This window comes from Mixophyes fleayi, chromosome 4, assembly GCF_038048845.1.
Source record: "Mixophyes fleayi isolate aMixFle1 chromosome 4, aMixFle1.hap1, whole genome shotgun sequence".
In the NCBI taxonomy this organism is placed as follows: domain Eukaryota; kingdom Metazoa; phylum Chordata; class Amphibia; order Anura; family Limnodynastidae; genus Mixophyes; species Mixophyes fleayi.
In genome coordinates, this window is record NC_134405.1 from 162,924,389 (window position 1) to 163,866,288 (window position 941,900).

At 41.3% G+C, this 941,900-nt stretch overlaps 12 protein-coding genes and 1 long non-coding RNA gene across 20 annotated transcripts in view; 7 read left to right on the forward strand and 6 right to left on the reverse strand.

The window, feature by feature from the left end:
* Positions 1–218: 218 nt before the first annotated feature.
* Positions 219–49,850, reverse strand: RSBN1L (round spermatid basic protein 1 like). Its single transcript, XM_075208727.1, has 8 exons — positions 49,247–49,850; positions 31,321–31,437; positions 25,715–26,349; positions 17,719–17,856; positions 15,308–15,450; positions 13,738–13,905; positions 2,895–3,003; positions 219–1,276 (listed from the first exon to the last, which is right to left on the reverse strand). The coding sequence occupies exons 1-8, from the start codon at positions 49,758–49,760 to the stop codon at positions 671–673; spliced, it is 2,430 nt and encodes an 809-aa protein (XP_075064828.1). The 5' UTR covers positions 49,761–49,850; the 3' UTR covers positions 219–670.
* Positions 49,797–65,400, forward strand: LOC142152269 (uncharacterized). The gene is made up of 3 exons (XR_012691312.1): positions 49,797–50,179; positions 60,210–60,360; positions 64,654–65,400. It is a non-coding gene; the product is annotated as an uncharacterized LOC142152269 (long non-coding RNA).
* Positions 57,655–126,250, reverse strand: PTPN12 (protein tyrosine phosphatase non-receptor type 12). The gene is made up of 15 exons (XM_075208728.1): positions 125,823–126,250; positions 93,963–94,071; positions 93,235–93,311; positions 86,245–86,340; positions 81,833–81,871; positions 80,444–80,515; positions 76,132–76,191; positions 72,610–72,752; positions 72,428–72,494; positions 72,266–72,343; positions 71,832–71,927; positions 71,566–71,648; positions 65,341–66,284; positions 59,607–59,708; positions 57,655–58,485 (listed from the first exon to the last, which is right to left on the reverse strand). The coding sequence occupies exons 1-15, from the start codon at positions 125,919–125,921 to the stop codon at positions 58,427–58,429; spliced, it is 2,124 nt and encodes a 707-aa protein (XP_075064829.1). The 5' UTR covers positions 125,922–126,250; the 3' UTR covers positions 57,655–58,426.
* Positions 126,251–250,555: 124,305 nt separating this feature from the next.
* On the forward strand, positions 250,556–320,988 carry GSAP (gamma-secretase activating protein). Its single transcript, XM_075208742.1, has 31 exons — positions 250,556–250,854; positions 257,702–257,778; positions 263,423–263,479; positions 264,824–264,893; positions 266,831–266,884; positions 274,303–274,391; positions 276,430–276,499; positions 276,892–276,941; positions 277,448–277,552; positions 279,939–279,998; positions 282,735–282,777; positions 283,756–283,845; positions 284,182–284,259; positions 286,128–286,205; positions 287,868–287,960; positions 289,081–289,301; positions 291,837–291,906; positions 292,818–292,900; positions 296,637–296,690; positions 297,432–297,560; positions 297,651–297,709; positions 301,683–301,714; positions 302,828–302,889; positions 306,018–306,113; positions 307,194–307,264; positions 308,629–308,723; positions 309,478–309,597; positions 309,780–309,841; positions 312,464–312,568; positions 312,673–312,769; positions 319,408–320,988. The coding sequence occupies exons 1-31, from the start codon at positions 250,779–250,781 to the stop codon at positions 319,500–319,502; spliced, it is 2,541 nt and encodes an 846-aa protein (XP_075064843.1). The 5' UTR covers positions 250,556–250,778; the 3' UTR covers positions 319,503–320,988.
* Positions 320,989–321,651: 663 nt separating this feature from the next.
* CCDC146 (coiled-coil domain containing 146) lies at positions 321,652–487,573 on the reverse strand. Of its 3 annotated transcripts, none has more exons than XM_075208738.1 (19): positions 487,390–487,573; positions 485,401–485,568; positions 444,270–444,352; positions 423,349–423,558; positions 387,459–387,516; positions 385,695–385,871; positions 384,129–384,202; positions 380,035–380,262; positions 379,524–379,710; positions 372,076–372,171; positions 370,600–370,770; positions 352,697–352,785; positions 350,873–351,037; positions 340,801–341,025; positions 337,937–338,165; positions 326,352–326,480; positions 324,986–325,123; positions 322,952–323,200; positions 321,652–322,166 (listed from the first exon to the last, which is right to left on the reverse strand). In XM_075208738.1, exons 2-19 carry the CDS (start codon positions 485,557–485,559, stop codon positions 321,963–321,965), a joined length of 2,871 nt encoding a protein of 956 aa, XP_075064839.1. In that variant the 5' UTR covers positions 485,560–485,568; positions 487,390–487,573; the 3' UTR covers positions 321,652–321,962. The 3 variants fall into 3 exon arrangements, with proteins under 3 accessions (XP_075064839.1, XP_075064840.1, XP_075064841.1); XM_075208739.1 differs by having other exon boundaries at positions 487,302–487,573; XM_075208740.1 differs by lacking the exon at positions 350,873–351,037.
* On the reverse strand, positions 437,087–823,178 carry LOC142152281 (N-acyl-phosphatidylethanolamine-hydrolyzing phospholipase D-like). 2 transcript variants are annotated; one of them, XM_075208748.1, is made up of 6 exons: positions 823,020–823,178; positions 814,720–815,029; positions 813,188–813,834; positions 802,009–802,123; positions 787,440–789,682; positions 787,128–787,355 (listed from the first exon to the last, which is right to left on the reverse strand). In XM_075208748.1, exons 1-5 carry the CDS (start codon positions 823,079–823,081, stop codon positions 789,548–789,550), a joined length of 1,269 nt encoding a protein of 422 aa, XP_075064849.1. In that variant the 5' UTR covers positions 823,082–823,178; the 3' UTR covers positions 787,128–787,355; positions 787,440–789,547. The 2 variants fall into 2 exon arrangements, with proteins under 2 accessions (XP_075064851.1, XP_075064849.1); XM_075208750.1 differs by lacking the exons at positions 787,128–787,355; positions 787,440–789,682 and adding an exon at positions 437,087–437,331.
* Positions 461,677–466,515, forward strand: FGL2 (fibrinogen like 2). The gene is made up of 2 exons (XM_075208729.1): positions 461,677–462,307; positions 464,634–466,515. Exons 1-2 carry the CDS (start codon positions 461,743–461,745, stop codon positions 465,338–465,340), a joined length of 1,272 nt encoding a protein of 423 aa, XP_075064830.1. The 5' UTR covers positions 461,677–461,742; the 3' UTR covers positions 465,341–466,515.
* On the forward strand, positions 490,833–535,359 carry FAM185A (family with sequence similarity 185 member A). 2 transcript variants are annotated; one of them, XM_075208730.1, is made up of 8 exons: positions 490,835–491,290; positions 496,153–496,262; positions 504,806–504,898; positions 509,973–510,111; positions 526,962–527,003; positions 529,699–529,794; positions 531,853–531,987; positions 533,393–535,359. In XM_075208730.1, exons 1-8 carry the CDS (start codon positions 490,909–490,911, stop codon positions 533,506–533,508), a joined length of 1,113 nt encoding a protein of 370 aa, XP_075064831.1. In that variant the 5' UTR covers positions 490,835–490,908; the 3' UTR covers positions 533,509–535,359. The 2 variants fall into 2 exon arrangements, with proteins under 2 accessions (XP_075064834.1, XP_075064831.1); XM_075208733.1 differs by lacking the exon at positions 504,806–504,898 and having other exon boundaries at positions 490,833–491,290.
* On the reverse strand, positions 541,900–731,069 carry FBXL13 (F-box and leucine rich repeat protein 13). The gene is made up of 21 exons (XM_075208743.1): positions 730,704–731,069; positions 714,547–714,650; positions 710,041–710,134; positions 706,841–706,908; positions 702,822–702,976; positions 697,492–697,601; positions 679,505–679,609; positions 662,151–662,246; positions 642,969–643,104; positions 613,185–613,237; positions 612,324–612,424; positions 609,315–609,444; positions 574,117–574,215; positions 564,966–565,086; positions 564,727–564,889; positions 562,463–562,582; positions 553,993–554,119; positions 549,212–549,295; positions 544,807–544,941; positions 542,643–542,806; positions 541,900–542,366 (listed from the first exon to the last, which is right to left on the reverse strand). The coding sequence occupies exons 1-21, from the start codon at positions 730,776–730,778 to the stop codon at positions 542,216–542,218; spliced, it is 2,391 nt and encodes a 796-aa protein (XP_075064844.1). The 5' UTR covers positions 730,779–731,069; the 3' UTR covers positions 541,900–542,215.
* LRRC17 (leucine rich repeat containing 17) lies at positions 609,208–633,553 on the forward strand. Its single transcript, XM_075208746.1, has 4 exons — positions 609,208–609,374; positions 620,873–621,716; positions 628,637–628,792; positions 629,981–633,553. The coding sequence occupies exons 2-4, from the start codon at positions 620,963–620,965 to the stop codon at positions 630,382–630,384; spliced, it is 1,314 nt and encodes a 437-aa protein (XP_075064847.1). The 5' UTR covers positions 609,208–609,374; positions 620,873–620,962; the 3' UTR covers positions 630,385–633,553.
* Positions 730,912–785,081, forward strand: LOC142152282 (armadillo repeat-containing protein 10-like). 3 transcript variants are annotated; one of them, XM_075208751.1, is made up of 6 exons: positions 730,912–731,420; positions 733,300–733,442; positions 775,605–775,739; positions 780,898–781,074; positions 783,139–783,210; positions 784,649–785,081. In XM_075208751.1, exons 1-6 carry the CDS (start codon positions 731,237–731,239, stop codon positions 784,931–784,933), a joined length of 996 nt encoding a protein of 331 aa, XP_075064852.1. In that variant the 5' UTR covers positions 730,912–731,236; the 3' UTR covers positions 784,934–785,081. The 3 variants fall into 3 exon arrangements, with proteins under 3 accessions (XP_075064852.1, XP_075064854.1, XP_075064853.1); XM_075208753.1 differs by lacking the exon at positions 780,898–781,074; XM_075208752.1 differs by lacking the exon at positions 775,605–775,739.
* A 16,695-nt stretch (positions 823,179–839,873) lies between the features above and the next one.
* LOC142152283 (F-box and leucine-rich repeat protein 13-like) lies at positions 839,874–923,553 on the reverse strand. Of its 2 annotated transcripts, XM_075208755.1 has the most exons (8): positions 923,311–923,552; positions 911,594–911,697; positions 906,647–906,740; positions 903,202–903,269; positions 899,757–899,911; positions 880,181–880,290; positions 869,390–869,494; positions 839,874–841,210 (listed from the first exon to the last, which is right to left on the reverse strand). In XM_075208755.1, exons 1-8 carry the CDS (start codon positions 923,383–923,385, stop codon positions 841,199–841,201), a joined length of 723 nt encoding a protein of 240 aa, XP_075064856.1. In that variant the 5' UTR covers positions 923,386–923,552; the 3' UTR covers positions 839,874–841,198. The 2 variants fall into 2 exon arrangements, with proteins under 2 accessions (XP_075064856.1, XP_075064855.1); XM_075208754.1 differs by lacking the exon at positions 839,874–841,210 and having other exon boundaries at positions 868,741–869,494; positions 923,311–923,553.
* A 7-nt stretch (positions 923,554–923,560) lies between these two features.
* The window catches only part of LOC142152284 (armadillo repeat-containing protein 10-like), a 37,118-nt gene continuing 18,778 nt past the window's right edge, over positions 923,561–941,900 (forward strand). The window contains exons 1-3 of the mRNA XM_075208756.1: positions 923,561–924,026; positions 925,602–925,738; positions 940,190–940,195. Coding sequence (XP_075064857.1) covers positions 923,843–924,026; positions 925,602–925,738; positions 940,190–940,195 — 327 coding nt within the window. The 5' untranslated portion in view covers positions 923,561–923,842. The remainder of the gene's footprint in view (positions 924,027–925,601; positions 925,739–940,189; positions 940,196–941,900) is intronic.

Here is a 941,900-nt window from a genome sequence, read left to right on the forward strand (position 1 = left end):
AGGCTCGGCAAATGGCCTTGCATAATGGGAGATGTGCAGATACAGCTGAATTGCTAAATGTCACCTTCCCTCCTCTAACACTAGGCTATGAGGCATCTTTACTATGGCACCTGAAATCATTAATAAGGAAGAGGTGGAACTTTACAAAAGTTAAATCTCACAATCATTTGTCGTGTTGAAGCCATACCAGACCTTGTCCGCAAATAAAACCAAATGCATCGTTATGAACCTTTATTAGGTGGTTCACATTTCAGTATAAATCACACTAAAAAGATTAAAAAAAGCTATTTACACTACAGTGCTGACACCTTTAAAATGAAAAATTGATATAAATAAGCTCTATGGAAAAGCCTGGAATTGTCAAAAAGAATTCTGGCTCATTTTACAAAAAATATATATGTTAATGTCAGCTCTAGCCTAGAACCTACAACTGAAAACTTTAGAGAGACTTTATGTTAAACCTGCAGTGTTTACAGTGCATCTGGCCCTAAGTGCTTTGATATTTCACAGTTATGGACAGGCACTGAGGAATGTTACATCGCTACATAACTATATTCAGTAACAGACTACATACAGAGCAAGGGGAAGCTTGCCCTATGATTTACCAATCCTTACATTATTATTACGTCATGTAGAATAAGAAACAAAAATAAAACTATATATACATATTTTAGCACGGGTTTTCCTCTTCTGTCCGCACAATTGGGTTTGTTGGTATAGGTTGCCGTGTGTCCTCTCTGCTTTCTCTCAAGTCTTTGTTAATAATTGCCAACCGAGACTCACTCCCAGTCGTGCCTTGTGAGTCCTTGGCATGATCAGTCTTTACTTTATAGGTCTGACATTCTGTGGGTGCAATGGAAATAGTTGGAAGATTAATATTGTCAAACACATCACTAATTTGGTGCGGCGACCTTGGTTCACGTTTGACTTGCTGGGTTTTTTGCGGAAGGTCCTTTAACTGCCAAATGTCAGAAAATTGTACACGAGACATATGCGTGCTTGCTGCACTGAATGTATTGTCTTCTTTCCCAATGTCTTGCTTGATCTTTCCTAAAACAGTTTCTTCTAAATTACTGTTGTTCTGTTTCACTTCTGGGTGGTACATCTTAAGTCTGATATGCCAGGCCAGACTACAGACTGCTGAAACGGTCTTAAACTGATGGACAACATTTCTTGGGATAAAGTAAATGTCATCATCATATAACTGAATCCTTGCGTAGCGAATGCCTTCTCTTCGCAGCTGGTTGAGCTTTGCATCGTCAACCCACTGGACACACTGAAACAACACCAATATTATTACTAATTTACAAAATACCCCCTCCTCGTGTGCCATATAGTAAAAACAAGTAAAATACAATGTGAAAATACAGTATAAAAGTGATGAAGTGCCATTTAATCCAACAGTATAACTTTTAAACCATGAATCAATAGTGTGACTGGATCACTGATGAATAACTTTGTGGCTGGATCATGTAGAAATTATTTATTTTAGAAATGTATTTCAATAAGAGGTGCTGGCACCAATGTATAATTTGAAATGCACTTATCGAGTTACATTGGGATTTGTTTTGTATGCAAGTGTAATTGTTTGGGTTTGTATCTTTGCTAGAGGAAGTCTGTTTGCTTATAGCAGGAAATGTTAAGCAAGTCTGTATGTGAAGGGACAAAAACCTGTTTAGCCTATATACCCAGCAGGGGGTCACTGCCTGGTTGTCTGGCGTTACTGGATCTCAAATAATGCAAGCATCAAGTTTAAAACACATAACAGAAGTAAATCCATGTTTGGGTAAATCAATTACATCCTGATTCTAAAAACAGCCTGTGAGGCTGTGTTCAAATCAGTATAAAAAGCCCTGTCCTGTATTAAAAATTGTTCTTTCTTGCTTCATCTGACCTGCTGCTCCTGGTACCTTCAACCAGTGTGGGCAAATAAACATCACTTGCTTTAAAGACCTACCTGAAAACTTCTCAATCCCTGTGACCTACAGATTAGACCCAAGATCCAAACCATTTCCGGCTGTTACTGAGGTCTGGACTCCGCTTTTCCGGTACCACCGCTCTGCCTGCTACCCAGAAGCTCTGGCCAGTGTGATAGGCCAGGTGGGATCCATCCACAGCAACCCTGATCAATCGGAAGAGATCAGGAGTACCAGCCCAGGTACCCCAGCAAGGGGTACATTAGCAGCATCAGTTACCCAGAAGAAACCTGGTACTGGACGCCGGTAAGGAGTCCAGTGGTGGCATCATTTGAAAGCCCCTCCTACTGCGGAAAGAGGGCGCATTTAGGATAACAAAAGGGAACAGTGGCAAAGTAAGCCCAGCCGGTTCCCAGCAACAGCACAGGGTGGCATAGGTGGTCCATCCTGTCACAGTATGGTATAATTTTTCCTTAAATTGTGTTGATTTGATGTGGAATGACCCTAGAATGGAATTGCGAGTAATTTTAGAGTAACAAAAGAAATTTCAGTATCCCATTACTTGTTCCAAACAATACACAATTTACATGTGTATGCCAAATCGCAAAGAATTTGAAACACTTTAGCACTGTTTAAAACGCAACAGCAGTCTTATGGATTGCAAATGTTATGGCCTTAATGTAGTACATCAAACCTCAAGCACATCTAATAGTTTAGAGTTTAAGAATATCCATGCTTGAATAAAAATAACAGACAATAAATTGCCTGTCCTTGACTGGAGTTAAGAAACATTGCTTTAATGACAGTATAATAATCATGATCTGATGGCGCATTACTACATAATATGTTTTTGCTCTATGAAAAGAGAATAGTAAAAAAAAAAAAAAAAAAAAAAAGCACTTGTGAAATAAACACCACAATATAGTAAAGAAGACTTCCACCCACACCTGATAAGACAATGATTTGCATGCCATGTACCTGGGATAGTGGAGGTTCATGCAAGTCTAGCTGTAATCTTTGCACCACCTCTAAGAAATCTTCAGCATGAAAACATATTACATCTTTGGTTATCCGAGGCTGTTCATTCCTAGGTTTAAGATGAAGAAAAAAAAAAAATTTGATCAAAGGAACAGCAAGTTTTGTACAAGCACACTCAATACCATTTAATTAAAAACAGTATGCTTTTGTGAAAATAAAATAAACTGACATAGCAAATGAGCAAGGTTTTTTGTTTACATAAGTACACATGTAAGTATACATTTTCTAGATAAAAATAAAGAAAATAGTATATTTTATGGCTTAAAATAACATGTCTAATGGGATCTGCCAACATAAGATTTGGCATATAAATTAAGGATGTTGTTACAGGATTCAACCTATTACCTACTTTATAAACTGAAACCTATCTGTATTGCTTTGTAAGAAAAAAACATTTTTTTTTGCTTTGTAATGGTAGGAGGTTGAAAAAAGATGAATAAATTTATGAGCAAAGAACGTGACGCTGAATGCCTGGACTACTCTGAGATTTGTTATACTCATCAACATTTATTTATATAGCGCCCGCAAATTCTGTAGCCCTTTACAATTGGGAACAAACATTAATAAAACAATACTGGGTAATACATACAGACAGAGAGGTAAGAGAACCCTGCTCGCAAGCTTACAATCTATAGGACAATGGGAGCTTGAAAAACAAGGGCATGTGCTATATCATATTGCACACTGGACCAGCTAGAATGCAAAGGTAAAAGTATTGAGTGGGCTGTGTGATCAATCATACAGCAATGTTGGTCAGAGGGGTTGTTGTCTTGTGTTAGCTGTGTAGAGGGTGGCAATAGGGTAACCTAGGAAGATTAAGAGGGTGGTTGAGGAATATCATAAGTTTGTCTGAAGAGGTGGGTTTTTAGAGAACGCTTGAAGGTTTGAAGACTAGAGGAAAGTCTTACTGTGCGAGGAAGGAAATTCCATAAAGTGGGTCCAGCCCGAAAAAAGTCCTGTAACCAGAAAAGGGAGGATGTGATGAGAGTGGAAGAGAGACGCAGATCTTGTGCAGAACGGAGGTATCGAGTTGGGAGATATTTTGAGACAAGTGAGGAAATGAATGTCGGTGCAATTTTGTTGACGGCCTTGTACGTTAGAAGAATTTTATATTTGATTCGTTGAAATACAGGCAGCCAATGTAGAGACTGAGAGTGGCTCAGCAGAGGAAGAATGGTTTGCAAGAAAATCAATCTAGCCGCTGCATGCAAAATAGATTGTAAGGGTTCAAGTCTGACTTTGGGAAGACCAGTAAGGAGGGAACTGCAATAGTCGATGCGGGAGATGAGTGCATGAATTAATGTTTTTGCTGTGTCTTGTGTGAGATATGTGCGTATTCTGGAAATGTTCTTTAGATGTATGTAACATGATTTAGATATAGAGTTGATTTAAGGAATAAATGATAGTTGTGAGTCAAGGATTACACCTAAGGCAGCAAGCTTGCGGGGTAGGATTATAGATATATTAAAAGAGATGCCTTGTAAAATCCATATTATATATGGAATAATGTACCCCTTACTTTAAAAGGATAATAATATAGTTAAAGAGAGCACCATGACCATAGAAAAGAACAAGGCATTATTTGTTTATATTAATGTACTAAACCTAAATATAAAACAATATGGCTGGGAAAGTACAAGGCTCTAGGTTGTTATGGGTGAGTGTGTGTTCATAGTCTAGTTTGCATGAGTGAAATTGTATTAAATGTACAACCGCAAATTTAGGTAGTCACCCAAAAAAATTGGATCTGTTAATCAAAACTGCTAAATAATGGAACACACTGAACACTAAAAACAGTTTAGAAATGTTGAGTCACATTTAAATTTAGGGATTCATATAAACACCATCCCCCCAAAAAGACACACAGAACAATCACTTTCCTTCCGTAGAGAATTACTGATGATTTTTCTGAGTGTTGTTACAAAGCAGTAAGCTTAGGAGAATATATTTCACCTTCGTATTTGTCTTCTGGTTGCCAATACTTCTATAATATCATAAAGTCATTGACTATCGTCCATGTTGTTTATAGAAATATAGATAAAAAAAACAACCTATTAAATTATACCTAACTGCAGCTAGACTCCACAAAATATGGCCCTCCCAGTCCACGTTTTTGGTGCAACTGCAATGAAGCAGAGGGTTTTATAAATATCTTGTTAGACAGTCCAAGAGCTTTAGAAAGATTTTTTTTATTTTTAATTCCAGCTTTCAATGTATCCTTTGATTATTGACCTCCCCGTAACTTTACTTCAGATGTAATCCATTCATTATCTTTTTGCTTTAAGTAACCCTTAATTTTCCATAAAAGCTCAACAAACATAATTGAGATAGATATCTAGTGTGTGTGTATATATACACACATACATATATATACATACATATACAAGTTAACCCGTGCATGATACTCATGCATTCTAGTCAAATCAAGCTACTTAAGGTGTTAAAAAGGTTCTTGTCATGCATTTGGGCCATAGCCCAGGCCTCAACCACCAACCACTCCCCACTGTCACCCCCGGCAACCACCAACCACTCCCAACTGTCACTTCTCCTTCAAGAAATATATATATATATTTTTTAAATCTTTATAAACACTTTTAACAATTAACTTAAATTAAAAACATCTTAGTATACCAAATTTAAGCCCTTTCTGAATTTTTTTTCCCCACACACTCTAAGAATTTAGTAGGTCAGTGTATAACTCCGCCCAGCAGGTGGCGCTGCAGCTTGGTTTTATTTTTTCCCACACACATACAGACAGACTAACACACGCCACTAGACATATACATATATATATATACATATATATACATATATATATATATATATATATATATATATATATATATATATATATATATATATATATATATATATATATATATATATATATACACACACACACACACACACAAGTTAACCCGTGCATGATACTCATGCATTCTAGTCAAATCAAGCTACTTAAGGTCTTAAAAAGGTTCTTGTCATGCATTTGGGCCTAGCCCAGGCCTCCTCAGGGGAAGAGCGTTACTTCCCGACGCAAGCGGCCTCTTTAATGTGTGTTCATGAGGTAAAATTACCTCACAAAATGAGTTTGACCCCTCAACTCGTAAATTTAGCCTTTACTACCCCTCCCACGGGGGGAAGGGGGGATGATGGAAGTTAACTGACTTGACTATTCTAATTTTTTTGTCAAATAATGTCAGTATACCAAATTTCAGGTCAATTGGATGAGCCCTTTCTGAGAAAATAGTTTTTTACACACACACACACACACACACACACACACACGCACGCACACACACACGCACGCCTCTACACATGTGTGTTCATGAGGTAAAATTCTCTCATGAAAATGAGTTTGAGCCCTACCAAATTTCAGCCCTTCTTGAATTTTTTTCCCCCACACACACTAAGAATTTAGTAGGTCAGTGTATAACTCTGCCCAGCAGGTGGCGCTGCAACTTGGTTTTTTTTCCCACACACAGACAGACAGACGCCACTAAGCATTTATATATTAGATTTCTATATACACATACATACACACACACACACACATATTATAGACATATATAAACACACACACTTGTACTTTACTCCCGTTGCAGTTGCTTGGTGAACATTTTATTTTTAGATGACAGATTGGCATTTGTGAACCTCAGCCACCAGCTTTGCAACAGAATGGTGGTGTATTTTTACATTTTTGGGGAGTGGGATGAAGAAACAAAAAGGGTTGTAATATATTAAGAGAATGAATCCAGAAGCACTGCATACAAAAAAGGAAAAGCTAAACCTAAGGGAAGACCACCAAGTGCAATTTCAATGGCCAAATTGCCAATTTTATATCAACCTGCCATGAGACCTGCTGCCCAGTGACTGTATCCTCAGATTAACTCTCAAATACAAGGTGTCTTTTTTAAGAGTTCTATTAACAGCAATTTCATTTCAGACTGAGAGGCCTACTATCTGTCTTACCAGTTAAACAGATTTTCCACCTTTGGACAACCATCTCTTTATGCAAGCCTGCTTACCTAGAGTCAATGGCTGAAGAGAGTTAAGTACATGGAGTTCCTACATCACATGCTACAATAGAACTCAATCAGTTGTCTAGAGCAGTGGTTCCCAAACCGTGCGCCGCGGCTCCCTGGGGTGCCGCAGCCAGGCCTGGTGGTAAGCAAGTGGGGGAGGAGGGGGGGGGGGAAGAGAGTCTACTTGTTAATTATTTTGGCTTAGGGGTGCCTTGAAAATTATGGAGACCCTAAGGGTGCCTTAAACTGAGAAAGTTTGGGATACACTGGTCTAGAGCCTGGATGAATTGAATCTTCTTGCACTATGAGCTGCAGGGGCTTACTGCACCTAAACAGCAGCAGGTAACCAACGCCTAAGTGTCATTTGAATATAGTTAGTCTGTTAAGCATAGTACCATCAATATATTTAGTTCTGCACCATATAAACAGCTCTAATAAGCTACTCAAATATTACTATGGCACCTATCAAGAGGTGGGATATAGTAGGCAACAAGTGAAGAGTCAGTTCTTGAAGATGATAATTTTGGGTGCAGCACAAGGATCTGAGCGACTTCGACAAAGATCAAATTGAGATGGCTAGACAACTGGGTCAGAGCATCTCCAAAATGGCAAGTCTTTTGGCGTGTTCGCGGTATGCAGTGGTTAGCACCTTCCAAAAGTGGTCCAAAGAAATACAACCGGTGAACCAGCAAGGGTCATGGGCGCCCAAAGCTCATTAATGCATGTGGGGAGCGAAGGCTAGCCTGTCTGGTCCAATGCCACAGAAGAGCTACTGTAGCCCATATTGCTGAAAAAAGTTAATGCTGACTATGATAGGTGTCAGAACACAGTGCATCGTAGCTTGCTGTGTAGAAGCAGACCAGTCTGAGTGCCTATGTTGACCCCAGTTCACCGCCGAAAGCACCTACAATGGGCACGTGTGCGCCACAGCGCAATGGAAATGGCAGCCTGGTCTGATGAATTACATTTTCTTTTACATCATGTGGATGGCCAGTTGTGTTTGCATCGTTTATTTGGGGAAGAGAAGGCACCAAGATGCACTACACAAGAATTGTTCCTCAAACCATTACTCTGAACATTACAAATAGTTCAAGGTGTTGACTTGGCTTCCAAATTCCCCAGATCTCAATCAAATCAAGCATGTGTGTGATGTGCAGGGAAAAACAAGTCCATGTCACGGAGGCCTGCATTAAATATTCAGGTCAATACTTTGGTCTAAATAATTTTAAGGGGGGTATTCAATTGTCAGTCGGAAACGCCAAAACTCCCGCGGTCCGCGCACTATTACCGTTATTATGGTAAGTGCGCGGAAAAAACGTTATTATGGTAATTTTCTCGCTGGATTTCAGATCACAGCTCCCTGAGCCGCGAGCTGAAATCCAGCTATTACTGTAATAACGGTAATAGTTTTAATGCGCCGCGAAAATAGGACAATTGAATATGCCCCCAAGTGTACTCACAGCAGGAGCAAACAATGAAATGCATCTCAAAAAGATTTGCCTCAAAGTATGATAAAAGGTTGACTAAATAAGTTGCAAAAGTGTAAGAAACCCATGGGTTTAAAAGGAGTCTTAGTACATCTAGGTTAGAGACACAAATGTCCTAAAAAAAAAAGTAAGTTTTCTCTTTATTATTTGATTTTGTATTATATTTATTTTTATATAGAGCATATAGTGACTAGAAGCTCTTGAGGGATCGCTTTAAAAAGGATTTAACAGCAATCCCGTCCAAAATGAGCGTTTCCTCTGCTCAAAGGTTAAAGACACACACACACACACACACACACACACACACACACACACACACACAATTCAGCAAACTGAAAATCAGGCAGTAAAATACGTATTGATTGTTCTATTATATAACATCACCATAATATACTTGCATCTATTCCATCACCTTTTCCATAGCCCCCTTAGTCCCATCTGTACTGCATATATGCGCGAACAGTCCTCCAGCAATAATATATAACTTGTTCTGGTCTAATACAATATTTTGAGCACAAAAAGAGTTCACAAAAATTGATCCGTTTCTAAAAAAAATGTAACGAAAAAAAAAGGTTTCCAAAGCAGCATTTTTCATGTTTGTTTTTTTACGGTAAAACATTTTAACAATATTTTGATCAAATGTTATGTTTAAAAGTAACATTTCATTATATTGCTGTGGTTGGTCCCCAGCAGGAGAAACAAAATCAATCCCTTACTTCTAACACATGTTCTTGATTCCTAGCAGATGTCCATGCTGTGTCGTTTGGTGAAAGGAGTGTAAACTGTAGACCTCAGATGTACAAAGTTATGTGACAGGACTTCATCATCATACCAACACAGGAAGGAATAAGTGTATGGAATTACGGAAGACATTGCATCCATTTGAATATATATACTGAGTGACTTGCACAGCTTAGCCAGCGACTGAAGACCTTCCTAGATAACTCAGTCCCCTCTTAGAATATGGCATCATTATATTTGCTGATAAACAGAAAGCCTTGACACAAGTGTCTTTGGAACGTTGAAATTTCCTTTCATTGTTTGAAACCCTTTGGAGGAATTTTAGAAAACACCAGGGGGTAAATGTATTAACATGCAGGTTCTTCAACACCCGCGAGTTCAGCGATTAAATTTAAAGCGGCGCTGCATTGTAAAGGGAAACTCCCCTTTACAATGCAGCGCCGCTTTAAATTTAATCGCCGAAGACGCTGAACTCGCGGGTGTTGAACAACCCGCATGTTAATACATTTACCCCCAGAACTGCCATAGACTTCTCATCAATGACAGTAGAAATTTAAGAGCTATAAAAAAAAATTGCTGTTAAAACCATCTTAAAGAATTTCTTGTAGATTGCACCACTTCTAGATGGCATCTGTAACTTGATTTGCTAACTAACAGCTCTCCTCATAACATCCGCAGGGTCTGACTTTTCCAAAATGGGAATATTAAGAAAGCAGTTTTCCCATACAGATATCTTTAAAAAATATTATATTTCTTTTTAAAAAACATATTTGTACAACTTGTTATTTTATTCCAAACACCTTTATTTATTATAAATTGACTTCCTGTTGGCTTCCTTTTTATACCTGTTATCACAAGACACTAACAGATAAAAACAATACTGAAAATGTATCATTTTCTATTATTAAAACTTTCTATTGAATGTTTTCCAAAATTTAGGGGTACAACAAGCCAAAAAAGGGTAAATGTCTAGCACAAAAAGGAAATGGGGGGGGGGGGGGGGTGTCACAGGCACAATGTTGTATATCGATACAACGACTTTAAAATGCTTAAACCTATGATTTATTAAGTCACTCATAGCCATGTTATATACATGTTGTATGCGGATGTACTATTAAATTAAAAGGTGTGGGGTGAATTGACTTTCAATGAAAAGTCACTACCTCCTAACGTGCACATATTTTGTCACCATTTTTTAAAATGGCTGCAGAACGGGGAATTGAATATTAACTGCGTGCTGCCTTTCTTAGTTCATATTTGCACCCAAACTCAAATGATTGTACATATAATTTGCTAACCAGCATGAAATATCACAGTAGTAATACAAGCCTGAAAAAAAACATATTGCTTTAGTTTAAGAAATAATAAACCCCTGCAAAAAGATCAGAGCCAATGTGGAGTCCCATAACCTGTATAGAAGTGCAAGATCCACTTGGAAGGGGTAATCTTAAGATTTGTGGTACAATAAGCATTCAGGTGGAAGTAGAAGTCTTACATTTTCTTCACTTGCCACAAACCCTACTCTCACTACTCCAAACGGTCAAAGGATGAGTTGATATCGGATTTATAAACAAACAATTCAACAATCTTCTCGTTTCCTACTGCACGGGAGTCCACATCCACACAGACATTTCAACTGTATAATAAAAATTTATACAGGTCATATGACTCCCCATTGGCTTCTCATGGTTTATTATAATACATGTCACATAAGTATAATATGATAGGGAATAGATTTTATAATAAACTGTAGGTACAAATGTGACTAAGACCAGTTAGTAAAGGTATCTATGAATCATATAAGCCACCATGTGTTCGTTTCCATGAGATTTAGTTGTACAATTTTCAGCCGATCAAAAAGTGGCAAAACAAAATAATTTCTCTTCTCCTATAACAAATCATCCAAAAATCACACACAAACCACTTCCTCATACTAATGTGCCTATTTACCAAGCTCCGAAGAGCTGAAAATCCCCCTAAAGACAGCAGTTTGGGGGGAATAACTGCACCATTAAGTAACATTGTTATTTATAAAAGTAGGATTGCAGCAGATATTGAAGTTATATTGTCCTACAGTCAAACGCAAATGCGATGATGCATCATTGATCAAGTTACGACAATCGAAGTACTAGCCATTTAATCCTATGGGCAGAGTAAGCAGTAGAGGGATCTTCAGATCCCTCACCGCAGCTTACATGCTCTCCCTTCGGGTCACTATCGCAAATATCTAAGTCACACATGTGCAAAGCAACTTTCCCATAGTGATCAGAGAAGAGAGATGAACAGGACTTTTATGGTAAGCAAAATCTTTAAGTCTTTAAACAGCATAAATGTGTGTTTTCTCCAAGTTCTTTGTACACTACATTACAGCGAAGCTTTGTGACACATTAAGGAGCATGCACTGCGGGATCTGTCATAGCTAGTACAAACTACCACACTAACTGAGGCTAAATAACAACTTTAGAATTTACATAGCATATCCTACAACTTTTAAAATATCTTAATGAGCATGTTTCCTGGTTTCTTTCTTTTAAACCACCTACTTAATGCCAAAGCCACCACCCTCCCAAGATCTCATAGCAGAATTTTAGGCTGGGCACATACTTATTATCGGATGAAAAACTTCCAAACAGCCGACATACAACTGTTCGGTCTTATGCCACGTTAGTGTATATACCGACGACAGTCAAAACTCGTCCCAAAGTGCAGACTGTCGTCTTATTAGGTTGGTCGTGCGGTTTAATAATGTCGTTCCAATCATGTAGTGTGTACGCACTTACGATCACGATCTCCATAGAGTTTACAGAGTCGCATTCTTTTCAGTCGATGCTGGCAACGAACAGGTCACGCTGTAGAAATGTAGAGTGCGCTGTAGATGGAATAATTTGTTCGTTCTGAGACTGACTATTCCGTTTCAGAGTCACAGAAGCGAACGAAATTCGTTCCGAAATGTGGATAGCTATAACGCGGTTTTAATCAGTGTGACAGGAATGAATGAGTGAAAGAATATTGTGCTGTCATTTTATAAACGACTAGAGAACCAGATGAAGAGCACAGATCTGAAGGCAAAATTCTAGTGTGTACGCAAGAATCGCCTGACCAATCGGACCTTCAGTCGCTGGTACAATCGTTGTAGAGAACAGGTCAGTCTTCAGTGTGTACCTAGCCTTAGTTAGAGCTGGACTTGTCTCAGAATGGTCCCAGATCCAGCGAGTCAACACATTATAAATGCAGGACGAGGAATCTTTCAGTCTAATTTTCTGAATGGATGCCAGAATCTCTACCATCTGTCCTGTCTCCACCATGGAGTTCAGAGCGTAGCTGACTTGCGCAAATGGTGGTCACAAAAGGAAATGTTTGAAGGAGATTTACACAAACACCAATTGCCCAAAGTAGAAAACACTTACATTTATTCACCTGGCAAGTATACTTTCCTTGCTTAAATCCATTAATTATACCCTTTTCTTTAAAACTGACAAAAAAGTGGCTTTGACCTTAAATCTACCATCAACACAAGAAAAACCACTAAACCAAAACATAATGAAATCTTGAATGAGATTCCGCCAAAAGAGAATGAGCAATCAAAAAAACATGATCCTATGAAGCTTTTTATTTACAACTAAAAGCATTAATTACTGTGTTATACTATAATAAATCTGGCAAGGTTTTCATATTGTTGCTCACCCCTGCAGACAGACCTCCATAAACCCAAGGATTACATAGAATAGTCATTTATGTACAGACTAAACAAGAAATATCACCAACTAATGTAAAGCATAACAGTTTGTTACAGGCAGAAGAGAGCTATACATTAAAAAGGGATTTGAAGCCTATCACTGCTCTGATCCTGTTAGTCCGCCCACACTGCTGGACACAGGTTCAGCTTAGTTCACTCCCACCTTTTCCTCCTCCCTCTTCTTAAGTGTTGTGAAATTCACTTTTACCTCTTTGCCCTATGCACCTGTTCACAGTCGAGTTGGGTTTAATTGCACTTTGTTTTTGTACTGCCCTGTATGCCATCTCTACTTTGTCCATGCTCTATGTACAGCACTGCAGACCCTTTGTGGTGCCATATAAATAAAATATATCAATGGATGTATATATAAATTATTTCTAGTAGGCTTTGCTTAGTCTCTATTATGGTTTAGTGTTTGCAGATCTCACCACTACGTACAGTTCCATTGTTTGTCTTAACCTTCCAGAACGTTCCTAACATTTTTTTTATTAGGATGTAATAAGCATTTTACAATAAACTAGTAGCCTAATGGCAAGGGATGTGAGTGGCATCACTGTGGGCATGAGCAGGCCGGTCAGAAAATAACAAAAATTAGGCAAAGAGGTAACAGCCAACACTCTGAATTTGCTCATAGTCTCCACAAGTATTGCATAAACTATGTCAAAACAGAGTACCCCACACTGAAAAATAGATATAACTTGAAGACCAACAAGAAAATAAAATCTCTTAACAAATAAATAAATAAGCCACAGTATTCCAGTGTTAACAGGGGGTGGGGGCAACAAGTTACTTACCACTCGCCACAATGAACAGCCTTCAGCACACCTACTGCTGCTGTTGTCTGACGCTCAAAGCCTTGTCCTATGTGATCAGCGTGTGCCCTTGTCCTATCTTCAAAAAGCATTTCCCTAGGCTCACTAGCTCGAGGTAGGTACTGCAGGTTTTTGATTTCATTGGTAGTTCTGGTAGAAGAAAATATGAAGAGACTAGATATTTAAATGCATATATGCAAGGTATGTTTTATAGACTCTACAATAAGTTTGAAATCTGAGCAATAAATTCTAAGATAAATTGGAACTAGGACATCCTTGGGATTCCAATTAAGATAATTCCCCTCTCAGCACCATTTATTCAGGATCAAATGTCAAACAACTAAACACAATAAACAGACCAGCTAATGTGCTCATCACTCAGCTGGGCAGCTCAATGTCTCTCCATTGATGCCCATCCTGTTCTACAGGAGAGCTACGGCAGACTTGGATAGAGTAGGTAATATGGTACTGGTGAAAATGCGCTGCACAGTGAACGATTAGCATGCAATGTGCGCCATATACTGGCCCCTCTCCCAAGCAAAATGGAGGCAAAAGTTTCCACTAAGCTACAAAGGTCTATTGATGTCAGGTGTTCTTTAAATTAGGTGGAAATACCAATTTGCAGCTACAATAAACATTTTTATTGGATGGATGGGAAGGGTGTAGAAACAAAAATTTACTGCCAAGAGACTTTCAGAAATAGACAAAATGACAAGGAGCTTTAAAAACATACACCGCGATAAGCTTAATGCCTCCTTCCTCCAAATTGTAAGCCCTTATGTCCTCTGCTGAATTTTTCTATATATTATGCGATTTGTTAATTGCATATATGGATTTATTACTTTGCTCAACTGTACCCACTTTCTTGTTTTTATGTATACTGTTTTCATGTTCATCATATCTGCATGATTATATCAAGCGCTATAGAATCTGTGGCACTATATAAACAATGATGATGATGACAAAAATAGTGGACCTTATGCAGAGTCGACCTAACAAAATGGCAAAATTAAAAATCACTCAGCTAAATATATTTACTTGCCTTGTGGTTTGGTGCAGGTCTTCATAAAAAAATCTTCATGGGGAAAATAGGTTTCTCAAAACACTTCTATAGGCATGTTTGAATATATTCCATTTGACTAACCTCTACTATCTATTCCCACACTTGTCAAACCATTGAATATGCTAATTACTACACTCCTCCCTACCTCCTGATCACTATGTGTACATTGCACTTTGTAATAAAGGTATTACGAAAAGGCGAGTATAAAGAATTACAGTAGGCAATACATTGCTGCCCTCCAGTGCCCATTCCTCAGTGACCCGACATTGCTCTTACAGCCACTTGTCAGCAACATTCCAGGATGTGTTCTGTTACATAGACGCATCCCTTCTTAGTGAGAGTTGGGTGATATTGGCTTAACTCCAAAGCTCACTAACAAAGGGATATATCTATGTAACAGAAACCTGGTTGTTTCACTGTGGTTTTGTGACATGTGCTTACAATTTCCATGAAGTGGAGGTGGTGCTCATTACAGAGATCACAATATACCTTTTTCTTTTAAAAGGAGACTTTGGCATATCAGCCACAGGAATCATCTGTTCTCCAGGACGCACCCACATGATAGGACCATCATCGCTGTCTTTGCGGCTCTTTAGCTGAAGGCTTGACTGAGTCCCCCAAGGCAAAGTGCACTGTCGTTCAAGAGAAATAGTGACAATCTGTTTCTACACATTCACTGTTAAACAAGAAAACACTAGTATAATGTATTTGTTTAATTTATACAAGTAACATTTATACTGTAGGATCGTCTGTAAAATATACAGATACAAATTAATAGCATTAAGAACAAAAAGTTTGAGTTGCAACATATGAGTGCTGGATAAGTGCTAGCATTCAGCGTTCAATCTCTCTCATACCGACGCACTGGTGTGAAGGAAGAATGCTCCTCTACTATTAAACGTTAGCAATTAATCTCTGAAGGCAATTTTCTACAAGCAAACATTCATGCATGACGGGAGGAACATTACCCATTTATTTCAACATGTTACAGTAGGGATATGAAAGAGCTTTTCTAGCTGAAAGGCACCCATATAACATCTACCTTTGGCTGACGTAAAATATATTTTTAATTTTTATTTTATTTTTTTATGGTGAAAACTTTTATATGAGTCATGGCCAAATTACCATCACTAGAAGACAACACTGTGCAATATGTGGCAGCATTAAGTTTTCACATATGGGATGTGAAGGCTCCTGAATCTCAGAAGACCCAGATCATCTCTCTCAGTTAATAATTCATATGTATTTCAAAATAAAACCAATCAAGGGCAAAAAGACTGCAGTTTTGTAATAATAATAATAATAATAATAATAATAATAATAATAATAATAGCATTATTCTCCATTTAAAGGACATGACTGACACATAGAAATTGTCCTCCTGTGGGTGCGTATAGATAGTATAATGCAAGTCTTTTGCACAGACTGTTCATTCTTACTGCAAATTAATTAATTTGTGGAGGTTTTTTAATTGGAAATAAAGCTTTATTTTCTTTTACAATATAATTTTCATATGGATGTAATACTACAATTTTACTGATGACATTTTAAATTGAAAAACTAACCAAAGCAAAATGTCATTCCTCAAATAAGCTGTCTATTCTTGCCAAAATATTCTCATTAAAGGGATTGTCCACCTTCAGATTTCTTTACATTTAATGACTAATGTCCTCCTATAACTTGGCACATAAACTTCATCTTTATAGTTTTATTGTGTGTTTTATCGTAAGTTGCCACCTCTGCTGTGCTATGTACATTGGATTTGAGTCCAGAAAGGAGTGTCTTATTCCTCAGGATAAAAGAACCATCTCCGCCTAATGATATAAATATATGGCTCAGAAGCACCAACGCATTCCAGAAAGATAAAGTAATCCATTTTTATTTTTTTAAAAACTTGCAGAAAAGTTTATGCAAGCCAATAACTTAGAAAACCTGTCGCTTTATGGATAATTAGCTGTTGACAGTGTCAACTGCACCAAGTGTAAAACAATGCTCATTCTGCTTGGCAATGAAAAACAAAACAGTGTATGCAAATCCAGCAACCCTACTAGAGTTTCTCCTGGGCACAGCACCCCATGTGACAGCACCCTTGCCTGCAGGGCAAGTAGAACACTGAAAGTTGAAAACATAGTTGAGCAGTCCAACTTCTGCATTCAGTGCACAGCTTTCTATGTGCTCTCCAGTGGGATCATAGGAAAATTGTCAGTTAATTATACCAAACATGCCAGGATTAACATAAGCCCCATCCAGTGGCTGTCTCTCCATATGTAAAATGGAATAGTAATTTTATTTTCAAATGTGTTTGAACCTCTCATATTATACCAAATAATTAGACCATAGGAGCTCATTACAAAGGACTTCAGATACATGCATTCAAAACTCCCTGCAGCTCAAATTACTCACAATACTTAGAGGTCCTGGACTGTTAGGCTCTCTCTGCATACTCAGATGCACTGACATAGCATCTCAAGCTACTAAGTAAATGTTGACATTCTCCTATCAACATCCTCCCTTAAAGGTTATCCACAATGCCAAATGTCTTCTCCATACCAAACACATTTTCTTTATTGCATTAAGCAGACAGACTTCACTGGGACTCATTCACAATGCGCTAGGTCAATGGTAAAAGCATAAGCATTAGCGTTCGTTTAAAAATGTGTTTTAATGCATTTCCCACATGCCATTAGCAATACAATTTATTGTACCGACAGTAAAAATGCTAAATAGTATGTGCTATGCTCTAAGGAAAAAAAGTTACAAAACGCAACATTCAAGCTTTAGAATGCAGCGATGGGAACAGCCCCGTTGACCATTATGTTAATTTTAATGCAGGTGAGAAGTGCACTGAAATGACATAGGTGTGAACAGAAATATGTGTAAGAAACATGACACCCTCTTACCTTCAGGAAGGGTGACTCTTCTAACATGTCCAGGAATTCTGGGAAGTAATCCCCTACTTCTTCATCAACTGCTCCCACCAGGCTGATTTGCCTCATTGCACCTGCTCTATATGTACCATGAGAATACGTCCTCTTTACCTACAGAAAACACAGTGCACATGCTAAAGCTGACAATCAAATATCCCTTCTAAAATGTATAAATAAAATAATTTTAATGAGTCTTTGGAAGTTATGTATTATTTTCCTCAGACCTTTGTCAACCCTGAGCAGAGAGCAATTATAGGTGGGAAAAAACAAACCCAAAAGCCACCTATTGCAGCTACTAAAATCCCTTTAAAAAGCTTCCAAGCATTGTACTATATCTAGTTTTGCTTTATCTAGATTATCTTCTATATAAAGCTATTCAATATAAAAGTACACCACTGAATAATGGAGATTACATACACACTGAATACTTGATATTGACAAACAAAATACATTTTATTGCAGCTGATGGCAGCGACTATATGTTTGGCCGCAGAATTCTATTATATGTACTCTAAAAAAAATTATACACAGTGTAAATACGATTTAAATAAGAAATGTACCTAGTTAATATAATGTTGCTACTAAGGCAGTTTGCAGAGCTTATATTTGAAACAACTAGCCTGGGAAAATGGCTGCATGGAGGGGAAAGAACAGGTTATTAACATTTGACAAGTAGGTGGTAATGCAGCTTTAAAGCATGTTAGAACACATTGATAATTGGCAACAATGTATTTTTGCACATGGTGTAGATGGATGCGTTATCTGAGGAACACTTCTATACCTGTTAAAAAATAAAAGGCATTTAGTGAAATTACTAATCCTTTGGCCAAAATGTACCAAGATCCTATCCACTATTTTACCAGTGATAAAACATACAGAAAATGAAGCATGCCCTTCCATTCTGGCAGATAGCCACCTGCATATTTATACAGTACACACACTTACATTGTAACGCACAGTGGGAAATGAATGGAACTACATTGCCGGCATATGAGAAAGATGCACACATATACACATTCTATCCCTACAACCAAGCTTAAAAGCTTATTCCACTGGAAATCTCTTAAAATGATAAACTGTGCCTCTAAAAATACAATTTTAGGTCAACCATGTCTAGGACCATTATAATTCAGAAACGAAAGATCAGGAAACACAAGTGATATTCAAAAAGTGAGGAAGCTGCACGATAGCCAAAAACACTTGAGTTACACATTTGAGACAAGCCTCACAATAGCACACAAGCTGAATACAGCACCCTTCAGGGCACAAGGTATACCGGTCTTAGGAGCCAGCAATTTAAAACATGATGCAACCACCTGTTCTGGCAGCACTAGGGAAAAGGTGAATAGTCACCAACACCACTACATCTCAGGTTTTTCATTTTCTTCAATTCAGAATTTCTTATTTACATTTTTCATCTCAACTTTTTTGTATCCATTGCTTTCTAATTAACAAAATGGTGATTAAAACCACATAAGATTTACATAACCACTTGATCACCCTAGTGATGGAGACTCCATTTGCAACACAAAATCACCAGCTTAAGGCAATCAGAAACTACCATAAAAACATCTATATAAGTGAATTCAAGTTTGGCGATTTATTAACACTATGAACAATTTTTGAGATGTTTTTAAAAAAAATGGCTTTTTGAAGAAAAAAAAAACATTTTGAAAATTTTCTATTTTTAATTTTTACTGAAACAGGATGCTGTATTATTCCTCTCTCACAAAGGAGGTTTAAAATGAAACCTTCCCCAACTCTCTAGCTCAATCAGGTGAGCTACAAATGCTATTATTTAAAAAAAAATACAAAACAAAAAAAAAACACTAAAAGCAAGTTTTTTGTTAAAAAAAAGTGCAACTTTAAAGGTGTATAACTTCAAAACCAGTGCACATACCAGGCTAAGATTTGGGGGTATTATTTACATAATAAATGCTGCCAAATTTAATTGAAATTAGAGAATTTAAGATAGAATGTTTTCTAAACTTGCGTTTATTTGATGTAGAAAGACCCCTGTACACACTTGCGCAACCCGGGTATTGTAGGCCTTTCATTTATGTCTACCCCACCACACACACACACACACACCTTTTGATAAAATCCATCTATTTGTTTACCACTTGATTTTTGTTTGTTGCAAGGTGACATTTAAAAGCTGGAAAACTGTCTGAACAAGCAAGAAGTAAACATTTGTAAAGACACAGTAGACATGCACACAAGATACTTTCTTTCAGCTCCCATACGTACAATTGTAAATGCACCCTCTGCTCCTACAAAAACCATTTGAGAGGTGCCTTAAACTCAGAAAATATGCCTGGATATAAATCATTAACTAATACGCTTGTAGTGTCTTCCAAGCTGGTACTGTGGGCTAAACCTAGCTGTACAGAACTACAGACATGCTTTACCACCCAAAAACACACTAAACATGCCACTCCAGCTTTTTTTTTCTTCAATATGTGGCTTTTATACCCCCAAAGACTACTTCAGACAGATTCAAGGGAAACTTCCAGTCAGTTACACTGAACTCAATTTAACAGATTAAAGCTGCACTGCCAGCTATTAAAACTACTACAGCAAGCTCCTTGTATCTGGCTTCATCTCATCCATCTATCCCTGCTTCAACCTGCCTTAATTGCCATGGCACGACTGACCTTCCTCTTCCTTCGCTCAAAAATGCCATGCCACTCTACAAATCGCTCTCATTATCCCCCAAAATCAAATTACACTTGCCTACAAAGCTTTCAACATCACCACTTCATAAAATCTCAAAACTCATCTCAAAACACTAGTTGATCATAAGCTTTATAAGCTCTCTGAGAACCAACTTTCTTCATTTCAGCCAACCCTACTCCTACCTATACTACTTCTACTAGTACACCCTTGCTACTGTCCCAATAACCATTCCAAACCACACTTGCAGCTCAGTTCTGCCCTGTTCTCAAAAGATTCGGCCCTTCCTACCCTTTTGCTTTCACGTCTGCTTTTTCCTTCCTTGTATATGCCTATTGTAAGTACGCTCTGCTTTTCTTATTGCCTGGCATTTCAGAGCATTGTAGCCACTTACAAATCGATAATAGAAAAGTATTGCATTCAGGATGTGATAAAGGTTTTTCAAGGCACCTGTACAATTGTTAACTTGATCTCTACATCTAGGGTTGCTTGACTGAAGTTTATAAATAGTAATTGGTATAACTTTTACACACAGGGGTAATTATCTACCATCAATGTGGTGTACGATAAAAAGTTGAGAAACCCTGCACTCAGTAGGAACACAGATTTGCCACAATTCAAATTAGATGAAGGAATACCAAATGAACATTACAACCAATGTGAACCTTTCTCACACATAACTTAACAGATATCTGTGCTCACAACACAATGTTACACATTTGCCTGAACCTTCTGGACAGATAAAAGTTTTCATTAGTATTAATAAGAAAGTAAACCTCCCTTGTACTGGTAGGTGCATGCTCATTGCTCCCGAGAAATGTTGTGCCACATACAAACTAAGTACTCCAGCTTCTTGCTACGATGCCCTTATGGGATTTGCTACAAGATATGCTGCTTACACAGAGGGTGGTTTAAATAATGCCTAAGGCATTAAGTACCAGGCAAAGAGGTAGGGGACAGTTTAGTACAATAAGAATGTATATATGCTAACAATTGTACAGTGCAATTAGGCTTTTACTCCAGCTGTATTTGTGATGTCTCAAAACTGCACGACAGGTACATTTACAAGATGGCAAGGTGAAGACCATGAATGCAGAAATATCTAGATGGATTAGGATTTACCTACTGTACTCACTGCAACAGATAGCTAATAGGGCCATTGTGGAAGATGGGGGATTAAGCCTCAAATATCCTCGAGTGGCCTGTTGGCTGACCTGCCTGACAAACCTGAAAGTGGGGACACCCTATATACATTATATCAAGCCTCCACCATTATATAACAAAGTAGGCTATGGTTAGTCAAGACAACGCCTCTCAAATATCAAGGCAGATAAAACTCTCATGATTTCTCAAAATCTTGAAATAGACCAGAGCAGAGAAATGAAAGGGATACATAAAAGGTAGTATTTCACCTACCATTATCACAAATCAGCATTTGGGTCTCCAATAAATATTACAATTATTATTGGTCTGAACAGATATAGTCTTCTGCATGATAATATAAATATATATTTATATTATATACATTTCACAGGACATAGACATCTCTTCTCTAAAGATAACCAATTTGCAGCATAGCAAATTCTTCCTATTGCTCTTCACAAAAAAGAAAAAATGTTCAGCACTTCCCTTTCCCATTTATTTTGGAGAAGAGTGTGAAACCTGGAGGCTCTGAATACCTTGCCTCAACATGCATTCCGGCCATACACTGGTCAAGGATTACAGTTTGCCATTTTGAAAATTATCCAGACTGGTATATCAGTGGCCTAAATATAGAAACACGCTGAAAAACATAGCTGACTACATAAGGATAGGAGGAATTTGTTACACAATGCAAAACGTTTGTGACGTACAACTATATACACACACAAAAGGTCAGTAGTAATGGAAAAATATTTGTTTACTGCATTATTACAAGAAATTCCATTACAGAATCAGATTTGTTTTTCTAAAAACACGCACACATTTGATGCTTTACCAGGGCTTCTCAATGCTAATTATCAACTATTGTCTCAGAGTTGGGAGTGAATTCTCAGAGATGCACTTGGCAAAACAATGTTTCAGGGGGAGCACATTTAAAATGGATGGACAGATGTAGGTGCAACTTATCTCAATTCTAAATACAAGTAAAAATAAAGCTGCCCTGTATGTGTGTGCCACATGCAAAAGCATACATTTGTGTGTGTGCATGTGAGATGCAAGCTCCATTGGGACAATGGCCAATGTGAATGATAACATTCTCTGTACAGCACGGCATAAAATCACTTGGAGCTATATAAATACATAATCATCTTCAAACTGGAGTCTATCCATGATGGCAACAAAGTTCTGGTGAGAAAAAAAAACTAATAATGCAGATATAAAAATAAGTGACAAACAATAAACATGCTTATCATTAATTGCATCCCTACCAGCATTCATAGCGCAGCTTTGTGTCATCAACAGCTGTGCTTAGTCTCAGCCGAAGTTAATCACTACCAACTAGTGCATGGCCCTATACTTGGAACCCAGTTGTCACCACCAGATCGCTAAACAAAGTACTCAAACTGAGCGGTATGTACAGTTTAAGCTGCAGGGTAGACTACACAAACTATCAATGCTACAAATAGAGGAGACTTGAAAGACACTTTGGCTAAATACTTAAAATAACATAGCATCTAAAATAGTGCTTTTAGAATAAAAAGAAATTTACTTCACTGTCCTACCTAAAGAAAGCCCTACCTGTCCAGAAAAGTGTCATTCACGCAGAACACTTTCAGAAACTTTATCATTGTATACAACACATAGCAAAACTGAAATATGTTTGGATCACAACTCTACAAAGCTCAACTCCATCCCTCCATGTTACAAACAATGTTTATGTTTTTTGTTTTTTAAGTGGGTTGAACAGTTGTATGCAAATGGTTGACCACCCCTGGTCACATTGCAAGATTCATGGACTCTAAACTGGGTACAGTCAACAGGTTTTTCATTCAAATTTTTTGGGCCGGTCACCCGCTATAACGACAATTTGGTAAGATATCGCATTAATGTATACGCTCCCATGATCTTGTTATATCGTACCAAAGCTCATTATATCGTTGGATTTCATTTCATGACCTTACTAAAAATTACGATCCACGATGGAACAATGTCAGGAAAATGTGAAAGTGTTGTATGCACTCACGACCAGCAGTGTAGACAGATCTCTATGTGTGCAGAGTCACCATCTTTTCAGCAGTGGCCACTTTATTAGGTATAACGTTCTACTAATGGTTAGGACCCCACGTTACCCACAGAACAGCCTGGATTTGTAGTAGCATGGATTCAACAAGGTGATGGAAATATTAGAGATTCTAGTCCATGTTGACATGATACTATCATGCAGCAGCTACAGATATGTCAGCTGTACATTCATGCTGCTGATCTCCCATTCCACCACATCCCAAATGTGCTCTATTGGATTAATATCTGGTGACTGTGGAGGTCATTGAAGTACATTGAACTCATTGTCATTTTTGTGGAACCAGCTTGAGATAACGTGTGCCTTTGGACATGGGGCATTACCCTGCTGTAAGTCACCATTAGAAAAGAGGGTAGGCTGTGGCCATAAAAGGATGCACATGCTCAGTAACAATACTCTGGTAGGTTGTGGCATTTAAACGATGCTCAGTTGGTATTAAGTGGCCTAATATGTGCCAAGAAAACATTCAACACACCAATAAACAGTCAACACTAGTCTGCACTGTTGACACATAGCAAGGTGAATCCATGGATTCATGTTGTTTACGCCAAACTCTGCATGTTGCATCAGAAATTGAGATTCATCAAACTAGGCAATGTTTTTCCCAATCTTCAACGGTCCAGTTTTGGGGAGCCTGTGCCCACTGTAGCATCTATTAAGTGTTCTTATCAGACAGGAGTGGAACCTGGTCTGCCTCTGTAATCCATCCACCTCAAGGTTTAACATGCTTTGTGTTCAGAGATGCTCTTCTGCATACCACTGTTGTAACACATGGTTATTTGAGCTACTGTTGCCTTCCTGTCAGTTTGAACCAGCCTAGACATTTTCCTCTGACCTCTTTCGGTAACAAAAATTTTTTGTTCACAGAATTGTCGCTCACTGGATGCTTTTTGTTTTGCACACCATCCTCTAAACTCTAAAGACGGTCATGCAAGAATATCCCAGGAAACCAGTAGTTTCTGAGATACTCAAACCATCCTGGCACCAACAATCAAAGAAACTTAGATCACATTTCTTGTGTGTCTATGTATATATAATATAAATATATATATTTATTTTTGGTCTAAAAATAAGCTGGATACGCAACAAGGCTAATTTAAAAGCATTCTAAAATATAGGTCTTAAGTACAGCTTTTATCGGTACATTTTTGCCAACATCTCTGTACACTGGTATAAGGCATGTCTGGGTATTTCTAGTGAAGTATAGTAAAGTGTATGTAACCGTTTCTGGTTTGTTGTCCCACACTTGCTATTAGTGCAAGGATTCCTCCAACTACTACGGACATGTTTTTTTTAAAAAGATATACAAGCCTCATTCTTAAAATCGAACCTTCGCAACATGTTTAATGAAAAAAGAGGGGTTTCCTGCTGGCACCCACCTCCACCTTGTACGAAGCCACAAGCCACAAAGTGCTGGCTGGCACAAATTAAGTGCAGGCCATCTATAACTCTAAATAGAGTTTTGAGAAAGAGGTTCCATGGGATTCTATTGTGAGATACAGACTCGGTCCACTAGCAGCAACATGACTGGGTTTCTCACCTTCATGTAGTAAATATAACTACCTATTACATGTCGAGACGTGATTTAATTAAGAAGAGGCTGTCTAAAAGTGGACAACCCTTTTAATTATGTTTAGTACAGTAATACATATAGTAGACAATAGTGTATGCCTACTATGTACAGACAACCTCCCTTCTGCCGATCATTTTATTATGGACCTCTGGCCATATCTTCCACCCCTCCCAGTGACATCACATCGAGTGCTTGCTCAAGTCCATGGAAGGTAAGAGGATTAAACACTTAAATAAGATTGAGAGGAGAGCTTGGGGGCGAGAAGGACAAGTAGGAGACTAGTAGGACAAACAAATCATTTTCTAATGAATGGCCAAGTAGCAATTTTACAGAAAGTAGCTAATACCCGACAAGATGAATATTTAATGCGATCCGATATTTACATTATGCTAATATAAGTAGTTACAGAGTGTGCTTTAACATATTATCAACAAATGTTTACTTTGGACAATCCTTGACTTGGCCTTTATACAAATTAAACTAACTCCCCTCCTTACCTGAGCATGGAAGTTCGAAATGGTTGTTGTCTCAATGTCTTTCTTCCCCAAGATCTCCATTTTGACTGGGGAATTGGGAAAGTTAAAGGAAAAGTAATCCAAGAAATCAGGTAAATAAGTAGCTGCCCCATGTACAATCCCCATGACATAATAAGCTGCACAGTTTTCATTTTCACTAAAGACCAAACCCACAAATTCCTCAGCAAACCTTTCCATCTCCATAGGAGACAGGTGAGAAAGCTCACTGTTGTACGCATGTATTAAAGACGCTCCACCATTAGGCTGGTGTTCTACATGAATGAGGTGCTTGAATTCCAGAGTCTCCAAACGCTTGAGCTTGTGCTGAACACGAGGTTCCTTCAGAGAGATAAATGGAAATTCATTCTCCTGCAACCCCTTCTTCTCATCTACCTTCACAACAAAGTCCTTAAATTGCTCATCTATTTCTACTTTGGCTTCCTGGTTTTCATATGTCCCCATATCAGAGACCAGTCCTGAGCAGATCGTCTGAATTGATTTGCTGTACATTTTCGGCTGCTTATGTTTCTCACCCTCTTTGTGTTTCTTTTTCTTTTTCTTCTTAACTTTTTTAATTTGCAATTCTTCTGTGTTTGGTTTTGGCTTTTCATTTGAACCTAACAAAACAAATATTTAAATTAAACACATGTTTTGTAAGTCTCACATTTAGCATATGCATTTAATATTTCTGTTTAAACATAACAAAGAGAACTATAATTATCTTGGTTATTGCACCCCAATAAACAAGTCTTATTTTTAGTGTACCAAAACATATATTCGTAGTTCAGAGGAAGGAAAGCACGCGACAGAGGGAAGAGCAAGCTAATTAGTTCTGAGTATCGAAGGCCAACATTTGAAATGCTCATGTGACATTACCGTAAAAAGGATATTTTCAAAGGGAATACATATTTAATGTAAACTTCGGTCCAACAACTAGTAGTCAGATATATACAACGCATACCCAACCAAGCTTACTTCTCCCCACAAGACCTGTGTAACAGAAAGGTTTTAATTTTGGTGCTCCAACATATCAGAGTGCTGAATTCAGTAACATGTCAATGACCTGGACAACAAAACTCTGGTGTTCTCATAGTTGGAGTGGCACGAACATTTGCATTATAGGTTTAGTATGGATGGGGTGTGTGCGTGCGTGTGTCACAAGCGTCATGCTTATACAGATGTTTTAAAGATTGTATGGCCTAAAATATATTTGAGCTTTCACTCAGGAAGATTTTATGTAATGACAATTTAGTGGTTGTGTCCAATACTAAGAAAGCTCACTAAGCACATTATGCAGGGCTGGTTGGATTATAAGTTATTTAGGGAAGATCTTCCAGTCTGTTGTAATGAGTGTGAACATAAACAAGCTCAGAGGTAATTCAGTACATTAGATTACTGTTAAAAGAAGGGGGGAAAAAAGTGCCAACACATGTCACCAAAAGTGAATTGGCTGCCATTACTTACCTTAAAAACTAAAACAAAACACAACAATGAGCTTTCCAAGTCTGGTGCTGGGAGCCAAACCTGGTCCTGCAGGGAAAATGCCTAGCCTGCCATCCTGGGTTTTACATGAATTTAAGTTCACATCTTTCCCAAATTCAAATATACAAGTTCTACTACAGTGCACATTTACCATAACACCCTAACTTATTGTGCTCTAAATAATTGAAGTTACAGCAAGTTGATAAAGAAGAATCTCTCTTCAAATCAACAGAACATAATTGGGTGCTCAAAAAATCTAAACATACAGGAAACATTTGCTTATTTTCAAGCACATAATATCCTGCACTCTTTGTCTCTTGTATGTACCCTATGTCTCATGTGTGCCCACTCTCCGTCCATATCTGTCCCTGTTTAGGGTTATGCCAAATTATTTTTCAATGCCATACGATTTGTTCTGTTAACTACATTCATTATTCTGCTTATCTACACTCACTGTTATTATCTGTATGTACTTATGTCTACTTCTTGTATGTACTAAATCTATGTGAGGCGCTGCTGAAGCATTGATGATGATCATAATAATATTTAATAACAACAACAAAATTCTACACAAAATAACTTCTAACAAACCCTAAGGGTTGGGTATGTTACAGATTAGGGAGATAAAGTAAAGGTAAGTAATGCTTATTGAACAGATTTTTGTCTAAAAAAAATAAATTGATTTTTGAACTAAATTATTTTTTAATGACTTGTTGACAAAATAACAGAAGTACAACCTTTTAATTAACGTGAAATGTAGATACTACTTTTGACAAAAACAGTGTACTGGCTCTAACTACCACCTTAACTACGTATATATTCACAAAGGGTTTCTTGTACCACAGTGCATGACTTTCACCAATCCTGTGGGCAGCAGTAGCCGCCAGTAGTGTCATCCATCTCAGAGAAAACTTGTGTAGTGGTTCAAAAATGTAAGACATCAGAGTGTTGAGAACTAAATTTGAGGTCCCAAAGAGCTAAAAAGGACCCAATAGAGAGACAGATAACCATTCCCAGCTTGGAATAATCAAATAATAATTTCCTCAGAACCTAATTTGGTATCTAAGAAAGCTCTCTGCCAATACTTTTACCTTGATTGTAGATACTTTGACTCATGCTAAAACTGTTCTGCAGAAAGTCACGTATATGTGGAATAGTCACTGTAGATGGATTGCATTTAGAGATTCACACTATGAGATAAACTTCTTCCAGACAAACCAGGTGAACAATAGATGGAACTGTCAAAGCATCTCTTCATTCTGTTACTGGAACGTTGCGCTAAGAGAAGAACCTGGATACCTTGGTGTGACTGGATCACTGATAAATGACTCCTGGTATGAATTTATTTAAAGGAAATAGTGCAGGGTGCTTATTTATATAATTGCATATGCAGTTATTTTTTATATTGTATATATTCTGAGATAGGAAATCGTTATTTCTGAGACAGGAAAGAAACTTGTTTTTCCTGTTTTCACCTTACTAAAGGATATGCCTCATTTCTGATGTATATATCTATCTGATACAATAGGCCTTTGTGGATGGAGGTCTTGTGTGTATTGGGATGTGTTTAGTATGGAAGTGTCATTGTTTGGGATTTGTAAAGTTGCTAGTGGAAACCTCCAATTAGGCATATGTGGAAGGGAGTCTGATAGCAGTAATTACTAACAAAGTTTTGTGATGAAGTGTCATGCCTGCGCTGGCCAAAGGACCAGCAGGGGGTCATTACTGTGTGGCCTTTTGTCCAGAGTGAATTTGATAGATAAAACGCAAATTTTGTTAGTTTTGTAATGCATGTAAATCCATGTTTGTGTAAATAGGGTACATCCTGATGCTAAAAATAGCCTGTGTCTGAAATGTATAAAAGGCACTAGCTTGTATTTGATCAAGTCTGATGAAAATCAGAAGAACAAGTTTCACACTGGTACCTTCCACCAGTGTGAGAGCAAATAAACATCTTGCTTCAAGACCTGCTTAAAAAGATCTTCAATATTGCTGTATTCCTGTGATCTACAGATTAGACCCAAACTCTAATCCGTTCTCCAGCTGTTTCTGAGGTTTGGACCCAAGCTCTCCAGTACCTCTGCTCTGCCTGCTACCCATGCAGCCCTGGTCAGTGTGATAGGCCAGGGGAAATCCATCCACAGCTTCCCTGATCTATAGTAGGAGGTCAGGAGTACCAGCCCAGGTACGCCAGCAATGAGATACGCTAGCAGCGTCAGTTACCCAGAAGAAACCCGGTTCTGGATGCCGGTAAGGAGTCCAGTGGTGGCAGCTTGTGTAAGCCCCTCCTACTGCGGCAAGAGGGCGCATTTGGGATAACGAAAGGGAATGGTGGCAAAGTAAGCCCAGCCGGTTCCCAGCAACAACAGACAGAATGGCATAGGCGGCCAATACTGTCACACTTGGTTGTTCTTGTTTGTTAAATGTTTAATCACAGGCTCCACAAACTTTATGTTGATGTACCTTGTGGTCCTTCCTTTCCATGGGCTCTGCAAGAGTACTGCTAAAGTGCCAAGTGACTTTCAACATGGCACGGTGATAAAATGCCACCTTTCCAACAAGTCCGTGTCGAATTTCTGCCATTCTAGTGCTGCCCTAGTCAATTGTAAATGTCTAAGAGCAACAACAGCTCAGCTATAGGCCACACAAGCTCACAGAACCGGAATGCCAAACGTGAAAATTGTCTGGCCTTAGTTGCTGAGCTAACCAAACTGCCTCTGGCAGTATTGTCAGCACAAGTCCTGTTCATCAGAGCAGTCACACATACAAGTCTCATGCACAATGTCAAAAGTTGATTGGAGTGGTGTAAAGCATGCCTCCATTGGTCACGGGAGCAGTAGAAACGCTTTCTCTGGAGGGATGAATCATCTTTCACCCCCATGGCAGTCTGATGGACGGAAATGTGTTTGTTGGGTGCCTGGAGAACGCATGCAATCCAAATGAGTACTGCAAACTGATAAGTTTGGCAGAGGAGGAATAATGATCTGTGGGCTCTTTTTCATGGTTTGGACTGGGTCCTTTTGTTCTAGTGAAGAAAAATCTTAATGCTACAGCATTCTAGAGAATTGTGTTCTTCCACATTTGTGGAAACCATTTGGAGAAAACCATTTCCTGTTTCAGCTTGACAATGCCCCCATGCTCAAAGTGAGGTCAATCCAAAAATGGTTCCCCACAGCCATATTCCATAATCTAGTGGAACACCTTCCCAGATGATTGTTAAAAATTTCCTCTGTGCTGGATGGATGTACTCAAAAAGAGTTAGCAATTTATATAGTTAGAAATAAGAGTCCTCTGCAGTTGTACAATAGAGTGTGAATGCTCTAATAAAACTTGATAATATATCTAATTAACCTCAGTGCAGTAGTTTCTCCTGTTCCATTATTCATAAAGACAACAATAAAATATAATTTTATTTAAAACATACCCAAAATATAATAGTTACATTCAACATGTTGAAAGTAACTAATTATTAATGTTTTTTGGGTATGTTTTAAATAAAATTACATTTTACTGTTTGGATACACAATTGTATTTATGAATAATGGAGTTGGAATGGGAGTAACCTCAGCACAGTAGTTTATTAGATATAACTCACCAGATGAGGCTGTTATAGCAGCAAAGATGGGACCAACTCCATGTTAAAGCCCATTGTTATAGAATAAGTTGTTCAACAAGAACAAATAAATGCAATGTTCAGGTATCACACACTTTAGGCCCTGTACTAATTATATTATATATAAATACACACATATACATAGTATGATGGGCCCACGCAGGTCTTCTATTAACCTTACACAGCAACAAATGATCTGTTACAGAGATCACACATCATTTGCTGCGGGGTACCAAGTATTACCCCCCCCCCCCCCCACCCTCCCCCCCAACACCGAGAGTTTACGCCCAATTCACAACTTTAGGACAATGTCCATTGGGATCTGATACAGGTGAGAAAGCAGATACAGCAGTCAGTTTAGCTACTGTGACTATGATCAATGGCCCAGCCAATGTTTAAAAATGCACCAATTCACACAGTGCATTACTGCAGAAACAATGAATACAGCTCTCAATCACATCGTCTGCTTTAGACGATCTTTAAATAAACTTACCTTTCTGCAGTAATTTGACTTCTCCATTCTCTTTCTTGGATTCATTTATAAGTTTATGTTTCTTTTTTTCTTTCTGCTTCTCTTTATCTTTAGTCTTGATTTTTTCTTTCATTTCACCTTAAAAGTAAAACATATATTTACATTTTAAAGTCATATATGCAATAAAAAAAAGTGAAAAATGAAAAATAAATTTTAAGAAACTATACTTTTGTACAGGTGTTTGATTTTAAGTATTTTTAATAAACTTCAATATTATTACTGATCATTTAACATTACATTTGCTAAACCCACACACTAGCACAGGTTAATAGATTGGACAGCGCTTTGTACTGTGTTTATGGACAGCAATCAGATAAAGGGGGTCTACTAAAGCTGGTACAATGACTGCACACAGTGCGAGTTCAAAGTTATTGGCCGACAGGGTTTTCCACTAGTCCCTTTCTGCAGCGGCTGTTTTGGTTCCACACATCCCAAAGAACTGTCAGATATTTTGAGAGAGCAAATCACAAATTGTTTGCGGTCACAGAAAACCCATTAATTAAGTCAAAACGAATGTGGAAGCAGTTATAGAATGACACCTAGATGTAAACAGGACAAATATCAACGTCCTGAGGAACGGGTTAATATAAATCTTACATTTTTATCATGTTGACCATGATAAAGATATGTAGCAGTACAGAGACATAGTGTGTTTTGTACCATCCAAGATAAGTACACCTTCATATGAAAGACGTGGTACCGTGGAAAAATGTTCTTTATTATCTGTATGTTCATTCCTATACATAGCAAAATATAATGCTCAATACTACAGCTTGTAAATAAAGCACACAAATTTTCTGTACACTTGCCTTTAATTTACTTGTATGTTTGGGTGGCAACACAGCGCTCCATCTTTATAATACCAGCTTTTAATTATAGGCACATTTTAACTTCAAACACATTCTGTGACAGGATGGACCGCCTATGCCACCCTGTCTTTTGTTGCTGGGAATCGGCTGGTCTCACTTTGCCACAGTTCCCTTTCGTTATCCCAAATGTGCCCCCTCTAACCGCAGTAGGAGGGGCTTACAAATGCTGCCACCACTGGACTCCTTACCGGCATCCAGTACCGGGTTTCTTATGGTTAACTGACGCTGCTAGTGTACCCCATTACTGGGGTACTTGAGCTGGTACTCCTGACCTCTTCCTATCACACTGGTCAGAGCTGCTGGATAGCAGGCAGAGCAGTGGTACCGGGAAGCTGGGTCCAAATCTCAGAACAGCAGGAAACGGATTAGAGTTGGGTCTAATCTGTAGGTCACAGGAATAGAGAAGTTTCCAAGCAGGTCTTTGAAGCAAGTGATGTTTATTTGCTCTTACACTGGTTAAAAGGTAACAGTGAGCAGGTCAGATGAAACAATTAGATCAATTTTCAATACAAAACAGTGCTCTTTTTTTTTTTATACAGGTTTGGACACTGCCTCACAGGGTAAGCCAGCCCCCTGAAGTCTGAGCTATTTTTTGTCACGGTCGTCCGAATTTCTTGATCCGATTCGGGACCCTTGGGACTAGCTGGAGCAGGAGTGAAACAGAACTTAGCAGCCTGGATGAACTTCTTGCTCATGTTCGTGCTGATTGTAGAATATAGCAGGGGAATTAGCAGTCTGGAAATGTAGACAGGAACACTGCACTTGTAATGCAGTCAGGAACACTGCACTTGTAATGCAGTCAGGAACACTGGAGCCAAGAACTATCCTCTGGAGAGAAGTGTGTTGTTCTGGCAATGAACAGATCACAGCAGCAGGTTTAAATAGGATGTCCCAAACAACTATTGGCTGATCAGTTCATGTGATCACAGCTTCTGAATCTGGTTGGTTAGGACTGATCACCTGACTGCATCCAAGATGGCCGCGCCCATGCAGCAGGACAGACAGTATGTGTTTGTTTACAAATGAAGGTGTGGAGAACGGGAATGCTGCAGATGACCAGAAGGGACCCAGGTAGCCGTGATATGACAGCGGCGGATGAGGTAAGTGCGACTAAGATCCCGATTTGTGACAGTACCCCCTCCCTTACGAGTGGCCACTGGACACTTAGATTGGGGCTTAGTTGGAAACTTGCGGTGAAATTTTTTGATGAGAGATGGAGCGTGAACATCAGAAGCTTTGATCCAGGCCCTCTCTTCTGGACCATAGCCTTTCCAGTCGACTAGATATTGTAAGGTTTTATGTCGAAACCGAGAGTCCAAGATCTCTTTAATTTCATATTCGTCACCATGTTCAGTCTGCACTTCAGGAGAAACCAGTTTGGGTGTATAAAACCGATTTAGCACCAGTGGTTTCAAGAGAGAGATATGGAAGGTGTTGGGTACCCTGAGGTAAGATGGTAGATGTAATTTGTAGGACACTGGATTGATGACTCGGGAGATGTTAAACGGTCCAATAAAGCGAGGAGCGAATTTCATAGATGGAACTCTGAGGCGTAGATTGCGAGTAGACAGCCAAACTCTGTCTCCGGGTTTCAAGCTTGGAATGGCTCGTCGCTTTTTGTCGGCCTGAATCTTGTAGCGTTGGGACGCCTTAAGTAGAGATTCCCGTACCTGGCGCCAGTGGCCTGAAAAATTCTTTAGGAAAACTTCAGAGGCAGGTACTGAGGCTGTAGGAAGTGGAGTAAACAAGGGTACCCTGGGGTGTAGGCCATAGACCGTATGAAATAGAGTGGAAGCAGAGGATTCGTGATAATGATTATTATGAGCAAATTCTGCCCAAGGAAGCAGATCTACCCAGTCGTCTTGAGAAGAGGATATGTACAAACGGAGAAATGTTTCTAGGTCTTGATTAACTCTTTCCGTTTGCCCGTTGGATTGGGGATGATAGGCCGAAGAGAAGTTTAGTTTGATCTGTAGTGCTTGGCACAAGGATCTCCAGAATTTCGCCACAAACTGAACTCCTCTATCTGAGACGATTTCTTCAGGACACCCATGCAAACGGAAGATCTCCTTTATAAATTGCTGAGCCAGGATAGGTGCTGATGGGAGTCCACGGAGAGGAACAAAATGCGCCATTTTAGAGAATCGGTCAACGATGACCCAGATGGTATTGAAATTATTAGAATTGGGCAAATCGGAAACAAAGTCCATAGAAATATGGGTCCAGGGTTTGGTGGGAATAGGCAGAGGCAAAAGTTGACCAGCTGAAGATTGTCTTGAACTTTTATGTTGGGCACAGCTGCCACATGCGGAAACAAATTGCTGAACATCCTGATGAAGCGTAGGCCACCAGTAGCTTCTCAATATGAAAGACTGAGTTTTGCGGATGCCAGCATGACCGGCAAATCTGGAACAATGTGCCCATTGGAGCAATTTTTTACGCAGATTCTCAGGAACAAAAGTTTTCCCCTGGGGAGGTGTATTGTCGGGTCTACTGACTGCGATGCTGAGTGGGCTGATAATAGGCCGTGGATCCACAATGATGGAATCTTCTTCTTTTACCATAGAACGTGACAGAGCATCAGCCTTGCGATTTTTGGAACCGGGACGGAAGGTGACATGGATATCAAATCGAGAAAAGAATAGTGCCCATCGGGCCTGACGTGGATTCATGCACTGTGCAGTTTTAAGGTAGAGCAGATTCTTGTGATCCGTGTATATTGTGACAGGATAACGAGCTCCCTCAAGTAAATGTCTCCACTCTTCAAGCGCCAATTTGATGGCAAGCAGCTCTTTGTCCCCTATGGCATAATTTCGTTCAGCTGGTAAAAATTTTCGGGAGAAGAACCCGCAGGGATGCCATTGCTCATTAGCTGGTTTTTGGGAGAGAACTGCCCCTACTCCGACAGATGAGGCATCAACTTCCAAGTAGAATGGACAGGTTAAATCTGGTTGCCTCAGTATGGGAGCAGAAATAAATGCTTGTTTCAGAAGTTGAAAAGCAGATTGGGCTTCTTCAGACCACTTGGCAGGATTAGCTCCTTTTTTGGTGAGGGCGGTGAGTGGTGCTACTACAGTAGAGTAGCCACGAATAAATTTTCAATAGTAGTTAGCAAATCCCAGAAATCGCTGTACTGCCTTTAGTGTAGATGGTTGAGGCCAGTTAAGAATAGCTTGCACCTTCTCTGGGTCCATACGGAGACCGGTGCCCGAGATGATATACCCCAAGAATGGAATGGATTCAACTTCGAAGGTGCATTTTTCAAGCTTGCAATACAGTTTATTCCTTCTGAGACGGCTGAGGACCTCTTTAACATGTCTGCGATGGGACTGGATATCAGAGGAGAAAACGAGGATATCGTCCAAATATACCACAATAGTATGGTACAGTAAGTCCCGAAAGATTTCGTTTATGAAATTCTGAAAAACCGCTGGGGCATTGCTCAGACCGAATGGCATGACAAGATATTCGTAGTGCCCATCCCTGGTGTTAAAGGCGGTTTTCCATTCATCGCCACGCCTGATACGGATCAAATTGTAGGCCCCGCGGAGATCCAACTTCGTAAATATTTGCGCACCTTTGACTCTGTCAAATAACTCTGTGATGAGGGGCAAAGGATACCGGTTCTTGATGGTAATGTCGTTGAGACCTCGGTAATCGATGCAGGGACGTAATCCACCATCTTTTTTTTTTACAAAAAAGAACCCGGCTCCTGCCGGTGAAGAGGATGGGCGAATAAAGCCCCTTTCCAAGTTCTCTTTTACATATTCAGACATAGATTTTGTCTCAGGGATAGAAAGAGGGTAGACTCTGCCACGCGGTGGGGTTTTACCCGGAACAAGATCAATGGGACAGTCCCATTCCCGATGAGGTGGTAGAGTTTCAGCGGCCTGCTTACTGAAAACGTCTGTGAACTCTTGGTAGGCAGAAGGAACTGGCAAAACTTCCTTATCAGAGGTGGAGCAATGTGGAAGAACACGTTGTAAACAGGACCCGAAACAAGTTGGAGCCCACGCCAGGATTTGTGGAGTCGACCAGTCAATATGGGGGTTATGCGTTTGAAGCCATGGAAACCCGAGAACCACAGGGCTAGTGGCTTCTGGGATGACCAAAAAGGTAAGAGACTCGGAATGCAGAACTCCTATTTGGAGCGTCACTGGAGAAGTCTGATGCATAATGGTACCCCCTGGAATACGGCTACCGTCAACCGCAGAGAGAAAGATGGTCACTGGAATTTTCTCTAGTGGAATGGCTAGTTCAGCAGCTAATCTGGCAGACATGAAATTCCCAGCTGCTCCAGAATCCAGCAGGGCTGAAATGTATTGGGAGCCTTGAGCGTGTTTCAGAGTGACTGGGATAATACAGTCCTTGCCTTGTGGGGAGCGAAGAGCCACTCCTAGGCTCACTTCCTCATCGTCAGCTAGGAGGTTGTGTTTACCCGGCTTACGAGGACAATGATGTAACAGATGTCCGGAACTGGCACAGTATAAGCAAAGTTTCTCTCTAACTCGCCGTTCTCGCTCGGTGGGTAAAAGACGTGCTTTGCCTAATTGCATGGGTCCTTCAGGGAAAGGAGACGGTACACGGACCCGTTGAATAGGGTGGAACTTGGGGTGTTTCAGCTTCCTCTTTTCTAGAGCTCTTTCTCTGAACCGAAGATCAACCCGATTGCAGGTGGTAATCAATTGGTCTAGCGTTGTAGGTAAGTCCCGAGACGCTAATACATCCTTAATGTGGTCAGACAGGCCCTGCCAGAAAACAGCAACAAGAGCATCGTTATTCCAAGATAGTTCAGAGGAAAGTGTTTGAAATTGAACGGCATATTGGCCCACAGACTGCTGCCCTTGCCGAAGGCGCAGAATATCTAAAGCGGCTGACGTTGTTCTTTCAGGCTCGTCGAATATTCTGTGGAAGGTAGACAGGAAGCTATCAATGTCAAATAAAATTGGGTCAGATTTTTCCCAGAGCGGTGATGCCCATGCCAGAGCTTGCCCTGATAGTAGCGAAACAATATAAGCAGTTTTGGTACGTGCAGTGGGGAAATTTCCGGGTTGTAATTCAAAGTGTATACTACACTGGTTGAGAAACCCGCGGCAATTCTTCGGATCGCCATTGTATTTAGCTGGCGTGGGAAGATGGAGTCTGGATGAAGTAAGTAGTGAAGCAGGTATTACTGGCTCAGGCGGAGTCTGGGATGGTTGACTGCGGAATAACTGCAAGGTATCCATACGTGTAGAAACATCATGCAGCAATCTCAAAATTTGCCCCTGGTTAGTTTCTTGTCTCTCAATGCGTTCAGCTAATATTTGGACAGAGTCCTCCCTCGGGGTATGTTCCCCTAGCGGATCAATTAGGCCAGAACAAACTGTCACGGTCGTCCGAATTTCTTGATCCGATTCGGGACCCTTGGGACTAGCTGGAGCAGGAGTGAAACAGAACTTAGCAGCCTGGATGAACTTCTTGCTCATGTTCGTGCTGATTGTAGAATATAGCAGGGGAATTAGCAGTCTGGAAATGTAGTCAGGAACACTGCACTTGTAATGCAGTCAGGAACACTGCACTTGTAATGCAGTCAGGAACACTGCACTTGTAATGCAGTCAGGAACACTGCACTTGTAATGCAGTCAGGAACACTGCACTTGTAATGCAGTCAGGAACACTGGAGCCAAGAACTATCCTCTGGAGAGAAGTGTGTTGTTCTGGCAATGAACAGATCACAGCAGCAGGTTTAAATAGGATGTCCCAAACAACTATTGGCTGATCAGTTCATGTGATCACAGCTTCTGAATCTGGTTGGTTAGGACTGATCACCTGACTGCATCCAAGATGGCCGCGCCCATGCAGCAGGACAGACAGTATGTGTTTGTTTACAAATGAAGGTGTGGAGAACGGGAATGCTGCGGATGACCAGAAGGGACCCAGGTAGCCGTGATATGACAGCGGCGGATGAGGTAAGTGCGACTAAGATCCCGATTTGTGACATTTTTAGAATCAGGATGCAATTTGCTTACCCAAACATGGATTTACATGCAATGCAAAGCTAACAATATTTACACTTATGTAATATCCTTAAACTTGCTGTGATTTCCTGCATCTTCTTTTAGACACAGGAAATCTAACAGCAAGTCCAATTAAACCTTTCTGTGCCTGCAGGTGCTGGACTCGCACATCAAAAGGAATAATTAACATGAGATTAACATGGGTCCTTTCTTCAGACAGTTGCAGAATACACATTCCCAAAGGAAAGTTACAAAACCCCAAACAAGTCATTTCCTTACCAAAATACATAAGACTTCCTCAACAAAGGCTGATTGCATCAGGTATATACCTCAGAAATAATGCATTTCCTCTATCTAGCAAAGTTAAAAGAAAAAAATAATTTCTTCCCCTGGTCTCAGAAATAAAGATATTTCCTTTACCAAAATACACACAATATCAAAAATAAGCACAAGTGCAATTATATAAATAAGCGCCCTGCGCTATTTCCTTTAAATAAATTTATACCATAAGCTCTTTATAAGTGATCCAGTCACACATGCCAAAACTGGTGTTAAAAAAAAACAACAAAAAAAAAAAAACTCCTAGGGTCTGCAACTCAATTATACTCGAATATCTGCGCCTGTAAATGAATTTCAGATATATTATGAGAGAACAGTATACTGCGGCTTGTTACGTTACAGATCTTCAAAATATGTCCTTCTATTTACTTTATATTAGACATAATACACAGCTGTAAACTCATAGGAGAAGTATTTTAATGCACATCAGACTTCATGTCTATCTGGCACATGGAGCCTGAAATGGCTTAAAAAAAGGACATAACTAACACTAATAGAAGACAAGCATACATAAAATAGAAAACCTCTTATATGAACTTTATATTTTCATCAATTTGTAGTTTAGATTCAATGACTGAACAATCGTCGTAAAAGATGAAAATAAAATGAAAAGCAGCTAGAATGCTTGTCAAAACCATCTATATGGGAATGCACTCAATTTATGCACCCTCCATTAAGAGAAGTAAACATAAGAAAATAAATTGTCTCAACCTCAAGATCAGAAACAACTTCTTTTATAAATAAACAATCAGGTTAAAAGCAAATACATTTCAGAGGTGAAAAACGGGCACCTTTATGAAAGGTCATTACTTCATGACTAAGAGGTCCACTCCAATGACTTGGCACCAGACAGAAATTTCACAATCTTAATCTTGCTTTGTTCTAACCGTCTTCAATTATAATGAACTTATTGAATCAAATTGCACAGTATGCTTTCTCCATCCTGTACATCACTTTTTTTTTTCTTTTTTTTTTTTTTTTAAATCAGCTGGGATAAATTGTCTGTCTATTCATACACTTATCTCCAGATACAATGTAAAACCACATTCCAGTGCTATAACTCAAAAGGGTCACACAACACTAGAAGGAAGGAAAACCTTAACACACATAAAACCTTCACTTCTAAAACGCAATACTGAAAAACATATACAAGCATGTCACTGCATTCAAAGGTCTAGCAGATAATTATGCTACTTAAACAGCTTTCCAGAAGTCTTCTGCTTGTCTTGTGTAGAACCAGGGCCGGTGCTAGGGTCCATGGCACCCTAGGCATTTTTAAAAAAATCGCCCCCCCCCCCCCCCCCCAAAAAAAATCGTCTCCCTCCTCCCCCCGTCTTTCCTTACCTTGTCTCACCACCGCCGCCTCTCTGCTCCGTCTCCACCCCTCCACTCACTGACACTAGTGAGTGGAGGGGAGGAGACGGAGCAGAGAGGCAGCGGTGGTGAGCAATAGCCTCTTCCCCCCCTCCCCGTGCATCTGAATGCTGTGCGGCGGCCGTGACAGGTATGGTCAGCGGTCGCCGCACAGTTTTAAAGTCATTTACCATTCTGTGGTGCCCTCCAGAGCCCGGCGCCCTAGGCAAGTGCCTAACCTTGCCTAATGGGAGCGCCGGGCCTGTGTAGAACATATTAAGTGATCCAACTTAATTCCATATAGGTTACCCAAAATGATACAACACATATATACAGTGCTTTTGTTGTAAGAAAAAAGGTGCCGGAACTCACATCACGTAGTCAATCACTGTACACACCCCCACACAGACATCAGTTGTGTTACGAAACATAACAATCGCCGCCCGCGATCACACGACCAATCACATGCTGAGCAGCGCCACAAGCCTAGCAGTGCCATCATAACCAGCGTAGACGAAGTACGCATGCATCGGACTCTACACACAAGCATCCCGCATGCACCGTTTTAATGATTTTGTCGCCGACCTGCTACGCTCGACAGGACGATTCAAGTCCACGTGGACCAAACATCAAATGTTCAAAAGTTACTTTTAAAACTTGGAAAAACCATTGAAAAAAGGTGCTGGAACTCAGTTCCGGTGAGTTCTATGACAAAAAAAGCACTGCACATATATGTTTGGCAATAATAGAACTGTACTAATCTATCTAGTGAGATCAGTGACAGATATTAGTAGTACTTAATACTAATAAGTTAATACTAAGTTGCTGCTCTGAATCAAAAGAATACAACAGTAAGAAGTTTTATAAAAGAGCTGTTTGACAAATACACAATTGTGCATTTAGGACAGTGTAAATTTAAATTAGTTAATTCTGCTTTTTTGGAAAACCAAGTCACAGAGAAAACGTATAACAAAAAACACAGAACATCTGAAAAAAAATCTCTAAGGGCTTGTCCAAATGAGTGCATTTTCAGGAAATATTTGCTGTGTGTTCGAAATAGAAATATAAAAACTGCCAGCTAAGCATCTATTGATCCCTATACAGTGTAATGTATGCTGTCAACATGGACTGCGAGAAAAGGGCTGTATTATTTTATTGCTGTCTGTGTGGACAATGACACAACATAGGAATCAATAGATGCTTAGATGCCAGTGCTTTAGTCAAGTTTACTTATGTTAAAATCCATTTAAAACAATCCAAGTTCTACCTGAAAGTGCACTCATCTGGACAAACTTTAAAATAGGCTGAAGGTATGTGGTGTAATTAACAGACTAAACTACATTTGAACTAGACACCCCAACTACATCTGAGTGGAGTTTGTATGTTTCCCCTGTGTTTAGGTGGGTTTTCTTCAAGCACTCAGATTCCCTAGGATGTGAGGTAAATTAAACTTCAATGAGCCAAGGATTGAGGTGAATGATTCAACACTAGTGATTTAAATTCAGCTATACTGACTAACGGCTGCAGTGAAGAGAGATCAGGGCCGAGTTATGGGAATGCCATTTCTCTAATATTAACCCAAAGTGCATTTCAGATATGTTGTGGTGAGACAAAAGCAGCAGTGAGCCAAGTAGAGGCCAGGGAGTATTTGTTTGGACTGATGAGCATTGACGTTTACTGGACAAAAGGGAGCAATTACTTGTCCACTAGATCTTGCTTTACATACTGGTTAAAATAAGTAGGTTGGCATGAGGAAAGGGACATGATGAAATATAGAGGAGAAATTTAAAAAAAAATGCGAACTGGAGTTTGGTGTTTTTTTTTATTCTTCATAAGATACATACAGCCAGGCTGGACAAGTACCAGAAGTCAGGTAGTCCAACACACCTCAAAAGTTACTGCCAGGACCTATAATCAATGGATGCACACCTACCCTCACTTCTCAAAAATATCCTGCTGGCTGGCTGATTGACAACTGTATTCTACAATATACTAAAGAAAAAAGTTTTGTTTTATACTACTAATGTTAAATTTAGGCTAATGTCTCAGGTGATTATGAACACACAAAAAGCAGTGGGTTGTGGTTTCCTTGTCAGAAAAGAATGCTTAAGCTGTCAAAATGGTGATCGAAAAACATTGGCAAGAGAACCTGTTGACCGGAAAGCCTAATACAACTACAACATGTAGCCACTTTGGGGACAAAGAACGGCATTACCTGCATCAGTAGTTCAGGTGGCCGTAGGCAACACTTCCTACTCATGGTCAATGCAACAAAAACAGTGGTCTGTTCTTATGTGAATCATGGGAGCACGCACACACACACACACACACACACACACACACACACACACACACACACACACACACACACACACACACACACCCCAATTGTGCAGCAAACGTGATCCCTTATGCAAACATTTTACAGTGCTTTTCAACCAACTGTGAACATACATAAACACAGTGAGAGTAAAGTTCACCTAAAACATGCTTCTACCCAAAGTGTTATTAAGCCTGAATGATTCAAATCTTTAAAAGTAACATAATAGACCGGAAAAACATTTCCAGTTTTACCGAGTTTCCAAGGAAGTCCTGGATTTTTAAAAAGTTGTACTTCCCATAACTCTACAGAATTATATTTTTAAACTTTAGTATTTATAAAACACATTTGCACATGTATTCTGAATAAAAAAATAAATACCAGTTGGGAGTGGCCATGTGGTTGGTAAGATTAAAATAAAACAAATTTGCTTAGGCATCACATAAGCGCCACCTGGTGTCTGCATTATAATGAATTTTCTTAAATAAAGTAATTCAGATATGGAACACGTATTATAATAGAAAATGAAAAGTATTGTATGAACGTGATTCTTAACAAGCAAAGTGTGCCATAACATTTATTAATCCTACTATGTATGTCAAGGAAAAAAGATATTAAAAACAGTAAATGTAATATTAATTTATTAATACTTAATGTAAAATTTAGTTCGCCAGTCATCCAGAAACATGCAACATTCAGCTTTTTCTGCTATTCACTAATTTATTATTAAAAGTCACAAACCAGAAACCTTCATGTTTCAAGCAGTGAAAGTCTATGGAAATAATGAAAAAAAAAAAATATATAATATAATATAATATAATATATATATATATATATATACACACACAGTCATTCTCTGGAATCCCAAAAGCAGGAGGTTATACAGCCATGCAACACTGTGCGTGAGAAACCAATTTAATCTGCACTTGCAGTAAGTGCTAGACTAGCCTGCTCAGTTACCATAACAACAAATGAATTGATGACAACTTTATTGTGTTTCTGGCTTGAGCCTTTTAATTATTGTGTTATATAGTGCATTTGTTTATTATTTGTACAGCTCCAACTGTTCATGTTTCAAAATGGGCCCTGCGATTACAGCAATGTGGCGGAGGCTGGAAGTGATCTCATCATGGGACATATTTAGTTTTAATACACAGATTGTTTCAACATACTGTAATTTAAAAAACAAAAAAAAATTACAATTATTTTTACTCACAAAGCAGACAAAATGTTTGTGTATGTTATGTAATGAAAAATGTCCAAAGCAAAAAATGTACAAGACAAGTTAGACCCCCTACATCCAGAACGATGCACAATGTTCTACAAAATATATTCTCTTATAAAAAAAAATTTTAAAATCATAATGAAGGGGCGGGAGGATTTGACAATGGCCTACTATAGAGCAGTGGTAGTCAGTTTCACGGTACTGACTACTCCGACAGATGACAGCACGACATGAGTAGTCCAACTGAATAGGCCGACCTGTAAAAAGAAGTACTTAACGAAATGACGTCATCCTCAAGCGTGACTTGCCTTTAAGGCGGCGATGGACGGAGCCGCCTGTCATTTATGACATGTAAGTACTATTTTCGGGGGCCAGCAACACAGCAAGTCGTCATCTGAAGACCTCTGTATTCCAGTAAGTACTTCTACTCATGTCGTGCTGTCATCTGTCAGGGTAGTCAGTGTTATAAATAGGTACTTCACCCCTATAGAGGGGACTAAAGCTTGGAGCACTTTGCACAAAAGAAAAAAGAAAAAAAAAAAAGCATAGAATTAACCAAAAGTCAAATCTAGCATCCAGCAGGAACTTCCAGTTGTGATGGAATATGTGCATCCACAAACATCAACAGAAACTATTCCATAAATTAAGGTGACAGCATTCAATTTTTAGAAACACTGGTTACTAGACTCCTGGATTTTGTCCAGTCCAGATTTCATCCCTTACCAAGGCCATATTGAAGGAAGTCCAAAACTGTCTGATGTTCAAAGAACTGGGACCTAAGCAGTGTTCTTTGTGCCACAGGAGGAAGCGTTTCCAGACAGATACCAGAAGTATTGGGTATAAGTCTGATAGACCTTTAGTCTCTACAATCCACCTTTCAAATTTGCTAGTCTCTTCAAAAGGCCTGGAAGCGGAATATTGTTTCTTTAACCCAACTGAGGACAGTCCCTGTCCTGAAGTGGATTTTTAATTTAAAAAGGTACTTCGGATTTCAACCTTCATCCACAACACTAAATTCTTCACGACTGCTGGACCTTTAACCACTTCACCTACGCAAGTATGGCGAAATGGTTTATGGTTCCTTTTGCATATGAATCAGATTATTTCTACCCACATTTCACATCTTCTGCTATGACACCTAGGAATAGACATGGATTCATTTTCAGTAAAAAGGAAAGTACCCAGGGAATTGATGGAGAATTAAAATGATAAAATAATATGCTTCACAACTGTACCATATACAGTGGTTGGCTCAGGTATTCACTAAGCAGGGTGACTGCGAACCTCCATAGATTCTGGGAGCATGGAAGCCCATAATCCAATTATCTCCATAAAATCAGCTCCTGTAACATCCTTAGCCACAATTTAAAAAAACATGTCCCCTGCAATATTAAGATTGTGCAAGAATAGCAGGGAGGATTGCCAAATTAGTTCAAACTGAATTCACCAAAAGTGACAACAGAGCACTATATAACAGTTAAGGGAGAAGGAAAAAAACTTGGGCAGATGCAGCCTTAATGGGTACATTTACCATTTTAAACACTCCCATAATGGTACTTCTAATTGTAATTATACTTACCTACCCAGGGATTCAAGCTGTGACCACACAGTCTGCAAACTCTGCATATCTCTTATCACAGCAACCTAGATACAATATAAAGGGTTTGCAGAGGTGTATCTCATTTTGAGGTTCCCTGCTTCATTATAATGTATCTCATTTACAAAAACATTAGCTCAAACTTGAAAACAAACAATACCAATCCAAGTGCTCATAAGATGTCTGCTGTCCTCTGCTTAAACGCATACTTTGCATTCATCACTTTGCACTGGCTCCTTCAAGTGTTACTCTGTTCTGATAGGTAGTGAAAAGAGCAGGGTTCCCTGCAGGATATACAAGATTGTGGAGTCAAAGGCACCACTGTATGATCCTGTATTCATACATCCAATCTATTCTTAAAATGGAATCCAGTCTTCAGAGAATGCCATCTTCCAGGCAGATATGTTTATTTTCATTGCTCTTTGAAAAGACAATAGATAACACTCAGGTCTGTGACTCAGTTAGGCTAGGTACACACTGGAGCGTTTTTGGCCAATAATTGGGCAAATCAACCAACATACGACCGTTCGGTCGAAAGTTGGGTTAGTGTTTATAGTGTCACAATGGTAGAAAGTCGTTCCAAAGTGTCGATTGTTGGCTCATTTAGTCATACTGTTTAATATTTTCCAACCAATCACGTAGCGTGTGCACTCATGCTCACGATCTCCATAGAGTTTACAGGGTTGTGCTCTTTGCAGCCAATGATAGCGATGAATGTCCCGGTGAATAAGTGTAGAGTGCTGTAGAAGGAATAATTCATTTGTTCGTTCTGAGACAGAATGTTTCGCTTCAGAGAAGCTAACGAAATTCATTAGGACATGTGGATAGCAATAACAAGGCGCTTTTAATTAGTGTGACAATAATGACTGAATATAGTGTTGTCATTCTCTGAAGACTAGAGGACCAGATGAAGAGCACAGATCTGAAGGTATATTGTGTCAGTGTGTATGCATGAATCATCAAGACTGATCGGACTTTCAGTTGTAGGTACAATCTTTTAGATAACACGTTGGTCGGAAAATTCTTCACTGTGTACCTAGCCTTACAATTGTATAAAAACTGCAGTATGTGGTTTTAACAAAAGGCTGCAAGAACAAACACAGCATGGAAGATAAGTTGTCTGAAGAGTAACTTCACCTTTAAGCACAAACAACATTTAGAACTGGTGATCAAAAAGTGCTTATTGGTTTGACAAAAAAACAAAAAAACAAAACACACACATTTATGTTGGCAATTGCCAATTCACACTGAGCAGTTTCCCTTCATCTCCTTACAGGTGCCAGCAGCAAAATATAACTTCCTATCACCCAATACAAATACAACTTTATTTTCCATAATCAATAATAAATAATTTACTGAAGATCATACTGTAATATCATGTAAAGTCACTAAACTAGGAATAAGTATAATCCGCTTTACAATGCGTAGCAACCTACAAAACATTCCTTCTGCATGCTAAATTGCAAAAAGTCTGGTTTTGAAACACAAAGAAAGAAGTATTATTCAAGGAAACTTACAATAAACAAAATGTATTAACAAATATTTGAATGAAAACAATGTATTTAGCAGAAAAGAAAACTGCATGCTCTTTCACAACATTGGTTTTTTTTTTGTTTTTTTTTTAAATCAAATAAAAGCTTTGCAATGTGTATTCTACTAAGATATGTGTACCTGTTTTTCTGTACATAATGGGCTCTCTTAGATTGAATCCTGTCTAGAACAATCTACCAGTAATCTTACTTGTGTGTGCCAAATCAGGTCATCTCTATTTTGCAACATATAAGAAAACTGATCAATTTTAATATATTATATAGCAGGGCTGGCCAATGTGGTCACCATGGTGACTTAAAAATACTTCAACACACCGGCACTATCACGTGGATGTACAGCAGTTGCAAATGTGAGAGGGTAGTATATTTGGCAGGAGAGGCTGACACCACCTGGTATAAGGTGGACGGAGGGAGTGATACTTGCTATTATACCATGGGGGGGGGGGGGGGGGGGAGATACTGGCTGGTAACTAGTTAGCTGGGATACTACGTCATTTGGGCTGTATAAAATATTTTGCATAATAGCCTTCTGATCTTAGTGGAATCAGAGCACCAAATTTTTTTTAGAACTTTTGGAAGAAAATGTCTATGTATTTATATAATAGATATATTTCCTAAAAAAAATATATATATAATTATTTAAAATAAATATATTTTATAGTATAGCATATTCTAGGCATGATACTCCCAAATGTGTAAAAATGCCAAGGCTAAATCATCCCAGAAAATGGAGCCCACATGCACATTATTAACCTCACTTATACCCATAAATACCAGTATGTTTTGGCATGTGGAAGAACCACATACAATCACTACACAGATAGTGCTCTGGTTAGAGTAGAACACATTGCTCCAGTTCTAAGAGGCAGAAATGCCAAACCAAGCCACCATATTTTCTATATGTTCACCATTATACCATTCCATGTGCCACTCTTTATAACATCATCCCTGCTTGCCAGTTTTTACCTATATTTTAAGCTGATTGTGTAAATTACAAACACTGTATTTAATGCATTTATGTTCAGCTTTCCCCCACCTCCAAGCCTTCTCCCATGCTGCTCCTCACCAATAAACTGCCTCTCATGACCAGACTATCTACAGCCTCTAATGCTTCAAAACGCTCCATAAAACTCATCTTTTCATCAAAGCCTACCAGTCCATCTCCTAACTCATGACCCACTGTCCTCACTGCATACTTACAAACTCTTGATTGCAAGCACAGAGTCAGGGATCTCTATCCTCTTATTTCCCTGCCTACCACTATCCTGTGTATCACCTTCTACTGCATCTTATGCTCAGCAAAATGCACTTAGCTTGTCCCGCTATGGTCTGCTTCCATCTTGTCTCTTTCTCCCGTTCTGCATTACATAATTCATTGTTGTTTTGTTCTACTCCACATAGTATGGTGCTGCAGACCTTTGTGGTGTCTTAGAAATAAACAATAAAAAACAACAACATTTTAGGTAAGGCATTGTTGGTATTTTTTTTAATACTGAATAGAGAACTTAGCAACAGGCCTGTGTTTACTCACAATTGCAGTGATACCAGCAGGCATCTATCCATCCCTATACATAACCCGTGCCAAGGGGAAAGGTACACTTAATGATTATTAGAACTGCACTATGGAGATTTAATGGGGTTTTTTTGCTTTGTTTTTTCCAGATATGCAGAAAACAGTATTAGGCATTAAAACCTTGATAACATGTCCCTAATTACTTTAAGGGGATTCCTTAATCTCCAGTTGTAACAATAACATTTAAAAAATAAAAAATATTTGCTTAAGCCTACAAAAGCTACTAAGGTGAAATGTGCTGCTATATCTATTTTCAAAAGCAGTTACTGACCACTAGGTTCTACAAAAATAATAATTCAGGTTAATCACACTAATGGGCAACTTTACAAATTGACTGACATAATTGGAAAGATGAAAGTTTAACTTACCACGAGCTTATGTATTCACTACAATGAATAACTTGAATTAGCGGAACACCATATAGAAAAGTGCACTGAAACATACAATGTTGTTGTTCTGGAGCTATGAAATAATTATGCAGTGAACAAATAGAGGTGGTATGACAGCAATACACTGATATTTACATTGCGGGCCGACTAAAAAACAAAACAAAACAAAAAACATAAGACAACAAGAGGAATTAAAAAAAAAAAAAAAAAAAAAAGTGCTCAATATGCTTTTTCCAGAAACCAACTACAGAATACAAACACCACACATGGGAGATTTAAGTAAACAATCGGTGATGATATGGCTGTAAAGATGTAAAGTCGCTCAACCCCAATTCACTACGTTAGCACTAGTTGTAAACAAACATGAAGTGGATTATTAGTGACCTGACCTGTAAAACACATAGACAAATGGTTCAGCGTCAGATTCCTGAATAACCATAGTGTGCAATTATAAGACTTTAGTGTGTGAAGAGAATGAAAGAGATGGGTAATGCAGGGGGGGTAACTGTCCTAGAGCCAATGTGATATAAGCAAATATCTTTGTTTACATGTCATCGGCTAGCTACACCGTCCTTCACGTGAAGGGGTTTATAACATACAGATGACCAGCTGGCACACAGGAGCCATAGTGGGGTGGCAGGGAGCGGGTGAGGAGGCAGCATGTCACACTCACTTCTGACAGCAGGAGTTGGCGCTGCACTTGGCAGGCTAAGGATCCCCTCAGCCCCAGCCCTCACTTGGCCGTTCTTCTCGGAGAACTCATCGCGCCGCTTCTTCCGCTCCTTGTCACGCTTGTCGCTGGGCTTCCTCGGCTTGTCAATGGCCAAGAGCCGGGCGGGCGGCGGAGGTGCTGACTGCGGGGAGCTGGACGAGCCGGGCGGGGCGAGGCACAGGCTGCCGCTGGCCACCGCCGGGAAACTCCATGTTGCTGAAGTGCCGTATCCCGATGCTGCTGCTCGGCTACTCCCGCCCCCTCCACCTTCGCCATTCACACGCTTCGGCTTATAGCCCTTTTCCTCTGCCCGGATCTTCTTGGCGGGATGCAGCTCGCGGCCGCTAGTGCTGGAGGAGGACGGGTGAGACTTGCCCTCTGCGCTGCTCTTGACGCCAATCATCTCTCTGGGTTTCGGCAGCGTTTCGTGTTTATCAGCTGGCGCAGCACGGACACTATTCCACAGCTCCGCCATTTTGGGCTCCTGCGATGCCCAGACTCCGCCGCCGAGCTGCCAGGGAGGAGAGGGCGGGGCCACCCTAAGCTTGGCCAATGGCGTGACGACAGGTGGGCGGGCTCTAGACAATTACTGCCAATCGCGTGACTGAAAAGGGGCGTGAGAAACATGTGACGCCAATGTTGAAGTCAGGAAGGCGCATGGGAGTCGAGGCCATTTTGTTAGTGTCACCGCGGAAAGAAGAAGTGGAGGAGAAGGAGGTGGTTCCTGCTGAAGCCGGAGAGAGCTGGCCTGTTAGAGGGTGTGAGAGGAGGCGTGTCTGCTGCTGCTGTGCTCCGAGAATGATGAGAGGACAGGCACTGGAGGGAAACTGAAAGCAGCCGTGTCTCGGCCGTAAGCGCTGACAATGGACGCGGGCAGCGATGTGTGCGCCTCATGTAATGTCACGTTCAGGGGCTTGTGATATTGCATGTGTTTTCATCCTGTTTAAGGTTCAGACTGCCGTCTTGCTTTGCATGAAGGATGTATACGGGGATATAGTGGTCATGGAAGCCATTTCTAGCTTTGCACGATATATATACACATCGCAGTGCAGCTGCTGAGAAACGTGCGTCTGAAATAACTGCAGTATACCAGCATTCATCTTACACTGTTGCCCCAGCGTTACATTACTCAATCCTTGTCCAGTATTTATTACATTGTTTAATCGCAAGGTTTTGCACTTGTCTTTTTAAATATATAAAAGAGAGTTTAATCCTCCTGTATAATATTATGATAAATGTTTTATGGTAAAACGTTAATGCATGGCCATTGTTTTATGGTTTAAGTAATTGACCTGGTAAAATTTGATTTCTATCTGAAATGAAGAGTTACTAATGCAGAGCTTGTGCTGGCTAATGTTGGTATTACTAAGGTTTATCTTGTGCTGTCTTTTTAGTGTATTTGTACCTACACCATGCTTCTGCAAACACAGTAACTATGGGGCCTATTTAACAAAGTACTTTTAGCCTAAAATCCAATGAAAACGACAGTTTTTGAGTGATGACTGCAAAATAAAGTTTAGACGTTCTTTATAACTAAAAGATTGCGGCACATATCTGCTATGGTCCCATTGATTTCGTACACAAAACCAGTACCTGTATGCTTCTATTGGGGGGGGGGGGGGAGGGTTGGGGGGTATGCGGTTTTGTGTGACTTAAAAGCTGATGAACACTTTTTGTAACTTGTCCCAAAGGGGCACATTTATCAATATTCACATAAAGTGAAAAGTAGTTTTCAATCCTTATCGCAATGATAAGGATTGAACTACTTCTCTCATTTATGTACAGCCCTGCACAGAAACAGCAGTTCCGAAAAACTGCTGTTTCAGTGATTAAAAAAAAAAAATCATACTTGCCCCCCTCTTCGGAAGCGCTGTCTTCGGGTCTTCTCTTCACTCTTCAATTGCGCATGTCCAGTTCCAAGAACTGGACATGCGCACACAGATCCCCTGCAGAGAGAGAGTGCCGAGTGACAGGGAGGGATCACATGATCCCTCCACACATGCGCTGTCCAGCTCTGCTCTTCGGAGCAGAGCTGACCGCATTAGATTTCTTCAATTCGGATGATGTACGCCAAAAAAGTTCCCGAAAAAATGTTTTTTCAGGACTTGTTAGATTGCGGCCAGGAGCAGTCACCATTCTGTTGAATGGTGGCTGCTCCCGAAAACGAAGAGGAATGCAAAGCAGCAGATATCCATGATATCTGCTGCGATGCCCCCTTAATAAATTAGCGGAGGACACTGTGGGACCTTAATGACCCGTTAAAAGCACTATCGTGCTTTATTAAATATGCCCCTTAATGGCTGATGGGCTTTAACCATTTATGCCTATGGGGAGAGCATTGTGGTGCAGGTAGCCTTCGGTCCTGCTCGACAACCTGCGATAGGAGACTGTCCCGGCAATGCTTTCACTTACCCAGGATGATTTAAAAAAAAAAAAAAAAATTCTTATGTTATTGCGATAATAATAAATATGCCCCTGAGTAGAGCAACCTCTTCCAGCATTTCTCAATAACAAAATTACATGGTGGGGCTCACATTCATCTTTGATACAAAATAAAATGTATTTAAATGATTGCCTGTTTCCTTTAGTAAATGTAAGAAATGTGTGCTCTGCTCTATGAATATGTTAATTAGTAAAGCTACTTCTGTTAGCTTTGCTACTGCATTTTTTAGACAAGTTAAACACTACTGTGTGTCATGTTAAGTCCTAATTTGTACTCTTAAATATTAGCAATACAGCAGAACTACTAAAATGTATTTTTTGTTTAGCTTAATGTGGTGGTGGGTGTGTAGCACAATTCACCTGTTTGGTCAGTAGAAGTTTTTTGCTAAATAAAAAATAGAATAGCAATGCACATTACGTCAGTGTTCCATATTATCAGTGTGCTTTGCTGCAGAATTGATATATAATTTTTATTGTTGCCAGTATCCAACTGTATTTACATATCTAAAGTACTTGAGAGCTCAGTTAAAGCAGATATTGCTTTAGATACTAAAGAAAGGTGCTATACACAAATAGGGACTTGTTAAAATCAGAATTAAAGTATGTTTTTATTTCTTTAAACACTGCTGGACAATTTTTATATATTTTTAAAGTTGAGGAGTACCTACTGCTTTTGCTTACAAGCATGGCTCTGTTCTCTGAACATTAGTCCTGAATTATACAAATATCAAGTAATTAGATTGTGAATTGTAGAGACAAATTAAAAAGTTACAAAAACACAAAATAGATGTTTACAAGATATGTGTTCAATCAAAGGGTGCACTGCTGTCTGATATCACTTACCATATCCAATACATGCTTTGCTTCTGTGTAATCTTCCACTCTCAGCCATGATCAACAGTTTTACTTCCTTTAGCCATACTGTAGCAGAGTTCATGGTTGTCGTAATCAAAAAGCAGTAGCGAAGGCGACTTATTTGTTAGTGTCAGATGTTGTCCATGCTAAAGACACTAAAAAAAAAATCTCATCCCAACCAGTTTGAAAAAATGAGGGCATCAAGTGATTTTAATATCCATTTTACTGATACAATGAAATTCACTTTGGTCCAGCCCTGAACCTTAACTAAAATGCACCTAGATTTCTGGAGGTGTAGAAGAGTATAGTCACAGACAGCTGAGGAGCATGTTTCTAGGTGGGAGTCAGAGCAATCTAAACGTGTTCTACAGAAGGGCCTTGATCCTGCCTTTGCATCCTAAAGCTAAACAAGGTAACTGTTTGCGAAAAACTGAAGTTTTATTTGTTGAATAGTGTGACTGGATCACTGATAAATAACTTCTTGTATACATTTGTTTAAAGGAAATAGCGCAGGGCTCTTATTTATATAATTGCACATGCACTTATTTTTGATATTGTGTATATTTTGAGATAGGAAATCATTATTTCTGAGACCAGGGTAGAAATGAGTCTTTTTCTATGTTAACCTTTCTAAAGCAAATGCCTTCTTTCTGATGTGTATATCTGATACAATGAGCCTTTGTTCACAAAGTCTTTTGTGTAGTGTGATGTGTTTTGTATGGAAGTGTCATTGTTTTGGGTTTGTAAAGTTGCTAGTGGAAACCTCCAATTAGGCCTATGGGGAGGGAGTCTGATAGCTGGAAAAACCTGCTCTGGCCAAAGGACCAGCAGGGGGTCGTTACTGTGTGGCCTTTTGTTAGTGTTCAAACCTTTCTGAACATAGTGAGCAGCATCTGATGCATGACATCACAGCATCTCTAGAATTTCATAGATAAGTGTAAATATTGTTGGCTTTGCAATGCATGTAAACATTACCTAATGACTCTAAAAATAGCTTGTGTCCAAACTCTATAAAAGGCACTGGCTTGTATTGAAAACTTGTTCTGCTGATTTCATCTGACCTTAGCACTAGTACAGTTAACCAGTGTGAGAGCAAATAAACATCTTGCTTCCACAACCTGCTTGGAAACATCTTCAATATTGCTGTATTCCTGTGACCTACAGATTAGACCCTAAATCTAATCAGTTCCCGGCTGTATTGAGGTTTGGACCTAGCTTTTCCAGTACCACCGCTCTGCCTGCTACCCTGCAGCCATGGTCATAGTGATAGGCCAGGGGGGATCCATCTACAGCATCTTTGAGCCAAGAGGTCAGGAGTACACCAGCAACGATACACGCTAGCAGCGTCGGTTACCCAGAAGAAATCCGGTTCTGGATGCCGGTATAGAAGTCCAGTGGTGGCAGCATTTGTAAGCCCCTCCTACTGCAGCAAAAGGGCGCATTTGAGATAACAAAAAAGAACGGTGGCAAAGCACAGCCGGTTCCCAGCAACAGCAGACAGGGTGACATAGGCGGTCCATCCTGTCACAAATGGGGTGTTAAGAGTTGAAGGATATCTAGGTATTTTCACTCAGTGCGGTGTACCTTCTACTTTTTCTTTTGTATAGCATTTATGTTTATGTACTCTGATCCCAGTGCGCTACCAAGAGTTTACAATAAAATTCAGACATGTGATTCTAGCTACAGACTATTGCATAAGTCTGTAAAAAAGTTTGGTACTTTGCCAAGGTCAGAATTGTGTCATTTGTATTAACTACCCTGCATCATTTTCTATTCCCCCTTTTGCTCCCTGCAATAAGTTGAGGAATGCAGAATAATATTTGACATTTACACTAGACAAACAATCCTAAGGTGGAGGGGGGGGGGACCTTTTGCTCAAGACCATATGGGGTTGTGATAAATTAAGTGCTTGAAGCCCATGAACACTTATCACCCAACACAGATTTGTAGCAATTGTGTTTATCTTAAGATGTTGCTTCTGGATTTTGTCTGTTTAAAAAAATATATAAATATGGCAAGATCTGTAGTCCACACAATTTACAATCTAAATAGGAATAATGTAAAAGAATATGCAATTGCCGTATTTCCCCATGTATATGACGCTCCACTGTATAAGACACCTGTATAAATCGTGAAAAAATGGAGGATAATATTTAGTCTTTTGCAGAGTAATTGGTGACTGCAAAATACATTATCCTCAATTTTTTCACAGAATAATTGTGTAGTGGGTACAGAGAGGAGAGACTGAGTTCTAACCCTATTGCTAATTCTGCCTTACCCTGTCAGATGCTTCCTCTGTCCGGTAAAGTCTTCTGATCCTGGAAAGTCGCTTACCGTCCTCTTTGCGATGACCAGATGTCCAATCAGGACTTTGACAAAGTCCCGATTGGACAAAATGCCAAATGCAGGAACCGGAAGTGTGCGTTCCATCTGCGGTCCACGCATCACATCCGGTCATTGCAAAGAGGACGGTAAGCAACTTTCCGCATCAGGATCAGAACGGACAGAAGAAAGACTTTACCGGACATAGGAAGCATCTGACAGGGTAAGCGCTACCACCACTGTATAAGACTCAGCCAGTTTTAGAGCCAAAATTTTAGGGAAAAATGTGCGTCTGATTTTATATTGTCACTCACATATACCGTATTTCCCCTATGTATAAGTCAGCTGAACACTTCAGAGATCATTTTCCTAAGCTAAAATCCAGATCTTGGGGTATTGGAACTCCACCACAGAAGACAAAAATCACAAGTAGGTTTGCACTAGCACCTCCAAGTCCATGATTTCACAGGTTCAAGAATGTGTTCAAATAGAAAAGGCGGTGCATAAGTGTAGTGTATCTGTATACAATGTGCTACTTCAATATAGACATACCCAATAAAAAAAGGCTCATCTGTAATGCAGTGTGGTTGTGTGTTGGGTGCAATTGACATGCTATTCGGCCTGACCAACTTCCAGTGATGAATTCCATTGGGTCTGGGCAACACAAGGCTGAAAGAAAGGCTTGCATCCAACCAAAAAAGGCCTCGTTGTTCAGACATCACTCTTGCGCACACCGCAAAAAAAAAAACCCGGTGTACTTTTAGCAAGATACATTATGTACGTCTTCTCCATTTAATATATTTTAAGTGTATGTGGCGACCTTGATCTACTGCCACCAGAAATTGACAAAAAAAGCTTCTCTACCACCCTGTCTTATCTCTACAGTATGAGTTTCCGTCAGTCACTAACCTGTGTTACAACCAGACACTTGCAGACTGCACACTAATAGGAAAATAGATGCTGGCAGTACCAGGCTTTTTCAGCTGGACCTGCTTCCTTCTAGTTGGTACAGGAGCTGCAGTGCTTCTTTGCTGGTTCCTCCTGATCACTTACTTTGTCAATGCTCTGCCTGCTATCCAGCTGTCAACATCTAAAGGGCTCTGGCTTCAACTCAGGACAACTGGGGAATGGATAGAGTTTAGCTGTTATCTGTTGTATTCATGTGACCAACAGATAACAGGCAGGTTCTTGCAAGCAGAATGGTGCTTATTTGCTTTGCTGTAGCCCTTACAAGAGCGGTTAGTCAAAAAGTCTCAAAAAAATACCCTCCCTGCATTTACAATATTAGGTGCATGGTGTTAATAGAATTAACACTTTCTAAATGTGTTTCAGATAAGTGATCTGGGCAAAATGTGCATATGTAGTGCTTCTGTCAAGCTGCTCATCTACTTATGGAAAAGAGTTCACCAACACACCACTTTGCACCTTTGAAGAGGAACTTTGCGGCATGAATGAAGGTCATCCCCCAGAACTTCTCCCAATGATACTAGTCCTAAAAATCTGACCCTATTCCCACATCCACCCCTAAGGTATACTACACCCACATGCAGTAAAAACATAGCTTGAGAGAGAGGCAATAAGTAAAACTAAACATATCTGTAGACCTTAGACAAAGTGTATATATTTGGTATCTCTCTACACTTGATATTAGGTATTACAATATTTGCATGAAAAGTAACTAGGGAATGAACCATGGAAAATGGATTTAATAAAAATAAATTACTAAATTTAACTTTGTGTATATATCTATATCCATCTAACACTAATTTTAAAATTAAAAATAAATAAATGAGCATGCCTTTAAATATAACCAACAGGCCAAATTCTATTGATGCTTCTTCATATGAGAGACTAGCTGATCAGAATTGCCTAGCTCATTACACTGGTTTTTAGTGGATATGTTTTTATGTAATCCACAAAAGCCTCACTGTCATACAAAAGCACAATTTCTGCCATCTTAGAAATTATTGCCTCTTTCCCAGTCTTTGCTCTAAATGTTCTTGTTTACCCTAAACTGCCATTGGCGATTTACAATCTGAGTGTACTCAATCATACATTATAGAAATCAAATGTGTTTGGCATTGCTTTGTTGCTGTTTGTTAGCCATCTGTTAGATTCTAATTAGGATGCCATCAGCTTGACGTTTGTGTGTTCTAACTAAAATTGGCCCTGGTGAGGGTGTATGTTTCTGTTGTAAGGTAATTAAATTGTAAACACCATTGGGGAAGTCTACAAATATATTGAAATATACAAATTTGGGGCACCTGTGTGGCCAAGTCTGTTAAAACAAAAATGGGATGACACTATTTTCTAGGTTGGCTTGAAATTACATATCTCCATCTGAAATTGCATATCCACCACCATCTCCCATGTCCTTCAAGTAGCAGCCAGAACTACATGTAATCCATGCCCAAGAACCTCTGCTAATTGGGGATGATAGCTATTATGTAAAAATTGAGACAACAGCAATCCTGATCATTAAAGATAGAATTAAGCTGCAGAGTATCATTTGAAGGCATATACTGTTGGTATTAGCATACCCTACCCACAGTTTAAAGTATATATATATATATATATATATATATATATATGTGTTTGTGGTAACAGCTGGCTGGGAAAGTGAATTTTTAAAAGGATGCAGCTACTATATTATAGACAAAGGCTGCAATAGTTTTACTCGTCATGTATTTAATGTCAAATTTTGATCTAAAGCGCTTTATCCACAAGAACAAAACAAAGACGAGAGACAATTAGTTTTGACAATGGAACAGTGTATATTATAAAAATAACCTTTAGCTTACAATTTACAAACTGTATTACAATCGTATCTGTTAACCTGAAATGCTGGCTTCTATTATCCAGCTAGGGTGATTAAAATAAAATAAAAAAACATCAGGGCCAATAATTTACATTCTGTATAAACAAGTTAATACCATGCTGAGATTTCTTACATCTTCTGTTAATATATTTTGACTGCAATAATGTCAAATATATACCTGCTTGCCCTGTACAAATAGAAAAAATGCATACAATATATAATCAAAAGTTAGCAAAAAAGTAGTCTGTAAACTATCATAAAATTCTCACTATATTAACAGATCTACAAGCAGCGTGTAACAGGGTTAAAAGACATTAAGGCAATAATACTTTAAGTTACAAAATCATATGTAATACTTTTTTGTTTTAAACCAAAGTGTTACATAAGGCAGGTATATGGTCCCAGCAAATAAACATTTTAGCATTGATACTGGAATCAAACATTTTAAATGTGTACAGTAGAATGTACCATTGTGCAGGCTAACCTACACTGAATAAACGTGATGGCCATGGAATAGCTTTCTATTAGTAGCATTTTTTTATATATATATATTATATATATAGTACAAATTTGAAATTAATGCTTTGCATTTTAGGCTTTTCCACAAACAGAGGTTAGTTTGTCTGCAGGCTGAATCACTGTCCAATGAAAAGGCAACATTTCTCACTTGTTTTCATAGACGATTAATAAAATTTGATGAGTCGTCATGTGCATTGTGATGGTGAATCCCCAGAGCCTCCCAATTGATCAATGTTACTCAAACCTGTAAAGAGAGAATTATTATTGTAACTCTGTAACGCCTTGGAAATTGACTGTTTTCTGTACCACATTTTTAAAGTAATCCAAAGTACAAACACCATCTACGTACAATCAGCCATATCATCCATTAGACAACCTAGGCCCTGCCTAAAGGACCAGTAGCCATTGAGGGGGTCCTGATTACTCTAATCGTTTATATGTGGAGGTTTTGATAAAAGGAGCCGTCAGTGGAGCCTAAACAAGTATCTTGCCTAGAGCACCATGAGGGGTTGAATGTAAAGCCCCTGATTTAGTGGACCAAACTGCTGTGAAAGCTGTCAAGTCACATTCTAAATCACTAGATTAGTGCTTTTATTATACGTTTTCCAGTGTCAAACCTCATAGGATTACACAAAGGGTTTGTGTAATAATTATTCAATGGATGATTTAGGTGTCTATAAAGACCTTGTCAGAATTAAAAATCTAGAATATTCAGTTATAGGAAACATGCATTTTTGCTTAAGCAGCATTATGTTTAATCTTGTGGGCCAAGAGTGGCCAACAGGAAGTTCAGTTGCAACCTACTGGATTTCAAGTGATTAAAACTGCTCATGTATATTGACACCAGGGCCAATAACTTGGAAATTCACAGAAGTAATTGATCAATGGATTGCCATTTTAATTTAGCCAGTGACCAAGTTCTCAAATGGAATCAAACCCTACAATTTTAAATATTACAGAACAAATGCACAAAACATTCTTGTTCTGATTTTACAGAGTTTCTAAGTGCTAGTAAATTCCATTAGTCAACTTCTCATATGGCTCTGCTATCAACTTTATTGTGGCACAGTAATTCTATCAGAATACAATAGTGGAGGGACTCATCAGGTGCTATATGTAATATAATTGGAGTTAGGGTATAATGTCACTGGGTACATGTTAAGGTCATTAACCTGCACAGTGGGATCACAAAATTATGCCTAGTACATACAGTTCCCTGTGCTAGTAACTTGAGCATAGAATATTTTTGGAGACAGTCCCTTTAATGAAGCATTCCTTTATGAAACAAGGAGCCAGATGTGAAAATTGAAATATATTGTCCACCAATTTTAGACCAATTAGCTGGATTAATAAAAAATCACATACCAAAAATTGCACTGTCTTGTGGTGTCATCAGTTGGTCTTTGAAATCCTTAGAATTGCACAGTACAGTATGCGGAATGGTATCAGATAGTTGATCTGCATGATCTGGAACATACAAAATTCAAAATATTTAAACCACATGTGATATACAATACATCTATCACATTAGACTTGTATTGCATCCATGTGTTTTAGAAGAGATTGTGTGTGACATTACCAGCTGGTGATTTTTAACCTGTTTTCTCAGTTTTGCATATGACTGGTAACTGCTCTTGTTAAACTCATTGGGTATTTGATTTGTTGAAAAATCAAGTGTGATCAGCAAGTTGTGACAAACTGATGTTTAGTAGTGTTGCATAACATACACACTATATAAACATGTTGCCACTGGCAAATAGCTTATGTATCTTGGCCCTACATTCTGCATTGAACTGTATGTGGGATTTGACATTGATCGTGTCAGACTGTAATCTTAAATGACTTGCTCAATTGTGCCTAACATAGGGTACAATATATTTAGTTGTACATTATATAATATATATAAATTATTATTTTGTCTTATCACTTGCATCCTTATCTACCCAAAGATGTCATCTTCCTTCCTAGAAGGCCTAAACCCCATGGTATTGTATGAAGATATTGACAGCTCCAGGCATTTTTTTTTTTTAAAGTTATATGGTGAAGAGAAGAGACACTGGCAATTATACTGAACAGTGAAGTTTGCAAGCAGATCAACGAGCACCATCACAGAAACTAGGTAAATACTGTGACATAATATTTTTATATAGTCATTGTGACTGGATCACATATAAATGACTTATGATATAAATTTATTTAGAGGAAATGGTGTGGGGCGCTTATTTATATAAATACTTTTTAATATTGTATATATTTTGAAATAGGAAATCGTTATTTCTGAGACCAGGGTAGAAAATTTATTTTTTCTGTTTAGCCTCTCTAGAGGAAATGCATTATGTCTGATGTATATATCAGATACAATGAGTCGTTGTTTACAAAGCCTTTGGTGTATTGTGATGTGGGGAAGTGGCTTGTTTTGGGTTTTGTTTTTCTGTGGGAATGTGTATTCGGCGACTGTCTGAAGAAGGCATTTATTTCACATAGACCCTTTGACTTGCTAGTATGCCTCCTACCTCTGAAATAAGATCCAGGATATCACAGCAAGGTTAAGAATTTCATAGCCAAGTGTAAATATTAGTGGCTTTGCAATGCACGTAAATCCATGTTTGTGTAAACAGCTTATATCCTGATGCTAAAAATAGCCTGTGTCTGAACCCTCTCCTGATGAAACAAGATCAAAATATATTACCATTATTATCACAGATTCCACAAGTGGGTAGCAGCATGTAGGTGGAAGTAATAGGTGTTTTCCTCTAACCTGCATTGCACATTTTAGAAGTAGATGAAAGAGGGAGAGTATTTTGACATGAGATTTGAGGTATATAAAGGTGTGATGTTGATGGTTTTCTAGGTAAGGGTGAGCAATTTGATTTGGATTCTCAAGGACATGAGGAGGATGTGTAGGAATTTGCAGAGTGGTGCTGCAGATGTGGAATAGCGAGAGAGGAAGATCAGTTTGCTGCAGCATTTAAGATAGATTGAAGTGGAGATAGATGAGTGAGGGGAATTCCAGATAGCACAAGGTTGCAGTAGTCAAGGTGGGAGATGAGTTTTGGGGTAAGACCCTTTTCTAGCAATATTTCTAAGGTGGCGGCAACAGGACTGGTAGAGAGACTGGATGCGATGAATAAGCAGAAGGCATGGTAGGGTGTGACTAAGGAAATTATGGTGTTATCGATAGTGACAAATAGACTTGAGGGTAGGTGGTAACTCTGGGAGGAAGATAAGTGGTGGACATATCTGGGGAGGAAATGTAGATATGTGTGTCATCAGCATAGAGGTGGTAATGGAGGGAGGATAAGCAAATTAGTTCACCAATAAAGAGGTGTACAGTGAGAAAAGCAGCCTTGTGAAATCCCAAGAGAGATAGTGGGAGTGGGGGGGGGGATGATCTGCTGGAGCTACACACACAAAAGGAACACTTTGAAAGGTAGGCCAGGAAATGACGGTCACAAAGGAGTGAAAAAAAAAAAAAGGGTGATCATAGAGACAAAAGCTGCAGAGAGCTCTAGTATGAATATGGCAGAGTGACCCTTAGTCTTTGGGGAGTTTTTACTTTATTAATATTTTTATTATTAACATATATAGAGCCATAATATTCAGTAAACACTAATAAAACAAGACTGGATATTACAGACAGATGTAAAGAGGGCCATGCTCACAAGCTCACAATCTATAGACACTTTATGATAAAATAAAAAAAACAAAAAAAACCCCCATGCTCCCTTACTGATGATTTCACTTGAAGTGACGTCAGAATACAAAAAGGATACATAGGTGACATAGCTGCAGTGGACAATTTATCTGAGGATGTTAGGGGAATAAATTGAGACTAGCAGGCCAAATATGTGTCACTTTAAGAAATGGGAGGATATAGAACACCTTTACACTGCAGTGCAGGCAGAGATATACACTAAGTTTTTCTACATGCTTTATTGATCAAACAGATTACGCTAAACAGAACACAGCTGTAATTCACACCATTTATGGAAGCCACTCATAAAGGAATTTCAGTTAAAATAATTCAATGTGCAGGGAAAAAAAGAGATAGGTAATCAGTTTACTCAAATATAGTTAATCTTTAATGATTATGCATACAGCGTTACTGCTTACATATATGCATCTATTACTACAGGTGGAGGAAGCCATAATGCTTGACTTAATATATATATATTCATATGTCAAAATAACAAATGACTTATTTTTTACTCTTGAAAAAAAATACAAAAAGTTTGGTTTCACTCTTAATCCGTCCAATATTCCAAACATTGAAAGCTGTTAAAATGATGAAATAGATGAACATTATTGTTATGAAACCAACCACAAATAAAACTAGTCATTTATTTAATGCCAAACTTGTTTCTTTCAACTTTTATCTCTCTGTGGTCTGGTCCACTGGACTGAAACGCCATCAGGTGTGTGTCCGCTCCTGCATAATATTTTTGCTGACATAGTAAGAGGGAACCCAAACCAGAATGCTTAAGCTGAGTGCACACTTGCATTTTACTTCAGATATTTCTGTAAACGATTGAAAGCCCTGATGATCATGCCAATGCACAATTTACCATCAGATCTGACCTTCAACTCTCATAACCAGCTGATGAAAAGATCATGGCTCTGTACACACTCTACAGAGATCTGCCTACGCTGCTGGTCAAGAAGGCATACACACTTCCACATTTGCCCAACATCATTCATTGTGGATTATGATTTTTAGGAGGTTTATAAAACCAAATCAACAGACGCGATGTGTTTAGGTATGATAAAACATGATAGTGGGAGCACGTACACACTTTTGCAGTATCTGACCAAATGGCAGTTTTCCGTGCGATCTGCATGATAAAATTGTATCAATGTGTACTCCACTTAAAACTCCTGTCAGAGGAGTGGACTTAATTGGTTTTTGCACCAAATGTATGTATGTGACTTCTGCCATTGTTTAACTTTAAGCAGAATTAACCAATTCGTCAGAATAGTGTATTGAATTACAACTATTTCTATGTAAATCTAAGCAGAAACCACAGCATAATATTGAGGGTGACAATGGAATGTTTCAATTGTATATCAAAATATGCTTGGTAAATTTAAATAAGAGACATTGCAATTTATAAAAGAAAACAATGTTACTGCATTGTTCATTTTCCTGCTATGCCTCATTTAACCTCCAGCTGTCACTATTTTGTAGGAATCGTTCTGCTACAAATCGTTCTGCTACTATCTCTATATACAGCAGTGTAATGCAGTGCTCCTCAACCGGTGTGCCGTGACACACCGATGTTGGCAAGTGTGCCCTGGCGCAATGCCTCCAACAGGAGAAAAAGCACAAGATTTATTGTGGTACATGCGTCATACTATGGTTAACTGGATAACCTTGCCTCAAGAAAATAATTTCACCATTTGTTTAATATGTTTTCTTTGTAATAATAATGAACTCTTTTTTTTCACTAAAACATTTTACAGAGGTGACACTTATGAATGTATTGCGTACATGTGACGTTCCCGCAAGCATGTTCCTTATCTCTACACTGCTGTCGCTGCCATAGTTGCCAATTCTGTTTATAAGAAGCAGAACTGGGCCTTTTTTTTTATTTTGCAGGTCGCGGGCTGCAGGTTATTGGGTGGGTTATATGGGTTGCGGGTTACACATGTGTCGAGCTCAGGTTTCTCTCACCCTTGCTGTAGGACCTGCCTGAGAATCTGACACTTCTAAATTTCTGCCCCTCCTCTCTCCCATGTATGTTCCTTTCCTAACTTTCCCTCCCACTGAACCCAGAAGACCTGCCCTCCTCTCTACTTATCCTTTCCCTGGGTATGGAGCTAGCACTGCCCCTTTCCTGTTAGTTGATGTGGTTCTCACTGTCCCTGGGCTTAAAGTGCTAGTGCTTCAGAACAGTGACATCTGCAGTCACTTCCTATAGAATGTTTTATATTGTGCAATGAAACTGGTGTACTCAGAGTTTATTTAAATAGGGCTCAGCCTAAAATAACCCACTAAGTTCATCATCATCATCAAGGCACTGTTAAAATAATCAACATAAAATATTACTGTTTTTGGGGACGATGTCTTTTACTTTATACTGCACAAATAATCTGGTGTCCAGCTAATCAGAATGTACTGTATTTATGCTAGCTGTAGAATATGTAGAAGAGCCTTGACCAAGAACTTTGAGATGCTCTGTCAAATATTGAGCCGAATAAAACGATTGTGTTCATTAAAACAAGCATAGGTATCACATTAGTTGTAGTTAAAAGTTAATATTATAGTTATAAGCTAACATAGTTAATATTAGTTACAAGAAAAACACACTTTATTAGCTGCAATGTTACATTTAATTGTTTTTTTTAATATGATAAATGTAATTTCTGTGTATGCAATTGTAATTCCTGCTTTTTTTGCATATTTTTGCTTTAGGTGTGCCGCGGAATTCTGGGAAGGGCTTAAGTGTGCCGAGGGTGAGAAAAGGTTGCAGAGCACTGGTTTAATGGATACACCTAGACTCTATACCAGTGGTTCCCAAACTGTGCGCCGTGGCCGGGGCCTGTGGTAATCAAGGTGGGGAACTACTTGGTAATTATTTTGACTTAGGGGTGCCTTGAAAAAATTATGGAGGCCCTAAGGGTGCCACGAACTGAGAGTTTGGAATCCACTGCTCTATACATTAAAAATAAAGACAAGTATGATACGCCTTTTGAATGATGCTAGTACATAGTTGCCCACTCTCCGGGAATGGCAGAAGACTCCTGAATTCCAGGTAGGTCTCCCAGGAGAGCAAGCCATTCTCCCACATCCTGCCCACTTAGAATTGAAGTGGGAAGGATGGGAGCCTCCATAATGTGATTCACGGAAAATTGCATTATTTAGGCCCTGCTGCAAAAATATGGTTAATGTTGTACTTCCTGACCCCCCCATGATGGCAGCCCTGCTTGTCTGTAGTGACAGAGTTTAACGGAAATAAGAAATGAAAATATTGAGGAAACGTTAGTGAGCCTTAAAGTCTTCATCAGTAGATAATTGTAAACTTCACAGTCTGCTTTACTAATAAAATAAGGTTTTAGTAAAAAATAACCTTAGAAAAAACATAAAATGGAATTTACTCACCTTTTTCAGTGCTTGAATGTTTTGTGACAGAGGAGTCATGTCTGGCAATAGACATGGGCAATACTTTTCTAGTTGATGGGTTTTCAGAAGCAGTGGCTGCAGAAACCATGGCACTTGCGGTTGATATATTGGACAAGCTTTTTGTCATGGATCGATAGGAATCCCCCTCTTCTGTGTCAGAGTCATCAGAGTGAAGCGGATTAGTAAAAGATAATGGTGTCTGAAGAGAAGGAGTGTTGTTTTGGTCTACCTGACTCACTATTTGGGATGTAAGGAAATTGCTATTTAATACAGTCTTATTATCAGAGGAGCATGCATCTAAATGTTTATCTGTAGAGTCAGACACATTTTTACATTTTGCATGTTCAGTGCTCAAAGTAGTAGAAACAGAAAGTCCTTTCCCTAGAGGAAGATGGTCTGGTCTTGTTGGAGTATCTGAGCTTCTGTGAAGTGGTGCATCTTCTAATGTTTTAGCAGATTTCCAACTCCTACAATCATTAAAAGAGTTTGAAGACGTAACTGATAGAGACTCCAAAGAACTGGACACTTGTGTTTTAGGTGACTGGTCAATTGAATAAGATGAAGCAGATTTCATTTTAATGCCAAGTCCTCTATGCAAACCTGCACTGGTCTCAAAACTTTTAGGGCTCTCTTGAAGAGGTACTTTCTTTATTTCAATACTCAGTTTACGTTCCAGCTTCTTTTCAACAATAGGCTCATTCTTTCCTGAACCATCTCCAGCTTTGTTATAGTTCTCATTCATATCCGTTGCATTTTCTGAGGATACCATGTGCAAAACGGGTTTTGGATGATAGCGATCACATTCTTGCCACACAGTAGTCACAGTGGGAAAAGCAGAAGGAGGTGAGGGTGTCAAAATTGGTGGCACGGGAAGAGGCTCTGGAGGTTGCAAGATTTCTTCCTTGACATCTTCTACAAGGCCACTGCAAAATAAAAATAAACAGATTTTTTTCTGTGATATGATTGATTGATAGATCTACTCATATGTATACAAAATATGGAAATATATTAGCTGGAAATAGTAACTGTTTTTGACTGTTAATATTCTTTAAATACTGGATCTTACTATTTTGCAAATTGTTCTTTTTAGGTTGAACAAACCAGTGTTAAAATTTACATGTAGAGCTAAGTATATAGCTACATAATTACTACATAAAGTATATAGCTGCATATTTATAATGAAAAATAAAATTGTTAGCATAAAAGTTACACAAAGCTAAAACCTACATTTCCAAAATTATGTGGACAGCACTTCTAATTAGTGTTTGGTCAATTCAGCCACATTGAATACATAAAATCAACCATACAGCCATGCAACCTCCATAGTGAAACATTAGCGCAGTAGGATGGGTCATACTGAAGAGTGCAGTGATTTTTTTAATGTGCACTGTCATAGGATGCCGCCTTTCCAAGTACTTTTTCAAATTTCTGCCCTTCTAGAGCTGCCCTAGCCAACTGCTGGAGCTGTTATTTTGAAGTGAAAACATCTAGTACCAGCAACAGCTCAGCCGAAAGCCACACAAGCTCATAGAACGGGACCGCCAAGTGCTGAAGCGCATAGCGGGTAAAAACTGTCTGTTCTCTATTGCAACACTTAAATTCCAAACTGCTTCTCATAGCAATATCAGCACAATAGCTGTTCATTGGGAACGTCATGGATTGAGGTACCATGGCCAAGCAGCAACACACAGAAGTCTCAGATCACCATGTGCAATACCAAACGTCATCTGGAGTAGTGCAAAGCACACCACCATTGGGCTCTGGAACCATGAAAATGCGCTCTCTGCCAGATGGAGAATAGTGATTCAGGATTCCAATCAGACACAATCTGGATATGGTGGATGCCAGGAGAATACTTACTACATGAATGTGTAATGTCAACCTTAATGTTTGGTGGAGGAAGAAATTTAATACAATCTTTTTGTATGATGTAGAAACAGTTTGTTGAAGGCCCTTCTCTTCTTTAGCTTGACAATGACCCCATGCACAAAGTACGCCCAAAAAACGGTTTCCTTAGTTTGGTGTGAAAGAACAGAACTGATCTGCACAGAGACCTGACCTCAACCGCATTAAACACCTTCGGGATGAATTTGAACACAGACCTCAAACCTTATCGCCCATCAGCAGAGTGTGCCGATTTAAATCAACTTGATTTTAAAAACGCGATTTAAAACCGCATGATTTAAAAAAAAAATAAAAAAAAACTTCTGTAGCTGGTAATGAAAATATCATTGTAGCAGTAGAGCAATTGCTTACAGCTGCAGCATCATCAGTTTCAACAGAAAGAATATTTTCCACATTTGGTTTGGTGCAGTCAAAACTGAGAAACCGCTTGGCTACTGACAAAGCTGCAAAACTTGTGTTTCTTTTTAAGGCGTTCAGGATATCCCAATGTGTAGGCTCATTCAGATTTACAAATCAGGCAGGGCCAATTGCCAACTATTGTAACTTTTAACATCATTGCTGTTTCTTTCCTTTTGAAGTTTGTGTTGTGATTTGTGTGTAGTTTGCTGTGTCATGCCATGATTGGTGACACTGTCAAGTCATTTAAATTGAATATATTAAAGATACAGTATTTTGCGAGAACTTTGTATTATTGTATTTCCTTGGTTTATTTGCTTACTCGATCATTTAACTTAAAAAAAAAAAACAGTTTTTTTTTGGGGGGGGGGGGGGGGGGGGTTTGTTTTTTTAAAGAAACATTAAGATTATTTTTTCACATTCTGATCATCAATGCCCAACCTCACTAATGCTCTTGTGCCTGAACAGATGAGAGTCCCAGCACCCATGTTCCAAATTCTAGTGAAAAGCCTTCCCAGAAGAGGCTGTTATAGCAGCAATGGGGGGGAGACAACCCCATATTAATGCCCATGGTTTGTAATGTTTGAGTGGCCACGTCATGCTTGTGTAATATATACAGATACTTCTAAAGGGGGAATGAAGGACTGATCAGATGCAATTCATTCAATGGGTCATCAATGCAGACGAGTTGTGTTGCTTTACCAGAATACAAGGGCTAAGAGACAAGCAATTTGTAAGGCAGGGTTTTCTACAAAACTTGCATCACCTGCGCCACCAAAAAACAGCATCAGAGCATGCATGGTATGTTCAAGAAGTCCATGAACTTATGTTAATCATGTAAAGATTAAAAACAAGTAGGGACCACATTAACGTGCGAATTCTCTCATGCAGAGTGTCGATTAATTCCTCTTAGTCTTCGCATCCCTCTCTTACGAGCCGTATATCTGCATATATATTAAGATGAGGACATAGAAAAAATATTGTGCATACAATCAGTCATGTAGTTTTTCCTATACATCAAAACCACTTTGAAACATCCAAATAAATCCAGTTGAGTCTCATTTAATATTTCCAAGTATGTATATTATCAGTGTAATCATGTGTGTGCCATTTATTTCTACTAATCTATTATGTGATAATCACACAGATTTAACCACATAAAACCTATGTATAAATGGATAACATAGGTCATGGGAGAAATGTCACCTTCAGGGACTTCGGTCACTGACAGGAGCTGTTCAAAAGAGACATTCTAAACAGACTTGGAGTCATTACTTAGTAAGCCATTCCATCATTTAATGTGTTAACCTCTTCACAGCTAAATTAGCATTTGAATTTGTTTAGCTGCAACAAGCTTTATTATTAGTCAAATATGGCAAACTACAGCATTACATTAAATTCACACCACTTTTGGAACAACAACAGCACAACTGCAACTACACATGTAACTGGGCACAAAGAACGGAATTCAATAAGGCTTTGGAAGGTTGCTGGCAAAGTCCCAAAGAAAAACCCTCAAGTAACTCTGAAATCTCAGCCATACAACATGGAATTTTAACATCAAATAAAAGCTTTGGTGCCAAGCCCACATAATGCAGTACATGTGCCAAAAATAGACAACACTTAACTCTCTTCCAGGAAGCCAAAATAGAAACATTGCAGCATTCATAACAGAACGTGTGACAATACACTGACACTGGAATAGGGCTAAAAAACACAGCTCATACTACAAAAATAGAATACAGGACTAAATAATACATCCAACTCAAGGGAATGCAAGGAAAAAATTTAACCCTGAACTCACAGTAGAACCAAGGCTGCCTTGGGCATAATTACATCAAGTCATTTGAAAAAAATCACTGTCCTGTGTCATCATTTGACTTAACAGAGCCACAAGTTCTTCTAGTCAGCTTCCATTTGACAACTTTATTAAGCTGGTTATGTCTGTAGAATCATTGGTAAAGCTGGGTCAATAATTGCATTTTACTTCAGATGCATTTTCTGTAACGATTTCACCAATGACTGAAAGCCCTGATGAGCATGCAGATTCATGTGTACACACCTACATGATTTACTTTCATAACCATCTGATGAAAAGATGATGACTCTGCACACTACAGAGATCTGCCTACACTGCTGGTTGTGAGTGCATACACACGTCTACATTTGCCCGACATCATTCCATCACCAAATCAACAGATGCGATGCATTTTGGTATGATAAAACATGATAGTGGGAACATACACACTCTTGCAATATCTTACCAAACAGCTGTTTCTCATGTGATCTGCGCTATAATTGCATCAGTGTGTACCCAGCTTTACAGAAGCCTACAGGGGAGTATATAGTCCTGAATGTGGTACATATGAGTCTATCAGACGGGAGGGAGAGTTAAAGTTTGATATTGCCTGGATTTCTGCAGACAGAGTAATGATGCAATTTATTTATTTTTTTGACCAAACAAAAGGAGCTCTTGCACAGCAGGTGTTCATTTATATGCACCTATGTATATATACACCTACACAGTATACATCAACATATATTTATATAGCGCCAGCAGATTCTGTAGTGCTTTACAATTGGGAACAAACATTAATAAAACAATACTGGGTAATACGTACAGACAGGCAAGAGAAGCCAGCTCACAAGATTACAATCTATAGGACAATGGGAGTTTGAAACACAAGGACATGTGCTATATCATATTGCACAATGGACCAGCTAGGATGCAAAGATAAAAGTATTGAGTGGCCTGTGCGTGTGCCAATGTTGGTCAGAGGGTTGTTGTCTTGCGTTAGCAGTGTAGAGGAGTGTAATAGGGTAATCTAGGGAATTAAGATGGTGGTTGAGGAATATCATAACCTTGTCTGAAGAGGTGGGTTTTCAGTGAACGCTTGAAGGTTTGAAGACTAAAGAAAAGTCTTACTGTGCGAGGGAGGGAATTCCACAAAGTGGGTGCAGCCCGGAAAAAATCCTGTAACCGAGAATGGGAGGATGTGATGAGAGTGGAGGAGAGACGTAGATCTTGTGCAGAACGGAGGTCTCGAGTAGGGAGATATTTTGAGACAAGTGAGGAAATGTATGTCGGTGCAATTTTGTTATATGTTAGTAGAAGAATTTTATATTGGATTCGTTGAAATACAGGCAGCCAATGTAGAGACTGAGAGTGGCTCAGCAGAGGAATAACGGTTTGCAAGGAAAATCAGTCTAGCTGCAGCGTGCAAAATAGATTGTAGGGGTTCAAGTCTGACTTTGGGAAGACCAGTAAGGAGGGAATTGCAATAGTCGATGCGGGAGATGATGAGTGCACGAATTAATGTTTTTGCGGTGTCTTGTGTCAGATATGTGCGTATTCTGGAAATGCTCTTTAGGTGTATGTAACATGATTTAGATATAGAGTTGATGTGGGGAATAAACGACAGTTATGAATCAAGGATTACACCTAGGCAACGAGCTTGCGGGGTGGGATTTATGGTCATGTTATCAACAGAAATAGAAATGTCAGGCAGGAAGCTTCTGTTTTGGGTGGGATTATTATTAATTCAGTTTTTGAAAGATTGAGTTTGAGTTGAGAAGACATCCAAGATGAAATGGCAGAGAGACAGTCAGTAACGCGAGACAAAGCAGATGGTGAAAGATCAGGAGAGGATAGATAGATTTGTGTATCATCCGCATAGAGATGATACTGAAATCTAAAGGAGCTTATTAGTTTTCCAAGAGAATTGGTGTAGATAGAGAATAGCAGAGGAACTAGGACTGAGCCTTGTGGTACTCCAACTGATAAAGGAAGCGGAGCAGAGGTGGATCCAGAGAAATTAACAGTGAAGGAGCGATTAGAAAGGTAGGCTGAGGACCAGGATAGGACAGTGCCGTCAAGACCTATAAATCTGGCCCTTTACTAACCTCCGTATTCGTGGTGGCTTTGGTGGTGGAGAATCCATTTTCTCATTCTCAGAGGGACTAATAGGGTTATCAGTAATTTCATCCTACCAATAAAAATATCAGTGTCATTATAATAGTCAATACATTTGTTTAATTTTCATATACAACATGAATGTATTATCATAATAATTGAGTGTCAAACAATGGGCGTGCATTAAAACGCCAAATTGATTAGGGGTCCTATAAGCTGCTTCTGCTTTAAAATAATGAGAGAAAACTTTACATACCAAACTGTCCACAATCTTCCCAGATTCATTCTCATACACTTCGAGCTGCTTCTCAAATAGCTGAGCTATAGCACGATGCACAAGTTCATACTGCTCCTAGATAAAGCAAATGTTGCCAATAAGCATGAGAAACATATTCAACCATTATTCAGATCATTTTAAATGGGTAAGAAGCACTTAGTTTATTTTTCTAAGCTTAACAAATGAATAGGGGGGGTGGGGGGGGGGGGTAAATCTGTTTAAGCAGCAAATATTCAACATTTGTGGATTTACAAGGTTTCTAACTTACAGGTATTAGAAACAAAGGAGCACATTTAACATTCTTAGTACCCATCAGTTATGCTTTTATAGTAAAGCAAAGGGGGAAAAAAATGGTATGTGGGGAGAAACATATTTAAGAGGTTATTCATATTGGTATTGAATTAATTTTATACCTTAGTCTGGACTGCCGAATGTCGCTGTGTCCGCATGTCTTGAATTAGACTGTAAACATTAAACTCTTCAGGTATTCTCTAAGGAAAAAAGACAAGCCAGGGTCAATGTCTTTCTGCAAAGGTGATGGCTTCTACATACTGCACTCAAGAAATTTTACTTACCCGAGCTTTCAGCAAATTCCACGTATAATCTATTGCACAAATTGCTCCGGTCCTGCCACATCCCGCGCTGTGAAAAAAGGGAGACCTTAGTCACACACACACACGTGATGGCGATTCAAGACCTAAATACACCATGACCAGAAACTTGGTTTTAAGAGTACCTGTCACATACACTCACATACCTGCAATGTATACATATGGGTACCTCTTCATGAGCCTGATAATCCCTCATCAAACTGATCATGTCCAGGATGGAATCAAAAGAAGATGGGACATCGTGATCCGGCCAGTTCACATAATGAAACTGATGAATTCTACGAGATTCCTAAAAAGTAACAGAACATTAATATACAAATGCTAAAAGCGGTCTATGTATCGTCAGAGCTACTTACAAAATACATTAATAAAAGTTCAGAAATGCTATTCGGTATTAATGTAGTTACAGAGGCCTAAGTTACATTCTTGAGCTTGTTAAAAAAAAAATGAATAAATTTCAGACCCAAAAAATACGTATAAATAAGCACATCCCCACTACCAAAAGGAAAATCACCAAAGATGCAATTATTAAGAATTTATGAGGGACCTATGGTCACTTATTTCTGCCAGTACAGTTACTCGTGGATCATGCAGAACATTACTTGCTTAACTAGTCCTGATCCAATACAGCTTTATACAAATAAGTGGATGTTTGCTGTAGTCTGCTTCATAGATTAGAATTTATTAGAGGATAATTACACCCAACAGTAAACATTTATATCTCAGTGGTGTATAGAAGGAGATAAAATTAAATGAATGTTTACTTTCCTCACTCCATTTGCCAGACCCACTAGGGTCACCATAGGTCCAATGGCCCTGTACTCAACACTTTCCTTCCTGCTTGACAAATTCAACAGGTCTCAATGCCCCTCCCCTGTGAGCTTTTCAATCAAACAGGCCAAGCAGGCAGAAGAGACAGGAGTGCAGGATGAGATCGAGAGACCGAGAGATCGAGAGAGATCAAGGAGACCCGGGTAATGCGGCAAATCTAGCATGGAAGTTAAGTCAAATTTTTACTTAACTCATCAACCTCCACCTAAAAAGAAATTTTATTTTGTTTTGGGTGCAGTTCACCTTGTAATGTTACTAATCTTTTGGACTAGAATGGATTTTAAGGATGATATTTATTACAAGTACAAATACATGCACAGACCAAAATACTTGTTAAAAAAAAAATGTTAGCTGAAAACACATCAGGTATGCACCTAGTAATGCAACAGAGCAAGTAGGGTCATGGCAAGCTATATAGGACAACTATTAACCCAGTCACCAAATACACACATATGCAAGCAAATTACATTCTTAAATATTACATTTTAACTTTTGCAGGTTTCTGGAGTTTCCGAATTTACAAATACTATATCTTTGAGTACTATAAGTTACATTAAACCTATCTTTTTACGTAAAGTAGTATTTCTGAACTTTTTACATACATTTCATCATTTATTTATAAAGGCACCACTATACTACCGCGTGAGTAGTCTGTTTTGTTTTTTAACTTTGTTCTTAATACAAAGTAAAAACCTGTACAAAACTAACATAACGTGCATAGAAACAGAACAAGGACATACAAGGTTGTCAGAGAAGCTACAGACATGAGACAGAGGGCTGAGAAAACCCTGCGCGTGAACGCTTATAATCTAGAAGGGAGAGGGTAATTTCTCAGACAACAGAAGCTAGAGGGATGCGGTGGTGGTTGGTAGTGCACAGAGGGAGTGGTATAAGCTATAGTGAAATGGGTTTAGAGAAAGTGGTGTAAACATTAAAGACTGGGGAATCTCTGGTCCTATGGGGTAAGCAATTCCTTAAGAGGGGAATAGCATGGAAGTAGAGTGAACAGTGGTAATCAGAGAGTTATGGAGAGCCAGTGTAGGGATTATACCGCTATGAATATAAATACTTAACTACCAATTAAACATGTCTAAAATGAAAAAAAAAAAAAAAAAGGTATCAGGGCCTTACTTGTGCATTCAACTTAAAGTCCGTAATATCCATTTCAATTGTGCATGCTCAAAGACATGTTTTTTTCAAGTACAGGGCATTTTATGGGCTTTTTATGCTCTGAGCTGAATTTTAAATTAATGATTCCAACATATAGAAAAAAAACACCACATTATCTTTTAAACATGCTACATCTCTCTTCATCTAGCCTATGGACTTCATTGTATACAGAAGCACAAATATAATCCTCTTTATGAAACAAAGTTCATATGTTAAACTTTTCCTACCCATTTTTATTACCATATTAAACTGTTATTTTGTGTTAAATTCAAAACATAACATCTCCCCCCCTTGGTTTCAACCAAGACAATTAGTGAGATAACATATATTAATTAAAAGAAAGAAATATCAAGAGTGGTTCCAAAAGTGAAGGTTATTTAAACATGAAAATTACATTGCAGTAGAGGGAAAGCAATTAAGAGTTTACAATCCCCTTGGTGTAGTATCAGTTTTAATCAAAAATATATTACGAGGAAACCATTTAAAAGTTTCTAATACAATGTAATCCAATTTGTAGGTCTCCTTATATGACTCTTGAGATCTTGGTCAATTTTAGGAGTATCACTAATGTGTCCCACAGTTGCCTCGAGAACAATGAATGGTGGCACAAGGGTTAGCATTGCTGCCTCACAGCACTCCGGTTTCTATGCATGATTTATGTTTTTGTGATACTTACTATACAGACTATATTACACTGCAGAATTATGTGGTGAACTATAAAACAGAGGATGATAAAGATAACTATGTTTTTGTATTATGTTCTAGATATTATGCATTATCTGTTTAATATGTATAGCTTGTATGTCATGTCATTTCAATGTATGCTCTTGTTTGGAGGTTAAATAATAATGGATACGGGTTGCAATATGAAAATGTTCATAAACATTTAGAATACAACACGCTCTGGATTGTGAAAGTAAAGTTGTAGGGTGTGTTTTTATGGCATACTGAGAACAGTACCATTCTGTTAGGAGTGTGTGAGAAAAAACAGACAAAAAAGATAAAATTAGAACTTTCTGCAAAAATGTAAAAAAAAAAATAATGATTGAAAACATCATTACGTGTCATTAACAGCATAATATTATAATTTGTGATATATGTGCAACCAATCTGAGACTCTGCAAAATGCTAATCTGTATATTGCACATTTATAGCAGATATTTCAGCACTATTCAAATTCAACAGAAGAAAAAAATATAAAAAAAATAAATAAAAAAAGAACTTTATAATTTTTAGTGTAAAGAGCAATCAATGTGTAAACTTTCCTTGAATGTATTTTTTTAGGATACAGTTTTTCCCCAAATGGTAACCTTTTATTACATATAATGGCAGCAACTATAGTTATTCCATCATTAATATTTCAATGAATAGTAGCGAGATTATTAACAGCACAGTTAACCACCACATAACATTGTGGCCATATGTTTGAACCTCAACTTTGTTGGCAGGATAAATATATACAGGAACATGGATAACGCATTTGATTATGATTCCAGTGACTAGCTAGCGTTCTAATTGTCCTTATAACACATGTCATAGACAGAACTTCTGGGAATATAGTAAAGAGCATGCAACATATGTTGAATTATAAAACAGACATATTTAATATAATACACACACATACATACATACATACATACATACACATATTTTATAACAGCACTTACATTCTGGAACTCCACTGTGAGTGTTCTAACAAAGTAATCTTTTCTGGGCTGTTCTTCCTCCTAAACAAGTACAAGATATACATGTTAGTCATTCATTATAGTGCATATCTGTTATTAACAAATAAGCAAGTGGTGAGTCTTAATTAATAAAACTATGTACATATTGACATGGATATAGTAAACATATTTTATTTAGAAGGTACAGTAATACAACATTAGTAATATTGCTCATCATTTGCTATACAGATAAGGCAGATTATCAAAACCAACATCACAAAGAACTTCTGTGGCATAAGGTAGCAACAAAAATGTGGTGCTTGGAACCAAACAGCACCAGGTGTTACACCAAGTCAAAACAGATTAAAGTCAATAGAATTGTTTTTCAGTTGTCAATTACATTCAAGTCTTGGATGACAGAGGAGCATAACAAGCCTGGGCACTGGGTACACAATGCCATAAGAAAAGCAGTCACTGTGGGGGGGGGGGGGGGGACGACTTTACTAAAGTCAGTCACATATTACATTTAACAAAGTATTTACATTATGAGTGCCAAGTGCACCTTACAACTGTGTCAAAAACAACCATTTAAAAAGTATATCATACAACAGAGTCTTTGCAGGGTATCAGATGCAGTCCTCCAATGCTCTTTCTGCAGCCCGTTTTCTATTAGACAGAAAGCCAGTTGGGAAGCCGTTATAATGTCAGAACTATTTAAAAAAAAACTATATAAAAATCTTAGAAAGGATTTAGAATCATGCATGGACTTGTATAAGAGTATGTTTAGGAAATCAAATAATTGGCCAGTAACAATCCCCTTGGAATGCCATATTAGAATCTAGAATTGGCTTAGCCAATCCCAGTAATGACAACTGTGAAGAAAGCTACGTCGTCTCCTCCATAAACGTGGCTGATCTATCCCATGTCCCCACAACCTCAGTGTGCCTAATATAGCTGCCATATTATTTGTAGTAATTGGTCCCTGGGGAGCCTGGGGACATTAGAGAGAAGTTGAGTTTAGGGATTTTTACAGATCTACCTTTGGTTTATGTTCAGTAGGCAGGCACCAGTCCTTTCATTTGCCCAAGAGGCATGCTAATTATGATTTCTCAAGGTTAGGAAGAGCAAAGCCTCCTCACTTTGTGAGGAACATGCAGTTTGTTTAATCAAGTCATGGGGCTTTGTTTTTACCAAAGGTTGTCATAATTGCATAAAATTTGGCAAAAGTATTTATAAGGAAGTATTATAGGTATATATAGTTCTAAAGTAGTACATAACTTTGTTAATTGAAGCTGGGTCTCGTGGTGGCACAGCAAACCAATATATCATCATCTATTTATATAGCGCCACTAATTCCGCAGCACTGTACAGAGAACTCACTCACATCAGTCATGCCCCATTTGAGCTCACAATCTAAATCCCTAACATACACAGACCGACAGAAACCAAGGGCAATTTAATTTCAGCATATATTTGGAGTGTTGGAAGAATCTCGAGCACCCGGAGGAAACCCGCGCAAACACATGGAGAACATACAGACTCCACAGATAAGGCCATGGTCGGGAATCAAACTCATGACTACAGTGCTGTGAGGCAGAAATGCTAACCACTAAGCCACCGTGCTGCCCACATATATAATGTAGAATGCTGGAAAATGCTTGAAACCGTAATAAAGAATAGATATCTATCAATATAATAAATACTCAACTTGGTGGTAGTGTTGATCCAGTGGGTCCCTGCAGTGTTGGCTGCCTTACTGCTGGGAACATAAGCTGCTCTAGGAGACCCCACGGTAGCTTTGTGTTCACTTGAACCGTGCAGAATATATAACAAAAGGGGGCCATGTTATTGACACTCCTGCAACCCAGTTTCCAATGGGGGGGAACAAAATACAGTAGTGTCAGGCCCCTCTCCTGTAGCACTGTCAAGATTTTAATGAATCCTGCCAGTGTCCTCACCTCTGGGAACGCAAGGAGCAAATCAGCACAGCCAAGCTCAAGGAGCAAGAGGACTGTTGGGTTAAAGGGCTTTGATTCACCTTCCAAACCAAAGTCCTGAAAGTAGTCCGGGCAGGAGATTTATAGATACATTTCCCAGCCCAGATTTATGGTGCAAGGGAGGGGGGCTGCGCCAATTTCCCAGCCTTACCCTGGCAGTACATGGACAGGGGGAATAACAAACAACAAAACACACACAGATAATGAGTGCAACATTTAAGGTGTGAAAAATATCCAGGATGATTTACGTGCAACATAAGTGCATCAACATAGTTAAAGGGACAGAGTGAAAACTGTACATAAAGGCAGCAAATAAGGCGGATTCCTGATCATGGTCCTATACGCGTGGAGTCTATGTTCTCCCAGTGTATGCATGGTTTTCTTCCAGGTGCACTGGTTTACTCCCACACTCTAAAAACATGGTGATAGGCTAACTGGCTGCTGACTAGATTTGATAAATCAAAAAATAATGTATCAATCCAGTGCTGAGCTATTTATTTCTAGCTGAAGAAGTCTAATTGTCGCAGCTGTAATATGGGACCTTCTTATGTCCCCACTTACACTAGAAAAAAAAGCTTTTATTTTTCAGATTTTATGCTGACTAAACTGGATCATGGCAAGTGTGTCGGGGAAATTCAGACTGTCAGCTCTAGTGGAGCAGGGATTAATGTGACTTACAAATATTCTCTATACAGCACCGGGGGTGGCCCTATTAAAAAAAAAAAAAAAAATTATAACAAATAGAGCGGTCCTTATAAAATGTGGATGTTGTGTATTACAGCTCTGTTAAGATCTATTGACCAATAAACAACTCAGTATTCCTGCTGAGCTACAGGTAAAAGCCAAAATTCTAAACCATTCCCAGAACTGTCCTGTATATAATAACCCAGTGTCCCATCAATAGGAGTGGTCAGTAACAGAGTCACTGATGGTAAGAGGAACCCCAAAAGAAATCTGTGAAATCTAACCCCTGACAAGGTGGCAGAATAAGAACATCCCCTCACAATGACATCAGATTGCCGCAATGTGCCCAAAACATGAAACACTCTCCTGCAAATGACTTCCAAATGCCTCATCCCCTGGTGCAGACAAAACTCACATCAAAGGTCTCCTTCTGGTAAATTCATATCTCCTAATATGCCGAATAAGTCATCTGCGCAACTACAGAAGGAATCAGACTTAAACAATGCGTTCACAAAAGAGGTGTGTATTTATTTTGTATCTTTAAATGCCTTAACCACCCTGAAGAGTTATACAAGCATATACATAGACTATATCTTAAACTGAGCATAAACCACAAAATTTGACCAAGTCAATATCAAGATTGCTGGGGCAACGCTAACACCACATACACATTTTTTTTGGAGCTGCTCTGCAATCAATGTGGAGGGAAATTTTTAATCTAAATCAAGAAACTTAATTGGTGTAACCTCATACCCACCCTGGAGCTAGCACTTTTACCACTGCCCCCCCACAAACACCTATGCATAATAAATACAGGATAGGCCATATATGAACTGCAGCAAGAGCAGGTGATGCGCAGCACGGAGAGATCCTTTCCATTACCTTCATTTCTAAATTTAAGGGTAGATATAGAAACAGTTTTAAATACTCCACATCTACATATTTTCCCCCTTATGAAAAGGTGTAAATGGCAAGTCATGTCTCCTCTGTGGTCCCTGGTTCCGCACACTAGTGTTGCATCACTATGTGCTCCCTGACTGGTAATCAGGTGCTCAAGTGTACCCCTGAGCTAGAAAAATTAAAACGTGTGTTGGGCTGGCTATAGGGGCAGAATCACATCTTAGTTGTTATTCTGAAATAGAGCGGTACGAAGTTTACATCTGCAGTAGGCGATCATCAGTTATTTATATAGCGCCACTAATTCCACAGCTCTGTACAGAGATCTCATTCACATTAGTCCATATATTGTAAGCTTGCGAGCAGGGCCTTTTCACCTCTGTCTGTTTTACCCAGTTAGTTTATTAGTTTCTATGTTTGTCCCCAATTGTAAAGCGCTACGGAATATGTTGGCGCTATATAAATAAATGATCATGATGATGATGATTAGTCCCTGCCCTATTGGAGCTTACAGTCTAAGTTTCCTAACAGACACACACACAGAGACTAAGGTCAATTTTATTGCAGCCAATTAACTTACTAGTAGGTTTTGTTATGGAATGTGGAAGGAAACCAGAGCACCCGGAGGAAACACCCGCAAAACACGGGGAGAGCATACAAACTCCAAACACAGGCGATGGAGTAGTAACTATGTTAGCATACCAGAAAGTCTGTCCTGACAGTGAAGGCATACTTACACAAGACACATGGAATGGTCCAAACGTTAAAGGCTGGTCTCCAAAGTTTGGGTAATACCGCTCACATTTTTTCTGTTGCAAAGTAAATAAAAACAAATTAGAAAAAAGTATTTCCTTAATAGTAAATACATGAAAAAGATACATGTGTATATTTTTGTGCTTGGCATTATAATATATAGTATAATTATGTAAACAATGCATCAAACACATACATAAATGTAGCACTGGCATCACATGGCATTTTAGTTTGTGTAGCAACATTCAGATTTCAATGGGAAACACTGTTTTGTGACAGAGAAACCGCTAAGGGATCTGCACATCATAACATTTCTGTGTGGTATAACACAGCTTTCTAAAACAGTCATTTGGTACCAGCCTTAAAAGGCAAATTCAAATACCGTATGTGTAGTTGAATTGCTAGTGTAAAAATAGCAAACAAGAAAAAAAGGAGAACTTAAAAAAATGGAAGAGGCTCAGACTTCCTCCAGATGCAACTGCACATATGCCTGTATACAGCATTAAGTAGATTTAAATGCTTCATGTACCTTGTGCTGGAATTTTACATAACATTTGGGAATTTGGAGAGTGGAACACAAAATGTAATCTGTAGAGATTTTGAAATTAGACCATCTTAAAATGACATTTTTTTTCACTGGCCAAAGACAATTTTCTGTAAATCTGGACTCTGGTTTAATCATACTGAAATTCCCACAGAACAACCTATATCAGGTGGATACCAGATCTACAATGCTTCCTCTACAGTTATAGAAAGCTATAAAAAAAAATAATATTTAGAAGTGTTAAAAATACTCCGCTCTTTACTGAATTGTCATTCTTAAGGCTTAGCATATTGCTTACAATGTATCATTTCATGCCCTGCACATATCAAGATAAGTATCTGTCTAGTCTACCTGTGGTTCATGAACAAATGAGTAATACAGATTCAAAGTGTACTTAAGTTTGTGTGAACTAGAACATTCAATTTATTAAGGGGAGAGCTTAAGGGGTGTTTTAGGGAAAGTGGGAGGTCAGAGGCGATTTTAGGTAAAAGGGGTACCAAACGGCATGCATATGAGGGTGTTTGGTTGAGTGGGCATTGTAATGGGTCTGAGGGTGATTTGGGATGAGAAGTTTTACTGGCATGTGGGGTCTGTTCTAAAAGACACATGGCGTTTCTTTTATTTCTTGTATTTTAACATATTACATTAATGCACATGGCGTGGAGACGACATTAGCTATATTAGTGATGTTAAATGTTACTACATTCATTGCAGTCAGACTGAAGTACTGCCTGTGTACTAGATTGTTGGAACTAGTTAAACTGCATTACTAAAACCCCAAAAGAAGCACAAGTAAACACAGCTCATGTTAATTTTCCACAATACATACCCGCCCCATTTCAAATTCACGACAAGCCATTACAATTATCTGCAGGGAAACATAAGAAAACACATTAATAAAAAAAACTGGGTCAAGATTGCACATGAAAAATATGATTTGCTTATCTCTAAATTCATTTATAGGTGCAAAATTTTACAAATTACAAAACATGAGGTTGGGTTCTATTTCTCCAAACCACTTTTCAAAATACAGCCAAGATGAGGGAGATGGACCAAAAATTGATTACTAGAGGGGATTGCATTGGGTTTTATTTGGTTTTTTTAAAAAAAACACGAAAAAGACAAAAAGGCATCACAATGGAAAAATGGACAAACAGTATAGTTTTCTAGAGGTGATTAGGAGTAAACTGGCACATAGTGTGATCCAGATGTTTAGTCTAAGCACAGGGATGTACAATTTGGACAACATAACCAGGAGATTATCTAATTTTAGTGCCACACACTATCACACCTTGTGTGAAGAGAACAATGGGGGAAAAAAAGCCCAAATATCACAAGGTTCAATAGTACTCATATAGCACTGTAAAAGCTCCAGCCACTGAGGGACAATCTGTGTATTGCCAGCTTAGGATGTGCTGCAGAGAAACGTATTTCAGTGTGAATGTAACCATGCAGAGAAAAGGGTATTAATCATTGGTTAGGCAAGCTTGTTTTAAAGAAATTACATTATATATAAATCTCTAAACATACACGCACACACATAACATCCTGGCATGTGAAAAAGAAAGTACACCCTCTAATATCGATTTTTATAGATCAGGATATAATTAACATTTGTTTAGACCTCGACAAGTTTGAAAATCAAATCTGATTTCATGTGACAAATAGCCCATAACAAGTAGTATTATTATGATGTGCACTGATCATCATCATGACGTGTTACCATCTCTATATAAACCATTTAGCAGTTCAGTCTGTAGCATTCAGCATTATGTTAGCACAATGTCAAAGTAGAAAAAACACCTGCAATCAACTCAGAGAATCAATTGTTGATGCTTATCAGTTTGGAAAGAGTTATAAGGGCCATTTGCAAATATTTCCAAGTTCCCTTTTTTCCCACTATGAAAAAGATTATTTGCTAATGGAGAACATTATGATGATCAGAGAAATTGCAAAGATTCCAAAAACTACATCCAGGGCATCTACAGGCTTCCATCAACACTAACTGTTAAATACTATCTTCAGAAAGGGTGAAGTGTGACTTTCATGATGGTATAGCCAGAGGAAACCCATGTAGAAAATAATTGCATACCAACCATTAAGCACAGTGGCAAATGGGAGACTATTTTGGATATTTAGCAACTACAGAACCTGGATACCTCCATTCGTTAAATCCACAATGAACTCTTCTTTAACCACAGTATTCTAGAGGAAAACAACTGAAACGTGTGCAAAATGGACAATGATCCTAAGCACACCAGCCTATCCCCAGCTGAATGGCTACAAAGAAAAGATGCAAGGCCTTGAAAAAATAAAGTTTAGACTTTCACCCAATAGAGGAGCTGTGGCTGGACCTTACGGGAGCTGTGCAAAAAATTATGTTCTCAAGCAACAAACAACTGAAGAGGAGATGTAAATGATAATGTAAAGGCTACTCTAGGTTGTCACAAGAGATTAGAGCAATCAAATGATCGTTAACTCTGATTATGATCTAGGCCTCATCAAGTCCTATGTCCTGGATATGTAAAACTTTTTTCAAAAAAGGTGTACCCTCCTTTTCACATGAATATCTATCTATCTATCTCATAACAATGACCAGATGAATTTCAGTCACTCAGATGGACATTGTTCCAGTGTTGGATACACACACAGGGCTATCTAGCCAATATGAGAGCCGACTGTGAGCATGGGGCCGTATTTTTCCTATTTACATAAGGCTAACTGCAAAATGGACGATAAAAGAAAAAAATAGTTTGAAATCCAATATATTCTAAGCTGTAGCAGAGTATGGAAACTTGTCTTGCATATATTTTTAAAAATGATTTTTGTCACTTAACGTGACCTCAGAGGGGTACTGGTAGTTAACAATCAGTTATGCAACATTGGCTGCTAACAGTGTGATCTTATCAGAAAAAATCTAAAAAATTGAAAAGGGAAAGTGGAGTGTAATAGTGCAACCCTCTGTTAAGCAATACTGACAAAGAATGTAAAGTATCCAGCCTCCAGATCAAATTTCACTGAAAACACCTTTATAGTTGTCATAAATAGGGGATATATCTAATTCAGAGACAAGAGATGAGGAGAGGAGGTACAAGAGGAAAAGGCCATTGGGAAACAAGCATGATCAATCACTACACTAGTGGCCACTGTGTCAATGTATGGAAAGTGACCTGTTGACTATTAATGTAACAATGCAAGGCATTCACGCCGCTCCTCCTCTGCCTCCCCTCTCTGTCTTGCCTTACACTGGCTCCCCTTCCCCTACAGAATCCTTTTTTTAAACTCCTCACCACCACTTACAAGGCTCTCTCCCAGTCTACTGCCCCTTATATCTCTAACCTCCTCTCCATTCACACTCCCGCCCGCTCCCTGCGCTCGGCCAATGATCGCCGCCTCTCCTCCACTCTTATCACCTCTTCCCACTCTAGAATACATGACTTCTCCCGAGCTGCCCCCCTTCACTGGAACGACCTCCCTCGCTCCATCCGTCTCTCACCCAATCTGTGCTCCTTCAAGCGGGCACTTAAAACTCACCTGTTCCTTAAGGCCTACCAACCATCCACTTGCCCTCCCACCGCTTCTGTTTCTCCCCTGGCTCCTTTTCTCTCCCCTTTGCTTCACTGGCTCCCTCTTGTGCCCGATTTTGTTTACCCTCCCTTAGGATGTAAGCTCGTATGAGCAGGGCCCCTCTCCCCTCCTGTCTCCACACCTGTTCTTCCGCTCCGTCTTTACAGTATTTGCCTGCCTGGAGTTTCTGAAGTTCTGGTACTTTGTGTTTATTGTTCTGTATTGTTTTACCCTATATAGTGTACTGTTTGTGCCGTGTACGACGCTGCAGAAACCTTGTGGTGCCTAACATAATAATAATAATAATAATAATAATAATAATAATAATAATAATAATAGCAATGAGCTCTTTCTCCCAAACACTTGCATTGTGAACTATGGTTGGAAATACAGTACTCAATCCATACATGTGAAAAAAAAATGCACTTAAATGATAAAATCCCTAAAGAAACAAAATGCTCTTGCATTGTTCTGCATGCTCAAAACCATGGCGTTCCTTTATATTGCAACTTGAAAAAGATTCAAGATTAGCACTGAAGTAATAGTGGTGTAGTTAGTGCTGTACATTTGTTATCAATATAATAGTTGGCGACAAAGTTCCAGAATATCATGCATTTTTCACCATTTTGACAAACACCATGAAAGCTAGCAATGTATCATGCAGCCTCTGAATTTGATATTGTTCTTTGTAATGTTGCCCAAAAAGTGCATATTCATAAACATAAATAGGCAAGTGAAGCCCATAGTCACATAAGTGCTCCTGTCTTACATTAACCTAAACAAAACAAACGGAAAAAAAAATCTTAAACAATACAGTGTAATACATATCCTAAATATAGCTGTGTGTGGTCTCCCTATACAGAATAAGCAAAATTATTTGTCATGTATAATCCTCATCTTCACCTGCTGTCATTTTCAGACCCGGCAACTCCCCTTGGCTCATTAGATCACACCCCAGTGATATCAATCCCATTCAACTGTCTCTAGGCCTTGCACACTCACAAGTTGGGAGTCTTGTGAAAGGATGATCACTCATGAAAAAGACAGCTAGGAACACTGAGAAACAAAGGCTCTATAATAAATGAAAAACTCTAGAAGCAGACATAGATACCTTTATGGAAACTAGGTAAAGTCCCGCAGCAGAAATATATTTTACACTCAATCACGTAATGTTTACATTAAACAAACACAAAGAAAATAATGTGGGTTAGCCAAGAGTGCTCATGTGTGCAGCAAAGCACATTGCTGTAAAACTGCAGCATGTGGCGGTAATGGGAACGCTTGTGAAATGCATGTCCATTAGAAAAGTGAAGCCTTAATGGCAGCACTCCCAGACAGGGTGAAAAATTCAACACCACCCATGGGAGAGGGGGTAAGTAAGGGGCAAATTTGCCATTTTAGTTGTAGTGTACACATTTGACTTCTCTTTACAGTGAACTAGAACTGGAGATCTTCATATTCAATGAAATGCAATATACATTTAACCCATACAGGTCTAATTGGACCACTTATTTTATTTGTACAATATAGCAGATTAAGCTATGGTAAAGAAACATTCAGCATTACAGCTTTCACAAAACTCCCAAGAAAGTGGTCCTCACAGCACTATGGTATGTGACAGATATTACAAATAAATCACATATACATACTAAGAAATCAAGAACATGAACTTACTACAACACTGTATTCCCAGATCATCCTCCAGAAATCTATTACAGTATTTGCTAATGGCCCCTGGGTTGCTATGTATGCTTCAGGACCATATACACCCTGAAAAAAAAACCAAAAAAAAAAAACATGACATTGTTATTTCAAGTAGAAACACTGGACACAAACTGTTCTCTAAAGAATTAAAGTACAGTGCAGTCACAAATGTGTTTATTTTTTTTCTAATTAACATAGTATATTTTAAAAGGAACTGTAGAAGGCAATTACAAAAAAAATAGGCCAATTAGAATAAGCATGCAAGATTGTTAAGTGCTAAAAATTGATACTTCCATTCTGTTTAAGACATTAAAAAAGGTAATTTAATGCATTCTCTGCTCTGTAACAATAACAAAGTGCAGAAGAATTTTACACTGGAAGGCTACTTCAATCCAAGAGCACAGGAAATACATTTTTGCTACTATAAGGAACAATTTGCTTACTAGAGTCAGGTCATTTAGCTTAGTCACAGCCAGTAAAAGGAACGTGGCATAAAATGGTGGGGAGATATCCTACATAGACAAGCTCTTAGGACTTAACATAAGCCAAGACCAACCCATGAAATTTTCACTTTACCCTAGTCAGTTTAAAGAGTAAGGCTGGGTAAACACTACAGGTTTTTCAGCTGATTAATCGATCCAAACACACATAAACCAACTGTTTGGCCCAATATCGCAGTAGTGTGTACACTTACACCATGACCAAAGCACCGACTGTCAGATCATTTGGTTGGTCGGTAAAACTAATAGTGGTTAATCAGTGTGACAGGAATGAATTAATAAATACTGTGCTGTCATTCTCTAAAGGACTACAGGACCAGATAAAAAGCACAGATCTGAAGGCAAATCAGGCATAGTGTGTACACATGTATCTTCAGTTTGTAAAATTGTTAGGGATAACAAATTGGTCGAACGTTTTTGTAGTGTGTACCCAGCCTTAGCTGTAACAGTGACGAGACTCTGGAACAGGCAAGGCAACAATTAATGTTATTTTGCAAACATCCCCCATTCTATACTCAATTGATTCATGATTACTGATTACTTCCCTTGAGAATTGACTAACCCATACTCGTAGCTGAATGTGACCCATAATCTCGTTTTAAAATTAAAAAACAAAAATACGACAACACTTAATAATCATAGCTTTAAGAGTCATGATGTGAAAGCAAATATTAATATTAACAAACAACAACAACAAGGTTGTAAGGCATCACAGTTCTCCATAATGATGAACTGTGGGGGAAAACAGAACAAGCATAAAACTGGGATATACAAATTAAATGCAGACATGAAAACAAAGGGTATGGAGTGTCCTGCTCGTGCCATAGCTTACATTCTAATTGGAAGAGGATGCAACAGAAACAAGAGGGATGAGTTTGGCTCAGAGTGAAGATTGGGACAGTTGTGAGGATAAAGAGATTGTGATCGGAGGAGCAGGAAAGCCAAGTTGGAGAAACTAGAGAGTTAGAGATGCAGAAGCAAAGCAGGAGAAGACCAGGTCAAGTTAATGTCCATCACAGTGGGTGGCAGATGAAGCTCACCGAGAGAGACCAAAAGGTGTAAGTAAGTGAAAGAAGTTGTGGCAGCAGAGAAAGTGGAAGTCAATGGAAATATTGAAATCACCTAGTAGGAGAAAAGGAAGGTCCAAGAATAGTTAAACGAGCTAGGCAGTAAAGTTGTCCAGGTATTGGAAAACTCTGGATCTGGGGGGGTGATAAATGACAGCAACTTGTTTTCCAGTGCTCTGCCTCGTAGGGGTGAGTCATAACACATTACTTTTGTTCCTCATACTGCTAAAATGGGGAAAAAATGTGGAGAGAAGAAACAAACAGATAGTGTGGACTTCAAAAGAAGAGAGAGAGGGGGAGAGTTCCGGGGGTATCACTCAGATGGTGCAAACTGGAGAAAATAGAATGCTTAACCCACCACCTTGTCTGTTTTCAGGTCTGGGGTATGGCTGAGGGAGAATGGATTGAAAGAAAAGAGTTTGTAACAAACAGATTTTGCGTTCCAAAGTGCATAGGAAAAGGGGAGGGAGGGTAGTAGAGATATGTGGATAATGGTTAGAGGGACAGTCAGTGCTTGGTGGATGGAAGGTTTTGGGGAGCATGTAGTGTGAGCAGACAGTGGGGACTGCAAGGGGTTCAGGGTTGAGTTAGATGTTGCCAGTAGCGATGAGGAGCAGGGCGTTAAAGACCATGAGGATGATTTTTGGGTGTGAGTTGTGTGTTTTCTTATGTAGGTCAGCGAGTTTGTTGGGTAACAAGGAAAACAAAACAGTTCACAGGTGCAGGCTAGTAAATTGGGAAGTAGTGAAGGCAAAATAATAAGGGAGGGAAAAACAGGATGACTGGAAGAGAAGAGGACTTTGGAGAGAAGTGTGGCAACAGTGAGTAGAAGAAAGAGAAAGTAAATTGAGTGTAGTGAGAGATGTGGATTAGCTAGGGTAGGTAATAAGAGTGGAGAGGAAGTATTGATCCAAGTTGTGCAGGGCAGTACTACTTTACCACCCCTGGCTAGGGTTAATTGATTAGGCAAGTTCTGCAGCTTTTATATGTGGGCCAGGATGTTTACAGTTGGCCGCAGAGGATCCAGCAGCTAAATAGACATGGCAACAGCAAACCAGCTGCTCACTGAGCTCAACTGTAAGATATGGAGACCTGTAAATATGGTTGCGTTGCCTTCTGGTACTTTTAATGAGAGATTTTGGTATACAAATTGTAACTATGTTCACTACCATGGAGATAAAGGAAAGTTAACCTATGCCTGTTCCAAGACTGGATGAAGTTTGTTTAAATGCCTTGCTGCCTTTTCCACCTCCATAACTCTGATTAAGCTGTTCCATATGGGGAAATGCATCAGGTTTATACTATTAAGTGTGGAGTTACACCTAGTTACATCTTTAATCGAGTTTTCTACTCTTCAAACAAATAAGGAGAAATCTCTATCTACTAATGAAAGATATCTAAATTCGGAAGCACGCATTAATACTTTGGGAGTTTAAATAAACATTTCTGAATCCACCCACATACGATATCTCTACAAAAAGGACCATGTATATTCTATCAGAACCCTTTTACAGGTCTGCTTGGACGCCAGCGATGAGACATTTCCGACACATGGCGAGATCATCTATATGAGCCTCAAAGCTCTCTGGTGGTAAGACCGTTTCCTACTTTGCTTCACTTTTCCATTTGCGAACCTATGGTTCTGCTAGATTTTAACTCAATAATTATATAGGGAATATTTTTGTGGATTTCCAGATTATCGTTACATATGAGATTCCTTATAGACATATGTTACCTGCACATATGAATATCCAATAAATGATACAACTTTTATGAATAGTCTTGAATTGCAGCTGCAATAAGTAGTAATTGTTAGATACATGGTTACATGTGCACACCACCATATATTATTTTTGTAGGTTTTAATTAACTAGTAATTTTGATGGGTTTGACATGCTTTTACATTGATACACGTCTCCTACAATATATACACATAGTTAACTTCTAAATCACACTCAACATACTTATATCACATCACATATTTCTCCAAATGCTCAAGAATGGCTCAAACACTTTCATGGTTTTGTAACATTCTCTGAATAAGGTGGCTGTTCACATGCATAAACGGGGAAAACAAATGCTGTACATTAACAGCCTAAACTTGTATACAGTGCATATTTAAAAGATAGTTAAAAATCGTTATACCCAAAAAGAAAAAAAGAAAAGAAATGGACTAATGTAATTATAAGGCATAAATCTTGAAACACTGTCAGACACATATATTTAACAAGAATGCCCTAAAGAAAAGCCATAGTCCTATAAGAAAAAGAGAATATACTATAAAACACTTGCGCAATTGAGGACCAATATATTTTGCAGCTTTATTTATTTTGCAAACAATTATTCTGGCTAGAAAAGTTTTTTTTTCTTCTTTTAAACAAAGTTCGTCCTTGTACAAGCTCCTGTATATGCACATCATCAGCAGCATTACAGTAGTTTACACTACTGCATTGCTTAGCAGTGGCTGCAGTCTCTCAATGAAAGCAGTGTTTCTATGACTGTGAGCCCATACTAACAGATGTGTTCCAGTAGTTTATATTGAAGAAGCCTGGTGCTTTAGCACAAATAGCACAATTGTGATTTATTATGCCCTATGCAACAGGGGTTCCCCAGTAAAAATAACCAGGTTTTTTTTTTTATTTCTTAAATTGGTCTATCCAGCAATATATCCCCACACCCAAACTGCACAAAATCAGATGCAGCTCCAATACCCATGCAGCTCATTTACACATACTCTGCCCCTCCATCACCACAAATGAGTATGTGATAGTAGACTTCTATAATTTCTTATGTCCAACTTTTTACTTGAGAAGTCCAATTAGCCACCAATAATTCTATGGGTGCTGTACGCACCCATGTATTGTAACCTCTGGTATCCCTTACGTTAAATGAAAAAGTCCAGGACTTGATGAATTCCAGAAGCCAGGTAGAGAAAACAGCTAAAGAAAAAATATACTGCTGTCACAAAACATTGGGGAATTCTTTCTATTCTGAGAAATGCACATCTGTCCTGCCCCTTTGAAAACTCCTGCTTGTTTCTAGATTTCACAGACAGGCTGTAGAACTCATTGTCCACCCCTAGCACGGCCCAAATGATAAGTTTTATACAAAGGAACAACTACAATAGTAAATAAACCTCTATCTTCTTTGATTTATTTATATAAAGAATGTTCCATAACAGAAACGTGTTGTATAAAACGGCTGCAATTATTCAAAAAAGACATCCTTCACTGAGGTGACAACAGAGCTTGACTTTGAGATAGAATGTCCAATGGAATGTAGAGTAATTTGAAACTATTACACAACAGTGTAACAGCTAATTCATGTGCACACTTGATCCATGTAATACAAACAGCAGAAACACCACCCATAACCTATTAACAGAGACATAATGGCAAGTATACAGATTGCCCTTCATGCAGTATGGGCCCAGCAATGTAGGGCATATGCAGGGCCGGATTAAGGGAATGGAGGCCCCTAGGCTAAGGTGGCCTCCATTCCCCCACCCTGTGAGCCACCCGCCGGCCCCCACCCCAAGCACTTACCTCTTTCTGTTCTCCTGTCACCATAGTCCTTCCGCAGCACGCTGTAAGCTCCTTACTAAGGAGATCTTGTGGGAGTGAGACTCACGAGATCTCCTGAGTAAGGAGATTACCGAGCGACGCGCAAGGACTACAGTGACAAGCCCCAATCAATAATGCCACTGAGCAATGTCAAGGGCCACCTGGATGCCCGAGACCCCTGAGCTGTAGCCCAGTTAGATCTCAGGTTGATCCAGCCCTGGGTATAGGCCAGTGTTGGCTAACCTGTGACACTCCAGATGTTGTGAAGCTACAAGTCCCAGCATACCCTTCTATGACTGGATCACTGATAACTTCTGGTATAAATTTATTTAAAGGAAATAGTGCAGGGCGCTTATTTATATAATTGCACATGCACTTATTTTTTTATATTGTGTATATTTTGGTAAGGGAAATCTTTAATTTCTGAGACCAGACCAGAAATTTGTTTCTTGTTTAACCTTTCTAGAGGAGATGCATTATTTCTTAAGGTATATATCGGATACAATAAGCCTTTGTGGATGGAAAGCTTTTGTGTGTTGTGATGTGGGGAAGTGGCTTGTTTGGGGTTTGTACCTTTCTTTGGGAATGTGTATTCTGGACTGTCTGAAGAGGGGCCCCATGCTAACTAGATCTTTTGATGTGTGAAGGCAACATTGAAGGCAGGAACTTTTAATTAAGACTGGCTCCTAGATTCTCTGCATCTGAAAACCAGATGCAGGACATCACAGCATCTATAGAATTTCACAGATAAGTAAATATTGTTGGCTTTGCAATGCATGTAACTCCATGTTTGTGTAAACACATTGCATCCTGATTCTAAAAATAGCCTGTGTCCAAATCAGTATAAAAAGCACTGTCTTGTACACTGAAATGTTGTTCTTGTATAATCTGACATGATCACTGGTACCTTCAACCAGTGTGAGAGCAAATAAACATCACTTGCTTCAAAGACCTGCTTGAAAACATCTTCAATATGGCTGTATTCCTGTGACCTGCAGATTAGACCCTAAATCTAATCAGTTCTCCGGCTGTTTGAGGTTGGACCCAGCTTTTCTGGTACCGCCGCTCTGCTTGCTACCCTGCAGCTCTGGTCAGTATGATAGGCCAGGGGGGATCCATCCACAGCACCCTTGATCCATAGGAAGAGGTCAGGAGTACCAGCCCAGGTAAGCCAGTAACAGGGTACACTCGAAGCGTCAGTTACCCAGAAGAAACATGGTACTGGATGACGCTAAGGAGTCCATTGGTGGCAGCATTTGTAAGCCCCTCCTACTGCGGCAATAGGGCGCATTTGGGATAACGAAAGGGAACGGTGGCAAAGTAAGCCCAGCCAATTGCCAGCAGCGACAGACCGGGTGGCATAGCCGGTCTATCCTATCACACCTTCCAGCAATAAGGAGCTATATAGTGGCAAAGCATATTGGGACTTGTAGTCTCAACACCTGGAGTGTCACAGGTTAGCCAACTTTACTTAAGTTAAAAAGGTTATTTTTTTATGGCATTAAGATAAATTTAAAAAAAAAAACACAACAACTACATACCAATCATTACTACACTCCATCCATCCGCTTGGGTTGGCCTTGTTTGGGGAAGGGGTCTTAAACCAGGTGGTAGTGCCAAGATGCCTGGTTGACACATTTGTTGACTCACTGAATTAACAACATTAGGTATTTTCTCAATTCCACTTAAGACTAAAATTTAGCATTAGTTTAAATTAGCCTTCAAGTTATACCGAACTAAAAATAGTCTTTTCACAAAGCAACAAATAAAAAAAAAGAAAAAAGAAGGAGGTATAACCTGAGCAGTGAGGCCATACAGACATACCATTACCTTGATAAAATTTGCATTGATGTAATCAGATTCATGGGGAGGAATTTTCAGTGCAAGTTTCACTCTGCTGTGGTCAACTGTATAGGATATAAATATAAGTTAAATTCTTGATTAAAAGAAATAAAAGCAATATGCCATTACACACTCCTTATTGAATAGAGGAATTATAAACTAATTATGTTACATAAAGGAAGGTATTTAAATATTGAAACAAAAGTATGCTGATCATTACTTTAACAATGGGGTGAAAGAGGAATGCCACCGTAGAAATTGAAAGGGTTATAAAATTTTCAGCAAGAATATAAAAGGAAAGAATTGTATATAGTCTCCAGCGTTTGCCAAAATAAGAATTTGAATACACTGTATCCTTAACTGTGACTTGGAGTCAAATAAATAATTCCCCCTACCGTACCACAAAACTTTTCACTTATTCACATCTGCTGGGGTAGAAATGCAAAAATGTCAGGTCTCCAGGCACTCAATAGTAAAATCCACTGTGGTTTCACATTACTCACTATGGCTCCAAATATGTGGTATGTATCCATTCCTCAGCTCTCCACAGTCCTCGGGCTGAGTATGATATTCATGTAATGAGAACTATAGGTCCCAATAGCAACCTCATTTCAGCACACATCTTACAGGTCTGTTCATGTCATTTATATTCATTATTTCATGTTCTAAATCACCAAAAACACAGATGGGGCAAGGGTATGTTCATGAACACTTACATGGCAGAATATCTTTATATCTGTTCTTTTTAACATTTTCTTCTTTTTCTCCAGTGATTGTAGGGTAGATCTTTTCAGTTCTGTACTTTGTGGACAGTCTTCTTAACCTCTGAAAAAGGGGAAGAGAAAAGACATCACTCATTTGCCCAGTTCAGATGTAACTTAACCCATAGTGTCACTATGATACTAGCGGCTTGAATAATTACACAGGAACCTGCAATACCACACTGGGATATGAAAGCAACAAGATCAAAATACACTTCACTATCCAGCAGAAACAAAACTAGGAACATTTTATGCATAAATAGAACAAAACTGTATTTATAGGGGGGTATTCAATTGTTAGCGTTAACGCAAAAAAACGAGCGCTCAAAAAATATTACCGCTTATACGGTAATATTGCGTGCGAAAAGCGTTAATACGGTAGTTTACTCGCGGAATTCCAGCGGCAAGCTGAAATTCCGCGAGTAATTACCGTATTAACGCTAAGATTTTTTGAGCGCTCATTTGAGAGCGTTAACAATTGAATACCCCCTATAGTGTCTTTTTTAGTTATGTGAAATCTATAAGCCAAATAAAATGTTTAAAGCAGCTAAGTCTCAGTGTTTGTCTTTACCAGTTCCTAATAAATTGATAAGTTTTATGCTCAAGAACATATTTGTAAGGAGCCAAAAAACTCTGCAGCGCCAGACATGTTATACAAAACACAATCACACATAAAACAAAGACAGAGTAGAGAGGGAACCAATTGGGAGAACTTGCCATCTATATTGATAATTGCTGCCGAAAGTGTGTGTATGTAAAAGGTGCAATTTAAGGAGTCAAGGCAGTTTCACCTACAGAAATCATTTGTTAACCATCAACCCAATACAAGCCTAGAATCCAGAAATTAATTTTTAAGTGGAGTCACTACTTGCTACTGGCCTAACTTCACTTATTCAGTAAGTTGAGAACCAAGTCAAAAAAAAAACAAACATGACTGTTGCAGACATTTCAGAAATTAACAGTGCAATTTTTTGAAAAAAAAACATGGCACAAATATAATTGCAATACAAAAAAAAAAGTGCATATATCTTTCAACATGCCTTTATTGCAAATTCTGCTCCAGTGTATTTTTAGCCATATAATATTTAAGTGCAATGAAATCTGTAACAGGGGCATGGCTTGCCATGAAGACAGGTATAATGTTGACATGCTGAGCGTGCAGCGGGCCGCTCTATACACTTGGGAGCCTGACTTCAAACTTTTGACATTGGTAGACGTAAAAAGCATAGAGATAACCCTTTCCTTATACGCCTAATCTCAGATGATGAGAAAGCATTTACAAATCTGAGCAAGTTTACTTTGTAATTTGTCAAAGAATCACTGCAAAAAAAGCAGGTATCATAGATGAATGTGCTGCCACACTTTCTCTTCCTGTTCCAAATATGCCCCATGAAAGTGAACTCCACCTTACTGGAAGCAGGACTCTGTTCCTGGATGAATGGTTGAAAGCAGTAGACTACTTAAGATTCTATGAGGAGCTCACCTATTCCAATAGAGAAGCTTACAACAAATTTGATCAGATGTGGACCATGTGGCTGGACTATCATTACACACAGATTTTTGTCTATATTAAGTTTTGAACTATGCAGAGCTAGAACTAACTGCAGCCAATCAGATCAGAATACTCACAATGGCACATATTTCATGAATTGCGTGCTCTGATCTTGTGGGAGGTTATAAAATGTCCACTTTTCTGAGAAGTGAGGACAAAACTGCATGTGATGGGGCTGTATGATACTTTCAGCAGTGGAATGTAGGCAAACAGAAAGCTATTGAGTTTGATAGTTGAAGGAGCTGAGTCTCAAATGTGCAGATAGAGAACTAATATGGTGCCAAAGTCATTTCTATAGGGGCAGATTGAATAGCCGTCAATGTGGTTCGCGGACATCGCTGCAAAGCCCAGCTGTACAAATTGACGCCAAATACGGTAGGAATCTCCACCGATTTTTCCCCTCGCACCTCAAGTACAAGTGGGCTAGAGTGCATGAATATATACTGTACTATACACAAACATTGCCCCCCACCCCCTCTCTCCCACTAGTATTTCCTTTAACATAGCGAGTACTTATTTACAAAACAAACATCTGGGCAGTAAAAAACAATAAAAAAAATAATAGTGCAATTATGCTACGAAAAGCACAAAAATGCAGAATCAGAGCCCACAGTGATAAAGCCATGTTCCACTAAGTAAAGGCGCAAAGCAGCAGTTTGGTATTATTTAGGTCAGTAACAATATGGAAAATTATTATCCAATGGGAGAATTACAATATTGCAACATTTCTGTTTATTAACCATTGCGAAGATTGTAGTACTGGAGTTTTAGATTAATAAATAAAATGAAAAGATGTGCATTTAAGCATTTAAAAACAACCACAAATAGTAAAGGAAAGTACACAAGGGCACATACAATGATACCACATACACTTAAAATGCATGAAATAAAATCTAATCACACGGACTCTATGGGCTTATGCAATAAGCATGCACACAGAACTTTGGAATCCATTTCAGTGCAGTTTTCATCCATTTGGATGCACACTTTCGAAAGCATAAACTAAATGCAATGGAATGCACCTTGACAAACTGATTCACAGTTTTTGTTTGGACATCTTTTTTCAGATCCATTCAAATGTATAACATTTAAATATGCATGCAGAGGTAATTTTCAAGGTGATCTTGCAGGGTCGACAACCTGACATCAATTTACAAATATGCTCAAAAGACCATGAAAAAAAAAAAAAAAATAACCTCAATAATAACCAGACAGTCTGCCATTTCATAAACCGTACTGGATGTTTCACAACTATAGAATACAGTACTCTTTTGCATATTTTGTGTCTGCAATGCAAAATGATGGTGCATTAGTGTTCTAAAGTTGCTTTACTCACTAAAGCCAATTCAATAAAGTAAATATTCTGTCCCCCCCTCCCTAATTAAATGTTATCACTACTGGCATTGTGCCATTACAGTCTGGTTATTTCACTTTCTCCAACAGAACAAGAAACATTCAACTTTGTTTGGAAGTAACCTATAAAAATTCAAAAAAATATTAAAAATAAATTCACATATTGCACCATGTTTTACAAACACTCAGTAGTGAGCTTTACAATTTGCATATGAAAGTAAATATATTAACAGTTTAAGCATAAAGAGCAAAGCTGCTCATTTCCACTGCTATCCTATTAAAGGTCTGTCTACTGAGTAACACTGAGGTCACATTATTATTGTAGCAGTGAAGGGCGTCAGCTGAAACATCCAGTGCAGTACTTCTGGAAAACAGAATGTCCGGCAAGGCAAAAGCCAATACTGCTTACTCACAGATGAGACTAGTGACAAGCTTTTACCATATATGGCAGAAAGGATGTGACTGTCAGTGGAACAATTGAGAGCAGCAAAAGAAAAGAAAAAAAAAAGAAAAATAGAAAAAAAAACAAAAGATACTTCCTGCTTTCATATTGGTTAAAAATCAACACCATCCTCTAATCTTACAAGCCTTTTCTGTGGTAATCTTAAAAATAATTGTACAATTTTCAATGGTGTGCCAAAAAAGCCACCATATTAATGCTAAGCAATCAAACTCATAACTCACTGAAAAACAAAAACAAAGCATACATAAATAAGCATAGCAAATTAAAGCAGTACACCAGGGTAAGGGTGAATAATTCATCCTATTCAGGTCAACATTATTGGAGATCAAGGAACAGCAATTTTTTCTTGGGACTTGGTTTGTCTCACAGCCCAAACAAAAACGGAGACTGTGTGACACTGTGGGGGACAATTACTATTGGGTTCCCTTTAATATATTTATATATTATGCTCAAACTTACATATTTACCAATACAAACATGGCACTAGCAAGGACACAGCAAAGGCTATGATGTTAAATATTGTTAATATTTAGTTTGCTCTGTAATACACCATGCTATGCAGCTTTGGCACAATCTGGTCCATTCTGTGTTAGAATGTCCAATTCTTGGCTCTGGCAGGCTATGTAAGATTCCAATGCTAATCAGCTTTTGATTTCATCGAATGTGAGAGCAGATACCATTTAGGGCCGGTATTGGATGCATTGTTGCAATGGATTATGCAAGTTATAGTTTATTGACACAATCATTGCACACATTGCTGTGAAAGGACTGTAGGGCACCGTTCCCATATTAGAATTGCATTTTCAAAATAATATTGGTAATGGAACCCTCAGAAGAAACAAAAAAAATAAAAATAAAGTTACAAAATACTTGTAATTAATAAAAGATAAGCTTGAAAAATAGATTTAATTGACATTTCAGTTATATTTAAGAGTTGTGAAATCAGCAGAACAATTCACACCATTTCCAACAAAAAAAAATTCTACAATAGTCACCCACGCACTAACCAGAGGAAAACCTCAAGACAAACAAACACCAAGAGCACAGTTTAGAATAATATATATATATATACATATACATATATATATATATACACATATATATATATATATATATATATATATATATATATATACACACATATATATACACACACACACACGTAATCTATCTATCGTGAAACTAGTAAGTGAGTTGCTTCATTATTATGGTCAGTTTGAGCGCACATGTGATAATTTAAAGCCAATGTACTGAGAGATGAAAGTTTGATGTTACTGTAGGATTCTCAGGCGCACACTGAGTTAGTGCATGGGCCACTTCCTATAAATAAAGCTCATGCGTATTCATAGTTGCCCAGAATATAGACAACTTAATTTTCAAATTTTTTACATTTTCACTTATTAGAGAATCTTTACAGTGCTTTTTTTACATAACACAAATCATATTTTAGATATAGCGCTTTATAATGAGGGCCAATATAACCCTTTTGAAAAAGCTTTCATTTTTACTGTTGAAATACACAAGCATGTTTTAACATGTGACATGAACTTGAAGGGGAACTCCACCTTCATAAAATGGAATTGCCCAAGCAGTTCAGCATTTTTTGCTGCCCATCATATTAAAAAAAAATATATATATATAAGCATATTTCTGTGCAATTGGTACAACTGTATCTTTGCATAGATCTGCCGTCATATCTAAGGGCAACAAAAACCAGACACCTTTCTAGCGAATACATTTTTCTGAAGGGGGAGCTCCCCTTTAAAAGTCAGTGACCATGGTACAGGACAATATATAAATAAATCTTCATGATGAAGAGGATTTATGATACTATCAAGAAGCAATCATGATTTTAAAAGACACAAGCAGTAGTAGAACTCCAGCTGTACTAGAATACAGTGTATTCTGTAAACTGGGTAACAATTATTGATGTTACCTGTTAGTTCAGACCCTTTTCTATTGCTGGAGCATGTGCAGAATGAACATTTTAACAAAATAAATAACAATTCTCATCAATTTAGTCTGAGTTCAGAGGAATAAAAAAAATAAGTGGGAACTGTAAGAGCATACACTTGAGATGCTTGTCTCTGACAACCTGGTACAGTATGGCAGGAGAAAAGTGCACAGAACACCAGTGCAGAAGACATTTACAAGTCACAGATGCTTGTACAGGCATGTGCATCATGATGCGTATAGATGTATAAAAAGTGTAGGACAGGAAAGGTTCATTTTGCATTTAATTTTTGCCACAATGATTATTGAACACCAACTTAAAAAAAGAACCATCATATATAGCTCTATAGCTTTTGGTTTTTACATTACAATAGCTTATAAAAGGACTTGACAGTTGACCTCAAATTAAGTAGTTCACCAATTGCCAAGTTAGAGACTGTACCTTATAGTCAAGAGATGCCAAACATCATAAATAGTTTATAGAGGAATATTGCAGCCACAAAAACAACTATATTAAAATTCATATAACCAATGAGCAGCCACCAAGGAACCTTGAACCACTGACTCATCAATTAGAGATTACACCAACTTGACCCATGTTCAAAAAAAAAAAAAAAAAAAAAAAAAAAGGGGGGAAAAAATCCTTACACTTCTAACCACAAGCTCTATGGTGCACGCACAACCATCCCCAGCACTTATATAAATTACAGGTACAAAAAAATAAATTACAAATAATTACAAATGTATTGTGACATTCTAGGTCTGTACCAAAATACAACCCAAACATATAATACATATTGTAAATTAAAAAATAAAAAAGTATAAAAATAAAAAAAGGGAAGAGAAAGGCTAGGACGGGGCTGTCCGATATGTCAAAGTGCCTCAATTGTGTATTAGTCAAATAAATAGGCTCATCAATATTGCAACAGGATGGACCACCTATGCCACCCTGTCTGTTGTTGCTGGGAACCAGCTGGGCTTACTTTGCCACCGTTCCCTTTTGTTATCCCAAATGCACCTTCTTGCCGCAGCAGGAGGGGCTTACAAAGGCTGCCGCCACTGGACTCCTACCCAGCATCCAGAACCGGGTTTGTTCTGGGTAACTGACGCTGCTGACTACTCCTGACCTCTTACTATGGATCAGGGAAGCTGTGCATGGATCCCCCCTGGCCTACCACACTGATCAAGGCTGTATGGGTAGCAGGCAGAGCGGTGGTAGCGGAAAGCTTGGGTCCAAACCTCAGAAACAGCCGGAGAACAGATTAGATTTAGGGTCTAATCTGCAGGTCACAGGAGTACAGCAATACTAAAGAGGTTTTCAAGCAGGTCTTTAAAGCAAGTGACGTTCATTTGCTCTCACACTGATTGGAGGTACCAGTGATCAGGTCAGATTAAAAAAATCAGAAGAAAAAGTTTCCACTACAAGCTAGTGCCTTTTATAGAGTTCAGACAAAGGCTGCTTTTAGCAGCAGGATATTACCTGTTTACACAAACATGGATTTACATGCATTGCAAAGCCAATAATATTTACACTTGGCTATGAAATTCTTAAAAACCTTGCTGTGATATCCTGCATCTTATTTCAGAGGCAAGATACATACTAGCAAGTCAAAAGGTCTAACTGACATGAATACTTTATTCAGACAGTCGCCGAATACACTTTCCCACAGAACAACACAAACCCAAACAAGCCAATCCCCCACATCACAATACACCAAAGGCTTTGTAAACAAAGGCTCATTGTATCAGATATATACAGACATAATGCGTTTCCTCTAGAAAGGCTAAACAAAACACACATTTTCTACCCTGGTCTCAGAAATAACGATTTTCTATCTCAAAATATAGACAATATCAAAAATAAGTGCATGTGCGATTATATAAATAAGCGCACTGCGCTATTGCCTTTAAATAAATTCATACCATAAGTTATTTATGAGTGATCCAGTCACAAATATCATGATTTTAATTTTTTTTAAAGGGCATAAGTTACTACCATATAAATATAAGATACCTTGTAGAATCATCCAGGGATCCAGATGGAATGAAAACCAGTAGACAAAGTATCCTGCACCACTGCCAGCAGCCTTTCCTTATTAGTCATCTTGCAGAGGTAAACCTCTACCACTGGAAATGTCGATCTAGCTATACAGCATCTTATTAATAACCAAACAATTAAAGTGATTTCTTTGGGTACATTAAGTGAAGAAGGGAGACAGACTAAGCAAGTCATCAGTCTACACACTGGGAGATAAGACTTCTAAGTAATGCACTTAGAAGGTAGAACAATTCTTTCCATAGAGGCATGAGGAAGGAACAAGTTCATATATGTAGATCACCTGCAGAGTATACATATGTTTAAAGAGGATGGGAATAGAGTACCATCACATTGCTACTTTATAGCCATTGTCTTTCATGGTAGTAATAATAATGGATGTTTTGGCTTAAGTCTCAACTACAGTGTCCATTGATTAGTTTCTAGCTTCTGATCCAGTTCATTATCTTATCAAACCTTTTGTAATGAGGTGTACCATATAGCATGCGTATAGGATAAGATAAATAACAGAGGGCTTCTTTTGGAGTAGGGTGCACAGTTTTTCAAAGTGAGTTAATCATCATGCAAAATGTACTGCTTGAACACATGCCGTATTTGGCAAAATATAAATAATATCTTGTAATTCTAGCCAATGTGGAATTCAAATCATTTTAGTCAATAACATGGTCTTTCTTATTGAAACCAAGTTAGCTTTGCTAAAGCCTTGTGCTATCCATTGTACTTTTCTATGACACACCAGGTGGGACAGAAGGCTTGTGTATAAGTGGTGTCATGGGCGAGAGGTTTTAAGTGAGGCAGTTTATGATTTTGATAGGAGTATTAAGTGGGACAGACATTAAGGAGTCTGTAGACACTAACAGGCAATGGAAGCCACAGAATCTGTGTTGAGTCTAGTCAGGAACAGGACAGAAGCAGTGAAGGACTGAGAAGTTACACTGCATGCCAGCACGTTTAGACTTTGTACTAGGTTTCCTTGGCACCCCCTGACTCAGATGCTGGACATTCATTAGCATTGTGAGGGCTGGACTAATTGGCTGTTTGGGACTGGTTCTGGTGGATTTATTACACTCTGTCATTCAATAGCGTTTAGTACCATGAAGTTTGTGCTCTATATGATTCAAGTCTTCTTGCGTTTCAACCTTGTTAGCAATTTTTTTTTCTTCTTCAAAATAGTTTATTTTTTCATTTATGAATTCAGCCTTTTGAGGGGACTAGGAATTGACAATTGGGGGAAGTGATGGATGACAAATGGTCATCTGCAAATAAACCTATATTCACCATCTCTTACTCATGTGATAAATATATGGCACTTGCTACATCTAGAATGAGCAAAAAAAAAAAAATCACAGGAGTCTGGGCGCATCCCTGGCAGGTGCCGTTAGGTACTGTAAAAGAGGAGAAAATATATCAATCTCACGGTTCCACCCAAATACACGATAAAACGTCCGATTTCGCATTAGTGTGTGTGCTCCCACGATCATGTTTTATCGACCCAAAGCATACAGTGTTTGATTTTATAAACGGACTAAAGATTTCTATAAACGTTGTTGGGCAAATTCCGCAGTGTCTATGGACTCACAACCAGCAGTATAGGCAGATCTTTATAGAGTGTATACAGAGTCACTATCTTTTCAGCAAACTTATAAGATGAAGAGCACAGATCAGAAAGTAAATTTGCAAGTGTGTACGCATGAATCGACATGCTGATCAGGACTTTCAGTAGTAGGTAAAATCGTTAAAGACATTGCATCAGAAGAAATTTGTTGATTTTATATATTAGAATAGAAAGTATTAAAATATACTGCACTGTTTTGGTGATTTGAAGGGACTCCCACTACCAGTCAAGAACTGGACCTTAAAATTCTCAAGTGTTGGCATATAAAAATATTTTATCTACCTCTTGGTACTTCATCATTATCAAGTCACCGGACTGTTAGATTTCAGACTCTGATGTATGATCAAACCAAGTATGGCTATGGTGGTTCAATATTGGCTGGTGCTTGTTGATCGATTTCAGAAAATGGTACATAAGTCTTACACCTAATAATGCCAAATCTGGTGTGGCTCCAAACCTTATACTTACCAATCTGTTTTATGCATTTATAGCAAATATAAAATATACTTTTTCTAATGAATATAAATTTGAGCTCATTGCTGGTTAATGACCTCATTTGTGTTACCTATCGATACAGCATATGTTTTGGCACAATATATCAATCACTAAAATTATGAAATGTTAGTCTGCTTGTAACTTGATAAGCAGATGGATGGTTGTTTTATAAGCTATACATCGTACATATGTAACCTTGTTGCAAAAAAAAAAAAACACATTTTTCAAAATAACTTAATAAATTAGTTATTTACATGTTTGGGATATTAATTTATGTAAACAGGACACATGACATTGCAAAACACACATGTTCAAGCAGTTCCTTAAAGTTTTGTAATTGAGGAAATGCAGTGGACACTATCAAGGCTTTAACAGCAGTTATTTCTTACATAAGCCCTTTCACTTCCCTTCTTAAAAGATAACTGTTCTAACACTTTTCAAAAGCGCTTTATTACTTTTAATAGAACTTTTAAACATTGCTAGCACATGGAGGAGACAGAGTGAATGCAGCATCTCAAAAGTTTTATATATAGACTCCCATGTTAAATGGAAAAACTACATAAGACGAGAAGTTTTTTGCATGCAGTTTCGTAGTACATCTGAATATAACAAAATCACATACCCTATAAATATTCAGTCTGTGGTTTAAGGAGCATTACGATTGTAACCACTCTCTAATTGTTAGAGCGAGGCAGTAATCAAGCCAGATTTTTTGAGCAGCCACTCTCCTGTATACCATTGGTCATACTGGCAGAATCAAATTAGTTTAATGTCTGCAGTGTAAAAGAATAATGTGGCACAGCGGTTAGCATTGCTGCCTCAGCTCTGGGGCCATGACTTCAATTCTGAACAGGACACCCATCTGTGTGGCATTTACATGTTTTCTCCATGTTTATGTGGGTTTGTTCAGGGTGCTCCAGATTCCTTCCATAGTCCAAAGACATACTGGCAGGTTAAATGGCTTCTGACGTAAGCATGTGTGATCGTGAATTTAGGTTGTAAACTCAAACTGGCTGCAGACTCAATATTCTCTTGAAAACAGTGTGTTATATACTAACAAAGATAAATGACTAATAATTGCTTAGCTAAAATTGTTTTGTTCAAGCCTGTACAAAAATGGTCATGGTTTCAATAAAATAATGTAAGCTAGCACTTCATTATTCCTTTGCTGTATTGTTAAAGGCAAAAGAAGATTTTTGTTATTGAAACCTTAATACAAAAAAAAGGAGAAATACCCAGACCATTTTCATTCAGCAACATTTCAATTTAATTAGATACTATCATCATCATCATTTATTTATATAGCGCCACTAATTCCGCAGCGCTGTACAGAGAACTCATTCACATCAGTTCCTGCCCCAATGGAGCTTACAGTCTAAATTCCCTAATATATGCACACACTCGCACACAGACAGACAAAGAGGGAGACAGACAGACAGACAGAGACAGACTAGGGTCAATTTTTGATAGCAGCAAATTAACCTACGAGTATGTTTTTGGAGTATGGGAAGAAACCGGAGCACCCGGAGGAAACCCACGCAAACACAGGGAGAACACACAAACTCCACACAGATAAGGCCTTGGTCGGGAATTGAACTCATGACCCCAGTGCTGTGAGGCAGAAGTGCTAACCACTAGGCCACTGTGCTGCCCTTGTACTAGCCATACAAAGAGAGTACAACATATTTTTTGGTCACACTCCTCCCTCCCTTCTCAATATTCAAGATATACATTGTCGTTCCCCACCACCAACATGTTTCACCTCATGGTGCAGACAAGCTAAAAATTCTTTACATGGTTCTAACAAACACGCAGGAAATTCTGAACAGCCATTGAGCCGATACAAATATGAGAAGGCTTGTTGAAACATGCAGATACCTATAGTTAAAGGAGCATGGTGTCTGGCCCATGCACATAAAAAGGTCATACCCACTGGACACCCAGACATTAGGCTTGTAAGGGTGGCAATTATGCATAAGTGTGTATAACTTACCCAATATGTTACCCTTCCTATTCGGATACATGGATTGTACTTTGACATTGTTCTCATTTATTGTCCTGCAGAGGGGCTGTAGTACCATGTCCCACCAGGAGACAGCAAGTTCTGATCAGCAGTCAGATTATGGAGAAAAAGTAATGGAAGGGGTTAATCTGGGAGTTGCCAAGGTTTTAGCCAGACCCAGCCTCTTAGTTATCATAAGTGGGACTCCACTTTTCCAGGCTGTGGCCAGCTAGTAACCCTCAGTAGGTTAAACTGCACAGACATGCCAAGTGGCAAAACGAATGTTCAACTTTGTGACATACACAGGTGACCAAACTGAATATCTTACTTTTCAGCACCATGCTTCATTAACACAGGTCTGAATATAGCAGGACTCATTTTCCGACCACATTTACCTGCAAATCGAACACCAAATTTCGGAGCATTAATAGTTATTTTCAGACCACACACAGCACTATATTGGGTCATTTGCCCAATGGTAGAAGAAACATCGCAGTACGAGTGACCAGAATTACTGCAAGGAAGACTCATGTATGGATAATGTTACACCCTCACATCATGATTTTATCTCAAATACCTTTCAGTTCTCTTAACCTCTAATATTTGTTAAAGTTATTACTATGTTTTATAGAACACCACTAACATTTTAGGTTTAGTGGAACTAAAAACAAGTTAGACCTGTGCCACAATATTAAAACAGGTAATGGCTACTGATCGCCACAGGTACATTGCACATGACCAACAAACCACAGACATGCAAGACGACAATTTTGTTTATCATCATCATCACTTATTTATATAGCGCCACTGATTCTGCAGTGCTGTACAGAGAAGTCATTCACATCAGTCCCTGCCCCAATGGAGCTTACAGTCTAAATTCCCTAATATAGACACACACAGATGGACAGACAGAGAGGGACTAGGGTCAATTTTGATAGCAGCCAATTAACCTACTAGTATGTTTTTGGAATGTGGGAGGAACCGGAGCACCCGGAGAAACCCCACGCAAACACAGGGAGAACATACAAACTCCACACAGATAAGGCCATGGTCGGGAATTGAACTCATGACCCCAGCTCTGTGAGCCAGAAGTGCTAACCATTTAGCCACCGTGCTGCCCTGCTTGTACAAGGTACAAGCAATCTGTAGTAAACAAGGAGCATGGGACCTTCAAGGAACACTAACTCAAAACATACAGAATACCTTACATAAAACAGCTGTCACTAATATATTGTATATGTAAAAAGTTATATATATATATATATATATATTTTTTAAAATAATATGTTTGGCATTCTATATCATAGTGATAACATTATTGGGCATTGGTAGATGACTTGCAATTCTACTCAGCAGATTTTTTGGCACAGAAAAGTATTCCAATGAGATGACTTTCAGGCTGTGTGTAAAACTAGGTCAAGATCAATTTGGCCACAAACATGAAAGCTAAGGTTGCAAAGTAATAATTGTTTAGTGGATATGCCAAACAACTAATATTACAAGAGGCAAATCAATCAAGTTATCAGAGGACATCACACACATGCCATTTGATTGGGAGGAACTAAACGTTAGGTCATCAATAACAATGGACAATCAGATTGCACTGTGCAGCTAGATTTAGATGGAATGTCCAGCCCTGACTCTTAAAATATGTCCACAATGACCATCACAATGGTAACCACGCGGTTACCAAGATAAATCATGCAGAAGGTTATATTCTCCAAGCATCAATGAGCAAGGGGGGTTGTGTCAGCAGGAGAGCAGCACTGGATTGTATGGACATATGAATTTAAGGTACTGTTTACTTGCCCTCTCTTTCACTAAACTAGACCTATCTACACATACTGCTCTGAAACGGACCTACTGAAAAAGGAATCTAACTGCTGCCAATGAAAAATATTAGAGAAAAAAAATGCATACACTAAAGGAGAAGAGTTTAAAAAAAATGAAAACAATCATTAAGGCCAAGTTATGCTTAAAACTTGTATTTCAAGCATAACCTGAATACTATGAAAGCTTGATTATGGTTTCCCTTCAGCTGAAATAGAAACCCTGAAATAGCTTGCTGCTGGGAAATTGGTAAGAACAGTGGGGAAATAATATTTATATATGGAGACTGTCCCATGTAAAATGAAAAACTATATAAGACAAAGAGCTTTTTTGCATGCAGTTTCGTAATATAACAAGACATATCCATAGCTAAAAAAAGGACCAGTCAGAACATTTTGCACCTGTAAATTGAACGTGTCTGAAGTGTGTGTGTTGATCATTTATAAATAACTTCCTGAATAAATGTATTTATTTAGTGGCTCAGTGCGCCAATGTATATCATTGCAAATGTACTGATTCTGCTATAAGAAATGTATTGATTTCTGATGCAGTAGACATATTTTGGAAGAAATTAAATCCCATGGTAATTAGGCCTGTTCATTTGTGAGTAACCAAGACATTCTTTAGTCTTCGAGACAACAAACCGAACCGCAAGTAGGAAATCAGATTGATGTATATATTGGCAAGTTTAAATTGCATTTAAATCCAAATTTAGAGAATATATTACATGTTGATTCTAGTCATTAAATGTAATATCAAACTTTGTGGTGCCAGATAGAAAAGGGGGCTGTTTACCCCCTGCCAACATGTATGTCAGAAACTGTATATAAAGATCTTTTGGACCATCTAATGTATTATATCATCTGTACTTCTGGATGATCACTAGTACCTCTTGACCAAATTAACATCACTGTTTAAAGATTCTACCTGATGCCTATTGCCTGCTGTATTCTGTAACCAACAATATAAGAGCTTACACTCTAATCTGTTCTCTGGCTGTCCCGTGTTGAACCTAGCACGTCACCACTCTGGCTGCTACCCTACAGTCCTGATCCATAGTAAGTTTTCAGGAGGTACCAGCTAACCCAAAGCAAATAGGTGCTGTAGCAGCTATACCAGATACCACAGAAGCGGTTTAGGCGCCGCAAAGGAGCCTAGTGGTAGCAACACAATCCTCCTACAACTATTGCGAAGTAGGCATTTGCAAGTTGGCTAGTGTCTGGTGGCAAGGCGACACCAGTAGGAGTGGTAGATAACAGTCAGTTACTGATGGTGAGAAAGAAACCCAGACAAACTGTGCAGTAACAAACACCCCTTCACCCTTCTTGCCCCAACAGACCCATCTAGTCAGTGTATACGAACAAATAGGAGTATTGACCAAAGATATGAGACAAATTAGCATGGAGAGCGTCTATATTAACGAGATTGCTACAGGGAAAAAAGCTGCCATCACCCGATATATTGCTGTTCTAATTTACAAGTCCTTCCAGTAACAGCGTTATGAGCTCTCGACTGACTGTGACCAAGTGCATGCATTGCAGATTTATTCAAGGATAATACCGGAATGGACTTTTAAGAAGCAATACTTGGGCAATCTAACAGATGGAGTATGTAAATCACTGCAGTAAGATGTAAAGCACATAAACCTGAACCCTGGCTGATGTAGCTACTCCAACAAAACAAAAGGATTATAGATATCTATAATTAAAAAATCATGATCAGTGTCCATTAATGCAAACATGTTAATTAAGCCTCAGGTGCAGTTATGGGAAAAGCGCTGTCCTCACGTAGGAGGACCAAATTCAACTGTACACAGGCCCAACAAAAAAGTAGGCGATTTAACAGATTTCTAGTCACATCAGTGGTAGGTAAGGACAATGTAACATGCGATGGAAGGCAGTCACAGCACAGCAGCTGGAAGCAAGTAACAGTAGGCAGAGCTAACCCAAGTAGGTTAAGCAAGCACAATCAAGCAGAGTCAGCACACCAGTGGGTGGAGTACACATATTGGTGATGCGAGTTGTGCTGCTTAAGCAGCACGGAGATCCCAGTGTTCGCACCGAAGTGCGAATAGTAATGTCTGGGAAGTCCTTGCCCAACTCCCGTAAGATAGATCATTCTTACTGGTGTTTCATCCATTGTCAGTGTCCCACTGGTTTTAAACTCTCCCTAGCAGTATAAAAGAAAAATAAAGGTAAAAATCACATTTCCTCTGCTTACCAAGAACTTTAGTAGTCCAGGTCATGGTGGTGGGCATGCCCCTTCCCGCAAGAAAAGGTTCCACCCTCCTTCTTGGGGGAAGGAATGGCTTTCAAAGATAACAAAGCACATACAATTAAATATATCTAGTTAACTAAATGTTGCATCAACAGTACAACAATGCTTTTGCTGTAATTAACAGAAATACTCATGAATGTGCCATGTAAAATGTATTGCATGCAAGACAAAGCAGGGTATTATTGGCTTGACATAGAGTTGGCCTACATAACCCTGCCCAATCTCACTTCTTTACGGGACTTATCACCTATTCACCACCCCCCATCCGCTAAATTGCTCCCCTCCATCAAATTTGATACCAGACTTTGGGACTCCCACTCAAAATTAAAACTCTCCTCTGCGATATCCCCCTTAATCCCCATCTGGCACAACCTGGTGTTCCCTCCTGGATCTTCCACTATGAAACACGTAACTGGACCCGTGCAGGCTTCAAATTTCCAGTGAATTTCTCCAAGCCGGGTTGCTAGTTCCCGTTAGCAGATCTCCAACTCCAATCCCCATCCCAGATCCTCAGTCCCAGAGTTCTTCCAAAATTATCCATTTCCTACGACCAACTTATGTCCTAAGGGACCTCACCCCCTTTGAGAAATCATGCCCTTGTCTAAGGGGTGTCATCTACAAAGATTTTCAAATATACACTATCCTCCTCACTTCTGCCCTTTCCTCTCCAAATCCTCATGAGGACGAGTGGGAAAAGAACCTGGGTCCTCCCCTGGATGATGAGGCTTGGGAGGACATGAGACTGGGGATAGCCAAAAGCTCTATATGAACTAAACTCAAAGAAACCTGCTGCAAAATTTATTACCGCTGGTTTTACACCTCCACCACACTCCATAGAATGTTTTACCTCTTCCTCGCCCTACTGTTGGCAGGTGTCACACACCAGACCTGCTGATCGATGGGCTACTCACCCTATTCACAGTGGCTGGGCTTCCCCGGGACGTCATCTCGTGTGGTGAACTGCGCATGTGCAATCTGGCACTTCTCCCCCATTTAGTTCCTTCAACCAATCGGATGCCTGACTGCACTATTTAAACACACCTCTTACCTATGTAAGTTGCCAGATCTTCAGGTCTATCCTCCTGTTCAAACATCCATTTTCTGGCTCTTGTTTGCTACCTGTTCTGAGTCTCCAGCACTTGCATACTCTCCGGCTGATCCTTGCTCTCTGTATATTGGCTCTACCGTTTCCCTGGAAAACGGTCTCCTAGCTTCTCAGTGATTCTGATACTTCTCATCCGTGGCATTTTCAGTTATCTTGGTTCTAAATACAGTCTTGCTCATCACCCCCTAAGAGGGCCGCGACCTGCCAAAACCTCCCTCACTGTTAGACTCCGCTCCTCTGGGGAGGTAATACCAATGTGAGCCGACTGTACGGGCATCCCTCAGACCAAAGCTATGCGACAGCGGGGCTGTGGCCACAGGGGTGCGGGGTGCTTTGCTTCATATTTTGTGGACTTGCCCAACAAGCACCTTCTTCTGGAACTCAGTCCATAGTTTGTTAAAACAACCTATTTGAAGCTCCCATCCCGAAAAATCCCTGGGTATTCCTGTTGTACTACCCTTCCCAAGACTTGGTCAAATTGTCCAAAAAATTAACTGCCCACATCCTGACAGCTGCCAAATCACTTCTATCCCTCAATTGGAAAAACCACCTCGACCCCGTGTCTTGCGGCCCTCGAAAAGCAGATTTTGCACATGGCCACGGCAAAGGAAATTACATACTACCTCCACGACATACTACCTCCACGATAGAGGCCATGCCTCCAACCAAGTTTAGGCCCGCAGAACATGCTCCCCCCCTCAACCTACCACTTCCCCAGCCTGACCCATGTGCGATGACCATAGCCACTCCCCTCCCATTTCTCTTGGCTCTATCTATCCTAATTGACCTCTGAATATTCATACTGTAACTTCGTGCCCCCCCCCCCCCCACACACACACACACACACACAATCCCTCATGTTTCTACTGCCTATTTAGTATCGCTCTCTAAACTGTAAAAACTGGTTACTTTTTGTCTAATGTTTTCCTTGAATACGACATATCATAATTGCAATTTTTATTTCACCACATATGTAACAATATTATCGTTATGCTTTTGGCATATTCTTTACTGACCATTGAAAATAAAAATAAAAAAAATGTAAAAAAAAAAAAGCAGGTGCTCTTCTGTTTTGCATAATTTGGCCAGTACAGTGAGCATCCCCGAGACATGCAGCATCCTATCACCATACAATGCAGAGAGGGTCATAGTGACCCCCCATACTATACACTTTATATATTCACTAGATATGGGGTCAATGACTAAGAGGTCTGTATATTTGTGTATATACAAAGCAGGGTCTTTGACATAGAGATCTATAGGTTTCAGTGACTCCTCTCAGTAAACACACTGATCAGGGTGTCACAGGAACACATCACTCTCCCCTTAAACACTAATATGATGCCCAGGCCTTGTAGATACAGACATATTTTTCAGTGTCTCAGCTTCAATGTTGCTGAGGACCAGTCTGTTGCTTCAACCTGGATGAATCCCCATTTTGGGCTGCTGGAATACAGGAGGAAGAGGAGAATCTGCTACCTGGCACCTGCCTGCCCAAGCAACCCCCATGTTTTTTCTGCCCAAGACTTGGAGCTACTTCCACTGAGGGATACTAATCTGATGTTGGAGGAGGAAGCACAGGCCACAATTTCCTTGCCATGACCAGTCCTGGTTTGTGACCGGTGTAAGGAGGGAGGGGGCTAGAGAGATATCTTTGCATGGTTCTCCTCCATCTTCAGCAGAGCCAAGCAGGCGTTAGCAAGGCATGGCCAGTCAAACCCACAGAAATAGACCGAGCAGCCAGCCTTCCAGGCTCAGCAACTGCTTACATTACCTGCAGGTATGCCAAGCACGACCTAATCCCACTCACTGCATGTACACAGCTAGTCACCACCTCCAGGTGGCCTCATGTAGCCATCAGCCTACAGGGAAAAGTCCTGATAAGGTCTATGGCCAATCCGTTCCTGCAGTGACTCATGTATCTTGCCGCAGAAGCAGTGTTCTCTCTGCACGTGGGTGCTGCTGTAAATATTTTATCACAGTAACTGGCAAATTTGATTAATATGGGGATATATTAATATATAATAGGTCTTAATAAACACACATACATTATATATATATATATATATATATATACACACACACACACACACACACACACATACATACATATATTGTATTTTTAAATTATACACACCCAGATAGTTGTGGGTTGTTTTTTGGTTTTATTTTCTTTTGGGAGGGGGGGGGGGTGTTTTCTTTCCCCCCACAATGCAAATGTGTAAGGACTGTCATAAAACATAACTAAATCCACATCTGTGTAAACATTAACCCAAATAAGTAGAGTTGGGAACATAGAAACAGAGAACCTAAGCAGTGCTTAACACAATTTATAAGAGGACATTTTTTAACATGCCAATACAAGAGGTTTCCCTGAGGCCTAGAATCTAGAGCGATTGAAGTAGTTAGTATACTGTAATGAAATGCCACAATGCGCACTCACACCTTTACACAAGCTACAAAAGAACTCAGGGATGTGCCTGAACATTTTAGATCATCCCAGAGATAAGACATTTCTTAGCACTTCTGCAGCCACAAAATTACATAGCTTCGGGAGAGAAGGCTCAGTGTGAAGGTTCAGAGGTTCTTCATAAGTAGTTCGCCCCATTCACACTCATTGCTAAAGTAAGTGAGAGTAGAAATAGAGATTAAGGCAATTCATATTTGCACAGCACAGTGACATAAGTGCCAACAGCAATAGGAAAATAAATAATCATTTAACAATAGTGGGCTTTCATTGCATTTTAGAGGCATTGGTAAAAGTGTTACAGGTTTGCAGGTTAAGGTCTCAAATATTGGTGTTCATTTTAAGCCTTTAAATGCATTATTAAACATTGTTAGAGACTCTTTGATGGTGACTGTACAACAAAATAAATCAATTTAAGCAATCTGTGTGGAGTTTGTATGTTATCCCTGTGTTTGCATGGGTTTCCTCCCACACTCCAAAAACATACTGGTAGGTTAATTGGCCGCTATCAAAATTGACCCTAGTCTCTCCCTCTCTGTCTGTGTCTATGTGTGAGTGTGTGTCTATATTAGGGAATTTAGACTGTAAGCTCAAATGGGGCAGGGACTGATGGGAGCGAGTTCTCTGTACAGCGCTGCGGAATTAGTGGTGCTATTTAAATAAATGATGATTAAATATACCAGTGAACACATTTTTTTCAGGTGATGCTTCACTTTGTACCAGTTTCAAGTAGTATGAAACTACACTATACAGCAGGGAGCGTTAAGACAGTATTTAAAGCACTTCACTCTCAAAATAGAGACAAAAAGTACAAGGCCTTGTCCATACTTTAATTAGCATGGTTTGCAACATCTGCATGTGCAAGCCCTAAGAATGAATGATTGTTGGTCGGCTTGAACACCACATGGAGCCACACATTAGCAAACTAGATTAGGGCTTGACACATTCAGATCAGCTATGGGAACACACGGGAAATCATTTATGAAGATACTACTGCCACCCTTAATTTAGTTTGTGAATTATTATCTGCTTTTTTACAAGGTTTTCAAGGTTACAAGGTTTTCAAAGTACACAACTGAGAAGTAGCACTAAACTTCCCTTTAACCCCCTTCTGTTCTATACCCTTCTCTGATTATCATTGACATATTGCTGTTGCTCTCATTTAGGCTGGGTATACACTACAGAATTTTGCGACCAATGTGTTACCTACAACGATTTTACTAATGACTGGAAAAAAAATAAAAATAAAGTCCCGATCAGCATGTCAATTAATGTGTACACACTATACATGTTTTCAAAGATTTACCCTCAGATCTGTGCTCTTCAACTGTCATAACCGGTAGATGAAAAGATCATGACTCTGTAAACTGTAGGAAGATCCTGATTGTTAGTGCTTACACACTGCAGGATTGGAAGGACGTCATTCCATAGCTCGAGAATATATAGTTCTGCTGAACAATGAAATGAAACGATGGTCTGTGCTTTGGAATGACTATCGGTTATCGTCTAAGTGTACACATTAACGCGATATCGGGCTGAATGGTTGATTATGGGGTGACATTAGTGAAAACACTAATGTGTCCCCATCCTTGGGAACCCTGTTCACTACAGATAGACACCGAAAAAAAAGTTAACAAACAGCTCATGTACACACTACACAAAAATGACACTATGCAGAAACATTGTCAGGAGCACTTTTTCTACCTCCATTGGCATTTTGCATATCTTGCCACTACAGTGGCGAAGGCCTCATTCATTATATACCTACCAACATTGTCGAGTTCAGGATAGTGTATGAAGGGGGATATGAAGCGCTAGACTGTTCCCCTTCCCTGAAAACACCCCTTCATTGCTTAACACCTACCAGTGCTCAGGGGGACAGACAGATACAGGCTTTAAAATATAGTTTACGCTATTTAAAGGAAGAAGAAAAAAAAAAAAAGCTTTATGTGGGATTGCTGCAATAACAGTCATGATTAGTTAACCAGTTGTTATATGATTAGCATGGCAGAAGTTAAAGTCCCAGTTTTACGTATATCAAATGTTGTGCATAACCAAATAGAATGATACACATTACCTAAAATAAATGAAGTGTTAATACTTAACTAAAGAGGTTCATGCAGCAGGTTGCCATGTTAATGGGGAGGTGGCATAAAGTAACAGACTTTATAGATTGGCAGATACATACACAAAGGTAGGGCTTGTGATTTCAAAGCAGCTCAAAGCAGTTTAAGCATTATAACCTGCATCTGCTCTCATTAGTACATGTCCTGAATATGTGGAACGTGGCTTTTGCCATCTGTAATAACTCACAGCAAGCTACTGTCCTTGGTTATCAGCTACAAAGGGCTCAGAAAGCCAAGTCAATGAGCTACTGTAAGTGATAAGGAAACTATTGTGCATAAGCAAAATGCCGTCTCCATGATCAAACCCTCTGAGGCGATTGCATACACAAGGATTCATAGCATACACACTTTAAACTTTATTGGAAGTGCATTTTCACACATCAGTTCATTTTGCGCCTCATGTTTTTTGGTTCAGGAAAGAAAATGGCTGCCTTCATTATATTCAGGAAATGGAAACCCCTTACAACAAAGTAAGTAACTTACCATTCAAATAAAAGGGAAATGTAATGCAAAAAAACAAAACAGAAATACACATCAACCTTAACTGTAGTTGTCAATTAAATGTTTCAGGGTACTTGTCCATTTCAACAGAAAGTAAACATGTGTATTTTTTTTTTATTTTATATTGGCTCTGTACAACATCTCTAACCTATTCCTTTGCTCATAGCTGATATGTTTATAGTCATATGAATTTGTGTAAGGAATCAGCAATGCCAAGTAAACTCAGGGCCATTACCGACTGGCATTTAAACACTGCGTCGCCTATGCGCATTTGACTCAACTACAAAGCAGCAGTTCAAGTCGTTCAATGTGGTTCTTTTATTTTTGTTTCCTGTGGATTACACATCTTTAGAGAAGACATTTTTATTAATAGAGTGGTGAATAAGGGTTTGAGGGATTTATTTCACTAGCTAATTTAACAAGTGTATATGTGCCCCTACTACTATATTGAGACCACATAGCTGGCAAATGTTACCCATCACTTCTTCCCCCTAGCCCAGGAAGAGACTGCGCACTTTTGATGATGAGCTGGTGCTCTCTGGGGGAAGGGTCAAGAAAAATGATTTATTAATGATTCCACTTATGTCTTATGTATACACATGTTAATGTCATGCTTGAAGAGGAAGCAAGGATGTTACTGGTAGAAGCCATTTGGACAAGGGGGAAGAAAAATGGTTCTGTGACTTTTCCACCGTACTCATGGAACATTTAACTTTTTAATGTTATTTTTAATAATACATTTAGAAAATTGGATGAAAAAGAAATTCTATTGATTTTCTCTCAACTACATTTCAAGAAATAATGGATTAGATGAGAAATGGATTGAATGTTTACATGGTGTGGTGTCTCTATTAATATGCCAACTGATCACGTGTTTTATTCATACTTCGTACTATCTGGGAGACTCATGTATTTCAGTTCGGTCTCCTGGACTCCCGTTACAGCAGGTCATTCTCTCACATCCTGCAGGATGGGGGCTTCTATGACGCGTCTCCGTCTCCCTTTGAAACCACTTGTATTTGTTGGTTTTGGGGTGGTTTAAACCACCAAAGCTTTAGTTTTCATTTAAAAAAGTATTTGTAGAAATAGTTTATCTACAGGTTCCTCTTATGACAAATTAGTGATTAAAAGTGGAAAATTACTTGCACACACACACACACACACATATTGCACTAAATATTTTTGTATTGTTTCAGGGGTGTAGTTAATTATTCCACATCTCAACAACAATTTACCCCAAGAAACAGTCACATTTTGCTATCTTTTATGGACAATAGCACAACATACAGTTTAAAACAAATGAGGTTGTATGGTGATCACATTTACAGTTGTGAATAAATCATATTACATGTATCTTGGAGTTTATTTTTATCTTATGTCTACAATAGTTTAAAAAGTTCGAAGTCAGAACTAAACATTTCTGTAGTAAATTATCTTAAACTGATCAGCGACTTTTCTTTTATTTAGCCATTAACTTGATATTGGGGCTGATTTTGGGAAATAGTTTTATTTATTAAAAGGGCCTGCTATTAATTTAGTTTTGATCTGGTTGAGGCAAAAGGATGTTTATTAATTCATCAATTTAATGTTGGGATGGTGAATGAGGCCTAATTATTAAATGTTTGTGCTATTGATTCAATGTTCAGACTAATATTGAATAGACATATTTATTAAATGTGAACGCTATCAATTTGGGGCTGAAATGTCTGTGTTATTGATCTAATGTTCAGGCTGCTCGGGAAAGAGAGGGAGTGGAGGGTAATAGACATTTATGGGGCTTGGGGGGAGCCCAATAATTAAATGTGGCTGATGATTGAATGTTTTAACTGGTTGGGGGAAAGGAGGCATGGAATGTATACTCACTGATCAGTTTCCAGGTTAATAGTACCTATCGCTTTTCCAAACAGGACCCCAACATTCTAGGATCCAGCGAAACAGCATATGAGCTTAAGCACCAGGTAAGAACAGGTAGGAGGAAGCAGCACTGTCTGGCAGCTCTTCAGATTCTGGTGGAAAAGTGCAGAGTTTGCTTGCTAGACTGTCCTTGCAATGCAAAGTGCAATGTTAACGGCCCCACAGAGGGTTGACCATGCCTCCTCCAGCAACGCTTTGAGACGGCATCTAGCATAACTCCCAAGGATAGGGGAGCTGGGCTGGCTCTTGCCAAATGAACTATAATGTCTATTTAGATCTCTGCCTGCTTAAAAAGAAGTTGATTCTTGATGTCATTTAACTAGTGTGTAGGGACTGGCTTTGAGAATACATAGATAGATTTATCATAAAAGTAGAACTGTTGACCTCCATTAATAGTCTCTGTAAAAGTAAGTATAGTAGCAGGTTCGTATTATAATAAAATGCTTTAATCCAGGTCCCAGAAATACTCAAACTCAGTGGCCTCGAATTTTCACAACTCAAGTAGGGCAATTATGACCTTTACAGAAGAAAGTGAGCTTACAGTATATTTCAGTGAATATGAAAAGATGAGATTCTTGCAAATTCCTGGCATATGAAGCTTGCTCTATATATAGTATCATGGCTTGATCATTGCCAAGAATCCAAAGAGATTTAACCATCCACTGAATGGTAGTCAATATGGTTTGTTACACAAGCAGATTGTTCTTTCCTCACTGAGCTTATAACCTTGTATAAACAGCACAGAGTGCATCACTGCCAGCAGATTCTCTACACTTCACAAACATCAATATTAAATTACAAACATACTTTTGTTAAATATTTTATTTTCAGTGAAACAATGTTCCCTTTTCTAAAAGATTTTCCATTGCATGTGACCCATAAGCACATTTGATGAATAGAATAATTGAACAAGAGCATAGTTCACAAACTTGAAGACATCAACAATGCTCAAGGCTCTGTCTGCTTTTTACTAGTATTACATTAGTAATATATAAGGCTGGTGTCACACCTACATTTTGGAAGCAGCACTTGTCTCCTCAAAAAGAGGCAAATATCTGCATACCTGTCAACTTAAATTGGGATACAGATACAATGTCTGCATTAGAGGAGCATGTCTGTCAAGCACTTCAGACATGCTGTCTACACCCCCCCCCCCCAAAAAACACTTTGAATGCTGCATGCAGCAGTGGTAGGTGCACCGGTTCACTGCATGCTCCTGCTTGCAGGAGCAAACGGACATGTCTCCTATCCCGATCAATGTGACAGAGCCCTCAAATTGGGAGTGTCCTGACTAAATTGGGACAGTTGGGAGGTATTTATCTTGTTAGTTCACATCACTAGTCTAGCTTTTTCCAAAGCTTTTAACGTTCATGAAATTAATATAAAATACTATAGTCGCATACGAAAGCACAAAAATCTACAGAAGAATCAGATGCGTGCTCTATCGGAGAAAATCCTCAATACATATGAGCAATTTAATGTTTCTTTTTGCATACAGGTAACGCAAACTTAGGAGTTGTCCATCTCCTCGTGCCCGCTTTGTCATTTTCCAGTTCTTCAGAGCTAGCTATGTTGCCATGGCATCATACCATATCCACAATCAGAACACCAAACATCTTTTCTGCTAGGCCACAAATCCAACCTTATACTGTACTTTACCTGGAGGTCATGGGATTATGACACAAACTAAAACAATAACTCTAGTGAACAGTAAACTCTGCACACAGAATTACTAATGCCTTTACAGAAGCTAGCTAAAGCCCAACGGCAACATTATTACACATTCTACTGTTAATAAAAATTGGGGGGAAAAAAAAAATAAGGCTTGGTTATCAAGACTGGTGAAGTGAAGGTTTCCGCTTGTGATGTATTGTGTTTACTATACTGCCAACTGATCTTGAAACTTAATCTGAAAGTCTGTATGTGTGGTTTTAGAGGAAAATGTACGATAGAGCACAAATTAAGAGGAATAGAGCATAAAGCATCCATGGTCCATCATGCATTTCCTATAAAGCACAATGCTTTTTTTATTTACAATACAAATCAATAGAAGAAGTTTATTCACTATACACCGAAAAGTGTACACAAATCGCAAAATGTATCACAAACACATGCTCAGTTGCAGTTCATCACAAAACAGATTATAGAAAAGTTTGGGCCACTCAGTCAAGCTATTTGTATACAGATTTCCATTAGGTATCAGGCCTTTTTTAATAAAATGTATGGCTTATCAGAGCATTCAAATAAATGGTTTTGCATTAAAATTCATTGAAAACATTTAATTTTTTTTTTTTTCTTTACAATGGTTCATTTTACACTGGTTAAAATATCCTCGTCTTAAGAGAAAGCATGAAATACAAATAAATAAAAACAAAAAGGAATAGAAAGCATTGCAACAGTTCCCCAATCAATAAAAATATTAAGACTAAACAGACATTAACATCTTTGCTATAAGTTTAACAAGAAAATATTACACAAATATTGATTTGTGGCACAAAACAAGCATATAAGCATTATTATCTTTTCATAAAAAGGGCAATTGCCTTAAAAATCATTCTGTTTCTGTAGAAAAAAAAAAAGGTATGAGTTCAAAATCAGATGTTCTGCCCCTGGTAAACTACACAACAATGTTGCTGAGGATTGTCTCTTCACGCTAATTGACACCTAGCTGCAGTCTGGGTAAAACCAGCCCAGCAATCCCACTTTATATTTCTTAGTTCTAAGATAAAAACATGCAATGCAAAGTTTATATTTGGGTAATGTTTATGTTTCAACAGGAACACCAATATTATATATATATATTATCATTTTATTTTTTTATGTTTCAGGCTGATGTTCAAGCATTTATATCAAACCTCATCAATCAATCTCCCCAAATCATAAATATAAGAAAAGGTAATGAACCCATTCAATATTTAACAGAATAAGAATAGCAGGTGTTTTCAACAACTGAACAACAATATCAATGTCCTTTTTCAAAATCACACATTGTATAAACATAATTGTACCGAACTGTTGTTTATTTATCCTTTAAAAGCAGTCTAGAAAATATGTGTAAGTGTTAAGTTTTCTTTGATATAGTCCTATGTGGTTTTGTTGAGGAAAATGAAAAACAAAAACAACCTTCTAGTAAAACACAGTTTAAGAAAAGTGACCAAGCCTTTGGAAATACTCAACTATATAGCAAATACTGCTTACATCAGTTACCCAACCTATGCATTTGGTGCTGAGAGCGAAGACAATCCAGGTGGTCTTCACACCCTTGTGATATTAATGTGTGTTTCAGCTACTAATAAATAGCTATTGAATGAAATAGGATGAATTGATATCATTACAGATTTTCAAAGCAAGCATGAACGTGCTTGGGAAAAAGCTCTTGGCCTCCTCTCCCAAAGATCACTTTTGGGAAGAAATAAGAGACATGACAGCTCAAGTCTCTTTCTCAACCTCAATTAAAGAGACAGCCTACAAGCTACATTACAGATGGTACACCTGATGAACTCAAAAAGTTCGTTCCTAAATCTGACCCGACTTGGAGGAATTGTGGGCGGATAGGTATGTTATGCCATACAAATTTTCTGAACTCGCTAATAGAAGCACCAATCCCTAAAGACCCCTAGAACTTCCTCCGAGATTATCCTCCCCAACACTTATCCTGTCTCTCTGTAAAACCTGCCGTCCACATTCTGGCTGCAGCAAAGTCTTTAACAGCAGCTTGATGGAAATAGTCCCCACCACTGTTTGCAGAACTTTTTATTCTAGTTTGGACCCCTTGGATTTTTCATCAAAGAGAGCACCCCGCCAACTACCCTCGTCTTCTATTTCCCCATTCCACAGTAAAGTGATTACTCCATCACATTCCACCTCCATAAAGTTGCACTTTTGAACACACACCAACTATAAATTACTTTCCTGTAGTCCCCCATAATACATTTAGCTACTCAATATAGACAATACTATAAATATTTACATCTCACTCTAAATAAGGAAATATGTTTGGAATATATGATCATGTTTTTATTCTGTATTACAAATGTCTGTTGAAAATTAAAAGTTACAATTACATATCTTTATCTATCTCCTAAAAGGTTTCTTTTGGGCTTGCTCCAGACCACTGCGTCCTAAAAAAAAAATTGAAAAATTTAACAACCCATTTCTTATGTGTCTAATAAGCATGCTACCAGTAATTTGTATTGGTAAAAATGTACCAGAGAATGTATGTGAACCAGCCATCAATTAAAACGCGTTTTCCTGATTGGCAATGCATGAGAGCCATGCTACTGAATAACAGTAGTAGCATGGCAGATTCCATACTCACACATGAGGAAAATTTCCATTGCATCCTCCACCCTTACAAACCGTTTAAAGTTCAAGGCTCATCTGGATATGGTGAATTTGTACAAACTACAAAAGTCACATTGACCTAAACTATCACAATCATGAATTCAAAAATACATTATGCATATAAAAGTAAAATGCAACACCCTTTTTACATTTCTGTATGGTTTGCCATGAATAATGGGTACATACATTTTGCTACACCAAGAAATCAATAATCAGCAGTTTGCTCCACGCTGGTATAGTGAATTGGAGTCAGGAACGCTTACCAACAACCGTCTGCAGTTTTCTGAGCACAAGTGTTCCTGTGCAATACAGAAAAGTGTCCCTGTCCCCCATTCACTCCAGTGTGGCTACATGGTGCTATCTGCATTCCATCTGCTATGCATGCTAGCACTTTTAGGCTGGAAAAGCACCTGTGCAATACCATACTAAGTCTAACATGATCTGTTCCAGGTGTAGGCTACAATGTGCCAGTAAGCAATTAAAACAGGTTCTGGTGCTATGTGACATTTGGAGCGATTGTCACATGGCACTGCTGAAAATGCAGTGTGCCACAGTGCTACACCTTAGATCTATTTGCAACACTAACATTCTACAGGTTTTCCTTTTTTAATGATCACCTGAGGTGTTGATCTATCGGACAGGATTCTCACCTTTAGCATTGGGTTAAAAGGCCAAAACACAAAGTTTAATAAAACACTGTTTTGCTCACTACTTGATTGGCAGGAATACCAGTAATTTTCTAATCTATATACTTCCCTTACAAAACAGCAAAAAAGCTTTTACAGCAGTTTAAATAATTTACAGATGACAAAGCAGAAGTCAGGTCTGGAAACACAATAGATGGCCATTCATACTAAAGCTGGGTACACACTATACTGTTTTCGTCCACTAATCGGCTCAAACAGCCGACATACGACCGCTCGTTCAAAAGTCGGGTCAGCGTGTGCAGTGACACGATGGTCGAAAGTCTGCCCAAATGGACGATTATCGCCTCATTTGGTTGGTCGTACCGTTTAATATTTTCATTCCAATCTCGTTTCCGCTGTGTAGTGTGTATAAACTGCCGACCAATCAACAACAGGGAGTACGAAATTAGTCACGACAACATGGTTGTAAAAAGTCGCTAAAGGGCCGTCTGCTCTTCCCTTTATCGTCCTAAACAAGGCTAGTGTGTATGCAGTCCATGGACCGAGCGATCGGAACATCGATCGCATGTAAAATCGCTCGGCATAAAGAGTTGGTCGAAATTTCTGTAGTGTGTACCCAGCTTCAGGAGGTAGCCTAAAACATGGTGCCATGTGTCAAAATCTCATGTGTTAAGCATTTAGTCGCATATTTATCAGTCAATTTCAGCCTGTTAATGAACATCTCTTATTGCCTCTTTTCACAGCGATAAGAAATATCTTGGATCGATTTAACATTAGGGCCATGCGGGAACAGCACCCTTGGATAAGAGGCTGTCACGGCGAATACGCTACAACAGTTAAATAGTTTTCGCCGCTTGTTAATCCTATGATCCGAAAGACAACTTCTGGCTTTTCACCCAGTGCATGTACTCTCCTAAGTCTGCGGTACTATAGACATGGATAACCGCTTCAAAAAAGTAAGCTTTTCGGCATGTATTAATTCCCAGAGTACGTTGTCCCCATAGAAAAGGGCAGTATTGAGCATTACTTTGTTTAATGCAACATATATCTATGATATCTCCTGTGTTAGCCTATTGGTAAATGCTTACAACATCAAAACTTGCCTCATCATGCAGAAACAGCCATTTGCACAAAATTTAAGGATTAAAAATGCCAAGACTGATGTTTTGGTAGCTTTAATTCACTTTTTAAACGGAAACGTAAATTACTGTAATTATTTGATTATATATATATATATAAAAAATGCTTGTATTTTACCAATATATTGTCTTACGGTTAAACATTTTAATTCTTTGGAAGAATCTCAACTTAGACCCTACTTCTTACAAGAACTGCTTAAGTCTTCAATATTTCCTTAGACCATGATTTCCTTTATCCCATCCCAAAAATGTACTAGAATTGTGACTGGGAGAACAACAAGACTTTCTAGAGGGCATGAGTCAGAGAAGATTCCCAGGACCGAGACATTCTTTATGGAGATCCTTTTCCGCCTGTTAACAGTCAGAATAAATTTATCATTCTAGATTTAGAAATGACAAAGGCATATCAATCTTACCACAGAACACCCTTGTTTTAGGACAGTCAATTTAGGTTTCTGCAGCTTAGGCACAGTGATTATATAATGCTTCAGTCAGCTGAGTAAATTTATAATATTATATTTGGAGAATATTAGATTCAATTAAAGATACAATACCATTAGATTAATTTAAATCTTAAGGAAGACTGCAGTGGTAAAACAATGAAAACAAGACGTGTTTGTAACGTGGTATTTGGGGATGCATCAGTGTTCTGCAGAAGCACACATTTCTTGACCCCCCCATAAGAAATCAATTATAGCTATTTGATTTCCTATTTTACTCAGAGACTTCAAGAGTCTTTAATGCCCATGAGGACTGATCATAATCAGAATACCTGCTTCTGTACACAGAAGCATATATGGGCTAAACAAAAAAAAAAATGAAATAAAGCAAATACCGGAGTGATCTTTAAAAGAAAAAAAAAAGAAAACTCAGGATTATTGCAATAATTAGAAGGTGATCCAATTGATAAAGAAAGACCCAACCTGTGTCCATAAGTAAACTCCTTGTTAACCAACGCCAAGACAACAACCAGGACAATTTGACACAATGAAAGAACTGGCTCTGTTAACTGGGGGTGGGGCAGGCTATTTGACACAGAGCTGAGACAGTATTAAGACATAAGAATGTGTCCCCATGTGCAGGTCACAAATATACCAAATGTTGACCGAATGGGAATAGAAAATGTGAACATATGACTACCAAACTTAGCTCATACTCTGAATGTTATGTCACAAGCAAGATACCATTATATTTAAAAATGGTATGATAAAGGCAAGTACAAAGCAGCTGGTTTGAACCAATGAAGACAACAAATTTAAAGTGTGTATAATTACAGCCATTTCTGCAGGGTAGATGACATATCCTCTACCAAGTAAATTAACCGGGTCACAGTTTTACAGTGGTGATAATTCCTACCAGGCTATAAAAGCTTAGGGTGGGTCACTTAACTCCAACCATGCCAGAGCTATTTAAAATCTTCATAGAAAAGCACTGCAGACACAAACAGCATAGAAATGGGTTAATCGATACAACACTTCCTGCTATTCTACCAATAGGAGCAATAGTAATGAGGTAAGGCTCAGGTTGGAGGAAAACTGTTTGCAGGAAGCTCTGATGAAATCCACCCTCCCCATAAAGCTTCAGGCAGTAATCCATGAAGTGATCAGGAAGGAAGGAGGGGGAGAGAAGGGAGGCAAAGGAAGAAGGAGAGGAGGGGTCCTGTTCTGAAATAGCTCAACACTGGAGGCAGATGGGTCCCCCAAATCATACAGTCACAGGAATGTGGGAAAATATAGTTTCCCACTGCGGATATATAGATACACACACATTTACATACACAAAGGCAGGCTAATGTGCGCAAGCCATACCCACATAGTGAATTCTTACTAAACAGATTAACATTACGAAGGTGATGTATATTTAAACATACACATTATGCTTCCCTAAAGTCAGATTGTAGCAAGATGCACACAGGGAATCATGTGACATGCTAATGACTGTATCCCACTGCCTGCCCCACAGACCCCAACTCTCACCATAAAGTCACAGGCGAAGTTGTCCTCCCCGCTTTGGTCCCTGTTGTTCATGGTCTGCACTTTCTGAATGAAAGTCCTTAATATTTCCACTTGGTCCATGCTGACCCTCAATCGTTCTTTACCAGTCACAAGCCTTTCTGCTGACACCTAACTGATCCAGTGCAGAGTAGGGGATAGAACCTGCCACCCGAGAATCGGTCAGGGAGGGGGCAAGCCGCTTTCCTCCTAGCCCCTCGCCATGCAGAACAGCCCCTTCCTTCTCATTTGCCTCACTCGGAGGAGGGGGTGCAAATTTGCTCTTGTCCCTTCCCAAAGATACGCGCACCTCCCAGCCTAGCACCGACACACACTCTAAGGATGCACCGGAACACGCAACACCGGGACCCCTCCTCAGGTACCTGCCTATTGGCCGACTCGGCTCTCCCTCTAAAATCCCATTGGGTGTTCGAACATGCAGAAAAAGTGGGCGTGAGAACCCAACCCTTTTGCCCATCAGAAACTCAATGGGCGGCAGATCGATCGGCCATCTTAGGGCGGAGGAGAGGTTGGGATGGCGGGGTGTGGCCACAACTGTCAGCGGCCAATAGCTTTTGTAATGGAAGACATGGTGGCACGGAGGTGTGGAACGCATCGTCACGGCTTCGTGTGAACTGTAACGCGTTCCCTGACAGACATAACGCGCTGCAGAGCTAAGATGTTTAACGTTTGGCCGAATGCAGATTGTTGGACCCTATAGGCATAAAACCTCGCTGTAATCCGCCCCTGCCACACCTATTCTACGCAGAGTATTCCATTTTCCATATCCACCCCTCTTTACCATTATTTAGCTTCCCAGTAATTACACGAGCTCTTGCTGAGACTACCATTAAGATGCTCACTTAGTAAAAAATTCATGCCACGCATTAAAATCATATTTATCATAGTTGTCAACAGAGTCAGATTATGACTACATGGGGCCCAAGACAAGATACTAGTTTGGTGCCTTCATTACCTTTTCCCCTGCTAGAATGCATTTTCTAGGAAAAATATCTTTCTATATATACACTGGTTGAAGCTGGGGTGTATATGGTGGTACGCCATACCGCCACTCCTATTGCTTTGATTGTAAAACTATCAAATTTCATTCACTTTCATTCCACATTTCAATATCGCCACTTCTATATTCTCTCCCTTCCCTCCTATACTTGCCCTCTCCGATATCTACCAGAGGGGAAAATAAAGAAGTGATCAAGCATGACACACATGCAGTAACACACACAAACGGATCTTGATTGTACTGCAATTGGGCTGGTCAGGGGGGTAACGGCCCCCCTGGCCGCTGGGTCAGACGGCTATTAGGGCCGGGGGGTAGGCCGGCCGCCCTCCCGTGATGCAAAATACATAGTTTAGTGACCAAAGGAATGTTAAAATGTTCATGTAGCAAATATTACATTGTCTGCTAGTAGGTTTTCAATAAGAGGGGGGTAATTAAATTATCCATGAAGTGTCTCGTGAACATTTTGGAGACACTTTGCAGCAGAGATTTTGACAGAAATCTCTCTTCATTTTTGCTCAAACCCCATACAGGCGCGAGGAAAAATGAGAGGATATTTCTACTGTAGTAACAGAAAAGGTGCCCAGTCGTGATGTTCTGAGGAATATCGCGGCTAATTGAATCTGCATATTAATTTATACACATTTAAAATTTGCTTATGAATAAACAAACTATACACTTTTACTGGGTCGAGAAAAGCCACCATTGTTAAACAATTATATATAGATAAAACTTTATATATTACATATTAATAACAATTTAAGACAGTTCACAAATGCCTGGAGCTGGCCAATGACACTGAAACACGTCGCACCTAGAACAAAAATACAATGCAAGATGCATCATCAGCACTTATAATATATTGAGAAAGGCAACATTTTTAGTCTTAATTTTATTAATTAAGATTATTTGGGGGGTGGCCTGGCAGCCATTGCAATCGGTCGTGTGCTCACACATATCCGGGATCCCAGTAAAAATCGTGGCTCTTTTTTCAAGTCTTCGCTGTCAGAATCTGGTCTGCCCATTTAGCCCTGAGATCACCGGACTCCCATAAGGAATTTTGACATATTGTGAGCCGCAGCGACCTCTCCTGTGACCAATTTCCACCCTGGCCTGGGGGCAGAAGCTAGCCGCACAAGCTGCCATCCTGAACAGTCTGGAGGTACTGTGACCGGAACCCTCTCAGCCTCTTAGAACCCTTACCTCTGCAGTCTGAGATGCACTCCAACCGTCCAGTGAAGAGTATACTCTTTTAACATCTGTTATCTGGACCTCAGCTCTTCCCGACAAAAATCAGTTTACAGTGCTGGTGGGCGAGCGCCATCTTACCATTTCCCTACTGACGAACGCATCCTCTCCTGTTCAAACCATCTCATTGTTCTGATTTATGTCAGTATTTGAACATATCAAGCTCGCCGGCAATGTCTGAGCAACTTCAACCAAACTCTCCAGCCCTGTTGGCAACTTCTGATTCACCATCCATATATAATGGCCAACATTCAAACTTTTTGACAGGTACTCATGATATAACTGAAGTCTAACAGTTTCTTAAATCTTCAACTAAGCAAAACCTGACTAAAGAGGACTTTAAGAAAGTCAGGTGTCTGGAGCTACCTGCTGATTTTGACACTACCCTATCTGGAGGCGCGGAGTCTAACACTCCTTTGGTCTTCACTAGGGACTACTGCATGGGAGTTTGGATTTACTGCAAGAGATGCACAGGTCGCAGTTCTCCAGTAGGATAATCAGAGAGATAGATAAAGATGATCGCATGGTCAAGAATGCTGAGGTCTAGCCTTGCAGTGATGGCAATACACAAGGAGGTTCCAAAAGAATAGGCACGCAAGAGTTAAGTACTGGAGCGACACTGAAAATCCAAAGGGAGGATTCAAGAGAAGGGTCAGGAGAAGCTGAGTATAAAACCAGGAAGTCAGACCAAAGGTAATGGGAGCACATAAATGCCTGAAGATAGCAGACCTAATACTCTGGCACCCTAATGGTGCCAAAGTCTTCCTTAAATAGTATCAGGGGAAATGGAAATGCAGGCGGTGACATCAGCAACCACCGCCGAGTAGCAGAATAGTACCCTGTTGCCTAGCAACAGGATACGCATGCGTTATTGGGGTGGCCGGGCGGCTGAACTTAATGCGTCTGGTTGCAACCAGACACGGTTTCCCGCAAGGGAGAATGCGCCCGTCCCTGTGCGGATGTAAGGGCATAGGGAAGGTGCCTGACAGTACACCCCCCTCCTCCAGGGCTGGGGAAAACCTTTGAGAAATTTCTTCAATAATAAAGGTGCATTGAGATCTTTTAGTTCTACATCTCCACTCTGCTGCCTATAGTGAACTACCTCTGTTCCAGTGGCTCTATTGCTTCTATCCTGACTTACCTCCTTATGTCCAGCTCTTGCCTGTTTCCTCTGCTTCCGGCTCCTCCTACCACTCTATAGGGGCTACTAAGATCATATCTCCTTGTGGGGGTTCCTGGTGAATACCACCTACCCGTTAGACTCCACACCCTTGAGTGAGCCGTGTCAAACCTGGCAGATTAAGGAGATCCTTAGATCATTCTCTAAACTTGTGACACGGAGTCATCAAAAGATTGCGATAAAGTATCAGCACAGAAATTTTTGTAACAAAGTCGATAAGTGAGAATAGGGTTGAAGCAGCCAAAGAAGGATGCCCAACAAGCTTGACGTGGATTCGAACACTTAGCCTCTTGAAGAAAGATAAAGTTTTTGTGGTCAGTGTAGACAGTCACAGGGTGGATGGCTCCCTCAAGGAGATGATGTCACTCTTATAAGAAAGCTAAAAGTATGTTTCATGCTGATTGGGTTGGGAAACCACCAAGGAAAAAGTCTTTTTTAAGTTATTGAAGGCAGTCACCGATTCAGGAGGCCATACCTTGGGATTTGTGGACTTCTGAGTGAGGGCAGTGATAGACACGATAATAAAAGAAAAGAGCTTAATGAACTCTATAATAATTTGCAAATCCCACAAACCTTTGGATGGCTTTTAGGCCTATAGGTAAAGGTTATTTGCTAATTGCGGCAAACTTCTCAGGATCCATGTATAACCCAGGTCCGGATACCAAATATCCCATAAAAGGATCTTCAAAAATAAATTTTTCTAACTTGCAAAAAAGGCAATGCTTGCGGACACAAGTAAGTACTTCCTTGACGTGCTCCCGATGAGAAGGGAAATACAGGGAAAAGATTAAAATATTGTCAAGATATACTACCACAGATACATAAAGAAGATCTCTGAAACACTCGTTCATGAAGGATTGAAATACACCTGGCGCATTACACAACCCAAAAGGAATGACTATGTATTCGAATTGTCCTTCCCGCGCGTTGAATGCATTTTTCCATTTGTCTCCCTTCTGAATCCAGATTACATTGTAAGCACCACAGAGATCGAACTTGAAAATTTATTTACATCCGTGAGAATATCAAAGAGTTCAGAAATGAATGGAAGAGAATAGTGATTCTTGAGAGTGATGTTATTTAATGTCCGATAATCAATGCATGGGCACAAAGAGACGTCCTTTTTTTCAAAAAAAGAATTCTGCCCCCGCAGGTGAAGAGGATTTCCAAATGAACCCACGTAAGTTTTTCGAAATGGACCGAGACATTTCCTAGATCTCGGAAAGAGGGAGAGGGTAAATCCGACTACTAGGAATACATTTCCCCAGAAGTAAGTCAATAGCAGAATCCCAGGGACGATGAGGAGGAAGGGTGTGACGATTGTGTAGTATATCTAATGACTGAATTATTATTATTATTATCTTTTATTTGTTAGGCGCCACAAGGTATCCGTAGCGCCGTACACAGTACAAACAGTGGACTATACAGGGTGAAACAGTACAGAACAATAAACAAAAATACCAATACCTCAAAAGCTCCACACAGGGTAATACAATAAGCACGGAGTAGAAGAACAGGTGAGGAGACAGGAGGGAAGACGGCCCTGCTCATGTGAGCTTACATCCTAAGGGAGGTTTGACAGAACAGGCACAAGGGGAGCCAAAAGAGAGACGGGAGAGCGAGTGGAGGAGGAGAGGTGGTTAAGTGGATGGTTGGTAGGCTTTACGGAAGAGGTGAGTTTTCAGTGCACATTTGAAGGAGCACAGAGTAGGAGAGAGACGGATGGAACGAGGGAGGTCATTCCAGTGAAGGGGGGCTGCCCGGGAAAAGTCCTGGAGGCGGCGATCATTGGCTGAGCGCAGGGAGCTGGCAGGAGTGTGAATGGAGAGGAGGTTAGAGATGTAGGGGGCGGTAGAGTGGGAGAGAGCCTTGTAAGTGGTGGTGAGGAGCTTGAAGAGGATTCTATAGGGGAAGGGAAGCCAGTGTAAGGAGAGGCAGAGTGGGGAGGCCGAGGAGGAGCGGCGTGAGAGGAAGATGAGTCTAGCGGCCGCATTGAGTATAGAGCGGAGGGGGGACAGACGGGAGTGGGGGAGGCCAGTGAGGAGGAGATTACAATAATCGAGGCGGGAGATGATGAGTGCGTGGATGATAGTTTTGGCGGCGTCCTGTGAGAGAAAGGGACGGATGCGGGCGATGTTGCGTAGTTGGAAGCGACAGGTTTGGGCAAGGGAATGGATGCGGGGAGCAAAAGAGAGAGGAGTCGAGGGTGACACCCAGGCAGCGGAGTTGGGTGACAGAGGAGATGGTGGTATTATTGACGACAATAGAGAGGTCATGGTGGGATGGGAGTCTGGGTGGAGGAAAGACAATAAGTTCCGTTTTAGAGATATTAATTTTGAGAAAGCGAGCAGACATCCAGGAGGAGTTGGCGGAGAGACAGTCAGATACACGAGAGAGGAGGGTGGAAGAAAGATCAGGAGAAGAGATGTAGAGCTGAATGTCATCAGCATAAAGGTGATACTGAAGACCGAAGGAGGAGATGAGAGCACCAAGGGAATCCTACAGGGAGAGGGTAGGGGGAGGAGGAAGAACCAGACGTGTATACAGAGAAGGAGTGGTTGGCGAGGTATGAGGTGACAGAATTCAATTTTACTCCGCACCAAGTTGATAAACCCCTTTTTTATATTGATTTATTTTTTATATATAGTTTGATCTCTAAGGGGAGGTGCTCCTGTACTCATGTGTCAATATTATAACTATCAAAGAGGAGAGAAAGAGAAAATGGTACTGGCGGAGCACTCTTTTAGCCAGATAATTGAATATTGGTATAAATCTGTGATATAAAATCAACAATTTTTATTGGTATATATTAAAATAGTCGAAGCGAAATATTAAAAAGTGATATGATTTATTGTAAACCAAGTATTTAACTGTTAAGAGGTAGATACACTACCACGCTGTCTTGCTGTTTTAGGGTGATTAATTATGGCTGATAGAGAACATTATTATAACCTAACTTCTTTCTAGATGGCTATGAGATGTTAAATAGGGACCTAATGATGTGTCCCATTTCCTAAGTAGGAATGGTCATACTTTATATATAGTAAACCATAAAATACTCCAATAGTCTATCCTCATATATCAGCTATATCGATCGGGTGAATATATCCCTCAGTAAGTTATTACTGTTATGCAATCTATATAGTGATCGTTGCTGATTATTGATTTTATAGCATATAGCCAATAATAGCCTTGGATAATATCAAGATCTCATATATGATATGTAAGGCTCCAATGTACTGATAGACCCTATAGCCTCAATAATATGGAATTGGGTTTCATGATGTTCACCTGTAAAGCGTAGCCATAGCCTCAAGTTAATGCTACATATGCAGATAGATCATTGCTAATGGATCTAGTGGACTCCTATAATAATCTGTTAGTGCATTAGTAATGTTATATTGGATAACACTTCCCCTCTGTAGGTTAATGTTATCTTGTTTATATAGTTATTCTTCTTGGTTGATAGGTAACTTAATATCAAGCAGCAATTCAGTAACCCTCAATATTATCAGAGGATTGCTTGATAAAAAACAAGATCTTGTAGAGTCTGGGCAACAGGTTTGGTTTTATAGTGTTAACCTGTGCAACCTTAATTATAACCTTGCTTGTTGCTGATGGATAAGTCCTAAAGTAGATCCAAAATGAATAGCTGTGTGATCGCTATTGGGTGAATTTCTATAATGACAACCCTAGAGCTATTACTTTTAAGGACAGAACATGGAATAGCGCATCTTCTAATGTGTTTAGAAGTTTCTCATCAGCCTATTATTACATATTGCCTTGTACAAGCTCATAAGCGAAACGCGCGTCGGCGTAACGCTGAGCTGCATGTTAGGGGTTTATAATATGTAATAATAGGCTGATGAGAAACTTCTAAACACATTAGAAGATGCGCTATTCCATGTTCTGTCCTTGAAAGTAATAGCTCTAGGGTTGTCATTATAGAAATTCACCCAATAGCGATCACACAGCTATTCATTTTGGATCTACTTTAGGACTTATCCATCAGCAACAAGCAAGGTTATAATTAAGGTTGCACAGGTTAACACTATAAAACCAATCCTGTTGCCCAGACTCTACAAGATCTTGTTTTTTATCAAGCAATCCTCTGATAATATTGAGGGTTACTGAATTGCTGCTTGATATTAAGTTACCTATCAACCAAGAAGAATAACTATATAAACAAGATAACATTAACCTACAGAGGGGAAGTGTTATCCAATATAACATTACTAATGCACTAACAGATTATTATAGGAGTCCACTAGATCCATTAGCAATGATCTATCTGCATATGTAGCATTAACTTGAGGCTATGGCTACGCTTTACAGGTGAACATCATGAAACCCAATTCCATATTATTGAGGCTATAGGGTCTATCAGTACATTGGAGCCTTACATATCATATATGAGATCTTGATATTATCCAAGGCTATTATTGGCTATATGCTATAAAATCAATAATCAGCAACGATCACTATATAGATTGCATAACAGTAATAACTTACTGAGGGATATATTCACCCGATCGATATAGCTGATATATGAGGATAGACTATTGGAGTATTTTATGGTTTACTATATATAAAGTATGACCATTCCTACTTAGGAAATGGGACACGTCATTAGGTCCCTATTTAACATCTCATAGCCATCTAGAAAGAAGTTAGGTTATAATAATGTTCTCTATCAGCCCTAATTAATCACCCTAAAACAGCAAGCCAGCGTGGTAGTGTATCTACCTCTTAACAGTTAAATACTTGGTTTACAATAAATCATATCACTTTTTAATATTTCGCTTCGACTATTTTAATATATACCAATAAAAATTGTTGATTTTATATCACAGATTTATACCAATATTCAATTATCTGGCTAAAAGAGTGCTCCGCCAGTACCATTTTCTCTTTCTCTCCTCTTTGAGAGGTATGAGGTGAACCAGGCATGGACAGAACCAGAGAGACCAAGAGAGAGAAGAGTTTGCAGCAGGAGGGGGTGGTCCACGGTGTCGAAGGCTGTGGAGAGGTCGAGGAGGATGAGTAGGGAGAAGTGACCCTTGGACTTAGCCAATAGGAGGTCATTAGTAACCTTGGCCAGGGCAGTTTCGGTGGAGTGTTGGGGACGGTAGCCGGATTGGAGAGGGTCGAGGAGGGAATGGTCAGAGAGGTGTTTGGCGAGGCGGCTGCAGACAATCCGCTCAAGTAATTTGGAGGCATAGGGTAGTAGTGAGATAGGGCGATAATTAGCAAGAGAGGAGGGATCCAGATTGGGTTTTTTGAGGATAGGAGAGATAAGAGCGTGTTTAAAAGAGGAGGGGACAACACCAGAGGAGAGTGATAAGTTGAATAGGTGTGCGAGATAAGAACAGGCAGTGGGGGAGAGAATGTTATTTTCTGTTGAATTCATGTATGACCATGTGAATATTTTATGTAACCTTGTAATGTAATCTCAATGTGTGCTTTGCTAGATGACATGAGTTTGAACTCAGGCAAGTGTCATTAATCTTTTTAAAGTAGCCAGGCGCAGGAGAGATAAGGGTCTTGGAGGAGTGTGACAGGATGGACCACCTATGCCACCCTGTCTGCTGTTGCTGGGAACCGGCCAGGTTTACTTTGGCACCATTCCCTTTCGTTATCCCAAACCTGCCATCTCACCGCAGTAGGATGGGCTTACAAGTGCTGCCACCACTGGACTCCTTACCAGCATCCAGTACTGGGTTTCCTCTGGGTAACTGATGCTGCAAGTGCACCCCATTACTGGTGTACCTGGGCTGGTACTCCTAACCTCTTCCTATGGATCAGAGTTGCTGTGGATGGATCCCCCCTGGCCTATCACACTGGCTAGAGCTGCTGGGTAATGGCAGAGTGGTGATACTAGATGCTGGGTCCAACCTCAGAAACAGCCGGGAACGGATTAGATTTTGGGTCTAATCTGTAGGTCACAGGATTTTCAGCATGGAAGATGTTCTCAAGAGGTCTTTGAAGCAGGTGATATTTATTTGCAGTCACACTGATTGAAGGTTTCAGAGCTCAGGACAGGTGGAATCAGAAGAACAACTTTTAATACAAACCAGAGCCTTTTTTATAAACATTTGGAGACTAGTCTTAGGAGATAATCTGTCCCTTTAACCAATCTGCGTTGATTCATGCAGCCTGCACGTCAATCAACCCAGAGATGTTTAACACCTTCAACATTGCTGCTAGTGGCAGGGGGGAGTATACTTCCCCCCTGTCCACGAACTGCCAGGGAGAGGGAGGCTCAGCCCACTCTCCTCCACTGGTGCCTGTCTGTCTGGGAAGAGAGATTTATCTTTTAAATCTCCCGCCCAAAGTTACTTCCAGGTACCCTGCTTCGGGGTCTGGCTCTGCTCCTTGGCCGAAAATAATACCAGGAAAAAGCAGCCAGATCCCGGGGCAGCAGTCCCTGCTCTGTCGCTAGTTAAAGCTATTTGAGCCCCAACTAGGGACTTAGCTTCCTGTGACCCCCAGGAGGCGCTGCACCTCCCGGACCTATTTGATTCCATGAGACTGGTTGTTAAGTCCTTCCGGCAGCCACTGAAGCTGGCTGCCGGAGGGTGAAGGGGATCCAGGGCTGCCTCTGCAACCCCAGCACAGGGTAAGTACTATTTCTTTATTTTACACATATACATACAGTTTATACACATATATATTTAAAATATATATAGTTACTATACTAGCGCCGGGAGCTAACCCCTTCAGCGCTGAGCGCCGGTTCTTTACTGGCGCTGCAGCGCCTACACATATACATTTCTATTTAAAAATACACATATGCACACTACTCAGTCCCCGGCGTGGGTTTAACCCCTTTCATGCTGCAGCACTGGGTGCTACTCAGTCAGCACTGCAGCACACACATTAAAATACATTTTTATTTTAATTAACCCTTCGGGCGCTAGAGTCCATTTCAAGATGGCCGCTGCATGGGTGTGGCGGCCGGCACTCAGCACCCAGTCACAAGGAGTTTGAAGCCCAAAGTTGTAAACCATCTAGCGACTCAAGAGGAGCAGAGGTGAGAGATTCTCTAAGGTGCCCAAACATATATCTTAGTGATAGATAATTCACTTTGGAAAGCTCTGTGTCATTTTGGGAATCAATCTGATTTAATTGAAAATATAATTTCTAAGGTGGGGAGTGAAGAGCCTGTAAGAAGGGTTTAACATTTTCGGACTTAGACAATAACATGTCCATTTTCATGAGGGAGTCTTTCAAGACTGAAATGTCTCATATTCCTCAATTGTGTTCCCTCACACATCAGGTCTTAACTAGTAAGTAGTAATTCGGATTTTATTTCCTATTTCATTTTCTAAAACTTATTTGTGCAAATTTATTGTATTGTATGTTATTAACTTTTTTTGTAATTAAGCCTTGGAAACATTTTTCAGATTAAATAAATTGAATCTAGTGCATTCTCCGTGATTCTTTGTGAACTTACGAAGCCCAGGGAGGCTCATGCTACATGTGTATATGATTTAAGCGTGAAACATTAATAAGTGGTTCTGGTGAACGTGAGGACACCATAATAAGTCCTTTGTGGTGGCAGAAAAGGTGTATTCATTGCTAGGTGACTAAGGTGACGCCAGTCACGGCCAGCTGTTCAGCTTGCTGTATCTGGGACAGGCTGGACATTCATGACAAAGGGTCTCAGACTTCACCTTACCGAATATATCTTGGAAGGAAGAATAAGCGGGTGGAACCCTAGGTTCAGGCGAGAGGATGTTTCCTAAGGTATGAGAAGACTCGGGAAGCACTGAGATGAGACACTGTTTGTGACAGAGAGAGCCCCAAAGGTGTCTTTAGCCAGATTCCAGTCGAGTTGGGGAGCATGGGTACGCAGCCAGGGTAGCCCTAAAATGAGAGAATTGATGGACCTAGGCAACACCAGAAATTGGATCCACTCTTGGTGCAAAACTTCAACTGAGTGCCGAATGGGGGAGGTAACGCTGGTAATAGAACCACTGGTGGCGTGATTATTATCCACTGCCGTGAAGGAAAGTGGCTGTGAAAAGAGAAACATAGGAATGTGGCGTTGCATGGCGTGAGCAGAAGAGATACAATTCCCGGCAGAGCCGGAGTCCATGAAAGCAAAATCTCAAAAGGGCCACTAGGAGCTTCCAACTTAACGGCCATCAAGAAGTCAGAATTAGGGGCAGAACAGGGAATAGGTGATGTCGCTCCTAATTCAGTCTCCCTTTTACTGACTAAGAGACATCATTTCTCAGTCTCTTAGGACAAGTGTTGCAGAGATGACTAGATTCCCTGCAGTAAAGGCAATTATTTTGTTTGAAGCACCTCTCACTCTCGTCGGGAGTGAGGCAGGAGCAGACAATCTGCATGGGCTCTTCAGATGGTGGAAACAGATTCTGGAAACTTGGAGCTAGACAAAGTGCAAATCTCCTAGAGGTCTACTCTAATACAAGGAAAAATCAAAGAATCCAAGTCTGATGGAAGATCCCTGGAGACAAGTTTGTCTTTAATCCGGGCAGCGAGACTCTGCCAGAAGATGGGAAATGGCCACGTTATTCCACTTGAGTTCAGACGCAAGTGTATGGAATTGTACAGCGTACTGTCCGACTGGTAGAGATTGAAGTCAGGATCTGCCTCCGGCTGCTATGCAGAATCTTCCTTGTGGATGCTGCTTGCCTCCTGCAGCTCCTGTCTGCCAAGAACATTGTTGGACTTTATTTGTATCCAGCCTGCAGTACCACTGTTCCACCAAAGGGTCCACTGTGGCACTTGGACTGCTCTCCTACCTGCCAGAGATTAGCTTGTTACTCCGGAATGCTTAATACCTGTCCCTGGCCTTTAAAAGACTATCTTCGACAGCAGCCCTGGCCAGTTCATCTATTGCCATTACCTCTGTTGGTTTTCCTGTGTGTTATCCTTAATTGATCTCCTGGTATTGACTTCTGCTTGTCCCTCCATTTTAGCATATCTTCCTGTGACCTCTGACTCGGCATTGTTGTGACTCCGCACCTGCTTCTTCCTGGTATCGTGGTGGACTGTCTGGCTTTGATCCCTGGCTTTTTTTACTCTTTTGTGTTACCGTGTCTGCAGTATATTGCTCCCCTAGCAATCCAGCTTCTACAGTCTGTAGCAGCTATCTGGCTCCCGCATCTGCAGTAGTTACACCACTGAGTCTTATCCAGTCTCCTGACTGTCTGCCTACCTGTGCCTCATGTCTCCTAGGTAACCTGAGTCCTGACATCCGTGACTCCTTCTGTGCCTTGTGTCTCCTGAGTCCTGACATCCGTGACTCCTCTGGTGCCTCGTGCTTCTTGAGTTATTCAGGTATCCTGACCACCATGGGCTATCCTGTTTCTCCAGCCTCTGCACCAGACCTTGTCTCCCAGCTTTTAGGCACTGACTCTTTGAACCATATTATTGACCATTCTCTGCATTTGCAGCTTTCCGAATTATCTATGCTATAACTACCATACCCTGCTGTACTTGTTGCCACACCATTTATTGCAAACTAACCTGTGTACCTGTGTTAAAAATAAACCACTTTGTTCCAACAATGCTCTTTCAGTAGTCTTCATATTGGGAATCCTGACATGGGGCAGTGGAGGAGATGTGAACAGATTCATCGAAAATTTTTCGGAATGTTTCAATAAATGCTGCAGAGTTTGGAAGGAGTGGATCTTCACGTTCCCAAAGTGGCAGGGAAATAATAAAGGTGTCACCCGCCGGGGTATCGGGCAGCTCACCCGACCTGGCTCCGGCGGTCCGCTCTGTCCCGGGCGCCACCATCTTGGATTCGGGTCTGCGCGCAGACCCGCGAAATATGAAATCTCTGACTGCCTTCCTTTTGGCCAGGCAATTCTGGCGCCAAATACAAAAGGCACTTCCTTCAAACCTTCAGTGCCTGTTCCTCAGTTGCCTTTGGGTACCTAAGAAGTGGCTACTAAGTTTACTCTACTCGTCTGCAAGCTGACACTCTATTCAAGTACCAGCTACTCTACTCGTCTGCAAAGCTGACACTCTACTAAAGTATCGGCTACTCTACTCGTCTGCAAAGCTGACACTCTATTCAAGTACCGGCTACTCTACTCATCTGCAAAGCTGATACTCTATTCAAGTACCGGCTACTCTACTCGTCTGCAAAGCTGACACTCTATTCAAGTACCGGCTACTCTACTCGTCTGCAAAGCTGACACTCTATTCATGTACCAGCTACTCTACTCGTCTGCAAAGCTGACACTCTATTCAAGTACCTGCTACTCTACTCATCTGCAAAGCTGACACTCCACTTTGGTACCGAGTATTCTATTGTACTCGTCTGCAAAGTTGACACTCCACTCAGGGACCAACTATTCTTCATTTGTCTGCAAGGCTGACACCCCTATCAAGTTCCTTCTACTCTCCTGCCTTTCCAAGAGGGTCTCGCTAAGTACTCTGGCAGGGGCCGCGACCTGCGAGCAGACGCAGCTAAGACCATACTGATTTGCGGCAGTTCCTGGTGAACGCTAAACTGTGCAGATCCTAGGATTCGCATCGTAAAGACCCGGGATCAATTAAGACCATGACAAAAGGGCCATTTTAGTGCGCTTGGAGGCAAAGGCACCAGAATTACATTAGAAGTGAATGGCGCAAAAACCTTTGGATTTCTTCAGGTCACCATCATATTTCTCAGGTGTGGTAATATGAAAGATTGAGGCAACAACAGGACTGGTGGCGGGAGCAGATAGAGGTGGAGAGGCAAAGGGTACCATGATTGTATTGGAGGTGGCTAGAGAGTTCTGTAAGGAGTCCAATCGGGACATTACTCTTTACAGGCATTGCAGTAATTGAGTGTCACGGGCACTAGGAGTCTTTACCCAGGGATCACCAGGTGATAGGCTTACCAGAGCAATATAGATGGTAATATGGTACTCTGGTAGCAGGGTGATCACGGAACAGGAATTAGCAGATGATGAGATGCTCAGGAAAGTCTATGACTAGCAGCACCGGCAATATGGAGGGTAATAATACACGAGGAACTGTATGGACAAAGGACACGTGAAGGTAGTCAGTGGTCTGCGGTAGCAAGTTGTACCACTGCTATAGTGAGGAGGAATGTCCAACAGAAACGAGGAGGTGATGAGAGTCAGCGGTCTGCGGATAGCAAGTTGTACCGCTGTCTGAGTGGAGGAATGGAATCCAAGTGGAGGTATCCAGGGAGTCAGTGGTCTGCGTTAGCAAGTTGTACCACTGCTATGTGAGAGGATACTGGAACAGGTGAAACTGGAAACGGGTCAGTGGTCTGCCACTAGCAAGTTGTACCACTGAATATATATGTGAGGAGGTGCACGGGGAGAGACTGCAACACAAGATATACACGGGCACCTTAACTTTGATCCACAGTAATATGCACAATATATATGTATATATGACTGAACAGCACTGCCAATATAGAAAGTCTCTTGAAGTAATCCAGCACGAGATAACACAGTCAATGATGGCAATAGACTCAGCGGATAGCAAACTCCAGAGGAGAACCAACACAGTCCAGCAAGGTATGCAATACACAGCACAGTCAATGAGAAGTATGCATACCGTGGTTCAGAAGTAGGCAGTCAGACAGGAGTGCAGAGATACCTGAACGGCAGGAGGCCGGCAGGATGCAAAGTCCCTGGATGGGTGAAGCGGTGGTCTAGTAGGTGCAGCGCACAGGTAGGTAGACCAGCAGGGAACACAGGAAAGCGTGGAGAGCGGATCAGCAGTAGATGGATGAGTAGCGCTGAGGAGTAGCAACAGCGGATCTCTGCGGAAACACGGAGGTAGCCAATAGCAACCAGCAGGTGCAGTAACGATGGGACACGGGAGAGCAGAGTTGAACTGGAACTGTTGATCACGGAGAGTAGCGGGTAGCAATAGTGGCAGCAGCCTCAAGGAAACACGGGAGAGTTGAGAAGAACTGTAGACTGAAGCGCACAGAGGCAGCGGATAGGAATCAGCCAAACAGTCACGATGGAACACAGACGGGTTGCAGGTTGAAGACTGTAGTGCACGGAGGCAGCGGATAGGAATCAGCTAACAGTCGCGATGATGAAACACAGACGAGTTGCAGGTTGAAGACTGTAGTGCACGGAGGCAGCGGATAGGAATCAGCTAACAGTCACGATGATGAAACACAGACGAGTTGCAGGTTGAAGACTGTAGTGCACGGAGGCAGTGGATAGGAATCAGCTAACAGTCACGATGATGAAACACAGACGAGTTGCAGGTTGAAGACTGTAGTGCACGGAGGCAGCGGATAGGAATCAGCTAACAGTCACGATGATGAAACACAGACAAGTTGCAGGTTGAAGACTGTAGTGCACGGAGGCAGCGGATAGGAATCAGCTAACAGTCACGATGATGAACAGGTGAGTGGATGTGGATGGAAGGCTGTAGTGCACGGAGGCAGCGGATAGGCATCAGCTAACAGTCCCAATAATACACGGTAGAGTCAAAGTGGTTAGAAGACTGTAGTGCACGGAGGCAGCGGATAGGAATCAGCTCACAGTCACGATGATACACAGAGGGGTAGCTGTGGTATGGGAACCACAGTAGTAGAAGTGGTTTGGAAACCACAGAGGTAGAAGTGGTTTGGAAACCACAGGAATCAGCTGGGCTGAATAAACGAGGAAACACGGGAACACCTTCAGAGACTCATGGGGAATGAGACTCCAAGATCAGGCAACGTGGTGTTGACCACAGGTGCTTAATATAGGGAGTGTTGCCTGATCTGCCAATTAAGTTAAAGGAACATACACTGAAGGTTTAGAAAGGGCTGCGCATTCGCAGTCCCTCAGGATGGAGGACGGCCACGGTTCCTAAATGTCCGGGAAGAAGCACTCACAGTCCGGTGAGTGACATTGAGTCTGTTTGGCCTCTTGCTGATCCACCTGGAGAGCAAGATGAAGTAGCAGATCGCGGGCAAAAGGTTCCCCAGTACCATCCAAAAACATGGCCAGAGTATACTGACAGGTGTCTGGAGCTTCGTGGTGATTTTGGCACTACCCTATCTGGAGGAGAAAAGTCTAACGCGCCTCTGGTCTTCAGCAGGGAACCTCGCAAGGGAGTATGGATTTAGCTGCAAGAGACACGCAGGTTGCGGTTCTCCGGGAGGGTAATCAGAGAGGTAGATAAAGATAATGAGATGGTCAGGAATGCCGTGATCTAGCCGTGTGGTCAGTGCAGTACACAAGGAGGTTCCAAAAGAATAGGCAAGCAGGAGTCAAGTACCAGAGTGAGATTGCAGAGCCAGAGGGAGAATCCAAGCGGAGCGTCAAGAGAAGCAGAGTCCAAAACCAGGAAGTCAGACCAAAGGTAATGGGAGCACATAAACGTCTGGAGATAGGAGACCTAATAATTTGGCACCCTAGTGGTGCTAGAGTCTTCCTTAATTAGTGTCAGGGGAAATGTAAATGCCAGCAGCGGTAACATCAGCAGCCGGCGCCGGTTATAATAGCGTCCCGTTGCCTAGCAATGGGTAGTGTATGCGTGATTGGGGCTGCAGCTTCCTGCATGGGAGAAGGAGCCCGTCCTTGTGCAGACGGATGTGCACAGGGACAGCGCCGACAAAGAAGTTGGAAATTAAATTGCAAGATACAATTCACAAGGAAGTAGCTAATATCCAGACTGCCATTTCACGCCTCACTACCAGAATGTCAGTATTGGAAGAAAGTAAAGATTCTGCTGAGCACAATTCCAACAGTCTTAAGAAAGTGGCCACACACCATGCTACAGAACTGAAGTTACAAACTAGAATCGATGACCTAGACAACAGAGGCTGTAGAAACAAGCTACGGGTATGAGGAATTCCAGAGGATATCCCTTTCCAAGGCTTGGTCGATGTCTTAAGAAAATATTTAATGAAATCTTGAAGCAGGATCCAATTGACCTTATTGCGTTCGTCGGAGCGCATAGAGCTCTCCATCCAACAGATGTAGCATCCAAGAGACCTCAAGATGTAATCTGTAGACTCCTTTACTTTACGCAGAAAGATTAGACGTATGGAAGAAATTTTTCAAGATTTATCTTGATATAGTTTACAAATCCATAAAATGTTGAGGCTTGTGACAGGGGAGCTTCGTAAAGATAACATCAGATACAGAAGGGGTTTTACACATAAAGGGACCTCAGTGATTCTTCATGAACCATTGGATCTGGAGACCTTCTGCAGTGCCCTTGACCTGCAGATGGTCTCATTGACTAAATGGCATGCACCATCATAAACTTCTTTCTCCACCTGTGTCATCAGCAGGAACCGAAAAAATGTAATTGGTGGAAAAGCCTAAGAAAAATGCCAAGAGACAAAAAAGTGCTTTCGCTGCTCACAATACTTGAACATTATTGTCAGTATATACTTGTCTTTACTTGAGTTCTATAGACCTTGACCCTAGGTTGTCTTAACCGAATCATTGTACCTTTCTGTTTGTGTGTTTCATTTGTGTTTCTTTTTCAGTTTACAGGTGGATATGAAGGGACTAGTTCGTAATGTGCTTGTTGACATGGACGCCAAGGGAGCCGTGACCAGTTAGATCTCCTCTCCATTTTCGGTCAAAATGTGGTCAGAATTTTTCATGTCATGGTTTATAAGTTATAATATATACACTATATATTTGGCGACACCTGTTAATTATTGAATTGAGATGTTTCAATCAGACCCATTGCCGAAGATTTATTTAATCAAGCACCTAGCCATGTAATCTCCATTTGCAAACGATTTGTGATACAAAATGGGTTGTTCTGAAGAGCTCAGTGACTTCAAGTGTGCTACTGTGATAGGATGCCTCCTTTGCAATAAGACGGTTTGTGAAATTTCATTCCTGTGGGATATTCCATGGTTAACTGTAAGTGATATTTTTAGAAAGTGGAAACGTTTAGGAACAACAGTAACTCAGCCACAAAGCGGAAGACCACCTAAAATCACAGAGCTGGGTTAATGACTGCTAAGGCCCATGGTGTGTAAAAGTCGCTGACGCTCTGCTGATTCCATAGCTAAGGAGTTCCGAAGTTCCACTGGCATTAATGTAAGCACAAAAACTGTGCAGCAGGAGCTTAATGGAATGGGTTTCCATTGCCACACAGCTGCATGCAAGCCTCACATCACCAAGACCAATGCCAAGTGTTGGATGGAGTGGTGTAAAGCTCACCAACACTGGACTGTTGAGTAGTAGAAACGTGTTCTGTGGAGTGACAAATCATACTTCTCTGTTTGGCAGTCAGATGGGAGACTCTGGGTTTGGCGGATCACGGGAGAACGTTACCTGCATTATGCAACTGTGAAATTTGATGGAGGAGGGATAATGGTATGGGGCTGTTTTTCAGGGTTTGGGCTAGTGAAGGGCGATCTTAATGCTTCAGCATACCAAGTCATTTTGGACAATGCTATACTTTCAAATTTGTGGCAACAGTTTGGGGAATGCCCTTGCAAGGACTACAAAGACATGTTTTGATGATTTTGGTGTGGGAGAACTTGACTAGCCAGTACAGAGCTCTGACAACCCCATTGAACACCTTTGGGATGAACTGGAACGGAGATTGCGAGCTAGGCTCAAGTCTTTGATTAACTTTCCTTAATGAATCAGGCCCTATAACATATTGTATTGCATTGTAAGACATAGGCTACATGTTCATCAGCTGGCCGACATGTGGTGGCTTTGTCATCCCACTGATCAGGATTACACTTTATTCATCCACCTACAAGGAGTCTATTGTCACATTGTCGGGGTTTTAGTCCTGTTTACACCACTCGGCGGTACCATATCACTGTACATCTCCCTCCTGGTCGAATGCAGCATTCTATCCTGGGACAAGCCTGACTACTGTCTGCAGTACTGGATGCTGCCATTTTGGGTGGGACATTTGCTAAACATCCTGCTGAGTCTGAACACCTGATCTCATCCACCAATTGGCTTCCTCTGCAGACTATAAGAGTCTACTAATACACTCAGCAAATTGCCAGTGCAACATTTTCTTATTTCCTGGTTCCAGACTCCCACAGTTGCTGTTGGTTACTGCTTCAAACATGTCTTCTGTATACAGATCTCAACCATCATCCTTCGTGTGAATTCAGCTTCACCCTGTTTGCTGTTCTATGGATTTCTACCATTAACTCCCTGAGTGAGTTCAGCTTCATTGTGTATGCTGTTATTTGAACTGCAAACCATTAACTCTCTGTGAGAATTCAGCTTCATCCTGTGACTGTTATGAACTGCAAAGATTAACCCTTTGTGTGAATTCAGTTTCATCTTGTTGCTGTTATATGAACTGACTGCAAACCATTAACCCTTCGTGTGAATTCAGCTTCATTCTGCCTGCTGAAATAAATACTTTGGTTATTTATTTCTCTTGTGGATTTACCTTCATTCTATCTGCTGTACAGATTTCAGCTGTTATCTTCTGTGTGGATCTTCCTCTCATCAATCTATTCCTGTCTCTCCTACTGCCTATCTGGGGTAGTAGGTTGTTGTTCTAAGTCATCCACTTTCTGGAGCCATTTCTTTGTCTCGGTGTGCCGACTTTCAGTTCCAGGCCTAACCCAGGCTTAGTCTGTTCAGGAGGTTGCCAACACTGTATATCCTCTGCCTGAGTTCTGAGTCTTCCCAATCCCAGTCTCTGAGTTACTGGAGGGGTTGAGTCTCTGGTTGTGGGTTTAGGTCCCCCCTGTTCCCTCATCCAGGTTCCAGCCCATCAGGTCCAGATTCCAGGCATTTATTTCAGTAATGAGTCCAGTCCAGCATTCCTCCTCCTAACATCCAGTATACCAGATTAGAGCAAGCTCTGAAAAAAGCATTCATTCGGCCTCCCTGTTTCTACTACACTCTTGCCACAGCTAGTCCCATGGGTCCCGAGACGGATCCCAGAAACCCTATTGCAATGACATCTATTCTAGAATAGATTATTTATTTCTCATAGACCTTTGCACATGATTCAATGTGCCGCATTTGGTCAATCAACTTGGTCTGATCATGCCCCAGTCTCTTACTTTCCAAATATCTAAGCCCCATAAAACATGCATCTGGGAACTAAGTAAATCAATATTGAATGACTTATATTGTAAGTCACAGGTTGATGACACTTTTGATCACAATGATCTTCCCGAAACCTCTAAACTTTAAATTTTGGAGGCACATAAGTGTGTCTTATGAGGCAAATTTATTCAATTGGATTCTTTAATAAAGTCCCAGAGAGAGGCACAAAAGATCTCTCTCTGTGATAAACTGAAAATCTTAGAGACAAGTCAGAATTTAAATTTATCTGTAAACATTATGATGATATTTGTAGAGTCGAGAGCGGCTCTCAATAAGCTTATTTCAGACAAGATTAAGCTAGATTTACGGAAGTGCTGAAGCTGTTTCCTTAAATGGGGTAATACGATGAGGAAGATGCTAGCCAAGGCCTTATGTGCAAGCAATAGCATAGGATATTGAGGATAAGAGAAATGATTACAGCACTACTAGTGATCTAGCTGGAGCCTTTCATGCCAATTATTCAGTATTATATAACCTGTGTCGAGCAAAACATACTACAGAAACAAGAGACTATTGCCTCCTATCTAAGGGATGTGGACTTTCCTACTCTCTCAGAACCAGAAAAACAAATGTTAGACTCCCTTTTTACTACCTTGGAGGCTGCTATTAAATCCACACTATCTGGGAAAAGCTCAGGCCCTGATGAGTTTACTATCTAGTACAATAAAACCTTCAAAGAAAAATGAATCCCCCTGATGCTCCAAGCTTTTAATTCAGTCTCTGAAAAAGATTACAACACAATGGAAGCTCACATTTCAGTTGTACCCAAAGAAGGGAAAGACCCGTCTTAATGTCCAAGTTACAGACCCATCCCTCACCTTAATGTGGATGTCAAACTTTATGCAAAGCTTATCGCCAACAGGTTGAAATCCATATTACATAGAATTATACATGGGATCAAATGAGTTGTATCCCTGGCTGTGAAGCAAGGGACAACACTACCAAAGTGTTTGATCTCATGTACTTGGCATCCTGTTCTCCTGCTCAATCTATGTTACTATCAACTGATGCCAAAAAAGCATTTGATAGAATAGATTGGACCCTCTATAAGAGGTGTGCTGAATTATTTTGTTATTGGTCAAACCAGTCTACATATAATGCTCACATTATATAAGCTGCCTACAGCTAGGATAAAAATAAATGGTGATCTATCAGAGCCAGTGATAATCTCCAACAGCACAAGACAAGGATGTCCTTTATCACCACTTATTTTTGTGTTGTGCATGGAGGCGTTGGTGAAGTCAATTAGGAGGAGTCCTGACATTACTGGGATTCAAGTAGGTAAATCAAATTACAAACTAGCACTTTTTACAGACAACTTGTTGGCGATAATCACTAATCCAGTCATTTAAATTCCCAAACTTAGTATCCGTATTTCATAAATTCGGAGTTCTAACTCTAATATAAATTACTCAAAATTCATAGCACTACATAGTAAAATAGTTGATGAGGTTAAAAAAAGACACCAGTCCATCAAGTTCAACCTATATTGGATCTCCTGCGATCCCTCACTTATATTTGAAATTGATCCAGAGTAAGCAACCGCCAATCTGTTTTAATTGTGAAAATCCCACCAGACCCAATATTGCAGTCATATTTTTACCCTATATCCACTACTATCCTTCATTTTAATTAACGGTTGTATTCCTGGATACACTTTTCCGCAAAAAAATTATCTAACCCTTTCTGTAGCATATCTATTGAATCAGCCATCACAACCTTCCCTGGCAGTGAATTCCATATCTTGACTGCCCTTACTGTAAAGAACCCCTTCCTTTGTTGGTTGTGAAATTTCCTCTCCTCTAACCTTAGGGGGTGACCGCATGTCCTATGTATAGTCCTTGGGGTAAAAAGTTCCCATGAAAGTTCTCTGTATTGACCCTTAATGCATTTGTACATAGTAATCATATCTACTCTTAGACGCCTCTTTTCTAAAGCTCACCATTCCTCCAAGTGTAGTAGAGGGACTGTAGTATGACTTCATATGACATCCAAAACACATCAAGTACTTGGGGAATTTTATTACCAAAGACATTTCCCAGCTCTTTGAAGTAAATTGTCACCCTATTTTCTAACACGTTACGCAAAGAACCGAGAGAGCGGCGAAACAAAATATTTCCTTGGATACATAAGGCAAACATTATCAAAATGAATGTTCTCCCACGTATTTTGTATCTCTTGCAAACCTTGCCGATTTATATTCCTAGTAAGTGGTTCTTAGATTTAAACCATCTGATAAGAGACTTTGTGTGGGGTGGGAGTAAACCTCACTTTAACATGACATTTTTTTCAGATGTAAACACCTGGGTGGTCTTCAACTACCACCTTTCCTGACTTATTATGATGCCATCATGCTTGGCAGGTTACTGGACTGGACAAGAGCAAGGGTGGATAAGCAGTGGGTTGCAATAGAGGAATGGTCTCTTAAAAATCATTCCATTATTTCTCTTTGGCTTGTGAGTGTGCCAAATACTCAACATCCCACAATTAGACCTACCTTGGTTCGCTGGACTAAACTGCGAGAATAAGAACAATCTATTCGACATTCTCTCCTTTGTTTGATCTCTTTGTTTGCCAACCTATCCTTCTCTCCTGGAATTCAAGAAGTGGAGTTTAAGAAATGGTCTCAAGCCGGGGTTGTCTATGCTGGCCAGCCGGTGGGTTCATCGGGTGTGCATGCCTTTGAATATATCCAGGCCAAGTAAAATCCACCCAGTTAGGAAGTTTGGCACTATTTACAGCTTAAACATTTTTTAAGTTCGGATGCGGCAGTACCGGTTATCTGTGATGACAGTGGGGTTAAGAGGTATCTGATGCCTGATATTGTTGAGGTATTTCATAAATATTACACTAATACATATAAGTCACAGGTCAGATATGACATGGATATGTTACAGCGGTATTTGAATGGTATCTCCCTTCCTGTCCTCTCCGATGATAGTAGGGAGTTTTTGGACTCAGCCTTTACTCTTGAAGAGATTGATATAGCTATTATGTCATTCCCTAATGGTAAAGCCCCTGGAGTAGATTGAATCCCAATTGAATTATATAAAAAACACCGGCCCTTTTTTGTGTCTAGGTTGTTGGATACATTCAGTGAGCTGGGTGAGACTGGCGCTCTTTCCCCTTCAATGGCTGAGGCAATAGTGGTGGTGCTGCCTAAGTCAGGGAAAGATTTGTTGTACCCTGAGTCCTACCACCCCGATTTCACTTTTGTCAAATGATGTTAAGATTCTGGCAAAATTACTGGCTTTGAGGTTAAGTAGAGTGGTGCTGAAATAAATAGATCCGGATTAGACGGGATTTATGCTGGGCAAGTCCACGTCTATCAATCTTAGAAGGCTGTATACTCTCCTGTAGGTGCGGTCACCCTCTTCTGAGAGCGAAGTTGTGGTGTCCTTGGACGCAGCCAAGGCGTTTGACTCGGTGGAGTGGCCATACTTGTGGGAGGTACTGTCCTGATTTGGAGTGGGCCCGGAATTTATAAAATGGGTTAAACTTTTGTATTCACATCCAGTGGCGCGGGTCTGTGTCAATGGGCATCTTTCTCAACAATTTCAATTAGAGCGGAGTACTAGACAGGGATGCCCGTTGTCTCCGGCCCTGTTTGCATTAGCAATAGAGCCGCTGGCCTGTAAGATCCGGCATGATAGAGAAATTGTGGGACTTAGATCAGAGCACAGAGAGGATAAGGTGGCATTCTATGCAGATGATATGCTGCTGTTCCTTTCAGATCACAACACTTCCCTAAAACATTTGCTGCAGGTGGTTCATGGATTTTGTTTTTTTTCCGGCCTAAAAATTAATTGGGATAAATCTAGCGTGTTCCCTCTGGGATGGGAGTGTCCCGTGACAATGCCAGAAGGCTTGCAGTTAAAATGGGCATCAAAATTCAAATACTTGGGAATATGGATCTCTAATACCCCCGCTGAATATGTAGAACTTAATTTGCGGCCCCAGATCAAATACATTAAAGAAAAAACTCATGTATGGAAGAAGCTCCCACTTTCTGTCACCGGTAGGATAAATTTAATTAAGATGATGGTGCGGCCAAAGTTTTTGTATATACTCCAGCAGTCACCTGTATATATTCCACCCTCCATTTTCCGATGCATTGATAGCTATTTGATTTCATTGGTTTGGGGAGGGGGAAGGGCTAAGGTCAAGCTCAGCTCGCTGTATAGATCCAAATCTTCTGGTGGATTTGCACTTCCTAACTTGAAACTATATTATTTTGCCTCTCAGTTTGTCCACCTTAGGGCATGGGTTTCGGACCCCGATTACCATGAGCTACATTGGGTGTTGGTACACCAATTTAATTCTAATCACACTCCCTTACAGTCACTGCTGGCGGGGCAGCTTGGTATGCGGGCTACTCCGCTCCTGATTCAGGTAGTTAAGATTTGGACAATCTTTAATAAAATAATGAAACAAACTGACATTGATCTATGTACTCCTATCTGGGGGGCAAACAAATTTGAGAAGTTGAATACAGTGAAGAGGGCCACGGAGTGGTCTCGGTTGGGTGTGGTGTCGGTAGGTCAACTTTATGACTCAAATGTACTTAAATCCTTCGAACAGTTGGTTGGGGAATTCTCTGTACCCAGAACAATGTTTTATTCTTACCTTCAATTACGACACGCCCTAAACACACAATTTAAAGGGGAGACATTGGTGTTTGGGGTGGATCCATTGAGGAAACAATTACAGGCCTTGGGTTATAGAGGTCTGATCTCTCGAATGTATTCATGTCTTCTGTATGAATCCACTGCAGATGATTTGGATGGTTTGAGGAATCAGTGGGAAATAGATATTGGCCCGTTATCAGACAAGGTGTGGGGAATGGTTACAGACAGTACTAAAGGTTATACTTCATCATTAAAATTTCAACAAATACAGGTGTTTATCTTACACAGGGCCTACTTTACCCCTATTAGATTAGCAAAATTTCACCCGGATGTTACCCCTAACTGTCCGAAATGCAATTCGATCAATGCTAACTTTTGGCACCTTCTATGGGAGTGTTCATGTATAAGAATCTTCTGGCGAAGGATCAGGAGATGTATTCAGGTTACTGGAATTGAAGTGTCTCTTAGTTCACCGGCCACTTGTCTCTTTGGGCTCCGATTGAAGGGGAAAGTTAATAAACTGACAAAAATGTACATTTCACAGTTATTGATGTTGGCTAAGGTCTGTATAGCGAGGCTGTGGTTGGCCCCGACGAGTCCTACGGTTAAAAATTGGAAGGCACTGGTTAATACCACCATGAGGCACGAGAGATTTGTTTATACTAGCAGACAGGCTCTGAAGAAATTTGAGAATATATGGTACAGATGGTTAGAGTCTCCATTATATCCTGTGTCATCTAGTACAGATGCTCTATTTACTTAAATGTATGGCTCCCGCAGTTCTTATAATAAGTATCTGAATCCATGTAATAAACTCTGCATGTGTAACATACTTATGTATAAGCATTTACGATGTATGATCCTGAATGAATATAGCACATTTATTATTATTATGTTTTATTGTAATCTTGTAAATTCCGTCATTTAATTCTGATATGTATGCGATTGTTTTTCTTTTCTTTTTGTTGTTTGGTATGTTTATATCTTAAAAAATTTCAATAAAAATACTGGATTTAAAAAAAACAAAACATTTTTTAAGTACAGAGGAGATACACAAGGAAACTGGCAGGGAATTGACACCATTCAAGATTGTGTGTTACTCACATATGCCCTTTGCTTATCCTTTCAGGGTTTTACTAACTCTTGATTGAAAACTATTTGACACTACCAGAGTTTACGAAAGACTAGGAAAGGGATCTTGGTAATTTGGTTCAGGAGCTCACTTAGTGCATCAGTACTCAAGACTACCTAATACCTCTTGGAGATGCAATTCAGCTTTTGAGATGCCATTACATATTTGGTGGGACTGCCCAAAATTAAGGCAATTTTGGGATGGAGTTATTGCTACAAAAAAAGAGATTATGCAAACTGATATCCCAGAGGATCCCAGTATCTGGTTGTTGAATCTGACAAAGATCCCAATCTCACAATACAAAAAAATCCCTGTTAAAACATCTAAATTGCTGCAAAAGAGGTGATTCCTGTGCATGGAGATCCTCCTCTCCTCTAGCCTTAAAATAATGGTTTGTGCACTGACCGCTATCACAGTATCCCTTCAGTTCCTCTCCTATTGTATTTTCCCCACAGGTCTCGCCAAGTACTCCCCAAGAGGGCCGCAACCTGTGTGGTAGAGTCAGCTAAGTCCAAACCTCCTGACAGGGATCACTGACGAAGACCATCTACTACGTTAGACTCCATGCCACAGCAAGGAGTAGTATCAAACTTTGCAGACCAGGATCCAATTTCTCAGATACTGAGACAATAGCCCTCTGACGAGGAGTTTAAATTAATGAACACATCTGATTATTTGGCCTCAATGCTTATATTTGCCATCATCGAAGATAGACCTTTATTCCTGAGACACCCCCATCCCCCTGTTATCTCCTTTTATATTTCCTAGTCTTTTCTCTCTGCCCCATATTTTTTAGGTTTACATTTTTCCCTGTCTTAAAATGTTCAATGTTCAATTAAGAAAGGGACTCCATTCACAGGTATGATGTTTGTAAAGCCAAATGATTTATTGCTGAAACTGTAATGTTTTCTTAAACATGGCTGTTATAAGGATTATATATACCTGGTACTGTCTCGATCTTGTAACTGTATGACTTTGCTTGGATGCCCTTTATTTTGAATATTACATTTTCATAAAAAGTAATTGAAACAAAAAATACAAACAATTTAAAATTAATAGATGCTTGTTATTACTCCCCTTAATGGAAATTAGGACTCATATTGCTATGACAATAACGCTTCTCAATATCACAGTGTTCAAATAGTAAGCCTAAACAGACATGTACCCCACTTCCTGTCACTCTGCAAAAAAATGTGCCTCTTTCAAGTATCTCAAGCTTTTGGGGTGATTGAGTACTACCACATATATCTACTATAGCCCCTTTAACTTTGACTCTGAAATTCAACACAGAAGTAGTACAACTGTAACTATTCCAACACTATGAACCAATGTCCATACAAATTACCAGCTCGATCTCTCTGTGTTTTACTAGAAGTGTTACCACCTTTTCCTGGAAAAGATAACAATATCTGTTATATTTGTTCCCTAATAATATTAACATGAAGAGGTATGTTTACTTAAGTGTCTAAAAAGTAAAGCGCTGGTGTTGCCCATAGCAACCAAACTGATTCTAGCTATCGGTAATCCAGTGATGGGCAATACATGGCCCTCCGAATGTCCACCTGAACCTCCAGCGCCTTCCTGCTTTTTTGTCAGATTTGTTTTAGCTTATAATACTTGTTTAAAATGTTTGCTGATATGTTATTACAAATAGGTATCTCTTTATTTGATAAAATGTGGTGTTTTACCGTATTACTCAGATTAAGGGTAATACGCCGCCTTTTTGAAGGTTTGAGGGTCGAATCATGGAGCCCCCCAAAGTGTACCAGGTTGCCAATTACTAATTTATCTAGTACATTCTAGAAAATGATAAGTAGAACCTGACTGGTTGCTATAGGCAACATCTTCACTTTTTATTTTTATAGGCTTTAGTATATCAACCACCTAGTCTCATTTTATTGGCTAGACAGGTAAAACAGTGGCAAGGTGGGAACCCTACTTATCAGATATCGACTAACTGTCTCACAATGAAAAATACATTATTTTTGCATTTCCTATGCCTTCTTAATATCATCTGTGACCAGCAATGAATTTCTGGTATGAAAGGAACCAGTTTTCAAAATTAATTATTTATAAAACCTGAATTTTTAATGACATTTTCATAAACTGGACCTCGAAATAAAAAAAAAAAAAACACTCACCTATGCTCTTCCAATATTGTGTATCCCACAGTGCCTTTAAAGGTACAAGCAGGGGTTCCTCTGAACTGCTCAGGGTGATTTTTCTCAGACTTCTACAACCATTTGCATGAATGGGAGCATAATGGAGGAGGAAACTTGACCACATGCAATTTGAAAAAAGCCTTTCATGATTAGAAGGAAGTATATTCTGTTCGCACTGTTACAAGCATCACTGGACTCATCAGATCAGAGCAGCACGGGTAAGTGAGATTTTACCAAATGTGTCTCAAGCGAGCATTTCAAGACAAAAAAATAATATATATTCTTTTTACATTTCTACTGGTATTGATTACACTGTTTGACGGTTTCTTAAATTTGTTTAAATTTGAAGATGTAAAATGAAGTTTTGTTAAAACCCTGAATAGTTATAGAGCTTGAGTAAGGTTTAAAACATAGATTGGTGTTTACTATTGTTCATTTATGATAATCTGCGTTTAAGACTTGGATTAATGGTAGGGCTGTGTACACTTTAAAATTAAGCTGTTCTGATGCAGCGGTCATTACCGTGCATTGTACTGGGGACTAGTGAGGTGCACAGGACTAAGATCGATGATCCTTAGGTTACCATGCACTTTACAAGTGTCAGCCACACTGGCCCTCATTCAGAGTGAGAAGCAATGCAAGCTAAAGGGTGCAGATTTTCAACTGGACACACCATGTTGTGCTGCAAGGGGTGAAAATGTAATTATTTTTTATGGCGCAAGGAAACTGCTCAGGGTCATAGATCCCAATGTCTGCACATGTCTGCTGTTCACACAAGCAGCAATGTATTTTTGTGGGTCAGACTGAAACCCTTAAAAATTGGTCATATCCAGTTTCCTGGTGTTTAAACTGAACACGGATTACTCTGCTGCTCTTGTGAGTAGCAGCACGTACAAGCACCCAGGATCAATGATACCTATGACTAGTTGTGGCATATCATCGGGAAAGAAAGAGGTTTACATGTAAAATGTATACCTTTGTCCCTGGACCCTATAACTGTACCAGGCCTTTGATAAAAGTAAACATATTACATATAACCAGTAGTATCAGGCGAAGGAGAAGTCTGGGTATTTTTCCCTATGTTTACATGTTTTTTTTTCTTTTTAACAGGCAGTAAAATTAAAAAATATATTTATATAAACAGAGAGGTTTGACTAATTACTAGTTACTGATTTAATATTTCCAGCTACATACATATACAATATGTATGCATATAAAAAGAAGTATAAGTGCAATTGATGTCATGAATCACAAGCCACTTCTTTCACATGGGTGCAAAATGAGTCCCATTAAAAGTATAGGACGAGACCAGGGGGTAAATGTATCATACTCTGTTTTTTTCAAGTCGCCGGAAAGCGGCGAGTTGACAGCTAAAATTTAGAGCGGCACTGCCTTGTAAAGGCAAGTTTCCCTTTACAAGGCAGCGCCGCAGATATATGTGTGCCACCATTTTTTAAGAGCACATAAAACTTGGTTTAAGTAATGGCAAATATTGGTTGTGTAATCCTTAAAATTTTTGAGCTCACAGACTGGAAAGAGCCAGAGGTCATAAAGTAAAGGACACACAATAAATTTTGAAGCCCAGACAGTGCATAGGTCCTTGATGTTACAGACTCTAAACCATGTCTCACCTTCTCATAAAGCTGCAGGAGGTTTGTATGATTCAGGCAAAACATCCGCACCACCTGCTACTATGTCTGTGAGCGAATCCAGGGCCAAGTGAGCTATAAACACACAGGCAGTGCGAGAACTGTGTGGACCCTGGTTGTTGCAGAGTCTCCTCCACCTTCCTGCACCTCTCCTCCTCAGTAAAGGATATTTTAAAAAATATTGCCATTTGCTGTCAGTAAGAGACTACACCAACACCACCCACCAATAAAACAGGGGATTATACAAATATTGTGACTTTAAGTATTAAATCTATCAACAAAGCTAGTTTGATATTAACAGGTCTCATAATTCCACTGTCAATTCTTGAAATCTTGATACTGTCAGTGGAATCAGTTGGCAACTATGTTTTCAGCAACAGCAAAAATTTTAAGTTGTTTTTGGCTTATCTTTGAAATGAAAACTCCTAAAAGTATCCACAATTTTTCTCCAGCAACAATTGCAAGCGGTTTTGAGTATTTCCCTGAATACTAATAGCCCACAGCTGATGTGATTTGAACCACCTCGACAGACAGAGGCAACTCATTTGTTTGGCAGATTTTTCAGCTGGTTTCCCAGCGAGTTGCAAAACCACAGATGATTATATCTGGCGCTATGTATTCAGAAAGTGTAAAACATCAGGATGGTGATTTGCAGCTAGTTGCATTTGTCTAACATGGCTTTCCACAGATTTTCTGTCAGTTTAGCCTTTATTAAATCCAACGTTTGTAACTTGACCAAAAACTCGCAGAAAACCGGTGAGTTGCTGAAATTGTTCCTTGATAAATTCCCCCCATATTCTCCAACACATTTTGAAGGGGCAACATACAACCTTACCAGCACTAATCTTTCCAGTTGATCTGACTTTATATTTATATACTGTGGCAAAAGCACACTTCTGGTGAAACATACGCGAACAACTTCTTGCATTTTTACTTTGTTTTAATGTCAGGATGGTAAAAGTACTTGACAATATAAATATTCCACACAGTTTCTTGTGACCCTAAACACTAATTGAGTCCAGCTCACTAGAGACAAGCCAGCTCCTCTAGCATTGGTCACACTGAAAAGTGAAACAAACAGGTTTCTATACCTGACACTGCTTCCACAGCCATAGCTTGATGGGCAGGTGACATTTCCTTTAAAAGGGAGTTCTCATCACCTGCTTCTGTTGATTGCTCTTACTGCAGGGACACCCACCCTGTTAGTTTACAGAGGATTACATTTAATTATTGGAGATATATATATAATAAAACAGAAATCAATATACTTTGACAGCCGCTATCTTGGATTCGTCTTTTTATAAATTTCTGTATTCAGCCATTGGCTGATTGAATTACATTTTCTCTCATTCTATTAACTATTTTAGGCACCTGAGCAGGTTAGATGGTGCCAGTTCTAGTCAAGGCCTGTAGCCTGTAAATCTGGTGTTATATTTGTCTCCCTAGTATTCTGCTGTCCTGGTATATTGCATCAGTGTCCATCCTTCAGGTTCTGGTGTCCAGCATCATATGCTTCTCGGCTAATTCTGGTATACTGGTATCAAGTAACCTCTTATATTAGGCAGACCCTTGTATCCTGGACTCTTTTATATCCTGAACTCTTCTTGTTGGCAATATATCCTTTCCTGTTGGTCTCGCCTGTTACCTTTCCGGAGAACCGCAACCTGCGGGAAGAAACAGTGAAACCCAAACTTCCTTGTGTGGGTCCCTGGCCAATGTGAAAAAGGTGGGTGAAAAATTGCCAATGTGGCCACATTGTCCCCAACATTGGTTGGTGGTACTTGAGTATATACAATGAAGTCAATAATGGACAATATACCATTGTCTGTATATCTCATAAGAATTTGATAGCTACACCAACAGAGAATTTTGCTATTCTAGTTTGAAATGTCTCTCTTTAGCTTGCATAGAGTATGAAATAACATATTTGGTTTTTTTGTTGTTTTTTTAGGGGGTTAATGTCACTCACCGGACCGTGAGTGCCTCTGCGCTGGTGCGTGGTTCTCTATCCTTCCTGACGGCGCCTGTCCTGAGCCGCGGCCATCCGCCCTCTTGATGGACTGCGCATGCGCAGCATCCATGAACTCTTATGACCTTGCTTTTAACCTAATTGGTGGATCAATCACCTCTCCCTATTTAAGGCACCTGTGGCCATGGTATCGTTGCCTGATCTTGAGTCTCATTCCCTGTGAGTCTCATTCCCTGTGAGTCTCATTCCCTGTGAGTCTCATTCCCTGTGAGTCTCTGAAGGTGTCTACTGTCTCCTGCTCGTATCTTCAGTTTCCTGCTGGATTACCTGCTCTGCTCATCGGCGGTTCCCATACCCACTACTGACTCCTGTGTCCTGCTCGTGTCTTCAGCTGTCTGCTGGATTACCTGCTCTGCTCACCTGCGGTTCCCATACCCGCTACAGTCTCTCAGCTCTCCTGCTGTGCCTGCCTATCCTCGTTGGACAAGCTTCTCTACTCAGCAGCGGTATGCATACTTGTTATTGACTATCAGCTGTTATCCTGCATATCCGCTTTGAACAAGCTTCTCTACTCAGCAGCGGTATCCAAACCCACTATAGACTATTAGCCGTTACGCTGCATATCTGTTTGAACAAGCTTCTCTGCTCTCCAATTGTATTTATACAGTTATAGACTCTTATCACTCCTCCACTTATCTGCACCTGGACAAGTCCTCACCTCATCACAGCAGTGGTACAACTTGCTATACGCAGACCACTGACTCTCCCGCTACCTACCTGCACCTGGACAAGTCTTCCCTTCACAGCAGTGGTACAACTTGCTATACGCAGACCACTGACTCTCCCGCTACCTACCTGCACCTGGACAAGTCTTCTCATTACAGCAGTGGTACAACTTGCTATACGCAGACCACTGACTCTCCCGCTACCTACCTGCACCTGGACAAGTCTTCCCTTCACAGCATTGGTACAACTTGCTATCCGCAGACCACTGACTCTCCCGTTACCTTCCTTCACCTGGACAAGTCTTCCCTTCACAGCAGTGGTACAACTTGCTATACGCAGACCACTGACTCTCCCGCTACCTACCTGCACCTGGACAAGTCTTCTCATTACAGCAGTGGTACAACTTGCTATACGCAGACCACTGACTCTCCCGCTACCTACCTGCACCTGGACAAGTCTTCCCTTCACAGCATTGGTACAACTTGCTATCCGCAGACCACTGACTCTCCCGTTACCTTCCTTCACCTGTTCACGTCCACTCTACTCTCCTACCAGTACAGCTGCAAGTCGCTGACTCTCCTACCAGTATAGCTGCAAGTCACTGACTCTCATCTATTCCATTGGCATTCTCTCTCCATCTGCTGTTATATACGTTCCTACTATTCACCCTACTGCCAGAGGACCGCTGTGTAAACCCCGCCCCTCTGGTAAGCATTATCAACTGGTGAATCCTGGGCAGAACTCCTAGTGCCCGTGACAGTTAAGCTCTATGACATTGCAATCTTGATCTGCATGTTAAACGCCTAAGTGGCAGGGAGACTAATCAAAGTAATGTAGTCTGGATAATGGGTCTAGATAAGAACAGCTAGCAAAATGTCCCCAGGCTCAGAAGTAGTGAGAGGGTCAGAAAAAAGGTTGGATGATGTAGACACATATAAAGAGCGAACTGTGGGAAAAGTACTAGTTCTCAACTAATGGGTTGGGAGATAATACTAACTGTTTAGAACCCTATAATAGAGTTGAATCACTCATTGGAGCTAGCAACAGTGGGTAAGGGTTTAGAATAGGCAATTTAGAAGGACGGAGTCTTGTAGTACAAATTGATTTAGTCCCTTATTCAAGTCATGTGTGAGGTTAGAGGTTACCTTCCCAGGCAAATCAGGCCGATGTAACTATGAGTAACGTAAAATGAATTAATATGTATGCTTGGATGTGTGCTGACATTAATTTAGCCTTGTGCCAGCTAGGAATCTGGCAATAGAGCAGGGGCGCACAGAGGATTTTTCAGGGGGGGTTTCCTCCACCCCCGAAAAATGGCAAACCAGGAGAGGCAGGGGAGGGCTGGCAGACTTTAGCCCGGGGGGCAAGCACAGAGCACTGACCCATAAGTAGCGGCCCATCCTTAAAGGGTGTTTTTTGAGACAATCTATATTTATCCATATAAAAAGAGGCTATTTTAGTGTTGCTTAATCCATATATATATTTTTATGCCCAGGCCCAGAGCTGGATTACGGCTCTGGGGGGCCTGGGCGATTTAGACAGGGTAACCCCCTATGATGTAGCATGGTTATCATTTTAGACAAATACACAGGGAATACTGTGTGCACTACTGTCACGGTTTTTACGAGGAGACTCGGTAGATGCAGCTAATCCTAGAGGTTCGTACAGTTTGGCACTACTCCAGCAGGGCGTGGAGTCTAACGAGGAGACGGTGTTCACCAGGAACCGCTGCAAAGCGGTATGGGCTTAGCCGCGTCTACCTCGCAGGTCGCGGTCCCTACTAAGAGCACTGTACGGAAGCCCTTGGGAAGGCTACAGGGAATAGTACCGTAGGAAGAGAGGTCAATGCTGTAAGTAATGGCAGTGTAGATGCCGGAGATGAGCGTTAGCTCTGCAGGCCACTGTGTGGCAGATGAAGTAGATTCAGGAAGGTGAGCGTCAGCTCTGCAGGCCACTATGTGGTGTAGATTTCCGGAGAGTGAGTAACAACTCTGCAGTCGAGTATAGATGGCAAATGCAGCAAGACACCAGGGAAGCCACTTCTATCACCAGGAGGTGACTCAAAGAACAGGCACTGAAGACAGAGAGGAGGTGCCTTTTAAACTTGCTGCCAAGGAGAAGGACCAATGAGCAGGAGGCAGAAAAATTAATGCAGCCGCCGGGTGCGCAGACCCGGATCCAAGATGGCGGCGCCCAGCGGGAAGCGGAGCGCCGATAAGAGGTAAGTCTGCCGGGTGTCGGGTGCGCTGCCCGAACACCCGGCACATGATAACTACTGTTAAGTGCATTTAGTTCTGTCTTCACGAGCAGTACACAGTGAAGCGGGACATACCTCCCAACTGTCCTAAGCAAAACAGTCACCCAAATTTGGGACTGTCCCACCAGATTCAGGACAGTTGGCAGACTGTCCTGCTCTCTCCTACCTGTCTTGTCACTGTCACCACTTGTGGCTGCTGGTTACTTTAGCTCATTTGCTGGTTGTCTGGATCTTGGAATATTGGAGGCCATATTTGGAAAAAAAAATGGGTACATAAAATGTACAATACTCCAACCAGTCCCACTGTTAAATCAATAGCACCCACGTTTTATAATTAGGCCTCCCTCCAGCCACAACATTAAAATAATAATATTCACATTTGCTAAATAGATCTCTTTCCCTTCAACCAACCCCTACATTAGATAGCAAACACATTAAATATATAAACCTATTTCCCTCTCTCCAAACAGCCCAAATAATTTAAGTAGCATTTACATTTAGCAAATATTACCATTTCCCACAACAATCGCAGGCATTAAATAATAATCACATTTAATAAATAGACCTCATTTTCCACAAACAGCCCACAATCAATAAATTGCTGCCAAACCACCCTAGCATTAAATTAAAGGTCCAATAACCCCATTATAAATTCATAGGCCCCACTTTTAAATTAAGTCGCCCCACCATTACCCTACAATAGCACTCATTAAATAATTAGCCCCCACCTGCACTCCACCATTAAATAGCCTACCTCCTACTCTATATTAAGACCCCCCCTTCCCTCACATATATTAAAATACTGCCTGTGACTGGATCACTGATAAATAACTTATGTTATCAATTTATTTAAGGGAAAGAGCGCAGGGCGCTGATTTATATAAATTGCATAGGCACTTATTTTTTGTATTGTATATATTCTGAGATAGGAAATCGTTATTTCTGAGACCAGGGTAGAAACTGTTTTTTCTTGTTTTCACCTTAAGTATATGCCTTATTATCATATATCTGATACAATAGGCCTATGTGGATGGAGGTCTTGTGTGTATTGGGATGTATTTAGTATGGAAGTGTCATTGTTTAAAATTTGTAAGGTTGCTAGTGGAAACCTCCAATTAGGCATATGTGCAAGGGAGTCTGATAGCAGGAAGTGCTAACGAAGTTTTGTGATGAAGTGTCATGCCTGCTCTGGCCAAAGGCCCAGCAGGGGTTGTTACTGTGTGGTCTCTTGTCCAAAGTGAATTTCATAGATAAGTGTAAATTTTGTTAGCCTTGAAATGCATGTAAATCTATGTTTTGGGAAGCAGATTACAGCCTGATTCTAAAAATAGACTGTTTCTGAACTGTATAAAAAGGCATCAGCTTGTAAATCAATGTTTGTGTAAATAGAGTATATCCTGATGCTAAAAATAGCATGTTGAGAAATATATACTGCCCACACACACACACACAATATATACTGCCCACACACACACACAAACACTATATATACTGCTCACACACACACCCACCCACGCGCTATATATACTGCCCGCACATACACACACACATTATATATACTGCCCACACACACATTATATATACTGCCCACACACACATTATATATACTGCCCACACACTATATATACTACACACACACTATATATACTGCCCACACACACACTATATATATTATTATTATTATTATTATTATTATCATTTATTTGTTGGGCGCCACAGGGTTTTCGCAGCGCCTTACATAATACGAACAGTAGACCATACAGGGTAAACATCACAGAACAATAAACACTAAGTACCAATGCTTTGGAAACTCCGGGCAGACATATGGAGTGAGGGCGGAGCAGAAGAGTCGGTATGAAGACAGGAGGGGAGAGGGGCCCTGCTCATACGAGCTTACATCCTAAGGGAGGGTGGACAAAACAGGCACGAAGGAAGGCAGTGATGCAATGGAGAAAAAGGGACCAGGGGAGAGGAGGGAGAACAAGCAGAGTGGATGAGGGGTTAGGTGGATGGTTGGTAGGCTTTCAGGAACAGGTGAGTTTTGAGTGCCCGTTTGAAGGAGCACAGATTGGGAGTGAGACGGATGGAGCGAGGGAGGTCATTCCAGTGCAGGGGGGCAGCTCGGGAAAAGTCTTGGACTCGGGAGTGGGAAGAGGTAATGAGAGTGGAGGAGAGGCGACGGTCGTTTGCCGAGCGCAGGGAGCGAGCGGGAGTATGAATGGTAAGGAGGTTAGAGATGTAGGGGGCAGTAGACTGGGAGAGAGCTTTGTAAGTGGTAGTAAGGAGTTTACAGAGGATTCTGTAAGGGAAAGGGAGCCAGTGTAAGGCCTGGTAGAGAGGGGAGGCAGAGGAGGAGTGACGTGAGAGAAAGATAAGTCTGGCAGCTGCATTGAGTACAGATCGGAGTGGGTTGAGATGGAAGAGAGGGAGGCCAGTGAGGAGGAGGTTGCAGTAGTCCAGGCAGGAGATGATGAGTGCATGGATGATGGTTTTGGTGGCGTCTTGTGAGAGGTAGGGTCGGATGCGGGCGATGATGCGCAGTTGGAAGCGACAGGCTTGAGCAAGGGATTGGGTGTGGGGGGCAAAAGAGAGAGAGGAGTCATACTATATACTACACACACACTGTATATACTACAAACACACACACTATACTACACACACTATATATATATATAATATATATATATATATATATATATATATATAGTATATATATTGTATATATATAGTGCCCGCACATGCACACTATATATACTACACACACACTGTATATATATATATATATATATATAAAATATATATTACACACACAGACTATATATACTGCCCACACACACTATATATACTGCCCACACACACACACACAATCAATCAACTTACTTTACTCCACCCACGCATCTGCGGCAGTTCACACAAGTGACAAGCCACAAAGGGAGGGGAGGAGGGGCTGGTCCCAAGTAATAGAAAATTGGGCCAGATCATGCACCGTAAAATAGTAATGTTCGGTCCGGCCTGGGGGGCACGTGCTGCCCAGCCCGCCCCTGAGGAGAGGACTGTTTGGCGAAAACCTAGGGAGTGAAGGGTGGTGAGGAGAAGAGAATGATTGACGGTCTCAAAAGTAGCAGAGAGGTTCAGGAGTACGAGAAGGGAGAAGTGACCTTTGCACTTAGCTGAGAGTAAGTTGTTTGTTACTTTAGCAAGTGCTGTTTCAGTGGAGTGAAGGGGACAGAAGCCAGACTGGAGAGGGTCAAGAAGAGAGTAAGAAAAGAAAAAGTGGGTCAGATGATTGAAGTTGTTCTAGAAATTTAGAATCAAAGGGAAGCAGAGATATGGGGCGATATTTGGCTATAGAGGATGGGTCAAGGGAGGGTTTCTTAAAGAATAGTGGAGAGGAGAGCATGCTTGAATGTCAAGGGGAAGATACCAATGGAGAGAGAGGTTAGAGGTGAGCCAGGTGATCACAGTCATTAAGAGAGTGAGTTGAGGATATTGAAGAGGACAGGGTCAAGAGGACAGGTTGGAGAAGAGTGAGGGTCTCAGACACCACTACAAAGGGCAGGAGGTGAGTTTGGCAAGAACAGATATCATGGAATCTCCTATAAATGCTTGATTGGGTTCATATCTCTTGACCGAGAAGGCCATGACACATGATTAACATGCATGTCATGCTTATTACACCTGTCACGATATCAGAGTCAGTATGGGCCTCGAAGTCTGCTCAGGTGGATACTACTCCCAGAGAAGTGCGTAGTCTAACGGAAAGAGAGGTTTTTACCAGGGATCCCGGCAAGGAAATATGGGCTTAGCAGCTCTCTAACCACAGGTCGCAGTCTTCTATGGGGCGATTAGCGAGACTAGCTGGAGGATCAGGAGATATTTGTTGCAGTAAGGATATGTCAGAGTGCTGGAGACGGGTCCAACAGGTAAGTGGAAGTTCAGGATTATAAATGAGAGCGATAGCCTGCAGGATGCTGATGCACTGGTATCCTGATGAGCTAGAAGTCCTGGAGCAGGATTAGCGGAGATGTACAGAGATCTGCAGCGTAGCGGCAATGTCTTGACTGTGGAGGTGATACAGGTATACACAGGAGAGCAATAGACTGCAGGATAATGAAGCGCTGATGTCATGATGAGCTGAAAACCCTGGAGCAGGATCAGAGGAGATGCGCAACGATCTGCAGAGTAGCGGCAGCATCTTGCTGAGGAGTTGATGCAGGTATACACAGGAGAGCAAGACTTCAGGGTAATTAATTCAGGGCAATAGACTGCAGGATAATGAAGCGCTGAGGTCCTGATGAGCTGGAAGCCCTGGATCAGGATCAGAGGAGATGTGTAACGATTGGCAGAGTAGCAGCAGCAACTTGACTGCAGAGATGATACAGGTATACAGAGGAGAGCAATAAACAGAAGCCAGAGGAGGAGCTGAAGATCTGGCAACCATAGTAAGGAGGCAGGTGCTTTAAATAGACAGGCTGACAGGTACCTAGCCAACAAAGTGAATGTAGGGAGTTTTGAAAAGACCAGGTGTGCACATGCTCAGTTCAGAGCAGCCAGAATTACAGGTTAGCTGGTGCTATGTGTGACAAAACCATTGGTTAACCACACTCTGTGTATTGTCATCCTTGAAGACAACTGTCAGAAGAGAAATTCTTCAGTTGCGATTAGTATTGACATTTCCTTCTAAGGGAATAACTGCACCTAATGATGCCAGAAAATGCACCCACAGAATCACCAGGTCCCTTTACTGTTGGAAGGAAGCACTCAAGGCTGTAATTCTTTAGGTTAGCACAGCACGAGCCCTCCTCTGTTTGTTAAGAATATGGCGATGGATAATTCATTTGAATATATTACCTTCCTCCACTGCTTGGTAAACAATTGCCAGTGCTCTTTGCTCCACTAAACTCCCAAATGTGATGAGAAGATTGTGTACTGAAATTCAATATGTAACAATCCTGACCAGGTTTTGTTACTTTCTCTGTCTGCTCTGCTTTTCTGTGCATCACATGACTCACCCTTAGGGCATGTCACTCTAACCTGCTCTATTTAAAACCAGCACTGACATCTGCTCACTGTCGGTGCAACTTGTTGCTAACCTGATTCCTTGGACTCCTGTGTATCCTGAACCTGTGTCTTTGCTGTGGATGAGTTTCATTTCTCTGCCTAGTGCTGGTGCACTTCTACTGGGACTCCCCTGCTGCAAGTATCATCTTGTGCTTATTACAAAGACTTTGTTTCTCTCTATTGTGCCTCTACTGATTCACAGCCTGCTGCAAGTCTGTTCATGTGCATATAACAAGACTGTTATTGTGTTATCCTTGTCACGCTCCGCCGTTGCTAAATGACATCTGCATATCATCATCTGCATATATATGTGTTTTATCAATAATTGAAGTATTGAAGAACTACATTGTGTCTTGCCTCCTTATTCTGAACCTAGTAGACTCAGCATCAGGTCGTGTACAGGCCTGTTCTGACTATCAGACCTGTAACTACCAGTACCGTAACAGTTTGCACTGACCCAAAAAAGGAAATGAACACCATGGACGATTCCTCTCCCAAGGACCTATTTCAACACCTAATAGGGAGAGTGGAAAAACCAAGAGACCAATCAAGATCGCCTCATGCAGTTCTTACAGGATGTATCCTCTCGTCTGCATTCTTTTCAGGACACTCTGGCATCCTCCCATAAATTTTAAAAGATCTGCTGAGTCTTCTGCTAACACAACTACCATGTACACACAAATTCCTAATCCTCCTATGTACAATGGGAACCCCAAGTCATGTAGAGGATTCATGAATCAGTGCGCAATTCACTTCAAATTATTGCCCAGAAACTTTCCTACGGATAGGGCAATAATTGCCTACATTCGTCCCTTTTTTCTGGTCAAGCCCTGGCCTGGGCCTCACCCCAATGGGAGAAGAATGACCCCTTGCTGCAAAATTATACAGAATTTCTGACAACCTTCAAAAAAGTTTTCTAGTCAGCTTTCCAGTGCAGCTACAGTAATTCTTCGTTTACGCCAAGGCTCTCATTCTGTAGGACAATATGCTATCTTATTTAGGACAAAGGCCTCCGAGCTGCGCTGGAATGACGAAGCGCTGGTGGCCATGTTCTGGCAAGGCCTATCTGATCAAATAAAAGACGTGTTGGCTTCCCGTGACCTCCCATCTTCCTTGGATGATCTGATCTCGTTGTGTGTCAAAATAGATCTTCGATTCAAGGAGAGGGTTCAAGAAAAGGAACAGATTCGGTGTCCTAATCATCGCCCTGTTTTCCAGAACTTAGGGGCCTCTAAGCCCCCAAAAGAACCCATGCAAGTGGGTAGGTCCCGCCTCTCTCCAAGTGAGAGAGAGAGAAGATTTAAAAATAATCTGTGCCTCTATTGTGGAGGGAAGGCCCATCGCATCAGTAGTTGTCTTACACGTCCGGGAAAACGCTCAGACCAAACAGAGCAAGTGGAAACCCCAATGGGTCTGTTTGATTTTTCCCTCAACAGTTCTCATCACAAAGGGAACCTCTTGTTGTCTGTTTTTCTCTTTTTTGGGAATCTCTCTATTCCGCTGGATGCCTTTCTGGATTCTGGTGCAGCTGGTAATTTTATTGCTGCCACTGTGGTTGAGAAATACCATATTCTTACTACACCACTGGATCGTCCTGTACGCCTCACAGCCATCAATGGCAGTAATATTCCAAGAGGCTTCATTCAGTTCCGGACTGTTCCCCTCACCCTTCAGATTGGGATCCTGCACCAGGAAAAAATATACTTCCTAGTTCTTCCTAAGACCATCAATTTCCTTGTGTTAGGTCTGCCATGGTTACGTCTCCACTCCCCAACTCTGGACTGGCATACTGCTCAAATTTTGTCCTGGGAATCACGGTGTAAGTCTCACTGTCTGAAGAAAGTAGTACCTCTTCATCTAACCACTGCATTGTCATTACCATCTTTACCTCCTCAATACTAACAGTATGCAGACGTCTTCTGTGAAAAAGAGGCAACCAAGCTTCCCCCTCATCGCATTTGGGATTGTGGAATCGAGCTTCTCCCTGACAAACCTATTCCTCGTGGTCGTGTATATCCCCTTTCTCTTCCTGAGACCCAGGCAATGTCTACATATATTCAAGAAAACCTGCAAAAAATTTTTATCCGGAAGTCCACCTCTCCAGCTGGAACTGGATTCTTTTTCGTTAAAAAGAAGGATGGCGGCCTCCGGCCATGCATTGATTTTCGAGGACTTAATGCTATTACCGTTAAGAATAGGTATCCATTTCCACTCATCTCTGAGCTGTTCAACCGCATTAAAGGCGCTACTGTGTTCACCAAATTAGATTTACAAGGGGCCTACAATCTCGTTCGCATTAAAGCAGGTGACGAATAGAAAACAGCTTTTAACACACACGATGGGCACTTTGAATATCTTGTAATGCCCTTTGGGCTTTGTAATGCTCCAGCTGTATTCCAAACCCTCATGAATGATATTTTCCAAGACCTTCTCTATCAATTTGTCATAATCTACCTGGACGGTATTCTGATATTTTCTCGAGACCTCCCATCACATAGGGAGCATGTAGGTCAAGTCCTGACTCGTCTGAGAGAACACAACCTTTTCTGTAAACTTGAAAAGTGCCTTTTCGAGCAACCTCAGATTCCTTTCTTAGGCTACATCCTCTCGGGCACAGCCCTTCAATTGGACCCAGCTAAACTAAGAGCAATTGTGGATTGGCCCTTGCCCACCGGTTTGAAAGCTATCCAACGCTTCCTTGGCTTCGCCAATTACTACAGACAATTCATCAAGGGGTATTCTACCATCATTGCCCCCATTACTGCTCTTACCAAGAAATCAGCTTACCCCAAGCTTTGGTCCCCCAAGGCCATCTGTGCCTTTGAGCATCTAAAGTCAGCCTTCTCTTCTGCTCCTATTCTTCAGCAACCTGATTGCCAACGTCCCTTCTTCTTGGAAGTAGATGCATCTTCTGTGGGCACTGGTGCAGTTTTGTCTCAACGTGACACTTCTAGGAAACTACATCCATGTGGGTTTTTCTCTCGCAAATTCCTCCCAGCAGAAAATAATTATGGTATAGGAGTTCAAGAATTATTGGCTATTAAATTAGCCCTGTCTGAATGGTGACATCTGTTGGAAGGGGCCTTGTTTCCTATTATGATATATACCGACCATAAGAACCTAATTTATCTCTGTTCGGCTCGATGTCTGAATCCGCGTCAAGCCAGATGGTCCTTGTTCTTTTCAAGATTTGATATTAGACTTACCTTCTGTCCGGGATCAAAAAATAAAAAAGCAGATGCACTTTCTAGGTCCTTTCATTCCGAAGACCAGGATTCTCCTGAGGACATTCATCCCATCTTTGACCCTAGTTGTGTCTTGGCTCTTACTCCTGTGCATAAATCTACTTGCCCTTGAGGCAGGACCTTCATATGACCACATCTACGTCTCAAGTTGTTACGCTGGGCCCATTTATCTCGCTTCGCGGGTCATGCAGGAGTCAAGAAGACTGGAGAACTCCTGACCCGGTACTATTGGTGGCCATCCCTGCTGAAAGATGTAAAATCATTTGTTTCCGCCTGCTCTAAATGTGCACAACATAAGATTCCTCGGCATAGACCCTTCGGTCCTCTTATTCCTCTACCTGTTCCTGAAGTATCCTGGTCTCAAGTATCTATGGACTTTATTACCGATCTGCCTCCCTCCAAAGCTCATACAGTTATCTGGGTGGTGACAGACCATTTTTCAAGAGCAGCTCATTTCATTCCTCTCAAAGGACTCCCTTCTTCCGCATTGTTGGCAGAACTTTTCATCAAAGAAATATTTTGCCTCCATGGCTGTCCACTCCATATCGTGTCAGACCGTGTTTCACAGTTTGTTTCAAGGTTCTGGAGATCCTTTTGTTCACAGTTAGGCATTAAATTGGACTTTTCCTCGGCATACCATCCTCAGTCTAATGGCCTGACCGAACAGACTAACCAAGAGCTCGAAAAATTCCTACGAATGTATGCGTCTGCTCATCAAGCGGATTGGCTGGAACTCCTCCCATGGGCTGAGTTCGCCCATAACAATCATTAACATGAAGCTGTTGGTAATTCACCCTATTTTGTCATGTATGGATGTCATCCCAGACCACCTACCTTTTCTCAAACTCCTATCTCCTCAGTTCCTGCAGTAGATTCCATGCTACGCAAATTTTCTCTCATTTGGACTCAAACCAAAAGTAATCTGGAGAATTCTGCTGCACTGGCCAAAAAATTTTTCGATAAGAAAAGGTGTCCTGCACCTCCACTTCTTCCAGGGGATAAGGTCTGGTTATCCACAAAAAATATCTGTTTAAAAGTTCCTAGTATGAAACTAGCTCCCAAGTTTATCGGTCCCTACCGAATCTCCGAGATAATTAATCCAGCAGCTTTTAGATTGGAACTTCCATCCTCACTACGGATTCTCAATGTGTTTCATGTCTCTCTCTGTTAAAACCGGATGTACAAAATCAATTTTCAAATGTCACAGCTTCTCCGCCTCCGGCTACTTCTCAAGATCAAACTGAGTATGAGATTAAACAACTATTGGACTCTCGTAGATCCAGAAGATCACTGCAATTCCTGGTCGATTGGAAAGGCTATGGGCCTGAGGAACGTTCCTGGGTTAAAGCTTCAGACATTCATGCTCCTCGTTTACTCAAACAGTTTCGAAAAAGATTCCCTAAAAAAGTATCGTAGGTGTCCGGAGTCCACCCCTAGGGAGGGGGGTACTGTAACAATCCTGACCAGGTTTTGTTACTTTCCCTGTCTGCTCTGCTTTTCTGTGCATCACATGACTCACCCTCAGGGCGTGTCACTCTAACCTGCTCTATTTAAACCCAGCACTGACATCTGCTCACTGTCAGTGCAACTTGTTGCTAACCTGATTCTTTGGACTCCTGTGTATCCTGAACCTGTGTCTTTGCTGTGGATGAGTTTCATTTCTCTGCCTAGTGCTGGTGCACTTCTACTGGGACTCCCCTGCTGCAAGTATCATCTTGTGCTTATTACAAAGACTTTGTTTCTCTCTATTGTGCCTCTACTGATTCACAGCCTGCTGCAAGTCTGTTCATGTGCATATAACAAGACTGTTGTTGTGTTATCCTTGTCACGCTCCGCCGTGGCTATTTGACACCTGCATATTATAATCTGTGCTGGGAATAGACTGCTATTGTGATTATCACCTTGTCACGCTTCGCCGTGGCTAATTGACATCTGCATATCATCATCTGCATATTTATATATATATATATATATATATATATATATATATATATATTATGTTTTATCAATCATTGAAGTATTGAAGAATTACATTGTGTCTTGCCTCCTTATTCTGAACCTAGTAGACTCAGCATCAGGTCGTGTACAGGCCTGTTCTGACTATCAGACCTGTAACTACCAGCACCGTAACACAATAATACCTTATATATTATATCCTGCTTGATAGAGTTCTCACCACAATATTTTTAATGAAACTGGCTGCTTGCACCACATATTAAAATTTGCAGCCCATTGATTGCCAGTTTTGACTTGCAATTCAAATGAATGCACAGATATCATGACCCTGCAGTATTTTTTTCACGCACTGATACTACTTGTTGATAATGTTTTTTTCCTTGGAGTTCCATGCTGATATTACCTTTGTTCCAAAAATACAAGTAAGTTGAGCTGTCTTGGTCACTGAAGTCCCTGCCAAATGCCCTGACAATCACCCCTCTTTCAAAGTTAATGAGGTCTCTTCTTGCAGTGATGCTGCCATGATAGATGACCCTGACCATGCTGGGATGTTATTAGTTTACATTACACTAAGTTACTTTTCATATGTTGTTTGTTCAAACCTGAGAACAAAAAATGCAAGATTTCTTTCCTTTATTAAATCAGTTCTTGTTTGACAAATATTACTGCCTCCCAAATGACATTATCCATTTATATTTTATCATAATATTGTCAGCAGAATATCTGCTTTTGATCTTGAAAAATGTTAGGAATATCTGTCTCTAAACTAATGAATACTTATACCATCAATTATTTTCTATATTCATGGGGTGCCAGAACACAAAATATATACACAAAACCACTCAAATAGGAGACAGACATTGGTACATAAAAAGCACCCAGTTTATTTTTTTTTTAATGTAAGAATTTATTAAATGAGGTAATAAACCACTAGCTGCATCCCTCAATTTACTGTGCTACAGTGCCACATTGAGATGAATGTGGTAATGCAGCAGTGGATTTCCTACCACTTTTACTGTCCTGGCAAAAAAGAAAATATTTTTGGTCTAAATAAACACAGAATTAACATCGTCCAAAGTTTTTATATCTAGCAATACATACACATTAAAAATGTACATCAATGCATTCAAAAGCTGAAATCTCATAAAGCCTTTTTTTATCTTTTAAACAGCAAATTTTGTCTGGCAGATATCTTACCAATTATGTTGAAAAGGGTATATACATATACACACAATATTGGACATACATTGTTTACATAATGCAAAAAGGAAAGGGATATGTGGAGTAATACATTTTCAAAATCCCTTTGGGAACTAAGTTTCCCCTTCTTGCATTTGGTTAAATAATATGGCCAGTTGTGCTATTGTCGTCAGCAGGGTCTTCAGAAATTATTGGTAAGCATAAAATGTGATCATTCCTACGAGACAGCAGGATTAATAGCATTGATACAAGCAAAAAAATCCAGATCAAATTAAGTGTTTAATTTTAATAATAAATGCTGTACCTAAAGAAACTGTAATATAGAAATATTTTATTTGTTTTATGAAGTACACTGTATTCAGAAAACTTTAAAAACATGCTTTACCATCAAACGTGAAAAACTATAATCTGCATGAACATGATTCAAGTTGAAAAAACATAAAACTATATAATACACATACAGTGACATGATTAAACATAAGATGTGAAAATATACTCCACATAACTGATCTGAAAATTCAAGGAATGTGATTGTTATATTAAATAATATTAAAAATGTATTTTAAAAGTCAATATAGTGTTCCATAATATAAAGTGATGTGACAAGTGAAGTGAAAATAATACAAAGTGAATGTAGTGCTTGAGCATCTGTAAATTAACAATCAGAGCAGATTGGAATACAAAATTGCATGTATTGCAATGTAACATGTAATAAATTATGATTTGATAAATGATGATGTTATATAAAGTTACAATGTAACATGATAAATTATTATAATTTATCACTAGTTACATCTTAACATTTGCATTTTTTTTATTTCAAACTGCATTTTTTATCGGGGTTGTTACATCAAAGATAAGTAATGAAGGTAAATAAATATCTTTGCTCTGAACAAACAAGCAAAATTATTTAACAACTTAAATATGCCTCTAGATCTCACACCAGACTTTAACACTCATTTGAATTAATGTATACTCTACAACTCCACACCTCATGACTCCTACTGTACTATGATACTGATGGGGAAGCATGGACCTTGTCTCCTTAGTGTACAGACTCCTTGTGCGACAGAAGCGGTTCATGGCTTTAATGGAACTCTGGAATACTTCACTGTATCTATTATGATTTACAGATAGGGGAGTGCCTTATCGAGAGATAAAGAGTTTCAGAGAAAATTTTACATAAATATTGTTAGGACTTCCCAAGCCAGTACAGTGAAACTCGGGAACTACTCAGAAGGCCAGGTGTTCGCTGGAGCCCCTAGTGGTGGGGACAGACTGGGCTGCGGGCCGACCGAGGGTCGAGTGACGTATACTGACTTAAAGGAGTTCCCAGAAGTGGAGTGATTGGCGGGCTGTAGTTAAGTAGAATCCTAGGTCAAAGGGTCACAGGCACAGATGCAATATCCAAAGACAAGCGAAGGGTCAAACACACAGGCAGAGAAGCAAAATCTGAAGTCCAGGCAAAAGGTCGAGGTCATAAGAGAAGGGTCACAGGTCCAATAACAAGCAGGGGTCAAAACACGGGTAGTCAAATCCAAGGTAGCAGGAACCAAAACAGATAGCACAAGCAGGCAGCAGGACTGAGGACAGAACACTATAACCGGCAGTGAGGTTGCAGACCTCACTGCCTTAAATACCAGTAGTGGCCAATCAGAGCCTAGCTCTGAAATCACATGGACAGGCTCAATCCTGCCACATTAATCAGCCCACAGGCTTGTGGGCGCTTCTGCGCATGCACCCGGCTGTTCCTAGCTGCCGGGACGCAGCGCCCCTGTAATTAGCGTCCGACCGTTGCCCTGGCAACGGTCGGGTAAAGGCAGGAAGTGACGTCCCGGTTGCCATAGCGACGACCGGGACGCCTACAGGAACTAGGTGAGAGTCGCGGCGGTGCCCGTGGCCGCCGCGACTGCTAACAAACATCATATTAAATCTCTGCATACCAGGACAGGACACAATAAGTTTTAACTGGGAGATTTATGTCTTGTGATATTATGTTTCATTTGGGAGAAAAACATCAAGACCTTGAAAATTTGGTATCTGAGATTCTGTTTTTATAACTTCTACTATGTGGTACTCTTGCCATTTACCGTTGTGTGCAATGGTCATGTAATATGCTTAAGTAACGCAATACTGTAATCTACTGTAATTCCTTTAGTGTTCCTATCATCAGTATAAATGGAAGTTATTTGAAATCTCTCCAGTAAACAGCACTGGTTCTGGACGCTTGTATCTGTTTACTTAACTTCCATTACACGTTATCAAACAATATATCTTCTTAAAATACAACCGCGCATATACTTCTGTTTTTATGTATGATTTTTGTTTGTTTATGTTACTGGATCACTTATAAATAACTATAAATTTATTGGTATAAATTTATTTAAAGGAAATAGTGCAGGGCACTTATATAATTGCAAATGTGCTTATTTTTGATATAGTGTGTATTTTGGTAAAGGAAATATCTTTATTTCTGAGACCAGGAGAAGAAATATGTTTTTTTAGTTTTAACTTTGCTAGAAAAAATGAATTATTTCTGAGGTATATACCTGATGCAATAAGCCTTTGTTGAGGAAGTCTTTTGTGTATTTTGGTAGGGAAATGACTTGTTTGGGGATTTGTAACTTTCCTTTGGGAATGTGTATTCTGCAATTGTCTGAAGAAAGGACCCATGTTAATCTCATGTTAATTAGTCCTTTTGATGTGTGAGGGTCCAGCACCTGAAAGCACAGGAAGGTTTAATTAGTCTTGCTGTTAGATTTTCTGTGTCTAAAACAAGATGCAGTAAATCACAGCAAGGTTTAGGATATCACAGATAAGTGTAAATATTGTTAGCTTTGCATTGCACGTAAATTCATGTGTAACGATACTGGTGGTATTACCTGAAGCCCAATAGCCGAGTAGATATCCATAGAGTAGTCAGACGTTTTGCCGGGTTGGTACACAAGCGGGTAGTCAGACGTTTGCCGGGTCGGTACACAAGCAGGTAATCACAGATGCAAGGTAGAGGAGCAGGTAGCAGGAGCTGAGCAAGCAGAATACTCAAGCATATGTCTGGGCCTATAAATGGCACTTCCTGGTTCAGACAGGAAACAGGATCCAAGATGGTTTCTCTTTGATTCCAAACTGGCCATCTTGGATAAGGGCAAATCTAAGGGCAAGTTTGCAAATACAGAGACCTCTAGTGGTCAGAGGTGCAAATGTCAAAGTAATTCCTTACAGTATTCCCCCCTTTCAATAACGTCCTCTGGACGGTGCTTTGCAGGGCTTCTCCGGGTATCTTTGATGAAATTCACGCAGTAATCGAGGTGCATGGACATTCTCTTCTGGTTCCCATGAATTGTCTTCTGGTCCATATCCCTGCCATTGTATCAAATACTGTAGTTTATTTCTAAATATTCGAGAATCTAGTATTTTCTCTACCAGAAACTCTTCATGTTCATCAATTTGAACAGGATCTGGAGGAGGCAAGGTACGGCCAGGAAATGGATTTGAAACTACTGACTTCAGTAAGGATACATGAAAGACAGGATGAACCTTCATAGATCCTGGGAGTTCAAGTCGAAAGGCAGATGAACTGACTTGGGCTAAAATTGTAAAAGGACCTATATATTTCGGTCCTAATTTAGGAGTAGGCACGCTTACTTTTAAGTTTCGTGTAGAAAGCCAAACATTGTCACCAACATTTAAAACTGGTGCAGCTTTACGATGTCTGTCTGCAGTTCTCTTATAACTGTCCTGTGCATGTTGCAATGTCTCTCTTAATACTTTGAGATTACTCTGTAGCGACTCTAGTCTGGATGTGACAGCAGGTATGGAAGAATCATGTGGAAAATTGGGGAGTAGGTTTGGATGATACCCCAAATTGGCATAAAAAGGACTTTGTCTTGTGGATGAGTGTTGTGAGTTGTTGTACGAAAATTCTGCCATTGGCAGAACGTTAGTCCAGTCATCTTGCAGATGGCAAATGTAGCACCGTAGGTATTGTTCTAAAGTCTGATTGGTGTGTTCTGTCTGTCCATTGGATTGAGGATGGAAAGCAGTTGATAATTTGATATTAATATTAAGAGCACTACAAAACTGCTTCCAAAAACGTGAAGTAAATTGTACTCCTCGGTCAGAGACTACATCATCAGGGACTCCATGTAGACGAAACATTTCCTTGATTAGTAATTCTGCTGTTTCTTTTGCAGAAGGAAGTCCACAACAGGGCACAAAATGAGCCATTTTTGTGAGTCGATCTACAACCACCAGAATTGTAGTCATACCCTTGGATGATGGTAAATTCACAATAAAATCCATGGAGATTGAACCCCATGGACGAGAAGGAACTGGCAAAGGCTGTAAGAGTCCAAGTGGAGCAGTGCGGGGAGTCTTAAACCGGGCACAAGTACTGCAGGATGATACAAATCTTTTGACATCCTCCTTGTATTTCGGCCACCAGAAGTAACGGGATAATAAATCATGCATCTTCCAAACACCTTTATGGCCTGCCAGTCTAGAGTCATGGACAAATTGCAGTACTCTTAATCGTGCTGCTTCTGGTACATACAAGCGATGTCCATACTTCCAAATGTTATCTCGATAGGTCAAGTGTAAATCTGTAGGGGGTTCTGAAAGGATCGAATCAGTTCTATAACCCTCCTTGATGTCAGATAACAGCTCACCAGTGCCAATAGCTCCCAGGAAATTTGACTTAGAGAGGATTGTCTTTTCAGGATCAAGCTGTGGTGAGTCTTCCATGTATGCTCTGGATAGAGCATCAGCTTTCCCATTTCAGGATCCAGGTCTATAAGAGATAACAAAATCAAAATGATTTAGGAATAAACTCCATCTGGCTTGTCGCGGAGAAAGTCTTTTGGCAGACCGAACAAACTCTAGATTCCGGTGGTCAGTAAGCACGGTAATTTGATGTGCAGCACCTTCAAGCAAATGTCTCCATTCAGTAAATGCAGCCACAATGGCTAATAGTTCCTTATTTCCCACATCATAATTTCTTTCTGAAGCAGTCATTTGATGAGAGAAAAAAGCGCATGGATGTAATAACGTCTTCTCTCCTATTCTCTGTGATAATATTGCCCCTACTGCTGAATCTGAAGCATCTGCCTCAAGGATGAAAGGAAGTTCTGGGTTGGGATATATTAATATGGGATCTGTAGTAAACTTTGTCTTAAGCAGAGAAAAAGACCCATCAGCTTCTGGAGACCAATGGAAAGACGATCCATTCTTGGTTAGTTGAGTGATTGGCGTCACAATCTTCGAAAAGTCTTTAATGAAACATCTATAGAAGTTGGCAAACCCTACAAACCTTTGTACCTCTTTTACATTTCTTGGAGCTGGCCAATCCACTATAGCACGGACCTTGCTAGAGTCCATTCTCAAACCTTGAGGTGAGATGATATAGCCCAAGAACTGAATCTGTGTTTGGTGGAATTTACACTTCTCCAACTTAATGTACAAACAGTGTCTGCGAAGACATTCCAGTACGATTTGAACCTGTTGCTGATGCTCCTCTTGGGAATTTGAGAAAATTAATATGTCCTCAAGATAAATGACAACATATTGGTCAATTAGATCTTTAAAAACATCATTCATGAAATGTTGGAATATAGCAGGAGCATTGCACAGTCCAAAGGGCATCACCAGATGCTCAAAATGTCCATATTTACATCGAAAGGCAGTCTTCCATTCATCGCCAGATCGTATGTGAACTAAATTGTATGCCCCTCGTAGATCTAATTTTGTGAAAATTCTTGCTGAGCGAAGCCTCTCCAGTAATTCTGAAATAAGTGGGAGTGAATAGCGGTTCTTGATTGTCACTTCATTCAACGATCTATAGTCAATACATGGTCATAATGAACCATCCTTCTTTTTCCCAAAGAAAATAGGTGCACGAATAAAACCTTTTTCCAAACTTTCATCCACATAATTCTTGAGGACCTTTAACTTTGGCTCGGCTAATGGATAAATACGTCCAAAGGGTATAGCAGCCCCAGGTAACAAATCAGGGGCGGATTGGGAACTTAAAGTGGCCCTGGAAAAATTTCTGGAAGTGGCCTCATGTGGGCGGAACCATATCAACTGTAGGCGGGGCAAGCACAAAAGGAGGCGGGATTACTACAAAGTCGACTATGCCACCAGAGGCCTGTAAAGTGCTACACTGCCTTTTACATAGAACCCTTCCCCCAACATTCCCACCGATGGGACAAACATGTCCCTGGGCGGGACAGAACCCTAAATCAGGACTGTCCCGCTGAAATCGGTACAGTTGGGTGGTATTATTGGTTCACCCACATAATGGCTGTCTTCTCTGTGTACGAGTGATGGGTACACTTTGACTAATACATAGTAAGCAGGACAATATGAGCAACTAAATTTAGCAGTAGTAAACCAGTAACAGAAAATGTCATCACAATATATAGTCATGGCCAAAATTTGAGAATGGCACAAATATTATTTTCACAAAGTCTGCTGTCTCGGTTTTTATGATGGCAATTTGCATATACCCCAGAAAGTGGGATCGAGGCACCACCAGTGCATAGCTTTCTCAGTATTTGCAACAGGCAGGTGTGAGTGCATCTGCACACACAGTGAGGCGAAGACTTTTGGAGGACGTCCTGAAGTCAAGAAGGCCAGCAAAGAAGCCACTTCTCTCCAGTAAAAACACCAGGGACAGACTGATATTATGCAAAAGGTACAAGGAATGGACTGCTGAGGACTAGGGTAAAGTAATTTTCTCTGATGAATCCCCTTTCAGATTGTTTGGGGCACCTGGAAAAATGCTTGTCCAGAGAAGAAAAGGTGAGCACTACCATCAGTCCTGTGTCATGCCAACAGTAAAGCATCCTGAGACCATTCATGTGTGGGGTAGCTTCTCAGCCAAGGGAGTGGGCTCACTCACAATTTTGCCTACGAACACAGCCATGAATAAAGAATGGTACCAAAACATCCTCCAAGAGCAACTTCTCCCAACCATCCAAGAACATTTTGATAATGCACAATGCCTTTTCCAGCATGATGGACACCTTACCCTAATGCAAAAGTGATAACTAAGTGGCTCTGGGATCAAAACATCAAAATGTTGGGTCCATGGCCAGGAAACTCCCCAGACCTTAATCCCATTGAGAGCTTGTGGTCAATCCTCAAGAGGCGGATGGACAAACAAAAACCCACAAATTCTGCCAAACTCCAAGGGCTAGATTTACTAAACGGCGGGTTTGAAAAAGTGGAGATGTTGTCTATAGCAACCAATCAGATTGTAGCTGTCATTTTGTAGAATGTACTAAATAAATGAAAGCTAGAATCTGATTGGTTGCTATAGGCAACATCTCCACTTTTTCAAACCCGCCGTTTAGTAAATCTAGCCCCAAGCATTGATTAGGCAAGAATGGGCGGCCATCAATCAGTATGTGGCCCAGAAGTTTTTTGACAGCATGCCAGGGCAAATTGTAGATGTCTTCAAAAAGAAGGGTCAACACTGCATATATTGACTCTTTGCATAAAGTTAATGTAATGGTCAATAAAAGCTTTTGACACTTATGAAATGCTTGTAATTTTACTTCAGTATACCATAGCAATATCTGACAAAAAGGTCTAAAACTTTGTGAAAACCAATACTTGGGTTATTTTCAAAACATTTGGCCCTGACTGTACATATTTGTGTTTATTTAATAACAGGGTACAAAGGAACTACCAATATAGAAAAATACAGTTGGCAGACTGTCCTGCTCTCTCTTACCTGTTCTTGCTGCTTTCCCTACCTGTGGTTTCTGGTGTCTCTTGCTCAGTTTGCCGCTTGTCTGGATCCTGAAATGCTGGGTGCACTATCTGGAAAAGAAAATGGGTACATGAAATTTAGAAAACTCTAAGGAGCTCTGGTGTTAAATCAAAATAACCCACATATAATGATAAGGCCTCCTTCCAACCCCAACATTAAAATACTAGCATTCACATTTAATAAATATAACCATTTCTCACAACTATCCTGGCATTAAATAATTCATATTCAAATTTAATAAATAGACCTCATTGTCCCCAAACTCACCCTCACATTCAATTAATAGCCCCCAAACCACCCCATCTTAAATTAATAGGCCCCACTATTAAATTACATTACCCCACCATCACCCCACAAACAAAATAGCACCTATTAGCCACCACCCACCCCACATTAGATTGCCACACGCCCCTTGTCATCACACACACACGCAGCCACACACACAACACTGACATCAGCCCCCCTTCACACACACAACACTGACATCAGCCCCCCCTTCACACATACACAAAACACTGACATCAGCCCCACCCTCACACAAACACACACACAAAACACTGACATCAGCCCCCCTTCACACACACACACACACACACACACACAACACTGACATCAGCCCCCCCTTCACACACACACAACACTGACATCAGCCCCCCCTTCACACACACACACAACACTGACATCAGCCCCCCCTTCACACACAACACTGACATCAGCCCCCCCTTCACACACACACAACAATGCCATCAGCCCCCCCCTTCACACACACACACACAGATACACACACACACACACAACATTGCCATCAGGCCCCTTCCCCCCCACTGTTGTCCTCACAAACTCAAATTTGCCATCAGTCCCCCCCACGCTGCTGCCCACACACACAACTTTGTCATCCCATGCCCCCCCCACACACACAGCCAACAGGCCCCCCCCAGCTGCTCACCCACACACACATAGCCAACAGGCCCCCCCCAGCTGCTCACCCACACACACATAGCTAGCAGCCCCCCCAGCTGCTCACCCACACACACACAGCCAACAGGACCCCCCCAGCTGCTCACCCACACACACAGTCAACAGCCCCCAGCTGCTCACCCACACACACATAGCCAACAGACCCCCCCAGCTGCTCACCCACACACACATAGCTAACAGGCCCCCCCAGCTGCTCTCACACACACACATAGCCAACAGGCCCCCCCAGCTGCTCTCACACACACACATAGCCAACAGGCCCCCCCAGCTGCTCTCACACACACACACACATAGCCAACAGGCCCCCCCAGCTGCTCTCACACACACACATAGCCAACAGGCCCCCCAGCTGCTCACCCACACACACATAGCCAACAGGCCCCCCCAGCTGCTCACCCACACACACATAGCCAACAGCCCCCCCCAGCTGCTCACCCACACACACATAGCTAACAGCCCCCCCAGCTGCTCACCCACACACACATAGCTAACAGCCCCCCCCAGCTGCTCACCCACACACACATAGCCAACAGGGCCCCCCCAGCTGCTCATCCCCACACATATAGCCAACAGCCCCCCCAGCTGCTCACCCACACACACATAGCCAACAGGCCCCCCCAGCTGCTCTCACACACACACATAGCTAACAGGCCCCCCAGCTGCTCTCACACACACACACACACACATAGCCAACAAGCCCCCCCAGCTGCTCACCCACACACACATAGCCAACAGGCCCCCCCAGCTGCTCACCCACACACACATAGCCAACAGCCCCCCCCCCAGCTGCTCACCCACACACACATAGCCAATAGGCCCCCCCAGCTGCTCTCACACACACACATAGCTAACAGCCCCCCCAGCTGCTCTCACACACACACATAGCCAACAGGCCCCCCAGCTGCTCTCACACACACACACATAGCCAACAGGCCCCCCCAGCTGCTCTCACACACACACACACACACACATAGCCAACAGCCCCCCCAGCTGCTCTCACACACACACATAGCCAACAGGCCCCCCCAGCTGCTCTCACACACACACACACACACACACATAGCCAACAGGCCCCCCCAGCTGCTCTCTCTCACACACACACACACACACACACACACACACACACACACACATAGCCAACAGGCCCCCCCAGCTGCTCTCACACACACACATAGCCAACAGGCCCCCCCAGCTGCTCACACACACACATAGCCAACAGGCCCCCCCCAGCTGCTCTCACATACACACATAGCCAACAGGCCCCCCCAGCTGCTCTCACACACACACACATAGCCAACAGGCCCCCCCCCAGCTGCTCTCACACACACACACACACATAGCCAACAGGCCCCCCCAGCTGCTCTCACACACACACATAGCCAACAGGCCCCCCCAGCTGCTCTCACACACACACACACACATAGCCAACAGGCCTCCCCAGCTGCTCTCACACACACACATAGCCAACAGGCCCCCCCAGCTGCTCACACACACAGCCAACAGGCCCCCCCAGCTGCTCACACACACACAGCCAACAGACCCCCCCAACTGCTCACACACACACACATAGCCAACAGGCCCCCCCAGCTGCTCACACACACACACACACACACACACACACACATAGCCAACAGGCCCCCCCAGCTGCTCACACACACACACAGCCAACAGGCCCCCCCAGCTGCTCACACACACACACAGCCAACAGGCCCCCCCAGCTGCTCACAGACACAGCCAACAGGCTCCCCCAGCTGCTCACAGACACAGCCAACAGGCCCCCCCAGCTGCGCTCTCTCTCACACACACACACACACATAGACAACAGACCCCCACTGCTGCGCTCTCTCTCTCTCACACACACACATAGACAACAGGCCCCCACCGCTGCGCTCTCTCTCTCTCTCTCACACACACACACACATAGACAACAGGCCCCCACTGCTGCGCTCTCTCTCTCACACACACCCATAGACAACAGGCCCTCACCGCTGCGCTCTCTCTCTCACACACACCCATAGACAACAGGCCCCCACCGCTGCGAACACACACACAAACATACACACAAAAACACATAGCCTACACATACCTTTCAGTAGCTTCCAGCGGCGCTTCTCTGCTCACATGGGACGGCACCTGTCACATGGTGCACGTCCCATGTGATATTTAATCCTCCTGTGATAGGCCACACATATGGAGGAAGGACCGCATATCCGCGGCCACTTGCAGGAAGTTGACTGGTGCCGGGGAAGGGGACCAGCCACCTTCCTTGTTGCGGAAAAAAAATTCAATGGAAAAAAAAAAAAAGAACGATCAGGCGGCCTCAGTAGGTCACCGGACCTACCGGTAAATTTCCCGGTAAGGCCTATGACCAATCCGCCCCTGTAACAAATCCACAGGACAATCATAGGGTCTGTGAGGTGGTAATTTGTCAGCATTCCTCTTACTACAGACATCAGAAAAGTCCTTATATTAAGGAGGTAGCTGGTCCAAAACATGAGGAGGGGAATTATATAACTTGCTCACCTCTTCAACAGAGGATTCAGTTTTAGTCTCCGGAGCATATGTTTCTTGTGAAAAAGAAATAGTCTTTGATTCCCAGTTAATGGATGGATTATTTGCAGCCAACCAAGGAATTCCCAGAATAATAGGGAACTTGGGAGAAAAGATCAGTAAGAATGTCAGAGTCTCATGATGGTTTGGCTCAATTACGAGGTCCAGGGGTTCGGTTTCATGAGTAACTGGACCAGAGTTCAAAGGAGAACCATCCACAGTTTCCATTAATACTGGTATCTGTTTCTCTCTAAATTCAATCTTATTTCTCTTAGCAAACATAATGTCCATAAAATTGCCGTTCGCACCAGAGTCCACCATTGCTGTACTGGAAATGCAGTGTGCACCGATCTGGAATCGAATTGCAATTGAGAAATGTGAGTTATTATTTCCCTTATTCTTTTCAGTTGATGCTAAAGAGGAGAGACAAGGAATAATTGCATTCACATGCTGAGGAATGTCGGAAATCACAGACTCCTGGTCTGAAAAGTCTGCATCTGCTAAGCTAGCCACTGTCCTCTGAGGTCTTCAAGGACAATTTGAGACATAATGTCCTGGTTTGCCACAATAAAGGCACAAGTTCTCTTGATGTCGTTGCTCCCTTCTCTCATTGGAACTACGTTTGTGAAGTGTGTCTACTTGCATGGATTCAGACTCAAATTCTGTAGTGAATTTTACCTCAGAATTCCCATAATAGTTTGAAGTTGTGGGTTCTCGATAACTGGGGTATGTCCAGGTTAAGGCCTTCCTTTCTTGTCGTCTCTCAGACGAGCATCAATTCGAATGCAATGGATAATAGAAAGGCTCAAGTTCAGTTGGTGCCTCTGCTCGGGCTAATTTATCTTTAATGGTCTTAGAAAGTCCCCTACGGTAGACAAACAGCTGTGCCTCAGAATTCCAAGTAGTATCAAGGACCCATCTTCGAAAGTCTGCAGTATATTCCACAACTGAGCGTCTCCCCTGACGTAATTTCAATAATGTTTTTTCAGCAGTATCTTTCCGGTTCAGATCATCAAAGGTTTGTTTCATTACTTTGAGGAAGTCATCAAATTGCTCTAATATTGGACTAGAAGTTTCAATATAAGGAGAAGCCCATGCAAGGGCAGTGTACTTAAGTAGTAAAAGCATACACCGCACCTTTGACTTTTCAGACTGGAAATGGGACTCATACAGTTGGAAATGCAGCTGGCATTGATTGATAAATCGCGGAACTTTTGAGGGTCCCCTCCAAACCGGGCTGGTGGGAGAGGGAGAGCAGCAGGGGATGGTGAAGTTACAGGCACTTGTGGTGACCCCTTCTCCAACTCTGAGATACATTCCTCATGTTGAGATAGTCTAATTAGAAATTCCTGGAAACCACTATGTGCGTCACGGGTCTTTTGTGAGATAACATGAAAAACTTGCTTAACCTGTGATTCAAGAGCCAAAAAACTGTCCTTCGGGAATTTCAGCTCTGCCTGGCATTCAATTAGCACGGTGGTAAAACTTGCCATGCGCCGCTTAACAGGTATATCTTCGGCGGGATCCATTTCAAGGCTTCAGTATCCTGTAACGATACTGGTGGTATTACCTGAAGCCCAAGAGCCGAGTAGATATCCAGAGGGTAGTCAGACGTTTTGCCGGGTCGGTACACAAGAGGCTAGTCAGACGTTTGCCGGGTCGGTACACAAGCAGGTAATTACAGATGCAAGGTAGAGGAGCAGGTAGCAGGAGCTGAGCAAGCAGAATACTCAAGCATATGTCTGAACCAGGAAGTGCCATTTATAGGCCCAAACAAAACAGGATCCAAGATGGTTTCTCTTTGATTCCAAACTGGCCATCTTGGATAAGGGCAAATCTAAGGGCAAGTTTGCAAATACAGAGACCTTTAGTGGTCGGAGGTGCAAATGTTAAAGTAATACCTTACATCATGTTTCATTTTCCTGATACTAAAAATAGTTCAGACCTTAGGGGGCTAGCTTACCCTGTGAGGCTGTGTCCAAAAACTGTATAAAAAGCACTATTTTGTATTGAAAATTGTTCTTCTTGTTTCTTCTGACCTGCTCCCTGGTACCAGGGTGAGCAAATAAACATCACTTGCTTCAAAGACATGATTGGAAACTTCTCTATCCCTGTGACCTACAGATTAGACCCAACTCTAATCCATTCCCGGATGTTCTGAGATTTGCACCCAGCTTTCCGGTACCACCGCTCTGCCCGCTACCCAGCAGCTTCGGCCAGTGTGATAGGCCGGGGGGATCCATCCACAGCAACCCTGATCCATAGGAAGAGGTCAGGGGTACCAGCCCAGGAACAGCAGTAACAAGGTATGCCAGTAAGGAGTCCAGTGGTGGCAGCATTTGTAAGCCCCTCCTACAGCGGTTAGAGGGTGTATTTGGGATAACGAAAGAGAACTGTAGCAAAGTGAGACCAGCCGGTTTCCAGCAACAACAGACAGGGTTGCATAGGCCGGTCCATCTTGTCACAGTATGTTTTGTTGTATTGACTGTCCAGCAATGCAATGTTTTTGTGGCACCTTACTAATAAACAATGATGATGTGTGTGACAAGTATTGACTAAACAAGGCCTTACATTTCCTGAAGAATACTGACTCGATTATTTCACCATATGGCATTCCCATTAGGCCTACAAAATCGCCCATTTGATGCCCATTAATAGACTCCTTTCTAAACAGGATTGTCAGGAACTATTTTGAACAAGATCTCTAGTATCCATAAACATATAAGGTAATGATAAATGCAGTGTAAATAAACATTAATATAGTTATTCAAAAATAACGTTAGTCAATACATACTAACAAGTTGCTCTGGCCAGAATCAAACATAAGTAAACATACAAAACAAAAAACTATACAAACAGATAGATATATAACAGATATATAAAATACATTGCACACAAAGTAGATAACCGTAATAAAAGTCAATAAGATCCAACAATCTAAGTGATTGCTGATTTAGCAAGTTGTTCCAGGCAGGCTGTATGTGGCAATGTGAGGAGCTTTTTAAAAATCCAGCAAATACCTTTGTACACTTCAGTAGGTATAGAGCCAATATATTCAAGTCTGTACGTAATTCGTAAGTAGATGATGGTTAATGTGGTATGATAGAGTAGAAATGATTCAAAAATAGTAAGTGTAAAAAATGCAAAGTTCTCTTTATTCTTCTAAAATGAAATGCATTGAGTCTTATCTTAGTTCAACAATAGAATAAGACTGGGGTTTCCCCATACAAGATACAGATTATATTCAGTAAAACCCACCCCTCTTAACAGACATCACTAATTACATCATATACTTTGAAATAATGCACCATACAAGTAAAGAAAGCACTTATAAATGCTTTCAACAGATACTTCATCAAACAAAAAACCTCTACCCAAGAGGTCAAGGGGCATATGTGACCTCTTACATTCCTAAACCTATGTCCACATTGCACATCTGGCATAATTTGGAACATCCTGTTGATCAATGAGGCCCTTATTCATTGTGAAACACACAGAAAGAATTTAACCCTTGCACAGAATACATAGAGGCAGACAATTGACCCTCTATATTTTACACACATATAGCATATATAATACATTAATAATATTTTATCCAATTTATATTTGTACCATAATTTATTCCATTACATTCCCCTCTTTGTGAATACTTTTCACACACTATAACCTTTAACTAAAAAAACATTTCAACTACAAAAAATCTAAACAAAACAGAGGGATATTAATATCCTCTATTATAAAAACTAACTATCAAGAGAGAAATGTTCATTTAAGTTGTGGTACAAATATTCTATTTTCCTTGCCATTTTTCAATGCAATTGAGACATTCCCTTGTGATTCCGAGACTACATTTATTTGTAAAGCATTTGTCCCAACCTTGCACAACTTTCCTAACATACCTGGAACACATTTTAAAAGGAGATAAATTAATGCACATATTATTAAAAAAATAATAATATATTTTCCTAATGTCCAGATATTCCAGAGAATATACCTGTAAACCAGGTAGATGGATTCCACCAGGAACTTTCCCACCAATCTTCATTTTCAGCATCTATGTTATTATGACTCTTTCTGAATTCATTTTTTATTTGTGAAATATGTAACATATATTTATCTATTTCTTCCTCTGGGTTGGTTGTATCATTCGAAATATATGTACAACAATGGACACCATAAACAGTTTCTAATGTGTGGCAATATCCACTACTTTGTGCAGTTAAGTAATGTAATATTAATCTATGTAGGATTATTTCAGTTTTATATGCTTGAAGCTCATTGGAAACATATCTAAAAGTGTCATCATAAATGTCTGTGATGTTATCCAACAAATCAGCCAATTGTTCAATTGCTTCAATATTGTTTAAATATCCCATATGTCCATGAGTGAAATCATTTTCAAAAACTACCCTTACTTTGACTGAATGTTCTATTTTAAAAAGATGTTTATATTTAGTACTTACAATTTTTACTGATTTCCTCATCCAGCGTTTTATGTTCAGTGTGATCATGTCAATCAGATCCTGATGTTCCATGATAATTATACTAGGAATTAATTCTAAAATATAACATATACCTTCAGAATTTGGAGGTAGCCATTTATATGCTCGCCTTCCACATATGAAATACAAATTCTCAGGAAGTTTATATGGTATATCAGACATTCAACTATGAGATGCCTCATAGCCCAATTCACAAGTGGTCCAATTAACAGAATGTATCGTCCACCTAGTTACATTTCCACTCAATGTTACATTGATCAGTTCTTCAATTAAATTTAAGTTGTTAAACTGTACAATCTTCAAACATTCTTTTATTGCTCCTAAATATATTTTCAATACATTATAATTTACTGCTTTCTGTTGAGCTGTAGGATTAGCAGTTTTATTATAACATGTTATATTTTCATGTATCACATTATAATAGTTTATATGTGGTGGCATTGTAGTACTATACTCTCCTTTGTTACCACATTTCTTCTCACCTAATTTACTTTCATTTATTGGAAACGGTATAAGACCAACATTATGATGTCTACGAGGTACTTGAGTACAAACCCAACACTCACTGGTATTAAGTTTTTTCCCTATCAATTGATAAAACACAGCTATTGGATGTTGATCACTAAAAAAATTTGGATCATCTAAGCACCATTGTACGCATTGCTTTTCTAAATGACGCTCACAATATTTACAAATACATGCTTGTGTTGGAGATAAATCTTTGCAATGGTCATGTGATGTATCTCATTTACCTCTCCTTTACGAAACCGTTACATTATTGTTCTGTTGTCCATTTACAGGGCTGTAAACATACAGTTCAAGAAAAATACCAATTGCAAACATGATTAATGTTAAAACAAATAGCAACGACCATAATTTCAAATTTGGTTGAGGACCAGTCAACTCTGAATACCAGTTTCTTTCCGTCTCTTGTCTTCTCCTCTTCACAAGATTTTCATCCCCTGACTTCATCAAGGGGAGAGCATCTTGCCTTTGTAAGTGCTGAGACATTATTATGGTCTCAGAAATATCCCTTACTTGTAGAATAAAGGCGATAATTATCTTCTCACTTGATCAGGATTGACTGCTTTTTTACAATGGGAAGCGTGTATCCAAGTGCTTTTCTCTTTGACCTTTATCGCTGTTGGCGTTGTCAATAGCACGAGATATGGACCGTCCCACCGATCAGTCAACGAACCGGATCTTAAGAAACTTCTTATCACCCAGTCTCCTGGATTCATATTATGACAGGCTCCATGGTTGTGTGCCTATCACAGCAGTTTGAATCTGTCTTAACTGTTTAGTAAACGATACAATGTAGTTAACAGGCACATCATTAACTTGACTTTGACTGGTATTGCAGTTCAGAGTTAAATTAGGAATTTTTCCAAACCAAATTTCATATGGTAATAAATTGAGAGGACCTCGAGGGGTTAATCTGATAGCATGTAAAACTATTGGCAATGCATCAGGCCATTGCATTGCCATTTCCTTGAATATCTTAGCCAGGTTATTTTTAATAATTCCATTGAATCTCTCAACCTTCCTACTACTAGGTGGGTGGTATGGCACATGAAGATGTTGTTTTATACCTAGCAATTCACACATTTGCTTAAAAACAAATTCAATAAAATGAGGACCTCGATTAGAAGAAATTACCTGTGGTATGCCATATCTAGATACAAATTCTTGTACAATCTTTTTAGCTGTAACATTAGCGGTGGCTTTTGCAACTGAGTAACCTTCAACCCAACCAGAAAATTGATCAACACATACTAATACATATTCTAAAAGCCTACATTTAGGAAGTTGGATAAAATCTACTTGAATTATTTGAAACGGCCGTCAGTTGGTGGGAGGTGATTAGGCATTGTTTTTACTTCTTCCCTGCATTGCTCTGGAGACAGATGAAGCACTCATGAAGCACTGTATCTGGCAACTGTGGCTGAAAATCCAGGTGCATAGCAATACATTTGGACTATATTCTTCATAGCAGTCTTGCCTGCATGGGTTAATCCATGACTCATTTGTGCCAATGCTGGCAAGAGTGCTTTGGGAGCTACAGGCTTACCTCCCTTCCCACACCACAGTCCATCTTTATCAATTTCACATCCTGCCATTTCCCATCGGGCCTTTTCCTGTGAAACACAACCTTTTTGCATCTCGATTAGTTCAGTTTGAACAGGTATTACAACATTTCGAATTTCAGTATTTTCAACAATCTGTGCAATGTCTGTGCTGCTTTCTTAGCAGCTAAGTCAGCTCTATGATTTCCTTTTGTTACCTCATCATGTCCTATCATATGCGCTTGGCATTTAATAACTGCTACCTGTTTTGGTAACTGAATAGCATGCAATAATTCATTCACAATTTCATGATGAGCAACTAGTGTACCATTAGCTGTAATGACATTTCTTTGTCGCCATATTTTAGCATAATCATGAACGACACCGAACCCATATTTACTATCAGTGTAAATATTTACTGTTTTATCCCCTGCCAATTGACAAGCTTTAGAGCTTTTAATTCGGCAATCTGAGCAGAATGTGGAGGTGATAAACTTTCAGAATATACAGTCATATTATCATCCACTATTGCAAATCCTGACTGTAATGATCCTGTATCATTTTTCCTATGACAACTCCCATCTACATAGAAAATCAAATCAGGATTCTGCAATGGTATTTCTTTTAAATCTGGTCGTGATGCAGTAGTTTGCTGCATGTATATAACACAATCATGTGGTTCATGAGCAAAATGTGTAAAATTCTGATGTTCACTTTTAGTAACATAGTAACATAGTTGATGAGATTGAAAAAAGACTCCAGTCCATCAAGTTCAACCTATTTTGGATCTCCTGCGATCCTGCACTTATATTTGAAATTAATCCAGAGTAGGCAACCGCCCAATTGTTTCAATTTTGAAAATCCCCCCAGACTCAATATTGCAATCCAATTTTTACCCTATATCCACTACTATCCTTTATTTTAAATTAACGGTCGTATCTCTGGATACACCTTTCCGCTAAAAATTTGTCTAACCCTTTCTTAAACATATCTATTGAATCTGCCATCACAACCTTCCCTGGCAATGAATTCCATATCTTGACTTCCCTTACTGTAAAGAACCCCTTCCTTTGCTCGTTGTGAAATTTCCTCTCCTCTAACCTTAGGGGATGACCACGTGTCCTGTGTATGGTCCTTGGGGTAAAAAGTTCCCATGAAAGCTCTCTGTATTGACCCCTAATGTATTTGTACATAGTAATCATATCTCCCCTTAGACGCCTCTTTTCTAAAGTAAACATGCCTAAACTGGCTAACCTTTCCTCATAACTTAATGACTCCATACCCTTTATCAATTTTGTCGCCCTTCTCTGAACCCTTTCTAGTTCCAAATTATCTTTTTTATAGAGTGGTGCCCAGAACTGTACTGCATATTCAAGATGAGGTCTTACCAACGATTTATACAGTGGCAAAATGACACTGTCTTCCCTTGCATCTATGCCCCTTTTTATGCATGCCAATACTTTGTTTGCCCTTGCAGCTGCTGCTTGACATTGAGCACTATTGCTAAGTCTACTGTCTACGAGCACTCCCAAATCCTTTTCCATTATAGATTCTCCCAAATTAATTCCATTTAATTTATAGATTGCGTTCTTGTTTTTGATCCCTGAATGCATAACCTTACATTTATCTGTGTTAAACCTCATATTCCATTTAGCCGCCCAATCCTCCAGTTTATTTAAGTCCCTCTGTAGAGAAGCTACATCTTGCTCTGATTTTATTACCTTACAGAGTTTAGTGTCATCTGCAAAAATAGAAACTTTACTCTCTAAACCATCACCAAGGTCATTAATAAATATATTAAAAAGGAGTGATCCCAGCACGGAACCTTGAGGTACTCCACTTAAGACCTTTGACCAATTAGAAAATGTTCCATTTATCACAACTCTCTGTTCCCTATTCTCTAACCAGTTTTCGATCCAAGTACAAATTTTGATTTCTAGACCCAGTTCCCTTATTTTGTAAACCAACCTCTTGTGTGGCACTGTATCAAAGGCCTTTGCAAAATCTAAGTAGACCACATCTACTGTCCTGCCCTGGTCTAAGTTCCCACTAACTTCCTCGTAGAAACTAATTAGATTAGTTTTTATGTGTATTCTCCTCATCTGATTCACTTAATGCCAAATCATTACCATCTGTATTCAAATATACCTTCCGCTCCCTTTGATCTAATAAGATTCAATATCAGAAGCAATAGGTAACAGAGTAGCAGGGTTTAAAACATTGCATCTGACAAGTGTAATATTTGGAGCCATAAGAAGAATCAATTCCCATTTTGTTAGTCTGGCATTTGTAACATGCCTAGTCATATGACAATATAAAAGTGCAGCTACTGCATGTGGGACTTGTACTGTTAGTGGATTTCTCAAAACTATATCGGCACATTTGTCTACTAACAAAGCAGTGGTTGCAACAGATTTTAAACAATTTGAAAGCCCTCTAGCCATGGAATCAAGTTGCTTACTGTAGTATGCAACAGGTCTGGGGATATTCCCATGGGGCTGTGTTAAAACACCAGCAGCATGACCTGAATGTTCATGACAAAACAAAGTGAATGATAAGTCATAATTCGGTATACTCAATGCAGGGGCCATCAAGAGTTTTTGTTCAAGCTGCTCAAAACAACTTTTGGTAATATCGGTATGAATGAGAGGTTCTTTAACACCATCAGTTGTAAGTTCATACAAAGGGGCAGTTAAACTTGAATAGTTTGATATGAAATGGCGGCAAAATGCACAACACCCTAGAAATCCGCGTAACTTCCTTTTATTTAATTGCAAAGTTAAATCATGAATAGCTTGTATGCGATCTGGGGATAAATGTCTTTTCCCTTTAGTTAAACAGTGTCCTATGTACAGGACCTGTGGACTGCACATCTGCATTTTACCCTTTGACACCTTGTGTCCAGAATATGGCAAATGAGTTAACTATTCACCAGTGTCTGTAAACGATGCTTCAAAAGAATCAGAACATAACAATAAATCATCCACATACTGAATAAGCATACTTTTTTGTGAAAATCTCAAAGTCTTTAAATCAGCTGCTAAGGCTTGGCTGAATATAGTACCACTGTTTACAAAACCCTGGGGAATTCTAGTTCAAGTATACTGTGCACCCTGATAAGTAAATACAAACAAATATTGACTATCCTCATGGATAGGAATAGAAAAGTAAGCGGAACATAAATCAATGACTGAAAAAAACTGGGCTTCTGCTGGTATTTGCATAAGAATTGTTACAGGATTTGGAACAACTGGATGTAGGGGTTCAACTATCGCATTAATAGCCTGTAGGTCTTGAACTAGCCTATAAGCCTGCCCCCCGCGCTTCTTTATCAGTTAGATCAGACTGTTACAAGAACTCCTTGCTATAATAACGAAAATATCCTACTCAGCTTCTGGCCTTAATGGGTATTGATGTATTGAGGGAAGTCTTACATTTAGTTTCAATTTAACAGAGATTGGACTAAGCTTCATTTTCCCAGTCTCATTTGCATCCGTAGTCTATAACTGACTAGGTACACTTTCTAGCATGTCATCTACCGTTTTATTTAGCCTTGGTTGGTAGCACCATACGGGCTGAATGTCATATGTGTCGAGATAAGGTATATTAGCATCCATGTCAAGAGGTATCTGCACTTCATGTCAATTTCTCTCACGTATGTCTAAAAACACTCCATCCGGAGTACAAAATATTGAACACCCTAATTTACACAACAAATCTCTACCCAATAAATTAGAAGGAGCATTTGCTGCCAATAAAAAAAAGAATGTTTATCTGTGAGAGGACCTAAAGTGACTTTAACTGGCTCTGTTTCTTTTAAAGAAATTACTTGACCAGCGACTCCTATAGCATTTACAATTCTGTCAGTAATTGATAATGAAATTTCATTTTTTAATACTGATCTTGCAGCTCCCATATCAATCAGAAATTCATGCTTATTACCATTATCTGTCATGTTTACATCTGTTCTTAATACTGGACAGATGTGCACAGGAGCTGCTGGAGAACGTCAATCAACATTATCTTCAGAAGTGGTTATTTGATCTGGCCTCCCCCGATTATCTCTTTGCTTTCTAGGCTTCCTGCAATACTTAGCAAAATGCCCCCTCTCCTGGCAATTATAGCAAATCACTTGTGATCTGTTACTCCTGTCAGGAGTAACTTGCTTTGGGTATAACTCCCTGAATTGTAGCTTTAGCTGCCTCCATTTGCAAATTAATCAATTTTGTTTCTGCTTAAACTTTTTTAATTACCATATTATCATCATGATGTGCAGCAATTGTAGCTAAAGCATCAATATCTTTTCTAGCCCAGAGGGGGTCATGAATTTGAACTCTAACTTTTAAATTATTTTTTAATCCATCCACAAAAGCACTAGTCAAAATACTTTTAAAATCAGCCTTTGCAAACACATCAGAAACACCTGAATAATTTATGACTTCACTTCTGAATCTAGCATTATATTCTCTTGCCCCTTCAGTTGCACCCTGTTTAATGAAAAAAACTTTGGACCAATCTACTTTCAGGAGAAACATTTCTTTAAATTTTGCCATTGCAAGTTCCCTCTGTGTATCAATATCAGCCCTTGCATCATTTCTAGGGATTTGAAAATTAGCCTTATTCCACTTACACTGAATATTTAAAGTAGTAAGTTCATCTGAGGTTAACAGAGCATGAAACAATTGCAGTATATCTGAAAATGTGGGACTATGTGTTTTGTATAATCTCTGCAATTTAATCATTACCTCTGCAGGTTTAGTCCTGTAATCTTTACATTCCGTAACAATTGAATTCAATTCAGTTCGTGTCCAAGGGACATGAGCTACTCACTGTGCACCTTGGTCTGTAGTTATAGTTCTTAAAGGAAGCATGCGGACCTCTGAGGATTTTCCAGGCCGTCTTTGAATACTGGAAATGTTATCTGCAGATATATTTGCATAATCTTTACCCATAGGGGGCTTTTTATCCTCTGTAACCAGACTTCCTACTGCTACCCTTATTCTTCCTCACTGTCCTCATCAGATATTTGACGCTCATCAGACCTTACCACAATTTTATCATCCCTTTTTGTTTTATCCACAATTTTATCTCCCTGTGGTATATCTATTTGATGATCCACATGGAGAGGTACTTGTGGATACAACCTTCTTTGTGCCCCCATTACAATAGGTAACAAATCAGATATTGTGTCATCTTGCTCTCCTGGTGCACTAGGAGTTTTAACTGGTATATATTGATCAATATATGGAGGCAAAATTGTAGACTCATTTAACCATAATTGCAAGGCTTGCACTTCTTTACTTTTAGAAACACCCTTTCCTATTTCTCCTAAGACATTTAAATCAAAATTTCCTTTTGCTGTAAATTCAGGACACCTTGTTAACCATTTATGCACATACTGACCAGACTTTTTTCCATATTTATGGAACATAATGGCTACTGGAAAACCAGGGGAAATATTCAACCTATTATTATTAAGCTTTTCCTGTGTGGCTACATATTGTCCCATCACGCAGCTTATTCTTTTTATACTCCAGTCAATCTGCGTTATGGTAATAGGGCTACAACCACTTAATATGTATCACCCCGTTTACTGGCTACAACGGTTCTTAGGGAAACCACACTTTATCTCTGGTCTTATCACACATACATGTTACACGCACTGCTATCTAAGGCCTTATAGTGTACTTTTTTGTGTTTTACAGTACATGATACTTAAATTCAGTAACTGACCAGAACTTAAGTTCCGTAAAAGAAACTCTTTCACACTCACATACATGCAACCATTCATACTATGGTTAACAAGGTAAAAACACTCTGAGCAATAAACAGCAAATGGAAATTCTAATTGGTTCCAAATCTATACTTATATATCTATACAAACATGTAAACAATTAAAAAAAAATACATTTGCAATTTCACACTTACAGAGATAACTATAAATACCTTTTCAGCAAACCCAGAGAGTGGGAGACAGAAGTTTATAGTCAGAAAGATAAGAAAATATATTCCCTTTGTGGCCACAGTTAAATATATAATTTGTCTCCCCTCTTCCAGATGTGTTGGCTGATTGCTATTTACAGATTTATCTCGGAGGGACCTCCAAAAATGATAGAGTAGAAATGATTCAAAAATAGTAAGTGTAAAAAATGCAAAGTTCTCTTTATTCTTCCAAAATGCAATGCCTTCCCCATACAAGATACAGATTATATTCAGTAAAACTCACCCCTCTTAACAGACATCACTAATTACATCATATACTTTGAAATAATACACCGTACAAGTGAAGAAAGCAATTATAAATGCTTTTGACAAATACTTCATCAAACAGAAAACCTATACCCAAGGGGTCAAGGGGCATATGTGACCTCTTACATTCCTAAACCTATGTTCACATTGCACATCTGGCATCAATTGGAACATCCTGTTGATCAATGAGGCCCTTATTCATTGTGAAATACACAACAAGAACTTAACCCTAGCACAGAATACATAGAGGCAGACAATTGACCTACTATATTTTACACATATATAATTGTGACAGGATGGACCGCCTATGCCACCCTGTCTGTTGTTGCTGGGAACCGGCTGGGCTTACTTTGCCACCGTTCCCTTTTGTTATTCCAAATGTGCTCTCTTGCCACAGTAAGAGGGGCTTACAATGCTGCCACCACTGAGCTCCTTCTATGACACTCAGAACCACATTCCTTCTGAGTAACTGACGCTGCTAGTGTACCTCGTTGCTGGTGTACCCGGGCTGGTAACTCTGGACCTCTTACTATGGATCCGGGTTGCTGTGAATGGATCCCCCCTGGCTATCACACTGACCAGGGCTGCTGGGTAGCAGGCAGAGCGGTGGTACTGGAAACGCTTGGGTCCAAAGCTCAGAGACAGCCGGAGAACGGATTAGATTTTTGGTCTAATCTGCAGATCACAGGAATAAAGCAATATTGAAGATGTTTTCAAGCAGGTCTTGAAGCAAGTTGTTTATTTGCTCATACTGATTTGAGGTACCAGTGATCAGGCCAGATGAAAATCAGAAGAACACATTTCAGTGTACAAGTCAGTGCATTTATACATTTCAGACACATGCTATTTTTAGCATCAGGATATACTATATTTACACAAACATGGATTTACATGCATTGCAAAGCTAACAAAATTTGCGTTGTCTATGAAATTCACTCTGGACAAAAGGCCACACAGCAACGACCCCCTGCTGGGCCTTTGGTCAGAGCAGACATGACACTTCATCACAAAACTTCATTAGCACTTTCTGCTATCAGACTCACTTGCATATATGCCTAATTGGAGGTTTCCACTAGCAACCTTACAAATCCTAAACAATGACACTTCCATACTAAATACATCCCAATACACACAAGACCTCCATCCACAAAGGCCTATTGTATCAGATATATGCATCAGAAATAAGGCATATCCTTTAGTAAGGTAAAAACAGGAAAAAACTGTTTCTACCCTGGTCTCAGAAATAACGATTTCCTATCTCAGAATATATACAATACAAAAAATAAGTGCATATGCAATTATATAAATATGCACCCTGCGCTATTTCCTTAAAAAAAAAATCATACCAGAAGTTATTTATCAGTGATCCAGTCACAATAATACATTAATAATATTGTATCCAACTTATATTTGTACCATAATTTATTCCATTACATGGTACAGTCAATAACATTGATGAAGATGGTTCCTAAAAAGTGCTCATATTTCTCCAGTTAATGAGGTAGTAAGCACTTACAGTAAGTCATCCAGGAGCGTCTCTCTCCAGTATTTTAACTCCCCTAATTGTAGATGGGACGGGACAAGATATTGGTTGGGGGGCCCCCCTCCCTGAAACAATCCATAGCACTATGTTTTTTTATCATACCCAGGGCCGGATTAACCATAGGGCTAACTGGGCTACAGCCCAGGGGCCTATGGCATCCAGGGGGCCCTTGAAAGTGCTCAGCAGCAGTATTGATCGGTCGTGGCAGGGGCGCCCCCAGCCCGATCAGTGCTGCTGAGTACTTTCACTGCAGTACTTCCCCGGCACGCTGTATTCTCCTTACTGAGATCTCGTGAGTCTCACTCTCACAAGATCTCCTCAGTAAAGAGTGTACAGCGCGCCGGGGAAGGAGGAGAAGGAGGTAAGTGCTGGGGGGGCGGCTCGGATCATGGGGGGGCCTCACGGGGGAATGGAGGCCCCCTTAGCCCAGGGGCCTCCATTCCCTTAATCCGGCCCTGATCATACCATATACCAGTGGTTCCCAAACTTTTGCAGTTCGCGGCACCCTTAAGAGTCTCCATAATTTTTTCAAGGCACCCCTCCAAATAATTACCGAGCAGTCCTGTTTTAGAAGTAGTTTGGTCAAAAAAACGTAATAAGTATTTAGGTCAGGACAGAAATACTTATTTAGTTGTATGCAAAAATAATATACAAGGGAAAATAATATTTTATTTATTTTTTTCAATTATATTTCTGTCAAAGAATAATTGACAGCTAATTCACACTGTGACCTCCTTCATCCACACACTCTGCCCCCTCTGCATCCAGTCACGCTGCCCCCTCTCACGCTGCCCCCTCTGCATCCAGTCACTCTGCCCCCTCTGCATCCAGTCACTCTGCCCCCTCTGCATCCAGTCACACTGCCCCCTCTGCATCCAGTCACACTGCCCCCTCTGCATCCAGTCACACTTCCCCCTCTCACGCTGCCCCCTCTGCATCCAGTCACACTGCCCCCTCTGCATCCAGTCACTCTGCCCCATCTACCCTCTCTCACACTGCCTCCTCTCACTCTGCTTTTTCTCACGCTGCTTTTTCTCACACTGCCTCCTCTCACGCTGCCTCCTCTCACGCTGCCTCCTCTGCCCCCTCTCACACTGCCCCCTCTCACTCTGCCCTCTCTCACTCTGCCCCCTCTGCCGCGGCCAGCCAGAAAAACAAAAACATACCCAAAACTTACCAATCCGTGCGGCGCCCGGGACCCAGCATCCTCCTCTCTCCCACAGCTTGTCACTGAATGTCGGGCGCGATGCGGGAGAGAGGAGGATGTTGTATTTTTCTCTGGCTGGTCGCGGCACCCCTGTGACAGCGCCGTGGCACCCCTGGGAGCCATGGCGCACACTTTGGGAACCGCTGCCATATACTCCTATAGCTGATTAGAAGGAAAGCTATGTCAAAGGAGGTGTGGACATATCATTTGGGGTGTGGCATCGTTGGGGGCGTACCTAGCAGCACCAACCAACGTACCTAGTAACAACCTAGCAGTTGTCACTTTTGTCCCTCCATCACACTGTGCCCCTTCATTGTTCCTTTTGCCCCTTCACAATATCACATGTGCCCCTTCCAGCGCTAACAGACAGTGAAATAATTGAGTACAATATGTATATGACAAACCTATTAGACTTTACTTATTATAAAATCCCATTACAGGAAAACTAATGTGGATGCCAAGATAGAAATAAAAGCAAAATCAATTGTAGATGCCAAAATAAAAATGAATAATCGCTATCAGAATAAACAATAAACACAAAGGTGCACAATATGGGTTGGCACAAAAAATATGGAAATTGGAAAGAAAAAAGAAACAATAGAAAAAATAGAACTGTCCTGAACCACTGAAAAATTGGTTGCTTCTAAATGTTTATATCCAGGATAGGAAGATGAGAGGGCATGAAACGCCCAGAGTACTTGCGGTGTTGCTGAGCCCAAATGTCAGATCCTCATGTTGGATATCCCAGAAGAAGGGTGGCTGATCCGTGTGCTGCAAAGCGAAAATTCTGCTCTCCAACAGGAAACAGGAAGTAGCGTGCGTTCCACTGTAGAACGCACAATACTTCCGGTTTCCGACTAATGTCCTGGCCGGGCTCATCTCGTCACTTCTGTGACTTTTTCAATTTTTTTTTTCAATGCTGGCTCCCCCACCACCCGCTGGGCCTCCTGGTACCGCTGGGCCCTAGGCAAGTGCCTAGGTTGCCAAGCGGTAAATCCGGCCCTGTATGGGACACTAAGTGATGTGTTGCTTAGGTTGAAAATCCCTTTTGTACTTATTCTTAATTTTGGTTCTTTCACCTGATTATTTTTCCACCATTTTCCTCAAGTTCATCCAGTCTTAATTTTCTCTTTAGGGTCGGTAGTGTGTTTTTGGATTTCTAGGAAGAGATCTCTGCAGTCCCAATTCTAAAAAGAAAATAATTTAACGTTACTTTTGAATAAATACTTGACTGTTTATTTACACTACATTTACCATTACTTTATATGTTTATGCTCCCTGGAGACCTTGTTCTCTATTTTGACTTGTATTATTAGGATTAGAGGTTTTTACTATTCCACCTCCAATTGACTGCTTTGAAACTACAACACATACAAGGGAGCGCAGAAAAGGTCCCTTTCATATCTATCTTTTGAACTGAGCAAGATTAGACCCCAGTTGTGGAAAATCTCCACATCTAGCACCAAGTAGCACAATACTAAGATGACACAGGATTAAAATGATAACAGTTCTGTCACAACGGAGAATCTGATGAGCTTTAATGCAGTATAGTGACGACACTATAGTAGAAGTAAAGACAGGCCAAGCACTTGCGTTTCCTTATTTCCATTGAACCCCAAAGCCCAGCAGGTGTAAATAGCAGCAGGTAGACCCAGACATAGCCAGTGCAGAAACTGAGCACAGTAACAATTCAGTGCTAGATAGCAGCAGGTAGAACTAGACATAGGCAATGCAGGAACGGAGCACAGTAATAATTCAGTGCTAGATAGCAGGTAGAATTAGACATAGGCAATGCAGGAAGGGAACACAGTAATAATTCAGTGCTAGATAGCAGCATGTAGAATCAGACATAGCCGATGCAGGAACAAAGCACAGTAATAATTCAGTGCTAGATAGCAGCAGGTGAAACAAGACAAAGCTAATGCAGGAATGGGTCACAGTAATAGTTTAGTAAGTATAGGCTTCAGCCTTAGTACTACACAAAGGTACAAGTACATCGGAATGTAGTAGTAAGATGTTCAGGTGTACACAAACTACAGGCAAATAAATAAATTAAATTGTAATTAAACAAATGAAACCAAGGATCAGTTCCTGAGCCCATATATTGACCCTCCGACCATCATAGACAACCGATTTAGGGAAGTGTGGGGATATGACATTTATACACCTCATACTCATATTATTATGTATAAAATAATGAACAAATAAAAACTAATCACTAAAACATAATTAAAAATAAGTGTAGAATATGCTTACGATATGTAAAGGTAAGACTTTGCAACCATTGGTATGTTGTGTTTTAAGACTGACTTCACTTTAATAAGTAAAACTTGTTCCTGGTTTAAAAGAAGCTTGTGCAAGGTATGAAAAATAATTTCTAAAATGTACAAAGTAGTACAGAGCTTTATAAACAGATGGGTCTCTAGCACCATCTAGTGACATCTTATTATTACTATCTGATGTTACTGTTAGCAAATTATCTGCTTCAACCTTAGTTATGAGTGGAAAATAGAATAGGTAAAAGGGCACACCATATTCAATGGACTTAAAAAGTATTTGCAATTTTGAAGGGATTGCTTCTCCTACATTCCATTAAAATCTATGATTTGTTATTGCATTGACTATAGTTAGGGCTCAGTTATTGCCAATCTTCAAAATGGACAGATGGAAAAGGAGAATGATCAACTTCTGTAAAGTGGGCCAGTCTGAGAACAACTTACAACCATTCAGAGCATTAGGCACCCACTGGTGTTTGTTTTGAGTTAAATAAACGCAAGTACAAACGCCAGTGAAAATTCATATCAAATGCACTGTTTTATTAGTAACATAACAGACATAATAAAGGTACATGACTAACAGAAGGAGGAGAGCAGTGGCCTCAATATAACTAGAGGGTAGTCACTAAGTGCTGGTTATGTGGCAAAGAAAGGACCACACAGTTATAGGGGAATATTAGAGGTTGATTACTCACTGTGCAATGGTCAATAAGGGGGGTTCAAGAGGCAGAGGAGAAGGAGGGTTAAGAACTGCTCTCAGCAGGCAACCATGGAGCCCATACCTGAATAAACACATGACCTCTATCGTGCAGGTGGTAAGTCATTTCCTCCACGGCTGTTGCGTGCCAAATTTGTTTCTTAAGTGCCGAAAAGGACAAAGAGAGTGAGCTTTCCAATTTCAGTCTATTCAACATTTAGCTGCTTTTAAAATGTGTGCAGCTAATTTTATAGAAAATATGTTGAGATCTTGGGGAGGGTAATTTAGCAAGGGTCCCTTGCCACCGGGGCCTCAAAGAGGTTGTTCAGAAGTCTGTACTTTATCGCAAAAGGGAGTTAATATAGGACATGACCACCAAATATGAAGCATGGTACCCCTTTGGCTAAATTCTCCAGCAGTCAGATATAGTGGATAGAAACATCTTGTTAAGCCTCGTTGGGGTATAATACCATGGGTATTAGACTGTATAAGAAGTTTCTTTGATTTTAGGGGAGATAGAGCTTTTAGCAATTGCCAGTTTCATGTCCTCCCTGGCATTTGCTTTGTAATACAACCTATTTTTCTTTCTCTGTTAAAAGGGTCTGCTTTGTGTCTAGAAAGCAGAGTTTCAATTTGAAGCTTGATGATAAATTTTATCACAGCGCTAGCGTTTCTTTTTGTTTAAACCTTTTTATACTATTTCTGAAGTTCCTTCGTATAGAAATGTAATTATTGCTTTATCAGCTGATTTCGGTCACCTCATTAGTTCCTGTCTCAAGTGTTCAGGAAACACCAAGTCCTACCATGTTTCGGGGAGGTCAGTCTAGGGTCCTCCAAATCTCTCCCAACTCTTATAAATCCAATATCTGTGCTATGCCGTTGATCCTCCACTGTCCCTCTGGTCAGTTAAATACCTCAGTTTTCCTAGACTCCAGTGCTTATGGAAATTCCAATTCATCCTCACTAGTGACTCAATGGTCCCTTTCTACTTCACTACTGGAGGTCCCAGTTGCCATAACCACAATAGACGACAGACACATCTCTAACTGTGCCATTTGGCTTCAAACCACTCCTCTATCGCTACAGATAGGAGCTCTACATTGGGAACAGATCTCCTTCCTCCTTCTGCCTCAAACCGCCAGCCCCATTTTGGGCCTTCTTTGGCTTCAACAACATTCTCCTAAAGTCAATTGGTCACCCTTCCAAATTTTGGCATGGGGACCTGCCTGCCAGTCTCATTGTCTCTAGAAGGTCAAATCTTTTTTTGCGCATTACCTAACCTGTATTGGGCACTTGGTCCTTCCGTTTCTCTAAAATACTCCTCCTATGAAGATGCTCATGAGACTGTCAGATCGAGCTCCTACCTTGTAAAACTCTTCCCCGTGGTCGAGTTTATACTTAATCACTTCCCAAGACCAAAGAAATGACCTAGTTGTTAGGAACCCCTCCAGCCGGCACAACACAACCCGGAGTCTACTCTGCCAATCAGGTGTTGACTGGAGTCCCTGATGGTGGGGACAGGCTGGGCTGCAGACTGACAGAGGGTCGTGAAGTGTGTACCGGCTGGGGAGAACCCAGGCAAGCGGAGTGTGGTCCACGCAGAGGTCAAGGGCTGGCAGCAGGTAGCAAGTCCAGATAACAGGCTGGGGTCAAGGGTCACAGGCAAACAGGAGAAACGGTAAACAGGCCAAAGGTCAGGGTCACGGGATACACAAGCGAAGTCCAAATCCAAGCCAAGGGTCATACACGGGAGGTCAGTAGAAGTTCAATAGACAGGAACAAAGCAGGTCAGCAGACTGGGTAGCAGAAGCTATAACCGGCAATGAGGCAGCAGACCTCATTGCCCTAAATACTGTAGCAGACCAATGAGAGCCCAGCTCTCTAATTACATCCAGCTGTTTAATTAGCCCGCAGACTTGCCCCGATGTTGCGCACGCGCCCGGCTGCCCTGCAATGCCGGGACGCGGCGCTGGAGAGAGGAGTGTCTATCCGTTGCCCCGGCAACAGCAGGCAAGCCCCCGGAAGTGACGTCCCGGTCGTCATGGCGACGACCGGGACAGAGGTAAGGGAGTCGCGGCAGCTGGGCACCGCCGCGGCTCGTAATACTAGTAAGGAAAATCTGCAACAGGGATCCATTAGGCCTTCTTAATCTTCAGTTGGAGCTGGCTTCTTCTTCATGAAAAAAAAAAGATGGATCCTTGCGCCCTTTAAATGCCATTACCATTAAACATAGATTTCCAATTCCTCTTGTGACCGAACACTTCGATCGAATAAAGAGTGCTCCAGTCTTTTGCAAATTAGATCTAACTTGATTCAAATTCGCAGTGGGGACGAGTGGGAGATTACATCACCATCTCCAAGTCTCTGAGGTCCATTCTAGGCTCCCACGAAATCATCTTGTCTGCAAACTAGAAAAGTGTTCCTTCGAGTCAACTCAAATGCCCTTCCTTGGTTATCAGGTATCTGGCTCCAGCCTTCATATGGATCCGGAGAAGGTCCATGCCATTTTGGATTGGCCTCAAACAAATCCAACAATTCACCAAATATTACTGACAGTTTACTCAATACTACTCCATACTCACATCGTAGCACTCACTTGCAAAGGAGCCAACGTGAAGAATTGGTCCTCGGCAGCCTTTGAGTTCCTCAAAAAGGCTTTTTCATCCGCCACTATTCTCAAACAACCGGACACCACCTTGCCCTTCTGTTTGGAGGCTGATGTCTCTGTCGTTGGAGTGGGAGTAGTACACTTTCAAAAATCATCCTTGGGGAAACTACACCCATGTCGGCTCTTTTCGCATACGTTTCTTAATGCTGAAAAGAACTATACCATCAGTGACAAGAAACTCCTGGCCTAGGAACTAGCCCTAACTGAGTGGAGATACCTTCTAGAGGGTTCCCGTTTTCCCATAACTATCTTCAACGATCAGAAAAATTTGCTGTACCTGCAAACTGCCCAGTGTCTGAATTCACACCAGGCCTGTTGGTCCCTATTCTTTTCCCACTTTGACCTTCACATTTCCTTCAAACCCTGTCACAAAAAATAAGAAGGCGGATGATCTCTCTCGGACATTTAAGAATGAGCGGGAGTTGGACGAGTCTGAAAATCGACCCATTCAAGACCCTAAGTTCTAACTCTCCATCTCTCTAGTACCTCCATCAACTCCACCTCCTGGGAAAACCTATGTTCCTCCAAAATCCTAGAAAACGCTTCTTCGCTGATTCCATTCTTCTCTTTTCTGAGATCATGCTGGAATACTCAATACCACAGAGCTCATCTCCAGAACTTATTGGTGGCCTACCTTCTGCTCTGATATAAAAGAATTTGTTGCAGCTTATAGTACTTGTGCCCAGCACAAGACTCCACGCCCTGTAGCCCTCTCCTACCTCTACCTCTTCCTGCAAAACCCCTGGACCCATCTTGCCATGGACTTTATTACCTTTATCTTCCTCCAAGCAAGAAATTCAATAATATCTGGGTGGATGTTGACCGTTTCTCAAAAATGGCTCATTTGATCCCACTCATTGGCCTCCCTTCAGCTTCTGTCCTCATCCATGTCTTTATCAAAGAAATCTTTCCGCTTCATGGGTGTCTAATGGAAATTGTCTAGGCAGAGGAGTCCCATTTGTCTCTAAATTCTTGCGGTCCCTCTACAAATTCCTTAACATTCGACGTAACTTCTTTTCTGCATACCACCCTCAATCTAATGGTCAAACTGAGAGGGTCAATCAGGATCTTGAGACCTTTATTAGAATTTATACTTCCTCTATGCAAAATAATTAGTCCCACCTTCTGAATTGGGCTTTACTCACAATAATCTCTTCCATGAGTCCACTTCCACAACACCTTTTTCCATTGTCCATGGTCTCTATCCCACCCTCCCCAAGTGTTCCGCATTATGCCCTACTGAAGTTCCTGCTGTTGATGCCTTATGTCACAACTTTGCCTCAATTTGGACCCAAGTACTCAACTGCCTCAAAAAATTCTCCAACTAGTACAATTGTTTTGCAAACAAGAAACATCGCTTAGCACCAACACTGAAGGTAGGAGATGGAGCAGTGCCGTAACTAGACATTTTAGTGCCCTGGGCGAGACAGGGCACCGGCGCCCCCCATCTAAGTGGGAGTGTCAATAGTCGAGTGGGCGTGGTCAATCTACTGTGGGGGCGTGGCTAGCGCTTTACAAGTTCTAAACCGCACTGAAACCCCTCCCTCCCCATTCTTCACGGCCTGGCTTTGTAAGGATCTTTATGTAATAAGCCTCCATAGAATCAAAGTACTTTAAATGCAGCTGTCACATGCTAGCTGTATAAAAAATGAATTGTTTTTTTAAATAAAACTCACTGAAACAAATTTAAACATAATTGTAACGGTACCATCTGTATCACACTGCTACTTCATCCCACTGTGCCATCCATCACAGTTTCTCCTTTATCACACCGTGCCATAGAGCCATCTTTATCACATTGTGCCACCTTATCACCATCACACGAAATTATTCTATATATATATATACAGCGTCGGACTGGCCCACCGGGATACTGGAAAAATCACCGGTAGGCCCCGCTGCCCTACAGCCACACCCCCTTCTAGAAGTGGGCGGAGCCCATCCAGCTCACTGGGGGGTCGATGTCCTCTTTGGTGTCCCAGCTGTCCTCCTCGGCGTCCCCGCTGTCCTCCTCTGCGTTCCTGCTGCTGCAGATGACAGCCAGTCATCTTTCACATAAGATCGCAGTTGCGATCATGTGACCTGCCCCCTCCTCCTGTCAGCTGACTGTCTGCTTCCTGAAGAACTAAGGACCAGAGAGGCTGCAGCAATGGGTAAGTAGATTATTTTTACAGGACTTGCAGCATGAGACAGAATTCTCATATATTTATATATATATATATATATATATATATATATATATACATATATATATATATATACACATACATATATATACACATACATATATATACACACACATTATATATATTATATATATATATATATATATATATATATATAAATAAATCTAATATATAAATGCTTAGTGGCGTCTGTGTGTGTGTGGGAAAAAAAACAACAAGTTGCAGCGCCACCTGCTGGGCAGAGTTATACACTGACCTACTAAATTCTTAGTGTGTGTGGGAAAAAAAATTCAAAAAGGGCTGAAATTTGGTAGGGCTCAAACTCATTTTCGTGTGGTAATTTTACCTCATGAACACACATGTGTAGAGGCGTGCGTTAGTGTGTGTGTGTGTGTGGAAAAACAATTTTCTCAGAAAGGGCTCATCCAATTGACCTGAAATTTGGTATACTGACATTATTTGACAAAAAAATTAGAATAGTCAAGTCAGTTAACTTCCATCATCTCCCCTTCGCCCCGTGGGAGGGGTAGTAAAGGCTAAATTTACGAGTTGAGGGGTCAAACTCATTTTCGTGAGGTAATTTTACCTCATGAACACACATTAAAAAGGGCGCTTGCGTCGGGAAGTAACGATTTTTCCCTGAGGAGGCCTGGGCTAGGCCCAAATGCATGACAAGAACCTTTTTAAGACCTTAAGTATCTTGATTTGACTAGAATGCATGAGTATCATGCACGGGTTAACTGTATATTCTTTATACACATACTGCATTCTTTATATACTACAGTAAGGTGCTAGCTGTCCTTAGTGGACTGACCACTCCCCCTCTAGTGTCTGGTCCCGCCTCTATGATGGCTGACCACATCCCCTCTGGTGGGCCCCTAGTGTTGCAGTCCCTGTGACCTCCATACTATACAGAGAGCATTCCTGTGACCATCATACTATATGGAGAGCATTCCTATGACCGCCATACTATACGGAGAGCATTCCTGTGACCTCCATACCATACAGAGAGCATTCCTGTGACCTCCATACTATACAGAGAGCATTCCTGTGACCGCCATACTATACAGAGAGCATTCCTGTGACCGTCATACTATACAGAGAGCATTCCTGTGACCGCCATACTATACAGAGAGCATTCCTGTGACCGCCATACTATACAGAGAGCATTCCTGTGACTGCCATACTATACAGAGAGCATTCCTGTGACCGCCATACTATACAGAGAGCATTCCTGTGACCGCCATACCATACAGAGAGCATTCCTGTGACCGCCATACTATACAGAGAGCATTCCTATGACCACCATACTATACAGAGAGCATTCCTATGACCACCATACTATACAGAGAGCATTCCTGTGACCTCCATACCATACAGAGAGCATTCCTGTGACCTCCATACCATACAGAGAGCATTCCTGTGACCGCCATACTATACAGAGAGCATTCCTGTGATGGAGAGGGTGCAGAGGTTGCAGCTGTATTTCGGGGGTCCAGGAGTCAGAATTGACAGGTGTCAGGGATCAGAGGGAAGGGAAACATGTCTGGATAGAAACAGAGGGAACTGATATGTAGGGCAAGGAAAGGTCAATGATGGGAGCTCTGTACTGTACCGAGAGTTGGGAGGGGCACTGGAGTCATAGTTATCAGGAGCAGAGGTGAGAGTGTTGGTGGAACGCAGGGCTGTCAGGAGGAGCTGGGGATGCTGGGAGGGGCAGTCCTGGAAGCAGAGACCTGCTAACACACAGCATGTGATATAACAGACCAGTGCTTAGGGAGAGAACAACTAATGGAGCTGACAGATCCCCCTCCCCCTCACTTATTTAAGGTCTGTTCTCAGCTCCCCGCAGTGTTGGCACTTCTGCACTGACAGCATGGTGACATCAGAGGCGCACGGAATATTGTCGGGGGGGGGGGGTTTTCCCCCCGCCGACCCAAAAAAAACCCCAAAAAAAACAAGAGAGAGCTGCTGCGCATGTTTCGCCAGCGCTGTCCTATACAGCAGCCGCGGCGCTGGCTAAGAAGCGTCTGCGGCGGTGCTGTATACAATACAGCACCGCCGCGGACGCTTCTTTGACAGCGCCGTGGCTGCTGTATAGGACGGTGCCCACTGAGTTAGCGCAGGGGGGGGGGTTTCTAGAGACTCAGAACCCCCCTGCGTCTGCCACTGGACATCATCAGTGATGCTGCAGTGACAGGGAGCCAGCGTTTTTTTTCATAGTCCTTTCATGGACCAGCCACCACACTAGCCCCTCCCCCCTCTCGCGGCATGATTTAGCACTATTGTAATCAAGTGTCCATTTGAAGACTGCAACTACTAAAGCTGGGTACACACTACACTGTTTTCGTCCAATAATCGGCTCAAACAGCCGACATACGACATACGACCGGTCGTTTAAAAGTCGGGTCAGTGTGTGCAGTGACACGATGGTCGAAAGTCTGCCCAAATGGACGATTGTCGCCTCATTTGGTTGGTCCCTCCTTTGTGTATAATAATGATGTGTTGGATTTGGGTCATGCACAGACCTGTCTTTTATCTCTTCTGTCATTCAACCATAGGCTGATTAATTATTCCTCCCACTTACCTCTCCTATCTATTTAAAACACCTGTGCATTTAATTAGGTGCTAGATCAGAGTGTGTATATTACAAAGGAGGGCAGTCGGTTGGAGGCAGGCCGCTATTTGCGGAACAAACCACGAAGAGTATGTCCAAGATGGTTTTCCTATTACGAGCAGCATAGCTGCAAAAAATCTCACCACCACAAGCTCCTTGGGTTTCAGGATCTCAATAGTAGGACAATTAAAAAGGAGTAGGGATGGGGAGATCCCCAAAATTAGGATTTTGATCAAACTTGCAGCAGGATCTGAAAAGACATGTCCTGCCAGAATGGCTGCCTAGCCATGCCCCCCCCAGTACAGAATTTTAGCATTGGGAGTAGTTTGGAAGTGGGTGATCTAATCTTTTTTGTGTTATCCCTATAGAGGGGTTGTTTAGGCTGGATCAATTTAAGGATTTAGATTCAATTACATTAGGGCATTAGATAGAATGCTTAGCTAGGAGGTACCTGGAGGGGAGTATGATACTGCTAGTTGGTAAAATTGTGCTGATAATTAAGAGTTTTATGTCAGAGAGTCCCCTTTCACCCCCAGATATAGGTTTCTTCAGAATGTTAGAGGACAGTCTTGGGTGTCTGCTATTCCAAATAAACAGAATCAGAGATTTCTGGACTTTATTTAGAAGGGAGAGAGGAACAGCCACAGGGAGGGTCTGGAAGCGGTTGAGCTATTTGGGGATGATATTTATTTTACAGTTATGATCCTGCTGTTACAATTTAGGATTTACCTTAGTCAGTATTAGTGCCGGCCTTCCCAGGAAGTCTAACGGCCCTCCCGGTCTTCTCTAAGAACCGCCGCAAGGCAGGAGGGTTTTAGCTGCTGGAGAACCGCAGGTCGCGGCCCCCAAGTTAGCCTACTGACGTAAGGAGAAAGCTCTATGAGATGGACAGACAAGGCAAAAATGGAACAACAAGGTGCTAGCGACCAAGGCACACTAACCGTGATGTCCTGAAGAATATAGCCTGAGACAGTAGCCGGGTCGGTACACAGGAGTCAATCCAATTCACAGTGTCAGGGATGAGACTAGAGAATAGCCAGGGACAACAGCCGGGTCGGTACACAGGAGTCAATAAAAGCACAAGGAATACACAGGAGAAGGGACCACAGGAGAGGAAGCCAAATGTTGAAAACACGTTGTTCTGACACAGATAGTGTGTCAGAGCAGCGCTGAAATAGAAATTTGAATTCCCCACCCATTGGTCACATGACCGCCGCCGGGACTTACCCAGAAATGCGGCAGAACGGAGATGGCGGGTAAGAACCCTAACACCTGCCCAGCCAGAAGAATATCAAGCGGCTTCAGGTGGCAATGTCAGCTTGTAATTTGGAGATAAGTTGTGGAAAATTTTCTTGGAAAAGTAGCTTGTGGCGTGACGTTAAAATGACAACATGAATCTAGATTTATTTGTTCCAGTTCTTGTAGTAACCCCAGATTTTGATCTTGCTTCAGGCCTCAGATTGTGTTGGGACACCCCTGGTGATTGTCACGAGCCACGGCGGTACTCACAGCTGTCGCGGCTCGCTTCTGGTGCCCTCTGGCGTCCCGGCCGTCACCTTGATAACCGGGACGTCATTTTCTGGCAATGCTGGAAGCCGGGCGCATGCGCGCAATCAGGTACAGCCTGCGGGCTGATGAATATAATTAGCTGCAGGGGGCTGTGAGTAATTTCAGAGCTAGGCTCTGATTGGTCCATCTGGGTATTTAAGCGAGTGAGGTCTGCAGCCTCACTGCTGGTTACAGCTTTTCTGTCACAGATCTTCTGCTGACCTGCTTGCTCCTTGTTCCTGTCCTGTGGATACTCTGTCAGATTTCTCGTGTATGACCCCTTGCTTGGATTTGGACCCTGCCTGTTTTGCTCGTGACCCTGACCTTTCTAGCCTGTATTTTGGACCTTGCTACCGTGCCTGTGACCTCTGACCTTGGCTTGTTTATTGGATACGCTGTCTGCTGCCGGCCCTCGACCCTTGCCTGGACTTCACTTCGCTTTCCTGGGTTTTCCCCAGCCGGTACACATTTCACTACCCTCTGTTAGTCTGCGGCCAAGTCTGTCCCCACCACTAGGGGCAACAGTGAACACCAGACTTTCAGAGCAGACTCCGAGTTTTGCTGTACCGGCTAGAGGGGTTCCTAACATTATAACCAGCCCTTCAAACATTCTGGAGACGAAAATGGGAGGGATGAAAGCGGAACCAAATTGTCTCCATTTCAAGCCCTGACATGTCATGTTTAGGCCCTGTATCAGATGTCTGGGGATTGTCCCAGCGTTTGTCCGCTCAAGAGGAGGACTCCCGGACTACACTAACCATTTCCAGTCCCGCCGATGAACCCAAGTTAAATCTGCCGGACTGGTTCTCCGTAAATAGAGCCCTATTCCGGAACTTTAAGGAAAGCTGCAAGCTCTACTTTCGGCTGAAACCTTGATCTTCTGGTTCAGAACAGCAGAGAGTCGGGATTGTCATCTCCCTCCTGCAGGGTGACCCCCAGTCTTGGGCCTTCACCTTGCCGCAGTCTAGCCCTTTCTTGCAATCTTTGGAAGCTTTCTTTAACGCATTGGGTCTCCTCTACGATGACCCAGATAGAGTTGCCTCCGCTGAGGCTCATCTACGGGCCTTAAAGCAAGGTCGGTGTTCAGCAGAAGAATACTGCGCTGAATTCCGCAGATGGTCGCCTGACAGTGAATGGAATGATCCAGCGTTACGCAGCCAGTTTCGCCTAGGACTGTCAGAACAGATTAAATATTCACTTGTGCAGTATCCTCCCCCCACCTCGTTGGAGAGCCTTGTGCAACTCGCCATTAAAATTGACAGGAGAATCAAGGAGAGGAGGACAGAGAAAGAGGAATCTTCCTTTTCCTCTGCATTCATTCCAGTTCCCACGGATGTTGAGGAGCCTATGCAGTCAGGGGCATATCGCCTCTCTCCTGAGGAAAGAGACAAAAGATGGTTACAAGGCCTATATCTTTATTGTGGTAATAAAGGCCACTTCTCCTGCTCTTGTCCTTACATACCTGAAAAAGGAGCATGTCTGGGAAAGGTCCAACTAGGTCTGCAAATTGTTTTCCAAAAGAATACTGTCCTGATTCCCGCACAAATCACTTTCGGTGCCAGCTCCGTGGCCCTGTCGGCCTTCATTGATAGTGGAGCTGCAGGCAACTTCTTCGACTTTGGGTTTGCCCGCTCTGCGGGAATTCCGAATGTGAAGCTCAAATCTGCCATTACTGTTTGTGGCTTAGATGGGAGTCCATTGCCTGGTGGCAAGATTACCTGGGAAACCCCGTCATTGCAATTGAACATTGGAGCTCTCCATTCAGAGTCAATGACCTTCTTTCTTATCGACTGCCCGTCGGTTCCATTGATCCTGGGCCATCCTTGGCTTTCCCGTCATAACCCTGTCGTGGATTGGGTGAAAGGAGAAATTATCCAGTGGAGCTCTTATTGTACACAGTCTTGTTTAACTATGCCTTTGGAAGTCATTCAGTCAATTCTGGAGCAACTTCCCTCATAATATCATGAGTTCTGGAATGTGTTTTCTAAGAAAGCTGCCTACACTTTACCACCTCACCGTGACTTTGACTGTGCTATCGAGCTTATTCCTGGTTCCAAATTACCCAAGGGACGCTTGTACTCTCTCTCTGGTCCAGAGACCAAATCCATGCAGGAATACATTGATGAAAACTTGGAGAAAGGCTTCATCAGACCATCTAAATCTCCAGTAGGAGCTGGATGCTTTTTTGTATCCAAAAAATATGGAGGACTAAGACCCTGTATTGACTACCGAGGACTGAATCTCATTACAGTCAAGAACACCTATCCCCTTCCTCTGATCTCTGTTTTATTTGATCAATTAAGAGGTGCTACAGTCTTCACCAAAATCGATCTTCGTGGAGCATATAACCTCATCTGTATCAAAGAAGGAGATGAATGGAAGACGGCATTCAATACACATTCTGGCCACTATGAGTATCTGGTCATGTCGTTTGGTCTTAGCAACGCACCTGCAGTATTCCAAGATCTGATTAATGAAGTTCTTCGGGAGTTCCTTGACTGTTTCGTGGTTGTCTATTTAAACAACATTCTCATCTATTCCAAGTCATTTACTATACATCGGGGTCACGTCAAACAGGTTCTACAGAAATTGCGAGAACACTACCTTACGCCAAATTAGAAAAGTGCGAGTTTGAGGTGCAGAAGGTATCCTACCTGGGTTACGTAATTTCTTCTGAGGGATTCTCCATGGTTCCAACCAAGGTCCAAGCTATCCTGGATTGGGTGCAACCAAATAATCTCAAAGCGGTGCAGAAGTCCTGGGCTTCGCCAATTATTATAGAAGATTCATTTGTGGCTTTGCTGACATAGTGGCTCCTATTGTCGCCCTGACCCGCAAAGGAATGGATCCAACTAATTGGTCGCCTCAAGCAATAGCTGCATTTGAAGGTTTGAAGAAAGCCTTTGTATCCGCTCAGGTCCTTAGACATGCAGATCCTACTAAACCATTTGTTCTTGAGGTTGACGCCTCTGATGTCGGTGCTGGTGCCATATTGTCTCAGAAGGACTTTCATACTCACCGTCTGCACCCATGTGCCTACTTCTCCCGTAAGTTCTCTTCAGCTGAACTACGATGTGGGCTTTCGGGAACTACTGGCTATTAAATGGGCCTTTGAGGAGTGGCGACATTGGCTGGAGGGTGCTACACATCAAATCTCTGTTATTACAGACCACAAGAACTTACAATATATATAATCGGCCAAACGTCTGAATCCCAGACATGCCCGCTGGTCGTTGTTCTTCACTCGCTTTAATTTTGTGATCACCTACCGACCAGGTTCTAAAAATGTATTTGTTCCTGTTCATTTAAGAAAGGCAGTTCTTGCAGAAGCACATAATAGTAAGACTGCTGGACATCCTGGAATTCAGAAGACGTCGGAAATCCTCTCCCGTACTGTCTGGTGGCCGTCATTGTCCGCTGATGTCAAGAGTTATGTCCTCTCTTGTGAGAGTGGTGCCAGGAATAAAGTCCCCAGGAGTCATCCTGCAGGCCAGTTAGTTCCATTGCTTATCCCTGCAAAACCCTGGACACACTTGTCAATAGACTTTATAGTCGATCTGCCACTCTCTGCAGGACATAACACCATATGGGTGGTGGTTGACCGCTTCAGTAAAATGTCACACTTCATACCGTTACCCAGGCTCCCTAGTGCTCGGGATTTGGCTATCCTGTTCATCCAGCACATATTCCGTCTCCACGGACTTCCTACTGATATTGTGTCGGACCGTGGTTCTCAGTTTATAGCACAGTTCTGGAGATCCTTTTGTAACCTTCTTGGAATCAAAGTCAGTCTTTCGTCCGCATACCACCCTCAATCTAATGGGCAAACGGAGAGGGTTAACCAGTCTGTCACGCGCTGTCCCTGTGTCTCATCCTCCGCACAGGGACAGGCGCTCTCCTCCGATGTCAGACGGCCGGTTGCTAGGCAACCAGTCGTCACTTCCGGGTCCCGGCAGCCGCGCGTCCCATTGCTAACGTGATCCACAGTATCCGGCGGTGGTGTTCAGCGTCACCACCGCCGTAGGCAGCCCTGCCCCCTGTCTCCCCCTATAAAAGACTGACTCTGACACATGATGGGTGCCAGAGTATTAGGTCCCATCCTTGCTCCAGCGTTCCTGTTGTCTGCTATCTGTTTCTCCAGTGTTTTACCAGGCTTGTCCTGACCATTCCTTCTCTGTGCTCCCTGTGAATTGACCTCGAACTTGTTATTGACCATTCTCCTGCGCTTCTGATACCTGACCAGGCTAACTCCTGACTACGAATATTGGACTCTCCCGGTGGCAACTATTGATATCTTGGTTCCGACACTGCCTGCCTGACACCGCTTCCATCCTTGCTTCACTGGTTGCTCCCTCTGAGGACCGCGACCTGCGTGTTTCCGCAGCGAAGACCATACTTCCTTGCGGGGGTTCTTGTTGAAGACCTGGAACACGTTAGACTCCGCGCCTCTTTGGTGAGTAGTGCCAAAACCAGTAAGAAATACTCTTGAATCGTTACAGTATACTCTGGCCATGACGTCAGATGGAGCAGATGAGCCCTCAGCTCGAGATCTCATTATCCATCTGGGCCGCCGAGTGGAACAGCAGGAGGCGGACCAAGCTCGTTTACTCCAGTGTGTCCAAGGAATTATGTCACGGCTGGACACCTTACAGGCGGTCCAACCCCCCCCCCCCCGCTGAACCCCCCCTGCTCTTTCTGCTGCAGCCGCAGTAGCTCCATCTCCTTCCCTGACTTCGTCTACTGGGCTTAGAATCCCTGCTCCAAAGAAGTACGATGGAGATCCAAAGAGGGGCAGAGGGTTCCTCAACCAGTGCGCCATCCACTTTGAGTGCAACTCTTCAGCCTTCTCCTCTGAGCGTACCAAGGTGGCTTTCATAATATCTCTTCTCAGTGGGCAAGCCTTAGCCTGGGCCTCAGCATTATGGGAGCGCAATGAACCTTCGTTGGAGAGTTCGACTACTTTTATTGACATGTTCCGAAGAGTTTTCGATGAACCAGGTCGAGTTTCCTCTGCGGCTTCCAGTCTCCTGAATCTCCGGCAAGGTTCCATGTCTGTTGGCCAGTATGCGGTACAATTCCGCACTCTCTCTTCTGAGCTTCGGTGGAATAATAAGGCCCTCATTGCCACCTTCTGGCAGGGTCTTACCGCACGAATCAAAGATGAACTAGTCACTAGAGAACTTCCCTCAGAGCTGGACTCTCTTATATCTCTATGTATCAGGGTCGATCTTCGCTTCAGGGAGAGAACTTTAGAGAGATCCTCTGCGAGACGTACCCCTCGACTGGCCCCCAATTTCAAAATCCCCTATCTTCCACGGAAGAGCCTATGCAGCTTGGATGTTCAAGATTGACGCCTGAAGAACGCGAGAGACGGTTCAAGCAAAAATTATGTTTATACTGCGGAGAGGCTGGTCATATATTAAGTCTTTGCCCTAAGAGACCGGGAAACGACTCCTCCTAGAAGGTAAAAGGAAGGCCGCCCTAGGAGTTGCCGTTTCCACTCCCTATTCTACCCCTAATCCCGAGTTCCTGATGCCCGTCCAACTTATGACTACTAAAGGAACCCAGCGAACCTTTGCCTTCGTGGATTCCGGTGCCGCAGGGAATTTCATCTCGGCCTCTCTTGCCTCACAGCTCCAACTGTCCATTCAAGATCTGCCTCAACCGCTTACACTCACAGCCGTGGATGGTAACCGCGTCAGCAAGGGGATCATCTCCAGCATCACGAGTGCGGTTCAGCTATTGGTAGGAGCCTTACATCAAGAGTGGATCCAATTCCTTGTGTTACCACAATCTAGAATCCTTTAATTCTGGGCCTTCCTTGGCTTCGAGCCTATTCTCCTCAATTTAACTGGGTCTGTGCCGAAGTTATCTCCTGGGGTCCGCATTGTCATAACAATTGCTTCTCCCCCCCTCGTCCACGAGTCTGTTTAACTCGCACCGTTCCGGAAGAGATTACCCTTCCGTCGGCCTATCAGGCCTTCAAAGATGTTTTTTCCAAGAAGAGATCTGAGATCCTGCCGCCCCATCGCCCTTGGGATTGCCCGATTGAACTGATTCCAGGCAAACAGATTACCCGTGGCAGGACTTATCTCTTATCGTTACCTGAAAGTCAAGCTATGTCCCAATACATTTCTGAGAATTTATCCCGGGAACTCATCCGAAAATCCTCGTCTCCAGCTGGCGCAGGATTCTTCTTCGTTAAAATGAAGGATGGGGGCCTTCGCCCCTGTATCGATTACCGACAACTGAACAAAATTACCATCAAGAATCGCTATCCATTACCCCTCATTACCGATCTGTTTGATAAAATCAGCGGAGCACAAGTCTTTTCCAAACTGGACTTACGAGGCGCCTACAATCTAGTACGTATTCGTCAAGGAGACGAATGGAAGACTGCGTTCAATACGCGAGACGGACACTTCGAATATCTTGTGATGCCCTTTGGGCTTTGCAACGCCCCCGCAGTCTTCCAGTCCTTTGTCAACGAGGTCTTCCAAGATGTCTTATATCGTTTTGTTGTTGTCTACTTGGACGATATCCTAATATTCTCACAAGATTTAAATTCCCATGTGAAGGAGGTCTTATCACGGTTACGCACCCACCAACTATACTGCAAACCGGAAAAATGTATCTTCGAGGTCAAACAGATTCCTTTTCTTGGATACATCGTTTCAGGCTCTGGATTGCGCATGGATCCACGGAAGGTATCAGCCGTTACTAGTTGGCCTCGTCCCCAGGGAACCAAAGCCATCCAGAGGTTTATTGGCTTTACAACTACTACAGGCAGTTCATCAATAACTTTTCTTCTGTAATCGCTCCAATAACTGCCCTGACTCGAAAATCGGCCGATCCAAAAAATTGGCCTCCTGCCGCCTTAGAAGCCTTTGACCGGCTAAAACAAGCCTTTACGTCTGCCCCCGTTCTCTCACAACTGGACCAACTAAACAACTAAAACCCTTTTTTCTTGAAGTTGATCCATCCGCCGTTGGTATAGGGGCAGTCCTGTTCCAGAAATCCGGACTTAGCCCACATCTCCCCTGTGGGTTCTTCTCTAAAAAGTTTCTGAGTCATGAAAAGAATTACGGCATCGGCGACAAGGAACTCCTCGCGATAAAATCTGCCCTGGAGGAGTGGCGTCATCTCCTGGAAGGCTCCCGCCATCCTGTGACAGTCTTAACGGACCACAAGAATCTGCTCTACATTAGTGAAGCACAGTGTCTTAAACCACGCCAGGCTCGATGGGCATCCTTCTTTTCCCGTTTTAATCTAGTCTTGACATACTATCCTGGGTCCAAAAACGTGCGGGCAGATGCTCTCTCTCGTTCATTTGACAATTCTGACTTATGTTCTCCCGCGGAGCCTCTTCCCATCATCTCTCCAACCAGCATCATTGCCTTTACCGGAGCCTCTGGTAGAACACCCCCCAGAGGTTGTTCCTACTTGGAAACGAATTTAAGAACCAAAGCTCTACAATGGGCACACTCTTCTAAATTATCTGGACATGCTGGTGTCAAGAAGACATATGAATTCCTACGGCAATGATTCTGGTGGCCAACCTTACATTCCGATGTTCGAGAATTTGTGGCTTCCTGTACAACTTGTGCCCGTTGTAAGAATCTGAGGTCAGCACCTTCTGGTCTTTTGCAACCACTTCCTATTCCTGATATTCCATGGCAAAACATATTGATGGATTTCATCACCGATCTCCCTATTAGTGACGGGTTTACTACTATTTGGGTTGTGGTGGACAGATTCTCGAAGATGGCCCACTTTGTGCCCTTGGTTGCTCTTCCATCTGCATCTCAATTGGCTACTATCTTCATCAAAGAGATATTTAGACTAAATGGCTGTCCTCGTGAAATCATCTCGGATCGTGGAGTCCATTTTGTATCACAGTTCTGGAAGGCATTTTGCAAGACACTTGGTTCTGAACTCAAATATTCTTCTGGCTATCATCCTCAAACCAATGGCCAGACAGAACGTGTTAACCAAGACCTGGAGGTCTTCCTACGATGTTTTTCATCAGAGAACCGATCCAAATGGTCCAGTCTTCTACCCTGGGCAGAATTCGCGCATAACTTTCACCATCACGAGTCCTCAGGTTCCTCTCCCTTCTATGTCGTTTATGGAACCCAGCCCACCCTCCCTAACTTCTCCAGTTGTATTCCATCTCCAGTTCCTGCTGCTGATACTCTGACTCGGGACTTCTCTCGCATTTGGGCAAATACCAAAAACATGCTCCAGGAAACTTCCCAACGTTATAAGCAAGCTGCTGATCGTCATAGAAGGAATATTCCCTTGCTTCAGATCCATGACAAGGTTTGGTTGTCTACTCGCAACCTCAAACTCCGAGTACCCTCTCAGAAGTTGGCTCCACGTTATATTGGCCCTTTCCCTATTACACATGTCATCAACCCGGTAACTTATAGACTCCGGCTGCCTCCTCTAAGGATTTACAATGTGTTTCATGTTTCCCTCCTCAAACCATTAATTCTTAATAAGTTTTATCGCTTGCCCCGTCATCCTGCTCCTATTTGGACTGCTGTGGGTGAAAATTTTGAAGTCAGCCGCATCGTGGATTTCCGTATCCTCCACGGACGGCATCAATTCTTGGTTCACTGGAGAGGTTTCGGGCCAGAGGAGAGATCCTGGGTGAATAAAGAAGATCTCCACGCCCCACCTCTATTGAAACAATTTCTCAAAGGGAGATCTATCCGACAAATAGAGAGAGGAGGTGTTATGTGCGTATTGTCGCTAACCAATAACGATTGTCGAACCTCGATTTGTGTTTCCAACGCACAAAGATTTATTCGCTATAAGTAGAATAATATGCTCAAGCGAAGTAATAGTAAATACAGCCGTTACTTATCGCAGGCGCTCTGGATCCAGTGCAGTCATTCAATCCTGAAGTCTGGGGACAAGATGTCTGCATACTGGATCACAAGCTGCTGCTTATATACACAATCAAATACAGTAATACAATGGAGATGGTATAGCTTGCATCTATTGGTCCAGGTCTCAGGAATGTCCAAGGGGTTGTCAATCATTGGCTGGTTCATCCTAAGGAATCCAAAAAAGGGGGTCATCTCTGCAGGGGGTATGCTCTGCTCTTCTCGCCAAGATTCCTTAGTCTTAAGTAGTTCATAATTCCCTATCATTCATAACTTGCGTATGCACTCTGTGATTCCCTCGCAGAGTGAACCAAAAAGTAGGATATGTAACGAGGTTCATTATGATACCACTCATGATGTGATTCCTTCAACCCGTTCCGTGTATTTCACTAATATGCATGTAACTCTGATATAACATATAAATACTAATATATTTTGACATAACTGACTATGTGTTGCAACTACCATTAATGTGTACTATTTTATAAGTATGCGTGTTTGTGCGAATGTATGGTAAAAGACCAATTACTGTTGCTGCCACGTGAAGTGGATGCGTACGCCCTTTCACGCCGTAGCGTGCCCTTGTATGTAGATGCGTACCGTACGCATCTTTTCAGACAAAGACAACCAAGTTTGCTAGACTTTAATGGAAATGACTTTATCCGATAAGCTGACTTCGACAGCTCCACCCTTTGATAGTGTACTAAACTATCACCCAATCACCGTTTCAAGTTCAGGTTTATATAATACTTCTTCACAGACCAGGATCTCGGTATCTGGTACCACCCTTTCAGTCTCTTTCTCAGTGTTACTCCTATGAGACCGCTTTCCACACTTCAACACAGTAGGAACACATTTGACAACTAAACCAATTGCTAAGATGACACCCAGTATAAGGAGAAGGAGCTTACCTACACTAGCAACCATTTCCTGTACCCACTCCCCCAGACCGGAGAACCATTTCACAGGGTTCAACCACAAGAACCAACCCGCCACCTTTTCCCCGACCTCATATAACGAAGAATTATTGCTCTTTCGAAATTCCCATTTCAGCTGCAAAATTTCATCCATCTTCCGGTCTATAACCTCTTTAGGGTCATCCGTATTATTAGTAATGTACGTGCAACATTTGACACCGAACTGGGTGGCCAGTGTCACACAGTACCCACCAGTAATAGAGGTGAGATAATTTAGTACCAGTCTATGTTGCACCAACTTCTTCTTGTACGCTTGTAGCTCCCTTCCAGTATACCTGAAAGTGTCATCATACATCTCGGTGATATTATCTATTAATTTAGCTAGGTCTTGGATATATTTAAAGTTTAATGTTCCCCAAGCGGTCCTGGTGAGATCTAGAGCAACCATAACTTGGAAACCAGCAGTTTCACTAATCAATTTTGTAGCTATGGGTTCCTCACCATGAATCATATTTCTCTTGCCACGGTGTTCATACTGTGAGTGTATGTATGGTGGTGATGTAGTCTTGTGAATACCAACCATTTCTTCATGAGTAATAGTCATGATTTCAGGAACCAGTTTAGCTAAGAAACACAAGCCCTTGGAACTCTGAGTCACCCAGGAATAAGCTTTCCTTCCGCAAACAAAATACACATCATCAGGGAGAACATAAGGAACAGTATGCTCATGAATTATATCACACAGAGTTTTGATAAAATTACCCATGCCTAGTGTCTCCATTTGCTCTAGACACGTGTCGGCATTAATGACATTTTTACATTTATCTGTAGAGACTTTTCCAATGGATACCTTCTTATGTTTGGTTATACGCCCTAATTTGTGACTTCCATCAACATTCCTGCCTAGTAGTGACCTTGTGAGTCTCCCTCTAAAATTAGTGTGGGAAACCATTGTCTGATCTGATAGGTCAGCCTCCCAATTCTCCAGGCGCTTTGCATGAGATATGTTTAGGCACAGCAAAGATCTGCCTATGGAGTATTGTCGAAGCGTCAGACTAGGGGACCTAGTGTTATTGTACCTCCCTTCTATGGGCCTACCACTCCTCAATTCGAGTACTTCAGATATGTTTAGAGGGAATGGCACTAGTCCTATATTATGCTGCCCTTGAGGCACGTGAGAGCACACCCAACACTCGGTTTTGGTTTAGCACCTTACCCACCAGGGAGTGATAATCCTCCAAAGGATGCCCGCCTATATTCAGAGTACTGGGGGACTGGCATCGTTGGATGCATCTCTCTTCAACTAGGGAGTCGCAGAACTTGCAGATACAATACTCATCAGATAATAGCCCCTCACACTGCCTCCGAGTTCCTGAGCTAGCAGACCTTTTCATAACCCCTGGACAAAGCTTGATAATGGGCTGCTCTGAGTATCCTATTAACTTTTCTTCTGCCTCCATTTCATCCGTATCACTTCCAGAACTCTCCTCCGTCCTCCATCCTCCTTCACAAAAATAGAATGTCCTAGAAAGAGTAAAAACAAGGAAAATCCTGGAACAAAAGAAAAACAAAAACCGCCACTCCATCGCTGGAAAGATAGTTCTGAGGCTACGTCTCTGTTTCAGGTGTCTCGACTGCAGGCTTTAAGTCTCCCGGAACAGGTACACAAGTGACAGCTCTATGTCGTCGGTCTGAGTCTTGTCTTGCACTTTCTCCGGATTATGGACTCTCCTGCAGTGGGTGGAATGGACCCAAGTGTCTCTCTCTGCAACCTTCAGTGATGTAGTACTGGTCAGCAGCACTTGGTACGGGCCTTCCCAACGGTCTGTTAAACAACCTGAATGTAAGAAATTGCAGATCATAACATAGTCTCCAGGTTCAACATCATGAGAGTTCGTTTCTGGCATACCAGGTGACAGCATTTTTAGTTTTTGTTGTTGTTGTTTTAGCTGTCTACTCATTCTTATAAGATATTGTACAGTCACTTCATTATTACACTTCAAGTCGTCTTGTGGACTCACGATCAAATGAGGTTGTCGTCCGAACAGTATCTCAAAGGGGGGCAGATTAAGAGGAGGTCTAGGAGTATTTCGAATGCTATGGAGGACCAACGGCAAAGCCTCAGGCCATGCCAACCCAGTTTCAGCCATTATCTTACCCAGCTTGTTTTTTATAGTACCGTTTACTCTCTCCACCTTACCACTGGCTTGTGGTCGGTAAGGGGTGTGAAGTCTGCTACCGATTCCCATGAGTTTACACATATTTTGGAAGATATCACCAGTAAAATGGGTACCCCTATCACTTTCAATAATTCTAGGGATACCGAACCTACACACAAAGTCTTGTACAATTTTCTTTGCAGTGAACACAGCAGTATTAGTGGCTGCCGGATATGCTTCTACCCAACCGGAAAACACATCAATACACACTAACACATACTTTAAATTCCTGCACGGTGGTAATTGGATATAGTCAATTTGTATTACCTGAAAAGGTCCGTCTGTAGGAGGGATGTGGGATGGCTCAGTTGGAATAGTTTTCCCAACATTTTTCCTCAAACAAGTAAGACATGACTTTGCTTTCTTACCAGCCTGAGATGAAAATCCGGGAGCACACCAGTATGCTCTCACCAGTTTGCACATACCTTCTTTACCCAGGTGAGTCAGGCCGTGTGCTGCTTCAGCCAGGCTTGGATAGTATGTTCGGGGAGCTACTTCCGTCTGTATAAAACGTAAAATCTACATTTTCTAAGGGGGTGTCACGTATGTCGGGCCTTGCAGTAAAGGTCTGATTCCGGTGTTCCATACAGTCATGCGTGTCAGTATTCTTGCCTAACTCATCATCAACCAGGGTCTCCTCACCTCCCACCCTTTGTGTCTCTAGAGACACATACGGAAGGTATGTAGCTGGATTTAAGGTGCTACATCGTTTGATGGTGATGTTTGAGGGTGCCATCAGGGCTAGTTCCCACTTTGTGAATCTAGCTGAAGAAACATGTCTGGTTTGGGCTGAATTTAACAGAGCTGATACAGCATGGGGTGTATAGATAGTTGAATTATGTCCTAATACTACGTCCTCGCTCTTACTCACCAGAAGAGCCGTTGCTGCTACACTTCTGAGACATGTTGGGAGTGATCTTGCCACATTGTCTAATTGTGCACTGTAATACGCTACCGGTCTGCTAGCGTCACCATGTTTCTGTGCGAGAACACCTGCTGCACAACCATCAGCTTCTGTACAAAATAGCTCAAAAGGCTTTTCATAATCAGGTATTCCCAATGCAGGTGCTCTCGTCAGACTATCTTTAAGATTAAAGAACGCTTGCTCTGACTCTTCTGTGTGTACAACACGTTCTGGTTTTGAGGAAGAGACTAGCTCCTGCAATGGTAATGCCAGAATAGAAAAACCTGGGATCCAGGATCTACAGTATCCACACATCCCCAAGAAAGTACGAATCTGCTTCTGGCTCTGCGGCAGAGTCATGTGTTGTATGGCCTCAATTCTGTCGGTTGTCAGGTGTCTTAGCCCCTTAGTGAGGCAGTGTCCTAAGTATTTTACCTTAGTCTGACATGGCTGTAATTTATCCTTTGCCACCTTGTGCCCTGTTTGTGAAAGATGAAGCAACAACAATTTAGTATCATGTAAACATGACATAAAGGAATCAGAGCACAACAACAAATCGTCCACATATTGAATTAGAACAGACCCATTGTGGGGTTGAAAGGATTGCAAACAGTCATGTAAGGCTTGGGAGAAAATATTGGGGCTGTCAATGAACCCCTGGGGTAGTCTGGTCCATGTGTATTGCACTCCCCTGTAGGAGAATGCAAAAAGGTATTGGCAGTCAGGGTGAAGAGGGACTGAGAAGAAAGCAGAACATAGATCAATGACAGTAAAATGACTGGCAGACGGTGGAATCTGCATGAGGATGACAGCTGGATTCGGCACTACGGGGAATTGGCTCTCAACAACTTTATTAATTCCCCTTAAATCCTGGACTAATCTATAGCCCCTCCCCCCATTCTTCTTCACAGGGAAAATGGGACTATTTGCTGTACTGGCTGTACGAATTAAAATCCCTTGTTGTAACAGCCTTTCAATAACAGGATATACCCCTAGTTCCACCTCCGGTTTTAATGGATACTGTGGGATTTTTGGAGCTATCCTACCACTTTTTAGATTGACCATGACAGGGGCTACGTTTGCCATCAGTCCAGTGTCCTGTCCATCTCTGGTCCATAGGGAACCTGGTATTTCCAGCAACATCCCCTTTACTTGAGATGGACTTTGTTCTATAACAGGAGAGTGTAACATTAACCTTTGAGGGGTGACCAATATATCATGTACCTCATGTGCGACCTTCTCCGGTATATCTAAGAACACACCATCAGAAGTACAGTATATGACACATCCCATTTTATATAACAAGTCTCTCCCTAGCAAGTTAGTAGGAGCCGCTGCAGCCAAGAGAAACGAATGCTTATTATGCAGAGGCCCGATAGTAACTTCAGCGGGTTTAGTTAGAGGATAATGTAACACTTTTCCCATTACCCCTATAGCTGGAATGGTTTTACTGGTCACCTGTAGATTGAAAGGAGAGGTTATCACAGATCGGGCCGCCCCTGTATCTACAAGAAAAGTTTGTTTCCTACCAGCTATGTCAACTATCATTTTTGGTTCTTCACTCTGACTCTCAGTTAACCTCACTGGCTGTAGACTACAGGTATGACCTGACCCCTAGCGCTGACTATCATTTTCCCGCGCAATATTTGTGGTTATAATATGTGCGGGTAGATGTGAGTCTTCGATTCTATGTGAATTCTTCCTTGGAGGATATCTATGTGTCCCACCTCTAGGGCTGAATCTGTCTTTTTTACATTCCCTCCTCATGTGTCCTTCTTCATTACAATTGAAACATCTGATCACTCTAGGTTTCTTGTTATATGGGTTGTATGCTGGTGGTCGTGTATGCACCCCTTCTAGAGCCTGTATACTTACCGTCATTAACCTATCACTTTTCTCTTCCCTTTTTCTAAAAAGGTTTTTGTCATGCTCCACAGCAGACTCCCTAAGAGAGTCTACCGTCACACCTCTCCAATTAGGTAATGTGGTTTGTACTCTCGTCTTTAAATTTTCTCTAAGGCCATCCATCAGTACTCCTACAGCTACCTCTCTGTGATGTGGGTCCCCACTTATGTTGGATATCCCAGTAAACCGTGTTATCGCTGCTATAGCTCTAGTGAAGTAATCTGCTGCTGTTTCACTATCCTTTTGTTTAATGGTGAAAATCTTACTCCAATTTACTACTACTGGAAAATAGATGGCTAAGTGCTTGACAATTTGTTCTATATTCTTTTGGTTAATCTCATCAGTCAAGGTGTCATCTTCCTCCAACAAACAATCTTCAATAAATTTTTGTATGTTAGTATTGGGAGGAAGACACGCCCGCAACACTACACGTCAATCCTTATTGGTTGGTTCGTGGGCATTTCCTAAGTCTTTAACAAATTTCTGCCATTTAGCTAACTCCTTTCTAGGATCTGGGAATTCAGTCATAATGGAACGTAATTCTGATCTAGTCCAGGGACAATGCATTGTAACATTTCTTAAAGGAACTACACCATCCTTATCCGGTTTCCCATTGGGAACTGATATTGTGCGGACTGGGAACGCACCCTCTGGTACACTGACTTCAGGGGACACTACAGGATTTGCTGGTTCTAGATTTAGAACGCTTTCACTCCTAGTGATCACGCTACTCTCACCTATCTCAGCCATTTTCTCATACTTGCGCTGAGCCTCTAGTAAACTAACAGCATGGGAAATGGCCGAAATCACAGTGGGTTCATCTTCATCTTCAGATACCCTTGATTTAAACTGGCTTAAAACAGGATACAACTTAGCAATTTTTCTATTTTCAGTTTTAACAACGGCTGTACTTACCCCTCCCGCCACACAAGGTGGCGGGGGCGCGCTTGCGCTGAGTTCGCCACGCTTCTCAACGGTTACATCCGCCTTGCGCGCGCTTTTCACCACGCCTACTTCCGGTTTGCATTCGCTGCTCTGCCACGTGTTACCTTCCATTTGCCACAATTTTAAACAATCATTATGTCTATTTCTCTTTTTCGTTGACTTGATCAACCATACTTTATCTTTTACAGTATTTAGTACCTCTGCATTAAAACTTCCTATTGTTGGGAAAGGCCTAACACACTCCTTGGTCATCTTGACCCACGTGTACCGTTGCTTATTCACCATATTTCTTACACATAAGAAACCTCGCTGAACCTATAGGCCCTTCCTTCGGCAGTACCTCGGCCATCTCTAGCGTCTGCTTAGCACCCATGTTAAACAATACCTTCTACTCGGAATACAGACGCACCGCAATGCTCTGTTCTTTCCGGCAAACAATACTCTTTTATGTGGAACACAGATACACCGCAATGCTCTGTTCCTTCCACCAAATAATACCTTTGTTGTTTGGGAAACACAGATATACTGATTTCAACAATTGCTACAATCACCGCTAGAGATCTCTTACTGGCCGTGGACGTATTTGCTTAAGCCGCGTCCACTCGCTTCCTCTTGTACTAAACAAGGACCCCTAACACAGACAATATCACTGTGGGACCCAAGGGCTATCAGCTTCTCGATGCCCTGGCTAAACCACAAAAATCTGTTGAGTTTATTATAACTGGGAGAACAAAGTCGATACAATCAACCAGCCTTTCCAATATAATTCCTCCTAGCTGCTTCACCAATTTGCACTAAAGATGCGGTTAGATCGCACTGCCTACCAATACTAATTATGAGCAAACCTTGCGATCTATTGGTAGCGCTTTGCGAAAACTCGGTTTTCGCATTCGGTATACCTGCCCTGTATACCGTCCTTCAGTTTGGCAATCCGCCTCGTCAGACAGCAACTGAGCACAATGAATAATAAACAGTGTATCTACGTTACAACATCACACACTATACACCTTTTCTGCGCAGAAAATCAAAAGTTCCCAACAACAGTAATAATATCTCAGAGGCTTTCACAAGTAATTATACTATGCATGTATAATAACTATCAAAACGATTGTTTAACCACGTGGCAAATCTACCGGAAGTTCGCGTACGCACAGCAGGAAATACACATATGCTAAACAATGCAATACAGTTAAAACGCACAATGACAGTAAAAAGAAACAGTTTTCTCTTTTGTCCCTAGGTTCTAGTTAGCGTGCCCTAGATAATGTAAAACGGACATTCGGTTTCACAACACAGAGTAAAATTCAGGTTTTTAACACATTGCGTTCTTACCCGTATATGACGCGTCTCCACCCTTTGTTGCGGAACCGAAATCCGTTGGTCTTGCGTATCATCGGCAACGAACCCTCCAAAGCTCAGGAGCCCCCAAATTGTTATGTGCGTATTGTCGCTAACCAATAACGATTGTCGAACCTCGATTTGTGTTTCCAACGCACAAAGATTTATTTGCAATAAGTAGAATAATATGCTCAAGCGAAGTAATAGTAAATACAGCCGTTACTTATCGCAGGCGCTCTGGATCCAGTGCAGTCATTCAATCCTGAAGTCTGGGGACAAGATGTCTGCATACTGGATCACAAGCTGCTGCTTATATACACAATCAAATACAGTAATACAATGGAGATGGTATAGCTTGCATCTATTGGTCCAGGTCTCAGGAATGTCCAAGGGGTTGTCAATCATTGGCTGGTTCATCCTAAGGAATCCAAAGGAGGGGGTCATCTCTGCAGGGGGTATGCTCTGCTCTTCCCGCCAAGATTCCTTAGTCTTAAGTAGTTCATAATTCCCTATCATTCATAACTTGCGTATGCACTCTGTGATTCCCTCGCAGAGTGAACCAAACAGTAGGATATGTAACGAGGTTCATTATGATACCACTCATGATGTGATTCCTTCAACCCGTTCCGTGTATTTCACTAATATGCATGTAACTCTGATATAACATATAAATACTACTATATTTCGACATAACTATGTGTTGCAACTACCATTAATGTGTACTATTTTATAAGTATGCGTGTTTGTGCGAATGTATGGTAAAAGACCAATTACTGTTGCTGCCACGTGTAGTGGATGCGTACGCCCTTTCATGCCGTAGCGTGCCCTTGTACGTAGATGCGTACCGTACGCATCTTTTCAGACAAAGACAACCAAGTTTGCTAGACTTTAATTGAAATGACTATCCAATAAGCTGACTTCGACAGGAGGTACTGTCACGCGCCGTCCCTGTGTCTCATCCTCCGCACAGGGACGGGCGCTCTTCTCCGATGTCAGACGGCCGGGTGCTAGGCAACCGGTAGTCACTTCCGGGTCCCGGCAGCCGCGCGTCCCGTTGCTAACGCGATCCACAGTATCCGGCGGTGGTGTTCAGCGTCACCACCGCCGTAGGCAGCCCTGCCCCCTGTCTCCCCCTATAAAAGGCTGACTCTGACACATGACATCCTTGCTCCAGCATTCCTGTTGTCTGCTATCTGTTTCTCCAGTGTATTACCAGGCTTGTCCTGACCATTCCTTCTCTGTGCTCCCTGTGAATTGACCTCGGCTTGTTATTGACCATTCTCCTGCGCTTCTGATACCTGACCCGGCTAACTCCTGACTACGAATATTGGACTCTCCCCGTGGCAACTATTGATATCTTGGTTCCGACCCGGCCTGCCTGACACCACTTCCATCCTTGTTTCCGCAGCGAAGACCATACTTCCTTGCGGGGGTTCCTGGTAAAGACCTGGAACACGTTAGACTCCGCGCCTCTTTGGTGAGTAGTGCCAAAACCAGTAAGAAATACTCTTGAATCGTGACACAGTCTTTAGAGCAGTTCCTGCGATGTTACATTTCTGAATTCCACGACAACTGGTCCTCCTTGTTACCCTGGGCAGAGTTTGCCTATAATAGTTCATGTCATTCATCCACTCAAATTTCTCCATTCTACTGTAATTTTGGTTTTCATCCCAGGTCCAATTCCCTGTATTCCCTCAAATCCGCTGGTATTCCGGAGATTCGTTCTACAGCTGCTGATCTCAAGGTCATCTGGAAAAAGTGCAATCCTCTTAAGACGGGCCTCATTCTCTGCAAAAAAAAATTCGGATCGCCACCGTACCACCTGCTCCTTGAAAGTGGGCCAGTGTCACGGGCACTAGGAGTCTTTACCCAGGGATCACCAGGTGGTAGGCTTACCAGAGCAATGTAGATGGTAATAGGGTACTCTGGTAGCTGGGTGATCACGGAACAGAAGATGGTGGATGATGAGATGCTCAGGAAAGTCTATGACTAGCAACACTGGTAATATGGAGGTAGTAGTACACGAGGAACTGTATGGACAAGGACACGTGAAGGTAGTCAGTGGTCTGCGATAGCAAGTTGTACCACTGCTATAGTGAGGAGGAATGTCCAACAGAAACGAGGAGGTGAGAGAGTCAGCGGTCTGCGGATAGCAAGTTGTACCGCTGTCTGAGTGAAGGAATGGAATCCAAGTGGAGGTATCCGGGGAGTCAGTGGTCTGCGATAGCAAGTTGTACCACTGCTGTGTGAGAGGATACTGGAACAGGTGATACTGGAAACAGGGATCAGTGGTCTGTTACTAGCAAGTTGTACCACTGAATATATATGTGAGGAGGTGCACGGGGAGAGGCTGCAACACAGGATATACACAGGCACCTTATACACAATCCACAGTAACATGCACAATATATATAAATGACTGAACAGCTCTGCAAATATAGAAAGTCTCTTGAAGTAGTCCAGCACAAGTTAACACAGTCAATGATGGCAATAGACTCAGCGGCTAGCAGACTCCAGAGGAGAACCAACACAGTCCAGCAAGATATGCAGTACACCAGCACAGTCAATGAGAAGTATGCATACCGTGGTTCAGAAGCAGGCAGTCAGATAGGAGTGCAGCGATACCTGAGCGGCCAGAGGCCGGCTGGATGAGAAGTCCCAGGATAGATGAGGCAGCGGTCTAGTAGGTGCAGCGCACAGGTAAGTAGACCAACAGGGACACGAATCCACAGGAATCAGTAACACGTGGAACTGGACTCATGGAGGACCCAGGAGAATGGAGATGATCCAGCAGAGGAGTAGTTGATGAGATATAAATCCAATGCTGACAGGAGGGTAGAGACCAGCGGGACACGTGAAGGCGTGGAGAGCGGATCAGCAGTAGATGGGTGATAGCGCGGTCAGCAGCAGCAGGACTCTGCGGTACACGGAGGTAACCAGTAGCAACCAATAGGTGTCAGTAGCGATGGAACACGGGAGAGCAGAGTAGACCAGGAGCTGTTGATCACGGAGAATAGCGGATGGCAATGAGAGCAGCAGTCTCGAGGAAACACAGGAGAGCTGAGAAGAGACTGCAGTGCACAGGGGCAGCGGATAGGAATCAGCTAACTTGTCACGATGATGAACACAGGCGAGTTGCAAGCTGGAGGCTGTAGTGCACAGAGACAGCGGATAGGAATCAGCTAACAGTCACGATGATAAACACAGGCGAGTTGCAAGCTGGAGGCTGTAGTGCACGGAGGCAGCGGATAGAAATCAGCTAACAGTCACGATGATGAACACAGGCGAGTTGCAGGCTGGAGGCTGTAGTGCACGGAGGCAGCGGATAGGAATCAGCTCACAGACTTGATGAGGAACAGATGAGTGGATGTGAAGTAAAGGCTGGAGTGCACGGAGGCAGCGGGTAGGAACCAGCAAACAGTCACAATGAAATATAATAGCGTGATGTGGTTTAGAGGACTGTAGTGCACGGAGGCAGCGGATAGGAATCAGCAAACAGTCACAATGATATATAATAGCGTTGAAGTGGTTTGGAAGACTGTAGTGCACGGAGGCAGCGGATAGGAATCAGCAAACAGTCACGATGATACAGTTGATGGTAGAAGTGGTATGGGAACCACAGTAGTAGAAGTGGTTTGGAAACCACAGAGGTAGAAGTGGTTTGGAAACCACAGGAATCAGCAGCGCTGAAAACACGAGGAATACAGGAACACCTTCAGAGACTCATAGGGAATGAGACTCCAAGATCAGGCAACGTGGTGTTGACCACAGGTGCTTAATATAGGGAGTGTTGCCTGATCTGCCAATTGAGTTAAAGGGACATACACTGAAGTATAGGAAAGGGCTGCGCATGCGCAGACCCTCAGGATGGAGGACGGCCACGGTTCCTAAATGTCCGGGAAGAGGCACTCACAGTACGGTGAGTGACAGCCAGAAAGTGTGGCTTTCTACACAAAATATTAGGCTCAGACAGCCCTGCAGGATATTGGGCCCTAAATTTATCGGTCCGTTTCTCATTGTCAAGCAGATTAATTCCGTAGCATTTAGGTTGAAGATTCCTGGGACATTGAGGATCACTAACACATTCCATTGCTCCCTGCTTAAACCTGTGCTTTACCCAAGTCAATCCCAGCCTCCAAGTTCACATGGACGGAATCGGATTAGACCTAAAAAATGTATTATTCAGAGGATTCTTGATTCTAAGAAGGTGCAGGGTCAGGTGCACTTCCTGGTGCAATGGAAAAATCGAGGTTTGGAAGAGCGGTCTTGGGTTCCGCGAAGACAACTCCATGCCACTAAACATCTGAAGTAGTTCTTCAAGAAATTTCCTAAGAAACCTGGGTGTCGGAGTTCCTTAACCCCTCCTCAAGGGGGGGGGTACTGTCACGAGCCGCGGCGGTACTCACAGCCGCCACGGCTCGCTTCCTCTGCCCTCTGGCGTCCTGGTCGCCAAGGCTACGGCCGGACGCCTCTCGCGTACCGCTGCGTCCCGGCAATGCTGGAAGCCGGGCGCATGCGCGCAATCAGGTACAGCCTGCGGGCTGATGAATATAATTAGCTGCAGGGGGCTGTGAGTAATTTCAGAGCTAGGCTCTGATTGGTCCATCTGGGTATTTAAGGCAGTGAGGTCTGCAGCCTCACTGCCGGTTACAGCTTTTCTGTCACAGTCCTGCTGACCTGCTTGCTCCTTGTTCCTGTCCTGTGGATACTCTGTCGGATTTCTCATGTATGACCCCTTGCTTGGATTTGCACCCTGCCTGTTTTTCTCGTGACCCTGACCTTTCTTACCTGTATCTTGGACCTTGCTACTGTGTCTGTGACCTCTGACCTCGGCTTGTTTATTGGATACGCTGTCTGCTGCCGGCCCTCGACCCTTCCCTGGACTTCACTCTGCTTTCCTGGGTTCTCCCCAGCTGGTACACGTTTCACTACACTCTGTTAGTCTGCTGAACACCAGACTTTCAGAGCAGACTCCGGGTTTTGCTGTACCGGCTAGAGGGGTTCCTAACAGCGATACACACTTTAAAAGGATTAAATTACAGCATATGTCTGATGATTTAAAGTTTACTTTGAATTCTGATATGAAATTACTTCTGTAGAAATGAAGTGATATATATGAGAAATCCATGGATGTAAATAACATTTTGCAGTTATTTTTTTCTTCTTCCTCCAATTTTATAGAACTATCCCCAAAGAGGTATATGGTATGAGTATCACTTGACACATAAGGTAGAGTGGTAATACAAAAAGTAGGTATGGGATTATGGAGGAGAGGGAAAAACGTCTGTTAAGTCATATTTCCAAAGGTTTCATTTATAACATTTGAAGCTGTGAATACTATGGTCACATACGAATAGTTGCCAATATAATAGTTGACTACAATATACTGTAGCTACAACACACAACATATTTGGCTAGTTAATAGTGTTAACAAGTTGAATATGCTTCCACCGGGGGATGTGATCCTAGTTCTCATCCCCCACACCTCACTGAGCTGAATTTTTTTATTTTTTATTTTATTCAATATCCAACAGTTGGAAAAACAATTTCAATACAAAAAAATATAATCAAACATAAAATGATGCAAATAGCAGAAGTGAATACAACAGTAAAAACACAAAACGTTAAAGGAAAATAAGATCAATTACGTAAATTTCAACCAGGATTTTTATAGTTTTTGAGGAGAAAAGTCAGGGAAAGAAGGGTGGTGTGAAGTCCAGGGGGAGAGTCCAGCAAGTGGTAAAAAAAGATGAATTTAGAAAAGTGAGTTTAAGGGGCGAAAGGGAAGTTGATATTATTGTGAATTGCCCAGGGGGTAAACTTACTAAGCTGCGAGTTTGAAAAAGTGGAGGTGCTGCCAATAGCAGCCAGTTAGATTCTAGCTGTCATTTTGTAGAATGTACTAAATATATGATAACTAGAATCTGGTTGCTATAGTCAAAATCTCCACTTTTTCAAACTCGCAGCTTGATAAATTTACCCCCAGGTTTTCCAGAATGTTTTCCAGAATAGTTTTCAATAGCCGTCATGTATTCCATACGGTAGACATACCACATCCTAACTACCACTGTGGCAAAAGAAAGAAGAGCAAGACGCGAGCTGACAGATAGCAGCAGAAATTAAGTGACATTTGAGCCTAAGTTGGTATTTTGTAGTGTCTGAGCTCTACCAAGGGGAGCAGGTAAGATTTAGGCAGGAGCGGAAGGTGAATTTGGAAGACAGAATGTATCAGATTTTTTAGCACAGACCAGTTGCTAGATAATTTGGAGCAAGATTACCAAATATGTAGACAGGTACAGTGGGATGGACATCCCCTCCAGCGTCTATTGTAAGCATCAGGAATAATTTTACATAATCGGGTGGGAACATAAAACCAACTATATAATAATTTGTATGCATCTTCCTTAATCTTTGCAGATATAGACCTGGATGCAGTGTGTTCTCAGATGTCAGTCCATTCCCCTTTGTCTAAGGATTCAGACCCCATGCAAGTGCTTTGGGGTCTGTAAACAGGAGTGCGGGTAGTGAAAGCTTGGCATACAGGGTGGAGATGGGGGCTACTAATAAAACTGCCGATAATAATTGGAGAACTAAAGAAATTGTTGAGTAGCCTTAAGGCCCGATGGTTTTGGCCAGTCCAAGATGGCTTTAAGCTTGGATGGATCCATTTGAAGGCCAGTTTCTGATATAATATTTCCTAGAAAGGGTAGTCTCTTCTGTTCAAAAACACATTTTTTGAGTTTACAAAATTGTTGATATCTCCGAAGCCTACTCAGCACTTCTCTTACATGTCTGCGATGAGATAATAAGTCTGGGGAATATATAAGGATGTCATCTAGGTAGATAACTACGAATTGATAGAGTAGGTCTTGGAAGATTTCCTTCATAAAATTCTGGAGAACGGCAGGAACATTACATAACCCTAAGGGCATTGCAAGGTACTCGAAGTGTCCATGGCGAGTATTAAAAACTGTCTTCCATTCATCCTCTTCTCTTATTCTAATTAAGTTATAGGCACCTCTTAAGTCCAACTTGGAACAAATAGTAGCCTCTTTAATTTGGTCAAAGAGCTCAGAGATCAAAGGTAGGGGATATTTTTCACGGTGATAGAATTAATGGCACGGCAATCAATACAAGGGCGAAGGCCCCCATCCTTCTGTTTTACAGAGAAGAGACCTGCCCCTGCCAGAGATGATGATTTACGTATAAATCCTCTCTTGAGATTCTCTTGGATATATTCAGATACTGCGTTGGTCTCAGGAACAGATAAGAGAAAAATGTGTCCACGGGGAATGGGTTTGCCAGGCTGGAGATTAATAGCACAGTCCTAATCTCTATGAGGTGGAAGTTTAGTGGCTTCCTGTTCACAGAAGACATCTGCAAAATTCCGATATTGAATAGGCAATAATTGGGGGTTGCCCAATTGTTCATTGATCTTGGGAAAAATAGGAGTCACTTTAGTTAAACAATTGATGCGGCAAGAAGAACTCCAATAAAAGAATCTCTCCAGAATGCCAGTCCATCACAGGGGAGTGAAGGTGAAGCCACAGAAGGCCCAGAATCAAAGAATTAATGGCTTTGGGAATAACTAAAAGATGGTCTCAACATGTAAAGCTCCAATCCTGAGAGTTAAGGGTATGGTTCTGAGTTGAATGAGTCCTCCAGAAATAGTGCCTCCGTCAATGACGGTGAGGGAGATGGGCTTCTCCAAGGACTGGGTAGGAATACCTAATTGAGAGATGATGGCTGAAGAAATTAAATTGCCTGCTGCCCCGAAATCCAACAAGGCAGGAACAGGGTGGACAATGGACCCTACCACTACTTCACAGGGAAAGACAAAACAATATTTACTGTGGAAGAAGAGATGATGTGAAAAGAGGGACCTAACGTAGTAGCCTCCCTACTCACCGTTAGGCTCTGTCGTTTCCCGGGCGCTTGGGGCAGGCACCTAAAAGATGACCCCCTTCACCACAGTACAAGCACAATCTGTTCCTGAACCTTCTTTCTCTCTCCTCAGCAGAAAGGCGGGTCCTTCCAAGTTGCATGGGTTCCTCCGGAGGTCTGAACACTAGGATGGAAGGGACCACGTCGGGACTGTTCTTTCTCCAAAGATCTTCCTTTGAAGCAGAGATCGATCTTAATGCATAAGGAAATTAAGTCATCCAAAGAAGTGGGGAGTTCTTGGGAGATCAATTCATCCTTAATTTGGTCTGCTAGGCCTTGCCAAAAATCAGCTATTAAGGCTTATTCCACTGGAGCTCGAAGGGCATGGTTCTAAACTGTACGGCATATTGACTCACAGAGAGACTTCCTTGCCGGAGACGAAGTATACTAGTAGCTGCGTTGGCGACCCGACTGGGCTCGTCAAAAACCTTTTTGAAGGTAGAGAGGAAATTGGGGTAGTTATGTAGTAAGGGATCATCTCTCTCCCAGAGCGGTGATGCCCAGGCTAGGGCCTGTCCAGACAAAAGGGATATTATATATGCAACTTTGGCTTTCTCAGACTGAAAATTCCCGGGAAGGAGCTCAAATTGTATAGCAAACTGGTTTAAAAATCCCCTTTATAACTTAGGGTCCCCATCAAATTTAGGTGGATTAGGAATGCGCAGTGAAAATGTTGCACCTGCAGGCGAGGAGGAAATTGTGGGGGCCTGTAGATGGGCTGATGCCACCCCTGACGCAGCTAAGGTCATCTGTAAGGTGTCCATTCGGGCTGACAGTCCCTGTAGAAATTTAAGCAACTGCTCCTAGTTAGATTCCTGCTTTTCTACTCTTCCTAACAGGTGTTGGAGCAAATCCCTAGGAGAAGGGTCTCCCGCAGTATCCATCTCTTATGGTCAGAAACTCAAACTGTAACAGTAATGTAACGTGAAAGTAATATAATATGGAGCACTTGCCTTACTCTAAATCAGCGCTGGCTGGCCGGTGGTGCGGAGTCTAACGAACCCCCTGGTGTTCACCAAGAACCGCCGCAAGGCGGGATGGGCTTCGCTGCCGAAGATCGCAGGTCGCAGTCCACTGGTCTGCCTCTAGAGGTAAGGATGCGGGAGGAACCTGAAGGTAACACTTGAGCCAGGTACTGGGTATAGACAACACCGTGGTCAGGATAGCCAGGTCAGTACACAGGAATGCCAGAATATGCATGGTCAGGATAGCTGGGTCGGTACACAGGAATGCCAGGATATGTGTGGTCAGGATAGCCGGGTCAGTACACAGGAATGCCAGAATATGCGTGGTCAGGATAGCCGGGTCGGTACAGAATAATGCCAGAATATACGTGGTCAGTATAGCCAGGTCGGTACACAGGAATGCCAGAATATGCGTGGTCAGGAACGGGGAAACAGTGAGTGTAACACACATAGACCTGGAATTAGCAGGTACAATTGTTTCAAAGAAAACAATAAAGAATGCACCCTGGCCTGTATGCACCCTCCCCATGCAAGACTTCTTTGCTGAAGAAAAAAAATGTTGAAGCTCGTTTAAAGTTTGCTGTACAACATTTGGACAATCCTGTGAAATACTGGGAAAATATAGTATGGTCTGATTAGAGCAAAATTTAACTCTTTCGATGCCATAATACACACCATGTTTGGAGGAGAAATGGCACTGCACATCACCCCAAAAACACCATACCAGCAGTGAAATTTGGAGGTGGGAACATCGTGGTGTGGGGCTGTTTTTCTGCACACGGTACTGGCATACTGCATATAATTGAAGGAAGGATGAATGGAAAAATGTACCAAGACATTCTTGATAAAAATTTGCTGGCATCTATCAGGATGCTGAAGACGAAATGAGGGTGGACATTTGAGCAAGACAATGATCCCAAAGACACAGCCAAGGACACTCTCAGTTGGTTTCAGAGAAAGAAAATAAAGCTGCTAGAGTGGCCCAGTCAATCACCTGACTTGAATCCAATTGAAAATCTATAGAAAGAACTAAAGATTATTATTATTATCCTTTATTTGTTAGGCGCCACAAGAGTTCCGCAGCGCCGTACAATGCACAAACAATAGACAGTACAGGGTAAAATATTACTGAGCAGTAAACAAAAATAGCAAAACTAAAGATCAGAGTTCATAGAAGAATCCCACGTAACCTTCAAGATTTGCATGGAATAATGTGGCAAAATCACACCTGAGCAATGCATGCGACTAGTTTCTTCATACAGAAGGCATCTTGAAGCTGTCATTACCAACAAAGTCTTTTGTACAAAGTATTAAATAAATTTCAAGAAGCGTGTTCAATACTTTTTCCCTGTGACATTTCACATTATTACACAAAACTTAAATTATGGACATCTATGGTTTGATTTCTTTGCATGTGTGGATTGCAAGGGTTGTTGCTGACATTTGGTGTAAATTTAATTACAATAGCCACATTAAATATATATTTACTGAATGAAATGTTGATGAGTTCAATACTTATTTCACCCACTGTATACAAAGTAATTAATCCATGTTTTGGAACGGGAAACATTTTAATTCCATCAATATCCAGGCTATATGTGATATGTCTCTTCTTATCCGTAGCCTGACTGCCTGATATTAGTGGAGTAGCCACCACTACATGATATAGATTATCACAGAGGCAAGCTAAAACATGTGGCTATTAGGCTATTGTCAATTTTTTCTAACAGAAATTTATACCTAAAAATTTGGTCACGTAACTATTATTTTACATATAATACACTGCTCCATATATTTGCCCCAAGTTTGATTATGCAGCTTAAATATTTTTAATAATGTTTATTTGAACAAAAATGTTTCTTTTTTATAACCCCCCCCCACCCCCTTTAATCCATACATTTCAGACAGTTTGAATACAAAATGTGTTTGCTCAAGTTACAGGAGACAACACCAACCCTCTCTAAACGAGGTTTATCACTCCACATCTACATACAAGCACAGAGCAACAATGTGCTTAAATTTCCACATATAGATCCACCCGACCAGTCGTTGAACTAACATATTTGGCCTTTTAACAGACGGTTGCCTTGATTGGTCTGGAAGACTCATGTTTGTGCCAGATGTTGAGTGTGACATTGTTGCAGTATGTGCCATTTTTCATAATATCCTCCTCAAAAATAGGGTGCCGATTAAGCAGGAGGTGCACATTGTACCATAGGTGTCTGAGGATCACGTTCATAAGCCTTCACTCATGCACTCATGGCAGAAAATCAGAGGTTTAGGGAAAAGTTTATAAAAAAAATACTTCAGTTGTAAGTGCTAACTAAAAACACATCAAAAAATACATTAAGTATATTAAAAATCATAAAGAAAGGAAAATACTGCATAGTACTTCTTATTCGAGTTGTGGAAAACAATCAGATTATTTCCTAAACCAAGTAAAAATTATTATTGTTTTGCTTTTATGTGATCACTTCAATATACATGGCTATTAAATATATGCTGACTACCCCCCCCCCTCAAAAAAAAAATAAAAGTCTAAGAATAAAAGAAAATTTTAACTTTTTTAATAAATATAAAACCAGGCAAATAAGTTTGAAAGACATAACAAACAAAAAACAAACAAGGCAAAGATGTAAGAATGAACAATAATGCAGGAGTATACGCAGGCCTAGGATTGTTACCTGCATCCGTGAGTGCAGGTTGAACTGGTGGATGTCACAAATTTACCCGTCCTCGCTCAGCGCTGCCGGCTGTCTGCATCGAAAGCTTACTTACGGGTATCGGCGATCACGTGATCCCTAATTCGGGGCGGGGAGTTTGAAACTGCTGCATTACTGAAACCTCACTCTGACACTTGGTGTCAGAGCAACTTGTATGCTTCCTGGCTCCTGATTCCTTGAGCACCTCTGTGACTCCTCTGTTCTTGATCTGATTCCTGTGTACCAGTTTTATTTGTGTGACCATTCCTATTCTCCTGCGCTTAGTGTACCGACCGGGCTTGCTGACTCTCCTCTATTGTTATCTGGTGCCCCTGACCCGGATAGTTTAACGTGGCTTCTGTCTCCTGTTTCGTACCTCTGTGTCATGAATCAATGCAGGAATACAGCTAAGGAGCCTGAATAAGGTGAAAAACATTCAATGTTTATTTGCTGAAGAGTATGAACAGAAGATGTAATAATGAGCTTTGCATTAATTACCAGGTATACAGCAGTTGCAGGTAAACAGGAGGTATGGAAAGATTCCAGACAGCAAGTGCATGGAAATGCAGAGGTAAATACCAGGTTCATATATGATACAGGTAAGCAGAATGTATGTAGAGATCCCAAGCAGCATAAACTCAGGAGCACAGCGGGAGGAAGTAACAACCATAAATTACAGGCTGTGACCACAGAGTGTAACATCAATAACCAGCAATGAATGCTGGGAGAGACAGGTATACAGAGGGAACACCCAGGTGCCAGTGATAATTAGTGCAGCAGGGTTAACTCCTTAGGGACTAGAAGCAGGCACAATAGCAGCACCTCTGGTGAATAGAGGTACTGCTGCAACACATAAAAACCCCCCACAAATAATAAAGTCTAATAGTCCTGGAGGCAGAAGCTGCCAATACAAAGCAGCAAGCAGATCATGACACTCTGCTGCCTGTCTGTGTATCGAACCTGGAAATTTCTCACGCTGAGACTGCCTGCTGATTCTGTACTGCGAGTGGCCATTTGTATACCAGTCCCAGCTCACCAACTATGTTCCTACCTGCTCACCCTCTCCACAAGTACTACATTATGAGGCAGACCAGAGGACTGCGACTTGCGGCTCTAGGCAGCTAAGCCCATACCGTCTTGCGGTGGTTCTTGGTGAATACCGGGAAGTTCGTCAGACTCCGCACCTCTGATAAGCTAGCGTTAATCGTGATTAGTACTAGACCCAGTTTTTCCGTTACAGTGGATGCTTGGATCTCCTGGGGAAATTGATGCAGGTCAACATGGTTTGCTGAAGAACAGACAGGTCCAAAGAGGCACTGCAACCTCCCCAGTTCCCCAAACATGTTGGTATTGGTTATCTAAACAAAAGGCAGAGCTAAAATAATGGTACTAATCTCTCTCTGAATGAATGAATATATATATATATATATATATATATATATATATATTTTCTTTTTTTTTCTTTTTTTTTCTTTTTAAGAACAAATCCTCTATATTTTCACCCAAACATGGCAATTTAGAGCACAGGCTCATATCATATATAGTTTATAAACATTTAATAGTTCAATCACAATAGACAATACAATAAAAACCTCAGTGTTAAAACCATTAAAAACATACAAAGCTGTGATCAATATAACAATATTTACTGGAGTGGATTAGGATATTAATAAAGTGTGAAAGTCAATGCATATAACAAAGCTTTTCAGGAACTCTTTAAGGCATCGAAAGGATTGGACTCCAAAACTGCTCCAGGAATTACAGTCCCACTATATACCAACAATAAGGCACAATTATGAAGCGGTGCAATTTAACATTGGAAAGCAAGAGCTAGTCAAACTGAAATATACATTAGATTACATTACATTTTTATGCTGGTGATGGTCCTTGATTGCCTTTTGAAAGCCTTCCACCTGTTAACAAATGAAAAAAGGTTTTACTAAAATGAATATAACCCTTCAGTGCTAAGGACGAGTGAGAATTGACCTCTGCACTCAACCCTAAAATGCCAGGGACGAATCCCAATGGTGGTAATAGTGAAGGTCAAAAGATTTTATTGCCTAGAAATTGGGCAGTTAAAGAATCACCAATACATAGACAATCAACTCATATATAATATGGTACTAATAATTATGTTCGAAATAAACCCAATGAGGGTGTGGAAGACACCAGAAATATGCATTGTTAATGTAAGATTGCTGTAACATGTAGAATATGATGTAAGTGGTCCTTTCCATAGTTATGAGTAGCCTTAATTCAGAAATGTGCCATATGCTCCACTCTATATTCACAAAAGAGTGTACTTTATGTTATACGCAGCTATACATTCCAAGTTGATTTTAGGTATATCTTATGTATGTCTGATGTAAACCTGGTGCTTTTGATACTGTTGCAGACATGCACACATCGGGAGATTTGTTCGACTGAGCATATGCAAGTAAATACACTATTTTTACGTGCCATTTATTTATTTACTTACTTACACATATGTGTTCAACTCTGCATCAGCCCCAATGAAGAGTCCAAGAAGTGTTGTAGTTTTTAATGCCTGAGAATCATAGTTCTAAAACATGTCTACTTTGCTTCAGTCTGATGATTATTGACTTTAATGTGTTGCCACTTCCCAAATAAGTTATGCAATAATTATAAATGATTTACTTACAAATTATATGTCGTTGTATGTTAGAATAATGTCTGATTATCACAAAACATGTAAACTAAAATATGCAGGACCGTAACTTAAATTTGTAACACTAGGGGTGAGAAAGAAAAATGTCGTGCCTCCTAGCACTTAATTTTAACCACATGAACCTAAAATATTCATAAACTGTGCCCCCTTCAGCACTGCACACAGGAAGGTCGCCCCTATCGCACAGCCCTAGTTACATCCCTGACAATATGGCTCTGTTGTTGAATCACTTATAAATAACTTACCGTATAAATTTATTTCAACTAGTGGTGCAGACGCCGATTTATATTATTGCAAATGTACTCATTTTTGATACTGTGTTATATTATTAATATACTGATTCATGATGCAATAGGCATGTATGTGAAGGAATTGTGCTTTTTCATCTCAGTACCCAACAGGTCTTTTTCAGCATGAAAGCACAGGAAGGGGGCAATTACCTATATCCTGCCTTGCTAAAAAGATAGACAAACTACATGATTAATGCTAACAGCAAGTTTTAGGAAATCACAGATTTATGTGAATTTTGTAAGTTAAATTGCGTAAATATCACATCCTGATGTTAAATTATCTGATGTGACATCAGACGTTTCGATGCCTGGTCGGATCAGGGGACTGGGCTACCATCTGACAACATGTGTGTCAGGATCTGTATCAAAGGAGAGCTGTTTTACCATGTAATGTATCCTTTCCATCTGTAACTTCTGAATTATCACCACTACCTTAAACTGGTATGGAAAAGTCCTTGTCAGGACTCTTAAGCAATAAACCATCATTACTTTAAGATTAGATTCTGCCTACTATTATTACCTGGTGTATCCTGTGACTAACAGATAAGAGCTTACACTCTAATTTGTTCCCAGGCTGTCCAGGGCCGCCATCAGCGGGGTACGGCCAGTACTGCTGTGAGGGGCCCGGACAGACTAGGGGGTCCGGACAAACCTCTCCGTCTGTTCAGACTCCCTGGACTGTCCGGGCCCCGAAGTTACTGAACGTGCCTCCCATTTGTTTTTATTTACCTTCTCCGCAATGCTGCAGCTCTGCCTCCCAGACTCTGATAGGCTGGGAGCGCGGGGCGCAGTGACGTCATCACCGCGCGCCACACTCCCAGTGTATCAGTGACCGGGAGGCAGAGCTGCAGCATCGCGGAGGAGAAGGTAAGTAAATAAGCTCTTCGTTTTTTGAGGGGGGGGTGGGAGAGGGAGAGTCCGGGGGACCATAACTGTGGAGGGAGGGGGGAGAGGGAGAGCCTGGGGGACCATAATTGTGGATGGAGGGAGGGTGGGGGACAGGGAGAGCCTGGGGGACCTGATCTGTGGAGAGAGATGGGGGACCTGATCTGTGGAAAGAGAGGGGGGACCTGATCTGTGGAGAGAGAGGGGGAAGAGGGGGACCTTAACTGTGTAAGGGAGGGGTGAGGGGGACCTTAATTGTGGAAGGGGGGTTGAGGGGGACCTTAATTGTGGAGGGGGAAGGGAGAGGGGGACCTTAATTGTGGAGGGGTGGAAAGGGAGAAGGGGACCTTAACTGTGATTGGGGGGGAGAGGGGACCTTAACTGTGATTGGGGGGGGAGAGGGGGACCTTAACTGTGATTAGGGGGCAGAGGGGGACCTTAACTGTGATTGGGGGGCAGAGGGGGACCTTAACTGTGATTGGGGGGCAGAGGGGGACATTAACTGTGGGGGGGGGGGGGTGGAGAGGGACATTAACTGTGTGGGAGAGAGGGGGACATTAACTGTGGGGGGGAGGGGGACATTTACTGTGTTTGCAGGCAGGCAAGAGGGGGACATTTACTTTGGGGGGGAGGGGAACATTTACTGTGATGAGGGAGTGGGGGAATGTACTGTGATGAGGGATAGGGGTCGCATGTATGGCGAAGATGGAGGGGTGCATATGTATGGGGAGCAGGGCAAGTTTCTGATGGCAGCCCTGAGGCTGTCCTTTGTTGAACCTAGTGTCTCTGTGTCAAAGTTTTGCCCGCTACCCAGCAGTCCTGACCCATAGTAAGCAGTTAGGAGGCACCGACCCATAGACAAACCAAGGGGAGGGGGGGTTTAGTGCCTGGAAACCCTCCTCCCATCTTGGGGTACTGTATGCTTGAGGTGGCTGGACCCTGCCCCGGGACCAGCCATTTTGCAGCTTGTGTGTAGATCGTTTATGTCTGCACTGTTCACAGCCATCTCTCACTAATAAGTATTGAAAGTAGCAAGAACAGGTAGTAGAGAGTATGACAGGCTGCCCGCTGTTCTGACACAATCACTTTGTCCTAACTGTAGGGACAGTTTGGAGGTATGTCCCACTTCACTCCTCTCTGCAAAAGCCAGGGGCCACTTCTCCCTTCTCATCCTCCTTGACCTCTCTGCAGCCTTTGACACCGTTGACCACCCCCTCCTCCTTCACACCCTCCAGTCTTTCGGCCTCTCCGGCCCAGTCCTGTCCTGGTTCACCTCTTACCTTACTCACCGTTCCTTCTCTGTCACCACTTCTGGGTCTCTCTCCCCCCCATCCACCCTTCCAGTTGGGGTCCCTCAGGGCTCTGTTCTGGGACCCTTACTCTTCTCTCTATACACCTCCTCCCTGGGTGAACTCATCAGCTCCTTCGGCTTCAGCTACCACCTTTACGCTGACGACACTCAACTATACCTCTCCTCTCCTGATCTCTCTCCCTCCCTCCTCTCTAGGGTGTCCGCCTGCCTCTCTGCCATCTCCTCCTGGATGTCCTCTCGATTCCTCAAACTTAACCTTGCCAAAACTGAGCTCATAGTTTTTCCTCCCTCTCATACCCCATCCCCTTCTGACCTCTCCATCACTGTCGACAATACCTCTATCTCGCCTGTCCCCCAACTTCGCTGCCTTGGTGTCATCCTCGACTCCTCTCTCTCCTTTGGCCCCCACATCCTCTCTCTTGCTAAATCCTGCCGCTTCCAGCTGCGCAACATCGCTCGCATCCGGCCCTTCCTCTCCCAAGATGCCACCAAATGCCTTATCCACTCTCTGATCATCTCCCGCCTGGACTACTGCAACCTCCTCCTCACTGGCCTCACCCACTCTCATCTCGATCCCCTTCGATCCGTCCTTAACGCTGCAGCTAGGCTTATTTTCCTCTCTCGCCGCTCCTCTTTTGTCTCCCCCCTCTACCTAGCCCTTCACTGGCTCCCATTCCCCTTCAGAATCCTCTTTAAGCTCCTCACACTCACCTACAAGGCCCTCGCCAACTCCACTGCGCCCTACATTTCCACCCTCCTCTCTATTCATGCTCCATCCCGCCCTCTCCGTTCTGCCTCTGACCGTCGCCTCTCTTCCCCCCTTATAACCTCCTCCCACGCGCGTATCCAAGACTTCGCCCGCGCTGCCCCCCTCCACTGGAACAAGCTCCCTCCCTCCATCAGAACTTCCCCTAATCTGTCCAGCTTCAAACGGGCCCTAAAAACCCACCTTTTTCTTAAAGCCTTTCTGTCTCCCATTTAACTTCCTACCTTATCTTCTGCCTCTGTCCCCCTACTCTCCCTCTCTCCCCTGCGTCTCTCTGTCTGTCCACCCCTCCCTTTAGATTGTACGCTCCTCTGAGCAGGGCCATCTCTCCTCCTGTTTCCACCACTTCTAACTCTGCTCTCCAGCTACTTAGCCCTCCTCCTGAAAGGTCCTCCACCCCACGTCCACTTTCGCTCCCTCCTCCCCCCTGGGGGTCTCCCTGTCTTCCGCGCCCCCCTTCTTGGGCCCCGTCGTTTTCGGATCCTCCCTCCCCTTTCCCCGCCCTCTCTAGCTGTGCATTGAGCGTACTGAGTTGCTGTGTTTACTGTACTGTGCTGTCTCCCATTGTATTGTGATTTTGTTTGTCTCTGTACGGCGCTGCGGATGCCTTGTAGCGCCTTATAAATAAATATTAATAATAATAATAATAACTTCACACGGCACTGCTCGAAAAGGGAGAGCTGTGTGCCCCTAGCAGTGGTGCACGCAGCATTGCCTATGTATATGATGGGGATAGGAGGAGTTGGACAGCAACCAAGCACTGTCTAAAATTATAACAACGCTAATTATAACAATGATAAGGTGGCATTATATGCAGATGATATGCTGTTGTTACCTTCAGATCACGACACTTCCCTAAAACATTTGCTGCGGGTGGTTGATGGATTTGGGTTTTTTTCCGGCCTAAAAATTAATTGGGATAAATCTAGCGTGTTCCCTCTGGGATGGGAGTGTCCCGTCACAATGCCAGAAGGCTTACAGTTAAAATGGGCATCGAAATTCAAATACTTGGGAATATGGATCTCTAATACCCCCGCTGAATATGTAGAACTTAATTTGCGGCCCCAGATCAAATACATTAAAGAAAAAACTCATGTATGGAAGAAGCTCCCACTTTCTGTCTCCGGTAGGATAAATTTAATTAAGATGATGGTGCAGCCAAAGTTTTTATATATACTCCAGCAGTCACCTGTATATATTCCACCCTCCATTTTCCGATGCATTGATAGCTATTTGATTTCATTGGTTTGGGGAGGGGGAAGGGCTAAGGTCAAGCTCAGCTCGCTGTATAGATCCAGATCTTCTGGTAGATTTGCACTTCCTAACTTGAAATTATATTATTTTGCCTCTCAATTGGTCCACCTTAAGGCATGGGTTTCGGACCCCGATTACCATGAGCTACATTGGGTGTTGGTACACCAATTTAATTCTAATCACACTCCCTTACAGTCACTGCTGGCGGGGCGGCTTGGTATGCGGGCTCCTCCGCTCCTGATTCAGGTAGTTAAGATTTGGACAATCTGTAATAAAATAATGAAACAAACTGACATTGATCCATATACTCCTATCTGGGGAGCAAAGAAATTTGAGAAGTTGAATACAGTGAAGAGGGCCAGGGAGTGGTCTCGGTTGGGTGTGGTGTCGGTAGGTCAGCTTTATGATACAAATGTACTTAAATCCTTCGAACAGTTGGTTGGGGAATTCTCTGTACCCAGAACAATGTTTTATTCTTACCTTCAGTTACGACACGCCCTAAACACACAATTTAAAGGGGAGACTTTGGTGTTTGGGGTGGATCCACTGAGGAAACAATTACAGGCCTTGGGTTATAGAGGTCTGATCTCTCGAATGTATTCATGTCTTCTGTATGAATCCACTGCAGATGATTTGGATGGTTTGAGGAATCAGTGGGAAATAGATATTGGCCCTTTATCAGACAAGGAGTGGGAAATGGTTACAGACAGTACTAAAGGTTATACTTCATCATTAAAATTTCAACAAATACAGGTGTTTATCTTACACAGGGCCTACTTTACCCCTATTAGATTGGCAAAATTTCGCCCGGATGCTACCCCTAACTGTCCGAAATGCAATTCGATCAATGCTAACTTTTGGCACCTTCTATGGGAGTGTTCATGTATACAAATCTTCTGGCGAAGGATCAGGAGATGTATTCAGGTTACTGGAATTGAAGTGTCTCTTAGTTCACCGGCCACTTGTCTCTTTGGGCTCCGATTGAAGGGGAAAGTTAATAAACTGACAAAAATGTACATTTCACAGTTATTGATGTTGGCTAAGGTCTGTATAGCGAGGCTGTGGTTGGCCCCGACGAGTCCCACGGTTAAAAATTGGAAGGCACTGGTCAATATCACCATAAGGCACGAGAGATTTGTTTATACTAGCAGACAGGCTCTGAAGGAATTTGAGAATATATGGTACAGATGGTTATAGTCTCCATTCTATCCTATGTCATCTAGTACAGATGCTCTATCTACTTAAATGTATGGCTACCGCAGTTCTTATAATAAGTATCTGAGTCCATGTAATAAACCCTGCATGTGTAACATACTTATGTATAAGCATTTACAATGTATGATCCTGAATGAATATAGCACATTTATTATTATTATGCTTTAATGTAATCTTGTAAATTCCGTCATTTAATTCTGATATGTATGCGATTGTTTTTCTTTTCTTTTTGTTGTTTAGTATGTTTATATCTTAAAAAATTTCAATAAAAATACTGGAAGTGGAAAAAAAAAAGAAAAAAAAGAAGTCAGCTGACCGCTCGTCTGGGACCCGGCAGTCTCCTCTCCTCTCTTACTGAAAATGACGTCGGGCGTGATGACGTCACTCCCGACGTGATTTTCAGTAAGAAGTGGCGAGGAGCACTGACTGAGCAGAGAGGAGGAGCAGCGGCAGCGCGCCATCGAACGGAGAAGTAAACAAGCAGAATAGAAGGTAAGTTAACTAGAGGAGGGGCCATGTCAGAGGTATTAAGGGAGTATATGAGGGGCATGATGGCAATAATATGTATATGGGGGGCATGATGGCAATAATATGTATATGGGGGGCATGATGGCAATAATATGTATATGAGGGGCATGATGGCAATAATATGTATATGGGGGGCATGATGGCAATAATATGTATATGGGGGCATGATGGCAATAATATGTATATGGGGGGCATGATGGCAATAATATGTATATGGGGGGCATGATGTCAATAATAAGTATCAGAGGGGCATGAGGGGGTATGATGGCAATAATAAGTATCAGAGGGGCATGATGGCAATAATAAGTATCAGAGAGGCATGAGGGGGCATAATGGTAAAAATATGTAGCAGAGGGGCATAATGACACGAATGTGGAAATAAACAAGGGGAGCAAAAATATGGAGGGCACAGTGTGATGGTGAAGGGTGCACAGTGTGATGATTAAAGGGCAAAAGCATGATGGAGGGCACAGTGTGATGATAAAGGGAGTACAGTGTACTAAAGGGGAAACAGTGTGAAGGAGGAGCAAAAGTGATCAAAGTGATGAAGTAGGGGCCATTTTTTCTCTTCTGTACTTCAACTTATTTGGCCAAATACATTTTTTGTAGGAGGGAGCTGTGAGAGCTTACACAGGCCCAGTGTGCTTGGACTGGGTGTGCAGGGACTGAAGTGACATCATACAGAGGATCAAGGTACAGTGCGCAGAGTTGGACCAATAATATCAACTGTCTGGGACTGAAATAACCTTTCTTTTCATCAGCAAACGTGAGTAATGAAAAGTAATCGTTTTAACAGATTATTGAAAAAACTCCTATTATTTAAATGTAATTAATTAAAGCTATGTATAACATTATTTGTGCTCTGTTTTATGTAAGGATTCAATTAAAAGTTAATATTTATTGGTATATCATTGTCTGCACTATCTTCTCTAGTAGGTATTAACAGTTAATATAATCTAAAAAATGCATTCCTATGGATTGTTTCACTGGGGGGGCGGCGGCGCCAGACCAGTATCTTGCCTAGGGCCTTATGAGGTCTAAATCCGCTCTGGTCCTGGGTGCTGCAAAGGAGCCCAGTGGTGGCAGCCGAATCCACCTACAACTATTGTGCAGTTGGCATTCCCAGTCGGCGAGTGTATGGTGGCAAGTTGACACCAGTAGGGCTGGTCAGTAATGGTCGGTTACTAACGGTGAGAAGGAAACCAAGATAAACTGTGCCGGAAGGACCTTCCTCTGTTTCCCCTACAGACCGGGTGGCAAAGTAAGCCCATTTGGTCACACACTCACTAAATAAACCATGGTTTGCAAATGAGATTTCAGAACAGGGGGCTAATATACAAAAATATCTCCGACATTATATTGGGCTTATTAAAAATCAATCTTTAATCAACATTAAAAATAGCTCCCCTTACTAATAATAATGCATTGGAGAGCGTGTCTTTCGGCTCTCTCCGTGGCAAGGGAAACCCCACACGGGGTAAGTCTTACACTTATTGCTGCTGCTGAGCCTATTTCTCAGTTCCTTCTGAGCGTGACAAGATCACGTGACGTCACGGGAAACCCCTTATGGTCACGTTTCTTCAGCACTCCTAGAAGCGTCTGCTACAGTCTGCAACACCGTCATGTCAAGCAGCCGCTGACTGACGTCTGTCACAACAAATAGCATCGAGCGCTGGCGTTATAGTGAGCTCCGATTTGCCTGCGGAAATGTAGAGGGCGGAGCCTGAAGTAGCAGCCTTAAGTGTACAGAGAAGCGCTGTGTGCTGCCACTGGTGGTCTAAGTGGTTTTGTTGTCTCAGAAGGATTTAGGGTTTTCCATTTCTGTGCAGGCTAATATTTATATATATATGGAACAGGCTCTCTTCAGCTGGCTCGGCTATGTAATTGTGTCCATTCACATGGATTTCATTTAAAATCTGGAAAGAGAAGGTTACTGAAGGTGTCAAGATGCTGCTCGATTTTCATGCCACTTTTAACCTGCATAGAGATGTTATGCCATGGATTTTGACTCAAGGAAGTTCGGGTAAATATATTCGTCTTTTGCTTATGTGTACTGTATTTTCTGCTAGGACACGAGTTAATTGATGATCGTATGTATAATAACAATGTTACAAGTCTTTACAACGAAGAAGTAGTTAAAATGACGATGTAAATACTACTTGTGTGTCATTGTCTATAAACCACCTCCGACAATTCAATAGCATTGCTCAAACTGAATAAGTACTACTAATGGTTAGTTTGAGTATGCTCCTTTAACGCATTAGTTAATGATCGTGTTTTATATTTCAGTAGCCTTACTAATTGTCACAACTTAATGATAGGTTTGGTAGTCGGTAATATTTCTCCTTTATTTCTTAGTCCATCTACTGGGCGATTTATATAATATTGAATCTAAACTTTATAGTTATAAATAAATGTCAGTAACTTATTCGGGAGGGCTATTTTAAAAACCTGAACAAGACCTGTCTGAGCAAGAGAGAAACTGAACTAACTGCAGAGGAGCCATGCTGCACATGCATTTTACTGTGGCTGACCTAGGAACCCTTTAAAAATGGTGATGTAACCACAGAGATCATTTATAGATTAGACCAGGGGTGTCCAACCTTTTAGCTTCCCTAGGCCACATTGGAAGGTGACAAGTTGTTTTGGGCCGCACATAAAATACACTAGCACTAATGATAGCTGATCATCCAAAAAAAACATAGAAAACATTGCTAATGCTCCTTGTTGCTCAGTGCTTCAATGACATGCTAATGGCTGCTGTCAAACATCAAGTGATATTGTTACAACATTTTATGAAGGGCTTCAATACAGCAGTCATTAAGACAGGAAGATAAGGTCTGTGATGCTCCAGGACCAGGTGAGTTTATGCACTGGTCAGCGTCCCTTGAAATAATAAAAAAAAACAAATAAAACCCCCTTAACTTACCTTTTAATCGGCTTGTTCTCTGATCCTCTTCTCTTGTTTTTTCCGTTTCACTGCTGCTGATAGTTCGCGCGGGTGACTCCTATGTGATGTGCTCCGCAACGGATGTCGGACATGATGATGTCACGCCCGACATTCACTGCGAGCGCCGCACTGAGGAGGAGACCAGGGAGGGACCGCGTGACCACAAGGTAAAGTATTTTATTATCTTTTTCTTTTTTTGCAGGATTTTTTTTTTCATTAACAGCCCTGCCCCTTGCCACAACCAAAACTCCTGCTGGGCCACATTTACAGGCATGCTGGGCAACCCTGGATTAGACCATATCTATAAAGAAAATAATTGTTGTCTTAATCTAACCTATTAAAGAAAAATATTGCCAGCAGGTGTGTTTAGGCATCTTGGTATGAAAAATTAAGAATAAAGCATGATGCATGTATTTTCATGGAGCATCTATTGAACTAAGATGCCTTTTAAATAATTTTCTCCTGCTGGAGGAGAAAGCATTTAGCAGTTAAGTGTCATAGTATCAGGACTGTGTAAACTCATTAATTGTTACAGCTTTATAGATTCCTTTATTTCCATTAACATCTCTCAACTGAATTAATTGTAAAGCATTTTCTACTGTTTTAAATTAAGTAGCAGAAGATGGCCTAGACTTAGCCTAAATGCTGACAGGATATTAGAATGCTACATACTACAATCAGGTGGGTGTGAGGATACTGGGTAATGGTACCTCGATTTGGGTTAAATGAATTGCCTAGACAAATATTGGGTTAAAGACACCAATTTTTTATATATACAAAACACACAGTACACAATGGTAGCCCTGATTTTGTAAACTTGTTGCTATCATACTACACACTTGTATAGCTCACTAGTGGCTTTGTCTCAGTCTCTTTGTTGTGCAATCCCGGGTACAGAGCTATATTGTACGCGTTTCTAACCGAGTGACTGAGTTCGATGTTGTCCTGCTTTTGGCAGGTACACAAAGAAAGTGCAGTCCACAGAGATGTTGATGTCCACATAAGCACAATTATGGGTCAGTTGAACAATGACTCAAGGCAAAGATTCCTAGTCAGCTCTGTCCTGCGGCAGCTCTTCTTGCCTTCGGTGTCTCACTGTAATAGCTTATCATAATCTCTTACCACAGCTGCCTGTTGGCCTACCCCAATTCTCAGCTCACTTGGAATGTTAACACATTCCCTGCTGCCCAAAACAAAGGCTAATTAACATGGGATTCTCTGTGTGTAGATGATCTTTTGCAAAATACCAATATCTCAATACAATTACTGCATTACAAGACAGGAAAAATAAGTATAATGTTATAGTTGTCATCATCATCCGCTATTTATATATACGCCACTAATTCCGCAGCGCTGTACAGAGAACTCACTCGCATCAGTCCCTGCCCCATTGGAGCTTACAGTCTAAATTCTCTAACATACACACATACACAGAGAGACGAGGGTCAATTTGATAGCAGCCAATTAAACTACTTGTATGTTTTTTGGAGTGTGGGAGGAAACCGGAGCACCCGGAGGAGACCCACGCAAACACAGTGAGAACATACAAACTCCACACAGATAAGGCCTTGGTCGGGAATTGAACTCCTATCCCCAGTGCTGTGAGGCAGAAGTGCTAACCTCCAATTATGAATCTACCTGGCATAATTTTAAGAAAAACAAAAGGCTAAGCCCCTGCTTTCAAGTTTCTGACACCCCTTTCTCATCATCTTTGTGATTTGATTGAAGTGGAGCTTGAGCTATGATTTAGCATTCTATAGAGCCCCATTACTACATAATGCAACTCCAACTGTTTCTTTTGCTGTATAATTAGGGTATGTCAATTATATGTGTGGTTTAACATTACAGCCATACTAAATATTACATATATAATATGTTCCACTGTCATTCACACATTATATTTGGCAATTCCATGCTAACAACACATATCACAAGTAAATAAATAGATTTAAGTCTTCGTTAGGGTTGTATACACAAGGACTTTTCATAAGACCATAATTTGGTGCAGTGTATATCTAACCATGCAGCTAAAAATAGGTCATTGTTTTGTCTAAAGAATGGGCCCTCTGTGCACATGAGTGTTAATTGTAAATGCTAGATTGAACATGAAGGCAAGAAGATATGTCCTATGTGGAAAACAAGATTGTAGTATAGGTCTGTGGTTATAAGCCTTTCTTTTTTTATTTGAATGTTTGCATGGTTTATTTAAAACATGCAAATACTGAAAATAAGTGTATATTTTAAGAACTAGGGTAAACGATGGCAAAAATATTTCAGAATTTCAGTGTATAAAATACCATTCCTTCACTTTAAGACATTTTCTGAATAAACCATACTTGCCTACTTTCAGGCAGTGCAGTCCGGGAGAGGGGCGTGAATAGAGGGCGGGGGGGAGGGGGGAGGGGGGAAGGCGGTCATTCGTGTCATTTTGTGCCCCCCCTGGCGGCAATTATGTTTTGTCGCCGGGGGGCCAAAATGACGCAAAATAATCACGTTATTTTGGCCAGGGAATTGCAGGATGCGAGAGACTTGCCTGCTCTCCCTGGAGTCCGGGGGACCAACCCGGATTTCGGGAGTCTCCCGGACATATCGGGAGAGTTGGCAAGTATGGGATAAACAGTACATTTTTATTACTCCTCATGCCTGTTCTGACACAATGTAAAGTATAGCGGTGTTGCAACAAATAAAACTCACTAATCAATGTGACTTCTGGGCAGGGCTGGATTAACAATGGGCCTAATAGGGCTGAAGCTCCAGGCCTCTCCACAGAAATAGGCCCAGGATAGCCAGGAGTAAAAAAAAAAAAAAAAAAAGACATTTTCTTTTTTTTGTGAGGGCGTCTGTTGTGGGGAGGGTGGCAGTCCAGTTATTGAAAAGCAACAGGCAGCCAATCACGAGGCTGCCTGTTGCTGAGTGGGGTGGTAGCTGCATCTACAGAGGCTGTGTGTGACTTTATTTTTAACAGGGGTGTGAATGGATCGGCTTATTTGTGGCTGGATCATGTAGAAATAATTTATTGTAGAAATGTATAATTTGAAATGTACTTATCGTGTTACATTGTATAGAAGTGATACATTGTATGTGTTTTTGTATGGAAGTGTCATTATTTGGGTTTGTAACTTTGCTAGAGGATGTCTATTTGTTGATGGCAGGAAATACTAAGAAAGTCTGTATGTGAAGTGACAAAAACCTGTTTAGCCTGTATACCCAGCAGGGGGCTGCTACCTGGCTGTCTGGTGTGGCTGCATCTCAGATAATGCAAGCATCAAGTTTTGGCACATAACAGAGTAGTGTAAATATTGCTAGCTTTGCATTGCATGTAAATCCATGTTTGGGAAACGTACATCGTATCCTGATACTAAAAATAACTCTGACATCAGAGGGCTGGCTTACCCTGTGAGGCTGTGTCCAAACTGTATAAAAAGAGACCTTGTACACTGAAATGTGTCATCATTCTTGTTCCATCTGACCTGATCACTGGTACCTTTTAATTAGTGTCACTGCAAATAAACATCATTTGCTTCAAAGACATGCTTGAAAACGTCTTCCATGCTAAAAATCTTGTGATTTACAGATTAGACTCAAAATCTAGTCCGTTTCTGGCTGTCTGAGGTTTGGACCCAGCTTCCCAGCATCACCGCTCTGCCTGCTACCCAGCAGCTCTGACCAGTGTGATTGGCCAGAGGGGATCCATCATAACAGCCTATTGGCTGCCAATTTTTACTGCTGAATCTGAGATTTCTGGCAATCTTTCTTGTCTTATAAATTGGCCATCCTCCTGTATTTCAAAGCATACGTAGATTGTTCATTTGTTTTCAGTGGAGATAATTATCAATTGCATGTGTACATTTTTACTTTAGGTCTTTGGAACACTATATCATAATAAAACATTAGCACAAAGAAATCACTTCTGCAAAAGGGAAATTCCAGCAATGAAATGAAAAAGGACTGTTCTGTTTACAGAGTGGAGTCACTCGTGCTTATTTCCTCTTATGGATATTCCCATTCACTTTCCCATGTGTTTGATTGAATTGGAGCCCTGCTCTTCACATAAAATGTATGATTTTTCTGAGGCATTTTTGGTGTTTTGTTTGAAAATAATGTGACTGAAATGGCTAGTAGCTGGATAGCTTTTGCTGCTATGTTGTAGAACTACAATTACCAGAAATGCCCTGTCATTGATGGACTGTTGGGACCTGTAGTGCACCAGGAAAAAATGCTGTTAAATAAAAACACTGATCACACTGATCAAGTCTTTTATGAAGATTAACACTCGTCCACATACACTCTCTTACAAATTTATTACAATCCAAAATCCATAGTTATTCAACCTAGCCACCAGAATTGGCTACTTTCCTTCGCTATTCATAGTGATATTAAATATCCAAATAATTTTCTGTTTTCCATGCATGTGATGCCATGCAGAAGAAGAAGAAGAAGAAGAAATAGAATTCCGTCTTGAGGAATAGTGAAGGAATGTAGCTAATTCTGGTGGGTAGACTGAATAACTTCTTGTGTGCACTAATCAATATCTGTGCCCTCAACCAGGACCAAAACAAATTCTAAGCCAAGCTGGTACTCTATCCTAAGAGGATTACTAATTTGCAGGGGATTTAAACACAGTTATATATAAATGTAGAAAGGTCTACCATGCAGACCACCAATAATTTGCAGCATTTTAAAGCCATAAAAAACTTCCTTAAACTGTTTCCTTTTTTTGCATGAAGAATATGTGAACCTCTTACCAAGATTTTAGATGCCAATAAAATGGGACTCAATTTCCAAACAAGCACTTGAGGCAGTACTATTAATATTCAATTATTAGCCAATTATTCAAGCTTCATTTCCTTCTTAAGAATATTGTGAAACTATATGAAAACATTTTAATCAAGTGTGATTCATCCCCTGGCGACTACCAAGGGACAACATAAGATGCACCAATGACCTGGTACATATTATTTACGCTAGTAGAGAATCCCCCACCTTAATTCTTTCTCTAGATGCTGAGCCTTCCACCACATTTTGTGGCTATTTGTATTTTTTGCAGATTTGGGGTCTGAGGAGAACTCCTAAATGTCATACAGGCCCTTTGTTTAAATCCATCTCTCAGATCTGTGAGCAACGGTTCTTCCTCAGAGCTCAAAGGAAAATAAATGAGTTTAAAATATACCAATGCTATTCAATACAAAATACGGATTAAGTTTCTACGTAGCTTACATTTCACGTTCTGCCAAATTGTCTGGCTTATTGCAAGCGTGGATAACATCCCCTAATAGTTACATGGTGTGGGAGGCAAATTTCTCTGTCTGTGCCTATTCATGAAGAGCCAAGGAGACCAGTTTATAGTTGTATGTAGTGCTCTTTGTAAGATAATTTCTCTACACCTCATCACTTGATATGCAAGAGCTTCTGTTACCCCTCCCAACCCCGCACCTGTGCGCATACACAACACTGAGTGCATTGGACTGATTTAGGAAGTGACATGTACATAACTACATCAATATTTTATTTTCTATATCTAGTAGGTGCTTGGTTAAGATTGGCTTATTTTTTAATGACTGGAATATACTTTTATTTGCTTGCCTGAGAATGATTCCGTTAAAAGTAATCTTATCGGGCATTAAAAAAACGTGCCGAATGAAGTAATCGATCTGCGATCTGGACGCTCGGGCCTAGTTCCAAGGGCAGCATGTCTTGTTTGATCACACATGGCCACATTGTAGCATGAACCTGGCAGTCAGGATACTTAAAATTAATGCAACTAGATAATTAGAATTGTTTAACAGAGTATAGAATCCAAAACAGAATAGGGTTAGCTCTTATTTTTGGCTCATGCATCAGCTTTTTCACATTGGTGAACAGTGTTTATAATTTCCTTGTTGTTGTCGTTATTTACAATGTTTAAAATTTCAAATTTCAGATACCCTAGAGAGGAGCACAAGAACGCTCCTAATTATTAATGTGGAGAAAAATGGAAGTGTCCTCTACACTTGGAAGGTACTTATTTTTCTGTATCATTGTAGCTATAATAGGAATGTTACAAAATAATGCAGGATACTTGTTGCCAGATGCAAAAGTATAATTTGACTGGATGTATCAACTTTTTTTTTTTTTTTACTATAGAGGCATGTTGCATACGTGTACAGGGCTACCATTAGAAATTGTGGGACCCAGTACTAATTAATCTGGCACCCTTCCCCCCCAACTCATTAGAGTACATGCCTCCTACCCCCCCCCCCCCCCCCCATCACAGTGCATGCTTTGCTCCCATCCTCCTATATAACAGTAAATTCCCCAATTAACTTGAACTTGTTGTTGACATGATGTGGCAGCTCCCAGTCACTGATTGACTGGCATCACTGCGCAGGGCGCTCCCAGCCAACCAGTGTGTGGCACTGCATCGCAGAGGGATGGGAGTCAAGCGGTCCCCCTGATGGTGGCCCTGTACATGTACAATGCTCCCCTGTATGCAGTTCATGAATGGTGGGAGCATAATGGATTAATTGTGATTGCAACACTGATCGGAAGATAGTTGAAGGCAGGCACTTGCAAAACTCTGTTCAGTAAGTTTATGGAACTCTGCTAATGTCAGTGTCCATTTACATTTAGTGCCCCTATTTATTCGGAGTAGTATTGCTTTTATTGAACTGAATAGAGCCTTAATCATTGGATGATAAAGCACTTCTCTGCATATGTACTGCTAATAGAGGGGGCTGTATGGACATCATTAACCTACAAATGCACTTCAAATACATGGGCAATGATGTGTGCGCTACTGTTTTGTGCATGCAGTTCACCCTTGCAGAGCAGTGTGGAGCAGGACATTCCTCCCTTCTGACTGAGTGGGACAGTCACCCATATTTCCTCCCATAACAGTAATTGGTGAAGAAATAAGCCTGCACTAGGTTAATCCCATATTATATATGACACCATTCACATTTAATAAATAGCCTTTCTCCTTCCCAAACTCAGCCCCACACCACTCCAGCATTAAAGTAATAGCCCTGTTATCCCACCTTCCGTTAATAGGCACCACCATGTTACCACTATTAAATTAAATGGCCCCTCACCTTTAAATATATTTCCCACACCCAACAAATTAATATCTCCCACCCACTATTAAATGATTTCCCCCATGCTAGTGTGAGAAAATCACTGGGAGTGCACTAACCCTCTTGACTGTTGCAGGATTTGGGGAGGCAGGAGGTGGTGAATACTGTCGTTTCCCATTGGTAGTACAGTTCATTTTTAGTTTTAGCTTAACATCCCCTTTAACAGTTTACCAGCCATAGTATTGATTTTAAAGTAAGATTAAACTCTTTAAAAAAATAAGAAAAAGACAATTACAATCAATTTTTGAATTTATGTAATGTGGGAGTATCCACCTCCAATAAAACAGAATACTTTTCCTCCCACAACTCTTAGCCCTTTGGCTTAAACGGATATTGGCATAGGCCAGTGTCAGTTGTGCTTGATGTGACACCCACTCACCGACAGTGAACTAAGCTCCCCCCGCACTCTTCTCACTTTTTTCTATTGGACAGTTTCAAAAATAGACTCTTCCAGCTGACTCTCTGTAGACTAATCAGGACCATATACCACCTTGTAAGACTCTAATAGGCATTTTCCTTAATGGCAACTCTAACAGAACATTTTGAAATTCTAGTGTGAATTTTGTCCCATGTCTCCTCCCCAAGGGAGGAACTCAGATCAGCCTCCCACTCTGACACGTGTGTAAGGCAGCAATTGGGGTGGTGCTAAGACAGAGTGTTAAAGAAGGGAGATGGCGCCTCTATAGTCAAAATTGTACGTACATATGCGTTCATCTGGGGAAAGCCAACGTTTAGGTGCGGCTTTAAGCGAAGTCTGGGCAAAATGGTTTATTTGGAGGAAATTATAAAATTTTATATTGTTTTCTTTTTTTTCTTGGATGTCTGTGAATAACTTGGGCCAAATTTGCCTACAATATGGTGAAATACCTGCAGCCCACCAGTTGACCGGAGGGAAAGAGGGTGATCCCAGATTGGAGTGAGTGTTAGATAGGCAAAGACTTCTATTTACATAGTCATTGGTGAAAAGAATAAGTTTTATGGTGGGAACAGAGCAATTGGAGAGTGGCCTAAGCGGTTTTGTTACCCAGGGTATAAACTCCAGTGAATTTGTGTTGAGAAGTTTGTTCTCCAAATAAACACAACGTTTAATATGTGGCTTGGCATGCCAGGCCGATAATTTGACTCAACTGGATGGCATATAACATCTGCAGAACAACGGCAACCCAACACCCCAAGAGACCAAAGCCCTGGCCAGAAGATCTACTTAGTCTAGATTTCTTTTATAGTGCCAAATAAATTTGTGACAAGTAGCTTGGAGGGTAGCAACTGTCCAATGCGGCACAGGCTGGATCTGGAACAGATAGATTTTTAGGCAAGATGTTCATCTTGATTGCATGAACCATATCTAGCCACAAAATAAATTGTTTCTTCCAGTGGAGGATGTCCTTGTTCAATTTTGTGACTAACCTTAGGAAAATTGGTCTGATACAGTTGGCTATAGGATTTTTTCATTTTGACTCAAAGGTACTTAAGTCAGTCAGTCCTCCACTGGAAGTCAAGATTCAACTTGAGGAACTTTTTTCAAGTGGTTAGGTAGGTGTAAGGGCAATACCTCAGATTTGCTATTATTGACCTTTTAGCTCAAAACTACACTAAAATCAGACAACTTATTTAAAAAGGTTGGGGAGTGAAATCAGGTGTCCTGGGGGTGGTCTGGGGTGCGCAGAGGAAGACTTGATTTCCGAAAATTTGTGAAAAGGTTTTTGCCCTCCCTGGAATCTTTAATGAAGACTGTCTGAAGATCAGCGGATTCCTTTGTCACATAGAGCCTTCCTTAGATCTCTTGGCTTTGGTCACTGGGGCAAGGTCTAAATAGAATTGCAATTTTATATTGTCAAAAAAGTATAGTTTACCCCGAACTGTGTTCATTATGCGGTCCTTGTAACTAACAAGACCTATGACATGTGAAGGCTCGGTGTTCCTGGGCTTTGCACGGAGCGCACAGTGAACCCTCCCAATGGAGATTATGCTGAAAATAGGCCCCGGAGAAACATTTCAAGGTTGTCCTGGTTAATAGATTTCTTGATGTTCTGAATGCGGAAATGATTGCACTACTCACAATTCTCCTGGTACTCATTTTTGTTGAGCTCCTCCAATTCATTGTTGAAATGATCTAGATCATTATTTGTTTCTGGTTGGAATCTGTGGTATTGTTCCTGGCAAAATTCCAGTTTAGTAGTGCGAGTAGCCAGTGCTAAGATATCCACCTTGATAGAAGAGACTACTTTTTCAAGCTGAGATTGCTTAAAGGCAGTGATGAGGCTAGTCAGTGCAAGAATGTCATCCTTGGTGAAACAAGTTGGGGGAGGAGTATCGTCTGGCTCCATTGACTTCTGTTGTGGCGACGGTGGATCAGGGTGTGAGGATGCGTTATCCTGTTTGGTAAAATGACGCGTGATCTCTGAGTTATCACCCTTTTTAGATATAGCCATTGAGCATTAAATTGGAAAGTCCTTAGTGATGGACAAAGTGGTTATATGAGAGTAAAGGGTCACAGAGTAGCTAGGAGAATGCCCAGGAGCTGGGGAGCAGAATTCCACAGGGAGCCATTGCAGATGGATGAAAGCGGTATCAAGACTATGGGGTAGTGGTGTTCCTTGTCAAGTTTCTAAACTGTGGCTTTGAAGGTGAGAACACAGTACTAGGTATGTGGTAAACAGTTGGCACTGGGCAGCCTGTCAGCAATTGAATGGAGGCATGTAACAGTATTTTAGGTGCTGCTGGATGGGTCCAGAGAGGCTCCTTGATGGGCAGAAGAGTAGATACTGCAATAGGTGAAGGTAGGGCCAAACAGTGGCTCACAAGAGCGATGTACAGCACAGGAAATCCCTGGAAGCAGTCAGAAGAAAGAAAGCCATAGCGATGTCTGTAGCATATGGCATGGGAAGCATGGAGTTCTGATATGAATGACTGTGATGCCAACAGGAGGCTTTGGAATCCCCTAATCGACGTCGGCAGCCTTAGTTGCAATGGCAGCCATCTTGTTCTGCTGCTGGTGAGGGATACAGGGACAGATTGTCGGATGGTGCCCTGTCGGTGAGGAATGGGCAGCTCTTAGGATTGACCACCGCGTGTTGTATGCCCTGTCTGTTGCTTGGCACCGCTACAACACTGGATGAGTCCTGTCCCAGGCAGTGAGAGCGCTCAGTTAACTTAACCTCCAGTTGGCAGTGTTAACTGCAATTACTCTGCTGAAGGCCCTACTAGGCGAGTCCCTCGCAGAGGCTGATAGGGGGTTCCAATGCAGTCTACAGGCTTGTGACGAAATGAGTGGGATAACCCTGTGAGCATTCGGTGTCTCATTTCTCACACAATGTGGATTATAGTACTTTTTATAGCACATGCTTTGTACCCTAGCTCACAAGACTACAACTGCATTGTCCAATAACATGTGGCTAAGGGGACATTGTAGTTCAGTGTACATATGTATATTGTGTATTGTATATTGATGACTTGCAGTAAGGTTGCTATTCATTGTCTTTAAAGTGAAGGCAGGGGGATTGTGGGCAGGGATCAGGTTGCCATGTGCTGGAGTAGGAAAACTAATTAGTGTCTAGTCCAGACAGGCCATCTAACAGGGGAGGTTCTCTGGAAGGACAGCTCATCTTCACTCCCCTGTCCAACCCCCCTAGTCCAGCACTGACCAATGGTTAAGGAGAATAGACCCAGGGGTTTGCCCAGGGAGGGGAAAGACTGTGGAAATTAGACCTGGGATATAAGGAACAACTCCAAGGGGGAGGGGGGGTTCATGCTGGGATTTCATTCATGAAGGTGCATCTAGTTTTGAATTATCGTTTTCTAACTAGTCTCTATATATGCAGCTGAGAGGGATCCATGGGTCGTGAAGTCTGGACAGCCAGGTGACTATATCTCCTTAAGTTATTGGGGTAATGGACAGATAATGTGGTAAATCTGCCTGGCATTTATTTACTGTGTGTACATAAGATTCTAGTGTTGTTTGTATGACAATAAATATACTGTTGTATGTTTATAACTGCATTTTGCCTGAGTGACCATACGAATCCTAGAAGGTGCTGGGTAGACTTCCCTGGCATAGGAAGGCACCCGTGGGTGGCCAGCCAGCGTGAAGTGGGTAGCATTGGGCCAGATACACCCGGTATCTTCACAAGGCTCCATCAGTGTATCGCCCAATCTGCCTAGGAAACTGCAGACACAGGTGAGACAAGGTCAGAAGCTGAGGAGTGCTCCTCGCCAGAGCTGAGCCTGGAGGCATCATCTGATGCAGTAAAGTCCTGGTTTGCAGAGGTCTGTAGATCACAGGCACAATTCGATTTCTTCAGCTCCACAGAGTGTTGGGAGAGTATATGGGATGCAGAATATGAAGTTCAGAGTGAGGGTGCCCCCGATATTTGTAGATTTTGTAGCAGAAACCTGCAGAGCTCTGGAAAAACACTGCCACTCACTGTGGCTTCCAGGCCACGTCCCCAGGTGTATGCATATGTTTTTAAATATTCTTTTGTAGTAACACTTCAGTGTAGTTGTGACATTTGTTTACTTGTCTTCCCCAGGGAAAGGAGGGGTTCACAAGCATTGGCTGTTATGATCCTGTTGCTAAACAGAATGAGGTAAGACCTGAGTGGCCAAAGCAGCCGTTTTATTTGTAAGTAATATGCATAAATTGAGCTGAAGTATGATCATAATGTGTTTAGCAATTAATGCAATAGTTGGTCAGTGGAAATGTTTGTGCCTTTGATGCCATAAAAAATTAAATTATTTGTCATTAAAGTGTGACATGAAAACAACTGCAGTAGTTTCATATTTTTATGAATTCTCTTGTCATATAATTGAAGAACTGCAACACAAATAATGCTCAAAGTAATGTTCCTTGTTAACTGAAAAAGATTGGGAATCCTTGTTTGGAAAATCAAGAATCCCTAACTGAAAATGGTTTTTGTTGTCCAAAAAAAAAAAAAAAAAGTTGGTGTCAATTTTTTTTTTACATGTTTTTGTTCAAAACAAAAAGAAATCGGCCATTTCAATAGCCGGTACGAACATAGAATAAGACAACTCATTATTGTGACTCTCAGGCAAAGTCTAGCATATATGGTATCATTATGAAAAGTAAAGAATTATAAAGTAAAGGAAGCTCGCCACAAAAACAATGAAAAATGTGAAGTGGTTAAAAGAAATTGACTAATTTTATTTCCAAAGTCTCACCTGGTGTATCATTGGAGCTGATGTTAAAATTGTCATTATGCTCTTTGGTATTTTTCATTTTTTATTTCTAAGCAGCAATTCTACATAGAAGTTTTTCTTTTCTTTCTCTTCTTTCCCCCTTTCCTTTAAATAGCAAATTAATCATGTATTTGTTAACAATTGTTAAGTTTTCCTCCTATGAATTGTTATCTCCTTTCAAAAATCTCTGGAGGGCTCAAATTGTGGCTGCCAGTCACACACAGGCTCCCAGCTCTCAGCCTATTATGTAATGCAGTGGAGGGAGAAGGAGGAGTATGATTTTAATTTACTCAGTGCAGACAGAGCTCAAGGGGCATTGCAAAGCCTCTCTGCTCACTACATATTGTGTCTGTGGTTGCCATAGTAGTCCCTGACTCTGTAGAATTATAAATCATTAATAGCAGCCTGAATAAACAAACCAAGGAAAATGGTACATACCAAGGGTGGTCTTATAGCCCAACGGTTTGTTTGTTTTTTAATATTAATCACTAACATGTAACACTATTTAAATATATTTGTCGTTATGTATTTGTACCTGTCTAACCATCTGCTGGTCCAAAACTTTACTTAATAACCCATATTAAATTTTTGCATTTGATGTCTGTTGTTGTATTGTAGAAGTACATAGAGAAGTTGATCCCATTTTGTTTTTTTTGTTTTTAAAAAAGAAAGCAAAATATTCTAAACGCAGAATGATTTTGAACATAATTGTGTTTTCCCTCTTTGTTTTACAGATGCTGTATTCTTTCGATAGGGACGTTAATATCATAAGCTGTTCCGTGAACAATGAAAAAACTTTACTTGGTAAGTTGTGTTTGTAGCTTTATGCTGATGTTCCTGAGAAATCCTAGCAGGCTTATGTGATGCTTGTTATAGGCAAGTACTGTAGCACAAGCAGCCCTCCCTATCCCCCAGGTGACACCTGACGGCAAACATTTTTGTGTATTATTATTTATTTGCTTTATATTAATTTTTTAAATATGGTTTACATGGGAAGTTGAGAAGTCAATACTGTATATTTTATGTGGCAAGTACATCCTCTCTAGCTACCCAACTGTCTGTCTTTTATATACATTTAAATGGATGCAAACACACATACAAACTTCAATTACTGGTCCTCTACTGTCAGTGGCAGCCTAGGGTTCCACTGAAGTGGCCAAGAACCTTTTTGGCCAGCCACTCTTCTTTCTGTTACTATGAGATGCAGCTTGCATTGGTGAAGAAAATCTAGGAAACTTATTGAATTCTCTGACTTCATGTTTGCCTTGGTTAAAACATGCAGTTACCCTTAATATCCGGGTGACATAGGCTACTGCATCCTTTTTCACAGTTCCTTGTGTACCGGTTTTCATACCCATTCCCCATTGTGTTATTTGCTGGTTGAAACCGGGATAGTCTTACGTTTGATGCTGTTCTACTAGTTAATATTTTAGCTGATAGAACAGGGCAATATTGAAGACTAATAGCCAGCACTTGTGTTACTGAAAGAAATATATAGTAATGTGAAGTTCTCTGTTCAGAGAATTGTATTTAGCGGACTATTGTAACGTAATAATAAGCAATTATAAATAATTCATAATGTACCTGAAAGATTTCCAGTGAAAATAATGTGATTGCCTTTGGTAACCTATGTAGTTGAAAACTCCTTTTATTTTGGCTGGGATGCATGTAGAATATTTTCAGCTATTCTTCATAATGTTAGGTGACGATTTCATACACTCACTTTGTTATTATATTTTGTTTAATGTATAGGTGTTTAACACAGTATGCCTGCATCATTGTGACAGAAGGCAAAAATGCCATTGGAGCACCTTACACCTGCTGTTGCGCACTGCCTATGGTTTCCAACTTGCATCCATTCCCCATGCCCTCATGACATTGCCTCCTCACATCCCTGTCTTCACTTACACCCTTTAACAAAATCAGCACACTACTAAATCACTGAATGATGTTAACTTTCCAGTGCTCTTGCTACAGTTTGTACTCTACTCATCCACTTCAAAGCAGAGCACACATGGAAGTGTGAAAGATGAAAGTTAAGAACAAATTTGATGCATGATGTTTATTTCATTTGTAGATGCATTTTTTTCTCACCACCATCTTCACTTTGCAAGAATCTCGCAACCCTACTCTGCTCTTTGAGGGCTCTGCTCCATCTAATGTTTAATGCTCAGTGTGTGGCTTTCTGTTTGCCTCAGTATTTCTCCTGACGTCATGATGATACAGCTCCTTTAACTTGCAATCCTGTCCTCCCTAATATTCACACAACTAGTCAGGTCACTGCCTCACACAAGATCAGCCATCTCTGTGACCAGGAGAGGAAAACAAATGCTCTGGTGCTAGTGAAATGCACGCACAGCTTACAACGTCACACCTAGATACATTTTCTAACGCGTTTCTCACCTAGCTGGAGCCCCGGTAGCTGCTACATGCCTTTTTTCTTGGAGCTGTCTGTTTTGTAATGCATGTCAATTAAGATGGGCAAGGAGAGGGTTGTAAGCAGGATTTTTCAAGTGGGAAGGGCACATTAGTACATTTCTAGGTGGAGGAAGACCTTTAAAAACTATAACCTTCCAAATAATTTTTTGTAGGACATTTTTCTGTGATACAATACAATCCAGTGCAAATATCCATCTTTGGAAGAAGGAGAATAATTGTAAATGTAATGAACATATCACCTTTCACATGACATGCCGTTTATTTATTTATTTTATTTTTTTTTTTATCTTTTTTTTATTAAGCATTAAGTTACTGCCATCCAACATGTGAAACGCAAAGTCAAGGTCCTTCACCAGGTAATGGCCTGTTTTAATATTTTGTAATGAATGTAAAATGCTGTAAAACTTAATTTTTAATTTTGATTGGGTTTAGGGTTCCATTACAAAGACGATTATCACTATGATGGAAACTATTTAAAATGTGTAATGTTATTGTTAAATCTATCTCTAAATCACTTATCATCATCATTTATTTATATAGCGCCATTAATTCCGCAGCGTTGTACAGAGAACGCACTCATATCAGTCCCTGCCCCATTAGAGTTTACAGTCTAGATTACCTAACACACACACACAGACAGACTAGGGTCAATTTGATAGCAACCAATTTACCTACCAGTATATTTTTGGAGTGTATGAGGAAACCGAAGCACCTGGAGGAAACCCACGCAAACACTGGGAACATACAAACTCCACACAGATAAGGCCTTGGTTGGGAATTAAACTCATGACCCCAGTGCTGTGAGGCAGAGGCGCTAACCACTAAGCCACCATGCTACCCACTTTTGTTATATTTATTCTTTCTTGTTTTATATTGTATGTTATATTGTCTACAAAAAGGTGTATTGTTTCCATATAAATATTTGTATTTTATGGTTGTGTATATATTTTGATATTGTCTGTTATTTATGACTTTTTTATTTTTCTTATTTTGCCCATGGTGCATACTGTTCATATAGTATGTATATTGTAATTGCATCTTATGACTCGCAGTGACCTTTGTTATGTCAGTACCTCTTTGTTAACAAATTCTGGAGCCTGATGCTCCATACTTTGGAACTCAATACAAGTATCTATAAATGCAAGAGAAATAAGATTTACTTACACATTCTTGTTACTACCTTTTAAGTGTTTATATAATTCTAGTTGTCAAAGAAACTTTTTTTTTTTTTTTTTTTTTTTCTCCATGTTTCAAAATCTTTCTTCATAAGTGGTTACAAGGGAAAAGGGGGGGCTTCTTAACAGCATTGCAAAAATCATAAAATGAATGTTCATTTCCAATTACCTTTATTTGGTTTCCAGTAGGGATGTTCACTGAACCCCATGTTTTGTTTTTGGCAAAACTGCCCTCGGAAGTTTTGATTTTAAATCTTTATTTAAAAAAAAAAAAAAAAAAAAATCTAAAATCATATAATTTTTTGTTCCTACATTATTATTAACTTCAATAATATTAATTTCCAGTCAATTTTGACCACCTCAAAGGTCACAATATTTTCATCCAGTTTAGGCCAAAGACTGCAGTGAGCTGGCTGGATACTAAGTGACAGCAATGGCACAAACACATGACAGTTTATAGCACATCTATGAAATATTGCCACACAGCAGTGGCACAAAAGAAACCCACCCTTATGTTGGATATTAAAAAGGACATGTACAGTTTAACAAACCAAGCACTTCAGCGACAAGGACTGCCACTTTTGTTGCTGATGTGCTCTGTTTGTTTGGGCCCACATAAAATAAGCTACCAGTGGGCTTAAGGCAGCTAAGCTAACAGTGCTGTCAATGAACTCTCAAGCACCATAGGAAGCAGTTCTTGTCAGTGATAAAAAGGCCATTGTCATGCCTGGGCAAAAAATCCACCTCTTATGTGTGGAATTATTTTTAATCAAATCCTGACAGCCGTTGTGTAGCCATTTTTAGCGTTTGTAAAGCACAGTCAGTAGATGTAGGGACCTTAACCATCTAGGAACCTAATCCATGTTATGCCATTTGAAGCGAGTTCATGGCATGCTTTTGAGAACACTGAAACATATGCTAAAAAAATAACAACAAGCAGTCCCGCATAAACTAGCTCCCATCTCTCGGCTAGATCCCAACACATGCAATCTACACCGCCAACACCATCATCAATATTCTCACTAGTGATTGGAGTTAGTCCTGCATCCAAGTTGCTAAGGCTAGATGTCTCCTCCCCTATCCAGGATTCCTCAGAAGAATCATTGCGCGTTAGGCCCGCTGCTGCTGCTGCGCCTGCTACTGGGGGTGGATCTTCATCACAGAAGCAGACCTAGAAGAAGACTACTAGTAGTTTACAACAATTGACTGTTAAACAATCTGTCACGGTTTTCACTAGGAATATCACTGACTGGTATTGGCGCTACTAAACTGGGAGGCGCGGAGTCTAACACACCACCGGTGTTCACCAGGGAGCCCTGCAAGGAAGTTTGGGCTTTGCTGCGTGTGATGCACAGGTCACGGTTCTTACAGATAGTTACCAGAGCAGCAAATGGCGAGTAGTCAGACAGGCTGAGTCGAAACCAGAGAAACGCAGTACCACGGGGAGAAGGCAGATAGTAATCGGGGACGGTCCAAGGTCAATACCAGTGCGGGCAATGAAGTACACAGGGAGATCCGGAAGAGAAGTCAAACTAGCCGAGGAGTCAATACACTGGAGAGCAATCAGGATAAATGGTAAAAGTGCTGGAGCTGTTGGGAACCAATACTCTGGCACCCTAATGGTGCCAGAGTGAGTTTAAATAGAGGCAAAACAGGAAGCCCTGGAGAGAGGAAGTTCCGGCGATCAGTCTCAGCTGATCGCCGGGAAGCGTCTGGGTTGCCTAGCAACCGAAGCAGCGCATTGCGCATGCGCGAGTGCCACGATCATGTGATCGCATCCTGTTGACTTGCGGCCAGAGGGCGTCCGTCTCCGGTACCCAGCGGAGGTGCGGAGACAGCGCCTGACACAATCTTTTGCAAGAGGAAGCAAGTATGACAGCTGTCACCCAGTCGCACAGCGAATCACAGGCGCCATGACCACTCTGCTAGTTTTAGATCTGCGTCCAATATCCACCATTTATGCAGCAGGCTTTAGACAGTTAATTGAGGTCCTGTGTCCACATTACCAAATTAGATCTCGACACCAATTTACTAAACAAGCAATTTCTTACCTGTACCCAGAGGTTTTTAAAAATCTAATTATTGGGCTGCAAAATGCCATTCTACCCACTGTACACTTAAACACAGATATGTGGCAAGCAGAACTGGGCAAACTAAAGATTATATGACTGTGACAGCCCACTGGGTTAGTGAATCGCCTTCAGCAGCAGGAACAACAGCAGTATCTAACAAACAATGCCAGATCTTTGAGACAGGCTACTCTGTGTATCACCGGCTTCGCTAAGAAGCATACCGCTGACAAACTGTTAGAAAAATTAAGGGATGTCATTGCAACATGGCTTATCCTGCTTGAACTCTCGTCAGGTAGGTATGTGATTTCTGATAATTCCACCTATATTGTGAGAGCATTACAGCAGGGTGCATTCCATTACATTCCCTGTTTTGCTCACACAATCAACTTGGTTTTTAAAAAATGACGGGTGTGCAGAAGATGCTGTCTGTGGCCTGAAAAATTTCGGGACATTTTCGCTGTTTAGCAACATCATGTAGGAGATTTCAGCAGCTGCAAGAAGAATTGAATTTGCCCTGCCACCAATTGAATCAAGATTTGGTAACAAGATGGAATTCCACCCTTTATGCTTCAGAGGATGGAGGAACAGCGAAAACTCCATCCACGCTTACTCAACAAGCCATGACATTTGGAAAGGAGGGGGGGGATGTATTTTAGTCCAGCACAGTGGTGAATACTTTCCGTGTTGTGCAAGGTGCTGAAACCATTTGAAGTATTCACCTGGGAAGTGAGTTGAGACTACTAGCTTGAGTCAAGTGATTCACCTAATTAGACTTTTGGAAAAGCAGCTTGAGAAATTGAAAGAGGAGGGGAAACAAAGCAATTCCACTAAGTATGTTGGACTTGTAGATCAAGTACTTTATTTGCTTTGCCAGAATCCAAGAGTTATCAACATCTTGAAATCAGATCACTACATTTTGGTGACTGTGCTTGATTCTAGGTTTAAGAGCTATGTCTTCTCTTTCTTTACAACTGACCCAGATTTTAAGAGATGCAATAAGCCCTTGGTGAGCAAGCTGACAGCTGAAGCCTCCTTCAGTTTCTCGGGCAACTGCTTCTAGGAAAAAGCCTAGCTTTCCCAAGAGACCCAGTGGTGATGCAACTGAGTCATCCCAACATTTTGACATCTGGTGTAAAAGAAACTCCCTAAAATCCTTGACACATCTGTCATAACTCCACATGATCCTACCATCAAAATCCAAAGAATGGTGAAGGATTATTTTAATGACCGCATACAAATAGACACATCAGACAGTCCCTTTACATACTGGGAGGAAAAGACAATTTGGAGACCCATGTACAAACTTGCTTTGCAATACCTATGCTGCCCACCCTCCAGTGCATACAGTTTCAGCACAGTCAGGAACCTTGTCAGCGATTGGCGTAGGAGGATACTTCCAAAAAGATGAAGATCAAGTTCATCAAAATGAACTACAAATTCCATGAGGAAGGCCTTTACTGGCAATTACATCAAAGTACAGTGACTTCTGTAATGGCGGATTCCAGCGGGGATGAATTAATTTTGTGTGAGGAGGATGTACATACTGATGAGGGTGAATTGATGACAGTGTAGATTCAGGCCCGGCGCTCCCATTAGGCAAGGTTAGGCACTTGCCTAGGGCGCCGGGCTCTGGAGGACGCCTGGAGGGCGCCACAGAATGGTAAATGACTTTAAAACTATGCAGCGACCGCTGACCATACCTGTCACGGCCGCCGCACAGCATTCAGATGCACGGGGAGGGGGGAAGAGGCTATTGCTCACCACCGCCGCCTCTCTGCTCTGTCTCCTCCCCTCCACTCACTAGTCAGTGAGTGGAGGGGAGGAGATGGAGCAGAGAGGCGGCAGTGGCGAGACAAGGTAAAGAAAGACGGGGTGAGGGGGGAGGAGTGTGCCGATTTTTGCAGGAGGGGGGGGGCGCCTCTCGAGGCGCCGATTTTGTAAAAATGCCTAGGGCGCCATGGACCCTAGCACCGGCCCTGTGTAGATTGCAGGTGCTTGGATCTAGCTGAGAAGGAGCTAGATGATGCTGGACTGCTTGTAGTTATTTTGTGTAGAATGGCATGTTGGCATTTTTGTTTTTCTACAGTAATCTTTCCCTTTTATTAGAGGTGTTTTTTTTTCTGTTTAACAATGTACAAGCTTGGTTTTTTTAATTTCAGTTTTCCTGACTTAAACCCACTATGTCTTTGATCATAGGCTTTAGTAGTTGATGTAGGATTAGTATCATGACTGGTGCCTGCAGCTGGTTGGTGCTCCTGCTCTTCTGTCGACTTATCATGATCCATATCGATGAACACACACAATTTGTCCAAAAATGTGAATTTATTTTTATTATTTTTTTTTTTTTTTTTACTTTTTCCGCAAATGACAAATGGGTACACAACTGAGTAGAGTACACACCGCAAGTCAGTGATTTTTGTGAACAATGCTGTCAAATATACACACACTAGAGCAGCATGCAATTTTAATTAAATATGTTTTTTTGGCAAATGTCAAATGAGTAGAGTACACACTATCAAGCAGTGATTTAGGTGTTCCATTGCAGGATAAATTGAGATTTGTGGTTGGAAAGTGACAAAACGATGTTGGCCCTCCTCTGTCTGTGTGAGCAATGCCGCCGAATCTCCTGGGGAGGGATGGACTTATGGAATCCAAAACCTGCGAGATCAGACAAGGAGATGATGACGTTTTGCCTCCTCATCAGATCCGAGGAAGTGGGAGAGTACCGAGCCAGCTCGGCTTGGATACTCGGACCTACAAAGTTCGGGTGTGGCTTTCCAGCTCTTATAACCACTTCCCTATGTTATACCCCATTCATACTGCACCAAAATCCCGTTTTTTTGCCGGGGCGAGCTCAAACGACCCGGGTCTTGGTGCAGTATGAATGGTACAAGTCAAAAATCCTGCCTGCACTATGAATGGTGCAACCCGGGTTTTTCAACCCAGGTTGCACAGAAAACAAGCTGATTGGCTGTCTGACCTGTAATGCTCACAATATTTACTTTAACTGCATACATAAAACCAGGAAAAAAAAACTCGAGAGGAAAACAGTATGGACTGAAACAACTACTTCTCTCATCCACACTATAAGAAACAAACGAGAAAGAGAAAGGTCGCACATACTTTACATAGGTGACTAAAGTAAAGTACGGAGCGGTGAGCAGTATAGAACGGAATTGGTGGAAACACTGAAGAAATGTCTGATTGTTTACAAATGATACAATGGAACAATAAAAATTAAAATATCTTATAAGATACACTCCCACATCTTTATGGACAAAACAGCAGAAAAGCAGACTATTACAAAAAAAAATAAAAAAAAAATGTTTTCAGCCAATGAAAACTGCTCTGGTGATGACTCCCACAAATTGCCAGGGCACAGACTTGTGCAGTATGAATGGGGTCAACCCGGGAAATTCCCGGGTCCGAGGTGCAGTATGAATGGTGTTTCTGAGCTGGGACGCTCCGAGCCCCGGCAAAAACCCTGCTTGAAAAACCCGGGATATTGCCGGGGCGGCAGTATGAAAGCGGTATTATTCACATTAACTCATCTGCAGCAAACAATTAGGTTTTGTGGCAGCTAAAGACAACTCTTGCAAGTGGTTAATACGTACATTATGATATTGTTAGTGCATTAACAAATATAATTGCATTTTTAGTATTTTTGTGTTAATGTATATGTAGGCATTGATTTATTTATAATGTGTTTATTCTTTTTGTACTTCATGATGATGCACTATTGAGATGAGTGCACGTATATGGATAATTGTCTTTGTGGTAGGGTAGCCCATGACTCGGGGGTGATGTATTTTCATTTCTTGACTAGCTAGATGTAATTTCTACTTAGTGTTTGGGTTACATAAACTCATCAGGCTGCTGCTCTACTCTCATAATCCAATTCAATGCTTTTTGACAAATTTTAAACTGAAACGGTTATTTGTGAGGGCCGTGAAAAATATAATTCTGCTCACCACTGGTAATTTTAACGATTAGAAAGCAATATCTTGCTTTTAGTTTTTTTTTAGTTTTTTTTTTTTAACATACATACTTCAAAGAATGAATCGAATATTAGCTGGATCTTCAAATATTTAGTGGTTTTCAGGTGTAATTGTTTCAATTGCTGGGTAACGTGCTCTATGTATTGATCTTCACTCTCCATCCGCTAAATCTTGCCCCTGTATCAAATCCGTTTTAACATCCGTGCCTGAAATTCTGTTTGCATTTTCAGTATATACTTAATTGATAATGGGTGTATGACCAGGTTGGAGAGGGTGTGTGGTTTTTAGGCATCATTCCTCAGAATTTAATATGATTGCCCATAGAGAATCAAGGACTAGCTAGATACACTTTTTATGAGAATGTATCTTGGAAACAGACATGTAGGGCATTTTCTTACTTAAATTATCCCTTGAGATAAAACATTTTAAATAAATTTGAAAGATTGTGTGAAACAAAGATCTACAGACTAATAACTGTAAACAGTAAAATCTATTACCTTTTTATTAAATACTTGTTTATAATTTAAAGTTTCCAGGTATTTGGCTCTTATTATTGAAATAAAACCCATCAACAATGTGAGAGTTCTCAAAGCTGTAGACAGCAACATCAGAGTACAGGTAAGGCTTCCAAACTTGGCTTTTTATGACTTTATCTGCTCTTCTTCTTCCTGTTTTTTTAAAGAGTTTAGAATAATTGTGTGCACTTAATCAATTGAAGAGAGAAGTAGACCCTATATAAAACTTGTCTGCTTTGATATGTAAGTTTAGTTCTAGATTAAATACCCTTATATTACTAGGTGTTTTGTCAAGAAGAATTTTTTTTATATACAATCTAAGCACCTGTTAGCAGATATTTACATTTTCTACAGAAGTCATGTTGTTCAGGTGTCTCTATATATGCCACAGTTTAGTTTCAGACCTGTTTCATATTATTGTTTTATTTAATTGTGATTAGGTTAGACATTGCATTGTGGTGGGCTATGCGAGCCCAAAGGTGCTGGACTCACAAGTCTATTCTGTGCATACTCCTCCTACGCTGTCTGTCAATATCCTCCATCATGCAGTGAGCAGCACGTGACGGAGGGACAGAGGGAGAATCATGTAGTGGCCATATGAGCACCTATTTTTCTGCTGCCCCAAGGATAGTACCACATGAGGAGGTTCACCATCATACTGATTTAGGGTAGAAGCTACTTTTATACTGGTTAAGATACATCCAAGATCAATTTAGTATTTTAGTGAGATTAAATAGGAATTCAAGCAATAACATTAAAAGCCCCAACATGACATCAATAGCCCTGTTATATAACCTTAATAAACCCACTGTATTACACTAATAGCACACACACACATTCTATTGGCAGCACTACCTCAGACACACATTTTATTAATACCACATCCCTCACCACCCCATTTACCTGACCTCCAGATGACTGCTGTTCCCAGTCACGTGCTGAAGAGTGGATGGGATCTAGCCCAAGTGGAGGTAACTGGGTAGAGGAGCAGAAGGGAGGCAAAGTATAGTGTGGGATAAGCATGGGCTGACTGGACTGGGCATCTTCCCCCCCCCCCCCCCCCCCCCCCTAGGATGGTCCCATAGTGGGCTACCTTGGGCTTGGTCACTGGGCTACCTGCATTGTTTTTCCTTTAGATGTTCATAATAAGCATCTAAATCGAGTCTCTTTCCCCCCCCCAGGCTAATATTTGCCAGCCAGCCCTGGGAATAAGAGGCAGGTGGTAGACTCTGAGCAGAGGGAAAGACCAGGGGGTGAACCAACTTCCCTGACTGGCTGTGAACAGTGCCCTAGGGCAGTGTTGGCTAACCTGTGACACTCCAGGTGTTGTGAAACTACAAGTCCCAGCATACCTTTCCAGCAATAAGCTGCTATATGTTGGCAAAGCATGCTGGGACTTGTAGTTTCAAAACACCGGGGGGAAAATGTATCGTACTGCGCTTTTTACAAGTTGCCGGAAAACGGCGAGATGACAGCTTAAATTTAAAGCGGCGCTGCCTTGTAAAGGGAAACTTCCCTTTACAAGGCAGCGCCGCTTTAAATTTAAGCTGTCATCTCGCCGTTTTCCGGCAACTTGTAAAAAGCGCAGTATGATACATTTTCCCCCTGGAGTGTCACAGGTTAGCCAACACTGCCCTAGGCTGAGTCTAGCTGAGCCATTTAGAGCAGGATTGTGATACCTGCTGATAGCAGGAGCCCAGCAACTCTGTAGGTGCAGGGACTGCTTTGATGCATTGGCCCATATGCACTGCACACTCTGCACCTATGGTGGATACACCACTGCATCCCTCGCAGACTATTCATAGATATGAAGGTCTTATGAGGGAAACAGGCCATTTCTTAAGGCGTGGACAGATTTAGCCTAGAAAAAAAAATGGTATACGTGAATGGTTACTACATCAAAAATGTTTGAATAAATATTCAGATTCATATTGGAGTAACAATAAGAGGAGTATGTTGGCTAATTTATGGTGTAAGAGTCTAAGATGACTCTTTTCTCAGTACAAATATTAGATATTTTTACAGAAATGAATGGGAACTCCCAAAATATATTTGGCACCCATCTAAAGTAAAATAAAACATAAATATTGGTGTTTAATGAAAAGGTTTTTTCAGTTTTGTTTTTCATTTTTTTAATCTAGTTTTTGTATCCGGGGGAAGATATACATCCATCCTATGAGAGTCACCTGTTGGTATTTTCAGAGGAAAAATGTGAGTATTTGTAATGCATAACCATGAAGGGGAGAGTTGTACTTACTGCAAACATTATTATAAATCTATTTGTAATCTAGTCTGTTTATTATTGCCTACCAGTGTACTGATGGAAAAGACATGTCCTGTTACACGTCATAAACTGCAGCAGTTTAATGAAGCGCAATATTGTACTCCATGTAGATTGGCAGCCAGTGCATTTGTAGGTTCCGAGTGCTTGCACTTTTTTTAAAACTATTTTTGAGTGTCCCGGAATGACTTGTGTACGTCATTTGCTATAAATCAAAGATGAACGTGCTATCCATCAACCTCTGTCTTGTAGAGGTTGATGGTCAAGAGGAAATATTTGCTGAAGTTACTGCAATTATTAATCTGTGTCATTCTCTGTGCAGATATTGAGCTGTGTCATGTAAGTGTTGGCAATGAAGATGGGAACAGAGTGGTAAGCTTCCAATATATTCAGGTTTTGTTGGTATAATATATATATATATATATATATATATTTGGCACATGTCACTACATACATATGTTCTTCCTGTATTTCATGATTGTCATAAATGTTTTGTAATTTATTTTACTACCAAAATGAAAACATATTAAATGTGAAACTTATTTCTGCTGAGATTTCAGAAAATCTATAAATATTGTACACCATATAGCAAACTAATGTTTAAAGATTGAATATTATGTAGGTGTTGTCCCAGTAATAATTACAAAGTAGAATTTTATTTTATGATTTCTGTAGAGATAGGGGATTTCTGACCTGTGTGGCTTTAGTGGTTAGTATCCATGATCACGTTTCCCATTTTAAAACTTGGTTGGGTGATGGGGCAAATAAGTAGTACCATAAATTAATGATTTTGTAGCACTTGGGAGAAGTTATTTTCAAAGCAATTGCAAGGTCCTGGTAAATTAACATTTTAAAATGCTGTTTTTGTTCTGCTACAGGTCATGGTAAACTCTGGTCAGATTCCTAAGGACAGAATAGCTGAAGACTTTGTGTGGGCACAATGGGATATGGCATACCAGAAGCTGTTTTATATTATTCCCAAGGTAACTTTAATGTTGTATTGCAAATTATTCAGAAAAATATTTTAGTTGGGTTACTGATTAAATACTTTTCAAGTTTTTTGTTTTTGTTTTCTTCCTTTTTTATATTAATAGCTGATATTCATTTGGTTTATTTTCTCTGTCAAGATCCTGCTTGGGATATATATGGACTAACTGGTCCCAGTTGGTTTTGTTACGATGTTTAAAGATTAACACCTTTATAATCTAGACAGCAACTCTGCCAGTACAAGTAACTGCCTGCCTTTCCGTTTCCCAGTATGGTTTTTGTATTGGGGGGAAATTTGATTTGTATCTGTTTATATTGTAGCTTGTTTTGAATTTGGCCATTCATTATGCTGTTTAAGCTACATAGACCAGCTTGGTGCCACCTAAAAAAATGTGACATGCTTTTCCATACAAATTAAAGGTAAGCTATAGAAAATTTATATTGTAAATATAGTTTTGTAAAGGAAAAGGATAAGGGTGGCATCCATTGGCGAAGTGCTTCAAAGTAAAGTGCACTGTAAAAATAAATGAATTTATTTGGTACAAATAAATAAGAGTAATTTCTAATGCCATCTTTGTTGGTACTACAAGGCACATCCAGATAAACTAAGTATAGGGTGCACCTTTTATATTATCCAATTAACATGTCGCATGATCCCCCCCCTAAAAACTTCCCAGTACATCCATTATTTTAATTTTTTTTTATTTTTATATATAAATATTTTTTTTTAGAAATAAGTATATATTTAATGAATACATATTTACCTTTTTGGCTAAGAGTCGTTTATATGTTCTGATTTTTTTCATGGATGTATTGGGATATTTTTTTAAATCATGTGACATGTTTATTGGGATCCAATTATAGCTTAAGCAAATTCCTCTACAACTCCTATTTCCTTGAAGTGATTGGTATTTCCACTGTACAATATATATCGTTGTCTATGGATTACCATGGTATCTGTGACTGAAGGAATATGTTTTTCAGCATATTTTTTGTATGGTATTACAACACTGTATGGCATCTTTGTAGTTGATTTTTTTTTTTTCCCTTTCTTGGTGGTGGCTATCCATTACTGTTTCCTACATAGTGACAATTGTGCACTGTGTCAGTGTTCTTCACACTCAAGAAATATTTCAAATATTTCTCAGAAAACCTCAATATGGTTATTTAACAAGAAGAAGACGCTGTGACTGACTGATGTGCATGAAAAATATAGCATCGGTCAATTATGATTAAATGGGGGGAAAAAGCAAAACAGACTTTCAAAAACAATGTATGTTTGTTTTTTATGATTTCTGTTCAATTTTACCTTTTTATAAAATTAAAAAATAAAGCAGTCTATTTAAAAAGAAAATGTTACTAAAATAAAGCCCTGGCAAGAAAAAAAATAACACTTTGCAGCCCTAACAAATAGTTCATTGCTAAAATGACTGGACAGGGATCTACAAAAGTACCCTGGTTTATTATTTTTTTTTTTAAACATTTAATAATTTTTGGTACATGTCCTCAGTTGCTAATCTTTACATTACAATCCATTGCAGTGTAATAATACTTCCTACTGTGAAATTAAAAAAAAAAAGTTGGAATGAATTCCTTCACCTCCTATCTATAGTTAGCTGCTAAATTTATAAATATATATGAGTTGTTTCCTTGCCTGGTATATCATGTTTGTGTGCTTACCACAAGCCAGTGGTTCCCAAACTTTCTCAGTTCGAGGCATCCTTAGGGTCTCCATAATGTTTTCAAGGCACCTCTTATCCAAAATAATTACCGAGCAGTCCCGTAGTTGAGTCAAAATAATTAAATAAATATTTAGGTCAGGACAGAAATACTTATTAAATTGTCTGCAAAAATACACATAAATCCAAGGAAAAAAGAATATTTTGATATATTTTTTTTGCAATTATATTTCTATCAAAGACAAATGTATAGCACTTATTAACAGGAATAAAATCAAACAAAATAAAAATTTTTTTACAGAAATCATCACACTGTGTTCTTTCACCATTTCACTGTGCCTCTTTATAATCACTGTGCCTCTTTATAATCACTGGTGCCTCTTTATAATCACATGTGCCTCTTTATAATCACATGTGCCTCTTTATAATCACTGTGCCTCTTTATAATCACATGTGCCTCTTTATAGTCCTACCCCTGCCTTGCTTACTGCACTCACCACTCACCCTGGACGAGGTACCCCTGTGAGATCGCCATAGCGTGCACAGTTTGGGAACCGCTGCCAGAAGACAATGTAACATATAGTAACTGAGGAATAAGGGGACGTTTCATATTGAGGTATTTGTTCCTAAATCACAGTGACCAGATTATAACGGCATATTTCCTACAGTATTGCTAATAGCAGTCTTTTTTCTACCCCTCCAGCGTTCAAGCTGTGTTTTGCATTGTATCCAGTTTTATCCAGGGGAACACTTTAAATCTGTAGTAAGTATAATTTAATGTTTTTCTGCCTGTGATAACTTTTTTTGTTTTATTTGTTTAAAAATTAAGTATTAAACTAATGCGTTTTTTATGTCAAATGATACACATCTGAAAAAGATATGTATGCTTGTACGTTATACACGAGCCACACTTGTATAATCCTAACCTACCGGTGTACAATTGTCATTTTGCTCACATCTCTGCTTAAATAAGAGTATATTTAAAACCTGAATTGAAGAGAATTTGGACTAACACAAACAAATACAAATATACATTACCATTGCAATGAGCTATACAAGAACGTAAGAGAGACAGCATACTAGATAAACAAAGAATTTGCACAGCATTAACACTTAAATTATAGCAAACAAGGAGTATTCAATTAAAGGTTCTTCTAGTGTTCTCCGAGACCTGATGACCAGGGCAAAACCAACTTGGCATGGATGATAAGTGTAGGTAACATGGAGGGTAAATGATTTGAAAGAATGTTGCTGCAGATCTTTAAGTTGGTTATGAATAAGGACTATATTCGCTTTGGTGGTGGCAGGTTAAAGGAGCCACCTTCCAAAATCAAATTGAAAAGAACAGTTCATTTTGCTATCAAATTACAAGTATGAATATACCTATTCATACTTGTAATTTGAGAGCAAAATTATATAGGCACTATAGGCACTAGTCAAAGCTTTGATTTCTATGTCAGCTGACAGTTGCTTTCTAGTGACAAAATATTCAACATTGCAGCATGTTACTGTCTGTGTTAGATCTCTTCAGTGTGCTCAATACTGAGATCCAGTGAATTGTCCTATCAAGATTATTGCGTACAATTTTGTAAGGTTTTTGCATAAAAATATGTTTTTAACAATACTGTGGGTTACTTGCCGTATGCATATAGACAGAGCACACTGCAGGATACACACATGCATATGTGCAATATCAAGTCCTATCAGAAAGCATGCAAAAACAAACTATTAAATGAATTAATTACTCCTGAGGCTATAATCATTAATAAAAATACATTCTACATGAAATAAATGAGGATGTTCTTAATGTATACTGTACATAAAATGCATTTTTATACTTTCTCTCACTTGCAAAGACATGTTCTGGCATGCATACATGTCCGTCATCCCTATCAGTCAGCACTTACACCTGTTCTGTAGTGGAGGCAAGTGATATGGCTTAAAAGCATGTACCTCATAGATGCCCAGAGCTTGAATCGGATCAATGTGCATGATCTCGACATCGGCACGCCGTAACTGTACATTGCCTATGAAGATGTACGCAGTGGGAAGTGTCATTTGCGGTCACTGCCGTAAGGTCCATTTCAGAGCATGCACAAAGCAATTCTATGCAAGACGTGACACACAACAGGACTTGCTTCCGAAGTTTAATCTGGCCCTAAATGTGTATGTAATTATCTGATTATTACAAGCTCTTAAAGAAAACAGGTGTGCGCTATGAAATTTTTTCAGGTTTATTGGAAAATATAATAATTATATTAACAATGACAAATGGAAAACCGAAATTAAATGCACAAAATAAACTTGCAATTTATTACATAGCATACATAAAAGAAATATATCAAATTGAAATAAAACTTTACGTATTGATTCTTATGTATGCTTGTAATAGTCTGTATGTTTTGTACTTCTTATTTGACATGAATCATTGCTTTTATGCAAATTGTAACATGTATGCATATAAGCTTCCTCCTTAGTCAGGGTGTCCTTTTGCCTGTAGAAGTATGTAGCAGGGACCTCTACCTTGCCTGCTTAATCTGGTACATCTTTAGAGTGGTGGAGGTAAGTGCAATATTTTATACATCTTCCAATAAACATGGACAATGCTTTATCAATTGGAGATTTTTACCTTCCTAGCGCACACCTGGATGACATATGCTTGAAGTTTACCTATGTGGCGGTGACTGAAGGAGGGATCTGACTTGTTCTTTATATATTCCTAATGTCTGTGATGCTGCTGATGCAAACAGATTGTGGTGTAGTTTCTTCTCTGCATATACAGACTTCTCAATTTGAATATTTTGGAACTTTTTCTTTTTGGTCTTATGTTGGACTAAATGCTAACAATGTGGTATTTGTATTTTATATCAGAAGCTCTGCATTGGCATTGAGTGTTGGCTGGATAAATAGGTTTCACTTACTATTTACATCTTTCAGCATTTATATATTTAATTTTTAGGTGAATATATATCAATTGACCTTCAGTACACTTGGAAATGAATGGGGCACAGATTAATAGTGACAATGTCCACAAAACCAAATCCTAGTCCTTAAAGTCATCTGCCAGTCTCCTATTTCCCGGCCCAACGCTTAATGTATTTAACCTTGGTCACAAATGGCTAATCCCTTTAGAAGTCTGTTCATATCACCAGACCATAAACCCTATTCCAGTAATCTGGAATCTAAATGTACAGTGTTGGACAAACTCGTGCCAAATAAGCTGCTCCCGCTTTCGCTATGGAATGAGACTTTTTAATGAAAAGGTCAAGTGACATATTTGTGTCGTCTATTTTGTTAGCCCATCCATGCAACTGCACTTATGTGCACTTCTAGTATGCAGCTCTTCAGTCACAAGCGTTTCATGCAGCCTGTGGGATGCAGACCACCAATCCTGTTGTAAAGAGCAATACAGCTTATGTAAATAGATGGTTTCAAAATCCAGCTTTATGCTCTTAATTATGGAAACACAACTGACCTTTTATTTTTCCTTTTCTTAAAGTTTGAGGTCCCGCTTGAAATCTCCTTTGCTGCCCAAGGGGTAAGGCAAGTATCACAAATTTGACGTTTGAAGTCTGGAGTCATTTTATATATTTGCACTTGGCAGTTACTTTGATTCTCTATAGTACTTGAATGCCGTGTTATAACTTCAGATATGGGAACAACTGTTTATCTATTGTTTTTAATATTAGTTTCTACTTTTATTTGCTCTTTGACATCTGCTGACATTTTAATAAGTTAATTTAATACAGTGATGGGCAACCTGATAGACTTCAAGGGTAGCATGTACGGCTCTATAATCTTTAAAGGGGCTGCACATTTCCCCTTAATCTCAGCAATAAGTACAGTAAGGTCTATACGCATACACCTCCTCTATCTCTTGTGGTCCCTTCTTTCTCTTCCTCCTCTTTGCACATCTCTCCACCCAAAAAACAAGTGTGTGGGTTTTTTTGGGTTTTTTTTTAAGATGCCAAAAAATGCTTACAGACCTCAGTTGCCACAAACTGTCCCCACATGCCCTCAGGTTCCACATGTACTCCAAAACTCCTCACATGTCACCCTGACACCTACGCCACCAGAATCACAAGTGATGATGACCCACCAGTAAACCACTAAAGTACACTAATTAACAATTGCCACAATTTCACTCAAAAAGTGCATTTACCTTGTCAGGATTCAGGTCTCTCCCATGGTGGTTGGAGGAAGAACACATGGTGCTGATCTGCACTTTCTGTTCCTTCTCCTGGCATCATGTGCTTCAAGCGCTATGGCCTCAGCTCTGACAGATTTAATAGCAGTTTATACTTAATTTAAACCTGGATGGATCTAGGGACCACACGTAGAAGCTTACTGGGCCTCTGGCAACTAGCTGACCGGTTGTTTCCCATCGATACTTTGCTGTGACTACTGGAGCATTTTCCACTGCAACGTAAATTTAATAATTTTGTGGGACTATTGTGTGTGTTGGCTGGGATTAATGAATGATATCTATGGGTTTATGGTGTACTACATCTTCTGTCTTGGTCTGATCAATTTGGGGTATGATCCTCCTGAAGAAAGAGGAAGGGGAAGACCTACATCTCCAAATCTACAGGTGTTTACAAATAAAACAGGTATGACTAAAAGTATACTAATTAAACAAGACAAAATACATGCATGAAGTATTATAGAAAGGACCAGTAAATTTGTATTTATGTTTTTGCTTGTTCCATCTTTGGTTCATGGGGTGATGCTCGCACTCCACTGGCGCCCCCTCCTCCAGTCTATAGATCAGATGGGGGGGGGGGCAGTGGATGGAGCCCTCTTATCACATAGGAGAGCCTGCACACTATTTAATGATTCTTTTAAGTCATTAATTAGGCACATTTAATTATTCAATTACATACTTCAAAATAAATTATTTTAAATATTTCACTAATGTATGGCATGTGTATTTATTTTCCTTTTAGGTGGCTTGTGTCTGTTTTATTATCAACCTCCAAATGAGTTGCAAGAACTCACTTATGTAGTAGCATTTTTACATAAAGGTAAATATGTTTCTATCTATTCAGGTAATAGAAAACATGATTTGCAACATCACTGTTTCAATCCTATATTTTGCATAATAATAGTATTTTGTGCTTTAAAATGTACAACAAGAAAAACTATAGCAGCCATCACTAACTTTGATATTTGTCGTTTTTCTCTCCTTCTCTCTACAATGCTCCTAGTCGTCATGGTTACAAATATTGAGAAAAGTATTTGTAATGTCACTCCCCTTCTGTGACATATGCATGCAGTGACTGGGAATGGCCGGGGCTGCTCATTTGAAGCCCTAAGAATGGTGCCCAGAGATGGGGTTCTAAAGTGTCCCCATAAACCTCCAATATTTGTCATCTTCTCCTTCCTCTTAACCACAGCAACAGGGGATCCATATTCGGCTGTAATCTGTGCCCCTTCTCCAGTGTATCAGGAAGATCAGGATTTTATGGACAGCCACAAGCTGAACATTCTGCAGCTCTTTGTAAACACTGCAGGAATGGAGGGGTGCTGCGATGTAGCAGTCAAACTGCCCACACCCCACCTTCTGCTGTAAAGATCAGCAGAGGGAATGGCAATCCAATCTGTTCAGCCTAGACCAGTGGTTCCCAAACTTTTGCAGTTCGCGGCACCCTTAGAGTCTCCAAATTTTTTCAAGGCACCCCTCCAAAATAATTATTGAGCAGTCCTGTTTTAGCAGTAGTTGGGTCAAAAAATTGTAATAAGTATTTAGGTCAGGACAGAAATACTTATTTAGTTGTATGCAAAAATGCCCCTCTGCATCCAGACACTCTGCCCTCAGGCACTCTGCACCCTCTGCATCCAGACACACTGCCCTCTCTCACACTGCCCCCTCTGCCCTCTGTCACTCTGTCCCCATCCTCTGCTCTCTGTCACTCTGTCCCCATCCTCTGCTCTCTGTCCCCATCCTCTGCTCTCTGTCCCCATCCTCTGCTCTCTGTCCCCCTCCTCTGCTCTGCTGTCACCATCCTCTGCTCTGCTGTCACCATCCTCTGCTCCGCTGTCACCATCCTCTGCTCCGCTGTCACCATCCTCTGCTCCGCTGTCCCCCTCTTCTGCTCTCTGTCCCTCTCACTCTGCTCTCTGTCCCCCGCCAGGCACCAGCCATAAAAAAAAAAGAACACAAACTTACCATACCGTCGGGCGCCGGGACCCAGCAGCCTCCTCTCTCCCGCAGCTTGTTACTGACGTCGATATTCAGTGAGAGCTGCGGGAGAGAGGAGGCTGCTGGGTCTCGGCGCCCGACGGATTGGTAAGTTTCTGTGTTCTTTTTTTTTTTTTTTTTTTATGGCTGGCCGGCGGCACACCAGTGACAGCGCCGCGGCACCCCTGGGAGCCGCGACGCACAGTTTGGGAACCGCCGGCCTAGACTGCATTTGGCCAGCCAAAGATGGACACCTGCTGTTGTGGATTTTGCCTCTAGCAAAGCATCTCATTGAAGCCCTGTACAATGAAGAGAGGGGCAAGGGATGTTTAAACATTTTTTAACTCCTTCTCTCACAATAAATATAAAAATGTTTTCTTGTTCCGGTTTTTCGGATCCTTTAAGTTGGGCAAACGGCTCAATCAAGCAACTGTTGCACAGTGCGTCAGTGACGATGATTTTATAATTGTGCATCACTCTCATTGGTGTGGCCAACTTTAGTGTTCCACATTCCAGCACACTCTCCTCCCTTTGGGCAAGCATTTATATTTGTTTAAGAAGTAAGAGCAGATGTAGAATACGTTTTTAACATAATATAAGAAAAGAGAAAATGTTGATGTTTTTAATGATCAAATTGTATTCATTCATTAATTAGTACTCCCCTTAAATTTACATCTGGTTTATGTCCGTAAACTGAATATCTATTTTTAGGATGCAGTAAAACATTTCAAGTCGCAACTGCAACGGAAGGTTCTAAGCAGCTCAAGAAAGTATCTTTCATAAATATTGGTAAGATTATACATTTTTGTAAAAGTAACCATTCCATGGTATAGTAAATAAAGAGTGCTTTGTTATGGGTTTACAACAAATAGAAATGTATTTGGACTGATTTTTCCCTTTTTACAGTTGGTTACTCTTAGCTGTACACTGGATCCCATCCCCAGATATGGCAAATAGGACTTATTGCTATTATTGACAGTGTGCTATCCAGGGGCGGATTGGGAACTTAATGTGGCCCTGGGAAAAAAAGCTTGAAGTGGCCTCATGTGGGCGGGACCAAATCAACTGTAGGTGGGGCCAACACAAAAGGTAGGGATGGCAGACAATGGCATAAGTGAAGGGCAGAGCTATTCCAAGGCCTTGCTGGTGATATAGTAAGTGCAAAGGAGGAAGGATTAATGATATCCGTGCAATGGTAGAAGGCAGGTAATGGAATCAATGCAAGAACCACTAAAGTATCACCAGAGCTGGAATAAGGCTCTGAGACAGGGGGTTATTTTAGATACAGTTTAGACAAATACACAGGCAAAACTGTGTGCACTACTGTTAGGTACATGCAGCTCTGCCATCATGAGCAGTACAATGTGAAGCAGGTCATACCTCCCAACTGTCCTTGTTGCCGGACCAAATCCTGACTAAGCGAGACAGGTGCCAAATTCAGGACTGCCCCACAAGTTTCTGGACAGTTGGCAGACTGTCCTGCTCTCTCCTACCTGTTCTTGTCACTTTCACCACCTGTGGCTGCTGTTTTCTGTAGACTAGTTGCTGCTTGTCTGGATCTTAGAATGTTGGAGGCTTATTTGGAAAAGAAAATGGGTACATGAAATTTAGAAAACTCCAACTAGCCCTGGCATTAAATCAAAATCTGGCTCTCTCACCCTTCTTCCTGCACCCCCTTCCCCCCTGGCTCTCTCGCAGATGATAATGCTGGAAGTGTCTGGCCGGCCCATCTAGCCATTGGCCCTTCTGGCATTTGGCCCTTCTGGCATTTGCTAGAATTGCCAGATTGCCCTGTCCATAGGTCAATGTTGCATGCAATCCACTAATATGAAAATATGTCCGAATACACATGCTCCTTTATCCAGTCTCTGTTAAAAGAGATTGCTGTGTGCTGCAATTAGTTGTGACATTGTTGGGGAGAGAGAAGAATGTGACAAATTCCTTCCTATGGAACAGGTTACACGTGTCTAAGTATTCGTGCACGTTTTTGGCCTGAGATTGCATGCAAGCAGTCAAAATTGCCCTTGTATCTCAGGGGATAGAAGTTAGTTGTACAACATTATGAATATTATTAGTTTTTGTTTATATGTATCTATATTAATATGGTAATACTTTCCCTAGGTAGAAAGAGATGTTAAAATATTGACCACTTAAAGCCAACATTGTAACTTATTGACTTGTCCATTGCAGATAATTTGAAAGCAGGCACCAGAACAAAGTGCAGTGAATCTTTGCTGCAAGAGTATACTTTGTTTTGACCTAGCAAACAATAACTAAATGTATTGTATATTCTGTAGTTGAGCTGAAGATGAGTAAATATACATAATTAAATTAATCACAACCTGTAAGCAATTCAGAAACATTACTTCCCTGTCGGGTACAACTTCTTGTTTGATAGGCCCTTATTTATTTTAAGCCAATTTAATTTGAAATGTCTTTGTCTTTTTCTAGACTCCTATGTTGCTGTTTACTTGCCTGACCGTTTTTTGCACTTGATAAACACAAGATATCCTGACTTGATGTGTTATCATTTGTTTTTAACAGGTGAGTAGTTTTGGTTCACAGCCTTTTAATATGTTCCTTACATCTTGACACTGGTTCAGTTTCATTCAGTTACATCATATGCTAATTTTCTACATTAGAAAGTTCACATTAAGTATAGATTTTTAATAGCTGTCTCTTTATACCATCAAAACAATCTCAAAGATGGATTTGTGCTTCAAGGGCCTGTTCATACTGGCATTTAATTAGTAATTTTGTTGTTATTAAATTCATCTATAGTAAGTCTTCACATTTAATGGGGAATGTGACAGCTGTGATAGCACTGCATGCAAAATATTCATAAGATGTTCCAAGGTTGTTTCTTCTCCTCCTAGACACAGGATGTCTATCTTCCTGATCAGCTGTGCCTTGACAGACAGACATTGCCTTACTGTCGGTTTTCCTACTATAATAATAGAGTAGAAACTATTTGTTTTATTTACAGAAAAACAGCAGTACTTGATGTTGACAAACTCGGACTACAGCTGAAGCAAAGCTTTTCTACACAAACGGCACAAACAGGAGTTTATTACCAAGTAATCACTACGCCTGTCTTTAACCATGCCAAAACAACATAGAAGAATTTTGGCAGTGCATTTATTGCAGATAAGCTCTATGGGGCATATTCAATTGTCGGCGGAAACGCAGAAAATCTCGCGCTCCGCACACTATTACCGTTATTACAGTAATAGTGCGCGGAAAAAATGTTGTTACAGTAGTTTTCTCACTGGATTTCAGTTCGCAGCTCCCTGAGCCATGAGCTGAAATCCAGCTAACTATTACCGTAATAACGGTAGTAGTTTTAACGCGGCGGGGAATCCGGACAATTGATTATGCCCCTAAATGTATTAAGCATGAAATTGCCTATATCTTCGGTGATTGCGGCGGCCACATTTAAAACATCAATTTTATTGAAGGTAAAACCCGGCGAGTTTTGCCTTTTTAATACAATTGTTGTTTTAAATATGGGCGTAATAATTGCCAAGTATCGGCAATTTGATGGATCTGCGTTTAATACATTTTCCCCCAGGAGTGCTCTGTGTTACTCGCTAGGGTTTCTCATTACATATATGTCACTCATTAAGGATTGTATGAAGTAATGAAATGTACTTCTCTCCTTCAGGTGATAATGCCAGAATTAGTGGTATGTGCTCTGATTGTCCCATGCAGTCAGTTACGAAGACTTGTGTGATAGAATATTGTACAGGAATTCTGTTCTCGGTGGGTATTAATCAGGCACAGCTACTAAATTTCCTGACACAGAGCAGACGGGACTGTGAGCGCCTGGCAGCATTGCACTGCTTCTTGTTACACCTGGATCTCCAGCCACAATGGGAAACACAGGTAATATTCTAGGAATCTATAATATAAAAGCCTAGCGGCGTGTGTTAGTCTGTGTGTGTGAAAAAAAAGCTGCAGCGCCACCTGCTGGGTGGAGTTATACACTGACCTACTAAATTCTTAGCATTATCTAATATATAAAAGTAAAAGCCTAGTGGCGTGTGTTAGTGTGTGTGGAAAAAACTATTTTCTCAGAAAGGACTCATCCAATTGACCTGAAATTTGGTATACTGACATTATTTGACAAAAAAAATTAGAATAGTGAAGTCAGTTAACTTTGATCATCCCCCCCTTCCCCTCGTGGGAGGGGTAGTAAAGGCTAAATTTACGAGTTGAGGGGTCAAACTCATTTTCGTGAGGTAATTTTACCTCATGAACACACATTAAAAAGGGTGCTTGCGTTGGGAAGTAACGCTCTTCCCCTGAGGAGGCCTGGGCTAGGCCCAAATGCATGACAAGAACCTTTTTAAGACCTTAAGTAGCTTGATTTGACTAGAATGCATGAGTATCATGCACGGGTTAACTTGTGTAATATATTTATGCTATGCTTAAGATTTTATTTTTTTCTTGTTGGTGAATCCTGTAGATTTTTATCTCATGAAGTCATATTAATCTTGATATAATTGATAAAGGGCTCTATTTGCAGGAAACGTACAGTATGATATCAAAGTGTCCTTTGTACTGCACCTTATATAACACAGCGTGTTGTTCAACATGAATGTGTAAAGTGATGATTTTATACAACAGCAGAACAATTGACGCCTGCATACTAATGTCAAGTCATGCTTGGTGGTTTACACTAGACTGCACCATCTGTATTAATTTGGATTTTAAAAATTACTGATCACTTATGACATTGTGATCCAGCGTACGTCCAGGGGAGGGCTGGCAAATTTTGGCCCAGGGGGCAATACTTGACTCAGCAGCCTATTTTAAAGGGAATAAATGCTTGTGGCCCAGTGAACCAACCTGCCCCAGCCTACTACGTTACAAGTTTGTTTTGAAATGTTGCACACTATTGTGAAACTGGGCAAGAGCTTTACTACTAAGTGATTCATGATATACTAATACTCTGTGCATCTCCTGGTATGGAATATCTTTTGTATATGTGTCTTGCGTGTGTATATTAAAAAGCGCCTACTAGTACAGTAACTTTTGAATTGGTGGAGACAAATTTATATTTCTAGTGCACAAATTGCTCCATACCAAAGTGATAATCCATAAAAGTTTACAGTGTATGAATCAGTGTTGCAATCCCCTCCACACCACCTCCTTAGCCTGAAATGTCACCTTCAGGGATTATATATTTAAAATCATTTTAATGGTAACTTCAATTAAAAATAAAACCGCTTATCTGATGCAAGGTCCATCCAAGGGTCCAAACTCTCCTTAGTTGGCCAAATCTTGGGTCTGGTGACTGTGGAGGCCATTGGAGTACACTGAACTCATTGTCATGTTTGTGGAACCAACTTGAAATTACATGGTACGTTATCCTACTGGACATAGGCGTTGATAGACTGTGACCATAAAGGGATGAACAATACTGTGGAAGGAAAACATTTCTCACACCATTACACCACCACCACCAACCTGCACCATTGACACAAGGCAGGATACTTCTATGGCTTTATGTTTATGCCAAATTCTTACCCTACCATGTGCATGTGTTGACATCTGAGCAGATATTTGAATGTACTTGGGAATAATCATTTAGATATTGTGTATCTGTGTATACTGTGTAAACCCTTTTCATGACACATTGCCCTCAAGTGGTTAAAGGGGAAATTACAAACTTAATAGTATACATGTGTGAATAAATCCATGCTAATTCAGAAATATTTAAACATACTTACCAGTGTGTTATTTACCCTCTAAAGTTATGTAGTATCACCGCACTAGAAAAGTATATAGAAGAGATTTCTACCTATCATTATAATGAAAAATTGATGATTAAAATTTAATTTGAATAATCAGGGAACTCTGTATAAATCAACCTCATTATAATTCCATCTGGAACCACATAGTTGGTGTCTTATCTATTTCATTACTCCGTTATTAAACTTCTAAATATTCTAATAAAGTGGAGTTTTTAAACGTTTTATTTAGTTATCCAAGAAGTTTTCACACATTCACGTTTTTAAATATTTTGACTGCAAATGTTTTTAATGAATTAAATAAGCTTAAAATGTTAAACTAATTCCGTCTATAAAAAGTCTGTAATCAAGAGTTCCCTGATCAGAATCTGTTTTCTTTTTTTCTTTTGTGTTCTACAACATTATTGTAATAAAGCATATGTTTCTATTGTATAATTTTATATTATGCAATATTTAATTTACCATCACTACATCACTTTCTGTATACTGGTTTATTCATATAAATAAAGAATAAACTCTCCTTGTGTCATGCAGTATTTTTCTATTATTCTTTTTACTGTAATTTGTGCCAATTCCAGGAAACAGAAACGAGTACATATAATGAGCTTTTCACTACTAATTATGTTACTTTCTGGACACCTGTGATTATTTTTTTGTCTTCTAGATCATTGACTGGATCTGTGACAACCTGTCAACATGCATAACATTTGACCCCATACAGGAGTTCATCATTGGTATGCAGTTTACACATCTGTTACTTTATTCCTGAATACAAGTGTGGTGAAACCAAGTAATCACTCTTCTTGAATTTTCCATATTTTTGAATATATAATTCAGTTTAGTGTACTACATTTTGTAAAATGTATAACAATCTAAGTTTTATAGGGCTGACTAAAAGTAGTTCTGTTTACAACACTGATTTTCAATGAACAGAAACTGAAACGGAAACCTGTGTGCAGTTTAAAAAACTGGGGTCAAAGCTGCATTAAAAAAAAAAAGTTCAAACGGGACATTGCCGGTAATTGAATCTTCCCCTAACAATGACCTCCGACAATGACCTGTATTCTTTTACAAAGTCTGCCTTGACAACCCTTATCGAGAAGATAAAAGGTTAAGTTTGGAATGCTTAAAATAGTTCTTAGGCCAGCTTAAACATAAATAATATATATATAAGGGGCTGTCTTCACAGAGCCCCTCTTTATGTATTGGAGAAAGGGTTGTCTACTCAAATAAATTGTACTGTAACCGCTATTAGTTGCCTTCATTCTGGGGGCAGTGTATGTATATATATATATATATATAAGCAAATTATTTAATTGGAATTCACAAAATACCTTGATCTTGTTCTTTTTTCTGCTCATTGTAATGTCCAGCTCTATAGCTGGGCATAGGAGAGTAATGCTGGTGGTTAGGGGGGAGGAAACATATATTTTCCTTTTCTAGAGAAATACAATTCGAAAAGTCTTCTTTCCTGGTTCATCATTTATATATATATATATATATATATATATATATATATATATATATATATATATATATATATATATATATATATATATATATATATATATATATATATATATATATATTTTATTTATACAATAATTATGCAGCCCTTATTTTACGCACATTTATTGTTTTATAGCTTCCTTGCACAGGATCTTGAGTTTGGAAACCATTTATCTGGATAAATTTTTGCCATATACATCGGTGCCTTTTTGGAATAAGGTAAATTTGTTTGAAAATAGACATATTAGCAAACTGTAGATGCAAATTAGTTTACCTGATCTTTTCTTTTTCTTGGTGAACTTAGTGGCAGCCCTTACATATGGGTATAGTATCTAGGGCTTCTTGCTATCGTTCCTCATCTATGTAGTGTCTTCCCAAGCTGTGTCCCATGCTATCTTCAAAAAACATGGGTTTGAAATTGGGGCTCCCATGGATTTCTTCATGAAAAAGACATTATCAGATAACATAGTTTGGATCTATACTTATCGGACTCAAAGGCAGCCTTTACTTATTGGGATCTACCCAAGCAATTAATATGGGGCATGAGGGTAGCAATGCAAAAGGAGTCAACAGTGATCAAATTGTACACACAGAAAAGTGATTTTATTGATTTAATTGTTTGCAGAATCTTTCTTACAAACTGAGTATCCTCAGAAGTTATAACATCCAGAAGATTATATCTGAAATATGCATACATTGATAACCAAACTGCTGCCTTGCAAAGGTCCCCTGCTGATACCCATGCCTTATGAGCCAGGGATGTCGCCTCAATCCCTTTTACTCTTATAAGCTTATACAATCACTTCTGTGGCCCATATTGCCAACTTGCTTTTGAATTAGACCTGACCTTGTTTTGGACTTTAGGAAGTACATAGTGGTAACCTGTACATCTGACATGCTTTGTTCTGGTGAGCTACACTGATATTGCTCTTACTAAAACCAGAGCATGCAAATTTCTTTTTCTCTCCTTAGTTGGCTTTCGATATAAAGCAGGAAGTACAATTTCCTGGTTTGCATGAAATTTGGAAAAGTTTGACAGAAAATCGGGATTTGTTCATAGAAGCACCTTGTTTGCATATATATTTCAGAATGGTTACTGATACCACAATGCTTGAAGCTCTCCTACCTTTCTGGTGGATTTGTTGGCTGTCAAGAATATTAATACCAGTGCGATGTTCAACAACCATATGTAGATGTAATGTTTGGGTGTCCACATACTTTTGGACACGTAGTGTATTTACATGTTTGGTGAAATTATCCACTCTTCTATGGAAAGTATTGTTAGATGTGATACCTGGTATCCTCTAACCCCACCCCCTTTCCTTAACCTATCTAAGGTATCTAACGGGTTAATCTTCTTCTTAATTTAGGTTTAGCTCTGTAACAAGGCTGCTATAGAAAGACTAATGGCAGCAGTATAGGATACTTTGTCTATGTTCCATGCAGTCCTGGACCACTGGATGCTATGAGCACTTTCAATTTATAGGGTAATCACTTGTATCGATGACTTCTTCAATTATTAAATATGCATCAGACAGACTTGTATAATTCCCATCTATCTTGATGTACTCCGTTCTCCTACACACAATTTGTGCAGCTCGGACACATAATTCCACCGTACCCATTTCTTTTCCCCTAGTTTTACTCTTATAAATTTGTATTATTTTACATTCTATAGCATTACATGTTTAACAGTGTTTTGAAAACTGAAATAAAGCTTTTAATTAATAATAAAATAAGTAAAATTTAATTAAGAAAATAAGAATTTCCAACTACACCATTCCTACTGTCACATTGTAGTCGTCATCTTTTGATAGCAAAATATAAAAAGTATATTAAGCTCTACTGCATATGTGACTGTGTCAATATTCGTATCCGTAACCCAGAGATTATTGGGTCTGATAGATGCAGTGAGGGCAAGAGTTCCCGGGACTGGGAGAAAGTAATAAGCGAAACAGTTCTTTGGGCAAAGAGTACAAAAAACATCTGAAAAAAATACTTTGCAACTTTATTTCAGAGATGGGGAGAGATGGGAGAACTGACAAATAACACAGGAAATGTATCTATTGATTTTCAGGTGTCAGTACATCATGGTGTCTGCGCCTATTGTAATAATTTTCAAGTCAGTGAGTTCACGCTTCTGAACTGTGCATTTGCATCAATGTGTTATTGAAGCATTCAAGGGTTTTATTTAAATGAAAGGAATGCTGGAAAGAAACCATCCAATGGGGCTCCAAAAACCTTCAAAATTGTAAAAGCATTTTTTAAGTGTTTTTTTTTCTGATTAAAAATGAAGCACTACTAAGAGATGCAAAGTAGATGTGTGTGAGGTGCCGCTGTGAATCTTGTTTCATACATGGAAGTTGTCTTTGCTAAGTAGAATTAATACTCTGTTACTGTAAACTATTAAGGGGATAAGTTATGAACATGCTGCTCCCTATCCTCTCTGCACCCTGAAGCTTATGCTTTCTAGTGGTGAATCGGCGTTGTAAGTGTTGAAGTCAACGTGAAAGCTAATAATCACATCAGCACTTCAATTTCGAGCCCATAGCTTAAAAATGCCACATTATGGATATTTTTAAATAATTAAGATAGACTTTGAACAAAATCCTGTATGTCCTATGTGGTAAAAGGAAGGTCCTAACTACATGAATGCTATGAATGTAGTAAGAAGGCATTTAAGTAGCAATGATAAAGAGTTGGGCTGACTGGGTCATCGCCATGCAGATTTTTCTTGTTATGGGAAATTAGTTGAACTTGAAATGCGTATGAGTTTATTTTGAATTCTGATTATGAAAGAGATTGTCACTTGTCAACTCTCCCGGACTGACCAAACTCATCATCATCCTTTATATAGCGCCACTAATTCCACACAATGCTGTACAGAAAATATATTTGTCATTCACATCAGTCCCTGCCCCATTGGAACTTAGGTTAATTGGCTGCTGACAAAATTAACGTGTATGTGTTTTTATTAGAATTTAGACTAGTATGTTTTGGAGTGTGTAAGGAAAAAATGCACCCAAACACAGGGAGAACATACAAACTCCACACAGATAAGGCCATGGTCAGGAATCAGACTCTTGACCCCAGTGCTGTGAGACAGAAGTGCTAACCACTAAGCTACCATGCCGCCTCAATTAAAAAAAAAAAAAGTGACGTGCTTTTTCGACACCCCCCACACTCACCTTCACTATTTTTTTCACCTCCCTACCGGGATCTCCCAAAAGGGAGAAGAAATAAATTGGCAAGTATGCTAAAATATACCTTTGTGAGGTATTCACCCAAACAGACTTTTAAACACAATGTTAGTAGTTTAATTTTTCACTATTTGAAAAGATTTACAATCTTATATAAAAGAAGAATTTGACTAAATAAATGACACTTATTCTTCTGTGCCAAGTTTGAGCATCTATGTTAACTGCCCTGGTAGCACCCTGTTTGTAACATAGTTGGCTCAAAATATTTGTGAGTAGAATATTCATGTGCAGTTGTGTTTATAGAGTGGTTACTAGGCCTATACGTGTATCACCACAACAAACGTGTTTAAACTCCAAGCATAATGGAACAAGGGACAATCTAGCAGAGACCTGAAAGTACAAATCATATGCCATATTGTAATTTACAATCACTTCACATTACAGAAAGTACCAGTAGGAATACATATATAAAATGTACTTTTTAATTAATCCTGGCATAAGCCAAACAAAGAAACTCTCCCGTTAGCTCCTGCACACTGCAGGTATGTTTATAGGGATGATGTCATGTATGGCTATTCTAAGAATGAGAGAGGCCAGGAAATATCAAATGTTTTCAATACTAAAAATATTCCATGTCACATATGGTTGAATGTACATGTCTAAATGTTTTGTTTTAAATGTTATATTGTATTTACCCTTGTTTTGAAATACTTTGATTTAAAAAATCTGCTGGTTTTTTTTGTATGTATTTTAAGGACATAGACGGTGTGATTTGTACAACAGACATTACAGATATGCCTATTCTGAAGGTAAGCCCCTTACCCTTGGTATTCCTGTATGACCACAGTTTCTGAAGCCTTAAGCCGATTACCCATCTCTATAGTGGCCACACAGTTTGTATAGATTATTTTTTTATTCATTTGCGTTTGTCATTATCAATCATGTGTTCAATAATTCCACAGTGTAAACATCCTTTATTACCCACTGGTGGTTTTAAAGTGTGTGTTTTGTTAGTTTTTAAATGTATGACAGTAGAAACCATTGTTTCTAGTGTTAATCTATCCATTGACATTTTGCTATTCACTGATGTTTTGTGCAGTTGTGTAATTTGGAAAGATGCTTATTTAAATTTTTTTAATGTTTAGTGCATGAAAACGCATTGGGAAGCTGTGATTTCTGAAACTCTAATATAAACACATATCAAATGTGTTTTTACCAATGTTTAAAATGAGTAAAACACTAGTGGGTATGAGGCCCTCAAATAACCAGTATTTCTTCTATTAAGGGGGCACTTTTTTAATTGTGCATAGAGTACATTCTGTCAATAAGTTTATCAAATAACCATACAGGGAACCTCCCTCACCCTAAAATGGTTGACACATATGAACAGTAAGTTAAAGTGAGATAAGCTACCATCTTTATATACAGAGTCAATGATGATGTTATGGCATGATGTCTCTTCATGTAGTTTTAAATGTATGTTAGTACTGCTAAATGGTAGCATCATCCTGTTTATCATATCATTTATCACTTTTCTATATTCTGAACAGATTGGAACATTTAAAGGATTTTGGGAAAAGTTTCACTGTGAGCTGGAATACATGAAACACACTCAGCAAAGATTTATTTACAATAGCCACATGCAGAGAAGGGATTGGTGTAAACTTATTTCTCAGGTGGTAAGAGATACTTCATTATAGAGTTAGTTAGAAAAGCTAGGGCTGCTTTAAACCTTTAGTGTATTATTTCCATATCTAATCTTATTACAGGACACCAATGAGAAGAGAAGTTATGTTTATCAGCGTAATATACTCGAGAATGCTAAAAAGTAAGTAAATGTCTGCACCTCTTGATTATATGTGAATATACAATCCTTCCTTTGTGCATTTGTAATTGTTATTCCAATTTCCTTTGTGCCTTAATGGAATGAGAGCGACTACTGGCAGCTTACTCTTATATGAAGATCTCCTTCTTTTAGGGTGTAAATGGAAGTATTTTATTAAATTTGACTCATAATATTTTATTTCTTTTTTCTTTTCTTTTTTTAACAGTTTACATGGCAAAGCAATATTATAACACTCTGGTATAACACTCTGGTATTTACTTATTTTAGGAGAATTAACTGTCTTTGTTTTTTTTACAACATAAAAACACAAAATAAACCTAATAATACAAGTGCATGGATCTAAATATAAAAGTGTATAAATGTAATTTGAATGTTAACAGTAAATGTAGTGCATATGATAGCAAGCCGCTAGTATTAGTATAATATGTAGCAATCCATATCCAATTTTTGTGAGGGTATTGAAACATTTTGTTTATCACATATACCTAGAGTTGTGCCTTCAAGTTGTTTTCCTTTCCATGCAATACGTACATCCTCTATTTTGTCATAGAATGTGTCAGAGTGATAAAAGTGATTGTTTTGTGTTATCAAACAATCTCTGACATGGGAGGCTTTGAATGCATGGAAATCATTAATGGTTGCACAAAGCTGAATATTGTGAAGGATAACCACCGAAACCTTAAAATTTGTTAAATTTGGTGGGTTCCTCATGTGTCTGCTCTCCTCATATGTAGCATGTCATTGATGGAAAGAAATAAGGCTTGTCACATGGTGATGAAAACTTGAGTTTACTAGGCACTATGATATAACTTGTATATATGTCAAATGACATGAGATTTTAAAGATAAGAAAAACAATCATTAAGAGCTGGGATCAAAGTGGAAACAAGAAAAAATCTTGTATCCAATTTGATGAACTGTAAGAAATTATTAGCTTTTCATCTTGTGCATATTCACAAGTGAACATTTATTTATATCCATCACAAGCGCAGGACCTTTTCCCAATTGTATAGTCAAAGTGCGATCTCCCCCTTACTCGCCCCTCCTGCTGCTGTTCTGGGATGCTGTTCTGTCTCTTGCTGAGTCAGGCTTTTATATGCTTTTTGGCAGGAGCGAAGAAAGCATCGCCGCATTTCTGGAGAGCCGTCTAATCGGGATAATCTGCATTAATGTCCAAGTTTTGGAATTCCACCTAAAGTTAAATTTGCAGTTTGGGGTTGAATTAGCCTCTACATTTTGTGGCATTGAATTCCGCTACAGGACTGGTGAAATCCAATAATTGGAAAGCAGCATGATTCATTCTAAATGCAGCTTTGCTCTATTTTTATACTAGTCATTATGTTTTTAAAGAGGTTTTCCTCCTTCCCCCATGTGTCTTATTCTTCCTGTCGCTCCAGCTGAACAAGGCAGATGTTGGTGTAGAGAGGTTTGTTATTTTATTCTTAACTTGCTTTGTTTTTTCTGGGATGGATAACAAAATGTCTTGGTGTCACGCCAATGTTGAAATGCTAGCTGAGACGGGGGTGGCCCCCGGCCTAAGTATTCTCGTTCAGAGTCAGCAGATGCATGGGCATGCCGAGTCTCCCTAAGGGGAGATCCAGTGTACCGTCTGTAGTAGCTGGTCAGCCACACGCTTCCGGGTTACCTGGCATACACACCACAGCATGGAGTTGCACAGCCGGTTATTTACTATGAGTATTACAACCACTTCCTGCACAAGTGTTGTACATAATAGACCCAGAGCCTGCCTAAAGAAGCAGACAAGCTCAAGTTAAGCCCCAGAAAAGGGTTCATTTGTTTCTATTAATGCAGGTAGTAATTCTTTCCCTCCCCAGTACCCTTTTCAGAGCCTGTAGGAGAAAATAAAGACTAGGAAACCCCCCCCAGTAGATTGTGTGATAAGAAACTAGTTGGGAATTGAGAGGCAGTCTGTGCAGTAATTGTATACCAGAGCCCAGTGAAAATATTGACCAGCCTCCTGAGCAATTTAAAGGTCTTATAAAGTGGTTGATGAAAGCCTTTGCAGCTAAGGAAGATCTCTATGCTCATCAAGGAACAAAAAGGGGCAAATATATCTAGAAACTGATCTGCTAGGACCCTCTAGTTAAGACATAGGGGTATATTTACTAAACTGTGGCTTTGAAAAAGTGGAGATGTTGCCTATAGCAACCAATCAGATTCTAGCTATAATTTTGTAGAATGTACTAAATGATAACTAGAATCTGATTGGTTGCTATAGGCAACATCTCCACTTTTTCAAACCCACAGGTTAGTAGATAAACCCCATAGAGGAGTCCTTACATGAATATAATTAATCATCTGAAAGTGATGAAGGGGAAATAATAGAAAAGTCACGGCCCTTTAATTTGCAAACTGTAGATGTCCTATTTTAAACATTTATTTGAAACTGTGCGAGTGTTACATCTTGTATAGCCAAAGTTTTTTTTTCTTGAGTACAGTCAAAGATTATACAGGATCTTCTTAGTGCATAAAAGGATTAACGACCCTATTTATAAAGAATGGGAACAATTGGACAGGCGGCAGTCTAATCCTAAAACATTAGATTGTATATGTCCTTTTCAAGATGAGGGAGCCTCTAAATGGGTTGTAATTCCTAAAGTAGATGTCTCTGTGGCCAGTTTATTACCATATCATTAGAGGATTAACAACAATTAAAGCAGGATTAGCAATGGCCTCGGTTCCCAGAGCACTAAGCATATTGATGGATACTTCATATAAAGATACTGTCTGATTTTTTTCCTGGGTATCTACTCAGAAAAATGGATATCATGAGAAAAGGGTTTGATTGACTATGTAATGCATCTTTGCAGCTAGAACTGTGGAAAATACAGTAGTAGCCGGAAGACTTTGGACACCAGATCCATAGTGTAAGAACACAGACTAACTAAACTTCCTTATGAAAGTTTATTACTCTTTGGAGACAAATATGTCTATCTATGGATACTGCATGTCCTCTCCACATTACCAAGGACATTCACTAAAGTTCTGGTAGTGTTGATGGCAGCATTAAGAAAACGAGGGATTGCAGTTTGCCCATACCTAGACAACATCTATTTGACGGTGAAGTAGATTCACAGTCAAGTAGATTTAGATCAGAAGATCAAAGTCACCAGGGAGGTGATACAATTATTTGAATGGTGGCAGAATCCAACACAGAGATGAGGGAGTGACTGTCACTGACCCAGAATGAGAAGTATTGACTACAGATTTCAGCTTTACAGGTCCACACATTCGCACACAAATGGTTCTAGGTTTTTGATGACCAGACCAACAGAATGTCCATATAAACATCCTAGAAGTGAGAGCTGTCTGGAACTCCATGTAGCCGACATGCTTACAAAGAAGTTTGGCTACCTACAGATATACCCAATGGCAACATATCATAATACCTAGCTAAAGCTGTTCTTTTTTTGTCACAAGGACCTGTAAGTAGAAGGTATATATGCCTAACAAGACCTTCAATTTGGGGTATGTGTTCCCTCTTTTTCCCCTTTTTCACCAAGTGCTGGGGAATATCAGGAGTGAGGAAGTAGACGTAATAGCGGCTCTCTCCTTTTTGGCCTTGCGGGCCATGGCCCTCGATAGCCTCGGCGCTAGCATAGCCCTGGTCATTATCTTTTCGACCAAACCTTCTGTCATAAATAACATAGACTATATTAAAAGTGACGACTTTTATATGTTTTAAGATTTCTTTCCAAATGATATGATATGTGGGCATTACTACCAAATGACTTGAAGAGCTTTACATGTTCTCATTGTAGTTTTTCAATTACTAGTTATGTTTATCTTATGAAGTTGCTTTTGAGTTAGTCTATAAAAAATTGGGCAATTTTTAGTTCTTTTGAGAGAATCACAGAACATTAACTGTAATTATGGTTTTTTTTTTAATATGCCACATTTTACCTAAAACTGCTTTATTTTTCTTTTAATTTCAGGGTTCTTTTAAACATGGGCACAAGGAGAAATGGTAAATGGTGAAACCAAGATTGTTCATAAGTTTAAGATAAGAAATAAACCTTTTGGGAAAAATGGCACAAATTTGCCATGAGGGGAAATAAAAAAAGACAAAAATTGGTTGTCCAAATGAGAAACTGCATATATCCCAATACAGTTTAAGAGAATGACAATCTGTTTGGTCTAACCTCTAGCCTGAAAGCTATTTATAAGTTGCTCTCTGCAAGGTCCATATTTTTGTGAAAGTATGTCCCACATCCCATGTCACTGATTTGAATAAATAAACTGCCCAGTTAGCAGCAGTGTACACTGCTACTGCAGAGTTGCTTAGATCTCCTTTACTTGTTTACATGTCATATCTTTAAATAAATACAGCAATATATTTTGTGATTATAGAATAATACAGCAATGAAATTGAAGAACTGTTACTGTACTGTAATTTATTTATACTGGTGAAACTGCTAAATTCCTCTTTCTACAAGTTCTTGCATAGAGGGCCAATCTCACTGTTAAATTATGGACCAAGAAGTAACAGGGCATATATTAGAATATAAATCACAATTGTACAACCCTCGGGGTATATTTACTAAACTGCGTTTTTAGAAAAGTGGAGATGTTGCCTATAGCAACCAATCAGATTCTAGCTGTCATTTATTTAGCACATTCTACAAAATGACAGCTAGAATCTGATTGGTTGCTATTGGCAACATCTCCACTTTTTTTAAACCTGCACTTTAGTATATCTACCCGCTTGTCTCTGATGACATATTGAAATGCAAGATTAGCACTATTTTGTTCAATCTCTTAATTAGTTAGTACAAGATTTGTGTGAGCTGGCTACTTTTCGTGACCAGCACATTCCATTATACAGCAGCAACACCTCAACATTTTTGCACTAACTGCAATCAATGGCAGTCATAATCAAGGTTATGACTTATTGGAAAATAGTCTGTACCACTACTGGTGTGTGCAAGCGAGACCAAGTACACAGCCTCATAGGTGCTATACAGATTGTCTACTCTGCAGGGTGCAGTTATTGCTGCACTGAGAAAGTGGTGTTATGATAACCTGGACGTTTATTATGGCGCAAGATGTCCACTTTATAGATCATTGTTGCCTTCTCCAGATGAAAGAACAGTGCCGTTAAACCAGGAAGAGGACTATGAACAGAAAGATCTTATGGGTCTGGTATGTTGCAAAAAAATAACCATATGGATATTTGTTAATGGAAGTTAAGGTATCTTTGTAAAAAATATTGGAGCATATATTTTTTCAGAGTAATAACACAAATACTTCCAGCAGAACATACAATTGCAAACCACACGTGATCATGCATATAAATGTGCATATGCCCATGTGGTTCACTTGCAGATATTCACAGCTGTGGGGACCAGGGTAATGAGAAATATTGGGACTTCGAAAAACTCTCATTCACTCTCATTGCTTAGTCAATATGCAAAGGGATAATAATGTTTAATCTGAAGGAAATTGTTATCCAAGCAACATCTTTCATTTAATTGAATCTCTCTTGATTTGGTAAAAAATAATTAACAATAATGTGAAGCTCCATTCATGTTAATGGACCATTTATTTCATTGTTATTTTCTACATGTAGTGTACCTGGAGTGTATGGAAAAATACAGCACTACACTGGTGTCACTGCTCATGAACCCCCTACTGGGTGTTTACACAATGTGCTCCCATAGTGATACATGTACTCTTTCAAGATTTGCACTTGCATTAAAAAGACACAGCATTTGAATGCCAGTTAGGAAGGTCCCTAAGGTAGCTGTATAAAAATGGAAAACCAAATTAAATAATTACACAGTATATATTATCTAATCTAATATATAAATGCATTTCCTGGAAAGCACACTAGATGTCACTAATCCCCTTGAAAAAAAATAATATTTTACAGAAGTCCTAAATAAAAGATCCCACATAAATTTGTGTATGTGTGTGTGTGTGTGTATGTATATGTATATGTATATGTGTTTGTGTGTATGTATGTATAGATCTATATCTATATCTCTATCTATCTCTATTACACACTCTATCTTAGCCAGTCACATGACTGTTCAATCCATTTCTGAAATTATTTTCAGTTATATCTACACTTTTGTGTATGTATTACAATTTTGATCATATAACACATTTGACATGTTCCCCTCCACCCACTCTGTGTGGTAACACATTACCCTTCACCGTTAGGACAGATACAGAGGGACCTGGAATGTTTGGACAGTATATGTGCCTGGGTTCTACAGCATGTTGTGAGTCACTGGTGTAGAAAGTCCCCTCACAGCTTCATTCTTTTGGTTAATAGAAACTTGGTTTCTTTTGGAGCAGATGACCATTCCCACTCTCTTCTTTGATAAGTTGAAGAGAGGTTTGTTTTTCTATTTAAACTTACAGCCAAAAGCTATACACCCGATGAAGGCCCCTGTGATGATATGTGGGACGTGGCTTGGCGCAAGTATTTAGTTTATGAACTAAGCTGCATATACGATATAAACATTCCCTTCCACACGCAGGGATGGCAGTGGAAGGCAGGGCTATCTGATCACAGAACTCTGATCTGACATAGAATAATGTACCAGATACAGAATTCCTTACACGTTGTTTTTTGTTTTTTTGTTTTTTTTTTGTTGAAGTTTTAAAAATCTGATTTTACAGTATGAAACACACACACACATGTGTATATATTTATATATAATTATATGGACAAAAGTATTTGACCATACCTGTTAATTATTGAATTGGGGTGTTTGATTTTATACACCTCTGGCAATGGGTGTGATTCAAGCGCATAGCCATGCAATCTCCATTTGCAAACATTTGTAATGCAAAATGGGTTGTCCTAAAGAGCTCAGGGACTTCAAGCGTGGTACTGTGATAGGATGCTGCGTTTACAATAAGACAGTTTGTGGAATATCCAGCAGGGATGAAATTTAACAGTCAACTGGCATGCTGTCAATCAACTTCCACATATTGATTGCCGCCCATTCTTACCTAATCAATGCTTGGAGTTTGTCAGAATTTGTGGGTTTTTATTTGTCCACCCATCTCTTGACGATTGAACACAAGTTCTCAATGGGATTAAGGTCTGGGGAGGTTCTTGGCCATGGACCCAAAATTTGAGTTTTTTGATCCCCGAGTATTGTTAGTCACCAAACTGTGCTTGGATGGTTGGGAGAAGTTGCTGTTGAAGGATATTTTGGTACCATTCTGTATTCATGGCTGTGTTCTTTGGCAAAATTGTGAGTGAGTCCACTCCCAGCAGTGCAGAGCTTGCTCAGGAATGGCAACAGGGAAGTGTGAGTGCACCTGCACTCACAGTGAGGCGAAGACTTTTGGAGGATGGCCTGGTGTCAAGAAGGCCAGCAAAGAAGCCACTTCTCTCCAGGAAAAACATCGGGGACAGACTGATATTCTGCAAAAGGTACATGGATTGGACTGCTGAGGACTGGGGTAAAGTCATTTTCTATGATTAATCCCCTTTCAGATTGTTTGAGGCATCTGGAAAAACGCTTGTCCGGAGAAGGAAAGGTGAGCGCTACCATCAATCCTGTGTCATGTCAACAGTAAATCATCCTAAGACCGTTCATGTGTGGGGTCGCTTCTCAGCCAAGGGAGTGGGCTCACTCAGAATTCTGCCTAAGAACACAGCCATGAATAAACTTTTGAACTTGTGGTCAATCCTCAAGATGCAGGTCGACAAACAAAAACCAACAAATTCTGACAAACGCCAAACATTGATTAGGCAAGAATGGGTGGCCATCAGTCAGTATGTGGCCCAGAACGGCATACCAGGGCAAATTGTAGAGGCCTTCAAAAAGAAGGGTCAACACTGCAAATATTGACTCTGCATAAACTTAATGTAATTGTCAATAAAAGCCTTTGACACTTATGAAATGCTTGTAATATTACTTCAGTATACCATAGCAACATCTGACAAAAAGAAGCAGCAAACTTTGTGAAAACCAATAATTATGTAATTCTCAAAACTTTCGGCCATGACTGTACATAATGTGATATGCCATACTGCCACTTCTCCTTCTGTTGTGATTGTAATACATTTACATTACATTTTCCATACAGCCATTTCTAAATTTCTACTTTGACCACAGATGTACAATAAAGAAAACAATTTACAATATAGGAGATAAACTTTTTTTAATATGGTTTCAGTTGCTTTGTGACGTGTAACGTTCTTGTAGTGCTAGTTGATGTGCACATTATGTATGGCAGTGTGTGCAGAATGTCAATAAATTTTCTAAAGAAATATAGTTAAAGCAGTTAATTTTCCATTACAGATGATGGTAAAATTAAAAGATCATTTATCACAGCATCTGCATCATGTCAGTAAAAACAAGATTGACAAGATTGTTCTGGATTTTGTCTCTAAACAGGTAAATGGCTAAAGAACCAGTAAGCATATAACTCACATTCTTCATAGACCTCTTGAGGCATCCATAATCTATGTGTATTTATATGTATATAACAGTTGTCGTTTTTTTTGTTTTTTTTTTGCAATGCTTTCTTGAGAAATGTTATACTGGTTTCCATTCTCTTCAGACAGAATTATCTCCTACTTTTTAAATACCCAGTGTTGATTCAGGCTAAGAAAGTATTTTCAATGACAGTGATGTTATGTGTAGTAACTAAACCACTGCAACTTTTTGCTCCTTTAATATAAGGAGCACATCTATCATGATGTTACCAACATAGGATACAAAAATTAGCGGTCTTCAACAAGTTAAAGTAAACCTTCCATTCCTCCTCAGCAATAAACTACCACATTGGACATGCTTTAAAATATCTACTGTATATAACACCCAGAACTTAAGAGATATTTACCTCCACTTTCTGCTCCCCTCACCCCTTATGATGCTATCATTGCTTGAGCTGTGAAAGGCAGGGCAAATGTACCTAATAACTGGACACTCATTCTTTATATACATTTAGCTGTAGAGACATCAACTCCTTTATTTGTACAAGTGAATTGGGCCAGCTTATAAAGCGGCACCACCGATCCCTATGTAAAGGTCATTTTGTTTCTAAAACTGAAATTACTGAATGTTTTCAGGTAAATGCATAGGTTTGAGCAAGTACACGTGACAAAGTATTAGTAGTGTCCATATAATGAGTGATCTTCAGGTTTGTTCATGTCGCATATTAATTTTGTGTGCTACTGCTAGTTCTATATACATGTACAAAGTGTAACTATATGCACTGATCTGGAGCCTAGCAGTACAGTTTAATGCATGTAATAAGTACCAGGTTTTTTTTTATATTCGGTATGACATTTGTAATTTTTATTTTGTATTAAATGGAAGTTTCCCTTGCATAATTCTTTTAGGATAATACATGAACAGATATAATCAGCCACCAAGTGTCACGCTAGGCAAGAAAGTTGACAAAAATGTCATATGTACTATATAGGAGTACTAAAATCTCATAATATTGATTGGCATATTTTTCCACCATAGTTGGACCTGGTGTGTCAGATATTGGAGGTTGTTTGGAGAAAACATGCGTTGGATCCGGGTGTTTTATGTTTGTAAGTATGATGATTGTGCCTGTTTTCTTTCTCTAGTACCCATGTTTTTGTGACACCTAATAGTCTGAGTGGGCCCTGGTGCTTTCAAAGAGCAAGACTTTATTATATGGTTGGCCATTAAAGATATTTTACTAATCAAGCTCCCACTAGCACCACCTATGCTGGCTTGTCCAATCCAATATAATAAAGAGCATCACTTATTGCCATTCAGGTCCCAAGGTCTACAGAACTGATGAAGGGGAGATTCTGGAAGAAGAATGAGGAAGAGTGGGGGCTATTTCCCAAACAGTGGGGAAATGGGTGTCTGGCAATAATGCTATTTTTGGGAAGTACAAATCTAAAATATGATTGAATGTAGATCTCCTTCAAGATTACCCACTGCAACTGTGAAGAGGAACTTCACTTTAGAGCAGTATATTCCAAATTCTAGTCTCTCTGCACCCACTAATATGACAAGTATTCCATATTCTGGAACCACTTGTCAGCAGCTATAAACTGGTGATTTTAAAGATCCATTACTTCTCCCTGGTGAACAGCTGGGGAAGGTGCTAAAGTAAACTGAAGGTATCGCACAGTTAGTAGGGATGGCTGGTCTGCTGTTAGTCATCCCAGCAGCTATATTAACCATTTACGTTCAACCTTCTCTCAGTTGTCAGTCAAGGAAAAGTGACTATTACAGGAGGCAGTGGAGGTAGGACCATGTGGTTCTTTTACGGAGAAGGGTGTAGGGAGTGATTATTTGGAATATAATGCTGCTACAAGAAGTTATCATTTAAACGTTACTGTGATATGGCCCAGCAACATACCCAATTTTGTATTGTTTAAATTGGCAATCGCATATAAAATGGTATTCTGTTTGTGTTTGTTTTTAAAACATAAACCACTGTGGCTGGCTATAAGCAGAATCTTGGTTTGTTTCTCCAGGCTGCTATTACTGATTTACAATTTTGCACCATGTCATGGCACATGATTTAATGAGCAGAGAGGCTTTGGACTCTTCCCTCTTCTTCATATGCATACCGAGGGTCTGAGTCTATTTGGGTGAGTGGCAGCCCCAATTGTCTGCTCTCCAGAGAGATTTTGAAAATGAGATAATGATTTGTAGGAGGGCAGCTACGAATAATGTAGCATGTTTTAAAGATATTTAACTTGCTATTTAAAAAAAAATAACAATGTGGGATTGTGGTTTTAGACCAGAAGTCTGGTGTAAAAACAAATAGTCCATTAGCAAAATAAATTATTTTACATTTATTGGTATACCTTCACTTTAAGTGCTGTCAATGCAAAGTAGTTTTCATTCTCTACAATGCAGTAAAGATATATATTTGAATATGTAACCAATTCCTGTTTAAAATTTCATGCAGGGATGGAAGTGGAAAGTCTTCAGAGTATTTTGCATTTCATGTCATGTGCCGAATTTCAGAAGCTGCAAGCAGAATGTGCATGCCTTTACCTCCTGGTAGGTTACACCATAGATGAAACACTACCTACTTATTAGATACTGCATCTAAGTCATCCATGCTGATTCCCCCCTCACAGGATGAGGTTTACTCTTTGCTTGTTGTAACCCCCTCAAAATTCACCTTTCCTTGTTGGTTAATAGCTTCTGTAACTCTATACAAAGATCATTTTACAACATTATGAGATAGATAGATATATCTATCTATCTATATATATATATCTATATCATTTATCTGAATAATATTTGCATGAAACACCCTCTGGGGCTAAATTTACTAAGCTGCGGGTTTGAAAAAGTGGGGATGTTGCCTATAGCAACCAATCAGATTCTAGCTTTCATTTATTTAGTACTTTCTACAAAATGATAGCTAGAATCTGATTGGTTGCTATAGGCAACATCCCCACTTTTTCAAACCCGCAGCTTAGTAAATCTAGCCCCTGGAGTGTTCTCCTTAACGAAATAAGTCCAAACTAGCGCTAACACCTCTTCAGCAAATGGCTACATTAAGGGTTTACTCATCTAACATGGCAGACAGAATGACAGCTTGGCAGACTTGCTTTGCAGAAAGGCACTTTGTGTGTGCGCTTTTAATTTGATATACATGTTAATTTCAGAATATACACAAAATTTGTCCTACTTTGTTGCCAGCATTAAACTATAGGAAAATGTTTATATAATTGTTTGAAAGGAAATACTAAAACTTGGAATAGTGTGGATATTTTTAAAGGACTCCTGATGTGTGTTACTGTAGGTTTTCAGACGCTACATCTGGTTCTAGCTGTGCGATGCCTCCCCCTAGGAAATTTACTCCATTACATAGACAATGGAGCGCTGCCATTGACGGAAACGTTTGTTGTTAAACTCCTCAAAGGTAAAATTTCTTTCCATGTTGTGAATGCAAATTTTCAAAATACTGAAATGCCCTCTGACAGGGAGTCATGGTTTATTCTGGTCATGTGACCATGCTCTAATGTAATTGGTAGTTATATGGTACACAGTAAAGATTGTTTAGGTACATGCAATACAACCTTACAGTAACATCTTATTTTACAGAGCTGGATGACAGCGAGAAAAATGAAAAACTGAAGTGTAGCATAATTATACGTCTTCCAGAGGTAGGATAAGTCTGCAATATTTTACTAAGCTGAATCTAAGTTTACTTATATTTGAACCAAATGTACTGATATAAAGTGCTTATTACAACAAGCTGTACAATATACTAGAACAATTCATTTAAGGATGTGTGCCAGTTAAATGTTGGTTGTCCTTGTGTATTCTTAATAATAATATAATATTATTATTATTTAAATCCATCATTAAATAAAGTAGTGGTTCTTAATTCAGTTCTCAGCGTGGGTTATTCCATATCCAGTGATGCAATACAATTTATCTCACCACTTTCTTCACGTTTATTCTCTGCATACAGTTAGTACTATAAGAGAAGGTCTCAAATGTTAAAGATGATATTTATTTATATTTCAATGGCTAGATTTTCTTTATTTATAAGTGTTTAAACATTTAAAAAATGTGCACATTATCTCTGAGCAAACAAAAACAAAATTTTCTGGAAAAATAAATAAATATGTACAGAATGTAACTGTCTTTAATTTGATATAACACAGGACTAGGTTTCAAGAAGTTAACAACATTTCAAGGTTTCCCAAAAAAACATGAAAGAGAATTCCTATATAGATTGAAGTGTCTTACAAAAATACACAAGTTTCATAGCAAATGGTCTGGTGTAAGCACCTCCGTATTTGCTGTCTTAAAGGTGTCAGTAATGTATTACTATAGCTTTCTCAAGTTTCAAATAAATTGTGGGTGTGCTTCCCATTATGCAGAGATGCCTCCAGCCTGTCTGTTTTCATAACAGGGATCCACATGCCGAGAATGCTTTTTCTGGCTGCTGCTGACTTTGCCATGGTCAGTTTTGTAACTCGCGGTGTACGGTAAAATGCCTAAGATTACCCAATGAGGTGTAATGGCAGATAATTTACCAAATTCTTTGTAGCAAATTGCTGCACACAGATCCATAAGCTCCTTATAATAGGATAGTTGGAGATCCGAAAGAACTCGAATATGTTTGGAGTTGGGTGTGAGGTATCCTCTGTGTAAGATATTTAACAACATTTCTACGTGTGTTACTGCTGAAAGCAATTTAATAGCAGTGTTTAGGTGTATAAAGTAATATGGCTACTTCCAATTAAGGAAAGAGTCTTAACCACAGTGTTACGCTTGTTTTGATTGTGGTGCGGTCTATGGATTCCCATAGGAAATTATAATGTGAATAAACTGATAGAGATAGAGAGGGATAGATATATATATTATAATAAACACACAATTCATTTCCACATTAAACTTAATTTTATTCAAGGTGGAACAATCATTCGGTGAAAATATCATAAAATTAATTAGCTACACATTGGCAGACATAGTGGGATAGTCAAGGGCAGGGCCGTAACTAGGGCTGTGCGATAGTGGCGACCGCCCAGGGCGCAACGATGAAGGGGGGGCGCAATTTAGGAATATTTTAGGTTAATTTGGTTAAAATTGATGGCTAGGGGGGCGGCATTTGTCTTTCTCGCCCAGGGCACTAGAATTCTAAGTTACGGCTCTGGTCAACGGGGGTTTGTTTTTTACAGGTAAGGGGCCGGGCGAGGGTAGGAGGAGGGAGAACCGGGTAGCAGAGGAGGTGGGGATGATAACCACTGAGGAGGGGGAAAGGTTTTGAGCCCAGGAAGGGGGAGGATAAGCGGTGGAATGACTGTATGATGGTAAGATTTATTGTGAGAAGGTGATTTAATAAAATATTCTCTGTACAGCGCTGAATAATATGATGGTGCGATAATATATTAACTAAAGATTTTTTATTTATTTAAAAGTGACTAGAGAAAAAAAACTTAACTTTTCTAATATAATGCACCCTTAAATGTTCTGTTAAACCAATGTATGGCTCTTTACTTTTGACCATGCAAAATAAAGAATTTGAGAAAAAAATATCTTGTAATAAATTAAGGGTTTTTTTGTTTTGTTTTTTTCTTAAATTTTAAAATTTATGAATCTGTAGTTTTGAAGAAGCTATAATTTCAAAATCAGTCAGTGTGTTTAGTTTTATTGAAATATCTCAATGCTGGCCTGAGAAAATTAGGTTTTTGTATGCTTAAAAGTGCAAAAATTTGCATAATTTTGACATTTTCAAACCATTCTAAATCAAACTATATAAGATTAAAACTCAAAATCATTTGATGGCCTATTAGGGTTATACTGAGTGAAATCTGGAAACCTAAGTTTTCCTATTAGAAGCAGAGTAGACCGATTCTAATATTCTCATGCATATTTATTACTGTACATGTGAACAGAAACTATATACTCTTATTTCTTTGTCTCCAACGAGAGGTCTAATTGGTTGAAAAAAAAATTAAGTGCAGTAACCCTTTTATTAAACCTCTATAACTATAATACATGTATCTCATATGTTGTGTGAAGCTTGTGTTTTATTTTGTTACACAAATAGTGTAGATTGTTTATATGCAGTGTAGGCCACTTATGTATTTTTATTTTCCATGAGTTGGTGCCAGAGTGTAGAGTCTGTGACATAAGGCTCCAGGATATCCTGATTTATCATATAAACCTACTTAATGTCAGGAAATCCTTCAATGAAAGTGTTGAGTGGACCCTCTCATACACAGGATGCAAAAGAACATTGACACATTTTTCATTATTTTTCTGTTATCCAGAACATTTGTGAAAAGGTCCATCACTTGTGGGATCATGCCATCAGCAATAATTTTATTGCTATGAAGTACGTGAAAAAACTGCTCTTTAGGCTTAACAAAAGGGAGGTGCGTATATGGACATTCATTTTTATGTGCGCATCCAGTGTAATGCCATAAATCGGATATGGACAATCCCTACAGCAATCCTTAACACTTTATTTCTTATGCAGGTTATTCGTCAATCAGTAACTGACCGCTCTCCGCTGTATATTAACTTTCTACCACTGAATTACTTGATACTGATGCTATCGGAAGTGGAAGACCGAGGTAACAGATTTGTTTTTTTGTAATAAACCTCCTCTCCTTTTGAAAAAAAAAAACCACCCAGTTCAGATTTATACTTCCTGCACTATTTTTAGTCAAATTGTCCAATAAAAAAGTTGACATAGAACACCATCAAAAACCAAAAGAATCTCTCTAAGCAAGTATATTTCTCTTTCATTTGATGCGTGAATCCTTAATTTCCCTCCCCTCCCTACATGTCCCCCTCCCACCCATCACAACCCCCCCTCTATACACCACAATTCTAAGATATTAAAAACAACATCTTTACAATACTAGATGAATATACAGTTGTCTTCCGAATACAAAAAGTTATGAGTGTTCCTGCGTTCTGCTGTTTGTAAACACGTGTTATCTATTTTTGATTAACCTCTCGATATTCTGTAATGCCCTCTTTTTACTGAATAAAAGATGTTTCTGATAAAAAGTTTAAAAAAAACCCAAAAGAATCACTTTTTAAGTTGCCAATTTGATATTTTGAACCTAAAATTTCCCCCACTCCCGAGACAAAAACTTGTCCAGAATAATAGAAATGTGAAGGTTTTAACTGTTATGCCCAATCATCCACATGCCATATATCCTGGAAATGATGTGTGTGGAATGACTGACAGCTTTACGTTGCAGTGTCCATATTTACCAACAGAACAGTGCTAGTACTACTTCAGTAGTGCATGACATTTAACCAACATTTTTTCCCCTTAATTCTTAAAACAAGTTCCTATACTACACAACTTGGACTGGTTCATGTGATTTCAGATAAACTCCCAATTGTCACATTAAATAGTCCTTGTACTAGCCAATCCTGGGATAACTAATTTAATATAAAGATCTAGCAGCAAGGCCGGTATTATTCTATTATACTATCTAGTTTATTGTAGTAAACTCTGTAGGCCTCACTGTCCCCATTATGGTGGATGACTTGTTCCATAGGTTTAACCACAAGATTGAAAAGCAGCTTAATTCCAGCTTTAGGTGGAATATATTAACTATATAGTCTTGTACCCAAAGGTTGCTTATCAGGGCTCTGGTGTTCAGAATATCAAGTCGCTGAACTCTTCTATTTGCCTGATGGCGCTCCTGTTGCACTGTGATAATGGACCACACATTGCTGGTCTAAGGAGACTGGATCGGCATGAACATGGGGATTGTGGCTGACCTTTCTCATTCATCAAATTGGGGGACACTGAGACCATGGGGTATAAAGGCTCCAATCAGGACAATGGCACTTTAAAAAACTTCTCATAGCTTTTACTCTTCTCTCATCTATATCCCCATCTTGTAGGCACTCTGGACAGTGTGTTTTTCTTTTGGGCTGCTTCACTTTTAGTTTAATCCTCACTGCTCTGGTTCTTGAATTTGCTTCTGCAACTTCTGAATTTATCACCTCTGCTGTGGTTTTTGTGAGTTTATCTCTATGGAGCTTTCTGCATATCGGAATGGGTTTGAGGAGACACCGAACTTAGTACCTCCTTCCATCGTGCTCTGGTAGTGGGACTTCGTCTGGAGGGATTCCCACCACTACTGCTGCAGGAAGTGTCAGGTACCCTGCTTTGAAACCATACTATGGGGTGAAACCGCACCAGACTATTCACCAGAGGAAAAGCAATGAGTGACTTCCCCTTCCCGACTCCGGGATGAGGGAGACGTATCAGCCAGAGTCTGCTTCAGAAGCCTAGGACCTGCTGGCTGTGCAGTGGACAGCTGTTCCTTGAAGAGGCAACAGTCAGGTAGGGACACCCTTACTCGGGTAGCCCCAACCTAGGCACAGTTAGCCATAAATAAACCACCTTCTTCATGGCTGTTAGCAGAAGTTCTTCGGAGAGTAGGTACTACCTAGGGTAGAATGGCACCTCCTCTTTGGCAAGCTTCAGTTTACAGGCTGAAGTCTGCCAAAACATACACACGTAATTCAGAGCTCCTGAATTGCGGGGATGGGTTTGGTTGAGTGGGTCTGTGTGCTTTATTCTTGGTTAGTTTTTAATTTGTCTGCTGCCTACAGAGTTCACTTTCTACATTTTGTACTCTCGATCTTCTTCTCTCGCCTCATTATCTGTGCAGGTCTGAGAAGGGCCTGCACAGATAGTCTTAACATTTCAATGTTAAGACTATTTTAGCAGTATTCTTGTATGCTTGCATGAAATGTCAGTCTGTTTCCCAGTGAACAGTAGGGAACGGATGACTTGTACACATAATGCAAGACTGACTACCCTCTGATGCGTACCTCTGCAGTTTTCACCACTGTTCAGGCTAATTCCCTGCCTCGTCTGTTCTGAGTGCATGCAGTTAACTGTGTTATGCCCCCAGAGCATAGCTGGAGGGAACTATCCACCGGTCTCTTGCTGAAGCTTCAGTGCATGACACCAGTCATCAGGAGCTAGTAGATGATCCTGTTGCGCAAAGACCTGGCTAAGTCAGTATAGGTATTGGTTAATGTTTCTTACCATGGAGAATTCTTCAGGCGTGAGGTCCCGGAAGAGGTCTGCCTTGGTCCCACCCTGAGGTGGCTGAGTGCTCCTACAAGGAAGAGGAGTGGAGGATTAGTCCACTACAAGGTAGAGGAGAATTCAGACATTGAGAACTCCTCATGCCTTAACGATTTCTCTACAAGATGATAGGTGGTGCACTGCACATCCAGGCCAGCGACGGACAATAGGCTATTTAGGAGGAGGAGAAAACCATTAGGTTCATTACTTCGTTCTCACTGTTGGCTTCTTTCCACTTGCCACTTTCCCCTGCCCTAGGGGGATAAGGATAAATGGAATAATCAACCTAAAATAGCACTTTTATATAGGATCGCCACTATTCTGATCCCTAATGCCATAGCCCTTTAGGGGATGGTACAGAAAAATATTAGAAACCATCCTTAAATCATTGCGGCTGCTGCTTCCCTTTACTTATATCTGGTCTGGTGTCTCTTGGCTCTCAGTTGTCTGCCCTGTTCTGTATGACTATCCAGAGGATGAGGCTCTCAATCTTCAAGGCCATGCAGTTTCTTGAATGAAATTGTGCAGTGTTTTACCTGTTGCTCTCTTCATCATCATCATCATCGCCATTTATTTATATAGTGCCACTGATTCCGCAGCGCTGTACAGAGAACTCATTCACATCAGTCCCTGCCCCATTGGAGCTTACAGTCTAAATTCCCTAATGCACACAGACAGAGAGAGAGTCTAGGGTCAATTTTTGTTAGCAGCCAATTAACCTACCAGTATGTTTTTTTTGGAGTGTGGGAGGAAACCGGAGCACCCGGAGGAAACCCACGCAAACACGGGGAGAACATACAAACTCCACACAGATAAGGCCATGGTCAGGAATTGAACTCATGACCCCAGCGCTGTGAGGCAGAAGTGCTAACCACTAAGCCCCCGTGGTTGAAGGTCGGCATCATTAACAGGGGCAGTAACTTTGCCACAGGGAATTGAACAATTGTGACAACAGTTGCAAGTCTTCAGGGCTGGGCTGGGGTGTGGTAGTTCTTCTCTGGATCAGGGTCAGTGGTTGCAGATAGAGGCCAAATTTCTAATAAATGTCCTAGAACTGAGGGTAGGGTTTAATACGGTCATTGAGGTATAATTTCACTTGTGGGATAAACCCATAAGAGTTCAGATGGGCATCACCACCGTGCTGTATATCCACCATCAGGGAGGCACAAGGAGCCTCCTTGCAATGCAGAAGTTCACCATGTACAGGACCGAACATAATGTTCCGGCAATATGGTCAGTGTTTATTCCAGGGTGACAAATTGGGAAGCCTATTATGGTTAAGACACTTCCTGCATTCAGGAGAGTGTCCCCTCAAACAGTCTTTCAGTAGACTCTGGAAGGATGAGGTCAGCTAGTCTTTCACATCATGATGTATTGACTGCACAACAAAGTGGAACGTTGTTGCATAATGTGACGAAATGACTGTTATAACCCTGTGAGCATTCGGTTTCTCATTTCTCACATAATGTGGATTGTAGCAAGTACTTTTTATAGCCCATGCTTTTGTTCCCCAGCTCACCAGACTACAACTGCATTGTCCAATAATATGTGGCTAAGGGGACATTGTAGTTCAGTGTACATATGTATATTGTGTATTGATGACTTGCAGTAAGGATGCTATTCACTGTCTTTAAAGTGAAGCCAGGGGGATTATGGGTAGGGATAAGGTTGTAATATGCTGGAGTGGGAAAACTAATTATTGTCCATTGTTCTCACCAGGCTAGTCCAGACAGGCCTTCTAACAGGGGAGGTTTTGTGGAAGGACAGCTCATCTTCACTCCCCTCTCCAACCCCCCCTAGTCCAGCACTGACCAATGCTTAAGGAGAATAGACCCAGGGGTGTGCAGAGGGAGGGGAAAGACTGTGGACATTAGACCCGAGATATAAGGAGTCACTCCAAGGGGGAAGGGGGTTCATTCTGGGATTTCATTCATGAAGACTGCAAGATCTAGCTTTTGAGTTGTTGTTCTCTAACTAGAGTCTATATATGCAGCTGAGAGAGATCCATGGGTCGTGAAGTCTGGACAGCCAGGTGACTATTGCTCCTTAAGCTATTGGGGTGAGGGACAGATGATGTGGTAATCCTGCCTGGCATTTATTTACTGTGTGTACATAATATTCTAGTGGTGTTTGTATGACAATAAATATACTGTTGTATTTTTATAACTGCATTTGCCTGAGTGACCATACGAATCCTAGAAGGTACTGGGAAGACTTCCCTGGCATAGGAAGGCACCCGTGGGTGGCCAGCCAGCGTGAAGTGGGTAGCATTGGGCCAGATAAATCTGGTATATTCACACTTAAGAACAAGGGATTAGCAGGCATTTCTTGTATGACTAGTTTGTGGGATTTGCAGTTAGTTTGTCTGTTGCCACTGATGGCAATGCTACCACAAGTTCTCTAACTATAAAAGGTCTGCGTGCTGTTTCAAGTTGTTGGTGGGCCCGCTATGGCGTCTTCCTCTAGAAAGGATTTATGAATCTGGAGACTTTTTTTTTTCTTCCTTCATTTTTGGACTTGCAGGATCATGATTTACTGGAGGCACAGATCTTCTTGCAGAGGTAGACACATTTGAGACCACTATTCAGTCCTTCTTTAGCCAGCCGTTGGACTTAAATTTAGTGTTGAAGGTTTTGTAGCAGGCTTCCCTTGAAGCTCTGGGTTCTGTGGATTTCCTGTTCTCACTGCATCCTTTTGGCCACTTTCACAGCCTGGAGGATGTCTGGTAGTTCGCCATATTTTTATTTTTTTATTTTTTTCCCCCCTGTGGATGGTGCTATACGAACCCATCTCTCCATCATCATCTTTAGATTCCATTCAGGACATTTTGATTCCAGGCAGTGGGACAGAATCAGATGTCGGCGTAAGAAGGATTTCTTCACTTGCTGGATGTGGTCAGGGTATTAAGGATATATGTCAGAAGCTCACTTGAGTATAGGAAGACTGATGATCACCTGACCAGTATCAAAACAGACTATAGCTAGGCGGATCATTTTTTATGATTCATCACACTTCTATTGGAGTTTATAGGTGCGCTATACCAGATCAGGGAGCAGCATGGTGCTTCGGCTGAGCAGCTAGGTGGGATGGCCACATGGTCCTCGGTTCATACTTTCACACAGTTTTCAAGTTCAGTGGTTTTGCATCTTGGGATGCCAGTTCTGATCAGAAAGTACTGTCCCAGAGACTCTGTGAGTGTACTCGCACAGAGGGGCAGCTTTGGGACATACACAGTGTCTCCTTGTCCTCAAGTTGGATGAAGGAGAAAACAAGATTTTTATACATTTGTTAAATGCTTTTCTCAATCTATTTGGGGGATACTGAGTGCCCACATGTTTACGCTTTAGCTCCCCTGGTAAATGTTTTCAGGAAGGTTTTTGTTTCTCTCTCTCCAGTTCTGTCCTATGGGGCTTAGTAGAACTGTGTTGCCTGCAGGATGGGGAATATAGAAGAGGGAGGCGTAGAAGCTATGTAAAATTTTAAGTGCTAGTGTGCACATTTGGAACACCTGTACCCTATGGTCTGTTACCCCAATAGATTAAGAGAAAAGGATCTAACATATAGTAAAAAACCCAGTTTGTATTTAGGATATTCCATTAAAAATGTAACACCTTTTTATATTTTTGTGAACACATTTTTCTATTTTATTCTTTTTAATTTTTGTGTCAGTCTGGTTCACCATGTTAACATAATGTAGAAAATACTGCATTGAATTGAACTACACTTTTTGGGACTAGTTTGAGCCTTTCTTTTGTTTTGAACATCAAGATATAAATAAATAATATGTTGTTACTTTGTAACATATTACATATATTATCTATTTATGTATTTGTTTGGGAACATGGGATTTGGTTGGTCATGAAAGCATGTCAGATTCTATGATCATCAAACCATTATGCATTACTAGGACCTTTGGGGCTTTTACCTTTTTTTCTTTTTTTAAAAAAAAACAAACAAACAAAAACCTGGAAGGTAACTTACCATTTCAGTTATATGGTTTGTGCTTTTTTGCGACAGGAGAATAACAGCAACATATATTTACAGTCCTCAAGTATTAAAAAATAAAATGTTTAAGGAATAACATGTAAAACTACATTTATTTGCTGCATAATTTTAACTTTCTCTTCTCTGGTATTCCAGCATTGAACCCTTTTGAGGAAGATAACATAGATGCTGCATTTCTGGAAGAAATTGCCTTAAAGCGAACCTCTGTTGTTCTTCATCTACAAAAGTGATGGAAATGGACCATATTCTTTTTTAAATGTAACTGTGTACTAATACCTGTTCATACACTTTGATTGTATGCACAGGGGGGATGACCATATATCCTGGACCAATTTTGGTTGAAATAATGTTGTATATGTAATACCTGAATTCAGTAGTTTAAATGTGAGCTACTTTTATGTCGGCTACAACTGCTATTGTGACGTCTTTTCATCTGAAAAGTATGTTCCTTTGTAGGTGATTGTAATGTATCATTTATATTGGCAATGCACTGGTTTTAATCGGTAAGGTGAAACCAGTATTGTGCTAATAGTGTTTAAAATTAAATCTGTTCCTCATAGGAACTGTGTATTTAGGTGTAAAATAGCAAATACTGTTGCTCTGACAATGTTTCTAGCTGTCATCAGTGGTGGATCCAGGGGGGGGGCGATCGTCCCCCCTAGCAGGGGCTTGCTGTGCAGGTCCGTTTGCAGTGACAGGCAGGGACAGTGTGCTGCCCGGCTGCTCTGATTGTGTTTTAAACACAATTGGAGCATCCGGGGAGCACACTGTCACTGCTGAACGGACCTGCACATAGTGTGCAGCCGCCGGCAGCCTCAGATGTCAAAAAGTGGGCGGGGCCAAATCTCCCCCCCTACATCGCCCCGGGTACAAATATTCTCTAGATCCGCCCCTGGCTGTCATACTTGCTTCCAATAGTTTTGGCCCAATACGTATCTGCTAGATGTGTAAAAATGTGGCGGTATATGAGAATTTGATTAGTAATCACTCTTGTATTAAACGTCTGTGAAGGGTCTGCTGAGACTGTGCCTAAAGGTTTTAGAACATATGAACTAATAATGGCAGGTTGCATAATAATGTGCAGAGTTCAGTAGAGTCCAGAACCTTTCCACGTCCAAGAAATGTTGATGTCTGTGACGTTTCCATCAGGCAGCTGGTTGGACCTATTTTCTTAGTGTTGTGGTCTGTTACTCAATGCTACCCTTGTGTAGTTCATATTACACTTTTAAGAGTGGGTTTTCAAGTGTAACTTTTTTTTTTCTTATGTGCGTGTTATCTCTGCTTTGTCACACTTCTCTGTATTATATGTTGTGTAATGATAATGTGGGTTGATTGCTGGGAAGTTAACACATATTTCCTATGGGTTTTTTTAGTGGGGAAGTAACACTTCTCTTTTAATTTACAATTATGAAACTAAGCACGTTTGTTTAATTAAAACCATTCTGTTACATTATCTCCTGTGATTCCTAATAAATGGGATGTATGCTTGCATGTATACTGTTAGCTTGCTTATGTGCCATTTAAGTCTATAAGGTAGTTTTGGGACTCCATCTGTCTAATGGTTAAATCTCTCTACCACAGTTTACTAAGAACCATAGAGTAATCTTTATTTGTAGGACTTGTATGTGCAACTAGCTATGTTTTCTGCAGGCTTTTCTTTTATTATGCCAAGATTATGCAAAGTGTTACTATATATTGATCAGGCATAAAATACCATGTATACCAACTCTCTTCTCTCACTTGTATTTGACAAAAAACCTACACCTGAATCATCTTTTATGTAAAGTTTGAACTCTTGTATTTTAAATTTACAAAAAACATGTTCATTGAGTATTATGCAGGACAATAATAACTCCTCTTTCACTTGTGGAAATATTTCATTACGTTTAGAAAAATATTAATGTACAGAATGCTATGATTAGACAAGGTATCTCGCTTACTTTGTCACTGTATACATTTGTGCATTGGAATCAAGTTCTGTACTCACTCATACTCATTTAAACTGAAGGCCAAGCAAGTACATGGATGTTGTATGTGCAGGTGATGCTTTTTCCCCCCAATATGTTCAAACTTCCCCCTTGTTGAATCTTGGCAAGGTGAAATTTCAGGCTTGTGACTTTAATACGTGTGTAGCTATTTGTAAAGAAATATTTTGATGTGATATAACAGCATTATGCTGTTATATTTAGCAGGGAAACTGACATATGAGGTTTTATTTTGTAAATGGGACACACCCTGTAAGGTAGTATGCCAGGCCTTTGAAACTGAATGCATTTTATACTGCATGAAATGCAGATATTTCTGTGATTAGATCATGCATTGCAAAATAGGTTAGTGAATATGAAATTTCAGTCCTGATAAACATATAAATGATCCATGTTTGTTAAACAAATGTTTATTGGAATAACATTGCACTGAGATAGAAAACCGTGCTATCCATGTTTAGATTTTGGCTGAAAACATGAAATTTTTCCCATCAAAGTCATAGCTACGGTATTGCTTAAACACTCAATCCCTGTTTAAAGGACAAAGTTGACCTCATCCAATTATTGGTTACCATTGATGAGCTGTAAGAAACTAATCTGATTTGCTCTATAGGTAGCTACAAAGCAGCATATGTGGCTTTAGTCAATAGTTCCATGAGACTATTTTAAATTTTGCTAATTGGTTTTCAACAGTATAAGTTATTCTTATATTTCTATTGGCTTTATCAGTGGCTTTCTTATGTGCCTCATGTTTGAGCCAGGTTCACTGGGCTTGAAAGGTGCCAAACCCCCATAAGGCCGTGGCAGAGGAAGAGCAGTGTCATCTTCTGGTATGTACGCGTTGGGCCGTTGCTCAGCCGTGGTGTAAATACCATTTGGCAATATGTGTTGATCCTCATCTTCTTCAGTCTGCAATTTAATGAAGGTTAACAGCAATGAGCAGCTACATTTTTTTATCACCTTATTAGAAATGTAACTAGTGTGTGTCTGTGAATGCGGACTATAATACTCATGTCAACAGCCTTATGAGAGCTATTCTAAGGCATAGTGTATAATGTGCGTATTCTGAAGATTGTTGGCGTTATGTTCCTCATGTAATGTTTTCATTACAAATAAATGCTACTGACATTAATTCATATTTAATTTATATTGCATCATCTTTAAGACAATTATGTATTTTTATTGTAAAGCATGTCTTATACATTCAAATATCGAACAACTAAAAGCCATGCCAGTGTTTATAAATAAAACCCATCAAGTTAAGTGGTTTTGTTTTATGTAATACTTGCCTAGAAATTAATGATTGTTGCAATTTGCATCTTTCACATTTTATATAAGAGACTGGTAGTCTCCTTGTACTTATTGTATAAACTTGTTGGATTTCTCAACCTCTGGTGTGGCAAAGGCATGTTGGACTGGCTGCAGATGTAACTCAAAGTAACAGCTCCCTGTGGGCCTTGTGTAGAGTTAGGAGCAAATCCAGATAAAAGGTGCAAATCTGCACATAAGCAGACCATGTTGTGATACAAAGGGTGCAAATTAAATGTTATTTTTATATACAGGGAAAGAACTATCTGCATTTGTATGTAGCACAGAAATGCTAGATATTTCCCCTCAAATAAATCTGTTTGCACCCTCCCCCCAAATTGTTAGATGCTGTATTTACCCAAACTACAGTATTATGAAAACCTTACCCTAGCTTTTTCTTCTTTCTCACGTCTGTGCCTACATTCCTGCAGCAGCAAGTGTTTCCACTCTTGTTCACTTTCCTCACTAGGTGGAAGGCCCTGCTCCATTCTGGTATAACAAGTCTCCACAAACTTCTCTTTATCTCTCACTTCCTGCTGCATCTTTATGCAACTGGCTTGCTGCATGGACAACTCTGCAATGCGGGACATCATTTTACGAGTGGTGTCTTTAATCATCTTTTGCAGTTCATTCATCTACCAAAATATTGACAACACGTGATAAATGTGATAAAACATATGACGCTAAACATGCATAGTTTTAACATTGCACATCTTACTACATTCTTACATTGCATTTAACATCAGTATTTTAAGACTTGTGTGGAGCATTTCCAGGCCCCTTTACCTCTGCCAGCTTCAGTGTGTTGTATGGAGTGTTATTTTCAAAGAAGGTAAGCAGGAAGTATTTAGTTTTAAAATATGTAGTCAATCGTAGAGGAAGTATGGGACTTTCCAAGTAAACTGTATTATCCACTTCATAGTTCCTAGGCCAAAAGTCTCTTATGTTCTATTAAAACACTTTATTCAAGTAATACAACAGTCCATACAAAGCTAAGGAGTACAAAGTTGCACTGTGCAGAGTATTTTATAAAAGAGCATGAATGGAAACTTGGCCTTGTGTTTTAGAATTGTTCTTCTTTCTACTACATATTTTGAGACGTTATACTGTCATTTGTTCTACTACGTCCGCTTTTCTTTATGCGTACATGGTTTAGTTAACCCACGATAAATAACATGTATCCTTTTTATAGATTAAAAGTATTTGGCTTTTTACAAATTTTTCAAACTGAATCAGCACTCTACAGTTGAAAAATTAGGACATTAAGCTCTCCTACGAGAACAGCCACAATAAACGCATCTTCTTTCTTAACCTATTTACATCAATGGCCCAGGACTCTCTAGAGCTGAATCATCATGGTTGCTGATCACTAGATTATTTCTGCACAGCATTCTGTCGCTACTGTACCCCACCCTGCACGAGAGAGGCCTAGATAGTGCTCAAGGCAGAAAATATTTAAAAGGTCAACTGTTCACCTCTTACTAGAGGTGGTTCATCAAACCGTTGCCATATATAAACCTACTAGTATGTTTTTGGATTGTGGGAGGAAACCCACGCAAACACAGGGAGAAAATACAAACTCCACCCTGATAAGGCCATTGTCGGGAATTGAACTCATGAACTCAGTGCTGTGAGGCAGAAGTGCTAACCACTAAGCTGCTGTTCTAGGGTTCTACTTCTTCCATCAAAGACTTTAAAAAACAAAACAAAAAAAACAGCCTGGTTTAGGATCCCACTCCACATACTTATAGGGGGAGTATTCTATAAAACTGTGACATTATCAATCGTGCACTATTTCGTAATACCGGTTTGTTAAATACAACTCCATCCAAAACGAAAAATATTGTTTTGGGCAGAAATGTGACCTAAAGTAAAATACAAAGTTTGAATTGAAGTTTAATATCTGAACCTGTAAACTGTTCTTTTGATGGAGTGAAAAGAAAATGAGGTTATAGCCAGTCTGTTCCAGGGCATCTATAACTGCTCATGGAGCTTTTCCTTATAGACCACATTGTCATTATAAATGAAACACTGCCATACCAACTGGTTGGGATGGATATCTTATGGAGTATATTTAAATTATATTTGCTTCTATGGCTCATTCAGTGCTAGTTACAGTGTACTATTTACATGGGACAGGAGGACATAACACATGATCTATGTAGTGGCACAGGTATAATGATGTTTGTATATGCTGTTACAAGTACATAAAAGTAACTTGGAAAGAATGAAAGACAAATGTATGTTTTTGTATCTTGCCTCAATCTCTATTTTTAATGAGCAGAAAAAAAATAAATACATTTCAATATGTTTCAAAAAGAGAACACTAGATGTCCCAAAAACATAGTTTAGCTTAGGAAGAATAGGAAATTAAGTTACTAGTGAAACTCTTGTCACAGAAAAATGAAAATGATACAAACCTTTTTAGCAAGGGTTAGGGTGTCCTCCTTTCCATTCTCAACTTTAATGCAGATTCTCTCTGAGAGTTTGGAAACATGTTCATAGAGAAAATCCTTTTCCAGCAAATGTTCCTCCTTCTCAGCCAAGCGCATTTCTAGCTGTATAGGATAAAGTAGACTTGTTAATGGACCACATCAAATACAACACCAATAAAAAGAGCATATTTCTTTACCTTACAATATTTAATTCTTTAAAAGCTTTTCTGATATACAAATATATCACTGCAGTAAAGAAATTGTTTCCTTTCATAATCTTATGTGTATATTCAGTAAGAATAAGGGCACTGGTCCTCATGCACAATTTGGACAGACATCTATTTTAATAGCATAAAATATTGTGCAGATGCACCAAAAATGAATACACATAGATCCGTATGCAGATTTGGTTGCACATTGCACCTGCAACTCCTTATGAATGAAGAGGCCAAAAGGGACAGGACAACGTTCGCCGAGTACAGTAGGGCGTATTCCTGTAATTGTGACTCAATTAGAGGTAAACACATACACTATAACTGTCATAAGTGTGCACACCCTTTCATAATGGAGCTGGAGCTGTGTTCAGTTAACCAATCATATTCAAAATCATGTTCAAAAGTAATTAGCATATACCTGAAAGTGATTGTGATTAACCTTAAAGATCAGCTGGTCCTGTATTTCCTTCCAGTTTTTTTTTGTTGCATGCTTCTGGGATACTGCATCTCATGCTACACAATGTAGAGTAAGATTTTCCAAATCTGCAGAGCTCTCCCAAGTTTCAAAGATCTTCTATGCTTGCCAAGAGTCTAACTACTGTCGAGTCGAGAGTGCAACTATCAGGGGGTGAGTCTGCTATGGGGCCCATCTTCCCTGTCAAACACCGTATATATGCAAGTTTTTAATCATTGGGTAACACATGAGGGCCAAACCCAAATTTTTGGCACTTAGATTATGTACCACAGGCTGAGAACCTAGGCACTAGATGCTACTATTTTTCAATTTAGAATTCCATAAATGTAGGCACATAATTATGTTGGTAAACAATCGTTTCAAGGCTTGGCTACCCTGAAGGTTGGTCTCTTCCACATCTTTGACCCCTTCCTCATAGTGTCCTTTCTCGCCCTGGTTTTATTCATCCATCAACCGATTACCTTTTACGTTGTTCTCTCTATGATGCACCCCAATCCTTCACACACACCCAAACACACTCTCCCCACCCAAAAACATTTGCTTATTGCTGTGTTTTTAGATTTATAGAGCTAAACCTCTTCCAGCTGCAAGGATGGCATAACATGACATAAGCCTGTTGTCTCTCTAGCGTTTATTATACCACAGGCATTACTGTACTCACCACCTCTGTTTTCTTCATAAGACTTTGCAGAGATGGATCTTTTCCTTCTAATAAACGAATCCGGCTTTCTCTTTCAGGATCCTCTGCCTGTTTCTCTAATTCAGTCACTCTATCATTACATTGGGAAAGCTATTCAATAAAAAAAAATACAGCAAATTCAATTACCTTATAATGTAATTGCATAATATATATGCAGTAACGTGTACAGAAAGGAAATATGTTTGTACAGTATTTATAAGACGTAACTTGAGTATATAAAGTAAGTGCAGCACACGATCCTGTACTTATTCTCCATGATGAGCTCTCCAATGTATTTTTACCCATATAAAGGGTGCAGTAGATGTCACAAATGTGTGTGAGACATTTTTGTTTTATTGTAGGAAATATCTGGCAGCCTTCTGTTTTAATCCTTTGTGTTTTGCCTTATGGAAGGAAACTTTTTTTTTTTCATTTGTGGAGTGTTTTTGTTAGAATTGTAGTGCCATTGTATTATACATACAGTGATAATAACTGACTGCATTCCAGTAGGGAACAAATCATACTCTATAAAGGAAACAAAACTTATTTTTGGCTTCATAATCCGCTATTAGATTTGGAAAAGTCCAGAATTTAAATCCTAATGTGTTAGCTGGTATTTGTGACCCTATTACAGTGCCTAAGAATTGTCCTCTTTGCTTGATCCACCATCCAAACAGCATCAGCGTTTGGAACACTTATCTGGTAGCTCTAACTGCTCATAGTATTTTTGGCCAGTAGTTCTCCACTTTAAATCTACCCCTTCTGTTCATTAGTGTAGAATTACTTTGTAAACTGTCACCACATAGTTTTAGAGTATGCTTGTTATAATGAATTAGTTTTCATACTGCAGCATGTAATTCGTTATCCATACTAAATATAAAATGAATAGATGCACACATTGATTATGGTCCGCACGTACTATGTGCCATTTGACATCCATCTATAGTATTTCTAAATGCCCAATCCGGGCTGAATAATACATCTCTCTGGCAAGCTGATACTTTATCAAAGCCAGTAGATGTTGCAATATATTTCCATTGACATTATTTGCAATTTGTTGGCTTCTCATCAGTTTGTAAGGAAAAAATATACCACTATACAGTGGTCGAAGTGGAAATTTAAAAGTGGCGGTATGGAACATTTAAGCGGATGGAATTTGCTAGTTTCACAATGAAGGCAGTAGAAGTGTTGGTACAGCATACCTCTGTATACCAGCACACTTCGACTATTGCTACTATAATTAAGGAACATTGTAGATCACTTTGGTGAGGACACCAAGGTTGGAACCATAGTTCTCTAGATACCCAGCCCTCTAGGTTCACAGATCACACAGGTAAGGAGGAAAGAAAAAGAGAGAAACCTCTTTATTTATCAAATATGTACACACAAATTAAATGCAACAGTGCTCCCCAGGGAGAAACTTATTCTCCCAGCAAATATAACAAAGTGTTGGAGTTTTTGCTGACAATGGTGAAGTTACTGACAAAGTCCCCAGCAGGTTATCTCACAGTTCAGAGTCCTAACAATCACAAACTCCTAGCAACAAGTCCCTAGTTGAACAATCAAGGGGGTCCATGGGTTCCGATCCGGTCGGTGGGTCTGTATACCTGCTGATCCTGGCCATTTGGCCAACTCTCTTGGTGGGACTCCTGGGTATCAGTCTCCCTATGGATGTAGGCCCACTAATTCCCCAGAATCTACAAGTATCTCCCAGTGGAGTTATGACAAACCTGTCCCAAAAGTACAGTACCCAATATGACTGAGGTTCCTAGTTCAAAGGACCTCCTTTGGCACTGATAGAATGTGACTACTCAATATAAGTCCAAGTCCTTCTCCAAGGAAATCTCATAGCAACCAACCCTATGTTCCTCCAGGGTTCCCTTATTAACTACTTTCAACAATCCCCAGGGCCAACCCCTCGGTCCATATGTCACATACACTTGTGCCCGAGCTTTTAAGCATTTATTTAAAGTAACTAGCTTCTATTCTCCTCCCCTGTCCCCACCTTTGTGTGCTCAACTGTCTCCACCGTGTATGTATGTATGTATGTGTGTGTGTGTGTGCCTCTGTGCACGCGCTAATGAGGTTTTGAGACACTGCTGGTCAGGGATTCCTTACTGGAGATTTTGCATACACTAAGGGATTCAATTATTAAGGGGCACAACACTGTTTAATAAATCAATAGGACTTTTTCTTGTTGCAACGGGTTACTGCCGGCGATAATGCTGCTATTGCCAGCGGTAAATCCTGCCAACGGAAATATTACCTTTGCATGTGGAAGCCTGTTTAACAAGTATCTCGGCGGTACTTGTATCACTGTAATACCTATTCTATTAGCACCGTCACAGGCGTCCCAGCTTACCACCGTTGTGGCTATGGCTAAAGGTGTAGCCTACTTTGCGTTAGTGCTGCCTACTGTTGGTTTGGTCCCATCAACATACATGAGGCCACTTTCAAAATTTGGCAGGACCACTTTAAGTTTCCAATCCAAGCAATGTATATGTATATACACTATATGGACAAAAGTATTCGATTGCTTGACCACTACACCAACAGGGACTGTAATGACATTGTATTCAAATACATATACTTTAATATGGCGTTGGTCCCCCCTTTTGCAGTAATAACAACTTCCACTCTTCTTGGAAGGCTTTCCACAAGATGTAGGAGTGTTTCTGTGGGAATTTATACCCATTCATATTGTAGAGTTATGAGGGCAGGCACTGATGTTGGATGAGAAGGCCTGGCTCGCAATCTCTGTTCCACTTCATCCTAAAGGTGTTCGATGGGGTTGAGGTCAAGGCTCTGTGTGGGAGAGTCAAGTTCTTAATCAAATTACAATCATGTTGGATAGAAAATAGCCTTCCCCAAACTGTTACCACAAAGTTGGAAGCATAGCATTGTCCAAAATGGCTTGGTATGCTGAAGCATTAAGATTGTCCTTCAATGGAGATAAGAGACCTAGCCCAAACCCTAAAAAAACAGCACCATACCATTATCCCTCCCCCACCAAACTTAACAGTTGGCATACTGCGGTCAGGCAGGTAACGTTCTCGCCCATCTGACTGCTAAACAGAGAAGCCTGATTAGTCACTCCACAGACCACACTTCCACCGCTCTACAGTCCAGTGTCTGTGTGCTTTACGCCCATCCATCCAACGCTTGGCATTGGTCTTGGCGATGTGAGGCTTGCATGCAGCTGCTAGGCCATGGAAACCCATTTCATTAAGCTCCTGCCACACAGTTTTTGTGCTTACATTAATGCCAGAGGAACTTTGGAACTCTTCAGCTATGGAATCAGCAGAGTGTTGGCGACTTACGCACCATGTGTCTTAGACATGTAAAATCACAGAGCAAGTTCAACGACTGCTGAATTGCTGTTGTTCCTAAACACTTCCACTTTCTAATATTATCACATACAGATGACTGTGAAATATCCAGCAGGGATGAAATTTCACGAACCGTCTTATTGCAAAGGTGCCATCCTATCACAGTACCACACTTGAAGTCACGGAGCTCTTCAGAACGACCAATTTTGTATAACAAAACTTTGTAAATGGAGATTGCATGGCTAGGTGCTTGATAATATACACCTCTGGCAATGGGTCTGATTGAATGACCTCAATTCAAAAATGAACAGGTGTGACCAAATACTTTTGTCCAAGTGTATAACTAATATTAGGTTAGATCAGAGTTATGCCAAGAAACACTCCACAGACTCCTGATACTTTGAGGAACATGCAGATATTAGGAGTAGGATATTCTGTCTGAAGTTCAGTCCCATGAAAGACACAAGGAGTGAGAATACTAGAGGGATTTTTTTGAGAAAAAATGGCCCCCACTCCGATGATGAAGGCATCAACTTGCAAAAAGAACTGCAAAGTTGGTCAGGCTGCTTGAGAACTGGAGCAAGCGAAAAGGTTTCCTTTATGGCCTTGAAAGCAAGAACAGCGTCCTGGGGCCAGGTCAATTCAATAATTAACGGGTGTGGCCAAATACTTTTGTCCATATGGTCTAGTACTGAACACACTGGTCCACTTGATTGGCCTATTTCCCTGGGCTAAAATTTACCAGAAAGCCCCTGATTCTGAGGCCCTTAATAAGCCTATTCCTTTCTTTAGTGAACCCAGGGCCTGATCAACCACTAGGCTGACCAGGCTGCAGCCTGGGGTGCTGGGTACCGGGGGGCGCGGCGCTGCGGGTATTTATTTATTTTTTTCATTCTTTTTTTTTTTTTTTTTCCCTTCATTAATTTTTTTTTTCAGGATGGGGGAGGTCGCCGCGGGGGGGGGGGGTGGAGGGCTCGACGATCAAAAGCATTGGTGGTCAGTGGTTAACAACACACAGCCAATCACCAGGCTGCCTGTTGCTGTGCAGCAGACAGGAAGCAGGACGTCTTCACTTCCTATCTGCTGATCTGAGGAGAGGAGCGACGCTGGCACAACTATATATCTATAGGGAGGGGGGACTGCCCTGCATATCTATAGGGAGTGGGGGGGGGAACTGCCCTGCATATCTATAGGGAGGGGGGGGGGACTGCCCTGCATATCTATAGGGAGGGGGGGGGGACTGCCCTGCATATCTATAAGGAGGGGGGGGGGGAACTGCCCTGCATATCTATAGGGAGGGGGGGGGAACTGCCCTGCATATCTATAGGGATGGGGGGGAACTGCCCTGCATATCTATAGTGAGGGGGGGGGAACTGCCCTGCATATCTATAGGGAGGGGGGGGGGACTACCCTGCATATCTATAGGGAGGGAGGGGGACTACCCTGCATATCTATAGGGAGGGGGGGGGACTACCCTGCATATCTTTAGGGAGGGAGAGGGGGGACTGTCATACAAATCTATAGGGTGGGAGGGGGGGGCTGCAATGAAAATCTATAGGGAGGGAGAGAGGTTGATATGTATGAAGGAGGGCAGAGGAGGGGGCTGATATATGTGACTGGGGGAGTTTTGATGTGACGGGGGGATAGCTACAGAGTGGAGGTAAGGAAAATAGCTGCAAGGGGGATGGATGCAGGGTGGGAGGTAAAGAAAATGGCTGCAGCAGGGGTTAAGGAAAATGGCTGCAGGGGGTATTTAAAAAATAGAGCAGCTTTGGGGGGCAGAATCTCATGATTGTGTGGTGGTCACATGGATGGTCTCAGCAATCACTAAAATACTAAATATTAGTGAGATGGGGCTGGTAGAGGTTTGTATTTGATTGACAAAAAATATTCAGATATTGCTTATATATGCCTGTCCAATGGGGTACTTTTAGCTGGCCATAATGGAGTGTTTTGTTTTAACTAAAGGGCCTAATCATTCAGGGTTTGTTAACATTTTGCATTTTAATACATTTTTGCATTTTCAAAACAGGACGCCAACTTTCCAGAAGCCAGCGAGAGGATAACAAAGTTGCAAGAGAGAAGAGCAAGAACAGGTAAGAGACAATGGCACAATCTGTCTAAATTTGAATGCTGGAGAATACACCTGAACATTCATATTCAGGAGTGTTCCTATACACCTATATATTCGCTGCGGCCGTATTAGCCTAGGGCGGCCAGAACCCTTAATCAGGCCCTTAGTGAACCTATGACAATTGCACCCAAAAGCAGTTTTTTTAGTGTCTCCTACATTTCCGTGCACTGTTCCCTATCTGAGTTTAACATGCTGTGATTGTTGCTTTATAGTGATTTAGAAAGTAGTGCAGTACAGAGATGAAAGTGCTGTCCAATAGCATGTGAGTTTGCTATTGGACAGCAGATAAGAGGTATATAAAAAGTCCTTCTGGTTTGTATTTTTTTTTTCTGCGGATGGTAATTTACCATTTTGTGCCTCATGCCATTCAAACAGCGTTGGAACAGAGAGCTAAACTTCCTGGAGTTGCAATCCTTTTACTTTGCTAGCTCAGGGTGGGGTTACATCCTCTATGTCTAATTTTGCCAAAGCTCACAGCACTTTATCTCCAGCAATTATGAGCACTTTTTCTCTGGTGGTATGTGATAGCTGCTAGAGACCAAATAGAATATTGACTAGCTTAAAGCACCTTATGGTACTTTTCTTCCCAATTCAGAACCCATTCCTTCATCAATGGACACCAGTGGAAGAATGGTTTCTGGCAAAAGAAAAAAAAAGATGATTCTTTAGTTTTTTCCAGGTCTGGGCAGCGGATCCATTCACCCAGAAACTGCCACTGCCGATTGACCTTTAGCCTGTATGTCTCTGGTGTGATCGCATAACATTTTGAAAGGGACCCTTTTACTACATCATAGTCTGCACAGTTCTCCGAGGGCACTATACAACAGGCATTCACTGCACATTCCTGCCATGTGGAGACCAATTATTTCACCCAGTCCCTCTTTGCAGGTGTTTGGGATGACCTGCAAAGTCAACCTGTTTCCTTAGTCTAGCTACAGGAAGTGGTATATGTTCACTGGGCGCTACAAATTGTAGCGTCCCCTCTTTGCCCTAGGCCTGGAAAACAAACATCCACTCCGCTTTGGTTCCACCAGCTCTTAATGATGACAGTTTTTTAGTGATGTAGCACTGTTCCAGATAGTAGCTAAAGGAGTTGATGGTTCCTCTTCCAGCAAAGTGGTGGACCAACTACTGTGAGAGGAATTTGAGCTCCAAGAACTTATTTCAGATGCAGCTCTGCGCTCTGCTTTCCAAGGGTTTCCTCCACCACTGTAATGTGATCTTCCGCCAGGTTCACTTGGGAGGAGCTCTTTGCCTTTTTCCAGAACTCTGATCTCCTGAAGCTGTTGTCTTCAGACAGACAGCTGGCTTTATCCTGTGAAGTGACGGCTTAGTATGTTTTCAACAACTAGCTGTCAATTACTTTTTCATTTGGTAACACTTGGCCAAGCGGAAACTCACAGGCTGAGTATAGACTACTCTCCAGCACCTGAGGACATCAGGTTTGTGTGCAATCACTGCTACCACTGGGCTCCTTCACTTAGTTGTAAACACATTCACTTCTTGGGCAATATGTCGCTGCTGCAGAATATTTTTGTCAGTTGATATAGCTGTATACTTCATGACTGCTTAATTAGGATCGGGAGTCCTGGATTGCTGGTAGAATGCGGATTCTGGATCACTGGGCAAAAAGGAGGAGTCAGGGGTTGCTTAAATTGTTAACTATTAATCGGGTGGCCACATGAACACAGCAGTGCAGGGACAAGCGACGTCAAAGATATAAGCAGGATCTTAATGTTAATTGTGGTTATCAGCTCACATATCTCTTAACTGTTGTTCCAAGTGCATAAACCTAGGCCACAATAATGTATTGTCCCAGGGGCTGCTTGCCCTCCTTTTATACAGTTTTATACACGGGTATGTAGGTGAGTAGATCAGTCCCCTTTAACCAATCCAGGCTGCCCCTTACCCTGTCCACAAGGGTTATCTTGGACACTTTACAATTAAGTATTGTTTACCAGTAGTACTGGGTCTCTGCTGGGAGATCTAATCTTTAAATCTCCCATCCAAACTTAGTCACCCGGATCTACCACCATCTCCAGTAAGAAACCAAATTCCATGGAGCTCACATTAGAGCCTTTCCGGCTGTTCTGGGAGGACGTATGGCACCATTATACTGCACCGGATACATAATTAAAACATTTTCACACTGGGTATTTCCATGCATATTTTAGTGATGTCTCCACAGACTGGATATGTAACTAAGTTTGCAGGCAGGTGGAAAAATCTGAAGATGTGCATTGTACAAAAGAGTAAATGTCTCCTAAAATACTGCCCAATTTGGTCTCATTTATGAGTGAAATTATAAGAGTGAGGGAACATTGGGTCTTTTTTGTCGTTTACATTTCTTGAAATGTACGTAAAAATATGCTTCTCCGCTGATGTACAACTAGAAGGGGCAAAGTACATCCCATTAAAAGTATAGGACAATAATTAATTTCTACCAGTGCAGAGCTGGTGCAAAAATCCAAGTGTTCTGCGACATGAAAATAGCTGTGTGTCCTTCCCAGAAGCAAAGAAAGCCCCATTTAACCTAATTTTAATAATCTTCTACCACAAAATGAAACCTCTCTCTTGCACTGCTCCACAAAACTAGGTATATGGTGCCCTTATTCTGTACGTAACAAAAAAAGGTCTTCACTCCATCCAACTCCTCAAATTCTCTGATGTAAACGTCTACATTTCTTCATATGCTGCCTTCTTGGCCTACAAACATCTGCATTTTGGCAGAAATGGAGGTGCTCTACGTGTGATACCACCAAAGGGGTTTTTGGGTTGTGCCTCTGCCTCTGTACATTTTGCAATAGAGATAAAATGAGTATGGAGTTTTTGTTTACTATAGAGATCTACAGTCTCTAGTAAAATGTGCTCTAGCTGTGTGCAGTGGATGTGGCCAATACAACTGGAGGTAATCTTGTTTTGCTCAGCATGTATGTAGCCTCTCAAACATGTTAAAGATACGCATTGATTCTCTCTTAAATAATTAAATATCTACACATTCATTAGTGTTTATAAACCATTTTATAACTGTAAGCTTCTGTGACAATCTATGTGAAAGTGAAGCTGTTACACTTTTAACTGCAATGCTCTGCTATCTATTGATCCATCATCATCATCTATTTATATAGCGCCCAAAAATTCCGTAACACTTTACAATGGGGAACAAACACATTAATAAAACAATACTGTGTAATACAGACAGAGAGGTAAGAATGTCCTGCTCACAAGTTTACGATATATGGAACAATGGGAGTTTAATGCACGACACCAAGTTCCACTCATTGCATATTGGTCCAGCCAGATTGCAAAGGTAAAAAGTGCTTAGTGTGATATATGATTCAGTCACAGCGATGTTTGGGTCAGAGAGATGCTGTTTTGTGTGAACTATGTAAAGAGTGGTAATAGGGTAACCTAGGAAGGTTAAAATGGTGGTCAGGGGAAGGCTGGCAAATTTTAGCCCAGGAGGTCAAGACTTGACTCAGCAGCCTATTAGGAACATTTTAAAGGGGGGAAAAAATGCAGGGGGGCCTAGTGACCCAGCCCAAGATATCCCACTATGGGATCGGACCAGGGGGCAGATGTCCCCCTGCCCATGATGGTGGTTGAGGAACATTATAGGCTTGCCTGAAGTTGGGTTTTCAGAGAATGCTTGAAGGTTAGAAGACTAGAAGAAAGTCTTATTGTGCAAGGGAGGAAATTCCACAAAGTGGGTGCAACCCTAAAAAAGTCCTGTAACCGGGAATGGGAATAGCTATGAGTACAGATGAGAGAAGCAGATCTTGTGCAAAAAAAAACCCAAAACTACAGTTTGCAATAGGAAATCACTCCAGGTTAATTCAGCTTAGTTACTATGGTTTGAGAGAGGATTATGCTCTTATGAGGTAGTCGGTCATCTCTTTAAATTCCAGCCAACTGAACCAAGTGGCTGTAAACTCAGAGTTCCGATTAATGGCCGATCAAAATATATTTTTATTGGTTTGTTCTCCTATGTATATGACTGTCAAACGCGGATTAAGGCAATAAATCACCTATACTCAATCACAGATATCATCATCATCTATTTATAGAACGCCACTTACTCCGTAGTACTGTACTGTACAGAGAACTCGTTCACATCAGTCCCTGCCCTATTGGAGCTTTCAGTCTAAATTCCTTAACACACACAGACTAGGATCAATTTGATAGCAACCAATTAACCTATTAGTATGTTTTTGGATTGTACAAGGAAACTGGACCAAACCCATAAAAAGATGGGGAGAACATACAAACTTCATCAAACTCATGACCCCAGTGCTGTGAGGCAGAAGCGCTTACCACTAAGCCACCGTGCTGCCTATATCCTTAAAATTTGGACTGTTAGGCAAAGGTTTTGGAAACTTGGGAAATACTGGATTAATGAGTCTAACTAACTCCAATGTTCATGTTCCTGTGTTTTCGAAACTCCGATCCATCTGGCTTTTAAAACAGATCACAGCAATCTTTAATCATTTCATTTTCATTAAAGTCAGAACTATATAGCAGAACGGAGGCATGATCGCACACTACTGAGGATGAAGGTGGAGGGGATGTCACACCTGTATTTGTCGCCATAGCTGTCTCTCCTACTAACTTATCCTCAAGCACCCGCCCAAAAGATGACTCCTTGTCTTCAGCCCATGGGAATATGTCCAGATTAAAACCTTACTACATTTTTCTTTCTACTTTGGAGAATAACTATCTTATATTTTAAAAGGAATTTCAGTTTATTCCTCTCACTTTCAAAATTTTACACCCCATTCCCCCACAAAAGCCTCGTGCCCTAGGCTGCAGCCTAGATAATCAGGCCCTACGGAGAAGCGAAAACAATGTCTTGCTATATGTTGTGAAAGTAATATCTAAGTTTGGATGTTTCTTGATGGCCAGATATCACATGAAATGGCATCAGGCCTAATATGATTGGAATTATTCAAGAAAAAGGGACATGGAGTACAGAACAGTTGTTGTTCAGTGACACTTTCCTTAGAGAGAATATGCTCTAGACAAATATTCTTTATTGAAATTGCTATTTATAAAAGCCTTTAAGAGCTAATGTGGGAGTTCATCTCCGGGACCAACAGTAGTTTATTACTAGATATTACTTGGATAATGTCAGTATATAAGTCACCGTTTTCTATCATTCTTGAAATGACTATTTGCTCACAATGGAACCATTTTAGAGCCGACTGTAAAAGTTGCCTGTTTGTATTTCAGCAATATATATCTGAACACTTATGTTTCCACTTCTGTATTTTGAGTTATTCACATTTTTTTTTAAAAGAAGTGCGTATCTAGCATGTAGATGCTTTCAGAGAACACATATGGTAATCATCAACATCATCAATTCAAACTACCCCCGTCATGTGCATACACACAATGTTTGGTTAGTAAGGTACATTGTTCAAAAATATGGATAACCCAAAATAAGACTCGTCTCAAAGAGGTGTGTTTAATAGGCATCTGCATGCCCTTACTGTGAACGCCCCTGATTCTACTCTCCAAGTACATAGGGCCACATGAGTCAGCTACATTGAAATAAGTTGTAGAAATCTAAATTAGACCAAATTAGCTCAACTCCCAAAGCACATATATACAATTAATCCAGATACTTCTTGAGTTTATTTGGATAACAAATATATTTCCTAACAGTTTCTACCCTCCTGCTTTAGTTTGCAATTTGTCAGAGAAAAAACACTGACAATCCATGACAACCCAGATCAATGTGGGTTGCAGCTTGCAAAAAGCATTATATCAAATATTCAGCATGGTATATATATTGTGCATTTTTGTACTGTAGCAATGTCAATAACTAACTGGTAAGTAATCTTCCTGTTTTGAATCTTGGACTAGATTCTATAGAATATTACACGTTTCGTGTTTCCTAATCATTTTATTTTACACTCTCTGTTTACATTGCTTAGCAACACTTTTGGACCTCTCAAACTTTTCCATTACATCATTGCCAGTGAAATGTTTGGATGGTGGGTTTCTAAAACACAAAGGGATTCAAATATCCTACAGCAAGTGCTTACAACTGTTTCATAGCTGTACAAAGACATGTGATATGTTTGAATACCGATAAAGCTGACCTGGATCTGTAGCATCACTAGGTCTGATTCTATGGCTTTCTTATTTGGCAGCTCTTTCTTGATTTGTTCAATTTGTCTCTTCTCTTCCGTACCCTGCATCTTCAGGTAACGGATCTTCTCTTCCAGAGCCATCATCTCCAAATCACCATTTCTGAGCAGCATTTCCTGAATATTTATCTTCTCATAGAAGATGCAGACTTCTTCCTCCCGCTCTATTAGCTGAACTCCCCTGTGGTGGAAATCAATAGAAATGTTCCAGATTTATCAACTTTTTCGTAGCTAATGTTAATTGGTTAAAGGAACACTATCTCCAAAACAAAACATCATTACATTGTATATAATGCAAAACAATACCAGTATATATACACAAAACCATAGTTAATGATCATCACTACCAATTAGGAACAATTACAGGTTTTAAAGATTTATTAGTAAAAATTTTACCCCCTGAAAATGTCAATAAATTTGCCTAGGCTGAAAGTGTTCATTAAATACCCCACCTAACAAAATAGCTGAGCCACCTACAGATATACAGCCCTGCACTTACTGGATGGCACCATTGAGGGTAAATGATGTACTTTTGGTTACACTCTGTCTGATCACATTAAGACTGCACTTCATAATCTACAAATGGGAGGCAGGCCAAAAACAACCTACTGAGACCCTGAGAGACTTGCACTGGCTCTTAATATAGACTTGGTCTCATGACCTGTGGGAGTGTTTACAAGGACACCCTCATTCCATTGCTCTATTGCTTTACTACATTAATCAGTATTTCCAACACAGCTTATAAAGTACGTACAAAGGAGGCTCAGGAGGAGGCTAGATGGAGCCACAGTGTAGCGTCAAACAATGAAACGTAGTTGAACAACTTGGATTCTATTCAAGAAAATTATTACATTTACATAAAAAGAGAACAGGGATGCAACCTATTTAGACAACATTAAGTATATGCTGTGACGTATCCGGCAACAGATTAAATCTGTCATAGAAGTGCAAAGTGTATGCTCTAGAAACATTTATAACTGTTCTATAATGTTTTTATAAATGTTAAGCTTTTTTGTCAAGTTTTCTGTGGTATATTTTTTAGTGAAAAATAATGGGAAATAAATAATATTAGGGTTCTCAGAGGTAAATATAATACATTCAGGGAATCCAAAAAGAAATAATTTTGATCAAATCTATTATTTTATTTTTTTATATACATAGGGATTTATAGGGGCTCCACTTGTTCAAACCTCCCAAACAATTACCACACACTCCCAATGTGTGAAATGTTTATGGAGAGCCCAGAAATGAGAGATCAAGTGCAGGGATTACACACAAAAATAAGGGGTAAATGCTTGTAAACAGATGTGGAATAATTGCTGTGCTCCATGTAGGTGACTACTTGATTTGCAGTCCGGAGATAGAATTTATGCATAGTATATCAGCACGTAGAATAATATGGTCACAAATAAGGGAATCGACCTGGCTGTAGTGTCCCTGTTAGGTGTTTTGGAGAGGTCTACCACATCTTTTCTCAGGTATAAGACACTATTTGTGAACATCTGATTGTATTTGATTGGTTGAGATTTTAATTTCAATGGGCAATGCATTTAAACGACTTTCTGCACCCATTGTAAATGTATTGCCTATTCAATGAATGACAAACACATAAATGTTATCCCGCTGAGCAAAAATACACCAAATAATCTGCTTTTTAAAGAAAATAATAAACAATTTATAGCATTGTTGGGGAATGTTAACAACTGAACATAATCGTCCTTTAGTAGACTTTACCCATAAACTTGCAAACAGAAATGTTACTATACAAGTCTTAGTAAAAATAAATAAATCTGGTAGTTCAAAATAGTGAAAGGAAAATGCTTCCAACTAACCAACTGAGCATTCATAATTATTTACAATCCACCCTTTGGCAGATGACCTTAAAAAAAAAATTAGTAATAGAGCTTGAAAATATATATGCCTTTACATACATTTCTCCTGATGAAGTCTAATATATAATATAGACGAAATGCGTTGAGAGACAAGAGACATACTTATTGCAATGTTTAAATGTGGTAGCGATACTGGAAATACTGGCAGAACTTAACTGGGTTTCTAACAGATCCAGGATCCAACACATCGCGAGATCAGCATTTCAGATAAGCTGTATTATATTTGAATAATGTAAGTGTATTACCACTTGTTGTGTGTTAATTAAAGATTGTGTGTTAATTAAAGATCTTTCAGTGCGAATATAAGGAACAGTGGACCCCACGTAGACTACTGGATTCTATACAGATAAGCCTTGTTTGCTCTTTATCTGGTACGCATTTACCCACTGGAGTGGGAATTGTGTGCACCTCCTGCTTGTTAAAAAAATAACACACTATCTCTGGTTCTGTTTGTTTATTCTGGGTTTTGCATCATAATACCTATTTCTGATGACCTTGAATATCTGGGAATGAGACTCTGATGTGCTTGAAGTTTCTGACGTTCCGGTACGCATACATAGTGGACCTGAGGACTTTCAAATATATCTCTAAAATACTACACTATTGTGTGCCCTATCCCTCTGTTTGTATTTTATATTTTTTCCAGCAACGCCATCTGGTTTTTCGGGGATTGGCAGCAGCCTGTACATTGGAAAGTGGTCAATTGGACTATGAAGGACTCTAATTATTCCAAATACTAAGTCACGTGTCCCTTTTGTATCATTGCGCTCTGTGATATACATATTTGTATATTTGCATTACATACATGTTTGTATATGATGACTTCCCCAGAAGATGTATTATTAGAGTGCACGTGTTTACACCTATATGAAAATCCCAAACAGTGACCAGAATGATAAGAGTTTGGGACTCTTCCTCCCTCACCTCTCATTTCTGTACTGGACAGCCGATTCATACTTTCTACGGAGCTGCACCATCTCCTCCTCTGTCTGATTTATCATATTGGTGAGTCTGCCTATTTCCATTTTCTGCTGTTCCTTCCTTTCTTTCATTTCTTGGAGGAAAAGGCTGACCCTGCTCACATCCTTCCGAAGGCTATCCCGGATCATATGGTTATTGGTCTGCTTTAGCATGGCCTTCTGAAGCTGCCTATGGTGGAAAAATAAATACATTGCAGTCATTTAGCATAGATTGTTCTTACATGCTTCAACAATGGCAGTCATTTGTTTTCTTATTTATTTTTTATAAATCTAATGTAAACATTTCTAGCAAAGTAAACAAATAATAACTTCCCTTTAATACAGCACCAGATTCGGTCTGTTAGTTTTTGCTGTCTGAAAGTGAGACTGCACAGACGTGTAGGTGGCTTTTAGCAAGAAGAAAATTCTGGAAGATTTGGCACCTTGAGGTACATACTTCTGCCCATGATATTTCTTGCCTTGTGCATTCATTTGTTACGCAAAGTGTAAATGGTGAATGTGTTAGGATGACTGACCACGGTTTAGTACAAATTGATAAGCAAGCACTCTTTGTCTTTCTCTAGGAGCTACTGACAGGAAGACATATTTGGTCAAAATGCATTGTGAGGACAGTTGTGGACAAATGAAGGCCAATACCAGGGACAGTAGGTAGAAAAAAAAAGAAAGAAAAAAGATCTACTAAGCCTTCATTTTTTTATCTTTTTTTTTTTTTTTTTAACTTAAAAGGTTTTTTATTAAGCTTTTAGTAAAAGAATATGTAAGTCAGAACTGCCCATAAACAAACAATCAAAAAAGTAACAAAAAACAATAACACAAGAAACATTGAAATACACATAAGACAAAGACTTCAAGGGGGAGGAGGAGGGAGACAGACATGGGGGGCAAGAGTCGGAGACAGGCCGTATTGAACCCAATCAATCATAAAAGTACATTTTGAAAACAGGACATCTACCGTCCAGAGGGGTATACAGCAAGGGAGAGTTAGGTGGCAGACACAGGTCTATACTCTGAAAAAAATTCGTACCATGTGAACCATTTAACCAGGGGTGAGGAAGCCCTTGAGGTGTAGTTAAAGCCTATGGTTTCCATCGCATATCTGTGTTGAACTTTGCTGATGATTTTGGCAAGAGATGGAACCAAAGGGGATTTCCAGCTTTGAGCTATTGCGGCTCTGGCTGTACATGTTTTACTTTTCACACTCATACATTGATATGGTTATAGCATATAGTCACACCATTCAGACTCTCACCCAAAGCAACATTCTCCTTAACATATGGTCCCACCACTGTATACTTTCTGAACCATTTGACTTCTCTGGAGCCCCAAGAAGTTTCCCATCATGGAGACTTAATGAAGACTTCCTTAAATTCCCTCACTTCCAACAAATCATTTCTAATTAGATAAAAAAAATACTTTCTAGATAATGACAAACCAGACATCCAAACCACTACTGTTATGAAAGCTCATAAGGCAGTGATTAGGGGAACACAAATCAGTTTTGCAACTCGTCACAAAAAACTTACCAATAGGAGAAAACAAAATAACAAAATAAATTCCTGACATCCCATATTCAATCTTTAGAGTTACTACAGAAGAAATCTCACTATTTGAAAATTTACATACCTATTAAAAAATTCAAGGAGAGTTGCTAACCATGCTTGCTGAGAAAACTGAGCACAGACTGTGCTGGCTAAACCAGCAATACTATTAGTAAATGAATGAGGCAACCATTTTAAATATTTAATTGAGAGCATCAATTAAGATAGATAAAATAGGAAAACATGATACTTCACTAGATTCAGACATGACGATATGTAGACTAAATTTGGAAATCACGAAAGAAGAAATTGTCAATGCAATTACATCACAACGCCATCCAAAGCTCCTGAGCCAAATGGATTCCCCATGTTATACTATAAGACCTTCATAGGCCTAGTTCCCCAACTAACAAAAATGTTTAATAAAATCCTACAGGGAGAAATATTACATTTATAATAATATTTATTTTAAACACTGTTACAGCCAGTAAGCAGGCCTAACTCTTTATAGCCTGATCAAATTGAGTTATCTTATTTTTCTTATCGCCTAATCTTCTGTCAACCAATTTACCATTAAAAAGTCACCAGGGCAGCTGGGTGAGTGGTTGGCAGCAAAGTGGTTGGTGCATGCGCACTGGAACTAGAAGAACTGGAAGCCTGGACTTGCAAAAAATAAAATAAGTGAGGGGAAAAAAAGAGCAAAAAAAAAAAACATAGAAAAAAATTAATGCTTTGTTTACATAATAAAACATGTTATCATTTGGGAAGCCTCTTATCGCCATCCTGAGGAGACGATAGCTATAGGAGTACCACTGTTGTACATGGTAAATAGGCTTTGCTAGAGGTCTCTGCCCGGGGTGAACAGAGAGAGGCCCTAAATCCAAACTTGTGTTTTTGCTGATTCTTGCTCTTCTCCTATTGATAAACTGACATATTAATTTTATTCAACAAATTAATAAATCTGAACTCCTGTATGTTTTCCTGGCTTTGGACACAAAAAACCCTACAATATGCTTTTCTGTCCATTCCAAGATGTTTCAAGCAGTAGGAGCATTTTGCTTTAAAGGAAACTTTTCTCCAGGACATAAGAACCCTTTACCTATCATTCTCAATTATGACAAAGGGTCTTATATCCCCCCCCCATTTAAATAAGCCAATGGAACGGAAGAAAGATACCCCCTCTCCACCCTAATATTTGCATTGAGTATCTTATCTATAGCAGCCAAAATAAAACAAACCCCAGATATAGAAGGAGTGAGGATAGGCAATAAACAGTATAACATGTCTTTATTTGCTGATAATATTCTATTCACTCTAACACAACCTCTCAACAGAAGCCCTGGCGTTACACCTACCTACTCCTACCAAAAAATGATTAGAGTTAAAGTTTGAATACTTATGGCGTGCCAACACCATACAGTACTTAGTTATTATAATCACTAAATATTTCAAAACTCTATATCAAGCAAATTATTTCCCCCCCAGTAATTCACTTCATCTATTAAGACTTAAAGACATGAAAGTAATTTTATATTTCATGTATTGACAGGATAAATGTAATAAAAATTAACATCCTATCACGTCTACTAAAAAATGATTCAAACAATTCCAGTTAAGATTTAAACCAAACCCGTATCTCCCCACACAACATTGTAAAAAGTTTATTTGAGATTACAAAAAGTTTAGAATCAAAAGCTAACTTCAGTCGGAATCTACTAGTTCTGGGAGCCTGGTCATGCTTGTCTTCTGTAGATACGATTACACCACTAAATTGAACTCAACTCAAAGTCATACTATATTCTGGCATGCCCCAACCAGGGTGAAAGAATTGGTAGACAGAAGGGGATTTTCTGGGCAAAGACTATTTGAAATCACTTCTTTGGCTTCCTAGGAAACAAATGACCAACCTCAGCCTACGCATTCCCGACAGTTACATTTACATTCACCATATGGGTGAGAATCAATAATAGCTCTAGCATCTTGAAATAGCCTTCCCTATTTAACACCAATCTTTAGACACATTCTGTCCCCTCTGAGAAACTCAAACAAGTTTACCCAACGCTGCAACAATATGGGATTCAAGCATTTCCTTCACATCTTAAAAGAATTTGCCCTTAATTTCTTTTTTGAAATTCAGGATAAACAGAAAACCCCCAACTCAATGGAATATCAATACTTCCAAATCAAAAGTATTATTTATAAACAATTGAATAAATCTAGGTTATGATAAATAACACAATTAGAACGACTATGTACATATTTACAGAAAAAGCACTATTTTTTATGACCTAGTTGATGCTTCAGATACACACAATCTTAAGAAAAAATAGGAAAAAGACTTGGGAATAAGTCTTGATAATTAAAATTGGATGGATATCAGGTAGAGAATGTCAAAACTGTCAATCAATGTAGCTATTAGAGAAAACTCCCATAAAGTTTAAACAAGATGGGATTTGGTCCCATCCTGTATCCACGTACCTAAAATTTCTGTTGGAGGGAATGTAGATCAATTAGAACTTTTTAGCATATTTGGTGGGGTTGTCTAAAATTAACCAAATTCTGACACATGATCACAAATCTAATCGAACAAATAAATTCTTATTCCTCTAAATAAACCCACAAAGGTAATTTGCCTCCACCAAAATAAAGTAATAATACATATTTGCAACGCTGTTTAGCTTCCGACGACAAAAACTGTCAAAAGCAATGCCACCCTCCAGAAACAAAACCATAAACAAAAAAAGAAGTTGGATGATGACTTCAATGGACTATATCGCTTACGACCCAATTCCATTCCTACTTCTCACAAAAGTTGGGCCCTTTGGTATAAATTTCACAACTGCCCCTTACCAGGCTCTACTTGAATTCCGGCAAAGGATAAAAAGTAACAAGAAGATTTATCGGTCAGTACTCTCTAGGGCTGGGGGGAAGGGTGGTGGATGCTGCCACTACCATTGGCAACAGATTTTATCCTTAAGCCTATGTTTGCAATCAGTAGACCATTTTTTTTGGATCGATTTCAATAGGAAGGACATTTACAGAGAAGACCTTGTAATTCTAGGCTGCAAATATTGTATGGAAATTGTATTACCTAAATCTGCTTCAGGCTTCATACAGTCCTATCATGTGACTTGAGTTAAAGTCATCATTACATTTGTTCATTCCTACCATAATCCTTAATAAATACCCCAACTTTTCTTTCTGCGCCTAATCCTATACACTTTTTGGTATCTACTTGAATTTGGTTTAGGCTCAACAGACCCCTCTGCTGAATTATCCACCCTTCTCTTCCAGCCCTACATTTTGTTGAAGTTGAATAACTGGATGAAGTTGTTCTAAATTAATAAAGTATTAATTGTAATAGCTTCACGTGTGATTGCGATTAGTACGCTACGTCATGCCAGGGTTAATTAAGCAATCGCATGGGCAAACAGAGCAAGTACACTTACACTCACTTCTACATTTGTAAATAGTTCACTTTTAATAAAGTTCCAACTCACATTATTTTATTATTAAGAATTAGAGATTATTTATACAAAGATAAACCTACATTAAAGTTATTTATGGTTCAGGTCTTAAGAAATGTATGGTGTTTGGTCTTATATTAATCCACATTTTATTAGCAGGAATCCGGTATCATCTGATAAGCGATAGCACATAGCGGTCACTAGTTATGATTGGTATAAGATTAATTATCAAAAGTACTCTGCTAATGGGTTGGTTTAAATCAATTTTCCGACAAGAAGACACATATGTAGCTGTTGGAGTGAGTTGCCCCCACCTTTGGAAAAGCATTGTTTGAACTGACCCATGACCTGCATTGTACTAGACAGACTTGACTCCTGAATCAATGAAGAAAGATCTTAGGGTTATTTTTGTACACATGGTGACATCATTACTTTTTTTTCCGATCCAAACTGCATATAAAACAGTCACTGACCCAGAAACAGTCTCTTTATACCAACACAGACTGTAGGATTGATGACTGTTCCTGGATTCAGGGTGCCTGCGTAATGTATCGGTTATACTTTATTGTATTTTGTTATACTTTGCTATTAAATCTCTAGTGCATTGGAACCACATAAATCGCATCGGACAATTTTTATTGGTGACTATAGAAATGGACAACAGTTTCTTTTCTTCCATCTCATTTCTATTACTCAAACCCATCATCCTGCCCTACCTGGATTCCCCCCCACATTTAAACAAATGTATAAAATCTAGGACAGCTTTTTGCCTCCTAGGTTAAATTATAATTCAAAATAGCTTTTTCTTTTTCTTGATTAACCACAAAAGCAGGGATGGACTGGGCCTGGGGGCAGGGGGGCATATGCTCCCTGGGCTGGCCAGAAGAAGTCTATTTTGGGCTGGTTCAATGACCGGCCCAAGTCTCTATTGCTTGGTGGCTGGCCGCGAATACTTCCGATCCATTCCCACTCCCTCACCTCTCTCTCCCTCCTCTCTCTCTCAGAGCCCCGGTGTCACATGGGACGCACACTACATGACAGGTGCCTTCCCATGTGTGAGGAGCAGCGTGCGGATGAATAAGGTAAGTGATGAGCAGCATGTCAGTAAAATGTGTGTGTGTGTGTGTGATGGATAGCATGTCAGTAAAGTGTGTGTGAGTGATGGGCATCATGTCAGTAAAGTGTGTGTGAGTAATGGGCAGCATGTCAGCAAAATGTGTGTGTATGATAGACAGCATGTCAGTATAATGTGTGTGTGAGTGATGGACAGCATGTCAGTATAATGTGTGTGTGCGATGGGCAGCATGTCAGTATAATGTGTGTGTGCGATGGGCAGCATGTCAGTATAATGTGTGTGTGGTGGGCTGCATGTCAGTATAATGTTTGTGTGTGTGATGAGCAGCATGTCAGTATAATGTGTGTGTGTGATGGGCAGCATGTCAGTATAATGTGTGTGTGAGATGTCAGTAAAGTGTGTTTGTGTGTGTGGAGCATGTCAATATAATGTGTGAGGGAAGAGGGGTCTTAATTTAGTCTGGGAGGTAGGATATTTAATGGTGAAGTGCAGGAGGGGTCTAGTTATTTAATGGGTGCTATTTTATTTTTGGGGTGGTGGGGGGCAATTTAATTTATTGGTGGGGCTTTTTGTAGGGAGGGAAATAGGTTTATATATTAAATGTGTTTGCTAGCTAATGTCAGGGTTGGTTGGAGGAAAAGAGATGGGCCTTGCTAACCTGTGGGTAGCCAGAAGCCTTGTGTGCAAGTGTGGGACAGTATATTGGGGTCCTATTGCCCTTATTCAATAGGTGGTGGAAAACCTGAAGTGTGTGTGTGTGGGGGGGGGGGGGTGAGAGCGCTGTTGTGGGTGGGTTACAGCAGGTCTATAACATGTGTAAGAAAAAAAAAACTGAGTGCTGGAATCTGGTCTAAGCCAATACAGTAAACACCCAAAGTCACGGAGCGTGTTCCTGACACTACTAGTAGGTTTTTGGAGTGTGGGGGGAAACGGAGCATCCGGACAAAACTCACACAAACACAGGGAGAACTATGCACAGTGCCTTACAAAATAAAGAGATTTAAAAAAAAACAAAAAACCTTAAAATATGCCTTTGTAGAAATTTTGAGTCTTTGCACTTTGATATTTTGAAGGACCGCCTTTTAAAACTGGAGTATAGATACACCCATCAACCATATACAGGCCAGCATCAGGAGGGTTCTGTTGTAAAGAGCCTGTTGGCTGAAAATGTATTCTCGGACACATAGAGCAGGTAGTTGATGTTGCCCTGTATCTTATGTGACACACGTCAGGAGCAGATAGAGGAGATGCAGCGCTGGAAAGACGCAGCAGTGCGCTAGGTGTCGGGCACAAGCAAGAAAGCGGAGCATCGGAGGCTGCAAGACCATGTAAACTTCAGTGTTGGCAGAAACTGACTTGAGGACGGTAGTCCAGCGTGTGGATGAGGCAGTTATCTAATCGAAAGTATGGGGAAAACAGTAGAAGCAAGGTTTAATCATCAAATCTGTGCCGATCAGTGCTCACCTATACAGTGTGCCCAGAGGTTCCAGTCTGCTCTCAACTACCTGTGTACAGGCAGACAGGGGTAAACACATACAGAGACTGTTCTGCATGCAATCCCTATGAAACAGCAACAGCAGCACCATTCACACTTCCTCCAACTGAATTAGTATTCAGAAGCCATATAACAACCTGGAGCAAAGCTGTCTAGAAGAATGTGCAAAAATGACTCCCGAAAACTGTCAAAACTGTTACATACCTACCATAAACGCTGTTAATGCTACGAAAGGTGGCTCTACAATGTGTTTTTTTAAGATGTTTTCATAATTTATGTCACATTGAAATAAAAATATCACAGAAAACAAATTTCACTATAGAATTCTATTTTGTCATTCAGTAAAATGAGGAAAGAGGTCAAAGTCTGAGTATATTTGCAAGATATTGTGTATATACACACACACTTATTTTCACTTATTTTTCAGCTTGGGTTCACCTATGATGGATCTCCACGGCACACTACTAAATCTAGTCTTCTCTACATATAAAAGCCACTTGCATGTAAGTAGTTATTAGTAGTAGTTATTATAACAAGCTTACACTGGATTCCATAGTGGTCATTTCTTTGGACTTCAATCTGGATTTCTCCTGCGCTGCCATAGGGATAGTGAAGTTATAAGTTAGGCCCAGTTACATTATTATGATGTCCTCACAATGTTTTCCAGGGTCCCCTTACTAGACAATTACAAACACTGATATATGAAAACACTATCTTGATTAATACATTGGATTGCTATTATACCATACAAACTAAGCAAAATTACTTACCATATATACACTACCAAATACACAACATGTGTACAGTCATGGCCAAAAGTTTTGAGAATAACACAAACATTATTTTTCACAAAGTCTGCTGCCTCAGTTTTTATGATGGCAATTTGCATATACTCCAGAATGTCATGAAGAGTGATCAGATGAATTGCAATTAATTTCAAAATCCCTCTTTGCCATGACAATGAACTTTATCCCAAAAATAACATTTCCACTGCATTTCAGCCCTGCCACAAAAAGACCAGATGACATCAGGTCAGTGATTCTCTCGTTGTTCTTCCTCTGTTAAACATGGTTATTTGCAAGGAAACATGTGCAGTCATCATTACTTTGCACAAAAAGGGCTTCACAGGCAATGATATTGCTGCTAGTAAGATTGTACCTAAATCAATCATTTATCGGATCATCAAGAACGTCAAGGAGAGAGGTTCAATAGTTGTGAAGAAGGCTACAGAGCGCCCAGGAACGTCCAACAAGCGCCAGGACGTCTCCTAAAGTTGATTCAGCTGAGGGATCGGGGCACCACCAGTACAGAGCTTGCTCAGAAATGGCAGCAGGCAGGTGTGAGTGCATCTGCACACCCAGTGAGGCGAAGACTTTTGACTTTTGAGGATGGCCTGGTGTCAAGAAGGCCAGCAAAGAAGCCACTTCTCTCCAAGGAAAATACCAGGAACAGACTTATATTTTTGCAAAAGGTACAGGGATTGGACTGCTGAGGACTGGAGTAAAGTCATTTTTTCTGATGAATCCCCTTGCAGAAAGTTTAGGGCATCTGGAAAAACTCTTGTCCGGAGAAGGAAAGGTGAGCTCTACCATCAGTCCTGTGTCATGCCAACAGTAAAGCATCCTGAGACCATTCATGTGTGGGGTTGCTTCTCAGCCAAGGGAGTGGGCTCACTCAGAATTTTGCCTAATAACACAGCCATGAATAAAGAATGGTACTACAACATCCTCCAAAAGCAACTTCTCCCAACCATCCAAGAAAAGTTTGGTGATGAACATTGCCTTTTCAAGCATGATGGAGCACCGCAAAAGTGATAACTAAGTGGCTCGGGGATCAAAACATCGAAAATAACTAACCAGGAAACTAACCAGACCTTAACCCATGGAGAACTTGTGGACAATCCTCAAGATGCGGGTGGACAAACAAACACCCACAAATTCTGACAAACTCCAAGCATTGATTAGGCATGAATGGCCAGCCATCAGTCAGTATGTGGTCCAGAAGTTGATTGACAGCATGCCAGGGCGAATTGCAGTGGTCTTCAAAAAGAAGGGTCAACACTGCAAATATTGACTCTTTGCATAAACTTAATGTAATTGTCAATAAAAGCCTTTGACACTTATGAAATACTTGTATTTTTACTTCAGTATACCATAGCAACACCTGACAAAAAGGTCTAAAAACACTGAAGCAGCAAACTTTGTGGAAAACAATTTTTGTGTCATTCTCAAAACTTTTGGCCATGATTGTATATAAAACATACATGTTACCTGATTCTAGGGATGTGCTCTTTGCTCAACCCAAGTTGTTCCTGTTTAAAAGGGTCTCTTTATTTCCCACTTAATAAACCTGGTCTAAGAATGCTCTAAAATAGACATTTCAGAAGGAATTTGATCCAAGTCAGTACACCATTTCTATATGTGTTGTTATCTTACACAGACCTCTCTTTGCTTGAGACATTGGTTCTCAGTATATCCATCTCATTTCCATAGATTTTTATTTTCTCGCGTAGTTCTGCCGCTCGTTGGGTAGCCATCTGAATGAGGCTGACACACTTGTTTCTTTCATTGCGGATAATGTCATACATCTTTGCAAATTCTTTTAGTCTGTAGCAGAAATGAAAACACATTTTGTGTATCTGGAAAAACAAGTTGCGGCAATTGGGGAAATTAATAGAAATTATGGGAGCAGATCTGGATCTTGGTGGAGACAAATTCAAGTTCAATTGCCAAGAGGGAGGGGTGACTTCACTTGTCCCATTCTGTCTATAACTGTCCTACAGCTGGATATTGTATAAATGCTGAAATATTTTATGTTATATGTATAGACATGTAAGCAGGGTCGGACTGGCCCGCCGGGGGGCTGGGCTTTCCCCCGTTAGGCCCCGACCTTGATCGCTCCCCTCTTCGTTGGTTGAGGGAGTGGGTAATTTTAAAAAAAAAATTGAAGAAGAAAAAAAATACTCCCCACTGAACGTCGGGCGTGATGACGTCACGCCTGATGTTCAGTGAGGAGCGGCGCAGAGAGGAGTCGACAAGAAGACAAAAGACAGAAGAGAAGAAGAGATGAATGAAGCCGATAAAAAAGGTAAGTGAAGGAACGGAAGCAAGTGGGAGTAAAGGCAGCATGGCAGAGAGTGAAGGGGGAGCACAGACAGTATGGCAGAGAGTGAAGGGGGAGCAGAGACAGCATGGCAGAGAGTGAAGGGGGAGCACAGACAGCATGGCAGAGTGCGAAGGGGGGCCAAAGCAACATGGCAGAATGTGAAGGGTGGCCAAAGCAGCATGGAAGAATGTGAAGGAGAGCCAAAGCAGCATGGCAGAATGTGAAGGGGGGCCAAAGCAGCATGTCACAGGATGATGAAGGGGGGCCAGGAGAAGAGGGGGGGCAAAAGCAGTATGGAGGGGGCAGTGTGATCATAAGGAGGCACAGCATGGTGATGCAGGGGCACAGTAATGTTGTGTGTGTGGTAGATGGTGGCTAACTAATGGGTGCTATTTTATTTGTGGGGTGATGGTGGGGCAATTTAATTTTATAGTGGGGACTATTAATTTAAGATGGAGTAGTTTAGGGGCTATTAATTGTATGTCGGGCTGAGTTTGAGGTGCATGAGGTCTATTTATTAAATGTGAATATGAATTATTTAATGGCTGTGATGGTTGCAGGAAATAGGTATATTTATTATATGTAAATGCTATTATTTTATTGCTGGGGCTGTCTGGAGGGAGGGAAATAGGTTTATGTATTAAATGTGAATACTATTACTTTAATGTTGGGGCTGGAGGAAGGCCTAAGTATTAATTGTGGGTCCTACTGATTTAACGCCAGGGCTGATTGGAATTTTCTAAAATGTACCCATTTTTTTTCCAAATCGGACCCCCCAACAATCCAGGATCCAGACAAGCCGCAACTAAAGAAACAGCAGCCACAGGTGGTGAAAGTGACAAGAACAGGTAGGACAGTCTGTCAAATGTTCTGAGTCTAGTGGGACAATCCCAATTTTTGGTGACTGTTCTGCCCAATTTAAGGGGCAGGCCAAGACTGTGTACTCTTTATATACACACTGCATTCTTTATATACTACACTATGGTGTTAGCTGTCCTTCGTCGGCTGACCATTCCCCCTCTAGTGTCTAGTCTCGCCTCTATGATGGCTGACCACACCCCTTCTGGTGGGCCCCTAGCGTTGCAGTCCCCAGTGGGCCCTTCATGCCCCAGTCCGACACTGCATGTAGGTATGTATAGCATTTGTAGATCATATATTACCTTTTCTGAATGTCCTGAATTTTCTTCTTATGCTCTCCAATAACCAGATCCCGTCCTTTAATTTCCTGTAGAACTTGCTGGTTCCGTTGCTGTGTAACACAGATGAAAAATACGTACATTCATGAGTATTGGTACTTTGCATTAAATACATATATTAAACGTGATGTAAATATACAAATACATTACTGTCAATTATATCTGCATAAACAGTGAGTCCTGGTGTCATCACTTCAGTGTTCATTAAGAAAACTTGAGTATTGTAAATTGTAAAATATTATGGTTATTAGAAGCCGTCTCTGATTTTGGTGACCTACTTTTATTAGATATGTTCTCTGACCCCCGTGTTCTGGTTTTGGATCTGGATTAACTTTGTGTTTTGGCTTTGGCAAACCCGCCCTCGTGTGTTTTGGTTTTGGATCTGTATTTTTTTGAAAAATTGCTAAAATATGCTAAAATCACATAATTTTGCTCTCTTTTGTTCCTACATTATTATTAACCTCAATAACACTAATTCCCAGTCATTTGCAGTCAATTTTGACCACCTCACAGGTCACAATATTATTTTCATACATTTTCGGACAAATACTGCAGCGACCTGGCTGGATGCTAAGCGACAGAGCAATGACACAAACACACGGCAATTCCTAGCACATCTAGAAAACATTGCCACACAGCAGTGTCAGTAAAGAAAAGTAGTGCAAGATGGAATTATCCTTGGATCATGAAATCAGATTGCGCAACCCGTTCCTTGGATAACTGTGGTAATTCTACAGCTAATACATGGACAGAGTGAAGCGGGCGGTCATGTGCAAGGAGACTCTCAAAGGTGGGAAAGGGATTCAGGATATCCCCACCATGCTGTAAGCCTTCTTTGTATGCAACTGCATCCACAGAACTTTTATTGAAAAGAACATTTGCTCTGCTGGGAAGTCCATGTCTCGCTTTTTCCTCCTGCCTCTTTGGAAGACCCTTGTTGGGACAAGTGGGACAGCTCCTTCCCTTGCAAATGGACTACACCTTGGTTTTACCTGGATGTTGGACAGTTTGTGAGGGAGCACCATCTGGAGGGACTTAAACCAGACTTGCGGAAGCCAAAAACTGTCCACAAGCTCATCAGAGCTAAAGACATTATGGAGTCTGTTCCAGGGCTCCCTGCTGCAACAACAAAAAAATGGTGGGAGAATGTGGCCTCTAAGAGGCTGACTATAGACACAAAGATATAGCATGGTCTGCCTCTCAGGACATTCATGCACTCCCAGAACCTGTTCCGATATGTCCACTGCCCCTTCTGCATCACCAGAAGGGAAAAAGCACAGTGTATTTTTTTGGGACTGCACAGGCATTGCTGGATGCCTTAGAACATGAACTTAAGGACAGTGTGCCCAGAACTTGCCCTTCATACCATTCGGTATTTTATTATTTCCTGGGACCCACATCACTGGGGCAATCCAGGAGGCCTGGTGCCTTCTGAACTGCTTTCATCTTGAAAAGGGGGAAGATGACCATCCAGGACTGTCGCAGGTTGATCCACAGCCTACTAAGAGGCTATAACACCATTGACAGTCCTGAGGAAGAGGATGATGATTAATTTTCTGTCTTCCTCTTCTCCTTCTCCCCCTATGTGTCCGTTTATTCAATAAAACCTTGGGCTTGTGTCTCCCCCTCCCTTACCCCCTCCAACCCATTCCCCCATCACTGTTTGAAGTTTTGTTGAAAGTCTTGCCTTAATTTATACACCCTACTATATTTGTGACTGTCTCAATAAAGCTTCGGTCTTCTTTGTACTGCTGTGAATCCATTTTGATAACACAGTACAATGTGAATACAGATTTAGACCAAGACTTCCAGCCCTAGTATTTGTATTTCAGCAATGACAATTAGCAATGGAGCTCTTCTGAATGTCACTGTAGACTTTGAAGAACACTGCTACCCCCTCCTCTTTCTATTCTACCTATGATGCTGCCCAACTGCTCTACAGACTACCAAAAACTGTGCTACCCCTTCTGTGTTCTTCTGTGAAATGGCGCAGGATTGCCATGGAGGGCGGTACTTATAGAATCCAAAAATTGCGAGATCCAATGATGTAACTATGACATTTTGCCTTGTTTTCAATTCCGAGGGCGCGCGAAAGTACCGAGCTGACTCGGCTCGGTACTCGGGTCTGCTAAGTTCGGGTGTGCTCGGTTCTCGGGGAACATCTCTGACTTTTATATTTAAAAGAAATCCTTGTTGACTTATAATATAATATATAATTTACAGTAAGGTAGTGCATTATCCCATATATACAAAGCCATCTTAACGCATGGGCACGCTGGGCAGTTGCCTGGGGGCCCCATCAGCTTGCCACCTTGTCAATATATTATTCCTGGAGATTCATTCAGAACTTTCAAACCCTCTTTATTAAAAACATTTAGTTGGACTAACCACCTCAGTATCAGCTGTTAATCTGTACATGCGATCTTGCTGTTGCGAATACATATTCTGACCTTGACGAAAAACAACGTACACATACTAATTGTACATAAAGCAAAACAAAATCAACACATTTTTTGAAGCCGTAAAACTTTAATAAAGTTCTACTAATATTTTTAACAGTCCATGTCAGTTGCCTCCCCCTGCTACCTACTAAATGTAAATAATGAAAGAAGTGGAACGGAGTGCAATGAAGTTTGCACGCTCTGACACCACAGTGGCTTTGTTTTGGTTTTCTCGATAATTTACGTTTTTATTCCTGTGAGTGGTTGTGTAGGTAAGGCCCCAGTGCACTGCTTTGCTCAGGGGCCCATAATGCTGTTAAGACGGCGCTGCAAATATAGGAAGATTTTTGTACTTGCCGTAAACCCCGTTTCTCAACCCATTTGCGGGACACAGCTGACCATGGGGTATAGATGGAGCTGTGCTGGGAGTAAGGCTCTAAATTCTAACAACCTGACTGGCCTCCCCTCTATGCCCCCTGGACGGAGGAAAGTCAGATTATTTAACTAACTAAACCCTAAGGATAAGACCATACTTGCCTACGTTCCTGGAATTTACAGGAGGCTCTCGAAGTTTGGGCAGTCGTCCAGGACTCCCAGGAGAGTAGTAGGATAATCTCCCGCATTGTTGTAGAGGGGGACATGGTATCGTCACCATGGCCCTTCCCCTACTATAAAATGCCGAATTTCAAGGCATTGAATAGTGGGGGGCAGGGCTTAATGACACAATTGTCAATAAGCCACACACCCCCGCTAGTCAATGCCATGAATTTCGGCATTTTATATAGGGGCAGGGCAATGGTGACCTGACACTGTCACCACGCCCCCCGTACACCTGTCACATGACCTTTCCTCTTGGATCTCCTGGAGGACAGGTCAAAAAAGTAGACTAAACCGTCTAAAACAGATACACACAACCGAAAACTGTCAGAACAAAAGGGTGGTGTGCAGTGTCCCCCATCCTCTCTTGTGAGCATCGTGTAACACCAGGAGACTATCAGTTTTACGCATGGATGCAGTGAGATCCATATAGCAAAGCCCTAACCACATTTAACAAAAGAAGTAAATCCTAAAAACCGGACTGCAAGTCTTGGGGCAACACTGGCATAACAATGCTCCGGTTGATATAAAATTTGGACACCACTTTGGGTTGGAAAGAGGCCTTGCTGCATAAAACCATAAAACCACCCTGTCCTCGGTAAAGATAAGAAAGGGTGACGCAATGACTGAGCCGCCAACTCTGAGAAGCCCACCTCGCAGGTGGTAGAGCGTATAAAGAGCGAATAAAAATAATTTTTAAAGAAACAGAGTCTAAAGGTTCAAATGGCGATTTCTGCAAAGCTGAAAGAATCAGATTCAGATCCCATGGAGCCGCCAGTGGTACAAAAGGTAGTTGACAGTGAAGGACCCACTGAAGCAAGTGATGGACCTCCGGCAACACCGCCAGTGGTCTTTGGAAAAAGACAAAGCCGAGACCTGAACTTTAAGAGAAGCCAAACGTAGCGCTGGTCCAGGCCATCCTGGAGTAAAGACAAGAACCAGGCCAGAAGGAATGCAGAGGTGGGTGCTGTTCAAAATCAGCCTATGTAGGGTCTTCCAGACACGGTGATAATTCTTAGAAGATGCTGGTTTCCTGGCCCTAATCATCGTCTGGATGACCCTGTGAGAGAAACCTTTTTCTGCAGAGAATCAGGGTCTCGGACAACAGGCCGTCAAAGCCACCAGTCCTGATGAAGGAACAGACCTTGACTCAGAAGATCCTCCCGTAGAGGAAGTCTCTAGGGTGGTTCTATCAATAGCCTGAGAAGATCGGCGTATTCTTGGCCAGTCTGGTCTCAGCTGAATTGCCTGCCTTGCCTCCTCTGGGACCAAAGCTCCTAAAGATGGAAGTTCAGTGTCATCACACCCCAGTCATGTAGGCTGGCGTCTTTGGTTACTATTGTCCAGTCCCATACCAAAAAAGGGGCATCCCTAACTGAGATTTCTCATATTCAGCTATCACAAAAGAGACAGACGGGTCAGCGGCGACAGACGGAAGAACTGTATCGGCAAGTGAGAATTGGACCTTGACCACCTTGCTAGTATGTCGGTTTGGAAGAGCCATGAATGGAAGCGAACAAACTGAACCGCTTCGTAAGGAGACACCATCTGCCCCATAACTTTCATGCACTGAAGAATGCAAACACGCTTGAGGGATAACAAGTTTGTCACCTGATTTTGAACCGCCAGAATCTTGTTCTGGGACAAAAACATCTTCTGACACCTGGTGTCGAATAGGAGACTCAGGAAAACCATGTGCTGGGTCTGAACCAGGCTGGACCCAAATCGTGCGACTGCAGTGTTTCCGTTGTCAAGAGCAAGTGGAACAGAAAAAGAGGAACCAAAATAGCTTTAATAAGATCATCGAGATATGACAGAACTGTCACATCAACCCTTTCTTTAAGCTTTCAGGACTGGGACAATCACTCCTGATAACAGGTATTGAATGGCCCCCAGAAGGGCCTTTTTCCTGGTGGCGTTTTGTGGAAAGAAAACACTGCAGAGCCTTCCCCAGAGACCCAGAATATAACCTCTGATCACGATGCCCCTTACCCAGATATCCGGGAAAGAACGGATCCACTGATGACAAAAGAGCAAGAGACGAGCCCCCACCACTAAACTTCTGGGTAGGGGAAGAGGAAAGTCATGCAGGCTGCTTGTCTGACGGATTTGGCCCAGAATGTCTTCCTGTCCAAGCCTGTCTGCCCCTCTGAGATGTTCCCCTTAGGGCAAGGAACTTTCCTCTCACGACAATTCCCCTGGATCTACCAACGAAGCGAAAGTCCCAGAATCTTCGACCACCTGTCCTATGGACAATAACTAGATGATAAAACTTAATTCCAGTGGCCTGTGAAAAAATCTTGTCTAATTCTAAGGCAAAGAGTACCTTACAATCATAGGGCAATGCCACTAAAACTTTCTTACGTCTGGCTGCCACTGCCAAGTAGGAGGTCCTGGTGAGACGCAGACTAGCATCCAGGACAGCATCGCCAAAGTATTTAGACGCTTCCTTAATGTGCTCAGCTAAAGGTGTTAAATCAGAGAAGGGGTATGAGAAATGGAACGGTCTCAGAACCTGAAATCGGCTATCAGGTTTCAATTTCATCTCTCCCCACATTTCAGATAACTGTGGGGAAGAAGTAAAAGAAACGGGCAGTTTCTACTTACATTTAAACAGGGAAGCCTCTGCAATCACTGGTTCCACCTCAGAAATATTCAGTGTCTGTCAGACCCCTAAAATATGGTCCTCCTCTCCCTGTTTACTGCAGGAATCATCCTTCCAGGTTGTCAGGTCATCGTAGTCAGAATATTCAGAAATCTCCCCCTCCTCCTGCAGAGTGTTCTGAATTGGATTCTGATAACTCCTGGACATGGAAATGAGGAAGACACAAGACCTTTCTAGGTTTTGCACCCAGGGGGGTTCTTGTGATACCGGCAAGGTGTCAGGGCCCCTACTGTTCCTGGACGGATATTTTCTCGTATGAGCTCAGCAATGGATCTATCCAGTTCTTTAGCACAGATCGGCTCCACCATGTTGGGTGCGTTCCCAGCAGACGAACGCAGACTTAGATCCTTGGACTCACAAGCCGGGCATCTGGGTATGACCGTCCATTAGGTAGCTTCGCTTGACACCTAGAACAGGTGGAGTACACTACTGAGCTTTGGACCTGGAACTATTCCCTTTTTCTGACATCTTGTATCAACAATGTAAGAAAAATAGGGAAAAAGAAAAGAACAAACCGTAGAAAACACTCTATGATAGAGAGTAATCTTACAGTTTTACTCAAAGAATAGATAAAACATAATATCTATACGGGTGGGGTACAAAATTCCGATGACGAAAACACGGACAGCATTAAGATAGACAAAAAAAGGACGAAACCTAAAATCGCCGACATGTAGGAATTACAAAAGGGGGTGTTTGGACCAGAAGATAAGAAGAATATTTTAATGGACTGTGGGATATAATTTATTTGGGACATTTACCTGGACCCTTTGGAATAAAATTTATTTGGACATGGTTTAAAAGCATAATTGGATTGCAAGCTTCTAAGAACAGAAGACTAAATCTGTTGGTAAGTATTTGTTTTTTTTTATTTAAATATAAATAGATGTGGTTATAAAGAGGGTGCTGTATTTTATTTAAGGGGTTTTATTATTTTTATTTAAATAATGTAGTATCAAAGATGCTTTTTTTAGTCTATTTAACATTTTTCTTTGTGGTATTACAGGTCGCAGCAAGCCGTGGGTGTCAGGGCATGTTGGCACTTGTGGTTCTCCAAGTGCCAACATGCCCAGACTGATAATGGCAGCCCGGGAAAGCTGTGACTTGTAGTTCCACAAACAAAACTGGTGTTTTCTTTACTTTTATACATTCTTGCGGCCACCGCCCCAGGGATGTAGGAAGAACCCAGTGCTGGACAACATGGGGTTGGCTGCCATTATGGCAGGGAGACCCCGTGCCGCGTGTCCCCCTGCTATAGTGCCACTCACCCTGGCTGGTTGGCCTAGTGCTGGTTGCGTTGAAATCAAGGGACCCCATGCACTTTTTTCCCGATTTCTGTGCAACCAGCAGTAGGCTGGCAGTGAAAGGGTTAATAGTGTTTAGAGGGGCATAAACATTATCTTATATGTGAGATTGTGTTCATAGAGGTTATTTAAATATAACTGACTAGGTTGTAATTTATTTGTGGCTTCCAATACACATCTGATATAGGAGCAAGACACGCACCATGTCACATTCAATTTAGTGTCACATGCTTTTGTATTATAGTAGAATACATGTACACTCACACAAAATTACAAGCAGCAGGGAACACTATCAGAAGAAGAGCAGATATTCTTAATCTTACAATATTTAATGGAAAACCCAGCACGAGGGAAGGTGTCACCCACTTAGTGAGGACACGCCTCCTCCTCAACTGCCATCCCCAACATGGCAGTTATTCCTGTCCATCTCAGATCCTGGTGGGAGCTGATACTATTACAGCCGCCTACCAGGCTTTAACACCCCTTGCTACCTCAAGTTCCAATGCTGTCTGAGTCCTCTGCAGCAGGCGAGAACTGTTGGCAGCCCCATCTCAGCTACACCAGGGGAGACTGGAGCTGCATGCCATGGCCCGTTGCTGCCCTGGTGCAGATTCTGGGTCCCCAGTAGCTTAGTTTCTGTGACCAGGTGACCTTTTTGTCGGGTAGCTAGAGTTGGAACGGGGGCGGTATGGGAGCGCAGTTGATGCCCTCCCCGCTCTTGTCCGTGGTGTTCAGTGAACACCGCTAGTTGTAAAACATAAAATAGAATAAAAACAAAAAATAAGAGATAGAACTAAATTAAAAAGTGCCCTACTTCATAGTACTTTGAAAAAACTGACTTTCCTCCATCCAAGGCCAGAGAGGGGAGGGAACCGGCCAGTCAGGTTGTTAGGATTTAGTGCCTTACTCCGAGCACAGCGCCCTCTATACCGCATGGTCAGCAGTGTCCCCCAAATGACTATGTAAGAGAAATTAACATTACATAATAATTAATGACATCAATTAACAGGTCTAAAATGGATGTATTACAGTTGGGACAAGCACAGAAAAGTATCTTAATGAACCGCTGTCAATAGAGCACAGCATACTCAAAAAACAATAGTATGTCTTTTCATTTGTAAAACAAGGGTACTCTCATCTCAGTAATGCTTAATTCAAAAGTTCTTGTTTGTCAATGCAAAAAGTAATAATATATAGGCACAATTGACATGAATATATGTAAAACATGTCCATTTTTCATGTGTATCAAATTACTCATTTTGAAAGTGTTCTATGATGGAATGTGTGTATAATTGTCAGTGATTGCACCTTAAACTAGCAATGTGTTCTTTTTGAATTTGAAACTTGTGTATTATAAAGAATAATATACCCACTGTAATATAAAAAGGATATTAGAAGTAGAGATGGGCGGGCTCGGTTTCCTGAAAACCGAACCCACCCAAACTTTGGTGTTCTGAGTTCCGAGCCGAGTCAGCTCGGTACTGTTGCGCCTATTCGGATTCCAAAATGAGGCAAAACATCATCGTGACATCGTCGGATCTCGGAAGTTTTTGATTCAATAAATACCCGCCTCCACGGCAATCTAGCGCCATTTGAGAGAGGGACAGAGAAGGGTTAGGTCAGAATATTGAGCAGGCAAAGGGATCGAATAGAAGTAGGAGTGCTGAAATCCTAATATAGCAGTCATTGCACTGTATTTTCCTGAATTTGCACTACAAAGTGTAGGGTCTGGTATACACCCTTATAAAAGAGCGGAATTTCTGAGTGCTGAAATCCTAATATACCAGTCATTGCACTGTATTTTTCTGAATTTGCATTAATAAGTGTATTGTCTAATATACACCCAAAGATGAGTGCTCAATTGCTAAGAGTCATTGATGAAGAGGAACACAAGCAGGCTTGGCTGTAGAATTTGCAGGCAAATTCTACTGCGTTATATAGATAACACCCAAAGAGAAGAGCTCCATTGCTCCATTGGTAATTGTAATTGCTGAAATAGAAATTATAGGCCTGTCTGGCTTGGTCTAAATCTGCAGTTACATTTTATTGTACCATAGCTTATACAGAAACAGGAGGGGTGGCATTGTTCTTGTCACTCTCCAGTCTCAGTCATGATGATACTAATCCTTCTACCACATGTACTAAAGTCTATGTTCAAGTGCATACTGTTTTTAAGTGAGGGAAACAAAAATGTATTTTAAAGAAAAAAAAACTTTCTAAAAAAGGTAAAAGTTTACTGTAGAAAAACATAAAATTGCCAACATGCCATTCTACCCAAAATATTACCAGGCATACCAGCATCAGCTCCCTTCTCTTAGCTAGATTTCAGCCCCTGCTGCAATCTACACTGTCATGATAATCACCCTCCTCATTCTGTACATCTTCCTCAAACAATAGTAATTCATCCCCGCTGGAATCCGCCATCATAGAAGTCTGTGTACTTTGATGTAATTGCCGATCATGGGCTTCCTCATGAAATTTGTAGTTCATTTTATGGCAGAGCTGTCATGATTTTTGGGCAATTCTTTTAGAGCAGAGCAAATATCAAAATGTTGTGCTGACTCATCTGCATCACCACTGGTGTCTTGGGAAAGTTTTTTCCGAGAAGCAGTTGCCAGAGAAACTGAAGGAGTAGATGTCATTACAAGATGTTGATAGCTCTTGTATCCTGGCGAAGCGAATTAAGTACTTAATCTACAATTACAATATAGTTAGCAGATTTACTTAGTTTTATTTCATCCGTAAGATTTCTCTAGCTGCTTCTCCAAAAGTATAATTAAGGCAATCACTTGAATCAAGCTAACAGTGTCTGCACTCTCTTCACAGGTGACTACTTCACTGGAGTAAAGTATATTCCCCTCAAATGCTAGTCTTCTTGCAGCTGCGGCATTCTCCTACATGCTGTTGCAGAATCTCGAAAATTACCCTAACTTTTTCGGGACACAAACAGCATCTCCTGCATGTCATTGTCATTTTTTAAAAGTTCTGTAACACCAAGTTGATTGTGTGAGCAAAACAAGAAATGTGATGGAATTCCTCCCCGCTGCAATGCTCTAACAATATTGGTGTCGTTATCAGAAATCACATATCCTCTGGAGAGTCCAAGCAGGATTAGCTATGTTGCAATGACATCTCTTACTTTTTGTAACAGATTGTCAGCTGTATGCCCCTTAGTGAAGCCGCTGATACACAGAGTCGCCCACTTCGGAAAAATGTGACGGTAAAGTCCAGAAATTTTTCCAGCCACAGACAGCATCTCCTGCATGTCCCTGTCATCATCCACATCAGCAGCAGCTAATTATGTAGCGCCAGTAATTGTGCTGTGCAGTACAGAGCAGATGAGAACTAAGCAGAAACCATTATAAGTTATGTTAGTTACGTAGATAGTTATAAGATATAGTTATAAGTTATGCTAGCTCACATCAGTCCCTACCCCATTTAACTTTGCCTTGATTACAGGTGTTTTTTAATTTACCAAGGAAAATTGAGGGTTTTTTTACATTTTGGTTTCCCTCACTTTAAAAACACTATGCACGAGGGTGAGGGGGCACCGAAACGAGATCCACAACAAAGTACAAGAGCTCAGGCCTTAAATATATAGAGTATGACGGATCTGGAGAGCTCAAGAATTAAAGTTGTGTATAGTATATGCCTTTCGTTACTCGGATGACATTAGGTTGGGCCACCCTGTACATTCATGTGCCCAATATAACGCATTGAAAGGGTTTTTGATGTATCTTCTTTGGTTAAAAGGTGCCGATATATTGTTGTGTTCCTTACCCACTATGTATCCCCCCCCCTTTTACCCATTTGCTTATTGTCCTTCCCTCCTCCCCCCCCCCTTTTTTTATTTCTGTACCCCTTAAAAACTTTTGCAAAATTTAATAAAAACTTTTAAAGGAAAAAAAACAACCACTATGCACCTCAGTCTTTAACATAGGCTTTAGCAGATGACGTACAGGCATTCCTACCATCAGGACTGGTGCCAGCAGCTGCTTGGTGCTCCTGGTCTGTTCTCGACTGATGTGAATCCATGTCGATGGCACAGTACAATGTCAGTACACTTTAAAGAACACTGCCAGGCCTATTAATAATGCTATGGCATAATACAATGTGAGTGGAGACTTTAAAAAATATATTCAAGGCCGATTACTTCTGTTGAAGCACTGAACACTGGCAACTATTTGGGGGTGAGCTATGGCAGTCTTTTGGACAAAAGTAAAATCATATTGTGACCTGTGAGGTGCTAAAAATTGACTGGAAATAACTGGAAATTAGTGTTATTGAGGTTAATAATAATGTAGGTACAAAATAATTGCTAAATTATGTGATTTTCGCCCAACAAGTGACATTTTGTCAAAAAAAGCAAAACAAAACCAAAACACGCAAGGGCAGTTTTGGCAAAACCAAAACCAAAAGCCAGAGGTAATCCAGATCCACAACCAAAACACGGGGGTCAGTGAGCATCTCTAATTAGAAGTCACCTTGGTATTTTGTGATCTGTATAAAAGTACTGGGCCTGTGCCTTGTGTTTGTCACAGAACTCCACTGTGACTTTTACGATCATTCAATGTTACAGAAGGGGGCACATGATTCCCATAATAGTTATAGTCACACTTATAGTATCAGTTACAAATAAGCACACAAATTAGGTTCTGTCTACAGAATCATATATTCCCTTATGCTTATTGAAGATATACAGAATGTGAAAAGCCCATATTTAAAGTAAGATATATATGTAATATATAGCTATGTTTTAGTTTTTCATTGTGAGATTACAAAATGTTTAAATAAACGATATTTAAGCATAGAAAGTTCCCCGTCAGCAAATATGAAAGAAAGTAAGTGTGATGTGATGCAACTTCCCATAGACAGCAATTTCCCAAGAATTTGACATGATGCCAACATTGCAAATCTGGATATAATGTAATAAAATCTGTAGCAGCATGGTAACACCCACACACACTGAAATAAACAGAGTATAAATATGTTGTTCCGCTAAAACGTGTAATAGCTCATCAATAGTAGAGAAACACCCACATGGAGAATACAAAAGTAATTATATATAGAAAAAAATATGATTATGATTCAGATTCTAATTGAATAGTAAACCTAAACATTCACTCCTTAAGGAAGAAAAAATAAAACTATAAATGAAAAACAATTACTATTTTTTTCTGTTAGAGAATATGCACACTATACTTTATTTTTAAATACTCCTGCAAATAAGATCTCAGATTTAATCATCAGTTCCTTACTATATAAATAGACTAATCATACAAAGGGTGAAGGGAGATTCCATAGTACAGTACATATTTCCTTAATGCCATAGTAACCAAAATCAAATATGTTCTATAACTCAATAAAAAACATATACAATATACAGAAAAACACAGGAACCCATATATCATTATTCATCTATGTTCTATCATTGTGAGCCAAGTATATTAAGTTAGTCTTGTTTATTATTCAATGTCCAAACCAGCAGCAGTAAAAATATTAGGCTTATAAATCCTTGAGTTGTTACAATTTAGAGACTGTTGCAACTAATTTCAGATAATACTCATAGGCACATAGGAATCTAACATTAAAATCAATTAGTAATTAAATCCAATATGCTCCAGATTCTGCAAGCATCAAAGATTTTGTCTGATAACTGAATGCAGACATAGACTTAAATCCAGTCATAGAATTAGATGCTCAAGATCTTATTTTCAGTTATATGTCTGTCCAAAAAGAAATATTTATAATTTATATTATGGGAAACCAACCAGTTCGTATTATTAGTAGGCACATGTACAATATTAATATTACTAAAGAAAAGGAGGGAAACTGTCAGGAACACAAATAGGATGGTGCCACCAACTGGTATTGACGATACTGAACAAGGAGGCGCGAAGTCTAACGCACTCCTGGTGTTCACGAGGGACTCCCGCAAGGAGGTTTCTACATGGCTGCATGAGGTGTGCAGGTCGCAGCTCTCCAAGAAAGTTACCAGTGTAGCAGAGGTGAGAATAGTCAGACATTCCGGATCAGGCCAAACTGGAAGCGTGGTACCGAGGGAGATCCAAATAGAGAGGTCAGAGTAGCCGAAGTCAGAACCAGGTGTATCAAACATAAATCACAAACCAGAACAAAAATCAAAGGCGGGTCAATACAAAAAGCAATGCAGGATTCAATGGAATGGATTCGCTGGAGACAGGAGACCTGATACTCTGGCACCCTGATGAAGGGCAGGAGGAAGAGGACGGTCAGAGGAGAACTAGCCGCCGATAGGAGCAGGGGAAAGAAACGGGACACACACTGCGCATGCGCCTGATGGTGCTCAGACGGCTGGGGAAAGCCATGTCCCCGTTGTCAAGCCACAGGAATGCCCCTTGCCATCTCCGCTGCATAGCAGGCATATGGGGACGGCGTCTGACACCAACATAAAGGGGCATAATTAATTAGCTTTGCAGCCCGAGTCCTGCATGAGTCCTGTTTCCGCAGCATCGCGGATTTCCGTGCGCACCCATAGGTTTGCAAAGGGAAAATCACAATGTTACGGTACCGTATTGTCACTTTACATGTGCAGCTGCTCGCAATTGGGGCAAATTCAATTAGCTTTGGGGTTCGCAAAGAGTACTATGGCTTAAGAGGCAGTTGGACTTCAATTCATTCCACATGTCACAATGCCAGTTAAATCAACAAATTAAGGTTCTCCATATTGTGATATTACATATCCACAAAAACTGCTACATCACTATTGACAAATATTTAACTCACTCTTAACAGCTATCTAATCTAATTCCACAGGGATTTTCACTTAATGGAGAAAAGGATGTGAATTTTACAAAACTGGTCAAACTTTCAAATGTCAATGCAAATAAGAGTCATAGTGGGAAAAAAAATAATTAATGAGTGTAAAATACAGTACAAATTAATTAAATCCTCTAAACTCAATTGTCTCATTGTAACTTATCTAACAATTTTTGCACTTTTTTTTATTTTAGTCTATTGTGTTTCTGTGGTTCTTTTATATAGAAACATTATATGTGGCATTCATCATTCACATGTACACTATATGGACAAAAGTATTCATATGTTTGACCATTACACTAATAGGGACTGTAATGACATTGTATTCAAATACTATCATGTAAATATAAAGCTTTCCCTACTCATGGTTGATCAGAGGCAGCATACACTTGCCCTCCCCATGGTTTACAATTGCTCTGTTACAGCTAGCTTCATCTTGGTACTCGTACTACCATATGCTTGTTTTCTATTTTGTTAGACTTTGTTAACTTATATTTTTGTACTGTACATGTATATATACATAAATATATATATATATATATATATATATATATATATATATATTATGATAGAGACAGAGATAGAGATAGATGTCGATATATCGATAGATATATACACTATATGGACGAAAGTATTCAGACTCTTGACCATTACACCAACATGGACTGTAATGACATTGTAATCAAATACATATACTTTAATATGGAGTTGGTCCCCCCTTTGCAGAGATAACAGCTTCCACTTTTCTTGGAAGGATTTCCACAAGATGTTGGAGTGTTTCTGTGGGAATTTGTTTCCATTCATATTGTAGAGCATTTATGAGGTCAGGCACTGATGTTGGATGAGAAGGCCTGGCTCGCAATCTCCGTTCCAGTTCATCCCAAAGGTGTTTGGGGTTGAGGTCAGGGCTCTCTCTGTTTGTAGTCCTTGCTTTGTGCCCTGGGGCACAGTCAAGTTGGAATAGAAAGGGGCCTTCCCCAAACTGTTGTCTCAAAGTTGGAAGCATAGCATTGTCCAAACTGACTTGGTATGCTGAAGCATTAAGATTGCCCTTCACTGGAGATAAAGTACATTGCAGAGACTGAAAGGCATCACTAGATACTCAGTGTCCATCTCTGTATTAAAGGCGGTCTTCCATTTGTTTCCTTAGCGGATTCGTATCAAGTTGCAAGCGCCTCTGAGGTCTAGATTTGGTACAGATCTGGGCTCCTCGAATACGATTAAATAATGCTGATATGAGTGGAAGTGGATAGCAGTTCTTAATCGTGATTGCATTCATCTTGCAGTAATCTCTGCAAGGTCTTAGGGTTCCATCTTTCTTTTTGACTTAGGTTTTCCGAGATGTATTCTGATCTAACTCAGGTTTCAGAAAAACATATTATTAGGTTAATTGGCTGCTATCAAAGTTGACCCTAGTCTATAACTCTGTTTGTATGTGTGTGTGTGTGTGTGTGTGTGTGTGTGTGTGTGTGTGTGTGTGTATGTATGTATGTATGTTAGGGAATTTAGACTGTACGCTCCAATGCCAGTCAAACTGCAGCAAATGTGTCCTGAGCCATTGTAGGCCCAAGATGATTGGGTTGATGGACTGTGGAAGAATTAGGAACTTAATTCACTCAGAGTGGAGAGCTCCTACCAGCAACCAAACTGGACTGGTTACGCAACTGATGAAACCGTTAGCGTCTCGATTACCATCAACTGCGGTCAGTGCCAGAGGTTGTGGCTGTGGATGAGTGGAGAGATGGAGCTTGGATGCTAAAGTGGCGGATATGAAGTTCCCGGCAGATTCAGAGTCCACAAAAGCTGTCAACTGTAGAGGGCCATCCGGAGAAAGGAGAGTTACTGGGGAAGTCTGATTCTTTCAGGGAGTATGAGACTCGGATCCTAGGACAATCCCCCTGTCATTTTCTAGGATAAGGCTTTTCCCGGCATCTTTGGGCAAGAAGAAAGAAAATGACCAGGCTCCCCATAACAGAGGCAAAGAGGTTTCTTTATAGGCCTATCCGGTTCTTCTTGGGTAAAACGAGAGCAGCCTATCTGCATCGGTTCCTCAGTAATGGGAGTAGTAGTCTGAAAACATGGTGTCAAGCAGGAAAAGAACAATGGGCTTGGTCCTGTTCTTGAGTATGCTATGGCGGATATCCACCTTTATGCAGAGGGAAATCAAATCAGGCTTGACGGTAAATCATGCGAAGCCAGAACGTCCTTGAGATGGTCGTTTAAGCCTTGTCAGAAGGTATCTACTAAGGCTTCATTGTTCCACTTAAGTTCTGAGGCTAAGGTCCGGAACTGTACTACATACTGGCCCGCAGTGAAGGGTCCCTGACAAAGGGTCAGCAGACTGGAAGCAGCTGAAGAAACACGTCCAGGTTCATCAAAAACTTGATGGAAATTTTCGATTAAGACGTGGTGTTCTGGAACATAGCATCATCACATTCCCACAGGGGAGAAGCCCAGGCGAGAGTTTGTCCGGTGAGAAAAGAGATGATAAAGGCCACTTTAGTCCTTTTGGATGCAAAGTTCTCAGGAGCAAGCTCAAATTGGATGGTGCACTGGTTTAGGAATCTGAGACATTTCTTAGTGTTGCCATCATATTTCTCTGGGGACAGAATGCAAAGACCTCTAAAACAGTCAGAACTGGGGATAGTAGTGGGAACAGAGGATGGAGCTGTCACGGCTGGCGGTGCTTGGCGTGTAGGAAGAAAGCTTTGAAGGGAATCTACCTACGAGACTACCCCCTGGATACATTGTAATAGCTGCGTTTGGTTGCATTCCTGCTAGTCAACTCTTTGTGCCAAATGAAGCAGAAGATCTCGGGCAGCAGGTTCACCCTGTCCATCCATGTTGCCAGAATATACGGTCATGATTAGTGAATCAGATGGTGCCACTTGCTGGTATCAGCACAACTGATCAGGGAGGCGCGGAGCCTAATGCACCCCTGGAATAGACCAGGGACCCCCATAAAGAATTATGGGCTTAACTGCATGGGTGCATAGGTCATGGTTCTGTGAGACAGTCACTAGCTAAGTAATGGGTGAAGACTGAAGTCTGAACCAGCTGGAAAGCAAGTTACACAAGGGTGATCCAGAGAATGGTCAGAGCAATCCCCAACCACTTGTAATTCAGCACATCTCTCCTTGGGATTCTTCCACCTGCATTTTTTTCTGTTCTATCCGGGGACAAGGAACAGTGTACGTGATTGTTCCATCAAAGAGAGGAGTGGAATTAAAGAACTTTTTGGTATTGGTTGAACCATTCACGCTAACTGCATTTAAAGTTTACTCTCCAATTCTATGAGTGGGATCCACATTTCAATGTCAGGAGAAATATATTCCCAAAATTATTAATACTAAGATGCCGGTGGAGGAATCCTAAGGAGAGGTGTGCTGAATTACAATCGGTTGGTAGTTGAAATATAGACACTAATTAACCCTTGGAGTGTTGGGACTAATACAGGAGCTATTATAAAATAGGGAACCTCTTTTTTTTCCCTTTAGTGAACTTCATTGTTTTTAATTTTGAAGAGGTGTATATGTATTTGTTTGACATGGGTGGATTCACATATTTTTCTGTACATTTTAAATTATTAAATATCTGATTTTAATATAATAACCAATCCTTTATGATTGTGTCTGTTACATGCCAATCATAAGTCATAGCCATTTCCACAGCGCTGCTCTTTGGGATATTTGTTCTTATTTCTATGTGTTCCCATAAGAGGAAGGTGACTTTTTGGTGCAGCAGGTGAAAGAAATAGAAAATAAAATAACATCTGCAGTAGCAATTATTTGTGCTCATAGGGCAGTTAAGTTAGTGACCAGCAAAGGCACTCCTAATAAAAATGATGCCTTTCCTACTTTCCTGTAAGGGGTAAAATAAAGTTGTCTTTGCAAATATTCTATGGGATGTGTCGGTTTATTCTATCCATCTACATGTGTTAGGGATGTGTCTCATCAGAACGCCATTTTTAATTTTGCTTACGTTACCTTTTTCTGGTGTCAACAATGGTATGTGTTTCTGCTAGTAAGAGAATATTGCTTTAGTGATACAAACTTTGGTTACCTGAGCTTTTAAAAAATCCTTTGACTTCTGCTCCCTCTCATCGGCTTTGATTTGCACCAGACGAGTTAAGTTGAGCAGATCCTCCCGACATTCACCTTGCTCCTTGACAAGACGTTCTTCTTCTGCAATACACTGCGCTAGCAGATGCGCCTCCATCTCCGTCTGTGTTTGCTGCATTGGGAGTTAAGTGAAAGAAAGGACTATTGTGAATTAATATAATGAATTCAGGGTAGACTTTTAGAGAGGTATTTGAAATAACAGTTAGATCATTTGCACTTATTCATATACTATTTTATATGTGTAGAGTTTCTGTGTTCTACAAACTATTTGACTATAATCAAGGCTACTTGTTTGTGGTTAATAACATAATGTCGTATTTACTAATAAATTGTGAACAAAGTAATAATTTTATTTTATACACAATGTCAATGTTTGGTTGTTTTGCTAATTCCTATTAGGCACATATCAATATGTCCCTTCCAACACTGGAACAGGTAATTATTATGATATAAATGGGGTTCCCCAAAAAAGTAGAAATCCACAATTATAGGGGAACTATATTGGTTTGTACAATTCTATTGTTTGATACCATTTTTTACATACTTGCCAACTGTCCATGAGGAATAGGAATTATTATTTGTCAATGGTAGGTGGTATAAAAGTTAAATAAAATAAAAAAAGGTTGCGGCTACAGCTGAGTGATACTAGCTGGCAGTAGTAAGAGGATTCTTACGGCTTCACCAGACAGTCTTTGGTACATCTGCACATGCACACTGGAGATGGAAACATAGACATGGGGTTTCCGCTCCAGATTTGGTAATAAAAAAATAAAAATAGTAGAAAATGTTTCTTTTTTTTTTTTTTTATGTAATTGAATTGGAGCATTCCAATTCAATGCTCCAATGCTTTATTTAAATAAATAAATAAAGCCTTACCTTACGCTTTGCTCCTGCTATTACCTTTCTGAGATGGTGATAGTGATAGGAAGATAGGTTTCCCTGACCCCCGGCAAGAGCTATCACCTGCAATAGCTATAACCAGTCCTTGGTAAATAAGGAAAAGTCATCAATATGGTGAGAACTCACATTTTTGCCAGAGAAAGGACTTATCTGCTTATGATAAAATTGTGGCTTTGCAAATTTTTGTTCCTATCTGCGTACTGGAGATCGTTTGTTTTAGTTCCTGGATACAATTTTCGGCATCTCTCATTCTATATGGCCTAAATGACTTAAGAATTGTGTGTACACTATTTGTATGGATTCACCTGTTGAAGAGCAAAGCCCCCTGGGAATTTATTTTAAATGTTGCAAAGTATGCATTTTCTGTAAGGAAAGAACCTCTTAAATATACATTGGCCTTTCAAAACTCTGTCTAACTGAACATGTGCACTGGACAATTAGTAAAAGTATAAATAATTATTATACATAATATGAGAGATATAATTAACATTACAAATATAATGTGAAGGATACCAACCTGTTGTGCAAAATGCCTCTTAAGTGCTTCAACTTCTTTGCGCAGTTCCTTCCTCTTTTCTACAAGCAAGCCATCATCTTTCGGGTAAATGTCTATCTATACATAATCAAGATAATGAAAACATGGTACCTTAATATTGAAATTCATAGTAGTTTAAGAGGAATTTTTATTTTAGATTGTAAAATAGTGATATAGTACCTTCCTCCACTTTTTGATCCTTTCATTGTTTTTGTTATGCCTTCAGCAGTTATGTATTTACATATGTATGTATTCTGTGTAAACTCCATCTAGTGGTCAGCCTGGTATTAACTTAAATTGAACTCTCAGAGCCTCTGTAGTTTAGTTACCAATGCACTATGGGTAGCTACAGGTCTCCATTTTAGATATTACATGCTAGAAGTAAGAGGTGCAGTATATCTCTCCCCTTAGCACAGCATCAATGGTAAGATTGCTCCCTAGTTATGCACCTTTGCCATGTGTTTTTCATGTTTGCATTACAATACATTTGTTCATGTTGTAAATGTATTTCCTTATTTCTGCATTACAGTTTTACCACTTGAATTATAACATTCTATTACTATTTGAATAAACCACATTGAAGTAGGAGTGGTTATGCTGTCTGTCTGATTATATTCAGGCTAAAGAGAAGATTATAGTGAAGACAGAACAGTAAAACATTGGCTGTCAGCAAGTGGAACACATATATTCTGATTAACAGAACTGCTACACTGCCAACTCAGTTATCTGCACATGTCAACTTAGCAGTTTCTACACAGTCTGTAACACAGTGGCCACTCAGCAAGAGGAGTGCAGCCACTTGACTTCACAGAAACCTACAAATTGTCAGTGCAGTCATCCTGATTCAGCAATAAAGCAGTTCCTGCATAGTGAAACACCTCCTTAAAGGAGCCAACACTCTGACTTCTCAGAAACTGGCACTCAGTATATGCAGTTACCTGTATACTGCAATATAGTGATCTCTATACAGTCAAACACCTACCTCTCAACATCATGTCACAGAAAACGGTCATACAAAACAAGGTCTCAAACCTGTGGTTCCTCAAAATCTTCATCTGTCACCAATGCAGCCATCATTGCCCGCGCAAAAGCTGTAGCCGCAAAAGTACGCTCCAACTTTGCAGAGCAAGAAATGCAATTGAAAATAGAGAAATCACGTTTGGAGGCAGAGAAATCACATCAGGAGGCAGAAATGACAGTAGAGAAATTACGCTTAGTGGCAATTATAGAAAAGCTTGCTGCAGAAAAGGAAGCCGCAGCTGCCATTGCTGAAGCAGACTTCTTGGAGACTGCAGATCGCCCTGATATAAAAGGCACCATCAATGTACTTGACTCAGAGCTTGGATCCCAAGATCCACTGCAACGCACATCCGAATATGTCCATCAAGTCTACAAAATGAGTAGCAACCCTCCAGAAGCACAAGGTATGCAAACAGACTTTATCAGTGAAAAAAGTCTAACACGCTGTACAGTGCAACCACATGTGAACAACAAACCGCAAGTTTACAAGCAAGAGAATTCTACACAAGGTGAACCCATGAGGGACATCCCTCCCCCTTGCCCAGAGTTTGAGTCTGTAAACTACAACAAAGGCAGCGCCTCCTGCAGACAAAAGTGGTATGACACAACCCGGCTGGAAACAGGCAATCCTAGCAGGTATGACCACACACCACTTGCTCACTATGTTCATACACCGACAGCACATCCTAGAGCCAACCAGGACACACTAGACTTTGCAAAGTTTCTTGCACGACGAGAGCTAGTAACACAAGGACTTTCAAAGTTTAATGATCGACCTGAGAGCTTCAGAGCTTGGCGATCCTCCTCCCTAAATGCAATCAGAGGCTTAGACCTTTCATATAGTGAGGAGATAGACCTCTTAATTAAATGACTTGGAAATGAGTCTGTTGAACATGCTAAAAGGATCAGAGCAATTAATATAAAGTACCCAGAGTCTGGCCTTAAGATGATCTGGGATAGACTTGATGAATGTTATGGCTCACCAGAAGCAATAGAAGCTGCACTATTCAAAAGAATTGATGATTTCCCTAGATTACTGAACAAGGGCTACCAGAGACTTAGAGAACTGAGTGACTTATTAATGGAGCTTCAAGAAGCCAAGTCTGAAGGAGACTTACCGGGACTTGCCTGCCTTGACACAGCTAGAGGCATTAACCCCATAGTTCAAAAGCTACCTTACAACCTGCAGGCACAGTGGGTCACCCATGGCTCCAAATACAAACAGCGGAACAATGTGCCAATTCCCCCATTCTCTGTTTTCGTGGACTTTGTACACCAGCTAGCTAAGGTCCGGAAACAATCCTAGTTTTGCCTTTACCCTATCAAGTGCTACCCCAATGCTACCTAGCCCACGCAAAACACCAGTTGCAGTTCACAAGACTAATGTGTATCCTCCAGATTCCTTCCACAGGTCTTCCAGATATACCAGTCAAGAGACTAAAGACAAGGATCCTAGCAAACAGTGTCCTCTACATCAGAGACCACATCCTCTTCTGAAATGCAGAACCTTCACAGAGAAGTCCCTGGAGAACCGCAAAGCCTTCCTTCGAGAAAACAACATCTGCTACAAGTGCTGCTCTTCAACATCCCACTTCGCCAAGGACTGTAAGTTCAGTGTCAACTGCACAGAGTGCAACAGCACAGAGCACAACACAGCTCTACACCCTGGGCCTCCGCCATGGACTTTATTACACAGTCACAGTGACACCGAGCATGGCGGGGAGCACAGTGGAGAGGGAAGGAACACTACTACAGTCACACCAGAGATCACTTCACAATGTACTGAAGTCTGCAAAGAAGCCATAAGTGGCAGATCTTGTTCCAAAATCTGTTTAGTAAGAGTCTACCCAAAGGGCCAGCCAGACAAAGCTGTCAAACTCTATGCAATCCTAGACGATCAAAGTAACAAGTCTCTAGCCAGATCAACTTTCTTTGAAATCTTTAGTATCAAAGGCCCCAACACTCCTTACTCCTTAAAGACTTGTGCAGGGAGTTTTGAGACAACAGGGAGGAGAGCTACTGGCTATCAAGTCAAGTCCATGGACGGAAAGACTTGTCTTCCCTTACCAATTATCACAGTGCATAAACAACAAATCAAAGATGACTAAGTCCACGGCGCAAAACAATGTATCAAATCAAAAAAGGCTGCCTGTAGCAAACTATATAGGAAACACCAATCCCTATCAAATATCAAATATCCCTATCAGCTGTGTGTATATATCACTGAGTGCAACCAGATCCCAGATAACAGGTCTGAAATTCCTACACCAGATGCAGCTATTCATCATGCACACTTGAAACATATAGCACACCTCCTACCGTAACTGGACCCTCAATCCCAGATAATTCTACTCATAGGGAGAGATATCTTAGGGGTCCACAAAGTCAGAAGCCAGATCAACGGTCCATATAATGCACCTTATGCTCAACGACTAGATCTGGGATGGGTCATAATAGGAGATGTATGTCTGGGAAACCTACACAGACCATCTTCTGTTATCAGCATGCTTACCCATACCTTGGGAAATGGACGTCCTTCTATTTTCCAGCCATGTCACAATCGCTTTCTCATAAAAGAATTGCCACACTGTCCTGTCATAGACTCCTCTAGTGACAATCACATCTGTGACAACTACCAAGATCATCTAGGCTGCACAGTCTTCCAAAGAACACAGAAGGATGATCAGGTGGCAATGTCGATTGAGGATAAACAATTCTTAGAAATAATGCAGAATGGACTAGTCAAAGATGAGGCAAACAGCTGGGTTGCACCTCTACCCTTTAGAACCCACAGACCTCGCCTACCTAACAGAGAACAAGTACTTAAATGCTTCTCTTCACTTAAACGTAACTTTCACAGGAAACCAGAGATGAGAGATCACTTCTTCCCTTTCATGGACAAAATATTTGAGAATGGCCATGCTGAGATAGCTCCCATCCTCAAAGATACAGAGGTACAGAACCAGAGACTCTGTGTATTCTCTGATGCTTCAGTTAAAGCAGTACCAGCTGTTGAATATCTTAAAACTGTGGACATAAAAGGACAATGTCATATCGGGTTTGTTATGGGCAAAGCAAAGTTAGCACCACAACCAGAGCACACCGTACCCAGACTGGAACTTTGTGCTGCAGTACTAGCTGTAGAGTTAGCTGAACTCATTGCATCTGAGTTGCCTATTGAGCTTGCAGACGCAGAATTCTACACAGACAGTAAAGTAGTGTTAGGCTACATTAACAATGAGACCAGACGATTTCATGTTTATGTCAGCAATCGAGTGCTACGGATTAGGAGATCTACCAATCCAAAACAGTGACACTATGTATCTACTGTTCACAATGCTGCAGACCACGCTACAAGAGCTGTCACAGCCAATCTCCTTAAAGACACTTCATGGCTCACAGGACCTGAATTCTTGTACAAAGCAGATTGGAACAATCCAGAAAGCCACACAATTGAGTTAGTAGACGCAGACTCAGATGTTGAAATCCGTACACAAGTGACTACAATCTATACCACAATTTCAGATTGTCAATTGGAGCCTCACAGATTTCAAAGGTTCTCAACTTGGAAATCACTTGTCAGAGCTTTTACTTGCCTAACCCACATAGCTCGGTCATTTAAAAATGTCACACTTGTAAATGCAAAGGGATGTAAGGGTTGGCATCACTGTCAAAATACTTACATAGTAACAGAGACACAACAATCCAAGAACCTCATTATCCGTGTTGTGCAACGTCAAACCTATACTAGAGAGATTCACTGTATTACCAGTGGAAAATCTATACATAGAGACAGCGTCCTGAAGAAGCTAGACCCATTCCTAGACAAGCATAATTTGCTGAGAGTAGGAGGTCGCCTTGAAGAAGCAAACTTAGAATCCAATGAGAAGCATTCATTAATCATTCGGGGAAGTCACCACGTTACTTCTTTAATTGTGCAACACTATCACAATGAAGTCAAACATCAGGAACGATTATTTACCGAAGGGGCTCTACGATCAACTGGATTCTGGATTATTGGAGCAAAACGACGTGTAAGTAACATAATCTTCAAATGTATCACTTGTCGCAGACTTCGTGGTACTTCTCAAACTCAGAAAATGGCCAATCTTCCAGCAGACAGGCTCCTCCTGGAGAGTTCAACACCAAAGACTTATAAAAACGTCAATGGAGGCAAGTACAAAGTCTTGCAAACACCTTCTGGGACAGGTGGAAGAGACAGTACATCTCTACGCTGCAATCAAGGGACAAGTGGCAAGTTGCCAAACCTAACTTAAAACCTGGTGACGTTGTGCTCGCCAGAGATTGTCAATGACAGCGCAATGAGTGGCCTTTAAGTCTTGTCACTAAAACATTCCCAAGCAAAGATGGTAAGGTCCGTAAGGTCGAGGTCAAGATTTACAAGCACGGAGAGACTAAGTTATTTCTTAGACCAGTATCTGAGCTAATCTTGTCGTTACCTTCGGAGGACTTAAATGGTGGCATCAATTGATACCAGGCGGGGAGTGTTATGCCTTCAGCAGTTATGTATTTACATATCTATGTATTCTGTGTAAACTCCATCTAGTGGTCAGCCTGGTATTAACTTAAATTGAACTCTCAGAGCCTCTGTAGTTTAGTTACTAATGCACTATGGGTAGTTACAGGTCTCCATTTTAGATATTACATGCTAGAAGCAAGAGGTGCAGTATATCTCTCCCCTTAGCACAGCATCAATGGTAAGATTGCTCCCTAGTTATGCACCTTTGCCATGTGTTTTCATGTTTGCATTACAATACATTTGTTCATGTTGTAAATGTATTTCCTTATTTCTGCATTACAGTTTTACCACTTGAATTATAACATTCTTAACTATTTGAATAAACAACATTGAAATAGGAGTGGTTATGCTGTCTGTCTGATTATATTCAGGCTAAAGAGAAGATTATAGTGAAGACAGAACAGTTTTTCTTAAGTCACCATGAACCATCACTTTTCAATGAATCATTACCACATTCAAAATGTCTCCTTCCTCTGTATATCATCTCTTTCTCAGTTACTATTTTTCTCTATATCTTCATTATTGTACCACACACCACAAGGAACTCAGAATATATTCTACTGTTGTGATATTTCTATTCACGTGGCACGTGATCTACACACAACCTCAGGATGAACTTGATATTTGCCTTTCTTGAGTTCTGCTTTTTAGTTCATCATTCAAAAGGTTTCTACTGCAAGTTGACATATTTTAGTAAAAGTTTATCATAAGTTTGTATTTTCCAGGACAATGTCTGCCATAATGTAGTCTGGAACTGTATACAGCCAGAGCCTGTCTGTAACTGGAGATTGGCCTATTCAAACTTTAAAGTCCAGATGCCATTCAAACACAGATTGAAAATTAGCACCTATAATCAGTTATAGAATCATCTCTGGTTTGTGCCAGAGATATGGGGTGCACATATGGGGTGCACTGTCTAATCTCCACTGATGTACCTGCAATCTCTTACTTTTTTTCAAACTACAATTTTTATACTCAATTGGTGACATTTAGTTGCACAATAAAAGGCAAAGCTATTGTCACAGTGTGTTTGATAAAGTACATACATTACTTCCCTAGTGATATGCACATTGTTTGGCACAGACCTGCATCTCTTCCCAGACACTATAGTGAGCTCCTCTGAGCCTATGGGAATGCAATAGAAGATTTCTTGTTGTCATAGTCAAGGAAAAAAGAGAAAAACATGGGACAGTCACCAATGTCAGCCATTACAAAAAACATACGCACTACTGTACAACACATATTGGAAAAACTTTGGTTCCCTACAGTATGTAGTTTGTTTTTGTGTCACCATTCTCTTAATGTAGTATATGTATGGAATTGTACAGGTGTCCATATGCTGTAAAAAAATTATATTTGATAAGAAATTTGTTCTTCAATACAGTCATATGCAGTGTCAATTGTTGTGAATCCACCCACTGGCAAGCCAAAACAACTGTAAATCCATTTTGGACATTTGTACAACACAGTTATATACAAAATTGAGACAAAAAAAAAAAGAATATACCTTTGATCCAACCAGGTCACCCCCCCCCCCTCCCCCCACACACACACACCCCAGACCATACACAACCATATTTTCCTTGACCATTCCCTATAACCATAAGACCATGCCTCACTTTCCAGGTGCACTTTGAGACTGAACACATGGGCATTTCTAGATAGGGTCAGGTGTCTACCATTTGTGAGAAACAACGCAGATGTGGTCATATAAGAATGTGCAAGAGAGACGCACCATAGACTCCATATGGGAAGAAAATATGTACATTCTGGCCTGCTTCTCATGTGCTGTTTTAAAATAATTTCATGAGGTTTAGTTTGACTTCCAGAAAAGCAACTCATGTCACTGAAATGTATGATGAAAACATACCTCTGCTTTGATCTTATCATATAAAGATTGAGTGTGAGCCAGACCATCATTTGTTGATTTCAATTGCAACTCCAGTTTTTTTATGTTTCTCAAATCCCTATCTTTCTCTCTCTGTTTACGAGTGAGAGTATCATGTTGTGTCTGCTTATCGATCATAGAATGACGCAAATTGAGATCTAAGGCTGCCCTGAAATGTAAATACATAAAGAAATATTAGCAGACCGTTTACCTGAACACCCCTACCACATTTTTGAACCATACAATGCAACCTGGCTTGGCTAGAGAGATTAAACATGCCATTTTCTTATGCAATGATAATCATACAAAGAATATAATATACCAAGGAGCTTATTTTTCATTAGAACACTGATTGAAGTGATTAAAAAAAACAATTTAACATCAAAATATCAACGGGGCAGCTGACCTGCACTGCTTGCATTGTAAACTCAGTAATAAGAAAATATAATATATAAGAAGACCAGAAAAAAAGAGAGAGAAAAAACTGTTTAACCTTTCTCCCAAAGCGACAGCTTCATTTTCCTTGGAAAACTCCAATAGCTTTGTGAGATGGTTAAATTCCTGTTCTTTATTTTCCAGAAAGGTTCTTTTCCCCTCTAATTCCTTCATGACGTCTTCCTTCTCCCCCATCAGCATTTTGGTTTTATTATCGATCTGTTTTAGGCTGTGGTTTAACTCTTGGCACTGTTCCTCCAGTTTCAGCTTTTTCTTTTCTGTCTCCCTAAAGGAACAATACAATATTCAGTAATGTGCTTAAAATCATTTCAAGACAAAACACTGTGCTGTACATAGCAACCTAGACATGTATCCTTACCTCCTGACCTCAACTCTGCTCAGCCAGATGTTGTATACTGAGCAACTGTAACGTCCCATCCATAAAAATGAACTGAATATGAAACTGACAAAGCCGGCTTCTTATTTAACTGTACAGATAAATGTTCTTGCAGGTGCCGTTTTCGTAAAAGTTTAAGTTGGCCAATTTCTTGTTGATATCACTATAAATATGTAACCAGTGCATTTTCATATGTAACCAGTGTATTTACTAATCTTTGATGGATAAACATTTGGGGGAGTTATGAATAAAGATTGCACAAAATAAAAGGTGCTTATTTTTTTATTGTTTTAAAAATATTTTAAAATGTCTCAATGCATTTCTCCTACAGCAAGTCATATGTCTGACCTGACCAAGGAGAAGTGCATTATTAGCTGTGAATTATTCTACTGAGTGTCATATTAACTAAATAATTTTTTCACAAAGTACTTTCAGACAGGCGCTTAATTAATGCCTAATATTTGTATTGCTCTTAATAATCTTTTGTGCAATTGTGAGTGACATAAGTCGTTGTATTATTGCACCAGGTAATAACTCCATCACAGCCAACATGTGAAGCCACCTAAATATCAAGTTCTCTAAACCAATATGAATTCATATTTTCTGTGAAAAGACAAAATATATTTGCCTTTGCCACAATAGTGTGAAATAAGCTTGAGAGATAATTCACTTTTGCATAACTATTTAAATACTCTTCATAATAAAACTCATTTAAGTAAGTACAAGTTCACAGGACAAATGCTTTTTTGTGATGTAACCCTTTAATAAGTGGGATGGATTTTACAGAAATCCACATGGATATCGGGGGGTGCAAACTAGGGATGTGCACCGCCCACTTTTGGTGTCTCGTGTTTTGTGTTTTGGATTCGGATTTGCTTGAGGTTTTGGGTTCGGATTTGTTTTGCAAAACACCTGACGAAAGGTTTTTGTTTGGATTTAAGGTTTTGGATTCGGGTTTATTTTGAAAAAAACATAAAAAGTGTTAAAATCAAGTTTTTTTGTTTATTTTCACTCCTACGCTATTATTAACCTCAACAACATTCAATAACAATCATTCTTTTTTTTATAATTATTTTTATTTATTTTTTTTTACAACTTTTTTTAAAATTTTATATAACTTGGGAATAATGGGGAAATAACAATGCCCTTAGAAGGACAGAGCACAGGACACAGCACAGCACAGCACGAGATATAGCAGGACAGAGGACCACCTAACACAACCTCCCTCTACCCTGATCAATGCCCGAGTGAAGATGGCGGCGGCTAGCGGGGAATTTATAGAATACGAGTATCGCGAGATCCGACAGCGGGATTATGACTCAGAGCCTCGGTTTCAGTTTTGCAATTGGCGGGAATACCCGGATCCGGCTCGGATCGGCACCGTTCGGGTGGGCTCGGATTTCAGATATCCGAGCCCGCTCATCTCTAGTGCAAACGTTGGCACTAGGTTGGTGCATGGGTGAAGATGTTACATTAACAGTTTCACAAGTGGGTGCACAGCATTTTCTCTGCACAAATGGAATTCTGCTCTTTCCGTATGCTCAGTGGTGGTATATAATAGGCCTAGACATGTAATGTATCTTCCAGTAGCACTTTGGTGGGGAAATTAATTTCTAGACACAGTTCAAGCAATATAATAAACAGTTTCAAACACACAAATGATGTCCCCACACTGTCATGCTTAATTTAGAATTAGCATTGTTTCTGGTTTGCAAATGAAATCCAAAGTCAAGGGGCCTGATTCATTAAGGATCTTAACTTGAGAAACTTCTTATTTCAGTCTCCTGGACAAAACCATGTTACAATGCAAGGGGTGCAAATTAGTATTTTGCACATAAGTTAAATACTGTCAGTTTTTTCATGTAGCACACAAATACTTGATAACTTATTTGTACACTGAAATTTAAAGTTGATATTTGTGTACTACATGAAAAAACAGTCAGTATTTAACTTATGTGCAAAACAGAATACTAATTTGCACCCCTTGCATTGTAACATGATTTTGTTCAGGAGACTGAAATAAGAAGTTTCTCAAGTTAAGATCCTTAATGAATCAGGCCCAAGATTATGATATTGAATTTAGGTAGCAGAAAGAAATGTTGTAGTGCTAAGGAAGGAGTTTATCCATACAAAGGAATTTATAAAAAAAAAGAAAAAAAAAGGTCTGCCCCTGCAGAATAGGGGAAGTAGGGAGGTATGGTATGTCATCCTAAAGAACATATGATATAAAAAAATTAAAGTGTTCATCAATTAACCGTGGAAAAAGATTTATAGGATAGTTGACTAGTCCATCTAAATATATTAATTAATAACAGCAAATGAAATAGCTACTTCATATACTACTGACTATTAAGAATTTATGTAGGGCGTTGTCTACATAGAAAAATATATAGTTTGTCATTTAGCTCTGGAATAAGTAATTAAAAATGTACCGTTCACAGTAATATCCACAATACAGTTACAACCCTTATTGGAATGAAGAAAAACGTTTTTAAAGCCAGTGAAATGCTGCAATTCCCCAGGTCATGTACACGTGGTCATATTTCAGAACATGCTTTGCACATTCTAGCCAAAGATAAAGGAAAATCTGGGCACGTTTGTAAAACATTCCTTGCATAAATTGCTTGCATATAGATTTGGATGTACAACTATCTGGCCATCCTTATTCTGTCTTTTAACCCTTTACATGATACATGTCTGAATATATATATATTTCAAGGTTGTCAATATTAGAAAATTGTTTCTATGGAAACTTTGCTGCAGAACAGGTGCATTTATCCCACAATGGCCTCTCCTGGCGTCCATTATAAAGTATTTTCCCCTCTGCTATTCCATATATAGAAATGGAAAAGCATCATTTACAACGTGTAGGTATGTAGATATGTATGTATGTATATACACACACACATTATATATATATATATATATATATATATATATATATATATATATATATATATATATATACACACACAAGTTAACCCGTGCATGATACTCATGCGTTCTAGTCAAATCAAGCTACTTAAGGTGTTAAAAAGGTTCTTGTCATGCATTTGGGGCTAGGCCAGGCCTCCTCAGGGGAAGAGCGTTACTTCCCGACGTAAGCGCTCTTTTTTAACGTGGTTTTGTCCACATGTCACCACCTCATAATTTTTCTCCATCACCTCATCCTTCATCCTTATCGCCACATCTATCCAGACACAGGGATCTCTCTCAGCAGTCCTGAGTATCACACTCCTCTGGCTCTGTCACCCCCGGCAACCACCAACCACTCCCAACTGTCACTTCTCCTTCAAGAAATATATATATATATATATATTTTTAAAATCTTTATAAACACTTTTAACAATTACCAAATTTCAGCCCTTTCTGAGTTTTTTTTCCCACACACACTAAGAATTTAGTAGGTCAGTGTATAACTCCGCCCAGCAGGTGGCACTGCAGCAAATTTCAGCCCTTTCTGAGTTTTTTTTTCCACACACACACACACTAAGAATTTAGTAGGTCAGTGTATAACTTCGCCCAGCAGGTGGCGCTGCAGCTTGGGTTTTTTTTTTCCACACACAGACACACGCCACTAGGCTTTTATATAGTAGATATATACACATACACACACACACATATATATATATATATACACATACACACACTTGTATACACACACACACACATACCTATATACATACACACACATACCTATATACACATACATACACACACACACTATCAATTTGCCTTAAACAGGGAGAGCATACATTATTTTGCGATTTATCTTCTCCATGTCCTTGCCTAGCTGTTCTGGGATATACTGGACTTGAACAAGTTCATCCTATAAAGAGACAACATATATACATAGCACTTGATTAGAGGAGGTATTCGTCTTTATGATCAAATGATTAGTTGCATAAAGAAATCACCCTTTAAACAAACAGTGACCATACTGGCCATACTTCTCTGCCTGAATACATAACTGAGCTCTAGGCCTCTGTACACTGCAAAGTTATGGAAAATTAGCAAATCTCACTACCTACGCAACTTTATAAACAGGTCATCTTTTGGTAAAGGAATTGCCAGGTCGTGGCATAGCAATAATGTTTGCAGCTGTCTTATTTGTTATCAGGCACTTGTGTCATTGGAGCAGGCCATGGGCCAATGTGCAACCACCATATGTGCTAGCCAGGTCTTCAATGCTTGTTATATAATCTTGTGAGTACTCCTCCCAGTGTTGTCATCTCTCACTAGTGGCCTATACACACTAAACTGGTGCTTAATGTGAACAGCAGCAACAAACAGTAGGTAAACACACGGGGCAGGAGAAGGAGAAGTAGAGACTGGACACACACTGCAAGGTATAATAGTGATTTCCATCAGGGACAATGACCAGTGCAGTAGAGATAGGATCAGACAATGGACCTTATGTAGTACTGTAAGCAATTTACACTGACAATCTAGGTGTAAAGTATAAATGGCATCCTTTAGTTTACTTTGTATTCAGAGCAGCAAGAGTCCGAATAGTACGCAAAATGTGTACGTTTTAGTATGATGCACTTAAACCGTATCACATAAGCCATATGGCCGAAAAATACATCTTTCAAAAAAGCACACACCCCCTGTCTACCCACAAAAACAAAAAGAACAAACCAGCCCTAGTGTTGTCAGCCTAGGCTGGTACTGGCTGACAAAATCAGGGATGACAAAAAGTGTGAGGTCCCCCAGACATTGACAATAGCAAGCCAGGGCTAGTGACACTATAGCAGGGAAACGTGCAATGTGGGGTCCCCCTGTTGCAGTGACACCTAACCCTAGGCTGGTCAGCCCTCCCTGTTGCAGTGACACCTAACCCTAGGCTGGTCAGCCCTCCCTGTTGCAGTGACACCTAACCCTAGGCTGGTCAGCCCTCCCTGTTGCAGTGACACCTAACCCTAGGCTGGTCAGCCCTCCCTGTTGCAGTGACACCTAACCCAAGGCTGGTCAGCACAGGGCTGAAGTCCCTAAAACAAATTCAGACCCATCCTCGGATTAACCAACCCCATACAGAATACCACTAGGGCTATTCCTACACCCCTGGAGCAGTGAGTGTGGGTTTATAATGTCAAATTTAGAATAAAATAAGAATTTTGTCTGTGGTTCACTACAGGTCCCAGCATGCCCAGGATGCCACTAAGTAGTTGTGCATGCTGAAGCTTGTAGTACTACATGTGACTGATTACCAACCCACTTGAATGAATGAATGAATAAATAAATATTTCTAACATATTAATTTGTACCAAAAAGCACAGATACAAGAAATATATCACTGAACGGTTGGCTAGGCTTCATACCTTTTTGATTTCCTGTTGTTGTAGTTTCTTTTCAACTTCTTTTTGCTCTCTTTGAATTTCTCTTTCCTTTGAAGATAAATCTTCTTTCAGTGCTTTAATTTCCAATATTCTCTGGGTATTTTCTTTTTGTAGCTCATCACTGGTTTCTTTCAGCAATTTGGCTCTTTTTTCCAACTCCTACAATAAGAATTATGTTTTCACATTGTGTAAAATGCAGTAATCATTAAAAACATAAATTAATAATGATAAGAAGCATTCTTAAAATTGCCATTTAAAAACAACTTACCTTAGTAGAACAAAATGTGCTTTACAACTATTAACATAACCTGAGCTTCAGAAATTAAGGGCATAAGCAGAATATTGTCAGGGGATGCAAACAAACCCAAGGTGCCCAATCTACACATGGTATAATAATCAAACTTATATTACTCTCACACCTAGTACCACTATATCCTGTATGCTGCTCTGTATTGCCCTATATTACTCTCACACCTAGTACCACTATATCCTATGCCGCAATACTGTATGCTGCTCTGTATTGCCCTATATTACTCTCACACCTAGTACCACTATATCATATACCGCAATACTGTATGCAGCTCTGTATTGCCCTATATTACACTCACACCTAGTTCCACTATATCCTGTGCAGTAATACTCTATATGCTGCTCTGTACTGCCCTATATTACTCTCACTCCTAGTGACACTATATCTTGCAGTATAACTGTATGTTGATTTGTGCTACTATATACTGCCCTATATTTCTCACACCTGGTACCACTATATCCTGCAGTATAACTGTATGTTGAACTGTGCTGCCATATACTGCCCTATATTACTCTCACACCTGGTACCACCATATCCTGTACAGTGATACACTATGCAGATCTGTAATGCCCTATATTACTCTCACATCTAGTACTACTATATCCTACAGTATCACTGTATGCTGATCTGTGCTGCGATGTACTGTCATATATTATTCTCACAGTCCTATATGTTACAAACCAGAAGTTTAGCTTGGATAATTTTAATAATTTTGGACTGTAGCATGAGATATAGGAACGTAAATACAGACATGCGCCATATATTGTGTAAAATCCCTCTGCGCATGCCTAGAAAAGGATGTTACGCCAGTGAGTGCACCAACATCCATTTAATCTTGGAGCACATCTTACTACAGCCTAGGATGTGAAGGGCAGAATGGATTAGGCGTATGCCCACAGTCAATGGGCGTATGCCCATAGTCAATGTACAATGCATGAGGCAACGTCACATTCAAGCTTTGGGGATCTCAAAAGGTACGTGTTTTTCTGCCGTATCTCTTGCACCAGCTACAGGTCTAATCTTTGTGCCAATTACTAGTGATGACTGCTATGTATTCATGCTGGAACATGTATGTGCAATCAGGAGCAACTGTAAAAATGCATTTTATGCACAGTAGACATTAATAATATCCTAATAAATGTAGGGGAGGGGAAGGAAAGAAAAAATAACAGGCTTTTTTATGTTTTGTCATTAATGACTATATTATTAACAGGTGACAGTAATTGAATTTTCTGTGCCTTCTTTCCAACTTTATATTTCACATATACATTGGACGTATTCTGCAGTTGTCTGTTAGAGGAGAGGGGACCTAGACCTGTATTGAACAATAGACATATCTTTAGATCCACTCCTTGTTTAATACGACTGTACATATGTCCGATTTACATGCACTTTTAAAAAACAATTTACGAATGTGTATTACTTTTCCTACTCACCCCAATTTTGGGGATTCTTTCATATTCACGCTCCAGAAGTCTTTTTTCTTCTCGTAAACTGTTGAAAGATATAAGAGAAATACAGCCTATCAGAAAAAAATTGTTTAAGCAAGCAACAAACCTCCAATATTCCCCATGTAACCTGAGAGACATACGGTCTTGTCCCCCCCACTTCCTTATTTCCCAGTTACATCAATCTGGGCTGAATTATGTAACGGATGTTAAATAAAACAAACAAACAGCTTTCACATAAATTATGTTTTTTAGCCTAGGTAATACAACTTCTTACTTTGTTCCTTTGGACTATGCCGGCTGAGGGTCGAGGCAATCTTTTTATCAGGGGAGTCAGAGCTTGGATCAAAATGAAGAAACAAGTGTTCTGTGGTTTTCATTTAAAAAAAACAGACATTTTACAGGGTGCCTCTGGGTGGCATTACACATGAACCCTCACGTGACATTATTGCGATCTCTGGGAGTCTCTTTTCACTAGATAAATTCATGGATTACTAAAGCCAGATCATTTTCAGGCTGGCTCTTAAAAAGAAATTTGTCACTATAATCTCTATTTATTTGTGGAGATACAGCTTTCCATATTCACTCACATCCACCCAGATGTTTTGTTATCCCTTCTCTATTGCTTACTTAACACTTTCTATTTATACTGTATATACACACCCACTGTTGATTTCCAGCTGTAGAGGGTTCCCAAGATCTCACTGACAAAAGGAGGAGGAACTTGGTACAATGTCACACACCACTTTCATATGTCCCAACTGTCCTTTTGAGTGGACTGTTTCACCATTGCACGGATCAGGCCTTTTCTTCCTATTCTAGAACATTGCGAAGAGTTGGGCATGCCCAGCACTTGTGTAATGTGACCACTACCGGTTACCTGTAAGCATGGTACTTGTAGGTAGGCTCCTGATGCAGGAGTTAAGTATCTAAGTAAGCAACCTTTAGAGTGAAGATCCCATGAAACTATGTAGGTTGGAGTTATATGTATGTATATATAAAAATATTATCCAAGCAACAAAGATCTAATACACACTATTACCATATATCTTAACTAAAAAAACTTTAAGATCGAATACATGCCAGCCCGCTTGTGACTTACAAAGATACAAATGCTTCCCCTTTCTCTTCCATATCAGTCTCCTGAATAAGTATGCACTTGCACAGATGTCTGTACGTACTCCCTCTTTTTGCATGTATTAGTTATGTGTAATTGCATAAATAGTGGAAGCAAAACAAACAACAACAAATGGTTGTACAATACCTCCACTATGCTGGATAAGCCCTATTTTTCAAAGTCATTTTTTAGAGCAAAACAAGTATGACCTCCAAGAGATAATTAAATGTAAATTATATGTAAAATCTATCTCAAACCCTTAATATCACCGTTCCAACTAGTAGAAGTGGAGGGTAGGATGCATGTCATGTTTGAGAAATATTCCATCCCATGCATGCATCCAACAATTATTCAGGTTTTTTTTTACATAAACACTGTTGTGTGTGTACCAGACCGAAACTAATTGGACAAGACTCATATTCACAGTGGTATTTTAGTTATAATTTCACGAGTATTCTTTTATTCAGAATTTCTCACAAATTCTATGTTCCTGGACCACATAGTGTACTGGTTCTCAGATTTACACATATCGGGCCCGATTCATTAAGCAAAGCAAAAAAAAAAAAAAAAAAGCAAATTTGCATCTGTGCAAAACCATGCTGCATTGGAGGGGAGATAACTCTAAAATGTGGGGACAGATTTATAGTTGGAGTTGGCATGTCCTAGATCAACACTAAATTTCAGTGGAAAAATAAAGCTATCAAGTATATATGTGTGCTACATGAAAAAGCAGACAGTAATTTTGTCACGAACGCCCAGCCTGTCTCAGATACAGCAATCTGAACAGCTGGCCGTGACTGGAGTCACCTTAGTCACTTACCAATGAATACACCTTTTCTGCCACCACGAGGGATTTACTATGGCGTCTTTGCGTTCACCAATACCACTTATTAATGTTTCACACTTAAATCACATACACATATAGCATGAGCCTTACTTGGCAAAGAATCAGATAATATGCTAGATTAAATGTATTTAATCTGGAAAATATTTTCAAGGCTTAGTAAGAAAACAGTTAATAACAAGACATACAAAATAAGTTGTACAAATAAGTTTCAGAAATAAAATAGGAATTAAAACAGACTCACTACTTACTAGTTTAAGACTGAGTACACTTTGAGAAGGATGGCACAGGTATATTTGGCATCCTCTTTAGAAATGCACACTTTACTGTCTAAGGCAGAAGATTTTAAACCTCTCACATGGCTCTACACCCCTAGGAAATTACATTTTCAATCAGTGCAGATTGATTCCCAGAATGACACAGGGCTTTCGAAGTGAGTTATATATCCTTAAAATATATGTTTAGCATCTCAGAGGGCAGGATTACTCACTTCTGCTCTGCTTGAGTGGCTAGACTGTTTAGATAATTCTAGAGCGCCTCAAAACGTTCTCTCTCTAGCCTGGTTACTTTCAAAAGAATTTTGTCACTTGCATAAGTTGGCATTACATTAAAAGGTTACTAATTTGCACCCCTTGTATTGTAACATGGTTTGTCCAGGATCAAATGTAATCCTTCTCCTTAGTGAATCAGGCCCATCCTCTTTACCTTTTGCCTCACACCCACACCATCTTCATCAACGTTGTATGTACTTGTTCCGCTTTTATATATGATTTGTTTTTGTTTTTTTACTCATTAGCTTTTTATTAAGGCTTTCATGTATCCAGGGAAAACAGAAAAAAAAGATGAAAGAGTATTATTGGGACTGGTGGTGGAGACAGCAGATGTATGGAATTCCATTCAATAAGCAGATCCAGCAGTACATGCGATTTGTACACGTGATACAATTTCATAGTCCTAGTTAGTAGCAAACCATACTAGAGCTAAGTAAGTAAAGCTAGCTTACTACTAGAGAACATATATGGGAAGCTCATGAAATGTTCCAAATATCAGAGTAGACAACATTAATCAAACTATTGACTAACAATCGCTGTTGTGGCTACATCAACTTATTCTGTGCTGTATAAATGCCATTTGTGCATAAATCCAGAAAGATTTTGTCCTGACTGGATGTGTATCTGCCAGCTCCCTCCACTTAGCTTACTAATCCCCATACATATGAGCTTTTCTGTACACCTTATAGCCCTCTTATCCTCAGCTGCACCCCGATTCTGAGCAGGCACATTCCCAATATATCCCTGCCTACTGCACCTGGACTACAATTTTTACTAGTGGCCTGACCGACCATGATATACGGCCTGCATTTACTTCCCTTCCCAAATTTTCAAATTCACTACTCATGATTTCAATAACCTCCAACCGGGACAGCTCTATCTGCATATGCGCACTGCACCTGGACCTGAACACTACTTGTGGTCTACTCACCTCTGATACTGGACCATGGATTACTACTTGCGACCTCCACTGTGCACCAGCCCTGAACTACTACTTGTGTCCTTCAACTACTTGCGGCCTCCACTGTGCACCAGCCCTGAACTACTACTTGTGGCCTTCAACACCGGGCCCTGAACTGCTTGGTGGTTCTGTACTACAGCTTGCAGCCTACACAGCACAATGATCATCCCTGACGGCTACTCTCTACTCTACTCGGCTCACTGGAAAGTCTAAAGACATGTTCACCTCAGACTGTCAAATGCCAACCTGCAACAAGGAACAGGAATAACTGCAATTCATCTACACCTGCCCAGCAGATTCTTAGGATACTCATCTATCCAGGTGGCGTGCACATTTATATTTTTTACCCAGCACTGGGTCCTTGGACTGGAGCCTGGAAACACACCTTCTACTTACCATGCTATATGGTGCTTACTATGCTCACTGCAAGAGGTTCCCTCCAATCGGAATCATGCCATTTGGTCTACTTGTCTACGGTCATATCTCATTTTGCAGTATGTCTACTCTTTTATTCATCTGTGTCAACTGTACTCCTACCCACATTACACTAACTGCTTTCCACACTGCCGCATCATCCTCTCCCTCCAATCCTACCTTACCTCCCCTGCCCAATATACTTACCCTCTTCAACCTACACTCATTCCACTACAACCTACCTTCCTGCTGCAACTTTGACTGTTAGCCGCCACCTCCCCTGCTACCTGCCTTGACCACTATGCTTAATGCCACCTTTGCCCCTATTGCCTTTCTAATCCCTTCCTCTAGAATGGAAGCTCCCACAGACAGGGCCCTTGTTCTTGTTTGTTTTTGTAATTTCTTAAGCTGAATTTTTTTGTGTAGGATATGTTATTAGTCATTTTATTTGCATCCATGTTACTTCACTGAAAATTGCATCATCATGTCCCTGCCACAGATGGGGCAGGCTGTGATAACGCAAATCACACGCCCCCCCCCCCCCCCCCCAGATTTGCAACTTGGACCGGTCACTTGTTTAATCAGAGCAAAGACTTATATTTCACACCTTCTGGAGTGCTCAGTGTGAATAGGTCTCCCTCAATGTCTCCGTTTTGCTAACAATATTTGGAAATATACAGCCAAATCTTATGGAGTTTATTAAGGGTCAAGTATAATCTACCATATAATCTATGTAGCATTTTAACCATCACTTCTGTATGGTTTAATACAGCTAGACATGTGGTAACAATTACTGAATTAGTCCCATTCTGTCTGTGTGAACGTGTTTTGTAAAGCTATCAACTGGTGTTGTACTACAATTTAACCATCTACCTTGAATGTCAATATGAATCTATGCCAAAATGTTATGTCACCAATGTTAGTCTGAGATATAAGTTTAGAAAGTAAAAGTGGTGGGGATGGTTTTATTTTAGAGTCCAGTTTGGTATGTTTCTGTGGCCAGTGTCTCACCCTAAGGTTTTTGTTTTTTTTATAAAAGTTGTGTGTGGGTATCTGGAACTAAATTTGGAGTAGGTTAATGATCCAGTTGTTATGCCAGTTATTCAGGTTTATGTCAGGGATTAATTCAGCAAGCCTTATCGTTGAGGAGAAGGGAGAGATACTTCTTCTGTGTGGGCTATTATTTTGTCCATTCATGTAGTGTGTCTATAATGGTCGCTCGGTATATCATTACTGAATCGCCTCTCCTCTCTTGGGATCCTTGAGATTAGTCAAGGGGAATACTATGTTCATAGCTTTAGCGAGCTGACCCAAGATTTTAATGGGTATGATGAGTACCAGTCTTTTAGTTGATCCAAGAGGCATGTCCGTTTATATTTTTCTAGCTCTGTTAAGGCTAGACCGCCTTCCAACTTATGTATGATTTGTTTTTACATAGGATTTGTTATACCCTCTGTAGCTGCAGTGTTATGTCGCGCCTTACAAAAAAAAGATGTTGATAATAATCTAATATAAAAAAAAAATCAGAAATCTTAAGTAGAACATCAATTTTAACCATTACTTATTATTAGTTATAGTTTTCTTGTACATAATTATTATCTTATCCTATCCTACAACTTGTAAGGCATCCACATATTACGCAGTTTTGCACAATAAAAAGTTACAGATAGCGAACAAACTTTCACATATTGAAACAGAAGACAGAGATTCCTCAAGGCCCTAACAAAGGTCTACTGGAATGGATAATGTGATGTGTACTGTTTACTTACACACAGCAAAGCTTCACTCTACTTTCTTCACCAAACAGTTTCCAAAAGTATATTAGATAAAATATGCAGAACTACCACAATGGTTAACCATACTGTAATTATCTCCATTCCTTAACCACTGATGCTCCCAGACTACTCACTATTTGAATATTTGTAAGGTCACTCCAAACCCCGAATTCCTTTAGCTCAAGCCAAGTCATTGGGTTGGGTATGGGCTTACGTTCATTTTCCCTTTTATGTGTTTTACTAAAGACATTTAGTTACATTTGTAATCCATTGAAACCTAAGGGCAAACAGAACTCACTTTCTACATGCAGTTAAAGGGTTACAGATAAATCATGAAATTATGAGGTGGTGCACACACATTGTGACTTTACAAATGAAATGTTCAACATTAATGTAGTAAATAATTAAAAACATGAAATAGTTATTGTGATACATTCTATAAACTACTGTGCATTCCAGACCTGGGTTAGAAAGGTAGGTAGCCATAGGTTGTCTAATTTCTTACACTGTATGCACACCATACTTTGCTTCTGTTTTTGTATATCTGTGCTCTTTACAAAGGAACTCATCTCACATGTTATTTTTTAAAAAAATGTTCTTTATTTAAATTACAGAAAAAAATCGTACTTGCATATTTTTACTGCTGACAGCTGCTATGCTAATTTAACTTTTTCAAATGGGGTACCATTCTTGTCAGGATACCTGCAGCTATACAGAAATGTATGACAAATCTTCCTTTTCAAATGTTGGCCAAACTATTTTTTCAGCAAATAAATGAAAAAAATGCATTATTTTCCGCTTTTGCGCCACATTCCACAAACTACTCTGCATTCTGGTCTTGGGTTAAAAAAAAATCCCATGATATTTCCTGAAAATGCAAAGTCTTCTAAAAAAAAATGGTATGATTTGTAATGACAAATTACTGTTATTGAAGTCTGAATATGAAGAGCAAGATTTTTAAGTAACAAGAGATCTCCAAGTTACCCATGTCAATGTATACTTAGTGTCAGGCATGAGCCCCTCTAGCCACTCCCTGATTTAATATCTTATCATATATTCCACCATTTATACAATAGATCACCTCTATTTTGTCAGGAAACCGATCCTGAATCCCTTTATCTGTCACAAACCGCCCTCTGTGAACTTGTGACTAGGAAGCTTACTGTAAGGGAACACACAGGATTCCAGCCTAAACCTAACACTTGCCTCTCTTTCAGGCTACAGATTTCGCTGGTCCCTTTCCCAAGACACATACGCTCCACACCGCTCAGCAACTGCCACCATCTACGTATAAGGTCCGTAGCAAACCTATGACTTAATCACCCAATTGCGCATACTCTCTGCTCTGGTAGCTAAACAGTTAACTCCTCACACACTGGTTTCTAAAGAGTTAATCCAGCCAAGCAATCTGTCTCTTCTAAACAGGCAATGAATTCATTTAGAGCAATAAGGACCGAACTATTAAATGGTTAGTTTTAATATTCAAAAGGTACAATGCTTACAGAGAATAAAAAACAAGTATATGAAGATTGGACATAAAAATAAAAAATTGCAAACCGTTATTAAAACAAATTGGATGAAAGTACAGAGCATCACTTACGTATTATAATCTGGGGGTAAGCAGAAAACATAGACAGTCCTTCGATTAGATTGATCCCCAAGAAACTGACAATTTCTTGTAACTGGTCTCAGCTTTTTAAAGACACCTTTACACCTTTCCCCACTACCAGGGGAATTGTGGACTGTGACACTTTTTATAATCACTATTTGCATGTTGCCTGATTTACTACTCAATTCTACTATGTAACCTAACTTTTCTGTGGCGTGTCAAACAGACCCAATTGTATTATTAATAGATCCCCTATGAATTTACCCATCTATTGATACCAAACAGGCCTCGCGGTGTGGGAGAATTCTTAATTTGACATATGAGCTTCCCTTCATCATGCTATTGATATGTGGCTGATCACTACTGTTATTGATTTTAAGTGGCATATTTGAAACTGAATTATTCTTGTTTTTGGTGGCAAGCGGTGGGATCACTCAGTGACAAGCACTGAAATGGAAAGGCACAGCAGAATGGAGACAGCAGCACAAACATACAGACACACCAAGAAAGGAATCCTGTAGGAACTTTGTCAGGCAAGACAAAATGAAATCAATTCAACAGATACCAGGGGGTCCCTAATCGAAACATTGGCTCAGTGGGACGTAGAAAACCCTGGTGAGGAGGAGGAAGAGGAGGACGTGGTTCGGGACCCGTCAGAGGAACTCTGTAATGGAACCGGGGGGATGACAACTCGGGCAGCTGCAATAACCGACAACAACACAGAACAGCTGCAGATTTGGTTGGATGTACTTGGACCAGGAGCTGCCGCACGAGGGCAGCAGTATTGGGAGCAGTGCTGAGTAGAGCGGTTGTGGTACCTGCAGCGGCATCAGTGTCAGTATTGGAAGGAAGATAGATGCCGCGTTTGGGATAGCACGATGTACCGCACTTTGTGGAATCAGCCACGGACATTGACACTCACCTTCAGTTATTTGAGTCTATGATGGCAATGCATGATATACCTGTGGCGGAGTGGTCAAAATATTTGATACCTAGTTTGAGGGGCCGAGCGCAGGAAGCATACCATACCCTGAGCCCGGAGCAAGGAAGAGACTTACAGGAGATTTGGAAAGTATTGTTGGCGCGATATGCGGTCACCCCTAAATCCCACCGCTGCCACCAAATGTGAGGATTTGGTTCCCAAATCACTCGGACATGGTATTAGGGGAAAAATAGAAGGATGGTTTATTCTGCAGAACAGGATTAAATACAGCACAGCCCCATAATGATAGCAGGTCCAACAAATGAGGAAATCAGTTCAAATAAATCCAGTGAGATATGTTCCACAGCGCATATCTGGCAGAGCATCACCTCTTTGCCAAAAGTTAGTTACACACGTCCAGCTCCCAGGGTAGCCTCTTTTATTACCTCCTAATCCCACCTTGGAATCTGCTTGTCCAGGGGAGTTGCAAAAGGTCTCGATTGGTGAGCAGCTTACATTATCCAGCCCCCTCCCCTATCTCCCCATGTGTCTTCCCTCAGGTAACCTCTGCTGGGTCAGGCTCCTGGCTGGCTGTAGAGCTCACTAGTGGACAACAGGGAGCAAACAGAAATAACAATGATAGTTTAATTCGCTCAACTCCTGAGTGTTCCCTGTGGAGGTGGAATTTAATACCTGGAGTACTTTTCCAAGGAGATGTTATAATTATATCACTGATACTTCCTGATAACAACATGGCTAAAAAGTGCAGTTCAGGTATGGATTAGATTAAGGGGTTGTAACACCATACACCATGCCCGTTGCTTTACACTTGTCTATATAAAATATAGTCAAGTCCGCACATCCTTGAGCCAGACACCATGCTGAGCGGTTCCTAAAAGTCTATACAGGTCTCAAAACTCCATCCTAGACACAGGTGAAAATGCTAACTTCTAATACCGGGATGTGCAGAGTCACCGAATACACACACAACATACTCCCTGACTTCACATTTTACACTTTAGTAGCTCAATTTATCAATGGATTCATTTGATATACCATATTTACACTGCAGTTATTCCTGGCCTTATTCCCCAAAATTATGTGATGGGTTAAACCTTATAAATAACTACGTTCTCTATGTTCACGATACTTAGTAACAGTCCCTAATTCCCAGGGACAGTCCCAGATTTTAAAGATTTGCCTCTCAAAGCTCTAGCCACTGGAAATATCCCTATTTTTTCATAACCAATTGTCTAATAACATTTCTCTTACTCTGCATATAATATGCCATTCTCACTATCTTTTCTTATTCTCTGAGCTTAGTAAGTTAGCATTTAGCAAGGAAGAGCATTTGAAAATCAAAAGTATGGAATTATAACGATGTTCAATGAACATGTAAAGATGGAGATTGTTGTGAACCAAAGTCCACTTGGACTGCACATATATAACATGCTTACATATACCTTCCTACTTGCAAAGTGTACCTGGAAATATTTTGCAATGTCTGTATTGATTTTGAAAAAAAAATAAAAAATTGACAAACATTTTGTGAGCTGAACTAGTGATATTGATCCCTATGATCTTCTGTACACTTCAGGGTTTTTTTTTATTTTTTACAGGTGCTGACTGATAATAGCCAGGTAAGTCTGACATTCCAAGTTGCACTAGCATCTTCATTTTCAGTCAGGCTTCTTTATTTGGCAAGATAAATTTAGAACACATGGGGGTTGATGCAGAGTGGTATGTAGTTTCAGTAGCGTATCTTGCTTGAAATCTCTCTGTGCATGGCCAGAAAGTGGATGCACGTATATGCGGATGCAAGTATATGTGGTTATGCAGATTTGTATGATCTTGCCACTTAAGCTAGATTGCCCCTTCCCTCCACTATCCCGCTTGGAGAGGCGGGACAGTGGAGGGAAGGGGCATTCTAACATTGGCTGGGTACAGCAAAGGCGTGTTTACATAAATGCGGCTCATAAAGACCTGAAGAAACAACAATATAAACGCCTGTTGGGAGGCATATATTTTGCATTGGCTATATAGCAGGGACAAATGCTCACTGATGATTATGACTTGTCATAAACCAGGTGTACATGCTGCTGATACGGAGGAGGACACATCTCAAGATGGCTCTGCATATGGGAAATACGAGTAATTTAATGCCATTTTATGACCAACTCTGCATGAGTCCCATTTGCATTAGATATAATATATGGGGCAGTATATTCATTTTAAGTATACTAATCCTATTTTACCAGGTAAAATGCTGGAGGTTCCCTCTCTTTAGGTCTGTTTGAATATTTTTGGTCAGAGAGCAGAGAAGATTAGCAGATAAAGGTTATTAGGAGCAGTTTATGTTAAGGTGTTTATGATCGACTTTGATCACTACAAGGGAATGGACAGTGAAAATAATTTGCAAAAATGCCATTTTAAATTATTTTTCAGCAATTCTGAGTCCCATAATGTCCTGGCACTTCCTAATAGAAATTGCAAAGTGCTCGATTGTAAGGCTATATAGCTGGGGAGACAGTAGACATTCTTATCTCATGCCCAGTGGTGGAACTGCAGGGGGGTGCAGCCACTAAGGGGCCTCTGAGGTAAGGGGTGCTTGGCGATGCCCCCAAGGGCCCCACCTGACTCTTTTCAGAGGACTCAACTCTGCTCTTTTTAGAGAACAGCATCGCAGAGTCCCTACCCAAATCTTACTATGGGGACCGGTGATGTACTGTTCTGGCCCCACAAATGCCATTAGAGATTAGGCATGGATCCGATTTTAATTTTAGATTTCGGTATTAGTAGAGGGATAGGAATTTTGTTATGATTTTGATTTTGTTTTGTTACTCTCCAAAGTCTATGCCCTATCACCTACAAATGCTTTGTTCAAGTTACACCTCTCCCCAACCACATGGTAGCCATTTTGTCTTTGTTGTACACAAATGTTGAAAAACAGTTGTTTAGGATGGAAGACACACACTCTCGCAATTTACACATCAATAGAACAATGACTATGCGCTGCAAAATGCTCTGCCCCCCCCCCCCCCCACACACACACACAAGGAAAAACAAACTACTTTTACAATCTTTCTACATGGACTTCTGAAAGGACAGGATTAAATATATTTATCTCTTTCTTCATCCATCCCCCACACTCACATATGGCCCAACACAATCAGTAATGCACACAAGGCAGCCTGAACATGGGCTATTGGAGCATTATAAAAATAATGCAATTAATGATAAGAGCCTGGGAAACGCATGCACACCCATACACAAGAAAGGTACCTACTATATACATCTAAATAGTTCCCAAAATCAAGACCCAAAAAGCCCCACCTAATCCGTCAAAACCCTACTCCAATCAACTAAAAAAGTCCACTTTTAGTAGAAGTTATGCCCCTACTGAGGTCCGCAATTCCAGACTGTCCCACTGAAATTGGAACAGTTGGGAGGTATGCATCTTTAAACCAGGCAAAGAATCAAGCATAATGGAAACTTGAAAATGTATTGAATCAACTGTTAATTTTTTTATAATATATGTGTAAATATTATGTTATTGAATATTATATCTAACAAGCATATTGTCACTCGCCGGGGTATCGGGCAGCTCACCCGACCCCCGGCAAACTTACCTCTCTCCAGCGCTCCGCTTCACCCCAGTCGCCGCCATCTCAGATTCGCATGCGCAGACCCCGCGATTCTTAAAACCTCTGGCTGCTTTTTCATTGGCCACGCAATTTTGGCTCCAACTACAAAAGGCACCTCCTCTTTTCACTTAGTGCCTGTTCCTCAGTTGCCTTTTGGTGCCTAGACGTGGCTGCTCTCTATTCTGTCTATCTTGTCTGCAGAGCTGACGCTCCAACCAAGTACCTGCTATTTTACTTGTCTACAGAGCTTACGCGCCAACCAAGTACCTGCTATTCTACTTGTCTACAGAGCTTACGCTCCAACCAAGTACCCGCTATTCTACTTGTCTACAGAGCTTACACTCCAACCAAGTACCCGCTATTCTACTTGTCTACAGAGCTTACGATCCAACCAAGTACCTGCTATTCTACTTGTCTACAGAGCTTACGCTCCAACCAAGTACCCGCTATTCTACTTGTCTACAGAGCTTACACTCCAACCAAGTACACGCTATTCTACTTGTCTACAGAGCTTACGCTCCAACCAAGTACCCGCTATTCTACTTGTCTACAGAGCTTACGATCCAACCAAGTACCTGCTATTCTACTTGTCTACAGAGCTTACGCTCCAACCAAGTACCCGCTATTCTACTTGTCTACAGAGCTTACACTCCAACCAAGTACCCGCTATTCTACTTGTCTACAGAGCTTACGATCCAACCAAGTACCCGCTATTCTACTTGTCTACAGAGCTTACGATCCAACCAAGTACCTGCTATTCTACTTGTCTACAGAGCTTACGCTCCAACCAAGTACCCGCTATTCTACTTGTCTACAGAGCTTACACTCCAACCAAGTACCCGCTATTCTACTTGTCTACAGAGCTTACGATCCAACCAAGTACCTGCTATTCTACTTGTCTACAGAGCTTACGCTCCAACCAAGTACCCGCTATTCTACTTGTCTACAGAGCTTACACTCCAACCAAGTACCCGCTATTCTACTTGTCTACAGAGCTTACGATCCAACCAAGTACCCGCTATTCTACTTGTCTACAGAGCTTACGATCCAACCAAGTACCTGCTATTCTACTTGTCTACAGAGCTTACGCTCCAACCAAGTACCCGCTATTCTACTTGTCTACAGAGCTTACACTCCAACCAAGTACACACTATTCTACTTGTCTACAGAGCTTACGCTCCAACCAAGTACCTGCTATTCTACTTGTCTACAGAGCTGATGTTCCTTCAGCTGTTCCGGTATTTCATCAACCCTTCATCGCTATTGGCTGTCCCTTGTCTCCTAAATTCCCAAGAGGGTCTCGCTCAGTACTCTAGCAGGGGCTGCGACCTGCGAGCAGCGCAGCCAAGACCATACTGCTTTGCGGCGGTTCCTAGTGAACACCGCCTACTCGTTAGACTCCGCATCCTGTTGAAGTAGCACTAAACTGTATGAACCCTAGGATTCGCATCGTAAAGACCTGCTATCGCTTAAGACCGTGACACATATAACATGTTAAATGAAGCTTGAGTACAATGTTTATTGATATAAGTATTATGCTCCCTGTGATGTGTAACAAAGCTTTTACTGTACTACATATATATAGCACAATCTGTGTTGCTGGAAGGAGATTATATGTACAGAGTATGATTTCCATATATAGGATATCTGCTATGGTGTGTCTGTAAATAGTAAGTAGTAATACTGTTAGAACAGATGCCAGACACTTAATGAGTTTCTAGAACCAGCTTGGTGAGGTCTTCACCTATAACTGCCACTAATCTCATAAAAGCGCTGTATATTCATCAGTACTTGGATGACCCCAGGACTTAACTTGCAGTAGTAGGAACTTAAATATGTGCCAGGTCTGTGTGGGTATACAGGAGACTTGCATGGCTAATAGCAGGAGTCCCAAGAATAGATGGGAACAGTGATATAGTAGTAAACTTCGCTGAAGGTCGGGAGAGGCACCAGTGAAGAGTATTCCAGACACAATACAAGGTTCAGGAGCCAAGTGATACAGCAAAGACATACAGTAGGATCAGCAGCTTGGATAAATGATTCAAGAAGCTTCCTGGCCAGTCCCAATGATTTGCGGTCATATGAGTGCCTGGCAAAGAAGGAAGCTACATCCTACCTGTATAACAAACCGAGTGCACACCAGAGGTAGAAGATAGTGGCAACTACATGCAGTACAAACCACCGCTGAGCTGAGATTTATGGCAGCACCTAACATATATATATGTCTAACTGAAAAAAGTTAATTCAGAGCAGAAATGAAAACTGTAAATTGGATAAACTGGAAATTGCCTTTGTGAGTGGTTAATAGATTATCTTGCCTGTTGAACAGTACTGTATGTTTTGTATGAATTTATGTGTACTGTTTATATGATCGCAAAGTTATCTGATTTTCATGGCAACTGAAAGTATAATTGAATAGTTTATACTTGTGTGATAGATTGTGTTGTTGGAAAAATACACTTATAAGATCATTCCTATGCAGGGCCGGACTGGCCATCTGGCACTTCTGGCAAATGCCAGAAGGGCCGATGGCTGGATGGGCCGGCCCGACTCCCCCCGTCTTTTTGGTAGCTGGTTCCCCAGGAACCAGCCACCTCTGCTGCGCGCTCCTCAGGTCCCTCCCACGTTATGCTGTGCAGTGGCGAGTTTCATGTTTTGTTTTGTTTTTACTGAAGAGGGGGGGCGGGGGGTCTGGGGGTGGCCGCGATTTTTGGGGGAGTGCCGCAATTTTCGGGGGGTCGCGGGGGTGTCACGATTTTCGAGGGGGGTCGCGGGGTTGCCTCGATTTTCGGGGGGGGTGTCACGGGGGTGCCGCGATTTTCAGGGGGGGGGGTGTCACGGGGGTGCCGCGATTTTCGGGGGGGCGGGGGTCAAGAGTGTGGAAGAGCCATGGGGTGCTGGGAAAGGAGGTGAGATAGCCAGGGGGTGCTGGGAGAGGGGGTGAGAGAGCCAAAGGGGGTGCTTGGAAAGGGGGTGAGAGCCATGGGGTGTTGGGAAAGGGGGTGAGATAGCCAGGGGGTGCTGGGAGAGGGGGTGAGAGCCAGGGGGTGCTGGGAGAGGGGGTGAGAGAGCCAAAGGGGGTGAGAGCCAAAGGGGGTGCTGGGAAAGGGGGTGAGAAAGCCAAAGGGGAAGAGGGGTGAGAGAGCCAGGGGGTGCTAGGAGAAGGGGTGAGAGAGCCAGGGGGTGCTGGGAGAGGGGGTGAGAGCCAGGGGGTGCTGGGAGAGGGGGTGAGAGAGCCAAAGGGGGTGCTGGGAAAGGGGGTGAGAGCCAAAGGGGAAGAGGTGCTGTGAGAGGGGTGAGAGCCAGGGGGTGCTAGGAGAAGTGGTAAGAGAGCCAGGGGGTGCTGGGAGAGGGGGTGAGAGCCAGGGGGTGCTGGGAGAGGGGGTGAGAGAGCCAAAGGGGGTGCTGGGAAAGGGGGTGAGAGAGCCAAAGGGGAAGGGGGTGCTGGGAGAGGGGGTGAGAGAGCCAGGGGGTGCTAGGAGAAGGGGTAAGAGCCAGGGGGTGCTGGGAGAGGGGGTGAGAGCTGAAGGGGGTGCTGGGAAAGGGGGTGAGAGAGCCAAAGGGGAAGGGGGTGCTGGGAAAGGGGGTGAGAGCCAAAGGGGAAGGGGGTGCTGGGAGAGGGGGTGAGAGAGCCAAAGGGGAAGGGGGTTCTGGGAGAGGGGGTGAGAGAGCCAAAGGGGAAGGGGGTGCTGGGAGAGGGGGTGAGAGAGCCAAAGGGGAAGGGGGTGCTGGGAGAGGGGGTGAGAGAGCCAGGGGGAAGGGGGCGGGGGGAGAGGGAGTGAGAGAGCCATGGTGGTAGGGGGTGCAGGAAGAGGAGTGAGAGAGCCGGGGGGTAGAGGGTGCAGGAAGACGTGTGAGAGAGCCAGGGGAGTAGGTGGTACAGGAAGATGTGTGAGAGCCAGTGGAGAAAGGAGAGAGGGACAAAGGAGAACATGGTGCAGGGGCATAGGTAAAAGAAAGTGTAAAGGGAGAGACATCTTAAGAATTCGAATGTCATTGATGCAGCTATCATAAAACACAAGTAATAATGAAGAATGGAAATGCACAGAGGGGACAAGTGTTAAAAAAAAAAAAAAAAAAAAAAAAATCAAGCCTTCATACTCCATTCACTTATATTTTCTATACCCCCACTCCTAAATTTCTGCTTTGACCACTGCCCTCTATTCCTGCTCCCGACTGCCTGTGTGAGCTGACAGCTGCTGATCCCTCCTCGCCCAGTAGAAGAACAGAACACAGGATGCCATAATCAGGTAAGTTCATATATTTTCTCGTGTGCAATATGTTTTTAACCATCCTTTCTTGAACTGGGGACACTACAGCGTATCCAATAATGTTTAACACTATGTATTGCTCATTATTGCGCTGTAATGTTTTTTGCATATTTATCTGTACAGAGATTTTTAATTAAGAGGAAAAAACATTGCTTGTCATAAATTTTATCTGTAATTGTGTCAATATATCTATTTTTGTTTGCATTGTAAATGATGTATTAAGCTGCTCTTGGGACTCACACTCTGAGTATCTGATATGCTGTACCAATTTTTATTTGTGAATGAGTTTTTGTCTGAGCTTTACTAATGATTTGGGGGCACTACTATGGCATAATGTTATTTGGGGTCACTATTGTGGCATAATATGATTTGGAGGCACTGTTGTGACATAATATGATTTGTGGGCACTACTGTATGGTATATGTTTTGGGGGCACTACTATGCCATAATATGATTTGTGGGTACTTCTGCATGACCAAATATGAATTGAGGGTAATACGATGTGGCCTAATATGACCTTGGGGCACTACGATGTGGCATAATATGAACTGGGCACACTACGGTGTGGCATCATATGAACTTCTGCCAAAGGCAAGTCTTTCATTGTTGAATATGATGGGAGCCCAAAGAAGTTGCTGTATCGGGGCCCAAAATTCTTCTTGTCAGCCCTGCCTGTGAGTCAAGGGGGTAGACGTCTCCAGGTAAATAATCTAAATGTTTCCTATCTAATCAAACTGATGGATCACATCCAATTATTTCTCACCCACCTCCTCTATCCCCCTTAATTTATATACTGTGTTATTTAAAATGAATAGAAAAGACGCATATCCAATTACTGTAGTAAAACAAAAATATTTTTCTCTGACATTTTGCTGTAGATGGAAATACTTTTAATGCGGCTGTGTGGGTTCAACTGATCATTCAATAGTTATGGTTTTTTTAGATATATGTTCGTTTTATTTCATGTGGAATGATTCATGAAAATTCTGCCATTACTATTTAATTGAGGGAAAAGGGTACCTGTTACCTATATGTGTGTGTAAGTACTCTGTTTGTTGTTGCTATTTTGTGGGAGATTTTAAAAAAGCAAAACATTGTTTCCTACAGTGGCGTCTGTATAATTGGTGGTATTGCTGTCAGGGCCATCTTTTCCATTGGGCACGATGGGCAGCTGCCCAGGGGCCCCACGGGCAAGGGGGCCCCATAGGCATGGCTCTTAATGAGAATAAATAATCCTGCAAAAGAAAAAAACCTGCAAAAGAAACCTTCAAGGGTCACTGAGCAAGTACATCTATCTATCTCTATATATCTATATCTGTATCTGTATATATCTATATCTAGGGGCCCCGGTGCACTGCTTTGCCCGGGGGCCCATAATGTTGTTAAAATGGCCCTGATTGCTGTAGTATGGGGTGGCGTGCTGGTGGCAATGTTGTAAGGTGTTTGGTGCTTAGTATTGCTAATAAGTAGAAGAGGGTATTGCTATAATGTGGGGGGTGACGCTGGATGCTGTAATGTGGGGGGTGATGCTGGACGCTGTAATGTAATGTATTGTCATGGTATTTATTGATGTAATTGGGGAGCTAATAATGTAATGTTGAGGGTCATTAGGAGAAATAAACACCCCCTCCACACACACACACTCATACTACATCATGTTGTACTGCGCCAGCATCAGTGCGCCACACTATAGTGCATGGAGCCCACAACACGTGGGCCTGTGTGCTTTAAATGCCAGGGCTGATTTTTAGTCCCAGTCCGGCCCTGTTCCTATGGAAAACAAATGTAAAATAATTAAGTCTAAACCAATGTGACTACATAAAAAGGTAAGGGAAGAAATGGAAAGGAAGAAGCATGCATTTAAATTGTTTAAGTCTGAAGGGACTGAGGCATCTTCCTGTATCTACAAGAAATTTAATAAATCATGCAAAAAGGAAAATAGATTGGCTAAATTAGAAAATGAAAAACAAGTTGCAAAAGTGAAAATAAACTTTTTAGGGTTTGTCCAAGTATATAAATGTCAAAAGGATTAAAAAAGACAATATAGAACCCCTTAGAAGTGAGATGGGTAGATTAATTAATGATAATGAAAATACATCATTTTCTTCAGTATTTACTAGAGAGAAACAAATAATATATCAAAATGGAAATGCAATCGTACCATTAATTAATACTTGGCTGACAGAGGAAGAAGTCAAAGACGACTAAATAAAATGAAGATAAATAAAGCTCTATATGGCATACACTCAAGGGTTCTTATGGAGCTAAACTCAGAAATAGCTAGACCTCTAATCTTCGTTTTCATAGATTCAATTTTGTCTGGCTCAGTACCAAGGGGATAGTAGGTGTGGAGATGCTGTTTAAAATGGGAATGAGATCACAACCAGGGATATATAGACCTGTAAGCTTGACATCAATAGTGGGGAAACTAATGGAGGGTATATTAAGGGACAGTATTCAGGATAACTTGGTGCGAAATAAGATTATTAGTGGGAATCAGCATGGATTTGTGAGGGATAGGTCACGCCAAACTAATCTAATTAGTTTCTAAGAGGAAGTCAGCGGGAACTTAGCCCATGGTAGTACAGTAGATGTGGTCTACTTAGATTTTGCAAAGGCTTTTGATACAGTGCCACACAAAAGGTTGGTTTACAAAATAAGGGAACTGGGTCTAAAAATAACATTTGCACTTGGGTCAAAAACTGGTTGGAGAATAGAGAACAGAGAGTTGTGATAAATGGAACATTTTCTAATTGGTCAAAAGTTTTATGTGGTGTACCTCAAGGTTCCGTTTTGGGGCCACTGCTTTTTAATATATTTATTAATAACTTTGGTGATGGTTTAGAGAGCAAAGTTTCCTTTTTTGCAGATGACACCAAACTGCAAAACAATAAAATCAGAGCAAGATTTAGTTTCTCTGCACAGGAATTGAATAAACTGGAGGATTGGGTGGCCAAATGGAAGATGAAGTTTAACATAGATAAATGTAAGGTTATGCACCTAGTGATCAAAAACAAGCACGGAATCTATAAATTAAATGGGATAAATTTAGGGGAATCTATAATTGAAAAGGATTTGGGAGTGCTCGTAGACAGTTGACTTCATAATAATGCTCAATGTCAAGCAGCAGCTGAAGGGCACAATAAAGTATTGGCATGCATAAAAAGGGACATTGATGCAAGGGAAGACAGTGTAATTTCCCCACTATATAAAATTGTACAGGTCTGGGCACCACTCTATAAAAAAGACAATTTTGTAACTAGAAAGAGTTCAGAGAAAGGCAACACAATTGATAAAGGGTATAGAGTCATTAAGTTATGAGAAAAGGTTAGCCAGTTTAGGCATGTTTACTTTAGAAAAGAGGCGTCTAAGAGGAGATATGATTACTATGTACAAATACATTAAGGGTCAATACAGAGAACTTCCATGTGAACTTTTTACCCCAAGTACTGTACACAGGACACGCGGTCACCCACTAAGGTTAGAGGAGAAGAAGTTTTACAACCAGCAAAAGAAAGGGGTTCTTTACAGCAAGGGCAGTCAAGATATGGAATTCACTGCCAGGAAAGATTGTAATGGCAGATGCAATCAATATGTTTAAAAAAGGGTTAGACAATTTTTTAGCAGAAAAGGTTATCCAGGGATACGACCGTTAATTAAAATTAAGGATAGTAGTGGATCTAGGGAGAAATAAGACTGCAATATTGGGTCAGGAGATTACCAGATTGAAACAGATTGGCGGTTGCTTCATCTGGATCAATTTAAAAAATAATAGAGGTATCGCAGGAGATCCAAAAGAGACTGAACTTGATGGACTGGTGCCTTTTTTCAACCTAATCAACTATGTTACTATGTCACAGAGATCCCAGAAGACAGATGGAAATCTACATCTGATAACTTAAAAACCCACCTAACCCGAAATTTGAGAGGTTAATTGATTGGTGTTTGCGTTAAATTCATCATTCGGGATAACAGAGACCTTGTTGGATAGCTGATCAGAGTTGTGTTCCAAATGAGACCAGCTGACCTGAGTAAGGGACACTCTCTACACAAGGTTCCAAGGGAGTTTAGTGAGATGAAAGGAGCTGCAGACACATTGAGTGCATTTGAGGGCATGCTGGGACAGATACTGTGCCAAACCCAAACCTGCTAAATCAGTTTAAGCTGTGTAACAATAGTGTAACAGCAGAAACCCCAACTTATCGAGTAAGAATAGGGATATCTGTGACATGTGTGAAAACTATGTCCACATAGCTCTGTACAGAGAACTCACTCACATCAGTCCTTGCCCCATTGGAGCTTACAGTCAGTAATTTCCCTAACATACACAGACCGAGAGAGACAAAGGTCAATATTAATAGCAGTCAATTAACCTACTAGTATGTTTTTCCCTGCTACAGTGGACATTACACAGGATGACGGTGTGTTATTTTCTCTCAAGGCATGAAGTGTTCGCTTACTGTGGAACCGTGGAATTTTATTGCAACTAATAAGTTTGGTGCAGGAGGTGTTATTAAAAAGTGGGATCCACTGAGAGATGATTTGGCACCCATAATTATACTGACAACTGTACTATATTTTCTAATAAAATCGTACAAGTTAGAAGCGGTCCAGTTTATTAGAAAAAAAAAAATCAGGACCCTGCATGGATTTCATCCGAGTGTTTTGGATTCCTCCCACAATCCAACAATATACTGGTAGCTTAATTGGCTGCTTCCAAAAATGGACCCTAATGTGTGTGTGTTAATGAATTTAGACTGTAATGGTGGATAGTATAATATTCTCTGTACATCACTGCACAATATGGTGGCAGACAATAAAGAAATGCTAATAATAATGAATGTGTAGTAGCAGTATACTTTACACATACTCAGTTATTTAAGGTTTTGGTTTATCTGCTTCTATCTGAAAATACCCTGTGTGAGTTTGCCCCCTCTTGCTCTTTTCATTATTTTACTGTATTATTATAATGGGGCACAGCAGTTTCAGGGGCCAAGGATCAAGAGAAAAACATGAACACTTGAGAGTCTCATCATTTTGACTTTATATTATTTGTATTGGGAGCTAACAATTTCACAGCTGACCATAATGGAGTAATTTATGGTGCAAATAAAATGTTGCCCCACATCCACCCAGTGTCTCCCAATTAAAGAATGTAAAATTTAGCACCTCTGCGCAAGCTGCCACCTTGTTAATCTATTTGCTTCCCAACAACAGGCCTATTTGTGCAAAAAATAGCTGCACGACATCACAAAAAAGCATTTATATTGCAGTGTTTGCACTTATGTAAATTACCTCTAGTCACTTCTGGACTTATTTTGAAAATTTCCCGATTTAGCAGAAGTATACAGTGCTTGTGTGGCTGCTCACAATGGCCAGATGTTTCCACAACCCGTAATATGCCGCTTGTCTCAAACTTGAGGGAGGCAACCTGTGGCTCTCTGGCTGCTGTTAAACTACAACTCCCTGCATATCTGGTCAGCCTCTGCCCATGCATGGGCATTACCAGCCTTCAATTTCTGCACAAAAGACAGATCAAACAATGTTTATATATGTAGATAATGAACAACCAATGTAAATGGTAAAGTTACTAAAATGAGTGAGACCAACTGTTTTCAAGGTGCCAATCCAGGGCTAGTTTAATAAATTACTAAAAAAAGATGATTGCCCTGGGCCCACCATTATATTTCTTAGCCACAGAACATGGATAGAGGAGACCATGAAATAGGTTTTATCTCAACCATCTACTCTCCTATGAAGATAAATGACCCTTTGTTTTATAGAGGTTACATTCCTCTTTAAAGTTATTTGACCAAGATCTCCGGATTCAAGTAAAAATAGTAAGACTAAACCTAAAATAAGTCTAACCCTCAGATAGCCCTAATAAAAACCAAATCATAAATGTGAGACATCCCAAGTAATTAACTTTACATTCAACTTAAAGAGAGGACCTATGACACAGCAGGAGTTGTCTGGAAGCAAGCACAAGTCTGCCTCTGCAGTCATTGGTATTTATATATATATATATAGTGTAGGGAGGAGGGCTGGCACTACAACTATGTAACCTAAGGCAGAGGCTAGAGCACCAGGGTTATTAATTTCCGCGCAGCACCCCCCAAACTAGGTGCCGACTGCCTGGGTATTTGAACTGAACACACCCCTTCCTCTTTGGCTGACAATGGGGAAGAGCAGGATGGTTTTAATTGTGTGAAAAAAAATCTGCACAGGTCTCCCCTTACCTGCTTTTTCTTAATTTGTAGGGGAGGCAGCTGTCAGGCTCTGTGGTGATAATATTATACACATCACGCTGTTGCTCTAGAATGTCATCAAAAGGCTGGGAGAATGGTGCTACGAGGTGATGTCGCTGGGTGCTACATGGATGGGGAGAGAATTGGATGGTGGACCACCAATTCCATGTCATGGCCACACCCATCCAATAGTGTAGTGAGAAGTAGTAAACTGAAGCTTCATCAAAAGGTACCCAGTGCTATAGCACCGGTCTTGGCAGGGAGACATCTCCTGAGTTGTGGAAGCGGTGTAGGTTTAGTTCTCTTTAGAATATTCATAATTCACAAGGCACTATGTAAAAAGGAATTTATTTAAATAATGACAGAAGTATAAAACAAACTCAAAACTATAAAAATATCCCAGGTTCTCTACCCAAATTCCAAAAATGGAAGAAACTCTTGGGGGAAAATGTAAATGCTGGCGATGTGGCGTGTGGACATCACGCCGAGTACAATGCTGGGAATTCCAGTAGAAATCTCTGCTCATTTTCCCTTGCACCTCTATGGGGTGCGAGAAAAAATGAGCAGAAATTTCTGTCAAATCTCTGCCGCAAAGTGGCTTGCGGACGTTCCGGAGAATCTCACCCTTATAGCATAATTTGTAATTGTGGTTGTATCTTGATACCTGTTACCTGTCATGTTCTGCAAATGGGTGTGGTGCCCACTCCTGTATTAAAGCAGTCCTATGTCAACTCCAAGGTGACATCAAATACTTTTAAAATACATGGTAGTATGTTGTTCTTTATGCTGCAAAGATGATCTCACAATACACTATTTACTTAGATAATCTCAGGAAACTATTACATATATTAATGTCACTTGGGTAATGTAATGAATTAATGTTGCTCCTAAACATGACGATCTCACACTGCAGGTTTATCATTTATAGAACGGTTGATGGCTTACAGCCAAAATATTAAATATAAAGAAAGTACACACTTACAATTAAACTTCACTCAGCACTGTTTGCTGGTTCCATTTAATTTGAATGGGTCACTGTTTCATTCTTCAGAATACCAAATATATAGAAGGCTAAATGAAATCTCAGTTTTTCCATAAGTGCGGACAGTAGGCAACCCACAACAATTGGTGCTTGTCTATTACTCGTGTGATGAAGAATGCTTGACATTTTCATTTTTAGATCACATTCCAATTAAGTCATATGGTAAGTCATATGATATTTAAAGATTCTGGACTCTGCTGCATATACAAACATGTTTTGCCTTATAGGTACATTGTGCAATGAGTCAGACTATTATTTCCCATTCACTTTTCCTATTAAACAAATATCAAGATTCAAATAAAATAGCAATGACAATATTTCTGCCACAATACTAGTGGCAATAGTATGATGAGAGTATGATATATAGATACAACCATAAATATCATGAATATTGGTTGTTCACAGTCTTTGATAATTAAACATACTAAACCACCCAGCAATAATATAATGAAATGTAAAACAATATAAATCAAATTGAACTCTTGTTTAAATTCCCCAAAAGGTAAATAAGTTTTTTTTAAATTGACCACCAATCCTGAAAAGACATGGGGGGGGGGGCAGTTATATTATGTGCATACAGTACTGTGCAGGACAAAGACCACTTTCTGCATTTGTGACATCATTGTTTTCATGCTTTGGTGTTTTGTTGTATGCGAGAAGATGGCATCTTTGCAGATGCATACACATAGGTGCCTGAAATGGCATAGAATCGCACGTGTTTATTTAAATGAGTAAGAGTGATTGGACTGGGCATTCACTGAGGCTATATAGCCTAGCATTTTAACAGACGGAATTTCTTTGCCTGTTCTGGAGCCGTGTAAGATCATGTTTTCAATCTCTCTGCAAGAGGCTGGCAAGACATGCAGGGAGTTGTAGTTTCAACCTGAAAGCCATAGGTTGCCTCCCTCAAGTTTATGTGAGACAAGCAAGTAACACCAAGCATAATGATGTAGAGAACGTTGCTCTATTCTGGCACCACCCACATACAGTGTGAGCTTGACGCGCCACATCCTTTGCCCTATTTTTCTCAAATAAATTTATTCCAGCTGTGAAACATTAAATGAGCATTGAAGTTGACTCTCAGATATATCTCTTTCTTTTCTATTATTACAAACCATCCCCCAATATTTTTTGTAGTGATAAATACTGGTAAATATCATGCTGTCCAAGAGAGTTTAACATACTGCAACAGAATATGATACATACTTTGCTTGAATTGCTGTACATTACTATTTTAAATGATAAACATCTGAAAAATAAGAGACAATGGCCAGTGACTGAAAGGAGAGTGTAAAACTATTAAAATGCACTCAAATCACATTTTTTTCTCCTATTAATTGTATTTTGCACATTTACGACTGTAAAACCATGTCTGTACTTTAGTTCTATGTCTGCCTAATAAACATAGTGTGGCCATAGTATAGCCTGAAGTCTTGTGTTCTTTTCGCCTCAGTAAAGCATCCTGGCAGCATGACAATACAATAAACTGTGTAAAAGGGGAGAATGTTGAATATAAGCAGAAGAAAAACCCTATAATCTAATGAAACAATAATAATAAGTTGGCCTTATACTCACATCAAACTGAAGCTGAAATTATCAATGGTTCCGGAGTAAGATTCATTGTCTGTAGTCTAATACAGTAATAGGTTTAGTGTGTGCATCTATCTTCGAAACTATTGGGACACTAGAACGAATGGGCCAAGTTCATTTGCCGTTTAGAGCGTGACAAATGTGGAAAAAAGACACAGGAGATAAATTTGGTTGAGAAGTGTAAATGCATTAGTTCAAGCAGGCTGAGAGCACAATTGCATCAGAAAGGTCTACATAAGTTGTAGCTGAATCAGAGTTTGAACAAGAGTACTGTATCTCCACTAGTCTGGAAATACCTGCTGTTTCTGTGGTACTTTTTAATGTTTGTTTTCTATCCAATCTATCATAATCTGCTGGGACCTAAACTCTCTCTGACTGCATTTGCAATCTTCTGCTTAACGTGTGGATCCTGCATGTGTATTGGTATGAAACCTGTTGCCTTGTATTTATCAAGCTTGTCAAGTCCATAGTAAGGGCTCCTCGTTATATAAAACCGGCGCTCATTCAGAGCTTGCCATTGTCCCTGTTCCATCCATCCTTCGGCTTTAGCTTTCTGCCCTTTGGAGGCCTTCTGTCTGATTATTTGTCTTGTGGCTTCAGCCTTTCATATCCTATGGCTGTGAAGATCCTGCTTAACATGGTTGCCTGTCCTGTTGGCTTAGCCCTCTGCACAGAAAACCAGGGCCCTGATTTGGAGAGCAAGGTGGAAAATTCTTAAATTTGACAGAAGCCACAGACAGTAATCTTCCTGTTAGGAGCCGCAGCAGCTCTGTTCCATTTGGTGATCGGCGTCTCGGCTGTCATGACAACAGCCGGAACGTCACATCTGGTATCTTCGTCACAGCCATCACCTAGACAATGGTTGGGACATTCTTCCATTCATTCTGTGCCGAGTACCGGCAGATGTGCACAGCCAGACGCATGCGCATCAGGCTCCCATTATTTAAGCAACCTCCTGTGGCTAATTATGGCACATTGAATTCCTGTCTCCTGAACGGATAGTTTGGGTATATAAGGCAAGTAGGGCTTAGCCTCCCTGCCGGTTATTGCGTCATGTGTGTGCTGCACATTTTGCTAGGGCCGCCATCGGGCGGGCATAGCTGATAAAGCTGTAAGGGGCCTGGACAGACTAAGGGGCCGCTCCATCTGTCCGGGCTCCCAGGACTGTCCATGCCCCTTAGTCTGACCAACTGGCCCCCTTTGCCTCCGTGATGCAGCGGCTCCCAGGCACTGATAAGCTAGGAGCACGTAGTGCTGGGACTTCATCACTGTGCATTGTACATGATTTTTTGCCAGTTTTTTCATCACTTTTTTTTCTACAAGACTTGTAAATGTCAGTGTATATATCAAATGGCGGCTGTTTTAGAGTGTGAAAAATATGCCCCAATTTTGTGATGCTAGGAGAAGCATTTCATTCATGCAAAAGACTTTCTAGATGTAAACTATAAACAATGTCCATGTGAGTGGTATTACTACTTTGGCATTGTGCATTAAAATAGCAAACTGTGCTTGGTGAAAGGGATTTTTAGATGTGCAACCATGTTATGATAGAAGAGGGGGGACATTTACTGTGATGGGATGAGCGGAGGGGAATAGTTACTGTGATAGGATGGGGGCCACAGTTTTTAATGGCAGCCCTGTATTTTGCTGACCAGCTTTTGTTCCTGTGGATTCTCTGCATTATTGACCTGATTCTTGTGACCTTTGGCTTGTTTTTGGACCCTGCTTGAAAGTGGATTGCCCTTGACCTCTGCCTGTCTTTTGGATTACCCTGTTTGCTACTGACCCACGACCTTTGGACTGTCCCTTGTATCTGCCTCCTGTATTCCGGTTGCCCTCCACTCTTACCTTACCTTTAATAAACTTTTACTACTCTAGAATGAAGTCCTGGGGGCATCCGAGTACCTCGGAACATAACCAGTTCTACGAGAAACGTGTCTGCTAAAGGTGAAGACCTCTATCTTGACTTGTTCTAAAAGTTTATCTAAGTAGCCTTTAGCCTTAACACTTCCCTCAATGAAGACAGTTCCAACTTTAGACAAACGAAGGGCGAGACGCAAAATGAATTGTGTGACATTATACTAGCAATACAAATGATAAAAATGTGTATATTATTTTGGATATGTAAAAAACATGAACTTTTAATGTAACATAAAATATTAGTGAAATAGAATAGGCGCTAATGATCTAATACATATTAAACATTGCATCAATGTATAAATCAAATGGGTATATTCATACATGTATTTATAGATTTAAAGTCATGCTGTCCAGAAAAGATGAAATTTCCGTGCTCCTGAATACTTAAAATCAATAGATCAATCAATCCATACATTGATCTTATGAATCCAGATATTGTGTTCCACCGATGTACATAAAGAATGGATAAAGAAACACTTATCAGAATCTGTTGCATATATGATTAAAACTAATCCAGCACCTTTAAACACCTCAGTGGCATTGATTACTTATCACCACCACGTGTATTCAATCCACTCCCTTCTTAATTTCAGACTTACATAAAGGAGATCTCTGTTCAAAAATGATGTGTGTACGGGGATATCTTCAATGATGTCAAGTTTGTTCTCTCTCTCTCTCTCTATATATATATATATATATATATATATATATATATATATATATATATATATATTTCTTGATGGTATATCCCAAAAAGAAGAAAATGCTACAGGTGGTGCATTATCCCAATAACAAATATTTAATAGGTATAAAACACTTCAATCACTGTTAAAACATGAGCGAAATTCCATAGGAGAAAAACACCAGACATAACTGATAAGGTTGGACCCTTACCCTGTGTAAGATGTTAATGGGCATGTAGGGAAACCTTTTGTCCCTCTCCACAGATCGGATAGCCGGCTGTTTCAACACCACATGCTCCAAACACTCGGGAACGAGTCCACAACAATTAAGCATATGTTCAGCGTGTGTTCCTGCTCTCAGTCACCGCCTCCTACCGACGCGTTTCAATTCCAATGAATCTTTATCAAGGCAATATGGTGACAAAGCTCCGGGCGATACTTAAAGAACTTCACAACCAATCATATGCTTCCGGATTTACATATGATCACCATGGCAACCCATTTTCACTCGGGTTAATCCGGAAATGTCTAAGACTGATTTTCTTTCAAGCATGTATCAATCTCCCATCCGATTAAATTAAAAACATATAATACATCTGCATATTCCATTATGGACAAAAAATACAAATAAAATAAACATACATTCGACTGCAGCAATCCTGAAATCTTTCATGCATGCCTAAAGTAATAAAATCATAAATCTTAAAAATACCTCTACTAAATGAAATGCCTTAAATCCAAATACATAACTAAATGTCTTAAAACATACAGCATAAAACATTTCTCTTTGGTAGATACTAGAAATCCCTGAACATTCTCCTCCTCAATCTCACCAAAATATGGAGAATCCTTAGGAATTTTAAACAACACATTTTTCTTTTCCCTATTATAAAAACCACTTGATTTCAAAATCAGAGTTTAGATCTTTTGGGGCCAGTGTGTCCATGGAATGAATAAATTTAATTTCCATTTTAGAGAATTCTTCTTTTGATTCTTTTTTTCTCCAATCCCCCCAGATTTTTTTAAAACCACAAAAATACTTTATAGAGGAAACACTGCATTTATGTTAATTTTTGCAATGTAGTGACAGGGAGTGTAATTCATACCCTTTTTTAATATTCCTCACGTGTTCTGCCCAGCGTTCTCTCAGTTTACGGCCCGTTCTTCCTATATACTGCTTATTACATTCACACTCTACCAAATAGATACAATTATTTGTATTGCATGTAATGAAGTCATTGATCTTATATATTTCACCCGTGATGTTAGATTTTATTTCTACCCATTTGGTGGTTTTTGATTTCACATTCTTACAAGCAATACATGTGCCGCATCTGAAGAAGCCTTTGGATTTATTCAATGTATTCTGTGGTTTAGAAACTACACTTTTCACTAGAATATCTCTTAATGTTGGAGCTTTTCTATATATAAAGCGTGGACGTTCTAATATCACTTCTTCTTAGTCCCCATCTTTTCTCAAAATGGGCCAGTGTCTTCTCACTATTTTTTCCACCTCTTTGTAGTCAGGATTGAATTTAGTGATGAATGGTATACCCAAATCTTTTTTGATATCTTTTCTATTATTCTCTTTAGATTTTGGTATAAGGAGTTTATCTCTATCCATATTTTGGACCTTCTCAATAACCAGATCTTACTTTTTTTCTTTATATCCTTTAGCAACCAAATGGGTCTTAAGAATTTGGGTTTGTTGTTTATATACTCCCACTTGTGTGCAATTACGTCTCATCCTCTGGAATTGCCCTATGGGGATACTCTCTAACCCCTTCTCATAGTGGTTGCTGTTTATAGGGATAAAAGAATTAGAATCAGATGGTTTATTGTAATTCTTAGTATGTATTCTCCCTTCTTCTATATATATATATATATATATATATATATATATATATATATATATATATATACACAAATCCAAAAAAGTGTATTTCTTGCTTACTGGTATCAAAGGTCAAATTAATGTTATAGGGATTTTTATTCAATGAATCACAGAAATCTTTCAAAGAAGATGAATCCCCTTTCCAAATAAAAAATATATCATCTATTAAACAATGCCATGAGACCAGATTCGCCCCCGCAGTGGGGTCCTTAGCAACTTGATGTTCCTCCCACCACCCCTAAACATATTGGCATAGCAGGGGGCGAATCTGGTCCCCATGGCCGTTCCTTTTAACTGTAAATAATAATCTCCTGAATACCAGAAAAAATTGTTACTTAGTATAAACAATATTCCCTCCAAAATAAATTCTTTTAGTCCTTTTTCCATCTCTGACTGATTCAAATAGTACTCAACTGCTGTCAGTCTTTGATTATGTTCAATAATAGTGTACAGAGATCTCACGTCCGCAGTCACTAACGTGTAGTTCTCCTGCCATACAATATGTTCTAATTTATTTAACAAATCCATCGTGTCCCTCAGGTTTGATGGAATAAACCTCATGAATATTTGGAGGTGATGGTCTATATATTGGGATAAATTGAATGTGATCGACTCCGTCCCTGCCACAATAGGTCTTCGGGGAGGGCATATAGGATCCTTATGGATCTTTGGTAAGGTATAAAAGACCGGGATGGAGGGATTAGGGACAATTATAAATTCCTTAATATCTTTCGATATAATTCCTTTACTGATATTCAAATCCAACCAGGTCTGAAGTTTTTTTGATATCGGTACTGATGGATCTATCCTCAAGATCTTATAAGTGCTTTTATCTCCTAATTGTCTCATAACTTCTTGGTGATATTGATCAACACTTTGAATCACCACACTACCCCCCTTATCCGCAGGTTTTATAATAATCTTTTTATTCTCTTTAAGGTCCTTCAGGGCATCTCGTTCTTTCCTATTTAAATTTAATCCTTTTTTCTTTTCCTTATCTTGATTTTGTTGAGATCTTCCTTGACTAGATTCTCAAAAGTTTCTACCCAATGGCCCTTACAATAAGAGGGGAAAAAATAGATTTTGGTCTAAATGGATTTATTTCCTTTTCTTCTGTTTTTTCTTTAGCATTCCTTTTAAAGAATTTTTTCAATGTTATTTTTCTTATAAATTTCGTGAGGTCCACAAATGTCTCAAACTCATCAAATTTGTTAGAAGGGGCAAATCCCCACTTTTTCAAACCCGCAGCTTAGTAAATCTAGCTCTAAATGCTATGAGGAATGACTGTCTGTATAACAACATATGATTGCAAATTTTTTTGGATGACTGTTCAACTGCATTTAAATAGTACCAAAAACATCCACTAAACACAAGTGCTCTAGTGTGATTCATTGTATTCATTTTAAAGAATAATTCTACCCAGGACTCAATTTTCACAGGAACTCCCTTCAACTCTAACAGCTGGCCTGCAGTGGGTATCAGAAAAGAAAATATCCCTGATACATCACTGTGCGTTTGTAATGGCCAAGTGGCTGAATTTATTCAACTTTTTTGACAGCAAGCTGATTGGATGATGGCACCAACTTACTAGAGGGTTGAATGTTAACTATTTTGAACATTACACAATGAGGCACAACTCAAAACGAAGGCATGAGGTAAAGCTGCCGCAGCTATACCAAGCTGAGCAACTCCCAAGTGGTAGATATCACCATACACCAGTGATGCACGCCTCCCAACAGTCCAGATTTTATAAAGACATCCAAATTCAAAAGGGGCGTGCTTAACCAAAGTGGTTTGCACCATACATAACTGTGCACAATTATGGGCGGGGTTTGGGCAGACATATTTTGTCCCGATTTTGTGATTCTAAATGTTGGAAGGTATGGTGATGGGCAACCTGATACACCTCGGGGGCTGCATGGTGCAACCCTTCAACCCTCAAAAGGGCCGCACATTTCCCTTAATCTCAGTAACAAATTAAAAAGGATACATTTAATCAAAGAAGAAAAAAAAAAAGATACCTATCAATAATAACTTAGCAGCAGGGATTGTAAACAAGTGTTACAAGATATAACAAAGAAACCTGACAATAAAACAGTAGGAATGGGCTGGAGGCCACAGGTGAAGATTCGGAGGCCTAGGGCCTCCTGTTGCCCACCACCGCCATGCACAGTTTAGTACTGAATTAAAACACGTGTACTTTTTCCATAAAATAGGGGTATACCATGTTTCATTAAGAGACATCTTTTATTGTTCCAAGACAGAATAGCAATCACTGTGTGATTTTTTAAATCTGATAAATTAACATGATCATTTCCAGTCTGCCCATGTAAGGTTTTTAAGCAAATAACATCCAATAAACCTAGTAAAGTCTGAAAGTGTTTAATTGTCTGATGTTTTGCCATGGTTTATGGAAGCTGAAACATTGAATTGCTGGCAGAGAAATCTGCACACTATTAAATTCCCACAGAGTTACATATCTCAGGAACAGTGCATGCAGCAATGTATTAAACAAGGAGTGACTAATCAATGTAATATGTTGCCAGCTACATTAGTAGAGCTTTGCCCTTTATTTGGAAACAAGCTCGCCTAATGAAAACAACTGAAGCTTTCTAAAGGTTATGGCCAGTTCAAATGTTTTGTTGGAATATTATAGTGCACAGACTATTGAGAAAGTTTAAAAAGATATACAATTTCAAATTATGTTAATACCTGTGCAACTAAAATGGAGTAGGCTCTTGTACATACACATGTATAAAAGTTATTTTATTTGTATATAACCCTAAAACTAGAAGAGGCAAAATGTCAGCATGGTTTCCCATTATGGATATGTTTTCATAGTTTAATAGCTGCATCATTCACATTTTAACACACAATTCAAAAGAGAACCCCCCCCCAAGTAGTAGAACTGAGGCGGTTGTTCTCTAATGTCTTTCTCCACAGAGGTATTCTGTACACAATACTGTGGATTTGTGTGGTGCTGAAGACAGGCTATCCACGGTTTTTGCCTGAGCACTGTGGTAGCTGTCCAACTGGCTGCCATTAACAACCTGTGTTCATCCCCATCCCCATTCACATTCATGTTTGGCAGTTGCCTGGGAAAAGACCGCTATGGTCCTACTGGATGGGGGTCTTTCTATCAAACATTGCCATTGCGGAGGTTCTCCTTTCAGTGTCTATAGAATCTATAGGTGTTATAGTCAGGCCCGGCGCTACCATTAGGCAGCTTTAGGCAGCTGCCTAGGGCGCCAGGACTTGCGGGGCGCCACTGAGGCAGCCATCGGGCATTGAGCAGGCATTGATTGGTCATTGAACTCCATGCAGACGGCAGCCGCGGCTCTTAACCATAGCAACATCTAAAGCTGCCGCTGTGTTAGTTACAGCCGTACTTACAATGTCAGGCTGACATTCTCAGCAGCACTAGCCACGAGCCGATAAGCTCCGCCCCTGCCACCCGATAAGCTCCGCCCCAGACGAGGCAAAATTAAACTATGGTGGGCTGCAGGGTCAGACAGGCGTGGATACTCTTACCTGCTGACATCCACATGGAAGAAGGTAAGTGTCAGGGAGGACTATTAATGTTTTGGGATAAAGGCCTGGGCTATTAATTTAATAGTAGGTTGATGCTGCTCAAATCAAAATATAGCTACATGTTATAAAACAAGTTTTGTATTTCTGCAATGTTTAATGTCTCAGTGAGTGTTTCTGATATTTTATTTAAGTACTTACTGTATGCAATTATACATTACATTGCTATTTAATGGTAAAAACAATGAAAAATTAGGTATTATGTTTCCACATTGCAGGGGGTTAATCATTTAATGGTGGGTGGGAACTATTAATTTGTGAGTAGGGGCTATTTATTTGGGGGTATTTAATATAGAAGTGTTGTCATGGTGGTGCCTATTTAATTTGGGACTATAAATGTACAGTGCTGGGATGATTTGGGGGCTATTAATTGGGGGCAGAGTTTGTAGAGAAAAAGGGCTATTTATTAAATGTGAATACTACTTATTAAAGGTGGGGACTATTTGGGATGGAAATAGGTCAATTTATTAAATGGAAATTCTATTATTTTAATGTCAGGGCTGTTTGGAGAAATAGGTCTATTTATGAAATGGGAATTATATTAATTTAAGGTCTGGGCTGCTTGCAGGGAGGGAGGCCTAATTATTAAACTTGGGTGCTCTTGATTTGGGGGAGGGAGGCCCAGAGGGTTCTCTCATTGCTAAACTTTCCATAATTCATGTACCTATCCTTTTTTCCCAAACAGGGTAACAACATCCCAGGATCCAGACAAGCAGCAACTGAGTTTAAGCCACCAGCAGCCGCAGGTAGGGAAAGCTTCAAGAACAGGTAGGAGAAAGCAGGACAGTCTGCCAACTGTCCTGATTCTGGTGGGGCAGTCCTGATTTTGGGTTTGCTTGTTTTGCTCAGTCAGGACTTTGTACCCCCTGCAAGGACAGTTGGGAGGTTTGGCCTGCTTCACAGTGCTCTGCTAGTGAAGAGTAAACTACGTGCATCTAATAGTAGCGTACGCAGCATTGCCTGTTTATTTAATTGGTATAGGAAGGGGTTGTAGGGAAGCCTAGCACTGTATAAAATTATAGCAACTCCCTTTATGTGATGGTCATGTCCACCCTGGTTGCATAGAATGGAAACTCCTCTCTACATATCCTGTGTTTGTTTCTAAACAATAAATGCAGATTTTGTATTCATTTATTTTCAAAAGTCAAGTGTATGTGAGTGGCTGAGAAGATGGTTTTCGGGCAAGCAGGAGCGGTAGGCTGAAGTATTGCCTAGGGTGCTGTGAAACCTGGCACCGGCCCTGGTTATTGTTACTATTGATGGTAAGCTACTTATTAAAAATCCAGCCTTTTTCTAGTAATATAAACAGCTAAATTCAGCTTTGTTTCATGTCTTATAACATTTTGAAAATAACATTTTGATCATTCCTTTTAAAAATGGCAACTTGTTATAGGTGGTTGCAATATAAAAATAACATAAGTAGTATGAATAATGTGGTAATATTTAGTAAATTATCATTTTAATACAGATCATCAAAATCACTTTAGATGTCATGGATGGTGTACTGCATATCAATAAACATTGTTCAGCTAAATTTACTTGTAATGAGGAGAACTCATTACCTTTAGCCTTTACCATGGGAATACATCATGGTAAAAACCTTACTACATTTTTCTTTCATGTTTTCTTTTATTTTGGAGAACAACGATTCTCTTATGGATTAAAATGAATTTCAGTTTATGCCTCTCCCTGTCACAATTTTGCCCCCACCCCACCCCGCACAAAAGACTTTCCCATTGGGCTGCAGCATAGTCATCCTATTGAATAATCAAACCCTGCACAATTGGGCCTAGATGTGACAGTATTAAGAAATGTCAAAATGATCCTGGTTTAATTATGTGAATGTAGAGAGCCCAATATATGGTTTGAGATTTCGCAACATACTAAAGAATATTAGTAAGTTACAGGTTCTGTGAAACCCTAAGAATTTAGGGTTATAAATATGAATTTAGATTGCCCAGCAATTTTATGAGAAGGGCTTAGGGGTCTCATTTATTGTTGATGGCCCCATTGCAACGATAAGTCTGATATTTTTTAGCACTTTTTATTCTATATCTTTGCTGATGTGTATGTGCCTAGTGGAACTGAAAACTATAAAACACTACTAATGGTAAATATAAAATAAAAAACACAAATTTCACATCAATAAAAAAAATCGATACGTAATAAGAACTATATAAAATTAACTGTCAGTGTATCACTAGTTAAGAAAAACACCAAATGTAATAATATCAACAATATTATAAACATACATGAAATATATAAAAAAATATATATATATATATATATATATATATATATATATCTCTCTCGCAAATCACAAGTAAAGGTTGCAAATACTGGAATATAATAATGGCCTCTGCATAAGAGCCTTCTAGGTAACTAGAGATCTGGAGAGATATAGAGCAACCCCATCCATATGGAACATATTTTCCCACCGCTGCTAATAAGTCTCAAATGTTTAGACCAATCAAATTTGTTGTTGTAAAACTTATGGTAAAAGAAAAGGTTAAATAAAGAGAATTCCTGATCCAACACCTCCCTAATGCCCGAATCCTTGGCCAAATCATGTGGATCTAAGCAGTGGTTCACTCGGAGCTGTGAGCTCTGCAAACAACATTGACACCAGGCCTTTAGAGGCTTTATGAGGCACATGGAAGCAGGCCTGATGGTCACAAAAATTCAGGAATGATTGAAACAAAGAACTAGAAATAATTTATCAATAGTGTCAAATCACACATGTTCCATCAGAAAACATGTGACTGATCATTTCATGAAAACATGACGTTTCCCATGGTCACTTACCATTCAAGCTTATAATGAAGATGATATTCTCTTTCCTCTGCTTCATTCAGGTCATTGTTATATTTAAGTAATTGCTGCCTCATCCTGGAGACTTCTGTGTTAGAACCCTCAGGGAACTGATCAGCCTTTTCCAACTCGTGTTGCTGTTGCTCAAGTTTATACGTGAAGCGTTTAGCGTCTTGTAACAGCTGTATCTCAGATTCTTGTATGCTGTAAATATGTTAAAGCAAGGTAAGCAATTTAATGAAGTCCACCTATAATTAGTAATACATTTAAACAATGCACTCTACATCATATTAGTAACTAGGGGACATTCATGAAAGAATCTGATTGGTTGCTATGGACAACATTACCCTTAGTTTGCAGAAAGGTTGATGATGTCCTCCATTGTACTGTATTTCTCTGTGTAGGACACAGGATCATAAACTACTAAATGCTCACATTTATTACATTTTGTTATCTTCTTTTGAATGTAAATTAAATACTTGCTTGCTAAATCTTTTATATCTGCACATGGAAGCTATTAAAAATTACCTTTTCACCCAGTCATGTTTTAAATACTCAATAAATATATACACACACCAGCCAGCATACTAAAATTGTTTGTCATATATCTGACATAAAACATTTTTATGTAAACACAATCCACATTATATATGGGATAATGTAACTATTAGTGAAAATGATAAAAATAAGCTACTAAGGAGTGCCATGACTATATAAATAAATATGAAAAATACTTTTGCAATCATGAGACTCATGAAACCATTAACATACCACACTGAGACACTAACATGTAGAGAGTTAGATACACTAAAACATGTACAGAGACACAATGACTACAGAGACTTAGGGCTAGATTTACTAAGCTGCGGGTTGGAAAAAGTAGGGATGTTGCCTATAGCAACCAATCAGATTCTAGCTGTCATTTTGTAGAATGTATTAAATAAATGACAGCTAGAATCTGATTGGTTGCTATAGGCAACATCACCATGTTTTCAAACCCGCAGCTTAGTAAATCTAGCCCTTAGTCACAGAGTCACTGATAAATAAACAGATTTTAATGATTTTTCATTATTTTTGTCATTATTATTTACAATTGTTAAATTTTTTATAGACATTCCATCCCTCCCCTCATAATCACCCACCTAGCGCTTTGGGAGAGGTGCGGTCATTTGCTTTACTTTACAATGGTTGCAATTGTTACTGATCTCATTACCCACTTTCAGCACCTGCTCCAAGACTCAAATATTTATCTTGAGAACCTCACCGTTTCAGATGTTGTCATAGGATCAGTAACGATAGCTGCTACTGAATAGGGAGTCTGCTGGGGTAGTCAACATGTATAATCGGTGCTTTCTTGATTATACAAATGTTATTTACAGGGAAGTCAATGGACAATGCTCATTGATGTATACTACATAGAATATTATATAATATGGCTTCAAATAACATTATTTCAGTTGCTTAATGTTTTATCAAATAGTGTAGCAACACATTTTTCAAAAAGCTTTTAATGATTATAATGTTTTACAGCCAGACTGCAATGATTTTGTTATAGTTCACCCTTTCGTAAATATAGTAGATGAAAATAAATACAAGCTCATGTGGTAAAGCCAGTTAAAAACATGTTTATAGAGTGATACAAATCAAAAAGGAAGGCACACCTTACTGTTTGTATGCCACAAGAATACAAAAAAACCACATCAGTAAAGAAAAATGTTCTGAAATATAGTTTCTATTCCAGCCTTGTACTTTGTTTATTCATGCAATATTAATACACGTTCTAAACACCAATAATCCTACATATAGACAAACAATTAAGGTTTCATTTAAGCCAAGAATATGATAAAAACTACAATACATAAGTGAAGTAAAACTAATACTATGCTAAAAAAATATTTGAGGAATTGCAATATTAATATATTGTATTATATAAAATACACTCTGAACCTAGATAAAATCTCAAGATACATCATTTAGTTTTGAATTACAATCATTATCATATATTAACATAATATATTACTCTCATTATAACACAGTTAGCTATATTTTATTATTGAAATGTAGCAGTTGTAAAATTAGCTATGTGCACAAAATAATATTACAATATGAATAGTAATTAGTTTTTTACTTGTTAGTGTGCATTACTTTTGCAAATGAAGCTCATGGGGATCTGTCGTAATTGGCATGAGAACCCATATGTGTATTATAACATACATAATAAGAAGTGCACAAGAACGCATTTATTACATTAAGTGGTACACTCAGGCTGATGCACAGTGCGATGTAGCACATCATGTGTAAAATCACCCTATGAATGACCAGTTCAATCTAATTAGGTTACCACTTGTATTTTACCCACAATTCATTGTTGCAGGCACTTAGGGCTAGATTTACTAAGCTGCGGGTTTGAAAAAGTGGAGATGTTGCCTATAGCAACCAATCAGATTCTAGCTTTCATTTATTTAGTACCTTCTACAAAATGACAGCTAGAATCTGATTGGTTGCTATAGACAACATCCCCACTTTTTCAAACCCGCAGCTTAGTAAATCTAGCCCATAATGTACACCTTTATTCTCCAGGACAGAGTAGTTATTTTGCACCACCTGAAATACACTATATGGTCAAAAGTATTGGGACGCTTGCCCATTACACCAACAGGAACTGCAATAACATTGTATTCAAATATATATACTTTAATACGGAGTTAGTCCCCCTTTTACAGAGATAACAGTTTCCACTCTTCTTAGAGGGCTTTCCACAACATGTTGGAGTATTTCTGTGGAATTTGTCACCATTCATTCTGTAGAGCATTTATGAGGTCAGGCACTGATGTTGGACGAGAAGGGCTGGCTCGCAATCTCCGTTTCAGTTCATCCCAAAGGTGTTTGATGGGGTTGAGGTCAGGGCTCTGTGCAGGCCAGTCAAATTCTTCCACACCAAACTGATCAAAAAATGTCTTTGTAGTCCTTGCTTTGTGCACTGGGGAACAGTTATGTTGGAATAGAAAAGGGCCTTCCCCAAACTGTTGCCACAAAGTTGGAAGCATAGCATTGCCCAAAATGACTTGGTATGCTGAAGCATTAAGATTGCCCTTCACTGGAGATAAGCCTGAAAACAGCCCCATACCATTATCCCTCCTCCACCAAACTTCACAGTTGGCATACTGCAGTCAGGCAGGTAATGTTCCCCCAGCTTCTGCCAAACACAGACTCGCCCATTTAACTGTCAAACAGAGAAGCACGATTCGTCACTCCACAGAACACTTTTCCACTGCTCCACAGACCAGTGTTGGTGTGCTTTACACCACTCTATCCGATGCTTGGCATTGGTCTTGGTGATGTGAGGCTTGCATGCACCTGCTCAGCCATGGAAACCCATTCCATTAAGCTCTCGACGCACAGTTTTTGTGCTTACATTAATGCCAGTGGAAGTTCAGAACTCCTCAGCTATGGAATCAGCAATGCGTTGGTGACTTTTACGCGCCATGCATCTTAACAGTCGTTGACCCCGCTCTGTGATTATATGGTCTTCGCTTCGTGGCGGAGTTGCTGTTGTTCCTAAATGTTTCCGCTTTCTAATAATATCACTTACAGTTGACTGTGGAATATCCATCAGGGATGAAATTTCACGAACCGTCTTATTGCAAAAGTAGCATCCTATCACAGTACCACACTTGAAATCATGGAGTTCTTCAGAACGACCCATTTTGTAGCACAGATGTTTCCAAATGGAGATTGCATGGTAGGCTGCTTGGTTTTATACACCACTGGCAACAGGTCTGATTGAAGCACTTCAATTCAATAATTAAAAGGTGTCGCCAAATACTTTTGTCTACATAGCGTATGTTTTCCGTCGAAATCCAAAGTATCTAGTAAAAAGCTACTGAAAGGTGACATCCTTCTTTCTAGACTTTTATTTTTATTTTTTTATATATATTTTTTATAGACACAAAGGGGCTCATTTAGTGTAATTTTGCTGCATAAGATAAGTATTTCCAAACTGCACAGTTGCACTAAAAATGCATTCTCATATGTTTGTATCCAGACTTTTGCTCATTGGTTACTTGCATCCTATCCAGGCGCGGGCTGGCGGATGTCAGCCCGGGGGGCGCATGCTGGACACATGCATCACATTTATCGCCTTTTTTACCGGCGATATTGCTTCCGGGGGGCGGCCGGCCCTAACAGCTGTAATTCTGAGCGGCCTGGGGGGGCAATGCCCCCCGAAACAGCCCACCCCTGATCCTATCACACAAAGAGAGGTGTAACGGTGGCAGGCATAGGGAAGCAGGCATAAGCCATGTACAGTAAGGGTGTATTCATGTAACTGCAACATAATTAGATGGAGACGCATTCCTAGATATGCCTTTTTAATAGACTTTTCTCTTGGGGGCACTGTAGAGCTGTATGAGGATACCGGGGTAATGTTTAACTATTATCGTATCGCCTGGTTTGTTCGCCCATAGGCAGACAGGCATTCCCGATACCCCTAGTGGGGATTTAAAATCAAAAGGAAAAACTACCAGGGAATATACTGCAGAGCCTATTAAACAATCAAATCATAAAGGAGCATAAAGTCATGTTCCCCCGTAGCCAGGTTCCAAAATATGAGCCACACAATTTACTGCTCTACCAGCAAAGAAGGAAACAAGCCCGGTGTCTTCCTGCCAATGACAGGTTCAGAAAGTGACAAAGTTCTGTGGAGGTTTAAAGATCTAGGTGGCGTAGTGGTAGCACTTCTGCCTCACAGCACTGGGGTCATGAGTTCAATTCCCAACCATGGCCTTATCTGTGTGGAGTTTGTATGTTCTCCCTGTGTTTGCGTGGGTTTCCTCCGGGTGCTCCGGTTTCCTCCCACACTCCAAAAACATACTAGTAGGTTAATTGGCTGCTATCAAAAATTTACCCTAGTCTCTATCTGTCTGTCTCCCTCTCTGTCTGTCTGTATGAGTCTGTCTGTGAGTGTGTGTCTATATTAGGGAATTTAGACTGTAAGCTCCAATGGGGCAGGGACAGATGTGAATGAGTTCTCTGTACAGCGCTGCGGAATCAGTTGCGCTATATAAATAAATGGTGATGATGATGATGATGATGACTAGTCTGACAGGAGATGCAACCCCAAGTTAGTCCTGTCCGGAGAAGAAGACTTCTGTTTCCTAGGAGATGCCTCCTTTTACCACTCATCTGATTACCAAGGTCTATGGCTTTCCATAAGGGAAGTACTTATATAACAAAGAGATTGGGTACTTGGATTGGGCCCTGCTTAGTAGAGGGGCTGTTACCATCCTACATGTAGTCAACAGGCCCCCTGCAGTGCTAGACTCCAGGAAGTCTGCTTGGTTGAGATGTTAAACAATGGGATCCACTTGTCCACACAATGGAGTATGATTATACCTGTATGTTGGCATCTAAAAACACCTCCTGATTTACCCTTTCTGGTCTTTTTGGGCAAGATCATACTGCCAACGCTTCCTGTGAAATATGCTTGCCATATCTGTGATACCAGTAGCTTGGGACCCCAATGAATGCAAGTGACAATAACTCTTTTAGTTGGCCTGGTACAGAAGACAGCGGCGCATAGTAAAACTAAACTGGCGCCATTTAAGAACAGTTGAAATAATGCAACCTTAAAACATACGTTATGTTATGTGCGTACTGTCGCTAACCAATAACGATTGTCGAACCTCGATTTGTGTTTCCAACGCACAAAGATTTATTCGCAATAAGTGGAAAAAATATGCTCAAGCGAAGTAATAGTAAATACAGCCGTTACTTATCGCAGGCGCTCTGGATCCAGTGCAGTCATTCAATCCTGAAGTCTGGGGACAAGAAGTCTGCACTCTGGATCACAAGCTGCTGCTTATATACACAATCAAATACAGTAGTACAATGAAGATGGTATGGCTTGCATCTATTGGTCCGGGTCTCAGGAATGTCCAAGGGGTCGTCAATCATTGGCTGGTTCATCCTAAGGAATCCAAAGGAGGGGGTCATCTCTGCAGGGGGTATGCTCTGCTCTTCCCGCCAGAATTCCTTAGTCTTAAGTAGTTCATAATTCCCTATCATTCATAACTTGCGTATGCACTCTGCGATTCCCTCGCAGAGCGCACCAAACAGTAGGATATGTAACAAGGTTCATTATGATACCACTCATGATGTTATTCCTTTAACCCGTTCTGTGTATTTCACTAATATGCATGTAACTCTGATATAACATATAAATACTACTATATTTCGACATAACTGACTATGTGTTGCAACTACCAATAATGTGTACTATTTTATAAGTATGCGTGTTTGTGCGAATGTATGGTAAAAGACCAATTACTGTTGCTGCCACGTGTAGTGGATGCGTACGCCCTTTCACGCCGTAGCGTGCCCTTGTACGTCGATGCGTACCGTACGCATCTTTTCAGACAAAGACAACCAAGTTTGCTAGACTTTAATTGAAATGACTTTATCCAATTTGCTGACTTCGACAGTTCCACCCTTTGATAGTGTAATAAACTATCACCCAATCACCGTTTCAAGTTCAGGATTATATAATACTTCTTCACAGACCATGATCTCGGTATCTGGTACCACCCTTTCAGTCTCTTTCTCAGTGTTACTCCCATGAGACCGTTTTCCACACTTCAACACGGTAGGAACACATTTGACAACTAAACCAATTGCTAAGATGGCACCCAGTATAAGGAGAAGGAGCTTACCTACACTAGCAACCATTTCCTGTACCCACTCCCCCAGACCGGAGAACCATTTTGCTGGGTTCAACCATGAGAACCAACCCGCCACCTTTTCCCCGACCTCATATAATGAAGAATTATGGCTCTTTCGAAATTCCCATTTCAGCTGCAAAATTTCATCCATCTTCCGGTCTATAACCTCTTTAGGGTCTTCCGTATTATTAGTAATGTACGTGCAACATTTGACACCGAACTGGGTGGCCAGTGTCACACAGTACCCACCAGTAATAGAGGTGAGATAATTTAGTACCAGTCTATGTTGCACCAACTCCTTCTTGTACGCTTGTAGCTCCCTTCCAGTATACCTGAACGTGTCATCATACATCTCGGTGATATTATCTATTAATTTAGCTAGGTCTTGGATATATTTAAAGTTTAATGTTCCCCGAGCGGTCCTGGTGAGATCTAGAGCAACCATAACTTGGAAACCAGCAGTTTCACTAATCAATTTTGTAGCTATGGGTTCCTCACCAGGAATCATATTTCTCTTGCCACGGTGTTCATACTGTGTGTGTATGTATGGTGGTGATGTAGTCTTGTGAATATCTACCATTTCTTCATGAGTAATAGTCATGATTTCAGGAACCAGTTTAGCTAAGAAACACAAGCCCTTGGAACTCGGAGTCACCCAGGAATAAGCTTTCCTCCCACAAACAAAATACACATCATCAGGGAGAACATAAGGAACAGTATGCCCATGAATTATATCACACAGAGTCTTGATAAAACTACCCATGCCTAGTGTCTCCATCTGTTCTAGACACGTGTCGGCATTAATGATATTTTCACATTTATCTGTAGAGACTTTTCCAATAGATACCTTCTTATGTTTGGTTATACGCCCTAACTTGTGACTTCCATCAGCATTCCTGCCTAGTAGTGACCTTGTGAGTCTCTCTCTAAAATGAGTGTGGCGAGCCATTGTCTGATCTGATAGGTCAGCCTCCCAATTCTCCAGGCGCTTTGCATGAGATATGTTTAGGCACAGCAACGATCTGCCTATGGAGTATTGTCGAAGCGTCAGACTAGGGGACCTAGTGTTATTGTACCTCCCTTCTATGGGCCTCCCACCCCTTAATTCGAGTACTTCGGATATGTTTAGCGGGAATGGCACTAGTCCTATGTTATGCTGCCCTTGAGGCACGTGAGAGCACACCCAACACTCAGTTTGGTTTAGCACCTTACCCACCAGGGAGTGATAATCCTCCAAAGGATGCCCGCCTATATTCAGAGTACTGGGGGACTGGCATCGTTGGATGCATCTCTCGTCAACTAGGGAGTTGCAGAACTTGCAGATACAATACTCATCAGACAATAGCCCCTCACACTGCCTCCGAGTTCCTGAGCTAGCAGACCTTTTCATAACCCCTGGACCAAGTTTGATAATGGGCTGCTCAGGATATCCTATTAACTTTTCTTCGGCCGCTATTTCATCCGTATCACTCCCAGAACTCTCCTCCGTCCTCCATCCTCCTTCACAAAAATAGAATGTCCTAGAAAAAGTAAAAACAAGGAAAATCCTGGAACAAAAGAAAAACAAAAACCGCCACTCCATCGCTGGAAAGATAGTTCTGAGGCAACGTCTCTGGTTCAGGTGTCTCAACTGCAGGCTTTAGGTCTCCCGGAACAGGCTCACAAGTGACAGCTCTATGTCGTCGGTCTGAGCCTTGTCTTGCACTTTCTCCGGATTATGGACTCTCCTGCAGTGGGTGGAATGGACCCAAGTGTCTCTCTCTGCCACCTTCAGTGATGTAGTACTGGTCAGCAGCACTTGGTACGGGCCTTCCCAACGGTCTGTTAAACAACCTGAACGTAAGTCTCCAGGTTCAACATCATGACAGTTCGTCTCTGGCATACCAGGTGACAGCATTTTTAGTTTTTGTTGTTGTTGTTTCAGCTGTCTACTCATTCTTATAAGATATTGTACAGTCACTTCATTATTACACTTTAAGTCGTCTTGTGGACTCACGATCAAATGAGGTTGTCGTCCGAACAGTATCTCAAAGGGGGACAGATTAAGAGGAGGTCTAGGAGTGGTTCGAATGCTGTGGAGGACCAACGGCAAAGCCTCAGGCCATGCCAACCCAGTTTCAGCCATTATCTTACCTAGTTTGTTCTTGATAGTACCGTTTACTCTCTCCACCTTACCACTGGCTTGTGGTCGGTAAGGGGTGTGAAGTCTGCTACTGATTCCCATGAGTTTACACATATTTTGGAAGACATCACCAGTAAAATGGGTACCCCTATCACTTTCAATGATTCTAGGGATACCGAACCTACACACAAAGTCTTGTACAATTTTCTTTGCAGTGAACACAGCAGTATTAGTGGCTGCCGGATATGCTTCTACCCAACCGGAAAACACATCAATACACACTAACACATACTTTAGATTCCTGCACGGTGGTAGTTGGATATAGTCAATTTGTATTACCTGAAAAGGTCCGTCTGTAGGAGGGATGTGGGATGGCTCAGTTGGAATAGTTTTCCCAACATTTTTCCTCAAACAAGTAAGACATGACATTGCTTTCTTACCAGCTTGAGAGGAAAATCCGGGAGCACACCAGTATGCTCTCACCAGTTTGCACATACCTTCTTTACCCAGGTGAGTCAGGCCGTGTGCTGCTTCAGCCAGGCTTGGATAGTATGTTCGGGGAGCTACAGGCTTACCTTGTCCATCCCTCCAGAGTCCTGAGGACTCTTGACCACATCCCTTCGCCTTCCAGACCGCCTTCTCCTGCAGGGAACACAAATCTTGCATTTCAATTAATTTCTGCGTGTCTAATGTCTGAAAAACCATCATAGTCTCGGTCGATACAGTCATAGGTTGCCCTGCTGCCCATTTAGCAGCTTCGTCTGCCCTGTTGTTGCCCAATGACACTGGGTCTTCTTCAAAGGTATGGGCTTTGCACTTTATGACGGCTACTGTTCTGGGTAACTGTATCGCTGTCAGAAGTCCTTTTATGTGTTGTGAGTGTGCCACTGGTGTACCTGCTGCTGTCGTAAAGTTTCTAAGACGCCAAAGGGCCCCAAAATCATGCACTACCCCGAAGGCGTACCTAGAGTCAGTATATATGTTGGCTGATTTACCCTCTGCCAATTCACACGCTCTCCTTAGTGCTACTAGTTCCGCCACCTGGGCTGAGTGAGGTGGACCAAGGGGTTCAGCTTCTACCACATCCTGATCGTCTACAACAGCGTAACCAGTACATAGCTCTCCTGTCTCTGTCTGTCTATGGCAACTTCCGTCTGTATAAAACGTAAAATCTACATTTTCTAAGGGGGTGTCACGTATGTCGGGCCTTGCAGTAAAGGTCTGATTCAGGTGTTCCATACAGTCATGCGTGTCAGTATTCTTGCCTAACTCATCATCAACCAGGGTCTCCTCACCTCCCACCCTTTGTGTCTCTTGAGACACATACGGAAGGTATGTAGCTGGATTTAGGGTGCTACATCGTTTGATGGTGATGTTTGAGGGTGCCATCAGGGCTAGTTCCCACTTTGTGAATCTAGCTGAAGAAACATGTCTGGTTTGGGCTGAATTTAACAGAGCTGATACAGCATGGGGTGTATAGATGGTTGAATTATGTCCTAATACTACATCCTCACTCTTACTTACTAGAAGGGCCGTTGCTGCTACACTTCTAAGACATGTTGGGAGTGACCTTGCCACATTGTCTAATTGTGCACTGTAGTATGCTACCGGTCTGCTAGCGTCACCATGTTTCTGTGTGAGGACACCTGCTGCACAGCCATCAGCTTCTGTACAAAATAGCTCAAAAGGCCTTTCATAATCAGGTATTCCCAATGCAGGTGCTCTAGTCAGACTATCTTTAAGATTAAAGAACGCTTGCTCCGACTCTTCTGTGTGTACGACACGTTCTGGTTTTGAGGAAGAGACTAGCTCCTGCAATGGTAATGCCAGAATAGAAAAACCTGGGATCCAGGACCTACAGTATCCACACATCCCCAAGAAAGTACGAATCTGCTTCTGGCTCTGCGGCAGGGTCATGTGTTGTATGGCCTCAATTCTGTCGGTTGTCAGGTGTCTTAGCCCCTTAGTGAGGCAGTGTCCTAAGTATTTGACCTTAGTCTGACATGGCTGTAATTTATCCTTTGCCACCTTGTGCCCTGTTTGTGAAAGATGAAGCAACAACAATTTAGTATCATGTAAACATGACATAAAAGAATCAGAGCACAACAACAAATCGTCCACATATTGAATTAGAACAGACCCATTGTGGGGTTGAAAGGATTGCAAACAGTCATGTAAGGCTTGGGAGAAAATACTGGGGCTGTCAATGAACCCCTGGGGTAGTCTGGTCCATGTGTATTGCACTCCCCTGTAGGAGAATGCAAAAAGGTATTGGCAGTCAGGGTGAAGAGGGACTGAAAAGAAAGCAGAACATAGATCAATGACAGTAAAATGACTGGCAGACGGTGGAATCTGCATGAGGATGACAGCTGGATTCGGCACTACGGGGAATTGGCTCTCAACAACTTTGTTAATTCCCCTTAAGTCCTGGACTAATCTATAGCCCCTCCCCCCACTCTTCTTCACAGGGAAAATGGGACTATTTGCTGTACTGGCTGTACGAATTAAAATCCCTTGTTGTAACAGCCTCTCAATAACAGGATATACCCCTAGTTCCACCTCCGGTTTTAATGGATACTGTGGGATTTTTGGAGCTATCCGACCACTTTTTAGATTGACCATGACAGGGGCTACGTTTGCCATCAGTCCAGTGTCCTGTCCATCTCTGGTCCATAGGGAACCTGGTATTTCCAGCAACATCCCCTTTACTTGAGATGGACTTTGTTCTATAACAGGAGAGTGTAACATTAACCTTGGAGGGGTGTCCAATATGTCCTGTACCTCATGTGCGACCTTCTCCGGTATATCTAAGAACACACCATCAGAAGTACAGTATATGACACATCCCATTTTACATAACAAGTCTCTCCCTAGCAAGTTAGTAGGAGCCGCTGCAGCCAAGAGAAACGAATGCTTAGTATGCAGAGGCCCGATAGTAACTTCGGCGGGTTTAGTTAGAGGATAATGTAACACTTTTCCCGTCACCCCCATAGCTGGAATAGTTTTGCTGGTCACCTGTAGATTGAAAGGAGAGGTTATCACAGATCGGGCCGCCCCTGTATCTACAAGAAAAGTTTGTTTCCTGCCAGCTATGTCAACTATCATTGTTGGTTCTTCACTCTGACTCTCAGTTAACCTCACTGGCTGTAGACTACAGGTATGACCTGACCCCTAGCGCTGACTATTGATTTCCCGCGCAGCATTTGCTGCCGTAATATGCGCGGGTAGATGTGAGTCTTCTAGTCTATGTGAATCCTTTCTTGGAGGATATCTATGTGACCCACCCCTATGTGTATTGAGTCTTTCTTTATTACAATCTCTCCTGTAATGTCCTTCCTCGTTACAGTTGAAACACCTGATCACTTTAGGTTTCCTGTTATATGGGTTGTATGCTGGTGGTCGTGTATGCACCCCTTCTAGAGCCTGTATACTTACCGTCATTAACCTATCACTTTTCTCTTCCCTTTTTCTAAAAAGGTTCTTGTCATGCTCCACAGCAGACTCCCTAAGGAAGTCTACCGTGACGCCTCTCCAATTAGGTAATGTGGTTTGTACTCTCGTCTTTAAATTTTCCCTAAGGCCATCCATCAGTACCCCTACAGCTACCTCTCTGTGATGTGGGTCCTCACTTATGTTGGATATCCCAGTAAATCGTGCAATCGCTGTTATAGCTCTAGCAAAGTAATCTGAGGCAGTTTCACTATCCTTTTGTTTAATGGTGAAAATCTTACTCCAATTTACTACTACTGGAAAACAGATGGCTAAGTGTTTCACAATTTGTTCTATATTCCGTTGGTTAATCTCATCAGTCAGGGTGTCATCTTCCTCCAACAAACAATCTCCAATAAATTTTTGTATGTTAGTATTGGGAGGAAGACACGCCCTCAACACTACCCGCCAATCCTTACTGGTTGGTTCATGAGCATTCCCTAAGTCTTTAACAAATTTCTGACATTTAGCTAACTCTTTTCTAGGATCTGGGAATTCAGTCATAATGGAACGTAATTCTGATCTAGTCCAGGGACAATGCATTGTAACATTTCTTAAAGGAACTACACCATCCTTATCCGGTTTCCCATTGGGAACTGATATTGTGCGGACCGGGAACACACCCTCTGGTACACTAACTTCAGGGGGCGCTACAGGATTTACAGGCCCTAGATTTAGAACACTTTCACTCCTAGTGATCACGCTACTCTCACCTATCTCAGCCATTTTCTCATACTTGCGCTGAGCCTCTAGTACATTAACAGCATGGGCAATGGCTGAAATCACAGTGGGTTCATCTTCGTTTTCAGATACACTTGATTGAAATTGATTTAAAACAGGGTACAACTTAGTAATTTTTCTATTTTCAGTTTTAACAACGGCTGTACTTACCCCTCCCGCCACATAAGGTGGCGGGGGCGCGCTTGCGCTGAGTTCGCAAGAGGCTCAGAGGCTTTCACAAGTAATTATACTATGCATGTATAATAACTATCAAAACGATTGTTTAACCACGTGGCAAGTTTACCGGAAGTTCGCGTACGCACAGCAGGAAGTACACATACGCTAAACAATGCAATACAGTTAAAACGCACAATGACAGAAAAAAGAAACAGTTTTCTCTTTTGTCCCTAGGTTCTAGTTAGCGTGCCCTAGATAATGCAAAACGGACATTCGGTTTCACAACACAGAGTAAAATTCAGGTTTTGAACACCATGCGTTCTTACCCATTTATGACGCGTCTCCACCCTTTGTTGAGGAACCGAAATCCGTTGGTCTTGCGTATCATCGGCAACGAAACCTCCAAAGCTCACGAGCCCCCAATTGTTATGTGCGTACTGTCGCTAACCAATAACGATTGTCGAACCTCGATTTGTGTTTCCAACGCACAAAGATTTATTCGCAATAAGTGGAAAAAATATGCTCAAGCAAAGTAATAGTAAATACAGCCGTTACTTATCGCAGGCGCTCTGGATCCAGTGCAGTCATTCAATCCTGAAGTCTGGGGACAAGAAGTCTGCACTCTGGATCACAAGCTGCTGCTTATATACACAATCAAATACAGTAATACAATGAAGATGGTATGGCTTGCATCTATTGGTCCGGGTCTCAGGAATGTCCAAGGGGTCGTCAATCATTGGCTGGTTCATCCTAAGGAATCCAAAGGAGGGGGTCATCTCTGCAGGGGGTATGCTCTGCTCTTCCCGCCAGAATTCCTTAGTCTTAAGTAGTTCATAATTCCCTATCATTCATAACTTGCGTATGCACTCTGCGATTCCCTCGCAGAGCGCACCAAACAGTAGGATATGTAACAAGGTTCATTATGATACCACTCATGATGTTATTCCTTTAACCCGTTCTGTGTATTTCACTAATATGCATGTAACTCTGATATAACATATAAATACTACTATATTTCGACATAACTGACTATGTGTTGCAACTACCAATAATGTGTACTATTTTATAAGTATGCGTGTTTGTGCGAATGTATGGTAAAAGACCAATTACTGTTGCTGCCACGTGTAGTGGATGCGTACGCCCTTTCACGCCGTAGCGTGCCCTTGTACGTCGATGCGTACCGTACGCATCTTTTCAGACAAAGACAACCAAGTTTGCTAGACTTTAATTGAAATGACTTTATCCAATTTGCTGACTTCGACAGTTAACATTAGTAGTGCCAGAAAGACAAATTTTATGTGGTGAGAGGGGATGCCAAGCCAACATAACTTAGTCCATTTTTGCAACTTAAAAATGTGACTTGCATCAACTTTGTTGTACTGCACAAATGCACAATTTACACCTGTATTTTGAGATTGAGTGTATCTCATTCTTTTGCGCATGTAGAGGTTGATTGTGTGTTCCTCGTGTAAGTGAACTACAGTAGTATCTTAAGACACGTGCAACTGAAAATGCAGCTTCAGAAACATAAAAAAAAAAATCACAGCGCTGAGAGTTCCACAACCTATCATCTGTAAATAAATCCGTGAAAGTCACATCTAAAATAATATAAAATAAATTGACACAAATTACACAATAAAATATAAAAAACATAAAATTATTAGAATATTGAAAGCTGTAATCCAAATCTGATCAGTGCACTTATATAGAAACTAATAATCTCATAGATACCAGCTATTAAAAATCTCTTGACTCTAAATTCATATCATCAACAGAAGATATTCTCATAATACACATAATAAAATGTCCATGTATGTCTCTCCTACACCTCAAGAATTAATGGATTGTAGAGTACTAATTAGCAGAGTGGTTCAACTAGTGTCTCGACTCCTCATTTATTAGTAATCAAGTGGGCCCACAGATAAATTGAGTATGCCACATATACAATCACCGTCCCGGGTAAGGAGTAACAGTCTTCTGTTACAAAATACACGCTGGTAAATCACTCAGTCCCAAACAATCTTTCATCCAGCAAATTAGCAATATAAACGGCAGTCTTTGTAGTTAGTGGTCATCACAATTGCAATTATACTGTATACACTAGTTCCAGGTTAGCAAATAAGAAAATGCACATAAATACCGTTTGTAGAAACTACGGGCAAGGGCAAGCACTGTTCACTATTTAGAACACTCTACTACTGCCAGACAAACTCAAACTTATTACCCTTAATGTTAAGGGCCTGAATATTCCAGATAAAAGGTCTAGAATTTTGAGAGACCTTTAGGCCGCCTAGATAGATGTGGCTTTCCTGCAGGAGACCCACTTCAAACAAGGGTCAGCACCCTCCTTAAGCAGCCGAACTTATCCTCGCACATTCCAGTCCAATAATAAGGATAGCAAAACACTATGGGTGGCCATACTTTTCTCTAAAGGACTGTTGATACAAGATGTGATCATTGAGGTTTATTGATAAAATGTAAAATTTTTCATCAATCCTTTACCTTCGTAAATGTCAATGCTCCTAATCATAACTAGAGATGCTCGGGCTCGGATTTCTGAACACCGAACCCACCTTAACTTAGGGGATCTGAGTAGACTCGCAAGCCGGCTCGGTACTTTCGCACGTCCTCTGATCTGAATCGAGGCAAAACGTCATTGTTGGATTGTCGAATCTCGTGGGTTTTGGATTTTTATAAGTACCTCCCTCCCCAGGAGATCCATTGTTCACACAAGGCTATCGGTGTTCTTGTCACTCTCTATTCTCCAGTGACATTGCTCAGTGCCATTGCTCATACAGAAACCGGAGGGGTAGCAGTGTTCTTGTCACTTGACTTGACTGGAAATGATAGGAAATTAATGTTAATGAGGTTAATAATAATGTAGGAACAAAAAAAAAAAAAAAAGAGCCAAAGTATGTGATTTTAGAAAAAAAAAAATAGGGATCCAAAATCAAAACACGCGAGAGTGGTTTTGCCAAAACCAAAACACGAAGTTAATCCAGATCCAAAACATGGGGGTCAATGAACATCTCTAATCATAACCAATTGGCATTCCTAGAAGAGAAGGGGTTCTAGTTATTGGAGGAGATCTCAACTGGACCCTTCAGCCTACCATAGATGCATCCTCCAGAGCAGCTAAACACCCAGGCAGGTTATACCGCAAGGTCAGGCGTAATCTTCATGACCACCAGTTGGTGGACACCTGGAAACTCAAACATCCCAAAGACCGCGACTATACCTTTTTTTCCCACCCACACACATTTACACATGATCACGGACTTCACCATAGGACAAGTCACCTGGTCAGACCACTCCCAGGGTTAAATGTATCAAGCTGAGAGTTTTTCGGCGGGTTTGAAAACCCAATCAGATTCTTGCTATCATTTATTAAGTACATTCTACAAAATGACAGCTAGAATCTGATTGGTTGCTATAGGCAACATCTCCACTTTTCAAACCCGCTGGAAAACTCTCAGCTTGATACATTTACCCCCCATTGTTTCTTTCCCTTTCCATACCACGGCCTGGTCTTAGACCATTCACTTTGAAGACTGAATGAAAATTTGTTGCAAGTCGCATACTGTAGATCACAAATTGAGACGGCGCTAGACGAATACGTCTAATTTAATAAATTCCCAGACATATCTAAAATCTCAGTGTGGGAAGCCCAGAAGTGTGTCATATGTGGGAAATTTATACAGTTGGGTACATTAATGAACCAACAAAAGGTGGCTCAAAGAGACGCTCTTCTCCTGAAAATCTGATCTCTTGTAACAAAACATAAAGCCTCTCTAGAATCAGCTATCCTTACAGAATTAGTTGAAACAAGAGCGGCACTGAGCAAGTTACTCTCTGAAAAGGTGGAGCTTGTTTTATGTAAATGCAGAATTAGGCATTATATCTGGGGTGACAAACCGGGCAAACTCATAGCACGGGTCCTATGGAAACAACGAGCCTAATTGTATATACCACATATTAGAACCGACACAGGGCTTAGCCACTCCTCGACAGATATAGCCGCAGTATTACACGATTATTATTCCAAACTTTACAATATATCACAAGATATACCAGCAAAGAACAGATCCATTAAACAGGTACTAATTGCCTCCTACCTCGAAAAAATTTAATTTCCCGATGCTTACGGTGGAAGAAATACAGGTGCTGGAGGATCCTATTTCCCTGGGTGAATTAGAGGAGGCCATTAAGACTACACCTTCCGGGAAAAGTCCAGGTCCTGATGGCCTCACAGTTTCTTACTATAAAACTTTTAAAGACAGACTTTGCCCTCTTATGTTTCAGGCCTTCAACTCCATCTCTGACCAGTCCCATTTCTCCACCCATTCTCTAGTGGCACATATCACAGTCCTTTCTAAGGAAGGGAAAGATCCTGCACTATGCTCCAGCTACAGACCCATCTCATTACTTAATGTGGATATCAAATTGTACACCAAATTTATTGCCAACTGACTGAATCTTATTCTGCCTAATGTTATCCATTCTGACTAGGCGGGCTTTGTTCCAGGCCGTGAGGCTCAGGATAACACCAAAAAGATAATATACTTGGTTCATTATGCATCACCAGTCAATATTCCCTCGATTCTCTTGTCCACAGACGCCGAAAAAGGCGTTTGATAGAGTGGATTGGGATTTCATACTGGCCATACTTTGTCATCTGGGACTTGGTCGAGTGGGACTGCAGAGGATACAGACATTATATACATACCCAACGGCAAAAGTCAAAGTTAATGGAGACTTCTCGGATTCGAACGGGATCACAAATGGAACGTGACAAGGGTGCCCCCTGCCCCCAGTGATATTCATATTATGTATGGAAGCATTGGCACGGGCTATCAGGGTTAACCCTGACATCTCAGGTCTGCAGATGGGGGACAAAGCATTCAAACTTGCACTATTCCCAGACGACTTCTTAGCTATCCTCACAAACCCTGTAGTCTCAATTCCAAACTTGATGTTTGCATTTCAATTATTTGGAGCCTTCTCTAGTCAATTATACAAAAATCAGTCGCCCTCAATATCTCGTCCCCCCTGGGTGTTGTTGAAGGCTTGAGACATGCATTTTCATTTGTCTGTCATCCCACTCAATTAAAATATCTGGGAGTCATCATAAACAAAGATGTGTCCAGGATGTATGCGGATAATTTCATACCCATAACTACTACTATTCGTAAAAACCTGAGAGACTGACTTCCCAAGGGTTTCTCTTTGATAGGTAGAGTAAATGTAGTTAAAATTAATCTACTCCAAAAGATCCTATATCTTCTACATACACTCCCCATCCATATCCCTAGCCAGTGGTTTGCTGAACTGCACCAGGCCATACGTGACTTTGTTTGGCAGGGTAGAAGACCTCGTTTTAAACATGAGATACTTTATAAGCGCAGACAATCTAGAGATCTCCAGCTGCCACATTGCGCCACATATTATGACGCTGCAATGCTAAACAGGGTCATAGATTGGATGAGAGGTGGATCTGTTGAACAATGGGTTTGGATTGAGTAGTATATACTAAATGCCCCCATAAGTAACATGCTTTGGCTACCGGTACTCCCCCCAACATTCACCCCGATCCTGAACAGATGGTCCAGACTTGAAACTATTCCAGTCCTATCTTCCATGACTTCTCCCCTGACTCCACTACTAGACAAACCAGACTTTCCTCCAGGTAAACAGGGATCGGCCTTTGCTCATTGGACAGAGGCGGGGTCTCCTGGGTCGGCTAACTGTGGGCATGTCAGATGTTATGCAGTTCCCAGTCATCCAGAAGAAATGGGACTTACATAATTCCTAAGTTTGGCAGTAACTGCAAATAAAACACTTCTTAGGCTACTCATGGATGCGCAAAATGGTAGTGAGAAAACTCACTTGGTTTGCAATGCACAGAGATTCAAACATATACCACAGACATACACTGTCCTCAATATACAGTATTTTGAGTGAACACACCTTTAGAGTTCTGCCAAATTTCACCAAATATTGGGAACGAGACTTGGGAACTGTCATTTCAGAGCAAGAATGGAATGACATTTTCCAACATACGCATGCCAGCTCCGTCGGGTGGTCGAAACCCAATACAAGGTTCTGACCCGGTGGTAACGGTGTCCTAGCCTCCTGGCCAAAATGTACCCTGGTCTCCCAGACCTCTGTTGGAGATGCCAAACAGCATCAGGTACCCCACTACACATTTGGTGTGAATGTTCTGCCCCTCGCCCCTTCTGAAAGATGGTGTTACTTATTTCCATATCTGAAGTACCAAATTGTCCAAACTTTTGGATGCTTAATAATACTAAAATGCCCATCTCGAAAGTACAAGAAATCCACACCAAAATACCTCCGTTGCGCTGCGAAGGTTGTGGAACCAGTCCACTGGAGATCCCCAACACCGCCATCTATTAAAGAATGGTTTGCATGATTGGAATTTTATATGTCCATGGATGATCTGATATTATCATTAGCGGACAAATACCGTGAATATTATATGTTGTGGTTCAAATGACTAGAATTCAAATAAACCCCACTGTACACCCTTTGGAATAGATGAGGTCTCCATGATCCTTTCACAGTGCTAAACCCACTCTTGACATGCTAAATTCATAATACACATTTTTGTTTCTGGCTACCCTCCATCCCCATTTTGCCGTTCCCCATCTTTCCCCATTCTTCCCCTACCTATCTTTAGCTCAGCGAAAGTATCATATTGAGTCTAATCTATACTAAAGTGCTTACAATAAGCCTCTTTTAAATGTTATTCATTATTTAATTTGTTAATCTAAAAGCATGCCGTATTTCTGTGAACATAAATTAGTGAAATTTTGTTATGTGATCTACACCCTATGCTTATGTTCTATACTGTTCACTATATCATTTGCATATACTGTACTCTTTTTTTTTTTTTACATCCAATACAAATTTATTGTATAAAAAAAATATATATATATAAGGAGTCGAGACAATAGTTGAACCACGCTGCTAATTAGTATTCCACAATCCATTAATTCTTGAGCTGGAGGATAAACACACATGGGCAATTTATTACGGGCAATGTGAGAAAAATTTCTGCTGATAATATAAATCTCTTAACTCTAAATTCATAATAGCTGGTATCTATGAAACTATTAGTTTCTAGATCAGTGCACTGATCAGGTTTGGAGTACAGCTTTCAATATTCTAATAATTTTATGTTTTTTTATTTTATTGTGTAATTTGTGTCAATAAATTTTATATCATTTGAGATGCGAGTTTCACGGATTTATTTACAGATCATAGGGTGTGGAACTCAGCGCTGTGATTTTTTGCATTGTTGTTTCTCCCTTCATAGAACTCACAGGCTCTTCATAGCTGCAGGAGTTTCACTATCGATTTACATTTTGCAATACGATACAAGCTCAATCAGCGCCAGAATTTTCTTGTAGCTTAACCATTATGTTTAACTATATACGTCAGGCTCTTTGTGTCTAGAATTGTTATTTAAGTTAAAAAAATGAAAAGTAAACAAAGTTGGAGTTTGCCATTAAGAAGCTTTTACTGTGAAGTATCACTTTATTATATATTTTTAAATGTATCATAATAGATCAAGGATATCTTGATATTGTTTATGTATTATAGAGGAAAATAGTAGTACATTTGTAACTTTAACAATACAACAAGAGGAGTTGGTGATACAATACCTTTTTAATGTCTCAAGCAGAAAAGTATACTTTGCCTTCAGTTCAGCTACTCTGGTCCCAGGTATTTTACCAGCTGCAAACAGCTATGAGAAAGAAAAAATGAGATATGTTTTTCAATTGGTACAAAGTGAATTCATCCCTAATTATCAGTCAGATATGCACGAATTAGCATAGCCATCATGATTACATTATACGCTGCATCATGCATCTGTTCTATTCGGATATCCATCCCCAGACTAACTACACATGCCACTCACTTTAATGTTCTTTCCTGTGGATGAAATGTTACACTTCATTTAGCAAGTAAAAGAACTGGAAGAAGTAATACTTCTCAAAGCTGATTTGTTTGGAAAGAGATATTTTTTTGTCCATAGAAGGTTAAAAAATTACACAGGTTAGTTCATTGTTGTATTAAAGCCCTACACACTTAAACATAGGGATTAACAGGACTATAGAAATGTTTTAGCAATGGCTGCATGGTTGCAATTTCTTTACTAAATTGTTGATTGATGGGAAAGGGAAACTATTTTGCTTTCTGGTTTGCAGAATAAATTCCAAAAGGTTACTTATAAAAGTGTTAAATTACTCATTTTGCAATACAACATTCATCTTAAAAAAATAACACCCTGTGTTGCGTGGGTCCGATTTGTAATGTGTAGCATTTTTATATATTAGCAAATTATTTGGTAAACAGACCCAAAGTGTTATTTAGAAAATAATATTTGTTGCTTTGCTGCATAGTCATTATGGTTTCCTTCCAGCAGTCAAATGGTTTACAAGCAAATAACTGTTTTCAATATCTGTCGCTATGTGGTCTAATAGCTTACTTTGTCAATACTAAATAACTATGTAAGATTTGGCAGCTTCACCTTGAGAGCTGTGGAGGAAATTCACCTACAAACATTTATATTAATATATATATATATATATATATATATATATATATACATATATATATATATATATATATATATATATTTGGGGGGGTGGGTTGACATGACTGTTATGGTGCCTAATCTGCAAAAAACTTGGGGCTTGTTAGGAGAAATAGCCATTTAATTAAATGTTAATGATATTGATATTGATGACTAATTTAAATATCAGAGCTGGTGGTGGTAGTAGTTGAGAAATATATGTACATATTAACAGGGAGTGCTTCTAAATTTGAGGCTGGCTGAGGGGACTGAGGCTTATTTATTAAACGTAAACACTGTTAATTTATTAACTGGCTAGTTGGGCGGAAGAAGGGCTAATAATTAAACGTGGTTGCTATTAGTTTAATGTCTGGCTTGCTGGGATTAGGATAGTCTAGTGTTTCATCAGTGTTCTGCTTACCAGGATGTGAATAGTAACATCTCTTTTCCAAATAGGGCCCCAGCAATCTAGGATCTGACCAAGCAGCAACTGACGTGAAGACACCGGCAGCAGCACCAATAGACAAAGCTGCAAGAACAGGTAGGAAAGCGCAGCACAGGGTTGGAGAAAAGGCCTAGGCGCCTCTGCTGGGAGGCAGTGTCTACTCACACCAAGGTATGGGGCGAGGGTCCCACCAGGTCAACCTGTACTGGGACCACAATTTCTGATGGTGGCCCAGAGCACACAAATAGTGGGCACCTTTATTTTAACACTGTTTATTCCTTTAGCTTTTAATTATTTCCATTAATGTAAAAAAGAAACATAACTCCTGCCACTGTACTTTGGGTGGTGTCATCATTCTATAAAAGTTCTTAATTTTATTATTTATTTTATTATAATGCTACTTTAAAACAACACTAAGAATTAAAAGTGTCACAAAAATAACGTGTGTGGCTGTTCATAACAAGCTGTCTGGTGGGGAAATTGTATTGACCTATGGCATATAGGGTATAGTGTATGCATATCAGTATTGCAAAAGTAAAAAGCAATGTTATATGGACATTGGAGAATAAAAGAAACCTATTAAAAAAATAAATAGTTGACTTTACTTCTATTTCAGCAGGCCAAAGATCTCCTAAAGCCGACAACCCTATAGCGTGAATAAATGTGATATGCATAAGGCCTTCAGCCATTCCAATCAGCTACCTGCTGAACTTTCCTCCTACTATGGTACCACACCAAAGCCCCACTTGTGTGTAAGTATGGCATATATTTAGGGCTCCATTATTAACTTTCCACTTTAATAAGCAACGGCAGCTCGCTATATCATGACAAACAATGCAGTAATGATAGCATTCACTTAGCTCTTTAAGCAATTTAGGACTCAGATAGACAATGATTATTTTACCAACTCAATCTAATGTTGATTTTTATACAGATAGAGATAAGTATTTGTGTATGCTTTCTATTGTTTGTTATAAGCAATACGTGAATATAATTGCTTATATTGCAAACTTAGCTGTTATATTTAGAATAATGTTATCTACTGCCCGTTTTGCATCAGTATTTACTTTAATGTAAGGAAAAGATTATATAAGAAGGGCTTTGTTCAAGCCTTTTTTAAACCTTGCTGGTGAGTGACTGTGCCAGATCTTCTCAGTTAAAGTATTCCTTGATACATAATTCATCCAAGGCTGCTTGTTGATTATGCAGTTTCCATGCACTGAATTAAAAAAAATTATGTTTTTGTCTAACAACTTATTGAAGCTAAAGTATTTTAACTGTGATATTAACACATTTTCTTATACATAGTTTGTGAGTATATATTCTTTGTGCTAGTATTTCATGATTGTAATCTTGATACCTAATATATTTTAAAACAACCAGCTAAGGAATAAAAGTAAGTACACAAGATTCACATTTGACTCTTTCCTCAAATGTGACATTCTCCAGTTTCTCTTTAATGCCTACCCAGATCAGTTCAACCTCTACAGCCCCTTTCTCACCAGTCCTGCAACAGACTTAAGGAGCAGACCTGCACTCTTGTTGAATGGACACATGGGAGAAATTCTTAGACCCCTCAACACCATACCTACAAAGAAGGATATTCACAATCTTGAACAAAGGCTACAAGAAGGGCTGAATTCTCAATTAGTTAACCTCCATGCAGAACTTGCTCAAGTTAAAACTAGGATTTATAACCAGTAGAACAATCAGGTGTCAGGCGCCGTCCCGCACTCTTACCTGGTGCTGGGACGGACGCCCTCTCTCTGCCGCTCGTCCCGTTGCTAGGCAACAGATACGCTGAGCAGCGCTTCCTCCACTCCCACCAATGAAAGGTCTGGCAGCACTATTTAAACTAGACTCTGGCATCACTAGGGTGCCAGAGTATCTAGTCTCCTAGCCTGTCTCTTGGCTCCCCTGTATCCTTATATATATATATATATATTTATTCTGCCTGCATCTCCTGGATTCTGACCCCGGCCTGTTTGACTACTCTCTCGGATTTTCCCTGGTTCCTGTTGTACCTCCTGGCTCTGACCTCTGGCTTCCCAACTACTCTTCTGCCTGACCCCTCTGTACTTTGTTGCCTGCACGAATTTGACCTTGGATTGTTGACTACATTATCCACCCAACCTCGCTAGTAGCTACCTGGGAGAACCGCGACTGACACGTCTCAGCGGCTAACTCCAAAACTCCTTGCGGGGTTCCCTGGTGAAGACCTAGGGCGTGGTTAGACTCTGTGCCTCCTTGCGTAGCAGCGCAAATACCAGCAGGTATGGCCTTCCAACTATATTGTTTGGGACATCAGGAGTACCAAGCGGACCTACTTACCCTGGAAAAAATAGTAATTCTCGGCGCTGAATGAAATATGTGGTAGGAAGTAAAGAAGAAACACAATGAGTTGAAGTTCTGTCCAGAACAATGTACATAAAACAGACATATATACACACACACATATATATATATATATATATATATATATATATATATATATATATATATATATATATATTGTAGTGTAGTCAGGGGAATAGGTACTATCTCCTTGGGGAAGATGCGGTGAACAGCAGCAGTAAACCACACAAGTCCAGAGGTTTCAGGATAACAGCCACAGCCAGTTTGTTTACCAGCTTGTAAACACAACAAAATATAAACAAAAACCTAGCGGTCTGGCTGTTAGCCAATACATTTTAGCAAGGCCCTCTCTATATTATTGCTCACCACAGCAGAGTGTCTCAGGAGGCAACTCACCTCCTCCCCAGGTCTGAGACACTGGTTGCATATCCCAGCTGCCTTTTCACAGGCACATCACAGGTGCATCTCTTGATCAGTCTATTTAAAAAACAAACAAAAGGAACCTGGGACTTATGTACCTGCCATTTACCATTTGTCCAGAGCTTCTGTCACAATATATAGAAGCAGTAGACAATCATGGAAAGGAAATTTAGAGAACTCTAGAGGACTTCAATAACTGGGGTAGGTGCAACAATTTGGGGTCAGAGGAGTACTCAAAGAAACTCCCACCTCGTGGTATTGTTGATGCACTCACCAAAATTTTAATTGAGATCATGGATGTTGAACCCAATAATCAAATAAAGTTTGACAGAACCCTTAGGGAATGAGGCCAAGAAACCTCCAGGTGGAGCAGTATTGGGACATTATATGACACATCCACTAATACAAAGTTAAGGATCAGATCCTAGAAAAAGCCAGGAAGCCTGAAGAAACTGAATTCAATGACCACAAAATCCAAATATGCCAAGACTTGTCTTGGCAAATTCTCTATAAAAAAAGGTGTCTTTAACTGATGAACTCTGGAAACAGAAAACTAGGTTCCACTGGGGCATCCAGATGTCTCACTGAGATAAATGTGACTTTTACCAAAACAAAACTCTATGATTATTTTTTAAGACACTTGGGGCTAGATTTACTAAGCTGCGGGTTTGAAAAAGTGGGGATGTTGCCTATAGCAACCAATCAGATTCTAGCTTTCCTTTATTTAGTACATTCTACAAATTGACAGCTAGAATCTGATTGGTTGCTATAGGCAACATCCCCACTTTTTCAAACCCGCAGATTAGTAAATCTAGCCCTTGGCATTCAGAAAACTCTCCCAGAATGGCACAAAACACACATTTCACTCAGCCCTATTTCTATGCCCCAGCGCAAGGAGTGGTAGTTTGCAAGGTGGCAAAAGAGGAAGTCCTAACCAGCAGCCTGCTCTGAGGACTCCGTGGCACCTGATTGTCTCACTGTTTATTATTATTGTGCTGCATTTCATGTTACTGGCTTTCTTGGCGACTAGTCTAGGACTTCCTACCCGCTCTGTTGAAGCCAATCAACTACAAATGCCCACTTAATCTCTTAGTTTAACTTACTCGTACTTCCACTACCTACCTACTTATCTACCTATTTACTTACCTGCATGCATACTGGTCAACTAGTCTTCATCTCGCTTATAAAAGGAGACCAGTAAACTGCCTTTCCTTCTGATCCCTCACATGTGAAGGAAAGTCCACACAATTATACAAGATGCTTGTTTCCCTTAAATATAAAATACCCCTTCCTCCCTTGCAATCCAAACTGCTCAATGTTCCCTTTGAGGGAGTAAGCTGTCTGTACGTTTAACCCACATCGAGATGGTTGACCGCCTTCTATTATAAATGCATTGTCCAGTTAATCTTTATCTTTCATATCTCTTATCGTCTGATTAGTTTCTTCTTTACCCAAAGTTTAAACAATGAATATGCTGTTTGCAGTTGTTCATAATGTCTTCACCCCAGACTCCAATACTCATACATGGTATACATAGTGGTCCACCATGCTACCCACAGTGGATAATTCATTTGTAAACCCTTTTTTTAATGGGGTTGTCACTGTTAAGATTTCTTGTTATAGATTGTGCTGTATATGTTTGCTACTTTTAATATCCGCCTCCCCCATTCAGCCATATGTCTTTCACTCCCCTCTCCCATTCTCTACACCTCTCTCTCTCTCTCTCTTAGGTTCCTGGCAGGCTGGAGACAGAAAATGGACCTTTACTATTTTGTGTCACAAACTGTTTCAGCTTTGGCTCAGAGGCCTAGAATAGCATTTGGTAAAAAAGTGCACTATAGGAGAATTCCTGGGAACTATTGCTCACAAACTTTTTCTAGTTTGGCAGCTGGCTTGGATCTAATGAAACACAGAATCTGATGTGTGTTTTCATGAACATTGATGCTGTGCAGGTGCTGGAGGGAAATTCTGTGCTTATAAGATCCAATCAGTGCAAAGATTCCTTGCCAGATATTTGAGTCTCTCAGACCAGTACCCAGCAACCCTGTTACATATACTCTGTATGCTGACCTGCTTTGTATTGATCACTGCTGCTCGCCACCTGCCATTCTGACCTCTGCATTTCCAATTCTGATTTATTTCTTTGTTTGAAGTCTATGTGCATTTGGACATCATGCTGCTGTGCTGGTATAATACCTCTGCATACTATATGAGATTGAGGCCTATATTAATTGAACTGTTTGTGCATTAGCTGTGTCTGGTACCACCAGCTGCTATATTGCTGTGCTCTATACCTGTATCAACGGTGCTCAGTGTTACTTGCTGCTATCAAGCACTGAGGTCACAAGGAGGGAGGCAGACGTGTAAAAAAAAATGTGTTTAAGAACCATGTTATCCATTGTCAGACTTTGTGGATTGTGTTGTTGATTATGGGTGAGGGCCCAGTGTGCTACTAGCAGTTGTCACAATAACCGCAGGAGAAGACTATCTCAGGATCCAGTTGCTGCTGGCAACATCCTCAGATTTGTTGAGGCACCCTTAGCTTCATCAGATCCCTTTTAAGAAGAGATAAATCAAAGTTGTATTACACACCACACAGCTAGTGGGTAAACTGACCTCAATCATGTGCCAAATAGTCCAGCAATCCATAATCCAGGCTTGTTGAAAGTAGAACCATACAAGCCAACCCCTTCTAAAAACCTGATACTCTTTTAACCCCCTCCACGTCTCAAACTTCCCTGGGTGATTTCCTACTTGTCTGTAGGAATCCAGTCACTCAGAGTGAAGACTAAGGTTTACAGTGAGCTATACTATTCACGGACTGAGATATAAATTGATTTATACCACATAATCGTGGAGACACAAGGAGAGCTGTATTATTTGTTTGACACCTCAGTTGCCCATTATTCATCAATTTAATAAGTTCACTTCAGCTTACCATGTACACAAAAGAAAGACCGGCCACACTATTATTAATGGAGTGCGTTACAGCTAATGTAGTATTCCACCACTACAGAGTGTATGTGTGTGGGTATAGTGTTACTTTTAGTTGAATTGAGTCGCATATATTTCAAGATACAACCAACTCAAAGTACAGAAGTATTTCTATGCCAGGTGCACAAATGCATATACTTACGCCCAACGATAGTGCAGAGATACGACTTGACAGTGTTCGTTATAAAACGATGCTGTATGCACGAGGAGTGTGGTCTATTTAAATTTTCTTTCGTGGCACTACATTGCTCATCGGGCCATTGGTGTCAAGGCATGCTGGCGCGTCACAGTTTTACCTTTCTTTTCTGAGTATTCAAGATATCACAATTTAGCAGGCACTGACGAGACAGTATTGAGGAGGCAAGGGGATTCCAAGCATATGAATTTTAATATCAGAGGTGGACCTGCGAAACCCCCTCTTGTCTGGTGTTGTGTGGGCACATACTTGGGGTATCCTGCAGCAGATGTAAGATTGATATTTCAAAGCACAGTTCTCCTCACTCCTCCTGTTTCAACGATGTTACATAGGCAACTTTGACAGTAGTAGTATTACTGGGACTAGAAGTATCACACATCTCTTATATCTCCGCCAGCAGCCATCCCCTAACTCAGGGACTCCTCCATTTGATGTAACCTTGCTGCCTATATGCAGCGACCCCCTCCCCACATTATGTTATCTCATCCTGATGCTGCATTGTTATTCATCTCACATCTCCAGGGACTCTCTCTCACAGCTCCTGACAAGGCTCTTCCCATAGTGAGGGTGATCCAGGCTGCTCCCCTGACTTCCATCCCAATATCCAGGGACTCTCCCTACTACAGCCACACTGTTCTGCACAGCACTCAACTTGCTAAGGGTAATTCCCTCCACATGTGAGGCTTTACATGTGGCACTTTACCAACTGACTCCTCACTAATGTGTCCTGTTAAACATTCCCCACATTAAGTGTTGTACATGTGAAAGTTCATATGTCACATTTCACCACAAGGCACACATTTTACACTGAATAATACTTCATATGCCGAGGATAGTTTTTCAGCTTAGAAAAGATATAAGACTGGGAGCTCCATGCCCTCAAAGTCCTCATGCAGAATTGCTCCAAGATCCACGTCCAGAGCGGCAGTCTGCAGGAGAAGCTGACAACTAAAATCAGACTTAGGTGCAGGACCTTTACAGAGAACCTTTTGTTATTTTGTCAAATGAGTTCTGATAGTCAGAAGTCCTACAGCACAAATCAGGTAAAGAAGTTTTTTAAATAAATCTGTTCAAAGGGGACAAAAAGTCGAAACAATTAGGTACAAGCATCCTGCCTGGAAAGCCAATGAATAAATGTGTCTCTTTCTTCGCTTGTTGGAGAGAAGTAATTTTCAAAGTCTGAATATTATTAACCAGAGGTTTTAAGCAAATATTTCCTACAATACCCTAGCAATTTGGTCCTAAATTTTTCTAGGGCAATTTCTTCAAATTAGCTATAAAGCCGATGGGACAAAGGAACTTAAGGAGCCTATTCACGTGAGCCTTCCAGATACTATAAATGGCAACATCATCCAGGCATGTCATTGTATAATTCTGGTGCAGGCCGAGTTCTTCACCCATGAGCTGCTGGATGGAAGCAGAAACACCATGGAGTCCAAAAAGTATTGTTTTTAACTGCAATAGCCCCAATTGGGTGGCAAGTGCAGTATTGTACTTTGCCTCCGTTACCATCTTGGTTTTTCAATAAGTTTTGTAAAATCCAGAGTGAAAATATATCAGGTTGGCCCTAGGCAGTAGAGGAGTTCCTTCACATGAGGCATAGGAAAAGTATTACATTTCAAGACCCTATTTATTTTATGGAAATTCTCATATAAATTAGTTTTTCCATCAGTCTTATAAACAAGGACAATGTAGCTACACCATTTACTCATGGACATTTTAATGACACCTAACTTTAACATCTCTTGTCCATTTTTTCCTGGTCCCTTTTCCCCTTGGGGAGCCTATAAGATCTTTGGTGACCATGGACCCTGGTGTAAATGTTCTACTTTACCAGGTTGTTTCCTACTGGGGTGTCAGAGAATATACACGCCAGCACTAAAGGCTCCTTTGAGTCTTGGGAGAGCGATGCCTAGTGAGGGACATGGGATTCCGAAAACTGATTTCCCACCTTAGGGCCTAGATTAAAACCACCCACAACTGCATGTACAAATAGAGCCTCTTGCTCTTAACATGGTATATTTGCTTACCTTTTATAGTCTGAGGCTACTGATTTAGTCATTTAGTTTGCCTGCAATGTCTTATTCAGAATAGATAACCTGCAGTTTGGCCAATAATTTGCTCTCTTAAATGGGCAATAGTAACAATACCTAGTTACTTGGGGCAAAAATATGGGACCATGTATTCCAATTATACAATCCCTTTGGCGTGCAGTGAATTCCTCAAATTCTGTTGACTTTGAACTGACCAATTAAATCTAGGCAATAATGCATATCCAACACATATTACAGAACATTTTCCTCTCTGAAAGTTTAATACATCAATGAGTCATGCAACAGAATGTGAATGCCTTAGACATCCTGCCATATAGAAACAGCAAAAAAGCTGGTTGAAGCCTGAGGAGCTTCCCAAACTACAAACAGGAGAAGGGAAGTTCATCCAAATTCTTCACTATTTGGACAAATCTTTTAAGCATAGCCTTCAAGGTCTGATTAAATCGATCAACTAGGTCATTAATCTGAGGATGGTAAACTGAAATCCTAACCAAATGAACTTTGAAGAGCCTCAGAACCACTTTCATCATTGGGGACATGAAATCTGTATTCCGATCTGAAAGGACAACTTCTGAAAGACCCACTCAGGAGAAGAGGTTCATTAATTGATAGCCATTTGTTTAGCAATGGCAGTGCATAATGAGAATGCTTCAGGTTATCTAGTGGCTTATCTATCATCACTAAAATAAACAACGGACCCTATTTTCTCGAATAAAATCCTAATGATTGAGAGGGACAACAGAAGTGTCCAGAGGTTGATGCTTAGGTGCCGTCCCCTAAAATTCTAGGAGATATTGCAGAACTAGACTATCTTGACATAAATCTTAGACCAGAAAAAAACAGGTTATGATTCCATCAATAGTTTTGTCCTTCACTGTCTCTAGGGTTAGTGACAGTTGGTCCAAGATGGTGGCCTTGTCTTTGAGGGAAGAGCAAGTGGCCTATGCCAGGCTTTCAAACAAGAATGTGTGGTATTACCAGAAACAGGGGAGCTGCCCAATAGTAATCAGTCCAGGCTTGAGCTGCAGCAACCTTGTCAATTGAGGAAAATGGAAAATGAAAGTATGTAACTTTAATTGTCACAAGTAAGTTATTCACACAAGAACAAGTGCAAAGTAGTCAGGGGCACAATGACCAGTTCTCATATAATAACAGTCTAGATGTTCAGGCTTAGCTAAATGCACAGTCTGTTGTCTAGAACTCACCTAACCACTGTTTCACTCTAAATTAACAAATATGGAAGCTGATGGAGGCCCCAAAATGCTGTGCGCAGGGACAGAATTCTAATACACCAGTTAAACATGGTCAGAGAAGAAGTGTGTTTAAATTGAGCAGCAAAGAAGCAGAGAGTGTGCAGTGGAACCACAGTAAAACAGCTAAGCAAGAGGTAAGTGGGGAGAAGGGGAGGCAGCAATGATAACAATGAGATATAGGAGAGGGATCTGAAGAAAGTGAGTGACAGTTTGGTATTCAGGTGTCAGAGGGGATTGGTAGTCAAGTGTTAGAGGAAATTGTCTAGGGAACTGTATATATTATCTAGTAGTATTGTGTTTGTCCCTGTAGCAACATGCCTGGGAGAGGTTTTGCAGTTTCAAAACACTCTTTTCCCAATAGACTAATTTAGACTGGGCATAAGCCTGACAGCTTTGTGAGAAAGTGGTTAAATCCACATTTAATCTGATAGCTCCACCCCTTCCTTACAAGCTACACTGAAATAAAGTTCAAGATGATGCCAAGTCTACAAAGTTAAATGTCTGTTACATATTTGTTAGTAGATTTTCACTACTTGGTATGTCAGGTCTTTGTCTGTTTGGGCATGCCTGCTTTACAACACCCCTCCACTGATGCCCATGCTGTCTCTCTCTTCTCTATTTATAGATGTGCCTGTCTGGTTGCGGGCTGGTAGATTGCCTATAGGTATTAGAATGCATCCTCACAGACAACGTAAGCATTCATTATTTAAGTTCACATTATTTATCAGTTTCTTGTCTGAGCAATAGGTACCCTTGTTCTATTAAAAGCCTTAAAGTTGTATTGTGATCATCTTATCAAATGTACCCAGCTTTTTTGATTCCGAAAAAGTTAGAAAGTACCGAGCCGGCTCAGCTATCAGATATGCCCCCCCAGCCCATATGTCGCACTGATGCGGCACTGAATAAACTGTAGACCAAAAGACAGGGTAGCAGAGAGATGTGCAACCAGTTAGCAAGTGGGGATCTGGAACTGCGATAAATACTAAGGGGGAGCATTCAAAAAGACGTGAGGTGCCTCCAGAACAGTCTGCAAGATACAAAACGACGGATCTTTTACTAAACTCGCATCCCATTGAGATGCGAGGGAAAATGAGCGGAGATATCTGTACCATATTAACCGGCAATGTGCACAGCCATACATCAAGGTGATGTCCCACAGCACCTCATGGCTAAAGTAATCTACCCCTCAGAGAGAAGGAAATATGGTGCTGCAAGTACACAAATAATAGATAAGCAGGGGAAGGTGAGATTTTTGGTAATAGATAAGCAGATGATTTAGAGACAAGTTATGCACTAATTCAAGAAGGAGGGATAGGAAACACAGGGAGATTGTTGAAGGGGCGTGGAATGTTCTGGGATCTTTGGAAGCATTTTGAGACTTCTGTAATGTGTTTCAAGTATAAGCACAGTAATACTAAGTGCTCAGCTGCAGTGATTTTTGTAACACATTACTAAAGTGACTGTAGAACAAATCCTATGGTAGCTCTCCCAAAATGTGTTAGTGCTTTTGGTATTTTCAGGGAGATCAGCGAATAGCTTCTAAGGGCAAGGATCCAGGCATATTACTAGACAGATAACCAGCAATATATTGTTGGAATTTGCCAGTGATAGCTCTGTGTCTCCAGAGAGTTGCATTTAGATTTTATCTGTAAAATAGAGAGGCCCAACCTACAGCCATCTTTAAAGAGTTGTGATGTATGGCGATGGAGAAACCAGTCATGAATAACTCTGTGGTAAAATATGTCCAATTTATCAAGCTATTGTCAGGAACTATGTTGACCTCAAGCAGGATTAGACCCCTGTTGCTGATCACCTCTACCTCTGGCACCAAGTAGCACAATACTGAGATGACACAGGTTTAAAAAGATAAGATGACCTGCTATTCAAATTAAAGACTGAACTTTTCAGTGCTCCTTTCATAGTAAATAACAGGACTGTAATTAGGTTTGAACTACAGTTGAATAACAATTGTAACAAAGGGAGGCATTTATCTGACAAGATGCAGAGAAAACATACAAGCAGAGTAAGACAGTGGCGCAGTTATGCAACTAGATTCAGGTTAAACAAAGTAAAGACTTATGTGTAGTTTAAAGTTTTGTTAACTTACATGATTTCCTCTCAGCAAACAGACAGGGTGTGTCTATTAGTGCAAACAGAGCCAGTGATGGGCGTTTTCTCTTAAAGAGAAGGTGGGTGTGTCACCTGCCCATCAAGCTAGGGCTGGGGGAGGAGTATCATGCATAAAAGCTTGTTTGTGTCATTTGTGCACTGAGACCAACGCTGGGGAAGCTGGCTGGTCTTGAGAGAGCTGAGCTATGTCTAGCTAGCGTTTAGGGTCTCCAAGAATTGCTGTGAAATCTGTACGGTGTCAAAACATTTACCATCCTGACAATAAAACTACATAAAAAGACAGAAGTTGTTCGTGTGTGCTTCTGCAGTAGCGGGCTCTTGCCACACAATGCATAGATAATAACGTGACACTTCCCAAGAAGTAAAAATATAGATAAAGATATGCAGTGTTATATTCTTGATAATCAGCAGTTAGCTCAAAGAACATCAGTATTTGTATTTCATGTAAATAGCAGCACACAAGTAAAACAAGTTCACGCTGTTAACAGTATAAGTTCATTTTATTACCGAGTCAAACAGAATGGACTCACTGACTCATAATCATAAGTACATATACATATAGAAGCTGAGAGGCTGCCAGAAAGTACAGCAATGTTACGTAGAAAAGACTATGTCCATCACCCAAATCAGAAATGACTGGCCATGAAATAGATACGCTGCAATGAAATTCAGCGCATTTACTTGCAGAAAGATGCAATTACAATTGGATTAGTCATTACCAGCAACCAAGTGGACGGGCTGGAAGAATTTCAGCATTGACACTCGTAGTAAGATGAGCTAAAGGCACCAGAAAGGCAAACACAAAGGGAGCAGTTAATGAGTTGTAAAGCAGAACATAGCTGACACTGTAGTAGGATAACATATATGGGCTGAAGACAGGTTAGGCACTCGCATATATTCAATACCATAGTTCCGCAGAGTTCAGCAGGCCTGTATATACAGCAGATACAGGAATAGAGTATAACCAGCCACACAACACTACATAACAGCCAGTGTAACCAGACACAGCCAATGCAGAAACAGAGTACTGCAATATTTCAGTGCTTGATAGCAGCAATAGGTAGCATAGGACACAGTTAACGCAGGAACAAAGCACAACAGCAGTTCAGTGTTTAATAGCAGCAAGTAATACTGGACAGTTGATGAAGGAACAAAGCACAGCAATGGTTCACTGCTTGATTGTGCAGGAAAACAATGAGCAAAACAATATTTCAGTGCTTCATAGCAACTAGACAAAGCCAATGCAGGAACAGAGCACAGTTCAATAAATATTAGCTTCTGTCTTAAAATAGTACACAGAAGTATGATATTAGCACTACAGCACGTAGTAGCAAAATGTCCAAGTACACACAGACTCCAGGCAAAATAATAAATTGTAGTCAAACAATGCATGGTCTGAATAGCATTCAGCTAGCAGCAGTAGTCCGATCAGGATCGGGACCCAGGTAGCCGGATGGCCTGAGATACTCAATCATCTTGCAAGGGATCTTTGCACGGACTAGATTTTATATTCACAGGTCTTCCCACTAGCACCAACACAGCATCAATGTTTATCATACACACATCAGACTAAGTCAGTTGCCAATCTAATAAAGGTTTGCGAGTAAAAGTTCAAACCTATTCTCATGTAGTCCACTTTCTCAGTACAAAAAATGTTACTCTAAGCCTCTGAGCCCAGATGTCATCAAGGTGAAACAGTTTTGTGACAGCTATGAAGTTGCTTGTATATAAAATTGACATAGTCAATTAAGGAAGAGAACATTGGATAGCTTTGACTGTCTTTTTGGCATTAAGTGGACTATGTTTAGGTCAGCTTGTAAGTCACTACATACAGAGTCTGAAGTGATGCAACTTATATAAATCACTGAGAACAGATGAATTTTCTCCTCATTAACGCCCAAGTCTACATTGTTGATATAAAAGATATATAACAGTGGCTCCATGATGGATACTTGTGGGAACCCTCATTTTAACAGCTTTGAGGGAGAAAATTCACCTTCAGCCTTGACATTTTGGTGCCAGTTAGAGAGGTAGAATCTACACCAATAGCTATTAATTATGAAAGGAGGAGGCTGTGGTCAACACTGTCAAAAGCCTTACTTAGGTTTAGAAATACAGTGAGCCTGATGCGGAGTTGGACGCATGTTGGGCATAATTTATGCTCAAAAAAGCCACCCATAAAAATAGAGTATTTTCAATCAGAGGCATCTCAAAATGCGTCCAACTTTGCTTCTGTAACATATGCATCAGCCATTCATACATCCACACACCGGGTCACAAGCACAAGAAAATGTTAACATTTGTTTTGACAGAATAAAACACATTCGCTATTAGACTTGATCTAATAAAGCAGATATAATATTCCTACTTGAGTACAAATAAAAGTAGCAAAAAATATGCCAATAAAATCTTATAAAATTTTGTATAATCAATGAAGAAAGCACCTATTAACTTCAGAGGTGAATTTGCAATCTGCCAATTAGAAGTGGCTAACTAGTGCTGGCTGTGATCATCAACTGCATTTATTTGAACCTGAACTCTAGCAGGTGCTCAGCTTACATTGCCCCTTCCCTCCCCTGTTTCACCTCTCCAGTTGTAAGGAGGAGCAAGTGTCAAGTGCATGTAATTCTGCATGCACGCATGTGTGTGCGCTCTCTGTGAGCATGCGCAATGCAAAATTTTTGCTATTTATACCATGCAAATGGGCAGACAGCTAACTCAGCATCAGGCCTAGTATATTTATAAAGCTGAGCTGTCTGCCATGATAAATTGCCTGTCCCAGTTCTTGTGTGCAAAGCAGCCCTCTTAGTCAGCTGAGGCCTAATGGGGCTGGGTCCTTTGGCTACCCTGCAGCACAAGCCAAGCTCACTCACAAGGAGCCAATGGCGATTACTGGTGTCAAAGTCATATAATTGGATGAACGAAAGTATATTGGTTAATATTGTTTTACCGTGCAATTGCGATCAGTACGCCACGTAACACGTGGAACGGCGCAATCACACGGTAAAATACGCACGCATACAATCTCACATTTAGTTAATTATATATTTCATATTTATAATGGTTCCATTCCACAGTGATTTATGAGCAGATGGTATTTAGTTTATAGTTATATATATATTAAGGTTATATGTACGTTTTAGTGATACTTAAGGTTCAGGTTACAGAAAACATGTCATGTTTAGTATCATTTTAATCCCCTATTCATCCGCAGTTGTCCGGTTGATTCACCGAAGGGATCGCACATTGCATACTCTAGTTAGCGATGTTAGGGAATAAATGTTTAAAATGTTACGGATTGTGTATTGTGAATAGACTAGCTTAAACTGGTTTCTGGGCGGGAGAATCATCTGGAATGTTGACCCTCACCCTTGGAGAGGGTTGTTTGAACTAGCCTATGACCTGCATTACACTGGACCCTCCTGAAGCCTGGACCTATAGAAGAAAGCCACGTCATCTGTATTGTTTTCTTTGTAGCACTGAGTGTATATATACAAGCTCCCTGGGACCAGCTAGTCCAGTCATCTCTGACCGCAGTCTTCTGGACTGAAGTACTGTTCTAGCTGGATCCAGCAGAGTGCGCAGCAGTCGCGGCGGTATGTATGTATTTGGTACCCACTGCACTTGATAGCAGCTTGAATCTGGGACATATATTCTTGAATTATTATTATCATTTATTTATATAGCGCCACTAATTCCACAGCGCTCTACAGAGAACTCACATCAGTCCCTGCCCCACTGGGGCTTACAGTCTAAATTCCCTAACACACAGACACACACACACATAAACAGACTGGGGTCAATTTGTTAGCAGCCAATTACCCTACCAGTATGTTTTTTTTGGAGTGTGGGAGGAAACCGGAGTATCCGGATGAAACCCACATAAACATGGGGAGAACATACAAACTCCTCACAGATAAGGCCATGGTCGGGAATTGAACTCATGACCCCAGTGCTGTAAGGCAAAAGTGCTAACCACTTAGTCACCGTGAATTAACAGATTTCTTTCATATTCCAGACTGCTATCTGAGTTAGATGGATGCATGTTATGAGGCACACAAAGTTTCTTCTATCAATGCAGCCTGCTGTACACAACGACAAGGAGACTTTTACTAAACTGTCAATTATGGCATTAATAAGAATTATTTACATTCTGATGTCATTGTACAGTTTGTGTGTATAGTCAGGACAAAGCACAGCAAGTGATTCCTGTACTCCACAATACCCAAAGTAAAAAAATTGTAAGCGCTCACAAGTAGAGCCCTCTCTGCCCTCTGTCTCACGTACCTTCTCTGTCAACCTCGTATGTCCCTGTTCTGTTTCTATATATGATTTATTATTCCAAGTCTATTACACGATGAAGTTTTTTAGCACCTCATAAATAAACGATGATCGTCATGAAAAGGTTACACTAACAACTGTTTGAGTCTTTTTTTCTATAGTGAAAAGGACACTTTTGTTTTATAGTTTTATTGTTTTAATATTTTATTATGTAACTGTATAATTTTAACAAATCCCATAAACTGCAATAAATGTTATTGTGTAAAAATATAGCTTTATTGAGAAATTCTCCTTTACATGTATGTGCCTTTATTTTGCAAGAGCTCACACCCATTTCTGAGGAAACACTGTAAGCTCCTTGTTGCAGCACAGCCTGCTGGCTCTATATAAGCTGTGCAGAGACTCTCATATCAGCATCTCATACTCCAAATATGAAGTCTTTCTTGTGTGTGATAACCTTTGCTGCTCTGTCAGCCGTGCTAGCTGGTGAAGAAGAAGAAGAGATTGCTCCAATAGAAAAGGCTGGTAATGCCTGTCCCATAAAGATGAAGAATGGGGGTAAATGTGATGAAGATGGTAACTGTCCCTACCAGATAACTCTGCCTCCAATGACTATTCAGTTGCCTAAGCAGTTTCAGCTGCTGGAAAAGACTATCAAGGAAGTACAGAGCCTTAAAGAAATGGTAAACAACCTAAAGAAATCATGTCAGGACTGCAAACTGCAGGCAGATGACAACTTGGAAAAAGAGACTGCTGAGGTCCCAGAAGGTGGGAAGGAAAATCAAATAAAAGACCTGGAGTCTAAGATGAAAAAAATGTCAATTAGTCTGAAGAATGCCAGGTCCCAGATTACCACCTTGCAGAGTCAGATAGAGAAGATAGATTCACTCAACAGTGTGGAGAACTATATTGATAATAAGATGGCAAACTTGTCATTTGAACTCAGAAACTTGGACAAGTGCTCTAGCAACTGCCCGTTACTGGAACCTAGCTCAAGTAAGTCTGCCTGATTCCAATTAAGAACTACAAGACTGTTTTATGTGTGTATTTGTAGTAACCAGTCCTCTTTTTCTTATCACATATCAATTTAAATCTGGAAAATTTAACCATTAACTAACATCTGTAAAGTTTCACCAACTATCCAGAAATAATAAAAAAATTAACTCATTTGATACAAAAACAGTCAAATGTATTATAGTGTACAGATTTTATTATACACTAATGCAGTAAATACTACTAGGAGTTAAAAACTACAGTATACATGAATTGTGTTTGAGTTACTCTGATGACACATGCACCAGGGGTTTATACACTTGCATGTATACATGTTGCACAAAAGTAGTTCAGTATTCCTTCTAAATGGGAAGTAGAAGTAGACTTGGCATACAAACGGTATTAATAAATCTTCAACTTCTCTTACCTAGTCGAGATTCTAGACACCTGTACCACGGTGCTCCAGTATTCTAAACAATATAAATATTTATGGCATTTATATAAAGAATAGAAAGTTCGCCATTTGAATTGCAAAACCCAGAAAAATAAAAACATGTTTCAAAGATGTGATGTGGTAAAGGTGTTTACTTGATCAACCTTTTCTGCAATAAGTAAATAGATGTGGGAACCAGCAGATTTACTATGGTAGTTATCTCAGTTGGAGCTATTTTAGTTTTAGAAAACACTTTCAGATCCAAATAACAGTTCCAGTTTTTTCCAGCCTCATCTAAGGGCATTTTTTAAGAAAACTATTTCTTACAGATATTTTAAAGGGCATTAAAGGAAAAAACAGAAAGGAAATAAGAGGTAACTTTTTCATAATATGATATAAATGTCTTGTGAACTACAGAAGCAAATACAAAAAAAAGTGAAACTACACAGAAACAGGTGCCGGTACAAGCTGGCATCCAAAGCAGTTCACTGTGCGTAATGTTTTTCCAAAAGAAACATTTTGGCAAATGAGTTAAGTATTTGAGAACAATGCTTGCTGAGATAAAAAACAACTTCATGGGGGCTTGCTAAGGGGATGTAAATGTGGTGTATGCAGGTGGCTCAGATCATAGAAAAAAAACCCCAAAAAACTGTGCCTTATATTGGAGAATTAACAGCATTTAGGTATTTTGTAAAACAAGTGTCTCTTAGTAAATGATACAGGACCAACCTGCATTATACTGTCAAGATGGGGGTCTGAATGTATGTAAATGCTACAGACTGCATATTTATATGAATATAATTTCCTTATTAATTAAAGGATGTAAATGTGTCCTCATTAAGCCTCCAGACCATATTTATGCACACCCTTCTTCTAAAGTAATAGCATAAACTAAGAGAAATAACACTTAATTAAATCTTCATCTCTCAAAGACTGAAGTTGGCTTTGTCAGTTGTATTTCATTAAATATTTCAATATCCTAAAAAATAAAAGTTATAAAACAAAAAAACCCAAACTAAAGTTGGCAATGTCAATTCAAACCATTTCCTCAATGAGATCAGGATGAAATATTACTGTTTATGATATGTATGGGACATGAAATTCCATTCTGGTCTTTTACTTCCTTTACACACTATTGTACAGAAGGTTGGAGACAGTGAAATATTTATAACACTTTATCTACAAGTAACAGCTGCAAAGATAAATGTCCGGATGATTAATCAATAAATAAATGCGGAAACCAATGTGCTGTTTCATTATCCACCCTTTCCTGGTGGGCCAGCCAAGTATAGTTTCAGTGACCATCTTTCTTAGTGACTTTGTGTCTAACTTTTTGAAAGCACTCAAGCTAGAAATACACAGAAAAATAATAGAAGAATTTTGAACTTCAAGTTACCTTATTAAATACAAAAACAGATAGTAATTCTGTTTTAAATGAGGCGGTGTGCCACTTCCCACTATATTCTTAGAGGAATTATTAAAAAAAATATAGTTAGTTAGCAGACCCCAAAATGCAGAAATACAAAATTTGGTTTGTCTAGTTCGGGGGGGTGGGGGGTGAAGGGGGAGCTACAGGGGTAGGTAACAATCGCAGCAAATTTAGTCATGCCTGGATAGGTCAATTTTAGGAGAATCAGATTGTTAACTCTAATAGAAATATATAAAATAATATTTTTTGTAAATAGAGTTTTACCATCTTTAATTCTATGGGTAGCATTTTACTACGGATGCTTATTGAATGCACTGGCCTCAATAATATAAAAATAAATGTAACCCTATTATCCTTATGCAATTTATAGAATTGCTGAGACAACCAAAATATATGGTAAGGTATGGCTTTATTTTGCTAGTGTTGGTGCTTTAATTAAACTGCTATACATGATTCTTTCTTTCTAGGCATTCAACTTATCTACAAAGATTGCTCTGATTATTACAAATGGGGTAAAAGACTTAATGGTATTTACCGCATCATGCCAGATCCAAAAAACAAGACATTTGAAGTATTTTGTGACATGGAATCTATGGGCGGAGGATGGACAGTGGTGCAGATCCGTAAAGATGGCAGCACAAGCTTCAACAGGACATGGAATGAATACAAAAATGGTTTTGGCAATTTGAGTGGGGAGTTTTGGCTGGGAAATGATAAACTACATCTCTTGTCCAAAAACAATAATATGATGTTAAGAATTGAGCTGGAAGATTTTAAGGGTGTTAAAGAATATGCCAAGTACGACCTGTTCTATGTGGCCAATGAATATCTTAAATATCGATTGTCTGTCAGTGACTATAGTGGAACAGCTGGGGATGCACTCCACTTTAGCAAACAGTACAACCATGACCAGAAATTCTTTACTACTCCTGACAAAGACAATGATAGATATCCATCTGGAAACTGTGGAGCTTACTATAGCTCTGGCTGGTGGTTTGATGCATGTATGTCTGCCAATCTCAACGGCAAATACTATGAGAAAGACTACAAGGGGGTTCGCAATGGCATTTTCTGGGGTACATGGAAAGGAGTCTCTGAGGGGCAGTTCAACAGTTTCAGGCAAACATTTAAGTCTGTCAAGATGATGATAAGACCAAAAGACTTTTCATCCTAAACGAAGATGTGGCTACATATTATTTAACACAATTTAAAAACATTTTATAAATATGGGCGTGTGAATATTCTTGAATACTAACCCTAACCGTCACCTAGCAGAATGGATAACTTAAGAAGTGTAAAACGACATATCAAATTTTGTTTGTCTAGTTACATGCTGACTTTGTATACATATTACAGGGATTTAAAGGCCAAGATAGTAGCATTAGCAGAGGTGCAAAGCCTTGCACTGTCCAATAGGGAGGAGTTTGGTGGACTGGGGGTGTTCCTTGTTACGAGCAAAGGAGAGTATGCTAATGTATTTGAATTGGCTGAGATACTGCATACTTACCTACTTTCGCAAAGCTCTTTCCGGGAGAGGGGCGTGACTTGAGGGCGGGGGGGGGGTGGGGCGCGGCCAAACGTGTCATTTTGTCCCCGCCACCCGCGGCGAAAATGCTGGTTTGCCGCGGGGGGAATGACGCAATTCAACGCGAATCGTGTCAATTAGGGCCAGCTCTCCCGGGAGTCCCGGAGACCGACCCAAATTTCGTGAGTCTTCCAGACATTCCGGGACAGTTGGCAAGTATGAGATACTGGCACAAACTGCTTGACAGTCTCACTTTTGATTGAAGGTGTGCATGTCTGTTTAAAATATATAGATATATACACATACACACACACACACACGCACGCTTCAGACATTACTTAGCAGCTGAAATGTGGATAGATATGAGGGATCCTGGAATAACACACAGTATTTGCATATAGCATGCGCCAGTATGTTATGCCTTCCCTCAGGCAGAGAAAGCATAGCGGGAACTTTTTTTCAACACATAAGTAGTGCCCAGGGCACTGTATAAAATGTACTTTTACCAGCACTTTTTATGTTCAATTTGTGTATTCATATCCGTACTACGGGTAGTCAACAGCAGTTACTGAAATCTAGCTTTTATCATTACTATTGTGAATGAGGTTGTGATCAGAAAACTGAAGTGCAATTTGTTGGATTCATTATACAATATGAACACCTCGCACTTATCAGCTATAGGTGCACATATTCTTGTATGTATGTAGACGACATTTGCTTGTTTGAGATGTTTATAAAGATAATTTCTTGTCTATGTATATATTATTGTCTATAGAATGCTCTAGTAATATATATTCAATCAAATAAACATATTTTGCCATTTTGTTTTGGTCAGTACTAATAAAACTGCACACATTCTAGTTTTTCTTCCTATAAACAGAGTTTTTAAATCAGTAAGAGCTTTTCACTTCCTATTCTGGAATGTCTGAGGAGTACTTCAAACAGGACTTTACCATTTTAGGGCTTAAATTCATCTTGTAAAATATTAAAATAAACATCTGTGCCAAATGTATACTAAGTGCTGCTATTGCATAAAATATTTTAACCGTTTTACATCACAAAAAGAAAGTCTTATAATTTAGAGGTGTTTAACAACCATAACATGGAACAGTATTTTTTCAATATCTCACACAACATGCATGCCTACATAACAAAATATTCAACAGTGCTAAACTTATTTTTAACATTGATGCCGAGACAGCAACTTCCCATGCACTGATCTTACTAAAGCTAAGGTATGATAACAACTTATTTTCAAACAATTGATATATTTCCACTGTGTCTACGTAGGTTTCCCCTGCATGCTCCATTTTTTTCGCAATACCCAAAGACAGAGCTGCTGTAGTTGAGTGACTTCTGATGACCCGGATATGTGCATGTGGTAGGGAACTTAGATTGTGAGTTTAACTGGGAAAGGGACTAAAGTGCCTGAATAAAATTATCTAATAATACAGAGCTGTTAAAAATGATGGCGCTAAAAGAAATGATAACAACATGTGGATACAAAAAACAGAATTTAGTGCACATAATACAAGACTATAGTGCAAACCATAAGAATAACGTACTGACTATTGAAAGATTATAAAGAAGAAAAATAAAATCATTGGATAGACTCACAGTAAATAAACAGGGTTGCTTTAAGCTATTTCCCTAATTGTGATAGGACACTGGGATAGGATTCTTTTCCTGTTCACTCACCGGATTCCATACCCTGTTTAGCATACCAATATGGTTTTGTGTGTGACATAAAGCCCTCGCTAGAAATTGGGTCATAAACCATAACAGGGAGCCTATAGCAGGTCCTGCTGCCGTTTTGAGAATGGGGAAATTTGGTTCGGCAGGAGAGAAACAGTGAGATTTCTCTTGAGCAAGTTATAAGGAAATATTGCACGATTAGGTAAGACAGGAGAGAGAAAAATATGGGGTGAGCAGCATCATGCCTGGCATAAGAGGGCATATATAGATTCCACCTCTTTCTGGTAGAACATGCAGTGGCTACATATTGCCCCCAGTAATTAGGTATATTTCTACAGGTACCATACGAGTGATGGCAACAGGAGCAGAGGCTAGTCAGTAGACGATGGAGGAAGTTAAAGTCGAATTCAAGAGAAGAGTCCAAAGTGGCTGTAATTAAGGCTGTTCCCTGGAGGTCGGGAATCTAATAAACAAGGCCTGGTGAAATCGGCAAGAGCGGCCTCTGCCAACCCAATGGGACTGGGTAAATTGAATGTGGGGACCATGCCAACATGAAGAAGGCGTTGAAGTGAAGGTGGGGTGTCTCCTATGGTGTGTGGAATGCCTCTGAACCAGGGACAGCGTGGAGGAAGCCCTTAGTGGAAGTGGGGCAGACCACCGGCAAGGGAAGGGTCTGAGGCATCCGTGGGCTCAGATACTGTAAAGACGCAAAACACCCATAACCTGTCCAGGGCAACAAAGACGCATCTAAAGAATGGGTCGGGAGTGAGCATTGCAGTCTTGGAGCTAGGGTGCAGAGTCAGTTTAAGGAGTCGGCAGATGAAAAAGGTTAGAGAAAGAGAGACGTAAATAATTACATGTTCTTTTCACACACATGGAGGTCTCCAGCAGTTGTTGAAACAGATATGACTACTTTACCTAATGCTAGGAATGAAGTAAGCTTGCTGGGAGACAAAGGAAATAGAGATGGGCAGCAGCGGCCTAAAATAACAGCTGTGTTATGATCCCTTCAATCTGGGCAGCACTCAGCACAAGCGAGAGACTGCAGCTCGCAACTGGTAGCAGCACTAGCACCTTAAGAAATGCATTGTGGGTGAATACAAATGACAAAGGGATGTGCGTTATTACCGCTCAAGTTGAGGCAGAAGATGCAGCAGACATTCAAAGGGAAAAGATTTAAGTATTTTCATTGAAATGGTCATTCTGAGGGTCCATTTGACTGCCCTCCCTGGAGTGGCACACAGGTTGTAGTCTAGCAAAGAAGGGGCACAACGATCCAAAGATGGTCAAGAAATGAAGTTGTAGCAGAAGGTTAAGGTGTGGGACGGGAACATTACTGGCCAAAGCAGATGCAGAAGAAACTTTGCAATTGCTCCTCATACATCTATCTTGTTTCCATTTGCTGGGTCTAAATTTGAATGGCAATCTTTTATGGACAGATGCTTTCCCATGATGTGTGCTATATCTTGTAAGTTATTTGAAGCATCCAGTTCATTCCTAGAATGGATAATTATGTGGGAATCAGATAATATATATATATATATATATATATATATATATATATATATATATATATATATATATATATATATAACAAGCAAAAAGAGATATATATGATGGCGCTAATTACCACAACGTAAATACAATTTAGATAAACAACTGGTATAGATAGTATATAAAGTCCAGTATTGAAGGATCAGTCCCATAAAACAACACTTGGCTCAGTTGAGAGCGGCAGCCTCAGGATACTTGTGGCCAGATGGTTAATCCGGATAACGAAAATGCTGCAACAGAAAAAACAAGTAGGGCGCCCCAATGTGTAATATCACAAATGTGGTGTTGGGAAGATGTAATAACTGTGTACCATAAGGATGTATTCAAGAAGTAAAGATCATATGGAGGTTTCCTCTTCAGAGGTAGTCCCTCTCAGTCTCCATCAGACATAACGACAATGTAGAAAAAACAGAACAAAAAATAACATAGTGCAGTATTGTTATATAGAAAAATTGCACCAGAAACCAGAGATAGTCCTCCACCAGGAGACAGAGTGCTAAAACAGGTAGTAAACCCAAAGGTGAAAAATGTAGCACACATGTGCAACATGCAACCCTAGGTAAATAAAAACTGCGTACCAGATAGTCACAGGACCATGAACTTTCTTGGACCATATATACAAGATCAGGCCATTACTCTGTCACAACCTTGTCATTGGCAGCTCGTTTCTTTAGCCACTAAGGTATACTTCAGATGGAAACACGAGATTTAAGTATTTTCATTGAAATGGTCATTCTGAGGGTCCATTTGACTGCCCTCCCTGGAGTGGCACACAGGTTGTAGTCTAGCAAAGAAGGGGCACAACGGTCCAAAGATGGTCAAGAAATGAAGTTGTAGCAGAAGGTTAAGGTGTGGGACGGGAACATTACTGGCCAAAGCAGATGCAGAAGAAACTTTGCAATTGCTCCTCATACATCTATCTTGTTTCCATTTGCTGGGTCTAAATTTGAATGGCAATCTTTTATGGACAGATGCTTTCCCATGATGTGTGCTATATCTTGTAAGTTATTTGAAGCATTCAGTTCATTCCTAGAATGGATAATTATGTGGGAATCAGATAATATACATATATATATATATATATATATATATATATATATATGATCTTGACACAGGTCTCTGTATGTAACTGAAATGTCGACTATCTGCACTTTTTTTTCTATGTCTACTATTAAAAACTTTTTCTTCTGAACAGTGGCAAAGTAAAGGTGTGAAATGGCCTCTTGGTTGCGTTTATGAGTTAAATCTTATTGTTGGTCCTGGAAAAGGTTTGGATTGGGCACTGAGGACATGACCCTTCTATTTTTTTTCATCAACACAGTATATGTGGCCTGCGGCGACAATTGTTTGCCTGGTGCATCCCTCCCCTTAAGATTAACTGTTAAAGAATTAGAAACAAAAGGCTGCATATTCACTCCACTTCTGATGCTGTGTCAATTATTGAGCGGATGTTTATTGTATTATGTGGGACAGAGCGTCATACAGTATTTCTGTAATATATACACTGTAAGACTGTATGCTTCTCTCTTTTGGTCTCCATTTGTCAACTGCATGCTAGTCATAGAGTTGTTATTGTAGAATAATTTAAATCATTTCAATTTGTATTAAATGGCAAAGCTTTATGTGGGTTTCGGAATTGGTTTATAAAATCAGTCTTCTCTGTGGCGCCTATTTATTGAAATGTGGCGATAAAAAAATCACTTGTCACTGCAAAGTCTTTCCAGCAATGCTCTGCTGCTACAATGATACTGTTCAGTTTCTGGGTATTTGCATATGCGAGCGGGTTTAGCAACCTTGCACATGAGCAGTAGAACTGAAAGCCCAAAGTGGAACTTTCAATTCCATTTGACAAAAAAAAAATGTAACAAAAAAAAAAGTGTTACAAATTGAAAAAAAAAATGTACAGAAAGCATTAAAATTGTGTAGATATTCCCCAAAAAAAAATTCAATTATTTTGTTCCGTTATCGCCATCCTGAGATGGAGATAACCGAACAAGTATTAACAAGTAATAAACAAGTAATAAACCCATGTGCCAAGCAAATTATATACTTATTATGTCTTGTGTGTATACCAGCTAAATAACAAAAGCCCTGAGCATTAGCATCAACACTTTGTTAGGTGCAGACCAGTGATATGATCAGGTTAGAGTGAGCCAGGGTAAAGCACTGGTAATTTTTTGGCTACCGGGGTGAATCACAGCCGCCCTTGTTGTTCTTCTTTGGGTATCGACAAGAGTATACCACCACTTCTCTTGTACCTTATAACGGAAAACTAGCAGGTTACTTATTTTCCGCTTAGGTTTTCCCAAAAAATAATTTCGATTGTTCTAATACCCCATGCACCAAAATCCCGGGTTTTTGCCGGGGCGAGCTAAACGACCCGGGTCTTGGTGCAGTATGAATGGTACAAGTCAAAAATCCCGGGTCTAAAAACCCGGGTCTTCAACCCGAGATTTATCGAGGGGTAATTCCCGGGTCGGACCCAGGTTGCCTGCACTATGAATGGTGCAACCCGGGTTTATCAACCCGGGTTGCACAGAAAACAAGCTGATTGGCTGTCTGCCTGTCTCTGGAGGATTTGGAATTAGGCATTTCTCATTCATTTTATGCTTGCCAAAAAGAGGCCATTAATTTTCCATCTAGAAGTCTAGTCTTTTGGTGTAATCATTGAAATATGCAATGCCTAGCTTTAAAAGCTCCTACAACCTTCCCTTAAATATATGTTAACCAGTCTCTTTATGCCTTTCAGAAAGCCCTCCTAGACTAGTACGACTAAATATATAAGCCAATTGGAGGTATCCTTTATTCATTATTGTATTATTATATTGTGTATCACCATTTTTCAGCCAATGAAAACTGCTCTGGTGATGACTCCCACAAATTGCCAAGGCACAGACTTGTGCAGTATGAATGGGGTCAACCCGGGAAATTCCCGGGTCCGAGGTGCAGTATGAATGGTGTTTCTGAGCTGGGACGCTCCGAGCTCTGGCAAAAACCCGGCTTGAAAAACCCGGGATATTGCCGGGGCGGCAGTATGAAAGCGGTATTAATTACAACTTCAATTACTTGTAATAGTATATATGATATCAATGCTCCTATAATCAACATTACAGGTTCTTGCAGTGGGGGTTGCTGGGTGTTGAGCAGGTAACATACATCTGTTGTTCGTGGACAATTTAAAGAACTGCCCCCGAATCTTGTTGATGACAATTACAAAATCAAAACAAAATTTAAAAAAAACCCCAAAAAAAACAACTCAACCAGATGGCATTGAAAAGCTGTGGGAGATTGAGGTTCTGCAGCAGCATAATAGGGACTCCAAAATTCAGTGTCAGTGTGAGGAAGCATTACAGGAGGGATGAGAGAGTTGAAGTATTTCATCAGTTGTTGCACTGTTCATTCATATATGTCCTCTCCTTGCCAAGTAAATGGCAGAGCAGGTACTTGTTGTTGTTGTTCTTTGGTGTTCAAAAGTTCACAATATTTAATTGAACTATCTAAACCTAGTAATTTGGGGGCTTACTCTTCAGGATAAAGGTGTTGAACTCTAATTATATTAATATTAAAAAAGTTTGTCTGCTGTTAATTTCATATGGCATTTAGATCATAACAGCAGTCACAGTAATAAACAATGTGTGTGTATATACATATACTCAGTGGCCACTATTCGGTATACCTTTCTAGTACTGGGCAGGACCCCCCTCTGCCCCCAAAACAGTTTGAATTCTTCATGGCCTAGATTCAACAAGGTGTTGTTAACTTAGAGATTATGGTTCGTGTTGACATGATGGCATCAGCTACTGCAAATATATGAACTGCACAATCACGCTGCTCAGTTCCTGTTCCGACACATCTCAAAAGGTACTTTATTGGATTGAGGTGACTATGGAGGCCATTGGAGTACATTAAACTCATCATGTTTGTGTAACCAGTTTGAGATTACAAGTGCTTTGTGACATGAGTCATTATCTCGCAGGAAAAAGCCATTAGATGAAGGGTGGCCATAAAGGGATGCACATAGCCAGCGACAATACTTAGGTCATACTTGCCTACTTTCGGAAACTTGTTTCCAGGAGAGGGGTGTGACTGGAGGGGGCGGGGCGCGGGCAAACGCGTTATTATGGCCCTGCCCCACTATGAAAATATCGGTGTTTCCGCAGGGGCGGGGCCAAAATGCCGCTATTCACCACAAATCGCGTCATTTTGGTATGGAGATTTGTCGGCTCTCCTGGAAGTCTGTGAGACCGACCCGAATTTCGGGAGTCTCCCGAACATTTCGGGAGAGTTGGCAAGTATGACTTAGGTAGGGTGTGGCATTTAAACAATGCTCAATTTGTGTTAAGGGGCCTAATGTGTGCCAGTAAAACATTCCCCACACCAGTATAGACATCTCTGGCTTGATTTTTTTTGCATGTGTGGAGTGCAAGGGTTGTTGATGACATTTGTTGCAAATTTCATTACAATAGCCACATTAAATATATATTTACTGAGAAAAATGTTTATGTGTTCAATACTTATTTCACCTGCTGTACATACATCCACTTTATTTTATATACATTAAGATGTTATTAAAACTAATAAAAGTTTCAACATGTTCATTTTCATTGCTTACCATGAATTAAAACCACTTCCACGTATCAGGAGTACCATGACCACTATTTTGTGTGCATGCAACTTCCTGTAATGCTCACCATTTTGTCCTGACATAACATTAGAGCTTTTGCTTAGGATGACACCTCTGGTACAGACTGTATATTATGCATGATACTGGTACAGCAGCACCATTTCTCCAGCATTCAGAAATGTCATTATATCAGTAGTGCCCATATAGTTGACTCAGCAGTACCCATACATGTAATTTTAACAGTACCCACAAAACAGTTATAGATGTCAATAGTATCCATAGAGCTATACCAGTAGTACCCTGTGCTTTCAAGCCCCCCCCCCCCCCCCCCTCCACACACACGGGACTGGGATAGACCCGCATAAAGTGATTTAATGGAGTGGGAGATGTCTGGTGCCGCCAATTAAGGAGCGAAGAGGTGTCTAATTTGAATTTGTAAATAAGCAAAGTGACACATGGTTGCTTGATGTTTGAGACAAATATGCAGACTGTTGGGAGGGTGGGAAACTCCCCTCAAATTGGAACTCTCCCACCTAACTGGGACAGTCATGAGGCATGCATTTGTGCTTATTGCACTTTATTTAACATAATCCCAGCAGCCAAACTGCTGTTGTGTCGCGTTGAGGGAGGTCAAGCAATGTGTAATCCACTGCTCTGCTGGGCATGCATGGTGGCTGGGGCAAGCAAAGCGTAGCCCCGGCCACCATGTAATGGAATTGAAAGCCCAAAACAGGGCTCAATCGTGCACTTCCTGACCCCTGCACATGCTCAGAATAGCGGAGCGGGGGCTGCTGGAGCGGTGATTAGAAACGCATCGCCAAATCCTCCCCAAAAGAAAGATTTGCACTGTAGGTTGGCGACTGCTAGTTACTCCTCTGACATAGTTCCTACTTTTTAAATAACTTTAAAGGGTCTGCTTCCACAAAATGACAGCTTTTAACAAAGAAAACCAGCAGTGTTTGTACTTCTGCAAATCAGGGTAGGGGCACCAACATCCAGGGGCCTTGAGCTATGCAACTGACATCAAGCTCTCTTTCAGCTATTATGTCTAATACTATTTTACGGTATTTGACCTGCTATTGCCATCAAGTGGATAGAGAATGAATTGCATCTCTTTAAAATGAGTGTGAAAATAATATTGATATAATTCAAAGGAGTATATTTTTATTGTGTTCATTATGATATGCACATCTCTGTATCCTCCACTGATAATAGAGTTGACATCTAGTTTATATTCTAGTATATACTTGATCAACATGAATGAAGCATTAATAAATAAAACAGATTATCACCTATAATATATTTTTGCCTCTGAACTGTAGTCACTAGAATTATATATGTACCCATCCATAAAGAGGTGTACATAAAAGAAAACAAACATTTGACAGATCATGCCATGTAGTATAGCTATAAATCTTCATCTTTGGACTAGACCAGAATCTCAATGATAACTTTCCTCTTACTAATGACAGTGCCCAGGGAGGGCAGCCACTGAGGATCTGTGTTCAAGAATAAGAAATTTACACAAATTAAACCTTATATAACATAAGCAGGGCCGGACTGGCCATCTGGCACTTCTGGCAAATGCCAGAAGGGCCGATGGCTAGATGGGCCGGCCCGACACTTCCCCTGGCTTTCTGATGGCTGGCTCCTCCTCAGGAACCAGCCACCTCCGTTGCGCGATGGATCACTCTCCACTATGCCCTGTAATGTGGACACAGTTTGCAGAGGGACGCGATTTTTGCAAGGGGGGGGGGGGTCGCGGGGGGGGGGGTGCCACAATTTTTGCAAGGAGGGGGGTTTTTAGGAGTGTGAGAGAGCCAGGATGGAATGAGTGCAGGAAGAGGACAGAGAGCCAGGGGGAAAAGGGGTGCTGGAAGAGGGGTGAGAGCCAGGGGAAAAAGGGTGCTGGAAGAGGGGTGAGAGCCAGGAGGAAAAGGGGTGCGAGCCAGGGGTAAAAGGGGGTGGTGGAAGAGGGTGAGAGAGCCAGGGGGAAAAGGGGTGCTGGAAGAGGGGTGAGAGAGCCAGGGGGAAAACGGGTGCTGGAAGAGGGGTGATAGAGCCAGGGGGAAAAGGGGGTGCTGGAAGAGAGGTGAGAGCCAGGGGGAAAAGGGGGTGCTGGAAGAGGGGTGAGAGCCAGGGGGAAAAGGGGGTGCTGGAAGAGGGGTGAGAGCCAGGGGGAAAAGGGATGCAGGAAGTGTGGTTACAGAGCCAGGGGGAAAAGGGGTGCAGGAAGAGGGGTGACAGAGCCAGGGGGAAAGGGGGTGCAGGAAGAGGGGTGACAGAGCCAGGGGGAAAAGGGGTGCAGGAAGAGTGGTGACAAACAGGGGGAAAGGGGTGCAGGAAGAGGGGTGACAGAGCCAGGGGGAAAAAGGGGTGCAGGAAGAGGGGTGACAGAGCCAGGGGGAAAAGGGGTACTGGAAGAGGAGTGACAGAGCCAGGGGAAAGGGGGTGCTGGAAGAGGGGTGAGAGGGACAAAGGGTAAGATGGTGCCAGAGCATAGCTAAAAGAAAGTGTAAAGGGAGAGACATCTTAAGAATGGGAATGTCAGGGATGCAGCCATCATAAAACACAAGTAGTAATGAAGAATGGGAATGCACAGAGGGGACAAGTGTTAAAAAAAATAAAAAAATAATCAAGCCTTCATACTCCATTCAGGTATATTTTCTATAACCCCACTTCTAAATTTCCACTTCGACCACTGCCCTCGGCCGCTGCTCCCGACTGGCTGTGTGAGCTGACAGCTGCTGATCCCTCCTCGCCCAGCGCGCCCAGTAGAAGAACAGAACACAGGATGCCATAATCAGGTAAGTTCATATATTTTCTTGTGTCCAATGTGTTTTTCACCATCCTTTCTTGAACTGGGGGCACTACTGTGTATCCAATGATGTTTAAAACACTATGTATTGCTCATTATTGCGCTGTAATATTTCTTGCATATTTATCTGTACAGAGATTTTTAATTAAGAGGAAAAAACGCTGCTTGTCATACATTTTATCTGTGATTGTGTCAATATATCTATTTTTCTTTGCATTATAAATGGGGTATTAAGCTGCTCCTGGGACTCACACTCTGAGTATCTGATATGCTGTACCAATTTTTATTTGTGAATGAGTTTTTGTCTGGTCACTACTATTGATTTGGGGCACTACTATGGCATACTGCTATTTGGGGGCACTACTCTAAGGCTTACTGTTATTTGGGGGCACTACTGTACGGCATAATGTAATTTGTGGGCACTATTGTGGCATAATATGATTTGTGGGCACTATTGTGGCATAATATGATTCGGGGGCACTTCTGTATGATATATGATTTGGGGGCACTACTATGCCATAATATGACCTGAGGGCACTGCGATGAGCTGGGGGCACTATGGTGTGGCATAATATGAACTTCTGCCAAAGGCAAGTCTCTCATTGTTGAATATGATGGGAGCCCAAAGAAGTTGCTGTACCGGGGCCCAAAATTCCTCTTGTCGGCCCTGCCTGTGAGTCAAGGGGGTAGATGTCTCCAGGTAAATAATCTAAATGTTTCCTATCTAATCAAACTGATGAATCACATCCAATTATATCTCACCCACCTCCTTTATCCCCCTTAATTTATATACTGTGTTATTTAAAATGAATAGAAAAGACGCATATCCAGTTACTGTAGTAAAAAAAATATTTTTCTCTGACAGTTTGCTGTAGATGGAAATACATTAAATGCGGCCGTGTGGGTTCAAATGATCGTTCAATAGTTATATTATTTCTGATATATTTATTAGAGTTTTATCTCATGTGGAATGATTCATGAAAATTCTGTCATTACTATTTAATTGAGGGAAAAGGGTACCTGTTACCTATATGTGTGTAAGTATTCTGTTGTTTCTATTTTGTGGGAGATTTGAAAATAGCAAAACATTGGTTTCCTACAGTGGCGCCTGTATAATATGTGGTATTGCTGTAGTATGGGGTGACGTAGTGGTAGCAATGTTGTAGTGTGTTTGGGGCTTAGTATTGCTAATAAGTAGGAGAGAGTATTGCTGTAATGTGGGGGGTGATGCTGGTTGCTGTAATGTGGGGAGTGATGCTGGTTGCTGTAATGTGGGGGGTGACGACGGTTGCTGTAATGTGGGAGTGATGCTGGTTGCTGTAATGTGGGGGGGGGGGGTAATTCTGGTTGCTGTAATGTGGGAGGTGACAACGGTTGCTGTAATGTGGGGGAGGGGGGGTAATGCTGGTTGCTGTAATGTGGGGGGTGATGCCGGTTGCTGTAATGTGGGAGGTGACAACGGTTGCTGTAAAATGGGAGCGATGCTGGTTGCTGTAATGTGGGGGGGGGGGGTAATGCAGTCTGCTGTAATGTGGGTGGGTATTGATGTAGTATGTGTGTGTGTGGGGGGTTATTTACTGCTGTAATTTTTGTACAAATAATGTATTGTTATGGAATTTATTGATGTGATTGGGGTACTAATAATGTAAGTTTGCGGGTCATTAGGATAAATAAATACCCCCCACACACACACACTTACTCATACTACATCATGTTGTACTGCACCAGCAACGCACATTACCCCAGCATCAGTGTGCAACAATATAGTGCATGAGGCCCACAACACATGGGCCTGTGTGCTTTAAATGCCAGGGCTGATTTTTAGTCCCAGTCCGGCCCTGAACATAAGCATAATCCATCAATCATCAATTTATATAGCGCTACTAATCCCGCAGTGCTGGACAGAAAATGCACTCACATGAGTCCCTGCCCCTTGGAGCTTACAGTTTAAATTCCCTAAAACACACACAGACGTCAATTTGATAACAGCCAATTAACCTACTAGTATGTTTTCGGAGTGTCGGAGGAAACCGGAGCACCCACACAAACACAGGGAGAACACACAAACTCCACACAGATAAGGACATGGTCAGAAATCGAACTCATGACCCCAGTGTTAACCACTAAGCCACCGAGTCCATTGAGAATGCCCATCAGGTTATAGTGTGCTAAACATAATTCCCCAACAAGACCTAATACCATACTTGCCAACTCTCCCGCAATGTCTGGGAGACTCCCAAAATTCGGGTAGATCTCTCTCTGGGGCGAGCAGGCAAATAGGACATCTGCTCCTCAAAATGATGCGATTCACCGTGGGGGGGGGGGGGGGGCGGGCGAAGCAAAAATGACACAAATTACCACGCTACGCCCCTCCCACCCACCAACCACGTCCCTCTGCCTGGGATCTCCCGGAAGGAACTTATCAAAGGTTGGCAAGTATACCTAATATGACAGCTATAGTGTCTAAGATCTAAAATGCCAGTGATAATGCCCAATATTATTATTTTTTCTTTATAAAGGGCCGCCAGAGGTTTGTAGCACCGTACCTGAAATTTACAGTAGTATACAATACACAGACAGCAACAATCACATTACATAAAAACAAATTATTGATACAAAGACAATACATCTACTTTTTAATAAGTTATACAGATAACTTGGTAATGTAAATTATTTTATTTACGGGACAGTGAGTGAGAGTGATGGTAATATCCAACGTGAAGTAGGCCTGGGCTCAAGAAAACAGGGCTAGGGAAGCAGGTCAAAGGTTACAGAGGGTGCTGCAATTGCAGAAAAAGAAAAAAAAAAGGTGTCTACTTTTGAGAGTTTACATCCAAAATGGAAGGGAAAGACACAAATAGGGTGGCACAGAGTGGGGGGAGTGGAGGTGATAGCTGAGGCAAAGGAGTTAGGCTTCAATAAAAAAATAAGTTTTGAGGGCACGCTTGAAGTGCGGCGCGGGTCACTGGCAGATCGAAGGCAGTGGGAAAGGGTGTGGATAGAGATAAGGTTGGAGATGTGGGAGGGGGCGAGGGCTTTGAAGATTGTGATGCATCAGGAGAGAAAAATAAGGCAGACAGCAGCATTGAAGATGCACTGAAGAGGGGCAAGGCAGGATTAGGGTAGGCCAGAGAGGAGGTTACAGTAATCAAGGAGAGAGATTACATGGGACTGTGTCACTCACCGGACTGTGAGTGCCGTTTCCCGTGTGTTCAGGAACCGTGGCCGTCCGCCATCCTGAGGGTCTGCGCATGTGCAGTCCTTATCAAGCCTTCAGTACCTGTTGCTTTTAATTGATTGGATGATCAGGCAACCCTCCCTATTTAAACCACCTGTGATCATTACCTGGTTGCCTGATCTTGGAGTCTCATTCCCCATGAGCCTCTGAAGGTGTTCCTGTGTTCCTCGTGTATTCAGCTCCTGCTGATTCCTGTTTACTGCTATTGTGGTTTCCAGACCACTTCAACTCTTCTGTGTTCCTCGTGTCTGCACTCAGCTGATTCCTATCCGCTGCCTCCGTTACTACTACAGAGTTCCTGTTCACTTCAACTCTCCGGTGTTCATCGTGCCTGCACTCAGCTGATTCCTATCCGCTGCCTCCGTTACTACTACAGAGTTCCTGTTCACTTCAACTCTCCTGTGTTCATCTTGCCTGCACTCAGCTGATTCCTATCCGCTGCCTCCGTTACTACTACAGAGTTCCTGTTCACTTCAACTCTCCTGTGTTCATCGTGCCTGCACTCAGCTGATTCCTATCCGCTGCCTCCATTACTACTACAGAGTTCCTGTTCGTTTCAACTCTCCTGTGTTCATCGTGCCTGCACTCAGCTGATTCCTATCCGCTGCTTCCGTTACTACTACAGAGTTCCTGATCGTCTCAACTCTCCTGGGTTTATCGTGTCAGCTCTCCGCTGCCTCCACCACTACTACTGGATACCAGACAGCTTCAACTCTCCCGTGTTCTTCATGCTTCCAGTTCCACTTACTACTGCTTCCTGAGTATTGCTTCGTTGATTCTGGATTACCTGCCGTGCGCTGCACCAACCTGATTACCGCTTCCACCTTCCAGTGGTCTCACCTCCTGCTGGCCTTCAGCCGTTCAGATATCCCTGCACGTCTCTCTGACAGCCTGCTCTCCTGAACCGCGGTATGCATACTTTCTATTGACTTTGCTTGTGTATTGCATATCCATCTGGACTGAGTTGTGTTCTCCTCCGGAGCCTCCTATCCACTGAAGCTATTGTTACCATTGACTTGTTTCCTATTGCCTGGATAGCTATTGTGACTTTGTATACTTCAAGCAGCGCTTGTCAGTTATCGTTGTATTGTGGATATCATCGTGGGATCAAGTTCTGTGTGCCTCGTGTATACTCTGCTTTACATTTATCTCCTCGTGCCCCTCCTCACATATATATAGCAGTGGTACAACTTGCTGACGCAGACCACTGACTCCTGTTCCCTGTGACACCAGTTTCAAGTATCCTCTCACATAAGCAGTGGTACAACTTGCTATACGCAGACCACTGACTTCCCCGTTACCTACCTTCACCTGGATTCCATTCCTTCACTATAGACAGCGGTACAACTTGCTATACGCAGACCGCTGACTCTCACTACCTCCTCGCTACTCCTGGACATTCCTCCTCACTATAGCAGTGGTACAACTTGCTATACGCAGACCACTGACTTTGCTCACGTTTCCTTGTCCATCTGGTTCCTCGTGTACATTCATCTACTCATTACCAGTTGCTGCTAGTCATAGACTTTCCTCGAGCATTCTCTCACCATCTGCTGTTTCTCCTGTTCCGTTGTCACCCTGCTACCAGAGAACCATAGTACCAACTATATTACTCTGGTAAGTCCATCATCTGGTGATATCCTGGGCAAAGACTCCTAGTGCCCGTGACAGACTGAATAAGAGTTTTAGTGGTTCCATGGTGTTAAAGGACTGGATCTTTGATATAGTCCAGATGTGGAGGCGGCAGGATTTGGAGAGGGACTGTGTTACTGGATCACTATTAAATAACTTTTGGTAAAAATGTATTTAAAGCAAATAGCGCAGGGCACTTATTTATGTAATTGCACTCATTTTTTTATATTGTGGGGTAGGTAATCGTTATTTCTGAGACCAGGGAAGAAATTCGTCTCTTGTCTAACCTTGCTATAGGATATGCCTATTTCTGATGCATATATCCGATACAATGAGCCTGTGTTTACCAAGCCTTTGGTGTATTGTGGTTTGGGAAACTGGCTTGTTGTAGGTCCTTTTGTTGTTCTGTGTGAATATGAATTCCGAACGGTCTGATAAAAGGCCACATGTTAATTAGATCTTTTGATGTGTGATTTTTAACTTGGAGACAGGAAGGTTTAATTTAAAATGTGCTGCTATATTTCCTGCATCTCAAAGATGCAGGATATCACAGCAAGGTTTTTAAGAATTTCAAATCTAAGTATAAATATTAGTGGCTTTGCAATGTATCAAATTTATGTTTGTGTAAATAGAATATATCCTGATGCTAAAAATAGCATGTGTCTTAGCAGCGCAACTTGCCCAATGTGTGTTATGGAATTCTCCTAGTTCCTCCAGGGTCTGGGTCTCGATCGAAGCAGAAAGCTTGGGTATCTCTTCCTCATCCTCTCTCCTGTGGCTCCCTCGCACCAGTCGTCCACGATCCGTTTCTCATCACCCGATTGTAGCCCACTCGTTATCTATCTGGGATCGAGCAAATGTGAAATTTAACCTTGCTCCTACTCCCAGCCCGGTCATCCCACTTTTTGATAACCCCAAATTTCCACCAGGGTGTATAACTTCATCCTTTGAACACTGGAAACGAAAAGACATACGCTATCTCAACGATATCACCAAAGACACTTCATTTCCTTCATTTAATGATTTAAAAACAAAACTTAATACTCCAAACACATATTTCTTCCAATACCTACAAGTAATAAATTCTCATTCTACCAACAAATTAACTCTAGGTCGTACACCGTTGACCTTTTTCGAAGCGCTTTCGCTCCGGCGATCTTCTACCAAAGGTCTCATTTCCTTACTATACTGGGAACTTAAAGTCCCTGATTCGAACAACCGAGATTCTCATGAGAGGGGTTGGGAGAGAGACTTGGGGGAAACGCTAGACAATGAAGACTGGGAGGAAATTAGAACTAACACAGCCTCCAGTTCAATTTGTGTTAAATTAAAAGAAAATGCTTATAAACTTCTTTATCGCTGGTATTTGGTTCCAACCAAATTACAAAAAATCTTCCCAGATTCATCTAGCACATGTTGGAGAGGTTGTGGGGCAGAGGGGTCCTTCCTCCATATCTGGTGGCAGTGTCCCAGACTTGCCCCATTTTGGACGGAACTTCGGGACTTCGCCTCACAGCTACTGCAGATTGACATCCCGTTTTCTCCCAGGTTTTTCCTTCTCCCTCTCGGGATTCCTTCGGCCACTAAACATCAAATGAAAATGTTTCGCCACATAATCTCCGCTGCCCTATGCCAGATTGCTATGGACTGGAAGCAGCCCAATGCTCCAACTTTACAGACGATTATCAGTAGGATTTGGTACGTTTATCAGATGGAATACATGACATGCATAATACGTAATACCTCTAAGTCATTCACTAAGGTTTGGGCGCCGTGGACCTCATACTTCCAAATCCAAACCCCTTTTGTCATGTGATTCTACAGCATCACTCCATCTGGATCCTTTCTTCCCTTCCCTGTTCCATCTCTCCCATCTCTTCTTTTTCTTTTTCTTCTCCCATATTCCACCACACTCTTTCCTCCATCTTACTCTTAGGCGGCCCGCCACGCCGCCACTCCCCCCCACCCCTTTACTCTTCTCAGTCTTATTTCTCTTTCAAAAATAGTTGCTTTCTTGAAAAAATTGGGTCAACATTCTTATTAATACTCTTTTCTAACAAGACGCTGTATGTTTTAATGCATATGTATTTTTCAGATGTTTTTTTTTAACACAGTGCTGTATAGAATGTTACTTTTGGTTGACCCTTGCAAAAATAAAATCTTAAAAAAAATAAAAAAATAGCATGTGTCTGAAAGGTATAAATGACTTGTACACTGAAATGCATCGTTCTTCTGAATTTTCATCTGACCTGATCACACTGGTATCTTCCACCAGTGTGTGTGAGCAAATAAACCATCTTGCTTCAAAGACCTGCTTGGAAACATCTTCAATATTGCTGTTTTCCTTTGATCTACAGATTAGACCCTAAAATCTAATCCGTTCTCCGGCTGACTCTGCGGTTTGGACCCAAGCTTTCCAAGAACCAACGATCACCTTGCTATCCATGCAGCCCTGGTCCATGTGATAGGCCAGGGGAAATCCATTCACAGCAACCCGGATCCATAGTAAGAGGTCTGGAGTTACCAGCCCAGGTACCATCAGCAACGAGGTACACTAGCAGCGTCAGTGACCCAGAAGAAATCCGGTTCTGGATGCCGGTATAGGAGTCCAGTGGTGGCAGCAGCCCCTCCTATTGCGGCAAGAGGGCACTTTTTGGATAATGAAAGGGAACGGTGGCAAAGTAAGCCCAGCCGGTTCCCAGCAACAACAGACAGGGTGGCATAGGCAGTCCATCCTGTCACAGACTGAATGTGAGGTTTGAAGAGGGAAGAATCGAGGATGATCCCTAGGCAGCAGATTTGAGGACAGAGAAGATGGTAGTATTATCAACAGAAAGAGAGAGGAGGGAGGTGAGGGAGCCCTGGAGCGGGGAGAGGGAATATTGATCATTTCATTTTTAGAAATATTGAGTTTTTAGAAAGTGCTGGGATATCCAAGATGAGATGGACAAAAATAGCAGGAGACATGAGACATAATGGTAGGAGAGAAGTCAGGAGAGGAAAAACAGATTTGGGAGTCATCAGCATACAAGTGTTACTTATGGTCAAAGGAGCTGAAGAGGTCATCAAGGGAGGAGGAGTAGAGGGAAAAAGTAGGGGGCAAAAATTGATCCTTGAATTTCTGGGAAACTCTGACAAGTAAGGAAAGGGAAGGGAAGTGACTGAAAAGAAGTGGTTAGTGAGGTAAGAGGAAAACCAGGAGAGAACAGTGTTACAGAGTCCTATAGACCTATAGATTGGAGACTGTGCAAAAGGAGGGAGTGGTCAATGGTATTGAAGGCAGTAGAGAGAAGGATAAGAAGGGAGAAGTGTAATGGAGGATGTAATATGGCAGTGGTAATGCCCATCAAGATCTATTATGCCAGTAATAATGCCCAGCAAAATCTAATATTCTAATGATAATGCTCAGCATGGTGACCCAATTGAACAGAGACCCAAGTACACACACTGTCTTCAATCTATCCCCTTCTGCCTGAAACTCCCATGTGACGTGCATTTTGTGGGAGTTCTGGATGCATTCAGAGCCAAGAAACTTCTCTTTGATGCTTATACTGATCGTTTTTTTTTTTTAATGGAGTAATAATAATAATTAGGTAAAGGTCAAAGTGTAAGAGCATTCTCCCCAAAAGGCACCATCACCCCTCCAACAATGCACCAGTACAGTGTCTGGCTGGCATCAGATATTAATTATTATTATTATTATTATTATAATAATAATCTACAGGTCTGTGTCACCCCAAATCTGCCCCATGGACTATAAATACACCTATGAATCTATATACACAATGATCCTAAACTGTATAAGTAATCACCATAAGTAATTCAAGAATAGTTCACCAACACAAATGACAATTTAAGTGTAATTTAGAATTACAAAATAGTCTGTCTAAAACCCAATATAAATATTGAAGTGGAGACAATTGTTAATCCCCAAATAAAGTAAACAAGTAATGTTCAGAGAAACAGTCTAGTTCTGTGGCTCTATGATGTTTAGTTTAAAGTAGCTGTGACATAATTGATCAACCAGGAGTACTACAAATCTGGCAGCATCGTGCTTTTAGCCCATTCTGAGCTTTCCAGGTGAAAACATACATATCAGACAATTAGGCTAATAGAATAAAGATTGAGCTGCACTTGTCATATGTTACCTCATCCAAACACTGAAAGGCAGGACTTGAAGACACATCTTTAGGACTCTCATCTTGCGTATTAAAAGGAGCTATTGCATACAGCGGCTTCTCCTGGACATTGTCTTCTTCTTCTGAAGACTCACTTATGTCAGACCTTTCTTCTCCAAAACTGCTCATTTTTACAAACTGCCGTGTGAAAAACAGTGATAAATGGGAAACATTCAGCAAAATTTTTTTTTATAATGATCGTAGTAATGATAGCATTAATAAAATACACTGTATAGTGCAACATATAATTGTATATAACTAGTCATTGTTTTAAAATAGATGACACATACAGTTTGTGTATGGACATATACACCGATCAGCCACAACATTAACACCAGCAGCCTAATATTGTGTTGGTCTCACTTGTGCTGCCAAAAAGCATTTGACGTGTCGAGGCATGCACTCCACAAGACATCTGAAGGGGTCTTGTGGTATATGGCACCAAGACGTTAGCAGAAGATCCTTTAAGTCCTGTAAGTTACGAGGTGGGGGCTCCATGGCTAGAACTTGTTTTTCCAACACATCTCACAGAAGCTCGATCAGATTGAGATTTTGGGAATTTGGAGACAAAGTCTGCAGCTTGTCATGTTCTTCAAACCATTTCTGAACAATTTTTGCAGGGTGCATTATACTGCTGAAAGAGGCCACTGCCATCAGGGGTGATTGTCGTTTTCATGAAGGGGTGTACTTGGTCTGCAACAATGTTTAAGTAGTTGGTATGTGTCAAAGTAACATCCACTTGAATATCAGGTCCCAAGTTTCCCAGCAGAACATTGGCCAGAGCATCACACTACTTCTGCTAGCTTGCCTCCTTCCCAAAGTGCATCCTGGTGCCATCCCTTCCCCAGGTAAATGATGCACACGCACCTGGCTGTCCACATGATGTAAAAGAAAGAGAGTCATCAGACAGGCCACCTTCTTCCATTACTCCATGGTCCAATTCTGGTGCTCACATGCCCACTGAAGGTTCTTTCATTCTTTCAGTAGTGGACAGCGGTCAGCATGGGTACTCTGATGGGTCTGTGGATAAGCAGAAAGCTGCAATGCACTGTATGTTCTGACAACTTTCTATCATAGCAGCATTGACTTTTTCAGAAATATGGTTACAGTAGCTGTTCTGTGGGATTGGACCAGACGGGCTAGCCTTCGCTCACCATGCACATTAATGAGCCTTGGCCACGATGATCTTGTCGCTAATTCACCGGTTGTCCTTCCTTGGACCACTTGTGCTAGGTATGCATAACAGGAACACCCCCACAAGACCTGCCATTTGGAGATGCTCTGACCCAGTTGTCTGCCTAATATATTCCCCTTGACAGGTACCATTGTAACGAGATAATCAATGTTATTCACTTCACTTATCAGAGGTTTTAATGTCACAACATTAAAACCTCTGACAAGTGAAGTGAATAATATAATTGGTTATTCACTGACTGATTGGTGTAAAGTTCCCATAAAGCCCCCATCAACTAACTTCTGGAAAACCACAGCCGAAAAGAGCTGTATATTCAGGTAAACATTGTATATTATTTTAGTTGCCTATGTTAAGAGCAATATTGAGAAATGAAACAAGTCAAACAGTCTCATCTGTTTTCATTTACCAAGATTTTTAACGTAATAAACAAATGCTAGCTGTGAGTATGCACAGAACATTTGTAGTATACAATATTATCACAACTAAATATAGATTTTAAGTTGTCAGGCATATGCAGCAGGGCTACATATTTTGCCCAGATTTATGTCTCAGCGTTTTAACCACATACATTATAAACACACAGGAATATATAAACTCTGTACAAATAAAAAAAACTATTTTGGAGCGTTCCCATACTTGACTCAATCAACAGATAGTTTAGTCACACTTTGCTTACCTCCTGCTTTCTCTTTATTTAAACAAGTAAACAAAGCAGATCAAAGTAAGTGGTCTCGCGTTGATTTGTCAGCAAATGGGTTTCTCACCTTCTTAAGGCTGCTTACACAGAGCTGTACAAATAAATTATCGGGGTCGGTTATAACAGGTGTTGTCCCATTTCTCAGGTCTGTGGTCACAGGCTCAGCTAAAATTGTATGATCAGACTACATTGCAAGCGTCCAGCACCATGGCAACAGCGAGAATTCTCGGCTACCGCCCTACATGATTTTATGACGTAGACAAACCAAGACAATAGGCTGTAAAAGGAGGCGGGGCTTAACGAGTTCGGTTTGGTGGAATTTAAACGAGTTGCTGCTCTCAGTATCTATTGTACCTCTGCTTAATAAAATAAAGGAAGACATTCTTCTAAAGCGCAATCTAAAAGAGGCTTATTTTTGTGTATGTGAAAATGATAAATTGATATTTTACTACCTTATATTAGTTTGACTGACAATCTCAGCTTTTGCAGATTTGTAGCGTGTGAGATTTTTTTTGCAATGCTTTATAAATTGAGAGCAAACACATTGTTTAGGTAATGTAAAGTTAAACTACATCTTTTATGTATTAATGGTTTTAAAGTAAATGTTTTAATTTTTTTACAGGACAGATAGGACTATCTTTTAGCAGTGATTTTAAATATTTTTTGTAGGGTTATACAAAGTAGATTAGAAGATAAAAGTAAACAGAAAACACTTTTTCCTGATTGTACTCAGGATTATTGACCAGTGTATGTGCAGAAGAGGCCCCACTTTTCTGAGCGCCAGGTCGAAGAGCAAAGCGAGGACTTCGGCGGTGTGACCAGGCATTGTTGACCCCCCCACCCCCTCCTCCCCTGTGTGCTCTGTATTGGCTTCACCCTCTGGTGTGGTAATTCAGACTCTGCTTAAAAGTATTCCCATATTTCTTACATGATGATTCTTACATAGTTAAGACATACATATAGTGACAGATGCGCTCTTAGGGGTGGGTTTCCTTTGTCCATAACACCACAAACTCTAACCATTAGGAATGTGCCTCCTTATGCCATCTTGCTTCCCTCCTTCAGTTCTTCATATACTGTATGTTACCAGAACTATGTTTTCAGACTGCAGTTGAATAGTCTCATGGGTCACCCGAGGTCGGCCATTCACAATGCTTAGGTGTGATATTCCAAAAAGTCAAAACATTTGGGTATTTATTTAATATGGTCGTGTCGTACCCCATTCATACTGCGCCAAAAACCCGGGTTTTTGCCGGGGCAAGCCCAGACGACCCGGGTCGAGTATGAACAAGGTCTACCCGGAAATTTCTCTCCGTGGGAGCCTCTGTCCCCTGGCAATATCCCGGGTTCTTATACCCGGGATATTGCCGGGCGGCAATATGAAAGCAGTATTAATGATTAGTGATGCAAAATGCGGCAATACATATTTAAACACCACTGAAATGTACCACGCCGGGGCTGCTCTAGGAGCCCCAGCGAAGTCCCCCTCCTACACAAAATGTTTTTACTATTTAGCATAATTTAGCGTGGAGGAAGTGCTGTATGCATGCACAGAGCACTTCCACAGGTGAAGTATCCAGTGAACCCGGAAAAGCTTCAGCTGGACCCCAGTGAAAATGAAAGGTATCCTGAGATGTGTTGCCTAGCTGTGGAAAGCTTAATGAATTGGAGAACTTTGCAGACCCCAACTGGGTAATGGCAAGAGAAGATTTCTCCTGCGAGGAACCACTCATAAATTATGCATTGACCATTTTACGAGAAAACAGGCATTTTCTCCATTTTTATGACTGATCGCATGTTAACAAATAGACCTCTTGGTGGAGAGCGTCTCTCTGTCTGCATACTCGGATACAGGTACAGCCTTATCAGTTAGAGGTCTCTTTGGGGCCTTGCCTACGTGTATAGAACCACCATGCTCCGAGCAGGGAAGAAAGAAGGGGCAAGTGTCAGTTCCAGGGTGCAGTGCAGCCTGGGCCGGTGCCCTAGGCGCAATTTTGAAAATCCGCCCCCCCCCCCAAAATATCCGCCCCCCCCCAAAAAGAAATCTGCCACCCCCCCAAAATATCCGCCCCCAGGACTTTCCTTACCTTAAACTCCATGACGCTGCTCCTCTCTGCAGGGTCCCGTCCCTCACTGATACTGTCGGGCCCTGATGATGATGTCACGCCCGACAGTCAGTAAGGGGAGGGGGAGTGGAGGAGACGGTGGTGCGCCCACCCCATGTGCTGTTCCGGAGCACAAAGTTTTGCTTGGTAGGAGCAGAGCAGCTGCTGAGCCCGTTCAGTATCTGCGGGCCGTTGCGGCGATGGTGATCCATAGCTGTGCGGCGGCCGTGGAAGGTATGCCCGCGGTTGCCGCACAGTTTTACAGTAAAAAGTAAATCTGCTTTTTAATCCTGTGGCGCCCTTCAGAGCCCGGCGCCCTAGGCAACTGCCTAATGTTGCCTAATGGGAGCGCTGTGCCTGAGTGCAGCCTTACACAGAGATGGGCACTGGCATTCTAGCAATCACTCTGGGGAGAGCTGAATAGTTGGCTGCTGGTATCAAGACTCCCAATACTTATCTAATGATGTCTATTGGATATTTTAAAAATATGCAATAATTTCACATTTTGGCAGAGTTGTGGAAAGGTTAAATTAAAGAAGGAGAAGTATATTTGGCATGAGGGTGGAATTTTTGCTTTATAAGAAATTTGTATGGAACTTGCAGTACAAGAGCAATTTAGAAGGTCGTAGTTTACTACCAAAACAATATACAATGGTTTAATGATTTCCATTACATTATGTTTACCCTGTGTTTGCGTGGGTTTCTTTCGGGTGCTCCAGTTTCCTCCCACATTCCAAAAACATACTAATAGGTTAATTGGCTGCTTCTCAAAATTGACCCTTGTCTCTGTGTGTGTATGTTAGGGAATTTAGACTGTGGGGCAGGGACTGACCAGCTGCACTAGACACCTCCTCCTTGGGCTTTCTGCTCCACTCCTCCAATGTCTTTGCACCTCTTTCAGTGACTCTAAACCTGTTGGTTGCTAACATGAGTGAGCTCTCTGTACAGCGCTGCAGAATTAGTAGCGCTATATAAATAGCTGATGATGATTATGGCCAGTTTTGCTGCCTTTAGCTTGATTTAAAAATAAGAAACAAAACTTAACTAGTCTATTTAGTTAAAATATGATTGTTTGGGCACTTGCACAGTACGTGTGAAGTACCGTTCTTTGTAATTGATGACCTACCAAACTTACAAGTATGGAATTCCTTTCTTTTGTAATATGTTCTATGAAAACGTGAAGAAATTCTGTTAGTATTAAATTACTACTACTAAGACAACCTTGAAAATGAATGTAAACTTTTCCATACTCCTCCTGTGTGGACAATAGTGCTGACGCGCAGATAATCATCATAACCAAGTAAACAATCGACGACTGGAGCACGTCGAACATCTGGGGCGAGGGATTCTGGGAGATGTAGTTTTCTTTGCATAAGGAGCTTTGTAGAGTGTTATGTTTTTCACTACATCTCCCGTCAGCTTGGTTGTGGGTACGTAGAGAGGACAGTAAGAAGTGTCTGCATGGGTGATATAAGGCAGTAATGGTCTCCCTGGTACATCGTGGCCACCTTTGGTGGTCGCTTGTGCGTGGAACACGGATAGTACCCTGCCGGCACCGGGGCACCAAGGCTACTGAGTCCCGGAACAAACCGCTCAAGCAGTGGACTCTTATCGTCAGCCCGCTGAGTAGCCTGAGGGTAAAGCTGCCGTGCAATGTGCGGGTGAGACCCCAGGACCCGCTCACATACCCGAACGCTGACAGGGTATTTGTAATGGTCAGCGGAGTGGACCGCAATGTGCACCGGGGGCTTGATCTGGACAACATTGAAGTCAAATACGACGAGGAGTCCAAGCAGGTGCTGATCAGTTCCCAAGACATAGACAGCCAGGCCTGTGTAGATGTCACCACTCCTGTGCGCTTCGGTATGTCATAAAGGCAGGGGTTATACGGCTATGCCCCTAACAGTTCTGTGTATTTTCAGGAGTGCAAATTTTTGTTTTGAAAACATGAATTGTTAGCTATTCTACTGTCCTGCAGTAACTTACAGTTCCTAGAAAGATTGTGAACCCTTTTGTTGTACCTATATTTGAATAATAATCATATATTGTTATTGCAGCTCACCTGCTACCTCTCTGATAACTCCATCTTTGATCCTCTTCAGGCTGTCTTTTGCCCCCTCCAATCCACAGAAACTGCCCCGACCAAAGTCACCAACGATCTTCTCTTGGCCAAATCCAGGGGCCACTTCTCCCTGCTTATCCTCCCGGACCACTTTTTGACATTGTGAATCACCCTCCTACGTCCACACCCTTCATGTCATTGGCCTCTCTGAAACGGTCCTAACATGGTTCATCTCTTAACCTCGCCAACTGCTCCTTCCCACGTCCCGTCCCCCCCATCCATCCTTCCTGTAGGAGTCCCACAGGGCATTCTCCTTGCCCCTCTGCTCTTTTCTCTATACACCACGTCTCTGGGTAAACTCATTAGTTCCTTCGGTCTCCAGTATCACCTCTATGCCGATGACACTCAGCTCTATCTCTCTTCTCCTGATCTCTCCCATTCCCTCCTCTTTTGGGTGTGCAGTTGCTTCTCCAGCATTTCCTCCTGGATGTCCTTAGGCATTCTCCCCCTCCCCTTCTGACCTCTCTATTACTGTTGACAATACCACTATCTCCTCTGTTCCCCAACTTGGCTGCCCTGGTGTCGTTCTTGACTCCTCCCTCTCCTTCACCCCCCCACATTAAATCTTTTGCCCAATCCTGTTGCTACCAGCTCCGCAACATCGCTGGCATCAGACCATTCCTCTCCCAGGATGCCCCCAAAACGCTTATCCACTCACTGATCATTTCTCATCTCAAATACTGCAACCGTCTCCTTACTGGCCTTCCCTACTCCCATTTCCCTCCTTTTCGCTCTGTACTTAATGCTGCTGCTAGGCTTATCTTCCGCTCTCACTGCTCCACATCTCCTCCTCTCGGCCTAGCCTTACACTGGCTCCCCTTCCCCTACAGAATCCTCTTCAAACTCCTTATCCTCACGTACAATGCCCTCTTCAACCTTCTCCAACTCTGCTCCCTACATCTTCAACCTCATCTACATACATACTTCCTACTGCCCTTTCCGACCATCACCTTTCCTTCCCACTGGTCCCCACATCTCACTCTCGTATCCAAGATTTCTTCCGTGCTCCCCCCACCACTTGAACAATCTCCCTTATTCTATCAGACTGTCCCCTAACCTTCATAGCTTCAAACGGTCATTGAAAACCCACCTGTTCTTAAAAGCCTCTGCTTAACCATTTCACCATGTAGTATACCTCACCATGTCTTTTCATCCATCTCTCTCACTCTTGCTTCTTGCCCTCAGATCCCCTTTCACTGACTCGCCCCATGTGTCAACTGCTTGTCTTCCCCTTTCCCTTTTGGTTGTAAGCTCTAGCGAGCAGGGCCCGCTTCCCCCTGTTCTCATTAACTATAACTTTTGCTCACTAGTGGCACTACACACCTCCTCCTTGGGCTTTCTGTCCCTTGACCACTCATCCAATGTCTTTGCACCTCTTTCAGTGACTCTAAAGCTGTTTGTTGCGAACATGCTATTGGACACAGGTTTCAGCTTGCGCTGAATATACCGTTGCACCCCATTACCCTTCCTTCCTATCAGTAGCAGTGTTAAGAATTGTAGTGTTGTTTGTTTATTGTATTGTACTGTAATACCTTCTACTGACTGGTTTGTCCGCTGTATGGTGCTGCAGACCACACGTGACGCCCAATAAATAAAGGCTAATAATAATTGTATGAATGTAGGCCCCCAACATAGACTGGTAATGATCCAGCCAGTCTGATTGCCAACTTTCTGGTTTTTATTTACTTTGGCTGTCCACATGTATGGCTAAATTGGATGATGATCCTGTCGATTAATGCAGCTGAGCTTACCAGACTGTGTTTTTCCAGGTAGCTCAATTGAACTGTTTTTCCATATGACTTGATCAAAAATGAAGCCTTATTTAACTCTTATTGTGATATAGTACAGTGGTGGGCAACTAGTCGGCCGTCAGCAGCCTGGTGAGACGTCTCGTCTGCATCCCATATATTTTTTCCCTGCTCTAAATTATTCTCTGCTTTCTTATAAAGCAGTTAAGACTGAACCAGGGGCAGCGAGGTTGTGTCATCATCATTATTTTTTTTTATATAGCGCCACTAATTCCACAGCGCTGTACACATGACCTCCTTTGCACACTACAGGAAGGTCATACAGCACATCTAATTGAAGGGGGATGAGACGAGTGCAATGTCTTCTGTCCTATGTGCTCTCCCTCTTTCCTCTGCAGGCTCCAGGCTAAAGGTAAGTATTTTGACTAAGGTTTCTAGATTAACTAGCGAGTGTGGACATGTGGGGACGTTTGAGTGACATTTGGGAAGGGCTGGGTAGTATTTGGAAAGATCTGCGTGGCATTGGGGAGTTTTAGAATAAATGTTAGGGGAATATTATAGTAAGTGGTGGTCTGAGTGCTTGTGGGGACATTTCTCTGGCGAGTGTGGAGGGTTGGCGGGGGGTTCTGAGTTTCATGTGGTGGAATTTTGGAGAAAATGAAGAGCATGTTGGGGCATTTTGGGATGAGTGCTGTGGGGGTGGCAAGGTCGCTTGTTGCCTTGTTGGAGGGCCACACAAATGCGACCTTTAAATTATGCCATGTTACCCATCACTGATATAGTAGATGTAACATCTGCTGTAGGATTCATTATAACAACTTCCAGACTTTCAGAGACAGAGGCTTGTAACCATTTTTGAAGTGAAACTTCTTTGGTGGCACCTATTAAAAATTGTTCGTGGAGATAAAAATTTGCAACAGAAGTGACATCATGCACTTTCATTGCACACTGTGTGAACTGCCGTGTTGTATTCAGCCCTGTTGTAGTCTGCTTGTGAGGCCACATTTTGACAGCTCAGTAATCTATGAGCGTAGAGTTAGATAACACCTACCAGTGTCTTCTTACAGACGCAAAAACACCTCTTATTCACAGCTTGCAGACTTGCTCTGCCCCTTTTTGTTGTACTGACAAATCAGCGAGCAGTATAATCCATGACTGCTGGGAGGCAGCTAGTATATTAGCAGAAGAGCCCCATGGATGTTATAACTGGTTTCTGTCTGGAAGCGTGACTGGCCACTACAGTAGCACAGTGTTGTCCAAGCCTATTTCTGAGACATACATAGCGGTACCTAATTCCAATTGGTTCTTGGAGGTTACAGTGGTCGACGAGGACAATATGAAGTCTAGTAGTCCATTTTATTGTAGGCATAGACCTGAAGCAGGGTGTTTGCTCATAGGGTTAGTATAATGTAAGCACATTTTGGAATACTAGGATACAGAGAGGTAGTATACTGTGTGGCAGCACAGTGGCCTAGTGGTTAGCACTTCTGCCTCACAGCATGAGTTCGATTCCCGACCATGGCCTTATCTGTGTGGAGTTTGTGTGTTCTCCCTGTGTTTGCGTGGGTTTCCTTTGGGTGTTCCGGTTTCCTCCCACAATCCAAAAAAAGCATACTGGTAGGTTAATTGGCTGCTATCAAAATTGACCCTAGTCTCTCCCTCTCTGTCTGTCCCCCTCTCTCTGTATCTGTGTGAGTGTGTGTCTATATTATGGAATTTAGACTGTAAGCTCCAATGGGGCAGGGACTGATGTGAATGAGTTCTCTGTACAGCGCTGCAGAATTAGTGGTGCTATATAAATAAATGATGATGATGTGTGTGTGTGACAAATGGCAAGTACATTATTGTCCACAGGTATGCAGTGTAGTGGATGCATTTTGCATAGCCACACCTGTCAATGTGCATAGCTCTTTTCCCTGTGTGAAATTAGAAATAGTTTGCTTCCAAATAGATGGTAGTCTGCTTTATAGATTTAAGAACATTAATACAATTTCATTAAATTGGGTAGCCAAGGCCTAAATATGTTTGATTAATTATGCCCAATTGCATGGAGCCATTAAAGTCATGTGTATGTATATATTTGAAATTCTGGAAAGCCTACAGAAGTTTTATCAATAAAAGTATTTGGATTACTTTGGAGATAATACAAGGTTACTAAAACTGACATCATCTTTTCTTAAGTGCTGTGTATTTTTATGAGGACTACCATTTCTTGTCGGTGTAGAATATAATTAATTATAGATACATTTCTATGGGTGTAAATGAAAGTAAGTTCAAAGGAAGACATAGGAGTACATTGAGCCTGTGAATATTTTATTGCAATCAAATATGTAATTTAGATTTGAAAGTCACATTTGTTTGAAACAAAGTGTTGTTTTGTATCTTTCATTATGTAATCTTGGGGCCAAATTCAATTTAGCAAGATGTCCCATTGGAGCATTACGGCATGTGCTTCTGCACGCATCTCCACGTATTTTGGTATATGAAACCTCACTTATCTTTGCTCACATCTCTATGAGGTGCAAGCAATAATGCGAAACATTTTAGTTCTCTAACATCCCACGGAGTTCCTAAAGAACTGTGCGCTTAATTGAATCTGCCCTTTGGAGTCAGTAGAATTTAGTTATAAATAAATATGTTTTCCTCCCAAATTAATTGGGATCAAATTAGTAGTAAAGGCAAATGTAAAATGTATGACTTTAATGCATGCAAATCTCCTAAATGGATTGTATTTCTAAAAATCTCAGATGATGGTTGTTGTTTAATTTGGTACATATGTTAAACATGACTTCATTTAGCAGCAAAATGGTCTAATATTTTCTCTCCAAATGCTAATTGTATTTATTTTATTTTAGATGTGAACATCAAAACACTGGGCTCTGGTTGTGTGAACATTAAAAAAATTGAGTGTGACAATTGTCAAATAGAAACGGAGAAAGGCAACAGCATCTTACAGTCTATCAAGGTAATAATGCAAAGTATTGGAATTGTACCCTTAACATTTTTATTTGCCTAGTGCAGGGGGAATATATTAATCGTAAATGTTTTTTTTTTTGTATATCTGCCTCTGTGCAGGCTATTAGTAGAGTGTTATGTTTACTACCTCTTTGCCTGCTCTCTGTCTGTCTCCTTTCTGGACCTGACCATACTCCTAATGGTAACATTGAGCCCATGATGTCACACATCTCTTGCCATTAGGCCACACCAACAAGCTGGTTTCAAGAGCATTGCCACATCTGGCAATGTAAATATGGTGAATAAAGTATAATTATATAAACTAGGTAAAGTCGTATAACAAGATTATATTCTAAATTTATTATGTATATGTCTAATGTAGACATTCAATTTATACATTTGAATTACTCAAAGGGAAAATAAATAAATGGTATATTTAATAAAGTAACTTAAAGTAGTGTAAATGTATTAGAATGTGAGTGAGTCCTATTCGAAATGGAGCGCTTGCTAGACTTGGTTATGTCATATCTGGACATAACAGTTCTATAGTCCTTACCAAGTGACCCACCAATTTATTTGTGAACTTTTGGAAATATCCTCTGAAATCTTCAGGATGGCTCCCTGGTGCTCCACCGAATAAGTTAAAACACAGCCCATATGGTACAATGTTAAGGTATATACCAATCAGCCACAAAATTAAAAACCACTAGTCTAATATTGTGTACGTCCCCCCTTGTGCCGCCAAAACAGCATTGTCCATTCGAGGCATGTACTTCACAAGACCTCTGAAGGTGTCCTGTGGTATCTGACACCAAGATTTTAGCAGCAGATCCTTTAAGTCCTGTAAGTTGCGAGGTGGAGTCTCCATGGCTTGGACTTGTTTTTCCAGCAGATCCCACAGATGCTCGATCGGATTAAGATCTGGGGAATTTGGAGGCCAAGTCAACACCTTGAACTCTGTCATGATTCTGAAACCATTCCTGAACAATTTTTTTCAGTGTGGCAGAAAGTATTCTCCTGCTGAAAGAGACCAATGCGATCAGGGAATACCGTTGCTGGTACGTGTCAAAGTAACATTCACATGAATGCGAGGACCGAAGGTTTCCCAGCAGAACATTACCTAGAGCATCACACTGCCTCCGCCGGCTTGCCTACTTCCCATAGTGCATCCTGGTGCCATCTCTTTTCCAGGTAAACCATGTATACGCACCCGGCATCACGTGGTGTAAAAGAAAATGTGATTCATCAGAACAGGCCACTTTCTTCCATTGCTCCATGGTCCAGTTCTAGCACTCACATGCCCATTGTAGGCTCTTTTGGCTGTGGCAGAGGTCATCATGGACACTCTGACCTGTCTGTGGCTACGCAGCAAGCTGCGATGCACTGTGTGTTCTGACGCCTTTCTATCATAGCCTGCATTAACTTTTTCAGCAATTTTTGCTACTGTAGCTCTTCTGTGGAATTGGATAAAACGGGCTAGCCTTCATTCCCATGTGCATCAAGGAGCTTTGTGCACCCATGACAGTGTCGCCGGTTCACCAGTTGTCCTTCCTTGGACCACTTTTGGTAGGTACTAACCACTGCATACCGGGAACACCCTGCAAGACCAGCCGTTTTGGAGATGTTCATCAAGGGCCATCAAATTTGGCCCTTGTCAAAGTCGCTCAGATCCTTAAGCTTGGCCATTTTTCCTGCTTCCAACGCATCAACCTTAAGAACTGACTGTTCACTTGCTGCCTAATATATCCCACCCCTTGATAGGTGCCATTGTAAAGATATAGTCAATGGTATTCACTTCACTTGAGTGGTTATAATATTGTGACTGATAGGTGTATATTTTTATTTGTATTGTTTACCAATTTTCCTCTATTACCATTATATGTTCTTTGATGTTAGTATGAATCTTTTAGGCACTGAACTGTTTTCAAAAGCGTTTGCATTATGTAAAAGTACATAATATTGCTGTACTTTGTATTAAATGCTTCAATAAATAAAGTGTTGAGAATAATCTGTTCTCGTGTGATAAATAACCCATTTAACAGCAGAATTTTGTTGTCATTATTTATTCAACAAAAAATATCCTAACATGAAGAAGCCGTATGTTTAAAAAAAGAAAAAGTAAATACACATATACATGTTTAGTAACTTGAAGAAGTCTCTAAGACCAAACAGTTCCACTTTGGTATTGTATTTCCAGAGGATATTGTTACAGAAATCTTGTGAATGTTCAGATGCAGCTTTGCAAGTCTAATCCATCCTGCAGTGTTTTTTTGTTTACAAAAAAGGCTTTTTTTCCTGGCTATCTTTCCATACAAGCACTACTAATACTTATTCGGTCTTTCTTATGGTCTTTATGAACTTTTACATTTTACCATGTTGACAGAGTTATGTAGGTTCCTGTATGCAGCTGTTGAGTTCTTTGTAATTTCTCTGAGTTTCCCATTTCTTGGTGAATTTGCTAGGATGCCCACTCCTCGGAAGTTTGGTAACTATCTTTAATGTTCTCTATTTGGAAATAATCTTTATTGCTTTTATGAGATCATTGCAGATGTTTTTTTCTCCATAAATGCTCCTGACTGAACTGCCAAAGGTTCTGCTTTTACATGAAGGTGTTAGGACTTCCTCTTGATGATCAAATACTAATGTGCACTTGTATAGGGTCACTAGGCTCAAATTAGCTTCTTAATTGATAGAACTGATTGGAAGCGGATGTTCTTACTTTTTCACACATAATAATGATGGATTATTTTTTGTTGAGTAAATGACAAATTAAAATATGTTATGGGGTATAGTTACTGAGATTACGATTATTACATTTTAGAGCTTGGTGAGAACTAAATATTTGTTTGCAACGGCTTGATATGTCAAATCTCAGATTTGAAAGAGAGTGTTCTTTTCACATGGCTTTATATATGTGTATATGTAGATATAGATGGGTTCCTCATCAGAACAGCAGTGACATGATTTTAATGTCTGTACTGGTTCCTTAGCAGTTTGCTCCTTCAGGTTTACTTTTGGAACACTTTGTGAGCAAATTTCATAAATTTGCTCCTCTGAATGTGCCCTATGAGGTAGATATGCTGCAATTACAATGACATGAGAGTCATGTTGTGTAACAACAACTACAGACATGGCACATGCATCTGAGCTAATTGTGATGCAACCATGCAGGCTTATTATGTCATGTATTTTACTTTTTTAAGTACATTTTATTAATTTTTCAATGAAAAACAAATGGTTATGAGGATGGAATACAGGTGAGGGAAGTGACTGGGTGAGACGTGTCCAGTTGCCAGTTTCTTATTACATATTGACATTTCTGCTGAAAGGTCTGGTACACAAAGTGGTCAGGATAATATAAAGAACTCCAGTTAGAACACAACTCCCAGTCTTACTGGTTATTGAAGGCCTAGCTGGTGAGAAGGTAAGAGTTCGGGAGAACCAATTCTTGTGGCCAGCATCAATCCAAAGGTCTGGTACACAGGAAGACATCAGGAGCAAGTATAACTCTTGACACCGGTACAAGCACACCATAATCTGCACACCCGGCCCGCAGTGTGCTGGACTGTTCCGGCAGCTGAAGCGTACTGCCATCATTGATGACGCCTTTCATGCGTGCAGGCGCTGTTTGCTATTGGTTTGGTTTAGCAATACCACCACACGTCAACTCTCGTATACCCCTGTCTGTGAGCCAAGTACAGCAATGTACATGCCTGGTATGTGATAGCAAGATGTTTGCTGTAGTTTGCCCTGATGGCAAACCTTACAGGTTGAGTTTTTTTCACAGTTTGCATCAAACTAACTGGGGCACTATCTGAAGAATTAATTATTTGACTGTCTCATCTCTTAATCTGCCTTGCTTCTTGTTCTCTATTTCTCAGGCCGTACTGTAAGGGATCTAGCTATGTACCCACTGTATGTTCTGCTGGAGCCGGAATCATTGCAGCTTTATCTGCTGTTAAAAAAGATTAATGAAACGCTCTAGTAAATGTAGCAAGAAGCATTTGGAAAGTGTCACTGTGTATTGCTAACATATTTACAATAGGTTTAATTTAAAAAAAAATAAAAAAATTAACAGCTGTATAAAATGTGGTGGAACTGGCTAGAGTACAATATAAAACAAGCACATAGGAAGTGCCCATAAGTACAAACCATAAATTATACTTTTATCACTTATCAGATTTAGTTCTCAAAGAGTGACAAAGCTTCTGTAGTACAACTTAAATATTATTGCTCAGATTACATAATGAAAATCTACATGTTGTAGTAAAGATCAGGCCTGATTGTTGTTTATAAATCATTTGGACTGAATGGATGGATCTTGGGATAAAATTTTAAGCCATGTGTATTCATACTGTATCTAGTTTCATGTTCTGCCAAAAGTGGGCCACCCCAAAGAAGATTAAACCAGCTGCCGCAAAGGGGCACCTACAGTTCACCTGTGATGTTTAATTACCTTGTTTAGTCTATCACGAAGAGACGGAAGAAAAAAAAATAAATATAAGACTTTGAAAAGGATAGAGTACAAGTGGTGTTTATGTTTTGGAGACTCCTGAAGAGCTAGTAAACTGATTGAAGCCAGAGTGGACAAGTCGTAACAGTGGACAAGATGGTCTCGTTCACACAAAGATCTAATTGCAGCTAACTTGGAAACAAGCTCTTATAACAAAAAAAGATTAGTTGTTGCTTTTTTTGTACATAACTAACATGATGTCAAAGTGAGTGGCTGTTGCGTATAGGTTTACCAGATCAGCCAAATCCAGAGACATATGACATACACACATGCTGCATACCCGGATTTACATGTCAAATTAAAACATGCACGTCATCACATAATTTGTGCAGTTACCCGTTCCTCCTGCATGTCTGTATAGCAGTGCGAGTGACACAGACATTTAGGATGGTGAACAGAGTATCCACAGTGGAGGACAGACAGGGGACCTAGACAGTTATGTTTTGGAGCCCTGAGACATAGCTTGAGCCAGAAGATGAATTTCCCATGGTCCTGGAGAGCACTAAATCCACTTGGACACATTTCATTGTCCCTGGGAGCAGTAATGTAAATAATGAAAAGCCATAATACTACAGAAAGAAGTGGTACAGGGTGCCTGATATACACAGATCAGCCACAACATTAAAACCACCTGTCTAATATTGTGTAGGTCCCCCTCATGCAGCTAAAACATCTGCCTGTCGAGGCGTGGGCTCCACAAGACCTCTGAAGGTGTCCTGTGGTATCTGGTACCAAAACATTAGCAGCAGATCAATTAAACCCTGTAAGTCACCATGGCTCGGGCTTGCTTTTCCAGCACATCCCACAGATGCTCTATCGGATTGAGATTTGGGGAATTTGGAGACAAAGTCAACACCTTGAACTCTGTGTCATGTTCTTCAACCCATTTCTAAATACATTTTGCATGGTGCATTATCCTACTGAAAGAGGCCACTGCCATCATGGAATACTGTTGCTATGAAGGGCTGTATGTGTCTAAGTAACATCCACATGAATGCCACGGTTTCTCAGCAGAACATTGCCCAGAGCATCACAATGGTTCTGCTGGCTTGCCTTCTTCCCAAAGTGCATCCTGGTGCTATCTCTTCCCCAGGTAAACTTTTGGTTGGCACTCTGACCAGTCTGTGATGCAGCTAGCATTTGCTCAAATTCTTATGCTTGCCCATTTTTCTACATCAACTTCAAGAACCATCTGTTCACTTGCTTCCTAATATATCCCACTCCTTGACAGGTGCCATGGTAATGAGATAATTAATTTTATTCACTTCACTTATCAGTGTTTTTAATGTCGTGGCTGATCAGTGTATATCATTGTACATTTACTAATTTTTGTATTAATGCAATATTTTCTGAGGTAGTATGACATTTTTTTAGGCAACTTGTGTCTGTATTGCTATTTAAGACAGGAAATGACCACCATGCTCTTGAAGGCACAACAGACGGTCATTCTCAGGGTTTGAACTTGGAGCTTCTGCCTCTGGATATTGCTGCTCTGCTGACTGTGCTATTCTGGCTGCTGGACAGCTTCATGCCTTTACTCTGTGTTCTAGCTCCACCCTCTGATTTCCTGTATAAGTCTTGCCTGTTCCTGTCTTCCTTGCCAGATTACTGTGCTCCTGTCAGCAATCTGGTGCCTGTTCCTTTTGCTGCATTCTACCTCCAGCTTTCCACTGTTCATGTACTGACCTTGGATTGTCCTCAACTACGCCTCTGCCTAAACTCTATGCCTTATTTCTTTCACTGTGTACCAAACCCGACAGTTGTTGGCTAATCTTTATTATACTATCCTCTAGTAGCCTTCCTTCCTTGTATCCGGACCGTTATAGTCATCTCCTTTGCGTCCTGTGTGTTAGATAGATATGTAGGGAAACTGTCTCAATGATGAAACTGCAAGTAATTTGGAAATATAAGGATTACTGTAAACAAGTTTGGATGATAATTCCTGATTAAATGGTATATTCTAGACTTGGTGGTGCCAGGTATGGAGGTGGGCCGTATTACCTCCTGCCAGCATGTGTGTAAGATAATGTATAAAAATGGGCCCATGTAAAACGTATACTATCTTGTACTTCTGAGGTGATCATCCGTATGACAGGGCTGTGTGTGCATATGCATACTGTGCTCCAAAGACTACTTTACCATAAGGCACATTTGGTTCTGTGTAATTATTTTCTAGAACAGCAGACTGCATGGACTCTGAGATAGGTCACATACTTGCTTAGGTGCCTATTGTTTCCATTTTTTCCTTTTGTTAAAGTTGTTCACACTTAAATATATGCCTAACAATATTGATTTTTGTTTGCAATAAAATAGTTTAAGAAAATAAATAGCATCTGTCTATAAATTGTAAATAATTTCCAGTTATGTTATACAGAGTATTATACACATTAGAGCGGCGGTTCCCAAACTGTGCGCTGCGGCTCCCAGGGGTGCCGCGGCGCTGTCACTGGGGTGCCGCGGGACCCAGCAGGAGGCTGCTGGGTCCCGGCGCCCGACGGATTGGTAAGTTTCTGTGGTTTTTTTGGGTTTTTTTTTTAATGGCTGGCGCGGGGCAGAGTGAGAGGGATCGCGACAGAGAGCAGAGGATGGGCACAGAGGGGCAGAGGATGGGGACAGAGGGGCAGAGGATGGGGACAGAGGGGCAGAGGATGGGTGCAGCGGGGCAGAGGAGGGGGACAGCGGGGCAGAGGAGGGGGACAGCGGGGCAGAGGATGGGGACAGAGAGCCGTGGATGGGGATAGAGAGCCGAGGAGGGTGACAGCGGGGCAGAGGAGGGTGACAGAGAGCAGAGGAGGGTGACAGAGAGCAGAGGAGGGAGACAGAGCAGAGGATGGTGACAGCGGGGCAGATGAGGGGGACAGAGCAGAGGAGGGGCACAGCGGGGCAGTGGAGGGGGACACAGCGTGAGAGGGGCAGAGGAGGGGGACACAGCGTGAGAGGGCAGAGGAGGGGGACACAGCGTGAGAGAGGGCAGATGAGGGGGGACAGCGTGAAAGAGGGCGGAGGGGGCAGTGTGTCTGGATGCAGAGGGGGCAGTGTGTCTGGATGCAGAGGGGGCAGAGTGCCTGAGGGCAGAGTGTCTGGATGCAGAGGGGGCATTTTTGCATACAACTAAATAAGTATTTCTGTCCTGACCTAAATACTTATTACAATTCTTTGACCCAACTACTTCTAAAACAGGACTGCTCAATAATTATTTTGGAGGGGTGCCTTAAAAAAATTTGGAGACTCTAAGGGTGCTGCGAACTGCAAAAGTTTGGGAACCACTGCATTAGAGTATTATCTACAGAGTATTATCTACACTAAATTGTACAAATTGTAACATAGGTGTCAATAGTCCTTGTACATTACATTCTTCTCAATACAAACAATATGCAACTAGAATGAGAGCTTGCTATGTTAACGCTGAATATTGCTGAAAGTGGCAGATCTTGCTTGTCTATAGATTTTTGAGCAAACATTAATATCCATTTTAAATATAATACATAAATCTTATTTAGCATGTACTTGAGGTATGAGTTGGCCAAGATAAAGGGGACTCATTCAGCAGAAAGTTAGAGAATGTTCCTATTGTTCTAACAAATGTTCTTGTATTTAAGGGTGATGTAGTTCATTAAGTGAATACCATAAATCAATTTGATAAAATGTGTGTGTATAAGATGTGGTAAAAGTGAGTGCTTATCTGAAACTGTCCCACTTTGGGAAGGGTACAAGCGCTTGCAGCCCTACTGTAACGGATCTACTACGACATCACTCTCCCTGCCCTGGGTACGAATCAACCAATCCATACTCTGCATAGCCAGTCTGCCAAGCTGTTACTCAGACTCTGTTTAGTTAGAGAAGCACCTCCCTAACTAAAATGACAACCTACTGCAGAGGAGCCATAGAGGGCATGGTGAACACTCCAGTTATTTATACTTATTGTTCAGCTCAATAATACAAAGCCTTTGCTATATATTAATGTTAAACGGGGGCTTATCCTTAAAGGTAGAAGATTCCCCTTTTTTATTTCAGGCAGTAATATATATTTGCAATTTCAGGGTCACAATGTTCACATTCGTACAAAAGGAGGCAAAGTGGTTTGTCTGGGCACAGTCCATGGGAATGTGGATATCCATGCTTTGGCTCACAGTGTAAGTATAATCTATTTATCATTGGTATTTACTAAATTGGGTTGATTTATTCTTAAAGGGGTTAGTGCTAATAAGGAGAGTACCTCCTCTTGGACTTTCTCCATTACCTGTAGCCTGAGGCTACCAGGTGCCAGCACACACTTCCAAGCTCCACCACCACATTGCTCTGTCCATATTGTCAATCTATGAGATGGGCCACATTTATGTTGCAAATATAAAATGTAATTGTGGACCCTTTTAACTAATCCAAGATTCCCAAATGCTATTGTACTTCAACTTATTACCTTTATATTTATAAATATATTTTTCCAACTTAACCACATTTTTGACCATCAACATTCAATGTTAACCAATATAATCTATTTTTACCAAAGAAAGGGATTTGTTTGTCATACATAGTTTTACAATTTCCTGGATTAAAAATAATTCCTTGATGGCTTGAATCTTGCATTGTTTGCATTGAGATCATTGTGCCATTCTAAGGCCCCTTGCCCACTGGCGTTTAAACGTTGCACGTGATTTGTGCATTTGTAAAATGCAAATCATGCACCCGCATGTGAAAATAATACCCATGCTATTGCATATGTCAATACTCATTTGTGCTCATACATGATTTGTGTTGGTTGCTCATTTCTCAATTTCAGTGTTTTTAGCGTTTGCCAACACACTTGACAAAGTTTCTATGGGAGCACATGCATACATACCCACTAGGGCACTAGTTCCCAAACTGTGCGCCACTGCTCCCTGGGGTGCCATGGTGATCTCACAGGGGTGCCGCAGCCTGGGCCAGTGGTAAGCAAGGCGGGGGACTACTTGGTAATTATTTTGGCTTAGGGGTGCCTTGAAAAATGATGGAGCACCTAAGGGTGCCTAGAATTGAGAATGTTTGGCATGTACTGCACTAGGGGTTAAACAAGCTTTGTGCTGGATTTTTTTACCATTCATATTATTGTTCCAATCATTTCAAATGCCTGTTCACTTCAATAGGGTTATGTGCTATATATGTGGGAACCCCATTGAACTGAATGAACCTTTGTCATAAATTTGAGATTAAATTAGTCTCTATTGATGCGTGGTCAATGCCAGCCAATTATATGGTGGCCAGAGTGGTAAATTGCTTGTGATTTGCTGAGTGACTAATGACACCAGTCAATTCAGTTCACAATTACGTTTTTTTATTTTTATTTTCTATGTATTACAAGAATACAATTTCCCTTGAATCACAAATAAAGAAGAGTTGCTGTGGGTTACAATTTATGTAACCAAGGAGAGAGAGAGTGTAAAATGTGATTCAATTTCATTATTTCTATCTCCTTGTCTGTAATTTTGTCTTTTGCCACAAGATGGTACATTTATAAAGCTTTTAATTCACTATACTATCTGGGAAGACGCAGGCATTGTTTTAATTAGCAAAGCACCAAATCCATAGTTCAGAATTCAGCCAAATACTAACCTTCATATTAAAATGAATGAAATGTAAATAGTAGAACCGTAGGGACAATAATTCTGTGTCTTGCACACTAAAATGGAAGGGCAAATCGATTTGGCTATCATCATCATAACAATTTTCCCAAATCTAAATTGTGTATTATGTGGGCAGTCACTCACCTGTATATTATGTGGGCAGTTACTCTTCACATGAAAGTCTCTACATCTTTGCACAGTGATATTAGCTTAATTTGGATCACTAGTCCTTCTTTTGACAACTTTTACTGCTAAGCCTCCATGTTGCATAAACTTTTATGTTGCCTATCCACAAAGGTTGTTATCCCCAAAGTCGCTTGGTTTAGATCTAGAGCATAAATAGAAATTTGGGGCTCCATCTCCTCCCCACTCCCAACCCCTCACTTAACTTGTTGGTCCTCCTCTTGTCTGCCGCTCTGCTGCGTGGCATTCTGCACTTACTGCTCAGAGGGGTAGAGCACATCAGAATTCCCTCTGAGCAATCTGGAGCTTCCAGCAGCAAGTGGTATAGGCTGACATAACACTGTTGTCCTCTGAGTCCAGGATTCACAGGAGAACAGTAGCTGGAGCTACACAAGGCCCTATCATGCTCCCTCATCTACCAGGCCCAGCTGGAGCTACACAGGGCCCTATCGTGCTCCCTCATCTACCAGGCCCAGCTGGAGCTGCGACCCTGCTTGTTGCACTCATGGTTTAGATCAGGCCTGTCCAACCTGCGGCCCTCCAGGTGTTGTGAAACTACAAGTCCCAGCATGCCCTTCCAGCTATCAACTAGTTGTCTACCGGCAAAGCATGCTAGGGCTTGTAGTTTCACAACACGTGGAGGGCTGCAGGTTGGACAGGCCTGGTTTAGATGTTGTAATTTAGATTTTCGTGTGTATTGACGTGTGGGGAAATTAGAATTAATGTATCTTCACTGTAATTGTGAGAGTCATGCTTATCGCTATGTATTATCATATACTGTGTTTTAGTATCTCTCCCTGTAAAACTTCATTTTCAAACTTTTGATGTTTGATCTGGGACCCATATGGTTATAATAATGTAGTTTGTCCATGACTATCTCACATGTGTGCTATGGCTTTCCCTTCCCCCTCACAAACTCACTCAAGTCTTGTTTGAAGTTCATTTAATTGGATGGACAACAGAAAAAAGGACACAAGGCCACAGGCTCTTTCTGGTTTGGCTTTTTTTTTTTTTTTTTTTTTACTGTAAATTTCAATAATTATGCTGTCTGGTCAAAGTATATGTGTGGTCAGCATGTAAAAGTAATGGAAAATAAGGTTAGGGGATATTTTATGGAGAATTAAACCACGTAACTCTGCCAAAGACCTCTGCAATTATATTCTGTTATTAATAGTCTAAATGTATGACATAAGACTAAAAATAACCACTAGATTGCAAAGAAATGTTCCCACTGGCACACAATCTGGTACAGGGAATGTTTTGGGAATTCAAATGCACTACAGTTTTTGAAGACTATGTTCATGGAAAATTACCACGTACAGGTCAAAAGGGCAACATGCAAGCAGCAAGATACTCCGCCTCAGTAAATATGTGTTTTTTTATTTTACTTTAAAAATGTTTACATATACTTTGTGTTGGATTTTCTTCTAGTTTTATTTCAACATTGTGGTACTCCTTTGTACATTTCATAGTGGGTGTTGCTATGCAATTTCATGGGTGTGGGAAGACCTTTAGTGTAGCAATGAATATGTATAAAATGGGTCCAGTCATATATGTCCCTGAACATCCACATCCCTTTGAATTGTCTTTAAAAGAAAGGATTAGAAATTGAAAACCGGGAGGAGTACATTACCGTTAAATAAAATGATCTTGTTGCTGTCCCAACATGTAATGCACAATTACTTAGTCTATCAATATTGCAACATTTCCAGCTTTCCTCATTTTGGCCTGTATGTATGTTCTGTTATTCCAGGCATGCTTATTTAAAGTAATAAAGTTTGTGCGTGCACCCAATGATTTTATGAGATAACCTGTATAGATATTTAAGTACGTAGAAGCACATACTAACTACTTGCTATGACCTAGGTATTACTTTACTGAAAGGATATTTGTGGCTCAAGTGTTCTGTTATTTTGTTTCCAGCTATTGTATAATAGCATGCTCAAGCAAAATGCGTGCTGGACATCCGCGTTACCAAAGTCTATACATTCCGCAATAGCATGGGAGATGGATAGAGCCCTTAAGGCCAAATCTGTTTTTTTTTTTTTGTGTTTTTGTCTACCCAACCAGTACAAGTTTTAACCGCAGGGCTCGATTGAGGGCCATTCGCTTTGCAGCAGTGATGGATGGGTAGGGCTCCCAGCACCAGGATGTTTTATTTCTTTTTATTTTGAGTCAATGATTCTGTCAGAGTGCTGGGATCACTAATACAGTGAGTCCTGCATTATCATTGCATAGTATTGCAAATGCTGCATTGGCCATCAAAGACAATTGCTGGTCCCTGCAGATTAGTAGGTGGAAGAGGAAAGCAGGGTCCCTGCACCAAAATCATTCCAGCATAAAAGCTTAACCCTTTCACTGTCAGCAGGGAATTTAGTGGATTCTTTATTGCCAGCCAGAGTTGGTGCTGGCAGTAACAATGGTGCAGAGTCTAATGAGCAACCAACCCCCCTGCCTGGTTTGCAGTGCCAAACTGAGGAGTAAAAGGAACACCAGGACAAGCTGGGGCAGCAAAACAATCAAAACCAGTAGCAGTACCAAAACGACAGACAGGAGAAAAGTCAGAGAATGGTCCGGATCAGTAACACTGGAGCATATCCAATGCCAAGGTTCATGAATTACTTTTCTGACTGTCTTCAGTTTTTGGGGGGTTAAAGACCTAATGGTTAAAACGAACGTTAAAAAAAAAAAAAAACCCTCTCTATTTTCTTGAAACTCCTCTTAAAGTAATCACTAGCAATATCTCTCTACATGCCAATTTACGTGCAGATCGTTAAATTGTATTATTAGTCCCTGAAATCGAGGGTTTTAATGACAGGCTGAGCTCAACCTTATCTATAGTTATGGCTATCGCTCCATCTCTGTGCATCTTACACTAATTAAAGCCTGTAACTAGGCTCATTGGGAAAAAGGCCCTCTTATCCTATGTGCCTTTGATCCTTTTTAATTTTGGTAGCCTCCCATATTATTTATATACTTTTCCTGACCCCCAGTGCTCTAAATAAATAGAAGTATACATATATCTTGTGGTCCCATACTGAGTGTGCGTAACCCACAGAAGTAACTTTTCTATATTATTTTAAATGAATAGTACTTTTTCATTAATCATTAAAATGCTGCTTGTGCCACATTTGGTGCTCACAAAGTTTGTTTTTTTTTGTTTTTAGCAGCCTACATTTGAATAGTTACATGTCTGCTATGTTTTAGAAGTTTAAAATTGGGCACCAGTATCCTTTATGATTGTTATTAATGCTATTTAATAAAAATCTCGCCCTAATCTTCACAAATGCTAACACAAGATTGAGTGTTGGCCTTTATATCTTTAGTGACTGTTGCTTTATTATGTATATGTTTATGTTTTTGATTTTTGTAATTTTGTTTGTTCTCTTTAATGCAAGTAAAGTTGGCTCATGTGCTTGTTTCACAGACAGTAGATATTGAAAAATTGCTAGGAACATCTGTTAATATTTGCACAGAGAAGGGTGAGCTGAAAGCCAAGTACCTGTATGCTGCATCCTCATCAATGTCTTCAACCGCTGGAGATATAATAGTAGGAAGTGCACATGGTAAGTGATGACTGTCTAATGCCTAACTTTGTGACTACACCGCACACTAAATATGTATGGTTTATAATGGGTTAATTGGTACGTGGGTTAATTGGCACATATATCTAGCAAGCTGTAGTTTAGATATGTTTTTAATTCTGTTATATAAATCATATAGTTGGGAATGTGTGGTAGGGTGATTGAATTCAGTATAAATGAAATAGTTTTCATTAGCGACTGTACTGCATGATTTTTTAGCATCCTATGCTGTACCTTTCACTTTATGACCTTTTATAAATCCTTTTTAATCATGGTTAAAAGCTTATAAAATGCCCATATTTGAAATGGAATGTCGACCAGTGTACCCCTCCTCTCCACCTCGTCCATCTTCTACCATTACCTGGATATTGCATGCTGTAACTGCCTGTCTATTCATAACTCCAGTCATCTCTCCTGAAAGAACTGAACAGGTTTTGAAGTTTGTTGTTTTATGTATTAAAGGGAGGATGGACGTGGCATCCATCCACTGTCCAATGTGTGGTGTCCATGCAGATATGTCTGGTAGAGTGGTGATCTTGATTGAATGTACATGTAACACTTGAAATGTTATAATATATATATATATATATATATATATATGTGTTAACCCGTGCATGATACTCATGCATTCTAGTCAAATCAAGCTACTTAAGGTCTTAAAAAGGTTCTTGTCATGCATTTTGGCCTAGCCCAGGCCTCCTCAGGGGAAGAGCGTTACTTCCCGACGCAAGCGCCCTTTTTAATGTGCGTTCATGAGGTAAAATTACCTCACGAAAATGAGTTTGACCCCTCAACTCGTAAATTTAGCCTTTACTACCCCTCCCACAGGGGGGAAGGGGGGATGATGGAAGTTAATTGACTTGACTATTCTAATTTTTTTGTCAAATAATGTCAGTATACCAAATTTCAGGTCAATTGGATGAGCCCTTTCTGAGAAAATAGTTTTTTCCACACACACTAACACACGCCGCTAGGCTTTTACATTTATATATTAGATAATGCTAAGAATTTAGTAGGTCAGTGTATAACTCCGCCCAGCAGGTGGCGCTGCAGCTTGTTTTTTTTTTTTTCTACACAGTCTAACACACGCCGCTAGGCTTTTATAATATATATATATATATATATATATATATATATATATATATATATATATATATATAATTAGCTATAATGCGAAAATATTTATTCCTGCTGAATCCAGTACCTCATTTTGTGAATCTATACATTCCCTCAGGTGGTTCATGGACATTCTTTGGCTATGCGTATGGTTCAGAACCCTTTTAATGATCCTCTTTTGTCCGTTCTGGATTTTGTCCAAGTAGAGTTACTAGAATAATCAGATACAGATATAGTTTGAACATAGCTTTGCCGTCAGTGTTTCCTTTTGGCATAAACTTGGATTTAGACGTACAACGTTTTTGCACTAACTATTGTGTTGCATTGCAGTCATTTTATAATTCTTGCTTTTCTCATGTTAAAAATTACATGTCAAAATATAAATTTCTGAAGATCAAAACATTATTTGTTATGAACAGCTTGTTCTTGGCTTTTTCCTCTATTTTTCAGAAAAACCTTTAGACAGGTCTCTGTAAATGCAGCAAACCACAGTAACTCAGCTCAGGGTAAGAATGACTTGTTTAGGCTTGGTTTTCAAGACCCTTTTTTAATTTAAAGGAGGAAATACAATATTACATTATTATGGTACAGCAATTTCTTTAGGGTAGCACTGTTCTACTCAGTACTACATAATAGAAGTACAGAGACGCTCATATGTGTGTTTGTTTTTACAGTGAGGCTACAGGATGAACAATACCCTGTTTATTATTATTATTATTATTATTATTATTATTATTATTATTATTATTATTGTTAACATTTATATAGTGACAGCATACTGCTTAGCGCTTTACAGTGGGGAGCAAGCACAATTATAAAACAAGAATGGGTATTGACAAACAAAGAGGTAAAGGGTCCCGGCTTACAAGCTTACAATATATAGTAATATAGTAGTTTCTTACATGGGGTTAAGTTCCACACATTGCGTATTGGTCCAGCCAGATAGCAGTGGGAAAAAGGTTGTTTGATCATTGAGAATAAATGTAAGTTTTGTGTGGATTGTATATAGGGGTGGTAATTGGGTAAAATAGCTTAGGGAGATGAAGGTGTTTTTGTGAATATGATAGTTTGCTTAAAGATGTGAGGTTTAAGGGAACACTTGAACGTTTATAGTCTTTGGGAAACTCTAGTTGCACGGAATTCCACAGAAATGGTGCAGCCTGAAAAGTCCTGTACTGGGAATGGGAGTAGTTCATCTGTGTGACTGAGTGGCGCAGATCTTGGACAGAGCATAGGGGTCAAGTTGGGAAATATTTTGAGACCAATTAAAGAGATGTTTGCTGCAGTTTTGGTAATGGCTTGTATTGTATGTTAGTAGAAGTATTTTGAAGCAGTAGAAGAACATTTTGCAAGGAAAATTAGTCTAGACACTGCATTCAAAATGGATTGTGGAGTTGAAAGTCTTTTTAGGGGAAGACGAGTAAAATAACTGCAATAGCTAGTGCAGGAGATTATGATTTCATGAATGAAAGTTTTTGCAGCTTCTTGTGTGAGATATGTGCGTATTCTGGAAATGTTCTTAGATGCATATATAACTGGGTTTGGAAACATAGTTCTGAGTCAAGGATGACACCTAGTCAGCAAGCTTGAGAGGTAGGGTGTATGTTGTTTTGTCAATAGAAATCTCAGTTAGGTGGATTCAGAGATATGAACACTGATGGAGCAAGTAGGATGAAAACCAGGATAGGAAATGTAGCAGTTGTATCAGAAGTAAGAGGTTAACAGTGTCAAGTCCAGGAGAATTAGAAGTGAGCAATGGCAAGCCTTTCAAGAGGCTTGGATAGGCAAGGGAGCGGAGAGAAAGTACACTTGGTTCAGATGTATGGGTTTTTTTTTTTGGTTTTTTTTTCAGAAATAATGACCACATAATAATAATAATAATAATAATAATAATAATAATAATAATAATAATAATAATAATAATAAAAAAGGAAAGATACCAGTGGATAAGGAGAGATTACAGATGTTTGTTAAAGCTGGATGCAGGATGTGCACCGGACACATAGAATGACTGACTGATTTCTGAAAGGATATTGTGATTGTACACTCAATTCACAGGTAGTAGAGTTTGAGGAGTAGAAGAGGGTAGAGATTTTATCTTTATTTGTGGGATCAGATGAAGAGAAGGCGCCAGAATATGCAGCAAAGAAACTAAGCAAGTTGTTACTCAGGGTAGCGGTTACCACTTCATTCAATTCTTGTCATTGAAATAGTAGGCAAAATCTAGTACAGTGATGTGGTCAGAGGGATTAGTGTGGGAGGGTTGTGAAAATGATTAAATACATTTAACCTCTTCAGTGTTAAGGACAAGTGGGACTTGTCCTGCACATGTGCCTCAAAAGTGCTAAAGATGAGTCCTGACATAATGATGTTATCGCACAGGTGCGTGATGATGCCATTAAGCGCGCCAGAGCTCCGTTCACAGCATTACAGAAATATTTGAATAGCCAGGAGATGGGGAAGGGCACTAAAAGTTTCCAATCTTCCCCATACTGGCTCCTACACACTCTGGGTACCCTTGTTTGAAAGAGGGGAAAGCCCCTATTTAAAATTATGTGGCCCCTGAGAAGTTATCATCAGACCATACCCACTACATTACAGAAATTAAGAAGTCTAGGCATGGAGGAGGATCTTTACCCTTCCTGACTTCGTAAACTCCCCTTTTTCAAATGACCAACACTTTGAACCATTTTGGCCTGTCTGGAAGTTTTCTCACAGGTGTTATTGCTCTTTATATCCAGCCCACAGTCAGAGTCCTGGTCAATGGCACCCACTCAGAACCTATCCTCATAAAAAATGGTACTATTGAAGGATGCACCCCTCCGTCCCTATCACACTTTTTACCAAATTTGGATCAGCCGTGGGATACATTTTGTATTCAACCTCTCTGACAGGGATTCCTTTCTATCCTTTGAAGCTCTACAAAACAATTACTCTGACCATAAATTATTTGGGTCGTGCAGAAACATTCCTACATATTTGGTAGACCTCTCCTAAAATATAGAGCTTTAGGGATGGGACCTGGAATCTCCTCTCTCTCCTTCCGTGCCTGGTCTCCATGGGCTCCCGGACCTTCCTCCTTTGTTACTCCTTCAAGACGCAGATAAATACTCTGCAAAATCACATCCCACAATGTAACTGCAGCTAAATTTTGCATCGATAAATCCACCACATGTTTTTTCCTTGAAATCTTATTTTTGGTTAGTATCCCGAATAGAGTAGATCACCTAACACCTACATGATAAAGATCAGGGGAGGGTTGACAAATTTCAGCCCGGGGGGCATGATTTGACTCGGCAGCCTATTTTAAAGGGAAAAAAATGCAGAGCCAGCCCAAGGTAGTCCACTGTGGGACAGACCCAGGGTCATATGTTCCCCTGCCCCCCAGCCCAGGCTGCCTCTGCTAAAGATAACACTTTTTACCAAGTCTGGGCCCTGTGGCTCTTTCATCAAATCCAATCCCTACAAATGACCTCATCACTATAGTCTAGCTCCCCCACCCACCCACAGACCCCCATAGTCTAATCATGCTCTCAACAACTACTCAGAACCCCACTGTATACATATAGTTCCTCTGCTATTCAATATTGCTGCTATTATTTACTATTTAATAGACTACCTACAAATGTCAGCATATCAAGATGACGCCCCCCCTCCCCCACACACACCATTTTCCAGAACCTCCTTTCTTATTAATTTTATTGTTGTAACCTCTCGTTGAATAACAATATAATAGGACTTTGGGGGGTGAAGTTGTTCCAGTGAGGTGAAAGTTATATTTGTAGAACGGAGATTCTTACAGTTATAAGAAGACTTGGTTAAGTTAAAACATAAAGAGGTTAAATTGATGGAGGAGAAATTGTAGTTAATAGTCTGAGGGAGGGAAAAGAGTGTTTAAGAAATTAGAAACTGAACAAAGTCTCAAAACAAAATCAAAATGCAGCCATCATAATGAGAAGAATAGTTGGTCCTTTGGGAGAGGCCAAGAGATAGTAGGTTAGAAGATAATAGAGAAGTAGAAGGAAAAAGTCATTATTTTGGTTGTTAAAATCACACAAGATAATAGCGGGGATCTCAGAGGATAAGAAATGGTCAGGGAATTGTTAGATGGGCCAAGGGGACAACACACAGAGACAAGGGGTGGAAAATCTAGGTTGTACTTCAAAAGGTTGGAGCGCTTGGAATGTGCATATTGGGGACAGGAGGAGTCAAGCCCCACTTTCTTGTCTGATTCTAGGCCTGGAGGTGTAAGTGAATTGTAGACCACAATGTGAAAGGGCTGCTGTTGAAGTAGTGTTTGATTGTGTGAGACCGGTTTCTGTTATGTAACAGGATAAACAACTTCAACCTTCTGTTTTTGTTGCTCCTAACACATCTCTGGTAACTGTGCAGAAATGCTGCTCTTTTATAATAGCCCCACACACTGTTCCCACCAGCAGCTACAACTATTATTCCACTACTGCACACCACTTTGCTCTATGCTCCATTTAGTGGAATGTGAACGTAGCAGTAACAGGCTTCAAACTCATGTTCTATTGATCACTATATGGCCAGTACTGTTGGTACTTAAGGTACTTTCTTCAAACATTAGAGAGCACATAAGCAGACCAGTCTACATTTTTTTTTCTTGTGTACTTTTATAGTGTTTTTAATACTAAAAATCTGGAACGACACTTTAGAGAACCTCCACCAGGCATCAGGTGAGTGAATGTTGCTGCCCCTACTGCACAATTCCAGGCATTGGAAGAATCAATACCATGGCTGTATTGGCAGTACGAGGTGGCCAACTGGCCCATGAGTGACATTCTGTTGGTATTTCAAGGTTTTCTTCCACTACCTGTACTTTGTAGCTACTACATTGTATTCATCAAAAACATTTGTAATGGTTTTTTGAAGAGCATATCAAATTTGCAATGTTTTGCATCTCTGTATAAATGTTTGACAGTTTTCTTAGCTTCTACAAAGTCTTTCATGTTGCACAGGCCATATGCTGCCCCCACCCTCACTGTGGGACTTGAAAATTGCCCTAAAATTGCAGCTCATGAGGCCTGAGAACATGGGTAAAGACTAAGAGCAATCAGATTTAAAGTTGATTGGATAGTTTTCAGGCATGCCCGAAAATCCTTTTGGCAGATGATCTCAGTCACGGGATTGACCCATGAGTGACCAGAATCAACGTGCCCACTCTTGAAATCTAATAAAATGTGTTTGAGAGAGTTCTTGCAGGGATCAAATAAGGTACAGGGGAAATTCCTATTTTATGTGCTCATCTGTACTCAATCTTTATATATATATATCCAGAGATAATGAGACTTTGAGAACTGAGATGTAGTGTGGGTTTAGCACGATTGGTAACACATGCAGCCTAATACTTTCCATTCCAGCTGTGTCCTTACAGTTTTACCTATGGTTTTAAATGAATCTTCCTTAATCCTGGTTTTATTCTCTCTTAACTTTATTGCCATGGATTCAGTAAATAGCCATGCAGTCGTAAAGCTGGGCACACATTACAGGGTTTTCCCACAATTACACGATAAACGACCTTTCGGTCCGATATTGCATGTGTACGCTCCAATGATCATGTTTTATTGTACCAAAACACACTGTATAGTTTCCTTTCATTTTATAAACTGACTAAAAATCACTGTATATGATAGAACAATGTTCTGCCAATTCTGAAGTGTGTACGTGCTCACGACCAGCTGTCCAACAGTTCTGCCGATAGTTCCTCCCAACAGCGTGGGCGAGCATTATTAAATTTATGATGTTGTCTCTTACGTGCTGTGTTGTTTAAATTTAAAACGTAAAGCACTTGGAAATAGTGACCTTTTCATAGCGAACCAATAAGAAACCCTTTTTTACATGCTCTATATGTCATCTGTATACAACCTGAAATGTTAATATATGTACAAATAAATATTGTCAATAAAATCTAATTTCTTTACTGATGTGCGATTTGTCAATTTCTTGAATTCTATATTCTGTTTCTGTATGTGAAGTTATTTTGCCTCTTATTCGTTCTTAATATATACATATTGTGACGGGATGGGATTACTTCGCCACCCGGTCTGTTAGGGAAGAACGATGAAGGGTTGTTTATCTGAGTTTCTTTCTCACCATCAGTAACCGACTGCAACTCCTACTGGTATCACCTTGCCACCAGACACTCGCTGACTGCGAATGCCAACTACACAATAGTTGTAGGAGAAGTTGGCTGCCACCACTAGACTCCTTCAACGGTGTCCAGAACCGCTTACTTATGGGAAGCTGGTGTAGCTGCTGCTGCACCTCTTTGCTGTGGGTTGGCTGGTACCTCCTAACCATTTACTATGGATCAGGACTGATGGGTAGTGGCGCTGGTTTCAACACAGGACAGCTGGGGAACAGGTTAGAGTATAAGCTCTTCTCTGTTGATCATAGTTACACTCCTGGCACCTAGCACCGGGAGTTAACCCTTTTGGTGCTGTGCGTCTGTTAAATGCCGAAGCGCCTATACATTAAATATATTCATTCAGTTAACATACAGTTTTATTCTTTCTGGCGCCTAGCTGCTGCGCCGCCGGGTATTAACCCTCCTGGTACAAATCTATATTTTAGATAATATAACACACACGTGGGGTTTTGATTAATCTCTTTGGGTATTAACAACCCCGGCTCCGAAACAAATTTAATTTATTAAATACATATTTATTTTAATTTTACGCATACGGCACCCAGTGCCTCCTCCACTTAAAGATGGAGGCCGCGGGACCATAGATAGATATAGATAGATGCACACTATAGATTTACACTCTGAAGCTAAATTATTTAACCTATTATGGCCAGTATCAAACATATGGACAAGTCCATAGGTTCAATACACCTGTGTACACCCTGCGTCTGTACCACAGCACGTGTTAATTGGATGAAAGTGTATTAATCATAAAATGTAAACACATGTACATAATGCTTATAAAGTCTAATTTATTTACTGGTGTGTACATTTATTTTATGTTGTTTCATATAAGTAATACAAAGTACTAATACACTTGTGTATTTGTAAGGTGCAACAAAACTCCACAGACAATTGATATAAAAATATCATTCAAAACTCAAATTAAAAAAAACAAAAGTTTAAATGCAGCATTAATATTTTAGAACATAATAGTAAGAATGAGTCCATAAGAAACCATGCAAGCTATTTTTAATGTGGTTTTCAGGTGTTGGCAGCTGATAATTACATTAACAGCGAGTAGGTGTGAACGATCTCTTAGCACTTGATATTTCATTTACTTCAGTGTAAATATTTGAGAAATCTTTCTAAAGAGCGCTTTGTAAAATAGAACAGCATGAAGTTGTAATAAATATCTCTGACATGACGTCATCTTTTTATGTAGTGGGATTTGAGTCATTGCTGACAGCCTTGATTACAATTTTAGTTTTCACCAAAAGAGGATTAATAACTGAAATTAGAATCATAACTTTAAGTTTGATGGTTCTAAAAAAATAAACCATATCTATAAGTTAAATAACAAATTTAAAATATACCGGTAATACAGAAACCAGTGTAGATATAACAAATTAAACTATTTTAAAATTGTAAGCATCTCTGCATAAAATTTGGGAAGCTCATATCCCTATTTATCAGTATGTGGAGCAAAGTAACACACAAAGGAATAATTCTTGAATCATAGGAAAACAGAGTCCAAAACAGTGATAACATAATGAGATAGATAAACAGACATTAGTTAGTGGTATAATGTAGGACTGTGAAACTATGAAGAAGTCCCTCCAGTATATTATTTTTACTGATAAGCAATGCGTAATCCTGGTACAATGTTCTCCTCATTCCTATAGAAGTTTATAACTTTCCACAACAGAAGGAACTTATTTAGATATGTATAATCCAAAGAGCGACAGGTCTGTAAGTCATTAATGTGTTTCTCCACTGCATTAGGCTCCTGCAATTCTTTTGCCAATGATCTTTTGATAATAATTGGTGTGCATACTTTTTTTCATTCTACACTTACACAATTAATCTTCATTCTCTTAGGTTTTTTTAAATTATATACTATTGAAGCCCCGTCATATAGAGAATTCATGGAACAGGCTGAATGGGATTTATCAGTTTCACTAGTGGAAAGTAACTACTTGAGGATGAGCATAAGATTGTACATAGCAACTGTGGTTAATAGAATTCACATACTTCTAATATAGCCTAGGGTTATTTTGTGTTGATATTGAGAATATCTGTGAGCACTTATAGTCATTATAGTGTTAAGATTGTTAGATCGCTCAGATTGTTTATTTACACTTTGTAGCAGAGACCATTGCTTTAATTTAAATTACTGTTATTTTGTATATTTTTATTTAGCTGTGGCTTCCTTTTTAAGATGTATATGTACCAGGACAATCTAGTGGATAATTAATTATTACATTTCATTGGATATTTGGATTTAAATACCAGGACCAGACTTAATGATTACTATCCTTCTGAAGAAACCACCTGCTGCAGTGCATAAAAGCGTTAAGTACTTACAGACTCTCCTATATTGGTATTACACATATCCAAACTTGTGGAGCTCTTCTTGGGAATACTCTTTGTGGGCACATAATTTCATTCTGTTGAGGAAAGTTATAAAACAGCCATACAGTCTCTACAGGAGTGGTGAGAACATTGTACCGGCATTACGCATTGCTTCTAAGTTAACCTACAGTCATGGGCAAAAGTTTTGAGAATGATACAAGTATAATTTTTCACAAAGTCTGCTGCCTCAGTGTTTATGATGCCAATTTGCATATACTCAGGCATGTAGATCATCTCACAAAATTACTGCATCCTGGTACATTTTAGTCCCAGTAATTCTGATTTCACAATAATTAGCAAGTTTGAACACCAAGCCTTCTCTTTTAATCTGTCCATATTCAGCATATATTAGGGCTGTAGTTGAGTCATTTGAGGAAAGGAAATTAACTGTAACTATAACTAATTTGCTTACTTTCTACTTTGACTCCCTGGCAGTTCTCACGAGCTATGATAGTGGGTGGGTGAAAAAAGGAAAGCTGACAGCAGTATGAATGCAAAATAAAAAGATCTTTATTGATCTAGTGTTTGAAAAATATTTCTTCCAAATTGACCATTCTTCGATGAGATCACATCAAGCAGATAATGTTTTGAGAAAGTATGCAGTGATGACCATACTGCTGCTTTACAGATGTCACTTGTTGAGGCATGAGCTTTTCGAGCCCAAGATGTAAAGGAAATTTTTATTTCTGAGACCAGGGAAGAAACTCTATTGTTTTAACCTTACTAGAGGAAATGCATGATTTTTGAGGTATATATCTGATACAATAAGCCTTTGTGGAGGAAGTCTTTTGTTTATTGTGATGTGGGTCAATGACTTGTTTGGGGTTTTGTGACTTTCTTTGGGGAAGTGTATTCTGCAGCTGTCTGAAGAAAGGATTCATGTTAATCTCATGTTAATTAGACCTTTTGATGTGTGAGGGTCCAGCACAGGAAGGTTTAATTAGACGTGCTACTAGATTTCCTGCGTCTAAAAGCAAGATGCAGTAAATCACAGCACGTTTTAGAATATCACAGGCAAGTGTAAATATTGTTAGCTTTGCATTGCTCTACCCGCTACCCAGCAGCTCTGGCCAGTGTGATAGGCCAGAGGGGATCAGTGGCGGATCCAGGGGGGATGGGGGCGATCGGGGCAATCGCTCCCCCCCCCCCCCCCCTAGCAGGGACTTGCTGCACAGTATGTGCAGGTCCGTTTGGCAGTGACAGTGTGCTGCCCGGCTGCTATGATTGTGTTTTAAACACAATCATAGCAGCCAGGCAGCACACTGTCACTGCCGAGCGGACCTGCACATACTGTGCAGCCGCCGGCAGCCTTTGGTGTAAAAAAGGGGGCAGGGCCTAAATCACCCCCCCCCCCCTAAATCGCCCGGGGTATAGCAATTTTCTAGATCCGCCCCTGGGGGGGATCCATCCACAGCAACCCTGATCTATAGGATGAGGTCAGGAGTACCAGCCCAGGTACACCAGTAACGGTATAAAGTAGTCCAGTGGTGGCAGCATATGTAAGCCCCTCCTACTGCGGTGAGAGAGCACATTTGGGATAACGAAAGGAAACTGGCAAAGTAAGCCCAGCTGGTTCCCAGCAACAACAGACAGGGTGGCATAGGCATTCCAACCTGTCACACCACCACTGTCCAGTTGTCGGAAAATATTTTCAAATGTTTGTGCCACAGAAGATGTTGGAAGTGTAACTTTGCCTTCAAGACCGTTATCAACACTTTTTATATAGACTTGTTTAGTCTTGTAGCAACAAACCTTAAACCATTTGAGTGTGAATGTGCACACTTCAACCTGTGGAGCTGGAATTTGTAGTCATTACTTCCCACTCTGGTTCTGTGAGAGTCACTCTGGGGTCCTATCAAGTAATTTTCTTACCCCCTTGGTGATTTTAATCTTTCTTAAATCTTATTCACTGTGATTCCACTTTGTCAATAATTCCAAGATCGCTCATGTGCCTCTTTGCCCATGATATAATTCCTAGTGTGGAAGGAAATTTGAGAGCATCCCTTTATAGATGATTGTCTTCTGACTTGCAATATGTATGACAGATGATGTATCTTGACCAGCCTTTCTCTGGATACTGTCACCTTGTTCCTTGATGTGTCTATATACACTTCCAGAAACTGAAGCTGTTTTGTGGCTGGCAGCTGGCTTTTGGTCATTTATGATCCAACCACTAGCTAGCTTCTCTGTTCTGTAAACTGCTTACCTTCCTGTAGGTTTTGGCTTTGACCCGAGCTTTGGATATCTGTGACTTCTGGCTCTGGCTATTGGCTTTAGATATAGATGATTTCTGGCTCTGATTACTTGGCTTGTGTATGGAATAATCTGTGTGTTTTCTGTCATACTGCACCATTTACCATCTGTGTCAGTGACTTTCCATAGTTTACTGTGCTGTCAGTAACCTACAGCATTGTCATCATTGTGCCAGATTAGATCCTATTGCCTTGCCTATTTTCATACCTGCTATGTTCCTACCCTGCTTTTGTGATATCTGCATTGAATGTGCCCATTATCTGTGCATATTGAACTACAATAAATCTACTGTTTAGTTCACACATGCCTTATATCTCCTGCCTGTAACAACCTAACAACTTCTGCTAATTGTTGATTTTTGAAGAAATAAATAATTTCTTGAAACGATTCTCAACCCTTCCTCTAGCATGGGGGATCCCTTAAGGGTCCTGTATAATCCAATGATATGGTGGTCTTTTCTGATAGAATAACCATAGTAGCATCTACTCTAGGAATTGCATCCCACTTAGAAGCTTCGACATCTTGAAAAGGAGACGTTATTAGACTGATGCTTGCCGACTTGTTTACATTCTCTGCAGATCAGATCTTTGTGTCAAAATGTATGCCAGTTTAGCAAAGTGAAGTCTTGTGCTCACATATATCCAGCCCGTTTTACGCGTTTCTCCACAGCTATGGTTTCATACGTATTGACACAAAGATCTTTTAAACTGAAAGACCCTGGTCTAGGTGTGTTTGATTAATGAACAAGAGGGCTGAATAAAGAGTAACCACGAGGAAGCCATGAGTTTAAAGCTGGAGGTGAGATTAATTTACTGCCTGCAGTCGGCCGTATAACGAACCGGCGACAGAGACTTCTCATACCCATCATGTGATAAACAGTGCGAGCATATGTATTTCCTCAGAGCACTACTCTATATGTTAAACTAACACTCCTCATTGATCATTCAGTCTATGATGATAAGATTGATTGACTGTGGATGTTGAAATATATGTTAGCAAATTTCCCCTTATGTGCACTAGAGGGGAGGGAGGAGCTTTGAAGAAATCGAGTGAATCTCCTGGACTTAAATTGATGCAATGTTTTGTATTGTGTCTGTTTTCCTTTTATGTGTTTTATGAATGTTTTAATTAGTTTATTAAATATGTTTGATTAGAAATCAATTTTGGAGGAGCATTATTATATGGTATGCTTATATTTAATGTGTTAGACTGAAATAACACAGTTTCACCATAAACAGCCATCCACATATTCGCTCATGTCATTTGCCCTCTCCTGTTTTGGTCTGTTTATTTAATGGGCAGATAACAAGTTCTGTACAGAAAGTTAGGTAAAGATTCCAAATGGACTATTTTCAGTTTTCTATTATAATAATTCTATATCTTAATGTCACCTTTTCATACATGTAGAAATTACATTTACTTTGTGGCTAATCTGTTTTTCCCTTTTTTGCATTTTTCTAATTTGAAAGCCATTTCCTTCCACCCACAAACCGTTATTGCTAATTTCACAGTAGTGAAAATAGAAATTTTCTTCATTGCTTTTGTTTCTCAACAGACCAAAAGTAATGGAATTTTTTGATCGAGCACCTCCTTGGGGAGGAGAGTGGAGAGAAAACCTTCTGGACAGCCTTAGTTTTATATAGTTATCCAGCTGTTAGTATTCAGCATCTGTTGCAGTCATAGCAGATTGTTTTAGAAATGACCAGAGAAGGTTTGTGTGGTCAGCACAACCGGCAGGCTATGGCATGTGTTGACTTTGTGTAAAGATCAATATACTTGAAAATTTCCATATGATACTCGCCCCACATACTCTTTCCCCCCACAATTGCATCCATGTTGTGTCTAAATAACAGATCAACAAGTCATTAGTAAGAACATTTTTGCAGCCTCTGCGCCAACTTGGCAAAGATTTATCCAAGTATGCTTTTTTAATGATGCACATACAGTAGGTAAAGGGATACAAAAGATTAAAGTGAAACTATAACCTACACATTACAGACACATGAAATAACAATATGTAAACACATTTTACATTATCTTTCAAGTTCATTACAGACTGCACAAACACTGAGAGAAAGCACTAAACTTGCATATTGTCACATTTCAAGTCCATATCATTTCATGATGTATATAGTACCGGTAAACCTACCAGATTGCACGCTGTTGGATCATCCCAGACCAAAGTGCTATTGTATATAACTCTTAGTATAACACAAAAAACTCCTAGAGGTGCTCACCAGTTTACAATTAACAAGCAGCTGCCAAAGAGGCTGCTTCCTCTGTATAATAATAAACTCAAAAAGAAGAAAATGGCAGTGCTAAATTGGGTTTATAATGTGAAAAAAAAGCAATAAATACGTTTTATTAAAAATCAAATCAATATAAAACCACCACACGTTCTCCCATCACACTGCTGGCTGACTATGTAAAACAAATACTGTATGACTACGTCTTGTCAGATATAATAGATACAATAAAAAAAAAAAAATTTTAGTACTAAAATGTATCACTGATCCATTCCACAAAGAAATGAGAGTAGTGTGGAATGCAGTTCAGCATTTCCATTGTCTTCTATGACACAAACATGTCAGAATATTTTCTAACTGGACTGTAGTCACCTTCCGAGACCGCTAATCGGTACCAGGTGCAGGAACATGATGTCAGCAGGATCGTCAGTTATGTCTTGGGCAGAAGACAATCTGATGTCTCTCTGTGCTTCACATGGCAAACAAACAAAACGAAAAAAAAAATCTCAGCCAATGGGAGACTCATTCGGGAGAGTGGACTCTACACCAAGAGGTCTTTTAATCACTGGCCCGAAAGTTTGGTACTCCTCAAATAGATCTGTTGGTGACAACCCAGAATGCCAATGTAACTCTGGTTTTTATCTCACCATAAAGGTCCAGGAGCAGAAGGGATAGAGTCCCTTTCAATTCCATGGAGCTTTTAGCTGATACTCTAACAAAGTTCAAGAAAGAAAAAGCAGAAGACATAGAAATCCCCCCCGTTTTTGCCATGACGTCCATGGTTCTTGGTAGTTGGGGGATGGTCCTAATATAACCTTAGCCTTTACCAAAAGATCATCAGATCATCTGTACCAGGATCCAATATTTCATCTGAACCTGTAGGGTGTCTCTTTGATGGCATGGAGGTTGACTGATCATTATGAAGATGTAAGGAAGTCTCTCACAAGGAGATTGATGTGATATTGAAGGCAAGGACAAATAACTCTTCTACGATCTACTATGAAATTAAAGAAATTGATTCTGTGGCGTAAGCCTAAACTGGATCCAGCCTCTGCTAATATTCCATACATTCTTGTATTTCTGCATGATGGACTTAATAAAGTTCTTGTTCTTTCATCTCTGAACATTCAGCTGTCTGCTCTTATTGTGTTTCTGGACACCAGACTAGTATCTGATCTTGTTGTCCTTTTTTTTTTTTTTTTTTTTTGAAGCAGTGAAAAAAATTTGGCCTTGCAACAGATTCTTATTGGCACCTTGGGATCTCAGTGTTGTCTAGGATACTTTAATGTGCGAACCTTTTCACCTTTACCTGAGGTCGTTCTTAGGTGACTTACATTCCGGTATCTAGGCTGAGAACATCTTTGTTCTGGTACATTGCTGCGGTAGCTCTGGATGTACATTGTACTTCTAATACTGCATCTAGTGTTGGTGTGTTTCTGCTGATATATTGTCTCTAATATACTTGAAGCCAATGTCTGAAGTTCGAGTCTTCTTATAGTGGAATATTGCCACTGTTATAATGGAGTATTGGCTTACCTTACAAGATGTTGAAGGCTCTTACATTCCTTTGTCTTTTGCTACTACACTCTCCTGTGTTTACACTTTCACTGCAATTTTGGAGTATTAACTGTAATTCTATATTTTAGGTGCGTTTTGGCACCACCTAGCTTTACTCATTGAATCCCCATATCTGTCTATGAGTACTCTCTGGGCCCACTATAGTATGATAGTAATCTTGAAAGTGTTCCTCCATGAATAGGGCACTGCATTTGCAAAGGTAAAACAAATGGGAATATCATACAAGAACTCTTATTTCCTATTGTAAACCCACTCCCTTCAGATGGGCAGTTTATTCCATAGATTTTTATTTCTTTATTCTTCACTTACTGTGCAACTGTTGCTGTGTACAATGCTCATCAGACCATTGTATTTCCTTTGTGTTATAATAATTTCAGAGAGAAGGCACAAATCAGAAAGGGTGACTAATTTCTGTTCCTCAGAAATATATTTTGGCAGCATGCAAATGCTTTGGCTATATTTGTAACAGTTCACTTTAGATTTCATTGCTGAGGCATGTATCATATTTGGGTAGAGAGACACTTATGCTTATGTTATGGAGATAGCCTGTTCATGATCAAGGCATCTGCCGGTGTAACTGTGTATGGTAAATGATTGTGTCGTGTCTTACTCCAAAAATAAAAGGGCATATTCCAGCAAAGACTTGGCAAGTTCATATCTATTTGGAAATGCAATGGCTGTTTCTAAATACTGACTAATTGCTTAATAATGACTGCACTACTAACTTCATTCAGTATTGTGTGGCATAGATATATATATGTATTATTTATTAGTGTTTGTATGGATAGATTGAATCAATCTTATCTATTTTCTTAACTGATGTTCTTCAGAACTATTGTAAAGAGCAGCTAAATAATGTCTAGAGGATAATCTATATGGCCCAGTAATGAGGCAAGGTAACAGGGCAGCTGATTTATAATGGCCCCATAATATAAAGGTCATCTTAGAAATTATTGAAATCACCTCAAAATAAATGTTCCTTTTATTGTTTAATACAAACAATGTATCTTTTAAAGTTTTATGCATATTCGGTGACATTTTTTAAGGGTATTTTATTTTGTTTCTTCTTATAGGTGATACAAAACTCAATACGGAACATGGTAATATTACAGTAGGTATGCATTCTACCTGATCATTCTATTATATATATGTTTGTCTTCTGTTAAACATATGTCCCTTTTAATCATGTATATATTACATAATTTGAAAGTTATTGTGACTACCCTATAACATGGCAGTAGCATCAATGCTCCTTTATTGTCTACCAATTATGTTCACTAATGTCCTTAATTATTACAATGCAAGACAGTTCCAGTTAATCTGGGTGCAATTCTGTCTTAACACAACCAGCTGTGTTTCAGTTAGTGTGCATAGAAAGTACCATTTGGTGTCCCTGTACGTCCATTCATATAAGCAGCAAATAACACAGCCAAAAGACTACAGAATATCCACAGCTTTCATGCTTTAATTTGGTGCACATATATTGCTTCTGCATACAATTGGGTACAATTTAAACATGCATATGTGCTTAAACATGTAAAACTTGCTACAGGAAAATAAAAATCTTTGTGCAGTTATGCCATACCTTGTTAAAGTCATCATGGGGACAAAAGTTTGTACAGGGATGCACCACCAGAGGGGGCATGCCATTTAGTGGGTCTGGTCATGTCCTATCGTTAGCAAGCTGTACACCTCACCTGTGTAGTACCACATTCCCAACCCTCCCCATTTCTGTACAACTACACCCCCCACCTCTTTATTACCACATTCCCATCCTCCCTCCCCCTCCCACACACACACACCTCTGTAGTACCACATTCCCAACCCCCTTCCCCACTTCTGTAGAACTACATCCCCCCCCCCCACCAATGTAGTACCACATTCCCACACACACACACACAACTCTGTAGTACCACATTCCCAACCCCCCCCCCCCCACACAACTATTTAGGACTACATCCCCCCACCTCTGTAGTACCACATTCCCATCCCCCCACACATCTGTAGGAATACATCCCCCACCTCTCTAGTACCACATTCACACCCTCCCTTCCCCCTCACACACCTCTTTAGTGCCACATTATCACACACCCCCACTATACACCCCTCAGTAGTAACACAAACCCCAACTCCTTAGGAATACATCCCCCCACCTCTCTAGTACCACATTCACATCCTCCCTACCCCTCACATACCTCTGTAGTAGCACAAGCCCAAACTCTGTAGTAACACATACCCATCCTACACACACACACACACACACGCCTATCTACTATCACATCCCACCATCGCTGTAGAAATATATCACCCCACGTCTGTAGTACCCCACACACACACCTCTGTAGTAACTCAATCCTATCCATCACATTACCGTCCCCCCCCACACACACACCTCTGTAGGAATACATCCCCCCGCCTTTTAAGTAACCTATTCCCATCCCCCCACACCTCTGTAGGAATACATCCTCCCAACTCTGTAGTATCACATCCCCCCAAACACACACACACATCCCCCAATCCTGTAGGAACACATTCCCATGCTTCACCTCCTGACCCCCACACACACACTCACAGCTGTGTAGTGACACACACCCCCACCTCTGTATTAACACCTTTTTATCTCTCCCCCTGTAACACATTTTTCCCTTTCACTCCACTCATTTGAAAGGGTCAAAATAAATCTTAACTTGCTTAAACATGGAAAATATATAACATTTAATACAGGAATCCAGGAACATTTTAAAAAGTGTAATGGTGCGCTAACAGAGGGGTCATGGCCATCCCATTTAATGGGTGTGGTCATGTCATATAGATAGGCTGTCCTTTTTGTTGTAACACCTCTGTAGTAATGCATCCCCCCCCCCCCTCACCTCTATAGTAAATATTCAACCCGGTCTCCTCTGCCGTCAGGCATTTCCCACAGTCGCCTTTGTAGTCACGTTTTTCCCTGTCATTTTTATAATCACAAATTTCTTACGTCGCCCCCGACTCTATAGTAACATATTCCACCCCCTAACCTTTGTAGCAACGCATTTCACCCCCCCTTCACCTCTGTAGTAATACATTTCCCTCATCACTTCTTTAATAATTCAAGATCACCAGATCACTTCCCATGTAAATTGGGCCTGTTTGTGCATGGCCATTGTCACTGCATAAAGGCCGATAACAATCATATTGCGATTGGATTTGGCATCATGCCCCATAATAATCCAATTTATTTTGACTGAATATTGACTGGCATAGTGGATGTTGTGGGGCCACACAGGCTATGATACCCAGCCATATGCCCAATATACCAGCTTTTGTTTCCAGAATTTGTTTAGAGGTGTGGAGAGCAGGCTTATTTACCATGTCATACTATGTGGAACTGATCTTTGGCTTTCATTTCTTGATAAAAACTTGGGGTAGTTTTAAGCATTAAAACCAAATCTTATCTTTTATTGTGCATGTGCACTATCTATTGATGGGAAGACAATATTAGTATTATAATATGTATGTATTTATTGTGACTTCTGTGTAATTAGGTTCTTGGACATGTTAATAACTTCCTCTTAAAATAAATATAATATTTTTAATCATGAGTCTATGCAGTTTAAGTTCATTTTACTAAATTAGCATTTGTGCACAGTAGTATCTATATCACCTTGTTTGCATTATTGAGATTTTTTTTCTACAGACTTAAAATATAATGAAAAGGTTCAGGACTTCATGTCTCCCTAGTCAGAAATTCTGCCAATACCTGAATGGGATAATATTTTTTTTGTTTTTCCAACTTTTCTTTTTGTTTTGTTTATTTGTTGTTTTTTTTAGACTCCACAGATGGGTGTTTAATGGCTGCTACAAATCAAGGAACAATAGATGTTTATGTCAGTCAAGCTGGCAAGGTAACTCTAAAATCTGACAAAGGTGAGCAAATCCTTGCGTGTTTTTCTATACCTTTTGCGTTTTAAAGTGAACATCGCACACTAGGTCTGACCTCTCTAGTAGAATGGTGTCTGGACTCCCCATCGGTTACACAACACAGCTGCTTTATGGTCCCCACAGAGGTAGGTCCTTAATGCTCCTAGAACGCATAAATTATATTTACGGAGCACATTTGTGGACCGTTTCCATAAAAGCCATTAGATAGGAGGAGCTTCTCTCTAACAAGAACATATAAGCAACTTTATGTAACAACAACCCCCCACCCCCTTATTAGGGACAATAAAGTCAGATCTCACTGGATGGAGCAAATTGCTAATGTCTTGGATAGATAGACATCTTTAAAGATGAACAGCTGGTCAGAGAGAACGCATAGAATCCACATGAATATTCTCCATAAGTCCATCCAAGAGCGGTAACTTGGAGTTCCTAACTTTATTAAATAATATAGAGCTACACACCAAACCCAATGTGTTCTGCTACACTCACTACTTAACACGAGAGTTTGGGTAGATATAGACGCTAGCGCTACTAGCTTACACTCCTCATCAACTTTACTTTGGCTTAAATCCCAACATAGACCTAATTAATCCAGTCTACCTCCTACCTTAGCATTCTCTATAGCAATCTGGAACCATACAATCAGCACCTGTGACCTAGCATCCAACTCAAGGCGAATGACTCTTTGTGGAACAATTCCCAGTTCTCCCCAGCACTGAACCCCACCTCCTTTTCTGATTGGATTTGATGCAATATTATATTCCTTGTCGACCTAGCCTCTGTACGATTCTTTCCGTGATTTGAGGACATTCAGTCAAGAGTCCATATTCCTACCTCTTTATTTTATTTTTATCAACATCTGAAGCTTAGCCACTTTTACATATCCGTTAAACACACTCACCTGTTTCACCAATCCCCCCCCCCCACACCTAGTGTCTTTTTGCTCACAAATATCCTCTTCCAGGCCTCACATTTCCTTTTTACCGCTTAATGCTAAAACATAACCGACCACCTCACATGCACATCTTTCTATGATTAATAGAATTTGGCAAGTCAGAGTAACATAGTTGATGAAGTTGAAAAAAGACGCCATTCTTCAAGTTCAACCTATTTTGGATCTCCTATGATCCCTGTCTTATATTTGAAATTGATCCAGATAAAGCAACCGCCAATCTATTTTAATTGGGAAAAATTCCTCCTGACACAATATTGCAGTCGTAATGCTCCCTAGATCCACTACTGTCCTTCACTTTAATTTAACGGTCTTACTCCTGGATACCCTTTTCCACTAAAAATTTGTCTAACCCTTTCTTAAACATATCAATTGAATCTGCCATCATTCCATATCTTGACTGCCCTTACTGTAAAGAACCCCTTCCTTTGCTGGTTGTGAAACTTCCATTCCTCTAACCTTAGGGGGTGACCGCGTGTCCTGTGTACAGTCCTAGTGGTACAAAGTTCCCATGAAAGTTCTCTATATTGACCCATAATGTATTTGTACATAAAAAATCTTATCCCCTCTTAGACACCTCTTTTCTAAAGTAAACATGCCTAAACTGGCTAACCTTTCCTCATAACTTAATGACTCCATACCCTCTATCAATTGTGTTGCCCTTTTCTGAACCCTTTCTAGTTCTATCAAATAAAATATATTTCTAGCATTATTCGTAATGCCCCAAATAAATTCTCTTGCATCTAGAATCCCTGAAGAGAATACTATACCTCTGCTACAAGATTAAACTGACCCTCCACAACACTAATTCACATATAGTGAAGTGACTCCTACCTTAACTATCTTGCTCTCTTTCATTTCTCCCTCTTTCCTTTTATTATTATCAAACCTGTTGAAAATCAATAATAAAAAAAAAGAAATGTATATTAATATGTATAACAAAATACCCATTAAGTAAAAGGTCAGGATACGACCAATTGGTGCTTTTACATTTGCTTTCCTGCTTCATATGTGACAATTTCCATTTTTTGGTTTAGTTGCCCTTTAAACTAGCTGTTAACACACTTTGTCATACTCATTGTCATTTGTAGGAAGTATTACATTAAAAATACCTACAAACCTTCAGGCCTACTTACAGCTGTCTGGAGCTAGAGTGAATGTCAGCCCTGAAGTTCAGTTACAGGAGATCGAAAACACCTGCAGAGAGGATCAGACAATTTTGAAAGGTAAGTTTGAATCTGCAGCAAGTTTTTATCACTTCCACAGATTTCCCAACTGGAACTTGCTGGTCTGACTTGTAATATTTTGCCATCCAGTGTTGTAGACCAAACTACTATAAAAATTTGTGTGAACTTCCTCTCCCCCAGGGTATCTTATGCAACTCTTTAGTCATGGGACATACTCAGTGGTGATAAATGGAGTAGAGCCTGGCTGATTCAAGCTATGATAGAATAATATATTTACGTGTTTACATACAACATCACTAGCATCTTGACAACATCATGCAGTTAGAAGTACCTCTACCTTTTATCCTCTGTACAAAGCACAGTGGCCGATATCATAAAAATCTTCTACTAACATACAAGGCCATCAAAAAAATTGCATCGACATACATTTCCTCACTTGTCTCAAAATATCTCCCGACTCGACACTTCCGTTCTGCACAAGATCTGCGTCTCTCTTCCACTCTCATCACATCCTCCCACTCTCGGTTACAGGACTTTTTTCGGGCTGCACCCACTTTGTGGAATTCCCTCCCTCGCACAGTAAGACTTTCCTCTAGTCTTCAAACCTTCAAGCGTTCACTGAAAACCCACCTCTTCAGACAAGGTTATGATATTCCTCAACCACCATCTTAATTCCCTAGATTACCCTATTACACTCCTCTACACTGCTAACGCAAGACAACAACCCTCTGACCAACATTGGCACACGCACAGGCCACTCAATACTTTTATCTTTGCATCCTAGCTGGTCCAGTGTGCAATATGATGTAGCACATGCCCTTGTGTTTCAAACTCCCATTGTCCCATAGATTGTAAGCTTGCGAGCAGGGTTCTCTTACCTCGCTGTCTGTATGTATTACCCAGTATTATCTTAGTAATGTTTGTTCCCAATTGTAAAACGCTACGGAATTTGCTGGCACTATATAAATAAATGTTGATGATGGTGATGATTTTTGTTTATACGCTATTCTAATGCTGTTGAACTTGTCTCCTACTTCCTATTTGCAAGCAGGAAAGGGCGAGACAGATGACATACATAAGCATTTCTATAACAAATGGTATGCTTGATAAATGAGTAGTTTATTTAAGATATGATCCTTGTAGGCAATTGCTCGGGATATCGAGTGATATGTAGACAAGGTGCTGTTCTTAGCTAACACTTGTAAAGATGAAAACCGTGCATTATACTAAAACAGACAAACTTTAGATATTTAGCATTTTAAAACAGACAAATAGAGTTCTACACCGCAAACAGCTTATGTACGAGTAATTTATGTGCAGGATTGTTCTATCATTTGATTTTGATCTCGCTGTTTGTGTCCTCTGATTCACAATCAAGAAAAAATTGAAATGAGCAAAGTAAGCTTTAGTTTAATGAAACTTTGTTCTTGTGTGCTATTTTCAGCAACTATGAATTTGGTGAATGAAGCGCAAAGCTGGATCGAGGCGGAATCCAGGAGAGGCACAGTGTACCTGAAGCTCCAGGACTGGCTGCAGTCACTAAAACTACACACTACCTGAGTTTTCTATGCAACACTGGGCTCTATGGAATTTCTGAGCAGATGAAGCAATTTGATATTTGTTTTTCCACTAGACTTACACATTTTTAAATGGATTGTGTAATTTTCCTCTCACTGTGTATTCAATAGGAAGTAGACTATAATTATACCTTTAACTTTGTATAACGGTTGAGTATGAAAAGCATACAGCTAAGATATTGCTGTGTGCTGTCACAGCATATATTTGTGTATTAATGATGGACAATTCCCTACTACTGGGTATGAGGCAGTGTCATTGTTTTTATATTTCTGCTGATTGACTGAAGTGTATGTTTATAAAACCATTGCCTGAAATCGCAGGAAATTCATTTTCTAATAATGATGCAGCTTCAAGAAGACCTTGTCTGATGCACTGTGCCTTGTACAACTATTCCATGCAGATCTTTCTTTTAATGTTGGAATGAAGGGACTTCGCTTCAGGATTATAATAGGAAAGCCTACAATTTAATGAATTGTAATCCAGGGATAAAAGTATTAAAATACAATAAGAAAAGCCATCAACACACCCAAACCATGTAAATTAGTTTTTTTGGGTATCTATCAATAGTTTGGCTTTTTTGCACTTTACAGGCAAAAGAGTAAGAAAATATGATTATTGTGCCTTTTGTAGTGTTTATAGAGGTCTCTAATATAATGTGCTTTATTTGAATTATTTGTTGATAATAATTCCCTGGTGTTTAGAACAGGCTGACTAATGCATGGTTAGCATTCTATGTCAACAGTATACACTGATCAGCAACAATATTAAAACCACCTGTCTAATATTGTATAGGTCCCGCCAAAACAGCTCTGACCCGTCAAGGCATGGACCCTAAAAGACCTCTGAAAGTGCCCTGTGGTATATGGCACTAAAACGTTGGCAGCGGATCATTTAAATCCTGTAAATTGAGAGCTGGGGCCTCCATGGCTCAGACTTGTGTTTCCAGTACATCCTACAGATGCTCAATCAGATTGAGATCTAGGGAATTTGGAGGCCAAGACAACACCTTGAACTCTTTGTCATGTTCCTCAAACCATTCCTGAACAATTTTTGCAGTGTGGCAGGAAGCATTTTCCTGCTAAAAGAAGCCACTGCCATCAGTGAATACCATTACCATGGGGGAGCACTTGGTCTGCAACAATGTTTAGATAGGTGGTATTTGTCTAATAGCCACATGAATGCTAGGACCCGATGTTTCCTAGCAGAACATTGCCCAGAGCATCACACTGCCTCCGCCGACTTGCCTCCTTTCCATAGTGCATCCTGGTGCCATCTCTTCTCCAGGTAAACGACACACACAGTTCGCAGTCCACATGATGTAAATGAAAACATGATTCATCTGACCAGACCACTTCCTTCTTCCATTGCTCCAAGGTCCATTTCTGGCACTCCCGTGCCCTTTGTAGGCACTTTTGGCGCTGGGCAGAGGTCAGAATGAGCACTCTTTGCAGCCCCATACACAGCTAGATGTGAGGCACTGTGTGTTCTGACACTTTTCTATCATAGTTAGCATGAACGTTTTCAGTAATATGTGCTACAGGAGTTCATATGTGGGATTGGACCAGACAGGCTAGCCTTCCCTCCCCAAGCGCATAGATGTGCCTTAAGTGCCCATGACCCTGTTACCGGTTGTCCTTCCTTGGACCGCGTTTGGTAGGTACAAATCACTGCATAACGGGAACATCCCACAAGACCTGCCGTTATGGAGATGCTCTGACCCAGTCATCTAGCCATCGTAATCTGGCCCTTGTTAACGGTTGCTTGCCCATTTTTTCTGCTTCCAACACCTTGACAGGTGCCATTGTAACGAGATAATAAATGTTATTCACTTCACTTGTCAGTGATTTTAATATTCCGGCTGATCGTTGTAGGTCTCCCAAGTTTATCTTGTTTGATTCACTTTCTTGTCTTTTCTTATTTTTTTTGTTACCGTATTTTCTTTTCTTTTTTTTTTGTGTGCACCCTGTGTATCCCAACAATGGTTAGCCTCACTGATTCAGCTGATCCATATATAAGGAAACTGTGAGACGGTAGATGACACTGCACTTTACAATAAAAGCATAAAATGTGTTTTAATACATGGTTAGTTTTATGGGATTGTTCCATTTCTATAATAGTCTGTAAAAGGTGAATGGAAGATAAACATTTTTACATGGTGCCAATAATGTTACTCTAGCAATTGCTCCAAATAAGAGTACATTTTGTACAGTCTGAGGGACAAAACAGAATTTTACTATTCTATCTTTATTAATAAATATAGCCTTATATTTAGATAAAGGTTTTATTGTGTTATCTTTTTCTGGTTTTCTTCTCCATCCAAGCATTCCAACCATAATCATATTATTTTCCCATCAATATACCATGAGGTGAATGTTACGATGAACCTGTCATCCCACATAGACCCACATTGATATCTTTCAAATATTAAATAACGATTTGCTTATCTTTCATTCTTCTCCCAGGAGCTAACTGTGTGCCTGGAATTGCTCATGTTTGCAGTATGGAGGAAGACTTGGACATTATTGTATATAGAAACATGAATATTTCAAACACAAGAATTATTGCAGATTCAGCGCTTCACTTAGTATGCAGCCCTGTATGCACTATAAGTTCCACCAACACTCACAATATAGATCAAGAATGTAAAATGAACATACATAGAGCACTTCTTTTATGCACACTTGACTAGGCTTCAATCGAACATACGCAGATTACACTTGTTTCTATATGCCTGATGGTTAAATTAGGAACCTACAACACATAAAACTAATCATGGTGCAGCATATTTGTATGATATGGCAATAAAAGAGGGACAGTATCTCCAAATGTCACTCCAATCTCACTTTTAAAGAACGTGTCTTTCTTCCTATATAAACTTTCTCACAGGTGCACTGTATCGCATATATGACGTTCTTTGTATGGCATGTTATAAATTGTTTTATCTTACAAAAATCGATAATTTCATATTATAGGAATAATATTAATTTGTTGTTCAACTAATAGGGATAGGACCTGTATTGTGTATTAGTTAAGGAAATTTCATGTCACGATCGTATCGGAGTAACTTAGCCAAATGACGGGTCTCAGTGAATTCAAGCCTCTCTGTGAAGCAAGTCCAACTTCCGGGAATAAGAGAATCCAAGCCTCGTTCTGAAGTCAATGACGAAAGTGATTCCGTAAAGGGAGGACTATATAAAGAGACCTGGGTGGAGTCTGCGGTACACCTTGATAAAGACTTACAATTAAGTTGAAACACGTTGGTTTTAAATGTTTTATGCTGTTGTGACGGACTGTGGAGAGCGCTGAGCAGACGGGGGTGAGCAGAATTTCAAGTTGCACCTACCTTGTTCAAAGCTGTTATATCTAGTGCTCCAGGTACGGGTTCACCTTTGCAAATGTGATTTGTTTTTATTAAAAAGTTAATGCACTAGATTGCTTCTTTTCCTCTTTCGAATATGCACTCAGCTGTGGGGATTTGGCGTGGAACCAAGAGGGATTTTCGTGACAATATGTTGTGAGGCGTGAGATCTACTTACATGTTGTAAGCATACATCCAATAGGGTGGTGATAAAGCGTGAAGACACTGGTGATTGAGGGTGCATTTTCCTATAAAGACACAGACACATTTGGAGATATTGTCCCTCTTTTATTGCCATATCATACAAATATGCTGCACCATGATTAGTTTTATGTGTTGTAGGTTCCTTATTTAACCATCAGGCATATGGAAACGTGTAATCTGCATATGTTCGATTGAAGCCTAATCAAGTGTGCAGAAAGGAAGCGCTCTATGTATGTACATTTTGCATTCTAGAAACATGAATATTACTAAACTAAAAGAAGTACAGCGGGCAAAATAAGTATTGAACATAACAATTTTCTCAGTAAATACCGTATTTTTCGCTCCATAAGACGCACCTGACCATAAGACGCACCTAGTTTTTAGAGGAGGAAAACAGGGAAAAAAATATTCTGAACCAAATCTCAAAGCCAGATGCGGAAGCTGGTAATCGGAACAATAGAAAGTTCCTGTGCGCTCAATGACTTAATGTTTTGGTACTAATGTAGTATGTCTATTCCAAGGTATTATTATACCCAAACCACTAAAACAAAAAGGCTAAAATGGCATAGAAATTACAACATTTATTAATAGACCTCTATACATGATAAAAACGGCAATAAGAACATAAATTGGATAAAAAAGCAAAAAGGATGGCTTGAGTCAATGCATAACTATATAAGTAAAAACACTACATTGAACGATTCCTAGCCAGCATAAAAGTAAACCATGCTCATATCAGCTGTTGTGGTTAACTACGGTAAATACAGTATATAAACCCAAGCAAGGATATAGATGATCTAGCGATCAAGCGGAGTGCTTGTTAGGGATTGTTAGAAACATATGACAGTAAATGAATGTTCAGAGAATAACCATAGGTGGTTACTTGTTGAAAAGTGTATATCACGATGACCTCGGCTGTAAAGATGCAATGATCACAGTTGGAGGAGCCTATTGATAATATAATACAGTCCATGAATGTAATTCCACACCAGAGTGGGACCAATACTTGCTTTTACTGTTGGGCAATGATGATGATGTTGTCCGGTCCCAGGTGTCTCAATCTGATAATGCGGCAAACAGAACTTGAGGTGTGCAGATGGAAAGGGGAGTAGCGGGTGATCAATCCCGCTACTGAGGTGGTAAAGGTTGCGTTCCACGAACAGCGTGCAACGTACTTCCGGTCCTGACTTCCAGGTATGATGTCACTTCCGGTAGATGCTATTGTAAAAGTTTTCCCCACGGCCTTACACAGACGGGAGCGAACCAGGTATTAAGGATCTGTACAAGGCTTTTTTTAGTATTCGCTCCATAAGACGCACACGCTTTTTCCCCCACTTTTTTTGTGGGAAAAAGTGCGTCTTATGGAGCGAAAAATACGGTATATATTTATTGTTGCTATTGTAATTAAATTTACACCAAATGTCAGCAACAATCCTTGCAATCCACACATGCACAGAAATCAAACCATAGATGTCCATAATTTAAGTTTTGTGTAATAATGTGAAATGACACAGGGAAAAAGTATTGAACACATGAAGAAAGGGAGGTGCAAAAAGGCATGGAAAGGCAAGACACCAGCTGATATCGATCAGTAATTAGAAAACAATCCTTCCAGCTGGTTCAGCCACAACTGATGGCTTATAAAAAGGTGTCTCATTACGAAGGTGTCACACAAGAACATCTCATGATGGGTAAAAGCAAAGAGATCTCTCAAGACCTTCGGTACCTTATTGTTGCAAAATATACTGATAGCATTGGTTACAGAAGGATCTCTAAGCTGCTGAATGTTCCAGTGAGCACTGTTGGGGCCATAATCCGGAAGCGGAAAGAACATCATTTCACCATAAACCAGCCACGAACAGGTGCAGCTCGCAAGATTTCTAACAGAGGAGTGAAAAATATTATCAGAAGAGTTGCCCAAGAACCAAGAAACACTTGTGGAGAGTTTCGGAAAAACCTAGAATTAGCAGGTACAATTGTTTCAAAGAAAACAATAAGTAATGCACTCAACCGCCTTGACCTGTATGCACGGTCACCCTGCAAGACTCCGTTGCTGAAGAAAAAACATGTTGCAGCTCATTTAAAGTTTGCTGCACAACATTTGGACAAGCCTGTGAAATACAAGGAGAATATAGTGTGGTCTGATGAGAGCAAAATTGAACTCATTGGATGCCATAATACCCACCTTCTTTGGAGGAGAAATGGCGCTGCACATCACCCCAAAAATAACCATACCAACAATGTAGTTTGGAGGTGGGAACATTATGGTTTGGGGCTGTTTTTCTGTACACGGTACTGGCATATCATTGAAGTAAGGATGAATGGAAAAATGTATCGAGACATTCTTGATAAAAATCTGCTGCCATCTACCAGGATGCTGAAGATGAAATGAGGATGGACATTTCAGCAAGACAATGATCCATTATACACAGCCAAGGACACTCTCAATTGGTTTCAGAGAAAGAAAATAAAGCTGCTAGAATGGCCTAGCCAATCACCTGACTTGAATCCAAATGAAAATCTATAGAAAAAAACTAATGATCAAAGTTCGTAGAAGAAGTCCACGGAATCTTCAAGATTTGAAGACTTTGCGTTGAAGAATGGGGCAAAATCACACCTGAGCAATGCATGCGACTACTTTCACCATACAGAAGGCATCTTGAAGCTGTCATTACCAACAAAATAATACCAGCAAGTCACAAATAAAAGGAATCCACCAATAATTTAAAAATATATAACCCCCCGCCCGCCACCCCCCCCCCGCCTCCCGCCATCCCCCCTCCCCTTGAGAGCTTCCTAAGCAAAAGTATTGTCCCACCCGCATCTCACAAAAAAAAACCCATATTAGAACACATAGTCCATATTAACCTGCCATAAACATCATTAACAGAGCACATCACAGCACATAATAATAAAAAAGAGGCTATCACAATACTAACTGCCTCTATAAATAGCTCTAACCAAGCAAGAGCTTGTAAACCCCCCCCCCCCCCACAGACCAATAGACACACTCCTCACAGGAGGTACCAAACCACCACAATATACATTGCAATTAGGGCTGTAAACAGGGCAAAGAGCTATAGACCCACACCAGCAAAATGAGCTATAACCTACATTAAGCCCCAGGAGTAAATTGTTGGTACCGCATCTGTACTGTGTTCTCCACACACCACCCCTGCCCCCCCTTTTTCTTTCTCTCTCTCTCTCTCTCTCTCTCTCTCTCTCTCTCTCTCTCTCTCTCTCTCTCTCTCTCTTCTCTCCCCCCAGGTTGCGCCACGGCACAAACAAGAAGATTACCAACAAAAGCTTTTGTACAAAGTATTAAATAAATTTAAGGAAGCGTGTTCAATACGTTTTCTCTGTGTCATATCACATTATTACACAAAACTTAAATTATGGACATCTATGGTTTGATTTGTTTTGCATGTGTGGATTGCAAGGGTTGTTGCTGACATTTGGTGTAAATTTAATTACAATACCCAAATTAAATATATATTTACTGAGAAAAATGTTGATGTGTTCAATACTTATTTCACCTGCTGTATGTGAGGTGTTTTTTTTAATAATCTATGTTGAGCATACTGTATCTCCTAGCTGTGAGAAGAAGGGATGGAGTAGTGCATAGAAGCTTTACGTATCTGACTGGCTGGCAATGCCTAAATATTATAATCCTAATTGTTGGCAAGAACTGATGGATTTAATTGACCGTAGCATGAAGGGGCATGCCAGCAGCAGCAGCCTTTTATTGACTGTGTTGATCCCCTACTGTGAGATCTGGTTTTATGTGAGAAATACAATAAGAAAAGCCGTATTTTAGGTCAGTTAAATTTTAAAACAAAGTGTTCTTCAAATTAGATATCTTGAAAATGATCTCTTTGCGTTAGGGAAAATGTAACTACACAGATTATTCAAGAGCCAAATAAAATGATGTACAATCAAGCTAATGTGCCAGGGCTTGGGGTCTAGATGAGCAGCGCAAAATGTTCAGTACAAGAACAGATGAAATGTCTCTTGTCTTTTTAGATGGGATATTAACATCTGAGATTGTGCACATTGCACAATAGAGCATTGTCTCAAAGATAGGAAAATGTATGTTTTATTTTGTTATGCAGACTATTCCTTGTAAATGAAGTACCAATATATGGAACATGTTAGAGGGCAAAGTATGTCAAAATCAGAATAGCATAATGTCATGTAGAAAAATGTTTAGGTGTCAGGACATTTTATGTACACTATTGATATGTTCTTTAAATAACTGGCATCTAGTACAATGCACTAATCTGTGATTTGTTGAATATATGCATCAAATCCATTATTTATTTGCATAAAGAAACTAAAAGGTTATTTTTTTCCTTAGAGAGCCCCGGGAGGAGCACACTTTAATAGTTTTTCCCAGGGCTCCTCCTTTCTCTAGTAAAGCACCAGACATAAAGTCTAGTTTTCTAAAAAATAGTCGTATAGACAGCATCAGGACCTACAGCAAGGTGCTAGCTCTGTGGGTTGTAGGTGAAAAGTCAGATTTGAAGGAGCCCCAGGAAAGGCAGTTCCTATTGTGGGGACAGAGCACGTTAGAAAAAATGTAACAAGTAACTGAGAATACGCCTTTAAATGTAGTTTATAACACCAAAACCAAGACTTTCTCGCTTAGAATTCTTCTCTCATTCTATTTTATGGTTATTCTACAAAAAAGTGGAATCTTCCCAGACATCATCAATGTTTTATAAGGAATACAGCAGTTTTACATTATTTCATCTTTTCGCAGGAACAGATTTGCTTCAAATATTCTTGAAATAAAGTTAATATTTAATAAAATCTTTAACTTGATTTGCATTCTTCAGGAACTTGGTCTTATAGTCATAGATATTTAGTGAAATGTATGATTTATTAAAGGATGTTATTTTATTGTTTTCATTTGGTATTGCTTGCAGGGTGTTTTGATGGCAGCAGCAACAATGGATCTGGACTTCCAGAATATTGGACGTGAGTTTGTAGAGTGGAAATTGTCTTGACAAATTCCGGGATTAACAAGTGAAAAATAGGGGGCATTGTGGTTAGTGAAATGTAAGAAAATATTTAAAACCTGGTTTTACACCTATAATTTGTCCTTAAAAGCACCAATGACGACTATCAATCCATTGGCTCATCCTCTTCCGTCTCCTCTGGATGTGATACGCCATTTAGCAGGTTACCATGACGGTCGTATCCAAACCAGGGTGGAGGATCATCTGTGCTGTACTGCAGATTTTTATACTTTGATTCAACTTTCAGAACAGCTGCTCTGTGGAATAAGAATATAAAATTAAATGTCTGTTTTGTTATTTTTTTTTTTAACCCTTTTACACAAACCTATGTGATATTGTTACCAACACTTCTAATTGTATGTTAATTGTCTGAATTGTCTGAATTAGGAAACTTCTCCTTTTAATTCTTTTTTGAAGGTGCTATAACCCATTTTATTAACCATTAATTATATATTTACCTAATCTTGTCACGTATGTAAAAAAAATAAAAATACAGATATTTCAGTTAGGGAATAATTTTTAGCAGCTCTTACTTGGTAATACTTTTGCAGTACAGCATTTTTAATGTACGGAGTTGTCTGCAGCCCTTCTGTAAGTATTTGAATGCCTTGTCACTGAGATGGACACATCCAGAGATATCCACAATATGAAGGTAACGGCAGCCCCCAGACAAATACTGGATGCTTATGTCAGTTATCTGTGTACAATAAATGTAATTATTAATCAGAGCTGTATTTTTGCACTGTGTTCAAATTTTGGGTACAAGCCAAACCCGAAAGGTGAGTCTGGGACCAGTAGCCTGCAATCCAGACCCAAGGGGCAGAACCTTTTGGAACTGGGTTGTACACACAAATTTAAAATTCAGTTATTTAAATAAAAATGTAAAAAAAAAAATAGTTATACAACGTGTAAGTTGCCCAGACAAAGTTTTAGTTACACAAATAGAATTTCATGAAAACAAAAAAACAATGGCTATATTCCAAGAGTAAAACGATATCTTAGTAAAGAGTAAATACCCCATTCACCCGGGTCTAGGCTCAGTGTGAATGGGTACCGGGGCACCTACCTGGGTTGGATGACCTGGGAATTAGACCCGGGTCTTTTGGAGGGTTATTCCCAGGTCTGACCCGGGTAGCCACCAGTGTGAACTGTAAGACCCGGGTGTCTCACCGAACACCATTTCAAAGTTTAAAGAAAAAAAAAAAAATCGCCACAAAAGAAACCAATCAGAGCTCCTCTTGTGATGTTGCCATGGAGACCCGGGCAAACCCCTGTTCAGTGTGAACTCGGTCTATCCGGGTATTTGCCTGGGTGTCCTGCACTGTTCCAGTTCATAAAGCCGGGATATTGCCAGGACGGCAGTGTGAAAGTAGTATTACTAGAATCATGTCTAGGTAAATAACACTTTCTTGTGGTGGCTTTTGTGCTTTAAATATTTCACCTGAAACTATCCATACAGGATTTCATACCCTTAGTAAAATCAGTGATGGCCCCACACAATCATCGTTGACAAGGAAAATGACGTGATTGGTTCTCTTGCAGATAGCTGCAGTACACTCTGACAATATATATAATGACACATTATATTTGGGTGACCCTCATGGCTCTTCAGCTTTCTATTCTATCATAGTTCAGCTGGAAAACAACAGGTTGCTCATTTAGGGCTTCCAGAACAAGCAAGATGTGTGAATCGTATTGTCCAACATACAGTACAGCCCCATGTTCAGAATATAATATAAATACTAATTGGGGGGAGGGGGGGGGGGTATTATTAGTGTATGGTTGTCACAAATAAATAAAATGAGGGTACTGACCTCATTATGTAAGCATATAATTAAACCGTTCCATACTAGCAACAAAGCCACCCAATGGGAGCTGTGATTGGGTGCAAGCAATGCCCAAGTAACTCCCGTCCTGCTACAACAATCACCAGGGCCGGTTCTAGGCTTTTTGACTACATGGATGAAACATAAAAATGCTTCCATGAACTATCAGTGCTTCTACATTTTGACAAAATATATTTATTATGAATGATGTGTTTAGTAAAGACGGGTCTAGGAAATAAGCAGTCGTAACAGCTAAGTTCCAGCATAACAATATCCAGCCTGATTAAGTGGTGAAGGGCTTGGGTGTGGGTGAAATGTTGTTGCTGAGTAAGCTCCTGCTACCGCTGTAAAACCATGCTTCTCATTGATGTTATCAACCAAGGTGGGTGAATGCAGCTTGTGTGCAGGGCAGGGTCCAGTCCTCAGATGTAGAGGTAGACCAAGCCACAAATGTGAGAAAAAGGGGTAAGTGATGAGGTCCCATCACTATTTAGTCCTGATGCTAGGAAATTGGGACTGTTATGGAAAAAATACATCTGTCTTAAAAAAAGCTAATAATAGAATTAAGAATACAAAATGGGGCATAGGACAAAATGACATAACGAGGACTATCTGTAAAAATGGGATACTTGCATTACGTTCTGACCATGGACCTTCTCTGTATACTGGTCAGTACACTGTGGCTCAGTGAATTAAATGGAGAATAACCAGTTTGTACCTCCCAGGAATGAGTGAGGACAGTAAAATCAAATAAAACAACTGCCTCTGCCATGTACTGTAGTTCTGCCCCTGCGCAGCACCATCCAGAGTACACAAGTCTTGTTGCTCATACATGCCTCACTTTTGGGTTTCTTCAACTTATAAGATTTACCTTTGGACAACCAGCGATGTTGATGGACGTCAGCATCTTACAACAAAATGCTACAGTTTTCACCGTATTATTTGTTGCTTGCAAACAGTGAGAAATATCCAGCAGTTCTAAATCCCTGGATTGGTGGCAAAATTTCTGTTAATGAACAAAATATTCATTATTAAAATTAACTATGTTCTTTCACACATTTACAGGCTGAGTGACAGGAGAGAGACCATAGAAAGAGACATTTTGTCACATTATATATTTTATAAACATGAAAAAAAAATCTATCATCAAAAGTCCTGGCATGCAATGTGTGAAGTCCTTACAATGAAGACATGCAGCATGTGTATTTCCTGTGTGTGTGGATGTACATGGCTGTTCTGGTAACCCTACAAACACAACAGTGCCAATTAGTGAGGCCAGGAATAAGAACATCATGATTTTTTATAATTATTTTACCATTAATCTCCACTGGATTTGAATTTGCCTTATAAACGAACATCCATCATTTTGTTTTAGTAATGAAAAATTACTGACCTGGTCTGTATAGCTACATCAACAACTGTCTGGCACATAATACATCAACGACATCTTTTACATGTTTCCTGCATATTGCTAGTAAAACCAGAACAGAAGATCCAGCTGTCTTTCTTATTATCAGACAACTGATATGCTCACAGCTGCATATGCACACTAATGCTTAGCCTGCTGAAAATGGTGTTAACGCTACTGATGTTTTTATCTTAAACACAGCAGAGAAAAACAAACAGAAAAATCCCTAATACACATGATTTTCCATTGCATAAGATGTACAGATTTATGTATTTTATTGCCAAGGTTTTCTCATGCACATAACAGAAGCTGTTTCGCCTCACGAGGCTTAGAATAAAATCTTAGTTAAACTGATCTAGAGCAAACTAATATCCTGAGGATCTGATCTCTATATCAATGCTTTCCAAGTACTCGTGGGAAGTGCCACATACATATGGTACAGACTTCAATTTAATTTCTGCAATGTACCTGAAGTATTCTCTAAGTTCAAAAATAAATTTGTCATCCTGGTCCATGCACAGCTTTGAGAGTAGTACATGCTGTTATTAGAGGGGATGGGTGGCAGATTGTAGTTCAAGTATAACGTGCTGTGCTGGCTTCTGAACAACACTATGTAGGGGGAACACAGGCACTGAGAGTGACAAGAGGCACCAATGTTTTATGTATGGTGAGGGCAATCGGAGGTTGGGATCAGGGGACACTTTACATTAGAATAAAAAATGTTGTTCAGTAGAGTGTGTACAGATTCACAAGTATGCCTGCAGGCCAACAGCCTACAGTCCACCAGTTGAACAGGTCTCCTGGGGGTATATTTACTAAACTGCAGGTTTGAAAAAGTGGAGATGTTGCCTATAGCTAACAATCAGATTCTAGATGTCATTTTGTAGAATGTATTAAATAAATACAAAACAAAAATAGACAGTTGTCAGTGTTTATCGTTAACACTGCATATCTGTCTGTATCTAGCCGGGGCCAAGGGGTACTAATTACCCGGGCCCGGGCATGCTAGGAGGCCCGAGGTATCCGATCCGGGGGAGACAGGGTAGTAGTTAAAAAAAAAACATACTCACGTGAAAGCGCCAGCGGCGTCCCTCTTCCCTCCTCCGTTCACACTCACTGAATGTCAGGCGTGATGTTATCAAGGCACGCCCGACATTCATTGAGGAGAAAGGAACAGTGTGATTGAAAAAAGGGGGGTGGGAAGGCACAGTGTGACTGAGAAAAGGGGAAGAGAGAAAGGCACAGTGATTGATAAAAGTGAGGGGAGAGAAAGTCAGAGTGTGATTGTAAAAAGGGGGGGAGGAGAAAGGCAGAGTGAATGAAAAAAGGGGGAGGGCACAGTGTGATGAAAGGGGGAAGCAGCATGGAGGGGGCAGTGTGATCATAAGGAGGCACTGCGTGGTGATGAAGGGGCACAGTAATGTGTGAGTGATGGCACGGGGCCCTTTTGGCAATGTAGTGTGTGTGAGGTAGGTGATGGCTAATTAATGGTGCTATTTTGTTGTAGGGCAATGGTGGGGCAATTTAGTAATGGAGACTATTAATTTAAGATGGGGTGAGTTTGGGGAGAATGAGGTCTCTTTATTAAATGTGACTATGAATTATTTAATGGCAGTGATGGTTGCGGGAAATAGTATTTACATTTAATAAATATACCTATTAATTTATTGCTGGGGCTGTTGCAGGGAGGGAAATTTTTTTTTCCAAATATGGCCCCCAACATTCCAGGATTTAGACAAGCTGCTACTAAAGAAACCAGCAGCCACAGGTGGTGAAAGTGACAAGAACAGGTAGGAGAGAGCAGGACAGTTTGTGAAATGTTGTGATTCTAGTGGGACAATCCCAATTTTTGGTGAGTGTTCTGCCCAATGTAAGGCACAGGCCAAGATTGTTAACTCTTTATATACACACTGCATTGTTTATATACTACACTATGGTGCTAGATGTCCTGAAAGTCAGGAGTGTACAACAAGCAGATTTTTTTTCTGTAGGAGGGTGGTCTAGCGTTTTTCACCTGTTATCCACACCCCCAATGATGCATAGCCACGGCCCCAGTCATATGAATATACCCATAGCTACTTTTGCAAAAACTTTTCTCATGCTAAACTATAAGGGGGGCTCCATAAAGTTGTTGTAACAGGGCCCTGAATTCCTCTTGGCAGCCCTGTATCTAGCAAAATGAAAGCATGAGGTATTGATCAAAACTTTTAAGCCTGCATCGCAGCGTCAAGGACACCTCATAAAATGCAGGAACTGCACTGACCTATATGCTTTAAAATGCAGTTAAAATTAGATGCACTCACCTCACAGGTATAGGGTTTTACATCTAGCAAGGGCTGGCTTGTGAGCCACACCCAAATGTGCCTTACATGTGCTCACTCAGCGTCCCCTTAACTTAACTTAGAAAAAATATGCCCACTCTCGGTATATCCCATATTATTATATATGCTACCAGCTGGAAAAAAAACCTATACCTGGGAGGTGAGTGCATCTTATTTTAGCTGTTTTTAATGGTGTTTTTTTTTTTGTTTTTTTTTTTAACGAATAAAATTTTTATTGGTTTTTTCAAGGTTTTTCAAAAGGGGTACAAAAAAAAAAAGAGGGAAAGGGTACATAAAGGGGATGGAACACATACACAATATCCTTGAGAAAAATTAATGGTGTTTTAAAGCATATAGGTCAGTACAGGACCTGCATATAATGAGGTACCCTTGACACTGGGATGCAGGCTTAAAGTTTTGATCAAAATATGAACTAATACCTCATGTTTTCATTTTGCTACATACACACAGATAAGCAATGTTAAGGATAATTGCTGACAACAACTGTCTATTTTTGTTTTGTATATATATGGGCATTTATATCACCATGCAGCAGGTACAATATACAATATGGGATATACCGAGCGCAGGCTTATTTTTTCTCTGTTTTTATACTAAATAAATGATAAGAATCTGATTGGTTACTATAGGGAACATCGCCCCTTTTGCAAAGCCGCAGTTTAGTAAATATAATCCCTGGTCTGTTTGAAAGACTTCTGAGGTCCTCCGTAAACGTCACTGCTCATGAGGCTGGAAAGGGTTGCAAATTCATTGTTATAGATGTACCACCATCATTCAACAGTCAGGCATATCATGTACCCAGGGAGATAATGCAATACAACTAAATAAATAAACTAAATAAAGTAAGAAGGGGTGGTCCTAAAGCTAAAGTAGACTGGACATTTGGATGTGATGTTTTTACTGTTTCCACTGGGTACAATATGCAGAATATTACATTTAATAAATTACCCTTGCTGGTTATGAATCCACCTCGAAGAGAACACTGAACAAAAGTGATGCACGTGCAAAAATGCCAAGGAGGAAATCATTGCTCCACAAAGAAATCATTGGCCTCAAGTTTGACAAAGACCACTTATGCCAGGACTGGATAATCTGTGGCTCTCCAGGTGTTGTGAAACTACAACTCCCAACACACCTTGCCAGCTATCCGCTGTCTAGCCACTGGCAAAGCATGCTGTGGCTTGTAGTTTTCTAAATGAAACCCTACCCTCCAACCATTAATGATGGCAGTGGGATTATCATGTATTGTGCCTGCTCTGCAGCCTCAGCGCCAGTACAGTGCACTACCATTTAGGAAACAATGGATTCTGGATGGTTAGGGTATTGGTCTTGATGTTTAACACAACAACAATCCTAAACACAAAATGAAATCTACAAAAGATTGGTAGAAGCACATTATTAGTGCTATTATATTTCCTCAGAGATATTCTGTAGCATCCTGTATTATTGAGAAAATTATATATAAAAGTTAATTTACATTTACAAAGGTATACAACGCTTTAGTAACAGTTTATTTTTAGTGGTACCTGAATTCCAATGTCTGTGATCCCCAGGCATTCAGATACAGAAAGTTCTCTTATTTTACTTTGAACCCCAAGTGCTGTCAGTCCCTGTAATAATACAATCATGGTATGTTACAATTTCCACTAGAGAGGGAAGTAGAAATATAAATGATCTGATGTTTATTGTGTCTATACCTTCTTTCTGCTGACAAGGAAATATCACATGATTGTATCTGCACAGTTACAAGTACAATTATGCGACAAGCCATCCATCAGAAATCATCAACTTAAAAACACAGTAAGAGAAGTTGGTATGGCTTTAATAAAGTAACGGATGACACAACTAATTTCCCTATAATTTGTGTGCCATTGCCAGTGAATCCTTCAGGTCAGGAACTGTACTTTATGTTCCATGTGCAGTATAATGCTGTGTGAGTAATGTGTGATCTGCGCTCCAGATGTGAATGCCATTCATATTGTACTCTATGTTTACCTCTGGCAATGGTACAATGAGTGTGGAATATACAGCTTGTTGCTTTTATCATACTACATCTTTATTATAATTAGTATGATTTATTTTTAAAGCATCAGCTTACTCAACGCTGATGTGGGATGGGGTTACAAACTGATGAAGGGCAAAAAGGACAGTTTTCATATTAAGGTATATGTAGAAAAATAAGGATGATCTATGGATGAACACATCCTGATTGCCTGGACTATTCTAGAAGTAACCACAACTTACACCTAATGAAGTAGATGGGTCTGTAATAGCTGTGTAATATTACCCAAACCGGCATAGCTGGCTGTTGGAGCCTGCTTTGTGCAGTTACTTAGTCACTATCACACTCCAGTGTGGTGTTGGACGATCACTGCTATGTGCTAGTTATCATACATACGCCCTCTGCATGTGGCCCTGCAGTACCTGAACATTTTATGGGGGCATCGAGAATATTTTTGTTACCTTGAAACATTTGGTATTTTTTCGATTTTTTTTTAAAAAAAACTCAAAAATAAAAATTATTTTGAAATAAAATAAAATAAAATAAAATATGTCTGTACAATTATATTCTCATAAGTACATTTCCTAAGATGATATCAAGCACATAAAAGGCCTGCATCCTTAGGGGCTCATGCTGAGTTTAACGAAATTTGCGTTTTTGGCTTATAATACACTTTTTTTTTTTTTTTTTTTTTTTTTACATCTGAGCATGCACACAAGACACTCATTTCGAGTATTATAAGCCATAAACGTAAATTGCAATCAACCTAAAAAATACTATGAGGTATATTTACTAAACTGCAGGTTTGAAAAAGTGGAGATGTTGCCTATAGCAACCAATCAGATTCTAGCTGTTATTTATTCTACAGAATGACAGCTAGAATCTGACTGGTTGCTATAGGCAACATCTCCACTTTTTCAAACCCGCAGTTTAGTAAATATGCTCCTATGTTTTCTTTTGGGAAAATGGGTAAATATAATGGGCCTGATTCATTAAAGAACTTAAGCAAGACATTTCTTACTAAAGTCTCCTGCACAAAACCATGTTAATATGCAAGGGGTGAAAATTCGTTTTCTATTTTGCACATAAGTTAAATACTGTCTGTTTCCCATGTAGCACACAAATACTTGATAGCTTATCTGTACACTGAAATTTAAAGTTGATATGTGTGTGCTACATGGAAAAACAGACAGTATTTAACTTATGTGCAAAATAGAAAACTATTTTCACTCCTTGCATTTTAACATGGTTTTGTCCAGGAGACTTAAGTAAGAAATTTCTTGCCTAAGTTCCTTAATGAATCAGGCCCAATCTCATCATACTACAATTCACTTTTGATATCAAAGCCAACTGTTGGAACGTAACTAATCTCAAATACCTGATCATTTTATAAATACAAATATAGAGGAAAAAACAGATATTTCCTGCTCTATCATTTTTAAAGTAGAATAACACCAAGAGGACGTGGGTTTGAGGGTGGAGAAGTATGAGAGGAGAGGGTTAGAGCCTGTGGAAGTGATCAGGCAGGGGTAATGTTCTTTTCTTCTGGCTGTTACTGTAGAGGTCAGGATGGAGGCGCTTCACTGAAGAGGATTCCACAAGTTCAGACAATTTTATTAAAAAGCTGCATTATTTATGTTACAATATAGTTTTGAACCTTGGCAATACTTCTTAGAAATCTGAGGGCGCCCAGTAATGTCTGTTCTGCACCACTTGTCTTGCTCACACACAGAATGTGCATGCTCGAGAAATAGGTCTGGAGAGAGGATAACCTGGAGGTTTAGGGACATACTGGTTGCAGATTGTGGCATTATGTGCATGGTGTAGGGGGAGGAGTGGGTGAACAGAATGTCTACAGCTCCCAAATGACATATACTTTTCAAATGTAATCTCAGATTTCACAGATTAAACTTATTTGGCAGCTACATACCAACATATGTACTTTAAAATGTGATCATGATACTCAGTTGTACTTGGTAAAAAAATGTTTCCATCTGGATATCTGCGGTCCCCCTTCTCTATAGTTTCCCCTCCCCTCCCCAATCCCTTCCAGTACAGTATATTAAACTGCAAGTTCTTGTGATCAAGACCCACAATGCTTTATTTATTAGTTTTATAGATACATTAGTATGGAAACTTTCTGCCTCTTGTACTCTGGTCTAAGAAGGGGATATCATTTAATGATAACCTTTCAAGAAAAAGGCTGACTTGTCAATTAAATGGAAACCAGAGCTCATGAAAAACATATAGAATTTACTAAGACTACAAGGCAGAAATAGCAGATGTGCACTTTTTAAACACACACCATATTTAGTCTGTAGTTGTTTCTATTTGCTTATGGCCTCTCTTGCTTTTTAGTGAGAAAGTATTTCCTTCAAGAATTCAGAGTGGTACTAAAATTATAGTATCATGCTGAAGTGTGGCTTCCAAGACTATAATCAGAATGCCTTATTATTGCCAATGTACACTGTGTCACTGGGAAGTCCAACAGTGTGATTATCTTCTAACATGCGTAGGAACACTGCAGGCTTACATAATAAGAGACTAGTGCTACACTCAGCCATGTACCCCGAAGCTTCACCAAAACAGGCCAATAACACCAGACCGATTCAACGGCATTCAGTGAACTGCCAATATATAGTAATCATCGGGATACAAGAAGGCTCTTTACACACCACAAAAGTGGAACACCACAGGGAACAGAGCCGTTTTTCCGACTGGGCATGCTGGGCAGGTGCCTGAGGGCCCTAGGCAGGACGAAAATAAAAATCCTGTCAAAAAAAACGGACCTTTTGTGGTCATCTGACCGTTCAGGTCAGGTGGTCAAGATATGTGGCGATCCGGCTCCCTCCCTGGTCCCCTCTTCTGTGCTGCGCTCGCAGTGAATGTCAGGCATGATGACGTCATCACACCTGACATTCACTGCGAGCGCAGCACGGAGCGAGGAAAAAAGGAAAAAAGAAGATAAGGGGATCAGAAAGTAAGTTAAGGGGACGCTGAGTGAGCACATGTAAGAAAAAACTGATTATATATATATATATCACTTTTTTTTCCCCTACACGTATATGGGCCCCGGTGCACTGCTTTGCCTGGGGGCCCACAATGTTGTTAAGATGGCCCTGACAGGGAAGATGTTATCCTGTAACCTGACGTAATTGCACGCAGTTTTATATCAAAGCGCATGGATTTGTGTACCAAGATGGCTGGCCCTATGGGGGTGCAAAAGTTTGCATCGCCCGATGGAAGGAGTTTAATGGATTGAACACATTCCTTAAGAAGTGCGTTTTAGGCACACAAATACCCTTACTTTAGCTTTGAAGTGCAGAATATGACATTTCATTTTTCAGTACAGGATTATTTAAATGAGAGAAATAGTTGGAGAAGGTACTCACTGCTACGCAGGAGGGAAAATAACCTTTCCCTCCCCTCAGAAGAACAAATACTCTCCACTGGCTCTGAGGGCCTGGAGATTGGTTCATCACCACACTCATGCAGAAAAGCACATTCATCTGCTGCATTAAAAACATTTAAACACTTGTAATAAAGACAATCCTTATGTAGCCTCACTCATAATCAGGGGCAGGCTGGGCTGGGGGATTGGCAGGTGAGTCCCATAGTGGGTCACTGGGCCACCTGCATTTTTTTTCTTTTAAAATGTTTCTAATAGGCTGCTGAGTTAAGTCTTGCCCCATGGGTTAAAATTTGGCAGTCCTCTCCTGTCCATAATTAATATAAGCTACAAATAAGGAGAAGTAGTTTCTGAAATAAACGGGGTGGTTCCAAAGTGACAGTAGTTAGACTAATGTGACTGACTGTATGGGGTGCTTCCAAAAACCATTAAATTGGTGTGTACTTTAACATGAGCTTGGCTTACAGGACACTTGTATTGGCAATAGAATATTTGGATTTAGTTTATTAACTGAGGAAAATATGACTTATTTTATTTTTCACTTGAGTTTTTGTAAGCTTTTGAAATATGTAATATTAATTAATTTGTTTTTTTAACTATGCCCTGTACAGCTATTACGATATCAGCCAAGTACCAGGGCTGCCCACTGTCACTGAAGGATTTAGCTAGAATTTCACCTGTCAGTAAAAAATTACTACAATAAAAGTGCTACCAATGATTTTATGATTATGTAGAGCTGTTAACCATTTATTTATAATTCCTGACACTCTTTTTGCTGGATCTACTTATAGTTCCATCACCTGGTACTGTATTATAACATGTCAGTAAAATATATTAGTCATCATTGTCAGTAAAAAGTATTTACTAGGTCTGGCAACCGTGCCAGTTGCACACACCCGGTCTGTGATGCTGGTCCCAGAAAGGTCAATGGAAATGAGTGAAGTCATATTGCCAAGGAGTTCAATGCCAGAATCCGTCACATTCTCACAGAAGCGGAGGCTCAGGAAGTTTAGATTGTGACACCTAGAATGAACATGCAAGATAATATTAGCTCTTTTCCTTTTACAGAGCAACTAAACCACTTGTTGATATTATGATATGTTCATGATCACTAAATCTGTCCATTAAGGTGGTGCTGCTCTATTTTGCAACAGTGGCTGCACAGCAGACTGGTGGATACATAACAATGGCAGGACCTGTTATGACATACATAGCAGACTATACTTTGGATTATAACTTTTGTCCTGCATCGGATTCCAATAATACAGTCATAATTATGTGGGGTGTGGTCTCAGCTGTCTGTAATGGAGGGAGGAGCAACTGCTCAATCCAACTTTATTGTTTAAGTGGGTATAAAACGGACAGTGCATTTTCCTACATGTTCTAATCTATATAAGAACATTTTTTTGTGGTTTAGTTGTGATTTAATTACTTAGAATCTGTGAAGTAACTTACTCAGCCTGATATACTTGAACAGAAAGTGTGACTCTAGTGAAAACAATGAAGATCATAGAGATTATACATTATTATTATTTTCTTTTGTATAGGGTCACTAAATTACATAGCGTTTCCCCGAGAAAATTAAATTATTCACATTAGTTCCTTCCCCATTAGAGCTTGCAGTGTAAATTCCATGCCACACAAACAATACACACACACATATAAACACACACTTTGTCAGAAGCCAATTAACCTACCAGTATGTTTTTAGACTTGGTGTAACAAGCAGTACACCAATGCTGTAACTCACAAACAACATCAGATATCATCTTTTAGTCTAGTGTAGTCCAACTAATAAAAGATAACTTATAATCGGATGCTGTGTGCTGCAGAATATGTATTCTACTTGTACCAAGTACATAACTGTTTATTTAATATGTGGGAATGTCACACTAATGACATTGTGTGGCGTGATGTACATATTTTTGTGCTGATGCACCTATTATTATGTAAAACACATTTATCTGTGTGTCAAGTTGGCACAATCTTTTTCAAGGTTACATAAATAAAGGATAATAATAATAATAGAAAATCTTCACATAAAATGTTTTCCAAAAGTTTAAAATATAGTGTGTCTCAACATTATAAAACATCATCTTACACTAGGAACACAACAGTACTATAGTTGTTTACTGTAAAACAATCTGACTACTACTACAAATAAAAAATAATCTGTTTCAGGCTTCATGTGGGGGAGTTTTTCTTTTTGCTTTGTTCTGATATCAAGCATTTCCAGTAAGTTCAGAAAAGTCAGCAGGAATATAATATCAATATTTCCTGCTCTTGCACTGGCCACAGACAGAATGCTTCAATTAAGTGACCCAATTGGTCATTTGGGCCTTAGGAAGCTCAGCCAGTACTTCTAACATCATATGTAGTTAGAAGTTTACTGACTAATAATGATGGAATAGAGTTTGAACAGAGTATTATTGGGCGTGGAAGTAATTTTTGAGCTGACATAAAATGCAATTTCAAGCCAACTGTCAGATATAACTGCAGATTATCGTAGAATGTGACTAGTATTAGGTCAGAGCCACAGCAGAAGGAAGGTCAGCATTAGGAGCACAACACATGACAGATGGAATTAATTTGTTTTTAATATGAAATGGTGAAAATGAGCAACATGACATACTGAACATCTTGAAATAAGAGACTAGTAAATGGTCAAGGGAGCGTTTTAGAAATACCACAGGTAAACCTATTGGGATGGGAATATACAACACAGCAATAGAGTGATTGCTAAAATAAGATAATGATAATCAGACCACGAACTAGTTTATCCACAAGTGGTTCTAGAGTCAGGCTATTCTCCCTTTCTAATTTCTGCATCCATGTAGTCTGTTAACCTTTGTTTTGTCCATGGATTTTTTTGTAATCAAGTATTTTTATTGGTATTTCAAAACATAACAAAACAAAAGTACTTAAATTGACAAAATACAAATATTGCAAAACATTCCAAATACACATGATATATGCAAAGCACAAATTGTGAAACAGTAATTCAAAGAATGGGACACAAAAGCATATAGAACAGTATCTAAATTGATAATGATACAGTACGTCAGGTAGCATGGGTGCTCGTGGGCTCAGTCATCCACACTCGGCCTCCTCATAGAAGCCAAAGCATAAAGAGAATCAAACAACCTACCCCAGATATTTTAAAATTCCGGTAGGGCCTTCCTAATAGTTTAGACAAACCTTTCATGACCTATCATGGAGCTGACCAACGAGATCCAATGGCTATGAAACCTTAGCCATCATAATGAAATGCATTATGTATTTGTGTCATTTTCTTTGCCATACCCTTCAAGTGTAACCCAAAAAGACAAGTAGCCGGAGACTGTTTTGTCCATGTCTTTTTCTTATGACCTTTGAACTGGCTGACCTACCAAGACCTATCCTGGTTCTGACTTCTGTATAGATGCCTCCTCTGGACTCTTGGCCTCAGATCACCCGACTTTAACTCCTCATTTACCTCTATACTGACACATATCCCTGGTTCGTCTAGCTGCCTTTATTATGAATTTTGTGACCCAGTCCCTCTGTGCATAATCTCTCAACATACCCATCCTGTCCATTGGTATAATATAATGGTCCCTGGATTCCATAATCCTACTGTTATTTATCAGCACTCCAATGTTCAGGGGCTGGCTTGAAAATTTTAGGGGGAAGCTAGACTCGGCTCACCAGCCTATTAAGAACATTTTAAAGGAAAAAAAATGCAGGTAGCCCACTATGGGACCTGCCTGCCACTGCAACTGTTGATCAATACATAAGCAAATAAAGGCAACATGGAACAGTATATGAATCCACTAAAACAGATTTAAGTCCAACAGTCTAATCCAGCGATGGGCAACCTGATCCACTTCAGGGGTTGCTTGGCACAGTCCTCTAACCTTCAAAAGGGCCGCACATTACCCTTGATCTCAGTAATCACTTAGAATAATACATTTAATCATAGAGAGAGAAAGAGACCCCCATCTGTAATAACATATCAGCAGGCATTATAAACAAGTGTTACAAGCTATAACAAACAAATCTAACATAAAGCAGAAAGGAGCTAGGGAGCGCAGGTGAAGGCTCAGAGGACTGCATGTAACCCTAGAGCCGGCTGTTGCCCATCAATAATCTGGTCCTCACAAAAAACTCAATTGAAAAAACAGTGGAAGGCGTTGGTCTAAAAAAATCTACAGAAATATGATCATTATTATTATTAGAATGTGTTAATGATCACACACCTTTTATGATAAATTGATACAAATACACATATAGGAGCTATTATCTGGAATACGTTTTTTGTCTGTAATTTGACGCATCAAGTCTACAATATTCTAAATTATATTTAAAAATGATCTTGGTTATACCCCTGCTATTTCCATCCTAACTAAATTGTTTAGCAGTGCTCCTTATCTGACTGAAGGAGATGACAATTGATGAGCATGTCTGTTTATGACATTATAACCAAACCGCAGCAATTATTTACTTTTTTTTTATCTTTCTGGGAGTTCTTTTAATCTGGTTTTCAAAATTTTCTGGATAACAGGTTTCCAGATAAGACATCTTGTACATGTATTATAAAATAGAGCAAAAGTTCTGACTTGCTCCAAGAAATTCAAATCTATTATAAAAGTGATGTTATAAAACAAATATTATTAATATTATAGTTTATTTGTATAGCTCCACCATATTATACAGGGCTTACCAGAAAATATTTAATCATTTACATCAATCTCTGAACTATTGAAACTTACACTCCAAATTACTACCATACGACAATCGGGTTTTACCGATTCAAGCTGTCTGGGAAGCCGACCTAAATATCACTATTTCAGAAGAGGGAGAGTCTTCCTAAACATATATAAGATGTCAAAGTGTATTAACCATTCGGAAATGTTGACTAAAATTGTTCACAGGTTATATCTTACTCCAGATAAGCTGCATAAAATCTGGCCATCAGAATCTAAATATTGTTGGAGGAATTGTGGTGAAATTGGTACGCTTATGCACATCTTTTGGTCTTGCTCGAAACTTCAACCATTGTGGACCGAAATCTTTCATTTATTCTCTCAGGTATCCAAAAATAATATCTCTCCTTCCCCAGATATGGCATTACTTCATCTGTATCCTAAACATCTCCAGCGACACAATCATTATGTCACTGGACATATTCTCATTGCAGCAAGAGCTGCAATAGCCCAGAACTGGAAATCACTTCTAATTCCAGCACTCCCTAAAATTATTAACAAGATCCAACATAGCTACATAATGGACACCATACGTTTTAATCTGTCTACAGGGACTTCCTCCCCGCTTGTTAAGTGGTTTATTTGGTATGAGTACTTTACGAATCACCGCTCAATCTTTGATCCGTGAGTACTGTGGAATGGTTTTTGAGTTAAGTTGGGTACTTGGGTTAGACCCACTGGTACACTTTCTATAACGGGATAGTCTCTTGTCTTGTCTTGTCCCCCCCTCGCCCCCTTTATCCATCTGTTTTTCTTGTCTGTTCTCTTTGCCGTCTTCGGCTTATGTATACTGAGTCATAAGATGTGTTGTTATCTGTACCAATGTTTTTTCTTATTTTTATTTACTTGTTTGATTGTTTTTTTAAGCAGTGTGGATTGTTCGAAATAACTGATCTGCTGTATGTACTCTGCAACCACTGCTATGTTTGTAATATGCTTTTCTAAAAAATTCAATAAAAACCTTTTGAGTTAAATTACTACCATACAAACTCACACAGACACTAGGGTCCATTTTTTTAAAAGCCATTTAACCTACCAGTATGTTTTTTGACTGAGAGGAAACCGGAAACGCCTCACAGATATTACCTTGGTTGGTTAATACATTACCATGATATCAAATTGTAGAATAAATGTATCAATAAAAAAATTGCATGTACAAGTAGTGCAATATAAATGTGTCAATTATTTTCTTTCCTCTGTATGCAGCAAAAATTAATTACCATGATAAGCATAAATACAATTCAATAACTTTAGCCAGTGAACAACCGTTTGCTAAAAATAAATAAAATGTGTAAAATTCACATCAACAAATAAATAAACATCCATATATTAATAAACAAGTGTTATGTATAAAGAAATTCAAATGGGTTAAATTCTCAGGTACAAGTCAGATAATGCACACAAAGAATGTGTATGCATGTCATAATGTGACACAGTGTAAATTTCCTAGGGACCAACAAAAAACAAAATACGGCCCCCTCCCTTAGGAGAAAACAGCCCTGGGCTGAAAACACTGGGTTCCTCCCAACACCCCTGCTGGTGGATGTTGGGGTAAGATTTAGGAGCAGATTCAATTCAGTATGAGGTGCCACGTTGTGCCTCCAGAACAGTTCACAGAGGAAGATCGCCTTGATGTTTTGGCTCAAATCTCCACTCATTTTCCTTCACGAGCCCATAGAGATGCAAGGAAAAATGAGTAGAGATTCCTTACTGTAATGGCCGGCAATATGCACAGCTGAACATGGAGGCGCTGTGCGATGGCACCTGGCGGCTAACAGTCTCCCCATTAATTTCAGAAAATAGAATTTTTGCATGTGGCATTACTGGCATGACAGCCAAAAACTGATGCTTAAATTTAGGCTCTTAGTATTTGATTATTAGCCTCAAAAAATCTTTAAAGACATTGCATATTAAAATACTTTTTTCAATGTTTATATGGTGCTTCCTAATTCAAATTTTTAAAGGTTTTAGGATCTTGGGAAAGAGAAGTAGCTGACCCCCTACATGAAGAATGCCTAGGAAGAAATTAGGGAGGGGATCACACACAGCTCCTTATCTACACTCCTCAAAGAAAATACCTAGAAAATCTACTAAAACATTCCCTTCAAAACCCATCTGTTCAGCTTAGCCTACCCTTCCTCCACCTAACCCTGCTCTTCTCTATCTTACTATACTAACCACACTATACCTCGCCTGCATCTACTTACTTCTGTGCTTCTCTCACCTCAGTGTTCTCATCCCTCACCCCATCTTGTCACTCTGTGTCTCCTGTCAGTCTCCTCCTCACCTTTAGATTGTAAGCTCCTTTGAGCAGAGCCCTCTTTCCTCGTGTCCTACATATCCTGTTTACCTTTGCATTAGCCACCTGCTTCTTCTCTCTATTTCATCAATTGATTATTGCTCCTCTTATCCTGGTCCTCTGCTGCTCCATCTCTGTCCTGATCCTGTAAGTGGCGCCCTCACTACTGGGCACAGGCTCAACCCCTTATTCACTCCCCACTTTGCTCCTTCCCTTCCCATTCTATCTGTACAATGGAGTTCATTTTTACCTCTTTGCCTTTTGCACCTTTCTCTGCAAGTTGGCACTTGTTTATACATATTGCACTTTGTTTATATTTATTGCACTTTGTTTTTGTACTACCCTGTATGCCATGTATTGTCACCCTGTATGGTTATCCCATGCTCTATGTACGGCGCTGCAGACCCTTGTGGCTCCTCATAAATAAAAGATAATAATAATAATGACAATAATAATACTACTATAGGGGGTATTACACACTTGATAAACTCAGCTGTATCTACACCTCCCCTAATGCATCCTGCTGGAGGGGCTGCAGCCACAGAGGACAAAGTGAGACCACTGATCGACTCATTGGCACGTCAGACTGCTACCCTCACACCCAAAACTCCTCTAGTAAATCAATCTCACATATCTTTTTAGCAGATAAATGTAAGACATGATTCCCTTTAACCTCTTCTTATGAGAACCCCCACTGTGGATGGCGGGATACCACACAACTGAATCCTCAACCTTATCCACTCGCTCTGTTAAGTAAAACAAACAAGAGGCGTCAATCCCTGTTTACACAACCTTCCCCTCCTTCATTCCATCAACTCTGTACCTTTCTGTGTTGTTACTGATATTTATTTTTATACATTGTAATATTTGTGAACACTGTATGCTATACTAAATGTACTCTATTGAATATTTATGGTACTGATATCTAATTGTTATACTATACACAGATATACATGTTGTTAGTAATATAAATCATATCTGATTTGATTAATTATAATGATTGACCAAGACATATATAAGAACCCATATTGAAGGTGGTAGTGTCACACTCCTGAGGAAGCGATTGGCTGAATAACGGAACACATTGATACAGATGTCACTGGGATCATTGTGGGACTTCAGGAGGAAGATAATGAGAGACAGAAGATAGTTCATTGTCGGCGTCCTCCTCTGTCTCTTTACTAAGAGACTATCTGCTGATTTCTAAAGCTGGGTATACACTACAGGGTTTTCGTCCAATAATCGGCTCAACCAGCCGACATACGACCACTCGTTCAAAAGTCGGGCCAGTGTGTGTAGTTACACGATGGTCGAAAGTCTGCCCAAATGGACGATTGTCGCCTCATTTGGTTGGTCGTACTGTTAAATATTTTCGTTCCAATCTTGTTTCTGTTGTGTAGTGTGTATAAGTTTCCGACCGATCCACGATAGTGAGTGCGAAATTACAATCATTGCTCACGACAACATGGCTGTAAAAAGTCGCTAACGGGACGGCCGTTCTTCCCTTTATCGTCTAAAACAAGGCTAGTGTGTATGCAGTCCATGGACCGAGCGATCGGACCATCGATCGGGTGTAAAATCGAGCAGCATAAAAAGTTGGTCGAAAATTCTGTAGTGTGTACCCAGCTTAACATCTGTGTCTATGAGTCTCCATCACTTTACATAAGCTCAATAAACAGTACTACACTATGCGCATTTTTTAATATTCATAGGTAATCAGAGTTTTTAAAGATCCTATATTCTGATCGCTAGACCGACTCTTCGTAGGGTGCCTCTATTTACATATATTAAAGTTATACATACATATATAGACTCGCACACACATATTTACATTTTCCATACCGCAACTTCTAAATGTCCAGTTCAATCAAGTCTATCTATCTTTCATCATCACATAATCACATTTTCATTGCTTTCTCGCTTAAACATATGTGAGTGGCAGATCACTAACTTCACAAAAAATGTTTATTTTACATTGACTGCTACAGTACTTATACTGAAGTATAGGATGAACAACTCAATTAAACACATCACTAATCATACTTGCCAATATTGGCATTAAACTGTCCGGGAGGTGAGTCCGTCATGGGAGCGTGGCCACGAGATTCACATAAATAGGCCCCACCCCCGTCAAACGCTGTCGATATTGACCTATCACAGAAGGGGGCAGGTATGACACGTTTAGTTCCGCCCCCCACCCACTTCATCAACGAACAGGGCATGATCCCGAGTCTCTGGGAGAGTAGGCAACTATGTTACTAATGGTTATTTAGAAAAATGCAATATAATTCAAGTATGAACATTAATATGAGCTGCTCTTACTTTTGCGCTATCCTAAGAAGTGATAAGTCACTGACACGTAGGCAGTTTGTTAAATTTAATTCTCTTATTTTGATTCCTGAAGGGCCTTCTAGAACTTGCCGTACACCTGGATCACTGATCCTGCAACAGAACATGCACTGTATTAGAACTACATTTTATAACATAATGTATTAGCAGACATACTTATGCAAGTTATATTTATATAAACTATTTTGTGAATTGATCCATATTGAAAGAGCAGTATACAAGTTTGCACACCTTTAAAACGGAAGAACACAAAAACAACTATGGTACATATGCAAAACTACAGACAAAGACACATTTTGCTACAATTTGAATGTTGTGCTGCTTTCATTATTTTAATTGTAGGTCAATATTTTGTGCCGGACAGTCGCCACCAAGTAGTGAACACATAACTCTTTTACATTCTCAGTTAAATATGTTCAAATAATAAATTACATCATTTAATGTTGATAGGACAGTTGCCAAATATTTGTCACAATGACAAATGGGTATTTTATGATACATTCTTGCACAACATCTGTTTTCCATTAGTGAAGATAAAGGCGTGAAGATAAAAAAAATATACATAATATACTGTACTCTTTAATGTAAGCAAATATCATGTATTGTAATAAATTCTGGAGCACTGTAAATGTTATATAACTTTTGCAAATATTTTTTTTTTTTAACTATGTCTATGTTTAACACTAGAACAAAAATATGCAAATAGCACTAAAGAACTATACCAATCTTAGAACCTCTAGATTTTCACATTGCTTAAGAATGACCATTTCCTTATACAAATGCCAGAGGTGGATGAAAGACTTTTCTATCTTTGGACTTTTCCCAAAGTACTTTTTTAAAAATTTCTGATGTATTTATTACTGTTCGCTATTTCATGTTCTCTCAGTTTGCATTTATATCCATTATATTCCTTTATTATCTGAAGATATTAAGTAATGGAGCCAAAGCATGCCCTGTAGATAATAACGGTATGATAACAGCTGTCGCCCAGCCGTAAAGTCTGCTTCATAAGTTACATTCAGTGTAGCCGATATACTGTAGTTTCATGCCTCTAGAATTACAAAACCAGTTATTAAAATCACATTCAGGGCTGCCAACCATCTGTACATTTTCTGACTGATGGTAAAACATATTAAAATATTAATCTTCCAGTGAGAAAAAGGAAAGGCCAATAATACTTTCACAAATACTACCAATTTAAATGGTAAAAATATAAGGCATTGCAAAAACATGTAGTGTTATGAAATGACTATGAACACCTTATATGTAGCAACTAGGCCCCAGAACCACCCTGCAATCTGGATTTTGCCATAATGTAGGAATCTTCCATTCAGCAAAAGACTAAAAGAAATAAAGAGGGGGTGGCTTAGTGGTTAGCACCTCTGCCTCACAGTGCTGGGGTCATGAGTTCGATTCAAGACCATGGCCTTATCTGTGTGGAGTTTGTATGTTCTCCCCGTGTTTGCGTGGGTTTCCTCCGGGTGCTCTGGTTTTCTCCCACACTCCAAAACATACTGGTAGGTAAATTAGCTGCTATTAATTAGCCCTTAGTCTCTCTCGGTCTGTCTGTGTATGTTAGGGGATTTAGATTGTAAGCTCCAATGGGGCAGAGACTGATGTGAATGAGTTCTCTGTGCAGCGCTGCGGAATTAGTGGCGCTATATATGATGATGATGATGATGATGATGATGATGAAAGAGTACAGGATGGATTGTAATGGTCTGTCAGACTGTGTGAGCTGCAGTGTTGTATAGAAAATAAGCTGTATTCCAGCTCCAGGTAACAAGGGTTCCTATTCTGTTTGCCTACACAGGGGTCGGAAGGCAGGTAGTATTAATGGGTTTTCTAAGCACGAACCCCTTTAATATCCGTGATGTCGGTACAGTGAGAGGATCTGATACAGCGCTGATGAGAATATGTACATCTGACCTGTGTGGGTGCTAACATAGGCTCCCTAGTTCTGCTAGTTGAAAGACAGCACACAATGTAAAACAATTGATTCTTTGATATGTATACACATAAACACAAATTCCCAAACTAATGCTGAACATCTCAATAATGGTTTAAATATTTGTGTACATTTGTTTTATTAAGACCATTTTTGTGAATACTGGTATTAGTATGTACATGTAAGATGCTCAGTTAGGCATGCCTCTTACGTACTAATTATAGAGTATTACTAGTGATTCCCAAACATATAAAATACCATTGACTATCAATTGTTGTTATTCATTTACCTGATGCAGTCTGCTACATTAAATACAGTAATGTTCTTCAACGAGGAAATCGCCTTCAGACTGATATCAGTGATTTTCTGGCAATCAGATATATAAATGTGGTTCAGGCTAGGGCAGGATCTGCTAATTGCTTTGATGCTGGCATCAGTAATCCGATTATTACCTGTTGGAATGCATTGAGATGTAATTTAAAATCCAAGATATGTCATTCATGCATAATATTTATCGCGGTGTCTAACCTTCCATCCTGATCTTCACAAGCTTCCGTTCTTCAGCCAGTACTTTAAAAGCTGCATCAGAAAGGTGAGGGGAGCCCAGCAGGGACACTGAAACAATGTTCTGGCACTTCTCGAGCAAAGTCTACAAAAAAATAAGACGTGCTAGGTGTAAAAGTCAATCAAGAAATTTACAGATTACTATCCTTATTAATAATGTACTCGTATTACATTTAAAATAAGAAACCACAGAAAATGTTTGACACAAATATTTCAACTAAACGTGTGTTATAATCGATCTGACTATTTCATCATCATCATCATCATCATTTATTTATATAGCGCCACTAATTCCGCAGCGCTGTACAGAGAACTCATTCACATCAGTCCCTGCCCCATTGGAGCTTACAGTCTAAATTTCCTACTATAGACACACACTCACACACAGACAGACAGACTAGGGTCAATTTTTGATTGCAGCCAATTAACCTACCAGTATATTTTTGGAGTGTGGGAGGAAACCGGAGCACCCGGAGGAAACCCACGCAAACACAGGGAGAACATACAAACTCCACACAGATAAGGCCATGGTTGGGAATCGAACTCATGACCCCAGTGCTGTGAGGCAGACGTGCTAACCACTACGCCACTGTGCTGCCCCTGGATCTGACTATTTCGTTTTTGGATTTTCTTATTTAATGTACAAAAATATTTTCCTCACACACACCAATAAAATAAAGCACCCATCTGTTTGAGTTTTCTACTTGTGAACTTATCTCTATATCTCTTCAGATGTCTTTCATGAGATACACAACAGTAACTTTATACAAAGCTAGAAAATTCACGAGGTTTGCAACAGTATTGAAGTGAGCCTGTTTCTCTGCGTGACAAAACTTTCTTTTTTTTCTTTTTTTCATTACAATGAATGATTACAGTGAAGTCTTAAACAAATAGACTTAAAGTTCACTAATGCAGAAAGAAAACATCCAGGGCTATTGCATAAATGGTGTGTTAGCCTATTGATTGTGTGTTTTGTCATGTTAAAGGTCCATTAACACCACAAAATGAGAAAGGTTGACAAATATGTACAAATAACGCACCCTAATCAGCATCAATAGCAGAGATGATTGATGAACATATTGATGAACAAATTTAATGAAGATATACGGTTTATCATGAATAAATTAGATCAGAGAGATTGTATAATATTGCACACTGCATTGTTGAAATTAATTGCTTAGTGAGGACTTAGCACTGAAACATGTAGACAATGTTAGTGTTGGCAATAACGCTGCAAACTTTAAGCAAAGCACAACACATAAGAGATTTTTCTTCCTCTAGGAAAAGACGCAGATGAATGCAGTCTATTGAACTTGCACTTAGACCTTCTACTAGGATGTATGCAAGCTTGCAAAAAATATATTGCTTTACACAAAGGATTCTTCCAGAAAACATGCAATTATTCATTTTGTTTTGACTATTCTAAGGAGACTAATAACAAGATCTGCATTGTTTGCAAAATTCCATGAAGAACTCTTAGCCTTTCAAGGCTAATATAGTATATAATGCCTGAATGTGATCTGAGGGACGGTTTCTTTGTCTGGTGGTGAAAGTTAGGCCGGCCCACCTAGTCTGCTAACTGTAAAACAGATGTTCTCTACTTCAGTTTACATCCCGGTTACCGGCCACTTTGCTGTGGCCTCACAAACTAAAAAGACTTCAGTGGAATTATATGGTAGATTGAGTTCACATATTTATCATATCATTCTTACTTACATTGGTAACATTATATGCTTAGCTGGAATATGGAAAGATAGGTGATTTATGAAAGTATTTTTTAACCTTGAAACACACCCTAAGATGATGACTTCACAATAAAATGCCCTTTATTGGTAACCACTGTTAATAGTTAAACAGTGCCAAGCATAAAAAGAAGTTAACTTCCAATATATACAGAAAAATTGAAGACACTTTATAAGCATGTGAAGTATTAGAAGGGTGTCTTTATAATGCCCTTGTTAGCTTGTTGCTGTTAGCATCTGATGCAAATTTATAATGCGGATTTGTGAAAAGCCAGAGACTAGATATGTCAGTGTATCGTAATGTATTTGGATAGTCTGTGTCTCACTTCTGGACTGTCACAATCTGATCCACAGCATGTTATGGGAGTATTCCTTCTCAGATGGTCCTGAAGGTGAATAGAACTACTCCATCTCTTCCTCCTCTTCCCGCATTATGTATCAGTTTTCAATAAAGTTTTGGGTCTGTGTTCCTTCCCCCATTGTAGACTTAGCTGACAACTGTGTTGTTCCTCAGTAATATCTGAATAGTGCAGTATATTGTATATAATATAGGGTGTTTAATCATATGCTGTATGTCATGTACTGCGCTATAATGTATGCATGATCTATGTCACAGTTGCCTACTCTCATAGAATGTCAGGGAGACTACAGAATATCTAGGAGTTCTCCCGGACTCCCAGGATAGCAGGACAAACTCCCGAATACTGTCACTTCCTTAGTCACTTGAACGGGGGCGGGCCTTAGTGACGTGATTCTCTGTAAATCGCGTCAACATGGCCCCTCCCCCTGCATCAACAGGCCGAAAATCATGGCATTTCACAGAGGGAGCAGGGCCTAATGACGCAATTCCGGTGGCCACGCCCCTAGACCACGTCACTAAGATCTCCCTTCCCGTAGGGGGATCTCAAAAGTAGGCAAGTATGATCTATGTACCTTGGTATATTGTGTTTCAGCTGAGCTGTGGCACAGTGCACATTTTATTTATGTACGTTTCTTATATATTTTATGTGAAATAAAGTTTTCAATAAAAAATGCATCTCTTTAACTGATTCCCAAAGCTTACATACCTCTAAAGGATAAACACAGAGACAACTCCCCCAGAACACTGCTATAGCCAGCAAAGGAGCTGCCATTTATACTTGAACATAAAAATGCAAAAGTCTCAGTTACACACATTTGCAAATGTATGTTTAAGCCACCCGCCACTCCACGGCGCTTTTGCTAATAGGGTGGTCCTAACGCTAAACCATGGAGTGGTGGGTGGTTTATACATACATTTGCAAATGTGTGCAACAGAGACTTTTGCATTTTTAAGAACAAGTAGAAATGGCAGTTATTTTGCTGACAATAGCAGTTTGCTGGGGGATGTTTCTCTGTGTTTGTTCCTTTTAGGATAACCCCACCCTTTCAAGAACTTACCATCATCATCAACATTTATTTATATAGCGCCAGCAAATTCCGTAGCGCTTTACAATTGGGAACAAACATTAATAAAACAATACTGGGTAATACATACAGACAGAGAGGTAAGAGGGCCCTACTCGCAAGCTTACAATCTATGAGCCTATAAATTGATTGAGAAACTTCCACTTCTGTATATACCGCTAAAGAATAACATGCATTCATTCATTAAACATAAATCTACACACAAAATACTTCAAAAGATAATCATTTACATGTTAGCATGCAATGTGGAACATATTTTATCTAGATGCAAACAATCTGTAATGGAGGTTAACACAGGCGTACTGGAATGCTTTAGGACAAAGATGGCCCCTAACATAAATATTCCTGACATCTAAAGAGAACTGAAATCACATCTCTTCAGGGCCGGTGCTAGGGTCCTCGGCGCCCTAGGCACTTTGTCAAAATTGGCGCCACCCCCCCCAATGCCGCAGGAACACTTTAAAAATCGGCGTGTCACGGTTACAACAGGAGTACAGCTAGGAGTCACGAATATGGTGAAAACACTCTGTTTATTTGCAGAAAAGTATAAACAGCAGGTAATCGAGAGCAGTAGTAAATACCAGGTGCAAGCTGAAGCAGGAAATAATAAGAATGTTCAGAAACCAGCAGGTAAACAGCTAATGCAGGGAAGCAGGATGTATGAACAGGTTCCAAGCAGGCATGAACCAGAGGAGCAAGGCAGGAGGAAGAATCCACAGGTTGCAACAAGGATATGACATCACAGGATGGGACAACAATAACCAGCCCTGTGTGCTGGGAGTAACAGGTATATAAAGGGAAAAAGAGACCACACCCAGGTGCATGGAATAATTGGAGAACAGAAAAGTTAACCCTTAAAGCACAAGAAATGCACAATAGCAGCACCTCTGGACATCAGAGGTACTGCTGCAAACACACAAAAAGAACAAATACAAATAATAAAGTCCAAAAGGTAGGAGCTGTCAGGTGGATTGTGACAGTACCCCCTCCCTTAAGGGCGGATTCCAGACGCCCAAATCACCACCAATGTCTGAATTCATTAGAATCATAGTCCAGAATTGGGGGCCCGGCAGAAAAGTCCTCGTCAATGGGTGGAGAAGCTCCGTAGAACCTCCTTTCTTTTTACGTCCTCCTCTCTTACGGGCCTTCCTTGGAGTTGGGATCTGCGCCAACTGGGAGGAGCACAAAGGTATCACTTGGCCAGGTGAGATGGGTGGTACTGCTGATAATGTAGAGGCCCCACAAGATGGCACTGCAGGGGTTGGAGAAAACTTTTCGATTACTGCCTCAACAAACAGTTGTAAGTCCCATAGTATGGAATGATCCGTTTCAATAAATGGATTTGCCCATTCCAAAGCTTCTCCTTTAAAATATGAAATAAGGAACAGTACCCGTCCCTTAGGGTTGTTAACAAGCTCTAGTATGGAGGGCATATAAGAGGCAGCAAATTTCAGAAGGGCACAAAGTTGGGAAATGTGCCCCTCAAAGAAAGGCAACGGCTCAGAGTTAGCACTCTCAGCAACAGATGGCTGGGACTTGGCAGACGACTTGGCGGCAGGCCCGGACTGGGCGGCAGACTTGGGGGCAGGCCCGGACTGGGCGGCAGACTTGGGGGCAGGCCCAGACTGGGCGGCAGACTTGGGGGCAGGCCCAGACTGGGCGGCAGACTTGGGGGCAGGCCCAGACTGGGCGGCAGACTTGGGGGCAGGCCCGGACTGGGCGGCAGACTTGGGGGCAGGCCCGGACTGGGCGGCAGACTTGGGGGCAGGCCCGGACTGGGCGGCAGACTTGGGAGCAGGCCCGGACTGGGCAGAAGGCTTGCCAGCAGGGCTGGACTGGGCGGCAGGCCTGGCAGGGACAGCACTTTGAGAAGCCTGATGGCAGACAGCACTTTGAGAAGCCTGAGGGCAGACAGCACTTTGAGAAGCCTGAGGGCAGACAGCACTTTGAGAAGCCTGAGGGCAGACAGCACTTTGAGAAGCCTGAGGGCAGACAGCACTTTGAGAAGCCTGAGGGCAGACAGCACTTTGAGAAGCCTGAGGGCAGACAGCACTTTGAGAAGCCTGAGGGCAGACAGCACTTTGAGAAGCCTGAGGGCAGACAGCACCAAGTGGTAACTCGGGCTGAACCGCATGGACTGGCAACTCGGGCTGAACTGCGTGGACTGGCAACTCGGGCTGGACCGCGTGGACTGGCAACTCGGGCTGGACCGCGTGGACTGGCAACTCGGGCTGGACCGCGTGGACTGGCAACTCGGGCTGGACCGCGTGGACTGGCAACTCGGGCTGGACCGCGTGGACTGGCAACTCGGGCTGGACCGCGTGGACTGGCAACTCGGGCTGGACCGCGTGGACTGGCAACTCGGGCTGGACCGCGTGGACTGGCAACTCGGGCTGGACCGCGTGGACTGGCAACTCGGGCTGGACCGCGTGGACTGGCAACTCGGGCTGGACCACGTGGACTGGCAACTCTGGAGTGGCCTGGAGGGACAGGACCCCCTCTGGAGCGGACTGTAAGGGCAGCGCCCCCTCTGGAGCGGACTGTAAGGGCAGCGCCCCCTCTGGAGCAGTCTTTAAGGGCAGCGCCCCCTCTGAAGAAGTCTTTAAGGGCAGCGCCCCCTCTGGAGCAGACTGGAAGGGCAGCGCCCCCTCTGGAGCAGACTGGAAGGGCAGCGCCCCCTCTGGAGCAGACTGGAAGGGCAGAGCCCTTTCTGGAGCAGACTGGAAGGGCAGCGCCCCCTCTGAAGCAGACTGGAAGGGCAGCGCCCCCTCTGGAGCAGACTGGAAGGGCAGCGCCCCCTCTGGAGAAGACTGTAAGAGCAGCACCCCCTCTGGAGAAGTCTTTAAGGGCAGCGCTCCCTCTGGAGAAGTCTTTAAGGGCAGCGCCACCTCTGGAGAAGTCTTTAAGGGCAGCGCCCCCTCTGGAGGAGTCTTTAAGGGCAGCGCTCCCTCTGGAGAAGTCTTTAAGGGCAGCGCCACCTCTGGAGAAGTCTTTAAGGGCAGCGCCCCCTCTGGAGGAGTCTTTAAGGGCAGCACCCCTTCTGGAGCAGGCTGAAGCTCAGGAACAGAGACAGCGGCAGGAGATTCGGGACCGGACACAGTGGCAGGAGACTCAGGACCGGACACAGTGGCAGGAGACTCAGGACCGGACACAGTGGCAGGAGACTCAGGACCGGACACAGTGGCAGGAGACTCAGGACCGGACACAGTGGCAGGAGACTCAGGACCGGACACAGTGGCAGGAGACTCAGGACCGGACACAGTGGCAGAAGGCCCCAAGCTGGAGGCAGATGATGTGACCTCAAGCTGGAGGCAGATGATGTGACCTCAGAGCTGGAGGCAGAGGCTGGCACCTCGGCATAGGAGACAGAGGCTGGCACCTCGGCATAGGAGACAGAGGCTGGCACCTCGGCACAGGAGACAGAGGCTGGCACCTCGGCACAGGAGACAGAGGCTGGCACCTCGGCACAGGAGACAGAGGCTGGCACCTCGGCACAGGAGACAGAGGCTGGCACCTCGGCACAGGAGACAGAGGCTGGCACCTCGGCACAGGAGACAGAGGCTGGCACCTCGGCACAGGAGACAGAGGCTGGCATCTCGACACAGGAGACAGAGGCTGGGACCTTGGCACAGGCGGCTGGTGCTGGCGCCTCCGGACAGGCGGCTGGAGCTGGCGCCTCAGGACAGGCGGCTGGAGCTGGCAGATTGGGTCTCTTCCCAGAGACCAGAAATGGTGGAGCATAAACAATTTTGGAATGTGGAGAGGAAATAACAGGAGATGGTTCAGTAAGCTGACCTGGTCTACGGACAGGACAGTCCTGCAAGAAATGTGCATTGCTGGCACAGTAGAGACACAACTTGTATGTTATCCTGCGCCGCCGTTCCTCTTCGGTCAGATGGGGGCGTGGACCACCTGTGTACTGGGAATCTTGTTATCCCATAGTTCATAGAAAACAGCAAATTTGTAGAAGTACCTTTAAGAGGTGCTGTTTGCACAGGTTCATCAGCAGAGAAGGTGGATTGAGGCAGCTCAGCAGCTTCTGAATTAAGAGAGGCAGAATCTGACAGTCTCCTGAGTGGGTCCACAAGTAAAGAGGAAAATCTAGCAAGCTGAGAACGTAGCAATATAATGTCCATCTGTAAATTTGTAGCAGTGGCAATTCCATGATTGGTGAAACAGACATGTTGCAAAAAACAAATGAAAACTTGATTGCAGAAAAAAGGTCCCAGAATAAAACAAAACTTTCACCTGACTCCAAAGCTGTTTTTTAGGCTGGTTATACTGTCACGGTTACAACAGGAGTACAGCTAGGAGTCACGAATATGGTGAAAACACTCTATTTGCAGAAAAGTATAAACAGCAGGTAATCGAGAGCAGTAGTAAATACCAGGTGCAAGCTGATGCAGGAAATAATAAGAATGTTCAGAAACCAGCAGGTAAACAGCTAATGCAGGGAAGCAGGATGTATGAACAGGTTCCAAGCAGGTATGAACCAGAGGAGCAAGGCAGGAGGAAGAATCCACAGGTTGCAACAAGGATATGACATCACAGGATGGGACAACAATAACCAACCCTGTGTGCTGGGAGTAACAGGTATATAAAGGAAAAAAGAGACCACACCCAGGTGCATGGAATAATTGGAGAACAGAAAAGTTAACCCTTAAAGCACAAGAAATGCACAATAGCAGCACCTCTGGACATCAGAGGTACTGCTGCAAACACACAAAAAGAACAAATACAAATAATAAAGTCCAAAAGGTAGGAGCTGCCAGGTGGATCGTGACACGGCGCCCCCCGCCGCAGGAACACTTTAAAAATCGCCCCCGCCGCAGGCACACTTTGTAAATCGGCACACGGCACACTGTCAAAATCGGCGCCCTCCTCCCCACGTCTTTCCTTACCTTGTCTCCATAAAGCTGCTCCTCTCTGCTCCGTCTCCTCCCCTCCACTCACTGACACTGTCAGCCGTGATGATGATGTCACGCCCGACAGTCAGTGAGTGGAGGGGAGGAGACGGAGCAGAGAGGCGGCGGTGTTGATCAATAGCCCCTTCCCCCCTCCGTGTGGATTTATCTGAATGCTGTGCGGCGGCCGTGAAAGTAATTTTATTTCTGAGGCGCCCTCCAGAGCCCAGCGCCCTAGGCATCTCTCACATTTCTTTCTAACTTCCTGAAGATAGTCAATATTCAACACTTGTAATAGGCAGTACTACTACTAAAGAGGGCAAAATTCATGAGAATGTAGTCTATGAATTCAATAGGAACCAGTACTATTACTGAAACAGGAATAGATAGGCTTCTTACCTCCCTGTCTGTGTGTATTACCCAGTATTGTTTTAGTACTGTGTTTGCTCCCAAATGCTATAGAATTTGCTGGCACTATATACATAAATGTTGATGATGATGAAAGGCTTCATTATCGTGAATATTGGATAAGCCCACAAAGTGGCTCCCTTCAGTTTATATAGATAACTTTACCTTTATGCACTGATACAGTATGAATTTTACAGTTAACGGAATTATAGCTGCACTTAGTGACACTAAAAACATGGCTGGCTCTTTACCGTGTAGAGTTTTACCTGATGTCTTTCAAAAACACTCTACGTTGTAAAGAACCAGAGATGCAATTTAGCATCACTGTGTACAGATGGAATACAAGTAACTGTAAAATCCACACAGGTTTCTAACACATCACTAAGACTAAGGCTGGTTAATGACCTCGGTGGCACTCCTTCAACATAATGCCAGAGGTAGAGAATTCTTAAACGACAGAGCAGAAAAAAACAAGTGCTTCTGTGTATGAAACAGAACAGAAACTACCATGCAATTACAGTATTACAGCTTTTAAAACATCAGTAGTGCTTTTAATTGTGTTATTAAATAACATCATTTCCTGAAGGCCTCAAAAGTGGAGTGACTTTTACTTACTATGATGCAGTTGTCTGTCAGAGTAAACATATCATTTATTTTCAGGTGCTGAAGAGATCCACATCCAAAACCTATGTATTTGAAACCATCAACTGAGATCTAAAAAAAAGAACATTAAATGTTCATGTTTTCAAAATGACAAGATGGCAATTATTTTCAATTGTGAAGAATGAATACATTCAGGGTACATATAAAAGATACAGAACATCATATAGGATGCACGCTTGATGGGGTCCACAAATCGATCTGGTTTTTACGCCAGTGCACTACAAAGTATACACCTACTATACGCTCTTCTGGGGTGGGGGAGATCTAAAGACGTGCACTGTACTATGTTCAAAGTCCATTCTATGACCCCTTTAGAACCACTCCTTCAATAAAATGCTTTTTACTCCTAAAATATTCCTCAGTTTGCAGGAATTTATATCTTAATCATGAGAGTAAGGAGACAACTGGACTGTTTCTATTACATACTTGAAGTGCATCTACAAATCATCATCATCATCATCACCATTTATTTATATAGCGCCACTGATTCCGCAGCGCTGTACAGAGAACTCATTCACATCAGTCCCTGCCCCATTGGAGCTTACAGTCTAAATTCTCTAACATACACGCACACAGACAGACAGAGAGACAGACAGAGAGAGAGACTAGGGTCAATTTTGATAGCAGCCAATTAACCTACTAATATGTTATTGGAATGTGTGAGGAAACCGGAGCACCCGGAGGAAACCCACGCAAACACAGGAAGAACATACAAACTCCACACAGATAAGGCCATGTTCGGGAATTGAACTCATGACCCCAGTGCTGTGAGGCAGAAGTGCTAACCACTTAGCCACCGTGCTGCCCACAAATTAGGTTTTCTCAAAAAGTGGAGCTGAAAGGTGTAATTTGCCCAGGGGCTGTGACACCACATTTTTCTCATATGACCCATCAGAGACTTTTGAGTAATTGAGTTGATCAAATTTATCAGAAGCTCTTTGCAGTTATTGAAATATGAAAAATGCAAATTACAAAATTGCTGCATTTGTAGATTGCAGTTTTATGGAGGAAACTCAATTTAGAACATCAAACTGGGCATTAATAAAATAACAGAAAATACAACACTGAAACTTTCCCTGTAGCTACGTCTGGGGAGTGAGGAGTATTCCAACATTCAAAAAATGCACAAGTATTTGGCCAGATGTAGGATTAATTTGTTAGAAAGTAATTCATACCAGATTTCTTGTTCTTACACTGTACACAGAAAAGTAGTAATAGAATGAACTTGGCATGCACATATTCCTTGTATTTTAACAGTTCCTCAATTCATTAATCTATCAAGGTACAATATAGTTAAATGCACATTACCATATATGATATGTGTAAGCCATCATGCTACAATTCTGAATTTTCCTGACTAGCTAGTAGTTTTAGTTCTATCTGATAGCTCTATAACGAAATGCCTGTACTTGGGCTTACTGACACGTATTTATTTTATATGGTACAGGCTTGTCAACAAAAGACATATCTAACTGTATACTCAAGGACTAGAAATAAGAGACCATGGGCCTCACTTAGGGGCCAATATATGAAAGGGAGAAAACTTATTTCGTCGGAGACAATGGGTATCTCTGTTAGAGATAGGGCTTCTCCTTGTCTATCAAAGCCTCCCTGTCAGTGACAGCTATTGGTGGCAATAGCAGAGGATAATTACAAGAAAATAATCTTGAAAATGCTTTAGAAAATGTGTCACTGTTGCCTCTTTAGATGTAGTTTTGGAGAACTAACAAGCAGAATTTAAAAGGCTGGATAGCAATTTATATTTTCAAATACTATAACATTTAATGATATGGAGATCTTGATACAAAAGCAGATAGAGCAACCAATCTATTTTTCCTTTCTGTGTGGAACTACTATGAATAAAGGCTTCTGTTGCATAGCCAGAAAATATTAAGTTGCTTAAAAGGTATACATGGGAAATCCTTGATTTCCTGTAGTTTTCTTCTACATATAGGGCTTGAATTCTATCCGTCGACGCCGCATTATTCCCCAACCCTGGCACTCAAAACTCACCCGCTTCCTCCAAAGATGCTCTCGCACTGCTGAACGCCTCTGGAGGAAATCTCGCTCCCTGGCTGACTTCCTCCACTTTGAATTCATACTCATTTCTTTCTCCTCTGCCCTCTCCCTCGCTAAACAATCCTTCTTTAAATCCCTCATTTCTCCTCAGTCCTCCAATCCCCACCACCTCTTTGCCACCTTAAGCTCCCTCCTCTCCCCCCCTCCCCCCCCTCTGTCCCGCCTTCCCTCTCCTCTTCTGACTTCGCCACTTTCTTCTCTTCCAAAATTGAGGCCATCAGACTGAACATCTCCTCCTCCCATTCTCTCGCAACCCTCATCGCTTCACCTCCCCCATCAACAAACTCTGATGCTCCTTCAGCCCTACAACCGGTGAAGAAGGTCGCTCCCTTATTCTTTCCTCTCCACCCTCTAATTGCCCTCTCAATCCCATCCCCTCCCACCTCCTTCGCTCTCTCTCTCCAACGGCCTGCTCTTACCTAGCACACCTTTTCAACCTATCACTCTCCTCTGGTGTAGTACCCTCCTCTTTTAAACATGCTCTTATCTCTCCTATCTTCAAAAAACCCAATCTTGACCCCACCTCTCTTGCTAATTATCACCCTATCTCTCTTCTCCCCTATGCCTCCAAATTACTTGAGCGGATTGTCTGAAGCCGCCTAACCAGGCACCTCACGGACAATTCCCTCCTTGACCCTCTCCAATCTGGCTACCGCCCCCTCCATTCTACCGAAACTGCCCTGGCCAAGGTTACTAATGATCTCCTATCAGCCAAATCCAAGGGTCACTTCTCCGTACTCATCCTCCTTGACCCCTCTGCAGCCTTTGACACCGTGGACCACCCCCTCCTGCTGCAAGCTCTTCTCTCTCTCGGCCTTGGTTCTGTCCATGCCTGGTTCGCCTCATACCTCGCTAATCGCTCCTTCTCTGTATCCACGTCTGGTTCTTCCTCCTCCCCCTACCCTCTCCCCGTAGGAGTCCCGCAGGGCTCTGTTCTTGGCCCTCTACTCTTTTCACTCTACACTTCCTTCCTTGGTGCTCTCATCTCCTCCTTCGGTCTTCAGTATAACCTTTATGCTGACGACATTCAACTCTATATCTCTTCTCCTTGCTTGGGTATCCGACTGCCTCTCCGCCATCTCCTCCTGGATGTCCGAGCGCTTTCTCAAAATCAATATCTCTAAAACTGAACTCATTGTCTTTCCTCTGCCCAGACTCCCATCCCACCATGACCTCTCTATTGTTGTCAATAACACCACCATCTCCTCTGTCACCCAACTGCCTGGGTGTCACCCTCGACTCCTCTCTCTCTTTTGCCCCCCACATTCATTCCCTTGCCCAAGCCTGTCGTTTCCAACTACGCAACATCGCCCGCATCCGTCCTTTTCTCTCTCAGGATGCCACCAAAACTATTATCCACGCACTCATCATCTCCCGCCTCGATTATTGTAATCTCCTCCTCACTGGCCTCCTCCCTCTGCTCTATACTCAATGCGGCTGCAAGACTCATCTTCCTCTCACGCCGCTCCTCCTCTGCCTCCCCTCTCTGCCTTGCCTTACACTGGCTCCCCTGCCCCTACAGAATCCTTTTCAAACTCCTCACCACCACTTACAAGGCTCTCTCCAACTCTACTGCCCCTTATATCTCTAACCTCCTCTCCATTCACACTCCTGCCCGCTCCCTGCGCTCGGCCAATGACCGCCGCCTCTCCTCCACTCTTATCACCTCTTCCCACTCCAGAATCCAAGACTTTTCCCGTGCAGCCCCCCTTCTCTGGAACGACCTCTCTCGTTCCATCCGTCTCTCTCCTACTCTGTGCTCCTTCAAACGTGCACTCAAAACTCACCTCTTCCTGAAAGCCTACCAACCATCTACTTAACCCCCATCTCCTCCCTTTAGCTCATCCTCCCTTCTCTCCTCTTGCCTCAACTGGCTCCTTTTGTGCCTGGTCTGTTTACATTCCCTTAGGATGTAAGCTCGTATGAGCAGGGCCCCCTCCCCTCCTGTCTCCATACCTGTTCTTCCGCTCCGTCTTTACTGCATATGACTGGCTGGAGTTTCTGAAGCATTGGTACTTTTTGTTCATTGTTCTGTATGGTTTCCCCCTTTATAGTCTACTGTTAGTACTGTGTGCGGCGCTGCGGATACTTTGTGGCGTCTAACAAATAAATGATAATAATGATAATAATTAAGGAAAGTTAAGTAAAAAATTGAGTAAGTTTTCTGGACAAAACCATGTTGCAATGCAAGGGATACAAATTAGTTTATTTTTTTGCACATAATGAAAATACGGTCTGTTTTTCATGCAGCACACAAATACTTGATAGCTTATTTGTACACTGAAATTTAAAGTTGATCTCGGACATGCCCTACACCAACTATAAATCTGCCATCACATTTTAAATTTATGTTCCCTTCCAATGCAACATGATTTTGTCTTACTTAATTTTGCTTTACTTTCCTTAATGAATCAAGCCCATATTGTTCATCTTTTCACATTTTTATGTATTAAATACTGCAGTAAAGCATATAAAGACAATGTCCATGTACTCATTGTTTTCAATCCAGTCACTACCTCCCCTCCTACCCTTACTAACATTTCCCCAATCCTTCTCTCACCAGTCCCTGACCCTTAGACTTTACCTCTGACTCCAAAATTTTCAATAATGTCTCACTTATGACCGCTTATGTACATATTATACATATATTGTGTATATATATATATATATATATATATATATATATATATATACATATATATATATATGGTCTTAATTATATAATTATATGGGTGCCACTTTACTCATTCCAGGAAGGGTTCCGTTACTTCCTAGCACAAGTGGGTAGTTGGCGCTGCTGTTACATAGTTCTTGAGTAAAAGAGCTGGTGGTTCCAGTTCAACCATGAGGGCAGATCAACTGCTGTGAGAGGGCCCTGGGGTGCAGGTTCAGCTTTGGGTGCTGCTTGGGTGTCAATTTTGTCCCAGTCGCTGTCATCCATCTCTGCTTAATCCTCTTGACCATCACTGAAGAGGAAAGGTTAATGCCTATTTCCATGGGAATTTGTCTTGAGCTGTTCCTTGTTCATATTGCAGTAGAAGGGCATCCTATGTATACCCCTATGCTGCGGATATTCTTCTCCTGAGTAACGCAACTCTCTGTAAACTGGAACAGAGAGCAACAGCCTCATACCGCCGGATCCCCTGGGTCACCACTTGTTCGCCATAGTTAATTTATATACTTAAAAGTGTAAAAGGTTTCTCACGGAACATGCAGGTAAAGGATAAGTGGCACGAGGCCACAGGTAGTAAGCCCCTGACCTAAATTGCAAGGTTACCCTCTCCTTGTCCTACAAGTGGTATATGGTTTTGTTGATCCCTACCAGATTCCCTAAGAATCCAGCACAGATTGCCTACTTTATTTGCATTACAGCAATTTATCATTTTCCAGCATCTTTTTAAGATCAACATTTTTTTAAAGATTATTTCTGGAACCAGAGCAAACATGAAGCCAACAGCAGAAGATGAGTGTGTGACACTAAAAAAACACGAAAATAGTTATGATGCCAGGCAGCCAGCGTGGTTACTGTCCAAATATAATATTTAGGAGATCAGCATGCTAACTTGTTCCTGGCTCAGAACCCATAATCACATCTTTACTGATGTCAATTCTTTATGGACCCCTTCATTTTACAGGCTCATTAAATAACCCAAAATAGTACATAAGTGTGCAATGAAAACACTTGCTTAAATTGCATGTGACAGTCATGTAATTGGACAAATAATATAGACAGCTCCTAGAAGCACATACACAGCATTTACTGAACCTTGCTGCTACAGGCCTCCGCTGTGCTAGAACACAAGTTTAATCATTAGATGACATGTAACCCCTTATGTGTTCAAATATGACAGTATGAGAATGAGAACAAATAATCTAATTATATACTTTTATATCTAATTTCATGTCAAATTACTACAATCTAATTTTCACACATATAGGGACGGATTGAAACTTGCACAATAAGAGGAACTTTCTGCTCATGCGAAAATACCATACGTTTTCACACCAAGAGTTGTGCTTATCGCTTCCTACCCCCCCCCCCCCCCCATTCAATGGAATTGCCTGATCAGAGGGCCTAACAAGAAAAGTACAAAGTGTTTGAAGCAAGACAGTTTGATACAAAACTCAAATTTTTTCATCCATCTGTGAGCAGCGCTGATTCCCCTGCAGTTTTTGCCTCAACTATTGAGAAACTGCCGCCAGTTATTGTGGAACTACATGTTCTGGCGTGCACTGGCAGCCATTGACTGGTATTGCATGTTGGTACTTGTTCAACCAATGCACTGACTGTCAATGGCCAGTGCGTGCTGGGACTTCTAGTTCTACAATAAAAATAAAAAAACAAACAAAAACGTTTAATGGAATAAAACACTCCTCAAAATCATGTTCACCACTACATTAACAAATAAGATCTTCTCTATTCATTCCTAATCAAAATATCATGGGGAATGAATCAGTTTTTGTAATCCAATGTGAGACGTACTGCCAATGGAACTGTTCACAATGAACGCTCATTGCTGAATGACTGATGATTTGAGTGTCATCACCCGGGGGGGAAGTCAATATGCAATCAAAAGCAGCTACATGGTGCTGCTGATATTCATCATCACCATTTTGTATCATTGCAATAGCCCCCCAGTACCCGCAAGAGATATACCTCCTAAAAGTGTAGGGTTGACCGCCCCTACCCCTGTTCCACTTCTCCATGCATAAGGAGATGCGAGTCAACGATACATTAGAATGTATATATGGATGGGTGCATACACATTTTTATTGTGCATGTTCATTATGGAAATGCATATTTTACACAAAAAAAAATATGTACGTCCACCTCTAAATAAGCCCATTTATGCTTAAGTAAGACTTACTAAAAAATCATATTACTATAATTCAGCAGGTCACCTGATGTCTGCTGCTCTTTGTCAATGCTCACATCGCTCCAAAGGCAGTGTGTCATTGATAGACAACATGTTACCCATTTGAAAATAGTGCACTTTGGTAGAAACAAGGAGTGTTGCCTAAGGTCTGTCATGGTCCAGCGTTGCTCTGCTGGTTCCTGAGAAAGTATTTTTTATTCCAAAGAGAGAGTATGTTGTCCATCACATTACTGCAGGAACAAGAAAAGCATAGGTGTTCTGTGTCAGACATCAGGGGACCCACCACATTGGGTGGAATGCTGGATTCCAGTTAAGTAATATTCTGGATTAATCTTAAATTAGAATTTTCAGTTTAAGGTGGACTTAGGGCTAGATTTACTATCAGGCGTGTTTGTAAACCCGCCGACTTTCGTCGGGTTTGGCGGCGGTTTAGCCATCGCCGGATTTACCAACGCTAAACCCGCCGTCCAAACGGCCAGAAATGATTTTTTCAAAGCCGCATCTTTAGAAAGCGCCATGACGGTTTCAACAATGTTCAACATACAAACAGCCGGATTTACTATTAGGCGGTTAATAAAGCCGCCGGAAAAGCGCCATTCAAAAGACCAAAATGAAAGAGCTGCTTGTGAGCGGCGAGATTGCTCAAACAGCATGCTGTTTGAACTATTTAGCCATTTAGAACATAAGATAAAGGGGCATTTCATGTGCAAAGTTTGCTCCTTTGAGATTGTATATGTGAAATGGGCACAGTGTCTTGTAATTTCAGTGTATGTTTTTTTTTTTTTGGTTTTTTTTAAACCCTGCAATCTATTTACTGATTTCAACTTGGTTTTTATTTTTAAATTGCAACAAATCCTCAAGAATACTGGTGTTTGTCCAAAATCAGGATGCACAATATGTCATTACATAGTTAACCCTTAATAGAATGTACAAGCAATCCCAAATTGACAAAAGAAAAAATGGTTTTTCTGGCTGATGACTCCTCTGCTGCATCCTCAGACACATGCACAGCACAAACACAATGAGGCACACATAGCAACTAGTAGAGGTGTGTTATAGCGTACCTTTGTACTCTTGTAAACCAGGTTCAGGTTCCTAGAATATTTTGGTGGGGTGGCTATGTATGCACCTGAAAAGGTGTCTGATATTATCCTGGCTGGCTGTTTGATACATAATCTAGCTGTACATCAACTTACCCCACCGATTATTGCAGTAGACAGTGAACAAGTAGGGGTCCGTGTCCCATCTGGTGATGTGCAGAGCACAGAGGGGGAGGCAGATTAGAGACCGTCTCATTACAAACTACTTTACATGTAAGGTCATACTAGGAAAAATGTTTATTGCTATAAAATGTGTTTGATTTGAGTTCAATTTATTTTTTACCTTCAATTTTTAAGGAGATTGGAACCTTAAAACAGAGGATAGTGTATACTCCTCATGTGGTACATGTGAACGTCCCTGGAAAGTTACAGTCAGATGTCAATGTGTAAGTGAAATTAGTGCATTGCTTTTTACAAGCAGTATACTCTTGATTAATTTGCAGAAAAGAAAGACAGATGCATTGAAAATTAACTGCAGTTATTGCATTTTAACACAATATAAATAAATGTACAATGCATACAGATGCATAACAAAACATAAAAACAAAAGACATTTTAGACACTAGCGACGCGTTTTCGCAGACATATCAGTACCTCGGGAGCCACTCTCTCCTCTCCCTCGCCCACCCCTGGTGCGAGCACCTCTCCTTGGAGGAGTACTTATCACAGATCTGCTAGGCGTACTAGCGGTACTGGTGGTGACTGATGACAAAGGTGCTGGGAAACGGGCCATTATTTCAGAATGAATTTGGCCTGCCAGCCGGTTAACGTTGGCATTAACCTCTCTTACAGTGGAATGTAAGGCCTCCACAGCCCCAGTCATTTGGGCCATACCAACATTGGACTGCTCTATAGCAGTTGCTATTCGATTTAATGCTGAAGGAATTTGAGAGTTGCTGCAGTGTGCCCGCTTCAAATGGCTCACAATGTGAGACATGTGCCTCGTCTGCGTGTCCATAAATGTGGTTTGCAGCTGTTGAAATTGCCCAATTGACAGGGCCATTTCTCTGGCTGGGTCCAAAGTTGCAGGCGCAGCTTCCTGCTGTGTTGTCGGTTCTGCAGGGCCAGGTGCATGCAGTTGGAGGCCAGACACAGGGGCATCCACAGTTTGGAGGGTGAAGACTGCTTCATCCCCTGGCTCAGGTGACATGGCCAAGGACTCCCGCTGAGGTGCCTGATATGATGAAGGGCCTGTGGATGAAAAATCACGATAAGTATATATGATCTAATATGTTTGTATATTGCATTCTGAACACTGGATATGAAAGATTAATCTTTTTCCAATACAGATTGTTTCACAATGTTTGCATTCTTGATTTCTTCTCATATGCAACCTGCTTAAGGATGCACTTTTTATCTTTGGAATAAACATTCTCAATTGGGCTATGTTTGGGTGATGGGGTTAGAAAAGCAAAATCTTTTAACAAACAAATATGATGATGCAGGCAGCCAAATGCTGCAAGACCGTGCTTTGGGGTAAGCTATTACTATTTTCACTCTCCCTCTGTGTAGTATATGATGGAGTAAATTTACTAAACTGCGTGTTTGAAAAAGTGGAGATTTTGCCTATAGCAACCAATCAGAATTTAGGTATCATCTTGTAGAATGAAAAAAATAAAAAAAAACATTTTGAATGGTTGCTATAGGCAACATCTGTAGGTTTGAAAACATGCAGTTTAGTAAATCTAGCCCTATGTTCTCATTGCAAACCATATAAAAGGCAAATAATATAACATGGACACCAACATCTGCAAAGAAAAACATCTAACTACATTATTTCATCCACAAACAGTGAACACGCACCTGCTTGCTCTTCAGAGGCAGAATCCCTTAGTGAAGGTGGAGGTGTAGACCTGGGACTGGGTGTTAACTGTTGGCCAGGCGATTCTGGATGGATTAGAAAAAGCATACAATGTATTTGCAGCAACAATCCATTCAAAAATATACAGTATTTTCAAAAAATGTGTTTAAAAAAAAAACCTTTTAATAATGTTACAGTAAAAAAGGCAAATAACTCACCAACTACTTGGCCAAACGAGGGTGAATCCGTGTCTTGCACATTAATCCCCTCGACAATCTCTGGGGGCATTATCTGGCGCGGCTCCTCCTCATAAGTGGTGTACTCTATACGAAGAGGGGGGCCACCACCCGTGCGTCTTGTTGCCCTCTTTTCCTCCGCCATTTTCACTTTAAGCCTCCTCTTGATGTCTGAGAAGCGATTGCGGCAGTGAGCCACTGTCCGCTTTAGTGGCCCCACCGCGTTCACTGCATCACAAACTCGCGCCCACAATTGGTGGCGCTGCCTTAGAGGAGTACGGGCTGCCAGGTTCCCTAGGATCACTTCATAGCACGGAACTATGTTGTGCACCAGCACACAATTCTCATCATGGTAGAAACGGACATTCCTCCCTGTCTTAGTCTTCCTGCCCTGTCCTGACTCCTCAAAGCCTTCCTCACCCTCCTCTGCCCCCTCAACCTCCATCTCCCTCTCCTCAGCCTTTGCTCCCCTCCTATCTCTGGACATATTCACAATGACAATGAATACACAAAAACACAAAACACTGAAGGACTGACAAACACAAAGGACAAACTAGACTAACTACAGAAACACTCACAACACACTCACACACAAGTAACAGAGACAAAGGACAAGACAAATACAATAAATACAAGACAGGAAAAAAAAGAGAAAATAAATGCACAAAACTGAAAAATACCACAGGACTACTCACAGTTCAAGCAGAAATCGCTCCACCAAACCACTATACTCCAACTATCACCAACTCTCTCCAAAGCACTAACCACCAAACTCCTCTCTCAAAACTCCTCAAAACCCTATCAAAGAAAAAGTGGCAGGCCAGTGATTTATATAGGGCTTGTGATGTTAAATCTCCTGACTTTGAAAATAGCCAATAGTAACAGGCCATGAGACAGGTGTAATTTTCCAAAAAACCGCCCTCACACCAAAGCGCCGTCATTTAAAGCAAAAGCGCCATGTTCAATTCAAAGCCGCCGGCGGCTTCAAATTGAAGATGAAATGCGCCCATTAGTAAATCCGGCTGTTTGCAATGCAAACCCACCAGAGAACTGCGGCGAAGAATGGCGGCTTCAAGCCACCACGCATCCCGCCTGATAGTAAATCTAGCCCTTAGCCTTTAAACTTTGCAACTGTAACTAGCACCTCAAGTAAACAGACCAGATAACTTAAACCACTGGATAGGAAAGTGTTGCTTCATTGAGTTTACATGTGTTCATTTGATACACAGCATACCACACCATCGCTCTCACACTTAGCTACCCGCGTTACAAATGACTCAGTGCAGAACAATGTTTAGATACTTACATAATGTTTCAGATAAGCTAATACATAAACTTATGTGCAGTAACAGACTGCTAACTTACAATATTAATAAATAAGATGATGAATGAAAAATAATACTGAGCAAGGGATAGCAAAAAACATTAAAAACATTGTGAGTATGGGAACGCCCCCATAGAAAAGCATTACAATATTACAGTAGTGCTAGTGTAGACGTAATGAAACACAGTAGCCAAAACAATAGAAAGTAGAAGTGTGTAAGACATGCCTCAATTCATCAGTAGCTGAGAAATAGAGAATATCAACAGTCAATAATTATATCCCAAACGTTGGCTTGCATGGCACAGTAAAAGACAAGACAAACATCTTCTGACCACTTTTTCCACCATACTTGATAATGATTCATTGGATTCTGATAGGATAGTTATCAGGATTTTGGCTGTTATTAGCCCACCTTACTCTGCGATATGGGCCAATTACCCAATATGGTTGGTGTCACGAAAGCCCAGCCTGTCCCAGATACAGCAATCTGAACAGCTGGCGTCACCTTAGTCACTTAGCAATGAATACACCTTTCCTGCCACCATGAAGGATTTATTATGGTATCCTTATATTCACCAAAACCACTTATTATTGTTTCACACTTAAATCACATACATATGTAGCATGAGCCTCCCTGGACTTCACAGGTTCACAAAGAATCACAGAGAACACACTAGATTAAATTTATTTAATCTGAAAAATGTTTCCAAGGCTTAATTACACAATTTGCACAAATAAGTTTCAGAGAATAAAATAGGAAATAAAACCAGAGTACTATTTACTAGTTAAGACTTGGTGTGTGGGGGAACACAATTGAGAAAAATAAGACATTTCAGTCTTGCTAGAACCCTCATGAAAATGCACACATTATTGTATAAGGCAGAAGGTTTTAAACCTTTTTTTTTCTACATAGCTTCCACCCCCCACCTTTGGAGTTTAGCTGTCAATAAGGACAGATTGATCTCCCAAATGTCACAGGGCTTTCAAAGTGAGCTAGGGATGTCCTGAGATCGGAATGTTCACAGGACCTGATTTCCCACCTTTGCTCATTCTGCTTGGCTAGATGGTTTACATCATTGGGGCTTCAAACTCCTCTAAGATCCTATCTCTCCCTGGTCTGGCTATTTTCAACAGATTAATGACACATAAATTCAAACTCATGTCATCTAGCAAAGGATTACATGCAATATACACTGTCATACATGAATTCAACAGAAAATAACAATCAGTCATTAGATATACTACATAATCGTCACAGTTGGCTTCTTTAGCGTATGAATTTGGGGGAGTGTGGCTTGTATCTAAGCAACTTACACTTGAAAAGAGGGCTTACAAAATTGTGACAGATACATAAAAAAAATATATACCCTTGTTTTCAGGTGCTAGAAGTGGCTCACGCCCTGTGAAAAGTGCATATATCTATATTTGGAAGAATTACCTGATTCAATTGCGTGAATGGAACCCGTGACTGAACCAAAAAAAAAAAAAACCAGAACAATTTTCTTTGTATTTTCAATTTCATTTACTACAAAGAATATATTTATTATAGTATGTTACCTAAGCAAAATCACTTGTCTACAAAAACTATAAATAAAAATAGTTATTACACTAAGCAAAAAAGTTATCCCGGAAGTTCATGGTACATCACAGACGAATAGTATGTTGTATAGTATGTATATATGATATTTTGATGCTTGCAGTGCATGGTATAAGAAATCAAACATTTTCGAAACATTACTAGTGTTGGTGCGATGTACTGTATGTAGTCATTGGCTTTACTGTATTTGCAGGGCCTGATCAGCCAACAGGCTGACCAGGCTGCAGCCTGGGGCGCCGGGTCGGGGGGGGCGCAGCAGCGCTGGGTAATAAAAAAAAAAGATTTTTTCTTTTTTTCTTTTTTTTTTAAAGATTTTTTAATTTTTTAATTTTTTTCTTTTTTTCGTTTAAAAACCCCGCCCGTCCGCGAAAATCTTTCCTAACGGGTCCCGGGGCCGCCTGTGGTGTATGGAGTCCGCCTATGACTCCATACTCCATAGTATATGTTGAAGGGGCTGTCAGCTGCTGCCGTCACTGCGGCCGCGGTGCGCTGTTCAGTGTGGTCACGTGAGATGTTAACATCTCACGAGACCACACTAATCAGACACACCGCGCCCGCAGTGAAAGAAAAGGACAAACACCGCCGACGGAGAACAACAGAGGAGCATTTCACAGGAGGCAGGTAAGTCAATGGCTGCCCGGGGAGCATTTTGATCAATAATATGGGGAGGAGCAGGAGAGCATTTAGATCTATAATATGGGGGGGGGGCAGGAGAGCATTTTAATCTATAATATGGGGGGGGAGCAGGACAGCATTTTGATCTATAATATGGGGGGGGAGCAGGAGAGCATTTTGATCTATAATATGGGGGGGGAGCAGGAGAACATTTTGATCTACAATATGGGGGGGGGAAGCAGGACAGCATTTTGATCTATAATATGGGGGGGAGCAGGACAGCATTTTGATTTATAATATGGGGGGGGCAGGAGAGCATTTTTATCCATAATATGGGGTGGGGGAGCAGGAGAGCATTTTCAGCCATAATATGGGGGGAAAGAACCTGGCATTTTCAGGCACAATGTGGGGGGGGGGGACTGGCACTGGCAGCATTGAAGGATTATCATATTTTTAGGCACAAATAATTAATGGGGGGCAGTGGCACAGATCATGACTGGGGGTGGGATAATAGGCTCAGTGGCTTTACTTATTATTCTCTATGGGTGGGTCAGTGGCACATATCATGACGCGGGGGGGGTAAGCTGCAGGAGGCATAAAAATTATAAATTGTCTAAGGGCTGGGGGGTTAATTAACTGACTGTCAGGGGTTGGTAGATGTTAGTATATGATTATAAATAATTTGCATATCTTTTATTATCTATATATGCCTGTACTAAGGGGTTGTTTTATCTGGTCATAATGGAGTGTTGTGTTTGAATCATTCAGGGTTTGTTCACATTTGCATTTTTGCACATTTTCAGTACAGGACCCCAGTGTTCCAGAAGCCAACTGACAACAACACTTCAAGAACAAGAGAGAACATCAGGTAGTCTACACTGCAAGATCAGGTAAGAGAGAACAGCGCATCCTGTATAACTTTGAATGTGGATTTTTACTTTAGTGACATTATAATGTGTTTTCAAACTAATGTGGGCCTGATTCATGAATGTAAGTAATTAAAAAAAAATAAGTGAGTTTTCACCTGGACAAAACCATGTTACAATGCAAGGGATGCATATTAGTTTATTATTTTGCACATAAGTTAAATACTGGCTGTTTTTTCATGTAGCACACGAATACTTGATAGCTTTATGTTTACACTGCAATTTAAAGTTGATCTAGGACATGCTCTACCACCAACTATAAACCTGTCCCCACATTTTAATTTACATCCCTCTCCAATGCAACATGGTTTTGCCTATATGCAAAGTTACAATTTTTTTGGATTTCCTTTCCTTAATGAATCAGGGCCTGTGTGTTTTTATGTATTAAGTAATACTTTACAATCGTGTGCATATATATATGATTAAATATGGAAATATAGGTATTGTTTGGGGCAGTGGGCGGGAGGCGCGCGGATCGGGGCGGCAACCAGTGTGTTAGCCTGGGGCGGCTGGAACCCTTAATCAGGCCCTGTGTATTTGTATGTGAATTGGTGATTTATGCAGATAGTTTAATGATAGGTGTTTAGTAGCTTATTTGTCCTGGGTAATATAGTTTAGTAGAGAAATGTAACAGCCTTTTGATGGCATCTAGGAAGGTAGCAAATGAAGAGGTAACTGATGTGTATGATTTAGGCTGTGTGTAATTAGTGAGACTATTATTAGAACCAGATTACTACACACAATCTCCAACCTGACCACTGGACACTATTTGCAATATAATATCATTTGCATATAGTATAGAAAGTCAGTAACTGAGCCATCACCATGTTAGTTATTGTAATACTGGCAAAGGAATCAGTAAACATAAAACATCATCATCATCATCAATTTACATAGCGCCACCAATTCCGAAATACTGTACAGAGAATATTTGTCACTCGCATCAGTTTCTGCCCCATTGCAGCTTACAATCTACATTCCCTAACACACACACACAGACTAGGGTTAATTTTGACAGCAGCCAATTAACCTACCAGTATGTTTTTGGAGTGTGGGAGGAAACCGGAGCACCCGGAGGAAACCCACGCAAACAGGAGAACATACAAACTCCACACAGATAAAATTCAGGGATTGAACACATGATCCCAGTGCTGTGAGGCACTATAGTGTCCTGCTTTACTCCATAATGATTACCCCCTGATCATATCAGTTTATTAATCTGTATTTATCTCATCAGTAAGACTTTGCAAAGAATAACATTGTAAAAAGCTTGTGTCACAATTTAGTGAATGCAGTATATGTTGGAAAGCAAGTCAAATACATTCTTGCATTAATGAAGCTATGACTATTAATAACCCTCATTATCTATATGCAATAGTTCAGTGTTCAATTACATTAGCATATTATTGTCATATGTTTATTTATAATGTGCAGTACAGCAGAATTACTTCATGTAAAAAAATAAAACAAGAAACTGACACACATTAAAACAGACACAAGACAGTTTAAGGAGCAGAAATCACAATGAAAAAGAGCAATGTCTGTTCTAAATTAAGCTTGATCTAAAAAATTGAACATGCTTGGAATAAATCCTAAAATAATAATCCAGGAAAGATGAAAAATACTCTTCCTTTATCTAGTAATGCATGACACTTTTACCACAAGCATGATCACCGCTAAAATATTTTTCTTTAGCTTCACAGAGATAAAATTGAAAATACTCTGGAGGACATACATAATAATACGTAATTGTATTGTGTCGTAAATCAAAATATTTTATATTTGTACACATTTCTTTGCTATTGTGTAAGTAAGTATCATTGCATTCTATGAGTGTAAGGCCTTATACACAAAGACATTAATATTTTGGGCCTTATTCATTATAGAAGGTAAATACTGTATTTTGTGTAAAAAAAACGAATCATACGCCAGAGAACACAGCAACCTCCAATTCATCTTCGAGCACAAAAGATCCTTACTGCAGCATAGCATACAATTTAATGGGCGGAATGGGGGGAGGTCTGGGCGCATACACGTAGTCAATGTACAGTAAAGGAGTGCCAAGCTCGGGCATCCCAAAGATACGTGATTTTCAGTCGTATCACTTGCACCGGCTATAGGTCTGGTGTAAGTGCAGATTAATAGTGATGATGGCTGTATGTGCATGCTAGAACGTGTGTTTGCAATTAGGAGCAACTGTAAAAATGCATTTTTTTGTACAGTAGACATTAATACCATCCTAATAAATGTATATTATAGGTGAAATTTAGATTTTTTAATGTACACTGACTATGTGCACACATCCTTTGCCCTCGAAGATGAATTAGACATTGGATATTTCACTGGCTTATGGTCCAGTTCTAGTCATGCGCAGTGCGATTTTACACAAAATATAGCAGTTATTTATGTTTCTTGATGATTCAGGCCCTATCTGTCTATTTTTTCCTCTTTCCTCTCGTGTTGCTATTTATCGCCACTAGATCCAGTTTCACAATTCCTTGACAGCATTACTGCCTGGCTCACTTACTTCCTATTCTTTGTTCTGTCTACTCTCAAACTAGGTGATTTCAGCATTCCCATTGATAACCCCACTGTCACTGCTGCCACTACACTTCTTTCACTTACTTCTTCCTTTGGTCTCTCCCACCCACTGTGATGGACACTCCCTTGACCTTGTCTTCTCCCACTACAGCTCCATCTCTAATTGCTCCAGCTTAGCTTTCTCACTCTCCAACCACAAACTCCTTTCCTTCAGCCTCACCTTACCTCTTACTATTTACCTGGGCCCGGACATGCCAGGGGGCCCGGTCTGGGCCCTCACTGCCGAATTTAAATTTTTTTTATATATTTTTTTAAATTTCAAATGGGGTGGGGGAGCAGGATACTAAAAAAAAAATACTCACATGATCGCAGCGCCGGTGTCTGTACCTCTTCCCTCCTCTCTGCTCCGTTCACACTGAATGTCGGGCGTGACGACATCAAGTCACGCCCAACATTAAGTGAAGAGCGGCGCAGAGATGACCAAGCAAGAAGACAGAAGAAAAGAGAATAGATGAAAGAAGCTAATACAAATATAAGCAAAGGAACAGAGGCAAGGGGAGGAAAGCAGAAAGACTCAGTGTGATAAAGAAAGGGGGGGAGGCACAGTGTAATGAAGAAGGGGGGGAAGCAGAAAGACACAGTGTGATGAAGAAAGGGGGTTAGAGAGGCACAGTGTGATGAAGAAGGGGGGGAGAGGCACAGTGTGATGAATAAGGGGGGGAGAGAGAGGCACAGTGTGATGAATAAGGGGGAGGGAGAAAGGCACAGTGTGATGAATAAGGGGGCAAGAGAGAGGCACAGTGTGATGAATTAGGGGGGGGGGGAAAGGCACAGTGTGATGAAGAAGGGGGAGAGAAAGGCACAGTGTGATGAAGAAGGGGGGAGAGAGAGGCACAGTGTGATGAAGAAGGGGGGAGAGAGACACAGTGTGATGAAGAAGGGGGGGAGAGAGAGGCACAGTGTGATAAAGAAGGGGGGAGAGAAAGGCACAGTGTGATGAAGAAGGGGGGAGAGAGACACAGTGTGATGAAGAAGGGGGGAGAGAGACACAGTGTGATGAAGAAGGGGGGGGGATTTTCAAATGTGACTATGAATTATTTAATGGCAGTGATGGTTGCGGGTAATAGGTATATTTATGAAATGTAAATACTATCAATTTATTGCTGGGGCTGTTTGCAGGGAGGGAAATAAGTTTATTTATTAAATGGGAATACTATTTAAAGTTAATAAGCTGACACAAATGTACATTTCTCAGTTATTAATGGTGGCCAAGGTTAGCATAGCGAGGCTGTGGTTGGCCCCGGCAAGTCCCACGATTAAAAATTGGAAGGCTCTGGTTAACCCCACTATAAGGCACGAGAGATTTGTCTATACTAGTAGGCAGGACCTGCAGAAATTTGAGGGTATATGGTACAGGTGGTTCGAGTCTCCATTCTATCCTGTGTCAACAAGTCCAGATGTCCTGGGTACATAAGTGGGTGGTCCCTGCAGATCTTATAACAAACATCTGAGCCTAGATGGTAAAACATTGCATTTGTAATTTATTTATGTATGAGCATTCACGATGTATGATCCTAAATAAGTATAACACAGATATGGTTATTTTGCTTTACTGATGTCTTGCAATATTGCTTGTTAATATTGACATGTATGCGATTGTTTTTTTTTCTTTTCTCTTTTTGTTGGTATTTATGTACCTTGAAAAATTTCCAATAAAACTGGATTTAAAAAATAAATAAAATGGGAATACTATTATTTTAATGTTGGGGCTGGAGGAAGGCCTCATTATTACATGTGGGTGCTATTGATTTAACACCGGGGCTGGTTGGAATTTTCCAAATGTACCCATTTTTTTCCAAATAGGGCCCCCAACATTCCAGGATCCAGACAAGCCGCAACTAAAGAAACCTGCAGCCACAGGTGGTGAAAGTGACAAGAACAGGTAGGAGCGAGCATGACAGTTTGTGAAATGTTGTGATTCTAGTTGGACAATCCCAATTTTTGGTGAGTGTTCTGCCAAATGTAAGAGGCAGGCCAAGACTGTGAGCTCTTTATGTACACACTGCATTCTTTATATACTACACTATGGTGCTAGATGTCCTGAAAGTCAGGAGTGCTGGGACATATGTCACGCTCTGGCAAGCGGGCACTGTACCCTTGTGTCAATGGTGTACACAACAATGCAGTTTTTTTTCTGTAGGAGGATGGCCTAGCACTTTTCACCTGCTAGCCACGCCCCAATGATGCATAGCCACACCCCAATTGTATGACCACACACACTTTTTTTTGCCATGCTCAACTATAAGGGGGGCCCAATGAAGTTGTTGTACCGAGGTCCTGAATTCCTCTTGGCAGCCCTGTCTCTAATATCCACCCAATCTTCTAACCCATGTTGCCTATTTGGCACCTTCAGCTCGCTTCCTTGTCCACCTGTCCCTCATCCTTCTTCCTCCCTCACAGCCCATATTTTTGATACCTACTTCAAAGACAAAATCAACACCATTTGACAAGATGTTTCCTCGTGTCTAACTCCATCCACCTTCTCCTACACTCCCAATCCACCAGTTGAAAGAAATTTCAATGGAATGTTAGGGGAGGAAGCCTTATTGCAAGAATTTAGTGAGAGGAGAGAAAGTGAGATAGGTGGTTGTACAAAATAAAACTATCCAGTAGTATGTGCTACATGCATAAGCAGCCAGTATTTCCTAGCATACAAAAAAAATTAAAAATAAATACATTTGCACCAGTTGCATTGCAACATGATTTGTCAAGGATCATATTTGCTCCTTTTTTTTAGCTTTCCTCCTCACTCTAAGTAAGACACACAGAGCCTGATTCATTAAGGAATGTAAAGCAAAAAAAAAAGAGTAACTTTCAACCTTGGCAAAACCATGTTGTATTGGAGGGGGAGGTAAATTTAAAATGCAAGGACAGATTTGTAACTGGGGTAGAGCATGTCCTAGATCAACTTTTAATTCAGTGTAAAAATAAAGCTATCAAGTATTTGTGTCCTACATGATAAAAACAGTCAGTATTTTCCTTATGTGCAAAATAATAAACTCATTTGCACCCCTTGTATTGTAACATGGTTTTGCCAGGGTTCAAAGTTACTAATTTTTGTGCTTTCCTCGCCTTAATGAATCAGGTCCACAGTGTTTAGGTGCAATACACGGATCTTCATCAAGTTTTGAATGTAAATGAGCTTTTAGCAGCTTTTAGCAACACAGATAAACATTAACTGATAGAAAACAATAAACACCTAACCCTGATTCAGGACACCACCTCACTTCTTGCCCTCTCTCTAGCAAGTGGTCCGCTAACTGCTTACTACTTTTCTTATAAGTCCCTAGTCCTTAAGTCCCTCCTCCACATATCCTCATGTGATTGCTCATTGTGGTTCCAGGTCTCCAGGGACAGTACATTTTTCTGTATCCAACTGGTTACTATAGCAGCCTTATTTCTCTGTAATCTGGCATTTCTGTCTACTGTGGGACACATTACAAATCCTTATTTTCCTAGAAAGCTGCAAATGTATGCACCTTTTAACAACGTTGAGCAGGATCCCACATTCCAGGTGGCAATCTAGTGCCACCTAGCCTGCAACTACCCCACATCCTCATCCCCAGATCACAACCTCGTTGAGTGACTATGGGGTGAGACCATCCATGCTGTAGCCTGTCTCCCATCAGTTTGTCAGGAGCTGTGACTTTCCACACCTCTAAGACCATCCCAATTATTTTCCCATCTAGTGGTCTCCTCTTACATGGTCTTTTGTTGTTTGGACATTGGAAGCTTTGAATGCCTGTAACAAATTCACATATTCACATGTGCATTTAATTTCCCATGTGCATAGTACATCACTGCCCATCTTTGCTGTCAGAGTTTCTCCAACTTACAACCCTTTATTCATCAGGAGTTTTCACCATGAGGATGGAGAAGCTGTCTTTCTTAAGCCTGAGATATGTGACTGCTATAACCTTTGGAGGTATTCTCCACTAGTGCTTTTAGAATCTCAAGCATGGTCTGTTTCATTACACATTTCTTGGAGACTCTCCTTAACTGACATCTAAACAGAATAATCTGCACAGTTGCAAAGACAGTTCACTTTGCAAATTTTCAATATTTTTTTTCATACACTTTTGTCTCTTCGATATACTGCCGTTTTAATCCACACCTTTTTGATCATTTATTTTTCCTCCAAACATAACCAGAATAATATCAGACTAGACTTTGTTCATATAAACAGTCCACTCCAGGAAAACCCAACATTATAATTTAGCACTGACCACAACCAACTTTTTTTAAACTTAAATTCCTGATGTCCTTTCAATGCCTCTTTCTCTGAAACATTATTAAGCAACTTAGCACGTTGTATAAAGATCATACTTGCCAACTTTTTTTTTTTTTTTTTTTCAATATTTTTTTTTTTTTTTACATTAATCGTTTTTATTGAGATTTGTTAGGTTAACGGGGGATACAAAAAGAAAGAAGGGAAAAAGGGGGGGGGGATATGTACACACCAATACAGCATATGCAGGTTACAAACATTGTACAGTATACATTTTACATTCTGCTGTGGTTATTTCACCTAACCCACCAGACTTGGTCTAAGTCTTTGAAGGCCCAATTTAAACACTCCATCCAGGCACACCTATTGGCGTAGGACCTCCATTAGCAGGGGGAGGGGAAGAAGGGTTATTAAGCGGAGCACCACCTCCATCAGTCACATAGACATGCCATTCAAACCATTTCCACAGTGGGGAGGATGGTCTCATAGAGTAGGGGACATCAAGTGTTTCCATCTCGAATGCATAATGGACTTTGGTTATTACTTTTGACAGGGTGGGGGGTCGTGGCGCCCTCCATGCCTGGGCTATGGCAGCTCTGGCAGCAATAAGTATATGGTTAAACACATAACAGGCCTGTCTTGGGACATGAGGTGGATATATTTGAAGAAGGGCAATTTCAGGGGCCTGAGAAAGATCTAATCCGGTCACCCTCTTTGCTAAATCAAATACCTGAGCCCAAAAGGAACGTAAAACCGGACATGCCCAAAAAATATGAAGCAAATCCCCAACCATCGAGCATTGTCTCCAGCACAACTTAGACTTGGAGGGCCACATTTTATGGATTCTGGCGGGGGTCAGGTATAGTCTATTAACTAGTTTGATAAACATTTCAGTGTGGTTTAAACATTTGGACATACGAAAAGCATTTATATAAACTGCCTGCCACTGGTCTTCTGTAAAGGATGTCTGGAGATCTGATTCCCACTGGAGTTTGCTAGAAATTTTGGCTCTTGGCTTTAGGGAAGTGAATCTGTACCAGAAGGTGATCCCCGCTCTATTATCTCCCTTCGTAAGTTTCGAGACAAGTGGGGCTGGCGGGGCCTGCAGGGTCATGTTATATCTCGAGAGGGAAGCTATCCAATGCCTGATTTGTAAATATTTGTAAAAATCTCTCGTAGGTATATGGAATTGGTGCTGAATTTGTGCGAAAGACATCAACCCCTGGTCATCAAATAAAGACCTTAGGTCTACTATGCCATTCGTTATCCACAGGGACAAATTCAAGTCTGGGATCAATTTCGCCAAAGTCCACAGTGACAGGTTATTAGCGGGGAGGGATATGGTAGGGGGGGTCTCAACCAACTTATCCCAGGCTCTCAACGCGTCCCTGACTAGCCGGGACATGGGCCCACAAGGAGGGCGCCACCGTCTGGGCAACCAGAGTAGATCTTGCAAAGGGAAAAGAGGATTGCGAGCCCGTTCCAAATCTACCCAAGGTTTTGTATTGGGGGGAAGAGACCAGTCTCTAAGTTGTGCAAGGAGGCAAGCCATATGATATCTAGCCAGGTCTGGAAGAGCTAGGCCACCCATTTGTCTGGTTTAGAGAGCACTTGCCATTCGGGGGGGTTTATTCTTCCAAATATATGAGCACATGATAGAGTGTAGTTTGTCCATTATGGGTTTTGGGAAATACAAGGGCAACGTACGGAACAGATACATTAGTTTTGGCAAGATCATCATCTTAAAAGCTGCCAGCCTCCCTAACCAGGAGACCTCGCTGCACATCCATGACTTGGTCAAGGTGAGAATTAGAGGAATCAAAGCCGCGAAGTTAAGGTCTATAATGTTGTTTATCGAGGGAGTAACCTGAATACCTAAATACTGGAGCGCTTCAGACTTCCAAGAGTAAGTAAAACGGGCTTCAAGGCTCGACACTTTAGCTGGCGGTAAATTAATAGGTAATGCGTCGGATTTAGTGGTATTCAGCTTATAGTAGGACGCTCCACTGAATTTATCAAGTATAGCATGGAGGGGCGGCAGCGAGGACTCCGGGTCAGTTACAAATAGCAAGATGTCATCTGCAAAGAGACATAGCTTGTGAACCGTCTGATTGATTGTAACCCCAGGAAAAGACTCAGCCTGTCTAATAGCTTGAGCAAGAGGTTCTATTGCTAGAATGAAAATTAGGGGAGAAAGGGGGCACCCTTGTCTGGTGCCATTAGAAATCTTAAAATGATCGGACAGAAAGCCGTTGCTGAATACTCTAGCTGTGGGGTCGCTATAGAGGGCCATAATCCCATTCAAAAACCTATCTTTCAAACCAAAGCGAAGAAGGACCTGTTTCATAAACCCCCAGTGCAACCTGTCAAAGGCCTTTTCTGCGTCGAGGGAGAGGATTACCAGTTCAAGGTGGGACCCCTCGACACTTTCAATAATGTTAAGGACTCGCCTTGTATTGTCAGAGGCCTGACGCCCGCCGACAAATCCCACCTGATCGGGGTGTATGAGCTGCGGGATGAGGACTTGTAATCTGTTAGCAATGAGCTTGGCGTAGATTTTAATATCAGTATTTAACAAGGCAATAGGTCTGTAGTTAGAGCAATATGCAGGGTCCTTCCCTGGCTTCGGGATTGTTATTAGCTGAGATTCGAGCATCTCTTTAGGGAAATGCCCCTGTTCAGTACCAGTATTATACACTTGCATAAGAATGGGGGCTAAGTCAGACTTGAAGGCACTATAGAAATTATTAGTATAGCCGTCTGGGCCTGGGGCTTTATCTTTTGGTAACTTTTTGATAGCCTCTTCAATTTCAAGCTGTGTCCACGGGGCATTTAAGGTCATGGCTGTTTCAGGATCTAGGCTGGGAAGATTTAGGCCTTGTAGGAAGGAATCTATGGTTTTACTATTAGGCTGGATCGTAGAGGGATCATCCTTCAGATTGTATAGGGTGGCATAGAACTTTGCAAATATATTAGCTATATCTTTGGGGTTAGAAGCTTTCTGATCCCCTCCCAACGATAAATATTTTATTCTATTCCTAGCTTGACGGCCTCTTAGTTTACGCGCTAACATCCTTCCTGCTCTATTCCCAGCCACGTAGAATTTTTGCTGCAATCTGTTTAAGGCTGCTTGGGTCCTAGCCATAAGTAGTTTCTGTAGTTGGGCCCTTACCTGATTAAGTTCCTTTTTAATCTCTTTAGATAGGCGGGCCTTATTTTGAGCTTCAAGCACTTGAAGCTTGATTTCTAACTCTTTCTGGCAGTGTGCATTCGCTCTTTTCAATCTAGCCCCAGTCTGGATGGCAACCCCCCGCACCACCGCCTTTAGAGAACACCAGAAATTAAATATATTAGTCTCTTCGGGGCTATTGGTTTGGCTTGCCAACTTTTGTAAACTTAAATCCGGGAGATCCCGGGCTGGGAGGCATGGCAAAACGCGTCATTTTGCTCCCCCTCCCCCAAGACAAAATGTCGTTTTGTCGTGGCGGATCGCGTCATTTTGAGGCGCAAATTGCCGTATGCGGGATACTTGCCTGCTCTCCCGGGAGACCTACCTGAATTTCGCGAGTCTCCCGGACATACCGGGAGAGTTGGCAAGTATGTATAAGATACGCCATCATAGGACAGAGGTGATTTATAAACTTGAAAACGCTTTCATGCAACCAATTTGCTTTACACACACAGTTTGCAGATTCGAGTCCTGGTTTTGTACCTCTCCACATGGAGACTGGGGTGCTGTGTCCAAACATTACACTTTATTTTTCCCCCATGTTTTATCTGGACTAAACACAATGGGCCTGATTCATAAAGGAAAGTAAAGTAAAAAAAAGGAGTAACTTTTCACCTTGGCAAAACCATGTTGCATTGGAGGGAGAAGTACATGTAAAATATGGGGACAGATTTATAGATGGGGTAGGGCATGTCCTGGATCAAGTTTAAATTTCAGTGTACAAATAACGCTATCAAGTATCTGTGTGCTACATGAAAAACACATCTCCTTACTTGCAAAATAATAAACTAATTTGCAAATTTGTACCCCTTGCATTGTAACATGATTTGTCCAGGATCAAACCTACTCCATTATTTGCTTTACTTTCCTTAATGAACCAGGCCCAATATGTATAAATAACCTTTTTCTTGTCGAGTCATGACACTTCAATAACTAACAATATGTCACACTATCACTGTTCCTCTGCACAACTTTCTACACCACATCAAACTCTTGAATATGCAGATCCACATACTTTTAAGATTTTGTCACGAGCCGCGGCGGTACTCACAGCCGCCGCGGCTCGCTTCTCATGCGCCCCAGCGTCCCGACCATCACCTTGACGACCGGGACGTCATTTCCTCCTCCAGTCCGGCCGTCACCAGGGCAACGGCCGGACGCTAGTTCACTAGTGCTGCGTCCCGGCGGTGCCGGTAGCCGGGCGCATGCGCATAAATAGTCAGTCTATGGGGCTGATTAACAGGCATTAGCCTGCAACTGTGTAGGTCAGGGACAAGCCCTGATTGGCCCTGCTGGATTCTTGTAATTACTCTGCAGGGGTGTTCAACTGCTGATTGGTCTGTGTCTGTATTTTAGGCTATGAGGTCTGCTGCCTCATTGCCGGTTATAGCTTCTGTGCTCCAGTCTGCTGACCTGTTTTTTCCTGTTCCTGTATTTTGATACCGCTACTGATTTCCCGTGTATGACCCTTGGCTTTGAATTGGACTTCGCTTGTGTTTCCTGTGACCCTGATCTCTGGCCTGTTTACATTTCTGCTATCCGCCTGTGACCCCTGACCTCAGCTTGCTTACCGATACTGTTGTCTGCTGCCGGCCCTTGACCTCTGCGTGGACCTCACTCCGCTTGCATGGGTTCTCCCCAGCCGGTACACACTTCACGACCCTCTGTCAGTCTGCGACCCAGTCTGTCCCCACCATCAGGGGCTCCAGTGAACACCTGATTGGCAGAGTAGATTCCGGGTTGTGTTGTGCCGGCTGAAGGGGTTCCTAACATTATAACCTGCCCACACACTGAGACGAGGTTGCGATGGATGGAAGCGGATCCACACCGTCTCCGGCACAAGCCTTAGCAGCCCATGTTGAGTCCCTGTATCAGATGATCCAGGGATTGGCTGAGCGTCTGTCTGTTCAAGAAGAAGCCGCAAAAACTTCTCAACCCACTCAAAGTTCCTTCTGTGAACCTAAGATGAATTTGCCGGATCGCTTCTCTGGAAATAGATCTCTGTTCCGGAATTTCAGGGAAAGCTGCAAGCTCTATTTCCGGTTGAGACCCCGTTCCTCCGGGTCAGAGCATCAAATAGTCGGGATCATCATTTCCCTCCTACAAGGTGACCCCCAGTCCTGGGCCTTTTCTTTGCCACAGACCAGTCCTGCCATGCAGTCCGTAGACTCTTTCTTTGAGGCATTGGGTCTACTATATGATGACCCGGATCGAGTTGCCTCCGCGGAGGCTCATCTACGGGCCTTGAAAAAGGCCGGCGGTCGGCAGAAGAATACTGCGCTGAATTCCGTAGATGGTCACCTGATAGTGGATGGAACGACCCCGCCTTACGTAATCAGTTCCGTCTCGGCCTATCGGAACAGATCAAAGATTCTTTGGTGCAATACCCATCTCCTACCTCTCTGGAGGATCTGATGCACCTCTCCATTAAAATTGACAGGAGGTTTAAAGAGCGGAAAACTGAAAAGGAGACATCATCACCTCCATCCGCCTTCATTCCTGTTTCCACGGATGGTGAGGAACTGATGCAATTAGGAGCATATCGTCTTTCCCCTGAGGAAAGAGACAGGAGACGATCACAAGGCCTATGTCTTTATTGTGGCACAAGAGGCCATTTCTCCCGTTCCTGCCCAAATAAGCCGGGAAAAGAGCATGCCTAGGGAACGAGGGGAAAGTTCACCTAGGTCTGCAGATTGTCTCCCCCCGAAAAATGCCGTATTGATCCCTGAACCCCGCCACTACAGTTGAATATCGGAGCCCTCCATTCAGAATCAATAACCTTCCTCCTTATTGATTGCTCATCGGTGCCCTTGATCCTGGGTCACCCATGGCTTTCCGGGGCATAACCCTGTAGTGGACTGGATAAAAGGAGAAATTGTCCACTGGAGTTCTTATTGTGAACAGTCCTGTTTGTCACTACCGCTGCGGGTGATCTAGTCTATTCCGGAGCAACTTCCCTCACAATACCACGACTTCTGGGACGTGTTTTCCAAGATAGCAGCGGATACCCTACCACCTCACCGTGACTTCGACTGCGCTATCGAGCTCATACCTGGTTCCAAGTTGCCTAAGGGACGCCTGTATTCCCTCTCAGCTCCCGAGACCAAGTCCATGCAGGAGTATATTGAGGAGAATTTGGAAAAGGGCTTCATCAGGCCGTCCAAATCTCCAGTAGGAGCTAGTTGTTTTTTGTATCTAAAAAAGACGGAGGGCTAAGACCCTGTATTGACTACAGAGGATTGAACCTCATCACAGTTAAAAACACCTATACACTTCCTCTTATCTCTGTATTGTTCGATCAACTAAGAGGTGCAACAGTCTTCACCAAAATTGATCTCCAGGGTGCATATAACCTCATACGTATTAGAGTAGGTGATGAGTGGAAGACGGCATTCAATACGCTCTCTGGCCACTATGAATATTTGGTCATGCCGTTTGGTCTGAGTAACGCCCCTGCAGTATTTCAGGATCTAATTAATGAAGTGCTACGTGAGTTTCTGGGACATTTTGTTGTGGTTTACTTGGACGACATCCTCATATATTCGGACTCGTTGTCAGTACACCAGGGTCATGTCAGACAAGTTTTACAAAAGTTGAGAAAACATCTCTATGCTAAACTCGAAAAATGTGAGTTTGAGGTTCAGAAGGTATCCTTTCTTGGTTATATAATCTCCTCGGAGGGATTCTCTATGGACCCAACCAAGGTCCAAGCAATCCTAGACTGGGTACAACCGAATAACCTCAAGGCGGTCCAGAGGTTCCTGGGATTCGTCAATTATTACAGGAAGTTTATTGGCGGCTTTGCGGATATCGTGGCTCCTATCGTCACCTTGACCCGTAAAGGAGGTGATCCAGCTGTTTGGTCACAACAGGCAATAACTGCATTCGAAACTCTGAAGAAAGCTTTTGTGTCTGCTCAGGTCCTCAGACACCCGGATCCTAAGGTACCATTTATTCTTGAGGGAGATGCCTCTGACGTCGGTGCTGGGGCCATCTTGTCACAAAAAGATCCCCAGACCCACCGCTTACATCCATGTGCCTTTTTTTTTCGTCAGTTTTCCTCAGCAGAAACCAACTATGACGTGGGAAACCGAGAATTCCTGGCAATTAAATGGGCCTTTGAAGAATGGCGACACTGGTTGGAAAGCGCTGCATACCAGATCTCCGTTATAACGGATCATAAGAATCTGCAATATATACAGTCAGCCAAACGTCTGAACCCCAGACAGGCTCGTTGGTCGCTGTTCTTCACTCGGTTTAACTTTATTATCACCTATCGTCCTGGTTCTAAAAATATTCAAGCGGATGCTCTGTCCAGAAGTTTCCTGGCACATCATGCTCCGGTCACTAGCCCAGAACCTATTGTTCCTGTGTCTATAATCCATGCCGGATTAACTCAAGATTTGAGCTGTACCTTACAAAGGTTCCAGAGGTTGGCTCCTGACAATACTCCGGTAGGATGCCTGTTTGTTCCTGTTCATTTAAGAAAGGCAGTCCTTGCCGAAGCACACAATAGTCAGTCTGCAGGACACCCTGGAGTCTTCAAAACATTGGAAATCCTTTCCCGTACTGTATGGTGGCCATCACTGTCTGCCGACGTCAAGAGTCACGTCTTGTCTTGTGACGTTTGTGCCAGGAACAAAGTTCCCAGGACTCGCCCAGTAGGTCAGTTGGTTCTGTTGACCGCACCTGCAAAACCTTGGACACATTTGTCCATGGACTTTATCGTTGATTTACCACCTTCTGCGGGACACAATACCATTTGGGTCGTGGTAGACCGCTTCAGCAAAATGGCACATTTCATTCCACTAACCCGGCTTCCTACTGCTCGAGATCTAGCCATTCTCTTCATACAACATATTTTCCGTCTCCATGGACTTCCTTCTGATATCGTTTCCGATCGTGGATCACAATTCATCGCACAATTCTGGAGATCCTTCTGTACCCTACTCGGAATTAAAGTCAGCTTGTCATCCGCATACCACCCTCAGTCTAACGGGCAAACCGAAAGGGTTAACCAGACCCTAGAGCAATTTTTAAGATGCTACACATCAGAATTCCATGATAACTGGTCCTCCTTGTTGCCCTGGGCGGAATTTGCCTGTAACAACTCCTGTCACTCATCTACCAAAATTTCTCAGTTTTTTTGTAATTACGGTTTTCACCCCAGATCTAACTCCTTGTATTCACTTCAGTCCGTTGGTATCCAGGAGATCCGCTCCACTGCCAGGGATCTCAGAGTTATCTGGAGGAAAGCACACTCATCATGGAGACAACCCTCGCTTGTTGCAAAAAAAAATTCGGAACAACACCGTACCATCTGCTCCCCTAAGGTTGGCCAGAAAGTGTGGCTGTCTACAAAAAATATCAGGCTCAAACAGACTTGTAAGAAGTTGGGTCCTAAGTTCATCAGGCCGTTTCTTATCATCAAGCAGGTGAATCCCGTCGCATTTAGGTTAAAAATTCCGGGCTCGTTGAGGATCCCCAACACGTTTCACTGTTCGCTGTTGAAGCCGGTACTATACCCTGGTCAAGCCCAGTCTTCTAGTGTGCCTGGGAGAGGTTCCAGCGGGCCACAAAGGTTTGTGGTTCAAAGAATCCTTGATTCTAAAAAAGTGCAAGGGCAGGTGCACTTCCTGGTACAGTGGAGGAACCGCGGGTTAGAAGAACGTTCTTGGGTTCCGCGGAGACAACTCCATGCTCCCAAACAACTGAAGGAGTTCTTCAGGAAATTTCCAAGAAAACCTGGGTGTCGGGGTTCCTTGACCCCTCTTCAAGGGGGGGTACTGTCACGAGCCGCGGCGGTACTCACAGCCGCCGCGGTTCGCTACTCATGCGCCCCAGCGTCCCGACCGTCACCTTGACGACCGGGACGTCATTTCCTCCTCCTGTCCGGCCGTCACCAGGGCAACGGCCGGACGCTAGTTCACTAGCGCTGCGTCCCGGCGGTGCTGGTAGCCGGGCGCATGCGCATAAATAGTCAGTCTATGGGGCTGATTAACAGGCATTAGCCTGCAACTGTGTAGGTCAGGGACAAGCCCTGATTGGCCCTGCTGGATTCTTGTAATTACTCTGCTGCCTCATTGCCGGTTATAGTTTCTGTGTTCCAGTCTGCTGACCTGCTTGTTCCTGTTCCTGTATTTTGATACCGCTACTGATTTCCCGTGTATGACCCTTGGCTTTGAATTGGACTTCGCTTGTGTTTCCTGTGACCCTGATCTCTGGCCTGTTTACCGTTTCTGCTATCCGCCTGTGACCCCTGACCTCAGCTTGCTTACCGATACTGTTGTCTGCTGCCGGCCCTTGACCTCTGCGTGGACCTCACTCCGCTTGCCTGGGTTCTCCCCAGCCGGTACACACTTCACGACCCTCTGTCAGTCTGCGGCCCAGTCTGTCCCCACCATCAGGGGCTCCAGTGAACACCTGATTGGCAGAGTAGATTCCGGGTTGTGTTGTGCCGGCTGGAGGGGTTTCTAACAGATTTTAGCAATTTTAAATCTCATTTGGACTTTCTCGCTTAACGTCTTTTTTTTCACCTGCGGTTTAACATTTTTAAACACTTCTGTACCACAGAATTAACATAGCCCCGTCCACAAATCCTTATCCAGATTTTTACTCGCACCAGTTTTGCATTCTTTGTTGTTTTCACTTTTACAAACACAGCATTCATTAAACAATACTTGGCAGTCACCACTTTTTGGATTTGTCTGGTAGTCACAGGCACTCTCCTGTTACTCCCACTACAGGTGGAAAGAGCTATGTTTGTGATTGCTGCAACTTCCACTTATCACTTGGGATTTGTGCAGATCTTTAGGTTGTATTCTCTACCATAATATAACTGAAATAGTCACAAATGTAGTAACTTTTGGTCAGTGGCACAGTGTTTAGGTGCAATATATGGGCACCAAATAATTCAGAGGATTGAATTTAAATCAGCTTTCACAACACAAGCAAAAATGTACTGTTTGAAAGAAAACCAAACACCTAGCCCCAGGGCACCAAATGAGGCCTTTTGCCGCTTCTAATATAATACAAAATCCACAGAAGTTTCTCCTCAGCCAGTCACTGTGATTGCCCAGAATGGCTCCAGATCTTCAGGGACAGGAATCCTTGCTATCGCCAACTGGCCACTATAGCAGTGATGTTTCTCTGTAATGCAAGATTCTGTCTGTCACAATCCAACTCTTGAGGAACAGACCATCAGTCTGCTTCCAGCTTGTCCCTGCTCTGGGTCTGCAACTTCTCTTGCCTGCATGTTGCTGTACACTTCAGTGCTCCCTCACTCAGCTGTCTTGTGAGCTCTCAACTCTTGCTCATCTCCAATGGTCCTCTGTCTCTGATTTCCTGCCTATTTTAGGACTTATTCCAGTACTTCCATTGAGCTGTCTCCTCAGCTCCCTATTGAGTTGCAGATGGGTGTGATCACACACCTTTTTAATGCTGTTGGGGAGGAATCCAAACACCAGGGCATGAACAAGTTGCAATCTAGTACCTCCAAGCCTGCAATGACTGCCAACTGTACACACACACTGTCTGACAAGTGTTTGGTTCGCTTAGCATCAATCCAACATTGCATACAATATTCACAGATGTTATTCGCCATAAAAATACAATGGATTTCTACGGCAGCACCTTCATTAAGTGTTTATGCAAACATCTGTCAGGACACATTGGATCTGTTGGTAAAACAACTGGTGAGAGAGATATTAGCGGGGAGCACTGAAAATTAAGCAATAGCAATGGGCAATATTAACATGGCATTATGGCATTACTAATCAGTGGAGAAGCATCCAGTGTTGTATAACTCGTTCACACCTGCCTACAGTGACTGCTATAGGAAGCATAGCTAGATGTTGACAAATGGGTAAAATAAGTCTGAAATGATATGACCAGTAAGGAACAGGATCAATAAAGTAATAATATACTTCTTTATTAACATTTTTTATCAGCATAGGAGAGATTTATTGGAGTCTCTGATGACTCTCGAAACACATTCCTGGTTAACAGAAATGTGGGGGAAAAATAAAACAAAGAATAAAAGTATTTCAACATGTCTCTTTCTTTCTCTAGAACTCCCTGCCCTTGACTTAAAGCACATATGGTGTACTTGTTCTTGGGAGAGCTAAACAAATACAATACAAGCTCATTTTCTGGAACTGCTTAGATTGTGTATAAGTAGCTAACAATATGGGTTCACTCTGTCATCCTGTCTAGGGGAGAGGTTTTGCAGATATGTCTTGGGGTTCTTTTCACGCCAGTAACCTGCTATTACTGACCACTCCTACTGGTCTCACTACAGATATTCACTGACTATGTCATTGTCATAACTATGGTGCCCCCGATTGTAGGAGAGTAGTCACTGCCATCACCAGGCTCCTTCACCGAAACCTGGAACCACTTACTCCAGGGTGGAGTGTATAGCTGCTGGAGCACCTTTTACTTTGGATCAGGACTGCAGAGTACCAGGCAGAGAGCTGATGATGGGTTCAACACAGGACAACCGGGTGGCAGATTAGAGTAATAGCTATTACCTGTAGCTCACATGATTTCAACAGATATTAGGTGTGTGGAAATAGAGCAGGGACTTTGGGGCAAGTAGTGCTTATAGCCCAAATACAGCTCTTAAAAGAGCTGTCACACACCACTAAAATATAATGATAATACACACAGCCAAATTGATACAAATAAATAGATACATTTTACATGGGGATTTGCTTCCATTTTTATATAGTCAGGACCTCTGTCCCTTTAACCAGTCCAGGTTGATTCACTCTAGGAAAATCAGCCTGGACTTTATTCATACATTTTACATTTATTCAGTGGGAGGATTAAGTGTTTTTCCCTGTTCATACACTGCCATGGTGAGTGAGGCTCAGTCCCTTTCCAACCTGGCTCCAATATGTCTAGTCTGGGCGATATATTGTTAAATCTTACATTCAAATTACTTCCAGGACTTGTTTGGTGCCTCTCTAATATGGCTCCAGGAGGATAGGAAGCAGCAGTCCTGTTACTGCCACAGCTGTGTTGCTTTGCTCCCTAGAGCCTCCCGCTGCAAACACACCAGCGGGATTAGTTAGAATCCTGCTGGTTGTACTGGTAAGAGGTCTAGCACTGTTGCTCTCCGGTCCCCATGTGGGAAACCAGTTTGCAGCAGACCAGAAGACTCATGTGAAGACTCAAAGAATGTCATTGATTGATCACACATCTCCGTCTGACACCTATGAGGGGACTTTCACGTTAATCAAAGGATACCTAAGAACCATCAAGTTATGGCTTGGCCAAGGAAAGACATGCTGAAAACTAGGCTTCCTGTGCCCAAACAGGAGAGTCCTTATTTTGGCTGTAATGTTGGCATACTGTTGATGGCCACTGCAGGAGGCAAGTGAGTGCTTTATAGTGAAGTAGTATCCCATGTACAAGTTGGCAAGAGTGCAGTGCTTACACACCTGAAGCTATGGGTGGTCTGCCTGGTATGCGCAGAACAATTTAACGCAAAATACGGCACGTAACGACTTACATTCCTTAATGAGTGGCTACTTAATTAGGTACTTCTACCACATAGCCAGTTGCTCACCCATTTGCCATTAAAACCTGAATTGTTCATGGTCTCCACAAGGTGGCGAAAGTGCATTACAGGGTAACTCTATTATAAGGTGAATACACTGCCATGTATCTTAGAGCATTTCATGTCTAGAAGGGTAGTGAAGACACACACCCCATTATGCACACTGTTTAGATCATGTGGCATTCAAATGTTATTCATCTTGTATTAATGGGACCAATGTGTGCTATAAGAAAACACCTACAACAATAAAATAACAAACCATCTGCCTGCATTGTAGAATTCAAGGACACATGAAGTTTTCACCATATCATGGGTCCATCAGTATGTCCCTCTTATTTCCTCTGACAGGTAAGCACTTGCACTGCTTAACAGTTAGTTGGATAAACAGTTGAAGGATCAAAAAGGGCAAGAGATAGCACTTAACACTGCAAGGAAAAGAGATATGAGGTTCAATGGCATTCAAGAGAAATTTTTATGTTCACGACGACTCAGTTTCTTTCACACTTAATTTGTCAAGCTCTCTAAGCATCAACAAGGTCTCACTAATCCATTGGTTACATGAGCCAATTGTCACATGTGCATGAAATGTGTGCAGAACTAAAATATTTATTGCGCTTTTCAGGAAATTTACCAAGTTTTCCTCAATATATAATAACTTTCAGTCCACAAATACTGTTTAATTGTTTATTTCATAACAAAAGGTTAAATAATTGTAGAAAACATTGTCTTTTCTTCTTCATTACCCAGTAAATCTCAGTTGCTTACAAGCATGACACTGCCTTGGAATGCAGCCAGTGCCTATAGTGATGTGCCTTAGGAGAGTGTAAGCAGCTGCAGCCTTGTAATTTAAAACCACTGAAGTTTCCTGAAGGACCAGCACACTAGCTAGATTCACAATGAGAACAAGACACGGTTTCTCCCTCCAAGGATTCTCTTTCTGTCTACATGAAAAAAGAAAGACAAAGGACTAACCTGGGTGCAGCCGGACAGATCTAAGTAGATGATCTTGTGACATCCTTTCCCAGATCCCAGGTACTGTAATCCTTTGTCTGTAAATTTTTTGCTGTGAGCTAAACTCAGATATTGCAGGTTCAGCAGGTATCTTGTGGGAAGAATATATAATAATGATAAAAGAAGATTAAAGTAGAATAAAGAAAAGTCTACAAAAAAGCAAGCTATGCACAATCAGTAAATCTAAGTTAAGAAAACCAGTGTATCATTGTGTATGCAGTTCTTCTGATAGCTAAAACAAAATTTGTGAGTTCCTGTTGCATGCTACAGGCTGAAAAGACATTTCTAGACACACCAAAAAAATCTTGCCTGTTGTGTATTGACAAATATAACAGCAGAAATTAATCTTAATTGCAATTACACATAATATGATAAATGCAACAAAAGGCAACTTTCAGGTCCATAAATTGTTAAAAAAGAGTACTGGAGTGTGAATTTCAATGAAACCTGAATGACTAGAAGTTGACCATTAAAAAAACCCACCGAGAACTCGTATGATTTCTTTACAAGCTCCTTCTGTGCCAGGGGAGCCAGCCCTTGGTTGAGCCAAAACAGAGTACTGGCAATACACCTCAGTTCACAGACGTATGACTCAACCTACACAGGACTGTGCATCGTTTTTAAAGAAATATCATCAAGTTCTAAGGCACATAGCTAACCATTACAGACACACTGGTTTTTGGATATTTACCAGCTCATTGTGAGCATCTGTTAATCTTTACAAGTTTTGTAACCTGCAATCTGCTCTCTTGCCTGTTTCGAAGAAAGAAGTTTTCTTCAGCAGCTCTGAGTAACTGCCATAATTATAATATGATTTACATTCTACAGTCTATTTTCTTCTGTTTGATATTAAACTTCAGGACATGCATGTTTCAAACGTTTACACTTCAATTCAGTAATACTTGCATAATTAAAGAACAGCTGTTTTGACTCAAGTATTAATTCTTTGCATTCTGCATTGTTACTTTGAATATATTGGGCCTGAGTAATTAAGGAGAACAAAGCAAAAAAAAAGGAGTAACTTTGCACCTGGGCAAAACCATGTTGCATTGGAGGGGGGAGGTAAATTTAAAATGTGGAGACAGATTTATAGTTGGGGTAGGACATGTCCTAGATCAACTTTAAATTTCAGTGTAAAAATAAAGCTTTCAAGTATTTGTGTGCTACATGAAAAGGTAGCCAGTGTTTAACTTATGTGCAAATTAATAAACTGGGGCCTGATTCATTAAGGATCTTAAATGAAGAGGTATCTTATTTCAGTCTCCTTGATAAAACCATGTTACAATGCATTACTGTTTTTCATGTAGCACAAATATCAACTTTAAATTTCAGTGTACAAACAAGCTATGAAGTATTTGTGTGCTACATGAAAAAAACAGTCAGTATTTAACTTATGTGCAAAACAGAAAACTAGTTTGCACCCCTTGCAATGTAACATGGTTTTGCCCAGGAGACTGAACTAAGATACCTCTTCATTTAAGATCCTTAATTAATCAGGCCCCTAATTTGTACCCCTTGCAATGTAACATGCTTTTTCCAGGAGCAAACTTACCCCTTTTTTGCCTTACTCTCCTTAATGACTCAGGCCCATTATGTTTAACTTGCAGACATGTTGTTATCAATCTGAGCTGCCACATTTAGCCAATGCACAAACATAATAATAGAACAACATCACCAAATGACCAATGTACCTAAACAAAACGGTAGAATATTTGTAAAAGAAACTTGTCATAACCGAGATATTCATACACAAGCACTATATGTCATTACATTTAAATTTAATAATATCTTTACAAACTCAGAGACATTTTCATTAAAAGCTTTCATAAACATGGCTTGCTTATTCAATTAAAATGAAGTTCATATACTGGTCACTAGACATTATTGCTATTTTTGGCAGACTATACCTTTTTAAGTAACACTGCTGCTAGTGTACACTGGAACATTTTTTCTCTTAATATTTATTTTAAGTCTGAGTTGCCTAGTGTTAGACATGTAAAGCAGTAGTTAGAGCCATTCATTAAAAGTTATGAACATTTAGCGAAGGTGTCACATTTAAATGGAAGCAAGGTTGTTTTAAATAGGATAACTGTACAGTACAGTAAGCAAACCATTTCTATACAAAACTGTAGCCATAACTAACCTGTTTTCTGATGGGAGTGGTTCAGATAGTGGAGCCCACACTACCTTGGTGACACCAACACTAGTTACATGAATATTCCCTATGCACCTGCCATCTGCATTATCATATTCTCTGACATGTGTTTCCAAATAACAGTTAGCAGTCTAAGTAATGCTTTTAGTGGCTGAGAAGACTAGCCTAAGTCACTTTTCTAACTCTGCGAGCAGGAGAGATCCCTATTTTACATAGAGAGGTCCATTTCATACTTGCCTACTTTTGGCAAGTTGTATCCGGGACAGGGGCGTGTCTAGAGGGGGGAGGGGGCGAGGCATGGTCAAACACATCATGTTGGCCCTGCCCCCACAACAAATATGCCATTTTGACGCTGGGGCGGGGCCAAAATTACGCAATTCACCGCAAATCGCGTCATTTTAGCCACGCAATTGTGGGATGCGGGAGACTTGCCAGCTCTCCCGGGAGTCCGTGAGACCGACCCGAATTTCGAGAATCTCCCGGACATTCCAGGAGAGTTGGCAAGTATGGTCTATTTACTTCACAAGCCTAATCTAAACACATTATGAGGAATCTTATAGGGCCTGATATGCTGACATGGAGCTGCAAGGGGAAAGGAAAGATAAAAAATGGATTGGAACACCCTTCTGCACTGTAATATATACCCCACTGTGACAGATCATCTCTAAGGGCACTTTCAATAACTGCAATGTGTTGCCAGCATGTGCAGGCTAGATATAGGAACCAATGTTTGAAATCAGTCCAAACCACTGCAGTCAGTGTTGAGGAGCAGACATGTGGCGGTAGAAGAACAACATGCGGTACCAAAGGCTCACCTTGACATAACTCGCAGAGTGGTATTAGTTATATCCGTATGTGATAAGTTAAGATAAAGTAATGCTGGACATCCTTCACAAATCATTTTCATTGCTTCATCCTGGACAAAACAAAATCCAAGATAAATAAACCACATAAATTACTGTTTAAATGGTTCAAAGTTCTGTTCAGTCAATATTTACTACCTATAACTGAACCAGACTAAGGGCTCTATTTATTAAGCAGGGAAAGCACTTTTTCCGGCACTAGCGCCCGTCTGCAAAGACATTCACTCATAAAATGTGTACATCTCATAGTAAAGAGCATGTGTTGTCAGACTGAAGGTCTTCTACATGTAAATTAAGTTAGCACCAATTAATGGACATGGCTCATATAGCTTATAGTTCCCAAGCCCTCCCCAGTTATTCATCCCTCTCTCCCCCTTTTTCGTACGCCCTTAATATCTGTTAATCCTCTTTCAAATGTTTTACAAATATTTCAATAAAAATGTATTGAGTTAAAAAAAAGTGTGTACCTACTGCCTATACACTGGAGGCAGCAATTTTGTGGGATAACCAAATATTTAATCTCACTTCATATTTCACTAGGTCATTATGACTCAATGATGTCATTAGCTTCCAGAATTGTTATGAATACTGGCACAAAATGGCTGCTTCAAAAGTGAGCAGGAGATAAATACACTTTGTGAAACAAAATGTAACTTCTTAAAAATTACACTTTATCCTGCAAGAAGGGTAAACTAATTTCCAGCATGAATAAATGAATCCATATGGCTCTGGCTTCAGATAGATATTACATATGAACATATTAATTCCATTATGATGTTGCAAATGTTGAACTCTACAGAAGTATTCACTTACATTTAAGTTTTGGCACTCTGACACATTTAAGTCTTGCAGATTTCTACATTCACCTACAAGAGAAGCACATTTTTAATATTAATTCTTTTTCAGACCTGAATAAACTAAAAAGGTTTCATATGCCAAAATTGAAATCACTCATGTTAACAATTATTGACCATAAAAACACAACAACTTCAGGTATGAGGAGGAAGCAAAAATGATTACATCATTGAGGAAATTAAATTGTTTCTACGTTGATGAAATAGTGTAAACAACTTCCCATTGTGTAGTGCTAAACATACTTTAAAATGTAATAAACAAAACCCTGTATCTTTATATCTCCTTTACCTCCTTCAGTGTGTATATTGAAACTGAAGTCTAAGGATGTTCACATTACAGTCAAATGGCAAAAATATATACAACAGCATACAGTTCCACCTGCAGGCTAATATGATGTACTGCACTCTGACTACGATACAACTAACTGCTTTATTTTTAAAATAACTTTTTTACCCTCAATGCAACCAGCAGAACAATTATTAACTACAATAATGCAGCGACCTAAACACAGACTAAGAACAAGTGACATAATTTAATTATGTCACTAGTTACTAATGAACTGATATACTGCATTGTCATCTTTATTGGTTGAGCTCATCAAATGAATGAATACAATGTGGTGGTGGGTAGAGATACACATTAAACATGGATTCTGTGCCTTATTAAAGTTATCCACTGGCAAAATTGGACATTGCCTATTGAAAACTTTCAAAAGACCCAGGCACACACAGGTGTTGGGCACCCATATTACCCTATGCCTTTGTTGTAAGTTAGTGAGAGCTTTAGTGACACCCGTTTTCATAGAAGACAGGGCTTTTCCATGTTAAATAAACAGGTCCCTCTGTGTTTCTCGATGCAGCCTCGGTCTGCATCCTGTCAATTCGTATCAGGTTTCATGGGAGAAATCTGCAGTTCACATCCAATAATAATTAAGAGACCAACCAAAATAAATACTGCAGTCTTTCCTTTCAGGCCAGTTTACAATCACACATCCTCTGCATCCTCCCATCCGTTGTGAAAGAAAACAGGCACCATAGCAGGATAAAAGCTTAGTCTGACAGTAAGATTACTTATTTAGGGGAACCTTCAATGCATAGCCAACCAAGACATCTGCCTGGCTTTATGCACTGTGATATATAACTAAACTTAAACCAACTTAGAAAATGTGTTTCAGCGCTTGCTTTATATTTTCCTTTTTCTCAGGAATTCTGGGGATTAAAACAAAAATGCAGAGGATCGTACTAAATGTGTATCAAAGAGAATTAAGGGGAGAAGTAGTAGAGTAAGGCTAGCAATGTGGACAGAGTATAATGGCCAATTTATTTTCATCATGCCTTAATGTCTATAAGTATAATGTAGTAAAATTACGTTTTTATTTTTTAATACATAAGTGACATAAATATACCTAAAATATGCTATGAAATATATCCTTGTATTTGGTGAGTAATGATGTCATCACTTATATTTGGAAAGTAGTGATTGATGTCCCATGTGTCACATGACTCAAGGTGTCCCCTGATGGAATGTATATAGACCCGTGAAGGTAAAATACACTTGGATATGAGGATCTCCTCATACAAGGTACTTTCTGGGTTTTAATTTAAAACGTATGCATTATAAGGAATTATGCGTCCCTTTCCGTAAAATAAAAAGGATATTAAACCCTGGACTTCAGGGACCTTTAAAAAAAGCACTTAGCATGTGGCATCTCTTTTTTTTTTCAAAGTTTTATTTTGCAAGGTCAAAATAACAACAGCAAAAGAGAAAACGATTGACATAGTCAGTGGCGCACACAGGGGGGTTTCTGAGTCTCCAGAACCCCCCCCCTGAGCTAAGTGGCCACCATAGCGGCACTGTCCTATACAGCAGCCGCGGCGCTGTCAAAGAAGCGTCCGCTTCTTTGACAGCGCTGCGGCTGCTGTATTGGACAGCGCTGCCGAAACGGAGCAGCAGCTCTCTCTCGTGGGTTTTTTTTTTTTGGGGGTCAGGGGGGGGGGCAATCCTGTGTGCACCCCTGATAGTGAATACAATTGTCAAGCATAGACAAGAAGTAATCAAATCAACGGCCAGCGTAGAACATATGAAACACTACGACAACCGAACCTTTAAATTTAGTATTAGCGAGTGACCCAAAGTTTTTGTAGAAAGAGGAAAGAAGGAAAGAGAGAATATAGAGGAAGAAAGGAACGAGAGAAGAGGGGGAAAAGGAAGGAGGGTAAGAAGTGACTAGATCCATTGTAAGGAAAGAGAAGTCCAAGAAAGAGATGAGGTGTTAGAGTTGGGTTATGTAAAGGGTGGGCACGCCTGAAAGAAGGCTAACCATGGGTCCCAAACCTTGGTGAAAGCTCTTGAAGTGTTCCAAATAATGCTGGTCATATGTGGCATCTCTTTTTATATGAACACAAAACTCATAAGACCCCATTATCCTCTTTTTGAGATATTATTGTGTGTCACTGACACAAATTATATTTAATATTGTTGGTACAGGTGAACTACAGGTGAATTTCTAAGAGTTATATTTTAATAAAATGACATAATATATTTTACTTCTAGCAGAAAGTAAATTAATTAAAAGGAAACAAATTATAAACTAAACAAAGAACTCCAAAGCGAATTCCCAGACTTAATTTAGAGCGCTGCACCCAGCAGGCTTAGAACTACAGCATACTACAACATGCAAGGAATATGCTGTCACTACATATTTTCCTTTCTAAATATATCTTCTCTTGTAGGATCTTCCATGGAATATAATATTTAACTTGTCAGAACAAAAAAGAAAAATAATTAGTAAGAATAATTTCTTGCTAACAAAGTGAAAACTGTACAGCAAGTTACTTCCCATAATTTGATTGTAAAGTTGTGGAAAAAATAGAGACCTTTGCTTAAGTACTGGTAAATCATATAGGGTAAGTGGTGGGGGAAATAGTGCTTGAAAATTGCTATTTAAAAAATATGTGTGCTGTACAGCAGTTACATGAAGATGTTCTCCAGATAAGAGTTCCATTGATCTCTTGGACAGTACTTTTGGGCCTTCCTGTCATTGACCTCAGTAAATCATCTAACAAAGCAATTCAAGATGCTAAAAGTATAGTAGCAAAAATTTGGAAGCACATTTCTCTGTATCCTTTAAATGCAGTAGAAATAGGATATTGATCATTACATCCATGGGAAGAATCACTCACCATTTACATGGCAAGGGTGATACATTCAATCGACTTTGGACACCCTGACATATATAACTCTGGTACTGCTAGAAATTCTTAAATATCTCACTGGTTGTTTGGCTTGAAGTGATTGCTGGATACCTGTCAATTTTGAAAAATGCATGTTAACAACAAAATTAACATTCAACAATTATCTGATGCATCTAAGGCTAGCTGATCTTGTTTTTACATTATAGTGAAAGAAGGGGTGAGGGTACAAGAGGGTACAGCATGGCTTACCATTGTGGAATAGGAGGGAACAAGGAGGGTCTGTGAACCAGAAGGACTGTGGCTATGCATGCTATGATGGGATCTTGAGTGTATGTGTAATACCAAGGTTCATGTGAGCGGAAGACAATCATTAACAAAGGATGACCAGTGGTCCCAGGTCTTGGTAAATATTTTGTCATAAACATTTTCGTAATAAACTCTTTTTGGTATGTATGTCAAATTTTATTACTGATGGATTGTCCCGAAGTGGCTGTAGACTGCCGCTAGCTGGCAGGTGGGGGCAGAAATAATATGCCTAATCAGCTTCCGTTGATGATAAGTAGCGATGGAACTTAAAGAGGGAGGAGGAAGAACCTGGAGAGAAGGGAATATCTAGTTGTAGTATCTTATGAATTAAAATGTTAATATCGTGCCAGAATGCAGAGAGCTTCGGGCAGTTCCACACAATATGTGAATAAATGAACCTTCCACTGAGCAGCCCCTCCAACATCTGTCAGTTTTTGGGTTGACTGTGTTCAGTCTTGTTGGTCTATAGTTCCAGCAATATGATAGTATGTATACATCACTATTTAATTCTCACAGAGATGGAACTAGAAGCTGTATGCTCTCTGACTTCTGTTCAGTCCTCATCACTGAGGACAATTTTTGCTACTATACTTTTAGCATCTTGAATTGCATTGCTATATGATTTACTGAGGTCAATAACAGGAAGGCCCAAAAGACTCTCTCCATGGTCTGCCTCCCATGTCATCTCATCTGAGTCTCACCAGGCTGATTCTGTTAATTTCGCATACAGAGTAGATACTAAGCCTGAAGTCGATGCCAAGTTACTCAAAATTGCTTATGGGTCTGCTGGATAGGCAATCTTTTACTGTATCATGGAAAAGCTTGAATTGTAGGTACTAGATAAAGTTCTTATTAAGCATGTTACATTTAACCTGAATATCGGCAAAGGAGGACAAATAGTTATCACGTGTGATACTGTTCATATGCCATCTGCCAGCTAGGGTTGAAATGAGTGTGGAGACAGACCCAGGACAAAGGGGCTAGCACATGGAGTTTAATAGCTTGTTCCCAAATTGCAAGGGAGAAGCTATTACCAGGTGAAGCAAAATTGATTTTGGGTGGTGTGATCGAAAGAGTCAGAGTAGGGAGGAGTGAGAGATCACCTTCAGACTCTTTGACTCTACCATTGTCCATATACTAATTGGCTTTGGGCTGTTCAACAGAATGCATTGAGCAAGCTGCTCTGCAATGTAATAATGTTTAAAGTGATGCCAGGACCGTTACCTTGCAAGGATCTCTGTAGGACCCAAGGCACTTTCCTGTCCATATAAATTGAGCTGTATAATGCAGTAAAGATATGAATACATAATAATGTTAATGGAATTGAAACTGCCTATGCAGCACATATAATGGTGGGCTCAGGTGTCGAGGTCAGACTTTATCTGGGAGAGTAACTGTAGAAAGTTAGCCTGTAATAATTGGTGATATTGTTTGGTTAGATAAACTCTCATTGTGTCGGAGATATAGAAGTCCAGTACCCCTGTTTTCTTGAGCTTGATTCTTTAATCTGAATATCTTTCCCCATCTTTCTTTAAAAAGATTGGGAAGTGATCGAGCTTGGTTTGTTACTGTTAGCAGGACATCATGTTCATAAAGGGCTATATAATGTTCTGTGTTACCTACCTTTAAACCTATTATTTCTTGTTTAGAACATATTCTTGCAGCAAGAGGCTTAATAAACAGAGCAAAAATCAGTGGGGAGAGGGGACACCCTTGCCATTGTACAATTGGTGAATCCAAAGGGGGAAGAATGATACAAAGCCGAGATCCCATCAAGAAAATTTCCAGAGAATACCATAGCCCCAATAGCTAAAATCTTGGCAGATTGAAAAGGGCTTAATAGTAGACACGAAATTCCATTATCCCCTTACCCCTTATTTTTATATCTAAACATAAACAGTTCAAGCTTTTTGGAAAGCTGCTGGTATTCACTTTATATTTGTACATGCTGGACACGTTATTTTGTTATCTTTAAATAAAAATCACTGTTTTAAAAAAAATAAATGCACTGCATAAAATAATAATAATTTCCCCTGTAAGAGATATCCATTTGTGTATGTGGAGCTAATAAATTGTGCTTTGTAGAGACTTGAATTATTTCTACAGTCTGAGCTTACTTTGTGTACTCTGGAATACTATGATGATAGATTGGTTCGTTTCAACACCAATTTTGTACATTTATTCCTGATAATACACAAAATAGGTCAGAATTAAAATACATATAAATGCAGTAGTAACATAAACCTATGCTTTGTTTATGTCATATGCAAGCTAATTACTATACATATAAAACGGCAAATATGCATTTGTGAATGTATTCATAGTATTAGCTTGGCATGGCTGAGATGAACACTGTGTCCAGCCATGGGTTAAAAATTGAAAGGTGAAGAATAAATCAATTTATCTCTGTGATTATTTCTAAACTCTTCTGCTCTACCCATGAGGTATTTATGGATAGACTTTGCGACACATAGTTAAGGATGGGTACCCAATGCCAATTTATGGGTCATGAAAGCTAAAGTCCTTGAAATCTCTCTTAAAGCTTACATCAATATCATCAATAATATGCAACAAACAGGTCCCTCACATTCTTGGTGATTCTGTGATATCTTTGGATATCTCAAATGGGAGGCAGAGCAGCTGGAATAAATTTGAATGAAGAGAAATAAGGACACAGGAAAATGTCATATTTTCTCAAATGTCATACTTACTGGAGTGGTATGTAGATGAAGGGAAACTTATGGCCTGTTGTGTGGAGGACACAACATTGAAGGACATTCTGCAAAGATGTTAGGCCATTGTAAATAAATCTTGAGTTGAAAGGTGTTTAAAAAGAGGTCATTTACACAGACTTTCGAGGTCTGACATCACAGTGAAAGGGGGGCTGTGGGTACCTGCAGCATGTTTAAAATGTCCTATAAATCTAACAGATTTGTTCACTTTTGGGAGTTAATTTCATTTTGAGAAATGTTTTATTATTCATGCCCTCCCAGCAGACAGTAAACTGATCATTTGTGTATTTACCATTTCTGTTGTTTATTCCTTTCTATTTTACAAGAAATGATTGTATTATATTGTTGTATGTCATTTTGTTAATTGTATTTCATATTAAGAATTGTGGATTTATTTTCCATATTAAATTACACTTCACATGACAGGCTTGGTTTTAGAACAATACTTAGTTGAAACAGAGGAGATCATTTGGTTTATGGTAACTCTGGGTCAGGGAAGATAATTTGGTTTATGATAACTCTAATGAACGTAAATTGTGATAAATTAGTTTAAAGGGGGAACCGAAGGCTCCTGAGTAAGAGTGTCAGCTCTTCACAACAAACCATGGTGGCGGCATAATTGGTAAGGCAAAGTTAGTGTTTGCAACAGATAGGGAGAGTTTTAATAATTTTTAAACAGACCAGGTGGCTTTTTTTGATTAACCCTTTGTCACACACGTCACACAGGCTCAGGTGAGTGCTGGATCGTGACACCATCTATGTAAACAGAAAGTAACTTGTAACTGCCCCTGGAAGAGTCTGTTGCTTTTGTGAGGTTGTGGTACTGCATTGTACTTCCAAATCTATATCAAATTTCAGCTACTTTTTCATTCCAATTACACAAATCACTGTCTGGTAAATATGCTGTGGGAGAATATGATGATTGTAGAACATCACTTGCGGTATACACCGCATACATGCTTTCTCTATTAAAAAGCAGCTACCGCTGTCAACAGTAATACCCATAGCTAGAATCTTTAGTTAATATTCTTGAAATTAAGTGTCAAACTCTGGATCAGCATTAAAAAATTAGTAAACGCTAATAAGCATATATCCTAAAATATGGTATATGGCACAATTTGCCCTAAATGTGTTCTCCGAGTACAACTAATAATAAGTACCAGTGAGATTTGTATGGCTTATACATAATAGTTTTTAAAGCAAACTAATTCTATTTCTCTGTCCATTTCAATAAAGTTAAAAAGCCGACAGTCATGTAAGAATAACTAAAACCTTATTACAGCATAATTGACAATTTTTTATTTTTTTTTCACGTGGTATTAGTTGATTTTTTGTCTAGTAATATAAGTGTATTTTTGCTGTTTTACTGAAATGCCTAAATAAAAGTTTACATTTCCATTCTCTTGCTTTGCAGTAAAGGGGTTCCAACTATTCCAGCTGTGAAGTGGTTGGGGAGAGATATTTCATTGCTGTACAGGAAAATCAGGGTCAGCTGGATGTCAGGATGCAAGTGGTTACCCTTATAATGCTACTTTTATTTTGCAAAGCATCTGAGTTCAGGAAGTTCAAAAGAAACAATAGAGGGAACAATAATAAACAACACAGTTCCAAGAAAGTCTCCAGCACTGTTAAACGCTACACTCCAGAATTACCGTGCGATATATACACATATCGTAATGAAAAATACTTGGACTGCCAGGAAAGGAAACAGACATCTGTCCTCCAGGACTGGCCAGAAGATCTGATACACATACTGCTAGCGAGAAACCGGATTCGTATGGTAAAAAATAATGCGTTTTCTAAATTTCAGAACCTAAAGAGTCTAGACTTGCAACAAAATGAAATTACAAAAATTGAGACCCAGGCCTTCTATGGTTTAAAAACACTATCAACTCTTTTACTGCAACATAACCGGATTAAAATCTTGTCCGAGGAGATATTTATCCATATGCCTCGGCTTACTTATCTGCGTCTTTATGACAATCCCTGGGAATGTCACTGTGAGCTGGAATCTCTGGTGACACTACTACAGATTCCACGGAACAGGAATTTTGGAAATTATGCCAAGTGTGAGACCCCATCAGAGTTAAAAGGGCAGAAACTGAGACAGATTACACCCCAAGTCATATGCCATGATGAAGATGAAGATGGGCAACCTAGGCCATTACAAAGAGTCAAGATCACTAAACCTTCAGTAGACTCGACCCTTTGTCATACATATCTACACCCAATAGCAACACTAGACTGCAGAAGAAAAGGTTTGTAAAAAGGTTTTTTCTACTACTTACTCTAGATATGTACTTAAATCTGAAAATAACTCAGCAATAACTTATATATTAAGGCTAAAGAAAGAACAGCCAATTTCAACCACTTAAATATTGCTGTCATTTTAAGTAGATTCAAAATCAGTGATTCCTAACCAATGTGTTGAGACAAATGTACAAATGAACATGAACAATAGGCTGGATATGTCACAACAATTTATAGCGAACAGGGGAATACTCAAACATGGAATATATGCATTGGAGATTATATGTGAACTATTTAACTGTAAATGAAATAAACTAGCTGTAGTTCACTATGTTTTAGTTAGGCATGGTGAAACTGACCCAACGAAGCGGTAAGTTAAGGCTTAGTACTCACGGTCAGTATTGCCGAGACAGCTTGTTATCGCCACATATTGATAGATAGACTTGTGTGTCACAAAAAAATAAATCAAGTGACATCAGTGATCAAAGCTGTGTCACAAATGTTTGGGAATCACTGTTCTAGATGGTATTTATGATATATGGACTTTGTTGCATAAAGAGGCACGTTTTACATATTATTTTGTTGCCAGTTTTAACCCTGTGAACATTCTAATGGTCCTACTTTAGCCTCTCCAACTTGATATTACTTACAGTGACAAAATACAACAATAGGCATTCACTTTACAATGAAACACATAAAAAATGTATGCAAGCATTGGCTATATACACACATGTGTTTTCATGACCCATGCAGGGTTTTTACTCTTGGCATGCAAAGCTTGAGCACACCTTTGAATAGAGAGGGTGCACCCACAGTCCACTTGAGGATTACTATAAATATTGGACGTATCATAGATGCCACGAACACCATATCCATAATCTGTAAATCATTCACATGAATTCCTGTGTGTATCGCCCCTCATAATGATCAATGATTCCTATTCTGAGGTATAAGAACTCATGAAAATGACCAATGTACATTAGCCCTTAAACTAACTATCTAACATATAAAAGTATAATTAGAGCTGTTAAAAGAATCACAAACATATCCAGACTGCGGTGGGTTACAGAGCAGCAGGGGACATACAATGATCACACAGCGTGAAGTCCAGCAGACTTGTCTGCTTTTCAAGATCTCATCTAAGCCACAGATGGAAGCTCAAGATATCGCTTAAAGACAATTAGCAGCTGGAGGCAATTCATAATAAAAATAACATGAAGAACATTGTATAATAAAATCAATCAGCACAAATTTGCCAGCATTTGTCTACTGCTATTACTTTTTATGTCCATCTTTGGTGGCTAGATGTAGTAGATCTTATATACCAATATAAACTAAAGTCAATAAAATGCATCTATACATTAATAATATTTTCATGGAATTTTCTGGATGAATGTACATAACAGTGTTGGTATAGACAACATTACTGTGGGTGGCTTGTGGTAATTGTGCACTGCCAGCAGTGCTATAAGAATCCTTTTTTTCCCTACAAATTTTGATTTTATTATTTGAGCCTCATTTCCAACCATGATAATTACTGAAAGGGAACTTCATGGCACTATTCGTCCATTAAGAACACATCAGAGTTTCCCAAAACTGGATTTATGCAATTAATTAAAATAATTAATGAATCATGTTAGAGTTTCCCACATTTCAGTATTTGTGCTGCATAGTCTACTGGTGGGCAAGACGTAGATAAGCTACAAATCATGTCTACCACCCACTTGTACTGTATGTTGGTAGGATGTTATTAAAGTAATTCTATCGTTTTCAAATAAGCATTGCATAGGCGATTGTATTGTGTTTCTAACGCACAAAGTGATTTATTTTAGCAGGTGTAAATAGTTAACAATTCAATACATTATTATATTAAGATACAGTACAGTACAGCCAATACCAAAAGATACATACATACCGCTGCGCTAACCACGGGCACCAGTGAACAGTAATTCACCCTTGAATACTGTGATCAGGGTAGACTGAGGCTGGTGGGGGTGCAGCTATGATTATATATAGTCAGTGTTAAAGAGTGAACAATAGAGATGACGTGGCTTGCTTCTATAGGTCCAGACATCAGATGGGTCCAGGGTAAACAAGTCATAGGCTGGTTCAATCTAAGGAATCCAAAGGTGGGGGTAATCTCTCCAGGGTATCTGCTCCTTTCTTCCCGCCAATGCTCCAGTTACATCTTAGTCAATAAGCATTTCATAGCCAGCATCATACAAAGGTTTATTCCCTAACATCAATAACTAAAGTATGCAATGTGCAATCTCTTCGCCGAATGCACCGGACAGCTGCTGATGATTAGGGGTTTAATATGATATTAGACATGACACCTTTCCTATAACCTGAACCTTGAATATCACTGAAGTGCACATATAATCATATTATATAAACTAATAATAAACCAAATACTATCTGCTCATAAATTACAGTGTGACGGAACCAATATGAATATGAATTATATAAATAACTAAATAATGTAATGCGAGTGTGTACGTGCGTATTTTACCGTGCGATCGCAATATGCCACGTGTAGCGTGGCATACTGAGTGCAATCGACCAATAAACCAATATCAACCAATATACTTTCGTTCATCCAATTATACGACTTCGACAATGTTTAAGCATATACATTGAACATTATGGGCCTAATTCATTAAGGAATGTAAATGCCAATACTTGTCATATTTTGCACAAAATTGCTCTACGCATGCCCAAAACAGGATTATACACCAGTGAACGCAGCAACATCCAATTCATCATTGAGTGCAAAGGTCCCTTACAACAGCATATGTTTTCATGGGCGGAACTGAGAGGGAACTGGGTATATGTACTGTAGTCAATGTACAGTAAGGGCATGCAAAGCTCAATACGCAGTAGTGTCCGATTCAGGCTTTGGGCATCTAAAAGGTAAGTGTTTTTCTGTCATGTCACTTGCACCAGTTACAGTTTAGATGTAAGTGCAGAGTAATAGTGATGACTCACGTATGCATGCTAGAACATGTGTCAGGAGCATTTGTAAAAATCCTTTTTATGTACAGTAGGCATTCATAACATCCTAATAAATGTATTTTATGGAGAAGAAAAAAAGTGGAAAAAAAACTTTATTAATGTTTTGTCATTAATGACTATGGGCCTTTCATTAAGGAAAGTTAAGCAAAAGTAAGCAAGTAAGGCAAAACCATGTTGCATTGGAGGTGAAGGTAAATTTATAATGTGATGGCTGATTTATAGTTGGGGTAGGGCATGTCCGAGATCACCTTTAAATTTTAGTGTACAAATACAGTATAAAGTATTTGTGTGCTACATGAAAAAAAACAGCCAGTATTTTCCTAATGTGCAAAATAATACATTTATTTTCACTCCTTACAATGCAACATGGTTTTGTCCAGAAAACTTGAGTAAGAAAACTCGCTCAAATTTTTGCTTAACTTTCCTTAATGATTCACGCCCTATATTATTAACAGGTAACATTAATTGATTTTTATTTTGTATGTGCATTCCTTTGCGACTGTATATTTTTAAAATGTATTGGACGTATCCTGCAATGCATCCTCTATTGGACCAGAGTGTACCTAGACCCATATTCAACAATAGACGATCCGCTCCTTGTTGAATACAGATGTGCATATGCCCATTTACGTACGTTTTTAAAAAACAAACAAAAAACAACAGCGCAATTTACAATCGTTTTCGTGCATTAATGAATCAGGCCCAATGTTTCCATGGATATCGCCCAGGAGGTTTTAGGGTGCTGTCTCACAGGCACCTTCACCATCATCATCATCATCATCATTTATTATATAGCGCCACTAATTCCGCAGCGCTGTACAGGGAACTCACTCACATTAGTCCCTGCCCCATTGGAGCTTACAGTCTAAATTCCCTAACACAGACACACACACACAGACAGACAAAGGAGTCAAGAGAAGGCAGTCAGGAACATTTAGCTCCCTAATGCAAGAATCATAATTTACAGGGTGAGATTAGTGAGCACCTACTAGTGTGTCATTTCATATATGTTGCTTATTTATTTATTCATTTTTGTCTTCAGTATTTCTATATTTCTTAGTACCCGAAAAATGAGTAAAAGCAGAACATTCTGTAGCCCAAATACTTAGATATGCAGAACTAAGCATTTCAATAGTGCTACGAACAGCACTCACCTGAGCCTGCGTGACGTGAGTGCGACAAAGGGTTTATCACAGCAAACCCACCTGGTCTGTCTAGCAATGATTAAAATCACTTTTTTATATCACACACTTACTATTACTCCAAAACCGCAACCACCAAAGTCTTAGTTTACTCCCCTTAACTCAGAATACCATCACAATTTATATCTCAATACAATTACGCTTTAAATCAACCAGAGTGATCATTAACCAAATAATCATCCGTATTTCAGTTATATAGCACTTTTATTAATCAAGCTATCTAGCACATGAATTCATTAAGAACACAAGAATATGTTAAGAACACAAGAAAGGCAGAACATTGATAAATGGAATTTAATATAGTAAAATAACCACAATGCTTAAGGTAAAATAATAATAATATGACACAGTATTAAAATGCAAACAAGTTTCTTGACATAAAAAGGATAAAAACAGAATCAGAAACCTTACTTATTTTAATGTAGCTGTACCTGGGAGAGGTTGGAAAAGTGAACAAATCTTCAATATGAAATTGATTCCCACAGAAATGATAATTATCGATCACATATAGTAACCTTATAAACATGAGTCTTCAGCTTGGCACACACAATTCCGTGGGAATTCTTAAAAATTACATGTTTCTTGGCCGCTACATCCTAGTAAAATGATTTTATCTCCAATGAACTAGTCACAAATTTACACACATATACATATGAAATATGACAATATGTTATTACCCTTTCTTCACTAAGGGGTTTGATTTCAACAAGCGTGAGGGACCTATTTTCACTGATTATACATACATGCAAACATTGACGCCAGTATGAATTATGTAAATGTTTTCTTTGCTGTACTCCCTTCATGCAAACATTGACGCCAGTATGAATTATGTACATTTTTTCTTTGATGTGCTCCCTTTCCTATATTTGTATATAGGACATGCTGGACCTTTCAGCTAGTACAGCTTTACATCTGCTGACCTCCAGCCCTTCAGTCTTTCTGACTATAGACAGAGCCTGTTGACAAATCCTTGCTAAGTAGTACAACGGACTCCTTCACATATAACATCCATCTCATCTTAGATGAAGCAGAACAAATGCACAGGAGAATGTAGATTAATTCCTTGTTTACACAATAAGTTCACAATTTATATCTGAGAGGGGAGCATTACTATATTTACATTTTTATGTTATTAACTCATGGTTAAACCAACAGTATGATTGTGAGGATTCACAGCACTAGTTCCAGATGACAGCTGTCAGATAACTATTCACAATGACAGCTACAAACACCTTCTCTCAATTCCTGTAATCACCACACTGCTAACAACAGAAATCTAGTTAGTCTCCTCACCTAGAATTCTGCACAGCTTTCCTTACTCTGCAATCAGCCCTTCAGTGAAAAGATCAAGACAATCAGAACAATTTATATCACCTGTTTGTAGCCGTTATAATGTCCCTAGGTTCTACCAAACCTCTTCAGGAGCAAAGTTTTGTTTTGTATTTCTCTGCTTGTGCTTTGAAGAAGACTTGTTTTGTTGGACTGTATACCATGCTTCTACCTTCTCCAACCCTTCGACCTCGGCTTTATCCCCCACTTTTCTACCTTCTCCAATCCCTTAATTTTGGCTTCATCCATCGCTACTCTACCTGCTCCAATCCCTTGATTTTGGCTTCATCCATCACTATTCTACCTTCTACAATCCTTTGACTTCAGTTTGTACCTCATGACCAGTCCTCTCAGGACTAAGCACCTTGGTCAGACGTGGTGTGTCTGATAGCTACCGCAGCCAAGTGGTTCTTCCCTGGGAGCTGCCAGTATTGTGCCAATGATAACATCTGGCCGCGCCCCGCCCCCTCCCACCCTCTAGTCATGCCCCTCTCCTGGACTACACTTGCCGAAAATAGGCAAGTATGCAAACATGTAGTGCTGGAAGAAAATCACCTGAAATAAGTAGACCAATATAAGGAATTCACAATGCTAATGTATTAACAAAATGTGGCACAGAAAGGCAATAAATAGAAACCTTAAATACAGAAATGATAAAAACCAAGGGTCTAACAACAACTTTGGAGTCTACAGTAGTTAGCAGGGAATTCACTGCAAAGAAACATTTCATTTCTGTAATTCTCATATAGTATGTAAACAGGCCTGGAACGATATCTCAATCTCTTTACATACAGACATCAGGAAGCCTCAGAGTTCCAATATTATCATAGCATACAGAGATGCTCTGTACATCTGCTTTTACAGAACAGGAAAAACACTGCGCACGGTACGATTCCTGTTCTGGTGCACCTATAGTATGTATAGTTGTCAGCAGTCCCTAATTTTTCAAGGGTCAGTCCCAGGTTTTAAAGCTTTATCCCTGGAAATGTTCTTATTTTTTTGTATTGATCGACTGCACAATAAAATTAGAATGTTTCTGCATGTTAGATGCAATTTTTACCATCTAGTCCTATTTTGTAGGCTTTAGAAGCTAATACTAATAGATAAGGACAATATTAAATGTAAACAAAGTATTCACATTCACCTAATATGACATGATGAGAATTGTAGTGCTCCAGGGATCCTTCTGTTATCTTTCATTATCCACACATAGCAGAAGGCACTTATATGGTAAGATGATAATATATGAAATATAATTCTGGCTAAATTCATAGGGAGTGAGAGGGGCTTTCTACAGCAATGAATCACACAGTAAAGCAATCACAGCTGTATCAAAGTGTCACTGATAAAACCACAAACAATGATGATCTTCATTCTTTCAGACTTACAAAAAGTTCCAACTGATATTTCTCCAGACATCATGAAGCTTGATCTGTCCAGCAATAAAATCAAACAACTGCAATCAAATGTGTTTATAGATGTTCCAAATCTGGAGATGTTAAACTTGAGCAGCAATGGGATAGAATTCATAGATCCAGGTAAGAACATTTTCTACGAACTTGAAATTGATAACAGATGTTAGAGGGAACCGTACAGCCAAACACAGTGGAAGCAGCCATATAGTGGGCTTAACCAATATTCAGCTTAACAATTTTCAAGGAACCAGAAATGCCACTAAGGCACAAGGCAGAAAGTGCTGCATACCTCAATGGTGTCATTGGTTTTTAGTGATGTGAATATGTGCATTTTCTTAATATCAGAACAGTCCACAACAGTCCAAAAATATACCGGCCTCCGCTATGTTTAGGTATAGATACACTTAAGCAATGATAGGGTTCTAGATGCAAACCTGTTTCGGGATAGCTTTTGAGCTATACAAATGTATTAATAGATTAGCTTGAAACATTAATTAGCATGAATTATCTACTATTTTCTCTAACATAATACAATGAAAACCAATATGTTAAGTACACTTTGATAGGAGAGTACAATTCCCAGCTGTGAATCTTCCCTGGACCTTATGAAGTTAGCGATGGAGAAGTATGGATATTTACTGCACATTGAGTGACTCTTATGCTCACATTAGTGAAATAAGTTAGTGTCAATATATCTGCAGAACCCACTCCCTTTAGATAATATACTTTGCATCTGTCATTTTAATTCAGATAACAATATATACTCTAATACTGTACTGTTATCAGTTCAACAGTTCACGTGTGTTATAGAGCCTCTTTTATTAAGTACAGAATTTGTCTGGGCCACACTATGTCGCTTGAGTGATTAGATTTTAATCAGTTTGTTTAGCATCATCCTGGCATGTTAAACAGCCTGGCCAGAGCCTGTTAATATCAGTCACAGCCACCCTCCCTCATCTAACATCAGTAACAAGCTCTGGCGTAAAGCACAGGGACATGATGCTGCTCTTCACTAGTAAAATTACTACCCTGATTCTCTTATCTTATCCTACTCATGGTTTTGCAATATAGCGCATTTTGCTACAGTGAAAGTGAAACTCTCCAAAATGTTGTACAATCTTGTATTCCGCTTTAGCCATAAAATAAGTGAGTATGCTTACATTGTCCGTCATTGTTTCTGCATTTTACTATAAGACACATTTCTTATTCTGCAGCACTACAGACTTAGTATGTAGGTGTCTTAACTTTATTTGTAATAAATAATTCACCCTATTATAATCACATTGCTATTTTTATATTCCCTTTTCACAGCTGCATTTTCAGGTCTCTTGAATCTCCATGAATTGGATTTATCAGAAAATAACCTCTCTAATTTAAAATATCGTGTCCTGGAAGATTTGTACTTTTTGAAAAAATTGTGGCTCAGAGGCAACCCATGGAGATGTGACTACCACATCCATTACTTGTTCTATTGGCTAAAGCATCATTATAATGTTAACTACAATGGTTTGGAATGTAACGCGCCAGAGGAGTACAAAGGATGGGTTGTTGGGAAGTATCTTCGGAGTTATTATGAGGAATGCCCAAATGAGAGGCTCCAAGAACACACTGAGATGGACGAAGACGATTGGGAGCAAAGCGAAAGAGCTATAAAACAATCACAGCTAACCGAATCAGAAAAGAAACATGGTGTCATATTAACAGTGTTAACTTAAACTACTGGCTACTCTGTGTTCTATATTTTTATTTTTACAGAATATTTTTTATACTTTCATTTTCTCTTAAATCTCTGGATGTATTTTCATATAAAGCTCCTCATTGCTTAGGATGTAGATGATTTCTATGTAAAAGAGACTGTTGAATTTATAACTAAACAAAAGTATTTCACGTTTACAAACAAGCATCAAATACTAACCTCCCAAGTGTATAATAGTCTCATAGAAATGGTCTGGAGTTTGTGGCACAATCAAATAAGCAAATTAAAGACTTGTGCTCTAATAAGAAGAAACTTGCTTTTGTGAAAAACAGAATGAGTGTAAAAGTTATATTTAAGTATAAGGTGACTTTAAAATTATTGCCTACTATCACTTTTGGTCGATCCCTTTATTAATGTTTTCCATTTTTCTCTTAAATACTACTTGTTGAAATCTAATTTGTATCTCTAAGTCCTTAGATTAAGGAAACATCTCTACTAGATTCATTTTATGAGCCATTTGTTTAAATATTCTTATTACGTAGGTGGATTTAGATTTCCTGTATACATTTTATTGGTCGATGCAACAAGACATCCAACTAAATTTATACCCCGACTCCTAATTACCGGCAACTCAGAGGACTGTAAAAATATGTTTGCAATGTGTAGAGAAAGAGGCTCTGCAGCCACATGCTAAGCTGTGAATGCCACTCCATATTTTGCAACAGCACTTTTCAGCCTGTTTAAATTAATTTAAATATCTTGTCACACAACATGTAATCTTGATTTTGCATGATGGCACACGCATTTCTGCCCCTAGCCTGCATTCAATAAAGCATCTCTCAATATGCCTATCCTATTTACAGAGCACACTTTTGAACCCCTGCAGTATCTGCCATCTTGATTCGAAGCCAAGCACTTACCAATAAAAATGGGCACAAATAATACAAAACGGCACTTAAAGCATCAATTATGTGAAAAAAAGAGGTGCGGTTTTTTTTACTGTAGCAGGCTATAAGAAACAGCTTGTTCATTATTTTCCTTGGTTCGTTTCTTCAACTGCTACTAATTATTTATAATTCTGCAGACTTTCACAGTGTAATGTGAAAACTATGGCACCCAAAATTACATGGCACATGATGTAGTGAGCAGAGAGGCTTTGGAAAACCCCTCTGAGCTCTGTTTTCACTGCAAAATCCTCCCACTCCTTTCCCCTCCCCTCTACCATCACATGGCATGCTGAGAGTCTGAAAGCCTGTGTCTGTGTAGCAGACTGATTGTGTATGGGAGGCATGTGTTTGAGAGATTTTGAAAAGCATTTAATGAGTTATAGGAGGACATCTAAAAAAAATGATTATCAGGTGCATAGTTAAAAGGTACGTCACTTGCTATGTATAGGAAAAAAAACCTTCTATGTGGTGGCTGCTTTAATGTCACAAAACAGTATTTGATCTGAAGGCCTGAATTTATGCAGCTTTGCAAATAACCCTTATATTGTGGTCAAAACTATTACAAACACTAGTATAATGTATCCAGTGCCCTGTGACATCATATTTAAATATTACTCAAGTTTTTAACAATATTACAATAGAAAACGGTTTGTAGTGGTAAATGTCTTTGCAGATAAATATGTAAAATATTAATATTTGATTGGAACTGACACCCATTTTAAAAAATGTATTTATCTAGACCACATGAAGATAAGAAATCAAGTTACAAAAAACAAAGGAACTACTGTCAAAAAGGTGTTGAAAAATTATTCTCAGTTGTTTGTAAAACAAAGGTGCTTTCAAAATGACAGAAAACACGACTGACAAGAAACTTACAGGGACTTGTGTCTGCTGAAGATACATCTCACTATTTGATACACATGACTTGCTGTATGCATCAATTTCATTAAAACAATTATAAAACAGAAGCTCCTAACAATCTAAGCCTAGCTTTGTAGATCATCTGTACTACTTTAATGCATTATTTTCAGAAGAAAATTGCCACAGACCTTAGGCCAATGGCCCAACGCCTAAGACATTTTTATAATGTCTAAAAAAAATATATTTATTTCAGGTTTTAACCTTGGGGCTGGGCTGCCCAGACTGATCGGGCAGTTCCTTGCCTATAAAGGCACTGTATTGTGATTTACTGTCTCAGTACATAGTGCGGGCCACATAGCAATTAGTCACACAAGTGAAATGAGAAAATTATTATCTTGTGGGATCTCTGCTCTGCTGCACATGCTCTGTAGGAGCATCAGTATAGGAGAACCATGATATTGGGGAAAATACAGGTGTGGTAATATAACAGAGAGAATCAATACAGGGGGACCATGATATGGGAAACATCAAAACAGAAGGGGGAGGCGGGGAAGATATAAAGTAAAGTCAATACCAGGGGGCATGGTATAGTGGAAAGTAAATATGGGGGTGATGACATTATTTGGAGAGAATCAATACCAGGGATCCATAATATCAGTAGAGGCCATGATATGAGAGAGAATCAATATGGGGTGTCATGATATAGCATAATGTGTCACAAGAGGAGATTTAGCAGGTACAATGTCTGACTAGGGGAGGGCACCTGCTCTCTGTGCTGTATATGGGACCCTAGAATGCTCTCAGTATGGTATATATATATGTCAGTAGAATGCTCTGTATTGTGCATAAGTCCCTAGAATTTTCTATGGATTGTATGCCATTCACTAGAATGCTAGTATTATATGGTGGTCAATAAAATGCCCTCTGTATTGTATGGTGGTCACAAGGATGCTCTCATTTTGTACGGAAGTCACTAGGATGCTCTCTATATTATATGGTGGTTACTGGGATAAACTCTGTATTGTATGGTGGTTACTAGGATGCTCTCTGTGTTGTATATAGATCACTAGGAATTGTATTAGTATTGTATGGCAGTAAATAAGGTTCTCTTTCTATTGCATATCTGTCAATTTGTATTGTATATCCACCAGTAGAATTATCTATGTATTGCATGTTATTTATTAAGTTGCTCTCTGTGCTGTATATTGATGAATATGATGTTCTCTGTGTTGGATATTGCTCACTAGGATGCTATCTGTAATGTATGGCACTCATAAGGATAATTTCTGTATTGTATGGCAGCAGGGGCGGATCTAAAGAATTCTTCTACCTGGGGCGATGTAGGGGGGGGATTTTTATGCCCCGCCCCCTTTTTTACATCTGAGGCTGCCGGCGGCTGCACACTATGTGCAGGTCCGTTCAGCAGTGACAGGTAGGGACAGTGTGCTGCCCGGATGCTCTGATTGTGTTTAAAACACAATCAGAGCAGCCGGGCAGCACACTGTCCCTGCCTGTCACTGCCGAACGGACCTGCACATAGTGTGCAGCCGCCGGCAGCAAGCCCCTGCTAGGGGGGGCGATCGCCCCGATCGCCCCCCCCCCCTGGATCCGCCACTGTATGGCAGTCACCAGGATGCGCTCTGCATTGTATAGAAGTCCCTAGAATCTCTTTGTAGTGTATGGCATTCACTAGACTGTTCTTTCTATGGTATAGTGGTTACTAAGATGCTCTCTGTATCCTATACCAGTCACTAGGATGCATTCTACATAGTAAAGCAGTCACTAGGATGGTCTCAATATTGTATATCTATCACTATTAATGGCCAAATTATTATGCAAAACAGTATATACCTGCTTCATCTTATTCGCAATACATTTTGCATGGTGTATTCATGGGATAATCTTTTTCGAATGCAAAGAAGAAAAAAAACCATCTGTTAAATTGTTGATGCTAGTATTTACAACTAATCACATTTATATTTAAAAGTAGGTCTCCCCTGCACCCAAGAATAGGTACAGAGGGCATTGGGTGGGTGGAACTTATTCTTGGGGGTAAGGACATGCCCATCACCATGGCTGGGATGACTAAAAACATTTGGGTACAGGTAATCAGGGGCAATGTAATTTTTATTTTTATTTTACACAGCCAGGGAAAATTTAGTGGGAGAATGATAGTGGATGAGACCCAATAAAAATGTTGTATCTTATAGTGGCTTCATGCAACAGTAAGGACTTCCCAGGCTCAACTACTATCACTTAAATGCTAATCCTGGAATCTTCCTTCTGCTGGATTAAGCTACAGCACCAATACATGTACTTTACCCATTGGTGTTTGCACTACCTACCAGTGCAATGCTTTACCTACATGTTTGTTAGCTCCACCTACTTTGACAGGCACTGCTTGCCATTGCTGTGACTTTGCCTACAAGCGCATGTTGCATTGGCCTTGCTTGCCACTGTTGTGTCTGCCTAATTTTGTGTTGTGTCCACCTACAGTTGATGTGATCCCACCAACATGAAGTCGCTTTCAGAATTTTTCCAGGACCTCTTTAAGTTCCCAATGCACCTCTGTTTATTTTCATTGACATTTCCAATATGACTGTTAAATATGTATGTAAGACTGCTATGACATTTTCTAGGGGCCATCTATATGCAAACAAGAGAATCTAAGGAAATTAAAGCTGCACTACCACCTATAATATTTTAAGTGTCCTCTCCCCCTAGCTGGAACCCCTCTGTTTCTCTCACATTCTGCTCAAAATCTGAACTTACCTATTGATTTCTGGATTAATGTATTTAAAAACATAAGCAAGATTTCTCCTTGTCTTAACAATGTAGAAACAGTATATAAATTCTACATAGGAAAAAAACGTTATAAAAGTTACCTGCAGGTTGTATATGGTTTTTGATACATAGCACACATTTTATCCTAATCCATCACATCTTTGTTAGAGAAAGTGTGGACAGCAAGGAGATAGAGAGCACACATGATGGTCTTGTTCAAAGATCCAGACTCTCTGAAAATGCATTTTTTGACTTAGTAACAAGTTACTACAAACCACTTTACTAATAAGTCAGAAAATGTGTTATTCAGCTTAATGCAAGAAAATTTACCATAAAGTGATAGATATCTGTTATTAGCTACATGTACTATTATCACTCAATGGTGGAAACAAAAATATCCCTCCTTTGTTTTATGGTAATAAATAAATTAGACCATCAAAAACAAGAATGTTACTTTAAGAGAAAATCCAGTACACTGATTTTCAGTTGACTACAAATTATTCTTTATTAAGTTTCATTAAAATAATTAATTTTTTATAAAAGCAAACTATTAAAAAAATATATAGAAGTTCGTAAAAAGAATTGAAAAGACAAGTGCTAGATAAGATAAGGTACTTGTCTTTTCACAGCCTTCTACATATGTTTTTAATAGTCTGCCTTTAATAGGTCTAGATATGTAAAATGAATTATTTTAATGAAATTTAATATAGAAAACATTGTACTAAATTGAAAATCAGTGCCTCTTATAGTAACATTCTAGTCTTTGAATTGGTTTAACCCGGTTAATGAGAAAAGAGTGCACACCCTCTAATGATATAAAATCAGATAGATGACTGTTTAATAGTCATAGATTAGATAGATAGAGGATTGGCCCATAAATAGTGCGGTCTATATATTTTCTTCTACAATAAATTAAATTAGGTCAGATGTGTGTAATCTCCCATCCAATACTTTTTCTCAGTATACTGATAAGTGCGAAAAATGGTTACAGTACTCAACGCACAAAAACTAAAATAAAAATATGTACAGTATGTATAGCATCAAGGGAAAATTGTCTCTTCCCCCAGATTCATTTTTCTCTGTCTACATAATTGTTTTGCATTTTCATGTTTGGCAAATGTTACCCTTATTCTAATTGTGCTTCTTGAAATGTTTGTTAGAGAGTTTGTTATAATGTGTGTTTATATTTTGAAAATGTACAGTGTGTGCTTATCACAGACAAGATTTATAGAACTGTTTTTATGTTTGTATAAGACTATATATGACTATACACTCTCTGACATTAATAAATACGTTTTCACATATATATATTATGTATTTATTATAGTAATATAATAATTTGTATATGGCAACAAATGTGTATATGGGATTCTGTGCTGTGCAACATACTTTCAGTTATTCTCTAAAGTCTGCAAGAATACATACCAGTTTCATGTATCTCACACGGAATCACATTCTGACATATTGTATACTGTGTTTTGGTGCATTAAATGTTCTGCTCGGTGTATTATCAGCAAACTAATATCTGTATTTACATGTGACAAGTCAACTGATTTTCTATGGGTTGACTTCCCCATAAGAAAACCAAAGAGTTTTATTTTACACTTTTATGTAAAGCAATTAAGTAAAGGGACATAAGCATTTTTATTAAATACCACTGAGAAAAAACACCAAAACCAAATAGATGCTCCCATCTGTCCTGCACACTGCAAGTCATGCACACTCATGTAAAGATAGCAATGCACACTGCAATTGGGTAATTCTGGCTAAATGCAAATAAAAAATATATTAATTCTAATACTTATACATTCCTGGGCAAATGGCTCTGCCCCCCTCTTTCACAGGGCCCCCTGGACCAGGTACTGTATGGTAAAGTGTGATGGGGGGGGAGGGGTGGTCTTAATGCAATGAGGGTGGGAGGTGGGCTGTTAATATAATGGTGTAATGTGGATGGGGGCTAATTTTTTAATGGCTATTAATTTATGTTTGGGATGATGATTGGGTATTTAATTTAATAGTGGGACCAATTAATTTAAGATGGGGTGATGGGATCTTTAATTTAATGCTGGGGTGGTTTGGGGGCTATTAATTGAATATGGGGCTGAATATGGTGAGAAAAGGGGCTATTTATGAAATGTGAATATAAATTATTTAATGTCAGGGATAGTTGTGGAAAATAAGTATATTTATTAAATTTAAATGCTATTAATTTATTACCCATGCTGTTTGGGGGAAGGCAATAGGTTTATCTATTAAATGTAAATACTATTAATTTAATGTTAGGGCTGGTTGGAGGGCACTATGTCTATTTATTAAATGTGAATACTATTCATTTTATTTTATTTAATAGCTGGCAGCCATTAACTGAATGTGGGGCTGAGTCTGGGGAGAAGGAGAACTATTTATTAAATGTGAATATGATAATTAATGTTGGGGACGGCTGTGGGAAATAGGTACATTTAATAAATGTAAATACTAATAATTGGCTGTGTGGCCTGACAAGCATGGTGAACGGATGTATCTGTAAAGAGCTCCTGTAGAACAGACTATTAAACAACCCTCACCCATGTTATAACTGGGTGTTTGCACAGCCACCGTTTAACCTACCGCCCTGCGATGCTGCTTTTGCCATCCTTGGGGGAGACTGGCAGAGTTATATCAAGGTTACTGCGGCCTCATGACCTGGACCCGCTACTGTAGTTTCCAGCCGACACTTCTTCCTTAATTGTCTCCTATCTTTTTAACGCTGTGCACCCCCCTGTGGTGCGGAAGCTTGCCCTCTAACTGCTGTCCGAGTAGCTGGGAGTGTGCAGAACCTACCTGGTGCCCTCTGGATACGGGATCGGCCCCTGACCCCAGTCAGCGGCTTAAATTCTTGAGTCTTTGCTCCGGCTCCTCAGCCCTGGATATGTGCTGCCTGCTTGCCAAAAGCTGTTTGTCAGTGCTGCGCCCTGGCTGCGCAGAGTGGTCTCACTGGTGCCCCCATACAAAATTATAGCTATACTCTGATTGGTTGCTATAGGCTACATCTCCACTTTTCAAACACACCAGAAACTCGCAGCTTGATACATTTAAACCCAGGTGTGTCTCTATTTGCTCTGCTGTGCCCCCTGCCACTCTGTACTACTGGTTTCTCCTCATTTTGTGGTTTTTCCTTATGTTCCAACTCTCCCTCTTTTCTACTCGGGGGGGGGGGGGGGGGTTCCCAATCCCGCCTTTCCAATTATGAACATGCCTCAAACCAAGGATACCCCCACTACTACCCAAATAAATTATCTGACTCACCTCCGTCTCCTGCAGCCTCTGAAATTAATGATGATGAGTGCCTGTCGCCAAAAAAGACTTTCTTTCCCTGATTCAAGAAATGAAGGATCTATGTTCCTCCATCCACACTGAGGTTCAACATGCCCTACACACTATTAGATCAGAAGTCTCATCCCTGGGTACCCGTACCGATCAGATTGTGCAAAAAGAAAAAAAATAATGACATCTTTGCATATCAGACCACATCTCCAAAGAAGATATGTCCCAATTTCACTGGGCACTCAATCGATCCATGATCAACAGGAAGACCTGGACAATCGGGCCCGGAGAAATAATATTTGGATCAAGGTGATCCCTGAATCCATTGAAACGGCTCATCTGGACCCTTACCTTTGGAAGCGGTTCTCCCAATTGGCTCCAGAAGTACATGAAGAACAACTGCTTCTAGATTGGGCCCATAGAGCACTTAAACCTTACTCATCGGATCAGTCTCTACCCAGGGATGTTACTCTCCGCATCCACTTCTTTAAGATCAAGAAAGGGGTACTGCAGGCATCCAGGAAATTGCCAACCTTTACCTATGAGGGTAATACCATCCAAATTTTCCAAGACCTATCCCCTGCTATCTTGGCAAGGAGGAGGGAACTGCAACCTGAGACTTCGGACCTCTGAGAGCACAACATTAGATACCGTGGGGATTCCCCTTCCACCTTTTCCTCTGGCACCAGAACCAACAACTTGGCTAAATCCTTGAATGAAGTCCAGAAACTCCTGCGCCAGATTGGGCTCACCCCCTCCCCCCCTCAAACCCATTCTGCTTCTGACTCCATGGCAAGCACAGAGACCCCCACAGAGAAACTGGTCTACGGTTTCGAAATTCTCTAAACCACGCCCTGCTGATCACTGATCTCGACACTACACTGTATTTGTATTTGCACCTCCACTACCTTGCATAGCTTTATGCTAAACTGTCAAGTTTATTTGGACCTAAACTGCTGCAGGCAGGACCCATCTGCCTGACCAGAAATGACACAGGTTGCGGCCTTGGCTGCCTATCTCTGCTATGGTAGCTGACTTTCTTAGTAGATTGGTGCATTCCCCTATTGTTGGGACCCCAGGGGTCTTGCCATCATACCTCCTTTACCCATTAGATCCCCATGTGAATTCCAGAGTTATTCTTCCTTGCTCCTGTAACTGTTTTCCAGAAAACAGAATGCCACCATTTCTATGTTGGACACCTTGTTCTCTGTAGCCTGCCTAAAAAAAATTTTTGTGTCATGGACTACCTCTGCTGAGAATGGGACAATGGCATCTGCACTCCTCGCTCCCCCCTCACACCTGGTTTGTTGTAGTGTTGTTTTATTTGTTTGTTTGTGTTTCTCCCATTATGTCTTCCATAGCTAACTTATTCCTCCTGTCTGCAAAACCTGCTCACCACGATGGAGAGTCCTAATCTGCATGCATATTTCTACAGTATATTGTTTTCATTGCATCTTGTGGTATTATTAAGTTTTTACTGCTGCTGTGAATTTATAATGTTGAAACTTGTTGCAGTTACCACTTCCTTTATTCTTTTGTCTTTCCATTCCATCCCCTCGCCCTCCCCCCCCTGTTCACTGCGTCTTTGAGGCCACTTGAAAGTTCTCTCCTATTCATCTCTTCCCCCCTGACTTTTCCTGCCCCTCTCTTGCCTGGCTTCTGCCAGTCACGTACCGCACCAAGCCTTAGCTCTCTGCCGGTCCCCGTGATGTTTCACTCACCACTCCCCATCCATTGCTGGCACTGTAGTCTGCTGACCATTACTTTGTATGGTCACCTTCTTTCTCCTCTTTCCGTTCCTTTTTCTCTCCTCCACTGGTCGTCACCATACTTCTTCTTTCCCACATTCTCTGTTGCACTTTGAATGTCGTTTCAAATAATGTAAAGGACCTTAACTCCCCCCCAAGAAGGGCTAAATTACAAGCCTCTCTCCACATTCTGAAAGGCGATCTGGTCTTTCTACAGGAGACCCATTTCATTAAACATCTCCATCCTGAGCTCAGATCAAAAAGTACCCTTTGAGTTATTATGACTGTGACCTCAATCAGAAAAAGCAAGGGGTTGCGGTTCTTTTTGCCTGCCACCTCAACTCTGATCATCTGGACTCCCATGTGGTCAAAGAAAGCAGATTCCAGATCCTGATAGCACCTTAATAATTTCCTTTGCACCCTTGTCAAGCTCTATGCCCCTAATGTTTCCAAATCTACATTTTTCAAAAGATTGGGCTCCCTGCTAGCTCTGTCTCTCCACATTGCTCAATCTGTCTGGAGAGATTGCCAGAACTCCAGGTCTCTGAAGGCCTTCCTAAAGCTTCATAACCTATATGATTCTTGGCAAATCTCTGATCCTCTCACCAAAGACTAACACCTTCTTCTCCCCTGTACGCTCCACCTATTCCAGAATCGACATGATCCTGCTCAGCCATGACCTTGCCCTCAAGCTCATCTCCTCTCGCATCTACCCTACTACCTAGTCTGACCATGTTCCTATTCTTGCGACTCTCTCTACTTTAGCCCTTATAGCTTCCTCCCAAGCCACTAATTTAATGTCTGGCTGGTTGGGGAAAATAGTTCTATTATTAAATGCAAATACTATTAATTTAATGAGAGGGCTGATTGGCGAGAAATATGTCTGTGGCCGGGTCCCCGAGGCAGCCATCTTGAAATGCACTCCGGCGCCGGGAGGGTTAATACCCAGCACCTGAGGGGTTAAATCTCTGGCGCTAGGCGCAGCGTGAAAGCTGTTTAAATAAAAATGTTTTTAAATAAAAAATGTATTTTAAATGTGTGCTGCAGCGCCGGGTGAGTATAACTCAGCGCTGCAGCAGAGAAAGGGTTAAACCATGGCGAGTGTAAAAATGTAATTTAAACGTGAAATGCATGTGTAGGCACTGCAGCGCCAGTAAAGGACCAGATAACGGGAGTGTAACTATATATAGTTTAAATGTAATAATGTGGTTTAATGTACAATGTGTATTCTAAATATATATGTATATATGTATAATAAATAAAAAATCTCTCGCCCTTGACAGAGACACCAGGGGAGGAGAGTGGGCTGAGCCCCCTTCTCCCTGGCAGCTCGTAGACGGGAAGGGGGGGGAGTATACTCCCCTGCCACTAGCAGCAATGTTAAAGGTGTTAAACTTTCTGGGCTGATTCACGTGCAGGCTGCATGAATTGGTTAAAGGGACCAAATGTGAATAAAAAAGCCTCTGTTTTGTATTAAAAGCTGTTCTTCTTTCATCTCACCTGATCACTGGTACCTTTAACCAGTGTAAGAGCAAATAAACATCACTTGCTTCAAAGAAAAACTTCTCTATGCTGATTCCTGTGACCAACAAATTAGACCCAACTCTAATCCGTTCCCGGCTGTTCTGAGTTTGGACCCAGCACCCAGTACCATCGCTCTGCCCGCTACCCAACAGCACTGGCCAGTGTGATAGGCCAGGGGGGATCCATCCACAGCAACCCTGATTCATAGGAAGAGGTCAGGGGAACCAGCCCAGGTACACCCACAGCGTCAGTTACCCAAAAAAAACCCGGTTCTGGATGCCGGTAAGGAGTCCAGTGGTGGCAGCACTTATAAACCCCTCCTACTGCGGTAAGAGGGCGCATTTGGAATAAAGTAAGGGAACTGTGGAAAAGTAAGCCCATCCGGTTCCCAGCAGCAGCAGACAGGGTGGCATAGGCGGTCCATCCTGTCACAATGTCTATTTATTAAATGTAAATATTATTCATTTTTATAGCTGGGGGTGGTTGCAGGTAGGGAGACCTAAATATTAAACGTGGGTGGTACTGATTTAACGCCAGTCTGGTTGGAACTTTCCAAATTTTATGAATCTGTTTTTTTTTTAAATAGAGTACCCCAATATTCCAGTATATACAGATAGCAACTGAGCTTAAGAACACAGCAGCCGCAGGCGGTGAAAGCTGCAAGAACAGGGAGGGGAGCAGGACAGTCTGCCAACTGTTCTTAGGCAGTCCCGAATTTGGGTGATTGTCCCGTTTAGTCAGGACAGGGAGGTATGTCCTGCTTCACACTGCTCTGCTTGTGAAGGGAAAGCTGTCTGCACCTAACCTAACAGTAGTGCATGCAGTATTGTCCATGTATTTGTCTAAAATGAAAGCCATAATACACCATAATAGGCCCCTGTCTTAAGCTTCCCGGGCATCCCAGAGCATTGATCTAGCTCTGGATAGAGTTGTGGTTTACAATAAAATTTTATTTAAATACGTTACTATTTCAACCATTTTAAAATTACACCATTTGTATATTAGGGATAATGTATACTGTACTGTTTGCATTATATGAATATTAGAAGTCATCTTATAGATCCATGTGATCATGGATTATTTTTGTGACTTCAAATATCCTTACATTCTAGAGCAGTGGTCGAAGTGGGGGTGTAAACGATGATATGGCATACAACTGCTACCGGAACTTCTAGTCCAGCCTTCATTGTAAAACATTTAAATTCTATTCACTTACGTTTCCATTACATTTTTTATACCGCCACCTCTACATTTCAACTTGGACGTCTGGTCTAGAGTACAGGAAATATTAACTATATATTTTTTTAATGCTCATTTCAGTCTAGGTTTACATTATTAGTTTAAAGTATTTGTAAGGTCTTAACACAAGCATTACAGAACGTAAATGCACATAAAGATGCTGAATGTAAACCCCCCCCCCCCCAAAACAATCATACCTATGCCTTTAAATGTAGACCAGTGCAATGCCGAACACCTGCGGAGATTTAAACGTATGACAGAAGGACGACACTTTCGCAATACATTGACGACAAATTTGTCTTTAATGCGTTGTCTCACTGAAGAGAAGTCAATCTACAGAAAATAGAAGCCATGCATAAAAATAAATAGTCAAGTACACTCTAACAGAACAAATATAAACATAAACTAGAATACAATTTCTTTCACCTCTCTTTTAGGCCTATAATTATTAACCCAACACACACTGCATATGGCAGCAATATTGCTCTGTATTCTTCAAAGAACCATTAAACCTAAAATAAAAGTGCATTATATATATATATATATATATATATATATATATATATATAGCAATATAATTCAAGAAAAACCACACAAAACCTCCAATATAATCATCATCATTTTTTCATTGAAATATATAGCACTACTAATTCCTCATGAGTGCCAGGTTAACACATACAGTCATGTCCAAATAAGACTGCACACCGGCACTTATATTGGAGGTATTGTGCGTTTTTTCCCTGAATTATATTGCTATATATATATATATATATATATATATATATATATATATATATATATATATATATTGGCAACAGCCCGCTGATGAAACACACACGAACAGCTTCTTCCTTTTATGCCGTTTTAATGTCAGGGTGGTAAATGTATTTGAAACCATACAGATTTAGATTTCACACTGTTTCTTGAGACCCTAAACTCTAGCTAGACAAAAGACCAGCTAGACAAAAGACCAGCTAGACAAAAGACCAGCCAGCTTCCCCAGCTTTGGTCTCTCTGAACAATGAAATAAGCAAGGCTTTATACATGCCACTCCTCCCACAGCCCTAGCTTGATGGTCAGGTGACACACCCACCTTCCCTTTAAGAGGAAACTTCCACCAGAGGTTCTGCTTGCCCTGACACAGACACACCCTGTCTGTTTGCTGTGGGGAAGGACATTTCAAACTATGTAAGTTAAACCAAGCTTTAAACTATTATTTGTCACACAAGTCTTTATCTTTAAACTAGGTGAATTGCTGCTTGTATGTGTTCTCTGCATTTTGCCAGGTAAATGCCTCCCTTTGTTACATATCCCTCCCCCTAGCATCTCCAAGTAGGGGGACGCAGACTTCAGGAGAAGCGCAAACTTTTGTTACAACACATCTGCATTTTTATGCAGAATCCCGGGTCTATGTTCTACTGAGAACTTAAAAGATTACAGTGCCAAGAATCAGCGGGTTACCTTGTCATTTGCCTCCCGGTTGTGCTGAATCCACCGCAATGGTGCATGGCCTGTTATTAAGGTGAATTCTCTGCCTAGGAGATAATAGCGCAGAGCTTCTGTAGCCCATTTTATGGCGAGACATTCTTTCTTCACGGTGGCATATTTTTGTTCTCTTGGAAGTAACTTATGACTTAAGTACAGGATAGGGTTTTCTACTCCATCCTTCTCCTGTGACAAGGCTGCACCTAAGCCGACACCAGAGGCATCAGTTTGAAGAAAGAACCTCCGGCTAGAGTCCGGTGCTTGTAAAACTGGAGAGGAACTAAGTGCGTATAAATTTGGATAAGCGCTCAATTTAGTTACACTCACTCTGGCATGGGCAGCATGTAGGGAGACTCCCCAATAGCCTCAAAAATTCATATAATTCCAAAGTACTACAGCTCTCTAATGCCAGAATGCATTTGACTAGACATCAACTCACAACATTTGTACTTATATATATATAACCATAGTGAACATCTTTAAGGTCTTAATTAGATCTGTATATTGAATATCGTGGACATAAGATCCTTGTATAACTTCTCACGATCACTTAGTTCCAAATAATGCAGGCTAAATATTATTAACCATATAAGAGTACCGTAACAAGTTGATCCTGTGGATGACGCTGTTATCCAAATGTGTATATTCCTCCAAATTACGGGTTTGTGCACATATTTAAAATGCCTGTTGGTCAAAAGTTCCCTCCCGGGATTCTGATGTTCTGCCCGGTGTATAGCGCGATGTTTAGCGTGGTGTTCCAATCCAACGCTTTCAGCGTTTAAAGGCCCGAATGTTGCACCTCCCGCAGCGTCACACACGACCAGCTCCCAGCCAGATGTCAGCAACCCCGCTCGTCGGCAGAACACTCCAGCCCACGTGTCAACACCAAGGAAAAACCAGAATAATGGATAAATATCAACAACTTTATTGTTCCATACAAAATGTACATCTGTACTTACACTGCAGTACAGGTAAATTTGTTCTCAATTGCCTCCTCAACGCGTTTCGTTAGAAGAGAGGAACTAAGAGCTAAGCGAAGATCTGACCAGGAGGCTTTATGCAGAGTCAGACCAGGTTAATCTATTCAGACAACTTATTTTTAACATGTCCACAAATGGAGCAGCTTTATTGCCGAAGTGGCTTACGAACCACCTGTAGTAACCTACTATGCCTAGGAAGGTTCTTAGGTGCGATTTTTTTCTGGTCTTGAACAATTTTTGACTGCCTCCACTTTGTCTTGCTGGGGTTTTACATGCACTCACTCAACAACCTACCACAAATACTTGGCTTCTCTCATGGATATGGCACATTTCTCTGGGTTAGACCTACAGATCGCGGTTCAGCCCTCGGATGCATTCACCAGAACTTTAATAATCCGAAACGACAAATTCTCCTCAGGCTGCAGCCATTTCTTTAAAATTTTGGAAAGCTCAGCCAATTGTGCTCTGACCAGTTTATCTTTATCACAGCGCCATTCGTGATAGCGTTGGGCTCGGCCTGGCCCCGAAAACCCAATGCGAGCCAATATCTCAGACTTTAGATGCGAATAGTCAGAGGCCCGGTCCTCATCCAGATCCATATAAGCTCGTTCAGCTTCACCAGTCAGATATGGCGCCAGCCTCTCAGGCCAATCTTCAGGAGGCCATTTTGCCCTTTTTGCAACTATCTCAAAGGACACCAGATATGCTTCTAGGTCAGCTGGCGACATTTTCTGCAGAGCCGGACCAGGTGGTTCATTTCTGTCACACCTCACCTGGCCTAACACTTCCCTTAAGAGCCTGGTGTTTTCCACCTGTGCCTTTACGACTTGTAGCATCTGGACTTGCTGCACAGCAGCCAAAGTCACGAGGGTTCTCAACACTTCCTTCATCTTAACATCTCCGCAGGCTGGGTAGCAGAAACTTGCTTCCCTGAGCATCCCACTTCTAACACCATTTGTGGCAAGAGCCTGCTACTGTTGAAACACATGCGAACAACTTCTTCCATTTATGCAGTCTTAATGTCAGGATGGTAAATGTATTTGACACCATTCAGATTTCACACTGTTTCTTGAGACCCAAAGCGTTAGCTGGACAAAGACCAGCTCTCTAAAGACCAGCCAGCTTCCCCAGGGTTGGTCTCTCTGAACAATGAAATAAGAAAGGTTTTATATATGCCAGTCCTCCCACAGCCCTAGCTTGATGGGCAGGTGACACACCCACATTCCCTTTAAGAGGAAACTCCCTCCAGTGGTTCTGCTTGCCCTGATACAGACATACCCTGTCTGTTTGCTGTGGGGAAGGACATTTCAAACTACGTAAGTTAAACCAAACTTTAAACTATTATTTGTCACACATAAGTCTTTATCTTTAAACTAGGTGCAATGCTGCTTGTATATTTTCTCTGCATTTTGCCAGCTAAATGCCTCCCTTTGTTACAATATCTATATCTATTTATATATATATATATATATATATATATATATCTATATATCTATAATCTCCAACTCTCTCTGTGTATAAATACACATATATATATATATATATATATATATATATATATATATGTCAAATATGACACATATATAACAGGGATTAATTTAAATCATAAAATGGTAGCAAAAATACACAGTTCCAGTTTTTCTTATGGCGCTACACAGCACATGATGTGTAGTACCTTGTTGGTAAGAATATATATATATATATATATATATATATGTCAAATATGACACATATATAATATGGTGAATGAGAGGACACAAGTCGCAATCCCTTGGTTCCCCATAGTGCAAATTAAAGTTACAAACTGAGGGTATGGATGGGTTACTGGCATACTCTGACCAGCTGGATACTTCAAGTGCTTTTGTGGGGAGTAAAACCTGTGCGCCTATCTGTCAAATGGAGAGCACCTCCCTAAAGCCTACTTCTCCATCTTCTTCTTCAAACTATGTGCAAAGAGCAAGGAACATCCCTGACACACACATCCTCCTATCAGAAGGTGCAGAGTGAGTCGCTTCTTGTATATACAAATCCTTACACTTATAGAAGCAAGGCAGAAGAGGCAAGGGGCGTGCAAGTGTAGGCCAAGTACAGTAAGGGCATGTTGAAGAAAATTTGATCGATGTAAACCTGGACACAGATGCACATACGCATTTCAGGAAAGGTATCAGTTGCGGGTGTTCTACCTTGGTAAACTGCACCATTTCATATCATATCACAATGACTATACTTCTTGAGCTTCTTCTGCATCTGGACAACCGATCTCTCCTAGGCACTGTGTAAAACATTTATGCTACTGCAGAACTTCTGCATCAAGTCCAAACCAGTACTTGGAGCCATTCAGCAGCCTAGCAGCATCAGCACATTTACCATACATTCAGTCACATGGTTTTTAATATCTCCTTGCTACAGTACCAGCAAAAAAGAGTGAGGTAACCCGCTGATTCTTGGCACTGTAATCTTTTAAGTTCTCAGTAGAACATAGACCCGGGATTCTGCATAAAAATGCAGATGTCTCGCATAGTTTTAGAGTCCAGGAACAGAGGTATACATTTTAGTTTTAAAAGCTTTTGTTTCCTGGTGATAGATTAGGTTTGCACATAGGTACATATACATTTGAGGGGTCAGAATCAATTGGGCTGACTGTCAATTAGTGTTAAATTAATGTGTTTTTTGTTCTCTATATTAATCCTCAAAACAAATTGGCTCCTTTGAGTGATCCATGTTTGAGGGACTGATGCAAGTAGTGCTACATCCAAAAAGTATCAAAAGTTGAAAAGTAAATATCAGCCACAGCTAGGTGCAGGTTGCATCTGTTATTTGTATAATGTTTTATATTATAATGGTTTCATATGTATATTTGTATTTATATTTTACTTTTTATTTGAAAAGGTATCACCTAGTGAGAATTAAGATTGCCTCATTGCAGGCCTGTTCTGGTAGACAATGAACAAAATACAGATCAGCTTAAAACCATTACTCAGAACAAACGTAAAAACCAATACCAGATCATATGGAGAAATAGAAGTATAGTGCTTTCATCTGGGGGTTTTGGGTCTGGAGGAAATCCAGACTAACAGCTTAGAGTGGAAAGTTTAATGTAGCATACAGTGTGTACAGTTTATTTGTATTCCTCTGTGTCCTTTTCCCATAACTTTTTTTATATATGCTAACTGGAACATGTACCAAATTTGTCAGTCAACAATAGGCTTAACAGTTGCCATAGCTGTGTTGGAAAGAATAATGTGTGGCTGGCAGTCCTTTAATAATTGGATTAGGTTAGTCTTCTAAGTGGAAATTTAGAAGTGGTGGTATGGAAAACTCAAATAAATAACTGGTGCCACCTAGGCCCCCAGAAGCTTTAGGGACTTTAAATGATTGAGATACATTTTACATTCTTCTAACATGGCAATAAAATGTAACCCAATATCAAATGATAATAAATGACTTTCATTAAAGTGGTTAAAATTATATAGGAATACCAATATAGGAATTCATTTAAATTATAAAATGTTAGAAAAAACACACAATTCCAGTTTTTCTTATGGCGCTACACAGCACATGATGTGTAGTACCTTGTTGGTAAGAATAACAGTTTTGTAAATATTATGACCTTTTAACGTGCTTCTGCATATTATATATATATATATATATATATATATATATATATAATATATATAATATATATAATATATATATATATATATATATATATATATATATATACACACAGCATGGTGGATTAGTGGTTAGCACCTCTGCTCACAGCGCTGGGGTCATGAGTTTGAATCCCAACCGAGGCCTTATCTGTGTGGAGTTTGTATGTTCGTGTGGGTTTCATCGTGGGTGCTCCGGTTTGTTCCCGCACAAAACATACTAGTAGGTTATTGGCTGCTATCAAATTAACCCTAGTCTGTGTATATCTGTTAGGGAATTTAGACTGTAAGCTCCAATGGGGCAGGGACTCATGTGAGTGACAAATATTCTCTGTGCAGCGCTGTGGAATTTATGGTGCTATATAAATAAATGATGATGTATACCAACACTTCTACATATTTTTCAATAATATTCTAGATTTTCCCCAACCGGTACTGCAGTATTAACAAGACTGACACGGTCATGTAACTGACCTCTGTACTGAAATTCATGGGTCATTTTGCATTTGAAACTGGGGCATTGTGTTGAATTACACTATCGAACAGGACAGCATTGGTGTGGACTCAGGGAAATCCTACATGGACCTCTTCTACACTGCTACCTGGCACTGCACTACTCTACAATCGGTAATGTAAATGTATGTTAAGGAGAGTTGATTGCAGTGTTATTGCAATATGCTGTGTGGAGCTGCTTTCTACAAATGTGCCAGATCATCTTTGTAATTTTATTATCAACCCTGCTGCAGAGTTGCTTTTGATTAATGTGCATGCTGGGTGAGTAATGCCATAAGAACTTTGGCTTCTGACGCTGGTAGAATTTCTAGTGTGCCAGCTCCCCCAAGTTCACACCATCTATGAATTCTCAGAAGTCTCGCAGAAGTTTCTGAGATAGACTGATAATTACTTTGCATATGAGTGTTCTTCCTGTTGAGTTCCTGTTATGTATAAGCCCTAAATTCCTGTTTATCAAAGCCCCTGGCCGGTAAAGGCTGTAGCGTACAAATAGCCATCACTGTGGGTCTCCTGCTATACTTTCGACAAGTACTGCCGGTGTCCTCTAATTTCCAGGATGAAGTTAGCCCACAGGAAATAATGCTATAGTTTTAAAGTAAAGTATTTCTTCAGTGTTTTTTATAATTATTTTTTTTATTTAGTTTTCTTTTTTCTCAATTTTAAAAAAAATTAAATCTGGAGCTGGAAGCCCAAGTACGGGTATCCAGGTCCAGTGCACTTGTCTGAGCTGGTATGCCAGCTTAAGCATGTGCAGAGGGTCCCAGGACAGGCTTGGCAAGTGGTAAGACTTGTCAGGATCTGCCTCGCTTCCTCTGCAGCTTCATGTCAGGATGCTGCTTGATCTCAGCAGATCCTACCTCTGGGATTGGACTTTAGTATTCTGTTTCTCTGAATGTATTATTGGCAGTACCTCTGAGGTGCTGCTATTGTGCTTTACTTCTCTGTCTTTTAGGAGTTAATTTGTTGCACCAATTATCTCCTGCACCTGGGTGTTCCCTATTTATACCTGTCTCTCTCTCTTTCCTGTGCTGGTGTCACGGTTTGGTATTCTGGACTCTTGGATCCACCCAACAGATGTTACCTCTAGCAGGGTGCGGAGTCTAACGGGCGAATGGTTTTCACCAGCGGTCACCGCAAGGTGACTTGGGTTTAGCGGCATTCGCCCACAGGTCGCGGTCCCTACCAGGGTGTTGGGCAGAATCCTGGGGGATTGATAGTAACTGGTGTGGGGTAGGCACACTGGTAATGTCAGTTCTATACCCAGACAGCGAATAGACAACAGATGCAGGATAAACATACAATCAGCGATTTAATGATGATTCGATGATCACAGAACAGTCTTGGAATATTGGCACAAGGAACATAGGAACAGGGTGAGCAGTGCCACCGGCAATGTAGTATGAGTGAATACAATATAGCGGTATAATCACATAATAATGTGGGCAGCACAGTGGCGTAGTGGTTAGCACATCTGCCTCACAGCACTGGGGTCATGAGTTCGATTCCCAACCATGGCCTTATCTGTGTGGAGTTTGTATGTTCTCCCTGTGTTTGCGTGGGTTTCCTCCGGGTGCTCTGGTTTCCTCCCACACTCCCAAAAAGTTCATTGGCTGCAATAAAAAAAAAATTGACCCTATTCTCTCCCTCTCTGTCTGTCTGTCTGTGTGTGTGAGTGTGTGTCTATAGTAGGGACTTTAGACTGTAAGCTCCAATGGGGCAGGGACTGATGTGAATGAGTTCTCTGTACAGCGCTGCGGAATTAGTGGCGCTATATAAATAAATGATGATGATGATGATGATGATGATAATCAGTGTATTCAAATATAGCAATAGCATGAACAGTCCAGCAACAAAGTGGAGATGGTAATGCAGCAGGTATATGAGACCACAATGAGGCAGCATGATACAGGAGGTACAAGTAACAGTCCAGCCAGCAAGGTAATCACAGTCGATGCAGCCAGAGTGGAATACCCCGTTTATGCTATTATATGCATAGATGAGATAGGAACAGTTCAGCCAGCAAGATGAGATAAGAACCAGCAGCTTTGATGATACAACCTGTAACCACTGAGCCACCGAGACAAATGTGGAGTAGATGATCTTGAGTGGTGCTGTCCGTGGAGGGTTAACACAGTAGTTAGATGTGACTTGAGCAGCATGGCCCGTGTAGTAGCAGCACAACGAAGATAAGTGTAGCTTAAGCACTCCAGCCCGTGGAACAGCAACACAGCAGAGACAGGTGCAGCTTGAGCAGTATAGCCCTTGAACAGCAACACAGCAGATGCACTGCAGCTTGAGCAGTATAGCTCTTGAACAGCAACACAGCAGAGGCACTGCAGCTTGAGCAGTATAGCCCATGAACAGCTACACAGCAGAGGCACGGACGATCCAGGTGAGAGAACACAGAATAGGTAGGAACCTAATCAGACAGGTAACTTGATCAACAGGCCCAGAGGAATGGGAGGAGGTGCCTTTTCAAGTTTAGAGCCAGAACCAGGAACCAATAGGAATCTTGGTACTCAGTCTGCACAGGGTTTGAGGGCTGCTAATTAGGCACAGGTGAGTGTCTTAGTCTTTGTTTATGGAAGTCGAATAAGCACCGTGTGACAGTACCCCCCCCCCTTTAAAGGTGGGCACCGCACTCTTAGGATTTGGCTTCGATGGAAACTTCTTGTGAAAGTTCTTAACCAGACCTGGAGCATGGATATCCGCAGCACGGATCCAGGAGCGTTCCTCAGGACCCAACCCTTTCCAGTCTACTAAATACTTCAAACCTCCTTTACAGACTCTTGAATCTAGTATTTGTTTAACCTCAAATTCTTGATCCCGATGGACTTTAGGTACTGTAGAGGAAGTACGGGTAGACGAAAAGCGGTTGATGACCAGAGGTTTCAACAAAGAGACATGAAAAGAATTGGAAATCCGAAGAGCAGCTGGTAACGATAATTTCACAGAAGCTGGATTAATGACTTTAGAAATAGTATAACGCGAGGAGCAAACTTCATACAAGGGGTTTTGAGACGGATATTCTTTGTAGAGAGCCATACTTTGTCACCTATCTTGAAAGCAGGTGCGGCCCGACGTTTTCTATCCGCCGCAAACATCTGCACTCATATTGATTGGCTCAACTACCTCTCTGCTCGGCTGCCTGTATTTTTTACTGAACTACAATCAAGTTACCTTGTCATCTGTGGTTCTATGTTTGGCACGGCTATTATTATTACTCTGCTGATTATTAGTTGCTGGACTGTTATTAAGAATATATTGCCAAGCTAGTAGCCAGTTCCGTTATTTAAGTTGTGTGCGTTCTATCTTCATGCCATTGCTATTGGTTACCAACTGAACTTCTTTTGTGATTTCATTGTATTTTGTGAACTGCCGTGTACTCAGCTTGCTGAGTTGTACATAACTTATACTGTTGCTGTTATACTGTCTATCAATATACTATATTGCAACACTACTAACATCTTCTGTGTTTTGTTCAACCTCAAACATCCACTGCTAATAACATCTAAGTAGAGGCTAAAGGTATCCGTAAAATATCCATAGCCGTGACACGAAGAGAATGCTTCTTTGAGGAAATCGAATTCCTTTAAGGCCTCTGGTAGCCAAGATTTGGGGTTGGCACCCTTCCGAGTGAGAGACACAATGGGTGCCACAATGGTGGAATATCCTTTAATAAAACGTCTGTAATAATTAGAGAATCCTAGGAAGCGTTGTACAGGCTTCAACCCCAAAGGGAGAGGCCACTCAAGTATAGCTCGTACCTTCTCTGGATCCATCTCTAATCCTGTGCCTGAGACTATATAGCCAAGGAATGACATTTGAGGTTGTTCAAACAAGCATTTCTCTAACTTGCAAAAAAGTTGGTTCTTACGGAGTCGTGAGAGGACTTCTGCCATGTGAAGGCGATGTGAGTGAAGGTCCTGGGAGAAGATCAAGATGTCATCCAGATATACCACGACACCATCATAGAGGAGGTCTCTGAAAAGCAGGTGCGGCCCGACGTTTTCTATCCGCCGCAAACTTGTAACGTTTGGAAGATTTCTTAAGACAACTCCTCACTTGATTCCAGATTGACACGAATCTCCGTTGAACGAGATTAACAGCAGGAACCTGAGTTGGCGGGAGGGAAGTAAACCTGGGAAATGATGGGTGAGTCCCATACACAGTAGAAAAAGGTGATGCAGAAGTTGACTCATGAAGGGCATTATTATGCACAAATTCTGCCCAAGGTAGAAGGTCTACCCAGTCATCTTGATTGGCATTAGAGAACATTCTGAGGAAAGTTTCCAAGTCTTGATTTACACGTTCCGTCTGTCCATTAGACTGAGGATGGTAGGATGAGGAAAAATTTAACTAGATACCAAGAACTTTACATAAGGCTCGCCAAAATTTAATCAGGTCCCGGCTCTGTGACTTTCCCTTTAAGAACCATGATTTTGCTTGCTTCTCCTTCAGACCTTACTTTCACAGGTGTTCCCAGCTACTGTGATCTGGACCACTCCCTAAACCTTATTGGTCCTGGAGCACTATATTAACCTCCTAAGGTTATGGGCTTATTGCCTGATCTTCGTGTTACTCAGTCTACCTTGGTCTAGGCTAAATCTGCTACTGCTGTTACCTGTGTGCTGGACTTCTACATCTACAACCATCATACCTGGTACTTGTAGTTCCACACTGCTTACTGAATCTCCTACTACTGTTACCTGTGTGCTGGACATCTACATCTACAACCACCATACCTGGTACTTGTAGTTCCACACTGCTTACTGAATCTCCTACTGCTGTTACCTGTGTCCTGGACTTCTACATCTTCAACCACCATACCTGGTACTTGTAGTTCCACACTGCTTACTGAATCTCCTACGGCTGTTACCTGTGTATTGGACTTCTACATCTGCACACTGATTTGTCTCGTGATTTGCCAATTACATCTGCACTCATATTGATTGGCTCAACTACCTCTCTGCTCGGCTGCCTGTATTCTTTACTGAACTACAATCAAGTTACCTTGTCATCTGTGGTTCTATGTTTGGCACGGCTATTATTATTACTCTGCTGATTATTAGTTGCTGGACTGTTATTAAGAATATATTGCCAAGCTAGTAGCCAGTTCCGTTATTTAAGTTGTGTGCTTTCTATCTTCATGCCATTGCTATTGGTTACCAACTGAACTTCTTTTGTGATTTCATTGTATTTTGTGAACTGCCGTGTACTCAGCTTGCTGAGTTGTACATAACTTATACTGTTGCTGTTATACTGTCTATCAATATACTATATTGCAACGCTACTAACATCTTCTGTGTTTTGTTCAACCTCCAACATCCACTGCTAATAACATCTAAGTAGAGGCAAAAGGGATCCGTAAAATATCCATAGCCGTGACACGAAGAGAATGCTTCTTTGAGGAAATCGAATTCCTTTAAGGCCTCTGGTGGCCAAGATTTGGGGTTGGCACCCTTCCGAGTGAGAGACACAATGGGTGCCACAATGGTGGAATATCCTTTAATAAAACGTCTGTAATAATTAGAGAATCCTAGGAAGCGTTGTACAGGCTTCAACCCCAAAGGGAGAGGCCACTCAAGTATAGCTCGTACCTTCTCTGGATCCATCTCTAATCCTGTGCCTGAGACTATATAGCCAAGGAATGACATTTGAGGTTGTTCAAACAAGCATTTCTCTAACTTGCAAAAAAGTTGGTTTTTACGGAGTCGTGAGAGGACTTCTGCCATGCGAAGGCGATGTGAGTGAAGGTGCTGGGAGAAGATCAAGATGTCATAAAGATATACCACGACACAATCATAGAGGAGGTCTCTGAAAATCTCGTTAACAAAGCTTTGAAAAACTGCAGGGGCATTACATAAACCGAAGGGCATCACTAGGTGTTCGTAGTGGCCGTCACGAGTGTTAAAAGCAGTTTTCCATTCATCGCCGGCTTTAATTCTGATGAGATTATAAGCTCCCCTAAGGTCTAGCTTTGTAAAGATCTTGGCCCCCTTTATACGATCGAACAATTCAGTGATGAGAGAAATGTGGTATCGGTTCTTAATTGTAATAGCGTTAAGACCTCTGTAGTCATACATGGGCGAAGAGACCCATCCTTCTTTTTAACAAAAAAGAAACCGGCCCTAGCAGGAGAGGACGAAGGTCTAATAAATCCACATTGAAGATTCTTTTGGACATTCTCAGATATGGCTTGTGATAAAGGATATACACGACCTCGCGGAGGGATTTGGTAAGGTAGAAGATCAATAGGACAATCCCATGCCCGGTGAGGAGGAAGATGTTCCGATCTGGCTTTGTCAAAGACATCCCGAAATGACAGATACTGACTTGGAAGGCAGCTGGGTTGAAGTTCAGACGAGATGCTAGTAGAGGCCAGGGGATGAACACGAGAAAGACAATTTTTAAAACAGCTTGAACTCCAAGATAGAACTTGAGAAGTGGTCCAATCATCTGAGGAGAGTGTTGTTGGAGCCATGGTATTCCCAGAATGATAGGACTAGTAGAAGAGGGTAAAACATGAAAGGATATCATCTCCTTATGTAATGCTCCTATTTGTAGAATAGGCTGAGTGCATTTCTTAACGAGACCATTGGAGATACGGGATCCATTAATAGCAGAAATAGATACAGGATGCTCTAGGAAGGATGTGGGCAAAGACCCCTGAGACACAAGAGAAGAGGAGCTAAAATTCCCAGCAGCTCCAGAATCCAATAAGGCATGAGAATGAATAAGACCTGAAGGACCATGTAATATGACTGGAAATGAACATACTGTAGGTAATGATGATTGAGGAGAAGATTTAATATTGCCTAATTTGACTTCCCCAGAACAAATTAGGCTTTTGGCATCTCCCGATTTCTTGGGACACTTGTTAAGGATATGCCCTGGGTCAGCACAGTATATACACAATTTATTTTTAAATCTTCGGTCGCGCTCCTCCAGAGTCAAACGTGACTGTCCCAATTGCATTGGTTCTTCCTCAGGAGTTGGGGAGAAATAGCGAGCCAATGTCCTAGATACAGGACGAAGGCCTTTTCAGCGGCCCTTTCTGTGAAATGTAGATCCACTCTGTTACACAAAGAAATTAGAGCATCTAAAGTAGCGGGTAGTTCCTGGGAAGCAAGGACGTCCTTGATCTTATCCGATAAGCCGTGCCAAAAGGTAGCCACCAAAGCGTCATTATTCCAACGTAATTCAGATGACAAGGTGTGAAAGGAGATAAGATATTGAGCCACCAATCGTGACCCCTGACAGAGCCTAAGAATACTTAATGCTGCAGAGGTAACACGGCCAGGTTCATCAAAAATTCTCCGGAAAGTGGCAATAAAGGCAGAGCTATCAGAAAGGAGAGCATTATCACGCTGTCACTCACCGGACCGTGAGTGCCTCTTCCCGGACATTTAGGAACCGTGGTCGTCCACCATCCTGAGGGTCTGCGCATGCGCAGCCCTTTTCTATACTTCAGTGTATACCCCTTTAACTCAATTGGCAGATCAGGCAACACTCCCTATATTAAGCACCTGTGGTCAACACCACGTTGCCTGATCTTGGAGTCTCATTCCCCATGAGTCTCTGAAGGTGTTCCTGTGTTTCCTTGTTTATTCAGCCCTGCTGATTCCTGTGGTTTCCAAACCACTTCTACCTCTGTGGTTTCCAAACCACTTCTGCTACTGTGGTTCCCATACCACTTCTACCATCTACTGTATCATCGTGACTGTGAGCTGATTCCTATCCGCTGCCTCCGTGCACTACAGTCTTCTAATCACTTCAACTCTACCATGTATCATTGGGACTGTTAGCTGATGCCTATCCGCTGCCTCCGTGCATTACAGGCTTCAACCACATCCACTCACCTGTTCATGATTGTGACTGCCAGCTGATTCCTATCCGCTGCCTCCGTGCACTACAGGCTTCAACCTGCAACTCGTCTGTGTTTCATCATCGTGACTGTTTGGCTGATTCCTATCCGCTGCCTCCGTGCACTACAGTCTTCAACCTGCAACTCGTCTGTGTTTCATCATCGTGACTGCTAGCTGATTCCTATCCGCTGCCTCCGTGCACTACAGTCTTCAACCTGCAACCCGTCTGTGTTTCATCGTGACTGTTTAGCTGATTCCTATCCGCTGCCTCTGTGCGCTTCAGTCTTCAGTCCTTGTCTACTCTACCGTGTTTCCTTGAGTCTGCTGCCACTATTGCTACCCGCTACTCTCCGTGATCATCTGTTCCAGTTCAACTCTGCTCCGGTGTCCCATCGTTACTGCACCTGCTGGTTGCTATTGGTTACCTCCGTGTTCCCGCAGAGACCCGCTGCTGTTACTTCTCAGCGCTACTCATCCATCTACTGCTGATCCGCTCTCCACGCCTTCCTGTGTTCCCTGCTGGTCTACCTACCTGTGCGCTGCACCTGCTAGACCCCTGCTTCACCCATCCAGGGACTTGTATCCTGCTGGCCTCCTGCCCTTCAGGTATCTCTGCACTCCTGTCTGACTGCCTTCTCCTGAACCACGGTATGCATACTTCCCATTGACTGTGCTGTGTATTGCATACCTTGCTGGACTGTGTTGGTTCTCCTCTGGAGTGTACTATCCGCTGAGTCTATTGCCATCATTGACTGTGTTATCTCATGCCGGATTACTTCAAGAGACTTTCTATATTGGCAGTGTTGTTCAGTCATTTATACATTTATATTGTGCATATTACTGTGGATCAAAGTCAAGGTGCCCGTGTATATATTGTGTTGCAGTCTCTCCCCGTGCACCTCCTCACATATATATTCAGTAGTACAACTTGCTAGTGGCAGACCACTGACTCCTGTTTACAGTTTCACCTGTTCCAGTATCCTCTCACATAGCAGTGGTACAACTTGCTAACGCAGACCACTGACTCCCCGGATACCTCCACTTGGATTCCATTCCTTCACTCAGACAGCGGTACAACTTGCTATCCGCAGACCGCTGACTCTCATCACCTCCTCGTTTCTGTTGGACATTCCTCCTCACTATAGCAGTGGTACAACTTGCTACCGCAGACCACTGACTACCTTCACGTGTCCTTTGTCCATACAGTTCCTCGTGTATTACTACCTCCATATTGCCAGTGCTGCTAGTCATAGACTTTCCTGAGCATCTCATCATCTGCTATTTCCTGTTCCGTGATCACCCTGCTACCAGAGTACCATATTACCACCTATACTGCTCTGGTAAGCCTATCACCTGGTGATCCCTGGGTAAAGACTCCTAGTGCCCGTGACACACGCTCCCAGAGAGGAGAGGCCCAGGCCAAGTCCTGGCCGGACAATAGCGATATTAAATAAGCAACTTTTGTCCTTTGAGTAGGAAAATTCTGAGGTTGTAATTCGAATTGAATCGAACACTGAATAAGGAACCCTCTACAGACTTTAGGGTCGCCATCAAACTTAGCAGGGGACGGAATCCGGAGGGTGGAATTAGAATTATTGGATAGCTCAGGGCCAGGAGGTTCCAAAGGAGGAAGGAGCGGAAGAAGTGAGGATATAGCAGATTGAATAGAGTCCACTCTAGAGGCCAATGCCCGGAAACATTGAAGGAGTTGGTGTTGAAGTTCATCCTGTTGTTCTACCCTATGGAGTACAAGCCGCAGAGTCTGTTTAGCCGACGGTTCCCCAGGGGAGTCCATTTGGCCTGTTGATACTGTCACGGTTTGGTATTCCGGACTCTTGGATCCACCCAACAGATGTTACCCCTAGCAGGGCGCAGAGTCTAATGGGCGAATGGTTTTCACCAGCGGTCACTGCAGGGTGACTTGGGTTTAGCGGCATTCGCCCGCAGGTCGCGGTCCCTACCAGGGTGTTGGGCAGAATCCTGGGGGAGTGATAGTAACTGGTGTGGGGTAGGCACACTGGTAATGTCAGTTCTATACCCAGACAGCGAATAGACAACAGATGCTGGATAAACGTACAATCAGCGATTTAATGAAGATTGGATGATCATAGAACAGTCTTGGTATATTGCCACAAGGAACATAGGAACAGGGTGAGCAGTGCCACCGGCAATGTAGTATGAGTGAATACAATATAGCGGTATAATCAGTGTATTCAAATATAGCAATAGCATGAACAGTCCAGCAACAAAGTGGAGATGGTAATGCAGCAGGTATATGAGACCACAATGAGGCAGCACGATACAGGAGTTACAAGTAACAGTCCAGCCAGCAAGGTAATCACAGTCGATGCAGCCAGAGTGGAATACCCCGTTTATGCTGTTATATGCATAGATGAGATAGGAACAGTTCAGCCAGCAAGATGAGATAAGAACCAGCAGCTTTGATGATATGACCTGTAACCACTGAGCCACCGAGACAAATGTGGAGTAGATGATCTTGAGTGGTGAAGTCCGTGGAGGGTTAACACAGTAAAGTTAGATGTGACTTGAGCAGCACGGCCCGTGTAGTAGCAGCACAACGAAGATAAGTGTAGCTTAAGCACTCCAGCCCGTGGAACAGCAGCACAGCAGAAACAGGTGCAGCTTGAGCAGTATAGCCCTTGAACAACAACACAGCAGAAGCACTGCAGCATGAGCAGTATAGCCCTTGAACAGCAACACAGCAGAGGCACTGACGATCCAGGTGAGACAACACACAATAGGTAGGAACCTAATCAGAGGAATGGGAGGAGGTGCCTTTTCAAGTTTAGAGCCAGAACCAGTAACCAATAGGAATCTTGCCAGCAACAGACAGGTACTCAGTCTGCACATGTGCAGATCAAGACTAAGGGTTTGAAGGGTGCTAATGAGGCACAGGTGAGTGTCTTAGTCTTTGATTATGGAAGCCGAATAAGCGCTGTGTGACAGCTGGTTATTGTTATTGCTGTTCCAGGCTGTGCTCCTGGGTCAACTGTTCCCTGGGATTTCTTCATATTACCTGATTACCTGCTTCAGCCGTATTCCTGGTATTTGCTTTCTGCATCTCCCTGCTATCCTCATTCTATACATATACCATCCGGTTTGTACCATCCTGCAATAAACATGTGTCTTTCACCGTATTCCGGGCCCCTTAGCTGTGATTTCTGCATTGAAGTATGACAAGACTTCTCTTATCACTGCCAGGCAGTATCAACAGGGAGCTGAGCATTGCCCAGCTGCCCCAGTGGCATTTTCTTAATAAATTGCCCAATAAAGGATTTTGCTATTGTAGTGATACTAAGGGGTCTAAATAGACTTTTAGATCCAATTTACTCAATGTACTCTTGTTTGATTCAGCACTTGAAAAGGTCATAATATTTACAAAACTGTTATTCTTACCAACAAGGTACTACACATCATGTGCTGTGTAGCGCCATAAGAAAAACTGGAATTGTGTATTTTTTCTAACATTTTATGATTTAAATGAATTCCTATATTGGTATTCCTATGCAATTATAACCACTTTAATGAAAGTAATTTATAATCATTTAATATTACCTTATATTTTATTGCAGTGTTAAAAGAATGTAAAATGTATCTCAAGTCATTTAAAGTCCCTAAAGCTTCTGGTGCCCTAGGTGGCACCAGTTATTCACTTGAATTTTCCATCTCACCACTTCTAAATTTCCACTTCGAAGACTAACCTAATCCCATTATTAAGGGACTGCCAGCCACACATTATTCTTTCCAACACAGCTATGGCAACTATTAAGCCTCTTGTTGATTGACAAATTTGGTACATGTTCCAGTTTAGCATATATAAAAAAAGTTATGGGAAAAGGACACAGAGGAATACAAATAAACTGTACACACTGTATGCTACATTAATGTTCCACTTTAAGCTGTTAGTCTGGATTTCCTCCAGACCCAAAACCCCCAGATGAAAGCACTATACTTCTATTTCTCCATATGATCTGGTATTGCTTCTTACGTTTGTTCTGAGTAATGGTTTTAAGCTGATCTGTATTTTCTTCATTGTCTACCAGAACAGGCCTGCAATGAGGCAATCTCAATTCTCACTAGGTGGTTCCTTTTCAAATAAAGAGTAAAATATAAATACAAATATACATATGAAAGCATTATAATATTAAACATTATACAAATAACAGATGCAACCTGCACCTAGCAGTGGCTGATATTTACAGACCCTCAAACATGGATCACTCAAAGGAGACAATTTGTTTCGAGGATTAATATAGAGAACAAATAGCAAATGAATTTAACACTAATTGAAAAAAGTTGTTCTGATAACTCTTCTTCATTTTGATGATTTTTGTCAGATTGTTATGCCACTTGTTATTATTGGCTGAACATTTTTAAGTGTATTAGTAGATTTGATGAAATTATGCTCTATTAAGTGAATATGTTTACCCTCTGTTAACATGCAAAGAACTTTTGTGATGTTAATGGAGGTGGCCACAGGGTTGATTAATTCTTATGAATGTTGTTAGTTTACACAAGCCTATGGAGCCAACCCGCTCAAATGCATAGTGATTAATTACCCCTTTTCCTCACTTTTATTCCTCATTCATATCATACTAAGGTGTGTATGAGTCCCATTTTTTTTCTACGTACATGATATAAGGTTTTCCTTTACAATCCTTTTATTTATAACAGCAGAGTGTACAAACAAACAGGTAACAGCCATGAAACAATGAGTGTTTAAAATGTACCAAAAAATAAAGGATAGTACACAACAGCATATGTAAAAGGAGTCAGTCAATGTTATAAAGAATCTAAACAAGAAGGTCAAAGTTTTTATTTAACAAAAAAGAGTTTGAAAAAACCCCCAAAACACTTACACTATTCCAGAGTGAACTATTTTGTGCTATTATCTTCCAAGATCGGCAAACTTGAGCACTCCTTGCTAGGTCTATCAAATCCATAAAGCCAAATATCTGTAGAAATACACAGAACAGCCCATTATGACAGCATATGGAATAAATATAAAAGATGAAAAATGGGAAAACTAAAATTTGCACAGTGATCCCAACCACAGTATAAATGTGAAGCATATTACAGCACATGTTCTTCTGTAAAGTTGAGAAGGGTTTAAACTAATTGTATGCAGATATTTGTACCACACTACTCAGTTGCTGTTTTGCATCCAGATGCAAAAGTTTGAGTCATGCTTTATGTATATATAATTATTCTTCTGTTTTATTATGGGATTTCAACTTTCAGAAGTACTGTTAAAACATACAAAGCAAATATACAACACCAGGATAAATGAACAGTAACTGTGAGGTACAGACAATAGCCAGGAAAAAAGGCATAATCGAGAGAGACATTCAAAATGCATTTGCATACAGCAGTATACAGGTCAGGAGTATTGTGGCAATCAATCCATGGTTGATATATTTTTAAAGCATCCCTGGAATCTGAATTATCAGTGATCACTTGAATTTCAGCTTTGACTTTTACAACGAAAAGCATAGAGTATTTCCACTATGTAAATGAATAAGAAAAGCCTCCGTCTTTTTAATCTTGGAGATTTCTTGTTCATAAGTAATAGCAGGGCTTGCATTGAAAAATGTTATGCTGAGTATACCACTAATAAGAGAACCTATTTCTGCTTTAAAAGAGAGCACAGAAAGAGAGGCTCATCAAATATGCTTCATAAGATCGCCATATGAACATAAACAAAAACATAGGGGTAACTGACTGACTGAAGCTAGCCATCTCACTGAATGGCCACATAGCCTGAGAGCTCTTTCAAATAAAGGGTCATTCACAGTCTCCCACCTTAAGATGGCCAAGGACCACCAACACCAAACTCTTGACAGACAGGGGAAAGTTAAATGGGTTTATTATTACATCACCCTGCCCCTTTACATCAGAGTGGAGAATCCCCTTCACAGGCAACAAGGTGTCGAATAGTGCTTGCGTTTGAGGATACACGCTGTTTGGAGGACAAGCAGGGCTCAGAGTAAAGCTAGGTACACACTACAGAATTTTTCACCAACTTTTTATGCCGATCGATTTTACATGCGATCGATGGTCCGATCGCTCGGTCCATGGACTGCATACACACTAGCCTTTGTTAGGACGATAAAGGGAAGAGCGGATGTCCCTTTAGCGACTTTTTACAGCCATGTTGTTGTGAGCAATGACTGTAATTTCATACTCACTGTTGTGGATCGGTCGGATGTTTATACACACTACACAACGGAAACGAGATTGGAATGAAAATATTAAACGGTTAAACCAACCAAATGAGGCGACAATCGTCCATTTGGGCAGACTTTCGACCATCGTGTCACTACACACACTGACCCGACTTTTGAACGAGCGGTCGTATGTCGGCTGATTGAGCCAATTATTAGACGAAAACCATGTAGTGCGGATGAACGCTCTGTACCTGAAGATTTAGAGAGTATCTCCTCAGCAAATCATTCTAAATCTCCAACCACCAAGATGAAAAGCTTCAAAGTGCATTTAAAGCTACTAACAAGGAGAAACTTGCAGAGGTAAATTCAGATATTGTACACATGTCAACAGTTGAGGGAAACTGAAGCCAAATCTCAGCAAAACATTAATAATATATATATATATATCCTGGCTATCTATAATCACCAAGATTACATTAAAAAAAAAGAACTTAGATGCAACATTACGATGACAACTTTCTAGAAGGTGTCACTGAGCTGAAAGACACCCTGATCGCTATATTCTCTGATATATTGCATCCTGATTCCACATTGACTATTAAACTCGATAGAGCTAACACAGCAATGAAGTCTACTTGAGATGATAATACCTAGCCAATATCTGGATAAAACAAAATGTACCATACAGATGGGTATTCCCGTGTTGCCTGCATATTTTATCAAAGATTGAAACAGTAATTTTAGGAGAAAGAGGGGATCCTCTCTTTTCTTAAACACTTGGCTTTGCTAATAATGATGGCTGAGCATTATCAAAAGTTACCTACCAATTCAGGAGGAGAAGAAAATGAAGGTGGATGAGGTGCCGCAAGTCAAAATCTGGAGCCCCACCTGCACACTGACTTATTCACACAAATATTATTAGTCTTTTTGCCTTAGATTTATGATTGTGTTAAGGATTCACTTGCAGGCACCTTACCCTGCTAACTCTTTTCTGCAGAGAGGCAACTAACCCATTCCTCCATTCTTTTATTTCTCTCTCTATTTCTCCTCATCCATGTGTTAGGAACTCCCAAGTCAGTACAGTGAAACTCGGGAACTACTCAGGCCAGGTGTTCGCTGGAGCCCCTAGTGGTGGGGACAGACTGGGCTGCGGGCCGACCGAGGGTCGAGTAGCGTATACTGACTTAAAGGAGTTTCCCAGGAGTGATTGGTGGACGGTATATAAGAGAAATCCAAGGTCAAAAGGTCACAGGCACAGATGCAATATCCAAGGGCAAGCGAAGGGTCAAACTCACAGGCAAAGAAGCAAAATCCGAATTCCAGGCAAAAGGTCAAGGTCAGAAGAGAAGGTTCACAGGTCCAATAACAAGCAGGGGTCAAACACGGGTGGTCAAATCTAAGGTAGCAGGAACCTAAACGGATAGTACAAGCAGGCAGCAGGACTGAGGACAGAACGCTATAACCGGCAATGAGGCATCAGCCCTCATTGCCTTAAATGCAGCCCAGAGCCAATCACAAACAGAGCCACAGTTGCAGACTAATTGCCAGATACTAAAAGGCCAATCAGGGCTTAGCCCTGAATCTCACACCTGCATGCTAAAGACTGCTGATTCAGCCACAGGCTGAATCTAACTATTAGTCCCTAATGCGCAGGCGCGCCTGGCTGCAGCGACGCTGCCCGGCCGTTGCCTTGGCAACGGTCGGGAGCTGGAAGGAAGTGACGTCCCGGTCGTCATAGCGGGACCGACAGGATGCGAGCCGCGGCGGCTGTGAGTACCGCCGCGGCTCGTGACAGTACCCCCCCTTGAGGAGGGGTTAAGGAACCCCGACATGCAGGTTTTGTGGGAAACTTCATAAAAAACTCTTTGATGAGCCTTCCAGCGTGAAGGCGCCTCTGTGGTATCCAAGAACGCTCCTCAGGGCCATAACCCTTCCAATGTACGAGGAATTAAACTTGGCCTTGAACCTTCCTTGAGTCAAGGATTTTTTCGATAATATATTCGTGGTCCCCGTTCACCATCAGAGGCCTGGGCCTGTTAGAGCGAGACCGATTAAACTTGCTGGGAGCAGCGACTTTCTTTAGAAGCGAACAATGAAAGGTCGCCGGTATTTTTAAGGAAGTGGGTAGTTTTAATCTAAATGCCACTGGATTAATTTTCTTCTCAATTGGAAACGGTCCAATGTATCGGGGCCCCAGCTTCCTACAAGGTTGTCGCAACTTGATGTTCCGTGTAGATAACCAAACCTGATCTCCCACTTTCAGTGAACAAGGTCTACGGTGACGGTCAGCGAAGATCTTGGATTTTCGAGAAGCGTGACCTAGTGCAACGTGCACCTTTTTCCAGACGGACCTTAACCTGGCCGTAAAAGCAGGCGATCCGGAATCCCCACAGGGAACAGTAGTAGAAAATGAGTTGGATTTTGGGTGAAACCCGAAGTTGCAGAAAAACGGGGATGTATGAATAGTGGAATGGCAGGAATTATTGTACGCGAATTCTGCCCAGGGCAAGAGAGAGGACCAGTTGTCGTGGAATTTAGACACATAGATGCGCAGAAACTGTTCCAGAGCTTGGTTTGTCCTCTCTGTCTGTCCATTCGACTGGGGATGATACGCTGAGGACAGGCTGATAGAGATCCCAATGGAATTACAAAAGGTTTTCCAAAACCGGGCAATAAACTGGGATCCTCGATCTGATACGATATCTTCCGGAGTCCCATGAAGACGAAAAATATGCGTCAAAAACAAGGTGGCCAGGGTTCTGGCATCCGGCAACTTGGGCAAAGATATAAAATGTGCCATCTTACTGAACCGGTCGACAAGTACCAGGATGGTGTTATGTCCCGCGGATACTGGTAGGTCGACAATGAAATCCATCGACAAATGAGTCCAAGGCCTGCTCGGCGCCGCCAAGGGTAACAATAGCCCAGAAGGACGATTCCTATCCGTTTTGTTTTTAGCACACTCAGGACAAGCCCGAACATAATTTCCCACATCGCCTGACAAAGTGGGCCACCACAACCAACGAGAAAGAACCTCAATAGTCCTACGGATTCCCGGATGGCCAGCAGAGCGGTTGTTGTGACCTTCAATGAGAACAGATTTTCTTAAATGTACTGGAACAAATAATTTGCTGACCGGTGTCTGAACTGAAGCGATTCTCTGGAAACGCCGGATAGTTGCCCCTAGATCCTGGGTGAGTCCAAGATGAACAGTAGTTGTAGGAACAATAGGCAACGGGTCAGGAGACTGAGGATGATGGGCCAAAAAACTTTGAGACAAGGAATCGGCCTTAGCGTTTTTAGAACCTGGACGGAATGTAATAATGAAGTTAAATCTGGTGAAAAATAAGGCCCAGCGGGCCTGCCTAGGATTCAGGGTTTTAGCGGTCTGGATGTATTGGAGGTTTTTATGGTCCGTGAAGATGGTGATGGTATGAGTAGCTCCCTCTAACCAATGTCGCCATTCCTCCAGTGCCAACTTAATGGCCAACAATTCACGATTGCCGACATCGTAATTACATTCGGCAGACAAAAATTTCTTAGAAAAAAATGCACAAAAGGATGGCACCAGCACCGATATCTGAAGCGTCCACCTCTACAATGAACGGAAGTTCCGGATCAGGATGTCTCAGCACTGGAGCAGAAATGAAGGCAGCTTTGAGTGCTGAGAAACTTGCCAATGCCTCCGAAGGCCACTTTGTTGGGTTAGCTCCCTTTCGAGTGAGGGCAGTGATCGGAGCTACTAACGAAGAAAAAGAGTCAATAAACCTACGGTAATAATTTGCAAATCCAAGGAACCTCTGGATCGCCTTCAGATTAGTAGGCAGGACCCAATCCTGGATTGCTCGAACTTTGGCAGGGTCCATTGCGAATCCTGATGAGGAGATGATATATCCTAGGAATGACACAGTTACCACCTCAAATTCGCATTTCTCCCTTTTTGCAAATAGGTGATGTTCCCGTAATTTCAGCAGAACCTAGCGAACATGCTGACGGTGCTGGAGTAAAGACTCAGAGTAGATTAAAATATCATCCAGATACACAACTACTGTTTTACCCAGGAACTCTCGTAAGACATCGTTGATCAGGTCCTGGAAAACCGCCGGAGCGTTGCATAACCCAAATGGCATCACGAGATATTCATAATGTCCCGACTGGGTATTGAAAGCAATCTTCCATTCACCCCCCTTCCTGATTCGAATAAGATTGTAAGCCCCTCTGAGGTCAATCTTCGAAAATATAGTGGCAGATTTTAATTGATCGAACAAGACCGAAATCAACGGTAACGGGTACATATTCTTGATAGTGATGTTATTCAGTCCACGGAAATCAATGCATGGTCTAAGACTGCCGTCTTTTTTTGACACGAAAAAACAACCTGCGCCTACGGGAGATTTAGAAGGACGTATGAATCCTTTTTTCAGGTTTTCCTCCACATATAGCGCCATGGCCTGAGTCTCCGGAATGGACAAGGAGTATAACCGCCCTTTGGGCAACTTGGAACCCGGGACTAAATCAATGGCGCAGTCATATTCTCGATGTGGTGGAAGGGAATCAGCTTTCCTTTTGCAGAACACATCAGTGAAATCCTGGTAAGGTACCGGCAACAAGTCTGGACTAGGCTGTAGGATTCTAAGCGGCAGGGTCAAGCAAGACGTGGAACACTCGGGACTCCAACGAGTAATCTCTCCACTTTTCCAGTCAATCAGGGGATTATGACTGCGAAGCTAGGGATACCCCAATATCAGCGGAGCGGAGGGACAAGTGATAAGATAGAAGGAGAGCTCCTCCGTATGGAGGATTCATACAGACAACCAAACCATTGGAGTCCTAGCGAGAATCCTTCCCCCAGGCAAGGGGTTACCATCCAAACCACATGTGGTGATGCTTGATCCTAACTTGATATGCGGAATATCAAGCGCCTGAGCCAAATGTATATCCAGGAAATTACCAGCCGCACCACTGTCAAGAAAAGCTTTCAAGTCCATGGATCTCTCACGGAAAGTTAGACGTCCAGGGACCAATAAAGAATTTTCTGAAGAGGTAATCTGAAGACCCAAGTGCACCTCTTCACCTGCACTTAGGCTTTGGAGTTTCCCGGCTTGTTGGGACATGAACGAACTAAGTGGCCTGGTTGACCACAATACATACACAAACCTAGTGAGCGTCTTCTGGAGCGTTCCTCGGGAGGCAAACGGTAAGCGCCCAACTGCATGGGTTCAGAGGAATCGGGCAAAGTGTTATCGAGGTTAGCGAAAACGTCCATAGGAGCAGAGGACTCCCGTTCAGCCTTCCTCTCTCTGATCCGACGATCAATTTTTATAACAAGTTGCATCAAATTCTCCAACGTGTCGGATATCGGGTACTGGACTAAGGAATCCTTAATTTGCTCGGTAAGTCCTAAGCGAAATTGACTTCGCAATGCTGGGTCATTCCAGGCGCTATCAGTGGACCATCGCCGAAATTCCGCACAATACTCTTCCGCTGAGCGACGTCCCTGCCTTAGCGTACGGAGATGAGCCTCAGCTGAGACTACCCTGTCCGTATCATCGTATAATAACCCTAGAGCTTGAAAAAAGGCATCCACAGACTGTAAGGCTGGACTTGTGGAAGGCAAGGAGAAGGCCCAAGACTGAGGGTCGCCCTGGAGTAATGAGATTATGATCCCTACCCTCTGTTGTTCGGAACCAGAGGAACGTGGTTTCAGTCGAAAGTACAACTTGCAGCTCTCTTTAAAATTACGGAAGGCTGGCCTGCTTCCAGAGAATCGGTCAGGCAAATTCATCTTAGGCTCCGGTGTGTCACCAGCGAGAACTTGCTGGGGCTGCCGGCCTCTGGAAGCCTCTTCTTGGACTGCCAGGCGCTGGGATAAAGTCTGCACCACTTGGGAAACCGCCTGTATCTGATTGGCCAGAATCTGGGCTGGGGACAGATTCGACTCCTCTCCGTCCATAGCCGGTTATAATGTTAGGAACTCCCAAGTCAGTACAGTGAAACTCGGGAACTACTCAGAAGGCCAGGTGTTCGCTGGAGCCCCTAGTGGTGGGGACAGACTGGGCTGCGGGCCGACCGAGGGTCGAGTAGCGTATACTGACTTAAAGGAGTTTCCCAGGAGTGATTGGTGGACGGTATATAAGAGAAATCCAAGGTCAAAAGGTCACAGGCACAGATGCAATATCCAAGGGCAAGCGAAGGGTCAAACTCACAGGCAAAGAAGCAAAATCCGAATTCCAGGCAAAAGGTCAAGGTCAGAAGAGAAGGTTCACAGGTCCAATAACAAGCAGGGGTCAAACACGGGTGGTCAAATCTAAGGTAGCAGGAACCTAAACGGATAGTACAAGCAGGCAGCAGGACTGAGGACAGAACGCTATTACCGGCAATGAGGCATCAGCCCTCATTGCCTTAAATGCAGCCCAGAGCCAATCACAAACAGAGCCACAGTTGCAGACTAATTGCCAGATACTAAAAGGCCAATCAGGGCTTAGCCCTGAATCTCACACCTGCATGCTAAAGACTGCCACAGGCTGAATCTAACTATTAGTCCCTAATGCGCAGGCGCGCCTGGCTGCAGCGACGCTGCCCGGCCGTTGCCTTTTCATGTAAAATTAATTTACGACTTCTGTAGCTCAATGTCCATGGTCTAAACAAAAGCTTTAAATAGAGCTTAGATTTTTACAAAACCGGTAAAATTCTAGAGCCTATAATAGCAATTATTCTAAAAATAAATCTAGAGGTACTTGTACTGTTATGAACCAACATGTCTCTTTTCAGGAAAGTGAAGTGTTGCAGGACCATGATGGCCACTTTACATTTGGAAAGGCACAATTTTTCAGAGATTCTATACATTTGCCAATATTTATCTTCATAATAAAAGCCATATGGCATTTCTGAGAACAATAATTGAAACAGTAGGAAAATGTATGGAAGGTATCTTCTAATCTGGAGGAGATTTCAGCTTTTCTAGACACTTACTCCGAAAAAACACATTTATTTTTTTTAAATCAGTAAAAAAAAAAAAAAAAAGTTACTAGATGCATGGCAAAATATTAATCATACTGTAAAACATATTATTTAGCCGAAAAAGCTTGTAACTCCTAAAAGACATTCAAACTCAGCAAGGCTTACACAAAACAGCATAAGCACAAGACAGTATCATTAAGTCGACGGAACATAGTAACAATCTTTGTAATCTACTGGGTGAGACGGCATCCCCGGATAGAGCACAGTTAACTAACTCCTACCTCCAGGAAATGTTTCCTAAACTTTCCTTGGTGCAAGCAAACCTATTGGATGCTATCTTCTTTTATGCTTATGTAGTTTTAACACCATGACCCCAAAGCACCCATTTACACGACAGGGTCTATTGGTTCATTGTGCTGTATTTCCCAATTTTTTTAACAATGCATCTGATTTTGTTTAATATATTCTTTGGGGCATATTCAATTGTCCGTGTTTTTTGCAAAAGTAACACGGCGTTAAAACTATTACCGTTATTACGGTACCTTTAACGCTGAAAGCCGGCGTTAAAGGTACCGTAATAACGCTAATTACGCGCACTATTACCATAATAATGGTAATAGTGCGCACGCCGCAAGTAACGCAGACAAATGAATATGCCCCTTTATGTAGCAATTTTCCAAAAAAAGTAACCAATTAAGAAGACAACATTAAATAGGACATGTGAGATAACATAATAATCATATTTTCCCTTTTGAACAACATGTCTGTCTACATGCCTTTGTCTTAACTATAGTCAAAAGGTGAAATCAAAATCACAACAGGAAGGGGTGGGCGGAAACAGAGAAGGTTGGAAAGGAAGGACAAAGGGGTCAGGGAAATAGGGGTTGGGATGATGGATAACTGGAAATATAACATAAAAGATTATGTTGCTGATGGGCTGGTAATAATGGTAGCACTGAGCGAGTGGCATAGACAATTGGGTTACAAGCTTTCACTTAGGAGATGGAAAACCATATTTGAATACATTGGAATAAAAACCACCTAGTGCTTCAATTGGACAGGGGGTTGTATTTTTTGTGATTTCTTCATTTTTGTTCTAACTACAATTGACTACAGTGGATCTAGAATGAGATCCTTGTGTGACACACAGAATTGGTCAAAGGATAATGCCACTATAAAAGGTAATCTTTGGAATAGATTTGGCAGGTGTCATTAACGTATCAAAAGACACAAAATTGTTTAAGCATTTCAAGCACTGCCACCAGACAACCTTCTTAAGGTTTACATTTGGAGGAAAAAGAGAAGTCATGATGGACATCTCCTACAGACACCAACACTAGCAATGTATGAGCCTCTGGGTGAGTTTTAGGTCCTTTGTAATAGCAACAATTGGATATAAAAATCCACAACTTTAAAGGAAATACCAGTAAGAAAGGACGGAGAGTGTTACAAATGAATAATTTCTGGAATAAATAGCAAGTGGACAGTGTTTTCTGTACTGCCTAATCATCCAACCATTGCTTTTTTCCCAGAATAAATGTGAAGGGTGGGTGGACACCAACTATGCAATGCCATTCTTTCAAATTGCCCACCCTGCTTAAAAAAATTGCAAGAAATTACAAAAATCATATGGCAAGTAGAACCTGAAAGTGAACAGCTTATTTAATTAAATAATGGAGACAGATGACTATTTAACAAAAAACAGTGATAGAAGAGATTTCATATTGCCGCATCTGGCATCCATAGAAAATCTATCACTGCTATTTATTATTAAAAGGTTGTCAGGCCAACTGAGCGATGATCCGCTCCCCGGTGACACTGACTGGCAGCGGTAAGCAGAGACTTACTGCTTCGCTGGCCAATCAGAGTCCCTTCTGTGCATGCATGACCCAGCATTGCCAGATCAAACATACACACTGCACTGCAAGCCTGGTCTCTAGTTAAGAATTGAAACATAATTTTATTTAATTAAATAAAGCATTTTTTCCTCGCTTGCTGCTGTAATCCAGATGGCGAATCCACTCAGTGGATTGCAGCAATACACGTGCCGCTGTGATCCTTCTTAAATAGGCTTCCCCATGCTTTGCAATGTTCAGTTCTTCAGCAAAACTGTGTGGCAGCGCTACGCAGAGACTTACCTCTTCACTGTCCAGTCAGGTTCACTTCTGTGCATGCGTGACCCGGGAAAAAATTAACAATTTTAAAATAATTTTAACTCGAAAAAATGCTTTATTTAATTAAACAAAGAAATGTTTTCCTCTATTGCTGCAGTAATCTTTGCATGGGGAAGTTACCACAAGAGGTGGTCGGCAAAGGCAATCACCAGTGATATCCGACAATAGCTATTGCCGGTTTCAGGGCTTGGTAAATAGGGAGAAGCCATGTCTCTGGTGAAAACACCCGTCTTTTTTCTCCCTATGAAAAACAGACCCCATAGTGTATTTGCGAGTTATTATTTCATATGCACATTTTATAATTATTATTCGTGTGAATCACTGTCTGCTGCAACATTTTGGAAGAAGCATTACAAAATTAACAAGGCCTGTAATTTGAGAATTAGAGTAAGTACAGTTTACTGCAGAGGATGCTAAACAATTACATGCAGTGCATATATAACAAGGAAGTTTTAACCTTTTTAACTTAAAAGTTCTACACTACTAAATAATCTTAAAACATAAACTAGTAATATATGTGTTTTGGTTAGATAAGTTTTAGTTTTAAATTACATTTATGAAATGATTTGAATCTAATGGGCTGTTGCCAAAGTAAGCGCCTACCCATATGACTCATCTATACCAAACGCATGTTCTTTATTAAATTAATGTTTCTATTAAACAATTCTAAGGAAGTTTTATATGCATGGTTAAAGTGAGGCACTTTATTATTGAAAGAATTGGCTAAACATTCATTGTAATTACCACACCATTCTGCTATACAAAGTTACTCACTCTTCAAGTGCATTTAATTAAATACTCCATAATCAAGAATAATTAGTCACTTTCGGGCTTTAACATAATATTTTAAGTTACAACATATTTATTTGGTGTATATTGTATCCTAATTGAACTGTAAAAGTAATTTTGTACCTAAGCTTTTAAAAAAATGATGAAAGATTAACGCCTGGTGATATGTTCGCTTCATCAATGTCAGAAGCTTTAATTATATTCATTGCTAAAATGGCAAAAGATCCACTTTATCCCCAATGCTATCGTTAGTTCTGCCTTTTATGTACAAATGTTAATTTCTCAAGTGGTTAATTCAGAATAAACTGGCTTTATGACTGGTAAATTTACCATCATTAATCTAATGTGCTTATATATGCCATTACAGATGCTGTGTGGAACTGGGGGATGAGTCACTGGTAACATCTTTAGATGGTGCAAAGGCTTACATTCCGTTGAGTGGGTCTACCTGTGAGAGGTATTGAAGTGTTTTGGATTTAGTCTAAATGTTGCCCAGTAGGTGAAATTGTTTCACTCTGTCCCTGCGGCCAGGATTTGCGAGAATGGATATATATCGCACCCGTTTGATCTAGGTAGGGCCACATGGTATGGCTGTCTGCTCTCAACAGCTCTTTTTGCCTTAGCAAGTAAATCCTTAGGCTATTGAATAAGGTCTAACCGTGATATAATGGGTTTTAGATTTGATAATTGCACCGATATTATTTCATTGTATACAGATAATCAGGGCTGCCGAGAGAGTGGGATACTATTTACCCGGGCCTGCCGGGCCCTCACTGCCGACTGTTTTTCTTTTAAAACTATTATTTTTATTTCTTCTTCTTTTTTTTTTTCTACGGGGCCGGGGAGGGGGTTTATGGTGAGTGGGCGGAATGGGGTGGGGAAGCAGGATACTAAAAAACAAATATACTCTCATGATTGCGCCGCCGGCGTCCCTCCTCCTTCCCCGCTGCTCCATTTGCACTGAATGTCGGGTGTGACGTCATCAGTGAGGAGCGGCACAGAGAGGACCCAGAAGACAGAAGACAAAAGAAGAAGAGAAGAGATGAAGAAGCCAATACAAAGGTAAGTAAAGGAACGGAGGCAAGGGGAGGAAGACAAAGGCACTGAGTGATGAAGGAGATGGGAATGGGGGGCAGGATGGCACAGTGATGAAGGAGAGGGGGGGCAGCATGGCACAGTGATGAAGGAGAGGGGGGGAGCAGCATTGCACAGTGATGAAGGAGAGGGGGGAGGTAGGATGGCACAGTGATGGAGAGGGGGGAGGCAGGATGGCACAGTGATAAACGAGGGGGAGCAGCATGGCACAGTGATGAAGGAGGGGGGGCAGCATGGCACAGTGATGAAGGAGGGGGGGAGGCAGGATGGCACAGTGTAATGAAGGGGGGGCAGCATGACACAGTGATGATGGAGAGGGGGGCAGGATAGCACAGTGATGAAGGCGAGGGGGCAGGATGGCATAGTGTGATGAAGGGGGGGCAGTATGGCACAGAGTGATCAAGAGAGGGAGCTGCATGGCACAGTGTGATTAAGAGGGGGAGCAGCATGGCACAGTGTGATGAAGGGGTGGAACAGCATGGCACAGTTTGCTAAAGGGGGGCCAGGTGAAGGGGGGGAAAGGAGCATGAAGAACGCAGTGTGATAATAAGCGGTGATGATGAAGGGGCGCAATAATGTGTGTGTGATGGCACACGGGGGTTGAGGTAATATGTGTGTGATGGTACAGGGGACTTGTGTTAATGTGTGTGTGTGATGGCACAGGGGGCTTGTGGTAATGTGTGTATGTGATGGCACAGGGGGCTTGTGGTAATGTGTGTGTGCGATGGCACAGGGGGCTTGTGGTAATGTAATGTGAGGTAGGTGGTGGCTAATTAATGGGTGCAATTTTGTTTGTGGGGTGATTTAATTTGTTTTTGATTTGTTTGTGGGGCAATTTAATATTGGGGACTATTAATTTAAGATGGGTTGGTTTAGGGGCTATTGAATGTGGGGGTGAGTTTGGGGAGAAGGAGGTCTCTTTATTAAATGTGGCTATGAATTATTTAATGGCAGTGATGGTTGCAGGAAATAGGTATATATATGAAATATAAATACTATTAATTTATTGCTGTCCTGTTTGCATTGAGGGAAATAGGTTTATTTATTAAATGGGAATATTATTTTAATGTTGGGGCAGGAGGAAGGTCTAATTACTCGTGGGTGCTACTGATTTAACTCTGGGGCTGGTTGGAATTCACTAAATGTACCCATTTTTTTTTTCAAATAGGGCCCCCAACATTCCAGGATCTAGACAAGCCGCTACTAAAGAAAACTGCAGCCACAGGTGTTGAAAGTGACAAGAACAGGTAGGGGAGAGCAGGACAGTCTGTGAAATGTTGTGATTCTAGTGGGACAGAAATGAGTGTTCTGCCAAATGTAAGGGACAGGCCAAGACTGTGAACTCTTTATGTACACAATGTCGGCAGCACAATGGCTTAGTGGCTAGCACTTCTGCCTCACAGCACTGGGGTCATGAGTTTGATTCCCAACGATGGCCTTATCTGTGTGGAGTTTGTATATTCTCCCTGTGTTTGCGTGGGTTTCCTCCGGGTGCTCCGGTTTCCTCCCACACTCCAAAAACATACTGGTAGGTTAATTGGCTGCTATTAAATTGCCCTTAGTCTCTCTTGGTCTTTGTGTGTGTGTAAGTTAGTGGATTTAGATTGCAAGCTCGAATGGGGCAGGGACTGATGTAAATAAGTTCTCTGTACAGCACTGCGAAATTAGTGGTGCTATATAAATAGATGATGATGATGATGATACTACACTACGGTGCTAGATGTCCTGAAAGTCAGGAGTGCTGCAACATATGTCACGCTCCGGTGAGCGGGCACTGCACCCTTGTGCCCAGGTTTTCTTTCTGTAGAAGGGTGGCCTAGCGGTTTTTACCGGCTAGCTACTTCCCAATGATGCATAGCCACGCCCCCAATTGTATGAACACACCCATTACGACTTTTGCGCCGCCACAAAATTATTTACATGCTCAACTATAAGGGGGGCCCCATGAAGTTGTTGCGCCAAGGCCCTGAATTCCTCTTGGCAGACCTGCAGATAATATACTACTTCACACAGATCTAGAATTAACTTGATGGGAGTGTGCTGCATATCGTTAAAGGTTGTCATGTCAGAATGCTAATGAAACATAATTTCTCTTGTGTTATCACAAGACAGCTAGACTGGAGCAAACTGATGTTTATATTTATATATATTTTATTTATACTAGATACAAAAATAATTTTTGCTTCTGCACCAATTAATTTTGAGGTTGTTTGCTTAGAACTGAAGCCATTATTCTATGTAGGTTTACATTATGCAGGAAGCACATTAGCTGAATGACTGATTAATTTTATCTACATAACTTCAGTAGATATATACTGCCGGTCAATAGCTGTACTATGATAAGACTTTGGAAGACTACAGTACACTGACTTAGGTCTTCAATGAAAAATCCTCTATATTTCTGGTCTTCTTTTCCTTCTTCCTCTGTATTTCCAGGACTAGAAAGACAAGTATGTATTATTATCAGATATCCTATTCATCTTGATCCTGCTGTCCATCCTTCAACCAACTGTCCAAGGCAGAAATTCCGGTACCCGCTAGGCTAATGGCACAAATCATTCCATCTAACGCTGCAGTTAAAGCAAAACTAAACATACAAAGAGTCATTACAAAAATACACAAACACAGCTTCAGCAGTGCAAATCCTGTCTTAGCCTGTTTTCACTACAGCACAAGATATTATGGATTTTACACGTGACAATAACTGTGTTTGTGTGTGAAATATTTAGCATATTTTGTATGGAGGAGGCAAAAAATGAGGCGTTATGTACTAGTGTACCCACATGTAAAAATAGGATTAAAACGTTCCCTGTCTATTCCACACACTAATTTTGCCTTAACAATTATGCCACCACCAAGGATTTTTGTGAAGAGCTGACACTCTTACTAAGGAAGCCTTTGGTTCTCCCTTTAAACTAATCTATCACTATTTACTTTCAGTTATCATACACCAAATGATCTGTTCTATTTCAACTATGTAGTGTTCTAAAGCCAAGCTAAGTCTGACATGTGAATTCATAAATACAGAGACCTGAACTTACTAAGTATAAAGTAATATGGAAAATAAAGCCACAATGCTTAACATAAAAACAAGTAACACAATGACATATAAGGTATAATACAATAGTTTCTTGTAAAAAAAATAAAAAAGGGAATAAAACAACAGAAATGATAACTGATCAGTTTCTGTCTTGCTGGGAGAGCATGAAATAAAAGGACACTTCTCAATATCATATTGACTCCCAAAAAAGTTACACATTTCTTAGAGTTACAAGACATTGTAAACATGCTGCCATTACCTACAGCCCTCCGTCCACTGTGATGTCAAAACTAGAAATTCTGTGTAAATGCAAATTAGTTGTTTATGACCTTTGTTCAAACACCTTTCAAGTCAGGTTTTCATTACCCTGACCTAACATCTCAACGGAATGTCCTACAAAGATGATTTTACCTCCAAACAACAAGTCATAAGTTGTCCTTCATTTCATTCATATCAAACATGACTCCTGCAGATATGATATTTGAGAACATATGATATGACATTTTCCTGTGTCCTTATTTCCCTTTGTTTACTTATCCCAGCTGCTCTGGGATAAGTGCATTCGAGGCCAGATATAATTTGAATGAATAAACCACCAAGGGGTAAATGTATCAAGCTGAGAGTTTTCAGCGGGTTTGAAAAGTAGAGATGTTGCCTATAGCAATCTGATACTAAATATCATTTTGTAGAATGCACTAAATAAATGATAGCTAGAATTTGATTGGTTGCTATAGACAACATCTCCACTTTTCAAACAATCTGGAAACTCTCAGCTTGATATATTTACCCCAAGTCTCAGCAAATTTCTATTGATGACTAGAAAAAAAGTGTTGTGGTCCTGGATATGTGGTATAACTACATGGACTTGGCCCTGGTGCGGAACACAGATTGGCTTAGATATTCCACAGACAAATTCTTGGTTGCTTCAGATTAAAGTTTTGCAAAGTTAAAGTTGTGTGTGGGCCCTTGTGTTCCAGAAACCTCATACACCATATCTCAAGGCATTGCCAATGATTCACATAACACTTCTGTTACTCCAATGTTTTTACTGATGCTGTCTGATACATAGTTTGGGTATTGGTTTGCACTGAAGCAATTTATAGTCTTCAAGTTAACAAGAGATGGCAAATTGGCTACCTTAAATGAACTAAAAACAAGTGTAAATAGCCCTCTCTATAGATAATATTAGGCACTGAATTAATGCCCTCTCTAATTAAACTATATCTATTCAGAGGGTTTAGATCTTTTTAAATATAGGATATGGAATCGGGAGTGACTGTAGGATTACTATATTTCTATATAGAATATATTTTCCTCAGATACCATGAGTCAAGTTTCATATTCAAGAAATAAACTTTATTTGCTATCTGACAGAAAAACAAACAATGGTCCAAAATCTTTATTGTCACACAAAAGGCCTATATATCCATACAAATCTAAGATACTAATTAATTCACCAGATGGTACTACACCCCAGAACTCCTACACAAGATGTACCCCACAGTTTCGACTCCGTGTTGACAAAGTGAAAACCTTATTGGCAAGAGGTTCTATCACATATATCATAAGTTATAGGTTTTCAAGTTCCCCATAATCTCATATTTGTACTGATACATCAGAATAACCTGAAAAAGGAGCATACAAACGATCCCTATTGAAACACCTACTGAACAGATGGAGGACCTAACAGTTCCTGCCCAGAGCAGATGGTCCTCATTCTTCACAACTTGTTTTACATGGTTGGAATTCCAAGAGTCTGCATGTAAAATAGCTTCATAATTTGACATGTAAATAATTCCCATTCATGTATGTGAATGCCCAGTGTTCCTATCCTCCCTATTCTCTTTAGCGGTGTCTCTTCTCTCTCATTTATACACTGAAGAACAGCAAAGCAAAAGCAGCTATGATACACTGACAGAGGTAAATTAGATAACAGTTCTCCATTCTAGTAGAATGTGAGTAGTGAAATGTTAGACAGAGTACCATACCTTAAGAACAGCCCTTAGTGGCAATTGTGACACATCATCTTCACTTTCTCTCATTGTAGAAGTATTAACGTTTCCAAAATCATCTATGTCTCCTCTTTCCAAAAGCTTGTAAAAAACAAGATGTAAAGAATTAACAGAGAATAACTTTAAGTACATCTACCAGCTCTCAGTAAATGCTACTTATTCGTTAACATAGCAAGGATTACATTATAATCTAGACCAGTGGCAGGTAGCCTGTTGTGGAACTACAAAAACAAGCTGCTGTTGTAGAATACTGCAGAGATATAGGCTGTTAACTACTGATCTAAAGTACATTCCAAGTACTACAACAACATAGATTCTAAAGAGAAGTCTTTGAGGTGACATTCAAGTTATGTTTAATAAATTGTTGCATTTTGTCTTCTATTTTATCAAATTAGATGTGGTCTGTATTTCAAAGATAGAGAGGTCTAATGCTTCTAATGTCAGTGCTCTCAAGTTCATTCCTTGGTAGCAACTTCCAGACCAGTCTTTAGGATAGTTCTACTTAAGCAAAAATGTGTTCATGTCTAACTCAGCGATTATGTGTTTAAAGCAGTGAGAGGATTACAATTTGCCCTGTGCCTGACCACCTCTGAGAACTAAGTCAAATAAAACACTGTTTGTATTACCATAAGTACACAAATGTGCTGTCATGTTAAGAAACATTTTGTTAATGATGAAGGCCATTCAAGCTGGAATCTTGGATACATAAGAAATCATTAAAGAATGAGTTTCAAATGATGTATTTCACTATACTACTGTGTCCAAGAAAATCAAACTAAATTTATCTTTGTGTCTGTGCGTGTTTCTTTGTCTAAAATCTTGGAACAATCCTTGTTTCTTTAAACATCAAAATAACTTGAGTGCTTAGGATCTTCTAAACACAATACATTTTTTATTGTGTCTACATTAAAAAAATTTTTTTTAGTTAGGACTGTAAAACTTTCATCAGGCTTTGCTGCTAGAATTGTCATTGCTCAGAGTTGTGAGCTTCAATGACAGAGGAGTAATGATCTGCAGATCTTGTCATGTCAGGAGGTGAGCACTTTACTGCTGTCCCATCAAGTGCAACTACCAACCCTAACAATATCCACATCACAGCACAATACAGGAAAACACTTTTTAAATAAGGAACAATTGTCTCAGGGTTCATTCTAATTCTCCTGGATCTCTCTGCTGTATTTGACACTGTTAACCACTCTCTTCTCACACAAACACTACAATCCCTAGGCCTTCAAGACACTGTCCTATCCTTGTTCTCATCCTACCTATCTAATCGCTCTTTCAGTGTTAATTTCTCTGGATCCACCTCTGCTCAGCTTCCTCTATCAGTTGGAGTACCACAAAACTCAGTCCTAGGCCCTCTGCTATTCTCTATCTACACCACTTCTCTTGGAAAACTAATAAGCTCCTTTGGATTTCTGTATCATCTCTATGCAGATAATACACAATTTTATCTGACGTCTCCTGATCTCTCACCATCTGCGTTGCCTTGTGTTACTTACTGTCGTTCTATCATTTCATCTTGGATGTACTCTCGCCAATTAAAACTCAATCTTTTAAAAATAAAGTTAATAATATTCCCACCTGCCAACAGTAGATTCCTGCCTGCCATTTCTATTGATAACATGACCATAAATCCCACCCCGCAAGCTCGCTGTCTAGGTAGAATCCTAGATTAACGACAATTCTTTGTTCGCCACATCAACTCTATATTTATATCATGTTACATACATCTAAAAAGTATTTTCAGAATACGTACATATCTCACACAAGACACTGCAAAAACTTTAATTCATGCACTCATCATCTCTTGCATCAACTGTTGCAATTCCCTCCTTACTGGTGTTCCCTAAAGCAGATTTTCATTCCTACAATCTATTTTGCACGCAGCGGCTAGATTGATTTTCCTTGCAAATCATTCTTCCTCTGCTGAGCCACTCTGTCAGTCTCTACATTGGCTGCCTGTTTTTCAACGAATCCAATATAAAAGTCTTCTACTAACATACAAGGCCGTCAACAAAATTGCACCAACATACATCTCCTCACTTGTTTCAAAACATCTCCCATCTCGACACCTCCATTCTGCACAAGATCTGCATCTTTCTTCCACTCTCATCACATGCTCCCATTCCTGCTTACAGGACTTTTTTGGGGGCTGCACCCACTTTGTGGAATTCCCTCCCTCGCACAATAAGACTTTCCTCTAGTCTTCAAACCTTCAAGCATTCTCTGAAAACCCACCTCTTCAGGGTTTTCCTCAACCACCCTCTTAACCTCACTAGGCTACCCTTTTACCCTTTACACCAGTGGTCCTCAAACTTTCTCAGTTCGAGGCACCCTTAGGGTCGCCATAATTTTTTCAAGGCACCCTTAATCCAAAACAATTACAGAGCAGTCCCGTTTTCTAAGTAGTTGGGTCAAAATAATGTAATAAATATTTAGGTCAGGACAGAAATACTTAAGTTGTTTGCAAAATAATACATATACAGTAAATCCAAGGGAAAATAATATTTTTATATATTTTTTCATTTATATTTCTGTTAAAGAACAATTTACAGCACTCATTAACAGGAATAAGATCAAACATAATTAAAGATGTTCACTGACCCCCGTGTTTTGGTTTTGGATCTGGAAGAACTTTGTGTCTTAGTTTTGGGTTTGGCAAAACAGCCCTCGCGTGTTTTGGTTTTGGAACACTGCTACCCCTCCTGTTTCTGTATGAGCAATTGCACTGAGCAATGGCACTGGAGATTGGAGAGTGACAAGAACACTGCTACCCCTGTTTCTGTGTGAGCAATGGCACCGAGCAATGTCACTAGAGAATGGAGAGTGACAAGAACACTGTTACCCCTGTTTCTGTGTGAGCAATGGCACTGAGCAATGTCACTAGAGAATGGAGAGTGACCAGGGTTAGACTGGGCCACCGGGGGGCCGGGCTATCGCCCGGTAGGTCCCAACCCGGATGACTCCCCTCTTCGTTGGAGGGGGGAGCGGGTAACTTTAAAAAAATAAAATAAAAATACTCACGTGAATGCGGCGCTCCCTGACTCCTCTCTGCTCCGTACGCACTGAATGCCGAGTGTGACATCATCACGCCGGTGAGGAGAGGCGTGGAGATGAGTCAGCAAGAAGAGAGAAGACAGAAGACAGAATGGCAAAGGCAGCATGGCAAAGAGTGAGAAGAGGCAAAGGCAGCATGGCAGAGAGTGAAAGGGGGCCAAAGCAGTATGGCAGAGTGTGAAGGGGGGGCAAAGCAGTAAGGCAGAGTGTGAAGGGGGGCCAAAGCAGCATGGCACAGGGTGATGAAGGGGTGCCAGGAGAAGGGGGGAGCAAAAGCAGCATGGAGGGCGCAGTGTGATAAAAAGGGGGCACAGCATGGTGATGAAGGGGCACAGTAATGTGTTTGTGTTGGCACAGCGGGCTTGAGGCAATGTAATGTGTGTGTGGTAGGTGGTGGCTAAGTAATGGGTGCTATTTTGTTTGTGGGGTGTTGGTGGGGCAATTTAATTTTATAGTGGGGACTATTAATTTAAGATGGGGTGGTTTGGCGGCTATTAATTGAATGCGGGGCTGATTTTGAAAGGCATGAGGTCTATTTATTAAATGTGAATATGAATTATTTAATGGCAGTGATGGTTGCGGGAAATAGGTACATTTATTATATTTCTTGACAAAGTCCCCAGTGGATGAAACGCATTGAACTGACTGCATCTTTTTGACCTATCCAGCACATCATAGTAACAGTAACCACCGCCGAGAGAAGCTGCACAAACATCGTCGCAAACATCCAGGAGATGTGTGCGCTGCTAAGCTCTGGAGGAACAACCTGGACACATCACCTCCTGGCCTCATGGAGACATCGAGAGGTAGGGTAAGCGGTAGTGAGGTTGAGCTAGAGGTTTACTGGACACACGTGCTGGACTGCTCACAATTGCAAAGGAGTGTAAACATTGCCACTTTTGATCTATGTTTTTCTTTCCTTTGTTTGTCATTATACCAGCATCTATTTGCGCTCCTTTTTCTGCCTTTATCTTTTACATTTATTATACGTAAATGCTATTAATTTATTGCTGGGGGAAGGGAAATAGGTTTATTTATTAAATGGGAATACTATTACTTTAATGTTGGTGTTGGAGGAAGGCCTAAGTATTAATGGTGAGTCCTATTGATTTAATGCCGCTGCCGATTGGAATTTTCTAAATGTACCCATTTTCCCCCCCAAATAGGGCTCCCAACATTCCAGGATCCAGACTGGGCATGTGCCGTTCTGTCTTTTGACAACTCCCATTCATTTCCATTGGCAGATGCCCCCTATTGGTTATACTATTCAAGACACCTCCTTTTCCCTATTGATTGCCAGTTCTTTGAGTCTCTCCTAGTGTGTGGATGTTAATTCTGGCTGTTTGCTGTGACAGCTATTTCCATGCCTCCAGTCTGTTTGTACCTGAAGCGTTTACCTGGCGGGAGTTTCGCCTTCTCTGCTACACTAATATTGTGTACTCTGTTCTATCTGGATTGCTGCTGCAAACACTGTACCCCTCCTGAACCTGCCTCAGTGCTCCAAAGCACATCTGGACCCAAGTGTACATCGAGCCGCAGATCCATAATCATCGCCAGTACCTGTATTGCCTTATAAATAGTACGTGTATCCCTGCCGTGAACGCTGTACTCGTCCTGATCCAGCCTCAGTGCTCCCAAATACATTATTGTAATGAGTAAGCAAAACCAAAGACTCCAAGCATATCTGGACCTAAGTGTACATTTAGCCACAGATCCATATCTCAGCCAGTACTTGTATTATCTATTGAATCCCACCTGGACAACTACTACTATCACAATTCTCCTACCAATACTGCGCGGCCGTCCGCCATCCTGTCGCACTGGGCATGCGCAGGTCCCTTTAACAACTACACCTGACCACTAATGTGATTGATGGATCAATCACCCCTCCCTACTTAAGGCACCTGCAGCCTTAGGTAGTTTCCTGATCTTGAAGTCTCACTCCCAGTGAACTTCTATAGGTGTGTGCAGTTTCCAAACTGCTTACAGCTCTACTCCTGTGTGCAGTTTCCAAACTGCTTCCAGCTCTACTCCTGTGTGCAGTTTCCAAACTGCTTCCAGCTCTACTCCTGTGTGCAGTTTCCAAACTGCTTCCAGCTCTACTCCTGCGTGCAGTTTCCAAACTGCTTCCAGCTCTACTCGTGTGTACAGTTTCCAAACTGCTTCTAGCTCTACTCGTGCTTCAGCTTCCACGCTGCTCCCTGCCCCACTCAGCGGCCGTTCCCATACCGCTACAGCGCTTCACTTCTCAGCTGATTCCGGATCTACACAACTGGGTATGCTCTACTGACTATTGCTCGCATACCAGTTGTATCCATTGTTGTTTGCTGCACAGAAATACCCATATAGACTGTGTTACTGCATTGCTTCATTAAGGACAAGCTTTCACTCAAGCTACGATATCTCCTCACGCTACTACTTAGCGTTATTGTGCATATCTGCTGTGACCAGCTTCTCCTCCCTGCAAGGCATCTACTCCATACAGACTATTCATTGTGCCTTCCATCTCTGCCTCACAAGACATTGCCCTACTCGCGCTGTTTCCATACAGCCACAGTTTGCCTTTCAACTTCACTCTCCTGCACCTGGACAAGTCCTCATTCCTTCTCACAGCAGTGGTACAACTTGCTGCACGCAAACCACTGACTTCCCTGCTACCTACCCGCCCCTGGACAAGTCCTCCTATCACAGCGGTGGTACAACTTGCTATACGCAGACCACTGACTCTCCTATTACCTACCTACACCTGGACCAGACTCCTCACCATAGCGGTGGTACAACTTGCTGAACGCAGACCACCGACTACCCTGCTTCCTACCTGCACCAGTACTATTCTTCCCATCACTGCAGTGGTACAACTTGCTGTACGCAGACCACTGACTCCTCCTCTAACTACCATCACCTATCCACGTCCACTCCTCGTGTCTACATTATCTTCAGCCTCCGGTTTACTGCTCCAAATCGCTGACTTTCCTCTAACCATAGCTGCAAGTCGCTGACTTCCTCAGACTATCTCTACTCTCCTGCTGTTGTGTCGCTCCAATCATTCACCTGCCTGCTTTGAAGTGCGTGCCATAACCCCGCCTCTCTAGCAGAGTTCCATCTGGTGAAACTCGGGTAAGCAACTCCTAGTGCCCGTGACACATACATCTTATTCCTGTTGTCCTACTCAGAGCATTATCTTCTCTACCTTAATCTCTCCACTAGATCTCGCTTAACACCTACCAGGGGGGCTGTGACATGTGGCACGAAAGCAGCCTAGTCCATATCCAGGGCCACCTTAACAACTTTATGGGCCCCCGGGCAATGCAGTGTACCGGGCCCCTAAAAAAAAAAAAAATATATATATATACATATATACATATATATATATATATATATACATATATATATATAAATAGTGTGTGTGTGTGTGTGTGTGTGTAAAAAAAATATATATGTATGTAAAAAAAAACGTGATTATATATATAATCACTTCTTTTTTTACACATATCTATATATATATATATATATATATATATATAGAGGGGCCCCCTTAACTTACCTTAAGTCCGATCCCCTTCTTTTTTTCGCGCCGCTGAGTCTCTTCTGCCCTCTTCCGTGCTGTGGTTGCAGTGAATGCTGGGCGTGACATCACGCCCAGCATTCACTTCGAGTACAGCACGGAAGAGGGGACCAGGGAGGGAGCCAGTTCACCGCTGATGTGACCGCAAGGTAAGTATTTAAAAGTATTTAGGATTCGGACGGGCCCCCCTTGCCTGCAGGGCCCCCGGACACCTGCCCATCGTGCCCAATGGAAGAGACGGCCCTGTCCATATCCCCTTGTGGGGGTCACTGGTGAAAACCTTTCGTGTCGTTTGACTCCGCGCCTCCTGGGAGGTAGTGCCAAGTTAGGCAGGTCTAAAGGGTCCTACCTAATTCCAGATTTGTGACAATTACCCAGCATTGTTTTATTACCATTTGTTCACCCTTTCCTCTTCTTGGTTGGCACCAATATCGTCATCCATGCACTTGTCATCTCCTGCCTTGATTATTGCAATCTTCTCTGGCCTGCCTGACAAATTTCTGTTCCCCTCTGAGATCTGTGCTGAAAGCTGCATTGCAACTAATCTTCCACTCCCAATGTTCCTTTCTGTTATGCCTCTCTCACAATTCTAGCAGATATAGTGGATTCACTTTCGCCAACCTGGATTAGCGCTGGCAGTTACAGAGTCGTAGAGTCTATTGAACCACTGGTTTTCACCACGGATCTTAGCAAGGAAGTATGGGTTTTGCTGTAGGTAAGTTCGCAGGTGGCAACCCTCTGCGCTGCTTCCAGGCAAGACAAGCTGGTCTCAAAGTGCCAAAGACTGGTCAACATAGCCGGGACTGGTACACAAACAAATTATCAGAACAAGCCGGATCAGCAACAATCAGGAATATACAGTACCAAACGACAGGCAGAAGAGGAGTCAGGAGCAGTCTGGGTGAGAATACACAGGAATCAGCCACAATATGCACAGGAACACTAATGTAAAAGTATGGAGTCTAATACTCAAAAGCAAATGCCTGTGCACTGAGCGGGTTTAAATAGCTGGGCTGAGGAGTAGGGCGGATCTCAGGACAGAACACAAGATTACAGGTTCAAAGCTATTAAAGGGCTATGTGCCTTCCGTTGTACAAAGTATTACTATTAGGGCACAAGGTTCTGCTTCTGAAGCGAAGGGATGAGTAGAGGGAGCGTGCCGGACAGTGGGTTTGAAAAGTAACTGTCGGACTTTGGTGACAGCCTCTCTTTAAGACCCTCCATTTAAGTACAAGGTAAGTGAATGAGACTTTTTATGTTTATGGCCTGCAATATAGCAACATTGGTTTAACCCAAAACAGACACCTGTCTCTATTGGTTTGTCATAATAGCTCCTCACATATTTTATCTGTATTGTAATGGTCTCTGAGTTGATCCATAGCAAATTTTGTGCTTTTAGATTAAAAAGACAACTCATGGTACAAATCCAAACACATACAGGGTGCCACAATACGGTGACATTGTGTTACGATCCTGGTGTGGATACTCTAAGAACCCCAGAACCATCTTGCAGAGGTCTACACCTATAGCAGCCAATGTTCTTATAGAGCACAAGTTGCTCACCAATACTTGGGTGCCCCCAGGTGATAAGCTCTAGGTGGTGCAGGCTTAGGTTGACAAGTATCGTGCAGTTAGGATGTGACACGGGGAGGCTCGAGGAGAACAAGCACCAGTGTCTAACAAAAGTGCAGAAATAATGTTGCACAACATAAATCAATCTAAATTCAAAGTTCAAATACAGTCCAGAGTTTGTGGCAGGAAAATTTCAAGCAAAGTCAAAATGCAATCTAAAGGTCGGGAGAAAGCAGAGTACGTACAAAATCCAAAATTCCAGGCCAAGGTCAAAAACCAAAACTTTCAAACAGAGAACTAAATAGACAAGCACAAACTAGTAGAGATAAACTACAACCAACACAGGAAACAGGAAAAGGAAGCACAGATATCCAAAAGCAGCAGCCTAATTGAATGATAGCTGTGTCTAAGTTGCAATAAGAGAACATATTTAAACAGCAGATTACAACAAGGCTGTGCCCAGGGCAGGCAGTAAGCGGGGTAAGCAAGGCAGGGGGCCCCAAGCCTGAGAGGCACTCCCCTCTGCCCGACATCCCCACAGGCACAAAAACAAAAACAAAAAAAAACATCTATGCAGTTACACCCGTCCCCCTCCTCCCTGCTCCGTTTGCACTGACTGTCGGATGTGACATCATCACGTCTGACATTTTCAATGAGGAGCAGCACAAAGAGGAACCACAAGCTTGAATAAAGAGAGAAGAGAAAGAGAAGAAAACAGAAGAAAGAAAGTCATAGAAAGGTAAGGAACGGAAGGGCACAGTGTGATGATGAAAGGGCAGTGTGATAAAGATGGCACCATGGCACTGTGTGATAAAGCGAAAAATGATGAAGGGGAAACTGTGATGGAGGAGCAAAAAGAATAATGAAGGGCACAGTGTGATGCTGAAGGGGCACAGTGAGATCATAAGGGGGCACAGTGTGATGAAGGAAGGGTCACTGTGATGAAAGAGGGAGCTCAACCAAACTAATTTGCCAAAAATGTAAAATTTTATTACAAAGAATACATATTCTTCATTTATATTATTCATATAGCAATTCATGTTTCTGCTTAATGAATTTATTTATTTGTATTACTCTCTTTATTAAAGTTTATTATATGATTTGCATTAAAGAAAAAGCATTATTGAATGAACAAATAATTTATGAAAGAGGAGGGTGCAAATGTATTTTTTGCAGGGGGAGCAGGACATGCTAGCACAGGCCCTGACTGCGTGCAGTGATGAAACTACCTGATCACCAAGGAAGCAATCAGAAAATACACTACTAGTGCGACTGAGGCTCCTAACCATTGCACGGACTTATGACACAGTCTCTGCTGGATCCTAACACATGGGAGGACGGACAGCCCAACAAAGGAACCGTAGTAGCTGCACTCTTTACTTTCCTAAAACTAAAAGTTTCCAGAAAGTGGTGGGACGACCAGTCGCAGGTTAATCAATTTTCCCTGAAATGTATAGGTTCAGAAACAAAGGTGCTATTGTATTTTCTATATTTTGGCTGTTAACAAGAAACAACTTTATAGAGTCAGATGGAACTACCATAGGTGCTGGGCACTATCACTTAGGCAATACCCAGCACTAATTTTACAGTCATCGTCTGGACCCAAACTGAATACAACAGTTTCATGTTACAACCCAGGTTGTTGCTGACTGCGGAGGTCCAGTGAGAAACATCCATTTAATATTTCACCTAAAAATTCATATTTTGTCCATTTGTAAATACAGGTTAAACTGTTGTAAATATCTTGTTTCTCTTCTTGGCAATCAGAACCATTCTACAGACGCTCTCAAAGAAAAACCTGTCTTCAATATTAAAAAAAATATATTTAAATCAAATGCATAATAACATGCCATTCACTACAAAATGTGATTGTTATGCAGGATATATATATTCCAGTCTAGGAAGCACCTTAAAAGTTGTTGGTCCAGGACAAATTTCCATCTCTTTCCTGCTCTAAAACTACTTGTATGGGTGACCAGAGAAGAGAACTGGACAGGGAAAAATAACGAGTAGAAAAAAAGTGCCTGAAAAGGCAGCAAAAAGGAAAAGTAAGAAAAAAACATAAAATTCAAATGAATTTCAGATGTTATTCATTGTAAGCACCAAAAACAGCAAAATTAATATTTATAGTAAAACATGGCAAACATTTTAAATGACCGTTGAGGAAATGTTATATTGGATCAATATGCAAAGAAGGACATTTTTAAATACTGTGCAACAGACCACAGAGCAAGGGCAGCATTTCAAAGAATATTTATTTATTAACTGTCACACAAGGCCACACTGCCTTCCTCTGGGGAATTGTGACTGGTTAAGGTTCTGAAACACTGAGAACAATTATGTAATAATCCTTCTTGAAATTATGAAGTCATAACTCCTAAGTGTGCACTTTAATCCCTTGTGGTAGACCACGGAATTCCAGAATAAGCAATGTGTCCAGGCTGTCACTGAATCACAGAGATGGTAGGGATAGCTGAGGACATTATTAGGAGGTTTCATCTGAAAATGGCCCAAACAGCTGCTTCCATATGTGTTAGAATATTTATTTATTTATCTTAGTAATAAATATTTATAGAAAGTGAGATCTCCTAATTCAGAACTAATGTTTTTAAATTAGGGATGTGCACCGGCGACTTTTGGTGTCTCGTGTTTTGTGTTTTGGATTCGGATTTTCTTGAGGTTTTGGGTTCGAATTTGTTTCGCAAAACACCTGCCGAAAGGTTTTGGTTCGGATTTAAGGTTTTGGATTCGGATTTTTTTTGAAAAAAGCATAAAAAGCTCAAAAATCAAGTTTTTGGGCTTATTTTCACTCCTACGCTATTATTAACCTCAATAACATTCAATAACAATCATTTCCACTAATTTACAGTGTATTCTGAACACCTCACAATATTGTTACTGTGTAGTGGAGTGGTCCCCACAATATAATAAGAAAACCATCAACTGGTCTTAATCGCACCAAAAAATGTACCTGGACTGCGTAGAGGAGTGGTCACCACAATATAATTTAAAAACCCTGAACTTGTATGAATCGCACCAAAAATTGTACCTGGACTGCGTAGAGGAGTGGTCACCACAATATAATTTAAAAACCCTGAACTGGTATGAATCACACCAAATAATGTACCTGGACTGCGTAGAGGAGTGGTCACCACAATATAATTTAAAAACCCTGAACTTGTATGATTCGCACCAAAAAATGTACCTGGACTGCGCAGAGGAGTGGACACAACAATATAATAAGAAAACCATCAACTGGTCTTAATCGCACCAAAAAATGTACCTGGACTGCGTAGAGGAGTGGTCACCACAATATAATTTAAAAACCCTGAACTTGTATGATTCGCACCAAAAAATGTACCTGGACTGCGCAGAGGAGTGGACACAACAATATAATTTAAAAACCCTGAACTTGTATGATTCGCACCAAAAAATGTACCTGGACTGCGTAGAGGAGTGGTCACCACAATATAATTTAAAAACCCTGAACTTGTATGATTCGCACCAAAAAATGTACCTGGACTGCGTAGAGGAGTGGTCACCACAATATAATTTAAAAACCCTGAACTTGTATGAATCGCACCAAATAATGTACCTGGACTGCGTAGAGGAGTGGTCACCACAATATAATTTAAAAACCCTGAACTTGTATGAATCGCACCAAAAAATGTACCTGGACTGCGTAGAGGAGTGGTCACCACAATATAATAAGAAAACCATCAACTGGTCTGAATCGCACCAAAAAATGTATCTGGACTGCGTAGTGGGGTGGCCCCGGTACCCAATTTGATACCGGGGCCACAATATAATTAATACACCCTCAACTGGTCAGAATTCCACCAAACAAGTATCTGGACTGCGTAGTGGGGTGGCCCCGGTACCCAATTTGATACCGGGGCCACAATATAATAAATACACCCTCAACTGGTCAGAATTCCACCAAACAAGTATCTGGACTGCGTAGTGGGGTGGCCCCGGTACTAAACTTGGTACCGGGGCCACAATACCTCCTCCAAGTTCCAAGTGTAGTGTTTATAACATATTAACACTACACTAATTCTAGCACGTCAATACCTCTTGTTTTAAATAATGACAGGGCATTTAACTTTTGATTACATTTTTTGAATTTGTTGACATTTTCTTTTACTTTTTGAACATGGCAAACGACTGTTGAATGGTCACATAATGCTAAAAAAGAGTTGCAAGATGGAATTGTCCTTGGGCCCTCCCACCCACCCTTATGTTGTGGAAATAAGACATGCACACTTTAACAAACCAATAATTTCAGCGACAGGGCCTACCAAACAACTGTGGCTGAAATGATTGGTTTGTTTGGGCCCCCACACCAAAAAAACAATTCATCTCTCCCTGTACAAACTAAACAGGCTCTACTGAGGAAAGATGTCGTCCTCATCCTCAACCTCTGATTCCTCTCCCCCTACAGTGTGTACTTCCTCCTCCTCACACATTATCAATTCGTCCCAGCTGGACTCCACAACCACAGGTCCCTCTGTACTATCTGGAGGGCAGTGCTGTACTTCATTGAGGAATTGATTATTCATTTTTATAAACATCATTTTTTCAACGTTATGAGGAAGCAACCTCCTTCGCCGCTCACTGACCAGGTTCCCCGCTGCACTAAAAACTCTTTCCGAGTACACACTGGAGGGGGGACAACTCAGATAAAATAGAGCCAGTTTGTACAGGGGCTTCCAAACTGCCTTTTTTTCCTGCCAGTAACAATATGGACTGTCTGACATGTCTATTTGGATGGTGTCAGCAAAATAATCCTCCACCATTTTTTCAATTGTGACAGCATCCAATGCAGCAACAGTAGACATGTCTGCAATGGTTGGCTGGTCCTTCAGTCCGGACCAGATGTTATCAGCATCCCCGCCAGCGGCTCTTTTAGGAAAACTGAGCTTTTTCCTCGCAGCCATAGATGTGGAAGGAAATGAGGGTGGAGCTGTTGGCATGTCACGGTCCTCTTCAGAGGACAATCTCCTGACCAGCAGGTCTTTGCACCGCTGTAGACTTGTGTCCGCCGGAAACAGAGACACAACATACGCTTTAAACCGAGGATCGAGCACGGTGGCCAGAATGTATTCCTCTGACTTTAAAAGAGTGACCACCCTCGGATCCTGGCAAAGCGTACGAAGGGCTACATCCACAAGAGCTACATGCTTGGTGGAATCGCAATGGTTTACCAGCTCCTCCCTCACTTTCTCCAGCTGCTTCTGCAACAGCCTGATCAGGGGAATGACCTGACTCAAGCTGGCAGTGTCAGAACTGACTTCTCGTGTGGCAAGTTCAAACGGCTGGAGAACCTTGCACAACACGGAAATCAGTCTCCACTGCGCTTGACTCAGGCGCATCCCCACTCCTTTGCCTATGTCGTAGGTGGCTGTGTAGGCCTGAATGGCCTTTTGCTGCTCCTCCATCCTCTGCAGCATATAGAGGGTGGAGTTCCAGCGCGTCACAACCTCTTGTTTGAGGTAATGGCAGGGCAGGTTCTTGGTTTTTTGATGTGCCTCTAGTCTGCTGTAGGCACTGGCTGAATGCCGAAAGTGTCCAGCAATTTTGCGCGCCACCGCAAGCATCTCCTGCACACCCCTGTCACTCTTGAGGTAATGCTGCACCACCAAATTAATGGTGTGGGCAAAACATGGGACGTGCTGGAAATTGCCCATATTTAATGCCCGCACAATGTTACTGGCATTGTCTGACACCACAAATCCCCATGAGAGTCTAAGTGGGGTAAGCCACTGGGAGATAATTTCCCTCAGTTTCTCTAATATGTTGTCAGCGTTGTGCCTCTTATTAAAGCCTGTAATACACAATGTTGCCTGCCTTTCCACGAGCAGCCATTTTGTAGATGCTGCTACTGATGCAGCTGTTGCTGCGGAAGGGGATGCATCTACCCAGTGGGCTGTCACAGTCATATAGTCCTTCGTTTGCCCAGAACCACTTGTCCACATGTCCGTGGTTAAGTGGACAGTGGGTACAACCGCATTTTTTAGAGCACTGAGGACACTTGATCGTACTTCTCTGTACATTTTTGGTATCGCCTGCCTAGTGAAGTGGAATCTCGACGGGATTTGGTACCGGGGACACAATACCTCCATCAACCCTCTAAATCCCACTCCACTGATGGCGGACACCGGGCGCACGTCTAACACCAACATTGCAGTTACAGCCGCAGTTATACGCTTTGCAATAGGGTGACTAATATCGTATTTTGTGGTCATGGCAAACGACTGTTGGACGGTCAATTGTTTTGTGAAAGACTTAGCGGTCTTACGACTTCCCCTCTGGGAAGATGACCGACTAACAGCAGCAACAGCAGCAGTGGCAGTAGTAGGCGTACCGCTGCAGGATTCCTCGGATGAATCCCGTATTGAAGAGGACTCAGTCTGGCTGCTGACTTGGGCTGCAGGAAGTTGACGAGGAGGGTGTTGCTGGTGTGTATCCAACTGGACCACGGGATTTAGGCGTCCCTGTACCGATGACGGTCCTAGCCCCAGTTCCTGAACTAACCACTGAACTATGAAGGTTATTCAGGTGACGTATAAGGGAGGATGTCCCTAGGTGGGCAAGATCTTTACCCCTGCTTATTTGAGCTTTACATAAGCTACATATGGCCATACATTGGTTGTCCGGATTTGGATAAAAATAACTCCAGACCGAAGAGGTGCATTTTTTGGTCTTCTGACCAGGCATGACGATGGGCTTTTTCATCCCATGGACATCAGCTGTTTCCCCCCCTGGTGCCTCATTTTCAATAACCACATCACCATCCTCATCATCAAGTTCCTCCACAGTGCCAGCTACATCATCAATAGCCTCCTCCCAAGCCACCTCTTCCCGTACAGTGATGGGAAGGTCAGGCTTGACAACCACCAACACCCTTGGACTCGCCTTGGGGATTTGTGATAATTTCTCTTTAGAAGGCAGAGTTGTTTGCTGTTTTGTTGCTGACAGCATAACTCTCTTCAATTTTTTGTAGGGGGGGGGGAGGAGGAGGAGGGCTAAGATCCTTGGGTGAAGCTGAACCACTAGTCATGAACACGGGCCAGGGCCTAAGCCGTTCCTTGCTACTCCTTGACGTAAATGGCATATTGGCAACTTTACGTTTCTCCGCAGATGATTTTAAGTTTCTCTTTTTGCTACTTTTTGAGAACTTGGGCTTTTTGGATTTTACATGCTCTGTACTAGGAGATTGGGCATCGGGCTTGCCAGACGACGTTGATGGCATTTCATCGTCTATGTCATGACGAGTGGCAGCAGCTTCAGCATTAGGAGGAAGTGGGTCTTGATCTTTCCCTACTTTATCCTCCAAATTTTTGGTCTCCATTATATGTAGCACATTATATTATATTGCAGTACCAATGGACTTATACTGCTGGATTGGTTTTGCAAATTTTGTTATAATTACTTTTTTTTTTAAAAAAAAATTATATATTTTTTTTAATTTTTTAAACACTTGGGAATAATGGGGAAATAACTATTCCCTTAGAAGCACAGAGCACAGGACACAGCACCACTGGACTGAACAGGACACAGCACAGGACCCAGCAGCACCACTGAACTCAAAATTGACAGAGCACAGCACACAGCACCCCTGGACTGATACTGCAGAACACAGCACAGCACAGCACAGCACAGCACAGAACTAAACAGCACAGCACAGAACTAAACAGCACAGCACGAGATCTACCAGGACAGAGGACCACCTAACACACCCTCCCTCTACCCTGATCAATGCCCGAGTGAAGATGGCGGCGACTAGCAGGGAATTTATAGGATCCGAGTATCGCGAGATCCGACAGCGGGATTATGACTCCGAGCCTCGGTTTCAAGTTTTCATTTGGCGCTAATACCCGGATCTGTCTCGGATCCGACTCGGATCGGAAACGTTCGGGTGGGCTCGGATTCACAAAATCCGAGTGCGCTCATCTCTATTTTAAATTAATATTAAAATAAATGATAAAGAAAATGTGCTTTAATTTAAGATACACTAAAGCAAAATAGACTCAATTTAAAGGGAAAGTGTTTGAAAAGCTAGATGCACTCCTTCTTACTGCTACCTCTTCTCATTCCATGAGGTGGCGCTGTCCTTATATTGGTATTGTATGGTGAATTGGGTCAGTGATACACACTACAATAATGTAGTCAAAAGGTCAGAAAAGTGGAACAGATAACAAGTTCTACAAAAGAAAATAGTCTCCCACATTTGAAAATGAGTGGTGAAAACTACAGATTTGCAAGATACCTGGATCAGTCACAACATTATAACCACTGAAAAGTGAAGATCACAACATTGATTATCTTGTTACAATGGCACCTGTCAAGGGGTGGCATCTTAGGCAGTAAGTGAACAGTCCGTTCTTGAAGTTGATGTATTGGAAGCAGGAATCATGGGCAAGTGTAAGGATCTGAGCGACTTTTACAAGGACCAAATTGTGATGGCTAAATGACTGCGTCAGAGTATCTCCAAAATGGCAGAGTTCGCGGTTTGCAGTGGTTATTATCTACCAAAAGTGGTCCAAGGATGGACAACTGGAGAACTGATGACAGGGTTATGGGCACCTAAGTTCTCATTGATGCATGTGGGGGGTGAAGAATAGCCTGTCTGGTCCAAACCCACAGAAGAGCTACTGTAGCACAAATTGCTGAAAATGTTAATGCTGTCTATGGTAGAAAGGTATCAGAACACACACTGCATCGCAGCTTGCTGCGTATGGGGATGTGTAGACGCAGACCGGTCAGAGTGCCCGTGCTGACCCCTGTCCACTGCCGAAAGCACCTATAATGGGCACATTAGCGCTAGAACTGGACCATAGAGCAATGAAAGAAGGTGGTTTGGACTAATGAATCACGTTATCTTTTTGTGGACGGCCAGGTATGTGTGCGTCATTTACCTAGGGAAGAGATGGAACTAGGATGCACAATGAGAAGTAGACAAGCCGGCAGAGGCAGTGTGATGCTCTGGCCAGTGTTCTTCTGAGAAACCTTGGCTCCTGGCATTCATGTGGATGTTATTTTGACACGTACCACCTACCTAAACATTGTTGCAGACCAAGTACTTCCCTTCATAGCAACGGTATTCCCTGATGGCAGTGGCCTCTTTCAGCAGGATAACATGCCCTGCCACACTGTTAAAATTATTCAAGGTGTTGCTTTGGCCTCCAAATTCCCCAGATCTCAATCCGATCGAGCATCTGTGGGATGTGCTGGAAAAACAAGTCAGAGCCATGGAGATCCCACCTTGCAACTTAAAAGATTTAAAGGATCTGCTGCCAACGTCTTGGTCCCAGATACCACAGGACATCTTCAGAGGTCTTGTGAAGTCCATGCCTTGACGGGTCAGAGCTGTTTTGGCAGCACGAGGGGGACCTACACAATATTAGGCAGGTGGTTTTAATATTGTGGCTGACTAGTGTAGATTATAGATAATGTGTCAGTATATAGTCACTTTGGTGATCAATTGAAACAATGCGTACAATATAATTATCATCAATCAATTTGACTGGGCGGACATCATTTTAAATTGTGCTTAATTTATTTGATATTGCACTGCAACAGAAAGGCCACTGTGTCCTTACCAAAGAAAGCTTTGTTAATGGAAAAGTTTTATCCATGTTTACATTTTCAAGTAACAGTGAAAACATGCAGTGTATTTTTAGAGCTCAGATAACAAGTGCCCTACTTCTACATCTCTAAATTCATTTCAGACAATGTCAACAGTACAAGTGCTTACACATACCTCAAAGTACTCCTTCTTCTTTCTAGAATCTTGAGTTTCTGCATTCCATGCTTTCAGGACTTTCTTCATGAAGGCGGCATCAAAAACACTCTGAATACTTGTTGCAGCCTCTAGGGAAACCATTTATTGCAATTAAGTAAACATAACTAGCTGTTTACTAATTTAATAACAGGGATTACTTATACTTTTATTTTAATTAGTTCAAACTACTGTAAAATACAATGTCGGAAAACAAGGTATTTAAATATTTTATCCAACTTCAGATGGACATTAAGATAACAAGTAATGTGAGCAGATTGTAAAATAAATTGTAAACACTATTGTTGTAGGAGTGCTATAGTTAAAGTGCAAGTCTATTAAATGAATACTCACAAATACAGACACACACACATATACATATATATATATATATATATATATATATATATATACACACATATATATATATATATATATATATATATATATATATATATATATACACACACATATATATATATATATATATATATATATATATATATATATATATATATATATATATATATATATATTTGATAGTTTTACAATGAAGGCATTTGGAAAAGTGGCGGCATGGCATAACACAGTATACACCCCCACTATGAGCAGACTTCCAATCAGTAATCCCACTGAAGTACGCTGCAGCAATCCTTTATACAGTTTGCACAGCAAATGAGAGTATAATGTTAAATATCTGAATTTTTGTCAAAGTATGAGACCTTTTACGTATATCTTTGTGTATGTTATTATGCCAAATTGATGTTTATGTTTAATGGTTCTTCAAGGTATGACTACAGACTTGTGTATATATAAGAATGCCATTTGCTTATCATTTAAACATTCTGGACCTGATAATGTCAGGACGCAAGTCCATTTGTGTGATGTATCTTACATGAAATAGCTTTGCGCACGCTTAGAAATGGACCTTACGACAATGAACGGAACTGCATGCAATTCATGTCCAAATATAAATGACAGTTACTACTGCCTACATTTCGAAGGGCGGAACAGGGTGGGAAGGTCGGACGGATGTAGGTAGTGTACAGGTGTGCCTATGCAGATGCTTGTATGCTTGGTTTCAGACGTATCATTTATATCAGCTACAGGACTGGTGTAAGTGCCGACTGATAGTGGTGACTGACACAGTATAGTCTTTGTTTGGAAAAGTACACATATACGTGCCATTAGATAGCAGAGGACATGTGTATGCAAGCAAGATAAACTCTAAAAATGCATTGTATGTACAGTACGCATTGAGCACATCTTGATTTATTTAGTGTAAAAAAAACATTTTAGTTTTTTGTAAAACCAACCATATTTTATTAATGATTATACTGTTTAGATTTGTTCATCTATTTCATAATATACATTTTTTTTGTATGTGATCTTATCCTTGTCCTTATATGCACATATGCTTGTGCGCATACAGCACTCTGTTCAGTCTGGTAACATACGGCAAGTACCGTTTAGGCAGAGCGTACACACATCCAAATTCAAATCGAAACGTATCTGAAGTGCACTCAAGTTCCATGCTCTTTTTTGAATCAGGCCCCCTCTGTTCATTTCTTAACAGCAAAAAGTAGTGGATGCTGTGTTTATTGAATTGTCTAAAAAAAACTGTGTACATAAAGGGCCTGAGTCATTAAGGCACGTATACTGAGCGCATTGTGCGTTTGTTCTAAGCCGCATGTAAATCGGCTCTGCATACTCCCGAAGTCAACAAGGAACGGGTCTAAAGATACCTGTGGTGCTACACAGGTGTAGGTTTACTCTGCTCTACTAGACCAGACACTGTAGGATACATACAATGCCTATGTGGAATATAAAATCTTAACTGTCAATAATATAGTAATCAATGATTATACATCGAAATTTTTAATTGTTTTCCCTTGGAAAAACGTTTATTAGGCTGTCCTTAAGGTCTACTGTACAAAATAGATATTTTTACAGTTGCTCCTGATTGCAGACACATTATAGCATGTATACGATACTGACATAACTAGGGCTCAGGACTAGCCCCATAGCTAGTGCAAGAGATACAGCAGAAAAACAAGTAACTTTCAGACACCCAGAGCTTCATTGGGATGTGACTGCATGCGCTCAAGCGTAACATGCCCTTACTGTAAATTGAATATGGCCAAACGACCGTTCCCGCCCCGTTCCCTCTCTGAAATCGTAGGCTGTAGCAAGATCGTTTGAGTACGAAGACAGAGCGGACGGGGCTGCGATTTCTGTCGTATGGGCCGGTTGTGGGCATGCTCAGACTGATTTTGCGTACGATCAAAATCAGCAGATACGTGCCTTAACGACTGAGGACGAGAGTGTCCAGTATCCATGAGGATCAATGGTCCCTGAGCTTTGCACATCATTATGAGATGTAGGGAGCATTTATTGATTCATACACAGAAACTGTGTAGTATAAGGGAAACACTCTCCCTCACCAAATGCTCTCTAGGCATGGACCTACGGTGGTTTATGCTAAAAGTTTCCAGCAAATTTCCTCCTCTCTAAAAAGTCTCATCTGGGCTGAGAAAGTGTGTCTAAAAGCTGTTTTATACTGGATAAAACTGTCGTTCTAAATCTAATATTAATGTGCCACAATTTCTACATGCAGTGAATGTAGCATTAACTGGGCAAGGCATAATGATAATTGCTTAATACGCAAAACAGATCTTTAATAATTCACATGGCCATGGAAGCAGCAACCACAATGTATTTGCATCCGTGCTTCACCAACCAACACCTTTTGTCTGTAACGCCCAAAAACTAATACCTTTATATACATCAGAACTGATATTATATTACCAAAAAAAATAGGTATTACAACAAAATATATTCTTATAGGTATTACAACAAAAGTTTTCTCACCAACTCCATGGCACTGACTTAAGACATACTTTGATTGAAGCATCTAAATTGTGATTAACATGAGAGAATAGTGACCAAGATACAAAATGAAGCACCTAACAATTAACTGAAAAAAATCTGACATTAAGTTATAACAATAGGAATTATATAATGATATCAGGGACCATCTTTGTACAAGGAAGTGATTGAAATATGGTTGGCTATGAGATGCTATTGAATTTTCATCTTTAAGAGTTCTGGCCAAAAATATTAAAGGGTTTACACATATATATATATAAACAGTTTTGGTCCTCGTTAAAATATGTTTGGTAATTACTGGTGAAGGGGTTCTATTTGCCAGACAAATGTGTGCTGACTTACAATCTGGTCAAAATGATGTTGTTACAGTAGTTATGGTGAAAAAGGCTAAATGATAAACTTAAAAAGTTAAACAAGAACGTTGGCAGCATGCTTTGCATTAGTGTATGTGCTGTATATTTACATTTCTCATTCAGTCACATTTTTCTTGAGAACCACTGCTGTATATGTTAAAAGTTTTACAAGCCAAAATGTATTTAGAAATGAGATAAGAGAACACATAAACCCAACATCCCAGGGTGACCAGTGGCCCCTTTGTTTTTGCTATGCAGAGTAAGTAAAAATAAACAAGGACTTAAACATGCAGTTGAGTGATGCCATCTGTTGATTTTCTCTCAAGCTACAAATCAGCCATCATATCCTGTATTTTTTGTTGATTATAATTATTTACTTTTAATTATTTCCCAAAGTGAGGCAGATAAGTAGTTGTTTTGCTTTAAAGAACTGAACTAAACTAAACCCTTAGTAAATGACAGGGGCCTGAAAAGTAGAATGTAGCAGTGATGAAAGGAAAGCAGTAATCTATCTTGCCCCTTTCCTTTACAGTTAATACTCCAGGGGGTATATTTACTAAACTGCAGGTTTGAAAAAGTGGAGATGTTGCCTATAGCAACCAATCACATTCTATTTATCATTTATTCAGTACAATCTACAAAATGACAACTAGAATCTGATTGGTTGCCACTTTTTCAAACCCGCAGATTAGTAAATATACCCCCAGATTATCCTTCTTATGATGATCACACTTGCTGCTATATTTTAGGTGACATTGGGCAAAGATTGCTGTGTGTGTGATCCTGATGAAGAGTATATACCGTATTTTTCGGTCCATAAGACGCACTTTTTCCCCCCAAAAAAGTGGGGGAAAAAGTGTGTGCGTCTTATGGAGCGAATACTGCATGCCAGAAAGGAAGGAAGAAAATAAAACTTACATGTCCAGCGTGGAGAAGCGGGTCCCGGCCAGGCTGCAGATCCTCCTGATCGTCTGTCCCCCTGACTATCTGTGAGGACCTAGCTATCACATGGGACGTCCCATGTGATAGCTAGGTCCTCACAGATAGGCAGGGGGACGGACGATCAGGAGGATCTGCAGCCTGGCCGGGACCCGCTTCTCCACGCTGGACATGTAAGTTTTATTTTCTTCCTTCCTTCAGGAGGATCCGCAGCGCTGAAGACACTGGAGGGAATAAGATAAGGCTATAGTGTTTGTCCGTGCGTGCTGGAGGCTATACTGTGTGTGTGCGTGCTGGAGGCTATACTGTGTGTGTGCGTGCTGGAGGCTTTACTGTGTGTGTGCCAGTGTGCTAACATAGCATGTGTGTCTAAGAGTGGGGATCAGTGTGTTAATATAGTGTGTGTGTGTTGGTGAGTGTGAGTGAAGGGGCCATTGTATTTTGTGTGATTGAAGGGGCCAGTGTATGTTTTCCTTCTCTAAAACTAGGTGCGTCTTATAGTCAGGTGCGTCTTATGGAGCGAAAAATATGGTAAATAATCTATTATTTTATATCTCATTTTATAATATATATCAAAATTCAGCCATAGTTGAAAGGTGTGTGTCTCTCTCTCCCCCACAGATCTCCCCCTACACACACAATGCATTCACACACCTTTAGACAACAGTTAGTCAAAACACGCACAATGACTTGTATATTTATATAACAGGCAATAAATGTAAATGTATTGCACCAAAATCTATACTTTGTGTAAAATAATGTTACGCTGTTTACTATTTTATAATATATATAGAAGTTTTACAATTAGAATGTTAATAATAATACATTTTAAATGAAACTATATTTTGTGCGTATTTTTTCTTGAAGATATGAGCATAAGCTATTATATAAATATTGGTCCTGTGGATTTAAGGAAAAATAAGAATTATATTTCTTAGGTTAAATCATAATTACCATTGCGAGGAGTGGGTTGACGGTAATAGTCATATATAACAGTATTAAATGGTCATCCATACATTTGCCAGATTATTAAGGAGATTAACATACCAGTCTCCCTAGAAACCCTTTTACAGATCCCAAATCAAGAAAAGTTTCCAGTAATTGCCTAGTGACATTTAAGTGAAAACTTACTGATATGCTGTTGATTGCGAAATTTCACCCACTTATCCCATCGATGTATTATGGACTTCAGCTGGGTTTTTGCGTGGTGACTCTCTGCATTGTGTAGCTTGGCCAGTGTGTCCAGCTTTTTGGCTTTCCTCGCTGCACAGTACTCTATCCACGCACTGCATATGTTAGAGACAATAAATATTTCATTAGCTTTCAGTACATGAAATAGAACCCATGTAATACAATCTGAAACATGGCACACAGCTGCTGAAAACTAGAAATAATGCGATTCATTTACAAAAGCTTCTAAAAAGCAAAAGTGGAAGTGTTACCCATAGCAACCAATCAGACTGTAGACTGGTTTTCTAGAATGTACTAGATAAATGATAGCTAGAATCTGATTTGTTGCTATGGGCAACATCTCCACTTTTCTTTTTTAAAAGTTTTAGTAAATCTACCCAGAGGCTTTTCTGTATTCTGCTTTGAATTTGGGAGCATATTCATGTTGTATGCGTAAAACCTGATGCAGAGTTCTGCCCATGTTTTTGATAACTGAACCTGCTCCAGAGCCCAATTTCCACAAAATGAAGGCACGCACTGTACTTTTACTGTGAGATTTAAAATAACTGAATATTTATACACCTTGGTGCTTAGTGAAATATTCACTCACTTTTTGAACAAGACAGGGAACTTTTACCTTTAACAAAAATCCAACATTTTCCCTGATTCCAAATAAAATATAAGGCATTATATTCTACTAAATATATATATATATATATATATATATATATATATATATATATATATATATATATATATTGTCGAAGTCAGCAAATTAGATAAAGTAATTTCAATTAAAGTCGAGCAAACTTGGTTGTCTTTGTCTGAAAAGATGCATACGGTACGCTACGACGTACAAGGGCACGCTACGGCGTGAAAGGGTGTACGCATCCACTACACGTGGCAGCAACAGTAATTGGTCTTTTACCATGCATTCGCACAAACACGCATACTTATAAAATAGTACACATTAATGGTAGTTGCAACACATAGTCAGTTATGTCGAAATATAGTAGTATTTATATGTTATATTAGAGTTACATGCATATTAGTGAAATACACGGAACAGGTTGAAGGAATCATATCATGAGTGGTATTATAATAAACCTCTTTACATATCCTACTTGCGAGGGAATCGCAGAGTGCATACACAAGTTATGAATGATAGGGAATTATGAACTACTTAAGACTAAGGAATCTTGGCGGGAAGAGCCGAGCATACCCCCTGGAGAGGTGACCCCCTCCTTTGGATTCCTTAGGATGAACTAGCCAATGATTGACAACCCCTTGGACCTTCCTGAGACCTGGACAAATAGATGCAAGCTATACCATCTTCATTGTATTACTGTATTTCTGTGTGTATATAAGCAGCAGCTTCACATCTAGTGTTCAGACATCTTATCCCCAGACTTCAGGATTGAATGACTGCACACTGGATCCAGAGCGCCTGCGATAAGTAACGGCTGTATTTATTATCACTTCGCTTCAGCATATTATTCTACTATTTGCGAATAAATCTTTGTGCGTTGGAAACACAAATCGAGGTTCGACAATCGTTATTGGTTAGCGACAATACGCACATAACAATATATATATATATATATATATATATATATATATATACACACACACACATACATATTTATATATATAACTATATAAATAATAACTATATAACAAGTCATCCAACAACTTCATGCCCTGTGCAGTAGACCTTTCTATGGTTGAGGGTTGGGCTGGTGACTCGTACATTTAATGTACCCATTGACTAGTGTCAATGGGTACATTGTCCTATGTGGTCAAGGTAAAGCTTCGCCACAAGCATTTGATAACTTGCCTGAAGAAAAGCAGAGAAGAGACTGCTAATAACCATTGGTGTGGTAAAACACTAGACTAGTCTGTACATTAAAGCCTTTATGTACCTAAGTTCACAGAGTGCTCCATTTTGGAGCAGAGTGCTAATATATCTAATACTAAGGTATTACATACAATGGAGTTCTGCTATAGAGCTGACCTCTGCCAGATGGATGGCCATGCAAAATGGCTGACTAGAAGCAAATATGGAAGAAAATAGGAATATAAGTAAGAGGGTTGTTTCATTTTTGAACATTCTAAGTATACCACCTAACTGTACCTCTTTTGGGATGGACGTCCTGCCTAAGTGCAACTGAAACTTTGGTGGTGGCGTTACATACTCTATACACTTTGGGTTACTTATTCCCTTATAAATAGTGGCTATACTTCATTATTTATCTCTTAAAATACAGACAGTTTCTAACTTTGTGAGTATTATGTGTTTGGCTATATTTAGTCCATACATTGGCTATTTCAGTATGTAATGTGTTTACAAAACAAATGTATATTTTCGAAATTATGTGTATTCAATTTTTTACCGCATCTAATTTTGAATTTATTATAGCATACAATGTGATCAACTCTTTATGGCTTGGCAGTACTCCCTTTTAGTAATGGTTATTTCTAAAGATGATTGTTTGGTCCTTACACTTACAGAATCATACCTGCCTACTATTCTGACCACACTTGCCAAGAGGCAAGTGTGTGGGGCATCAGAGCCCTGCCTCTCGCTGCACAATGTGGTGATTTGCATCATTGTGCAGCAGTTCCATGATGACGTCAATTGTGTCATCACAGAGTGGTGGTGGGGCTTGATTATGCAAATCATAAGAAAGAGAAGTGTTCTGAACGTGTGACCTACTCTTCAGGGACTACATAAGGACTACTCAAAATTTCTGGGGCTTCTGGAGATTGCAGGAGACTAGACAAGTTTTATAGCATTCTACCTGTATATTATGATGTGTGAGAGATTTGTAATGAGAGCTAATCACAAGTTTATCCATACAGATTTATACATCAGAAAAAGAGAGACAAATAGTAAGAGTGTATTATTACATATTTTACAAAGGAGAACAGATGCAGGATCAATTTAGAACTCAAGCAACAACATAGGATGTATGTAAATTATATTTAGTTGCCAAATAATTGCATAGATGTAACCATTTGGGACATAAAGGCATCTTCTCCATTGTTTACTAACCAGTGGTTTATGATCATTTTTATCTAAGAGTGTCCCAAGGCATTGTGCATGTACCTCTGCTCAGTCTATTTCACCACGTGGTGGTCAATTGCCAGAATCAAATTTCCCCAATGCAGAAGCCACATAGGCAGAGCTTTTTCACAAAAACCTCACAGAACCTCCTCCCTCTCGCTATGTGATGCCGGCATTACATTGCGGGGGGCGGGCCATGGTGGCGCTATAGGAACACATAAGGCATATCTAATAACATAAAGTAAATACCACATTTTTGATGTTACCAACACCAGCCACTCAGATATCTATTTTGATCTATAATGAAATCAGATGTCTGGTTAGCTGTTATGGGCTATAGCACCTGTAGCTATATTTACCATTATATTAACCTGTTCACCGCTGAGGCTTTTCTCACCCTTTTGCTCAGACTATTTTGGAACTTTTTGGGCTGGTCACATTCCAACATCAATATCTAAACTGCTGGGGGATGGGTAATTATGTTTTTCATTCATTTGAACTCCTTCAGTGCTAAGGAGGAGTGTGAATTGTCCTTGGCACATTAGACGTACATGTGCAGTCCCATTCGTCCTTAGCACTGAAGTAGTTAAATATATTTGTGCACAGTGATAATGGCTACAGAGTTTACAATAAGACTGGTACAAAATAACTGTATTCAAATAGAACAATAAATAGAAACTGCTGGGTTTAAAAAAAAAATAAAATAAAGATTGGCACTAAAGAATACATTTAAAAGAGCACAAAATCCAAAATATTCCCATCAAACTACATCAGTAAAACTTTCACAAGCTTACAAAGGCTGGATAAATCTGCCACAATATCAGATGACCTTATTTCTAAAAATATATTAATAGGGTCACTTTGCTTAACATTTAACATCTTGATCCACTTTGTCAGGTGGTAAAATACTCACTCAAAGTACATTCTCTGCAACTTGTTGATGTAAAATGAATATGCCTTTTTAAATAGCTCTGGCGACACCTGAATGGAAAAAAGAGATCCATCAAAGGAATGTTAAGTAATCGGAAAATCCTCTGGGTTACATCCAGAATATGCACAGTAATCACATAATAAACTTTTTGATAGGCAAGTCACAGCTTCACAACCCCTATCCTTAAGTCCCCAAACATGAAGGGCCTGATTTATTAGCAAACGCAAAATGAATGTAATGTGCATTTTTTTAAAAAACGCACGTATATTGGCAAGGAATATATCTGAAGATACGTCTGTTGATAAATATGGGTCTAGGTCCGCTCCGCTCTAACAGACAATACACTGCAGGATACATCCAATACCTATGTGAAATAAAAGTCTCAAAAAAATGCACAGAAAAAAAGCTATTCAATTAGTGTCACCTGTTAATAATATAGTCATTAACAGGTGACATTAAACATTTTTAAAAAAGTTTTTGTTTTAATTTTTCCCACCATAAAATACATTTATTAGTGTATTATGTTATGAATGTCTACTGTACATAAAATGCATTTTTACAGTTGCTCCTGATTGCAAACACATATTCTAGCATATATACACTACTGTCATCAATAGTAATCAGCACTTACAAAAACTCTGCTTTGTTTTACCTTTTTTTTGCAGCTGCTAGTTTTGCGCAAGAGCCAAACACTAGCTTATACAACCATGCTGTAGGCTGCTTGGTGATGATGTCACAGCCATTACATGCACGGATGTAATAGCTGATGGGAGTTGTAGTTTTTTTGCCACAATCATTGCACACAAGCTGCCATTCCACCACTAGGATTGCATTTGAAAAAATAAAAAACAAACTGCTACTAGGACCAACTGAAGTATCTTCAAAAGATGGTCAAAATAATAAAAAGAAAACAGACATACGACTTGGGAAAATAATACCATTATTACATTTATTATTTAAAGACGGGTTGATGCTTTAACATCTTTGACAGTGAACAGGTGAGTTAATCTAAATGAGATTACAGAGAATACATAAATCTGAGGCATACATGGAAGAGAAATATTGAAGTAAGGCAACCTTTTCAGATATTAAATATTGTATTTCCGGAGAGAACAGAGTTCTTCTACAAATGTAATTAAAGGACAATTAATCTTAAAAGTGATTTTTTATATCTCAAACATTGAATTAAAGTGCAAATTTCAGACTCTCCATGAATAAATGGAAATTCCCATTCTCTTCATCAAAACATTATATTTTACATAAAGTCATTGATTGTACTACTTTTAAGATTGATAAAAAACATTGAAATAAAGCAAACAGAGAGAATGCTTAGTTATTTGGTTTTCATTTGTGACCTCTCAGTTCATGTGTTTGTATTTGGCAATCTATAAAGAACATTTCTGTTACCCATTCGATCAGATCTTAAGACTTATTTGCACCAGCCTTTTTTTCATTTCTCATATGAAAATGACGTAAACTAGAGAAGTTTTGCCTATCATAGATATGTCAGTTCTACGTAAGAGAATTAGGCCCTTAACACTCTGACATATTTATAATTGCTATTTAGTCTAGTCATACACAACCTTTGATATTTATTATTATAGAACAGATGTTTCATTTCCCTTTAAAATCTCAGTAGGTATGTTTACATAACTACAAATTCCAGGTTCATGCCTGGCCTTCGGGTTGTATGAGGTAGACACCATCTAGACTGAATGTCTCTTCAAATGTTAACAAGTTGTTTGGCTATGAGGACACAATCTTGTACCCATGGAACAGAGAAACAATGAATAGATGTAATCTTGTGCCCATGGAACGGAGAGACAATGAATAGTTCACCATCTGAGACAAAGCCTTCACTATACATGAATAAGCCCCCTTACACAAGACAAGATGGCGGGCCCTTTCATTTTTTTCAATTTATTTGCCCTGCAAGAATTAGCATTTACAGCATCTCATTTAATTATCTGGATTGGACTGGAGTAAACACATATATTACAAGCTATTTACATAGGTCAGATGTGGAAATGTAATGACATATATGAAAACTTAGCCAACTGACCAATATGCACTGGTTAACTGACCAACTGAGACAGTGTATGATCCAGCTAAGTGCCATCTGAGCATAAAGTGAAAGCAAAGAAACAACATAACTACCGAATCACCAGTGATACCAACAATAATTGGCATAACTTACAAACACATATTAGAGCTTACACACACAGATGTTGGAAACAAAGCCTGTTAAAAGTGAAGATAAAACCTTGTACCTTGTCTTTGCTGTTAACAGAGTGTTCCAAGTGTCTTCTCATAGCCTCCCTGCAGCATATTTAATGTCAAACTACAGCTCTCAAAAACTGTTATATAGACCGCAGTCTATCTACATCCTTTAGTATTATATCAGTGTCTATAAAATCTGTTCTGCCGGGAGTGGAACTGAACACAGGAACTTATAGTACAGTTTTGCTTCTCACATAAAAGCCTATGTTTTCTCTATTTGATTGCAGACTCCAGACTGTAAGCTCTCACAAGCAAGGTTCTCTCTACCCTCTATCTTACGTCTGTACCTCCTTCGTCAACCTTGTATGTACTTTTATTTTTATTTAATTTAAAAAGTTTTATTGAAGAAGTTCAACGCATACAAAAGGGGTACATAGGAAGTAGACACTTGCTAAATAAAAGTCATCTATGAATTACAAAGAAAAAAGAAAAGTAATTTGACATGGAAATGTTGAATGTATATAACAATTTCTAGTACTCTCATTATTGTGAAATATAATTTATATCAATTGTGCCTAAAATATGTATGTATCAAATTATTCCAAACATCTAAGATTACAATTTACATCAAAAACAATAAAGCAGTTCCTATGAGCTTGCATATTATTTCTAGAATGGGGAGACCAGGAGGAAAAGGCAAGATCAATTTATAGAGAAATCAGAGGGTCCTGCAAAAATAGTCCGGTTTCATACAAAATGGTTTGTTGGAAGCACCCCCAAATTTGTGCCCTTAAGGAAGATGCATCGTTACAAATAAATTAAATTTTGTATGCTCTTTTCATGAATGATTTGTATTTTTTATGATTTGCCATTCTGTTTGTCAGGCACTGTATGTATATATATATATATATATTTCAGGTGCCTTCCAAATAAGTAATGATAATGATATAGATATAAATTACCAACTGATCTTCATCCTGACCAAAAAGATATTCTAGATAGCTTCCAGTCATCGCCTTTACTCTTGGCTTTCTTGTGTCATCTATGTACACATCCCTGTTGGAAAGAGAGAGATGATTGAGTAAGACATTCTGAGGGATGTACAGTCAATGTATACCTCATAGTTACTTTTATGCACTGAGGGCATCCCCAGAAATTTACTCAAAGATTTAATCCCCTAATTCTCTCGAGTGTAGAGGTATCAAATATATTTACTGTGTTCTTTGTCTCATGTAATTTCTTTTTTTTTACCAGGGGAGACCTTGTGGAGTCAATGGACTAGAAAGGGCTGCCTCTGTTTGTAGCAATACCAGTTCCAGTGCAATCTGTACATAATAGCGAATAATACAGCAGTTACTCTAGAGATACGTTTGAATGGATTTATGAGTAATGGGGCCACAGCCTGCGAGACAGACGCAGCTAAGGCCAAACCGCCTTGTGGCTGTCCCTGGTGAATACCGTCTCCTCGTTAAACTCTGCGCCCTACTTGAGTAGCACTAATCTGGGCAAACCATAGGATTCAAATTCTGAAACCGTGACAGTAAGAACAGGCCATACACAAAAGATAAAATGTCAGATCTGAATGTGGAACCTTCTGCTAAAGATATGCTTCAGAATTTGCTTAATCAGTGGATCAACAGGACGCAATCCAGTGACAACTCCTACAGGGCTTTCAGAGTCTTGCGGCCCGCATTGACTCCTTGCAAGCACCACCGTCTCCTCATTAGACTTCACGCCCTACTTGAGTAGCACTAATCTGGGCAAACCTTAGGATTCAAATTCTGAAACCGTGACAGTAGATTCATAGTACAGGTTATTTTGTGGAGATCAGACCAGTTGTTTTGAGAGGCAGAAGAATAAATTCAAATAAATGTCTCCAGTTCTTGATTTACCCTCTCTGTTTGCCCATTACATTATGGGTGATAGGCCGATGAGAAGTTGAGTTGGATAATGAGAAGTTTGCACTTCTCAATATCCATAATCTGGATGTAAAATGAACCCCTCGGTCTAAAACAATCTCCACGGGAAACCCGTGTAGCTGAAAAATCTCCTTCACGAACAATTGGGCCAGCTGAGCGGCCGAGGATAGGCCCCAAAGGGGTGCAAAGTGAGCCATTTTTGAAAAACGGTCAACAATCACTCAAACTGTGTTAAAACCTTTACTTGAAGGGAGATCCGTGATAAAATACATGGATATGAATAACCATGGTTTGGTTGGAAGTGACAATGGAACTAGTGGACCGGCTGGCTTGACTCGAGGTGTCTTGTGTTGAGCACAGAGATTACACGCTGACACAAACTGTTTGGTATTGGTGCGAAGAGTGGGCCACCAATACCTTCTGGAGATTAGCTCAGTGGTTCTCCAGATTCCAGCATGACCAGAAAAAACTGTTAGGCGTGGTACCATTGAAGAAACTTCCTCGAGAGAGCTTGAGGCACAAAGGATGTCCCAGGCGGTGGCATGGGAGAAGAGGATACAGATGTGGCCATCAGACAGTTGGGATCCAAGCTAGAACGAGACAGGGGCTCGGCTGTGTCTAGTTCATGGGGGGAAGCCCGAGAGAGGGCGTCAGCCTTCTTATTTTGAGAACCTGGCTTGAAAGTGATGTGCAGGTTGAAGAAGGAGAAAAAGAGGGACCAGCGTGCCTGGCGAGGATTTAAGCACTGGGCTGTTTGGAGGTGAAGTAGATTCCCGTGATCGGTGGTAATGCTAACAGGAAACTGTGATACTTCCATTAAGTATCTCCATTCTGACAGAGCTAATTTCATGGCCAATGGGACTTGTAGTTCCACAAAACAAAAGGGCGTCAGTTTATTTTTTTACATTAACTATCGCCGTTATTACCTTACACCCACCGTCCAGGGGTGTAGAAAGAGCCCTAGTGCTTTCAGCACTGGGCTGGTTATTCCTAGAGAGGGGGCCTGCTCATTTTTTTCAGCTGACCCCACACCCTAGGGAATCCTGCCCAGCGCTGAACAGCCTGGAGTTTGTTTGTCATTATGGCAGGGGGACCCCTTCCGCGTTTCCCCCTGCTATAGTGCCACCCACCCCAGCTGGTTTGCCTAGTGTTGGTTATGTGAAAATCGGAGTGACCCTACGCAAATATTTTTCCCGATTTTCACGTAACCAGCAGTAGGCTGGCAGCACTAGGGTTAATAGTGCTCGGACGGGGGGACCCCACACTTTTTTTATTTTAAACTTTTATCTATTTTTATTCTATTTTGAAAGCTGTCGGGACCTCCGGCTGTATAGTCTGAAAGTGTAACAGTGTTATGTTTACTAATCACGGTGCTAGCAAGCAGTGTGTTGTATCTGGTGATTTTTAAAGCAAATTCCAGAGATTTTGCTTAATCACAGCTTCATACGTTTAAGACTTGTATAGCTAGTGTGGCAAACAGTCGGGACTTTGATCTCTATCGATTTTGAAAATAGCTATTTTGGCAGAAACACATCTCTGGCGATTTTACATGAAATCTCAGCTTCATACATCAGCGAGTTTCAACTCTCCCGAGAAAATCGCTGTATTTGCAAAATCGCACCATCCATGATACATTTACCCCCAGGTTGGTAGAAAGTGCTGGGTTATAATGGTTCCAAAGGTGGTTTCTCTGTTTACCGATGGCAACAATGAGGGAATTCACTTGCCTGTGGCTTGAATCCGCGTTCCCATGGCTGGGGCATGGTGACGGTTCTCCCCACACCAGAACAGTGGTGGTATGCAAGCAAACTTTGGCCGTGCTAGGCCTGGACAGTTCTCATTTCGGCACCCATTCCTTCCGAATCGGGACCGCCACATCTGCAGCGGTTGCTGGCTCGTCTGGGCCCACTATTTAAGGAGCTTAGCAGGTGTAAATCTAATGTGTATAAGAGTTATGTACAGCCTTCTCTTCTTACTTGTCTTTTCTTCTCGTTTACTCTCTCTGCTGTGGTGACACAGGATTCTCTGCTGCTTATTGCCTATGGAGGTAGGGTGCGAAGGGATTTTTCCATTTTTTCCTCTAAAAAGCGGGCCTGATTGGCACTTGGCGCCACAAGGTTTTATGGTTTTACTTTCGCTTGTGTTTCTGCTGTCCTCTTTGTTTTCCTCTTTAGTTTTTGTAAGCATGTGCACCTCTGGTATGATGTGCTGCTGTTGATGTGGAGTATGTGTGGTCTCCACGAGTCTCAATGCTCTTCTTCTTTTCATTTTCAGTTCCAATTCCTAGGAAGGTTTGAATGCCGTTGCTTGTGTATGCTAATGTTTTGTGGTGCTTTCCTGCCATTACAGACCACTGGACCCCGCGGCATATTTGGGTGCTAGGACATGCATATGTTCATTGGGCTACGTTGCATACGGCAGCAAGGGACACAACTTAATTTCCAGGGTCGGTAGTGGGTAATTGGATAGGTCAATGGGGTTTACAATGGACTAGGTTTAGAAAGCTGAGGTAGCTAAACGTGGGGTGCTCCATATCTTGGTAATTCAACTAGGGGGGAATGATTTGGGCCTGGGTAAATCTGTTGAACTTATTTTCTTGATTCAGTACGAACTAGCTTGGGTTCACTCATTCTGGCCTGCCCCTTTTTATATGCTGGTCCAATATAGTGCCAGGAAGGATCTGGCGCTCCTTCAATGAAGGACGGGTGGCGGACAAGATCAGGAAGAAAGATAATGCTGTGGTAGTCCGGTTCACTTGCTCTCTAAGTGACTTGCGGATTGAGCACCCGTTCATTAGATTTCAGAACCTCCTTCTCTATAGGCGGGATGGTGTTCATATGAGCGATGTGGGCATGGTTTTATTTATAGAAGTTTAGCATCAATAGGGTAGGTTGGTGGTGGGCCTCGGGTCCTAGTAATCTGGGCATGGCCGAAAAATGCAGTGCAATCGACGGCCAGTGGTTTGGGTGCACAATATGGTAGTGGACACCCTTAACCCGCCTCTCTTCGATGAAGACGGCTATAGTCTCGGTCCAAGTACCGCCCGGGCGGGTCGGCTTGTGGTTGCATTCCGTTAGCCCAGAAGGGTTGCGGGTTCTGTAGTGCCCGGGGCGAATGCCCCATATAAGGTAGATGTGTGCGCCCAGGGTGTGTGTTGGTTGTACCCCCATCTGCGGGTGTCCCATGGTTAATGCTGCGGCATCCTGGCTTGCCTGGCGGATGTCAAACTGACTGCTCTTTTTCTCCACCACCATACCTACAAAATAAACTGCTTTAATTTTGCCACACTAAGGTGTTGTGTCATTTATTCAAGAATGGTTAAAATAAGGTTAAGAAGTTAAAGGAAGTAAAGATATCAGCCGTTAATCATTTTATGAGAACTGAGGGCTCAATGAAGCTTAAAATTTAAGGCTGGATCATTAAACTGTAGTTAGTACTCTGGGGTTAATAGTTTAACTAAAGGGTATACACCCATCTGATGTCATAGGGGAGGGCCAGACATAGCCCCTAAGGTAGATGGGCAGAGAGTTAAGTAGACATATACAGTACCATAAAATAGAACGATCACCCTTCTCTAACAATTCCTTGATCTTCTGTTCCAAAAACTGCAGTGGATTTTCTGGGCACGTGGCACAGAGTCCACAGAGTAAAGCCTGGAAAAAAGACACAACTTTTAACCACAAAAGATTATTTCACACAATAATAATTGTTAAAATGTATGCAAGATGCAACAGTATGATTAAAAAAGTAATTACTATTGAAAAATGTTATGTAGATTGCCAGATGTAACAAATGAAAGCAGCTATCCACACTACAAAAGGCAGATTCAATTCGGTGCGAGGTGTCGGGATCTGTCTCCGTAACAGTCTGCAGAGAAAAAATGAGCAGAGATTCCTTACTGTCTGGCCATCAATGTGTGTCGTAGGACACTTGGGTGATATGCAGCGGCACATTGCAGCCAATTAAATCTGCTCATTCGTCTCCATAAGGTTAGCTCAACAACCATTTCACAACCATTTACTGTACCCATCATTAAGGGATGGTGATCCCACAATTAATACAAGAACATTCAAACCATTGTTTCCCTATGCAGAGTGTCAGGAGTAGTATTTTGCATTTATTTCTTTTTTTCTATATACATAATTATTTATTCACTCAACTTGGAGCTGAAATATTTCTGTGGGTTTCCTCCGGGTGCTCCAGTTTTCTCCCACACTCCAAAAACATGCTGGTAGGTTAATTGCCTGCTATTAAAATGACCTTAGTCTCTCTCGGTCTGTGTGTGTGGAATTTAGACTATAAGCATCAATGGGGCAGGGACTGATGTGAGTTCTCTGTACAGTGCTGCAGAATTAGTGGGTAGCGCTATATAAATAGCTAATGGTGTTGATGATAGGGTGCAGTAGTGGTTAGAACCAATGTAAAGAGAAGTAATGGGAGGCAAAGAAAAAGAGGCCTAATAAAAAATGTAAATCCGTGTCAGAACATTACGGAGAATACAACAGTGTTCCCTCTTTAAATTTTTTCTTAACTCTTTATTCTTTTTTCCTTAAGTGATAATTTCACATATAGGGCCTGATTTTGAGTTAGGAGCAAAGCAAAGAAAAGAAGTAACCTTGCACCTTGGTAAAACCATGTGTTATTAGAGGGGGAGGTAATTTAAAATGCAGAGACAGATTTGTAGTTGGGATACGGCATGTTATAGATAAACTTTAATTTCAGTGTAAACATAAAGCTATCAAGTATTTGTGTGCTACATGAAAAAAAAAAGCCAGTATTTTCCTTGCATGCAAAATAATATGTCAATTTGTACCCCTTGCATTGTAGCATGGTTTGTCCAGGTGCAAAGTTGCCCCTTTTCTTTGCTCCTAACTCATAATTAGGCCCATAATGTAATTTTTATCCAATATTGCCTCTCACCACAGACAGAGAATCTGTAGTTTGAGAACTCAACAGCTCCTGAACTGCAAATTTTTTTGTCCCGGCATAGTCAGGAGAAATTCAAATCCAAAAGCATTCAGAATATTTTTTTCTTTTCGTTCTTCTACTAATTTAATTGCATCATGAAAACAAATCGTATACAGGAAAAACACATATCTATAAACTATATAGTGACTGCCTAGCATGTTCAGTAGACCAAATTTGTTCCTTTTGCTAGTTAGTAAGTCTCCATGACCTTTTTTGTAAGATATCTCTCTGGTGAAATGAATACACAATTCCCACATAAACTTGCACTAATGTCTGTGAGGATCCTTGTAATACCAGCTACAGACACTAAGTGGCAATGCACCATGAATATTAACAACTATTTATCACTTATGGCAATCAGCACTTCTACAAATTAATCAGGACTAAGAAACCCCACCTGTATGCAGCCTTTATAAGGCCCTCACTCCTAGTACCAAGCAAAGCAAAGTTTGGATTTGCATTTCTCTGGTGATGCACCTGGACCCAGACAGGTAACAGCTATTGAGAAGTAAATTTGTATTTCACCTATTTCTATTTGTATTATTTAGCTAAAGCTAGTTCTGGTCAGTAATCTGCAAACTACCTCTGGTCATGAGTCGGATAAATGAGGGGTCTCTTGCACTACCTATATGTTAGGGGTATATTTACTAAACTGCGTGGAAAAATGGAGATGTTGCCTATAGCAGCATCTATTATTTGCAGCAGCTACAGGACACTTACACCTGCCCTGAGCTGGTGTAAATAATAATAGTAGTAATAACTCTTTAATAATAATTAATAAGCTGATCCTCTTGCTGTCTGATCAGGAAATGTGGACAGAATAACGCAGCCTGTACCAACAATGAGTGAATGAGTGTCTAATTCAGTATGTCTCTGGAAAATACATAACAGAGACAGAACTTCAAGCAGCTCATTCATCTCTTGTGAACAAATATTAAGGGGAATAAATATGCAATGAAGCTAATGTGTATCAGGACATAGATACAAAGCAGCTGATTGCTGCAGTCTATCTGCATTGAAAAGGTGCCGACAAATGCTGCATGACAATAATTTTTTTTTACCTGCATAACATAGCAGCAGAGAATAAACACCAAGGTTAATAATGATGTAATGAGACTAATGTGTATTAGGACATAGGAATTAAAGCAGCTGATTCCTGCAGTCTATCTACATCAGAAATGTGACTACAAATACTGCATGAAAACATTGTTTTGCCTGCATTGCATAGCAGCATTGGGATTATATATTCACCAAGAAATCCAAAAGAAAATAAGGATAATTTAATTAAAAGTACTCTTATTGGATGATCATTGGCAATATTATAACAAATAACAGACACTTAACAAAAATGTGATAAACAGCAAATAAGGGTTACCAGTCGATGACATGTTATTTAAGGAGTAGTGATGCGGTTTGGCAGCTATTGGCTGCTATTTTAACAGTTAATCTTTGGTCTTTCTTAGTGGTATTAACAGTGAGTTGGAGATATATTTCTGGGGGATTTTAGACATATTTAGACAGACCTGGTGGTTTTGTTTGGATTAACCCTTTCACACCCACATGGGTATAGTCACAAAAGTTACAGTATTTAGACTTTCCAGGCTTCTTACAACTGGGTTTAAGAGAAGACACACTAACAGACAAAATGACAAAACAAAAACCTAATATATAATAAACAAGGCTATAGAAAAAAGAAAGAAGCATCAAAGTCTCCATAGAAATCGAAAAATATTGTCATCAATATTAAAACTTTAGGCAAAAATAAACAGACAGAAGAAAAAAAATCTCAAGAAAAAACATAATTGTGATATAGAATGGTAAAGCATCACTCCACACTGCCATCTAATAGATACCTGAACACAATATAAAACATATATATTGCAAACTATGCAATATTGATATGTAATTTTAATTCAGCAATACAACTTTTGGAATAAAAACAAAATTATTACAGTACATTTTGCCCATCTTCCACAACAAGGTGACCTCATTTAGATAGGTACACTAAATAAATATTATATTTTTCATAAAATAAGGTGTGGGACAAAATTCCTTTGTCTTTGCATACTATTTAAATACCAGGCACATTTGCAAAGACTTTATTGGCCAAGCATACACATTCATGGGCTGATTGGCCATAGAACCTGCCAAGACTTTTCGTGGTAGGCCGGTGACCTCAGGAGGCCTCCTAATGCATTTTTCTATGGAAGGGGATTAAAAGAAAATAAACATTATTTATTTACATTTTTTGCTCCGGCAGTGGAGCTGACTAGTCGGGCCAGTCCACGGCCTCCTAGATTATTGCTCAGTATAGCTGCCCCGACCCACCCTTAATCCCTCCCACTTGCCTAGTTTTTAATGAAGGGGTCATGCAGCCTATTGCTCAGTGCACGATGGCTCCTACTTCCTCTCTGATGGCCCCTCCAGCTCAACGCCGCTGCTGAACCCATTTCTTCCGCACTGTGTCATCCTAGACAACACCTGGACATCTTATGGTAAGTCATTTTCAGAAACTATAGGTACATAACTAGACACACATACACTGGTACAGACACTGGGCACACATACACTGGGCATGCATATACAGAGACAGACACACTGGGCATGCATATACAGAGACAGACACACTGGGCACACATCTACAGAGACAGACACACATGGCACACATTAGTCTTTTGATGAGACGGAGTGAGGTATTGATGGGGTTATTGAATATAAATGGAATTGATGATGTCAGGAATTATCATCATCATTTATTTATTTATTTATATCCCGCCAATAATTCCACAGAGAACTCACATCAGTCCCTGCCCCAGTAGAGCTAACAGTCTAAATTCCCTAACAAACAGATACACACACACTAGGGTCAATTTTGATAGCAGCCAATTAACCTACTGCACAGTGGGGAGAATTAATAACTAAACTGGATAAGGGAGTTGATGATTACAAAGGGGTTAATGAATGAGGGATTGTTATGATGAGGATGGAGTTAATGTTTTTGAGGAGGGGTTAATTCATGATGAAGAGCAGTCACAAAAATGCTCATTTTATTATATGTGGTCACCAGGCAGCTCTCTGCCTTGTATGGCGGCCATAGGAAATCTCTCTGTATTGTATGGCAGTCACTAGGCGATGCTCTTTGTATTGTATATGTTTCACTAATACTGGCCAAATTATCATGCAGAACAGTATAAACCTTGCAAAACATTCTGTTTGGTGCATCCATGGGAGTATTTTCATTTAATTCTGAAAAAAAAGCATTTTTTTTATTTGTTTATACTAGTGTCTTTTATTTAAATTATGTTTTTTATCTTTGAAATCCCACCCCTAACCCCAAGAAGAGGTATAGAGGGCATTCGGAGGGTGAAACCACTTCTTTGTGGTAAGGGCACACACCACCATGGTTGGGACACCCTAAAGTTTTGCATACAGGTAGGCAGAGGCAATGTGTTTTTTTTTTGTTTTTTTTATTAATATTGTTAGAGATGTTTGAACCGTTGGTAGACCCAACTATTGTTAAATTAATGCTAACCCTGCAGGAACTCCCTGCTGCTGGATTACACTGCTGCACTCACATAACCAATATGTGTATTCCACACACTACTAGTGTGCTGACTCTTTCTACTTGTATTTGCTCCACCTACCATTGCAATGCTTTGCCTACTTGCGTGTTAGCTCCGCCAACTTTGACAGGTGGACTGTGCCTACCTTTGCGTTTTTGCATTTGTCTCGCCTAAAACCAACATACCTAGGGCTAATGGAGAGCTAACCCCGCCTACTTTTTATTGGTCCCACCTACCATTTATTTGGTCCTGCCTACATAGCCACTTTCAGAATTTTTTCCAGGGCCACTTTAAGTTCCCAGTCCGCCCCTGTGCACATAACTGCAAAGTCTCCAATGCTTCACTTCTGTAGATGGCTAATTGGCATCACTACTATCTGGTATAAACTAGAGATGAGCGGGCTCGGATTCTGCTAATCCGAGCCCACCCGAACAGTGCGGATCCGAAAGGGATCCGAGCACTGTTCGGATATTTCCGGCGGGCAAAAAATTGAAAACGAGGCTCTGTCGTCCAAGTCTCTCGTCGAATCTCGCGAGGGGTGGGAGGGAGGGCCCAGAACAGTTCCATCTTGTACCTCTTTTTTTGGCATTATGAGCTCAAGCTACCTCGGTGCAACCTTTTGGCTTAAACAATATTGTGAGGTGTTCAGAATAGACTGGAAATTAGTGGAAATGAGTGTTATTGAGGTTAATAATAGCGTAGGAGTGAAAAAAAACCCCACAAAACTGGGTTTTAGCACTTTTTGTGCTTTTTTAAAAATAAATCAGAACCAAAGCCTTCCGTCGGATGTTTTGGCAAAACAAATCAGAACCCAAAACACTAAAAGTGGCCGGTGCACACCCTTAGTATAAACGTTGACATGAGAGTGTACCACATACAATAAACTGACACTGCTATTAGCCATGGTGTCATAGCCTCAGTGTATAGCGAGGAGGGGGTATTCAGTTAAAAATGTGTTGTTAACCCTTGCAGCTTTGGCTGTCCTCTTGGACATCCCCCTTTAGAATTACATTCCTTTCTTACCTCCATATCAGAGGTTAAGCAGGGTATACACTTCTGCAATTCTCACATGATAACCAACCATTTAGTCTGATATTGCAAGTGTGTGTACACTCCCACGATCATGTTTTATGATACCAAAACACATGGCATTATTTGATTTGGTTTCATAAACCTCCTAAAAATCACAATCAACGATGGAACGATGTAGGGCTAAGTGGAAGTGTGTATGCACTCACGAAAGTCTGTTGTCAGGCGCCGCTCGGCGGCCACCCGCCCGTCCATACAAGAACGTCTGGTTGCCTAGCAACCAGACGCGTCATTTCCCCTTCCTCCCGGCCGGCCAGCCCAGACCCAGAAGCGTCTCCGTTGCTAGGCAACGGGACGCTGCAGATAGAGAGCGCTACGGCGCTGCCCTATGACTAGCGCTACGGCGCTACAGCTATTACAGCACCACTAGTGCTGAGGGCATTGGTTAGCAGCCCTATTTAAGTGCCTCTGACCTCACCTCCTGTGCCAGAGTTTCAGGTCCTTTCCTGTCCTCCAGTGTTCCTGTGTCTATCTGTTTCCTGACCCTTGCCTTCCTCCAGTTTATTGCCGTTTGCCTGTGACCCGGATTGCCTTGACTACCCCTTTGGATCTCCCTTTGTACCTCGCTGTCAGAACGTTATCGACCCGGCTTGACTCACACCCCGTTTGAATTCTCCTTGTGTACCTGCATTACCCGCATCATTGCTGAACCCGCCTGTCTGATATCCCTCTCGTGCTTCGCTATCTGACTCGTGGAAGGACCGCGACCTGCGTGTTTCCTGCAGCCAAGTCCATACCTCCTTGCGGGGGTCCCTGGTGAACACCAGGGGCACGTTAGACTCCGCGCCTTCCTCCGAGTAGTGCCAACGATAGCAGGTACGCTATACTAGTCGTGACAGTAAACTCTGGCGATGACAACCGAAGGAACGGGGGAACCCTCAGCCCGGGACCTTCTCATTCATTTGGCTCAGCGAGTAGAACAGCAAGAAGCAGCCCAAGCACATCTCCTACAATGTGTTCAAGGTATCGCTACACGCTTCGATGCCTTACAAGGCTCCCTGCCTGCTGCTCCTGCCATTACCACCGCCCCAGGGGCGTCCGCCAGTGTGGTTACGGTATCCACTGCAACTTCTGGCATGCGTATCCCCACACCTGAAAAATACGATGGAGATCCCAAGAAATGCAGGGGTTTCTTGAACCAGTGCTCCATCCAGTTTGAGTGCAATGCAGGAGCATTTCCTTCAGAGCGAACGAAGGTGGCGTTTATGATCTCCCTCCTGAGTGGTCAAGCACTAGCCTGGGCTTCGCCTTTGTGGGAAAATGGAGACCCTCTTCTTAATAACACCAGCTCCTTTATTGAAGCTTTCAGGAGAGTCTTCGATGACCCTGGGAGAGTAGCCTCTGCGGCCACCAGCTTGCTGAACCTGCGTCAAGGCAACTTATCTGTTGGGCAATATGCCATCCAGTTCCGGACCTTAGCGTCAGAGCTGAAATGAAACAACGAGGCGCTGGTCGCAACTTTTTGGCAAGGTCTAATCGACCGTATTAAGGACGAACTAATTTCTCGGGATCTCCCCTCTGATCTTGATACCCTAATTGCGCTATGCATTAAAGTAGACCTACGTTATCAAGAACGCACCCGGGAACCTCCTGTCTCTAAGCGAGTGGTTCCTCGCCTGGCTCCTCAATTTCAAAACCCAGTTTTGCCTATGGATGAACCCATGCAAGTAGGACGGTCTCGTTTATCCCCAGAAGAAAGAGAGAGGCGCTTCAGGCAGCGTCTCTGCCTTTACTGTGGCGATTCCGGACATGTTCTCAAGGTCTGTCCTAAGAAACCGGGAAACCCGTCCTCCTAAACGGTAGCAGGGAGGCCGGTTTAGGAGTATCCACAGTTGCTCCCTACTCAAAAAACACCCCTGAGCTTCTTATGGCAGTCACCCTGAGCACCCCTAGAGGTCCCTTCTCCACCACGGCCTTTGTGGATTCTGGCTCCTCCGGGAACTTCATTTCTGCCACTCTCATTGCTGGGCTTCAAATTCCAACTCTCCCCTTGCCTCAACCATTATCGTTAACAGCAGTAGATGGGAACCGTGTCAGCAGTGGCTCCATCTCCTACATCACGTCACCTATTCGGTTAATGGTTGGAGTCCTCCATAGCGAGATGATTCAGTTGTTGGTATTGCCAAAATCCATCAATCCCATTATCTTGGGGCTTCAATGGCTACGAAGACACTCTCCGCAGATGGATTGGGACCGAGCTCAGGTTACTCGTTGGGGTACAGAATGTCATCATAGATGTCTACCTAGTGTTCTGCCTCCTGATTCCCAAGTTGTTGCTCAGTCCACGGTTACGGAAGTTAGCCTTCCAGCTGCATACACCGACTTCCAAGATGTATTCAGTAAAACGGAGGCCGAGTTATTACCTCCCCATCGGCCCTGGGATTGCTCCATCACTTTGCTTCCCGATCAACCTATACCCAAGGGGCGAACGTATCCCCTTTCTCGCCCAGAGACCCTGGCAATGTCCCAATATATCAAGGAGAATCTGGAACGTGGTTTTATTCGCAAGTCTACCTCTCCTGCTGGGGCTGGATTCTTCTTTGTCAAAAAAAAAGACGGGTCCCTGCGCCCATGCATTGACTATAGACCCCTGAATCGTATTACCATCAAGAATCGGTACCCGTTACCTCTTATCTCTGACCTATTTGACAGAATCAGCGGGGCTCAAGTGTTTACTAAATTAGACCTACGAGGGGCCTACAACCTCATTCGTATAAAGAAGGGTGACGAGTGGAAGACCGCCTTCAATACGAGGGATGGGCATTTTGAATACCTGGTAATGCCCTTCGGTCTTTGCAATGCCCCCGCCATCTTCCAGAATTTCGTTAACGACATCTTTCAAGATCTATTGTACACCTCCGTAGTCGTTTATCTAGACGACATCCTAGTGTTTTCTAAAGACTTGAGTTCTCATCAAGAACAAGTGAGGGAGGTCTTACGAAGACTGCGCAAATATCATCTTTATTGCAAATTGGAAAAATGTGTTTTTGAAGTTCTCCAAGTGTCCTTCCTTGGGTTCATTGTGTCCGGCTCCGGGTTACAGATGGATCCCACCAAGGTGTCATCCATCTTGAATTGGCCTCAACCGCAGAGTCTTAAAAGTATCCAAAGATTCATTGGATTCGCCAATTATTATCGACAGTTCATCCAAGATTTCTCGTCCATCATTGCTCCAATTACAGCATTAACTAGGAGATCTGCCAATCCTAAGATATGGTCTCCAGAAGCTGTTTCTGCCTTCACTATTCTGAAGAAAGCCTTTTCCTCTGCCTCTGTGCTCTCTCAGCCGGATCAACAGCGACCTTTCTTTGTGGAGGTGGACGCCTCTTCAATAGGCATTGGAGCCGTGTTATTCCAAAAGACACCTTCAGGTACCCACTCTCCATGCGGGTTCTTCTCCAGACGATTTCTTCCCAACGAGATTAATTACGGAATCGGAGACAAGGAGCTTCTCGCTATTAAAGCAGCCTTGGAGGAATGGCGGCACCTATTAGAGGGAGCCCTATATCCAGTTACCATCTTTACAGACCACCGAAATTTGACATTCATTCGGGAAGCTCGCTGTCTGAATCCTCGGCAGGCCCGCTGGGCATCATTCTTTGCTCGCTTCAACATGATTCTTACCTTCTGTCCAGGTGCTAAGAATGGGCGGGCAGACGCTCTATCTCGTTCTTTTGATGATACAGACCGCCTGAACCCATCAATTCCTCATTGCATTATTGACCCTTCGAACATCATTGCTATTACCAATACGGTGAAGGATGTTCCGCCCACAGGACGATCATTTGTGGAACCACAATTACGACTCAAGGTGTTGCGTTGGGCCCATTCGTCCCGTATCGCGGGTCACGCGGGCATAAAGAAGACCACATTCCTTCTCTGCCGTCGGTTCTGGTGGCCTACCATACGCGCTGATATACGGGACTTTATTGCAGCATGTACCATTTGTGCCCAACACAAAACTTCCAGGAAGGTCCCTGCTGGGTTGCTCCAGCCCCTACCTACGCCGGATGCTCCCTGGGAGAGTATAGCCATGGATTTTATTACTGACCTTCCCTGCAGTTCTGGATTCAATACTATCTGGGTTGTCATTGACCGATTTTCTAAAATGGTGCATTTTATTCCTCTGTCAGGTCTACCTTCAGCCAGTCACTTAGCCGACACATTTATCAAGGAGATCTTCAGACTTCATGGCTGCCCTAAGGAAATTATCTCTGACAGGGGAGTGCAATTCATCTCCCGGTTCTGGAGGGCTTTCTGTAAAAAACTGGGTACGGAGTTAAAATTCTCATCGGGATATCACCCCCAGACCAATGGTCAGACCGAGCGGATCAACCAGGATTTAGAGACTTTTCTCCGTTGCTTTACCGCTGATAATCAAAGCAGATGGTCGCAATTCCTTCCCTGGGCAGAATTCTCACACAATCACCATGTCCATGAATCTACCGGGTTTTCTCCATTCTTTATTGTGACCGGGATGCATCCTATTATCCCAGATCCATTTCCCAATTCTTCCTCCTCTGTTCCAGCGGTGGACTCACTTTATCGAGAATTCTCTATCATTTGGGCCACAACCAAAGCAGCTTTACAAAAGGCATCACAGCACCATAAGATCTTTGCAGATCGCCACCGTAGGGCTACTCCCCTATTGAAGGTAGGGGATCAAGTATGGCTTTCCACTAAAGACTTAAAACTCAAAGTACCATCTATGAAAATGGCTCCACGTTTTATTGGTCCTTACATCATCTCACAAGTTATTAATCCAGTGTGTGTTAAACTAAAGCTACCGGCTTCTTTACGATGTCATAATACTTTTCACGTGTCCCTACTCCGGCCATTGGTGCTTAACAGGTTCTTTGTACCTCCATCTCGACCTCCTCCGGTTCAAACCTCCTCTGGAACAGAGTTTGAGATCAGCCGGATCCTGGATGTCCGCATTCGCTACGGGCAACAACAGTTCCTTGTGCACTGGAAGGGATTTGGCCCGGAAGAAAGATCTTGGGTGGATAAACCGGAGGAGGAGGGCATACTGTCAGGCGCCGCTCGGCGGCCGCCCGCCCGTCCATACAAGAACGTCTGGTTGCCTAGCAACGGGACGCTGCAGATAGAGAGCGCTACGGCGCTGCCCTATGACTAGCGCTACGGCGCTACAGCTATTACAGCACCACTAGTGCTGAGGGCATTGGTTAGCAGCCCTATTTAAGTGCCTCTGACCTCACCTCCTGTGCCAGAGTTTCAGGTCCTTTCCTGTCCTCCAGCGTTCCAGTGTTCCTGTGTCTATCTGTTTCCTGACCCTTGCCTTCCTCCAGTTTATTGCCGTTTGCCTGTGACCATTGTGACCCGGATTGCCTTGACTACCCCTTTGGATCTCCCTTTGTACCTCGCTGTCAGAACGTTATCGACCCGGCTTGACTCACACCCCGTTTGAATTCTCCTTGTGTACCTGCATTACCCGCATCATTGCTGAACCCGCCTGTCTGATATCCCTCTCGTGCTTCGCTATCTGACTCGTGGAAGGACCGCGACCTGCGTGTTTCCTGCAGCCAAGTCCATACCTCCTTGCGGGGGTCCCTGGTGAACACCAGGGGCACGTTAGACTCCGCGCCTTCCTCCGAGTAGTGCCAACGATAGCAGGTACGCTATACTAGTCGTGACATCTGTCCAACACTTCTGCCGATAGTTATTCTGTAGAGTGTGTACAGAGTCACGATCTTTTCAGCAGATAGTTATGAGAGATGCAGATCACAGATCTGATGGTAAATCATGTTGGTGTATATGCATGGATCAGCATGCTCATCTGGACTTTCAGTAGTTGGTAAAATCTTTACAGAAATCACATCTGAAGTAAGATTGACTAAGTGTGTTTCCAGATTAAGAAAGAGCAACTGTCCTTAGCAGAATTTAAAAGAAACTGATTAATGGGAAGGAAACAGAGGAGCTTATGTCCATATGAGGAAACAGAAGTAATCAGGAAGGGTGGTCAGGAAAGAAACATTATGAAATGTAAGTAAGAGATGACCTGTGACCTTGAGATGATTTAGTTCAGTTTGGTAAACTTGTAGCTTGCTCTCGAGAAAAACATTTTAGTACCAGGTGGAAGGGGTCCTGTTGGAAATGATATACAATCAGGGCCGGACTGGCCATCTGGCACTTCTGGCAAATGCCAGAAGGGCCGATGGCTATATGGGCCGGCCCGACTCCCCCTGTCTTCTTGGTGGCTGGAGGAACCAGCCACCTCTGCTGCGCGCTCCCCAGCTCCCTCCCCCGTTATGCTGTGCAGCCAGTTACACTGGTGAGTTTCCTGTCTTTTTTAATTTTTTTTTTTTTTTTTTTTACTGAAGACGGGGGGGGGTGCCGCGATTCTCGGGGGGGGGGGGGGGGGGGTCGCGGGGGTGCCGCGATTTTCGGGGGGGGGTGCCGCGATTTTCGGTCGGGGGTGCCCGCGATTTTCAGAAGGGGGGGTCGCGGGGGTGCCGCGATTTTCGGGCGGGGGTGCCCCCGATTTTCAGGGGCGGGGTCACGGGGGTGCCGCGATTTTCGGGCGGGGGTGCCCGCGATTTTCAGGTGGTGAAAGCCAGGGAGTGCTGGGAAAGGGGGTGAGAGCCAGGGAGTGCTGGGAAAGGGGGTGAGAGCCAGGGGGTGCTGGGAAAGGGGGTGAGAGCTAGGGGGTGCTTGGAGAGGGGGTGAGAGAGCCGGAGGGGGTGCTGGGAAAGGGGATGAGAGCCAGGGGGTGCTGGGAGAGGGGGTGAGAGAGCCGAAGGGGGTGCTGGGAAAGGAGGTGAGAGAGCCGAAGGGGGTGCTGGGAAAGGGGGTGAGAGAGCCGAAGGGGGTGCTGGGAAAGGGGGTGAGAGCCAGGGGGTGCTGGGAGAGGGGGTGAGAGAGCCGAAGGGGGTGCTGGGAAAGGGGGTGAGAGAGCGGAAGGGGGTGCTGGGAAAGGGGTTGAGAGCCAGGGGGTGCTGGGAGAGGGGGTGAGAGAGCCCAAGGGGGTGCTGGGAGAGGGGGTGAGAGAGCCGAAGGGGGTGCTGGGAGAGGGGGTGAGAGAGCCAGGGGGTGCTGGGAGAGGGGGTGAGAGCCGAAGGGGGTGAGAGAGCGGAAGGGGGTGCTGGGAAAGGGGGTGAGAGAGCTGAAGGGGGTGCTGGGAGAGGGGGTGAGAGAGCGGAAGGGGGTGCTGGGAAAGGGGGTGAGAGCCAGGGGGTGCTGGGAGAGGGGGTGAGAGAGCCGAAGGGGGTGCTGGGAAAGGGGGTGAGAGCGGAAGGGGGTGCTGGGAAAGGTGTTGAGAGCCAGGGGGTGCTGGGAGAGGGGGTGAGAGAGCCCAAGGGGGTGCTGGGAGAGGGGGTGAGAGAGCCGAAGGGGGTGCTGGGAGAGGGGGTGAGAGAGCCGAAGGGGGTGCTGGGAGAGGGGGTGAGAGAGCCAGGGGGTGCTGGGAGAGGGGGTGAGAGCCGAAGGGGGTGAGAGAGCGGAAGGGGGTGCTGGGAAAGGGGGTGCTGGGAGAGGGGGTGAGAGAGCCAAAGGGGGTGAGAGCCAGGGGGTGCTGGGAGAGGGGATGAGAGAGCCCAAGGGGGTGCTGGGAAAGGGGGTGAGAGAGCCGAAGGGGGTGCTGGGAAAGGAGGTGAGAGAGCCGAAGGGGGTGAGAGAGCCGGGGGGTAGAGGGTGCAGGAAGACGTGTGAGAGAGCCAGGGGAGTAGGTGGTACAGGAAGATGTGTGAGAGCCAGCGGAGAAGGTGGTGCAGGGGGTTAAGTGAGAGGGACAAAGGAGAAGATGGTGCAGGGGCATAGGTAAAAGAAAGTGTAAAGGGAGAGACATCTTAAGAATGGGAATGTCAGGGATGCAACCATCATAAAACACAAGTAGTAATGAAGAATGGAAATGCACAGAGGGGACAAGTGTTAAAAAAAATAAAAAATCAAGCCTTCATACTCCATTCACTTATATTTTCTATACCCCCACTCCTAAATTTCTGCTTCGACCACTGCCCTCTATTCCTGCTCCCGACTGCCTGTGTGAGCTGAGAGCTGCTGATCCCTCCTCGCCCAGTGCGCCCACTAGGAGAACAGAACACAGGATGCCATAATCAGGTAAGTTCATATATTTTCTCGTGTGCAATATGTTTTTAACCATCCTTTCTTGAACTGGGGACACTACAGCGTATCCAATAATGTTTAACACTATGTATTGCTCATTATTGCGCTGTAATGTTTTTTGCATATTTATCTGTACAGAGATTTTTAATTAAGAGGAAAAAACATTGCTTGTCATAAATTTTATCTGTAATTGTGTCAATATATCTATTTTTGTTTGCATTGTAAATGATGTATTAAGCTGCTCTTGGGACTCACACTCAGTATCTGATATGCTGTAGCAATTTTTATTTGTGAATGAGTTTTTATCTGAGCTTTACTAATGATTTGGGGGCACTACTATGCCGTAATATGATTTGTGGGCACTTCTGCATGACCAAATATGAATTGAGGGTAATACTATGTGGCATAATATGACCTTGGGGCACTACGGTGTGGCATCATATGAACTTCTGCCAAAGGCAAGTCTTTCATTGTTGAATATGATGGGAGCCCAAAGAAGTTGCTGTATCGGGGCCCAAAATTCCTCTTGTCAGCCCTGCCTGTGAGTCAAGGGGGTAGACGCCTCCAGGTAAATAATCTAAATGTTTCCTATCTAATCAAACTGATGGATCACATCCAATTATTTCTCACCCACCTCCTCTATCCCCCTTAATTTATATACTGTGTTATTTAAAATGAATAGAAAAGACGCATATCCAATTACTGTAGTAAAACAAAAATATTTTTCTCTGACATTTTGCTGTAGATGGAAATACTTTTAATGCGGCCGTGTGGATTCAACTCATCATTCAATAGTTATGTTTTTTTTAGATATATGTTAGTTTTATTTCATGTGGAATGATTTATGAAAATTCTGCCATTACTCTTTAATTGAGGGAAAAGGGTACCTGTTACCTATATGTGTGTGTAAGTACTCTGTTCGTTGTTGCTATTTTGTGGGAGATTTGAAAAAAGCAAAACATTGTTTCCTACAGTGGCGTCTGTATAATTGGTGGTATTGCTGTAGTATGGGGTGGCGTGCTGGTGGCAATGTTGTAGTGTGTTTGGGGCTTAGTATTGCTAATAAGTAGGAGAGGGTATTGCTATAATGTGGGTGATGCCGGTTGCTGTAATGTGGGGGGTGATGCTGGATGATGTAATGTGGGGGTGATGCCAGTTGCTGTAATATGGGGGTAATGCTGGACGCTGTAATGTGGGGGTGATGCCGGTTGCTGTAATGTGGGGGTGATGCTGGTTGCTGTAATGTGGGGGGTGATGCTGGATGCTGTAATGTGGGGGTGATGCCGGTTGCTGTAATGTGGGGGTGATGCTGGTTGCTGTAATGTGGGGGGTGATGCTGGTTGCTGTAATGTGGGGGGTGATGCCGGTTGCTGTAATGTGTGGGGTGATGCCGGTTGCTGTAATGTGGGGATGATTGATGTAGTATGAGTGTGTGTGGGGGGTTATTTATTGCTGTAATTTGGGTACTAATAATGTATTGTCATGGTGTTTATTGATGTAATTGGGGTGCTAATAATGTAATGTTGAGGGTCATTAGGAGAAATAAATACTCCCCCCCCCACACACACACACACTCATACTACATCATGTTGTACTGCGCCAGCATCAGTGTGCAACAATATAGTGCATGGAGCCCACAACACGTGGGCCTGTGTGCTTTAAATGCCAGGGCTGATTTTTAGTCCCAGTCCGGCCCTGTATACAATACAAATACATCACTACATGTATCAATGCCTATTGCTAGTTCTGATTTTAGTTCGTTATTCAATGCTCCTTCTAAAGTGAGCAATCCAAAAAAAGAGTTAAATGTTCAATATAACCAGGACTCCACCCTGAATGACTGTATTTACAATATGCAGGATGTTTTCCAGCAAGTTACAATTTGCAACCATCATTTCCAGACTGCTTAGTTTAGGGCAATAGTTATTGTACGATGTATGATGTTATTACTGACAATGATGTAGTGACAGTTTCAGGCGCTGCAGTGATTTCAGGTGCTATTACCTCATAGATCTGGGGCAGGGAGTGCTGCTTGATGTAGCTCCGGAGCTGGGCATCTGCGTTACCAAGAGATGCCATGTTACTATTTGGGTTCTTGTCCCGCTGCTCTGTGCCCGGTAACTAGCGTCTGCTTTGTATCATAGCAACCGCTAAGCCGCCCCAGCACATCCAGCGCCGTAAGGCGGCCACGCCCCCCTTTACGCCGGGCATTAACATCATACATTGGGACATCGGCGGAAGCGTCATATACTATCATCAGATATACTGCACAGAGCGGGTAGCGTGTGACACCAGTGCTCGCCTCGCGTGTATTGCTGAATCTGTAGTAGGAACGGTACAGTGCGTATTGTGGTCTGAAAAGGTTAATAAATCACGTGACTTAGAGGAGGCGGGACTATTAGGTCGTGACGTCACAAAGACACGCGTTCCTAGTTCTCTCTCGGCTGGCTGTTGCCGGGTTAGTGGTATTGTGACGTCATAGAGAGCCTGGATGGACCCGCTATTAACTGACAGTTCAACACTGTAGAAAGTGTAGTATGTTACCCACAGGGCGTGGTGCTGTGGCGAAAAGTGTTTTAGGCTTGGCTCTGGGGGTAGGTGCCTGTTACTGCGTGTACAAGGTGCTGTCTGTTGCTAGATGCAGGAAGAAACGTGTGGCAGGCAGTAGTATACTGGATAAAGTATCTGGTATAGAACTCCTAGCAAGTGTACAGGGAACAGGTAAAAAAACAAAAACCACTATATAATACTCTAGAGGGGCTTGTCATTCCTAATTGATTGCAAAGTTTTGCATATATTATGTGTTTTATGGGTTTATATTGTTTGTAACTACGTGGAGTAACTTGTTTGTATCATGAGGTATGAATCTATGAACTGTAGAGGACGGCTTATTGGTGTGTACATGTTCTCCAGGAGGGAGTTTTATGAAATTGTTGTGCTTGTGTACAAAAGTAGTGCTTGCTCCCCCACATTATATGTGACAAGGTGAGAGTGGAAGCGGGGAGGACATATGTCACATTTCCTCTCTTGTCTTATTTCCCATCTTGATTACTTCAACCTTCTCCTCATAGGGCTTCCCCACTCCTATTTCGCCTACCTTCACTCTATTCTCTATGCTGCTGTGAGGCTTATCTTTCACTCACACCACTCATCCTGTCTCACCTCTCTGCCTTGCCCTTTACTGGTTCCTTTTACCCTACAGAATCCTCTTTAAACTCATCTCCCACTCCACTGCCCCTTATATGTCCATCCTCCCCTCCATCCACATACCCACCTGTTCCCTGTGCTCGGCCAATGACCGTCGCTTCTCCGCACTAATCACCTCATCCCACCAGGGGCGGATCCAGACTATTTCTATACCCCGGGCGATTTTAGGGGGGGCGATTTAGGCCCCGCCCCCTTTCTAATTTCTAAGGCTGCCGGCGGCTGCACAGTATGTGCAGGTCCGCTCGGCAGTGACAGTGTGCTGCCCCGCTGCTCTGATTGTGTTTAAAACACAATCGGAGCAGCCGGGCAGCACACTGTCACTGCTGAACGGACCTGCACAGTGTGCAGCCGCCGGCAGCAAGCCCCTGCTAGGGGGGGCGATCGTCCCCCCCCTGGATCCGCCACTGCATCCCACACCAGAATTCAAGACTTCTCCTGTGCTGCCCCCTCTACTGGAACTACCTCCCTCGCTCCATCAATCTGTCCCCTAATCTGAGCTCCTTCAAACAGTCACTCAAAACCCATCTGTTCCTCAAAGCCTACCCGCCATCCACCTAACCTTCTCCATCCTTGTTCTCTTCACCTCCTACTTCCCTGTTTGTGCTCCTCTTGTGCTTGATCCCCTCCACTGACTCCTCTCGTGCCTGCTGTCTGTTACCCCTCCCTTTAGTATGTAAGCTCCTACAAGCAACCTCATTTTTGTCTAAATGCCATTTCTTCTCCAACGTCACTGTACTTGCTATGCTTGGAGCTTTTGGAGTCTTGATTTTACTCGTCTGTACTGTACTGTACTGTTGTACCCTACATGGTCCACTGTTTGTGTTGTACTTTGTATTTTCTACGGCGTTGTAGAAACCTTGTGGCACCATATAAATAAAGAATAATAATAAATTGTGCAATACAACTATTCACACCCCCTCCCTCTCTTCAGGAAGGAGTGCTTTGGGCTTCATATCTGCTCCCACCACTGCTACTCCACGTGGGAAGGAACTCTGTGCCTTTCCCTGGTGGGATCACCAACACTTTGAATGCACAATGGTTAGCATAGCTGTCTCGCAGTGCTGGGGTCATGAGTTTGATTCGTACCTGGGCCCTATCTGTATGTAGTTTGCATGTTCTCCCCGTGTTTGCATCGGTTTCCTCTGGGAGGAACTGGACCACCTGCACTCCAAAAACTTACTGGTAGAAATAGAACCTAGTCTGTGCATGTGTGGTTAGGAAGTTGGATTCCTCTGTTTAGCCATTCATTGCTTAGGGTCATTATATTTGTCTGAGAACATAAGTAAATAAGAGTTCAGCATATGTCTGAAAGAACTGTGAATAATTATTTTTGCAATATTTTTGATTTAATATGCATGCCTATTTATGTTTATGTTTTTGGTTTTTTTTGTAGAATCAGAAAACAATGCACTGTCTGCAGGAAATCTGGAACCACACCACATAAAAACACTACTTCAAATTCTTTTAACCAACTCTGAAATTCAAGAGCGAGTCTTGGTTACTCTCTGTAACAGTGCAGCATTTTCTAAAAATCATGTAAGTAATAAATTGTCATGCATAATAATGTTCTCTTGAGAGAGCTAGATCCATTATTTAGATTTGTATGTTTAAAATGCCAAGTTGATAGAATATGGAAATGCTCCTTTTTAACATTCAAAAAGCAGGATTTTTAGACCTTTGTTAAATCATATTCTCTGAATCCATTTGGTAATGCTGTACCATAGGCTATAGAGCCTTAGTTAGGACATTGGCACTTTAATAATCTTAAAGCTATTTAAGTACTCCATCTTCTGTATCCCCATCCTGCTGGGGACTCTGTTATTTATCAAAACCAAGCTGAATATGTCAGAAACAGTTTTCATCCTACGGGGGGGGGGGGGGGGGGGCAGTGCACCATGAGGATGTCCCAAAGCTGCCCCATCTGGTGGGTATGCTTGTAGTGCACAGCATCTTCCAAACAAAACTGGCGGCCTTGGGCGCAAAACCATTGAACCTGTAAAATGTTAATGTATGAACTGAAGTCCACGTGACTGCACAGCCAAAATGCTGTGTCCTGCTGGCCAAGAAGCACTCGCTAATCTGGCAGAATAAAATTAGCCTATATGTAATAAGGAACGGGTTTCCCCGCTCCAGTGTAAGTGTGACTAATTACAGAAGTGATCCATCTAGCTATAAGCTGTTTCAATGTTGCCCAACCTCTTTTAGAAGAATAGCAGAGGACCAGACGATAATCCGTCTTCCTATCATCTAGTGTTCTTATGAAATATATGCTCTGATAACTTCAGTAAGTGAAAAGATCCCTCTTTGTCCGAGGACTGATTCTGATCCAATGCCAGAATCGTACTGTCCTGATTTAAGTGAAATATGGAAACCACTTTAGGCTGAAACAATGACTCTGTACCGAGAATGGCCCTATCCTTATGAAAAAAAAAAAAGATCTGCAAGTCTCCAGTTCCAAAACCCTTCCAGCTGTGGAAAGAAAACTATTCTATGTGAGAAACTTTAGATCCACTGAATCCAGTTTTTCAAAGAGGATCTGTTGTAACGCATTCCACACTAAATTTGAGTCCCAAGGGACTAATGGAGGACTGAATGGCGGTGTCAGTGCATCACCACTGTAAAAATATTTAAAAAATTTAAAGAAAAAAAAAAGTCTGTTCCTCCAGTGCTAACCTCTTCTGGAAGAAGTGGTGAGATCAGAACCTTGAGCAAACTCCATTTCAACCTATTACCCAAGCCATCCTGTAGGAACAGAAGGAGACGGCCCAACTGGAAAGAGGTTGTTGAAAACTTCCAATTTTCACACCAAAACCATAGATCTTCCAGAGTCTATGATTTCTTTTTCTGAAACAGGATTTCTGAACCTGAATAGGATTACTGCTGTTTTGTTTTTTGTTTTTTTTAAAAAGTCATGACTTTCCATTGCCACACTGTAAGGCCAATTGTGTTAATCTTTGATGGATAAATGGTCCTTGGGATAGCAGATCCTTCCTTGGGGAAGACACATTAAAAGACCCACAAACATTCACAAGTGTCTTGGCCAGTCCAGTGCCACCAACAGCACCCGGACCCCTTCTCTTTTTATCTCCATAGAGGTCAGAATTGCCACTGGTGGCAAACAATAAATCATTTGAAAATCTTGTGGGACAGTCATGGCATCTACAAGAAACTCCTGCGGGTTCTCAAACAAAAAAGATCCACCTTGTGGTTCAGCCGAGATGCCATCATATCTACATATGGCTGACCCAATCTACTGAGAAATGTAGTGATTAAGAGACCACACACTCTGGTACAGGGCACACCTGCTGACATATATGAACACTGCTGATATTGCCAGATCATTTTGTCTGCCCAGCGCATGATCCAGCGCATTGATAGAAAAGCTCTTTATGTTTTCCTGATGGCAAGGGCAGTTACTGTTTTGTTTTTGTTTTATTTTGTTTGTTTGTTTTTGGTTTTTTTTAACTCTTTAAATAAAGAGGAAACAATAGGAAAGATGCAATCAACACGTATGACATAAAAATATTAGTATTCAAGATGTCTCCTCAGTGTTTTATACTTTTATATCGTGGGGGTGAGGGGAGCGGGAAAGAGGAAGGAGGGATGGGAGGTAGAAAGGTACAAATACTGTTAACAATATCGTTGATAAGTAAATAAGCGAACTTGGAACATTGCTAGGAAAAGCTAGGCCACACTGTTACATGGGCTACCAAAAAGAAAACTAGCATACAGACATTACTCACCAGCAGAACACCATATCCAGCCTGGGGGGTTCGGAGGCGGCCCAAGAGCTATATTCCATCAGCGGGAGGGGGAGCCATACTGGAAAGGCAGCTACGGCTTTCTAGTAAATACCACGGGGTCCACACCTTGTCGAAATTATGATTTATCATGAAGGTAGCACGTTGTACTCTCCATGCTTGCGACATGTACTATGTAGGACCGTAATTCCTGCATAGAGGGAGCCCTGGGGTTTTTCCAGTGTTTTGCTATTAGGAATTTAGCAGCTGCCAAGATGTGGGAGATAAGCTTTTTAGAAGGTGAACTTTCATCAGGTATAGGGCGAGAGAGAAGGAATGACCAAGGGTCCTTATTGATCTGTTGTTCTGACACAGAGTTTATAAGTGTAAGAACCATGTTCCAGAAAGGAACTATGCGAGGGCAGGTCCACCATATATGTAGCATCGTACCTCTCTGGCCACATTCCCTCCAGCAGCTCGGAGTGGCCGTAGGAAACATTCGAGACAGCTTATCAGGAGTATAGTACCACCTATAGTACACTTTGTAGGCTGTTTCCTCAATTAATGTAGAGATCGAGCTCTTGGCAATCCCCTCCCTGGTCTCCTCCCAGCATGACTCATCTGGGGGAGGTCCCAGGTCATTTTCCCATTCCCGCTCATGTCAAAAGTATAGTCTATGAGCCAATTATAATCTGGGAGATCATCCCTTTAGTGAGAGGGGAATGTAGACACATATACTCAAAGGAGGTCGGGGCCCGGAGAACGTCCTGGGGGGGCATAGACATGGCGAAGTGTCGGACCTGGAAGTACTCAAAAAAAAAAAAAGCGGATGGAACAGTTCAAAACTATGATGAAGTTCCGACATAGAAGCCCTAGTTTGATTGACTGCCAGGTCCGAAACCACCCGTATTCCCGCCCTTATCCAATGTTTAAACTCCTGTGTTGAGTTGCCAGGAGGGAAGTGTGGGTTGCCCCAGAGAGGAGTCAGAGGTGAGAGAGGGGAGGACAATTTATATTTGACCCGGCATGAGTCCCAAAGCGACAGGCAGAATTTAAGAGATTGAAGAGAGGAGGCCGCTGGTGGTCTATCTATATTAGCCAAACCCCAGAGCAATGCCATAGAGGGGGTCCCAACATAGTGGGCCTCCAGATCCACCCATGCTATGGACTGGTAAGGGGCATAGGTTACCGCCACCTGGGTCAGATGGGATGCCAAATAATAAAATTTAATGTCTGGAAAACCCCTGCCTCCCCGAGCCCTGGGCTTTTTGAGCACTGCTACCGAGACTCTAGGGGGCTTGGCACGCCATATAAACTTTAGGAAGGAGGAATGCAAATCTCTAAACACAGAGTCGGGAACCCTCACCGGAAGAGTCTGAAAAAGATATAGAAGCTTAGGGACCAAGTTCATCTTAATAGCGATGATCCTCCCCAGCCACGATAGGATATAGCTCTTCCAAGTCTCCAGGTCCTGTTTGATTTTTGACAGAAGGGGGGGGGGGGGAGTTTTCCCGATACAATCTATCATAGGTCGAGGTGATATAAACTCCAAGATATTTGATCTTATTCGCCTGCCAGCGTAGTGCGAAATTAGTCTGTAAACTGGTCCTAACGGAAGGGGAAGCATGGAGGAGCATGGTCTCTAATTTAACAAAATTAATTTTATAGCCAGAGAGGAGGCCGTATTCATCCATAAGGTTATATAAGGCGGGTAGAGACTCCTGAGGATTCGTCAGAGAGAGAAGTATGTCATCTGCGAAAAGAGAAACCTTGAAATCCCGCGGTCCCACTGTCACACCTGAGATCAATGCCGTCTGTCTGATCATTGCCGCCAAGGGCTCTATCACTATTGCAAAGATTAAGGGCGAAAGGGGGCAGCCCTGCCTCGTCTCGTTGGAGAGGGAGAGAGGGTCAGATAGAGATCCGTTCACCAGGACCCTAGCTGAGGGACAGTTATAGAGGGCAGATACCCCGGTCAAAAATTCAGCCGAGAAGCCGTACGCCTTCAGAGCAAGGGTCATAAGATCCCAAGAAATTCGGTCGAACGCCTTCTCGGCATCCAGTGAGATCGGCCGGGAGGCGTCTTTGGTAAAATGATTTGAACAAGGTTTATCGCGCGGCGAGTATTAACCCTAGCCTGGCGACCCGGGATGAAACCCACCTGATCATAGTGGATTAGATCTGGAAGGACTCCATTCAAGAGGGTGGCCAGGATCTTTGCATATATCTTAATGTCAACATTAAGAAGGGAGATGGGACGGTAACTTGCACAGTCGCTAGGGTCTTTCCCCTCCTTATGTATGACTACAATATGCGCCTCTAACACCGATTTGGGGAAGGGATCTCCATGCAAGACAGCATTGAACAGGGAGCGGAGATGGGGAACCAGAGTCTGGGAAAATCTTTTATAGTAGGCTGCGGAGAAGCCATCAAGCCCCGGGGCCTTGGAGGTCTTTTGGGCCTTGATAACTGCCAGTATTTGCTCCGATGTAATCTCCTCATTTAGTTGCTGAGGTAGGCTACTGGAAAGGGTAGGGAGATTCGCTTGCCTCAAAAAAGCTGCTATAGTATCTGCAGGTGGAGCACTCCCGGGATTTAGGGCATCCAAATTATACAATGTAGAATAAAATTTTTGAAACTCGCGCCCTTTCTGGTCAGGACAATAGATGGAAGAGCCAGAAAGAAACTTCAGGGCCAAGACGTTGTTTTGAGATCTCTGAGCACTCAGACGGGTGGGTAGTATTCTGTCAGCTTTATCTCCCTTCTCATAGAATGTCTGCCTCAGCCGTTTCAGGGCCAAGGCAGTGGACTCAGAGAGAAGGAGGTTCAAATCCAATCTCGCCTTTAGAAGTTTGGTCAGTACCTCTTCATCTGGGGATAATTTATGCTGTCTCTCCAGGGTCTGGAGTTGAATAGTTAATGACGCACGTTTGGAAATGGCCAACTTCTTATGGCGTGAGGCCATGCTAATAAGATGGCCCCGCACTACTGCCTTATGGGCTTCCCAGAGGGCCATGGGGGAAGTATCGGGGAGGTCATTAAAAAGAAAATACTCCTCAAGAAGGGTCCGGAGCTCTAAGGTAAGTGGCTGATCATGGAGAATGGAGTCATTAATACGCCACGTAGCAGGGCGAGGGCGGGGTACTATGTCTGAGAGATCGGCTGATATAGAAGAGTGGTCAGACCAAACCATCGGGTGTATATGGGCCGCCCTGAGCTTTAATGACAGATTGTGGCTGAGGAAGACCATGTCTATTCGTGAATAGGTACCATGAACCAGAGAGTAAAATGTATAATCTCGGGATGAGGGTTCCCTAAGCCTCCAGGAGTCAAAGAGGAGATGATGGGAGAGAAGGGACACCAAGGCCTTAGATTTACGGGACTCCGAGCCACTGACGGGGGGAAGCAAAGTGGACGATCTGTCTATAGTATCATCTACTACGACATTAAAGTCCCCTGCCATAATCACTTCTCCCTGGCGCACCTGAGAGAGCAAGGAGTCTAGGGCAACAAGAAATTAACGCTGGTTTTGATTTGGGCCATACACGTTAACTAAGGTGCATAAAGTATTATTGAGTTTACCCACTAGGATTAGAAATCGACCATCAGGGTCAGAATGAGATGTCAAAAGCTCAAATGTCACATGGGATGCAAAAAGTGTAGCTACTCCTCGTTTTTTCTGTCTGGGGTCGCAAGCATGGAAAGCAGAAGGGTACCGTTTAGACTTCAGTTCTGGATGTGAATGACGGGTAAACTGTGTCTCCTGAAGAAAAACTATATCTGCTCTATGTTGTTTAAGTGTGAGGTAAAGTGTTGTGAGCTTTTGTGGGCTGTTCAATCCTTTAACGTTCAATGAGAAGATCCTAAGAGCCATCAGGAGGTGAAGACAGGGCCGCCTAAGGTCCCCCAGCGAGGACCGGTCGCACTGCAAGAGAAAAAAAGAACAGTTCCACGTTAACACAGTTGCAATAAAAATAAAAGTATGAAGAAGTGCCTGAGGTAAAAAGGGATAGGAAGGAGAGGAGAAGGAAAAAAGGGATGCAGGGTAGTGGACAGGGCCAGCATGTGGGGGCACACCTGGTCCATGATGCCGGCCAGGAAAGGTACGGGGCAGTGCCAGTGGCAAGGGAGGGCCGGGCAAGGGCAATATACCCATAATGGGAACGTGGCCAGGAATACGAACACTGAAAAGACCTGGGAGTACCAGCCGTAGAATGTGGACACCCACATTACTTCCCAGCCAGGGTCAAAAAATTCAATATAGCAAGCTAGGTGGAAAAGGAATGTCGTGAGGGAAGGAAATCAAACCACTACCCAAAGTCAGTGAAACTGCCAAACAGTGATAAAGAGAATGCGCTAAGGGCAGTAGGTAAGTAGCATACTGAAACAATTAGAAAACAATACAATAAAGTAATCACATAGAGAGTAAGTAAGAAAACCGTTTAACCCAACAACTGGGGCCAATGGCCCCTAACTCCTCCCAATCTACATGAGAAAAACCGAAAAGCAGCGGTCAGTCATGCAGAGGGGAGGTATACGAAACAGGGTGGTTTCTGAAACAAAAAGAAAACAAGAAAACACAGTGAGAAAATATCAAGGCGGTGGAACAGCAACAGATGGTTTAGCGGTTCTTGTCACAGTCGACCATTCTGTAGTTAGAAGTTTCCGGGAGGCAGAAGTGGATCTCAGAGAGCTGGACAACGGTCCCGATGTCGCCGGGTGGGGAAGAGAGGCCGGGGCCGGGAGACCCAGAGTCCCAAGGAGTTGAACTGCTTCCTCCAATGAACGAGCCGAATGAAGCTTGTTATGATGCCAGACCAAAATGCGGAACGGAAAGCCCCATCGATAGCGAATGTTATTGTCCCTGAGGATAGATGTCACCGGCTTCAATTCACGCCTCTTGAGGAGCGTAAGCGGAGCAATGTCCTGAAAAATTTGCAGAGAGGCATCCTCAAACGAAATTGAGTCAGTCTTGCAAGATTCCCGCAGGATCGCTTCCTTGGTAGTATAATAGTTACACCGAAGGATGACATCTCGGGGTTGGGAGGGTTCTTGAGACCGAGGACGAAGGGCTCTGTGGGCCCTGTCCAGAAGAAGCTGATCTTCTAGAGTAGCAGGAGCTAGGCTGGCAAAAGGTCTTTTAAGATATTGATCTAGGAGGGATTGATCCACCTCAGGGATGCCTCTGATACGCAGGTTATTACGCCTAGCCCTGTTCTCTTGATCCTCTTGTTCCTCCTGCATATGAAGCATATCTTGTTGCAAACGTTGGATGTCAGTCACCGTGTCCCGGTGAGAGGAGGCAGCTTCATCCATTTTGGTTTCCAAATGGTCCGACCTATTCCCGAGGTCTTGGACCTCTGCCCTTAGCGAGCTAATAGCTTTTTGCACTTCTGTTTGGACCGCCTGTACTGATTTCCTTGTCTCCTTAACCTCCCGGAACAAAGATTGTAGATCCTTGCGGGTCAATGGCGAGGAGTCAGAATCGTCAGAGTCAGAATGGGCTTCCCGGTGTAAAGAGGAGGTGCTTGGGGTCTTTGCCTCCGTAAACGTAAACTTCTTGAGGCTCTGAGGGAGATCCGATCCACCCATCTTCCTGCCCCCCTTCGGCATGGTATACTCGAGGAGTCAGTCACCAATAGATCAAACAGGAGGGGCTGTTGTGAGGGTTTCTGTGTTTAGATTAGAAAAGTAGACATCCCCACGACTTTCCAAGCGAGAATCCTGGCGCAGGGGCCATGCGGAGTGTCGTAACTTACTCCATATCGCGGTTTAAATTACAGCAGAACTATGGCCAGCCAGGTAGAAGTCCAAACCCTTCCGTTTGCGAGTATAAGGCGAGGTGTCCGGGGAACGCCACGCCAGACGGGCCCACACCTCTCCCGCATGGGTCGCGATGCGGCCGGAGGTTCCTCCGGCAGCCACAGAAACACCCCTGCCTCCCAGCTGTAATAAGGGTAAGCAGGGGGCTGGCATTTAGGGCAAAATCTCCTACACTGGAAAGTTTTTCCAGGCTCGCTATCCGGAGCTCCTAAAAACGTGCCCATATAGTATGGCTTCCTGGCCACGCCCCCCTTTTTGTTTTGTTTTTAAATCAAGTAAAATTTGGCTAGTATAACAAACTAAAACCCACGCTGGGGCATAAGCAGTGCCAAATAATTATAAATAACACAATCAAAATGCATTATAGCTCAGAATATATAGACAGACTATGCAAATTGCATAAAATACAAGATACAGTGAGGCAATATTGACAGAAGTTACAAAACACTGACCTTAATAGCAAAGGCGGCTGGGTGTCTGCCCCGAACACTCCACTAGGAAAGCTCCACCTCCCTCAATCCTTCTGTAACATATGGGGGACGTTCTCCATCTTTACCAAATCTTTTCATATTTATCAACTTTGTTCCTACTGGTGTACATGAATCTCTCATGGCCTACTGTGTCATTAACAAGATCAATCCAACTTCTCATAGTCGGGCCTCCCGACGCCATCCACTTCCTAGCGATGACCACTTTCGCCAGCATAAGTATCGTATTAATGAGCAATCTATTAAGCTTATGGATGTTTTTGTCCAAACCAAATATACATAATCTTGGTGACACGCCCACCTCCAACTGATTTTATACAAACCCCCACCTCTCTCCAGAAGTAAAAAACCAACGGGACTCCCAAAGCAAATATTAGAAATCTCCGGCGCTAATAGGTAACACAATGGACATACAATTTATAAAATAGAACATCAGATGCAGTGAATCAAATAGAGGGAGTGCAAATCCTCTAATAAGTAGACATATGAACCAAAAAAGACTGATTGCGCATGAGATGTTCTAATCAAAGTGAAAAATTATAAAGATGAACATACAAAGACTCAATATATAATTGTACCTATGTTTACTCCAGCAACAAATAAATACAATACATAAAATAAATAAAATCAATATTCACATGAGAAAATAGACAGGCTCATCAAGACCTGTGTATGTGAGAGTTCCAACAGGTGTCTCAATATAAAAAAAGGCCTGGATACTTTCATAAATCAGCGTATCAGTATGACCAAAAGAGTAATAGCTCTGTATAAGGATATAGATAGAAAAAGCTCTATTTCACCAGATTCCGGCTATTAGATTAAAAGTCAAATTCCCACAAGTGAGGCGGTACATGTAATCAGATGTGTGGCTCCATAGTATCAGCTGTAAAGTGATGTATTAGCAGTGGAGCGTAGATATAACAAAACTTCTTCCGCTGTAAGTGGTATTCATTCAGCCGATAATTTGTCAAACTGGTAAATAAATAGACTATCCAAAGCTTACCCGCTAAAGGGAATGTAAGTCTGAGACCCCGTCATGCCACACAGGCGGCTCAAACGGCTTGAGGCTCCACGATGTATCTTGTGTGGTGCGCACCACCAAAATCTGTCCGGACTGATACACGGATAGTTGAAGAAAAAGTCCTGTTGAGGACACGATATACGTAATGCCTCTAGACACAATGTATCAGATGTCTTCACGATAGATGAGGCTGGGTAGAGCCAATGCTCATTAGTGGATACTCCTTGGAATAGAGAATAACAAAACAGCACAGTGACGCGTTTCGTGTGTCCAAGCAGACTTTTTCAATACTCCCAAAGCATATGCCAAAAATTCCCCCTCACGCTCCCACACTTAGGACACAGAACCACCTGACCCCCGCTAAGTTTAGAGAGCCAAAGAGGAGTAAAATACACTTATCGCTAATTTGCCCAAGATCACCCTCCCACCGGCGCCGGAGTTCTGGCAAGCCACTCACACCAGATCCATCCAACAACAATGAATACAAAGTCGAAATTTGCCGCCTCAGGCCCAAACTTGACAGCTGCACCCTCAAAGGATCTGCATTATAACTCGGGCAGCTTCCCGAAATTGCGAGGCCAAAGCATGTCTTAACTGCAGATACCTGTAAAAGTAATCTAGGTAGCTCATATAATTCCCGTAATTGCTCAAAAGAATGCAGTATCCCATTCTCATACAGTTGGCCAATATGTACTATATTATAAATGTGCCAGGCTCCAGCTCCCTCCATCCTAACCAGTTCACCAAAATCCCGATTATCCCAAAGTGGAGTACATCGATCCCAAACCAATTCACCCCCAATCCGAGATGAGAATCGCCACACCTTCATGGCTTGTATCAATAAAGGAGGATCACCCCCAGACCTATCAGCTAGAAGAAACTGCACCCGTAGATGTTTAGAACCTGTCCCAGAGACTAGAAAATCATGTAGATCCACACCCATCCGCGACCGGAACCATACCTCAATATGTGCCAACTGAAAAGCAAAGTAATAGAACCGCAAATTCGGCAGAGCCCGACCCCCGGGAACGATATAAAGTAGTGAGCTTGATTCTTGCTCTCTTGCCCGCCCACACCAAAGAGGCTACGAGACGCTCAACAGAACGGAATATACTATGAGGGATATAAATCGGCTATTGCTGCAAAACATACAGAAATTTTAGCTGAATTATAATTTTAACCAAATCTATTCTACCAGTGACCGTTACTGGCACCTGTTTCCACACCCCAACCCGGCTCTTAAGATAGTCAATCTGAGGCTGGACATTACGCTTACCCATATCACTAGAAATCCAAATACTTAAATACCGGAGTCCATTTGAGGGGCGTCTGCAAAACTTGTCCCATAGGACAAGTACCCTTAATCGGAGTCACACTGGATTTGTCCTAGTTGATCAAAATCCCCGCGTACCTACCAAAAACCGTGACCACGCGGAAAAGCATAGGTATGACAGTAAAAAGTAGCATATCATCTGCATAAAGGGCAATCGTGCCCGTCCTGCAGCCCATCCTAAATCCAGTAATATCTGACTGCATCCTAACAGCACATGCCAGTGGCTCTATGGCCAAGGCAAAGAGAGTGGGGGACAGAGGGCACCCCTGTCTTGTACCTCTGCCCATGACAGACTGACGAGACACGAAGCCGTTTACACAGACTCTAGCTGTAGGGCAAGAATACAGCAATCGCACCCACTGAACGAAAACCGGCCCAAACCCAAATTTCAGTAGCACCTCCCACAGGTACCTCCACTCCACAGAATCAAAGGGACATCTAGGGACACCACCACCGCCTCTTCCTCCGCAGGGTGGGGCAACTGCAGATGACAAAAAAGCCTACGCAAATTTATAGCCGTAGATTTTCCCGGCATAAAACCAGTTTGATCAGAGTGCACAATCTCACCAATCACCCGACTCAAATGCGACACTAACATTTTTGCCAATATTTTAATATCCGTTGTCAATAGTGATATAGGTCTGTATGATTCCGGGAACAAGGGGTCCTTTCCCGTTTTGGGAATAAGAACTATAAGAGCTTCAGACACAGGCGGAGACACTGACCCCAAATCTCTAAGACTTGTAAACATTTCTTGCAAGCGAGGCACAAAAAAACCCATATGCTTCTTATACATCTCTATAGGAATCACGTCTATGCCCGGAGCCCTGCCATTTGGAAACGAGGGTATCGCAGCTACAATCTCCTCATCAGTGATTGACAAATCCAGACTTTTTCTACTATCTGCGCTTAGCTCAGGCAAGGAAACCGCCTGTCACGGGCACTAGGAGTCTTTACCCAGGTATCACAAGATGATGGACTTACCAGAGCAGTATAGATGGTAATATGGTACTCTGGTAGCGGGGTGATCACGGAACAGGAGACAGCAGATGGTAAGAGAATGCTCGAGGAAAGTCTATGACTAGCAGCACTGGTAATAGGTAAATAACTGTACACGAGGAACTGGATGGACAAGGGAACGTGAGGATAGTCAGTGGTCTGCGGATAGCAAGTTGTACCACTGCTATAGTGAGGAGGAATGTCCAGGAGTAACAAGGAGGTGATGAGAGTCAGCGGTCTGCGTATAGCAAGTTGTACCACTGTCTGGGTGAAGGAATGGAATCCAGGTGAAGGTATCCGGGGAGTCAGTGGTCTGCGTTAGCAAGTTGTACCACTGCTATGTGGAGGATCCTGTGTCACCAGTTCCCAGTAAACAGGGAACAGTGGTCTGCCTCTAGCAAGTTGTACCACTGAAATATATATGTGAGGGGGAGCACGAGGAGATAAATGCAATGCAGAGTATACACGGGCACACTGAACTTGATCCCACGATGATATGCACAAAATGATAATAACTGAACAGCACTGCACAAATATACACAGTCACAAGAACTATCCAGGCTAAAAGGAATCACAGTCAATGATAGCAATAGTCTCAGTGGATAGGAAACTCCGGAGGAGAGCAACTCAGTCCAGCTAGATATGCAATACACCAGCACAGTCAATGAGAAGTATGCATACCGTGGTTCAGGAGAGCAGGCTGTCAGTAAGAGGTGCAGGGATACCTGAACAGCTGGAGGCCGGCAGGATGAGAAGTCCCAGGAGGGTGGAAGCGGTAACCAAGTAGGTGCAGCGCACGGTAGGTAGACCAGCAAGGATGTAAACAATACTCAGGAAGCAGTAGTATATAGAACTGGACACCTAGAGAACACGGGAGAGTTGAGGCGGTCTAGCTGAGATGAAAGCAGTGGAGCGTTGACCCGATGCAGACAGGCGAGTTGACACAAATGGGAACACTGTAGAAGCACGGGAACAGCGGCTCGGCTGGCGGCAGACACGATGAGTACTGGAGAGTTGCAATGAGCAGGACTCTGAAGAAACACGGAGGCAGCGGATAGGAATCAGCTGTGCAGTCACGATGAAACGGGAGAGTTGAGGTGAGCAGGATACTGTAGAAGCACTGAGGCAGCGGATAGGAATCAGCTGGTGCAGTCACGATGAAACACGGGAGAGTTTAGGTGAACAGGATACTGTAGAAGCACGGAGGCAGCGGATAGGAATCAGCTGGTGCAGTCACGATGAAACACGGGAGAGTTGAAGTGAACAGGATACTGTAGAAGCACGGAGGCAGCGGATAGGAATCAGCTGGTGCAGTCACGATGAACACAGGAGGATTGAAGTGAACAGGATACTGTAGAAGCACGGAGACAGCGGATAGGAATCAGCTGATGCAGTCACGATGAACACAGGAGGATTAAAGTGGTCTGGAAACCACAAACGAACAACAGGAATCAGCAGGAGCTGAATACACGAGGAAACGCAGGAACACCTTCAGAGGCTCATGGGGAATGAGACTCCAAGATCAGGCAACGAGGTATAGACAACAGGTGCTTTAAATAGGGAGTGTTGCCTGATCAGCCAATTAACTAAAAGGAACAAGTACTGAAGGTTTTGAAAGGGCTGCACATGCGCAGACCCTCAGGATGGTGGACGGCCATGGTTCCTAAACACACGAGAAGTAGCACTCACAGTCCGGTGAGTGACACCGCCGCCAAGTACCTGTCTAAATTTAGAATCCGAGTATTCAGCCCTAGACGCATATGCATCTTTAAAATACACATAAAAATGTCGCTAATCTCTTCAGTCAAGGTATGCACAACACCGAAGGTATTCGTAATTCCCGCCACTACAGTCGCCACCTTCTCTGATCTAGCCAAGTATGCCAGAAACCTACCACATTTATCTGCTTCAAAATACTGAGTATGCCTAGCAAATAGCAACTTGCGCCTCAATTTGTCTAACAAATAGTCTGACCACTCTCGCTGTACCACTAACCAAGCCAGCCTGTTAGAAGCCATATGAGAAGTGAGATACACCTCCTCCAACTGCACAACCTCCTTTTCTAACATATCTCCTCACTGTTAGGAACCCCTCCAGCCGCCACAACAGAACCCGGAGTCTACTCTGCCAGTCAGGTGTTCACTGGAGCCCCTGATGGTGGGGACAGACTGGGCTGCAGACTGACGGAGGGTCGTGAAGTGTGTACCGGCTGGGGAGAACCCAGGCAAGCGGAGTAAAAGTCCAAGCAGAGGTCAAGGACCAGCAGCAGGTAGAAATTCCAATAAACAAGCCGAGGTCAAGGGTCACGAGCAGACAGGGAGGTCGGTAAACAAGCCAGAGGTCAGGGTCACGAGAAACACAGGCAGGGTCCAAATCCAGGCAAGGGGTCATACACAGGGAAGCAGTCCAACAGGTTTTCACCAATACAAGGCAGGAGCAGATTAAGTGGACAGGTAACTGGACGCTATAACCGGCAGGGAGGCTAAGCCCTCCCTGCCTTATATACAGACTTTGGCCAATCAGGGCTTAGCCCTGAAATGCATCCCAGGTGTGCTACCAATAATAATTAGCCCGCAGGCTATCCTAGCGCATGCGCCCGGCTGCCTCACTTGCCGGGGCGCACCGCTTGCTACACTCGGCGTCCGGCCGTTGCCTTGGCAACAGTCAGGCCCGGGGAAACCGGAAGTGGCGTCCCGGTCGTCATGGAGACGGCCGGGACGTTCACTGGCACAGGAAGTGAGTCGCGGCGGTGCCCGAGGCCGCCACGGCTCCTGACACTCATAGCCTAGACTCTTTTTTTAAATAGTTAATACTTCTAATTAGGGAATCCCAGACGAGAGGTGGAGCCGTTGTATCAACATTAGTAGCAAAATACCCCACCCATTGAGATTATAATGTATTTCCATCCTTCAATAATGTCAACCAGACGGGGTTATGTCTCCAAAATACTTGGCCTCGAGAGGCATTAAGCTTTACAGTCAGAACCAACGGGGAATGATCTGAAATCCCTCTCGGTAAATATGCAACATCTCCCTCAATATAAGACCTAAATCAATTCGGGAGAAGGCATAATATGAAGTAGAATAACAAGAGAAACAAATCTTTGCCGGATGTCTCAGACCCCACACGCCCACCAAGCCCATCTCTTCCACCAGAGCAGCAAACCTCGATTTTCTAGCATGTGTAGTGTCCCCCACCTCCCTCCACCTGTCAACATTAGAATGCAACACATTATTGAAATCCGCACAAAGCACAGGAGTGTCAGGAGATAGAGATGAAGTCACTGCATTTCTTTAAAACTTCACCACTATAAGGGGGTGGGACATAAACTGACAGTAACTTTATACGTTTAGAATCAAAAATACCCCTTACATAAACATATCTACCTAATGGGTCAGATTCCACCTCTTCCAAAACAAAATTTACTTTTTTACGTATATGAAGAGATAGCCCTCTAGAGTGACACGTATGAGTAGCATGATAGGCCCATCCAACCCACGGTTTAAGGGCCAACAATTTACCTCCCGCTAGATGAGTCTCAGTGAGGCATATAACATCCGCCTCATACTTTTTTAATTGGGATATGACCAAAGATCATTTAATTTTGTCACTAAGGCCATGAACATTCCAGATCAGGAATTTAATAAATCCCCTATTCATCTTCCCATTTGCCATAACACCAGGGAATACACGAGACATTTCCACATAGAAATCCAACCCCTCCAACTCGGGCAGACACCCAGCCACCAGTCGGCCTCATTAGCATATACCAAAACAGTTAACCTCATCATCTGAAAGTATTTGCATAGAGAAAAAAAGAACACATTTGACACTGCGTTGAACTCAAACGAACCTACCACACCGAAACAACACCCCTCTCTGTATATCCACCCCCAACTTAGACATACCTGGATCCCATTACAACTACCCCACATCCCCACGTATTTATGGAAGCACTAGTATATGCCGAAAAAGGAGAGGGAGTTCTCGACCCTTAAAGCAAGGGAAGCCCCCCAGCCCGCAACTTCACCATATTACTCCTCTAGCACCCCACACCCATCCGATCCACTAGCACCAAGTAGAATATCCAAAAGCTTTAGAAATATCACCTTATAATTAACACCCTCGTAAGCATCCAAATAACTTCTATATTAATCAAAGCATTTCAATATGTATAAACATAGATCAAAGTGATATACATTAACGGAGCTTATCTTAAACTTTATAACTATCAAAGGCACACAATCTTCAATAGCATCATTTCAGTCCAGGAGGTCAATACATCATCAGGAGCATCTTCAATCCGGACGAAGACCTCTAGGAGCTCTCCAATCCAACCAGTGAGTCGCCTCAAACGGCGATCCAAAGAAAAGGGTAGTTCCATCTGCAACAACCCGCATTCTGGCCGGGAAAAGCATAGCATACGACAGTTGCATCTCACGAAGACGCTTCACCTGTATAAACTGAGCTCTGCTCTTTTGTACATCAACCGAGAAATCAGGAAATACAGCCACTCTTTGGTTTTGATACATTAAGGGGCCCTTAATTCGAGCCAGGCGCAGAATAGCATCCCGATCCTTATATTGTAGCACTTTAGCAATGAATGTGCGTGGCTGTGTACCAGGAGGCGGCCTCTGAGCCGGGATCCAATGCGCCCTCTCCACCGCAATCTGGGCCATGAACTCCTCTTTGCAGAATGTCTGGATCATCCAGTTCTCCAAGAATGTCTCCGAAGCATCACCCTCTGCCTTTTCAGGAAAACCCACCAGCCGAACATTACTGTGGGGCTGTGTACGCGTCATTGTGGCCCTGCCCCCTATTTTTATTGGCCGAAAAAAGTTTTGGGGACGTGGCTAACGGCACGATTCTTCAAGCCCGTCCCCACACACCCACTTGCCTCCCGGGACACAAGTTGCCAATGTTGGCAACTATGAACTTAATAAATCCTACCGCTGGTGAGCTCTCCTCTGCTCCAGGACTTTTAGTGACATGTTCTCCATAGAGGAGTCGTGACGCAGTCTATCGCCCTGCCGAGCGTTCCCAGACGTGACAGAACTGTTCATTGCTAGGGGGATGTCAGCAAGCCGTGCGGCTGAGAGGAGTGGCTGACAGTTTCACTCTCACAAAGCAGCGCTGTCTGTGTAACACACAGCTATTACCAGACGGCTGCCGCAGCATTAGAGGTGACGTAAGCCCAGAGGCTGCACACCTCCTACAGGGACCCGGAGTGAAGGCACCACCTAGGCTATTCGCTCCCGGGTAAATAAACAAAAGGTCCCTGTGATGCTATATAAACAAACAGACACCATTTTTTTGTGGAACTACAAATCCCAGCCATGCCAGGGTGCCATAAACAGTCCGGGCATGTTGATGCTTGTATAACTACAAGCACCAGCATACCGATGGCAGCCATGTCATGCTTCCACTTGGAGAACCACAAGTGCCAACATGGCCTGACACCCATTACTGGCTGCGACCTGTAGTTCCACAAAACAAAATGTAAAAAAATATATATATACATAAAACAACCTCTTTAATACTACATAAATGCATTAAAAATAATAAAACCCAATATACTCACCAATAGGATGTCTTTTTCTTATGTCAGCAGCTTCTAATCAAAAATTGCTTGACAACCATGTCCCAAAATATTTGTATTCATAAAAAATGTTCATGCTTGAAATACATCTTCTTAACTTCGGTCACAATGACTCCCATATTTGTAATTCCAAAGTGTCCATGTTGATTGAAGTCTTCTTATCTTCTGGTCACGATGACCACCATATTTGTAGATCCAAAACCGGAACATGCTTGTGAAAAAATAAATCCTTGCCGTGATTTTTAATCTGTGAAAAATAAAAACTGGAGCTTGATACATTTAGCCCCTGGAGTCCCTCGGTTGGATTATCAATTTTCATAAATCCAGTCCGGTCCCTGCCCAGGTTGTTTTTTCTGGGTCTGTTGTTGGACACCTGACAGCAGAGTGTGTTTCCTCCAGGAGATATGATAGATTCCTTACAAAATTTGGTAAGATGTCTATTGGCTTGCACATGGATGTCAGTTCTGTATGAAGGTCACTGTGCACTGAGAACTTAGGTGCTTTTCCCTACTATATTAGGGCTTCCTGCTGTTTCAGAAATGCAGCAGTTAATTCACTCTGTTGTATCTCTCAGCAGTTAATAAACTGTACTGGTGTTGAGCTCTACAAATCCTGGCTCTCTTAGCCAGATCATTGAATCCGTGAGGAAGTTGATGGTGTCACTTAGATACAGTCCATGAGACCCTGTATATCTGGTAACCTTGTTATCTTCCTCCTGACCTGGTTAACGTGTGTCGGTAGACCTGTAACCAGTTGAATCAGCAGTAGCTGTTTCTGCCCTGATCCCAATAATGTGTGCATCTGCAGGTGTTGCTCCTGAACTGGTTATCGTAAGTCTTCAAACCTGTAATCAGTGGACTGACCTGTGTTATCTATTACCTTGCTGTCCGTGGAAATCTACTATGCTATGTGTGTGCAATTCTGACTCCTGATACTTGTTACTCATGTGCTACCTGCAGTTGCTTCTCCAGCAATAATGACTCCATCCTGTGCATCTGCAGTCATTTTTTCCCATTCTGGTTATTCTCTGTAACTGTAGACCTTGCACCTGACTTGACTGTTGTGTATCTGCAAACCTGTAACCAGTGGACTGCTCTTTATCTACTACCTTGCTATACGTGGAAAGCTAAACACTCTGCTCTTGCTGAGCAATCCAGATTCGTCACCTTGCTACCTGTGTACCATGAGTATTTGCCTCTCCAGCAATAAGGTGGCTACAGCCTTCTTTGTCTGTGTGTTTGCATTAAAGATGGTCACATTTTAATCGCTATTTGACTTGACTTTCCAACTTCATTACACCCTGGGAAGATGGTTTCAACATTTGAGGTTGTGCAGTTTGCACAAAGCTATTCCAGATTCAACTCATTTTGAATTGGGACAAATCACACTTTTTTCTGACCACACGACAGATCTCTCTGTCTCAGAGAACATGTTGCTCACTCCTCTGGAGGTTGAGTGTTTACTATCTAAACAGTGACTGCCCTGTGGGCGTGGCCTGGTGGAGCATGGAGTAGGCTGTGTGCATCGGAGCTCCCCAGCCTAAATATCCGGAATAAATATCCTTGTTTGTTATAGACCCATCGAATTTACCTGGTTCTGTGTTGGAACCTCTTCTGCTTCCTCCAGTCCAAGTCTTGTCTGTGTCGGCGTATCGCGGCGGCTGTGTTTGGCACTGGTGTCCGGAGCTGTGCTGGAGCATAGTTCGCGCGGGAAGGAGGAAGGTGCTCTTTCCAGCGGTGCCTGGGTCTTCTGGTCCGCGGTGATCGGTCGTCTGTCTGGCTGGTGAGGAGGCTGTTCGGTGTGTGGAGAGAAGGCGCCTGACTGCTGCTTGTGAAGTGTGGTGTTCCCGTCGTGGAGCGGGCTGCGGCGCCATCTTGGGAGCAATAATATAATATTAATACCTGTCTGAAATCCTGTTTCTGGAGCAGTAAAGAGAATATTTTTTGTGCCATTGTTGCTGCCTGGGGGCCTAGCACAATGAGCTAGTTGTTGTCTTCCTGACATTACTCTCTGTGTGTGGGCTTTGACTGGATCTGTGTATTAATTGGCCCTTCATTAGACAAATTCTGGTATAAAACTAGCTGATGCTGGGCACTCTGCTGTGGCCTTCTTTTGTACTTTAAGCTGCATATACAATATCTAGTAGTGCATTTATCAACACCTGTGCATAGAAGGGGCCAGTATGGGTAAACACTCTGCGAATACCACTGCTGCGGGCTGATTGGAAGGATCTCCTTCCAATCTGGAAGGATCTCGGGAGGAGCTCCTGCGTCTGAACTTCAGGTACCTCAGTCTTCCAAAGATACAGATTCGCCTGCTGATTCTACTCTTTAGGACGTCCTGAAAGCTATCGCTGCCTCTGAAAAGAAGGTAATGGATAAAATTGGAGAGGTGCAGGTCGACTTGTCGTTGATGCGGCAGGATTTTCAGAAGATTCGTGAGCGTGTGGCGGAGACAGAGGCCCGCATCTCCATTCTAGAGGATACTACAGTTCCTTTGCCACAGAAAGTTGCTGGCTTGGAGGCTCAGATGGTGTCTGTTAAACAGAAGATGTCAGACATGGAGGGCTGCCTAAATTTACTTTGCAGAGCAGACCGGGAATCGGGAGAATTGGCTGCTCTCCTGGGAGTTCGACCCGGATTTCGGGAGAGTTGGCAAGTATGATTAAGCTGGATTTATTAGACAATTGTTATTACAATATCAGTATGTCTGAGAAAGAGACTCCCAAGACCAAAGTTTGTGCAAAATTATACTTGTGCAAATGTAGTCTCAAATTACAGCGCTAGTAGGCCAGTATAGACACATAACACTCGCGTGGGAAAATGGCCTCTTATCTTTAGTGATTATCCTCAGTGGGGACCACCATTTTCTATTGTACTATTGTGGTACACTTCTATGTAGTGTCTGGTGTGTACCTTTTTTATGCAGTTATTGGGTTAACACTCATTATATACTGTTCTGATCATTAATAAGCACACACTGGGAAGGTATTTATGGTATAACTATAACTCCAGTGTAATCACTCTTAATATTTTTCCTTTATTTGGTGGTGTACAGTTGTAATGTGCTGTGCCGTCTGTAAACAGGGCTTTCAAGACTATAAAGTCCACTGGAAAGTCTGTACAACAATACACTTGTACTACATGTAAATCATAATTATCTTGTGGACTCTCATCTGGTACCGATCTCACAGAGGCTTTAACTTCGGTAAGTGCCTTTTAATACTTGTGTAATACAGCGTGGTAGGTGCTGATTTCGTTTTGGGGCCCAATTATACTGTACACTGTATTGGGTTGACCCAGAGTGTGACACACCAGCATATGCATACCATTGTATATCCTTGTTCTGTGTCTTTTTTTTTTTTTTTTATTATTATACAGTCAAGTCCATAAATATTGGGACATCGACACAATTCTCATATTTTGGCCTCTATACACCACCACAATGGATTTGAAATGAAACTAACAAGATGTGCTTTAACTGCAGACTTTCAGCTTTAATTTGAGGGTATTTTACATCCAAATCAGGTCAACAGAGTAGAAAGTACAACGGTTTGTATATGTGCCTCTCACTTATTAAGGGACAAAGTAATGGGACAAACTAAACAATCCTACTTCAAACTTTCACTTTTTAATATTTTGTTGCAAATCCTTTGCAGTCAATTACAGCCTGAAGTCTGGAACGCATAGACATCACCAGATGCTGGGTTTCATCCCTGGTGATGATCTGTCAGGCCTCTACTGCAAATGTCTTCAGTTCCTGTTTGTTCTTGGGGCATTTTCCCTTTAGTTTTGTGTTCATCAAGTGAAATGCATGCTCAATCGGATTCAGGTCATGTGGTTGACTTGGCCATTGCATAACATTCCACTTGTTAGCCTTAAAAAACTCTTTGGTTGCTTTTGCAGTATGCTTTGGGTCATTGTCCATCTACACTGTGAAGCGCCATCCAATGAGTTCTGAAGCATTTGACTGAATGTGAGCAGATAATATTGCCCGAAACACTTCAGAATTCATCCTGCTGCTTTTTTCTGCAGTCACATCATCAATAAATACAAGGGAACCAGTTCCATTGGCAGCCATACATGCCCACGTCATGACACTACCACCACCATGCTTCACTGATGAGGTGGTATGTTTTGGATCATAAGCAGTTCCTTTCCTTCTCCATACTCTTCTCTTCCCATCACTCTGGTACAAGTTAATCTTTGTCTCATCTGTCCATAGGATGTTGTTCCAGAACTGTAATGACTTTTTTAGATGTTGTTTGCCAAACTCTAATCTGGTCTTCCTGTTTTTGTGGCTCACAAATGGTTTACATCTTGTGGTGAACCCTCTATATTCACTCTTGTGAAGTCTTCTCTTGATTGTTGACATTGACACATATACACCTACCTCCTGGAGAGTGTTCTTGATTTGGCTAACTGTTGTGAAGGGGTTTTTGTTCACCAGGGAAGAAAATTCTTCTGTCATCCACCACAGTTGTTTGCCGTGGTCTTCCCGGTCTTTTGGTGTTGCTGAGCTCTCCGGTGCGTTCTTTTTTAAGAATGTTCCAAACAGTTGATTTGGCCACACCTAATGTTTTTGCTATCTCTTGATGGGTTTGTTTTGATTTTTTCAGCCTAATGATGGCTTGCTTTACTGATGGTGACAGCTCTTTGGATCTCATATTGAGAGTCGACAGCAACAGATTCCAAATGCAAATGTCACACCTAGAATCGCCTCCAGACATTTTACCTGCTTAATTGATGATGAAATAACGAGGGAATAGCCCACACATGTCCATGAAATAGCTTTTGAGTCGATTGTCCCATTACTTTGGATCCCTTAAAAAGCGGGAGGCACATATAGAAACCGTTGTAATTCCTACACCGTATGAGAATTGTGTCGATGTCCCAATATTTATGGACTTGACTAATTATATATATATATATATATATATATATATATATATATATATATCTATGAAGGAGACCCCTTGTTGGATTTCCAAGCTTGCAGGAGCTGATGCACAGTATGTGTGTTAGGAACTCCCCATCGGGCACAACAAAACTCGGAATCTACTCCGAAAGCCTGGTGTTCGCTGGAGCCCCTAGTGGTGGGGACAGACTTGGCCGCAGGCTGCCAGAGGGTCGAGAATCGTATACCGGCTAAAGAGAACCCAGGGATGGAGTGATTGGCGGACAGCAGTGTGGGGTTCAGGCAGAGTAGATACCGGCAGGAGACAGCGTAACGTACAGAGAAAACCAAGGTCACAGGCACAGGTTCGGAATCCAGGGACAGGCCAGAGGTCAGGGGCACTGGCAGAGGAGCAGAATCCAGGTTCAGGCAAATGGTCAGGGTCAGAAGCTTAGGTTCAAGGTCCAGGAACAAGCGAGGGTCATACACAGGAAGTCAGACAAAGGCTTAACACCAAGCACAGAACGAGCAAGCAGGCAGCAGAACTGTTAACAGGACTCTATAACCGGCAGGGAGGCTCTGAACTCGCTGCCTTAAATAGCACTAAGAGCCAATCAGGACAGAGGAGGATAGGGCTGACAATCAGCCTCAGGAGGCAGCTAATTAATTCCTAGCTAGAACTAGCATAAGTAATAACAAAACCAGGAAGCATGTATAAAAATATAAGTGAACCAGTTTAAGTCATAAGAGAGCTCCCCTGGTGTTGGAGGCTGTCCCTACACCCTCCTAAATCTATGCCACAAGGAAAAATAACAGCATAGAACCTAAAGCACATGCCCGGCTGCTAGTTCACGCCGTGATGTGGCATACAGCCGCAGCTCGTGACAGTACCCCCACCTTGAGGAGGGGTCAAGGCACCCTGACACCCTGGTTTTGTGGGAAATTTCTTAAAGAATTCCTTTGAGTCTCTCAGCATGGAGACGCTTCTGTGGTATCCAAGTTCGTTCTTCTGGGCCGTACCCCTTCCAATGAACCAAGAACTGAACCTGTCCCTGAACTTTCCTGGAGTCCAAAATTTTTTTAATGACGAACTCGCGATCTCCATTTACAAGCAGAGGCCGAGGTCTTTTAGAGGAAGATTGATTAAACTTGCTAGGAGCAACAGCCTTTTTCAGAAGAGAGCAATGGAAAGTACAGGGTATTTTTAAAGAAGGTGGTAGTTTGAGTCGGAATGCCAATGGATTCACTTTCCTTTCAATCAAAAATGGTCCGAGGAATCAGGGACCAAGTTTCTTGCAAGGTTGCCTCAATTTGATGTTTCGTGTGGACAACCATACACGATCCCCTGCTTTTCATACACATGGTCCGCGATCAGCGAGGGCTTTAGACCTAAGAGAGGCTTGACACAGTGCAGAATGTACCTTCTTCCAAATGGACTTCAATCGGGATACAACAGTAAATGTCCTGGAATCACCAATGATAACAGCAGAAGAAAGAGAGTTCGCTTTCGGGTGGAACCCAAAATTGCAGAAGAACCGGGAGGTATGTGTTGCAGAGTGGCAAGAATTATTATAGGCAAACTCTGCCCAGGATAAAAGAGAGGACCAGTTGTCATGGAACTTGGAAACATAGATGCGTAGAAATTGTTCCAGGAATTGATTGGTTCTTTCCGTCTGACCATTTGACTGAGGGTGGTAGGCTGAGGATAAACTAACTTTGATTCAGAGGGAATTGCAGAAAGACTTCCAAAACTGTGCAATGAATTGGGACCCTCTGTCCGAGACGATCTCTTCTGGAAGGCCATGGAGACTGAAAACATGGGTAATAAATAAAGTAGCCAAACTTCTGGCATCCGGCAATTTGAGTAAGGGTATAAATTGTGCCATCTTACTGAATCGATCAACAACTGCCCAAATGGTGTTATGACCCGAGGACAAAGGGAGGTCGACAATAAAGTCCATGGAAATATGGGTCCAAGGCCTGTTTGGAATTGGCAAGGGTAGAAGTTGACCTGGAGGACGAATTCTGGAAGACTTGTTCCTAACACATTCTGAGCAGGCGCGGACATAGTTTTCCGCATCAGCAGACAAGGTGGGCCACCAAAGCCAGCGGGAAAGTAATTCTATGATCCTATGGATTCCAGGATGACCTGCAGAGCGATTATCGTGGCATTCAATAAGGACAGACTTCCTCAGATGAACCGGAACAAACAATTTATTAGCAGGAGTCTGAGCTGGAGCAATCTTCTGGAAGTGGCGGAGTGTGGCCCTAAGATCTTGGGTTAGACCGACATGAATAGCGGTCGAAGGAATAATAGGTTGTGGGTCCGGAGGCTGAGGATAGCACGCCATAAATCTCCGGGACAGAGAGTCAGCCTTGGTATTCTTTGATCCTGGACGGTAAGTGATGAGAGAGTTGAACCGGGTGAAAAACAAAGCCCAACGGGTCTGCCGAGGATTTCGAGTTTTGGCGGTCTGAATATACTGTAGGTTCTTGTGGTCAGTGAAGATTGTTATAACATGGGTTGCTCCTTCTAACCAATGCCGCCACTCTTCGAGGGCCCACTTGATGGCCAACAATTCACGATTCCCGACATCATAATTAATTTCAGCAGGCGAGAATTTTCTGGACAGATATGCACGTGGATGCAATTTTTTGCTTTGTGGATCTTTTTGAGAAAAAATAGCGCCCCCTCCTACATCTTAGGCGTCCACTTCCACAATAAACTGGAGCCCAGGGACTGGGTGCCTGAGAACGGGTGCAGATGTGAAGGTGGCTTTAAGGGCAGCAGAGCTCGCCAAGGCTTCTGAAGACCAATTAGCTGTGTCTGCACCCTTCCGGGTGAGAGCAGTGATAGGAGCCACCAGGGAAGAGAATGAGCGTATGAACCTCCGATAATAATTCGCAAAGCCAAGAAACCTTTGGATCGCCTTGAGGTTAGTAGGAAGGACCCACTCTTGAATTGCTTGGACTTTATTAGAGTCCATGGAGAAGCCAGCCGAGGAAATGATGTAACCTAAGAAGGCCACCCTAGTGACTTCGAACTCGCACTTCTCCAATTTTGTGTAGAGGTGGTGTTGACGTAACCTCTCCAAGACTTCTCGGACGTGTTGGCGGTGCTGGGACAAGGACTGGGAATAAATTAAAATGTCATCTAGATAAACCACCACGGTCCTACCCAAAAACTCTCGCAAGACATCATTGATTAGATCTTGGAAGACTGCCGGGGCGTTACATAATACAAATGGCATCACCAGATATTCATAATGCCCAGAGAGGGTATTAAAGGCCGTCTTCCATTCATCTCCCTGTCTGATGCGGATGAGATTATAAGCGCCCCGTAGGTCAATCTTTGAAAAGATGGTGGCAGACTTGAGCTGGTCGAACAGAACCGAAATAAAGGGCAGCGGATAAGTATTTTTAATTGTGATCTTATTCAACCCATGGTAATGAATGCAGGGTCTCCGACTACCATCTTTCTTAGCCACGAAAAAGCACCCAGCGCCTACAGGAGATTTGGAGGGGCGGATGAACCCTTTTTCTTCAGGTTCCCCTCCACGTACTGTTCCATGGCTTGAGTTTCGGGAGCAAACAAAGATAACAGACGCCCCTTGGGCAGTTTTGAACCTCGAAAGCGCAGTCATAGTCTCGGTGAGGCGGAAGAGAGTCAGCCTTCTGTTTAGAGAACACATCACTGAAGTCCTGGTAGGGTGCAGGCAACAATTCTGGACTAGGCTGCAGGATTCTGAGAGGCAGGGTCAAACAAGACGTAGAGCACTCTGGACTCCAACGGATGATCTCCCCTCTTTTCCAATCAATAAGGGGATTAGGACTTTGCAGCCATGGATACCCCAGAATCAAAGGAGCGGAGGGACAAGTGATCAGGAACAATGTAATTTCTTCAGTATGGAGAGCGCCTACAGATAAGCAGACCAATGGAGTCTTGGCAAGTATTCGGCCCCCAACCAGGTGATTACCACCCAAACCGCAGGCAGTGATGCTCGAATCCAGTTTGACTTCGGGAATTCCAAGGGTTTGAGCCAACAGAATGTCCAGAAAGTTACCTGCTGCACGGCTATCAAGGAAGGCCGACATGTCAGTGGAACGATGTCTGAAGGCTAAGCGTGCAGGGACTAGCAGAGAGTTTTCCGAAGAGGTTATTTGGAGACCTAAACGCACCTCTTCTCCAGCACTTGAGTCTAGGCGTTTTCCCGCCTTGCTAGGACAGGAACGTACTAGGTGACCTGAGTGGCCACAATACAAGCAAAGGCCTAGTGAGCGTCTTCTGGAGCGTTCCTGCGGAGGCAGGCGATAAACACCCAGCCGCATGGGTTCAGGGGTCTCCAGCAAAGGGGAACTGGGTGATAAAACAGGAGGAATTGATGACTCACATTCAGCTTTCCGCTCTCTAATCCGACGGTCAATTTTAATGACAAGCTGCATCAAATCTTCAAGTGAGGCGGTTACAGGATACTGAACAAGAGTCCTTAATTTGCTCGGTATGGCCCAAACAGAATTGACTCCGCAGTGCCGGATCATTCCAGGCACAATCAGTAGACCAACGCCGGAATTCCGCACAATATTCCTCAGCGGAACGATGTCCTTGCCTTAATGCCCGGAGATGAGATTCAACTGAGGCCACTCTGTCTGGGTCGTCGTATAGCAACCCCAAGGCCTGGAAGAAGGCATCCACGGTTAGTAAGGCTGGACTTGTTGGTGAAAGCCCAAGACTGAGGGTCGCCCTGGAGTAGGGAAATAACAATTCCTACTTTTTGCTGTTCTGAACCAGAGGAGCGTGGTCTCAGACAGAAGTATAACCTGCTACCCTCTATAAAGTTGCGAAAAACTGACCTGTTTCCTGAGAATCTATTCGGCAAATTCAACTTTGGCTCCGGAGATACGCCAGAGGAGGCTTCCTGAGGTTCAGGTCTCTGGAGGCCTCTTCTTGAGCTGACAAACGCTGAGCCAATCCCTGGATCATTTAATACACGGTGTCAACATGGCCAGCCAGAACTTGAAATCCTAAATCTATGCCACAAGGAAAAATAACAGCATAGAACCTAAAGCACATGCCCGGCTGCTAGTTCACGCCATGATGTGGCATACAGCCGCAGCTCGTGACAGTGTGCATCTCTAACCCAGATGTCCTTGTGCAGTGATGAGCATTTTTTGCGGCTATGGAGGAATCGGCTTGGGCTACATCATCCAGAGCCCAACTCATTCTGCTACTATCTCAGACCATGGAGGTAGGTGTACCTTTTTCCTTCTCAACATTCAACACACATATCTGCTTCACAGCTAGTGCTACCCAGTATTGGGACTGCCCAGGCAGAGGTACGTCGGCTAGGGGTTCGGTTAGGGATGCTTCCTCATGAAACCTCTCCCTAGCTTCCTCAGGGAATCGGGCAAGCACTGTATTCTTGAACCAATATATCCCTTTGTTTCTAACTTTTTCAAGGAGAATAGGGAGTCACTTTACATGTCTGAGAGGATGGTTACGGGTGGTGTAAGGTTTGGATAGCTTGGCCCTGGGTGTTCGGCAGTTTTTTGGCTTGGCGGCACCTCCGGTTACCGGTTTTCTACCTACCTCATTTTCTATGAAAAAGAGACCAGAGGTAGTCTCTTCAACCTCAGCTGTAAGTTCCAAATGTTGCGGAAAACTTTATTTACATTTTTTCCCCCCTTACCATCCGAAGAATATATTTGGGACAGTCTTTTCCCAAGGTAGATTTCTCATTGCCCACCTATCTAGAACCACTTCATTCCCAAGGAGCAGCCTCGCTGCAGTGTACAAAGTAAAGTTTTTCCTTATATCTGCATGTGCAGCGGCAGGTATTTTGTTCAGCCTGTTCAAGTCTCTGAACTGGGTATTTACGGCTCTTCAGGCTGGGCCGGCATAATGTCCTCCATTCTTCACGAGTTTGGGTCTAGAGCTGAGTTTTCTGTGGCTAGACACTTGGGAGGCTTAAACTCAAGCGTCTGGCTGGAGCCTCTATCAATTCACGTGTATATGTGTACAGTCATGGCCAAAAGTTTTGAGAATGACAAATTATTTTTCGCAAAGTTTGCTGTCTCAGTTTTTATGATGGCAATTTGCATATACTCCAGAATGTCATGAAGAGTGATCAGATTGTTTGCAATTAATTTAGAAAGTCCCTCTTTGCCATACCCATGAACTTTATCCCAAAAACATTTCCACTACATTTCAGCCCTGCCAAAAAAGGACAAGCTGACATCAGGTCAGTGATTCTCTCATTAACACAGGTGATAGTGTTGACAAGGATAAGGCTGCAGATCACCGTGACATGCTGATTGAGTTAGAATAACAGACTGGAAGCTTTAAAAGGAGGGTGGTGCTTGAAATCATTGTTCTTCCTCTTAACCATAGTTAACTGCAAGGAAACACGTGCAGTCATTATTGCTTTGCTCAAAAAATGGCTTCACAGGTAAGGATATTGCGGCTAGTAAGATTGTACCTAAATCAACCATTTATCGGATCATCAAGAACTTCAAGGAGAGAGGTTTAATAATTGTGAAGATGGCTTCAGGGCGCCCAAGAAAGTCCAGCAAGTCCCAGGACCATCTCCTAAAGTTGATTCAGCTGCGGGATCGGTGTACCACCAGGGCAGAGCTTGCTCAGGATTGGCAAAAGGCAGGTGTGAGTGCATCTGCACACACAGTGAGAGGAAGACTTCTGGAGGATGGCCTGGTGTCAAGGCTAGCAAAGAAGCCACTTCTCTCCAGGAAAAACATCAGAGACAGACTGATATTCTGCAAAAGGTACAGGGATTGGACTGCTGAGGACTGGGGGTAAAGTCATTTTCACATATGAATCAGTTTTCAGATTGTCCGGAGAAGGAAAGGTGAGCGCTACAATCAGTCCAGTGTCAGGCCAACAGTAAAGCATCCTGAGATCATTCATGTGTGCGGTTCCTTCTTAGCCAGGGGAGTGGGCTCACTCACATTTTGGCTAAGAACACAACCATGAATAAAGAATGGTACCAAAACATCCTCCAAGAGCAACTTCTCCTTCTCCTATCCATCCAAGAACAGTTTGGGGAACAATGCCTTTTCCAGCAGGATAGAGCACCTTGCCATAAGGCAAAAGTGATAACTAAGTGGCTCGCTGATCAAAACAACGAAATTTTGGGTACATGTAACTCCCCAGACCTTAATCCTATTGTGAAGTTATGGTCAATCCTCAAGATGTGTGTTTGTGTGTATGTAGAATATATATATATATATATTTTTTTTTTTTTTTATTCTAATATAATGTGTGTATACCAATCATCCAATCATGCTTTTTGGGAAGATTTGATGTTCAGCAGCTGTTGCCCTCTACTTTTCGACAATGAATCTGGGGAGATATGGCTGGATTCTGTGTCTTCCTTGATCCCAGCTAACTAGTTGAGGTTACTCTAACTCAGCATTGCGTCCTATCGTTTGTTCTTTTTGAAGGGCTCCTTTTTTTCCCCGTTCTAAATAGTGCAGAGTCTGTGATGGCCAGATGGAAAGTGGCCCCTTTCTGGTACGGAATGTTAACGGCCATGCAGGTGTTGCTTGTTTTTAGGTCTTGTGTGGTATTCCAGTTTCAGGTGATATTGGCCACATTCTTCCCAGAACTGAAGTTCTGGGAGACATATGAGAAGCAGCTTGGCCACCCTTGTCTGCTCTTCTGGTTTCTTAGTGCTACTCAAGGGCCACGGACTTCTGGGTAGTGCACGAAGATGCCGTGGTGATCCCTTGGGTTTTCATGTTGCTGGTGATTCTCATACTACTTGTGGGGTTGCAGCTGCTATCAGTGGCAGTCTTTTGGTGGCTTTGTTCTGTCCGCAGCGGCCATGGTTTTTTGACAACTTGTAGTTGACCATCTGTCTGCCTTGCAGTTACCTCCTTGTATTGGTACCACTTGTTTGTCGTCTTCTTTGACAACGGGACTCCTGATTTCCGTGATTCTACAGGCCAAGGGTTTTGAGCTTGTACAGGTTGTGAATGCGGTACGTTTGTTTTCCTCTCTAATATTACCATATGTGGAATGCATATATTCCGTGGTATGCGGGTCCCTCTGGTTCCATTCCTTGAAGATGTTCCTTTTTATTCTACCACTTACTTTCGATTATGGTGTGCACCAACATGGGTGGGTGCAATCTGCATATTCTCTCCTAGTTGGATACCTTCCGGGTTGTTTGACTTCTCTTGTGGGGCTAGACTGGTACCAGTTGATTTTCTTCTTGTTCGGGGCAGTTGGTGCTTCCTAGGTGGCGTGAGTTGTTGCTTCGGCCCACTCTTTTGCCGGGTCATTCACATTTTCTCAAAGTCCTACAAGTTTCAAGGCTTTGCATTTCGAGATGCGAGTTTTGGCATCAAGGTGTTGCGCGCAACTGTTCAAGAGCAATCCCTCCCTTAGGGCAGCTTTAGTATGTCCTCAATGTTTCGCAGTGTCCCCCAATGGCAGGAAAGAGGAGAGGCTTTTTTTACTCGCTGTAAAATCCATTTCTCTGACTCCATTGGGGGATACTGCGTGCCCTCCCCTTGCTCGGACTGTTAATTTTTGAAGTTTTTATTCTTGTTGCGCCTAGTTGGCCCTCTCATCTGAGTTTGGTTATACAAAAACTTTAGATTCAAGATGGGAGGAGCATAGTAGGGGAGGAGTCTGTGTACAAAGAGGTTAATTTAAAATGCCATACTCCTTGTCTACCTACTATACCCCAGTGTCGCTCAGTGTTCCCCAATGCAGTCAGAGTATTGGATTTTACAGTAAATAATAAATCCTATTTTTTGGGGGGGGGGGGGGGGGGGGGGCTGACATTTTACCCGATCCATCAGAAGACTGGTAGTGAAAGGACATCTGGGTGAAGTTCTGCCCTGATCCAGGAGTCTGAGGTTAAATTGATTCACTTATTCTGTAAGAGAAACAGAAGAGCTACCAACACGGCCGTCCCTGGATTGGTTGACACCCTGTCATACTGACAAAACCACCTGATAGCTCGGTTGCAAACTTCTTGGCGGACATGTCTTACTCTATACTGTGCTTCCTGAGACGTGGACTTCAACCACTTTCCTGCATCCTTATAGACTCAAGGGGAAACTGTCAAAGGTCTCAGCAAAGCATCTACCGCCAAGAAAATAGACTTGATGATAGGAAAATAGAGACCATCTGTGCTGTCCTAAAGGGATGTGGCATTAGGAATTGGAATAGTGGTGACCCTAAACAATTGCACTGTAGAGACATCCACCCTAAGTGGATTTTCCAATTTATCCATATCCACTATGAACCAAGGATATAGGGTCAGCAATCAGTGGGTAACTTGAAACTTCTGTTCAGGCTTAGAACATGTCGAAACAGAGCAAAGAATTCAATGATTTCTTCTTCCTCCTAAACAGCATATTGTTGAGCTCCTTGTTGTCCTGGATGTGCTGTGCCTGTTGAGGAGCCTGCATTAAAATATCCACTTCATAACATCTTGCCAAGGCAGGAGGAGTCCTCCATTTCTGATTCTACCACTGCCTCACCTTCTTCCTGGGAGGAACACTCATGCGTCTGACTGTTCACAGGGCACTGACATTTCATACAAGTATAAAAAAGATACTGTTGAAACACCACCAGTCTTAATCCTGGAAGTACTCCCCTTTTCTGACAATGACAGATATTGAGGAGACAGGCAGATGCATAATATAAAAATGAACTTTCTAGCCAGAAGACACATGAAAAAACTCAGCAAGAGAAGGCACAGACACACACTCTAGGAATCTTCTTCCCTTCCTCGCATCTGCAAGGAACTACTGGGCACTGCACTCACTGCAAGCTCTAGGCCCGCCCTGGCTGATATGCTTTCCACTCCTATCTCAGAAGGGGTGGGGGAGGTCACTTTTTCTTTTTTTTTTATTAACTTTTACAAGTCAACATACAAAATACATGCTATACAATATGTTATTGACTGAGTAAATTGACAATAAAGAAGGAAATAAACATTGAGCGGAGCTCTGATTTGTTACAAGAAAGTATGTGTGTTACTACAGCAGAGACATGTATTTTAAGGGAGACAAACGGGGAGGAATGACCGAGATGTGGGATGTTTCTTATATTTGAAATGATAAAGTAATGTTGAGGAACAAATGCAGTGATATTCAGGAATGCAAAAGAGTATGTAGGCAATGTGTATACCTGGAGGGGGAGGTACAAGTCACCAAATCTGATGTTAATTGGGAGTTACAGTAACAAGAGTATGTCAAACGGTTGTTAATGGAGTTTCAGCTTTTGGAAATTTACTGGAGTATCCCTAACAATAGCTGATATGCTTTCTATCCGATAAACTGACCAAATTTTGTTGATAGTGGCAGAGACTGTGTGTGTGGTGGTTACAGGACGCAGCTACTAAACATTTAGCTGCGTTTAAGATATGCTTCATAAGTTTTTATAAATGCCGAATGGTGTCCAGGAGCGGTCTAGGAAGAAGAGAATATAGCAGGGAGTCAGGCATTCTAAATTGAATAATAGAATTAATAAGGGTATGAATTTGTCGCCAATAGGGTTGTATTTTTCGACAAGTCCACCAAACGTGCAGCAGGGTACTACATAATCCACATCCTCTACAACAGGGGTCCTCAAACTTTTTAAACAGGGGGCCAGTTCACTGTCCCTCAGACCTTTGGAGGGCCGGACTATAGTAAAAACAAAAACTATGATCCAGCGCTTCAGCCGGCCAGCCAATCGGCAGCGGCCGCCGCCCCCTCTCCCGCTTCCACCAATGACCTTCTCATGTAAAAAAAATGACAGGCAGCGGCGGCATAAACACCCGGCGGCAGAGCTGGATTAAGACAGGGGGGCCCCTAAGATCTAAAATTAAGGGCATAGTGACACATCCTGCATTACATCACCTACAGCCCACAGTATGACACTTACAGCTCTCCCAGAGGGGTCGCTTAGGTTGTCTGCATAAGAAAAATCATTGTTTCCACAAACTAAAATACTGTACATTAAAACAATCATCAAAACACCACATTAAAATGGGTATTGACACCACACATTAAAACTAGCAATGATATCACAATTAAAAATACCATTGATAACGTGCATACTATATTTTCTAATTCCACAGATTGATGTTGTAGAGTCTACAACATCAATCTGTGGAATTAGAAAATATAGTATGTAGACAGGAGGGAACAAAATACCATCTATAGTAAATTTTGAAGGAATTTTCCTTATTGAAATTGATGACTTGACTAAATTAGAACTAATTTTTGACCATTCTTTAAGAGTCTGGGTCTCCCCTGTGTCCCGCTCCCAGGCTATTTCATGGGGATGTTTGGTAGATTAACAACTCCAATCAGTTGATACAGAGTAGATATTAGGCCCCTTGTAATGGGAGAATTGTGACACACAAATTCTAGAGCCGAGCATTTGTCCGATGTGACACGGTGTCTGCAAGGAACGGTAAAAATGTCTGATTTGGAGATATTGATAGAATATTTTGTGTGGCAAATCTAATCGTGTTTGGAAATCTGAGAATGTTGTTATGATTCCTAGTAACCTCAGCAAGCAACCACGGAAGGATAATACAAATGTCTTTATTCCAGCAAAATATATAAACAGGGATTCAGTTCCAGGAACATGCAGGTTTTCATAAACAGGTATAAGTTTTTACCCCAGTCCAGAAGGCACAAGGCTGTTCAGGAAAGTAGATAGAGTCCAGGGATATTGTGAAATAGCATACAGCGGTGGTGAAGTCCAGGCAAAAAGGTCAGGGCTGGTGGCAAACAACAAATCCAGGAAACAGGCAGAGATCGAGGTCATAAGCAATACAGCAGAGTCCAGTACACGGTCCAAGGTCATACACAGCAAGATCAATCCAAAGGCAGAGAAGGGGAACTGAGCAGGAACAAACGGGAACACAAGCAGCAGCCAGGTAAACAAGGATGAACTGCTCAGAGCACAGCTTGAGGCAGGTACTTAAAGCAGTGCCACAGGTGCAGTTCCAATTAGGTCTCAGATAAGGAAATTAACTCCTTCAGGTATGTTGCAGAGTTCAGGAGCAGAACAGCAGCACCTCTGGTGGTATGAGGTACTGCTGCTAGGTACAAATGACAGACAGAGTTGTAACATAGCCCTCCCTTTAAGGAGCGGATTCCAGACGCTCCAAACAAGCTCCCTTCAGGTCTTCCTCCTCTTCTTTTTCTTTTTATGGGATCTTCCTGAAGACACAATTGGGCTCTTCTCCAAAGGAGTACAGAGAAGACCCAATTCCTCAAAAGAAAAAGAAGAATTGCCAAGTTCGTCCACTAAGTCTCTAGCGTCTTCAATGAACTCACTTTCAGAGTCTGAGTCCCAGCCAAGGGTCGGGATAGGACCTTTTATTCTATTAGAGGATGGTGATATGCCCAAAAAGCCAGTCACCAAGGTTGGTGTTTGTTGTGACTGAAGTGGCAAAGCAAGGTATTTCCCGTTCTTGCTAACCTTCTCCCTAGGTGACCTAGACTGTCTGATGGAAGACACATTCATAGAGGTCTTATGGACAAGAGCGGGAGCTGATGCACAGGCTGGAATGGGAACAGAAAAATCGTGATCAGATGACTTGACTGTGGATGGAGTGTACTTCTGACAAACAGCATTTATAAAGTCCATGGTATTATGAATAATGGGGTCATCAGATTTTAGTAATGAGAAGGCCCAGGTTTGTGGCTCCCCTCTAAAACACATAATGATTGAACCCACTTGGTTAAATTGGTCAACAAAATAATCTGGACATTCTTGAAACTGTTTCATGGAAAGTTCGAGTACTGTAACAAACTGTTTGATGTCTCCATCAAAGAAGACTGGCGGAGGGTCTGAAGATTCAGAAGCAGCTTTTGGGCATTCAGGCTCAATGGCAGACTCTGGAGAGTCCCTAGCTGGGACGGCAGGGCAGGGGTCCCCGACTGGGACGGCAAGCTGAGTACAGTTGACGGGAAGCCTGGATTGGGCACAGCACTCCCACTGGATATCACTGTGAGATGCCTCAGAGCAGACAGCACTGTGAGATGCCTCAGAGCAGACAGCACTGTGAGATGCCTCAGAGCAGACAGCACTGTGAGATGCCTCAGAGCAGACAGCACTGTGAGATGCCTCAGAGCAGACAGCACTGTGAGATGCCTCAGAGCAGACAGCACTGTGAGAAGCCCCAGAGCAGACAGCACTGTGAGAAGCCCCAGAGCAGACAGCACTGTAAGATGCCTCAGAGCAGACAGCACCAAGTGGTAACTCTGGCTGGACCGCACGGACAGGCAACTCTGGCTGGACCGCACGGACAGGCAACTCGGGCTGGACCGCACGGACAGGCAACTCGGGCTGGACCGCACGGACAGGCAACTCGGGCTGGACCGCACGGACAGGCAACTCGGGCTGGACCGCACGGACAGGCAACTCGGGCTGGACCGCACGGACAGGCAACTCGGGCTGGACCGCACGGACAGGCAACTCGGGAGCGGACTGTAAGGGCAGCGCCCCCTCTGGAGCGGACTGTAAGGGCAGCGCCCCCTCTGGAGCGGACTGTAAGGGCAGCGCCCCCTCTGGAGCGGACTGTAAGGGCAGCGCCCCCTCTGGAGCGGACTGTAAGGGCAGCGCCCCCTCTGGAGCGGACTGTAAGGGCAGCGCCCCCTCTGGAGCGGACTGTAAGGGCAGCGCCCCCTCTGGAGCGGACTGTAAGGGCAGCGCCCCCTCTGGAGCGGACTGTAAGGGCAGCGCCCCCTCTGGAGCGGACTGTAAGGGCAGCGCCCCCTCTGGAGCGGACTGTAAGGGCAGCGCCCCCTCTGGTGCTGAAGACTCGGGAGTAGAGGCAGCGGCTGAAGACTCGGGAGTAGAGGCAGCGGCTGAAGACTCGGGAGTAGAGGCAGCGGCTGAAGACTCGGGAGTAGAGGCAGCGGCTGAAGACTCGGGAGTAGAGGCAGCGGCTGAAGACTCGGGAGTAGAGGCAGCGGCTGAAGACTCGGGAGTAGAGGCAGCGGACTCAGGACCGGACACAGCGGACTCAGGACCGGACACTGCAGCAGGAGACTCAAAGCTGGAGGCAGATGATGTGACCTCAGAGCTGGAGGCAGATGATGTGACCTCAGAGCTGGAGGCAGAGGCTGACACCTCGGCACAGGCGGCTGGAGCTGGCAGATTGGGTCTCTTCCCAGAGAACAGAAATGGTGGAGTATAAATAATTTTGGAATGCGGAGAGGAAATAACAGGAGATGGTTCAGTAAGCTGACGTGGTCTACGGACAGGACAGTCCTGCAAGAAATGTGCATTGCTGGCACAGTAGAGACATAACTTGTATGTTATCCTACGCCGCCGTTCCTCTTCGGTCAGATAGGGGCGTGGACCACCTGTGTACTGGGAATTTGTTACCCCATACATAGTTCATAGAAAACAGCAAATTTGTAGAAGTATTTTTAAGAGGTGCTGTTTGCACAGGTTCATCAGCAGAGAAGGTGGATTTAGACAGATCAGCAGCTTCTGAATTAGGAGAGACAGAATCTGACAGTCTCCTGAGCGGGTCCAAAAGCAAAGTGGAAAATTTAGCCAGCTGGGAACGTAGCAATATAATGTCCATCTGTAAAGTTTGTAGCAGTGGCAATTCCAAGACTGGTGAAACAGACATGTTGCAAACACAAATGAAAACTTGATTGCAGAAAAAGGTCCCAGAATAAAACAAAACTTTCACCTGACTCCAAAGCTGTTTTGTGGGCTGGTTATACTGTCCCGGTTCAAATACAAAAATACTAGGAATCCCAGGACTAAGCAGAGGGCGTGCAATCAGCAGGCCTAAATAGTATGGCAGTTCATCATGTTATGATTCCTAGTAACCTCAGCAAGCAACCACGGAAGGATAATACAAATGTCTTTATTCCAGCAAAATATATAAACAGGGATTCAGTTCCAGGAACATGCAGGTTTTCATAAACAGGTATAAGTTTTTACCCCAGTCCAGAAGGCACAAGGCTGTTCAGGAAAGTAGATAGAGTCCAGGGATATTGTGAAATAGCATACAGCGGTGGTGAAGTCCAGGCAAAAAGGTCAGGGCTGGTGGCAAACAACAAATCCAGGAAACAGGCAGAGATCGAGGTCATAAGCAATACAGCAGAGTCCAGTACACGGTCCAAGGTCATACACAGCAAGATCAATCCAAAGGCAGAGAAGGGGAACTGAGCAGGAACAAACGGGAACACAAGCAGCAGCCAGGTAAACAAGGATGAACTGCTCAGAGCACAGCTTGAGGCAGGTACTTAAAGCAGTGCCACAGGTGCAGTTCCAATTAGGTCTCAGATAAGGAAATTAACTCCTTCAGGTATGTTGCAGAGTTCAGGAGCAGAACAGCAGCACCTCTGGTGGTATGAGGTACTGCTGCTAGGTACAAATGACAGACAGAGTTGTAACATAGCCCTCCCTTTAAGGAGCGGATTCCAGACGCTCCAAACAAGCTCCCTTCAGGTCTTCCTCCTCTTCTTTTTCTTTTTATGGGATCTTCCTGAAGACACAATTGGGCTCTTCTCCAAAGGAGTACAGAGAAGACCCAATTCCTCAAAAGAAAAAGAAGAATTGCCAAGTTCGTCCACTAAGTCTCTAGCGTCTTCAATGAACTCACTTTCAGAGTCTGAGTCCCAGCCAAGGGTCGGGATAGGACCTTTTATTCTATTAGAGGATGGTGATATGCCCAAAAAGCCAGTCACCAAGGTTGGTGTTTGTTGTGACTGAAGTGGCAAAGCAAGGTTTTTCCCGTTCTTGCTAACCTTCTCCCTAGGTGACCTAGACTGTCTGATGGAAGACACATTCATAGAGGTCTTATGGACAAGAGCGGGAGCTGATGCACAGGCTGGAATGGGAACAGAAAAATCGTGATCAGATGACTTGACTGTGGATGGAGTGTACTTCTGACAAACAGCATTTATAAAGTCCATGGTATTATGAATAATGGGGTCATCAGATTTTAGTAATGAGAAGGCCCAGGTTTGTGGCTCCCCTCTAAAACACATAATGATTGAACCCACTTGGTTAAATTGGTCAACAAAATAATCTGGACATTCTTGAAACTGTTTCATGGAAAGTTCGAGTACTGTAACAAACTGTTTGATGTCTCCATCAAAGAAGACTGGCGGAGGGTCTGAAGATTCAGAAGCAGCTTTTGGGCGTTCAGGCTCAATGGCAGACTCTGGAGAGTCCCTAGCTGGGACGGCAGGGCAGGGGTCCCCGACTGGGACGGCAAGCTGAGTACAGTTGACGGGAAGCCTGGATTGGGCACAGCACTCCCACTGGATATCACTGTGAGATGCCTCAGAGCAGACAGCACTGTGAGATGCCTCAGAGCAGACAGCACTGTGAGATGCCTCAGAGCAGACAGCACTGTGAGATGCCTCAGAGCAGACAGCACTGTGAGATGCCTCAGAGCAGACAGCACTGTGAGATGCCTCAGAGCAGACAGCACTGTGAGAAGCCCCAGAGCAGACAGCACTGTAAGATGCCTCAGAGCAGACAGCACCAAGTGGTAACTCTGGCTGGACCGCACGGACAGGCAACTCGGGCTGGACCGCACGGACAGGCAACTCGGGAACGGACTGTAAGGGCAGCGCCCCCTCTGGAGCGGACTGTAAGGGCAGCGCCCCCTCTGGAGCGGACTGTAAGGGCAGCGCCCCCTCTGGAGCGGACTGTAAGGGCAGCGCCCCCTCTGGAGCGGACTGTAAGGGCAGCGCCCCCTCTGGAGCGGACGGTAAGGGCAGCGCCCCCTCTGGAGCGGACGGTAAGGGCAGCGCCCCCTCTGGAGCGGACGGTAAGGGCAGCGCCCCCTCTGGAGCGGACGGTAAGGGCAGCGCCCCCTCTGGAGCGGACTGTAAGGGCAGCGCCCCCTCTGGAGCGGACTGTAAGGGCAGCGCCCCCTCTGGAGCGGACTGTAAGGGCAGCGCCCCCTCTGGTGCTGAAGACTCGGGAGTAGAGGCAGCGGCTGAAGACTCGGGAGTAGAGGCAGCGGCTGAAGACTCGGGAGTAGAGGCAGCGGCTGAAGACTCGGGAGTAGAGGCAGCGGCTGAAGACTCGGGAGTAGAGGCAGCGGACTCAGGACCGGACACAGCGGACTCAGGACCGGACACAGCAGCAGGAGACTCAAAGCTGGAGGCAGATGATGTGACCTCAGAGCTGGAGGCAGATGATGTGACCTCAGAGCTGGAGGCAGAGGCTGACACCTCGGCACAGGCGGCTGGAGCTGGCAGATTGGGTCTCTTCCCAGAGAACAGAAATGGTGGAGTATAAATAATTTTGGAATGCGGAGAGGAAATAACAGGAGATGGTTCAGTAAGCTGACGTGGTCTACGGACAGGACAGTCCTGCAAGAAATGTGCATTGCTGGCACAGTAGAGACATAACTTGTATGTTATCCTACGCCGCCGTTCCTCTTCGGTCAGATGGGGGTGTGGACCACCTGTGTACTGAGAATTTGTTACCCCATACATAGTTCATAGAAAACAGCAAATTTGTAGAAGTATTTTTAAGAGGTGCTGTTTGCACAGGTTCATCAGCAGAGAAGGTGGATTTAGACAGATCAGCAGCTTCTGAATTAGGAGAGACAGAATCTGACAGTCTCCTGAGCGGGTCCAAAAGCAAAGTGGAAAATTTAGCCAGCTGGGAACGTAGCAATATAATGTCCATCTGTAAAGTTTGTAGCAGTGGCAATTCCAAGACTGGTGAAACAGACATGTTGCAAACACAAATGAAAACTTGATTGCAGAAAAAGGTCCCAGAATAAAACAAAACTTTCACCTGACTCCAAAGCTGTTTTGGGGGCTGGTTATACTGTCCCGGTTCAAATACAAAAATACTAGGAATCCCAGGACTAAGCAGAGGGCGTGCAATCAGCAGGCCTAAATAGTATGGCAGTTCATCATGTTATGATTCCTAGTAACCTCAGCAAGCAACCACGGAAGGATAATACAAATGTCTTTATTCCAGCAAAATATATAAACAGGGATTCAGTTCCAGGAACATGCAGGTTTTCATAAACAGGTATAATGAACAGGTATGGCAGGAAGGTACACAGAAATGAATGGTTCCAGGAACATGCAGGTTTTCATAAACAGGTATAAGTTTTTACCCCAGTCCAGAAGGCACAAGGCTGTTCAGGAAAGTAGATAGAGTCCAGGGATATTGTGAAATAGCATACAGCGGTGGTGAAGTCCAGGCAAAAAGGTCAGGGCTGGTGGCAAACAACAAATCCAGGAAACAGGCAGAGATCGAGGTCATAAGCAATACAGCAGAGTCCAGCACACGGTCCAAGGTCATACACAGCAAGATCAATCCAAAGGCAGAGAAGGAGAACTGAGCAGGAACAAACGTGAACACAAGCAGCAGCCAGGTAAACAAGGATGAACTGCTCAGAGCACAGCTTGAGGCAGGTACTTAAAGCAGTGCCACAGGTGCAGTTCCAATTAGGTCTCAGGTAAGGAAATTAACTCCTTCAGGTATGTTGCAGAGTTCAGGAGCAGAACAGCAGCACCTCTGGTGGTATGAGGTACTGCTGCTAGGTACAAATGACAGACAGAGTTGTAACAAATGTAGAGAAAAATCTCATCGGAGCTAGATCCTATATAAGAAGTAAGTTCGGTGATGTCCAGTGGTGAAACATTTTATGGTCCAGGCCTTGTGCAAAGTTTTTATTGTTCCATAGTAGGACTAAACTGGTATTAGGATCGTAATTTATAGGTCCTGGTTACCCAGTCCCATATGAAAACGGAAAATAGTGCTGCAGGGATTTGAGCTAAGTGTCTGGTCCTGTGAGTGCCAAAGAATGCATTGGGTCATGTGCGTTACTTGACAGTATTTTAATATGTTTGGGAGGCCTAGACCTCCGGCAGTTTGATGTTTAGAGAGAATTCACATTCATACCCTAGGTCTGCGTCCCGCCCAAATAAATTTGGAAAGCATTTGTTGTAAGTGTTTAGGGGGTTCAATTCTATGCTGCAGCTGATGTACTATGTGATGGCTAGGGACTATGCGGTGACAGTGCTTAGTCCCCAGGCACACACTGCAGGGGTAATGATGGGAGTACTCCGTGGAGGGAGGAGGTACTTGGACTAGTTTAACCTGGCGTGGCTGTTAGCTTTGAATGACCGTCGGAGCTTCAAATTCAAAAAGTCATGGCTGAAGATTTAAAAATGAAAGTAAAATAAAGGTAAAAACAGACTGCTGACCAGCCATGCCTCAAAAGTACTTTGTCCTTTGGGGATATATATGAGAGGAGATTAAACATTTTAAAATTACCAATATCCTTTATAAAGGCTCTATATCCCATGTTGCATGGTCTCCCAAATGATGAAAGTAAAAAGTAGATCTGCAAATTTCCATACATTGACAGTGCTGGAAACATTTTACATTAGTATTCAATCTCATGGAAGCTATTGCTTGTTATTAGCCATTTTAGATGCAAAGAGTCTGCCTGCAGTGGCAGCAGTAGCTTACTGACAGGAAGGATGGTGTTCATAGGAAGAAATGTCTATATATAAATTGTATCCACTTTTTTTTTTTTTTTTTTTTAAAAACATGACAACTTGTATGTTGTTTCCTGTGCTAAAGTAACTTTAAAGTGCTGCTGCCACCAAAACTTTAATGTTTTAAACAGTGGTCAAAGTGGACCTTTAGAAGTGGCAGTACAGAAATTGAGAAGTGACCCTATAAAAAATGTAATGGGCATTTAAGTTAAGGCAGTAGGAGAAGTGGCGGTATGACACACTACCGTATTCACCCCACTTCGACCACTGGTTTTACATGTATTTACTGTATCCTTGTGTTCTAGGATCTAATTCGAAATTTGGATGGTGTTAGGATTATCAGTGGATTCCTTTCAGATCCAAATCCAAAACTAAGAGTGAAAGCATTGAATGCACTCAACAACCTGAGTATGAACCTGCAAAATCAGGAACAAATAAAGGTGACATTTTCTTGTTTATAATTCTCAGTATTCACTGACAATGTAACATAGTAACATAGTTGATGAGGTTGAAAAAAGACACCAGTCCATCAAGTTCAACCTATTTTGGATCTCCTGCGATCCTGCACTTATATTTGAAATTAATCCAGAGTAGGCAACCGCCCATCTGTTTCAATTTTGAAAATCCCCCCAGACTCAATATTTCAATCCAATTTTTACCCTATATCCACTACTATCCTTTATTTTAAATTAATGGTCGTATCCCTGTATACACCTTTCCGCTAAAAATTTGTCTAACCCTTTCTTAAACATATCTATTGAATCTGCCATCACAACCTTCCCTGGCAATGAATTCCATATGTTGACTGCCCTTACTGTAAAGAACCCCTTCCTTTGCTGGTTGTGAAATTTCCTCTCCTCTAACCTTAGGGGATGACCACGTGTCCTGTGTATGGTCCTTGGGGTAAAAAGTTCCCATGAAAGCTCTCCGTATTGACCCCTAATGTATTTGTACATAGTAATCATATCTCCCCTTAGACGCCTCTTTTCTAAAGTAAACATGCCTAAACTGGCTAACCTTTCCTCATAACTTAATGACTCCATACCCTTTATCAATTTTGTCGCCCTTCTCTGAACACTTTCTGGTTCCAAATTATCTTTTTTATAGAGTGGTGCCCAGAAATGTACTGCATATTCAAGATGAGGTCTTACCAACGATTTAAACAGTGGCAAAATTACACTGTCTTCCCTTGCATCTATGCCAATACTTTGTTTGCCCTTGTAGCTGCTGCTTGACATTGAGCACTATTGCTAAGTCTACTGTCTACGAGCACTCCCAAATCCTTTTCCATTATAGATTCTCCCAAATTAATTCCATTTAATTTATAGATTGCTTTCTTGTTTTTGATCCCTGAATGCATAACCTTACATTTATCTGTGTTAAACCTCATATTCCATTTAGCCGCCCAATCCTCCAGTTTATGTAAGTCCCTCTGTAGAGAAGCTACATCTTGCTCTGATTTTATTACCTTACAGAGTTTAGTGTCATCTGCAAAAATAGAAACTTTACTCTCTAAACCATCACCAAGGTCATTAATAAATATATTAAAAAGGAGTGGTCCCAGCACGGAACCTTGAGGTACTCCACTTAAGACTTTTGACCAATTAGAAAATGTTCCATTTATCACAACTCTCTGTTCCCTATTCTCTAACCAGTTTTCGATCCAAGTACAAATTTTGATTTCTAGACCCAGTTCCCTTATTTTGTAAACCAACCTCTTGTGTGGCACTGTATCAAAGGCCTTTGCAAAATCTAAGCAGACCACATCTACTGTCCTGCCCTGGTCTAAGTTCCCACTAACTTCCTCGTAGAAACTAATTAGATTAGTTTGACATGACCTATCCCTCACAAATCCATGTTGATTCCCACTAATAATTTTATTGCGTACCAAGTAATCCTGAATACTGTCCCTTAAAATACCTTCCAGTAGTTTCCCCACTATTGATGTCAGGCTTACAGGTCTATAATTCTCAGGTTGTGATCTCGTCCCCTTTTTAAACAACGGCACCACATCTGCTATTCGCCAATCCCTTGGTACTGAGCCTGATGAGATTGAATCTCTGAAAAAAATTAAGAATAGCGGTCTAGCTATTTCCGAGTTTAACTCCATAAGGACCCTTGGGTGTATGCCATCTGGACCTGGAGCTTTATTTATCTTAATATTCTTCAGTCGCCTTTGGACTTCTTCCTCTGACAACCAAGTATTAATTAATGGCATGGTTTCATTTACATTTTTATGTATTACTCCTGCCATTTGTTCCTCTCTGGTAAATACTGAAGAAAAGAACGTGTTTAATATCTCTTTTTCCTTAGTATCATTTATCAATTCACCCATCTCACTTCTTAGGGGTCCTATATTATCTTTTTTAATCCTTTTGCCATTTATATACTTAAAAAACTTTTTGGGGTTTGACTTTCTTTTGCAACGTGCCTTTCATTTTCTAATTTAACCAATCTAATTTCCTTTTTGCATGTTTTATTACATTCCTTGTACCTATGGAAGGACTCCTCTGACCCTTCAGACTTAAACAATTTAAATGCACGCTTCTTCCTTTGCATTTCTTCCCTTACCTTTTTATTTAGACACATTTGTTTAGACTTAAAATTCTTTTACATTTATTTCCCATAGGAATGAACTTATACGTGTATGTTTCCAACAACATTTTAAAGACAGCCCACATTTCTTCCGTATTTTTTCCTTCAAAGGCTTTGTCCCAGTCTATGCTCTTTATAGACTCCTTTAGCATATTAAAATTTGCCTTTTTAAAGTTTAAAGTCCTAGTTGATCCCTTATACTGTTGTTTCTGGAAACGAATTTCAAATGAGACCATATTATGATCACTGTTTCCCAAGTGCTCCTTTACTTGAATATTTGATATTACGTCTATATTGTTTGTTATTACTAGGTCCAGTATAGTCCGGTTCCTAGGTGGTTCCTCAACTAATTGGGACATGTAATGGTCTTTTAGCGTGCTCAGAAACCTATTTCCCCTAGCTGTACCGCAGGTCTCAGTACTCCAATCAATGTCCGGATAATTAAAATCCCCCATAATTAAAATTTGACCTAGTTGTGTAGCCTTTTCAATTTGCTGTAGAAGTTGGGCTTCCTCAATCGTACTAATATCTGGCGGTTTATAGCATATCCCTATCAGAAACTTCTCTGAACTTTTTCCTCCGCTCGATATTTCCACCCACAATGCCTCTATATTATCACCAATATTCTCGTATATAACTTCCCGAATACTTGGTTTTAATTCTGGCTTAATATAAAGACATACTCCTCCTCCCCTTTTATTTACCCTATCCCTGCTGAAGAGAGAATAGCCTTCCAAGTTGACTGCCCAGTCATGTGTATCATCCCACCAGGTCTCAGTAATACCTATAATATCATACTGCTCATTCATTGCTACTAGTTCTAACTCCCCCATTTTACCTGTCAGGCTTCTTGCATTTGCAAGCATACACTTAAGTCTATTGCCTCCCTTAGGTATTTCTTTTTGCTTTAAAAAAGGCCGCTCCTTATCGGCTATGCTTCCCTTTCCCCCCTCTCCACCCCCTTTACTCTTTTTAAAATCCTCCTTACTACTCTTAATGTCTATCCCATAAATACTTGCTTGCCCCTCCCCCCGGAGCCTAGTTTAAAATCTCCTCCAACCTTCTAACCATCCTCTCCCCTAGCACTGCAGCCCCCTCCTCATTCAGGTGCAATCCATCACGACAATAAAGATGGCAACTGACCGAGAAATCAGCCCAGTGCTCTAAGAATCCAAAACCCTCCTTCTTACACCAATCTTTTAGCCACGCATTAACCTCCCTAATCTCCCGCTGCCTCCCTGGACTAGCGCGTGGCACAGGTAGTATTTCCGAAAATACTACCTTGGATGTCCTTGCCTTAAGTTTGCTACCTATGTCCCTGAAATCATTCTTTAGGACACCCCTTCTTCCTCTAACTCGGTCATTGGTGCCAACATGCACCAAAACCGCTGGGTCATTCCCAGCCCCTCCCAACAATCTGTCCACCCGATCCGCAATATGCCGAGCCCGAGCACCCGGGAGACAACACACTGTTCGGCATGCACGGTCCCGGTAACAGATTGCCCTATCTACCTTCCTAATAATTGAATCCCCTACCACCACAATCTGCCTGGGTCCCTGAGTAACTTTGGTCCCCACTGTGCTGGAGAGACCATTCCCCTGGTTGCTAGAGGAAGCAGTGTCATCCAACTCTACCAATTCTGAACTGCCTTCCACAGTATCTTCATCCAATCTGGCAAATCTGCTGGGATTGCCTAGCTCAGAACTGGCCTGCCTCTTCCTCCCTCTGCTACCCCTAGTAACTGTTACCCAGCTGCCTACCTGTGCATCCTCCTCTGTCTCTGCTCCACCCTGCTCAGCTAACGCATCAACGGTGAGCTGTACACCCTGCTCCAGGTTGGCAATGTATTTCAATGTTGCAATGGTCTGCTTTAGATCAGTTACCTGGGCTTCCAAAGAGACCAATTACTCACATTTCTCACAGAGGTATAAACCTTGGAACACTTGCTCCAAGTGTGCATACATATGACAAGATATGCATTGAGTGAGATCATCAAGCCTGCTACTACTCATCTTATTATGGCTAACTTAACTTCTTATAGCCTACAGTGAACTTTAGTACTAGCCTTTCCTAGCCACTTACCAGATTAAACCCCTTCCTGAATTCAACTCCTTACTGGAACCAACTCCACACTTTAAACAAAAACAGCACTTGAAATCAAAAAAGCAGAGTATCTAGCAGACTTTATTTTCTATCATTACAAAATTGGCATAATGTTCTGCCTGAAAAGCAGCAGCCCTGGTTAGCCAGAATAAAATCGTCAACATTTATTTATATAGCGCCAGTAGATTCCATAGTGTTTTACAATTGGGAACAATCAGTAATAAAACAATACTGGGAAATACATACATAGAGAGATAAGAGGGCCCTGCTCGCAAGCTTACAATCTATGAAATATCAAGTTAATATTTTTTCTTTGTTTTTGAATTGCTTTGCATGACTCTTGGGAGTCACAATGTGATATCAATTGTTCGAGACTTGCAGAGCTATAGACCACTGCTAGCTATTAATAATACAGTTATTATATGCATTGTATTCAAATAACCTGGAGATAGATCAACCATGTAACAATTATTCCTACTATTAGTGAAATTGTTGCCTTCTGTGTAAGATTATATAAAGTATATAATAATGGGTATACTTTAATTTGATTTTAAATGGATATGGAAATATTGAGCAGACCAGGTGGAGTGTGACACGACTGGTGGGTCTACTCTCTAAGTAGGAACCAATGCTAATGAATTGTTACTTTGCCACCCACTATTAATGTGGTAAATCATTTTTATTTTCACTGCTAACAATCTAAAGAACAATTGTTTTAAAATCTGTGGTCCTTAACATATCTCAAACTACCCTAGTGGTAGATTGGCTATTGGCCCACTCCTAATAAATAAATAAATGAAAAACCCCAACAAAAAAAAAACTCATTCTGTAAAAAAAAAAAAAAAAAAGTTTAGTCAGTGATGTTCACACTGTTGCTTAAATTGTTTTTTGTTACTTAGGATTACATAAATGAAATATGTGAGGATATCGCAGCATCTCCACTGAATTCTGAAGTCCAACTGGCTGGTTTAAGACTTGTTATTAATATGTCATTCAATTACAATTACCATGACAGAATGGTAGATTACATCCCCAGCTTTCTTACTTTACTGGTGAAAGGAAATGAAGTTACCCAGGTACTTTATTTACTATCTAATTCCATCAAATGGCCCTATTTTTATCTGATGTGTAGTAGAAACTAAATGGGCTATAACATTATTTTTACATTGACAAATCTGTTTTGTTTCCATGTAATCTCAATCATTCTGCAGAACACTATTTTTAATACAGAGTGCAGTGCTAGATCATGAGATGCAGACACTACAATAGCGCAAAATGGTCTGGTCAGATATTAAAGTGTCCGTAGTTATTTTTATACTTGCGTATAATTAATGTATTAAGTGATTTCATAAGAGATTGTTTATGCTATGAGGATATTGTGGTAAAGGACAAGGGATGCAGGTTGTGCGCTATTATACAGGGCATAGACCGCTGAGGGAACTTCTTATGTCCACATAATTTGCATCCTTATACACAAGTATTCTTATTATACAAAGAGGTGGTGTTACTAGTCTCCCTTTAAGCAGATATTTTTTACAGGTGGTTTGAGTAATATTTTTGTGACTTTATATTCGGACCCATCACAATTGCATTGTATGCCAAATACTACCCTATAAACCCTCACTCCCAAATTCCGGCAAGGAGACTTTGATACTGTTAAATGCCCATTGGGTAACTTGTTTTACTCCTAGAAAGGTGACTTAACAGTAAACGGACTGTACTTCTGCTGGTGAAATAATTATATTTAGTAAGTGTCCCAAGACTATATACACATGTATATAAATGATGTATAGCAATGTACTCTAGTGCGGAATAAAATATCAGTTCTTAAGTTCTGTGATCTTTATTAAAGTACCCAGCCTGCATCCTTGTTTCCTTATATAGCCATGTGACTTTAATATGCTTATTTTTTACTGGGGAGGGGCATAACAACTTATCACCTGTATGCAGATGGATTATCTTACTCATTCTATTAGTATTTCTATTATGATGCACGGTATAAGAGGATAGAGATATACACTGATCAGCCACAACATTAAAACCACTGACAAGTAAGTGAATAAAATTGATTATCTTGTTACAAAGGTACCTGTAAAGGGGTGGGATATGTTAGGCAGCAAGCTAAAAGTCAGTTATTGAAGTTGATAGGTTGGAAGCAGGAAAAAGTTGCAAGCGGAAGTATCTGAGCGACTTTGACAAGGGTCAAATTGTGAAGAAAACAAAACATTCTACTACATTCTGGAGCAGCTTAACCTAAAACTTGTATATGAAGAAGAGACTATATAGCAGGGTTTCCCCAAACCCAGTCCTCAGGGCTCCCTAACAGTGCAGGTTTTCTGGATCACATGTGACATAATTAGGGCCACCTGTGGATCTGTTACAATGTGTCAGTAATGACTACACCTGTGCTCCAGCAAGGAGATATGGAAAACCTGCACTGTTAGGGAGCCCTGAGGACTGTGTTTGGGAAGCCCTGCTATATAGGATAAATCTTGTGTGTAATTTTAGCTCCTGGAAGCAATCGTTTTGTGTCCTGCACACCAAAATATCAGGATTTAGTTGCAAAACTTGAATTGAGTCCTGGGGGTATATTTACTAGACTGCAGGTTTGAAAAAAGTGGAGATGTTAACTAGAATTTGACTGGTTGCTATAAGCATTTAGTACATTCTACAGAATGAGTTAGAATCTGATTGGTTGCTATAGGCAACACCTCCACTTTTTCAAACCTGCTGTTTAGTAAATATACCCCCTGGAGTCTGTGTACTCCTAGTACTCAAGTATAGTACTAGTGTAGTTAGGACTTGCTTGAAGTTCTTGTTTATGAGCAAATACAGTATTTTGTTATGCTAAACAAATCCCCCTCCCTTGTGATGGACAAGATTAGTTAGCAGTTAAGGTGTTCATAGCCACTAAAATTATGTTGGCCGATTGAGCTGTGTTAGCCCTAAATGGGCAGTGTTCTTAGGCACAAAAATATGAATTATCCCAATTTAACATTTAATATGGCTCTTAGATGTTAATCAGGATGGGAGGTAAATCCCTTTTTTTTTTGTTCAAACATATTTTAGGGTTTATTTAGACTGCTATTCATTTTTTTTTTATCTATTTATTTTTAACCCATCAAATTTTCTTTCTCCAGAAATATACATTAAAAGTTCTGGTGAACTTCTCTGCAAATCCTTTGATGGCCATGCCTCTCCTCGCTAATAAGGTAAAATGTTTCTCATGGTTTGGTATAAAACAGTTTTGCTTAGTATGTATAACCCCTATTTCCCCCAATATAGGATCCCTTTAAATGTGCCCTACTATGTAGACAAGGCACACTGTTCATATAATATATAATCATATGGATTGCTTATGGGCAGCTACATAGAACAGCTTTTCTCAACCTTAGACTTCAGGAACCATTAGTTGTACACATTTTTGGTATATCTTTCTAACATACACAAGTTAATTTTTGCCCCCAATCAACTCTGCTCTCTTCAAATGCTGCTATGCTTATACTGGGCATTTTCAGCAGTTCGTAAAGACCAGAATATAGAAACTCATAGGCAACATCCCAGCTGAGCATCATAACCACGTTTCATTTCCAAGAAATACAGTTAACAATTTTTTCAAAAAAAATTACTGCAACAACTTCCTCATTGTCAAAAACCAATATCAACTATAATGCTGTCATTTGTAACACATACTTTCCAGCCAGCCTCTAAAATTGGTATTCTGATTCTTTATCAGCTGAGACCCAACCCTCTTAGACTGTAAGCTCATTTGGGCAGGGCAATCTTTCCCTTTTTGTTTCATGTCACTGTATGTAACTTTTTGTCACCATTTTATAAATAAGTTAATTGCAGGAATAATAAATCACAAGATGCCTATGAATAGTTTTTTATGCATATGGACAGGAAGTGTTCAGTGCATATTGCACATGTGATTCCAGCCAATTCTTTCCACATAGGAGAACTAAAGCCTCAATCAAAAGACTTGAGGTATTCCTCAATAATGGTCCCCAAATCATCATGATAGTGTGGCCTTTTACATGATGAAAATCTTATTTGGGAAGCACTTTTAAACACCGATTCTGATGGTATAAAGCAGAGAGCTAGACAAATTCTGGTTGCCGAAATGCCATTGGCAGCCCAAAAAGTCCCCCTGCTCATGACCACCTCCTCTTTTCCTGCACTGAATACATGCTTTGCATAGCATCCAAATATCAAGGCATTTAACTCTTACATCCCCTACCTTCCTCTCCGACTAGGGTACAAGCTAGGCAACACTATTATTGTAGCTCACACTGTGGCAACATTTGCTGGAAAGTTGTAATGTCACAAGCAAATGCTCTGGCCATGGTAATAGTAATTGCATGCACTGAGGCTGAATGCTTTGTGGATGGGAGAGCTTAGAGACTGGTAACCAATTCTAATGGGGAACTATTCATTAAAGGCCTGGGTTGATACTTTGTCATTTGAGGGTGGAGGGGCTGGTGTGCTGCCCACATAAAATATTGCACAGTCTCGTAAAACTCCACTTTCCTATTCAATATTGCCTGCTGCAAATTCACGTTCCACTAATATATCTGTTGGAAGAGGACATGGTAAGTACATGGAACACAATTGTATTAGGTGTATTAATGATGTATTATCTTTTTACAGGTACACCCATCTTTGACCTCTATCTTTGACAGCTGCACTAATAAGGATATTCTTCTCAGAGCACTGACCTTTTCAGCAAACATCTCTGAGAATTTAGGAAGAGTACAGCTCAGTCGCTACAATTATAATTCATTGTATGGTCTTCTGTTTGGGGATGTAGCTCTGTGCCAGAGATATCTGGCACCATTATTACAACATCCAGATATAGACGTAAAAGAACAAGCTGCTAGATGCATTTCTAACCTCTCAAAGATTGAAACTGGTTTAACAGACAACATAATATAATTTGTGTATTGCAATGAAATATATTGTCTATGATGCTATAAAATGACTTTATACAGGACTTAAGAAGGGGGTGGAATGTTTATTGCAGTACTCCATCAAATTTCCTTCAAATGTTATTCTAGCCAATAAATGGTATTCCTCTGGGTAACCTCACTTCTATATTTTTGGATAACACCATGATTGCAGGTATATACTAGTTATTACTATTTTATAAGAACAGTTTATTTGATTTGTTCTTTGACTATGATATTCTTTGGGGCAGCTGGAATGCATTTCAGAGTTTATACTCATCAGAGCCACAGAACAGTGATTGAGACTAAAGCAAAAAATTGGTTAATATGACTGACGCTGGCCTAGATGTAACTGCAGTCCTATGTGTCTTTTCTATAGAACCATTCCACATTGTATGCTCCACTTTCCCTTTAAGTAGGATCCTTACTATGTAAACAGGTATTTTGGTTAGTGCCCAATAGCTGAAGTTTCTTCGACGACTGAGTGTATTATGCTCTTTGCATGTCACATTTGGAGAGACTCCAGATATCGACCTCATCAGCATAATTAGCTTACGTTCTAGTTTCATATTTACTGATACAACGATAGCATGAAAACAAACCAAACTAGATCACCAGTAATTTTACACAATCTTCAAGTACAAAGCCCACATAAATGAACTTTCATATCATAATTCTGTACATGATCAATCAGAATGGTTAACATGGTATAATTGGCTCCTAGTCCTACATCAACCACACGGTAGAATGCATTGACAATAGTCATCCCAGCTCTATTCTTAGGCTATATAGTCCAAGACATGCAAATTTACAGAGTATGGAATGCGAGGAAAAAGCAGGACTCTGAGTAAAAGTATCAAGCTGTGCGTTTCCGGTGGGTTTGAAGTGGAGTTGGTGCCTATATCAACCAGTCCTATTCTAGCTATAGTTTTGTAGAATGCACTAAATAACTATAATCTGTTTGGTTGCCAAAGGCAACATCTCCACTTTTCAAACCTGTCAAATAGCCTGTTCTGCTGCTAAACTTCATTCTCAATGGGCTTGTGATATTTCTACAAAGGTGAACAATCTACATAGTTTCTCTTTCCAATTTTAATATTATATGGTGGTTTTCAAAGTGCAACATATAGTGAAAACCAGGAGTCCTAATGCAGTAAAACAAGAGAAGACACTAATAAAATTTGCAACAATTTTAAAAAAATAATTAAAATGTGACTAGAGTACAAGGCACAAGTGAAGGTGTTGCTGAAGCGCCCGCTCTCCCTTGCATGTCATATTGTGATGAGAGGTGACTAAAGACATATCAAGCACCCTCTTGTTTAAAGTACAACCTCAAATTCTACCAACAATGGACAACCCTAGTTTACCATTAAGAGTGGGAATAGACAACTGAGTTATTTAAAATATATGGAAAAAATGAAACCCTTTGCCAGAAACTGCTAATTGACTTTAGGAACTGGTCATAAGTTTTGTTATGTTTATTCTCATTTAACTGTAGCGCACATTGCAAAAATAACAGCACTCTAAACATGCTGTATAATAGAATATTTATAATTATATGCATTGGAACCTGGACAGGAGAGTTTGTGAATTAAGTTCTTGGGGAAACTTGAAATAGAGTGGGGCAATCAAGGGAGTTCATGTTTGCGAAGAACTTGGCCTTGACCAGTGCCCTGTTTGAGAACTACTGACAATATATAGGAAATCTTAGAAAGGTCACTCATGTAATTTTAAGAACAAGTTAGGAGATTGGAGACAAAGGGGCATATTCTAATGTTGGCGTTATAGCCAAAATTCTTGTGACGCGCGCACTATTACCGTCATTACGGTAATAGTGCACATAAATACCGTTCTTACAGTAGTTTTCTCGCAGGACTTCAGATCGCGGCTCAGGGAGCTGCGAGCCGAAATCCAGGTTACTATTACCGTAATAACGGTAATCGTTTTAATGCCGCGGGGAATTCAAACAATTATATATGCCCCAAAGAACTATACAATTAATTTGGCAATAACATGTAAATATTTCAGCTACAAAATTTACAACAGCAGAATTAGTATTTTAGAAAATATATTGTAATATTTCCACAATGATTTATATATAATTTCACACATTCAGAAATGTCACTTTTGCTTACATTCCACCATTGACAGTATTAGACATTGCACTGTCTGCAGTACTTTTAATGCTAGATTACAGCATTCCATGGGCACATCTCTGTAAAGGACAAATCAGGTCCTATTCAATGTTAGCATAGCACAGACAGAGCAATGCTAGCAGCATTCACACATCACCACACTATATACAAATACAGTTTATATTATTCTCAAATGCCAAAATCTAAATATCAAGTAATTTTTCAGAAAGGCACTTAAGTTTGCAGAAATCTAATTAATTTGGTATGAAGACCTTACTACATTTCATCATCATCATCATCATCATCATTTATTTATATAGCGCCACTAATTCCGCAGCGCTGTACAGAGAACTCACTCACATACATTTGTTCTATACCAAGTAATATTTTTAAACAGACAATGGTCCAACATAAGCTTAGATATCACTGACATCTACACTTATGTTAGAGCTTGTTGACACAACTATCTGAATATTTTTTGTAAACCAGTGCTCGTACCAAAGGGTAGTTTGCTCAATAACCTACAGAGTACTACTGTGAAGACATAGGATAGAGCATTGCATGATAGCAGGCTCTGCACAAGTTCTGGAATCTGTGTAATGGTTTTCAGATGGTTTGCCAAAAAAACACAACCCCTCAGGGAAAAAAAAAAACCCCACAATGCTTCACAGGACTACAGCAGAGTGATACTAAGGGGAATATTCAATTGTCCGCAAGATTGACCAAAATCAGGGAGCTGCGAGCTGAAATCCAGCGAGAGATTACTGCATTAACGGTAATAATTTTTCCGCGCTCGAACCCGTGGACAATTGAATACCCCCCTAAGGATCATTTACTACTCTGCAAACGCTATTTTGTTACAGCACTTTGCTACTTGGGCATAATCTCTCAGGCTAAGATTACAGCACCTGCAAGGACCCTTCCTTGTTACAGGTGCATAGTTTTACACAGATGTCCAAAAACAAGATGTTTTGCAGGACAGGACTATCTAAATGAGATAATGCAGGAGATTTACAGCTTGGTTTCCTGCTTTGGGGTAGGATGTACAGCCCTTCTCCCCACAAGAGTTGAATTCTCCAGGTAATCAGTTCTCTTTCCTATAATATTAATAAGATGCATTTTGAACCTTCCAGTTGAACGTCAACAGGAAAGCGCATTTCTAGGCACACTTCTAACCATGTGATAAGAATCTTCAAATTGTAACACATAAGACAATCCTGATATCACATCAGTCTCATGATTAATAACAAACAGCTAAAATGAACAGGATTTTAAGAGAAAGACAGAAAAGGTAAAACTGATGAAGGGATAGTTATAAACGGGAATGAAGGTGGACTTTAAAGCTGATGTTTTGAATGTTTTCAGAATGCTGATTTTCTAGAGCATCAGTCAACCTGCAGATGTTTCTAAACACCATGAAGTGGGCATCCTTGAGACGTGCAGTTATGCACAAGCAGCAGTGTGGGACTGCACTTTTTGCAGTTCGTTTACGATTTAGAGCTGAAGAAATGAACAGGCTGTTTGCACTAGTACTGCAAATGAAGTGGATAATGACAGCAAGTACCTGTATTCTGCTCAAATTGATCTTTTGGTTATATTACAACTGCCATTTTCTGCATATATAAAAAAAACAAATAACCATGGTATATAATGCTGTGGATTTTGAATGGCTTTGCTTGTATACGAGATTCCATGCTGGGCTCTACTCGCTGCAGTACAGGTAATTTAGAGTAAACAAAATAAAGAATGCAAGTTTATGATCTTAATAGCGATAGACATTAAAATATATAAATTACATATAGTTTGTTTCATCCAGTAGTTTACATTGTTGCAGACAAAATGGTTGGACATATTTAAAACAAATAAAAAATTTTTTTAAAGGATTGAGGTGCTAAAAAATTTTGTTGTTTAAGGGAGTAAAAAAAAAAAAAAAAAGTTATGTAGTCACTCACATCAGTATAAACTACTCCTCAAACTTACACAGTGGCAGCAATCAGGTGAATTTGGTACCCGATTCCCAGAATAAATCACATAATACAACAAATCAATTTGCATGCCAAAATGCAAGTACAGGCAACTAATATAAAACCTTATGACAACGGAAATGTAATATTCCTTTTTACTTTCAATTTTGTTTTCACACTGCCGTATTCTATAAAAAGGCACAACATATTAAATTCAGCAGTTTGCAGGCAAAGTGCATTACAGGTAATGTGCTTGTCCAAACTCACAATCTTTGGAAGACTTCTAGATTGGTTAGTCTTACATTTCTCAATTTAAAAAAAAACAAAAACACATTCAGTGTTATTAGTCAAGTAAATATTTGCCATACCTATTATTAATTGTATGAATTTCCAGGTAAAACTTTAAATACACTTTGGTGTATGTCAGTGAAAAAGTTATAAAATGTGTTCTTATGAAACACTGCAACCCAATCATAGTATATGTCATTTCATTAACTAATACAATCATCCCTTAGGTGGGTCATCACTGTAAGTGTTAAAGAGTCTCGAGTCTCCATGGTTCATGACTAAGAAATCGTCTTGGGTAAGTCCATATCGCTCAAGAGCTTCATTCAGTTTAATGGGTGGATCCAGGTAATGCTAAAAAGAAAAAAACAAAGGCATTGGAGATTTTTACATTAATCACATTACCAGTGCATTCAATATACCAATGCAAAACTCTAATAGTATTAAAAAAAAAAAAAAACACTTTTAGTGAAATCTAAATTAGTTTCTAACAGATTTAGAGCAGCAGCCCACTTTCCTGCATCACTAAAAAGGACAGCAACTTAAGGAAACTATTTTTAAAAGAAAAAGATCAAGGATCTTGAACAATACTGGATAATGAAATGTTTGGGTCATTTAGTGTATCTTCTGAAAAGCAAAGTATATGGACACCCTTCTAATTAGTGTGCGTGCCCATTTGATCCACATCTATTGTTAACATGTGCATAAAATCAAGCATACAGCCATGCAATCTCCATAGTCACACATTAGTAGTGTAATGGGTCATACTGAAGAGCTCAGTAATGTCAATTTGGCACCATCATAGGATGCTAAGCTGCCTCAGTCTACTGTAAGTGCTGTTTTGGTGAAGTGGAAATGTATAGGAGGAACAACAATTCACCCGTCAAACAGTAGGTCACACAAGCTCACAAAAAATTACTGCCAGGTGCTGATGTGCATAGTGTGTACAAATTGTGCTTGGATGCAACACTCAGATCCAAACTGCCTCTGGAAGCAATGTCAGCACAAGAACTGATTATCTGGAGCTTCATGGCCGAACAAGCCCCACACAAGTCTCAGATCACCATGCGCAATTCCAAACATCAACTGAAGCGGTGTAACCACACCACTGTTTCCACTGCTCCAGAGCCAAATATTTTCTGGAGTGACAAATCACACTTTACAGTCTGTCTGATGAATCTGGGTAAGGCGAATGCAAGGAGAAAACTTCCTACCTGAATGTGTACTGCGAATCGTGGCGAAGGAGGAATATTAGCCTATGTATTTTTTTTGTCTGTATACAGATACTAGCGAGAACTTCTATTAACAAAGCTGGGTACCTAGGCATCAGATAATACAAGGAAATAGCAAGTATTATATTCGTCTTTTCATACAACACCACTGATTTTTAAAGAAGTCTTTTACTCATCATATTTTTAACCATCGATTGGATTTGTGCCGCTTCCTACTTTGGACAATTTATTAAATCCATCCTCATCTTATCCGTTTAGTATTTATTGCCATCTGTGTTTTACATTAGTGGTTTTAACAGATGATACTTAATTTTATTGTGAATTAGGTTATTTCATTTATTATCACGTTGGCTAATTTAGACAGATTAGGATCCCTCTATTTAATATTGAAGGTTTTAGATTGTATAGTATGTACTATTTAATTGTGTTTTTACATGCATCTATTTTTGATGATTGTATTGGTACAATAGGAAAAAGGTACCATTTCATTTATCTTGCTTATATTGAATAAATTTGTGCTGTTATCATTCTACTGGCAGGACATTGTACTTATACTCTTGTTCATAACATTTAGTCAATGAGCGTTTAACCATTACCAGTTTTACCATACTTTTTAAAGGAAGGGATACCCTTGGTAAGTGCAGCTCTTGCACAACCAGAGAGCGCAGTCCCTTCTCCATCTATCTTTGTTGAATTATTGATTTAGGACCTTTGCACTTTCTAAAACACAGCACCAACCACTATGCCCCATATCCACTATACCAGTGGTTCCCAAACTTTTGCAGTTCGCGGCACCCTCAGAGTCTCCATAATTTTTTAAAGGCACCCCTTCAAAATAATTACTGAGCAGTCCTGTTTTAGAAGTAGTTGGGTAAAAAAAAATGTAATAAGTATTTAGGTCAGGACAGAAATACTTATTTAGTTCTATGCAAAAATGTCCCTCTGCATCCAGACACTCTGCCCCCTCTCACGCTGTCATCCTCCTCTGCCCTGTCCGTCCCCCCCTCCTCTGCCACACTGTCCCCCTCTTCTGGCTTCTGTCCCCCTCCTCTCCCTCTGTCCCCCTCCTCTGGCCTCTGTCACGCTGTCCCCTCTCCTCTGCCACGCTCCCTCTCACTCTGTCCCCTCTGCCGCAGGAAAGCCAGATAAAAACAAAACAAACTCACCAATCCGAGCTGCGCCGGGACACAGCATTCTCCCTCTCTCTCACGCAGCTTGTCACTATAGTGACAAGCTGCGTGAGAGAGGAGGATGCTGGGTCCCGACACCGCGCGGATTGGAGAGTTTATGTTTTGTTTTTACCTGGCTTTCCTGCGGCACCCCTGTGACAGCGTCGCGGCGCACACTTTGGGAACCGCTGCACTATACTTATACCCTGCGATTAAGATTCCAACGTGTAAAACGGTCACATAACACTTTTGCTATCACAAACGAAAACACAAATATAATAGGAGACAACTATTGTCAATTATTCCTTAATTTTGAGAAACTCCTTCACAAGGAAAGACATGGTAGTTCATATTCACCATTGATAAATATCTTTCAGAGTGTTTAAAGCCAAAAGGCCTCAAGATAAACAAAGTCCCCTCCCACAACAAAGACAATTGAACATTTATGAAAAATTGGCAAGAGGACTGCTCCTTCAAATTAATGACCCCTTATTGTTTCGCAACATAAACAAAATCACAACACCCTGGAAAACAAGCTCATTGAAATAGATGGAGAATTGGGTATACTAAAAGTTGAACCAGTCTTTCAAGACCTGGCTAAACTTATAAAAAAAGTTAGATTAGAGAAAAAAGAAAATTAATTAATTGACACCAAGAAAAGTATAAATATGGTATCAAAACCAAAAAAGATCAACTTTCACCCCTTGGTTAGTGCAGCTCTTGCACCACCAGAGAGAGTGCAGTTCCTTCTCCAGTTTTCTGTGTTGAAAGTCCATACCTTAACTGTCAAGTTAGCAGATACAGATCATGCCAAACATCAAGATACAAGATATCCCGGAATCTGTTGTCCCCTCTGAAGCGTCCAATGTTGTGATGGAGCTGTTCCATAAATTACTTCAGCCTTAGACCATGATCTGCTTATTGACCACATTCATAGACTGCCTAAACAGAGATGTGGCTTTGAAGCAGCTCTGCGTGACATGCCCATGCATATTCGTTTATTTTATAATAAAGAAAGCATCTTGAGATCAGCCAGAGCACCAGAGTCTGCAGACTGCTTCCGCAATTGCCAACGCCGAACTTTTCTGCCATCACTATAGCCAAGCGGAGATCCTATCACACCATCACTAAGGCACTGCGGTAACATGAGATTTTATATCGGTGGGGTTTTCCTATTATACTGTCACGAGCCGCGGCGGTACTCACAGCCGCCGCGGCTCGCTTCTCATGCGCCCCAGCGTCCCGGCCGTCACCTTGACGACCGGGACGTCATTTCCTCTTCCTGTCCGGCCGTTACCAGGGCAACGGCCAGACGCTAGTACACTAGCGCTGCGTCCCGGCGGTGCTGGTAGCCGGGCGCATGCGCATAGCAGGCAGCCTGTGGGCTGATTAGGCTTATTAACAGGCATTAGCCTGCAACTGTGTAGGTCAGGGGCAAGCCCTGATTGGCCCTGCTGGATACTAGTAAATTAGCCTGCAGGAGTGTGTTCAACTGCTGATTGGTCTGTGTCTGTACTTAAGGCAATGAGGTCTGCTGCCTCATTGCCGGTTATAGCTTCTGTGCTCCAGTCTGCTGACCTGCTTGTTCCTGTCCCTGTATCCTGTATCTACGTTTGACTTCCCGTGTATGACCCTTGGCTTCGTATTGGACTTCGCTTGTGTTTCCTGTGACCCTGATCCTTGGCTTGTTTACCCGTTCTGCTACTTTGCCTGTGACCTCTGACCTCAGCTTGTTCATCATTACTGTTACCTGCTGCCGGCCTTTGACCTCTGCGTGGACCTGACTCTTCTTGCCTGGGTTCTCCCCAGCCGGTACACACTTCACGACCCTCTGTCAGTCTGCAGCCCAGTCTGTCCCCACCATCAGGGGCTCCAGTGAACACCTGACTGGCAGAGTAGACTCCGGGTTGTGTTGTGCCGGCTGGAGGGGTTCCTAACATTATAACCGGCCCACTCACGGAGACAAGATTAGGATGGATGCAAGTGGATCCACACCGTCTCCGGCACAAACCCTAGCAGGCCATGTTGAGTCTTTGTATCAGATGATGCAGGGATTGGCTGAGCGTATGTCTGTTCAAGAAGAAGCCACAAAAGCTTCACAATCTCCTCCAGATCCCATCTGTGAGCCCAAAATGAATTTACCGGATCGGTTCTCCGGAAATAGAACCTTGTTTCGGAACTTCAGGGAGAGCTGCAAGCTCTATTTTCGGATGAGACCCCGCTCCTCCGGTTCAGAGCAGCAACGAGTTGGGATTATTATTTCCCTTCTACAGGGTGACCCCCAGTCCTGGGCGTTTTCTTTGCCACAGACCAGTCCGGCCATGCAGTCCGTAGACTCCTTCTTTGAGGCATTGGGTTTACTGTATGATGACCCGGATCGAGTGGCCTCCGCGGAAGCTCACCTACGGTCCTTGAAACAAGGCAGACGGTCGGCAGAAGAATACTGCGCGGTATTCCGTAGATGGTCACCTGACAGTGGATGGAACGACCCTGCCTTACGTAGTCAGTTCCGTGTCGGCCTATCTGAACAGATTAAAGATTCGCTGGTGCAATACCCGTCTCCTAGCTCTCTGGAGGATCTGATGCACCTCTCCATTAAAATTGACAGGAGATATAAAGAGCGGAAAACTGAAAAGGAAACGTCATCACCTCCATCCGCCTTCGTTCCTATCTCCCAGGATGGTGAGGAACCAATGCAATTGGGAGCATACCGTCTTTCCTCTGAGGAGAGAGACAGGAGACGGTCACAAGGCTTATGTTTATATTGTGGCGCAAGAGGCCACTTCTCCCGTTCTTGCCCAAACAAGTCGGGAAACGAGCATGCCTAAGGAACGAGGGGAGAGTTCACTTAGGTCTACAAATTGTCTCCCAGAAAAATGCACTATTGGTCCCTGCACAGCTCACGTTCAGTGCTCGTTCTACGAAACTATCAGCCTTCATTGACAGTGGAGCTGCTGGCAACTTCCTTGACATCGAGTTTGCCCGCTCTGCTGGTATTCCGCGGATTAAACTCCAATCTGCCATTACGGTATGTGGCTTAGATGGTAGTCCGTTGCCAGGCGGCAAGATTACTTGGGAGACCCCACCATTACAGTTGAACATTGGCGCTCTCCATTCGGAATCCATAGTCTTACGTCTTATCGAATGTCCTTCGGTTCCTTTAATTCTGGGCCACCCTTGGCTATTCTGCCATAACCCCGTCATGGATTGGGCAAAGGGAGAAATTGTCCAGTGGAGCCCCCATTGTACACAGTCTTGCTTGACACTACCTCTACGTATTATTCAGTCTATTCCGGAGCAGCTCCCTTCTCAGTATCATGACTATTGGGATGTTTTCTCCAAAAAAGCTGCTGACACACTACCACCGCACCGCAATTTCGACTGTGCCATTGAGCTCATTCCGGGCTCTAAATTACCCAAGTGACGCTTGTATCCTCTCTCTGGTCCAGAGACCAAATCCATGCAGGAGTATATTGACGAAAACTTGGAGAAGGGCTTCATCAGGCCATCCAAGTCCCCAGTAGGAGCGGGGTGTTTCTTTGTACCCAAGAAGGACGGTGGACTCAGACCCTGTATCGATTATCGAGGGCTGAACCTTATTACGGTTAAGAACACCTACCCCCTTCCCCTCATCTCCGTTCTTTTTGATCAATTAAGAGGAGCCACTATCTTCACAAAAATTGATCTTCGTGGGGCCTATAATCTCATACGTATTAGAGCAGGTGATGAGTGGAAGACGGCTTTCAACACGCTCTCGGGCCATTACGAATACCTGGTCATGCCGTTTGGCCTTAGTAATGCTCCTGCCGTATTTCAGGACTTGATTAATGAGGTGTTACGTGAGTTCCTGGGACACTTTGTTGTTGTTTACTTAGATGACATCCTCATATATTCAAAATCGTGGTCTGTGCACCAGGGTCATGTCAGACAAATCCTACAGAAATTACGGGAACATCACCTCTACGCTAAACTCGAGAAATGCGAGTTCGAGGTCCAGAAGGTATCCTTCCTCAGTTATCTAATCTCCTCAGAAGGTTTCTCCATGGACCCAACCAAGGTCCAAGCAATTCTGGATTGGATACAACCGAATAACCTCAAGGCGGTCCAGAGATTCCTGGGATTCGCCAATTACTACAGGAGGTTTATTGGCGGCTTTGCTGATATCGTGGCTCCTATCGTCACCTTGACCCGCAAAGGAGGTGATCCAACTGTTTGGTCACAACAGGCAATAAATGCATTCAAAACCCTGAAGAAAGCTTTTGTGTCTGCTCAGGTTCTCAGACATCCGGATCCTAGGGTACCGTTTGTTCTTGAGGTAGATGCGTCTGACGTCGGTGCTGGGGCCGTCTTGTCACAAAAAGACCCCCAGACCCACCGCTTACATCCATGTGCCTTTTTTTCCCGTCAGTTCTCATCAGCGGAAACCAACTATGACGTGGGAAACCGAGAATTGCTGGCAATTAAATGGGCCTTTGAGGAATGGCGGCACTGGTTGGAAGGCGCTGCACACCAGATCTCCGTTATAACGGATCATAAAAACTTACAGTATATACAGTCAGCCAAACGTCTGAACCCCCGACAGGCTCGGTGGTCGCTGTTCTTCACTCGGTTCAACTTTATTATCACCTATCGTCCTGGTTCCAAAAATATTCAAGCGGACGCCCTGTCTAGAAGTTTCCTGGCACATCATGCTCCGGTCACCTGCCCAGAGCCTATTGTTCCTGTGTCTATGATTCATGCCGGACTAACTCAAGATTTGAGCTGTACCTTACAAAGGTTCCAGAGGTTGGCTCCTGATAACACTCCGGCAGGATGTTTGTTTGTCCCAGTTCATCTAAGGAAGACAGTCCTTGCTGAGGCACACAACAGTCGGACTGCTGGGCATCCTGGAGTCTACAAAACACTGGAAATCCTTTCCCGTACTGTATGGTGGCCGTCTCTGTCTGCTGACGTCAAGAGTCACGTCCGGTCCTGTGAAGTTTGTGCCAGGAACAAAGTTCCCAGGACTCGCCCGGTAGGTCAGTTAGTTCCGTTGGCCGCCCCTGGTAAACCTTGGACACATCTGTCCATGGACTTTATAGTCGATCTGCCACCCTCTGCGGGACACAATACCATTTGGGTCGTGGTAGACCGGTTCAGCAAGATGGCGCATTTCATTCCACTCACTAGGCTTCCTACTGCTCGAGATTTGGCAATCTTGTTCATTCAACACATTTTCCGCCTCCATGGACTCCCTACAGACATCGTCTCCGATCGGGGTTCCCAGTTCATAGCGCAGTTCTGGAGATCATTCTGTACCCTCCTGGGAATCAAGGTCAGTTTATCATCTGCATACCACCCTCAGTCAAATGGGCAGACTGAAAGGGTTAACCAGTCCTTGGAGAAGTTCTTGCGATGCTACATATCGGAGTTCCATGACAACTGGTCCTCCTTGTTGCCCTGGGCAGAATTTGCCTGTAACAACTCCTGTCACTCATCCACGAAAACCTCTCCGTTCTTTTGCAATTATGGTTTCCACCCCAGATCTAACTCTTTGTATTCACTCCAGTCCGTTGGTATTCAGGAGATCCGTTCCACTGCCAGGGATCTCAGGAGTTGTCTGGAAGAAAGTACATTCATCTTTAAAACAAGCCTCACTTGTTGCAAAAAAAATTTCGGACCGACACCGTACCCCCTGCTCTCTTAAGGTTGGCCAGAAAGTCTGGCTGTCTACAAAAAATATCAGGCTGAAGCAACCTTGCAAGAAGTTGGGCCCTAAATTCATCGGGCCGTTTCCCATCATCAAGCAGGTGAACTCTGTTGCATTTAGGTTAAAAATTCCGGGCTCGTTAAGAATTCCAAACACATTTCATTGTTCTCTGTTAAAACCAGTTCTTTATCCAGCTCAAGCCCAGTCTTCAGGCAAGCCACAGAGGTACAGTGTTCAGAAAATCTTGGATTCCAAAAAAGTGCAAGGACAGGTGCACTTTTTGGTACAGTGGAGGAACCGCGGGTTAGAAGAACGCTCTTGGGTTCCGCGGAGACAACTCCATGCTCCCAAACAATTAAAGGAATTCTTCAGGAAATTTCCAAGAAAACCTGGGTGTCGGGGTCCCTTGACCCCTCCTCAAGGGGGGGGGGGGGTACTGTCACGAGCCGCGGCGGTACTCACAGCCGCCGCGGCTCGCTTCTCATGCGCCCCAGCGTCCCGGCCGTCACCTTGACGACCGGGACGTCATTTCCTCTTCCTGTCCGGCCGTTACCAGGGCAACGGCCAGACGCTAGTACACTAGCGCTGCGTCCCGGCGGTGCTGGTAGCCGGGCGCATGCGCATAGCAGGCAGCCTGTGGGCTGATTAGGCTTATTAACAGGCATTAGCCTGCAACTGTGTAGGTCAGGGGCAAGCCCTGATTGGCCCTGCTGGATACTAGTAAATTAGCCTGCAGGAGTGTGTTCAACTGCTGATTGGTCTGTGTCTGTACTTAAGGCAATGAGGTCTGCTGCCTCATTGCCGGTTATAGCTTCTGTGCTCCAGTCTGCTGACCTGCTTGTTCCAGTCCCTGTATCCTGTATCTACGTTTGACTTCCCGTGTATGACCCTTGGCTTCGTATTGGACTTCGCTTGTGTTTCCTGTGACCCTGATCCTTGGCTTGTTCATCATTACTGTTACCTGCTGCCGGCCTTTGACCTCTGCGTGGACCTGACTCTTCTTGCCTGGGTTCTCCCCAGCCGGTACACACTTCACGACCCTCTGTCAGTCTGCAGCCCAGTCTGTCCCCACCATGAGGGGCTCCAGTGAACACCTGACTGGCAGAGTAGACTCCGGGTTGTGTTGTGTCGGCTGGAGGGGTTCCTAACATATACAATGTAATAACTCAACTCATATCACTGCTGCGGTGAAGGAAGGTCTTCACCTCTTAAAAGTTCTTGAACATGCCGATCCAAACTCTCAGCCGGTGGCATTCCTCAGGAGCACCTTTCAGGAAATTGAAAACCACAAGGAGGGTAGCCGAATAATTATGGGCAATTTTAATATTGTTTTGGACTCCAAACTGGATAGATCCTCCATACCACACTCCCGATTAAGCTTCAGATCGTGTTGGCCGTTACAGAGCATTTGTGAAGCATCTAGCGGAGTCTGGTCTGTAAGGAGTCTGGAGGGTTAATGCTCCAGAGGACAGAAGCTATATTTATTACTCCTCCAAGCATAACTCGTATTGATTTTAACTTGTCTTACAAATGGACTAACACTTTTGCAGTCCGGATCCTCTCAAGGTCACTGTCTAACCATGCTCCTTGGTTGTAGACTTGGAAGCTTCCTCGCCCACTTACTCCCCCTAGCCCATGGCACTTGTCTCAATATTTGCTCACACTGCTAGAAGCTAAAACCTCTCGGAGAGGCCCTAGATTTATATGCCCACACTAACCGTCCAGAAGACACTTCTATTTTTATTCTCTGGTGTCCTTTAAAGGCTGTAGTAAGGCGTGTAGCCATTCAGGAGCCCCGCCCTCTTTGGACCCTGCCAACTGTTTAGCCCATAAAACCCTTAGACAATTCCAGGGCGCCTTGAGTCCTGATGGCTATATGTGACTGGATCACTTTAAATAAATTTTATATCCTAAGTTATTTATAAGGAAATAGCACAGGGCGCTTATTTATATAGTTGCAAATGTACTTTTTTTTGACATTGTGGGTATGTTGTTTTTTCTTTGCTAGAGGAAATGCATGATTTCTGAGGTATATATCTGATACAATAAACCAGTGATGGGCAAACTTTTTCAGGAGCTGGCCAAATAAAAAAGAAAAAAACTTTAGGCGGGCCAATAAAATTTATTAAAAAACTCAAAAATCGAAATATATAATACAAATTTTTTGAATGGGACGGGAGGGTGTTATATAGCAGTGTTACCTCTATAAGTGCAGCGATCGTACAGACACAGCACTTATTCCAGCAGGTTGTTGCAGATCAGTCTTTCTGGTGAGCCACTAACTGACAACACAGCAGCCAATCGAAATCCGCCTTAGTATATGGCCCATCCTATCTCTTCTCACATGACTTTCAGCCATTAGGGGGCGGGCAGGTGTTTGAGTGATTGACATAAGAAGTGTCCTTTTAGGAAGGAGGATGAAGTGTAATGGAGGAAATTGTTGGGAAGGCATAAAAATGAAAGTTCTGACACACAGGGTCGGCCCTAATAATTTTATGCATATTTTAATGATTTTTTTTTTAAATATTGGCGGGCAGGATAGAACCTCTAAGTGGGCCGGATCTGGCCCGCGGGCAGTAGTTTGCCCATCACGGCAATAAACCTTTGTGGAGGAAGTCTTGTGTACCGTTATGTGGGGAATTGACTTGTTAGGGGTTTTGTACCTTTGTTTGGGAATGTGTATTCTGCGACTGTCTGAAGAAAGGACCCATGTTGATCTCATGCTAATTAGACCTTCTGATGTGTGAGGGTCTAGCACCTGAAGGCACAGGAAGGTTTAATTAGACTTCTGTTAGATTTCCTGTATCCAACATAAGATGCAGGAAATCACAGCAAGTTTGAGAATATCACAGATAAGTAAATATTTTTAGCTTTGCATTATATGTAAATCCATGTTTGGGTAAACACATTGCATCCTGAATCTAAAAATAGCTCAGACCTCAGTGGACTTGCTTACCCAGTAAGGCCATGTTTAAATCTGTATAAAAAGCAGTCTTGTATTGAAAATTGTTCTTCTGGTTCCATCTGACCTGATCACTGGTACCTTCAAACAGTGTGACTGCAAATAAACATCACTTGCTTCAAAAGACCTGCTTGATACAGTCTTCCATGCTGGAAATCCTGTGACCTACAGATTAGACCCAACTCTAATCCCTTTCCGGTTGTTCTAAGGTTTAGACCCAGCTTTCCGGTACCACCGCTCTGCCCACTACCCAGCAGCTCTGGCCAGTGTGATAGGGCAGGGGGGGGGGGGGAAATCCATCCACAGCAACCCTGATCCATAGGAAGAGGTCAGGGGTATCAGCCCAGGTACACCAGTAACGAGGGTACACTAGCAACGTCAGTTACCTAGAAGAAACCCGGTACCGGATGCCTGTAAGGAGCCCAGTGGTGGCAGCATTTGAAAGCTGCCTCATACTAAGGTTAGAGGGCGCATTTTAGATAACGAAAAGGGAACAGTGGCAAAGTAGGCCCAGCCAGTTCCCAGCAACAATAGACAGGGTGGCATAGGCAGTCCATCCTGTCACACAATCCATATCAGTTTTCCTCAGGGTCCACCTCGTCTTAGGTAAATGAAGGAACCTCTCCATATCATCTATCCGAGTAATTTATTTGGTCCTAGTATGTGCCTTTGTTTTTATTTTCCCCATGTTTGTTTTTATTGACAACTGTCTATTTTGCTTCATGTGTTTTATTGTGTCCATTCCCACGTACTACGTACAGCGTTCCCTTGGGGGTTTTTTTTTACCGTGCTTTTTTTTTTTTTGGTAGCCCCAATATTGAAAAACGGCAAAAAATGACGTTTTAACAAAAAAAAAAAAAAGGAGCACACACTAAAAAAAAAAAAAAGCAAACAAGACCGCAAATAAAGAAAATAAAATTGAACCAAAGAAAAAAAAAAAAAAAAAAAAAAAAAAAAGTGCCCTACTCCATGAAGATGCATACAGGGGGAGGACAAGACCAGATAGAAACTAAAACTTAGTAGTGCCGTACTTCCAGAACAGCGCTATCTATATCCCATTGTGAACGGTGTCCCCAAATAGGATGCCTGAGAAACGGCAAAATAACAGAAGTACAAAGTGACAATACTAGCATCCAAATCAGAGGAAGAAGAAGTGCAGTATCTTTTTCCATCACATTCTCTCCCATCTTCTTTTGAGGGCTTCAGACTAAAGAGCACTAGATTAGTTAGTGGGTGGGGAAGTTTAAGTGGCATTTGGGAAGGTCTAGGTGACATGTGTGGTGTAAGTGCAAAGGTCAGCATGGTATGTGAGGGAAGTTTTGGCGTTCATGTGGGATCCAAAGACTTGTGGAGGGGCATTTTATGTCAAGTGAAGATTTTAGTACTTGTGGGAGCATTCTGACATGTGGTGGAATTTTGGAACAAGTGGGGGCATTTTTTGATGATTGATAGGGGTGCAGAGGTAGTTTTGGAGTGGTTTCTTTAATTCTTCAAATTAAGGGTAATGTTGAAGGACCACCCATGCAGCCCTTGAAGTACGTCTGGTTGCCCATCATGGCCTCAAAGCCTACTTATATAGTAATACATAAAGTATATAAAAAGTGTTCATATTCCAGAGAAGGTCTTACCTCATTTGCTAAAGCAAATGTTCCCCAATGAATCCCAATAGATTTCTTGGCACGGACATCAGCATGGATTCTGACTGCTTCTTCGGGGTTCACATGCTGAGATTTCATAAAACACCTATGGAAATAAAAACCAAAAAGATATGCCAGGATTCATCTAAAAATTTTTAATCAAAGCTCATCTCTGTAGCATGATTAAAGCATTATCAGACTTCACCAATAGCTAATGACACTGGAGAGAAGCAGAACTGGATTTTTACACTTTTCCCTGAATCCCTTATGGAACACTAGGGGATATAGTATCCTCTATAGGACATTGGACACTTTAAATATTCCAAAAAAGTCCTGAGCTCCCAGGATTGATCTTCCATATTCTCAACTTTATTTTCTAACAAAACCCAGTGCCACCAATGAAGCACTTACAGATCTGGTAGAATGTGTCTCCACATTGTAAGACAGGTTTTTCTACCCCAATGTAAATGTGAAGATCACAGCAGTAATCCATCTTGCAATTACTTTGTTTGGAACACACACTAACCCCCTCTGTAAACATCATATTGGACCAGTGGCTCATCAGATTTCTTTACATGTAGGGACAGATTCAGTTTACAGTGAGGTGATGAAATGTGTCTCCATAACAGTCCACAGACACACATCGCGCCGGAGACTTTACAAAAATCTGCGCTAATTTTTCCTCATGTCCCATAGAGGTGCGAAGAAACAGGAGCACAAATTTCTTACCATAATAGTCGGCAATAGGCGCATCTGAACATCTAATGAGTGAAGAGATCCCTCTTCCTCCGTAGATGCACTCTGACCAAGTGCTGGCATTACAATGTCTTGATTAGTACGAATAATAGCCTTATCTTTATGAAAACACAAGAATGGAGCTTTGCAAGATAGATATCTCAGCTCTGGTCCCCCCAGGCTATAAAAATTGCCATGAGAAACTCTAGCGGCACAGAATCAGAGATCATAGACTACCTTAAACACCAATTTCATATCCCAAGGGACTGGTGGAGGACTGAATAGTGGTCGCAATTGCGACACATCCTGCAAAATAGTCTGCACTTCTGAAATAAGACTTACTCTCTTTTTAAAGAATACACAGAGGGCAGAAAGCTTAACTTTTAAGAAATGCAATTTTAGCCCATTATCTAATTCATCCTACAAAAAATAGGAGCAAATAGCTAACTGAAAAAAAGAAGTTGGAAGTGTATTTCTCTCAACAACTATAAGACTTTCAGACACTGGATTAATTCTTCCCCAAAACAGGTTTCCTGGCACAGAGCATGGTTCCAACCACGCTGTTGAAGAATCCTTTTTTCTTAAGAATCATGACTTCAAAAGCTGAATAGCTATTCACATAGCCTGGTGCTTTTCTCGGTCCACAGGAAGGCAGGAAGTGAAAAGACAAGGAGGAGCTCTAGGGCGATCATCTATTTATCCCCGAATCATATCGCCCCTCATCCAAGACTCTGAGGTGGAACTGAAATAATCTTGATAGAGGAGCAGACTGGTTCCCACGACAGTTTCAACAAGGCAGACAGAATGTTCATCACGCAGACTGTTTGTCTCAAGTTGAAGCATGAAGAGGGTAGGAAGAATTGTGTATTGGAAGGCACTCAGTGATCTTCTTGTTAAAAATAAAAAACTTTTACTTTATTGATATACTTTAAAATATTAATATATACCTCCTAATTGAATAGCGAAATATTTAAGTGACTAAAGTGAATTAAAATAGCAAATTAAATTGCTATGCCCTGCTACTTATTATCAATATATATATAAAGATAATCAGTATATAATAATCACTCCTATTATAAATATATTTGACTACCTAAGATACCATTGCAACTGAAAATGTATGATGTGTGTACTATAGTCACCTTGATTGGAACCAATGGTCATATGATTATAGTTGACACAATTTATAAGGTAATGAGCTTATATGTTGACTCAGACCTCTGGTGATTATTTGACTGTAAGGAGCGCTTTATTATATAAGTATACCCCATATACAATCACATCAATAAACATTCATGTTTATATAAGCTCACACAAAGTTGAGCATTAATATATATTGTTAAGTAGTATTACTGGGGCTAAAAGGAACTCTGACTAGTATTTATTAGGTTGTATAATCTAGTAATCCTTTGTCCCTGTAATCTTCTTAAATAGTTACTGAACTGCTAGCAATCAGGCACTTGATATGTCTGTAGTTCTACTACTAATATCGATAGTGCCGTTTGTGCAGTCATGCATACACACACTTAGTATACTGCTACCAATCAGGCACCTGATATGTCTGTTAGTTCACCTACTAAATAGCGGTAGTGCTGTTTGGCAATCATACATACAAACACACACATTTAGGTTATTAAATGACCCATACGCGGGTGGGTAATAGCTAGGTTACTTATTGTTAATAAAGGTAGCAAGGAGTGAATGTTTGCAGTAGCAGGGTAAACGCCAACGCGCGTTTCACTACATGCTTTTTCAAGGCAACCAGAAATGAGGGAGATTGAGAGTATTTATGCAGCTGTTCACGCCCACTGATCTGACGTGTCACTCTAGAATAGGCGAAGACTCCGTGTCTCATGATTTCTATGATTGATAGTTAAAGTAGCCTATCCTATTGATAGAATTTATGTATAGCCATTCCCAATGATAGAGGATTGGGGGATCTATATTTCCCGTTATCAGCATGTAAACAAACAGTATGTGAGTACTTAATTGAGATTTCTTGAACTGTATCAGTTTATTTAAAATCCTACAGCAGTCTAAATAAGGAAATAAATCTCCATATAATATGGTAAGTATATGATGATAATTGATCCTATAACTTGTAAGGATTAAAATTGAATCTTATTATACATTTGTGTTTAGGTAAAGTATGTTATTGATAATTACTAAACTAGTGACATAATCCAGCGATGCTTAATCCCATTAACTCAATTAATATATTCCCTGAACATATATTTTATAATGTGTGAAGCTCTTCTTGTATTTGTATATTCTAAATTAAACTGGATTAAGATTTGTCCATATTGAACCCTTCAAGATCTAAATGGATCAAAATGGAGAAGATATATAGTGAAAATAAAATAAATAAAATAAAAGTGATAAATATGAAGCCCATAAAGATTAAGCTATATGAATTAATAAATTGTGAAATCAACAATTAGATGAGCCCATGTTAAAACTAAGAAGAGGGCATTTAAGGTGAAACATTTGGACTACATATGGTCCCTATAATATAATTACTTTATTAAGTGGACAAATATTTAAAGTGATTAGAAATTGGTATAAAACTATACCTACAGATTGTGAAAATATGGATAAATCTTATATAAAAAGATAGACACATAACGAGCAATATAATTCTCCTCATAAATAGACCATAAAGTTATTGGAATCATTAAGCCCATTTGGGATCAAACTATTCATCATAAAAATTTGTCTTGCTTCTCGTTTAAGGAGTTCCTGTTGAAAATTACCACCACAGATTCCCAATGAGACCTTTTCCATGGCAAAACCTGATAATTGTTTGGGATTACTGTTATGATGTAATAAAAAATGTTTTGCCACAGTTGTCAAAGGCTTGAATTTATCTTTATCCCGAGAGGCATTTTTAATATTGTTTACGTGTTCTAAGAGGCGTTTCTTGAACGGCCTACTTGTCATACCAATATATTTCAACCCACACGGGCAAGTTAAACAGTATATCACACCGATAGAATTACAATTCAGAAACTCAGTTATTCGCCAAGTTTTAGAATAACGGTCAGTATATTCTTTAGTTTGTATACAATACTCACACGCCTTACACGTGCCACATTTAAAGAATCCTATAGTTGTCTTAGGAATCTTGTTGTGGGAACTGAAATGGCTGTGCACTAATTGGTCTTTAAGATTTCTAGATCTTCTCCAAGACATGGAGACTGTTGGGCAAAATCTGATTTAGATCCTCATCTAATAATAATACATTCCAATGTTTCTGAAAGATCTCTGAAATGTCCTTCCACTCATTACAGAATGATCCAATCATTCTAACTCCAGAGTCCTGAACTTTATTTTTTGCAGATGGATAAATTAATGATTCTCTATTTGTTTGTTGGACCGAGTGTACTGCTTTCTGTATAATTTTATTACTGTACCCCCGCCGTTTTAATCTTGTCTGCAATTCCTGAGATCTAACTTGAAAAGTATTCTCATCTGAGCAGTTACGTTTTGTCCTAAGAAGTTCACCCTTAGGGAGACCTCTAAGGACAGGGGGAAAATGGGAGCTGATGTAATGTAACAAACTGTTCGTAGCTGTGGACTTCCTATAGACATCAGTACAAAGTTTACCTTCTCTATTAATTTGTATTTTTAGGTCAAGGAAATATATAGTGTTTTTATGAATATCTGAAGTCAATTTCAAATTGAGATTATTGTTATTAAGAATTCCAATGAATTCCTAGAACATATTTTCCTGACCATCCCATAATATTAGTATGTCATCTATATAGCAAGCCATAACAATATATGGCTCGTATACTGTTCATTATCATCATTAAATACTAATTGTTGTTCCCACCAGCCGAGAAAGATGTTCGCATACGTCGGTGCACAAGATGTGCCCATCGCAGTCCCTCTGATCTGGAGATAAAATTTATCCTCAAATAGGAAGTAGTTCTTTGTCAAGACAAAGTCAAGAAGTTCAATCAAAAATGTATTGAATTCACTCTGGATCTTCATGTCTAAAAAATGTTGAACTGCTGTTTATGCCATATTGATGTAATATATTAGTATACAGGGATTCCACATCAAGGGATGCCAACATGGTTTCACTATTGACTGATAAATCATTAATTTTAGATAGTACATCCAAAGTATCTCTTGTATATGAGGGCAAACTCGTTACAAATTCACGTAAATGTTGGTCTACAAACTGACTGGCTTTTTCAGTCAAACTTCCAACCCCTGAGACTATGGGTCTACCTGGTGGAACTTTGTCATTCTTATGAATTTTCGGTAGAGCATATAAAGTTGGAATAATTGGGTTTGCTACCTCAAGGAAATCAAAGTTCATTTTCGATATTATTCCATTGTTGAAGGCTCGTTTAATTAAATTCATATACATTGACAGAAAGTTAGCAGTGGGGTTAAAAATAAGTCTTTTGTAGCATAAGGGATCATCCAATTGGCGATATATCTCAGCCTTATACATTGACTTTGTCTCAAGTGCCTGGTTGTCAGTCTATTTGCAATCCATGTCTGTCTACCTCTCTGCCATCCGCCACAAGAAACTGAGAACTGCCATCTCAATCCCTATCCTCTGCCAGCAACGTGTAGACAGAAACCTCAGCACTTTTGGCAGATTTACCAGTAGGTAAGAACTCTTAGAGGCAGATTAAAATGTTTAAACAAAAAAGAAAAAAAAAGAAAAAAAGAATTGCTGCATAGCGTCATGGAACGGCCACGAGACACTACGCGCCAATTATTTAGTGAATTATCCAGTCGGTTTTGCTCGCGCCTCAGACTTGAGCAAAGTGACAATTACTTTTTACCTTATATACGGTAAAAATGCACAGCGGTCATGTTCCTAACAAAATCTGCCCCTTAACACGTTCCCTCTCCACCTCCCGTTCTCTCCTTCCCTCCCCCCACGCATCTGGATGACTTCCTATTGCAATTACTTACCAATTACTACATCCAGTCTATTTGGTGGGGCCACCGGCCCGGGTAGCATATATAGATGCTGCCTTTCCACCCACCATGCTCCCTATACGACTGTTTAGCCTTACAATGTTTACATGTGTTAAGGTTTGGGCCTCTTTCCTTCTTCTCTCTCCTTTTTATTTTTTTGTGGCTTCCTCTCTCCTCCCCTCTGTACAAAAACCTCTGGACTATTCCTTTCTATCATTACAGTACTCAGACGTTCTCTTTAACAGCAACCATCTCACCTCAACCTCCATGGCCTTGAAACTCCTCTATATCAACGTTAAAGGCCTCAACTACCATCAAAAGCGCACAATAGTCCTGGAAACCTGCAGAAGGTGGACAGAGACTTTCTCCAGGAGACCCATCTTACAGGTACCACACACAACTTCATGGGAAGCAGTATCGCTCCCCTTTTACTTAGCTCACACCCTCCTCTCATCCACCCCCCCTTCTCCAATCCTACTTCCTACACCTCTCACCCCCGGGGTGGTTCCTGTCACACCATCCTCCTACCCATCTTTTATTTCCTAATTCTTTACTCCTCTTTCTCATTCTTTTATCCTGCTATTAGCATAGGACTCTGGCCCAATGTCTCCCCCTTTTCTTTTTCCCCCTCCTTTTCTCTTTCTTTCTCGCTTCCTTTTCTTGCCGTTTTTTTCTTAATTCAAGAAAACTACCGGTCTTTCTTTTTCCATATCTTTAAAAGAATCTGATTTCTGTCCTCTCCAGCTTACAAAGAGCTCTTTATCTAATACTTCTATCATACTGCCGTCCCGGCAATATCTTCATGTAACCTGCCGGACAGTCACCGATGAGGAAATACTAAGATATTAAGAGGACTTATTTATTTATTGCAAAAACCCGAGTCGAGGGAGCAGTATCAAAGGGGTATTATGCACTCTGCATGATGTAAAATTTATTTGATTCTTGCTGTGTTATCTGACCGTTAAACATTTTTTTAAAAAAAAAAATTTTTTTTAAACAAATGGAACGGTCTCAAATTTTCTATCCATACCACCTTTAAAAGCTGCGGCATTAGGAATTGGAATAATTGTGGCCTTCGACAATCATACTATAGGGATGTTCACCTTAGGCAGAGTTTACTATTCATCTGTAATCTCCAAGTAATGAGCTTTTGTTTAGGTTTGGTCCATGCCTCACACAGCAATTTTTCAGAATTACAGAGAATAAGGGAAAGCAAGTAACTTTTTTCTTGCATTTAAAATGCCTGTTTCCACTGACTCCTCGCTGTCCTGTATGTGTAGTACCTGCCTAACTACCTGGACTAAAGTAACCATCCCTTGCAGTCTTACAATCAACAAAACACGAGGAGCCCTCAATGTCTTATTGTTCCCCTACCTCGTCTTCGTGGGAGGCACATTTGAAACTAGACTCTCCCCAGGACCGAAACAAGGCAGAACTCTGACGTTTCCACGATTGGGGAGGAGTTTACCAGAATCCTCTCTGAGGAGAAATCCTTAACAAGAGTTTATACCAATTGTGCTAGCATTGTGCTCCTCTTGTTGCATCACTAAGAGACCAGCTGGCCCCTTGCCGAAAGCACTGGGACACATAGGATCATTTGCCGATTCAAAGAAAGAGGTAGAGTGATGAAGTGATGTAAGCTCGTATGAGCAGGGCCCCCTCCCCTCCTGTCTCCATACCTGTTCTTCCACTCCGTCTTTACTGCATACGACTAGCCGGAGTTTCTGAAGTATTGGTACTTTTTGTTCATTGTTCTGTATGGTTTCACCCTATATAGTCTACTGTTAGTACTGTGTGCGGCGCTGCGGATAACTTGTGGCGCCTAACAAATAAATAATAATAATCCCTTTGCCTATATCAATGGAATAGGTAACAAGCTCAGAAATGGACTGCGATTTAACCCAGAATGGTTCTAGAAGATCAGTGGCAACACCTGCAGGCACGTGCGATAGGCGACCATCCACCTCTCAATATATGCATAAGACATCCACTTGTAATAGATCACTGATTAAGTCTCACAAGTCTTCGGAATTACTTCCTTTATCAGTCCCGATTGGAAAGTAGGGGAGGGGGAAAGGCAGGACAACATGGAAAAGTGAACAAAGTACGAACATACACAGAAACCAGCAAAAGAAGCGCAATATTCCACCACACAACCCCCTACGCAAGTCTACTCGACCTAGAGATACTTCCCTGCAGGAGCTGCTGGCAGTGCCTTTGTAGCCTGAATTTCAGCTGTGTAGCTGAAATCAGTCAGAACAGAAGTGCCATGCTGCCCAGGGTATGCACACCAGTATCCTCCCTCCTGAAAAAAAAGTGCCCCTTGTTGAAATACCTTGGGGTCTACTTAACTGGTACTTATGAGCAATTCTATACCGCAAACTTTCCGCCTCTCTTTGCGGCCAGCGCTGACCTCCTCAAATGGGACAAACTCAATTTCCTGAATAGGTCGCATAAACTAACTTAAAATGAATGTCCTTCCACGTCTTCTGTATCTATTACAAACTCTACCTCTCAAAGACTCTGCAAGCTCCTTTAAATTTCAACAACTGACCACTAAATTTATTTGGTAAGCAAGAAAACCTAACATTCATAAACCTTCATTGGCTGCATGTCTCAGGGTTCCCCATATTCTTAAATATCGAGCCACTCATCTCACCCAATGTGTACTTCTTCACTCGCATCCCGGCCTCAGAGTCTGGGTTGACATTGTAGCTGCTCTCATCAATACCTATTCCCCAGCCTCTCTCCTGTGGTTGAAGCCACACTATTTATCTGAGCACCTTCCCATTGTGTTGGCGCCTGTGTGGTCAGGTGGGCACTCTGTCCCATATTTGGTTGCTCTGCCCGAAACTACTCCCCTTTTGGGCTTATATCCATTGCTTTATCTTTAATGTCACTCAAGTGTTGCTTCCTGCCTCTCTTTCCTACTCCTATCATCTCGTCCCCTGCCTGAGGTCCCTAAACATACTCAAAAACTCATCACACATATACTCAGTGTGGTGAAATGTCAGCTTGCCCTATTTTGAAAAATTCCTGAACCTCCTCCTCTCCCTTCTATTATTAAGCATATCTGGCATGGAATACATCACAAGTATCCTTCGTTGTACCCATCCCCTTCACTCGGGTCTGGAATCCCTGGACTGTATATCACGGTTCTCCTCCACCCTTGGCGTTCTGATGCTCAGCCCCTCTACATAGTAGGTACATCGCTTGTACCACTCATTCCTACCAGTACACGCCATAATAAACAGTGACTTCCCCTCCCTACCCTCTATTTTCCAATCTTCTTTCTCCTCTCCCTTTCATTTCTTCCATTTATATAATTAAGCATAGATTCATTTGCCTTCTTTGAAGCCTTACATGTATGTAAAATTTCCATCTCATGCTTTCTCACACAGAATCTTCCATCTCCATGTAGGTTTGGCTCAACTTACCATTTTGTACCCACTTATGCCGATACTACTGTGGTACAATTCAATTAAAAAAAACAAAAAAATCAACAACTGTCCCCTTCTACTGTGACTGGGCCTATTGTTAGGTAGCCTTTCCTGTGCCAAGGCTGCCCCCACCTAACTTGGCTCCCCCAGTGGAGCCCAGGTATCTAGAGACCTAACAGGCCCCAAATGGAAGCCCGACTACAACTTAAGCACCCCTTTCACTTGCGGTGGCGGGAGGAGGCACTTAGCTTGCTGCTTCCCCAGTGTGCGGTCTGGTACATCTGCATCTGCCTTGCTGTAACAGTGCAGGGCGCTGGCCACTACCTGTGCCATCCCACCTGAGACATCCCACGGCGGAGTGGCACTGAGGGAAAGCTCTGGGACTCCTCTAACTTCAGGTCTCTGGTAGCAGATGCACTGCATCAGTCAAATTGAAAAAAGTAAAAATATAATATATATTTTATACATACAGTAGACTGCTGCAGTGTCCTGCAGGATGGGAATATAGAAGCGAGGAGCTCAGGACTTTAGGAATAGTTAATGTGCCAATATCCTTTAGCTGACTGTATGTCAAGTGTCCAGTGTGTCCCATAAGAGGACAGGAAAAAAAAATGGGATCAGTCTATTGCGATCTATCTGGATCTTAATTTCTTTATTAGAGTAGTAGCATTAGAAAGATATGAATGTGTGTCACCAATAATGGGCAAGGGTACAACATACCAATGGACACATGTTTAGTTTGGGAGAAGAGTGGGTTGGGGCCCAGATAGACAAGTATTGGTGGGGCCTACAGTTATTCTGTGTGACATTCACAACTGCCACAGAGAAGTAATGAGCATAAATATTTCATTTCTTTCCCCAACACTTCTGGAGATCCAATAGTGAGGAAGACTAATAAATCTCCCTTACACACGAATGCTATTAGATCAAGTGTTCTTTAGATTTAATAGCTGCTTATAGGTAAGCGGTTATTAGATCCATTTAACACTAAAAATTCAAGTTTTACCAGCATTGGCAGATCTGATCTGGACCTCTCCTTCACTGCTATTGCCCCACCTGCCCACCACCACATATGGGGATTCTTTCGCACATTCACATTCAGCAAACTACGTTCACTTTAAACACAGTATGCTGGTGATCAAAGGAACAAGAACTAATTCACTTGGCTTCTGCAACTACAGGGGACCCTTGGCCATCACTGACAGTTTGGTTCCAACAACATCAGCCTAAAGTAAATAAGTCAGGTTAGAGACAAAGCCACAAGCCAGACATAAATGTACTGTTGCCAGACAGGAGCAAGTTAGAAATATTTGCTGCTACCTAAAAGCAAGTCTATGTAAAATTAAACTGAATGTAAAACTATTAGGGAAATAAAGATGTGTAAAATCTTTTAAAGCCTCAATGTTGTTGAACTTAATATAGTGGTTATTTTCTCCTGTGGAGAGTTGCCATCTTTAAATGGCTGCATAGGATGGTTTAGTTTCTTTATATCACTCTGACGCAGAGCAGGGCCCACATCTGAACACTTTGTCACCTAGCTAACAAATACTCTGTTCTTCTAACACTATGGACAATTTTCAAATGGAGCATGGCAAGTAATGTCACTGCATAAAATAAAAAAAAAAGAAGGAGGGGGGGGAGGGGGGGGGGGGAATCCAACATGCTATGCTTTGCCAATATAGGACACAAAAAGGTAAATGCCAGCTTTTTCGTTTTTTTCTAAAATTTCCCCCAAAACATTTCTACCACACCCAATCACATACAATCCAATTAGAAATGAGTATTGTCAAATTATTTTATTTTTTATTATAAATGAAAAATTAAGTGATTGCAGACTGTCTTTGAGTTACGAATAAATGCCCTTAAAAAAATTTATGGCAGCATTGTTTTATATAAAAGGAAATTAAGACAGAAAATAAATATTCAATAGCTTAGTGAAGTATACTTCTCTCTCTGTAGAGGCAGAATATTTTTGAGATCTGTGAACATTGCCTTAAAGACAAACCAATGATTAAATGTTACCTATTTAGCTCATAAAAATTCCATACCTTGGTTCGTAGGCTCCAATAGGAATTGCGGCTACGTCAAAAGGTCCAAATCGCTTTCCAATCTGTTCAAAAGCACCACAATAACCAGTATCTCCTGCAAAATAAAACCTATTTGAGGGCCCAAGTACAGCCCAGCTACCCCATAACACTTTGTTGTCATCCTTAGGTGTCCTTTTGCACCAGTGCTGACAAGGAGTAAACACAAAGGCCACCTCGTCATGTCCAGGAACACAGTTCTGCTCCCACCAGTCCAATTCAATTACATTTTCACAGCCACAGCTCTGCATCCAGTTCAGGAGACCCAGGGGAACAAACCACCTCAATTCGTTACCAAAACGTGCATTCAGGCCCAAAACAGTGTTGTAATCCAGGTGATCATAATGGTTGTGGCTGATCACAACAGCATTTATTATGGGAAGCTGCTCTATACTGCACGGTGGCCCACGAAACCGCTTTGGACCTGCAAAGCTAATTGGGGAGGCTCTCTGACTGAAGACGGGATCCGTAAGAAATATCAAATCGTCCATTTCTACCATGACGGATGCATGCCCCAACCAAGTGACCCGTATCCCATTTTCTGTCTTGCCAGCAAACTCTGGGTGCTGCACGAAATAGGGTTCAACAACAGGAAGTTCTTTATCAAGTTCCTAGGGAAAAAAATGTTATCACGAGTTAACATGTTCTTAGAAGTCTGAACGAATTTGTCGGCAAAAAAAAAATCGGTATAGAGTGACTTTACACCCTCCTTCCCCCGACCTAGATGTTTTGCTAAACAGGAATTGGCAGAGCACAGAATATTTCAAGGTAAGACGTTTTACAATTCAAAAGGACTAGCTTTATATTTTTGCATTTTCTGCTTTGTATATAAATATTGAGATAACTATATTATTCTTGTTATACAACTTTACCTAGGTTCTAATATTGTGCTAGTAAGTCTGCAAGCAAAGCTCACAATGTAGTACAGTTCCATTATTTGCTTTTTCTTCCCCATAAAATCTTTAATTCCTCCCACAACTCTCAGTTTAAATGAGGAATGTAATAATCCTCAGATAAGGGATGTGTATGATAGCATTGCGTGGAGTATGATGTAAGTGGTAGAATGGCAATATCTAGAAAGGACAGAAAATTTTACAGAGCAAGAAAGAGGAGGCAGAGAACTTCCTATGTTTGCTCATACCCTTCACAGAGGGATAACAAAACATTCCCCTGCGCTAGGCACAACCAAGTACAGAAAATTTAATATTAATGTCCATTTAATTGCGATGTGCTTTAATACAAGGCAGCTTTGTGCTTCATTCTCCTCTGCCAGGCTCTCTGTGTGGCTTATTACATGACTTTGCTTTAGGGATTGCAAGGCAAAGATAACATTGAGTAACAAAGCCCCTGTGATGTATCACAGGGGCATCTCAATGGATAACGTGTACCACTCCTTTCTGCTCCATATTCTCAATATACACATAGCTATCTCATCGCACATGTAATGCTAATTGTCTAAAAGTAATTTTTCACAGTAAAAATTGTAGTTGAAATACCTCTTTTGAACTGGGGACACTGCTATTATCTTTCTCAGTTATCACCCATTTTACAGCATCCCAAAAGGCAGGGGGCTTCCATGTAGGCCAAGGATTGATGAATCTACCGTTTTTCCCCCGAACCGACTTGGTCACATCCTCCTCTAATCTGACATCCAACTTGAAGCTCTTCCTTGAAGATCGTGAGGAGTCACTACTCCTAGAGCTGCGTGTCGAGTTCTGGCGTTTCCGTACCATCTCTTTTGGGTATTGGTTGGTGGAAGTTAAACATTCTTCATTCTCTTCATCTACTTCCAATGTCTTCAGTAACCTAAAACAGAAAGCAGTTTAGTAAAGGCAAATTTCAAATAACAAAATCTTTAGCCCCTTCACCACTGATGCTTTTCTCAACCCTGTGTTCAGCCTATTTTGGCACTTTTTGGGCTGGTCACATTCCATCAACATAAGTAATTCCTTTATGGAGTACCCACACAAACTATATCTTGTTTTTGGGGTTTTTCTGAATGTTGATACCATTAGTATATTAGTTTAGTTATACCACCTAATACAGCAAGGAATATCTACCTAAAATTGCCAAAACAGTGTTCTGTTTAGTTTGGTTTTTTTTTAAATTGCAATTGCAAGAAAGTGAACTTAAAGCAAACGTTTGTTTTTTTCCTAAACGCCACCAATACATTGTGGTTCTTCCTTGGACATCAATCTACCCATCCAAAACACCAAAAGCAGAATTCTACACATAGTTTTATGCAATCTAAAATAGTGATGCATTTTTTTTTTCTAGTATGTAGTTTTGGATGAAACTCATAAAATGTATATGAATAATATAGGTAGCCCAACAAGGCAAAACATTTTGAAAGCTTGACAGCTTACAGCATAAAATGATGGTTTATTGAAGCCTGGAGAAGGGGGGGGGGGGTGGTAGAAATCTTGGCTTCCTAATCGTGCCCTCTTCCTCTATCCCTGAGCTGCTTATTGTTTTCTGTAGGGCAGTATTGTTTGGTCATTACAGATGATTAAAGGGTTGTACGATACAGTTCTCAACGTTTGGTCTCTATCATCTACTTCCAGGATAGCATTTTTTTTTTTTTTTAAATTTATCACATTTCTATATCTATAATCTCTTATGATACAGGAGCCCTTATAGTGATGCACACACAAACAACTTCTTTACTTTGCTTTGCTGTCCGGATAACAAAGTAATAAACAACAAAGCTCCACACACTTTCTTGTGCCCCTAATGCTAAATAAACAGAAATCAACTCCCTAGATACCGGCCACTGTCTGGTATCAGTCACAATGTACAAAAGTAATATGCAGGTTTATACAGTTTACATGCCTCCCCCGACCCTAACTTGATGGACAGATGACACTCTCATCTTGCCTTTAAAAATTAGTTCTCTGTAGGTGTGCTGTTTAATTACCATGACTACAGACAATCAGTCAGGTTGCTGTTAGCTGTGAAAAATAGATTGTTCTAAACCTCTACAATACATGCAAGTTAAATCAAACATTTTATTATTATTTTGTCACACGTCCTCCAGCTGTATCTCTTCAATCCAGGTGCACTACTGTAGAGATTTGTAAATCTGTGTGCAGCTTTGCTATGCAGATTATCAGCTAAATACCTAACTCCTCTCAGACGTATGTGGAAAACCACTCTCTGACACACACTATACACTTCTAAAATATATATATATATAATTTTACACACACATATACAAGCATATCCTTTGGTCATGTTAGGATTGCCCAGAATGGGAAGACTTCGACATGAATTGCTCAGCTTAACATATATTGGAATATATGAAATTAACATTCCCTATTCTTAATATAGAAAAGTAGTTAGTACAGCGTTAATTACATGTTTGGAAAGTGCAGAGTACCCCTGTTTTGGTCTATACAATGTGTGCAACCTAGTCTGTACATGGTGAGTGCAGAGAATCTATGGGCTAGATTTACTAAGCTGCGGGTTTGAAAAAGTGGGGATGTTGCCTATAGCAACCAGATTCTAGCTGTCATTTTGTAGAAAGTACTAAATAAATGAAAGCTAGAATCTGATTGGTTGCTATAGGCAACATCCTCACTTTTTCAAACCCGCAGCTTAGTAAATATACCCCTATGTCTTTTTTTTGAGATAGACAGAGATATAGATAGATGTGTGTGCGTGTATATATACATACATATATTTACACACACAGGAAAATGTAACAGCTGAGCTCAGCAAGCATGACTACACCTCCACAACTCTGGACTGTTCTAGAGAGAAACTAATGTGAAGTTGCACAACAGCACTTTGAAACAGAATAGCAGCGAATGGTAAAGCAGTAGAATATATAGAAAGGAACTATATCTACACTGCACAGTCTTCCTGGATTACAGAAATTCCCTGTTAACATAGAAGATTAGATTAACCACTTCATAAAGGATTTTAAAAGCCTTTAAAATCTTCTTTGACCCCAAATATTTTGTATTTGATGGAATATTGTCATCATGGAAATATATCTGTTATCAGCAATCATGCATCACATTACTGATAAGAAAAAGAGCAATGTTCAAATAACTGGATCTCTGCCGTGGAGAAACATTAGGGGCATGCTCCTTGTTACACAAGAATGTTTGAGCTTTAAAGATTCTGCATGCATTAAATAACTGACTGTAGAGATGACCACAATATGTATTTATGGTCATCATCCAATAACTGACTGGGTGGCCAAATCTGACACAGATCTGATCTTTGGAGAGCATGTAGCTGTAGAAGTAGGTAGGAATTACAAGTATCCAACAAAATTATGGTGTAGAGAATAAAATGCATAAATTAACATTAACAGTATCATACGTAACTGAGCAAATTAGGAATGCTTGAATTCAAGCACCCAGAGAAGGCATTGCAAAGATGTTTGACATAATGTATAGGTTCGTTCTATATTTTTTTAAAACTATATAGGCATTATGATTTGACAGTTTATGCTGATGTTTCAGGAAAAAAAAAAAACACTCAGAAGTGAACTACAACTGCCAATGTTTTAGTAGACAAAATCCATACATGCTGCACACAGGCCAGGCTTTTTGGATACTTAAATTAATCACAAACCCAGAGATTTCAGACAAGCCACATGCACTATACTAGAGATCTAAATCCTTGCCAATGTGCTGCCACAAATGTAATCACTGCTCTGTCCTGTCATCTGCTACTTGTGCAGCCAACAAAGTGGCATGTCTTGCAGTGATTAGATCAATGTGCATTACCAATATCTACAGCTGCATTATTATTTATCAGGTGCCACAAGGCTTTTGGCTGCATCGTACCTAGGGGGCTAGAACACACAAAGTTACAAAATAACATAAGGACATACAGATAAGCAGAATAACAGATGAATTGATGCAATCAACAGAACAAATCACATTACATACAAAACACAGTTCAGAAGACAAAGCAGGGAAAGCAATGAGGACAGAGTGGGCGGATACGAGACATAGAAGTAAAGTTAAATGAGTCCTCTGCCCTGTCACATGGTAGGATAGCATATTTTTGCACATATGCCAGAACAGTGGATTCAGATTATTTTTGTACAATATTTTTTTTTTTTTATATATATAGAAAATGGTTATTTTTCATTGTAATGTCTATAGATTTAATAAAATGGTCAAATGTCTAAAAAGTAACTTATGGAAGTACAAACCTTCAGCACAAATGCTATTCTGTGATGCCGTGTGCCTTATTTTATGCGAATGCATCCATTTTAATAGTTAAGCACATGGATTTATTTACAGGCCGAGAATGCAGTGTCTCAATAAATGGAAAGTGTTTTCCGATAGCAAGAGCTGGGAAAATAGGGGTGTTCCTTGCCATGTCCAGATTAGTAGATTTCAAAAAACAAAACAAACACTGCACACAAGAGTGAAACGTGTCAAAGACAGGCCTGGTTCCCTTTTACTCGTGAATAAATTAGGGTGTGATGAAGGCTAAACCCAGCAGTGTTTTAGGAGAAAAGAAAACAAGTGAAAATTAATGAAGCTGGTGCTCCTAAAGTGCTACTAGGATTGTTTTCTTATCACACATCCCAGCCGAACCACAAATCCCACAAAAGGTTGCACAGAAAGCTTTTAAGTCGACAGTGGCAGAATCCCTAATACAGACTAGCTTGGGTGTGCACACTGCTATTATTAAAATTGACAATTAAATGTATTGTTTGGCCACATACTTTTCAATTAGTAAATGACCTTTCAAAACTTGCCCATTAAGTGGGATCACCACCCTGCTTCAAACAGTTTGATGAGATTAAAGAATGTATATTTAGCACTACTTGACATCCAAACAAGATATAATTTACCAAACTATAGTGCCAGCATGGCTGCAAACTATATCTTATTGTAACACCCAAACATTTATTGTAACTACAGCAATTCTTGCCACATAGTTCTGCTATTCTGATCCCTCTCTTATCAGAGATTATCTAGACATACAAAGAGCATTAACTGCAGGGTGAGGTGTGTACATAACTCTTCCCATATTATCAGACTAAAGACAACAGCGATCTGCTCAATTACAGATTTATGTTATCACAAAGAGAGACAGGCATGAGATCTTTTAAAATGTAATGAACTTCAAATAAAAAAATTGCACTTTTTTTAAACTATAGATATCTAATGGAATAATCAATTTAATCAATTTAATTCAAATAAGATATCCACTGGGTCCTCTGGAGTCTGCAAGTTTATCCTATTTACAATGATTTAAGTCAAATTCTGACTGGACAGAACGGAGCAACACAATCTACCAATGAACTTTAATGATTTGGGAATATGTTTTAACATTGAACAAAAAGTATTTTGCCAACCAACATGGTCTGTTCTAACCACAGAATTATGCTTAATTTCTCCACACTAATATATTCAATTTTATCTCAGCAAAAAGGTGGACTGCTCCTCAAAAGGGAGACCAACTAAATAAAATATTATATTTAGAGTGGCTTGCATAAACATAAGAGGATGAATATGGACAGGTTGAAAATAGAGATGTTTGACAGCTTATCAAGAAAAATGTAGAGATGTTTTGCTGCCGTTTAATACATATTTTAGAAAAAATAAATAAATTAAAATGTATGTTTAATGAAAGGTTGACTGGACCATACAAGAACAGATTTTGTTTACAGGTTGAGAGACTGTTACATAGTAATACGAAAGAAAGACAAAATATATCTGTCCAATGCCAGACCCTATTTTGAGTGGTTGTGTTAGATTTCACAGAAAAAAAAAAAGAAAAAAAAAAGAGGGGATGATCCAGGGGGCACCTAATAAGGTCATTGTAATTTATTAAAGGAGCTCAAGTATGTCGCCTAGGGTTCCCAGATATTACATAAAGCAGAGTTATTTATAAACTATATATTCCATTGGATATATGTGCCAGAGTCTGCTGAGGATGGACTGGTATGAGAGGAAAGAATGGCACTTCAAATCGGAAACAGCCTGACAGGTTGTGGCCAAGATTGTGTATCTTATGACGTTTTTTTTTTAATATTAGTAGGATGAAGGAATAGGAAGAGCGAGCAGGAGAGGTTAAGGGAGAAAGGGATAGTCAATGTGTATAACAGAAATCTCTGACATTGTTCTAAAAAAAAAAAAATCATAATTTCGAAAAACCAAATTAACAAACATTTATATAGCTTCAGCATATTCCGTAGCACTTTGCAATTGGGAAGAAACGCAGTAATGAAACAATACTAGGTATTACAGACAGAGAGGTAAGCTCACAATCTAAAGCTTGATACAGGATGTTAAGTGCTACATATTGCATAATGCTCCAACAAGATTGCAAATGTAAAAAGTGCTTAGTGGGCTATATGATCCAGTCACACAGCAATGTGGGTCAGCGGGTCAGTGTTGTCATCTTGTGTAAATGGTGGCAATAGGGTAACCTAGGGTAAGTTATGTAAATGGGAATGGGAGCAGGTAATGAGTGTGGATGAGAGATGCTGATCTAATACAGTAGAGAAGTTTAAACATTCTTGGGACAGACATAAGAATATCCTTATAAAGAATAAAGGATCAAATAGGGTTTGAGGTTACCATAGGTTAATAAAACAATGGTCAGACTAGATGGGCGAAGTGGTTTCTATCTGCCGGCAAATTCTATGTTTCTATCATATGCAGAATGGAGGCGTTGAATTGCACAAGGAAGGGATGTATATTGGTGCAGTTTTGTTGATTTTGCAGTGACCAAATCATTGACATTGATTTTATTTTTTAACATATTCTCAAAAAGTCTCACCTTGTACATTTCCATTACTTATAAATACTGTATTCTAGACAATGCATGAGGAGATCAATGTGTATATATAGATCTACAAAAATTATACACACATTGATCTCCGCATACGGTTCATAGTGTATACAATAACATATCTATACAGTGCCTTCTCATGCTTGACATACTTGACCATTGGAACACCAGAACCCAGCTGGTGCAATGGCATCACAATGGCATAATGGCATCACAATGATTACCCTGCCCTAAAAATGGCAAAGTAGGAATCAGAAAAGGTTGCCTACTCCTCTTCACCAAATCATGTTCGGGAGCCTAATTATTTATCTGGGGGTGGAGACAACACATACATACAACAATCACAGACAATGACAGTGTTAGGGTAATTTTACCTCTCCTTTATCAAGTCCCTTCAGATATCAGTGAGATAAGATGCTGGTTAACCAGGAGATCAGTAATCAAGACACAGACATGCCAATGTCAAGATGTATACTGAACTGTGCTCGTTTATTTCTGGCATACATTTATACATGAAAAAGCTTTTGATCTGGTTATAGAGCAGAAACACATGATTGATATTTCCCTGAGTAAATATAAATCTTCTGACAAAGCTAGTTAGTTCTCTTCATGTCACTTTTATGGGTTCTTATCAACTTTCACTGGAGCCAGTACTCCAAATGTCCTCATCATCCATTATCCCATGTCCTAGGCCTCCATCCGGGGTCTTTGAGATAGTTCAAGGCTGGAGCTGGTGAATACACTGAATGTATTTTTAAGGCAAATACCAAGATTTTTAACTCCTTCACATATCATTATTACCATCATCATTGAGAACCTAGAAATATAGGAATTCCTATTGTGGAAGAAATTATTCCTGAAAGCTTGACACAATCCCTTATAGGTGATTGTCTTCTGACATGTATGCTGTATCTTGAGTAACCACTCTGGAAACGACACTATGTCCTTTGATGTATCCATATACACTACTATAAACTGAAGCTGCTGTGTAGGTACCAACCGGCCCTTGATTGTATTTATGATCCTACCATGATCTTGCAAAAAAAGCATTTACTTTCATTATATGATCCTAAGCAATGCATCTTGATTTCCCAATTATCAAAGTGTTGTATTGGTATGGCCAAACAGCAATCCCTTGTTTTGTTAATGTTGACATCAACACTACCAGAACTCTGTGATTGTACTTAGGGATGTGGATGTGGAGAGCAGAGAGATCTATCTTCCTTAGTTGCAAATGCTTTCATCATCCAGACATTTAAATTGCTCAGGAGGCTGCTATATGTAGTCACTGATCTTCAAAATGCAATTACTGCACAGGTTGGCTTCAAATCCACTGCTAGCTCTGGGCCCATTACGTAGAACACTTGTGCAAAAAGTGATTGTAACACAGCACAGTGGCTTAGTGGTTAGCACTTCTGCCTCACAACACTGGGGTCATGAGTTCGATTCCCAACCATGGCCTTATCTGTGTGGAGTTTGTATGTTCTCCCTGTGTTTGCGTGGGTTTCCTCCCACACTCCAAAAACATACTGGTAGGTTAATTAGCTGCAATCAAAATTGACCCTTGTCTCTCCTTCTCTGTCTGTGTCTATAGTAGGGAATTTAGACTGTAAGCCCCAATGGGGCAGGGACTGATGTGAATGAGTTCTCTGTACAGCGCTGCGGAATTAGTGGCGCTATATAAATAAATGATGATGATGAGCCAACAGATCTCACCCAAGGACTTCGTGCAAATTGACCCAATTCACAAGCAGCACAGAAACAATAGACTGGCATGCATGCAAAACTTCACCTCTGCGACTATCTCCACCTCCTGCCTGCACACCCTCATAGACCATCATCCCTGCGGTCAATGCACCCTCTGAGCACACCCCTACTTAATGTCTTATCAATTTGCGACTACACCGGGCGTATATACACAAGTGTACTATTGCGCATACGGACTATATTACACAAGAATGGCTGCGGGGTCAATAATGTCACACCCACTGGTGCGAACACCGGGCTCCACACTGCTCACCTGTCCGCTTCCTGCCCCTCTTCGGTCTGCTGTCTGTCTCCTGCCATCGCCTTGCTGGGCATACACGGCTGGCCGTCAGCTCTGCTCCGGGGCACTGAGCACAGGTCACTGTGCGGCCTGTTACCTTGCAGATAGCTGTCAGTGTGATCCCTGCCGGTAATCGAGGCGGCTGCAAGCGGTGATACAACAAGTAACTGCAGGCAGCGCCGGAGCAGCGTGCAACCCCACCTCACCACCATGTCATCGCGGCCCGCCCACTCATTACACCGCGGGGAGCGGTTATTAGATAGCACAGAGACAGTCGGTGATAATTCCTGCAGCAGTTACAGGGCCGGGTGGTCAGGGGGAGGAGTCCAACTACCATGTTGTTGTGGAACTGGTGATAGGCTCATACTGTGCTTCAGTCATTTATCTGTTATTTGAGGTTCAAAGTCCCAGGGGGCAGGTCAGCACTTTACCAGTGAATCTGAGATAATTACCTAATGATTTAGCAGAATAGAATGAAAAAAGAAGACTACTTATTGCCAGGGCCGCCGAGAGGGGGGGGGGAGCGGGTACATTTTACCCGGGCCCGGCCATGCCAGGGGGCCCGGGCCGGGCCCGGCCATGCCAGGGGGCCCGGGCCGGGCCCTTGCTGCTATTTTTTGTCATTTTTTTTTTTTTATTTTATTTTTTTGTATTTTGCGTATTTTTATTTTTCTAAAAAAAAAATTCCCGCGGGGTAGGGGGAGGGGGGGGGGGGGGCGTTGGTGGGGGGAGCTATAAGAAATAAAAAAATAAAAAAAAAAATCAATACTCACGTGACCGCGGCGCCGCGTCCCTCCTCTCCTGTCTTCTCCATTCACACTGACTGTCGGGCGTGACGTCATCAAGTCACGCCCGGCAGTCAGTCAGTGAGGAGCGCCGCAGCCTGACAAGACCAAAGAAGAAGAAAGAAGAGAAGACAGAAGAGAAGAGAAGAAAAGAAAGAAGCTGACAAAAGGTAAGGAAAGAAACTGAGAGGCACAGAGGAGGAAAAGAGAGGGACAGAGGAGGAAAAGAGAGGCACAGAGGAGGAAAAGAGAGGCACAGAGGAGGAAAAGAGAGGCACAGAGGAGGAAAAGAGAGGCACAGAGGAGGAAAAGAGAGGCACAGAGGAGGAAAAGAGAGGCACAGAGGAGGAAAAGAGAGGCAGAGAGGCACAGAGGAGGAAAAGAGGGGCAGAGAGGCACAGAGGAGGAAAAGAGGGGCAGAGAGGCACAGAGGAGGAAAAGAGGGGCAGAGAGGCACAGAGGAGGAAAAGAGGGGCAGAGAGGCACAGAGGAGGAAAAGAGGGGCAGAGAGGCACAGAGGAGGAAAAGAGGGGCAGAGAGGCACAGAGGAGGAAAACAGCGGCAGAGAGGCACAGAGTTATAAAAAAAAGGGGCAAAGAGGCACAGAGTGAATAAAAAGGGGGGAAAGCAGCATGGAGGGCGCAGTGTAGTTGTGATGGGGCTTGTTGCAATGTAGTGTGTGTGCGGTAGGTGGTGGCTAATTAATGGGCGCTATTTTGTTTGTAGGGTGATGGTGAGGCAATTTAATAGTGGGGATTATTAATTTAAGATGGGGTGATTTGGGGCCTATTGAATGTGGAGGTGAGTTTGGGGAGGATGAGGTCTATTTATTAAATGTGACTATGAATTATTTAATGGCAGTGATGGTTGCGGGAAATAGGTATTGCTAGGCTGTTTGCATGACGGGAAATAGGTTTATTACATGTGAATTCTATTATTTTAATGTTGGGGCTGGAGGAAGGCCTAATTATTAATCGTGGGTGCTATTGATTTAACGCTGCGTCTGACTGAAATTTTCTAAATGTAGCCATTTTTTTCCCAAATAGGTCCTTCTACATTCCAAGATCCAGGCAAGCCACAACTAAAGAAACCAGCAGCCTCGGGTGGAGAAAGTGAGAAGAACAGGTAGGACAGAGCAGCATAGTGTGTGAAATGTTGTGATTCTAGTAGGGACAATGCCAATGTTTGGTGAGCCCAGTGGGCGCAGGCCAAGACTGAACTGTTTGTGTACACACTGCATTCTTTGTATACTACACTGTGGTGCTGGATGTCTTAAAAGTCAGGAGTGCTTGGACATATGTGACGCTGTGGTGAATTCAGGACCTAGTGATTTTGATGTGCTAGCTATGCGCCCAACGGTGCATTGCCACGGCCCCAAATGTATGACCACATTCCCGAAAATTTTTGCACCGTCGTTAGGCTAGCCACGCCCCAATGGCGCATTGACACGCCCCTGAATGTATGACCAAACCCGCGTCGTGTTTTTTGCGCCGCCGTGAGGCGGCGCAAAAAATTTTTAGGGCTTACTCAACTATGGGAGGGCCCCATGAGTTTGTTGTACCCGGGCCCTGAATTCCTCTTGGCAGCCCTGCTTATTGCACCATAAAAAATAATTGTGAGGTGTAAAAATAGTACACAATTAAATATCTTTCCAGATTGGCTCGAGGTCTGAGGTACAGACATGCAGTAAAGTCACACATCTGGTATATCAGGGGACAATTACCTTTAGGGACTTTAACCACTGGTTTTGTCTGCTACTTCATTGACTAGAGCAACAATTTTTTTGCTCTGTATTAAGGCAGTGACATTTTTGTGTTTGCAGTGTATTTCTCATGGCCCCTGAGGTATGTCAAATGCCACACTCCATTAACCCAGATGCATTCATTTGCTGTTAACGCACGTAAATGGAGAGTTGGTGAAATGGGGCACAACATACTCGTCCATACTAATGGGACGGTGTAGGGGGTTATTGCAACCTATGGGTTTCATTCTCATACTTGTTTCAATGCTTCTACTATCATTAAAAAATCTTTCAAAAACAAAGTAAACATCAATGGACGCTTCATATGATAATACACAATAGTGGCATATAATGTTATGTCCTGTGATTATCCTTGTAACACCAAGGGTTCCAGTTCTTAAATAGCTTCACAGGTGGTCTTCCTTATCAGTAGGGGATAACACATCAGATCGAACTCAACATATAAAACAACCAAGAAAGAATACATATAGTGTAGGTTGTGTTTACACTTCTCATAAATGCAATTAAAACTTTTGCTTGTATAAACTCTGCATGTTTCTATGGGGTATATTTAAGAAAGCACGGTAGTGCACTATCGTGCACTTACCGTGTAAATTAGGCCGTGCTTTCTTAAATATACCCCATAGAAACATGCAGAGTTTATACAAGCAAAAGTTTTAATTGCATTTATGAGAAGTGTAAACACAACCTACACTATATGTATTCTTTCTTGGTTGTTTTATATGTTGATTTCGATCTGATGTGCTCTCCGCAAATTTATTAAAGGTGCATCGCAGCAGATATCATTGATATCTGCTGCTTTGCACTCCTGATTGTTTTTGCGAGCAGTCACCATTCAACAGAATGGTGACTGCTCCTGGCCGCAATCTAACAAGTCCCGAAAAAATGTTTTTTTCGGGAACTTGTGTTAATGTACGCCAGCTGAGGCTGGTAAAACTTCTGTTCTTCGTTATGTCCAGCTCTGCTCTGGAGAGAGCGCATGCGCAGGGAGTGATCTTGTGATCCCTCCCTGTCACAGCCTCAAGCTCTCCAGACGGCACATGCGCAGTAGCATGAAGAAGAGAAAGTACACGGAAGAGGAGGAGATCCGGAGCCAGCGCGACCGAAGGGGCAGTGGTGAGTATGGTTTTTTTTATCACAGAAACAGCAGTTTTTCGGAACTGCTGTTTCTGTGTTCCATTTTTCATAAATTTGAGAAATACATCAATCCTTATCCATGCGATAAGGATTGATAAGTATTTCTCGTTTTGCCCGATAAATGATAAATGTGCCCCTATGTATTTGAAAAAAGCCTTCGAAAAGATAGTGGGTCTGATTTGTTAAGGAAAGTAAAGCAAAACATTATGCAACTTTGAACCTTGGCAAAACCATGCTACAATGCAAGGGGTGCATATTAGTTTATTATTTTGCACATAAGTTAAATACTGGTTTTTTTTTCATCTAGCACACAAATAATAGCTTTATTTTTACACCGAAATTTAAAGTTGATCTAGGACACAGCGTCGGACTGGCCCAGCGAGCTACCGGTAAAATCACCGGTAGGCCCGGCTACCTTGCGGCCACACACCCTTTTCAAAGTGGGCGGAGCTGCCCCTGGGGACCCGTTGTCCGCACTAGGCAGCCCGCTGTCCTTCCCGGCGTCACCGCTGCTGCACGCAGCCAGTCATCTCTGCAGACACGCTGCACGATCAGTTGCCGTATGTTTCCCTCCCTTCTTTTTATATATAGGTTTTGGTTACCATCGAGCCTTTACATATGAAGTGGGACGATCAGATTATTGGGTCAGTGGATGCCAGCCCGCACTAAAGATACCTTTATAGGAGCTGCACGTTTATCAAAATGTGAGTTTATTTTAAAGTCTTTTATCTTCATTTTATTTTGAGACATGCTGCACCATTAGCTTCCGTTTGTCCTCCTTCCCCTTTTATTTCCTATTTTATACTATATGTGGTCAACATAAACTTTGGTGGAATTTGAAAACGTCCTTATTCAAGCACATTTGGAATCATGCACGGTGGATCAATTTTTCTGTGAAGTGGAACTGGGATAGACGGACATAAGATGTGTGGATATTTCAGGTGGTAAAATCGATATTATTGCATATCACCTATTTAGACGTTTTTAGAATACAGTGTTATCAGTGATTTTTGTGGAATCGAGCTTGGTTCAATACTTATATACATACCTGTTATTAGTCTTACACTTTTATGTCCTTTTTCCCTATGTTTCAACTATCTCCTTGCGCCCATCCCATAAAACCCTGTGTTGTTTTCTATTTTTGAGTACTGTCAGGATACTCTACACCTTGGGAATAGTGGCAGCATATCCTTTATATTTTCCCTCTGTCTGTATTATCGGCTACCTAATAAGCGCTCATCGATTGAATGTATATGGGACTTCCCATTGCAATTATTTCCAAATCATGTATGTGTATATGTATCTAATATATATAAGCCTAGTGGCGTGTGTTAGTCTGTGTGTGTGTGGAAAAAAAAAACAAGCTGCAGCGCCACCTGCTGGGCGGAGTTATACACTGACCTACTAAATTCTTAGTGTGTGGGGGAAAAAAACTCAGAAAGGGCTGAAATTTGGTATACTAAGATGTTTTTAATTTGTTAATTTAATTTGTTAATTGTTAAAAGTGTTTATAAAGATTTTAAAAAAATATATATATATTTCTTGAAGGAGAAGTGACAGTTGGCAGTGGTTGGTGGTTGCTGGGGGTGACAGTGGGGAGTGGTTGGTGGTTGCCGGGGGTGACAGAGCGAGAGGAGTGTGATACTCAGGACCGCTGAGAGAGATCTCTGTGTCTGGAAGGACATCTGGATAGATGTGACGATAAAGATGAAGGATGAGGTGATGGAGAAAAATGATGAGGTGGTGACATGTGGACAAAACCACGTTAAAAAAGGGCCCTTGCGTCGGGAAGTAACGCTCTTCCCCTGAGGAGGCCTGGGCTAGGCCCAAATGCATGACAAGAGCCTTTTTAATACCTTAAGTAGCTTGATTTGACTAGAATGCATGAGTATCATGCACGGGTTAACTTGTATAAAAGTATAAGCCTAGCGGCGTGTGTTAGTGTCTGTGTGTGTGTGGAAAAAACTATTTTCTCAGAAAGGGCTCATCCAATTGACCTGAAATTTGGTATACTGACATTATTTGACAAAAAAAATAGAATAGTGAAGTCAGTTAACTTCCATCATCCCCCTCCCCCCCCCCCCGTGGGAGGGGTAGTAAAGGCTAAATTTACGAGTTGAGGGGTCAAACTCATTTTCGTGAGGTAATTTTACCTCATGAACACACATTAAAAAGGGCGCTTGCATCGGGAAGTAACGCTCTTCCCCTGAGGAGGCCTGGGCTAGGCCCAAATGCATGACAAGAACCTTTTAAAGTCCTTAAGTAGCTTGATTTGACTAGAATGCATGAGTATCATGCACGGGTTAACTTGTGTATGTATATATATATATATGTATGTGTGTATGTATGTGTATATATATATATATTTATATATGAATTGGGCGGCACTATTGCAGGCATAATTTGAATTGGGGACACTATAGTGTGGCATTTGTGAATTTTTGGTACTACTGTGTGGCATAACATGGCACTACTGTGTGAGATAACATTGGGGGCACTCCTGTGTGGCATAATATTGTTTGGGGGCACTACTGTGTGGAATAGGGGGGCTGACTATACTAAACTATAGGGAGGAGGGCTGCACAAAGAACACTATAGGGAGGGGGTGATGGGACCTTTAATTTTAATGCTGAGGTGTTTTGGGTCTATAATTGAATGTGAGGCTGTTTGTGTGGAGAAGTGCTATCTATTAAATGTGAATATTATTTAATGCTGGGAATAGTTGTGGGAAATGGATGTATTAAATTTAAATACTATTAATTTATTGCAGGCGCTGTTTGGAGGGAGGTTATCAGGTTTATTTATTAAATGGGAATACTATTTAATGTTGGGGCTGGAGGAAGGCCTAAGTATTAATTGTGGGTCCTATTTATTTAATGCTGGGCTGGTTGGAATTTTCTAAATGTACCCATTATTTTTTCCAAATAGGGCCCTTCGTGGACTGATCACTCCCCCTCTAGTTTCTGGTCCCGCCTCTACGATGGCTGACCACACCCCCTCTGGTGGGCCCCTAGTGTTGCAGTCCCCCGGTGGGCCCTTCATGCCCCAGTCCGACACTGCTAGGACATGTCCTAGCCCAACTATAAATCTGTCCCCACATTTTAGATTTACCCCACCCCCTCTAATGCAACATGGTTTTGCCATGGTGCAATATTACTATTTTTTTTGCTTTACTTTCCGTAATGTATCAGGCCCAATGTGTCTTGTAAAATTCCTCTTTTTAAACACCACTTGTGAGTAAGATCTTCTGGAGCCAACTCGTCCCTTTGTATATATGCTTACCTCACAATACGAATTGTCTTTCGATTTTATATATGAAGAACTCTTTGTCTGGTCCCACTGAGTGGAAACCCTCATATTCATATGGAAGGTCAGAGTTCAAAGAATGTTAGGCTTTCAGGTAGATCTTTCCCAATGGTGTCAGGCGCAGTCCCCACACTTCCCCGTTGCTGGGGACGGACACCTGCCCTCTCTTGGGATCGCAACGTTCTTCCTGGATTTAGTCAACCGCACTAAGTGTGCATGCGCAATACTGTTCTCGGGACGCTTTCCACTCGTTGCTGCAGCTGATCGCCGAATTCTCTCCCCTCCTATAACTTACCCTTGTTTAAGGCACCTTCTCTCTGTGTTCTGGTGCCAGAGTATTGGTTCACACCAGCTTCAGCGTTCCAGTTCCTGTACCCTGTGTTTGTGTTTTGGCTCCTGACCTTTGGCTTGATTCTTGGACTACTCTCTCTTGTTTAATCCCTGATACTGCATTGTCCGTTCTGGTTTGACCACTGACTTCCCTCTGACCATCATCCGGATGTTCCTCGTGTACTTCACTACTGTTTGGCCTTGACCCAGACCGTTTGACCATTCCTGTTCACCATGCTACTGCACTGGTGACTAACTCGGAGAACCGCAACCTGCACACCTCACGCAACCAAGTCAATACCTCCTTGTGGGGGTCCCTGGTGAATACCAGAGGTGTGTTAGACTCCGTTCTTCCTTGTTTAGTAATGTTAATACCAGTCGGCGGTTATTCCAGCACCAACAGTGTGACAAATGGGTGCCTTTATGCTGAGATAATACTCTTCAATGGTAAAAAGCAGTCCAGCAGATAAGATGGAGGATAAGAAACCAATGCATTTGACCCGTCTTGGGTCTTTATCAATGACATACCTTGAATATGAGGGTTTACACTCCGAAGGACCAGATGAAGAGTTCTTCAGATATATAATCACAAGATAATTTCTATCGTGACGTAAGCATATACACAAAGGTGCGAATTGGCCCCAGCATATCTTACTTACAAGTGGTGTTTAAAAAGAGAACTTTTGCAAGACACACTACCTTTCTGAGGGCTTTTTTCGGCTACATAGATACATGCAGAGTTTATGCAAGAAAAAGTTTTAATTACATTTATGAGAAGTGTAATGACAAGCTACAATATATATATTTTTTCTTGCTTGTTTTACATGTGGATTTTGATCTGACGCGTTATTGTCTACTGATAAGGAAGACCACCTGTGAAGCTATTTAAGAACTGGAATCTTTGGTATTGCAAGGATAATTACAGGACATAACATTTTATGCTATTATTGGTGTATTATCATATGTAGCGCCCACTAATGTTTACTTTGCTTTTTACAGATTTATTTTAATTGAGATTCGGTGAGGATCTTGTTAAACATCATAGGCAGCAACATATTAGGTAGGAGTGCTCCTAGCTTCATAACTTTCAGCTATTCTATATTGTTAAAGAATGGTTGTAAAAGCATGCATTTTGACGTCAGTGGGTAAGGGTGTCAAATGTCATAATTATGTTTTTGTAAAACTATGATATTGCATGGGAAGATTGAGAATTAAAATGTTGCATGCTGGTTGATAAATATGGTACAAAAAAACCTCTAAACAGAACACTTCCATGCCAAAATATACATTTATAATTGTACCTTGAATTGACAACATGCTCTAATAATAAAATCCATCAAATAATGTTCATCAGATAACATCTTGGATATTTAGGGGTCTATTTATCATGACCCTGTGATAGTGTCTGGCAGTGGAAAGAGCAGTCTCACTGCTCGCCAGGCCAGTATGTGGTCAATCTGTGCATGCCTGAGCCGGCTTGCCAGCTCAATCATCTGAACTGTAACTGGGCTTCCAGTTCCAGATTCAATTCAAAATAAATTAATGAATAGTTTTAAAAAAAATAGAGAAAAAACTAAACTAAAAATAAAAAAAAATGCATTATTTTAATATTAAATTTTGGGATAAGGAGTAGAGTGGCAGTACTTGCTGTATATGATAAATAGTCTACACCGGCCATGGGGCTTTATAAATATGGAGAAACCATTAAACTCCTGGACAAAACCATGTTACAATGCAAGGGGTGCAAATTAGTATTCTGTTTTGCACATAAGTTAAATACTGACTGTTTTTTCATGTAGCACACAAATACTTGATAGCTTATTTGTACACCGAAATTTAAAGTTGGTATTTGTGTGCTACATGAAAAAACAGTCAGTATTTAACTTATGTGCAAAACAGAATACTAATTTGCACCCCTTGCATTGTAACATGGTTTTGTCCAGGAGACTGAAATGAGAAGTTTATTAAGTTAAGATCCTTAATGAATCAGGCCCCTAGTTATCATTTATTTAGTGCATTCTACAAAATGATATGTAGAATCTGATTAGTTGCTATAAGCAACATCTCCAGTTTTCAAACCAGCTGGAAACTCGCAGCTTGATAAATTTATCCAGTGGAGTTTAGTAAATACTGGAAGATTATATAGATCCGTATTCTCGCAGAAGTGTGGTGCAGTGATGTCATCACACAGTGCCCCTGATTTAAAAAACTTCCTCTATGTCACACGCCGGTCCCGTAGATAGGTGCTGGCATTGTGACTTTTTCCCTATGAACTATGTTTTGGACTTGTTCCCATTTAGAGACACTACTTTCATACAGGTGCTGCTGGTTGTGTGATCAGTACCTCCTGCCTGATTCTCATTGGTCCTGAGTACTATTTAAACTACCCATGACCTTTGGGTCATTGCCTGTTCTTCGTGTTACTCAGATTGCCTGGCTCCTGGTTACCATTACCTGTTCCTCTGTTTGGGCCTCCTGAGTCTATTGTTGCTGTGACCTGCCGGCTGGACTTACTTAATTCATTGTTGCACTTGGTACCTGTAGTTCTACGCTGTGCACAGAGTTTGCTGCTGCTGTTACCTGCTAGCTGGAGTTCCGCTTATGACATCTTCGCATCTGGTACCTGTAGTTCTACTATGCCGAATCTACTATCATGGATGTCTGCTGATTGAACTTTTGCTTTTACATCTATGCACCTGGTACCTGTAGTCCTCTGTTGTCCGTTGAACTTTACCGCTGTCAAGTTACAGATTGGAAACATCTTCCGTGAGTTGATCGCTGCATATTCAAGTTGATTCTATGCACCTGTGCTGTATGTACAAGCTGGCTCCCGTTAAAGACTCTCCTGTGATTCTGCTCGCTATTCTACTGTGACTGTGTTCCATAGCGAGCTTGCTATTAAGTTTACTACTATTGAACTTCTTCTCGTGAACTTTGCTATATTTTAAGATATCTCTGTGTTGGATTGTTGCTGGAAGATATTAGCCTTACGGGGCGGCACGCGGCTGGGATTCTTTGCTTTTCTAATTACTTCTAAGTAACGGGCTGTTTAAGGGCTCTCTGCTCTATTTGATCATATTGGGATTGATATATATTGTCCAAGAATTATCGTGATACCTGTGACCACCTGCTATGTGGAATATACCATCTTCATGTCTGGACTATTTGCTAGTTCATCCCATTACAGTTGCTCAGAGTTACTAACAAACTGAAGTATATATTGTGAATTGCATTCTGTTTGTATTCCATTGCCGTGTGTGCTTTCCATGTTATATATATTCTTCCATTGCCATTATACCATCAGCATATATACCTGTTGTGTCATCAAGCAATATATCCTTCAATTTTATCATCTCTCCAGTGTCTTATTGCTACTGATATTCAGCCTGAGTGTTGCCTCCACTATCCTCTGTCACTTTTGAGGTAGATCATTATAGACAGAGGTAAGGGATCATTAAAAAACTACTCAAATCGTGACAGTAAGAACAGGTCTCAATGTCTGATCCTACGGTGGAGTTCTCTGCAAGAGATATGCTACAACATCTTATTGCTCGAGTTGAGCAACAGGACAACACACAGCGTCAGTTGCTACAAAGTTTTCAGAGACTTGCTGGTCGTTTGGATACACTTCCCCACTGTGGGAGAGGGGTGATCCACTCCTTTTTGATTATGCCTCCTTTTTGTTGACTTTTCGTCGGATTTTTATTTTTTTTAACTATTTATTTTGAAAAATAGCAATCATGTACAGATAAGAATCAACAATTAGTACATTTGCAGGACAAGAGACCAAAACAGAGAACAGTACATGTCATGGGCATAAGTCAAAGAAGCTGAAAATATTTGAGTAGCAAATATATAAAATAGCCAGATGTTGTCAATAAACAGGCAGGTAAGTATACAATTGTTATGCAGAATACTCAAGACACTATCACATTTTATATCAATATAGTGTGGGGGAGGGGGGAGGAGGGGGGGGGGCACTGGTCGCCACCGAGACTGAAAGAAAAAGATAACATTCTTCCCAATTATCCACACAGTTCCCCAATCATATCCTTCCTTTTTAAGAGGAGGAACAAATAAATAGAAGAGGGGCAATGAGAGTTTCAGAGGAGATTACTGCTTAGATTCCCTGGGAAGGGAAACAACATCGAGAGTCGAGAGTAAGGCCATCTATGAACCTAGGGAGTCTATTTAGGAGGAAGGAGATGGTACAGGAGGTAAGGGGTTATAAGTAAAGCCAAGGGGCCCAAACCTGGTGAAATTTATCATCCTTATCATGCAGGTGGTATGTAATCTGTTCCATCCGGGCAATAAACCAGATATAGGATCGCAGGGCCGCCATAGTGGGGGGGATCAACTTGTTTCCAAGACTTAGCTACTAGGCAACGCGCAGCAGCCAGGACATGGGAGGCCAATTTTGCTGACTCTCTATCATCCTCAATCAAAGGGTAACAGAGAAGAAAAGACCATGGGTCTTTCCGGACAGGGCATGGAAGGAGGGAGGAGAGGAGGGTCCTAACTCGGTCCCAAAAGGAGGATATTTTAGGGCAGGACCACCAGATATGCAGAAAGGAGCCCAGCTGGCCACAACCCCGCCAACATAATGGAGAACTAGAGGGGAACATTTTAGTGAGTTTGTCAGGTGTATAGTACCACCTATAGTATACTTTATATGCGTTCTCCTTTACCAAAGTGGAGATAGAGCTGGTGGCAACTTGATCCCTTATGATTTCCCAGCAATCCTCCTCTGGGGGGGGGGCCAGATCCCTCTCCCACTCCCTCTCATGCCTACCGCCCGGAGGTAAAAGTACTTTCGTCGGATTTTTGATGAACCTGGGCGGCTCTCCTCTGCCTCTACGGCTATACTTCGTTTACGTCAAGGGAATCATTCTGTGGCTCAATATGTCATTAAATTTCGTACATTATCTTCTGAATTATCATGGAATGATGAAGCTTTGGTGGATGCATTCTGGTAGGGGCTATCTGATCGTGTTAAAGATGTTTTGGCTTCCCATGAACTTCCTACCTCCTTGGAAGCCATCATTTCATTATGAAACAAAGTGGACTGACGTTTCAGAGAAAGAACTGTGGAGAAAGAGGTGGTTCGTCGCCAAAGTTATAGACCAACTTTATACCCTGTATCGCATTCTTCAATATCTGATGAGCCTATGCAAATTGGGAGATCTCGTTTGACTCTAGAGGAACGTGATAGGAGACGTCGTGACAAGTTATGTATTTATTGTGGTGACGCAGGTCACTTTTTGAATTCTTGTGGTAAGAGATCGGGAAACGCCAAACCCTAATTTGTTCTGGGGAGGTCAGATTGGGGGCTAAGAAAGTCTCTTCATCTACTGCTTGTATTCTTCCTGTGTCCTTGTTGGATAATTCAATGACTTATACCACTCAAGCTTTATTAGACTCTGGTGCGGCTGGAAACTTTATTTCTCAGACTTTAGTTGATAAATGGTCAATTCCATTTGTTTCCTTGAAGACCCCAATGTCCATTACAGCCATTGATGAATCACAGCTTTCTCAAGGAATAATTCGCACTCGGACCAAGTCTTTTTTTCTGCATGTTGTGTTTTACATTCTGAAAAAAATTTCTTTTTTGATTTTGCCTTGCACTACTTCTCCAATTATTTTGGGCCTTCCCTGGCTCCAATTACATTCTCCACAATTGGATTGGAAGACTGCTGAGGTTCTATCTTGGGGTTCTCATTGCCATTCTGGATGTTTAACTAAGGTGAAACCACTTCGTTCTTCTGAAATTGCTATGTCTTTGGAATCTTCTGCACTACCTCCTCAATATCAATCATTTGCTGACGTCTTTGATAAAGTTCGTGCAGAGATCCTTCCACCTCATCATCCATGGGATTGCCCTATAGAATTGTTGCCTGATAAAATTCCACCTAGAGGTCGAGTTTATCCTCTCTCTCAACCAGAGACTGAAGCCATGTCTGTCTATGTTAAACAAAATCTACAAAGAGGCTTTATTAGACCATCGGTCTCTCCAGCTGGGGCCGGTTTCTTTTTTGTGAAGAAGGACGGTTCGCTTCGTCCTTGCATTGCCTATCGTGGACTTAATTTAATAACTATTAAGAATCGTTACCCTATTCCATTGATCACTGAGTTATTTGATCGAATTAAAGGTGCTACAATCTTTACCAAACTGGACCTCAGAGGGGCTTATAATTTAATTCGTATTCGGTCTTGAGATGAGTGGAAAACCGCTTTTAATACCCGTGATGGCCACTACGAATATTTGGTAATGCCCTTTGGACTTTCTAATGCTCCTGCAGTGTTTCAATTTTTTATTAATGAGATATTTCGAGATCTTTTGTATTCTTATGTCGTTGTATATTTGGACGATATCCTAATTTTTTCTGAAACCTTGGACATTCATAGGAGACATGTGGCTGAAGTTTTGACTAGACTTCGCAGAAATCATCTTTATTGTAAGCTGGAGAAATGTTCCTTTGAAGCAGCTTCTATGCCCTTTTTAGGATTCATTATCTCCAGTTCAGGCCTTCAAATGGACCCAGAAAAGGTTCAATCTATTTTAAATTGGCCACTTCCAACTACTCTCAACACTATTCAACGTTTTTTGGGCTTTGCAAATTATTACAGACAGTTTATTTTGAACTATTCTAGTATTGTGGCTCCCATTACAGCTTTGACTAGAAAAGGAGCAAATTCGAAAAAATGGCCAGAAGAGGCCTTAAAGGCTTTTTCCTATCTCAAGGAAGCCTTCTCTTCAGCACCTATTCTTCAGCAACCAAATTTGTCTTTGCCTTTTTTCGTGGAGGTGGATGCATCGGCGATTGGAGTTGGAGCAGTTCTTTCCCAGCGATCATCTACCAATCGTTTGTTGCCTTGTGCTTTTTTTTCTCAGAGATTTTTGCCAGCAGAACAGAATTATAGGAGATAAAGAGTTATTGGCAATAAAGTTGGCGATATTTGTTGGAGGGAGCTCAACATGTGGTGACCATTTTTACGGATCATAAAAATCTTTTGTATTTACAGACGGCACAGTGTCTTAACCCTGGTCAGGCTCGATGGTCCCTCTTTTTCTCTCGTTTTAACCTTCATGTCACCTTCAAACCAGGACATTTAAATAAAAGAGCGGATGCTCTGTCTCGAGCTTTAGATACTTCATCTGATTTGGATTTATTTACTAGTTATTCCATCTTGGATCCCAAGTGTTTGCAATTGTCTACAGTTTCTCCATCTACACCTCCTAGGAAGTCTTTTATTCCTAAAACACTCCGGAAGAGACTATTGCTTTGGTATCATGCTTCTAAATTTTCTGGTCATGCAGGATTTTTGAAGATTTATGAACTGATCTCTCGCTCCTATTGGTGGCCAACTCTTCGTACTGATGTTAAAGAGTTTGTGGCTGCTTGTGATGTTTGTGCTCAGCATAAATCTTCCCGGTTGGCTCCTATGGGACCGTTACTGCCATTGTTAATTACTTCTAAACCATGGACTCACATCAGCATGATTTTATAACTGATCTTCCTACTAGCAAGGGTCATAATACCATCTGTGTCGTGGTAGACCGTTTTTCAAAAATGGCTCATTTTGTTTCACTTGTAGGTCTGCCGTCTTCTTCAGTTTTGGCCCAACATTTTATTCGGGAAATATTCCGGTTACATGGCTGTCCTCAAGAGATCGTTTCGGATAGAGGAGTACAATTTACTTCAAAGTTTTGGCGAGCCTTGTGTAAAGCATTGGGAGTCCAGCTTAACTTCTCTTCAGGATATCATCAGCAATCTAATGGACAGAGAGAGTAAATCAAGATCTTGAGACTTTTGTTCGTATGTTTTCTTCTGCCACACAGGATAATTGGATGGATCTTTTGCCTTGGGCAGAGTTTGCTCATAATAATTTATTCCATGAATCTACGGCCTCTACTCCATTTTTTGTCGTGTATGGTTTACATCCTGTGTTGCCTAAGTGTATTGTCACGCGCCGGTCCCGTAGATAGGTGCCGGCATTGTGACTTTTTCCCTATGAACTATGTTTTGGACTTGTTCCCACTCAGAGACACTACTTTCATACAGGTGCTGCTGGTTGTGTGATCAGTACCTCCTGCCTGATTCTCATTGGTCCTGAGTACTATTTAAACTACCCATGACCTTTGGGACATTGCCTGTTCTTCGTGTTGCTCAGATTGCCTGGCTCCTGGTTACCATTACCTGTTCCTCTGTTTGGGCCTCCTGAGTCTATTGTTGCTGTGACCTGCCAGCTGGACTTACTTAATTCATCGTTGCACTTGGTACCTGTAGTTCTACGCTGTGCACAGAGTTTGCTGCTGCTGTTACCTGCTAGCTGGAGTTCCGCTTATGACAGTGATGGCTAACCTGTGACACTCCAGGTGTTGTGAAACTACAAGCCCCAGCATGTTTTGCCAGTAGATAACTAGCTGATAGCTGGCAGAGCATGCTGGGACTTGTAGTTTCACAACAACGGGAGTGTCACAGGTTAGCCATCACTGGCTTATGACATCTTCGCATCTGGTACCTGTAGTTCTACTATGCCGAATCTACTATCATGGATGTCTGCTGATTGAACTTTTGCTTTTACATCTATGCACCTGGTACCTGTAGTCCTCTGTTGTCCGTTGAACTTTACCGCTGTCAAGTTACAGATTGGAAACATCTTCCGTGAGTTGATCGCTGCATATTCAAGTTGATTCTATGCACCTGTGCTGTATTTTCAAGCTGGCTCCCGTTAAAGACTCTCCTGTGATTCTGCTCGCTATTCTACTGTGACTGTGTTCCATAGCGAGCTTGCTATTAAGTTTACTACTATTGAACTTCTTCTCGTGAACTTTGCTATATATTAAGATATCTCTGTGTTGGATTGTTGCTGTAAGATATTAGCCTTACGGGGCGGCACGCGACTGGGATTCTTTGCTTTTCTAATTACTTCTAAGTAACGGGCTGTTTAAGGGCTCTCTGCTCTATTTGATCATATTGGGATTGATATATATTGTCCAAGAATTATCGTGATACCTGTGACCACCTGCTATGTGGAATATACCATCTTCATGTCTGGACTATTTGCTATTTCATCCCATTACAGTTGCTCAGAGTTACTAACAAACTGAAGTATATATTGTGAATTGCATTCTGTTTGTATTCCATTGCCGTGTGTGCTTTCCATGTTATATATATTCTTCCATTGCTATTATACAATCAGCATATATACCTGTTGTGTCATCAAGCAATATATCCTTCAATTGTATCATCTCTCCAGTGTCTTATTGCTACTGATATTCAGCCTGAGTGTTGACACCACTATCCTCTGTCACTTTTGAGGTAGATCATTATAGACAGAGGCAAGGGATCATTAAAAAACTACTCAAATCGTGACACTCTAACTGCTTAAACAGGCTGTGCTGGTGTTTTCACAGTCTCAGGAGAGGGAAAAGAACCTTACAGTCCTGAGCTCACATAGCCCACTGTAGTCACACTGATGCCAACAGAGACATTGCTACCCATATTGCTATGACAGTTTTTTATTACGCCAAAAAATGGTACAAAATGCAGAAAAGTATACAATGAGGGAAGAGTCTAAAATGCCCCAAACATAAGAGCACAAATAAAATAAAGAAAAATGTGAGTTTAGCAAATCTTTAGGAAACAAGAAAAACTCCTGTACATACTATTGTATTATGTATAATGAAAACAAGTACTGACATACCTTAGTGTCACTCCCTCAATAGGAGCAACACCAGCTAAATTATAGACTATTTAGTGCTGGACCCACAACAATAGTACTTAGATGAATTAAGGCTCTGTGGGGCCCGGGGCACCTAAGACAGGGGGGCCCCTATGGTGTAAGATGGCTGTAATTTTAGACAAATGCATGGGAACACTACATAACTATTCATATTCATTTAATTTATCTAACTTAATTTTATATTCTAGTTATTTTTATTCCTTTATGTACTTTCTGCAGATTGTAATAATAATTAAACAATAATATAAACAAATAAAAACAAATGATAGAAACTTGAAGTGTCTGTAATAGAGAATAAATAAATAGTACCAGTTACACAAGCGGGCTATAAAAAGAAGGGCTAATTAGTAAGTTCATTGAACAAAAGGCTGGTGGTTTAATCGTTTTTTATGTATGAAAAAAAGTATTAATATTGTGTCTTTTTAAAATATTTTTCAAGGGGGGCAGGAAAGAGGGAGAGGATGTGGAGAGGGACAAGGTATAGGGTAGAGAGGTGGAGGAGGAATCCTGAGTCCGAACTTTAAGACATAGAAACCATATGAACACTGAATATTTCAGGCGCACAAAGAGAAAAATAGTAAAACAAAATACAAAAGTTTAGGCTACTGTTACCTAAAGACTGACAAATGTCTTTCAAAAAACATCAAAATGCATATAAATCTATGAACAACACTCTAAAAGCCAGTATTAGAACAATAGGAAACACAAATGGCAGAAAAACAAGAGGGCTGCAAACAGTACACATATTTTGAAACAATCAGTTTTTTAGTAAAAATGAAGCATATTCATAAACAGCATAAATTTATAAAATTAACACTAAAAAAGAAGAGTGGTAGTAAAACAATAAATTCCATATAACAAAATAGACTTTATCAGACTTGGCTATTTCCTCTTAAAAACAGATACAAGTCCCAAATCAAAGTTACATAGACACTGTACCAAACATTAGCCTATAATCAAGTACTTGGTAGTCATCTCCTCATTGAATTCTCGGTGACCGATTACTCCTCCTTCACTTGATATGGCTGACGCATTTCTTTCCAAGTAAACTTTCAAAACCTGTAAGGATGTACACCTGGACTTCTTTATATCTGGGTCTATATTAGGTAGAAACAAATTTCTTTTTGCAATCGATTAATTTAAAAAAACAGGGACTACATAATTTTATTTTAGTCTATATTATGTTTATGTTGACACATAATTATTTTTTGTTTTACACTTCTATTTCTTTTACAGATTCTTGGAATGGCCATTGGCACGAAGTTCGCCCCAACATTGGCAAATCTTCATATGCGCCGTTTTGAAGAAGAATTTATTTGAAACTGTCCATTCGGGGCGGCCGGTACATAGGTAATCTTTTTATTATTTGGGATGGGATTCACATACAGCATTAGATTTTATTTCTTATCTTAACACTAATGATTATAATTTGAAATGTACTCACGAATTTAACAAGTGTTTTGTTAATTTTTGGGATCTCACTCTCTAAGTACAGGGTAATGTTATAATAGCTAAGATTTATAATAAACCTGTTGATAGTTGTAATTACCTTCATTATAAAAGTGGACTTCACATGGTTACGTATCCCAAGGGGACAACTGAGCCGTGTGAGGAGAAATTGCTCTCGAGACTCTGATTTTATGTATCAAGCAATTTGAAAAGAGATAATTTGCTGATACCTAAAGCCTCTAGGTTATCAACTAATAAGGAAGGGAAAGAATACATTACTGAAAAGGTTTAGGAAGATGAAGGAAACATTACTAGTAAGAATAAATGGGCTTCTTTTGTCTGTAAATATAATCGGAAATACACCAGGTTAGAAAAATCTAAAATATTTTTTTTTATTCTAAAACAAGATCCTATCTTAATTAATGTTATGGGGTATACACCTCAGATTATTTTTTAAAAAAATGTAAATATAGGATCTTTCCTAACACCTAGTAAAATCAAAATGGTAGTGAATAAGAAGATTGTGATAAGGGAGATTGGCTTTCCAAAAAGGCCTAGGGGCTGTTTTAAATGTGGCAAGTCCATCTGTTTGACATGTGATTACATTGCATATAACATAGATTGTGTGATTTCTTCTGCTCATAAAATGGCTATTCAGATTAAGGATTGTATCATCTGTTAATCTACGTATGACATCTATGCTTTAGAATATCCCTGCTCGCTGCAGTATGTGGGCAGGAGGACTAGAAGATTGAAAGAGCAGTTTAGGGAGCATAGGAGGTATATAACAAAACATCTACAGACCCATAGGTTTGGAAAACATTTTTCAATGGTTCATGGAAGTGACCCTAAAGGGTTAAAGCTAATAGGGTTAGAACATATTAGAGGGGGGGGAATCTCTTTTTTTAAACTTTGTCAAAAAGAGACATTCTGGATCTTTAGGTTACAGACTTTACATCAAGAAGGTCTCAATGAGAAGTTGGACTTTAGTGATCTTGATCATTAAGATCAGGGGCAAAATCAGGATTTGTAAAGGGGGGTTTCCAACCACACCACAGTGGGTGTGACCAGCATGCAGGGGGACGTAGCTATAAGTTTAGACAAAGCTTGGCTGCTCTCCAACTCTTCCTATCCCCATAATATACATGGGCAATGCTGCGTGCACTACTGTTAGGTGCATCTTCCTTTTCAAGCAGAGCTGTGTGAATAGGGAGCAGGGTCCAGCCCCCTCCAAGTGCTCCAGGCTTGGAGGGGGGTTTCCAGACACTAGGAACCCCCCTTGGTGTGCCTATGAAGATGGTGATCATTATGCTTTTAGAGGCTTTATGATTTAATCTGAAATTATCATACGTTAGCTCCTGGGATAGATTTATTGCTCTATTATGTTTACATGTTATGCACGCTTAAAATTTAACGAAGGAATATAATGTATTATATACAATATATTATCTATAATTTGAGCTTTTACCTTGGAATGAGTTTATCGTTTTGGGGCTAAAGGTATCAGTAAGTATATATGGATGGACATCTATATGTATATGCATGTGTGTGGACTCAAGTATACTATTATATTTGCATTTTTGGGATAGATGTTGGATTGGGTATTATTGTTGTCATATTCTCACTTTATATGTGATTAATCTGTGCTCGCACTTATATTTATGCTTAGTGTGGCAATTTATGCTCTAAAATCTGCGGACTGCTAGTTACTTGAAATCATCAGCATGTTACAGTTTCATATTATTATATTAGATGCTAAATAGATCAATTTTGCTAGTTTAGATTATATGCAGTTTATTAATATATGTTTTGTATAGATATTAATGTTATAGAGGAAAGCTGCAAACAGTGATTTATGCGTATATATCTTTCACCTGTTTATCTTTAAACTACACTGTTGCACAAATGTGTAAATCTGTTTGCATGCTTTCTCTGCAGATTGCCATCTAATTGTCTCCCTTTGTAACAATATATTAGCATTACTTGCATATTATAAAACAATAATATAAAATACACCAATAACTCTGTATTTGTTCTCCTTAACCTGTCACTGGTTCTGTTGTGTCTGTTTACAAATAATTACCTTTTTACTGACAGAGTGTCACGGTTACAAACAGGAGTACAGCTAGGAGTCACGAATATGGTGAAAACACTCTGTTTATTTGCAGAAAAGTATAAATAGCAGGTAATCGAGAGCAGTAGTAAATACCAGGTGCAAGCTGATGCAGGAAATAATACGAATGTTCAGAAACCAGCAGGTAAACAGCTAATGCAGGGAAGCAGGAAGTATGAACAGGTTTCAAGCAGGCATGAACCAGAGGAGCAAGGCAGGAGGAATAATCCACAGGTTGCAACAAGGATATGACATCACAGGATGGGACAACAATAACCAGCCATGTATGCTGGGAGTGACAGGTATATAAAGGAAAAACCACACCCAGGTGCATGGGATAATTGGTGAACATGAAGGTTAACCCCTAATGCACACAATAAGGCAAAATAGCAGCACCTCTGGTGAATGGAGATACTGCCAATACAAATACAATAATAAGGACAAAAAGGCAGGAGCTGCCATGCAAAGCAGCAAGTAATGCATAAGCTGTAGGCAGATCGTGACAATACCCCGTCCCTTAAGGGCGGATTCCAGACGCCCAATTACCAAAAATGTCTGAATTCATCGGAATCATAGTCCAGCATTGGGGGCCCGGCAGAAAAGTCCTCGTCCATGGGTGGACGGGCAAAGGAGACTATGCCAGCTGCCAGTTCAAGCTCCGTAGACCTTGCTCTCTTCTTTCGCTTTTTCTTCTTGCGAGAATTCCCTGGAACAGCAGTTTGAACCAATTGGGTGGAGCACAAAGGAATCTCTAGGCCAGGTGAGATGGGTGGAACTGCTGACAATACGGAGGCCCCATAAGATGGCATAGCGGGAGGTGTTGGTGAAAACTTGTTGATCACTCAAAAAATAGTTGTAAGTCAGATAGGATGGGGTGATCAGACTCAACAAAAGGGTTTGCCCATTCCATAGCTCCTCCTCTAAAATGTGTTAACAAAAACAAAACTTGCCTCTTTGGGTCACTGGCAAGGCTAGGTACTGAGGGGAAATAAGAAGCACAAAACCTCAGTAGAGCACTAAATTGAGAAAGGTGCCCCTCAAAGGTAGATGACAGCTCACACTTGGCACCCTTGGCAACGGATGGTTCGGACTTGGCAGCAGGCTTGACAGGAGACCTGGACTGGGCGGCAGGCTTGGCAGCAGGCTCGGACTGGGCGGAAGACTTGGGAGCAGGCCCGGACTGGGCGGCAGACTTGGGAGCAGGCCCGGACTGGGCGGCAGACTTGGGAGCAGGCCCGGACTGGGCGGCAGACTTGGGAGCAGGCCCGGACTGGGCGGCAGACTTGGGAGCAGGCCCGGACTGGGCGGCAGACTTGGGAGCAGGCCCGGACTGGGCGGCAGACTTGCCAGCAGGCCCGGACTGGGCGGCAGGCCTAGCAGGGACAGCACTTTGAGAAGCCTGAGGGCAGACAGCACTTTGAGAAGCCTGAGGGCAGACAGCACTTTGAGAAGCCTGAGGGCAGACAGCACTTTGAGAAGCCTGAGGGCAGACAGCACTCGGGCTGGACCGCATGGACTGGCAACTCGGGCTGGACCGCATGGACTGGCAACTCGGGCTGGACCGCATGGACTGGCAACTCGGGCTGGACCGCATAGACTGGCAACTCGGGCTGGACCGCATAGACTGGCAACTCGGGCTGGACCGCATAGACTGCCAACTCGGGCTGGACCGCATGGACTGGCAACTCGGGCTGGACCGCATGGACTGGCAACTCGGGCTGGACCGCATGGACTGGCAACTCTGGAGTGGCCTGGAGGGACAGGACCCCCTCTGGAGCGGACTGTAAGGGCAGCGCCCTATCTGGAGAAATCTTTAAGGGCAGCGCCCCCTCTGGAGAAGTCTTTAAGGGCAGCGCCCCCTCTGGAAGAGTCTTTAAGGGCAGCGCCCCCTCTGAAGCAGGCTGAAGACTCGGAACCGGAGACAGCGGCTGAAGACTCGGAACCGGAGACAGCGGCTGAAGACTCGGAACCGGAGACAGCGGCTGAAGACTCGGAACCGGAGACAGCGGCTGAAGACTAGGAACCGGAGACAGCGGCTGAAGACTAGGAACCGGAGACAGCGGCTGAAGACTCGGAACCGGAGACAGAGGCTGAAGACTCGGAACCGGAGACAGAGGCTGAAGACTCGGAACCGGAGACAGAGGCTGAAGACTCGGAACTGGAGACAGAGGCTGAAGACTCGGAACCGGAGACAGAGGCTGAAGACTCGAAACCGGAGACAGAGGCTGAAGACTCGGGACCGGAGACAGAGGCTGAAGACTTGGGACCGGACACAGTGGCAGCAGGCTCAGGACCGGACACAGTGGCAGCAGGCTCGGGACCGGACACAGTGGCAGCAGGCTTGGGACCGGACACAGTGGCAGCAGGCTCGGGACCGGACACAGTGGCAGCAGGCTCGGGACCGGACACAGTGGCAGCAGGCTCGGGACCGGACACAGTGGCAGCAGGCTTAGGGCCAGACACAGTGGCAGCAGGCTTAGGGCCAGACACAGTGGCAGCAGGCTTAGGGCCAGACACAGTGGCAGCAGGCTCCATGCTGGAGGCAGATGATGTGACCTCAGAGCTGGAGGCAGATGATGTGACCTCAGAGCTGGAGGCAGATGATGTGACCTCAGAGCTGGAGGCAGATGATGTGACCTCAGAGCTGGAGGCAGATGATGTGACCTCGGCACAGGAGACAGAGGCTGGCGCCTCGGCACAGGAGACAGAGGCTGGCGCCTCGGCACAGGAGACAGAGGCTGGCGCCTCGGCACAGGAGACAGAGGCTGGCGCCTCGGCACAGGCGGCTGGAGCTGGCGCCTCAGGACAGGCGGCTGGAGCAGGCGCCTCAGGACAGGCGGTTGGAGCTGGCGCCTCAGGACAGGCGGCTGGAGCTGGCAGATTGGGTCTTCCCAGTGAACAGAAATGGTGGAGCATAAACAATTTTGGAATGCGGAGAGGAAATAACAGGAGATGGTTCAGTAAGCTGACGTGGTCTACAGCCAGGACAGTCCTGCAAGAAATGTGCATTGCTGGCACAGTAGAGACACAACTTGTATGTTATCCTGCGCCGCCGTTCCTCTTCGGTCAGATGGGGGCGTGGACCACTTGTGTACTGGGAATTTGTTACCCCATAGTTCATAGAAAACAGCAAATTTGTAGAAGTACTTTTATGAGGTGCTGTTTGCACAGGTTCATCAGCAGAGAAGGTGGATTGAGACAGCTCAGCAGCTTCTGAATTAAGAGAGACAGAATCTGACAGTCTCCTGAGTGGGTCCACAAGTAAAGAGGAAAATCTAGCAAGCTGAGAACGTAGCAATATAATGTCCATCTGTAAAGTTTGTAGCAGTGGCAATTCCATGATTGGTGAAACAGACCTGTTGCAAAAAACAAATAAAAACTTGATTGCAGAAAAAAGGTCCCAGAATAAAACAAAACTTTCACCTGACTCCAAAGCTGTTTTGTAGGCTGGTTATACTGTCACTGTTACAAACAGGAGTACAGCTAGGAGTCACGAATATGGTGAAAACACTCTGTTTATTTGCAGAAAAGTATAAATAGCAGGTAATCGAGAGCAGTAGTAAATACCAGGTGCAAGCTGATGCAGGAAATAATACGAATGTTCAGAAACCAGCAGGTAAACAGCTAATGCAGGGAAGCAGGAAGTATGAACAGGTTCCAAGCAGGCATGAACCAGAGGAGCAAGGCAGGAGGAAGAATCCACAGGTTGCAACAAGGATATGACATCACAGGATGGGACAACAATAACCAGCCATGTATGCTGGGAGTGATAGGTATATAAAGGGAAAACCACACCCAGGTGCATGGGATAATTGGTGAACATGAAGGTTAACCCCTAATGCACACAATAAGGCAAAATAGCAGCACCTCTGGTGAATGGAGGTACTGCCAATACAAATACAATAATAAGGACAAAAAGGCAGGAGCTGCCATGCAAAGCAGCAAGTAATGCATAAGCTGTAAGCAGATCGTGACACAGAGTCTTACTGTAGGATCTGTGATGGGTCTTTTTAGTTCTTTCTCTTGCCCATCCAGGTTTTATAAATGTGATACACATAAGATTGCCATTTGCAAATTATCTAATCAGATAGTGTGTCTACTATGCTGGATGTACTATGTAACTACTGAGATACATTTTATATTGGACCAGACATACCTCAGCCAATACACCCAATACTTCCAGTGCCATGACCACAGCCCATTCCTCACCCTGTTGCACTTTAGGGAATCTGGACTGTCCTGCTGAAACTGAAATACGTTGATACACCTGCATCATTTCATAATGACAGATGAGATATGAGTGAAAATTGGAACCAACGAGACATTTTCAAAAGCAAAGTTACCATCTCTCTCTAATTTTCTGGACGGTTACATATGTATTTTTTGGTGACAATGAACTGCACTTAAACCAGAGGGCAAAAAGAGTAGTCAGGAAACATTGCTTCCTATACCAACTCCCTATGTTGAACTCAACCCGCAATGAGATATAAACAAGCAGGTGAGTTTACAATGCTTTTTGTGATTTATGTTTTCTGTCTGAAGCATGGATTTAGGTAAATGCTCTGAGTGCAAATGCACATATTGTAAAATATTATAGGAGGATTGTGTTACTCACCATAAATTCATTTCTCTGAATCCATTTGGGGGACACTGCTTACCATGGGGTATAGTGGGCACATTGCTGGGAGTAAGGAATTAAAAAACTAACAACTTGTCTGGTCTAATATAGAAATATGAATATCAGGTGCTAAATAAAACAAAATAATTTATTCTTAAACAGAAAAAATCTTTTACATTCTTGTAGGCCACTAAATGTAGCGGTAATAAGGGAAGTGTCAATCCCAGACAATAGAAAATGCCAAAAACAAAGCTGAACAGCACAAATGGAGAGGTCTGCAGAGTGTCTAGCACATGTAGGTGAGCATATACCTACACTACCAAGTACATTCAGGCATAAACCAAAAAAAAAAACGCTATAGTAAACTCCAACAATTTATTGATCATAAATACGTAGTACTTACTAAAATCAACAAAAAATAATAATCGAAATACAGGTAGAGACCGACAATCAAAAACTACACTATAAGCGGCAAAATCTGTAAACTTTATGAACCTGCATTACACAGTATAACAATCAATAAATTCATATATTGAACTCCTACATTTGAGCAACGCAGCCCTGGTGGTCATCTCAGTCCATTGGCGGTCTCCTGCCGCTCCTGGTGTGCAGGAATGGTTCCAACGGATGGGCCTTTACAGGCTCATGGATGACATAGCTCTTTGTAGCCAATAGAAAGTTACGGAATACACGGCGATGTGGCTCCGCTGGCTTGAATTTATGGAGTCTTCGTCTTGCCACTCCCTCATGGACTGTGGATGGCCACCTAACGCTGGAGGATTGTCTGGGTAGGCATGCTAGTGGGCAGGCAAGATCTCTACATTTTCGTTTGGCATTCCCTTCTTAGCTAAACTACTTTCATAATACGTAGCTTAATTAATGTCCACAAATTGGTGTATGAAGCCCAGTTAAAATAAAGCACATTAAAATATAGTATATGACACATAAAAATAATAAAAAATACTATAAATATTAGCATACAAATCAAAATATTAATGATTTTTCTATAGTGGTTTGATTGAATCAGTAAATAAATGTAGCAGTTAATAATATATCAATTCATATTATATTATCAAGAAAATAATAATGAGAAATGTGATTTTGCTAAGCTGACACCATCTTGTTGCCTTATGGCCATTTTGTTCTGTTATAGCTTAAATACAATTAGATGCACCCGTTTTGTCGGAGTAATTCATTATTTGCAAGGCTATGCTTATAACCTTGGACATACCAGACAGGAGATAAGCCAGCCCCCCTCCTGGGGAGTTCTAGTGTGGATAATGAGAGAATATACTAACATCTGTGTGAAGGGAACATGAGTGGTTAAAACCTTTTGGGGCATAGTTTTCTGCAATACGTGATTTTTGCTTTATAGATAGGAACTTGTAACTTATAAAGCAGAGTTTATTTGTACACTCAAACCATGCAGTGTATTTAATTCTCTCCAGCTGATGAGCTCATAACTGAAAATTTTACACTTACAGGTGAACAATCTGATATAGATTTGACAATAACAATAACAAGTTCATCTAATTATAACTAAATAATGGTATAACATCTTAAAAAAAACTTGAATAGTGTATATAACAATTAGCAATGAATATATAGTATTATATCTCATAGCTTAAAATAATAATATAGTACAAATATAAGTTCATAGAATTACATGTCAATGAAAGAAAAAAAAACTCCAAAGAATACAGCACAGAGACAGCAGTGTCAAAAGAGCTGCAGACATTACATAGTGATTAATGTCAATCATTTAATAAGAATATATTCAACAATTCATATAAACCTGAAAACAATTAAATGCTATCTACAAGTAGAAACCTATGAACAAATAACAAGTCTTTATGGGATATCTCAGAATACATTAATATCGAAGTGCACATCCTATTATATAACTAATATAAACTATTACTGTTGCCAAGAGAGTAGATTCATATCTTAAAATAACTCAAATATTCAGCGCAGAAAGTTTATCTCACAAAATGTAAACAGTTTCCTAACTAGAGTAAAACTTTCTAATACAAATGGATAAAAACTATAGACAGATAAACAGTATTGTATACTAAATGATATAAGGTGCAGGTTCAATAATTGGAAAGTTAATCTCAATAAACAACAATACTGCAGTACTTGTTAATAAGCGGATTCGCTGCTACTTGTCGGGTTCATTCCACAGCTATTTAATACAGTGTCCCCCAAATGGAATCAGAGAAATGGATTTTGTGCAAAAATCCTATTTTCTCTTTCATTCTATTTGGGAGACACTGCATACCATGGGGATGTTCCAAAGCTGCCCCTAGGGTTGTGTCGAAGTCGTATAATTGGATGAACGAAAGTATATTGGTTAATATTGTTTTGCCGTGCGATTGCGATCCGTACGCCACGTAACGCGTGGTAAAATGTGCGTGCACGCACACACACTATAACATTTAGTTTCACATATATATTTATAGATTACATTCCAAAGGGATTTATGAGCAGACAGTATTTGGTTTATTATTAGTTTATATATTATGATTATGATTTAGTGTTATTTAAGGTTCAGGTTATAGGAAATGTGTCATGTCTGATATCATACTAATCCCCTATTCATCAGCAGCTGTCCGGTTCCATCGCCGAAGAGATCGCATATTGCATACTCTAGTTATTGATGTTAGGGAATAAATAGCCAGATTGATATCAGAATGTGAAATGCTAATGAACTCATTGTAACTGGAGCACATCCCCTGGAGAGACGACCCCCACCTTTGGATTCCTTAGTCTGAACTAGCCTATGACCTGATTACCCTGGACCCGCCCGAGGGTAATTTGTATTGTTCTCTGTAACACTGAATGTGTATATATGATCATAGCTGCGCTTTCAGTATTCAGTCATGTTCTGACCACAGTATTCTAAGCAGATATACTGTTCACTGGGACCCGTGGAAGCGCAGTGAAGCTCATGCAAAGCGCAGCGGTATGTATGTATCTTTTGGTATTGGCTATACTGTACTGTATTATATTACAATCATATATTGAATTTTAACTTTTTACATCTGCTAAAATAAATCACTTTGTGCGTTAGAAACACAATACAATCGCTTGGACAATGCTTATTTGAAAACGATAGAATTACTTTAATAGTTGGAAACTGCTGCATGCAAAACCTTTTGGCCAAAGTTGGAATCTTTTTTAACAAAGACGTTGAACCTGTTGAATCTGGTGAAAGTGTGAAGGTAAAACCAGGTTGCTGTCTGACACAATTGTTTAACGGAGGAGGTGCTCACCAATCTGGTAGAGTGAGCTGTAATATCGTCAGGAACTGGAATTCCCTCCAAGAGATAATCCTGGCGTATGGTAGCATTGATCCACCTGGCAACTGTCTGATTTATTGTTGGCCATCCTCATTTGTGTGCGTCCTACAGGACAAGGAGACTATGAGTTTTATGTAAGGAGGCCGAGCGGTCCACATAGACCCTGTCACACGTCGCTCGCCCGCGACTGCCACCCGGTATCCTGAGCACCTATTCATTCGTCATTCCACGCTTTCTTACCGGCTGTCAGGTCGGCAAACGGCTCTGTGCACACGTGGGTGATCATCTCACCTGTGCTCAACTGCTCCGCTCATTCATTGGTTGCCTCTCATTTATAAGGCTCCTCCCAACACCTCTTAGTGCTGGTTCTTCTTGTCAGACTCCTGGCCTGGAAGCAGCTCATGCACTCTGCTGCAAACACCTATTACCTGCTGCACTCGTTAGTGGTAACTACCGCAGATCATCGTTATCCTCTCTCCAAGTGTGCTGCTGAAAATCATCTATTACCTGCTCCACTCGTTAGTGGTAACTACTGCAGATCATCGCTATCATCTCTCCAAGTGTACTGCTGCAAATCACCTTTTACCTGCTCCACTCATTAGTGGTAACTGCTGCAGATCATCGCTATCATCTCTCCAAGTGTGCTGCTGCAAATCACCTATTACCTGCTCCACTCATTAGTGGTAACTACTGCAGATCATCTCTCCAAGTGTGCTGCTGCAAATCACCTATTACCTGCTCCACTCATTAGTGGTAACTACTGCAGATCATCGCTATCATCTCTCCAAGTGTGATGCTGCAAAACACCTATTACCTGCTCCACTCGTTAGTGGTAACTACTGGAGATCTCCGCTGTCTTCTCTCTAAGTGGGCTACTGCAGACTATTGCTTATTGGCTCAACTTAGTGGTAACTTCTGCAGACCACCTCTCCTATCTCTCTGTGGACTATCTCTGAGCATCGCTCAGCACTCCACCCATTAGTGGCTAACTGTGCCTACCTTCTTCTCTATAGTCGGTTCTCTATCACTGCTCACTGGGAACTCCCCTAGAGGGCCACAACCTGAGGCATGGAAGCTGCAATGCCCAAATTCCCCTGCGGGAACCTCTGGTAAAAAACCTTCGGCTTTGTTAGATTCCACGCCTCTGGGTGAAGTACCGCCAATCTCAGTTAGAACTAGAGATGGTCACTGACCCCCGTGTTTTGGTTTTGGATTCGGTTTTGGATCTGGATTACCGTCGTGTTTTGGTTTTGGTTTTCGTTTTGCAAAACCGCCATTGCGTGTTTTGGTTTTGGTTTTGTTTTGCTATTTTGTTGGAAAATCCATGTTTTTGGGCCTAAATTAACCCAATTTAGTGCTCCAACTGTTTTAGAGATAAGTAATCTAATTGTTAAGGTAATAAATCATCTGAAAAAACAGTTTAATTCTTCGTTGGTAGGCCTTCATTTATTCTACACACAAAACAGATTGTCTTCCTCTCCATCTATGCATATTGGCAATGCAGCCATCATCTTTGAATGTATATTACACCCTACACTTATAGTTAAATATGTAAAGAAATGGAAAAAGACAGTTTGCTTTCTGTCTCTATAGGCCCCCCTCCACTTGTTTAAAAAAACAAAAAATTCAGCCGTTATAGACTGTACAATATTAATTGAAATGGACAAAGCCAGTTTGGTTTCTGCATCTATAGGCGCCCCTCCACTTGTATAAAATACAAAAAAATTCAGCCATTATAGACTGTACAATATTAATTGACATGGAGAAAGCCAGTTTGGTTTCTGTCTCTCTAGGCCCCCCTCCACTTGTATAAAATACCAAAAAATTCAGCCATTATAGACTGTACAATATTAATTGACATGGAGAAAGCCAGTTTGGTTTCTGTCTCTCTAGGCCCCCCTCCACTTGTATAAAATACCAAAAAATTCAGCCGTTATAGACTGTACAATATTATGAAAAATGGACAAAGCCAGTTTGGGGTCACTCTGTCTATGACACCCTACCCTTAAGGATAAATTGCCCTAACAGCAGCCTTTCAAGATGGTATGTGATATGGAAATGCCACAAGTCCCTTTCCTCTTTGGGGGTAGATTGCACCCTACACTTACATAGAAAGTTTTAAAAAGATGTTATCTTCATCATCTTCAGCTTAATCCTCACCCTCATCAGTGTGTACGTCATCATCACAGACTATCAATTCATCGCCGCTTGAATCCGCCATTGGAGAACAGTCAGTGCTTGGATGTCTTGGATGGTGAAGGCCTTCCTCGTGGAAGATGTAGTTCATTTTTATAAACATCATTTTCTCCACATTTTTGGGAAGTAACCTTCTACGGCGATCACTGACTAAGTTCCCTGCTGTGCTGAACACTCGTTCAGAGTACACACTGGAGGGTGGGCAGCTTAGGTATTGCAAAGCAAGTTTGTACATGGGTTTCCAAATGGCCTGCTTTCCTTCCCAGTAAGGAAAGGGACTGTCTGACATTTCCATATCAACTACCTCTTGAAAGTAATCCTCCACCATCCTTTGCATGTTTATACATGTATTGGATGGAGTTATGGGCAAAGTGACACATTTTTTTGAAAAATCCTTCAAACCAGCCCAGATGTTAAATTGTTCTGGTCTGCCCCCTGCGTCTTCCCTGCTTCTTTTTTGGAAATTTAATTTTTTACGAGCAGCAGCAGCTTGAGAAAGTGAAGGAGGACACGTCCTCAAGCCGAGGCCCAGTTCAGCGGCCAACTTGCTGAGCAATAGCTCCTTGCAAAAGTTCACATCTCACTCATTTACAAGTAAAGACTCAATGTAGGTTTTAAACCTTGGATCAAGCACAGTGGCCAAAACGTACTGATCCGAGTTCAAGATCTTAATAACTCGAGGATCATTGTGAAGCGAATTAAGTACTTGATCGACAAGGCCAACATACTTTGCTGAATTGCTTGCTTTCAGCTCCTCCTTCATTTTCTCAAGCTGCTTTTCCAATAGTCTAATTAAAGGAATGACTTGGCTCAAACTAGCAGAGTCTGCACTCACCTCACAACTTCAAATGGTTTCAGCACCTTGCACAGCACTGAAAGGATTCCCCACTGTGCAAGAGTGAAATACATCCCCCCTCCTTTCCCAATGTCATGGCTTGTCCAATATGCTTGGATGGCTTTGCGCTGTTCCTCCATCCTCTGAAGCATGTACAGGGTGGAATTCCACCTAGTTACCACCTCTTGCTTAAGTTGGTGGCAGGGCAAGTTAAACTGCTCTTGGAGCTGCTGTAATCTCCTACATGCTGTGGCTGAATGCCTGAAATGGCCTGAAATTTTACGGGCCACCGAAAGCATCTCCTGCACCTCATGGTTATTTCGTAGGAAGCTCTGCACCACCAAGTTGATGGTGTGAGCAAAACAGGGAATGTGATGGAAATCACCCAGCTGTAATGCTCGCACTATATTGTTGGCGTTATCAGAAATGACATATCCTGGGGAGAGTCCAAGTGGTATAAGCCATGCATCAATCACATCTCTCAGTTTGCGTAACAAATTGTCAGCCGTATGCCTGTTAGTGAAGCCGGTGATACAAAGAGTGGCCTGCCTGTGACAAATGTTACGTAGTGGTGTACATGCTGCTGCTGTTCCTGCTGGTGAAGGTGAATGACCAACCCAGTGGGCTGTCACAGTCATATAGTCTTTGGTTTGGCCACTTCCACTTGTCCACATATCTGTGGTTAAGTGAACAGTGGGCAGAATGGCATTTTTCAGCGCAATCTCTACATTTTTACACACTTTTTGGTATAGTTGTGGAATTGCTTTACGGGAGAAATGGTGTCGCGATGGAATTCTGTAACGCGGACACAAAACCTCAATTAACTGTGAAAAACCAGCTGCGTTTATTCTGGAGATTGGACGCAGATCTAACACTTACATTGCAGCCATGGCGTCTGTGATGCTTGGCGACTGGGTGACTGCTGTCATATTTGCTTCCCCTCGCAAATGATTGTTTCACAGTTAATTGCTGAAATGTAGGACTGCTCATTTTATTGACCTGCCTCTGGGATGATGATTTACCCCCAGCAGCAGCAACAGCAGCAGCAGGACTAACGCTTTCTTCAGAGTAATCAATAATAGTGCAGGAGTCATCCAGCCTTAAGTGGGATGCCGGACTAACTCCGAGCGCTACTGAGGATATTGATAAGAAAGGTGTGGTGGGTGTTTTTTGTAGCCGTCGGGATGTCGGTGAGCGGAGGGTCTTAGCTGATGATGGAGTGCTTGTGTTTTTTTGGGAAGAACTTTCAGCTTTTCCCAACACTTTGCCATGAACTCTCGTTAAATGGCGTAATATAGACGAGGTTCCAAGATGGTTAAGGTCCCTCCCTCGACTGACTGTGGCTTGACATACACTACAAATGGCTATACAATTGTTGTCTGGATTTGGGTAGAAATAATTCCACACATAAGAAGTGGATTTTTTTGTTTTATGCCCAGGCATGACAATGGCCTTTTTCTTGTCACGTGCCACAACTGCTGCCACTGGTGCAGGACTTACACAAACAACCTCATCCTCATCAACATCCTCATTAGCGCCCTCGTCGCCTACACAAATCTCCCCCTTATCCTCTTCTAACTCCAAAGTGGCATCCTCAATTTGGGTATCACCGGCTACACTCGGGCTATTAAGGCACACATCAGCAGAATGCTCACGATTAGACATCCCACTGTTGGATGGACTCTCCACAGGGATTGTTGTCATTTGTGAATCAAAACAAACATTCTCCTCTAATGCCTCACTGTTATCTTGCAGCTCGGCTTTGACGCGTAATAGTAGTTGTGCACCAATTGTAGGCTGGGTAACTTTTTGCGATCTGCCACTAATAGCCAAAGGTGAAGGCCTCATTCTCTCTTTGCCACTGCGTGTGTAGAATGGCATGCTTGCAATTTTTTTTTATCGTTACTTAACTTTTGCTCAGTTACACTTCTTTTACGCTTCAATACAGTACATTTTTTGGGGTTTTTGTTTTTTGCACTAATTGGGAAACACTCGGTTGTTTGACATCGCCTTGGCCAGATGACGTACTGGGAACACTAACATCAGGACTGGTGACAGAACCTGGTTGCTCATTCTGATCATATGTGGACTGCTTTGAATCCATTCTGAGCGCAAACAACTGGGGAGTGCTAAAAATTATTTGGTAGATACTGCTGACAGATATGACTTTTGACAGCCAGAAATATTTATGCACAATTATGGGGGACACCCCAAAAGCACTGAGGAGTGCTAAAAATTAGTTGGTAGATACTGCTGACAGATATGACTTTTGACAGCCAGAAATATTTATGCACAATTATGGGGGACACCCCAAAAGCACTGAGGAGTGCTAAAAATTATTTGGTAGATACTGCTGACAGATATGACTTTTGACAGCCAGAAATATTTATGCACAATTATGGGGGACACCCCAAAAGCACTGAGGAGTGCTAAAAATTATTTGGTAGATACTGCTGACAGATATGACTTTTGACAGCCAGAAATATTTATGCACAATTATGGAGGACACTGGGGAGTGCCAAATATTAACAAAAAATAATAAACCTCTATCCTCCTCTCTTCTCTAGCGATTTTGGTTAGAGCAATTGCAAGAACAATATTGTATTCTCTGTCCCTGCTCTAATCAGCCTGTGACTACACCCTGCTCTCTCCCTCTGTCAAATGGCGATGGATTGCTGTGGAGGCGTGTATTTATAAAGTTGAAGTATCGGGAGAACCGAGCCCCGAGATCCGACGACGTCACGATGACGTTCGGCCTCGATTTGGATTCGGAACGGGCGGGAGAGTACCGAGCTGCTCAGCTCGGTACTCGGATACCCAAAGTTCGGGTGGGTTCGGTTCTCGGGGACCGGACCCGCCCATCTCTAATTCTAAGGAAGTTTTATATGCATGGTTAAAGTGAGGCACTTTATTATTGAAAGAATTGGCTAAACATTCATTGTAATTACCACACCATTTTGCTATACAAAGTTACTCACTCTTCAAGTACATTTAATTAAATACTTTATAATCAAGAACAATTAGTCACTTTCGGGCTTTAACATAATATTTTAAGTTACAACATATTTATTGGTGTAGATTGTATCCTAATTAAACTGTAAAAGTTATTTTGTACCTAAACTTTTAAAAAAATGATGAAAGATTAACGCCTGGTGATATGTTCGCTTAATCGATATCAGAAGCTTTAATTATATTCATTGCTAAAATGGGAAAAGATCCACTTTATCCCCAATGCTATCGTTAGTTCTGCCTTTTATGTACAAATGTTAATTTCTCAAGTGGTTAATTCAGAATAAACTGGCTTTATGACTGGTAAATTTACCATCACTAATCTAATGTGCTTATATATGCCATTACAGATGCTGTGTGGAACTGGGGGATGAGTCACTGGTAACATCTTTAGATGGTGCAAGGGCTTACATTCCGTTGAGTGGGTCTACCTGTGAGAGGTATTGAAGTGTTTTGGATTTAGTCTAAATGTTGCCCAGTAGGTGAAATTGTTTCACTCTGTCCCTGCGGCCAGGATTTGCGAGAATGGATATATATCGCACCCGTTTGATCTAGGTAGGGCCACATGGTATGGCTGTCTGCTCTCAACAGCTCTTTTTGCCTAAGCAATTAAACCCTTAGCCTATTGAATAAGGTCTAACCTTGATATAATGGTTTTTAGATTTGATAATTGCACCGATATTATTTCATTGTATACAGATAATCAGGGCTGCCAAGAGGGGGGATACTATTTACCCGGGCCTGCCGGGCCCTCACTGCCGACTGTTTTTTCTTTTAAAACTATTATTTTTATTTCTTCTCCTTTTTCTTTTTCTACGGGGCCGGGAGGGGAGGGGGGGGGTTATGGTGAGTGGGCGGAATGGGGTGGGAAAGCAGGATACTAAAAAAAAAAATATACTCTCATGATTGCGCCGCCGGCGTCCCTCCTCCTTCCTCTTTGCTCCATTTGCACTGAATGTCAGGTGTGATGTCATCAGTGAGGAGCGGCGCAGAGAGGACCCGGAAGACAGAAGACAAAAGAAAGAAGAGAAGAGATGAACAAGCCAATACAAAGGTAAGTAAAGGAACGGAGGCAAGGGGAGGAAGACAAAGGCACTGAGTCATGAAGGAGATGGGAAGGGGGGGGCAGGATGGCACAGTGATGAAGGAGAGGGGGGGCAGCATGGCACAGTGATAGAGGAGGGGAGAGCAGCATGGCACAGTAATGAAGGAGAGGGGGAGCAGCATTGCACAGTGATGAAGGAGAGGGGGGAGGTAGGATGGCACAGTGATGAAGGAGAGGGGGAGGCAGGATGGCACAGTGATAAACGAGGGGGAGCAGCATGGCACAGTGATGAAGGAGGGGGGGCAGCATGGCACAGTGATGAAGGAGGGGGAGAGGCAGGATGGCACAGTGTAATGAAGGGGGGGCAGCATGACACAGTGATGATGGAGAGGGGGGCAGGATAGCACAGTGATGAAGGCGAGGGGGCAAGATGGCACAGTGTGATGAAGGGGGGGGGCAGCATGGCACAGAGTGATCAAGAGAGGGAGCCGCATGGCACAGTTTGATGAAGTGGGGGAGCAGCATGGCACAGTGTGATGAAGGGGGGGGAACAGCATGGCACAGTGTGATGAAGGGGGGGAACAGAACGGCACAGAGTGATAAAGAGGGGGCCAGCATGGCACAGTGTGATGAAGTGGAGGAACAGCATGGCACAGTGTGGTGAAGGGGGGGAGCAGCATGGCACAGTTTGCTAAAGGGGGGCCAGGTGAAGGGGGGAAAGAAGCATGAAGAACGCAGTGTGATAATAAGGGGTGATGATGAAGGGACGCAATAATGTGTGTGTGATGGCACACGGGGCTTGTGGTAATATGTGTGTGATGGTACAGGGGACTTGTGTTAATGTGTGTGTGTGTGATGGCACAGGGGGCTTGTGGTAATGTGTGTATGTGATGGCACAGGGGGCTTGTGGTAATGTGTGTATGTGATGGCACAGGGGGCTTGTGGTAATGTGTGTGCGATGGCACAGGGGGCTTGTGGTAATGTCTGTGTGTGTGATGGCACAGGGGGCTTTTGGAAAATGTGTATGTGTGTGATGGCACAGGGGGCTTGTGGCAATGTAATGTGAGGTAGGTGGTGGCTAATTAATGGGTGCAATTGTTTGTGAGGTGATTTAATTTGTTTTTGATTTGTTTGTGGGGCAATTTAATATTGGGGACTATTAATTTAAGATGGGATGGTTTAGGGGCTATTGAATGTGGGGGTGAGTTTGGGGAGAATGAGGTCTCTTTATTAAATGTGGCTATGAATTATTTAATGGCAGTGATGGTTGCAGGAAATAGGTATATTTATGAAATGTAAATACTATTAATTTATTGCTGTCCTGTTTGCAGGGAGGGAAATAGGTTTATTTATTAAATGGGAATATTATTTTAATGTTGGAGCAGGAGGAAGGTCTAATTACTCGTGGGTGCTACTGATTTAACTCTGGGGCTGGTTGGAATTCACTAAATGTAAATGTTTCCAAATAGGGCCCCCAACATTCCAGGATGATCTAGACAAGTCGCTACTAAAGAAAACTGCAGCCACAGGTGGTGAAAGTGACAAGAACAGGTAGGGGAGAGCAGGACAGTCTGTGAAATATTGTGATTCTAGTGGGACAATCCCAATTTTTGGTGAGTGTTCTGCCAAATGTAAGGGGCAGGCCAAGACTGTGAACTCTTTATGTACACAATGTCGGCAGCACAGTGGCTTAGTGGCTAGCACTTCTGCCTCACAGCACTGGGGTCATGAGTTTGATTCCCAACGATGGCCTTATCTGTGTGGAGTTTGTATATTCTCCCTGTGTTTGTGTGGGTTTCCTCCCGGTGCTCCGGTTTCCTCCCACACTCTAAAAACATACTAGTAGGTTAATTGGCTGCTATTAAATTGCCCTTAGTCTCTCTCGGTCTGTGTGTGTGTAAGTTAGGGGATTTAGATTGTAAGCTCGAAAGGGGCAGGGACTGATGTGAATAAGTTCTCTGTACAGCACTGCAAAATTAGTGGTGCTATAAAAATAGATGATGATGATGATACTACACTATGGTGCTAGATGTCCTGAAAGTCAGGAGTGCTGCGACATATGTCACGCTCCGGTGAGCGGGCACTGCACCTTTGTGCCCAGGTTTTCTTTCTGTAGAAGGGTGGCCTAGCGGTTTTCACTGGCTAGCTACTTCCCAATGATGCATAGCCACGCCCCCAATTGTATGAACACACCCATTAGGACTTTTGCGCCGCCACAAAAATATTTACATGCTCAACTATAAGGGGGGCCCCATGAAGTTGTTGCACCAAGGCCCTGAATTCCTCTTGGCAGACCTGCAGATATTATACTACTTCACATTATGGATGGCTTTGGTTTCTTTTCAGGTATAAGAATCAAATGGAACGCATATTATTTTCCCAATATGAAACTGGAAGGCCAGATGAGTGTCTTGCTCATAGGGGTACCTCTATTCCTCTATACCAGACGTTAGGAGAAGGAATGCTGGACTGGACACCGTATTGGAATAAACAACTGGAATCTGGACCTGATGGACTGGAACCTGGACGTGGGAACAGGGAGAAATTGATCCCACGACCGGAGACTCAATACCGCCAAGAACTCAGAAACTCAGAGGAATATAGTACCACAACTGGGACTGGTAAGAGTCAGAACTCGGGCAGAGACTATACAGGGGGTGGCACCCTCCTTAACAGAATAAGCCTGGAGCTGGCCCTGGACAACTCAGAAGTCAGAAACTGAGGTAGGCCTGGAACTGGAAGTCGGTACCCCAAGACACAGAGATGGCTCCAGAAAGTGGATGACTCAGAACAACAACCTACTACCCCAGATAGCCAGTAGGAGAGGCATGAATAGATTGATGAGAGGAGGATCCACACAGAAGGTAACAGGTGGAAACTGTACACGAGCAGATAGAACAAAGGCAAATCCACAAGAGGAATAAGTAGCCAAAGTCTTTATTTCAGCAAGCGGAGTGAAGCTGAATTCACACAAAGGGTTAATGGTTTATATCACAGCAAGCACTGTGAAACTGAATTTTCACAAAGAGTTAATGGTTTGCAGTCAATATAACAACAACAATATTAAGCTGAATTCACACAAAGGGTTAATGGTTTAAAGTCCATATAACAGCAACAAGATAAAGCTGAATTCACACAAAGGGTTAATTGTTTGAAATCCATACAACAGCAAACAGGATGACTCTAATCTCACTCAGAGGGTAAATGGTTGAAGTCCATGTATTAGCAACAGGATGAGGCTGAATTCACTCAGAGGGTAAATGGTTAAAATCTGTACACAGCAGGCAGAAAGAAGCAGCAAACAGGATGAAGCTGAATTCACACGAAGGGTTGATGGTTGAGATCTGTATACAGCACACAGGATGAAGCAGCAAACAAACAGCAACTGTGGTTGAGTGGAACCAGAAACTAGGAAAGTGTTGCACTGGCAATTTGCTGAGTGTAGGAAAAGACTCTTATATTCTGCAGAGGCAGCTAATTGGTGGATGAGATCAGGTGTTCAGACTTAGCAGGATGTTTAGCAAATGTCTCACCCAAGATGGCAGTCTCCAGTACTGCAGACAGAAGTCACACTTGTCCCAGATTAAAATGCTGCCTTTGACCAAAAGGGAGATGTACGGTGATATGGTACCACTGAGTGGTGTAAACAGGACATTCTCCTTCTACTATTGCATCACACTTTGTACCATTAAGCCTGCTTCCCCAGCCCTGTTTTCTTAAGCCCAGGCCTAGTTCATGTTGGACATCACTATCACTCTTACACACTGTCCCGTAAATAACTTGATCTGCATTACCAAGTTATCTGTGTGTAATCTGTTAACAAGTAGATGTCTGGTCTTTGTATAATAATGCTTGGCTTAATAGTGTATTAGTAGTGTAATAGTGTATTAATGTAATATGAATTGTTGTGGCTGCATATCATATACTACTGTAAATTTCAGGTATGGCGCTGCAAACATTTTGCAGCACCTTATAAATAAAAGATGATAATAAAAAAGGGAAATGTTCTGAACAGACTGCAGGTTGCTGGGATTAAACATAGGGGCATTGACAGTTATATTACAGTAAGCATAACTGACATGTTCTGCTTATATTATTTGAGCTTCTTGTCCTATATCAATATCTCTTTACACGGTGTATTAGATCAGTGAGTATGATCATATCCTGGTGCAAAGAATACAAATTGAACAATGAATTTCAACTTCATGATTCATATATCACAATACAGATTTTTGGTTCAGTTGTCCTTTAAATTACAATTTGTTTTGCTTTAAGAAACCATTTGTAAGATAAATTATTGGAGGCTAAGGTGATGAACAAAAAATCCAAGAGTTAAATTAAAATGGGTATTAGACAATATAGCACAACTCAACATTTCAAGTTTTGACTCCACGACTGAACTGACATCTGCATTGGCCTTCTGTATTTATTGTACTTTTTAGTTTCACAAAAGAAGTATTAGAAAAAAACCATAATGGGCCTGATTCATTAAGGCAAGTAAAGCAAGGAAATTAGCAACTTTGCACCTTGGCAAAACCATGTTACAATGCAAGGGGTGCAAATAAGTTTATTATTTTGCACATAAGGAAAACACTGGCTGTGTTTTCATCTAGGATGCAAATACTTGTTGGCTTTATTTTACACTATCATTAAAAGTTGACCTATGACATGCTCTATCTCAATTATAATTCTGCCATCACATTTTACACGTACCCCCTCCTCCACTACAACAAGGTTTTGTTAAAGTTCAAAGTTACTCATTTTTTTGCTTTACATTCCTTAAAGGATCAGGCCCAATATGTTTAGAGAGCACTGTCGACGAACTGGCCAAATGCCTCATTGGCAATTTTCCCAGTAGGCCGGCGACCCCATGATGTCATGGGGCAGCTTAATCAGTTTTTATTTTAACATTTTTATCTGTTCAGGTCTGGCACTGGCCGGATAGTGGCCGACCACAGCACTGGTCAGCTTAAGGGTGGCTGGCCCAATGGCATTAGTGTAATTTATGGGTAGAGGGTGGGGTGGCACTGGTGTAATGTGTGGTAAAAGGGGTGGGGTGGCATTGGTGTAATGTGCACAAAGAGAGGTCCTATTTGTTTAATGTGCTGAGAGAGGTGGGGGTTGCATTGGTGTAATGTGAGAGAAGAGAGGTGACATTAGTGTAATATGCCGGGAGAGGGGTACGGATGGGATTGGCATAATGTGCAGGGAGGGGGGTGGCATTGGTGTAATTTGCACAAAGGGATGGGGTGGCATTAGTGTAATATGATTATAGAGGGGGTGGCAATAGTGTAATGGTTACAGGGTTGTGAGTGGCTTTTAAATGTAATGTTGCGGGGTTTAGGGGTAGTGCTGTTATGTAAGGAGCATTGGTAATTTCTGTAGTGTGCGTGTGTGAGGGTATTTAGTTATCTAATAGGGGTACTGGTAATGTAATCTCTGGGGCCATTAGGGGAAATGGATCTATTTGATAAATGTGAATGATATTGATTTAGTTGGAGCTGGCTGGGTGGAGCTAGAATGTTTATTAGTTGCTCGACTTTGGAAAAGTAATAGATACGAATTATGTTTTGCAAACAGGGCTCAACATTCCAGGATCTGGTCAAGCAGCAACTGTGGTTAAGACACCAACAGGTAAGTAAAGCTGCAAGGTAAGAGATAAACAGTCTGTGAAGTGTTTTGATTGTGGACTGTCTCGCACACTCAGGACTTTGAACAAAATGCAGAGCGGTATGACCATCTACTTGCTGGTCTGCTTTAAGGGGGAGTGCCTTACACGTAATAATGGTGGGCACATTAAGCGCTGACAAATTTCTTTTTGTTTTGTATACATATATGGGCTGGTACCACATACAATATGGGATATACTGAGCGCGGGCTTATTGCCAAGCAGCTGGTACCATATATAATGTGGGATATACCGAGCGCGGGCTTATTTTTCTCTGGTTTTGTTTCAAAATATTGCCTTTTTGTCAAAGCAGCTGTTCATTAAGCCTATTTAAGGCACATTTGGGTGTGGCTCACAAGCCAGCCTTTGCTAGATGTAAGCCCCTATACCTGGGAGGTGAGTGCATCTGATTTTAACTGCATTTTAATAGTGTTTAAAGCATATAGGTCAGTGTAGGACCTGCATATAATGAGGTACCCTTGACGTTGGGATGCAGGCTTAAGTCTTTTGATAAAAATATGAACTAATACCTCATGTTTTCATTTTGCTAGACACACACAGATATGCAGTTTAAAGGATAAGCGCTGACAAATTTCTTTTTGTTTTGTATACATATATGGGCATTTATATTGCCACGCAGCTGGTACCACATACAATATGGGATATACCGTGCGCATGCTTATTTTTCTCTGACAGTGTTGAAAGTATATTTTGAAGGGTTGGTAGTTGGAGAAGGGCCTAACACTGTGTAAAGCGATAGCTACACCCTTTACAAGCTCATCACTCCCATATCTGGCTGCACAGCGCACCCCCACCAGCAGTCAACCTATTGAGTCCACTTTCAGAATACTTTCCAAAGCCACTTTAAAGTTTCAATCCGCCTCTGAATGTCAAGTTTGGAAGGAGGAGTCAGGCAAGTTCCAGTCTTGTTCCTATTATTGTCAGCTGTGCAGGTAAATCACACACAGCAACAGGTGCAGAACAATCAGATACACCAAGCATGATACAGCAATCAGATAAACCAAAGAGACCACAGCAAACAAACGAATAGATGAAGTCTGGGAGCAATGGCTTAGTTAGCAGCATTAGGCTTGGCAGAGGTTTCACAGGACTATATAAAGGACATAAGAGAAGTGTGTCCAGTAGACTAAACGCAGTTAAAATCATGCGGGTGAGTGACTTACCAAAGAACCTATTATCTGTGGATTCCTGGAGTTTCAGCCAATGGGAGCAGGAAGGGGTTGGGACTTATACACAGTTATAAGTCAGTGCAGACAGGGTATAGTTCTTCCTGCTTCCGGATTCCTCCCGCCCTCCCTGCAAGTTTGTTACTACATTTGGAGTTGTTAGTGGGTTAGACTAGGAGAGCAGTGCAGTCGGTAACTGTGCATATGGTGCTCGGTTGATCTTGTCATAGGTCACTACCCCTCTGTGGTTATGGTGTCATCTATGGTTGGTCCGCCTGTCAGTTGGACCATTGGGCCAGTATTGTATGGTTTATACTGGCGGAGTTAATAGGGGGCGTAGTCTTGCCGTTGGACTTGATTTTAGCACAGGCCAATAGATAAGGTATGATTCTGGGTTGGTGGTACTATGGTCTGACCTTTCCACCTTTATTGGTTTTGCGTTCCTGACTGCCCTGCTCTCGTCCGCCTTACAGTCCTATTAGTTTAAAGATTAATAAATAACGTCATTCATTCCAACTTTAATTTGGTGTCCGTGTCTTTATTTGGTTTGGTAAAAGGTATGTCACAGGTGTGTTATTTGGGGAAAACTTCCCCGCTATGCATTTTATCCTGCACAGTTATGTGAGGAGGGGGTTGAGCTAACAGGTTTTATGAGAACTTATCCCCTTCCTCATATATATATATTGCTATGGTTTTTCAACCATCAAGGTGTTTGGTAGATTTAATAGAGGCAACACAACAATCCAATGACACACTGTACACCAGAAATACATCTCACACAGATCTAGAATTAACTTGATGGGAGTGTGCTGCATATAGTTAAAGGTTGTCATGTCAGAATGCTAATGAAACATAATTTCTCTTGTGTTATCACAAGACAGCTAGACTGGAGCAGACTGATGTTTATATTTATATATATTTTATTTATACTAGATACAAAAATAATTTTCACTTCTGCACCAATTAATTTTGAGTTGTTTGCTTAGAACTGAAGCCATTATTCTATGTAGGTTTACATTATGCAGGAAGCACATTAGCTGAATGACTGATTAATTGTATCTACATAACTTCAGTAGATATATACTGCCGGTCAATAGCTGTACTATGATAAGACTGTGGAAGACTACAGTACACTGACTTAGGTCTTCAATGAAAAATCCTCTATATTTCTGGTCTTCTTTTCCTTCTTCCTCTGTATTTCCAGGACTAGAGAGACCCTGTATGTATTATTATCAGATATCCTATTCATCTTGATCCTGCTGTCCATCCTTCAACCAACTGCCCAAGGCAGAAATTCCGGTACCCGCTAGGCTAATGGCACAAATCATTCCATCTAACGCTGCAGTTAAAGCAAAACTAAACATACAAAGAGTCATTACAAAAATGCACAAACACAGCTCCAGCAGTGCAAGTCGCTTCTTAGCCTGTTTTCACTAAAGCACAAGATATTATGGATTTTACACGTGACAATGACTGTGTTTGTGTGTGAAATATTTAGCATATTTTGTATGGAGGAGGCAAAAAATGAGGCGTTATGTACTAGTGTACCCACATGTAAAAATAGGATTAAAACGTTCCCTGTCTATACCACACACTCATTTTGCCTCAACAATTATGCCACCACCAAGGATTTTTGTGAAGAGCTGACACTCTTACTAAGGAAGCCTTTGGTTCTCCCTTTAAACTAATCTATCACTATTTACTTTCAGTTATCATACACCAAATGATCTGTTCTATTTCAACTATGTAGTGTTCTAAAGCCAAGCTAAGTCTGACATGTGAATTCATAAATACAGAGACCTGAAGTATAAATTAATATGGAAAATAAAGCTACAATGCTTAACATAAAAACAAGTAACACAATGACATATAAGGTATAATACAATAGTTTCTTGTAAAAAAAAAAAAAGAAAAAAAAAAAGGGAATAAAACAACAGAAAGACAGTTTCTGTCTTGCTGGGAGAGCATGAAATAAAAGGACACTTCTCAATATCATATTGACTCCCAAAAAAGTTACACATTTCTTAGAGTTACAAGACATTGTAAACATGCTGCCATTACCTACAGCCCTCCATCCACTGTGATGTCAAAACTAGAAATTCTGTGTAAATGCAAATTAGTTGTTTATGACCTTTCTTCAAACACCTTTCAAGTCAGGTTTTCATTACCCTGACCTAACATCTCAACGGAATGTCCTACAAAGATGATTTTACCTCCAAACAACAAGTCATAAGTTGTCCTTCATTTCATTCATATCAAACATGACTCCTGCAGGTATGATATTTGAGAACATATGATATGACATTTTCCTGTGCCCTTATTTCCCTTTGTTTACACTTATCCCAGCTGCTCTGGGATAAGTGCCTTCGAGGCCAGATATAATTTGAATGAATAAACCACCAAGGGGTAAATGTATCAAGCTGAGAGTTTTCAGCGGGTTTGAAAAGTTGAGATGTTGCCTATAGCAATCAATCTGATTCTAAATATCATTTTGTAGAATGCACTAAATAAATGATAGCTAGAATTTGATTGGTTGCTATAGACAACATCTCCACTTTTCAAACCGTCTGGAAACTCTCAGCTTGATATATTTACCCCCAAGTCTCAGCAAATTTCTATTGATGACTAGAAAAAAAGTGTTGTGGTCCTGGATATGTGGTATAACTACATGGACTTGGCCCTGGTGCGGAACACAGATTGGCTTAGATATTCCACAGACAAATTCTTGGTTGCTTCAGATTAAAGTTTTGCAAAGTTAAAGTTGTGTGTGGGCCCTTGTGTTCCAGAAACCTCATACACCATATCTCAAGGCATTGCCAATGATTCACATAACACTTCTGTTACTCCAATGTTTTTACTGATGCTGTCTGATACATAGTTTGGGTATTGGTTTGCACTGAAGCAATTTATAGTCTTCAAGTTAACAAGAGATGGCAAATTGGCTACCTTAAATGAACTAAAAACAAGTGTAAACAGCCCTCTCTACAGATAATATTAGGCACTGAATTAATGCCCTCTCTAATTAAACTATGTATATTCAAAGGGCTTGGGTCTTTTTAAATATAGGATATGGAATCGGGAGTGACTGTAGTATTACTATATTTCTATATAGAATATATTTTCCTCAGCTACCATGAGTCTAGTTTCATATTCAAGAAATAAACTTTATTTGCTATCTGACAGAAAAACAAACAATGGTCCAAAATCTTTATTGTCACACAAAAGGCCAATTTATATCCATACAAATCTAAGATACTAATTATACTGTATTCACCAGATGGTACTACACCCCAGAACTCCTACACAAGATGTACCCCACAGTTTCGACTCCGTGTTGACAAAGTGAAAACTTTATTGGCAAGAGGTTCTATCACATATATCATGAGTTATAGGTTTTCAAGTTCCCCATAATCTCATATTTGTACTGATACATCAGAATAACCTGAAAAAGGAGCGTACAAACGATCCCTATTGAAACACCTACTGAACACCATAAAAGTTGCCATTCATATTTACCAGTTTTAAAGGTAAATCAAACAGATGGAGGACCTAACAGCTCCTGCCCAGAGCAGATGGTCCTCATTCTTCACAACTTGTTTTACATGGTTGGAATTCCAAGAGTCTGCATGTAAAATAGCTTCATAATTCGACATGTAAATAATTTCTATTCATGTATGTGAATGCCCAGTGTTCCTATCCTCCCTATTCTCTTTAGCGGTGTCTCTTCTCCCTCATTTATACACTGAAGAACAGCAAAGCAAAAGCAGCTATGATACACTGACAGAGGTAAATTAGATAACAGTTCTCCATTCTAGTAGAATGTGAGTAGTGAAATGTTAGACAGAGTACCATACCTTAAGAACAGCCCTTAGTGGCAATTGTGACACATCATCTTCACTTTCTCTCATTGTAGAAGTATTGACGTTTCCAAAATCATCTATGTCTCCTCTTTCCAAAAGCTTGTAAAAAACAAGATGTAAAGAATTAACAGAGAATAACTTTAAGTACATCTACCAGCTCTCAGTAAATGCTACTTATTCGTTAACATAGCAAGGATTACATTATAATCTAGACCAGTGGCAGGTAACCTGTTGTGGAACTACAAAAACAAGCTGCTGTTGTAGAATACTGCAGAGATATAGGCTGTTAACTTCTGATCTAAAGTACATTCCAAGTACTACAACAACATAGATTCTAAAGAGAAGTCTTTGAGGTGACATTCAAGTTATGTTTAATAAATTGTTGCATTTTGTCTTCTATTTTATCAAGTTAGATGTGGTCTGTATTTCAAAGATAGAGAGGTCTAATGCTTCTAATGTCAGTGCTCTCAAGTTCATTCCTTGGTAGCAACTTCCAGACCAGTCTTTAGGATAGTTCTACTTAAGCAAAAATGTGTTCATTTCTAACTCAGCGATTATGTGTTTAAAGCAGTGAGAGGATTACAATTTGCCCTGTGCCTGACCACCTCTGAGAACTAAGTCAAATAAAACACTGTTTGTATTACCATAAGTACACAAATGTGCTGTCATGTTAAGAAACATTTTGTTAATGATAAGGCCATTCAAGCTGGAATCTTGGATACATAAGAAATCATTAAATAATGAGTTTCAAATGATGTATTTCACTATACTACTGTGTCCAAGAAAATCAAACTAAATTTATCTTTATGTCTGTGCGTGTTTCTTTGTCTAAAATCTTGGAACAATCCTTGTTTCTTTAAACATCAAAATAACTTGAGTGCTTAGGATCTTCTAAACACAATACATTTTTTATTGTGTCTACATTAAAAAAAAATTTTTCGTTAGGACTGTAAAACTTTCATCAGGCTTTACTGCTAGAATTGTCATTGCTCAGAGTTGTGAGCTTCAATGACAGAGGAGTAATGATCTGCAGATCTTGTCATGTCAGGAGGTGAGCACTTTACTGCTGTCCCATCAAGTGCAACTACCAACCCTAACAATATCCACAGCACAGCACAATACAGGAAAACACTTTTTAAATAAGGAACAATTGTCTCAGGGTTCATTCTAATTCTCCTGGATCTCTCTGCTGTATTTGACACTGTTAACCACTCTCTTCTCACACAAACACTACAATCCCTAGGCCTTCAAGACACTGCCCTATCCTTATTCTCATCCTACCTATCTAATCGCTCTTTCAGTGTTAATTTCTCTGGATCCACCTCTGCTCAGCTTCCTCTATCAGTTGGAGTACCACAAAACTCAGTCCTAGGTCCTCTGCTATTCTCTATCTACACCACTTCTCTTGGAAAACTAATAAGCTCCTTTGGATTTCAGTATCATCTCTATGCAGATAATACACAATTTTATCTGACGTCTCCTGATCTCTCACCATCTGCGTTGCCTTGTGTTACTGACTGTCGTTCTATCATTTCATCTTGGATGTACTCTCGCCAACTCAAACTCAATCTTTTAAAAATAAAGTTAATAATATTCCCACCTGCCAACAGAAGATTCCTGCCTGCCATTTCTATTGACAACATGACCATAAATCCCACCCCGCAAGCTCGCTGTCTAGGTAGAATCCTAGATTAACGACAATTTTTTGTTCGCCACATCAACTCTATATTTATATCATGTTACATACATCTAAAAGGTATTTTCAGAATACGTACATATCTCACAAAAGACACTGCAAAAACTTTAATTCATGCACTCATCATCTCTTGCATCAACTGTTGCAATTCCCTCCTTACTGGTCTTCCCTAAAGCAGATTTTCATTCCTACAATCTATTTTTCACGCAGCGGCTAGATTGATTTTCCTTGCAAATCATTCTTCCTCTGCTGAGCCACTCTGTCAGTCTCTACATTGGCTGCCTGTTTTTCAACGAATCCAATAAAAAAGTCTTCTACTAACATACAAGGCCATCAACAAAATTGCACCAACATACATCTCCTCACTTGTTTCAAAACATCTCCCATCTCGACACCTTCATTCTGCACAAGATCTGCATCTTTCTTCCACTCTCATCACATGCTCCCATTCCTGCTTACAGGACTTTTTTTGGGGCTGCACCCACTTTGTGGAATTCCCTCCCTCGCACAATAAGACTTTCCTCTAGTCTTCAAACCTTCAAGCATTCTCTGAAAACCCACCTCTTCAGGGTTTTCCTCAACCACCCTCTTAACCTCACTAGGCTACCCTTTTACCCTTTACACCAGTGGTCCTCAAACTTTCTCAGTTCGAGGCACCCTTAGGGTCGCCATCATTTTTTCAAGGCACCCTTAATCCAAAACAATTACAGAGCAGTCCCGTTTTCTAAGTAGTTGGGTCAAAATAATGTAATAAATATTTAGGTCAGGACAGAAATACTTAAGTTGTTTGCAAAATAATACATATACAGTAAATCCAAGGGAAAATAATATTTTTATATATTTTTTCATTTATATATCTGTTAAAGAACAATTTACAGCACTCATTACCAGGAATAAGATCAAACATAATTAAAGATGTTCACTGACCCCCGTGTTTTGGTTTTGGATCTGGAAGAACTTTGTGTCTTAGTTTTGGGTTTGGCAAAACAGCCCTCGCGTGTTTTGGTTTTGGATCCCTATTTTTTTTTCTAAAATCCCTATTTTTTTTTTTCTAAAATCACATAATTTGGCTCTTTTTTGTTCCTACATTATTATTATTAACCTCAATAACATTAATTTAGTCTTTTACACTCAATTTTTAACCAGTGACAAGAACACTGCTACCCCTCCTGTTTCTGTATGAGCAATTGCACTGAGCAATGGCACTGGAGATTGGAGAGTGACAAGAACACTGCTACCCCTGTTTCTGTGTGAGCAATGGCACTGAGCAATGTCACTAGAGAATGGAGAGTGACAAGAACACTGTTACCCCTTTTCTGTGTGAGCAATGGCACTGAGCAATGTCACTAGAGAATGGAGAGTGACCAGGGTCAGACTGGGCCATCGGGGGGGCCGGGCTATCGCCCGGTAAGTCCCAACCCGGATGACTCCCCTCTTCGTTGGTGGGGGGAGCGGGTAACTTTAAAAAAAAAAATACTCACGTGAACGCGGCGCTCCCTGACTCCTCTTTGCTCCGTACGCACTGAATGCCGAGTGTGACGTCATCACGCCGGTGAGGAGAGGCGTGGAAATGAGTCAGCAAGAAGAGAAAAGACAGAAGACAGAATGGCAAAGGCAGCATGGCAAAGAGTGAGAAGAGGCAAAGGCAGCATGGCAGAGTGTGAAGGGGGGCCAAAGCAGCATGGCAGAGTGTGAAGGGGGGCCAAAGCAGCATGGCACAGGGTGATGAAGGGGTGCCAGGAGAAGGGGGGAGCAAAAGCAGCATGGAGGGCGCAGTGTGATCATAAGGAGGCACAGCATGGTGATGAAGGGGCACAGTAATGTGTGTGTTGGCACAGCGCGCTTGAGGCAATGTAATGTGTGTGTGGTAGGTGGTGGCTAAGTAATGGGTGCTATTTTGTTTGTGGGGTGATGGTGGGGCAATTTAATTTTATAGTGGGGACTATTAATTTAAGATGGGGTGGTTTGGGGGCTATTAATTGAATGCGGGCTGATTTTGAAAGGCATGAGGTCTATTTATTAAATGTGAATATGAATTATTTAATGGCAGTGACGGTTGCGGGAAATAGGTACATTTATTATATTTCTTGACAAAGTCCCCAGTGGATGAAACGCGTTGAACTGACTGCATCTTTTTGACCTATCCAGCACATCATAGTAACAGGAACCACCGCCGAGAGAAGCTGTACAAACATCGTTGCAAACATACAGGAGATGTGTGCGCTGCTAAGCTCTGGAGGAACAACCTGGACACATCACCTCCTGGCCTCACGGAGACATCGAGAGGTAGGGTAAGCGGTAGTGAGGTTAAGGGAGAGGTTTACTGGACACACGTGCTGGACTGCTCACAATTGCAAAGGAGTGTAAACATTGCCACTTTTCATCTATGTTTTTCTCTCCTTTGTTTGTCATTATATCAGCAGCTATTTGCGCTCCTTTTTCTGCCTTTATCTTTTACATTTATCATACGTAAATGCTATTAATTTATTGCTGGGGCTGTCTGGAGGAAGGGAAATAGGTTTATTTATTAAATGGGAATACTATTACTTTAATGTAGGTGTTGGAGGAAGGCCTAAGTATTAATGGTGAGTCCTATTGATTTAACGCTGGTGCCGATTGGAATTTTCTAAATGTACCCATTTTTTCCCCAAAATAGGGCTCCCAACATTCCAGGATCCAGACTGGGCATGTGCCGTTTTGTCTTTTGACAACTCACATTCATTTCCATTGGCAGATTCCCCCTATTGGTTATACTATTCAAGACACCTCCTTTTCCCTATTGATTGCCAGTTCTTTGAGTCTCTCCTAGTGTGTGGATGTTAATTCTGGCTGTTTGCTGTGACAGCTATTTCCATGTCTCCAGTCTGTTTGTACCTGTAGCGTTTACCTGGCGGGAGTTTCGTCTTCTCTGCTACACTAATATTGTGTACACTGTTCTACCTGGATTGCTGCCGCAAACACTGTACCCCTCCTGAAGCTGCCTCAGTGCTCCAAAGCACATCTGGACCCAAGTGTACATCGAGCCACAGATCCATAATCATCGCCAGTACCTGTATTGCCTTATAAATAGTACGTGTATCCCTGCCGTGAACGCTGTACTCCTCCTGATCCAGCCTCAGTGCTCCCAAATACATTATTGTAATGAGGAAGCGAAACCAAAGACTTCAAGCATATCTGGACCTAAGTGTACATTTAGCCACAGATCCATATCTCAGCCAGTACTTGTATTATCTATTGAATCCCACCTGGACCACTACTATTATCACAATTCTCCTACCAATACTGCTCCTGTACTTCCACCATACTATACATCTTATTCCTGTTGTCCTACTCAGAGGATTATCTTCTTCTCTACCTTAATCTCTCCACTAGATCTCGCTTAACACCTACCAGGGGGGCTGCGACATGTGGCACGAAAGCAGCCTAGTCCATATCCCCTTGTGGGGGTCACTGGTGAAAACCTTTCGTGTCGTTTGACTCCGCGCCTCCTGGGAGGTAGTGCCAAGTTAGGCAGGTCTAAAGGGTCCTACCTAATTCCAGATTTGTGACAATTACCCAGCATTGTTTTATTACAGTTTGTTCACCCTTTCCTCTTCTTGGTTGGCACCAATATCGTCATCCATGCACTTGTCATCTCCTGCCTTGATTATTGCAATCTTCTCTGGTCTGCCTGACAAATTTCTGTTCCCCTCTGAGATCTGTGCTGAAAGCTGCATTGCAACTAATCTTCCACTCCCAATGTTCCTTTCTGTTATGCCTCTGTCACAATTCTAGCAGATATAGTGGATTCACTTTCGCCAACCTGGATTAGCGCTGGCAGTTACAGAGTCGTAGAGTCTATTGAACCACTGGTTTTCACCACGGATCTTGGCAAGGAAGTATGGGTTTTGCTGTAGGTAAGTTCGCAGGTGGCGACCCTCTGCGCTGCTTCCAGGCAAGACAAGCTGGTCTCAAAGTGCCAAAGACTGGTCAACATAGCCAGGACTGGTACACAAACAAATTGTCAGAACAAGCCGGATCAGCAACAATCAGGAATATACAGTACCAAACGACAGGCAGAAGAGGAGTCAGGAGCAGTCTGGGTGAGAATACACAGGAATCAGCCACAATATGCACAGGAACACTAATGTAAAAGTATGGAGTCTAATACTCAAAAGCAAATGCCTGTGCACTGAGCGGGTTTAAATAGCTGGGCTGAGGAGTAGGGCGGATCTCAGGACAGAACACAAGATTACAGGTTCAAAGCTATTAAAGGGCTATGTGCCTTCCGTTGTACAAAGTATTACTATTAGGGCACAAGGTTCTGCTTCTGAAGCGAAGGGATGAGTAGAGGGAGCGTGCCGGACAGTGGGTTTGAAAAGTAACTGCCAGACTTTGGTGACAGCCTCTCTTTAAGACCCTCCATTTAAGTACAAGGTAAGTGAATGAGACTTTTTATGTTTATGGCCTGCAATATAGCAACATTGGTTTAACCCAAAACAGACACCTGTCTCTATTGGTTTGACATAATAGCTCCTCACATATTTTATCTGTATTGTAATGGTCTCTGAGTTGACCCATAGCAAATTTTGTGCTTTTAGATTAAAAAGACAACTCATGGTACAAATCCAATCACATACAGGGTGCCACAATACGGTAACATGGTGTTACCATCCTGGTATGGATACTCTAAGAACCCCAGAACCATCTTGCAGAGGTCTACACCTATAGCAGCCAATGTTCTTATAGAGCACAAGTTGCTCACCAATACTTGGGTGCCCCCAGGTGATAAGCTCTGGGTGGTGCAGGCTTAGGTTGACAAGTATCGTGCAGTTAGGATGTGACACGGGGATGCTCGAGGAGAACAAGCACCAGTGTCTAACAAAAGTGCAGAAGTAATGTTGCACAACATAAATCAATCTAAATTCAAAGTTCAAATACAGTCCAGAGTTTGTGGCAGGAAAATTTCAAGCAAAGTCAAAATGCAATCTAAAGGTCGGGAGAAAGCAGAGTACGTACAAAATCCAAAATTCCAGGCCAAGGTCAAAAACCAAAACTTTCAAACAGAGAACTAAATAGACAAGCACAAACTAGCAGAGATAAACTACAACCAACACAGGAAACAGGAAAAGGGAGCACAGATATCCAAAAGCAGCAGCCTAATTGAATGATAGTTGTGTCTAAGTTGCAATGAGTGAACATATTTAAACAGCAGATTACAACAAGGCTGTGCCCAGGGCAGTCAGTAAGTGGGGTAAGCAAGGCAGGGGGCCCCAAGCCTGAGAGGCACTCCCCTCTGCCCGACATCCCCACAGGCACAAAAACAAAAACAAAAAAACCCATCTATGCAGTTACACCCGTCCCCCTCCTCCCTGCTCCGTTTGCACTGACTGTCGGATGTGACGTCATCGCGTCTGACATTTTCAATGAGGAGCAGCACAAAGAGGAACCACAAGCTTGAATAAAGAGAGAAGAGAAAGAGAAGAAAACAGAAGAAAGAAAGTCATAGAAAGGTAAGGAACGGAAGGGCACAGTGTGATGATGAAAGGGCAGTGTGATAAAGATGGCACCATGGCACTGTGTGATAAAGCGAAAAATGATGAAGGGGAAACTGTGATGGAGGAGCAAAAAGAATAATGAAGGGCACAGTGTGATGCTGAAGGGGCACAGTGAGATCATAAGGGGGCACAGTGTGATGAAGGAAGGGTCACTGTGATGAAAGAGGGAGCTCAACCAAACTAATTTGCCAAAAATGTAAAATTTTATTACAAAGAATACATATTCTTCATTTATATTATTAATATAGCAATTCATGTTTCTGCTTAATGAATTTATTTTTTTGTATTACTCTCTTTATTAAAGTTTATTATATGATTTGCATTAAAGTAAAAGCATTATTGAATGAACAAATAATTTATGAAAAGGTGCAAATGTATTTTTTGCAGGGGGAGCAGGACATGCTAGCACAGGCCCTGACTGCGTGCAGTGATGAAACTACCTGATCACCAAGGAAGCAATCAGAAAATACACTACTAGTGCGACTGAGGCTCATAACCATTACACGGACTGATGACACAGTCTCTGCTGGATCCTAACACATGGGAGGACGGACAGCCCAACAAAGGAACCGTAGTAGCTGCACTCTTTACTTTCCTAAAACTAAAAGTTTCCAGAAAGTGGTGGGACGACCAGTCGCAGGTTAATCAATTTTCCCTGAAATGTATAGGTTCAGAAACAAAGGTGCTATTGTATTTTCTATATTTTGGCTGTTAACAAGAAACAACTTTATAGAGTCAGATGGAACTACCATAGGTGCTGGGCACTATCACTTAGGCAATACCCAGCACTAATTTTACAGTCATCGTCTGGACCCAAACTGAATACAACAGTTTCATGTTACAACCCAGGTTGTTGCTGACTGCGGAGGTCCAGTGAGAAACATCCATTTGATATTTCACCTAAAAATTCATATTTTGTCCATTTGTAAATACAGGTTAAACTGTTGTAAATATCTTGTTTCTCTTCTTGGCAATCAGAACCATTCTACAGACGCTCTAAAAGAAAAAACTGTCTTCAATATTAAAAAAAATATATTTAAATCAAATGCATAATAACATGCCATTCACTACAAAATGTGATTGTTATGCAGGATATATATATTCCAGTCTAGGATGCACCTTAAAAGTTGTTGGTCCAGGACAAATTTCCATCTCTTTCCTGCTCTAAAACTACTTGTATGGGTGACCAGAGAAGAGAACTGGACAGGGAAAAATAACGAGTAGAAAAAAAGTGCCTGAAAAGGCAGCAAAAAGGAAAAGTAAGAAAAAAACATTAAATTTAAATGAATTTCAAATGTTATTCATTGTAAGCACCAAAAACAGCAAAATTAATATTTATAGTAAAACATGGCAAACATTTTAAAATGACCGTTGAGGAAATGTTATATTGGATCAATATGCAAAGAAGGACATTTTTAAATACTGTGTAACAGACCACAGAGCAAGGGCAGCATTTCAAAGAATATTTATTTATTCACTGTCACACAAGGCCACACTGCCTTCCTCTGGGGAATTATGACTGGTTAAGGTTCTGAAACACTGAGAACAATTATGTAATAATCCTTCTTGAAATTATGAAGTCATAACTCCTAAGTGTGCACTTTAATCCCTTGTGGTAGACCACGGAATTCCAGAATAAGCAATGTGTCCAGGCTGTCACTGAATCACAGAGATGGTAGGGATAGCCGAGGACATTATTAGGAGGTTTCATCTGAAAATGGCCCAAACAGCTGCTTCCATATGTGTTAGAATATTTATTAATTTATCTTAGTAATAAATATTTATAGAAAGTGAGATCTCCTAATTCAGAACTAATGTTTTTAAATTAATATTAAAATAAATGATAAAGAAAATGTGCTTTAATTTAAGATACACTAAAGCAAAATAGACTCAATTTAAAGGGAAAGTGTTTGAAAAGCTAGATGCACTCCTTCTTACTGCTACCTCTTCTCATTCCATGAGGTGGCGCTGTCCTTATATTGGTATTGTATGGTGAATTGGGTCAGGGATACACACTACAATAATGTAGTCAAAAGGTGAGAAAAGTGGAACAGATAACAAGTTCTACAAAAGAAAATAGTCTCCCACATTTAAAAATGAGTGGTGAAAACTACAGATTTGCAAGATACCTGGATCAGTCACAACATTATAACCACTGAAAAGTGAAGATCACAACATTGATTATCTTGTTACAATGGCACCTGTCAAGGGGTGGCATCTTAGGCAGTAAGTGAACAGTCCGTTCTTGAAGTTGATGTATTGGAAGCAGGAATCATGGGCAAGTGTAAGGATCTGAGCGACTTTGACAAGGACCAAATTGTGATGGCTAAATGACTGCGTCAGAGTATCTCCAAAATGGCAGAGTTCGCGGTTTGCAGTGGTTATTATCTACCAAAAGTGGTCCAAGGATGGATAACTGGTGAACTGATGACAGGGTTATGGGCACCCAAGTTCTCATTGATGCATGTGGGGGGTGAAGAATAGCCCGTCTGGTCCAAACCCACAGAAGAGCTACTGTAGCACAAATTGCTGAAAATGTTAATGCTGTCTATGGTAGTGCCCGTGCTGACCCCTGTCCACTGCCGAAAGCACCTATAATGGGCACATTAGCGCTAGAACTGGACCATAGAGCAATGAAAGAAGGTGGTTTGGACTAATGAATCACGTTATCTTTTTGTGGACGGCCAGGTATGTGTGCGTCGTTTACCTAGAGAAGAGATGGAACTAGGATGCACAATGAGAAGTAGACAAGCCGGCAGAGGCAGTGTGATGCTCTGGCCAGTGTTCTTCTGAGAAACCTTGGCTCCTGGCATTCATGTGGATGTTATTTTGACACGTACCACCTACCTAAACATTGTTGCAGACCAAGTACTTCCCTTCATAGCAACGGTATTCCCTGATGGCAGTGGCCTCTTTCAGCAGGATAACATGCCCTGCCACACTGTTAAAATTGTTCAAGGTGTTGCTTTGGCCTCCAAATTCCCCAGATCTCAATCCGATCGAGCATCTGTGGGATGTGCTGGAAAAACAAGTCAGAGCCATGGAGATCCCACCTTGCAACTTAAAAGATTTAAAGGATCTGCTGCCAACGTCTTGGTCCCAGATACCACAGGACTTCTTCAGAGGTCTTGTGAAGTCCATGCCTTGACGGGTCAGAGCTGTTTTGGCAGCACGAGGGGGACCTACACAATATTAGGCAGGTGGTTTTAATATTGTGGCTGACTAGTGTAGATTATAGATAATGTGTCAGTATATAGTCACTTTGGTGATCAATTGAAACAATGCGTACAATATAATTATCATCAATCAATTTGACTGGGCAGACATCATTTTAAATTGTGCTTAATTTATTTGATATTGCACTGCAACAGAAAGGCCACTGTGTCCTTACTAAAGAAAGCTTTCTTAATGGAAAAGTTTTATCCATGTTTACATTTTCAAGTAACAGTGAAAACATGCAGTGTATTTTTAGAGCTCAGATAACAAGTGCCCTACTTCTACATCTCTAAATTCATTTCAGACAATGTCAACAGTACAAGTGCTTACACATACCTCAAAGTACTCCTTCTTCTTTCTAGAATCTTGAGTTTCTGCATTCCATGCTTTCAGGACTTTCTTCATGAAGGTGGCATCAAAAACACTCTGAATACTTGTTGCAGCCTCTAGGGAAACCATTTATTGCAATTAAGTAAACAAAACTAGCTGTTTACTAATTTAATAACAGTGATTACTTATACTTTTATTTTAATTAGTTCAAACTACTGTAAAATACAATGTCGGAAAACAAGGTATTTAAATATTTTATCCAACTTCAGATGGACATTAAGATAACAAGTAATGTGAGCAGATTGTAAAATAAATTGTAAACACTATTGTTGTAGGAGTGCTATAGTTAAAGTGCAAGTCTATTAAATGAATACTCACAAATACAGACACACACATACATATATATATATATATATATATATATATATTAGGGATGAGCGCGCTCGGATTTCTGAAATCCGAGCCCACCCGAACGTTGCGGATCCGAGTCGGATCCGAGACAGATCCGGGTATTGGCGCCAAATTCAAAAGTGAAACTGAGGCTCTGACTCATAATCCCGTTGTCGGATCTCGCGATACTCGGATCCTATAAATTCCCCGCTAGTCGCCGCCATCTTCACTCGGGCATTGATCAGGGTAGAGGGAGGGTGTGTTAGGTGGTCCTCTGTGCTGTTTAGTTCTGTGCTGTTTAGTTCTGTGCTGTTTAGTTCTGTGCTGTTTAGTGCTGTGCTGTGCTGTGCTGTGCTGTTTAGTGCTGTGCTGTGCTGTGCTGTGCTGTGCTGTGCTGTGTTCTGCAGTATCAGTCCAGTGGTGCTGTGTGCTGTGCTCTGTCCTTCTGAGGTCAGTGGTGCTGCTGGGTCCTGTGCTGTGTCCTGTTCAGTCCAGTGGTGCTGTGTCCTGTGCTCTGTGCTTCTAAGGGCATAGTTATTTCCCCAATATTCCCCTGTGTTTAAAAAAATAAAAAAAAGTTTTTTTTATAAAATACCAAAAACTACTTTAATATTTTTTAATTACCACAAAATTTTCACAACCAATCCTGCAGTATAAGCCCATTGGTACTGCAATATTACCAAGTTCACACATTCAGCAGTAAAAGTCCAGTGGTACTGCAATATTACAAAGTTTACACATTCTGCAGTATCAGTCCAGTGGTGCTGTGTCCTGTGCTCTGTCCTGCTGAGTTCCGTAGTGCTGCTGGGTCCTGTGCCGTGTCCTGTTCAGTCCAGTGGTGCTGTGTCCTGTGCTCTGTGCTTCTAAGGGCATAGTTATTTCCCCATTATTCCCAAGTTTGTAAAAAATAAAAAAAAAGTAAAAAAAAATAAAAAATTTAAAAAAAAAAAAAAAATATAATAATTATAACCAAATTTGCAAAACCAATCCAGCATTATAAGTCCATTGGTACTGCAATATTACCAAGTTCACACATTCAGCAGTAAAAGTCCAGTGGTACTGCAATATTACAAAGTTTACACATTCTGCAGTATCAGTCCAGTGGTGCTGTGTCCTGTGCTCTGTCCTGCTGAGTTCCGTAGTGCTGCTGGGTCCTGTGCCGTGTCCTGTTCAGTCCAGTGGTGCTGTGTCCTGTGCTCTGTGCTTCTAAGGGCATAGTTATTTCCCCATTATTCCCAAGTTTGTAAAAAATAAAAAAAAAGTAAAAAAAAATAAAAAATTTAAAAAAAAAAAAAATATATAATAATTATAACCAAATTTGCAAAACCAATCCAGCATTATAAGTCCATTGGTACTGCAATATTACCAAGTTCACACATTCAGCAGTAAAAGTCCAGTGGTACTGCAATATTACAAAGTTTACACATTCTGCAGTATCAGTCCAGTGGTGCTGTGTCCTGTGCTCTGTCCTGCTGAGTTCCGTAGTGCTGCTGGGTCCTGTGCCGTGTCCTGTTCAGTCCAGTGGTGCTGTGTCCTGTGCTCTGTGCTTCTAAGGGCATAGTTATTTCCCCATTATTCCCAAGTTTGTAAAAAATAAAAAAAAAGTAAAAAAAAATAAAAAATTTAAAAAAAAAAAAAATATATAATAATTATAACCAAATTTGCAAAACCAATCCAGCATTATAAGTCCATTGGTACTGCAATATTACCAAGTTCACACATTCAGCAGTAAAAGTCCAGTGGTACTGCAATATTACAAAGTTTACACATTCTGCAGTATCAGTCCAGTGGTGCTGTGTCCTGTGCTCTGTCCTGCTGAGTTCCGTAGTGCTGCTGGGTCCTGTGCCGTGTCCTGTTCAGTCCAGTGGTGCTGTGTCCTGTGCTCTGTGCTTCTAAGGGCATAGTTATTTCCCCATTATTCCCAAGTTTGTAAAAAATAAAAAAAAAGTAAAAAAAAATAAAAAATTAAAAAAAAAAAAAAAAATATATAATAATTATAACCAAATTTGCAAAACCAATCCAGCATTATAAGTCCATTGGTACTGCAATATTACCAAGTTCACACATTCTGCAGTATCTTGTGCTACATATAATGGAGACCAAAAATTTGGAGGATAAAGTAGGGAAAGATCAAGACCCACTTCCTCCTAATGCTGAAGCTGCTGCCACTAGTCATGACATAGACGATGAAATGCCATCAACGTCGTCTTCCAAGCCCGATGCCCAATCTCGTAGTACCGGGCATGTAAAATCCAAAAAGCCCAAGTTAAGAAAAAGTAGCAAAAAGAGAAACTTAAAATCATCTGAGGAGAAACGTAAAGTTGCCAATATGCCATTTACGACACGGAGTGGCAAGGAACGGCTTAGGCCCTGGCCCGTGTTCATGACTAGTGGTTCAGCTTCACCCACGGATCTTAGCCCTCCTCCTCCTCCCCCCCCCTACAAAAAATTGAAGAGAGTTATGCTGTCAGCAACAAAACAGCAAACAACTCTGCCTTCTAAAGAGAAATTATCACAAATCCCCAAGGCGAGTCCAAGGGTGTTGGTGGTTGTCAAGCCTGACCTTCCCATCACTGTACGGGAAGAGGTGGCTCGGGAGGAGGCTATTGATGATGTAGCTGGCGCTGTGGAGGAACTTGATGATGAGGATGGTGATGTGGTTATTGTAAATGAGGCACCAGGGGGGGAAACAGCTGATGTCCATGGGATGAAAAAGCCCATCGTCATGCCTGGTCAGAAGACCAAAAAATGCACCTCTTCGGTCTGGAGTTATTTTTATCCAAATCCAGACAACCAATGTATGGCAATATGTAGCTTATGTAAAGCTCAAATAAGCAGGGGTAAGGATCTTGCCCACCTAGGAACATCCTCCCTTATACGTCACCTGAATAACCTTCATAGTTCAGTGGTTAGTTCAGGAACTGGGGCTAGGACCCTCATTGGTACAGGGACACCTAAATCCCGTGGTCCAGTTGGATACACACCAGCAACACCCTCCTCGTCAACTTCCTCCACAATCTCCATCAGATTCAGTCCTGCAGCCCAAGTCACCAGCCAGACTGAGTCCTCCTCAATACGGGATTCATCCGAGGAATCCTGCAGCGGTACGCCTACTACTGCCACTGCTGCTGTTGCTGCTGTTAGTCGGTCATCTTCCCAGAGGGGAAGTCGTAAGACCGCTAAGTCTTTCACCAAACAATTGACCGTCCAACAGTCGTTTGCCATGACCACCAAATACGATAGTAGTCACCCTATTGCAAAGCGTATAACTGCGGCTGTAACTGCAATGTTGGTGTTAGACGTGCGCCCGGTGTCCGCCATCAGTGGAGTGGGATTTAGAGGGTTGATGGAGGTATTGTGTCCCCGGTACCAAATCCCCTCGAGATTCCACTTCACTAGGCAGGCGATACCAAAAATGTACAGAGAAGTACGATCAAGTGTCCTCAGTGCTCTTAAAAATGCGGTTGTACCCACTGTCCACTTAACCACGGACATGTGGACAAGTGGTTCTGGGCAAACGAAGGACTATATGACTGTGACAGCCCACTGGGTAGATGCATCCCCTTCCGCAGCAACAGCAACAGCTGCATCAGTAGCAGCATCTACAAAATGGCTGCTCATGCAAAGGCAGGCAACATTGTGCATTACAGGCTTTAATAAGAGGCACAACGCTGCCAACATATTAGAGAAAATGAGGGAAATTATCTCCCAGTGGCTTACCCCACTTAGACTCTCATGGGGATTTGTGGTGTCAGACAATGCCAGTAACATTGTGCGGGCATTAAATATGGGCAATTTCCAGCACGTCCCATGTTTTGCCCACACCATTAATTTGGTGGTGCAGCATTACCTCAAGAGTGACAGGGGTGTGCAGGAGATGCTTGCGGTGGCCCGCAAAATTGCTGGACACTTTCGGCATTCAGCCAGTGCCTACCGCAGACTAGAGGCACATCAAAAAAGCTTGAACCTGCCCTGCCATCACCTCAAACAAGAGGTTGTGACGCGCTGGAACTCCACCCTCTATATGCTGCAGAGGATGGAGGAGCAGCAAAAGGCCATTCAGGCCTACACAGCCACCTACGACATAGGCAAAGGAGTGGGGATGCGCCTGAGTCAAGCGCAGTGGAGACTGATTTCCGTGTTGTGCAAGGTTCTGCAGCCATTTGAACTTGCCACACGAGAAGTCAGTTCCGACACTGCCAGCTTGAGTCAGGTCATTCCCCTGATCAGGCTGTTGCAGAAGCAGCTGGAGAAAGTGAGGGAGGAGCTGGTAAGCCATTGCGATTACAGCAAGCATGTAGCTCTTGTGGATGTAGCCCTTCGTACGCTTTGCCAGGATCCGAGGGTGGTCACTCTTTTAAAGTCAGAGGAATACATTCTGGCCACCGTGCTCGATCCTCGGTTTAAAGTGTATGTTGTGTCTCTGTTTCCGGCGGACACAAATCTACAGCGGTGCAAAGACCTGCTGGTCAGGAGATTGTCCTCTGAAGAGGACCGTGACATGCCAACAGCTCCACCCTCATTTTCTTCCACATCTATGGCTGCGAGGAAAAAGCTCAGTTTTCCCAAAAGAGGCACTGGCGGGGATGCTGATAACATCTGGTCCGGACTGAAGGACCTGCCAACCATTGCAGACATGTCTACTCTCGCTGCATTGGATGCTGTCACAATAGAAAAAATTGTGGATGATTACTTTGCTGACACCATCCAAGTAGACATGTCAGACAGTCCATATTGTTACTGGCAGGAAAAAAAGGCAGTTTGGAAGCCCCTGTACAAACTGGCTCTATTTTACCTGAGTTGTCCCCCCTCCAGTGTGTACTCGGAAAGAGTTTTTAGTGCAGCGGGGAACCTGGTCAGTGAGCGGCGAAGGAGGTTGCTTCCTCACAACGTTGAAAAAATGATGTTTATAAAAATGAATAATCAATTCCTCAATGAAGTACAGCACTGCCCTCCAGATACTACAGAGGGACCTGTGGTTGTGGAGTCCAGCGGGGACGAATTGATAATGTGTGATGAGGAGGAAGTACACACTGTAGGGGGAGAGGAATCAGAGGTTGAGGATGAGGACGACATCTTGCCTCAGTAGAGCCTGTTTAGTCTGTACAGGGAGAGATGAATAGCTTTTTTGGTGTGGGGGCCCAAACAAACCAATCATTTCAGTCAAAGTTGTTTGGTAGGCCCTGTCGCTGAAATGATTGGTTTGTTAAAGTGTGCATGTCCTATTTCAACAGCAGACCTCTCAACTGCAGCTCATCCCTCCTCTGCGGGGATAATGTCTCCTGTGCTCTGACACGTCACTCTGTGTACTCTCAGCCTCAGGATCTGACACTACAGCTACCATGCCTCTTGTAGCAGCCCTCACTCCAGGGCCTCTTCCATGTGCAGTGTCCCCCTCTCTCTTGGGTTCACTATAGTGGCATGGAGTTCTCCCCCTCATCCAGGGCACACATTCCTTGCCCTGGCTCAGTCACCACGCTCAGACTTCCAGGCAATGCTGGGGGAGCCTGGGAGCTTCCACCCCAGGTCCCCAGCTACAACTCTCCTCTCCTGTGTCTTCTCTCTCTTTCTGACACTTTAAAGATCGTGCCTTTAAATGAAAAAGTCAGTCTTCATTGCACGACTATGTGCAAGTGCAACAGGGACATTTTTTTGGGTTTACAAAGTCAAACAATAACACTACGACCCTGTCTGTCTGGGGTCTGTCAATGACGAATTGTCTGGAGCATGTTTTGAGGAGGTATTGTGGCCCCGGTATCAAATTGGGTACCGGGGCCACCCCACTATGCAGTCCAGATACTTGTTTGGTGGAATTCCGACACGTGGAGGGTTTTTTAATTATATTGTGGCCTCGGTACCAAATTGTGTACCGGGGCCACCACACTACGCAGTCAAGATACTTGTTTGGTGGAATTCAGACCAGTTGAGGGTTTTATTATTATATTGTGTGGACCACTCTATCTATACCACACTACAACTCTATACCACTCTATTTCCTACTTTAATTCTATTTAATTCTATTTCCTACTTTAATTCTATTACTAATTAATTAACATAAAGAGGAACAAAAATAACCAATTTTACCAAAAGTATAATATGACTTAGACTTACAAACACTACACTTCAAAGATCGTGCCTTTAAATGAAAAAGTAAGTCTTCATTGCACGACTATGTGCAACAGGGACAGTTTTTTTCTTTACAAAGTCAACTAATAACACTTGGACCCTGTCTGTCTTTAACATACTTAATGGGATCTCAATGACGAATTGTCTGTAGCATGTTTGGAGGAGGTATTGTGGCCCCGGTATCAAGTTGGGTACCGGGGCCACCCCACTACGCAGTCCAGATACTTGTTTGGTGGAATTCTGACACGTGGAGGGTGTATTTATTTTATTGTGGCCCCGGTATCAAATTGGGTACCGGGGCCACCCCACTACGCAGTCCAGATACTTGTTTGGTGGAATTCTGACACGTGGAGGGTGTATTTATTTTATTGTGGCCCCGGTATCAAATTGGGTACCGGGGCCACCCCACTACGCAGTCCAGATACTTGTTTGGTGGAATTCTGACACGTGGAGGGTGTATTTATTTTATTGTGGCCCCGGTATCAAATTGGGTACCGGGGCCACCCCACTACGCAGTCCAGATACTTGTTTGGTGGAATTCTGACACGTGGAGGGTTTTTTAATTATATTGTGGCCTCGGTACCAAATTGTGTACCGGGGCCACCACACTACGCAGTCAAGATAGATAGATGCGTATCATAGATAAAGTACATTCAGTGGTGTGGGGCAAATTGAAAAATATTCAAAATGCACTGACATTATCAAAAACAAGAGGTTGTCACACGCTAAAACTCCAACATGTATATGATGGAGAGGATGGAGGAGCAGCCGTATGTGTAGTGTAATGCAGACCTGTTGAAGGTTTTTTATATATTTTATTGTGGTGCCCAGTGCCCACTCCTCTAGGCAGTCCAGGTACATTTATTGGTGCGATTCATAAAAGTTCAGGGTTTTTAATATATTGTGGTGACCCACTCCTCTACGCAGTCCAGGTACATTTATTGGTGCGAATCAAACAAGTTGATGGTTTTCTTATTATATATATTGTGGTGACCCACTCCTCTACGCAGTCCAGGTACATTTATTGGTGCGATTCATAAAAGTTCAGGGTTTTTAATATATTGTGGTGACCCACTCCTCTACGCAGTCCAGGTACAATTATTGGTGCGAATCATAAAAGTTCAGGGTTTTTAAGATATTGTGGTGACCCACTCCTCTACGCAGTCCAGGTACAATTATTGGTGTGAATCATAAAAGTTCAGGGTTTTTAATATATTGTGGTGACCCACTCCTCTACGCAGTCCAGGTACATTTATTGGTGCGAATCATAAAAGTTCAGGGTTTTTAATATATCTTGTGGTGACCCACTCCTCTACGCAGTCCAGGTACATTTATTGGTGCGATTCATAAAAGTTCAGGGTTTTTAATATATTGTGGTGACCCACTCCTCTACGCAGTCCAGGTACATTTATTGGTGCGAATCAAACTAGTTGATGGTTTTCTTATTATATATATTGTGGTGACCCACTCCTCTACGCAGTCCAGGTACATTTATTGGTGCGATTCATAAAAGTTCAGGGTTTTTAATATATTGTGGTGACCCACTCCTCTACGCAGTCCAGGTACAATTATTGGTGCGAATCATAAAAGTTCAGGGTTTTTAAGATATTGTGGTGACCCACTCCTCTACGCAGTCCAGAAAGATACCTTTTTGCAACGTTTTGGACTAATAACTATATTGTGAGGTGTTCAGAATACACTGTAAATTAGTGGAAATGCTTGTTATTGAATGTTATTGAGGTTAATAATAGCCTAGGAGTGAAAATAAGCCCAAAAACTTGATTTTTAAACTTTTTATGTTTTTTTCAAAAAAAATCCGAATCCAATACCTTAAATCCGAACCGAGACCTTTCGTCAAGTGTTTTGCGAGACAAATCCGAACCTCAAAAATAACGAAAATCCGGATCCAAAACACAAAACACGAGACCTCAAAAGTCGCCGGTGCACATCTTTAATATATATATATATATATATATATACATACATACATACATTTGATAGTTTTACAATGAAGGCATTTGGAAAAGTGGCGGTATGGCATAACACAGTATACACCCCCACTATGAGCAGACTTCCAATCAGTAATCCCACTGAAGTACGCTGCAGCAATCCTTTATACAGTTTGCACTCAAATGGACAGCAAATGAAAGTATAATGTTAAATATCTGAATTTTTGTCAAAGTAAGAGACCTTTTACATATATCTTTGTGAATGTTATTATGCCAAATTGATGTTTATGTTTAATGGTTCTTCAAGGTATGACTACAGACTCGTGTATATATAAGAATGCCATTTGCCTATCATTTAAACATTCTGGACCTGATAATGTCAGGACGCAAGTCCATTTGTGTGATGTATCTTACATGAAATAGCTTTGCGCACGCTTAGAAATGGACCTTACGACAATGAACGGAACTGCATGCAATTCATGTCCAAATACAAATGACAGTTACTACTGCCTACATTACGAAGGGCGGAACAGGGTGGGAAGGTCGGACGGATGTAGGTAGTGTACAGGTGTGCCTATGCAGATGCTTGTATGCTTGGTTTCAGACGTATCATTTATATCAGCTACAGGACTGGTGTAAGTGCCGACTGATAGTGATGACTGACACAGTATAGTCTTTGTTTGGAAAAGTACACGTATACGTGCCACTAAATAGCAGAGGACATGTGTATGCAAGCAAGATAAACTCTAAAAATGCATTGTATGTACAGTATGCATTAAGCACATCTTGATTTATTTAGTGTAAAAAAAACATTTTAGTTTTTTGTAAAACCAACCATATTTTATTAATGATTATACTGTTTAGATTTGTTCATCTATTTAATAATATAATTTTTTTTGTATGTGATCTTATCCTTGTCCTTATATGCACATATGCTTGTGTGCATACAGCACTCTGTTCAGTCTGGTAACATACGGCAAGTACCGTTTAGGCAGAGCGTACACACATCCAAATTCAAATCGAAACGTATCTGAAGTGCACTCCAGTTCCATGCTCTTTTTTGAATCAGGCCCCCTCTGTTCATTTCTTAACAGCAAAAAGTAGTGGATGCTGTGTTTATTGAATTGTCTAAAAAAAACTGTGTACATAAAGGGCCTGAGTCATTAAGGCACGTATACTGAGCGCATTGTGCGTTTGTTCTAAGCCGCATGTAAATCGGCTCTGCATACTCCCGAAGTCAACAAGGAACGGGTCTAAAGATACCTGTGGTGCTACACAGGTGTAGGTTTACTCTGCTCTACTAGACCAGACACTGTAGGATACATACAATGCCTATGTGGAATATAAAATCTTAACTGTCAATAATATAGTAATCAATGATTATACATCAGAATTTTTAATTGTTTTCCCTTGGAAAAACGTTTATTAGGCTGTCCTTAATGTCTACTGTACATAATAGATATTTTTACAGTTGCTCCTGATTGCAGACACATTATAGCATGTATACAATAGTGACATAACTAGGGCTCAGGACTAGCCCCATAGCTAGTGCAAGAGATACAGCAGAAAAACAAGTAACTTTCAGACACCCAGAGCTTCATTGGGATGTGACTGCATGCGCTCAAGCGTAACATGCCCTTACTGTAAATTGAATATGGCCAAACGCCCGTTCCCCGCCCCCTCTCTGAAATCGTAGGCTGCAGTAAGTGTCGTTTGAGTACGAAGACAGAGCGGACGGGGCTGCGATTTCTGTCGTATGGGCCGGTTGTGGGCATGCTCAGACTGATTTTGCGTACGATCAAAATCGGCAGATACGTGCCTTAACGACTGAGGAGCAGAGTGTCCAGTATCCATGAGGATCAATGGTCCCTGAGCTTTGCTCAATTAGCATGCACATCATTATGAGATATAGGGAGCAGTTATTGATTCATACACAGAAACTGTGTAGTATAAGGGAAACGCTCTCCCTCACCAAATGCTCTCTAGGCATGGACCTACGGTGGTTTATGCTAAAAGTTTCCAGCATGTCCATATTTCCTCCTCTCTAAAAAGTCTCATCTGGGATGAGAAAGTGTGTCTAAAAGCTGTTTTATACTGGATAAAACTGTCGGTCTAAAACTAATATTAATGTGCCACAATTTCTACATGCAGTGAATGTAGCATTAACTGGGCAAGGCATAATGATAATTGCTTAATACGCAAAACAGATCTTTAATAATTCACATGGCCATGGAAGCAGCAACCACAATGTATTTGCATCCGTGCTTCACCAACCAACACCTTTTGCCAGTAACGCCCAAAAACTAATACCTTCATATACATCAGAACTGATATTATATTAACAAAAGAAATAGGTATTACAACAAAATATATTCTTATAGGTATTACAACAAAAGTTTTCTCACCAACTCCATGGCACTGACTTAACACATACTTTTATTGAAGCATCTAAATTGTGATTAACATGAGAGAATAATGACCAGGATACAAAATGAAGCACCTAACAATTAACTGAAAAAAATCTGACATTAAGTTATAACAATAGGAATTATCTAATGATATCAGGGACCATCTTTGTACAAGGGAGTGATTGAAATATGGTTGGCTATGAGATGCTATTGAATTTTCATCTTTAAGAGTTCTGGCCAAAAATATTAAAGGGTTTACACATATATATATAAACAGTTTTGGTCCTCGTTAAAATATGTTTGGTAATTACTGGTGACGGGGTTCTATTTGCCAGACAAATGTGTGCTGACTTACAATCTGGTCAAAAGGATGTTGTTACAGTAGTTATGGTGAAAAAGGCTAAATGATAAACTTAAAAAGTTAAACAAAAACGTTGGCAGCATGCTTTGCATTAGTGTATGTGCTGTATATTTACATTTCTCATTCAGTCCCATTTTTCTTGAGAACCACTGCTGTATATGTTAAAAGTTTTACAAGCCAAAATGTATTTAGAAATGAGATAAGAGAACACATAACCCCAACATCCCAGGGTGACCAGTGGCCCCTTTGTTTTTGCTATGCAGAGTAAGTAAAAATAAACAAGGACTTAAACATGCAGTTGAGTGATGCCATCTGTTGATTTTCTCTCAAGCTACAAATCAGCCATCATATCCTGTATTTTTTGTTGATTATAATTATTTACTTTTAATTATTTCCCAAAGTGAGGCAGATAAGTAGTTGTTTTGCTTTAAAGAACTGAACTAAACTAAACCCTTAGTAAATGACAGGGACCTGAAAAGTAGAATGTAGCAGTGATGAAAGGAAAGCAGTAATCTATCTTGCCCCTTTCCTTTACAGTTAATACTCCAGGGGGTATATTTACTAAAGTGTAGGTTTGAAAAACGTGGAGATGTTGCCTATAGCAACCAATCAAATTCTATTTATCATTTATTCAGTACAATGTACAAAATGACAACTAGAATCTGATTGGTTGACACTTTTTCAAACCCGCAGATTAGTAAATATACCCCCAGATTATTCTTCTTATGATGATCACACTTGCTGCTATATTTTAGGTGACATTGGGCAAAGATTGCTGTGTGTGTGATCCTGATGAAGAGTATATACCGTATTTTTCGCTCCATAAGACGCACTTTTTCCCCCCAAATAAGTGTGGGAAAAAGTGTGTGCGTCTTATGGAGCGAATACTGCATGCCAGAAAGGAAGGAAGAAAATAAAACTTACATGTCCAGCGTGGAGAAGCGGGTCCCGGCCAGGCTGCAGATCTTCCTGGTCGTCCGTCCCCCTGACTATCTGTGAGGACCTAGCTATCACATGGGACGTCCCATGTGACAGCTAGGTCCTCACAGATAGGCAGGGGGACGGACGATCAGGAGGATCTGCAGCCTGGCCGGGACCCGCTTCTCCACGCTGGACATGTACGTTTTATTTTCTTCCTTCCTTCAGGAGGATCCGCAGCGCTGAAGACACCAGAGGGAATAAGATAAGGCTATAGTGTTTGTGTGTGCGTGCTAGAGGCTATACTGTGTGTGTGCGTGCTGGAGGCTATACTGTGTGTGTGCGTGCTGGAGGCTATACTGTGTGTGTGCGTGCTGGAGGCTATTCTGTGTGTGTGCCAGTGTGCTAACATAGCATGTGTGTCTAAGAGTGGGGATCAGTGTGTTAATATAGTGTGTGTGTGTTGGTGAGTGTGAGTGAAGGGGCCAGTGTATTTTGTGTGAGTGAAGGGGCCAGTGTATGTTTTCCTTCTCTAAAACTAGGTGCGTCTCATAGTCAGGTGCGTCTTATGGAGCGAAAAATACGGTAAATAATCTATTACTTTATATCTCATTTTAAAATATATATCAGAATTCAGCCATAGTTGAAAGGTGTGTGTCTCTCTCTCCCCCACAGATCTCCCCCCTTCTCCCCCTACACACACACACACACACACACACACACAATGCATTCACACACCTTTAGACAACAGTTAGTCAAAACACGCACAATGACTTGTATATTTATATAACAGGCAATAAATGTAAATGTATTGCACCAAAATCTATACATTGTGTAAAATAATGTTACGCTGTTTACTATTTTATAATATATATATAAGTTTTACAATTAGAATGTTAATAATAATTAGGGATGTGCACCGGCGACTTTTGGTGTCTCGTGTTTTGGATTCGGATTTCCGCGATGTTTTGGGTTCGGATTTGTTTCGCAAAACACCTGCCGAAAGGTTTTGGTTCGGATTTAAGGTTTTGGATTCGGATTTTTTTTTAAAAAAGCATAAAACGTTCAAAAATCAAGTTTTTGGGCTTATTTTCACTCCTACGCTATTATTAACCTCAATAACATTCAATAACAAGCATTTCCACTAATTTACCATGTATTCTGAACACCTCACAATATAGTTATTAGTCCAAAACGTTGCAACGAGGTATCTTTCTGGACTGCGTAGTGGAGTGGTCCCCACAATATAATAAGAAAACCATCAACTGGTCTTAATCGCACCAAAAAATGTACCTGGAATGCGTAGAGGAGTGGGTCACCACAATATAATTTAAAAACCCTGAACTTGTATGTATCGCACCAATAAATGTATCTGGACTGCATAGAGGAGTGGGTCACCACAATATAATAAGAAAACCATCAACTGGTCTTAATCGCACCAAAAAATGTACCTGGCCTGCGTAGAGGAGTGGGTCACCACAATATAATTTAAAAACCCTGAACTTCTATGAATCGCACCAATAAATGTATCTGGACTGCGTAGAGGAGTGGGTCACCACAATATAATAAGAAAACCATCAACTGGTCTCTTAATCGCACCAAAAAATGTACCTGGACTGCGTAGAGGAGTGGGTCACCACAATATAATTTAAAAACCCTGAACTTGTATGAATCGCATCAATAAATGTATCTGGACTGCGTAGAGGAGTGGGTCACCACAATATAATAAGAAAACCATCAACTGGTCTTAATCGCACCAAAAAATTTACCTGGACTGCGTAGAGGAGTGGGTCACCACAATATAATTTAAAAACCCTGAACTTGTATGAATCGCACCAATAAATGTACCTGGACTGCGTAGAGGAGTGGGTCACCACAATATAATTTAAAAACCCTGAACTTGTATGATTCGCAGTCGCACCATTAAATGTATCTGGACTGCGTAGAGGAGTGGGTCATCACAATATAATTTAAAAACCCTGAACTTGTATGAATCGCACCAATAAATGTACCTGGACTGCGTAGAGGAGTGGGTCACCACAATATAATTTAAAAACCCTGAACTTGTATGATTCGCAGTCGCACCATTAAATGTATCTGGACTGTGTAGAGGAGTGGGTCACCACAATATAATTTAAAAACCCTGAACTTGTATGATTCGCACCAATAAATGTATCTGGACTGCGTAGAGGAGTGGGTCATCACAATATAATTTAAAAACCCTGAACTTGTATGATTCGCACCAATAAATGTATCTGGACTGCGTAGAGGAGTGGGTCACCACAATATAATTTAAAAACCCTGAACTTGTATGATTCACACCAATAAATGTATCTGGACTGCGTAGAGGAGTGGTCACCACAATATAATTAATAAAAAACCCTCCACGGGTCTGAATTTCCCCAAAAAAAAATTGTGGGCTGTGTAGTGGGGTGGCCCCGTTACTAAATTTGATACCTGGCCCACAATACCTCCTCCAAGTTCCAAGTGTAGTGTTTATAACATATTAACACTACACTAATTCTAGCACGTCAAACCCTCTTGTTTTAAATAATGACAGGGCATTTAAATTTTGATTAAATTTTTGTAATTTGTTGACATTTTGTTTTACTTTTTGAACATGGCAAACGACTGTTGAATGGTCACATAATGCCCAAAAAATATTTGCAAGATGGAATTGTCCTTGGGTCCTCCCACCCACCCTTATGTTGTTGAAATAGGACATGCACACTTTAACAAACCAATCATTTCAGCGACAGGGCCTACCAAACAACTGTGGCTGAAATGATTGGTTTGTTTGGGCCCCCACACCAAAATAACAATTCATCTCTCCCTGTACAAACTAAACAGGCTCTACTGAGGAAAGATGTCGTCCTCATCCTCAACCTCTGATTCCTCTCCCCCTACAGTGTGTACTTCCTCCTCCTCACACATTATCAATTCGTCCCCGCTGGACTCCACAACCACAGGTCCCTCTGTACTATCTGGAGGGCAGTGCTGTACTTCATTGAGGAATTGATTATTCATTTTTATAAACATCATTTTTTCAACGTTGTGAGGAAGCAACCTCCTTCGCCGCTCACTGACCAGGTTCCCCACTGCACTAAAAACTCTTTCCGAGTACACACTGGAGGGGGGACAACTCAGGTAAAATAGAGCCTGTTTGTACAGGGGCTTCCAAACTGCCTTTTTTTCCTGCCAGTAACAATATGGACTGTCTGACATGTCTATTTGGATGGTGTCAGCAAAATAATCCTCCACCATTTTTTCAATTGTGACAGCATCCAATGCAGCGACAGTAGACATGTCTGCAATGGTTGGCAGGTCCTTCAGTCGGGACCAGATGTTATCAGCATCCCCGCCAGCGGCTCTTTTAGGAAAACTGAGCTTTTTCCTCGCAGCCATAGATGTGGAAGAAAATGAGGGTGGAGCTGTTGGCATGTCACGGTCCTCTTCAGAGGACAATCTCCTGACCAGAAGGTCTTTGCACCGCTGTAGACTTGTGTCCGCCGGAAACAGAGACACAACATACGCTTTAAACCGAGGATCGAGCACGGTGGCCAGAATGTATTCCTCTGACTTTAAAAGAGTGACCACCCTCGGATCCTGGCAAAGCGTACGAAGGGCTTCATCCACAAGAGCTACATGCTTTGTTGGATCGCAATGCTTTACTAGCTCCTCCCTCACTTTCTCCAGCTGCTTCTGCAACAGCCTGATCAGGGGAATGACCTAACTCAAGCTGGCAGTGTCAGAACTGACTTCTCGTGTGGCAAGTTCAAAGCGGCTCTTTTAGGAAAACTGAGCTTTTTCCTCGCAGCCATAGATGTGGAAGAAAATGAGGGTGGAGCTGTTGGCATGTCACGGTCCTCTTCAGAGGACAATCTCCTGACCAGAAGGTCTTTGCACCGCTGTAGACTTGTGTCCGCCGGAAACAGAGACACAACATACGCTTTAAACCGAGGATCGAGCACGGTGGCCAGAATGTATTCCTCTGACTTTAAAAGAGTGACCACCCTCGGATCCTGGCAAAGCGTACGAAGGGCTTCATCCACAAGAGCTACATGCTTTGTTGGATCACAATGCTTTACTAGCTCCTCCCTCACTTTCTCCAGCTGCTTCTGCAACAGCCTGATCAGGGGAATGACCTAACTCAAGCTGGCAGTGTCAGAACTGACTTCTCGTGTGGCAAGTTCAAACGGCTGGAGAACCTTGCACAACACGGAAATCAGTCTCCACTGCGCTTGACTCAGGCGCATCCCCACTCCTTTGCCTATGTCGTAGGTGGCTGTGTAGGCCTGAATGGGTTTTTGCTGCTCCTCCATCCTCTGCAGCATATAGAGGGTGGAGTTCCAGCGCGTCACAACCTCTTGTTTGAGGTGATGGCAGGGCAGGTTCATGCTTTTTTGATGTGCCTCTAGTCTGCGGTAGGCACTGGCTGAATGCCGAAAGTGTCCAGCAATTTTGCGCGCCACCGCAAGCATATCCTGCACACCCCGTCACTCTTGAGGTAATGCTGCACCACCAAATTAATGGTGTGGGCAAAACATGGGACGTGCTGGAAATTGCCCATATTTAATGCCTGCACAATGTTACTGTCATTGTCTGACACCACAAATCCCCATGAGAGTCTAAGTGGGGTAAGCCACTGGGAGATAATTTCCCTCAGTTTCTCTAATATGTTGTCAGCGTTGTGCCTCTTATTAAAGCCTGTAATACACAATGTTGCCTGCCTTTGCACGAGCAGCCATTTTGTAGATGCTGCTACTGATGCAGCTGTTGCTGTTGCTGCGGAAGGCGATGCATCTACCCAGTGGGCTGTCACAGTCATATAGTCCTTCGTTTGCCCAGAACCACTTGTCCACATGTCCGTGGTTAAGTGGACAGTGGGTACAACCGCATTTTTCAGAGCACTGAGGACACTTGATCTTACTTCTCTGTACATTTTTGGTATCGCCTGCCTAGTGAAGTGGAATCTCAACGGGATTTGGTATCGGGGACACAATACCTCCATCAACCCTCTAAATCCCACTCCACTGATGGCGGACACCGGGCGCACGTCTAACACCAACATTGCAGTTACAGCCGCAGTAATACGCTTTGCTATAGGGTGACTACTATCGTATTTTGTGGTCATGGCAAACGACTGTTGGACGGTCAATTGTTTCGTGAAAGACTTAGCGGTCTTACGACTTCCCCTCTGGGAAGATGACCGACTAACAGCAGCAGCAGCAGCAGTGGCAGTAGTAGGCGTACCGCTGCAGGATTCCTCGGATGAATCCCGTATTGGATAGGACTTAGTCTGGCTGCTGACTTGGGCTGCAGGACTCAATCTGATGGAGATCGTGGAGGAAGTTGATGAGGAGGGTGTTGCTGGTGTGTATCCAACTGGACCACGGGATTTAGGTGTCCCTGTACCGATAAGCTACATAAGCTACATATGGCCATACATTGGTTGTCCGGATTTGGATAAAAATAACTCCAGACCGAAGAGGTGCATTTTTTGGTCTTCTGACCAGGCATGATGATGGGCTTTTTCATCCCATGGACATCAGCTGTTTCCCCCCCTGGTGCCTCATTTACAATAACCACATCACCATCCTCATCATCAAGTTCCTCCACAGCGCCAGCTACATCATCAATAGCCTCCTCCCAAGCCACCTCTTCCCGTACAGTGATGGGAAGGTCAGGCTTGACAACCACCAACACCCTTGGACTCGCCTTGGGGATTTGTGATAATTTCTCTTTAGAAGGCAGAGTTGTTTGCTGTTTTGTTGCTGACAGCATAACTCTCTTCAATTTTTTGTAGGGGGGGGAGGAGGAGGAGGGCTAAGATCCTTGGGTGAAGATGGACCACTAGTCATGAACACGGGCCAGGGCCTAAGCCGTTCCTTGCCACTACGTGTCGTAAATGGCATATTGCCAACTTTACGTTTCTCCTCAGATGATTTTAAGTTTCTCTTTTTGCTTTTTTTTGAGAACTTGGGCTTTTTGGATTTTACATGCCCTGTACTAGGAGATTGGGCATCGGGCTTGCCAGACGACGTTGATGGCATTTCATCGTCTATGTTATGACTAGTGGCAGCAGCTTCAGCATTAGGAGGAAGTGGGTCTGGATCTTTCCCTACTTTATCCTCCAAGTTTTTGGTCTCCATTATATGTAGCACAAGATACTGCAGAATGTGTGAACCTAGTAATATTGCAGACAGTACCAATGGACTTATACTGTTGAATGTGTGAACTTGGTAATATTGCAGTACCAATGGGCTTATACTGCAGGATTAGTTTTGCAAATTTGGTTGTAATTAATTTTTTTTAAAATAATTGTTTTGTATTTTTTTTTTTTAACTTTTTTTTCATTTTTTAAACACTTGGGAATAATGGGGAAATAACTATGCCTTTAGAAGCACAGGGCACAGGACCACTGGACTGAACAGGACACAGCACAGGACCCAGCAGCACCACTGAACTCAAAATTGACAGAGCACAGCACACAGAACCACTGGACTTTTACTGTTGAATGTGTGAACTTGGTAATATTGCAGTACCACTACCAATAGGCTTATACTGCAGGATTGGTTTTGCAAATTTTGTTGTAATTAATTTTTTTTTTAATTATTTTTTTGTATTTTTTTTTATAACTATTTTTTATTTTTTAAAACACTTGGGAATAATGGGGAAATAACTATGCCCTTAGAAGCACAGAGCACAGGACACAGCACCACTGGACTGAACAGGACACAGCACAGGACCCAGCAGCACCACTGAACTCAAAATTGACAGAGCACAGCACACAGCACCACTGGACTGATACTGCAGAACACAGCACAGCACAGCACAGCACAGAACTAAACAGCACAGCACGAGATCTACCAGGACAGAGGACCACCTAACACACCCTCCCTCTACCCTGATCAATGCCCGAGTGAAGATGGCAGCGACTAGCGGGGAATTTATAGGATCAGAGTATCGCGAGATCCGACAGCGGGATTATAACTCAGAGCCTCGATTCCAAGTTTTCATTTGGCGCCAATACCCGGATCTGTCTCGGATCCAACTCGGATCGGAAAGGTTCGGGTGGGCTCGGATTCACAAAATCCGAGTGCGCTCATTTCTAATAATAATACATTTTAAATGAAACTATATTTTGTGTGTATTTTTTCTTGAAGATATGAGCATAAGCTATTATATAAATATTGGTCCTGTGGATTTAAGGAAAAATAAGAATTATATTTCTCAGGTTAAATCACAATTACCATTGCGAGGAGTGGGTTGACGGTAATAGTCATATATAACAGTATTAAATGGTCATCCATACATTTGCCAGATTATTAAGGAGATTAACATACCAGTCTCCCTAGAAACCCTTTTACAGATCCCAAATCAAGAAAAGTTTCCAGTAATTGCCTAGTGACATTTAAGTGAAAACTTACTGATATGCTGTTGATTGCGAAATTTCACCCACTTATCCCATCGATGTATTATGGACTTCAGCTGGGTTTTTGCGTGGTGACTCTCTGCATTTTGTAGCTTGGCCAGTGTGTCCAGCTTTTTGGCTTTCCTCGCTGCACAGTACTCTATCCACGCACTGCATATGTTAGAGACAATAAATATTTCATTAGCTTTCAGTACATGAAATAAAACCCATGTAATACAATCTGAAACATGGCACACAGCTGCTGAAAACTAGAAATAGTGCGATTCATTTACAAAAGCTTCTAAAAAGCAAAAGTGGAAGTGTTACCCATAGCAACCAATCAGACTGTAGACTGGTTTTCTAGAATGTACTAGATAAATGATAGGTAGAATCTGATTGATTGCTATGGGCAACATCTCCACTTTTCTTTTTTAAAAGTTTTAGTAAATCTACCCAGAGGCTTTTCTGTATTCTGCTTTGAATTTGGGAGCATATTCATGTTACTGTTGTATGCGTAAAACCTGATGCAGAGTTCTGACCATGTTTTTGATAACTGAACCTGCTCCAGAGCCCAATTTCCACAAAATGAAGGCACGCACTGTACTTTTACTGTGAGATTTAAAATAACTGAATATTTATATACCTTGGTGCTTAGTGAAATCTTCACTCACTTTTTGAACAAGACAGAGGACTTTTGCCTTTAAAAAAAATCCAACATTTTCCCTGATTCCAAATAAAATATAAGGCATTATATTCTACTAAATATATATATATATTTATATATATATATATATACACACACACACACACATACATATTTATATATATAACTATATAAATAATAACTATATAAGAAGTCATCCAACAACTTCATGCCCTGTGCAGTAGACCTTTCTATGGTTGAGGGTTGGGCTGGTGACTCGTACATTTAATGTACCCATTGACTAGTGTCAATGGGTACATTGTCCTATGTGGTCAAGGTAAAGCTTCGCCACAAGCATTTGATAACTTGCCTGAAGAAAAGCAGATAAGAGACTGCTAATAACCATTGGTGTGGTAAAACACTAGACTAGTCTGTACACTAAGGCCTCTATGTACTTAAGTTCACAGAGTGCTCCATTTTGGAGCAGAGTGCTAATATATCTAATACTAAGGTATTACATACAATGGAGTTCTGCTATAGAGCTGACCTCTGCCAGATGGATGGCCATGCAAAATGGCTGACTAGAAGCAAATATGGAAGAAAATAGGAATATAAGTAAGAGGGTTGTTTCATTTTTGAACATTCTAAGTATACCACCTAACTGTACCTCTTTTGGGATGGACGTCCTGCCTAAGTGCAACTGAAACTTTGGTGGTGGCGTTACATACTCTATACACTTTGGGTTACTTATTCCCTTATAAATAGTGGCTATACTTCATTATTTATCTCTTAAAATACAGACAGTTTCTAACTTTGTGAGTATTATGTGTTTGGCTATATTTAGTCCATACATTGGCTATTTCAGTATGTAATGTGTTTACAAAACAAATGTATATTTTCAAAATTATGTGTATTCAATTTTTTACCGCATCTAATTTTGAATTTATTATAGCATACAATGTGATCAACTCTTTATGGCTTGGCAGTACTCCCTTTTAGTAATGGTTATTTCTAAAGATGATTGTTTGGTCCTTACACTTACAGAATCATACCTGCCTACTATTCTGACCGCACTTGCCAAGAGGCAAGTGTGTGGGGCATCAGAGCCCTGCCTCTCGCTGCACAATGTGGTGATTTGCATCATTGTGCAGCAGTTCCATGATGACGTCAATTGTGTCATCGCAGAGTGGTGGTGGGGCTTGATTATGCAAATCATAAGAAAGAGAAGTGTTATGAACGTGTGACCTACTCTTCAGGGACTACATAAGGACTACTCAAAATTTCTGAGGCTTCTGGAGATTGCAGGAGACTAGACAAGTTTTATAGCATTCTACCTGTATATTATGATGTGTGAGAGATTTGTATTAAGAGCTAATCACAAGTTTATCCATACAGATTTATACATCAGAAAAAGAGAGACAAATAGTAAGAGTGTGTTTTTACATAGGAGAACAGATGCAGGATCAATTTAGAACTCAAGCAACAACATAGGATGTATGTAAATTATACTTAGTTGCCAAATAATTGCATAGATGTAACCATTTGGGACATAAAGGCATCTTCTCCATTGTTTACTAACCAGTGGTTTATGATCATTTTTATCTAAGAGTGTCCCAAGGTATTGTGCAAGTACCACTGCTCAGTCTATTTCACCACTTGGTGGTCAATTGTCAGAATCAAATTTCCCCAATGCAGAAGCCACATAGGCAGAGCTTTTCCACATAGACCTCAGTGAATTTTGGTCTACAGAAAAATGGTTGCTGTTTTTATAACAGCAATAGAGAGAAACTGTAAAATTAAAGTTAATTCATCTGGAATTAATTTATTAGCAAAACTTTATTTAGGAACTTCCCCTCAACAGAATGAACAAACCAGGAGTTCTAGTATATACTTCATTACTCACCACCATTCTCAGCATCTGTCTCAGGACACAGGAAGGTACTTTATTGCTTACTTGCCTACTCTACCGGACTATCCAGGAGGCTCACGAATCTAGAAAGACTACACAACCTCCTGGATCTCAGCAGAGGCGGGGCTTAATGACGCGATTCGCATAATCAGAACCTCCTCCCTCTCGCTATGTGATGCCGGCATTACATTGCGGGGGGCGGGCCATGGTGGCGCTATAGGAACACATAAGGCATATCTAATAACATAAAGTAAATACCACATTTTTGATGTTACCAACACCAGCCACTCAAATATTGATTTTGATCTATAATGAAATCAGATGTCTGGTTGGCTGTTATGGGCTATAGCACCTGTAGCTATATTTACCATTATATTAACCTGTTCACCGCTGAGGCTTTTCTCACCCTTTTGCTCAGACTATTTTGGAACTTTTTGGGCTGGTCACATTCCAACATCAATATCTAAACTGCTGGGGGATGGGTAATTATGTTTTTCATTCATTTGAACTCCTTCAGTGCTAAGGAGGAGTGGCACATTAGACGTACATGTGCAGTCCCATTCGTCCTTAGCACTGAAGTAGTTAAATATATTTGTGCACAGTGATAATGGCTACAGAGTTTACAATAAGACTGATACAAAATAATTGTATTCAAATAGAACAATAAATAGAAACTGCTGGGTTTAAATAAAAAAAAAAAAAAAGATTGGCACTAAAGAATACATTTAGAAGAGCACAAAATCCAAAATATTCCCATCAAACTACATCAGTAAAACTTTCACAAGCTTACAAAGGCTGGATAAATCTGCCACAATATCAGATGACCTTATTTCTAAAATTATATTAATAGGGTCACTTTGCTTAACATTTAACATCTTGATCCACTTTGTCAGGTGGTAAAATACTCACTCAAAGTACATTCTCTGCAACTTGTTGATGTAAAATGAATATGCCTTTTTAAATAGCTCTGGCGACACCTTAATGGAAAAAAGAGATCCATCAAAGGAATGTTAAGTAATCGGAAAATCCTCTGGGTTACATCCAGAATATGCACAGTAATCACATAATAAACTTTTTGATAGGCAAGTCACAGCTTCACTACCCCTACCCTTAAGTCCCCAAACATGAAGGGCCTGATTTATTAGCAAACGCAAAATGAATGTAATGTGCATTTTTTAAAAAAACGCACATATATTGGCAAGGAATATATCTGAAGATACGTCTGTTGATAAATATGGGTCTAGGTCCGCTCCGCTCTAACAGACAATACACTGCAGGATACATCCAATACCTATGTGAAATAAAAGTCTCAAAAAAAATGCACAGAAAAAAAGCTATTCAATTAGTGTCACCTGTTAATAATATAGTCATTAACAGGTGACATTAAGGGGCATATTCAATTACGATCCGATCCGCGGTAACGTTAATACGGTACCGCATTAACGCGGATTTTCGTACGCAGCCCTATGGGCTGCGAACGAAAATCCACATTAATGCGGTACCGCGGATTAGGTTCGCGGCCGTTCCGGCGCGATCCCGCGGATCGGAATCGTAATTGAATATGCCCCTAAAAATTTAAAAAAAGTTTTTGTTTTAATTTTTCCCACCATAAAATACACTTATTAGTGTATTATGTTATGAATGTCTACTGTACATAAAATGCATTTTTACAGTTGCTCCTGATTGCAAACACATATTCTAGCATATATACACTACTGTCATAAATAGTAATCAGCACTTACAAAAACTCTGCTTTGTTTTACCTTTTTTTTGCAGCTGCTAGTTTTGCGCAAGAGCCAAACACGAGCTTATGCAACCATGCTGTAGGCTGCTTGGTGATGATGTCACAGCCATTACATGCACGGATGTAATGGCTGATGGGAGTTGTAGTTTTTTTGCCACAATCATTGCACACAAGCTGCCATTCCACCACTAGGATTGCATTTGAAAAAATAAAAAACAAACTGCTACTAGGACCAACTGAAGTATCTTCAAAAGGTGGTCAAAATAATAAAAAGAAAACAGACATACGACTTGGGAAAATAATACCATTATTACATTTATTATTTAAAGACGGGTTGATGCTTTAACATCTTTGACAGTGAACAGGTGAGTTAATCTAAATGAGATTACAGAGAATACATAAATCTGAGGCATACATGGAAGAGAAATATTGAAGTAAGGCAACCTTTTCAGATATTAAATATTGTATTTCCGGAGAGAACAGAGTTCTTCTACAAATGTAATTAAAGGACAATTAATCTTAAAAGTGATTTTTTATATCTCAAACATTGAATTAAAGTGCAAATTTCAGACTCTCCATGAATAAATGGAAATTCCCATTCTCTTCATCAAAACATTATATTTTACATAAGGTCATTGATTGTACTACTTTTAAGATTGATTAAAACATTGAAATAAAGCAAACAGAGAGAATGCTTAGTTATTTGGTTTTCATTTGTGACCTCTCAGTTCATGTGTTTGTATTTGGCAATCTATAAAGAACATTTCTGTTACCCATTCGATCAGATCTTAAGACTTATTTGCACCAGCCTTTTTTTCATTTCTCATATGAAAATGACGTAAACTAGAGAAGTTTTGCCTATCATAGATATGTCAGTTCTACGTAAGAGAATTAGGCCCTTAACACTCTGACATATTTATAATTGCTATTTAGTCTAGTCATACACAACCTTTGATATTTATTATTATAGAACAGATGTTTCATTTCCCTTTAAAATCCCAGTAGGTATGTTTACATAACTACAAATTCCAGGTTCATGCCTGGCCTTCGGGTTGTATGAGGTAGACACCATCTAGACTGAATGTCTCTTCAAATGTTAACAAGTTGTTTGGCTATGAGGACACAATCTTGTGCCCATGGAACGGAGAGACAATGAATAGATGTAATATTGTGCCCATGGAACGGAGAGACAATGAATAGTTCACCATCTGAGACAAAGCCTTCACTATACATGAATAAGCCCCCTTACACAAGACAAGATGGCGGGCCCTTTCATTTTTTTCAATTTATTTGCCCTGCAAGAATTAGCATTTACAGCATCTCATTTAATTATCTGGATTGGACTGGAGTAAACACATATATTACAAGCTATTTACATAGGTCAGATGTGGAAATGTAATGACATATATGAAAACTTAGTCAACTGACCAATATGCACTGGTTAACTGACCAACTGAGACAGTGTATGATCCAGGTAAGTGCCATCTGAGCACAAAGTGAAAGCAAAGAAACAACATAACTACCGAATCACCAGTGATACCAACAATAATTGGCATAACTTACAAACACATATTAGAGCTTACACACACAGATGTTGGAAACAAAGCCTGTTAAAAGTGAAGATAAAACCTTGTACCTTGTCTTTGCTGTTAACAGAGTGTTCCAAGTGTCTTATCATAGCCTCCCTGCAGCATATTTAATGTCAAACTACAGCTCTCAAAGACTGTTATATAGACCGCAGTCTATCTACATCCTTTAGTATTATATCAGTGTCTATAAAAATCTGTTCTGCCGGGAGTGGAACTGAACACAGGAACTTATAGTACAGTTTTGCTTCTCACATAAAAGCCTATGTTTCTCTATTTGATTGCAGACTCCAGACTGTAAGCTCTCACAAGGTTCTCTCTACCCTCTATCTTACGTCTGTACCTCCTTCGTCAACCTTGTATGTACTTTAATTTTTTATTTAATTTAAATTTTTTTATTGAAGAAGTTCAACGCATACAAAAGGGGTACATAGGAAGTAGACACTTGTTAAATAAAAGTCATCTATGAATTACAAAGAAAAAAGAAAAGTAATTTGACATGGAAATGTTGAATGTATATAACAATTTCTAGTACTCTCATTATTGTGAAATATAATTTATATCAGTTGTGCCTAAAATATGTATGTATCAAATTATTCCAAACATCTAAGATTACAATTTACATCAAAAACAATAAAGCAGTTCCTATGAGCTTGCATATTATTTCTAGAATGGGGAGACCAGGAGGAAAAGGCAAGATCAATTTATAGAGAAATCAGAGGGTCCTGCAAAAATAGTCCGGTTTCATACAAAATGGTTTGTTTGAAGCACCCCTTAAATTTGTGCCCTTAAGGAAGATGACAGCGTGTTAATGGATCGTTACAAATAAATTAAATTTTGTATGCTCTTTTCATGAATGATTTGTATTTTTTATGATTTGCCATTCTGTTTGTCAGGCACTATATGTATGTATATATATATATATATATATATATATATATATATATATATATATATATATATATATATATATATATGAGGTGCCTTCCAAATAAGTGATGATAATGATGTAAATATAAATTACCAACTGATCTTCATCCTGACCAAAAAGATATTCTAGATAGCTTCCAGTCATCGCCTTTACTCTTGGCTTTCTTGTGTCATCTATGTACACATCCCTGTTGGAAAGAGAGAGATGATTGAGTAAGACATTCTGAGGGATGTACAGTCAATGTATACCTCATAGTTACTTTTATGCACTGAGGGCATCCCCAGAAATTTACTCAAACATTTAATCCCCTAATTCTCTCGAGTGTAGAGGTATCAAATATATTTACTGTGTTCTTTGTCTCATGTAATTTCTTTTTTTTTACTAGGGGAGACCTTGTATAGTCAATGGACTAGAAAGGGCTGCCTCTGTTTGTAGCAATACCAGTTCCAGTGCAATCTGTATATAATAGCGAATAATACAGCAGTTACTCTAGAGATACGTTTGAATGGATTTATGAGTAATGGGGCCACAGCCTGCGAGACAGACGCAGCTAAGGCCAAACCGCCTTGCGGCGGTCCCTGGTGAATACCGTCTTCTCGTTAGACTCTGCGCCCTACTTGAGTAGCACTAATCTGGGCAAACCATAGGATTCAAATTCTGAAACCGTGACAGTAAGAACAGGCCATACACAAAAGATAAAATGTCAGATCTGAATGTGGAACCTTCTGCTAAAGATATGCTTCAGCATTTGCTCAATCAGTGGATCAACAGGACGCAATCCAGTGACAACTCCTACAGGGCTTTCAGAGTCTTGCGGCCCGCATTGACTCCTTGCAAGCGCCACCGTCTCCTCGTTAGACTTCACGCCCTACTTGAGTAGCACTAATCTGGGCAAACCTTAGGATTCAAATTCTGAAACCGTGACAGTAGATTCATAGTACAGGTTATTTTGTGGAGATCAGACCAGTTGTTTTGAGAGGCAGAAGAATAAATTCAAATAAATGTCTCCAGTTCTTGATTTACCCTCTCTGTTTGCCCATTAGATTATGGGTGATAGGCCGATGAGAAGCTGAGTTGGATAATGAGAAGTTTGCACTTCTCAATATCCAGAATCTGGACGTAAATGTAATGACATATATGAAATACTTAGTCAACTGACCAATATGCACTGGTTAACTGACCAGTGCTCGGTTTAAAACAATCTCCACGGGAAACCCGTGTAGCTGAAAAATCTCCTTCACGAACAATTGGGCCAGCTGAGCGGCCGAGGATAGGCCCCAAAGGGGTGCAAAGTGAGCCATTTTTGAAAAACGGTCAACAATCACTCAAACTGTGTTAAAACCTTTACTTGAAGGAAGATCCGTGATAAAATACATGGATATGAATAACCATGGTTTGGTTGGAAGTGACAATGGAACTATTGGACCGGCTGGCTTGACTCGAGGTGTCTTGTGTTGAGCACAGAGATTACACGTTGACACAAACTGTTTGGTATTGGTGCGAAGAGTGGGCCACCAATAACTTCTGGAGATTAGCTCAGTGGTTCTCCAGATTCCAGCATGACCAGAAAAAAACGTTAGGCGTGGTACCATTGAAGAAACTTCCTCGAGAGAGCTTGAGGCACAAAGGATGTCCCAGGCGGTGGCATGGGAGAAGAGGATACAGATGTGGCCATCAGACAGTTGGGATCCAAGCTAGAACGAGACAGGGGCTCGGCTGTGTCTAGTTCATGGGGGGAATCCCGAGAGAGGGCGTCAGCCTTCTTATTTTGAGAACCTGGCTTGAAAGTGATGTGCAGGTTGAAGAAGGAGAAAAAGAGGGACCAGCGTGCCTGGCGAGGATTTAAGCACTGGGCTGTTTGGAGGTGAAGTATATTCCCGTGATCGGTGGTAATGCTAACAGGAAACTGTGATACTTCCATTAAGTATCTCCATTCTGACAGAGCTAATTTCATGGCCAATGGGACTTGTAGTTCCACAAAACAAAAGGGCGTCAGTTTACTTTTTTACATTAACTATCGCCGTTATTACCTTACACCCACCGTCCAGGGGTGTAGAAAGTGCCCTAGTGCTTTCAGCACTGGGCTGGTTATTCCTAGAGAGGGGGCCTGCTCATTTTTTTCAGCTGACCCCACACCCTAGGGAATCCTGCCCAGCGCTGAACAGCCTGGTGTTTGTTTGTCATTATGGCAGGGGGACCCCTTCCGCGTGTCCCCCTGCTATAGTGCCACCCACCCCAGCTGGTTTGCCTAGTGTTGGTTATGTGAAAATCGGAGTGACCCTACGCAAATATTTTCCCTGATTTTCACGTAACCAGCAGTAGGCTGGCAGCACTAGGGTTAATAGTGCTCGGACGGGGGGACCCCACACTTTTTTTATTTTAAACTTTTATCTATTTTTATTCTATTTTGACAGCTGCCGGGACCTCCGGCTGTATAGTCTGAAAGTGTAACAGTGTTATGTTTACTAATCACGGTGCTAGCAAGCAGTGTGTTGTATCTGGTGATTTTTAAAGCAAATTCCAGAGATTTTGCTTAATCGCAGCTTCATACGTTTAAGACTTGTATAGCTAGAGTGGCAAACAGTCGGGATTTGACCTCTATCGATTTTGAAAATAGCTATTTTGGCAGAAACACATCTCTGGCGATTTTACATGAAATCTCAGCTTCATACATCAGCGAGTTTCAAGTCTCCCGAGAAAATCGCTGGATTTGCAAAATCGCACCATGATACATTTACACCCAGGTTGGTAGAAGGCGCTGGGTTATAATGGTTCCAAAGGTGGTTTCTCTGTTTACCGATGGCACCAATGAGGGAATTCACTTGCCTGTGGCTTGAATCCGCGTTCCCATGGCTGGGGCATGGTGACGGTTCTCCCCACACCAGAACAGTGGTGGTATGCAAGCAAACTTTGGCCGTGCTAGGCCTGGACAGTTCTCATTTCGGCACCCATTCCTTTCGAATCGGGACCGCCACATCTGCAGTGGTTGCTGGCTCGTCTGGGCCCACTATTTAAGGAGCTTAGCAGGTGGAAATCTAATGTGTATAAGAGTTATGTACAGCCTTCTCTTCTTACTTGTCTTTTCTTCTCGTTTACTCTCTCTGCTGTGGTGACACAGGATTCTCTGCTGCTTATTGCCTATGGAGGTAGGGTGCGAAGGGATTTTTCCATTTTTTTCCTCTAAAAAGTGGGCCTGATTGGCACTTGGCGCCACAAGGTTTTATGGTTTTACTTTCGCTTGTGTTTCTGCTGTCCTCTTTGTTTTCCTCTTTAGTTTTTGTAAGCATGTGCACCTCTGGTATGATGTGCTGCTGTTGATGTGGAGTATGTGTGGTCTCCACGAGTCTCAATGCTCTTCTTTTCATTTTCAGTTCCAATTTCTAGGAAGGTTTGAATGCCGTTGCTTGTGTATGCTAATGTTTTGTGGTGCTTTCCTGCCATTACAGACCACTGGACCCCGCGGTATATTTGGGTGCTAGGACATGCATATGTACATTGGGCTACGTTGCATACGGCAGCAAGGGACACAACTTAATTTCCGGGGTCGGTAGTGGGTAATTGGATAGGTCAATGGGGTTTACAATGGACCAGGTTTAGAAAGCTGAGGTAGCTAAACGTGGGGTGCCCCATATCTTGGTAATTCAACTAGGGGGGAATGATTTGGGCCTGGGTAAATCTGTTGAACTTATTTTCTTGATTCAGTACGAACTAGCTTGGGTTCACGCATTCTGGCCTGCCCCTTTTTATATGCTGGTCCAATATAGTGCCAGGAAGGATCTGGCGCTCCTTCCATGAAGGACGGGTGGCGGACGAGATCAGGAAGAAAGATAATGCTGTGGTAGTCCGGTTCACTTGCTCTCTAAGTGACTTGCGGATTGAGCACCCGTTCATTAGATTTCAGAACCTCCTCTATAGGCAGGATGGTGTTCATATGAGCGATGTGGGCATGGTTTTATTTATAGGAGTTTAGCATCAATAGGGTAGGTTGGTGGTGGGCCTCGGGTCCTAGTAATCTGGGCATGGCCGAAAAACGCAGTGCAATCGACGGCCAGTGGATTGGGTGCACAATATGGTAGCGGACACCCTTAACCCACCTCTCTTCGATGAAGACGGCTATAGTCTCGGTCCAAGTACCGCCTGGGCGGGTCGGCTTGTGGTTGCATTCCGTTAGCCCAGAAGGGTTGCGGGTTCTGTAGTGCCCGGGGCGAATGCCCCATACAAGGTAGATGTGTGCGCCCAGGGTGTGTGTTGGTTGTCCCCCCATCTGCGGGTGTCCCATGGTTAATGTTGGGGCATCCTGGCTTGCCTGGCGGATGTCAAACTGACTGCTCTTTTTCTCCACCACCATACCTTCAAAATAAACTGCTTTAATTTTTCCACACTAAGGTGTTGTGTCATTTATTCAAGAATGGTTAAAATAAGGTTAAGAAGTTAAAGGAAGTAAAGATATCAGCCGTTAATCATTTTATGAGAACTGAGGGCTCGATGAAGCTTAAAATCTAAGGCTGGATCATTAAACTGTAGTTAGTACTCTGAGGTTAATAGTTTAACTAAAGGGTATACACCCATCTGATGTCATAGGGGAGGGCCAGACATAGCCCCTAAGGTAGATGGGCAGAGAGTTAAGTAGCCTATTGACTTCTAGACGTTGCCCACCCATACTCCCTGGTTGGATGACATTAGGGCCTTCTGGGAATGCAAGATGTTCTATAGTGATGAATCCGGTCCTGGTACGTCTGGTGTTGTTGGTGGTTATCAAAGATGATGAGGTTGCCGGAGAACGCAGTGCAGTCGACGGCCAGTGGTTAGGGCGCACATTATGGTAGCGGGCCATTAAGCATTTTAAAGCTATTCTAATATTCTTATCATTCATATTAGAAAGCAAATTATCCTATACATCATTTATAAATGATAAATTCAACATTTATATTCAACTGAACTAAACACAGCTACTTCATTTTGATAACTTAGTAACAATACTAGAATGGATGTTATTCAAAAATAGGAGTACAATTTAGAACATGTGGACATATACAGTACCATAAAATAGAACGATCACCCTTCTCTAACAATTCCTTGATCTTCTGTTCCAAAAACTGCAGTGGATTTTCTGGGCACGTGGCACAGAGTCCACAGAGTAAAGCCTGGAAAAAAGACACAACTTTTAACCACAAAAGATTATTTCACTCAATAATAATTGTTAAAATGTATGCAAGAGTCTCTGCAGACCCCCCAATCAATATATCTATATCTAATGACAGTTAAGTCCTGTGGAAAGGGGGATTTTTGGAATGGAATGACATGTAATGGTGATTGCACATTGGAATGTTAAAAAAAAAAAAAAAAAAAAAAAAAAATTGTGAATACATACTTGTACTTTATAATGCATTTAATTGTACTTGACATATTTTTCTTTTTACCTCAATAAAAAAATTTTGAAAAAAAAAAAAAAATGTATGCAAGATGCAACAATATGATTAAAAAAATAATTACTGTTGAAAAATGTTATGTAGACTGCCAGATGTAACAAATGAAAGCAGCTATCCACACTACAAAAGGCAGATTCAATTCAGTGTGAGGTGTCGGGATCTGTCTCCGTAACAGTCTGCAGAGAAAAAATGAGCAGAGATTCCTTACTGTCTGGCCAGCACTGTGTGTCGCAGGACACTTGGGTGATACGCAGCGGCACCTCGCAGCCAATTAAATCTGCTCCTTAGTCTCCCTAAAGTTAGCTCAACAACCATTTCACAACCATTTACTGTGCCCATCATTAAGGGACAGTGATCCCACAATTAATATAAGAAGATTCAAGCCATTGTTTCCCTATGCAGAGTGTCAGGAGTGGCATTTTGCATTTATTTATTTTTTTCTATATACATAATTATTTATTCACTCAACTTGGAGCTGAATTATTTCCTCCGGGTGCTCCAGTTTCCTCCCACACTCCAAAAACATACTGGTAGGTTAATTGCCTGCTATTAAATTGACCTTAGTCTCTCTCGGTCTGTGTGTATGTTAGGGAATTTAGACTATAAGCATCAATGGGGGAGGGACTGATGTGAGTTTTCTGTACAGCGCTGCAGAATTAGTGGGTAGCGCTATATATATAGCTAATGGTGTTGATGATAGGGTGCAGTAGTGGTTAGAACCAATGTAAAGAGAAGTATTGGAAGGAAAAGAAAAAGAGGCCTAGTAAAAATGTAAATCCATGCCAGAACATTACGGAGAATACAACAGTGTTCCCTCTTTAAATTTTTTCTTAACTCTTTATTCTTTTTTTCTTAAGTGGTAACTTCACATATAGGGCCTGATTTTGAGTTAGGAGCAAAGCAAAGCAAAGAAGTAACTTTGCACCTTGGTAAAACCATGTGTTATTAGAGGGGGAGATCATTTAAAATGCAGAGACAGATTTATAGTTAGGATACGGCATGTTATAGATAAACTTTAATTTCAGTGTAAACATAAAGCTATCAAGTATTTGTGTGCTACATGAAAAAAAAAGCCAGTATGTCAATTTGTACCCCTTGCATTGTAGCATGGTTTGTCCAGGTGCAAAGTTGCCCCTTTTCTTTGCTTTGCTCCTAACTCATAATTAGGCCCATAATGTAATTTTTATCCAATATTGCCTCTCACCACAGACAGAGAATCTGTAGTTTGAGAACTCAACAGCTCCTGAACTGCAAAATGTCTTGTCCCGGCATAGTCAGGAGCAATTCAAATCCAAAAGCATTCAGAATATTTTTTTCTTTTCGTTCTTCTACTAATTTAATTGCATCATGAAAACAAATCGTATACAGGAAAAACACAAATCTATAATCTATATAGTGACTGCCTAGCATGTTCAGTAGTCCAAATTTGTTCCTTTTGCTAGTTAGTAAGTCTCCATGACCTCTTTTGTAAGATATCTCTCTGGTGAAATGAATACACAATAACCACATAAACTTGCACTAATGTATGTGAGGATCCTTGTAATACCGGCTAATAATGGCAGTGCACAGACAAATATTGACAACTATTAATCAGCACTTCTACAAATTAATCAGGACTAAGAAACCCCACCTGTATGCAGCCTTTATAAGGCCCTCACTCCTACCAACAGGGCCGGATTTACCGCTAGGCAACCTAGGCACCTGCCTAGGGCCAAGCGGCTCTCGGGGGGCACAGCTGGTGGGGACAGGAGCAATTTTAAAAAATAAAATAAAAAATGAATTTCGGCCCCTCCCCCGACTCGCGGCACCCCCCCCCCCACGACTCGTGCGGGGGTGCCGCGAGTCGGGGGAGGGGGGGGTGTCGGGTGCCGCGAATCGGGTCCCGGCAGCCTCTTCTCCTCTCAGTGATAGAGAGAGGAGGAGAGGCTGCCGGGACCCGACGAGCGATCACATGACTCAATAGAAAGGTAAGTAAAACAACGGAGGGACAGAGGTGGTGATGGTGAAGGGGCACAGAAGTGGTGATGGTGATGGGCACAGAGGTGATGATGGGCACAGAAGTGGTGATGGTGATTGGCACAGAGGTGGTGATGGTGAAGGGCACAGAGGTGGTGATGGTGAAGGGGCACAGAATTGGTGATAGTGATTGGCGCAGAGGTGGTGATGGTGATTGGCACAGAGGTGGTGATGGTGATTGGCACAGAAGTGGTGATGGTGATTGGCACAGAAGTGGTGATGGTGAAGGGCACAGAGGTGGTGATGGTGAAGGGGCACAGAATTGGTGATAGTAATTGGCACAGAGGTGGTGATGGTGATGGGCACAGAGGTGATGGTGAAAGGGCACATATGATATTGTGAAGGGGCAAAAGTGACAATGAAGGGACACAGTGTGATGATAGAGGGACAAAAGTGACAAGAGCACATACTTGGATTTATGCGTATTATTTTTGCAAACAACTTAAATAAGTATTTCTGCCCTGACTTCAATATTTATTAAGTTGTTTTGACCCAACTACTTAAAAAACGGGACTGCTTGGTAATTATTTAGGGGTGCCTTTTTCTGCAGCAGGGTGGCCTTGCTCTTTTCACATGTTAGGTACGCCCCCAAAGATGCAAGCCACGCCCTCACCTCCTTTGGCTGCGCGACGGCACATGCTTTCATATCTACTTAACTATAGGGGTATATGGTAGGCATGCGGCGGCACATGCTTTCACTTCTACGTAACTATAGGGGTATATGATAGGCTGCAAAAATATAGTGCTATGGATTGTTTCAGGGAGGGGGCCCAAAAACAGTATCCTGCCTAGGGCACTATGAGGTCTAAATCCGGCTCTGCCTACCAAGCAAAGAAAGTTTGGATTTGCATTTCTCTGGTGATGCACCTGGACCCAGACAGGTAACAGCTATTGAGAAGTAAATTTGTATTTCACCATCTATTTCTATTTGTATTATTTAGCTAAAGCTTGTTCTAGTCAGTAATCTGCAAACTACCTCTGGTCATGAGTCGGATAAATGAGGTGTCTCTTGCACTACCTATATGTTAGGGGTATATTTACTAAACTGCTTAGAAAAATGGAGATGTTGGCTACAGCAGCATCTATTATTTGCAGCAGCTACAGGGCACTTACACCTGCCCTGAGCTGGTGTAAATAATAATAGTAGTAATAACTGTTTAATAATAATTAATAAGCTGATCCTCTTGCTGTCTGATCAGGAAATGTGGACAGAATAACGCAGCCTGTACCAACAATGAGTGAATGAGTGTCTAATTCAGTATGTCTCTGGAAAATACATAACAGAGACAGAACTTCAAGCAGCTCATTCATCTCTTGTGAACAAATATCAAGGGGAATAAATATGCAATGAAGCTAATGTGTATCAGGACATAGATACAAAGCAGCTGATTGCTGCAGTCTATCTGCATTGAAAAGGTGCCTACAAATGCTGCACGACAATAACTTTTTTTTACCTGCATAACATAGCAGCAGAGAATAAACACCAAGGTTAATAATGATGTAATGAGACTAATGTGTATTAGGACATAGGAATTAAAGCAGCTGATTCCTGCGGTCTATCTACATCAGAAATGTGACTACAAATACTGCATGAAAACAGTGTTTTGTCTGCATTGCATAGCAGCACTGGGATTATATATTCACCAAGAAATCCAAAAGAAAATAAGGATAATTTAATTAAAAGTACTCTTATTGGATGGTCATTGGCAATATTATAACAAATAACAGACACTTAACAAAAATGTGATAAACAGCAAATAAGGGTTACCAGTCGATGACATGTTATTTAAGGAGTAGTGATGCGGTTTGGCAGCTTTGGCTTCTATTTTGACAGTTATTCTTTGGTCTTTCTTAGTGGTGGCAGGAATTTGGTATTAACAGTGAGTTGGAGATATATTTCTGGGGGATTTTAGACATATTTAGACAGACCTGGTGGTTTTGTTTGGATTAACCCTTTCACACCCACATGGGTATAGTCACAAAAGTTACAGTATTTAGACTTTCCAGGCTTCTTACAACTGGGTTTAAGAGAAGACACACTAACAGACAAAATAACAAAACAAAAACCTAATATATAATAAACAAGGCTATAGAAAAAAGAAAGAAGCATCAAAGTCTCCATAGAAATCGAAAAATATTGTCATCAATATTAAAACTTTAGGCAAAAATAAACAGACAGAAGAAAAAAAATCTCAAGAAAAAACATAATTGTGATATAGAATGGTAAAGCACCACTCCACGCTGCCATCTAATAGATACCTGAACACAATAAAAAACATATATATTGCAAACTATGCAATATTGATATGTAATTTTAATTCAGCAATACAACTTTTGGAATAAAAACAAAATTATTACAGTACATTGTGCCCATCTTCCACAACAAGGTGACCTCATTTAGATAGGTACACTAAATAAATATTATGTTTTTCCAGGCACATTTGCAAAGACTTTATTGGCCAAGCATACACATTCAGGGGGCTGATTGGCCATAGAACCTGCCAAGACTTTTCGTGGTAGGCCGGTGACCTCAGGAGGCCTCCTAATGTATTTTTCTATGGGAGGGGATTAAAAGAAAATAAACATTATTTATTTACATTTTTTTGCTCCGGCAGTGGAGCTGACTAGTCGGGCCAGTCCACGGCCTCCTAGATTATTGCTCAGTATAGCTGCCCCGACCCACCCTTAATCCCTCCCACTTGCCTAGATTTTAATGAAGGGGTCATGCAGCCTATTGCTCAGTGCATGATGGCTCCTACTTCCTCTCTGATGGCCCATCCAGCTCAACGCCGCTGCTGAACCCATTTCTTCCGCACTGTGTCATCCTAGACAACACCTGGACATCTTATGGTAAGTCATTTTCAGAAGCTACAGGTACATAACTAGACACACATACACTGGGAACACATACATAGGGACACACACTAAGCATACATACACTGGTACACATACACAGAACAGGTACTGGACACACATACACTGGTACAGACACTGGGCACACATACAGTGAGCACGCATATACAGGTACAGACACACTGGGCATGCATATACAGAGACAGAAACACTGGGCACGCATCTACAGAGACAGACACATATGGCACATTAGTCTTTTGATGAGACGGAGTGAGGTATTGATGGGGTTATTGAATATAAATGGAATTGATGATGTCAGGAATTATCATCATCATTTATTTATTTACATACCGCCACTAATTCCACAGAGAACTCACATCAGTCCCTGCCCCAGTAGAGCTAACAGTCTAAATTCCCTAACAAACAGATACACACACACTAGGGTCAATTTTGATAGCAGCCAATTAACCTACTGCACAGTGGGGAGAATTAATAACTAAACTGGATAAGGGAGTTAATGATTACATAGGGGTTAATGATGGAGGGATTGTTATGATGAGGATGGAGTTAATGTTTTTCAGGAGGTGTTAATTCATGATGAAGAGCAGTCACAAAAATGCTCATTTTATTATATGTGGTCACCAGGCAGCTCTCTGCCTTGTATGGCGGCCATAGGAAAGCTCTCTGTATTGTATGGCAGTCACTAGGCGATGCTCTTTATAAACCTTGCAAAACATTCTGTTTGGTGCATCCATGGGAGTATTTTCATTTAATTCTGAAAAAAAGCATTTTTTTTACTTGTTCATACTAGTGTCTTTTATTTAAATTATGTTTTTTATCTTTGAAATCCCACCCCTAACCCCAAGAAGAGGTATAGAGGGCATTCGGAGGGTGAAACCACTTCTTTGTGGTAAGGACACACACCACCATGGTTGGAACACCCTAAAGTTTTGCATACAGGTAGGCAGAGGCAATGTGTTTTTAATTTTTTTTATTAATACTGTTATAGAGATGTTTGAACCGTTGGTAGACCCAACTATTGTTAAATTAATGCTAACCCTGCAGGAACTCCCTGCTGCTGGATTACACTGCTGCACTCACATAACCAATATGTGTATTCCACACACTACTAGTGTGCTGACTCTTTCTACTTGTATTTGCTCCACCTACCATTGCAATGCTTTGCCTACTTGAGTGTTAGCTCCGCCAACTTTGACAGGTGGACTGTGCCTACCTTTGCGTTTTTGCATTTGTCTCGCCTAAAACTAACATACCTAGGGCTAATGGAGAGCTAACTCCGCCTACTTTTTATTGGTCCCACCCACCATTTATTTGGTCCTGCCTACATAGCCACTTTCAGAAATTTTTTCAGGGCCACTTTAAGTTCCCAATCCGCCCCTGTGCACATTACTGTCGACGCTCCTCTTTTGTCTCCCCCCTCTACTTAGCCCTTCACTGGCTCCCATTCCCCTTCAGAATCCTCTTTAAGCTCCTCAAATTCACCTACAAGGCCCTCGCCAACTCCATTGCGCCCTACATCTCCACCCTCCTCTCTATTCATGCTCCGTCCCGCCCTCTCCGTTCTGCCTCTGACCGTCGCCTCTCTTCCCCCCTTATAACCTCCTCCCACACACGTATCCAAGACTTCGCCCGCGCTGCCCCCCTCCACTGGAACAAGCTCCCTCCCTCCATCAGAACTTCCCCATATCTGTCCAATTTCAAACGGGCCCTAAAAACCCACCTTTTTCTGAAAGCCTTTCTGTCTCCCACCTAACTTCCTACCTTATCTTCTGCCTCTGTCCCCCTACTCTCCCTCTCTCCCCTGCGTCTCTCTGTCTGTCCACCCCTCCCCTTAGATTGTACGCTCCTCTGAGCAGGGCCATCTCTCCTCCTGTTTCCACTCTCGCTCCCTCCTCCCCCCTGGGGGTCTCCCTGTCTTCCGCGCCCTCCTTCTTGGGCCCCGTCGTTTGCGGATCCTCCCTCCCCCTTCCCCGCCCTCTCTAGCTGTGCATTGAGCTTACTGAGTTGCTGTGTTTACTGTACTGTGCTGTCTCCCATTGTATTGTAATTTTGTTTGTCTCTGTACGGCGCTGCGGACGCCTTGTGGCACCTTATAAATAAATATTAATAATAATAATAATAATTACTGCAAAGTCTCCAATGCTTCACTTCTGTAGATGGCTAATTGGCATCACTACTATCTGGTATAAACGTTGACATGAGAGTGTACCACATACAATAAACTGACACTGCTATTAGCCATGGTGTCATAGCCTCAGTGTATAGCGAGGAGGGGGTATTCAGTTAAAAATGTGTTGTTAACCCTTGCAGCTCTGGCTGTCCTCTTGGACATTCCCCTTTAGAATTACATTCCTTTCTTACCTCCATATCAGAGGTTAAGCAGGGTATAATCATCGTCATTTATTTATATAGCGCCACTAATTCCGCAGCGCTGTACAGAGAACTCATTCACATCAGCCCCTGCCCCATTGGAGCTTACAGTCTAAATTCCCTAATATAGACACACACTCACACACAGATACAGACAGACAGAGAGGGAGAGACTAGGGTCAATTTTGATAGCAGCCAATTAACCTACCAGTATGTTTTTGGAGTGTGGGAGAAAACCCACGCAAACACAGGGAGAACATACAAACTCCACACAGATAAGGCCATGGTCGGGAATCGAACGCATGACCCCAGTGCTGTGAGGCAGAAGTGCTAACCACTAGGCCATCGTGTATACACTTCTGCAATTCTCACATGATAACCAACCATTTGGTCTGATATTGCAAGTGTGTACACTCCCACGATGATGTTTTATGGTACCAAAACACATGGCATCATTTGATTTGGTTTCATAAACCTCCTAAAAATCACAATCAACGATGGAACGATGTCGGGCTAAGTGGAAGTGTGTATGCACTCACGAAAGTCTGTCCAACACTTCTGCCGATAGTTCCTCTGTATATCTGTAGCAGGGCCGGACTGGGACTAAAAATCAGCCCTGGCATTTCAAGCATACAGGCCCATCTCCGTTGATGAGCATGAAAAAACTGGGTGCCGCTAAGGGCGTGGCCACATTATGCAGGGGGTGTGGTCAACATGGGGCATTGATACATACATTATAATAAAACATTACATTTATCAGGCCCTCCCTATCATGCCACCCCTCCACCCCAGAAGCACATTACAACACCCCCAGTCCACTGTACTTATCTATGATTCTGATGCTGCTGACATCCATCAGAGTGGGAACGTCCTGTAGAGTGAGCAGGGAAACTCTTAGTCTCACAAGATTAATAAATCTCATGAGATTACGAGCTCCTCGGCTTGCTCTGCAGGCTGTGTCCTGTCCGAGAACTGGGAGCAGCTATCCGCTCCCTCCTGCTAACCAGAGCTGGACTCAGTCTCAGGGGGCCCTAGGCACTTAAGACAGGGGGCTCCCATTATGTAATATGGTTATTAGACACATTTTCAACAAATACATAGGCAATACTGTGAGCACTACTGTTAGGTGCACACAGTTCTGCCTTCACAAGCAGTACAATGTGAAGTAGGACATACCTCCTAATTGTCCTTGCAGTCAGACCAAATCCTGACTAAGCGGGACAGTCACCCACCAAATTCAGGACAGTTGGCAGACTGTCCTGCTCTCTCTTACCTGTCTTGTCATTGTCACCACTTGTGGCTGCTGGTGTCTTTAGATCAGTTGCTGCTTGTCTGGATCCTGGAATGTTGGGGGCCCTATTTGGAAAAAGATGGGTACATGAAAGTTAGAAAACTCCAAGCAGCACTGGTGTTAACTCAATATAGCCCCAACGTTATAAAATTAGGCCTCACTCCAGCCCCAACATTAAAATAGTATTCCAATTTAATAAATAAATCTATTTCCCTCTCTCCAAACAACCTCAGCAAGAAATTAAATAGCATTTATGTTTAATAAAAATAACAATTTCCCACAAACATCCCAGGCATTAAATAATTCATAATCACATTTAATAATTAGACCTCATTTTCCCCAAACAACCCCACATTCACTTAATAGCACACATTATAGTCATAAACTGTCCCCCACACACATTATAGTCATATACTGTCCCCCACACACATTGGCCATTTTTATTTTCCCCCTCCTACAGCGATTGCCCCCCCCCCCCTACAGACATTTTCAATCACCCCCTTTCTCCCCCCGCAGAAATATATTGCCCCTCTCCCTCCCCCTGCACACATATTCCGTTACTCTCCCTCCCCCTGCACACATATTCCGTTTCTCTCCCCCATCCCTGCACATATTCCGTTTCTCTCCCCCCCCCTCCCTGCACACATATTCCGTTTCTCTCCCCCCCCCACTGCACACATATTCCGTTTCTCTCCACCCCCGCACACATATTCCGTTTCTCTCCCCCCCCTGCACACATATTCCGTTTCTCTCCCCCCCCTCCCTGCACACATATTCCGTTTCTCTCCCCCCCTCCCTGCACACATACTGCGTTTGTCTCCCCCCCTCCACACATATTCCGTTTGTCTCCCCCCCCCTCCCTGCACACATACTGCGCTTGTCTCCCCCCCTCCCTGCAACACATATTCCGTTTGTCTCCCCCCCCCACTCCCTGCACACATATTCCGTTTGTCTCCCCCCCCTCCCTGCACACATATTCCGTTTGTCTCCCCCCCCCCCTCCTGCACACATATTCCGTTTGTCTCCCCCCCCTCCCTGCACACATATTCCGTTTGTCTCCCCCCCCTCCCTGCACACATACTGCGTTTGTCTCCCCCCCTCCACACATATTCCGTTTGTCTCCCCCCCCCCCTCCCTGCACACATACTGCGTTTGTCTCCCCCCCTCCACACATATTCCGTTTGTCTCCCGCCCCCCCTCCCTGCACACATACTGCATTTGTCTCCCCCCCTCCCTGCACACATATTGCGTTTGTCTCCCCCCCTCCCTGCACACATATTGCGTTTGTCTCCCCCCCCCTCCCTGCACACATACTGCGTTTGTCTCCCCCCCTCCCTGCACACATACTGCGTTTGTCTCCCCCCCCTCCCTGCACACATACTGCGTTTGTCTCACCCCCCCTCCCTGCACACATACTGCGTTTGTCTCCCCCCCCTCCTGCACACATATTCCGTTTGTCTCCCCCCCTCCCTGCACACATATTCCGTTTGTCTCCCCCCCCTCCCTATACACATATTCCGTTTGTCTCCCCCCCCTCCTGCACACATACTGCGTTTGTCTCCCCCCCCTCCCTGCACACATATTCCGTTTGTCTCCCCCCCCTCCCTGCACACATACTGCGTTTGTCTCCCCCCCCCCCCTTCCTCCCTGCACACATATTCTCTACACTTACCAAAGCACTGACAGCTGCCTCCACTGCAGCTAGTCCTACGTGGGAGCCGGGCCGGCGCACAGAGCCGTCATGACATCACACGTCATGACGGCTACACAAAAAAATATATATATATATTTTTTTATTTAATCTGGGTATCGCAGGGACCGGACCGGCCCACACTGCCATCGGCCCTTCTGGCATTTGCCAGAAGTGCCAGATGGCCAGTCCGGCCCTGATCTGTAGAGTGTGTACAGAGTAACGATCTTTTCAGCAGATGGTTATGAGAGATGCAGATCACAGATCTGATGGTAAATCATGTTGGTGTATATGCATGGATCAGCATGCTCATCGGGACTTTCAGTAGTTGGTAAAATCTTTACAGAAATCGCATCTGAAGTAAGATTGACTAAGTGTGTGTCCAGATTATTTCGCTAATGTATCATCTGTTTATTAAAATAAAGATATTACTTTTAACAGAAATTGAATCTATATACTGAATCTTAAAAGAGTGCCCTATATACACATTTTCCCTTCCCCCCCCCTTCTTCTTTTTTCCTTTTTTCAATACAGATTAAGAAAGAGCAACTGTCCTTAGCAGAATTTAAAATAAACTGATTAATGGGAAGGAAACAGAGGAGCTTATGTCCATATGAGGAAACAGAAATAATCAGAAAGGGTGGTCAGGAAAGAAACATTATGAATGTAAGTAAGAGATGACCTGTGACCTTGAGATGATTTAGTTCAGTTTGGTAAACTTGTAGCTTGCTCTCGAGAAAAACATTTTAGTACCAGGTGGAAGGGGTCCTGTTGGAAATTATATACAATACAAATACATCACTACATGTATCAATGCCTATTGCTAGTTCTGATTTTAGTTCATTATTCAATGCTCCTTCTAAAGTGAGCAATCCAAAAAAAGAGTTAAATGTTCAATATAACCAGGACTCCACCCTGAATGACTGTATTTACAATATACAGGATGTTTTCCAGCAAGTTACACTTTGCAACCATCATTTCCAGATTGCTTAGTTTAGGGCAATAGTTATTGTACGATGTATGATGTTATTACTGACAATGATGTAGTGACAGTTTCAGGCGCTGCAGTGATTTCAGGTGCTATTACCTCATAGATCTGGGGCAGGGAGTGCTGCTTGATGTAGCTCCGGAGCTGGGCATCTGCGTTACGAAGAGATGCCATGTTACTATTTGGGTTCTTGTCCCGCTGCTCTGTGCCCGGTAACTAGCGTCTGCTTTGTATCATAGCAACCGCCAAGCCGCCCCAGCACATCCAGCGCCGTAAGGCGGCCACGCCCCCCTCACGCCGGGCATTAACATCATACATTGGGACATCGGCGGAAGCGTCATATACTATCATCAGATATACTGCACAGAGCGGGTAGCGTGAGAAACCAGTGCTCGCCTCGCGTGTATTGCTCAATCTGTAGTAGGAACAGTACAGTGCGTATTATGGTCTGAAAAGGTTAATAAATCACGTGACTTACAGGAGGCGGGACTATTAGATCGTGACGTCACAAAGACACGCGTTCCTAGTTCTCTCTCGGCTGGCTGTTGCCGGGTTAGTGCTATTGTGACGTCATAGAGAGCATGGATGGACCAGCTTTTAACTGACAGTTCAACACTGTAGAAAGTGTAGTATGTTACCCACAGGACGTGGTGCTGTGGCGAAAAGTGTTTTAGGCTTGGCTCTGGGGGTAGGTGCCTGTTACTGCGTGTACAAGGTGCTGTCTGTTGCTAGATGCAGGAAGAAACGTGTGGCAGGCAGTAGTATACTGGATAAAGTATCTGGTATAGAACTCCTAGCAAGTGTACAGGGAACAGGTAAAAAAAAAACACTATATAATACTCTAGAGGGGCTTGTCATTCATAATTGATTGCAAAGTGTCTTGTTTTACAAATGCAAATATTATGTGTTTTATGGGTTTATATTGTTTGTAACTACGTGGAGTAACTTGTTTGTATCATGAGGTATGAATCTATGAACTGTAGAGGACGGCTTATTGTTGTGTACATGTTCTCCAGGAGGGAGTTTCATGAATTTGTTGTGCTTGTGTACAAAAGTAGTGCTTGCTCCCCCACATTATATGTGACAAGGTGAGAGTGGCAGCGGGGAGGACATATGTCAAATTTCCTCTCTCTTCTTATTTCCCATCTTGATTACTTCAACCTTCTCCTCATGGGGCTTCCCCACTCCCATTTCCCCTACCTTCACTCTATTCTCTATGCTGCTGTGAGGCTTATCTTTCACTCACACCACTCATCCTGTCTCACCTCTCTGCCTTGCCCTTTACTGGTTCCTTTTCCCCTACAGAATCCTCTTTAAACTCATCTCCCACTCAACTGCCCCTTATATGTCCATCCTCCCCTCCATCCACATACCCACCTGTTCCCTGTGCTCGGCCAATGACCGTCGCTTCTCCGCACTAATCACCTCATCCCACACCAGAATTCAAGATTTCTCCTGTGCTGCCCCCTCTACTGGAACTACCTCCCTCGCTCTATCAAACAGTCACTCAAAACCCATCTGTTCCTCAAAGCCTACCCACCATCCACCTAACCTTCTCCATCCTTGTTCTCTTCACCTCCTACTTCCCTGTTTGTGCTCCTCTTGTGCTTGATCCCCTCCACTGACTCCTCTCGTGCCTGCTGTCTGTTACCCCTCCCTTTAGTATGTAAGCTCCTACAAGCAAGGCCCTCCTCATTTTTGTCTAAATTTCATTTCTTCTCCGTCACTGTACTTGCTATGCTTGGAGCTTTTGGAGTCTTGATTTTACTCGTCTGTACTGTTGTACCCTACATGGTCCACTGTTTGTGTTGTACTTTGTATTTTCTACAGCGTTGTAGAAACCTTATGGAACCATATAAATAAAGAATAATAATAATTTGTGCAATACAACTATTCATACCCCTCCCTCTCTTCAGGAAGGAGTGCTTTGGGCTTCATATCTGCTCCCACCACTGCTACTCCACGTGGGAAGGAACTCTGTGCCTTTCACTGGTGGGATCACCAACACTTTGAATGCACAGTGGCACAATGGTTAGCATAGCTGTCTCACAGTGCTGGGGTCATGCGTTTGATTCGTACCTGGGCCCTATCTGTATGTAGTTTGCATGTTCTCCCAGTGTTTGCATCGGTTTCCTCTGGGAGAAACTGGACCGCCTGCACTCCAAAAACTTACTGGTAGATTCATTGGCTTCTGCCAAAATAGACCCTAGTATGTGTGGTTGGGAAGTTGGATTCCTCTGTTTAGCCATTCATTGCTTAGAGTCATTATATTTGTCTGAGAACATAAATAAATAAGAGTTCAGCATATGTCTGAAAGAACTGTGAATAATTATTTTTGCAATATTTTTTATTTAATATGCATGCCTATTTATGTTTTGGTTTTTTTGTAGAATCAGAAAACAATGCACTGTCTGCAGGAAATCTGGAACCACACCACATAAAAACACTACTTCAAATTCTTTTAACCAACTCTGAAATTCAAGAGCGAGTCTTGGTTACTCTCTGTAACAGTGCAGCATTTTTAAAAATCATGTAAGTAATAAATTGTCATGCATAATAATGTTCTCTTGAGAGAGCTAGATCCATTATTTAGATTTGTATGTTTAAAATGCCAAGTTGATAGAATATGGAAATGCTCCTTTTTAACATTCAAAAAGCAGGATTTTTAGACCTTTGTTAAATCATATTCTCTGAATCCATTTGGTAATGCTGTACCATAGGCTATAGAGCCTTAGTTAGGACATTGGCACTTTAATAATCTTAAAGCTATTTAAGTACTCCATCTTCTGTATCCCCATCCTGCTGGGAACTCTGTTATTTATCAAAACCAAGCCGAATATGTCAGAAACGGTTTTCATCCTACGGGGGGGGGGGGGGGGGCAGTGCACCATGAGGATGTCCCAAAGCTGCCCCATCTGGTGGGTATGCTTGTAGTGCACAGCATCTTCCAAACAAAACTAGCGGCCTTGGACGCAAAAACCATTGAACCTGTTACAGGTTCAATGGTTTTTGGTCAAGGCGCTAGTCTTTGTTTGACTGAAGCATGACTGCTGCCACTCAAAAGCACTACCACCAGATCTGGGCAGCTATTGGGAATCCTATATGGTAGAACTGTTCCCCCCCTCCAGTGTAAGTGTGACTAATTACAGAAGTGATCCATCTAGCTATAAGCTGTTTCAATGTTGCCCAACCTCTTTTAGAAGAATCGCAGAGGACCAGACGATAATCAGTCTTCCTGTCATCTAGTGTTCTTATGAAATATATGCTCTGATAACTTCAGTAAGTGAAGAGATCCCTCTTTGTCCGAGGACTGATTCTGATCCAATGCCAGAATCGTACTGTCCTGATTTAAGTGAAATATAGAAACCACTTTAGGCTGAAACAATGACTCTGTACTGAGAATGGCCCTATCCTTATGAAAAAAAAACAGAGATCTGCAAGACAGTCTCCAGTTCCAAAACCCTTCCAGCTGTGGAAAGAAAACTATTCTATGTGAGAAACTTTAGATCCACTGAATCCAGTATTTCAAAGAGGATCTGTTGTAACGCATTCCACACTAAATTTGAGTCCCAAGGGACTAATGGAGGACTGAATGGCGGTGTCGGTGCGTCACCCCTGTAAAAATATTTAAAAAAGTGGAAGAAGTGGTGAGATCAGAACCTTGAGCAAACTCCATTTCAACCTATTACCCAAGCCGTCCTGTAGGAACAGAAGGAGACGGCCCAACTGGAAAGAGGTTGTTGAAAACTTCCAATTTTCACACCAAAACCATAGATCTTCCAGAGTCTATGATTTCTTTTTCTGAAACAGGATTTCTGAACCTGAATAGGGTTACTGCTGTTTTGTTTTTTGTTTTTTTTAAAAAGTCATGACTTTCCATTGCCACACTGTAAGGCCAATTGTGTTAATCTTTGATGGATAAATGGTCCTTGGGATAGCAGATCCTTCCTTGGGGAAGACACATTAAAAGACCCACAAACATTCACAAGTGTCTTGGCCAGTCCAGTGCCACCAACAGCACCCGGACCCCTTCTCTTTTTATCTCCATAGAGGTCAGAATTGCCACTGGTGGCAAACAATAAATCATTTGAAAATCTTGTGGGACAGTCATGGCATCTACAAGAAACTCCTGCGGGTTCTCAAACAAAAAAGATCCACCTTGTGGTTCAGCCGAGATGCATCATATCTACATATGGCTGACCCAATCTACTGAGAAATGTAGTGATTAAGAGACCACACACTCTGGTACAGGGCACACCTGCTGACATATATGAACACTGCTGATATTGCCAGATCATTTTGTCTGCCCAGCGCATGATCCAGCGCATTGATAGAAAAGCTCTTTATGTTTTCCTGATGGCATACACAACAGCAATGGTGTTGTCTGACTGAACTCTTTTTTGGTCTTTTCCCTGTACGAGAAATTGTCCATTAATTAAAATGTTTTGGCATCACCCATACTCTAGGATATTGATCAGAAGCTTGACTTCCACCAGAGACTACAGACCATAAAATCGGCTATGAAGCATGATTACCCCCCAGCCCCGAAGACTAGTGTCCATTATCACAATTGTCAAGGGCAGTTACTGTTTTGTTTTTGTTTTATTTTGTTTGTTTGTTTTTGGTTTTTTTAAACTCTTTAAATAAAGAGGAAATAATAGGAAAGATGCAATCAACACGTATGACATAAAAATATTAGTATTTAAGATGTCTCCTCAGTGTTTTATACTTTTATATCGTGGGGGTGAGGGGAGCGGGAAGGAGGAATGGGAGGTAGAAAGGTACAAGTACTGTTAACAATATCGTTGATAAGTAAATAAGCGAACTTGGAACATTGCTAGGAAAAGCTAGGCCACACTGTTACATTGGCTACCAAAAAGAAAACTAGCATACAGACATTACTCACCAGCAGAACACCATATCCAGCCTGGGGGGTCCGGAGGCGGCCCAAGAGCTATATTCCATCAGCGGGAGGGGGAGTCATACTGGAAAGGCAGCTACGGCTTTCTAGTAAATACCACGGGGTCCACACCTTGTCGAAATTATGATTTATCATGAAGGTAGCACGTTGTACTCTCCATGCTTGCGACATGTCCTATGTAGGACCGTAATTCCTGCATAGAGGGAGCCCTGGGGTTTTTCCAGTGTTTTGCTATTAGGAATTTAGCAGCTGCCAAGATGTGAGAGATAAGCTTTTTAGAAGGCGCGCTTTCATCAGGTATAGGGCGAGAGAGAAGGAATGACCAAGGGTCCTTATAAACTCTGTGTCAGAACAACAGATAAATAAGTGTAAGAACCATGTTCCAGAAAGGAACTATGCGAGGGCAGGTCCACCATATATGTAGCAACGTACCTCTCTGGCCACATTCCCTCCAGCAGCTCGGAGTGGCCGTAGGAAACATTCGAGACAGCTTATCAGGAGTATAGTACCACCTATAGTACACTTTGTAGGCTGTTTCCTTAATTAATGTAGAGATCGAGCTCTTGGCAATCCCCTCCCTGGTCTCCTCCCAGCATGACTCATCTGGGGGAGGTCCCAGGTCATTTTCCCATTCCCACTCATGTCAAAAGTATAGTCTATGAGTCAATTATAGATCTGGGAGATCATCCCTTTAGTGAGAGGGGAATGTAGACACATATACTCAAAGAAGGTCGGGGCCCGGAGAACCTCCTGGGGGGGCATAGACATGGCGAAGTGTCAGACCTGGAAGTACTCAAAAAAAAAAAAGCGGATGGAACGGTTCAAAACTATGATGAAGTTCCGACATAGAAGCCCAAGTTTGATTGACTGCCAGGTCCGAAACCACCCGTATTCCCGCCCTTATCCAATGTTTAAACTGCTGTGTTGAGTTGCCAGGAGGGAAGTGTGGGTTGCCCCAGAGAGGAGTCAGAGGTGAGAGAGGGGAGGACAATTTATATTTGACCCGGCATGAGTCCCAAAGCGACAGGTAGAATTTAAGAGATTGAAGAGATGAGGCCGCTGGTGGTCTATCTATATTAGCCAAGCTCCAGAGCGATGCCATAGAGGGGGTCCCAACATAGTGGGCCTCCAGATCCACCCATGCTATGGACTGGTAAGGGGCATAGGTTACCGCCACCTGGGTCAGATGGGATGCCAAATAATAAAATGTAATGTCTGGAAAACCCCTGCCTCCCCGAGCCCTGGGCTTTTTGAGCACTGCTACCGAGACTCTAGGGGTCTTGGCACGCCATATAAACTTTAGGAAGGAGGAATGCAAATCTCTAAACACGGAGTCGGGAACCCTCACCGGAAGAGTCTGAAAAAGGTATAGAAGCTTAGGGACCAAGTTCATCTTAATAGCGATGATCCTCCCCAGTCACGATAGGATATAGCTCTTCCAAGTCTCCAGGTCCTGTTTGATTTTTGACAGAAGGAGGGGGGGGGGGGGGGGGGGGGGGGAGTTTTCCCGATACAATCTATCATAGGTCGAGGTGATATAAACTCCAAGATATTTGATCTTATTCGCCTGCCAGCGTAGTGCGAAATTAGTCTGTAAACTGGTCCTAAGGAAAGGGGAAGCATGGAGGAGCATGGCCTCTAATTTAACAAAATTAATTTTATAGCCAGAGAGGAGGCCGTATTCATCCATAAGGTTATATAAGGCGGGTAGAGACTCCTGAGGATTCGTCAGAGAGAGAAGTATGTCATCTGCGAAAAGAGAAACCTTGAATTCCCGCGGCCCTACTGTCACACCTGAGATCGATGCCGACTGTCTGATCATTGCCGCCAAGGGCTCTATCACTATTGCAAAGATTAAGGGCGAAAGGGGGCAGCCCTGCCTCGTCCCGTTGGAGAGGGAGAGAGGGTCAGATAGAGATCCGTTCACCCGGACCCTAGCTGAGGGACAGTTATAGAGGGCAGATACCCCGGTCAAAAATTCAGCCGAGAAGCCGTACACCTTCAGAGCAAGGGTCATAAGATCCCAAGAAATTCGGTCGAACGCCTTCTCGGCATCCAGTGAGATCGGCCGGGAGGCATCTTTGGTTAATGATTTGAACAAGGTTTATCGCGCGGCGAGTATTAACCCTAGCCTGGCGACCCGGGATGAAACCCACCTGATCATAGTGGATTAGATCTGGAAGGACTCCATTCAAGAGGGTGGCCAGGATCTTTGCATATATCTTAATGTCAACGTTAAGAAGGGAGATGGGACGGTAACTTGCACAGTCGCTAGGGTCCTTCTCCTCCTTATGTATGACTACAATATGCGCCTCTAACATCGATTTGGGGAAGGGATCTCCATGCAAGACAGCATTGAACAGGGAGCGGAGATGGGGAACCAGAGTCTGGGAAAATCTTTTATACTAGGCTGCGGAGAAGCCATCAAGCCCCGGGGCCTTGGAGGTCTTTTGGGCCTTGATAACTGCCAGTATTTCCTCCGATGTAATCTCCTCATTTAGTTGCTGAGGTAGGCTACTGGAAAGGGTAGGGAGATTCGCTTGCCTCAAAAAAGCTGCTATAGTATCTGCAGGTGGAGCACTCCCAGGATTTAGGGCATCCAAATTATACAATGTAGAATAAAATTTTTGAAACTCGCGCCCTTTCTGGTCAGGACAATAGATGGAAGAGCCAGAAGGAAACTTCAGGGCCATGACGTTGTTTTGAGATCTCTGAGCACTCAGACGGGTGGGTAGTATTCTGTCAGCTTTATCTCCCTTCTCATAGAATGTCTGCCTCAGCCGTTTCAGGGCCAAGGTAGTGGACTCAGAGAGAAGGAGGTTCAAATCCGATCTCGCCTTTAGAATTTTGGTCAGTACCTCTTCATCTGGGGATAATTTATGCTGTCTCTCCAGGGTCTGGAGTTGAATAGTTAATGACGCACGTTTGGAAATGGCCAACTTCTTATGGCGTGAGGCCATGCTAATAAGATGGCCCTGCACTACTGCCTTATGGGCTTCCCAGAGGGTCATGGGGGAAGTATCGGGGAGGTCATTAAAAAGAAAATACTCCTCAAGAAGGGTCCGGAGCTCTAAGGTAAGTGGATGATCATGGAGAATGGAGTCATTAATACGCCACGTAGCGGGGCGAGGGCGGGGTACTATGTCTGAGAGATCGGCTGATATAGGAGAGTGGTCAGACCAAACCATCGGGTGTATATGGGCCGCCCTGAGCTTTAATGACAGATCGTGGCTGAGGAAGACCATGTCTATTCGTGAATAGGTACCATGAACCGGAGAGTAAAATGTATAATCTCGGGATGAGTGTTCCCTAAGCCTCCAGGAGTCAAAGAGGAGATGATGGGAGAGAAGGGACACCAAGGCCTTAGATTTACGGGACTCCGAGCCACTGACGGGGGGGGAAGCAAAGTGGACGATCTGTCTATAGTATCATCTACTACGACATTAAAGTCCCCTGCCATAATCCCTTCTCCCTGGCGCACCTGAGAGAGCAAGGAGTCTAGGGCAACAAGAAATTAACGCTGGTTTTGATTTGGGCCATACACGTTAACTAAGGTGCATAAAGTATTATTGAGTTTACCCACTAGGATTAGAAATCGACCATCAGGGTCAGAATGAGATGTCAAAAGCTCAAATGTCACATGGGATGCAAAAAGTGTAGCTACTCCTCGTTTTTTCTGTCTGGGGTCACAAGCATGGAAAGCAGAAGGGTACCGTTTAGACTTCAGTTCTGGATGTGAATGACGGGTAAACTGTGTCTCCTGAAGAAAAACTATATCTGCTCTATGTTGTTTAAGTGTGAGGTAAAGTGTTGTGAGCTTTTGTGGGCTGTTCAATCCTTTAACGTTCAATGAGAAGATCCTAAGAGCCATCAGGAGGTGAAGACAGGGCCGCCTCAGGTCCCCCAGCGAGGACCGGTCGCACTGCAAGAGAAAAAAAGAACAGTTCCACGTTAACACAGTTGCAATAAAAATGAAGAGTATGAAGAAGTGCCTGAGGTAAAAAGGGATAGGAAGGAGAGGAGAAGGAAAAAAGGGATGCAGGGTAGTGGACAGGGCCAGCGTGCGGGGGCACACCTAGTCCATGATGCCGGCCAGGAAAGGTACGGGGCAGTGCCAGTGGCAAGGGAGGCCCGGGCAAGGGCAATATACCCATAATGGGAACGTGGCCAGGAATACGAACACTGAAAAGACCTGGGAGTACCAGCCGTAGAATGTGGACACCCACATTACTTCCCAGCCAGGGTCAAAAAATACAATATAGCAAGCTAGGTGGAAAAGGAATGTCGTGAGGGAAGGAAATCAAACCACTACCCAAAGTCAGTGAAACTGCCAAACAGTGATAAAGAGAATGCGTTAAGGGCAGTAGGTAAGTAGCATACTGAAACAATTAGAAAACAATACAATAAAGTAATCACATAGAGAGTTAGTAAGAAAACCGTTTAACCCAACAACTGGAACCAATGGCCCCTAACTCCTCCCAATCTACATGAGAAGGACCGAAAACCAGCGGTCAGTCATGCAGAGGGGAGGTATATGAAACAGGGTGGTTTCTGAAACAAAAAGAAAAGAAAACACAGTGAGCAAATATCAAGGCGGTGGAACAGCAACAGATGGTTTAGCGGTTCTTGTCACAGTCGACCACTCTGTAGTTGGAAGTTTCCGGGAGGCAGAAGTGGATCTCAGAGAGCTGGACAACGGTCCCGATGTCACCGGGTGGGGAAGAGAGGCCGGGGCCGGGAGACCCAGAGTCCCAAGGAGTTGAACTGCTTCCTTCAATGAACGAGCCGAATGAAGCTTGTTATGATGCCAGACCAAAATGCGGAACGGAAAGCCCCATCGATAGCGAATGTTATTGTCCCTGAGGATAGATGTCACGGGCTTCAATTCACGCCTCTTGAGGAGTGTAAGCGGAGCAATGTCCTGAAAAATTTGCAGAGAGGCATCCTCAAACGAAATTGAGTCAGTCTTGCAAGATTCCCGCAGGATCGCTTCCTTGGTAGTATAATAGTTACACCGAAGGATGACATCTCGGGGTTGGGAGGGTTCTTGAGACCGAGGACGAAGGGCTCTGTGTCAAATAATTATAAATAACACAATCAAAATGCACTATAGCTCAGAATATATAGACAGACTATGCAAATTGCATAAAATACAAGATACAGTGAGGCAATATTGACAGAAGTTACAAAACACTGACCTTTAATAGCAAAGGCGGCTGGGTGTCTGCCCCGAACACTTCACTAGGAAAGCTCCACCTCCCTCAATCCTTCTGTAACATATGGGGGACGTTCTCCATCTTTACCAAATCTTTTCATATTTATCAACTTTGTTCCTACGGGTGTACATGAATCTCTCATGGCCTACTGTGTCATTAACAAGATCAATCCAACTTCTCATAGTCGGGCCTCCCGACGCCATCCACTTCCTAGCGATGACCACTTTCGCCAGCATAAGTATCGTATTAATGAGCAATCTATTAAGCTTATGGATGTTTTTGTCCAAACCCAAACCAAATATACATAATCTTGGTCACACGCCCACCTCCAACTGATTTTATACAAACCCCCCACCTCTCTCCAGAAGTAAGAAACCAACGGGCACTCCCAAAGCATATATTAGAAATCTCTGGCGCTAATAGGTAACACAATGGACATACAATTTATAAAATAGAATATCAGATGCAGTGAATCAAATAGAGGGAGTGCAAATCCTCTAATAAGTAGACATATATGAACCAAAAAAGACTGATTGTGCATGAGATGTTCTAATCAAAGTGAAAAATTATGAAGATGAACATACAAAGACTCAATATATAATTGTACCTATGTTTACTCCAGCAACAAATAAATACAATACATAAAATAAATAAAATCAATATTCACATGAGAAAATAGACAGGCTCATCAAGACCTGTGTATGTGAGAGTTCCAACAGGTGTCTCAATATAAAAAAAGGCCTGGATACTTTCATAAATCAGCGTATCAGTATGACCAAAAGAGTAATAGCGCTGTATAAGGATATAGATAGAAAAAGCTCTATTTCACCAGATTCCGGCTATTAGATTAAAAGTAAAATTCCCACAAGTGAGGCGGTACATGTAATCAGATGTGTGGCTCCATAGTATCAGCTGTAAAGTGATGTATTAGCAGTGGAGCGTAGATATAACAAAACTTCTTCCGCTGTAAGTGGTATTCATTCAGCCGATAATTTGTCAAACTGGTAAATAAATAGACCATCCAAAGCTTACCCGCTAAAGGGAATGTAAGTCTGAGACCCCGTCATGCCACACAGGCGGCTCAAACGGCTTGAGGCTCCACGATGTATCTTGTGTGGTGCGCACCACCAAAATCTGTCCGTACTGATACACGGATAGTTGAAGAAAAAGTCCTCTTGAGGACACGATATACGTAATGCCTCTAGACACAATGTATCAGATGTCTTCACGATAGATGAGGCTGGGTTGAGCCAATGCTCATTAGTGGATACTCCTTGGAATAGAGAATAACAAAACAGCACAGTGACGCGTTTCGTGTGTCCAAGCAGACTTTTTCAATACTCCCAAAGCATATGCCAAAAATTCCCCCTCACACTCCCACACTTAGGACACAGAAGCACCTGACCCCCGCTAAGTTTAGAGAGCCGAAGAGGAGTAAAATACACTTATCGCTAATTTGCCCAAGATCACCCTCCCACCGGCGCCGGAGTTCTGGCAAGCCACTCACACCAGATCCATCCAACAACGACGAATACAAAGTCGAAATTTGCCACCTCGGGCCCAAACTTGAAAGCTGCACCCTCAAAGGATCTGCATTATAACTCGGGGGCAGCTTCCCGAAATTGCGAGGCCAAAGCATGTCTTAACTGCAGATACCTGTAAAAGTAACCTAGGTAGCTCATATAATCCCTGTAATTGCTCAAAAGAATGCAGTATCCCATTCTCATACAGTTGCCCAATATGTACTATATTATAAATGCGCCAGGCTCCAGCTCCCTCCATCCTAACCAGCTCACCAAAATCCCGATTATCCCAAAGTGGAGTACATCGATCCCAAACCAATTCACCCCCAAGCCGAGATGAGAATCGCCACACCTTCATGGCTTGTATCAATAAAGGAGGATCACCCCCAGACCTATCAGCTAGAAGAAACTGCACCCGTAGATGTTTAGAACCTGTCCCAGAGACTAGAAAATCATGTAGATCCACACCCATCCGCGACCGGAACCATACCTCAATATGTGCCAACTGAAAAGCAAAGTAATAGAGCCGCAAATTCGGCAGAGCCCGACCCCCGGGAACGATCTAAAGTAGTGAGCTTGATTCTTGCTCTCTTGCCCGCCCACACCATAGAGGCTATGAGACGCTCAACAGAACGGAATATACTATGAGGGATATAAATCGGCTATTGCTGCAAAACATACAGAAATTTTGGCTGAATTATAATTTTAACCAAATCTATTCTACCAGTGACCGTTACTGGCACCTGTTTTCACACCCCAACCCGGCTCTTAAGATAGTCAATCTGAGGCTGGACATTACGCTTACCCATCACTAGAAATCCAAATACTTAAATACTGGAGTCCATTTGAGGGGAGTCTGCAAAACTTGTCCCATAGGACAAGTACCCTTAATCGGAGTCACACTGGATTTGTCCTAGTTGATCAAAAGCCCCGCATTCCTACCAAAAACTGTGACCACGCGGAAAAGCACAGGTATGACAGTAAAAAGTAGCATATCATCTGCATAAAGGGCAATCGTGCCCGTCCTGCAGCCCATCCTAAATCCAGTAATATCTGACTGCATCCTAACAGCACATGCCAGTGGCTCTATGGCCAAGTCAAAGAGAGTGGGGGACAGAGGGCACCCCTGTCTTGTACCTCTGCCCATGACAGACTGACGAAACCGGAGCCGTTTACACAGACTCTAGCTGTAGGGCAAGAATACAGCAATCGCACCCACTGAACGAAAACCGGCCCATACCCAAATTTCAGTCGCACCTCCCACAGGTACCTCCTCTCCACAGAATCAAAGGGACATCTAGGGACACCACCACCGCCTCTTCCTCCGCAGGGTGGGGCAACTGCAGATGACAAAAAAGCCTACGCAAATTTATAGCCGTAGATTTTTCCGGCATAAAACCAGTTTGATCAGAGTGCACAATCTCACCAATCACCCGACTCAAATGCGACACTAACATTTTGCCAATATTTTAATATCCGTTGTCAATAGTGATATAGGTCTGTATGATTCCGGGAACAAGGGGTCCTTTCCCGTTTTGGGAATAAGAACTATAAGAGCTTCAGACACAGACGGAGACACTGACCCCAAATCTCTAAGACTTGTAAACATTTCTTGCAAGCGAGGCACAAAAAAAACCATATGCTTCTTATACATCTCTATAGGAATCACGTCTATGCCCGGAGCCCTGCCATTTGGAAACGAGGGTATCGCAGCTACAATCTCCTCATCAGTGATTGACAAATCCAGACTTTTTCTACCATCTGCGCTTAGCTCAGGCAAGGAAACCGCCGCCAAGTACCTGTCTAAATTTTAGAATCCGAGTATTCAGCCCTAGACGCATATGCATCTTTAAAATACACGTAAAAAATGTCGCTAATCTCTTCAGTCAAGGTATGCACAACACCCAAGGTATTCGTAATTCCCGCCACTACAGTCGCCACCTTCTCTGATCTAGCCAAGTATGCCAGAAACCTACCACATTATCTGCTTCAAAATACTGAGTATGCCTAGCAAATAGCAACTTGCGCCTCAATTTGTCTAACAAATAGTCTGACCACTCTCGCTGTACCACTAACCAAGCCAGCCTGTCAGAAGCCATATGAGAAGAGAGATACACCTCCTCCAACTGCACAACCTCCTTTTCTAACATATCTCACTGTTAGGAACCCCTCCAGCCGGCACAACACAACCCGGAGTCTACTCTGCCAGTCAGGTGTTCACTGGAGCCCCTGATGGTGGGGACAGACTGGGCTGCAGACTGACAGAGGGTCGTGAAGTGTGTACCGGCTGGGGAGAACCCAGGCAAGCAGAGTAAAAGTCCAAGTAGAGGTCAAGGACCGGCAGCAGGTAGAAATTCCAATAAACAAGCCGAGGTCAAGGGTCACGAGCAGACAGGGAGGTCGGTAAACAAGCCAGAGGTCAGGGTCACGAGAAAAACAGGCAGGGTCCAAATCCAGGCAAGGGGTCATACACAGGGAAGCAGTCCAACAGGTTTTCACCAATACAAGGCAGGAGCAGATTAAGCTGACAGGTAACTGGACGCTATAACCGGCAGGGAGGCTAAGCCCTCCCTGCCTTATATACAGACTTTGGCTAATCAGGGCTTAGCCCTGAAATGCATCCCAGGTGTGCTACCAATAATAATTAGCCCGCAGGCTATCCTAGCGCATGCGCCCGGCTGCCTCACTTGCCGGGGCGCACCGCTTGCTACACTCGGCGTCCGGCCGTTGCCTTGGCAACGGTCGGGCCCGAGAAACCGGAAGTGACGCCCCGATTGTCATGGAGACGGCCGGGACGTTCACTGGCACAGGAAGTGAGTCGCGGCGGTGCCCGAGGCCGCCGCGGCTCCTGACACTCACAGCCTAGACTCTTTTTTTTTTAAATAGTTAATACTTCTAATTAGGGAACCTCTTAAAAAAGCCTTGAATGAATCCCAGACAAGAGGTGGAACCGTTGTATCAACATTAGTAGCAAAATACCCCTCCCATTGAGATTCTAATGTATTTGTATCCTTCAATAATGTCAACCAGATGGGGTTATGTCTCCAAAATACTTGGCCTCGAGAGGCATTAAGCTTTACAGTCAGAACCAACGGGGAATGATCTGAAATCCCTCTCTGTAAATATGCAACATCCGAGAGACAGCCGGCAGCATCTCCCTTGATAAGACCTAAATCAATTCGGGAGAAGGCATAATATGAAGTAGAATAACAAGAGAAGCAAATCTTTGCCGGATGTCTCAGACCCCACACGCCCACCAAGCCCATCTCTTCCACCAGAGCAGCAAACTTCGATTTTCTAGCATGTGTAGTGTCCCCCACCTCCCTCCACCTGTCAACATTAGAATCCAACACATTTATTGAAATCTGCACAACAAAGCACAGGAGTGTCAGGAGATAGAGATGAAGTCACTGCATTTCTTTAAAACTTCACCACTATAAGGGGGTGGGACATAAACTGACAGTAACTTTATACGTTTAGAATCAAAAATACCCCTTACATAAACATATCTACCTAATGGGTCAGATTCCACCTCTTCCAAAACAAAATTTACTTTTTTACGTATAAGAAGAGATAGCCCTCTAGAGTGACACGTATGAGTAGCATGATAGGCCCATCCAACCCACGGTTTCTTAAGGGCCAACAGCCCCAGCCCGCAACTTCACCATATTACTCCTCTAGCACCCCACACCCATCCGATCCACTAGCACCAAGTAGAATATCCAAAAGCTTTAGAAATATCACCTTATAATTAACACCCTCGTAAGCATCCAAATAACTTCTATATTAATCAAAGCATTTCAATATGTATAAACATAGATCAAAGTGATATACATTAACGGAGCTTATCTTAAACTTTATAACTATCAAAGGCACACAATCTTCAATAGCATCATTTCAGTCCAGGAGGTCAATACATCATCAGGAGCATCTTCAATCCGGACGAAGACCTCCTAGGAGCTCTCCAATCCAACCAGTGAGTCGCCTCAAACGGCGATCCAAAGAAAAGGGTAGTTCCATCTGCAACAACCCGCAGTCTGGCCAGGAAAAGCATAGCATACGACAGTTGCATCTCACGAAGACGACGCTTCACCTGTATAAACTCAGCTCTGCTCTTTTGTACATCAACAGAGAAATCAGGAAATACAGCCACTCTTTGGTTTTGATACATTAAGGGGGCCTTAATCCGAGCCAGGCGCAGAATAGCATCCAGATCCTTATATTGTAGCACCTTAGCAATGAATGTGCGTGGCTGTGTACCAGGAGGCGGCCTCTGAGCCGGGATCCAATGCGCCCTCTCCACCGCAATCTGGGCCATGAACTCCTCTCTGCCGAATGTCTGGATCATCCAGTTCTCCAAGAATGTCTCCGGAGCATCACCCTCTGCCTTTTCAGGAAAACCCACCAGCCGAACATTACTGTGGGGCTGTGTACACGTCATTGTGGCCCTGCCCCTATTTTTATTGGCCGAAGAAAGTTTTGGGGACGTGGCTAACGGCACGATTCTTCAAGCCCGTCTTCACACACCCACTTGCCTCCCGGGACACAAGTTGCCAATGTTGGCAACTATGAAGTTAATAAATCCTACCGCTGGTGAGCTCTCCTCTGCTCCAGGAGTGTTAGTGACATGTTCTCCATAGAGGAGTCGTGACGCAGTCTATCGCCCTGCCGAGAGTTCCCAGATGTGACAGAACTGTTCATTGCTAGGGGGATGTCAGCAAGCCGTGCGGCTGAGAGGAGTGGCTGACAGCTTCACTCTCACAAAGCAGCACTGTCTGTGTAACACACAGCTATTACCAGACGGCTGCCGCAGCATTAGAGGTGACGTAAGCCCAGAGGCTGCACACCTCCTACAGGGACCCGGAGTGAAGGCACCACCTAGGCTATCCGCTCCCGGGTAAATAAACAAAAGGTCCCTGTGATGCTGTATAAACAAACAGACACCATTTTTTTGTGGAACTACAAACCCCAGCCATGCCAGGGTGCCATAAACAGTACGGGCATGTTGATGCTTGTATAACTACAAGCACCAGCATACCGATGGCAGCCATGTCATGCTGGCACTTGGAGAACCACAAGTGCCAACATGGCCTGACACCCATTGCTGGCTGCGACCTGTAGTTCCACAAAACAAAATGTAAAAAAATGTGTGTGTATATATATATATATATATATATATATATATATATATATATATATATACATAAAACAACCTCTTTAATACTACATAAATGCATTAAAAATAATAAAACCCAATATACTCACCAATAGGATGTTTTTTTCTTATGTCAGCAGCTTCTAATCCAAAATTGCTTGACAACCATGTCCCAAAATATTTGTATTCATAAATGTTCATGCTTGAAATACATCTTCTTAACTTCGGTCACAAAGACTCCCATATTTGTAATTCCAAAGTGTCCATGTTGATTGAAGTCTTCTTATCTTCTGGTCACGATGACCACCATATTTGTAGATACAAAACCGGAACATGCTTGTGAAAAAATAAATCCTTGTCGCTATTTTTAATCTGTGAAATATAAAAACTGGAGCTTGATACATTTAGCCCCTGGAGTCCCTCGGTTGGATTATCAATTTTCATAAATCCAGTCTGGTCCCTGCCCACAGGTTGTTTTTTCTGGGTCTGTTGTTGGACACCTGACAGCAAAGCGTGTTTCCTCCAGGAGATATGATAGATTCCTTACAAAATTTGGTAAGATGTCTATTGGCTTGCACATGGATGTCCGTTCTGTATGAAGGTCACTGTGCACTGAGAACTTAGGTGCTGTTCCCTACTATATTAGGGGTTCCTGCTGTTTCAGAAATGCAGCAGTTAATTCACTCTGTTGTATCTCTCAGCAGTTAATGAACTGTACTGGTGTTGAGCTCTACAAATCCTGGCTCTCTTAGCCAGATCATTGAATCCGTGAGCAAGTTGATGGTGTCACTTAGATACAGTCCATGAGACCCTGTATATCTGGTTACCTTGTTATCTTCCTCCTGACCTGGTTAACGTGTGTCGGTAGACCTGTAACCAGTTGAATCAGCAGTAGCTGTTTCTGCCCTGATCCCGTAAATGTGTGCATCTGCAGGTGTTGCTCCTGAACTGGTTATCGTAAGTCTTCAAACCTGTAATCAGTGGACTGACCTGTGTTATCTATTACCTTGCTGTCCGTGGAAATCTACTATGCTATGTGTGTGCAATTCTGACTCCTGATACTTGTTACTCATGTGCTACCTGCAGTTGCTTCTCCAGCAATAAGGACTCCATCCTGTGCATCTGCAGTCGTTTTTTCCCATTCTGGTTATTCTCTGTAACTGTAGACCTTGCACCTGACTTGACTGTTGTGTATCTGCAAACCTGTAACCAGTGGACTGCTCTTTAGCTTTCCACGTATAGCAAGGTAGTAGATAAACACTCTGCTCTTGCTGAACAATCCAGATTCGTCACCTTGCTACCTGTGTACCATTAGTATTTGCCTCTCCAGCAATAAGGTGGCTACAGCCTTCTTTGTCTGTGTGTTTGCATTAAAGATGGTCACATTTTAATCGCTATTTGACTTGACTTTCCAACTTCATTACACCCTGGGAAGATGGTTTCAACATTTGAGGTTGTGCAGTTTGCACAAAGCTATTCCAGATTCAACTCATTTTGAATTGGGACAAATCACACTTTTTTCTGACCACACGACAGATCTCTCTGTCTCAGAGAACATGTTGCTCACTCCTCTGGAGGTTGAGTGTTTACTATCTAAACAGTGACTGCCCTGTGGGCGTGGCCTGGTGGAGCATGGAGTAGGCTGTGTGCATCGGAGCTCCCCAGCCTAAATATCCGGAATAAATATCCTTGTGTGTGTTAGACCCATCGAATTTACCTGGTTCTGTGTTGGAACCTCTTCTGCTTCCTCCAGTCCAAGTCTGGTCTGTGTCGGCGTATCGCGGCGGCTGTGTTTGGCACTGGTGTCCGGAGCTGTGCTGGAGCATAGTTTGCGCGGGGAGGAAGGTGCTCTTTCTTTCCAGCGGTGCCTGGGT

Bases quoted from the DNA above. Each gene is read 5' to 3' on its own strand.
- LOC142152283 (XM_075208754.1), bottom strand. From the start codon at position 923,385: ATGGCATCTCTTCGTAACGCAGATGCCCAGCTCCGGAGCTACATCAAG. The intron at 911,698-923,310 runs GTAATAGCACCT...TCTTTTTTCCAG, and splicing joins CCCTGCCCCAGATCTATGAG to GCTTTACTCTGTGGACTCTG. The intron at 899,912-903,201 runs GTGAGTATTTTA...TAACATATGCAG, and splicing joins TTGCAGAGAATGTACTTTGA to TGCGTGGATAGAGTACTGTG.
- GSAP (XM_075208742.1), top strand. From the start codon at position 250,779: ATGCTGCTCGATTTTCATGCCACTTTTAACCTGCATAGAGATGTTATG. The intron at 291,907-292,817 runs GTATGCAGTTTA...ATTGTTTTATAG, and splicing joins CATACAGGAGTTCATCATTG to CTTCCTTGCACAGGATCTTG. The intron at 312,770-319,407 runs GTAACAGATTTG...CTGGTATTCCAG, and splicing joins ATCGGAAGTGGAAGACCGAG to CATTGAACCCTTTTGAGGAA.
- RSBN1L (XM_075208727.1), bottom strand. From the start codon at position 49,760: ATGGCGGAGCTGTGGAATAGTGTCCGTGCTGCGCCAGCTGATAAACAC. The intron at 15,451-17,718 runs GTAAGAGGGTGT...CTTGAACGACAG, and splicing joins AAGAGTCACCCTTCCTGAAG to TGCACTTTGCCTTGGGGGAC. The intron at 1,277-2,894 runs GTACATGGCATG...GTGTTGTTTCAG, and splicing joins ATGAACCTCCACTATCCCAG to TGTGTCCAGTGGGTTGACGA.
- FAM185A (XM_075208730.1), top strand. From the start codon at position 490,909: ATGGTCTCCCTGGTACATCGTGGCCACCTTTGGTGGTCGCTTGTGCGT. The intron at 496,263-504,805 runs GTAATAATGCAA...TTGCAATTTCAG, and splicing joins GCATCTTACAGTCTATCAAG to GGTCACAATGTTCACATTCG. The intron at 510,112-526,961 runs GTAAGTGATGAC...TTCTTCTTATAG, and splicing joins AATAGTAGGAAGTGCACATG to GTGATACAAAACTCAATACG.
- LOC142152282 (XM_075208751.1), top strand. From the start codon at position 731,237: ATGTTACCCACAGGGCGTGGTGCTGTGGCGAAAAGTGTTTTAGGCTTG. The intron at 733,443-775,604 runs GTAAGTAATAAA...CTTGTGTTCTAG, and splicing joins CAGCATTTTCTAAAAATCAT to GATCTAATTCGAAATTTGGA. The intron at 781,075-783,138 runs GTACTTTATTTA...TTCTTTCTCCAG, and splicing joins AAGGAAATGAAGTTACCCAG to AAATATACATTAAAAGTTCT.
- LRRC17 (XM_075208746.1), top strand. From the start codon at position 620,963: ATGCAAGTGGTTACCCTTATAATGCTACTTTTATTTTGCAAAGCATCT. The intron at 621,717-628,636 runs GTTTGTAAAAAG...TCATTCTTTCAG, and splicing joins ACTAGACTGCAGAAGAAAAG to ACTTACAAAAAGTTCCAACT. The intron at 628,793-629,980 runs GTAAGAACATTT...CCCTTTTCACAG, and splicing joins GATAGAATTCATAGATCCAG to CTGCATTTTCAGGTCTCTTG.
- FBXL13 (XM_075208743.1), bottom strand. From the start codon at position 730,778: ATGGCATCTCTTGGTAACGCAGATGCCCAGCTCCGGAGCTACATCAAG. The intron at 679,610-697,491 runs GTATGTGTAAGC...GTTTTTTACAAG, and splicing joins AGAAGAAGGAGTACTTTGAG to CTTTTGGAAAGAGGAGACAT. The intron at 612,425-613,184 runs GTAAGTGAATAC...TGTTTTGTCCAG, and splicing joins CAGAGTGCCAAAACTTAAAT to GATGAAGCAATGAAAATGAT.
- CCDC146 (XM_075208738.1), bottom strand. From the start codon at position 485,559: ATGAGCAGTTTTGGAGAAGAAAGGTCTGACATAAGTGAGTCTTCAGAA. The intron at 380,263-384,128 runs GTATGCTCTCCC...TTGTTCCTTTAG, and splicing joins AAGATAAATCGCAAAATAAT to GGAGACAGAAAAGAAAAAGC. The intron at 379,711-380,034 runs GTTAAACAGTTT...TTTACATTTCAG, and splicing joins GCTGTCGCTTTGGGAGAAAG to GGCAGCCTTAGATCTCAATT.
- FGL2 (XM_075208729.1), top strand. From the start codon at position 461,743: ATGAAGTCTTTCTTGTGTGTGATAACCTTTGCTGCTCTGTCAGCCGTG. The intron at 462,308-464,633 runs GTAAGTCTGCCT...CTTTCTTTCTAG, and splicing joins GTTACTGGAACCTAGCTCAA to GCATTCAACTTATCTACAAA.
- LOC142152281 (XM_075208748.1), bottom strand. From the start codon at position 823,081: ATGCCCAGCAAGGCGATGGCAGGAGACAGACAGCAGACCGAAGAGGGG. The intron at 813,835-814,719 runs GTATTTCAACTA...TTTTTTCCCTAG, and splicing joins GTGTCCCCAGTTCAAAAGAG to GAACTTGATAAAGAACTTCC. The intron at 789,683-802,008 runs GTAAGACCTTCT...TTTTCTTTTTAG, and splicing joins CATTTGCTTTAGCAAATGAG to CATTACCTGGATCCACCCAT.
- PTPN12 (XM_075208728.1), bottom strand. From the start codon at position 125,921: ATGGACCAAGTGGAAATATTAAGGACTTTCATTCAGAAAGTGCAGACC. The intron at 93,312-93,962 runs GTAAGTGTTCAT...TATCCTATACAG, and splicing joins ATATAAAGATATTCTGCCAT to TTGACCACAGCAGAGTGAAA. The intron at 71,928-72,265 runs GTATAAAATTAA...TGCTTTATCTAG, and splicing joins ATTCGGCAGTCCAGACTAAG to GAGCAGTATGAACTTGTGCA.